This window comes from Ranitomeya variabilis, chromosome 2 (assembly GCF_051348905.1).
Source record: "Ranitomeya variabilis isolate aRanVar5 chromosome 2, aRanVar5.hap1, whole genome shotgun sequence".
Classification (NCBI taxonomy): domain Eukaryota; kingdom Metazoa; phylum Chordata; class Amphibia; order Anura; family Dendrobatidae; genus Ranitomeya; species Ranitomeya variabilis.
Genome location: NC_135233.1, coordinates 681,452,560 through 682,605,992, shown reverse-complemented (window position 1 = coordinate 682,605,992; position 1,153,433 = coordinate 681,452,560). Strand labels below are relative to the sequence as shown.

Sequence of the window (1,153,433 nt, the reverse complement as noted above, 5' to 3'; positions counted from 1 at the left end):
GCTAATGTCCGGAGCTAATGTCCGGAGCTAATGTCTGGAGCTAATGTCCGGAGATAAGTGACGTCACCAGTGTCCTACACCCAGGCAGAGCACAGGGGCCCCAGGCAGCCTATGGGGCCCCAGGCAGAGCACAGTGGCCCCAGGCAGAGCACAGGGGCCCCAGGCAGCATATGGGGCCCCAAGCAGAGCACAGGGGCCCCAGGCAGCATATGGGGCCCCAGGCAGAGCACAGTGGCCCCAGGCAGAGCACAGGGGCCCCAGGCAGAACATGGGGCCCCAGGCAGAGCACAGGGGCCCCAGGCAGCATATGGGGCCCCAGGCAGAGCACAGGGGCCCCAGGCAGCATATGGGGCCCCAGGCAGAGCACAGGGGCCCCAGGCAGAGCACAGGGGCCCCAGGCAGAGCACAGGGGCCCCAGGCAGAGCACAGGGGCCCCAGGCAGCATATGGGGCCCCAGGCAGAGCACAGGGGCCCCAGGCAGCATATGGGGCCCCAGGCAGAGCACAGTGGCCCCAGGCAGCATATGGGGCCCCAGGCAGAGCACAGTGGCCCCAGGCAGAGCACAGGGGCCCCAGGCAGCATATGGGGCCCCAGGCAGAGCACAGTGGTCCCAGGCAGAGCACAGGGGCCCCAGGCAGCTTATGGGGCCCCAGGCAGAGCACAGTGGCCCCAGGCAGAACATGGGGCCCCAGGCAGAGCACAGTGGCCCCAGGCAGAGCACAGGGGCCCCAGGCAGAACATGGGGCCCCAGGCAGAGCACAGGGGCCCCAGGCAGAGCACAGGGGCCCCAGGCAGCATATGGGGCCCCAGGCAGAGCACAGGGGCCCCAGGCAGCATATGGGGCCCCAGGTAGAGCACAGTGGCCCCAGGCAGAGCACACACCAAATCGGAGGCCGAGGGGCCCCGCCAACCAAATCGGAGGCCGAGGGGCCCCACCAACCAAATCGGAGGCCGAGGAGCCCTGCCCACCAAATCGAAGGCCGAGCGGCCCCGCCCACCAAAGCGGAGGCCGAGGGTCCCCGCCCACCAAATCGGAGGTCGAGGGGCTTCGCCCACCAAATCGGAGGCCGAGGAGCCCCGCCCACCAAATCGAAGGCCAAGCGGCCCCGCCCACCAAAGCGGAGGCCGAGGGGCTTGGCCCCGCCCACCAAAGCGGAGGCCAAGGGGCCCCACCCACCAAATCGGAGGCCGAGGGTCCCCGCCCACCAAATCGGAGGCCGAGGGTCCCCGCCCACCAAATCGGAGGTCGAGGGTCCCCGCCCACCAAATCGGAGGCCGAGGGGCCCCACCAACCAAATCGGAGGCCGAGGGGCCCCGCCCACCAAATCGGAGGCCGATGGTCCCCGCCCACCAAATCGGAAGCCGAGGGGCCCCGCCAATCAAATCGGAGGCCGAGGGGCCCCGCCCACCAAATCGGAGGCCGAGGGTCCCCGCCCACCAAATCAGAGGCCGAGGGTCCCCGCCCACCAAATCGGAGGCCGAGGGTCCCCGCCCACCAAATCGGAGGCCGAGGGTCCCCGCCCACAAAATCGGAGGCCGAGGGGCCCCACCCACCAAATCGAAGGCCGAGGGGCCCCGCCCACCAAAGCGGAGGCCGAGGGTCCCCGCACACCAAATCGGAGGCAGAGGGACCCCGCCCACCAAATCGGAGGCCGAGGGGCCCCGCCCACCAAAGTGGAGGCCGAGGGTCCCCGACCACCAAATCGGAGGCCGAGGGTCCCCGCCCACCAAATCGGAGGCCGAGGGTCCCCGCCCACCAAATCGGAGGCCGAGAGTCCCCGCCCACCAAATCGGAGGCCGAGGGGCCCCACCAACCAAATCGGAGGCCGAGGGGCCCCGCCAACCAAATCGAAGGCCGAGCGTCCCCGCCCACCAAATCGGAGGCCGAGAGTCCCCGCCCACCAAATCGGAGGCCAAGGGGCCCCACCAACCAAATCGGAGGCCGAGGGGCCCCGCCAACCAAATCGAAGGCCGAGCGGCCCCGCCCACCAAAGCGGAGGCCGAGGGGCCCGGCCCCACCCACCAAAGCGGATGCCGAGGGGCCCCGCCCACCACATCGGAGGCCGAGGGGCCCCGCCCACCAAATCGGAGGCCGAGGGTCCCCACCCACCAAATCGGAGGCCGAGGGTTCCCGCCCACCAAATCGGAGGCCGAGGGTCCCCGCCCACCAAATCAGAGGCCGAGGGTCCCCGCCCACCAAATCGGACGTCGAGGGTCCCCGCCCACCAAATCGGAGGCCGAGGGGCCCCACCAACCAAATCGGAGGCCGAGGGCCCCCGCCCACCAAATCGGAGGCCGATGGTCCCCGCCCACCAAATCGGAGGCCGAGGGGCCCCGCCAACCAAATCGGAGGCCGAGGGGCCCCGCCCACCAAATCGGAGGCCGAGAGTCCCCGCCCACCAAATCGGAGGATAAGGGGCCCCGCCAACCAAATCGGAGGCCGAGGGGCCCCGCCCACCACATCTGAGGCCGATGGGCCCCGCCCACCAAATCGGAGGCCGAGGGTCCCCGCCCACCAAATCAGAGGCCGAGGGTCCCCGCCCACCAAATCGGAGGCCGAGGGTCCCCGCCCACCAAATCGGAGGCCGAGGGTCCACACCAACAAAATCGGAGGCCGAGGGGCCCCACCCACCAAATCGAAGGCCTAGGGGCCCCGCCCACCAAAGCGGAGGCCGAGGGTCCCCGCACACCAAATCGGAGGCAGAGGGACCCCGCCCACCAAATCGGAGGCCGAGGGGCCCCGCCCACCAAAGTGGAGGCCGTGGGTCCCCGACCACCAAATCGGAGGCCGAGGGTCCCCGCCCACCAAATCGGAGGCCGAGGGTCCCCGCCCACCAAATCGGAGGCCGAGGGTCCCCGCCCACCAAATCGGAGGCCGAGAGTCCCCGCCCACCAAATCAGAGGCCGAGGGGCCCCACCAACCAAATCGGAGGCCGAGGGGCCCCGCCAACCAAATCGAAGGCCGAGCGGCCCCGCCCACCAAAGCGGAGGCCGAGGGGCCCGGCCCCGCCCACCAAAGCGGATGCCGAGGGGCCTCGCCCACCACATCGGAGGCCGAGGGGCCCCGCCCACCAAATCGGAGGCCGAGGGTCCCCACCCACCAAATCGGAGGCCGAGGGTTCCCGCCCACCAAATCGGAGGCCGAGGGTCCCCGCCCACCAAATTGGAGGCCGAGGGTCCCCGCCCACCAAATCGGAGGCCGAGCAGCCCCGCCCACCAAATCGGAGGCCGAGCAGCCCCGCCCACCAAAGCGGAGGCAGAGGGACCCCACCCACCAAATCGGAGGCCGTGGGGCCCCGCCAACTGAATCGGAGGCCGAGGGTCCCCGCCCACCAAATCGGAGGCAGAGGGGCCCCGCCCACCAAAGCGGAGGCCGAGGGTCCCCGCCCACCAAAGCGAAGGCCGAGGGTCCCCGCCCACCAAATCGGAGGCCGAGGGGCTTCGCCAACCAAATCGGAGGCCGAGGAGCCCCACCCACCAAATCGAAGGCCGAGCAGCCCCGCCCACCAAAGCGGAGGCCGAGGGGCCCGGCCCACCAATTCGGAGGCCGAGGGGCCCCGCCAACCAAATCGGAGGCCGAGGGTCCCCGCCCACCAAATCGGAGGATAAGGGGCCCCGCCTACCAAATCGGAGGCCGAGGGGCCCCACCAACCAAATCGGGGGCCGAGGAGCCCCGCCCACCAAATCGAAGACCGAGCGGCCCCGTCCACCAAAGCGGAGGCAGAGGGACCCCGCCCACCAAATCGGAGGCTGTGGGGCCCCGCCAACCAAATCGGAGGCCGAGGGTCCCCGCCCACCAAATTATTCTTACATTTGAATAAATAAAGTATATATGGATTCTAGACTCCCGATTCTTTAGAATCGGGCTGCCATCTAGTATTATATAAAAGCGTCAAAACATAAAAAAATGTAAATGAGGTATCGCTGTAATCTTACTGACCCAAAGAACAAAACTGCCTTTTCAATTTTACCACACACTGAATGGTATAGACGACCCCCAAAAGAAATGCATGAATTGCTGGATTTTGCTCAGTCTGTCTCCCAAAAATCCTGGAAAAAACAAGACCTCACATGACTCTGTGAGCCAAAATATGGAAAAATTATAGCTCTCAAAATGTGGTGATGCAAAAACTACTTTTTGTAATAAAAAGCGTCTTTAGCGGGTGACAGCTGCCAAACATAAAAACCCGCTATAAGGCCTCTTTCACATGTCCTGATATTTCCAGTACTGGAGATGTCAGTGTCCGTGTGTGTAATATGTGTGACATGTGTGTGCCGCATCAGTACCTCATGGATGGGCGCCAGTGAAGAAGCATTGCAGTAAGTTCTTTTCCCCGGCCCCGGGTACTGAACATGCCTCTCATCATTCTCCCCTGCTCTGCCTGCGATCAGCGCGAGCAAGGCAGAATGATGAAAGTTAAATTTAACCCCTTAACGACCGCTGATATGCCTTTTAACGGCGGAAGTTAAGGGTACTTAAACCACAGCGCCGCTTTTTAATGGCGCTGAGGTTTAAGGTTATAGCGACCCCAGTGTAGGAATTTCTCTAGGATCTCGGCTGCCGGGGCAGCCAAGACCCCAGAGAACATGATTTGGGTTGGTTTCTACTGACCCCGGTGTTGCAATTGCCGTTATTAACGATATAACAGCGACCGCAAAAAAAGTCTGATTTTCCATTTAATTTCTGTCTCCTCTGATGTGATCGCACATCAGAGGAGAGAGTAATAGGGTCCCCCAATCACCCCCCCGGTACCTCCGTTGTCCCTGATCTTAGTTCCAGCCAATTCTGCATTGAAAAAATAAAACGGTGCTCCTTCCATTCCGAGCTCTGCTATGCGCCCAAACAGTGGTTTACCCCACACATGGAGTATCAACATACTCGGGACAAATTGCACAACAACTTTTAGGGTCCAATTTCTCCTGTTACCTTTGTGAAAATAAAAAATTGAGGCAAAAATAATTTTTGTGAAAAAAATATGATATTTTATTTTTATGGCTCTACGTTATAAACTTCTGCGAAGCACTTGGGGGTTCAAAGTGCTCACCACACATCTAGATAAGTTCCTTAGGGGGTCTACTTTTAAAAATGGTGTCACTTGTGGGGGGTTTTCACTATATAGGCACATCAGGGGCTCTTCAAACGTGGCATGGCGTCTGATCTCAATTCCAGCCAATTTTGCATTGAAAATTCAAACAGCGCTCCTTCCCTTTGGAGCTCTGCCATGCATCCTAACAATGGTATACCTGCATATATGGGGTATAAGTGTACTCAGGACAAATTGTACAACAACTTTTTGGGTCCAATTTCTCCTGTTACCCTTGGTAAAATGAAAAAAAAAAAATGGATCTGAAGTAAATTTTTTGTGAAAAAAGTTAAATGTTCATTTTTTTTAAAACATTTCAAAAATTCCTGTGAAGCACCTGAAGGGTTAAATTTAATGCTTATAACTTCCTAACAAAAAAATTGGTTCCAAAATTGTGCTGATGTAAAGTAAACATGTGGGAAATATTACTTATTACGTATTTTATGTGACATAACTATGTGATGTAAGGGCATGAAAATTCAAATTTGGAAAATTGCTACATTTTCAAATTTTTCACCAAATTTCCTTTTTTTTCCCTCAAATAAACGCAAGTCATATCAAAGTAATTTTACAACTATCATGAAGTACAATATGTCATGAGAAAACATTGTCAGAATCACTGGGATCCATGGAAACACTCCAGAGTGATTACCTCATAAAGGGACAGTGGTCGGAATTGTAAAAATTGGCCCGATCATCAACATGCAAACCACCCTTGAGGGTAAAGGGGTTAAGTGGTTAAAAAAATTGATGTCAGTGGCTGTCTCACAGTACATTCTTCCCAGCCAGCCCTACTTTTCCAGGTAGGCCATCCCTCCCCTGTGCAAACGTGTTGCGGACCAAGTCAGGTCTGCACTGTGCAACACAATCAGATGCAAGGCCAACATAATCACAGATACGTGGATCAGTAAGCACGGCCAGGGATATTACATCTCCCTAATTGCTGACTGGGTAATTGTAGTGGCAGCTGGGACAGAGTCAGAAGGCGTTGTAGCCAATGTCCTACCACCACCTAGGATTGCTGGACGTTTCGTATGTTCAGATTACCTTCTCCTCCTACTCCTTCTCTGGTCACAGTAAGACCTGCTCCACCAACTTCAGCACAGCCAGAGGAAAAGGACAGCAGGCTGTTCTGAAACTCATTCATTGCGGTGACAAATCCCACAATGCGCCGGAGCTGTGGTTTGCAAACAGCAGACAGATGAGTGGTTGTTGACAGTGAACCTCAAGTCTGTCCTGGTGGTAGCAGCTCTGGGCATAGCTGATTTGATGTGCATCCATTGCCTGGTGCATATGCTGAACTTGGTGGTGCAAAGCTTCCTGAAAAAATAGCTACACAAGTTGGAGCTGCTGCTGAAAGTGCGGGCGTTCTCACCCTGCTACTGGTCAACTGTCTGCTCTGCAGCTTCACTTCTGCCTTCCTGCCCACTAGCTGATATGCAATGTACCAACAATGAGTAACTCCACCTTGCATATGCTGGAGAGACTGTGCAAGCAGCAGCAGGCAATAGCAGAGTTTCAGCTGCAGCATGCACTGTTGAATCGCTCTGCAGAATAACACCACTTCCCACCAATAAGTGGGCCTCCATGTGGGTTCTGTGCCATCCTGCGCTGCTTAGAATATTCCACCACTATGGCCAGCGCTGATAATGCCATAATCTGCGTTACTCTGCCACTTATATGCCTGCTGGAAGAACAATCTAGATCATGATGGATGAGGTGGTGGCACCGGAGGAAGAGGTGCAGGGCCAATTCACACCATTATCAGGCCTGTTGTCCTCACATGGCTCGAAGAGTGAGTTACTGTCCCAACAGTGGCTAGGTACCCAACTGTACAGTTGACCATTGTTGACAGTTGATGACGATTATGATGATGATGAAGAACAGTTTTGGAGGATGATGAAGATGATGAAGAGGAGGATGAGGAACAACCGAGTTCACAGCAGGATGGCTCTCAGATCAGCTTATGGGCATCACTGGAGCATGGCTATGGGGATACAGAGTACTCAGATGATACACCTCCTAGCGAGGGTAGCTTGTTGTTGCCTCAGGGCAGCCTGACACACATGAGCCAATAAATGCTGCAGTGTCTGCGCAACAACCACAGAGTTGCCTGTGTTTTTACCAGTGCAGATTACTGGGTGGACACTCTTCTGGATCACTGTTACGCAGACAATGTACCATTATTACTTTCACCACTGGTGCTGGGGCATCAAATGCATAAATACAAGCAGATGTTGCTAGATAAACTATTGATGGCTTTCACACCTGGCAGAAAGGGCACAGTGGAAGGACAAGGCAAAGGCAGAGGAGAAAGTCGCCAACACAGCAAAACTTGGCTAAACTTTATAAGCACACCACAACATACAGCACTACCATATAATAGGGTCCGTACTAGCAGGAGCCAGCATTACAACTATATGGTAGATGAGTATGTATCTACATGTCTCTACAGATTAATTGATGGGTCTGACCCAGTTAACTTCTGGGTCTCCAAATTGAACACAAAGCCTGAGATTTCCCTTTATGCCTTGTAGGTGCTGGTCTGTCCTGTTGCAAGTATACTGTTGGATCATGTGTTTAGCATGGCCGGTGGTGTGATCACAGAGAGATGCATCTGCCTGTTCACATCCAGTGTGGCGTACATAAGGTTCCTTAAAATGAACCAGGCAAGAATCCCACAGAAATTGTCAATACCTTTTGGATGACTAGACAACTATACCAGCCGCACACAGCAAGTATTCAACTCTATTTGCCATTTCATTTCATTTGAATGCTCCCTCTCAAAATAAAAGCCAGAACTGTGTTGGATACCTCTACCCACTGCCACATCTACTTCTTCTTCCACTTGGACCCAGGTCTTGTGGTTCTAAATAGCTTTAGTTTTGTTAAATCTAGGTTGTTTCAGGCGAGATCCATAAAAAAATGCCAAAAAACTCAAACAGTGTCAAACTGCGACAGTCCTGCTTAATCCGGGACAGTTGGAAGCTATCAAAATTGTTCCCTTGTAATGGTGGAGAAAATGACTGAGCACGCTCTCTGAAGACCACGGTGGTTTATATCTAATGTGATGTGTGTTTTATCTACATGTAGGCTGCAGTTTTCTGTTAAAGGTGACAGGGTTAATTGTAGGGCTAGCCCATAGTTGGGAAGGAATAAATGGGCACTCATGGTCACTTCCTTGTGAGGGATGAGGGAAACATCATTTTAATTTATTAATTTCAGGCCCAATATATTATCCAGAGCTCTCTCTCTGCTCCCAGAAATATGGTCCCCACCCATGAGATAAATACACAAATTCTCAGAAGAAAAGGAATTTGCCATATGGCAAGAGAATTTGAAGCCCCATGATAACTAATGCAAGGAAGAAAAGTGCTGGGACCCCCTGCTGTCTTTTGTGCAAGGCCGCCAGCTGACAATGCAAACCCTAGACAGAAAGGCACCAACACAGAGAGGAATTATGATAGTATCGTGAATGTCAGGGTTAAGTCCAGAATCCTGGGAGCCCGTGACACACACAACTGTGTATCATCATTCTCTAGCTGTCCCAGATACTGAGCTATTGAGACTGGCTCTCCAGAACCACTTGAAGCGCAACACTTGCACACACCCAGGGAATCCCATGTAAGATGTATTGGGACACAGAATTAGATTTTGGCCAATATCTCTCCTAGAACCCTTAAGAATTTGCATAACAACTTGATATGTTTTTGGGCAAAATTGTAATATAGTAAAAACAAAAGCATAAACAGTGGGCTAAATTTAAAGCTCAGTCAGACCCACTGCTATATTATAAATTATTTTTATATATTTTTCATTAACGTATGTTAGGGCAAATCCTGATGTGTGTATATATCTAGGAATAATCCTCTATCTAGCATAAACATATGTATATGTATGATATGTAGGTTTAGATTACTTATATGCTTATTTTAAATAGCGGTTTGTGCTTGTGTTGAGATGTTAACATATTATTTTCACTGGAGACATTCACAGTCCGACACTCCACATTGTACTTCTTTGCCAGTTACCTTAACTAATGAAACATTATTTTTGGATACTGTGCATATATCATTCATGACTCATTTTCATTGTGCTATGTTCTCTAAGTTCCTAACCAAGCAGTAAATTCAACTTTTTCAACAGCCTGTCATTTTACTATTAGTTGTACTTTTTTAAGGTGGTATTTTTTTCTCTTGATTCAAGATTTCTTCTCTTGATCCTGTTACAATTTTTGCCAATCTACAAGCTTGAAAATAACATTGTTCTTGGCTCATTTTGTTCCAGATAAAACATTTTCGCTTTGCCAAAACTATATGAGATTTTCTATTTAATATATAACTTTCAGAAAAAATTAGGTTTAACACCGTATGTGTAAATTTGTCATCTACTAAACAAGTTTAAATGATTATTATAGTTCACATAATTCATTATATACCATTTAAACTGATTTGAATCAAGGGAAATAATACATTGGATACTTAAATAAGAAGAGTATTTTGGAAAATACCCGTTTCAAGTGGTGTCACAAGTAGCTGGTGTTTTGCTGGGTGGGGCTGCAGATGGCTACATTTGTATCTATGACTAAAGAGTATTATTTCTGGCATAGATGATGTCGCTTTTATTGGATTTTATGTCTGGTATGAAGGATGTTGTAGTTTTCATGGGGCTTTGTGGTTATCATGTGGGTATTGTGGATGCCATAGGGGCATTAAGTTTAATGTGGCAATATGTAAGGGATTGTGCCTAATCTGGAATGCACTGAATAGAGCCTAAGAAATTATACTTTAAAAAAAAGAGAAGCCAAAGATACTGAGATGGTATGCAGTGATGAGCGAGTATACATGTACTCGCTGCTCGGGTTTTTTCCCAAGCACGCTTGGGTGATCCCCAGGTATTTGTTAGTGCTCGGAGATTTCATTTCCGTCGCCCCAGCTACATATTTTACGGCTGCTAGACAGCTTGAAAACATGTGGGGATTCCCTAGCAACCAGGCAACCCCCACATGTACTCAGGCTGGCTAGCAGCTGTAAATCATGCAGCTGCCTGGACAAAAACGAAATCTCTGAGCATTAACAAATACTTGGAGACCACTTGAGCGTGCTCAGGAAATGGTAAGCTTTGCAAGTGAGTCGTACAAATCTGGGGCAAGTAAACTATTATAGTCAGAGAATATATTAACTGTCATTTGTTTTTATTGTTGTTCATTCTGTAATTGCATCACGTTAATACTGCATTTACTAATAACTAATTATTGCTGTATTATTTGTATTTATAAGCAGGTTATACAGTAGGTGAGAAATATGTTCAGTGGATTTTTTTTTTTTGCACTTTATGCAATGCTAAATAAAAGCACTGCCTCAACACACCACTGTGGTATTAGTCTCCCTAACAGATGCTTAACTCTATTAGGTACTGGGGTTGCAATTGCACCTGGGCCCTGGAGACTAGACGGTCCTAAAGATCCTCTTGGCCCATAACAATAGACCATTATTATTATTAAAGACTTGAAATAGTTGAGGACCACATTTGATCTTTTGCATTGGGACCCAAGAGCTACAGGTTACGCCACCGGTCTCTAAGGAGAATTAAGTGTCCTCAAAGTCAAGCAAAAATTCTGCTCTTCACTCATTAGGTTAATAGCTATCTAATTAACTACTAAGACTGCTTCTGTGGCAGTGTAAAAGAAAACATTTTATAAGGCCATGTTCACATATTATGGATTTGATGATTATTTAGGGAGGATTCGTAATCTTTTATTATTATTTATCAAAATAGTACCATTAATTCCATGGTGCTTTACATGTGAAAAGGGTTTACATAAAGGTTTATAGATATCGTTAACAGTAAGCAAATTTACAATGACAGACTGGTACAGAGGGGAGAGGACCCTGTCCTTGCGGACTTACATTCTTCGGGATAATGAGGAAGAGACAGGAGGTTGGTGTGCTGCAGCACTGATGGCGGTGAGGCGGCAGCTCTGGTAATGGTGAGGCGGCAGCTCGGGTGGTTGGTGACGTGGCAGCGGCTCGGGTGGTTGGTGAGGCGGCAGCTCGGGTGGTTGGTGAGGCGGCAGAATGGTTATTGCAGGCTGTAGGCTTCAGGATTTCCTGAAGAGATAGGTTTTCAGGTTCCGTCTGAAGGATCCGAGGGTGGTGGATAATCAGACGTGTTGATGCGTGGAATCCCAGAGGATGGGGGATATTCAGGAGAAATCTTGGAGGCGGTGGTGTGAGGAATGAGTAAGTGTGGAGGAGAGTAGGAGGTCTTAGGAGGATCGAAGAATACATGAGGGAAGATAGTGGGAGAATAGTTCAGAGATATAGGGAGGGGACAGGTTGTGGATGGCTTTGTAGATCAGTGTTAGTAGTTTGAACTGGATTCGTTGGGGAATTGGGAGCCAGTGGAGGGATTTGCAGAGGGATGAAGCAGGGGAGTAGCGAGGAGAGAGGTGGATTAGCCGAGCAGCAGAGTCGAGGACAGACTGGAGTGTTGCCAGCGAGTTAGCGGGGAGGCCACAGAGGAGGGTGTTGCAGTAATCGAGGCGGGAGATGAGGAGGGCATGCACAAGAGTTTTAGTAGATTGTGGGCTGAGGAAGGGACAGATTCTGGCAATATTTTTGAGTTGGAGGCGACAGGAGGTGGCAAGAGTTTGGACGTGCGGTTTGAAGTACAGGGCAGAATCAAGAGTTACCCCGAGGCAGCGGATTTCCAGCGTGGGAGAGAGCGTGATGCCATTTACCATAATAGATAGATCAGGTAGGGGGGATACATGAGATGGGGGAAAGATGATGAGATCAGTTTTGTCTACATTGAGTTTTAGGAAGCAAAAGTTGAAGAAGGAGGATATGGCTGACAGACACTCCGGGATTCTGGACAGAAGAGAGGCGACATCTGAGCCAGAGAGGTAGATCTGAGTGTCGTCCACATATAGGTTGTACTGGAAGCCATGGGACTTTATGAGATGTCCTAGGCCAAGGGTATAGATGGAAAAAAGTAGAGGCCCTAGGACAGAGCCTTGAGGGACTCCAACAGAGAGGGGGCGGTGTGAGGAGGTAGTGTGGGAGTGGGAAAGGCTAAATGTGCGGTCGGAAAGGTATGAGGCAATCCAGGACAGGGCAAGGCCTTTGATGCCAAGGGAAGAAAGAATCTGTAGCAGTAGGCAGTGGTCGACTGTTGCGAAAGCAGATGACAGGTCGAGAAGGAGGAGGATGGAGAACTGTCTGTTAGCTTTGGCTGTAAGTAAGTCATTAGTAATTTTGGTCAGAGCAGTTTAGGTGGAGTGGTGGGTGTCCTGATTCTCAATGGCGAGAGAACATAGCCCAGCATATATGAGAACTAGCTCTTGGAAGATGGAAACTATACTGACCATGAACTAAACCTGCCGCACAACTAGAAGTGGCCGGGTAGCATGCCTACGTTTTTTTATCCCTAGATGCCCAGCGCCAGCCGGAGAACTACCTAATCCTAGCAGAGGAAAAGACAGTCCTGGCTCACCTCTAGAGAAATTTTCCCAAAAGGCAGACAGAGGCCCCCACATATATTGGCGGTGATTTTAGATGAAATGACAAACGTAGTAGGAAAATAGGTTTAGCAAAAATCGAGGTCCGCTTACTAGATAGCAAGAAGACAGAAAGGGCACTTTCATGGTCAGCAGAAAACCCTATCAAAACACCATCCAGAAATTACTTTAAGACTCTAGCATTAACTCATAACACCAGAGTGGCAATTTCCGCTCACAAGAGCTTTCCAGACACAGTAACGAAACAGCAGCTGTGAACAGGAACAAAATGCAAAAACACACAAGGACAAAAGTCCAACTTAGCTGGGAGTTGTCTAGTAGCAGGAACATGCACAGAAAGGCTTCTGATTACATTGTTGACCGGCATGAAACTGACAGAGGAGCAAGGTTATATAGCGACTCCCACATCCTGATAGGAGCAGGTGAACAGAGGGGATGATGCACACAAGTACAATTCCACAAGTGGCCACCGGGGGAGCCCAGAATCCAATTTCACAACAGTACCCCCCCCTCAAGGAGGGGGCACCGAACCCTCACCAGAACCACCAGGGCGATCAGGATGAGCCCTATGAAAGGCACGGACAAGATCGGAGGCATGAACATCAGAGGCAGTGACCCAAGAATTATCCTCCTGACCGTATCCCTTCCATTTGACCAGATACTGGAGTTTCCGTCTGGAAACACGAGAGTCCAAGATCTTTTCCACAACGTACTCCAACTCACCCTCAACCAACACCGGAGCAGGAGGCTCAACGGAAGGCACAGCCGGTACCTCATACCTGCGCAACAATGACCGATGAAAAACATTATGAATCGAAAAGGATGCAGGGAGGTCCAAACGGAAGGACACAGGGTTAAGAATCTCCAATATCTTGTACGGGCCGATGAACCGAGGCTTAAACTTAGGAGAAGAAACCCTCATAGGGACAAAACGAGAAGACAACCACACCAAGTCCCCAACACAAAGCCGAGGACCAACACGACGACGGCGGTTGGCAAAAAGCTGAGTCTTCTCCTGGGACAACTTCAAATTGTCCACCACCTGCCCCCAAATCTGATGCAACCTCTCCACCACAGCATCCACTCCAGGACAATCCGAAGATTCCACTTGACCGGAGGAAAATCGAGGATGAAACCCCGAATTACAGAAAAACGGGGACACCAAGGTGGCAGAGCTGGCCCGATTATTGAGGGCGAACTCCGCCAAAGGCAAAAAAGCAACCCAATCATCCTGATCCGCAGACACAAAACACCTCAAATATGTCTCCAAGGTCTGATTAGTCCGCTCGGTCTGGCCATTAGTCTGAGGATGGAAAGCAGACGAAAAAGACAAATCTATGCCCATCCTAGCACAGAATGCCCGCCAAAATCTAGACACGAATTGGGTCCCTCTGTCAGAAACGATATTCTCCGGAATACCATGCAAACGAACAACATTTTGAAAAAACAGAGGAACCAACTCGGAAGAAGAAGGCAACTTAGGCAAGGGAACCAGATGGACCATCTTAGAGAAACGGTCACACACCACCCAGATGACAGACATCTTATGAGAAACAGGCAGATCCGAAATAAAATCCATCGAGATGTGCGTCCAAGGCCTCTTCGGGATAGGCAAGGGTAACAACAATCCACTAGCCCGAGAACAACAAGGCTTGGCCCGAGCACAAACGTCACAAGACTGCACAAAGCCTCGCACATCTCGTGACAGGGAAGGCCACCAGAAGGACCTTGCCACCAAATCCCTGGTACCAAAGATACCAGGATGACCTGCCAACGCAGAAGAATGAACCTCAGAGATGACTCTACTGGTCCAATCATCAGGAACAAACAGTCTACCAGGTGGGCAACGATCAAGTCTATCCGCCTGAAACTCCTGCAAGGCCCGCCGCAGGTCTGGAGAAACGGCAGACAATATCACTCCATCTTTAAGGATACCTGTGGGCTCAGAATTACCAGGGGAGTCAGGCTCAAAACTCCTAGAAAGGGCATCCGCCTTAACATTCTTAGAACCCGGTAGGTAAGACACCACAAAATTAAACCGAGAGAAAAACAACGACCAGCGCGCCTGTCTAGGATTCAGGCGCCTGGCAGACTCAAGGTAAATTAAATTTTTGTGGTCAGTCAATACCACCACCTGATGTCTGGCCCCCTCAAGCCAGTGACGCCACTCCTCAAAAGCCCACTTCATGGCCAAAAGCTCCCGATTCCCAATATCATAATTCCGCTCGGCGGGCGAAAATTTACGGGAAAAAAAAAGCACAAGGTCTCATCACGGAGCAGTCGGAACTTCTCTGCGACAACACCGCCCCAGCTCCGATTTCAGAAGCGTCGACCTCAACCTGAAAAGGAAGAGCAACATCAGGCTGACGCAACACTGGGGCGGAAGAAAAGCGGCGCTTGAGCTCCCGAAAGGCCTCCACAGCATCAGGGGACCAATCAGCAACATCAGCACCCTTCTTAGTCAAATCAGTCAATGGTTTTACAACATCAGAAAAACCAGCAATAAATCGACGATAAAAGTTAGCAAAGCCCAAAAATTTCTGAAGACTCTTAAGAGAAGAGGGTTGCGTCCAATCACAAATAGCCTGAACCTTGACAGGATCCATCTCGATGGAAGAGGGGGAAAAAATATATCCCAAAAAGGAAATCTTTTGAACCCCAAAAACGCACTTAGAACCCTTCACACACAAGGAATTAGACCGCAAAACCTGAAAAACCCTCCTGACCTGCTGGACATGAGAGTCCCAGTCATCCGAAAAAATCAGAATATCATCCAGATACACAATCATAAATTTGTCCAAATAATCGCGGAAAATGTCATGCATAAAGGACTGGAAGACTGAAGGGGCATTTGAAAGACCAAAAGGCATCACCAAATACTCAAAATGGCCCTCGGGCGTATTAAATGCGGTTTTCCACTCATCCCCCTGCTTGATTCGCACCAAATTATACGCCCCACGGAGATCAATCTTAGAGAACCACTTGGCCCCCTTTATACGAGCAAACAAATCAGTAAGCAGTGGTAACGGATATTGATATTTAACCGTGATTTTATTCAAAAGTCGATAATCAATACACGGCCTCAAAGAGCCGTCTTTCTTAGACACAAAGAAAAAACCGGCTCCTAAGGGAGATGACGAAGGACGAATATGTCCCTTTTCCAAGGACTCCTTTATATATTCTCGCATAGCTGCGTGTTCAGGCACAGACAGATTAAATAAACGACCCTTAGGGTATTTACTACCCGGGATCAAGTCTATGGCACAATCGCACTCCCGGTGCGGAGGTAGTGAACCAACCTTGGGTTCTTCAAAAACGTCACAAAAGTCAGACAAGAATTCAGGAATCTCAGAGGGAATAGATGATGAAATGGAAACCAAAGGTACGTCCCCATGAGTTCCTTTACATCCCCAGCTTAACACAGACATAGCTCTCCAGTCGAGGACTGGGTTATGAGATTGCAGCCATGGCAATCCCAGCACCAAAACATCATGTAGATTATACAGCACCAGAAAGCTAATAACCTCCTGGTGATCCGGATTAACACGCATAGTCACTTGTGTCCAGTATTGTGGTTTATTACTAGCCAATGGGGTGGAGTCAATCCCTTTCAGAGGTATCGGAGCCTCCAATGGCTCCAAATCATACCCACAGCGTTTGGCAAAGGACCAATCCATAAGACTCAAAGCAGCGCCAGAGTCGACATAGGCGTCCGCGGTAATAGATGACAAAGAACAAATCAGGGTCACAGATAGAATAAACTTAGACTGTAAAGTGCTAATTGAAACAGACTTGTCAGGCTTCTTAGTACGCTTAAAGCATGCTGATATAACATGAGTTGAATCACCACAATAGAAGCACAACCCATTTTTTCGTCTAAAATTCTGCCGCTCGCTTCTGGACAGAATTCTATCACATTGCATATTTTCTGGCGTTTTCTCAGTAGACACCGCCAAATGGTGCACAGGTTTGCGCTCCCGCAGACGCCTATCGATCTGAATAGCCATCGTCATGGACTCATTCAGACTCGCAGGCACAGGGAACCCCACCATAACATCCTTAATGGCATCAGAGAGACCTTCTCTGAAAATCGCCGCCAGGGCGCACTCATTCCACTGAGTAAGCACAGACCATTTGCGGAATTTTTGGCAGTATATTTCAGCTTCATCTTGCCCCTGAGACAAGGACATCAAGGCCTTTTCCGCCTGAAGCTCTAAATGAGGTTCCTCATAAAGCAACCCCAAGGCCAGAAAAAACGCATCCACATTGAGCAACGCAGGATCCCCTGGTGCCAATGCAAAAGCCCAGTCTTGAGGGTCGCCCCGGAGCAAGGAAATTACAATCCTGACCTGCTGTGCAGGGTCTCCGGCAGAGCGAGACTTCAGGGACAAAAACAATTTGCAATTATTTTTAAAATTTTGAAAGTGAGATCTATTCCCCGAGAAGAATTCAGGCAAAGGAATTCTAGGCTCAGACATAGGTGCATGAACAACAAAATCTTGCAAATTTTGTACCTTTGTGGCGAGATTATTCAAACCTGTAGCTACACTCTGAAGATCCATTTGAAACAGGTGAACACAGAGCCATTCAAGGACAAGAAGGAGAGAAAGAGAGGAAGGCCGCAGCACAGGCAGACCAGCAAGTGATTCAATCAAGAGCACACTCAGAACTAGAGGAAAAAAAAAAAAAAAAAAATTGTAGCAGACTTCTTTTTTCTCTCCTTTCTCAGCCAGTAATTTAACCCTTTTTTTGCGGCCGGTCAAACTGTCCTGATTCTCAATGGCGAGAGAACATAGCCCAGCATATATGAGAACTAGCTCTTGGAAGATGGAAACTATACTGACCATGAACTAAACCTGCCGCACAACTAGAAGTGGCCGGGTAGCATGCCTACGTTTTTTTATCCCTAGATGCCCAGCGCCAGCCGGAGAACTACCTAATCCTAGCAGAGGAAAAGACAGTCCTGGCTCACCTCTAGAGAAATTTTCCCAAAAGGCAGACAGAGGCCCCCACATATATTGGCGGTGATTTTAGATGAAATGACAAACGTAGTAGGAAAATAGGTTTAGCAAAAATCGAGGTCCGCTTACTAGATAGCAAGAAGACAGAAAGGGCACTTTCATGGTCAGCAGAAAACCCTATCAAAACACCATCCAGAAATTACTTTAAGACTCTAGCATTAACTCATAACACCAGAGTGGCAATTTCCGCTCACAAGAGCTTTCCAGACACAGTAACGAAACAGCAGCTGTGAACAGGAACAAAATGCAAAAACACACAAGGACAAAAGTCCAACTTAGCTGGGAGTTGTCTAGTAGCAGGAACATGCACAGAAAGGCTTCTGATTACATTGTTGACCGGCATGAAACTGACAGAGGAGCAAGGTTATATAGCGACTCCCACATCCTGATAGGAGCAGGTGAACAGAGGGGATGATGCACACAAGTACAATTCCACAAGTGGCCACCGGGGGAGCCCAGAATCCAATTTCACAACAGGTGGGTGCGGAAGCCAGAATGGAGGTTGTCAAGGAGAGAATTAGATGAGAGGTGGGAGGAAAGTTGACCATGGACATGCTGCTCAAGGAGTTTGGAAGCAAATGGGAGCAGTGATATAGGGCGATAGCTGTGCATAGCAGTTGGCTCAAGGTTAGCTTTTTTGAGGATGGGTGTGATGGTGGCATGTTTGAAGGCAGAGGGGTAAGTACCAGAAGATAGCGATAGGTTGAAGAGATGGTTTAGGGCTGGAATGAGCGTGTTAGTGAGGTTGGGGAGCAGGTGTGAAGGGATGGGGTCAAGTGCACAGGTGGTGAGGTGTGATTTGGAAAGGAGGCGAGTAAGTTCTCTTTCAGTAATGTTGGAGAAGGAAGTTATTGGGGAAGGGCAGAGGTCTGGTATATAGAGTCTACTTATAATCCACCTCCCATGCAAATGAATGGAAAATAGCTCAAAGTTTTGCACCTGTGCAAAAAAATTAATGGAACCTCAAAAATCTGCACACAGTCAGCAGTGGTGCTAGAAAAATACAGACTCACTTCAGGAAATGCAAAATGAAGAATACTTCTTTTATATTCAGGATGATGGTGGTCTTCAAAACAGTTTTACTTGGTGATTAGTGTTGAGCATTCCGATACTGCAAGTATCGGGTATCGGCCGATATTTGCTGTATCGGAATTCCGATACCGAGTTCCGATATTTTTGTGATGTCGGAAATCGGAATCGGAAGTTCCCAGTGTATGGTTCCCAGGGTCTGGAGGAGAGGAGACTCTCCTTCAGGCCCTGGGATCCATATTCATGTAAAAAATAAAGAATAAAAATAAAAAATATGGATATACTCACCCCTCCGGCTGACCCTGGACCTTAGCGGTGTAACCGGCAGCCTCCGTTCCTAAGAATGCAGTGAGTGTACAGGACCTGCGATGACGTCGCGGTCTTGTGATTGGTCGCGTGACCGCTCATGTGACCGCTCACGTGACCACGACGTCATCGAAGGTCCTTCACTCACTGCATTCTTAGGAACGGAGGCTGCCGGTTACACCGCTAAGGTCCAGGGTCCGCCGGAGGGGTGAGTATATCCATATTTTTTATTTTTATTCTTTATTTTTTACATGAATATGGATCCCAGGGCCTGAAGGAGAGTTTCCTCTCCTTCAGACCCTGGGAACCATCCAGGATACCTTCCGATATTTGTGTCCCATTGACTTGTATTGGTATCGGGTATCGGTATCGGCGATATCCGATATTTTTTGGATATCGGCCAATCCAATCCGATACCGATACTTTCAAATATGGACGGTATCGCTCAACACTATTGGTGATCCATTAGCTGATCAACGGTCATAGTTCCAGATGTGGAAAACACAGGCTGCTTTGTTGGTGACATCCACTTCACCTCATTCAATGGTAGAGCAGAAGTAAAGACACTCTATCATGATCCTAAAAATATATGCCACTTTATATGCCCTACTGTGGCTAAAGGCTCTCCTCCTGACATTTAGTCTCTTCTATAAACCATGATGAGTTAAACTAGATATGGGGTCTGCTCATAAAGTCTGAGACCTGGTAAAGCCAACTGCAATCACAGTACGTGCTGCGTAAATTGTGAAGCTAGTAGCACAAGGGAATATGCATTAGTGCCATATCCATGGATGGTAACCACAAAATGATTGCATTTGACATCAGTCACTAACATTAGGAACACAGAAAATTAATTTTAACAACTGAGTGCAGCATTTGTAGTAGTCAGTGTACAGCTTGTATAACAGTGTAAATTTGGTGTGCCATCTAAATAACTCAACACACAGTCATTAATGTATAAACCACTGGCAACAAAAGTGAGTATACTACTAGGTGAAAATGGCCACATTTTGCCCAAAGTGTCAATATTTTATGTGGCCAACATTAATTCCAAGTACTGCCTTAACTCTCTTGAGCATGGAGTTCATTAGAGCCTCACAGGTTGCCATCGAAATCTTCTTCTATTCCTTCATGATGACATCACCGAGATAGTGGATGTTTGAGACCTTTGCATTCCTCCATCTTCTGTTTTTTGAGAATGCTGCACAGATGCTCAATAGGGTTTAGGTCTAGACACATGCTTGGCCAGTCCAGAACCTTTACCCTTAGTTTCTTTAGTAAAGTAGTGGTAGTCTTGGAGGTGTGTTGGTGTCGTTATCATGTTGGAATACTGACCTGTGGCCCTACAGCCATAAGCACTCATGCAGCCCCACACCATGATGCTCCAACCACCATGCTTAACTGTAGGCAAAAACACTTGTCTTTTTACTGCTCACCTAGTTGCCACTAGTGTTGAGCATTCCGATACCGCAAGTATCGGGTATCGGCCGATACTTGCGGTATCGGAATTCCGATACCGAGTTCCGATATTTTTGTGATATCGGAAATCGGAATCGGTAGTTCCCAGTGTATGGTTCCCAGGGTCTGGAGGAGAGGAGACTCTCCTTCAGGCCCTGGGATCCATATTCATGTAAAAAATAAAGAATTAAAATAAAAAATATGGATATACTCACCCCTCCGGCGGACCCTGGACCTTACCGATGTAGTCGGCAGCCTCCGTTCCTAAGAATGAGGAGTTTAGGACCTGCAATGATGTCGCGGCTTGTGATTGGTCGCGTGAGCGGTCACATGACCAATCACAAGCCGCGACATCACCGAAGGTCCTAAACTCCTCATTCTTAGGAACGGAGGGTGCCGGTTACATCGGTTAAGTCCAGGGGCCTCTGGAGGGGTGAGTATATCCATATTTTTTATTTTAATTCTTTATTTTTTACATGAATATGGATCGCAGGGCCTGAAGGAGAGTTTCCTCTCCTTCAGACCCTGAGAACCATCCAGGATAGCTTCCGATACTTGTGTCCCATTGACTTGTATTGGTATCGGGTATCGGTATCGGCGATATCCGATATTTTTCGGGTATCGGCCGATACTATCCGATACCGATACTTTCAAGTATCGGACGGTATCGCTCAACACTAGTTGCCACCACACACAATTGACACTGTTTGAACAAAATAAGTTTATCTGGGTCTCATCACACAATAGGACATGGTTTCAGTAATCCATGTCCTTTGTCTGCTTGTTTTCAGCAAACTGTTTGCAGGCTTTCTTGTGCATCATCTTTAGAAGAAGCTTCCCTCTGGTTCGACAGTCATGCAGACCAATTTGATGCAGTGTATGGTTTGAGCGCTCACAGGCTGACCACCTACCCCTTTAACCTCTTTAGCACTGTTATCAGCACTCATGTCTATTTTGAAAAGATACCCTCTGGATATGACGCTGAGTGGGTGCACTCAACTCTCTTGTTCTACCATTGCGAAGCCTGTTCTGAGTGGACCCTGTTTTGTTAAACTGCTGCGTGGTCTTGGCCATTGTGCTGCAGCTCAGTTTCAGAGTTTTGGCAATCTTCTTGTAGCTTAGGCCATCTTTAGGTAGAGTAACAATTCTTTTTTTTGATCCTCAGAGAGTTCTTTGCCGTGAGGTGCCATGTTGAACTTTCAGTGACCAGTAGGAAAAAGAGAGTGAGAGCGATAAAACCAAATTTAACACACCAGCTCCCCATTCACACCTGAGACCTTGCAACATAATGAGTCACATGACACTGGGGAGGAAAAATGGCTAATTCGGCACAATTTGGCCATTTTCACTTAGAAATGTACTCTCTTTTGTTGCAGGCGGTTTAGACATTAATGGCCGTGTGTTGAGTTATTTTAAGGGCACACCAAATTTACACTGTCATGCAAGCTGTACACTGACTGCTTTACATTGGATCAAAGTGTCATATCTTCAGTGTTGTCCCATAAAAAGATAAAATTAAATATTTACAAAAATATGAGGGGTGTACTGACTTTTATTGTATGTGCTTACCATCAACTGTCCATATACAAGCAAGTAAATTGACTGCAGACTGAAAGCTTGCTGCAACCTTGGCATGGCTATGGATAGCAAATACTGCCAGAACATATAGCATGTGCTTCTTAAAATCTTGAAGATGGTAGATATGCCAACTAAGAATAAGAGGCGATGGGTAAATCTTACTTTGTAGCCAAGAATCTGAAACAGATGCAAAGCAAGAAATCAGTATGACAAAAATGTAAAAATCTGCAAAAATAATGTATTGTTACTTCACGAGAAGTTAACATGTTGCAGATTTCAAAATCATACCTTAGGTTATTTCCTGCAGCTTACGAAAAACAGTGGCCATTAAATTTCTATAAATGTCATTCATTTTGTAGGAACTGATATATGCTGTTTTTTGTTTAGTTTTTTGGGGGGCAGTGAAAATACGCAGTGTAAGGAGATGGATATACTACTCACGATCCCCGTTGAAGAAAAGAGCTTACTGCTGTGATATGTTATGTGATGCAATGTGAACTGTGATCTATAGTGTATATTATACTATGCGTTCAAGGTGTTAGTAAGATTGGTAAAATGTGTACTTTGACAATAGGGATAGTGAGAGTTAATGTTTGGGACTAGCCCAGTATGGGAGGAGCTAAGTTGAAGGGAAAGTGACAATTTTCTTTCAGGAAGTCAGATATGGCGTCAAGTGCATAGCAAGAAGACCTGAAGTCAAACATAAGCAATGCCATATTCTGGGGTGTCCCTAAAATAAGAGGAGCCTGAAAGGAAAGAGATATTTTGATCCTTAAAAGAAGTGACTGACAAAGTGATCGCTCAGAGACTGGTACTGGGAGAGGAAGTCTAGCAGAAAGGCCTAGAGTTGGCAACTAGCAAGGTAAGGCTACTTTCACACTTGCTTTTTTTTAGCTTCCGTCACAATCCGTCGATTTTTAAGAATGCAGGATCCTGCAAAAAAATTCCCATAGACTTGTATTAGCGACGGATTGTGACAGATGGCCATCCGTTTCATCCGTCGTGCACTGGATCCGTTGGAAAATAGCGGTCCCTCGTTCAGAGAAAACTTTCAGAGGAACGTTTTTTCTGCACGTCGGAAAATCGGTCAGCAACGCATCCTGTGCTGTCCATCGTCGTCTCTCTCTCTCTCGTCCCCGGACATTTGAAATTTTTCCATTGACATGGAAACGATGCATCTGTCATTACACTGGATCCGTCGTACATGTTTTTCACTATTTTCATGACGTCCGTCGATACGTCATTTCACTGCACAATGAAGGAAAGCAGAAAATGCAAGTGTGAAAGTAGTCTAACTGGCCTAGACAGTACTGAGTACGGGAGTTCCAGAGCATCAGAGAGCTTGAAGTTTGGCCATACTGGCGCACTAAAGGGAAATGAAGACACAGATCCGAAGGACAAGTAAATGACTCTTGCTAAGCAGGACTGTAGTGTTAAAACTGGGTTGTGGTGAAGTAGTGAGAAACAGTGGAAACAGAAGACCAGTAGAAGGAGTAAAGAGGAAAGGTGAAGATAGAGAACAATGGAGAAAAGAAATAAGGAAACTGTTCATAAGACTGTATACCAGCTATCTTTTGTGTATATTCCTTACCAAGTTCCCATTCTGTAAAGGGTTTATTTTTTAAAGTTGCTTTTCCTCATTGAACTGTCCAACACCTGGTCCTGGCAAATCAGCAACATTGGTTACATGTGACCTACACCCTAGCGCCCTCAAAGCACAATTCCACACAACCAGCCAGGGCTCCCACGTTCATGTAATGTGGCAGGTAGCAACAGACGTATACCTGGCCCATGGATACCGCCCTGCGCTATGTTACAGCAGCTTAAAAAACAAAACAAATACTCATTGTCAGGCCATGTGAACATGTTGGGTATTTGGTGAGTTACTATCCTAGTATTTCTAAGGCAAAATCAGGAGTGAACAGCCAGAGGAAAAGTATAATAGAAACACTTCTGTATTTATCACCCACTCCTGGTTTTGACTTACAAATACTGAGGTAAAATACTGACAAAATACTCAACATGTACACATGGCCTAAAAGGTTTTCCCTGACATGCTTACTTGGCTGCAGTTATTACTACGGGGCCCTACTAAAGAAAAGACCAGGATAAAGGACCTGGGATCTAATTTCATCGATATAGGCATGCACATCGTTGTCAGTTTAATGAGAATCTGATTAAACTGTTAGACTATGTGCACACGTAGGAAAAGTGGTGCAGAATTTTCTGCACAAAATCCACATCTCCTGGCAGAATCTGCAGCTGCAGATTTGCCGCTGTTTTTATGCGGATTTTCTGCGGTTTTTGCCACTGCGGATTTTTAACATGGAGGGGTGCAGAAACGCTGCAGATCCGCACAAAAGAGGTGACATGCCTTCTTTGAAATCTACATCAATTCCGCACTGATTTTTCTGCACCATCTGCAGAGCTATTTTTTTATCCCATTGATTTACATTGTACTGTACATCACAGTGCGGATCTGCAGTGTTTCTGCGCGGAAAAATCCGCTGCGGATCCGCAGCAAATCCGCATCGTGTGCACATAGCCTTAGGCTTCATTCAGATGTCTATGTTTTACGCACGTGTTCTAGCAATCTCCTTAACCCCTTTCTGACATCTGAGTACGTCATATGCGATCGGCCGCGCTCACGGGGGGAGCGCGGCCGATCGCGGCCGGGTGTCAGCTGCCTATCGCACCTGACATCGGGCACTATGTGCCAGGAGCGGTCACGGACCGCCCCCGGCACATTAACCCCCGGCACACCGCGATCAAACATGATCGCGGTGTACCGGCGGTACAGGGAAGCATCGCGCAGGGAGGGGGCTCCCTGCGGGCTTCCCTGAGACGATCGGTACAAGGCGTCTTCTCCCTGCAGTCCCCGGATCCAAAATGGCCGCGGGGCTGCATCCGGGTCCTGCAGGGAGTACTTCCGGGTCAGGGTCCGGAGCCGATGAAAGTAAGATCGCCCATCTGACAGAGTGCTGTGCAAACTGTCAGATGGGCGATCTGTGTTGTCCCCCCCTGGTACAAAGTAAAAAAGTTTAAAAAAAAATTTCCACAAGTGTAAAAAAAAAAAAAAAAAAAAAATTCCTAAATAAAGAAAAAAATATATATATTATTCCCATAAATACATTTCTTTATCTAAAAAAAACAAAAAGAAACAATAAAAGTACACATATTTAGAATCGCCGCGTCCGTAATGACCCAAGCTATAAAACTGTCCCACTAGTTAACCCCTTCAGTGAACACCGTAAGAAAAAAAACGAACCAAAAAACAATGCTTTATTATCATACCGCCGAACAAAAAGCGGAATAACACGTGATCAAAAAGACGGATATAAATAAGCATGGTACCGCTGAAAACGTCATCTTGTCCTGCAAAAAACGAGCTGCAATACAGCATCATAAGCAAAAAAATAAAAAAAAGTTATAGTTCTCAGAATAAAGCAAAACCAAAATAATTATTTTTTCTATAAAATAGCTTTTATCGTATAAAAGCGCCAAAACAATAAACAAATGATATAAATGAGGTATCGCTGTAATCGTACTGACCCGAAGAATAAAACTGCTTTATTCATTTTACCAAACGTGGAACGGTATAAACGCCTCCCCCAAAAGAAATTCATGAATAGCTGGTTTTTGGTCATTCTGCCTCACAAAAATCGAAATAAAAAGTGATCAAAAACTGTCATGTGTCCGAAAATGTTACCAATAAAAACGTTATAGAAACATTATAGGTCTCAAAATGTGGTAACGCAAAAAATATTTTTTGCAATAAAAAGCGTCTTTCAGTGTGTGACGGCTGCCAATCATAAAAATCCGCTAAAAAACCTGCTATAAAAGTAAATCAAACCCCCTTCATCACCCCCTTAGTTAGCGAAAAATCAAAAAATTTAAAAAATGTATTTATTTCCATTTTCCCATTAGGGCTAGGGTTAGGGTTAGGGCTAGGGTTAGGGTTAGGGCTAGGGTTAGGGTTAGAGCTAGGGTTAGGGCTAGGGTTAGGGCTAGGGTTAGGGCTAGGGTTAGGGCTAGGGTTAGAGCTAGGGTTAGGGCTAGGGTTAGGGCTAGGGTTAGAGCTAGGGTTAGGGCTAGGGTTAGGGTTAGAGCTAGGGTTAGGGTTAGGGCTAGGGTTAGGGCTAGGGTTGGGGCTAAAGTTAGGGTCAGGGTTGGGGCTAAAGTTAGGGTTATGGTTGGGGCTAAAGTTAGGGTTAGAGTTTGGATTACATTTACGGTTGGGATTAGGGTTGGGATTAGAGTTAGGGGTGTGTCAGGGTTAGGGGTGTGGTTAGGGTTACCGTTGGGATTAGGGTTAGGGGTGTGTTTGGATTAGGTTTTCAGGTAGAATTGGGGGGTTTCCACTGTTTAGGCACACTAGGGGCTCTCCAAACGCGACATGGCGTCCGATCTCAATTCCAGCCAATTCTGCGTTGAAAAAGTAAAACAGTGCTCCTTCCCTTCCGAGCTCTCCCGTGCGCCCAAACAGGGGTTTACCCCAACATATGGGGTATCAGAGTCCTCGGGACTAATTGGACAACAACTTTTGGGGTCGAAGTTCTCTTGTTATCCTTGGGAAAATAAAAATTTGGGGGGCTAAAAATCATTTTTGTGGGAAAAAAAAAAGATTTTTTATTTTCACGGCTCTGCGTTGTAAACTGTAGTGAAACACTTGGGGGTTCAAAGTTCTCACAACACATCTAGATAAGTTCCGTAGGAGGTCTAGTTTCCAATATGGGGTCACTTGTGGGGGGTTTCTACTGTTTGGGTACATCAGGGGCTCTGCAAATGCAACGTGACGCCTGCAGACCAATCCATCTAAGTCTGCATTCCAAATGGCGCTCCTTCCCTTCCGAGCTCTGCCAGGCGCCCAAACAGTGGTTCCCCCCACATATGGGGTATCAGCGTACTCAGGACACATTGGACAACAACTTTTGGTATCCAATTTATCCTGTTACCCTTGTGAAAATACAAAACTGGGGGCTAAAAAATCATTTTTGTGGAAAAAAAAAGAATTTTTATTTTCACGGCTCTGTGTTATAAACTGTAGTGAAACACTTGGGGGTTCAAAGCTCTCAAAACACATCTAGATAAGTTCCTTAGGGGGTCTACTTTCCAAAATGGTGTCACTTGTGGGGGGTTTCAATGTATAGGCACATCAGGGGCTCTCCAAACGCAACATGGCTTCCCATCTTAATTCCAGTCAATTTTGCATTGAAAAGTAAAATGGCACTCCTTCCCTTCCGAGCTCTGCCATGCGCCCAAACAGTGGTTTACCCCCACATATGGGGTATCGTCGTACTCAGGACAAATTGCACAACAACTTCTTTGGTCTAATTTATTCTCTTACCCTTGGGAAAATAAAAAATTGTGGGCAAAAAGATCACTTTTGTGAAAAAATATGATTTTTTATTTTTACGGCTCTGCATTATAAACTTCTGTGAAGCAATTGTTGGGTCAAAGTGCTCACCACACATCTAGATAAGTTCCTTAAGGGGTCTACTTTCCAAAATGGTGTAACTTGTGGGGGGTTTCAATGTTTAGGCACATGAGGGGCTCTCCAAACGCAACATGGCGTCCCATCTCAATTCCAGTCAATTTTGCATTGAAAAGTAAAATGGCGCTTCTTTCCTTCCGAGCTCTGCCATGCGCCCAAACAGTGGTTTACCCCCACATATTGGGTATCAGCGTACTCAGGACAAATTGTACAACAATTTTTCTGGTCCATTTTCTCCTGTTACCCTTGGTAAAATAAAACAAATTGGAGCTGAAATAAATTTTGTGTGAAAAAAAGTAAAATGTTCATTTTTATTTAAACATTCCAAAAATTCCTGTGAACCACCTGAAAGGTTAATAAACTTCTTGAATGTGGTTTTGAGCACCTTGAGGGGTGCAGTTTTTAGAATGGTGTCACACTTGGTTATTTTCTATCATATTGACCCCTCAAAATGACTTCAAATGAGATGTGGTCCCTAAAAAAAATGGTGTTGTAAAAATGAGAAATTTCTGGTCAACTTTTAACCCTTATAACTCCCTAACAAAAAAAAATTTGTTTCCAAAATTGTGCTGATGTAAAGTAGGCATGTGGGGAATGTTACTTATTAAGTATTTTGCGTGACATATCTCTGTGATTTAAGGGCATAAAAATTCAAAGTTGGAAAATTGCGAAATTTTCTACATTTTCGCCAAATTTCCGTTTTTTTCACAAATAAACGCAAGTTATATCGAATAAATTTTACCACTATCATGAAGTACAATATGTCACGAGAAAACAGTGTCAGAATTGCCAAGATCCGTTGAAGAGTTCCAGAGTTATAACCTCATAAAGGGACAGTGGTCAGAATTGTAAAAATTGGCCTGGTCATTAACGTGCAAACCACCCTTGGGGGTGAAGGGGTTAATATATGGAACAAGTGCCCAATATAGTCTATAGGCATGTTCACATATCCATTTTTTCAGATTTGCAGATCAAACTCATCTGTTTAAGTGAATGGGTCCTTGAAAAAAAGATAGCATTTCGATGCTGCATATCATCCATGTGCTGTTCATTTGTTATTGTTTAATTGGTGATAGAAGCCTGCAAAACTTTTATTTTTCGTGCAAGGAAATTAGATGCCACATTGATGGTAAAAATGAACATATAGATCAAAAATGGGTATAAATTGGATATAGCACAACGTTGAATAAGGTCACGTGCACATGTTCAGTATTTGGCGAGTATTTACCTCAGTATTTGTAAGCGAAAACCAGGAGTGGATGAGAAGTACAGAAGTGGTGACGTGTATTATAATTTTACTCTGATTGCTCCACTCCTGGTTTTGGCTTACAAATACTGAGGTAAAAACTCACCAAATACTCAGTGTGCACATGGCCCAATGGTCTATTTTTCTTTCCTTTACCCATAAAGAACAGACGTCTTATGCCCTTGTAAATATGTGGCATTTGTGAAAACACCTATAAAAATAATTCTTAGTAACTGAAGTTTGGAACAACTTAGGAGGACTATGCATGGCCTATTTCAAGACTGTTTGGATTTGTAGGTAATTGCTCTTTAGTTATCTATGTTGGACACAGCCAGGACATAGTTAAGTAGCATGCATCCTGGATGAAGAAATATCTGTTCAACAGAAATGTATTATTATTGTGACTTTTACCTAGTAATAGTGTCATGTCGGACGCTGTTCATACTAGGACGTTCGACAGACAGTGGTAATTCCGCTTTTGTCCACTATGCGCTCAGTGGCGTCGGCTAGATTTTATCTAGCTGGTCCGGGGTTAATTTAGCTGGTGCTCGGATTGGAAGCTGGATCACGCCCACTGCCTTTAAATTGTTGTTCTGAACATTGGGCGTCACCGATTATAGCTTCTGTCTTGTGCTTGGTTATCTTTGTCTTGAGTGGTGGTCTAGGAAAAGGAGTATCGTATCTGGTGGTGTATATTTCCCTTTATCATATTTTCCTCCTTCCTATTTTTGTATTTGTTTTGCCCTGTGCACTTATTGTGTATTCCTGAGTGACTGTGGCGTGGTGTATATTTTCCGTTATCCTTGTCTGTGCTAACTGTGGGTATTGGTTAGTGGTCTCTTCACTGGGAGGTGGGTTGTGGTTTCAGCCAGAGGTTGTAACAGGAGACAGGGTGAGGATGGAGGCCCAGACATGCACACCATCAGTGTAAACTCTGGGAGAAGGGTCAGTCAGGGTTTCCCAGAGTTGAGGGAAATCGCAGGGGCCCGGGTTATTAGCTCTTGCCTATCTAGACACCTAGGTTTCCCGTGATATTATAATCGGCCTACATTATTTGAATTCCATGGATCCCATGACTTCCATAACCCGCCAGTTGGAGGCGCTGTCCCTACAGGTCACTGAGTTGAGGGGGGCAGTGCAGCAACAGGGACTAGCTGTATCTAATGTGCAAGCTGGAGCAGCAGGTAGAGTTGCTGAGCCTAAGTTTCCTTTGCCTGAAAGGTTTGCTGGGGAACGCAGTAAATTTGTTACTTTTCATGAAGCTTGCAAACTTTATTTTCGTATGTGCCCGATCTCCTCAGGTAATGAGGCTCAGCGTGTGGGCCTAGTGTTGTCTTTACTAAACGGGGATCCTCAAGCATGGGCGTTTTCTTTACCTTCTGATTCTGCTGCATTTAACTCAGTGGAGAGTTTATTTTCTGCTCTTGGACACATTTACAATGATCCTGACAGAATGGCTCTAGCAGAATCTAAGATACACGCTATTCGACAGGGGGAGCGTGTTGCAGAGGATTACTGTTCTGAATTTCACCGCTGGGCGGTTGACACACAGTGGAATGATCCTGCTCTGCGGAGTCAGTTTATTCATGGGGTTTCTGGAAGGGTTAAAAAAGCCCTCCTGATGTACGAGACTCCTGCTTCTCTAGATTCCGCTATAAGTCTTGTTGTCCTTATTGATCGTCGTTTGCGTCAGGGAGAGCATGAGACGCCGCCTATGGGAGAAGGTGTAGGTTCACGTGAGGTTGCTGCAGGTGAGCCCACGGAGCCTATGCAAATCGCAGGGGTATCACATGTTAAGCGTCGAGCCCCTGTGCTCAAGAAGCAGGGAGCCTGTTTTTACTGTGGTAAAACTGGTCATTTTGTTAACATTTGTACTCTGCTGTCTAAGAAAAACGCAACGGTGGAAAACTTCTAAGCTCAGAGGGTGTGGAGGAGGCCAATCTGAGCTTATGCATATCCTCTATGGTGGTTTCTCAATGCATGCTCCCTGCCAAAGTTATCGTCGCTGGCAGAGAGCTGCCAATCACTGTTTTTGTGGATAGCGGTTCTGCCACAAATCTCATTGATGAGGAATTTGCGCGCACAGCAGGTTTTAGGATGGAAAAACTGCCTAATCCTATCCGCGTGGTCACCATCAATGCAGCTCCTCTCTCACAGGGGGAGATTACTTAGTTTGTGGCTGAGGTCAAACTCCACATTGGGGTTCTACATTCCGAGCAGGTTACATGTAAGGTGCTCAGGAATCTTCCTGCACAGGTGGTTTTGGGTTTCCCATGGTTGTCTATGCACAACCCGGTTATTGATTGGAAAACTCAGGACATAATTCAGTGGAGCGAATTTTGCCAGGAGAATTGCCTGGCCACATGTGTGTCTGCTGTGACTTCAAGCATTCCTGAGTCACTTCTGGATTTTGCGGATGTGTTCTCTGAGAAGGGTTGTTCAGAGTTGCCACCACATCGCTCCTATGACTGTACTATCAGGTTTAAACCAGGGGCCAAATTGCCTAAAGCAAGGGTGTTTAACATCTCCGGTCCAGAGAGACAAGCGTTAAAGGATTACATTGCTGACAGTTTGAGCAAAGGGCACATCAGGCCTTCATCTTCACCTGTGGCAGCGGGGTTCTTCTTCGTTAAGAAGAAAGATGGCGGACTACGCCCGTGTCTGGATTTCAGGGAGTTGAACCAGATTACGGTTCGTGATCCATACCCTATGCCACTAATCCCAGATTTGTTCAACCAGGTGGCAGGTGCTAAGTGGTTTATCAAGCTTGACCTCAGGGGGGCGTATAACCTCATAAGAGTCCGTCAAGGTGATGAGTGGAAGACGGCTTTTAATACCCCTGAGGGTCATTTTGAAAATTTGGTGATGCCATTTGAGTTGACAAACGCACCAGCAGTGTTCCAACATTTCATAAATGATGTGTTCGCACATGTTTTGGGGAAATTCATTATTGTATACCTGGATGACATTCTCATATATTCTAGCGACCGTGATACTCATTTAGATCATGTCAGGCAGGTGTTACAGCTTCTCAGAGAGAATAAGCTCTATGCAAAACTTGAGAAATGTGAATTTTTGGTTCAGGAGTTGCTTTTCTTGGGTTATATTGTGTCTGCTTCTGGGTTTAAAATGGACGCCGCTAAGGTGCAAGCGGTGTTGCATTGGGAACGGCCTGATAACCTGAAAGCACTTCAGCGGTTCCTTGGGTTTTCAAACTACTATAGGAAGTTTATCAAGGATTTTTCTATCATTGCTAAACCGCTAACAGACATGACTAAAAAGGGTGCCAATTTCTCTGTTTGGCCTGAGGCCGCTGTGCGCGCATTTGAGTTTCTTAAGAACAGTTTTGTTTCGGCCCCATTCTTGTGCAGCCAGACGTATCGAAACCTTTTCTTGTGGAAGTCGATGCATCTGAGGTTGGTGTGGGGGCGGTGTTGTCACAAGGCTCATCCTTGAGTGGTTTGCGTCCTTGCGCCTATTTCTCCAAGAAACTGTCGTCTGCCGAACCTAACTACGATATCGGCAACAGGGAGTTGTTGGCAATCAAGTTGGCCTTTGAGGAATGGCGACACTTCTTGGAGGGGTCGGTTCATCAGGTTACTGTAATTACTGACCATAATAATTTGCTTTATTTGGAGTCTGCCAAGCGTCTATCTCCCAGGCAGGCTCACTGGGCATTGTTTTTCACGCGGTTCAACTTTGTTGTTACTTACAGACCTGGGTCTAAAAACACTAAGGCGGATGCTCTGTCCAGGTGTTTTCCGGGGGGGGGAATCTCGGGAAGATCCGGCACCCATCCTCCAAAAGGGTGTTGTGGTTTCAGCTCTCACAACCGAGGTTGAGGCTGAGATTGCCGAGGCTCAGGAGGAGGTACCATCTGAGCTTCCCATCAACAAATCATTTGTACCGCTTCATCTCCGCTTAAAGGTTTTGGCGGAGCATCATGATGCTGTCCTGGCTGGCCACCCAGGGGTCAGAGGTACTTTGGAGTTGGTGTCACGTCGGTTTTGGTGGCCCAAAATCTGACAGGATGTGGTCTCATACGTGTCAGCTTGCACCACGTGCGCTAGGGTTAAGACGCCCCGGGTCCCGTCCTGTTGGCGCACTACTTCCTCTCGAGGTACCTAGTAAGCCATGGACGGAGATCTCCATGGATTTTATCACTGACTTGCCCTCCTCAGCTGGGAACACGGTCATTTTGGTGATTGTTGATCGGTTCTCAAAAATGTCGCACTTTGTGTCTTTGCCTTCGTTGCCTAACGCTAAGACTCTGGCTCAGGTATTTGTGCAGGAGGTGGTCAGACTTCATGGGGTTCCATCTGACATCGTTTCCGATAGAGGTACTCAGTTTGTGACAAAATTTTGGAAAGCGTTTTGCTCACGGCTGGGGATCAAGTTGTCTCATTCTTCAGCGTTTCATCCTCAGTCGAATGGTCAGACCGAGCGTATGAACCAAAATTTGGAGCAGTACTTACGCTGCTTTGTTTCTGATAACCAGGAGGAGTGGTCGACGTTCCTTCCTTTGGCTGAGTTTGCCATCAATAATTACCGCCAGGAGTCTTCTGGGGAGTCTCCGTTTTTTGTGTTTGTGGGCTACATCCTCAATTTTGCACTTTGAGTCAGGGGGGTTCTTCCGGCGTCCCGGAGGAAGACCAGTTAGGAACACAACTGTCATCAGTCTGGAGGACAGTTAAACAGCTCTTGTTGAGCGTGGGTGCTAGGTACAAACATGTGGCTGACAGAAGGCGTGTGCCAGGTCCGGACCTGAGTGTGGATGACTGGGTGTAGTTATCCACAAAAAACATAAGACTCAAAATACCATCCCTTAAATTGGGTCCTAGGTTTATTGGTCCTTTTAATGTCATGGCTGTCATTAACCCAGTAGCTTACCGATTGGAGCTTCCTACGGTGTATAAGATACACAACGTGTTCCACAGATCGTTGCTAAAAAAGATGGTGGGTCTTGTGGACGTGACACCGATGCCTTCCCCAGTCTTGGTGGATGGTAATTTAGAATTTGAAGTCTCCAAGGTGGTTGACTCTCATGTAGTGCGCCGCACCTTACAGTATTTGGTACACTGGCATGGTTATGGGCCGGAGGAGAGGTCTTGGGTACCAGCCTCGGACATTCATGCGGATCGGCTGGTCAGTATGTTTCACTGCCGCCATCCGGACAAGCCGGGTCCTATAAGTCATGAGGGTCCTGGGGTCCCTCGTAGAAGGCGGGGTACTGTCATGTTGGACGCTGTTCATACTAGGGCGTTCGACAGACAGCGGTAATTCCGCTTTTGTCCACTATGCGCTCAGTGGCGTCGGCTAGATTTTATCTAGCTGTCCAGGGTTAATTTAGCTGGTGCTCGGAATGGAAGCTGGGTCACGCCCACTGCCTTTAAATTGTTCTTCTGAACATTGGGCATCGCCGATTATAGCTTCTGTCTTGTGCTTGGTTATCTCGGTCTGGAGTGGTGGTCTAGGAAAAGGAGTATCGTATCTGGTGGTGTATATTTCCCTTTGTCATATTTTCCTCCTTCCTATATTTGTATTTGTTTTGCCCTGTGCACTTATTGTGTATTCCTGAGTGACTGCGGCATGGTGTATATTTTCCGTTATCCTTGTCTGTGCTAACTGTGGGTATTGGTTAGTGGTCTCTTCACTGGGAAGTGGGTTGTGGTTTCAGCCAGAGGTTGTAACAGGAGACAGGGTGAGGATGGAGGCCCAGACATGCACACCATCAGTGTAAACTCTGGGAGAAGGGTCAGTCAGGGTTTCCCAGAGTTGAGGGAAATCGCAGGGGCCCGGGTTATTAGCTCTTGCCTATCTAGACACCTAGGTTTCCCGTGACAAATAGGGATTTTAGAAACAATCCAAAAATACGGTTAAATTCTCTACTACTATACTATACAGTAGTGATCACTTTAAAGAACTCTTTGCAACTAAAATCTGAAAAATAAAACCGCAAATTTACTAGAGCACAAATGCAAACACAAAACATCATAGAAACTCGCACAGGTTGTAGGAAAATGAAATTAAAAAGTCCACATTGCCAGAAGTGGGATTAACAGTTTGCCAGCACTGCTTCTAATGTGTTAAAATGCCTCGCCAAATTAGTAGGGGATAATGTTTATGGCCTGCAAGTAGATGTGTTCCTTATATATACATTATTATGCTATTTTATTCCAGAGTGTTAATTTAGGAAGCTGCTTTTTTATAAGGATTTTATTTTTTTTTCTTCCTGCTGCAAAGTGCACTACGTATGTGTTATTTAAGACGGGTTACAGTGGGGGAACGTACAGCTCATGTTCCCGAGATTGGAAGCAGTTAGATAATTTATGTGGTTTCCTTTCGTACTAAAAGAGGGACAGAGGTTGTGAAACTGAGATGCCAACAGGAATTCATGGTAGTAGTTCCAGCAGTGGAAAATGACCAAAACAATTACATTTGCCTCAAAGGTATTAAGAAGGTTCAAGAGACCCGTTAAAAAAAAAGGCTATAGGTTTTACAAGAAATCTGCCATAAACAACCAGATTTACAATTTAGTCTATACAAAACAGCACTTTGATATCTGGAGGCTTTGGAAAAGCTCTGCATAAAAATGTAATTTATCTTATCAGAAAATATTTTCTCTTCCTGAACAGGTCTTTCGGTCTCAATTAGTCGGTAAAGTCTGTATTCAGTAAACACAGGCTTTCCCATTACTGGAGATGACAGTTTGTGTTTTCAAACTTCTATGGAATAGGAGAGGAGGGAGATGTTGGAGGTAGACATAGACATTCTGCTGCAAGCTCCTTAGAGCTTTATGGGCACTAACTGGCATCTACTATAAGTAGTGATGAGCGAGTATGCTCGCTACTCAAGATTTCCGAGCATGCTCAGGTGATCTCCGAGTATTTTGTGCGTGCTCAAAGATTTCGTTTTTGTTGCTGCAGCTGCATGATTTGCAGCTGCTAGACAGCCTGAACACATATGGAGATTCCCTAACAAACAGGCAATCCCCACATGTATTCAGGCTGTCTAGTAACCGCAAATCATGCAGCTGTGGCGACACAAACTAAATTTCCGAGCACGCCAAAAATACTCGGAGAACACCCGAGCATGCTCGGAAATCTTGAGTAACGAGCACACTCGTTCATGACTAACTATAAACATAATAGAAAAAAGACAAATGAGAAGCGAGAATTTTGAAAGTAGAAGTTCAATCCAGGCAGAGTCAAAGATCGATGCATCTAGCAAGATATATTACTTTGCTTTCACATGTCCTATTAATTTATGAATAAAAAATAATGAAATGGTTTTTGCTTTTTCAAAGCTCAATTTAGCTCCAATCACTTCTGCATCAAGTGCTGAGTGAGGCCGTGGACATCACATCTACAGATACCTGCATGTATGAGCAGCAGGTATCACGCACCTTTGTAATATGGAAATGAAGTAAGCAGAGTTGGTTTACCCTTTTCAGTAAATCTGATGCAAATTCAAAACCCCAACTTTATGAAATCCAAGGATAAACACACAATGTTCTGCTATTTAGTGCTATCTTCTAAAGCCACTTTCACTCATATATTATAGAACGGTATTCTCATATTCTAATATTTTAGTGCCCAAACTGTTATGAACAGGAAACGATTGTTTCCATGTATTTTGTATCCCTGTATTCTGCTAATGGAGAGATTAATGGACAGGGGTAAATCTAAATGTGCAGAGCCTCATAGCAATGTCAGGAATGGCTCCTCAGCAAAGCTGGGTAGATACCCAGACCCCTATACTCTAAAGAGCCTAAAGTGGCCAGAAGCACCTGCTTTAGGCTGTGCTCTATCAATGGCTCAGGGAACCAAGGAAGGACTACAGGTTAGCTGCATGAAGGGACCTAATAGACACGTTTATATATACAGTGGGTATGGAAAGTATTCATACCCCTTTACATTTTTCACTCTTTGCTTCATTGCAGCCATTTGGTAAATTCAAAAAAAGTTCATTTTTTTTAACATTAACCCCTTCGTGCCATGCGCCGTACTAGTACGGCGCTGCCGGCACTGCATTAGTGCCAGCCGCAGTACTAGTACGGCGCCCCGATCACCGCGGTCTCGTGCTGAGCGCCGCGGTGATCGGGTGCAGGTGTCAGCTGTATATGACAGCTGACACCCCGCAGCAATGCCCACGATCGGCGCTATCACCGATCGCGGGCATTTAACCCCTCTGATGTCAATAGTGACAGCGGCATAGAGGGGGATCGCGCAGGGACGGGGGCTCCCTGCGCTCTCCCACCGGAGCAGCGCGATGAGATCACGCTGCTCTGGTGACCTGGAAGCAGTCCCCGGATCCAAGATGGCCGCGGGACTCCTTCCGGGTCATGAAATGCCCTAGCTTGCCGGCGCCTGCAGAGAGTTCCTAATAGCAGGCGCCGGCAAGCCTCTGCCCTTGTCTGTCAGATCGGTGATCTGACAGAGTGCTGTGCACACTGTCAGATCACCGATCTGGGATGTCCCCCCCTGGGACAAAGTAAAAAAGTAAAAAAAAAAAATTTCCACATGTGTAAAAAAAAAAGAAAAAAAAATTCCTAAATAAAGAAAAAAAAAAAAATATTCTCATAAATACATTTCTTTATCTAAATAAAAAAAAAATCACATAATAAAAGTACACAAATTTGGTATCGCCGCGTCCGTAACGACCCCACCTATAAAACTATATCACTAGTTAACCCCTTCAGTGAACACCGTAAAAAAAAAAAAAAAAACCGAGACAAAAAACAACGCTTTATTCTCATCCCGCCAAAGAAAAAGTGGAATAACACGCGATCAAAAAGACGGATATAAATAACCATGGTACCGCTGAAAACGTCATCTTGTCCCGCAAAAAAAGCCACCATACAGCATCATCAGCAGAAAAATAAAAAAGTTATAGCTTTCAGAATAAAGCGATGCAAAAACAATTATTTTTTTATATAAAATAGTTTTTATTGTGTAAAAGCGCCAAAACATAACAAAATTACATAAATGAGGTATCGCTGTAATTGTACTGACCCGAAGAATAAAACTGCTTTATCTTTTTTACCAAACGCAGAACGGTATAAACGCCCCCCCTAAAAGAATTTCAGGAATTGCTGGTTTTTGTTCATTCCGCCTCCCAAAAATCGGAATAAAAAGCGATCAAAAAATGTCATGTGCCCGAAAATGGTACCAATAAAAACGTCAACTCGTCCCGCAAAAAAGAGGATCTCACATGACTCTGTGGACCAAAATATGGAAAAATTATAGCTCTCAAAATGTGGTGATGCAAAAACTATTTTTTGCAATAAAAAGCGTCTTTTGTGTGTGATGGCTGCCAACCATAAAAATCCGCTAAAAAACGCTATAAAAGTAAATCAAATCCCCCTTCATCACCCCCTTAGTTAGGGAAAAATAATAAAATTTAAAAAAATATATTTATTTCCATTTTCCTGTTAGGCTACTTTCACACTAGCGTCGGTACGGGGCCGTCGCGCTGCGTCGGCCCGACATACCGACGCATACCGTGCAAGCGCCGCACAACGGGGGCAGCGGATGTTGTTTTTCCACGTATCCGCTGCCCCATTGTGAGGTGCGGGGAGGTGGGGGCGGAGTTCCAGCCGCGCATGCACGGTAGGAAATGGTGGACTGTCGGCACGAAAAAAGTTACATGTAACGTTTTTTGCTGCCGGCGGTCCGCCACAACACGACGCATCCGTCGCACGACGGTTGCGACGTGTGTCAATACGTCGCAATGCGTCACTAATGTTAGTCTATGGGGAAAAAACGCATCCTGCAGATGACTTTGCAGGATGCGTTTTTTCGCCAAAACGACGCATTGCGACGTATGCAAAAAAAAACGCTAGTGTGAAAGTAGCGCTAGGGTTAGGACTAGGGTTAGGGCTAGGGTTGGGGTTAGGGCTAGGGTTAGGGCTGGGGTTAGGGTTTCAGTTAGAATTGGGGAGTTTTCACTGTTTAGGCACATCAGGGGCTCTCCAAACGCGACATGGCATCGGATCTCAATTCCAGCCAATTCTGCTTTGAAAAACTAAAACAGTGCTCCTTCCCTTCCGAGTTCTCCTGCGCGCCCAAACAGTGGTTCCCCCCAACATATGGGGTATCAGCGTTCTCAGGACAAGTTGGACAACAACTTTTGGGGTCCAATTTGTCCTGTTACCCTTGGGAAAATAAAAACGTGGGGCTAAAATATCATTTTCGTGGAAAAAAAATTTTTTTCATTTTCGTTGCTCTGCGAGATAGACTGTAGTGAAACATTTGTTGGTTCAAAGTTCTCACAACACATCTAGATAAGTTCCCTGGGGGGTCTAGTTTCCAATATGGGGTCAATTGTGGGGGGTTTCTACTGTTTGGGTACATTAGGGGCTTTGCAAATGCAACATGACACCTGCAGACCAATCCATCTAAGTCTGCAATTCAAACGGCGCTCCTTCCCTTCCGAGCTCTGCCGTGCGCCCAAACAGTGGTTCCCCCCAATATATGGGGTATCAGCATAGTCAGGACAAATTGGACAACAACTTTTGTTGTCCAATTTCTCCTGTTACCCTTGGGAAAATAAAAACGTGGGGGCTAAAATATCATTTTCGTGGAAAAAAAATATTTTTTATTTTCGCGGCTCTGCGCGATAAACTGTAGTGAAACACTAGTTGGTTCAAAGTTCTCACAACACATCTAGATAAGTTCCTCGGGGGGTCTAGTTTCCAATATGGGGTCACTTGTGGAGGGTTTCTACTGTTTAGGTACATCAGGGGCTCTGCAAATGCAACATGACACCTGCAGACCAATCCATCTAAGTCTGCATTTCAAACGGCGCTCCTTCCCTTCCGAGCTCTGCCGTGCGGCCAAACAGTGGTTCCCCCAATGTATGGGGTATCGTCGTACTCAGGACAAATTGGACAAATACTTTTGTTGTCCAATTTCTCCTGTTACCCTTGGGGAAAAAAAAATTGCGGGCTAAAACATCATTTTGTGGAAAGAAAAAATGATTTTTTAATTTTCACAGCGCTACATTCTAAACTTTAGTGAAACAATTGGGGGTTAAAAGTGCTCACCACACATCTAGATAAGTTCCTTAGGGGGTCTTCTTTCCAAAATGGTGTCACTTGTGGGGGTTTCCACTGTTTAGGCACGTCAGGGGCTCTCCAAACACGACATGGGTTCCGATCTCAATTCCAGCCAATTTTGCATTGAAAAGTCAAATGGCGCTCCTTCCCTTCCGAGCTCTGCCATGCGCCCAAACAGTGGTTTATCCCCATATATGAAGTATCAGCGTACTCAGGACAAATTGCACAACAACTTTTGGGGTCCAATTTATCCTGTTACCCTTGGGAAAATAAAAAATTTGGGGCAAAAAGATCATTTTTTGTGAAAATTAATATGAATTTTTTTTTACGGCTCTACATTATAAACTTCTGTGAAGCACTTGGAGATTCAAAGTGCTCACCACACATCTAGATTAGTTCCTTAGAGGGTCTACTTTCCAAAATGGTGTCACTTGTGGGGGTTTCCACTGTTTAGGCACGTCAGGGGCTCTCCAAACACGACATGGGTTCCGATCTCAATTCCAGCCTATTTTGCATTGAAAAGTCAAATGGCGCTCCTTCCCTTCCGAGCTCTGCCATGCACCCAAACAGTGGTTTATCCCCATATATGAAATATCAGCGTACTCAGGACAAATTGCACAACAACTTTTGGGGTCCAATTTATCCTGTTACCCTTGGGAAAATAAAAAATTTGGGGCAAAAAGATCATTTTTTGTGAAAATTAATATGAATTTTTTTTTACGGCTCTACATTATAAACTTCTGTGAAGCACTTGGAGCTTCAAAGTGCTCACCACACATCTAGATTAGTTCCTTAGAGGGTCTACTTTCCAAAATGGTGTCACTTGTGGGGGTTTCCACTGTTTAGGCACATCAGGGGCTCTCCAATTGCGACATGGGTTCCGATCTCAATTTCAGCAAATCTTGCATTGAAAAGTCAAATGGCGCTCCTTCCCTTCCGAGCTCTGCCATGTGCCCAATCAATGGTTTACCCCAACATGTGGGGTATCGGCGTACTCAGGACAAATTGTACAACGACTTTTTTGGTCCAATTTCTCCTGTTACCCTTGGTAAAATAAAACAAATTGGATCTGAAGTAAAAATTTTGTGAAAAAAAAGTTGAATGTTCAAGTTTTTTTAAACATTCCAAAAATTCCTGTGAAGCACCTGAAGGGTTAATAAACTTTTTGAATATGGTTTTGAGTACCTTGAGGGGTGCAGTTTTTAGAATGGTGTCAATTTTGGGCATTTTCTGTCATATAGACCCCTCAAAGTCACTTCAAGTGTGAGGTGGTCCGTAAAAAAAATGGTTTTTTGCAAATTTTGTTGCAAAAATGAGAAATCGCTGGTCAACTTTTAACCCTTATAACTCCCTAACAAAAAAAATTTATGTTTCCAAAATTATGCAGATGTAAAGCAGACATGTGGGAAATGTTGTTTATTAACTATATTATGAGATATAACTCTCTAATTTAAGGGCATAAAAACTAAAAGTTTGAAAATTGCTAAATTTTCATAATTTTCGACAAATTTTTGTTTTTTTCACAAATAAATGCAAGTCATATTGAAGAAGTTTTACCACTGTCATGAAGTACAATATGTCACGAGAAAACAGTGTCAGAATCACCAGGATCCGTTGAAGCGTTTTAGAGTTATGACCTCATAAAGTGACAGTGGTCAGAATTCTAAAAATTGGCCGTGTCACTTAGGTGAAAACAGGCTTTGGGGTGAAGGGGTTAAACCACCCCACTTTTGCCCCATTCAAAATAAAACAATGAAAAAAAATAAAATATACACATTTAGTATCACCTGATCTATCAATATAAAAAAGAATTAAACTGATCATTAAACGACATAACGAGAAAAAAAATCGAAGCCTCAGAATAACGCTTTTTTGATCTCGCCTACATTGCAATAAAATGCAATAATGGGCGATCAAAATATTGTATCTACACCAATATGGTATCAATAAAAATGTCAGCTCAGCACACAAAAAATAAGCAGAGGCCCAGATCACAAAAAATGGATATGTTATACGTTTCATAAAATGTTGCCTTTTTTTTACCAAATTTTCGATTTTTTTTTCATTGCTTAAATAAAATGAACCTAGAAATGTTTGGTGCCTATGAACTCAAAATGACCTAGAGAATCATAATGGCAGGTCAGTTTTAGCATTTAGTGAACATGGTGAAAAAAAACAACTGTGGAATTTCACTTTTTTTATTTCACTGCATTTGATTTTTTTTTTCCACGATATACTATAACCAATGGGGTTGTTAAAAATTACAACTTTGCTGGCAAAAAATAAGCCCTCACATGGCCATATTGACCAAAAAATAAAAAAGTGATGGCTCTGGGAAGAAGTGGAGCAAAAGCAAAAAAGGAAATACCTCTGGTCGTGAAGGGGTTAAAGGGGTTATTCGGTCTTAAACTACAAGTCTGCAGGCACTCTATGCATATTGCCTGGCATTGGCTCCATAAACTACTCACAACTCGCAGTGTACACAATGTGAGGATTCACAAGTCTGCAGTCACTGCAGACTTGTAGTTTAAGACAGGACAACTCCTTTAGATTATAAACTTGACAAAATTACTTATTTGCAAAACCACACATTTCTAAAATAAGTGATGAAATGTAACACATGGGCTTTAAGTTCATAAACTAATAAAAAGCATGAATGAAAGCTATTTTTTGGATCTTGCAGAAAACAACATTTTGGTTTCCATAAGGGTATGTTTCCACGTTCAGTTTTGCTTCAGGCTTTGGTCAGGATTTTATGCAGGTAAAATCCTGACCAAAACTGCACCTGAGGTCACTGGCAGGTCACCTGCGGTGTACCTGCGTGTTTTGCTCATAGTACCAACATGCTGCGTTTCAAAAAAACGCACCACGCATGCATTTTCGCGGCAAAAACGCATGCGTTTTTAACGCATAGTGGAGTCTGGATTTCATGAAATCCCATCCACTATGCTGTAACATCTGGACGCTGCGTTTTTGACGCTGCGGAAAAACGCAGCGTAAAAAACGCAGCGTTTCCTGAACGTGGAAACATACCCTTATGGTTTCCAGTTTGCCGACAGGAGAAACAAAGGTAAACGAACTCTGCTTTGCACTACTTTCTAATATAAAATACTTTGCTTTATAATACTATGACCTAATGCCAGATTGGACATTGTGGGCAACAAAACACTTTAATTAGATTTATAGAAAAGTTAAACTATTGATTTCAGTCAAGCATAACCCAAGTTCTTAAAGCCAACAGGGACCACACACTTACTTATTGCTACCATCCGCCTCTCCTCCACTAGCAAAAATATCAGCAGAAAGCTACAGGACCTAATTGCAAGCCACATAACTCCTTCTGAAAGGAAATTCATTCAAACCAGATCCACCTGATGTGTCTGCTTGGCAGTCGTCACAATAGACTAAGCCCAATAACCAAGGAATTCCTTTTATTATATATGTAATATCCTTTATTTATACACTGGTAATCTATTATAAAGCAAACTGAAAAAAATCTGGATTCTAAAATACCGTATATACTCGAGTTAAGCCGAGATTTTCAGCCTATTTTTTTAGGCTGAAAGTGCCCCACTCGGATTATACTTGAGTCACCCCCACCGATCTGTCTCCCCTCTCCGTCTCTCTTCCCCGGGTGTGTTTCTTACCCCTCCTTCACAACAGCAGCACGATCCTGGCATGTATGGAGTCCAGGAGGTAGCAGCGTGCGTATAACCTAAACCTATGGAGCAAGCGGTAGTGGTGGAGCAGCGCCATCCTGTCATATATGGAGTCACAGAGATAGTGGCGTGTTGGTAACGTATGGAGCTGTAGTCGTGGAGGCAAGCGGTAGCCATACGGCAGGTGGAGGTTGTGGGCGGCCTGTATTTTCAGTGCCGCACATTTCATTTCCGGTGACGTCACGAATATTCATAAGCCATAATGAGCGGGACTGGAAGTGAAGTGTGCGCAGCGAAAATACAGGCCACCCACAACCTCCACCTGCCGCACTGCTACCACTTGCCTCCACGACTGCTGCTCCTTACGTTACCGGCACACCACTACCTCCGAGACTACATACATGACAGGATGGCACTGCTCCGCCACTGCTGTGTAGAAGTGGTTAAGGAACACCCCCTTGGGTGACTCGCGGACCGACTGGGAGAGGGGGAGACTCGTGGGGAGAGGGGAGACTTGCAGACCCAGTAGCTATTGCATCTTCCCTTTGACGTATACTCGGATCAATAAGTTTTCCCGGTTTTGAGGTTAAATTAGGTACCTCGGTTTATAGTTTGTTCAATGGAGGAAGAATAATGAGGCAATAGGTACAAGTACAAATATTAACATATCAATAGCCAAACATTTCACAAGTATAGTTTCGCACGGAGCTTTAGCATATCAGGTTTTTTTGGGGATTTTCTTGTTTGTGTTTCGGTTTTTCCCTGGAGCTGTAACTTCTTTCATCTTGTTGCTGACATATGGTGTAATTTTATTTACCATATAATGCAGGGGGGAAAATCGGTACCACCTTCAATCAATTGATATAGGCTGGGATCACACATAAGCGAGATATGGCCGAGTCTCGCAGGTGAAAACCCTTTTCTGGCGCCGGCACTCCGGAGCGGAGCGTGCGGCTGCACAGCAATACATAGAGCTGCACGCTCCGCTTAGGAGTGCCGGCGCCAGAGCTGGGTTTTCACCTGAGAGACTTGGCCGTATCTCGCGTATGTGTGATCCCAGCCTTAAAGAGTCTGACTCTTCAGTGATAACTACGGTTGCAGGCTGGAACTATGTAATGGCTTATTTTTGGCATTTTTTATTGGTATTATGTTGGAAAGCATATTAATTTTGATCAATTTGTAATCTTTTTTTTTTTTTAAATAGTTGTAACACAGCCATTGCCTCCTATGATTGCAGGAAGCTCAGCTTCTCAACCCACTTATGACTAGCTTATGCAAGGTGAGGGGTCACATCTATAACACAGGAGCATGTTAAATAGTACACAGTGTACACAATGAAAACAATGATTACTAATAATATTATATTATAAACAAAATCTCTGTAGATAGTATATAGTGTACAAATAATAAAGTGATTGCCATTGATATTATGTAAAGGAGTTCTTGTATATAGTAAACCATGCAAGTGTAAAGGTGAAATCGTGATCACCAGTGTAATTCTTGTGAATAATAGGACAGCACAGCAGACATACGACACACAGGCAGAGAGAATCCAAAATATGCCTCACATAGGACATCAATTCAAGAAAAATCATAGAACAAAAACAGCCTTACCAACTCCAGGCCAAATTACTGATGCACTAGCAGGATGCAGGAGACCCCCATGATAGAGGCAGGGGCAGCACAGATGCAAAATACTGCTCCCACCCCCTGTTATCATGGAGGTCTTCTGCATCCTGCTAGTGCATTCATAATCTGACCTGGAGTTGGTAAGGCTGTTTTATTTCTTTGATTTTCTTGAAGCCAAAATATGACATTACATATTTCTTAAATAGTTTTTCCCCTACTTTAAAAAGTTTTGTCAATGAACACAGATTGGTGTAATAAAAAGAATCCTATAATGTACCTCCCGACATCACTCTAAATGCTCTTGTGTACCCAATTTATCTCAGGGTCTCAATATCCGGAAGGGGTTTTTCTTGACTTCTGCAGCAAATTTGTCAGCTTCTTCCACACATACAATATATGAATTTTGATTGCAGCTGTCACTAGATGGCCCCTCTGGATGTTGATGCCTCAAGACCTGCGGAGGACAAAGTAGCGAATAAGGAGAGCTGCCAGACTAGGAGGTGAGAATAGGATATTTTTTTATTACCTGATCTGGCGCTCATTGAAATGTTCTTATTGATCATTGATTTTAGGGCTACTGCCGCTGGGTACAGATCTTTGTTGTATCCTGATGCAAGGCAATGTGGTCCATCCCTGAGAAAAAAGGATGATGTGTTCCATAAGACAATTTTACTACATTATATATTTGAGCAGCATAAAAGTGAGATTGTGTTTATTAGTCTGTCTCACATTTTTAAAATAGAAGATATTGTGGTTTCTGGTGACTCACACACTCAGCTTATATAAGAATTTACATGGTGTTTTTTAATGACAAGCCAATTTTTGTGACTAAGATTTCTTTCCTTTCTGTTTCTAAGTTTATGGTCACAGCTGCAACAGTTAAATGCAGGTTTATAGTATAACAGTCTCTGATAAGTCCGTACATACACACAAGTTTGAATGATATCCATTCGACAGACGTGGAAAAGTTTTTTCAGGAGGTGTGCTTATAAAATTGCCATAAATGTACCAGCTGTACTCATAAACATACATTAGAGGCCTTGGCTCAGCTAAAGGCTTTCATAATAAATCCATAGTTGGTCCATATATGTTCTTTCATGTGTTATTTGTACTTGATTTTTACATAATTTATTGACAATTGTATTTATGAGATTCCCTGGAAAAAAATTATACGTTGTAAAATAAGGTGATCATGAGGCAACTGAATCACAAGGACACTAATTAGTTAGGAAAGTTTCACAGTAATTAAGCTGCATGAGTATATTCTACAGTTAAAGGTTTCGCCTTGGAGATACATTACAAAATATGTACAGTACATAGCAACTAGAAAGTGTTCATGAGATATTTCCCTTCTACAACAACAATCATAGGGGCAATGTCACATTGCCAATTTACAGTTTTGTTGAAAAGATAAGCAAATATACTATTGATTTAAAATACAAGGTGGTGCTTGGAAAAGTTGCACACCTCCAATACCAGCTTCATGCTCTTCAGAGGGGTCCGTAGCCCATTGCTCTTTGTCTGGCGATGTGGTGTCACCTTGTGTGCAGCATTCCAGCGTTATTTTGTCTCGCTGTTCAGTCCTTCTAGGCAAATTGTGTCAGAAAGATGATGTTCTCCCTGGAGCTGTGAAAAGTGATTATGGAAGGCTATGTGCAAAGTGGACTGATTAAGGAAACAAAACAGGCCTTCACCAACAAGTACTCAGGAACAAAACCACCAGCTAAACATTGTATTAACACTCTGGTTCAAAATGGCATCAAACTGGATCTGTTGCAAACATGAAGAAACCGAGGCCTCCATTAATCAGGAAGGCCAAAGTCATGCATGAAATTCAACAGTAGATTGCAAGTAGCTTCCAAAAATGAACTTCAAGCAAGTTGGTGTATCACAAACAACATGTCAGCGAGTTCTGAAATCTCTGAATCTCGAACTATACTGTATAACATGTGCAGGAACTTAAAGAACCCGACAAAGATAAGCATGTAAATTAGTGTACTATTTCTGGAGGCAGCCAAATTTCCATCGGCCATCCTGTATGTTGCGAAAGATGTGACATTTGAAGGGTTATTCCCATCTATGCCCAAGATTGGAATAATTACTTAGACATCATGGTCACCACAAATGAGGGGTACAGATGAGCTAATCCTTTGAAATTCAATCTTTCTGACTGTTGCTCAATAATTGACTTGCGGTAAATATGTTTGCGCAAATTTCCATAATTGCTCAGAAAATACACATGGGGAGAGGAGAGAGAACTCATCTGTTCATAAGAGCTTACACTTTATAGAAAAGAAAGAAAAAGAACTTCTCTGACCAGAAGATCTTATAATTTACAGGTGAAAAAGAACAAGTATCCTGCTGACCATGAAGGCCTATACTTTAGTGGCGAAAATGAAAGAGGACCCCTCTTCCAATAGAGCTTACGCATTGCATAAGAGAGAAACTTATCCAATGACTCTGGAGATAGAAAACCACTCTACCATAAAAATTGTGCTCCACTGGAACCAGTGATCTCACATTGCCAAGGTACTGATCACAACTGTACAAAGTATAATAAAAATTAAAATGTAATACCTGCAGAGCATTATGGGGAGGCCCACACAGCAATGCAAAATGATGTTATCCTGCTGTCTGATGCTTCAGCTGTGTGGGAAATGGTACTGGGTAGAGATTAATCTTTTGACATTTGAATTCGCTGGCATTCCAACATTTTAGCAAAAAAATAATTTGCCGTGAATAAATTTGCATGAATTCATTACTAGAAAACTTGTAATTCTTCATAAAATGCACATGGGAGAGTGGAGAGTGAAAGAACCTAGCTGACCATAAGGGCTTATATTTTACAGACAGACGGGAGACCCTGCCAATTATGGTCAGCGGGGTTCTCTCTCTCTCTCTTTTTATACAGGAGAAAGAGAGCAGACCCTGTTATGACCCCAATGGCGAGGGTCTCAGAGGAACGTGGAAGTCTGCAGAATACAAAAATCCAGCTCATAGGGCAGTGGTAACTGGGTTGACCATATATCTACTCCTAACGCCAACACTAGAAGTAGCCGGGGATCATTCCTACGTTGATTCTAGATGACACGCGCCAGCCGGAGAATCTAGCTACCCCTAGTAGAGGAAAACAAAGACCTTTCTTGCCTCCAGAGAAGGGGACCCCAAAGCTGGATAGAAGCCCCCCACAAATAATGACGGTGAGGTAAGAGGAAATGACAAACACAGAAATGAACCAGGTTTAGCACAGAGAGGCCCGCTTACTGATAGCAGAATAAAGAAAGGTAACTTATATGGTCAACAAAAACCCTATCAAAATCCACACTGGAAATTCAAGAACCCCCGAACCGTCTAACGGTCCGAGGGAGAACACCAGCCCCCCTAGAGCTTCCAGCAAAGGTCAGGATATAGATTTGGAACAAGCTGGACAAAAATACAAAACCAAAACAAATAGCAAAAAGCAAAAGGCAGACTTAGCTGATATAACTGGAACCAGGATCAGTAGACAAGAGCACAGCAGACTAGCTCTGATAACTACGTTGCCAGGCATTGAACTGAAGGTCCAGGGAGCTTATATAGCAACACCCCTAACTAACGACCCAGGTGCGGTTAAAAGGAATGACAGAAAAACCAGAGTCAAAAAACTAGTAACCACTAGAGGGAGCAAAAAGCAAATTCACAACAGTACCCCCCCCTTAGTGAGGGGTCACCGAACCCTCACCACGACCACCAGGGCGATCAGGATGAGCGGCATGAAAGGCACGAACTAAATCGGCCGCATGAACATCAGAGGCGACCACCCAGGAATTATCCTCCTGACCATAGCCCTTCCACTTGACCAGGTACTGAAGCCTCCGCCTGGAGAGGCGAGAATCCAAGATCTTCTCCACCACGTACTCCAACTCGCCCTCAACCAACACCGGAGCAGGAGGCTCAGCAGAAGGAACTACAGGCACAATGTACCGCCGCAACAAGGACCTATGAAATACATTGTGAATAGCAAACGACACAGGAAGATCCAGACGAAAAGATACAGGATTAAGGATTTCCAATATCTTGTAAGGCCCAATAAAACGAGGTTTAAATTTGGGAGAGGAGACCTTCATAGGAACAAAGCGGGAAGAAAGCCATACCAAATCCCCAACGCGTAGTCGGGGACCCACACCGCGGCGGCGGTTGGCAAAGCGCTGAGCCTTCTCCTGTGACAACTTCAAGTTGTCCACCACATGATTCCAGATCTGCTGCAACCTATCCACCAAAGAATCCACCCCAGGACAGTCAGAAGGCTCCACATGACCCGAAGAAAAGCGAGGATGGAAACCAGAGTTGCAGAAAAAAGGCGAAACCAAGGTGGCGGAACTAGCCCGATTATTAAGGGCAAACTCAGCCAACGGCAAGAATGTCACCCAATCGTCCTGATCAGCAGAGACAAAACACCTCAAATAAGCCTCCAAAGTCTGATTGGTTCGCTCCGTCTGTCCATTAGTCTGAGGATGGAAAGCAGACGAAAACGACAAATCAATGCCCATCCTACTACAAAAGGATCGCCAGAACCTGGAAACGAACTGGGATCCTCTGTCTGACACAATATTCTCAGGGATGCCGTGCAAACGAACCACGTTCTGGAAAAACACAGGAACCAGATCGGAAGAGGAAGGCAGCTTAGGCAAAGGAACCAAATGGACCATCTTGGAGAAGCGATCACATATCACCCAGATAACGGACATGCCCTGAGATAGCGGAAGATCAGAAATGAAATCCATGGAGATATGTGTCCAAGGTCTCTTCGGGACAGGCAAGGGCAAGAGCAAACCGCTGGCACGAGAACAGCAAGGCTTAGCTCGAGCACAAGTCCCACAGGACTGCACAAATGACCGCACATCCCTTGACAAGGAAGGCCACCAAAAGGACCTGGCCACCAGATCTCTGGTGCCAAAAATTCCCGGGTGACCTGCCAACACCGAGGAATGAACCTCGGAAATGACTCTGCTGGTCCACTTATCCGGGACAAACAGTCTGTCAGGTGGACAAGACTCAGGCCTATCAGCCTGAAATCTCTGCAACACACGTCGCAGATCCGGAGAAATAGCTGACAAGATAACTCCATCTTTAAGAATACCAACAGGATCCGTGACTCCAGGAGCATCAGGCACAAAGCTCCTAGAAAGAGCATCGGCCTTCACATTCTTTGAACCTGGTAAATACGAGACAACAAAATCAAAGCGGGAGAAAAACAATGACCAGCGGGCCTGTCTCGGATTAAGGCGTTTAGCAGACTCGAGATACATCAGATTTTTGTGATCAGTCAAGACCACCACACAATGCTTAGCACCCTCGAGCCAATGACGCCACTCCTCAAATGCCCATTTCATGGCCAACAACTCCCGATTGCCCACATCATAATTTCGCTCGGCAGGCGAAAACTTCCTAGAGAAAAAGGCACAAGGTTTCATAACAGAGCAACCAGGGCCTCTCTGCGACAAAACGGCCCCTGCCCCAATCTCCGAAGCATCCACCTCAACCTGAAAGGGAAGTGAGACGTCAGGCTGGCACAAAACAGGCGCCGAAGTAAACCGGCGTTTCAACTCCTGGAAAGCCTCCACGGCAGCAGGAGCCCAGTTAGCTACATCGGAGCCCTTCTTGGTCATATCCGTCAAAGGTTTCACAATGCTAGAAAAATTAGCGATAAAACGACGGTAGAAGTTAGCGAAGCCCAAGAACTTCTGAAGACTCTTAACTGACGAGGGCTGAGTCCAATCAAGAATAGCTCGGACCTTGACTGGGTCCATCTCCACAGCAGAAGGGGAAAAAATGAACCCCAAAAAGGGAACCTTCTGTACACCAAAGAGACACTTTGAGCCCTTGACAAACAAAGAATTTTCACGCAAAATTTTAAAGACCAACCTGACCTGCTCCACATGCGAATCCCAATTATCAGAAAAAACCAAAATATCATCCAGATAAACAATCAAAAATTTATCCAGATACTTCCGGAAAATGTCATGCATAAAGGACTGAAAAACTGAAGGCGCATTGGAGAGCCCAAAAGGCATCACCAAGTACTCAAAATGACCTTCGGGCGTATTGAATGCGGTTTTCCATTCATCACCTTGCTTAATGCGCACAAGGTTGTACGCACCACGAAGGTCTATCTTGGTGAACCACTTGGCACCCTTAATCCGGGCAAACAAGTCAGACAACAGCGGTAAAGGATACTGAAATTTGACAGTGATCTTATTTAAAAGCCGATAATCAATACAAGGTCTCAAAGATCCGTCCTTTTTTGCCACAAAAAAGAATCCCGCACCAAGAGGGGAAGAAGACGGACGAATATGTCCTTTCTCCAGAGACTCCTTGATATATGAACGCATAGCGGTATGTTCAGGTACCGACAGATTAAACAGTCTTCCCTTAGGAAATTTACTGCCTGGGATCAAATCTATAGCACAGTCACAGTCCCTATGAGGAGGCAGTGCACTGGACTCAGACTCACTGAAGACATCCTGATAATCAGACAAATACTCCGGAACTTCCGAAGGCGTAGAAGAAGCAATAGACACAGGCAGGGAATCCCCATGAATACCACGACAGCCCCAACTTGAGACTGACATAGCCTTCCAGTCCAGGACTGGATTATGGGTCTGTAACCATGGCAGCCCTAAAACAACCAAATCATGCATTTTATGTAAAACCAGGAAACGTATCACCTCGCGGTGTTCAGGATTCATGCACATGGTAACCTGTGTCCAATACTGCGGTTTATTTGCTGCCAATGGTGTAGCATCAATACCCCTAAGAGGAATAGGATTTTCTAATGGTTCAAGAGTAAAACCACAGCGCTTAGCAAATGAGAGATCCATGAGACTCAGGGCAGCACCTGAATCTACAAACGCCATGACAGGATAAGATGACAGTGAGCAAATCAAAGTTACAGACAGAATAAATTTAGGTTGCAAATTACCAACGGTGACAGGACTAACAACCTTAGCTATACGTTTAGAGCATGCTGAGATAACATGTGTAAAATCACCACAGTAGTAGCACAAGCCATTCCGGCGTCTATGAATTTTCCGCTCATTTCTAGTCAGGATTCTATCACATTGCATTAAATCAGGTGTCTGTTCAGACAACACCATGAGGGAATTTGCGGTTTTTCTATCACATTGCACCGAATTAGGTGTCTGTTCAGACAACACCATGAGGGAATTTGCGGTTTTGCGCTCCCGCAACCGCCGGTCAATTTGAATAGCCAGTGCCATAGTATCATTCAGACCTGTGGGAATGGGAAAACCCACCATAACATTCTTAATGGCTTCAGAAAGGCCATTTCTAAAATTAGCGGCCAGTGCACACTCGTTCCAATGTGTCAGCACGGACCATTTCCGAAATTTTTGGCAATACACTTCAGCCTCGTCCTGCCCCTGAGACATAGCCAGCAAGGCCTTTTCTGCCTGAATCTCAAGATTGGGTTCCTCATAAAGTAAACCGAGCGCCAGAAAAAACGTATCAAGATCAGCCAATGCCGGATCTCCTGGCGCCAACGAAAAAGCCCAATCCTGAGGGTCGCCCCGTAAGAACGAAATAACAATTTTTACTTGCTGAGCAGAATCTCCAGATGAACAGGGTCTCAGGGACAAAAACAATTTACAATTATTCACGAAATTCCTAAACTTAAACCTGTCTCCGAAAAACAGTTCAGGAATCGGTATTTTAGGTTCTGACCTAGGATTTCTGATAACATAGTCTTGTATGCCCTGCACACGAGTAGCCAGCTGGTCCACACTTGTAATCAAGGTCTGGACATTCATGTCTGCAGCAAGCATAGCCACTCTGAGGTAAAGGGGAAAAAGGAAAAAAAAAAAAACTCAGAATCTTCTTTCTTATAATCCCTCTTCTGCAATGCATTAAACATTTAATACTGGCCTGGCAAACTGTTATGACCCCAATGGCGAGGGTCTCAGAGGAACGTGTTGTGAATTTGGATTCTGGGCTCCCCCGGTGGCTACTGGTGGAATTGAACTGGTGTCTTCATCTTCTCTGTTCACCTGTTCCCATCAAGATGTGGGAGTCGCTATATAACCTTGCTGCTCTGTTAGTTTCTTGCCGGTCAACAATGTTATCAGAAGCCTCTCTGTGCTTGTTCCTGCTCCTAGACAACTACTAGATAAGTTGGACTCTTGTCCATGTTTGTTTTTGCATTTTTGTTCCAGTTCACAGCTGTAGTTTCGTTACTGTGTCTGGAAAGCTCTTGTGAACAGGAATTGCCACTCTGGTGTTATGAGTTAATGCCAGAGTTTTAAAGTAATTCCTGGATGGTGTTTTGATAGGGTTTTCAGCTGACCATGAAAGTGTCCTTTCTGTCTTCTGCTATGTAGTAAGTGGACCTCAAATTTGCTAAACCTATTTTCATACTACGTTTGTTATTTCATCTTAATTCACCGCCAATACATGTGGGGGGCCTCTGTCTCCTTTTGGGGTATTTCTCTAGAGGTGAGCTAGGACTGATATTTTCCTCTGCTAGCATTATTTAGTCCTCCGGCTGGTGCTGGGCATCTAGAATCAACGTAGGCATGCTACCCGGCCACTGCTAGTTGTGCGTTAGGTTTAGTTCATGGTCAGGTCAGTTCCCATCTTCCAAGAGCTAGTTCCTATATATGCCTATGCTATGTTCTCTTGCCATTGAGATCATGACAGTTTGACCGGCCCACTAAAGGGTTAAAATCCTTGGCTGAGAAAGGAGAGAAATAAGTAGTCTGCTGAAATTTTTTTTTTTTTTTTTTCTCTCCTTCTAATCTTTGAATGGCTCTGTGTCCACCTGTTTGTAATGGATCTTCAGAGTGTAACTGCAGGTTTGAATAATCTCGCTACGAAGGTACAAAATTTGCAAGATTTTGTTTGTCATGCACCTGTATCTGAGCCGAGAATTCCTTTGCCGGAATTTTTCTCGGGGAATAGATCTGGGTTTCAGAATTTTCGAAATAATTGCAAATTATTTTTGTCCCTGAAATCTCGCTCTGCCGGAGACCCTGCACAGCAGGTCAGGATTGTGATTTCCTTGCTCCGGGGCGACCCTCAAGACTGGGCTTTTTCATTGACACCAGGGGATCCTGCGTTGCTCAATGTGGATGCGTTTTTTCTGGCCTTGGGGTTGCTTTATGACGAACCTCATTTGGAGCTTCAGGCAGAAAAAACTTTGATGTCCCTATCTCAGGGGCAAGATGAAGCGGAAATTTACTGCCAAAGATTCCGTAAATGGTCTGTGCTTACTCAGTGGAATGAGTGCGCCCTGGCGGCGACTTTCAGAGAGGGTCTCTCTGATGCCATTAAGGATGTTATGGTGGGGTTCCCTGTGCCTGCGAGTCTGAATGAGTCCATGACAATGGCTATTCAGATCGATAGGCGTTTGCGGGAGCGCAAACCAGTGCACCATCTGGCGGTGTCCACTGAGAAGTCGCCAGAGAGTATGCAGTGTGATAGAATTCTGTCCCGAAGCGAGCGGCAGAATTTTAGACGGAAAAATGGGTTGTGTTTCTATTGTGGTGATTCTACTCATGTTATATCAGCATGCTCTAAGCGCACTAAAAAGCTTGATAAATCTGTTTCCATTTGCACCTTACCGTCTAAGTTTATTCTATCTGTGACCCTGATTTGCTCTTTGTCATCTATTACCACGGACGCCTATGTCGACTCTGGCGCCGCTTTGAGTCTTATGGATTGGTCCTTTGCCAAACGCTGTGGGTATGATTTAGAGCCTTTGGAGACTCCTATTCCTCTGAAGGGGATTGACTCCACCCCATTGGCTAATAATAAACCACAATATTGGACACAAGTAACTATGCGTATTAATCCGGATCACCAGGAGATTATTCGCTTTCTGGTGCTGTATAATCTACATGATGATTTGGTGCTAGGATTGCCTTGGCTGCAATCTCACAACCCAGTCCTCGACTGGAGAGCTATGTCTGTGTTGAGCTGGGGATGTGAGGGGGCTCATGGGGATGTACCTGTGGTTTCCATTTCATCATCTATTCCCTCTGAAATTCCTGAGTTCCTGTCTGACTATCGTGACGTCTTTGAAGAATCCAAGCTTGGTTCGTTACCTCCGCACCGAGAGTGCGATTGTGCCATAGATTTAATCCCGGGTAGTAAATACCCAAAGGGTCGTTTATTTAATCTGTCTGTGCCTGAACATGCTGCTATGCGAGAATATATAAAGGAGTCCTTGGAAAAGGGACATATTCGTCCATCGTCATCTCCCTTAGGAGCCGGTTTTTTTTTTGTGTCAAAAAAAGACGGCTCTTTGAGACCATGTATTGATTATCGGCTTTTGAATAAAATCACTGTTAAATATCAATACCCATTGCCGTTGCTGACTGATTTGTTTGCTCGCATAAAGGGGGCCAAGTGGTTCTCTAAGATTGACCTTCGTGGGGCGTATAATTTGGTGCGAATCAGGCAGGGGGATGAGTGGAAAACCGCATTTAATACGCCCGAGGGCCACTTTGAGTATTTAGTGATGCCTTTTGGTCTTTCAAATGCTCCGTCAGTTTTCCAGTCCTTTATGCATGATATTTTTCGCGATTATTTGGATAAATTTATGATTGTGTATCTGGATGATATTCTGATTTTTTCGGATGACTGGGACTCTCATGTCCAGCAAGTCAGGAGGGTTTTTCAGGTTTTGCGGTCTAATTCTTTGTGTGTGAAGGGTTCTAAGTGTGTTTTTGGGGTACAGAGGATTTCCTTTTTGGGATATATTTTTTCTCCCTCTTCCATTGAAATGGATCCTGTCAAGGTTCAAGCTATTTGTGATTGGACGCAGCCCTCTTCTCTTAAGAGTCTTCAGAAATTTTTGGGCTTTGCTAACTTTTATCGTCGATTTATTGCTGGTTTTTCGGATATTGCTAAGCCATTGACCGATTTGACTAAGAAGGGTGCTGATGTTGCTGATTGGTCCCCTGATGCTGTGGAGGCCTTTCGGGAGCTTAAGCGCCGTTTTTCCTCTGCCCCTGTGTTGCGTCAGCCTGATGTTGCTCTACCTTTTCAGGTTGAGGTCGACGCTTCTGAGATCGGAGCTGGGGCAGTGTTGTCACAGAAAAGTTCTGACTGCTCCGTGATGAGGCCTTGTGCCTTCTTTTCCCGTAAATTTTCGCCCGCTGAGCGGAATTATGATGTTGGGAATCGGGAGCTTTTGGCCATGAAGTGGGCTTTTGAGGAGTGGCGCCATTGGCTTGAGGGGGCCAGACATCAGGTGGTGGTATTGACTGACCACAAAAATTTGATTTATCTTGAGACCGCCAGGCGCCTGAATCCTAGACAGGCGCGCTGGTCATTATTTTTCTCTCGGTTTAATTTTGTGGTGTCATACCTACCGGGTTCTAAGAATGTTAAGGCGGATGCCCTTTCTAGGAGTTTTGAGCCTGACTCGCCTGGTAACTCTGAGCCCACAGGTATCCTTAAGGACGGAGTGGTATTGTCAGCCGTTTCTCCAGACCTGCGGCGGGCCTTGCAGGAGTTTCAGGCGGATAGACCTGATCGTTGCCCACCTGATAAACTGTTTGTTCCTGATGATTGGACCAGTAGAGTCATCTCTGAGGTTCATTCTTCTGCGTTGGCAGGTCATCCTGGCATTTTTGGTACCAGGGATTTGGTGGCAAGGTCCTTCTGGTGGCCTTCCCTGTCACGAGATGTGCGAGGCTTTGTGCAGTCTTGTGACGTTTGTGCTCGGGCCAAGCCTTGTTGTTCTCGGGCTAGTGGATTATTGTTGCCCTTGCCTATTCCTAAGAGACCTTGGACGCACATCTCGATGGATTTTATTTCAGATCTGCCTGTTTCTCAGAAGATGTCTGTCATCTGGGTGGTGTGTGACCGTTTCTCTAAGATGGTCCATTTGGTTCCTCTGCCCAAGTTGCCTTCTTCTTCCGAGTTGGTTCCTCTGTTTTTTCAAAATGTTGTTCGTTTGCATGGTATTCCTGAGAATATCGTTTCTGACAGAGGGACCCAATTCGTGTCTAGATTTTGGCGGGCATTCTGTGCTAGGATGGGCATAGATTTATCTTTTTCGTCCGCTTTCCATCCTCAGACGAATGGCCAGACCGAGCGGATTAATCAGACCCTGGAGACATATCTGAGGTGTTTTGTGTCTGCTGACCAGGATGATTGGGTTGCTTTTTTGCCATTGGCGGAGTTCGCTCTCAATAATCGGGCCAGCTCTGCCACTTTGGTGTCCCCGTTTTTCTGTAATTCGGGGTTTCATCCTCGATTTTCCTCTGGTCAGGTGGAATCTTCGGATTGTCCTGGAGTGGATGCTGTGGTGGAGAGATTGCATCAGATCTGGGGGCAGGTGGTGGACAATTTGAGGTTGTCCCAGGAGAAGACTCAGCTTTTTGCCAACCGCCACCGTCGTGTTGGTCCTCGGCTTTGTGTTGGGGATTTGGTGTGGTTGTCTTCTCGTTTTGTCCCTATGAGGGTCTCTTCTCCTAAGTTTAAGCCTCGGTTCATCGGCCCGTATAAGATATTGGAGATTCTTAACCCTGTTTCCTTCCGTTTGGACCTCCCTGCATCCTTTTCTATTCATAACGTTTTTCATCGGTCATTATTGCGCAGGTATGAGGTACCGGTTGTGCCTTCCGTTGAGCCTCCTGCTCCGGTGTTGGTTGAGGGTGAGTTGGAGTACGTTGTGGAGAAAATCTTGGACTCTCGTGTTTCCAGACGGAGACTCCAGTATCTGGTCAAGTGGAAGGGATACGGCCAGGAGGATAATTCTTGGGTGAATGCATCTGATGTTCATGCCTCTGATCTGGTTCGTGCCTTTCATAGGGCCCATCCTGATTGCCCTGGTGGTTCTGGTGAGGGTTCGGTGCCCCCTCCTTGAGGGGGGGGGTACTGTTGTGAATTTGGATTCTGGGCTCCCCCGGTGGCTACTGGTGGAATTGAACTGGTGTCTTCATCTTCTCTGTTCACCTGTTCCCATCAAGATGTGGGAGTCGCTATATAACCTTGCTGCTCTGTTAGTTTCTTGCCGGTCAACAATGTTATCAGAAGCCTCTCTGTGCTTGTTCCTGCTCCTAGACAACTACTAGATAAGTTGGACTCTTGTCCATGTTTGTTTTTGCATTTTTGTTCCAGTTCACAGCTGTAGTTTCGTTACTGTGTCTGGAAAGCTCTTGTGAACAGGAATTGCCACTCTGGTGTTATGAGTTAATGCCAGAGTTTTAAAGTAATTCCTGGATGGTGTTTTGATAGGGTTTTCAGCTGACCATGAAAGTGTCCTTTCTGTCTTCTGCTATGTAGTAAGTGGACCTCAAATTTGCTAAACCTATTTTCATACTACGTTTGTTATTTCATCTTAATTCACCGCCAATACATGTGGGGGGCCTCTGTCTCCTTTTGGGGTATTTCTCTAGAGGTGAGCTAGGACTGATATTTTCCTCTGCTAGCATTATTTAGTCCTCCGGCTGGTGCTGGGCATCTAGAATCAACGTAGGCATGCTACCCGGCCACTGCTAGTTGTGCGTTAGGTTTAGTTCATGGTCAGCTCAGTTCCCATCTTCCAAGAGCTAGTTCCTATATATGCCTATGCTATGTTCTCTTGCCATTGAGATCATGACAGGAACGTGGAAGTCTGCAGAATACAAAAATCCAGCTCATAGGGCAGTGGTAACTGGGTTGACCATATATCTACTCCTAACGCCAACACTAGAAGTAGCCGGGGATCATTCCTACGTTGATTCTAGATGACACGCGCCAGCCGGAGAATCTAGCTACCCCTAGTAGAGGAAAACAAAGACCTTTCTTGCCTCCAGAGAAGGGGACCCCAAAGCTGGATAGAAGCCCCCCACAAATAATGACGGTGAGGTAAGAGGAAATGACAAACACAGAAATGAACCAGGTTTAGCACAGAGAGGCCCGCTTACTGATAGCAGAATAAAGAAAGGTAACTTATATGGTCAACAAAAACCCTATCAAAATCCACACTGGAAATTCAAGAACCCCCGAACCGTCTAACGGTCCGGGGGGAGAACACCAGCCCCCCTAGAGCTTCCAGCAAAGGTCAGGATATAGATTTGGAACAAGCTGGACAAAAATACAAAACCAAAACAAATAGCAAAAAGCAAAAGGCAGACTTAGCTGATATAACTGGAACCAGGATCAGTAGACAAGAGCACAGCAGACTAGCTCTGATAACTACGTTGCCAGGCATTGAACTGAAGGTCCAGGGAGCTTATATAGCAACACCCCTAACTAACGACCCAGGTGCGGATAAAAGGAATGACAGAAAAACCAGAGTCAAAAAACTAGTAACCACTAGAGGGAGCAAAAAGCAAATTCACAACAAGACCCCACTGGTCATAAGAGCTTATATTCTATAGGTGAGAGAGAGAAGACCCCGCTGACCATAAGCTTAGACTCAACAGAAGAGCTAGAGAGGGAAAGGTTCCCACTAACCAGAAAAGCTCACAATCTACAGAAGTGAGAGATTTCTCAACAACTCTGCTGTACAAACTGTGCTAACCAGGAAACCGCTGATCTATGATGGCCCAGGTACTGACCACCACTATACAAAATATGATAATCCTCTAGATGTAATAGTTGAAGGGCATTATGGCAAGGTCTGCATAGCCACGCAAAATGCTATTTGATGCTTCAGCAGTGTGGGAAATTGTGCCTGGAAAATTATTTTCTTTCTTTTCAAAGCTCAAAGTATTTGAACACACAATAAACCACATATTCCAGGTAGTTCGACTTGAACTCATTTCTCTGCTACTCTATCCACTCATCTATTGTAACACCCCAGGTAACCAGTTGTTACAGTGATGTTGCCTTCCTTTTGGGGAGGGTGATGCCATGCCTGGAAGCAAGGATGATTCCCTTTAACAGGTAATACACCTACATGCAACACATTCTGAAGCCAGGCAGACCCCATTCCCTCTCATCTCCTCCAGTCTCTCTCTCCAGTTGTCACTACTCACTCAACTACAATCTTTAATCTCTCACTTTCCTCAGGCATTTTCCTGTCCTCCTTCAAGCACTCTATCATTACTCCGTTACTAAAGAAACCCGCCTTCGACCCCTGCACAAATAACTACAGACTGGTCTCCAACCTCCCCTTCATCGCTAAACTCTTGGAGCATCTAGTCTACTCCCGCCTTACCCGTTACCTCTCCACTCACTCCCGCCTAGACCCTTCTGAGTCCGGCTTCCACCCCCTACACTCGACAGAAACTGCACTCATCAAAGTGACCAACGAGCTTCTGACAGCAAAATGTAATGACCACTCTCTGCTCATTCTTCTGGATCTTTCTGCAGCTTTTGACACTGTTGTCCACCCTCTCCTACTCTCTGTGCTCCAGTCACTAGGCATTAAGGACACTGCTCTCTCCTGATTCTCCTCCTATCTTTCTGACCGCTCCTTCAGTGTTCTGTTCTCTTGCTCCACTTCGTCTCCTCTTCCTCTTACTGTCGTGGTACCTCAGGGCTCAGTCCTTGGCCCCCTTCACTTCTCGCTCTACACGGCCCCAGTTGTACAGACCATCAGCAGATTTGGCTTTCAGTACCATCTTTATGCCGATGACACACAACTATACACATCATCCCTTGACCTCACACCCGCTGTTCTACAGAACACCAGTGACTGTCTGTCCGCAGTCTCTGACATCATGTCCGCTCTCTATCTGAAACTCAACCTCTCCAAAACTGAACTTCTTCTGCTCCCACTGTCTACTAACCACCCTAAACCTGACGTTTCCCTCTCCATGGGTGGCACCATAATAACAACCCGGCAGCAGGCGCGCTGTCTGGGTGTTACGTTTGACTCCGATCTCTCCTTCACATCCAATATACAATCTCTTTTCCGCTCGTGCCACTTACACCTAAAGAACATCTCTAGAATCTGTCCTTTTCTCACTATGGAAACAAAAATCCTCACTGTCGCCCTGATCCACTCCCACCTGGACTAGTTCAATGCTCTATTAATTGGCCTCCCCCTTACTCGACCTTCTCCTCTCCAGTCTATCCTTAATGCAGCAGCCAGGGTTGTCAATCTAGCTAATCGTTACTCAGACGTGTCCGCTCTTCGCCAGTCGTTACACTGGCTGCCCATTCATTATAGAATCCAATTCAAAGTACTTGTTCTCACCCACAAAGCTCTTCGCAGTGCAGCACCCCCTTGCATCTTCTCCCTCATTTCTGTCTATCGGCCTAACCGACCTCTGCGCTCTGCAAATGACTTTTGACTAACCTCCTCATTAATCTGTACCTCCCACTCCCGACTCCAAGACTTCTCCCGTGCTGCGCCAATCCTCTGCAATGCTCTACCCCAAGATATTAGGACCATTCACAATTTGCATAGCTTTAGGCACTCCCTCAAAACACATTTGTTCAGAGCGGCCTATCACGTTCCCTAATCAAAGTCATTTTATTTGTGTGTAGCCCATTCACTACTTCCATCTATCCCCCACTCCCTGAAGATGGCTGGACCATCATTGTAAATACATCATTGTAAATACACACCTGTACTTTGTATCTCCCCCACCTCATTGTAGATTGTAAGCTCTCACGAGCAGGGTTGTCTTATGTTGATTTAATTATTGTATTGTTAACATTCTTACTTATGACTGTTGTTTGAACAAGTACCGACATACTTGGTAACACCTACTATCACCCATCCAGGGTGGAGGTGCCAAATATAATTGTGGACAGTAGAGCCACTCCCATAATAACTAAAAGCCAATAGAGAACTGGAGTGATATGCCCCTAAATAGTGAAGGATTACAGACACTAATGTTATCAAAGAATTACTTTATTAACTCTAAAATACATACAACACACAACATGTAACTAGTATAAAAATGACCAGGATGGTGATGACCAGAAAAACGGAAACAGTAACACCCCGCAATTGCCAATTGGCAACACCACATAACACCTGAAAAATAACTGGTGTGTATGAACCCCCTAAAGAAAGTATATTGCAAATAACTATGTATTGTCTATATGACCACAAAACTCACAAGAGTGGGGGATGCAGCAGCACCTACTCAAAGCCCAGAATCCAAGTATTCAAAAGGGCGATAGGGTGCAAAAAGAGTACATAACATAGATGCTGTTGCAGATGCTTACCCATGTGGGTGCGGTGTGGACTGGATCCGTGTAGCCCCGACGCACGTTTCGCTATATCTAGCTTCCTCGGGAGGCCTATGTGTACTGTCGCTATGAGGGGAACTTATAAATGTCTGTGCCAGCTGATCGCTATCAGCGCCGCTCACTGGAGCGCATGGTGGGCGGAGTTCGGGCCGCAAACATGTCACATCCGGCCATCCGGGTACAGGAGGAAGTCAGGGGGGAAACGCCTCCCTTGACGTCAATGACTGACTCCTGACCCACAAGGATGCCGTCAGGGGCATAAGCTAGATCCGAAAAACACCGGGCATGCGCACACCGCGGTCGCCATTTTGTTTACTGGCGAAACTATGGGCAAGTATGGTGTGCGTGTGTGTATTCAATACCCCTGTGTAATCCAAATACCACCAAAAAGAAAAAAGCGCCCAAGTAGATAAAACAAACATATATAGGTACAGAGAGGAGGAGTATTAGTCCATTATGCACAGTTTATAATATGTATGTATATATATATATCTATTTCAATTAGATCTCTATACAAGTAATTAAAGCTGCGCAGGAATTTTTTCTCCTCCACTCTCCTTGGACATCATCACGCTGTAGCCGACATCATAGCAAAGGCAGTCCTCTCCATAGATAGCTCGTGGCGACAAATATCCAACAATCATTACTAAACATAAACAAATTAGAAAAAACAGTAGTTAAAAACAAAGCAACAGATTAAAAACAAGGGAGACAGGACGCAAAAATCCTCATAGAGAAGAAGGGACCACTCATATACGAAAAAGGGGTTGAGTGACGTCCCAGAAGACAGGGAGAGCGAGATATACACAGGATGTATAAAGGGGAACTATTACACTCCACCCCTAAGAGACCATTTCCCCAGGAGATAATCAATATCACAAAAACGGTACAAAGGAGAGCTTTTCATTGAGCCCCTGGGGTGTCATTGTCCCAAGGGTAACTATCCAGCGGCACTCAATTTGGGCTAAGATTTTTTTAAAATCACCACCCCTAATGCCCAACTGAACCCTATCGATACCGCGGACCTGAAATGCCCGAGGATCACAGTTGTGATGTAACTTGAAGTGCCGCGGGATAGTTTTGAGGGTCGAAACATCAGTCACCTCCTTCGCTGCTCTGATGTCCCTAACATGTTCCCTGACTCGAACCCGTAGCTCACGAGAGGTGAGACCTATGTAGATAAGGTTGCATGTGCATACGGCGTAATATACCACAAATGTGGCGCTACAAGATATGTAGCGTGTGATCCGGAAGTCCCTACCTCCGTCCGCTGACGTGAAATTGGTGGCTCGTATAATGTTCCTGCATGCCAAACATGAACCACACGGATAACAGCCCCAACGCTGTGGGCCCACCCCAAAGATATTGGGTGTTTTGGCCACGTAATGGCTTCTGACGAGTGAATCCTTTAAATTACGGCCTCTCCTCGCAGTTAATAGGGGTCTGTCTGGTAGGAATTGCTTTAAAGTTTTATCGGTCAGCAACACAGACCAATATCTCGCCATACTCCGTCTTATATTGTCCCATTGGTTATTAAATGTCATGATGCACCTAAGAGGTGGATCAATCCCCTCATTCTGGCGAGTTTTTGAAAACAATTGTCGGCGAGGGGTCCCCCTGGCACGAGCATACCCTCTCCTGATGGACCTATTGCTGTAACCCCGATCACGGAACCGCTGTGCAAGATCCCGAGCCTGAGCCTCAAAGGCACCATCCGTGGAACAAATACGTTTCATCCGCAAAAACTGACCAGTTGGTACGGCGCCAATGGTTGAAAAGGTATGTGCAGACGTAGCATGAAGCAAGGAATTCACCGAAGTTTCTTTTCGGAATACATCCGTTTGAATAGCGCCATCTGCACATACCATGACCTTGATATCCAAAAAGTCAATTTCCTTTGCTGCTAGTTTATATGTCAGTTTAATGTTGCGATTATTACGGTTGAGTCCACGGATGAAGTCATGGAAGCCCCGCTCGGGGCCCTGCCAAATAATAAAAACATCATCGATGTATCTATACCAGCACTGCGCCTGGGAGGCGGCACACGCGCCATCCCCGAAAACCTCCCTCTCCCAAAACCCGAGAAAGAGGTTAGCATAGGATGGCGCGCATGCCGCGCCCATCGCAGTGCCGCGACGCTGTAGATAGAATTTATCTTTAAAAGTAAAGTAGTTGTGCGTCAAGATGAATTCAAGCAGCTCCAAGATCAGGGAATGCAATGCAGGGTCAAGGTTGCTCATGCCAAGAAAAAACGCCACAGCCTCCAAACCATCGACATGTCCTATACTGGTGTAGAGGGATTCAACGTCTACTGTGGCCAGAAACATTCCAGATTCCAAATGAAGACCATCCAACTTCCTTAGGACGTCCGTAGTGTCTCTGACATACGAGGGCAGCGTCTCAACTATAGGATGCAGATAATATTCAATAAATTTACATATTGGGTCACTAAGCCCTCCTATGCCAGAGACAATCGGACGCCCGGGGGGATCAATTTGATTCTTGTGAATCTTTGGTAGCAGGTAGAAGGTAGGGACCACCGGATCACGCACATATAGACCCTCAAAAATTTTTTTGGGTATAATCCCCTGTGAAAAGGCCCTATCCAAAATCTCAAAAACATCCTGAGAGAATCCTACTGTGGGGTTGGCCATAAGAATGGAATATGAGTCCCGATCCCTCAGCTGGCGTAATGCCTCCCTTTCGTACTTAGCCGTTGGCCAGATGACCACATTCCCCCCCTTATCAGCGGGCTTAATTACAATGTCCCTCATCAAGCCCAGTTCTTTAAGAGCAAGACGTTGTACCCGTGTCAAGTTATCACCTTTATGAGTGCTGGGGAGGGTTTTCAAATCCTCTAAAACCAATTTATTAAAAATTTCAATGGATGGACATAATGAGAAAGGAGGGAATGTGGTAGACCTAGGAACGACTGAAGTAGGAAAGGTACCTGATGTATTTGAAGTACTCTCTTGTTCCAGTTCCTCCAAGATTAAAAGAGTTTCTTGTTCAGTCACGGTTTCAAGAGTCGTAGAATCTGCCGGTTTGGCATGAAGTTTCCGCAACAGAACCTTTCTTAGAAAGAGCTGAATATCCTTCATCGCTGAGAAGAAATTAAAGTTGTTAGTAGGGACAAAACTGAGGCCTAGCCCCAAAACCTCTAATTGTACCTTAGTCAAGACATGAGTAGAAAGGTTAATTACCTCAAGTGTATTATTGGTTTTAGATTTTTTGTCCCGAGACTGAGGTGGAGTTAATTTCCTCTTATTATAGGACCTCCCCTTGTACGATCCATGTTTACCAATGCCAAACCTCTCCTGATGAACACTCTGTAAGGGACCACTGGTTGTTGGTTCATCCTCCATTGAGGAGGCAGAGGAGAACGAATTACGATGGTTTCTAGGTGCCACCTGGCCAAATCCCTGTTTTCTCCATCTATAGACCGAGTTATTTTTATAATCCAGTGTATCTCTATGATATTTCTTCGTTTTAGATGTTACTATCTCTTTTTCCCATTTCTGAAAATCGCTCTCAAGTTCCTTATTCAGAATAGACATTTCCTCAGCTGATAATTTAGTTGTGAGGGTGTCTTGCAAGCTATTAATTTCTAGTTCCACTTCCTGAATTGTTGATGTATTAGACTTAATGAGCAATTTCATATAGCCATTGGAGCACGTAGAGGACAGCTCTTCCCACTGTTTCCTAAGCCCCTCGTCCTCCATGCTAAAGGAAGGAAATACCTGAACACGGAGGCCTCTAGGTATTAATCCCTTTGCTAAATAGCGTTCCAGGAAAGCCCTATTCCACCATAGCCGTGTTTTCTTGTTAAAAAGGTATTTAAGCTTAGTTATTACTTCATCTGTCTCCCTTGTGTTTAAAATCACACCAGAGTCAACACCAAAAACCTGGTCAAGTTTGGAAAGCCACGTCTTTTCACGTGCTTTATGGTCCATTTGGTCGGTAGGACACGCTGTGAAAAAACACAGTATAATAGTTATTTGAACAAGTACCGACATACTTGGTAACACCTACTATCACCCATCCAGGGTGGAGGTGCCAAATATAATTGTGGACAGTAGAGCCACTCCCATAATAACTAAAAGCCAATAGAGAACTGGAGTGATATGCCCCTAAATAGTGAAGGATTACAGACACTAATGTTATCAAAGAATTACTTTATTAACTCTAAAATACATACAACACACAACATGTAACTAGTATAAAAATGACCAGGATGGTGATGACCAGAAAAACGGAAACAGTAACACCCCGCAATTGCCAATTGGCAACACCACATAACACCTGAAAAATAACTGGTGTGTATGAACCCCCTAAAGAAAGTATATTGCAAATAACTATGTATTGTCTATATGACCACAAAACTCACAAGAGTGGGGGATGCAGCAGCACCTACTCAAAGCCCAGAATCCCAGTATTCAAAAGGGCGATAGGGTGCAAAAAGAGTACATAACATAGATGCTGTTGCAGATGCTTACCCATGTGGGTGCGGTGTGGACTGGATCCGTGTAGCCCCGACGCACGTTTCGCTATATCTAGCTTCCTCGGGAGGCCTATGTGTACTGTCGCTATGAGGGGAACTTATAAATGTCTGTGCCAGCTGATCGCTATCAGCGCCGCTCACTGGAGCGCATGGTGGGCGGAGTTCGGGCCGCAAACATGTCACATCCGGCCATCCGGGTACAGGAGGAAGTCAGGGGGGAAACGCCTCCCTTGACGTCAATGACTGACTCCTGACCCACAAGGATGCCGTCAGGGGCATAAGCTAGATCCGAAAAACACCGGGCATGCGCACACCGCGGTCGCCATTTTGTTTACTGGCGAAACTATGGGCAAGTATGGTGTGCGTGTGTGTATTCAATACCCCTGTGTAATCCAAATACCACCAAAAAGAAAAAAGCGCCCAAGTAGATAAAACAAACATATATAGGTACAGAGAGGAGGAGTATTAGTCCATTATGCACAGTTTATAATATGTATGTATATATATATATCTATTTCAATTAGATCTCTATACAAGTAATTAAAGCTGCGCAGGAATTTTTTCTCCTCCACTCTCCTTGGACATCATCACGCTGTAGCCGACATCATAGCAAAGGCAGTCCTCTCCATAGATAGCTCGTGGCGACAAATATCCAACAATCATTACTAAACATAAACAAATTAGAAAAAACAGTAGTTAAAAACAAAGCGACAGATTAAAAACAAGGGAGACAGGACGCAAAAATCCTCATAGAGAAGAAGGGACCACTCATATACGAAAAAGGGGTTGAGTGACGTCCCAGAAGACAGGGAGAGCGAGATATACACAGGATGTATAAAGGGGAACTATTACACTCCACCCCTAAGAGACCATTTCCCCAGGAGATAATCAATATCACAAAAACGGTACAAAGGAGAGCTTTTCATTGAGCCCCTGGGGTGTCATTGTCCCAAGGGTAACTATCCAGCGGCACTCAATTTGGGCTAAGATTTTTTTTAAATCACCACCCCTAATGCCCAACTGAACCCTATCGATACCGCGGACCTGAAATGCCCGAGGATCACAGTTGTGATGTAACTTGAAGTGCCGCGGGATAGTTTTGAGGGTCGAAACATCAGTCACCTCCTTCGCTGCTCTGATGTCCCTAACATGTTCCCTGACTCGAACCCGTAGCTCACGAGAGGTGAGACCTATGTAGATAAGGTTGCATGTGCATACGGCGTAATATACCACAAATGTGGTGCTACAAGATATGTAGCGTGTGATCCGGAAGTCCCTACCTCCGTCCGCTGACGTGAAATTGGTGGCTCGTATAATGTTCCTGCATGCCAAACATGAACCACACGGATAACAGCCCCAACGCTGTGGGCCCACCCCAAAGATATTGGGTGTTTTGGCCACGTAATGGCTTCTGACGAGTGAATCCTTTAAATTACGGCCTCTCCTCGCAGTTAATAGGGGTCTGTCTGGTAGGAATTGCTTTAAAGTTTTATCGGTCAGCAACACAGACCAATATCTCGCCATACTCCGTCTTATATTGTCCCATTGGTTATTAAATGTCATGATGCACCTAAGAGGTGGATCAATCCCCTCATTCTGGTGAGTTTTTGAAAACAATTGTCGGCGAGGGGTCCCCCTGGCACGAGCATACCCTCTCCTGATGGACCTATTGCTGTAACCCCGATCACGGAACCGCTGTGCAAGATCCCGAGCCTGAGCCTCAAAGGCACCATCCGTGGAACAAATACGTTTCATCCGCAAAAACTGACCAGTTGGTACGGCGCCAATGGTTGAAAAGGTATGTGCAGACGTAGCATGAAGCAAGGAATTCACCGAAGTTTCTTTTCGGAATACATCCGTTTGAATAGCGCCATCTGCACATACCATGACCTTGATATCCAAAAAGTCAATTTCATTTGCTGCTAGTTTATATGTCAGTTTAATGTTGCGATTATTACGGTTGAGTCCACGGATGAAGTCATGGAAGCCCCGCTCGGGGCCCTGCCAAATAATAAAAACATCATCGATGTATCTATACCAGCACTGCGCCTGGGAGGCGGCACACGCGCCATCCCCGAAAACCTCCCTCTCCCAAAACCCGAGAAAGAGGTTAGCATAGGATGGCGCGCATGCCGCGCCCATCGCAGTGCCGCGACGCTGTAGATAGAATTTATCTTTAAAAGTAAAGTAGTTGTGCGTCAAGATGAATTCAAGCAGCTCCAAGATCAGGGAACGCAATGCAGGGTCAAGGTTGCTCATGCCAAGAAAAAACGCCACAGCCTCCAAACCATCGACATGTCCTATACTGGTGTAGAGGGATTCAACGTCTACTGTGGCCAGAAACATTCCAGATTCCAAATGAAGACCATCCAACTTCCTTAGGACGTCCGTAGTGTCTCTGACATACGAGGGCAGCGTCTCAACTATAGGATGCAGATAATATTCAATAAATTTACATATTGGGTCACTAAGCCCTCCTATGCCAGAGACAATCGGACGCCCGGGGGGATCAATTTGATTCTTGTGAATCTTTGGTAGCAGGTAGAAGGTAGGGACCACCGGATCACGCACATATAGACCCTCAAAAAATTTTTTGGGTATAATCCCCTGTGAAAAGGCCCTATCCAAAATCTCAAAAACATCCTGAGAGAATCCTACTGTGGGGTTGGCCATAAGAATGGAATATGAGTCCCGATCCCTCAGCTGGCGTAATGCCTCCCTTTCGTACTTAGCCGTTGGCCAGATGACCACATTCCCCCCCTTATCAGCGGGCTTAATTACAATGTCCCTCATCAAGCCCAGTTCTTTAAGAGCAAGACGTTGTACCCGTGTCAAGTTATCACCTTTATGAGTGCTGGGGAGGGTTTTCAAATCCTCTAAAACCAATTTATTAAAAATTTCAATGGATGGACATAATGAGAAAGGAGGGAATGTGGTAGACCTAGGAACGACTGAAGTAGGAAAGGTACCTGATGTATTTGAAGTACTCTCTTGTTCCAGTTCCTCCAAGATTAAAAGAGTTTCTTGTTCAGTCACGGTTTCAAGAGTCGTAGAATCTGCCGGTTTGGCATGAAGTTTCCGCAACAGAACCTTTCTTAGAAAGAGCTGAATATCCTTCATCGCTGAGAAGAAATTAAAGTTGTTAGTAGGGACAAAACTGAGGCCTAGCCCCAAAACCTCTAATTGTACCTTAGTCAAGACATGAGTAGAAAGGTTAATTACCTCAAGTGTATTATTGGTTTTAGATTTTTTGTCCCGAGACTGAGGTGGAGTTAATTTCCTCTTATTATAGGACCTCCCCTTGTACGATCCATGTTTACCAATGCCAAACCTCTCCTGATGAACACTCTGTAAGGGACCACTGGTTGTTGGTTCATCCTCCATTGAGGAGGCAGAGGAGAACGAATTACGATGGTTTCTAGGTGCCACCTGGCCAAATCCCTGTTTTCTCCATCTATAGACCGAGTTATTTTTATAATCCAGTGTATCTCTATGATATTTCTTCGTTTTAGATGTTACTATCTCTTTTTCCCATTTCTGAAAATCGCTCTCAAGTTCCTTATTCAGAATAGACATTTCCTCAGCTGATAATTTAGTTGTGAGGGTGTCTTGCAAGCTATTAATTTCTAGTTCCACTTCCTGAATTGTTGATGTATTAGACTTAATGAGCAATTTCATATAGCCATTGGAGCACGTAGAGGACAGCTCTTCCCACTGTTTCCTAAGCCCCTCGTCCTCCATGCTAAAGGAAGGAAATACCTGAACACGGAGGCCTCTAGGTATTAATCCCTTTGCTAAATAGCGTTCCAGGAAAGCCCTATTCCACCATAGCCGTGTTTTCTTGTTAAAAAGGTATTTAAGCTTAGTTATTACTTCATCTGTCTCCCTTGTGTTTAAAATCACACCAGAGTCAACACCAAAAACCTGGTCAAGTTTGGAAAGCCACGTCTTTTCACGTGCTTTATGGTCCATTTGGTCGGTAGGACACGCTGTGAAAAAACACAGTATAATAGTTATTTGAACAAGTACCGACATACTTGGTAACACCTACTATCACCCATCCAGGGTGGAGGTGCCAAATATAATTGTGGACAGTAGAGCCACTCCCATAATAACTAAAAGCCAATAGAGAACTGGAGTGATATGCCCCTAAATAGTGAAGGATTACAGACACTAATGTTATCAAAGAATTACTTTATTAACTCTAAAATACATACAACACACAACATGTAACTAGTATAAAAATGACCAGGATGGTGATGACCAGAAAAACGGAAACAGTAACACCCCGCAATTGCCAATTGGCAACACCACATAACACCTGAAAAATAACTGGTGTGTATGAACCCCCTAAAGAAAGTATATTGCAAATAACTATGTATTGTCTATATGACCACAAAACTCACAAGAGTGGGGGATGCAGCAGCACCTACTCAAAGCCCAGAATCCCAGTATTCAAAAGGGCGATAGGGTGCAAAAAGAGTACATAACATAGATGCTGTTGCAGATGCTTACCCATGTGGGTGCGGTGTGGACTGGATCCGTGTAGCCCCGACGCACGTTTCGCTATATCTAGCTTCCTCGGGAGGCCTATGTGTACTGTCGCTATGAGGGGAACTTATAAATGTCTGTGCCAGCTGATCGCTATCAGCGCCGCTCACTGGAGCGCATGGTGGGCGGAGTTCGGGCCGCAAACATGTCACATCCGGCCATCCGGGTACAGGAGGAAGTCAGGGGGGAAACGCCTCCCTTGACGTCAATGACTGACTCCTGACCCACAAGGATGCCGTCAGGGGCATAAGCTAGATCCGAAAAACACCGGGCATGCGCACACCGCGGTCGCCATTTTGTTTACTGGCGAAACTATGGGCAAGTATGGTGTGCGTGTGTGTATTCAATACCCCTGTGTAATCCAAATACCACCAAAAAGAAAAAAGCGCCCAAGTAGATAAAACAAACATATATAGGTACAGAGAGGAGGAGTATTAGTCCATTATGCACAGTTTATAATATGTATGTATATATATATATCTATTTCAATTAGATCTCTATACAAGTAATTAAAGCTGCGCAGGAATTTTTTCTCCTCCACTCTCCTTGGACATCATCACGCTGTAGCCGACATCATAGCAAAGGCAGTCCTCTCCATAGATAGCTCGTGGCGACAAATATCCAACAATCATTACTAAACATAAACAAATTAGAAAAAACAGTAGTTAAAAACAAAGCGACAGATTAAAAACAAGGGAGACAGGACGCAAAAATCCTCATAGAGAAGAAGGGACCACTCATATACGAAAAAGGGGTTGAGTGACGTCCCAGAAGACAGGGAGAGCGAGATATACACAGGATGTATAAAGGGGAACTATTACACTCCACCCCTAAGAGACCATTTCCCCAGGAGATAATCAATATCACAAAAACGGTACAAAGGAGAGCTTTTCATTGAGCCCCTGGGGTGTCATTGTCCCAAGGGTAACTATCCAGCGGCACTCAATTTGGGCTAAGATTTTTTTTAAATCACCACCCCTAATGCCCAACTGAACCCTATCGATACCGCGGACCTGAAATGCCCGAGGATCACAGTTGTGATGTAACTTGAAGTGCCGCGGGATAGTTTTGAGGGTCGAAACATCAGTCACCTCCTTCGCTGCTCTGATGTCCCTAACATGTTCCCTGACTCGAACCCGTAGCTCACGAGAGGTGAGACCTATGTAGATAAGGTTGCATGTGCATACGGCGTAATATACCACAAATGTGGTGCTACAAGATATGTAGCGTGTGATCCGGAAGTCCCTACCTCCGTCCGCTGACGTGAAATTGGTGGCTCGTATAATGTTCCTGCATGCCAAACATGAACCACACGGATAACAGCCCCAACGCTGTGGGCCCACCCCAAAGATATTGGGTGTTTTGGCCACGTAATGGCTTCTGACGAGTGAATCCTTTAAATTACGGCCTCTCCTCGCAGTTAATAGGGGTCTGTCTGGTAGGAATTGCTTTAAAGTTTTATCGGTCAGCAACACAGACCAATATCTCGCCATACTCCGTCTTATATTGTCCCATTGGTTATTAAATGTCATGATGCACCTAAGAGGTGGATCAATCCCCTCATTCTGGCGAGTTTTTGAAAACAATTGTCGGCGAGGGGTCCCCCTGGCACGAGCATACCCTCTCCTGATGGACCTATTGCTGTAACCCCGATCACGGAACCGCTGTGCAAGATCCCGAGCCTGAGCCTCAAAGGCACCATCCGTGGAACAAATACGTTTCATCCGCAAAAACTGACCAGTTGGTACGGCGCCAATGGTTGAAAAGGTATGTGCAGACGTAGCATGAAGCAAGGAATTCACCGAAGTTTCTTTTCGGAATACATCCGTTTGAATAGCGCCATCTGCACATACCATGACCTTGATATCCAAAAAGTCAATTTCATTTGCTGCTAGTTTATATGTCAGTTTAATGTTGCGATTATTACGGTTGAGTCCACGGATGAAGTCATGGAAGCCCCGCTCGGGGCCCTGCCAAATAATAAAAACATCATCAATGTATCTATACCAGCACTGCGCCTGGGAGGCGGCACACGCGCCATCCCCGAAAACCTCCCTCTCCCAAAACCCGAGAAAGAGGTTAGCATAGGATGGCGCGCATGCCGCGCCCATCGCAGTGCCGCGACGCTGTAGATAGAATTTATCTTTAAAAGTAAAGTAGTTGTGCGTCAAGATGAATTCAAGCAGCTCCAAGATCAGGGAACGCAATGCAGGGTCAAGGTTGCTCATGCCAAGAAAAAACGCCACAGCCTCCAAACCATCGACATGTCCTATACTGGTGTAGAGGGATTCAACGTCTACTGTGGCCAGAAACATTCCAGATTCCAAATGAAGACCATCCAACTTCCTTAGGACGTCCGTAGTGTCTCTGACATACGAGGGCAGCGTCTCAACTATAGGATGCAGATAATATTCAATAAATTTACATATTGGGTCACTAAGCCCTCCTATGCCAGAGACAATCGGACGCCCGGGGGGATCAATTTGATTCTTGTGAATCTTTGGTAGCAGGTAGAAGGTAGGGACCACCGGATCACGCACATATAGACCCTCAAAAATTTTTTTGGGTATAATCCCCTGTGAAAAGGCCCTATCCAAAATCTCAAAAACATCCTGAGAGAATCCTACTGTGGGGTTGGCCATAAGAATGGAATATGAGTCCCGATCCCTCAGCTGGCGTAATGCCTCCCTTTCGTACTTAGCCGTTGGCCAGATGACCACATTCCCCCCCTTATCAGCGGGCTTAATTACAATGTCCCTCATCAAGCCCAGTTCTTTAAGAGCAAGACGTTGTACCCGTGTCAAGTTATCACCTTTATGAGTGCTGGGGAGGGTTTTCAAATCCTCTAAAACCAATTTATTAAAAATTTCAATGGATGGACATAATGAGAAAGGAGGGAATGTGGTAGACCTAGGAACGACTGAAGTAGGAAAGGTACCTGATGTATTTGAAGTACTCTCTTGTTCCAGTTCCTCCAAGATTAAAAGAGTTTCTTGTTCAGTCACGGTTTCAAGAGTCGTAGAATCTGCCGGTTTGGCATGAAGTTTCCGCAACAGAACCTTTCTTAGAAAGAGCTGAATATCCTTCATCGCTGAGAAGAAATTAAAGTTGTTAGTAGGGACAAAACTGAGGCCTAGCCCCAAAACCTCCAATTGTACCTTAGTCAATACATGAGTAGAAAGGTTAATTACCTCAAGTGTATTATTGGTTTTAGATTTTTTGTCCCGAGACTGAGGTGGAGTTAATTTCCTCTTATTATAGGACCTCCCCTTGTACGATCCATGTTTACCAATGCCAAACCTCTCCTGATGAACACTCTGTAAGGGACCACTGGTTGTTGGTTCATCCTCCATTGAGGAGGCAGAGGAGAACGAATTACGATGGTTTCTAGGTGCCACCTGGCCAAATCCCTGTTTTCTCCATCTATAGACCGAGTTATTTTTATAATCCAGTGTATCTCTATGATATTTCTTCGTTTTAGATGTTACTATCTCTTTTTCCCATTTCTGAAAATCGCTCTCAAGTTCCTTATTCAGAATAGACATTTCCTCAGCTGATAATTTAGTTGTGAGGGTGTCTTGCAAGCTATTAATTTCTAGTTCCACTTCCTGAATTGTTGATGTATTAGACTTAATGAGCAATTTCATATAGCCATTGGAGCACGTAGAGGACAGCTCTTCCCACTGTTTCCTAAGCCCCTCGTCCTCCATGCTAAAGGAAGGAAATACCTGAACACGGAGGCCTCTAGGTATTAATCCCTTTGCTAAATAGCGTTCCAGGAAAGCCCTATTCCACCATAGCCGTGTTTTCTTGTTAAAAAGGTATTTAAGCTTAGTTATTACTTCATCTGTCTCCCTTGTGTTTAAAATCACACCAAAGTCAACACCAAAAACCTGGTCAAGTTTGGAAAGCCACGTCTTTTCACGTGCTTTATGGTCCATTTGGTCGGTAGGACACGCTGTGAAAAAACACAGTATAATAGTTATTTGAACAAGTACCGACATACTTGGTAACACCTACTATCACCCATCCAGGGTGGAGGTGCCAAATATAATTGTGGACAGTAGAGCCACTCCCATAATAACTAAAAGCCAATAGAGAACTGGAGTGATATGCCCCTAAATAGTGAAGGATTACAGACACTAATGTTATCAAAGAATTACTTTATTAACTCTAAAATACATACAACACACAACATGTAACTAGTATAAAAATGACCAGGATGGTGATGACCAGAAAAACGGAAACAGTAACACCCCGCAATTGCCAATTGGCAACACCACATAACACCTGAAAAATAACTGGTGTGTATGAACCCCCTAAAGAAAGTATATTGCAAATAACTATGTATTGTCTATATGACCACAAAACTCACAAGAGTGGGGGATGCAGCAGCACCTACTCAAAGCCCAGAATCCCAGTATTCAAAAGGGCGATAGGGTGCAAAAAGAGTACATAACATAGATGCTGTTGCAGATGCTTACCCATGTGGGTGCGGTGTGGACTGGATCCGTGTAGCCCCGACGCACGTTTCGCTATATCTAGCTTCCTCGGGAGGCCTATGTGTACTGTCGCTATGAGGGGAACTTATAAATGTCTGTGCCAGCTGATCGCTATCAGCGCCGCTCACTGGAGCGCATGGTGGGCGGAGTTCGGGCCGCAAACATGTCACATCCGGCCATCCGGGTACAGGAGGAAGTCAGGGGGGAAACGCCTCCCTTGACGTCAATGACTGACTCCTGACCCACAAGGATGCCGTCAGGGGCATAAGCTAGATCCGAAAAACACCGGGCATGCGCACACCGCGGTCGCCATTTTGTTTACTGGCGAAACTATGGGCAAGTATGGTGTGCGTGTGTGTATTCAATACCCCTGTGTAATCCAAATACCACCAAAAAGAAAAAAGCGCCCAAGTAGATAAAACAAACATATATAGGTACAGAGAGGAGGAGTATTAGTCCATTATGCACAGTTTATAATATGTATGTATATATATATATCTATTTCAATTAGATCTCTATACAAGTAATTAAAGCTGCGCAGGAATTTTTTCTCCTCCACTCTCCTTGGACATCATCACGCTGTAGCCGACATCATAGCAAAGGCAGTCCTCTCCATAGATAGCTCGTGGCGACAAATATCCAACAATCATTACTAAACATAAACAAATTAGAAAAAACAGTAGTTAAAAACAAAGCGACAGATTAAAAACAAGGGAGACAGGACGCAAAAATCCTCATAGAGAAGAAGGGACCACTCATATACGAAAAAGGGGGTTGAGTGACGTCCCAGAAGACAGGGAGAGCGAGATATACACAGGATGTATAAAGGGGAACTATTACACTCCACCCCTAAGAGACCATTTCCCCAGGAGATAATCAATATCACAAAAACGGTACAAAGGAGAGCTTTTCATTGAGCCCCTGGGGTGTCATTGTCCCAAGGGTAACTATCCAGCGGCACTCAATTTGGGCTAAGATTTTTTTAAAATCACCACCCCTAATGCCCAACTGAACCCTATCGATACCGCGGACCTGAAATGCCCGAGGATCACAGTTGTGATGTAACTTGAAGTGCCGCGGGATAGTTTTGAGGGTCGAAACATCAGTCACCTCCTTCGCTGCTCTGATGTCCCTAACATGTTCCCTGACTCGAACCCGTAGCTCACGAGAGGTGAGACCTATGTAGATAAGGTTGCATGTGCATACGGCGTAATATACCACAAATGTGGTGCTACAAGATATGTAGCGTGTGATCCGGAAGTCCCTACCTCCGTCCGCTGACGTGAAATTGGTGGCTCGTATAATGTTCCTGCATGCCAAACATGAACCACACGGATAACAGCCCCAACGCTGTGGGCCCACCCCAAAGATATTGGGTGTTTTGGCCACGTAATGGCTTCTGACGAGTGAATCCTTTAAATTACGGCCTCTCCTCGCAGTTAATAGGGGTCTGTCTGGTAGGAATTGCTTTAAAGTTTTATCGGTCAGCAACACAGACCAATATCTCGCCATACTCCGTCTTATATTGTCCCATTGGTTATTAAATGTCATGATGCACCTAAGAGGTGGATCAATCCCCTCATTCTGGCGAGTTTTTGAAAACAATTGTCGGCGAGGGGTCCCCCTGGCACGAGCATACCCTCTCCTGATGGACCTATTGCTGTAACCCCGATCACGGAACCGCTGTGCAAGATCCCGAGCCTGAGCCTCAAAGGCACCATCCGTGGAACAAATACGTTTCATCCGCAAAAACTGACCAGTTGGTACGGCGCCAATGGTTGAAAAGGTATGTGCAGACGTAGCATGAAGCAAGGAATTCACCGAAGTTTCTTTTCGGAATACATCCGTTTGAATAGCGCCATCTGCACATACCATGACCTTGATATCCAAAAAGTCAATTTCATTTGCTGCTAGTTTATATGTCAGTTTAATGTTGCGATTATTACGGTTGAGTCCACGGATGAAGTCATGGAAGCCCCGCTCGGGGCCCTGCCAAATAATAAAAACATCATCGATGTATCTATACCAGCACTGCGCCTGGGAGGCGGCACACGCGCCATCCCCGAAAACCTCCCTCTCCCAAAACCCGAGAAAGAGGTTAGCATAGGATGGCGCGCATGCCGCGCCCATCGCAGTGCCGCGACGCTGTAGATAGAATTTATCTTTAAAAGTAAAGTAGTTGTGCGTCAAGATGAATTCAAGCAGCTCCAAGATCAGGGAACGCAATGCAGGGTCAAGGTTGCTCATGCCAAGAAAAAACGCCACAGCCTCCAAACCATCGACATGTCCTATACTGGTGTAGAGGGATTCAACGTCTACTGTGGCCAGAAACATTCCAGATTCCAAATGAAGACCATCCAACTTCCTTAGGACGTCCGTAGTGTCTCTGACATACGAGGGCAGCGTCTCAACTATAGGATGCAGATAATATTCAATAAATTTACATATTGGGTCACTAAGCCCTCCTATGCCAGAGACAATCGGACGCCCGGGGGGATCAATTTGATTCTTGTGAATCTTTGGTAGCAGGTAGAAGGTAGGGACCACCGGATCACGCACATATAGACCCTCAAAAATTTTTTTGGGTATAATCCCCTGTGAAAAGGCCCTATCCAAAATCTCAAAAACATCCTGAGAGAATCCTACTGTGGGGTTGGCCATAAGAATGGAATATGAGTCCCGATCCCTCAGCTGGCGTAATGCCTCCCTTTCGTACTTAGCCGTTGGCCAGATGACCACATTCCCCCCCTTATCAGCGGGCTTAATTACAATGTCCCTCATCAAGCCCAGTTCTTTAAGAGCAAGACGTTGTACCCGTGTCAAGTTATCACCTTTATGAGTGCTGGGGAGGGTTTTCAAATCCTCTAAAACTAATTTATTAAAAATTTCAATGGATGGACATAATGAGAAAGGAGGGAATGTGGTAGACCTAGGAACGACTGAAGTAGGAAAGGTACCTGATGTATTTGAAGTACTCTCTTGTTCCAGTTCCTCCAAGATTAAAAGAGTTTCTTGTTCAGTCACGGTTTCAAGAGTCGTAGAATCTGCCGGTTTGGCATGAAGTTTCCGCAACAGAACCTTTCTTAGAAAGAGCTGAATATCCTTCATCGCTGAGAAGAAATTAAAGTTGTTAGTAGGGACAAAACTGAGGCCTAGCCCCAAAACCTCCAATTGTACCTTAGTCAATACATGAGTAGAAAGGTTAATTACCTCAAGTGTATTATTGGTTTTAGATTTTTTGTCCCGAGACTGAGGTGGAGTTAATTTCCTCTTATTATAGGACCTCCCCTTGTACGATCCATGTTTACCAATGCCAAACCTCTCCTGATGAACACTCTGTAAGGGACCACAGGTTATTGGTTCATCCTCCATTGAGGAGGCAGAGGAGAACGAATTACGATGGTTTCTAGGTGCCACCTGGCCAAATCCCTGTTTTCTCCATCTATAGACCGAGTTATTTTTATAATCCAGTGTATCTCTATGATATTTCTTCGTTTTAGATGTTACTATCTCTTTTTCCCATTTCTGAAAATCGCTCTCAAGTTCCTTATTCAGAATAGACATTTCCTCAGCTGATAATTTAGTTGTGAGGGTGTCTTGCAAGCTATTAATTTCTAGTTCCACTTCCTGAATTGTTGATGTATTAGACTTAATGAGCAATTTCATATAGCCATTGGAGCACGTAGAGGACAGCTCTTCCCACTGTTTCCTAAGCCCCTCGTCCTCCATGCTAAAGGAAGGAAATACCTGAACACGGAGGCCTCTAGGTATTAATCCCTTTGCTAAATAGCGTTCCAGGAAAGCCCTATTCCACCATAGCCGTGTTTTCTTGTTAAAAAGGTATTTAAGCTTAGTTATTACTTCATCTGTCTCCCTTGTGTTTAAAATCACACCAAAGTCAACACCAAAAACCTGGTCAAGTTTGGAAAGCCACGTCTTTTCACGTGCTTTATGGTCCATTTGGTCGGTAGGACACGCTGTGAAAAAACACAGTATAATAGTTATTTGAACAAGTACCGACATACTTGGTAACACCTACTATCACCCATCCAGGGTGGAGGTGCCAAATATAATTGTGGACAGTAGAGCCACTCCCATAATAACTAAAAGCCAATAGAGAACTGGAGTGATATGCCCCTAAATAGTGAAGGATTACAGACACTAATGTTATCAAAGAATTACTTTATTAACTCTAAAATACATACAACACACAACATGTAACTAGTATAAAAATGACCAGGATGGTGATGACCAGAAAAACGGAAACAGTAACACCCCGCAATTGCCAATTGGCAACACCACATAACACCTGAAAAATAACTGGTGTGTATGAACCCCCTAAAGAAAGTATATTGCAAATAACTATGTATTGTCTATATGACCACAAAACTCACAAGAGTGGGGGATGCAGCAGCACCTACTCAAAGCCCAGAATCCCAGTATTCAAAAGGGCGATAGGGTGCAAAAAGAGTACATAACATAGATGCTGTTGCAGATGCTTACCCATGTGGGTGCGGTGTGGACTGGATCCGTGTAGCCCCGACGCACGTTTCGCTATATCTAGCTTCCTCGGGAGGCCTATGTGTACTGTCGCTATGAGGGGAACTTATAAATGTCTGTGCCAGCTGATCGCTATCAGCGCCGCTCACTGGAGCGCATGGTGGGCGGAGTTCGGGCCGCAAACATGTCACATCCGGCCATCCGGGTACAGGAGGAAGTCAGGGGGGAAACGCCTCCCTTGACGTCAATGACTGACTCCTGACCCACAAGGATGCCGTCAGGGGCATAAGCTAGATCCGAAAAACACCGGGCATGCGCACACCGCGGTCGCCATTTTGTTTACTGGCGAAACTATGGGCAAGTATGGTGTGCGTGTGTGTATTCAATACCCCTGTGTAATCCAAATACCACCAAAAAGAAAAAAGCGCCCAAGTAGATAAAACAAACATATATAGGTACAGAGAGGAGGAGTATTAGTCCATTATGCACAGTTTATAATATGTATGTATATATATATATCTATTTCAATTAGATCTCTATACAAGTAATTAAAGCTGCGCAGGAATTTTTTCTCCTCCACTCTCCTTGGACATCATCACACTGTAGCCGACATCATAGCAAAGGCAGTCCTCTCCATAGATAGCTCGTGGCGACAAATATCCAACAATCATTACTAAACATAAACAAATTAGAAAAAACAGTAGTTAAAAACAAAGCGACAGATTAAAAACAAGGGAGACAGGACGCAAAAATCCTCATAGAGAAGAAGGGACCACTCATATACGAAAAAGGGGTTGAGTGACGTCCCAGAAGACAGGGAGAGCGAGATATACACAGGATGTATAAAGGGGAACTATTACACTCCACCCCTAAGAGACCATTTCCCCAGGAGATAATCAATATCACAAAAACGGTACAAAGGAGAGCTTTTCATTGAGCCCCTGGGGTGTCATTGTCCCAAGGGTAACTATCCAGCGGCACTCAATTTGGGCTAAGATTTTTTTAAAATCACCACCCCTAATGCCCAACTGAACCCTATCGATACCGCGGACCTGAAATGCCCGAGGATCACAGTTGTGATGTAACTTGAAGTGCCGCGGGATAGTTTTGAGGGTCGAAACATCAGTCACCTCCTTCGCTGCTCTGATGTCCCTAACATGTTCCCTGACTCGAACCCGTAGCTCACGAGAGGTGAGACCTATGTAGATAAGGTTGCATGTGCATACGGCGTAATATACCACAAATGTGGTGCTACAAGATATGTAGCGTGTGATCCTTATGTGATACTTATGACTGTTGTGTTTGAAACTGTTAAACTGTAAAGCGCTGCGGAATATGTTGGTGCTATATAAATAAAGATTATTATTATTATATTATAAGGGGGAGCTCTGAACCCGGATTCAGGGGAGCTTCCCCCAGATATATATATTCTGGTCTGGAGGAGGAGTTAGACAGTTGATCTAGGGAGATGTTGAGAGGAGTTGGAGGAGAGAGGACTGTCAGCAGAGAGTGGGGCCGTGCAGCCACGTGTGGTGCTGCAGCTCCAGGACAGAAGAGAACCAGACGTGTTGCATTGATAGCAGGTGTGAGAGGGGAGAAGCAAAGGAGAACAAAGGAGTTCGGAGGGGAACTGTTACCAGGCACCCTCTGAGCTGAAGCACATTACCGGGCACCAGGAGCCCGAGGCTGTGCAGTATTTCACATCCCACAGCAGAATCTGAGGGCAGAAGACTATGTAGTCTGTCCGCACCCACACCCGAAGGTGCAGCAGTAGGTAGAGCCCGGGTCATGATAGAGACCCTGTAAAAAGGCTCACATTGCCCACCTTATGGGTACTGTCCCAGGACAGGAGAGAGAGGACCTTGTAAGGGAGCCACAGGCAGCAAGAACCTTGCATATGAGCGTGAGCAGGAATGCTTACAAACCTCACCTGGGAGAGGGATACACCATTGCCTCCAGGCCAACTGGACCATACAACACCTGTTGCTGGTACCCTGGACTGTGACTGTCTACATCAGTAAACCATGTAAAGAGATTGCAACCCTTTGTCCTCCGTTTATTTTCCGGCATTGCACATCCTTACCAAACACACCGGAAGCCCTGGGGACCCAGCTTCACCTGTGGGAAGCCATACCATCCCTGCTGCTATAAAACCACCCCAGAGGACCCCTTTAAGCAGCGTCAGTCACCCCTGACTGAGTACCACAGATGGCATCACAAACTTTTATTATTTCACAAACCTCTTTAAAGACCATCCCTTTTGCTTGGGCACCCAGGGCCAAGAACAGGGTCATCACTGACATGACACATCCCTTTAAGTACCGGATCCGGTACCGAGTACCCCTCAGCCCTGGTGGGCGTTCCACTAGTGCTTGGCAAGTTTTGTTTTTTGCAAACTGCAAATGGAATTTCAGGAGATTTCACTCAAACTCGATCCTCCACTGGTTGATGTGCTTATCTCTAACAGGGGTTAATAAAACTTAGATCTTGATAGCTTAACTCCATAGGAGTGAATGGGAATTTCAAAGGCAGCATACCACATTGAGCTATGCTGTTTCTTCAACTCAGGAGTAATTTCAGCAGCACGTTGCTAACCAGTTTTAGAAACTCACATTTATTTTTAGGGGAGTTATGCAAAAAGCGTTATCTGCTGTGAAATCTCTTTTTCCAATCTATCCTCTGAAGACCCCCACCCTAGAACTATTTATTCTCATCTCAGCCATGATATTCTTTAGTCACTTGTTATTTTTACACTCAACTCAAGAATTATGAGGTGTGTTCCTAAGTATATGTAATTTTTTACAGGTCAGGAAATTAAACAAGCCATCATTTTTTGAGCTGAGAAGTTGGATTATCAGAACTCAGGTCCAACAGCCACATTGGTAGTCGGTAGAAGACAAGATAATTGAAAACCTTCTGCTTCCTCTGGCACCCCAGTGTCTCATGTGATTACTAAGCCCTGCAACGTCATTCGGAGAGGCCTAATAATCAAAAAAGGAGCCAGGAATGTCGTATGAAGTTTAGAATACTCTGGTCCGATCACATGGAGTACCAACATGGAATAGGGTCCTCCAAATCTTTTTTCTCAACTCTGGTTGTCGCTATTCAGTGATGATAATATGTATGTGCTGGACATGATAAATAGGAGTATGACTGTCATATTTCACAGATTAGACATGTACAGTATGTCACGTGAGTAAAAATGGTGGATATCTAATAAGGAATAAGTGCAAAGGTAGGTCAACATAGTTAAGATAGTGAAACTTAAAATTTTGAAACTCAAATTGACACATTTTTAGAGCTTTTATAATAATGTACTATGGTAATGTAACATACTACTGGTGTATTTTTTAGTCCCTTACATGGATTCCAAGGTTCTCTGTGCGCTAAAAGGCCTAACCACCACAGAAAGTGTCTTATTGTTGCATCTAATGTGATTTACAGCAGAAGTAGACAAAATGGTAAATTGCAATTTACAGGCAACAATTAATGCTCAGGCTGCCTTTATAGACTTCCTGCTCTGTTCATCCCCGGTAGGCATTCTGTACATAATGCTCGAAATGTGAACTCTCTGCTCAATATTGAATATTTCCTCCAACTTTTTGGTCCAAACTCAGGAAGAAACACCATATACTTACTTGGTGGATGCCTAAAGGGTTAGCTAAAAGAAAAACTAGGGCCCACAATGGTTCTTATGTGTGAAACTTATTGGCTGTTAAAGGGAATCTGTCAATAAAAATCAGCAAAAAAGGAGTGTTCTGTCCAACACTCCTATGTGTACTCTCTCTCTCTCTCTCTCTCTCTATATATATATATATATATATATATATATATATATATATATATATATATATATATATATATTTATAAATGTCCCAATAGCCAGGAGAGACAGTTAATACTAAAACGTAACTTTTAATGAATATATTCCTTATAAAACCAAAGGACAATAAACAACAGGAGTAACCGTGATAAAGTGCCAAAAAGTGCTCAATAAAAAATTGGATTTCTCTCACCACATCTGTAGTTTTTTTCTGCTGGTCGCAGGAACACAGGAGCCTATGTAACTAGTAAAGTAAAAAGGAGAAAAAGGGGAAGAGTTTCTATTTTACCCCGGTCGTGCCCCTGTAGTGCTCCTGCCCTTACAAGGACAATTCCCAAGTAAGGCTAATAAATTGTGCCCACCAAACCATGTAGAATCTCCCTATGCGTTTCCTCCCTCATTCGGGGTATTCATCAGGGGAGAGAAATGTGGGAATTCCAAAGTCCCTGCATTGGCAGGTAGCTCGGATCTGCAGTCGTCCAAGTTTTAGGCACAGACTGCTTATATGTTCAGTGAGAATGTTAAAGGGAATCTGTCAGCAGATATTTAGACCTCAAGAAAATTTAATTTATGTAAATAATCTGAAATGTTGATTCCTTTCATTATATTATGAGGCAATGCAGATCTGCGTCTGTTTTTCTCAACTGTATTCGGCATGAGACAAAAATCACAGCATGCGATGACACTCCAAAATCGGATAGTGCGAGGTAAAAATTGACTACCATATTGGCCATCAGTATGGCATCCGCGTTTTACGGATACATTGCAATTCTGTGACATAGGAAACTGTAAATGGTTAATAGCTGAGGAGTAAAAAAAAGATTGTATGCAGACAGCACATGGACGACAAGTGAGAGGAAATCATCTTGGATGAGAATGACGGGTCCCCATTGGGGCATTTACACCAAGGGGGCACATGGTATCACAGCATCTGTGTGCTATTGGCCATCTCTGTTATTACATTTATTGTGCTTTTATTCATATTATTCTCTTTTTCTATTATTTCTGTTCTATTCATAATGGCTACTGGTTTTATTTAATATGAGGTGTTTTTACTGTACTTGGTTGTGCTGATTGCTGGGCAAATTTCAGAACCCCATTTTATTGGTGGTTCAGAGGGGTCAGCTGTAAATAAACATGTGCGACGCGTGTACCAATTTTTTAGGCCTTGGTAAGAGGGCAGAGGAATTTCTTAAAGATGTTGCTGATTGGACAGTGAAAATCTGCGGCAAACAGTGTTCCTCATAAATACCTGGTGCTGAAGGGGTTTTCTGCCAGTCTGAAGAAAGAAGAGGAAGATCAGTGCTCTCCTTCCTTCCCCTAATTTTTTATATTTTTGTCACAATGTTTTTTGAAGGGGGATTACGTCGCCAAGCTATGCTGGGTGGACTTGGTGATTGCTTCATGGTTTGGTTATTTTAATTATTATTTGTTGATTAAAGTTTGATATTTATTCATGCCAGTTATTTATTGTAAGGTTTTTAACATTAAAGTTAGGACTGTCCCAAATACTAAGCTATTTATTTATTTACTGCAGGGTATTTAATCATTAGGTTTCCGTCTTTGTTTTTTTCTGTTTAGTGGCTAGTGTGAACGTGCGCTTACATGCTGCATGCACACCAATTTATATCCAAGTTCATACCTTTGGGTTTTTTAAGTTATTTATTGTGTGACTTCATCAATAAACACCGTGGCATATTCAATCCAAAATTCCGGTGTCTGTGTCATCTTGTGGGTATTTGGGATTGGGACTTGTGATACCATGGGACCGATTATTTATTCTCAAGTGTGAGTGAACCTTTATTCTAAGATAATATAAAATTAAATGTATTTTTCAGTGGGTGCAAACATCTGAGGTGATGTGGTTTGTTTGATAAAGTCTTATTATGTTTTATGTTCACTGTTTGTTATCTTTTCTCCCTGTAAGGTCTCTTAAGTGGATAAACCAGGAAGACCTCATGCATTACATGCTTATGAGGGAGACCTATTCATCTATGTCACAGTATATAGCATATTATACATAACACTAATTCTGCACTTTGCGGTCACTTTTTGCATACTTATTATTGCACTTTTTTGATATTTGCACCAGTGACCCCATTCCGTCACATCTCCTCCAGTCCCTTTCCCCGGCTGTCACCTCTCACCTAACAAAAATATTCAACCTTTCCCTCACTTCCGCTACTTTTCCCTCCTCATTTAAGCATGCCCTCATACATCCATTACTTAAAAAACCCTCCCTCGACCAAAATTGTGCCGCTAATTATAGACCTGTCTCTAATCTTCCCTTCATCTCTAAACTCCTCGAATGCCTGGTCCACTCCCGTCTTACCCGCTATCTCTCAGATAACTCTCTTCTCGACCCTCTTCAATCTGGCTTCTGCTCTTTACACTCTACTGAAACTGCCCTCACTAAAGTCTCTAATGACCTACTAACAGCTAAATCTAATGGTCACTACTCCATGCTAATTCTCTTGGATCTCTCCGCAGCATTCGACACTGTGGATCATCAGCTCCTCCTCACTATGCTCCGCTCCATCGGCATCAAGGACACCGTTCTCTCTTGGTTCTCCTATCTCTCTGACCGATCCTTCACTGTATGTTTTGCTGGTTCCTCCTCCTCTCACCTTCCCCTTACTGTTGGGGTTCCTCAAGGATCAGTCCTAGGCCCCCTCCTCTTCTCTTTGTATACTGCCCCTATTGGACAAACAATCAGTAGATTTGGTTTCCAGTACCATCTCTATGCTGATGACACCCAATTACACACCTCTTCTCCTGCTTTCACGCCGACCTTCTTAGAAAACACCAGTGATTGTCTTATCGCTGTCTCTAACATCATGTCCTCCCTCTATCTGAAACTGAAACTGTCAAAAACTGAACTCCTCGTGTTCTCTCCCTCTACTAACCTACCTTTGCCTGACATTGCCATCTCCATGTGTGGTTCCACCATTACTCCAAAGCAACATGCCCGCTGCCTTGGGGTCATCCTTGATTCCGAGCTTTCATTCACCCCCCACATCCTATCATTGGCTCGCTCTTATCTGCATCTCAAAAACATTTCTAGAATTCGCCCTTTTCTTACTTTCGACTCTGCAAAAACTCTTACTGTCTCACTTATTCATTCTCGTCTGGACTATTGTAACTCTCTACTAATCGGCCTCCCTCTTACCAAACTCTCCCTGCTCCAATCTGTCCTGAATGCTGCTGCCAGGATCATATTCCTCACCAACCATTACACCGATGCCTCTACCTTGTGCCAGTCATTACACTGGCTACCCATCCACTCCAGAATCCAGTACAAAACTACTACCCTCATCCACAAAGCACTCCATGGCTCAGCACCACCCTACATCTCCTCTCTAGTCTCAGTCTACCACCCTACCCGTGCCCTCCGCTCCACTAATGACCTCAGGTTAGCTTCCCCAATAATCAGAACCTCCCATTCCCGTCTCCAAGACTTTACACATGCTGCGCCAATTCTTTGGAATGCACTACCCAGGTTAATACGATTAAGCACCAATCCCCACAGTTTTAAGCGTGCCCTAAAAACTCCTTTGTTCAGACTGGCCTACCGCCTCAACGAATTAACCTAATTATCACTGTGTGGCCTAATAAAAAAACAAACAAAAAAAAAACATAATCAGGTTCCTCGCATCATGTTCTCATACACTTTATGCAGTTAATAGCACACTGTGTCTGTACTGCTACATACTTAGGCTGTTAACTGGTTCATGCAGCTTTACATGAACACCCGAGCCTTACACTATGGCTGGTCCAAATAACTAAAGCAATTGTTACCATCCACCTCTCGTGTCTCCCCTTTTCCTCATAGTTTGTAAGCTTGCGAGCAGGGCCCTCATTCCTACTGGTATCTGTTTTGAACTGTGATTTCTGTTACGCTGTAATGTCTATTGTCTGTACAAGTCCCCTCTATAAGTTGTAAAGCGCTGCGGAATATGTTGGCGCTATATAAATAAAAATTATTATTATATTTGCATGCATTGTTATATGTAGATTTCATTATCATTCCCCCCCAATTTTTCTTTTTTAATTTCTATTTTAGGCCCTTTCACACGTCCTTGTGATGCCTGTACTGGAAAACCAGTACTGGTAAGATTTATGGTCCGTGTCTGTGTGCCATCCTTATATACGTATGTGACATCTGTGTATTGCATCTGTGTACCAGTTTGCTGTCCGTTTGTTGCATCCATGTTAATTCCATGTGTTGTCATTATGCCTGTTTGACACGTACCAGTGCCTGGGAAAAGCAGTTCCGTTTGAGTTGTTCCCAGGCACCTGGTGCTCAAGGCAGCTCTCATCATTATCGCCTGGTTTCGCCGAGATCAGCGCAACCAGAGACCATGATGGGAGTTTTATTCAGCACTCGCTGTGTTCATCATGTGTTAAATTAAGAATTGAATAAAACTCCCATGTAATTTTGATAACCAGCAGAGGGAAAGCCCACTGCTGGGGCTGATGTTACTAATCTAGGAAAGTGGATAATATCCCAAAAGGTTCCCAGACTATTAATATCAGCTCACAGCTGTTTGCTTAGCCTTTACTTGTTAGTTCAAGGGGACCCCAGAAAAAAATTAAGTAAGGTCCCTCTATAAATTTTAACCAGCAAAGGCTAAACACACAGCTGTGGATTGATATGAATAGCTTCGGAAGGGTTCAGGGATATTGCCCTCCCTCGAAGGCTACCAACATCATCCCTCAGCTGCCCAGAAATGGCACACCAATTAGCCTTACTCTTCTCACTTGCCCTGGTGCGATGGCAAGTTAGGTAAAAGGTTAGTGTTGATGTCATCTTTGTATTGTCAGCTGGCATCAAGCCCAGGGGTTAGTAATGGACAGGGCATATCTAAGACACCCCCGTTACTAAAACTATAGCTATATTGTAAAAAAGACACACCAAAAATAAAGTCCTTTAAAATAAAACTCTCCACTCTCTTTTACAGAGTTATTCACAAACATTACTAATTGCTGGACTTGATGTCACCTGACAATACAACCCCAAAAATATGAACTCCACTTGCCACTGCCACAGGGCAAGTGGGAAGAGTTGGGAAAAGTGTCAGAATTGGCACATCTAATAGATGCACATTTTCTGGGGTGGCTGCGGGCTGCTATTTTTAGGCTGGGGGTTGGCCAATATCCCTGGCCCCTAAACAGCCTGAGAAAATCAGCCCCCAGCTGTCTGATTTAGCTTGGCCGGTTGTAAAAAATGAAGGGGACCCCACAATTTTTTCTAAATAATTTACTTAAATAATAAAAACGGTGTGGGGAGCCTTCTATTCTTGATGGCTTTATCATGGCTGCTTGAAAGCTGAGGGTTGCAGCCCACAACTTTTAAATTTGCTTGGCTGGTTATCAAAAATAGAAAGACCCCATGTTATTTTAAAAAATGTATTTTTTGCGCAGGTGTCGGCTGATGAATATTCCTATCGCCTCACCTGCTGACTTTCAGATGAACCACAGCTCTCTGACTAGCAGAAATGATTTTACCGCTGATCAGAGCTACTGGTGTTTCACACGCTGTCATGCAGACTCCTGATGCTCTGGGTGCCAAACCCAAACAGTAGCACAGACTACCTGGAGAAGTCGTAGTAGAACAATAAGTGTTTGATACGGAACCCAAATTTACTGTTTGGGTTCGCCCATCACTCTAAAGGAGCAAAAATAATAAAATGCCATATTCCTCACCTGTTCGTTGATAATCCACGATGATCAGGATGACTTGGAGAGCAGTTACATCAGTGATGTGACTGCTCTCTACGCCATCTGGAACACACTGAGATAGGAGTGTGATTAGGCTCCTTCAGTGTGTAGGGCTGAGGTGAGAAAGGTCCCCGGAGTTCATAGCTGATGAACCCTGGTCACCTCAATAATGTCAGCGCTCTTGAGAACTTTCTCACACAGCAAGAGGTGACATCAGTGTGCACTACTGTTGAATACAATGGGTGTGTGCTTGTCCGTATTAGCGGTCCTTTAAAAATGGACAGCATGTTGGCACAAAAAACGGACATATGAAGTCATATGGACTAAGCAAATTTTCCCCACATATCTACCTCTGTTAGTGGTGACACTGTGATATTGTGTAATGGTATTTATATATTAGGAACATTTACCATATTTATGGAAGTCATCTGCCCCTTATTATATCATCATATACTGTATCTAGTTTAATCTATCCTATACCACTGTATCAATTGTTGCATCTTGGAGCCATGTTTTAGATATATTTTAAATCATTCGATTAAAGTAATCAAAACCATTCATTTCTTTATTAGTATTTATAAGACTGACTCCATGTACATTTTTTAAATGTTTTTATATGTTAATAATAAAGTTGTCTTTAACTTATTTATGTATGTCATGAGTAGTCTTTCTTTATAGGTTTAATGTTAGTCATAAAATTAAATGTGATTTTCAGTGTTTTAAGGTAATTAGCCAAAAGGATAAAATGGTGTAAAATATATGTATACATGGCGGGGTGGAACTCATGCCACCCAATAGGTGGAGAGAATAATCACCTCTTGAGGAGCTGAAAGCAATGAGGGCACTATGTCATATCCTAATGTCAGCACCATCCATGGGCCTGGCCTTAAAGCACAGACTGATGGCACAGGAACAAGGACAGATATGTTTAATACAGAATAATGCAGCTTTTAAATAATAAATTATATAATTATTATGTTATATAGTTATTGATATGGTTGTATTTGCCCTTTGTTCAAAATTTTACCAGGAACCTCTGCGGAATTCATGCTAGTACAGCTAATTTAGTAGGCTGCATAGCTTACTATTTAAAATATTTTAACTATATTTTCCCTAGAAAAATACATTTTTGATGTTAAGATGTTTTATGATGTGATTATAACTCTGGTTTTAGTTTCTATATATGTAAGATGAACTGTATATAAATGATTGTTTTAGGACACTCCTTCAGAGATGTTTGTTGGGTCTGTTATTTCTAATTTTCATTCTACTAATTAAACATACAGAATTTTCTTCAATATATTGGGTCCTAAAAAAAGATTATGAAAATATTTTTGCAATGCATTTATGCATGAACGAAGATGGAGTGGAAGACTCTATATAAAACAATGACACATTAAATTGTGAAAATGTTTGTTTTAAAGGGATTTGAAATGGAAAATAAAAGAAAAAGTAAAGTTCATTGATAAAACATCTGCGTTTGGTAGCTGGAAGTTCTCACAGATATCAGTGACTATTTAATTTTGCCTCAGTGTGGCTATAATTGATAAGTGAATATAATATATGAAGATAATAATGTTGAGGTCTTGACTCCAGTATTTACAGTAACCCTTGCACCTCAATTATTTTGTATAATGTGGCAACATATGGCCTACTACTTTCTTAATGGCTGATAATCTGATTTTTTTCCACACTAATCATATAAAGAAACATGTTACCAAAACAATAGATAAAGCCATACCAAAACAACCAATGATGAAAAAAAACTGCCATAAATTGTAGTCATAAAGTCACCAAAAAATATCACTATCTTCTTACTGTACAAGTACACTATACTAAAATTAATATACCATTAATAAACCACATAAAGGGGATAAATACTGCCACACAATGACCATATATTATCATCGCACAGTGTCTGAATATAACCACCATCCTTTTACTAAGCAAAATCTACTGTACTATCCTAAGACAAATATACCAATAATACCACATACAAGGGATAAATACAGCCTGCTATAGCTGGACCACTACTACCTAACAATAACTGAATAATGCCACGTCCAAGGGACAAATATCACCATACCACGACCAGATCACATATTATCAGGATATAACTCTATTTCCCAAAAATATCAATCATAAACTATCAAAGGGATTCTGAGGGTTGAGTATCTTCCTTACATGTACAGATGAATCTGAAATATTCAGCATATTCTGTATGTTCAGCACTTGTGATGATCAGTTTATACAGCTCTGGCAAAAAATAAGAGACCACCACATCAAAACCCTGTCATGGGCAGCCCAATCTCCACACCTGAACCCCATTGAAAACCTCTGGAATGTAATCAAGAGGATGATGGATAGTCACAAGCCATCAAACAAAGAAGAACTGCTTACATTTCTGTGCCAGAAGCAGTGTAAAAGATTGGTGGAAAGCATGCCAAGGCGCATGAAGGCTGTTATTTAAAATCATGGTTAGTCCACAAAATATTGGTCTCCTAGTTCTTGCCAGAGCTGTATATGTAGATATATAGATATATATATCTAAATATATATTTATATATATCTATAATATAACGCTGGGAGCGTCACTCTGTCCGAAGCCTTTATAAACTGCTCAAGCGCTGGCGCAGTCTGGACCCCACAGAGCGACGCTCCCAGGAGATCGCGGTGTGCGTAAGCACTGAACGCACACCGCGATCTCCAACGGAGAAGCAGGGACGAGCCAGGAGGGTGAGTATGCTATATTTACCTGTCCTCCGTTCCACCGATGCGTGCTACTCCGTCCTTCACCTCCTCCTCTGCCTGCGACGTTCAGTTCAGAGGGCGCGATGACGCGCTTAATGCGTGCCGCCCTCTGACTGAACAGTCACAGGCAGAGGACCCCGGAAGACAGAGAGGGGCACAGCAGTGGAACGGGGGACAGGTAAATATAGCAAGTGCCGGGGGCCTGAGCTAGCGGCGACTCCGGCACCTGACCCCCACAGCGCGCCGGTGTCCCCGCTTGCTCAGGCCCCCAGCACTCGGCGCCCAGCACAGCCACACACAGCCGCCACACACAGCCGCCCGCACTCACCGCTGCCACGCACAGCCGCCCGCACTCACCGCCGCCACGCACAGCCGCCCGCACTCACCACCGCCACGCACAGCCGACCGCACTCACCGCCGCCACGCACAGCCGCCCGCTCTCACCGCCGCCACACACAGCCGCCCGCACTCACCGCCGCCACGCGCAGCCGCCCGCACTCACCGCCGCCATGCACAGCCGCCCGCACTCAGCACCGCCACGCACAGCCGCCCACACTCAGCACCACCAAGCAGAGCCGCCCGCACTCAGCACCGCCACACACAGCCGCCCGCACTCAGCACCGCCACGCACAGCCACCCGCACTCAGCACAGCCGCCCGCACTCAGCACAGCCACGCACAGCCGCCGGCACTCAGCACAGCCGCCCGCACTCAGCACAGCCACGCACAGTCGCTGGCACTCAGCACAGCCACGCACAGCCGCCAGCACTCAGCACAGCCACGCACAGCCGCCCGCACTCAGCACAGCCACGCACAGCCGCCCGCACTCAGCACAGCCGCCAGCACTCAGCACAGCCACGCACAGCCGCCTGCACTCAGCACCGCCACGCACAACCGCCCGCACTCAGCACAGCCATGCACAGCCCCATTGAAAACCTCTGGAATGTAATCAAGAGGATGATGGATAGTCACTCACAAGCCATCAAACAAAGAAGAACTGCTTACATTTCTGTGCCAGAAGCAGTGTAAAAGATTGGTGGAAAGCATGCCAAGAAGCATGAAGGCTGTTATTTAAAATCATGGTTATTCCACAAAATATTGGTCTGCTAGTTCTTGCCAGAGCTGTATATGTATGTATATATATATATATATATATATACACTCACCGGCCACTTTATTAGGTACACCATGCTAGTAACGGGTTGGACCCCTTTTGCCTTCAGAACTGCCTCAATTCTTCGTGGCATAGATTCAACAACGTGCTGGAAGCATTCCTCAGAGATTTTGGTCCATATTGACATGATGGCATCACACAGTTGCCGCAGATTTGTCGGCTGCACATCCCAAAGATGCTCCATACAAGGCAGGATGGATCCATGCTTTCATGTTGTTTACGCCAAATTCTGACCCTACCATCCGAATGTCGCAGCAGAAATCGAGACTCATCAGACCAAGCAACGTTTTTCCAATCTTCTACTGTCCAATTTCGATGAGCTTGTACAAATTGTAGCCTCAGTTTCCTGTTCTTAGCTGAAAGGAGTGGTACCCGGTGTGGTCTTCTGCTGCTGTAGCCCATCTGCCTCAAAGTTCGACGCACTGTGCGTTCAGAGATGCTCTTAGGCCTACCTTGGTTGTAACGGGTGGCGATTTGAGTCACTGTTGCCTTTCTATCAGCTCGAACCAGTCTGCCCATTCTCCTCTGACCTCTGGCATCAACAAGGCATTTCCGCCCACAGAACTGCCGCTCACTGGATTTTTTTTCTTTTTCGGACCATTCTCTGTAAACCCTAGAGATGGTTGTGCGTGAAAATCCCAGTAGATCAGCAGTTTCTGAAATACTCAGACCAGCCCTTCTGGCACCAACAACCATGCCACGTTCAAAGGCACTCAAATCACCTTTCTTCCCCATACTGATGCTCGGTTTGAACTGCAGGAGATTGTCTTGACCATGTCTACATGCCTAAATGCACTGAGTTGCCGCCATGTGATTGGCTGATTAGAAATTAAGTGTTAACAAGAAGTTGGACAGGTGTACCTAATAAAGTGGCCAGTGAGTGTATATATATATATATTTCTATATATCTATAATATAACGCTGGGAGCGTCACTCTGTCCGAAGCCTTTATAGACTGCACAAGCGCCGGCGCAGTCTGGACCCCACAGAGCGACGCTCCCAGGAGATCGCGGTGTGCGTAAGCCCTGAACGCACACCGCGATCTCCAACGGAGAAGCAGGGATGAGCCAGGAGGGTGAGTATGCTATATTTACCTGTCCACGCACAGCCGCCCGCACTCAGCACCGCCACGCACAGCCGCCCGCACTCAGCACCGCTACGCACAGCCGCCCGCACTCAGCACAGCCGCCCGCACTCAGCACAGCCACGCACAGCCGCCGGCACTCAGCACAGCCGCCCGCACTCAGCACAGCCGCCCGCACTCAGCACAGCCGCCCGCACTCAGCACAGCCGCCCGCACTCAGCACAGCCACGCACAGCCGCTGGCACTCAGCACAGCCACGCACAGCCGCCGGCACTCAGCACAGCCACGCACAGCCGCCGGCACTCAGCACAGCCACGCACAGCCGCCCGCACTCAGCACAGCCACGCACAGCCGCCCGCACTCAGCACAGCCACGCACAGCCGCCCGCACTCAGCACCGCCACGCACAACCGCCCGCACTCAGCACAGCCACGCACAGCCGCCCGCACTCAGCACAGCCGCACTCGGGCAGTAGAGCCGGAGAGAGAAAGATGAGAGCAACATATGGCAGAATGGAAACAGGAACAGGCAGAATGGGTGCAGCATATTACAACAGAATGGGGGCACAGGATGGGAGCAGCACATGACAGAATGGGGGCGCAGGATGGGAGCACCACATGACAATGATTGCGCACGATGGCAGCAGCACATGACAGAATGGGGGCACAAACATGACAGGATGGGGGTGCAGGATGGGAGCACATGACAGAATGGGGGCACAGGATGGGAGCAGCACATGACAGAATGGGGGCACAGGATGGGAGCAGCACATGACAGAATGGGGCACACACACATGACAGGATGGGGGTGTAGGATGGAGCAGCATATCACAGGATGGGGGCGCAGGATGGGAGCACATGACAGGATGGAGACGCAGGATGAAGCAGCACATGATAGGATGGGGGCGCAGGATGGAACAGCACATGACAGGATGGGGGCGCAGGATGGAACAGCACATGACAGGATGGGGGCGCAGGATGGAACAGCACATGACAGGATGGGGGCGCAGGATGAAACAGCACATGACAGGATGGGGGTGCAGGATGGGAGCACATGACAGGATGGGGATGCAGGATGGAGCAGCACATGACAGGATGGGGGCACAGGATGGAGCAGCACATGACAGGATGGGAGAGCAAGATGGGAGCAGCACATACCAGGATGGAGACCATATACCAATATAAATGCTCGCCACCCGGGCATGGAACGGGTTCAATAGCTAGTATATATATATATGTATATATATATATATATATAATATACCCCAGCAGAATTTTTGCTTTCTTGGCTTTTTTTCAGAGCATATGAATGATAACACTAAAACTTTTTCTCCACTCTTGGTTAGTGGTTGGGTGAAGCCTGAAGCCATTTATTGTCAAACTACTGTGTTTTCTCTTTTTAAATCATAGTGACAACTCAAAACTTACAAATGACCCGATCAAATGTTCACATACCCTGGTGATTTTGGCCTGATAACATGCACAGAAGTTGACATAAATGGGTTTGAATGGCTACTAAAAGTAACATCCTCACCTGTGACCTGCTTGCTTGTAATAAGTGTGTGTGTGCATAAAAGCTGAGTAAGTTTCTGGGATCCAGACAGACTCTTGCAGCTTTCATCTAACCTCTGACGTTTCTTAATTGTGAGTTTTGGGGAAAGCAAAAGAATTGTCAACGGATCTATGGGAAAAGGCAGTTGAACTGTATACAACAGGAAAGGGATACAAAAAGATATCCAAGGAATTGATCAAGGTAATGTGGAGTGGTGAAACCAAAATTTAACTTTTTGGCCACAACCATAAACGTTACATTTGGAGAGAGGTCAACAAGGCCTATGATGAAGGGAACACCATTCCTACTGTAAATCACAGAGGTGGATCGCTGATGTTTTGGGGATGTGTGAGCTACAAAGGCACATGAATCTTGGTCAAAGTTGAAGGAAAGTTGAATGCAGCAAATACTGGTGGCAAATGTACACTGATCACCCCAGAAGCTGCCCATGGGACATACTTGGATGTTCCCACATGACAATGATCCAAAACACAAGGCCAAGTTGACCTGTCATTGGCAACAGCAAAATAAAATGAAGGTTCTGGAACAGCCATTTCGTTCTCCTGACCTCAATATCATTGAACCACTCTGGGGAAATCTCAAGCCACTCTGGGGAAATCTCAAGCGCGCAGTTCATGCAAGACAGCCCAGGAATTTACAGGAACTGGAGGCGTTTTATCAAGAAGAGTGAACAGCTTTACCATCTGAGGAAATAAAGAACCTCATCCACAACTATCTCAAAAGACTTCAAGCTGTCATTGATGTTAGATTGGGCAATTCACAGTATTAAGAAACTAGATGGTGGCCCAAATCTAATGCATCGGGTATTCTACAATATGTATGTAGTTTATTTATGAAGATTTCAGAATAATACAATGAAAACACAGGATTCGGCTGGCCGGGCGTGACCAATTAGCGAAGCGTGGTTCAAGTCCCGCGTCAATTCGTGGCCAGACTGCGCCTGTCGCTGATTGTTCGCGGCTGGCCATGACCAATCACTGAAGCCAGGGCAAGCTGCAGGTTTTTGAGGGCCCCGGGCAAAAGAGTTTCACAGCCCACGTAGCATATAACACAGCCCACGTAGTATATAGCACAGCCATGTAGTATATAGCACAGCCACGTAGTATACAACACAGCCACGTAGTATAACACAGCCACATAGTATATAACACAGCCACGTAGTATATAGCAGCCACATAGTATATAGCAGCCACGTAGTATATAGCACAGCCACGTAGCATATCACAGGCACGTAGTATACAGCACAGCCACATAGTATATAACACAGCCACGTAGTATAAAGCACAGCCACATAGTATATAGCAGCCACATAGTAAATAGCAGCCACGTAGTAAATAGCAGCCACGTAGAATATAGCATAGCCCACGCAGTATATAACACAGCCCACGCAGTATATAACACAGCCCACGTAGTATATCGCACAGCCCACGTAGTATATAGCACAGCCCACGTAGTATATAACACAGCCACATAGTATATAACACAGCCACATAGTATATAGCACAGCCACGTAGTATATAGCACAGCCACGTAGTATATTGCACAGCCAGATAGTATATAGCACAGCCCACATAGTGTAGAGCACAGTGACATAGAATATAACACAGCTCACGCAGTATATAACACTGCACACACAGTAGGTAAGCCCACATCCCACGTAGTATACAGCACTGTGGGCACCATATCCCTGTTAAAAAAGAATTAAAATAAAAAATAGGCAATATCAATAGTAAAAAGTTGGTTACACTTATAGGGTTAATAGCAGCACTAACGGACTGCGTTACACCGCGTTATACCGTGGTGTAACGCAGTCTGTTTAACTGACTGCTAAAACCCTATGTGGGCGCTGACTGGTGTATGGAGGGGCACTGACTGGAGGGGAGAAGGGGGGCCAATTCGTGGCCGGACTGTGCCTGTCACTGATTGGTCGTGCCCACCGGCTGTGACCAATCAGCGACGTGGGATTTCCGTGACAGACAGACAGACAAACAGACAGAAGTGGACCTTAGACAATTATACAGTATATATAGATGGGATATGTGATCTTTTGATCAGGGTCATTTCGATGTTTTGGGTTGTCATAACTTAAAAAGAGATAGCACAGTAGTTTGACAATTATTATTTTTTATATAGCACCATGGTGCAGTACATGAGAAAAGGGGTTATGTAGAGGGTTATGGATATAGTTTACAGTAAACAAATTTACAGTGACAGACTGGTACAGAGGGGAGAGGACCCTGTCCTTGCAAACTTACATTCTACGGGATAATGGGGAAGAGGCAGACGGTCGGGGTGCGGCAACTCTGGCGGTGGTGAGGCGGCAGCTCTGGCGGTGGGGAGGTGGCAGCTCTGGCAGTGGTGAGGTGGCAGCTCTAGCAGTGGTGAGGCGACAGAATGGTTATTTTGCAGGCTGTAGGCTTTTCTGAAGAGATGGGTTTTCAGGTTCCGTCCTTCCGTCTGAAGGATCCGAGGGTGGTGGATAATCAGACGTGTTGAGGCGTGGAATTCCAGAGGATGGGGGATATTCGGGAGAAATCTTGGAGGCGGTTGTGTGAGGACAATAAATGGCTTCAATCATCCACTAACCATGAGTGGAGAAAACGTTTTGGTGATGTCATTCGTATTCTCTGAAAAAAGTCCAAGAAAGTGAAAATTCTGCTGGGGTATGTAAACTTTTGAGCACAGCTGTGCATATATATATATATATATATATATATATATATATATATATATATATATATATATATATATATATATATATATATATATATATATATATATAGACACTGCTCAAAAAAATAAAGGGAACACTAAAATCCCACATACTAGATATCACTGAATGAAATATTCCAGTTGTAAATCTTTATTCAAAACATAGTGGAATGTGTTGAGAACAATAAAACCTAAAAATGATCAAGGTAAATCACAGCTAATATCCCACAGAGATCAGGAGTTGGAATGATGCTCAAAATCAAAGTGGAAAATGAGGTTACAGGCTGATCCAACTTCAGTGAAAATGCCTCAAGACAAGGAAATGATGCTCAGTAGTGTGTGTGGCCTCCATGTGCCTGTATGATCTCCCTACAATGCCAGGGCATGCTTCTTATGAGGCGGCGGATGGTCTCCTGAGGGATCTCCTCCCAGACCTGGACTACATCTGCCAAATCCTGGACAGTCTGTGGTTAGTGTTGAGCGATACCTTCCGATACTTGAAAGTATCGGTATCGGATAGTATCGGCCGATACCCGAAAAATATCGGATATCGCCGATACCAATACCAATACAAGTCAATGAGACACAAGTATCGGAAGCTATCCTGGATGGTTCCCAGGGTCTGAAGTAGAGGAAACTCTCCTTCAGGCCCTGGGATCCATATTCATGTAAAAAATAAAGAATTAAAATAAAAAATATGGATAATAATAAATAACCGGCAGCCTCCGTTCCTAAGAATGAGGAGTTTAGGACTCTCGATGACGTCGCGGCTTGTGATTGGTCGCGTGCCGCTCATGTGACCGCTCACGCGACCAATCACAAGCCGCGACGTCATCGCAGGTCCTAAACTCCTCATTCTTAGGAACGGAGGCTGCCGGTTACAATTGGTAAGGTCCAGGGGCCGCCGGACGGGTGAGTATATCCATATTAATATTTTAATTCTTTATTTTTTACATGAATATGGTTCCCAGGGCCTGATTGAGAGTCTCCTCTCCTCCAGACCCTGGGAACCATACACTGGGAACTTCCGATTCCGATTTCCGATACCACAAAAATATCGAAACTCGGTATCAGAATTCCGATACCGCAAGTATCGGCCGATACCCGATACTTGCGGTATCGGAATGCTCAACACTATCTGTGGTGCAACGTGACGTTGGTGGATGGTGCGAGACATGATGTCCCAGATGTGTTCAATCGGATTTGGGTCTGGGGAACGGACGGGCCAGTCCAAAGCTTCATTGCCTTTATCTTGCAGGAACTGCTGACACACTCCAGCCACATGAGGTCTGGCATTGTCCTGCATTAGGAGGAACCCAGGGCCAACTGCACCAGCATATGGTCTCACACAGGGACTAAGGATCTCATCTCGGTACCTAATGGCAGACAGGGTACCTCTGTCAAGCACATGGATGACTGTGGGGCCTTCCAAAGAATTGCCACCCCACACCATTACTGACCGACTGCCAAACCGGTCATGTGAAAGGATGTTGCAGGCAGCAGATTGATCTCCACTGTATCTTCAGACTCTGTCAGGTCTGTCACATGTGCTCAGTGTGAACCTGCTATCATCTGTGAAGAGCACAGGGCGCTAGTGGCGAATTTGTCAATCCTGGTGTTCTGTGGCAAATGCCTAGCGTCTTGCACAGTGTTGGGCTGTGAGCACAACTCCCATCTGTGAATGATGGGCAATCAGACCATCCTCATGGAGTCGGTTTTTATCCGTTTGTGCAGACACATGCACATTTGTGGCCTGCTGGAGGTTATTTTGCAGGGCTCTGGCAGTGCTCCTCATGTTCCTCCTTGCACAAAGGCTGAGATAGCGGTCCTGGTGCTGGGTTGTTGCCCTCCTATGGCCCCCTCCACATCAGATCTTAAGGGCAGATATCATATCATAGAATTAGTCTTTTCAGAAAATACTAGGGTAATTGTAATCCTGTTCTTTCAGACTCAAACTGCTGGTGACAGAAATTCGTGGTAACAAAGAGATCTCACATAGTTGACCCAAAGCTTTTCTGTGATGCATCAGTGACAGTGCTCATCTCATACAATATAATACAAAAGTAAAGGAGAATGTTATAGAAAAAATATGATCTTTGATGTAAATGGTTACAAACAGCCTACACTGATTTTCTATCAAATCCTTCACAACAGGTTAAACTAAATTGGAATTGTGCCAAACAGTAATGCAAACATTGGCTGAATAGGCCAAAAAAAGTTAACAGATCAAATCACATAGTCCATCTATTCCATTTAAGAAACAAATTTGGGAGACTCCTGGCTAGATTGGCTAAAGGTTCTCATATGAACCATTTTGTATTTCATCTAAAAGATGGAAATGGAGTAAAACACAATAAACCTCTTAAAATAAATAATGTATTCAAGAAGTTCTATAAAACACTTTAGAGCTGATTCAACAAAGCAAATTCACCCGAATTCTGAAGTAAATTGCATTGTAAAGTCACACAATTTAGGGCAAAAAATATGTGACTTTTGGTGTTTCTCCCTGCTATGTGAAAATGGGTGGAGTTGGCAAACAGAGGGGTCAAATACTTATTTCTCACTGCAAAATGCAAATAAATTTGTATAATTTATACAATGTGATTTTCTTGATTTTATTTTTGATATTTTATCTCTCAATGTTAACCCCTTTCTGCCATTGGACGTACTATTCCATCCATGTGGGGTGGGCCCTACTTCCCAAGGACGGAATAGTACGTCCAGAGCAATCAGCCGTGCTCACGGGGGGAGCGCGGCTGATCGTGGCTGGGTGTCAGCTGACTATCGCAGCTGACATCTGGCACTATGTGCCAGGAGTGGTCACGGACCGCCCCCGGCACATTAACCCCCGGCACACTGCGATCAAACATGATCGCAGTGTTCCGGCGGTATAGGAAAGCATCGCACAGGGAGGGGGCTCCCTGCGTGCTTCCCTGAGACGATCGGTACAAGGCGATGTGCTCACCTTGTACCGAGCGTCTCCTCCCTGCAGGTCCCGGATCCAAAATGGCCGCGGGGCTGCATCCGGGTCCTGCAGGGAGGTGGCTTCACAGCGCCTGCTCAGAGCAGGCGCTGGGAAGCCTCCCTGCTGTGCATGTCAGATCGCTGATCTGACACAGGGCACAGCAAAGTATCAGATCAGCGATCTGTCACTTTACTGTGATGTCCCCCCCTGGGGCAAAGTAAAAAAGTTAAAAAAAAAAAAAAATTACATGTGTGGAAAAATAAAAAATTCCTAAATAAATAATAATTAAAAAATATATTGTTCCAATAAATACATTCCTTTATCTAAATAATAAAAAAAACAATAAAAGTACACATATTTAGTATCGCCGCGTCTGTAACGATCCGACCTATAAAACTGACCTGTAAGTTAACCCCTTCAGTGAACACCGTTAAAAAAAATAAAATAAACAAAGCAAAAAACAATGCTTTATTATCATACCACCGAACAAAAAGTGGAATAACACGCGATCAAAAAGACGGATATAAATAACCATGGTACCGCTGAAAACGTCATCTTGTCCCGCAAAAAGTGAGCTGTGATACAGCATCATCAGTGAAAAAATAAAAAAGTTATAGTCCTTAGAATAAAGTGATGCAAAAATAATTATTTTTTCTATAAAATAGTTTTTATCGTATAAAAGCGCTAAAACATTAAAAAAATGATATAAATGAGGTATCTCTGTAATCGTACTGACCCGAAGAATAAAACTGCTTTATCCATTTTACCAAACATGGAACGGTATAAACGCCCCCCCAAAAGAAATTCATAAATAGCAGGTTTTTGGTTTTTCTGCCTCACAAAAATCGGAATAAAAAGCGATTTAAAAATGTCACGTGCCCAAAAATGTTACCAATAAAAACCTATCCTGCAAAAATCAAGACGTCACATGACTCTGTGGACCAAAATATGGAAAAATTATAGCTTTCAAGATATGGCAACGCAAAAAATATTTTTTTGCAATAAAAAGCGTCTTTTAGTGTGTGACGGCTGCCAATCATAAAAATCCACTAAAACACCCACTATAAAAGTAAATCAAACCTCCCTTCATTGCCCCCTTAGTTATGGAAAAATAAAAAAAATAAAAAAAAATATTTATTTCCATTTTCCCATTAGGGTTATGGCTAGGGTTATGGCTAGGGTTAGGGCTAGGGTTAGGGTTAGGGTTGGGGCTAGGGTTAGGGCTACATTTAGAGTTGGGGCTAAAGTTAGGGTTTGGGTTTGGATTACATTTACGGTTGGGAATAGGGTTGGGATTAGGGTTAGGGGTGTGTTTGGATTAGGGTTTCAGTTATAATTGGGGGGTTTCCACTGATTAGGCACATCAGGAGCTCTCCAAACGCGACATGGCATCCGATCTCAATTCCAGCCAATTCTGCGTTGAAAAAGTAGAACAGTGCTCCTTCCCTTCTGAGCTCTCCCATGTGCCCAAACAGGGGTTTACCCCAACATATGGGGTATCAGCATACTCAGGACACATTGCACAACAACTTTTGGGGTCCAATTTCTCCTGTTACCCTTTGGAAAATACAAAACTGGGGGCTAAAAAATATTTTTTGTGGAAAAAAAGATTTTTATTTTCACTGCTCTGCGTTATAAACTGTAGTGAAACTCTTAGGGGTTTAAAGTTCTCACAACACATCTAGATAAGTTCCTTGGGGGGTCTAGTTTCCAATATGGGGTCACTTGTGGGGGGTTTCTACTGTTTAGGTACATTAGGGGCTCTGCAAATGCAATGTGATGCCTGCAGACCATTCCATCTAAGTCTGCATTCCAAATGGCGCTCCTTCCCTTCCGAGCTCTCCCATGCGCCCAAACGGTGGTTTCCTGTTGTGAACTCTATTTTTAGGCTCCCTCTAGTGGTCACAAGCGGTACTGTGTAGTGTTGTCTCTCTGCAGGTTGGCTGCATCAGCTGGTTCGTTATCCTTGGTTGGTTTCCTATTTAACTCACCTGGATACTCAGTTCCTTGCCTGCTATCAATGTATTCAGTGCTCTTCAGATTCCTTGTGATTACCTTGCTCCCAGCCTCTCCAAGACAAGCTAAGTTTTTGTCCGTTCATTTTTTGATTATCAGCATTCATCATGTTTCTTGTCCAGCTTGCTAAGATGTGATCTCCTCGCTTGCTGGTTGCTCTAGGGGACTGAGTTTCTCCCCCACACCGTTAGTTGGTGCGGGGGTTCTTGAAATCTCAGTGTGGATATTTTGTAAGGGTTTTTTACTGACCGCACAGACCCCTTTACTATTTTCTGCTATCTAGTATTAGTGGGCCTCATTTGCTGAATCTGTTTTCACCCCTGTGTATGTGCCTTCCTCTTACCTCACCGTTATTATTCGTTGGGGGCTTCTATATCTTTGGGGATTATTTCTCTGGAGGCAAGAGAGGTCTTTCTTTCTCTCTAGGGGTAGTTAGTTCCTCAGGCTGGCTCGAGACGTCTAGGATTTTTAGGCACGTTCACCGGCTACTTCTAGTGTGTTTGGATAGGTTCAGATTTGCGGTCAGTCCAGTTTGCCACCTCCCTAGAGCTTGTCCTATGTTTGTTACTTAGCTGGAGTAATTCGTGATCCTCAACCACTAAGGATCATAACAGTTTCCCCCACATATGGGGAATCAGCGTACTCAGGACAAATTGGACAACAACTATTGGGTCCAATTTCTCCTGTTACCCTTGGGAAAATACAAAACTGGGGGCTAAAAAATAATTTTTGTGGGATTTTTTTTTTTATGGCTCTACACTATAATCTTCTGTGAAGCACTTGGTGGGTCAAAGTGCTCCCCACACATCTAGATAAGTTCCTTAGGGGGTCTACTGTTATGATCCTGGTGGCAAGGATCGCAAACTGACCTGCTAAGTAACAGAAATCCTTAGGACAAGCTCTGGGGATGTGGGAGCTATACTGACCACAACCCTGATTCTATCAATACACACTATAGGCAGCCGTGGAGCATTACCTAAAATCCTAGACGCCTCGTCACAGCCTGAGAAACTAGCTACCCCTAGAGAGAAAGCAAGCCTCACTTGCCTCAGAGAAATCACCCCAAAGTTTTAGACAGCCCCCCCACAAATAATAACGGTGAGTTAAGGGGAAAACACAAATGTAGAAATGAAAACAGGTTTTTATGCAAATGAGGCCCGCTAACACTAAATAGACAGAAGACAGCAAGGGATCTGTGCGGTCAGTATAAAATGCTATCAAAAATAATCCACGCAGAGATTACAAGAACCCCCACACCGACTCACGATGTGAGGGGCGCAACTCTGCACCCCAGAACTTCCAGCAAGCGAGAATATTACATATAAGCAAGCTGGACAGAACTCATCATATACAGAGAAACATTTTCAAGGAAATAATGAGCAAACATGAACTAGCAAGACTTAGCTTCTCAGGAGGAGACAGGTCACAAGGAAAGTCCAGAGAGATCTGAACCAGTACTGAATACAACGACAGCAGGCAAAAAGTGAAGGTCCAGGTGGAGTTAAATAGAGGCCAGACTAGCAGAAAACAAGGCAGCTGGATTCCAGCTACAGACCCGCAGTAAGCACTAAAGGCCACCAGAGGGAGCCCAAGAACAGAACTCACACAATACCACTCATGACCACAGGAGGGAGCCCGAGAATGGAATTCACAACAGTCTACTTTCCAAAATGGTGTCACTTGTGGGGGGTTTCAATGTTTAGGCACATCAGTGGCTCTCCAAACACAACATGGCATCCCATCTCAATTCCTGTCAATTTTGCATTGAAAAGTCAAACGGCTCTCCTTCCCTTCCGAGCTCTCCCTTGCGCCCAAACAGTGATTTACCCCCACATATGGGGTATCAGCGTACTCAGGACAAATTGTACAACAACTTTTGTCATCCAATTTCTTCTCTTACCCTTGGGAAAATAAAAAATTTGGGGCGAAAAGATCATTTTGTGAAAAAATATGATTTTTTTATTTTTATGGCTCTGCATTATAAACTTCTGTGAATCACTTAATGGGTCAAAGTGCTCACCACACATCTAGATAAATTCCTTATGGGGTCTACTTTCCAAAATGGTGTCACTTGTTGGGGGTTTCAATGTTTAGGCACATCAGTGGCTCTCCAAACGCAACATGGCGTCCCATCTCAATTCCTGTCAATTTTGCATTGAAAAGTCAAACGACGCTCCTTCCCTTCCGAGCTCTCCCTTGCACCCAAATAGTGGTTTAACCCCACGTATGGGGTATCAGTGAACTCAGGACAAATTGTACAACAACTTTTGGGTCCAATTTCTTCTCTTACCCTTGGGAAAATAAAAAATTGGAGGCGAAAAGATCATTTTTGTGAAAAAATATGATTTTTTATTTTTACGGCTCTGCATTATAAACGTCTGTGAAGCACTTGGTTGGTCAAAGTGCTCATCACACATCTAGATAAGTTCTTTAGGGGGTCTACTTTCCAAAATGGTGTCACTTGTGGGGGGTTTCAATGATTAGGCACATCGATGGCTCTCCAAATGCAACATGGCGTCCTATCTCAATTCCAGTCAATTTTGCATTGAAAAGTCAAATGGCGCTCCTTCCCTTCCGAGCTCTGCCATGCCCCCATACAGTGGTTTACCTCCACATATCGGGTATGTGCGTACTCAGGACAAATTGTACAAAAACGTTTGGGGTCCATTTTTTCCTGTTACCCTTGGTAAAATAAAACAAATTGGAGCTGAATTAAATTTTTTGTGAAAAAAAGTAAAATGTTCATTTTTTTTTTAAACATTCCAAAAATTCCTGTGAAACACCTGAAGGGTTAATAAACTTTTTGAATGCGGTTTTGAGCACCTTGAGGGGTGCAGTTTTTAGAATGGTGTCACACTTGGTTATTTTTTATCATATAGACCCCTCAAAATGACTTCAAATGTGATGTGGTCCCTAAAAAAAATGGTGTAGTAAAAATGAGAAATTGCTGGTCAACTTTTAACCCTTTTAACTCCCTAACAAAAAAAAAATTTGGTTCCAAAATTGTGCTGATGTGAAGTAGACATGTGGAAATGTTACTTATTAAGTATTTTGTGTGACATATCTCTGTGATTTAAGGGCATAAAAATTAAATTTGTAAAATTGCAAAATTTTCAAAATTTTTGCCAAATTTCCATTTTTTTCACAAATAACCGCATTTAATATCAAATAAATTTTAACACTATCATGAAGCCCAATATGTCTCAAGAAAATAATGTCAGAATCACCAGGATCCGTTGAAGCATTCCAGAGTTATAACTTCATAAAGGGACAGTGGTCAGAATTCTAAAAATTGGCCCGGTCATTAACCTGCAAACCACCCTTGGGGGTAAAGGGGTTAAAATTAACCAGTTCATGTTTTTGTCACTGGGCAAACTTACAAAATCAGCAAGGGATCAAATAATTATTTCCTTCACTGTAGTAATGAGGAAAGGTTTCTGATATCAAGGTTCTTGACTCCATGCGGATATCTAGAATTCCGTCTGGAAATGGCTTACACTATGTTTAAGGATTGGAAAAGCAAAGGTTTACATAACGTTAAAAAAATTATCTATTCTCAGGAAAAAACATACCTGTTCTTTGAGAAATTATAGAAAAAATAGAACATACCTACCCCCCCACACTTCCCCACTTTCTTGAAACCATAAGCTGATGGATTTAGTTAAACCCTATTTTCTATCCCCTTTCTGATGTCGGACGGGGTAGTACGTCCAACATCAGAAGTCACACTTTGAGATCGGCTCTGGCAATGAGCCCACCTCAAAGCTGTGACATGTCAGCTGTTCTCAACAGCTGACATGTGCCCGCAATAGGTGATCCGCCCGCTCTTATTAACTAGTTAAATGCCACTGTCAGACTCTGACAGCGGCATTTAATGCTCGTTTCCAGCCTGCTGGAAATACGCTCACCGCTGACCAGGTGATGCCGGATTGATGTCAGATTGCTGTGAGTGCCACCCTGTGGTTGGCGCTCATAGCAATGCAGTAATTCTACTACATAGAGGCGATCTGAGCATTGCCTCTATGTAGCAGAGCCAATCAAGTTGTGGCAGCTTCTAGCCTCCCATGGAGGCTATTGAAGCATGCCAAAAGTAAAAAAAATGTTTTTAAAAATATGAAAAAAATATATAAAAGTTTTAAATCACCCCCTTTTTGCCACATTCAAAATAAAACAATAAAAAATCCTACACATATTTGGTATTGTCGCGTTCTGAATCACCCGATCTATCAATAAAAAGAATTAACCTGATCCCTAAAAGGTGTTGCGAGAAAAAAAATCAAAATGCCTGAATTACTTTTTTTTGCCCGCTACGACATTGTATTAAAAAGCAATAGCAGGCAATCAAATATCGTATCTGCACAAAAATGGTATTATTATAAATGTCAGCTCGGCACTAGTGTTGAGCGATACCTTCCGATATCGGAAAGTATCGGTATCGGAAAGTATCGGCCGATACCGCCAAAGTATCGGATCTAATCCGATACCGATACCCGATCCCAATGCAAGTCAATGGGACGAAAATATCGGAATTAAAATAAACCCTTTCTTTCCTTGTAGGTTAATTCTACATGAAGGAAAACAACTAAGAATAATGTAGGATGTATTGGGGGAGGTGGCGGAGACATTAAAGGCACAGAGGTTTAGCCCAAACAAATAGAATAGCAGGTTTTTTTGTTTGTTTTTTATGACGTTCGGCGTTAGAAAGATTTTGACTATGTTATTTTTTTTTTTTTTGTCAGATATTGATGTTTCACTACTTCCACGTCCTTCACCTTCTTTTTTACTTCTCCCACACTTTCTTCTTCATTATCCTCATCATCAGCTTCTTTGACATCAACTATCTTCACCTTATTCATCTTCTTCTTCTTCTACCTATAATTTTTTTTTTTTACATTGTTCATATTCTTTTTAATTAACTATTATCTTTTTCATATTCAACTTCTTCATCATATTCTTATTTGTGACAGGCATTCCCGTAGTTGTTATCTATAAAAGTTTGAAGATTACACCTTCCGTTCTCCCTGTCACAAAAGAGTTACATTTGTCCACGTTCAGTTTGGCCTGCAGCATCAGGCTTTATCCAGGGGCACCACGAGGAGGAACGGACTCACCCCCATACACTGCTTACTCTTCTTCTGCTTATAATTTAGATAATATCTTTTGCTCTGATATTTAGTCTTATGCTTAATGTTCTTCTGCTCTTTGTTCTGCAGCCTCTTGTTCTTCTGCTTCTCGGTCTCCCATGTCGTCGTCGTCTCCAGGGTCGTCGTCTCCAGGGTCGTCGTCATCTCAGTGGTCGTCATCTCTGGTGTCGTCGTCATCTTAGGGGTGGTCTTCCGGGTCATCGTCTTTAGGGTCTTGAACTTGGAAATGTAGCAGAAGGTACAAGAAGGCTGAGAAAATGCAGAGAAACAGCTGATGGAACTGGAACTCGGATGGCTACCCGAAGGTCCAAGAGCCAATGGAACTACCGAGGACCAGCTGACGTTACTGGAACCCGGTTACTAAGCAGGAGGTACCCGTGCCTGAAAGCACTACCAAGGACCACCTGACGTTGGTGGAACTCGGATACCCAGAAGGAGGCACCTAAGCCAAAGGCTCTGCCCGGAACCAGCTGACGGTACTGGAACCAGGATGGGGAGCAGAAGGTACAAGAGCAAAAGACACTGCCGAGAACCAGCTGACGGTACTGGAACCCGGATGGGTAGCCGAAGGTCCAAGAGCCAATGGAACTACCGAGGACCAGCTGACGTTACTGGAACCCGGTTACTAAGCAGGAGGTACCCGTGCCTGAAAGCACTACCAAGGACCACCTGACGTTGGTGGAACTCGGATACCCAGAAGGAGGCACCTAAGCCAAAGGCTCTGCCCGGAACCAGCTGACGGTGCTGGAACCAGGATGGGGACCTATTCAAGCTTATCTTCCTAGAGCCCCAACTAGCGGTGTTGGAGCAAAGGGTCAGCAGGGGGAGCAGAGTGTAGGCCGAAGCCTGCACTGGTGGCAGCTTTGTTTCTGCGTGGCTGTTGCAGGACACGTTGCCGGCTACACAGCAGGGGAACAGCTGGCGGTGCTGAACCCCACTGACGCATTGGCGAGGTGCTTTTCTCTGTGCAGCCAGCACTTCGGGGCACCAACTGGCGGCGTTAGAGCCCAGATTCTGCGGGAGGAGCAGAGTGTAGGCCGAAGCCTAATTGAACCAATGTTAAAGGTAACCTTTAACCCCCCCTCAGGTGCTACAAACTAGAAGAGCCACAGCTTATGCAGCAGTAGTGCTGCACAAGTCAAAGGTTGCTCTTTTCATTTTTCTCCTTGCACACGCTGAAAGGAACACGTATAACATTTAGGCCCTTACACAGTCAAACTGTGTTGGAGGCGAGAGTTCCCTTCGTAATGAGACGCAGCACAGATGTCAAGAATCCCACCTTGGTGCTGGGCGCAGCCTCCTGAGCGTTGTTATTTGCTGTACAGGAGTCTGCGCTGTCGTGTTATCCCTTGGCCTTGCGCTGTTAGCGCTGCCCATCTTCTGACATCATTTCATGTCGGCTGTTGGGGTTTGCGATGACCATGAATCCGAGCCACGCAGTGTCTTTACATAGTTAAAACACTGCGGGGCTGGGATTCATGGCCTGGCGCAGTACATAGGTTCGCCTCTCACACTCGGGTCCTTACACCCGCTTCAGACTGTGCGGCGTCAGCTGATCCCTTATCGCATGCCGCGGCCATGAAGCCGCACAGTCTGAAGAAGGCGGAAGGAGATGAGGGACAGGCGAACATATGCACTGCTCATGCCCATCAATCACACCCTCGCAGTCCAAATAAATAAGACACCGAGGGGCGTTGTGTGGGTCAGGGCGGCCGCAGAGGCGCAGGCAGCCAAACAATGATGCCAGAAGACGGGCAGCGCTACCAAGGGAGTTGCAGCGTGTCATTACAAAGGAAAGTCACACCTCCGGGACGGTTAAATGGTCACAGAGGACACATTTTAGACGTGTTCAGGTCCACATGTGCGAGGAGAATAAGTTTATGAGCCACCTTGCACACATGCAGCATTACTGCTGTACAAGGTGGCTGGAAAACACACAAACACCTGGGGGTGGGGCGACAGGATCCCTTCAATTTCAGTTCTTGTGTCTGCGTGGCTTTTGCAGGACACGATGCCGGCTACACAGCAGGGGAACAGCTGGCGGTGCTGAACCCGACTGACACATTGGCTGGTGTTTTTCTCTGTGCAGCTAGCATTACCGGGCCCCAACTGGCGGTGTTAGAGCCCAGGGTCAGCAGGAGGAGAGGGAGGGAGCAGAGTGTAGGCCGAAGCCTGCACTGGCGGCAGCTTTGGGTCTGTTGTGCCTGCGTGGCTGTTGCAGGACACGTTGCCGGCTGCACAGCAGGGGAACAGCTGGCGTTGCTGAACCCCACTGACACTTTGGCTGGTGTTTTTCTCTGTGCAGGTAGCAGTACCGGGCACCAACTGGCGGTGTTAGAGCCCAGGCTCTGCGGGGGGAGCAGAGTGTAGGCCGAAGCCTAATTGAACCAATGTTAAAGGTAACCTTTAACCCCCCCTCAGGTGTTACAAACTAGAAGAGCCACAGCTTATGCAGCAGTAGTGCTGCACAAGTCAAAGGTTGCTCTTTTCATTTTTCTCCTTGCACACGCTGAAAGGAACATGTATAACATTTAGGCCCTTACACAGTCAAACTGTGTTGGAGGCGAGAGTTCCCTTCGTAATGAGACGCAGCACAGATGTCAAGAATCCCACCTTGGTGCTGGGCGCAGCCTCCTGAGCGTTGTTATTTGCTGTACAGGAGTCTGCGCTGTCGTGTTATCCCTTGGCCTTGCGCTGTTAGCGCTGCCCATCTTCTGACATCATTTCATGTCGGCTGTTGCGGTTTGCGATGACCATGAATCCGAGCCACGCAGTGTCTTTACATAGTTAAAACAATGCGGGGCTGGGATTCATGGCCTGGCGCAGTACATATGTTCGCCTCTCACACTCGGGTCCTTACACGCGCTTCAGACTATGCGGCGTCAGCTGATCCCTTATCGCATGCCACGGCCATGAAGACGCACAGTCCGAAGAAGGCGGAAGGAGATGAGGGACAGGTGAAGAAATGCACCATTCATGCCCATCAATCACACCCTCGCAGTCCAAATAAATAAGACACCGAGGGGCGTTGTGTGGGGCAAGGCGGCCGCAGAGGCGCAGGCAGCCAAACAATGATGCCAGAAGACGGGCAGCGCTACCAAGGAGCTTGTTGCGTGTCAATACAAAGGAAAATCACACCTGAGGGACGTTTTAATGGTCGCAGAGGACTCATTTTAGACGTGTTCAGTTCAACATGGGCAAGGAGAATAAGTTTCTGAGCCACCTTGCACACATGCAGCATTACTGTCGTACAAGGTGGCTGTAAAACGTAGAAACACCTGGGGGAGGGGGGACAGGTTTCCTTCAATTTCAGTTCTTGTGTCTGCGTGGCTGTTGCAGGACACGTTGCTGGCTGCACAGCAGGGGAAAAGCTGGCGGTGCTGAACCCCACTGACACAGTGGCTGGTGTTTTTCTCTGTGCAGCTAGCACATCTGGGCCCCAACTGGCGGTGTTAGAGCCCAGGGTCAGCAGGAGGAGGAGAGGGAGCAGAGTGTAGGCCGAAGCCTGCACTGGAGCAAGTTGAAAGGGAACCTTTAACCCCCCCCCCCAGGCGTTTGTAGCTGAAAGAGCCATCGTGTACAGCACTAATGCTGGAAAAGGTAAACTTAGCTCTTTTAATTATGCTCCTTGCTAGTGTTGAGCGATACCGTCCGATACTTGAAAGTATCGGTATCGGAAAGTATCGGCCGATACCGGCAAAGTATCGGATTTATTCCGATACCGATACCCGATACCAATACAAGTCAATGGGACTCAAGTATCGGACGGTATCCCTGATGGTTCCCAGGGTCTGAAGGAGAGGAAACTCTCCTTCAGGCCCTGGGATCAATATTAATGTGTAAAATAAAGAATTAAAATAAAAAATATTGCTATACTCACCTCACCGAGGGAACCGGCAGCGTTGTTTGCTTAAAATGCGCGCTTTTCCTTCCTTCCGTGACGTCACGGCTTCTGATTGGTCGCGTGCCGCCCATGTGGCCGCGACGCGACCAATCACAGCAAGCCGTGACGTAATTTTCAGGTCCTTCTAGGCATTCAGTATTTTAAAATTACGTCCCGGCTTTGTGATTGGTCGCGTCGCGGTCACATGGGCGACGCGACCAATCACAAGCCGTGACGTCACGGGAGGCAGGAGACGCGCGCATTTTAAAATGCGCGCGTGTCCAGCCTCCCGTGACGTCACGGTTTGTGATTGGTCGCGTCGCCCATGTGGCCGCGACGCAACCAATCACAGCAAGCCGTGACGTAATTTCAGGTCCTTCAGGATTTTAAAATTACGTTCTGGCTTGTGATTGGTCGCGTCGCGGTCACATGGGCAACGCGACCAATCACAAACCGTGACGTTTTAAAATGCGCGCGTCTCCTGCCTCCCGTGACGTCACGGCTTGTGATTGGTCGCGTCGCCCATGTGACCGCGACGCGACCAATCACAAAGCCGGGACGTAATTTTAAAATACTGAATGCCTAGAAGGACCTGAAAATTACGTCACGGCTTGCTGTGATTGGTCGCGTCGCGGCCACATGGGCGGCACGCGACCAATCAGAAGCCGTGACGTCACGGAAGGAAGGAAAAGCGCGCATTTGAAGCAAACGACGCTGCCGGTTCCCTCGGTGAGGTCCAGGCTGCGTCGGAGAGGTGAGTATAGCAATATTTTTTATTTTAATTCTTTCTTTTACACATTAATGTTGTTTCGATACCGATACCCGATACCACAAAAGTATCGGATCTCGGTATCGGAATTCCGATACCCGCAAGTATCGGCCGATACCCGATACTTGCGGTATCGGAATGCTCAACACATGCTGAACCTAACACTTATGAAAAGTGTCCCCTCCTACCGTGATACCGTCCGGTAGGTGGAACTTTCCTTTGTGATGTGACGCAGCACAGCCGTCATTCTTACCTCCTTGGTGCCGTGCGCCGCCTCAGCGTTGTTTGAATCAGTCCCGGAGCCTGCGCTGTTAGGTTAGCCCTTGGCCATGCACACATTTTGCGCTGCCCGTCTTCTGACATCATTTGGTGTCAGACTGGCTGCGCCTGTGCGGCCGCGCTGGCCGAGATCCCTCCTCGCAGTGTCGTCTAATGTAATCCCACCGCGGGCCTGGGATCCGTGGCCATGCGCAGTGCATATCCTCACCTCTCACTCCCCTCCCTACGGCTTCTTCAGACTGTGCGGTGTCACGGCCGTGGCATGCTATTAGGGATCAGCTGACACCGCACAGTCTGAAGAAGCCGTAGGGAGATGAGTGAGAGGTGGAGGTTCAGATATGCACTGCACATGTCCATGGATCTCAGGCCCCAAGTGGGATTAAATCAGAAGACACTACGAGGCGGGATCTCGTCCAACGCGGCCGCACAGGCTCAGCCAGCCTGACACCAAATGATGTCAGAAGACGGGCAGCGCAAAATGTGTGCATGGCCAAGGGCTAACCTAACAGCGCAGGCTCCGGGACTGATTCAAACAACGCTGAGGAGGCGGCGCACGGCGCCAAGGGGGTGAGAATGACGGCTGTGCTGCGTCACATCACAAAGGAAAGTTCCACCTACCGGACGGTATCACGGTAGGAGGGGACACTTTTCATAAGTGTTAGGTTCAGCATGTGCAAGGAGCACCACGAAAAGAGGCACTTTTTCCCTTTGTATCATTACTGCTGCACAAGGTGGCTCCTTCAGTAACAAACGCCTGGGGGGGGGGACAGGTTCCCTTAAATTTAACTTGTTGTGCCTGCGTGGCGGTCGCAGGTCACGTTGCCGTATACACAGCAGAGGAACAGCTGGCGGTGCTGAACCCCACTAACACATTGGCGAGGTGTTTGGCTCTGTGCGTACAGCACTTCTGGACAGCAACTAGCGGTGTTGGAGCCCAGGGACAGGAGGAGGAGGAGGAGGTGGGGGAGATAGGAGGGATTGCCACACACACAGCTGGGGAACAGCTGACGTTACTGAACCCCAATAACAGAGGAGGGACTGTTGGGACTGTGCGTACAGCACTACCAGGCAACAACTAGCGGTGTTGGAGCCCAGGGACAGGAGGAGGAGGTGGGGGAGATAGGAGGGATTGCCACACACACAGCAGGGGAACAGCTGACGTTACTGAACCCCAATAACAGAGGAGGGACTGTTGGGACTGTGCGTACAGCACTACCAGGCAACAACTAGCGGTGTTGGAGCCCAGGGACAGGAGGAGGAGGTGGGGGAGATAGGAGGGATTGCCACACACACAGCAGGGGAACAGCTGACGTTACTGAACCCCAATAACAGAGGAGGGACTGTTGGGACTGTGCGTACAGCACTACCAGGCAACAACTAGCGGTGTTGGAGCCCAGGGACAGGAGGAGGAGGTGGGGGAGATAGGAGGGATTGCCACACACACAGCAGGGGAACAGCTGACGTTACTGAACCCCAATAACAGAGGAGGGACTGTTGGGACTGTGCGTACAGCACTACCAGGCAACAACTAGCGGTGTTGGAGCCCAGGGACAGGAGGAGGAGGTGGGGGAGATAGGAGGGATTGCCACACACACAGCAGGGGAAAAGCTGACGTTACTGAACCCCAATAACAGAGGAGGGACTGTTGGGACTGTGCGTACAGCACTACCAGGCAACAACTAGCGGTGTTGGAGCCCAGGGACAGGAGGAGGAGGTGGGGGAGATAGGAGGGATTGCCACACACACAGCAGGGGAACAGCTGACGTTACTGAACCCCAACAACAGAGGAGGGACTGTTGGGACTGTGCGTACAGCACTACCAGGCAACAACTAGCGGTGTTGGAGCCCAGGGACAGGAGGAGGAGGTGGGGGAGGTGGGGGAGATAGGAGGGATTGCCACACACACAGCAGGGGATCAGCTGACGTTACTGAAACCCAATAACACTGGGTCGTATGTTTTGCTGTGCAGACGGCACTTCTGAGCCTCAACTGGCGGTGTTGGAGCCCAGGAATTTAAGTTCAGGTGGTAGAAAGATGAACACAACAGGAGACCTGGATAACGTAGACAGTCACCTAATTATTTAATCAGGAAGAGGAGTGGCAAATTCCTGCGAGATCCAGGCCGTGTTCATTTTCAGGAAAGTAAGCCGGTCAACGTTATCGGAGGATAGTCGCATGCGACGGTCAGTTAGTACACCACCTGCAGCACTAAAGACGCGTTCCGATAATACACTAGCCGCAGGGCAAGCCAGCACCTCCAATGCATACTGGCTTAGCTCTGGCCATGTATCCAGCTTTGAGACCCAAAACTTGAAAGGTGAAGAGCCGTCTGGGAGTACAGCAAGAGGGCAAGACATGTAGTCTGTCACCATCTGACGGAACCGTTACCTCCTGCTGACTGGAGCCGTCTGTGATGGTGTTGACTTTTGTGGCGGGCACAGAAAACTGTGCCACAGTTGGGCCATACTGCTCTTGCCTTGGGCAGAGGCACTGCTTCTGCTCCCTCTTTGTGCAGAGCCTCCACCACTGCCTGGACGCACTGAGCTGCTTTGTAATGCACTAGCAGCACTTCTCTCACTTGGAATGGAGAAGATGATGGAATTCACCAGTGTGTCTTGGTACTCCCGCATTTTTCACTCCCGGTTCAACGGTGTAATGAGGCTTTCTACGTTGTCCCGGTAGCGAGGATCGAGGAGGGTGAACACCCAATATTCAGACATGTTGAGAATGTGGGCGATGCGGCGGTCGTTTCTCAGGCACTGCAGCATGTAATCCACCATGTGCTGCAGACTGCCAACTGCCCAAGAAACGCTGTCCCCTGCTGGAGGCATGATCTCTGCCCGCTCGTCATCACCCCACCCTCGCTGTACACACTGGACAATGGAGTACTGGACAATTGTGTAACTCCCTCCTCTGGACGGATGTCTTCCTCCTCCATTGACTCCTCCTCATCCTCCTCACAAACTGTCCCCTGCCTACGCGTTTGTGAGGAACCACGTGGCGCTGACTGTCCAGAAGATGATGGAAATGCTGAATCCTCATCCTCCACCTCTTCCACAACATCATCCCTTAGCGCTTGCAGTGATTTTTCAAGCAGGCAGATAAGGGGGACAGTCATGCTGACTAGTGCGTCATCTGCACTCGCCATCCGCGTGGAATAATCGAAGTGACGTAAAACCTGGCAGACGTCATTCATAGTGGCCCACTCTGTGGTTGTGAAGTCTGAACGGCGCGGAGTGCGACTTCTTTGCGCCTGATGCAGCTGGTACTCCATTACAGCTTGCTGCTGCTCACACAACCGCTCCAACATATGTAACGTGGAATTCCACCTGGTAGGTAGGTCACATATGATGCGGTGTTCCGGCAGGTGGTGTCGGCGCTGCAGAGCCGCAATGCGCGCTTTTGCCGTGCTGGAACGCCGCAAGTGAGCACACTCTAGGCGGACCTTGTGCAGCAGTGCATCAAGATCCGGATAGTCCCTCAAAAAACTCTGCACGACCAAATTGAGCACATGTGCCAGACATGGGATGTGAGTGAGGTTGCCGAGGCCCAGAGCTGCCACCAGATTTCGGCCATTATCACACACTACCATGCCTGGCTGGAGATTCGCTGGCACAAACCACACATCGCTCTCCTGCTTGATGGCATTCCAGAGCTCCTGCGCTGTGTGGCTTCGATTCCCCAAAGAAATTAATTTCAAGACGGCCTGTTGACGTTTGGCCACGGCTGTGCTCATGTCGGTCGTAACAGGTAAACGTTCATCACGGGTCCATGTGGAGGTGGACTGTGACGGCTCCTGCAGCGATGATTCTGAGGAACTGGTGTAAGAGGAGGAGTCAATGCGTACAGAATGGATTCCTGCAATCCTTGGAGTGGGCAGGACACGTCCTGCGCCACTCGCACGATCTGTACCCGGCTCAACGACATTAACCCAATGGGCAGTGAGGGAAAGGTATCGCCCCTGTCCATGTTGACTGGTCCACGCATCGGTGGTGAGGTGGACCTTGCTACTGACAGCGTTCAGTAGCGCGTGTTTTATGTGTCCCTCCACATGCTTGTGCAGGGCAGGGACGGCTTGCCTGCTGAAGTAAAAGCGGCTGGGCACATTGTACTGTGGGACTGCCAATGACATCAAGTCACGGAATCTGTCAGTCTCCACCAGCCTGAATGACAGCATTTCCAGTGACAGAAGTTTGGCAATGCCTGCAGTCAGAGCCTGTGCTCGTGGGTGGTTTGACAAGAAAGGCCGCCTTTTCTCCCATGCCTGTACTACCGATGGCTGTACACTGGGCTGGGAGTGTGTGGATGACTAGGAACGTGGTGCTGCGGGTGGAATTACAGCGGGTCTCTGGACAACAGGGCCAGAGGTTCTTCCACGGCGATCATGGGAGGAAGCCGAACCAGCTGCGTGTGAGCTGGAGGAAGAGGCAACACGAGCTGAAGAGGTGGTAGCTGCCGCTGTTGGTTGGCCTAGCTCTTCAGTGTGTTTTTCTAACTCCGCCGCGTGCCTGTTGCGCACATGTTTCCACATGTTGGAGGTATTGAGGCTGCTGACATTTCGACCTCTTTTTACTTTGTGATGACACACCTTGCATTTGACATAGCAAATGTCATCTGCAACTGTGTCAAAAAAGGACCAGGCACTGCAAGTCTTGGGAGCGCCCTTTTTGGCTTTTGGAAGAGACATGCTCCTAACGGGTGCCAAAGCGGAGGCTGCAGGATCCGCAGTCTTCCCCCTCCCTCTCCCTCTTTGGGCCGTATGGGGAATCTCTTCCTCAGAGCTGCTCCCACCACCTTCCTGTCCCTCACGCCAAGATGGGTCAAGGACCTCATCATCTACACTACCCTCTGCCCCCAACTGCTCCTCCTGGGTAGTCTCAGCAGCAGAGCACGCACCAGAAAGTGGCACCTGAGTGTCATCATCAGCGGATGCGGCCTGCGATGTGGTGACCGGAAGCACTGGCCCACCCGCCTCTTCAGAGGAAGAGAGAAAAAGCTGTTGGGCATCACTGCACCCTGCCTCTTCTTCCATTTCTCCAATGCTGCTTGGCTGGCCCCCTGTTTCCAAGCCAAGAGATTCAGAGAACAGAAGTAGAGACGGCTCCTGTCCTGGGCTCTCTGTCTGCCTGGGCAATTTGGCAGGTGGTGAAGAGACAGATGGCTGCTCTCCAGTGCTCTGTGTCTGAGAGGATGTGGCACTAATTGAAGTTGATGCATTAGCTGCCATCCATCCAAGAACGGCTTCAATTTGGTCTTCACGCAGCAGCGGTGTACGGCGCTCTGCGACAAAGCTGCACATGAAAGACTGTTCCCTGGTGAAAGTGGGTGCTGATGTGTCACCGGTGCCCGCAGCAGGCACAGAATCCCCACGTCCTCTCCCTGCTCCGCGCCCACGCCCACGCCCACGTGCTTTACTCACTGCCTTCTTCATCTTGGTTGACTGATAAAGATAAGCAGAAAAGTACTAACGGCTTTGTGTGCTTATTCCTGAACAACTCCTAACAGGTATAAGAAACACTAATTTTCTACAGTGTGGACTAGACTTTAATATGAGCTAATGTGGCCTACACAAATGTTAAGTGGTGTCACTGGTGTGTTTGGTGAACTTTATTATTTATTTATTTTTTGGGGACTGAACTGACAACAGAGAGAGCTGCAGTCACACGGAGACCGTGCAGACAGCCGTAAACGGCGCTGCAAGGCCCAAAAACCCTCCTCTACTTTATCCTATGTAGTGTTTTTCCACAAGTTAGCTGGAGACGCGTGGAAAGACACTAATAGGAATTTTTTGAAAAAATGTGCAGCAGCCTGCACTACTTAAAACAAAAGGAAAATTGATTTTACGGTATGACGCAGTGAAGAACCCTGAGCTGGAGACAACCAGGCTATGGCTGCTCACAGACTACAGGGCGAGCTGCAGTCACACGGAGACCGTGCAGACAGCCGTAAACGGTGCTGCAAGGCCCAAAAACCCTCCTCTACTTTATCCTATGTAGTGTTTTTCCACAAGTTAGCTGGATACGGGTGGAAAGTCACTAATAGGAATTATTAGAATAAATGAGCAGCAGACTACACTACTTGAAAAAAAAAAAAAAAAAAAACAGTATGAGGCAATGAACCACCCTCCCTGAACTGAATACAACCAGCTATGGATGGCCTATGGCTGCACTCAGACTAGAGAGTGGGCTGCACACACACACACACACACACACAGACCTTGCAGGTCGCTGTGAAAACAGCTCTACAAGGCAAAAGCAAGGTGAATATTAGGTGAACACAGCGGTTGCTAAATTAGCCTTTGAAAAGCACAAAGAAGCAAATCGCTATCTCTAAACTGGCCCTCAGTCAGCAAACAGCGTCCTGTCACTAACTGAATTCACAGCAGAGTGAGCGCAAAATGGCGCCAGCGACTTTCAAACTGCATCATGACATCATTTCAGCAGCCAATCACAGCCATGCCAGTAGTTTCATGCCCTCCATGCTGAACAGGATGTGCCCACACTTGGAATCATTCTCATTGGCTGAATTTGTGCAGTTTGAATCTGGGAACTTCCGATTCCGGTATCCGATACGCGGCAAGTATCGGAATCCCGGTATCGGAATTCCGATACCGCAAATATCGGCCGATACCCGATACTTGCGGTATCGGAATGCTCAACACTACTCGGTACGCAAAAAATAAGCCCCCACTCAATCCAAGATCACGAAAAATGGAGACACTATGAGTATCGGAAAGTGGCGCAATTGTTTTTTTTTTTTAGAAATTTTTTTTCACCACTTAGATAAAAAAGGACCTTGGCATGTTTAGAGTCTATGAACTCGTAATGACCCAGAAAATCATAATAGCAGGTCAGTTTTAGCATTTAGTGAACCTAGCAAAAAAAGCCAAGCAAAAAATAAGTTTGGGATTACACTTTTTTCCCATTTTCTAGTACATGAAGTGCTAAAACCAATGGTGTCATTCAAAAGTACAATTCGTTCCGCAAAAAATAAGCCCACACATGGCCATATTGATGGAAATATAAAAAAAGTTATGGCTCTGGGAAGGGGGGAGCGAAAAATGAAAACGCAAAAACGAAAAAAGCTCCGGTCATGAAGGGGTTAAGATTAAATAGAGACTATGCAGATGAGGCTTTTGAGTTAATGATACAATCTTTTATATGAACCTCAGACTAAAGGTACCGTCACACTAAACGATATCGCTGGCGATCCGTGACGTTGCAGCGTCCTGGCTAGCGATATCGTTGTGTTTGACACGCAGCAGCGATCAGGATCCTGCTGTGATATCGCTGGTCGTTGATTAAAGTTCAGAACTTTATTTGGTCGTCAGATCGCCGTGTATTGTTGTGTTTGACAGCAAAAGCAACGATACCAGCAATGTTTTACAATGGTAACCAGGGTAAATATCAGATTACTAAGTGCAGGGCCGCACGTAGTAACCCGATGTTTACCCTGATTACCAGTGTAAAATGTAAAAAAACAAACAGTACATACTCACCTTCGCGTCCCCCGCCGTCCGCTTCCTGCACTGACTGAGCGCTGGCCGTAAAGTGAAAGCACAGCACAGCGGTGACGTCACCGCTCTGCTGTTAGGGACGGCACTCACAGTCAGTGCAGGAAGCGGACGCCGGGGGACGCGAAGGTGAGTATGTAGTGTTTGTTTTTTTACATTTTACACTGGTAACCAGGGTAAACATCGGGTTACTAAGCGCGGCCCTGCGCTTAGCAACCCGATGTTTACCCTGGTTACCCGGGGACCTCGGCATCGTTGGTCGCTGGAGAGCGGTCTGTGTGACAGCTCTCCAGCGACCAAACAGCGACGCTGCAGCGATCAGCATCGTTGTCTGTATCGCTGCAGCGTCGCTTAGTGTGACGGTACCTTTAGAGCTTTCACTCAAGTTCATCTGATTTTTCATTGCCTTCATTGAAATGTATAATTGTTTTGGTAGTGGAGAGGTGTTTTTTGGAAAATTGGATAAAGAACAAAGCTCCCACAATAGAAAATGCTATATTGCAAATTAAACATTATTTATATTTGAAAAGACTTGCCATGGAGAAAGTTATAGAATCAAAGTGAGATGCCTTTATTAAAAACTATAGCGCGTTTATACATACGTGGTCAAAATTGTTGGTACCCCACGTTTAATGACAGAAAAATCCACAATGGTCAAAGAAATAACTTGAATCTGACGAAAGTAATGATAAATAAAAAGTCTACGAAAATGAACAAATGAAAGTCAGACATTGCTTTTCAACCATGCTTCCACAGAATTAAAAAAAAAAAAAACTAATGAAATAGGCCTGGACAGAAATGATGGTACCCCTGAAAATAATGTGACAAAAGGGACATTTTAAATCCAGGTGTGTCCACTAACTAGCATCACAGGTGTCTACAGTCTTGGAATCAGTGAGTGGGCCTGTATATAGGGCTACAGATACTCACTGTGTTGTTTGGTGACATGATGTGTTTCACAGTATCACACTCACCATGGAATAGAGGAAGCGAAGGAAAGTGTTGTCTCAGGACATTAGAAAGAAAATTATAGACAAACATGTTAAAGGTAAAAGTTATAAGACCATCTCCAAGCAGCTTGATGTTCCTGTGACTACAGTTGCACATATTACAGAAATTTAAGATCCATGGGACTGTAGCCAATCTGCCTGGATATGGCCGCAGGAGGAAAATTGATGACAAATCAAAGAGACGGATTATATGAAAAGAGCCCAGAAAAACTTCTAAACAGATTAAAGGTGAACTTCAAGCTTAAGGAACATCAGTGTCAGATCGCACCATCCATTGTTGTTTGAGCCAAAGTGGACTTCATGAGAGATTACCAAGGAGAACACCATTGTTGAAAAAAAAATCATAAAAAAACCAGACTGGAATTTGTCAAACTACATGCATGTTGACAAGCCATAAAGCCTCTGGGAGAATGTCCTATGGACAGATGAGACAAAAATTGATTTTTTTGGCAAGGCACATCAGCTTTATGTTCACAGATGCAAAAAAATGAAGCATATCAAGAAAAGAACACTGTCCCTACTGTGAAACATGGAGGAGGCTCTGTTATGTTCTGGGGCTGATTTGCTGCATCTGGCACGGGGTGTCTAGAGTCTGTACAGGGTACAATGAAATCTCAAGACTATCAAGGGATTCTAGAGAGAAATGTGCTGCCAAGTGTCAGAAAGTTTGGTCTCAGTCGCAGGTCATGGATCTTGCAACAGGTTAATGACCCAAAACACAAAGCTAAAAACAGCCAAGAATGGCTAAGAGGAAAACATTGGACTATTTTGAAGTGGCCTTCTATGAGGCCTTATATGAGCCCTGACCTAAATCCTATTGAGCATCTTTGGAAAGAGCTGAAACATGCCGTCTGGAAAAGGCAACCTTCAAACATGAGACAACTGGAGCAGTTTGCTCTTGAGGAGTGGGCCGTCTCCTTGATGGTTACAGGAATCATTTGATTGCAGTGATTGCCTCAAAAGGTTTTGCAACAAAATATTAAGTTAAGGGTACCATAATTTCTGTCCAGGCCTATTTCATGAGTTTTATTTATTTAAAAATTCTGTGTTAGCATGGCTGAAAAGCAATGCCTGACTTTAATTTGTTCATTGTCATAGATTTTTTATTGATTATTACTTTTGTCAGATTCAAGCTATTTCTGTGACCATTGTGGGTTTTTCTGTCATTAAGCAAGGGATACCAGCAATTTTGACCACGTGTGCATATTCTTAGGGAATGTGCACCACCAAATGAATTGATTTAAGGAGGAAGGAGAAAGAACGAGTAAAGGTGTGAATATATAGAAAATTTTAAAATTTAGCTTTTATTTTCAAATTTAAAATTATTGATTTTAAATTTGACAATAAAAGCTTTATTTTAATATTTTTTATATTCACATCTTTACTGTTACTTTCCCGTTCCCATATAAAGAATTTAGCATTATGCTGAAAAAAAAATTAGAAACTTTGCTGCTACTTATTTTAAAGTGAACCTGTCAGCAGGATTGTGCTCAGTAAACTGCAGACACTGTCACGTTGGCGCTATTATACTGATTAAAATAATACCTAGGTTGATGAAATCCATCTTGTAATTGTTGTTTAATCTGTATTTGTAATTTTTGGCTACTGAGATTCTCGTGCTCTGAGGCGGTATGTGAGAAGGCCTTTAAGTGGTGCTTTAATTACATATTCATTTGTATGGGCTTATGACAGGTCACTGATTCTCAAGTGATATGCCTCCTATTTTACATAATGCATACAATATTGTATGGTTAGAAAAAAAATTGCATTCAGCAAAATGGCGCCAGCAGTCGTGCCTGCATGTATAGCATAATGCATATAATAGTGTTGGGTAAAAAAAAAGGTAACTTCATCAAAATGGCGCCGACGCAATAGATGTGACTAATCCTAAGCTTGCCCAGTAGCATCTACTGGAATGCGGTAGATGCTACTGCACATGTGCAGCCGCCGGCACCATTTTGTTGAAGTTTTATATATTTTTTTTTTACCCAACAATATTATATGCATTATGTGATACTTGCTACTGTGCAGGCGCTGCCACCAGCTCTATTTGCTCAATGTAGATAATATTATATGCATTATGTAAAATAGAAGGCAGGTCACTGAAGGATCTTTGACCTATCTTCAGCTCATACAGTTGAATATGTAAGCAGAGCACCACATAAAGACCCTCCCATAGGCCCGCCCTTGAGCATGAGAATCTCATTAACTGAAAACTACAAATAAAGATTAAACAGCAACCACAAGACAGATTTAATCAACCCTGGTATCATTGTAATCAGTATAATACTGCCAACCTGATACTGTCTGTAGGTTACTGAGCAAAATCCTGCTAACAGGTTTGCTTTAAGCTAAAATGAATCTCCAAATATTTTTGTTGCAGGCTGTTCATTTAAAAATATATATATTTTCCAGTTTCAGCAATTGGACTAAGGTGAGATACAGACATATATATTTTATTTTATGCAAAGTATATTGAATACTAAAGGTACCGTCACATTAAGCGACGCTGCAGCGATACAGACAACGATGCCGATCGCTGCAGCGTCGCTGTTTCATCATTGTGTGGTCGCTGGGGAGCTGTCACACAGACAGCTCTCCAGTGACCAACGATGCCGAAGTCCCCGGGTAACCAGGGTAAACATCGGGTTGCTAAGCGCAGGGCCGCGCTTAGTAACCCGATGTTTACCCTGGTTACCAGGGTAAATGTAAAAAAACAAACAAACAGTACATACTTACATTCCAGTGTCTGTCCCCCGGCCTCAGCTTCCCTGCACTGTCTCAGTGCCGGCCCTAACAGCAGAGCGGTGACGTCACCGCTGTGCTTTACGGCCGGCCGGCGCTCACAGTCAGTGCGGGAAGCTGACGGCGAGGGGACAGACACCGGAATGTAAGTATGTACTGTTTGTTTTTTTTACATTTACACTGGTAACCAGGGTAAACATCGTGTTACTAAGCGCGGCCCTGCGCTTAGTAACCCAATATTTACCCTGGTTACCAGTGAAGACATCGCTGGATCGGTGTCACACACACCGATTCAGCGATGTCTGCGGGAGATCCAGCGACGAAATAAGGTGCTGGCCTCCTAGCTCCGACCAACGATATCACAGCAGGATCCTGATCGCTGCTGCGTGTCAAACACAACGATATCGCTATCCAGGACGCTGCAACGTCACGGATCGCTAGCGATATCGTTGTTAAGTCGCTTAGTGTGAAGGTACCTTAACAGACAAATGCATTTAGTTAACCAAATAACAAAAGTTAACATCGTATTAAAAGCATTTTCACTTGTTTTCGAGAATCAAAAACTATATTAAAATTTGAGGGACCAAAAAGAATCAGGAAAGGAAATTACAACTTCCACATTTAATAGAACTTGGAACATCGCCAGGTCAAAACATTCTTGTGTATTAGGCCTTCAGTGTGAAATCGCTACAGCTGTTAAAAGAATCCCATACCTAATTATGTGAACTGCTCGCAGAATACACTTTCAGTGTAATGTATCCCGAAAAGACTCTGTGTTGTGTCCGGAAGGTTGAAGTTATTACAGTCAATCTTTGAAAATATAAACTTTCATCATTTCCATCTAATTGTTATGAAAGATTTCATACATTTAATTGGGGATCAAATCCAAGACCTACGCTGCACAAATTCAAATAGTCAAATTATCAGAAAATTAATAATTATCCTTAACAATCAGATATCTACTGAGTAATAGGAATAGTATTGGGTAGATCTACAGTAGTGTCAGACTGGGATGCAAAGGGCCCACCAGTAACTGAGGGCCAATTGTTTAGCTACATAAAAATATTACTTTCCCATCATTCAAAAATTTATCTCTGCAGCTATATAATGATCATAAACTGGTAAATTGTTAACTTAATGATGAGATTCTGCCTTTTTCTGTGCATAGGGCATAAAGTGTAGTGTGCCAACTACTACTCATATAAAGAATACCTGTACTGGCCAATCGGGGTGTGACGAAACCAGATTGTATCTTAATTTCCCAGACAACCATGTTTTTGGAAACCAAAAAGAACTGATTTTTTATCTGTATATTGGCTTGTGAATTTAAGTGTTTATGGCTGGTGGGTCAAGAAGGCAGACTTGCCAACTGATATACTATCTAACATACTGTGTTATGCCGGGGACACACACAACGTATAAAAAAACGGTCTGTTTTTCACGGACGAGAATTGCACAAATGTTTCCAAAACAGTGATCTGTGTGCAGTGCGAGGATGCGATTTCCTCGCATCAAATGATCCTTTTGACATCCGTGTGACATCCGTATGGCATCCGTATGCCGAGATTTTCTCGCAGGCTTGCAAAACCGACATCTAATAGATTTATGTGCTCAAATGTTCGTTAAAACATATATACAGTATATATATATATATATATATATATATATATATATATATATATATATATATATGTCATTGAGACACATATATATATATATTCTGTATTTATATTTAATTCAGCGCGATATATGTGAAAAGCCGGTAATTCAATTGCCGGCTTCTCATTTCTCCTTCCCAAACCCGACAGGATATGAGACATGGTTTACATACAGTAAACCATCTCATATCCCCTTTTTTTTGGCATATTCCACACTACTAATGTTAGTAGTGTGTATGTGCAAAATGTGGGCGCTGTAGCGTGTAAAATAAAGGGTTAAATCGCGGAAAAAATTTTCTCCGCCAGAGCGGTAAAGCCAGTGACTGATGGCAGATATTAATAGCCTAGAGAGGGTCCATGGTTCTTGGCCCCCCCGACGCCTCTCCATTATTAATCTGGCTTAATGTCACCTTACAATAGCAAGGTGGCATTAACCCTTCATTACCCCATATCCCACCGCTACACGGGAGTGGGAAGAGAGTGGCCAGAGAGTGGCCAAGTGCCAGAATAGGCACATCTTCCAGATGTGCCTTTTCTGGGGTGGCTGGGGGCAGATGTTTTTAGCCACGGGGGGGCCAATAACCATGGACCCTCTCCTGGCTATTAATATCTGCCGTCAGTCACTGGCTTTACCGCTCTTTTGCTGAGAAAATAGCGCGGGAGCTCACGCCAATTTTTTCCGCGATTTAACCCTTAAATTTAATAGCTACAGTGCCGAAATTTTGCACATACACACTAATAACATTAGTAGTGTGGAATATGCAAAAAAAAGGGGGATATGAGATGGTTTACTGTATGTAAACCATGTCTCATATCATGTCGGTTTTAGTCAGGAGAAATGAAAAGCCGGCAATTGAATTACCGGCTTTTCTCTAACACCGCTGCGTATTTCTCGCAATGCACACGCATGGTCCGTGTGTAATCCGATTTTTTCTCGCACCCATAGACTTGCATTGGCGAGTCTCGGCCGAGATACGCTGACAATCGCAGCATGCTGCGATTTCACTCGGATCCTGAATACGGTGGAGAAAATATCGGATGATGGGAGCTGCACCATAGATTAACATTGGGCCGAGTGCTATGCGATTTTTTATCGCATAGCACTCGTCCGTATTACGGTCTAGTGTGACCCCGGCCTTAGGCTACTTTCACACTAGCGTTGGTACGGGGCCGTCGCCATGCGTCGGGCCGACGTACCGACACACGTTGTGAAAATGATGAACAACGGCGCAGCGGATGCAGTTTTTCAACGCATCCGCTGCCCAATTGTAATGTCCGGTGAGGAGGGGGCGGAGTGCCGGCCGCACGTGCGCGGTCTGAAATGGCGGACACGACGCACAAAAAAACATTACATGTAACTTTTTTTGTGCCGACGGTCTGCCAAAACACGACGCATCCGTCGCACGATGGATGCGACGTGTGGCCATACGTCGCAATGCGTCGCTAATGCAAGCCTATGGAAAAAAACGCATCGTGTGGGCAACTTTGCAGAATGCGTTTTTTCTCCAAAACGACGCATTGCGACGGACAGCAAGCAACGCTAGTGTGAAAGTAGCCTAAGTCTGTAATAGTGAGGGTATGTGCACACGTCCGGATTTCTTGCAGAAATTTCCTGAAGAAAACCGGAAATTGTCTGCAAGAAATCCGCATTTTTTTTGCATTTTTTTCGCGTTTTTTTCGCATTTTTTTTCGCATTCTGCAAGCGTAATTAGCTTGCAGAATGCTAAAGTTTTCCAAGCGATCTGTAGCATCGCTTGGAAAACTGACTGACAGGTTGGTCACACTGCTTATGCTTATGCAGCATCAATAGTAAAAGATAGAATGTTTAAAAAAAATAAAAAAAATAAAAAAGAGGTTATACTCACCTGCAGACAGCCGATCTCCTTGGTGGCGTCCGTTCCTATAGATGGTTTGTGTGTGAAGGACCTTCGATGACGTCGCGGCTTGTGATTGGTCGCGTGAGCGGTCACGCGACCAATCACAAGACCGCGACGTCATCGCAGGTCCTTCACACAGACCATCTAAAGGAACGGAAGCGGCAGCATGCACCGGAGAGGCGGGAACACTCCGGGGGCCATCAGAGGGTGAGTATGTGACTATTTTTTATTTTAACTCTTTTTTTTTACCAATTATATGGTGCCCAGTCCGTGGAGGAGAGTCTCCTCCACCCTGGGTACCAACCGCACATAATCTGCTTACTTCCCGCATGGTGTGCACAGCCCCGTGCGGGAAGTAAGCAGATCAATGCACTCCTAGGTGTGCGGAATCCCCGCAATTCCGCATTTTTAATGAACATGTTGCTTTTTTTTCCGCAATGCGATTTTTTCGCGGAAAAAAATGCAACATTTGCACAAAAAATGCGGAATACCCTGTAAATAATAGGAGGCATATGTTAGCGTTTTTTTCGCATTTTTTTCGCGTTTTTATCACATTTTTATAGCAAAAAAAAGCGAAAAAAACGCGAAAAATACTGAATGTGTGCACATGGCCTGACTGTACATAGGGTGTGTTAAGCTTTGTTTATTGATGTGTGCTGATATGCTAATAGTGCTACTTAATCCCATCACCAATGTTTACCTTATCTTGATGTTGGACTGAAGGACCCTGGGTTATTCTAAAAATAGCTTATGTAATAATTATAGGGGATAACTCAGGAGACTCTTTGCGTGGAACAAGGCAACTAAAGGACACAGTTTTATAAGTGGTAAAGTCTATATTATCACACGGTGATTCAAACAGGTGCAGAGAGAAACTCAAGTCCACAACACTTGGTGCAAATATCAAATGCAGCTCAGCAGTCTATAGGAAACTTCAGAGGAAAATGCAATCACGCAGAAAGTCTATGAAGCACAATTATTCTTGAGGATACTTGACACGAATAAGTCCTTGCTTAGTCCACAACACAGATAGATATGATTAAAGGCAGTTCAAATAATAACTTAGCTCAACCAGGGAGGTCTGGGTAATAGTCTCAGGTTCTTGCAGAGCAGAAACAGCTTACATGTCCAGCAAATGCAGATGGAAGCAAACACGAGCAGCAGATGAAGGAGGATTACTGGAACTGGTGTATGCAGCAGGAACTCAGAGCAGAATAGCAGGATCACCACACAGGTTCACAGGAGCAGGTATGTAGCCAGGGAGTCACCAGAGGTCAGGAGCTGGATGCAAGGCAGAATACTCTAGCACAGACTAAAGGCTGGGGTGGAGTTTTATAGCAGGAAGACACAGTGCACATGAGACCAAAAACACCATCTTGGAAAAGGGCAGTAATGCACAAAAAGGTAATAAAAAATGTTCAGAGTCCTGAGAACTTACAGGCCTCAGGTTTAAAAGAGACTTCTTTTCTTCTGGTAAGGGACTCTCTTCAGGATCTTAGCCGAGGGTCTGTCGGACCCGGCTGAAGAACACAGGACTGCTCTCGGATATCTCACTACGCTTGTCATTACCTCCTTTCTGCATGCATACTACAGATGGAGTAGCATCCCTGGGAGCTCGGACGTAACATCTACCATTATCCTGGAGAGCCAGCAGAAGGGAGAGGCCCTGTAATGTGCACCATCTTGGGGTAATTGGTAGGATTTTTCTGTCTGCTATTATGTGTTGTGGTTCAATAAAGTATTGCCACACTGTTTTACCTTAACCCTGTGTTGTCTGTGTAGTGTGTTGCCCACCAGGAGATAGAGCGGGCGTTTAGTGGTATGAGCCCTGGTCCATGCAGTCTTGCTAAAGACAGCCGGGCCAGCGGACGAGAGCACCCACTGACCCCGTTTCTCCACACGGGGGATTTACCTGCTCCCCTGTGGGCCAGTTGAAGCCTGGGTAGGTCTGTAATCCTGTCTGAAAATTTAGATTTTTTTGTATTTTGTAGAACTATAATATACACATACAGTATGTTTTCTATTATCAATTGTAAGATGGCCACCAAACACATCATCGAAGGGAGATATGTACCACAAAGGTGTTAATCCTGAGTGATTAAGCCTGGAAGAAAGCTCCAGAACATACAGTGCTGAGAGTGTTAATAGGGCATGGCAAGGGTCAGGTTTATGCGCTCTCCTGCATTTTACTAGCGATGGATGCCACAGCAACGCACAAGCGCTGAGCTCCTAGGAGTCTCAACATTGCAATCTATGTGCTGATGAAGGTTTATTGCTGACTGAAATGTTTATCACCATTCTGGATTGCTCTTTATAGTAACCCTCACCATTGCACCTAAGGTATCTGGAGTGCCAAATTCATATATTTTTATCAAAGAGAGATTGGTGGTACTGACTGTTCACATATTCCCACTCTGGTACGTGGTATGGTGGATTTAAGGAAGACCAGCTGTATCATTACTGCACAGTGTGTAGAGGTAAGAAGGTTTCCAGACTGAGTTTGTGTGCTGGAAGCTATCCAGTATGAGTGTATCTGATCAACACCAAAGTGTCCTTATTTGTGGGGCTCCAAACGAAAAGGAGTAGGATTTCTATTGAGGGGGCAAGGAGACATTTTGCTTTTCCAGAACCTTTGTACTACCAGTAACATGGAAGCCCCCTATACTTCCAATTACAAATGATATCAACTAATACCTCACATAAAACATTTTTTTTTATGTGTTTTTTGCACTTTTTTCCGGGGTGCAGTTGGGCCCATTTTTGTCTTGTAAACTGTGGTGTCTGTTCACATGGGGTGCATTTGGTTAGTGCTGGGCAGGCCCGCCTGATCTAATAGAAGGGTGTCACTACTAGGCCTGCCTGGATGCTGTGCATCTCCATTGTGTGAACAGCGCCACATACAAGTCTTTTATGTGCAGCAATGTGCCAAGCAGCCACCCCCTCCATTAGTTTGGCAGGTCGTGAGTGGCTGCCTCATCGGTTATGCTGCACCTGTGTTTTTTCTATCCTAACCACATGGGTCCACTGCATCTTCATAGTGCATTTGTTTGGAGGCCTAGGCAGGTAAGCATCTCTGCCTTGTTTTGCTGTTTTTTTACAATTACAAATGATAGCATTGAGTGGGGACTTGCTATTTTTTGTTGATTGATTTGAAGCATTTGTTAGGAACATTTTACATAATGTTTGGGATCACATTTATATTCATTTCCATCCAAGTCTCAAAGTGACGTGATTCAAGATGAATCTCCCTAGGGATCGACTTACTATAATGAGGCAGTAAAGTTACCCTGGACTCCTTCGAGCCTCTGTACAGCGTTGTCTTTTTAAGAGGTGCACAAAACTGTGGCTGATGGCACTTTCATGCACTCCTAAAAAGATGGAAGTGCATCCATCTGCCTTATTATAGGGAATCTTCAGCTGAGGATTTCATCTGAATTACGTATTTCAGAGATTTACACAGAAACCCCTGTGTAAGTGACCAGCATAGAGCGCAGGATAAATATGCACTGAGCCTTAATCCGATTTTTGTGAGGAAGAATGAGCAAATCAACACTAGGTGAAGAATTGGTTTTATTTAATATTTTAAGCCATTTTTTGAGACCTATAATTTTTCCATATATCTGGAGTCAAGTGAGGGCTTGTTTTTTGTTTTGCGGGACATGTTTATATTTTTATTGAAACCTTTTTTGGGCACATGACTTTTTATGATCGCTTTCCATTCCACTTTTTCTGAGGCAAAATGCACAAAAAACAGAAATTCATGAATGTTTAATAGGTTTTTGGTTATGACTCTCTGAGTGTGGTAAAATTGATAATGCATCTGTATTTTTTTTATATACCGTAGTTTTTTTGTGTTTTTACGCAATAAAAGATATTTAAGAAAAAAATATTATTTTTGCATCACTTTTATTATGAGAGCTATAACTTTTTTTATTTTTACACTGTTTGAGCTGTATGGCAGCTTGTTTTTCATGGGACAAGAAGATGTTTTCAGCAATTCCATTTTTATTTACATTCCTCTTTTTGTTCACATTTCATTACACTTTTTGTTTGCCAGTAAGATGAAAAAGCATCATTTTTTTGCTTCTTTTTTTTTATAGCGTTAACTGAAAGGGTTAACTGGTAAGACAGTTTTATAGGTCGGGTTGTTCAAGTCTTGGCTACACCAAACGTCCTTTTTTTATTTTTTTCTAACAATATTTAATTATGGGTACAATATTTTATTATTATTATTATTATTACTACCGTATTTTGTGATTTTATAAAAAATATTTTTTAATTATTTATTACTTTTTTTTTTTTTATCAAGTCCCTCTACGGGATTTTCACTTTTTGCAGTCTGATCGCAGTTTTAATGCATTGCAATGCACTAATATTGCAATGCATTAGAACTGTCAGCACTGCAGACACAAGTTAGTTAGATCACTCACTGTGCATGATCTAACTAACTTGCTAGTGCCTGGGGACCCGAGTGTCATCATGACGACATCGGGTCACCATGGCCACAATCGGACTCCCACGATTATGTTGCGGGAACACCGATAGGAGTTCAGAGGGGCCTCCCTCCCTCTCCATACCTGCTAAATGCTGCGATCGTTAGCAGTCACAGTATTTTGAGGGTTAAAGATCCAGGAGCCTGTACTAAATGCTGAGTGTCAGCTGTCAGAATCAGCTGACTCTGGACAGCGATCGAGCGTGCATAGCCTCTGTGCATGCAAAATCGCCTTTACATATCCATACGTTCAAGATCGGTAACTACCTAACAACTTGGACATATGGATACGTCCAAGGTCGGGAAAAGGTTAAGGTTCGACGTGCTTCAAAGAACCATAGACTTCTCCATCAGGACAAAAAAATGTAGCTTACTGCACAGTGCAGGTACATTTATAGTAGTAGAAATTCAAGTATTGGCACATGATGACACACACACACACACACACACACGATGTCAAATTTCATCACAGTTTATCAGAAAAAAGGATTTCAAGTTTGAAAGTTGAAAATATGGCAAATTAATAATTAAATTAACTTTTATTTTAATATAATTTATATTACTATTATTTGGTTAGGAGTTCTGAGGTGAAAAAATGACAAATATATATATTTTTTTGTAAGAATAAAGTAAAATAATATATACATACAGGATGGAAATGATTGCATTTCAATTGTGCCTTAACAAACCCAAAGCATCACGCTACACAAAGTTATTAGGAATAAATGATAAGTCCATGTGATCAAAAGAAAAATCTGTATACATCCTCTACATGGTTAATTTCTGATGGTATACTGTATGCGAATAAATAAGTGATTAAATTAATCAAAGGACCTCTTTAATTTAATACATATTTTGCAGGTATAGGTATTTAATACTGTGGGAAAGAAAATATATACAGTATAAATATATACTATTTGTTTCTTGAATTCTGACAGTTATAGGAGGACCTGAATAAAGTGCAGTCAGTGCTATCAGTGTAATGATGTAACGTGGGAACCTTTGAGACGAGAAGTCCCTCCCTACTGAACTCTAGTGATCTCAGTGCTCCAAGGGTTTCCATTTCACTGTGGCTGAACAGAAAGCAAAAGGTGAGGTATTATAGGAAGAGGATGAGAAGAAGAACTGGCAGAGAAAGTCTGATAGAGTGATGGTCTTACACAGGGAAGATCATTACAAAGGGTGCAGGCAGACTTTAACCCCTTCATGACCGTGGGATTTTTCGTTTTTCCATTTTCGTTTTTCACTCCCCTCCTTCCCAGAGCCATAACTTTTTTATTTTTCTGTCAATTTGGCCATGTGAGGGCTTATTTTTTGCGGGACGAGTTGTACTTTTGAATGACACCATTGGTTTTACCATGGCATGTACTAGAAAACGGGAAAAAAATTCCAAGTGCGGTGAAATTGCAAAAAAAGTGCAATCCCACACTTGTTTTTTGTTTGTTTTTTTTGCTAGGTTCACTAAATGCTAAAACTGACCTGCCATTATGATTCTCCAGGTCAGTACGAGTTCATAGACACCTAACATGACTAGGTTATTTTTCACCTAAGTGGTGAAAAAAAATTCCAAACTTTGCAAAAAAATAAAATAAAATTGCGCCATTTTCTGATACTCGTAGCGTCTCCATTTTTCATGATCTGGGGTCGGTTGAGGGCTTATTTTTTGCATACCGAGACGGCGTTTTTAATGATACCAATTCGGTGCAGATGCGTTCTTTTGATCGCCCGTTATTGCATTTTAATGCAAATCGCGGCGACCAAAAAAACGTAAATCTGGCGTTTCGATTTTTTTTCTCGTTACGCCGTTTTGCGATCAGGTTAGTGCTTTTTTTTATTGATAGATCGGGCGATTCTGAACGCGGCGATACCAAATATGTGTAGGTTTGATTATTTTTTTATTGATTTATTTTGATTGGGGCGAAAGGGGGGTGATTTAAACTTTTATATTTTTTTTTTATTTTTTTCACATTTTTTTTAATTTTTTTTTTAACTTTTACCATGCTTCTATAGCCTCCATGGGAGGCTAGAAGCAGGCACAGCCCGATCGGCTCTGCTACATAACAGCGATCATCAGATCGCTGTTATGTAGCTAAAATGCAGGTGTGCTGTGAGCGCCGACCACAGGGGGGCGCTCACAGCCACCGGCGATCAGTAACCATAGAGGTCTCAAGGACCTCTATGGTTACAATATACAAGCATCGCCGACCCCCGATCATGTGACGGGGGTCGGCGATGCGCTCATTTCCGTCCGCCCGGCCGGATGCGGTAGTTAAATGCCGCTGTCTGAGTCTGACAGCGGCATTTAACTAGTTAATAGTGGCGGGTGATCGCGATTTCACCCGCCGCTATTGCGCGCACATGTCAGCTGTAAAAAACAGCTGACATGTCGCGACTTTGATGTGCGCTCACCGCCGGAGCGCACATCAAAGCAGGGGACCCGACATCGGACGGTATAGTACGTCCGATGTCGGGAAGGGGTTAAGAAAAATAAAAATAGTGTAAAAAATGCTACCATACTAAAACTGCACCCCTCGAGGTGCTCAAAACCACATTCAAGAATTTAGTTAATCCTTCAGGTGATTCACATGAATTAATGGAATGTGAAAGGGGAAAACAAACATTTAACTTTTTTCACTAAAATTTTATTTTGAATCCTATTTTTTTATTTTCACAAGGCTAGCAGGAAAAAAAAAATTATAGTGCAATTACTCCTGAACATGTCGATACCCTATGTATGGGGAAACTATTGTTTAGTTGTATGGCAGTGCATTTGGAATTAAAAATTTGTAGGAATAATTAGCAGACGCCACCATGTCACGTTTGGAGATGTGCTTAAACAGTGGAAACCCCCCTACAACTGGCCCCATGTTATAAACTAGACCCCTTAGAGAACTTATCTATAGGTGTAGTGAGCACTATTAACCCTCCATTGCTTCACAGAGGTTTATAACATTGAGCCGTAAAAATAAAAATAACATTTTTTTTTCTACAAAAGTTATTTTTAGCCTCAATTGTTTTATTTTCACAAGAAAAGCAGTAGAAATTTTACCCAAAAAACTGTTGTGCAATTTCTCATGTGTATGCTAATACCCCATATGTGGAGGAAAACTACTATTTGGGTGCACGGCAGGGCTCGGAAGAGAAGGAGCACCATTTGACTTTTTGCAATGCATATAGTAATTGGCTGGAATTGAGAGCGGATGCCAAGTCGAGTTTGGAAAGCCCCTGATGTGCCTAAACAGTGGAAATCCCCCACAAGTGACACCATTTTTTAAACTCGATCCTCCAAGGAATTTATCTAGATGTGTGGTGCGCACCTTAAACCCACAGGTGATTCACAGAAGATTATAAAAAAAATTCCACAAAAATGCTAAATATTTTTACATGGGTAAAAGAAAGTGGACCTCAATCTGTTGTGCAATTTTTCCTTATTATGGAGTTTCCCCATATTTGGGAGAAAACTACTGTTTGGGAGTACATAAGGGCTCAGAAGGGAAGAAGTGACATTTTGGAATGCAGACTTTGATTAAATGGTCTGCGGCCGTCAAGTCGCATTTGCAGAGCCCCTGATGTGCCTAAAAAGTGGAAATGCCTCACAAATGACACCATTTTGGAATTGATCTACTGTTTCCTGGTATGCTAATTTTAAAATGTTGTGGCATATAGTGATGAGTGAATATACTCGTTACTCGAGATTTCCCAAGCATACTCGGGTGACCTTCGAGCATTTTTTAGTACTCGGAGATTTAGTTTTCCTCACCTCAGCTGAATGATTTACATCTCTTAGCCAGCTTGATTACATGTGGGGATTCCCCAGCAACCAGGCAACCCCCACATGTACTTATGCTTGCTAACAGATGTAAATCATTCAGCTGCAGCGATAAACTAAATCTCCAAGCACTAAAAAATACTCGGAGGACACCTGAGCGTGCTCGAGAAATCTCGAGTAACGAGTATATTCACACATCACTAGTGGCATACAATACTGTAAGTTGTATAGAGTGCATCAGGCTTACGTGAGCTACTATATGTAGCATACGTCAGGTTATCATACGTGAGTTGTGCAGTGTTCATCAGGTTGCCATACGTGAGTTGTAAAGTGTATTTCAGGTTGACATACGCGAGTTATGGAAGTCAGAAATGAATTTGGTAGTCGATGGATGTGTGATACAATCTGAAGAATTCTTTTGTAAGGTTTGGGGGAGGCTGGGGCTAGGGCTGTAGTCATGGCCGACACTAACCCCTGTATCACCCCCTGGCCCCCATGTAGCACACGCTCATATTTCCTTCCCTGAGTATCTCGGTGCTGTTCCTTTGCATCATCTGGGATCTCCTGGTATGGGAGTGCTTTCTCTGCAGAAGGTTCCGCAATTAAAGAGTCACAGTCCAGCTCCACTTTAACTTCAACTTCTTTTCTCAACACAGCATCATCCAGGGCACAATCAATCACAATTGCCAATGCTTTCCTTTGCCTCTTTTCTCTATCGCTAAGCCTGTCCCCGGGACGGACCGCACCTTCCAGTCCAGTATGGTGGTCAAGAAAAGGGTATCCCTCTTGTCCTTGTACTTGACCACCAGCATGTTGTCACTACATTGGGCTCTGCTTTCACCCATTTTGAGCAGCTGCCCAATTCACTTTTTAGAGAGGCCTCTCTGATTTTTGTGGACAGTACCGCAGGCTGCAGTAGCTCGCGTAGAGAATGACTTGAAGAGTGGGATGCTGATATAAAAGTTATCTATGTAGAGGTGATGACCTTGATCCAGCAGTGGATGCACCAAATCCCACACAATTTTCCCAGTTACTCCCAGGACAGGGGGACATTCTATCTTTAGTTTTCGTTTTCAGTTGGTTTCTGCAGCCGTCTCTGTGTTTTCGATTAGGAGGTGACCTGTTTTTATACCCAGTCCTTAGATCTTTCAGGGACCTCCATCCCCCTATCTGTAGGTCTTGACTGAGATTAACCTAGGATTGTCGGACTGTCTATTCGCAAGGAATGGGTTGCCCACTCCATTGTAGGGTATCAGCCTAGTCTCAGTGCAGAATCAGTTTTCCCCCTTCTATCCTAGTTCTGTGTAGCAGTTCCGTAACAGTTTGTCCAGCCCTACTAAAAAAACAAATCTCTCTCGGATTCCTAAAATATGTGCAGCATCCAAGAACTTACTCAATGCTTGCAAGGGTTAACTTTGGAAGCAGCTGACCTGCAACAGCACGTAATTACTCTGGAGCACTCTCTGAAGAACCTAAGGTAGGATTACCTGAGTTTTTTTCTGTTAAACGGCAGGAATTTTTTACTTTTAAAAATGCATGTTTACTATATTTTCGGCTTAGACCCAGATCCTCAGTGATTGAATTACAGCGTGCGGGGATTATTATGTCTTTATTGCGAAATGAACCACAAATCTGGGCATTTTCATTACATCCTGATGATCCTTGTTTGAAATCAGTAGAAGCATTTTTTTTCTGCTATGGCGTTGTTATATGATGATCCTGATCGGGTCACATCAGCTGAGGCAGAGCTCAGATGGCTTAAACAGGGTTCTGTTGATGCTGAGAGGTATTGCACCCAGTTCAGACGATGGTCCGCAGAGGTCAGGTGGAATGACCCAGCACTCAAGAATCAGTTTTTAGCAGGTTTGAGTGAAAGAGTAAAAGATTTGCTCATTGCATATCCTGCACCTGATGCTTTGGAAATTGCTATACAGTTAGCTATCTGTGTAGATACAAGATTGAGAGATAGACAGAATGAAGAGAAGTCTCTTATAATGATGAACCCTGTCTCTCAGGATAGCCCCGTCGACAGCGGGGAGCCTGTTATGATCCTAGTGGCAAGGATCGCAAATCTGACTAGCTAAGAAACTGAACCGACGACTAGCTCTGGGGAAGTGGTAACTGAATTGACCGCAACCTGATCCTATCCGCAAACAACTATAAGTAGCCGTGGAACGTTACCTGGAAATCCTAGACGTCTCGTCACGGCCTGAGAAACTGACTATTCCTAGAGAGAAAGCAAGTCCTCACTTGCCTCAGAGAAATGACCCCCAAAGATATAGAAAAGCCCCCCACAAATATTAACGGTGAGTTAAGGGGAAAGCACATACGCAGAGATGAAATAGATTTAGCAAATGAGGCCCACTAACACTAGATAGCAGAAAATAGGAAGAGAACTGTGCGGTCAATGAAAAACCCTATTCAAAATATCCACGCAGAGATTGCTCGAGCCCCCGCACCAACTAACGGTGCGGGGGAAGCAACTCCGTACCCCAGAGCTTACCAGCAGCAAGAAATCACATATTAGCAAGCTGGACTAAACTCATCATAAACAGAAATCATATTGCAGACAGATGAGCAAAAAATAATCAAACAGAACTTAGCTTCTCATGAAGAGACAGAAAACCAAGATAGTCAGGAGTAATCAGAATAGCATTGAATACATCGACAGCCGGCAACAAGTGGAGGTAAAGCAGAGCTAAATAGGAACCTCCCTAGAGAATAACGAGGCAGCTGATCCTACCACAGACCTGCAAGATAACAAACAAAGCCACCAGGGGGAGCCCAAAAATAAAACTCACGCAATACCACCTGTGACCACAAGAGGGAGCCCGAAAACAGAGTTCACAACAGGAGCCGATGCAACTTGGGGCAATGTCCTCTCATTCCCAGGAGAGGAAGAAGAGGTTTTCTGAAGGGCTATGCTTGTATTGTGGTAAGGCTGACCATTTTATTAAGCATTGTGAGGTTTGCATAAGGAAAGAAAAAAAATGTCAGTAAGAGTAACACTCCAGTTCATATTGCGTTTTTACAATCGGCAGGAGTTTTTTTTCTGGTAATACCACATATCATGGTCATTCCATTGATTTTCAAGTAATGGTGGATTGTGGTTCTGCACTTAATTTGATTGATCAACAATTCCTAGACAAATATAAGTTTGATTCTGAACCATTGTCATCTCCTATTCCTGTTGTGGCTATTGATAACACTCCTCTGGAACATGGGTGTATTTTTCGAAAGGTAGCCGGGTTCCCACTTACTGTGAATATGGAACATCAGGAGTGTATAGACTTGTTTGTCCTGGCTAAATTACCTTGAAAATGCACAATCCTATGCTGGACTAGTCGTCTAGTACTATAAGGTCCTGGGGTCAGGGGTGTTATGGTAATTGTTGTGATGTTCACATTGCTGTTGTTGTTAAGAAGAAGCTACCTGAAGCCATTCAGGATTTCTGGAGGGTATTTTCGGAAGTGGAGTCACAAGCTCTACCACCCCTTAGAGCTTACGACTGTGCTATTGAGTTCGTCCCAGGTGCCACACTTCCTAAGAGTCGTTTATTTAATCTGACAATTCCCGAGAGGGAGGCCTTAGAGGAATACCTACAGACTAGTTTAGCTACAGGTCAATTAAGACCCTCTAAGTCCCCTGTGGCTGTAGGATTCTTTTTTTGTCAAAAAGAAGGATGGGGGCCTTAGGCCGTGTCTGGGTTTGCGGGAGAGTAATATGATCACTGTGCGCAATCTTTAACCTTTGCCACTGATTCCAAATTTGTTTAACCAACTAAGTGGTTCTCTAAGATTGACCTTCATTGGGCATATAATTTGCTGCAGGTGAAGTAGGGCGATGAATGGAAGACAGCCTTTAATACCACAGAAGGTCATTTTGAGTGTCTGGTGATGCCTTTTGGCTTTACTAATGCGCCTGTGTTTTCATTAATGACATTCTGAGGTCGTTAATCAGTAGGAGTTATATCTGGATGATATTTTGATCTACTTGTCCGATCTGGAGTCGCATTGGCAGAGAGTCCGCAAAGTTCCACAGATTTTGAGCGAAAACTCACTCTTTGCTAAATTTGAGAGGTGCAAGTTTGCATACAGGAAATTAGTTTTTTGGGGTACCATGACTCCAGTGATTGGTTTGAGGTGGACCAGGTGAAGGTTCAGGTGGTACTGGAGTGGCCTAGGCCTGAATGTTTGAAGTTGGTTCATAGATTTTTAGGGTTTGCTAATTATTACAGAAAATTGATAAATAATTTTTCTGTGATCGCTAAACCTATAACTGATCTCACCAAGAAGGGTTCTAATACTGTTCAATGGTCCTCTGTGGCTGTTAAGGCTTTTGAGCATCTCAAGGAGAGGTTTAGCTCTGCTCCTGTTTTGATCCAGACAGACAAGACCAAGCCATTTCTGGTAGAGGTTAATACCTCTTCAGGAGGGGTGTGGGCAGTTCTTTCCCAGGAGGGAGAGGATGGGGTGCTTTCTTTTCTAAAAAATTTTCGGAGACTGAGCTCAACTCTGATGTTGGGAACAGAGAGTTGCTGGCCATTAAACTTGTGTTTGAGCATTGGAGACATTTTTTGCAGGGGACTAGACATCCAATACAGGTTTTTACTGATCATAAGACTCTGATATATCTGGGTCCTGCTAAACATTTGAATGCCAGTCAAGCTAGGTGGGCACTGTGTTTCATTTCTTCGTAACATATATCCCTGGGACAAAGAATGTTAAAGTGGATGCTTTGTCTCATAGTTTCTCTCCAGCAGTTAATACTGAGAAGGAGGAATGCATTTTGCAGAGAGCGGTGGTTTTGGCAGCATTGTGTTCTGAGTTGGAGAGTAGCATCCTAGAGGCCCAGAATGCTGCACCAACTAACACTCCATATGGTAAATTATTTGTGCCTAGAGCCTTGCGGAGAGCTTTGTTTGTGGACTGTCATGAGTCTCGGTTGCCAGGTCATCCAGGGATTTCGGAAACTAGAAAGTCAATCACTCGAAGTTTCTGGTGGCCAGGGTGGCAAAGAGAAATCATCAAGTGGGTGCGTCAGGGTACTTTGTACACTAGGTCGAAGGCCTTACATGCCCCAGCTGCAGGGTTGCTGTGCCCTTTGGAGGTTCCTAGTTCGCCATGGTCACATCTTGCTATGGATTTTATCACCGATCTGCCAGTCTTTGAGGGTTTTTCTGTCATCTGGGTTGTTGTGGACCGGGTTAGTAAGATGTGTCATCTGGTCCCGTTCAATAAATTACCCTGTGCCAAGACTCTAGCTAAGGCATTTGTGAATGAGATTGTCAGGCTCCATGGGGTTCCCACGGACATTGTTTCCGATAGAGGGCCACAGTGTGTGGCTCGCTTTTGGCGTGCTTTTTGTGACAGATTAAAGGTTCATTTGTCATTTTCATCAGGTTATCATCTGGAGTCCAATGGACATACCGAAAGGAAGAACCTGGATGTCGATCAGTTTTTGAGATGTTTTGTAGCAGACAATCAGGAGATGTGGTCGGAATATCTACCACTAGCTGAGTTTGCTCTTAATAATCATACGTCTTCCTCGGCTGGGTGTTCTTTTTTTTGCTGTACAAGGAGGCATCCATCTTTCGGTCCATTTTCAAAGAATGGGGCAGCGTTGCCTGAGGAGGAGAGGTTTTTCTGGAAATTTGGACATGATTTGGACCAATGTATGCCATAATCTGAAGGAGGCAACTATGAGGTCAAATAAATATTTTGACAAGAAAAGAAGGGAGGCGTTGTTTGCAGTTGCAGACATGGTCTGGTAGGACCCTTCAAAGTAGTTCAGGTTGTCAACTCGGCAGCTGTGAGATTAGACATCCCCCTCATCCTGGAGAATTAATTCAGTTTTTCATGTATCTTTACTGAAGAAAGTTGACACACCAGATAAGGAGGCGATGCCGACTGTTCCCCACGTTGATGAGGATGGCGAGTTTGAGATTTCACTCATTTTAGATTCCAGTTGGCATAGAGGAAGGTTGCAGTATCTCGTGTCCTGGAAGGGTTTTGGTCCCGAGTAGTGTTGAGCGATACCGTCCAATACTTGAAAGTATCGGTATCGGAAAGTATCGGCCGATACCGGCAAAGTATCGGATCTAATCCGATACCGATACCCGATACCAATACAAGTCAATGGGACACCAAGCATCGGACTGTATCCTGTATGGTTCCCAGGGTCTGAAGGAGAGGAAACTCTCCTTCAGGCCCTGGGATCCATATCAATGTGTAAAAGAAAGAATTAAAATAAAAAATAGGGATATACTCACCCTCTGACGCGCCCTGGACTTTACCGCCATAACCGGGAGCCGTTGTACCTAAGAATGCGCGCTTGAAGGGCCTTAGATGACGTCACGGCGCTCTGATTGGTCCGTAGCGGTCGCGTGACCGCTACGCGACCAATCACAAAGCCGTGACATCACCTAAGGTCTTTCAAGTGCGCATTCTTAGGTACAACGGCTCCCGGTTACGGCGGTAAAGTCCAGGGGCCGCCGGAGAGGTGAGTATATCCCTATTTTTTTATTTTAATTCTTTCTTTTACACATTGATATTAATCCCAATACCGATTCCCGATACCACAAAAGTATCGGAATTCCGATACCCGATACTTGCGGTATCGGAATGCTCAACACTAGTCCCGAGGATAATTCCTGGATGAAAGCTGAGGGCGTTAAACAAAGTTCTGCTGATGGGAGTATATATCGGCTATAAATAAATAATAAAAAAAACTGTGTGTGTTCCCCTGTATTTTTGATAACCAGAAAGACAAAACCCTCAGCAATCAGCTTTAGTAAGGTTAGTTATCAAGAACGTAAGCAGTGTTTGCCGTGCTGTCATATGCATAACAAACACCCGGTGTTCAGGGGCCCGAACAGTAACATGGACTTCCTGGTGAAGTTTGTGTTCGGTGTCCGTTCCCGAACAGTAGGTGAACTTTACTGTTTGAGTTCGCCCATCTTAATGAAAAGCAGTTTTGTGCCAAAAATTACTTGGTTTACAAATTTGTTTGGCCCACTATGCGTTTTTCAAAATCCTCAGAGAAAAAGACTTTGAAAAACTAAATTTCTCTGAGGCCGGTGTTGTCAAACTTGATTCCTGATAGCGCTGCAAAATCAGGAATTAGTGGCTCATAATCTTTGGGGGGGAGCTGGTTCAGTTTCAGTCCTGGGGCATCTGTATGGTGGTACAGCATCACTCGAGGAAGAGGAGGAGGAAAAATAAAGGAAGGTGGGATCCTTTCCCACTCTATTAGTGTCAGAGGCAAGAAGGCATATGCCTTCTCCACTGAATACAGTGATTGGAACTTTTTTTTACGTATGTGATGTCTGTGTCCGTACCAAATTTTATTCAGTTGTGTGTGTGTGTGTGTGTGTGTGTGTGCTTGGTGTAAACTTTTTTTTTTTATTTAGAAAGCAAAAAAATAAAATAAATCAACAACCAAAGATTGATCACTGATGTGCATCAGTGATCAGCACAGGACAGCTAGGACAGACACACAGATGATTCTTTTTTTCCACGCTGACACAAACTCAATTCAGTAAAAAATGCCATAGTAGATGATTATTAAGGTATATTATAACTCTTTGCTCAATTCCGTAACAAATACCGTAGTAGGCAACAATTGCTACGGTATATTTTTACTCTTTACTAACAAACTCAATTCAGTGAAAAATACCGTAATAGATGACGATTACTATGCTGAACTAAGTTCAGTGAAAAATACCATAGTAGAGGACAATTACTATAGTATATTTTGACTTTTTACTAACTCACTCAATGCAGTAAAAAATACCGTAGTGGACGACTATCCCTAATCTAGTCCTATCAACTAATTTAAATTATTTTTTAAACTCTTTTTTTTCACAAAAAAGCCTCTAAAACAACCGGAGGTCGGTCAGTGATGTTCGTCACCGAATAGCGCTCGATATAACACAAGCGGTAGGATGATCGCATCTTCAAGCCGTTAAATAAAGGTACATGGTATAGGAAGGAATCAAAGAATCAAATGTGTGCATGAAAAACCCTTTAAACTATAAATTTATTGGATTATCAATAAATAACACCCGGCTCTGTGCATAGTATTAGTAAGACAAGAAATTGTTTGGGTACCAATGTAAGCCACTAAACACATGAGTGATAGTGATACTGAGATGATATGCTATTAAGAAAATGCTATCACCATAGTGGGATGAATCGGATAATTCATAATACCACTATTGCAGGTTAGTGGAAATAATCCCAGGTCATATCACAAAATGTATAATGCCTATTTTTCCTGGTATCAATATTATGCTGTACATAACCTAGCAGCAGAGGTTGGCACCCTAATAATACGGAATTTGGAGCCCCCACTCCACGGTGGCTCACCATAGTTTGTCCTAGTTGTCCCTACTAGACATACAGATGCAAATATAACAGTAGTCTACACAACATAAGCACTATTCTAAACAGGGCATAAAGACACACCATCAAAGAAATGAAAAACTTAACATATTCCAGATGTCATAGTGTCAGTCTCTCACGCCTCGATGATATCACAATGGGCTCTTGATTACCCTGTTTGTTTGCAGTCATCTATATCTCTCTATGACTTATTATTTGGCCTCCTGATGATCCACTTTCTTGGGGAAACGCGGCGAGGCTCGTGATATCTTATAGTTATATTGTAAATAAGCACACACCCAGAATAAATACTTTATTTGAAATAAAAAACACACTTTAACTTTTTTATTTAAAAATAACAAACACCATTATACTCACCTAATGCCCATTCCACTGAAGCCATGGTCTCTTGTAAAAACATAAAATAATAAACAACAAAAATACTCACTTAACACCCATATCCACTGAAGCTGACGTCTCCTGTAAAAAAAAAAAACGAAAAAAACAAACAAAACATATCCCTCACTTTTCCATCATTTTGTCTCACACCATAATCCATGTCTGGGGATAAGCAATTTTCAACCGAAGAATGACTAGGAGAAAGTTTTAATTTTTCCAGGAGAATTCTCTGAGCTCATCGTTGCACTTTTTCTCACTGTGCTAGCGGTGATCTCACCAAGTCACCGTAGTTCATTGACCTGGTTGGGAGCACAGCCTCAATGACCTGCCATACGGTCTATGCTGTCACCACTAGTCACTGAGGCTGCACTCACAGTAGCTTATTCCTCAGTGGTTCTGAGCTTGGACGGTTGCATCTTGGCACCGTCCAGGTTGAAAACTGTTTACCCTCAGACATGGATTACAGCATGGGACAGAACAATGGACAGATGAGGGACATGGTATTTTTTTATTTTTGCTTTATTACAGGAGACCAGGACTTCAGTAGAATGGGCAATAGGTTAGTATAACTGTGTTTGTTATTTAAAAAAACTGTAAAAGTGTGTCTTTTTCTTTCAAATAATGGACTTTATTCTGGCTCCGTGTTTGTTTACAATTTAAATATAGTATTAGTAATGGATAGGTGACTTATAGAAGCCTCCCTATTACTAAGTCATGAGCTTGATGTCACCAGAAAATACAAAGGTAACATCAACTCCACAAATATGAACCCCACTTGCCACCACAGGGCAAGTGGGAGGAACCAGTCAAAGTGCCAGAATTTGCACATCTAATAGCTGCGCCTTTTCTGGGGTGGCTGCAGGTTCCTAATTTTAGGCTGGTTGGGATCAATGTCCATTGCCCCTAACCAGCCTGATAATACCAGCCCTCAGCTGTCTGCTTTAGCTTGGCTGGTTGTAAAAAATGGGGGGATCCCATGCCATTTTTTTTATTAATTTAGTAATAATAATTATAAAAGAGTGTGGGAATCCCTCTAGCTTTGATAACCAACTTGCTAAATCTGACAGCTGATGGTTGCAGCCTGCAGCTGTCGTTTTTGCAATACTTGTTATAAAAATACAGGGGAACCCTTGGGTTTTTTTTAACTTATTTATTTAGAGCGCAGGCGCCAGCTGATGAATACTCCCATCAGCTCTCGCTGTTATTAGCTGCAGCAGGTGTAGGCTTATGAGTTAGTAATCCTATCAGCTGATGCCAGTGACCGGAGGTAAACTTTTTACCCCCGACCACAGCTGCGGGATCATGCTGTCAAATGAGAGCATGTGAACCGTGGCTGTCTGACCAACGCTAATGATTTTACCGCCGATCAGAGGCAGTGTTTGCTGCGCTGTCATACATCTGAAATCACGAGAAACACCCGATATTCGGGGTGCTGAACCCAAACAGTAACACGGACTTCTTGTTAAAGTCCATGATCAGGGTCTGTGCCCGAACAGTAGGTGTTCGGTATGAAACCTGAACTTTACTGTTTGGTTTTGCCCATCTCTATTGATAATCACTGTACTTGCATAACTGAGAATAACATGTTTTAATTATTTCTGAGATTTTCTAATACAATGTGTCCCTTTTTATAGAAATCTACCAAACCTTCCTTCTTTGCTCTCTACATCCTGGGACACTGCAAAAGTAAAACCACACTCAAGACACTTGCGACTAATACTTAAGAGGGATTTAATTTCCTTTGCCTATGGCTTCCTTCAGATGTCTGTGAGTCATATACGTTTTTTAGCCATCATTTTCATTATAGTCTATAGGGCTGTTCACAAGTCCTTGTCTTTTTGCGGAAAGGCCACATGTCTGATTTTGATCTGAATCACAGATCAAAATACCCATTTAAGTCTATGAAAATCATGGACAACATATGGATGACATCAGTTTGCTATCTGTGGTTTGTCTGTGAATAGTGTATTGCTTTTTAGCCACAGGTGTTTTAATCACAGCAGAACCACTACCCCTCCACAGATTTTAGTCTAAGAGAGGACTCACATTAGGTTCCCATTCAGATGAAGACTTTATTCTCAGAGAGGAAAGGCATTGACAGGTCCTGGTAAACAAGAAATGCCTTATCGTGGCTACCAGGTACACATGCATTGGCCAATTTATGCGCTAAACTTTTTTAATTTTTCATATTTCTAGTGCAGTAATGCAATTCAATTTTCTTACTTCATGTTTGCAAATTTTGGCGCTACAGTGTGTTGCCTTATTTATTTAATTGTATATGAGTTGGTGACTCTACGGTTAGCACTTGTTCACACTTAGTCTATGTTTGGATGTGACGGTCAGTTTTTTGAAATTTGTATTCATTAGCCTTCTGACTGAGCACACAGCCTTTTAGCCACAGGTGTTTTTAATCACAGCAGAAACACTACCCCTCCACAGAGAGAGAGAGATATTTTAGTCTAAGAGAGGACTTACATTAGGTTCCCATTCAGATGAAGAATTTATTCTCAGAGAGGAAAGGCATTGTCAGGTCCTGGTAAACGAGACATGACTTATTATGGCTTCCAAGTACACATGAATTGGCCAATTAATGCTCTAAACTTTCTGAATTTGTCATATTTCTAGTGCAGTAATGCACTTCTATTTTCATATTTCATGTTTGCAAGTTTTGGCGCTACAGTGTGCTGCCTTATTTATTTGATTGTATGAGAGTTGGTGACTCTGGGTCCAGCACCTGTTCACACTTAGTCTATGTTTAGATGTGACAGTTAGTTTTCTGAAACTTGATTTTGATCTGAATCACAGATCAAAATACCCATTTAAGTCTATGAAAATCACGGACAACACATGGATGACATCAGTATGCTTTCTGTGGTTTGTCTGTGAATAGTGTACTGGATAGAAGAATCTTTGCTTTATAAATTTTTTTCCTTGGTGAAACTGATGAAACACTTCTGGTACAAAAAAACTGTTGCAATGACCAAATACTGATGAAACTCGAATACAAAACACTAATTAACAATATTCTGTGTTTTTACGTACAAGAAAAATCATAGACATCTGAATAATTCCTTAGTCATGCAAATATTAGGATTGCCTGCTTTGGTAAGTCTATACTGCTCTACTACTTACCTAACATATGTAGCATATTCAGTAACTTTAAGTGCTCAAAGCTGTTGTAAACTCCCTTTATTTGGACAGGAGTATGAACAATAGAACATTTTATGCTATAAAACTACATTCATAGCAGGTGAAGTCCTACATAAAAATATTCAGGATTCATCTCACAAAAACCCTCAATAGGCTAACAGCTTATATCTATGTTTATTTGAAGTTACCATAAAAGTTTGGACCTTTCCTCTGACTTGATTTAGCTTGCTTGAATAAATCAGTGTTCAAATAAACTCATATTTCAGAAGTGAATTTCTGAAATCTGGCAAGAAAGCAGTGCTGTAAATGTTCACTTACGTAGACAACTGAAACATTTAATTGATCTTTGAGATGTTAGATGTCACGCCATTGAGAATAAAATGTTGTATAAATTAGGCCATTCTAGGACACGGTATGACTGCCGCAATATGTCAACGACAGGAGGCAAGGAGCCAGTCAGTAAATAAATGGCACTGCTGCTCATTCCTTATTGCTTAGCTATGACTGTATTGTTAGTCACTATTACACTACTCTGTTTGTTGCTTGAGGATGAGGACATGTTACTTAGATGGCATAACACTTTTCCTTGCGCAAGGAACAGCTGTATTTCAGTGATGACTCCCTTAGGGAGTGCATGCCTTTTCAGTGGTTCTCCACTGAATTTTATTTGGTTATTTTCAATGTGGCATCAGCTTATTAAAAGTTCCAAAAGTTTATCCCTAAAGAAAACAAGTTCATGAAAAAGATATTTATGGTACTGAGTTGTATTTTGAAGATGCTTATGTGCTAATCTGAGGTGGATAATTTCACTGCACCAGATTGGGTTCATAATAGTAGATTCCATTTCTGTTAACCAAAATAATTAGTCAAACATACTGTAATTACCTTTATTTTCCACCATGAAAATGTAAACCAAGTAAAATTCCAGATTATCTGCTGGACTACAATTTGTCTAAATTGTCTCAAACTTGAAATGTATTCCTACATAGGCTCAATATAGCTCTACAGCTGTTATCATTGAATCTGTTGTAAAGTAATCTTTAATGTGTGCAGATTTTGTCCAATTGTCATATTTTTCAAAGTGTCAGGGCAATAGATGGCAATTGAACAAGTCATGAGACAGGTGAGCCAAGCAAGGCATTCAAAGAAACTAGTACCCAGTTAACTTGTACTGTAAAATGTATTCACCCTATGTATTTGTAACATTTATTATTCTATCTGCTGCAGTCACTCATATATACCGCCTTTTCACAAACCCTCTACACACCATCCATATCAGCCACTGTCTCCTCCCCTATCCTATGTACAGCTCTAACACTCTTCCCACAGAAATAAACTGCACAGATCCATTTACTCCCACCATACAACACAAGATATGCTCTCATAAATCAGTTAACCATCTGCTCACCCTCTCTATTCTCCTTCTTCTAGACATTTATTATTTATTTATTTTACTCATTTATATAGCGCCATTAGTTCCAAAGCACTTTACATACATTAACGGCACTGTCCCCAATGGGGCTCACAATCTAAATTCCCTATAAGTATGTCTTTGGAATGTGGGAGGAAACCGGAGAACCCGGAGGAAACATACAAGCTCCTTGCAGATGTTGTCCTTGGTGGGATTTGAACCCAGGACACTAGCGCTGCAAGGCTGCAGTGCTAACCACTGATCCACCGTGCCTTCCATGTGCAATATCTCTCCAAACTCAGGCCCTTTAACTCCTTCTCTGCTACATTCAAAAAACCTGCTAATCTCCTTAATATTCCTTGCATGTCTTATAAACCATTAAACGGTCCCTGTTGTGAATTTGCTTTTTGCTCCCTCTAGTGGTTACTAGTTTTTTGACTCTGGTTTTTCTGTCATTCCTTTTATCCGCACCTGGGTCGTTAGTTAGGGGTGTTGCTATTTAAGCTCCCTGGACCTTCAGTTCAATGCCTGGCAACGTAGTTATCAGAGCTAGTCTGCTGTGCTCTTGTCTACTGATCCTGGTTCCAGTTATATCAGCTAAGTCTGCCTTTTGCTTTTTGCTATTTGTTTTGTTTTGTATTTTTGTCCAGCTTGTTCCAAATCTATATCCTGACCTTTGCTGGAAGCTCTAGGGGGCTGGTGTTCTCCCCCCGGACCGTTAGACGGTTCGGGGGTTCTTGAATTTCCAGTGTGGATTTTGATAGGGTTTTTGTTGACCATATAAGTTACCTTTCTTTATTCTGCTATCAGTAAGCGGGCCTCTCTGTGCTAAAAACCTGGTTCATTTCTGTGTTTGTCATTTCCTCTTACCTCACCGTCATTATTTGTGGGGGGCTTCTATCCAGCTTTGGGGTCCCCTTCTCTGGAGGCAAGAAAGGTCTTTGTTTTCCTCTACTAGGGGTAGCTAGATTCTCCGGCTGGCGCGTGTCATCTAGAATCAACGTAGGAATGATCCCCGGCTACTTCTAGTGTTGGCGTTAGGAGTAGATATATGGTCAACCCAGTTACCACTGCCCTATGAGCTGGATTTTTGTATTCTGCAGACTTCCACGTTCCTCTGAGACCCTCGCCATTGGGGTCATAACAGTTTGCCAGGCCAGTATTAAATGTTTAATGCATTGCAGAAGAGGGATTATAAGAAAGAAGATTCTGAGTTTTTTTTTTTTTTTTTCTCCTTCCCCTTTACCTCAGAGTGGCTATGCTTGCTGCAGACATGAATGTCCAGACCTTGATTACAAGTGTGGACCAGCTGGCTACTCGTGTGCAGGGCATACAAGACTATGTTATCAGAAATCCTAGGTCAGAACCTAAAATACCGATTCCTGAACTGTTTTCCGGAGACAGGTTTAAGTTTAGGAATTTCGTGAATAATTGTAAATTGTTTTTGTCCCTGAGACCCTGTTCATCAGGAGATTCTGCTCAGCAAGTAAAAATTGTTATTTCGTTCTTACGGGGCGACCCTCAGGATTGGGCTTTTTCGCTGGCGCCAGGAGATCCGGCATTGGCTGATCTTGATGCGTTTTTTCTGGCGCTCGGTTTACTTTATGAGGAACCCAATCTTGAGATTCAGGCAGAAAAGGCCTTGCTGTCTATGTCTCAGGGGCAGGACGAGGCTGAAGTGTATTGCCAAAAATTTCGGAAATGGTCCGTGCTGACACATTGGAACGAGTGTGCACTGGCCGCTAATTTTAGAAATGGCCTTTCTGAAGCCATTAAGAATGTTATGGTGGGTTTTCCCATTCCCACAGGTCTGAATGATACTATGGCACTGGCTATTCAAATTGACCGGCGGTTGCGGGAGCGCAAAACCGCAAATTCTCTCATGGTGTTGTCTGAACAGACACCTAATTCGGTGCAATGTGATAGAAAAACCGCAAATTCCCTCATGGTGTTGTCTGAACAGACACCTGATTTAATGCAATGTGATAGAATCCTGACTAGAAATGAGCAGAAAATTCATAGACGCCGGAATGGCTTGTGCTACTACTGTGGTGATTCTACACATGTTATCTCAGCATGCTCTAAACGTATAGCTAAGGTTGTTAGTCCTGTCACCGTTGGTAATTTGCAACCTAAATTTATTCTGTCTGTAACTTTGATTTGCTCACTGTCATCTTATCCTGTCATGGCGTGTGTAGATTCAGGTGCCGCCCTGAGTCTCATGGATCTCTCATTTGCTAAGCGCTGTGGATTTACTCTTGAACCATTAGAAAATCCTATTCCTCTTAGGGGTATTGATGCTACACCATTGGCAGCAAATAAACCGCAGTATTGGACTCAGGTTACCATGTGCATGACTCCTGAACACCGCGAGGTGATACGTTTCCTGGTTTTACATAAAATGCATGATTTGGTCGTTTTAGGGCTGCCATGGTTACAGACCCATAATCCAGTCCTGGACTGGAAGGCTATGTCAGTCTCAAGTTGGGGCTGTCGTGGTATTCATGAGGATTCCCTGCCTGTGTCTATTGCTTCTTCTACGCCTTCGGAAGTTCCGGAGTATTTGTCTGATTATCAGGATGTCTTCAGTGAGTCTGAGTCCAGTGCACTGCCTCCTCATAGGGACTGTGACTGTGCTATAGATTTGATCCCAGGCAGTAAATTTCCTAAGGGAAGACTGTTTAATCTGTCGGTACCTGAACATACCGCTATGCATTCATATATCAAGGAGTCTCTGGAAAAAGGACATATTCGTCCGTCTTCTTCCCCTCTTGGTGCGGGATTCTTTTTTGTGGCAAAAAAGGACGGATCTTTGAGACCTTGTATTGATTATCGGCTTTTAAATAAGATCACTGTCAAATTTCAGTATCCTTTACCGCTGTTGTCTGACTTGTTTGCCCGGATTAAGGGTGCCAAGTGGTTCACCAAGATAGACCTTCGTGGTGCGTACAACCTTGTGCGCATTAAGCAAGGTGATGAATGGAAAACCGCATTCAATACGCCCGAAGGTCATTTTGAGTACTTGGTGATGCCTTTTGGGCTCTCCAATGCGCCTTCAGTTTTTCAGTCCTTTATGCATGACATTTTCCGGAAGTATCTGGATAAATTTTTGATTGTTTATCTGGATGATATTTTGTTTTTTTCTGATAATTGGGATTCGCATGTGGAGCAGGTCAGGTTGGTCTTTAAAATTTTGCGTGAAAATTCTTTGTTTGTCAAGGGCTCAAAGTGTCTCTTTGGTGTACAGAAGGTTCCCTTTTTGGGGTTCATTTTTTCCCCTTCTGCTGTGGAGATGGACCCAGTCAAGGTCCGAGCTATTCTTGATTGGACTCAGCCCTCGTCAGTTAAGAGTCTTCAGAAGTTCTTGGGCTTCGCTAACTTCTACCGTCGTTTTATCGCTAATTTTTCTAGCATTGTGAAACCTTTGACGGATATGACCAAGAAGGGCTCCGATGTAGCTAACTGGGCTCCTGCTGCCGTGGAGGCTTTCCAGGAGTTGAAACGCCGGTTTACTTCGGCGCCTGTTTTGTGCCAGCCTGACGTCTCACTTCCCTTTCAGGTTGAGGTGGATGCTTCGGAGATTGGGGCAGGGGCCGTTTTGTCGCAGAGAGGCCCTGGTTGCTCTGTTATGAAACCTTGTGCCTTTTTCTCTAGGAAGTTTTCGCCTGCCGAGCGAAATTATGATGTGGGCAATCGGGAGTTGTTGGCCATGAAATGGGCATTTGAGGAGTGGCGTCATTGGCTCGAGGGTGCTAAGCATCGTGTGGTGGTCTTGACTGATCACAAAAATCTGATGTATCTCGAGTCTGCTAAACGCCTTAATCCGAGACAGGCCCGCTGGTCATTGTTTTTCTCCCGCTTTGATTTTGTTGTCTCGTATTTACCAGGTTCAAAGAATGTGAAGGCCGATGCTCTTTCTAGGAGCTTTGTGCCTGATGCTCCTGGAGTCGCTGATCCTGTTGGTATTCTTAAAGATGGAGTTATCTTGTCAGCTATTTCTCCGGATCTGCGACGTGTGTTGCAGAGATTTCAGGCTGATAGGCCTGAGTCTTGTCCACCTGACAGACTGTTTGTCCCGGATAAGTGGACCAGCAGAGTCATTTCCGAGGTTCATTCCTCGGTGTTGGCAGGTCACCCGGGAATTTTTGGCACCAGAGATCTGGTGGCCAGGTCCTTTTGGTGGCCTTCCTTGTCAAGGGATGTGCGGTCATTTGTGCAGTCCTGTGGGACTTGTGCTCGAGCTAAGCCTTGCTGTTCTCGTGCCAGCGGTTTGCTCTTGCCCTTGCCTGTCCCGAAGAGACCTTGGACTCATATCTCCATGGATTTCATTTCTGATCTTCCGCTATCTCAGGGCATGTCCGTTATCTGGGTGATATGTGATCGCTTCTCCAAGATGGTCCATTTGGTTCCTTTGCCTAAGCTGCCTTCCTCTTCCGATCTGGTTCCTGTGTTTTTCCAGAACGTGGTTCGTTTGCACGGCATCCCTGAGAATATTGTGTCAGACAGAGGATCCCAGTTCGTTTCCAGGTTCTGGCGATCCTTTTGTAGTAGGATGGGCATTGATTTGTCGTTTTCGTCTGCTTTCCATCCTCAGACTAATGGACAGACGGAGCGAACCAATCAGACTTTGGAGGCTTATTTGAGGTGTTTTGTCTCTGCTGATCAGGACGATTGGGTGACATTCTTGCCGTTGGCTGAGTTTGCCCTTAATAATCGGGCTAGTTCCGCCACCTTGGTTTCGCCTTTTTTCTGCAACTCTGGTTTCCATCCTCGCTTTTCTTCGGGTCATGTGGAGCCTTCTGACTGTCCTGGGGTGGATTCTGTGGTGGATAGGTTGCAGCAGATCTGGAATCATGTGGTAGATCTGGAATCATGTGGTGGACAACTTGAAGTTGTCACAGGAGAAGGCTCAGCGCTTTGCCAACCGCCGCCGCGGTGTGGGTCCCCGACTACGCGTTGGGGATTTGGTGTGGCTTTCTTCCCGCTTTGTTCCTATGAAGGTCTCCTCTCCCAAATTTAAACCTCGTTTTATTGGGCCTTACAAGATATTGGAAATCCTTAATCCTGTATCTTTTCGTCTGGATCTTCCTGTGTCGTTTGCTATTCACAATGTATTTCATAGGTCCTTGTTGCGGCGGTACATTGTGCCTGTAGTTCCTTCTGCTGAGCCTCCTGCTCCGGTGTTGGTTGAGGGCGAGTTGGAGTACGTGGTGGAGAAGATCTTGGATTCTCGCCTCTCCAGGCGGAGGCTTCAGTACCTGGTCAAGTGGAAGGGCTATGGTCAGGAGGATAATTCCTGGGTGGTCGCCTCTGATGTTCATGCGGCCGATTTAGTTCGTGCCTTTCATGCCGCTCATCCTGATCGCCCTGGTGGTCGTGGTGAGGGTTCGGTGACCCCTCACTAAGGGGGGGGTACTGTTGTGAATTTGCTTTTTGCTCCCTCTAGTGGTTACTAGTTTTTTGACTCTGGTTTTTCTGTCATTCCTTTTATCCACACCTGGGTCGTTAGTTAGGGGTGTTGCTATTTAAGCTCCCTGGACCTTCAGTTCAATGCCTGGCAACGTAGTTATCAGAGCTAGTCTGCTGTGCTCTTGTCTACTGATCCTGGTTCCAGTTATATCAGCTAAGTCTGCCTTTTGCTTTTTGCTATTTGTTTTGTTTTGTATTTTTGTCCAGCTTGTTCCAAATCTATATCCTGACCTTTGCTGGAAGCTCTAGGGGGCTGGTGTTCTCCCCCCGGACCGTTAGACGGTTCGGGGGTTCTTGAATTTCCAGTGTGGATTTTGATAGGGTTTTTGTTGACCATATAAGTTACCTTTCTTTATTCTGCTATCAGTAAGCGGGCCTCTCTGTGCTAAAAACCTGGTTCATTTCTGTGTTTGTCATTTCCTCTTACCTCACCGTCATTATTTGTGGGGGGCTTCTATCCAGCTTTGGGGTCCCCTTCTCTGGAGGCAAGAAAGGTCTTTGTTTTCCTCTACTAGGGGTAGCTAGATTCTCCGGCTGGCGCGTGTCATCTAGAATCAACGTAGGAATGATCCCCGGCTACTTCTAGTGTTGGCGTTAGGAGTAGATATATGGTCAACCCAGTTACCACTGCCCTATGAGCTGGATTTTTGTATTCTGCAGACTTCCACGTTCCTCTGAGACCCTCGCCATTGGGGTCATAACAGGTCCCCTCCGCAATGGTAAAAACGTGTCTGGCTTTGTTGATTAGTTAACATGAGCGCATCATTTGAAATCCAAATATAACAGCTTCACCAGTTTTTCCCTAAAAACTCAATTTGCTGGGAATAAATTTGATGCAAATCTCAATACTGCAAAGCCTCCAATTGCCCAGAAAATGTGTATACCATATACAGCTCTGGCAAGAATGAAGAGACCACCACATCAATACCCTGTCATGGGCAGCCCAATCTCCAGGTTTGAACCTCATTGAAGTAGTAAATTGACAGGTGCACAACCAGATAAGGTGCACGGGTAGGTTCCCAAACCGTAATTCACAAATAATACAAAACCCAGCACTCAACTTTGTAGTGAGAGGAAATGAAAAATTTATTGTATCCCAGACAGTAAACATTTCGGTCACACAGAGGGACCTTCATCAGTAACGTATACTGGGATAACGGATAGATACAAGTAGCTAAATGGCCTGCCAAAAGTATGTCTCCAATATCACATTGGATACCGGAGGGAGAAGGACTACAGCCTATAGGGTAGTTGTCATCGCGGTAGTTGTCATCGCGGCATCCACCGCTGAATGATGGTCCCATCATTCAGCGGTGGACGTCACGATGACAACTACCCTATAGGCTGTAGTCCTTCTTCTCCCTCCGGTATCCAATGTGATATTGGAGACATACTTTTGGCAGGCCATTTAGCTACTTGTATCTATCCGTTATCCCAGTATACGTTACTGATGAAGGTCCCTCTGTGTGACCGAAATGTTTACTGTCTGGTATATAATAAATTTTTTGTTTCCTCTCACTACAAAGTTGAGTGCTGGGTTTTGTATTATTTGTGAACCTCATTGAAAACCTCTAGAATGTAATCAAGAGGATGATGGATAGTCACAAGCCATCAAACAAAGAAGAACTGCTTAAATTTTTGCACCAGAAGCAGCGTGAAAGACTGGTGGAAAGCATGCCAAGACGCATGAAGGCTGTGATTAAAAATCATGGTTATTCCACAAAATATTGATTTCTGAACTCTTCCTGAGTTAAAACATTAGTATTGTTGTTTCTAAATGGTTAGGAACTTGTTTTGTTTTCATTATTTGAGGTGTGAAAGAACTAGGGTTTTTTTTAATGTTGATGATTTCTCCTTTTCAGAAAAAAAATACAAACTTTATTGCTTGGAACATCGGAGACATGTTGTCAGAAGTTTATAGACTAAAAGAACAATTTGCATTTTGCTCAAAAATATACCTATAAAGAGGAAAATCAGACAAACGGAACATTTTGCAGTGGTCTCTTAATTTTTGCCAGAGCTGTATATCTGAGGTTTCCAGGGAATGTGTTAAAACATTTTTGAGCTTATTAATGCAAATAAAGGCCTATTAATGTCCTAGAGACGTCAACCTATTTTTATAGTGTAGATGGGTTAGTCCCAGTGTAACCAACTATGGTATTCGAGTGCCATGTACAAGTTCTACTATTAGACTATTATTTATTTATTTATATATGTGTGTAAGTAAATTTTATATATATATATATATATATATATATATATATATATATATATATATATATATACTGTATATACATTAGCCGAAAAATGGGAGGTGATTTAAACTTTTATATATATTTTTTTTCATATTTTTAACCCCTTTCTGACATTAGACATACTATCCCATCGAAGTGGTATGGGCCCGTATGACCACCGATGGGATAGTACGTCTAACGCGATCAGCCACGCTCACAGGGGGAGCGCGGCCGATCGCGGTCGGGTGTCAGCTGACGATCAGAGCTGACATCTGGCACTATGTACCTGGAGTGGTCACGGACCGCTCCTGGCACATTAACCCCCAGAACACTGCGATCAAACATGATCGCAGCATTCCGGCGGCATTGGTAAGCATTGCACAGGGAGGGGGCTCCCTGCGTGCTTCCCTGAGACCCTTGGAGCAACGCGATGTGATTGCATTGCTCCGAGCGTCTCCTCCGTCCTCCTCCCTGCAGGCCCCGGAAACAAGATGGTTGTGGGGCTCCTTCCGGGTCCTGCAGGGAGGTGGCTTTCAAGTGCCTGCTGAGAGCAGGCGCCGGCAAGCCTCCTGCAGTGCCTGTCAGATCGCTGATCTGACACAGTGCATTGCAAAGTGTTAGATCAGCGATCTGACACTTTACCATGATGTTCCACACTGGGACAAAGTAAAAAAGTAAAACAAAATTTATATGTGTAAAAAAAAAAAAAAAAAAAAAAAAAAATCCTTAATAAATAAATTACAAAGAAAATGTTCCAATAAATAAATTTCCTTATGTAAATAAAAAAAAAAAATAAAAGTACACATATTTAGTATCTCCGCGTCCGTAACGACCAGACCTATAAAACTGTCCCACTAGTTAACCTCTCCAGTGAACACCGTAAAAAAAAAATCTAGGAAAAAAACAATGCTTTATCACCATACCACCGAACAAAAAGTGGAATAACACGTGATCAAAAAGATGGATATAAATAAACATTATACCGTCAAAAATGTAATCTTGTCCCGCAAAAAAAAGAGATGCCATACAGTGTCATCAGCAAAAAAATAAAAAAGTTATAGCCCTCAGAATAAAGCAATGCAAAAATAATTATCTTTTCTATAAAATAGTTTTTATTGTATAAAAGCGCCAAAACACAAAAATGATATGAGATCGCTGTAATCATACTGACCCGAAGAATAAAATTGCTTTATCAATTTTACCAAATGTGGAATGGTATAAAAGCCCCCCAAAATAAATTCATGAATTGCTGGTTTTTGTTCATTCTGCCTAACAAAAATCGGAATAAAAAGCGATCAAAAAATGTCATGCGCCCGAAAATGATACCAATAAAAACGTCAACTTGTCCTGCAAAAAAATAAGACCTCACATAATTCTGTGGACCAAAATATGGAAAAATTATAGCTCTTAGAATGTGGTAATGCGAAAAATATTTTTTGCAATAAAAACGTCTTTTAGTGTGTGACAGCTGACAAATATAAAAACCCGCTATGAAAACCCACTATAAATAGTAAATTAAACCTCCCATTATCATCGCCTTAGTTAGGGGAAAATAATAAAATAAAAAAATTTATTTATTTCCATTTTCCCATTAGGGTTAGAGTTGAGGCTAAAGTTACGGTTAGGGTTGGGGCTAAAGTTAGGGTTGGGGCTAGGATTTGGATTACGTTTATGGTTGGGTTAGGGGTGTGTTGGGGTTAGGGGTGTGGTTAGGGTTGGGATTAGGTTTAGGAGTGTGTTGGGGTTAGGGTTGGAGATATAATTGGGAGGTTTCCACTGTTTAGGCACACCAGGGGCTCTGAAAACACAACATGACGTCTGATCTCAATTCATACAAATCTGCGTTCTGCGAAAAAGTAAAATGGTGCTCCTTCCCTTCCGAGCTCTACTGTGTGCCCAAACAGTGGTTTACCCCCACATATGGGGTATCAGCGTACTCTGGACAAATTGTACAACAACTTTTGTGGTCCAATTTCTCCTGTTACCCATGGGAAAATACAAAACTGGGGGCTGAAAAATAATTTTTGTGGAAAAAGATTTTTTATTTTCACGGCTCTGCGTTATAAACTTTAGTGAAACACTTGGGGGTTTAAAGTGCTCACCACACATCTAGATAAGTTTCTTGGGAGGTCTAGTTTCCAAAATGGGGTCACTTGGAGGTTTCTACTGTTTAGGTACATCAGGGACTCTGCAAATGCAACTTGACGCCCGCAGACTATTCCATCAAAGTCTGCATTCCAAAACGCCACTTCTTCCCTTCCAAGCTCTGCCATGCGCCCAAACAGTAGTTTTCTCCCACATATGAGGTATCACCGTACTCAGGACAAATTGCACAACAAGATTTGGGGTCCAATTTCTCCAGATACCCTTGGAAAAATACAAAATGAGGGGCTAAAAGATCATTTTTGTGAAAAAAAAAGGATTTTTTAATTTTCACGGCTCTACATTATAAACCTCTGTGAAGCACTTAGGGGATCAAAGTGCTCCCCACACATCTAGATAAGTTCCTTAGGGGTCTGTTTTCCTAAATGGGGTCACTTTTCGGGGGTTTCCACTGTTTAGGCACATCAAAAGCACTCCAAGCGAGACATGGCAACCCATTTCAATTCCAGCCAATTTTGCATTTAAAAGTCGAATGGCGCTCCTTCCCTTCTGAGATTTGCCATGCGCCCCAAACAGTGGTTTACCCCCACATATGGGGTATTAGCGTACTCAAGACAAATTGTTCAACAACTTTCGGGGTCCAATTTCTCCTGTTACCCTTGGGAAAATAAAAAATTGGGGATGAAAAATCATTTTTAAAAAAAAAATAAGATTTTTTTATTTTTACAGCTCTACCTTATAAACTTCTGTGAAACATTTGGGGGTTCAAAGTGCTCTCCACACATATAGATAAGTTCCTTAGGGGGTCTACTTTCCAAAATGGGGTCACTTTTGGGGGGTTTCCACTGTTTAGACACAACAGGGGCTCTCCAAATGAGACATGGCATCCGATCTCAATTCCAGCCAATTTTGCATTGAAAAGTCACATGGTGCTCCTTCCCTTCCAAGCTCTGCCATGTGCCCAAACAGTGGTTTACCCCCACATATGGGGTATCGGCGTACTCAGAACAATATAAAAATAAAAAATTGGGGACTAAACCATCATGTTTGTGGAAAAAACATAATTTTTTATTTTCACACCTGGGCATTATAAACTTCTGTGAAGCCCTTGGTTGTTCAAAGTGCTCATCAAACATCTAGATAAGTTCCTTAGGGGGGTCTAGTCTCCAAAATGGGGTCACTTGTTGTTAGGGCTAGCGGAATGCACCAAATTATAAGAGAGATGGTATAAGGTGCGTTCGCAGCCCGGGGTCCACTGTGCAGAGATGGAACCTGCTGTTGAGTAATAATGGACTATATGGTGGTACAATGTGGATACACGCATGAGTTAACTTCACCCTGTGTGAAGGAAGCAAACTCTGTTTCATCACACGGCCGGGGTACTGCACCAAGAGCGCAAGCAAGGAGTCTCAGGATTCTATCCCAAGAAACAGGATTAGAGTACGTTGAGACCACTTGCGCTTGACACCACAACTGGGGTGTCAGAGTAACTGGAAATATAATTTAAATGCACAAGAGTGCATGCTGTGCCGCTTTGGCGGACGCCACTAACCACCCAGACTTGGGATAGGAAAGCGCTGTAATAGCGCACAGCGCCGCACTGGCGGTCACAGCAATTGACGCTGTATCGTGTGTTTAGTACTGATGGCTCTGTCGGGCGCTAGATAGCAAACATCCACTTTACATGAGCAGTCATACACAAGGGAGGGAATGATTAATGAGCGACTTTCACACATCAACACACACACGATTTCAAGTATACACTAGCGAATGGACGTGCGGTCATGCGACCCTTTTATAGCTGCAGCAAGTACAGGACCTTCCCAGAAGGACCAATGGGAGGCTGCCACAGAAGTTGAGCACCTTCAGGACCTTCCTAGAGGACCAATGGGATATGCTGCAGTATCTAAGCATGTGACCCTTGATCTCCAATGAGAGATCTTACCCTGGGCATGCTCAGTATGTGAAAAGCAGGACTTAGTCCCAGAAAGACCTGCTCGCTACTGAACATTGCTGGCAACAAGGACAGAGCCTGGAAGGGCAGTAGTAACCAGTCATCCAGTATCAGCCTGAGCTAGACGTCTCTGCTGAGCATACTCCACTGCGGCTGGGGAAGAATGGGAGACCGCAGCGGAGATGGTTCGAGATTTCCCCTGTGCAGAGGTGGGAACTCAACACCTAACACCTGTGGGGAGTTTCCACTGTTTAGGCACATCAGTGGCTCGTTAAACGCGACATGGTGTCCGATCGCAATTCCAGACAATCTTAGGTTGAAAAAGCAAAAAGGCACTTCTTCCCTTCCGAGCCCTGCCATGCACCCAAACAGTGGTTCCACCCCACATATGGCATATCATCATACGCAGGACAAATTGGACAACAACTTTTGGGGTCCAATTTCTCCTGTTACCTTTGGGAAAATAAAAAATTGGGGACTAAACTATCATATTTGTGGAAAAAATATGATTTTTTATTTTCACGCCCGGGCGTTATAAACTTCTGTGAAGCCATTGGTTGTTTAAAGTGCTCATCACACATCTAGATAAGTTCCTTAGAGGGTCTAATTTCCAAAATGTGGTCACTTGTGGGGGGTTTCCACTGTTTAGGCACATCAGGGGCTCGTCAAGCGCGAAATGGCGTCCGATCTCAATTCCAGCCAATTTTATATTGAAAAAATCATGGGGTACCAGTGTACTCAGGACAAATTGGTCAACAACTTTTAGGGTCCTATATCTCCTGTTACCCTTGGGAAAATAAAAAAAATGGTTGCTAAAAGATCATTTTTGTGACTAAAAAGTTAAATGTTCATTTTTTCCTTTCACGTTGCTTCTGCTCCTGTGAAACACCTGAAGGGTTAACAAACTTCTTGAATGTGGTTTTGATCAGCTTTAGGAGTGCAGTGTTTAGAATGATGTCACTTTTTGGTATTTTTTGCCATATAGACCCCTAAATGTGACTTCAAATGTGAGGTGGTCCCTAAAAAAAATTGTTTTGTAAATTTTGGTGTAAAAATGAGAAATCGCTGGTCAACTTTTAACCCTTATAACTTCCTAACAAAAAAAAATGTTTCCAAAATTGTTCCGATGTAAAGTACAGTAGACTTGTGGGAAATGTTATTTATTAACTATATAGTGTGACATATTTCTATGTTTTAAGGGCATAGAAATTCAAAGTTTGAAAATTGCTAAATTTTCCAAATTTTCGCCAAATTTCCATTTTTTTTACACAAATAAATGCAAGTTATATCAAATAAATTTCACCAGTATCATGAAGTACAATATGTCATGAGAATACATTCTCAGAATCACCAAGATCTGTTGAAGCGTTCCAGAGTTATTACCTCATAAAGGGACAGTGGTCAGAATTGTAAAAATTGGCCCGGTCATTAACGTGCAAACCACCCTTGGAGGTTAAGGGGTTAATATCCCTACTGATACCCACCAGCCAGCAGCCTTCAAGCTCCTGGCCTTTACTTCATCCTTTGGAGTCACTCAGTTGTCCTCCACAGCCACCCACACACACGGATATACACTAGACCTCATCTTCACCCTCCTCTGTTCCTTATCTAATCTCACAAACTCTCCCTTCCCCCTATCTGACCACATCTACTCACCTTCTCATCCTTGTCCTCCTCACCCGCCCTCAATGTCCAGCCATTGCCACATCCTCGCAAAAATCTCACACACCCAGACATTCACAGACTCTCAGACTCTCTTCTACCCCTGTCATCCATATCTTCACTCCACGACACGGACAGCGCCACCGCTTTTTATAACACGACCCTCCCAACAGCCATAGACTCAGTCGCTCCCCTCATGCATGGCAAAGTGCGTCAAATCAATAGGCAACCATGGCATAACAATCTCATCAAAAACCTTCTACAAGCATCCAGGTTCGCGGAGCAGCGTTGGAAGAAAACACGCCTGCCAGACGACTTCACTGCTTTCAAACAAGCTACAATTGCCTTCAAATTAGCCCTCACCTCTGCTAAACAGACTTATTTCACAAACCTTGTATCTTCATTATCCTACAACCCAAAACAACTGTTCAGCAAATTTAACTCTCTCCTCCACCCATCAGTGCCACCTTCAACTCTCCTCATCTCTTCCGAGGACTTTGCCACCTACTTCAAAAACAAGATCGACCAAACAAGGCAAGCCTTTACTGTTCCACCACCCAACCACTCCATATACCAGACCTCTGCCCTTCCCTAATAACCTCCCTCTCCAACATTACGAAAGGAGAGCTTACTCACCTCCTTTTGAAATCACACCTCACCACCTATGCACTTGACCCCATCCCTTCCCACCTGCTCCCCAACCTCACTAACACGCTCATTCCAGTCCTAACCCATCTCTTTAACCTATCGCTATCTTCTGGTACCTTCCCCTCTGCCTTAAGACATGCCATCATCACACCCATCCTCCAAAAAACTAACCTTGACCCAACTGCTATGCCCAGCTATTGCCCCATATCACTGTTCCTATTTGCTTCAAAACTCCTTGTTTTGTCTGTATATAGGGGATGCCTGTATATAGGGGATGTCTGTATATAAGGAGGATGTCTGTATATAGGGGGATGTCTGTATATAAGGGGGATGTCTGTATATAAGGAGGATGTCTGTATATAGGGGGATGTCTGTATATAAGGGGATGTCTGTATATAGGGGGATGTCTGTATATAAGGGGGATGTCTGTATATAAGGGGGATGTCTGTATATAAGGGGGATGTCTGTATGTAGGGGATGTCTGTATATAAGGGGGATGTCTGTATATAAGGAGGATGTCTGTATATAGGGGGATGTCTGTATATAGGGGGATGTCTGTATATTATGGGGATGTCTGTATATTATGGGGATGTCTGTATATTACGGGGATGTCTGTATGAAGTTCAAAGCTCAATGAGGTTACAAAACCAAAAAAAATGCTTTAGTAAGTCAGTAAAAAGTAGGTAGGAGTATTTAAAACAAGAAAATGATAAAGGTGCCCATACTTATGCACCTGTCAAATTTTGTTTGAATGCAGATTGCACATTTTTTGTTAGTACAATAAACCTAATTTCAAGGCAGAAACATTACTGTCCAACAGTTATTAGATATATGAAACTGAGATAGCTGTTGCAAAAAACAATTTTTATAAAACATTAAGCTTAAGATTATTAGGGGTACCCAAACTTTTTCATATAACTGTATAAGAGGGATGTCTGTATAAAGGGGGATGTCTGTATAAAGGGGGATGTCTGTATGTAAGGAGGATGTCTGTATGTAAGGAGGATGTCTGTATGTAAGGAGGATGTCTGTATATAAGGGGGATGTCTGTATATAAGGGGGATGTCTGTATATAAGGGGGGTGTCTGTATATAAGGGGGATGTCTGTATATAAGGGGGATGTCTGTATATAAGGGGGATGTCTGTATATAAGGGGGATGTTCGTATATAAGGGGGATGTCTGTATATAGGGGGATGTCTGTATATAAAACTGTGGAGACCTGGGTGTCGTAACCAGTGCCTTCCCCCCTCCCATCAATCCCATAATGAAACACACACAGTTCTCGATGGGTTGACCAGGTCGGTCACAGTTTATTAATTACATAAGCAGAGAAAGGCAATTACATGTCATAACGGGCAGCTCGCACCCAGCTCCTGTCCTTGATTGACAGATGAATTGGCCAAACGAGCGGTTATGACCTTTGCCCTCCTCCGCTTCTTCCGCTGTGACTTAATAAAGATAACTATGGTTAGTTATATCTATGTACGTATATACAATTTTATTTTTATTTTTTTAAATATTGCAATAAAATTTACAAATTTACATTATTACTCCGGTTAGTATCGCCATTAGCCCTTAAAAGGGAGGGAGGGTGGGACAAAAGCTTCCCGATGTCCGCCGGGAGGAAAAGAGGAAGTTTCCAGCCGGACACCTGGATTTAACCCCTGTAGGAGTGTCCGTAGGACCCCTCCCCTCCAGCGACCACTGGCCGGCTGGGGGTCTCCTAATTAGTGCATCACCAAAGGGGAGTGATGCTAGGGGGGAACTGGGCACTGAGATCATTTTACTGATGCTTTCTCTGTGTGCTCCCCAGTCAGAGGCGCGCACCTTATACAGTACCACGCCTGCCAGACTGTGGAGACCTGGGTGTTGTAACCAGTGCCTTCCCCCCTCCCATCTATCCCCTAATGAAACACACACAGTCCTAGATGGGTTGAACAGGTCAGTCACAGTTTATTAATTACATAAGCAGAGAAAGGCAATTACATGTCATAACAGGCATCTCACGCCGAGCTCCTGTCCCTGATTGACAGGTGAATTGGCCAAGCGAGCGGTTATGACCTTTGCCCTCCTCCGCTTCTTCTGCCACGGAGGATCCCGTGTATTACCTACGCGGGACTCCGACCCCACCCATCACCATTAGGGCCTGTTCAACCCCATCCTGTAAACCAGACAGAAAAATATCGAGGCCAATGTCCATCAGGTGAACTCCGTCCGGTCTTAATGCAGTAGTGGCATGTTATCTCCTTGTAGTTGGCAATGATGAATCACGATACTGCCTTTTCCTCTCACAAATTTTCCAATCCGAGCACTGAATTTCCTTCTTGTTCGCTCTATGGCTCTTTTATCTCTTGCGCCTCGCCAGACAGCCCGTGGTATTATATCCGACCACACTAGTATTATGTTCTTGAATAGACAGCTGAACCGTTCCATATCCGTTGTCATTCATTTGTACAGATTGGCCACCTTTTGTTTGCCTAGGTCATTACCACCCACGTGCAGCACCATTATCACCGGACGCCCTCCTTGCTATGCCAACCATCTCTTTGAACACCTGTTTCCACTGGAGGCCTCTGATACCCCTCCAGTTAATTTCTATGCCCGGGAGGCTGACACTTTTTCCTCCCGGCCGCAGTCTGGCCCTGTTTTCAGCCCAGTATACATAGGAATGTCCTACAACCCAAACTTCAACCCCTGTAAGAGACAACATATGTTAATTCAGCAAGTCAGGTCTTATGTATCTGGCGAAGCATGCGGATTTCCAACGACCCATTCTCTGCACCTCGGCCTCTGATACTCTCGCCTTAGCTGCCTCTTTGGCTGCCCCAATCCAGAACAAATGTGTTCCGTACTCCTTTGGATTTGCCCTGGTTTTTTCCAAGCATAACTTGAACATTGCCTGGAATTGGTACTTGGTTAGAGGGGACCCGTCTATATGGGCGAAGAAAAATCTACTTGCGTGTCTTATTACGGCATATTTTTTTACGATTTTTAGCGGGCAAACTGGGCCATCTGTAGAGTTAACCTGTACCCGTGTGCCCCTACTGGTGGGATCACATTTGGATTTTCTCACCCGAATGCGCAGAGCATCACTGCATATGACTATATCCTCATTGATTAGGCCTCCTTCCGACGCGTTTTTTGACCATGGTAGTAATTCACTGATGTGCAGCTCTCCGAAAAAGGCGATCGCAAAAGCTGCCAATATGAGGACCGCCTCATATTGTAATGAGCAGACTAATAGTGACATCGAAATCAGGTCATGCAATAGTCTTAGTGAAATGGGGTGGCAACATTCTTGGCTTGGTTGAAGCCTTTTCCAGCCTTTAATGGCTTGTTTAATAAAGAAGAACTTGGTAACATCTGCCCATCCCAGTAGTTGAAAGAAAAATGCTAACCCTGATAATTTATGTTGTGCAGATGTCCCCGACGCCCTGCCTTCCCTTATCCGTATTAGAAAATCAGTCTTTACCACGCTTCGAGCTCGGTCGCATTTATCAACTGGCCTACCCCGAATTAATGAGCACCACTCCTCCCAAGCCTTACCATAGACCTGCCAGGTAGCTGGTGAAACGGAGGCCCGGATTAATGGCATGAATGATTGGCCACTGTGTCCCAAAGGGACAGTGGGCACTGAATACCCTGGGGCTGTGTGTTGGGATGCTGGATTCTGAAAGCCTGCCAATTGGAAAATAACAGTGGGTTAATGATAATATCATCTGCTTCCGCCACCACTGTGGCTCTATACCAAATATTGTTTTCAAGGCATAGCAGCGCTAGCCGGCGTAAGAGAGCGAGTATAGGCAAGGATGAGGAAGACATGTGATTTATACTCCTTGCTGTTTTCGCATTTTTTGTTTGGAAACGAATGTTCATGTTTCTCAACTGATCGGCCCATATCTCGATCGCTGCCACCACCGCAAACATTTCCCGTAGGGCCGGGTCCCACCCACAATTTGCTGTCATCCATTGCTCCAGCCAATTGGATTTAACAAACTAACATACATACATACTAACAAACTAACATACATACTAACAAGGATACTAACAAACTAACATACATACTAACATACACACATACTAACATTCATACTAACAAGCATACTAACAAACAAAGATACATACTAACAAACAAAGATACATACTAACAAACTAACATACAAACTAACATATATACATACTAACAAACATACTAACAAACTAGCATACATATTAACAAACTAACATACATACATACTAACATACATACAAACAAACTAACATACATAAATACAACAGAAATTACACTGGCGCTGTCCTATTACCCTAAACTGTGTAAGCTGCTGGCGCCCTGGCAGGTGGGATGTGCAAACCTGCCTGCACACAAATGTCCAAACCAAAAAAGCAAACAGAGGGCTGCCGCGCTAGAAACACATGTGACCATATAAACATATATCAGTGCCCACCTTACAATGTTTGCGACCACGCGTGCCTGCACAGTCAGGAATGTTGGAGCGGCACTGGTTGGTGTGTGCCCGAGGAAGCTGTTGTTGCAGCTGGCTGAATTGGGTCCACAGAAGGGAGCGTCCTCCCTTTACACCCCAGCTAACTCCTGGGTAGTGACTGTGATACCGGCGGTTTGCCTCAGCCGAAGGCGCCGCTATGTAGTAGCGTGGTGTGTAGGGGGCGTGGTTGAGCAGTGACGTCACCTGTCCATGCAAGACGGACATGTACAGGGGCCAATGACCGACGCGTTTTGAGGGAACCGTCCCTCTTTCTCAAGGACCTTCGGCCGAGGCAAACCGCCGGCTATCACAGTCACTACCCAGGAGTTAGCTGGGGTGTAAAGGGAGGACGCTCCCTTCTGTGGACCCAATTCAGCCAGCTGCAACAACAGCTTCCTCGGGCACACACCAACCAGTGCCGCTCCAACATTCCTGACTGTGCACGCACGCGTTGTCGCAAACATTGTAAGGTGGGCACTGATATGTTTATATGGTAACATACATACATACATACTAACAAACTACCATACATACTAACAAACTAACATACAAACATACTAACAAACTAACATACATACTAACAAACTAATATACATACATACATACTAACACACTAACATACATACTGTACATACTAACAAACTAACATACATACTAACAAACATACTAACAAACTAACATACATACTAACAAACAAATATACATACTAACAAACTAACATACAAACTAACATACATACTTAAAAACTAACATACATACATACTAACATACATACTAACATACTAACAAACTAACATAAATACTAACAAACTAACATACATACATACAAACAAACTAACAAACATACAAGCAAACTAACGTACAGTACATACAAACAAACTAACAAACATACAAGCAAACTAACGTACAGTACATACATACTAACAAACTACATACATACTAACAAACTAACATACTAACATACATACTAACTAACATACATACTAACAAATTAACACACATATTAACAAACTAACATACATACTAACAAACTAACATAACTAGCAAACTAACATACAGCCTAACAAACTAACATACATACATACATACTAACAAACTAACATACATACTAACAAACTAACATACATACATACATACTAACAAACTAACATACATACTAACATACATACTAACAAACTAACATACATACTAACAAACTAACATAGTTTGTTAGTATGTATGTATGTATGTTAGTTTGTTAGTATGTATGTATGTTAGTTTGTTAGTATGTATAGTAGTTTGTTAGTATGTATGTTTGTTAGTTTGTTAGTATGTATATATGTTAGTTTGTATGTATGTTAGTTTGTAAGTATGTATGTTAGTTTGTTAGTATGTATGTTAGTATGTATGTTAGTTTGTTAGTATGTATCTTAGTTTGTTAGTATGTATGTTAGTTTGTTAGTATGTATGTTAGTATGTATGTTAGTTTGTTAGTATGTATGTTAGTATGTATGTTTGTTTCTTAGTTTGTTTGTATGTATGTTAGTTTGTTAGTATGTATGTTAGTTTGTTAATATGTATGTATGTTAGTTTGTATGTATGTTAGCTTGTTAGTTTGTTAGTATGTATGTATGTATGTTAGTTTGTTAGTATGTATGTTAGTTTGTTAGTATGTATGGTAGTTTGTTAGTTTGATTGTATGTTAGTTTGTTAGTATGTATGTATGTTAGTTTGTTAGTATGTATGTTAGTTTGTTAATATGTATGTATGTTAGTTTGTATGTATGTTAGCTTGTTAGTTTGTTAGTATGTATGTTAGCTTGTTAGTTTGTTAGTATGTATGTATGTATGTTAGTTTGTTAGTATGTATGTTAGTTTGTTAGTATGTATGTATGTTAGTTTGTTAGTATGTATGTTAGTTTGTTAGTATGTATGTTAGTTTGTGAGTATGTATGTATATTAGTTTGTATGTTAGTTTGTTAGTATGTATATTTGCTTGTTAGTATGTTAGTATGAATGTTAGTTTGTTAGTATGTATGTATATATGTTAGTTTCTTAGTATGTTTGTTAGTTTGTTTGTATGTATGTATATTTGTTAGTATGTATGTTAGTTTGTATGTATGTATCATAGCTTGTTAGTATGTTAGTATGTATGTATGTTAGTTTGTTAGTATGTTAGTATGTTAGTTTGTTAATATGTATGTTAGTTTGTTAGTATGTATGTATGTTAGTTTGTTAGTATGTATGTTAGCTTGTTAGTATGTATGTATGTATGTTAGTTTGTTAGTATGTATGTGTGTATGTTAGTTTGTTAGTATGTATGTTAGTATGTATAGTTTGTTAGTATGTTAGTATGTATGTTGATTTGTTAGTATGTATGTTGATTTGTTAGTATGTATTTTTGTATGTATGTATGTTAGTTTGTTAGTATGTATGTTAGTTTTCTAGTATATATGTATGTTAGTTTGTTAGTATGTGTTAGTTTGTTAGTATGTATGTTAGTTTGTTAGTATGTATGTTAGTTTGTTAGTATGTATGTTAGTTTGTTAGTATGTATGTTAGTTTGTATGTATGTATCATAGCTTGTTAGTATGTTAGTATGTATGTATGTTAGTTTATTAGTATGTTAGTATGTATGTTAGCTTGTTAGTATGTATGTTAGTTTTAGTATGTGTTAGTTTGTTAGTATGTATGTATGTTAGTTTGTTAGTATGTTAGTATGTTAGTTTGTTAATATGTATGTTAGTTTGTTAGTATGTATGTATGTATGTTAGTTTGTTAGTATGTATGTTAGCTTGTTAGTATGTATGTATGTATGTTAGTTTGTTAGTATGTATGTGTGTATGTTAGTTTGTTAGTATGTATGTTAGTATGTATAGTTTGTTAGTATGTTAGTATGTATGTTGATTTGTTAGTATGTATGTTGATTTGTTAGTATGTATTTTTGTATGTATGTATGTTAGTTTGTTAGTATGTATGTTAGTTTTCTAGTATATATGTATGTTAGTTTGTTAGTATGTGTTAGTTTGTTAGTATGTATGTATGTATGTTAGTTTGTTAGTATGTATGTTAGTTTGTATGTATGTATGTTAGTTTGTATGTATGTATCATAGCTTGTTAGTATGTTAGTATGTATGTATGTTAGTTTATTAGTATGTTAGTATGTATGTTAGCTTGTTAGTATGTATGTTAGTTTTAGTATGTGTTAGTTTGTTAGTATGTATGTATGTTAGTTTGTTAGTATGTATGTTAGTATGTATAGTTTGTTAGTATGTATGTTAGTATGTATGTTAGTTTTAGTATGTGTTAGTTTGTTAGTATGTATGTATGTTAGTTTGTTAGTATGTATGTTAGTATGTATAGTTTGTTAGTATGTATGTTAGTATGTATGTTAGTTTGTTAGTATGTATGTTAGTATGTATGTTAGTTTGTTAGTATGTATGTATGTTAGTTTGTATGTTAGTTTGTTAGTATGTATCTTTGTTTGCTAGTATGTTTGTTAGTATGAATGTTAGTGGACAACATCTGCAAAGAGTTTGTATGTTCTCTCCGTGTTTGCGTGGGTTTCCTCCGGGTTCTCCAGTTTCCTCCCACACTCCAAAGACATACTGATAGGGAATTTAGATTGTGAGCCCAACGGGGACAGTGATGATAATGTGTGCAAACTGTAAAGTGCTGCGGAATATATTAGCGCTATATAAAAATAATTATTGTCATGTATGTTAGTTTGTTAGTATGTATGTATGTTAGTTTGTTAGTATGTATGTTAGTTTGTTAGTATGTGTTAGTATGTTTGTATGTATGTTAGCTTGTTATTATGTATGTTAGTTTGTTAGTATGTATGTATCTAACATACATAATAACAAGCTAACATACATACAAACATACTAACAAACTAACAAACTAACATACTAACAAACTAACAAACATACTAACAAACTAACATACATACTAACAAATGAAGAAATATACATACTAACATACATACTAACAAACTAACATACGTACTAACAAACTAACATACATACATACATACATACTAACAAACTAACATACATACATACTAACAAACTAACATTCATACAAACAAACTAACATACAGACTGTGGAGACCTGGGTGTCGTAACCAGTGCCTTCCCCCATGCCATCAATCCCGTAATGAAACACACTGTCCTAGGTGGGTTGAACAGGTCAGTCACAGTTTATTAATTAAATAAGCAGAGAAAGGGCAATTGCATATCGTAACAAGCGGCTCGCGCCGAGCTCCTGTCCGTGATCGACAGGGGAATTGGCCCAACGAGCGGTTACGACCTTTGCCCTTCCGCCACGGAGGATCCCGTGTATTACCTACGCGGGACTCCGACCCCACCCATCAACCTTAGGGCCTGTTCAACCCCATCCTGTAAACCCAACAAAAAAATATCGAGGCCAATGTCCGTTAGGTGAACTCCGTCCAGTCTTAATTGTGGCGTGTTATCCCCTTGTAGCGGGTGGTGACGAATCACGATACCGCCTCTTCCCCTCACATATTTTCCAATCCGCGCTTTGAATTTACCCCTTGTCCGCTCTATGGCTTTTTTATCTCTTGCTCCTCGCCATACGGCCCATGGTGTTATCTCCTTCCACACCAGTATTATGTTCCTGAAAAGGCAGCTGAACCGATCCATATCAGTTGTCACCCATTTGTACAATTCAGCCATTTTTTGTTTTCCAAGGTCCTTGCCACCCGCGTGTAACACCATTATCACAGGGCATTTCGCCATCCTTGCTATGCCAACCATCTCCTTGAACACCTGTTTCCACTGGAGGCCTCTGATACCCCTCCAGTTAATTTTTATGCCCGGGAGGTAAAGATTTGTTCCTCCTGGCCGCAGTTTGGCCCTCTCTTCGGCCCACTATACGTAGGAATCTCCTACAACCCAAACTTCAACCCCTGTAAGAGACAACACATGTTAATTAAGCAAGTCAGGTCTTATGTATCTGGCGAAGCATGCGGACTTCCAACGACCCATTCTCTGCACTTCAGCCTCTGACACTCCTGCCCTAGCTGCTTCTGTGGCCGCCCCTATCCGAAACGAATGTGTTCCATACTCCTTTGGATTTGCGCCAGTTTTTTCCAAGCATAGCTTGAACATTGCCTGGAATTGTACTTGGTCAGAGGGGACCCGTCTTTATGAGTGAAGAAAAATCTACCAGCGTGTCTTATTACGGCGTATGTTTTAACCATATTTAGCGGTCAAGCTGGGCCATCTGTAGAGTTAACCAGGACCCATGTGCCCCTACCGGTGGGATCGCATTTGGATTTTCTAACCCTGATGTGCAGTGCGTCGCTGCATATAACTATGTCCTCGTTAATTAGGCCTCCTTCCGACGTGTTTCTTGACCGTGGTAGCAATTCGCTGATACGCAGTGCTCCAAAAAAGACAGTCGCAAAAGCTGCCGATATGAGGGCCGCCTCATTTTGTGATGAGCAGACTGACGGGGATATCGCAATCAGGTCCTGCAATAGTCTCAGAGAAATGGGGCAGCGACATTCTTGGCTTGGCTGAAGCCTTTTCCAACCTTTTATGGCTTGTCTTATGCAGAAGGACTTAGTTAGGTCTACCATCCCAATAATTGAAAGAAAAATGCTAGCCCCGATAATTTCCATTGTGCCGAGGTACCCGACGCTCCGCCTTCCCTCATCCGTAATAGAAAATCAGCTGTCACTGCGCTTCGTGCTCTGTGCTCCGTGCTCCGTCGCATTCATCGACTGGCCTACCCTGAATTAGTGAGCACCACTCCTCCCAAGCCTTACCATACACCTGCCAGGTAGCTGGCAAAATGGAGGCCCGGATTAGGGGCATCAATGATTGGCCACTGTGTCCCACAGGGACAGTGGACACCGAATACCATGGGGTTGCAAGTTGGGCTGCTGGATTCTGAAAGCCTGCCAATTGGAAAATAATAGTGGGTTAATGATGTTATCGTCAACTTCGGCCACCACGGTGGCTCTACACCAAATATTGTTTTCAAGGCATATCAGCGCTAGCCGGCGCAAGAGAGCTAGTATGGGCAAGGAAGAAGATGACATGTGATTTAGACTCTTCACAATTTTCGCATTTTTTGTTTCGGAAACGAATGTTCATGTTTCTCAACTGAACGGCCCATTTCTCCAGCGCTGCTACTACCGCAAACAATTCCCATAGAGCTGGGTCTTGCCCCCACTTTGTCGTCCATCTCTCTGGCCAACCAGATTTGCACCATTGGTTTTTATAAATTGCTGCAAAACCCTTTTTTTTGTTCCACCTATTGTCAGCCCTAATAACTTGCTTGCGATCTCTCTCGCCATGACGCACGTGTGACCATTGTACGATTGTAGGAACGTCTGCCATACTAGCAGATCTGCTTTTAGCGAACGAGTGAGCCTAATTCTATGGCCGGGCTGAGAAGCGCCTTTTGTTGCCAAAGATAGTCTGCGCGAGAATGCTCTGCCGACCGGCATTACGCGGCAGGCGAATGTCAGTAGGCCCAATAATGCCTGCATTTGCTGTAGGGTTACCTTGTTAACTTCTCGAAAGCCTTTCAACATTTGCTGGATTTTTAGTATTTTATCCTCTGGTAAGCGGAAAACCATTGAAGTGGTATCTATTTCGATGCCCAAGAAAGGCAATACATTACATGGTCCCTCCGTTTTTTCCGGTGACAATGGCACGCCGAATTTGAGTTAGAGAGATTTGAATTTTTCTAGTAGATCGGAGCAGAGTTTAGAATTTCTGGGGCCGACGAACAGGAAATCGTCGAGGTAGTGAATTAGGGATTTACTGCCCGTCTTGTACCGAACTACCCAATCTAGGAAGGTGCTGAATAGCTCGAAATAGTGGCAGGAGATGGAACATCCCATCCGGAGGCACATGTCGAAGTAATAGAGCTGGTCCACTTTGCAGCCCAGAAGGTGGAAACATTCGGGGTGCACGGGTAGTAAACGGAATGCCGATTCTATGTCGGATTTGGCTAGCAGGGTGCCCGGTCCGGCTGCCCGTATTAATTCTACCACCTTATCGAAAGACGCGTATGAGACAGAAGCTTCTGGGGAAATTGCGTCGTTAACCGAATCACCCTTTGGGTGAGATAAATGATGGATTAGGCGGTATTTACCGGGTTCCTTTTTTGGTATAATGCCTAGTGGTGATATTTTCATGCTTTTGAAGGGGAGTGACTTAAAGGGGCCTGCTATTCTACCCAACTCTACCCCCTTTTCAATTTTTTGTCCAAGTATTTCAGGGAATTCGCAAGCCGATTTTAGGTTATCGGATAGGGTTGGCGTTCTTGTTAGCCTAAAGGGAATAAAAAACCCATTGGAGAATCCTGTTTGCAGCTGCTGAGCTGCTTCTTTATTGGGGTAGAGCTTTAGCCAGGGGGCCATCGCGGTTATGCTCACTGGGGTTCTGCCGTGTAGGCACTTTGTAAGGCAGACAAGTGCACCTTGACCCTGGATGTCCTCCCCCCGCAAGCGGAGCAATCATGTCTGAATTGGCATAATGCGTGGAAACGGCAGTTTCCCTTGTTAAATACCCAGCAGGCCCTGGGTTTTCGCACTACCACTGAGTTTTGACCTGCGGCTGTGGAGTAATTGGTGGTCGTGGCAGAAAAGGGGGGCTGCTTTTGGGACCGCATCAGACGCAACCATACGTCTGTTGCTTTAACCCTTCAGCCTAGATCGGGCTGTAGGGCCAGATGCCTGCGGAACTCCTCGTCATACCGACGCCAGGCTGAACCGCCGTGCGACTTGTACGAACTATATATCATGTCCTGATATATAAACAATTCGGAGCAGCGTTCCGGATGTTTCTGGCCCGTAATACAGCCCAACACTGCGAAGGCCTGGTGCCAATTATTCATGGTTAATGCAATTTTTGATCTCCCCCTATCGAAACCCCTATCGTTAGCTTTATCCACCATTTGTTGGTCCACTGATAACAGCGACCATATGTCAATATAATCGTTGCTCCAGATTTTCAGTCTAGTTTCCTGATCTATATGAGCACCTAGCGGGCTGATCCCGCAGAAGAAGGCATCTTTGTGTAGATTAGCTGACTGTGGTGCTGTATTGTTCACCACTTTTTCGCTCGAGTGTGATAGTTGTAGGATTAACTCCTTTACCGCCGAAGTTAGCTCCAGTTATTGTAACATTTCCTTGCCACCCTTGGAACACTCACCGCTGTGTGACTCTGGACGAGTGTACTCTGATCCTGGATGAACCCCTGCAGATGTTGACGGGGTCATGTCGCAGGACGGGGAAACTCTGGCTCCCGCTACAGCGAGGGATTTTCCGATGTGCTGGCCGACGCACTGAGTGTCGCGCATTGGAGCCTGATTACAACCATATAGTGGCGGATTACTGGCTCTGTCTTTGGCGACTGTGCAGTTGTTGTTGTGGCTGGAAGCCGCGGGGGATTGTTCTCCCCGGCTGAAAGCCCTAGAGGGTGCGCGTGATTTTGAAGTTTTGTCACGTGCCCGATAACTTCTATCCAGGCTCTGCGATACATCGGACCCCTCGAATGTTGCTGATGACAGCCATCCTGAGGCCCGCGATCTGCGGCGGCTCCTATAGGATCTGCGTCTGCGTCGGTGACGGGAGGGGCGTTATGCGGTGTAATGGGAGGGATTCTATCAGTAGCCCGAGGGGGATAATTGGCCATAGACGGTCCTGTAGTGCTACTTAGGAGGGGGGGCGTTAGGAGGCAACTGTGTTCAAACCCATTACTAGGATTTAACGGGGCAGTGGCTATCGGGTAATTTTTATTGGGAATATGTGCTGTGTGGGGCGTTAACGAAATTTCACAGTAATTTATGTTGTGCAGCTGTTGAGCGCCTTGATCGGTCCTTGCGGACCAAACAATGCGCTCCTCAGCTGCCCTGTAACCTGTACTGCCCGACCCCTGATACCCCCGTGCAGGCAACAGTGCTGCATCTGCTGGGGGTATGCTGGAGGTTGGACCCAGTGGGAGATCCGCGCGCTGATCAGTCAGATTCAACTGATCAGAGCAATCAGGGGACTGCGTGGCATTAATGCCAGCCTCCTGATTACCCCCTGCGGGCAACGTATATGTGCCTGCAGGGAAGGTAATGGAGGACTGGCCAGCGCTGCCATTGTTGGTGAATTGCAGTGACCGGAAGTTGAGGGGCTGGGACCGGAAGTGCGTGGGCGGAGCCTTTGCAGAGCCCCGGGCTGACACCGAGGGAGCAGGAAGCCGCCGGCTGCTGCGAGGCGGCGAGGATGCCCCCTCCCCTACCTGGAGATGCTCCGGGGCGTGGGGTAAGCGGGCGGATCGCCTTCCCCCTGGCGCCGACGTCAGCGCCTCCGGAGCTACCGGGGAAAGGGGCGATGCCGCACACCGCCTGGCGCTGCCAGGCTTAGCCCCACTAGCACGGGACGGAGCCCCCGGTGCCGGCCGCACACCACCACCCCCCACCCCTACCGGAGCCCGCACAGATGCCACCAGCAAGGAGACGCCACCCGCCCTCCGACGGGTGCGACGCCCGGCCCTACCCCGCCTCCTTCGTGAGGTCCCCAGGCCCTCTGCAGCTGAGAGCCTCGGTACCTGCAGTGGCGCAGAGAGGGGCCTCTGCCTACTGATCTGGGCCACTCCAACCTCTGGTCCTCGGGGTGCTGGCATTCCGGAAGGCAGCGGAGATGAGCTAGACCCGAGGGGACCCGGGGGCGAAGGGGCAAGAGAGGCCAGACCAAGGGGACCCGGGGGCGAAGGGATGAGTGGGGACAGACCAGGGGGGCCCGGGGGTGAAGGGGTGAGGGAGGACAGGCCGGGGTCAGGAGAGGGCCCAGGGAAGTGAGCCCTGATGCCGGTAAGAATGGCCTGAAGCCAGTGCTCACCTCTCTGTTACACTCCTTTCAGCAGGGCCTCGACCAGGGGGTCCAACATTACAACGGAGATGCAGGGGGACAAAAGCTTCCAGGTGTCCGCTGGGAGGAAAAGAGGAAGTTCCCGGCCGGACACCTGGATTTAACCCCTGTAGGAGTGGCCATAGGACCCCTCCCCTCTAGTGGCCACTGGCTGGCTGGGGGTCTCCTAATTAGTGCATCACTGGGGGGAGTGATGCCAGGGGGAACTGGCACTGACATCCTTTTCGTGCTGCTCTATCTGTGTGCTCCCCAATCAGAGACGCACACCTTATTCAGTCCCGCCTCTGCCATACATACTAACAAACTAACATACATACTAACATACATACTAACAAACATACTAACAAACTAACATGCATACAAACAAACTAACATACATACAAACAAACTAACATACATACAAGCAAACTAACATACATACTAACAAACTAACATACATACAAACAAACTAACATACATACATACATACCAACAAACTAAAATACATACATGCATACTAACAAACTAACACATACTAACATACATAAATACTAACAAACTAACATGCATGCATACTAACAAACTAACATACATACTAACAAGCTAACATACATACTAACAAACTAAGAAACATACATACATACTAACAAACTAAAATACATACATACATACAAACAAACTAACATACATACATGCATACATACATACTAACAAACTAACATACATACTAACAACCTAACATACATACATACATACTAACAAACTAACATACATACTAACAAACTAACATACTAACAACCTAACATACATACATACTAACAAACTAACATTCATACTAACAAACATACTAACAAATTAACATGCATACATACATACATACTAACAAACTAACATAAATACATACTAACAAAGTAAAATACACACTAACAAAGTAACATACATACTAACATACATACATACTAACAAACTAACATACATGCTAACAAACTAACATTCATACTAACAAGCATACTAACAAACCAACATGCATACTAACATACATACTAACAAACTAACATACATAATAACATACATACTAACAAACTAACATACATACTAAAATACATACTAACATACATAACAAACATACTAACAAACAAACATACATAACAAACTAACATACATACAAACTAACATACATACAAACAAACTAACATACATACTAACAAAGTAACATACATACTAACATACATACATACTAACAAACTAACATACATACTGACAAATCAACATACATACTAACAAACTAGCATACATACTAACAAACATACTAACATACAGACTAACAAGCTAACATACATACAAGCAAACTAACATACATACTAACAAACTAACATACATACTAATAAAATAACATGCATACTAACAAACTAAGAAACATACATACATACATACTAACATACATACTAACAAACTAACCTACATATTAGCAAACTAACAAACTAACGTACATACAACATACTAACAGACTAACATACATACTAACATACATACTAACAAACTAACATTCATACTAACAAACATACTAACAAACAAACATACATACTAACAAAGTAACATTCATACTAACATACATACATACTAAGAAACAAAGATACATACTAACAAACAAAGATACATACTAACAAACAAAGATACATACTAACAAACATACTAACAAACCAACATGCATACTAACATACATACTAACAAAATAACATACATACTAACATACATACTAACAAACTAACATACATAATGACATACATACAAACAAACATACATAATAACAAACTAACATTCATACAAACTAACATTCATACAAACAAATTAACATACATACATACTAACAAACTAACATACATACTAACATACATACTAACAAACTAACATACATAACATACATACTAACAAACTAACATACATAATAACAAACTAACATACATACAAACAAACTAACATACATACATACTAACAAACTAACATACATACTGACATACATGCTAACAAACTAACATACATAATAACAAACTAACATACATACTAACTAACAAACATACTAACAAAGATGCATACATACTAACAAACTAACATACATACATACTAACATACATACATACTAACAAACTAACATACATACATACTAACATACATACATACTAACAAACTAACATACATACTAAGATACATACTAACAAACTAACATACATACATACTAACAAACTAACATACATACTAAGAAACCACCATACATACTAGCAAACTAACAAATATACTAACATACATACATACTAACATACATACTAACATACATGCATACATACTAACAAACTAACATACATACTAACTAACATACATGCTAACAAACTAAGATACATACATATATACTAACATACATACTAACAAACTAACATACATAATAACAAACTAACATACATACAAACAAACTAACATACATACATACTAACAAAGTAACATACATACTAACATACATACTAACAAACTAACATACATACATACTAACATACATACATACTAACAAACTAACATACATACTAACATACATACTAACAAACTAACATACATACATACATACATACAAACAAACTAACATACATACATACTAACAAAGTAACATACATACTAACATACATACTAACAAACTAACATACATACTAACAAACTAACATACATACATACTAACATACATACATACTAACAAACTAACATACATACTAAGATACATACTAACAAACTAACATACATACATACATACATACTAACAAACTAACATACATACTAAGAAACCACCATACATACTAGCAAACTAACAAATATACTAACATACATACATACTAACAAACTAACATACATACTAACATACATGCATACATACTAACAAACTAACATACATACTAACTAACATACATGCTAACAAACTAAAATACATACATATATACTAACATACATACTAACAAACTAACATACATAATAACAAACTAACATACATACAAACAAACTAACATACATACATACTAACAAAGTAACATACATACTAACATACATACTAACAAAATAACATGCATACTAACAAACATACATACTAACATACATACTAACAAACTAAGAAACATACATACATACTAACATACATACTAACAAACTAACATGCATATTAACAAAAACAAACATACTAACAAACTAACATACATACAAACAAACATACATACTAACAAGCTAGCATACATACTAACAAACTAACATACATACATACAAAAAACTAAAATACATACTAACAAACTAACACTCATACTAACAAACTAACATACATACTAACAAACTAACATACAAACATACATACATACTAACAAACTAACATACATACTAACAAACTAACATACATAATAACATACATACAAACATACTTAATAACAAACTAACATTCATACAAACAAACTTACATACATACATACTAACAAACTAACATACATACTAACATACATACTAACAAACTAACATACATAATAACATACATACAAACAAACATACTTAATAACAAACTAACATTCATACAAACAAACTAACATACATACATACTCACTAAATAACATACATACTAATAAACTCATATATATACTAACAAACTGACATACATACTAGCAAACTAACATACATACATACTCACTAAATAACATACATACTAATAAACTCATATATATACTAACAAACTGACATACATACTAACAAAATAACATACATACATACATACTAACAAACTAACATACATATTAACAAACTAACATACATACATAATAACATACATACATACTCACTAAATAACATACATACTAATAAACTAATATATATACTAACAAACTAACATACATACTAATAAACTAACATACATGCTAACAAACTAACATACATACATACTAACAAACTAACATACATACATACTAACAAACTAACATACCTGCATATACACTAACATACATACATAGTAACAAACTATCATACATACTAACAAACAAACATACATGCATACATACTAACAAACTAACATACATACTAACATACATACATATTAACAAACTAACGCGCATACTAACGCGCATACTAACGCGCATACTAACGCGCATACTAACGCGCATACTAACGCGCATACTAACGCGCATACTAACGCGCATACTAACGCGCATACTAACGCGCATACTAACGCGCATACTAACCCAAATCCGTTCTCATGCTTCGCACTGATGAGGGCCAACAGCCCGAAACACTGTGTCTGCAAATTGAGATACTGATTTGGCTTTTATCCTAAGTCATATTGCACGACTCATTAGAGGGTTGATTGTGACTTGTAGGATCGCTACTTCCAACAGGTGGCGCTATAGAGTTAAGTCCTCTTTTTCTCAGAAGAGGCAATTTGCATATTTAATTTCCCAGAGGAGCATTGTACGGCAAATAAGCCTCCTTACCTTGACAAGCCAGAGATGGTATGTCACTCTCCATAAGGAGAAACAATACCCCTTAGACCCCAGTCCAGAGCCTCTCACTTAGCCAAATCAGTTCTCATGCTTCGCACTGACGAGGGTCAACAGCCTGAAACACAGTGTCTGCGAATTGAGATACTGATTTGGCTTTTATCCTAAGTCATATTACGCAACTCGTTAGAGGGTTGATTGTGACTTGTAGGATCGCTACTTCCAACAGGTGGCGCTACAGAGTTAAGTCCTCTTTTTCTCAGAAGAGGCAATTTGCATATACATATATACAAACATACATGCTAACAAACTACCATACATACTAACAAACTAGCATACATACTAACATACATACTAACATACATGCCAACAAACTAACATACATACTAACAAACTAACATACATACTAACAAACTAACATACATGCTAGCAAACTAAGAAACATACATACAAACTAACATACATACTAACAAACATACATACATACTTGTTATGATCTGGTGACCTTGGAGCCACATGAAAACTTTCTCTGGAGTCGGTGGAACCTGTACTGACCACAAATCCTGAACTAACACCGCAACTAGAAGTAGCCGTGGGGTGTGCCTAACAAACCCTAGACACCTCGACACAGCCGGAGGACTAAATACCCCTATAGATGGAAATAGGAATGCTATCTTGCCTCAGAGCAGACCCCCAAAGGATAGGCAGCCCCCCACGAATAATGACTGTGAGTAGGAGAAGAATAGACACACGCAGGTATAAAACAGGATTTAGCAAAAGAGGCCACTCTAGCTAAATAGGAAAGGATAGGACAGATTACTAGGCAGTCATTATTAAAACCCTTCCAAAAATATCCACAACAGATAATACAAAAAGTTCCACAATCTAACTAAAGACATGGAATGTATATCTGCCACTCCAGAGAATCCAACAAGACTGAGAAAAATACTGACACAATCTAAGCTGGACAAGAAAACACAAAGAATAGCACTGAATTGTGAAGCACACAGCATGTGTGCCACAGGAAAAAAAAAACAGACACTTATCTTTGCTGATTTGGCAGAAAGGCAGGAGGAACCAGGCAGAGGTCCTACACCTCCCAACAACAATTGACAACTGGCAAGGACTAATGAATCCTGCACACCTAAATACCCCAGTCAGAACTGCAATCAGCAGACACACCTGACCAGGACTGCAACCCAGGGACAACTGCATTACCACCTACTACCACTGGAGGGAACCCAAAAGCAGAATTCACAACACATACTAACAAACTAACATACATACTAACAAACTAACATACATACATACATACTAACAAACTAACATACATACATACTAACAAACTAACATACATACATACTAACAAACTAACATACATATGTTATAGAAGGGTTAATAGTTTGCCTTTAAGTGCCTCTTGCCTTTATTTGCTAGAATTACTAGAATCTGTTAACGCAGTAGTCTGATGGTCTCCCCTTCAAGGAGACTACACTTCTTATCATGTATGTTCTCAATAGTCAGTCACAACATGTTTTTGGTACGTTGTGAGGAATAAAGGTCAGTATGACCCTGGGTGATGGTGGGGGCTACATGAATTACATTGAAATGCATTTTGTGTAAATGGTATAAAACATTGCTTTGGCTTTTAATATATCAGATAAAAGTGACTTGCTTACAGGATATGTGTGAGGTGTCTTTTGTCTCCAAGCGCTTGTAAAATGGCGGGCGTAACTACTTGATTTGGGTCTCACTGGTGATCTGTCAGCTGACATTGGGTCAGAACGAAAACGGCTACGACAGTTTGGCGCCCGAACAGGGGCCGTGTAACCAGCCTATTCTTCGGAATCCGTATGTGGGAGCTTCCTGAGAGATTGGACATGCAAACAACAGCTGCAGCAAGGTGAGAAATGTTATTCTTACAATCTGGTTTGCACCTGAAATCTCTCTTCTGGATCTCTCCATATCTCTGGGTAAAAGGCTGCCAACACGGTTCAAATAATCCACATCACCAGTGAGTTTTGTGTTTTTGTCTGTTTATGTCTGTATGAGAGTTGAATAATAGAGTAATAAGATGATAATTGTGATTATTGTTATCTGTATTAGTTGTCAATATCCTAATTGGTTATGTATTTGTTTAGTGTATGTGTAATACAGAGCTGGGATAGGCTCTGTGCAGTGTTGTTATTTTGGTTATTTTGGATTGGCAGTACATTATATGAAGCTGTATTTTGTATAAGGCCGTGGTTTTTTTTGTTTGGCCTTAAAGGGTTTTCAGAGTGTCAGTGGACACTGCTGCAGTTTTATTTATATAGATTTGTGTTAATTGTAAATACAAGCAGGGTGTGACTATAACTAAAATATAACTTTTAATAAATAGGTTTAAAAATGGTATAAAATACCCATATAAACACACAAAAACGGACTCACAAGAAAGTCACATTCATTGGAATGTAAAACTACAATGATCCCCGAGATATTACACCTCTATTTCACTTAGTCAATCTCATAGGGGAAAAAAAGATTCTCATAAATATGAGAATCCCCATACAAGAACCATCAACCATCGCATGTCTCATATTCCCAATACCTTTATGTGGGATGGGAACACAGTAGTGGTGATAAATAAATACAAATGGAACGATCTCACCTCAAAATTCTCTTTCTTTGATAAAGGAAAGTACCGCTCACTATTGGCGCTGCATCCGGGAGGGGGGCACATTCCGGCCACACAATCATCCACCCACGCTGCCAAAAGGATTTTTTCTTAGCCCCAGAATAAAGAAACCATTTCCCTACGCGTTTCGTTATCCAAACTCATCAGGGGAAATTTACAAGGTGTCCCTCCGAAAACGTGGTGGACACTCAAAGCGGGGGTATGAGGCAATCATTAGCAAGCAGTGTCCGCTGTTCTTAAATAGCCCGCCCTGTACTCACCCAGGGTAACAGGCTGATGATGTCTTATGCTAAGCGCCCAAACTGGAGCGCATAGCTGAACCGCAAGCATCATTTCCGGTGAACCGCAAGCGTCATTTCCGGTGACGCGTGTAAGTTTTGTTTCCATAGCACCGCGTTACTCAGGCACATTCTCACAGGAGGCGTGCCGGTTGCTACGTGACTACCGGAGTCCGGATACCGACGCTGCCTTAAAAGAGAAAAATAATAATGCTAATCCTTACAGGCAGCGTTACAAAAGAAGTATATTAACCCCTATTTCTTTTAAGGAAACCCTAATTAGGGTATATCCACAAGTTATCATTATAGGGTTACTTCTGAAACCAAAAAGATCCTAACAAACCTCCTAAATAGGAGGGAGGATCCTAATAACAGACATATGCCGGCTAAATTCCCCCCAAAAAAGGAAAAAACTGGGTCCGATAAGCCCTATGAAAAGGGGGGAAGAGATTTGATTCATATAATAATCCAAAACAGGACTCCAGAATGGGTATATCAGAGAGATGGAGGGGGAGGGCGGGGTAACAGACTTAGTGGATTTTCTCTAAAGAATATGGAGATTGGTGCACGGAAAAAAGCAGATGGAGGGATAGTATTACATGTGAACCCCCATTCTTGCCCTAAAGTGCTCCTAATGCTCATAACCTACCTAACATATGGAGGTTGGCACCCTAGGACAGAGAGAACGCAAGAATGGCGCCCCCATTCCTCGACGGCTGACCCTGTTAACAGCCCTATTGAACCCTAATGAAGGGGAGAGAAAGAGGGGGGAAGGAAGAATAGGAAAATATGGTGTATTAAATTACTTGACCTAACCTTCCAGAAAGCAACTATATGTCAGGATTTCATTTAGACCTCTTGGTGTTTGTGTCTTGAGGCGGAAGATCCATTTGGTTTCACACTGTAGTAACATCTGATCCCAATTGCCTCCCCTCTTGGGTGCACCAATCCTGTCAATCCCCATAAATTTTAACCCCCGACTGTTACCATTATGTTTGTTGTTAATATGTCTGGCCAGGGATGTATCTCTTTTTAGAGCAATGTCTCTCAGATGTTCCCCAACGCGTCTTCTAAATTCGCGTATAGTTTTGCCTATGTATTCCAATCCACAAAAGCAAACTGCTCTATAAATCACTCCTTTTGATCTACAATTTATGAAGTGGTAAATTTGGTACTCTCTCCCTGTTACTCCACTCACAAAACTGGATCCCACTGCAATAACCGGGCATGCCACACAGCCACTGCATTTATGGCAACCCTTGGGCGGATTCGGGAGCCATGTGTCATTTGCTGGTGGTGAATAATGACTGTGTACAAGTCTATCACCCACCGATTTACCTTTTTTAAATGTGATTCTTGGGGAATCCCCCACCATCTCTCCAATATCCTCGTCCATATTTAAGATAGGCCAATGTTTTTGCAGTATTGACCGTATTCTCTGAGTTGTGTTAATTCCAAAGTGCAAAATAGGCGGGCTGTGTGAGCCTTGTATGTATGTATGTCTTTCTATGAGAAACCTCTGAATGAGATGAGAGGTGAGTAAATGAGGATAAATAGATAAATCCCTGATTGATGAGGGGTTCTGTTAGGTGTGGTCCTAACACCTAAGACAGAAGACATTATTCAACTCAGTTTGAGCTGAATTAGGTGGAGTGATTGAGATAAGGGATTTTCTTCTTGTAAAATCAACTAAAAAGTGAAAGGAAAAGAAAAAACAATCCCTGAATGAGCATGTATGAATGAACGATCAGATAAGTATCATTACTTATCTATCTGTTGTTGAGGGTCCAGGATGAATGAGTTGTGGATGTTTTTAATGTACATTTAATTACATCTGAGATTCAGTGAAACCTGTGTTATATATGGTTTGACATTAGATAGGTTTCTATGTGTGTCTGTGTGTTTTTGCCAGACGTGGTCAGAATCAGCTTATTCAAGTTATGCAGTGATTTGCCTGTATAGAGAAACTGTTTTTAATTCCTAGAGGATGAATGTTTGAATGTTTTATAGAGATTAAGTCTGAAAACTGCTGCAATCTGTTTCTGTGTAGAAGATACTGAGCTCTTATCTCAGTGCTGTGTACCAGATGGGAGGAGGGAAGTGGCCCCCTGCGCGACTTGCTTGAGATTTCTCCCCTTTGCGCTGTGGGCCTGAGGAAGGGGGGCCACGTAGCTGCATTCTAAATTTCTCTGTCCTTGGTTTAGTACACGCTGAGAGATTTGTGTTTAAAGCAATAAGTACTGTATGAAATTGAAAGTGAAGAGAACTGTGCCTATTTTAGAGGAAACTTGTAAGTGATTGAAAAGATTGGTAAAAGATTCACCTGCTTCAAGTTGAGTGATTGATATAGCAAATTGAGGATCAACAGAGGAGGTAGCCAACTGCACGGCTGATGTAGTATAGGTGGTGTAACCTGCTACAATCACTCTACGGCATTAGGTGGTGTAACCTTGCCGTCCATGGAGCTGTGCTAGCCAGCTGATTTATCGAGTGGTAGGTGGTGTAACCTGCTTGGTAAAATCCTTTAAGTCCACCGAGTGGTAGGTTGTGTAACCTGTTCGGTGTTGTTGAGCGGATAAGTTGAAGCCATGGGCAACTTATTCTGTGTGCAGTCAGGGCCCCCAATGGGATCCAAAAACCGCTGTATATATGGGAAAAAGGAAGCAGTGAAAGATGTGAGAACCGAGATTGAAAAAGGCAAAAATGCCAGTGAGTGGATGTTTGGATGTTCAAAAAGGCACAGACAAAGGAGGAAAATAGCAAGTGAATAAATGGTGTCTGAGAGTGTGCAGCAGGACGGAAGAAAGGTGTATTATGAATGTTTTGATGCTTAAAAGTCCGACTATGACCGACACATTACTGCTACCGTTATACCTTTGTATAACCAGAGAGCCAGACCTGAATGGAGAAATGTACATCCAAAAGATCTCCTGAAAGTTGCTAAAGGAGTTGAACAAACTAGGACAATAAGACGATGTGTCATGTATGCTGGAGTACAAGGAAAACAGTAGAGACGCAGTAAGGGACCTAAGAACTTAGAAACAGTAAAGTGCTGGAATTGTGGAGAAAATGGACACTCAGACCAATCTTCCACCTTCTTCACCTCCAGACTAGGAAACTGACAACCCAGTGACAAATGTGTGCCCTGTTCTTGTTCCCTCCGGACCTGGTCCTGCCTTGATGGCCACCATAACAATGCCGGGAGGGAAGGAGACAGAATTCTTGATTGACACTTGGGCAGCCGGGACTGTGGTACACAAAGACTTGATAATGCCAGACATGATTACTGACGAGACTGTGGAATGCGTGAGTGTAGAAGGACAAGCGACTGAAGCCCCTATGACTAAACAAATAAGACTAGAATCACGAGACAGCCAAGAGGTGCTTACAAACTTATTGTTAGTGACAATTCCCCTATGAATTTGCTGGGAGCAGAGTTGAGTGCTGCCTAGGCCATCATACAGTACTCTCCTGAGGGTGTTACAGTCACAAGTCCCCTTTCATATAAACACTTGGTGCAGAGGGACTCCAGGGTCTTCCACATGCACATTATACCACAGGTAAATCATGCCCTATTATAGTTACACTTAAGTCCATTCATTTGCCAGTTTAGTAGTTTCCTTACACAAGGTGGTATAGTTACCATGTATTTCTAGGTTGTCTTCATATGATATAGTTTTTTAGCCATTCATTATATTGGCTCAAACCATAGTCACTGTTTATTTGTCTTTTCCACTTCCTATACCTTATTGCAAGCAACTGATATTAATATTTGGTATTTTTCAAATCCCTTCTTTTTATATTTGGAACTGTTAGTTATGGATTTACATAGGGCTACTACCTTCTTAAAATAAGCTTGTACTTTGCTGTGGCCTATGGCATTGTGCTCCCCCATTTTATGACTCAGTATCTTTTGTAATGATATATTTTCATATATATAATTTTCTGTTGGTAACATATTTTGTGAATCAAATTTAGTTTTCTTAAGGGACACTCTACCCAATCAAATACGGGTATAAATAATATTTGGACATTAATGTGTGACTTACATAGACACTTGTGTAATATTGCAGAAATGGTGTATATGGCAAGAGTAGTGAAAGTAACACCTGACACCAGAATGTCTGAGGACAGGTAAAAGAGTCAGGTACCAGACATCGTTTGGGCAAGGGGAAAATCTGATGTGGGTCGGCTGCCCATTCCCCCTGTCATGATTAAATTAAAATAAGGAACCACTCTCCGGTTAAAGCAATACTCCCTTAAGTCTAGTCAAATCAATGTCCCTGAGCAGGGATATTAAAGAGTACGTTAAGGCAGGGGTTCTGGTGCAGAGATCTTCCCCCTGCAACACCCCTTTGTATCCCATTAAGAAGAAAAAAAAAAAGGACTCAAGGGTTCCCCTGACACAGAATAGTTCAGGACTTAAAGGCCATTAATGATGTTACAGTGAGTGTAATCTCAATTGTCCCTAATACACACACCGTACGGTCACAAAATGTTTCACAGTCATTAATTTGGCAAATGCATTATTTTCTGGACCCCTGCACCCTGACTGACAGCATCTTTTCTCTTTTACTCGCTAAGGTAAACAATACTGTTGGACGGTCCTCCCAAAAGGGGGAAAGAACTCCCCAACCATCTATTCAACAGCGATGGCTGGGATTCTTGAGCAGTGGCAACTACCTCATCCACAGACTGTGCTATTGCAGTACGTGGATGAACTCTTGCTCTGCTGCCCGGACCAGACTGCAGTGTCCTTGCTGTGTTTTTTTTTTGGCAGAGAAGGGTTGCAAGGTCTCACGTGACAAATTACAGTATTGCAAACAAAAGGTGACATTTTTAGGACATTGTATTGCTGAAGGTACAAGACACCTGACTAAAGACAGGAAACAGGCAATACAAAATCTCCCTTTACCCAGGTCACACCAGCATTTATGTATTTTCCTAGGTTTGGTGACCTACTGTAGGCCTTGGATAAGGTCTGCTTCACAAATGATGCAACCACTCTATGACAGGTTGTCATCAGACCCCTACAATCTCACTCAAGAAGCAATTGATTCCTTCTATTCTCTGAAGCTGCTCATTGTGTCAAGCCCCGGCCTTAGGCATTCCAAACTATGATCAGCCATTTTTCTTATTTTGCACAGAGCAGGGAGGACATGCTACCGTAGTACTGACACAACAACGTGGAGAGAAACCGAGACCAATAGCTTACTACTCAGCACAATTAGACCCAGTGATTAGAGGGTCTCTTACGTGTGTCCATGTTGTAAGAGCTGCTGTATTACAGCTAGGCATGTGAGCACTGACTTTTTTGTTTGACAATTTGTTCCTCACATGACATTAATGCCATACTCGTACAAGTTCAACCAAAACACCTGTCTATGGATAGACAGATCAAACTTGAATGTGCTCTAATACTAATTTAATGAATATGTCACCCTCAAAAGATACAATGTTCTGAATCCAGCCACTCATCTGCATGTGGATTCAGAAAAGGGGGAATTGGTGACAGCATTAGAGAAAAAGAAAAAAAAAGTACACTGGTACGTTGACGCACAAACATGACTGCATAGGAACTGATGAGTCAGGAGACAGTATGTTTTACATATGTTCATGAAAAACCTGTTCCTAATGCATATTTTGAAGTTTTATTTTTGTAGATGGCTCCAGATACCACCAGGATGGGCGATTCTACACTGGACATGCAGTAGTATCCTCACATGAGGTAATCCGAGTTGAACCACTCCCTCCTCACATGTCGGTGCAGGAGGCAGAGTTGAAGGCACTCACTGAGGCGTGTAGAGCTGCTGCAGGTAAAGTCACTAATATTTACACAGATTCGAATTGATCATGGGGAATATCCCATGATTATTGCCCTATCTGGAGAAGCAGAACGTTTCTTACATCAGCCGGTAAGCCCATTAAAAATGAAGAGCTGGTGAAACAATTAGTGGAGGCATTGACGTTACCAGTCCAGGTTGGCATCCTCAAGGTAACAGCACACACGGACGGTGACTCTGTGGAGGTAGAGGGCAACAGAAGGGCGGACGAGGCTGCTAAAGTAGCAAGGTGGCCTAGGGAGCAGTGGACGGTGGCGGAGAGTCAGCGTATTCCAGCCACACTGAGCCTAAATGTCCTGAAATCCCTCCAGCTGCCCAAACAGAGAAGGAACACGGGGGAGAATGGGAGCTGAGCTGAACTCAAAAGGAGTTTTGGGAGAATAAGGATAAATTGTATATACCAAAGTCTCTGTTCCTAATAATGGTGCAAGCAACACCTGGCCCCACTCACACCTCAAAATGTCACATGTGTCCATGGTAGATGCCTTCCGGATCGCTCCTGGTTTCAGTTACGCAGCAGCAAAGCTCGTACGGTCATGCCTCATCTGTGCACAGCACAACCCTGGTAAAACAGTAAAAATCCCTAAGAAAGCGACACCCAGGCCTCTCTACCCGTTTCAGAGACTGCAGACTGGCTACATACAGCTACCCAAGATCTTAATGCCAGTGCAGACGCACATCTGCTGAATCCAGGTGATTGGGTGGTCATACACAGACACGTGAGAAGGAGCCTATATCCACGGTTTGACGGCCCGTTGTAAAGTCCAGCTGACCACATTCACTTGAGGGAATGCCCACCTGGATCCATGTGTTGTGAACTCTGTTTTTGGGCTCCCTCTTGTGGTCACAAGTGGTACTGTGTGAGTGCTATCTTTGGGCTCCCTCTGGTGGCTCTTTTTGTCATTCTGCAGGTCTGTGGCTGGGATCAGCTGTCTCGTAATCTGCTAGTTGGTTTCCTATTTAGCTCACCTGGACTTTCAGTTGTTGCCTGCTGTCGATGTATTCAGTGCTATTTTGATCTCTCCTGACTACCTTCGTTATCAGTCTCTCCAAGAGAAGCTAAGTTTCTGTTTGTTCATTTTTTGATCATCAGTGTTCAATATGTTTCTTGGTTTATTATCTGTCCTTGTCCAGCTTGCTAATATGTGATTTCCTTGCTTGCTGGTAGCTCTAGAGGGCTGAGTTTCTCCCCTCACACCGTTAGTTGATGTGGGGGTTCTTGAATTCTCAGCGTGGATATTTTGTATAGGGTTTTCTACTGACTGCACAGTTTCCTATCTGTCTTCTGCTATCTAAAACTAGCAGGCCTCATTTGCTGAATCTGTTTTCATTTCTACGTTTGTATTTTCCCCTTACCTCACCGTTATTATTTGTTGGGGGCTTTCTATATCTTTGGGGTTATTTCTCTGAGGCAAGTGAGGTCTTACTTTCTATCTCTAGGGGTAGCTAGTTTCTCAGGCTGTGTCGTGATGTCTAGGAATTCAGGCACGTTCACCGGCTACCTTTAGTGTGTTTGGTTAGAATCAGGATTGCGGTCAGTCCAGTTACCACCTCCCTAGAGCTCGTTCTATGTTCAGTTACTTAGCTCGTCAGTTCTGTGATCCTCAGCCACTAAGGATCATAACAGTACAGCAGGCCAAAGAGTGTTTAATGCATCGCAGAAGTGGGATAAGAGAAGTCCTGAGTGCAATTTTTTTTTTTTTCTCCCTTTGCTGCAGTCTGTCCAGCTTCTCTCATCCCCTTAATCTCTGGGTGGCTTTGAGTTCAGCTGCAGACATGGATATTCAGAGTTTGACTTCTAGTGTGGATCATCTTGCTGCAAGGGTGCAAAGCATTCAGGATTTTGTTGTTCACAGTCCTATGTCTGAGCCAAAAGTACCTATTCCTGAGTTTTTTTTCTGGAGATAGATCTAGGTTTCTGAATTTTAAGAATAATTGTAAATTATTTCTTTCTTTGAGACCTCGTTCCTCTGGTGATTCCGCTCAGCAAGTTAGAATTGTTATCTCCCTGTTACGTGGCGACCCTCAAGATTGTGCTTTCTCCCTGGCGCCAGGAGATCCTGCATTGCTGAATGTGGATGCGTTTTTTCTGGCGCTTGGATTGCTTTATGAGGAACCTAATCTTGAGAACCAGGCAGAAAAGGCCTTGCTGGCTCTCTCTCAGGGTCAGGATGAAGCTGAGGTGTATTGTCAAAAATTTCGGAAATGGTCGGTGCTTACTCAATGGAATGAGTGTGCCCTGGCTGCAAATTTCAGAGAAGGTCTTTCTGAAGCCATTAAGAATGTTATGGTGGGGTTCCCCACGCCTGCGAGTCTGAATGAGTCAATGGCTTTGGCCATTCAGATTGATCGGCGTTTGCGGGAGCGCAAACCTGCGCACCATCTGGCGGTGTTTTCTGAACAGAAACCTGAGTCTATGCAATGTGATAGGATTCTGACCAGAATTGAACGGCAAAATCATAGACGTCAGAATGGGTTGTGCTTTTACTGTGGTGATTCAGCTCATGTTATCTCAGCATGCTCTATGCGCACAAGAAACTTTGCTAGATCTGCCACCATTGGTACTGTACAGCCTAAATTCATTTTGTCTGTTACTTTGATTTGCTCTCTGTCATCCTACTCAGTTATGGCTTTTGTAGATTCAGGTGCCGCCCTGAATCTGATGGATTTGTCATTTGCCAAGCGCTGTGGTTTTATCCTTGAGCCATTACAGTTCCCTATTCCATTGAAGGGAATTGATGCTACACCATTGGCCAAGAATAAACCTCAATACTGGACTCAAGTGACCATGTGTATGACTCCTGCACATCAGGAGGTGATTCGCTTTCTTGTGTTATATAATTTGCATGACGTTGTTGTGTTGGGTCTGCCATGGTTGCAGGCTCATAATCCAGTCCTGGATTGGAAAGTAATGTCTGTGTTGAGTTGGGGTTGCCAGGGAATTCATGGCGATGCTCCCTTGGTAGCTATTGCTTCCTCTACTCCTTCTGAAGTCCCTGAGTTTTTGTCGGACTACCAGGATGTATTTGATGAGCCCAAATCCAGTGCCCTACCTCCTCATAGGGATTGTGATTGTGCTATAAATTTGATTCCTGGTAGTAAGTTCCCTAAGGGACGACTGTTTAATTTGTCTGTACCAGAGCATGCCGCTATGCGGAGCTATGTAAAAGAGTCTTTGGAGAAGGGACATATTCGCCCCTCCGCGTCCCCTCTTGGTGCGGGATTCTTTTTTGTGGCCAAGAAGGATGGTTCATTGAGACCCTGTATAGATTATCGCCTTCTAAAAAAAATCACGGTCAAATTCCAGTATCCCTTACCATTGTTGTCTGATCTGTTTGCTCGGATTAGGGGGGCCAGTTGGTTCACCAAGATAGATCTTCGCGGTGCGTATAATCTTGTGCGTATAAAACAGGGCGATGAATGGAAAACAGCATTTAATACGCCCGAAGGCTATTTTGAGTACTTGGTGATGCCTTTTGGACTTTCTAATGCCCCTTCTGTGTTTCAGTCCTTCATGCACGATATCTTCCGAGAATATCTGGATAAATTTATGATTGTGTATCTGGATGATATTTTGGTCTTTTCAGATGATTGGGAATCCCATGTGAAGCAGGTCAGGATAATATTTCAGGTCCTGCGTGCCAATGCCTTATTTGTGAAGGGTTCCAAATGTCTCTTCAGAGTCCAGAAAGTTTCCTTTTTGGGCTTTATTTTTTCTCCTTCTTCTATTGAGATGGACCCAGTCAAGGTCCAGGCTATTCATGATTGGACTCAACCTACATCGGTTAAGAGTCTTCAGAAGTTCTTGGGTTTTGCTAATTTTTACCGTCACTTCATTGCTAATTTTTCTGGTGTGGTTAAACCTTTGACTGATTTGACCAAGAAGGGTTCTGATGTGACTAACTGGTCTCCTGCGGCCGTTGAGGCCTTTCAGGAGCTGAAGCGCCGGTTTTCTTCGGCTCCAGTTTTATGTCAGCCAGATGTCTCTCTTCCCTTCCAGGACGAGGTTGATGCTTCTGAAATTGGAGCAGGGGCTGTTTTGTCACAGAGAAGCTCTGATTGCTCTGTGATGAAGCCATGTGCCTTCTTTTCAAGAAAATTTTTGCCAGCTGAGTGAAATTATGATGTTGGTAATCGGGAGTTGTTGGCAATGAAGTGGGCATTTGAGGAGTGGCGACACTGGCTAGAGGGAGCTAAGCATCGTGTGGTGGTCTTGACTGATCATAAAAATTTGATTTATCTTGAGTCGGCCAAGCGGTTGAATCCTAGACAGGCTCGTTGGTCGTTGTTTTTCTCACGTTTCGATTTCGTGGTCTCGTAACTTCCTGGTTCAAAGAACGTGAAGGCTGATGCTCTTTCTAGGAGTTTTGTGCCTGACTCCCCAGGAGTTTCTGAGCCGGTTGGTATCCTCAAAGAGGGGGTAATTTTGTCTGCCATTTCCCCAGATTTGCGACGGGTGTTACAGGAATTTCAGGCGGATAGACCTGACCGTTGTCCATCAGAGAGACTGTTTGTCCCAGATAGATGGACCAGCAGAGTTATTTCCGAGGTCCATTCTTCAGTGTTGGCGGGTCATCCTGGGATTTTTGGTACCAGAGATTTGGTGGCTAGATCCTTCTGGTGGCCTTCCTTGTCACGGGATGTGCGTTCCTTTGTGCAGTCCTGTGGGATTTGTGCTTGGGCTAAGCCTTGCTGTTCTCGTGCCAGTGGTTTGCTTTTGCCTTTGCCTTTGCCGGTTCCTAAGAGGCCTTGGATGCATATTTCCATGGATTTTATTTCGGATCTTCCGGTCTCTCAGAGAATGTCTGTCATCTGGGTGGTTTGTGATCGTTTTTCTAAAATGGTCCATTTGGTGCCCTTGCCTAAGTTGCCTTCTTCCTCCGATTTGGTTCCGTTATTTTTTCAGAATGTGGTTCGTCTGCACGGCATCCCTGAAAACATTGTCTGACAGAGGATCCCAGTTTGTGTCCAGATTTTGGCGGTCCTTTTGTGCTAAGATGGGCATTGATTTGTCTTTTTCGTCGGCCTTCCATCCTCAGACGAATGGCCAAACCGAGCGAACTAACCAGACCTTGGAAACTTATTTGAGATGTTTTGTTTCTGCTGACCAGGATGATTGGGTGACTTTTTTGCCATTGGCCGAGTTTGCCCTTAATAATCGGGCTAGTTCGGCTACTTTGGTTTCGCCTTTTTTTTGTAATTCTGGTTTTCATCCTCGTTTTTCCTCGGGTCAGGTTGAGTCTTCTGACTGTCCTGGGGTGGATTCTGTGGTGGATAGGTTGCAGCAGATTTGGAACCATGTGGTGGACAATTTGACGTTGTCACAAGAGAAGGCTCAGCTCTTTGCTAACCGTCGTCGCTGTGTGGGTCCCCGACTTCGTGTGGGGGATTTGGTGTGGTTGTCTTCTCGTTATGTTCCTATGAGGGTTTCTTCTCCTAAGTTTAAACCTTGTTTTATCGGTCCTTATAAAATTTTGGAAATCCTCAACCCTGTGTCATTTCGTTTGGACCTCCCGGCATCGTTTACCATTCATAATGTGTTCCATAGGTCTTTGTTGCGGAGGTATGTGGTGCCTGTGGTTCCTTCTGTTGAGCCTCCTGCTCCGGTGCTGGTTGAGGGAGAATTGGAATACGTGGTGGAGAAGATCTTGGATTCTCGTATTTCCAGACGGAGGCTTCAGTATTTGGTTAAGTGGAAGGGCTATGGTCAGGAGGATAATTCCTGGGTTGTCGCCTCTGATGTTCATGTGGCCGATTTGGTTTGTGCCTTCCATGTGGCTCACCCTGATTGCCCTGGGGGTTCTGGTGAGGGTTCGGTGACCCCTCCTCAAGGGGGGGGGGTACTGTTGTGAACTCTGTTTCCGGGCTCCCTCCTGTAGTCGTGAGTGGTACTGTGTGAGTTCTCTCTTTGGGCTCCCCCTGGTGGCTTTTTGTTATTTTGCAGGTTCTGGCTGGGATCAGCTGTCTCGTCATCTGCTAGTTAGGTTTCCTATTTAATCCACCTGGTCCTTCATTCCTTGCCTGTTGTCGTTGTATTCAGTGCTATTCTGATTGCTCCGGTCTACATCCGTTATCAGTCTCTCCAAGAGAAGCTAAGTTTTGTTTGCTTATTTTTGCTCATCTGTGTTCAAGATGTTTCCTAGTATATGATGGGTTTTGTCCAGCTTGCTAATATGTGATTTCCCTGCTTGCTGGTGCTCTGGGGTGCTGAGTTGCTCCCCCCACATCGTTAGTTGGTGTGGGGGTTCTCGCATTCTCTGCGTGGATATTTTTGCATAGGGTTTTTTACTGACCGCACAGATCCCTTGCTATTTTCTGCTATCTAGCGTTAGCGGGCCTCATTTGCTTAACCTGTTTCATCTCTGCGTTTGTCTTTTCCTCGTAACTCACCGTTATTTGTGGGGGGCTTCTATATCTCAGGGGTTATTTCTCTGAGGCAAGTGAGGTCTTTACTTTCTCTTTAGGGGTAGTCAGTTGCTCAGGCCGTGAAGAGACGTCTTGGATTTCAGGAAACGTTCCACGGCTACCTTTAGTGTGTGCGGTTAGGATCAGGTTTTGCGGTCAGTCCAGTTACCACATCCCCAGAGCTCGTCCTATTATCTTCTACTTTCTGGTTAGATTTGTGATCCTAAGCCACTGAGGATCATTACAGGATGGATGATGACATCGTAGACCTGGTGGGACCTCATCCCCTGATCACCTTTCAGAAAGGGAGATCATTAGGAGATAGGATTGTACATAGCCACTTCCCCCCAAAAAGTGAAGTATGGCTTACCAACAAGAGTAAAGGCTGTTATCGCTGCAGTGGATGTGTTGGTTGTCCTGTAATGGAGACGGGTCAGGTCTTCAAAAGTAATGTCACCAAACAGGAATATAAAATCCGCCACTTCATTAATTGTCGGTCTAAAGGAATTGTGTGTAAAGCAACATGCTCATGTGGTTTGGAGTATGTTGGAAAGACCATACGTGAGTTTAGGAGACGAGTGGGGGAGCACCTGAGGGATATTGCCCTCAAGAGAGACACGCCACTGGCAAGACATATTGCTATTGTACATGATGGGGATGCATCGGGCTTGAGGTTCATGGGGATTGACAGGAAAGAGGCACCAAAAAGGGGTGGAAATTGGGACAGGAGGGTACTACAATGCGAGACGAAATGGATATTTCACCTCAAAACGCAACAACCTTTGGGTCTCAATGAGACCCTGACTTTTGCTTTTTCTTATAAAAGGGTACTCCCAAGTAGCTACACCTCTTATCTACCTCTCTATTCAATGATAGCCTATGGCATTGGCAGTGGCCCTCCTGCTTCTTTCCCAAAAAAAACCCTCTTTATTTCTTTTCTGTCTTTCCTATGGAGTTCCTTTTTCGAGGCACTTAGTTAGATCTTCTTGAAGACAGGGATCATTAGGATCTTGCAGGGACAGCCACCGTGGAGTTGGGGGCACCATCTCTCGTTTCTTCTAGGGTGCCAACCCCCACTGGCTAGGCAGGAACAGACATGAGGGTTTTTTAGGGATAAATAGGTAGCCCAAGTTCCACTAGGTCTCCAGCCATCATGCAATAACCTTGTGTATACATGTATATATATAAATTGTTCCCTATTTCAACCTTCTTGGGATGTGTAATAGGAATTATGGTCCGTTCTAGACCTCCCCTCCTCTCCCCCCTCCCCTCTCTCCTGTTTTAACCTATTCCTGTAAAAGAAATTTTGGGGTGCTCCCCACAATTGTTTTATACAGGGCTCGAAGTGGCTATGGCAGATGGATTTAGTTTCTATTGAATGGATGAGGGCTCTCATCTACGTGCAGTGGGTATAGATCCATCTGAGCATTCATGGTTTTTTGTTGTTCCTGTTTTTGTTGTTCCTTTTACGCCGTCGGGGAGATGTGTTGTATACCTTAAGTTTGGGGACCACCAATGCCCCATTTACAATGTCCTCCTTCCAAGGATCGGAGGTTGAAGGATAATTATACTAAGATTTCTTGCAAAAAATTTTTCCCCCTTTCTAGTAAGGTTTGAAAACATACGATTAAGGTACCTTGGGGGTTAAAATTCCATGTAACTGGGAACACGCATTTAATGCTTATTTTCATGACCGCAATGTCTCTTACTCCTCCTGGAGGTGGAGTCTTCTTCTCTCCTCCGGATCGGAAGTGACGTTTGCATGTCACTATGCGCTTCAAGCGGACATGTTTGTTGGTGTTCAGAGCTGTAGATCATGTGATCGCCTGTGAACCGGAAACCGCGCTCCTCTGTGGGTGAGTCATACATGCAGTGGAAGTGGCGCCCTATTTAAATGAAGGGGCCATGCGCGGGGTGACTGACCCTCCTGTGTGTGTTTGGTGGATGACACACACTTGATTCTATGAAGTGGCCTCTCCCCTGTTGACTGAGCCACAAGAAATGTGTCGGGGGAATTCATAATGAGGGATGACGTGACGACTGTTGGGAAGAAATCCGGAGGAATGAGGCTTTGAATAGGCACGCAGAGGGCCTCCTCATATGTATGGACATTGCAATCCATCCCAATTTACGCTGTGAAGCAAGGAACTTACATCTTGGGTGAGATCGTTCCTGTATTTCAGCAGTAATTGCTAACGGCTTCTTTTGTTTACCTGCTTTGAAGCTTATGTTATATACAGGCTGTGGAGGAAGCAGAGAAGTAAAAGTACTGTGTTGTATGGTGTGAGTCTCCATGAGAATAGGTGTGTTGCTTTCCACCGTGCTGGAGCTTTGCAGCGCTCGCTGGGAGCATCTGATAGTATTTGTACGTTGTGTGTTATGCTTTTGAAATTAGTGTTGGTTTTATGAGTCTGTTTGGCTCTTTTAATAGATTTAATTAAAAATTATATTTTATTTAACTAGAGCCCTACCTTGCTACTTGCATAACAAACTAACATACATAATAAAATCGAACATACATACTAACAAATTAACATACATACATACTAACATACATACATACTAACAAGCTAACATACATACAACAAACTTACATGCATACATACTAACATACTAGCAAACTAACATACATACTAACAAACTAACAAACATGCATACATACTAACATACATACTAAAAAACTAACATACATACTAACAAACTAGGATACATACATACTACCAAACATACTAGCAAGCTAACATACATACATACTAACAAACTAACACACATGCATACTAACAAACTACCATACATACTAACATACATACTAACAAACTAACATACATACATACTAACAAACTAACATACATACTTACAAACTATCATACATGCATACATACTAACAAACTAACATACATACAAACAAACTAACAAACATGCATACATACTAACAAACTAACATACATACTAACAAACTAGGATACATACATACTACCAAACATACTAGCAAGCTAACATACATACATACTAACAAACTACCATACATACTAACATACATACTAACAAACTGACATACATACATACTAACAAACTAACATACATACAAACAAACTAACATATATACATACTAACAAACTAACATACATACAAACAAACAAACTAACATACATACATACTAACAAACTAACATACATACTAACAAACTAACATACATACCTACTAACAAACTAACACACATACATACATACTAACAAACTAACATACATACTAACATACATACTAACATACATACTAACATACATACTAACATACATACTAACAAACTATCATACATACAAACATACTAACAATCTAACATACATACAAACTAACATATATACATACTAACAAACATACATACATGCTAACATACATACTAAAAAACTAACATGCATACTAACAAACTAACATACATACATACTAACAAACTATCATACATACAAACATACTAACAATCTAACATACATACAAACTAACATATATACATACTAACAAACTAACATACATACTAACAAACTACCATACATACTAACATAAATACTAACAAACTAACATACATACATACATACTAACAAACTAATATACATACATACATACTAACAAACTAACATACATACTAACAAACATACATACATACATACTAACAAGCTTACATACTAACAAGCTAACATACATACTAACAAACTAACATACAAACATACTACCAAACTAACATACATACTACCAAACTAACATACATACTACCAAACTAACATACATTCTAACAAACTACCATACATACTAACAAACTAACATACATACATACATACTAACAAAGTAACATACATACTAACAAATCAGCATACATACTAACAAACTATCATACATACTAGCATACATACATACTAACAAGCTAACATACATAAAAGCAAACTAACATACATACTAACAAACTAACATACATACTAACAAACATGCATACATACTAGCATACATACTAACAAACATACCAACAAACTAGCATACATACATACTAACAAACATACATACATGCTAACATACATACTAAAAAACTAACATACATGCTAACAAACTAACATACATTCATACATACTAAAAAACTAACATACATACTAACAAACATACATACTAACATACATACTAACAAGCTAACATACATACTAACAAGCTAACATACATACTAACAAACATACATACTAACATACATACTAACAAACTAACATACATACTAACAAGCTAACATACATACTAACATGCTAACATACATACTAACAAACATACATACATACTAACAAACTAACAAACATGCATACATACTAAAATACATACTAACAAACTAGCATACATACATACATACTAACAAACTAACATATATACAAACAAACTAACATACATACATACTAACATATATACTAACAAACTACCATACCTACCAACAAACTAACATACATACATACATACTAACAAAGTAACATACATACTAAAAAATCGGCATACATACTAACAAACTACCATACATAATAACAAATATACTAACAAACTAACATACATACTAACATACATACATTCTAACAAGCTAACGTACATACTAACAAACTAACATACATACTAACAAACTAACATGCATACTAACAAACTAACACACATACTAAAAAACTAACATACATACATACTAACAAACTAACTTACATACATACTAACAAACTAACATACATATATAAGGGGGATGTCTGTATTTAAGGGGGATGTCTGTATATGGAGGGATGTCTAAATATAAGGGGGATGTCTGTATATAGTGGGATGTCTGTATATAAGGGGATGTCTGAATATAAGGGGGGTCTCTGTATATAAGGGGGTGTCTGTATGTAAGGGGGATGTCTGAATATGGGGGATGTCTGTATATAGGGGATGTCTGTATATAGAGGGATGTCTGTATATAAGGGGGATGTCTGTATATTAGGGGGATGTCTGTATATAGAGGGATGTCTGTATATAAGGGGGTATCTGTATTTAAGGGGGATGTCTGAATATGGGGGATGTCTGTATATAGGGGGATGTCTGTATATAGAGGGATGTCTGTATATTAGGGGTATGTCTGTATGTAAGGGGAATATCTGTATATTAAGGGGATATCTGTATGTAAGGGGGATGTCTGTATATAAGGGGATGTCTGCATATAAGGCGGATGTAGGTATATGGGGGATGTCTGCATATAAGGCGGATGTATGTATATGGGGGATGTCTGCATATAAGCGGGATGTCTGCATATAAGGGGGGTGTCTGTATATATGGGTTGTCTGTATATAACGGGGATGTCTGTATATAAGGGGGATGTCTGTATATAAGGGGGATGCCTGCATATAAGGGGGATGCCTGTATATAGGGGGATGTCTTTATATATGGGATGTCTGTATAAAAGGGGATCTCTGTATTTAAGGGGGATGGCTGTATATAGAGGGATGTCTGTATATAAGGGGGGTGTCTGTATATAAGAGAGATGTCTGTATATAAGGGGGATGTCTGTATATAAGGGAAATATCTGTATATAGGGAGATGTCTGTATATAAGGGGGATGTCTGTATATAGGGCTATGTCTGTATATAAGGGGGATGTCTGTATGTAAGTGGGATAACTGTATATTAGGGGATATCTGTATATAGGGGATGTCTGTATATATGGGATGTCTGTATATGAGGACTCTCTGTATATAGGGGATGTATATAAGCATTATGTATGTATATAGGGGGATGTCTGTATATAAGGGGGATGTATGTGTATAAGAGGGATGTCTGTATACAGGGGATGTCTGTATATAAGGGGGATGTCTGTATATAAGGGGGATGTCTGCATGTAGAGGGATGTCTGTATATAAGGGGGGAGTCTGTTTATAAGGGGGGTGTCTGTATATAGGGGGATGTCTGTATATAAGGGGGATGTCTGTATGTAAGGGGGATGTCTGTATGTAAGGGGGATGTCTGTATGTAAGGGGGATATCTGTATATTAGGGGGAAATCTGTATATAGGGGATGTCTGTATATAGGGGATGTCTGTATATAAGGGGACTCTATATAGTGGGATGTCTGTATATAAGGGGGATGTATGTATATAGGGGATTTCTGTATATTAGGAGGATGTCAGTATATAAGGGGGATGTCTGTATATAAGGGGACTTTCTGTGTATAGGGGGATGTCTGTATATAAGGGGGATGTATGTATATAGGGGATGTCTGTATATATAAGGGGGATGTCTGTATATAAGGGGGATGTCTGTATATAGGGGGATGTCTGTATATAAGGGAGAAGTCTATATAAGGGGGATGTCTGTATATATGAGTGGTGTCTCTATATAGGAGTGGTGTCTGTATATAGGGGGATGTGTCCAAAGTGGCTACCAAGGAGCTGTGTGCACCAAAGTGGCTACCAAGGATTCCTGCATGCCAAAATGGCTACCAAGGGGCCAAAGCGGCTAACAAGGGGCCCCGCACATCAAAGTGGCTACCAAGGGGCCAAAATGGCTACCCAGGGGCAGGGTCCTGCATGCCAGACTTGCTCCTGAGGTTCATTGGCAGCTGGCAGCGCTGTTCAAGCACCATGTATTTCCTTCAGGAAATGCCCATCTAGTTATTGTATTGTAATTGACTGTCACACTGACAATGCAGGTACAGCACCTTGACTCATTGGATTACTATTCACAGACTGAATATTATTAACATTATACTTTTAATAGGCTTCAACACTGCTGTTGTACACCATAATTACATTTAGTCCTTTTCTATCCCTACATGGGATGATCTCTGCTCTCTAACCTCCTATCCCTTAAAATGCCTTAAAAGGCCTAAAATGGCTGCTTAGCCAGCTCTCATCCTTCACAGTGCTTGTGAGAGTGCCCTCTTATTGCCTGCATGGGACCATGTGATGTGATAGCTTACAAGCCTTATGGGGAACTTGCATTATTAGGCCACTTTGAGTCTTCAGTAGTATGTGAAATGGCCCCAGGTATATAAATTTTTCTTTTGTTTCCCGCATGAATTAATAGTAAAGTGTTCGAATTTGCAGTGACCTGTGAATTTGAGGAAATTTGACTCAAAGTCGATCCTCTGTGAATCAATCAAAGCATTTGTATGCATTAGTTAAGAAAGCTACATTTCTCTCTCAGCACCAACTTGGTGGATAAGGTTCTTCGTCTTCAGCACTGACAGGCAAAGCGGCAGAGTAGTCGGAGAGAGGTAGAAACTGTGATGGGGTGTGTGACAGAGCAGGCAGGGACAGAAGACTGGTGAACAATCAAACAACCTTTATTGCATTATTTGGACAATATTTCACCAAACATAGATATAATGTAAAACGTAACAGGAAACATAGTCTGTAACATGGCCAGAGGAAAAAATCCAGGGGTACCACCTGGTAATTTGACACCAAGTAAAATACAACACTGGTTAAAATAGCTCCTCAAATCCAGCAAGATGGGCAAGACAATACAATAATATGTGACTAATGACCCCCAGTCTCTAATAGTCCAAACAGTGGCACAGCATCAACAAACCTCAAACACGTGTTTTCCCTTTTCTTCCGTCTTCTTGGAATGAGACCCTTGTTGGGTCGAGATAATCACACCCCACCTCCTTAAAAACCTGGTACATTAACCCCTTTCTGCCAGCTGACGGAATAGTACGTCAGCTGGCAAAACCCCCGCTTTGAGCTGGGCTCCGGCGGTGAGCCCACCTCAAAGCCGCGACATGTCAGCTGTTTTGTACAGCAGACATGTGCGCGCAATGAGCGTGAGCGGAATCGCGATCCGCCTGCACCCATTAACTAGTTAAATGCCGCTGTCAAACGCTGACAGCAGCATTTAACTTGTGCTCCCAGCCGCGCGGCTGGATTTGCTCGCACCGCTGACCCCGCCACATGATCAGGGGTCATCGGTGCATTGCCATAACAACCAGAGGTCTCCTTGAGACCTCTATGGTTGTTGATGGCCGATTGCTTTGAGCGCCACCCTGTGGTCGGCGTTCACAGCAACCCTGCATTTCTGCTTCATAGAGGTGATCTGTGCTTCACCTCTATGTAGCAGAGGTGATCGTGTAGTCAATGCTAGCCTCCTATGGAGGGTATTGAAGCATGCCAAAAATTTTTTAAAAAGTGTTTAAAAATATAAAAAAAATAAAAAAAATCTAAAAGTTCAAATGACCCCCCTTTTGCCCCAATCAAAATAAAACAATAAAAAAATCAAGCCTACACATATTTGGTATCGCCGCGTTCAGAATTGCCCGATCTATTAATAAAAACAAAGGATTAACCTGATCGCTAAATGGCGTAGCAAGAAAAAATCAAAACGCCAAAATTACGTTTATTTGGTCGCTGCAACATTGCATTAAAATGCAATTACGGGCTATCAAAAGACTGTATGTGCACCAAAATGGTATCATTAAAAACGGCAGCTCGGCATGCAAAAAATAAGCCCTCATCCGACCCCAGATTGTGAAAATTGGAGGCGCTATGGGTATCGGAAAATGGCGCAATTTTTTTTTTTTTTTTTTTTTTAGCAAACTTTGGAATTTTTTTTACTACTTAGATAAAAGAGAACCTAGACATGTTTGGTGTCTATGAACTCGTATTGACCTGGAGAATCATAAGAGCAGATTAGTTTTAGCATTTGGTGAACCTAGCTAAAAAGCCAAACAAAAAACAAGTGTGAGATTTTTCCAGTTTTCTGTTACATGGCATGGTAAAACCAATGATGTCATTCAAAAGTACATCTCGTCCCGCAAAAATAAGCCCTCACATGGCCATATTGATGGAAAAATAAAAAGTTATGGCTCTGGGAAGGAGGGGAGTGGAAAAAGAAAAAAGCTCCGGGGGTGAAGGGGTTAAATTCAAGGAGTCAAAGAAGGTCTTATCTCCATCCAGTCTGCAATGTTGTGTATCAGGGCAGTCCCCTTCATAGAGGACAAAGACACACATCCCCGTCCCTCCCTCCACCAGATGCAGGACAGGGAATTCCAACAGAGGCCTAATTACACTGGGCTCTGTGGGGTCTAATTACATTAGAGTCCATGGAGGGCGACTAGGGATGACACATTGTTACAGAAACGTCTCTGTCTGTGTTAGAACAAATGTGGAAGTAGAACTTCCAGAAATCCACAGGACAAACACTGAAATTGGAACAATGATGCAGACGTTATTATGCAACTATATTTGTTAACTTTATGAATTTATTTGCAAACAAGCCAAAAATTTTTTTATGTTCAGTTACTACCACCTTTCACAATACTGTACAGGTTGACTTCAGCATTTATGTACTAAAAAAAGTAGCTCATAGGAAAATGTTGAACTTTTTGAGAAAGCATTTTAAAATATAGGCAAACAAGCCATTTTTGTAATACAGCATTCAAACATGCAGGTGAAATCATTGTGGGAACCCATATGTTCAGCTTGTGGAAAACAGCTTCTGGACAGGAATTGTGTGAAGTAGACATTCAGTTTAAAACAATTCTTGGCCAAGTTCACATACTTGTTAGTAAAATGTAATGTAATGTAAAATTCAGTAACACCAAGAATGATTACCTACCGTACTAAAAAACACACACATTGAGCTGGAATTTGGTATACATGCAACATTTAAGTACATGTTCACATTGGCCATAAAATAGACAAACCTTACAAGAAACAAAATGAGCATAAACCCTGATGTAACTAAATAAGTAAAAAAGCAAAATTCATTTAAATAACACAGGGATCTTAGTAACACTGATATTGATCAAAAAATAGCAGAAAAGCTATAAAAGGGATATGTAGTGATGCCAGTTCTTTCATAAGAATATTAATTGCAACTTAAATTGCAAAATTTGTTATATTTTCATAATGCAATTTATATAGATGCATTCTTTATTATTTTAATTGTTGTATAAATACTTTGTGCATACTTTGAAGAAATATTTGTTTAATTTTGATATGATCCCATTATTACTCATTTTTGTGTTTATGTATGTATCATTCACTTGTTTCTTCTGTGGAAATGGTTTTGCTACTCATCTGATTCTGATGTTTGTTCAGTGTGTCATGCCCTTTTTATTTGGTGTAACATTGTTATATATACCGTGTCTTTGGAATTTGATTTTTGCAGCAACCAAGAACAGTGTATTCGAAACGTGTCATGAGAGTCTTTTTTCCCTGATTCCGTACGTTAGAGTTCATTGGATTTTTGGTAAATGAAGAATTTTTTTTTACTTTTTATCCATTGAGTGCAGTACATTTATCTTTCTTCTGATATGTAGTGATGTTATATTGTATAATATTGTATTTTTATCTCAGACTCAGAGTCTAGGCACCTTGTGGTAAGTTTAGAAGGAGCTGGAAAACCAATATGCTGTCATTCCTATGATAGCTGATCAAGCAGGCAAGTGAAGTGTCAGTAAGAAGGGATTATTAATTTGGTGCCATGCACTTGACTTGGTGATTGATGTTATTGCGACAAGAGGTGCATCCATATAACACTGTCTAAGACTTGCTGTTAATTGAGCAGAGGTGTGAGCCAATCAATCCATGGGTTGTCCAAAAAGGAATCGGGAGAGTGATTGAAGCATGGAAAGAAATGGATCTTGTCCAACCATTATGTCTGGACAGTGGAACATGTTCTGGCGCTGCATATCTTCATAGAGATTTAGAAATGGAGAGGAGAGAAGAGTGCATTGGGAGCCTAAGTCTTTGTCTTTTATTATTGGTTAGTCCACAACAAATTCAGGATTAAAGGGTTTGTCATTTGCTAGGCAGGGACTGCGTTAGGGGCAGGCAGACTAGGCAGCTGCCTAAGGCCTCCACTCCCCCAGGGGCCCCCAGCCAGTGGCATGCAGCTTATAGCGGCACGCTATGTGGCTGCTATGAGACCTCAGTCTGGGGGTCAGGGGGCGCTGGAACTGGATAACGTAATCATTCAGTGACCTGCTGTGCCAGAGAGAGGTGAATGGTGCTGTGTGTGTCTGTGTGTGTAGGTAGAGGAGAGGGCAATGATGGAGAAGATGGAGAGAAGGCAATGATGGTGTGAGGAAATGATGGATGTGGTGGAAAGGGCAATGATGGGGATGGTGGGGAGGAGGAAATAATGGAGGTGGTGGAATGGGCAATGATGGAGTGGTGGCGGAGAAGGCAATGATGGAGGTGGGGGAGAACGCAATGATGGTGGTAATGGAAAAGACAATGATGGGAGTGGTGGGGAAGGAAGCAATGAATGGGGGTGGTGAAGGAGAAGGCTGTGATGGAGGTGGTGGAAAGGGCAATGATGAGGTGATGGGGTGGTAGGGTGAAAGCAATGATGGAGGCGGTGGGGGAGAATGCAATGATGGTGGTGGTGGAAAGGACAATAATGGTGGTGGTGGTGGAAAGGTCAATAATGGGGTGGTGGGGAGGAGGAAATGATGGAGATGGTGGAAAGGTCAATAATGGGGTAGTGGGGAATAAACAATGATGGAGGTGGTGGAAAGAACAATGATGGGGTGGTGGGAGAGAATGCAATGATGGTGGTGGTGGAAAGGACAATGATAGTGGTGGTGGAAAGGGCAATAATGGAGGTGGGGTTGGAAATGATGGAGATGGTGGAATGGGCAATGATGGAAGTGTTGGGGGGAAAAGACAATGATGGGAATGGTGGGGGAGAAAGCAATGATAGTGATGGTGGAGAAGGCAATGATGAAGGTGGTGAAGAGGGCAATGATGGGGTGGGGGAGAGGACAATAATAAGATGCAGGGGGAGGTGGACAATGATGGATGTGGAGGATTGGGATGGGAGGAAGGGGGACTTATAATGGACTTAGGAACAGAGGGAGGTGGAGGAAGACATTATTATTGCTTATTATGTCTAACACAGTCCTTTACTATAGAGTGTACATACTTATTATGTATAGTGCCACCCTTAGTTACATCGTTTCCTCTTTTATTATATAGTACACCGTACCTTATTACGTACCATCCTCTCTAGTTATATATGATGCCCTACCTTATTATATAGCTTCCTCTGCTGTTATGTACAGTGCTGTCTCTTACGTAGTGCTTTCTTGTTATTTTTGTTATTCACAGCGCCCTCTTTTATTACATAGTCCCCTCTCTTTTTAGATATAAAATGACTGCTGATGGAGGAGCCGGTGACCATATGACCAGTCCATCAGGTCCTCCATTAGAAAAGATTTCCCATGCTCCATCAGCCATCATTGCATTATACAGCTAACAAGACAGGACAGTATGTAATAAAAAACAGGGCTCTATATAATCCAATATGTAAGGGACGGTACTGTACATAACAAGAGAGGGAACTGTATAATAAGGGATGGCATTATACATTAAAAAGGAGACTATGTAATATATATACATGTATGTGTGTGGCTATATATATATATATATATATATATATATATATATATATATATATATATATATATATATATATTTGTCGTCATAAAAGGAGGGGGCCCATACATATTTATTGCACAGAGGCCCCAAGCTGTCAGTGTCCGCCCCTACTGCTGGGTCAGAGCGATGCCAGCAGCATGATCAGATCATGTGATCATGCTGCTGACGTCCCTTGCCCACGCTGCAGAGGCAAATACTTGTGGTAAGTGATCCAGTGGAGCTGAAGACACTGAAGATTAAGTGAGGGCGGGCTTTATTGTGTGTGGGGAGAATTTGAGTGGGGATTGGGGGCTTTATTATGTGTGGGCAGAATTAGAGTGGGGATGGGGGCTTAAATATGCGTGGGGAGAATTGGAGTGGGGATGGGGGGATTTATTATGTGTGGGGAGAATTGGAGTGGGGATGGGGTGTTTAATGTGTGTGGGGAGATTTGGAGTGGAGATGGGGTTACTTATTGTGTGTGGGAAGATTTGTAGTGGGGATGGGGAGCTTTAATGTGTGGGGGAGATTTGAGGACACAAAATGAAGGGCAAAGGGGGAGATGGGAGCATGTATGAGGAATCAGTATGGGGGAATGGGGGGCATGTACTAGGAAACAGTATAGGGGAATGAGGGCATGTATGTGGAAACAGTACTGGGGAATGATGAGCATGTATGAGGAAATAGTATGGGTGAATTGGGGGCATATATGAGGAAACAGTATGGGGGATGGGTGCAGACAGTATGGGGGGCAAACCGGGGAATGTATGCAGACACAGTATGAGTGGTGATGTGAAAAATGTATGTGGACAGAGTACAGGGAGTGAGGGTGATAGGATGTGTGCAGACACAGTATGGGGAGTCAGGTGAGTAGGCAGTATAGAAAGTGAGGGGGTAAATTTATGAGGAGACAGTATGGTGAACAGGGGGGATGTCAGAGGAGACAGTATGAGGAGGGAGGGGAATAGTGTGAGGAGAGAGTATGGGGGGAGAAAAGTGAGTGAGCAATAGTGTTGAGCGATACCTTCCGATACTCAAAGGCATCGGTATCGGATGGTATCGGCCGATATACAAAAAATATCGGATATCGCCGATACCGATACCCGATACCAATGCAAGTCAATGGGACACAAGTATCGGAAGGTATCATGGATGGTTCCCAGGGTCTGAAGGAGAGGAAACTCTCCTTCAGGCCCCTGGGATCCATATTAATGTAAAAAATAAAGAATTAAAATAAAAAATATGGATATACTCACCCGTCCGGTGGCCCCTGGACCTTACCGATGTAACCGGCAGCCTCCGTTCCTAAGAATGAGGAGTTTAGGACCTGCGATGACGTCGCGGCTTGTGATTGGTCGTGTGTAGGGTTGAGCGACCTTTACATTTATAGGATCGGGTCGGGTTTCACGAAACGCGACTTTTTCAAAAGTCGGGTCGAGTGAAATCGGCCGATCCTATAAAAAAGTCGGGGTCAGCCGAAACTCGAAACCCAATGCAGTGCATTGGGTTTCCAATGGTTCCCAGGGTCTGAAGGAGCGGAAACTCTCCTTCAGGCCCTGGGATCCATATTTAAGTGTAAAATAAAGAATTAAAATAAAAAATATCGCCATACTTACCCTCTGATGCGCCCTGGTACTAAGCGGGAACCTTCCTTCCTTAGAATCAGCCTTCCAGGACCTTGCGGTGACGTCGCGGCTTGTGATTGGTCGCGCGGCCGCCCATGTGACCGCTCGCGTGACCAATCACAAGCCGCGACGTCACCATGACGTCATTGAAGGTCCTGGAAGGGCTGATTCTTAGGAAGGAAGGCTGCCGGAAAGAAGCCGAGGGTGAGTATATTCCTATTAGGTATATACTCACCCTCGGACGCGCCCTGCTTCTTTCCGGCAGCCTTCCTTCCTAAGAATCAGCCCTTCCAGGACCTTCGGTGACGTCACGGCTTGTGATTGGTCGCGCGAGCGGTCACATGGGCGGCCGCGCGACCAATTACAAGCCGCGACGTCACCGCGACTTCACCGCGAGGTCCTGGAAGGCTGATTCTAAGGAAGGAAGGTTCCCGCTTAGTACCAGGGTGCATCAGAGGGTAAGTATAGCGATATTTTTTATTTTAATTCTTTATTTTACACTTAAATCTGAATTCCGATACCAATTCCTGATATCTTAAACATATCGGGAATCGGTATCGGAATTCCGATTCCAGATTCAGAAGATCGCCGACTTCATGGCCGACCCCACACAGGGGTCGGGTCAGGTTTCATGAAACCCGACTTTGCCAAAAGTCGGCGACTTCTGAAAATTGCCGACCCGTTTCGCTCAACCCTAGTCGTGTGACCGCTCATGCGACCAATCACAAGCCGCGACGTCATCGCAGGTCCTAAACTCCTCATTCTTAGGAACGGAGGCTGTCTGTTACATCGGTAAGGTGCAGGGGCCGCCGGACGGGTGAGTATATCCATATTTTTTATTTTATTTCTTTATTTTTTACATGAATATGGATCCCAGGGCTTGAAGGATAGTCTCCTCTCCTCCAGACCCTGGGAACCATACACTGGGAACTTCCGATTCCGATTTCCAAGATCACAAAAATATCGGAACTCGGTATCGGAATTCCAATACAGCAAATATCGGCCGATACCCGATACTTGCAGTATCGGAATGCTCAACACTAGTGAGCATAGAATAGAAACTGAGTAATGGGGGCGTAGCATGGAGGGACAGTGTAAGGGCAGAGCCAGGAGGTGACAGTATATCAAGGAGGGGGATGTGATACTGTATAAATACTAGGTCCTATAGGGGGTACACAGTATGAGAGGACAGTGTGAAGAGGGGGCCAGTATGGAAAGGAGAGGTCTGTGTAAAGAGCATGTACCATAAGAGGGACAGTGTGGGGGTCATATTTTGTGCAGACAATATAGTGAGGGGCAATTTTTTATTCAGGAGCATTATAATTACACTTCTATCTTTAACGACATCCTGAGGAGATTTTCTGCAAAAGAGCAGAGAAGATGGAAGTCTGCAGAGAAGAGCTGTGAATGAGAAAACTCATTCTTTGTGACTGCAGACTTCTGAATTCTCGCAGTGCGCACTGCACGCTGTTAGGATACCCTTGTGCTTGCGATTTACATACATGCGGCCATGTGCTGACTAGACATGTGGCCTCAGTCAATAAAAATTAACTGAGCGAGGCCAGGCATGTCTAGTTGGAATGTGGTCAGAAGTATACAAATCACATACTTGTGCTGACATGACTGTCCATCAGTAAGGGAGAATCCTAAAAGTGTGCAGTGCATTAGTTGTGAGAATGCAGAAGTAGAGTTGAGCGACCTTTTACTTTTTTGGGATCGAGTCGGGTTTCGCGAAACCCTACTTTGTCAAAAGTCGGGTCGGGTGAAATCAGCCGATTATTGCGAAAAGTCGGGGGCCAACTGAAACACGAAACCCAATGCAAGTCAATAGGGAATCAAAGTCGGCAGTGAGTGGAGGACAGGAAAATGCCTACAGTGCCCATTTTAATGCCAAAAACATAAATTCTTATTACTGAAGCTTGTCAATCTTAATTTACTTTATAATAATAGCTAGGCATTGAAAACTGGAGGTCATTTGGCTAAAGTTGTGGGGGGTAGGGTTGGCTCAAGTTTTTTGTGGGCCCAGGAAACGCGGAATACGTCACGGCGGTGGAGCAGGGAGAGGTAAGTATTTCAACTTTGCAAGTGCCGTGATCCTGAGCAAGCAGGGGGGCCCACTCGTTGGCATTGGCACTTGCACAGGGCCCCTCATAGTACAGCGGTGTGTTTGACGGCGGGTGGCGCCTCCCACCGGCAGAGACACTTTTGCATACTATGAGGGGCCCTGTGCCAGTGATGCTGCCAACGAGTATGCACCCCCACCTGATGAAGGAACCTGCAATTTCATCTGCACCTTCCTCTTTGTCCCTGTGTAAGGTGGAATAGTATGCGGGAAGGGGAACCTGACTTTCAGCAGGGTCAGATTCTGGCTGTGTAGAGTGCAAGGGGAATGTAGTGGTCTGGGTCAATGTACCAGCAGACTCATCTAGCAGTGGCTGGGCAATGGACAGGATGAGGAGGAAACACAGATATAGGCCCAAATAATAAAGTGGGTTAAATGTAGTTCAAATGTGGTAACAGGACTAAACAGGCGGCATTGCTTTGTTCAGTGGAGGTCAACTGTAATGAGTGGCAGACACAGTTAGTAGGCCCAAATAATAAAGTAGCCTAAATGCAGATCAAAATTGGTAGCAGGACTAAACATGCGGCATTGCTTTGTTCAGTGGAGGACAACTGTAATGAGTGGCAGACAGTTAGTAGGCCCAAATAATAAAGTGGGCTAAATGTCTGCCAAAAAAAGTTCATAAATAAACAGGTGGCATAGCTAGGTACAGGGGTGGGCTCCTCTGCTGAGTAGCAGACTGTGGTAGTAGGTGCAAAGTATTAACTGGTCTAAATGGAGGCCAGGGCCCCTGTATATTTTAACTATCATCTATCATTTCAACAAATTTGCATTGGCAGTGCCATTGAAGGATTTAACTGCACAGACTACACAGTGGTGGAGCAGGGAGAGGTAAGTTTTGCAAGTGGTAGAGCACTGTTCGAGCTGGGGGGAACACTCTCTCGTGGGCGGCGGTACTGGCACAGGGCCCCTCATATTATGACGGTGTGTCTGACGTTGGTTGTCCACCACCACTATCAGAGACACTTCATTGTACTATGAGGGACTCTGTGCCAGTGCCATCGCCCAAGAGTGGGCACACCCACCTGTCCATGCAAACGGCACTCGCACGGGTGCTTGCGCCAGGTGGTGACCACGGCCCTGTGGAGGGGAGTCAGCCCATTTAGGGAGGTATAAAAATGGCCTATGGTGAACATTCAGCAGCTGCAAATGGAGGAATAGGAGAAGTCAGTAAGAGGAGGCCAAAAGCAAGACATTGTTCAGGCAAGCTACGTGTCAGCAGGGGAAGGTGGGGCAAAATAATTTGAAATCCATGATTGGTTAATTTTAATGAAGGTTAGATCATCAACATTTCGGGTAGCCAGATGTGCCCTTTTTTTGGGCAGTATTAAACCAGCAGCACTGAAGACTCTTTCTGATAGCACACTAGCTGCTGGGCAAGCAAGCTCCTGCAATGCATATTCAGCCAATTCAGGCCAGGTATCTATTTTAGATGCCCAGTAATCAAAGGGGAATGACCTGTGAGGGAGAACATCGATAAGGGAGGAAAAGTAGTTCGTAACCGTACTGGACAAATGCTGTCTCCTGTCACTTTGAATAGATGCAGCAGTACCTGTCGTGTCAGCAGTCCTTGCGAAATCACTCCACAACCTGGTCATAAAACCCCTCTGTCCAATGCCACTTCGGATTTGTGCACCTCTAACACCTCTGCCATGTTGCCCCCTACGGCTCGTGTGAGAACCATCACCACCGCTGTGTGCTGGAAATGCCTGAACCAAATGGTCTACAAGAGTTGCTTGTTTAGTAGCCAATATTTGCTCAAGGTTCTCATGTGGCATGATATTTTGTAATTTTCCTTTATATCGTGGATCCAGGAGGCAGGCCAACCAGTAATCATCATCGGTCATCATTTTGATAATGCGTGGGTCCCTTTTTAGGATATGCAAGACATACTCAGCCATGTGGGCCAATGTTCCAGGTGTCAATTCACTGCTTGTGCTGGGTTGAGGAGCACTTTCTTGCAAATCAACATCACTTGTGTCCTGCAAAAACCCTGTAGCTGACCTTGCAATGCCACCAGTTTCTATTGGCCCCTGGGAAGCATCCTCCTCCCATAAATATTCATCCCCATCATCCTCCTCCTCCTCTTCGTCTGCCACCTCGTCCAGGAGAGTTCCCTGAGCAGACAATGGTTGACTGTCATCAAGGCTTCCCTCCTCCTTGGCTGCAGACGCCTGATCCTTAATGTGCGTCAAACTTTGCATCAGCAGACGCATTAGTGGGATGCTCATGCTTATGATGGCGTCTTCTGCACTTACCAGCTGTGTGCATTCCTCAAAACACTGAAGGACTTGACAGAGGTCTTGTAGCTTCGACCACTGCACACCAGACAACTCCATGTCTGCCATCCAAGTGCTTGCCTGTGTATGTGTATCCTCCCACAAATTAATTACAGCACGCCTCTGTTCTCACAGCCTCTGAACCATGTGCAGTGTGGAGTTCCACCTTGTTGCAACGTCGATTATTAGGCGGTGCTGGGGAAGATTCAGCGATCACTGATGGTTCAGCATATGGCTGGAGTGTACGGGCGACCGGCGGATGTGCGAGCAAAGTCTTCTCACCTTCGGGAGCAGGGCTGGTAACTCCAGATAATTTTTGAGGATGCACTGCACCACCAGGTTCAAGGTGTGAGCCAGGCAAGGTATTTGTTTCAGTTCTGAAAGGACTATGGCAGCCATGAAATTCCTTCCGTTATCACTGACTACCTTGCCTGCCTCAAGATGTACACTGCCCAGCCATGACTGAGTTTGTTGCTGCAAGTACTCAGCCAGTACTTCCGCAGTGTGTCTGTTGTCGCCCAAACACTTCATTCGTAACACAGCCTGCTGACGCTTACAACTAGCTGTTCGATAATGGGACACCTCGTGTGCAACACTGGCAGGTGTGGATGGAGTTGTCATGCGACTGCGCTGTGTGGACAAGCTTTCGCTTCGGTAGGAGGAGGAGGAGGGGAGGCGGACACCTACAGCCAACTGTTTCCTAGACCGTGGGCTAGGCAGAACTGTCCCACTATGGCTGTCCCCTGTGGACCCTGCATCCACCACATTAACCCAGTGCGCTGTGATGAACACGTAACGTCCCTGGCCATGCCTACTGGTCCATGCATCTGTTGTGAGGTGCACCTTTCCACTGACTGATTGCCTCAGTGCATGGACAATGTGGTCTTTGACATGCTGGTGGAGGGCTGGGATCGCTTTTCTCGCAAAGAAGTGCCAACTGGGTAGTTCATAGCGTGGTACTGCGTAGACCATCAGGGCTTTGAAAGCTTCGCTTTCAACCAACCGGTAGGGCATCATCTCTAATGAGATTAGTCTAGCAATGTGGGCGTTCAAACCCTGTGTACGCGGATGAGAGGATGAGTACTTTCTTTTCCTAACGAGAGTCTCTTGTACGGTGAGCTGGACTGGAGAGCTGCATATGGTGGAACTAGTGGTGGGGGTGGTGGACATGGCGGATTGAGAGAGGGTTGGTGATGGTAATCTTGATGTTGGCCTACATACAGTGTTTCCTACCAAGAACCTTGTGATTCCCTGACTGCTTTGGCCTTACGACGATACCTTCATATTTGGTGGTGTCCTAACCGGTGGGCTTACAGTGAGGGAAGCAATGTAGCGTTGATGACTACCTTCATTCTGAGCAGGTGCACCAACAGTACGGGACGTTTGATAACTTTGCACTGATCATTCGGATCTTGGTTAAAAAATTGCCACACTACACTCTTCCTACTATGTAATACCTTTTCAGGCATTGCATGCTGTGCTACTTTCACCGGATGGCCATGCTGTCGTAAAACTGTTTTTGTTTTTGACAAATGTTTTTGGTCTGATTCGGGCATGCCAGATGACAGCTGTTGCGATGTAGGTGGCTCCTGCGGATCCTCCTCCTCCGCTTCTGAGCTACTGGCAGCGGGCACCCTCTTCCCCCCAATGGCTGCCAATGTGGGTCAACAACTGGGTCATCTATCACCTCCTCTTCAATGTCATGTGCACCTAACTCTGTCACCGTGTAAGGTGCTATAGCATTTGGGACAGGGCACCATAGTCTCATTAGAGTCAGATTCTGGCTCAGTACACCGCGAGGGCAATGTAGTGATCTGAGTCAATGGAACAGCATAATAATCTAGCTGTGGCTGTGCATCAGTGCACTCCATGTCCGATTCATCTTGTAATGGGCAGTTAACAATTTCCCTTTTTAACCCAAGCACGGTATGTGTAAAGAGCTCCATGGAGTAACCTGTAGTGTCACCTGACGCATCCTTCACTTTTGGTTTGGGTGAAGGACACAAGGAAACGTCTTGTTCCTGACCGGGAGCATCCACTGACGACTCGCTGTTTTTATATTTTGAACTTTCTTAAGAGGAGGCGAAAGAGCTAGAGGCTGAGTCAGCAAGGAAAGCCAAAACTTTTTCCTGCTGCTCCGGCTTTAAAAGCTGTTTTCCTACTCCCAGATAAGGGAGCCTTCGAGGCCTTGTGTAGCCAGACGATGATGCTGGCTCAACACCTCCAGCCTTAGGTGCTATTGTGCTTTTGCCACTACCATCAGATGCACCACCACCACCACCATCAGTACCAGCTGGCAACCCACGCCCACTGGCTCTTCCACCAGACTTCCTCATTTTTTGGAAAATCTAACCAAAATAACAACCGTTATATGGTACTGTAAAACAAGGTAGAAGGTGTATATAAACTTGTTGAGAATTTAAATCTCCCTTTTTTTTGGGAGACAGAACCAAAACTCAGGCCCAGTGTATAAAACAACGCAATGTAAGTGGCAGAAAGTGGCTGGCTGATATACGACAAACTAACTGGACTGAAATACATCCACTATGTGAGAATTTGAATCTCCCTTTTATTTTTTGGAGACTGAACCAAAACTGAGGCCCAGTGTATAAAACAACGCAATGTAAGTGGCAGAAAGTGGCTGCCTGATATCCGACAAACTAACAGGACTGAAATATATCCACTTTGTGAGAATTTGAATCTCCCTTTTTTTTTTTTTGGAGACTGAACCAAAACTCAGGCCCAGTGTATAAAACAACGCAATGTAAATGGCAGAAAGTGGCTGGCTGATATACGACAAACTAACAGGACAGAAGTATATCCACTTTGTGAGAATTTGAATCTCCCTTTTTTTGGGGGAGACTGAACCAAAACTTAGGCCCAGTGTATAAAACAACACAATGTAAGTGGCAGAAAGTGGCTGGCTGATATATGAAAAAATACAAGGACTGTAGTAAAATTTCAATCTCCCTACAATGATCTCAGGACAAGTATGGCAGCAATAAAAAAGGACTACTGCACACAAAAGTGTGGACAAATAAACAAGATAACTGTGCAGAAAGGAGCAACAGGATTTTTGCTTTTAAAAAAGCAGTTGGTTTGCACAGCAGCGTGCAAACAGCAATGCAGCTATCAGGGAGCCTTATAAGGCAGCCTAATAAGCTACAGAGCTGATGCACAAAAATATAGCCTCCACTGTCCCTGCAAAGAAAAGGTGGTGTTGGACAGTGGAAATCGTTACAGCACAAGCAGTTTGGGGGTTAATCTTCCCTCCCTAACTATATCCCTTCTTTTGATGAAGCTGCAGCAATCTCTCCCTATGCCACGTGCACGCCCCTTTATAGCCCCTGTGACGCCGCAGAAAGCAAGCAAATCACTGTCATACCCTTCTCTAAGATGGTGGGGACCGAGAAATGTCATCACGCTGCCCACTCTGCGTCCTCCTTCATTGGGTGAAAATTGGTGCTGAAAGCATCATATGAAACGCGATTTTGGCATGCTGATCGCCGACCACATGGCCGATCCCACACTAGGGTCGGGTTTCATGAAACCCGACTTTGCCGAAAGTCGGCAATTTTAGAATTTGTCCGATCCGTTTCACTCAACCCTATTCAGAAGCCTGCAATGCCAGGATTCAGCTCTGCAGGTTCTAGTAGTCATCACATGGATACTTTTCTCATATGCGACTTTCATACTTATGGTCATGTAGCAATGAGCTTCTCTTCCTGCTTCTCTCAGTTTTTCATTGAACATTGAGAGCATTAGGGAGAGGAGCTCGTGGGTACATGACTAAGTGCAAATCACATATATGTCCTTGGTGGGGGGGGGGTACCAAACTGAATTCTTGCCCTGGGTGCCAGAAAACCTAGATACACCTCTGATTCTGTCCCCATCATTGTTTCTCAGCCGGTGTAAAGAGGCCAGGGAACAAGTGTCGAACAACTTCAATATTGTCAATCACTCTCACTTAGAGGCCTGAAAGCAGCCCATATGAATACAACCAAAATGTTTGTGTGATGTGCAATATATTAGCATTTGGGGCCCCATTTTAAACTTTTGCCTAGGGCCCCACTTTGCCTAAAACCGGCCCGGCCCTGCTATTAGGACAACCCATTCTTAGACTAAATGTTTGTCCCCAATAAAATAATAAAGATTATACTCACCTCCTGTGCCGTCACCATTCCCGTGGTGTCAGGTCTCACTCTCCCCAGGGCTGTGATGTGGTGATGTGGTGTTGTGTCATATGATGTCGATGCCCAGTCAGTGTTGCCATCATTGTCTCAGCCTTCGGACAAATGAAACATGAAGAGTAAGCTAGGGATCGGTGCTGGCCCAGACTTCCTCTTCATGTTCAGTTTGTCTGAAGGTGGAGACAGTGATGTCAGTACTAATTAGGCGCCAGGCATCACGTGTCATTCCACTGCATAACAGCACCGGGGTGAGCGAGTGCTGACACTGCTGGAACGCAGCCCGGATGGGAGGTGTGTATAAGGTTTATTATTTTACGGGAGCATATGGTACAAATAAACAAGTGTAAGTACCCATTTATGTTTTTAAAACTCTCTAAAGACTATTGCAAAAAGAACTTATTAATATTATTCTCATAATCTGAGAGATTTCATCAACCACCTAAAACTGTATCTAGAAAGATTAGGCAACTCTTCAAGTTGAAACGCTACATGTGGTTTATCAATGACCATTTAAGAGTAAAAATATTGCAAACTGTAACCTCAGGGATTCAGAAATTAAAAATAATAACACAGGGTAGGTGACTAAAGATATATTCGCACACTCCAAATCACAAGCTCTCTGTGGGACACAGAAGAAAATAATTGCTTGAACGCCACAGGAAACTATTTCATGTATGTGGTTAATTTAACAACCTTGAAGTTAATCCTCATAAATTAATATTTCATGTACTTTATTATATCATCAGATACAATTACGCAGCTTGCGAAATGTTACTCTGCTATTACTACGAGTCACTCAAATGCTAGCCCACTCAAATATTTCATTATTTCATTTGGTACGGATAAGTATGCCAAATCTAGAAGTTCGGCATAGGCTTCTTTTTAAACATCATACAAACAAAACACATTGCCTGATTTCTGACCATACTACCTAGCAAACCTTTGGCAGGACACATTGGAGCAATAAACTAGTCTTCATTCTCACAATTGCTCCTGGATTTCATGAGGGCTTTTGGCTGAGATGGATCCCATAAGAAGCAGAATTGCTACTGAGGTTTGGCTTGCTCACAACTGCACAGCAAGGTCATAAGGGAAAGGAATGAACAAAAATGGAAATAAATAATAGGTCCCAATGAAACTACACAAAGCCTTAGACACTACGACAGCCATAAGTACAAATTTATGATGTTGCGTTTGTTTAGTAGTCTGGGCTCTAAGCAGACTGGAAAACTATTTCTAGAGAGGTCGCCGTCAAATCATTTTGAAAAGATGGGTTATCATATAAAATTAGCAATTTTAACACAATCTAAACTTTTTATAATTTTATAATAACTAGTCTTAAACTATTCTTATCATTACCAATGTTGCATTTTAAGGAGCAATGTTTTACATAAGTTTTTTTGCATGCACTGTAGGCTATTATAAGTCACAAATGGCTGAATACAGATTTTACCCAAGAAGTGAAATATCTGTTCCAAAGAAGAAAGAAGCAGATTTATTTGATAAGATATATTGCTTAATTTCATTTGTTCTATTAAATAAAAATACAAATGTTGGCTACTCTTTAAAGGATTATCCTGGCTCAAATCATGTCTGTATTTTGTCCCTTTTAGGAAAGCTAAATAATATCTGCTGATTGCACACAGGTCGCAAAATGCATCAGGAAACGTGACATCACTGATGGTACAAAAGTGTTTGAAGCGATTAACCTTTAAAGGGAATGTGCTATCACAAAATGACCAACTGTTTTAATCAGTTTTTTTTGTTTAAATGTATTTTTTTTAAACTTCGTGACAATGCTTTTTTTTTCCACATCTCAACCGTTCTTAAAATAAAAATTTGAAATCTTGCCAGTCTAATCAGTATAATATCCTGTTGTTTCAGGAAATCAACATGTATATTACGAGCAGTGATCAGAATCTGTCCCTATCTTTTGTATTGAGTCACCTAATGAGCTTGTGCAAAGATCATAGTGAACGGAGAGTGAGCAAAGGATAGCTCTGACGTCGCCTATTGTGATTGCTGGATCCTGTGTTAACAGCTGTGTACAGTGGTGTTATTAGTCACTATTATCCTGTCTCTGCTGACAAAATCTACTAAAAACTGTTCTTGAAAAGACAGGAAATATAAGTCCAAAATAGCAGCTGGTGTGAAAAATGCAATATTAATTTTGTTTTTTTTAGGGAATCTGTCAACCCTCCTAAGCGTCTACATGAACATATAGGTCATAAAAAGCTGAATAAAATGATACCTTGATATCTGTGAACCAATATTTTATTCTAGAGAAATTCACATTTTTCCTAATATGTAAAGGAGCTGTTACAAACTATGGGCCGGATAAAGATCTACCTGAGAATCTGTCTCCACAGTTTATTTTTAAATGAAAGGGGGCATTATCAGTGTGAGACATGTAATGACTGACAATCTGCTTTCCTGATCTACATATCTTACATTGGTAACACCCACTTTCATTTAAAATGATCTCTGGAGGCATATTCTCAGGGAGATTTGTGTCCGGCCCATAGATCTTAACAGCACATTTACATAATAAAGAGATTGTCCACTACTACAACAACCTCTTTTCATGTTTGGCCCCTATAAAATAAAAACAATTATACTCACCTCCCATACCATAGCCATTCCAGTGGTGTCAACACTTGCATTCCCGGGGCTCACGTGAGGTTGATTTGATATGCGACCAATCACCGCAGACATCATTGTCTCTTCCTTTGTGTTTCAATAATACAGGAAATACAGGAAAGGGAGTTGTTTTTAATAAAGGGAATGAGGGATGAGGTATGCGAGGAGGGGAAGGGGAGAACTTACAAATGTAGCTCTTACATTGGTACCATGACAAAATGCGTAGACCACATTGGTCAAAAATCAATTGAACTGGAAAATTACACTGAGTTAACAGAAATAACAAGAAACACAATATCATTCTTAAAATAGTTAATGGCATCTCAAAATCCAATAAAGTACTGTTTTTAACCACTATACATTATGGAAAATTGTTGTTCCACAATTCCCATTTTTTGGTGTTTTACTAAAATGTTGCTTGATAAGGCCTGTGAATCTTCATAAGATCTGCGGAGTGTAATTTTTTAGATAATGTCTGAAACTTTGGGGACATTTGGTTTCTTGCAAAAGGATGCAATGGAGTTCTTAACAACCCAAAACAGATGTTTTAAAATTGATTTGTAAAAATGGTCAATGGCTGTCTCCTCTTTTGGACATATAAGTTATCAAGAGGAGGTGATAACTGTGGCTGGCCATTCATACCTACTTGAAGTGACCCCCAAGAATGCAAAACGGCGATGGCGATGGCATTGGAGGTGAGTAAAGGTGTTTCTATTTTATTGGGACCAAACATTGGGTATGAGAATGGGTTGTCCTACTGGTGGATAGTGTTGAGCATTCCGATACTGCAAGTATCGGGTATCGGCCGATACTTGCTGTATCGGAATTCCGATACCGAGATCCGATATTTTTGTGATATCGGGTATCGGTATCGAAACAACATTAATGTAAAAATGTGTAAAAGAGAGAATTAAAATAAAAAATATTGCTATACTCACCTCTCCGACACAGCCTGCACCTTACCGAGGGAAGCGGCAGCGTTCTTTGTTTAAAATTTGCGCTTTTCTTTCCTTTACGTGAGTCCCGGCTTGTGATTGGTTGCGTGCCGCCCATGTGACCGGGACGCAACCAATCACAGCAAGCCGTGACGTAATTTCAGGTCCTTCAGGATTTTAAAATTACGTTCCGGCGTTGTGATTGGTTGCGTCGCAGTCACATGGGCGACGCAACCAATCACAGCAAGCCGTGACGTAATTTCAGGTCCTTAAGGATTTTAAAATTACGTCCCGGCTTTGTGATTGGTTGCGTCGCAGTCACATGGGAGACGCAACCAATCACAAGCCGTGACGTCACGGGAGGCTGGACACGCACGCATTTTAAAATGGGCGCGTGTCCAGCCTCCCGTGACGTCCCGGCTTGTGATTGGTTGCGCCGCGATCAACCAATCACAAGCCGGGAGGCTGGACACGCGCGCATGTTAAAATTGTAAAATGCGCGCGTGTCCAGCCTCCCGGCTTGTGATTGGTTGACCGCGGCGCAACCAATCACAAGCCGGGACGTCACGGGAGGCTGGACACGCGCCCATTTTAAAATTTTAAAATGCGCGCGTGTCCAGCCTCCCGGCTTGTGATTGGTTGACCGCGGCGCAACCAATCACAAGCCGGGACGTCACGGGAGGCTGGACACGCGCGCATTTTAAAATTGTAAAATGCGCGCGTGTCCAGCCTCCCGGCTTGTGATTGGTTGACCGCGGCGCAACCAATCACAAGCCGGGATGTCACGGGAGGCTGGACACGCGCCCATTTTAAAATTTTAAAATGCGCGCGTGTCCAGCCTCCCGGCTTGTGATTGGTTGACCGCGGCGCAACCAATCACAAGCCGGGACGTCACGGGAGGCTGGACACGCGCCCATTTTAAAAAGCGCGCGTGTCCAGCCTCCCGTGACGTCACGGCTTGTGATTGGTTAATGGCGGCCATGTTGCCGGGACGCGGACCAATCACAGCAAACCGTGACGTAATTTCGTCACGGCTTGCTGTGATTGGTCCGCGTCCCGGCAACATGGCGCCGTGACCAATCATAAGCCGGGACGTCACTGGAGGCTGGACACACGCGCTTTTTAAAAAGCGCCCGTGTCCAGCCTCCCGTGACGTCACGGCTTGTGATTGGTTAATGGCGGCCATGTTGCCGGGACGCGGACCAATCACAGCAAGCCGTGACGTAATTTCGTCACGGCTTGCTGTGATTGGTCCGCGTCCCGGCAACATGGCCGCCCTGACCAATCACAAGCCGGGACTTCACGTAACCAAGTAAAAGCGCGAATTTTAAACAAACAACGCTGCCGGTTCCCTCGCTGAGGTCCAGGCTGCGTCGGAGAGGTGAGTATAGCGATATTTTTTATTTTAATTCTTTCTTTTACACATTTATATGGATCCCAGGGCCTGAAGGAGAGTTTCCTCTCCTTCAGACCCTGGGAACCATCAGGGATACCGTCCGATACTTGAGTCCCATTGACTTGTATTGGTATCGGGTATCGGTATCGGATTGGATCCGATACTTTGCCGGTATCGGCCGATACTTTCCGATACCGATACTTTCAAGTATCGGACGGTATCGCTCAACACTACTGGTGGACAATTCCTTTAAGAAAAATGTGGATTTCTCTGGAATAAAACATTGTTTCACAATATATTAAAGGTATCATTTTTTGACCTAACGCCCATAAAGATGACTTAAGAAGGTTGATGTCATGACCACAAGGATCAGCAGCAAAACATACACTCAACGGAATGGTAATGGGGTGAGGAAGGCCCTAACAAATAGGGAATCAGGGATGGGATACCTCCTGGCTAGTGCACTGGCCAGTAAGGGCATTAGCTTCACCACTGCAGATGGTACAAACACAGGGGGTAGTGATAAGCACGAAACAGTTAAGGTAAAAAACACAAAACGTAGCTCAAGGCACCACTGCCAAGCTCCACACCTCAGAGAACACAGAAACAGGACCCCGAACTCTAGAAGTAGCTGTTACAGCGCTAACACCAGAGAGCTGCACACTCCAGGGCTGGTCTGTATAGAATTACTCTATCACCAACAGTCAGCTGATGCATCAGGTGACTGTTTAAAGGATGGTGGGAGTGGCCGCCATCCTCATCAGCTGACCTAACAATTCAGCAGCTGCAGCAAGCTGCCAGCAAGGAGAACTGACATTAACCCCTGCTAGCCTGAAAGGAAAAAAGCTACATTAAAATTATAGTGGAATCAGAGCTGCCATGAAACAAAAAATGGATAGTGATAGTTAATCCTCCTGATAGATTCCCTTTACGATTGTGATATGAAAATGATAAACATTGTTACGATCGAGATTTGAAAATAATGCATTATTTAAAATATTTGCAAAACTAAAAGTAACACAAAAACCTGATTTCAGCAAATGGTCATCTCAGCAATGAAACTATTTGGGAGATTTTATCCTTTACAACAGGTTTTTTTAACTACCTGAAGCCAAGTTACTGGTCTGTATAAATATATACTTTTGCAGCATACCTCAGAATCTCTCAATAGGGACCTACAGGAGGGGATCCTTAGCTAGGGGACATCTTTCTATGATATCCATATGTCCTAATTGAGACAACCCTTTTTAAAACATCTACAAGTAGAAACAAAATCTAATTGTAAATGTTTTTCTACGCGTTGGAATAACTTACATTTTTTCCAGCCAACAGTGGGTTTATTGGCTTGAACCACCAGCATGCATAGACATATGAAAATGAGAATGAAGTATCTTAGAACGAGAATATCATGTTTTTTGTGCTACTAAAGGCAGCTGTGATGTGAATTTCACTACTACATTACAGTAATACCTACGGAAATGAATAAAATTGAAGATTGCTTCGTGTTAAATTAATAAATGAATCACAGCATGCCATTCTGAATAGGATTTAGTGTTTGATGTCCTTATTTAATGGACAGAGGAGATGAAGAAAGACTGGCAAAACAGGGGTATTATTTGGAGAAGCTTAAATAAGAATATTCTCTTTGTGCCAGACTGCATATTTCCATCCTACAGACCAGGCTGCCATCTAGATTTTACTTAAAGGTTTCCAGCTGGCCAAGAATACAAGCGCATCTGCTGCAGTAATAAATGGACTGTTAGCACAAGTCGAGGGCAAGAACGCCTGCTATAGATTATCTCAGTCTTCACCTACATGTGCTATTGCACTGAAAGAAAATTGGAAAAAATATTACCTGCTATTTTGCAGGATTAGACTTTGAATATCTGCTTATTTCAAATCATTAAGGAACAGAGAAATGGCTAAAAAAAGTAATACAAGATCTGATGGTTTCAATAAATAAGAATGGTGATAGAAAACTGTAGATACAGCAACATGATATTTTAACTTCTAATTGGGTTTGGCAGCTTTATTTTACTGGAATAAAATAGAATTTGCGAAGAAACAGAATAGATGTACTGTTATGGCTAGACCACAGCATATATTATTAGGAGAAACTATTTTTATGAAACAATTGGGCAATTTTGCTTTCTCAATTGTTTCTACTGGCAAACGCATAAGGAGGAGCTCAAATTAAACATAAGAGACGATTGTCTTAAAATAAGAGTCAACTTCATGAACTACTGCTACTGACTAGCTTGTCAACAGCCAAATAGTGATAGTGGCTTGGGATCTACAGGCATATGCTACCAGGACTTGTAGTACTATTCGCAAAGGCAATAATAAAAGAATAAAATTAAAATAATGTCTTTGGATCCACTGATGAATAGAGGTCCTAGTAACTAATTTTAAAGAGGCTGCTACACTAGTTAAATGATACAGTTAAACGAGGAGAAATTCTAGAAGGACCTCCATCGCTTCTCTTGATTGGCAAGATCCAAGAAGTTAGATCCCTACTGATAGCAATGTAATAATGGAATACCACTTTAAACTAACGACGTAGAAGGGTCACATCGTGTTATATAACATGTTGGGGGAAGGAATTTATCATTGACTATATGGCTAATGGCTACAATCCTCTTTGCACTAATCTATCCTCTCTTTGACAATAGTGGAAGGGGTTTAGCAGAAGGAGCATGACTAACTGTGGTCCTACAAAACATACTGACATATCTGCTAGAGCTATAAATTGGCAAACATTTCATTATATGGTGCACAGACATCCCAAAGAGGGGTCAAATATACTAAATGGCATTTTCTATTTAATAACATAGCAAAATCAGGCAGTTTGTAATAATCAAAGGTCACTAGTAAGAGACATATGACTTATCTCAGTGGCAAATTATGTGGCCAACTATGAATACAAAATTGAGAGTTGATTAGCACATATAAATCACATAGAATAGGAGTTTTGAGATCCTTTTTAAAAAACTTTTGAACAAATGTACAAAAAATGGAAAGCATGGATTTCTCAAGAACACTTTATCAATACCATTAGAAACCAGTTTATTTGCTCAGGGAGAATTGAATTTTTTTTTAAATGTGAATTTACCATTAATATAGTAGCTAAGTGTGCCACTTGACAAACATCCCTCTGTCGCTGGATGCTGATTACACATTCAGCTTTTCTACTCCAAGGTGCCTGACTGCGTACTTTTTCACACATCTAAGGGCTCATTTCCACTTGAGAGCAAAAAAACAGTCCAATTTACGGACCAAAAAAACAGAGGAAAATAATGCGATTGTCATGCAAGTGTCATGTGATTTTTTTATCGCAACATCCGTATGGCATCCTTATTGCTGTCCGATTTTTACGCACCGGTGTCCTTTGAAAAGCCGGTAATTCAGCTCGATGTACAGTAAAATCACACTGACAGGTTAGAATAGAGTAGATATATACACATAGAATAGGTACATATACATATATATATGTCAGTGAGACACCTATATATATATATTTATATTTAATGCAGCGCTAGATAGCAGAAAAGTCATATGAACTCGAGTGTGGGAACTTTTCAGAATCTTATCCCAGGCTCGAGTTCATATGAGTTCATCCAGCAGAGGGCGCATCACCGTGACTCAAGGTAACTACAGGATATTCCCCTGCATTCCATTCATTCACCAAGTTTTACAGACAGGAGCACAGCTGCATTAGCAAAGCTCCTGGGTGTAAAATGATTTAACCCCTTCAGATGGATTTACAGCATGGGACAAGACTGAATGACGGAAGGTATGGAATATTGTTTGTTTTTTTAACTTTATTCCAGGTGACAAGGGTCTTCAGGTGGATTAAGAGTGTAATAAAATATTAAAACACCATGTGTCTTTATTTCATTAAAATACTTTTTCATAATGTGTGTGTTTTAATAACCATTTCATACTATTGGATTAATAATGGATAGGTGTCATAATTGACGCCTCTCCATTATTAACCTGGCTTAATGTCACCTTACAATAGCAAGGTGACATTAACCCTTCATTACCCCTTATCCCACCTCTACACGGGAATGGAAAGAGAGTGGCCAAGTGCCAGAATAGGCGCATCTTACAGATGTGCCTTTTCTGGGGTGGCTGGGGGCAAATGTTTTTAGCCAGGGGGGCCAATAACCATGGTACCTCCTTAGGCTATTAATATCTGCCCTCAGTCACCGGCTTTTCCACTCTGGTGGAGAAAATTGCGCGGGAGCCCACGCCAATTTTTCCGTGATGTAACCCTTTATTTTAACAACTCTGTTAAAATAGGAGGCTCCGAGGCTGAGGGACGCCGCCTGGAGCTTGAACAGTCAATAAGGAGAATCAGAAGTCCCACAAGTCTAGTTTCCATGTGCCCTCTCCTCTGGACCGAAATGGATGGTTGGACCATCTGATTTGACACCGGCTCACAGGTGAACACGATGCCTGAAATGTACTTTCGACGACATTTCCCTGGAGCAACGCGGTCTGAATGGGGCCCTGTGATAAAGTTAACAGCTGCCAATCACCAATCTTTCCTGATTGCAGGGGTGGTCTGGATGCAAGTCACCATCTGTGGTAAAGATCTGGGCCAAAAGGGAGTGGTGCTGATAGCCAGAGTCACAGGTAACGGACATGCTGTCACTCTAGGGATGAACATATTGAAGGAATTTGGAAGTCTTCTCATCAATGAGTCCCAAGATGTGTTCCTAAAACAGCGGAGCCCTCACACTCTCCAAAGGAGAGTGTTTCAACAGCTAATCTGAACATCCCAAGTTCATGAAACCTCTAGTGATGGGAAGATGTTGGGGAAAGTGATTGTCCCAGCCACAGCCAACCTGGTTCTACCACCAGGGCAGACCGTGCTTACTCTGCCCATCCAAGCTTGTACCCCTCTGGAAGGAGTTGAAATCCAGATAGAGACAGCTTGTATGGAGCAATTACCTCCAGGGCTCCTCGCTGCGTGGACGTTAGCTACTGTGCAGGATGGGATGGTCCCAGTGCGATATGTTAATCTGAGAGAAGACAATCTCATGCTCCCACCCCGGATTGAAGTTGCGCAAATTCTAGGCATGCCGGAGGAGCTGATACCACCACAAGCCGTACAGTTGACAGTGAAACAGGGAGATCCTTGCACCGTGGCCGTAGACACGTCTTTGGCACCAGAACCTCAGCACCTCCGAGAAGGGCGCTGTATTCTGGGGCAAATGGGGGCTGAATTAACAGAATTTAAACCACAGCAGGTCCAGCAGGTAGAAGCTCTTTTAGTGTGATATCAAGATGTGTTTGCACATCACGAGGACAATTTTGGCTGCACTACGGCAATCACCCACGAGATACCAACTGGAAATGCTGCATCAATAAGAGAAAGATACATACAAATCCCTCCTCAAATGTGCCAAGAGGTGAATGGGATTATGACACACATGTTACAGAGTGGTGTTATTTGAGAGAGTCAGAGCCCGTGGGCTGCTCCCATTGTGCTGGTGAGAAAGAAACATTGAACTTTATGCTTCTGTGTGGACTACCACAAACTGAATGCCTGCACTGTGCTAGATTCATACCCTCTCCCCAGGATTGAGGAATCATTGTCTGCACTAAGAAGCACAAAATTCTTCTCATCATTGGATCTAGCCAGTGGCTATTGGCAAGTACCTATGTCCTAGCATGACCGAGCAAAGACAGCTTTTATACTAACTATGGGCCTGTACAAATTCAACTGGATGCCGTTTGGCCTGGCTAACGCTCCTGGTACATTCCAATGACTGATGGAGCGGTGTCTAGGTGACTTAAACTTTGAGGCTACTCTTATTTATATGGATGATATCATTGTGTACGCTGCCATGTTCAAAGAACATCTGCAAAGACTGGAACAATTGCTGAGCCGTCTTCAGAGACACAGTTTGAGAGGGAAGTGTCATTTATTTCGCACCCAGATTGAGTACTTGGGACATGCCGTCTCTGCAGAAGGGGTGAGACCGTCCCATGAAAAAATTTCTGCAGTACAGGATTGGCCTACTCCGAAGACCGTGAAGGAGGTACGGGCCTCCCTGGGGCTCACCAGGTATTATTGGCGATTCATTAAGAAATTTACCCACATTGTGAACCAGCTACTAGAACTGTTGAAGGGGGTGCCATCTGGTGCAAAGAAAAGGACTATTCAGTGGGGAGAATGCCAGGAGAAAGTGTTTTGAGCCTTGAAGGTGGCTTTGAGTGAAGTGCCAGTGTTAGCCAGACTTCTCCCACTTATGGAAGCTTGCATGGACTCAGAGCTGTGTTGTCCAAGATCCAAGACACAAAAGAATGGGTAATTGCCTACGCAAGCCGGTCCTTACATGACTCCGAATGGAATCCAGACAATTACAGTTCCTTCAAGCTGGAGCTGTAGGCCGTGGTGTTGGCCATTACTGAGAAGTTTGCAGAATATTTGTCTGGCTCTGAAGTCCAAGTATGCACCAATAATAACCTTTTGGCCCACCTGGAAAACGTGAAACTCAGGGCCCTGGAGCAGCGCTGGGTGGCTCGGATGGTGAAGTTTCAATATAAGAGGGGAGCTGAGAAAACTCATGCTAATGCCTTATCCAGAGTGATGCATGAAAAGTCTGGGCCCAACTGTGATGAAGAGCTGGAGGCTGAAGAGTTCCCTGAGTTCCGGGATTCTGCCAGTATGTTGGCAGCTATGCAGGAACAGGTACAGGCAGTGACTCGGGTATGCAAACTGGGATGGTCACGTGATGAGTGGATCCATTTACAACAAGAAGTTGTGGAACTCGCTCAAATGGGACAGAGTTGGGTAACTCTGAAACAACTTCCTAGTCAAAGAGAGAGAGACACCCTGTTGTTGTGAATTCTGCTCTTGGGCTCCCTCCGGTGGTTGTTGGTGGTAGTACAGTTGTCTTGGGGTTGTAATCCAGGGCAGGTGTTTCTGCTGATTTCAGCTCTACTAGGTATTTAGGTTTGCAGGATCCATGAGTCCTTGCCAGTTGTCCATTGTTATTGGAGGGATTGCATCTCTCTCTGGTTCCTCATGCCCTGCTGCCAATTCAGCTAAGATAAGTGTCTGGTGTTGTGTCTCTGTGCACACATGCAGTCTGCTTTGCAATTCAGTGCAATTCATTGTGTTTTTGTCCAGCTTAGACTTTGTTTGGATTTTTCAGTCATGCTGGATTCTCAGGAGATGCAGATATACTTTCTATGTCTTTAGTTAGATGTAGAATATTTGTATTATCTGCTGTGGATATTTTTAGGATTTTAATACTGACCGCTTAGAATTCTGTCCTATCCTTTTCTATTTAGCTAGAAGTGCCTCTTTTGCTAAATCCTGTTTTTCTGCCTGCGTGTGTCTTTCCTCTTATACTCACAGTCATTATTTGTGGGGGGCTGCCTATCATTTGGGGTTCTGCTCTGAGGCAAGATAGAATTCCCATTTCCATCTATAGGGGTATTTAGTCCTCTGGCTGTGACGAGGTGTCTAGGACATGTTTGGTACATCCCACGGCTACTTCTAGTTGCGGTGTTAGTTTAGGGTTTGCGGTCAGTACAGGTACCACCTACTCCTGAGAAAGTCTCTCATGCGGCTCCAAGGTCACCGGATCATAACAGTACAACTGGCCAACAATGAGTTAAATGCATCTCAGAAGAAGGGAAGAAAGAGCCATTTTTTTTCTGTAGCCTGCTTTGTCTTTTCTTCCCTCTTTTCCTCTGGGTGACTGAGGAGTCTTGTGCTAGCATGGATGTTCAGGGATTAGTTTCTTGTGTAGACCAGCTTGCTGCTAGGGTACAGGGTATTTCTGATTATATGGTTCAGACTCCGCTTTTAGAGTCTAGGATTCCTACTCCTGATTTGTTTTTTGGGGACAGGTCCAAATTTTTGAGTTTTAAAAACAACTGTAAACTGTTTTTTGCTCTGAAGCCTCGTTCCTTTGGTGATCCCATTCAGCAGGTTAAAACTGTCATCTCCCTGCTGCGTGGCGACCCTCAGGATTGGGCATTTTCCCTGGAATCTGGGAATCCAGCCTTGCTTAATGTAGATGCCTTTTTTCAGGCTCTAGGATTATTATATGATGAACCAAATTCTGTGGATCAAGCGGAGAATACCTTGTTGGCCCTGTCTCAGGGTCAAGAAGCGGCAGAATTGTATTGTCAGAAATTTAGAAAATGGTCTGTGCTGACTAAATGGAATGAGGATGCTTTGGCGGCAATTTTCAGAAAGGGTCTTTCTGAATCTGTTAAAGATGTTATGGTGGGGTTTCCCACGCCTGTTGGTCTGAGTGATTCTATGTCTCTGGCCATTCAGATTGATCGGCGCTTGCGGGAGCGCAGAACTGTGCGCGCTGTGGCGTTGTCCTCAGAGCAGATGCCTGAGCCTATGCAGTGTGATAGGATTCTGTCTAGAACGGAACGACAAGGATTCAGACGTCAGAATAGGTTGTGTTTTTATTGTGGCGATGCTTCTCATGTCATTTCAGTCTGCCCAAAGCGTACAAAGAGAATCACTAGTTCAGTTACCATCGGAACTCTACAACCTAAATTTCTGTTATCTGTGACCTTGATCTGCTCATTGTCGTCATTTTCTGTCATGGCGTTTGTGGATTCAGGCGCCGCTTTGAACTTAATGGACTTTGAATTTGCCAGGCGTTGTGGTTTCCCCTTGCAGTCTTTGCAGAAGCCTATTCCTTTAAGGGGCATTGATGCTACACCTTTGGCTAAAAATAAACCCCAGTTTTGGACACAGGTGACCATGTGCATGGCGCCAGCCCATCAGGAAGATTGTCGTTTTCTGGTGTTGCATAATTTGCATGATGCTATTGTGCTGGGTTTTCCATGGTTGCAGATACATAATCCTGTGTTGGATTGGAAGTCTATGTCTGTGACTAGTTGGGGTTGTCAGGGGGTTCATAATGACGTTCCTGTGATGTCAATCTCCTCTTCCTCCTCTTCTGAAGTTCCAGAGTTTTTGTCTGATTTCAGGATGTATTCGATGAGCCCAAGTCCAGTTCCCTTCCACCGCATAGGGACTGTGATTGTGCTATTGACTTGATTCCAGGCTGTAAGTTTCCTAAGGGCCGACTTTTCAACCTGTCTGTGCCTGAACATACCGCCATGCGGAGTTATGTTAAGGAGTCTTTGGAGAAAGGGCATATTCGGCCATCTTCTTCACCGTTGGGAGCGGGATTTTGTTTTGTTGCTAAGAAGGATGGCTCCTTGAGACCTTGTATTGATTATCGCCTCTTGAATAAGATCACGGACAAGTTTCAATACCCTTTACCTTTGCTTTCTGATTTGTTTGCCAGGATTAAGGGGGCTTGTTGGTTTACTAAAATTGACCTTCGGAGGGCATATAATCTTGTTCGTATTAAGCAGGGTGACGAATGGAAAACTGCGTTTAATACACCCGAAGGCCATTTTGAATACCTTGTGATGCCATTCGGGCTCTCTAATGATCCATCTGTTTTTCAGTCCTTCATGCATGATATCTTCCGGAATTATCTTGATAAATTCATGATTGTATATTTGGATGACATCTTAATTTTTTCGGTGATTGGGAGTCTCATGTGAAACAGGTCAGGATGGTATTTCAGATCCTTCGTGATAATGCTTTGTTTGTGAAGGGGTCTAAGTGTCTCTTTGGAGTGCAGAAGGTTTCTTTTTTGGGCTTCATTTTTTCTCCCTCATCTATAGAGATGGATCTGGTTAAGGTTCAGGCCATTCATGATTGGATTCAGCCCACATCCGTGAAGAGCCTTCAGAAATTTTTGGGCTTTGCTAATTTTTATCGCCGTTTCATTGCTAACTTCTCCAGTGTGGTTAAACCCCTGACCGATTTGACGAAGAAAGGCGCTGATGTAACGAATTGGTCCTTTGTGGCTGTCTCTGCCTTTCAGGAGCTTAAACGCCAATTTACTTCTGCCCCGGTGTTGCGTCAGCCAGATGTTTCTCTTCCGTTTCAGGTTGAGGTTGACGCTTCTGAGATTGTGGTAGGGGCCGTTTTGTCTCAGAGGAATTCTGATGGTTCCTTGATGAAACCGTGTGCCTTCTTTTCCCGTAAGTTTTCGCCTGCTGAACGCAATTATGATGTCAGCAATCCGGAGTTGTTGGCTATGAAGTGGGCGTTTGAGGAATGGCGACATTGGCTTGAGGGAGCCAAGCACCGTATTGTGGTCTTGACCGATCATAAAAATCTGATTTACCTCGAATCTGCCAAATGGCTGAATCCTAGACAGGCTCGATGGTCCCCGTTTTTCTCCCGTTTGATTTTGTGGTCTCGTATCTTCCGTGTTCTAAGAATATTAAGGCTGATGCCCTCTCTAGGAGTTTATTGCCTGATTCTCCTGAGGTACTTGAGCCGGTCGGCATTCTGAAGGAAGGGGTGGTCTTTTCTGCCATTTCCCCTGATTTGCGACGGGTTCTGCAGTAATTTCAGGCTGACAAACCTGACCGCTGTCTAGTGGGGAACTGTTTGTTCCTGAAAGATGGACTAGTAGAGTGATTTATGAGGTTCATTGTTCTGTGTTGGCTGGCCATCCTGGTATTTTTGGTACCAGAGATTTGGTTGGTAGGTCCTTTTGGTGGCCTTCTTTGTCGCGTGATGTGCGTTCTTTTGTGCAGTCCTGTGGGACTTGTGCGCGGGCCAAGCCTTGTTGTTCCCGTGCTAGTGGGTTGCTTTTGCCTTTGCCGGTCCCTGAGAGGCCCTGGACGCATATTTCTATGGATTTTATTTTGGATCTTCCGGTTTCCCAGAGGATGTCGGTTATCTGGGTGGTTTGTGACCGGTTTTCTAAGATGGTTCATTTGGTGCCTTTGCCTAAATTGCCTTCCTCTTCTGATTTGGTTCCGTTGTTTTTTCAGCATGTGGTTCGTTTGCATGGTATTCAGGAGAATATTGTGTCCGACAGAGGTTCCCAGTTTGTTTCTAGGTTTTGGTGGGCCTTTTGTGCTAGGCTGGGCATTGATTTGTCTTTTTCTTCCGCATTTCATCCTCAGAAAAATGGCCAGACCGAGCCAACTAATCAGACTTTGGAAACTTATTTGAGATGCTTTGTGTCTGCTGATCAGGATGATTGGGTGGCTTTCTTGCCATTGAGCGAGTTTGCCCTTAATAATCGGGCTAGTTCGGCTACCTTGGTTTCGCCCTTCTTTTGTAATTTTGGTTTTCATCCTCGTTTTTCTTCGGGGCAAGTTGAACCTTCTGATTGTCCTGGTGTGGATTCTGTGGTTGATAGGTTGCAGCAGATTTGGGCTCATGTGGTGGACAATTTGGTGTTGTCTCAGGAGGAGGCTCAGCGTTTTGCTAACCATCGTCGGTGTGTTGGTTCCCGGCTTCAGGTTGGGGATTTGGTCTGGTTGTCTTCCCGTCATGTTCCTATGAAGGTTTCTTCCCCTAAGTTTAAGCCTCGGTTTATTGGTCCTTATAGGATTTCTGAGATTATCAATCCGGTGTCTTTTCGTTTGGCCCTTCCGGCCTCTTTTGCCATCCATAATGTTTTCCATAGATCTTTATTGCGGAAATATGTGGTGCCCGTTGTTCCCTCTGTTGAGCCTCCTGCTCCTGTGTTGGTTGATGGGGAGTTGGAGTATGTGGTTGAGAAGATTTTGGACTCTCGCTATTCGAGGTGAAGGCTTCAGTACCTTGTCAAATGGAAGGGTTATGGCCAGGAGGATAATTCTTGGGTTTTTGCCTCTGATGTCCATGCTGCTGATTTGGTCCGTGCCTTTCATCTGGCTTGTCCTGATCAGCCTGGGGGCTCTGGTGAGGGTTCGGTGACCCCTCTTCAAGAGGGGGTACTGTTGTGAATTCTGCTCTTGGGCTCCCTCCGGTGGTTGTTGGTGGTAGTGCAGTTGTCTTGGGGTTGTAATCCAGGGCAGGTGTTTCTGCTTATTTCAGCTCTACTAGGTATTTAGGTTTGCAGGATCCATGAGTCCTTGCCAGTTGTCCATTGTTATTGGAGGGATTGCATCTCTCTCTGGTTCCTCATGCCCTGCTGCCAATTCAGCTAAGATAAGTGTCAGGTTTTGTGTCTCTGTGCACACATGCAGTGTGCTTTGCAATTCAGTGCAATTCATTGTGTTTTTGTCCAGCTTAGACTTTGTTTGGATTTTTCAGTCATGCTGGATTCTCAGGAGATGCAGATATACTTTCTATGTCTTTAGTTAGATGTAGTATATTTGTATTATCTGCTGTGGATATTTTTAGGATTTTAATACTGACCGCTTAGAATTCTGTCCTATCCTTTTCTATTTAGCTAGAAGTGCCTCTTTTGCTAAATCCTGTTTTTCTGCCTGCGTGTGTCTTTCCTCTTATACTCACAGTCATTATTTGTGGGGGGCTGCCTATCCTTTGGGGTTCTGCTCTGACGCAATATAGAATTCCCATTTCCATCTATAGCGGTATTTAGTCCTCCGGCTGTGTCGAGGTGTCTAGGATGTGTTAGGTACATCCCACGGCTACTTCAAGTTGTGGTGTTAGTTTGGGGTTTGCGGTCAGTACAGGTACCACCTACTCCTGAGAAAGTCTCTCATGCGGCTCCAAGGTCACCGGATCATCACACCCTGTCCCCCGGGACTCTGCAGATCCTTCGACAGTGGGAAAGGCACCAGCTGAAGAATGGACTATTGTACTGAAAGATTCAGTTACAATGGGAACTTGGTGTTACCTAGCAGGTGGTGATTCTCAAGGCGCTGCTGCTTAAGGTGGCCACAGAAGCACATGAAAGAGGAGCTCACTTCAGTCAAGAGAAGACTTTTCAGTGGCTGCAGAAGCTAGTTTACTATCCTCACCTGAAAGTCATGGTGGAAGAGGCCTGTTGGCAATGTAGAAACTGTGACTTAGCTAAGCCTCCTGAGTAGAGAGCTCCCACACAGACCATCGTGATGTCTGCTCCTCTCAAAGTATTGATGATAGATTATCTGATGATAGGTCCGGCCCACAAAGCATATGAGCATTGTCTAGTAATGACGGACCACTTCACTAAGTTCGCCGTTGTGACTCCGACACGTGACCAAACTGCCGAATCAGCAGCACATGCTATCTGCAAGAATTTCAATTAAGTGTACAGCTGCCCAAAGAGAATCCACTCCGATCAAGGTGCCTGTTTTTAGGGCGAGTGATGGAAGAACTGCATCGCCTGTACCAAATCGAAAAATCCCGGAAGACACCTTATCACCCTCAGGGAAATGGAACTTGTGAACGGTTCAATCAGACTCTTATCCAGATATTAAGGACACTAGGGGAAGACCAAAAAGCACGGTGGCCTGAATTTGTAGCCGAGTTAGTGTGGGTGCATAACAACCGAGTACATCGCACCACCGGTTACACTCCATATAACCTGCTGTTCAGCTGGCAAGGAAGGGAGATCACCGAGTTGGACTTGGATCCAGAGGAGGACTACTCACGGACAAGGGTGTCCACCTGGGTATGAGAACATTGTCATCATCTGCAGACACTGCATCACCTGGTGCAGACCAGGTAATTTGAGCATCCAGAAACAGCTCCTCTGCGAGGGACAGCTCTTCAAGCCAGGAACCGAGTGTTGGTCTGAGATAAGCATCCTAGGGACAAACTGGAGTACCAGTGGGAAAAAACCTATATCGGATTAATCAGAGAATCAGAGGGACCGGACCGGGGGTACCTTTCTAGCGCCGGGTCTGGAACTGTCGGGACTGTCACCTTTGTTATCTGGGGGAAAGCTTAAAGACCCAGACAGACCTTTGCACTTGACAGCAGGGTGCGTAGCTAGGATAAAAAGGGCAGAGAGCGTGAAAAGGCAGTCAGACTTGGTGGGAGCATGCAGTGTGCAGCAGGGGAAGTTGGGAGCCCCGTCCTCTAAGCACCATGACAGCAAAAGTCTGCACTATATTGTCCCTGCTGCCACTTACAAAGACTGTGACTGGAGAACTGTATGGAACCAGATCACCAACGCCAGCAGGACGACACTGGATTCATCACGTGCTAACCCCGTGTTAGGCTCACATTGCCTTATGACTTTGTATATGATGTTCTCTTTAGAACCTCCGTATAATAGTTATTTTTAATGATGTTGAATCAAAATTTATGTTCATACTATGATAGCGCTATGGATCTATTTTTTGGTGGTGCAATATATTATAACAGGGTGTTTATTCAGACTTTTAATGAGTTATAAAATGGGAAGGTACTTTGCCCATGTCTTCCATCTAGTCCCTATACATAAGTGTTGCCTTATGAACGGTAGTAATTCTTTAAATTCCTGTTAAATAGAAAGCCAAGAACAAGATACTTTCTCATTGATGTCTGTAGCAACTATGCGGGTATTTGGATGTGTAATGAAACTCTTTGAAAAAAAATAAAAAGTAAATAAGCAAATTTATTTTGATTTTACTCCAAAAATAAGTTACACACAAGTTTATTTAAGAGAACCTTTTCATATTTGCGTTATGCACTGAGCTCCACCTTTGGCTAAAAGACTCCTAATAATAAATGAGGAATTGGCAGTCGTACAGAAAAAAAGTGCACAGGGTGGCTAGCTTCGCCAAAACAGTTAAGCTAAAAATGTTTATGTCCGTCTTCGTTAATGACCTCAGGAGTCCTTCTCGTTTCAACTTAAAGCATTCAGACTGGTACTGAAGCCTGACTGGAAAATAGCCAATCCCATAAAATTAATAACATATGCTGAAGAAGTCATTTGTAACAAATTTTCCCTTTCTGCAAAAGTGGCTGCGTAAAACCACTGACAGAAGTGTCTTATTTTCTTCTACTGAACACCTTGGATGGCATCCAAATTTGTGGTACCATACTTGTCTTGAAGATCAAATTAATAACATACAATATCAAGCATCCACTTTTGCTGCTGGTGTTTTTTTTTATCCCAATCTAGATAGAGCCATGTGGATTTAACACAATCTGAGATGAACACATAGGACTACAGTATTGTGAAATCCATTGCTGTGTCTTAAAAGTGTAAACTAAATATGCCTCTTCATACTTAACTTCTTATTATGCATGTAGGGAGTAAGTACTGTGGACCCAATTCATCATTTGCAGTTTTTTTAATGTCTCTTTTCTTTTTTTACTTAAGATTTTTGCTGACATTGTTTGCACTAAACTCATCAAAATAGCGCACATTTCATTAATTTTGCACTACGCCCCCAATTGTCATTTTTCGCTCTTTAACAGTTTTAAAAACTCATAATTCAAGAATTAGTCTAAATCCTCTGGAAAAGTGACATTGACGTAAGAATCTGAAAACTAGCTAAATCACAGAAAGACAACTTTAAAAAAAGACGCAAATTGATGAATTTGAGCTAACCCTTAACATAATAAATATATTGTATTTACCTTTCAAAGCTCCTGACTAGTAATGAGCGAGTGTACTCGTTGCTCGGGTTTTCCAGACCACGCTCAGGTGACCTCCGAGTATTTATGACTGCTCGGAGATTTAGTTTGCATCTCGGCAGCTGAATGATTTACAGCTATTAGCTTGCTTGATTAAATGTGGGGATTCCCTAGCAACCAGGCAACTCCCACATGTACTAAGGCTGGCTAGTAGCTCTAAGTCATTCAGCTGCTGGCAGGGCCGTACTGGGACTAAAATTCAGCCCTGGCATTTGAAGTTACACAGGCCCACTTGTCACATGGTGACTGTATAATATCTTTGTACACTTGTAGGCAGGGTTTTAGGCAAAGTGGGGCTCTAGGCAAAGTTTAAAATGGGGCCCCAAATGCTAACATATTGCACATCATACAGAAGCATTTCGGTTGTATTTATATGTGCTGAGTTCAGGCCGCTAAATGAGTGTGATCGACAATACTGAAGTTGTTCAACACTTGTTTCCCGGCCTCTTTCCACCAGCTGAGGAATAATGATGGGACAGAATGATCACTAATAGATCACTAACACATCACCATACAGGATCATGTTATCAGCAGCACATATACAGTTTACACCGGCGATGTGCTGCTGAGAACAATGATTTTTGTTACAGCACAAACAATCTGAATATGCAGCATTTTACTTGTTTAGTAAAATACACCCCATAGTCCTCCATATATTATAATGTGCACCACAGTCCTCCATATAGTATAATACACTCCCTATAGTCCTCCATATAGTAAAATACACTGCTCAGTCCTCCATATAGCATAATATACTCATCATAGTGCTCCATATAGTATAATGCACTGCCATAGTCATCCATGTAGTACAATTCACTTCCCATAGTATAATGCACCCCATAGTTCTTCATATAGTATAATGTATTCCCCATAGTCCTCAATACAGTATAATGCAGCCCACATATAGTATAATGCAGCCACCACCCTACAGATGAAGCTGCCTCTGCAGCGATACACGTGGGACTCCTTTCACTTCCCCCTGGTCCCGGGACTGCTTCCTTCTCATCATATTCATATTGTTTTCCTCTGTGTCACCAACCACGTTTAGTAAGTGTGCAAATCTAGACCTTTACTTCCAGTGGTCCTTCTCATCATGGACATCCCTGACATTTTTGGTTTGACTCCCTGACTGCTCTTTTTAGGTGATATATGCTGTTTCCCTACAGCCCACACTGGTGCTCTTGCAGTATCTATTACCCATTTACTTTGTTTTACCCCTACTAATAGGCTATTATACCTTGGGCTGTTTACCATCATTATATTTATCTCCTCTTGGCTCCCACATCACATGCATATATATTGTATACACTCCTTAACATTCCAGCAGTCGTTTTTCTCCAACTGCTTCCATCTGCTTATGATCTTTCATGTTGGGCTCAACATTTTGCATACACTTTATCACCATTCTTGGGGACGCCCATCTATGATTACTGCTATTGTTTGATATTGTGTATACTGCATATCTTGCATTGGCTGTTTCTTTTGTCTGAGTCGCCCTAGCAGGAAAGGTCCAATTTATATACAACTCTGAATATAGATGCCTATGGTATGTTCATGAGTTTGCTCATCTGTGTCACGGTTCATACTGATTCATATATGGACTGTACTTATCCCAGGAATGTGATTGTTTTGTTTCATATTGTTTTTAAATGTTTTTAATCATCTTGGGTGTTTTTTGTCTGTCTTCAATAAAGTATTTTGATATTTTTTTCTCATCCAGGAGTGTGCTATGTTCATGCATTGACTTTTCTCCCCTTTTTTGATACCTTTCCTTCCTGTGCCTGTTGCAGCACCCGCACTTATGCCATTTATGCCCATTTATGTAGTGCACCCTATTTCTTAATTGTATGTATTGGACAGGTGATGAGCAGTGCCTGGTTTTGTACACACATACTGCCTAGAATGATCACCAAAAAGGTTTATCTTCATCTCATCAGACCAGAGAATCATATTTCTCATAGTCTGGGAGTCCTTCATGTGTTTTTAGCAAACTCAATGCGGGGGTTTCATACGTCTTGCACTGAGTAGAAGCTTCCTTCGGGCCACTCTGCCATAAAGGCCTGACTGGTGGAGGGCTGCAGTGATGGATGACTTTGTGGAACTTTCTCCCATCTCCCTACTGCATCTCTGGAGCTCAGCCACAGTGATCTTAGGGTTCTTCTTTACCTCTCTCACAAAGGTTCTTCTCCCACGATTGCTCAGTTTGGCTGGACGGCCAGATCTAGGAAGACTTCCGGTGGTCCTAAACTTTTTCCATTTAAGAATTATGGAGGCCACTGTGCTCTTAAGAACCTTGAGTACTGCAGAAATTCTGTTGTAACCTTAGCCAGATCTGTGCCTTGCCACAATTTTGTTTGAGCTCCTGGGCCAGTTCCTTTGACCTCATGATTCCATTTGGTCTGACATGCACTGTGAGCTGTGAGGTCTTATATAGACAGGTGTGTGCCTTTCCAAATGAAGTCCTATCAGTTTAATTAAACACAGTTGGACTCCAATGAAGGAGTAGAACCATCTCAAGGAGGATCACAAGGAAATGGACAGCATGTGACTTAAATATGAGTGTCTGAGCAAAGGGTCTGAATACTTATGACCAGTTTTCCTTTTTTAATAAATATGCAAACATTTCTACATTTTTGTTTTTTTTCAGTCAAGATGGAGTGCAGAGTGTTCATTAATGAGAAAAAAATGAACTTTTTTGAATTTACAAATGGCTGCAATGAAACAAAGAGTGAAAAATTTAGAGGAGTCTGAATACTTTCCGTACCCACTGTATATACCAGGATGGGGGACCTATACACCTGGAATGGGCCCAGGATGGGGGTCATTAGTAAGGGATGGGGGACATAACTGCACAGTGGGGGTAGGAGGCAACATGTATATCCTTATATGATATAAAACTCTACAAGGGCCCATACATCTGACTAAAGGGGTATGGGGTCCAGGTACAAATTTTTGCACTGGGGGCCATTGGACTTTAGTTAGCCTACTGATAGACCTTAAATTAGAGTATATCCATGATTTTGATATAAATGAATACACCCTATTGTTATGTCATTTTAATTCAGCATACATAATGTTGCCAATTTATTGATCAGTAACCTCTTAATATGACATGCACAGATTACAAATGCATATTTTACTATTTGCATTTTTATTTTTGCAAAAGCAAGAAAATATTTTAAACTACACGTTTTAAAGTTTACATATTAAGATCTAAGTTTCAGCAATCTATTACTGCTTTAAAGAATGCTAAAATCTGCACTGTGCTTCTAATAGCTACAAATGATGTACTCTGGAAAATGCGAAAGGTTCAAAATGTGATTTCCTCTGAGCAAATAGCAAATCAAACAAAACTTTTACTATTGGATGGAGGGAAAGTGGCAGGGGAGTCTATTTTTTCCCTGGAACATACACCATGCTGTGACACTCTCACCCACGGTCTGGAGAAGATTGATGTCTGGACATGTGGTGAGAGCTGCCACTGATTGAAATCAGACAACTGTTGGCTGTGAGGGAGATCCAGGGAAAAACCATTTTAACCACAGCACTTCAGTCGCTGCACGCTTGGACAGGGCTTTCCTGTCTGCTGTCTAACGGCACAAAGAAAGTCAGACAAGTCAGAATAAATCAGAATAACAACCCCTATTCAAGAATACACATGTACATATACATAGGTACAATCATTTATTATGCATAGGGCTTTCCTACTGACTTTCTGATATTGATACAAATAATAAGTATATGGAATTTTGGAGGGGAAAATAATTTATAATGGCCCGATATAGTAGTTGTGGTTGTTAAAGACAATCGCAGCACCATAACCAAATGATAAATTATTCCCACATAGGCTCCTAACTATAACTAGCATACCAATTAAAGGATATGATTACTGTCAATCAAGTAGTCTCCATTCAAAACTAAAGGAAGATATAAATGTTACTTGACCGCCTGTGGCTGTAGTACATGGCTTGTCATTTTATGCCTGGGGTTTATGGCTGGTTTCATCTAGAATTTTGATTTTATAGCCATTACGTACAATGTTTTGATATAACTTTGGCTGCTCATTTTTGTTTCACTTTGGTAAATATAAAAAAACAGAAACTGCTCCTGGGATCTGCAGGGGAAAATATAGAAGTATAGTTGGTGCTTAGAAAGACAGTTTTTGGCAGATAAAATTCACTTAGCTATAATACTCATCTTAAATGAGAGTAAAATGAAATGAAATGTGTCCGTGTTGGAGATGCCATATTGATAGACGTGATTTGCACTAAATATTATGGTCACTTGGAAAACATTTTTGGTGTAATGTGTTAAGAAGTTTTTCTTTTTGTTATCAAAATAGTATTTTAGTATATACAGTATTCTTTATATACTGTGTTTCTATAATTGTCTGGTACCATCCTGTCCAGATTCTATGTACATTAGAAAACCTAGTACCCCAACCCAAATCATTGGGTCTAGACACCACGCCATTCCCTCTCCCTGGAACCACAGATGATCTTGAGAAAGACCAGCAGTTGGTTGAAATGTTGGACAAATGTGTCTTTTCTTTGGAGCCGGAGCACAATAAACCACATTTGCAGCAAACAGCTTGTTTTTTCAGTCCTCCCGTCGCCTGCACACTGAAGTCAGATGCCTTCTTCAGAAGAAGATGCCGTGTAGTGGGGTAGTTCAGGGAAGGTGAGTATAATGGTTTTGTTTTTTTAAATCACTGAGTGCATTGTGCCTGTGGTCATACTACTGCATGTATAACTATGGGCTGTGCATTATACTATGTGTATTACTATGGGCTGTGCATAATACTACATGGATGATTATGGGTTGTGCATTATACTACATGGATAACTATGGGCAGTTCATTAAACTACAATGATGACTATGGGCTGTGCATCATACTACATGTAAGTTTGACTATGGGCTGTGCATTATACAACATGGATAACTATGGGCTGTTCAATATACTACAATGATGACTATGGGCTGTGCATTATACTATATGGAGGACTATGGGGAGGGCATTATACTTCTGTCCCATGACTTCTATCTTTGCCCCTAGTGAGTACAGTGTTTTATTTTTTCTAGACAATACAGAACAGTGGCAGACCGGGGACGTATACCAGGATGGGGTATGTCATTACAGTGGAGAAATAAGACTTATTATTATTATTATATATTATTATAGCGCCATTTATTCAATGGCACTTTACATGTGAGGAGGGGTATACATAATAAAAACAAGTACAATAATCTTGAACAATACAAGTCACAGCTGGTACAGGAGGAGAGAGGACCCTGCCCGCGAAGGCTCACAATCTACAAGGGATGGGTGAGAATACAGTAGGTGAGGATAGAGCTGGTCATGCAGCGGTTTGGTTGATCGGTGGTTACTGCAGGTTGTAGGCTTGTCGGAAGAGGTGGGTCTTCAGATTCTTTTTGAAGGTTTCGATGGTAGATGAGAGTCTGATATGTTGTGGTAGAGAGTTCCAGAGTAGGGGTGATGCGCGAGAGAAATCTTGTATGTGATTGTGGGAAGAGGAGATAAGAGGGGAGTAGAGAAGGAGATCCTGTGAGGATTGGAGGTTGCGTGCAGGAAAATACCGGGAGACGAGGTCACAGATGCATAGAGGAGACAGGTTGTGGATGGCTTTGTAGGCTTTGTATGTCATGGTTAGGCTTTTGTACTGGAGTCTCTGGGTAATGGGGAGCCAGTGAAGGGATTGACAAAGGGGAGAGGCCGGGGAATAGCGGGGGAACAGGTGGATTAGTCGGGCAGCTGAGTTTAAAATAGATTGGAGGGGTGTGAGAGTGTTAGAGGGGAGGCCACAGAGCAGGAGGTTACAGTAGTTGAGGCGGGAGATAATGAGGACATGGACTAGGGATTTTGCAGACTCTTGGTTTAGGAATGTACGGATCCGTGAAATATTTTTGAGCTGAAGGCAGCAGGAAGTGGAAAGGGCTTGGATATGTGGTTTGAAGGAGAGATCAGTGTCAAGGATTACCCCGAGACAGTGAGCTTGTGGGACTGGGAAGAGTGGGCATCCGTTTACTGTAATGGATACGTTCATTGGGGGGGGTCGCGTGAGATGGGGGAAAGACAATGAATTCTGTTTTGTCCATGTTAGGTTATAGAAATCTAGCGGAGAAGAAGGATGAAATAGAGGATAGACATTGAGGGATTCTGGTTAGTAGGGTTGAGATATCTGGTCCAGACATGCAGATCTGTGTGTCATCAGCATAGAGATGATACTGAAAACCATGAGATTCTATGAGCTGTCCCAGGCCAAAAGTGTAAATGGAGAAGAGCAGGGGCCCTAGAACTGAACCTTGCGGGACTCCGACAGATAGGGGGCAAGGTGAGGAAGTGGTGAGTGAGTGGGAGATGCTGAATGTCCAGTCAGTTAGGTATGACAAGATCCAGGATAGGGACAAGTCTGTGATTCCAAGGGATGAGAGGGTCCGCAGCAACAGGGAATGGTCCACTGTGTCAAAGGCAGAGGACAGGTCCAGGAGGAGGAGGATAGAGTAGTGTCGCTTGCTCTTGGCGGTTAATAGTTTCAGTGGAGTGGTGTGACCCTAAGCCTGATTGTAAGCGGTCAAAGAGGGAGCAGGAAGATAGATGGGAGAACAGTTCAAGATTGACTTGTTGTTCCAGTAGTTTTGAGGCATAGGGTGTTAGGAGTCGAGTTCCCTCTGCTGCACAGGGGGAATCTCGAACCGTGTCTGCTGCAGTCTCCCATTCTGCATCGGCCGCAGTGGAGCCTGTTCAGCGGAGACGTTGGTCCCAGCATCTCACTGAGTCTGATATTGTGCAAAGGGTTACTGCTGCCTCTTCAGGCTCTGCTATTGTACCCTGCACTGATCTGCGGCAAGCAGGCTTTTCTGGGACTAAGTCCTGCTTTGCTCACACTGATCATGCCCAGGGTAAGATCTCTCAGTGGAGATCAAGGGTCACATGCTCAGGTACTGCAGCAACTTCCATTGGTCCTCCAGGAAGGTCCTGTACCTCATCAAGTTCTGTGGCAGCCTTCCATTGGTCCTTCTTGGAAGGTCCTGTAGGTGCTGCAGCTATATAAGGTTCTCATGACCGCACGGCCATGCGCTAGTGTCAAATATGTACGAGCTCAGCGCCAGTGTGGTCGTGTGTGTGGTCAGGGACCCGGCTGAAATAAGCCCCTAGAATGCTGGCACCTCCGGCGAGGAGTTTATGTGTGAATTCAGGGCTGGCTAATAGCCGATAGAATTCCGGCTCCACCGGAGAGGAGCTGCTTGTTGGTTTGACTGCATGACCACTGTCGGCTCTACACAGTAGCTGTGTCCCCTGTGAGCTAAACAGGGCACAGCGTTCTCTTTACTATGGGCTCTGTGAAGTAACAGAGTTTGTTTATTTTATATGGCTTCGTCGCCTTACTTAGCAGCAGGTTCTTTCCTGCACGGTGGATCCCGGGTTGCGAACACACCTATACCATCTAATAAATATATTCGGTGCGTTCCGCCAACTCTAACAGTACACTAGTGCCAGGATCTGGCTAAGTAATGGTGGATGAACAGTGATTGCAGGGGTACATCCAGCTGCTGGAGGGCCGGTTGGCGTCTCTTGAGCGTGCAACCTCGGCGGTGGATGTTACCGCAATAGCTGTTCAGGCTGCTAGCATGGCTGCAGCAGCTTTACCCACTGCCACCTCTGTTCCGACTTTATCTCACCTCCCATTACCTGAGAAATACTCTGGGGACAGTATGTCCTATAGGGGTTTCGTGAGCCAGTGTGGTATACACCTCGAGCTCCTGGCTGCACCTTTTCACACAGAGCGGGCAAAGGTGGGATTCATAATCTCTCTCCTGTCGGACAGAGCGATGGAGTGGGCTACGCCGCTGTGGGAGCGCAACGATCATGTGGTGCGGAGTGTTCCTCGGTTTCTGGACACTCTGAAACAGGTCTTTGTAGGACCTCAAGTCACCCATGATACAGCGCTCCAACTGCTGGCTTTGACTCAGGGTTCAACCATGGTCAGCCATTTTGCCTTTCGCTTCTGGACATTAGCGTCTGAGTTGGAATGGTCAATTAAAACCCTCATTCCCGTGTTTTGGAGGGGGCTGGCTGACTATGTGAAGGACGCTTTGGCCACTAGGGAGATTCCAGCCACAATGGAGGAGCTCATAGCTGTATCAACTCGCATTGACCTTCATTTTCACGAGCGAAGGTTGGAGCGAGCCCAGTGTAGGCAGAGGTTTCGGCTGGCTCCCACCTTCGCCAGACCTTTGGAATCTCCAGTCCAGGCGTCCGAGTCACATGAGGCCTTAGAGGTGACACGAGCGGGATCCAAGTCCCAGTCCACTCGAGCACTTAAGGTCTGTCATGTTTGCCGGCAGTCAGGACATCTTGCCTCCAAGTGTCCTCAGCGGTCAGGGAAACGTCAGCGTCTAGTGGCAGTTGGAGGAGGTACACTAGACACGGCGACGTTTCCCTCTAAGTTGTCCTTCAAGGGGACAATTACCATAGGCCCATCCACTCTTATGGTAGAGCTATGTGTGGACTCTGGGGCGGAGGGTAATTTTATGTCATCCGCTTTCACCCAGCGTCACGCAATACCCCTGGTGATGCTCACCAAACCAGTAACCGTTTGAGTGGTAAATGGGTCTACACTACCCTCACAGATTACCCACCAAACCATTCCTTTCACTCTTTCTGTGTCTCCATCACATCAGGAGATTATCTCCCTATTAGTCATTGCTGAGGGGATTGATGAGGTCCTGTTGGGGATACCATGGTTACGCAATCATTCTCCTCATATAGAGTGGTCCTCAGGGAGAATATTGGGATGTAGTAAATCCTGTGAGGGTAGATGTCAGAGGGAGTGCGTTCAGGTTGCTACAACAGAGGTACCCGCAGATCTTTCCTCTCTCCCCAAGCACTATTGGCCCTATGCGGACGTGTTCTCCAAAAGGGCTGCGGAGACCCTTCCACCTCACCGCCCCTATGACTGTCCTATTGACCTCTTGCCTGGTGCTGAGCCTCCCCGGGGGCGAGTCTATCCGCTATCTCTCCCGGAGACGGAGGCAATGCCTCAGTACATCCAAGAGAATCTGGCAAGAGGATTCATTAGGAAGTCAGTGTCACCTGCAGGGGCTGGGTTCTTCTTCGTACAGAAGAAGAGTGGAGACTTACGTCCATGCATAGACTACAGGGGTCTTAACGCCATCACCGTTAAGAACAATTACCCACTACCCCTGATATCTGAGCTTTTTGATAGGCTATGGGGAGCAAGAGTATTTACAAAATTAGATCTGCAGGGTGCTTACAACCTGATTCGCATCCGTGAGGGGGACGAATGGAAGACGGCTTTTAACACCAGGGATGGGCACTATGAATATCTGGTGATGCCCTTCGGGCTCTGTAATGCCCAGCCGTTTTCCAAGACTTTGTGAACGTCATCTTCCGGGATATTCTCACCACCTCGGTCGTAGTCTATCTGGATGATATTCTCATCTACTCTTCAGATATTGACTCCCATTGGAGAGATGTTCGCAAAGTCTTTGACCTCTTACGGGCAAACTCCCTCTACGCCAAGTTGGAGAAGTGTGTGTTTGAGCAGGAGTCCTTGCCTTTCCTTGGTTATATCATCTCTGCCCAGGGATTGGCAATGGATCCTGCCAAGCTACAGGCTGTGATGGACTGGCAGGAACCCCATTCACTTAAAGCGGTGCAGCGCTTTATGGGGTTCATTAACTACTATCGTCAGTTCATTCCACACTTCTCAACTTTGGTAGCTCCCTTGGTTGCCCTCACTAAGAAGGGAGCAAATCCCAAGTTGTGGTCAGAGGATGTCTCCAAGGCCTTCCTCTCGGTTAAGTCACACTTCGCTAGCGCTCCCATTCTACATTGCCTCGATGTAGATAAGCCATTTATCATGGAGGTGGATGCCTCATCCGTTGGTGCTGGAGCAGTCCTTTTCCAAAAGGATGCTCAAGGTCGGAAGCATCCATGCTTCTTCTTCTCCAAGACCTTCACACCGGCGGAGAGGAATTATTCCATCGGGGACAGGGAGTTGCTAGCCATGAAGTTGGCTTTCTCAGAGTGGAGACATCTCTTGGAGGGAGCTCGCTTTCCCTTCCAGGTTTTCACTGACCACAGAAACTTGGTATATCTACAGACGGCCTAGCGTCTGTATTCTCGTCAGGCTAGATGGTCCCTGTTCTTCTCCCAGTTTCATTTTACTCTTCATTTTCTCTCCAGGGAGAAGAACATTCGCGCCGATGCTCTCTCCCGCTCCGTAGTGTCATCTGAGGAGGAGGAGGAGGAGCCTCGGCTTATTGTCCCTTCTGAGAGTCTGAGAACTGTAGCTCAGGTTTCGCTAGTCTGTGCCCCCGGGCAAGACTTTCGTGCCAGCGAATTTGCAACCAGAGGTTCTCTCTTGGGCTCACTCGAATATTTTTCTAAGATGGTGCACTTGGTGCCGCTTCCACGGTTACCTTCTGCGCGGGCCTTGGCGGCGTTCTTCATAAAGCACATTTTCCGTTTACATGGAATGCCTGATAAAATTGTCAGCGACTGGGGTCCCCAGTTCGCGTCTCGGTTTTGGAGAGAGCTCTGCCGTTTACTCAGCATAGAGTTGAATCTCTCCTCTGCATACCATCCCGAGATGAATGGGTTGGTAGAGAGGACCAACCAGACTCTGGTGACATACTTGCGACGTTTTGTCTCTGCTAGGCAGGATGATTGGGCATCTTTGCTACCTTGAGCGGAATTTGCCTTGAACAACGCCGTAGCCGATTTCACTGGGCAGACTCCTTTTCTCCTTAATTACGGCCAGCATCCGCTTGTCCCTGTGCCCATGCCCATGTCATCCACCGATTCTAGGGTGGCAGACTGGGCGGTGTCACGTGACATCTGCGACTGCACACAGGATGCCATCTGGGCCTCCAAGGAGAGAATGAGGGTTTCTGCTGATACACACCGGCGCCCCGCTGCATAGGGGAGAAGTGATATAGGGCAATAGCTAGATACAGAGGATGGGTCAAGAGAGGGCTTTTTGAGGATAGGTGTGATTGAGGCATGTTTAAAGCTTGAGGGGAAAACACCAGTTGTTAGTGATAGGTTGAAAAGATTGGTTAGGGTTGGGATGAAGACTGTGGAGAGGTTTGGGATGAAGAGGGAAGGGATCGGGTCAAGTGCACAGGTGGTGAGATTCGATCTTGAGAGTAGAGTGGAGAGTCGATCTTCTGTAATGGTGGAGAAGTTGGTTTTGGAGGTGGAGGGCTGGGTAGTGGGAGGAAGGGCTCTGGGGGTTGTCGACTAAAACTGTCTCTGATGTTCTCAATCTTCTGCTTGAAAAATGAGGCAAAGTATTCAGCTGAGATGAATGGGGAGGGAAGGAGTGTAGGGGGACGGAGGAGAGAATTGAAGGTGTTGAGTAACTGTTTAGGGTTGTGAGACAGGGAGGATATGAGAGATGAGAAGTAGGCTTGTTTTGTGTGGTCTTAAAAGTAGTGAGGGACTGTTTGAATGCAATGAAGTGCTCGTTGGAGTGGGATCTTTTCCATCTTCGCTCAGCAGCCCTTGAAGCTCGCCTCAGTTCTTTGGTCAGGCTGGTGTGCCAGGGTGGTCTGGTGATTTTGCGAGCATTGGTATGTGTGAGAGGGGCAACAGATTCCAAAGCTACAGCTATTGTGGTGTTATATAGAGAGGCAGCATCATCCACATTGTGTAGGGAACTTATGTCTGTGAGAGGGAGGAGGGATTCAGAGAGTGAGTGTAGGTAAAGGTGTTTAAGATTTCTGAGAGGGTGTGCAAGTTTGTGGGGTGGGGATTGTAGACAAGGAGTGGAGAGGGAAGAGAATGTGAGTAGGTTGTGGTCAGAAAGAGGAAGAGGTGAGTTAGAGAGGTTAGATAGGGAGCAGAGGCGGGTGAAGATGAGGTCCAGTGTGTGGCCATCTTTGTGAGTGGCTGCAGAAGACCATTAAGTGAGGCCGAAGGAGGAAGTGATAGATGTTTAGTGGCAGGTGAGAGGGAAATGTCAATGGGTATGTTGAAGTCACCCATGATGATAGTGGGGATGTCCGCAGAAAGGAAATGAAGTAGCCAGGTTGTGAAGTGGTCAAAGAAGGTGGTGCTTGGCCCAGGCGGGCGGTAAATGACAGCCAGTTGGAGGTTGGAAGGGGAGATGTGCACAGAGTGCACCTCAAAGGAAGGGAGGGTAACAGAGGGTGGCAGTTATCTGACAGGAGAAAATCAACTCCTCCGCCATGCTTGCTGCTGGGGCGGGGTATGTGAGAAAGGTGGAAGCCACCATACGAAAGTGCAGCAGGTGAGTCTGTCAGAAGGGGTGAGCCAGGTTTCGGTGATGGAGAGGAAGGAAAGATTCTTAGTAATAAAAAGATCGTGGATGTAGGAAAGCTTTTTGCAGACAGAGTGAGCATTCCATAGAGCTGACTGGGACTGGGGAAGTGGGGGCTGGGCAAACGGGTAAAAGGTTAGAGAGGTTACGGAAACTTGTGATAGATCATGGATGGGAGGTAGAAAACTGACTGTGGGGATGTGATGAGGAGGACCAGGATTTAGAGAGATATCACCAGCAGTGAGAAGGAGCAGAGAAAGTGTTAGCAGGTGGGAGCAGGAGAGGGCATGAAGGGGCTGTCTGTGCTTGGAGACAAAGGATTGTATGTTGAGGAACAGTTCTGAGGAGGAGCTGAGATGATGGGGAGGATTGAAGAAGAGATAAACAGTTCCTTACTAGGTGTAGGGATTAGGGGAGTTAGCAGAAGGTGAAGGATTATAGAGGTGAAAGTGAAAATAAACAGAAACATTGTTTACAGTGACTGGCCAGTTACCTTCAGTTCCCTTCTGGTTTAATTCTGGTATGAATTCTACATTAATCTTCACACTTCTAGGACACACTTCTAGGAATCACACTGCAGACTAAAGTCATTGCAGACTTTTGCTATGCAATATATGTACTACTGAGTGCATTCAGGTGTGAAGCAGAGAGGAGTGGTCTCTGTTCATCTTGGTCAGAGAATTAACAGTGGACCAGATGCATATAATCAAGCCAGAGTAAACGACGCCATAAATAACAAGGGGGGGGGGGGGTAAAGCTGGGGTTAGTTGAAAGACATCCCAATCGGAAGCTAGGAGCAGAGATAAGTCTGTGTGGAAAGTTTGATGATGTACTATACGCACTTCATAGACAGACAAGGCAGGAGAGCAGGCTTTATTTGATACACTGCTGATTCTGCAAGTTTTCCCACCTACAAAGAATGGAGAAGTCTGTAAATTTTATCGTATGTACACTTCAGCTGTGAGAGACAAAATCTTTTTAAAAATATCCAGAAAATCACATTGTATAATTTTAATGTAATTAATTTTCATTTTATTGCATGAAATAACTATTTGATACAATAGAAAAATAGAATTTACTATTTGGTACAGAAACCTTTGTTTGCAATTACAAAGGTCAGACGATTCCTTGACCAAGTTTACACTGCAGCTAGAATTATGGCCCACTCCTTCATACAGATCTTATCCAGATCTTTCAGGTTTTGGGGCTGTCACTGGGCAACATTTCAGCTCACTCCAAAGATTTTCTATTGGGTTTAGGTGTGGAGATTAGCTAGGCCACTCCAGGACCGTGAAATATTTCTTACAATGCCACACCTTAGTTATCCTGGCTGAGTGTTTTGGGTCATTTTTACGCTAGACGATCCAGCCATAAACAATCTTCAATGCTCTTACTGAGAGAAGGAGGTTGTTAGCCAAAATCTCGAGACACATGACCCCATCTATCCTACCTTCAATAGGGTACAGTATTTCTGTCCCCTTTGTAGAAAAGCGTCACCAAAGTATGATGTATCGACCACCATGCTTCACGGTTGGGATGGTGATTTTGGGTTTGTACTCATCCTTTTTTATACCAAACAGTTCTATTTTTATCTCATCTGACCAAACAATCTTTTCCAATGCCTCCTATGGATCATCCAGATGGTCATTGGCGAACTTCAAACGTGCCTGGAAATATTCTGGCTTGAGCAGGGTGACTTTGCTGCCCTGCAGGATTTCTGATCCATGAAGTTGTAAGGTGTTACTAACAGTAATGTTTGTGGTCTCAGCTTTCTTCATGTCATTTACCAGGTCCTCCTGTGTAGTTTTGGGCTGATTCCTGATCTTTCTCAGAATCATCCTTACTCCATGAGGCAAAATCTTGCATGGAGCCACAGACCAACTACACATGTGGGAGTACTGTCCTTTAAGTTACTGTGTATACTCTGCACCCCCATCTGTGAGAGTACTATCCTTTAAGCTACTGTGTATACTCTGAATCCCCCACTTTTGGGAGTATTGTCCTCAAAGCCACTGTGTACTCTTTACTCCTCCATGTGTGCAATGCAATCTTTGCTGCCGCTGTGTGTACTCTGCACCGTCCCGCCTGTGGGAGTACTGTCAGTTAAGTTGCCATTTATACTTTGCATCCACCACTTGTGGGGGTACTGTCCGTTAAGCTGCTGTATGCACTCTGCACCCTTATCTTCTGGGAGTATTGTCCATTAAGATGCTGTATGTACTCTGCACCAACTGCCTGTGGGAGAATTGCCCTTAAAGCCGTTGTGTGTACTCCCCCCCCCTGCTTGGGTGAGTACTGTCCTTGAAGCCGCTGTATGTACTCTGCACCCTCCTGCCTGTGGGAGTACTGCCATTGAAGCCCCTGTGTGTACTCTACCTCCCCCCGCCTGTGGGAGTATTGTTCTTGAAGCTGCTTTGTGTACTTTGCACCCCCCACCTGTTTGAGTACTGTCCTTCAAACCACTGTGGGTTTTCTATTAGTCTGAGAAATAAATAATTATCAGTCGTCTCTTTCCTATTAGTAGGCCTCAAAAATAATTTTTCAGACCTGGTGTGTGCATTCCAGTAGTTTTGCAAATAAATATATCCCATCAGCCTTCTCACTGCCATTTGTAGGCCCTAAAATGAATTTTTAAGGCCTGGTATGTGTTTTCTTGGAAATCAGTATGTCGCATCAGTTATGTTGTTGGCATTTCTTGACCACAAAAAATACTTTTTCTTGCCTGGTGTGTGCTTTGTAGTCTTTAGCAAATCAATATATTGCATAAACCATGTTGCTGCCATTTCTAGACTCCAAAAATACTTTTTTCTGGCCTGTTGTCTGTTTTCTAGTAGTTTTGCAAATAATATATTGCATCAGACATGTCATTGCCATTTTTAGGCCCTGCAAACTCTGCAAACACAATGATGTGTGTACTCTCCAACCCCTATATGTGCTACTTCTGTGGTAAAACCAGCTGTGTGTACTCATCTGTGTGAGTACTGTGCTAAAAGCCACTGAGTACTGTCCTTTAAGTCGCTGTGTATACTCTGTACCCCTGTCTGTGAGAGTACTGTCCATTAAGCTGCTGTGTGTACTCTGAACCCTCCACCTGTGGGAGTACTGTCATTTAAGCAGCTGTGTGTACTCTGCACCCCATGCTGTGGGAGTACTGTCCTTAAAGCTACTTTGTGTGTACTCCCCCCCACCTGCTGGAGTAGTGTCATTGAAGCCGCTGTGTGTGCTGTGCACCACCCAACCTGTGGGAGTACTGTCTTTGAAGCCGCTCTGTGTACTCTGCCTCCCACCACCTGTGGGAGTATTATCCTTGAAGCTGCTTTGTGTACTCTGCACCCACCGCCTGTGAGAGTGCTGTACTTCAAGCCGCTGTGTGTTTTCTATTAGTCTGAGAAATAATTAATTGACATCAGTTGTCCCATTGCCATTAGTTGCATCAGCCATCTTGTTGGCCTTTGCAGGCTACAAAAATACTTTTTCAGCCCTGGTGTCTGTTTTCTAGTAATTTTGTAAATCTATATATATAAGAGGCATCGTGATTACTCGCTAATCCCGCCCCCTTCACAGTAGCTCAGCCCCCACCACATTACCACAAATTTGTAAACTGTTTCTGAGGGGGTACTCTGCCCCATGGCCTGTGGCTGAAATTTGTAAGCTGCTTCTTAAAGGGTACTCTGCCACATGGTCTGTGGGAGAAATTTGTAAACTGTTTCTTAGGGGGTTCTCTGCCCCATGGTCTGTGGGTGAAATAAGTAAGCTGCTTCTTTGAGGATACTCTGCCCCATGGTCTGTGGCTGAAATTTGTAAGCTGCTTCTTAAAGGGTACTCTGCCCCATGGTCTGTGGGAGAAATTTGTAAGCTGTTTCTGAGGGGGTACTCTGCCCCATGGTCTGTGGGTGAAATATGTAAGCTGCTTCTTTGAGGATACTCTGCCCCATGGTCTGTGGCTGAAATTTGTAAGCTGCTTCTTAAAGGGGACTCTGCCCCATGGTCTGTGGGAGAAATTTGTAAGCTGTTTCTTAGGGGGTTCTCTGCCCCATGTATTGTGAATAAAATTTGTAAGCTGCCAATGTAGGGCTACCGTGCCTGATGCTCTATGGCTCAAATTTTTAACTGGACTGGAAGTAGCTATCCTCAGTCTCTGTGAGGGCACTGTTAACATTTTTATATTACTCATTTGCTTCCTATTTTTCCAATGATTGCTACGGTGACAGAACCCCTTTAAGTCATTTCCCCATTTTTTTGCAGAGTAGTTGTCCTGCCCTTACCCTCATTTAGCTTCCTTTTGCAACCCACTAGCCCTTACTATGACCATTTTTCAGCCATTTTAAAGCACTGAAGTTTGGGTCCCCAAAGACTTCTATTGAGTTTGGGTCTGGGGTCAAGTTCAAGGTCAAGTTTGGACTCGAACCAATATTTTTGCTGTATGTTTGTCAAACCCAGCGAGCCAAACATCCACGGGTTCGCTAATCTCTAGTTATCACCTATCCTGCTGATCAACAATAATTTATATTCACCAGTCGCTTCAAGGATGCAGGCAGGTGGGTGTAGTGCTGCCAAATTGCCTTAAATTTGGACTACTAGAATTTTTTACATGCTTAAAAGTATGTTGTATAATCAAAAATACTTGACATACACGGTATTATGTGTATGTATTAAGGTGGCATGGGGTGGTAGTCACAGGCAGTCTCGGTGAGTAATGGCATCTCTTCTCTAAACACGCCGTCCCGCTCTGCTGGGTTCCACCCATTCAATGACGGGGTCACACTTGGCTGTTCCACTTGTTTCCTTGGGTTCTGCTGTACGGGTTGGAACTTATTCTTCGCATACACCATTTTAGAGCTGGCCTTCTTCACAGGGGGTGCAACCCCCACCGCCTTTTGGTGCCAAATCTTCTCCATGATGCTCACAAATGGTGACAACATCTCTCATTTTTGCACCAACGGCCACCATCTTCTGATTAGAGGTTGGTGCCACCTTGTAATCCCTGTCAGCTGCCATCAAAGTCTCAAAGTCTCTATCAGCCACTACCTTTAATTCCTTCATGGTGGGCAACAAATCACAAATCTCAGGCTCAAAGTCACTGTCAGCCACCATCTTTAATTCTTGCATGGCGGGCAACAATTCACACATCTCAGGCATTTTTTCCATCAATCTCAGGGTTGCAGGGCTGCTGGGTTCAATCCTGCTGACTACATCAAATGTAGCAAGGTGGCATGGGGTGTTAGTCTACTGCAGCAGAATTAGTCCACACCCCAGCCCCTTGCACATAAAATTACAGTTCCAATACCAGTCCTGGGTCACAGTGGGTTACCTCAGTTCTGCGACTGTTTTCCATGACAGGACAGCGTCCTCCAGATGAACTACACTTCATACTGTATAGGGCTCAATAGTGGCAACTTGTATTTTAATGATGAGGAAGAAAAAATAAACAGGAGATGTAGAATTCCTTTTCTGTCCTTAATCACAGCAATGGCTGCAGCTGCAGTGTCCATAACTCCCAGTATGCTCTCCAGAGCTAGAGATGTCTGGTGAGGCACACATTCAATCCTGGTGCATGACAGTCCTGGCAGCCAATATACGCCCCAGCTGGGGATCCCTTCTGCCCCAGATGGGGATCCACATATATCCCACACTTATGGCCCAGACGGGGGACTCTTTTGTCCCAGACGGGGACGCATTTATGCCCCAGATGGGGGCTCCTGTCTCAAGCAGGGACACACCTGTGCACCCAGACGGGGACACACACCCTGGCTCAGGCCATCCTGCCTGGGCTCTGAACAGGAAGCAGAAGCTTCCTGCTCCCTTGAGACTGCAAGTCCAGCCACATTCTTTTAACCACTTTTGTCCCTGCCTCTAGTATGTGCATTACAAACACAGCACAACAGTTATACATGGCAGACACATCACATTTAACAGTGCAAAACACAAGGGGATAACATTAATGCATAAGTGGTCCATACCATTACACAACAGCATAAAATACATGACAATACATAGACATTTTGCAATACGGTATTAGCACATTGGTGAAGAGAAACAAACATCTCACCCGTAATGCATTAGTTGAACTTCGGGAACACAGACCCGCTGTGTCCAAACGTGTAAAGTCCAAAGAAGAAAATTGTCCAGCTCCATCGAATCCATGAAGATAACATTTCTGTATTCACAAACTTGTAATATAGAGTGTATAAACTTCAGCACAAACCATGTGGGCGTGAATCTCAACGCGTTTCTGGAGACTAAGCTCCTTTAATCATGACCATGATGTAAAAAGACATTAAGGAATTTGCTCCTCAGACCGTGTGGGGGCATCATAACATAGAACCAGACCCCAATCAGAGGACAATAAAACATTCACACTCCTTATCTATGAACTGTTCCAATATTTATGAACATAACTGTTTATTTCTCACATAATGGTAATTCTGCCTCACGTCACCTGTCTTATGTATGGCATTTTTCTGTGCTGTGTTGTGCATAAATATGTGATTCTTCAGAATTTTTATTAGTCTATGCCTGATGAAGGGACCGAAGTAGTCTCAAAAGCCTGCAATTTGTTACCATCTTTTCAATTAGCCATTAAATGGTATCAACCACTGAGGACTCTCAATTCTAAATATTTTTCTATCCACTGGCTAACATGGTACCAAGATATATATCTTTCCTGTATAAAAATGGAGGATACCAGAATGTACCGCATCTTTATGGAACTAAAGCCACTTCCAAATGGACTGCGACATTTTTTTCCTATCTACATGCAAAAAGGAGAATGTAATTCCCAAAGGACTCTGGATTACAAACCCAATTCTTCATACCTACAATACCCATTATGCACAAAACCTTTGTCACAGGACTTCTGAGAGATTAAGGTATCACCTTTTGCATGTCTGCTACATCATAAAGAGTAGTCCAAGGTCAATTTGAAACTCTGAGGAAAGCACTTACAGAAGACACAGAGCAAAAATTACAACAATACTACAGCAAACTACGACCCTTTCTGATTCATAACAAGGAAAATAAACTACACAGATGCACCTCGATTCAGGACTAGTGTTGAGCGATACTTTCCGATATCGGAAAGTATCGGTATCGGAAAGTATCGGCCGATACCGTCAAAATATCGGATCTAATCCGATACCGATACCCGATCCCAATGCAAGTCAATGGGACGAAAATATCGGAATTAAAATAAACCCTTTATAAACTTGTAGGTTCATTCTACATGAAGGAAAACAACTAAGAATAATGTAGGATGTATTGGGGGACGTGGCGGAGACATTAAAGGCACAGAGGTTTAGCCCAATGTAATAGAATAGCAGGATTTTGTGTTTTTTTATGACGTTCGGCGGTAGAAAGATTTTGACTATGTTAATTTTTTTTTTATTTTGTCAGATATTGATGTTTCACTACTTCCACGCCCTTCACCTTCTTTTTTACTTCTCCCACACTTTCTTCTTCATTATCCTCATCATCAGCTTCTTTGACATCAACTTCTTCACCTTATTCATCTTCTTCATCTTCTACCTATTATTTTTTTGGTTACATTGTTCATATTCTTTTTATTTTACTATTATCTTCATCATATTCTACTTCTTCATCATATTCTTATTTGTGACAGGCATTCCCGTAGTTGTTATCTATAAAAGTTTGAGGATTACACCTTCCGTTCTGCCTGTCACAAAAGAGTTACATTTGTCCGCGTTCAGTTTGGCCTGCAGCATCAGGCTTTATCCAGGGGCACCACGAGGAGGAACGGACTCACCCCCATACACTGCTTAGTCTTCTTCTGCTTATAATTTAGATAATATTTTTTGCTCTGATATTTAGTGTTATGCTTAATGTTCTTCTGCTCTTTGTTCTGCAGCCTCTTGTTCTTCTGCTTCTCGGTCTTCCAGGTCGTCGTCGTCTCCAGGGTCGTCATCTCCGGGGTCGTCGTCATCGGGGTGGTCTTCAGGGTCGTCGTCTCCGGGGTTGTCGTCATCGGGGTGGTCTTCAGGGTCATCGTCTCCAGGGTCGTCGTCATCACAGTGGTTGTCGTCTCTGGTGTCGTCGTCATCTTAGGGGTGGTCTTCCGGGTCATCGTGTTTAGTCTCTTGAACTTGGAAATGTAGCAGAAGGTACAAGAAGGCTGAGAAAATGCTGAGAACCAGCTGATGGAACTGGAACTCGGATGGCTACCCGAAGGTCCAAGAGCCAATGTAACTACCGAGGACCAGCTGACGTTACTGGAACCCGGTTACTAAGCAGGAGGTACCCGTGCCTGAAAGCACTACCAAGGACCACCTGACGTTGGTGGAACTCGGATACCCAGAGGGAGGCACCTAAGCCAAAGGCTCTGCCCGGAACCAGCTGACGGTACTGGAACCAGGATGGGGAGCAGAAGGTACAAGAGCAAAAGACACTGCCGAGAACCAGCTGACGGTGCTGGAACCCGGATGGGTAGCCGAAGGTCCAAGAGCCAATGGAACTACCGAGGACCAGCTGACGTTACTGGAACCCGGTTACTAAGCAGGAGGTACCCGTGCCTGAAAGCACTACCAAGGACCACCTGACGTTGGTGGAACTCGGATACCCAGAGGGAGGCACCTAAGCCAAAGGCTCTGCCCAGAAACAGCTGACGGTACTGGAACCAGGATGGGGAGCAGAAGGTACAAGAGCAAGTGTCTGCGTGGCTTTTGCAGGACACGATGCCGGCTGCACAGCAGGGGAACAGCTGGCGGTGCTGAACCCCACTGACACATTGGCTGGTGTTTTTCTCTGTGCAGCTAGCAGTACCGGGCCCCAACTGGCGGTGTTAGAGCCCGGGGTCAGCAGGAGGAGGAGATGGAGCAGAGTGTAGGCCGAAGCCTGCACTGGCGGCAGCTTTGGGTCTGTTGTGCCTGCGTGGCAGTTGCAGGACACGTTGCCGGCTGCACAGCAGGGGAACAGCTGGCGGTGCTGAACCCCACTGACACATTGGCTGGTGTTTGGCTCTGTGCAGCTAGCAGTACCGGGCCCCAACTAGCGGTGTTGGAGCCCGGGCTCTGCAGGGGGAGCAGAGTGTAGGCCGAAGCCTACTTGAACCAATTTCAAAGGTAACCTTTAACCCCCCCTCAGGGGTTACAAAGTAGAAGAGCCACAGCTTATGCAGCAGTAGTGCTGCACAAGTCAAAGGTTGCTCTTTTAATTTTGCTCCTTGCACAAGCTGAATGAAACACGTATAACATTTAGCCCTTTATACAGTCAAACTGTGTTGGAGGCGCGAGTTCCCTTTGTAATGAGACGCAGCACAGATGTCAAGAATCCCACCTTGGTGCTGGGTGCAGCCTCCTGAGAGTTGTTATTTGCTGTACAGGAGTCTGCGCTGTCGTGTTATCCCCTGGCCTAGCGCTGTTAGCGCTGCCCATCTTCTGACCTCATTTAATGTCGGCCGGTGCGGTTCGCGATGACCATGAATCCCAGCCCCGCAGTGTCTTAACATTGTTAAAACACTGCGGGGCTGGGATTCATGGCCTGGCGCAGCACATATGTTCGCCTCTCGCACTCGGGTCCTTACACCCGCTTCAGACTGTGCGGCGTCAGCTGATCCCTTATCGCATGCCACGGCCATGAAGCCACACAGTCTGAAGAAGGCGGAAGGAGATGAGGGACAGGCGAAGTGATGCACTGCTCATGCCCATCAATCACACCCTCGCAGTCCCAAGAAATAAGACACCGAGGGGCGTTGTGTGGGTCAGGGCGGCCGCAGAGGCGCAGGCAGCCAAACAATGATGCCAGAAGACGGGCAGCGCTACCAAGGGGGTTGCAGCGTGTCATTACAAAGGAAAGTCACACCACCGGGACGGTTAAATGGTCACACAGAGGACAGATTTTAGACGTGTTTTCAGCTCCACATGTGCGAGGAGAATACGTTTATGAGCCACCTTGCACACATGCAGCATTACCGCTGTACAAGGTGGCCTTAAAAACGTACAAACGCCTGGGGGAGGGGGGACAGGTTCCCTTCAATTTCAGTTCTTGTGTCTGCGTGGCTTTTGCAGGACAAGATGCCGGCTGCACAGCAGGGGAACAGCTGGTGGTGCTGAACCCCACTGACACATTGGCTGGTGTTTTTCTCTGTGCAGCTAGCAGTACCGGGCCCCAACTGGCGGTGTTAGAGCCCGGGGTCAGCAGGAGGAGGAGATGGAGCAGAGTGTAGGCCGAAGCCTGCACTGGCGGCAGCTTTGGGTCTGTTGTGCCTGCGTGGCAGTTGCAGGACACGTTGCCGGCTGCACAGCAGGGGAACAGCTGGCGGTGCTGAACCCCACTGACACATTGGCTGGTGTTTGGCTCTGTGCAGCTAGCAGTACCGGGCCCCAACTGGCGGTGTTGGAGCCCGGGCTCTGCAGGGGGAGCAGAGTGTAGGCCGAAGCCTACTTGAACCAATTTCAAAGGTAACCTTTAACCCCCCCTCAGGGGTTACAAAGTAGAAGAGCCACAGCTTATGCAGCAGTAGTGCTGCACAAGTCAAAGGTTGCTCTTTTAATTTTGCTCCTTGCACACGCTGAATGAAACACGTATAACATTTAGCCCTTTATACAGTCAAACTGTGTTGGAGGCGCGAGTTCCCTTTGTAATGAGACGCAGCACAGATGTCAAGAATCCCACCTTGGTGCTGGGTGCAGCCTCCTGAGCGTTGTTATTTGCTGTACAGGAGTCTGCGCTGTCGTGTTATCCCCTGGCCTAGCGCTGTTAGCGCTGCCCATCTTCTGACCTCATTTAATGTCGGCCGGTGCGGTTCGCGATGACCATGAATCCCAGCCCCGCAGTGTCTTAACATTGTTAAAACACTGCGGGGCTGGGATTCATGGCCTGGCGCAGCACATATGTTCGCCTCTCGCACTCGGGTCCTTACACCCGCTTCAGACTGTGCGGCGTCAGCTGATCCCTTATTGCATGCCACGGCCATGAAGCCGCACAGTCTGAAGAAGGCGGAAGGAGATGAGGGACAGGCGAAGTGATGCACTGCTCATGCCCATCAATCACACCCTCGCAGTCCCAAGAAATAAGACACCGAGGGGCGTTGTGTGGGTCAGGGCGGCCGCAGAGGCGCAGGCAGCCAAACAATGATGCCAGAAGACGGGCAGCGCTACCAAGGGGGTTGCAGCGTGTCATTACAAAGGAAAGTCACACCACCGGGACGGTTAAATGGTCACACAGAGGACACATTTTAGACGTGTTTTCAGCTCCACATGTGCGAGGAGAATACGTTTATGAGCCACCTTGCACACATGCAGCATTACCGCTGTACAAGGTGGCCTTAAAAACGTACAAACGCCTGGGGGAGGGGGGACAGGTTCCCTTCAATTTCAGTTCTTGTGTCTGCGTGGCTTTTGCAGGACACGATGCCGGCTGCACAGCAGGGGAACAGCTGGCGGTGCTGAACCCCACTGACACATTGGCTGGTGTTTTTCTCTGTGCAGCTAGCAGTACCGGGCCCCAACTGGCGGTGTTAGAGCCCGGGGTCAGCAGGAGGAGGAGATGGAGCAGAGTGTAGGCCGAAGCCTGCACTGGCGGCAGCTTTGGGTCTGTTGTGCCTGCGTGGCAGTTGCAGGACACGTTGCCGGCTGCACAGCAGGGGAACAGCTGGCGGTGCTGAACCCCACTGACACATTGGCTGGTGTTTGGCTCTGTGCAGCTAGCAGTACCGGGCCCCAACTGGCGGTGTTGGAGCCCGGGCTCTGCAGGGGGAGCAGAGTGTAGGCCGAAGCCTACTTGAACCAATTTCAAAGGTAACCTTTAACCCCCCCTCAGGGGTTACAAAGTAGAAGAGCCACAGCTTATGCAGCAGTAGTGCTGCACAAGTCAAAGGTTGCTCTTTTAATTTTGCTCCTTGCACACGCTGAATGAAACACGTATAACATTTAGCCCTTTATACAGTCAAACTGTGTTGGAGGCGCGAGTTCCCTTTGTAATGAGACGCAGCACAGATGTCAAGAATCCCACCTTGGTGCTGGGTGCAGCCTCCTGAGCGTTGTTATTTGCTGTACAGGAGTCTGCGCTGTCGTGTTATCCCCTGGCCTAGCGCTGTTAGCGCTGCCCATCTTCTGACCTCATTTAATGTCGGCCGGTGCGGTTCGCGATGACCATGAATCCCAGCCCCGCAGTGTCTTAACATTGTTAAAACACTGCGGGGCTGGGATTCATGGCCTGGCGCAGCACATATGTTCGCCTCTCGCACTCGGGTCCTTACACCCGCTTCAGACTGTGCGGCGTCAGCTGATCCCTTATCGCATGCCACGGCCATGAAGCCACACAGTCTGAAGAAGGCGGAAGGAGATGAGGGACAGGCGAAGTGATGCACTGCTCATGCCCATCAATCACACCCTCGCAGTCCCAAGAAATAAGACACCGAGGGGCGTTGTGTGGGTCAGGGCGGCCGCAGAGGCGCAGGCAGCCAAACAATGATGCCAGAAGACGGGCAGCGCTACCAAGGGGGTTGCAGCGTGTCATTACAAAGGAAAGTCACACCACCGGGACGGTTAAATGGTCACACAGAGGACACATTTTAGACGTGTTTTCAGCTCCACATGTGCGAGGAGAATACGTTTATGAGCCACCTTGCACACATGCAGCATTACCGCTGTACAAGGTGGCCTTAAAAACGTACAAACGCCTGGGGGAGGGGGGACAGGTTCCCTTCAATTTCAGTTCTTGTGTCTGCGTGGCTTTTGCAGGACACGAGGCCGGCTGCACAGCAGGGGAACAGCTGGCGGTGCTGAACCCCACTGACACATTGGCTGGTGTTTTTCTCTGTGCAGCTAGCAGTACCGGGCCCCAACTGGCGGTGTTAGAGCCCGGGGTCAGCAGGAGGAGGAGATGGAGCAGAGTGTAGGCCGAAGCCTGCACTGGCGGCAGCTTTGGGTCTGTTGTGCCTGCGTGGCAGTTGCAGGACACGTTGCCGGCTGCACAGCAGGGGAACAGCTGGCGGTGCTGAACCCCACTGACACATTGGCTGGTGTTTGGCTCTGTGCAGCTAGCAGTACCGGGCCCCAGCTGGCGGTGTTGGAGCCCGGGCTCTGCAGGGGGAGCAGAGTGTAGGCCGAAGCCTACTTGAACCAATTTCAAAGGTAACCTTTAACCCCCCCTCAGGGGTTACAAAGTAGAAGAGCCACAGCTTATGCAGCAGTAGTGCTGCACAAGTCAAAGGTTGCTCTTTTAATTTTGCTCCTTGCACACGCTGAATGAAACACGTATAACATTTAGCCCTTTATACAGTCAAACTGTGTTGGAGGCGCGAGTTCCCTTTGTACTGAGACGCAGCACAGATGTCAAGAATCCCACCTTGGTGCTGGGTGCAGCCTCCTGAGCGTTGTTATTTGCTGTACAGGAGTCTGCGCTGTCGTGTTATCCCCTGGCCTAGCGCTGTTAGCGCTGCCCATCTTCTGACCTCATTTAATGTCGGCCGGTGCGGTTCGCGATGACCATGAATCCCAGCCCCGCAGTGTCTTAACATTGTTAAAACACTGCGGGGCTGGGATTCATGGCCTGGCGCAGCACATATGTTCGCCTCTCGCACTCGGGTCCTTACACCCGCTTCAGACTGTGCGGCGTCAGCTGATCCCTTATCGCATGCCACGGCCATGAAGCCGCACAGTCTGAGGAAGGCGGAAGGAGATGAGGGACAGGCGAAGAAATGCACCATTCATGCCCATCAATCACACCCTCGCAGTCCAAATAAATAAGACACCGAGGGGCGTTGTGTCGGGCAAGGCGGCCGCAGAGGCGCAGGCAGCCAAACAATGATATCAGAAGACGGGCAGCGCTACCAAGGAGCTTGTTGCGTGTCAATACAAAGGAAAATCACACCTGAGGGACGTTTTAATGGTCGCAGAGGACTCATTTTTAGACGTGTTCACTTCAACATGGGCAAGGAGATTAAGTTTCTGAGCCACCTTGCACACATGCAGCATTACTGTCGTACAAGGTGGCTGTAAAACGTAAAAACGCCTGGGGGAGGGGGGACAGGTTTCCTTCAATTTCAGTTCTTGTGTCTGCGTGGCTGTTGCAGGACACGTTGCCGGCTACACAGCAGGGGAACAGCTGGCGGTGCTGAACCCCGCTGACTCATTGGCTGGTGTTTGGCTCTGTGCAGCTAGCACATCTGGGCCCCAACTGGCGGTGTTAGAGCCCAGGGTCAGCAGGAGGAGGAGAGGGAGCAGAGTGTAGGCCGAAGCCTGCACTGGAGCAAGTTGAAAGGGAAACTTTAACCCCCCCCAGGCGTTTGTAGCTGAAAGAGCCATCGTGTACAGCACTAATGCTGGAAAAGGTAAACTTAGCTCTTTTAATTATGGTCCTTGCACATGCTGAACCTAACACTTATAAAAAGTGTCCCCTCCTACCGTGATACCGTCCGGTAGGTGGAACTTTCCTTTGTGATGTGACGCAGCACAGCCGTCATTCTTACCCCCTTGGCGCCGTGCGCCGCCTCCTCAGCGTTGTTTGAATCAGTCCCGGAGCCTGCGCTGTTAGGTTAGCCCTTGGCCATGCACACTTTTTGTGCTGCCCGTCTTCTGACATCATTTGGTGTCAGGCTGGCTGCGCCTGTGCGGCCGCGCTGGCCGAGAGCCCGCCTCGTACTGTCTTCTGATTTAATCCCACTGGGGGCCTGAGATCCATGGACATGCGCAGTGCATATCTGAACCTCCACCTCTCACTCATCTCCCTACGGCTTCTTCTGACTGTGCGGTGTCACGGCCGTGGCATGCTATTAGGGACCAGCTGACACCGAACAGTCTGAAGAAGCCATAGGGAGATGAGTGAGAGGTGGAGGTTCAGATATGCACTGCGCATGTCCATGGATCTCAGGCCCCCAGTGGGATTAAATCAGAAGACAGTACGAGGCGGGCTCTCGGCCAGCGCGGCCGCACAGGCGCAGCCAGCCTGACACCAAATGATGTCAGAAGACGGGCAGCGCAAAATGTGTGCATGGCCAAGGGCTAACCTAACAGCGCAGGCTCCGGGACTGATTCAAACAACGCTGAGGAGGCGGCGCACGGCTCCAAGGGGGTAAGAATGACGGCTGTGCTGCGTCACATCACAAAGGAAAGTTCCACCAACCGTACGGTATCACGGTAGGAGGGGACACTTTTCATAAGTGTTAGGATCAGCATGTGTAAGGAGCACCACGAAAAGAGGCACTTTTTCCCTTTGCATCATTACTGCTGCACAAGGTGGCTCCTTCAGTAACAAACGCCTTGGGGGGGGGGGGGGACAGGTTCCCCTAAATTTAACTTGTTGTGCCTGCGTGGCGGTCGCAGTACACGTTGCCGGCTGCACAGCAGGGGAACAGCTGGCGGTGCTGAACTTCACTAACACATTGGCGAGGTGTTTGGCTCTGTGCGGACAGCACTTCTGGACGGCAACTAGCGGTGTTGGAGCCCAGGGACAGGTGGAGGAGGAGGTGGAGGAGATAGGAGGGATTGCCACACACACAGCAGGGGAACAGCTGACGTTACTGAACCCCAATAACAGAGGAGCGACTGTTGGGACTGTGCGGACAGCACTTCTGGACGGCAACTAGCGGTGTTGGAGCCCAGGGACAGGTGGAAAAGCAGAGGAACACAATGTAGGCCGAAGCCTGAGAAAGTCGAAAGGGAACCTTTAACCCCCCCCCCAAGGCGTTTGTAGCTGAAAGAGCCAGCTTGTGCAGCACAAAAGATGCAAAAGGAAAAGGTGGCTCTTTTCATCATGCTCCTTGCAAACACAGAACTAAACACTTATAAAATGTGTCCCCTGAAACCGTGAAACCGTCCCGGAGGTGGGACTTTCCTTCGTAATATGACGCAGCACAGCCGTCATTCCTACCCCCCCGGCGCCGCGCCCCGGCTCCTCAGCGTAGTTTGATTCCGTCCCGGAGCCTGCGCTGTTATGTTATCCCTTGGCCAGGCACACTTAGCGCTGCCCATCTTCTGACATCATTTGGTGTCAGGCTGGCTGCGCCTGTGCGGCCGCGCTGGCCGAGAGCCCGCCTCGCAGTGTCTTCTGATTTTATCCCACTGGGGGCCTGGGATCCATGGCCATGCGCAGTGCATATCCTCGCCTCTCACTCCCCTCCCTACGGCGTCTTAAGACTGTGCGGTGTCACGGCCGTGGCATGCTATTAGGGACCAGCTGACACCGAACAGTCTGAAGAAGCCATAGGGAGATGAGTGAGAGGTGGAGGTTCAGATATGCACTGCGCATGTCCATGGATCCCAGGCCCCCAGTGGGATTAAATCAGAAGACACTGCGTGGCGGGCTCTCAAAACAAAGCCAAAACCTGACAATTTGGACAACCACTCCATTCCAGACACAAAATCATCTAACTGTGGCATTAATCTCTCAGATTATAAACCCAACAAAGTGGAGCTGGCCGTGTTTTCTAGAGGACTCTCATTTTGTCCTACTATGGCCCTGGATAAAACTGAACTCTTTCCACCCTTGTCAGCCTGTTCTATAATAGATGTATTTGTGAAAACTGTGAGCAAGGCATTTGATGAAATTCCAATATTTCCCCAATATGACAATTTGAATATGGGGGAAAAAAATGCTTTAAAAAAACTACAGAATTTGAAGGATGTGGTGTTCAAGCCGGCTGACAAGGGTGGAAATGTGGTTGTATGGCCCAAAGAACTTTATGAAAATGAAGCCCTCCGCCAATTAAAAGATAAGGCCTGCTATAAAAAGATGACTTTCAACCCGCTGAATAAATTTCAGGGTGAATTGGCTGGTATACTTCGGGAGGCCCTTGAGGGGGAAGTGATTTCTAGGGACCTATATGTGGCACTTCAGGTTGTGGAACCTAAAATACCAACCATGTATCTGCTACCAAAGATACATAAGGATCAAATTAATCCACCAGGAAGACCAATAATCTCAGGTTGTGGGAATTATTTGGAAAAAATCAGTAAATTTGTGGATGCCAAATTAAAACCATTGGTCGAAGAATTGCCCTCATTTCTGAAGGACACTAATGATTTTTTTTAAAAAGTAGATGGTCTGTACATTGGTGATGACACTCTATTAGTGTCATGTGACGTTGAAAGCCTTTATACAAATATCCGGCATAGGGATGGAATTCAGGCAGTCAAATATTTTCTGGAATCCTCATTTCTACCTGAAACAATGAGACAATTTACTCTTCAGTTACTGGAGTTCTCACTAACAAAAAATTTTTTTCTATTCAAAGGGTCCCTCTACCTGCAGCTCCAAGGTACAGCAATGGGCGCGGCGTTTGCGCCTACTTATGCAAATTTATTCTTGGGGCTGTGGGAGAGGGACCTCTTTATGTCTGAGCTTGGGTCATCAATGGACCGCATCCCAATGTGGGTGCGGTTCATTGATGACATATTCCTGATTTGGCAAGGTTCGGTTGAATCCCTCCAAGAATTTATGGTGGGGTTGAATCAGAACTCCCGGAATCTAAGGGTAACTTATAAATATGATCGGGATGTGATGGAGTTTTTAGATGTTAATGTATGGAGGACTGAGGATAATTGCTTGCACACCAAGGTCTTTAGAAAGACCACAGCAGTCAATTCATTGTTACACGCAACATCATCACATCCCCCTACTATGATTAACTCCATCCCCATAGGTCAATTTTTGAGGTTGCGGAGAATCTGCTCCGAGGACACTGAATTTGAAGAACAGGCCTCTGAACTCAAAAAGAGATTCTTCGAGAGGGGATATAGCCGTAGATCGGTAAAGAAAGGGTACAATCGGGCAAAAAATACCTCTAGGCACCAAGCACTTTACGGGAACAAGCCAGACAAGGCTAATCTTCCCTCTTTCTTGGATAGATGTAGACCGACTTTGGGTTGCCGTCCTTGTGGAAAATGTGTGGCATGCCCAAATATAGTGAGGGAGCACACATTTTGCACTTCTAATGGTATTAAAACCTTTCAAATTAAGCACAATATAACGTGCACAACGAAAGCAGTGGTTTATTATGCCACATGCCCGTGCTCCCTGATATACGTGGGCATGACCACTAGGCAACTCAAGGTAAGGGTCCGAGAACATGTGCTTGGGATAGAAGCTGCCAAAGAAGTGCAGGATATTTCATCCTTGAAAACAATCCCTAAGCATTTTAAACTCTATCATAATAGTGACCCCATGGGATTCAAGGTGCTTGGCATTGATACAGTCATCACTGGTGAACGTGGTGGACCAGTTACCATACCATTGGCCAAAATGGAAACGAAATGGATATGGGCCTTAGATACCGTCTCACCAAGGGGACTAAACGAAAATATAAGCTTTGCCCCTTTTTTATAATGAGTTAACTCTTTTATTGTCAGGAGTTGTGGAAATTTGTCAAAACCTCTCTAATAACTCTTTTAATTCTTTTATGCTTATGTTTTATGCTGTGGTCTGGTTTTAATTGTAGTTTTATTTATTATTAAAAATGTATTATTAATTTTTTATTAATAATTTTGTATTATTTATTTTAGGTCCATACAAACCTTAATTGTTGGGCGGATGGGGACACTGGGATGAAGTGATGTAGCTGGCGGTGATGTGGACACTGCAAAGAAATTGAGATAAAAGAAATCAAATGATGAAGAATCTTAGTAGTGCGATTATCCTGGCACCTGTGGATATATATACTGAGAAAGTATTTCTTGGTTAATAATTTATTATGTATATGTATGCAGATATAAATATTTGTCTGATTTGCATTCATGTAATTACATTTATATAATGTATTATGTATATGTATGCATAATAGAAATAGTTGTCTGATATGCATTTAAGGTGTCTTTGTAAGCGGGACTAATCATTTGCAATGTAATATAAGTATGAAATTGTGAAGCGGTGTCAGATGTGGTCCACTGGTTGTGGACAATTCATTACCCGTTAACACTATAGTTTGATATTCATATGATTGCCGGCCGAAGTGATCCGCATTCTTTATTTACCTTTGCCAATCTGAGCTAAGTAAGTTTCTGCGGGAATTGTTGTATGGAACCTCCTATACTTCCTCCTGGTGGTGCGCATGCGCGGTTAGTGGCCTGGGGCCCGGGATTCTGTGTCCGGGTGATCTTGGTAACGTTGGGACGCTGTCCTGTACGTCCGGTCACGTGGGGCGGGATCTCGGACTTCCGGGTCCTCCTGACTGCGCATGCGCCGGCGTAGCCAGGGGTGTAAGGGATAGGTGATATGTGACATATATAAAAAGGATTAGTTTGGACCACTACTGGACCCACTGACGAAGGAAGGAATCCGAAACGCGCGTTGGGGTGCGTGTAATCAGGACGTGGCCATTTCACCAGGTATTAACCTGAAATCTTTATAGCTCTCCTCTAGGATTTTTTTTTGCACATTTGTGTGACATTGAATTGGCTGAATATAAGGCCATAGCACTTCGCACTTTTGTATGCTATTTCTTTGGCACATTTATTCTGAGCACTATTGCACTTTTTGCTTAATACCACTGAGTACGACCTAATCATACAGGGTGCTTTATTTTTTCGTATATAAATTATAGCACAATTGCACTTTAGTTGTCTTTATTACTATTTCACATATAAGCAGTGAGATTAAGGGAGTACCTATGTGAAATCGGCCGGCATATTATATGTTATCATCTCTTTGTCCTGTATTCAATTATTGATTTTATGTTAGTTAATATTATATACTATTTTATGGAGTTATTATAATGTATACTGAATAAAATATTATTTTAAACACATTTCCTTGTCCTGGTGCTCTATGGTAATCCATAAATAGGTGTCTGGGTTTTTATCACCAAAACTGAACTCTGCAGTGAAAAGGAACATTTTTTCAGGAGACTGCGCCTGAGGGAATATTTCAATGATACAGAAGATTCAGAACATGCGGACTGAAGGAAACAGGATCCTAACAACCAAGAAGAGGTCAGACTGGACACCTCCACCTGGACGCAACCTTCATTTGGATAAATATATAGACTCCTTCAGACAATTGATAAAATCCTCCATCATAGATGCTAACAGGAGACAAGCATCCAACATCAGTGCCCAGGAGAGAAAGGCCATACAGTCTTTGAAAACCAACAAAGAGATCATCATTAAACCTGCTGACAAGGGTGGTCCAATAGTCATGATGAACACATCAGACTATATGAAAGAAGCAAACAGACAACTTATGGACACACGATACTACAAAAAATTGGAGTCGGATCCTACACAGGATTATTACAAGGAACTAAACAAGTTAGTATCTTGCCTGCCCAACGAATCCATAAGAGCCGATGACCTGATACCAGAAAGTCCAAGAACAAGGACATTCTGCATGCTTCCCAAAATCCACAGTCTGGAAATCCAGGAAGACCAATTATTTCATGTGTGAGCACCCTTACTGAGCAGGTATCTGGATGGGTAGAGGGAATTCTTAAACCACTGGTAAAGGATACACCCAGCTTCATTCAGGACACAACTGACCTATTGAATAAACTATCAGCAATAGGTCCTCTACCAGAAGGAACCATCCTGGCCACCATGGATGTGGAATCTTTGGTTTCAACCACTGAGGACTCTCAATTCTAAATATTTTTCTATCCACTGGCTAACACTGTACCAAGATATATATCTTTCCTGTATTCACATGTCATCATTTTTATCTATTTATTATTGTTTTTTGCATATTCTGTGTCGTACGCTTATCAAGAAGTTTTCCAAAACATGTAACATAAAGTTGTCAGTGTCTCTTCTAACACCCCTTATACAGCTAGTCCACTGTTGGCAACCATATGAGCACTTGCACATAGACATTTTTATTTCATTCGGGGTGTCAGTTTACAGCCATTAGCTAAACAGATTGGCCACATCCAAAATGCTTTTTCTGTGCCTTATCTCCAGATCTCTCCTCCATTATTCAGGTCTTTAAAAAGTCTTTAAGTGCATTATGTTTTGTGGCTTGTGTCTGTCCTCCAGCCAGATCAGTCTGAAATAGGTTTTATTGGAAATCATTATTTAAATTCCAGCACAGTAGAGAATATTGATCTATGGAATGTAATGATTCCCAGACTGCAAAATGAAACAGAAAGGGTCTTCAAATAAGCCAACATAATGTCAGCAACAATTCATTTTTTCGCTTGTTGTAATATTGGTTTAATATCCTGAAAAAGGCACTTAACACTAAGGTCCATATAACATCTGTCAGGGCACTTGCACTTGACTGTTTCTCATACTTTGTGCTTGCAAAATTCTATAGCAGATCCCCTCATGTTGAGAACAGCTGAAGTAAATTTACTGGGCGCTCCTAAATGTTCGAAATATGGGACATGCAAATATATAACATGGGAAAAGCTGTCTTGTGCTCTCTGTGTCGGCACATTGTAAGTGGGTGGTACTGTGAGACACAGTATCTTTATGTCTATTCTGCATTAAAATAATAGTTCTACAAAATATGTAAATATATTAAGGGTGTAAATTGTTGCAAATACTTCTATGAACGTTAGAACTTTTGCTTCAGCATCAATTATACTTGCGAATACATGGCATCAAAACTATACTTTGTTACAAAATATATGCATGTGTTCTAGTAATGTGTAGTAGTACTGTGTTTTCTGGCACCAATCTATTAAAATGTAGCTTTCTGTCATCAAAATGTAATTTTCTAACATGTCACTGAATATATAAATATTTTGGCTATGAATGTTAGTATTTTGCAGACCTTTAGTTTATTGTTAAATCCTAAGGGCCTGGTCACATGTTGAAAAAGTAGAAACAGTTCCAGCTTCTGGTAAAAAGTCAAGTAGACCAACTTTATTCCAAAGTTAAAATAATATCCAAGGCAAGATGACCAATAAGGGATGCATTTCGAACATAGTTGTTCTTTTTTCTTGGCCTAGTCACATGACCCTATAGCGTCTGTATTTTATAGTCCATGTTCCTGGACAGTCTCCTTACGTGACCTAACAGTGTTATGTCCTTTCCCTTCCCTCGGTTGATCTTGATGGACATTTGTCTTTGGTAAATCGTGCTATATAACAATATGCCTATAAGGCTGTTCATTTGGCTCAGAAGACCTGCGATCAGATTTGGAATTGCAGTTATAACAAGGACTGTAAAATGCATCTTGTGTGAATATGCCCTAAAGAGTGCAATTTAGTAAATTAACAAAACCCCTAGATCTATATACACTAGCATAGTATCTACTTATCTGCAGTTTTCACATTTTAGGAATAAGGATAGAGAAAACAGATGGCCTTTTGCACAACCATGAACATTTACTTTACTTGTTTTCTTGGCCATGTTCTGTGGATCAAGCAGGACCTACTGCAGTGTTCAAAATAATAGCAGTGTGTTAAAAGTTTTCTTGATACTAGGTTTTATGTCCAGCATTGGGAACATTGCACACTGTTTTCTAATACAAAACCTGAAGAGAAATGTATATAATTTTTAACTACTTTGCAGAAAATAACAAAAAAATGAGCATTGGGTTGTACTAAAAAATAGTAGTGTCTGCATTTGTCTTTACAAACTCACAATACAGTATGTACTATTTTTCTGCCAATTTAGCATTCCTGTGAATCACTAACCTAATATTTAGTTGTGTACCCACAGTTTCTTTTAGAATTGTTTCACATCTATGTTGCATAGTGTCAACCAACTTCTGGCACCTGTCAACTGTTATTCCAGCCCAGGATGATTGGACTACATCCCATAATCTTTTGCCATTTGCTGGCTTTGCCTCAAAAACGGCATTTTTGATGTCGCGCCACAAGTGTTCTATCTGATTAAGGTTCGGGGATTGGGCTGGCCACTCCATTACCCCAATTTTGTTGGACTGGAACCAAGATTTTGCTCATTTACGGATGTATTTAGGGTCGTTGTCTTGTTGAAATATCCATTTCAAGGCCATATTCTCTTCAGCAGGGTCGGACTGGGACCAAAAAGCAGCCCTGGCACAAAAAAAATTCACCAGCACACATACAATGAATTACATACACTTTATATAGTCACATACATCATACATGTACACCGCACACATACTGGACAACACAAGCTCATTACATATACATCAAATAGTCACACAGACACGCACATCATACATGTACACAGCACACATGCTGGACAGCACAGGCTCATTACATACACATCACATAGTCACACACATCATACATGCTGGGCAACACAGGCTCATTACATACACATCATATAGTCACACAAATCATACATGTACACAGCACACATGCTGGACAACACAGGCTCATTACATATACATCAAATAGTCACATTGACACGCACATCATACATGTACACAGCACACATGCTGGACAACACAGGCTCATTACATACACTTCATATAGTCACACACACACACACACACCACACATCATACATGTACACAGCACACATGCTGGAAAACACAGGCTCATTACATATGCATCATATAGTCACACAAATCATACATGTATACAGCACACATGCTGGACAACACATGCTCATTACATATACATCATATAGTCACACAGCCACACACCATGCATGTACACAGCACACATGCTGGACAACACATGCTCATTATATATACATCACATACTCACACAGACACACACATCATACATGTACACAGCACACATGTTGGACAACACATGCTCATTACATATACATCATATAGTCAAACAGACACACATATAATATATGGATACAGCACACATGCTGGACAACACAGACTCATTACATAAACGTCATATAGTCACACACGTAATACATGCTGGAAAACACAGGCTCATTACATATACATCATATATTCACACAGACACACAAATCATACATGTATACAGCACACATGCTGGACAACACAGACTCATTACATACACATCAAATAGTCACACACATCATACATATGCACAGAACACATGCTGGACAACACAAGCTCATTACATACACATCATATAGTCACACACATCATACATGTACACAGCACACATGGTGGACAACACAGGCCCATTACATACATATTACTCATTATTACACACACACACAAGTATTACACACACGAAAACACTAGATACTACACACACATTACACACTACAGATACCGCATACACAAGTATTACACACACACTACAGATAACACACACACAAGTATTACACACACACACACACACTACAGATACCTCATACACAAGTATTACACTACAGATACCGCACACACATTACACACACTACAGATACCTCATACACAAGTATTACACTACAGAAACCACACACACAAGTATTACGCACACCATACACGCATGGATTTACACTCAGACTACAGATACATACACACACACACACACTACAGATACCTCATACACAAGTATTACACTACAGACACACACACACACACTACAGATACAGCACACACAAGTATTACACTGCAGACACAGCACACATATTACACACAAACACTACAGATACCTCATACATAAGTATTAGGCTAAGTACACACATTGCGGAATTGCTGCAGAAATTTCCGCGGCAATTCCACAACTCCTGCCGCGGGTATATCGCATGCGGAATTGGCATGCATATTCACGTTAAACACTAGTGTTTTGCATGTGTAATTAGCTTGCAGAATGCTAGCGTTTTCCAAGCGATCTGTAGCATCGCTTGGAAAACTGATTGACAGGTTGGTCACACTTGTCAAACATAGTGTTTGACAAGTGTGACCAACTTTTTACTATTGATGCTGCCTATGCAGCATCAATAGTAAAAGATCTAATGTTAATAATAATAGAAAAAATAATAAATATGGTTATTCTCACCTTCCGACGTCACTCGATCTCCTCAGCGGTGCACATGGCGGCTACCGTTCCCAGGGATGCTGTGTGCGAAGGACCTGGGATGACGTCACGGTCACGTGACCTTGACATCATCCCAGGTCCTTCGCACACCGCATCCCTGGGAATGAAAGCCGCCGCGTGCACCACTGAGAAGCTGGAGGACTCCGGGGGCCATCAGAAGGTGAGTATATCACTATTTTTTATTTTAATTCTTTTTTTTTAACAGTGATATGGTGCCCAGTCTGTGGAGGAGAGTCTCCTCTCCTCCACCCTGGGTACCATCCGCACATGATCCGCTTACTTCCCGCAGGGTGGGCATAGCCCCATGCAGGAAGTAAGCGGATCAATGCAATGAATCCCCGCGATTCCGCAAATTAATGAACATGCTGCATTTTTTTCCGGAATGCGTTTCCGCTCAGGAAAAAAACGCAGCATGCGCATACAAAATGCGGATTGCATTCGTTTAATAGCATGCTTAATGTGAGCACTTTTTTCGCCATTTTTTCACATTTTTTTCGCCATTTTTTCGCATTTTTATAGCGAAAAAAACACAAAAAATCCGGAATGTGTGCACACAGCCTTACGCTACAAATTCCTCACACACAAGTATTACACACACATTACACAAATGGATTACACTCAGACTACAGATAACACACACACAGTACACACACACACTACAGATACCATACACTCATGTATTACACACTCACAGACTACACACACATACACACACACTTCTGTGGTGCAAAGGAGGCTGATGTCCATGTGCAGCTCTTCAGGTTCTTGTGCTCACAGCAGCTCTGTCCCGGCACCTCCCCCGGTCTCTCCTTCTCTGCCAGGAATGAAAGCAGATCAGAGCAGGAGATAATGTCACTGTACTGACTGTGTGCCTCCAGGGAGAGCTAGGGAAGCAGTTCCACAGGCAGGTATTACCTTTCATCTTGCATGCTGTGGACTCTTTCTACTGTTCTCTGACGCTGGTACTTGCCAGCATGCGCCGATCAAGTGGCCCACTACAGGCAACGGCCCTTCTGGAATTTGCCAGAAGTGCCCAATGCTCAGTCTGGCCCTGCTCTTCAATGTCAGGCCACATGAACTCGTCAAGTATTTTAATATATGAAAACTGGTCCATGATCGCCAGTTTGCGGTAAATAGGTCTGGCACCATAGTAAGAGAAACATGGCCATATCGCGATGCTTGCATCACCATGCTTCATTGTCTTCAGAGTGTACTGTGGCTGTGTTTTGTTGGTTTTATTAGAATCTACTACACCAACTGGTAAATTGTTTGACATGTGGTAATATAATTTATGCCAAAAACAGTGATTAATTTGATTAGTCATATTGGACTGCTATTATTTTGAACACAACTATAAGTGGCCCTAAGGCTCACTCCAGAATTCTTCAAAAGTAAATTTTGTGAAACGCATCATGAGCCATTGTTTTATGTTCTGTATTATGTGTAATAATAAATACATATGAATTTCATATATACAGTATATACTAGAGTATAAGCCGACCCGAGTATAAGCCGAGGCACCTAATTTTACCACAAAAACTGAGACAACTTAGTGACTGGAGTATAAACCTACAGTGGGAAATGCAGCAGCTACCGGTAAATTTCAAAAATTAAAATAGATGCCCTCTGACCTGAATGTCACAGCCAGAGGATGCAGAAGAGCAGTGATGGACCATGTGATATTTCAGTTTTTCCTTTTTAATAAATTTGCAAAAATTACTACATTTCAGTTTTTCTCCAGTCAATATGGGGTGCAGAGTGTACAATAATGTGAAAAAAAAATTAACTACGGTATTTTCAATTTACCAAATGGCTGCAATGAAACAAAGAGTGAAAAATTTAATGGGGTCTGAATACTTTCCGTACCCACAGTACTTATACTTACCTCACCGATTACTCCAACTATCAGCCCACTGTATAGTCATCCTCGCTTGTGTTGTATCACTTCTTCAGCCCAGTGTTCACTGTAAGCCTGGTCATCCAGCTGTGAGCAAGCCGTGGTGTTAACCACACCTGCACAATGACCTCCAACACCTGCAGTCGGACTTTGCGACCCAGTATTCACTCTAGGTTGTAACATCCAACCACGAGCATGCACAGTGAACTCTGGGTCCTGCTCATGTCCAAAAGCCATTGCCTATAGTGAACACTTGGCAAGACATGTGATGCAATAGAGGCATGGAGGAGCAGCAAGGGCAGGAGGAGAGCTAAGTAGCCGGTAAAAGGTTAAATAGAAAAAAGCCATGTAAAGGTATTGCTGGACTTGTCTTTGAAAGAACAAATGCATATATAAATGCACATATAAATAGTTTGGGGGTTAAATGCTGCTCACGGGTTCCCTTTAACACCACCATAACTGCTTTATCTGCTTTCCAGCCTATAATGTCCATGGTGATAAAGCTTTGTTTTGGTTAATCACATTTGGAAAGCACATGGGTATTTTAAAGGATTAAGACCTGTGTTCATAGTGCCCAAAAAGCATTGATGTACTTATAATATTATGTACCCACATTTTTCAGAAAACAAAATGTGATGATGGCTTTATGACTTGGATTAAATCCAGATTGTCTGTGACACTTCTTTCAGTGACAAACTCAATTGGGATAATTGGCCATAAGCTACAGTTCTAAATAGACTTTACAAATGCATATAGGATTATTATCATCCTTCCAACTACAGCAGTCAATAACTAACCCTTATTTAAATGTACAGTTCTCGTTTTCTCTGAGGACTTTTGTCTTAAATCCTCAACATATGAAGAATTACTGATTTGCTCTGCATGTTACATAAATCAGAGACTGGGTGCAATTTCCTTTAAGGGAATTTTTTTATTGGACATTGGTTTGGTGGTTTGGTACAGCTATATGAGTCACAGCATTTTGATACTGAACAAAAAAATCTGGTATATTCAACATTTGGATCAACTTAGTAAGACTAGTCTAGAAAGAGTTCAATTACCCCTAATTTCATTGAAACAAATACAGTATCCTAGCTGAATATTAAATAAAAAATGTTTAACAAAGCATTGCATCTCATCCTGGTATGCCTGATTTATAACTTCTAACACATTTTTTTATTTTCCACTGTTTGATGGAACCATCAAAAGGAGAGATAAATTTACATCAATTTTATCAGCTATAACAAAATTAAAAGAGAAAATATTTATTTTTTATTATTCCTTATTGTTCCTTCTCCGGTACCACACAATCAACAGAGCCACCGAAGAGTGAACAATCCCAAGACCTTTATTTAGGCAAAAATGCGAAAGGTCCATATACGATCCACCACGCTGAGGATATAATATTCCAGAACACGAATGCAGTTCAAGCCCCAATTGAACAGATCATCAGAAGATTTGGCTTTCAGTATCATCTTTATGCTGATGACACACAACTATACACGTCATCCCCTGACCTTACCCCCGCTGTACTACAGAATGCCACTGACTGTCTGCAGTCTTCAACATCATGTCCGCTCTCTCTCTGAAACTCAACCTCTCCAAAACTGAACTTCTTCTGCTCCCGCCATCTACTAACCTCTCTAAATCTGACATTTCCCTCTCCGTGGCACCATAATAACACCCCGGCAGCAGGCGCGCTATCTGGGTGTTATGTTTGACTCCGATCTCTCCTTCACCTCCCATATACAATCTCTTGCCTGCTCGTGCCGCTTACACCTAAAGAACATCTCTAGAATCCGCCCTTTTCTCACCATGGAAACAACAAAAACCCTCACTGTCGCCCTGATCCACTCCCGCCTGGACTACCGCAACGCTCTATTAATTGACCTCCCCCTCACATGACTTTCCCCTCTCCAGTCCATCCTTAATGCAGCAGCCAGGGTCGTCCATCTGGCTAATCGTTACTCGGACGCGTCCGCTCTTCGCCAGTCATTACACTGGCTGCCCATTCATTACAGGATACAATTCAAAGTACTTGTTCTCACCCTCAAAGCTCTCCACAGTGCGGCACCCCCTTACATCTCCTCCCTCATTTCTGTCTATCGGCCTAAACCGACCTCTGCGCTCTGCAAATGACTTCCGACTAAACTCTGCACTAGTCCGTACCTCCCACACCCAACTCCAAGACTTCTCCCGTGCTGCGTCAATCCTCTGGAATGCTCTGCCCCAAGATATTAGGACCATCCACAACTTGCATAGCTTTAGGCGCTCGCTCAAAACACATTTGTTCAGAGCGGCCTATCACGTTCACTAATCAAACTCATTTTATATTTGTGTGTTTGTGTGTAGCACATTCACTATCCCCATCTATCCCCCACCCCCTGAAGATGGCTGGACCATCATTGTAAATACACACCTGTGATTTGTATCTCCCCCACCTCATTGTAGATTGTAAGCTCTCACGAGCAGGGTTGTCTTATTTTGCTTTAATTATTTTTTTGTTAACGTTGTTACTTGTTGTGTTTGAAACTGTTAAACTGTAAAGCGCTGCGGAATATGTTGGCGCTATATAAATAAAGATTATTATTATTATGTTCCGTTGCATAAAACCATAGAAGTCAAATAGGGTGTACTTATTCTTTTCACATCTTTTTCATAATTTTCAATGTCTAAAAATGCTTGAGAATTAGACATTTGTACACCTAAATTATTGATTTTTTTGTAAACTTCTTTGGAGATCCACAAAGCAACAGAGGGAAATGTTTGTGAAAAGAACAACATCTGGGCAAGCAATCAGAAGTGCCAATCCATTTTTATGAGATTGTTTCTAAACATAAAATAATCTTTTCCAAGCTCAAGGGGCTTTTAAAATGAGTAAAATTAGTCCGCAGAGTATTAATCATATAAACTACAATATAAATTGATAATATGTTGTACCACAGGGACAAGGAGATGAATACATGCAGAACTGTACAGGAGACAGGGGGAAAATGTAAAGAAAAAGCAAAAAAAAAACCCGGCATGTATAAACAATATAAAATATACACTGCAACACTGAAGGAGAAAAAGTCATAGGATTATGAAAATCACAGAATCCATAGACATGGTAATGATATACAAATAATGACAAAATGGAAACCAATTTTTCAAAACATTTTGATTTCCTTAGTACTAAGTATGAGAGCCGCATACAAAAATGTGCACTTGCACACCTTGGTAGGCTACTTGTCACGACTCAGCTGTTGGGTGTCCCAGGACCAGGGGCTCCTTCCCTGTCCCTAACACTAGGGGGCACCATAGCTTGCCCTATTCCCTTGGATTCTTCTGAAGGTAAAGATGCCGGGGCAGCCATCCTCGCCTTTTCTCTTAAATCAGCACTCCATCTGCTCTCTGCTTCCCACAGGGAAGAAGGGAGCTGCCGTGCACTGCAGTACACCATCCCGATGTATAAGGCATCACAAATAAGAGTAAATGAAAATACCAGGCATACAAATATTCACTCACATACAACAGAGGAATGCATTGGGGAGTGGAGGATGGAGGACGGGAAAAAAAACAATGTAAGGGAAGGGAATTATCACACTTACAACCCACGGAACAGTCACAGATAAATCCTCCAAACTCCTTCTCATATAAGCAACAAAACACCCCTCCAAACCATGCACTATAAGCTAGCTCTGATGATGTGTTTCAATCAGGACCCAGATTATTAAAGGGATAGGAGTTACTAACCAAGCTCAGCTGAGAGCTCAGACTCCCAGAGCTCCCAACATGATCAATTATGACATGCACTGCCAAAATAAATTTACCCTGTTTAAAATAGTGAAATGCTTCTCTTCAGTGCAGGAGTAGGAGCAATCAAATGCCGCCGTCTTCTGGTTCCTCTCTGTTGTGGTAACCCCCTGACACTACTAATGAGGTATTTAATAGTTTTCTTAGGAATATTCTGCCATACTGAATTCACTTGGGCATGTAAAATCATCAGGATTCATTACTGTGGCCTGCAGCATCTCCAGACTTGTCTCCCAACAAGTACATACACACACACTACAGATACCTCATACAAAAGTATTACACTACAGATACACACACACTACAGATACAGCACACACACAAGTATTACACTACAGATTCTGCACACATACTACACACACACACACACACACACACACTACAGATACTTCATACATGAAGTAAATTTCCGCGGCAATTCCACAACTCCTGCCGCGGGTATATCGCATGCGGAATTGGCATGCGTATTCACGCTAAACACTAGTGTTTTACAAGTGTAATTAGCTTGCAGAATGCCAGCATTTTCCAAGCGATCTGTAGCATCGCCTGGAAAACTGATTGACAGGTTGGTCACACTTGTCAAACATAGTGTTTGACAAGTGTGACCAACTTCTACTATTGATGCTGCCTATGCAGCATCAATAGCAAAAAGACCTAATGTTAAAAATAATAAAAAAATAAAAAACATGGTTATTCTCACCTTCCGACGACACCCAATCTCCTCAGCGGTGCACGGGGCGGCTTCCGTTCCCAGCAATGCTGTGTGCGAAGGACCTGGGATGACGTCACGGTCATGTGACCATGACGTCATCCCAGGTCTTTCGCACACAGCATCACTGGGAACGGAAGGCACTGCGTGCACCGCTGAGAGGTGGGTGTGCAGCGCCCCTGAGTCCTGGTCGTTGCAGTACTGACGCTCCGCCACTAAGGGGAGTGATGGTACGTCTGATGGCACTAAAGGAGTTCACCTGACCAGGTATCACAGTCACACATTACACTTCACACTCCGGCCACCAGGGGGAGCAAAGGGTTCTATGTATTAGGCCACGCCTCACACTCTGGTAAAACTGGGGGTTGGATAGGAAGTTAGGGAGAAGCTGACTGGGTTTTGCCCAGGTAACATCTAGTGAAAGAAGAGCGTTGCTTGGGAAGATCCAGGGGGGTCCCTGTCAGGGGAGGGATCCTGGCAGAGGCCTAGCGAAAAGGACAGATTGTTACGGAGCCGCGCCTGCACTTCATTGCGGCGGCATCTTAAGAAAGGACACGAAGCGAAGTATATTGTGGAGAAGTGAGAACCGAGATCACAGCGCAAAGGCGATAGAACCAGTAGGAGTCGTGCCCCGAGATCGGCAACATTCTACTGAGGCGCGTAGCCGGTGGCCAGAACGCCGAGGAAGTATTGGGCTCTATGCATTACTTCAAACCAACGGCAGGGCAGTTAATTTTAGGTTGGCTGCCTCACCTAAATCACCTAATGAAGACAATGGAGGCAATTGTGGGAGAGGGGCGTCTCTAGGGTCCCTATAAAATAACTCCAGGCCTACCCCGTCATACGGGTGCGTCCTATCCATATCATCTGGGGGACGGAGAGAAAGAACAGAAACATACACGACAGTTGTGAGGACTATCCCGTGGTGCTCAGCAGGGAAGTACTACAACACCCAGGCGCTAGAAGGTAGGCACTGATTTCCACCTGCAAAGGGAACTCTTGATGTGCCTTTGGACTGGCCGGTCTCAGCCAGCCCTGTTAACAGTGCTCTGAATTGCGGATGCCGAAGCCTTCAGTAAAGAGGTAAAGAGACTGCAACCCTGTGTCCTCGTTATTTACTGCGACCTACACCACCACCTACACCTTTTATTGGGAGCCCCTTAGCAGGACCACGGACCGGGTCGGGCCACTGTGACATCCTCAGAACCGATAGACCCGGTACCGAGTACCCCGCTGTTTTGTGTCTGGGGGCCACTCCAGGTGGACTCCGGGGGCCATCAGAAGGTGAGTATTTATTATTTATTTTAATCCTTTTTTTAAACAATGATATGGTGCCCAGTCCGTGGAGGAGAGTCTCCTCCCCTCCACCCTGGGTACCATCCGCACATGATCCGCTTACTTCCCCCATGGTGGGCATAGCCCCATGCGTGAAGTAAGCGGATCAATGCATTCCTCGGTGTGCGGAATTCCCGCAATTCCGCAAATAAATGAACATGCTGCGTTTTTTTCTGGAATCTGTTTCCACTCAGGAACAAAACTCAGCATGTGCATACAAAATGCGGATTGCATTCTTTTAATAGGATGCTTAATGTGAAAGTTTTTTTCACCGTTTTATCACATTTTTATAGCGAAAAAACCGGAACGTGTGCACACAGCCTTACACTACAGATACCTGACACCCAAGTATTACACACACCTTACACAAAAGGATTACACTCAGACTCCTGATAACACACACACACACTACACACTCACACACACTACAGATACCATACACTCATGTATTACACACTCACTATTTAGGGCATAAACTTATAAATCTCATGTCCAGCGTTTGCGTTATGCCACCACTTGTATGGTCTACTTGCATTTCCTGATTTTTAATTGTTCTTAAAGCTTTGTATATGACTAAAATTACTTTATATTTGAGACTATTTGTGATGGAGGACTTTGTTAGTTCTTGCGTCTTGTTGATTCACATGCGGTCCTCCGTGTGTACTTTGGGGCTATTCATTCTTGTTTAGTCCTTACAGTATAAGCCTAATGTTCTATGCATGGAAGATACTGAATTAAGGAAGAATGATGTGGTCATAAGCTAATTCTACACGTTTCACCTGTGCCCAATCTTAGTTGAATTGAAGGATTGCATTGAGATGGATTTTTATAAGTGGTAAAAAAAGTTTTATTTTATGAAGCTAAATGAGACTACACTCACTGGCCACTTTATTAGGTACACCTGTCCAACTTCTTGTTAACACTTAATTTCTAATCAGCCAATCACATGGCGGCAACTCAGTGCATTTAGGCATGTAGACATGGTCAAGACAATCTCCTGCAGTTCAAACCGAGCATCAGTATGGGGAAGAAAGGTGATTTGAGTGCCTTTGAACGTGGCATGGTTGTTGGTGCCAGAAGGGCTGGTCTGAGTATTTCAGAAACTGCTGATCTACTGGGATTTTCACGCACAACCATCTCTAGGGTTTACAGAGAATGGTCCGAAAAAGAAAAAAAATCCAGTGAGCGGCAGTTCTGTGGGCGGAAATGCCTTGTTGATGCCAGAGGTCAGAGGAGAATGGGCAGACTGGTTCGAGCTGATAGAAAGGCAACAGTGACTCAAATCGCCACCCGTTACAACCAAGGTAGGCCTAAGAGCATCTCTGAACGCACAGTGCGTCGAACTTTGAGGCAGATGGGCTACAGCAGCAGAAGACCACACCGGGTACCACTCCTTTCAGCTAAGAACAGGAAACTGAGGCTACAATTTGTACAAGCTCATCGAAATTGGACAGTAGAAGATTGGAAAAACGTTGCTTGGTCTGATGAGTCTCGATTTCTGCTGCGACATTCGGATGGTAGGGTCAGAATTTGGCGTAAACAACATGAAAGCATGGATCCATCCTGCCTTGTATGGAGCATCTTTGGGATGTGCAGCCGACAAATCTGCGGCAACTGTGTGATGCCATCATGTCAATATGGACCAAAATCTCTGAGGAATGCTTCCAGCACCTTGTTGAATCTATGCCACGAAGAATTGAGGCAGTTCTGAAGGCAAAAGGGGGTCCAACCCGTTACTAGCATGGTGTACCTAATAAAGTGGCCGGTGAGTGTAAATTGAAAAGCAAATGATTTTTCCTGCCCTGTGTGTTAGTAGTACATTGGTTATATCAGCTTTTGAGAAGTTTAGTTGTCATATTATCTGATGGGTATATTCATCCACAGCTCCCCGCAGGCTTTGAATCCCTAAAACTGAAGAACTAGTGGCGCGCAATGCTTTTTTGTGCCCTTCATGTAATGTGTATGTGGCATATTATTCATGCTGATCAGGTAATAATGGCCGATGGGTCATTTTTTTTAAACAACAACATAAAAATATGGAAAAGAAATTTATAAAGGAAATGAAAAAAAATGTACTTAGCGAGTTACATAAAATACATCTGTCTTTTCAGACCATTTAGATATGTAAACAATGTGTTCCAAACCACAAAGACAATAGGCCCTTTTATTGAAAACTAATTTTAAGAGTAGATTTTCTTCCTTAGGAAGTAGATTTTAATTTCTTGGTAACCAAGGTTATTGTTAACTCATCAAGTTCTGGAAAAGATCATTGTGTTGTATAAGTTAAGCTACCAGACTAGTTCCTCTATGGGATTTTTTTGATAAAATATTAGAGATGCTTGAAGTTGGGAGTGGGGTATGACTGACAACACAAAACAAAAGCAAAAATAAGTATAGAGAGATATTATGAGAAAGTGAAACACTAGTATATATATATCGGCATTTGTGTCACTTCACAGAGAGGTTGAGTTACCTGGACAGAAAAGAGCAATGTGAATGTGGTTAATGCACAAAAACTATGTAGCACATTGAGACCAATCAATCAATTTAGACATATGAAGTGATGTTTCTGTGCAGGTAAACACTAAGGCCATGTTCACTATGAGATCTGGTTTTATTTGACTATTGTGATGATTGCTTCTGCTTTCTAGTGCATTTTGAAGGAATAAAAAAATTGCAATTGTAATTCAAATGCAGCAGGACAGATCCCAGCCACATCAAAACACTGATTAATCACACTGAGTCTGTCACTGCTGCTGCCATCTCTCTTTCCCATCATCAATTGAATCTCTGTGTTAGGCCACATTGACACTTTCAGTATTTGGTCAGTATTTTACCTCAGTATCAGTAAGCCAAAACCAGGAGTGAAACAGTCAGAGGAAAAGTATAAGGGCTCATTTCCACATGCGAGTCACACGGCCGTGTCTCGCATGTGGAAACCAAGCTCTGGAGCCGGCACTCAGGAGCGGAGCGTGCAGTTCCATGTGTTCCTATGCGGCTGCACAGCTCCGCTCCTGAGTGCCGGCTCCACAGCTTGGTTTCCACATGCGAGATACGGACGTGTGACTCGCATGTGGAAATGAGCCCTAACAGAAACTCGTCACTTCTGTATTTTTCACCCACTCCTGGTTTAAGCTTATACTTAAAAAAAAACCACCAAATATTCAACATGTGCACTTGGCTATATACTGATCCTTAACGTGCTGTACAAAAGCAAAACCGAAAATGTTTGCTGGCACACCTTCCTGTATAAGTGCAATGTTTAGGTGCAACTTCGCACTGTAGCAATTAACATACAAAACAGAATAAAAACAATAAGCAAATGCCCTGCAGTAAGCGAACATATCAATAAATATTTAGGATTAGTATATCTAAATAACATAGGGAACTTTGTTAACCTTGTGGTGCTACAATGACTTTTATGCTCTTTTGGTCAGAATTTTATCCTACTTACTACAGAATATTCGTTCATTGTTAGCCTTTTTTATTTTTTTATTTTTTGCTACGCAAAGAAGAACTAACTGAGATTTTGACTTTGATAGTAACTTCGAGTGACTAAGAGTTGATTTAATCTACATAGGGTCTGTTTAAAACTCAGTTGGGGAGGTCTTAAAGAACATTTGTCTCAGATTTTGTCATTTATAATAGAATACACAGGTGCTTCTCACAAAATTAGAATATCATCAAGAAGTTAATTTATTTCAGTTCTTCAATACAAAAAGTGAAACTCTTATTAATAATAATAATAATAATAATAATCTTTATTTATATAGTGCCAACATATTCCACAGCGCTTTACAGTTTAACAGTTTCAAACACAGCAGTCATATGTAACAACGTTAACAATACAATAATAAAGCAAAATAAGACGACCCTGCTCGTGAGAGCTTACAATCTACAATGAGGTTGCGGAGATACAAAGTGCAGGTGTGTATTTACAATGATGTATTTGCAATGATGGTCCAGCCATCTTCAGGGGGTGGGGGGTGAATGGAGACAGTGAATGGGCTACACACACACATACATAAAATCATTTTGTTTAGTTAACGTGGTAGGCCGCTCTGAACAAATGTGTTTTGAGCGAGCGCCTAAAACTATGCAAGTTGTGGATGGTCCTAATATCTTGGGGTAGAGCATTCCAGAGGATTGGCGCAGCACGGGAGAAGTCTCGGAGTCGGGAGTGGGAGGTACGGATTAGTGCAGAGGTTAGTCGAAAGTCATTTGCAGAGCGCAGTGGTCGGACAGAAATGAGGGAGGAGATGAAAGGGGTGCCGCACTGTGGAGAGCTTTGTGGGTGAGAACAAGTGCTTTGAATTGTATCCTGTAATGAATGGGCAGCCAGTGTAATGACTGGCGCAGAGAGGATGCTTCTGAGTAACGATTAGCTAGATAGACAACCCTGGCTGCTGCATTAAGGATAGACTGGAGAGGGGAAAGTCGAGTAAGGGGGAGGCCAATTAATAGAGCATTGCAGTAGTCCAGGCGGGAGTGGATTAGGGTGACAGTGAGGGTTTTTGTTGTCTCTATGGTGAGAAAAGGGCGGATTATAGAGATGTTCTTTAGGTGTAAGCGGCACGAGCGGGCAAGAGATTGTATGGGGGAGGTGAAGGAGAGATCAGAGTCAAAGATAACACCCAGACAGCATGCCTGCTGCCGGGGTGTTATTATGGTGCCACCCACGGAGAGGGAAATGTCAGATTTAGGGAGGTTAGTGGAAGGTGGGAGAAGAAGAAGTTCAGTTTTGGAGAGGTTGAGTTTCAGATAGAGAGCGGACATGATGTTGGAGACTGCAGACAGACAGTTAGTGGTGTTCTGTAGTACAGCGGGGGTAAGGTCAGGGAATGATGTGCATAGTTGTGTGTCATCAACATAAAGATGGTACTGAAAGCCAAATCTTTTGATGGTCTGTCCAATTGGTGCTGTGTAGAGGGAGAAGAGAAGGGGGCCAAGGACTGAGCCCTGAGGTACCCCAACAGTGAAAGGAAGAGGAGATGAAGTGGAGCCAGAGAACAGAACACTGAAGGAGCGGTCAGTAAGGTAGGAGGAGAACCAGGAGAGAGCAGTGTCCTTAATGCCTAGAGACTGGAGCCTAGAGAGTAGGAGAGGGTGGTCAACAGTGTTGAAAGCTGCAGAAAGGTCGAGGAGAATGAGCAGAGAGTGGTCACCGTTACATTTTGCTGTCAGAAGGTCATTGGTCACCTTGATGAGTGCAGTTTCTGTCGAATGTAGGGGGCAGAAACCGGACTGTGAAGGGTCTAGGAGGGAATGAGTGGAGAGGTAACGGGTAAGGCGGGAGTAGATCAGGCGCTCCAAGAGTTTTGAGATGAAGGGGAGATTGGAGACCGGTCTGCAGTTGTTTGTGCAGGATGGGTCGAGGTGGGTTTTTTAGTAATGGAGTAATGATAGAGTGTTTGAAGGAGGAGGGGAAAATGCCAGAGGAGAGGGAGAGATTAAAGATTGTAGTTAGGTGAGTTGTGATGACTGGAGAGAGAGATTGGAGGAGATGAGAGGGAATGGGGTCGGTAGTGCATGTAGTTGGATGAGAAGAAAAGAGGAGCTTGGAGACTTCTTCTGTGATGGGATCGAATGTGGAGAGTGAGCCAGGGGAGATGCAGGTAGGGATGGGAGTCATTGCACTTGGTGTCTGGGAGCAGATTTCCTGACGGATATTGTCTATTTTCTCTATAAAGTGGTAAGCCAGATCATCAGCACAAATGTCTGTGATAGTGTCTTGTGCTTTTGGCCTGAGGAGGGATTGAAAGTTGTTAAAAAGTTTCTTGGGGTTGTTGGATAGTGAGGAGATCAGGGTGGTGTAGTAGGACTGTTTGGCGAGGTGAAGGGCAGAGTTATAGGTCCTTAACATAAATTTGAAGTGTATGAAGTCTTCTGGTGTGCGTGTTTTCCTCCTTAAGCGTTCAGCACTCCTAGAGCATCGCTGGAGGAATCGGGTTTGCGATGTGAGCCAGGGCTGTTTCACTCTGTGTTTGGAGGTTCTGAGGGTAAGGGGAGCTACTTGGTCAAGGTTGCTTCTAAGAGTGTTGTTGTAGTGATGTACAGCCAGATCAGGACAGGAAAAAGAAGAGATTGGGGACAACGATGAGTGTAGGGAGTCTGAATGTGTATGAGGGTTAATGGCATGTAGTTTTCTGAATGTGTGGTAGGTATGAGAGTGCTGGGGTGGGCGAGGAATTGTGAGTGTGAAGGATAGAATGTTGTGGTCAGAGAGGGGAAGTGGTGAGTTATTTAGGTAGGAGATTGAACAGAGCCAGACAAAGACCAGGTCCAGGGTGTTACCGTCTTTGTGTGTTTCAGAGGTTGAGAGCTGTGAGAGGCCTAGAGAAGTGGTTAGTGAAAGAAGCTGGGATGCAGATGGATGTGGAAGTGGGGCTGTTAATGGGGATGTTGAAGTCTCCCAAGATAAGGGTTGGGAGTTCTGAGGACATGAAGTGCGGCAGCCAGGCAGAGAAATGGTCCAGGAAGTGGGTGGGTGAGCCTGGGGGCCAGTATATGACCGCTACTCTGAGGGAGAGGGGACGAAAGAGCCTGATGGTGTGGATCTCAAAAGAAGGGAATGAGAGTGATGGAACTGGGGGTATAACCTGGAATGTGCATTGTGGGGACAAGAATATGCCGACTCCACCACCAGGTCTGTTTGTGGGTCTTGGGGAATGGGAGAATTGTAAGCCACCATGGGAAATGGCAGCAGGGGAGACAGTGTCAGAGTCCTGGATCCAGGTTTCAGTGAGGGCCAACAGATTCAGAGAGTCACTACAAACAGAGTGATCTATTTCAAGTGTTTATTTCTGTTAATGTTGATGATTATGGCTTACAGCTAACGAAAACCCAAAAGTTATTATCTCAGTAAAATAGAATACTTTATAACACCAGCTGGAAAAATTATTTTAAAATCCGAAATATTGGCCTATTGAAATGTATGTTCAGCAAATGCACTCTATATAATATACAGGTCCTTCTCAAAAAATTAGCATATAGTGTTAAATTTCATTATTTACCATAATGTAATGATTACAATTAAACTTTCATATATTATAGATTCATTATCCACCAACTGAAATTTGTCAGGTCTTTTATTGTTTTAATACTGATGATTTTGGCCTACAACTCCTGATAACCCAAAAAACCTGTCTCAATAAATTAGCATATTTCAACCGTCCAATCAAATAAAAGTGTTTTTTAATAACAAACAAAAAAACCATCAAATAATAATGTTCAGTTATGCACTCAATACTTGGTCGGGAATCCTTTGGTAGAAATGACTGCTTCAATGCGGCGTGGCATGGAGGCAATCAGCCTGTGACACTGCTGAGATGTTATGGAGGCCCAGGATGCTTCAATAGCGGCCTTAAGCTCATCCAGAGTGTTGGGTCTTGCGTCTCTCAACTTTCTCTTCACAATATCCCACAGATTCTCTATGGGGTTCAGGTCAGGAGAGTTGGCAGGCCAATTGAGCACAGTAATACCATGGTCAGTAAACCATTTACCAGTGGTTTTGGCACTGTGAGCAGGTGCCAGGTCGTGCTGAAAAATGAAATCTTCATCTCCATAAAGCATTTGACCCTGCCCTTGATGAAACACAGTGAACCAACACCAGCAGCTGACATGGCACCCCACACCATCACTGACTGTGGGTACTTGACACTGGACTTCAGGCATTTTGGCATTTCCTTCTCCCCAGTCTTCCTCCAGACTCTGGCACCTTGATTTCCGAATGACATGCAAAATTTGCTTTCATCAGAAAAAAGTACTTGGGACCACTTAGCAACAGTCCAGTGCTGCTTCTCTGTAGCCCAGGTCAGGTGCTTCTGCCGCTGTTTATGGTTCAAAAGTGGCTTTACCTGGGGAATGCGGCACCTGTAGCCCATTTCCTGCACACGCCTGTGCACGGTGGCTCTGGATGTTTCCACACCAGACTCAGTCCACTGCTTCCTCAGGTTCCCCAAGGTCTGGAATCGGTCCTTCTCCACAATCTTCCTCAGGGTCCGGTCACCTCTTCTCGTTGTACAGCGTTTTCTGCCACATTGTTTCCTTCCAACAGACTTACCATTGAGGTGCCTTGATACAGCACTCTGGGAACAGCCTATTTGTTGAAAAATTTCTTTCTGGGTCTTACCCTCTTGCTTGAGGGTGTCAATGATGGCCTTCTTGACATCTGTCAGGTCGCTAGTCTTACCCATGATGGGGGTTTTGAGTAATGAACCAGGCAGGGAGTTTTTAAAAGCCTCAGGTATCTTTTGCATGTGTTTAGAGTTAATTAGTTGATTCAGAAGATTAGGGTAATAGGTCGTTTAGAGAACCTTTTCTTGATATGCTAATTTATTGAGACAGGTTTTTTGGGTTATCAGGAGTTGTAGGCCAAAATCATCAGTATTAAAACAATAAAAGACCTGACAAATTTCAGTTGGTGGATAATGAATCTATAATATATGAAAGTTTAATTGTAATCATTACATTATGGTAAATAATGAAATTTAACACTATATGCTAATTTTTTGAGAAGGACCTGTAGGAGTTTCATTTTTTTATTGAAGATCTGAAATAAATTAACTGAACTGAACTGAAATAAATTGATGATATTCTAATTTTGTGAGAAGCACATGTATAGGGCAGTCTGCTGTACTATTTTTATACTATTAAATTACAGACACAATGATGGGAAATTTATAGACCCCATTATAGTCAACATTGTTCAAGTAATGCATGCATCTCTGATTTACTATAGCACACAGCCATGCATACAAATTATATATTTATTTAGTGTGAGATTATTTTCAGACAATCAAACTGATGTTGTTACTCTGTCCATACTGCTTGAGTGAAAAATTAAATTATCAATGAGAGGTGGAATCATGAAAACCTCAAACTCATGTGCTTGCAAGTGACATGATGCAGTTACTAAGGCTACTTTCACACATCAGGCTTTTTGATTCAGGCACAATCCGTCAATTTTTGAAAAAAACGGATCCATTTTTTTTTACGCCGGATCCTTTTTTTTCCCATAGAGTTGTATTAGCACCAGATTGTGCCTGATGGCCAGACATTTCATCCGTTTTTTTCCGGATCCATCCAAATAGTCGTTTCCGGCGAATGGAGAAAACGTCCACTGCAACGCTTTTTTGTCTGGTGAAAAAATGCACAGTGATGGAATCGGCCAAAAACACATGAAACGGAGGTGTGAAACAATGATCCAGCGCCCGGATCCGGTTTTCCAAGCACTTTCCATGCAAATCAGCCAGATTTCCCGTTCTGGGGTCTCTCTCTCTCGCTCTCTCTCTCTCTCTCTCTTTCTCTGTCTCTCTCTCTATCATCCCCGGAACCAGGAAGTCAAAAGAAATCCATGCGCATTGAAGAAAACCGGATCCAGCTAAAAAACGGATCTGGCGCATCAGTTTTTCACAAATTACGTCGGATTTAGCCTGAAAACAAAAACCTGATGTGTGAAAGTAGCCTAACTTCATAGAGTGCTTTTCATCCAATACCATCATTATTTATTGTCCATATACATACAGTAGTTACATAGTTATTAAGGTTGAAGGAAGACTTTAAGTCCATCTAGTTCAACCCATAGCCTAACCTAACATGCCCTAACATGTTGATCCAGAGGAAGGCAAAAAAAAACCCATGTGGCAAAGAGTAAGCTCCACATTGGGGAAAAAATTCCTTCCCGACTCCACGTATGGCAGTCAGACTAGTTCCCTGTCAGCTCTGGCAAAAATTAAGAGAACACTGCAAAATGTTCACTTTGTTCATTTATTCTATAAAGAGAAAAATCAGACAATTTACATAAAAAAAAAATGCCAATAAAGTGCTGACAACATGTCTCCAAATTTCCAAGCAATATATGTTAGGGGTCGAGTTCCCACCTCTGCACGGAGGGAGTCTCGAGCCATCTCCGCTGTGGTCTCCCATTCTTCTCCTGCCACAGTGGAGCCTGCGGTCCCAGCATCTTGCTCAATCTGACTCTATACAGAGAGTTACTGCTGCTTTTCCTGCTTCTGCCATTAGAGTCAGTGCTGGGCAGCGGCAAGCAGACGCTTCTGGGACTAAGTCCTGCTTTTCTCATTCTGAGCATGCCCAGAGTAAGATCTCTCAGTGGAGATCGAGGGTCACATGATCAGACACTGCAGCTAAGGCCATTGGTCCTTCAGGAAGGTCCTGTGGGTGCTCACGCTCTGTGGCAGCCTCTCATTGGTCCTTCTAAGTTAAGGTCCTGTACGTGCTGCAACTATTTAAGGCTCGCATGGCCGCACGGGCGAGGAGTTTGTGTGTTTGTGCATTCAGGGACCTGGCTGAAATAAGCCCGTAGAACGCTGGTACCTCCGGCTAGGAGTTTTGTGTGCGTGCATGACCACTGACTGCTCTCGTTTGGGTAGTTAACCTGTGCCACTGTGAAGTCTAACAGGGCACAGTGCTTTGAGTTTACGGCTACTCTGTGAAGTAACAGAGTTAGCTCATACCGCCATATAGTTCCGCCGTTTGCTAGCAGCAGGTTCGCCTGCATGGTGGACCCCGGGCTGCAAACGCCTCTATTATAATAAAATCTCTATATTCATTTGGTGCGTTCCTCTAGCCCTAACATAATACTAGCGCCAGGGTCTGGCTAGTAAATGGCGTACATTCAGCAATCTTTGCAGTATACCCAGCAGCTGGAGGGTAGGTTGGCGGCTCTCGAGAGCTCAACCTCAGCTGTGGATGTAACCGCGGTTGCTGTACAGGCTGCTAGCGTGGCTGCAGCAACCTTGTCCACTGCCACCCCTGTTCCGACATTATCTCACCTCCCGCTACCAGAAAAAATTTCTGGAGATAGCAAATCCTGTAGGGGATTCGTGAGTCAGTGCTCTATTTACCTCGAGCTCCTGGCTGCACGTTTTCCCACAGAGCGGGCTAAGGTGGGATTTATTGTGTCCCTCTTGTTGGACAGGGCGTTGAAATGGGCAACACCACTGTGGGAGTGTGGTGATCATGTGGTGCAGAGTGCTCCATTGTTCCTGAGCACTTTGAAACAGGTCTTATTAGGACCTCGAGTCACCCATGACACGGCGCTCCAACTGCTGGCATTAACTCAGGGTGTGTCCTTGGTCAGCCATTTTGCCGTCCACTTCCGTACATTAGCTTCTGAGCTGGAGTGGTCGGATAAAGCCCTTATCCCCATATTTTGGAGGGGGCTGGCTGATCACGTTAAGGACGCTCTGGCCACTAGGGAGATTCCTGCCACACTGGAGGAGTTAATAACTGTCTCTACTCGTATTGACCTCCATTTTAACGAGCGGAGGTTAGAGCGAGCCCAGTGTAGGCAGAGGTTTCGGCTGTCTCCCACCTTCGCCAAACCTCTGGAATCTCCGGTCCTGGTTCCTGAGTCACATGAGGCCATGGAAGTGTCACGAGCGGGATCTAAGTCCCGGACTGCTTGTGCACTCAAGGTCTGTCATGTCTGCCAGCAGTCAGGACATCTTGCCACCAGATGTCCCCAGCAGTCGAGGAAACGTCAGCTCTAGTGGTAGTAGGTGGAGGTACACTAGACACGGCGACGTTTGCCTCCAAATTGTCCTTTAAGGGGACAATCATTATAGGCTCATCCTCCCACTCGGTAGAGCTCTGCGTGGATTCTGGGGCGGAGGGCAATTTTATGTCTTCAGCCTTCGCCCAACGTCACGCAATACCCCTGGTTATGCTAGCTCAACCAGTAACGGTACGAGTGGTGAATGGGTCGACACTGCCCTCACAGATAACACACCAGACCATCCCTTTTACTCTGTCCATGTCGCCATCCCATCAGGAGATTATATCTCTGCTTGTCATTCCTGAGGGAATAGATGAGGTCCTGTTGGGGATACCATGGCTGCGGTACCACTCTCCTCATATCGAGTGGTCATCAGTAGTGTTGAGCGATACCGTCCGATACTTGAAAGTATCGGTATCGGATAGTATCGGCCGATACCGGCAAAGTATCGGATCTCGCCGATTCCGATACCCGATACCCATGCAAGTCAATGGGACACCAAGTATCAGACGGTATCCTGATGGTTCCCAGGGTCTGAAGGAGAGGAAACTCTCCTTCAGGCCCTGGGATCCATATGAATGTTTAAAATAAAGAATTAAAATAAAAAATATTGATATACTCACCTGTCCGGAGGCCCCTGCACCTTACCACTGTTAACCGGCAGCTTCTGTTGCTTAAAATGAGCGCGTTCAGCACCTTCCATGACGTCATGGCTTCTGATTGGTCGCGTGCCACTCATGTGACCGCCACGCGACCAATCACAAGCCGTGACATCATTCTCAGGTCCTAAATTCCTAATTCTAGGAATTTAGGACCTGAGAATGACGTCACGGCTTGTGATTGGTCGCATGGCGGTCACATGAGCGGCACGCGACCAATCAGAAGCCGTGACGTCATGGAAGGTGCTGAACGCGCTCATTTTAAGCAAAGCAGGCTGCCGGTTACAACCAGGGCGCGTCAGAGGGTGAGTATATCCCTATTTTTTATTTTAATTCTTTATTTTTTACATGGATATGGATCCCAGGGCCTGAAGGAGAGTTTCCTCTCCTTCAGACAATGGGAACCATACACTGAGAACTTCCGATTCCGATTCCCGATACCACAAAAGTATCGGATCTCGGTATCGGAATTCCGATACCGCAAGTATCGGCCGATACCCGATACTTGCGGTATCGGAATGCTCAACACTAGTCATCAGGCAGAATTTTGGGTTGGGGTGAATCTTGTGGGGGTAGGTGTCAGAGGGAGTGCGTTCAGGTTGCTACTACAGAGGTACCCGCAGATCTATCCTCTCTCCCCAAGTAATATTGGTCTTATGCGGACGTGTTCTCCAAAAAGGCAGCGGAGACCCTTCAGCCCCATCGCCCCTATGACTGTCCCATTGACCTCTTGCCTGGTGCTGAGCCTCCCCGGGGTCGAGTCTATCCATTATCTCTCCCGGAGACGGAGGCAATGTCTCAGTACATTCAAGAGAATCTGGCAAGAGGGTTCATCAGGAAGTCAGTGTCACCTTCTGGGGCTGGGTTCTTCTTCGTGCAGAAGAAGAATGGGGAACTGCGTCCATGCATAGATTACAGGGTTCTTAACGCCATCACCGTTAAGAATAAGTATCCTTTGCCCCTGATATCTGAGCTCTTTGATAGGCTTTGGGGGCAAGGGTATTTACTAAATTAGATCTGCGGGGTGCTTACAACCTGATTCGCATCTGTGAGGGGGACGAATGGAAGATGGCTTTTAACACCAGGGATGGGCACTATGAATATCTGGTGATGCACTTCGGGCTCTGCAATGCCCCAGCCGTTTTCCAAGACTTTGTGAATGACATCTTCCGGGATATGCTCTCCACCTCGGTCGTAGTCTATCTGGATGATATTCTCATCTACTCTCCAGATATTGACTCCCACCGGAGAGATGTTTGCAAAGTCTTCGATCTCCTACGGGCAAACTCCCTCTATGCCAAGTTGGAGAAGTGTGTTTTTGAGCAGCAGTCCTTACCTTTCCTTGGCTATATCATCTCCGCCCAGGGATTGGCTATGGATCCTGCCAAACTGCAGGCTGTGATGGACTGGCAGGAACCCCATTCTCTTAAAGCGGTGCAGCGCTTTATGGGGTTCATTATTATCGCCAGTTCATTCCGCACTTCTCAACTTTGGTAGCTCCCTTGGTTGCCCTCACCAAGAAGGGAGCAAATCCCAAATTGTGGTCTGAGGAGGTCTCCAAGGCCTTTAACTCCATTAAGTCACACTTCACTAGCGCTCCCATCCTTCATCGCCCCGATGTTGATAAGCCATTTATCATGGAGGTGGATGCCTCATTTGTTGGTGCTGGAGCAGTCCTCTTCCAAAAGGATGCTCAAGGTCGGAAGCATCCTTGCTTCTTCTTTTCTAAGACCTTCTCACCAGCAGAGAGGAATTATTCCATCGGGGACAGGGAGTTGCTAGCCATGAAGTTGGCTTTCTCGGAGTGGAGACATCTCTTGGAGGGAGCTCGTTTTCCCTTCCAAGTCTTCACAGATCATAACAATTTGGTGCACCTGCAGACAGCCCAGTAGTTAAATTCTTGCCAGGCCAGACGGTCCTTGTTCTTCTCCCAGTTCCATTTCACCTTCCATTTTCTTTCTGGGGAGAAGAACATTCGTGCCGATGCTCTCTCTCACTCCGTTGTGGCATCTGTGGAGCAGGAAGAGGAGCCTCGGCTTATTGTCCCCACTGAGAGCCTGAGAACTGTAGCCCCGGTTTTGCTAGAGTCTGTGCCTCCGGGCAAGACTTTTGTACCATCCAGTTTGTGACCGGAGGTTCTCTCTTGGGCACACTCATCCAGGGTGGGTGGACATTTTGGTTCCAAAAGGACATCTGAATTACTGGCGAGGATATACTGGTGGCCGCATTTGGCTCGTGATGTCGCAGACTATGTTCGGGTGTGTGTCTCTTGCGCCAAGAACAAGTCCCCTCGGCAATGGCCAGCTGGGTTGCTTTACCCTCTGCCGGTGGCAGACAGGCCCTGGGAGATGGTCGGGATGGACTTTGTAGTGGGCTTACCCAAGTCTCGTAACTGCACCATTATCTGGGTGATCACTTAGTGCCTCTTCCACGGCTACCTTCTGCATGGGCTCTGGCAGCCTTATACATCAAGCATATCTTTCGCTTACACGGTATGCCGGACAAGATTGTCAGTGACCGGGGTCCCCAGTTTGTGTCTCGATTCTGGAGGGAGCTTTGTCGTCTACTCAGTATTGAGTTAAATCTCTCCTCGGCTTATCATCCCGAGACGAACGGGTTGGTTGAGAGGGCCAATCAGACTCTGGTCACTTATTTACGACATTTTGTTTCTGCCAGGCAGGATGACTGGGCATCCTTCTTACAGTGGGCTGAGTTTGCTCTTAACAACGCTGTAGCCGACTCCACTGGTCAGACTCCTTTCCCCCTTAATTACGGCCAACATCCGGGGGTTCCTGTGCCCATGCCCGTGTCCTCTGCTGATTCCAGGGTGGCAGACTGGGCAGTGGAGGCACAAGACATTTGGGACCGCAATCTGGATGCTATCTGGGCCTCCAAGGAGAGAATGAGGTCCTCCGCCAATGCACATCAGCGACCTGCCCCGACCTTTGCTCCTGGTGACTTAGTGTGGCTCTCCGCTCGTAACATCAGGCTGCGTGTTGAGTCCACTAAGTTTGCACCTCGCTACTTGGGTCCCTTCAAGGTCCTCAAACAGGTTAATCCTGTGGTCTACTGTCTAGCCCTTCCTCCACGCCTAGGTATCACCGACACCTTTCATGTGTCCCTCCTTAAGCCCGTATACATGTCCCGGTTTTCTGAGTCATCTGCCGGGACATCGGGTTCGTCTACGGATGATTATGAGGTGAACGCTATTTTGGGGTGCAAGGTGGTTCGTGGCAAAAAATTTTATTTGGTGGACTGGAAGGGTTACGGTCCTGGGAGCCTGCTGAGCACATTCGGGCTCCGCAGCTCATTGCTGCCTTCGAACGTAGCGAGGCCTAAGGAGAGGGGGGCCCATGTTAGGGGTCGAGTTCCCACCTCTGCACGGAGGGAGTCTCAGGCCATCTCCGCTGCAGTCTCCCATTCTTCTCCTGCCGCAGTGGAGCCTGCTCAGCGGAGACGTCGGTCCCAGCGTCTTGCTCAGTCTGACTCTGTACAGAGAGTTACTGCTGCTTTTCCTGCTTCTGCCATTAGAGTCAGTGCTGGGCAGCGGCAAGCAGACGCTTCTGGGACTAAGTCCTGCTTTTCTTGTTCTGAGCATGCCCAGAGTAAGATCTCTCAGTGGAGATCGAGGGTCACATGATCAGACACTGCAGCTAAGGCTATTAGTCCTTCAGGAAGGTCCTGTAGGTGCTCACGCTCTGTGGCAGCCTCTCATTGGTCCTTCTAAGTTAAGGTCCTGTACGTGCTGCAACTATTTAAGGCTCGCATGGCTGCACGGCCATGCGCTAGTATTGTTCTAAGTTTTGTACTTTGCGCCAGTGTGGTCATGTTTGATTGTGTTCAGGGACCCGGCTGAAATAAGCCCCTAGAATGCTGGCACCTCCGGCGAGGAGTTTGTGTGTTTGTGTATTCAGGGAACTGGCTGAAATAAGCCCGTAGAATGCTGGCACCTCTGGCTAGGAGTTTTGTGTGCATGCATGACCACTGACTGCTCTCGTTTGGGTAGTTAGCCTGTGCCACTGTGAAGTCTAACAGGGCACAGTGCTTTGAGTTTACGGCTACTCTGTGAAGTAACAGAGTTAGCTCATACCGCCATATAGTTCTGCCGTTTGCTAGCAGCATGTTCGCCTGCACGGTGGACCCCGGGCTGCGAACGCCTCTATTATAATAAAATCTCTATATTCATTTGGTGCGTTCCGCTAGCCCTAAAATATAATTTTTTTTTTCTGAAACGGAGAAATGGTCAAAATTAAAAAAAAACCAGTGCTTTCAGACGTCAAATAATGCAAAGAAAACAAGTACATAATCATTTAGAAGCAACAATACTAATGTTTTAACTCAGGAAGAGTTCAGTAATCAATATTTTGTGGAATAACCATGATTTTTAATCACAGCTTTCTTGCGTCTTGGCATGCTTTTCACCAGTCTTTCACACTGCTCCTGGCGCAAAAATGTAAGCAGTTCTTCTTTGTTTGATGGCTTGTGACTATCCATCATCCTCTTGATTACATACCAGAGGTTTTCAATGGGGTTCAGGTCTGGAGATTGTGCTGCCCATGACAGGGTTTTGATGTGGTGGTCTCTTAATTTTTGCCAGAACTGTATATTAAATCCATATATTCTAACACTAATCTCCTTTTTTCCTGTCACAATATTTGTTTGAGGGCTCTTTTTTGTGGGACAAGATGCAATTTTGATTGATTTCATACATTTTACTATATATTGAACTGGAAAATGGGAAAAAAATTCAAATCACCATGAAATGGAATATAATTCCAGAATTTTATTTTTAATTTATGGATTTCAATGTACTGTAGAAATGTCCTGGCATATGATTTTCCAGTTCTGTAAAATTAGAGCAGTACCAAACAGTACTTTCTATAATCCCTTCATGGCATCCGCCATACATGTATGTCGCTGTGGGAGCTGCGTTCCTGCAAACCACTGTGTATGTAGATCGTGAGGACTCACTCTGAGTGCCGGCGTAATGAAAAGCATGTGTAAGCACTAGATGAGAATCGACACCCTGCAACAATGCCCATGATCGGTGCTAGTGTGGATCGTGGACTTTTAACCCCTTTGATGCCGCTGTCAATAGTGACAGCAACATTGATCGGCATAGCAGAGGGAAGGAGAGATTGAATTGTGCCTATGGTCTCCAAGATGACCCAGAGCCAAAAGATGACCACGGAGTCACCGAGGTATAGTAGCCTGTAAATTCCTTCTCAGAGAATGCCTTCCATCTGCGATGCACTGATCTAATGCCCTGAAATTCAAAAGCATTGCTGAGTATTAGATTATAGATTAGGGCAGTGAAAATTGATAACCCATCCTGGGACAAAGTAAGAAAGTGAAAAAAAAGTTTTAAATATGGTAAAAATGTTTAAAAAAAGAAATCACAAAATAAATAAAACAATGAAAAAAATATCATTCCAATAAATACATATATTTATGTAAAAAGTAAGTAAATAAAGCACAAATATTTGGAATCACCGGATCACCGCTTCTTGAACGACACAACCTATAAAACTGTCACTCTAGTTAATACCTTCAATGAACACTGTAAAATTAAAAAGAAGTGGCAAAAAACTATGCTTTTTTGATCATAATGTTTAACAATAAGTGAAATAAAACATGATAACAAAGTAAAATTTAAATAAAAATGGTACCACTAAAAACATCATCTTGTCTTGCAAAAAAAAGCCATCATACAGCGCTATCAGCAGAAAAATGAAAAAGATGTAGCTATATAAAATAGTTTTTTATTGTGTAAAAGTGGCAAAACATAAAAACAATATAAATGTGGTATTGCTGTAATCGTACTGACTCCAAGAATAAAGCTGCCTTATCACTTTTACCACTTGGTAAATGGCATAAAAAAGGATTTATGAATTGCTGCATTTTGTTCAGTCTGCCTCCCAAAAATTGGAACAGAAAGCGATCACAAAACATTACAGAAAATAGTACTAAAAGTAAAAAATGTCAACTCACCCTGCAAAAAAAGGCCTCACATAAGCTAATATGGAAAAATAATTGCTCTCAAAATATAGGCATGTAAAAACTTTGTTTTTCAAAAAAAAGTGTCATTTAGTGTGTGACAACAGCAAAACAGAAAAACCGATATCAATCCGGTCTTGCTGTAATCACACTGATCCAAAAAATAAATGAATCTAAATGCTTATACTGCACAAGAAATGGAGGAAAAAACAAATCAAAACAATTCTTCACCTGTTGTTGATTTATTTATTCTGCCTCTCAAAGATCGTGGTAAGGCTCAGCTCACATTTATCCGTCTTTCTATGTACAGGTGCTTCTCAATAAATTAGAATATCATCAAAAAGTTAATTTATTTCAGTTGTTCAATAAAAAAAGTGATACTCATATACTATATAGAGTCATTACAAACAGAAGTGATCTATTTCAATTGCTTATTTCTGTTTATGTTGATGATTATAGCTTACAGCCAATGAAACCCAAAAGTCTTTTTCTCAGTAAATTAGAAAAATTAACAAAAAACACCTGCAAAGGCTTCCTGAGCATTTAAAAAAAGTCCCTTAGTCTGTTTCAGTAGGCTCCACAATCATGGGGAAGACTGCTGACATGACAGCTGTCCAGAAGGCAGTCATTGACACACTCCACAAGGAGGGTAAGCCACAAAAGGTCATTACTAAAGAGGCTGGCTGTTCACAGAGTGCTCTATCCAAGCATATTAATGAAAAGTTGAGTGGAAGGAAAAAGTGTGGTACAAAAAGGTGCACAAGCAACCAGGATAAATGCAACCTTGAACGGATTAAGAAAAGGCCATTCAAAAATGTAGGGGAGATTCAAAAGTAGTGGACTGCTGCTGGATTCAATGCTTCAAGAGCCACCACACACAGAGATATCCAGGACATGGGCTACAAGTGTCGGATTCCTTGTGTCAAGCCACTGATGACCAATAGACAAGGCCAGTAGTGACTTACATAAGCTAAGGAGAAAAAGAACTGGACTGTTGCTCAGTGGTCTTAGGTGTTGTTTTCAGTAAATGTTGCATTTAATTTGGAAATCAAGGTCCCAGAGTCTGGAGAATGGAGAGGCACACAATCCAAGCTGCTTGAGGTCTAGTGTAAAGTTTCAACAACCAGTGATGGTTTAGGGAGCCATGTCATCTGCTGTGTGCCACATTCTGCACAAAATTTTGTGACAAATAGTGGTGCCATTTTTAGCCATTTCCCCAAGTGACAATGCCAAAACCCAATTTTTATGGTAAAAATATAATAATTTTTTCTTCACCGCCCAATATTATAAAATTATGTGACACACTCCTGGTGTCAATATGATCACTTCACCCCTAGATAAATTCATTGTGAGCTTTGGCACTGCAGAGGCTCTGCCAATGTGACACGACACATTCATACCATTCCAGCAAAATATGCACTAAACTATGGTGCTCCTTCCCTTCTGAGCTATGCACTGTGTCTAAACCCCTTTACGACCTTAGACATTTAGGTACGTCCAAGGTTACCTCCCCCTGTTTTCTGCAGGCTCCGGCAATAAGCCCGCAACTTTACCAGCACATGTCAGCTGATCTCAGCAGTTAACAATATTAAATACCGATGTCAATCTCTGACTGCAGAATTTAACATGATCGCGCCAGAAGCAAGTCACAAACCCAGCCCATCAGCGCACGTGTCACATGACCCATATCACCAATGGGTTGGCATGACAACACAGGGTCTGCAGATTTATAAATAAATAAAGGTTAAAATCACCCCTTATTCGCCCAATTCAAAATAAAACAATAAAAAATACACATTTTTTTGATGCCTTCAGAAATGCCTGATCTATCAATAAATAAAAAGAATTAAACTGATTTGCACAAGTAAAAAAAGTGGTGTACCTTAGAGATGAGGCTCAACAGGGAGTGAATTTCATAGTTAGACATGAAATCATTCATTGCTTGCAGACCATTTACATGATACCAGCGAAAAATAGCAATCCTATATTTTAAGTGTCAAACCCAAGAACAGTCATAAACTAATATTACTTACTGTTTTTTTGGATTATAAGATGCACCGAAACATAAGACGCACCCCAAGTTTTCAAAAGAAAAATAGGTAAAAAATGATTGCATCAAATGGGGGTCTGTCCGAATTCAGCTTATCGAGTGGGGGATCGGCAGCACTGGGTCGCAGGAGGTGTTTGGTGGCCCAATGATGATTTGATTCCCATCCCAGGCTGGTGTGGCAGTGTTCGGTGATGCGGGGGCTCCGCCGACATTTTGTGAATGCCCGGAGAGGCCACACATCCATTGCTGCAATGCAGTGGCCTCCGGGAAAATGGCTGCTGTATATGGTGCATGCACAGATTGAGATCTAAACACTGAGATCTCATCTCCTGAGATCTTGTTGCCGAGATCTCAGTCTGCACATGGTTGCCTCCGGTGGCCATTTTCCTAGAGTCAACAGCATTGCAGTAATGGAAGAGTGGGAAGTGCTAATCTATATTGACCCACAATGATTCAGATGATTTGGAGAGCAGTCACATCAGTGATCGCTCTCCGTGTCATCTGGCTTATACTGACAGGAGCGATACACTCCTGTTAGTGTCTTGCGCTGAGCTCCAGCGAGAAAGTTCACTGGAGTTCAAAGCTGAAGCCCGATGAGCTTATTTATGTCACCACTACATGAGAAAGTTCTCACGCAGCAGTGCCGTATGTAAGTTCATCATGAATTCCAGTGAACTTTCTCACTAGAGCTCAGTGCTAGATTATACTCCTGTCAGTGTAAGCTGGATGACAGGAAGAGTGACTGCTCTGTAAAGGTCTATCATTCGGCTTACACTGACAGGAGCATAGATCCTGCAATACGCTCCTGTCAGTGTCTAGAGCTGAGCTCTGGTGAGAAAGTTCACAGGAGTTCATAGCGGAACCCCTGTGAACTTGTAGCATTGTTTGCTGTGTGAGTAAGTTGCATGTGTCAGTGCCGAACGTGAGGCCACTGGGGTTCAGGTTTGAACTCCAGTGAATTTTTTCACTGCGGGAGCTCAGCTCTAGACACTGACAGGAGCAATGAGCTGTACTTTGGACAGGTGAGGAATATGGTTGTTTATTATTTTTCTTTTACAGGAGCATTGGAGGATTAGGCATATTAGAATTTTTGTTGTTTACTTTCTTTTTTTCTCAAGTGACAAGGACTTCAATTGAATGGGTGTAAGGTGAGCATAACTTTTTTTGCTATCTTTAAATAAAATGTTAAAATGGCTTGGATTTTTATTTAAAATAAATTATTTTATTCTGGGTGTGTTTTATTTACTATGGGGTTAGTAATGGATAGGTTCCTTACCAGCCTGAGAATACCAAACCCCATCTGTCTGCTTTAGCTTGGCTGGTTGTCAAAAATGGGGGTATCCCATGCTGTTTTTTTATTATTTATTTTAATCATTTAAAAAAATGGTACGGGGACCCCACTATTTTTGATAAACAGCCATGATAAAGCTGACAGCTGATGGTTGCAGCCCACATCTGTCAGTTTTACCATGCTGGTTATCAAAAATAGAACAGACCCCGAGTCATTTTTATAAAATTATTTATTTATAGCACAGGCACTGGCTGTGCTGATGAATACTCCCATCAGTGGTACGTGCTCTTCCTGCTATTAGCGGCAGCAAAAGTAGGCCGATGCCTCAGTGACCAGAGGTAAACATTTAACCGCCGATCAGTGGCAGTGTTTGCCACGCTGTCATGCAAATAACAGTGTGGTAAACAATTAATGTTTGGGCCCCCCTTTCATCTAAATGGGATCCTGGTTTGGGAACTTTTCTGGTACCTGAACTGAACTTTTTTTAAATGATCTGCTGAACTCACCAAACCAAACATCCAGGGGTTTGCCCATCACTATTAGTGAGGATAAAACAACTGATATCAAGGATACATGTGAAGTCAATCATTGCATTGAATCAAAAGGATTTTACAGGCACAGACATTGCTGCCTATAAGATTGGCCCTAAATCAACCATTTATCAGATCATCAAGAACCTCAAAGATAAAGAAGTTCAATTGTGATGAAAATGACTTCAAGGCACCAAGAAAGTCCAAAAAGATGAAGGGAGTAAAGTTTTTTCTCCGATTAAGGCCATGTGCACACGTTCAGGATTTTTAGCGTTTTTCGCTATAAAAACGTGATAAAAACGCGAAAAAAACACTAACATATGCCTCCTATTATTTACAGTGTATTCCGCATTTTTTGTGCAAATGTTGCGATTTTTTCCGCGAAAAAATCGCATCGCGGAAAAAAAAGCAACATGTTCATTAAAAATGCGGAATTGCGGGGATTCCGCACACCTAGGAGTCCATTGATCTGCTTACTTCCCGCACGGGGCTGTGCACACCATGCGGGAAGTAAGCAGATTATGTGCGGTTGGTACCCAGGGTGGAGGAGAGGAGACTCTCCTCCACGCACTGGGCACCATATAATTGGTAAAAAAAAAAGAATTAAAATAAAAAATAGTCCTATACTCACCCTCGATGTCTTCCCGCCTCACCGCTGCATGCTGCCGCTTCGGTTCCTATAGCTGCTGTGCGGTGAAGGACCTGCCGATGACGTCACTGTCTTGTGATTGGTCGTGACCGCTCACATGACCGCGACGTCATGGAAGGTCCTGCGCGCACACACCAGCTATAGGAAGAGGAACGGACGCCGCTGATGAGATGTCTGGGTGAGTATAACCATTTTTTTTATTTTTTTAATTATTTTTAAACATTCTATCTTTTACTATAGATGCTGCATAAGCTGCATCTATAGTAAAAAGTTGGTCACACTTGTCAAACAGTATGTTTGACAAGTGTGACCAACCTGTCAGTCAGTTTTCCAAGTGATGCTACAGATCGCTTGGAAAACTTTAGCATTCTGCAAGCTAATTACGCTTGCAGAATGCTAAAAAAACCGCGAAAAAAAACGGAAAAAAAAGCAAAAAAAAAAAATGCGGATTTCTTGCAGAAAATTTCCGGTTTTCTTCAGGAAATTTCTGCAAGAAATCCGGACGTGTGCACATACCCTAATTCCCCTGCAAACTACAACATTTGGAAGAATGATTTAGCAGAGAAAGGGAGATCCCTAATTTGAGTCCTATGTCATGCCAACAGTAAAGCATCCTGAGATCGTTCATAAATGTAGTTGCTTTTCCTCCAAAGCAGTGGTCTCAATTTTGCCTAAGAACACTGCCATGAATAAAGATTTGTATTTAAGCAAAAAAGAAAACATCAACTTCTCCCAATGACCCAGGAACAATTTGGTAATGAACTATTGAAGAATTCTTTTTCCAGTATTTAGCACTATGTCACAAAGGAAAAGTAATATCTAGGTGGCTTGGTCAACTAAATATTTAAATTTTCATCCCATGGCCAGGAAGCTCTCCAGAACTCAATCCGATTGAGAACCTTTGGTCAATCCTCAATGAGCGGATAGAGAAACAAAAACACAGAAATTGCAAAAAACTCCAATTACTAATTAGGCAACAGTGGGTTGCTATCAAAATTTGTCCCATAAGCTGATATCCAGCATGTCAGTTCAAACCGTAGAAGTCTTGGAAAATAAGGTCAACACTATAATTATTGAGTCTTAGAATAAACTTGATGTATTTATTAAAAGTTTAAAACTTTATGAAATGCTTCTAATTGTACTACTGTAACAATAGAAAAATCTGATTAAATAATCTAAACAACTGAGGCAGCAAAATTTATAAAAATGTAAAAAATTGTGTCAGTATCAAAACTTTTGGCCATGCCTGTATTGATTGTTATGGATGCAGTAATACCCTAAATGTTTCTTTTATTAGATACTTGTTTTTATTAGATTAAACAACATTTTATTTGCAGAGATGAGCGAACCTTAGTGGCCGGTGCTGAACTCCAAACACAGACTTCTCCTGGAAGTTCATTTCAGTCTTCGGAGTTCCTGGAAAACAGAGAGAGAAAGGAGGTGAGGGACACAGAGACAACCTATGTGGGGGTATTCTGCTTCTTTTTGCAATCCTCCTCCAGCCCTTACTATCACCATTGTAGAGCACCAAGGTTTGGGTCCAAATTGACTTCCATCAGAGAGAGTTCTGGTACCCAAACTGAATTTTTGACAAAATTTCGGTCAAAAATGACGAACCCCAACATTCCCAATTTATTTTGAAAAGCAGCATTCTTTCATTTTTTATAACTTTACATTTTTTCTTCTCTTTTATTCTACAATAACAATATTTATTAGTCCCCAAAAGGCTCATTCACACGACCGTATTTTAGGTTCAAGTGCTGTCCATTAAAAAAAAGGATTGGACTCAAACCACTGTTATTCAATGGTGCAGATAAGCAATTATTTTCACTGACCAAATCTGAGTGTGAAAAAAAAATGGCAGCATGCACTAATTTCTTCAATAACTTGGATGAGACTCACCCACTCAAGTCTTTAGACGTGCCAAAAAAAATCAGTGGGGACAACAAGCAGCAGCGATGGCCAGAGAGGTGAGGTGTTATTTTTTTTTCTTTTTATACATCTTATTTTTATTTTGTCTGAGGTCTAGAGAAAATAAGGGACATTCAGTTCAAGGACAATAAATTTACTGCTAATTGAATTTCTTGGAGAAATCTACATTTCACATATTTGAATCTCATCAGACATGCTCATCTCTAGTAGAGAGGGATTATTTCAATGAAATTCTTATGGGAACCACATGAATTATTAACTGGGCAGTATAAAACTGTTATTTGAATAATGTGCATTATGTAGAAACATTTGATAGTGGTACATAATGAGGAATACACAGTTTTACACGTGTGTGTTAAAAAGGTCGCCAGTTTCTTTATTCTCTGCTCAGGCCTCCATACGTACGTAAAATAAAAAATTGTACATCTTTATTTGTATGACATGGTCCTTCTATTCATAAGGACTATTTGTAAATTTACCAAATATGAAACTGATCAAATTTAAGGCACAACAGGCCAACATTACTATAATTAGCACCTGTCCATAATTACGCTTACAGAGTTCATATCCCATGTGACAAACTGTCAAGCCAAGCAATAGTTCACATTCTGTAACTTGCTAGAAGCCAACATACAGATAAAAATGGCTAATGATGATCACTGAATTCACAATAATTTTATAACAATCCTATTTTAAGATGATTGTAATAATTTGTTATATAAATTCACATTTTGTGAATGTAATTTTTTCTATTTATTTGTAAAGTTTATTTTATTTTTAAAGATGAAAATGGATAGGGTGACTAATGTGTCAATAATAAAGAACCAAGAAACCATCCACATTGAAACCTTTGAAGTGTATTTGTCCAATTTATCTTTTAAACCTTTGCTTTGCAAATATACACAACTGTAAATTTTCTTATAGAAAAAGGAGACAATAGCAGCAAATTGTTGATTTCTGCCTTTCTAGGTGCTTTTTGAGCCCTATTAACAAAGATAGCAATACTGTACAAGCCATGGTGGAGTAGCAGTGGTGGGGCTGATTCCTCCCTGACACTTCAAGGGTTAAACACATTTGATGTTCATGCATGTTATCAAAAGGATGATACCCACTGGGGCTGCAGTTAGTTGAGACAGGATTAACTTTAATGGTCAGCCCAGTTTTGGAGGGGGAACTGAGAGTTGGTAGCAGGTACAGTAGTGACAGGGCCAGTCAGTGTGTGGACAACAGTGAGTAAAGTAGCAGGCCTGGTACAAGAGTCTGCTAGTGACAGCATGGGCCTAATACCCGGGGAAGTGGATTTCCAAAATTACCCTTCCATGTGATTCCATCTAAATGACCTGGGGCAACCTCAAGATGGACGTCGGGGTCCTGGGGCACACTCAACCTATGAAGCTACAGGGAAAGATGGACTCAAACTACATTGGGTGGAAGGTATTGCATTCCGAATATACTGCTATCGGTGGAGAAGACTCCATAGGGCTAGGAAAGCCAGTGAGAGGGACATTCTACTGATAATGAGAACCAGGGCTGAAGTGGTATCCGGTACCTGTGGGAAAGATGACAACCCGTTGGGCCTTATCCTTTACATCTGCCTGTAAATACTGCTATTCACCAAGTAAACATTTGATTGGTTTTATGAACCTCGTGTCTCCTGGATTATTTGCTGCCCTAGTTCCAGAAGAAGGATTTCTGGACTCAGAAGAAGAGGTCTGCAGCCCAAAAGTAAGTGTGATGCACCTCAGACACAGCAGCACACCAGGATTTGGACACGAGATGTCTGTAGGATGTGAAAGCGAGTGGGAACAGAAGCTTGCCCACAACTACTTCGCTGGAGCATCTTAGGCTAGTTTTACATTTGTGGTAGAATCCGCAGCGTTTAATCCGCAACCTGAAATTCATGATAAACCGCATGCAAACACGTGCAAATGCAGCATTTTTTTAGGCGCATAAGGTAATGCATGCGTTAAAAAAACGCAATGCTTACATGCTTTTCCATGCGTTTAGCATGCGTTTGCCTTTTCTCTGTGCATGGTGGAAAATTTAACATTAGAAAAATCTAGATAAACAGACACCGCCAATGGGACTACAGTGGGCGTGTATTCTGGGATATCTTTATATAGTCCCTTGTACTGAAATCTTCACAGTTTGCTACTGTATCCTGTGTCATGATGGATCTTTGCATGGAGAGCTTTTATTTCAACCTGTTTTTAAGTATCAAGCTGTTTCTTGCCTGTGCGTTTGCTTGGGAGCAGCAAAGAAATTGAGAAAGACAGAAGGACACGGCGTCGGCATTTTTGGAGACACCCCATTATTGAACTCTGGGAGAGTCGTGGAGCCTACCACACAATATGGCGAGCATAATGCCAACCTTGACAAACTCCCGGAATATACCAGGATGTCTCAAGAGACTTTTCAGGGTTTGCTTGGTCGTGTCCAAGGAGTCATCTGGAGACAGGACACCCAGCTCCGTAGAGCGATTCCTGCAGAGGAACATCTCCTGGTCAAACTAATGTACCTAATAATTCTAAACAAATGCCTGACATAATTATTATTGGTCTGCCATGTATTATTTGTATTTTTGTATTTGTATGGTGATTAGCTAAACACCACCATAAATAGAATTGTTCGTAATTTTTTCTTTTTTTTTTTCTTTCAGATTCCTGACTACCGGAGAGAGCTTATCATCGCTCCACTTTCAGTACCGGCTTGGAATTTCAACCTTGTCTGGAATAGTTGCGGACACCTGCCGGGCTTTGTGGAACATTCTCCAGCATGAATTTATTCCCCTACCTACCGTAGACATGTGGATGGAAATTGCTGACAAATTCTGGAGTGTGTGTAATTTCCCCAACTGTTTAGGAGCGGTGGATGGAAAGCACATACGGATTGTCAAACCCCCCAGATCTGGATCCGAGTACTTTAACTACAAGAAATATTCTGCAATAGCAGATGTGGACTGTCGCTTTATCGCTGTGGACATTGGAGCTTTTGGCCGTGGCAATGATTCCCAGACTTTCAAGAACTCGGATATGGGCTGACATTTGTATGGCAAAAATTTTAATTTTCCCTTGCCACGACCTCTCCCCAACACTCAAGGCCCACTGAGGCCATTTGTTGTGGTTGGGGGATGAGGCCTTTCAGATGTATGAAAACCTACTAAAGCCATATTCCAGTTGGGACTTGAACCACACTAAAAGGATTTAAAACTACAGACTGACCAGGACCCGAAGAACAGTTGAGTGTACCTTTGGGATTCTTGTCTCAAAATGGCGCATTCTTGGGACAGCCATTAATCTAAAAATGGAGACAGTCGATGAAGTTGTCAAAGCCTGTGTGGTTCTCCACAATTACAGAATGGCTAAGGAGCGACCCAACATTGAACTGGATGAACCAGTTGCAAACCCATTGCCAGATTACCAACATCACCCTCTGCGGTCAACTGTTGAAGTTGCCCACATGTGGAACCAATTTGCTGCCTATTTTGTTTCTGACATTGGACGTGTGCCATGGCAAGATATTTTGTAAAATGTGCTGTTGCTTGTGGGTCTGTAACAGTTATGTTTTAAATGTTACTAATATTTTTTGTTAATAAACAATGTGTTTTGATACCTGTACCGAGTCTCCTATGTCTTTCCTCTAAAAATGTATATAGAAAACAACGTGTGCACAGCTAGGGGGTGGTGCTAAGGTTAGGTTCCGAAACTGTCAATATAGTGAAAGTAAACCTTGCACTCAGCCTAAATCGTCTCTTCAGTTTGTGTGAAATAGATTACGTAGACTGAAGAGAAAATGGAGGTTTTAAATGGCAGTTCTCTACTCACCAGGTCAGGTGTCATAACTAATGAGTTCAAGACGCAGAGTTTTGTGCATCATGAACTCACTATTTCACATGACCTGTTGAGTATAGATCTGCTTTGTATTACCGCGATTGTCTCTTCAGTCGGTGTCACATAGATTAAGCAGACTGAAGAGATTATTGTGATTTCTAGAAGTGTGTTCTAAAAGTGTGAAGATAACAGTAGAATTAAAACCTGAAAGATGCATACAGACTGTGCCCTGCTACCTGCCACCATCGCACTCTAACAAGCATCTCTATTCTTCCGACAGGTATGTTCATCCACCCAGCTCTCCTGCTGTCTGTCTATGAAGTGCACATATTACATCACCCAGCTTTGCACACAGACTTTCCTCTGCTCCTAGCATTCTCATGGTATGTTCATCCACCCAGCTCTCCTGCTGTCTGTCTATGAAGTGCACATATTACATCACCCAGCTTTGCACACAGACTTTCCTCTGCTCCTAGCATTCTCATGGTATGTTCATCCACCCAGTTCTCCTGCTCTCCTGCTGTCTGTCTATGAAGTGCACATATTACATCACCCAGCTTTGCACACAGACTTTCCTCTGCTCCTAGCATTCTCATGGTATGCATTTCAGCTAACCCCAGCTTACCCTGTGTTATTTATGACCTTGTTTACTCAGGCTTGATTGTATGCATCTGGTCCACCCTTAATTCTCTGACCAAGATGAGCAGAGACCACTCCTCTCTGCTTCACACCTGAATGCACTTAGTTGTACATATATTGCATAGCTAAAGTCTGCATGACTTTAGTCTGCAGTGTGATTTCTAGAAGTGTGTCCTAAAAGTGTGAAGATAACAGTAGAATTAAAACCTGAATTGCACCTGAAGGTAACTGGCCAGTCACTCTAAACAATGTTTCTGTTTATTTTCACTCTCACCCCTATAATCCTTCACTTTATGCTACCTCCCCTAATCCCTACACCAAGTAAGGAACTGTTTATCTCTGCTTCAATTCTCCCCATCCATCTCACCTCCTCCTCAGAACTGTTCCTTAACATACAATCCTCTGTCTCCAAGCACAGACAGCCCCCTCATGCCCTCTCCTGCTCCCACCTGCTAACACTTTCTCTGCTCCTTCTCACTGCTGGTGATATCTCTCCAAATCCTGGTCCTCCTCACCACATTCCCACAGTCATTTCTACCTCCCATCCACGTTCTATCACAAATTTACGTAACCTCTCTAACCTTATACCCATTCGCCCAGCCCCCACTTCCCCAGTCCCACTAACAGGAGCTCTGTGGAACGCTCGCTCTGTCTGCAACAAGCTTTCCTACATCCATGATCTCTTTGTTACTACCAAACTTTCCTTCCTCGCCATCACCGAAACCTGGCTCACCCCTTCCAACACAGCCTCCCCTGCTGCACTCTCTAACGGTGGCTTCCACCTTTCTCACACCCCCACTGCAGCAGCAAACATGGCGGAGGAGTTGGTTATCTCCTGTCAGATAACTGCTCCTTCACCCCAATCCCACTTCCACCCTCTGTTACCCTCCCTTCCTTTGAGGTGCACTCTGTGCGCATCTACTACCCCTCCAACCTCCAACTGGCTGTCATTTACCGCCCCCCAGGGCCAGCCACCACCTTCTTTGACCACTTCACCACCTGGCTACTTAATTTCCTTTCCGCGGACATCCCCACTATCATCATGGGCAACTTCAACATCCCAATTGACACTTCCCTCTCAGCTGCCACTAAACTTCTATCTCTCACTTCCTCCTTCAGCCTCACTCAATGGTCTTCTGCAGCCACTCACAAAGATTGTCACACACTGGACCTCATCTTCACCCGCCTCTGCTCCCTATCTAACCTCTCTAACTCACCTCTTCCTCTCTCTGACCACAACCTTCTCATATTCTCTTCCCTCTCCACTCCATGTCTACAATCCCCACCCCTCAAAATTTCACACCCTCGCAGAAGTCTTAAACATCTTGACCTACATTCATTCTCTGATTCCCTCCTCCCTCTCACAGACATAAGTTCTTTACACAATGCGGATGACGCTGCCACTCTATATAACACCACAATAGCTGTAGCTCTGGAATCTTCTGCCCCACTTACACATACCAAAGCTCGCAAAATCAACAGACAGCCCTGGCACACCAGCCTAACCAAAGAACTGAGGCGAGCTTCCAGGGCTGCTGAGCGCAGATGGAAAAGATCCCACTCCAACGAGCACTTCATCGCATTCAAACAGTCCCTCACTACTTTCAAGACCACACTCGCCACAGCTAAACAAACCTACTTCTCATCTCTCATATCCTCCCTGTCGCACAACCCTAAACAGTTACTCAACACTTTCAATTCTCTCCTCCATCCCCCAGCACCTCCTCCCTCCCCACTTATCTCAGCTGAAGACTTTGCCTCATTTTTCAAGCAGAAAATTGATAACATCAGAGACAGTTTTGGTCAACAACCCCCAGAGCCCTTCCTCCTGACTTCCCAGCCCTCCACCTCCAAAACCAACTTCTCCACCATTACAGAAGATCAACTCTCCACTCTCCTCTCAAGATCGCATCTCACCACCTGTGCACTTGACCCGCTCCCATCCCACTTCATCCCAAACCTCACCAAAGTCTTCACCCCAACCCTAACCCATCTCTTCAACCTATCACTTACAACTGGTGTTTTCCCCTCAAGCTTTAAACATGCCTCAATCACACCTATCCTCAAAATGCCTTCTCTTGACCCATCCTCTGTATCTAGCTATCGCCCTATATTACTTCTCCCTTATGCCTCCAAACTACTGGAACAACACGTCTACCTTGAACTGTCCTCCCATCTCTCTTCTTGCTCCCTCTTTGACCGCTTACAATCTGGCTTCCGGTCACACCACTCCACTGAAACTGCCCTAACTAAGGTCACCAATGACCTCTTAACCGCCAAGAGCAAGCAACACTAATCTGTCCTCCTCCTTTACCTGTTGGCTGCCTTTGACACAGTGGACCATTCACTATTATTACAGACCCTCTCATCCCTTGGCATCACAGACTTGGCCCTATCCTGGATCTCATCATACCTAACAGACCGGACATTCAGCGTCTCCCACTCACACACCACCTCCTCACCTTGCCCCCTATCTGTCGGAGTCCCACAAGGTTCAGTCCTTGGGCCCCTGCTCTTCTCCATTTACACCTTTGGCCTGGGACAGCTCATAGAATCTCATGGCTTCCAGTATCACCTCTATGCTGATATCTACATCTCTGGACCAGATATCACCTCCCTACTAACCAGAATCCCTCAATGTCTGTCCACTATTTCATCCTTCTTCTCTGCTAGATTTCTGAAACTTAACATGGACAAAACAGAATTCATCATCTTTCCCCCATCTCATGCGACCCCCCCAACGAACCTATCCATTACAGTGCATGGCTGCCCACTCTCCCCAGTCCCACAAGCTCGCTGCCTCGGGGTAATCCTTGATGCTGATCTCTCCTTCAAACCACATATCCAAGCCCTTTCCACTTCCTGCCGACTTTAACTCAAAAATATTTCACGAATCCGTACATCCCTCAACCAAGAATCTGCAAAAACCCTAGTCCATGCCCTCATCATCTCTCGCCTTGACTACTGCAACCTCCTGCTCTGTGGCCTCCCCTCTATCACTCTCACACCCCTCCAATCTATTCTAAACTCTGCTGCCCGACTAATCCACCTGTCCCCCCGCTATTCCCTGGCCTCTCCCCTCTGTCAATCCCTTCACTGTCTCCCCATTGCCCAGAGACTCCAGTACAAAACCCTAACCATGACATACAAAGCCATCCACAACCTGTCTCCTCCATACATCTGTGACCTCGTCTCCCGGTACTTACCTACACGCAACCTCCAATCTTCACAAGATCTCCTTCTCTACTCCCCTCTTATCTCCTCTTCCCACAATCGTATACAAGATTTCTCTCGCGTATCACCCCTACTCTGGAACCCTCTACCACAACACATCAGACTCTCACCTACCATCACACTGAACAAGTCTGTAGGAACCTGTTCACACCACCAGAAAACTTGAAGACACAAAAAAGCACAGTGAGGTCAAAAATACTCTGTTGTAAAAAAATCACAGTAATAAGCAAGTGCTAGTCAAAAGATGTAAAGAAAACAGGGTATTTAGTTGATACTTTTTTTGCAAAAAAATGTATACTAAGCTGCTCCACCAAATCGCCAAGGTATACCCTTATAGAGCAGTCCTAACTAATGTATGCAATCCCTATCTGATGTATTTAAAACCTGATTATCTGTATAGTACCTGTATAAGCAGGGTTCAGAGAGAAAAAAATATACATGTGGACATGCAGGATGGAACAGCTTAAATGCAAATGACCCACAGAGGAGTGGTGGACTCCCCAGTCTTGTAGAAACAAGAGAACAATTATAGAACCAGAAACACATGGGCTACTTGCACACTGAACAAGTCTGTAGGAACCTGTTCACACCACCAGAAAACTTGAAGACACAAAAAAGCACAGTGAGGTCAAAAATACTCTGTTGTAAAAAAATCACAGTAATAAGCAAGTGCTAGTCAAAAGATGTAAAGAAAACAGGGTATTTAGTTGATACGTTTTTTTGCAAAAAAATGTATACTAAGCTGCTCCACCAAATCGCCAAGGTATACCCTTATAGAGCAGTCCTAACTAATGTATGCAATCCCTATCTGATGTATTTAAAACCTGATTATCTGTATAGTACCTGTATAAGCAGGGTTCAGAGAGAAAAAAATATACATGTGGACATGCAGGATGGAACAGCTTAAATGCAAATGACCCACAGAGGAGTGGTGGACTCCCCAGTCTTGTAGAAACAAGAGAACAATTATAGAACCAGAAACACATGGGCTACTTGCACACTGAACAAGTCTGTAGGAACCTGTTCACACCACCAGAAAACTTGAAGACACAAAAAATTTAAATACCCTGTTTTCTTTACATCTTTTGACTAGCACTTGCTTATTACTGTGATTTTTTTTACAACAGAGTATTTTTGACCTCACTGTGCTTTTTTGTGTCTTCAAGTTTTCTGGTGGTGTGAACAGGTTCCTACAGACTTGTTCAGTGTGCAAGTAGCCCATGTGTTTCTGGTTCTATAATTGTTCTCTTGTTTCTACAAGACTGGGGAGTCCACCACTCCTCTGTGGGTCATTTGCATTTAAGCTGTTCCATCCTGCATGTCCACATGTATATTTTTTTCTCTCTGAACCCTGCTTATACAGGTACTATACAGATAATCAGGTTTTAAATACATCAGATAGGGATTGCATACATTAGTTAGGACTGCTCTATAAGGGTATACCTTGGCGATTTGGTGGAGCAGCTTAGTATACATTTTTTTGCAAAAAAACGTATCAACTAAATACCCTGTTTTCTTTACATCTTTTGACTAGCACTTGCTTATTACTGTGATTTTTTTACAACAGAGTATTTTTGACCTCACTGTGCTTTTTTGTGTCTCACCTACCATCGAAACCTTCAAAAAGAGCCTGAAGACCCACCTCTTCCGACAAGCCTACAACCTGCAGTAACCACCGATCAACCAAACCGCTGCATGACCAGCTCTATCCTCACCTACTGTATTCTCACCCATCCCTTGTAGATTGTGAGCCTTCGTGAGCAGGGTCCTCTCCCCTCCTGTACTAGTTATGACTTGTATTGTTTAAGAATATTGTACTTGTTTTTATTATGCATACCCCTCCTCACATGTAAAGCGCCATGGAATAAATGGCGCTATAACAATAAATAATAATAATAAAATACAAGTACGGTAATATTAGTTTTTGACCACTCATAGCTCCATACCAAACACACAGAGCTGCAGTGTTCTACTAAATAACTCTTGGAGCTATGAGGTGGCAAAAAACAAAGTGTATGGCGTAGTGTGTTTATTCGGCGCACAGTGTGTGTTGCCGGCGGCAAAATACACAAATAACCAAACAGTATTGGGGCAAAAAACTATTAACATTTATTTAAACCCAAAAAAAAATAACTGCACCGTCTTGGGGTAGAGTGACGGAACTGGAGTTTGTGTAGCTGTGAGGCCTGGCTGACTGAAAATGACGCAGGCCAGGGAGTTCAGGGATGGTGCTAAAGGCATGGGAAGGCAGAGACACACTGGAAGGGCGAGACAAACCTGACATCACAGACACATTGGGAGGTGAGGGGGGAGAGATAGTGATAGTCCGCATCTTTTTCTTTTTCACATTTTGGGATAGGTGCTGCGATTTGGGGAGCTTCGGTGGGCTCATTTCTTGCGGTCCGGTCATGGTGGCCGACCTGTCATATTTCATGTGCTACTGCTGCTGCATGGTGGTGGTGGGGATGGCCATGCCAGGGTCCGGCTGCTGCTGTTGCATGGTGGTGGTGGGGAAGGCCATGCCAGGGTCCGGGTGCTGCTGCATCCTGGTGGTGGTGAATGCCATTCCAGGGTCCAGGTGCTGCTGCTGCATGCTGGTGGTGAAAAGCATGCAATGGTCAGGGTGCTTATGCTGCTGCAGCTGAGACCTGGTGATGGTGGCCGACCTGTCCTGATCTGAGTGCTGCTGCTGCATGGTGGTGGCAGTGGAGGATGTCCAAGCAGGAGCAGCAGTTGGCATGGTGGTGGCAGTGGGCTGTCCTACAGCACTCGGCATGGTGGTGGTGCTGTAGTGGTGTCCGGCAGTGCTTGGAATGGTGGTGGCCGTGCAGTGGTATGCAGCAGAGCTCAGCATTGAGGTCAAGTGTGACAGTGTTGGCATATGTGGAAATGCCACCACTGGCTGCTGAAAATACAGAGTCTGCTGCATAGCCTGCACGTAAGCAGCATTGCAGGCCTGCACGACACTAAGCTGGAGATCAGGAGTAAGGTGTTCTGACATGCCCTGTTCAATTTGATTGAAAAAATGATGTGCTGGCCTTTGGAGGTCAGCTTTCACTTTGTCAAGGCTTCTGGTGACATCCTGGATAAGTGTATTCATATGGTCGGAAGCCACGATCCAGTCTGTCTCCTATCGCCCTGAGGCCCTCTGCCACTGCCGGGAAGAGCCCCCCAAAAAAGAGGCAGATGACTGGGACAGGGGAGCACGTGATGGACCAGCCGTGGCTATTTGGTGAAGGACCGCACCAGAACCAGGGTCAAGAGTGTTGTGAACAAAACAAACGAAAAAATGAGTACAAAACATTTATAATAGTAAAAGCGCCAACTTCCGTGGAATTGAAAAATACAGATTAGGCAATACAACACAATCCAATGCAACACAAAAATACTTACATTCTCTGGGCAAGGACCGGTCTCAAAAATGCCAGCATGCGGTGATGCTTATATTTTCTGATCCTTGCTCCAGAACCACTGGGAACCCAGCTCTCTTGACGAAGGTCCTTGTTGAAGCGATCCTTCATCGAACGCCAATGTGTTCTGACTTTGAGCACTGTTGAAAAATAAAAATAATGGTTAGACAATTTACTTTTGGCCGGGCTCACACAACTGTGTGTGATGAGAGAAGCTCTCAGGAGTTTCTCTCATCACACACAGTTGTGTGATCCTGGCCAAGGTCACTGCTGCATCACACCGCATTGCAATACTTACGAAATGCCTTGTGGACCCGACCCGGGGCTTTGTCCCAGCCATCCCACATCACTTGGGCCACCTCATTTCATAGCCGCCGGATCGTCTTGTTGTCCGAGTGCTGCGGATCCCGTGTGTCCCACAATGGGACTCGCTCATGGACCAGGAAGATGAGGATATTGTTATCAATGAGGTCTTTATCCCATTCTGGAGCCTAGAAAATAAAAAATACATTAATGTTGGAGAAATTAACATAAGGAAAACAACAGAGACAGAAAACAGGCAAGAATATTCAAAGTCAAGAAAAAAAAAAGGAGTCAAGAGGAAAAAGGTAAAGAAAGAGCAAAGTAAGAAAATGAACAGTCAAGAATAGTAAAGTCAGGATACATTAAACAGCGGACAATCAGTCAGGTATACTTACACGCTGCCTTGCCACACGACCATGTCCACGCTGCTCCTGCTTGGCCTCTGCCGCAGTTGGACAACTGTTCTGAAAAAGAAAAAAAAAATTGTCACATGTAGATGTGACAGAGAATACTTACCAATCTGAAGAGGTAAGTACTCACTTCACTGTCATTTCCACCTTGTTCAGGCCCAAGACGTTGCTCCTCAGAAGAAGATGACGACGACATTCTGATGCATGCAGCAAGAAAAAAGAGACATAAATTATTAGGACATATAGAGAGAGGAAAAAGAAAATAAAGACATTGGCTTTGATACTCACATTGTCCAAAGTGGAGATTCCTCACAGGTTCTTTCCAGTCTCAGAGCTTCGTCCAGTCTGCAGAGTTGTGGACTGCAAATGCCCACTCCCTCCTTTTATCAGTTTGTATGTGGGGGGGGGGGGTGGCTAATCAATGTCTGTACATGTTTTCCTGTGGTAAAACGCATGAGTTCACAAACGCAAACAAACACATGTGCTTGAGAATGCATGCGTTCTCATAGACTGTAATGCGTTTTTTCACCGCATGCCTTCCGCTAACAACCTCATACGTTTCGAGGCAGCAAATTTACGCCCCTGAACTTACAATATGTAGCGTAAATGCTGCGAACACAACCGCAAATGTGAAACCAGCCTTACTGAGGGATATACAGCTGTATATTGAGAACTATGGAGTGTTGAGAAGAGGGGGAAAGTGGGGGGCAGAATGAGGGAGATCCAGATATGCACAAAGCCATGCTGCTTTTGTGACTTGTATGTATTTACTAGTAATGCATTTGACCAGTACAATCCTCACAACAGAGCAGAATTCACAGCTATACTGCTTAGTACTAATATATGATATTCTTGATGCAAGAGAACAGGAATTCCTTATTCCTATCTGTGCTCTGTATGAAAGACAATATTGTAGCAAGTCTATATCCAGTTACCCAGAGACAACTGAAAATCAGAAATAGAGCCTACAGAGGGGAAAACTGTTGAAAATACAAATTACAAGTTAACTATGGACCAGAAATGACAATTTATTTTGAAACGTAATCTGAAATGACAGGTGCACTTCTTTAATTATACAACATTGAAAAATCCATGAGTAAACAACATACCCTATACATTTTAAAAACTATTACATAAGTCTGCATTGCCTTTTCTCTTTCTTTACAATTTCAAAAATGTATAGTCATACATAAAATAATATTAAGGTTCCAGTTTTATGCCTTGTGAAATAGATGGTACTGATAATATTAGTGCCTTAAAAAGTAGGAACGGAGAAAAAAAAAGCATTCAACAGCTCCCCATCTACTTTTTTAAAGTGAACTTGAAATTACTCTCAAATTCTGGCTTTAAATGTGTAATCTGAGCTCAACCACTCTGCAGGACTCCAAAAGAATTTACGATGTGCTAAATATTCCCTTTGTTCTTCTCAGTGGTAGCCTGCTGTAGCAATTAGAAAGCAAATGTCTGCATGTGTTATCCGTGACTGTTTTTTGAAGAAATATCAATAACTGGTAAACTCCCCCGTAACAACAGCTTAACCTTTCGAGATTGCAAGAATCTATACAATATATATAATTTCCTTCTAGACAACTCAGCTTAGATGTTATTGAAGACACACTTCTAATTAGATAATATGAGGCTCTGGCAAATCTAGGCCTGATGTGCTTCAGCTAACATTAGACTAGAATTTTTGAGGTCTGGCTCAAATTCATTCGTCCATTTGGCATGCAATCAGAAGTGCCTAAAAACGCCATTTCCAGCTGCTAAGATTTATTTTTAACAGGCAATAATGATGCAACAGGTAACCTAGCACAATATAAAAAATACATTTTAACGCATTACATGAAGGGGTTCTTTCCATTGCTGTTGCTGCACAAAGATAGAACATTCATTTGCCAGTCCACTTTGCATTGTAATGATTAATAGTATTTTGGTGTCTAGCGAAGCAATCCAAAGAGTCAATCTTGTCTGTATATGTCATATCAAATAGAGCTGCATGACTATTGCTCAACAAGAAACATCTGTATGAATATAAGACCCTTACATGTCATTACATCACATTTCAAAACACTTTTAGTACAAAAAATACACATGCAAAATTTGACTTAACTTTCATTTCTTGTAGTTATTTTGGCTGAAAATAAATCATTGTATTTGTGTTAGTATTTGAAAGCACGGTACGTTCAGGTAAATATATTTACCAAACATGAAATTTTTTGCAGAGTAATTTCCAGTTGACAAAGAAAAAACGAGGTTAGTTTTCGGCACAACCGACTGAAAAAAAAAGTAAATTTATTGAATCAATTTAAAAGTCCATTAAAAGTTAATTTTTAATAAACTTTTTACTTTATTCAATAAACTTATATTTTTTATCTTGCTGGTTGTGTTGAAAATTATCCTTGTTTTTTTCTTTGTCAGCTGCAATCACCAGCAAGTACGGCACCCAATGGTTTCTAATCAGAGCAACGGATTCATCCATGTTACGGGCGTGAACAGCTCTAAGGCCAGCGTCACTCTACCATACAACACAGCCGAGTGCTATGCAATAAAACATCACATAGCACTCAGCCCAGTGTTACTCTATGGGGCAACTCAGATCTGCAATTATTTTCTCATGGCGAATCGGAAATTCTGCCGAGTCTCAGCTCATTTGCACCCATATGAGTCTACGGGTGACACAACACACCGATGCTGGCAGCAGAGGACATGGAGAAATTAATTTCTCCACCTCCTCCGCAGCTGTGGTCTGATCCTCCCAGTAGGTTCATCAATAGTATCCATGAGATGAGAATAAAGGTATCTGACAATAAAAATATGGTCAAAGTGTTCTGGACTGTGAATTTGTTATCATCATACACACAATTCAGTCCGTCATTCTCTACATGGATTATATATGGAGTATATAAATATATATCTTAATTCCAGGAAAACTCTGAGGTTAAGTTCCAATGAGTTTTTTGAGAGATTTTAATGCTGCATATTTTCATTGAGCAAAATATACAGCGTCTTACAGTTTCAGCAAAGTGGATGGGATTTATAGAAATCTCATATCAAGTGTGCTTTTTTTGGACTGTGTAAACTGATCTGTGGTGCATTTTTGAAATCCTTAATATGTCAATTTCTCTTGCGGGTACCGTGAGGTTTATGTGTGGATTTTCCCCATAGAATTGCATTAGATGCAAATTCAGCAGGTAAAAAATGCAAATGTAATGTTAGTGCATTTTCACTTTGGAAGTGCACTAAAACTGCATGTAAGCCACGCATGACTTTATCAATAATGTTTTGCCAAAGCTAAATACCAGAAAGTATCAAAAATAAAGTGTTAGGGTTGGCGGATTGCGCTAAATAAAATAAATAATAAAGCACAATCGCAACTCGGGGTCCACCGGGCAGAGATGGAAAACTGCTGCTAGTAAACAATGATGGAATACATGGCAAGTGATTGCCTGTACACACTGGGTTAATGCCACTCAGTGTGAACAGGATGCTGAGTTCAAAACTCTGTTACTCCACATAGAGGAACAGTACAAAAATGAAAGAGAAGCTCTGCTAATGAGCTGTGTCACTCGCACACAGAAAAGAAAAAGAAGCTCTGCAACTGAGCTGTGTCACTTGCACACAGAAATGGAACAGATGCTCTGCAACTGATCTGTGTCACTCGCACACAGAAACTAAAGAGAAGCTCTGCAACTGAGCTGTGTCACTCGCACACAGAAACGTTACAGATGCCCTGAGTTTAATACCCTGACTAGGGTTGTTTTGGCTCTGGAACTCTACTGTGCTAACAGCACATATGTAGGAACCAGATGCTAAGCCAATGCTTAATTGCCCCCACTGATGCTAGCTGCCTGCCTACGTGTACAGTCCGACGCTAGACAGACACACAACACTTGCAGACAGAGTGGTAGATATTCACTCACATAGCCATACATAAAACAATACTAGCGCACCCGTGGGCACAATAGGAAGCTTTTAAGACAAAAGGCTCCACCCCCAACACACATGCCCAGTCTGCCGAGACATCGTCCGTGGGCTAATTCGGAGCTGCCACATTACCAGAGCCAGAGACATCCGACCACAATAGGAATACGCCACATCACAGACATGCTCAGTAAGGTGATTTCTGGACTTAGCCTCCAGAGTGTCAGGATTCAGTTGCCTATCACTGATTGCCATAGACTTGGCTGGAGAGCCAGCAGTAACCAAACGAACACTGTGAGTCTGAGCAAGATGCTGGGACCGATATCTATGCTGAGCAGCACCCGCAGTGACCGAGTCCGAATGGTAAACTGCAGAGGCAGATAAGGCTTGGGATCTATCCTGTGCAGCGGGATAATCCCAACACCTAACATAAAGCATCTTAGTTTAAAAGATGATATACGAAAAAGAGACAAAAACTGCAGCATCAAAAAGGAGATAAAAATGCATATAAAAAGCATACTCAAAATTACAATGAATAAAAACCAAGTAACCTCATTTAGCTAATTAGTGCAAAAACACTCCAGAAAATCTGTAAAATTAAAAATACACCAAATAGAATATGTTTAAACAGAGTTTTTTTTATAAGATTTGCAAGCACTCAATTTATTGTGTACAAAACTGCAACAAAAATGCTGAAAGAATTTATATTCTTTATTTTTTTTAAATTTGTTTATTAAACAACAACAAAATCAAGACATACATGGTTGGCGTATATTCAGAACAGAACATATACAGTCATCATAATATCTATGAAGAAAACAGTAAAAGTAGCTCAAGATATTACAGTATGTCTAAAGTAGTTACTTAAAACCCTAAAGCAATCCTACTGCCATAATAATCTCCATCTCATTAATAATTCATTATTAGAACGTAGTGCAAGCCAATGCAAAATCCACTTTAACCCCTTCCCGACCCATGACGCCTATGCGGCGTCATGGAATGATCGCATCCCTGCAGATCGGGTGAAAGGGTTAATTCCTATTTTACCCGATCTGCAGGGAGAGGGGGAGTTGTACTTCAGCCTAGGGGGGGTGGCTTTGCCCCCACGTGGCTACGATCGCTCTGATTGGCTGTTGAAAGTGCAACAGCCAATCAGAGCAATTTGCAATATTTCACCTATGAAAATGGTGAAATATTGCAATCCAGCCATGGCCGATGCTGCAATAGCATCTGCCATGGCTGGAAATCATGTACTGGCCCCCCCCACCGCCCCCGATCTCCTCCCCAGTCGTCCGTTCTGTCCGGTACCCCCCTCCGTCCCCCTGTTCGCTCCCCCGTGCTCCTGTCCGCTCCCCCGTGCTCCTGTCCGCTCCCCCCGTCCTCCGATCCCCCCCCCCTGTGCTCCGATCCACCCCCCCCCCCACCCCCTCATACTTACCGATCCTCCCGGTGTCCGGCCGTCTCCTCGCTGGGCGCCGCCATCTTGGAAAATGGCGGGCGCATGCTCAGTACGCCCGCCGAATCTGCAGGCTGGCAGATTCGTTACAGGTACATTTTGATCGCTGTGGTAGGTTCTACCACAGCGATCAAAATAAAAAAATAATAAATAAACCCCCCCCTTTATCACCCCCATAGGTAGGGACAATAATAAAATAAAGAAAATATTTTTTTTTCTTTTACCACTAGGGTTAGGGTTAGAACTAGGGGTAGGGTTAGGGGTAGGGTTAGGGTTACGGGTAGGGTTAGGGGTAGGGTTATGGCATGTGCACACAGAGCGGATCGGCCGCGGATCCGCAGCGGATCGGCCGCGGATCGGCCGCGGATCCGCAGCGGATCGGCCGCGGATCGCAGCGGATCGGCAGCGGATCCGCAGCAGATTGGCCGTGGATCTGCAGCGGATAGGCCGCGGATCCGCAGCGGATCGGCAGCGGATCCGCAGCGGATTGGCCGCGGATCTGCAGCGGATCGGCCGCGGATCCGCAGCGGATCGGCAGCGGATCCGCAGCAGATTGGCCGCGGATCTGCAGCGGATGGGCCGCGGATCCGCAGCGGATCGGCAGCGGATCCGCAGCGGATTGGCCGCGGATCTGCAGCGGATTGGCAGCGGATTGGCCGCGGATCCGCAGCGGATCCGCAGCGGATCGGCCGCGGATCTGCAGCGGATCCGCAGCGGATTGGCCGCGGATCTGCAGCGGATTGGCAGCGGATTGGCCGCGGATCCGCAGCGGATTGGCCGCTGCGAATTCGAAGCAGTTTTCCATCAGGTTTACAGTACCATGTACACCTAAGGAAAACCAAATCTGCTGTGCCCATGGTGCGGAAAATTCCGTGCAGAAACGCTGCATTGTATTTTCCGCAGCATGTCAATTCTTTGTGCGGATTCCGCAGCGGTTTACACCTGTTCCTCAATAGGAATCCGCAGGTGAAATCCGCACAAAAAAACACTGGAAATCTGCTGTAAATCCGCAGGCAAAACGCAGTGCCTTTTACCTGCAGATTTTTCAAAAATCGTGCGGAAAAATCTCACACGAATCCGCAACGTGGGCACATACCCTTAGGGTTAGGGTTGGAATTAGGGCTAGGGTTGGAAATAGGGTTAAGAATAGGCTTGTGGTTAGGGTTACGGATAGGGTTAGGGGTGTGTTGGGGTTACAGTTGTGGTTAGGGTTGGGATTAGGGTTACGGTTGGGATTAGGGTTAGGATTAGGGTTGGAATTAGGGTTACGGTTGTGTTGCGGTTAGGGTTGTGGTTAGGGGTGTGTTGGGGTTAGGGTTGTGATTAGGGTTATGGCTACAGTTGGGATTAGGATTAGGGGTGTGTTGGGGTAAGTGTTGAAGTTAGAATTGAGGGGTTTCCACTGTTTTAGGCACATCAGGGGTCTCCAAACGCAACATGGCGCCACCATTGATTCCAGCCAATCTTGCGTTCAAAAAGTCAAATGGTGCTCCCGCCCTTCCAAGCCCCGACGTGCGCCCAAACAGTGGTTTACCCCCACATTTGGAGTACCAGCGTACTCAGGACAAACTGGGCAACAACTGTTGCGGTCCAATTTCTCCTGTTACCCTTGCAAAAATAAAAAATTACTTGCTAAAACATAATTTTTGAGGAAAGAACAATTATTTTTTATTTTCACGGCTCTGCGTTATAAACTTCTGTGAAGCACTTGGGGGTTGAAAGTGCTCACCACACATCTAGATAAGTTCCTTCGGGGGTCTAGTTTCCAAAATGGGGTCACTTGTGGGGTGTTTCTACTGTTTAGGCACATCAGGGGCTCTGCAAATGCAATGTGACGCCCGCAGACCATTCCATCAAAGTCTGCATTTCAAATGTCACTACTTCCCTTCCGAGCCCTCACGTGTGCCCAAACAGTGGTTTACCCCCACATATGGGGTATCAGCGTACTCACAACAAACTGGGCAACAAATATTGGGGTCCAAATTCTCCTGTTACCCTTGTGAAAATAAAAAATTGCTTGCTAAAACATCTTTTTTGAGGAAAGAAAAATGATTTTTTATTTTCACGGCTCTGCGTTGTAAACTTCTGTGAAGCACTTGGGGGTTGAACGTGCTCACCACACATCTAGATAAGTTCCTTGGGGGGTCTAGTTTCCAAAATGGGGTCACTTGTGGGGGGTTTCTACTGTTTAGGCATATCAGGGGCTCTGCAAACGTAACATGATGCCCGCAGACCATTCCATCAAAGTCTGCATTCCAAAACGTCACTACTTCCCTTCCGAGCCCCGGCATGTACCCAAACAGTGGTTTACCCCCACATATGGGGTATCAGCGTACTCAGGAGAAACTGGACAACAACTTTTGGGGTCCAATTTCTCCTGTTACTCTTGCAAAAATAAAAAATTCTGGGCTAAAAAAATATTTTTGAGGAAAGGAAACACATTTATTATTTTCACGGCTCTGCGTTATAAACTACTGTGAAGCACTTGGGGGTTCAAAGTGCTCACCACACATCTAGATAAGTTCCCTTGGGGGTCTAGTTTCCAAAATGGAGTCACTTGTGGGGAGTTCCTACTGTTTAGGCACATCAGTGGCTCTGCAAACGCAACCTGATGCCCGCAGAGCATTCCATCAAAGTCTGCATTTCAAAACGTCACTACTTCCCTTCCGAACCCCGACGTGTGCCAAAACAGTGGTTTACCCCCACATATGGGGTATCAGCGTACTCAGGAGAAACTGGAAAACAACTTTTGGGGTCCAATTTCTCCTATTACCCTTGGGAAAATAAAAAATTGTGGGCTAAAAAATCATTTTTGAGAAAAGAAAAATTATTTTTTATTTTCATGGCTCTGCGTTATAAACTTCTGTGAAGCACTTGGGGGTTCAAAGTGCTCAAAACACATCTAGATTAGTTCCTTGGGAGGTCTAGTTTCCAAAATGGGGCCACTTGTGCGGGAGCTCCAATGTTTAGGCACACAGGGGCTCTCCAAACGCGACATGGTGTCCGCTAATGATTGGAGCTAATTTTCCATTCAAAAAGCCAAATGGCGTGCCTTCCCTTCCGAGCCCTGCCGTGCGCCCAAACAGTGGCTTACCCCCACATATGGGGTATCATCGTATTCAGGACAAACTGGACAACAACATTTGGGGTCCAATTTCTCCTATTACCCTTGGGAAAATAAAAAATTCTGGGCTAAAAATCATTTTTGAGGAAAGAAAAATTATTTTTTTATTTTCACGGCTCTGCGTTATAAACTTCTGTGAAGCACCTGGGGGTTATAAGTGTTTACTATGCATCTAGATAAGTTCCTTGGGGGGTCTAGTTTCCAAAATGGGGTCACTTGTAGGGGAGCTCCAATGTTTAGGCACACAGGGGCTCTCCAAACGCGACATGGTGTCCGCTAACGATTGGAGCTAATTTTCCATTCAAAAAGTCAAATGGCACGCCTCCCCTTCCGAGCCTTGCCGTGCACCCAAACAGTGGTTTACCCCCACATATGAGGTATCGGCATACTCAGGAGAAATTGCCCAACAAATTTTAGGATCCATTTTATCCTGTTGCCCATGTGAAAATGAAAGAATTGAGGCTAAATGAAATTTTGTGTGAAAAAAAAGTACTTTTTCATTTTTGCGGATCAATTTGTGAAGCACCTGGGGGTTTAAAGTGCTCACTATGCCTCTAGATGAGTTCCTTGGGGGGTCTACTTTCCAAAATGGGGTCACTTGTGGAGGAGCTCCAATGTTTAGGCACACAGGGGCTTTCCAAACGCGACATGGTGTCCGCTAACGATGGAGATAATTTTTCATTCAAAAAGTCAAATGGCGCTCCTTCCCTTCCGAGCCTTACCATGTGCCCAAACAGTGGTTTACCCCCACATGTGAGGTATTGGTGTACTCAGGAGAAATTGCCCAACAAAATTTAGGATCCATTTTATCCTGTTGCCCATGTGAAAATGAAAAAATTGAGGCTAAAATAATTTTTTCGTGAAAAAAAAGTACTTTTTCATTTTTACGGATCAATTTGTGAAGCACCTGGGGGTTTAAAGTGCTCACTATGCTTCTAGATAAGTTCCTTGGGGGGTCTAGTTTCCAAAATGGGGTCACTTGCGGGGGAGCTCCAATGTTTAGGCACACGGGGGCTCTCCAAACGCGACATGGTGTCCGCTAAAGATTGGAGCCAATTTTTCATTGAAAAAGTCAAATGGCGCTCCTTCCCTTCCGAGCCCTGCCGTGCGCCCAAACAGTGGTTTACCCCCACATATGAGGTATCAGCGTACTCAGGACAAATTGGACAACAACGTCCGTGGTCCAGTTTCTCCTTTTACCCTTGGGAAAATAAAAAATTTTTTGCTAAAATATCATTTTTGTGACTAAAAAGTTAAATGTTCATTTTTTACTTCCATGTTGCTTCTGCTGCTGTGAAACACCTGAAGGGTTAATAAACTTCTTGAATGTGGTTTTGAGCACCTTGAGGGGTGCAGTTTTTAGAATGGTGTCACTTTTGGGTATTTTCAGCCATATAGAACCCTCAAACTGACTTCAAATGTGAGGTGATCCCTAAAATAAATGGTTTTGTAAATTTTGTTGTAAAAATGAGAAATCACTGGTCAAATTTTAACCCTTATAACTTCCTAGCAAAAAAAAAATTTGTTTCCAAAATTGTGCTGATGTAAAGTAGACATGTGGGAAATGTTATTTATTAACTATTTTGTGTCACATAACTCTCTGGTTTAACAGAATAAAAATTCAAAATGTGAAAATTGCGAAATTTTCAAAATTTTTGCCAAATTTCCGTTTTTTTCACAAATAAACTCAGAAATTATCGACCTAAATTTACCACTAACATGAAGCCCAATATGTCACGAAAAAACAATCTCAGAATCGCTAGGATCCGTTGAAGCGTTCCTGAGTTATTACCTCATAAAGGGACACTGGTCAGAATTGCAAAAAACGGCAAGGTCATGAAGGGGTTAAGCTCTATCAAATTGGAGCTAGGCCATTACGCATATGATGACAGTGAGGTACGACGAGTTCCATACATCCCATATTTTATTAAATTTCCCTAAACAGCCCCGATTCTGGTATAAAGCTCATTCATAAGGTATAATGGAGTTTACCAACTCCATCCAGGCTCTGAGAGATGGATGTGTGTTGTCCATCCAACGTAAGGCTATCATTTTCCTTTCCAAGAAAAGTGTCTCTCTAAAAAAAAATTGAACATGATGTCCCCATATCTCTTCCTCCAAGACTCCAAATAAACATACTAAAGGATTCAAAGGAACAGGAATATGTAGAAGAGAGGACAACAACGAAGTCCCCTCTTTCCAGAAAGATAGGATAATTGGACAACCCCATACCATGTGTATAAAATCTGCATCCATTGTATGGCATCTGAGGCATTCTGAAGATTGAGACCACCCTAATTTGAATGATCGTAATGTGGGTTAAATATGATTGGTGTATCATATACATTTGGATCATTTTATTGTTAGCCAAAGGGGACTCAAGAATTGTTTCCCAGTCCTCATCTTGAAGATCAGGAACCAGGAGTTTCCATTTTTCTTTAATTGGTAGTAAAGCAGAATCAGCGCCCGTGGATAACATATACGTATATAGTGCAGAGACAAGACCGCGGGGTCCCTGCGATTTAAGGATCCCTATCAATGGGAAGGATGATATTTGTTGCGTCACATTTATACTGTGCATATGTGATTGGATCGCTGTCCTAAGGTGCAAATAGCAAAAAAACTGGGATTTAGGGACATTATATTTAATTTGCATTTGTTCAAAAGACATCAAAACGCCCTGTTCATATAAATCATTAATTGAAGAAACACCCTATGACATCTAGAACTGAGCGGATGGATGATTCAATAATCCTGGAAAATATTCATTATTCCATAATGGCATTTCGGCTACAATTCCATCAAAGTGGATTACTTTTTTTACCTGTTTCCAAATCAATTGTGCCAACCGGAGTAACGGTAGTAATCTAGGGGAATTAGGTCTATTTATTTCTAAAACACCTAACTGGCAATCAATCCTTGCAGCATGAGCCAAATGGCTCTCTGAGTTTGGTAAACAACCCCCAGGCATCCATTTACCCAAAGCTCTAAGTTGTCCGGCCAAATAGTACAGAAAAAAGTCTGGTAGCGCCGCTCCTCCCATTTGTATAGATCTATGTATGGTAGATAACTTAAGTTTAGGTCTAGCCTTCCCCCATATAAAGGACAATGTTAGAGAATTTAAGCTCGAGAAAAAGGATTTAGGAACCGGCACTGCACTATGTTGGAGGGAATAATTGAGCTTCGGAAGTAGTATCATTTTAACCAAATTTATGCACCCAGAAACAGACAATGGTAATTTACTCCAAATAGTGAACTTGTGCTTGACTAGGTCTAGCAACGGGAAAATATTAAGATGTAGATCAAGTCTACTACATTTTGATATAATTATTCCCAAGTATTTAAAATTAGATACAACCGGTAATGGGGATAACATTTCAAGATGATCTGTTGGAACATGGGAGAGAGGCATTAAAGCAGATTTATCCCAATTAATGTATAACCCAGAGTGCTTACTAAATCCATCTATAGTGGTGACTGATCACATGTGGCAGTGTCTCCTCTACTTCATCCATAAATACTACCATATCATCCGCATATAAACCAATAATATCTGTGCGGTCTGCTATTCTAATGCCCTGAATAGCTGGAGTGGATCTCATAAGTATCGCTAGTGCTTCAATCGCAAGGGCAAAGAAGGCCGGAGAAAGAGGGCAACCCTGACGGGTTCTCCTTTCCAAGGAGAGTGTTTCAGATACGGAATTATTGATAATAATATAGCATAATCTTTCAAGTTCACCATCGCATGTACAAATATGAAGCGTCCCTCTGGATCTCTCTGAACCTCTCCAACCTCCCATCTAACATCTTTGTGGATTAACTAAGAAACCCCTCTAGAGTAACTAGTGTGGAATGCATGTACAGACCACTGTACCCAAGGCTTTTGCGCATAACGAGCTGAGTCCCTGGTCAGATGTGTCTCAACCAGAGCTATAACAGAGGATGATAGCGGCGTATCTGAGAAAATACTTTAACCCTCTTTCTAGGTGTTCCGAGGCCTCTCACATTCCAGATCATACATGTAATATCAGATGCCATGCCCCTTTATTCAAACATAATATGCATTGTCACACTGATCACCTTTCTTACAAATAATGGAGAAAATCATGGCAGCAATTTCTATGAAAACAACAACTAACAAACTTTGAACAAGAAAAAGCAAAAAATGCTTCAAAAGGGAGCAAAGTTTCATGTGCCTATCACAGTCCAATAAAGAGGGTACCATCTCTGAATGCAGAGTCCGGTATAGGTGTCATCTTGGACGTTAGCGGAAAGAGCTCCGTTTACCAAAAAATTAGGGAAAAAAAAGAGGGGAAGAAAAACCCCGCAATGAGGGAGTTCCTTTTCCTATGTACCTAAATATAGAGACGGCAACAATTTAGGATTTCTTCCCCCCCATTCACTCCCACATGAGACCGCATCCATTCCTCAGCTTCCGCTGGGGACGCAAAAAAAGAAGAGGAGCCCTCATAAACAACTCGAAGTCGAGCCGGATAGATCATTGAGTAGAGAATGTTATTTTCTCTGAGTTGCTGCTTTATCTCCATGAATTGAGCCCGTTGCTTTTGAAGTTCCTGAAAAATCAGGAAAAATTGAAATAGTGGCATTATTAAATTTGATGGGGCTCTTTTGCCTTGCCATGCGAAGTATAGCATCCCTGTCACTGCAGTTGAGAATACGCACCAAAAAGGGTCTCAGTGGAGCACCTGGAGGAATAGGCCTTGTAGGAACCCTATGGGCCCTCTCCACAGAAAAAGTTGAGGAGAATTCATCCCCTAGAGTATCTTTGAGCCAGTTCTCCAAGAATTGTTCAGGTTGTTGACCTTCTGAGCATTTGGGCAGCCCAATAATATGGACATTGTTTCGACGTAGTCTGTTTTCTAGATCATCCGCCTTCTGCTTCCAAGCATTTATAGAGCCAGATACTTTGGTCAATTTAGTCTCCATAGGTATAGAATTGTCTTCCAGGTGAGATATCCGTGATTCAACTTCCATAATCCGGCCACTCATGGTTTGCATATCTTGTCGGAGGTGTCCCACCTCGGAGTGTACCTCCTCTATTTTGCTAGACAGGGATGTCCTAGTTAAGGATATAGTTTGCATCAGCTGTTCAGATGCCTGTTTTAAAGTTAAATCCTCTTGATCCTCTCCCTCCTCACTAAGTATGGCTTTTCCGCTGGCCTGTAGATTTGACCCCAGATGGGTTGTCTTTATGCGGTCGCAGGTTATCAGAGGGGTCACATCGCACATATTTTTTCAGTTTTTCAGATGCAGTCGAATCTCCTGAGCGGTGCATAGTTAATGTCTTGAGATTGCAATAGATAACACTTTAGTAGAATATAGACAGAATTAGCCTGTCGTGCCAGCGTATAGTAGTATAAACAACTGCGTTCAAAGCCGCTATATAGCTTGCAAGCTCTTTGCAAAACAGTGCCCTGCAGAGTCAGTAAGTTGTTGCAACAGTTACAATTATGGCCTCAGGGGAGGGGAGGGCCAAAGAAGCAAGGCTGAGAGCCAAGAGAGTTCAGCATGTAATGTGGCATACACCACTCCTTATTTATCTCTATCCAATGCAGTCTCTTCCTCTAGGCAGCGTAATAAAAGATTACAGTAATCCCAGCGTGATAAGTAATAAGCTGGATCACCAGCTAGTTCAGCCTTGGTCCGGGCAGTGGGAGCAGAGGGGAGAAGCACATATATTAGTGCAAACGCTGGGAGCCGGCCGGTGCTTTATGTGATTAATGAGGGGGAGCCCAGGGCCCATCCATCAGGGCTCACACCGCGCAATCCCCCTCTCGTACCTCCAGGTGTTCAGCCAGTTCGTCCTGAGCCGAATGCCCGTGCTCCGCGTCTTCCACTTTCCAGGTGTGCAGCAAGAAAATGGCCACCGCCTCCTGCAGATGCTGCCCTCCACCTTGGTATCCCCGAACTATATCCGACCCGAGCAGCGGTTCAGACCTCCTCGGGAGCCGGATGCCTCCAGGTGCCCAGGGGAACGCAGCGATACCCGGAGAAAGCCTCTTGAGTAAGATAATGGCGGGTTATTATTCAGGATGATCGGAGCTCCAGCCAAGCACATCCTTCCGGCTCCCACTACTTCGCCATGCCCCTCCAAGAATTTATATTCTGCAGTTTAAAAAACAACAACATACTTTAGCTCAAGAAAACACAATGGTGTAAAGATGCACTGTGAATGAAATTTTAGAAATCTCAAGAAAAATAAAATTTATTTTAATGCTACAATAAAATGTTGAACTTTTTGCACACAGAAAGATGCAAAAATGCTACATGAGTACAGGCCCATGTGCATTGTGAGAACTAAGCCAAAAACTAGTATGTAACATAATCCGTCCTGTGAATGCTGTAAAAGAAATAATCAAAAACACTTACTGTATTTTTCTCAGCTTGCCTACAAATCAATGAATATAGTAATAAAAATGTCACAAAATGTATATAAAAGTAATACAGTATATATAAATAATATATATAAATAATACAAATTTTGTATAGCTGTGTTTCTATGTCACAGTTATGTTGATGAAAAAGTTTAAAGGGAAACTGTTACCAAGTTTGGCCGATATTAGTTACGGCCATCACCTTTCAGTAGAATGCTGTAGATAAGACCTGAAAGGTGATGGCCGTAACTCATATCAGCCCATCCTGGTGACAGGTTCTCTTTAACGGTTACAGTTCTTACAATATCACAACACCTAAAAACTTTATTTTTTTTAATTCAATTTTATTATGAAAAGAGCAAAATATAAATGACCAATACGTAGTTGGAATAACCAAGACTGTAGCAACTCAAATGTTAAAATGAGCATCATATTTATCCTGTCAAATGAACACAATGAACAAAAATAATGAATAAAAAAAAAGCCTGAATTGCTATATTTTGTGATCTTGTCTCACATAAAATGGAGTAAAAATCTGTAAAAATAAATATATTCTTCAAAATAAAAAAAATCATCTGGCAAAACTAAGACCACATATATGTACATCAACAGAAAAGTAGCAAAAAGTGATATCTCTGTAAATATGGTGATGATGACACAAAATGTTTTTGTTAAAAAGCATTTTATTGTGCAAGCATATGAAAACATAAATAAAGCTATATAAATTTGGTATCATGCTAATTGTATTGAGCCACAGAATAAAAGTTAGTATGTCACATTAAAAAAAAATAATTTTAACTAGGGAAAAAATGAAATGATCACTTTCTGCCTTCTGCCACACAGAATGTCCAATTTTTTACTACACCATTTGATAAATGCCTTGGAGGGTATAGTTTCCAAGATAAAGTCACAGTTTCCACTGCACTAATCTCAGGGGCTCTGGAAATGTGATTTGGTGAAACAATACCAGAACAATGTGCTCTCCCACAGTAAAATAGTGCTGTGACGGGGTGTATGGCAGAGCAGGAAGGGACAACAGGCCGAGGGACGATCCAACGAGATTTATTAAAGCAGGGAGCATACAACATCAAATATCCATAATGTCCTTCAAGTTCACGAGAAGTCCACAATAAGTCCAAGTAAAGAAACAGATCTGGAGGTGCTTTCCAGTAATCCCGCACCCGATAAAGGAAACAATAGTCCTTCCACGAGTCCAACAGATCCCAAAACAATCTCACGAATGACGAGATATGTCCTCAGCTCAAGTCTCGCCCCGTTCGCTTCCGCAGTCACAGATGGACGTGGGGTCTTGCCTCAGCTAAGAATCCCCACTCCTTCTCCTTTTAGGATCAACTCACATCTGATCTCAAAATAAGAATAGATTGTCTGAGCTCCTGGGATCCGCCCATGAAGGGGGGTAGGGGTCACACATTCTATTCAATGGTTGGGTCCATCAGAAGATTCTATGCTGGTCGGCTCCGCTTAGTCTATGTAGTATGTACATTTGACTAGCCACCTGCTGTGAGGAAGAATGGCTATTCCTTCACTAGTTGACAAAGCGTTATTACATTATAGCTTAGGGCTGCAAGTATTGGGGGAAGGAGACATTGTTACAGGTGACTCCCAGCACAAGAAAATACATAAATTACAGCTAATAGAAACCAGAGAACAGTTACATACATCAAATGGCATATTATTCAAATACAGGACAGGGCAAAAGTACATATCATGACAAGTGTTCCTTTCCTTCTGAGTCCTATCAAGTGACTAAACAGTCGTTTAACAGCATACATAGTGTATTGTCATACATAGAAGAAATTGAGCAACAAGTTGTGAGGTACTTCTTCTCATTAACGCTTGGAAAAAAGTTTAAACAAATTAAAAGGAAATAATTTTAATAAAAATGTATTTTCATTTTGACAGCTGAATGGTGAAACTATCAATTTGATGACTATACCCCTTGATAAATTACTTGAGGGGAGCAGTTTCCAAAATGTGGCCACTTTTGGGGGGTTACTGCTGTTTTGGTACCCTAGGGTCTTTGCAAATGGGACACAGTGTCTGTAAACTATTCCATCAAAATCTTCGCTCTAAAAACGAAACAAGCCTTTCCATATGACCAAAGAATGATAAAAGATCATATTTTTCCATTCCACTTTACATTAATTCATGTGAAGTACCTAAATGGTTAACACGCTTCCTAAATTCTACATTAAAGACTTTGGTAGGTGCACTTTTGAAATGGGATGATTTGTGTGTTGTTTCTGATATATAGGCCCTTAAATGCACTTGAAAGCTAAATTGGCCCTTAAAAAATAGGTTTCTGAAAGCTTCATGAAGAAAAAACCCCAAAACATTGAACAAATATTTTTTTATTATTTATATTTTCTTTCTAATCTCCTGAGACAACTCTTTCCTTCGCTTCTTCTGGTCCATGTTGAGTGTGATACACACCATGTCACCAAACAGCACAGTGATTATCTGTAGCCCTATATACAGGCCACTCACTGGTTCCAAGATTGTAGACACCTGTGATGTTAGTTAGTGGACACACCACGATCTAACAGGTCCCTTTTGTCACAATTTTCAAGGGTACCATCATTTCTGCCCAGGCCTAATTCATGAGTTTTATTTTTTTTAACCCCTTACTGACGGAGCCAAATTTTTCAAATCTGACCAGTGTCACTTTATGTGGTAATAACTCTGCAATGCTTCAACAAATCCCAGTGATTTTGAGACTGTTTTTTCGTGACACATTATACTTTATGATAATGGTAAATTTAGATCAATATGTTTTGTGTTTATTTATAAAAAATATAAAAAATTTTAGAAAAATGTTAAAAAATTACCAATTTTGTAAATTTGAATGATTATCCCTTTAATCCAGATGGTCATACCACGGCAAAACATTAATAAATAGAATTTCCCACATGTCGGCTTTACATCAGCACCATTTTTAAAATGTTATTTTATTTTGTTAGCATTTAGGAGGTTTAAAAATGTAGCAGCAATTTTTCATTTTTTCAAGGAAATTAACAAAATTTCTTTTTTTAGGGACTTATCCATGTTTGAAGAGACTTTAGGGGTCCCATATATTGGGAAACCCCCAAACGTGATACCATTTTAAAAACAGCACCCCCTGACATATCAAAAACTGCTGTCAGGTAGTTTATTAACCCTTCAGATGCTTTTCAGGAATTAGTGCAAAGGGGTATGACAGAAATGAAAATGTGTATTTTTACCACCTAAATGCCTCTACTAGAGCTGTCAGACTGTAAGGCCGCTATTTGGTCATGAATTGCCATCGCAAACATCAGGACCACAAAATACTGATCTGAGGGCACCAGTTTGGATAAAAAGGAAACCCCCACAGTCTGTTAACCATTTATAATGATGTAGTCACTATTGACCGCAGCATCTAAGGGGTTAAACAGATATGGATGGTGCAAACACTGATTGTGGCTGATGCAGCAAGTTGTCAGCTATAGTGTACAGCCGATAGCTGCTGGATTGTCTCCTGTATGGGGAGGCTATTCTCTTAAATCTCAGGTCAGTTAAAAGACGTATTGGCTGTCATTAAGGGGTTAGAATTCTGTGGAAGCATGGTTGAAAAGCAATGTCTGACTTTCATTTGTTCATATTCATAGATCTTTTATTTATTATTATTACCTTTGTCAGATTTAAGTTATTTGTGAGACCATTGTGGGTTTTTCTGTCATTAAACGGGGGCACCAACAATTTTGACCACGTGTGTATGTCCTGCTGCATTTGAATTACAATTGCATATTTGTGATTCCTTCATAGTGCACTAGAAAGCAGAAGCAAGCAGCAAAATAGTCAATTAAAATCAGAAATCAAAGTGATGGTTCACTGCTTATCACAAGTGACAGTACTCAGTTTTAGCATTTCTATTAGTTGTGCAATACTTTTGGAGAAAGGAGGAATTATTGTTGTTGTTTTTTTTGTTTTTGTTTTTTCAAAATAAAATTAAATATAATCCAAACATTTTAATGTGGCTGACCAACTCATAATGTGTGCGCGTCTTTTTGCATAATTCAATTTTACACTGATACATGCCACATGAATACAGTGCACTGTTGCAGATACTGGCATTTTCGTTGTGTTCCTGCATAACATCTGTTATTTTGCCATTTTTGGGAAGAAGAATACATTTTGGTGAAAAAATGGAAACAAAAAAGTAAATACTTATTTGTACAAGTCTGTTTTTGAACACGTGCTTTACTAATGCAATTTGACAACTGTACAAACAACGCCAATACTTTGGCCTGCTGCCACATTTTACTTGCGATATACAGCTCTGGCAAAAATCAAGAGACCACTGCACAGTTTTATAAAAATCAGCTTCTCTATATGTCTGACAGCTATTGCATTCCAGTGTCAGTTGAATTCCAACCAGAGGACACCTCATTCTACTTAATGTGCTTCTGATTAGGTGATCACCTGAACCAAATCTTATTTAACGAAGGAAAGTATAAAAAACCCTGCTATGGTGTTCACAATCCTCTTACAATAAGACAATCTGGATGGCAAAACAAATGCTAGTAATATCCCAAAAGTAATAGGAATGAAAAAATAACTTTTAACCATGCCAAAGGAGTTGAAAAGAAAAGTCTTGAGTGAGGAAAGGAAGGGCTCAGTTCTGGCTTTACTAGCAGATGGACACAGTGAACATCATGTTGCCTCCATCCTTAAAATTTCTAAGATGGCAGTCTATTACAATAAAGTCAAGCAGCAGACATTGGGAACAACAAAGCTGCAGACCCGCAGAGGGTGAAAACGACTCTCCACTGACCGGGATGACCGTCATCTTATTTGAATGTCACTCAGCAACCGCAGGATGACATCAAGTGACCTATAAAATGAATGGCAGATGGCAGCTGAGGTGAAGTGCACGGCAAGAACAGTTCGTAACAGGCTCCTAGAGGCAGGGCTCAAGTCATGTAAAGCTAGAAAAAAAAACTTTAATCAATGGAAAGCAAAGGAGAGCCAGGCTGAAGTTTGCCAAAGACAATAAGGATTGGACCATAGAGGACTGGAGTAAGGTAATCTTCTCTGATGAGTCTAATTTTCAGCTTTGTCCAACACCTGGTCGTCTACTGGTTAGACGGACACCTGGAGAGGCGTACAAGCCACGGTGTCTTGTACCCACTGTGAAATTTGGTAGAGGATCGGTGATGATCTGGGGATGCTTCAGCAAGGCTGGAATTGGGCTGGTTATTCTTTGCGAAGGACGTATGAATCAAGCCACGTACAAGGTTATCCTGGAAAAACAGTTGATTCCTTGTGTTCAGACAATGTTCAACAACTCTGAGGACTGGTTTTTCCAGCAGGACACAGCTAGGTCAATCAAGGTGTGGATGAAGGACCACCACATCAAATCCCTGTCATGGCCAGCCCAATCTCCAGACCTGAACCCCACTGAAAACCTCTGGAATGTAATCAAGAGGAAGATGGATAGTCATAAGCCATCAAACAAAGAAGAACTGCTTAAATTTTTGTACCAGGAGTGGCATAATGTCACCCAAAAGCAGTGAAAGGCTGTGTGCACACAATGCGGATTTAGTGTGGACCCGCAGCGTTTTTTTCCCGCTCAGAAACGCTGCAGATCCGCAAAGTGATTTACAGTACAATGTAGATCAATAGAAAAAAAAATGCTGTGCTAATGCTAAAAATTCCGCATGAAAAACGCTGTGGATCAAAATAAGTAGTATGTCACTTCTTTTGTGTGGATCTGCACCATTCCATTATAGAAATCCGAAGTGGTTAAAAACGCATGAAATCCGCATCAAATCCGCATCAAATCCGCAACAAAAACGCACAAAATCCGCATAAAAAATGCGTCAAATCTGCACCTGCGTTTTCTGCCAGGAGATGCGAATTTTGTGCAGAAAATTCTGCACCCTATTCCGCAACATGTGCACATAGCCAAAGACTGGTGAAAAGCATGCTAAGACGCATGAAAGCCGTGATTAAAAATCATGGTTATTCAACAAAATATTGATTTCTGAACTCTTTCTGAGTTAAAACATTAGTATTGTTGTTTCTAAATGATTATGAACTTGTTTTTTTGCATTATTTGAGGTCTGCAAGCAATGCATTTTTTTGTTATTTTGAACATTTCTCATGGTCAGAAAATAAATACAAAATGTATTGCTTGGAACTTCAGTGGCATGTTGTCAGTAGTTTATAGAATAAAAATAATTACGTTTTACTCAAAAATATACTGTACCTATAAACAGCAAAATCAGACAAACTGAAAATTTTGCAGTGGTCTCTTTTTTTTTTTTGCCAGAGCTGTATGTACATGCCTACCTACAATTTACTTCCGCCATCTGTCTATAGTACTATGAAATGCAGGCCACAATTTTCCTCAACTTGTGGAATAGAAGAGGAGGGCATTAAGGAATATATGACATCTCACTCATTTCTGTCACCAAAGCATGATGTTACCTGTAAGGATATGTTTACATGATGTATTTTTCAGGCAGCCAAAAATGTCCTTTTTTCAAAGTAAAGTCGGTTTCCGAAATCACTCATTTTCTCTGGAGTTTTGTAAGCCATAAGTGGTTTTTTTAGCATTTTTTTGAAGTTTCCTGATTGTGTTGTTGCAGTTTTTCTTGAGCATTTGTTAAACATTTTTGATTCATCTTTTGTACCGGTGTTTTCCAGATAATTCTTTAACTCTATTCAACAAAAAAGAAACTGCAAACCGTTTTTGTTGATAAATTTCTCAAACAGACACCAGGGCACTTTCCAGGCATTTTTTGAGCCTTTACTCTTATTAGTAATGAAACCTATAGAGCATCTTCAGAGTGGAAGACGTCTGGATAATTTTCATGTCATTCTTTTAAACGCTTGGTGTCTTTGGAAACCTGAAGTGGTTAAAAGACAATTAACAGCCTTAACACAAAACCAGCAAGTCTTTTGTTTATATTTTTTAGCGTTTTGTGAGTGCTTTGTCAAGTGGGTTTAAGAGCAGTGCTGTTCATCGAGCCTACAGTATATATCAGGAACTTTTGCCACGCAGAGTCTGAAAGTGTGTCATTTGGCCCCCTATTTTTCTGGTATGTGTCTGCATGTCCTTTGTTTAATTGTATAGTAAAGTACAGCAGGCTACACTTTGATGTATACACACATTTACAAAATTGTTCGTACCCTTCTTTTAAAGAAAGAATAACCCAACTAATTTTTAAATTAAATTTACTGTATATTAACTGATGAGTATAAGACCAATATTTTTGAATTCTGCTTCAACAGAAAAATGCAAATAAATATAATGAAAATAAACTGGCCCTTAACTTAATGTTTTGCTGCACAACCTTTTGAGGCAATAAATACAAGCAAATTATTTCTGTAACTCTCAATGAGAATTCTGCACCTGTCCACAGGGATTTTGGCCCACTTCTCAAGAGAAAACTCTTCCAACTGACTCAGGTGTGAAGGGTGCCTTCTCCATACTGCATGTTTCAGCTTGTTATACAAATATTCAATAGCGGTAGGATCAAGGCCCACAGAAGGCCACTTCAGAATGGTCCAATAATTTTCTCTTGGATTCTCTAGGCAGTCTTGGATGTTTTTAGCTGTGATTTGCTTCAATATCCTTTTGAGCAGCACATTTGTGTCAACATGCCTTAAAAGTCTTGAGATTTCACTGTACACTGTACAGATTCAAGACTTTGCGCTAAATGCAGCAAAGAAGCACCAAAATATAACTGAGCCTTCTCCTTGATTGGTCCTTGAGCCCTATCCAACCCCCACCCTCCCTTATCCTCCATTCACTCTGTCCGTATCTACTCTCCCTCTAATCTCCAAATGGCTGTCATATACCGACCACCAGGCTCAGCCACTGCCTTCATTGACCAATTCTCCACCTGACTTTTTCACTTTCTCTCTGCTGACGTCCCCACCATCATCGTGGGTGACTTTAACCCCTTTCTGACATCTGACGTACTATCCCGTCGAGGTGGGGTGGGCCCGTATGACCACCGACGGGATAGTACGTCATACGCGATCGGCCGCGCTCACGAAGGGAGCGCAGCCGACCACGGCCGGGTGTCAGCTGCATATCGCAGCTGACATCCGGCACTATGTGCCAGGAGCGGTCAAGGACTGCCCCCGGCACATTAACCCCCGGCACACCGCGATCAAGCATGATCGCGGTGTACCGGCGGTATAGGGAAGCATCGCACAGGGAGGGGGCTCCCTGCGGGCTTCCCTGAGACCCCCGCACCAACGCGATGTGATCGCGTTGCTCCGAGGGTCTCCTACCTCCCTCCTCGCCGCAGGTCCCGGATCCAAGATGGCCGCGGCATCCTGGTCCTGCAGGGAGGGAGGTGGCTTACCGAGTGCCTGCTAAGAGCAGGCGCTGGTAAGCCTGCAGCCCTGCACAGCAGATCGCCGATCTGACAGAGTACTGTGCACACTGTCAGATCACCGATCTGTAATGTCCCCCCCTGGGACAAAGTAAAAAAGTTAAAAAAAATTTTTTCCACATGTGTAAAAAAATAAATAAATAAAAAATTCCTAAATAAAGAAAAAAAAAATATTATTCCCATAAATACATTTCTTTATCTAAATAAAAAAACAAAACAATAAAAGTACACATATTTAGTATCGCCGCGTCCGTAACGACCCAACCTATAAAACTGTCCCACTAGTTAACCCCTTCTGTAAACACCGTGAGAAAAAAAAAAAAACGAGGCAAAAAACAACGCTTTATTACCATACCGCCAAACAAAAAGTGGAATAACACGCGATCAAAAAGACAGATATAAATAACCATAGTACCGCTGAAAACGTCATCTTGTCCCGCAAAAAACGAGCCACCATACAGCATCATCAGCAAAAAAATAAAAAAGTTATAGTCCTGAGAATAAAGCGATACCAAAATAATTATTTTTTCTATAAAATAGCTTTTATCGTATAAAAGCGCCAAAACATAAAAAAATGATATAAATGAGGCATCGCTGTAATCGTACTGACCCGAAGAATAAAACTGCTTTATCAATTTTACCAAACGCGGAACGGTATAAACGCCTCCCCCAAAAGAAATTCATGAATAGCTGGTTTTTGATCATTCTGCCTCACAAAAATCGGAATAAAAAGCGATCAAAAAATGTCATGTGCCCGAAAATGTTACCAATAAAAACGGCAACTCGTCCCGCAAAAAACAAGACCTCACATGACTCTGTGGACTCAAATATGGAAAAATAGCTTTCAAAATGCGTTAACGCAAAAAATATTTTTTGCAATAAAAAGCGTCTTTCAGTGTGTGACGGCTGCCAATCATAAAAATCCGCTAAATAACCCGCTATAAAAGTAAATCAAACCCCCCTTCATCACCCCCTTAGTTAGGGAAAAATAAAAAAATAAAAAAATGTATTTATTTCCATTTTCCCATTAGGGTTAGGGCTAGGGTTAGGGCTAGGGTTATTGCTAGGGTTAGGGCTAGGGTTAGGGCTAGGGTTAGGGCTAGGGTTATTGCTAGGGCTAGGGCTAGGGTTATTGCTAGGGTTAGGGCTAGGGTTAGGGCTAGGGTTAAGGTTAGGGCTAGGGTTAGGGCTAGGGTTAGGGCTAGGGTTAGGGCTAGGGTTAAGGCTACAGTTAGGGTTGGGGCTAAAGTTAGGGTTAGGGTTTGGATTACATTTACGGTTGGGAATAGGGTTGGGATTAGGGTTAGGGGTGTGTCAGGATTAGGGCTGTGGTTGGGTTACCGTTTGGGTTAGGGTAAGGGGTGTGTTTGGATTAGGGTTTCAGTTATAATTGGGGGGTTTCCACTGTTTAGGCACATCAGGGGCTCTCCAAACGGGACATGGCATCCGATCTCAATTCCAGACAATTCTGCGTTAAAAAAGTAAAACAGTGCTCCTTCCCTTCAGAGCTCTCCCGTGTACCCAAACAGGGGTTTACCCCAATATATGGGGTATCGGCGTACTCAGGACAAATTGAACAACATCTTTTGGGGTCCAGTTTCTCCTGTTACCCTTGGGAAAATACAAAACTGGGGGCTAAAAAATAAGTTTTGTGGGAAAAAAAAGGATTTTTTATTTTCACGGCTCTGCGTTGTAAACTGTAGTGAAACACTTCGGGGTTCAAAGTTTTCACAACACATCTAGATAAGTTCCTTGGGGGGTCTAATTTCCAATATGGGGTCACTTGTGGGGGGTTTCTACTGTTTAGGTACATCAGGGGCTCTGCAAATGCAACGTGACGCCTGCAGACCAATCCATCTAAGTCTGCATTCCAAACGGCGCTCCTTCCCTTCCGAGCTCTGCCATGCGCCCAAACAGTGGTTTACCCCCACATATGGGGTATCAGCGTACACAGGACAAATTGGACAATAACTTTTGGGGTCCAATTTATTATGTTACCCTTGTAAAAATACAAAGCTGGGGGCTAAAAAATAATTTCTGTGAAAAAAAAGAGGAATTTTTATTTTCACGGCTCTGCGTTATAAACTGTAGTGAAACACTTGGGGGTTCAAAGTTCTCACAACACATCTAGATAAGTTCCTTGGGAGGTCTAGTTTCCAATTTGGGGTCACTTGTGGGGGGTTTCTACTGTTTGGGTACATCAGGGGCTCTGCAAATGCAACGTGACGCCTGCAGACCAATCCATTTAAGTCTGCATTCCAAATGACGCTCCTTCCCTTCCGAGCTCTGTCATGCGCCCAAACAGTGGTTCCCCCCCACATATGGGGTATCAGCGTACTCAGGACAAATTGGACAACAACTTTTGGGGTCCAATTTATTATGTTACCCTTGTAAAAATACAAAGCTGGGGGCTAAAAAATCACTTCTGTGAAAAAAAAGAGGAATTTTTATTTTCACGGCTCTGCGTTATAAACTGTAGTGAAACACTTGGGGGTTCAAAGCTCTCAAAACACATCTAGATAAGTTCCTTAGGGGGTCTACTTTCCAAAATGGTGTCACTTGTGGGGGGTTTTAATGTTTAGGCACATCAGGGGCTCTCCAAACGCAACATGGCGTCCCATCTTAATTCCAGTCAATTTTGCATTGAAAAGTAAAATAGCGCTCCTTCCCTTCCGAGCTCTGCTATGCGCCCAAACAGTGGTTTACCCCCACATATGGGGTATCGTCGTACTCAGGACAAATTGCACAACAACTTTTGTGGTCTAATTTCTTTTCTTACCCTTGGGAAAGTAAAAAAATGGGGGCGAAAAGATCATTTTTGTGAACAAATATGATTTTTTATTTTTACGGCTCTGCATTATAAACTTCTGTGAAGCACTTGTTGGGTCAAAGTGCTCAACACACATCTAGATAAGTTCCTTAAGGGGTCTACTTTCCAAAATGGTGTCACTTGTGGGGGGTTTCAATTTTTCTGCACATCAGGGGCTCTCCAAACGCAACATGGCGTCCCATCTTAATTCCAGTCAATTTTGCATTGAAAAGTCAAATGGCGCTCCTTCCCTTCCGAGCTCTGCCCTGCGCCCAAACAATGGTTTACACCCACATATGGGGTATCATTGTACTCAGGACAAATTGTACAACAATTTTTGTGGTCTAATTTCTTCTCTTACCCTTGGGAAAATAAAAAAATGGGGGCGAAAAGATAATTTTTGTGAAAAAATATGATTTTTTATTTTTACGGTTCTGCATTATAAACTTCTGTGAAGCACTTGTTGGGTCAAAGTGCTCACCACACATCTAGATAAGTTCCTTAGGGGGTCTACTTTCCAAAATGGTGTCAGTTGTGGGGGGTTTCAATGTTTAGGCACATCAGGGGCACTCCAAACGCAACATGGCATCCCATGTCAATTCCAGTCAATTTTGCATTGAAAAGTCAAATGCCGCTCCTTTCCTTCCGAGCTCTGCCATGCGCCCATACAGTGGTTTACCCCCACGTATGGGGTATCAGCGTACTCAGGACAAATTGTACAACAACTTTTGTGGTCCATTTTCTCCTGTTACCCTTGGTAAAATAAAACAAATTGGAGCTGAAATAAATTTTGTGTAAATAAAAATGAACATTTAACTTTTTTTCAAACATTCCAAAAATTCCTGTGAAACACCTGAAGGGTTAATAAACTTCTTGAATGTGGTTTTGAGCACCTTGAGGGGTTCAGTTTTTAGAATGGTGTCACACTTGGGTATTTTCTGTCATATAGACCCCTCAAAATGACTTGTGGTCCCTGAAAAAAAATGGTGTTGTAATAATGAGAAATTGCTGGTCAATTTTTAACCCTTATAACTCGATAACAAAAAAAAAATTTGGTTCCAAAATTGAGCTGATGTAAAGTAGACATGTGTGAAATGTTACTTATTAAGTATATTGCGTGACATATGTCTGTGATTTAAGGGCATAAAAATTCAAAGTTGGAAAATTGCAAAATTTTCAAAATTTTCGCCAAATATCCGTTTTTTTAACAAATAAACGCAAGATATATCGAATAAATTTTACCACTATCATGAAGTACAATATGTCACGAGAAAACAATGTCAGAATTGCCAAGATCCGTTGAAGCATTCCAGAGTTATAACCTCATAAAGGGACAGTGGTCAGAATTGTAAAAATTGGCCTGGTCATTAACGTGCAAACCACCCTTGGGGGTGAAGGGGTTAATATCCCTACTGACACCAGCCAGTCAGCAGCCTCCAAACTCCTGTCTTTTACTTCATCCTTTGGACTTACTCAGTGGTCCTCCACAGCCACCCACGCAGATGGACATACACTAGAACTCATCTTCACCGCTTCTGTTCCCTATCTAATCTCACAACCTCTCCCTTCCCCCTATCTGACCACCTTCTACTCACCTTCTCATCTTTGTCCTCCTCATCCGCCCCCCATGTCCAGCCACTAGCACATCCTCGCAGAAACCTCGCACACCTAGACATTCACAGACTCTCTGACTCTCTAATACCTCTATCCTCCATATCTTCACTCCACAACACGGACAACGCCACCGTTTTCTATAACGCCACCCTCCCATCAGCCATAGACTCAGTCGCCCCTCTCATGCATGGCAAAGTGTGACGAATCAATAAGCAATCCTGGCACAACAATCTCACCAAAAAAAACTTCGACAAGCATCCAGGGCCGCGGAGCAGCGTTGGAAGAAAACACGCCCGCCAGACGACTTCACTGCTTTCAAACAAGCTACACTTGCTACATTTGCTTTCAAATTAGTCCTCACCTCGGCTAAACAGACCTATTTCACAAACCTTGTATCTTCTTTATCCTACAACCCAAAACAACTGTTCAGCACATTCAACTCTCTCCATCGCTCACCACTGCCATCTTCAACTCCCCTCATCTCTTCCGAGGACTTTGCCATCTACTTCAAAAATAAGAGCGACCAAACAGGGCAATCCCTTACCTTTCCACCACTCCTACAACTCCATACACCAGACCTCTGCCCTTCCCTAGTAACCTAATAACCTCCCTCTACAACATCACTGAAGGAGAGCTTACTCACATTCATTCCAAATCACACCTCACCACCTGTGCACTTGACCCCATCCCTTCCTACCTGCCCCAAAACCTCACTAACATGCTCATTCCAGCCCTAACCCAGCTCTTCAACCAAGCGCTATCTTCTGGTATTTTCCCCTCTGCCTTCAAACATGCCTCCATCACACCCATCCTCAAAAAAACAAACCTTGACCCAACTGCTATGCCCAGCTATCATCCCATATCACTGCTCCCGTTTGCTTCAAAACTCCTTGAGCAGCATGTCTATGCTCAACTTTTCTCCCACTTCTCATCTAACTCCCTCCTTGACAGCCTCCAATCTGGTTTCTGCCCCCACCACTCCACCAAAACTGCCCTGACCAAAATTACTAATTACTTACTCACAGCCAAAGCCAACAGACAGCTCTCCATCCTCCTCTTTCTCAACCTGTCCTCTGCCTTCAACACAGTCGACCACTGCCTACTGCTACAGATTCTTTCTTCCCTTGGCATCAAAGACCTTGCCCTGTCCTGAATTTCCTCATACCTTTAAGACCACACATTTAGCGTTTCCCACTCCCACACTACTTCCTCATCCCGCCCTCTTTCTTTTGATGTCCCTCAATGCTCTGTCCTGGGGCCCCTACTTTTTTCCATGTATACCGTTGGCCTAGGACAGCTCATAAAGTCCTATGGCTTCCAGTACCACCTGAATGCGGATTACACTCAGATCTACCTCTCTGGCCCAGATGTCACCTTCCTGCTGCCCAGAATCCTGTAGTGTCTATCAGCCATATCCTCCTTCACCTCTCGTTTCCTAAAACTCAATATAGACAAAACTGAACTAATCATCTTTCCTCCATGTCGCGTACCTCCCCTACCTGATATATATATTATGGTAAACAGCATCACGCTCTCTCCCACACCTGTAATCCACTGCCTGGGAGTAACTCTCGACTCTGCCCTGTCCTTCAAACTGCACGTCCAAACTCTTGCCACCTCCTGTCACCTCCAACTCAAAAATATTTCCAGTATCCGTTCCTTCCTCAGCCCTCAATCTACTAAAACTAAAAAGCATGCCCTCATAATCTCTTGCCTTGACTACTGCAACACCCTCCGCTGTGGCCTCCCCGCTAACTCTCGTGAACCACTCCAGTCTGTCCTCATCTCTGCTGCCCGCCTAATCCACCTCTTTCCTCGCTACTCCCCTGCTTCTCCCCTCTGCAAATCCCTCCACTGGCTCCCAATTCCACAATGAATCCAGTTCAAACTACTAACACTGATCTACAAAGCCAGCCACAACCTGTCCCCTCCCTATATCTTTGAACTAATCTCCCAATATCTTCCCTCACACAATCTTCGATCCTCCCATGACATCCTACTCTCCACCACAATTATCCATTCCTCACATAAACAACTCCAAGATTTCTCCCGAATATCCCCCATCCCCTGGAATTCCACGCCTCAACACGTCCGATTATCCACCACCCTCGGATCCTACAGGCGGAACCTGAAAACCCATTTCTTCAGGAAAGCCTACAGCCTGCAATAACCATTCTGCTGCTTCACCACCACTTGAGCTGCCGCCTCACCACCACCAGAGCTGCTGCACCCCCGACCTTCTGTCTCTTCACCATTATCCCATAGAATGTAAGTCCGCAAGGATAGGTTCCTCTCCCCTCTGTACCAGTCTGTTGTAAATTAATTTACTGTAAAAGATATCTATAACTCTGTATGTAACCCCTTTCTCATGTATGGCACCATGGAATTAATGGTGCTATATAAATAAGTAATAATAATGATAATAATGATTCAAAATAGCTACAATGTTCTTTTCTTTGTATGCTTCATTTTTGCATCTGTGAACATAGAGCTGATGTGACTTGCCAAAAATTGTATGGAGGATGATCCAAAGAACATTCTCCCAGAAGCTTTGTGGCCTGCCAATTAGCATTTTTCAAAATTCCAGTCTCGCTTTTTTATGATTTGCTTTCATCAGTGGTTTACTCCTCTGTCGTCTTCAATGAAGTCCTCTTATATCAAGGCAGAGAAGAATGGTAGGACTTGACATTGATGTACCTTGACCTTGGATTTCACCTCTTATCTCTTTGGAAGCTGTTCTGGGCTCTTTGTTACCTTTCATATTGTCCATCTCTTTCGTTTGTTCTAAATTTTCCTCTTGCGACCACATCCAGGGAGGTTGGCAACATCGCATAGACTTTAAACTTCTAAATAATATGTGCAACTGTAGTAACAAGAAAATCAAACTCTCCTTAGTTTCCTTTGGTCCCTGTTTAGTTTGGTACACGCCATGATACAATGTATTCTCTCTCTCTCTACAGCATGCATAGAAAGTATTCAGACCCCTTTAAATTTTTCACTCTTTGTTTCATTGCAGCCATTTGGTAAATTCAAAAAAGTTAATTTTTTCTCATTATGGTACACTCTGCACCCCATCTTGACTGAAAAAACAGAAATGTAGTAATTTTTGCAAATTTATCAAAAAAGAAAAACTGAAATATCACATGGTCATAAGTATTCAGACCCATTGCTCAGTATTGAGTAGAAGCACTCTTTTGAGCTAGTACAGCCATGAGTCTTCTTGAGAATGATGCAATAATTTTTTCACATCTGGATTTGGGGATCCTTTGCCGTTCTTTCTTGCAGATCCTCTCCAGTTCCGTCAGGCTGGATGGTGAACGTTGGTGGACAGCCATTTTCAGGTCTCTCCAGAGATTCTCAATTGTGTTTAGGTCAGGGCTCTTGCTGGGCCAGTCAAGAATGGTCACAGAGTTGTTCTGAAGCCACTCCTTTGTTATTTTAGCTGTGTACTTAGGGTTATTGTCTTGCTGGAAGGTGAACCAAGCCAAGTCTGAGGTCCAGAGCACTCTGGAAGACGTCTTCATCCAGGATATCCCTGTACTTGGCCGCATTCATGTTTCCTTCAATAACAACCAGTCATCTTGTCCCTGCAGCTGAAAAACACCTCCATAGCATGATGCTGCCACCACCATGTTTTACTGTTGGAATTGTATTGGTCAGGTGATAAGAAGTGCCTGGTTTTCTCCACACATACTGCTTAGAATTATCACCAAAAAGGTCTATCTTCATCTCATCAGACCAGAGAATATTATTTCTCATAGTCTGGGAGTCCTTCATGTGTTTTTTTTGCAAACTCTATGTGGTTTTCATATGTCTTGCACTGAGGAGAGGCTTCTGTATGGCCACTCTGCCATAATGGCCTGACTGATGGAGGGCTGTAGAGATAGTTGACTTTGTGAAACTTTCTCCCATCTCCCTACTGCATCTCTGGAGCTCAGGCACAGTTCAGGCACAGTGATCTTGGGGTTCTCCTTTTCCTCTCTCACCAAGGCTCTTCTCCTATGATTGCTCAGTTTGGCTGGACAGTCAGGTCTAGGAAGACTTCTGGTAGTCCCAAACTTCTTCCATTTAAGAATTATGGAGGTCACTGTGCTCTTAGGAACCTTCATTACTCCAGAAATTCTATTGTAACCTTGGCGACATCTGTGCCTTGCCACAATTCTGTCTCCAAGCTCCTTGGCCAGTTCCTTTGACCTCATGATTTTCATTTGGTCTGAAATGTACTGTGAGCTATGAGGTCTCCAATGAAGGAGTAGAACCATCCAAGGAGGATCACAAGGAAATAGAGAGCATGTGACTTAAATATGAGTGTCTGAGCAAAGGGACTTATGACCATGTGATAATTCAGTTTTTCTCTTATATTAAATTTGCAAAAATGTCTACATTTTTATTTCTTTTCCGTCAAGATGAGGTGCATAGTGTACATTAATGTGGAAAAACAAACTTTTCTGAATTTACCAAATGGCTGCAATGAAACAAAAAGTGAAAAATTTAAAGGGGTCTGAATACGTTCCGTACCTACTGTATGTATATATATATATATATATATATATATATATATATATATATATATATATATATATATATATATATATATATATATATATACACAAATACATATATATATATAAAACCCTATATATGAAAAATTAAAAATCCATAAGATATCTCCCCTCACATTTATTATGTGGGATCAATTGAATCAGGGAAGAGAGGAACTAATTACAACTGGTAAAAAAGAAAACTAATTATAACAGAGAGAGAGAAATGAGAAAGCTGTCACATACAGATGCATCTCACAAAAATTAGAATATCGTCAAAAAGTTTAATTATTTCAGTTATTTGATACAAAAAGTGAAACTCATACATTAGATAGAGTCAATACAAATAGACTGATGCATTTCAAGTTTTTTTTTCTGTTAATATTGATGATTATGGCTTACAGCTAGTGATGGGCGAACCCCCCGATGTTCGGGATCGGCGGGTTTGCCCGAGTTTTTTGTAAAGTCCGAGTTTGAGGCCGGAGATGACATGAACTTGCATCCGAATCCCAAACTGGGACTTTACATAGAGTACAGACCAAAGGTTTGGACACACCTTCTCATTTAAAGATTTCTCTGTATTTTCATGACTATGAAAATTAGACATTCATACTGAAGGCATCAAAACTCTGAATTAACACATGTGGAATTATATACTTAACAAAAAAGTGTGAAACAACTGAAATTATGTCTTATATTCTAGGTTCTTCAAAGTAGCCACCTTTTGCTTTGATGACTGCTTTGCACACTCTTGGCATTCTTTTGATGAGCTTCAAGAGGTAGTCAACGGAAATGGTCTTCCAACAATCTTTAAGGAGTTCCCAGAGATGCTTAGCACTTCTTGGCCCTTTTGCCTTTACTCTGGGGTCCAGCTCACCCTAAACCATCTCGATTGGGTTCAGGTCTGGTGACTGTGGAGGCCAGGTCATCTGGCGTAGCACCCCATCACTCTCCTTCTTGGTCAAATAGTCCTTACACAGCCTGGAGGTGTGTTTGGGGTCATTGTCCTGTTGAAAAATAAATGATGGTCCAACTAAACGCAAATCGGATGGAATAGCATGCCGCTGCAAGATGCTGTGGTAGCCATGCTGGTTCAGTATGCCTTCAATTTTGAATAAATCCCCAACAGTGTCACCAGCAAAGCACCCCCACACCATCACACCTCCTCCTCCATGCTTCACGGTGGGAACCAGGCATGTAGAGTCCATCCATTCACCTTTTCTGCATCGCACAAAGACACGGTGGTTGGAACCAAAGATCTCAAATTTGAACTCATCAGACCAAAGCACAGATTTCCACTGGTCTAATGTCCATTCCTTGTGTTCTTTAGCCCTAACAAATCTCTTCTGCTTGTTGCCTGTCCTTAACAGTGGTTTCCTAGCAGCTATTTTACCATGAAAGCCTGCTGCACAAAGTCTCCTCTTAACAGTTGTTGTAGAGATGTGTCTGCTGCCAGAACTCTGTGTGTCATTGACCTGGTCTCTAATCTGAGCTGCTGTTAACCTGTGATTTCTGAGGCTGGTGACTCGGATAAATTTATCCTCAGAAGCAGAGGTGACTCTTGGTCTTCCTTTCCTGGGGCGGTCCTCATGTGAGCCAGTCTCTTTGTAGCGCTTGATGGTTTTTGCCACTGCACTTGGGGACACTTTCAAAGTTTTCCCAATTTTTCGGACTGACTGACCTTCATTTCTTAAAGTAATGATGGCACTCATTTTTTTTTTAAATTAGCTTCTTTTTTCTTTCCATAATACAAATTCTAACAGTCTATTCAATAGGACTATCAGCTGGGTATCCACCAGTCTTCTGCACAACACAACTGATGGTCCCAACCCCATTTATAAGGCAAGAAATCTCACTTATTAAACATGACAAGGCACACCTGTGAAGTCAAAACTATTCCCAGTGACTACCTCTTGAAGCTCATCAAGAGAATGCCAAGAGTGTGCAAAGCAGTCATCAAAGCAAATGGTGGCTACTTTGAAGAACCTAGAATAAAAGACATAATTTCAGTTGTTTCACACTTTTTTATTAAGTATATAATTCCACATGTGTTAATTCATAGTTTTGATGCCTTCAGTGTGAATGTCTAATTTTCATAGTCATGAAAATACAGAAAAATCTTTAAATGAGAAGGTGTATCCAATCTTTTTGTCTGTACTGTACATCACTCTGTAATGAGTCTGACTCTATATAATGTATGAGTTTCACTTTTTGTATTGAAGAACTGAAATAAATTAACTTTTTGAGATATTCTAATTTTGTAAGATGCACCTGTACATCTCCATTAAAGTAGGGGCCACCTGCAATGCTTGGGTAATTACAGCAGCTACATGCTCTGGGGAAAATACACATAGTCTGAGATCTGTATATTCAAGAGACAGAGGTATCTCTTGTTCTCTTAAAAGAAAAATGAAGAAATCTTGTAAGATGGGGGTCTGATAAAATTCTGAAAGACCTAGCACATTCCACAATCAGCCCCCCACATGAGCTCACAGTCATGATATGTACTTTTGCCCTTTCCTGTATTTGAATAATATGCCATTTGATTTATGTAACTCTTCTCTGGTTTCTATATGTCTCCTTCCCCCAATACTTGCAGCCCTAAGCTATAATGTAATTATGCTTTGTCAACACCACTAGTGAAGTATAGCCATTCTTCCTCACAGCAGGTGGCTAGTCAAATGTACATACTAGATAGACTAAGCGGAGCAGACCAGTCTAGAATCTTCTGGTGGACCCAGCCATTGAATAGAAGGTGTGACCCCTACCCCCTTCATGGGTGGGCTGATCCCAGGAGCTCAGACAATCCATTATTATTTTTGAGATCAGATGTGAGTTGGTCCTTAAAGGAGAAGGAGTGGGGATTCTTATCTGAGGCAAGACCCCACGTCCATCTGTGACTGCGTAAGCGAACGGGGCGAGACTTGAGCTGAGGACATATCTCGTCGTTCATGAGATTGTTTTGGGATCCTTTGGACTCGTGTGGACTATTGCTTTGTTAGCTGGCACAAGGATTATTGGGAGGTGCCCCCGAATCTGTTCTGTTGGACTCGTGGAAGGACTATCGTTTCATTTATCGGGTGCGGGATTACTGGAAAGCACCTCCAGATCTATTTCTTTACTTGGACTTATTGTGGACTTCTCGTGGACTTGAAGGACATTATGGATATTTGATGTTGTATGCTCCCTGCTTTAATAAATCTCGTTGGATCGTCCCTCAGCCTGTTGTCCCTTCCTGCTCTGCCGTACACCCCATCACAAACTGGTTGGCAGCCGTGGGATCAGAGCAGAAGGAATGGAGGACAACGGCCCATCAACATAGGGAACCAGCACCGCAGAGTACAAGAACTGGACTGTGGTGAACCTACAAACAAAGGCCCATGAACTGGGAGTCAGCTACAAGGGGCTCTACAAGGAGCAGCTAATTGAGGCTTTGGAAGGAGTTCGCCTGCAAGATTACGCTGGGGAAGGATCCCCACAGCAAAAGGAGGAAAGATGGCAGCCGGAGGTAAATACCCAAAAAAGTCAGTGGGTTGTGTGGTACGAGGAGGAGTTGGCATTGCTGGGAGAAGAGGCCACCATAGACGATAAGAGGGAGGCCATTCACAGAACTCAGGAGAGGGAGGCCATTCACAGTGCCGAGGAGAGGGAGGCCGTTCACAGAGCTCAGGAGATGGCATTGCTGGAGAGGCAGATCACTTTGGAAGCAGCTAGAAGCTCCAGACAGACTGTAACCTCAGCACCCACCATGAGGGAACTCCCCAGAGTGTCCCGCAAAGACTTCAAGCCATTTAATGAGGCTCCAGGTGACATTGAGGGCTTCTTCCAGGACTTTGTGCGTCAGTGTCGATTAATGGAAGTCCCGGAAAGGGAGCGAGTCAGACATCTGGTGGGGCTCTTAGAGGGTGGAGCTGCCACAGCCTATAGAGCTATGGACCCTCGGGGGAACTGTGAGTATGCGGAGATTAAACTGACTATTCTAGAACACTATGCTGTTACCCCAGACACTTACAGGACTCAGTTCCGTACTTTAGCCTGCGATGAGGAAGTGTCTTTCAAGATATATGCCCACAGACTCAAACAAATATCTGGAGGCAGAGGAGGCCTTAACTTGGGAGGCCTTCCTCCAGGTTATCCTAAAGGAACAATTCTTTGCCCAGTGCCCTGTTGAGATCAGGGAATGGGTGCGTGAGAGGAGACCAGCAACAGTGGAAGAAGCTGCATCTCTCACTGATGAGGCTCTCACCATCAAGCCTCAGTGGAGGGTTCTGTTGGAGGATGGAGAGAGGCCTACCAGCTCCACAACATTAGTGACCCCCAGTTCTTCTGTCCCCATTGTTCCCCATTCCTCTAAGCCACCACCTCATGCTGATACCAGTGTAAATGTGCCTCCAGTTGCTTCTACTGCGTTTTCTGGAATACAACGAGGAGAGGAAGTAGCAGAGTGCAGGTGTTATGGTTGTGGGCATCCGGGGCATCTGCAGGCCTCATGCCCAGCCAGCCCATGGAGGAGTCATCCTCAAACCCCTACAGCACCTTCAGGTGGGAGCCAGCCTCCAGGTTCCCTTACCCCTCGCCCAAGAGGACGCCTTGGATGGAGTGAGACCCAGCACAGATGCTATCGATGTGGGCAGCCGGGGCATCTGCAAGCCTCCTGCCCAGCTGTTCAAATGAGGATTGATCCTGTACCCAGTCGTATTATTAATTATGTACAGCCAAGTGCCATGGAGGAAGGCGTGTCACCACTGCGTGAGGACTGGCCTAGTGCCTCACCCACCCATGTTGCACCACTAGGAGTTTATGGTGTGTGACCTGCAGCTATGACGACTTCTGCTCATCGAGGTAAGCACTTGCAGGAGGTCGTGCTGGATGGACAGAGACTTACTGGATTTTGTGAGGCTTTCCTCACACTGGCTGATCCCCGAGTGGTTCGGCCTGAGGCAATTCATAGAGGACCTGGGATTGCCATTGAACTGGCTGGTGGACAATGGAGGACTATTCACACAGCCACTGTGGATCTGAACTTTGGTTTTGGTTTCAGGCGATGTGTGGTTGGGGTGATGGGTGGTCTGCCTGCAGATGTTCTCCTGGGCAATGATGTGGGAGAGATGCGATGCCAATTCGTGGCTGCATGAAGCCACATGTAAGTTTTGCTCTGCCTGTGTGTACTTAACCAGCGACCTGTAGAGGTCCCTAGTACGTACACAAATTGGGAGGGGAAGGGATTGTCGTGATATGTACTTTTGCTCTGTCCTGTATTTGAATAATATGCCATTTGATGTATGTAACTGTTCTCTGGTTTCTATTAGCTGTAATTTGTGTATTTTCTTGTGCTGGGAGTTCACCTGTAACAATATGTCTCCTTCCCCCAATACTTGCAGCCCTAAGCTATAATGTAATTATGCTTTGTCAACACCACTAGTGAAGAATAGCCATTCTTCCTCACAGCAGGTGGCTAGTCAAATGTACATACTAGATACATTATGGATATTTGATGTTGTATGCTCCCTGCTTTAATAAATCTAGTTGGATCGTCCCTCGGCCTGTTGTCCCCTCCTGCTCTGCCGTACACCCCGTCATACTCACCAAGGGGAGGTATGTGAGCGCAACCTTGATCTAATAAAAATTAGAGTTTGGGTCTCTTTCTTGGTCCTTTTGGAAGTCATAAATCGCTGTGAAAGTGTTTAATTTTCCCAACCGGAGTGCTTCCCTCCATAAAGATAAGAGCCATTCCTGCAACATCAGGTTTAGTAATTATCTTCTGATATTCCTTTTTAGGTTATGTAATTGTATATAGCTTACTGTTTTGTTCCCATTTTGTATCATCTTTGTATATTTTTTTGAAACTTTGCCTATCCTTCTGAAAGAAATATATCAAATTTAACAGCTCTGTTTCTCTTGATCTATAAACTGCATCCCTGAACCTATACGCTACTCGTAACGGGTTTATAATTGGCCTGTATAAATGATTGGTAGTGGCAGCTAGTAGTTGTTCCTTTTTTGTTATTGTGTATCTGGCAGTGATCGGGGTATATATATATATATATATATATATATATATATATATATATATATATATATATGTATATATATATATATATATTCCATGAGCTGGAATCGGAGGTATATATATCATACTCTCACTGTGAGTTCCTCATTAACCGGCCTAGTAATGGAAGCAGTCAAAGACTCATCCATCCCTCATTAGTAGTGATGAGCGAATATACTCGTTACTCGACATTTCTCGAGCACGCTCGGGGGTCCTCCGAGTATTTTTTTAGTGCTCGGAGATTTAGTTTTTCTTGCTGCAGCTGAATGATTTACATCTGTTAGCCAGCTTGATTACATGTGGGGATTCCCTAGCAACCAGGCAAACCCCACATGTACTTATGCTGGCTAACAGATGTAAATTCGCTTATCACTACTCATTAGTCATTTAGTCAATTGCATAATTGACCTGACAATTGGAGGCACTGGAGATGTTTTCACCTGACAGTGATGGTATCTGTGTGACCCCCACCAGTATTATCCTTGACAACTGGTGTCAGCGGTGGGATCTGAGTGATCTCTCCTGTGTCATCTGTGACAAAGTGGTAACAGCGGTTGGATCTGCATGACCCCACTGTTGTTATCCTTGACAACAACTATATATATATTGTGTATATATATATATATTCATATACATATACAAGCACATAATAGAAGTCAGCGTTTCTTGGAAATCAAGCTCAAAGCAGCTATAAGATCAGAAAGCAGTTGCACAGTAGTGTAAAGTAATACATTTTCTGTAGATTAAATCATAAGATATTAATTTACAATGCAATAAACAGCAAAGATTGCTGCAGTTTTCTATTACTCTAACTTTCCTATCTCAATCACCCTTTTGTTTCTGTTACTTACATTTTTTATTATTATTATATATAGTTTCAAATGCAGATGTTCAGATGTTATATAAAACATGTTTTTATGCAGGTCCTACATGTACATCTGGGTTAGGTGTAAAATTGTATTCATTCTTCTAAGTGCCAGATGGGCTGATGGATCATACTGCCTCTGTAAATTCTAATGTTTGGCCAAAGACGTTGACATTCTTGAAGAGATAAAAATGCATTTTTTTCTTTGCTACATCTTGTCCATATGTGTAAAGCCTCAAACTAATTGTCTATATTGGAAAAAGCCTACTTTAGGCTACGTTCACATGTTTTGGCTGCGTTTTGTATGCAAATTAAAAGCTGTGTTTTACAGTACCAGCAAAAGGTATGAGATTTCAGAAATCTCATGCACACACATTGTTTTTTTTCCTGACAGAATTGGAAAATTGCTGCATTTTTTAAAACTGCAGCATGTCATTTATTTCAGTATTTTTGCATTGTTTTGTCACCCATAGAAAGCAATGAGAAAGTGCAAAACCACAGCAAAAATGCAAGAATCAGGTTTGCTGAGTTTTTGGTGCAGAAAACGCAGGAACTGGTACTAAACTGTATCAAAATGCATAATAGACAAATGTAACTATATAGATCAGAGCAATACAAGTATTGTACAAAATCTGGAGATACTGACAGAAACTCCTAATTACATACAAAGTTCGAAAGATATGGAGTCAAAACCACTACAAATTACAAAAAAGCATTTATTAAATTACAATATCAAATTATAGACTAAAAATTACAAAAGTACAATTGGATGCATATAACCATCACATAAGTATCAAAAGCAAGAAGGACACAAGTAAAGAGTCCAGAAAACCACACTGATAAGGTTAAGTCCAACCAGAGGAATCAAGTTCTTAAGGCTAATAAGCCATATGATAAAATATATGTATGTCTTAAAAAGCAGCTAGTCAGATGAGTTAGCCAAAGATTGATCCTCACCCATAATGGTCGCAGTGTGGGAGCGGACTGCCAGCCCCCACGCGCGTTTTGCGCAGGCTTCTTCGGGGGGCATAGCAGAGTGTATCACAGAAGGTTTTTTATATGCCAGTATCACCTAATGCCAATTGTAGGACAAATGAAGCGGCACATGCGCACATTCACAAAGGACGCTAACATTGTTCAAAAGTACTGGTGTACTCAAAAATGTACAAGAGGGAAACTGAAGTATGGTTGTGCCAAGTTTTGCGATTTTTAACCTCTTCACGACCGACAATGTATAGATACATCATCGGTTGTATCCCTGCATTCAATGTGGTCTCCGATGCTGAGCCCACATCTTTCATTACACATGACATCTAATTTGATCAGCTGTCAAGTGCATCAATCTCTGACAGCAACATTTAATACGTGCTAATAGGAAGTGTCTTACAAGACATGCCTGTTTTTTTGTCACCACTTAAATAAAAAAGAATCTATGCATGTTTAGTATCTGAATACTCATAAACACCTGGAGAATCATAATGGAAAACATATACAAAAAATAATAATTGTGGAATTACACTTTTTTTTTTGCAATTTTAAATTATAAAATCAATGGTGTCATTAAAAAGTATAACTCTCGTCCTGCAATAAATCAGCCTGACATGGCTATATTGATGGAAAATAAATGTTATGACTCTGGGAAGAAGGGGAGCTAAAAACGAAAATGCAAAAATGGCAAATAACTGTTAAAAGGAAGTCATACTTGATTAGTCAGGTATCGGCATTTGAATCACTGACTCCACCTAAAATAAATACAAAAAACACCCACCAAGTAGAACATATAAAATAGACTTCAAGAAAAGGCGTAAAAACAATACTACAGGGGTGGGCAATTCGTTTTACTGAGGAGCTACATGAGAGATCGTGACTGTTGTGGAGGGCCAAATAGGATTATGTCATTCTTGCACACTTTCTAATACAAGTTATTTGGGCCTCATAAGCAAATGACATACTGTAAGTCTAATATTCTTTTCATATGCATTAATCCACAGGTCATATGTGCATGAGGCCCAAATATCTGTTCCAGAAAAACACTTTGTGGCGAAAAGATATTTGGATCATCCAACATACAGGGCCAGCCAAAGGGCTAGATGTGGGCCACAAGTCTCAATTTGTCCCGGTATATCCTAAGTCCATCAACCTGACTGGTAGTGAACCTGGGAGATCGGTTGTTTCACTTTCTTCCACCTGGTGCACACACATTTTGCTTTTTACAAATACAACATGACTGAGTCATGTGATGTACCTATTATCTAGTGGGACTATATGTCCCTGCATTCTTTGTTATCTGAGGTTTGAACAGGACAATGCGACAGCACCGACTTCACTTTCAGGTTGATAATGTGCACATTATAGGACTTAGTAGAACAGAACATAGAGCGCATGTGAAAACCTGCACTTTAACTGCACAGGTACATCAATCAAGGCAGCAGGGTGGCGATTCAGCACAAAGAAAATGCACTGAGAAAAGAAGAAAAGACGCCCATCGGCCTGGGCTGCACAGTATGCCAGAAGTATACAAGGTATTGTTTTGCATATGGGAAGTTCAGGGCTTAGATACAAGCCAATAGACTGCAGTACTAGAGCAGGTAATAATTGTGGTGTCACGGGGCTTCCGGGACAGAGAGGTTCCAGAGAACCGCAGCGCTCTGGGCCTCGTTCACAGACAGTGAACAGAAGCTCTTCACCTGTATTCTGACCTGGCTGCTTTGTGCCAGCAGTGCAGGAGTTAACCTTATTGCTGAGCTGCTGAGAGCTGGGTCTCTCAGCTGAAGTGGATCTTGTAATCTGATCCTCTATATAGACCCAGTCCTGACTTCAGCTATTGTCAGTGACCAGTTCTACTGCCTGGCTTGGAGGTTGAAGGAGCGTAGTGTTGGAGTTGGAGGTTTATTTACAGAGATTGGTGTCTGCTGTTTTGGTTGCATGTAAAACCTGTTTTCCTTCCTAGTTTATTCCTTCTCTTCCCTTCTCTGTGTTTCCTTTGTGGTTGTGCGAGCATTTGGTGAGTTTGAGACTTTTAAGGTACCGTTACACTAAACGACTTACCAACGATCACGACCAGCGACACAACCTGGCCGTGATCATTGGTAAGTCGTTGTGTGGTCGCTGGGGAGCTGTCACACAGACAGCTCTCTCCAGCAACCAACGATCAGGGGAACGAATTCGGCATCGTTGAAACTGTCTTCAACGATGCCGAAGTCCCCGGGTAACTAGGGTAAACATCGGGTTACTAAGTGCAGGGCCACGCTTAGTAACCCGATATTTACCCTGGTTACCATTGTAAAAGTTAAAAAAAAAAAAAAAACACTACATACTCACATTCCGATGTCTGTCACGTCCCCCGCCGTCAGCTTCCCGCACTGACTGTGTCGTCAGCGCCGGCCGTAAAGCAGAGCACAGTGGTGACATCACCGCTGTGCTCTGCTTTAGAGCCGGTGCTGACAGTCAATGCAGGGAAGCTGACGACGGGGGATGTGACAGACATCGGAATGTGAGTATAGTAGTGTTTTTTTTTAACTTTTACAATGGTAACCAGGGTAAATATCGGGTTACTAAGCGCGGCCCTGGGCTTAGTAACCCGGTGTTTACCCTGGTTACAAGTGAACACATCGCTGGATTGGCGTCACACACACCGATCCAGCGATGACAGCGGGTGATCAGCGACTAAAAAAAGGTCCTGATCATTCCCTACCACCAACGATCTCCCAGCAGGGGCCTCATCGTTGTTCGCTGTCACACATAACGAGATCATTAAGCGGGATCGTTGCTACATCACAAAAAGCGTGACGTTGCAACGATATCGTTAACGAAATCGTTATGTGTGAAGGTACCTTTAGTTACCTTGTCTGTTTACCCTGTTGTTTGTTGTATAGTTACACTGGTGCAGTCCATCTCCTTTGGGGGGAGAGGGGGGCCCTGATAGGGCCAACTCAGGAGACAGGGATACGCTGGCGGCTCAGGCCTCCTAACCATCATAGGTACCCCTGAGATAAGGGAAAGCCAGGGCCCCATTATTGTGGCAGGGTCAGGTGCGGGTCCAAGTACGCCGTCCTGCCCCTTTATCGCCATTTACGGCGTGACAGTATCACTGACCATAAAAATTTTCTTGGTCCAATATGGACCCCATTGCTGCTTTAGCTGGACAAATGCAGCAACTCAGCCTAGAGGTGGCTCACCTCCGCTCGGCGGTTGTGAAGCGTACTCCAGAGGCCACTGCAGGGGTTGCTACACCTCCACAAGCTTTGCTGGAGCCTAAAATTGCGTTACCTGACAGGTTCTCTGGGGGGCATGCCAAATTTGCTATGTTCAGGGAGGCCTGTAAGTTGTATTTTAGGTTGCGTCCTCACACTTCAGGTTCTGAGGAGCAGAGGGTTGGAATTATTGTATTGCTCCTACAAGGTGACCCTCAGGCCTGGGCATTTTCACTTCCCGCTGACGCTTTGCCGTTACGGACTGTGGAGGAGTTTTTTTGAGCCTTAGGTCAAGTGTATGATGATCCTGACTACGTCTCCCTCGCTGAGTCCACTATACGCCATCGTACACAAGGAGACCGGCCAGTAGAGGAATACTGCTATGAGTTTCGGAGATGGGCTACTGACACAATGTGGAATGACCCTGCACTCCACAGTCAATTCTATCAGGGTCTATCTGATAAAGTAAAAGATGCTTTCGCCCTACAGGAGACACCAATCACACTGGAGGCAGCTATGTCTCTTGCGATCCATGTAGACCGCCGCCTGCGCCAGAGACTTAAGGAATCGCCGCTATTCAAGGGCAATTCAGATTTGGACTCACCAGAATCTGAGTCTCTAGGAGAACCTATGCAGTTGGGTGGCACTTCTCATTCTAAGGTGGCTGCAGTAGTTCGGTGTAAGGAGGGTGCATGTTTTTTTTGTGGCAGAAGAGGTCATTATGTGAATGTGTCTCCATCTAGAAAACAACTGCTGGAAAACTATTGAGCCCGGGTTGCGGGGAGGTTGGCAACTCGGGTGTACTAATTTCCTCCTTAGGTAAACCTCAATTTTTCCTACCAGCTCAGAATCGTCTTGGTAAAAGTAGGTTCAATATCTCTGCCTTTCTGGATTCAGGGGCAGGGTTCAATTTAATTGATGCAGGGTTTGTTCAGGCACATGGGCTTAAGACTCAAGAGTTGTCTAGACCCATACCTATAATTGCCATTGATTCTGCACCTTTGAGTCAGGGGACTTTCACTCAGATCGTCCCTGGGGTGAGCCTACAAATAGGGGCATTACACTCTGAGTCTTTAGATTGTTATGTGTTGGGGGGTTTGACGTCGCCTGTAGTTCTCGGTTTACCATGGCTCATGTTACACAACCCGGTGTTAGACTGGCAGACTCGGGAGATTACTAGATGGAGTGAGTTTTGTCAGGAACATTGCCTGGGCACTTGGCTGGCCGGGTTTAGTTCTCAGGTTTTGCTAGAGTTCATCTCAGATTTTGAGGATGTATTCTCTGAGGAGGGGAGTCGAGAGCTACCTCCACACCTGTTATGGTTCTCAATGGCAAGAGAACATAGCCCAGCAAACATAGGTACTAGCTCTTGGAAGGATGGAAACTAAACTGACCATGAACTAAACCTGCCGCACAACTAACAGTAGCCGGGTAGCGTTGCCTACGTTTTTATCCCTAGACGCCCAGCGCCGGCCGGAGGACTAACTAATCCTGGCAGAGGAAAATATAGTCCTGGCTCACCTCTAGAGAAATTTCCCCGATAGGCAGACAGAGGCCCCCACATATATTGGCGGTGATTTTAGATGAAATGACAAACGTAGTATGAAAATAGGTTTAGCAAAATTGAGGTCCGCTTACTAGATAGCAGGAAGACAGAAAGGGCACTTTCATGGTCAGCTGAAAACCCTATCAAAATACCATCCTGAAATTACTTTAAGACTCTAGTATTAACTCATAACATCAGAGTGGCAATTTCAGATCACAAGAGCTTTCCAGACACAGAAACGAAACTACAGCTGTGAACTGGAACAAAATGCAAAAACAAACGAGGACTAAAGTCCAACTTAGCTGGGAGTTGTCTAGCAGCAGGAACATGCACAGAAAGGCTTCTGATTACAATGTAGACTGGCATGGAAGTGACAGAGGAGCAAGGTTAAATAGCGACTCCCACATCCTGATGGAAACAGGTGAACAGAGGGGATGATGCACACCAGTTCAATTCCACCAGTGGCCACCGGGGGAGCCCAAAATCCAATTTCACAACAGTACCCCCCCCTCAAGGAGGGGGCACCGAACCCTCACCAGAACCACCAGGGCGATCAGGATGAGCCCTATGAAAGGCACGGACCAGATCGGAGGCATGAACATCAGAGGCAGTCACCCAAGAATTATCCTCCTGACCGTATCCCTTCCATTTGACCAGATACTGGAGTTTCCGTCTGGAAACACGGGAGTCCAAGATTTTTTCCACAACGTACTCCAACTCGCCCTCAACCAACACCGGAGCAGGAGGCTCAACGGAAGGTACAACCGGTACCTCATACCTGCGCAACAATGACCGATGAAAAACATTATGAATAGAAAAAGATGCAGGGAGGTCCAAACGGAAGGACACAGGGTTAAGAATCTCCAATATCTTGTACGGGCCGATGAACCGAGGCTTAAACTTAGGAGAAGAAACCCTCATAGGGACAAAACGAGAAGACAACCACACCAAGTCCCCCACACAAAGCCGAGGACCAACCCGACGCCGGCGGTTGGCAAAAAGCTGAGTCTTCTCCTGGGACAAATTCAAATTGTCCACTACCTGCCCCCAAATCTGATGCAACCTCTCCACCACAGCATCCACTCCAGGACAATCCGAAGATTCCACCTGACCAGAAGAAAATCGAGGATGAAACCCCGAATTACAGAAAAAAGGAGACAACAAGGTGGCAGAGCTGGCCCGATTATTGAGGGCAAACTCCGCTAAAGGCAAAAAAGCAACCCAATCATCCTGATCTGCAGACACAAAACACCTCAAATATGTCTCCAAGGTCTGATTCGTCCGCTCGGTCTGGCCATTTGTCTGAGGATGGAAAGCAGACGAGAAAGACAAATCTATGCCCATCCTAGCACAGAATGCTCGCCAAAATCTAGACACGAATTGGGTTCCTCTGTCAGAAACGATATTCTCCGGAATACCATGCAAACGGACCACATTTTGAAAAAACAGAGGAACCAACTCGGAAGAAGAAGGCAACTTAGGCAGGGGAACCAAATGGACCATCTTAGAGAAACGGTCACACACCACCCAGATGACAGACATCTTCTGAGAAACAGGAAGATCCGAAATAAAATCCATCGAGATGTGCGTCCAGGGCATCTTCGGGATAGGCAAGGGCAACAACAATCCACTAGCCCGAGAACAACAAGGCTTGGCCCGAGCACAAACGTCACAAGACTGCACAAAGCCTCACACATCTCGAGACAGGGAAGGCCACCAGAAGGACCTTGCCACCAAATCCCTGGTACCAAAGATTCCAGGATGACCTGTCAACGCAGAAGAATGAACCTCAGAAATGACTTTACTGGTCCAATCATCAGGAACAAACAGTCTACCAGGTGGGCAACGATCAGGTCTATCCGCCTGAAACTCCTGCAAGGCCCGCCGCAGGTCTGGAGAAACGGCAGACAATATCACTCCATCCTTAAGGATACCTGTAGGTTCAGAGTTACCAGGGGAGTCAGGCTCAAAACTCCGAGAAAGGGCATCCGCCTTAACATTCTTAGAACCCGGCAGGTAGGACACCACAAAATTAAACCGAGAGAAAAACAACGACCAGCGCGCCTGTCTAGGATTCAGGCGTCTGGCGGACTCAAGATAAATTAGATTTTTGTGGTCAGTCAATACCACCACTTGATGTCTAGCCCCCTCAAGCCAATGACGCCACTCCTCAAAAGCCCACTTCATGGCCAAAAGCTCCCGATTCCCAACATCATAATTCCGCTCGGCGGGCGAAAATTTACGCGAGAAAAAGGCACAAGGTCTCATCACGGAACAATCGGAACTTCTCTGCGACAAAACTGCCCCAGCTCCAATTTCAGAAGCGTCGACCTCAACCTGAAAAGGAAGAGCAACATCAGGCTGACGCAACACAGGGGCGGAAGAAAAGCGGCGCTTAAGCTCCCGAAAGGAATCCACAGCAGCAGGGGACCAATCAGCAACATTAGCACCCTTCTTAGTTAAATCAGTCAATGGTTTAACAACATCAGAAAAACCAGCAATAAATCGACGATAAAAGTTAGCAAAGCCCAAAAATTTCTGAAGACTCTTAAGAGAAGAGGGTTGCGTCCAATCACAAATAGCCTGAACCTTGACAGGATCCATCTCGATGGAAGAGGGGGAAAAAATATATCCCAAAAAGGAAATCTTTTGAACCCCAAAAACGCACTTAGAACCCTTCACACACAAGGAATTAGACCGCAAAACCTGAAAAACCCTCCTGACCTGCTGGACATGAGAGTCCCAGTCATCCGAAAAAATCAAAATATCATCCAGATACACAATCATAAATTTATCCAAATAATCACGGAAAATGTCATGCATAAAGGACTGAAAGACTGAAGGGGCATTTGAAAGACCAAAAGGCATCACCAAATACTCAAAGTGGCCCTCGGGCGTATTAAATGCGGTCTTCCACTCATCCCCCTGCTTAATTCGCACCAAATTATACGCCCCACGGAGATCTATCTTAGAGAACCACTTGGCCCCCTTTATGCGAGCAAACAAATCAGTCAGCAGTGGCAACGGATATTGATATTTAACCGTGATTTTATTCAAAAGCCGATAATCAATACACGGTCTCAAAGAGCCATCTTTCTTAGCCACAAAGAAAAAACCGGCTCCTAAGGGAGATGACGAAGGACGAATATGTCCCTTTTCCAAGGACTCCTTTATATATTCTCGCATAGCAGCATGTTCAGGCACAGACAGATTAAATAAACGACCCTTAGGGTATTTACTACCCGGAATCAAATCTATGGCACAATCGCACTCCCGGTGCGGAGGTAATGAACCAAGCTTAGGCTCTTCAAAAACGTCACGATATTCAGTCAAGAATTCAGGAATCTCAGAGGGAATAGATGATGAAATGGAAACCACAGGTACGTCCCCATGCGTCCCCTTACATCCCCAGCTTAACACAGACATAGCTTTCCAGTCAAGGACTGGGTTATGAGATTGCAGCCATGGCAATCCAAGCACCAACACATCATGTAGGTTATACAGCACAAGAAAGCGAATAATCTCCTGATGATCCGGATTAATCCGCATAGTTACTTGTGTCCAGTATTGTGGTTTATTACTAGCCAATGGGGTGGAGTCAATCCCCTTCAGGGGTATAGGAGTTTCAAGAGGCTCCAAATCATACCCACAGCATTTGGCAAAGGACCAATCCATAAGACTCAAAGCGGCGCCAGAGTCGACATAGGCATCCGCGGTAATAGATGATAAAGAACAAATCAGGGTCACAGATAGAATAAACTTAGACTGTAAAGTGCCAATTGAAACAGACTTATCAAGCTTCTTAGTACGCTTAGAGCATGCTGATATAACATGAGTTGAATCACCGCAATAGAAGCACAACCCATTTTTTCGTCTTAAATTCTGCCGTTCACTTCTGGACAGAATTCTATCACATTGCATATTCTCTGGCGTCTTCTCAGTAGACACCGCCAAATGGTGCACAGGTTTGCGCTCCCGCAGACGCCTATCGATCTGGATAGCCATTGTCATGGACTCATTCAGACCCGCAGGCACAGGGAACCCCACCATAACATCCTTAATGGCATCAGAGAGACCCTCTCTGAAATTCGCCGCCAGGGCGCACTCATTCCACTGAGTAAGCACAGCCCATTTACGGAATTTCTGGCAGTATATTTCAGCTTCGTCTTGCCCCTGAGATAGGGACATCAAGGCCTTTTCCGCCTGAAGCTCTAACTGAGGTTCCTCATAAAGCAACCCCAAGGCCAGAAAAAACGCATCCACATTGAGCAACGCAGGATCCCCTGGAGCCAATGCAAAAGCCCAATCCTGAGGGTCGCCCCGGAGCAAGGAAATCACAATCCTGACCTGCTGAGCAGGATCTCCAGCAGAGCGAGATTTCAGGGACAAAAACAACTTGCAATTATTTTTGAAATTTTGAAAGCAAGATCTATTCCCCGAGAAAAATTCAGGCAAAGGAATTCTAGGTTCAGATATAGGAACATGAACAACAAAATCTTGTAAATTTTGAACTTTCGTGGTGAGATTATTCAAACCTGCAGTTAAACTCTGAATATCCATTTTAAACAGGTGAACACAGAGCCATTCCAGGATTAGAAGGAGAGAGAGAGAGAGAAAGGCTGCAATATAGGCAGACTTGCAAGAGATTCAATTACAAGCACACTCAGAACTGAAGGGAAGGGAAAAAAAAAAAAATCTTCAGCAGACTTCTCTTTTCTCTCCTTTCTCTGTCAATTAATTTAACCCTTTTTTTGGCCGGTCAAACTGTTATGGTTCTCAATGGCAAGAGAACATAGCCCAGCAAACATAGGTACTAGCTCTTGGAAGGATGGAAACTAAACTGACCATGAACTAAACCTGCCGCACAACTAACAGTAGCCGGGTAGCGTTGCCTACGTTTTTATCCCTAGACGCCCAGCGCCGGCCGGAGGACTAACTAATCCTGGCAGAGGAAAATATAGTCCTGGCTCACCTCTAGAGAAATTTCCCCGATAGGCAGACAGAGGCCCCCACATATATTGGCGGTGATTTTAGATGAAATGACAAACGTAGTATGAAAATAGGTTTAGCAAAATTGAGGTCCGCTTACTAGATAGCAGGAAGACAGAAAGGGCACTTTCATGGTCAGCTGAAAACCCTATCAAAATACCATCCTGAAATTACTTTAAGACTCTAGTATTAACTCATAACATCAGAGTGGCAATTTCAGATCACAAGAGCTTTCCAGACACAGAAACGAAACTACAGCTGTGAACTGGAACAAAATGCAAAAACAAACGAGGACTAAAGTCCAACTTAGCTGGGAGTTGTCTAGCAGCAGGAACATGCACAGAAAGGCTTCTGATTACAATGTAGACTGGCATGGAAGTGACAGAGGAGCAAGGTTAAATAGCGACTCCCACATCCTGATGGAAACAGGTGAACAGAGGGGATGATGCACACCAGTTCAATTCCACCAGTGGCCACCGGGGGAGCCCAAAATCCAATTTCACAACAGTACCCCCCCCCCTCAAGGAGGGGGCACCGAACCCTCACCAGAACCACCAGGGCGATCAGGATGAGCCCTATGAAAGGCACGGACCAGATCGGAGGCATGAACATCAGAGGCAGTCACCCAAGAATTATCCTCCTGACCGTATCCCTTCCATTTGACCAGATACTGGAGTTTCCGTCTGGAAACACGGGAGTCCAAGATTTTTTCCACAACGTACTCCAACTCGCCCTCAACCAACACCGGAGCAGGAGGCTCAACGGAAGGTACAACCGGTACCTCATACCTGCGCAACAATGACCGATGAAAAACATTATGAATAGAAAAAGATGCAGGGAGGTCCAAACGGAAGGACACAGGGTTAAGAATCTCCAATATCTTGTACGGGCCGATGAACCGAGGCTTAAACTTAGGAGAAGAAACCCTCATAGGGACAAAACGAGAAGACAACCACACCAAGTCCCCCACACAAAGCCGAGGACCAACCCGACGCCGGCGGTTGGCAAAAAGCTGAGTCTTCTCCTGGGACAAATTCAAATTGTCCACTACCTGCCCCCAAATCTGATGCAACCTCTCCACCACAGCATCCACTCCAGGACAATCCGAAGATTCCACCTGACCAGAAGAAAATCGAGGATGAAACCCCGAATTACAGAAAAAAGGAGACAACAAGGTGGCAGAGCTGGCCCGATTATTGAGGGCAAACTCCGCTAAAGGCAAAAAAGCAACCCAATCATCCTGATCTGCAGACACAAAACACCTCAAATATGTCTCCAAGGTCTGATTCGTCCGCTCGGTCTGGCCATTTGTCTGAGGATGGAAAGCAGACGAGAAAGACAAATCTATGCCCATCCTAGCACAGAATGCTCGCCAAAATCTAGACACGAATTGGGTTCCTCTGTCAGAAACGATATTCTCCGGAATACCATGCAAACGGACCACATTTTGAAAAAACAGAGGAACCAACTCGGAAGAAGAAGGCAACTTAGGCAGGGGAACCAAATGGACCATCTTAGAGAAACGGTCACACACCACCCAGATGACAGACATCTTCTGAGAAACAGGAAGATCCGAAATAAAATCCATCGAGATGTGCGTCCAGGGCATCTTCGGGATAGGCAAGGGCAACAACAATCCACTAGCCCGAGAACAACAAGGCTTGGCCCGAGCACAAACGTCACAAGACTGCACAAAGCCTCACACATCTCGAGACAGGGAAGGCCACCAGAAGGACCTTGCCACCAAATCCCTGGTACCAAAGATTCCAGGATGACCTGTCAACGCAGAAGAATGAACCTCAGAAATGACTTTACTGGTCCAATCATCAGGAACAAACAGTCTACCAGGTGGGCAACGATCAGGTCTATCCGCCTGAAACTCCTGCAAGGCCCGCCGCAGGTCTGGAGAAACGGCAGACAATATCACTCCATCCTTAAGGATACCTGTAGGTTCAGAGTTACCAGGGGAGTCAGGCTCAAAACTCCGAGAAAGGGCATCCGCCTTAACATTCTTAGAACCCGGCAGGTAGGACACCACAAAATTAAACCGAGAGAAAAACAACGACCAGCGCGCCTGTCTAGGATTCAGGCGTCTGGCGGACTCAAGATAAATTAGATTTTTGTGGTCAGTCAATACCACCACTTGATGTCTAGCCCCCTCAAGCCAATGACGCCACTCCTCAAAAGCCCACTTCATGGCCAAAAGCTCCCGATTCCCAACATCATAATTCCGCTCGGCGGGCGAAAATTTACGCGAGAAAAAGGCACAAGGTCTCATCACGGAACAATCGGAACTTCTCTGCGACAAAACTGCCCCAGCTCCAATTTCAGAAGCGTCGACCTCAACCTGAAAAGGAAGAGCAACATCAGGCTGACGCAACACAGGGGCGGAAGAAAAGCGGCGCTTAAGCTCCCGAAAGGAATCCACAGCAGCAGGGGACCAATCAGCAACATTAGCACCCTTCTTAGTCAAATCAGTCAATGGTTTAACAACATCAGAAAAACCAGCAATAAATCGACGATAAAAGTTAGCAAAGCCCAAAAATTTCTGAAGACTCTTAAGAGAAGAGGGTTGCGTCCAATCACAAATAGCCTGAACCTTGACAGGATCCATCTCGATGGAAGAGGGGGAAAAAATATATCCCAAAAAGGAAATCTTTTGAACCCCAAAAACGCACTTAGAACCCTTCACACACAAGGAATTAGACCGCAAAACCTGAAAAACCCTCCTGACCTGCTGGACATGAGAGTCCCAGTCATCCGAAAAAATCAAAATATCATCCAGATACACAATCATAAATTTATCCAAATAATCACGGAAAATGTCATGCATAAAGGACTGAAAGACTGAAGGGGCATTTGAAAGACCAAAAGGCATCACCAAATACTCAAAGTGGCCCTCGGGCGTATTAAATGCGGTCTTCCACTCATCCCCCTGCTTAATTCGCACCAAATTATACGCCCCACGGAGATCTATCTTAGAGAACCACTTGGCCCCCTTTATGCGAGCAAACAAATCAGTCAGCAGTGGCAACGGATATTGATATTTAACCGTGATTTTATTCAAAAGCCGATAATCAATACACGGTCTCAAAGAGCCATCTTTCTTAGCCACAAAGAAAAAACCGGCTCCTAAGGGAGATGACGAAGGACGAATATGTCCCTTTTCCAAGGACTCCTTTATATATTCTCGCATAGCAGCATGTTCAGGCACAGACAGATTAAATAAACGACCCTTAGGGTATTTACTACCCGGAATCAAATCTATGGCACAATCGCACTCCCGGTGCGGAGGTAATGAACCAAGCTTAGGCTCTTCAAAAACGTCACGATATTCAGTCAAGAATTCAGGAATCTCAGAGGGAATAGATGATGAAATGGAAACCACAGGTACGTCCCCATGCGTCCCCTTACATCCCCAGCTTAACACAGACATAGCTTTCCAGTCAAGGACTGGGTTATGAGATTGCAGCCATGGCAATCCAAGCACCAACACATCATGTAGGTTATACAGCACAAGAAAGCGAATAATCTCCTGATGATCCGGATTAATCCGCATAGTTACTTGTGTCCAGTATTGTGGTTTATTACTAGCCAATGGGGTGGAGTCAATCCCCTTCAGGGGTATAGGAGTTTCAAGAGGCTCCAAATCATACCCACAGCATTTGGCAAAGGACCAATCCATAAGACTCAAAGCGGCGCCAGAGTCGACATAGGCATCCGCGGTAATAGATGATAAAGAACAAATCAGGGTCACAGATAGAATAAACTTAGACTGTAAAGTGCCAATTGAAACAGACTTATCAAGCTTCTTAGTACGCTTAGAGCATGCTGATATAACATGAGTTGAATCACCGCAATAGAAGCACAACCCATTTTTTCGTCTTAAATTCTGCCGTTCACTTCTGGACAGAATTCTATCACATTGCATATTCTCTGGCGTCTTCTCAGTAGACACCGCCAAATGGTGCACAGGTTTGCGCTCCCGCAGACGCCTATCGATCTGGATAGCCATTGTCATGGACTCATTCAGACCCGCAGGCACAGGGAACCCCACCATAACATCCTTAATGGCATCAGAGAGACCCTCTCTGAAATTCGCCGCCAGGGCGCACTCATTCCACTGAGTAAGCACAGCCCATTTACGGAATTTCTGGCAGTATATTTCAGCTTCGTCTTGCCCCTGAGATAGGGACATCAAGGCCTTTTCCGCCTGAAGCTCTAACTGAGGTTCCTCATAAAGCAACCCCAAGGCCAGAAAAAACGCATCCACATTGAGCAACGCAGGATCCCCTGGAGCCAATGCAAAAGCCCAATCCTGAGGGTCGCCCCGGAGCAAGGAAATCACAATCCTGACCTGCTGAGCAGGATCTCCAGCAGAGCGAGATTTCAGGGACAAAAACAACTTGCAATTATTTTTGAAATTTTGAAAGCAAGATCTATTCCCCGAGAAAAATTCAGGCAAAGGAATTCTAGGTTCAGATATAGGAACATGAACAACAAAATCTTGTAAATTTTGAACTTTCGTGGTGAGATTATTCAAACCTGCAGTTAAACTCTGAATATCCATTTTAAACAGGTGAACACAGAGCCATTCCAGGATTAGAAGGAGAGAGAGAGAGAGAAAGGCTGCAATATAGGCAGACTTGCAAGAGATTCAATTACAAGCACACTCAGAACTGAAGGGAAGGGAAAAAAAAAAAATCTTCAGCAGACTTCTCTTTTCTCTCCTTTCTCTGTCAATTAATTTAACCCTTTTTTTGGCCGGTCAAACTGTTATGGTTCTCAATGGCAAGAGAACATAGCCCAGCAAACATAGGTACTAGCTCTTGGAAGGATGGAAACTAAACTGACCATGAACTAAACCTGCCGCACAACTAACAGTAGCCGGGTAGCGTTGCCTACGTTTTTATCCCTAGACGCCCAGCGCCGGCCGGAGGACTAACTAATCCTGGCAGAGGAAAATATAGTCCTGGCTCACCTCTAGAGAAATTTCCCCGATAGGCAGACAGAGGCCCCCACATATATTGGCGGTGATTTTAGATGAAATGACAAACGTAGTATGAAAATAGGTTTAGCAAAATTGAGGTCCGCTTACTAGATAGCAGGAAGACAGAAAGGGCACTTTCATGGTCAGCTGAAAACCCTATCAAAATACCATCCTGAAATTACTTTAAGACTCTAGTATTAACTCATAACATCAGAGTGGCAATTTCAGATCACAAGAGCTTTCCAGACACAGAAACGAAACTACAGCTGTGAACTGGAACAAAATGCAAAAACAAACGAGGACTAAAGTCCAACTTAGCTGGGAGTTGTCTAGCAGCAGCAACATGCACAGAAAGGCTTCTGATTACAATGTAGACCGGCATGGAAGTGACAGAGGAGCAAGGTTAAATAGCGACTCCCACATCCTGATGGAAACAGGTGAACAGAGGGGATGATGCACAGCAGTTCAATTCCACCAGTGGCCACCGGGGGAGCCCAAAATCCAATTTCACAACACACACCGTCCTTATGATTGTGCCGTACGTCTCATTCCTGGTGCTAAACTGCCTAAAAGTAGGCTTTAGAACATCTCTGCCCCAGAGAGACAGGCCATGAAGGATTATATCACGGAAAGTCTGGCCAAGGGTCAGACCAGACCCTCGTCGTCACCCATTGCTGCCGGGTTCTTCTTTGTTAAGAAGAAAGACGGGGGTTTACGCCCATGCTTAGACTTCCATGAATTGAATCAGATTAGGTCCGGGATTCTTTCCCGCTTCCTCTTATTCCGGACCTCTTTAACCAAATTGTGGGGGCTAAATGGTTCTCCAAATTAGATCTCAGGGGGGCATATAATCTCATTCAGATGAAGGAAGGTGATGAATGGAAGACGGCGTTTAATACTCCAGAGGGACATTACAAGAACTTGGTTATGCCTTTTGGGTTAAGTAATGCTCCTGCTGTGTTTCAACATTTTGTCAATTATATATTTAGTCACTTAATAGGTAGGTTTGTGGTGGTATCTCGATGACATCTTAATATATTCCCCTGACCTCGAGTCTCATCAGGATCATGTACAGCAGGTCCTTCAGGTACTCAGGGACAATAAACTGCCAAACTGGAGAAATGCATGTTCGCAGTCAAAGAGATTCCGTTTCTGGGTTATTTTTTATCCTCCACAGGTTTTCGTATGGACCCGGCTAAGGTCAGGGTGGTCTTGGAGTGGGATAGTCCTGAGGACCTTAAGGCTTTACAGAGGTTTTTAGGTTTTGCAAATTTCTATTGCAAATTCATTAAAAACTTTTCAGTGATAGCCAAACCATTGACAAACGTGACCAAGAGAGGCACGGATTTCTCCGCATGGTCCAGTGCGGCCAGTAAAGCTTTTGAAACTTTGAAAAAGTGTTTTTGCACTGCACCCATATTAATACTGCCTGCCATTACTCAACCATTTGTGGTAGAGGTGGATGCCTCTGAGTTAGGGGTGGGAGCTGTATTGTCTCAGGGGATTTCTCCGAGTAAGTGGCATCCGTGTACATTTTTCTCGAGAAAATTATCTCCTATGGAGAAGAATTATGACATTGGTAACAGGGAGCTGTTGGCAATTAAATGGGCATTTGAGGAATGGCGTCATTTTTTGGAGGGAGCACTTCACCCTGTCATGGTGATCACAGATCACAAGAATCTGTTGTATTTAGAATCTGCAAAGCGTCTTACACCTAGGCAGGCAAGGTGGTCTCTGTTCTTCACCAGGTTCAATTTCTACATTACATATCGGCCAGGAAATAAGAATGTCAAGGCTGATAAATAATAATAATAATAATCTTTATTTATGTAGCGCCAACATATTCCGCAGCGCTTTACAGTTTAGCTATCTCGTTGTTTCCTGGGGGGTGGGGATAATTGTGAACCAGGACCTATACTACAGAAGGGTGTAGTTGTCGCCGCAATTAATTCTGATCTTGAGAAAGAGGTGGTAGAGGCACAGGGGGACGCCCCAGCAGCCTGTCCATCAGGTAAACTTTTTATTCCAGCTAATCTCCGTCTCAGGGTCATAAATGAGCATCATGACTTGGTTTTGGCCAGACACCCTGGAAGTAAGGTCACCGCAGACCTACTCACTCAGCGTTTTTGGTGGTCTGGGGTAAGACAAGATGTACAGGAATATGTCGCTGCCTGCAGTGTGTGTGCGCATTCCAAGTCCTCTCGTTCTCGCCCGTCTGGGTCTCTCCAACCTTTGGAGATTCCCAGAAGACCTTGGACTCTTTTGTCAATAGATTTCATCACTAACTTACTGGTTTTGGAGGGTAATACAGTTATCTTAGTCGTAGTTGATAGATTTAGCAAGATGTCTCATTTCATTGCACTCCCCGCATTACCAAATGCTAAGACTCTGGCACAGGTCTTTATTAAGGAGGTTGTGAGACTGCATGGTATTCCTTCAGATATTGTCTCAGACCATGGGGTGCAGTTTATTTCTAAGTTTTGGAGGGCTTTCTGCAGCCAGCTGGGGACTCATTTGTCGTTTTCTTCTGCTTTTCATCCTCAATCCAATGGTCAGACTGAACGTGTAAATCAAAATTTTGAGACTTATCTCAGGTGTTTCATCTCAGAGAATCAGGAGGACTGGGTTAAGTACTTACCGTTAGCAGAATTTGCTATAAACAATCGTACTCATGAGTCTACTGGTAAGTCCCCGTTTTTCGGGGCATAGGGTTTTCATCCTCAATCTAGTTCATTTAATAGGAGGGATTCCTCAGGTGTTCCTGAAGAGGAGAGGTTTTCTTCATTCATCACGTCCGTATGGCAAGGGGTTCTTGATAAATTGAAGAGGATGGGTTCCAGGTATAAGAATGCGGCTGATCGGAGACGTGTGGAAGGTCCGGACCTGTGTGTAGGTGATTGGGTTTGGTTGTCCTCGAAAAATATTAAGCTGAGAGTTCCCTCATGGAAATTGGGCCCTAGGTTCATTGGCCCTTATAGGATTGTGGCCGTCGTGAGTTCCGTTGCTTTTCGGTTGGCTTTGCCTCAGTCATTCAAGATCCATAATGTTTTTCATCGCTCCTTACTCAAAAAGGTTGTGGCACCATCCAATCAGTCCCCTTCACCTCCATCTCTGGTCCTTGTTGATGGAAATCTCGAGTTCCAGATTTCCAGGGTTATGGATTCTCGTTTAGTTCATCGATCCTTACAATATCTGGTACACTGGAGAGGGTACGGTCCTGAGGAAAGGACGTGGGGACCTGCTGCTGATGTCCATGCGGTTAGGTTGGTTCGGGCATTTCATGCAGCTCATCCTGAGAAACCTGGTCCTGAGGTTCCGGAGGTCCCTCGTAGAAAGGGGGTACTGTCACGGGGCTTCTGCGACAGAGAGGTTCCAGAGAACCGCAGCGCTCTGGGCCTCATTCACACACAGTGAACAGAAGCTCTTCACCTGTATTCTGACCTGGCTGCTTTGTGCCAGCAGTGCAGGAGTTAACCTTATTGCTGAGTTGCTGAGAGCTGGGTCTCTGTTGTGAATTCTGTTTTTGGGCTCCCTCTGGTGGCTACTGGTGGTACTGGTTGACTTTGGTCTTGTGTTTCCAGTGCACCTGTTTTCATCAGGAAATTGGGAGTTTCCTATTTAGTCTGGCTTCTCAGTCACTCTAGTGCCGGCAATCAATGTTACCAGAGCATCTCTGTTGCTTGCTACCTGCTCCAAGTCTGCAATTCAGCTAAGTTGAATCTTTGGCCTTTTTTGTGTTTGTTTTGTCCAGCATGCATTTATATTTCTTGTGCTGCTGGAAGCTCTAGTGATCTGAAATTACTACTCCGGTGTCATGAGTTGATAACGGAGTTAAGGTAGTTTCAGGATGGCTGCTTAGGGTTTTGAGGTAACCGCAAAGTCCTCTTTTGTATTTTCATCTGTCTAGTAGTGTTGAGCGATACTTTCCGATATCGGAAAGTATCGGTATCGGAAAGTATCGGCCGATACCGTCAAAATATCGGATCTAATCCGATACCGATACCCGATCCCAATGCAAGTCAATGGGACGAAAATATCGGAATTAAAATAAACCCTTTATAAACTTGTAGGTTCATTCTACATGAAGGAAAACAACTAAGAATAATGTAGGATGTATTGGGGGACGTGGCGGAGACATTAAAGGCACAGAGGTTTAGCCCAATGTAATAGAATAGCAGGATTTTGTTTTTTTTTATGACGTTCGGCGGTAGAAAGATTTTGACTATGTTAATTTTTTTTTTATTTTGTCAGATATTGATGTTTCACTACTTCCACGCCCTTCACCTTCTTTTTTACTTCTCACACACTTTCTTCTTCATTATCCTCATCATCAGCTTCTTTGACATCAACTTCTTCACCTTATTCATCTTCTTCTTCATCTTCTACCTATTATTTTTTTGGTTACATTGTTCATATTCTTTTTATTTTACTATTATCTTCATCATATTCTACTTCTTCATCATATTCTTATTTGTGACAGGCATTCCCGTAGTTGTTATCTATAAAAGTTTGAAGATTACACCTTCCGTTCTGCCTGTCACAAAAGAGTTACATTTGTCCGCGTTCAGTTTGGCCTGCAGCATCAGGCTTTATCCAGGGGCACCGCGAGGAGGAACGGACTCACCCCCATACACTGCTTAGTCTTCTTCTGCTTATAATTTAGATAATATTTTTTGCTCTGATATTTAGTGTTATGCTTAATGTTCTTCTGCTCTTTGTTCTGCAGCCTCTTGTTCTTCTGCTTCTCGGTCTTCCAGGTCGTCGTCGTCTCCAGGGTCGTCGTCTCCTGGGTCGTCGTCATCGGGGTGGTCTTCAGGGTCATCGTCTCCAGGGTTGTCGTCATCACGGTGGTTGTCGTCTCTGGTGTCGTCGTCATCTTAGGGGTGGTCTTCCGGGTCATCGTGTTTAGTCTCTTGAACTTGGAAATGTAGCAGAAGGTACAAGAAGGCTGAGAAAATGCCGAGAACCAGCTGATGGAACTGGAACTCGGATGGCTACCCGAAGGTCCAAGAGCCAATGGAACTACCGAGGACCAGCTGACGTTACTGGAACCCGGTTACTAAGCAGGAGGTACCCGTGCCTGAAAGCACTACCAAGGACCACCTGACGTTGGTGGAACTCGGATACCCAGAGGGAGGCACCTAAGCCAAAGGCTCTGCCCGGAACCAGCTGACGGTACTGGAACCAGGATGGGGAGCAGAAGGTACAAGAGCAAAAGACACTGCCGAGAACCAGCTGACGGTGCTGGAACCCGGATGGGTAGCCGAAGGTCCAAGAGCCAATGGAACTACCGAGGACCAGCTGACGTTACTGGAACCCGGTTACTAAGCAGGAGGTACCCGTGCCTGAAAGCACTACCAAGGACCACCTGACGTTGGTGGAACTCGGATACCCAGAGGGAGGCACCTAAGCCAAAGGCTCTGCCCGGAACCAGCTGACGGTACTGGAACCAGGATGGGGAGCAGAAGGTACAAGAGCAAAAGACACTGCCGAGAACCAGCTGACGGTGCTGGAACCCGGATGGGTAGCCGAAGGTCCAAGAGCCAATGGAACTACCGAGGACCAGCTGACGTTACTGGAACCCGGTTACTAAGCAGGAGGTACCCGTGCCTGAAAGCACTACCAAGGACCACCTGACGTTGGTGGAACTCGGATACCCAGAGGGAGGCACCTAAGCCAAAGGCTCTGCCCAGAACCAGCTGACGGTACTGGAACCAGGATGGGGAGCAGAAGGTACAAGAGCAAGTGTCTGCGTGGCTTTTGCAGGACACGATGCCGGCTGCACAGCAGGGGAACAGCTGGCGGTGCTGAACCCCACTGACACATTGGCTGGTGTTTTTCTCTGTGCAGCTAGCAGTACCGGGCCCCAACTGGCGGTGTTAGAGCCCGGGGTCAGCAGGAGGAGGAGCAGGAGGAGGAGCAAGGGGGAGGGGAGTGTAGGCCGAAGCCTGCACTGGCGGCAGCTTTGGGTCTGTTGTGCCTGCGTGGCAGTTGCAGGACACGTTGCCGGCTGCACAGCAGGGGAACAGCTGGCGGTGCTGAACCCCACTGACACATTGGCTGGTGTTTGGCTCTGTGCAGCTAGCAGTACCAGGCCCCAACTGGCGGTGTTGGAGCCCGGGCTCTGCAGGGGGAGCAGAGTGTAGGCCGAAGCCTACTTGAACCAATTTCAAAGGTAACCTTTAACCCCCCCTCAGGGGTTACAAACTAGAAGAGCCACAGCTTATGCAGCAGTAGTGCCGCACAAGTCAAAGGTTGCTCTTTTAATTTTGCTCCTTGCACACGCCGAATGAAACACGTATAACATTTAGCCCTTTATACAGTCAAACTGTGTTGGAGGCGCGAGTTCCCTTTGTAATGAGACGCAGCACAGATGTCAAGAATCCCACCTTGGTGCTGGGTGCAGCCTCCTGAGCGTTGTTATTTGCTGTACAGGAGTCTGCGCTGTCGTGTTATCCCCCGGCCTAGCGCTGTTAGCGCTGCCCATCTTCTGACCTCATTTAATGTCGGCCGGTGCGGTTCACGATGACCATGAATCCCAGCCCCGCAGTGTCTTAACATTGTTAAAACACTGCGGGGCTGGGATTCATGGCCTGGCGCAGCACATATGTTCGCCTCTCGCACTCAGGTCCTTACACCCGCTTCAGACTGTGCGGCGTCAGCTGATCCCTTATCGCATGCCGCGGCCATGAAGCCGCACAGTCTGAAGAAGGCGGAAGGAGATGAGTGACAACAGGCGAAGATATGCACCGCTCATGCCCATCAATCACACCCTCGCAGTCCCAAGAAATAAGACACCGAGGGGCGTTGTGTGGGTCAGGGCGGCCGCAGAGGCGCAGGCAGCCAAACAATGATGCCAGAAGACAGGCAGCGCTACCAAGGGGGTTGCAGCGTGTCATTACAAAGGAAAGTCAAACCACCGGGACGGTTAAACGGTCACACAGAGGACACATTTTAGACGTGTTTTCAGTTCCACATGTGCGAGGAGAATACGTTTATGAGCCACCTTGCACACATGCAGCATTACCGCTGTACAAGGTGGCCTTAAAAACGTACAAACGCCTGGGGGAGGGGGGACAGGTTCCCTTCAATTTCAGTTCTTGTGTCTGCGTGGCTTTTGCAGGACACGATGCCGGCTGCACAGCAGGGGAACAGCTGGCGGTGCTGAACCCCACTGACACATTGGCTGGTGTTTTTCTCTGTGCAGCTAGCAGTACCGGGCCCCAACTGGCGGTGTTAGAGCCCGGGGTCAGCAGGAGGAGGAGCAGGAGGAGGAGCAAGGGGGAGGGGAGTGTAGGCCGAAGCCTGCACTGGCGGCAGTTTTGGGTCTGTTGTGCCTGCGTAGCGGTCGCAGGACACGTTGCCGGCTACACAGCAGGGGAACAGCTGGCGGTGCTGAACCCCACTGACACATTGGCGAGGTGTTTGGCTCTGTGCAGCCAGCACTTCCGGACAGCAACTAGCGTTGTTGGAGCCCGGGCTCTGCCGGTGGAGCAGAGTGTAGGCCGAAGCCTAATTGAACCGATTTCAAAGGTAACCTTTAACCCCCCCTCAGGGGTTACAAACTAGAAGAGCCACAGCTTATGCAGCAGTAGTGCCGCACAAGTCAAAGGTTGCTCTTTTAATTTTGCTCCTTGCACACGCCGAATGAAACACGTATAACATTTAGCCCTTTATACAGTCAAACTGTGTTGGAGGCGCGAGTTCCCTTTGTAATGAGACGCAGCACAGATGTCAAGAATCCCACCTTGGTGCTGGGTGCAGCCTCCTGAGCGTTGTTATTTGCTGTACAGGAGTCTGCGCTGTCGTGTTATCCCCCGGCCTAGCGCTGTTAGCGCTGCCCATCTTCTGACCTCATTTAATGTCGGCCGGTGCGGTTCGCGATGACCATGAATCCCAGCCCCGCAGTGTCTTAACATTGTTAAAACACTGCGGGGCTGGGATTCATGGCCTGGCGCAGCACATATGTTCGCCTCTCGCACTCGGGTCCTTACACCCGCTTCAGACTGTGCGGCGTCAGCTGATCCCTTATCGCATGCCGCGGCCATGAAGCCGCACAGTCTGAAGAAGGCGGAAGGAGATGAGTGACAACAGGCGAAGATATGCACCGCTCATGCCCATCAATTACACCCTCGCAGTCCCAAGAAATAAGACACCGAGGGGCGTTGTGTGGGTCAGGGCGGCCGCAGAGGCGCAGGCAGCCAAACAATGATGCCAGAAGACGGGCAGCGCTACCAAGGGGGTTGCAGCGTGTCATTACAAAGGAAAGTCACACCACCGGGACGGTTAAATGGTCACACAGAGGACACATTTTAGACGTGTTTTCAGTTCCACATGTGCGAGGAGAATACGTTTATGAGCCACCTTGCACACATGCAGCATTACCGCTGTACAAGGTGGCCTTAAAAACGTACAAACGCCTGGGGGAGGGGGGACAGGTTCCCTTCAATTTCAGTTCTTGTGTCTGCGTGGCTTTTGCAGGACACGATGCCGGCTGCACAGCAGGGGAACAGCTGGCGGTGCTGAACCCCACTGACACATTGGCTGGTGTTTTTCTCTGTGCAGCTAGCAGTACCGGGCCCCAACTGGCGGTGTTAGAGCCCGGGGTCAGCAGGAGGAGGAGCAGGAGGAGGAGCAAGGGGGAGGGGAGTGTAGGCCGAAGCCTGCACTGGCGGCAGCTTTGGGTCTGTTGTGCCTGCGTGGCGGTCGCAGGACACGTTGCCGGCTACACAGCAGGGGAACAGCTGGCGGTGCTGAACCCCACTGACACATTGGCGAGGTGTTTGGCTCTGTGCAGCCAGCACTTCCGGACAGCAACTAGCGTTGTTGGAGCCCGGGCTTTGCCGGTGGAGCAGAGTGTAGGCCGAAGCCTAATTGAACCGATTTCAAAGGTAACCTTTAACCCCCCCTCAGGGGTTACAAACTAGAAGAGCCACAGCTTATGCAGCAGTAGTGCCGCACAAGTCAAAGGTTGCTCTTTTAATTTTGCTCCTTGCACACGCCGAATGAAACACGTATAACATTTAGCCCTTTATACAGTCAAACTGTGTTGGAGGCGCGAGTTCCCTTTGTAATGAGACGCAGCACAGATGTCAAGAATCCCACCTTGGTGCTGGGTGCAGCCTCCTGAGCGTTGTTATTTGCTGTACAGGAGTCTGCGCTGTCGTGTTATCCCCCGGCCTAGCGCTGTTAGCGCTGCCCATCTTCTGACCTCATTTAATGTCGGCCGGTGCGGTTCGCGATGACCATGAATCCCAGCCCCGCAGTGTCTTAACATTGTTACAACACTGCGGGGCTGGGATTCATGGCCTGGCGCAGCACATATGTTCGCCTCTCGCACTCGGGTCCTTACACCCACTTCAGACTGTGCGGCGTCAGCTGATCCCTTATCGCATGCCGCGGCCATGAAGCCGCACAGTCTGAAGAAGGCGGAAGGAGATGAGTGACAACAGGCGAAGATATGCACCGCTCATGCCCATCAATTACACCCTCGCAGTCCCAATAAATAAGACACCGAGGGGCGTTGTGTGGGTTAGGGCGGCCGCAGAGGCGCAGGCAGCCAAACAATGATGCCAGAAGACGGGCAGCGCTACCAAGGGGGTTGCAGCGTGTCATTACAAAGGAAAGTCACACCACCGGGACGGTTAAATGGTCACACAGAGGACACATTTTAGACGTGTTTTCAGTTCCACATGTGCGAGGAGAATACGTTTATGAGCCACCTTGCACACATGCAGCATTACCGCTGTACAAGGTGGCCTTAAAAACGTACAAACGCCTGGGGGAGGGGGGACAGGTTCCCTTCAATTTCAGTTCTTGTGTCTGCGTGGCTTTTGCAGGACACGATGCCGGCTGCACAGCAGGGGAACAGCTGGCGGTGCTGAACCCCACTGACACATTGGCTGGTGTTTTTCTCTGTGCAGCTAGCAGTACCGGGCCCCAACTGGCGGTGTTAGAGCCCGGGGTCAGCAGGAGGAGGAGATGGAGCAGAGTGTAGGCCGAAGCCTGCACTGGCAGCAGCTTTGGGTCTGTTGTGCCTGCGTGGCAGTTGCAGGACACGTTGCCGGCTGCACAGCAGGGGAACAGCTGGCGGTGCTGGACCCCACTGACACTTTGGCTGGTGTTTTTCTCTGTGCAGCTAGCAGTACCGGGCCCCAACTGGCGGTGTTGGAGCCAGGGCTCTGCAGGAGGAGGAGATGGAGCAGAGTGTAGGCCGAAGCCTGCACTGGCGGCAGCTTTGGGTCTGTTGTGCCTGCGTGGCAGTTGCAGGACACGTTGCCGGCTGCACAGCAGGGGAACAGCTGGCGGTGCTGGACCCCACTGACACTTTGGCTGGTGTTTTTCTCTGTGCAGCTAGCAGTACCGGGCCCCAACTGGCGGTGTTGGAGCCAGGGCTCTGCAGGGGGAGCAGAGTGTAGGCCGAAGCCTAATTGAACCAATTTTAAAGTAAACCTTTAACCCCCACTCAGGTGTTACAAAGTAGAAGAGCCACAGCTTATGCAGCAGTAATGCCGCACAAGTCAAAGGTTGCTCTTTTAATTTTGCTCCTTGCACACGCTGAAAGGAACACGTATAACATTTAGGCCCTTACACAGTCAAACTGATTTTGAGGCGTGAGTTCCCTTCGTAAAGAGACGCAGTACAGCTGGCAAAAATGCCACCTTGGTGCTTGGCGCGGCCTCCTGAGCATCGTTATTTGTTGCACAGGAGTCTGCGCTGTTGTGTTATCCCTTGGCCTTGCGCTGTTAGCGCTGCCCATCCTCTGACATCATGTAATGTCGGCCGGTGCGGTTTGCGATGACCATGAATCCCAGCCCCGCAGTGTCTTAACATTGTTAAAACACTGCAGGGCTGGGATTCATGGCCTGGCGCAGCACATATGTTCGCCTCTCGCACTCGGGTCCTTACACCCGCTTCAGACTATGCGGCGTCAGCTGATCCCTTATCGCATGCCACGGCCATGAAGCCGCACAGTCCGAAGAAGGCGGAAGGAGATGAGTGACAACAGGCAAAGATATGCACCGCTCATGCCCATCAATCACACCCTCGCAGTCCAAATAAATAAGACACCGAGGGGCGTTGTGTGGGGCAAGGCGGCCGCAGAGGCGCAGGCAGCCAAACAATGATGCCAGAAGATGGGCAGCGCTACCAAGGAGCTTGTTGCGTGTCAATACAAAGGAAAATCACACCTGAGGGACGTTTTAATGGTCGCAGAGGACTCATTTTAGACGTGTTCAGTTCCCCATGGGCAAGGAGAATAAGTTTCTGAGCCACCTTGCACACATGCAGCATTACTGTCATACAAGGTGGCTGTAAAACGTAGAAACACCTGGGGGAGGGGGGACAGGTTTCCTTCAATTTCAGTTCTTGTGTCTGCGTGGCTTTTGCAGGACACGATGCCGGCTACACAGCAGGGGAACAGCTGGCGGTGCTGAACCCCACTGACACATTGGCTGGTGTTTTTCTCTGTGCAGCTAGCAGTACCGGGCCCCAACTGGCGGTGTTGGAGCCCAGGGTCAGCAGGAGGAGGAGAGGGAGCAGAGTGTAGGCCGAAGCCTGCACTGGAGCAAGTTGAAAGGGAAACTTTACCCCCCCCCCCAGGCGTTTGTAGCTGAAAGTGCCATCGTGTACAGCACTAATGATGGAAAAGGTAAACTTAGCTCTTTTAATTATGGTCCTTGCACATGCTGAACCTTGCACATGCTGAACCTAACACTTATGAAAAGTGTCCCCTCCTACCGTGATACCGTCCGGTAGGTGGAACTTTCCTTTGTGATGTGACGCAGCACAGCCGTCATTCTTACCCCCTTGGCGCCGTGCGCCGCCTCCTCAGCGTTGTTTGAATCAGTCCCGGAGCCTGCGCTGTTAGGTTAGCCCTTGGCCATGCACACATTTTGCGCTGCCCGTCTTCTGACATCATTTGGTGTCAGGCTGGCTGCGCCTGTGCGGCCGCGCTGGCCGAGATCCCGCCTCGTACTGTCTTCTGATTTCATCCCACTGGGGGCCTGAGATCCGTGGCCATGCGCAGTGCATATCCTCGCCTCTCACTCCCCTCCCTACGGCTTCTTAAGACTGTGCGGTGTCACGGCCGTGGCATGCTATTAGGGACCAGCTGACACCGAACAGTCTGAAGAAGCCGTAGGGAGATGAGTGAGAGGTGGAGGTTCAGATAAGCACTGCGCATGTCCACGGATCTCAGGCCCCCAGTGGGATGAAATCAGAAGACAGTACGAGGCGGGATCTCGGCCAGCGCGGCCGCACAGGCGCAGCCAGCCTGACACCAAATGATGTCAGAAGACGGGCAGCGCAAAATGTGTGCATGGCCAAGGGCTAACCTAACAGCGCAGGCTCCGGGACTGATTCAAACAACGCTGAGGAGGCGGCGCACGACGCCAAGGGGGTAAGAATGACGGCTGTGCTGCGTCACATCACAAAGGAAAGTTCCACCTACCGGACGGTATCACGGTAGGAGGGGACACTTTTCATAAGTGTTAGGTTCAGCATGTGCAAGGAGCACCACGAAAAGAGGCACTTTTTCCCTTTGCATCATTACTGCTGCACAAGGTGGCTCCTTCAGTAACAAACGCCTGGGGGGGGACAGGTTCCCTTAAATTTAACTTGTTGTGCCTGCGTGGCGGTCGCAGTACACGTTGCCGTATACACAGCAGGGGAACAGCTGACGTTACTGAACCCCACTAACACATTGGCGAGGTGTTTGGCTCTGTGCGTACAGCACTTCTGGACGGCAACTGGCGGTGTTGGAGCCCAGGGACAGGTGGAGGAGGAGGTGGAGGAGATAGGAGGGATTGCCACACACACAGCAGGGGAACAGCTGACGTTACTGAACCCCAATAACAGAGGAGGGACTGTTGACTGTGCGTACAGCACTTCTGGACGGCAACTGGCGGTGTTGGAGCCCAGGGACAGGTGGAGGAGGAGGAGGTGGAGGAGGTAGGAGGGATTGCCACACACACAGCAGGGGAACAGCTGACGTTACTGAACCCCAATAACAGAGGAGGGACTGTTGACTGTGCGTACAGCACTTCTGGACGGCAACTGGCGGTGTTGGAGCCCAGGGACAGGTGGAGGAGGAGGAGGTGGAGGAGGTAGGAGGGATTGCCACACACACAGCAGGGGAACAGCTGACGTTACTGAACCCCAATAACAGAGGAGGGACTGTTGACTGTGCGTACAGCACTTCTGGACGGCAACTGGCGGTGTTGGAGCCCAGGGACAGGTGGAGGAGGAGGAGGTGGAGGAGGTAGGAGGGATTGCCACACACACAGCAGGGGAACAGCTGACGTTACTGAACCCCAATAACAGAGGAGGGACTGTTGACTGTGCGTACAGCACTTCTGGACGGCAACTGGCGGTGTTGGAGCCCAGGGACAGGTGGAGGAGGACGTGGAGGAGATAGGAGGGATTGCCACACACACAGCAGGGGAACAGCTGACATTACTGAACCCCAATAACAGAGGAGGGACTGTTGACTGTGCGTACAGCACTTCTGGACGGCAACTGGCGGTGTTGGAGCCCAGGGACAGGTGGAGGAGGAGGAGGTGGAGGAGGTAGGAGGGATTGCCACACACACAGCAGGGGAACAGCTGACGTTACTGAACCCCAATAACAGAGGAGGGACTGTTGACTGTGCGTACAGCACTTCTGGACGGCAACTGGCGGTGTTGGAGCCCAGGGACAGGTGGAGGAGGAGGAGGTGGAGGAGGTAGGAGGGATTGCCACACACACAGCAGGGGAACAGCTGACGTTACTGAACCCCAATAACAGAGGAGGGACTGTTGACTGTGCGTACAGCACTTCTGGACGGCAACTGGCGGTGTTGGAGCCCAGGGACAGGTGGAGGAGGAGGAGGTGGAGGAGGTAGGAGGGATTGCCACACACACAGCAGGGGAACAGCTGACGTTACTGAACCCCAATAACAGAGGAGGGACTGTTGACTGTGCGTACAGCACTTCTGGACGGCAACTGGCGGTGTTGGAGCCCAGGGACAGGTGGAGGAGGAGGAGGTGGAGGAGGTAGGAGGGATTGCCACACACACAGCAGGGGAACAGCTGACGTTACTGAACCCCAATAACAGAGGAGGGACTGTTGACTGTGCGTACAGCACTTCTGGACGGCAACTGGCGGTGTTGGAGCCCAGGGACAGGTGGAGGAGGAGGAGGTGGAGGAGGTAGGAGGGATTGCCACACACACAGCAGGGGAACAGCTGACGTTACTGAACCCCAATAACAGAGGAGGGACTTTTGACTGTGCGTACAGCACTTCTGGACGGCAACTGGCGGTGTTGGAGCCCAGGGACAGGTGGAAAAGCAGAGGAACACAATGTAGGCCGAAGCCTGAGAAAGTCGAAAGGGAACCTTTAACCCCCCCCCAAGGCGTTTGTAGCTGAAAGAGCCAGCTTGTGCAGCACAAAAGATGCAAAAGGAAAAGGTGGCTCTTTTCATCATGCTCCTTGCAAACACAGAACTAAACACTTATAAAATGTGTCCCCTGAAACCGTGAAACCGTCCCGGAGGTGGGACTTTCCTTCGTAATATGACGCAGCACAGCCGTCATTCCTTCCCCCCGGGCGCCGCGCCCCGGCTCCTCAGCGTAGTTTGATTCCGTCCCGGAGCCTGCGCTGTTATGTTATCCCTTGGCCAGGCACACTTAGTGCTGCCCATCTTCTGACATCATTTGGTGTCAGGCTGGCTGCGCCTGTGCGGCCGCGCTGGCCGAGAGCCCGCCTCGCAGTGTCTTCTGATTTTATCCCACTGGGGGCCTGGGATCCATGGCCATGCGCAGTGCATATCCTCGCCTCTCACTCCCCTCCCTACGGCTTCTTAAGACTGTGCGGTGTCACGGCCGTGGCATGCTATTAGGGACCAGCTGACACCGAACAGTCTGAAGAAGCCGTAGGGAGATGAGTGAGAGGTGGAGGTTCAGATATGCACTGCGCATGTCCATGGATCCCAGGCCCCCAGTGGGATTAAATCAGAAGACACTGCGAGGCGGGCCCTCGGCCAGCGCGGCCGCACAGGCGCAGCCATCCTGACACCAAATGATGCCAGAAGACGGGCAGCGCTAAGTGTGCCTGGCCACGGGATAACATAACAGCGCAGGCTCCGGGACGGAATCAAACAACGCTGAGGAGCCGGGGCGCGGCGCCGGGGGGGGAGGAATGACGGCTGTGCTGCGTCATATTACGAAGGAAAGTCCCACCTCCGGGACGGTTTTACGGTATCAGTGGACACATTTTATAAGTGTTAAGTTCTGCGTGTGCAAGGAGCTAAACCAAAATAGCTACCTTTTCCTTGTGCAGCATTACTGCTGCACAAGGAGGCTCTTTCAGTAACAAACGCCTTGGGGGGGGGACAGATTCCCTTACATTTCAGTTGTTGTGTCAGCGTGGCGGTCGCATGACACATTGCCGGCTACACAGCTGGGGATCAGCTGACGTTACTGAAACCCAATAACACTGGGTCGTATGTTTTGACTGTGCAGACGGCACTTCTGAGCCTCAACTGGCGGTGTTGGAGCCCAGGAATTTAAGTTCGGGTGGTAGAAAGATGAACACAACAGGAGACCTGGATAACGTATACAGTGACCTAATTATTTAATCAGGAGGAGGAGTGGCAAATTCCTGCGAGATCCAGGCCTTGTTCATTTTCAGGAAAGTAAGCCGGTCAACGTTATCGGAGGATAGTCGCATGCGACGGTCAGTTAGTACACCACCTGCAGCACTAAAGACACGTTCCGATAATACACTGGCCGCAGGGCAAGACAGCACCTCCAATGCATACTGGCTTAGCTCTGGCCATGTATCCAGCTTTGAGACCCAAAACTTGAAAGGGGAAGAGCCGTCTGGGAGTACAGCAAGAGGGCAAGACATGTAGTCCGTCACCATCTGCCGGAACCGTTGCCTCCTGCTGACTGGAGCCGTCTGTGATGGTGTAGACTTTTGTGGCGGGCACAGAAAACTGTGCCACAGTTGGGCCATACTGGTCTTGCCTTGGGCAGAGGCACTGCTTCTGCTCCCTCTTTGTGCAGAGCCTGCACCACTGCCTGGACGCACTGAGCTGCTTTGGAATGCACTAGCAGCACTTCTCTCAGTTGGAATGGAGAAGATGATGGAATTCACCAGTGTGTCTTGGTACTCCCGCATTTTTCGCTCCCGGTTCAACGGTGTGATGAGGCTTTCTACGTTGTCCCGGTAGCGAGGATCGAGGAGGGTGAACACCCAATAATCAGACATGTTGAGAATGTGGGCGATGCGGCGGTCGTTTCTCAGGCACTGCAGCATGTAATCCACCATGTGCTGCAGACTGCCAACTGCCCAAGAAACGCTGTCCCCTGCTGGAGGCGTGATATCTGCCCGCTCGTCATCACCCCACCCTCGCTGTACACACTGAGTACTGGACAATTCGGTAACTCCCTCCTCTGGACGGATGTCTTCCTCCTCCATTGACTCCTCCTCATCCTCCTCACAAACTGTCCCCTGCCTACGCATTTGTGAGGAACCACGTGGCGCTGACTGTCCAGAAGATGATGGAAATGGTGAATCCTCATCCTCCACCTCTTCCACAACATCATCCCTTAGCGCTTGCAGTGATTTTTCAAGCAGGCAGATAAGGGGGACAGTCATGCTGACTAGTGCATCATCTGCACTCGCCATCCGCGTGGAATAATCAAAGGGACGCAAAACCTGGCAGACGTCATTCATAGTGGCCCACTCTGTGGTTGTGAAGTCTGTATGGCGCTGAGTGCGACTTCTTTGCGCCTGAAGCAGCTGGTACTCCATTACAGCTTGCTGCTGCTCACACAACCGCTCCAACATATGTAACGTGGAATTCCACCTGGTAGGTAGGTCACATATGATGCGATGTTCCGGCAGGCGGTGTCGGCGCTGCAGAGCCGCAATGCGCGCTTTTGCCGTGCTGGAACGCCGCAAGTGAGCACACTCTAGGCGGACCTTGTGCAGCAGTGCATCAAGATCCGGATAGTCCCTCAAAAAGCTCTGCACGACCAAATTGAGCACATGTGCCAGACATGGGATGTGAGTGAGGTTGCCGAGGCCCAGAGCTGCCACCAGATTTCAGCCATTATCACACACTACCATGCCTGGCTGGAGATTCGCTGGCACAAACCACACATCGCTCTCCTGCTTGATGGCATTCCAGAGCTCCTTCTCTGTGTGGCTACGATTCCTGTTGTGAAATTGGATTCTGGGTTCCCCCGGTGGCCACTTGTGGAATTGAACTTGTGTGCATCATCCCCTCTGTTCACCTGCTCCTATCAGGATGTGGGAGTCGCTATATAACCTTGCTCCTCTGTCAGTTTCTTGCCGGTCAACAATGTAATCAGAAGCCTTCTGTGCTTGTTCCTGCTACTAGACAACTCCCAGCTAAGTTGGACTTTTGTCCTTGTGTGTTTTTGCATTTTGTTCCTGTTCACAGCTGCTGTTTCGTTACTGTGTCTGGAAAGCTCTTGTGATCGGAAATTGCCACTCTGGTGTTATGAGTTAATGCTAGAGTCTTAAAGGAATTTCTGGATGGTGTTTTGATAGGGTTTTCTGCTGACCATGAAAGTGTCCTTTCTGTCTTCCTGCTATCTAGAAAGCGGACCTCGATTTTGCTAAACCTATTTTCATACTACGTTTGTCATTTCATCTAAATCACCACCAATATATGTGGGGGCCTCTGTCTGCCTTTTGGGAAAATTTCTCTAGAGGTGAGCCAGGACTGTCTTTTCCTCTGCTAGGATTAGGTAGTTCTCCGGCTGGCGCTGGGCATCTAGGGTTAAAAAACGTAGGCATGCTACCCGGCCACTTCTAGTTGTGCGGCAGGTTTAGTTCATGGTCAGTATAGTTTCCATCTTCCAAGAGCTAGTTCTCATATATGCTGGGCTATGTTCTCTCGCCATTTAGAATCATGACAGTTTGACCGGCCCGAAAAAGGGTTAAATTACTGGCTGAGAAAGGAGAGAAAAAAGAAGTCTGCTACAATTTTTTTTTTTTTTTTCCTCTAGTTCTGAGTGTGCTCTTAATTGAATCACTTGCTAGTCTGCCTATACTGCAGCCTTCCTCTCTTTCTCTCCTTCTAATCCTTGAATGGCTCTGTGTTCACCTGTTTCAAATGGATCTTCAGAGTGTAGCTACAGGTTTGAATAATCTCGCCACAAAGGTACAAAATTTGCAAGATTTTGTTGTTCATGCACCTATGTCTGAGCCTAGAATTCCTTTGCCTGAATTCTTCTCGGGGAATAGATCTCACTTTCAAAATTTTAAAAATAATTGCAAATTGTTTTTGTCCCTGAAGTCTCGCTCTGCCGGAGACCCTGCACAGCAGGTCAGGATTGTAATTTCCTTGCTCCGGGGCGACCCTCAAGACTGGGCTTTTGCATTGGCACCAGGGGATCCTGCGTTGCTCAATGTGGATGCGTTTTTTCTGGCCTTGGGGTTGCTTTATGAGGAACCTCATTTAGAGCTTCAGGCGGAAAAGGCCTTGATGTCCTTGTCTCAGGGGCAAGATGAAGCTGAAATATACTGCCAAAAATTCCGCAAATGGTCTGTGCTTACTCAGTGGAATGAGTGCGCCCTGGCGGCGATTTTCAGAGAAGGTCTCTCTGATGCCATTAAGGATGTTATGGTGGGGTTCCCTGTGCCTGCGAGTCTGAATGAGTCCATGACGATGGCTATTCAGATCGATAGGCGTCTGCGGGAGCGCAAACCTGTGCACCATTTGGCGGTGTCTACTGAGAAAACGCCAGAAAATATGCAATGTGATAGAATTCTGTCCAGAAGCGAGCGGCAGAATTTTAGACGAAAAAATGGGTTGTGCTTCTATTGTGGTGATTCAACTCATGTTATATCAGCATGCTTTAAGCGTACTAAGAAGCCTGACAAGTCTGTTTCAATTAGCACTTTACAGTCTAAGTTTATTCTATCTGTGACCCTGATTTGTTCTTTGTCATCTATTACCGCGGACGCCTATGTCGACTCTGGCGCTGCTTTGAGTCTTATGGATTGGTCCTTTGCCAAACGCTGTGGGTATGATTTGGAGCCACTGGAGGCTCCGATACCTCTGAAAGGGATTGACTCCACCCCATTGGCTAGTAATAAACCACAATACTGGACACAAGTGACTATGCGTGTTAATCCGGATCACCAGGAGGTTATTCGCTTTTTGGTGCTGTATAATCTACATGATGTTTTGGTGCTGGGATTGCCATGGCTGCAATCTCATAACCCAGTCTTCGACTGGAGAGCTATGTCTGTGTTAAGCTGGGGATGTAAAGGAACTCATGGGGACGTACCTTTGGTTTCCATTTCATCATCTATTCCCTCTGAGATTCCTGAATTCTTGTCTGACTTTCGTGACGTTTTTGAAGAACCCAAGGTTGGTTCACTACCTCCGCACCGGGAGTGCGATTGTGCCATAGACTTGATTCCGGGTAGTAAATACCCTAAGGGTCGTTTATTTAATCTGTCTGTGCCTGAACACGCTGCTATGCGAGAATATATAAAGGAGTCCTTGGAAAAGGGACATATTCGTCCTTCGTCATCTCCCTTAGGAGCCGGTTTTTTCTTTGTGTCTAAGAAAGACGGCTCTTTGAGGCCGTGTATTGATTATCGACTTTTGAATAAAATCACGGTTAAATATCAATATCCGTTACCACTGCTTACTGATTTGTTTGCTCGTATAAAGGGGGCCAAGTGGTTCTCTAAGATTGATCTCCGTGGGGCGTATAATTTGGTGCGAATCAAGCAGGGGGATGAGTGGAAAACCGCATTTAATATGCCCGAGGGCCATTTTGAGTATTTGGTGATGCCTTTTGGTCTTTCAAATGCCCCTTCAGTCTTCCAGTCCTTTATGCATGACATTTTCCGCGATTATTTGGATAAATTTATGATTGTTTATCTGGATGATATTCTGATTTTTTCGGATGACTGGGACTCTCATGTCCAGCAGGTCAGGAGGGTTTTTCAGGTTTTGCGGTCTAATTCCTTGTGTGTGAAGGGTTCTAAGTGTGTTTTTGGGGTTCAAAAGATTTCTTTCTTGGGATACATTTTTTCCCCCTCTTCCATCGAGATGGATCCTGTCAAGGTTCAGGCTATTGGTGATTGGACGCAACCCTCTTCTCTTAAGAGTCTTCAGAAATTTTTGGGCTTTGCTAACTTTTATCGTCGATTTATTGCTGGTTTTTCTGCTGTTGTAAAACCATTGACTGATTTGACTAAGAAGGGTGCTGATGTTGCTGATTGGTCCCCTGATGCTGTGGAGGCCTTTCGGGAGCTCAAGCGCCGCTTTTCTTCCGCCCCAGTGTTGCGTCAGCCTGATGTTGCTCTTCCTTTTCAGGTTGAGGTCGACGCTTCTGAAATCGGAGCTGGGGCGGTGTTGTCGCAGAGAAGTTCCGACTGCTCCGTGATGAGACCTTGTGCTTTTTTTTCCCGTAAATTTTCGCCCGCCGAGCGGAATTATGATATTGGGAATCGGGAGCTTTTGGCCATGAAGTGGGCTTTTGAGGAGTGGCGTCACTGGCTTGAGGGGGCCAGACATCAGGTGGTGGTATTGACTGACCACAAAAATTTAATTTACCTTGAGTCTGCCAGGCGCCTGAATCCTAGACAGGCGCGCTGGTCGTTGTTTTTCTCTCGGTTTAATTTTGTGGTGTCGTACCTACCGGGTTCTAAGAATGTTAAGGCGGATGCCCTTTCTAGGAGTTTTGAGCCTGACTCCCCTGGTAATTCTGAGCCCACAGGTATCCTTAAAGATGGAGTGATATTGTCTGCCGTTTCTCCAGACCTGCGGCGGGCCTTGCAGGAGTTTCAGGCGGATAGACCTGATCGTTGCCCACCTGGTAGACTGTTTGTTCCTGATGATTGGACCAGTAGAGTCATCTCTGAGGTTCATTCTTCTGCGTTGGCAGGTCATCCTGGAATCTTTGGTACCAGGGATTTGGTGGCAAGGTCCTTCTGGTGGCCTTCCCTGTCACGAGATGTGCGAGGCTTTGTGCAGTCTTGTGACGTTTGTGCTCGGGCCAAGCCTTGTTGTTCTCGGGCTAGTGGATTGTTGTTGCCCTTGCCTATCCCGAAGAGGCCTTGGACGCACATCTCGATGGATTTTATTTCGGATCTGCCTGTTTCTCAGAAGATGTCTGTCATCTGGGTGGTGTGTGACCGTTTCTCTAAGATGGTCCATCTGGTTCCCTTGCCTAAGTTGCCTTCTTCTTCCGAGTTGGTTCCTCTGTTTTTTCAAAATGTTGTTCGTTTGCATGGTATTCCTGAGAATATCGTTTCTGACAGAGGGACCCAATTCGTGTCTAGATTTTGGCGGGCATTCTGTGCTAGGATGGGCATAGATTTGTTTTTTTCGTCTGCGTTCCATCCTCAGACTAATGGCCAGACCGAGCGGACTAATCAGACCTTGGAGACATATTTGAGGTGTTTTGTGTCTGCGGATCAGGATGATTGGGTTGCTTTTTTGCCTTTGGCGGAGTTCGCCCTCAATAATCGGGCCAGCTCTGCCACCTTGGTGTCCCCGTTTTTCTGTAATTTGGGGTTTCATCCTCGATTTTCCTCCGGTCAAGTGGAATCTTCGGATTGTCCTGGAGTGGATGCTGTGGTGGAGAGGTTGCATCAGATTTGGGGGCAGGTGGTGGACAATTTGAAGTTGTCCCAGGAGAAGACTCAGCTTTTTGCCAACCGCCGTCGTCGTGTTGGTCCTCGGCTTTGTGTTGGGGACTTGGTGTGGTTGTCTTCTCGTTTTGTCCCTATGAGGGTTTCTTCTCCTAAGTTTAAGCCTCGGTTCATCGGCCCGTACAAGATATTGGAGATTCTTAACCCTGTGTCCTTCCGTTTGGACCTCCCTGCATCCTTTTCGATTCATAATGTTTTTCATCGGTCATTGTTGCGCAGGTATGAGGTACCGGTTGTGCCTTCCGTTGAGCCTCCTGCTCCGGTGTTGGTTGAGGGTGAGTTGGAGTACGTTGTGGAAAAGATCTTAGACTCTCGTGTTTCCAGACGGAGACTCCAGTATCTGGTCAAATGGAAGGGATACGGTCAGGAGGATAATTCTTGGGTCACTGCCTCTGATGTTCATGCCTCCGATCTTGTCCGTGCCTTTCATAGGGCTCATCCTGATCGCCCTGGTGGTTCTGGTGAGGGTTCAGTGCCCCCTCCTTGAGGGGGGGGTACTGTTGTGAAATTGGATTCTGGGTTCCCCCGGTGGCCACTTGTGGAATTGAACTTGTGTGCATCATCCCCTCTGTTCACCTGCTCCTATCAGGATGTGGGAGTCGCTATATAACCTTGCTCCTCTGTCAGTTTCTTGCCGGTCAACAATGTAATCAGAAGCCTTCTGTGCTTGTTCCTGCTACTAGACAACTCCCAGCTAAGTTGGACTTTTGTCCTTGTGTGTTTTTGCATTTTGTTCCTGTTCACAGCTGCTGTTTCGTTACTGTGTCTGGAAAGCTCTTGTGATCGGAAATTGCCACTCTGGTGTTATGAGTTAATGCTAGAGTCTTAAAGGAATTTCTGGATGGTGTTTTGATAGGGTTTTCTGCTGACCATGAAAGTGTCCTTTCTGTCTTCCTGCTATCTAGAAAGCGGACCTCGATTTTGCTAAACCTATTTTCATACTACGTTTGTCATTTCATCTAAATCACCGCCAATATATGTGGGGGCCTCTGTCTGCCTTTTGGGAAAATTTCTCTAGAGGTGAGCCAGGACTGTCTTTTCCTCTGCTAGGATTAGGTAGTTCTCCGGCTGGCGCTGGGCATCTAGGGTTAAAAAACGTAGGCATGCTACCCGGCCACTTCTAGTTGTGCGGCAGGTTTAGTTCATGGTCAGTATAGTTTCCATCTTCCAAGAGCTAGTTCTCATATATGCTGGGCTATGTTCTCTCGCCATTGAGAATCATGACAGATTCCCCCAAAAAATTAATTTCAAGACGGCCTGTTGACGTTTGGCCACGGCTGTGCTCATGTCGGTGGTAACAGGTACACGTTCATCATGGGTCCATGTGGAGGTGGACTGTGACGGCTCCTGCAGCGATGATTCTGAGGAACTGGTGTAAGAGGAGGAGTCAATGCGTACAGAATGGATTCCTGCAATCCTTGGAGTGGGCAGGACACGTCCTGCGCCACTCGCACGGTCTGTACCCGGCTCAACGACATTAACCCAATGGGCAGTGAGGGAAAGGTATCGCCCCTGTCCATGTTGACTGGTCCACGCATCGGTGGTGAGGTGGACCTTGCTACTGACGGCGTTCAGTAGCGCGTGTTTTATGTGTCCCTCCACATGCTTGTGCAGGGCAGGGACGGCTTGCCTGCTGAAGTAAAAGCGGCTGGGCACATTGTACTGTGGGACTGCCAATGACATCAAGTCACGGAAGCTGTCAGTCTCCACCAGCCTGAATGACAGCATTTCCAGTGACAGAAGTTTGGCAATGCCTGCAGTCAGAGCCTGTGCTCGTGGGTGGTTTGACGAGAAAGGCCGCCTTTTCTCCCATGCCTGTACTACCGATGGCTGTAGACTGGGCTGGGAGTGTGTGGATGACTGGGAAAGTGGTGCTGCGGGTGGAATTACAGCGGGTCTCTGGACAACAGGGCCAGAGGTTCTTCCACGGCGATCCTGGGAGGAAGCCGAACCAGCTGCGTATGAGCTGGAGGAAGAGGCAACACGAGCTGAAGCGGTGGTAGCTGCCGCTGTTGGTTGGCCTAGCTCTTCAGTGTGTTTTTCTAACAATGCCGCATGCCTGGTCCGCACATGTTTCCACATGTTGGAGGTATTGAGGCTGCTGACATTTTGACCTCTTTTGACTTTTTGATGACACACCTTGCATCTGACATAGCAAATGTCATCTGCAACTGTGTCAAAAAAGGACCAGGCACTGCAAGTCTTGGGAGCACTTTTTTTGGCTTTTGGAAGAGACATGCTCCTAACGGGTGCCAAAGCGGAGGCTGCAGGATCCGCAGTCTTCCCCCTCCCTCTCCCTCTTTGGGCCGTACGGGGAATCTCTTCCTCAGAGCTGCTCCCACCACCTTCCTGTCCCTCACGCCAAGATGGGTCAAGGACCTCATCATCTACACTACCCTCTGCCCCCAACTGCTCCTCCTGGGTAGTCTCAGCAGCAGAGCACGCACCAGTAAGTGGCACCTGAGTGTCATCATCAGCTGATGCGGCCTGCGATGTGGTGACCGGAACCACCGGCCCACCCGCCTCTTCAGAGGAAGAGAGAAAAAGCTGTTGGGCATCACTGCACCCTGCCTCTTCTTCCATTTCTCCAATGCTGCTTGGCTGGCCCCCTGTTTCCAAGCCAAGAGATTCAGAGAACAGAAGTAGAGACGGCTCCTGTCCTGGGCTCTCTGTCTGCCTGGGCAATTTGGCAGGTGGTGAAGAGACAGATGGCTGCTCTCCAGTGCTCTGTGTCTGAGAGGATGTGGCACTAATTGAAGTTGATGCATTAGCTGCCATCCATCCGACAACGGCTTCAATTTGGTCTTCACGCAGCAGCGGTGTACGGCGCTCTGACACAAAGCTGCTCATGAACGACTGTTGCCTGGTGAAAGTGGGTGCTGATGAGTCACCGGTGCCCGCAGCAGGCACAGAATCCCCACGTCCCCTCCCTGCTCTGCGCCCACGCCCACGCCCACGTGCCTTACTCACTGCCTTCTTCATCTTGGTTGACTGATAAAGATAAGCAGAAAAGTACTAACGGCTTTGTGTGCTTATTCCTGAGCAACTCCTCCTAACAGGTATAAGAAACACTAATTTTCTAAAGTGTGGACTAGACTTTAATATGAGCTAATGTGGCCTACACAAATGTAAAGTGGTGTAACTGGTGTGTTTGGTGAACTTTATTATTTATTTATCTTTGGGGGGCTGAACTGACAACGGATAGAGCTGCAGTCACACGGAGACCGTGCAGACAGCCGTAAACGGCGCTGCAAGGCCCAAAAACCCTCCTCTACGTTATCCTATGTAGTGTTTTTCCACAAATTAGCTGGAGACAGGTGGAAAGACACTAATAGGATTTTTTTGAATAAATTAGCAGCAGACTACACTACTTAAAACAAAATGAAAATTGATTTGGCGGTATGACGCAGTGAACAACCCTGAGCTGGAGACAACCAGGCTATGACTGCTCACAGACTACAGGGCGAGCTGCAGTCACACGGAGACCGTGCAGACAGCCGTAAACGGCGCTGCAAGGCCCAAAAACCCTCCTCTACGTTATCCTATGTAGTGTTTTTCCACAAATTAGCTGGAGACGGGTGGAAAGACACTAATAGAATTTTTTTGAATAAATTAGCAGCAGACTACACTACTTAAAACAAAATGAAAATTGATTTGGCGGTATGACGCAGTGAACAACCCTGAGCTGGAGACAACCAGGCTATGGCTGCTCACAGACTACAGGGCGAGCTGCAGTCACACGGAGACCGTGCAGACAGCCGTAAACGGCGCTGCAAGGCCCAAAAACCCTCCTCTACGTTATCCTATGTAGTGTTTTTCCACAAATTAGCTGGAGACGGGTGGAAAGACACTAATAGGAATTTTTGGAAAAAATGTGCAGCAGCCTGCACTACTTAAAACAAAATGAAAATTGATTTGGCGGTATGACGCAGTGAACAACCCTGAGCTGGAGACAACCAGGCTATGGCTGCTCACAGACTACAGGGCGAGCTGCAGTCACACGGAGACCGTGCAGACAGCCGTAAACGGCGCTGCAAGGCCCAAAAACCCTCCTCTACGTTATCCTATGTAGTGTTTTTCCACAAATTAGCTGGAGACGGGTGGAAAGACACTAATAGGATTTTTTTGAATAAATTAGCAGCAGACTACACTACTTGAAAAAAAAAAAAAAAAAGAACAGCATGAGGCAATGAACCACCCTCCCTGAACTGAATACAACCAGCTATGGATGGCCTATGTAGCTGCACTCAGACTAGAGAGTGGGCTGCACTCACACACACACACACACACAGACCTTGCAGATCGCTGTGAAAACAGCGCTACAAGGCAAAAGCAAGGTGAATAGTAGGTGAACACAGCGGTTGCTAAATTAGCCTTTGGAAAGCACAAAGAAGCAAATCGCTATCTCTAAACTGTCCCTCAGTCAGCAAACAGCGTCCTGTCACTAACTGAATTCACAGCAGAGTGATCGCAAAATGGCGCCAGCGACTTTTAAACTGCATCATGACATCATTTCAGCAGCCAATCACAGCCTTGCCAGTAGTTTCATGCCCTCCATGCTAAACAGGATGTGCCCACACTTGGAATCATTCTCATTGGCTGAATTTCTGCATTTTGAATCTTGGAACTTCCGATTCCGGTATCCGATACGTGGCAAGTATCGGAATCCCGGTATCGGAATTCCGATACCGCAAGTATCGGCCGATACCCGATACTTGCGGTATCGGAATGCTCAACACTACTGTCTAGTCAGAGGGCCTCACTTTGCTGAAACTATATTCATACTGCGTTTGTGTTTTCCTCTTGCCTAACCGTTATTACATGTGGGGGGCTACTATAACTTTTGGGGTTTCCCTGGAGGCAAGCCAGGTCTGTGTATTCCTCTTCTAGGGGTAGTTAGCTCTCCGGCTGGCGCGAGGTGTGTAGAGATCAACGTAGGCACACCCCCTGGCTACTTCTATTTGCGTGTTAGGTTCAGCATCGCGGTTACCTGAGATACCATCTTCCTAGAGCTAGTCCGTTTTTGCCCATGTCCCTGCCATTGGGAATCATGACAGGTCTCTCAGCTGAAGTGGATCTTGTAATCTGATCCTCTATATAGACCCAGTCCTAACTTCAGCTATTGTCAGTGATCAGTTCTACTGCCTGGCTTGGAGGTTGAAGGAGCGTAGTGTTGGAGTTGGAGGTTTATTTACAGAGATTGGTGTCTGCTGTTTTGGTTGCATGTAAAACCTGTTTTCCTTCCTAGTTTATTCCTTCTCTTCCCTTCTCTTTGTTTCCTCTGTGGTTGTGTGAGCATTTGGTGAATTTGAGACTTTTAGTTACCTTGTCTGTTTACCCTGTTGTTTGTTGTATAGTTACACTGGTGCAGTCCACCTCCTTTGGGGGGAGAGGGGACCCCTGATAGGGCCAACTCAGGAGACAGGGATACGCTGGCGGTTCAGGCCTCCTAACCATCATAGGTACCCCTGAGATAAGGGAAAGCCAGGGCCCCATTATTGTGGCAGGGTCAGGTGCGGGTCCCAGTACGCCATCCTGCCCCTTTATCGCCGTTTATGGCGTGACATGTGGGTTTAGTTTATATTGGAAAACCCAAAGACAGGATCCCTTTAGCATACCCTATTTTTTGGATTATAAAACGCACTTTTTTCCAAAATTTGTGTGGGAAATGGGTATGCATCTTGTAATCCAAATTGTAGCTGCAGTGGAGCTTAAAGAGGAGAGGGGCCCCTGGGTCGTTGCTGCCAGAAGCTACTGGCGGAGTCAGGAGTAGGACCATGGCTGTGGGTCCCAGGCTGGTATGATGAGGTTTTCGGTGATGTAGGGGCTCCGCCTACATTTTGTGACAATTTTGTGAAAATGGCTGCCAAAGGAGGTGCATGTGCAAATTAAGATCTCAGCACTGAGATCTCAATTGCACATGCACCGCCTCTGCCAGCCATTTTTCAGGAGTCCACCACATTAGAAAGTACGGAAGGTGCAGGTCTCCGGGCTGTCACAGAATGTCAGCGGAGTCCCCGCACCACTAAACACCTCGTCGTACCAGCCTGGGGCCCGCAGCCATGGCCCAACTCCTGCTGCTGCAGAACACCATGTCCTACCAGCCTGAGGCCGCAGCATCTCTGCCAGCAGCTACCATGACACCTGCGACCCAGCTCCACCACAGCTGTCCCCTACAAGGTAAGCTACCACAAAATCAAATTATAACACACACCAGTTTAAAAAACATTTTTTCCTATTTTCCTCTCCAAAATTTAGGGTGAGTCTTATAAATCGGTGCATCTTATAATCAGCAAAATATGGTAAATCTATTTTTTTTATCAGTCCAGGGTATAGCATTCATACTGTGCCTATTTTTTCTTCATTTTGCGCCTTGCATATCACTAAAATATTTACAATATAGCAATGAATTGCGTGGCTAAGTCTGCAATAATAGTATCGAATATATGGCAAAAATGTGTATGTTACTGTGAAACTATAACAGGCTCTATGGTGACTTGGACGCCAGAAGTCTGACTAGTCGGACTGATGGGCTCTGATTATTTTTGTACTTTGTTTGACAGACCCTTCTGGAAATATCTTCTTGTTTTACATCGTCAGCACGGCTTCCAGGCAAAGTTCCTTACGTGTCTCTAAATACTGCTAAGCTGATTGGCATTTACTCGCCCCCTCTGTGTAAGAATCATAGGTTCTGCCTTGGCAGGGGCAGTTCCTTTTTTTTTTACAGAACAGCTGACATAAACCAATTTGCTTTATAAATACTAATAAGGAGAAATAATAAGATGAGAATTTGCCAATCTGAGGACATTCGAAGTGTTCATGCGCTGGTGTTTACACAATGAGTTTACTTGCTTACATGGCTCTGAGACTTGTGTTCTTTTTTTATGCAACATATGTTCTCTGCCAAGTTCTCGCTTGGACGTGCTGCGAGTGGTTTTTGGATCAGCAGTAGCTCCTTCTATTTTAGGCTGTGACACAGCTTGAAGTTTCAATTTATTTTGATGATCCTGTCACTCACATTGCGACAGTTCTTGTTTCTGCTTAAGAAGATTTTCTAGCAGAGGAAATCACAGTAGATTTAGTGGTGTCATAACATTAGGTTGTAATGAATCTTTCAGTGGACAGGAGAGCATCACACATTATCGCTTTCTCTGCAAGATTTATTATTTTATTTTTATTAACAAGGTCTGTGCATAAGACAACCGGGAACTCATCTAACGAAGCAAACAATAACTAAAAACAATTGTTGCTTAATTCCAACAGTGTTTAAAATCTGAAAATTAATATAGTGTAATGATAAAAAATTGTGCGGACTTTACACAAAATGAAAATCTTTATTATTTTAAATGCTAAAAAGGTTGAATGAGGCAACTGTTATAGTAAACTCCGATTTCAAAAATAGCCATTGTTTCACCAAATATCTTTTTGTTGTTTCTTTGCAAATATCCATTAGGCCAGGAAATAATTCCGGTGGTTGCACACTGTTCGGCATTCTAGGAACCCATAAGAGAATTATGCAGACTGCAATGTTCCAAAATCTTCATTAAAATAGTGACCAAACATCTGCAACATTTTGACCTCTATCAGATTTTTTCTCTTTACTTGAGAATTATATGGCAAGGAATGAAGCATCACAGATTCCTCTCTCAAAACGCTACCGAGGCACTTTAAGCTTTATCACAATTGTGATAGCAGTGTCTTACGCGTTAAATTTATTGACTTGATTGATGTAGGGATCAGAGGTGGAAAGATCACGCAACGCCTAGCGCAATTATGAACTCACTGGATATGGACCTTGAATACAGTCCATCCTCATGGACCTAATGAGACACTTAGTTATGTACCATTCCTGTGATCCAGAGTCCATTTAGTGAGCAGTGCATTGACGTGCAGTTGGGTGACTGTGCTTGTTTTTAATTCTATTTTTTTTTTTTAGATTATTTCGTAATCACGTTTGGACTGGTGTCATCATTCACTTTTGTTTCTCCGCCCTCTCACTCCATCTAGGACGCTTGAAATACAGCTGCCACTTTAACTATATGTTCTATTGTTCGATATGTTCTTTGGATTATATTGTTCAATGGTGATTTTTGCAATGTGACATATATGCTTTATCATTCGTTTATGCTATTATGTGCTTCAAGTTGGATGCTGTACACCCCTATTGGGGTAATAGAACAATATTTATCATGATATGCATTAAATTTGATTGTATGATTATGGACAAACTGTTAAATATTGGTGCATGTAATAGCTATTGAGAGTATATAGTAATAGCAAGTTTATTCTTGTATACTTATAGTCTAGTGATGGTAGTTCTGCTAAGTTATGTTCCTAGATTCCCTTTTAACCATAGTTTACTCTCCTTTTTTGCTAGCGTTGACGTGACCATGCACGCGTGTGTGCCTGGCCCTGACACGCTGTGCAGCTTTCAGCGTATCCATGTGGGGAAGGTTGTCATGGTTACTCCCTGGTGACACCTCCGTATGATACCGGCGCTGCTTGGCATTGCGGGTAGTCATGGCTGCAGACGCGTCACTTCCGATACGCATCATCGCTACTTCCGGTCCAGCGGCAATTTAAACCCAGGATCTTATTCATTTGCACGTCCCCTGACGAAGGAGCAAGTCTCCAAAATGCGAGTCGAGGTAGACGTGTGGACCTGGACTTTCACACTTAATACCATCGGCCTTTGAGGTAATACTTCTACAACTGGCTACTTTGATAGATAATGTCAATGGTAGCAATACACGTGCAGTAATGTGACTGTAGGGGTATATTACTATAGTAGATATGAGTAATTGTGGTCACTTGACCAGGATATTGGTACAAGTTATTTAAACATCAGGCAATGCCCTTGTTATGTAGCTTAATTGTATCAATGATTACAATATCCCTATACGGATTTTTGTGATATTTATTATAACATTTGGGTGGCTCATAATCTATTCTATATAGGTAGGGTATTTAACCTCACATTTATCAGTATTTTGCTGATTATTAGACTCTTAAAATCCGCTATATGTGGTATATACGAAAATTAGTTGTGATTTGTCTTGGTCCAGACGTCTCTTTTGCACGGTTGCACTTTTTGCCGGTTTTTCCACATGTTCCCCATGTACCCCATGCTTTCTGTCATATATTTATGCAACAAAGTTTATTCTTTCATATATTGGATCATCTTGGTCATATACGTGGTTTCCACACCCCCGTTTTTGCTTTAGTTATTGGCGACTGATCCATATAAATGTCCAAGATTGACAGCAAGTATGTTCTGAATGAATAGGGTACCGTATATACTCGAGTATAAGCTGAGATTTTCAGCCCAAATTTTTGGGCTGAAAGTGCCCCTCTCGGCTTATACTCAAGTCACGGTCGGCGGGTGAGGGGGAGAGGGCGCTGAGGCATACTTACCTGCTTCCGGGGCTCCTGGTGCTGTCCCTGCAGTCCCACGGTCTCCGGGTGCCGCAGCTCTTCCCCCGTTCAGCGGTCACGTGGGACCGCTCATTAGAGAAATGAATATGGACTCCACTCCCATAGGGGTGGAGCCGCATATTCATTTCTCTAATGAGCAGTAATGGTGACCGCTGATAGAGGAAGAGGCTGCGGCACCGAAGACCAGCTGTCCGGGGGAAGGAGCGGGACGCTGGGAGCAGGTAAGTATTACATATTCACCTGTCCGCGTTCCACCCGCCGGGCGCCGCTCCATCTTCCCGGCGTCTCTCCGCACTGTGCAGGTCAGAGGGCGCGATAACGCATATAGTGTGCGCGCCGCCCTCTGCCTGATCTGTCAGTGCAGAGAGACGCCGGGACGGGACGCTGAGGAGCTGCAAGCAAGAGAGGTGAGTATGTCATTTTTTTTATTGCAGCAGCAGCAGCAATGGCACAGCATTCTATGGTACATCTATGGGGCAATAATGAATGGTGCAGAGCACTATATGGCACAGCTATGGGGCAATAATGAACGGTGCAGAGCACTATATGGCACAGCTATGGGGCAATAATGAACGGTGTAGAGCACTATATGGCACAGCTATGGGGCAATAATGAACGGTGCAGAGCACTATATGGCACAGCTATGGGGCAATAATGAATGGTGCAGAGCACTATATGGCACAGCTATGGGGCAATAATGAACGGTGCAGAGCACTATATGGCACAGCTATGGGGCAATAATGAACGGTGCAGAGCACTATATGGCACAGCTATGGGGCAATAATGAACGGTGCAGAGCACTATAAGGCACAGCTTTCTATGGTACAGCTATGGGGCAATAATGAACAGTGCAGAGCACTACATGGCACAGCTTTCTATGGTACAGCTATGGGGCAATAATGAACGGTGCAGAGCACTATATGGCACAGCTATGGGGCAATAATGAATGGTGCAGAGCACTATATGGCACAGCTTTCTATGGTACAGCTATGGGGCAATAATGAACGGTGCAGAGCACTATATGGCACAGCTTTCTATGGTACAGCTATGGGGCAATAATGAACGGTGCAGAGCACTATATGGCACAGCTTTCTATGGTACAGCTATGGGGCAATAATGAATGGTGCAGAGCACTATAAGGCACAGCTTTCTATGGTACAGCTATGGGGCAATAATGAACAGTGCAGAGCACTATATGGCACAGCTTTCTATGGTACAGCTATGGGGCAATAATGAACGGTGCAGAGCACTATATGGCACAGCTATGGGGCAATAATGAAGGTGCAGAGCACTATATGGCACAGCTTTCTATGGTACAGCTATGGGGCAATAATGAACGGTGCAGAGCACTATATGGCACAGCTTTCTATGGTACAGCTATGGGGCAATAATGAACGGTGCAGAGCACTATATGGCATAGCTATGGGGCAATAATGAACGGTGCAGAGCACTATTTGGCACAGCTATGAGCCATAATGAACGGTATGGAGCATCTATTTTTATTTTTGAAATTCACCGGTAGCTGCTGCATTTTCCACCATAGGCTTATACTCGAGTCAATAAGTTTTCCCAGTTTTTTGTGGCAAAATTAGGGGAGTCGGCTTATACTCGGGTCGGCTTATACTCGAGTATATACGGTAATTAATCTTTGATTGATAGAATGCTGTTATATGCCATTTTCTTCATTCTATATTGAGAATTATATAGCAAGGAATGAAGCATCACAGATTTTTAGTCAATAGAAGAAGTTTGATGTGCCAGAATGTCCACAAAAATCCAGCCGTATATGAATTAAAAGGGTACTCCAGGAATAGAAAAAAAAGCTTTAGAATTAAAGGAAATGTCATTATAAATAAATTCCTAAATACATTTAATTAATAAATCACAATCGATATGTCTTGGAAAGAAATCACCGCCTTTCTAGGAGAGAAACCAGTCCTAGAATGTTAGGACAGGTGAGCATGTGCAGTACGCTCTCCTTCCTATGTAGGAAGGTGTGCTCCACTAACAATTCTGGAGATAAGTGCTGAGGTAAGAAGAGGCTGTGTGCCCTGTTTTTCTGAATAACAATAAGTATCTCCAGGTCACAGCGGTGACTCTTCCTACTGCACATGCTCACAGGCTCCTGTCCTAACACTCTAGGACTGGTTTCTGTCTGTGTTAAAAAAGGCAGCCATTTTAATTCCATCGGAATTATGTATCTAGCTATAATGATTGTAATTTGCTAATTAAATGTATTAAAAAATTTATTTAGAATGACTTTTCTTTACGTCATGTTTTTTTCCATTCTTGGAGAACCCATTTAAGCCAGATTTATTATTTGTCTTTTTTCTACCTCAGTAGAAATTGTTTCACCTAGTAAAAAATTGTTTGTTGCAAATAACTATTAGTACAGTAAATAAAAGCATTGGTTGCATACCATTGAGCATCCCAGTTTAGGAACTTTTATGAAAATTAATGCAGACTGCAGTGTTACAATTATAGTTATACAATTACAGTTATAGTGTTATTAATCTTAATTAATAATAGTGACCACATTGATGCAAAATTGTGACCCCTTTCAGAATTTTGTTGTGTTTACTGGACAACCATGTTAGCAAGGGTTAAAATGTCAAAGGTATGTTTTGGTAAAAAAAAATAAACCATTGATTGAAATTTGCTACAATTCTGTCTCAATTTGTGCCAGATTTATTATTTGTTTTTTAGCCTCTTTAGACAGTTTTCCTAGGAGTCTGCAAAAGGAATGTGGTTTAAAATGTAGCAAAACTAGGTCAAAACTGCATTAAAATTTGGCATGAAATATTGATGTGAAGTAAGCTAATTAAGGGATAGCATAAGGAAGTGGAAAGAATGTAACTGTTTAGCAAGATGTGAAAAATCTATCACACAAATACTGTATATTTGGACCCCAAATTGATCCAGGCCTCCTTCTGCAAATTCCTAAGCTAACTTGTAATGGATTTCAAGACCTGAAGTTGACCCTTTAAATATACAGCTCATCTTAGAGTGCCCCCTTAAGATACAGCTTTTGGAAAGTTGTCTCTAGTCACTCGAATTTTCTGAACAATTTCCAAAACTCTGATTGTGTTAACATTCTTCCATTGCTTCCAGGTACCTTACACCTCACACAAAGCCAACAAATCATTGTACAGTAGTGAGTGGAATTTTACTGTAAAGCATCAGAATTAAAAGAAACAATAAAGTCCTTAGTACAATCTTTTGGCGGCTACAAGGTTGCTTAAGGGTAGCCAGAAATTGAATAGTTTGTACTGTGGGCCCCTCTGTCACCTTATGTGTCACTTGATCAAAAAAGCCCCTGGGAAAAGTGGCATGCATTGCCCTGCAGATAATATTTAACCACTTTAAATGAGTACAGACCATTCCCCAAATTAATGAAACCACCCATTAAGGGTTCAATTACTATTTGTAGTAATGGAAAACACCATGCAATAATGGATAGCATTAAGTGATAAGATCGTAAACTATCTAATAAGGGAGGGCTCTGTACATAATAAAAGAGGGCACAGTGTAATAAAAGACAGTGCTAAAAATAATAAGGCAGAATATTATGTAAAAACTCATAGTGTCATACATAATAAGGGAGGACACTATGTAATAATTACTGGCACTATACATAAGAGAATACACAATGTAACAATGGACACTACAGTACTATAAAAAATAAAGTAGGACACTAAGTAATAAAAGACAGTGCTAAATCTAATAAAGCAGGTCACTATGTAATATGGAACATCTCACCAAAATAAAGTTATTATCCTTCATTTATTCTCCATTTATATGCATATAAAAAAAGTCAACAAATCTTAGTAGATTACATTCTGACAAATATGCGAATCAAAGTCTTCCTCCTACTGATTAATAAGTTTTGGTATTTTCTGTAGATTAATTGTTATATAATATTGTACTATGTGACTGCATTCACTGTGCTAAATATGGTAATATATTTGCAGTATTAATTGTACTAGGGATAGGTAACAGTATTAATTGTGCTGAGAGTAGTGTTGAGCGATACCTTCCGATATTCGAAAGTATCGGTATCAGATTGGATCTGCCGATACCGGCAAAATATCGGATCTCGCCGATACCCGATACCAATACAAGTCAATGGGACACAAATATCGGAAGGTATCCTGGATGGTTCCCAGGGTCTGAAGGAGAGGAAACTCTCCTTCAGGCCCTGGGATCCATATTCATGTAAAAAATAAAGAATAAAAATAAAAAATATGGATATACTCACCCCTCCGGCGGACCCTTGACCTTAGCGATGTAACCGGCAGCCTCCGTTCCTAAGAATGCAGAGTGAAGGACCTTCGATGACGTTGCGGCTTGTGATTGGTTGCATGACCGCTCTTTTGACCGCTCATGTGACCAATCACAAGCCGCGACGTCATCGCAGGTCCTACACTCACTGCATTCTTAGGAACGGAGGCTGCCGGTTACATCTCTAAGGTCCAGGGTCCGCCGGAGGGGTGAGTATATCCATATTTTTTATTTTTATTCTTTATTTTTTACATGAATATGGATCCCAGGGCCTGAAGGAGAGTCTCCTCTCCTCCAGACCCTGGGAACCATACACTGGGAACTTCCAATTCCAATTTCCGATATCACAAAAATATCGGAACTCGCTATCGGAATTCCAATACAGCAAATATCGGCCGATACCCGATACTTGCGGTATCGGAATGCTCAACACTAGCTGAGAGTGAATGTTGGCATGAAAGGAGTTTCCAGCCTGGGGACAAAAGTCTGCTTGTGACTTGCCAAATTGTGACGGCTTGTAGTGTGCACTCTGTCACGATACTATGGTCACATAATTTTATGTATGATATTTACATACTTGTATTCACATACCAACTAGACATATTTGGCTTCTCTCAATAGAAGTGAATTGTGAGAAGCTGAATAAGACTTGTTTGTGTATGACTGCAAATATGCAAGTAGCATACATGTGGTCATATGATTGCAATTTCAAACTGGGAATACTGAGGAATTGTGGCAACATGCGCAACAAATGCTGTCACCATTCGTAAATCTGCAGTCATATAGACTGACTGCAAAGCTTTATCCCAAGCCTGGAAAACCCTTCAGTTGTATTGAATTAGACAGCAGAATTTGATCATTTATTGATAGGAAGAAACTGATAGATTGTAAATGCATTGATGTTTCAATTTCTTAAAATATCTTATCCAATGTAAGGATTCACCATTAAATTGGTAAAAAGGCTCAGTTTTATATAAATAAGGCATTGCACAACCAAAAAAACTAATATTTCATACATTTCATGATAAATTTTTATAAATTGGTCGAATATTGGGGCTGAAAATTGATGACTGAAATATTGTCGCTCATCTCTGGATAATAGGTGAACAAAAATTGTTGTATTTTTTTAGTATTGTTTCCAATTCACCCAAAAATATTAATTCACATTATCTTCTTCAAAAATTATGACGTTTACTGAAAAAAAGGTATCATAAAGGTATGTAGACCAATAAATAAAATATAAGCGTTGTAGATTGATCTTTATCAATAATTGTAATGACCCAGGGATGTTTCCGAGACTGATGGAGAGTTGCCTTGGACCCCAGAATTTTGAAACAGTTCTTCTATACATGCACGATATAATAGTATACTTCAGGATGTATACAGTACAATGATAATGCCGATGCCTTGTCCAGGCTACCTGCTTGGACAGAACTCACATCTCCAGACAATCAGTTGGAAGATGTGGAGATGCCCGCTTTTTATACCCAGTACACCAGACAGAAGGTGGTCATGCAGATCAGACAGCAGTTTCCTAGGACTATTAGTTTATCCCAACCAGATGATCTTCTGCCTCTCCTTGAAAAGTAGCTCAGAAAGAATCTCCAGGCCAAGAGCAGAGTCATTGGAGAACTACTAGATTTCTTTTCCAGTGGATGGGTGCCTGAAAGATCCCCAAGCAAAAGAGCTAATGCAGAATGGGATGTCTCTGGAGACAGAGAAAACAGCTCTCCCTCCAGCAGGGTCTATTGCATTGAAAAACCTTGGATCCAGTCAGTTATGAGAGAATAATCCAAGTGATGGTTCCCATAAGAGAAGCTGAAATGGTTCTTCACATGTATCACAACCAGTCTGGTCACTTTTTGGATCCAAAAGGCAGAGGTCACCATCAGGTGGTGATTCTATTGGATCAACATGAGAACTGACATCGAAGCTTGGTGTTCAGAGTGCTCTGCCTGTGATGTGGCCAGGGGTTAAAGGCATAATCAGCGATCTCCACTTCACCCCATAGTGAGTAAGAGCCCCATCGATCTGGTAGCCATTGACCATGTCAAACAGAAGCCCAGTCGCTCTGGATATACTTACTATGATGATCATTGACCACTACAGAAAGTTCATGGTACCCATCCCCTTGAGAGACCTTACCAGGTCCTATGCTAGTGTACTTATATTTGCAACTTGATCTTGAATGATTTTTTTAGAAAATTTACTTTTTGATGGGCAAAATAACAAATATTGTTTGAGATCAATTGCCCACATTTATGGGAGTATTTTGTAGAAATGTTAACCCATAAAAAATGTTGAGAGTGTTCTATATACTAAGGGATAATATTATATATAAATAGGTGATTACATTATATACTAAGGCTGACACTATACTACTATAATAAGGGTAGTTGTTTTACAAACTAGAGTTTTACTCCAATAATCTCTCTGCAAGTCACAGTGTAGATACAAAATAAATATTCACAATCAGTAACTTACATCTCATATGATGGTTACATTTTATTTAGTTTTTTTCTTTATCTGCTCAGATTTTAATGTTAACATCTTCCAATCGTAACTCATCTTATGACAGTGATCAATTACAGTAGCCCTGAAAATAATAATGTCACATATCATAAATATGCGTTTGCCTTCTGAATAAAAAAATCTTCTACACAGGGTCTCGGAGTGTAAACATGTAAAAAATCAATAATACACTGCTCCAAAAATAAAGGTAACACTAAGGCTAAGTGCACACGTTCAAGTTTTTTTGCTTTTTTTTTCGCATTTTTTCGCGCTAAAAACGCTATAAAAACTCATTAAAATGCATGCATTATGCATTCTATCATTTATAATGCATTCTGCATGTTTTGTGCACATGGATGCGTTTTTTTTCTGCGAAAAAAACGCATCTCGGTAAAAAAATGAGCATGTTCATTAATTTTGTGGATTTTCTGCATTTTTCCCGCAATTCTATGCATCTGGGAAAAAACGCACAAAAAACGCATCAAAAACGCGTCAAAAACACATAAAAAAACGTGAAAAACATGCATGCGGATTTCTGGAAGAAATGTCCGTTTTTTGTCAGGAAAATTTCTGACGTGTGCACATACCCTCAAATCAAACATCACAGATATCACTGAATGAAATATTCCAGTTGTAAATCTTTATTCAATACATAGTGGAATGTGTTGAGAACAATAAAACCTAAAAATTATCAATGTAAATCACAACTAATATCCCATGGAGGTCTGGAGTTGGAATGATGCTAAAAATCAAAGTGGAATATTAAGTTACACATTTATCCAACTTCAGTGGAAATGCTTCAAGACAAGGAAATGATGCTCAGTAGTGTGTGTGACTTCCACGTGCCTGTATGACCTTCCTACAACACCTGGGCATGCTCCTGATGAGGCAGTGGATAGTTTCCTGAGTATCGGCCGATATTTGCTGTATCGGAATTCCGATACCGAGTTCCGATATTTTTGCGGTATCGGAATCGGAAGTGTGCAGTGCGTATGGTTCCCAGGGTCTGGAGAAAAGGAGACTCTCCTTCAGGCTCTGGGATCCATATTCATGTATAAAATAAAGAATAAAAATAAAAAATATTGACATACTCACCCCTCCGGCGGCCCCTGCTCTTAGCGGTGCCTCCGTTCCTAAGAATGCCGAGTTTAGGACCTGCGATGACGTCGCGGCTTGTGATTGGTCGCGTGAGTTGTCGTGTGAGCGGTCACGCGACCAATCACAAGCCGCAACATCATCGAAGGTTCTTCACTCGGCATTCTTAGGAACGGAGGCACCGCTAAGAGCAGGGGCCGCCGGAGGGTTGAGCACATCAATATTTTTTATTTTTATTCTTTATTTTATACATGAATATGGATCCCAGGGCCTGAAGGAGAGTTTCCTCTCCTTCAGACCCTGGGAACCATTCCGATATTTTGTGTCCCATTGATATGCATTGGTATCGGGTATCGGTATCGGCGATATCCGATATTTTTTGGATATCGGCTGATCCAATCCGATACCGATACCTTTGCATATCGGAAGGTATAGCTCAACACTACTCCTGAGAGATCTTCTCCCAGACCTGGATTAAAGCATCAGCCAACTCCTGGACAGTCTGCTGTGCAATGTGACACTGGTGGATGGTGCGAGACATGATGTCCCAGATGTGTTCAATTAAATTCAGGTCTGGGGAATGGGTGGGCCAGTCCATAGCTTCAATGCCTTCATTTTGCAGAAACTGCTGACACTCCAGCCACATGAGATCTGGCATTGTCCTGTATTAGGAGGAACCCAGGGTCAACCACACAGCATATGATCTCACAAGGGGTCTGAGGCCCTTATCTTGGTACCTAATGGCTACCTCTGAAGAGCACATGGAGGGCTGTGCGGCCATCCAAAGAAATGCCACTCCACACCATTACAGACCCACTGCCAAACCGGTTATGCTGAAGGATGTTGCAGGCAGCTGATCGCTCTCCATGGCGTCTCCAGACTCTGTCATGTCTTTCACATGTGACCAGTGTGTAAACGATAAGAGCGCGTGCACTACCAGTAAAGGTGCAAAGTTAGGTTCCCACACCATACAGCACATAAAGTAAAAAACCTTGCACTCAACTTTAATGCTCAAGTGAGATATTTTAATGTAGTACTCAAAACGTTTCGGTCCAACATACAGGACCTTCATCAGTTACTACAAAAAGTGAAACATAAAATATATACATGAATACAAATACCGTGAGAACAAAAAACAAAGTATATACAACAACTTATAATTGGTATGATGTCTCTGAGCCAGAAGAAACAAGTCATGATTAGACAATAGATTCTTAGACGTTGTGTCCAGCAGAATGAGGTGTACCTCTAGTATCAGGTGCCGATACAAATAGAAAGTGGGGGTAGGGAGGAGAAAATATATCGTAACGTACCGTACTGCAAGAGAACTTGTGGAGAAAAGAGACTGGCGTGTCTCTAGGCACACGTTTAGACAGCGTCTGTGACAGACAAAAGTATAGTGGTGACCCTGACTATAAGTTTTGTGTGCTGAATTAGTTCAATAGGGAGGCATACCTGTAATTATGTATAATGAGAAACCAGACTCACTGGAAGTAAACAAATGAGAGCAATTAAAACTGCCCATCGCAGACACTGAAAAAAGAAGGGGGTAGCCAACGGCAGAATATAACTATAATGTACCATCTGGGAAGATATTATTCCAATCGTATACTAGTTAGTAGTACCTCCCAGAAAACACTATTTTCCGCCTTAGTATTAGATTCAAGACAGTTATCATAAACAACATGAGAGCAAAAAGAGAGGAAAAATCCAAAAAGATAACTTTATGTCTTTATATAAAATTGCTTTATTAAAGTGCAAATATCAGGAGGCAATGGTGACAACATAGTCACCGAAATAATGACTTAAAAACAAGTAACAGATGAAGACACCCGGAAAGGGCAGCTGCTGACCCAAAGCAAATAGATGTTTAGTATTACCATATACATTTAAGGGTCAATTATTACCAACAGGGTTAAATGACCAATGGCTCAAAGGCCCATCTACAAAATAACCCACAGCCATAAAATAGTATCACAATATAACGTATCAGTTAGTGTAACATTAATATGAACATAGAACGAGGCTTTAATAGGGCAGAAAAGTAACAGATAAGTACATCACCCTGGAGGTCTTGTGTCAGGCAGCTGCAACGTCCCGGTGTCCCGGTGGATACCACGCCAACGGTTCCTACAAAACCCTCGAACCGGCACTTTCCCCTGCCTCCATTGCTTCCAGTGTCACAATGTTCTTAAAGGCCCATCGTTCCACCATCCACACTCGGGCAAAACATTTCACATTCCAGATTTCTTTACTTGTGACACATCTTGGGTTGTCTATCTAATCAAATGCCCGTGTGGCTTGCTATACGTGGGGGAGACCACGCAGGCTATCCGTGACCGAATCTCCAAACATAAATCCACCATACGTTGTAAGAATCTGTTGCTACCCATCCCTTCACATTTTATCACCCAAAGCCATAGCATTTCTCAGCTCAAATTTCAGGTTATCGAGCATATACCTCCACCAAGAAGGGGTGGCAACAGAATAACCCATCTTAAGCGTAGGGAGGCTTTCTGGATTCACAATCTGGAAACCCTATACCCGAAGGGCCTCAACAGGGACTATGATTTGGCAGCTTTTCTTTGATAATGATTGTAATTTTGGTTATGTTGTACTAAAAGCTCCTGATTCCTGTTGGACTCCGACCCCTTTATATGCCACTTGCCATATCCAGGTACTGCGTTCATATAGTATCTTCACTAAGTGCCAGCGTAATATCAGTTGTAGCCAATTTTATATCCGATGTTTGGGTATCTCTAGGTTTTGTTACTGATATTCTGCTTTTTACTGATATTCTGTTTCTATTGTATCATTGTTGCTATACGTCAGTTTATACCATAAGTTTGTTTATAAGAACTATATAATAAGTATATATTGGCTGGATGGTCGAAGATATGGTGTAACATATATGCTTCATCTTCTAACATGTCATTCTCTTCTTTATAGAGTCGTCTCTACTGAAGCTTCCTTGTGCACCACTCCTGTTGTCACCTCTTCGCATGAATACCGGTCCACAGGTCATAGTTCACCTACGCCTACTATGCCTCACATACCCGGATCCACTATAGGATTAGCATCATATATGTCTGTCTATACTATTTTACCATTATGCACCTCTCCTCTGGTAAACCTTCCCCCTATCATGTGCGTACCCGATCCTACTGCAGGCGGAACTGTGACCGCCGTACCTAAGCACTACACGGACGTCTTGTTCATCCGGACCTGCTACTTCCACCGGTTCTGTAACCCTATTGTGTTACACACATTGAGTCCTGAGTGACAAGCTCGGACGCTACAGACGACGTCACTTCCGCCAACATACCACGCTCCTATTCGTCGGGAGGCACCTTCTGGGAACGCCCCTTCTCTTCTATAGCGCGCACATCCACAGCATTCATCAGACGAGCGGTGGATACCGCGTCTGAACCGGGCACATACCGCTGCAACATCTTTCACCAGGTAATGAGGATTTAGAGATGCACCTCACTAGCGGCTATAGCCGCTGCAGTGTCTGCGATGGGCAGTTTTAATTGCTCTCATTTGTTTACTTCCAGTGAGTCTGGTTTCTCATTATACATAATTACAGGTATGCCTCCCTATTGAACTAATTCAGCACACAAAACTTATAGTCAGGGTCACCACTATACTTTTGTCTGTCACAGACGCTGTCTAAACGTGTGCCTAGAGACACGCCAGTCTCTTTTCTCCACAAGTTCTCTTGCAGTACGGTACGTTACGATATATTTTCTCCTCCCTACCCCCACTTTCTATTTGTATCGGCACCTGATACTAGAGGTACACCTCATTCTGCTGGACACAACGTCTAAGAATCTATTGTCTAATCATGACTTGTTTCTTCTGGCTCAGAGACATCATACCAATTATAAGTTGTTGTATATACTTTGTTTTTTGTTCTCACGGTATTTGTATTCATGTATATATTTTATGTTTCACTTTTTGCAGTAACTGATGAAGGTCCTGTATGTTGGACCGAAACGTTTTGAGTACTACATTAAAATATCTCACTTGAGCATTAAAGTTGAGTGCAAGGTTTTTTACTTTATGTGACCAGTGTGAACCTGCTTTCATCTGTGAAGAGCACAGGGCACCAGTGGTGAATTTGCCAATCCTGGTGTTCTGTGGAAAATGCCAAGTGTCCTGCATGGTGTTGGGCTTTGAGTACAACCCCATCTGTGGACGACGGGTACTCAGACCATCCTCATGGAGTCGGTTTCTAACCATTTGTGCAAACACATGCACATTTGTGGCCTGCCAGAGGTCATTCTGCAGGGCTCTGGCAGTGCTTCTCCTATTCCTCCTTGCACAATGGCTGAGTTAGCGGTGCTGCTGCTGGGTTGTTGCCATCCTATGGCCCCTTCCATATCTCCTGGTGTACTGGCCTGTCTCCTGGTAGCGCCTCCAGCCTCTGGACACTACGGTGACAGGCACAGCAAACCTTGCCACAGCTCGTATTGATGTGCCATCCTGGATGAGCTGCACTACCTGAGCCACTTGTGTGGGTTATAGAGTCCGTCTCATGCTACCAGGAGTGTGAAAGCACAGCCAACATTTAAAATGACCAAAACATCAGCCAGAAAGCATTGGTACTGAGATGTGGTCTATTCACCACTTGCAGAACCACTCCTTTATTGAGTGTGTCTTGATAATTGCCAATAATTTCCATCTGTTGTCTATTCCATTTGCACAACAGCAGGTGAATTTGATTGTCAAGCAGTGTTGCTTCCTAAGTGGACAATTTGCTTTCACAGAAGTTTGATATATTTGGAGTTATATTCTGTTGTTTAAGTGTTCCCTTTATTTTTTTGAGCAGTGTATAAGATTGGCCATCCACCAATCAACATAAAAATTGATAATGCAGCACTGTGCCCCTATTAGTTCTAACTAGCCACATTTCCACTGCCCAATAAACATACATTAATAAGTCACTGTGACTTTCTCATTACATTCATTACAAATCACTGTCTTGTGTTCTCTCCCACCAATTCAATTTTTTATGTCTCTGTCCTCTCCCACAACAATTCATCATAAGTCCCTATGTTTTGTGTCCATTTTCCCACTCTCTACTTCAATATAAATATCTGTACAGTGTTCTTTATTGTCACCTTCACAATTCAATATACCGTATTTTTCGGACTATAGGACACACCGGACTATAAGGCGCACCCAGGTTTTAGAGGTGGAAAATAGGGAAAAAAAATTTGAAGCAAAAATGTAGTAAAATATTTAATAACACAAATAACATATGTGGTGTTATTATATATAATAGTACGTTATTATGTTGGAAGCTGCAGGACCAGTGTGGTGTCTGTACAGTACTATATGAAGATGCTGGAGGGTGAGTATAAGAATGGGGGCACAGGGCTGATATTGAAAGCACCACTCCAGCACTGCAAAATAGCACTGGAGTGCTGCTTTAAAATCCCATGGGAGAACTATAACTCCCAGCATGTCCTGCAGATCCTATGACATGCTGGGAGTTATAGTTCACCACAGGAATGGCAGAGTGCTTTATTGTGTTTTGTAGACTAACCTCTTAATTGTGGCAGCCTGACAGCCACTGTGGTGAGGTAAAAGCATCCCATGACTGTACACAGAGCCCTCCCTCTTGTTGCCTCTCCACAGCACAGGTTATGAGGAAGTTGCAGATTCTAGTGAAGAGCCTGAAGGACCTGTGATGATGTCAGGAAGAGGGAGGGCTCTGAGCTGCCATGTGATGCTCCAGCCCGCCCACTTCTGACATCATCACAGGTCCTGTTTGTGCACAGCACTCGGCATCCAAGCATGGCAGGCAGGTATACAGCGATCTCCTCTCTCCTCTGGCCCCTGCTGCTGCTGCCTCCTCCCCAGGACACACAAATCTCCCTAGCTGCTGCAGCAATCAGCGCTGAGGAAGCCATGCGTGTCCCTGCTTACGTGCAGTATTCATTTGCTCCCGGCTCACCGCTCAGCTGATCGGTGGGCGGGGAGCCGCTAATGAATATTCACTGCACTTAATCATCGGGACCACGTGGTTTCCCAGCTCTCATTCCGGGCAGCGGGGACATCCTGAAGTGGGATAACAGTGCCATCCCACTCACTGCTGCCCCCCTCCCCACATGCTACATCCGTACCATAAGACGCACCCACACTTTCCTCCCAAATTTGGAGGAAAAAAGTGCGTCTTATGGTCCGAAAAATACGGTAAGTCCCTGTATATTTTCCTTTCTCCCTCCTCTCAATGAATTAAAACTCCCTATATAGTGTTCTTTCCCCATACCTAATTCATTATAAGTCAATGTATTGTGTTGTCTCTCCCACCCACAATTCATTATAAGTTTTGCTCCCTTCTCCCCATTGTGCTCTCCTACAACTGTATTGTTAACCACTCAGTTCTGTAAATGAGCCTCCATGGTGCCACTGCCATTTTATTCTGGATGTGGCAGATGATGCAGGTGGTGCCATAATGTCATTGCACCAGCTAAGTATTAGAGAAAACATTGGGGAGAAAGCAACATGAGGGCAATATGGCCCTTGACCCTACTTAGCCTTGAGTACTGAATGTTAAGCCAGATTGTCCTCATAATAATCCGCCCCTGTAAAACTGGCATGGGCCCCCATCCATCTCTGGACCTATGAGCAGGTGAATTGGCTGCACCAGTGGATAATTACCTTGACAGCACTCCTGTGGCATATAGATGCAGATGAGATTGGTAGACATCCAACACTCAGTAGCCCCATATGTCGGTTGATAACTGCTTTGGGGGTAGACAGATGTATGCAATGTATGCTGCAACTCCATGCATTGTTTATAGTCAACTGCCAAATACACAGTAACTGAGAACAATGGCTTATTGGGTAGGGTGAGCTGCTATGACATGGGCAGGTGTGCCAATGGTCCAGGAATAAAACATTTATGTTTTTCTTTCTTATCCTAGACAATCCTTTTAATATTTTGCATAATTTTTGACACTAGTGCATTGAGCTCTCTCTTAGTCCCCGCTCTGAGTAGTTAGAACTAAAATGCCGATGTGGGAAATAGTAAATCCCATAAACCTAGGTCCTCAATATTTTTAAATAAGCAAGAAAGTAACTAACTTGGTGGGCTTAGCAATTTGTGCAGTCGATTGATAGCAAAGGTTCGCAATGCTTGATATTCTCTATTTTTGATAACATTATGGATATGTTGTGTTGGGTGACTTAGTGGCTTAATAAAAGTATGCACTTTCTGTTAAATCACAAACACACCTTCACTTTATTAGAATATTTCACAAACTCGCATGTACTGTCTGTTTATTACTCTATATAAATCTAAGCAAAATTGTGGTAACTATAGTCTGAAATTATTCTTTTTTTTAGTTTTCCCAGTAATTGTAAATATAATATTCCAGTAATTAAGTTTTCTATTTTTATTTGCAAAGTGGCATTAAAAATATTGCTGGAAATGTATAGCTAAGGCTATGTTTTAATGCAATCAAATAAGTTACTTTAGTAAAAAAACAATGAAGCAAAATTATTAAATCTCATGATCCATTATGTTTGACCATGCACAGAGATTAAATAACATTTTTGTTGAAAGACAAAAGCAAAGGTCTTGGTGCCAAGAGGAAATGATCTCCCAGAAAGGAAATGATACATTGAATAGCTGCAGTTGTACTTTCACCTTTGGGAACTTGGTTTAAAGCCATCGTTGCTCTACTTGACAAGTAAAAGAATCCATTGAGAGTGAAAACTACTGTGGGACTGTTGTGGTATTAGCTCATATCCTAAAGGGGTAACTAGACACATGAAGAAATGCACAGCACAGACACTGGGAATTCACATCTATAAATGCAGTGTGTATTTCAGCTGGATGCATTCTTAACTACTTTTCTAGTTTTATATTTTTTTATTATAGTTTTTGTGTTAAATTGCATTATACATTTACGTTAAAAATTAAAATAGATTGTTAGAAAAATTCTGAAATTATATTTTAAAAGTTTTTAATTTCCTGAACTTTCTATCCACATCACTATTTCTTCTTGTTGATGAGCCGGGAATGTACTGCTTGATATCCTCTCATGCCAGGTCAAAAGTCATCAGATTTCTCTCATATTTTATTCCCACTTCTCACAAGTAATTTTTTTAAATCCACCAAACAGTGTCAAAGATATGGAATTTTTATTTAGTGCTAATTTTTATGGTCGTTACCAAGGGGGCAATTCTTTTCGGATTCTCTGGGGTATGACTTTAGAGTGCTTTGCATAATTACCCTGGGAGTAATTCCCCCTTTGTAACGACCATAAAAATTAGCAGCGAAAAAAAAAGTCCCATATTTCTGAAACCGTTTGGTAGTTTGGGATACTCGGGAGCAGTGAAAATAAAACCAGAAGGATAAATAGGAACAAAAACTGGGCAACTTTTAACTTTGTAACAGGTTCTCCTTAACGGGGTTTTCCCACCTCCAAAATCCTATGTAATAGGTGTAGTAATAAGAATATTAGCAAATACCTCCAATTAGAAATGTAGTATAGTTTTTCTCAATATCTATGTCTTTTCAATCATGTGCAGGCGTGGCAGGACCTTAGGTATCCATGCAGTGTTAGTTTGTTAACCCCTTTACCACCCTGGGTTTTTCCTCATTTCCATTTTCATTTTCATTTTTTGCTCCCATTCTTACCAGAGCCATAACTTTTTTACTTTTTTAGTCAATATGTCCATGTGAAGGCATGTTTATTGTGGGACGAGTGTACTTTTCAACACTATTGATTTTACCATATAATGTACTGTAAATTCGGAAAAAAAATCCAAATGGAGTAAAATTGCAAATAAAGTGCAATTTTACAATTGTTTTTTTTTGTTTTTACCATGTTCACTAAATGCTAAAACTTACCTGCTATTATGATTCTCCAGGTCATTATGAGTTTGTAGATATAAAAAATGTATAGGTTCTTTTCTAATTAATTAACCAAATATTCAATATGCAAATTATTATTCTATGGGGGTCATGAATCTATTCAAACTAGTATTGTTCCCCCTTATTTGTAAAAGGTAAAGAAGGTGGAGTACTCCTGGAACACTGATACAAAAGAACAAATGGAGTAACCATAAACCACAAAGGATGGAAAAAAGATGAAAATTGTATTTAGAAAACCACGTAAAACATAATACATCAGGTATCAAAACAATTAATTTATGAGTTGATCCCCCCTTTGTGCTCCTCCTTTGCCTCATAAATTAATTGTTTTGATACCTGATGTATTATGTTTTACATTGTTTTCTAAGTAAAATTTCCATGCTTTGTGGCTTATGGTGACTCCATTTGTTCTTTTTTATTTAAGTGGTAAAAAAAATCCAAAGTTTGTAAAAAAAAAAAAAAAAAATTAAAAATGGCGCCATTTTCCAAGACTCCATTTTTTAGGATCTAGGACCAGGTGAGGACTTATTGTTTGTGCACTGAGCTGTTTTTAGTGATACCATTTACGGACAGATACGATGTATAGATCGCCTGCTATTGCATTTTATTGCAATGCTATATTGACCCCAAAAAATGTAATTCTTGCATTTTGATTTTTTTTCTCATTACACCGTTTACCGATTGGATGAATTCTTGTTTTATTTTGATAGATTGGATGTTTCTGAAAGCGGCAATACAAAATATGTGTATTTGTTTTGTTTGATTTATTTTGAATGGGGCAAAAGGGGGTGATTTGATTTTTTTTTTTTGTTACATATTTTATATTTTTTAAAACTTTTTTTACTGTTTACTTGCTTCAATATTCTCCTTGGGAGAGTTAAAGCTGTGATTACCTGATAACTTGTGCTACATATAGCAGGGCTGCAGACCTGCTATGTGTAGCAAAAATGATCACCTGCTATGAGTGCCACCCCGTGGCTCAAGTTTGGCAATTACAACTACAGGCTCTCCAGCGGCATTGCATTTAACATGTTAACAGCCGTGGGTGGATCGCGATTCCACCCGCAGCTGTTAGAGGCACATGACAGCTGATCAGGTCTGCTGTCATGTGCCGGAAAGGGTGTTGGCTGTGCACCGAGTCCCAGCACCAATATGTCATGGGTCACAACGGGTTTAATATACACAACAATTGCTGTCTTATTTGGTTTCTTCCACCAGATCACACTTGGTCTACGCATGAGCCCAAAGTTGCTTTTGCAATGTAAGCCTATCGAGATTTAGAATGAGACACCATAAGCTTTCATTGTAAAAGTGACTTCCAGCTCACATGTAAAACCCACTGTGATCGAGCAAGTCAGAATTACAGTCAGGTAAGACAGAAGAGGACTTGATTGTGCTGGAAAGAAAATGTTGATTAGTATGTTAACACATATACACCACATTACAATCGCATTTACAAAGGTTTAGGGAATAAAAAATTTAATGGGAGTGCTTCTTTAACCCCTTAGGGTACTTTCACATTAGCGTTTTTTGCAATACGTCGCAATGCATCGTTTTGGCGAAAAAACGCATCCTTCAAAAGTGCTTGCAGGATGCGTTTTTTCACCATTGACTAACATTAGCGACGCATTTGCGACGCATTGCCACACGTCGCAACCGTTGTGCGACGGTTGCGCCTTGTTGTGGTGGACCGTCGGCTGCAAAAAACGTTACATGTAACGTTTTTTGCTGCCGACGGACCGCCATTTCCGACCGCGCATGCGCGGCCGGAACTCCGCCCCCTGCACATCACAATGGGGCGGCGGATGCACTGGAAAAATGCATCCGCTGCCCCCCGTTGTGCGGCGTATACAACGCTAGCGTCGGTACGTCGGCCCGACGCACTGCGACGGGCCGAGTACGACCCTAGTGTGAAAGTAGCCTTAATGACAACCAATACGTCTTTTAACTGACTTGAGATATAAGAGAATAGCCTCCTCATACAGGTGACAATCCAGCATCTGTCGGCTGTACACTATAGCTGACAACTTGCTGCATCAGCCACGATCAGTGTTTTCACCGTCCAAATCTGTTTAACCCCTTAGATGCTGCTATCAATAGTGACTACTTCATTATAAATGGTTAACTGTTATGGTTCTCAATGGCAAGAGAACATAGCCCAGCAAACATAAGTACTAGCTCTTGGAAGGATGGAAACTAAACTGACCATGAACTAAACCTGCCGCACAACTAACAGTAGCCGGGTAGCGTTACCTACGTTTTTTATCCCTAGACGCCCAGCGCCGGCCGGAGGACTAACTAATCCTGGCAGAGGAAAATATAGTCCTGGCTCACCTCTAGAGAAATTTCCCCGATAGGCAGACAGAGGCCCCCACATATATTGGCGGTGATTTTAGATGAAATGACAAACGTAGTATGAAAATAGGTTTAGCAAAATTGAGGTCCGCTTACTAGATAGCAGGAAGACAGAAAGGGCACTTTCATGGTCAGCTGAAAACCCTATCAAAATACCATCCTGAAATTACTTTAAGACTCTAGTATTAACTCATAACATCAGAGTGGCAATTTCAGATCACAAGAGCTTTCCAGACACAGAAACGAAACTACAGCTGTGAACTGGAACAAAATGCAAAAACAAACGAGGACTAAAGTCCAACTTAGCTGGGAGTTGTCTAGCAGCAGGAACATGCACAGAAAGGCTTCTGATTACAATGTTGACCGGCATGGAAGTGACAGAGGAGCAAGGTTAAATAGCGACTCCCACATCCTGATGGAAACAGGTGAACAGAGGGGATGATGCACACCAGTTCAATTCCACCAGTGGCCACCGGGGGAGCCCAAAATCCAATTTCACAACAGTACCCCCCCTCAAGGAGGGGGCACCGAACCCTCACCAGAACCACCAGGGCGATCAGGATGAGCCCTATGAAAGGCACGGACCAGATCGGAGGCATGAACATCAGAGGCAGTCACCCAAGAATTATCCTCCTGACCGTATCCCTTCCATTTGACCAGATACTGGAGTTTCCGTCTGGAAACACGGGAGTCCAAGATTTTTTCCACAATGTACTCCAACTCGCCCTCAACCAACACCGGAGCAGGAGGCTCAACGGAAGGCACAACCGGTACCTCATACCTGCGCAACAATGACCGATGAAAAAGATTATGAATAGAAAAAGATGCAGGGAGGTCCAAACGGAAGGACACAGGGTTATGAATCTCCAATATCTTGTACGGGTCGATGAACCGAGGCTTAAACTTAGGAGAAGAAACCCTCATAGGGACAAAACGAGAAGACAACCACACCAAGTCCCCAACACAAAGCCGAGGACCAACCCGACGCCGGCGGTTGGCAAAAAGCTGAGTCTTCTCCTGGGACAACTTCAAATTGTCCACTACCTGCCCCCAAATCTGATGCAACCTCTCCACCACAGCATCCACTCCAGGACAATCCGAAGATTCCACCTGACCAGAAGAAAATCGAGGATGAAACCCCGAATTACAGAAAAAAGGAGACACCAAGGTAGCAGAGCTGGCCCGATTATTGAGGGCAAACTCCGCTAAAGGCAAAAAAGCAACCCAATCATCCTGATCTGCAGACACAAAACACCTCAAATATGTCTCCAAGGTTTGATTCGTCCGCTCGGTCTGGCCATTAGTCTGAGGATGGAAAGCAGACGAGAAAGACAAATCTATGCCCATCCTAGCACAGAATGCTCGCCAAAATCTAGACACGAACTGGGTTCCTCTGTCAGAAACGATATTCTCCGGAATACCATGCAAACGGACCACATTTTGAAAAAACAGAGGAACCAACTCGGAAGAAGAAGGCAACTTAGGCAGGGGAACCAAATGGACCATCTTAGAGAAACGGTCACACACCACCCAGATGACAGACATCTTCTGAGAAACAGGAAGATCCGAAATAAAATCCATCGAGATGTGCGTCCAGGGCCTCTTCGGGATAGGCAAGGGCAACAACAATCCACTAGCCCGAGAACAACAAGGCTTGGCCCGAGCACAAACGTCACAAGACTGCACAAAGCCTCGCACATCTCGAGACAGGGAAGGCCACCAGAAGGACCTTGCCACCAAATCCCTGGTACCAAAGATTCCAGGATGACCTGTCAACGCAGAAGAATGAACCTCAGAAATGACTTTACTGGTCCAATCATCAGGAACAAACAGTCTACCAGGTGGGCAACGATCAGGTCTATCCGCCTGAAACTCCTGCAAGGCCCGCCGCAGGTCTGGAGAAACGGCAGACAATATCACTCCATCCTTAAGGATACCTGTAGGTTCAGAGTTACCAGGGGAGTCAGGCTCAAAACTCCTAGAAAGGGCATCCGCCTTAACATTCTTAGAACCCGGCAGGTAGGACACCACAAAATTAAACCGAGAGAAAAACAACGACCAGCGCGCCTGTCTAGGATTCAGGCGTCTGGCGGACTCAAGATAAATTAGATTTTTGTGGTCAGTCAATACCACCACCTGATGTCTAGCCCCCTCAAGCCAATGACGCCACTCCTCAAAAGCCCACTTCATGGCCAAAAGCTCCCGATTCCCAACATCATAATTCCGCTCGGCGGGCGAAAATTTACGCGAGAAAAAGGCACAAGGTCTCATCACGGAACAATCGGAACTTCTCTGCGACAAAACTGCCCCAGCTCCGATTTCAGAAGCGTCGACCTCAACCTGAAAAGGAAGAGCAACATCAGGCTGACGCAACACAGGGGCGGAAGAAAAGCGGCGCTTAAGCTCCCGAAAGGCCTCCACAGCAGCAGGGGACCAATCAGCAACATCAGCACCCTTCTTAGTCAAATCAGTCAATGGTTTAACAACATCAGAAAAACCAGCAATAAATCGACGATAAAAGTTAGCAAAGCCCAAAAATTTCTCAAGACTCTTAAGAGAAGAGGGTTGCGTCCAATCACAAATAGCCTGAACCTTGACAGGATCCATCTCGATGGAAGAGGGGGAAAAAATATATCCCAAAAAGGAAATCTTTTGAACCCCAAAAACGCACTTAGAACCCTTCACACACAAGGAATTAGACCGCAAAACCTGAAAAACCCTCCTGACCTGCTGGACATGAGAGTCCCAGTCATCCGAAAAAATCAAAATATCATCCAGATACACAATCATAAATTTATCCAAATAATCACGGAAAATGTCATGCATAAAGGACTGAAAGACTGAAGGGGCATTTGAAAGACCAAAAGGCATCACCAAATACTCAAAGTGGCCCTCGGGCGTATTAAATGCGGTCTTCCACTCATCCCCCTGCTTAATTCGCACCAAATTATACGCCCCAAGGAGATCTATCTTAGAGAACCACTTGGCCCCCTTTATGCGAGCAAACAAATCAGTCAGCAGTGGCAACGGATATTGATATTTAACCGTGATTTTATTCAAAAGCCGATAATCAATACACGGTCTCAAAGAGCCATCTTTCTTAGCCACAAAGAAAAAACCGGCTCCTAAGGGAGATGACGAAGGACGAATATGTCCCTTTTCCAAGGACTCCTTTATATATTCTCGCATAGCAGCATGTTCAGGCACAGACAGATTAAATAAACGACCCTTAGGGTATTTACTACCCGGAATCAAATCTATGGCACAATCGCACTCCCAGTGCGGAGGTAATGAACCAAGCTTAGGTTCTTCAAAAACGTCACGAAATTCAGTCAAGAATTCAGGAATCTCAGAGGGAATAGATGATGAAATGGAAACCACAGGTACGTCCCCATGCGTCCCCTTACATCCCCAGCTTAACACAGACATAGCTTTCCAGTCAAGGACTGGGTTATGAGATTGCAGCCATGGCAATCCAAGCACCAACACATCATGTAGGTTATACAGCACAAGAAAGCGAATAATCTCCTGATGATCCGGATTAATCCGCATAGTTACTTGTGTCCAGTATTGTGGTTTATTACTAGCCAATGGGGTGGAGTCAATCCCCTTCAGGGGTATAGGAGTTTCAAGAGGCTCCAAATCATACCCACAGCGTTTGGCAAAGGACCAATCCATAAGACTCAAAGCGGCGCCAGAGTCGACATAGGCATCCGCGGTAATAGATGATAAAGAACAAATCAGGGTCACAGATAGAATAAACTTAGACTGCAAAGTGCCAATTGAAACAGACTTATCAAGCTTCTTAGTACGCTTAGAGCATGCTGATATAACATGAGTTGAATCACCGCAATAGAAGCACAACCCATTTTTTTGTCTTAAATTCTGCCGTTCACTTCTGGACAGAATTCTATCACATTGCATATTCTCTGGCGTCTTCTCAGTAGACACCGCCAAATGGTGCACAGGTTTGCGCTCCCGCAGACGCCTATCGATCTGGATAGCCATTGTCATGGACTCATTCAGACCCGCAGGCACAGGGAACCCCACCATAACATCCTTAATGGCATCAGAGAGACCCTCTCTGAAATTCGCCGCCAGGGCGCACTCATTCCACTGAGTAAGCACAGCCCATTTACGGAATTTCTGGCAGTATATTTCAGCTTCGTCTTGCCCCTGAGATAGGGACATCAAGGCCTTTTCCGCCTGAAGCTCTAACTGAGGTTCCTCATAAAGCAACCCCAAGGCCAGAAAAAACGCATCCACATTGAGCAACGCAGGATCCCCTGGAGCCAATGTAAAAGCCCAATCCTTAGGGTCGCCCCGGAGCAAGGAAATCACAATCCTGACCTGCTGAGCAGGATCTCCAGCAGAGCGAGATTTCAGGGACAAAAACAACTTGCAATTATTTTTAAAATTTTGAAAGCAAGATCTATTCCCCGAGAAAAATTCAGGCAAAGGAATTCTAGGTTCAGATATAGGAACATGAACAACAAAATCTTGTAAATTTTGAACTTTCGTGGTGAGATTATTCAAACCTGCAGCTAAACTCTGAATATCCATTTTAAACAGGTGAACACAGAGCCATTCCAGGATTAGAAGGAGAGAGAGAGAGAAAGGCTGCAATATAGGCAGACTTGCAAGAGATTCAATTACAAGCACACTCAGAACTGAAGGGAAGGGGGAAAAAAAATAAATAAATCTTCAGCAGACTTCTCTTTTCTCTCCTTTCTCTGTCAATTAATTTAACCCTTTTTGGGCCGGTCAAACTGTTATGGTTCTCAATGGCAAGAGAACATAGCCCAGCAAACATAAGAACTAGCTCTTGGAAGGATGGAAACTAAACTGACCATGAACTAAACCTGCCGCACAACTAACAGTAGCCGGGTAGCGTTACCTACGTTTTTTATCCCTAGACGCCCAGCGCCGGCCGGAGGACTAACTAATCCTGGCAGAGGAAAATATAGTCCTGGCTCACCTCTAGAGAAATTTCCCCGATAGGCAGACAGAGGCCCCCACATATATTGGCGGTGATTTTAGATGAAATGACAAACGTAGTATGAAAATAGGTTTAGCAAAATTGAGGTCCGCTTACTAGATAGCAGGAAGACAGAAAGGGCACTTTCATGGTCAGCTGAAAACCCTATCAAAATACCATCCTGAAATTACTTTAAGACTCTAGCATTAACTCATAACATCAGAGTGGCAATTTCAGATCACAAGAGCTTTCCAGACACAGAAACGAAACTACAGCTGTGAACTGGAACAAAATGCAAAAACAAACGAGGACTAAAGTCCAACTTAGCTGGGAGTTGTCTAGCAGCAGGAACATGCACAGAAAGGCTTCTGATTACAATGTTGACCGGCATGGAAGTGACAGAGGAGCAAGGTTAAATAGCGACTCCCACATCCTGATGGAAACAGGTGAACAGAGGGGATGATGCACACCAGTTCAATTCCACCAGTGGCCACCGGGGGAGCCCAAAATCCAATTTCACAACAGTTAACAGAGTGTGGGGGCTTCCTCTTTATCCCAATTGGTGCCCTCAGATCATGATTGTGTGGTCCTGATGCTTGCCATGGCAATTCATGACCAAATAGCGGCCTTACAGTTTGCCGGCTTTTGTAACCTGTTCAGAAGTTAGAGGCATTTAGGTGGTAAAAATACACATTTTCATTTCTGTGATGCCACTTTGCATTAATTCCTGAAAAGCACCTGAAGGGTTAACAAACTAACTGACAGCAGTTTTCAATATGTCAGGGGGCACTGTTTCTAAAATGGTATCACTTTTGGGGGTTTCCTAATATATGGGACCCCTAAAGGCACTTCAAACATGGATAAGTCCGTAAAAAATAAATTTTGTAAATTTCCTTGAAAAAATGAAAAATTACTGCTACATTTTTAAACCTCCTAAAATGCTAACAAAATAAAATAACATTTTATAAATGATGCTGATGTAAAGCCAACATGTGGGAAATGTTATTTATTAATGGTTTGCTGTGGTATGACCATCTGGATTAAAGGGATAATCATTCAAATTTTGAAAATTGCAAATTTATTAACATTTTTCTCAAATTTTTGATATTTTTTATAAATAAACACAAAACATATCAACCTAAATTTACCATTATCATAAAGTATAATGTGTCATGAAAAAACTGTCTGAAAATCACTGGGATTTGTTGAAGCGTTGCAGAGTTATTACCACATAAAGTGACACTGGTCAGATTTCAAAAATTTGGCTCCGTCACTAAGGGGTTAAGATGAGTCAATTAAACAATGGAGTGCAGAAAATAATCAGCTGTTAAATCATGCTGGCAGCAGCTAAGCAGCTAATCTCTTGTGGGAACACAGGATAAAGCATGTTGAAATAAAATGTGCTTGTTCCCTGTTTCCCCAGACATCTGTGATCATGGCATGGTTGAGAAGCCTCCATGCCAAAGTGATTATTGCCCAATCGTATGGTTCAGTTGGTGACTCAGGATTTATTACTCAACTGATAATGGTACACCTTTCTTGGTAATAGGGCTCAGAAACGTTTCCATAAATCCAATCTGAACTGTTTTTAACAATCGTGGCCCACTACTTTGGCTGATTGTTGATTTAGGATGCCTACTGATCATTTATTAGAGGACTATTCTAAGAAATTGTTTTCCAAAAGTGGTGAGAGGTATATTACCGTACGTGAGTAACCAATTATAATTTAGATCATAGGTCATTAGAATTGTAGAAGTTCTATTCACATTGAGGAAAGGTTTGACTTCTTAAAGAGTATATACCCAGCTGTCACAGAAGATCGGGGCCTTCGTCTGGGGAAGAGATGAAAAATTAACTTTATTCTAGTTTTACTTGCAGAGTCACTGGTTCGTACCAATGATAAGTTAGTCCAACATGGAGAAGTTCTTTGGTGGTTTGAGAGAAAGCTCTTTCTTGCTTGTATATTGGATTTTGAGAGATCTTTGAATAGTAGGATGCTGTCAAAGAGGGGTTGGAAGCTTTTTGCAGTGTCTAGTCAATTTCAATAGATCATTTCTTATTAAAGGAGAGAGGAAGGAAACTATCATATCTCTTGTGACTTTATCTGGTAAAAATGTGGGTTCAGATTCTATAGAGCTTAGTAATAATTTTTCCTTTTTTTAAATGAGGTAAAAATTTGAATCACCATTTTTGAAATGTATTTTTTCATTTGAACAGGTAAGATTGATTCAGGGATACCTCTTTTTTAAGTTGATTTTTCTTTTGCTATCCTTAATCTTGGACATTTGGAGTTTGAATGCCGAGATTTCTTTTTTAATTAGATTAAGGGATTTATTTATCTCATTTTGATACTGATGTGTGTTATGGTCTGGTGATTAAGGAGCGACATGCGACTAGCTCTGAGCAGGTGGTAACTATACCAACCGCAGTTCCTGATCTTAACACAGACACTAGCAGTAGCCGTGGGATGTTCCTGTCACTCCCTGGACACCTCGTCACAGCTGGAGATCTAGCTACCCCTAAAGGTAGAAGCAGGAAAGCTAACTTGCCTCAGAGAAAATCCCCAAAGGATAGGACAGCCCCCCACAAATAATGACTGTGAGAGGAGAAGGAAATTACATACGTAGTATGAAACAAGATTTAGCAAAGGAGGCCACTACTAGCTAGAAAGAATTAGTACAGGACAGAACACTGTGCGGACAGTAATAAAAACTAGAAAAAGTCCACCGCAGAGAAATGCAAAAATCTCCACACCTGACTAAAGGTGTGGAGGGCAAACTCTGCTGCCCAGAGCTTCCAGCTAGCTGACTAGATACATACTGATAAGCTGGAAAAATCAGCAAAACATAGAAAGTGCTAAACAACAAAGTCCACAGCAAGTGAACTGCAAAAAGACAAGCAAGGACTTAGCTTTGCTGAAATGGTCAGAGAGACAGGGAAATCCTCAGAGAGCCATGACTCCAAGCTCAACAATTGACAACTGGCATTGAATTAGGGAAAAGGCCAGACTAATATAGCAGAGCCAGAAAGAAGATCAGTGAAAACAGCTGCTGATGCTAAATCCAAGAAGCAGCCATACCACTCAAAGCCACAGGAGGGAGCCCAAGAGCAGAACTCACAAAAATGCTACTTATAACCACCGGAGGGAGCCCAAGAGCGGAATTCACAACAGTACCCCCCCCTTGAGGAGGGGTCACCTAACCCTCACCAGACTCCTCAGGCTGATCAGGACGAGCCAAATGAAAAGCACGAACCAAATCGGCGGCATGGACATCGGAGGCAACCACCCGAGAATTATCCTCCTGGCCATAACCCTTCCACTTGACAAGATACTGAAGCCTCCGCCTCGAAAAACGAGAATCCAAAATTTTCTCAACCACATATTCCAACTCCCCCTCAACCAACACCGGGGCAGGAGGATCAACAGATGGAACAACGGGTACCACATATCTCCGCAACATAGATCTATGGAAAACATTGTGGATGGCAAAAGAGGCTGGAAGGGCCAAACGAAAAGACACTGGATTGATAATCTCAGAAATCTTATAAGGACCAATAAACCGAGGCTTGAACTTAGGGGAAGAAACCTTCATAGGAACATGACGAGAGGATAACCAGACCAAATCCCCCACACGAAGCCGAGGACCAACACACCGACGGCGGTTAGCGAAACGCTGAGCCTTGACTGTGGAGACCTGGGTGTCGTAACCAGTGCCTTCCCCCCTCCCATCAATCCCGCAATGAAACACACACAGTCCTAGGTCGGTTGAACAGGTCGGTCACAGTTTATTAATTAAATAAGCTGAGAAGGGCAATTACATATCGTAACGGCCGCTCGCGCCGAGCTCCTGTCCGTGATCGACAGGGGAATTGGACCAACGAGCGACTACGACCTTTGCCCTCCTCCGCTTCTTCCGCTGTGACTTAATAAAGGTTACCAGAGTTAGTTATATCACATACCCTATACATTTTTTTTTATTTTTTTTTTTACGTAAAATATTACAATAGTCTTTACCAATTTACATCATCCCGCTGTTTAGTATCATCTTTAGCCTTTAAAAAGGGAGGGAGGGTGGGACAATGCTTCCAGGTGTCCGCCGGGAGGAAAGAGAAAGTTCCCGGCCGGACACCTGGATTTAACCCCTGTAGGAGTGGCCGTAAGACCCCTCCCCTCCAGTGACCACTGGCCGGCTGGGGGTCTTCCAATTAGTGCATCACTAAAGGGGAGTGATGCTAGGGGGGAACTGGCACTGACAACCTTTCCGTGCTGCTCTATCTAGGTGCTCCCCAGTCAGAGACGCGCACCTTATACAGTACCGCGTCTGCCAGACTGTGGAGACCTGGGTGTCGTAACCAGTGCCTTCCCCCCTCCCATCAATCCCGCAATGAAACACACACAGTCCTAGGTCGGTTGAACAGGTCGGTCACAGTTTATTAATTAAATAAGCTGAGAAGGGCAATTACATATCGTAACGGCCGCTCGCGCCGAGCTCCTGTCCGTGATCGACAGGGGAATTGGACCAACGAGCGACTACGACCTTTGCCCTCCTCCACTTCTTCCGCCACGGAGGATCCCGTGTATTACCTACGCGGGACTCCGACCCCACCCATCACTTTTAGGGCCTGTTCAACCCCGTCCTGTAAACCAGACAGAAAAATATCGAGGCCAATGTCCGTTAGGTGAACACCGTCCGGTCTTAATTGTGGCGTGTTTTTCTTTTGTAGGTATTGGTGATGAATCACGATACCGCCTCTTCCTCTCACATATTTTCCGATCCGAGCATTGAATTTCACCCTTGTCCGCTCAATGGCTCTTTCATCTCTTGCACCTCGCCATTCGGCCCGTGGTGTTATCTCCGACCACACCAGTATCATGTTCCTGAACAGACTGCTGAACCGTTCCGTATCCGTTGTTACCCATTTGTACAACTCGGCCACCTTTTGTTTGCCCAGGTCATTGCCACCCGCGTGTAACACCAATATCACCGGGCGTTCCGCCAACCTTGCTATGCCCACCATCTCCTTGAACACCTTTTTCCACTGGAGGCCTCTGATACCCCTCCAGTTAACTTTTATTCCCGGGATGTAGAGATTTGTTCCTCCTGGCCGCAGTTTGGCCCTCTTTTCAGCCCAGTGTACGTAGGAATCTCCTACCACCCAAACTTCAACCCCTGTAAGAGACAATACATGTTAATTAAGCAAGTCGGGTCTTATGTATCTGGCGAAGCATGCGGACTTCCAACGACCCATTCTCTGCACTTCAGCCTCTGACACTCCTGCCCTAGCTGCCTCTGTGGCTGCCCCTATCTGGAACGAATGTGTTCCGTACTCCTTTGGATTTGCGCCGGTTTTTTTCAAGCATCGCTTGAACATTGCCTGGAATTGGTACTTGGTCAGAGGGGACCCGTCTGTATGAGTGAAGAAAAATCTACCAGCGTGTCTTATTACGGCGTATCTTTTAACCATTTTTAGTGGGCAAGCTGGGCCATCTGTAGAGTTAACCAGGACCCATGTGCCCCTACCGGTGGGATTGCATTTGGATTTTCTAACCCTGATGCGCAGGGCGTCGCTGCATATAACTATGTCCTCGTTAATTAGGCCTCCTTCCGACGTGTTTTTTGACCGCGGTAGCAATTCGCTAATACGCAGTGCTCCGAAAAAGACTGTCGCAAAAGCTGCCGATATGAGGGCCACCTCATATTGCGATGAGCACACTGACGGGGATATCGCAATCAAGTCCTGCAATAGTCTCAGAGAAATGGGGCGGCAACATTCTTGGCTTGGATGAAGCCTCTTCCAACCTTTTATGGCTTGTCTTATGCAGAAGGATTTGGTTATGTCTACCCATCCCAATACTTGAAAGAAAAATGCTAATAATTTCCGTTGTGCCGAGGTGCCCGACGCCCCGCCTTCCCTCATCCGTAATAGGAAATCAGTTGTCACTGCGCCTCGCGCTCCGTCGCTTTCGTCGACTGGCCTACCCTGAATTAGTGAGCACCACTCCTCCCAAGCCTTACCATACACCTGCCAGGTAGCTGGCGAAACGGAGGCCCGGATTAAGGGCATCAATGATTGGCCACTGTGTCCCACAGGGACAGTGGACACAGAATACCCCGGGGTTGCGCGTTGGGCTGCTGGATTCTGAAAGCCTGCCAATTGGAAAATAACAGTGGGTTAATGATATTATCATCTTCTTCCGCCACCACGGTGGCTCTACACCAAATATTGTTTTCAAGGCAAATTAGCGCTAGTCGGCGCAAGAGAGCGAGTATGGGCAGGGATGAAGAAGACATGTGATTCAAACTCTTTGCCGTTTTCACATTTTTTGTTTGGAAACGAATGTTCGTGTTTCTCAACTGAACGGCCCATATCTCCAACGCTGCTACTACCGCAAACAGTTCCCATAGGGCCGGGTCTTGCCCCCATTTTGTTGTCGTCCATCTCTCTGGCCAACCCGATTTGCACCATTGGTTTTTATAAATTGCTGCAAATCCCTCTTTTTTGTTCCACCCTATTGTCAGCCCTAATTCCTTGCTTGCGATCTCTCTCGCCATAACACACGTGTGACCGTTGTACGATTGTAGGAACGTTTGCCATACTAGCAGATCTGCTTTTAGCGAACGGGTAAGCCTAATTCTATGGCCGGGCTGAGCCGCGCCTTTTGTTGCCAAAGATAGTCTGCGTGAGAATGCTCTGCCGACCGGCATTACCCGGCAGGCGAACGTCAGTAGGCCCAGTAATGCCTGCATTTGCTGGAGGGTTACCTTGTTCACTTCTCGAAGGCCTTTCAACATTTGCAGAGTTTTTAGTATTTTATCCTCTGGTAATCGGAAAACCATCGAATTGGTATCTATTTCGATGCCCAAAAAGGGCAACACATTACATGGTCCCTCCGTTTTTTCCGGTGACAATGGCACGCCGAATTTGAGTGAGATAGATTTGAATTTTTCTAGTAGGTCGGAGCAGAGTTTAGACTTTGCGGGGCCTACGAACAGGAAATCATCGAGGTAGTGAATTAGGGATTTACTGCCCGTTTCGTACCGAACTACCCAATCTAGGAAGGTGCTGAATAGCTCAAAATAGTGACATGAGATGGAACATCCCATCGGAAGGCACATGTCGAAGTAATAGAGCTGGTCCACTTTGCAGCCAAGAAGGTGGAAACATTCGGGGTGCACGGGTAGTAAACGGAATGCCGATTCGATGTCAGATTTGGCTAGCAGGGCGCCGGGTCCGGCAGCCCGGACTAATTCCACCGCCTTATCGAAAGACGCGTATGAGACAGAGGCTTCTTCTGGGGAAATCGCGTTGTTAACTGATTCGCCCTTTGGGTGAGATAAATGATGAATTAAGCGGTATTTACCGGGTTCCTTTTTTGGTATAATGCCTAGCGGTGATATTTTCATGTTTTTGAAGGGGAGCGACTGGAAGGGGCCTGCTATTCTACCCAACTCGACCTCCTTTTCAATTTTTTGTCTAAGTATTTCGGGGAATTCGCGAGCCGATTTTAGGTTATCGGATAGGGTTGGCGTTCTTGTTAGCCTAAAGGGAATAAAAAACCCGTCGGAGAATCCTGCTTGCAGCTGCTGAGCCGCTTTCTTATTGGGGTAGAGTTTTAGCCAGGGGGACATCGCGGTTACGCTCACTGGGGTTCTGCCTTGTAGGTGCTTTGTAAGGCTGACGAGTGCACCTTGACGCTGGGTGTCCCCCCCCGCAAGAGGAGCAATCATGTCTGAATTTGCATAATGCGTGGAAACGGCAGTTTCCCTCATTGAACAACCAGCAGGCCCCGGGTTTTCGCACGACCACTGAGTTTTGACCTGCGACTGCGGAGTAATTAGTGGTCGTGGCCGAAAAGGGGGGCTGCTTTTGGGACAGCATCAACCGCAACCATACGTCTGTTGCTTTAACTCCCCAGCCTAGATCGGGCTGTAGGGCCAGACGCCTGCGGAACTCCTCATCATACCGCCGCCAGGCTGAACCGCCGTGCGACTTGTATGAACTATATATCATGTCCTGATATATAAACAATTCGGAGCAGCGTTCCGGATGTTTCTGGCCCATAATACAGCCCAATACTGCGAAGGCCTGGAGCCAATTATTCATGGTTAATGCAATTCTCGATCTCCCCCTATCGAAACCCCTCTCGTTAGGTTTATCCACCATTTGTTGGTCCGCTGATAACAGCGACCATATGTCAATATAATCGTTGCTCCAGATTTTCTGTCTCGTTTCCTGATCTATATGAGCGCCCAGCGGGCTGATCCCGCAGAAGAAGGCCTCTTTGTGTAGATTAGCGGATTGTGGTGTTGTATTGTTCACCACCTTTCCGCTCGAATGTGATAGTTGTAAGATTAACTCCTTTACCGCTGAGGTTAGCTCCATTTCCTTTAAGTTAACACCGTAGCGTAACACTTCCTCGCTACCCTTGTAACACTCACCGCTGTGTGATTCTGGACGAGTGTGCTCCGATCCTGGAGGAACCCCCGCAGGTGTTGACGGGGTGATGTCGCAGGACGGGGAAACTCTGGCTCCCGCTACAGCGAGGGACTGGCCGATGTGCTGGCCGATGCACTGCGTATCGTGCGTTGGAGCCCGATTACAACCACATAGTGGCGGATTAATGGCTCTGTCTTCGGCACCCGCACGGTTTTTGTTGTGGCTGGAAGCCGTGGGGGATTGTTCTCCCCGGCTGAAAGCCCTAGAGGTTGCGCGTGATTTTGAAGTCTTGTCCCGTGCCCGATGACTCCTATCCGGGCTCAGCGATACTTCGGACCCCCCGGATGTTGCTGATGACAGCCATTCTGAGGCCTGCGATCTGCGGCGGCTCCTATGGGAGCTGCGTCTACGTCGGTAACGGGAGGGGCGTTTAGAGGGGTAGCACGAATGGCGACGGGAGTTATCGGAGGAAGATTGGGAGGACGTGCGGCGTCTACACCTTCGTCCGCCCTTACTATGCGGTGCTATGGGAGGGATTCTTTCGGTAGCCCGAAGGGGATCGTTGGCCATAGACGGTCCTGTAGTGCTACTTAGGAGGGGGGGCGTTAGGAGGCCCCCGTATTCGACCCTATTATTGGTATTTAACAGGGCGGCAGCTATTGGATAATTTTTATTGGGCATGTGGGCAGTGTGGGGTGGTGTGAGTGTGTCCGTGATTGGTGCCGTCAACAAAACTTCACAGTAATTTTTGTTGTGCAGCTATTGAGCGCCTTGATCGGTCCTTGCGGACCGAACAATGCGCTCCTCAGCTGCCCTGTACCCTGTACTGCCCGACCCCTGATACCCCCGTGCAGGCGACAGTGCTGCGTCTGCCGGGGGTATGCTGGAGGTCGGACCTGGTGGGGGATCTGCGCCCTGATCGGTCAGATTCGACTGATCAGAGCATTCTGGGGGCTGCATGGCATTGATGCCAGCCTCCCGATTACCCCCTGCGGGCGGCGTATATGTGCCCGCAGGGAAGGCAATGGAGGACCGGCCAGCGCCACCATCGCTGGTGAATTGCAGTGACCGGAAGTCGGGGGCGGGGACCGGAAGTGCCCGGCCGGAGCCCTTGCAGAGCTACTGGCCGACGCCGAGGGAGCAGGCAGCCGGCGGCTGCTGCGAGGCGGCGAGGACGCCTCCTCCCCTACCTGGAGACGCTCCGGGGCGCGGGGTAAGCGGGTGGATCGCCTTCCCCCCGGCGCCGCCGTCAGCGTCTCCGGAGCGGCCAGGGAGAGGGGGGGATGCCGCGCAACGCCTGGCGCTGCCAGGATTAGCCCCACCAGCCCGGGACGGAGCTGCCGGCCGCACTCCGCAACCCCCCGCCTCTGCAGGGGCCTGCGCAGACGCCGTCTCGGATGAGATGCCACCCACCCTCTGACGGGTGCGACGCCCGGCCCCGCCCCGCCTCCTTCGTGCGGTCCCCGGACCCTCTGCAGCCGGGGGCCCCGGTGCTTGCAGCGGCGCCGAGAGGGGCCTCTGCATACCATTCTGGGCCGCTCCAACCTCTGCTCCCCCGGGTGCTGGCGTTCCGGATGGCAGCGAAGGTGAGCTAGACCCGAGGGGACCAGGGGGTGAAGGGGAGATGGAGGCCGGACCCAGTGGACCCAGGGGCGAAGAGGCGAGTGAGGCCGGACCAAGGGGACCCGTGAGCGGGGGGGTGAGTGCGAACGGATCAGGGGGTGAAGGGGTGAGGAAGGACAGGTCGGGAGAGGGCCCAGGGAGGTGAGCCATGACGTCGGTAAGAATGGCCTGAAGCCAGTGCTCACCTCTCTGTTCCACTCCTTTCAGCAGGGCCTCGACCAGGGGGTCCGACATAATTCCAGAGATGCAGGGACAATGCTTCCAGGTGTCCGCCGGGAGGAAAGAGAAAGTTCCCGGCCGGACACCTGGATTTAACCCCTGTAGGAGTGGCCGTAGGACCCCTCCCCTCCAGTGACCACTGGCCGGCTGGGGGTCTTCCAATTAGTGCATCACTAAAGGGGAGTGATGCTAGGGGGGAACTGGCACTGACAACCTTTCCGTGCTGCTCTATCTAGGTGCTCCCCAGTCAGAGACGCGCACCTTATACAGTACCGCGTCTGCCATTCCTGAGACGTCAAACTGTCTACCACATGAGTCCAAATCTGCTGCAACCTGTCCATCACAGAATCCACACCAGGACAATCAGAAGGCTCAACCTGCCCTGAAGAAAAACGAGGATGGAAACCAAAATTACAAAAGAAAGGCGAAAAAAAAGTAGCCGAACTGGCCCGATTATTAAGGGCAAACTCGGCCAACGGCAAGAAAGCCACCCAATCATCCTGATCAGCAGACACAAAGCATCTCAAATAGGTTTCCAAGGTTTGGTTAGTTCACTCAGTTTGGCCATTTGTCTGAGGATGGAACGCCAAAGAAAAATACAAATTAATGCCCATCTTAGCACAAAAGGCCCGCCAAAACCTGGAAACAAACTGGGAACCTCTGTCAGACACAATATTCTCTGGAATGCCATGCAAACGAACCACATGCTGAAAAAATAATGGAACCAAATCAGAGGAGGAAGGCAATTTAGGCAAAGGTGCCAAATGGACCATTTTAGAGAACCGGTCACAAACCACCCAGATAACAGACATCCTCTGGGACACAGGTAGATCCGAAATAAAATCCATGGAAATATGCGTCCAAGGCCTCTCCGGGACAGGCAAGGGCAAAAGCAACCCACTAGCGCGGGAACAGCAAGGCTTAGCCCGGGCACAAGTCCCACAGGACTGCACAAAAGAACGCATATCCCGTGACAAAGAAGGCCACCAAAAGGACCTAGCAACCAAATCTCTGGTACCAAAAATCCCAGGATGACCGGCCAACACAGAACAATGGACCTCAGAAATTACCTTACTTGTCCATCTATCAGGAACAAACAGCTTCCCCACAGGACAGCGGTCAGGTTTATCAGCCTGAAATTCCTGAAGTGCCGGCCGCAAATCAGGGGAGATGGCAGACAGAATCACCCCTTCCCTAAGAATGCTAACCGGCTCAAGGACTCCAGGAGAATCAGGCAAAAAACTCCTAGAGAGGGCATCCGCTTTAACATTCTTAGATCCTGGAAGATATGAGACCACAAAATCAAAACGGGAGAAAAACAGGGACCACCGAGCCTGTCTAGGGTTTGGCCAACTCGAGGTAAATCAGATTCTTATGATCGGTCAAGACCACAATGCGGTGCTTGGCTCCCTCAAGCCAATGTCGCCACTCCTCAAATGCCTACTTCATAGCCAACAACTCCCGATTGCCGACATCATAATTGCGTTCCGCAGGCGAAAACTTTCGGGAAAAGAAGGCACATGGCTTCATCAAGGAACCATCAGAATTCCTCTGTGACAAAACGGCCCCTGCCCCAATCTCAGAAGCGTCAACCTCAACCTGAAAAGGAAGAGAAGCATCCGGCTGACACAAGACAGGGGCAGAAGTAAATCGGCGTTTAAGCTCCTGAAAGGCCTCAACAGCCTCAGAGGACCAATTAGTCACATCAGCGCCTTTCTTCGTCAAATCGGTCAGGGGTTTAACCACACTAGAGAAGTTGGCAATGAAACGGCGATAAAAATTAGCAAAGCCCAAAAATTTCTGAAGGCTCTTCACAGATGTGGGTTGAATCCAGTCATGAATGGCTTGGACCTTAACAGGATCCATTTCTATAGACGAAGGAGAAAAAATAAACCCCAAAAAAGAGACCTTCTGAACTCCAAATAGGCACTTAGACCCCTTCACAAATAGAGCATTATCACGAAGGATCTGGAATACCATCCTGACCTGCTTCACATGAGACTCCCAATCATTGGAAAAAATCAAAATATCATCCAAATACACAATCAAGAATTTGTCAAGATAATTGCGGAAAATATCATGCATAAAGGACTGAAATACAGAAGGAGCATTAGAAAGCCCAAAAGGCATCACCAGGTATTCAAAATGGCCTTCGGGCGTATTAAATGCAGTTTTCCATTCGTCACCCTGTTTAATACGAACAAGATTATATGCCCCTCGAAGGTCAATCTTGGTAAACCAACTAGCCTCCTTAATCCGAGCAAACAAATCAGAGAGAAAAGGTAAAGGGTATTGGAATTTGACCGTGATCTTATTAAGAAGGCGATAATCAATACAGGGTCTCAAGGAGCCATCCTTCTTGGCAACAAAAAAGAATCCCGCTCCCAATGGTGACGAAGACGGCCGAATATGCCCCTTCTCTAAAGACTCCTTTACATAGCTCCGCATGGCGGTATGTTCAGGCACAGACAGGTTGAAAAGTCGGCCCTTAGGGAACTTACAGCCAGGAATCAAGTCAATAGCACAATCACAGTCCCTATGTGGAGGAAGGGAACTGGACTTGGGCTCATCAAATACATCCTGGAAATCTGACAAAAATTTAGGAACATCAGAAGAGGGGGAAGAGGAAATTGACATTAACCCCTTCCTGACATCCGACGTACTATCCCGTCGAGGTGGGGTGGGCCCGTATGACCGCCGACGGGATAGTACGTCATAGCCGATCGGCCGCGCTCACGGGGGGAGCGCGGCCGATCGCGGCCGGGTGTCGGCTGCATATCGCAGCTGACATCCGGCACTATGTGCCAGGAGCGGTCACGGACCGCCCCCGGCACATTAACCCCCGGCACACCGCGATCAAACATGATCGCGATGTGCCGGCGATGCAGGGAAGCATCGCGCAGGGAGAGGGCTCCCTGCGGGCTTCCCTGAGCCCCCCGCAGCAACGCGATGTGATCGCGTTGCTGCGAGGGTCTTACCTCCCTCCCTGCCTGCTCCAGACCCGGATCCAAGATGGCCGCGGATCCGGGTCCTGCAGGGAGGGAGGTGGCTTCACAGACGCCTGCTCAGAGCAGGCACTGTGAAGCAGCCTGTACTTCTCGCAGATCGGTGATCTGTCAGAGTGCTATGCAAACTGGCAGATCACCGATCTGTATTGTCCCCCCCTGGGGCAAAGTAAAAAAGTTAAAAAAAAAATTTCCAAATGTGTAAAAAAAAATAAAAAAAAATATTCCAAAATAATGAAAAAAAAAAAAATATATTATTCCCATAAATACATTTCTTTATCTAAATTAAAAAAAAAAAACAATAAAAGTACACATATTTAGTATCGCCGCGTCCATAACGACCCAACCTATAAAACTGTCACACTAGTTAACCCCTTCAGTAAACACCGTAAGAAAAAAAAAAAAAAACGAGGCAAAAAACAACGCTTTATTACCATACCACCGAACAAAAAGTGGAATAACACGCGATCAAAAAGACTGATATAAATATCCATGGTACCGCTGAAAACGTCATCTTGTCCCACAAAAAACAAGCCACCATACAGCATCATCAGCAAAAAAATAAAAAAGTTATAGTCCTGAGAATAAAGCGATACCAAAATAATAATTTTTTCTATAAAATAGTTTTTATCGTATAAAAGCGCCAAAACATAAAAAAAATGATATAAATGAGATATCGCTGTAATCATACTGACCCGACGAATAAAACTGCTTTATCAATTTTACCAAACCCGGAACGGTATAAACGCCTCTCCCAAAAGAAATTCATGAATAGCAGGTTTTTGGTCATTCTGCCTCACAAAAATCGGAATAAAAAGCGATCAAAAACGGTCACGTGTCCGAAAATGTTACCAATAAAAACGTCAACTCGTCCCGCAAAAAACAAGACCTCACATGACTCTGTGGAGCAAATGTGGAAAAATTATAGGTCTCAAAATGTGGAGACGCAAAAACTTTTTTGCTATAAAAAGCGTCGCTGGTTTCACACTTCCGTTTTTGTCTGCAGCGTTTTTTTGCACAAAAAAACGCATGCGTTTTTTCCCTATATTTAACATTGAAATCGCATGCGGTTTTTTTGTACGCGTTTGGTCGCGTTTTCAAACGCATGCGGTTTTTTTCTGCATGCGTTCATTTTCAGAAATACAACCTGCAGTATTTTCTTGCGTTTTTAAGCACATGCGTTTGTTTGCGTTAAAAACGCATGCATTTTTATCGAAAAAAAACAGAAAACACACTGAAAAGCCACCCACCACCATCAAGGTGATAAAGGGATCCAAACCCTAACCCTAACTCTACCCCTAACCTCACCCCTAACCGTTTAATGAACATTTTCTGACAGTCATAGTGCCACGTATTTCAGTGCCACGTATTTCAGTGCCACGTATTTCAGTGCCACGTATTTCAGTGCCATGTATTTCAGTGCCACGTATCACGTATTTCAGTGCCACGTGTTTCAGTGCCACGTATTTCAGTGCCACGTATCACGTATTTCAGTGCCACATATTTTAGTACCACGTATTTCAGTTGCACGTATTTCAGTGCCACGTATTTCAGTGCCACGTATTTCAGTGCCACGTATCACGTATTTCAGTGCCACGTGTTTCAGTGCCATGTATTTAAGTGCCACGTATCACATATTTCAGTGCCACGTATTTAAGTGCCACGTATTTAAGTGCCACGTATTTAAGTGCCACGTATTTAAGTGCCACGTATTTAAGTGCCATGTATTTCAGTGCCACGTATTTCAGTGCCACGTATTTCAGTGCCACGTATTTCAGTGCCACGTATTTAAGTGCCACGTATCACATATTTCAGTGCCACGTATTTCAGTGCCACGTATTTCAGTGCCACGTATTTCAGTGCCACGTATTTAAGTGCCACGTATTTAAGTGCCACATATCACATATTTCAGTGCCACTTATTTAAGTGCCACGTATTTCAGTGCCACGTATTTCAGTGCCACGTATTTCAGTGCCACGTATTTCAGTGCCACGTATTTAAGTGCCACGTATTTAAGTGCCACGTATTTAAGTGCCACGTATCACGTATTTCAGTGCCACGTATTTCAGTGCCACGTATTTCAGTGCCACGTATTTCAGTGCCACGTATTTCAGTGCCACGTATTTCAGTCACGTTTAGGGTTAGGGTTAGGGCTAGGGTTGGAGGTAAAGTTAGGGTTGGGGCTAAAGTTAGGGTTGGGGCTAAAGTTAGGGTTAGGGTTTGGATTACATTTACGTTTGGATTAGGGTTGGGATTAGAATTATGGGTGTGTCAGGGCTAGGGGTGTGGTTAGGGTTACTGTTGGGATTAGGGTTAGGGGTGTGTTTGGGTTAGGGTTTCAGGTAGAATTGGGGGGTTTCCACTGTCCAGGCACATCAGGGGCTCTCCAAGCGCGACATGGCGTCCAATCTCAATTCCAGCCAATTCTGCGTTGAAAAAGTAAAACAGTGCTCCTTCCCTTCCGAGCTCTCCCGTGCGCCCAAAAAGGGGTTTACCCCAACATATGTGTTATCAGCGTACTCGGGACAAATTGAACAACAACTTCTGGGGTCCAAGTTCTCTTGGTATCCTTAGGAAAATAAAAATTTGGGGGGCTAAAAATCATTTTTGTGGGAAAAAAGATGTTTTATTTTCACGGCTCTGCATTATAAACTGTAGTGAAACACTTGGGGGTTCAAAGTTCTCACAACACATCTAGATAAGTTCCTTGGGAGGTCTAGTTTCCAATATGGGGTCACTTGTGGGGGGGGTTTGTACTGTTTGGGTACATCAGGGGCTCTGCAAATGCAACGTGACGCCTGCAGACCAATCCATTTAAGGCTGCATTCCAAATGGCGCTCCTTCCCTTCCGAGCTCTGTCATGCGCCCAAACAGTGGTTCCCCCCGACATATGGGGTATCAGCGTACTCAGGACAAATTGGACAACAACTTTTGGGGTCTAATTTATCCTGTTACCCTTGTGAAAATACAAAACTGGGGGCTAAAAAATCATTTTTGTGAAAAAAAAAAATAATTTTTATTTTCACGGCTTTGCGCTATAAACTTTAGTGAAACACTTGGGGGTTCAAAGTTCTCAAAACACATCTAGATAAGTTCCTTGGGAGGTCTAGTTTCCAATATGGGGTCACTTGTGGGGGGTTTGTACTGTTTGGGTACATCAGGGGCTCTGCAAATGCAACGTGACGGCTGCTGACCAATCCATTTAAGTCTGCATTCCAAATGGCGCTCCTTCCCTTCCGAGCTCTGTCATGCGCCCAAACAGTGGTTCCCCCCCACATATGGGGTATCAGCGTACTCAGGACAAATTGGAAAACAAATTTTGGGGTCCAATTTATTCTGTTACCCTTGTAAAAATACAAAGCTGGGGGCTAAAAAATCATTTTTGAGAAAAAAAAATAAAATTATTTTCACGGCTCTGCGTTATAATCTGTAGTGAAACACTTGGGGGTTCAAAGCTCTCAAAACACATCTAGATAAGATCCTTAGGGGGTCTACTTTCCAAAATGGTGTCACTTGTAGGGAGTTTCAATGTTTAGGCACATCAGGGGCTCTCCAAACGCAACATGGCGTCCCATCTCAATTCCAGTCAATTTTGCATTGAAAAGTCAAATGGCGCTCCTTCCCTTCCAAGCTCTGCCATGCGCCCAAACAATGGTTTACACCCACATATGGGATATCAGCGTACTCAGGACAAATTGCACAACATTTTTTGTGGTCCAATTTCTTCTCTTACCCTTGGGAAAATAAAAAATTGGGGGCAAAAAGATCATTTTTGTGAAAAAATATGATTTTTTATTTTTACGGCTCTGCATTATAAACTTCTGTGAAGCACTTGGTGGGTCAAAGTGCTCACCACACATCTAGATAAGTTCCTTAGGGGGTCTACTTTCCAAAATGGTGTCACTTGTAGGGAGTTTCAATGTTTAGGCACATCAGGGGCTCTCCAAACGCAACATGGCGTCCCATCTCAATTCCAGTCAATTTTGCATTGAAAAGTCAAATGGCGCTCCTTCCCTTCCAAGCTCTGCCATGCGCCCAAACAATGGTTTACACCCACATATGGGGTATCAGCGTACTCAGGACAAATTGCACAACATTTTTTGGGGTCCAATTTCTTCTCTTACCCTGGGGAAAATAAAAAATTGGGGGCGAAAAGATCATTTTTGTGAAAAAATATGATTTTTTATTTTTACGGCTCTGCATTATAAACTTCTGTGAAGCACTTGGTGGGTCAAAGTGCTCACCACACATCTAGATAAGTTCCTTAGGGGGTCTACTTTCCAAAATGGTGTCACTTGTAGGGAGTTTCAATGTTTAGGCACATCAGGGGCTCTCCAAACGCAACATGGCGTCCCATCTTAATTCCAGTCAATTTTGCATTGAAAAGTCAAATGGCGCTCCTTCCCTTCCAAGCTCTGCCATGCGCCCAAACAATGGTTTACACCCACATATGGGGTATCAGCGTACTCAGGACAAATTGCACAACATTTTTTGGGGTCCAATTTCTTCTCTTACCCTTGGGAAAATAAAAAATTGGGGGCGAAAAGATCATTTTTGTGAAAAAATATGATTTTTTATTTTTACGGCTCTGCATTATAAACTTCTGTGAAGCACTTGGTGGGTCAAAGTGCTCACCACACATCTAGATAAGTTCCTTAGGGGGTCTACTTTCCAAAATGGTGTCACTTGTAGGGAGTTTCAATGTTTAGGCACATCAGGGGCTCTCCAAACGCAACATGGCGTCCCATCTCAATTCCAGTCAATTTTGCATTGAAAAGTCAAATGGCGCTCCTTCCCTTCCAAGCTCTGCCATGCGCCTAAACAATGGTTTACACCCACATATGGGGTATCATCGTACTCAGGACAAATTGTACAACAACTTTGGGGGTCCATTTTCTCCTGTTACCCTTGGTAAAATAAAACAAATTGGAGCTGAAATAAATTTTGTGTGAAAAAAAGTTAAATGTTCATTTTTATTTAAACATTCCAAAAATTCCTGTGAAACACCTGAAGGGTTAATAAACTTCTTGAATGTGGTTTTGAGCACCTTGAGGGGTGCAGTTTTTAGAATGGTGTCACACTTGAGTATTTTCTATCATATAGACCCCTCAAAATGACTTCAAATGAGATGTGGTCCCTAAAAAAAAATGGTGTTGTAAAAATGAGAAATTGCTGGTCAACTTTTAACCCTTATAACTCCGTCACAAAAAAAAATTTTGGTTCCAAAATTGTACTGATGTAAAGTAGACATGTGGGAAATGTTACTTATTAAGTATTTTGCGTGACATATGTCTGTGATTTAAGGGCACAAAAATTCAAAGTTGGAAAATTGCAAAATTTTCAAAATTTTCGCCAAATTTCCATTTTTTTCACAAATAAACGCAAGTTATATCGAATAAATTTTACCTTTAACATGAAGTACAATATGTCACGAGAAAACAGTGTCAGAATCGCCAAGATCCGTCAAAGCGTTCCAGAGTTATAGCCTCATAAAGGGACAGTGGTCAGAATTGTAAAAATTGGCCCGGTCATTAACGTGCAAACCACCCTTGGGGGTGAAGGGGTTAAAGGAACATCACTATGTACCCCTTGACAACCCCAACTAGTCACAGACATTGATTTCCAATCCAGCACTGGATTGTGTACTTGTAACCATGGAAAACCCAGTACAACAACATCATGTAAATTATGCAACACCAGAAAACGGCAATCTTCCTGATGTGCTGGAGCCATGCACATAGTCAGCTGAGTCCAATACTGAGGTTTATTCTTGGCCAACGGTGTAGCATCAATACCCCTTAAGGGTATGGGACTCTGCAAAGGCTGCAAAGAAAAACCACAGCGCCTAGCGAATTCTAAGTCCATTAAGTTCAGAGCAGCGCCCGAATCCACAAATGCCATGACAGAAAAAGATGACAATGAGCAAATCAGGGTCACAGACAGGAGAAACTTAGGCTGCACAGTACGAATGGTAACAGATCTAGTGACCCTCTTAATACGCTTAGGGCAATCAGAAATAGTATGAGCTGAATCACCACAGTAAAAACACAGCCCATTCTGACGTCTGTATCCCCTCTGTTCCGCTCTAGTCAAAATCCTATCACATTGCATGGGCTCAGGACTCTGCTCCGAGGACGCTGCCATATGGTGCACCACTTTGCGTTCGCGCAGGCGCCGATCAATCTGAATGGCCAGAGACATAGATTCGCTCAAACCAACAGGCGTGGGGAACCCCACCATAACATCTTTAAGGGCTTCAGAAAGACCCTTTCTGAAAATTGCTGCCAGAGCGTCCTCATTCCATTTAGTGACCACAGACCATTTTCTAAATTTCTGGCAGTATAATTCTGCCGCTTCCTGACCCTGACACAGGGCCAACAGTGTTTTCTCAGCATGCTCTACAGAGTTAGGTTCGTCATACAATAATCCAAGCGATTGAAAAAATGCATCTACATTAAGCAATGCCGGATCCCCTGACTCAAGGGAGAATGCCCAGTCCTGAGGGTCACCAAACAGCAGAGAAATAACTATTTTTACTTGCTGAATGGGGTCAAGAGAGGAACGGGGTTTCAGAGCAAAAAACAATTTGCAGTTATTTTTAAAGTTCAAAAACTTAGATCTATCCCCGTAAAACAAATCTGGAGTAGTAATTCTAGGCTCTAAGGCCGGAGTCTGAACAACATAATCTTGAATACTCTGTACTCTTGCAGCAAGCTGATCCACACGAGAAAACAACCCCTGAACATCCATGCCCGCATCCAAATCCTGAATCACCCAGAGATTAAGAGGAAGGAAAAAGACAAAACAGACTAAAGAAAAAAAAAATGGCTCAGAACTCTTTTTCTTTTCCTTCTTTTGAGATGCATTTAGCTCATTTTTGGCCAGTTGTACTGTTATGGTCTGGTGATTAAGGAGCGACATGCGACTAGCTCTGAGCAGGTGGTAACTATACCAACCGCAGTTCCTGATCTTAACACAGACACTAGCAGTAGCCGTGGGATGTTCCTGTCACTCCCTGGACACCTCGTCACAGCCGGAGATCTAGCTACCCCTAAAGGTAGAAGCAGGAAAGCTATCTTGTCTCAGAGAAAATCCCCAAAGGATAGGACAGCCCCCCACAAATAATGACTCTGAGAGGAGAAGGAAATTACATACGTAGTATGAAACAAGATTTAGCAAAGGAGGCCACTACTAGCTAGAAAGAATGAGTACAGGACTGAACTGAAAAAGTCCACCGCAGAGAAATGCAAAAATCTCCACACCTGACTAAAGGTGTGGAGGGCAAACTCTGCTGCCCAGAGCTTCCAGCTAGCTGACTAGATACATACTGATAAGCTGGAAAAATGAGCAAAACATAGAAAGTGCTAAACAACAAAGTCCACAGCAAGTGAACTGCAAAAAGACAAGCAAGGACTTAGCTTTGCTGAAATGGTCAGAGAGACAGGGAAATCCTCAGAGAGCCATGACTCCAAGCTCAACAATTGACAACTGGCATTGAATTAGGGAAAAGGCCAGACTAATATAGCAGAGCCAGAAAGAAGATCAGTGAAAACAGCTGCTGATGCTAAATCCAAGAAGCAGCCATACCACTCAAAACCACAGGAGGGAGCCCAAGAGCAGAACTCACAAAAATGTTACTTATAACCACCGGAGGGAGCCCAAGAGCGGAATTCACAACAGATTTGTCCTGACTAATAAATGTTCGGTTTCTCAAGTCTTGTTGTTTATTTTGAAATAAAAAGTGTTGGGAATTTTTGGGTTAATATTTTTATGGATATGTGTTTCCAGGCCTATTAGTGTTTTTTAATAAAAATTTCTGATGTCTTTCCCCCATTCATTACGAGATCCTTCTTCTCTACAGTACCCCTTGCAGAGCTTGACAACTGCCCATATTGTGATTTAATTTATCTATGCTATCTGTCGTTTTTTTTTATTAGACGTCAACTTATGTTGAGGGAATTCTTGACCTGTGGAGCGGTTATACTCACAGCTTGATATTGATTCACTTGAGGTATTGATACTAGTGTCTGATGTTCCAATTCTTGGCCCTGGGAGTTGTGACCTTCTGAGTAACTTTTGCACAGGCTTCTACATCTGAATTAGCATTGGCAATAGCAATATAATATTTATCATATCTATCACAACATTCTGTTTCCAAATTGTTAAAGTGGTTGTCCACTACTAGGACAACCCCTTCTCATTTCCCACTCTTGGTCCCGGTAAAATAAAAAAGCCTATCCTAGTAAGAAAAGCTTGTTCTAGTAGTGGACAACTTCTTTAATGTTCGTGTTTGCAGATTTATTGTTCGTATAATGATTATACAAGACTTGAGTGTTGGTAAACTCTTCTGATCACATTACTTCCTATCCAGTGTCAGTTTGTTGAGAAAAGTCATCTAATTCAGAACGCTTAATGGAAACTGTGTCAGAGCAGTCTAGCATGACTGCTACTACTATTGCTAGTATGATCATTATTAAGTAGATTTCCATCTGGAGAAGTTGCAGAGAGAATAGAATTAGGCATATTATTTTTATAATAATTGTCCACCATCTCTTTTGTTAAGGATTTGTATCCTGATTGAAGATATCCAATAAAAGCTTGCAGACAAAATGGATGCTTTGCTGAATATATATATAAGAATCACAGATGCAAGAAAATGCTGGAATGGCCTCTAGTACGCCCATACCATGTTGAAACACTCACCTCATGTTGATCAAATATTGACATGCTACGTGTGAGGGTATATGCACATGTTGCAGATTGGCCTACTGAATTTTCCGCTCAGAATCTGCATCTCTTGGCAGATTACGCAGGTGCGGATTTGATTAGTTTTTGATGCATTTTTTTAATGCAGATTTGTATGCATTTTTGAAAGGTAAATAAAGATCTATTATTGAACAAAAAAAAAAGAATTGTGATGTCATTTCTGGTCCAGCCTCCTCTTTAACATTTGTCCACCCCGAACTCCATTACACACACAAATCGACAGACAGATAGATAGATAGATAGATAGATAGATAGATAGATAGATAGATAGATAGATAGATAGAAAGAAAGATATGGAATAGATAGATGGATAGATAGATATGGGATAGATGGATAGATATGGGATAGATAGATCTATAGATCTATCTATAGCTCTATCTATCTATCTATAGATCTATCTATCTCATTCCATCTATCTGTCTGTATATCTGTCTATCTATCTCATTCCTTTTATCTATCTGTCTATCTATCCCTTATCTATCTATAGATAGATAGATAGATATAGATATGGGATATATATGGGATAGATAGATAGATAGAAGGAATGAGATAGATAGATAATAGATAGATAGATAGATAGATAGATAGATCTATGTATAGAAAGAAAATAATCTGTGCTAAGCCAGGGTCACACTTTACGAGAAAATCGCACGATTCTTGCACCTCAATACCCAGCACTGCCACCGGCACTCGGACTGGAGTGTTCAGATGCATAGAAATACATGCACCCGCACACTCCGGTCCCGAGTGCTGGGACTTGAGGTGCGAGACTCGTGTGAGTTTCTCGTAAGTTTGATCCCGGCCTTAAATGCAATATCTGTTTAATTTAAAAAAATGGAAAAAATAATTGTGTGGGCTCCCGTGCCATTTTCAAGTCCATAGTGGGAAAGCCGGCTACTGGGGGCTGATGTTTATAGCCTGGGAAGGGGGTAATACCCATGGATCTTCCCAGGCTATGAATATCAGCCCGCAGCTGTCTGCGTAGCCTTTACTGGCTATTAAAATAGGGGACCCCCCAAAAAATGATGTGGGGTCCCCCTATAATTTATATCCAGAAAGGCTACAGAGACAGCTGCGGGCTGATATTCATAGCCTAGAGAGGGGCCATGGAAATTGCCCCCCCAGCTACAAATACCAGCACCCTGCTGCCCCAGAAATGGCTCATCTGTAAGATGCGCCATTTACAGCACTTAGCCTCTCTCTTGCCACTGCCCTGTAGCCGTGGCATATGGGGTAATAAGGAGCTAATGTCTCCTTTGTATTGTAAGATGACATCAAGCCTGGTTAGTAATGGAGAGTAGTTAATAAGACACCTATTCATTACTAATCCTTTAGTAGTGAAAGGGTTAAAAAAATAAACACAGCCAGAAAAAGTATTTTAATATTCTTAATTTCACCATAGAAACAACCTCGCCTAATTCCCCGAAGCCATCGATCACCTGCAAAATATAAAAAATACTAAACCAACCGTATACTCCCTGGTCCGACGCAGTCCAATTAAAAACGAGTGTCCCACGATGATCTCCCCTATAGAACAGTGACATCGGGTGATGTCACTGCTCTACAGGTCCTCCAGTGACACAGTAACAGGAGATAATGGCTCCTGCAGTGCATCACTGAAGAGGTTACCTTAGTTCATTGTCTCACTTTATGGCAATGTTGCATGGGAATTTTCTCACACAGCATTGCCGGCGAGAAAATCAACTTAAGTGACATCTCTCCCGGCAGTGGCAGAGGGATCTACATCATGGAGGATTACCTCCACTGTCAGTTCATCGTGGGGCCCCTGTAGAGCGCTGACATTGCCCAATGTCACTGTTCTACACGGGAGAGCATTGTGAGACACTCGTTATTAACTGGACTACGGTGGAAAGGTAAGTATAGGTTCGTTTATAATGTTATTTTTATTACAGGAGAATCGAGGGCTTTGGGGGACTAGGTGATTGGTGAGTATGTACTCTTTGTTACGTGTTGTATGCTATGTGCATGTCCTGTATGTTATATGTTGTATGTTCTGATGTTATATGTTGTATGTTCTGTATGTTTTTTTTAACCACTGAACACAGCCATTGTCTGATTGGTCTACTTTCCGAACATCGGCAATGCTGTCACTGTGAGCATTCATTGCTGGATGGAAGCAGTAATCCCATCAGACAATTGCTGCTTACACAGACCCGCACACATACAGACACACGCACACACACAGAGAAACACACAGGGACACACACTGTGAGGACTGGTGGAATGCACCGAGTTAATATGGATGTTATAATTGGTGTGTTCGCAGCCTGGGGTCCACCGTGCAGGAGACATCCTGCTGCTAGAAAATGACGGCACTATCTGGCGGTATAAGTGAACTCAGTTACTTCACTGAGTCACACAGAAAAGAACACGCTGTGCCCTGTTAGCGTTACAGGGGAACACAGCTAACTGCTGAGCTGATTGCAGTCAGTGGTCACGCACACAGAGAAGCACACAAAAACTCCTCACCAGAGGTGCCGGTATTCTAGGGGCTTATTTCAGCTGGGTCCCTGATTACAATCATACAAACTCCTTACAGGAGGTGCCGGTATTCTAGGGGCTTATTTCAGCCAGGTCCCTGAATACAATCATACAGGTGTGACCACAATTAGCAAGCTCATAACATGAAGTGATACTAGCGCATGGCTGGGAGGCCATGCAAACCTTTTATAGCTGCAGCAGCTTCAGGACTTTCCTAGAGGAGCAATGGAAGCTGCTACAATGCCAGAGCAATTTCAGGACCTTCCTAAAGGACCAATGGGAGCTGCAGCAGTACCTGATGCTCAGAAGGGAAAAACCAGGACTTAGTCCCAGAGACGTCTGCTCGCCGCTGACCAGTACTGGCTACAATGGCTGAGCCTAGGAAAGCAGCAGAAACCATCCACACAGTATAAGGCTGAGCCAGATGCTGGGACAATGTCTCCGCTAAGCAGGCTCCACTGTGGCTGGAGAAGAATGGGAGACTGCAGAGGAGATGGCTCGAGATTCCCCCTGTGCAGAGGTGGGAACTCGACCCCTAACACATGCAGACACCAACACACACACATGCATGCACCTAGCTCCGCCCACACACTCCCTCCTCCCGATCTGCAATGTTTCATCCGCAGCAAAACTGCAGATCTTTTTAACATCTGCGGACTTGACTGACTCAATGGAAGTCAATGGATGAAGAAACGCTGCAGATCCACAAAAAGAATTGACAAGCTGCAGAAAATAAAACGCTGCGATTCCGCTCTTTTTTTTTTTGCAGCATGTGCACAGCATTTTTGTATTTCCCATTGATTAACATTGTGTGCACAACGCACTACGGATTTGAGGCAATTCCGGGCGTCCAAAAACACTGCGGAAATGCATCAAAATGCGCAACGTGTGCACATACCCTAACTGTGCAAATGAAAAAATCCTAATTATTCTTTCATTAATAAACTTTATTGCTGTGAGAAAGGAACAGAATAATAAAAAATAACTTACATATTGATTGATTTTGAAGATTATGTGCAAGACCAATTCAGCTTGACCCAATTGATTAACCATTAGTGTCAAATGGATAATGACATGTTTGCGACAGACATTAACAATGACTAGCAGTAATTATGAGATAAGGCAATGAGGTGATGTGTGGTAAAACACCGTATTTTTCCCTATACAATGTTGTACAATTTAACCACTGTCTACGTCTTGTGATTTCTCCGTCCGTAAACCTCCAATATACAATTTGGCGGCAGACAACTAAGACAAGAACACACACATTTTGTATGCCCCAACTATTGCTAGTATGGTCATTATTAAGTAAATTTCCATTTGGTGAGGTTGCACAGAGAATAGAATTAGGCGTAATATTGTTTTTATAATAAGTGTCCACCATCTCTTCAATCTCCAGAAGTATACCGTACTTCTCCTTCTTCTCCTTAGGGCTGTCCCACACGTCCAGATAATTCCGGTACCGGAATAAATCGGTACCGGAGTTATCCGTGTCCGTGTGCCTGGGAACTCACGGAGGCCATACGGGCGGCACACGTGTGCCACCCGTATGGCGAGTGGGTACCACACGGAGCGTGTGGTACCCACTCTGCATCATGCTGAAGCCGCGATTCATATGTTCCCTGCAGCAGCGTTTGCTGCAGAGAAAATATGAATAATAGTGTTTAAAATAAAGATCTATGTGTCCGCCGCCCTCCCACCCCCTGTGCGCCCCCCCGCTGTTCTGAAAATACTTACCCGGGTCCCCCGTCGGCTGTCGCTCCTTCCTGGTCTGGCCGCGGCTTCTAGTGTATGCGGTCACGTGGGGCCGATCATTTACAGTCATGAATATGTGGCTCCACCTCCCATAGGGGCGGAGCCGACTATTCATGATTGTAAATGATCGGCCTCACGTGACCGCATACACTAGAAGCCGCGGCCAGACCAGGAAGGAGCGACAGCCGACGGGGGACCCAGGTAAGTATTTTCTGACAAGCGGGGGACGCACAGGGGGTGGGGGGGCAGCGGACACATAGATCTTTATTTTAAACACTATTATTCATACTTTCTCTGCAGCAAACGCTGCAGCAGGGAACATATGAATCGCGGCTTCAGCACCATGTGGGGGGGACAGCGCTTACTGTAGCGCTGTCTCCTGAACGCACACGGACCCCAGACGGAGAATGTCCGTGTGAGGTCCGTGTTTTACACGGACCCATTGACTCTATTGGGTCCGTGTAATACGTGCGCTCCCACGAACACTGACATGTCTCCGTGTTTGGCACACGGAGACACGGTCCGCAAAAAATCAATGACATCTGAACAGATGCATTGATTTTTATGGGTCTACGTGTGTCAGTGTCTCCGGTACGTGAGGAAACTGTCACCTCACGTACCGGAGCCACTGACATGTGAAACCGGCCTTATGCTGAATAAAGAGCTTGTTCTCTAAAGAGATAGGAGTTCATACTGAAATTGAGTCCACTTAAGCAGAATTAATAGGTATATGTTCAGTTTTTTACGTCCTTCTCAATAGATTGCTATTTTGGCTTTCAATGCTGATATTTGTCAGTGTGGGTATCTCTGCAACAGGAGAAATCTACAGTATCCATTGATCGCTCCATTGTGCTTCAGTGAAAGAGATTCAGCAAGAACAATGTTTCCCATCTGTATCCCTTCAGCAACTGACTTGTATACACGCTCTCCATCACCTCCATATCTCCCACAAGATAGCAAAAACTCCAATAAGCCAGACTGTTTAGTCCCTTCAACAGAGAAGTTGACGACTGCTCTGCTTCTGCCAATTAACTGTTCAGAGCAAGCAGGCTCTGCGGTCTCTGCTTTCTTTGTGGTTTGCAATTAAATCCCATGTGTCTCTCGTCACCTATTTAGGCCTAACTTGTCCTGTGTTCTGAAAAACTCTGGTCCTCAGGAACTTCTCTTCTCTTGGTCCGTAGATAACTGAAGCAGCACTGATATTTATTTCCTCTCCAGCTCTGTTCCCCTGCTTGCTTGAGATCATCTCAGTTGTAGGAGAGGAAAAGAGGGCCGTGGCGCTGGTCTGTTTCTTGTGAAGTCCATTAAAAGGCTATTTTCTCTTAAATTCAACTGGTCCTTTTCTCTTATGTGTTCCAGCCATTGTCTAGGAGGTATTCTCAGTCTTTTAAGCCAGGATAGTCCACTTGAAAGTAATCCAAAGTCGCTTTTTAGAGGAAATTCAGGAGCTCCTGTGAAACACAGCTGCTCCAGATGGGGGCTGGAACAAAGCGCAGCTGAGTGGAGGCCCCCCATGACTGCTTTGAGCCGGGCGGTCTTTTTAAATAATGCTGCGGCTGGGGATAGGAGGATGGCAAGTGGGGGGAGGAGTTAGAAAGGGAGGAGGTAGTAGGGAAAGTGCGGGAAAACCGCCATTCCCTACCTTAATTCAGGAAGAAGAAGACGTGCAGGATGGCGTTGGCTGAATCCATGATGTCACAGCTTCGAGTGATGGCCAGGTCCAGGAGAGGGGGCTGGCTTGAGGCCCAGCTGGCCTCCATCATCGGTGCTGCAGGAGGATCTGGGCAGAGCTCACGGGGCAGGAGGACCAGGCCCCCAGAGAGACTGTCTACCGAAGTCCCGGCGCGCAGGCTCCGGAGCCCCTCCAGGGACCCTGCGGGCGGTGAGTCCGGTGGCGCTGCCCCCTCCGGTCGCTCCCGCTCCAGCAGGAATCCAAGTACCCGGCCTGCAGGCACCGGGAGTCGGGCCCAGGACACCACCGCTGCTGCCGGGAGCGCCGTACCGGAAGTGCGGCCTGCGTGATCCAGGCAGAGTGCAGCCGCAGCTTCCCCTGCTCCTGTCAGGTCCCCTGCTCTCGGGGGGCATGAGGCCGCCGCTCCACCGGCTTCTCCTGTCGTACCGGTGTCCAGAGGGAGAGCGGCCGCCATTCCCCCTGCTCCCAGCAGATCCACGGCGCTCAGGGGGCGCGCAGCGGCAGGAAGAGGCAGAGCAGCGCTGCCAGGAAGAGCAGCACAGCCAGGAAGAGCTGCACAGCCAGTAGGAGCAGCACGGCCAGGAGGAGCAGCACAGCTAGGAGGAGCAGCACGGCCAGGAGGAGCAGCAGCAGCCAGGAATCCAGACCCTTTACCTGCTGGGATGACCACGAGGAGTACACAGGCGGCGGACGGTCAGCGGTCGGGAGATCTCCTAGGTCCCGCTTGTACGGAACGGCGCAGCGGAGGGAGAGATGCAGTCAGCAGTGTCGAGCTGCCTGACCGGGAGCGAAGAATGTTACACGACCGGGCGGGCCCGCCCGGGTTAGAACGTGGGGATCGGTCAAGGTCGCCCAGGAGGTCTCCAGAACACAGAGCAGCGTTTACCCGTTACCCATCGGACGGTGGGGTGGCAGGGGACACCGACCACGGACGGAGGAGTGGGTCGGTACAGCAGCTACAGCACGCTCGGGTCCCCCCTGGTGATGAGGAGGCCAGGGGCGCGGGCCTGGGGCAGAGGCCTAGCGGCGCAGCAGTTCCAACATGCTCGGGTCCCCCCTGGTGACGAGGAGGCCAGGGGCGCGGGCTCAGGGCATCAACGCGGCGACGAGGTGGCGGAGTCCAGCGGTGATCGTCAAGTGAGGTCGGAGCGACAGGGATCCGGAGGTCCGGCTGGCGGGGACACAGCACCCGCGCAGCTTTGTGAGTATGAGTCTATGTCTGGTTTGTCGCCCGCAGGGGCCGGGTTGCAGGAAACTAGGAGGGGTCGGGTGGCGGTGTGTGAGGACCGGCAGAGGAGTGGGCCGATTGTGGCAGAGGTGCCAGGTATGCAGGATTTATTGCAGGGTATGTCGCAAATTTTGCATAGATTAGAGGGAGGGTCGGCAACTGGGGTTGCCGCATCGCCGGTTGAGGCGTGGTTGTCTGGGCGAGGGGTGGAACCCCCGGCGGGGTGTGGGTTGTTAAGCCCTGGTCGGGTATTGGAGGTTGCATCGTCAGGTGTATCGGTTTCGGTTCAGACAGAGAAGGAAAAAGGCGATACGGTCAAATTAGATGACAGAGCGAAAGGGGAAGTTTATGTGTGCTTTGAAGGGCCGTTGGGAGCGCATTTAAAAAAGTAGGTGAAGGAGAAGATTTGGAGAGACGAGTACGTGGAATTTTTTTCGCTGCTTCCGTTGGAGAAGTTTAACTTGGATAAAGGGAAAAAAGACGATAGCAAAAAGGAGGAGGAAGAAAAGCGGAGGTGGCGGCTAATTCCGCAGACATTTGTAAACTGGTTGCAGGCATTTGCAATATTAGCGAGCGTAGTGGGGGAGAAGGCGCCTGAGAATTGCTCGGGTTTGTTTTGCTATTTAGACTCGATTGGGGAGGCGCATCGTACATATGGCGGTCAGACGTGGCTGCGGTATGATGAGCAGTTCAGGCAGCGAAAGGCGGTAAGGCCGGAAATTAGGTGGGACCAGAAGGATATAGGCCTTTGGCTGAAGGTTATGGCCCCAGCTAGACATGGGCAGTCCTTTCATGGGTCCGGGGGTGGTGGCAGCCAGCAGGCGGGACACGGAAGCAGTAGTCAGGGTGCACAGGGAGCAAAGGAGAAGTCTGGAACCTGCTGGCAGTTTAACGACGGTCAGTGCAAATACGGTAACACCTGTAAATTTAAGCATGTGTGTTCCCACTGTAATGGAAGTTCACACGGGGCTTCAAAGTGTTTCAGGAAGGGAAAAGGAAAGCCAGCTTTGGGTGCCGGTCAAGGGGGAGAGCCCTGTGAGGCTTCACGAGATGGCCCCCTTTCTAAATAGGTACCCCGATCAGGTGAAGGCCGGTATTATTTTTAATGGTTTTGCGGATGGTTTTAGGATTCCTCCACCGAGTCACGAGGTTCCTTTTTCGATTAAGAATTTGTGGTCGGCAATGTTGCATGCCGAGGTTGTTGATGTTAAACTCAAGAAAGAAGTGGAGTTGGGAAGGATGTCGGGGCCGTTTTTGAACCCGCCGACTGAGGGTATGGTGGTTTCCCCTTTGGGGGTGGTGCCTAAGAAAGAGCCGAATAAATTTCGGTTGATTCAACATTTGTCTTTTCCAAAGGGTCGGTCGGTAAATGATGGCATCGCCCAAGAGCTGTGCTCTGTTGAGTATACATCATTCGATGCAGCGGTGCAGTGGGTGAGAAGGCATGGCCCGGGGGCGCTGTTGGCAAAGACGGATATTGAATCGGCCTTCCGTTTGCTTCCGGTGCATCCGGACAGCGTCCCGTTGTTAGGTTGTTTTTGGAATGGTGGTTACTATTTGGATAGATGTTTGCCAATGGGCTGCGCCATTTCTTGTTCCTTGTTTGAGACGTTTAGTACTTTTCTGGAGTGGGTGGTTAGGGACGTGGCGGGAGTTCAGTCGGTTATCCATTATTTGGATGATTTTTTGTTTATCGGGCCGCCTGATTCCGCAGTATGCCGTAATACGTTAACGGCTATGTTTTGGGTCGCTGAGCTTTTTGGAGTTCCATTAGCGGCAGATAAGACGGAAGGTCCCACTACGGTGTTGAGTTTTTTGGGAATTTTAATTGACTCCGAGAGAATGGAGTGTCGGTTGCCGGAGGATAAGCTGGCCCTGCTGCAGCAGGAGGTTGATAGAGATAGAAGGAGGCGGAAGCTGACTTTGAAAGAGTTGCAGTCTCTTTTGGGTAGATTGAATTTTGCATGTCGGATCATACCCATGGGCAGGATATTTTGTCGCAGGTTGTCGGTCGCGACGGCAGGTGTCAAAGAGCCGCACCATTTTATTCACCTGAGCAAGGAACACAAAGACGACTTGCTAGTGTGGCAGCGTTTCTTGTGCAATTACAACGGGCGGTCGTTGATTCAGCAGGAGGTCTTAACAAACTTTGATTGCGAGATATATACGGATGCAGCTGGTTCGGCTGGTTACGGGGCCTATTGCAGTGGTCGTTGGTGTGCCGGACGGTGGCCGGGCCAGTGGAGGGAGTTGGGCCTTACAAAAAAACCTGGTTTTGTTGGAATTGTTTCCTATCATGGTGGCGGTTTCCATTTGGGGGGAAATGTTTGCTAACAGGAGGATTTGTTTTCATTGCGACAGCATGAGCGTCGTGTCGGTGATGAACAGTTTATCGGCATCATCCCCCCCGGTGATTAAGTTGGTGAGGGAGTTGGTTTTCCAATGCTTGGAGCTGAACGCTTGTATTTCGGCGGTGCATGTGCCGGGTGTGCAGAACTCAATAGCTGATGCATTGTCTCGTTTCCAGTGGGACAGTTTTCGGGAATTGGCGCCGGATGCGGAGATCTCGGGAGAGGAATGCCCTTTGCATCTTTGGAGCGTGATTATGGACGAGCGGGCCGGTTGATTCGGGAGTCTGTTACGAGCCAAACCTGGGCATCATACGAAGCCTCCTGGCGGGTATGGCAAAGTTGGTTGTCGGTGTGGGGCCAGTTGGTGTCTGACGAGGATAGGATGTTGGCGGTGTTATTCTTGATTGGTAAGGCGGCCGAGGAAGGTTGGTCGATTTCGAAGGTAAATAAATTTGTTGCTGGATTGGCTTTTGCTTTTAAGTTACAGGGGTTGGTTGACGCGACAAAACATTTTTTGGTCAGACAAGCACTTAGGGGTTTTAGGAGAGGTAATCAGACGGTTGACCGTCGCCGCCCCATTTCGTTCAGCCTTTTAGAACGGTTAGGCAGAGTCTTGGAGATTATTTGTGGTTCGAGTTTTGAGTTGGCGTTGTTTCGTCTCGCTTTTTCATTAGCATTTTTTGGGGCAATGCGCGTTGGGGAGCTGGTGTCGAGGTCTAAAGTTAGAGCAGGGGGTTTGTTGGCGGAGGATGTGGAAGTATGGACGGGGGGTATCATTTTTTGGATTCGGCGTTCAAAGACTGACCAAATTGGGAGAGGAAAACGTGTGGTGCTGGGGAGGGTTAACGGGTCTCGGATGTGCCCTAGAGGTTGTCTGGAAGCATACTGGCAGTTATGGTCAGGCAGATCCGGCCTTTTGTTGTGTCACGCAGAAGGGTCCTTTTTGTCACGCTTTCAGTTCATTGCGGTGTTAAGAAGGGGCTTGCGGGAGTTGGGCCTTTCTCCGGATTTGTTTGGGTCGCATTCTTTTCGTATCGGGGCGGCATCAGAAGCTGATAGTTTGGGTTTGGGCACGGAGGACATTTGTAGAATTGGCAGGTGGACTTCCAATCGTTACCTAAGTTACGTTCGTCATTAATTTAGTGGTGTGGTTATGATTTTGTATTTGACCTCAGTGTTTTTTCTTCATGCATCCTGTTGCAGGTGTGTCCCCTTACTTAGCCTGGATCTTCGACATTCGTTCGTTCATTGGGGGGCGCTGCGGGCCGAGGTCAGGCCGGACGGTAGGCAACTGGGGTTTAGTAGGCGTCAAGTTGTCATTCGGTGGTTGGGATATAGGGGGATGGTGTGGAGCAGGGCCCTTCCTGAATTTTCCAAGGCGGTTCGTTTAGATAGACAACCTGACATTTTAATTGTGCATTTGGGGGGGAACGACTTGGGCACGCGGCCTGTCAGGGAGTTGATTAGGGACATACGGTTCGATTTGTTGAGGTTGCAGGTATCATTTCCTGGGGTGTTGATTGTGTGGTCAGATATTGTGCCTAGGAAACGGTGGAGGGGGGCTAGATCTTTGAAGGGTATTAATAGGGCTAGGGTCAAGTTGAATAGGGCAATAGCAGGTTTTGTTTCCAGAAACGGGGGGATTAGCGTTAGACATTTTGAATTGGAGTCAGGGCTTGGTAACTATTGGTTGGAGGACGGAGTTCACTTAAACGCGATTGGGATTGATTTGTGGACTTTGGCATTGCAAGAAGGAGTTGAACGGGCGTTGGTGGCGTTGGGGCACTCACGAGCCTGAGGTGGTCAGGGCTGTTCGTGTGTGGTGGGGGGGTGGGGGTTCTTGGAGTTGACGCTGATTGGTTGGGGGAAGGAATTGGAGCATAATTGCAGGCAATTTAAAATGTGGTGGGGTTGGATCTGGCATTTTGGTATGGGCTCTGGACGGGGTTTTACCCTGGGAGCTGTTGGTGGTTTTTCTCTTCCCGGAACGGGATGTACGGTGCCCTCGAGCTGGTTTTCACGGCTGAGGGTAATATGGTGGTCGATCTTCTTTTGTGGGGTTTTGCCAGATCTTTTTAGCTCCAAGAACCCTCCCCTCGAATTTATACTGTTGTATTTATGTTTATGTTAATTTTGTTAATAAAAGTTGGCCGCTGTGGCCAAAATATCCAAAAGAATAATTGGTTATGTTTTTATTTAAGAAAAGGGTTGGGTCGGTGGGCAGTTTCTGGTGGTTAGGTTACATACGTAGGAAAAGACCGTACTCGGCATACGCGGTCAAGATGGGGGCTGGAACAAAGCGCAGCTGGGTGGAGGCCCCCCATGACTGCTTTGAGCTGGGCGGTCTTTTTAAATAATGCTGCGGCTGGGGATAGGAGGATGGCAAGTGGGGGGAGGAGTTAGAAAGGGGGGAGTGTCATGTTCTCAATGGCAAGAGAACATAGCATCAGCATATATAGGAACTAGCTCTTGGAAGATGGGAACTGAGCTGACCATGAACTAAACCTAACGCACAACTAGCAGTGGCCGGGTAGCATGCCTACGTTGATTCTAGATGCCCAGCACCAGCCGGAGGACTAAATAATGCTAGCAGAGGAAAATATTAGTCCTAGCTCACCTCTAGAGAAATACCCCGAAAGGAGACAGAGGCCCCCCACATGTATTGGCGGTGAATTAAGATGAAATAACAAACGTAGTATGAAAATAGGTTTAGCAAATTTGAGGTCCACTTACTACATAGCAGAAGACAGAAAGGACACTTTCATGGTCAGCTGAAAACCCTATCAAAACATCATCCAGAAATTACTTTAAAACTCTGGCATTAACTCATAACACCAGAGTGGCAATTCCTGTTCACAAGAGCTTTCCAGACACAGTAACGAAACTACAGCTGTGAACTGGAACAAAAATGCAAAAACAAACATGGACAAGAGTCCAACTTATCTAGTAGTTGTCTAGGAGCAGGAACAAGCACAGAGAGGCTTCTGATAACATTGTTGACCGGCAAGCAACTAACAGAGCAGCAAGGTTATATAGCGACTCCCACATCTTGATGGGAACAGGTGAACAGAGAAGATGAAAACACCAGTTCAATTCCACCAGTAGCCACCGGGGGAGCCCAGAATCCAATTTCACAACAGTACCCCCCCCTCAAGGAGGGGGCACCGAACCCTCACCAGAACCACCAGGGCGATCAGGATGGGCCCTATGAAAGGCACGAACCAGATCAGAGGCATGAACATCAGATGCATTCACCCAAGAATTATCCTCCTGGCCGTATCCCTTCCACTTGACCAGATACTGGAGTCTCCGTCTGGAAACACGAGAGTCTAAGATTTTCTCCACAACGTACTCCAACTCACCCTCAACCAACACCGGAGCAGGAGGCTCAACGGAAGGCACAACCGGTACCTCATACCTGCGCAATAATGACCGATGAAAAACGTTATGAATAGAAAAGGATGCAGGGAGGTCCAAACGGAAGGAAACAGGGTTAAGAATCTCCAATATCTTATACGGGCCGATGAACCGAGGCTTAAACTTAGGAGAAGAGACCCTCATAGGGACAAAACGAGAAGACAACCACACCAAATCCCCAACACAAAGCCGAGGACCAACACGACGGTGGCGGTTGGCAAAAAGCTGAGTCTTCTCCTGGGACAACCTCAAATTGTCCACCACCTGCCCCCAGATCTGATGCAATCTCTCCACCACAGCATCCACTCCAGGACAATCCGAAGATTCCACCTGACCAGAGGAAAATCGAGGATGAAACCCCGAATTACAGAAAAACGGGGACACCAAAGTGGCAGAGCTGGCCCGATTATTGAGAGCGAACTCTGCCAATGGCAAAAAAGCAACCCAATCATCCTGGTCAGCAGACACAAAACACCTCAGATATGTCTCCAGGGTCTGATTAGTCCGCTCGGTCTGGCCATTCGTCTGAGGATGGAAAGCGGACGAAAAAGATAAATCTATGCCCATCCTAGCACAGAATGCCCGCCAAAATCTAGACACGAATTGGGTCCCTCTGTCAGAAATGATATTCTCAGGAATACCATGCAAACGAACAACATTTTGAAAAAACAGAGGAACCAACTTGGAAGAAGAAGGCAACTTGGGCAGAGGAACCAAATGGACCATCTTAGAGAAACGGTCACACACCACCCAGATGACAGACATCTTCTGAGAAACAGGCAGATCTGAAATAAAATCCATCGAGATGTGCGTCCAAGGCCTCTTAGGAATAGGCAAGGGCAACAATAATCCACTAGCCCGAGAGCAACAAGGCTTGGCCCGAGCACAAACGTCACAAGACTGCACAAAGCCTCGCACATCTCGTGACAGGGAAGGCCACCAGAAGGACCTTGCCACCAAATCCCTGGTACCAAAAATGCCAGGATGACCTGCCAACGCAGAAGAATGAACCTCAGAGATGACTCTACTGGTCCAATCATCAGGAACAAACAGTTTATCAGGTGGGCAACGATCCGGTCTATCCGCCTGAAACTCCTGCAAGGCCCACCGCAGGTCTGGAGAAACGGCTGACAATACCACTCCATCCTTAAGGATACCTGTGGGCTCAGAGTTACCAGGCGAGTCAGGCTCAAAACTCCTAGAAAGGGCATCCGCCTTAACATTCTTAGAACCCGGTAGGTATGACACCACAAAATTAAACCGAGAGAAAAATAATGACCAGCGCGCCTGTCTAGGATTCAGGCGCCTGGCGGTCTCAAGATAAATCAAGTTTTTGTGGTCAGTCAATACCACCACCTGATGTCTGGCCCCCTCAAGCCAATGGCGCCACTCCTCAAAAGCCCACTTCATGGCCAAAAGCTCCCGATTCCCAACATCATAATTCCGCTCAGCGGGCGAAAATTTACGGGAAAAGAAGGCACAAGGCCTCATCACGGAGCAGTCAGAACTTTTCTGCGACAACACTGCCCCAGCTCCGATCTCAGAAGCGTCGACCTCAACCTGAAAAGGTAGAGCAACATCAGGCTGACGCAACACAGGGGCAGAGGAAAAACGGCGCTTAAGCTCCCGAAAGGCCTCCACAGCGTCAGGGGACCAATCAGCAACATCAGCACCCTTCTTAGTCAAATCGGTCAATGGCTTAGCAATATCCGAAAAACCAGCAATAAATCGACGATAAAAGTTAGCAAAGCCCAAAAATTTCTGAAGACTCTTAAGAGAAGAGGGCTGCGTCCAATCACAAATAGCTTGAACCTTGACAGGATCCATTTCAATGGAAGAGGGAGAAAAAATATATCCCAAAAAGGAAATCCTCTGTACCCCAAAAACACACTTAGAACCCTTCACACACAAAGAATTAGACCGCAAAACCTGGAAAACCCTCCTGACTTGCTGGACATGAGAGTCCCAGTCATCCGAAAAAATCAGAATATCATCCAGATACACAATCATAAATTTATCCAAATAATCGCGAAAAATATCATGCATAAAGGACTGGAAAACTGACGGAGCATTTGAAAGACCAAAAGGCATCACTAAATACTCAAAGTGGCCCTCGGGCGTATTAAATGCGGTTTTCCACTCATCCCCCTGCCTGATTCGCACCAAATTATACGCCCCACGAAGGTCAATCTTAGAGAACCACTTGGCCCCCTTTATGCGAGCAAACAAATCAGTCAGCAACGGCAATGGGTATTGATATTTTACAGTGATTTTATTCAAAAGCCGATAATCGATACATGGTCTCAAAGAGCCGTCTTTTTTTGACACAAAGAAAAAACCGGCTCCTAAGGGAGATGACGATGGACGAATATGTCCCTTTTCCAAGGACTCCTTTATATATTCTCGCATAGCAGCATGTTCAGGCACAGACAGATTAAATAAACGACCCTTTGGGTATTTACTACCCGGAATTAAATCTATGGCACAATCGCACTCTCGGTGCGGAGGTAATGAACCAAGCTTGGATTCTTCAAAGACGTCACGATAGTCAGACAGGAACTCAGGAATTTCAGAGGGAATAGATGATGAAATGGAAACCACAGGTACATCCCCATGAGCCCCCTTACATCCCCAGCTCAACACAGACATAGCTCTCCAGTCGAGGACTGGGTTGTGAGATTGCAGCCAAGGCAATCCTAGCACCAAATCATCATGTAGATTATACAGCACCAGAAAGCGAATAATCTCCTGGTGATCCGGATTAATACGCATAGTTACTTGTGTCCAGTATTGTGGTTTATTATTAGCCAATGGGGTGGAGTCAATCCCCTTCAGAGGAATAAGAGTCTCCAAAGGCTCTAAATCATACCCACAGCGTTTGGCAAAGGACCAATCCATAAGACTCAAAGCGGCGCCAGTCGACATAGGCGTCCGTGGTAATAGATGACAAAGAGCAAATCAGGGTCACAGATAGAATAAACTTAGACGGTAAGGTGCAAAAGGAAACAGATTTATCAAGCTTTTTAGTGCGCTTAGAGCATGCTGATATAACATGAGTAGAATCACCACAATAGAAACACAACCCATTTTTCCGTCTAAAATTCTGCCGCTCGCTTCGGGACAGAATTCTATCACACTGCATACTCTCTGGCGACTTCTCAGTGGACACCGCCAGATGGTGCACTGGTTTGCGCTCCCGCAAACGCCTATCGATCTGAATAGCCATTGTCATGGACTCATTCAGACCCGCAGGCACAGGGAACCCCACCATAACATCCTTAATGGCATCAGAGAGACCCTCTCTGAAAGTCGCCGCCAGGGCGCACTCATTCCACTGAGTAAGCACAGACCATTTACGGAATCTTTGACAGTAAATTTCCGCTTCATCTTGCCCCTGAGATAGGGACATCAAAGTTTTTTCTGCCTGAAGCTCCAAATGAGGTTCGTCATAAAGCAACCCCAAGGCCAGAAAAAACGCATCCACATTGAGCAACGCAGGATCCCCTGGTGTCAATGAAAAAGCCCAGTCTTGAGGGTCGCCCCGGAGCAAGGAAATCACAATCCTGACCTGCTGTGCAGGGTCTCCGGCAGAGCGAAATTTCAGGGACAAAAATAATTTGCAATTATTTCGAAAATTCTGAAACCCAGATCTATTCCCCGAGAAAAATTCCGGCAAAGGAATTCTCGGCTCAGATACAGGTGCATGACAAACAAAGTCTTGCAAATTTTGTACCTTCGTGGCGAGATTATTCAAACCTGCAGTTACACTCTGAAGATCCATTACAAACAGGTGGACACAGAGCCATTCAAAGATTAGAAGGAGAAAAAAAAAAAAAAAAAATTCTCAGCAGACTTCTTATTTCTCTCCTTTCTCAGCCAAGGATTTTAACCCTTTAGTGGGCCGGTCAAACTGTCATGTTCTCAATGGCAAGAGAACATAGCATCAGCATATATAGGAACTAGCTCTTGGAAGATGGGAACTGAGCTGACCATGAACTAAACCTAACGCACAACTAGCAGTGGCCGGGTAGCATGCCTACATTGATTCTAGATGCCCAGCACCAGCCGGAGGACTAAATAATGCTAGCAGAGGAAAATATTAGTCCTAGCTCACCTCTAGAGAAATACCCCGAAAGGAGACAGAGGCCCCCCACATGTATTGGCGGTGAATTAAGATGAAATAACAAACGTAGTATGAAAATAGGTTTAGCAAATTTGAGGTCCACTTACTACATAGCAGAAGACAGAAAGGACACTTTCATGGTCAGCTGAAAACCCTATCAAAACACCATCCAGAAATTACTTTAAAACTCTGGCATTAACTCATAACACCAGAGTGGCAATTCCTGTTCACAAGAGCTTTCCAGACACAGTAACGAAACTACAGCTGTGAACTGGAACAAAAATGCAAAAACAAACATGGACAAGAGTCCAACTTATCTAGTAGTTGTCTAGGAGCAGGAACAAGCACAGAGAGGCTTCTGATAACATTGTTGACCGGCAAGCAACTAACAGAGCAGCAAGGTTATATAGCGACTCCCACATCTTGATGGGAACAGGTGAACAGAGAAGATGAAAACACCAGTTCAATTCCACCAGTAGCCACCGGGGGAGCCCAGAATCCAAATTCACAACAGGGGAGGTAGTAGGGAAAGTGCGGGAAAACCGCCATTCCCTACCTTAATTCAGGAAGAAGAAGACCCACCCACCCTCCCTTGTTGGCTTGTGCTTAGGGGGTTTTTTAATGAGGGGGAGAATTGTCGTGAAGAGTTTATATATCGATATGGCGAGGGAAGTTATATACAGTATATAAAAAAAATAAATAAATAAATTTGGGGGGGTTTGGGATTTCACTTTGTATGCGGGTGTTTGGTTCATTATTTACATTTTATTCGTTTATTGTCACAGTGGCAGTGGGGGGGTGGGGGTTCTTGGAGTTGACGCTGATTGGTTGGGGGAAGGAATTGGAGCATAATTGCAGGCAATTTAAAATGTGGTGGGGTTGGATCTGGCATTTTGGTATGGGCTCTGGACGGGGTTTTACCCTGGGAGCTGTTGGTGGTTTTTCTCTTCCCGGAACGGGATGTACGGTGCCCTCGAGCTGGTTTTCACGGCTGAGGGTAATATGGTGGTCGATCTTCTTTTGTGGGGTTTTGCCAGATCTTTTTAGCTCCAAGAACCCTCCCCTCGAATTTATACTGTTGTATTTATGTTTATGTTAATTTTGTTAATAAAAGTTGGCCGCTGTGGCCAAAATATCCAAAAGAATAATTGGTTATGTTTTTATTTAAGAAAAGGGTTGGGTCGGTGGGCAGTTTCTGGTGGTTAGGTTACATACGTAGGAAAAGACCGTACTCGGCAAACACGGTCATGTCCTCTGTAAACCGTGCCCCTCAATGATATAATTTTGAATCATTCTAAATAAGACTAGTTTAGACAAACCAATAAAATTGGAACACATTACAAAGCAAACAAAAAAACAAGTGTAAAGTTTCATGCCCCAGTTGGATCAGACTAAAGGGGTTGTCAAGGTTTATCGTGAATGTCTGCTGTCACTCTATGTCACTGCAGACTTGTAAATCCTTACATCACACGGAGAGTGCTCTGAAATTATTTATTACACATGCGTGGCCTCTCTCAATTCACTTAGATTGAGTGAGACCATGCACGATCAGTCACAATGTCGCTGAAAGTATGTATATTGCATGCTTGCGGTCACATGACAGCTCAGTCTCGCTGTCAGCATCGGAGAATCCTCACAACCTGCGCTGCACGTGATGTGAGGATCCACAAGTCTGCAGTCATAGAGTGACTGCAAATTTTCATAATAAATAGTGTTGAGCATTCCGATACCGCAAGTATCGGGTATCGGAATTCCGATACCGAGATCCGATACTTTTGTGGTATCGGGTATCGGTATCGAAACAACATTAATGTAATAATGTGTAAAAGAAAGAATTAAAATAAAAAATATTGCTATACTCACCTCTCCGACGCAGCCTGGACCTCATGGAGGGAACCGGCAGCATTCTTTGCTTAAAATTTGCGCGTTTACTTCCTTCCGTGAAGTCCCGGCTTGTGATTGGTCGCGTGCCGCCCATGTGGCCGCGACGCGACCAATCACAGCAAGCCGTGACGTAATTTCAGGTCCTTCAGTGATTTTAAAATTACGTTCTGGCTTGTGATTGGTCGCGTCGCGGTCACATGGGCGACGCGACCAATCACAAGCCGTGACGTCATGGGAGGCGGGACACGCGCTCATTTTAAAATGAGGTGAGAGGTGAGTATAGCAATATTTTTTATTTTAATTCTTTCTTTTACACATTTATATGGATCCCATGTCCTGAAGGAGAGTTTCCTCTCCTTCAGACCCTGGGAACCATCAGGGATACCATCCGATACTTGAGTCCCATTGACTTGTATTGGTATCGGGAATCGGTATCGGATTGGATCCGATACTTTGCCGGTATCGGCCGATACTTTCCGATACCGATACTTTCAAGTATCGGACGGTATCGCTCAACACTAATAATAAACCTTGACAACCCCTTTTAAATGTAATATATTTACCATATTTTTTGCTTTATAAGGCGCTCCAGATTATAAGACGCACCCCAAATTTTGAGGAGAAAAATAGGAAAAAAACTTTTTTTAATAAAATGGTGGTACTTCTTAAAATCCATGTGTCTTATTGCTTACCGGGGGTGGTGGCTGCCGTGAAGCGGGGTCCCAGGGTTGCTGCTGGAGGAGGCAAGAGTGGAGCATTGCTGCAGGCCGCAGGCTGGGATGAGGGGGTGTTCCAATGTGCTGCGCACTGCTGTGGGTGTCCAGTGCTGCCGCTGTGCTGTGTCCCCGGTACTGCCAGGTGTTGCCGCCATGCTGTGTCCCCGATGCTTGCCATCGTGCTCTGTCCCATGCTGCTGCCATGCTGTGTCCCCGATGCTTGCTGCCACGCTCTTTTTCCTGGTGCTGCTGCCATGCTGTGTCCCCGGTGCTTGACGCCACATTCTGTCCTATGCTTCTGGGTGCTGCCACCGCTTTCTGTCCCTTGCTGCGTCAGAGGGGGCTCTGCTCTTCTATCCATGCTTTCCTGTGTGGTGGATTCCTTCTGGGAACATGGCCGCTTGGAGGTAGTGCATGCTCAGATGGAGATCTCGGCAACAAGATCTCGGGAGATGAGATTTTAGCGCTGAGATGTCATCTCCTGAGATCTCCGTCTGTGCAATTTTCCCGGAAAGAATCCACCGCACAGGAAAGCATGGATGGAACTGAAGAGCACCCCATGCAGCATGGAACAGAGAGCGTTGGAAAGCACCAGGGACACATCCGGTGGCAGCAGCACATGACAGCACCGGGGACAGAGTGTGGCGGCAAGCACCTAACACCCGCAGCGGCAGCACCGATAAGGTATATCCGCATTGCAAGACGCCCACTTCATTTTCCCAAAAAATTTTTGGGGAAAAAGTGCTTCTAACAAAGCAGAAAATACAGTATTTATAAACATATACACACTATAACATTTAGAAAAAAATTACATTTGAATTTTGATTTTCAAATAAAAAATGTTTAAATTATTAATCCAAGGACTCCAAATCTTTAAAAATGTTCCACTGCATCTTGCCTGATAGTCTAATCTTTTAACCATAATTAATACAAGGCACTTTCTTTACAAATCTAACCTTAAATTATTACTTTTCCTATTCTAGGCTAATTAAACTCTGGATACATCCAAGATATACTACAAAATCAAGAGTGAAAATTCACTTTTACCAAACACTTCTGCAAAATTAAATCATTAATAGTATGACAAAACCTTTCTATCTACCCACATTTTAACTACATGTGACTAGATTGGACCAATGACATTGTTGTGATGCTATGATGTTGCAAACAGGGGCAGCTTTTCCTCTGCAGCATCAGAGTGGATCAGTTGCTCTGACAAGCTTGCAAGCATTGCAAATGTTTGAGTTTTTTAACAATCACTTAGCAATTATAACCAATACCTTGAAGTAATTGTTTTCTATATGACTTTATAGTCTGTCTTAGGCCGGTTTCACACGTCAGTGGCTCCGGTACGTGAGGTGACAGTTTCCTCACGTACCGGAGACACTGACACACGTAGACCCATAAAAATCAATGCATCTGTTCAGATGTCATTGATTTTTTGCGGACCGTGTTTCCGTGTGCCAAACACGGAGACATGTCAGTGTTCGTGGGAGCGCACGTATTACACGGACCCAATAGAGTCAATGGGTCCATGTAAAACACGGACCTCACACGGACATTCTCCATCTGGGGTCCGTGTGCGTGCAGGAGACAGCGCTACAGTAAGCGCTGTCCCCCCCACATGGTGCTGAAGCCGCGATTCATATGTTCCCTGCAGCAGCGTTTGCTGCAGAGAAAATATGAATAATAGTGTTTAAAATAAAGATCCATGTGTCCGCCGCCCTCCCACCCCCTGTGCGCCCCCCCGCTGGTCAGAAAATACTTACCCGGGTCCCCCGTCGGCTGTCGCTCCTTCCTGGTCTGGCCGCGGCTTACTGTATGCGGTCACGTGGGGCCGATCATTTACAATCATGAATAGTCGGCTCCGCCCCTATGGGAGGTGGAGCCACATATTCATGACTGTAAATGATCGGGCCCACGTGACCGCATACACTAGAAGCCGCGGCCAGACCAGGAAGGAGCGACAGCCGACGGGGGACCCGGGTAAGTATTTTCTGACCAGCGGGGGGGCGCACAGGGGGTGGGAGGGCGGCGGACACATGGATCTTAATTTTAAACACTATTATTCATATTTTCTCTGCAGCAAACGCTGCTGCAGGGAACATATGAATCGCGGCTTCAGCATGATGCAGAGTGGGTACCACACGCTCCGTGTGGTACCCACTCGCCATACGGGCGGCACACGTGTGCCGCTCGCATGGCCTCCGTGAGTTCCCAGGCACACGGACACGGATAACTCCGGTACCGATTTATTCCGGTACCGGAATTATCTGGACGTGTGGGACAGCCCTTATGGTGCTTAGAGGGGTTTTGGCTAGAGATGAGCGGTGTTCGAGTCAAACTGTTCGCCAATTTTAAATTCGAGCTGTTTTGGGCGGTGTTCGAGTCTTTCGACGAACCCGAACAATTTGCTTAAAATTCGGCTGTTCGATAACTGTTCGTTCACCAAAAGCCTAGCTTGATTTGCACATTAAAACTGTTTATCATTGTTAATGGACTGTTTCAGTGTATAGTGGGCGGGGGATAGATCTGTGCTGAAATAATGCCGATCTCCATTTTTTTTTTCTTTCCCGCATTTACAGAGGGGCGGTGCAGTCTCTCAGCCTATCAGCAGTGGGCACACACACAGCAATGTGCATGTGATGCAGACAAGCAAGGGCATGTGTCATTGGCTGTGTATGTCACATGTCACTCCTTGCCCAATGAGATCCAGCCATTTGCCCCGTCGTCACCATTTCCTCACTGCTGGAGCTTAGTGTTAGACGGCACCGCTGCTGCTGTGGGTGCTATACAGTCAAAGTGTCTTTTTTTGCCAGCAAATTTTCTGAGAGATAGGTTTAGGGAGTCGGGAGTTGGGACTAGTTGTAATATCAGCCCTTTTCAGGGTAGGTTACAGCAGTTCATAGCACTGTTTGCCAGGCAGGTCTGAGCCAGTGCTGTGCAAGTGTTAGTCACAGCATTTGGTGTAATCTAGCTCAGCCAATCCTTTTGGGCTAGTAGAATTGTCTGATAGTCATCTGAGTAGCCCGCCTGTGAAGCTAGCTACACCGCCTGTGTATCTCAATTTTTACAGCATCTAACCCAGTAAATCGTTTTGGGGTTTTGGGCTTAGTAGCAGTGCCTGTACGTCAGCAGAGTAGCCTGCCTGTGAAGCTAGCTACACCGCCTGTGTATCTCAATTTTTACTGCATCTAACCCAGTAAATTGTTTTGGGGTTTTGGGCTTAGTAGCATTGTCTGCACGTCAGCAGAGTAGCCCGCCTGTGAAGATAGCTACACTGCCTGTGTATCTCTATTTTCACTGCATCTAATCCAGTTGATAGTTTTGGGCCTAGTAGCATTGTCTGTAAGTCAGCAGAGTAATAAAAAGCTGAGTGGCGCCAAGTATTGTAGGGTTATTACTCCTGCTGCGAATATAACAATCACCACCAATGATTGTGTAAAAAACAGGAATCAATCTAAAATGGATATTAAGTATCCGTATTCGCGCTAATAAAAACCCTGAGAGCGAGAAATTAAATCAATCAGTGCACAAAATGCCAAAACAATAAGTTCATATCATGTAAACACATCCCCCCATCTGGGTGAGTTATGATTGGCCTGATACTGGGTAAAGTGGCTGCAGAATATTCTGAATGTCACTAGAGGTCTTACCCAGAAAAGACGTTCATATCAGTGGAGGGGCTGCTTGACTAAAGGCTGCAATCCCCAGCAACGGCTGGTACTGTTGTGCTGAAAGCTGTAGTCACCGATTCTGTTCACATGCGGCAGCTGCCCCGGCCGGTGGCAGCGTGACACTTAGCTGAGCTGACACATGCAGCGGCGTGCTCTCGTGCAGGCAGGCCGGTATCCTCCTAGGTGCGCAGAGTGAAAGCGGCGCTGGGAAAAGACCTGCGTGCCGGTGTGTGTAACGTGACCGCTCACGTGACTAAAGGTGCAATACGGATGGCGGTAGGGACCAAAAGAGCCGACGCGTTTCAGAGACGTCTGTCTCCTTCCTCAGGGCTGCTTTCACTCTGCGCACCTAGGAGGATTGCAGCCTTTAGTCAAGCAGCCCCTCCACTGATATGAACGTCTTTTCTGGGTAAGACCTCTAATGACATTCAGAATATTCTGCAGCCACTTTACCCAGTATCAGGCCAATCAAAACTCACCCAGATGGGGGGATGTGTTTACATGATATGAACTTATTGTTTTGGCATTTTGTGCACTGATTGATTTAATTTCTCGCTCTCAGGGTTTTTATTAGCGCGAATACGGATATTTAATATCCATTTTAGATTGAAGTCAGCAGAGTAGCTCGCCTGTGAAACAAACTCTACCACCTGTGTATCTCTGTTTTCACTGCATCTAATCCAGTTGATAGTTTTGGGCCCAGTAGCATTGTCTGCACGTCAGCAGAGTAGCCCACCGGTGAAACAAACTATACCGCCTGTGTATCTCTATTTTCACTGCATCTAATCCAGTTGATAGTTTTCGGCCTAGTAGCATTGTCTGCACGTCAGCAGAGTAGCCCGCCTGTGAAACAAACTATACCGCCTGTGTATCTCTATTTTCACTGCATCTAATCCAGTTGATAATTTTGGGCCTAGTAGCATTGTCTGCACGTCAGCAGAGTAGCCCGCCTGTGAAACAAACTATACCGCCTGTGTATCTCTATTTTCACTGCATCTAATCCAGTTGATAGTTGTGGGCCTAGTAGCATTGTCTGCACGTCAGCAGAGTAGCCCGCCTGTGAAACAAACTATAACATCTGTGTTTCTCTATTTTCACTGCATCTAATCAAGTTGATAGTTTTGGGCCTAGTAGCATTGTCTGCACGTCCGCAGAGTAGCTCGCCTGTGAAGCTAGCTACACCGCCTGTGTATCTCAATTTTTACGGCATCTAACCCAGTAAATCATTTTGGGGTTTTGGGCCTAGTAGCATTGTCTGCACGTAAGCAGAGAAGCCCACCTGTGAAGCTAGCTACACCACCTGTGAATCTCTATTTTCACTGCATCTAATCCAGTTGATAGTTTTAGGCCCAGTACCACAGTTTGGCCACTCAGTTCTGCTCGGTTTTCATCCATTGGTTGTTGTGCCAACAACTTCAGATACAGAGTTGCCAATTAAGCACTAAAATGAGTGGCAAAAGGCCTGCTGCTGTTGGAAAAGGGAATAGGCGTGTTGGAAAGGGAAAAAAAGGTTGTGTCCGTGGGGTAGGTGGTAAAGCAACAGTAACATCTGCAGAAGAAAGACCATCTTCCAGCCAAAGTAAGATGTCTACTTCTTTTCGTGGACAATCTGATATGATCCCTTTCTTGCGACCATCGCTACAAGCATCGCCAAAAATTCCAGATGAGGCATAAAAACAGCAGGTGCTTGAACGGATATCAAGTGCTCCTTCAAGTGGGCTCTCCTCCATGTCAACTTCAACATCACAACTACTCCAGTCCTCAGAGTTGTCACCCCAATCGTACTTGCTTCCTCACAGCTCCCAAGTCTCCAGCTGCCTGTCTGAGCATGGGGTAGCACACATGGTTGAGTCTGTAGAGCTGTTTACACATGCTATAGCCTGGGAATCAGAGGTCTGCTCCAGAACTTCTGTGAATCCAGACAAGGAAATGATCTGCACTGATGCCCAGAATCTTTGTGAGCCGGATCCAGGCCCAGATGAAAAAGGTTCTGAGTATAATGTAGATCCTCGTTCCCAAACTGTAACTCCTGTTGGTGGAGACAATGAGGAAGATGATGAGACTGAGATACCTGATTGGAACGAAAACTTGACTTTTCGGTCGGGGCAGGAAGAGGTTGGCTCTAAGGACGACGGGTGTGAGAACACACAGGATGATGATGACGAGGTTGTAGACCCCACTTACTGACAACCCCCAGTCCGCCAGTCCATGAGGTCAGAAGAGGAGGTGGAGGAGGATGCTAGTGACGAGTCTGACGACGAGGTAACGGTGCGCCTTCCTGGACAGAGACGGAGTACTGGAAGCACATCAACAACTGCATCCTCAACCCCAATTGTGCCTCAGACCAGAAATCGTGGTGGCTCTTCAGGTCGCACGGGCTCTAAGCCTTGCATAGCCTGGGCATTTTTTGACATCGCAAAGGATGACCCAACTCATGTTGTCTGTAAGATTTGTCAACAAAATCTCAGTAAAGGCCAAAAAATCACTAGCTTGAGTGCTTCATGCATGAACCGTCACATGGATATGAGGCATAAGTTGCAGTGGGAAGCTCACTGTGCTACAATGCAGCCTAGTGGGCCCGGTCAACCACCGTCTGCCCCATCAAGTGCATCCACATCCTCTTCATCCTCTGTGACTGTGGGGATAGCAGTCGCACATGGTTTTGGAAGCAGACCTTCCACCACTTTACCCGCAACAGCCAGTGTGATTGGCAGGTCGTCAGGACATTTGCAAGTGGAAACACCTGCTGGTGTTGAGCGCTCTCCGACATTGACACCACATTTTGATCAAGGCAACATAACATCTCCACCTGCACCTTCCTCACAGACCAGTAGTTTGCCGGGGACACCCTACTCAACTCCATCTAAGCACGGCAGCCAGCCCTCAGTCCCTCAGATGTGGTCAAGTAAAAGACCATTTCCTCCTAGCCTGTTATGACCCCAATGGCGAGGGTCTCAGAAATATCAGCAAGTCTGCGAAGTACAAAAATCCAGCTCATAGGGCAGTGGTAACTGGGTTGACCATATATCTACTCCTAACGCCAACACTAGAAGTAGCCGGGGAACATGCCTACGTTGGTAGCTATATGTCTCGCGCCAGCCGGAGAGCTAACTACCCCTAGAAGAGGAAAACAAAGACCTCTCTTGCCTCCAGAGAAAGGACCCCAAAAGTAGGATACAAGCCCCCCACAAATAATAACGGTGAGGTAAGAGGAAATGACAAACACAGGGATGAACTAGGTTTAGCAAAGAGAGGCCCACTTACTAATAGCAGAATGTAGTAAGATAACTTATATGGTCAACAAAAACCCTATCAAAAATCCACACTGGAGATTCAAGAACCCCCGAACCGTCTAACGGCCCGGGGGGAGAACACCAGCCACCCTAGAGCTTCCAGCAAGGTCAGGATACAGATTATATACAAGCTGGACAGAAATGCAAACAAAAACAAAATAGCAAAAAGCAAGAAAGCGGACTTAGCTTAATCAACACAGGAACCAGGATCAGTAGACAAGAGCACTACAGATTAGCTCTGATATCAACGTTGCCAGGCATTGAACTGAAGGTCCAGGGAGCTTATATAGCAACACCCTTGACCTAACGACCCAGGTGAGCATACAAGGGATGAATGACATACCCAGAGTCAAATCACTAGTAGCCACTAGAGGGAGCCAAAAGGTAAGTTCACAACAGTACCCCCCCCTTAGTGAGGGGTCACCGAACCCTCACCAAGACCACCAGGGCGATCAGGATGAGCGGCGTGAAAGGCACGAACTAAATCGGCCGCATGCACATCAGAGGCGACCACCCAGGAATTATCCTCCTGACCATAGCCCTTCCACTTGACCAGGTACTGAAGCCTCCGCCTGGAGAGACGAGAATCTAAGATCTTCTCCACCACGTACTCCAACTCGCCCTCAACCAACACCGGAGCAGGAGGCTCAGCAGAAGGAACCACAGGCACAACGTACCGCCGCAACAAGGACCTATGAAATACGTTGTGAATGGCAAACGACACCGGAAGATCCAGGCGAAAGGATACAGGATTAAGGATTTCCAATATCTTGTAAGGACCAATGAATCGAGGCTTAAATTTGGGAGAGGAGACCTTCATAGGAACAAATCGAGAAGACAGCCATACCAAATCCCCAACACGAAGTCGGGGACCCACACCGCGGCGGCGGTTGGCAAAACGCTGAGCCTTCTCCTGTGACAACTTCAGGTTGTCCACCACATGATTCCAGATCCGCTGCAACCTATCCACCACAGAATCCACTCCAGGACAGTCAGAAGGCTCCACATGTCCCGAGGAAAAACGAGGATGGAAACCAGAGTTGCAGAAAAATGGCGAAACCAAGGTGGCAGAACTAGCCCGGTTATTAAGGGCAAATTCAGCCAACGGCAAGAAGGTCACCCAATCATCCTGATCAGTAGAGACAAAACACCTCAAATACGCCTCCAGAGTCTGATTAGTTCGTTCCGTTTGTCCGTTAGTCTGTGGATGAAAAGCGGACGAAAACGACAAATCAATGCCCATCCTACCACAAAAGGATCGCCAGAACCTGGAAACAAACTGGGATCCTCTGTCCGACACAATATTCTCAGGAATGCCGTGCAAACGAACCACGTTCTGGAAGAACACAGGAACCAGATCAGAAGAGGAAGGCAGCTTAGGCAAAGGAACCAGATGGACCATCTTGGAGAAACGATCACATATCACCCAGATGACAGACATGCCCTGAGACACCGGAAGATCTGAAATGAAATCCATAGAGATGTGTGTCCAAGGTCTCTTCGGGACAGGCAAGGGCAAGAGCAACCCGCTGGCACGAGAACAGCAAGGCTTAGCTCGAGCACAAGTACCACAGGACTGCACAAATGACCGCACATCCCTTGACAAGGAAGGCCACCAAAAGGACCTGGCCACCAGATCTCTGGTGCCAAAAATTCCCGGGTGCCCTGCCAACACTGAGGAATGAACCTCGGAAATGACTCTGCTGGTCCATTTAGCAGGCACAAACAATCTGTCAGGTGGACAAGAGTCAGGCCTACCAGCCTGAAATCTCTGCAACACACGTCGCAGATCTGGAGAAATAGCTGACAAGATAACTCCTTCCTTAAGAATACCCACAGGTTCAGCGACTCCAGGAGCATCAGGCACAAAGCTCCTAGACAGAGCATCGGCCTTCACATTCTTAGAACCTGGTAAATACGAGACCACAAAGTCAAAACGGGAGAAAAACAATGACCAGCGGGCCTGTCTAGGATTAAGGCATTTAGCAGACTCGAGATACATCCGATTTTTGTGATCAGTCAAGACCACCACACGATGCTTAGCACCCTCGAGCCAATGACGCCACTCCTCAAATGCCCACTTCATGGCCAACAACTCCCGATTGCCCACATCATAATTTCGCTCTGCTGGCGAAAACTTCCTAGAGAAAAAGGCACAAGGTCTCATAGTAGAGCAACCAGGGCCTCTCTGCGACAAAACGGACCCTGCCCCAATCTCCGAAGCATCCACCTCAACCTGAAAGGGAAGTGAGACGTCAGGCTGGCACAAAACAGGCGCCGAAGTAAACCGGCGTTTCAACTCCTGGAAAGCCTCCACGGCAGCAGGAGCCCAGTTAGCTACATCAGAGCCTTTCTTGGTCATATCCGTCAGCGGTTTAACAACGCTAGAGAAATTTGCGATAAAACGACGGTAGAAGTTAGCAAAACCCAAGAACTTCTGAAGACTCTTAACTGACGAGGGTTGAGTCCAATCATGAATAGCTCGGACCTTGACTGGATCCATCTCCACAGCAGAAGGGGAAAAAATGAACCCCAAAAAGGGAACCTTCTGTACACCAAAGAGACACTTTGAGCCTTTTACAAACAAAGAATTTTCACGCAAAATCTCAAAAACCATCCTGACCTGCTCCACATGCGAGTCCCAATCATCAGAAAAAAACCAGAATATCATCCAGATAAACAATCAAAAATTTATCCAGATACTTCCGGAAAATGTCATGCATGAAGGACTGAAAAACTGAAGGTGCATTAGAGAGCCCAAATGGCATCACCAAGTACTCAAAATGACCTTCGGGCGTATTGAATGCGGTTTTCCATTCATCGCCCTGCCTAATGCGCACAAGGTTGTACGCACCACGAAGGTCTATCTTGGTGAACCACTTGGCACCTTTAATCCGGGCAAACAAATCTGACAACAGCGGCAAAGGATACTGAAATTTGACAGTGATCTTATTTAAAAGCCGATAGTCAATACAAGGCCTCAAAGATCCGTCCTTTTTGGCCACAAAAAAGAATCCCGCACCAAGAGGGGAAGAAGAAGGACGGATATGCCCCTTCTCAAGAGACTCCTTCATATATGAACGCATCGCAGTATGTTCAGGTACCGACAGATTAAACAGTCTCCCCTTAGGAAACTTACTGCCAGGAATCAAATCTATAGCACAGTCACATTCTCTATGAGGAGGCAGTGCACTGGACTTAGACTCGCTGAAGACATCCTGATAATCAGACAAATACGCCGGAACTTCCGAAGGCGTAGAAGAAGCAATAGACAAGGGCAGGGAATCTCCATGAATTCCATGGCAGCCCCAACTAGACACTGACATAGCCTTCCAGTCCAAGACTGGATTATGGGTCTGTAACCATGGCAAACCCAAAACAACCAAATCATGCATTTTATGCAGAACAAGAAAACGTATTACCTCCCGATGTTCGGGAGTCATGCACATGGTAACCTGTGTCCAAAACTGCGGTTTATTTTTTGCCAATGGCGTAGAATCAATACCCCTAAGAGGGATAGGATTTTCCAATGGCTCCAGAACAAAACCGCAGCGCTTGGCAAATGACAGATCCATAAGGCTCAGGGCAGCACCTGAGTCCACAAACGCCATGACAGGATACGATGACAGTGAGCAAATCAAAGTTACAGATAGAATAAATTTAGGTTGCAAATTACCAATGGCGACCGGACTAACAACCTTAGTAAGACGTTTAGAGCATGCTGAGATAACATGTGTAGAATCACCACAGTAGTAACACAAGCCATTCTGGCGTCTATGAATTTTCCGCTCACTTCTAGTCAGGATTCTATCACATTGCATTAAATCAGGTGCCTGTTCAGACAACACCATGAGGGAATTTGCGGTTTTGCGCTCCCGCAACCGCCGGTCAATTTGAATTGCCAGGGCCATGGAATCATTCAGACCTGTGGGAATGGGAAAACCCACCATCACATTCTTAATGGCTTCAGAAAGGCCATTTCTAAAATTTGCAGCCAATGCACACTCGTTCCACTGGGTCAGCACGGACCATTTCCGAAATTTTTGGCAATACACTTCAGCCTCGTCCTGGCCCTGAGACATAGCCAGCAAGGCTTTTTCTGCCTGAATCTCAAGATTGGGTTCCTCATAAAGCAAACCGAGCGCCAGAAAAAACGCATCAATATCAGCCAATGCCGGATCTCCTGGCGCCAGCGAGAAAGCCCAATCCTGAGGGTCGCCCCGTAAAAAAGAAATAACAATTTTCACTTGCTGAGCAGAGTCTCCAGAGGAACAGGGTCTCAGGGACAAAAACAATTTACAATTATTCCTGAAATTTCTAAACTTAAATCGGTCTCCGGAAAACAGTTCAGGAATCGGTATCTTAGGTTCTGACATAGGATTTCTGGTAACATAATCTTGTATGCCCTGCACACGAGCAGCAAGCTGGTCCACACTTGTAATCAAGGTCTGGACATTCATGTCTGCAGCAATCACAAGCCACTCAGAGGTAAAGGGGAAAAGAAAAAAAAAATGAGATAGAGAAAAAAAACTCAGAACTTTCTTTCTTATAATCCCGCTTCTGCAATGCATTTAACATTTAATACTGGCCTGGCAAACTGTTATGACCCCAATGGCGAGGGTCTCAGAAATATCAGCAAGTCTGCGAAGTACAAAAATCCAGCTCATAGGGCAGTGGTAACTGGGTTGACCATATATCTACTCCTAACGCCAACACTAGAAGTAGCCGGGGAACATGCCTACGTTGGTAGCTATATGTCTCGCGCCAGCCGGAGAGCTAACTACCCCTAGAAGAGGAAAACAAAGACCTCTCTTGCCTCCAGAGAAAGGACCCCAAAAGTAGGATACAAGCCCCCCACAAATAATAACGGTGAGGTAAGAGGAAATGACAAACACAGGGATGAACTAGGTTTAGCAAAGAGAGGCCCACTTACTAATAGCAGAATGTAGTAAGATAACTTATATGGTCAACAAAAACCCTATCAAAAATCCACACTGGAGATTCAAGAACCTCCGAACCGTCTAACGGCCCGGGGGGAGAACACCAGCCACCCTAGAGCTTTCAGCAAGGTCAGGATACAGATTATATACAAGCTGGACAGAAATGCAAACAAAAACAAAATAGCAAAAAGCAAGAAAGCGGACTTAGCTTAATCAACACAGGAACCAGGATCAGTAGACAAGAGCACTACAGATTAGCTCTGATATCAACGTTGCCAGGCATTGAACTGAAGGTCCAGGGAGCTTATATAGCAACGCCCCTGACCTAACGACCCAGGTGAGCATACAAGGGATGAATGACATACCCAGAGTCAAATCACTAGTAGCCACTAGAGGGAGCCAAAAGGTAAATTCACAACACTAGCCATGACAAAGCTAAGAGGTTGAATTTCTCCATCTGCAAGCTGTTGGCTACAGAAATGCTGCCTTTCCGCCTGGTGGACACAGAGGATTTTTAAGACCTTATGTCTGTCGCAGTGCCCCAGTACCAGATGCCCAGTCGCCACTACTTCTCAAAGAAAGCTGTGCCTGCGCTACACCAGCATGTCACACACAACATCACCGCTTCCTTGAGAAACTCTGTGTGTGACAGGGTGCATTTCACCACAGACACTTGGACGAGTAGACATGGACAGGGGTGTTACATGTCGGTGACTGGGCACTGGGTAACTACGGCGACATCAAGAGAAGGGGCTGCTGTCCAAGTCTTGCCGTCCCCATGAGTTGCTCATCGATCCTCTGTATCTAGAAGTTCCTCCACTGCTTCTGCCTCCACAACCTCCTCTCGGTCCTCCACCTGCACCCAAAGCCTGTCTGGTAATGCCACCTGCTTTGTAACTGTGCAGAAGGAATCCTGCACACCTCCTCACTATGCTGTCACCAGGGCTCAACGGCATCAGGCACTGTTTACATTGAAATGTCTGGGAAATGTGAGTCACACAGCTGAGGAGTTGTGGTCAGCTCTGGAGATCGAGTTCCATCAATGGTTGTCTCCACTCAACCTGCAGCCAGGGAAGGCCGTGTGTAACAATGCTGCAAACCTGGGTGTAGCCCTTCGCTGGGGCAATGTCACACATGAGCCTTGTATGGCTCACGTTTTGAACCTGGTTGTCCAGCAATTTTTATCCCACTATCCCAGACTAGATGGGCTTCTGCAGAGGGCACGGTCGCTGTGTGCTTACTTCCGCTGTTCGCATCCCGCAGCTCGACGACTTGCATCTCTACAGAAGTCGTTGGGCCTGCCAGTTCACCGGCTGAAATGCGATGTGCCCACACGGTGGAATTCAACTTTGCACATGTTGCAGCGACTGTGGCAGCACCGACGAGCCCTGGTGCAATACGTTATGACGTATAGCCTGGGCCAACGAGATCAAGAGGTGGGGCAAATCACGCTGCAGGAGTGGTCTCAGATCAGGGACCTATGCACTGTTCTGCACAGTTTTGAAATAGCAACGAAGATGTTTAGTGCTGACGATGCCATTATCAGCATGACCATTCCGGTGATTTACATGCTGGAGCACACCTTACACAGTGTTTGGAGTCAGGTGGTGGAACAAGAGGAGGAGAAGGAGGAACAGGAGGAGTCGTATGCGGAAGGGATCATATCTCCAAGGTCAAGAAGGTTGGCAGCACCAAGGTGGCTGGCATTGGAGGCTGGGGGAGAGGGATTACCGAGGGTCCATGGTAGCAGCCAAACTGTTGAGGAAGGTGCAGGAGGCAAGGAAGAAGTGGAGGACGAACTGGCGCTGAGCATGGAAGACTCATCAGACGATGGAAGCATGATTCTCACCTCGCCACCACCAAGACAACAAGGACTTGGTCCTCCTGGATGCGCAAGACACATGAGTGCCTTCTTGCTGCACTACCTGCAACATGACCCTCGGATTGTCAGAATCCGAAGTAATGCCGACTACGGGGTTGCCACACTCTTAGATCCCCGGTACAAAAGCAAATTTGGCGAAATAATTCCTGCCATAGAAAGGGATTCACGCATGCAGGAGTATCAGCAGAAACTGTTACAGAATCTAACATCTGCTTTTCCACAAAACACCAGTGGTACACTTTGTGAATCTCTGAGTTCTAACCTGCCAACCATGGGACTATCGAGTCATCACTCAAACCGTAACAGTAACATCGTATCTGGGGGTAACAGCAATTTTTTCCAATCGTTTCAAGATTTTTTTAGACCATCCTTTGCAAGGCCACAGGAGACAAGAAGTCTGATGCACAGCCAACGCCTAGAGAGGATGGTACAAGAGTATCTCCAAGTTAACATCGATGCCATGACTGTGAAACTGGACCCTTGCTCATTTTGTGCTTCCAATCTTGAAAAATGGCCTGAGCTCGCCACTCACGCCTTGGAGATCTTGTCGTGCCTTGCAGCCAGCATTCTCTCTGAACGTGTGTTCAGCGCTGCTGCTGGTGTGCTGACAGATAAGCGCACGCGGCTGTCCAGTGAAAATGTAGACAGACTAACGTTCATCAAGATGAGCAAATCCTGGATCTGCAAGGGCTTTTCTACCCCTGTGTCATCTTGGGGAGACTAAAAGCTTGATGATTTTTGAAAATCACCTCACCAACCGTTTTAAAAAACGGTTAAGTGGTGTCTGTGGCCGAATTTTTGGAAAAAATGGAGACTCTTTGATTTAGTCTCCTTGCTGAGTTTTACATGACGTTGCCATCGTCAATTCTAGGTGGGTGGGGTCATCTGCAGAGTTGTTTACTCATACTATGGCCTGGGATTCAGAGGTTTGCTCCAAAGCTTCAGTGTCTGCTAGTCAGCAGAGTAGCCCAGCCACCCACCCTGTAGCCCAGCCTGTTTACCTAAGTACTTTTTTTAACAGCATCTGGCCCTGGAAATCCTTTTGGGCCTAGTAGAATTTAGTGCTACTCAGCAGCGTACCCCACCCATGAAGCAAGCTACAACGCCTGTTTACCTAACTGCTATTTTGTAACGGCATCTAGTCCAGGAAATCCTTTTGGGCCTAGTAGAATTTGGTGCAACTCAGCAGCGTACCCCACCCATGAAGCAAGCTACACCGCCTGTTTACCTAACTACTATTTTGTAACGGCATCTAGCCCAGGAAATCCTTTTGGGCCTAGTAGAATTTGGGGCAACTCAGCAGCGTACCCCACCCATGAAGCAAGCTACACCGCCTGTTTACCTAACTACTATTTTGTAATGGCATCTAGCCGAGAAAATCCTTTTGGGCCTAGTAGAATTTGGTGCAACTCAGCAGCATACCCCACCCATGAAGCAAGCTACACCACCTGTTTACCTAACTACTATTTTGTAACGGCATCTAGCCCAGGAAATCCTTTTGGGCCTAGTAGAATTTAGTGCTACCCAGCAGCGTACCCCACCCATGAAGCAAGCTACATCACCTGTTGATCTAATTAATGGCATTTGGCCAAGGAAATCCTTTTGGGCCTAGTAGCAATTTCTGCTACTCAGCAGAGTACCCCACCCATGAAGCAAGCTACACCACCTTCTTTCTTTCTCAATCTAACCCCTCGGCTCTGGGGTGTCCACTCTCCCTCCAGCTCTCTCCTTCTCACAGGTGGACTACCGCGTGTTTTCACACTGTGGCGAATCTTTTGGGCCCAGGCATAAGAAGCCGTCGAGGTAATGGATAATATGTGCCACCTTACAAACGTCCATGACGACACATTCGAGGAAGCAACTAAACGCCTCAAATAGTGAGCAGGATATGGAGCACCCCATGGACAAACAGCGATCTATGTAGTATGCTCCTTCACAGAAGCAGCCCAATGGGAGGACACTATTCGGAGGCACAGGTAGTAACCGGAACGCCCCCTCAATGTCTGTTTCGGCCATTAGGGTGCCCCTTCCCAACTTCTTGACCCACCTGATTGCCATGTCAAAGGAGGTACAGTACATAGTACTGTACTTGGTTCCGCGTCGATGTTGTCGTTTACTGACCTGCCCCTTGGATATGACAAATGGTGGATTAGTCTGAATGTATTGGGTTCATTTTTTGGCACAACTCCCAACGGGGGTACCACTACGTCTTCTAAGGAAAGTGTTCTGAATGGACCTGCCGACATTCTACCTAAAGATATATATATATATTTTTTTTTTGTCAAGACGTCTGGGTGTTGGTAGAGTGAGTTTAGATTTTTACTCCAGTCTTTCTTAACTTTAGAAGGACATGACATGCCTATATCTGTGTCTCCTCCTCCTTTTACTTTTCCACCTCTTTTCTTTTCGCATGACTATGTGTAGTTGTGACTTTTCCATGTGTTTGTTGTGTCTTCTGAGCAGTTTGTCAGCTTTTGGACACCTTTTAAGGTGTTTTCTATGTGTTTTCCATGTGTTTGTGTTTGCTTGCCATTGGCTTCAATGGGGTTCGACGGTGTTCGTCGAACAGTTCGACGAACAGTTCGGCGAACATCTCCCTGTTCGACGAACCGAACCGAACCGAACCCGAACACTAGGGAGGTGGCTCATCTCTAGTTTTGGCCTACTCCTTACAAAATTTTTAAATCCATTCAGGTTTGTGGGCATTAGTTCAGCTCTGCTAAGGTCCTGCCACAACATTATAAATGGGTTAAGGTCTGGACTCTGGGCCATTGATTCTTTTATTTTGTTATTCCAATATACAGTAGATTTGCTGGATGTACTTTGGAACATTGTCCTGTTATGTTTTTGGATAGATGAGCTCATATGTGGCTCTCGAATACTTTGAATAGAGAAGTTGATGGTCAACTGCACAGTGCCCTATGGTTGCAAAAGAATCCCATATGATCACTTCTCCACCACTGTGATTTGTCAGGTCACACCTAGCTCCATCTGCAGTTGCAGTTTCTGGTACAGCAATCCGTTCTTCATCTAAAGACGTTCCCACTGCCAAAGAATCTGCAGTCCCTCTGGGGATAGAGTGTTCCTCTCTGTCAATCTGGGAAGTCTCTTTGAGTTTGCACACCATCTCAGCAGTGCAAGCTCACTATCTTCTTGCTGCAACAGGACCCACTCATCCCGAGATCTGCCCAAGACACCCTCCTAGGTCAAAGAGTGCACCTAGTCCTGCATCATCACCACCATCCTGGCAGGTCCCAGGAATCTGGAGATTTCCTCATCTTCATGTTTTATCCTGGACAGGGCATCAGCAAGAGTGTTCTCCACTCCCATTTTGTAACCAATTTTGTACCGAAACTTTGCCATTCTGGCCACCCATCATTGATCCAAAGCTCCCAGCCTTGCATTTTCTAGGTGGGCCAACGGATTGTGTCAGTGTGCACCAGGACTTCAGAACAGACAAGTATTTCACGAACCTCTCTGTCATAGCCCACACCCACGCCAGCAGATCCAACTTAAAGGAACTGTAATTGTCCTGATTACGTTCGGAATCGTGAAGGGATTTACTTACGTAAGCGATCACCCTCTCTTTTCCATCCTGCATGTTTGACAACACAGCCCCAAGTCCCAGCAAACTCCCATTGGTGTGGAGAATAAATGGTTGAGAAAAATCCACATAAGCCAACACAGGAGCCTCCGTCAATGCCTTCTTCAGGTGTTGAAAAGCTTCCTCCTGAGGCTCTTTCCAACAAATATTCAAATTATTTGCTTCTGAGGGTACTCCTTTCAGCAGCTGCAGTAGTGGTCTAGCTCGGCGGGCAAAATTCTTCACAAATCGGAGGTAAAACCCAGTCAGTCCCAGGAACGCCCGGACATCCTTCACTGTCTCCAGAGTGGGCCAATCCTGTATCACAGCGGTCTTCTCTCTGGATGGTTTCACCCATTCAGCAGAAACCATATGGCCCAATATTCTATCTGTGTTCAGAACAAATGACATTTTTGAGGTTTCACATTTAGTTCGTGCTTCTGAAGGCTACTCCACACCTGTTCTAATAGTTGCAAATGTTCCTCAAATGAAGCAGCATAGACTATGATGTCGTCTAAGTAGATAAGCGTGGCTTTGAAATTCAAATCTTTCAGACACTTTTCCATGAGACATTGAAAAGTTTCCAGAGCACTGGCCAAGCCGAACAGCATCCGGATGAACTCAAACAGGCCAATAGGTAGCATAAAGGTGGTCTTAACTCGACCTTACTCTGACATAGAAACTTGCCAGCTGGTGAGGTCTAATGTGGAAAAAAATGTGGCCTTTCCCAGCGCAGACAGGGATTCCTCAATTCTGGGCAATGGGTATGAATCTCTCACAGTATAGGCATTGAGTTTCCGGTAATCCACACAAAAATGCAGGGTCCTGTCTTTCTTCCACACCGCACTATTGAAGTAGCCCATGGACTCTGACTTTCTCTGATTACACCGTTCTGTAACATCTGATCTAGCATACTCTTAACCTCTTGGTACAGCTGTGGTGGGATTTGCCTATAGTGCTCTCTCATGGGCACGGTGTTTCCAGTAGGTATCTTATGTGCGATGGCCGTGGTACAGCTGAAATCATCTTCATGCCAAGCAAACATGTCCCCATAGCGCCCCAACAGGGTTTCCATCTGCTGCACCTGCATCTGAGTAAGCTCAGACATATCAGCCTGCATTCGCTCCAGAATAAGTCACCCATCCAGAATGTGATGAGGCTCCGGTGTCGAGGCGGAGTTCACCATCACAGTCCAGGGATTCCCTTGTTGAATCTTCAGCTGCACAGCCTGAGGTGGCATTATCTCTTCAGGCATGCCCACAATTTGGTCTTTCTCGCTTTTGAAAATAACTGTGATGTCCTGGTCCTCCAAATTGATACAGTGTACAGGCACAGTCCCTTCATGCACACTGGCTAATGAACGTGCCACCAGGAATCCTGTTGTGAACTGTATTTCTTGGCTCCCTCTTGTGATCACTAGCGGTATGACACTTGGATTGTCTTTCTCCAGGTTGGTACCCACCTGGTTCGTTAGGCCTTGGGTGTTCCTATTTAGACTTCCTGGAAACTCAGTCTAGTGCCTGGAATCGATGTAGTCAGTCTATGTCTGTTTGCTCCTGTCTCCTGGTCTCCTGCTTTTTGCAAGATAAGCTAAGTCCTGCTTTCTTATTTTTGTTTATTCGCATTACTGCTATTTTGTTCCAGCTTGTTACAATGTGATTTCTGATTTTTGCTGGAAGCTCTAGGGGGCTGATATTCTCCCCCCACACCGTTAGTCGGTGCGGGGGTTCTTGGATATTCAGCGTGGATATTTTTGTAGGGTTTTTGCTGACCGCATAAGTCCTCTTCCTATTTTCTGCTATTAATTAGTGGGCCTCACTTTGCTAAATCTAGTTCATACGTATGTTTGTCTTTTCTTCTTACCTCACCGTTATTATTTGTTGGGGGCTTGTATCATAACTTTGGGGTCCTTTCTCTTGAGGTAAGTGAGGTCTTATTTCCTCTGAAAGGGTTAGTTAGTTCTCCGGCTGGAGCGAGACGTCTAGAATCAACGTAGGTACGTTCCCCGGCTACTTCTAGTTGTTGTGCTAGGATCAGATATACGGTCAGCCAAGTTACCACCTCCCTATGAGCTAGATTTTGTGTTTGCGGACTTAGCTGGAACTTCTGCGATCCTCTCCCACTAGGATCATAACAGAATCCCGAGGGAAGTTGTTCTGAAAAAGAGGGCTCAACTTGGATCTCAACTCCTTCCAATGGGACCCAAGCTCGGATGGGCCGGGTGAGTACTGTTTTTCCAGGTGGTAGAATGAGTTTAGATGAGGCAGGAATGATCACATTTCCCAATACTCCTCCTTCACAGCAAGACTCTTGCGCTCGTGCTATACGAGCTAACTGTTGTATTACTCTTCTCTGAGGGGTATGTGGACTCCACTGCTTCAGAATCTCATTAGAGGGCTCATTGATGAGGAGACTCCCAAATTCTTTTAAAAAATTTGTTCCCAGGGGGACTGCATGTCCATTACTCACTTCTCCCTTGGTTAGCACCACACCATTTCATCCCAGGTCCTTTCCACAGATGGAGATCTGCATCCAAGCCACCCTTGCGACCGGAATAGGTAATTGATTGGTAGCCATTAACTTTATCACGAGGCCCCACTCAAGGGTCTTGCTTCTGGAAAATGTTGCCGAAAATAAATTTCTGGCATCGTGGTCACCTGTGAGCCTGTGTCTACCAGGAAAAATACTGCATGACCATCTATTTCAGCCCAAACCAAAGGGCACGTTGACACTAGATTAGTAAGACTTCCACTACTCCTTCGTACCTGTTCTGGCTCCGGGTGGCATCCCCCCGGCTCAGAGCCTTCTATTTTAATGGACATCGGGTAAAATCCTTCCCTGGCGCGTACACTCCTGCGCTATGTGTCCATTCTCACCACAATTTAAAAAAGTGAGGAATCTCAGCTGCCAAAACATCCTTGTATTACGGCAGGACTCCGGGCCCTCCTTAGCTCCTGGTGGATTTGTGGTAGCCTCCATCTTCTTTTTGACGTCAGCCAATTCTCCCTTAATATTCACAAGCTCTCTCCTTAAGTCTTCCACCCATTGGGGTTCAGTGATTGCATTCATGGACACCTCCGCGTTCCGGACCTTCCCTACTGGGACTGTCACCCCTTGCTCCTGTTTACGCGTGCGCACTTCACTTCCTATCTTTGAGAAAGTCACACAAGGGTTTACCCGCAGGGCCTGTTTCATCAGTGCATCCCGCAAGCCCGTCACTAAAAAGTCTGGCAGCATTATGTTCGTAGGGCCTATACCAATACCATATTTTCTATGTATGTAACTCCTGCAGCACGTTCATATATTGCGTCACAGTCTCCCCCTCCCTATGCAGTCAGCTAAAGAGACGTGTCCTCAATTCCCCTGCGTCTGTGGGGTCTCCATGAGTCTCTTCCAAAATTTGCAGCACCTTGTTGAATGTGTCCCTTTCCCTGGGGGCCTTAACATAACTGAGTCCCTGGCTTCTCCATCTAATATCATGATAGCCACCTCAGCTTCCAATGCAGGGGTCATGGGGTGCATTCTCATCATACCCCTTATGCGTTCAGTCCAGCTCCACAACACGGTATTATTTCCCGTAAACTTTGGTAAATTGCTCAACATTGCCCTCAGCGAAATGCTGGACCTGGGGCCACTTACAACTGCTTGATCTGTGACCTCCATGCTGTTAGACTGCATCCGGCCGACTGCGCCAAATGTATGGTACTAGCAGGAACGAGGGATGTAGTGACAGGCAGGAGACAGAACAAGTGTTAACAGGTTCTTTATAATTAACTAATTCAGCAGTTACTCTCCACACAGGGAGAATGGGGGAACAATATGTAAACAACACATAAATGATAACAACAACAGCATTATAGCAGAGGGTCAAGTAACAGGTTAACTTATCAGTCTCTGGCTCATGGATGGTGGAGGCTGGAAAATCCCTCCATGGCATCGAAGGTGATGCATGAAGTTTCTGATCCGGTCCTGGAGATAAGTGAAGCACTGTTTCTGCATGACGGTGAAGTATCCAATTCTTCCTGCACGTGGTCTCCTAATCTTGGACCAGAGAGCTGTCCGCAAGCAAGTTTGTGGCACCACTGGTGAAGTGTACAGTCCAGAAGAGTAGACCGCAATCTCACTACTGTACTCAGCATGCACCGCGGGATCGGTACTGCACGGTTTGTCTCTGTCAGAGGCACAGTCCAGTAAGCACTCTGGGAGTCAGAGGGAGGCATGTAAATGTCCTTTTTGGAAACAAGGTCTGTCGGAGTGGGGACCGTAGTCGGATAACACGGCCCTGTCAATTGGTGTTGGTCAGCGGAGAGGGAGTCAACCTTCTCTTGTCAAACACGCTGGGTACCCGCCAAAAGCACCATCTTCCCGCGCTCAGTCCCTTTTATACCAGATCCACCCCATCAGTCAAGTGCAAAGGTCAGCTCCAGTCAGGAAGTCTTTCCCCCTGCAACAATGGTGACAGCCCCGACAGTTCCGGTCCGGACACACAAGAGGGACCGCTAGCCCGGTCCATGTTCCTACACTAGGATAACTTATTTATTTATGTATTCCATAAAATAGTATATTTCATTATTTAATGTGTGGTATTCACTCTATATATACAGACAGTGAATTTTTGGTTTTGGTAACTTGTGATCTGTACAGTGCCAAAACAGCCTGATGCAGCCTGCCCTATTAGTCTAGTGCACAGTGCCATAACAGCCTGGTGCAGTGTGCCATAACAACCTGGTGCACAATGCCATAACACCCTGGTGTACAGTGCCATAACAGCTTGGTGCAGCCTGCCCTAACAGCCAGGTGCACAATGCTATAATAGCCTTGTGTAGAGTGCCATAAAAGCCTGGTATTGCTTGCCCTAACAAACTAGTGCATAGTGCCATAACAGCCTGGTGTAGATGTAACACCCCGGGTAACAGGTTGTTACAGCGGCATTGCTTTCCTCAAGGGGAGAGTGATGTTATGCTTGGAAAAAAGGAAGGATCCCGTTGACAGGTATTCAGCACATACAACACTGTTCTGACTCCAGGCCAGAATAGGGAGCTCTGAACCTGGTTTCAGGGGAGCTTCCCCAGAGATATATATTCTGGCCTAGGGGAGGAGTTAGTCAGTCTGTCAGAGACAGGGAAGAAGTTCAGTCTGTGAGAGGAGAGTGGAGAGAGGGGAAGCAGACAGAGAGAGTCTGAGAGGAAAGCTGGGGTCGTGCAGCCATGTGAGGTGCTGCAGCTCCTGGAAGGAATGAGAACAGGGTAGTCTGTAGGAGACTGAGAGGGAAAGAGAAGCGCAGGAGAGTTAAGAACTGGAGGGAAGCTGCAACGAGGCTTCCTCTATGCTGAAGTGCAGAATTCCAGTAGCTGGAGGACCAAGGTTGTGGAGATAACTCTATGCCCCACGGCAGAAACCGCCGGACAGCAGATTGCAGGTTGCCTGTCCACCATTAACAGCCAAAGGCACAGTAACAGATAGAGCCTGGAGACATCCTGAGAGACCCTGAAAAAAGGTTTGAGTTACCTGCCATGCGGGTAGTGTCCTACCGGCAAGGGGGACAGAGAGAACGTGAGGACTTTGTGTGAGGCCTAAGGCAGCAAGGGACTTCAACACAGCACAGAAGGGAAAGCTTCCAACCCCACCTGGCTAGGAGGATTCCTGAGTTGCTTCCAAGCTGGCCGGACCGTACCAGTACCTGTGATCTGGTGCCCTGGACTGTGGCTGCCTTACACCAGTAAAGGGGTAAAGAGACTGCAACCTTGTGTCCTCTGTTTCTTACTACACCACCCCAGGGCTCCCTATTACACTGGGAGCCCTGGGGACCCAGCTTCACCTGTGGGAAGCCATACCATCCCAGCTGCCATAACATCACCCCAGTGGACCGCTTTAAGCATAGTTGGTCATCACTGACCGAATACTGAAGGTGGCGTCACAAACATTCTTATTTCTAAAACCCCCTGTAAAGACCTTTCCTTTCACTTGGATGCCCAGGGCCATGAACCGGGTCGCTGCCACTGTGACCACCCCTTTAACGACAACCGGACCGGGTACCGAGTATCCCCTAGGCCCTAGCGGGGCACTCCATAGAGTTCCATAACAGCCTGGTACAGCATGCCATAGCAGCCCGGTGCAAGTTCCATAACAGCCTGGTGTAGAGTGCCAATACAGTTTGGTGCAGCCTGCTCTTACAGCCTGGTGCACAGTGCCTTAACAGCTTTGTGTATAGTGTATTAACAGCCTGATGCAGCATGCTCTATCACCTGGTGCAGCGTGCTCTACCAACAGCATGGTGCAGAGTTTAATTACAGTCTGGTGCAGAGTGCCATAACAGCCTGGTGTTAAGTGCCATAAAAGCCTTGTGCAGCCTCCCTTAACTGCCTGGTGCACAGTGCAATAATAGCCTAGTGTGGAGTGACTTAACAGCTTGGTTCAATGTGTCCTAACAGCCTGGTGCACAGTGCCATAGCAGCCTGGTGCAGCGTGCTCTAGCAACCTGGTGTAGCATGCTCTATCAGCCTGGTGCAGCGCTCCTTAACAGTCTGGTACACAGGGCCATAGCAGCCTGGTGTAAGTGCCATAACAGCCAGCTGCAGCCTGCCCTAACAGTCTGATACTGACAGAGAAGAATACAATGATTAGGAGTCCAAAAGTATTGGTCAAAATTCAAAAGATCTTTATAAGAAAAGATGGTGGCCCGATTCTAACGCATCGGGTATTCTAGAATATGTATGTATGTATAAAGCAGCCACATAGTATATAGCACAGGCCACGTAGTATATAGGAGCCATGCAGTATATAGCAGATAAATAGTACGTGGCCTGTGCTATATAGTATGTGGCTGCTATATACATACATACATACATACATACATACATATTGTAGAATACCCGATGCATTAATACAGGCCACGCAATATATAACAGTGGCCACGCAGTATATAACATAGGCCAAACAGTATATAACACAGCCCATGTAGTATATAGCAGCCACGCAGTATATAACACAGGCGACGCAGTATATAGCACAGCTCACGCAGTACAAAACACAGCCCACGTATTATCTAACACTGGCCACGCAGTATATAGCACAGCCCACGCAGTACAAAACACAGCCCACATAGTATCTAACACTGGCCAGGTAGTATATAGCAGCCACGTGGTATATAACATAGCCCACGTAGTATACAGCAGTGTGGGCACCATATCACTGTTTAAAAAAATAAAATAAAAAATAGTTAGATACTCACCCGCCGGGATCCATCGATGCTCTGGAGATGCGCCCGCGGCTGCCGCCATCTTCCATTCCCAGGATGCATTGCGAAATTACCCAGATGACTTAGCGGTCTCGCGAGGCCACTAAGTCTTCTGGGTAACTTCGCAATGCATCTCTGGGAACGGAAGATGGCGGGATCCGCGCGCGCCTCGGTGGACTACGGAGGGTGAGAATAGCAGGTTTTTTGTTTTTTTATTATTTTTAACATTACATCTTTTTACTATTGATGCTGCATAGGCAGCATCAATAGTAAAAAGTTGGGGACACACAGGGTTAATAGCAGCGATAACGGAGTGCGTTACCTGCGGCATAACACGGTCCGTTACCACTGACATTAACCCTGTGTTAGCGGTGACCGGAGGGGAGTATGTGGGCACCGGGCACTGACTGCAGGGGAGTAGGGAGGGACTAATCGGACTGTGCCCGTCACTGATTGGTCGCGGCAGCCATGACAGGCAGCTGGCGAGACCAATCAGCGACGCGGGATTTCCGTTACGGAAGTTGAGGACAGAAAGATGGAAGTACCCCTTAGACAATTATATATATAGATATTTACAGGCAGGGGAAACAGGGAACCTACATGTATGCAAAGCAATGGACCCGTAATGACATCAGTTAAGACTTATTTCCTTTCTCCCCTGAATTTACATGCTCGCTGTGAAGGATGATGTAAATGTGTATGGAATAAAGGACTCTTAATTTAATCCCTTTGTGACATCTGACATAACAATCTGTCCCTGTGCCCTGAATCTATTTGAACAGGGACGGACCAATACACATGTGCTGTGCGTGGGCGGTCGATGCCTGGTACCAGCTGATTCTGACAGTTGGCACCCGGCACTAAGTGCAAGTAGCCGTCACACACCACTCCCGGCACCTTAACCCCCAAAATGCTGAGATTGAGCATGATCGCAGCATTCTGGGAGACGGCAGAGCAATGACAGCCCCTCTGCCTTTGGATCAAAGACCCCGCAGAGTAACACGGGGTCCCGATCGTTGCCATAGTTACACGGTGTCATCATGATGACATCCGGGTCACCAGAGCTAGAAAAGTTGCTTGATCATGTGCAGTGCATGATCAGCAATTTTCACTGTCAGTGCAGAGCTGACAGTTTGCATAGTACAGGGATGCCTGCAAAAAATGATAGTCCCATAGTGGGACAAAGTAAAAAAGTTAAAAAAAAGTTAAAACATTTTTTTTAAATAATTGTAAAAATATTTTTAAAAAAAATCAAAAATAATATTAAAAAGATCAAAAGATATTGCATATATAAGTCAATTTAAAAATATTTGTATGAAAAAATATTAACAATAAAAATACACATATTTAGTATTGCCGCATCCGCAAAGACCTAACCTATAAAACCATCCCACTAGTTAACCCCTTTAGTGAATACCATAAAAAATAAATTAAAAAAACAAACAAAACAATGCTTTTTAATCATATCGCCCCCCCCAAAAAAAAATGCGATAAAAAAGACAAATATAACTAAACATGGTACCCTGAAAACATCATCTTGCACTGCAAAAAAACAAGCTACCATACAGCTCTATCAGTGGAAAAATATAAAAGTTATAGCTTTCAGAACAAAGCAATGCAAATATAATTATTTTATTTTTTCTATAAAATAGTTTTTATTGTGTAAAAGTGCCAAAACATAAAAAAAAAATATATATATGAGCTATCGCTGTAATTATACTGATCCGAAGAATAAAACTGTCTTATCAATTTTTTATGACACATAAAATGGCATAACTCCCCTATCAAAAAAAAATTCCTGAATTGCTGGTTATTGCTTATTCTGCCTCACAAAAATCGGAATAAAAAGCGATAAAAAAAGTCATGTTCACGAAAATAGTACCATTAAAAACATCAACTTGTCCAGCAAAAAAGTGCCCTCACATGACCCTGTGGGACAAAATATAGAAAAATTATAGTTTTCAAAATATGGTGATGCAAAAACGTTTTTGCAATAAAAAGCGTCTTTTAACTGTGTGGCAGCTGCCAAACATAAAAACCGATATAAATCTGGTATCGCTGTAATCGCACCTACCCGAAGAAAAAAGTCACCTATTCTCTTTTTCTGCACGAGCAACTGCGAGAAAAAATAAATAAACCAATTCTTCACCTGCTGTTAATTTTTTCATTCTGCCTCTCAAAGATCGCAGTAAGGCTTGGCGTACATTTATCCTGCGCTCTGCGCTGAGCGCTTGCACTGTAGTATCTCTGTAAATTTCCGAAAAACGGGATTCAGACAGAACCTCTGGCTAAAGATTCCCTATAACGAGGCAGATGGAGGCACAGTGGATGCCGTCTGACCTGTGATCCAGCGGTGTCCGTCTTTTTAGGATTGCATAAAAGTGCTGTCAGCCACAGCTTTGTGCACTTCTGAAAAGAAGGACACCGCTGAACAGAGGCCAGACAGAGTTCAGAGTAACTCTGCTGCATCATTATAGTGAATGGATCCCTCAGGGGTTTCATCTGAATCATGTCACTCAGAGATTTAGATGGAAACCCCAAAGTGGTTAGCGTAGAGCGCCGCTAAATGTGATCCCAAACGTTATGTAAAATGTTCCCAATAAGAGCTTCAACTCAATCCACAAAAAAGCAAGTCCTCACTCAGGTCTGTCATCTGTTAATGGATATATAGGGAGCTTCCACGCTACTGGTACTACAAAAGCTCTGGAAAAGAAAATTGCTCCATAACCATCCAAAAGAAATTCAGCATATTTTGCGCTCCAAAACCCAAATGCCCCTTCCGTTCTGAGCCCCACAGTGTACCTAAACCACATATAGCATCCACATGTTTGGGATTTCTGAAGTGATGAGAGCCCACCTAACTTACGGGTGCATGTCTCCAGAAGCACGAGCTGGGCATAATTTACCGGTGACTGCAACGTATTGGTAACTACAGTGTACTGGTCACTAGAATGGCAGTTTGCAATTTTCACTCTGCAACATTCATTGCTGCTTGTTTCTGGAAAATACCAGTGGAGTCAAAATCTTCACTACAACTGTAGATACATTTCCAAAGGGGTATACTTTCAAAATCGGGTAACTTGGGGGGATTTTGCTCTTCTTGCCATTAAGGGCTCTGAATATAGAGTTGTCAAACAGTTCTAGGAAAATCTGCGCTCCAGGAAGCAAATAGCGCCTGTTCCTCCTGAGTCTCTTCATGTGGCTAAGTAGTACTGTTCAGTCACATATGGGGTATGGCGACGTTCAGTAGAAATTATGGAATAAATTATGGTGTCATTTTTACAAACTATTTGTGTGAAAATGTAAAATCTGGGGCTAAAACAAAATTTTGGTGGTTAAAAATGTAGTTGTTTTTTCTTCACTGCCCAATGGTATAAAATTCTGTGACACACCCATGGTGTCAATATGATCGCTGCACCCCTAGATTAATTCACTGAGAGGTGTAATTTGTAAATTAGGGTCACTTATGGGAGATTTTTCTTTTCTGGCACCTCATGGGCTCTCCCAGTGGGTCATGGCACCTGCAAAACATAACAGTAAAATCTGGCGCTTCTTGCCTTCTGAGTTTTACACTTTGCCTGAAAAATATTTCCCTATTGCATATAGGGTATTGGTGCACTCAAGAAAAAATGGACCCCAGCTTTTTGTAAAAAAATTTCCAATAGCCCTAAAAAAAATTAAAAACTTGGGGCTAACACAAAATTTTAGTGGTAAAAATGTGACTTATTCTTCCTTCACAGCTCAATGGTATAAAATTCTGTGAGGCACATGTGGTGTCAATATGATCACTGCACCCCTAGATGCATTCCTTGGGAAGTGAAGTTTGCAAAATGGGTTTACATATAGGGGGTTTCTGTTGTTCTGGCACCTCAGGGGCATTGCCAATGTGTCATGGCATCCTCAGACCATTCCAGCAAAATCTGAACTCAAATATGGCGACTCTTCCCTTCTGAGCTTTGCATTGTGCCTCAAAAGTAGTATTCCCCCACATATGGGGTATCGGAGTACTCAGGAGAAATTGCACAACAAATTGTATGAAAGTTTGAAAATTGCTGCATTTTCCAAATTTTGGGCAAAATTTGCGTTTTTTTTCACAGATAAATGCAAGTTATATCAAAGAAATTTTACCACCATCATGAAGTACAATATGTTATGAAAAGAACAATCTCAGAATCAGTGAGATCTGTTGAAGCATTCCAGAATTATTACCTCATAAAGTGACACTGGCCAGAATTGTAAAAATTAGCCTGGTCATTAACGTGTAAACCAACTTTGGGGGTAAAGGGGATAATCTTTTAACAAGTAATGGGACTCATGTTGTAAAGAGGTTGTCCCTTTCAGGAAAAGGTTTACCTGCTGGCTTCTTTCATGATAAAAATCCTGCACTTTACTTTCCATACCAGGTTCCAGTCCCATATTTCTGGTGCTTTCCTGGTGTCTGTTGTTTGGCTGCAGTAGTGACGTTATGTCAAATACACTTGCTAATCATCGCCCTATCTGCATCAGCAGAGCTGCTGAGCTCACTGATTGTCTGCAGTACTATCGAAGTAATGTAGTCAGTACAACATTTAAAAAATGAACAGAGAAATGCCGAAGATATAATGCTGAACATGTGGAGGGTAAATACCGTGTGTTTTGCTTTGTGTACAAGGAACTGAGCTATCAGGCAAATATTGTCAGAAAGGGAGCAACCACTTTAGGCATTGAATTCTGGATTTTTGTGCAATCCCATAAGCACATGCATATACACAAGTGCTTCTTACAAAATTTGAATATCATCAAAAAGTTAATTTATTTCAGTTCTTCAATACAAAAAGTGAAACTCATATTATATAGAGTCATTACAAACAGAGTGATATATTTCAATTGTTTATTTCTGTTAATGTTGATGATTATGGATTACACCTGTCCAGAAGGCAGTCATTGACACACTCCACAAGGAGGGTAAACCACAAAAGGTCATTGCTAAAAAAGCTGGATGTTTACAGAGTGCTCCAAACAAAAAGAAAAACACCTCTGCACTGCTGCTGTCAGTTAGACTCTAATACCTCTGCCTTGCTACACTGTGTAGAAACACACGTTGAGTGGGCACCACTCTATATTATCATAAGTGAAGGATCGGTGCTACCATGCGCCAAAAGTATGCCTGTATATGTAGAAAGAAAGAGAAAGCGGCGCAAGAAAGTGCACTTATGACTAGTGTTGAGCGATACCTTCCGATATCGGAAAGTATCGGTATCGGAAAGTATCGGCCGATACCGTCAAAGTATCGGATCTAATCCGATACCGATACCCGATCCCAATGCAAGTCAATGGGACGAAAATATCGGAATTAAAATAAACCCTTTCTTTCCTTGTAGGTTAATTCTACATGAAGGAAAACAACTAAGAATAAAGTAGGATGTATTGGGGGACGTGGCGGAGACATTAAAGGCACAGAGGTTTAGCCCAATCTAATAGAATAGCAGGATTTTGTTTTGTTTTTTATGACGTTCGGCGTTAGAAAGATTTTGACTATGTTAATTTTTTTTTTTATTTTGTCAGATATTGATGTTTCACTACTTCCACGCCCTTCACCTTCTTTTTTACTTCTCCCACACTTTCTTCTTCATTATCCTCATCATCAGCTTCTTTGACATCAACTTCTTCACCTTATTCATCTTCTTCTTCATCTTCTACCTATTATTTTTTTGGTTACATTGTTCATATTCTTTTTATTTTACTATTATCTTCATCATATTCTACTTCTTCATCATATTCTTATTTGTGACAGGCATTCCCGTAGTTGTTATCTATAAAAGTTTGAAGATTACACCTTCCGTTCTGCCTGTCACAAAACAGTTACATTTGTCCGCGTTCAGTTTGGCCTGCAGCATCAGGCTTTATCCAGGGGCACCATGAGGAGGAACGGACTCACCCCCATACACTGCTTAGTCTTCTTCTGCTTATAATTTAGATAATATCTTTTGCTCTGATATTTAGTCTTATGCTTAATGTTCTTCTGCTCTTTGTTCTGCAGCCTCTTGTTCTTCTGCTTCTCGGTCTTCCAGGTCGTCGTCGTCTCCAGGGTCGTCGTCTCCGGGGTCGTCGTCATCGGGGTGGTCTTCAGGGTCATCGTCTCCAGGGTCGTCATCATCACGGTGGTTGTCGTCTCCGGGGTCGTCGTCATCGGGGTGGTCTTCAGGGTCATCGTCTCCAGGGTTGTCGTCATCACGGTGGTTGTCGTCTCTGGTGTCGTCGTCATCTTAGGGGTGGTCTTCCGGGTCATCGTGTTTAGTCTCTTGAACTTGGAAATGTAGCAGAAGGTACAAGAAGGCTGAGAAGATGCCGATAAACAGCTGATGGAACTGGAACTCGGATGGCTACCCGAAGGTCCAAGAGCCAATGGAACTACCGAGGACCAGCTGACGTTACTGGAACCCGGTTACTAAGCAGGAGGTACCCGTGCCTGAAAGCACTACCAAGGACCACCTGACGTTGGTGGAACTCGGATACCCAGAGGGAGGCACCTAAGCCAAAGGCTCTGCCCGGAACCAGCTGACGGTACTGGAACCAGGATGGGGAGCAGAAGGTACAAGAGCAAAAGACACTGCCGAGAACCAGCTGACGGTGCTGGAACCCGGATGGGTAGCCGAAGGTCCAAGAGCCAATGGAACTACCGAGGACCAGCTGACGTTACTGGAACCCGGTTACTAAGCAGGAGGTACCCATGCCTGAAAGCACTACCAAGGACCACCTGACGTTGGTGGAACTCGGATACCCAGAGGGAGGCACCTAAGCCAAAGGCTCTGCCCGGAACCAGCTGACGGTGCTGGAACCAGGATGGGGACCTATTCAAGCTTGTCTTCCTAGAGCCCCAACTAGCAGTGTTGGAGCAAAGGGTCAGCAGGAGGAGGAGAGGGAGCAGAGTGTAGGCCGAAGCCTGCAGTGGCGGCAGCTTTGGGTCTGTTGTGTCTGCGTGGCAGTTGCAGGACACGTTGCCGGCTGCACAGCAGGGGAACAGCTGGCGGTGCTGAACCCCACTGACACATTGGCTGGTGTTTTTCTCTGTGCAGCTAGCAGTACCGGGCCCCAACTGCGGTGTTGGAGCCCGGGCTCTGCAGGGGGAGCAGAGTGTAGGCCGAAGCCTAATTGAACCAATTTCAAAGGTAACCTTTAACCCCCCCTCAGGGGTTACAAACTAGAAGAGCCACAGCTTATGCAGCAGTAGTGCTGCACAAGTCAAAGGTTGCTCTTTTAATTTTTCTCCTTGCACACGCTGAATGAATCACGTATAACATTTAGCCCTTTACACAGTCAAACTGTGTTGGAGGCGCGAGTTCCCTTCGTAATGAGACGCAGCACAGATGTCAAGAATCCCACCTTGGTGCTGGGTGCAGCCTCCTGAGCGTTGTTATTTGCTGTACAGGAGTCTGCGCTGTCGTGTTATCCCCTGGCCTAGCGCTGTTAGCGCCGCCCATCTTCTGACATCATTTAATGTCGGCCGGTGCGGTTCGCGATGACCATGAATCCCAGCCCCGCAGTGTCTTAACATTGTTAAAACACTGCGGGGCTGGGATTCATGGCCTGGCGCAGCACATATGTTCGCCTCTCACACTCGGGTCCTTACACCCGCTTCAGACTGTGCGGCGTCAGCTGATCCCTTATTGCATGCCGCGGCCATGAAGCCGCACAGTCTGAGGAAGGCGGAAGGAGATGAGGGACAGGCGAACATATGCACTGCTCATGCCCATCAATCACACCCTCGCAGTCAAAATAAATAAGACACCGAGGGGCGTTGTGTCGGGCAGGGCTGCCGCAGAGGCGCAGCCAGCCAAACAATGATGCCAGAAGACGGGCAGCGCTACCAAGGGGGTTGCAGCGTGTCATTACAAAGGAAAGTCACACCTCCGGGACGGTTAAATGGTCACACAGAGGACACATTTTAGACGTGTTTTCAGTTCCACATGTGCGAGGAGAATACGTTTATGAGCCACCTTGCACACATGCAGCATTACTGCTGTACAAGGTGGCTGTAAAACATACAAACGCCTGGGGGAGGGGGGACAGGTTCCCTTCAATTTCAGTTCTTGTGTCTGCGTGGCATTTGCAGGACACGATGCCGGCTACACAGCAGGGGAACAGCTGGCGGTGCTGAACCCCACTGACACATTGGCTGGTGTTTTTCTCTGTGCAGCTAGCAGTACCGGGCCCCAACTGGCGGTGTTAGAGCCCAGTGTCAGCAGGAGGAGGAGAGGGAGCAGAGTGTAGGCCGAAGCCTGCAGTGGCGGCAGCTTTGGGTCTGTTGTGTCTGCGTGGCAGTTGCAGGACACGTTGCCGGCTGCACAGCAGGGGAACAGCTGGCGGTGCTGAACCCCACTGACACATTGGCTGGTGTTTGGCTCTGTGCAGCCAGCACATCTGGGCCCCAACTGGCGGTGTTAGAGCCCAGGGTCAGCAGGAGGAGGAGAGGGATTAGAGTGTAGGCCGAAGCCTGCACTGGAGCAAGTTGAAAGGGAAACTTTAACCCCCCCCCCAAGCGTTTGTAGCTGAAAGAGCCATTGTGTACAGCACTAATGCTGGAAAAGGTAAACTTAGCTCTTTTAATTATGGTCCTTGCACATGCTGAACCTAACACTTATGAAAAGTGTCCCCTCCTACCGTGATACTGTCCGGTTGGTGGAACTTTCCTTTGTGATGTGACGTAGCACAGCCGTCATTCTTACCCCCTTGGCGCCGTGCGCCGCCTCCTCAGCGTTGTTTGAATCAGTCCCGGAGCCTGCGCTGTTAGGTTAGCCCTTGGCCATGCACACATTTTGCGCTGCCCGTCTTCTGACATCATTTGGTGTCAGACTGGCTGCGCCTGTGCGGCTGCGCTGGCCGGAAGCCCGCCTCGCAGTGTCGTCTAATGTAATCACACTGCGGGCCTGGGATCCGTGGCCATGCGCAGTGCATATCCTCACCTCTCACTCCCCTCCCTACGGCTTCTTCAGACTGTGCGGTGTCACGGCCGTGGCATGCTATTAGGGACCAGCTGACACCGCACAGTCTGAAAAAGCCGTAGGGAGATGAGTGAGAGGTGGAGGTTCAGATATGCACTGTGCATGTCCATGGATCTCAGGCCCCCAGTGGGATTAAATCAGAAGACACTGTGAGGCGGGCTCTCGGCCAGCGCGACCCGCACAGGCGCAGCCAGCCTGACACCAAATGATGTCAGAAGACGGGCAGCGCAAAATGTGTGCATGGCCAAGGGCTAACCTAACAGCGCAGGCTCCGGGACTGATTCAAACAACGCTGAGGAGGCGGCGCACGGCGCCAAGGGGGTAAGAATGACGGCTGTGCTGCGTCACATCACAAAGCAAAGTTCCACCAACCGGACGGTATCACGGTAGGAGGGGACACTTTTCATAAGTGTTAGGTTCAGCATGTGCAAGGAGCACCACGAAAAGAGGCACTTTTTCCCTTTGCATCATTACTGCTGCACAAGGTAGCTCCTTCAGTAACAAACGCCTGGGGGGGGGGGACAGGTTCCCTTAAATTTAACTTGTTGTGCCTGCGTGGCGGTCGCAGTACACGTTGCCGTATACACAGCAGGGGAACAGCTGGCGGTGCTGAACCCCACTAACACATTGGCGAGGTGCTTGGCTCTGTGCGGACAGCACTTCTGGACAACAACTAGTGGTGTTGGAGCCCAGGGACAGGTGGAGGAGGAGGAGGTGGAGGAGGTAGGAGGAGGTAGGAGGGATTGCCACACACACAGCTGGGGAACAGCAGACGTTACTGAACCCCAATAACAGAGGAGGGACTGTTGGGACTGTGCGGACAGCACTTCTGGACGGCAACTAGCGGTGTTGGAGCCCAGGGACAGGTGGATGAGGAGAAGGTGGAGGAGATAGGAGGGATTGCCACACACACAGCTGGGGAACAGCTGACGTTACTGAACCCCAATAACAGAGGAGCGACTGTTGGGACTGTGCGGACAGCACTTCTGGACGGCAACTAGCGGTGTTGGAGCCCAGGGACAGGTGGAAAAGCAGAGGAACACAATGTAGGCCGAAGCCTGATTGGAGAAAGTCGAAAGGGAACCTTTAACCCCCCCCCAAGGCGTTTGTAGCTGAAAGAGCCAGCTTGTGCAGCACAAAAGATGCAAAAGGAAAAGGTGGCTCTTTTCATTATGCTCCTTGCAAACACAGAACTAAACACTTATAAAATGTGAGCCCTGAAGCCGTGAGACCGTCCCGGAGGTGGGACTTTCCTTCGTAATATGACGCAGCACAGCCGTCATTCTTACCCCCCCGGCGCCGTGCTCCGGCTCCTCAGCGTTGTTTGATTCCATCCTGGAGCCTGCGCTGTTATGTTATCCCTTGGCCAGGCACACTTAGCGCTGCCCGTCTTCTGACATCATTTGGTGTCAGGCTGGCTGCGCCTGTGCGGCCGCGCCGGCCGAGAGCCCGCCTCGCAGTGTCGTCTAATGTAATCCCACCGCGGGCCTGGGATCCGTGGCCATGCGCAGTGCATATCCTCGCCTCTCACTCCCCTCCCTACGGCTTCTTAAGACTGTGCGGTGTCACGGCCGTGGCATGCTATTAGGGACCAGCTGACACCGCACAGTCTGAAGAAGCCGTAGGGAGATGAGTGAGAGGTGGAGGTTCAGATATGCACTGCGCATGTCCATGGATCTCAGGCCCCCAGTGGGATTAAATCAGAAGACACTGCGAGGCGGGCTCTCGGCCAGCGCGGCCGCACAGGCGCAGCCATCCTGACACCAAATGATGTCAGAAGACGGGCAGCGCTAAGTGTGCCTGGCCACGGGATAACATAACAGCGCAGGCTCCGGGATGGAATCAAACAACGCTGAGGAGCCGGGGCACGGTGCCAAGGGGGTAGGAATGACGGCTGTGCTGCGTCATATTACGAAGGAAAGTCCCACCTCCGGGACGGTTTTACGGTATCAGTGGACACATTTTATAAGTGTTAAGTTCTGCGTGTGCAAGGAGCTAAACAAAAATAGCTACCTTTTCCTTGTGCAGCATTACTGCTGCACAAGGTGGCTCTTTCAGTAACAAACGCCTTGGGGGGGGGACAGATTCCCTTACATTTCAGTTGTTGTGTCAGCGTGGCGGTCGCAGGACACATTGCCGGCTACACAGCTGGGGATCAGCTGACGTTACTGAAACCCAATAACACTGGGTCGTATGTTTTGACTGTGCAGACGGCACTTCTAATGCTTCAACTGGCGGTGTTGGAGCCCAGGAATTTAAGTTCAGGTGGTAGAAAGATGAACACAACAGGAGACCTGGATAACGTAGACAGTGACCTAATTATTTAATCAGGAAGAGGAGTGGCAAATTCCTGCGAGATCCAGGCCTTGTTCATTTTCAGGAAAGTAAGCCGGTCAACGTTATCGGAGGATAGTCGCATGCGACGGTCAGTTAGTACACCACCTGCAGCACTAAAGACACGTTCCGATAATACACTGGCCGCAGGGCAAGACAGCACCTCCAATGCATACTGGCTTAGCTCTGGCCATGTATCCAGCTTTGAGACCCAAAACTTGAAAGGTGAAGAGCCGTCTGGGAGTACAGCAAGAGGGCAAGACATGTAGTCTGTCACCATCTGACGGAACCGTTGCCTCCTGCTGACTGGAGCCGTCTGTGATGGTGTAGACTTTTGTGGCGGGCACAGAAAACTGTGCCACAGTTGGGCCATACTGGTCTTGCCTTGGGCAGAGGCACTGCTTCTGCTCCCTCTTTGTGCAGAGCCTCCACCACTGCCTAGATGCACTGAGCTGCTTTGGAATGCACTAGCAGCACTTCTCTCACTTGGAATGGAGAAGATGATGGAATTCACCAGTGTGTCTTGGTACTCCCGCATTTTTCGCTCCCGGTTCAACGGTGTGATGAGGCTTTCTACGTTGTCCCGGTAGCGAGGATTGAGGAGGGTGAACACCCAATAATCAGACATGTTGAGAATGTGGGCGATGCGGCGGTCATTTCTCAGGCACTGCAGCATGTAATCCACCATGTGCTGCAGACTGCCAACTGCCCAAGAAACGCTGTCCCCTGCTGGAGGCGTGATCTCTGCCCGCTCGTCATCACCCCACCCTCGCTGTACACACTGAGTACTGGACAATTGTGTAACTCCCTCCTCTGGACGGATGTCTTCCTCCTCCATTGACTCCTCCTCATCCTCCTCACAAACTGTCCCCTGCCTACGCATTTGTGAGGAACCACGTGGCGCTGACTGTCCAGAAGATGATGGAAATGCTGAATCCTCATCCTCCACCTCTTCCACAACATCATCCCTTAGCGCTTGCAGTGATTTTTCAAGCAGGCAGATAAGGGGGACAGTCATGCTGACTAGTGCATCATCTGCACTCGCCATCCGCGTGGAATAATCAAAGGGACGCAAAACCTGGCAGACGTCATTCATAGTGGCCCTCTCTGTGGTTGTGAAGTCTGTACGGTGCTGAGTGCAACTTCTTTGCGCCTGAAGCAGCTGGTACTCCATTACAGCTTGCTGCTGCTCACATAACCGCTCCAATATATGTAACGTGGAATTCCACCTGGTAGGTAGGTCACATATGATGCGATGTTCCGGCAGGCGGTGTCGGCGCTGCAGAGCCGCAATGCGCGCTTTTGCCGTGCTGGAACGCCGCAAGTGAGCACACTCTAGGAGGACCTTGTGCAGCAGTGCATCAAGATCCGGATAGTCCCTCAAAAAACTCTGCATGACCAAATTGAGCACATGTGCCAGACATGGGATGTGAGTGAGGTTGCCGAGGCCCAGAGCTGCCACCAGATTTTGGCCATTATCACACACTACCATGCCTGGCTGGAGATTCGCTGGCACAAACCACACATCGCTCTCCTGCTTGATGGCATTCCAGAGCTCCTGCGCTGTGTGGCTTCGATTCCCCAAATAAATTAATTTCAAGATGGCCTGTTGACATTTGGCTACGGCTGTGCTCATGTCGGTCGTAACAGGTAAACGTTCATCACGGGTCCATGTGGAGGTGGACTGTGACGGCTCCTGCAGCGATGATTCGGAGGAACTGGTGTAAGAGGAGGAGTCAATGCGTACAGAATGGATTCCTGCAATCCTTGGAGTGGGCAGGACACGTCCTGCGCCACTCGCACGATCTGTACCCGGCTCAACGACATTAACCCAATGGGCAGTGAGGGAAAGGTATCGCCCCTGTCCATGTTGACTGGTCCACGCATCGGTGGTGAGGTGGACCTTGCTACTGACGGCGTTCAGTAGCGCGTGCTTTATGTGTCCCTCCACATGCTTGTGCAGGGCAGGGACGGCTTGCCTGCTGAAGTAAAAGCGGCTGGGCACATTGTACTGTGGGACTGCCAATGACATCAAGTCACGGAAGCTGTCAGTCTCCACCAGCCTGAATGACAGCATTTCCAGTGACAGAAGTTTGGCAATGCCTGCAGTCAGAGTCTGTGCTCGTGGGTGGTTTGACGAGAAAGGCCGCCTTTTCTCCCATGCCTGTACTATTGATGGCTGTAGACTGGGCTGGGAGTGTGTGGATGACTGGGAAAGTGGTGCTGCGGGTGGAATTACAGCGGGTCTCTGGACAACAGGGCCAGAGGTTCTTCCACGGCGATCCTGGGAGGAAGCCGAACCAGCTGCGTGTGAGCTGGAGGAAGAGGCAACACGAGCTGAAGAGGTGGTAGCTGCCGCTGTTGGTTGGCCTAGCTCTTCAGTGTGGTTTTCTAACTCCACCGGGTGCCTGGTGCGCACATGTTTCCACATGTTGGAGGTATTGAGGTTGCTGACATTTTTCCCTCTTTTGACTTTGTGATGACACACCTTGCATTTGACATAGCAAATGTCATCTGCAACTGTGTCAAAAAAGGACCAGGCTCTGCAAGTCTTGGGAGCACCCTTTTTGGCTTTTGGAAGAGACATGCTCCTAACGGGTGCCAAAGCGGAGGCTGCAGGATCCGCAGTCTTCCCCCTCCCTCTCCCTCTTTGGGCCGTACGGGGAATCTCTTCCTCAGAGCTGCTCCCACCACCTTCCTGTCCCTCACGCCAAGATGGGTCAAGGACCTCATCATCTACACTACCCTCTGCCCCCAACTGCTCCTCCTGGGTAGTCTCAGCAGCAGAGCACGCACCAGTAAGTGGCACCTGAGTGTCATCATCAGCTGATGCGGCCTGCGATGTGGTGAATGGAGCCACTGGCCCACCCGCCTCTTCAGAGGAAGAGAGAAAAAGCTGTTGGGCATCACTGCACCCTGCCTCTTCTTCCATTTCTCCAATGCTGCTTGGCTGGCCCCCTGTTTCCAAGCCAAGAGATTCAGAGAACAGAAGTAGAGACGGCTCCTGTCCTGTGCTCTCTGTCTGCCTGGGCAATTTGGCAGGTGGTGAAGAGACAGATGGCTGCTCTCCAGTGCTCTGTGTCTGAGAGGATGTGGCACTAATTGAAGTTGATGCATTAGCTGCCATCCATCCGACAACGGCTTCAATTTGTTCTTCACGCAGCAGCGGTGTACGGCGCTCTGCGACAAAGCTGCGCATGAATGACTGTTCCCTGGTGAAAGTGGGTGCTGATGAGTCACCGGTGCCCGCAGCAGGCACAAAATCCCCACGTCCCCTCCCTGCTCCGCGCCCACGCCCACGTGCCTTACTCACTGCCTTCTTCATCTTGGTTGACTGATAAAGATAAGCAGAAAAGTACTAACGGCTTTGTGTGCTTATTCCTGAACAACTCCTCCTAACAGGTATAAGAAACACTAATTTTCTAAAGTGTGGACTAGACTTTAATATGAGCTAATGTGGCCTACACAAATGTAAAGTGGTGTCACTGGTGTGTTTGGTGAACTTTATTATTTATTTATTTTTTGGGGGCTGAACTGACAACAGATAGAGCTGCAGTCACACGGAGACCATGCAGACAGCCGTAAACGGCGCTGCAAGGCCCAAAAACCCTCCTCTACGTTATCCTATGTAGTGTTTTTCCACAAGTTAGCTGGAGACGGGTGGAAAGACACTAATAGGAATTTTTTGAAAAAATGTGCAGCAGCCTACACTACTTAAAACAAAATGAAAATTGATTTTGCGTTATGACGCAGTGAAGAACACTGAGCTGGAGACAACCAGGCTATGGCTGCTCACAGACTACAGGGCGAGCTGCAGTCACACGGAGACCGTGCAGACAGCCATAAACGGCGCTGCAAGGCCCAAAAACCCTCCTCTATGTTATCCTATGTAGTGTTTTTCCACAAATTAGCTGGAGACGGGTGGAAAGACACTAATAGGAATTTTTTGAAAAAATGTGCAGCAGCCTGCACTACTTAAAACAAAATGAAAATTGATTTTGCGGTATGACGCAGTGAAGAACCCTGAGCTGGAGACAACCAGGCTATGGCTGCTCACAGACTACAGGGCGAGCTGCAGTCACACGGAGACCGTGCAGACAGCCGTAAACGGCGCTGCAAGGCCCAAAAACCCTCCTCTACGTTATCCTATGTAGTGTTTTTCCACAAATTAGCTGGAGACGGGTGGAAAGACACTAATAGGATTTTTTAAAAAAAATTAGCAGCAGACTACACTACTTGGAAAAAAAAAAAAAAAAAGAACAGTATGAGGCAATGAACCACCCTCCCTGAACTGAATACAACCAGCTATGGATGGCCTATGTGGCTGCACTCAGACTAGAGAGTGGGCTGCACTCACACACACACACACACACACAGACCTTGCAGATCGCTGTGAAAACAGCGCTACAAGGCAAAAGCAAGGTGAATAGTAGGTGAACACAGCGGTTGCTAAATTAGCCTTTGGAAAGCACAAAGAAGCAAATCGCTATCTCTAAACTGGCCCTCAGTCAGCAAACAGCGTCCTGTCACTAACTGAATTCACAGCAGAGTGATCGCAAAATGGCACCAGCGACTTTTAAACTGCATCATGACATCATTTCAGCAGCCAATCACAGCCATGCCAGTAGTTTCATGCCCTCCATGCTGAACAGGATGTGCCCACACTTGGAATCATTCTCATTGGCTGAATTTGTGCATTTTGAATCTGGGAACTTCCGATTCCGGTATCCGATACGCGGCAAGTATCGGAATCCCGGTATCGGAATTCCGATACCGCAAGTATCGGCCGATACCCGATACTTGCGGTATCGGATTGCTCAACACTACTTATGACCCATATAGTATGAATAAATAATGCTTTATTGAGACCTACAAATAGAACAACTACAACATATAAAAACATTTAAAAAGCATGTGAAAGAAACACCATTACATGCATGATCATAGTCCCCTTAATATGAGGACTTTATGAAAGCAGGCTCTGAACAAATAGGGTACAATCATCCCATAAACAGTTAAAGTGAGTTATAATGACTCTCCACCAGTACTAGTGTGATAATAATCTTGTGCAGCTGATTTTGTACAACTCGGATGTGGTTTTCCCAGCAAGTCAAATGTTCATTGTCCTATGTCTTGCCAGAGTGAACTAATAAGTGATAATATCATGACAATAAGAATTATAACAACCACTATTGGAAGCTAGGCACCACGCCAATAATATCCTCCATCTGAGTTAAATACAGCAGTATAATTTTACACATGTAGCATTTTAAATAAGGCAAAAGGTTATACTCACTAAAGAATAGCAGAGCCCACTGGCTCCCAACGCGTGTCGCTACTCACGGTAGCTTCTTCAGGGGAAGTAAAGAACCACTGATCATGTCAGGTATATATGGCTGTAAGTGCACTTACTTGATAGCTTATGGTTGCCGGCACCTGTTGCCGGCAGCTGTGAAACCATCTATTTGTATCGTCATGAACACACGCTATAAGCAGGGGAGTTACTGGACTTCCGTACCGCAATTTTCCAAGCTCCAAATAAAGTCTCACCACAGACCCTTATCTATGTCGGAAGTGTCAAGAGCGCTTGCGCTGGATGTCTCTAACGCCATCAGTCAAGCAAGTGGGAACCCTCCTTGGGAGCTAGGTCCGCCCTCTTCTATAGTAGAAGTAGCACAAGCGCTTGCGCTGGATTTCTCTAACGCCGTCATTCAAAAAAGTGGGAGCACTCCTAGAGAGCTAAGTCCACCCTCCAGCACTGCCCACCTTTGTCCGTCCAGTCTAGGCTAAAACGTCACTGGCTGCGCCTGCGCTGTGCTCTCCTCTGTCTATCACTCTGGATTCGCCCCTACCTAGCGGTGTGGCGCATGCGCTGTGTTTGAAATACCTCTGATAGAGCACTGAAGCTCCCAGCTGATTCCCGTGAGCATCCCTGCTTGCTCTGAATTTCAATGCACGGACACAATCTGCGGCGATATCCGTTCTGCCGCCCTTGTAATACCGCGGCTTGTCACAACCGCTATTGATCCCACCAGGATGTGATCATGATAATAAAAAGACCTCCTGGAGATATCAATTATTTGTCACTTAATCAAGTTCCGCTCTCAAGCAGAACTCCATTCTTCATTTGTAAACTCCACCTATACAGCTCACAAATAATCACAGTGTGACTATCCACCTACCTTAAATTAAATACACAACAAACAAATAATAAAAAGTGAAAACTGTATACGTAAACAATTTCATCCTACTTAGGTTTTTTCATTCTATCAGAGGACCATGTCCAAGCTAGAATATTCAAGAACCTTAACGAAGACAATCTCCGGGCTATCAGTTAGTATACTTCTCAGGCAACTTGCTATGCCTATAAACCTAATGAACCCCCATCACCATTAGTTGAACAATATAACACAGAATACTTAGACCAAACAGTTGCAGAAATAAATTCTAAAGTTCCAAATGATCCTACTAGTACATCACAATATTAAAGATCTAATGACCTAAAGCTGCTGATGTTCTTCCCAGCCGAACCTCACCACGTTATAATAAAAATCCAAGATCTATGCCACTTCAGACTACAAGATAAAAGGAAACCAGTATAGAGTAAGTCCTCATTGAGGCCACCCGGTGCTACTGATCCAAGTTGGTATATCCACCGTGCCTCTAATCTTAACAACTCGCCCTGTCTATCTGATTTACGTAGATTGTTTGGGACCTTTTGTAGACCAAGTATCTGTAAACCCCTAGTATTGCCAGAATGAACCTCTAGAAAATGCTTGGCCACCGTAGTAATATTTTTACCTTTAGCCAAATCCTGTCTTGCTAGCCTTATATTTGAAATGTGTTGCTGGGCCCGTCTGCGCAGTTCTGCACCTTCAGCACCGTGAACTATGTTCCTGCATTGAGGCCTGTGATTCAGAGACCACTTCACCACACCAGTGAGTAAAGCACGCTACTCAGTGCCGTCCTTTTTTCTTTTTTCTTCACTCTATATAATATATGAGTTTCACTTATTGAAGAACTGAAATAAATTAACTTTTTGATGATATTCTAATTTTGTGAGATTTACATGTAAAATCACGCCACTGGCCAAGCAGAGCGCCTTTACATACATTTGTTAAAGAATGAGTTGTTCTAAAGAGTTCAGTGAATTTCAGCATTTTACTAGAAATTTATACCACTATTGCAAAAATGCAGTTGTTGTGCTTTTTCCCTTTCCCAAATATTTAGTCATCAACTATGAGTGGTATTAGTAAAAACTTGAGTTGTTTAAGAACCACAGCAACTCAGCCACAAAATGGCAAACCATGTGACATTACAGAGCAGGGTCACTGATTTTTTGTTGAGGCACATAGTGCAGGGTAGTCTTCAGTGCCGGACTGGGACTAAAATTCAGCCCTGGCATTTGAAGTTACACAGGCCCACTTGTCACATGGTGACTGTATAATATCTTTGTACACTTGTAGGCAGGGCCGGTTTTAGGCAAAGTTTATAATGGGGCCCCAAATGCTAACATATTGCACATCACACAAAAGCATTTCGGTTGTATTTACATGCGCTGAGTTCAGGTCGCTAAATGAGTTTGATCGACAATACTGAAGTTGTTCAACGCTTGTTTCCCGGCCTCTTTCCACCAGCTGAGGAATAATGATGGGACAAAATGATCACTAATAGATTACTAACAGATCACCATACAGTATCATGTTATCAGCAGCACATCTACAGTTTATGCCGGCGATGTGCTGCTGAGAACAATGATTTTTGTTCCGGTAAAAACAATCTGAATATGCAGCATTTTACTTGTTTAGTAAAATACACCCCATAGTCCTCCATATATTATAATGTGCACCACAGTCCTCCATATAGTATAATACACTCCCTATAGTCCTCCATATATTAAAATACACTGCTCAGTCCTCCACATAGTATAATACACTTCTCATAGTCCTCCATATAGCATAATACACTCCTCATAGTGCTCCATATAGTATAATGCACCGCCATAGTCATCCATGTAGTACAATTCACTTCCAATAGTATAATGCACCCCATAGTTCTTCATATAGTATAACGTATTCCCCATAGTCCTCTATACAATATAATGCAGCCCACATATAGTATAATGCAGCCTCCACCCTCCAGAGGATAATGCAGCCACCCTAGAGTATAATGCAGCCACCCCAGAGTATATTGTAACACCCCATAGAATATAATGCAGCCCCCCTCATAGTTTAATGCAGCCCCCTCATAGAGTATGATGAAATCACCCCTCATAGAATATAAATATAATATAGCCCCCCATAGAATATAATGTAGCCCTGATTAGAATAGAATACAGCCCACCTCCCCATAGAATATAATGCAGCCCCATCAAAGAGTACAATGCAGTCATCCCTCATAAAATCTAATACAGCCCCCATAGAATATAATAGAGCCCACCTCCCCATAATATATAATGTAGCCCCCCATAGAATATAATGCAGCCCCCCATAGTAAATACCACAGCCTCCCCCATATAATATAATATACCCCCATAGTATATAACACAGCCTCCCCCATAGAATATAATATAACCCCACAATAGTATATAACACAGCCACATAGTATATAACACGGCCTCCCCATAGTATATAATATACCCCCATAGTATATTGCAAAGCCCGCATAGTATATAGCGCAACCTGCATAGTATATAGCACAACCCGCATAGTATATAGCACAACCCGCATAGTATATAGCACAACTCGCATAGTATATAGCACAGCCTGCATAATATAGCACATCCAACGTAGTAGATAACACAGCCCACGTAGTAGATAACACAGCACATGTAATATATAACAAAGCCCACAGAGTAGTATACAGCACAGCCCACAGAATAGTATACAGCACAGCCCACACAGTAGTATACAGCACAGACCACACAGTAGTATACAGCACAGACCACACAGTAGTATACAGCACAGCCCATGTAGTAGTATACTGCACAGCCCCCCCTGAAAATGGCCCCACAGTCCAGTTAAAAAAACCACAAGCTCCTCCCCTCTCCTCGCGCCCGCGCTGTTCCCTGCTCCAGTCTCGGCGGCTGCCGCTGCACTGCTTGGCACACAGTGAGTGCGCGATGACGTCATCGTGCACCCGCAGTGTCAGAGGCAGAGCGGGGAATGATGGGAGAGGGAGCGTCATCAGACGCTCTCTCCTCCATCATTGCATTGAACTGTACCGGCGTCTATGAGTCTGGTACAGTTGAATGTGTCGGCGCTGGTGGGGGGGCGAGTCGGCGCTGGTGCCGCTGACAACGGCACAGTGTGCAGCGGCCCACTACTGGCACCGGCCCTTCTGGCATTTGCCAGAACTGCCTGATAGCCAGTCCGACCCTGGTAGTCTTAATGCTTCAGCTGATCAATTGTTTGCTTACAACTTTGAATGAAGAATTTGTGGAAAAACCTTTTCTGTTCCTGCATGACTTTACAGTACTACAGTGCACAAAGCAATGTCCATAAAGACGTGGATGAGGGTGTTTATTGTCTAAGAACTTGACTGGATTTCACAGAATCCTGGCTTCAATTACATTCAACAATTTTGGGATAAATGGGACTTAAGATTACAAGCCAAGTCTTCTTGTCCAACGTTAATCAAATGCTCCTCTAAATAATGTGATAAATTTCCCTCAGACACACTCCAAAATCTTGTAAAAAGTCTTCCCAGGCAAAAAGCTGGTTTAGCTGGGGTGCAACTGCACTCACTGTAAAGAGGTAAGGCTGCAGACTTGAGATTTCTCATATTGTGTCCATGAATTTAGAATGTAATGTTATAACAACTCCTGTGTAAGGAAAATGTGGGTGCCCCAATATTTTTTCTAAACAACTTTTATGATAACTCCTATTTTGCAGGGAAAGACTTATGAACTAGCCCAAAGTGGTTGTTTTGGAAGAGACCATGTGTCACAATTCTGTTGTTCAATAAGTGCTGCTGGGGAAAATAGCGCACTAGGGTCTTATGCGGGATACAAATGATTAAAATGATCAAATTATAATCACCAATTTGAGCCAAAAGGCAGGCTTATAGAGATATCCGCTGCAGTAGATCCGCCAGTCCACTCGTGACGAACCAGAGATACAAAAAATGGGGAAAGCGTGGATTTAATCTGTTCTGCTGAAGGATTCAGAGTCCAAACATGTTGCCATTAAATTGTGGATTTATTCCACACTTTTCAAAGTGCAAGACTTCTTCATCAGGAACACCACAATGTCAATGCATTGTGGTGTTCCTGATGAAGAAGTCTTGCACTTTGAAACGCGTTGAATAAATCCACAATTTAATGGCTACTTGTTTGGACCCTGAATCATTCAGCAGCACAGATTAAATCCATGTTTTGCCCATTTTTTTTACAACTCTGTTGTTGGAATATCCTGTGCCAAGGGCTCTTTTTCTGTCTCTAAGCTAGGGGTGCCTGAGCTATCCCTGCTCCCCAGATTACCTCTGATGGTGAAGATGTCAGGGGCACATACCTTGCTGAATTCCTGAATTAGCCCTATATCTGTCCCCCTCCCCTGCTAAGTGAAATGGAGATTAACAGTGTATGCATATACACAAACCAGACTAACATGGAATTATGTACAGGGATAAATGAAAATACCAAACATACAAATATGCACTCACAGACAATAGATAAAAACATTGGGGAGAAAAAGTAGTAAAACCAAATAGGACATAAAGATTTGCACACAGCTAAACACCAAGCGACAACCAAGATACTACTCCACTCCAGGCAGTACAAGACTTCCAGATTGCCAGAAGTGATTATATATATAAGAGAGAGGAGTGGCCAATACTAACCTGCTGAGATCATCCAAGCTTCAAAAGCTCCAAGCTGAACAGTTTAATCTCTGCACTGCTAACAGAAACCTGCATCGTTTCATATTAAGGAGAAATGCTTCAGTGTAGTGCAAGAGTACGTGAAATAAGACGCTGTGGTCTTCTGGCACCTCTCTGTTACAGTAAATCCATGACAGTTCCCCCTTTTTTAAGAGGAACCTCCGAACTTCCGTACCTCGGGGCCTGGTCTCTCAGGGTGTGCCACGTGAAAGGACTGGATCAATGTGACCATATGGACACCAGATTCTGGTATCCTATTTCTCTTCAGGACCATAAACCTTCTAGTGTAACAGATACTGAAGAGAACGCCGAACTAAGCAAGAATCCACATTCTTGACTCTGTCAAACTCCAAACTCCCATCAACAATGACCGGAGATGGAGGTAGTGATGATGGTTCAGATGACACATTTTTTGATTAGAGACAGGTGAAACACATTATGAATCCTAAAGGTAGGTGGCAAGGCAAGAGAGAATGCTGCAGGATTGACAACGGCCACAATCTTATAATGACTGATGAATCTGGGACCCAGTTTACAAGATGGGACCTTTAACTTAACCCCTTAATGACAGCCAATACGTCTTTTAACTGACCTGAGATATAAGAGAATAGCATCCCCATACAGGTGACCATCCAGCAGCTGTTGGCTGTACACTATAGCTGACAACTTGCTGTATCAGCCACGATCAGTTTTTGCACAGTCCAAATCTGTTTAACCCCTTAGATGCTGCTGTCAATAGTGACTACATCATTATAAATGGTTAACAGAGTGTGGGGGCTTCCTCTTTATCCCAATTGGTGCCCTCAGATCATGATTGTGTGGTCCTAATGTTTGCCATGGCACTTCACGACCAAATTGTGGCATTAGAGTCTGTCGGCTGTAGTAATCTGTTTAGAAGTTAGAGACATTTAGGTGGTAAAAATACACATTTTCATTTCTGTCATGTCACTTTGCATTAATTCCTGAAAAGCACCTGAAGGGTTAATAAACTACCTGACAGCCGTTTTTAATATGTAAGGGGGTGCTGTTTTTAAAATGATATCACTTTTGGGGGTTTCCCAATATTCGGGACCCCTAAAGGCACTTCAAATATGGATAAGTCCTAAAAAAAATAAATTTTGTAAATTTCCTTGAAAAAATGAAAAATTACTGCTACATTTTTAAACCTCCTAAAATGCTAATAAAATAACGTTTTACAAATAGTGCTGATGTAAAGCAGACATGAGGGAAATGTTATTTATTAATATTTTGCTGTGGTATGACTATCTGTATTAAAGGGATAATCATTCAAAGTTTGAAAAATTGCTATTTTTTTAACAATTTTCTCAAATTTCTGATATTTTTTATAAAGCAACACAAAACATATCGACCTAAATTTACCATTACCATACAGTATAATGTGTCCCGAAAAAACAATCTCAAAATCACTGGGATTTGTTCAAGCGTTCCAGAGTAATTACTACATAAAGTAAGACTGGTCAGATTTTAAAAATTTGGCTCCATCACTAAGGGGTTAATATTCCTAGATAACAACCAACGGCTGTATGTTTACTTAGAATATAACTAAACCCTGAAGTGATTTTGAATGAGATGAGGAGAATGTTGTGCCTGGGCGTCATTGAGGAGTCAAAGAGCGGTGGGTTTAGCCCAACTGTCCTTGTCCAGAAACCTGGTGGACAGGGGTGTTTTTGCAACTACAACAGAAAACTAAATAAGGTAGCTAAATTTGACAAGCATCCGTTGCCCCACGTTGATGAACTCATAGAGAGGCTTGGGTCAGCCAGATACATCACCACCCTGGTGCTAACGAAAGGTTACTGGCAAATCCTTGTCTCTCAAAGTGCAAAGCAGAAGATAACTTCTTCTAGACCTGATGATTGCTTCCAGTATACCAGAACGCGGTTCGAACTGCAAGGAGCCCTGGCTACCTTCCAGAGGGCCATGGGTCAGATCTTAGTCCCTCACAAAAAGTACACCGCAGCTACATCGGGGATATTGTGATATTCAGTTGGAACTGGGGATGTCATCTGCAGAATGTCCAGGCTGTGCTGGAGTTGTTAAGAAAGGAGGGGTTTACCATAAACCCAAAAAAGTGTGCTATGGGGAAAAAGAAGGGAAGATACTTGGACTGCATTGTCAGAAGAGGTGAAGTAAAGCCGCAAGTGCATAGGGTGGAGACAATCCAAGATTGGCTGAAATCGGTCACCAAAAAATTGGTTCAGGTATTTCTGAAAATTGTGGGATTCTATCAGCGGAGTGTCCCGAATTTTGCCATGACCAACCTTCTTAAGGGCACGAAGATGTCTATAGCCAAATGGTCTCTTGAAGCGGAGATGGCAATCCAAAAGTTGAAACTCATGGCTACTGGACTTCAACTTTCATTTGGAACACCAGCCAGGGAAGCTGCAGGGTAACGCAGATGCCATGTTTAGACTTCCCTGTTTGGTGACTGAAGGTGATAAAACCTCTGGCTTTGGGCAGTTGGGGGAATATGTGACAAAGTCACTGTCAAAGTACTGAAGGGGAGATATGTAGCACTAAGATTATTAGCTGAAGTTATATAAACCTAAGAAAATGCTCCAGCACCCTAAGTTCTGAGAGGGGATAATTGGCTATGTATATATAAGAAGAGAGACCGGACCAGGAGTAACTTTCTTGCGCCGGGTCCGGAACTGCTGGGGTTGTCACCTTTGTTGTCTGGGGGAATGCTTAGAGACCTGCACCGTCTTTTGCACTCAACAGCAGGGGACATATCTAGGAAAAAAAGGGCAAAGCACAGGAAAAGGCAGGGAGACTTGGTGGGAGCACACAGTGTGCAACAAATGAAGTTTGGTGCTCCATCCTCTGAGCACCGTGACAGCGCAGGCCTACGCTATATCATTCCTATTGCCCCTTACAGAGACTGTGACCATAGAACTGTATTTCACCCATTGGCTCCCACTGCTCAAGATACCCAATGCTACGGGCCAGTATATAATGCGTGCATGCCGCCTAAGAAACCACGGGTGACTCACCAAGAACTGTTCCCTTTCTCACTCGCTTACTTCTGCCGAGCTTTGTTAAGCCCTGGCAGTGTCGGAGACTGCTCTTCACTCTCAACCCACATCCTGAACCAAGGACTCCGTGGAAGATGTCAAGGACTCATCGCCACGGCCAGGGACCGGAACATCAACGCCTGCAGGACAACACCGGATTCATCATGAGCTGACCACCTTGGCACCACCGTTAGAACCTAAGACTCTGCAGTCACGAAGCCTGATAAGTTTACCCTTAATGAACAGTTGTTATACTTTTTTCCCTCATTATCACCCTCAGCACACCTATTGTGCACATTTCACCTGCTATATCTTTGCCTTTATTTCCCTCTCCCTGCATGGAGTTTACCCCTGTTACAGTAAAGTTAACTTTAACCCTTGCTCTGTCTCCTGTCCATTACTGCATCCTGCTCACATGTAGTGCTAGGTTGATTTAACAGTTGTAGAGTGTAAGGAGTCCAGAGGGTAAATACCTAAAATTCTAGAGTATTTAGCGGAGGGTGGGCCTAAAGGTGCATGCTCTGGAGCTGTGTTTTCATGGTAAGGAAAGCTGAACCTTGTGTTGTTTGTACCTGAAGCAGACAGATTCCGGTAGCAATAAGGACTGTGTCATAAGTTATGTTTTTCTTTTCCTGTTAGGCCGGGAAAGCTGTGTTTGTTTTTCACTGATTTATGCAGTACTCTTAATAAACCAGTAGAATAATTAAAGACACAATGTTCCTGTGTCTACCTCTATATGCAGCCGAGTGAGCCGATCTACAAAAAGGGATAAACTAAAATACCAAACATACAAATATTCACTCACAATCAAGGAAGAGGAACACAGAGGTGAAAACATAGGAAAGCCAAATAGGAGAGGGAAAGGATTTGCACACAGCTGAACACCAAGCAGCAGTCACAGATCAACACTCCAAAAGCCTCTACCAACAACCAACACCTACACTCCGCATAAGGCATTACAATCCAGATTTCCAGGGCAAGTAAATATAGGAGAGGGGAATGGCCAATTCTGAACAGCTGAGATCAACAAAGCTCTAAGCTGATCAAAAACCTGCATTGTTTAATATAAAGGAGAAGTGCTACTAATCAGTGCAGGAGTATGTGAAATCAGACACTGTGATCTTCTGGCCTCTCTTTGTCTCGGTAAACCCATGACACCATGGCTATTCTTGGGGCATTCCTGTGTGGTCCAGTGAACGGGACTGAAGGTTTTGGTTAATAGAAAAAAAATAAGGAGGGGGACAAGCACACATAGGGTGATATTGAAAGCGTGATGAGGTAAACCTTCTTTTGCAAATTAATTAGTAGAAAAAGGAAATTGATGTTGTAGAGTAGACCTCACTGCTCTATAAATGAAGCAGTTCAAGAGTGGAACAACAATTTTTCAGTTTTATTTTTATCTTTTTTGTGCTCGCACTGGGCTCTTTTTAAAAAACAAATTACATAGCATCAAATGGGTAAAAATAAAATCAGCAAAATTGCTATTTCACTCTGGAACTGCTTCCTTTATAGCACAGTGCAGTCTACTCTAAAATGTCAATCTCCTTTTTCTATTAAAGTTTTTGGTTGTAAATGTTGTCAAGTTTGCTATAAGAAAATTAAATTTTTGGGGTGCTCTTCATCACTGAGTTCAACCATTTATAAATGTTTTTATCAAAGCATTATGGAATGGTAGAGATGGGCAAATGTTTTGAAATCTAAATTTGACAGCTTTGACAAATTTTCTCAAGAAATTTGATTTGTGGTGAAACAAATTACTGTAAATTGAAAATGCTCCAAAACCTCCAATTTTCATGAAAAGTTTTGTTTAAAGGGATCTTGTCAAATGAAAAAATGCTAAAAACTTACAGATATGGGTTTAATCTGCAGGTTAATAGAGTTTTGAATCCATGTAGCTGCCGCATTGAAAGTCCGGTCACCGGGAAGAAATTAACTTTATTCCTCAGGCAGCCTCTGGATTTCTGTCATGGGGGCAGCCGAAGTGGCTTCATTTACCACTTAGTACATAGTAAATGGAGGCTGTATGTGATGACATGGCATATGTTCTTGATTAGGCCTGAAGTGTTTTACTTTGGTGGGTAAAGAGACATAGGCCATTGTTCATATGATCATAACACCAATAAAGTTCCTCAGCTAATATCATATCCCTTCCAAATTCAGACCCAAAACCAATATAGCACATAGAAGGAGCAATGATTAAATATAAATAATAAAACCAGTATTTATTGTATCAAACAACAATATAACATATAAATATTAAAGATACAGATAACATACATGTTAGAGACTAAATACAAAAAGACAAAATGGGTCACACAGATATATATAACATATAACACTCCCACCAAAGATAGCAACCAAAAACACTAATAGCATACCACGAGATCAGATAATATATATCCCTCCTTAGTATACAATAAAGATAATCAACCTTGCTTCACTCGCATAAGTGCTATCAATACATAATCTTAGAGTAGAAATATCGTGCCAGCCTCAAAAACCATAGGTACATATGCTTTATTACTGCATATGTACCTATGCTTTTTGAGGCTGGCACGATATTTCTACCCTAAGATTATGTATTGACAGCACTTATGCAAGTGAAGCAAGGTTGATTATCTTTATTGTATACAAAGGACGGATATATATTACCTGATCTCGTGGTATGCTATTAGCATTGTTCATATGAGCCTGAATGTTGACTATGATGTTTGTTGCAGTGGTGATGACACAGCCTTTGAGCATATGAGCCTGGACTCTGACTCTTGAATTGATGCTTATTGCAACTTATTGTGTTGCTATCTTTGGAGTTCAGGGACACCGGGTAATTGAAAAATTGATGTTTGCAAATATGTTGATTGCTCATTGTATCAGCCCACGCAGCTTGTTGACCTGCAAACATTGAAGGACAAACTATGCAGATATATTCAATATTCGAACAATGAGAGATGATCTCATCCCACCATCCATCTGACCTGTGGATGATGGACTGAAGGATAGATGTAAACTATAACAGGAGGCTTTTACTCTGTTTTGGAAGACTCTTCATGACTGTAGCCAAGACACCATGGCTTCAAACAGAGAAATACAGATTTGACACTCTACAGGACATCAGCTTAATGGATTATGGACCGGGCTGGAGGAATACAAATCTTCTAAATTGACCATCACTGAAGCCTCAAAGTCAATTGGAGAATTCATTTTGGAACAATCAGGTCACCTGGTCACATACATCTATGTACTCTGTCAGCTTCCTAAGCTTATCGCTACCTCCTCTTTGTGAGTGCCCATCAAAAGCATGGTGCCACTGGTTGGAGTAGTTGGCCCTGGAAGCCCCAAAGTTTCAGATGTTCTAATTCCTGATGAGCTAGTGGAACAGTAAAACTCCATCATTTGCAACATCTTGTGTACTTTTTGGGACTGTTTTATATGTTATTGTCTGTTGGTGGTTCAATAAATTATTGCCACTCTGTTTTAACCTCACCTTGTGTTGTCTAAGTAACATTCTGCCCTTGGGAAAGGAGTGATGGCGTTCAGTTGAATGAACATGAGGTTTTTCTAAAGATAGTCAGTGAAGCAGACGAGAACACCCACTGGCCCTCATGTTTCCACACTACAACTGCACCCTTGTCACTGACTGACAGCTGGCTTAGCACTTATTCACTATAGACTTGGCTGTCAGTCAGTGCTAGGGGATTCTTTAAAGCTGTGACTGAAGCTGTGCTGGCAGCATCTCTATGAATTAAAGCCCAAGGCTGCAGGGAGGATCAAAGTTAATTTCCTCCTGACAGCAGGACATCTGCAGGTTAATAGCGCTTTATCACATGATAGGTTCTCTCTAACCTTCTGACTCTCTCTATCAACTATATGCATATTATGTTCTTTTCTTCATAGACTAATCTTCACTGCAGTGCTGTCACACACTATCTGTATTGGTTGATTAGTGGTTAATGGTTTTCCCTCCCTTTCTTTGAGGCTAAGCTGATAGCTGTGATGTCTTCTCACTATACAGATTCACCACAAAATGGCTGCTGCATATTCTGCTTTTATAAAGACTATCATAGACCATCCTGATTGACAGTGAAAAACCATGTGATTTGATAGCTGCAAGGGATTATGAAGAAAGCCCACCCTACAATGAGGTTATGTGATTCTTCATTGAATGATGCAATCTTCTGCTAATCGTCCATTTTAGTCGATTACTCCAAAAGCAATTTGCAAATTGTTCAAATTTGAGTAGATTTAAAACTGAAGAGGCAGTTGACTGAAAAAACTGACTTCACAGACCTGAGGCCGGCGGTTGAATCACAAAAAGGGAAGAGAAGACCCTGTAAACATGCACCAAAAATTTAATTAGCAGAAAACTTTCGATGGTAAATATAAGAAGAACCACAAAGCTGATTTCTTCACCAAAGGTATCAATTTAATCTGTATCACTGCGCCAATACAGCCATGTCTTTAGTTTGCAAAATAATGCTGACAGGTTCTCTTTACGTTAAAATGCATGCACTCCACTGATTTTAAAAAATGTTACAAATTTTATGTGTGAAAAATCTGAATAAAAAAATCATATTGAATAAGCAATATGTGAAGTCAACCTTGGTCAAATATCTGGATCTTTGTTTATAGAATCTCTGTAACTTTTGTATTATTACTGAAATCTATACAACTATTTATAAACCCACATTTATATAATAGAAGTTTCACCCCCACATTTAAGTTATGAGTTAACCGCACTATTTAGTAAATGAATAATGACCTTGTTCTCTGAAAATAAAATTAAAATATTAAACTTTTTTTTTTACTGCAGATCTGAACAATGTACTAACCACAACCATCTCAGTAAAAACTATATATGTATATATACATACATACACATAATTTAAGTGGAGGTAGTTTAAATTCAAATTCCTAAGTTTATGCTGTTTTTGTTTCCATGATTCACTATCTCATATGTGAGGCAAAGTTCAACGTTTTGGGGAGGTATTAATATATAATAAAGTTAAAGACATATAGCCAAAATAAAATTATTTTACAAACACTAAGGCGGAAGGCCAACCTGTAGTGGTTAATGCCTGAGAAAGACTCACGACATAAACTAGCCAGAAAAGCAGTCTATTAAAAAAAAGTATTCCAAAATATGTTGAAATATTCAGAATGAGGTCACATGTCTTGGGAAATGGCTCCATAATGAAATGTGCATTTGTCAGTGATCCGAGCTGATAAAATAGATTACAAATACAAGTAAATTAGCGTGGAATGCAATCAAGTGTATTTATTCGAAAATAATAATGTGCAATTTATCTATACTCAAAAATAACCCCTAAGGACCTTGTTTTTCTGCTTAAACACTCATTTTGAATTTGGCATTACAGAATTTCTTTTGTGCTAAGTATTTTTCTGTTAACCCATTTTTCTCCCACCAGTTTTTATATGTTTTATAGTTTGGATGTTTTATCTTCATAGGGAAATTGAAAATGAAGGAATTATTGTCCATCATATAGATTTTATTAAATAAATATATTTTGCATCTTTTTTCCCTATTTTGTTAAATTTTAGTGATAAGTAGAGGCTTTAGTTTTTATCCCAATTTTGTTTTATTAACAAGATATTAATATAGTACTTCTGTATGACAACATGTGCTTAGAAATATGCAGAAGAACTTATCAAACTAGAAGTAGGTTCTAACTGGCATTTGCAAAAATGTGTAACATGTTCAGGTGCTTGACTGACTCTTCAGTGACAAACTGTTAAAAATTGTATATAGTCATCAGGGACTCTAAGAAACTATTCTAAGGCCCTACTTAAGTTAATTATTGGGGAAATATACAGTATAATGCAGTTAGATATAAATGTGTTTCTTTCATTTATGAGGATCTCAGATATTATTCCAAACTAGTGGTACTGTTTATTCTTTTAAAGATAATGATATGTGTAACAACTCTGCAGGCATCACGGCATGGCCTCTCATCTCTCACACCATCTTACCCACTGCTCCAGGTCATGTTGTGGTCTCTGTCTGCTGCCGGCTCCATGCTCTGTGTCTTTTGCTTTCTGCCTGCCTTCTACATGCTTCCTGGCTGTGTGCATATGGGGGGGCGGCGTCAGAACTCTCTGGTTCTTATAGAATCAGGGCGCACCTGTCTAATGTGTACCTGACTAATTACCAAGAGGCTTCTAGTATTTAGGACAGCTCCATCCTGTGGACTAGGCCTGTGCAATGTGTGAACTCAGTTAGTGTTTTGCTTCTGAGCTGCCAGGCCTTGCTCTGTGTCTTGCATTCTCTGAAGGCTGTTCTCTTTACTTTGCCTTGTACCTGTCTGTCTGCCCTCCAGGAGGCTGAATATCCTGGTCCCTATGTCTTTTTTTCTAGTACCTTGTCTCGTAGCATTACCTTGTCTGAACTCTGCCCTACCACTGTCTCCTTGTCTGTACTACTTTCCCTACTGGGTCCTTACTTGTGTTCACTCTGAACCACTTTTCTACCACTGCTCTGCACTCCTGCGATTCTGCTCCATTCCACTCTGCTGCTGCAGAACCTCTTGCTGCAGCTCCTCTCTGCATACCTTGCGGTTTCGCTCTGTTCTTGCTGCTGCAGAATCTCTTTCTGCAGCTCCTCTCTGCATAACTTGCGGTTTCGCTCTGCTCTTGCTGCTGCAGAATCTCTTGCTGCAGCTCCTCTCCGCATACCTTGCGGTTTCGCTCTGCTCTTGCTGCTGCAGAATCTCTTGCTGCAGCCCCTCTTCGCATACCTTGTGGTTTCGATCTGCTTTGCTCTTGCTGTTGCAGAATCTCTTGCTGCAGTTCCTCTCCACATACCTTGCGGTTCACCCCCTGTGTGAACAGGTCCCAATTTGTTCCTTCATACACCTTTCCTTCCGGCTTGTATCCTTACCTGCATCTCCTGTGTGAACAGGCCCCAACCTGTTCCTTCATACTTCATTCCTTCCTGCTTGTTTCCTTACCTGCACCTCTTGTGTGAACAGGTCCCAACCTGTTCCTTAATACTTCATATCTGTACCTGCACCTTCTGTGTGAACAGGTCCCTACCTGTTCCTTCATACACCACACCAACCTGCCCTGTGTCTCAGCCGTGCCTGCCTGCCCTGTGTCTCAGCCATGCCTGCCTGCCCTGTGTCTCAGCCGTGCCTGCCTGCCCTATGTCTCAGCGGTGCCTGCCTGCCCTGTGTCTCAGCCATGCCTGCTTGCCCTGTGTCTCAGCCATGCCTGCCCTATGTCTCAGTGGTGCCTGCCTGCCCTGTGTCTCAGCTGAGCCTGCCTGCCCTGGGTCTCTGCCGTTCCTGCCAGCCCTGTGTCTCTGCCGTTCCTGCCAGCCCTGTGTCTCTGCCGTTCCTGCCAGCCCTGTGTCTCTGCCGTTCCTGTCAGCCCTGTGTCTCTGCCGTTCCTGCCAGCCCTGTGTCTCTGCCATTCCTGCCAGCCCTGTGTCTCTGCCATTCCTGCCAGCCTTGTGTCTCTGCCAGCCCTGTGTCTCAGCCGTGCCAGCCTACTCATCTGCGTTTCATCCGTGCCTATCTGCCAGTCCTGCCTGATGCCCGTACCTTTCCTAGTGTTCCTGTTCTCCAAGTGGGATCAGCAGCCACAGCCAGACACCACCCTGGAGTAGCACCTGGCAGCTGTCTGCCACACAAGTCTGACCTCACCATCAGAGGCTCCAGAGAAGACCAAGGCAGCTGTCATAGTCACGCCCCTTCCAGGGTAGTCTGGTTCATGGCACAGTGGGGCTACAAACTCCCTGGCTCAAGCCCAACAGTCAGGGCGTGAGCGTGACAATAGGCATACCTTTTTTAATATCCATCTAGTCTATTTTCGGTGTAGAAACTAATAGTTTTGTGAATGTGAGGAAAATAATCTACCGTATATACTTGAGTAAAGCCAACCCGAGTATAAGCCGACCCCCCCCTAATTTTGCCACAAAAAACTGGGATAACTTAATGATTCGAGTTTAAGCCTAGGGTGGGAAATGCAGCAGCTACTGGTAAATTTCAAAAATAAAAATAGATACCAATAAAAGTAAAATTAATTGAGACATCAGTAGGTTAAGTGTTTTTGAATATCCATATTGAATCAGGAGCCCCATATAATGTTCCATACAGTTCATGATGGGCCCCATAAGATGCTCCATATTAAAATATGCCCAATATAATGCTCCATATATAAATGTGCCACATATAATGCTCCAAGCAGTTCATTATGGCCACATAAGATGCTCCATATACAAATGTGCCACATATAATGCTCCATGCAGTTCATTATGGCCCCATAAGATGCTCCATATACAAATATGCCACATATAATGCTCTATGCAGTTCATTATGGCCCCATAAGATGCTCCACATACAAATGTGCCACATATAATGCTCCATGCAGTTCATTATGGCCCCATAAGATGCTCTATATACAAATATGCCCCATATAATGCTCCATGCAGTTCATTATGGCCCCATAAGAAGCTCCATATACAAATATGCCCCATATAATGCTCCATACAGTTTATTATGGCCCCATAGATGCTCCATATATAAATATGCCCCATATAATGCTCCATACAGTTCATTATGACCCCATAGATGCTCCATATACAAATATGCCCCTTATAATGCTCCATACAGGTCATTGTGGCCCCATAGATGCTCCATATATAAATATGCCCCATATAATACTCCATACAGTTTATTATGGCCCCATAGATGCTCCATATACAAATTTGCCCCATATAATGCTCCATACAGGTCAATGTGGCCCCACAGATGCTCTATATACAAATATGCCTCATATAATGCTCCATAGAGTTCATTATGGCCCCATAGATGCTCCATATACAAATATGCCCCATATAATGCTCCATACAGTTCAGTATGGCCCCATAGATGCTCCATATACAAATTTGCCCCATATAATGCTCCATACAGTTCATTATGACCCCATAGATGCTCCATATACAAATATGCCCCATATAATGCTCCATACAGGTCATTGTGGCCCCATAGATGCTCTATATACAAATATGCTTCATATAATGCTCCATAGAGTTCATTATGGCCCCATAGATTCTCCATATACAAATATGCCCCATATAATGCTCCATACAGTTCAGTATGGCCCCATAGATGCTCCATATAACTATGTGCCACATATAATGCTGCTGCTTCTGCAATAAAAAAATGACATACTCACCTCTCGTCGATGCTCCTCAGCGTCCCATCTTTCCGCACTGACTGTTCAGGAAGAGGGCGGTGTGCACACTAATACGTCATTGCGCCCTCTGACCTGAACAGTCACTGCAGAGGCTGCAGAAGATGGAGCGGCGCCGATGCTGGAACGAGGGACAGGTGAATATTTAATACTCACTTGCTCCTGGTGTGGTCCCTGGCAGCTTCTCCCAGACAGATGGTCTCCGGCGCCCGCAGCTTCTTCCTGTATTGAGTGTTCACTGGTACCGCTCATTACAGTAATGAATATGCAGCTCCACCCCTATGGGAGTGGAGTCCATATTCATTACTTTAATGAGCGGTACCACATGACTGCTAAACAGAGGAAACCATGGGACACGCAGGGACCATGTCAGGAGCGCCAGGAGCAGGTGAGTATGTGACCATCATTGCTACCTCTCACCCGCCGACCTCCCCGCCTTCCATGACTCAAGTATAAGCCGAGAGGGGCACTTTCAGCCCATTTTTGGGGGCTGAAAATCTCGGCTTATACTCGGGTATATTAATAGGCACAATTTCAGCTATTGGTATAAAGGTTATCAAAAATGTGTTGTGGTAGAGAGTGGGATTTGTCACTGGATTTTACAGCATATGAATAGTGATGAGCGAACGTGCTTGCCACTACTAGTTACTCATCTGAGTATCACTGTGCTCAGTGTACTCGGAGAGCACCAAGCATTTCCGGGATTATTCGGCGGGAGCTTGGGTCTCTGCCCTGCATTGTTGGCAGTCTTTAGAGTGCCAATTAACATGCAGGGATTGTCTGCCATGCACTGTAATACCGCAGCCATCTTTGCTGTGGTACTACAGTGATTGGCTGGCCGCACAGCAGCAACAGGTCTATAAGCGACCGGACGCCGCCCTGCTCGGTGCATTCAGCTCCGGACTCAGCTAGTGTAGGGAGAGCTGCTGCTGAGATAGGGTCAGATTTGTGCTTTTATTAGTGTGGGTCAATTATTGTTTAATCCACAAATCCAGCTAAACCAACAGTCCTTTTAAGGGCTGATTACGGAGTATAAAGATTGCAGTGCTAGGTAGGCAGGGGAGTCTATGTGTGCAAGGCCTGCAAGCACTATATGTGAGTATATGGATCTCACTGAATATATGAAAAGGGTCGATTACTGTCTGGTGCTGTCTAATATATATATATATATATATATATATATATATATATATATATATATATATATATATATATATATATATATATATATATATATATATATCTAGCTGCAGGTATCTGTGGCTAGGAATAACTTTTTTTTACATAGTTACATAGTTACATAGTTATTGAGGTTGAAGGAAGACTTTAAGTCCATCTAGTTCAACCCATAGCCTAACCTAACATGCCCTAACATGTTGATCCAGAGGAAGGCAAAAAAACCCCATGTGGCAAAGAGTAACTCCACCATGGGGAAAAAAATTCCTTCCCGACTCCACATACGGCAATCAGACTAGTTCCCTGGATCAACGCCTTATCAAGGAATCTAGTGTATATACCCTGTAATATTATACTTTTCCAGAAAGGTATCCAGTCCCCTCTTAAATTTAATTAATGAATCACTCATTACAACATCATACGGCAGAGAGTTCCATAGTCTCACTGCTCTTACAGTAAAGAATCCGCGTCTGTTATTATGCTTAAACCTTCTTTCCTCCAGACGTAGAGGATGCCCCCTTGTCCCTGTCTCAGGTCTATGATTAAAAAGATCATCAGAAAGGTCTTTGTACTGTCCCCTCATATATTTATACATTAAAATAAGATCACCCCTTAGTCTTCGTTTTTCCAAACTAAATAGCCCCAAGTGTAATAACCTATCTTGGTATTGCAGACCCCCAAGTCCTCTAATAACCTTGGTCGCTCTTCTCTGCACCCGCTCTAGTTCAGCTATGTCTTTCTTATACACCGGAGACCAGAACTGTGCACAGTATTCTAAGTGTGGTCGAACTAGTGACTTGTATAGAGGTAAAATTATGTTCTCCTCATGAGCATCAATGCCTCTTTTAATACATCCCATTATTTTATTTGCCTTTGTAGCAGCTGCCTGACACTGGCCACTGAATATGAGTCTGTCATCCACCCATACACCCAGGTCTTTTTCATTGATGGTTTTGCCCAGAGTTTTAGAATTAAGCACATAGTTATACATCTTATTACTTCTACCCAAGTGCATGACCTTACATTTATCCCCATTAAAGCTCATTTGCCATTTATCAGCCCAAGCTTCTAGTTTACATAAATCATCCTGTAATATAAAATTGTCCTCCCCTGTATTGATTACCCTACAGAGTTTAGTGTCATCTGCAAATATTGAAATTCTACTCTGAATGCCCCCTACAAGGTCATTAATAAATATGTTAAAAAGAAGAGGGCCCAATACTGACCCCTGTGGTACCCCACTGCTAACCGCGACCCAGTCCGAGTGTGCTCCATTAATAACCACCCTTTGTTTCCTATCCCTGAGCCAGCTCTCAACCCACTTACACATATTTTCCCCTATCCCCATTACTCTCATTTTATGTATCAACCTTTTGTGTGGCACCGTATCAAAAGCTTTGGAAAAGTCCATATACACTACGTCCACTGGGTTCCCTTGGTCCAGTCCGGAACTTACCTCTTCATAGAAGCTGATCAAATTAGTCTGACATGAGCGGTCCCTAGTAAACCCGTGCTGATACTGGGTCATGAGGTTATTCCTCTTCAGATACTCCAGTATAGCATCCCTTAGAATGCCCTCCAGGATTTTACCCACAGTAGAGGTTAAACTTACTGGCCTATAATTACCGAGTTCAGTTTTTGCCCCTTTTTTGAATATTGGCACCACATTTGCTATACGCCAGTCCTGTGGTACAGACCCTGTTATTATGGACTCTTTAAAGATTAAAAATAATGGTCTATCAATGACTGTACTTAGTTCCTGCAGTACTCGGGGGTGTATCCCATCCGGGCCCGGAGATTTGTCAATTTTAGTGATTTTTAGACGCCGCTGTACTTCCTGCTGGGTTAAGCAGGTGACATTTAATGGGGAATTTTTATCACTAGTCATATTGGCTGCCATGGGATTTTCTTTTGTAAATACTGATGAAAAAAAGTCATTTAGCAGATTGGCTTTTTCCTCATCCTCATCCACCATTTCACCCAGACTATTTTTAAGGGGGCCAACACTGTCATTTTTTAGTTTCTTACTATTTATGTAGTTAAAGAATATTTTGGGGTTATTTTTGCTCTCTCTAGCAATGAGTCTCTCTGTCTCAATCTTTGCTGCCTTGATTTGCTTTTTACAGAATTTATTTAATTTTCTGTATTTATTTAATGCCTCATCACTACCTACTTCCTTTAATTCTCTAAATGCTTTCTTTTTGTTCCTTATTGCGCCCCTAACAGCTCTATTTAGCCATATTGGTTTCCTCCTATTTCTAGTATGTTTATTCCCATACGGTATATACTGTGCACAGGTCCTATCCAGGATGCTAATAAACGTCTCCCATTTTCTTTGTGTATTTTTGTGTCTCAGGATATCGTCCCAGTTAATTGCACCAAGATCCTCTCTCATCCGTTGGAAATTTGCCCTCCTGAAGTTTAGTGTCCTTGTCACCCCCCTACTACCCATCTTATTAAAGGTTACATGAAAACTTATTATTTTATGATCACTATTCCCCAAGTGACCCCCAACCCTTATATTTGATATGCGGTCTGGCCTGTTGGTTAATATTAGATCTAGCAGTGCCCCCCTCCTTGTTGGGTCCTGAACCAGCTGTGAAAGGTAATTGTCTCTCATAGTTGTCAAAAACCGATTACCTTTGCTGGAACTGCAGGTTTCTGTTCCCCAATCTATTTCAGGGTAGTTGAAGTCCCCCATAATAATGACTTCTCCTTGAGTCGCAGCTTCATCTATTTGCTTTACGAGGATATTCTCCATTGCTTCCATTATTTTTGGAGATTTATAACAAACCCCTATCAGTAATTTATTATTTTTTCCCCCTCCCCTTATCTCCACCCACAGGGACTCCACATTTTCATTAAATTCACCTATATTATCACGCAGGATGGGTTTTAAGGAAGATTTTACATATAGACACACCCCTCCCCCTCGCTTATCTGTACGGTCATTTCTGAACAGGCTATAGCCCTGCAAGTTAACAGCCCAGTCATGGCTCTCATCCAGCCACGTCTCAGATATCCCCACCATGTCATAATTATGCTCCAACAACATTAGTTCTAATTCGTCCATTTTGTTGGCGAGGCTTCTGGCATTAGTATACATGCACTTGATGTTACTCTCTGTACCTCTATTCTTTCTTAAATTAATAACTGTTCTAACCCCACCCCCCATGCCACCGCCACCCCCAACTTCCTTATTTGTGCCCAGCTCTCTATCTGCACTATCTTCCCCTCCTATAAAATGAATACCCTCCCCCCCAATCCCTAGTTTAAACACTCCTCCAACCTTCTAACCATTTTCTCCCCCAGCACAGCTGCCCCTTCCCCATTGAGGTGCAGCCCGTCCCTAGCGTAGAGCCTGTAGCCCACTGAGAAGTCGGCCCAGTTCTGCAGGAACCCAAACCCCTCCTTCCTACACCAATTCTTGAGCCACTTATTAACCTCCCTAATCTCCCGTTGCCTCTCTGGCGTGGCACGTGGTACAGGCAGTATTTCGGAAAATACCACATTGGAGGTCCTTGCTTTCAGCTTGCAGCCTAATTCCCTGAAATCATCTTTAAGGACCTTCCACCTACCTCTAACTTTGTCATTTGTGCCAATGTGCACCATGACTGCTGGGTCCTCACCAGCCCCTCCCAGTAATCTGTCCACCCGATCAGCGATGTGTCGGACTCGAGCGCCAGGTAGGCAGCACACCGTCCGACGATCCCTGTCTTTGTGACAGATTGCCCTATCTGTTCCCCTAATAATTGAGTCCCCCACTACCAGCACCTGTCTGGCCTGCCCTGCTCTCCTATTTCCCTCCTTACTGGAGCAGTCACTCCTCCGGCTTTCAGAGGACATGCCTGGCTGCAGCAGTGCTACCCCTGTACTGGCACCCCCCTCATCTGCCAACTTAGCAAACTTATTGGGGTGTGCCAGATCAGGACTAGCCTCCCTGGCACTCTTCCCTCTACCCCGCCTTCTATCTGTCACCCAGCTAACTGCCACACTGTCCTGCTGCTCCATCCTACCATCCCCCTCCTCATCTATCCCATTGAGCGTCTGCTCTGTGAGCAGAAGACTCCTCTCCATATTGTCTATGGATCTCAGTGTTGCCAGCTGCACATTTAGATCCAAAATCTGGGCTTCCAAATGCACAATGTGCTCACATCTCGCACAGCAGTATGCACCCTCGACCAGCTGGTCAAGGACTGCATACATGTGGCAAGATGTGCACTGGATGGCATTAACAATTGTGGAGCACATTTCCTAATGGGGATTGCACCACACAGAAACTTTAATTAAAAATAAATACAAAGTATTAATTAAAAAAAAAAAAAAAAAAAAACAGAAGCAATTCCTCCCTTGGAAACTCCCTGATTCCAAAGTCACTGAATCACAAGTCACACACTTACCGCCGTTCACACTTACGCTCAGGTCACACTCGCTGTGCTGAAGATTTATAGATTTTTTTTTTTTTCTCTCTATCTCCCCTCAACAGCAATCCACCTTGCTGTTCAGATGCACTTCCAAAAAGGGCTTGAGCCCCAAACAGCTGCCCCTTATAAACCCTTGATTATGACCGCCCACCCTAAGTTAACACCTTGTGAATATAGCTACTCCCAATTCAGCAATTCACACAAATTCACACAGGTATTTGTTAAAGGCCTTCCAAATACCTCTTCACTGAATCACAAGTCACACACTTACCGCCGTTCACACTTACGCTCAGGTCACACTCAGCTCGCTCACACTCGCTGTGCTGAAGATTTATAGATTTTTTTTTTTTTCTCTCTATCTCCCCTCAACAGCAATCCACCTTGCTGTTCAGATGCACTTCAGATGCACCAGAATCCTGCTAATTTTATTACAAAGCAATCCAGAGCCCCTTTTTTTCAACATTTATCCACTTGCTCACACTGCAGACTACAGCCAGATCATTTTAATACAACAGCGTGAAAATCCAGCAATTTAAAACGACTTTGTCCATCCCAGGCATCACATCTGAGTGTGCAGAAAATTCTGGCCTTTTTATGCTACCGTAATATTTTTTGGAGTGTCTTACAACATTTTTGGACACCATTTTGCTGACCAAAAAATATTTAGCTGGCCAAAAAATATTTAGCAACAGTTCATATGTTTATCACTGTGTTTTGTACGCCACACGCATCGCATTTCATTGCACTAAATATTTCACAATTTGAGTACTCCAACAATTTTTTTTAGTGTTATAGCCTATTTATTGACACAATTTTGGTGGGCAAAAAAAAATACAGGCCGCATATTTTTAACAGTGTTCTATCTCCATCAGACGCCTGGTCTATCTGTGTCATCCTGCAAAACCTTGAGGAATACACCAAGATGGTGAGCGGTGATGACGCCATAATTAGCATTATAATCCCGCTTCTCTGCATTCTGAAAAGCTCTCTGCTCACTATGAAAGAGGATGCATTGCAGGCGAAGGACGAGGACATGGAGCAAGGAACCATACAGGGTGATTACACCCAGCTCAGCCTCATGTCATCCCAACGTGGATTGGTTGACAATGAGGAAGAGGAGGAGGAGGAAGAACAGGAGCTACTTTAATGTGCTATAGACGGTGCTACACGGAAAGCTTGCCTGTTATCAGTCTGACACGCATGGCTGATTTTATGATGTGCTGCCTTTCCCATTACTCTCGCATCATGAAAATTTACGGTGACACTCATTACTAATTGGCGACAATTCTAGACCCACGCTACAAGGAGAACTTTCAATCTCTACTTGCAGCGGCAGACAGGTGTACTAAAATGGTGCAATACCATTGTTGCTGAATTATTAAAAAAATTCCCATCTGAAAACACTGGCGGCAGATGTCACAGTTTGTTGGACAACAAAGGACTACAGGCAACAGAGACACAACTCCAATCCAGCAAAGGCAGGGGAACACTGGCAAAGTTGTGGGACAGTTTTCTCAGACCCTCCCATTTCCCTGGCCCTAAGGTGCAGGGTAATGTCACAAGGAATGGAATGTTTGGGAAGATGCTGAGGGAGAACCTTGCTGACCGTACCAAAGTCCTCTGTGCCTTTAAATTATTGGGTATCCAGGCTGGACACGTGGCATGAACTGGCTCTCTACGCCTTGGAGGTCCTGGCCTGCTCTGCTTCTAACATTTTGTCAGAGCGGATTTTTAGTCCAGCTGGTGGAATTATAACAAATAAGTGCATTCGCTTGTCAACTGAAAATGCTGACAGGCTGACTCTTATAAAAATGAACAAGGGCTGGATTGGGCCAAACTTCTCTACACCACCAAATGCTAACAGTGAAACATAACCTCCAATACAGTGTCTTTTTTGGAGGTGTATTCCCATGCACCTCTTTACACCCACACATGGGTATATGCTTCTTGATTTTGGCTATTTGGTGTCCTCCTCCTCCTTCTCCTCATCATCCACCACCACTAGAACACCAGGGTGAACGTGTTCCGTGATGCTAAAGCCAGTCTATTTTTTTCAAGGGTGTCTATGATGCCCGTAAATTTAAAAAAGCATGTACCCCCCAGGGGGGAAATTTTTGTCAGCCCATGCACTTAGTATATGGGCATTCCAAGAATAGGAGACCCGCTCCTTTATAATGGGAACATTTTTGTATGAGGCCTGCATCTACGTCTCTTCCAAGGGGCATTGGAGTGCCTCCTAATTTTTGGCAGGCCTTGCAATCACTGCATAGGCAAACACTATGGGAGACCCACTTCCTAATAATGGGAACATTGTTTTCTAGAGGCCCACCTCTACGTCCCTTCCAAGGGTTATTGGGTGCCTCTGAATTTTTGGCGGACCTTGCATTCACTACATAGGAAAACACTATGGGAGACCCACTTCCTAATAATGGGAACATTATTTATCTTAGGAGGACCACCTCTACATCTCTTCCAAGGGTTATTGGGGTGCCCCCTAATTTTTGGCAGGCCTTGCATTCACTGCAGAGGCAAAGAGTATGGGAGTACCAAATAAATAATGTGAAATGGGTTTTCCTGTGGCCATCCAGTACCTGGGTTCAAAGGGTTATTGGGGTGCATGTAACTTTGGGGCAGGCCATGACTTGCATTCAATGCATAAGCAAACAGCATGGGAGACACACTTTCTTCTAATGGGAACAATTTTGTCATGTGGCCCTCAAGTACATCTGCTGAAAATGTTATTGGGGTGCATGTAACTTTGGTGCAGGGCAGGCCTTGCATTCAATGCATAAGCAAACAGTATGGGAAACACACTTTCTTCTGCTGGGAACAATTTTGTCATGAGCCCCTCAAGTACGTCTGTGGAAAGGGTTATTGTGGTGCATGTAACTTTGGTGCAGGGCAGGCCTTGCATCCAATGCAACATTTTTTTCAGGAGGCCCTCCTGTACATCTTGTGAAAGGGGTATTGTGGTGTGTCCTAATTTTTGGCAGCCATGCCACTCACTGCATAGGCATTAACAGTATAGGAGACCCACTGTTTAATAATGGCCCTTTAAGAATATTAATGCCACCTGATGCCCCTCTAAAAATATGTTCTGTGATTTTAAGAGTCCATCCTTCATAAATGAAACAAGATGTGTCTGCTTATGTGTCACACACCACATGGCCAGCTAGAGTTGTTAAATGTTACAATGACATTTCCCAGTGAATGTATTTGTATTGGTTGAAAGCAATGTTAAAGTTGAAAAACGCTTCAAAAATGCTGCGTGTTTACATAGCCCGAGTGGTGGAGAAACATTTTTGTTTGGGGTTAATTATTTTGCCTTATATACAAGTCATTACCCTGGAAAGGATATACTGTACCTTAACATATTTTCCAGCAAAATCCATTTTGGTTTCGTTTTTTTGTATGTTTTTTCGTGCACCTGTAAAAATGGCGTGAAACTCTGACAACATTTCTTACAGCTGTGACCTAGGAGTCAGAAATGCTTCCAGAGGCATTTGTCATGATGTTCCCATGTCATTTGAGTAGTGTTTACATAATTTTCAGACGATTTTAGACCTTAAAAGGACCCCCAGGGGATTGCGGTAAAAATGCTCGGGTTTCCCATAGACTTACACTTGGCTCGTTGCTCGGGTCGAGTACCCGAGTATTACAAATTGCTCGAGCCGAGCAACAAGCATCCAAGCATTTTAGTGCTCGCTCATCACTACATATGAATCATATATGATGATAATTATCTCCAAGCAAACAATCGGGGTTTTAGAATACGTTTTTATTGGTTTTAAAGGTGACAGCTACATACTTACAAAAATTCTATTTTTCAAACTTTACACCCTGCCCTAAAACACTTGGTATTTTTCCCAAAGAACAAAGAAACATAGTTGTTAGGGCAAACATTGCATAAGCACTGGCTCTTTTTTTCTCTGGATCTCAGTTCACAAGATTTCTTGTTTGCGAATTACCATTAGGCAGGCTTTTCTGACTAGTGGAGATGAAATCTTTATCAGTTGACCAAAATATACAAGTAACCAGTTATACCTTTTGAAGGCGCTCTTTTATTATTTATAACATATAAAAGTTAAAAGTTGCAACATTTGAGCCACCAATGGCCTTTGACAACTCATGAATTGGAAACATATTTCTTGTAAAAAGCCATTTGTGAACAAAACATTGTCACTTTTAAGTTTTCAATGTTGTAAACAATAAAGGAGCTTTTTGAGAAATTTACCCAGTGCCTTAGATACTTTTTTGGATTTACTGGCAATATGGTGGTGAGTTGACTCAACAAAGCACAGGTCTGATAGAGTGGTGCACGGGATTCCTTTATTATGAACTGCTCTTTACCAGTTGGGTAGAGAGAGAGAAAAACTTGGTATTTACCAGTCAGAGCATGGCATACTTCATATTCAAGAGTTATTCTATTTTCTTTGCAATATGTTTTACCGAAGTAAAAAAAATTAAAATTAAACTGTATTATTAATGTTTTCAGAGCTAATGGCTTACCAATGGCCACCTCATTAAAAAAACATATTTTAGATTATGTCCATCATTAGAAGTAGAGAGTTCCCTCAAAATCCTAGTACTTGCCAACAAATATAGAAAGATTTCCCTGTAGATTCCTTTTAAAACAATGGGCAGCCAAAAAAGTATGATTATATTTTTATTTGTGGAGAATTATGTTTGTCCTCATGTGGAAAGAATTGTCATTTTGATGCTTACAAATAATTCCCCTTCATTATTTGAAGGCTTGCTATTTCTACATTTTTCAGTCAATTCTATAGACATGTTTAAGGATAAATTGGTTGGCCCATAATGCACTCAAGTATATTTTAATTAAAATAAATGTGCACGTCCAGCGCTAACAAAAGTTAATGAGTGTTTTAATGCCTTTAAGTAATGTACTGTGGTAGTAGCCATAGCTGCATTAAGTAACTCTGGTTTTGACTTGTATGTATTTTCTGCTCTGACTGCAGTAACTTTAAATGCTAATTGTAGTATACGTTACCATATGGACGTAATTGTGTTATAATGTAACAGCATTCAGGAGCCACTAAGTGACTAATGGATTCCCTGACTAATGGATTGCTTGGCTGTATGTATGGGGTTTTAAAATGTATGAATTTACAGGGACACTAAATATAAAATATGTCGTATCTTCATTTTCCATACTGATGATTACAATCCATGGTTATTCCATAAGTAGCCATTTCACGTAGGAGTGAGGCTGTAGTAGGGGTTTCCACAAAGAATGTCCACATCCACGATGACTATGTTATCTTAATTAGCAGCTCAAGTTAGAAATAATTGCAGAAACCATAGTAAATTACATTTCCATACTGGTCACAGAGGATTCTTAATAGAAAATAAGCCAGTGAATGGAGTACAAGTCCAAAATATGGAGGGAGAGAGACCAACGTGTTCTACTCCACCTTGCAGTATATATGATTGGATAGACCCACATTTTACAAATGAAGAAGATGCTCAAGAACAAGAAATTGAATTCGATTTTACAGTTTTTCATAAATATCCATCCAGAACCTGTTTCTAAATATCTGAGCTTTTTTATTATGAATATATTGGGTAAATATGTTAAACCACAGTGGCTCAGTGGTTAGCAGAGCTGGGGTCCTGGGTTCAAATCCCACCAAGGACAACATCTGCAAAGGAGTTTGTATGTTCTCCCCGTGGGTTTCCTCCTGGCTCTCCGGTTTCCTCCCACATTCCAAAGACATACTGATAGGGAATGTAGATTGTAAACCCAATGGGGACAGTGATGATAATGTCTGTAAAGCGCTGCGGAATATGTTAGCGCTATATAAATGAGTAAAATAAATAAATAAATAAAAACCATAGCAAAGAAAAAACTAAAGACTAAATTGAGAATTAGAATAGTTTCACATAAATTCTAGTTGTGTTAATATAATTCAAACTCAGACATCACTCCCATTTGACTACCTGGTACTTGGGGCTAGTGACTCTCCAATAAGACCATCACTTCCATGTGACCATTACGGTGGGTGACTCTCCAATTTTTCTACCACCCCAATGAGGTCCCAATTGACTTCCTAAGTGGTGAGACCTAATCACATGAATGGATCTCAGATCTACATATCAGCCTTGGCTACTTTGTCACAAGTTCAGTCAAAAAGGCCAGTCCAATATTTGCAGAATACATTTCCCATCTATATAATCTTCTTTCCATTTTATCAGAGGGTTTGCTATTGCTCATGTCACCTATTTTATGTGTATCAGATAAATAATGTGACTGTTTATTACATATTGATTGTGTATGCTAATTTTTATCTATTGTTGTGAATATCTATATGTGTAACGTTATAGGAGCATTTAATCTAAGCCCCGAAGAAGGCCCCATTTAGCTTTCAACAGTTCTAGATGTCCTTACAGGCAATTAATTTTCAGCTGTGTTATACGATTGTTAAAACTTCTTCCTCACATTCACAGTGAGGTTTCTTGAAGGAATAGTACAGTATAATGCGCATCAGCCTGAATTTTATTTCCATTTATGCACTGGCATCTAGTGGAGAGGAAAGAAAGGTAAATGTTCTACAATAGCGAATGTAGATAAAATGACTTATTTGTATCACAGGGCTGCAGATGTGAGCACACAAGAACATATAGCAGTGTAAAGAGCAGGGCAGAGAGCTGTGCACTGTCACAGGCTGGTAATGTGAGAGACTATCAGTAGAAAAAGAAGCAGAAAGGGGGAAGGAGGGCGAGAGAATTCCTGAGGACTTGGACTCTGTGTGCAGCACTCAGACTCTGTGTGGGAAGAAAAAACACCAGTGTTAACCTGACCAGAAGGAACTACTCTACTTAAACACATGCTACACACAGCAAAGGAGCCAATGACAACCGGCAGCTATCTCCTCTGAAGACCAACATGAGCTCAGAGTTTTCAACACCAGCAGAAGCACCTCTATGCTGAGCAGCATTTCACGTGGGATTCTAACTGCCCAGACCCTTGAGTTCTCAGTTGTCTCCTTCTGATAACTTTATGTTCTGCAATCTTCTTGAAGTGAATACTGCTGGAGTAATACTGGAGCTGCTGCTCTTCTGTGATCTGAAACTGTTGTGCAGGGGACAGTCACTCTCAGTAGTGGGGACTTGAACTTCAAGAAGCCACCTCTAGTAACTGTCAGGAGGCGCAAGGATAAGGTAGCAGGATTGTAACAGAAGGTGAGTTATTCTATCCCACCCAGCTCTCTTCCAGCAAAAGAAAACTAGAAAATGTGGTGGTTGCTATCAGATCACCAGTTATGGGTGGTGTGTGGGTTAAGGAATCAATCAGTGACAGAAGTCTGGGAAGGAGCCTCCTAATGTCAAGAAGGAAAAGTTTTAGGGGGAGGTGTCCTGTTTGTTTGGGGTCATCTCTGCCTCATGTGCTTTTTTTTTTTCTTTTTAAGTCACAGCATTATGTTTCTAACTGTACTATTCTGCTTTATTACCACTTTGCGCAGTTTAATAAAGCAAGTTGTTGTCGATGATATTACTATTCATAGCAACTTTTACACTTATCTCTCATAGCTTTAGATATCTATGGATTTAATTTTAGTTAAGATACATTTCATTTTATGCAGTTACAATTCTTATTCTACACTAAAATATATTATTCCTTTATTACATTTCCATCAAAGTGTTAAGTATTTTGATTTAAAAAAATTGCAATAAATATGGTGATCTATATTATGTATAATTTATATATATATATGTTTTATTCTATGTACTTCTATTGATGACACTTGAATATCTATCTATCTTAAATTGTGTCCAATGTTGTTAACAGAAGTACACATTACCATAAAATATGCACACACACGTATTTTATATATATATATATATATATATATATATATATATATACAAATATACACACACATATTATAGCCCTTTTACTGATTTCCTATGGATTCTTCCCTACATGTCTGAGGCTTCCTCAAACTTGATGGAGACACTAAGCATTGCTCCTGGCTCTTGTGTTTTGGTATGAAGACAGTTCCACGTGGAGACTGTGTGTGTATGTGTTGCATTTGATCAGTGTGAAGGCAACAAGATTCTCTGTTTTCAAACCAAATGGGCTTTCGGCCATATGTTTGCCGATCTGGCCATCTTTCTCAGCACTTCGAAAACTTGATACCCTAGGAAAAATGCTTTAGCTTGAATTTCACACATTGGCCCTAAATGCTTAGCACTTCTGCTTGTTCACATCATTGTACTTTCACCTACTAGATAAACACTTATTTTTATCAAATACCGTGAGAATACACATATGGATTTTTTTTTAATTTTTGTACAATTTATGGATACTTTTATTTCCCTCCACTTTTTAAGATGTACCGTAGAGAATAGCTTAGAATATGTATGTGATTTCTTTATCTAGTTAGAGCACATATAACTATAAAATAATAACAGAAACAGAAATGAAAAGTACAAACAATACATATAAAAACATTAATAAATCATCATTCATATAAAATACTGTGCATGCACTAAATAAAACTGAATATTAAAGTTATTCATGCAGCATTATTATACGGTATGGACACTAATATGGCCTTTAATGTAAGTAGGAAGCATATTTATTAATGACAGTTGCATTAGTGTGATATCATTGCTATATAAGCTACTTATTACAAGGGTTTATAAAATTGCTTACATTTATGCTATCTTGGAGTGCTTAGCCTTTATATACAAAATATATACCGTAGTTGTGTAAGTGTGAAATTGGGTATTTTTGTGTTGTGACTTTTTTTTATTCTTACTTAAAACTATTAATTATTATACTAAACAATGGTGGTACCCTTCCTTTTTTCATTGTAGTAATATTTTGGCATTACTCCATACAAGCCCTCTAGTATACTGTACTTATTTAGCATCTCACATTGTGGTCTCCAATGTTCTACACAAGTTCTTTTTATACGCGTTATGTATTTTGATCATATTTTATGCAATTATTTTCTATTTAGGTGTAGTATTGTCTGTAGATCTACAATATATGCTACAAATAATACAAGCTAAAATATAATTAAAATTACAGTAATGATTTCTCTACCATCACCATGTTGTCTTACTACTATAGAACAGGCAAAATAATAATAATAATAATAATAATAATAATAATAATAATAATAATAATAATAAAAATTGTATGTGTATTCTGGCACATGAACATGTAAAATATTATATAGTGTTAAAAACCAATGTAATAATAATCTATAAAATGTAAGTGTCAGTAAATGTTCAAGGTTCATGTTAAGGATCCGGATGGCCTGTTCGTCAGAGAGAGATTGTCTCATTCTGCATGATGCCTGAATAGCTGTGATGCATTCAGCATACTTCTGTGTTGCAGCTGCTGATCGTATTTCATAGAACTGGTAAAGCACTTAAAAACTAAAATTAGGCACTGTCTGGTTGTAAATATTTCAGATTGCAACATGAAGAACTAAACAGGGAGGCTTTCCCAATGAAGTAGAATATGTCAGGTTCTAGCTGCTTCTATAATTGTTTTTGTGAGGCCATTTCACGCCTATACTAAAGCACGCTGTTACCTAGAAATGTACTTTTAAGTGAATTTATAGGGATTTTAAAGTCCCTGTTTTCATCGCTTCTACTCATATGTTACAGATCTACCCGTAGTCATTTACAAGATCTGGTTTGCCCGATTGACACAAAATATTCAGATAATTCCAAAATAATCAGATAACATACAAAATATTCAGATAATTATTATTATCATTATTATTATTTATTATTATAGCGCCATGTATTCCATGGTGCTTTACATGTGAGGAGGGGAATACATAATAAAAACAGGTACAATAATCTTAAACAATACAAGTCATGACTGGTACAGGAGGAGAGAGGACCCTGCTCGCGAGGGCAGATAATTACAATAAATCATACAATTATAAATATTTGGTGAACTTTTTGCCACTCTTTAGTTTTCTATTGCGTTTAATTCTTTGCTTTTAGGTACTGTTATAGTCATTAATATAACAAAGTAAGCCTATTCCCTTTATTTTATTAAAACGCCTAAGCATTTCCAAGCCAATTTTTTTTTATCATATCTTCATATATATTTATATTTTACTTTGCCACTAAGGTACATTATACACTTTATTGCCTACAGTTGCTATTTGCAGTTTCTTAATCTGCATAGGGTACTATTAGGACTGCAGAAAGTATAAATTTACAGTACTTCCTAATCAGTCCCTTTTCATATTTTACATATATTACTTTTTTTTATTTTTGCCATCCTCAGTGAAACAAAATCCAGCAACTTTATGAAAAACGCAGATGAACAGGTTCTTAGACTAAATAATTATTCTCGCCCGTCAATGAAGGCTTTAAAGGGCACTTGGTTGAGGTTCCTGCACTTCTCATGTTATGGTTTCTAAATCTGAAAAAGTGTAAAATAAACTAAAACAAGATTAACATTTTGGAAGTTTGTTGGAGACAATTATGTGCACTATGCAGGTTCTCAGGGGCTCGCTGCTCTCCTGAAACCACATTTTGTCACAAGGGATGTGATATAAATGAGCCTGACTGTAACCTTTCATGTCATTGAAATGTGCTAATTGATCGCAGAGACCCTGACAGAATAGCATAGCTTGATATTTGAAACCTTTCAGCATTGGCATGGTTCTGTTGCCCCAGAGATTTCGGGGCACGGTTTTGCCGATGAAGTAAAATATTTTACTACTGTTGAAGTGCAAAGGAAAGGAGCTTATGAAAAATAAACATTATTAATGTAGGTGAACATACTATGATACTATTTGTGGACAGCTCTTTATTTTGATTGGCATATACTTTTCTGAAAACTTACTTTTTAATGTTAATTTGCTTTTACAGACACAGAAGCCTATTTAGAAATTACTTATTTTTTATCATATATCATAGTATCTGGCTTTGAGACAGATGTACATTTTGGTTAACTCAGAACGGTTGTGAGAAAATTTCTCATTTTTGGTTCTAATTTGTAGGTGCCAAATACCTGTTATCTATGTGTTGTTAAGAAAATGTAAGCAGTATCGTAAAGAAATATTGCAAATATTAATTTTTTAAAAATATAATTAATGATAAACTATTCTATTCCATGCTCTTGCACCCCCAAAAAACATGAAATATGTAAAAAATAATTTTAGTAAATATTGCGACTCTCATAACTGAAATAAATATGGAGCTAAATTGTAAAAGTTGCAAAATTGGGTTCGGGCATGTTCATGCATGTGATCAGTCACTTTCTTTTAATTATTTAATTGATTAAATGCTCACAAATGATGCTAATGCAACCTACAGCTGACCTAAAGTAGCTATACTCACATCTGATAATGGAGTGTGGCTGAATTGTGTAAACTCCTACATATCCGGGTGTATGCTGTGTAAGTGGAGTAAAGTTTATCATACAGATTATTTACATGGGACAAAAATAATGACCTGTGACTAGTGTTGAGCGATACCGTCCGATACTTGAAAGTATCGGTATCGGAAAGTATCGGCCGATACCGGCAAAATATCGGATCCAATCCGATACCGATACCCGATACCAATACAAGTCAATGGGACTCAGGTATCGGACGGTATTCCTGATGGTTCCCAGGGTCTGAAGGAGAGGAAACTCTCCTTCAGGCCCTGGGAACCATATAAATGTGTAAAATAAAGAATTAAAATAAAAAATATCGCTATACTCACCTGTCCGACGCAGCCGGGACCTCGGCGATTGTAAGCGGCAGCATTGTTTCTTTAAAATTCGCGCTTTTACTTGCTTACGTGAATTCCCGGCTTCTGATTGGTCAGGGCGGCCATGTTGCCGGGACTCGGACCAATCACAGCAAGCCGTGACGAAATTACGTCACGGCTTGCTGTGATTGGTCCGCGTCCCGGCAATATGGCGCCGTGACCAATCACAAGCCGTGACGTCACGGGAGGCTGGACACGCGCGCTTTTCAAAATAAGCGCGTGTCCAGCCTCCCGTGACGTCACGGCTTGTGATTGGTTAATGGCGGCCATGTTCCTGGGACGCGGACCAATCACAGCAAGCCGTGACGTAATTTCGTCACGGCTTGCTGTGATTGGTCCGCATCCCGGCAATATGGCGCCGTGACCAATCACAAGCCGTGACGTCACGGGAGGCTGGACACGCGCGCTTTTCAAAATAAGCGCGTGTCCAGCCTCCCGTGACGTCACGGCTTGTGATTGGTTAATGGCGGCCATGTTGCCGGGACGCGGACCAATCACAGCAAGCCGTGACGTAATTTCGTCACGGCTTGCTGTGATTGGTCCGAGTCCCGGCAACATGGCCGCCCTGACCAATCAGAAGCCGGGAATTCACGTAAGCAAGTAAAAGCGCAAATTTTAAAGAAACAACGCTGCCGCTTACAATCGCCGAGGTCCCGGCTGCGTCGGACAGGTGAGTATAGCGATTTTTTTTATTTTAATTCTTTCTTTTACACCTTTTTACATTAATGTTGTTTCGATACCGATATCCGATATTACAAAAATATCGGATCTCGGTATCGGAAATTCCGATACAGCAAGTATCGGCCGATACCCGATACTTGCAGCATCGGAATGCTCAACACTACCTGTGACTATATCATGTAATGCATGAGTTGAGTTGAGTTTGTGACATTTCCCTTTCCATATACATTTTTGTATGATTTAACACTTTGGCATTAATTACAGCCAAAATCAATGTAAATACAGTCTAATCTATATAGCAATGTGATTATATTACATTGCATATTCCAGCAGTGGCAATTTTGTAGAATGATTATGTCAATGTCACATGAATTAAATGGTACTGGTGTATGTTATGGTTGTAACATAACCGTTTAGTAAAAAAAAAGTTTGACTCACAAAATATATATTTATTTGAACTTTATAAACTTAAATTCATAGGATACCTTTGGGTTGGGTGTTATTGTCCAAGAAATTTTCCAGGATAAATTGTTTTTTTATTTATTTCTTTTATTGGGAAATTAATATTGCATATGAGCATTAGGGATGTGGCATCCATGTCTGTCCATGCACAGTTTTAATGCCAAATCACAACAACATAATTGTTATAAATGAGACTGTTGCTGCTTATATTGGCTGCAGTATGTAGATATATCCATGTGGACTATGGTTTCTTAGTGAAGTAGATTCACTCAATGTGCCTACAACTGTCAAACACTGATTCAAACGCTTAGAAACACTTAGGCCACGTTCACACGTTCAGTATTTGGTCAGTATTTTCAATCAGTGTTTCACTCCTGGTTTTGGCTTTCAAATTCTGAGGTAAAAAACTCATCAAATACTCAACATGTGCATATGTCTTTATAGGACTACCTTCCCTATCATCGACTCTTTACTTAATGATATTATAAATTACACTTTTTTGTGAAAAATATTTAGAATTGAGAGTGCTCAGTGGTTGATACCTTTTAATGGCTAACTGAAAAGATGGTAACAAATTGCAAGCTTTCGAGACTACACAGGTCTCTTCATCAGGCAAAGACTAAAACAAATTCTGAAGAATCACATATTTATGCACAACAGCATAGAAAAAAAAAAAAAGGGGAAAAACCATGGATAAGACAGGTGACATGAATAGGGTTGAGCGACTTTTCCTTTTTTGAGGTCGAGTCGGGTTTCACGAAACCTGACTTTCTCAAAAGTCTAGTCGAGTGAAATCGGCCGATCTTCTTTAAAAGTCGGGGTCGGGGATCGGCCGAAACATGAAACCCAATGCAAGGTAATGGAAAATTTATATATTTTTATATTTACTTCAGAGCGATATATGTAAAAAGCCGGTAATTCAATTGCCGGCTTTTCATTTCTCCTGCCTAAACCCGACATGATATGAGACATGGTTTACATACAGTAAACCATGTCATATCCCCCTTTTTTTTGCATATTCCACACTACTAATGTTAGTAGTGTGTATGTGCAAAATTTGTGCGCTGTATCTATTAAATTTAAGGGTTAAATCGCGGAAAAAATTGGCATGGGCTCCCGCGCAATTTTCTCCGCCAGAGTGGTAAAGCCAGTGACTGAGGGCAGATATTAATAGCCGAGAGAGGGTCCATGGTTATTGGCCCCCCCTGGCTACAAACATCTGCCCCAAGCCACCCCAGAAAAGGCACATCTGGAAGATGCGCCTATTCTGGCGCTTGGCCACTCTCTTCCCACTCCCGTGTAGCGGTGGGATATGGGGTAATGAAGGGTTAATGCCACCTTGCTATTGTAAGGTGACATTAAGCCAGATTAATAATGGAAAGGCGTCAATTATGACACCTATCCATTATTAATCCAATTGTATGAAATGGTTAAAAAAAACACACACACAATATTGCAAAGTATTTTAATGAAATAAACACACAGGTTGTTGTAATATTTTATTGTTCTCTCAATCCACCTGAAGACCCTCACTCTGTAACAAAGGAAACATAATAAACCAACAATATACATACCATCTGTAGATCTGTAACGTCCCAAGATGTAAATCCATCTGAAAGGGTTAAAATATTTTACAGGCAGGAGCTCTGCTAATGCAGCTGTGCTCGTGCCTGTAAACCCCGAGGAATGAAGGAAATGTAGGTCAATGACCTATAGTTACCTTCAGTCGTGGTGATGCGCCCTCTGCTGGATGTCCTCATATGACGTCGAGCGTGGGAAAAAGTTCCCAGGCTGCAGTTCATGAGGACATCCAGCAGAGGGCGCATCACCGCGACTGAAGGTAACTATAGGTCATTGACCTACATTTCCTTCATTCCCCGGGGTTTACAGGCACGAGCACAGCTGCATTAGCAGAGCTCCTGCCTGTAAAATATTTTAACCCTTTCAGATGGATTTACATCGTGAGACATTATAGATCTACGGATGGCATGTATATTGTTGGTTTATTATGTTTCCTTTGTTACAGAGCGAGGGTCTTCAGGTGGATTGAGAGAACAATAAAATATTACAACAACCTGTGTGTTTATTTCATTAAAATACTTTGCAATATTGTGTGTGTGTTTTTTTTAACAATTTCATACAATTGGATTAATAATGGATAGGTGTCATAATTGATGCCTCTCCATTATTAATCTGGCTTAATGTCACCTTACAATAGCAAGGTGGCATTAACCCTTCATTATCCCATATCCCACCGCTACACGGGAGTGGGAAGAGAGTGGCCAAGTGCCAGAATAGGCGCATCTTCCAGATGTGCCTTTTCTGGGGTGGCTGGGGGCAGATGTTTGTAGCCAGGGGGGGCCAATAACCATGGACCCTCTCTCGGCTATTAACCCCTTCACCCCAAAGCCTGTTTTCACCTAAGTGACATGGCCAATTTTTACAATTCTGACCACTGTCACTTTATGAGGTCATAACTCTGAAACGCTTCAACGGATCCTGGTGATTCTGAGATTGTTTTCTCGTGACATATTGTACTTTATGATAGTGGTAAAACTTCTTCGATATGACTTGCATTTATTTGTGAAAAAAACAGAAATTTGTCGAAAATTATGATAATTTAGCAATTTTCAAATTTTTCGTTTTTATGCCCTTAAATTAGAGAGTTATATCACATAATATAGTTAATAAACAACATTTCCCACATGTCTGCTTTACATCAGCACAATTTTGGAAACATAATTTTTTTTGTTAGGGAGTTATAAGGGTTAAAAGTTGACCAGCGATTTCTCATTTTTGCAACAAAATTTGCAAAACCATTTTTTTTACGGACCACCTCACACTTGAAGTGACTTTGAGGGGTCTACATGACAGAAAATGTCCAAAAGTGACACCATTCTAAAAACTGCACCCCTCAAGGTACTCTAAACCACATTCAAAAAGTTTATTAACCCTTCAGGTGCTTCACAGGAATTTTTGGAATGTTTAAAAAAAATTGAACATTTAACTTTTTTTTCACAAAATTTTTACTTCAGATCCAATTTGTTTTATTTTACCAAGGGTAACAGGAGAAATTGGACCAAAAAAGTTGTTGTACAATTTGTCCTGAGTACGCAGATACCCCACATGTTGGGGTAAACCATTGATTGGGCACATGGCAGAGCTCGGAAGGGAAGGAGCGCCATTTGACTTTTCAATGCAAAATTGGCTGGAATTGAGATCGGAACCCATGTCGTGTTTGGAGAGCCCCTGACGTGCCTAAACAGTGGAAACCCCCACAAGTGACACCATTTTGGAAAGTAGACCCTCTAAGGAACTAATCTAGATGTGTGGTGAGCACTTTGAACCTCCAAGTGCTTCACATAAGTTTATAATGTAGAGCCGTAAAAAAAATTAATATTAATTTTCACAAAAAATTATATTTTTGCCCCAAATTTTTTATTTTCCCAAGGGTAGCAGGATAAATTGGACCCCAAAAGGTGTTGTGCAATTTGTCCTGAGTACGCTGATACTTCATATATGGAAATAAACCACTGTTTGGGCGCATGGCGGAGCTCGGAAGGGAAGGAGCGCCATTTGACTTTTCAATGCAAAATTGGCTGGAATTGAGATCGGAACCCATGTCGTGTTTGGAGAGCCCCTGACATGCCTAAACAGTGGAAACCCCCACAAGTGACACCATTTTGGAAAGTAGACCCTCTAAGGAACTAATCTAGATGTGTGGTGAGCACTTTGAACCTCCAAGTGCTTCACAGAAGTTTATAATGTGGAGCCGTAAAAAAAAAATAATATTAATTTTCACAAAAAATGATCTTTTTGCCCCAAATTTTTTATTTTCCCAAGGGTAGCAGGATAAATTGGACCCCAAAAGTTGTTGTGCAATTTGTCCTGAGTACGCTGATACTTCATATATGGGGATAAACCACTGTTTGGGCGCATGGCAGAGCTCGGAAGGGAAGGAGCGCCATTTGACTTTTCAATGCAAAATTGGCTGGAATTGAGATCGGAACCCATGTCGTGTTTGGAGAGCCCCTGACGTGCCTAAACAGTGGAAACCCCCACAAGTGACACCATTTTGGAAAGAAGACCCCCTAAGGAACTTATTTAGATGTGTGGTGAGCACTTTTAACCCCCAGTTGTTTCACTAAAGTTTAGAATGTAGCGCTGTGAAAATCAAAAAATCATTTTTTCTTTCCACAAAATGATGTTTTAGCCCGCAATTTTTTTTCCCCCAAGGGTAACAGGAGAAATTGGACAACAAAAGTTATTGTCCAATTTGTCCTGAGTACGCTGATACCCCATACATTGGGGGGAACCACTGTTTGGGCGCACGGCAGAGCTCGGAAAGGAAGGAGCACCGTTTGAAATGCAGACTTAGATGGATTGGTCTGCAGGTGTCATGTTGCATTTGCAGAGCCCCTGATGTACCTAAACAGTAGAAACCCCCCACAAGTGACCCCATATTGGAAACTAGACCCCCCCACGGAACTTATCTAGATGTGTTGTGAGAACTTTGAACCAACAAGTGTTTCACTACAGTTTATCACGCAGAGCCGTGAAAATAAAAAATATTTTTTTTTCCACGAAAATTATATTTTAGCCCCCACATTTTTATTTTCCCAAGGGTAACAGGAGAAATTGGAAACAAAAGTTGTTGTCCAATTTGTCCTGAGTACGCTGATACCCCATATATGGGGGGGAACCACTGTTTGGGCGCACGGCAGAGCTCAGAAGGGAAGGAGCGCCGTTTGAAATGCAGACTTAGATGGATTGGTCTGCAGGTGTCATGTTGCATTTGCAGAGCCCCTGATGTACCTAAACAGTAGAAACCCCCCACAAGTGACCCCATATTGGAAACTAGACCCCCCACGGAACTTATCTAGATGAGTTGTGAGAACTTTGAACCAACAAGTGTTTCACTACAGTTTATCACGCAGAGCCGCGAAAATAAAAAATATATTTTTTTCCACGAAAATTATATTTTAGCCCCCATGTTTTTATTTTCCCAAGGGTAAGGCTGGTTTCACACTTGCGTTTTTATCTGCATGCGTTTTTAAAAAAAACACATGTGTGAAAAACGCATGTAATCGCGGTAAAACGCATGCGTTTTTTTAGACGCATGCGTTTTTATAGAAAAACACAAGAAAACAAGAAAAAAACAAAAAACCCTAACCCTAACCCTACCCCTACCCCTAACCTGAAATACGTGGCACTGAAATACGTGGCACTGAAATACGTTTATATACGTATATACGTATATAAGTGCCACGATATTTCAGTGGCCACGTATATAAGTGCCACGTATATAAGTGCCACGTATATAAGTGCCACGTATATAAGTGCCACGTATTTCATGTACATGCCAAGATATTTAAGTGCCACGTATATAAGTGCCACGTATATAAGTGCCACGTATATAAGTGCCACGTATTTAAGTGCCACGTATTTAAGTGCCACGTATTTAAGTGCCACGTATTTAAGTGCCACGTATTTCACGTAAATGCCATGATATTTCAGTGCTACGTATTTCACTGAAATATCGTAGCACTTAAATACGTGGCACTGAAATATCGTGGCACTGAAATATCGTGGCACTGAAATACGTGGCACTGAAATACGTGGCACTGAAATACGTGGCACTGAATTACGTGGCACTGAAATACGTGGCACTTAAATACGTGGCACTGAAATACGTGGCACTGAAATACGTGGCACTGAAATACGTGGCACTATGACTGTCAGAAAATGTTCATTAAACGGTTAGGGATGAGTTTAGGGTTAGGGTTTGGATCCCTTTATCACCTTGATGGTGGTGGGTGACTTTTCAGTGTGTGTTCTGTTTTTTTTCTATAAATACGCATGCGTTTTTAACGCAAACAAACGCGTTGAGATCGGACGCCATGTCGCGTTTGGAGAGCCCCTGATGTGCCTAAACAGTGAAAACTCCCCAATTCTAACTGAAACCCTAACCCCAACCCTAACCCTAGTCCTAACCCTAGCGCTACTTTCACACTAGCGTTTTTTTGCATACGTCGCAATGCGTCATTTTGGCGAAAAAACGCATCCTGCAAAGTCATCTGCAGGATGCGTTTTTTCCCCATAGACTAACATTAGCGACGTATTGACACACGTCGCAAGCGTCGTGCGACGGTTGCGTCGTGTTGTGGCGGACCGCCGGCAGCAAAAAACGTTACATGTAACTTTTTTTGTGCTGACGGTCCACCATTTCCGACCGCGCATGCGCGGCTGGAACTCCGCCCCCACCTCCCCGCACCTCACAATGGGGCAGCGGATGCGTGGAAAAACAGCATCCGCTGCCCCCGTTGTGCGGCGCTTGCACAGCATGCGTCGGTATGTCGGGCCGACGCAGCGCGACGGCCCCGTACCGACGCTAGTGTGAAAGTAGCCTAACGGGAAAATGGAAATAAATATATTTTTTAAAATTTTATTATTTTTCCTAACTAAGGGGGTGATGAAGGGGGATTTGATTTACTTATATAGCGTTTTTTGGGCGGATTTTTATGATTGGCAGCCGTCACACACTAAAAGACGCTTTTTATTGCAAACAATAGTTTTTGCATCACCACATTTTGAGAGCTATAATTTTTCCATATTTTGGTCCACAGAGTCATGTGAGATCTTGTTTTTTGCGGGATGAGTTGACGTTTTTGCTGGTACCATTTTCGGGTACATGACATTTTTTGATCGCTTTTTATTCCGATTTTTGGGAGGCGGAATGAACAAAAACCAGCAATTCCTGAAATTCTTTTAGGGGGTGCGTTTATACCGTTCCGCGTTTGGTAAAAAGGATAAAGCAGTTTTATTCTTCGGGTCAGTACGATTACAGTGATAACTCATTTATATAATTTTTTTATGTTTTGGTGCTTTTACACAATAAAAACTATTTTATATAAAAAATAATTGTTTTTGCATCGCTTTATTCTGAGAGCTATAACTTTTTTATTTTTCTGCTGATGATGCTGTACGGTGGCTTTTTTTTTGCGGGACAAGATGACGTTTTCAGCGGTACCATGGTTATTTATATCCGTCTTTTTGATCGCGTGTTATTCCACTTTTTGTTTGGCGGTATGAGAATAAAGCGTTGTTTTTTGCCTCGTTTTTTTATTTTTTTTTACGGTGTTCACTGAAGGGGTTAACTAGTGATATAGTTTTATAGGTGGGGTTGTTACGGACGCGGCGATACTAAATATGTGTACTTTTATTGTGTGGTGTTTTTTTTATTTAGATAAAGAAATGTATTTATGGGAATATATTTATTTTTTTTTTCTTTATTTAGGAATTTTTTTTTTTTTTTTACACATGTGGAAAAATTTTTTTTTTACTTTTTTACTTTGTCCCAGGAGGGGACATCACAGATCGGTGATCAGACCGTGTGCACAGCACTCGGTCTGATCACCGATGTGACAGGCACGTTCCACAGGCTTGCCGGTGCCTGCTATGAGGATTCTCAGCAGACGCCGGCAAGCAGGGTCATCTTATGACCCGGAAGGAGTCCCGCGGCCATCTTGGATCCGGGGACTCCTTCCAGGTCACCGGAGCAGCGCGATCTCATCGCGCTGCTCCGGTGGGAGAGCGCAGGGAGCCCCCGTCCCTGCGCGATCCCCCTCTATGCCGCTGTCACTATTGACAGCGGCATCAGAGGGGTTAAATGCCCGCGATCGGCGGCAGCGCCGATCGTGGGCATTGCTGCGGGGTGTCAGCTGTCATATACAGCTGACACCCGCACCCGATCACCGCGGCGCTCAGTGTGAGACTGCGGTGATCGGGGCGCCGTACTAGTACTGCGGCTGGCACGAAGGGGTTAATATCTGCCCTCAGTCACTGGCTTTACCACTCTGGTGAAGAAAATTGCGCGGGAGCCCACGCCAATTTTTTCCGCGATTTAACCCTTAAATTTAATAGCTACAGCGCTGAAATTTTGCACATACACACTACTAACATTAGTAGTGTGGAATATGCAAAAAAAGGGGGATATGACATGGTTTACTGTATGTAAGCCATGTCTCATATCATGGGGGTTTAGGCAGGAGAAATGAAAAGCCGGCAATTGAATTACCGGCTTTTCACATATATCGCGCTGAAGTAAATATAAATATATATATATATATATATATATATATATATATATATATATATATATATATATATATATATATATATATACAGGTCCTTCTCAAAAAATTAGCATATAGTGTTAAATTTCATTATTTACCATAATGTAATGATTACAATTAAACTTTCATATATTATAGATTCATTATCCACCAACTGAAATTTGTCAGGTCTTTTATTGTTTTAATACTGATGATTTTGGCCTACAACTCCTGATAACCCAAAAAACCTGTCTCAATAAATTAGCATATCAAGAAAAGGTTCTCTAAACGACCTATTACCCTGGGCCTCCATAACATCTCAGCAGTGTCACAGGCTGATTGCCTCCATGCCACGCCGCATTGAAGCAGTCATTTCTGCCAAAGGATTCCCGACCAAGTATTGAGTGCATAACTGAACATTATTATTTGATGGTTTTTTTGTTTGTTATTAAAAAACACTTTTATTTGATTGGACGGTTGAAATATGCTAATTTATTGAGACAGGTTTTTTGGGTTATCAGGAGTTGTAGGCCAAAATCATCAGTATTAAAACAATAAAAGACCTGACAAATTTCAATTGGTGGATAATGAATCTATAATATATGAAAGTTTAATTGTAATCATTACATTATGGTAAATAATGAAATTTAACACTATATGCTAATTTTTTGAGAAGGACCTGTATATATATATATATGTGTGTGTGTCTCAATGATATATATATATATATATATATATATATATATATATATATATATATATATATATTTAAAAAACCGAAACCCGACTTTGGAGCGAAGATCGCCGACGGCCGACCCGATCCCACAGTGAGATCGGGTCGGGTTTCACGAAACCCGACTTTCCCAAAAGTCGGCGACTTTTGAAATTGGCCGATCTGTTTCGCTCAACCCTAGACATGAAGCAGAATTACCATGGGTGATAAACAGTTATGTCCATAAATATTGGGCCAGTTCTTAGATAAGGATTGTTTTATTGGGGTCTCGTTCTGTTGTGATGACCCCACATGGTCTGAGGGGCAAGTTCCTTAGTTGATGTAAAAAGACATAAATCCGTGCAACACATTTATTCCTGCAGTGAAAGTGTCAAAGGTCGTCATCAGTTTATATTCCCAGACTCTTCTGTCTCTCTTAGATTTGAAGCTACCTTTTAACACAAGTAATTTCATGTCCATAATGTTATGATTTGGGAGACAAAAATGTATTGCCACAGGTAGATCCATTCTTTTTTCTCTTATTGTGTGGCGGTGAGAATTCATTCTTGTTCTCAGTTTCTGCCCTGTCTCCCCCACATACAGACCACCAGTTGGACATTTAGTACAAATAATTAAGGAAACCACATTAGAAGTGATGCAGCTGAAAGTACCTGGGATCTTGTAGTCCTTATGTGAATTGGGGATCTTTATCTTGTCCGTGGTCATTATAAATGGACAGGTTTTACATTTTTTCTGGTTGCAAGGAAAGGTTCCTGCAGCTGTTGGAGAGAAAAAGTTTCACTTTTTTGTGAAACTTCATCTCCAGGGATGTAAAGACTACCCATGGAGCTTCTTAGCAAAACTTACGCTGGGCCTTTGCTAAAAAGAGCAAGAAAGATGTATGATTTTTTTAGGTCTCCAAAAGGTCTCCCATGTTGTTTCCCTTTATTTTTTAGGCTCCCATTGATCTTCGTTAATTTTCCATTCCTTAGCTTTTATCATCCATGGCTATCTTCAACTGGACTTTATCTTTTTGGAGGGCCTTATAGCACCTGCTGTGCCAGCTACACACGACTAGAGATGATCAAATCTGCAAGATTCAAAATAGCTAAATAACATGAATTTTACAGGAAAACTCAAGTTGCATTGAAGTTGCATTGAACTTGTTTACTGTGAATTGAATGTTCCTTATTATGCTCTGGAATCTTTCCAGACTCCAAACCACAATAAAGAGAGGATGTGAAGAAAATAATAATAATATTCACCTCACCACTCGCCTTTCAAACCACTAAACTGCCCCACTACCCATGGAGCCTGTCATCAGTTTCTCTGTGCCTCCTTTCACTTAACACACATCCTCTTTGCTTTTTTTTTATCCTTTTGCCAGCCATCTACAGTTCATAAAAATGGTGGCCATTGCTTGCACCATATTGCTGAATTATCACGGCGAAAACAGCTAAAAAAATCAGTTTTCTCGATGAATCATGTTCTTTTGAGATTCATGGAGAATTAATTTTCCACTCAAGTAAATTTGCTCATATACATTCTTGGTTATGCAAATATTATATTGATCTTGTCACAGAATCATGGTATCTTGTCAAACAGAAAAGTTGCCTAGGAACATAACAATTATTTATTTCAGTGACAATTATGGCTTCTGTCACAATCATCAGCATATTGTACAAGCATCAATAGTACATTTCCGTAACTATCAATATTGTTATGTTCCCACACACAGACAGCTCTGATACAGCTCATCTGCATTAATTAGGACCTGTAAAACCTGGACAAGAGCAATGTGAGCAACCATTTCCATCCAACCTCTTATTGCCACTCCTAAAACATCGACCCCAAAATCCGGCCCCTTACTGTTGCTGGAACCTTTCATTTGCAGGACTTACATCACTGAGGATAGTCACCTCAGTAACACATACCTCCCATCCAGGACTTTACCAGATGTTTTTCTACACATCAAACCTGAAATATTAGCATTGATTATGTCGAATCAAGTAAAATAGTCCTCACCATATACCACAAATATTACTGTCTGAATCATTCAAAGTCTTAAACAGTCACAAAGTGACGGTAATGTATCACTACGCCTGTCTGCCTTGGATGAGAGCCTCTACTCTGCTTTCTCTGTTTAATCATTTGCCATAGACAGCACATATTGTCTCTTAAGCCTCTTTCAGACATCCGTTTTTCACGTAAATGTTCTAATTGTGGTTTTCAAGGTTAGAACACATACATATTATAGTTTACAGTGCTGATCACATGTCCGTGGCTTTTTTGTGGAAAGTGTGTCTGTGCAAAAATCATTAAGACACGTCCGTTTTTTATTGGCACCACAAAGTAACAATACAAGTCTACGCATTCATGAAAATCAAGGACAGCACACAGATGGCATCAATGTGAAGTCCGTGTTCTATTCCTGGTAACATTGCAGATGTTTTGTAATTTATTTTCGCATACATGAAAAGTTCTGAAACACTGATGGTAAAACCGAAACACTCACCAAACACTGAGGAAACTCATATACGATACTCTGATGACACTTGTACCACTTTTTGTGTATGTGAACGAAAACTGAGGTCTTAATGAGACCTTAGGCTTTCTACGGAATCCTTCAGCTGCCTAACTTCCTCACAAAGAAAAGTATCTTATAAGGCTTATTGACACATCAGTATTTTTTTTATTAGTGTTTGTATGCCAAAACCAGAAGTTTCTACAAAATACAGAACACGTGTCATTCTTTTATTATAGTTTATCTCTGTAAGTTCCACTCCTGATTTTGGCATGCAGACATTGATGAAAAATACTGACCAAATACTGACTTGTGAATAAGACCTAAGACAAAGTCTCTTGATTTCAATTTACATTAATGCCAGGAAATTCACCAGTGTAAAAGAATACACTATGTGTCTCCTGATTTAAAGGATTATTTTGCTACTTATTTTATTATGCTCACTATGCTAATTATTGTTTCACAACCTCAAAAATCACAGATGATGCCTGACTAGATTCGCCTTCCAGAATTGCCACTTCCTATTGTGATTCTTAAGATATTGATTAAAGGGGTCATCCAGGACTTACTGTATGTATTAATGACCTATCCCAGAGTCATCAATATGTAAGTTTCCAAAAAGAACCCTTAATGACCGCGTCCAAACATTTTTTAGAATAAGGAGGTAGACTATCGTTCTTGAATATAATCAGTGCTGATATTCAAGCTGTGGTGTAGTTTTGTCTGTTAAAGATTAGTTGATATTTTCCTTTTATGGTATATGTGACTTTATTTGTGTATATGTTTTAAAAGTTTTTTTAATGAAATATTACAGGGGAACATTAGAATAGCAATAAAAAGGTCTGGGAACCTACTTGAACTCTGTTACTTTTCTACACGTGGAGAATGGATTTATCTTATTGTATCTTAGCGAATAAACTTTGCACTGTTTCTTAAAATACATATAGTCACATTTTGACATCATCCCTAACCCCTATGTGGCTGCAATGTGATATTATAATTACAGCTATTTCCTGCTGGTATTGCTGACTATGCAGAAGGGCATTGGGGCATCACTAGGAAAGATAAGAAGGAAGAATTAGTTGTTAGCGCAGATTAATTTCTCTCTCATTAGCCTGCTCTCTCATTTGCTCATTTGCATTTAATGTAGAAAGTTCACTTAAATAATCAGATAACAGAAATGCTATGCTGCTTTTTTTTTTAGAAAGAACAAATAAAAGAACATAATGACACATATCAACCCAATGCAGTAATAAATCATAGTGTGAGCTCTATGTAGAAACATTATCTATATATACAGTGCCTACAAGTAGTATTCAACCCCCTGCAGATTTAGCAGGTTTACACATTTGGAATTAACTTGGCATTGTGACATTTGGACTGTAGATCAACCTGGAAGTGTGAAATGCACTGCAGCAAAAAAGAATGTTATTTCTTTGTTTATTTTTTTTTTAAATTGGGAAAAGTATTTTCAGAGGGTCATTTATTATTCAACCCCTCAACCCACCAGAATTCTGTTTGGTTCCCCTAAAGTGTTAAGAAGTAGTTCAGGCACAAAGAACAATGAGCTTCACATGTTTGGATTAATTATCTCTTTTTCCAGCCTTTTCTGACTATTTAAGACCCTCCCCAAACTTGTGAACAGCACTCATACATGGTCAACATGGGAAAGACAAAGGAGCATTCCAAGGCCATCAGAGACAAGATCGTGGAGGGTCACAAGGCTGGCAAGGGGTACAAAACCCTTTCCAAGGAGTTGGGCCTACCTGTCTCCCCTGTTGGGAGCATCATCCGGAAGTGGAAGGCTTATGGAACTACTGTTAGCCTTCCACGGCCTGGACAGCCTTTGAAAGTTTCCTCCCGTACCGAGGCCAGGCTTGTCCAAAGAGTCAAGGCTAACCCAAGGACAACAAGGAAGGAGCTCCGGGAAGATCTCATGGCAGTGGGGACATTGGTTTCAGTCAATACCATAAGTAACGTACTCCACCGCAATGGTCTCCGTTCCAGACGAGCCCGTAAGGTACCTTTACTTTCAAAGCGTCATGTCAAGGCTCGTCTACAGTTTGCTCATGATCACTTGGAGGACTCTGAGACTGACTGGTTCAAGGTTCTCTGGTCTGATGAGACCAAGATCGAGATCTTTGGTGCCAACCACACACGTGACGTTTGGAGACTGGATGGCACTGCATATGACCCCAAGAATACCATCCCTACAGTCAAGCATGGTGGTGGCAGCATCATGCTGTGGGGCTGTTTCTCAGCCAAGGGGCCTGGCCATCTGGTCCGCATCCATGGGAAGATGGATAGCACGGCCTACCTGGAGATTTTGGCCAAGAACCTCCGCTCCTCCATCAAGGATCTTAAGATGGGTCGTCATTTCATCTTCCAACAAGACAACGACCCAAAGCACACAGCAAAGAAAACCAAGGCCTGGTTCAAGAGGCAAAAAATCAAGGTGTTGCAGTGGCCTAGTCAGTCTCCTGACCTTAACCCAATTGAAAACTTGTGGAAGGAGCTCAAGATTAAAGTCCACATGAGACACCCAAAGAACCTAGATAACTTGGAGAAGATCTGCATGGAGGAGTGGGCCAAGATAACTCCAGAGACCTGTGCCGGCCTGATCAGGTCTTATAAAAGACGATTATTAGCTGTAATTGCAAACAAAGGTTATTCCACAAAATATTAAACCTAGGGGTTGAATAATAATTGACCCACACTTTTATGTTTAAAATTTATAAAAATTTAACTGAGCAACAAAACTTTTTGGTTTGTAAGATTTATGCATCTGTTAATAAATCCTGCTCTTGTTTGAAGTTTGAAGGCTCTAACTTATTTGCATCTTATTAAACCTGCTAAATCTGCAGGGGGTTGAATACTACTTGTAGGCACTGTATAAGAGGCATCGTGATTACTCGCTTATCCCGCCCCCTGCACAGTAGCTCCGCCCCCACCACATCACCACACATAATCCTACCCCCCACCCCATTACCACACACAATCCCACCCCCACCACGTTACCACACACAATGCCGCCCCCCACAAATCCCGCCCCAAACCACATCACCACACACAATGCCGCCACCCACAAATCCCACCCCAAACCACATCACCACACATAATCCCGCCCCCCATCATATCACCACACACAATCCCGCCCCCCACAAATCCTGCCCCCCACCACATCACCACACATAATCCCGCCCCCCATCACATCACCACACATAATCCCGCCCCCCACCACATCACCACACACAATCACGCCCCTCCACCACATTACCACACATAATCCCGCCACCCCACCACATTACTACACATAATCCCGCCCCCCCACCACATCACCACACATAATCCCGCCACCCCACCACATTACTACACATAATCCCACCCCCCACCACATTACCACAGATAATCCCACCCCCCACCACATTACCACACATAATCCAGCCCCCCACCACATTACCACACATAATCCCACCCCCCCACCACATTACCACACATAATCCCGCCCCCACCACACTATTACAGATAATCCCGCCCCCCACCACATTACCACACATAATCCCACCCCCCCACTCCATTACCACACATAATCCCACCCCCCACCACATTACCACACAATCTCGCCATCCCACCACATTACTACACATAATCCCACCCCCCACCACATTACCACACATAATCCCACCCCTCCACCACATTACCACACACAATCCCACCCCCACCACGTTACCACACACAATCCGCACCACATCACCACACACAATGCCGCCCCCCACAAATCCCGCCCCAAACCACATCACCACACACAATGCCGCCACCCACAAATCCCACCCCAAACCACATCACCACACATAATCCCGCCCCCCATCATATCACCACACACAATCCCGCCCCCCCAAATCCTGCCCCCCACCACATCACCAAACATAATCCCGCCCCCCATCACATCACCACACATAATCCCGCCCCCCACCACATCACCACACATAATCCCGCCACCCCACCACATTACTACACATAATCCCGCCCCCCCACCACATCACCACACATAATCCCGCCACCCCACCACATTACTACACATAAACCCACCCCCCACCACATTACCACAGATAATCCCACCCCCCACCACATTACCACACATAATCCAGCCCCCCACCACATTACCACACATAATCCCACCCCCCACCACATTAACACACATAATCCCGCCCCCCACCACACTATTACAGATAATCCCGCCCCCACCACATTACCACACATAATCCCACCCCCCCACTCCATTACCACACATAATCCCGCCCCCCACCACATTACCACACAATCTCGCCATCCCACCACATCACCACACATAATCTCGCCACCCCACCACATTACTACACATAATCCCACCCCCCACCACATTACCACACATAATCCCACCCCTCCACCACATTACCACACACAATCCCACCCCCACCACATTACCACACACAATCCGCACCACATCACCGCACACAATGTCGCCCCCCACAAATCCCGCCCCAAACCACATCACCACACACAATGCCGCCACCCACAAATCCCGCCCCAAACCACATCACCACACATAATCCCTCCCCCATCATATCACCACACACAATCCCGCCCCCCACAAATCCCGCCCCCCACCACATCACCACACATAATCCCGCCCCCCATCACATCACCACACATAATCCTGCCCCTTCAACACATCACCACACATAATCCCGCCCCCACCACATTAACACACATAATCCCGCCCCTCCACCACATTACCACACATAATCCCGCCACCCCACCACATTATTACAGATAATCCCACCACCCCCACCACATTACCACACATAATCCAGCCCCCCCACCACATTAACACACATAATCCCACCACCCCCACCACATTATTACAGATAATCCCGCCCCCCACCACATTACCACACATAATCCCGCCCACCCACTCCATTACCACACATAATCCCGCCACCCCACCACATTACCACACTTAAGCTCACCCCCCACCACATAACTACACATAATCCCACCCCTCACCACATTACCACACATAGTCCCGCCCCTCTACCACATTACCACAGATAATCCCGCCCCCCACCACTTTACCACAAATAATCCCGCCCCACCACATTACCACACATAATCCCGCCCCCCCACTCCAGTACCACACATAATCCCACCCCACCACCACATTACCACACATAATCTCGCCCCACCACCACATCACCACACATAATCTCGCCACCCCACCACATTACTACACATAATCCCACCCCCCACCACATCTCCACACATAATCCCGCCCCCCACCACATCACACATAATACCGCCCCCCCCACATTACACATAATCCCACCCCCCACCACATCACCAAACATAATCCCACCCCCGACCACACATAATCCCGCCCCCCACAACATTACCACAGATAATCCTGCCCCCCTCCACATCACCACACATAATCCTGCCCCCCACGACATTACCACAGATAATCCCGCCCCCTACCACATCACCACACAATTCTGCCCCCCACCACATCACCACACATAATCCCGCCCCCCACCACATTACCACACACAATCCCACCCCCACACCACATTACCACACATATTCCCGAACCCCCACCGCATCACCACACATAATTCCACCCCCCACCACATTACCACAGATAATCCCGCCCCCCACCACATTATCACATATAATCCTGCCCCCACCACATTACCACATAATGCCGCCCCCCACCACATCACCACACATAATCCCGCCCCCACCACATTACCACCCATAATCCCACCCCTCCACCAAATCACCACACATAATCCCGCCCCCCACCACATTACCACAGATAATCCCGCCCCCACCACATTATCACAGATAATCCGGCCCCCCTAAACATTACCACACATAATCCCGTCCCCCACCACATCACCACACATAATCCCGCCCCCCACCTCATTACCACAGATAATCCCACCCCCACCACATTACTACACACAATCCTGCCCCCACCACATTACCACACATAATCCCGCCCCCCATACATTACCACAGATAATCCCACCCCCCTACCACATCACCACACATAATCCCACCCCCTCACCACATTACCACACATAATCCCGCCCCCCACATTACCACATGAGGCTCCGTCCCCACACATTACCACACGAGGCTCCGTACCTCCACATTACCACACGAGGCTCCGTCCCCACACATTACCACACGAGGCTCTGTCCCCACACATTGCCACACGAAGCTCCATCCCCACACATTACCACATGAGGCTCCATCCCCACACATTACCACACAAGGCTCTGTCCCCCTATATTACCACACGAGGCTCCGTTCCCACACATTACCACACGAGGCTCCATCCCCACACATTACCACACGAGGCTCTGTCCCCACATTACCACATGAGGCTCCATCCCCACACATTACCACATGAGGCTGCGTCCCCACACATTACTACACGAAGCTCCTCCCCCCACATTACCACACGAGGCTCCATCCCCACACATTATCACATGAGGCTCCATCCCCACACGTAACCACACGAGGCTCTGTCCCCACACATAACCACACGAGGCTCCGTCCCCACACATTACCACACGAGGCTCCTCCCCCCACATTACCACACGCAGCACTTCCTTTCTATGTAATTCAACCACTTCAGCCAAGGTAAACCTACATTTAATTGCATAATCACCAGCAGCGTTAATTAGATAGCAATGAGCGTGCCTAGCGTTAGCTGGCTGGAAACAGCTAGTTATATTAATAAAAGGTAAATTGTGTTGTTGGATCTGATCTCTGTGGGCAGAGACATAACTGAAAGCGCCCAGACACTAGTGAACATTTTGTAACAAGTCCCCCACAAGGCTACCATGTGCTATTTATAATACTAATGTTTTGTCACATTGCAATGGGGCACGTGCCCTCTATCTCTCCCACGGATAGATGTGATAGGTACATCTGTACCACTATTACTCCCCTTCCTCATGTGTATTGGGTTTAAAAGTCCTTAATACAAATATTGAATTAGTAAATGAAAATTTGTATTTCAATTTATTTCTATTAATGTGCAGTCACTGACTGGAAAACACCAGTGTGGACAGAATCTAAGGGTCCTGCAAAAAAAAACCAAAACTGAATAATGACCCCAAAAATATTTATATTACTTTATCCTTTATCAATATGGTTCAAGCGTAAGAAAAATTAAGTTTAGAAAGCTTACATTATGGAAAGACCAGCTTCACTTGTGCTGTTTGGTTAAAGTATAGCTATTTTGCATCATATTTTAACAACCATCCAATGTGAAACTTCAATTGGAGTGGCAAATATGAGTTTTCTTTATATGGAACTATAAGGTTTAAGGTATATTTGGAAGGAAAGGCATATGCCACATTGAGAGTCATATATCTAAATTATTGATCCATAAGGAAAACAAATTTTCACAAACAATTTAAAATATAGCATAAACCTGAAAGTTAATTTTGCAAGTTTTCTCCTGTGATTAAAGTAGTAATGAGACTACAACTCTATCAGAGTAGAAAAAAGATGAGAACATATATTAATAAACTTAAAAAAAAAAAGCAAATAAAATTAAGAATTGTGTGTAAACAAAATAAAAGGCACAAAGCACACAAAAACAGACAAAAAAACAGGCACAAGAGCAATGTGAATAAGGGTCATTTTGTTTAAACCTTTCATACCAAAGCCTGTTTTCACCTTACTCACCAGGCCAATTTTTTCAATTCTTACCAGTGTTAGTGACTTTGTGTCTGAGACTCTGAAATGCTTCAATGTGTCAAAGTGATTCTGAGATTGATTTTTCATTGCATATCCTACTTCATGTTAATGGTAAATTTAGGTCAATATTTTTTTTTATTACTTCAGAAAATATCAGAATTCTGGTGAAAATTTTGCAATTTTCGAAATCTAATTTTTATGCCCATAAACCAGATAGTTATATCACGCAAAATAGTTAATTAATAACATTTACCGCATGTCTACTTTACATCAGCATCATTTCTGAAATATTTTTTTTAGTTGCTGGGTAGTTAGAAGGGGTAAAAGTTTATCAGCAATTTCTTATTTTACCAACAACATTTACAAAACCAATTTTCAAGTGCTTGTAACGGGGCCAGGGTGGTAGCCTTGGCGAGGGGCTGCTGCTAGGGTTGAGCGAAACGGGTCGGCAATTTTCAGAAGTCGCCGACTTTTGGCAAAGTCGGGTTTCATGAAACCCGACCCGACCCCTGTGTGGGGTCGGCCACGAAGTCGGCGATCTTCTGAATCTGGAATCGGAATTCCGATACCGATTCCCGATATGTTTAAGATATCAGGAATTGGTATCGGAATTCAGATTTAAGTGTAAAATAAAGAATTAAAATAAAAAATATCGCTATACTTACCATCTGATGCGCCCTGGTACTAAGCGGGAACCTTCCTTCCTTAGAATCAGCCTTCCAGGACCTTGCGGTGACGTCGTGGTGACGTCGCGGCTTGTGATTGGTCACGCGGCCGCCCATGTGACCGCTCGCGCGACCAATCACAAGCCGCGACGTCACCATGACGTCACCGAAGGTCCTGGAAGGGCTGATTCTTAGGAAGGAAGGCTGCCGGAACGAAGCCGAGGGTGAGTATATTCCTATTAGGTATATACTCACCCTCGGACACGCCCTGCTTCTTTCCGGCAGCCTTCCTTCCTAAGAATCAGCCCTTCCAGGACCTTCGGTGACGTCACGGTGACGTCGCGGCTTGTGATTGGTCGCGCGAGCGGTCACATGGGCGGCCGCGCGACCAATCACAAGCCGCGACGTCACCGCGACGTCACCGCAAGGTCCTGGAAGGCTGATTCTAAGGAAGGAAGGTTCCCGGTTAGTACCAGGGCCCGTCAGAGGGTAAGTATAGCGATATTTTTTATTTTAATTCTTTATTTTACACTTAAATATGGATCCCAGGGCTTGAAGGAGAGTTTCCGCTCCTTCAGACCCTGGGAACCATTGGAAACCCAATGCACTGCATTGGGTTTCGAGTTTCGGCCGACCCCGACCCCGACTTTTTTATAGGATCGGCCGATTTCACTCGACCCGACTTTTGAAAAAGTCGGGTTTCGTGAAACCCGACCCGATCCTATAAAAGTAAAGGTCGCTCAACCCTAGCTGCTGCTGTTCCAAGACACCCCGGCACCCCGCTGCATTAATAAAATGTCCTTTTTGTGGTGTGCTGTGTGTGCAATGCGTTTCACTCACTTGTGGGTTAGAGTCCTCCTCAGGTTGCAAAGTTCCAGCTTCATTCAGCACTACACAATGACTTTGAGAGTCCAAGTTCATTTTTAACATATGAACTTTACTTAGCTCTTCCAGTTTAGTAAATAAACACAAAATTTATACCTGATGGTATTATCAAAGAATACCTAATTCTTTTAAAATAAATTATTTATATATAATAATTAGATACCATAGAACCACCTTATGTGCCGAAATTTTAGTGGAAACCACTGAAGAGGATGAAGAGGAAAAAATCTGTGCTCCAAACACAGAAAGAACAGGAACCACCAAAGCCAGAAATGTGTAATAAAAATTATTATATCTTTATTGAAAATAATAAGACAATAGAAAAGAATACAAAATATACGAAAATACAAAAATGTGCACGTATCAAGTAATGCGCAGAAAGATGTTAATGATGAATAAAATAACTAAATTCAGTATATTAAAAAACACACCAGTTTTGCATATGGCGGTTAAGGTATAATTCACAATATAAAAGGTATATGTATACTATAATATTCCCCTAAAAGGTATGAACACCAAGTAAAAAGATTTAAAAATACATTGCATAAGCAAAATAAAAAATTGAGACGATCTATCATTTGTGAACTTACAATCGCCAAAAGTAGTTTATGAAAAATAAATAATAAATAAATAAAAAGTAAAAAAATCATAAGTTCAGCCGCTGCATATAAACCAGAGAGTATATGCACACACATATGTGTTTTCTGCACAGGTGTATATTAATAATAAGTGAAAAATAAAGCAGTGTTTAGACAAAATTGCTAAGGATTGAATAAGGTACCCTATTTAAGGTATATATGCATGCTGGTTAACAACATACTATATACTGTGCATATTAAATTAAAGTGCCATGTGCTTGTGCTCAAAAAGTCACCAAATAATAAATAAGGGGAGTATACCTTTAATGCCGCCACGGTCTTGATACTGCGCACCTCGCTGTGCGTTTCAGAATGTAAATTCCTTCTTCAGGGGAAGTCACAGACACACATTCACAGGCACCGCACAGCAATCTTCACAAGTTAAGGACATTCCTTTCCCTGAACTGTCCCTGGTTCTTCTTGTCACCACTTGTTCCCGTACCGTATCCTCTGGTACCACAGCTCCCTGAATAGCCTAACTAGCTTTTTCCTGGTGTTCCTCGTCCATTTTCCCCATCATGGTCAAAACGAAAGGATGCCGCTACCTATCCTTCTCAGGCTGTAAGTCCTGGATGTTCCGGAACTTTCCATCAAGCCTAGCCGCGGTCTCCCTCATGCTGCTCGGATTCACTCGTGCTCATGTGTCTGTCCAACCGTAGGGCCTGGACTTTTGAGCTTCTCCTCACAGACACGTTCCTCTAACAACCTGATGGCCCTGCTCAACTCTTCTAACTGAATTTACCTCAGGAAGGCACTCTTCCTGCCACTACACTGGCCCCACCCCCTTTTTCAACTGTCACAAGTCCAGCTGAAACCAGTTCTTATCTCAATGTAATATCTAACTCTATTGTGCCCTCCACTGTCCTAAATCCTACATAACCCTTACTGAACCCTAAACCTAACTGCATCACTACATATCCCTACCTCTATCCTGTCATGTCGGACACTGTCCAGACCAGGTCGTCTGACAGACAGCGGTAATTCCACGTTTGACCACTGTTTGCTCATTGGCGTCGGCTAGTTTTCTTCTGGCTGCTCCGGGGTTAATTTATCTGATCCTCGGATTGGAAGCCGGGCCATGCCCATTTCCTTTAAATGGTTCTCCTGATCTTTGGGCGTCGCCGATTATAGCTTCTGTCTTATCCGTAGTTATCTCGGTCCGGAGTGGAGAGCTGGTTGTTGGAGAATTGTTGCTGGTGGTGTATTTTCCTTTGTCTTATTTACTCCTTCCTATATTTGTATTTATTTTGCCCTGCACCTTTATAGTGTATTCCTGATTGACTGCGGCGTGGTGTATATTTTCCTTTATCCTTGTTTGTCATAACTGTGGGTATTGGTCTATTCCATTCACAGGGTGGTGGGCAGTGGAATTCAGTCTAGGGCTGAATCAGGACTTAGGGTGAGGGTGGAGGCTTGAACATGCACACCTTCAGTGTAAACTTCAGGTAGAGGGTCAGACAGGGTTTCCCTAGTCTGAGGGAAATTGCAGGGGCCCGGGTTATTAGCTCTCGCCCTCCTTGTATCCCCGGGACATTATAATCGGCCTAACAAAAAAAAAAAAAGAAAAAGGGGTTCCTTTTTTTTTTTTCTCTCTTCTCTGTGTTTTGTCATGGATCCCATGACTTCCATAACCCGCCAGTTGGAGGCGCTGTCCCTACAGGTCACTGAGTTGAAGGGAGCAGTGCAGCAACAGGGACTAGCAGTATCTAATATACAGGCTGGAGCGACAGGAGGAGTTAATGAGCCCAAGTTTCCTTTGCCTGAAAAATTTGCTGGGGAACGCAGTAAATTTGTTTCTTTTCGTGAAGCTTGCAAACTGTATTTCCGTATGCGCCCGATCTCCTCTGGTAATGAGGCTCAAAGTGTGGGCCTGGTGTTGTCATTATTGAGCGGGGATCCCCAAGCATGGGCATTTTCGTTGCCGTCTGATTCTGTTGCATTTAACTCAGTGGAGAGTTTATTTTCTGGTCTAGGACACATTTACGACGATCCAGACAGAATGGCTCTAGCAGAATCTAAGTTACGCACTATTTGCCAGGGGGAGCGTGTTGCAGAGGATTACTGTTCTGAATTTCGCCCCTGGGTGGTTGGCACTCAGTGGAATGAGCCAGCATTGCGGAGTCACTTTATTCATGGAGTTTCTAATAGGGTTAAAAAAGCCCTCCTGATGTACGAGACTCCTGCTTCACTAGATTCCGCTATGAGTCTTGTTGTCCGCATTGATCGCCGTTTGCATCAGGGGAATCATGAAACGCCGCCTGTGGGTGAAGGTTTAGGTTCACGTGAGGTAGCTGCAGGTGAGCCCACGGAATCTGTGCAAATCGCAGGGGTGTCACATGTTAAGAATCGTATACCTGTACTCAGGAAGCAGGGAGCCTGTTTTTTCTGTGGTAAAACTGGTCATTTTATTAATATCTGTCCTCTGCTGTTAAAGAAAAATGCAACGGCGGAAAACTTCTGTGCTCAGAGGGTGTGGAGGAGTCCAATCTGAGCTTATGTATATCCTCCATGATGATTTCTCAGTGCATGCTCCCTGCCAAAGTTGTTGTCGCTGGTAGAGAGATACCAATCACTATTTTTGTGGATAGTGGTTCCGCCACAAATCTCATTGATGAGGAGTTTGCGCGCACTGCTGGTTTTAAGATTGAAAAACTGCCTCATCCTATCCGTGTGGTCACCATCAATTCTGCTCCTCTTCCACAGGGGGAGATTACTGAGTTTGTGGCTGAGGTTAAACTCCACATTGGGGTTCTTAATTTCGAGCAGGTCACATGTAAGGTGCTCAAGAGTCTTCCGGCACAATTGGTTCTGGGTTTTCCATGGTTGTCTACACACAACCCGGTGATTGACTGGAAAACTCAGGACATAATCCAGTGGAGTGATTTCTGTCAGGAGAATTGCCTGGCCACATGTGTGTCCGCTGTGACTTCAAGCGTTCCTGAGTCACTTCAGGATTATGCGGATGTGTTCTCTGAGAAGGGTTGTTCAGAGTTGAAGCCACACCACTCCTATGACTGTTCTTTCAGGTTTAAACCAGGGGCTAAGTTGCCTAAAGCAAGGATGTTCAACATCTCCGGTCCGGAGAGACAAGCGCTCAAAGATTACATTTCTGAAAGTTTGAGCAAAGGGCACATCAGGCCGTCATCCTCGCCGGTGGCAGCAGGGTTCTTCTTCATGAAGAAGAAAGATGGTGGATTACGCCCGTGTTTGGATTTCAGGGAGTTGAACCAGATTACGGTTTGTGATCCATACCCTATGCCACTGATACCTGACTTGTTCAATTAGGTGGCAGGTGCTAAGTGGTTTACCAAGCTTGACCTCAGGGGGGCGTACAACCTCATAAGAGTCCGTCAAGGTGATGAGTGGAAGATGGCTTTTAATACCCCTGAGGTTCATTTTGAAAATTTGGTGATGCCTTTTGGGTTAACTAACGCACCTGCAGTGTTCCAACATTTCATCAATGATGTGTTCTCGCATGTTTTGGGGAAATTCGTTATCGTGTACCTAGATGACATCCTCATATATTCTTGCAACCGTGATGCTCATTTAGATCATGTCAGGCAGGTGTTACAGCTTCTCAGAGAGAATAAGCTGTATGCTAAACTTGAGAAATGTGTATTTTTTGCTCAAGAGTTGCTGTTCTTGGGTTATATTGTGTCTGCTTCTGGTTTTAAAATGGACACCGCTAAGGTGCAAGCGGTGCTGCATTGGGAATGTCCTGACAACCTGAAAGCACTTCAGTGGTTCCTTGGGTTTTCTAACTACTATAGGAAATTTATCAAGGATTTTTCTATCATTGCTAAACTGCTAACTGACATGACTAAAAAGGGTACCAATTTCTCCATTTGGCCTGAGGCTGCTGTTCGCGCATTTGAATTTCTCAAGAACAGTTTTGTTTCAGCCCCCATTCTTGTGCAGCCAGACGTATCTAAACCCTTTGTCGTGGAAGTCGATGCGTCTGAGGTTGGTACTATCTCAAGGCTTATCCTTGAGTGGTTTGCATCCTTGCGCCTATTTCTCAAAAAAACTGTCGTCCGCTGAACGTAACTACGATATCGGCAACAGGGAGTTGTTGGCTATTAAGTTGGCCTTTGAGGAATGGCGACATTTCTTGGAGGGGTCGGTACATCAGGTCACTGTTATTACCGACCATAAGAATCTGCTGTATTTGGAGTCTGCCAAGCGTCTGTCTCCCAGGCAGGCTCGCTGGGCATTGTTTTTCACGCAGTTCAACTTTGTTGTCACTTACAGACAAGGGTCTAAAAACACTAAGGCGGATGCTCTGTCCAGGTGTTTTCCGGGGGGAGAACCTCGGGAAGATCCAGTACCCATCCTCCAAAAGGGTGTTGTGGTTTCAGCTCTCACTACCGAGGTTGAGGCTGAGATTGCCGAGGCTCAGGAGGAGGTACCATCTGAGCTTCCCATCAACAAATCTTTTGTACCGCTTCATCTCCGCCTAAAGGTGTTGGCGGAGCATCATGATACTGTCCTGGCTGGCCACCCAGGGGTTAGAGGTACTTTGGAGTTGGTGTCACGTCGGTTTTGGTGGCCCAAAATCCGACAGGACGTGGTCTCATATGTGTCAGCTTGCACCACGTGCGCTAGGGCGAAGATGCCCCGCTCCCGTCCTGTTGGCACACTACTTCCTCTGGAGGTACCTAGTATGCCATGGACGGAAATCTCCATGGATTTCATCACTAGTGTTGAGCGATACCGTCCGATACTTGAAAGTATCGGTATCAGAAAGTATCGGCCGATACCGGCAAAGTATCGGATCTAATCCGATACCGATACCCGATACCAATACAAGTCAATGGGACTCAAGTATCGGACGGCATCCCTGATGGTTCCCAGGGTCTTAAGGAGAGGAAACTCTCCTTCAGGCCCTGGGATCCATATTAATGTGTAAAATAAAGAATTAAAATAAAAAATATTGATATACTCACCTCTCCGACGCAGCCTGCACCTTATCGAAGGAACGGGCAGCCTTCTTTGCTTAAAATGCGCGTGTTTACTGCCTTCCGTGACGTCACGGCTTCTGATTGGTCGCGTGCCGCCCATGTGACCGCGACGCAGGCATTCAGGACCTGAAAATTACGTCACGGCTTGTTGTGATTGGTCGCGTCGCGGTCACATGGGCGGCACGCGACCAATCAGAAGCCGTGACGTCACGGAAGGCAGTAAACGCGCGCAGTATCGGATCTCGGTATCGGAATTCCGATACAGCAAATATCGGCCGATACCCGATACTTGCGGTATCGGAATGCTCAACACTATTCATCACTGATTTGCCTCCCTCAGCTGGGAACACGGTCATTTTGGTGATTGTGGATCGGTTTTCAAAAATGTCGCACTTTGTGTCTTTGCCTTCTTTACCTAATGCTGAGACTCTTGCTCAGGTGTTTGTGCAGGAGGTGGTCAGGCTTCATGGAGTTCCATCTGACATTGTGTCAGATAGGGGTACTCAGTTTGTAGCAAAATTTTGGAAAGCATTCGTCTGCGTTTCATCCCCAGTCAAATGGTCAGACCGAGCGTATGAATCAAAATTTGGAGCAGTACTTGCGCTGCTTTGTCTCTGATAATCAGGAGGAGTGGTCTACCTTTCTTCCTTTGGCTGAGTTTGCCATCAATAATCACCGCCAGGAGTCATCTGGGGAGTCTCCTTTTTTTGTGTTTACGGGCTACATCCTCAGTTTTGTACGTTGAGTCAGAGAGGCTCTTCTGGCGTTCCGGAGGAAGACCAGCTAGGAACACAATTGTCATCAGTCTGGAGGAGAGTGAAACAGCGCCTGTTGAGTGTGAGTGCTAGGTACAAAGGTGTGGCTGACAGTAGGCGTGTGCCAGGTCCGGACCTGAGTGTGGATAACTGGGTGTGGTTATCCACAAAAAACATAAGACTCAAGATACCATCCCTTAAATTGGGTCCACGGTTTATTGATCCATTTAGGGTCACCGCCGTCATTAACCAAGTAGCGTACCGACTGGAGCTCCCTACGGTGTATAAAATACACAACGTGTTCCACAGGTCTCTTCTTAAGAAGGTGGTGGGTTCTGTGGACGCGGCGCCTATGCCACCTCCAGTCTTGGTGGATGGTAACCTAGAATTTGAAGTCTCCAGGGTGGTTGACTCTCGTGTGGTGCACCGCACTTTACAATATTTGGTACACTGGCGTGGTTATGGGCCTGAGGAGAGGTCCTGGGTACCAGCCTCGGACATTCATGCGGATCGGCTGGTCAGGTGTTTTCATCGTCGCCATCCGGACAAGCCGTGTCCTATAAGCCGTGAGGGCCCTGGGGTCCCTCGTAGAAGGCGGGGTACTGTCATGTCGGACACTGTCCAGACCAGGTCGTCTGACAGACAGCGGTAATTCCGCGTTTGACCACTGCTTGCTCATTGGCGTTGGCTAGTTTTCTTCTGGCTGCTCCGGGGTTAATTTATCTGATCCTCGGATTGGAAGCCGGGCCATGCCCATTTCCTTTAAATGGTTCTCCTGATCTTTGGGCGTCGCCGATTATAGCTTCTGTCTTATCCGTAGTTATCTCGGTCTGGAGTGGAGAGCTGGTTGTTGGAGAATTGTTGCTGGTGGTGTATTTTCCTTTGTCTTATTTACTCCTTCCTATATTTGTATTTATTTTGCCCTGCACCTTTATAGTGTATTCCTGATTGACTGCGGCGTGGTGTATATTTTCCTTTATCCTTGTTTGTCATAACTGTGGGTATTGGTCTATTGCATTCACAGGGTGGTGGGCGGTGGTGTTCAGTCTAGGGCTGAATCAGGAGTTAGGGTGAGGGTGGAGGCCTGAACATGCACACCTTCAGTGTAAACTTCAGGTAGAGGGTCAGACAGGGTTTCCCTAGTCTGAGGGAAATTGCAGGGGCCCGGGTTATTAGCTCTTGCCCTCCTTGTATCCCCGTGACATATCCCCTACACCTAGAGACATATAAACATTGCTTGCACAATGTATAAACACAAGTACGTTGTTCAGCACACTAAAATAGAATCAAATGCTACCATATTACATGGTACACATATTAAAACATATAAATCATACCCGGATTTATTTGACAGGTATGCACAGGAATGCAGGGCTCAAACCAGCCGCTTGCACACCCCTTACATGCTTCACAAGTAATGCTTCACAAGTATAAAGGCAATATGGAAGGAAAAAATACAAATTTTATTTTTTCCCACAAATATTTTACTTTAGTCCCAAAGTTTGCATTTTCACAGGGGTAACAGGAGAAAGTGAACCATTAAATTTCTTATGCAATTTCTCCTAAGTAAGCCAATAACCCATATATGGTGGAAAAATACTGTGTGGGTGCATGGCAGGGTTCTGAAGGGAAGAAGAACCATTTGACTTTTGGATCTCAAAATTGGCTGGAATAGATAGTGGACGCCATGTCATGTTTGTAGAGCCCCTGATGTGCCTAAACAGTGGAAACACCTCACAAATGATCCCATTTTTTGAAACTACACCTCTTACGGAATTTATATAGATGTGTGGTGAACCACAGTTGCTTCACAGAATTTTATAATGTTGAGCCGTGAAAATTTTAAAAAAATCACATATTTCATACAAAAATGCTGATTTAGCCCCAATTTTTTCATTTTCAGAAGAGGTAAAATAAGGAAATGGATTGCACAATTTGTTGTGAAATTTCTACTGAGTATGCAGATTCCCCATATGTGGTAGAAAATTACTGTTTGGGCGCATTGCACATCTGGGAAGGGAAGGGACACCATTTTGGCTGCAATAGGTTATGGATGCCATGTCACATTTGAAGAGCCCCTGGCCTGCCAAAACAGCAGAAACCTCCACTAGTGACCCCATTATGAAAACTACACCTCTTGAGGAAGGGAGGAGTTAGTATTTTTAAACCTCAGGCGATTCACAGAATTGTATAACTATGGGGTGAGTAAATAAAATATTAACATTTTTTAAAGCTAAAATGTTTCTTTAATTGTTATTTTAATCCTACCATCTTTGGTCAGGAACTAATGAATATAATATGCATCATTACTTTCTTGTATTGATTGAAAGAACATTTTTGTGATTAACTATATCCTGACATTTTTGGATCATTGCTACTTTGTCAAGATAATAATATCAATTTAATATTTTTAGTGGTACAATAAAAGTTAATTTTTAGAGTATGCTCTAGGCTGGTAATATATCTGTATGATTATACTGAGGAGGTGCCCTGTTATATAAAAAACAAGGGATTGTGCTTCATATTGGTAATTTTAGCCAGATATTGCCTGGCTGGTTAGAAAAAAAGCAGGGGAACCCACACTTTTTTTCCTTTCATTATTTATTTACAGTGCAGGAGCTGGCTGATGAATGCTCCCATCAGCTGCTCCTGCTCTCACAGTTATTAGTGACAGCAGGCGTCAACTGATGGGAGCGATATTCCCATCAGGTGACACCAGTGCTTGGAGATGAACTTTATACCTCTGATCACTGCTGTGCGCTCACGCTGTCTTTTGACAACGGGGAAACCGCGACTCTCTGACTGGCGGGGATGATTTCACCACCCATCAGAAGCGGTGTTTGTCACGCTGTCATGCATATGACAGTGCGGAAAACACCCAGTGTTCGGGCATCCGAGCGCTAACAGTAACACGGACTTCCTGGTGAAGTCCTTATTCAGTGTCCTTGCCCGAACATTAGGTGTTTAGTACGGACACCGAACTTTACTGTTGGGGTTCACCCATCTCTACTTACCACTAATGTTTTTCTTTTTGACAACAAGATTTTCCACCAGCTCAGGGGCACCATTATGGGAAATTCCCCTGGTGGGAGTAGACGGTGGTCATTGTAAATGGGATGATACAATGCATGTGGAAGTGTGGACAAGATGGGGAGATACTAAAGTAATCTCCTTCATTGTCATTTACTGCATTAAGCCAAACATCAGAGGGGGGAATTTCGATGAAAACTTATAACAAAAAGAAACAAGGTGGATAATCCGCTTGCAAACAATGGCACCCCATATATACTTATGTAATACTAAATACCAGTATCAGTAGTTTGATACATGTACACAAAGAGAAAAATGACACTCACCTTTCTTTATACTGTAGCTGCATATCATTATTTTTGATTATTTAGTATCTAGGGTACTGGCTCCCCTACACAAATTATACACTTCATAAAGCATGTGAGGTGTTTCTTGGGTGCTAATAGCTTATATTCTACCGCTCATCTAACTGTTAATCATTAGGTGCATCTGTATAGGGGTTATAATGTTTTCCTGGTACTAAAAGTGGGTTATATGGCAGCTACTCTTATGGTGCATATCACTCATCTGTTTTTTTTATTAATAATAATAATAATAATAATAATATTTTTTATTTATATAGCGCCAACATATTCCGCAGCGCTTTACAACTTATAGAGGGGACTTGTACAGACAATAGACATTACAGCATAACAGAAATCACAGTTCAAAACAGATACCAGTAGGAATGAGGGCCCTGCTCGCAAGCTTACAAACTATGAGGAAAAGGGGAGACACGAGAGGTGGATGGTAACAATTGCTTTAGTTATTTGGACCAGCCATAGTGTAAGGCTCGGGTGTTCATGTAAAGCTGCATGAACCAGTTAACAGCCTAAGTATGTAGCAGTACAGACACAGAGGGCTATTAGTGTGTGAGAACACGATGCAAGGAACCTGATTATATGTTTTTTGTTTTTTTTCTATTTTTAATAGGCCACACATGGATAGTTAGGTTAATGCGTTGAGGCAGTAGGCCAGTCTGAACAAATGCGTTTTTAGGGCACGCTTAAAACTGTGGGGATTGGGGATTAATTGTATTAACCTAGGTAGTGCATTCCAAAGAATCGGCGCAGCACGTGTAAAGTCTTGGAGACGGGAGTGGGAGGTTCTGATTATTGAGGATGCTAACCTGAGGTCATTAGCGGAGCGGAGGGCACGGGTAGGGTGGTAGACTGAGACCAGAGAGGAGATGTAGGGTGGTGCTGAGCCATGGAGTGCTTTGTGGATGAGGGTAGTAGTTTTGTACTGGATTCTGGAGTGGATGGGTAGCCAGTGTAATGACTGGCACAAGGTAGAGGCATCGGTGTAACGGTTGGTGAGGAATATGATCCTGGCAGCAGCATTCAGGACAGATTGGAGCGGGGAGAGTTTGGTAAGAGGGAGGCCGATTAGTAGAGAGTTACAATAGTCCAGACGGGAATGAATAAGAGAAACAGTAAGAGTTTTTGCAGAGTCGAAAGTAAGAAAAGGGCGAATTCTAGAAATGTTTTTGAGATGCAGATAAGACCTATCATTAAACCTATCATTGCAAACAGTCATATTCTATATACTCTCTCGACCCTGGCTGATTTCATGGGAAAATAGGAGGAAATGTTTCAATTATATGCCTCCCAGGCTCTTATGTTAATATTAAGTTAGTAACTAGTTTAACTACCTGAACCTAGATACAGAGGGGAAAATAAGTATTTGATCTCTTTCTAATTTTGTAAGTTTGCCCACTGACAAAAACATGAACAGTCTATATTTTTGAGGGTAAGTTAATTGTAACATTGAGAGATAGAATATCAAAAATAAAATCCAGAAAATGACATTGTATAAATTATATAAATGTATTTGCATTTTGCAGTGAGAAATAAGTATTTGATCCCTCTGGCAAACAAGGCTTATGCTTATTACTTAGTGGCAAAACCCTTGTTGGCAAGCACAGCAGTCAGACATTTTTTGTAGTTGATGATGAGATTTGCGCACATGTCAGGAGGAATTTTGGTCCTCTTCTCTTTGCAGATCATCTCTAAATCATTAAGATTTTGAGGCTGTCGCTTGGCAACTCAGAGCTTCAACTCCCTTCGTAAGTTTTCTATGGGATTAAGGTCTTGAGGCTGGCTAGGCCACTTCATGACCTTCTTTTTGAACCACTTCTTTGTTGCCTTGACTGTATGTTTTTGGTCCTTTTCTTGCTGAAAGACCCAGCCACGACCCATTTTTTATGTCTTGGCAGAGGGAAGGAGGTTGTCACTCAGGAGTTTATGGTACATGGCTCCATCCATTCTCCCATTGATGCAGTGAAGTAGTCCTTTGCCCTTAGCAGAGAAACACCCCCAAAATATAATGTTTCCACCTCCAAGCTTGACAGTGGGGACAGTGTTTTTTGGGTCACAGGCAGCATTTCTCTTCCACCAAACACGGCAAATTCAGTTAATGCCAAAGAGCTAAATTTTTGCCTCATCTGACCACAGCACCTTCTCCCAATCACTCACAGAATCATGCAGGTGTTCATTGGCAAACGTCAGATGTGCCTACACATGTGCCTTCTTGAGCAGGGGGACCTTGCAGGCACTGTAGGATTTTAAACCTTTACGATGTAATGTGTTAGCCATGGTTTTCTTGGTGAATGTGGTCCCAGCTGCCTTGAGATAATTAACAAGTTCCCCCCGTGTAGTTTTAGGCTGATCTCTCACCTTCCTCATGATCAAGGATACCCTCGAGGTGAGATTTTGCATGGTGCCCCAGATCAATGTCGATTGACAGTCATTTTGTATTTCCTCCATTTTCTTACTTTACACCAACAGTTGTCTCCTTCTCACCAGTGTCTTACTTATGGTTTTGTAGCCCATTCCAGCTTTGCGCAGATCTATGATCTTGTCCCTAACATCCTTAGAAAGCTCTTTGGTCTTTACCATGTTGTAGAGGTTAGAGTTTGACTGATTTATTGAGTTTGTGGACAGGAGTCTAATATAAAGGTGGCTATGTAAGACAGCTGTCTTTAATACAGGTGACGAGTTGATTAGGAGCGTCTAACTGGTCTGTATGAGCCATAACTCTTAATGGTTGGTAGGGGATCAAATACTTATTTCTCAATGCAAAATTAAAACAAATTTATATAATTTATAAAATGTGATTTTCTGGATATTATTTTTGATATTCTACCTCTCAATGTTAAAATTAACCTACCCTTAAAATGATAAACTGTTCATGTCTTTGTCAGTGGGCAAACTTACAAAATCAGCAAGGGATCAAATAGTTATTTCCCCCACTGGATTTGGGTTTGTTGTATGTTCCGTGTGTCTAGTTGTGTGTTTTATATGTCCTTATCTTAATTAGCACATTAAAACTAATACTTTAAAATCCCAACACAGCTATAGCCACCTGCATCATTTGACCTCCAGCTGCAATGACAACCCTCGGCTCCCCCTTGATCACATCATGCTCAATGTCTATATTCTACAAGAAAAAAAAAAGATGTCTGCATGGAGCCTAAATATAAACACCACATATATAAACTTGAATGGGGCAGTATTACTTCGTTAACCACTTTATAACTTTGTGATTTTCCGTTCTTATGCTTTCGATTTTTCCTTCCCTTCTTCCATGAGCCATATCTTTTTTATTTTCAGTCAATGAAGACATATGAGGGCTTCTTTTTGTGGGATTAATTGTACTTTTGAATGACACTATTGATTTTACCATATAGTATACTGGAAAAGAGGAAAATTTCCAAGTGTGGTGAAATTTCAAAAAAGTTCAATTCCACAAATTATTTTTGTGGGGATTTTTATTTATCATGTTATCTACTGTATATGATAAAACTGAATTGCCAATATGATTCCCCAAGGCAGTAAGAGTACACAAATGCCAAACATACATAGTTTTATTTTTTATTTAAGTGGTGAAAAAAAAATTCAGAAATTTGTAAGAAAATGTTTTTTCCTTATATTGCCATATTTCGAGACCTGTAGAGTTTTCAATTGTCGAAATCTAGGGCTGAGGGCTTATTTTCTGTGCTCTGAACTGATGATTTTATTATTTATTTCTATTGTTTTGAATTAGATACGATGCTTTGATCGCCTCTTATTACATTTCATTGCAATGTTGCAGAGGTCAAAAACACTTAATTCTGGTGTTTTGATTTTATTTCTCGTTATGCCATTTGCCAATTGGATTCATCTATTTTTTGATAGATTACATATTTCTAAAATCAGCCATTGTAAATATGTGCAACCTATATGAGACTAGGAGTCAAAGTCCAGAGAATTTTTGTTTAGAAAAATATCAAAACGTTTATTACAAAAATTTACAAAAGCAATAACAGAAGGAAAGATAATAAAAATAAAACAGTCAATGGTGATGGCACAGGATGTCACAATGCTGCAAATCCACAATGATGTAGAGGGTACAAGTAAGTATTGAGACCTATACAGTAGGGTTTAGCGAAACGGATCAGACAAATTCAAAAACTGTCGACTTTTGGCAAAGTCGGGTTTCATGAAACCCGACCCGATCCTAGTGTGGGATCGGCCATGAGGTCGGCGATCTGCGCGAAAAAGTCACGTTTCATATGACGCTTTCAGCGCCATTTTTCAGCCAATGAAGGAGGACGCAGAGTGTGGGCAGCGTGATGACATAGGTCTCGGTCCCCACCATCTTAGAGAAGGGCACGACAGTGATTGGTTTGCTTTCTGTGGCGTCACAGGGGCTATAAAGGGGCGTGCATGCGGACCGCCATCTTACCTCTGCCGATCTTAGCATAGGGAGAGGTTGCTGCAGCTTCATCAGAAGAAGGGATATAGTTAGGGAGGGAAGATTAACCCCCAAACTGCTTGTGCTGTAGCGATTTCCACTGTTCAACACCACCTTTTTTTTAGCAGGGACAGTGGAGGCTATATTTTTGTGCATCAGCTCTGTAGCTTATTAGGCTCCCTGATAGCTGCATTGCTGTGTGTACGCCGCTGTGCAAACCAACTGCTTTTTTAAAAGCAAAAATCCTGTTGCTCCTTTCTGCACAGTTATCTTGTTTATTTGTCCACACTTGTGTGCAGCAGTCCTTTTTATTGCTGCCATACTTATCCTGAGATCATTGTAGGGAGATTGAAATTGTACTACAGTCCTTGTATTTTTTCATATATCTTCCAGCCACTTTCTGCCACTTACATTGTGTTGTTTTATACACTGGGCCTGAGTTTTGGTTCAGTCTCCCCCCAAAAAAAGTGAGATTCAAATTCTCACAAAGTGGATATACTTCAGTCCTGTTAGTTTGTCGTATATCAGCCAGCCACTTTTTGCCACTTACATTGTGTTGTTTTATGCACAGGGCCTGAGTTTTGGTTCAGTCTCTCAAAGAAAAAGGGAGATTTAAATTCTCAACAAGTTTATATCCACCTTCTACCTTGTTTTACCATATAACGGTTGTTATTTTGGTTAGATTTTCAAAAAAATGAGAAAGTCTGGTGGAAGAGCCCGTGTGCTGTGGTTGCCAGCTGGTACTGATGGTGGTGGTGGTGGTGGTGCATCTGGTGGTAGTGGCAAAAGCACAATAGCACCTAAGGCTGGAGGTGTTGAGCCAGCGTCATCGTCTGGCAACGCAAGGCCTCGAAGGCTCCCTTATCTGGTGGAAAAAGGACATGTCTGGCTACCCAAAATGTTGATGATCTAACCTTCATTAAAATTAACCAATCATGGATTTCAAATTATTTTGCCCCACCTTCCCCTGCTGACACGTAGCTTGCCTGAAAAATGTCTTGCTTTTGGCCTCCCCTTACTGACTTCTCCAATTCCTCCATTTGCAGCTGCTGAATGTCCACCATAGACCATTTTTATACCTCCCTAAATGGGCTGACTCCCCCCACAGGGCCGTGGTCACCACCTGGCGCAAGCACCCGTGCAAGTGCCGTTTGCCTGGACAGGTGGGTGGGCCCACTCTTGGGTGACGGCACTGGCACAGGGTCCCTCATAGTACAATGAAGTGTCTCTGATGGTGGTGGTGCACAACCAACGTCAGACACACCGTCGTAATATGAGGGGCCTTGTGCCAGTACCGCTGCCCATGAGAGAGTGTTCCCCCCCAGCTCGAACAGTGCTCTACCACTTGCAATACTTACCTCTCCCTGCTCCACCACTGTGTAGTCTGTGCTGTTAAATCCTTCAATGGCACTGTCAATACAAATTTCTTGAAATGATAGATGATAGTTCAAATATACAGGGACCCTGGCCTCCACTTAGACCAGTTAATACTTTGCGCCTACTACCACTATCTGCTACTCAGCAGAGGAGCCCACTCCTGTACCTAGCTATGCCACCTGTTTATTTATGAACAATTTTTTGGCAGACATTTAGCCCACTTTATTATTTGGGCCTACTAACTGTGTCTGCCACTCATTACAGTTTTCCTCCACTGAACAAAGCAATGCCGCCTATTTAGTCCTGTTACCACATTTGTACTGCAATTAGCCTACTTTATTATTTGGGCCTACTAACTGTGTCTGCCACTCATTACAGTTTTCCTCCACTGAATAAAGCAATGCCGCCTGTTTAGTCCTGGTACCACATTTGAACTGCATTTAGCCTACTTTATTATTTGGGCCGACTAACTGTGTCTGCCACTCATTACAGTTTTCCTCCACTGAATAAAGCAATGCCCCCTGTTTAGTCCTGTTACCACATTTGAACTGCATTTAGCCTACTTATTTTTTGGGCCCCCTAACTGTGTCTGCCACTCATTACAGTTTTCTTCCACTGAACAAAGCAATGCCGCCTGTTTAGTCCTGTTACCATATTTGAACTGCATTTAGCCTACTTTATTATTTGGGCCTATATCTGTGTTTCCTCCTCATCCTGTCCATTGCCCAGCCACTGCTAGATGAGTCTGCTGGTACATTGACCCAGACCACTACATTCCCCTTGCACTCTACACAGCCAGAATGTGACCCTGCTGAAAGTCAGGTTCCCCTTCTCGCATACTATACCACCTTACACAGGGACAAAGAGGAAGGTGCAGATGAAAGTGCAGGTTCGTTCATCAGGTGGGGGGCATACTCATTGACGACATCACTGGCACAGGGCCCCTCATAGTACGCAAAAGTGTCTCTGCCAGTGGGAGGCACCAACCGCCATCAAACACACTGCCGTACTATGAGGGGCCCTGTGCCAGTGCCAACGAGTGGGCCCCCCCTGCTTGCTCAGGATCACAGCACTTGCAAAATTGAAATACTTACCTCTCCCTGCTCCACCGCCGTGACGTATTCCGCGTTTTCTGGGCCCACGAAAATCTTGAGCCAGCCCTACCCCCCCACAACTTTAGCCAAATGACCCTCAGTTTTTAATGCCTAAATATTATTATAAAGTAAATTAAGATTGACAAGCTTAAGTAATAAGAATTGATGTTTTTGGCATTAAAATGGGCACTGTAGGTGTTTTCCTGTCCTCCACTCACTGCTGACTTTGATTCCCCATTGACTTGCATTGGGTTTCGTGTTTCAGTCGGCCCCCGACTTTTCGATCCGAAAAAAGTAAAAGTCGCTCAACTCTACTATACAGCTCTGGCAAAAATTACGAGACCACCACATCAAAACTCGGTCATGCCCAATCTCCAGACCTTAGTCCCACTGAAAACCTCTGGAATGTAATCTAGAGGATGATGGATAGTCACAAGCCATCAAACAAAGAACTGTTCAAATTTTTGCACCAGAAAGTGTGAAAGACTGGTGGCAAGCAAGCCAAGATGCATGAAAGCTGTGAGTAAAAATCATGGTTATACAAAATATTGATTTCTGAACTCTTCCTGAGTTAAAACATTAGTATTGTTGTTTCTAAATGATTATGAACTTGTTTTCTTTGCATTATTTGAGGTCTGAAAGCACTGTTTTTTTTATTTTGACCATTTTTCTTTGTCAGAAAAAAAATACTAAATTTATTGCTTAGAAATTCGGACACGTTATCAGAAGTTTCTGGAATAAAAGGACAAGTTTACATTTTACTCAAAAATATACCTATACAGAGAAAAATCAGACAAACTGAACATTTTGCAGTGGTCTCTTAATTTTGCCAGAGCTGCATATGCATATACAAAATACACTGCTGAAAAAAATAAAGAGAACACTTAAACAACAGAATATAACTCCAAGTAAATCAAACTTCTGTGAAATCAAACTGTCCACTTAGGAATCAATACTGTTTGACAATCAATTTCACATGTTGTTTTGCACATGGAATAGACAACAGATGGAAATTATTGTCAACTATCAAGACACACTCAATAAAGGAGTGGTTCTTCAGGTGGGGACCACAGACCACATCTCAGTATAAATGCTTTCTGGCTGATGTTTTGGTCACTTTTGAATGTTGGTTGTGCTTTCACACTCATGGTAGCATGAGACGCACACAACAACCCACACTAGTGGCTCAGGTAGTGCAGCTCATCCAGGATGGCACATCAATGCGAGCTATGGAAAGAAGGTTTGCTGTGTCAGCGTAGTGTCCAGAGGCTGGAGGTGCTACCAGGAGACTGGCCAGTACACCAGGAGACATGGAGGGGGCCATAGGAGGGCAACAACCCAGCAGCAGGACTGCTACCTCAGCCTTTGTGCAAGGAGGAACAGGAGGAGCACTGCCAGAGCCCTGCAAAATGACCTCCAGCAAGCCATAAATGTGCATGTGTCTGAACAAACAGTTAAAAACCGATTCCATGAGGATGGTCTGAGAGCTCGACGTCCACTGATGGGGGTTGTGCTCACAACCCAACACCATGCAGGATGCTTGGAATTTGTCACAGAACACTAGGATTGGCAAATTCACCACTGGTGCCCTGCGTTCTTCACAGATGAAAACAGGTTCACAATAAGCACATGTGACAGATGTGACAGAGTCTGGAGACACCGTGGAGAGCGATCTGCTGCCTGCAACATCCTTCAGTATGACTGGCAGTGGGTCACTAATGGTGTGGGGTGGCATATCTTTGGAGGGTCGCACAGCCCTCCATGTGCTCACCAGAGGTAGCCTGACTGCCATTAGGTACCGAGATGAGATCCTCAGACCCCTTGTGAGACCATATGCTGGTGCGGCTGGCCCTGGGTTCCTCCTAATGCAGGACAATGCCAGACCTCATGTGGTTGGAGTGTGTCAGCAGTTCCTGCAAAATGAAGGCATTGAAGCTATGGACTGGCCCACCTGTTCCCCAGATCTGAATCCGATTGAACACATCTGGGACATCATGTCTCGCACCATCCACCAACGTTACCTTGCACCACAGACTGTCCAGTAGTTGGCAGATGCTTTAGTCCTGGTCTGGGAGGAGATCCCTCAGTGGACCATCCGCTGCCTCATCAGGAGCATGCCCAGGCATTTTATGGAGGTCATACAGGCACATGGAGGCCACACACACACTACTGAGCATCATTTCCTTGTTTTGAAGCATTTGCACTGAAGTTGGATCAGCATGTAATTTGATTTTCCACTTTGATTTTGAGGATCGTTCCAAATCCAGGCCTCCGTGAGATATTAATTTTGATTTACATTGATAATTTTTATGTTTTATTGTTCTCAATGCTTTTCCGATGTAGTGAATAAAGATTTACAACTGGAATATTTTATTCATTGATATCTAGGATGTGGTATTTTAGTGTTCTCTTTATTTTTTTGAACAGTTTATATAGTATCCACAGTGCAGAGACTTGTGCATGAAAATAACAAAGATCTCACAAATGTAAAATGTATAAGTGTAATGTGCTGCTGCAGTGCAGTATAGTGCAACCTCCACCAGGGGGTGCTGGTTAAGGAAAATAGGTTGTACACACAGAGCAGCAATACTGAACAACAACACAGGTGTCACAGGTAATAAAAGAGAAGTCAGACAAGCCAAGGTTATACACAGAGAGATAAGCGCAGTACACAGGGGAAGTAAGAAAAATGGTCGGGGACAAACAAGAAGTCAGAGCCTACCGAGAATGTGGTAACCAAAACGTGAGACGTAAAACGAAGTCGGGATACAAGCCAGAGGTCAGAACAAGTCATAAACGGGTACAGGCAGTCAGAGGCAAAAAGGAACACTAGTACAAGTGAACAGGTCAGGTGCTCAAGCCGTGCAGCATGAACTATAGCAGAAACTGGCCCACAGGCTGCAGAGGACTTAAATAGCTCAGCCAACTTCAAAGTGAGGCAGAGGGGATTAAATCCCACATGACCAGTCCAGAGACAAGACAGCTGAACATAAACTCAGAACTGGATCATGACAATAAGTCTCTGATCACTGTGTTAAATAGACTACACGTATATAATCAAATCTCCAATATAAAGTAACTAGCCTTTTGCAGGTGGCTCAAACAGTTAATCCTGTGCACATAAGTGCAAAAGGAAGGCCACATAAAAAAAATTGTAGAAGGAAGAAAGATTCATCATTAGAATGTCATCTTCCCCATTGTAACCCGTGTGAAAATGCACAAAACATGGGTTTCCAGGTAAATCTCTGAAATACATGATTCAGACGGAACCCCAGGTAAAAGATTCCTATAATGAGGCAGATGGAGGCACAGTGGATGCCGTGTGGCTGCCTATGATCTGGTAGCGTCTGTCTTTTTAATAGGAGTGCATAAAAGTGCCACTGACCACAGTTTTGTGCACCTCTAAAAAAAGGACACTTCTGAACAGAGGCTACACGAGTCCAGAGTAACTCTGCTGCCTCATTATAGTGAATGGATCCCTCGCGGGTTTCATCTGAATTACGCCACTTGGAGATTTAAAGGGAAACCCCAAAGTAAGAGCTCAGCATAGAGCACTGGATAAATGTGATCCAAAATTATCTAAAATGTTCCCAATAAAAGGTTCAACTCGACCCACAAAAAAGCAAGTCCCAACTCAGGTCCGTCATATGTTCATGGAAATATAGCGGGCTTCCATGATACTGGTAGTACAAAGGCTCTGGAAAAGCTAAATGGCCATCATCCCTCAAAAGAAATTCTCAAATTCTGTGCTCCCAAATCCAAATGCCCCTCCCTACTGAGCCCCAGTGTGCCTAAACTGCAATTAGTGTCCACATGTTTGGCATTTATGTGGCGATGAGTGTATGAGGACTACAATGGCATTTTGCAATTTCCACTCAGCAACATCCACTGCTGTTTGTTTCTGGAAAACATGCATGGCGTCAAAATCGTCACTACACCTGTAGATAAATTACCAAAGAGGTATAATTTCCAAAATGGGGTCACTTGAAGGGGTATTCTGCTCTTCTAGCACTTAGGGGCTCTGTATATTGAGTTCACAAACTATTATAGAAAGTTCTGCGCTCCTGGATGCCTCCTATACAACAGCACTGCTTAGCCATAAGGCTAGACTCGGGAGGGACAGATTGCTATTCATTGAGAGGTGTAGTTTGAAAAATGCAGTCTATTATGGGGTGTTCTGCTGTTCTGGCACCTCAGGGGTTCTTCCAATGTGACATGGCATGCTCAAACCAGTCTAGCAAAATGTGAACTCCAAAATGTGAGCTCTTTTCTGTCTGAGCTTTGCACTGTCCAAACTAGTTTTGACACATATAGGGTATTGGCATACTTAGGAGAAATTGCACAACAAATTTTGGGGTTTATTTTCTCCTGCTATTTTTGTGAGAATAAAAAAATGGGGGCTAAAATAAAATTGTCAGAAAAATTAGATTTTTTTTATTTTCATTGCTCTACGTTATAAACTTCTGTGAAACATCTGTTGGTTCAAGGGGCTCACCACACATCTTGATGCATTCCTTCAGGGGTCTTGCTTTCAAAATGATGTCACTTATGGGTTTTGTTCACTGTTAAAGCACATCAGGGGCTCTCCAAATGAGACATGACATCGGCAGACCATTCCATCAAAGTCTGTGTTCCACAATCTCACTCCTTCTTTTCTCAGCATTGCAGTGAGCTCAAACAGTAGTTTACCTCCACATATGGGATTTTGGCTTAATCAGGAGATATTGCTCAACAAATTGAATGGTGCAATTTCTCCTGTTACCCTTGCAAAAATGAAAAATTTGGGGCTGAAAAACATTTTTTGTGTGGGGAAAATGTGATTTTTTAATTTCCATTGAATGTTATAAACTTCTATAAAGTACCTGGGGGTTCAAGGTGCTCACCACACATCTAGATGTGTTCCCTGAGGGGTCTAGTTTCCAAAATGGTGTCACTTGTGGGGGTTGTCACTGTTTAGGCACATCAGGGGCACTCCAACTGTGACATGGTGTTCACTAATTATTCCAGCAAATTTTGCATTCAAAAAGTCAAATGAGGCTCCTTCTCTTCGAAACCCTGCTGGGCGCCCAAACAGTAATTTTCCCCCACATAAGGGGTATCGGTATGCTCATGGTAAAATGCAAAACAAATTTTGGGGTTTATTTTTCCTGTTGTCCTTGCAAAAATATAAAAATGTGGGTCTAAAGTAAAACTTTTGTGTAAAAAACTTAAATGTTAATTTTTTTCCTTCACAATTCCAAAAATTCATGTGAAGCACCTGGACGGTTAACCCCTTTCTGACATCGGACGTACTATCCCATCGAGGTGGGGTGGGCCCGTATGACCACCGACGGGATAGTACGTCCAGCGCGATCGGCAGCGCTCACGGGGGGAGCGCGGCCGAGTGTCAGCTGCCTATCGCAGCTGACATCCGGCACTATATGCCAGGAGCGGTCACGGACCGCTCCCGGCACATTAACCCCCGGCACACCGCGATCAAACATGATCGCGATGTGCTGGCGGTGCAGGGAAGCATCGCGCAGGGAGGGGGCTCCCTGTGGGCTTCCCTGAGCCCCCCGCAGCAACGCGATGTGATCGTGTTGCTGTGAGGGTCTTACCACCCTCCCTGCCTGCTCCAGACCCGGATCCAAGATGGCCGCGGATCCGGGTCCTGCAGGGAGGGAGGTGGCTTCACAGAAGCCTGCTCAGAGCAGGCACTGTGAAGCAGCCTGCACTTCTCTCAGATCGGTGATCTGTCAGAGTGCTATGCAAACTGGCAGATCACCGATCTGTATTGTCCCCCCCTGGGGCAAAGTAAAAATGTAAAAAAAAAATTTTTCCAAATGTGTAAAAAAAAAAAAAAAAAAAAAAAAAATATTCCAAAATAATGGAAAAAAATATATATTATTCCCATAAATACATTTCTTTATCTAAATAAAAAAAAAACAATAAAAGTACACATATTTAGTATCGCCGCGTCCGTAACGACCTGACCTATAAAACTGGCCCACTAGTTAACCCCTTCAGTAAACACCGTAAGAAAAAAAAAAAAAAACGAGGCAAAAAACAACGTCATCTTGTCCCGCAAATAACGAGCTGTGATACAGCATGATCAGCAAAAAAATAAAAAAGTTATAGTCCTGAGAATAAAGCGATGCAAAAATAATTATTTTTTCCATAAAATAGTTTTTATCGTATAAAAGCGCCAAAACATAAAAAAATGATATAAATGAGGTATCGCTGTAATCGTACTGACCCGAAGAATAAAACTGCTTTATCAATTTTACTAAACGCGGAACAGTATAAACGCCTCTCCCAAAAGAAATTCATGAATAGCTGGTTTTTGGTCATTCTGCCTCACAAAAATCGGAATAAAAAGCGATCAAAAAATGTGACGTGCCCAAAAAGTTACCAATAAAAACGTCAACTCGTCCCGCAAAAAACAAGACCTCACATGACTCTGTGGACCAAAATATGGAAAATTTATAGCTCTCAATATGTGGGAACGCAAAAAATATTTTTTGCAATAAAAAGCGTCTTTCAGTGTGTGACGGCTGCCAATCATAAAAATCTGCTAAAAAATTCGCTATAAAAGTAAATCAAACCCCCCTTCATCACCCCCTTAGTTAGGGAAAAATAAAAAAAATGTTTTTATTTCCATTTTCCCATTAGGGTTAGGGTTAGGGCTAGGGTTGGGGCTAGGGTTAAGGCTACAGTTAGGGTTGGGGCTAAAGTTAGGGTTAGGGTTGGGGCTAAAGTTACGGTTAGGGTTTAGATTACATTTACGCTTGGGAATAGGGTTGGGATTAGGGTTAGGGGTGTGTCAGGGTTAGAGGTGTGGTTAGGGTTACTGTTGGGATTAGGGTTAGGGGTGTGTTTGGATTAGGGTTTCAGTTATAGTTGGGGGGTTTCCACTGTTTAGGCACATCAGGGGCTCTCCAAACGCGACATGGCGTCCGATCTCAATTCCAGCCAATTCTGCGTTGAAAAAGTAAAACAGTGCTCCTTCCCTTCCGAGCTCTCCCGTGTGCCCAAACAGGGGTTTACCCCAACATATGGGGTATCAGCGTACTCAGGACAAATAGGACAACAACCTTTGGGGTCCAATTTCTCCTGTTACCCCTGGGAAAATACAAAACTGGGGGCTAAAAAATAATTTTTGTGGGAAAAAAAAGGATTTTTTATTTTCACGGCTCTGCGTTATAAACTGTAGTGAAACACTTGGGGGTTCAAAGTTCTTACAACACATCTAGATAAGTTCCTTGGGGGGGTCTATTTTCCAAAATGGGGTCACTTGTGCGGGGCTTCTACTGTTTAGGTACATTAGGGGCTCTGCAAACGCAATGTGACGCCTGCAGACCATTCCATCTAAGTCTGCATTCCAAATGGCGCTCCTTCACTTCCGAGCCCTTCCATGTGTCCAAACGGTGGTTCCCCCCACATATGGGGTATCAGCGCACTCAGGACAAATTTGACAACAAATTTTGGGGTCCAATTTCTCCTGCTACCCTCGGGAAAATACAAAACTGGGGGCTAAAAAAATAATTTTTGTGGGAAAAAATTTTTGTTTTATTTTTACGGCTCTGCATTATTAACTTCTGTGAAGCCCTTGGTGGGTCAAAGTGCTCAAAACACATCTAGATAAGTTCCTTAGGGGGTCTACTTTCCAAAATGGTGTCACTTGTGGGGGGTTTCAATGTTTAGGCACATCAGTGGCTCTCCAAACGCAACATGGCGTCTCATCTCAATTCCTGTCAATTTTGCATTGAAAAGTCAAACGGTGCTACTTCCCTTCCGAGCTCTCCCATGCGCCCAAACAGTGGTTTATCCCCACATATGGGGTATCAGCATTCTCAGGACAAATTGTACAACAACTTTTGGGGTCCAATTTCTTCTCTTACCCTTGGGAAAATAAAAAATTGGGGGCAAAAAAATTTTTGTGAAAAAATATGATTTTTTATTTTTACGGTTCTGCATTATAAACTTCTGTGAAGCACTTGGTGGGTCAAAGTGCTCACCACACCTCTAGATAAGTTCCTTAGGGGGTCTACTTTCCAAAATGGTGTCACTTGTGGGGGGTTTCAATGTTTAGGCACATCAGGGGCTCCCCAAACGCAACATGGCGTCCCATCTCAATTCCAGTCAATTTTGCATTGAAAAGTCAAATGGCGCTCCTTCGCTTCCGAGCTCTGTCATGCGCCCAAACAGTGGTTTACCCCCACATATGGGGTATCAGCGTACTCAGGACAAATTGTACAACAACTTTTGGGGTCCATTTTCTCCTGTTACCCTTGGTAAAATAAAACAAATTGGAGCTGAAGTAAATTTTTTGTGAAAAAAAGTTAAATGTTCATTTTTATTTAAACATTCCAAAAATTCCTGTGAAGCACCAGAAGGGTTAATAAACTTCTTGAATATGGTTTTGAGCACCTTGAGGGGTGCAGTTTTCAGAATGGTGTCACACTTGGGTATTTTCTATCATATAGACCCCTCAAAATGACTTCAAATGAGATGTGGTCCCTAAAAAAGAATGGTGTTGTAAAAATGAGAAATTGCTGGTCAACTTTTAACCCTTATAACTCCCTAACAAAAAAAAATTTTGGTTCCAAAATTGGGTTAATGGAAAGTAGACATGTGGGAAATGTTACTTATTAAGTATTTTGTGTGACATATCTCTGTGATTTAAGGGCATAAAAATTCAAAGTAGGAAAATTGCAAAATTTTCAAAATTTTCGCCAAATTTCCATTTTTTTTGCAAATAAACGCAGGTAATATCAAAGAAATTTTACCACTATCATGAAGTACAATATGTCACGAGAAAACAATGTCAGAATCGCCAAGATCCGTTGAAGCGTTCCAGAGTTATAACCTCATAAATGGACAGTGGTCAGAATTGTAAAAATTGGCCCGGTCATTAACGTGCAAACCACCCTTGGGGGTGAAGGGGTTAATAAACTACTTGAATATGTTTTTGAGCGCCATAAAGGGTGCAATTTTTAGAATGGTGTCACTTTTAGGTATTTTCTGTCATATAGACCCCTCAAAGTCACTTGAGGGGTCACTTGAAAGTCACTTGAAATATGATGTGGTCCCTAAAAAACTGGTTTTGTTAATTTTGTTTTAAAAATCTGAAATCACTGGTCAATTTGTGACCTTTATAATTTCCTACAAAATAGATTATGGCCGCACTCATCTGTGCTAAAATAAGGAAATGTGAAATATAAGGAATATGAATAGCATAATGGCTTATGAACTTTATGGAAAAACACATGAGATATTTAGCACAAGATTTGGCCAAACGTTGTGAGCCCATTCACCAAACGTCAAGGTAATCTCAGATCGAATGGGTAACTACACTGACTGCCTGGTGTGAACACTTACCTATGGTATCTGAGCTGACTGCCCAATGTGAACACTTACTAATGGCTAATGACATGATAAAGCCTACTTATATAGGAGGCTCAGAACCAACTGTGTTGAGATGTAATTAAAATACCAGCATGGTGAAGGGCGGGACGTTCAAGTCAGAAAATAGTATATAATAAAAATAAGTAAACTGACTGAACAATATATAATAATTTATGCTAGTGCATAGCCAAAAAAGACACATACAAAATAGATTATGGCCGCACTCATCTGTGCTAAAATAAGGAAATGTGAAACATAAGGAATATGAATAGCATAATGGCTTATGAACTTTATGGAAAAACACATGAGATATTTAGCACAAGATTTGGCCAAACGTTGTGAGCCCATTCACCAAACGTCAAGGTAATCTCAGATCGAATGGGTAACTACACTGACTGCCTGGTGTGAACACTTACCTATGGTATCTGAGCTGACTGCCCAATGTGAACACTTACTAATGGCTAATGACATGATAAAGCCTACTTATATAGGAGGCTCAGAACCAACTGTGTTGAGATGTAATTAAAATACCAGCATGGTGAAGGGCGGGACGTTCAAGTCAGAAAATAGTATATAATAAAAATAAGTAAACTGACTGAACAATATATATAATAATTTATGCTAGTGCATAGCCAAAAAAGACACATACAAAATAGATTATGGCCGCACTCATCTGTGCTAAAATAAGGAAATGTGAAATATAAGGAATATGAATAGCATAATGGCTTATGAACTTTATGGAAAAACACATGAGATATTTAGCACAAGATTTGGCCAAACGTTGTGAGCCCATTCACCAAACGTCAAGGTAATCTCAGATTGAATGGGTAACTACACTGACTGCCTGGTGTGAACACTTACCTATGGTATCTGAGCTGACTGCCCAATGTGAACACTTACTAATGGCTAATGACATGATAAAGCCTACTTATATAGGAGGCTCAGAACCAACTGTGTTGAGATGTAATTAAAATACCAGCATGGTGAAGGGCGGGACGTTCAAGTCAGAAAATAGTATATAATAAAAATAAGTAAACTGACTGAACAATATATATAATAATTTATGCTAGTGCATAGCCAAAAAAGACACATACAAAATAGATTATGGCCGCACTCATCTGTGCTAAAATAAGGAAATGTGAAATATAAGGAATATGAATAGCATAATGGCTTGTGAACTTTATGGAAAAACACATGAGATATTTAGCACAAGATTTGGCCAAACGTTATAATTTCCTAACAAAAAAATTGTGTTTCAAAAACTATGCTGATGTAAAGTTGATGTGTGGGAAATTGTATTAACTAGTTTGTGTAATATATCTATTTCATTCAAGAGAATAAAATATAAGTTTGAAAATTGCAAAATTTTCAAAATGTTTGCCAAATTTCCATTTTTTTCACAAATAAATGCAAGTCATATTGAAGAAAGTTTACCACTATAATGAAGCACAATATGTTATGAAAAAACTATCTCAGAATCAGTGGGGTCCTTTGAAGCATTTTAGATTTATTACCTAATAAATTGACAGTGGTCAGAATTGTAAAAATTGAGTTGGGCAATAAAGTGCAAAAAGCATTGTGAATAACATGCTCATAGTGAAAGACAAGATAATATTGTAGTTATGATACCTTTTACTGATACCGGTACCAACGCCCTTTTTCTTTTAAATAAATGTGAATATAGTCACTATGTTTTGCATTTTGTTTGCTGTACTTGATTAATTGTTATCTGTATATATTCAACACACTGAGTACAGAGTACTTGCTTGAGAGTGTCGCTTGCTGGACACCTCTGTGCCTATACTAGCGTCTCCACTTAGCCCTATACAACTTCTTTTAGAAAATTGATTTTTTTTTTACTTCCACTAATCAATGATGGATGCAAAATAAATATATGTACTTCACTGTTTTTATATGCAAAATTGGCTGCTGTATTCAATGTCACTAGGGAAAATATATTCAACAAAATTTAAATAGTGCCAGATTTTTGCATTTTTTCTATTTGCTAGCTATATCCAGCTCATTTATTTCAGTATAGCAACTAGCTACTCACTTCTCTCCCTTTCCCTCTCTACTCCTGACATGATGCTGTGATAAATCTTGCAAAATAACCAGCCCACAGCATTGACCTCTCCCAAATCAGGTCTCCTATGCTTCTTCAAATGCTCTTCTATTTTTCAGTTTAACTGTAATGATAACAGTGTACACTCCAGGACAAACTACTAATTGCTGAATGTGTTATACCAGAACTTGTACTGAGCTTTATCGTCCTACAGCTCTACTTCTTCTCAGAACTGTCACTCAAGGATGAGAGCCCGCCTGTCAGAAAACAGGAAATAAAGAAACTGCAATATTGTGAGCTGCTCAAGAGAACACTGGAGAATAATACTTCAATCAAAGCAAAAAAAGGGGGCTTTCCATAATAGTGGTGGCAGTTTAGAAAACTTGAAAAGTTCCCTTTAAAAATAGAGGCAATTTTTATTGACTCATTATTAAGTCACATTGCATTCAACGAATTGTTAGGACAGCACCGGTGCCCCACAAGTATTTTTCCTCCTCTCAGCAGGGACGCCAGAATGTTTGCTTACCCTCCCAAGCTGCTCCAGTCCCTGCAGCATCTGCTTCCTCCAAGGCCCTGAGCATAGTGCGCAGGTCTCCTGGGAAGATGCTTAGGCACACACGCTCTCTGCTTCTTAAGGGGGCAGCGTCTGTGCTTCTGAAAATGTCCTAAGCCAATGGCTGAGAGGCATCAGGCATTTAAGGCACCCACCCCAATAGGGAGGTGACTTAGCAACTCTAGTCTATACTGTTTTCATGTCTGTCTAACCTGAAGGTTCCTTTACCCATGCTCCCTTTTCCTGAACTTGTCCAGCCTGTCTGTGCCTGCTCCTGATCCCATCCTGCCTATACCAAGTCCTCATCCTGGCTAGTGTGATCTGCATGTTTTATTGTGCCTTCATCCTTCCAGTCTGAACCCACTCCTGTGGTCCTTCACCTGTCCGTGCTGCATTCCTGCACCCTGTCTCGTCTGTTCCTGGTTTCCAAATCAGGTCCTGTCTACCAGTAGAGCAGTAGCCACCCTCCTGCTATCAAGTTCCTGGCCATCTAGTCTCTACAAGTCTATCACTGCTTCCAGAAACCTCATAGGGGGTCAGCTGCTGTGGCTCTGGAGTCTGTCCTAAAGTGGTACCTGGCATCCACATGGGTCCAAGTCTAAACACACCATCAGGGGTCTCTATAGAACCAGGTAGTCACTTAGTTAAGCCCCTTCAGGCTGTCTACGGATCATGGCACAGTGGTTCCACAACCACATGTGTAACAGTAATCCCAGTCTGGAATTATTGCATTGACGCATAAGTTTATGTTTATAGAATGTCCTAACAACTCATGTGAATATCGAGAAATGTGAATGCAGTCTGTTTGAATGTGTTCCCTTTATGACCATGACATGCTTTGTATAGTTATGGCATAGTTTTCTGATACCTATCAAGTGCTTCCATCTGCCAGATTCAGGTGTCAGAAACCTTGCTTAAATGGATGGATACCACCAAACTTAGATGTCTAAAAATGACATTATGCTCTCTCTAGGTTAACAGGAATGTAGTAGTGTCAGCATTCAACTCAATATTTTTACATAATTCTATGTTTAAATGAACATTTTAGGCTTATTCATAGAAGTTAGTAAATTATAAATGTGTTTGATTTGGATTAACTAAAATATATGTAAAAAATTCAATTGAACTTGGTAACCATGAAGCCTGAAACAGACAGTAAAGACAGGCACATAAAAAAGTTACTTTACATATTTTATACATGTTATACAGTAGAGTTTGTGTCAACACAACATTACTTTACAGAATAGAGTATCTGAAAATAATGTAAAATATACACAATAACTTGTGTTTTAAGGGAAGAATATGAATCAAGAACCTACTGCTCAATATGATTAGCCCAAATTGGATATTTTACTAATTAGAAACATTTATTTTGATTATTAAATATTATGAAACAATATATAATATTTGTAAATATTTATTAATGAAGTGACATATGTTTCTTCAAGGCTTCAGTTATATATGTGTATGCCTTTTCACCTTTGTGGAATATATGCAAATAAAATATTTTACTCCATTCCAAAAAGTATTAGAATTTCTCAAAATTAAATCTCTTGAGCAGTTCAAATGGCCAACATAACTTCTAGGAATGAAACAACATATTAGTCTCTAGGATGCTTTGTGTTAACATATTGGGTAAGGTATGACTGATAGGCAAAATGATGGAGATTTGAATAAACAAAAGAGCATATCCATGACTAATCTTTAATAAAGGGAATCTCTTAATCTTGCTACATCATCTGACGGCAGTATAAGATAGGAAGATACTCTAATTCCAACAATGTATCAGCTAGTTTACTGGGTGCATCAGTTGTGACTCAGAGTTGTTTTTAGATGTAGCTGAGAAAGCTAACCCTGCCAACACCAGGCTCTGTATGTACATAGTCAATTGATATTGAGCTGCATATCATAAGATGGGTGAAGTCAGACTTGGGCTTGTGTGCACTGTTGTCCAGGCAAGGCAATCTCCTGGTGATAAAACCTTCATTCTAAGTAAACAACATCACAAAGCCTAAGGGGCCACATCCCTGAAATATGTCTCTCATCTGCTACATTATGGTGTTTTCAGATTACATAGCGAAATCATTCTGACAGATTCCCTTTAATGGTGTCCTTTTATTTATGTTAGCCTTTAAAAACTAAATCTGAATTGTAATGTTTGTACATAATATAAGTTACTTTAATGTAGCATAAATGTAGGCACATTTATTGTCCATGGACATGTTAATCTGTTTGTTTTGTATATTGTGCCCTAACACCGGTCACGTATTCTTATAATATAAAATTTAGACTTTACAAATACAACAGTCTTATACATTACTGAGACACAGATACACACAGATGTCAGCTGAAAAGTTTCTCTTCTAACCTCGTTCTATGATGAGAAACCACTAATGCATTATTTGAGCACTATACTACTTCACACCATATTAAATACAGACCCAGGAGTCAACATAGTGCCAAATTTGGTTTAACTTGATGAGATGTTGTTCCTAAACCTGTTGATATATGTATACAGCAGACAAAGCTGTTTTTTATATATGGCTAGACAAGAAATCTGATCAAATTGTCTACGTGAGATGTAAATGTATTGTATATGACCCACTGCATAGTATTAGACAAGCATCGGCAGTGGGCTAATGTATGCTTCCATGTACAAAAGAAGTCTCAATAAAAGGCTGGCTTTTAATTATGCTTTTAAGATGTCAGTAGAAAATGTAAGAAAATCTAATAGCCATCAAATCAAATGCTAGCATTTCACAGGAGAGTATGCTCCGCTTGGGTCACTTATAAAGACAGTGAAATCATTCAGGTTAAAAGTATGCAACCAATTAATTAAAATGACATTATATCCACTGTTATTGCATTGACCAGGAGGTACGAATTGAAAAAGCAGAGCAAAGATTCAGCTTTGCACTGTATGAACTGCTTATGTAAATACGCATATGTCTGATCATACCATTTTCTTACTTTATTTAATTTTTGTGTGAACCACAGAAAACAAGGCAAATAGGCTGCTGTATCCAGATTCTCAAGCTTTTTAAAGCTCTGTGTCATCAGAGCTGAATTGGAAGAGGCAAATATTTACAAGTGAATATATTTACTAGAGATGAGCAGATCAAGTAAAATGGCAATCATACAAATATACTCACACAAACAACAGAGGTATACTCCGGGGAGTGGTGCATGGGGTAAAACCAAAGTAGGAGAAAGAGTAGAATTAGCACACACCCAAACCTAGCAACAATCTCAGATAAATCCACCAAATGTCTTCTCAAACAACAACTTCCAAGCACTATCTCCTAATTATGCAGTTTGAAGCTTTCTCATGGCAATGAGTGCTTTACAGGGCCCAGAATATACAGGAAATGGGAGTAGCTAACAGTGAACAGCTGAGAGCCTTAATGCAGGACAACTTCCAAGAGATCTCAACTGATCAGGTTAACCCCTGCATTATTAAGAGAAACCTGGACTATTTAATATGAAGTTGAAGCTCTTATAATCCATGCTGGAGTAGGGAAAAGCAGATGCTGTGGTCTTCTGGCTTCTCTCTGTCGTGGTAAACCTGTGACTTTGGTGTTTTAGCGTGACTAATTTTTTGTTATCACTAGTGTTGAGCGATACCTTCCGATATTCCAAAGTATCGGTATCGGATTGGATCGGCCGATATCCAAAAAATATTGGATATCGCCGATACCGATACCCGATACCAATACAAGTCAATGGGACACAAATATCGGAAGGTATCCTGGATGGTTCCCAGGGTCTGAAGGAGAAGAAACTCTCCTTCAGGCCCTGGGATCCATATTCATGTAAAAAATAAAGAATAAAAATAAAAAATATGGATATACTCACCCTCGGACGGCCCCTGGCTGTCACCGCTGCAAGCGTCTGCCTCCGTTCCTAAGAATGCAGAGTGAAGGACCTTTGATGACGTCACGGCTTGTGATTGGTCACGTGACCGCTCACGCGACCAATCACAAGCCGCGACGTCATCGCAGGTCCTACACTCACTGCATTCTTAGGAATGGAGGCTGCCGGTTACACCGCTAAGGTCCAGGGTCCGCCAGAGGGGTGAGTATATCCATATTTTTTATTTTTATTCTTTATTTTTTACATGAATATGGATCCCAGGGCCTGAAGGAGAGTCTCCTCTCCTCCAGACCCTGGGAACCATACACTGGGAACTTCCGATTCCGATTTCCGATATCACAAAAATATCGGAACTCGGTATCGGAATTCCGATACAGCGAATATCGGCCAATACCCGATATTTGCAGTATCGGAATGCTCAACACTAGTTATCACAAATAGCAGTGACCTATTCCCTATTCTCTATTGAGAGTTCATGCACACTGAGACAAGCATACATATGTATGAGGGAGACAGGAATAATAGCTGTAGGATGAAAGTTATGGTAAGCCAATAGCTAAAATGAAAATATTGGCCCACATGCTCTCCTATATTGAAGTACACACCCTCTTAGTACCCTACAATATGAAGTTTTGATTTGAAATAAATTTAAACTGGTTGTCTGAGGCAAATATATTGATGACTCATCTTTATAATTATTTAACAATGTTATAACTGTGGGAGTCTAACACCGGGTACCCCCACCAATCAACTACTATCTGCTCCAATAATGTACAGAACAGTGAATATCTGATTGACATTACTTGGAAGTGGCCATTAAACAACGTATGGAGCTGTGGACTCTCTAAATACCTTGTCATGTGACTTTGGATAAAAAAGCCAAAACAGAAATTCCATTTGTAGACACGTTTCATGTTGTGTTTGCCCTAATCAGTAAATTGCTTTTTTTGTAATGCCTTCCACCTTCTAACTATATTTTTTATAAAAAGTTTTATACAATTTGAAATGCATGGAAAATACTTAGGAGATTTTACCTTTTGTAGCTCAAATAACTGATCATTGTTTTTTTAATTTGTTTCATTTTTTCTTATTGCAAACCTTTTTCTTTTCATTGCAAAATCCTTTACTGATGAACTCTACCTCTGTGAAAGACAATATAGAAGTTCAGTTTTGTAGTCTATGGCTAAAGAAAAAATGGTAACTCCTCATATGAGTAGGACATTAAATGATTCTACTGTACTCGACAGCTCTGGCACAGATTTTTCAGGGATACAAGTAGCCCATCAGTTCTTCATGTTCTTGTATAAAGTATTTTGAAGCCTATATTTAGTTTAGTAGAAATATATACTAAATATTTTAATTTATTAGGTTTTAACAATTCGTATCTTAACAGAGAAATATTCTTTCACTAATCCTCTTTGACTGCTCATTCACTGAAATACAACTGAAATCTGTCTTGTGAAAGATGAGATGAATTGCCAGCTCACTAAGGGATCAGATGACACCTGCCTGTTGAAGTCTGTTAACAAGGATAAGATGGTGGAGGGAAGAGCAGTGTGAGAGAAAGGCAGAAAAATTGTGATGAAGAGGTTTTTCTCACCCCAGAGTTGGACTCAAAGCTACTCTGCTCAGTACTGCTCCACCATGCTCAAGTATGTTGCCCTGTATGCTGCGGTTACTTCTAAACACACATTATTTAGAGGAAGAGAAACAGGGACCTTTCTAGACTCTACTGTGTATATGAGACATCATAGAAGCTAGTATTCCCCCACTAGCTCAGAAAACTGAAAATTTGAGATAGAGGCTGCAGATGACAAAACTGCTATGAAATGCAAGATGCAAGTCATATAATTATCATAAATATGGTCATTCATCAAATGGAAACACTTGGTAGCTTATTCTGAAAAATCACCTGAAAAAATATGTACATTGTATTATGGGGTCTCTTACAAAGAGAATTCAGCTACCTATCTTTTTTTAAATCAAAAGTAGACACATTGGGTAGAAAAGACAAAAGGTTGCAGGACAACAGTTTATTGGTTGGAATGACTCAATCAAGCTGATATTTCAAAATGTAATGCTAGAGGTAGTATGGAGGATAGATTAATGAATGATAAAACTGTAACCCAAGTTTTTAAAGTGTTTAATATGTGGTGTTAGTTGTGAGGTGGTTTAATTTGTAGCGCTCGCGCCGAGACTGGTTGGTGCGGGCGTCTGGGGGTGTGGCCCCACTGGACCACAGACCAAACTTCCCTGGAAGGGGCGTAACAAAGTAGCTTCCTAGGTGTTCGCTGGAGCCTCTGATGGTGAGGTCAGACATGTGCAATAGGAAGCTACCAGGTACCACTCCAGGGTGGAGTCTGACTGTGGATGCTGATCCCACCGGGGACAAGACACAGGCAGGCAGGCGCGGCAGTGACACTGGCTGATGGATGGGTACAGCAGAGGCCCTGACGGGCAGACTGGCTTGATGGGGATACAGGCAGGCAGACGGGCACGGCTGGCACTCTGGCAGACAGGTGGGCTGGCACTCTGGCAGACAGGGTTGATACTCTGGTAGGAACTGGTATACAGGCGGGTGTATGGAAACAGGTAAGAACCTGTTCAGACTGGAGGGTATATGGAAACAGGTAGGCACCTGTTCAGAATGGGGAATATAAACAAACAGGTAGACACCTGTACGGCAAGTTGCTGAACAGAGGTAGAGCAAGAGCGGATGCAAAGCAGAACCACAGAAGGCGGAGCAAGAGCAGAGAAGGAGATGGTGGAGCTAAGAGCAGAGAAGGAGCCACATGCAGAAATGCAGGAGGCGGAAACAAGAGCAGGAGAAGTAGAACCGCAAGGAGCGGTGCCAGGTAGAACCGCAAAGAATGGAGCCGCAGAGTGAGAGCTGGGTGGAGCTGCAGAGCAAAGCCACAGAGTGCAGAGCAAAGTCGGAGTGCAGAGCAAAGTTACAGAGAGCAGAACTGAGAGCAAAGCCACAGAGTACAGAGCTGAGAGCAAAGCTGAGAGGCACAGAACCACAGGTTGTGGCAGAACTCAGCAGAGAGAAGCAGAGCCACAGACAGCGGTGAACAGAGCAGAAAAATAAGGCAGAGTTACACACAGCAGAGTGGGAAATGACTAATGACAAAGGAGGAACAGGAACGGACGTAGACCAGAGTTCAGACTGGAACGGACACGATACACAAACAGAACACAGATGAAGGCCTGCTAATTGCAGCCCTCTGAGACAGGAAAAGATACGACCTGGCAGCTCAGTGGCTAACTCAGTGCTAACTGAGGGAAATAGTTTGCTCAAGCATCCTCCAATGGGTGAGGATGCCTTAAGTATCAGATGCCTCAAGGCTATTGGCCAGGAACACCTTAGGGAGGTGCACACAGTCTCAATAAGAATCAGGAGTTGCTGGTGCCGCCCCCCTATGCACACAGCCAAGAAGTGTACACAGAGTAAGCGGCCATGGAGCACATGGCATGGAGCCAGCAGCAGACAGATCTCACAGCATGGCACAGGGTGAGTGAGTTGATGTAACAGGCAGGTGGGGAATGGAAGGCCATGCAGTGATGCCGGCCGGGTTGTTACATAATTATATTTACCATTAGAGATGAGCGAACCTGAACTTAAAAGTTCAGAGTTCATACCGCACAGTTAGTGTCCGGTGCTAAATTCTGAACACAGACTTCTCCCAGAAATCCGTTGCAATGTTTTGAGTTCCGAGGAAGTCCATTGCAGAGAGAGAGAGGGATTTTTCCCAGCTCAAAAATTTGGGTCCACATTTTCAATACGGTTCAGGTTGATGTTTTGGTACCAGAACCGAACTTTGGAATAAAGTTTGGGTCAGTTACAAGCATCCGAATTTTCACATGTGCGCTTGTCACTATTTATCAATTAATAAATCTATCACCCACAGAATGAAAATACCGATAAGATTGCTAAAAAAAGGTTAAAGTAAGAACCTTACCTTAAAAAAGGGTGTCTCTGCCGATTGTTCTCTGTTAATCCAATAATAGAGCCTGATAATAACAATTAAAAAACATAAAACACACTTAAAATTGAGGAGAAACTAGTTTTTATGTATTTTTCATACTAGCTTGCAAGTATCAAATGGTTGTTTGCAAGCAAGGGAAGAGCTCTGGCTCTTTGCCTCTTCTTTGTGTTGAGTAACTGGTCCAGCATGTGTCGTGGCACTGACTCAACATTTTGGAGGAAGTTCATTAGCAATTACTTTTTCAATTTCGAGAAATGGCCACAGCACAGTATCGCACATGTACTACCAATGGACTGCATGATACTGCCACAAGATTTCAGGGTAGCAAATGAAGGCAAAGCCTACTAGTTTATATACAGTATCAATTTTAGGTTCACTATCAAGCCTGTGCCCTAATGACGTCAATGAAATAAAAGAAATAAAAGAAACTGCTTTTAAATACCATGGTCCAATTTATTAAACCTGACATTTTGTAACTAGAGTTTTCTTGGATTATCCCTTTTAATCTTCTAACGCTGTTATTGGTTCAGTGAAAAATCTGCTGACAGACTGCATTTCATATTTCATATATTGATTGAATTATGTGCAGACTGCACAGTTTTACACAGCTGCAGCTTCCAAGATCACAGTGATAATGTATTTTAGATACCCGAGGCACAAGTTTACTTCCACAAGGTCACAGTTATTTCAATGACAGGAATAAAAGAAGAACAAACAATTCTTTTTACAGGAGATATAAAAAAAAAAAAACACAGAAGAACTCAGAAAATAGTAATTATTTTTTGTACTACACAATTTGCCACTCTACTGTGCACAATATAATTATGTACTCATATAGAATAAATTGATTTTTATTTTGGTAAATTGGAATTTTTAAATCGGGAAAATAGGCTTATAACTAGACAGGTCCTGAATAGGGTCACCGTGACGTGGTGGGATGGCTTTTACTTTTTTTAATCAAAATTATGTTAACCAAGTAATCTATTTTACTTGTATACACTATTTATGCTATGTATTTGTTCTTATTTATACTGCAGGGTATTTGCTCATTTTGTTTTTAATTTAATCTTTGTATGACTATTTATAAGTCTGTTATGTACAGTGCCTTGCGAAAGTATTCGGTCCCCTGGAACTTTCCAACCTTTTCCCACATATCATGCTTCAAACATAAAGATACCAAGTGTAAATTTTTGGTGAAGAATCAACAATAAGTGGAACACAATTGCGAAGTTGACTGATATTTATTATTTATTTTAAATTTTTGTGGGAATTCAAAAACTGAAAAGTGGGGCGTGCAATATTATTCAGCCCCTTTACTTTCAGTGCAGCAAAATCACTCATTGTAACTCACTCACTTCTCATTGTAACCCATCTGGTCCTTGTCATATGTTATGATTTCCTCCGCACTTGCCTAAATCTCTGGGACTAATCTCCTGAGCAAGGACTTCCACCTCTAATTATGCCAGGGAGAATCTTGGACAAGCAAGAAAAAGTCATAACATCATAATGTCATGATGTGTGCTGTAACTATATGCATGCATGGGCAAAACCATCCCATGCCTCATCAGAGACAGAAATCCTGTCTCAGTGTTGAGAAACCCAAGGATTACAGGTCAAGTAAATGTGATCAGTAGGGTTGAGCGACTTTCATTTTTTTAAGGTCGAGTCGGGTTTTGTGAAACCCGACTTTGTCCAGAGTCGAGTCGAGTGCAGTCGGCCGATTATCGCTAAAAGTCGGGGATCGACCGAAACACGAAACCCAATGCAAGTCAATGGGGAAGCATAGTCGGCAGTGAGTGGAGGCCAGGAAAACACCTACAGTGCCCATTTTAATGCCAAAAACATCCATTCTTGTTTCTGAAGCTTGTCAATCTTAATTAACTTTATAATAATAGTTGTTCAATGGAACTTGGGGGTCATTTGGCAAATTTGTGGGGGGTAGGGCTGGTTCAAGGTTTTAGTGGGCCCAGGAATTGTGGACTACGTCACGGCGGTGGAGCAGGGAGAGGAAAGTATTTCAACGTTGCAAGTGCTGTGATCCTGAGCAAGCAGGGGGGCACACTTGTTCGCATTGGCACTGGCACAGGGCCCCTCAAAGTACAGCGGTGTGTTTGCACGGCGGGGGCGCCTCCCACCAGCAGCGACACTTTTCCGTACTCTGAGGGGCCCTGTGCCAGTGACATCGCCAACGAGTATGCCCCCCCACCTGATGAAGGAACCTGCACTTTCATCTGCACCTTCCTCTTTGTCCCTGTGTAAGGTGGTATAACATGCGGGAAGGGGAACCTTACTTTCAGCAGGGTCAGATTCTGGCTGTGTAGAGTGCAAGGGGAATGTAGTGGTCTAGGTCAATGTACCAGCAGACTCATCTAGCAGTGGCTGGGCAATGGGCAGGATGAGGAGGAAACAGATATAGGGCCAAAGAATAAAGTAGGCAAAATTCAAAATTGGTAACAGGACAGGACTAAACAGGCGGCATTGCTTTGTTCAGTGGAGTAGCAAACCCAGGAGCAGCAGACACTGTTTTAAGGGCCCAACCACACTAGTAGGCCAAATGCAGTTTAATATCTGATACTATAGGCCCAAAGCCAGAAGGTTGAAGCTCAGCTTTATTCAGTTGAGGGCAAACACCAGGGAGGGGCAGACACCGTTAGTAGGCCCTAACCACCAATTTTTAAAATAACAGCACTTAATGAGAGCCAGAAGGTTGAAGCTCAGCTTTATTCAGTTGAGGAAAAACACCAGGGAGGGGCAGACACCATTAGTAGGCCCTAACCACCAATTTTTGAAAACACAGCACTTAATGAGAGCCAGAAGGATGAAGCTCAGCTTTATTCAGTTGAGGAAAAACACCAGGCAGGGGCAGACACCGTTAGTAGGCCCTAACCACCAATTTTTACAATAACTGCACTTAATGAGAGCCAGAAGGTTGAAGCTCAGCTTTATTCAGTTGAGGAAAAACACCAGGGAGGGGCAGACACCGTTAGTAGGCCGTAACCAAAGTTGAAGGCCAAATGCAGTTTAATATCTGATACTATAGGCCCAAAGCCAGAAGGTTGAAGCTCAGCTTTATTCAGTTGAGGGCAAACACCAGGGAGGGGCAGACACCGTTAGTAGGCCGTAACCAAAGTTGAAGGCCAAATGCAGTTTAATTTCTGATACTATAGGCTGAAAGCCAGAAGGTGGAAGCTCCGATTTAGACAGTGGAGGACAATTTGAATTAGGGACTGCAGACAGACTTAGTAGGCTGTCCCCTGTGGACCATGCATCCAACACATTAACCCATTGCGCCGTAATGGACACGTAATCTTCCGTGGCCATGCCTACAGATCCATGCGTCTGTTGTCAGGTGCACCTTTGTACTCACAGATTGCCAGAGTGCATGGACAATGCGGTCTTTTACATGCTGGTGGAGGGTTGGGATGGCTTTTCTCGCAAAAGAAGTGTCGACTGGTTAGCTTGTAGCGTGGTACAGCGTAGTCCATCATGGCCTTATTAATAGTAAATAAAATATATAACTAGGCTCTATGAACTTTTAAATAGGTTCCAGGGGTACACGGGCAGCATTGGTGTGGTCAGTGGAGGAGTATTGCAAGTAGGGGCCGCAGACAGGCTCACAAAGGCCTAAAATAACAAACAGTAGGCAGTCATGGCAGTTTTACATCGGTTACATGGATACACAGGCAGGCAGCATTGTGGTCAGTGGAGGAGTATTGCAAGTAGGGGCCGCAGACAGGCTCACAAAGGCCTAAAATAACAAACAGTAGGCAGTCATGGCAGTTTTACATCGGTTACATGGATACACAGGCAGGCACTCCAGGCAGCATTGTGGTCAGTGGAGGAGTATTGCAAGTAGGGGCCGCAGACAGGCTCACAAAGGCCTAAAATAACAAACAGTAGGCAGTCATGGCAGTTTTACATCGGTTACATGGATACACAGGCAGGCAGCATTGTGGTCAGTGGAGGAGTATTGCAAGTAGGGGCCGCAGACAGGCTCACAAAGGCCTAAAATAACAAACAGTAGGCAGCCATGGCAGTTTTACATCGGTTACATGGATACACAGGCAGGCAGCATTGTGGTCAGTGGAGGAGTATTGCAAGTAGGGGCCGCAGACAGGCTCACAAAGGCCTAAAATAACAAACAGTAGGCAGTCATGGCAGTTTTACATCGGTTACATGGATACACAGGCAGGCAGCATTGTGGTCAGTGGAGGAGTATTGCAAGTAGGGGCCGCAGACAGGCTCACAAAGGCCTAAAATAACAAACAGTAGGCAGTCATGGCAGTTTTACATCGGTTACATGGATACACAGGCAGGCAGCATTGTGGTCAGTGGAGGAGTATTGCAAGTAGGGGCCGCAGACAGGCTCAAAAAGGCCTAAAATAACAAACAGTAGGCAGTCATGGCAGTTTTACATCGGTTACATGGATACACAGGCAGGCAGCATTGTGGTCAGTGGAGGAGTATTGCAAGTAGGGGCCGCAGACAGGCTCACAAAGGCCTAAAATAACAAACAGTAGGCAGTCATGGCAGTTTTACATCGGTTACATGGATACACAGGCAGGCAGCATTGTGGTCAGTGGAGGAGTATTGCAAGTAGGGGCCGCAGACAGGCTCACAAAGGCCTAAAATAACAAACAGTAGGCAGTCATGGCAGTTTGAAATCGGTTACATGGATACACAGGCAGGCACTCCAGGCAGCATTGTGGTCAGTGGAGGAGTATTGCAAGTAGGGGCCGCAGACAGGCTATCAAACGCCTAAAATAACAAACAATAGGCTCATGGCAGTTTTACATCGGTTACATGGATGCACAGGCAGGCAGCATTGTGGTCAGTGGAGGAGTAATGCAAGTAGGGACGGCAGACAGGCTATCAAAGGCCTAAAATAACAAACAATAGGCTCATGGCAGTTTTACATCGGTTACATGGATACACAGGCAGGCAGCATTGTGGTCAGTGGAGGAGTATTGCAAGGAGTGTCTGACACAGTTAGTACTCCAAAAAAATAAATAGATGTTAATGTCTCGCAAAACAACTATAAGTAAAAAAAGGGTGGCATGCTTAGGTACAGGGGTGGGCTCATCTGCAGAGTTTATGACAAAGTAATTTGGCAGTAAATTAGTATTTACTGGTGTCAATATAGGACACTGACCCAGACTACTTTAACTCGCATCATAGATGCAAACAAATTGGTATTGTTTGTCAGTGCCAGGCATTGAATGATGTCAGTGCATAAACTAAACATTGGTGGAGCTGTGCGAGATAATTTTGCACGTGGTAGAGCATAGTTTGAGCTGGGGGGGGGAACTCTCTTGTGGCCGGCGGTACCGCCCCAGGGCCCCTCATGTTACAACGGTGTGTCTGACGTTGGGTGCACACCACCACCGCCAGAGACACTACATTGTACTATGAGGGACCCAGTGGCAATGCCGTCAACCAAAAGCGGGCACACCCGGCTCCTCAGACAATCAGCACTGTAACGGGTGCTTGCGCCAAGTGGCGAGACAAAGGCCCCGTGGGGGGATTTTTCCCATTGGGGGAGGTGTAAACATGTCGTATGCTGGACAAACAGCTGCTGCAAATTAACAGATTGGAACACTCAGTAAGACCAGTCCACAAGCAATACCTTTTTATAGGAAAGCTAGGTGTCATCCGGGAAAGGTGGGGCAAAATAATTTGAAATCCAGGAGTGGTTCATTTTAATGAAGGTGAGATCATCCACATTTTGGGTAGCCAGACGAGTCCTTTTTTCGGTTAATATTGAACCAGCAGCACTGAATACTCTTTCTGATAGCACACTAGCTGCTGGGCAAGCAAGCTCCTGTAATGCATATTCTGCCAATTCAGGCCAGATGTCTAATTTTGATGCCCAGTAATCAAATGGGAATGACGGTTGAGGGAGAACATCGATAAGGGAAGAAAAATAGTTAGTAACCATGCTGGACAAATGTTGTCTCCTGTCACTTTGAATAGATGCTGCAGTACCTGTCCTGTCTGCGGTCATTGCGAAATCACTCCACAACCTGGTCAGAAAACCCTTCTGTCCAATGCCACTTCTGATCTGTGCACCTCTAACACCTCTGCCATGTAGCCCCCTGCAGCTTGTGTGAGAACCATCACCGGCGCTGTGTGCTGGGAATGCCTGAATCAAACGGTCTACAAGAGTAGCTTGTTTGGTTGCTAAGATTTGTTCGAGGTTCTCATGTGGCATAATATTTTGCAATTTGCCTTTATAGCGAGGGTCAAGGATGCAGGCCAACCAGTAATTGTCATCGCTCATCATTTTAGTAATGCGTGGGTCCTTTTTGAGGATACGTAAGGCATAATCCGCCATGTGGGCCAAAGTTCCTGTTGGCAAATCTGCGGTTGTGCTGGTTTGAGGGGCAGTTACAGGCAAATCTACGTCACTTGTCTCCCTTAAAAAAACAGAACCCGGCCTTGCAACGCCACTAATTTCTGTTGGCCCAGGAGAAGCTTCCTCATTAAAAAAGTACTCATCCCCATCATCCTCCTCGTCCTCCTCCTCGCCCGCTACCGCGTCCTCTACACGGCCCTGACCAGACAATGGCTGACTGTCATCAAGGCTTTCCTCTTCCTCTGCTGCAGACGCCTGCTCCTTTATGTGCGTCAAACTTTGCATCAGCAGACGCATTAGGGGGATGCTCATGCTTATTATGGCATTGTCTGCACTAACCAGCCGTGTGCATTCCTCAAAACACTGAAGGACTTGACACAGGTCTTGTAGCTTCGACCACTGCACACCTGACAACTCCATGTCTGCCATCCAACTGCCTGCCCGTGTATGTGTATCCTCCCACAAAAACATAACAGCACGCCTCTGTTCGCACAGTCTCTGAAGCATGTGCAGTGTGGGGTTCCACCTTGTTGAAATGTCGATGATTAGGCGATGCTGGGGAAGGTTCAAAGACCGCTGATAGTTCTGCATACGGCTGGAGTGTACGGGCGAACGGTGGATATGCGAGCAAAGTCTGCGCACTTTGAGGAGCAGGTCAGGTAACCCCGGGTAACTTTTCAGGAAGCACTGCACCACCAGGTTTAAGGTGTGAGCCAGACAAGGAATGTGTTTCAGTTGAGAAAGGGCTATGGCAGCCATGAAATTCCTTCCATTATCACTCACAACCTTGCCTGCCTCAAGATGTACAGTGCTGAGCCATGACTGAGTTTCATTCTGCAGGAACTCGGACAGAACTTCCGCGGTGTGTCTGTTGTCACCCAAACACTTCATTGCCAATACAGCCTGCTGACGCTTACCACTAGCTGTCCCATAATGGCACACCTGGTGTGCAACAGTGGCAGCTGCGGATGGAGTGGATGTGCGACTGCGGTGTGTGGACGAGCTCTCGCTTCTGCATGAGGAGGAGGAAGAGGAGGAGGGGGGGCGAACGCCTACAGCCAACTCTTTCCTTGACCGTGGACTAGGCAAAACTGTCCCAATATTGCTGTCCCCTGTGGACCCTGCATCCATCACATTCACCCAGTGTGCCGTGATGGACACGTAACGTCCCTGGCCATGCCTACTGGTCCAGGCATCTGTTGTCAGGTGCACCTTTGTAGTCACAGACTGCCTGAGTGCATGGACGATGCGGTCTTTAACATGCTGTTGGAGGGCTGCGATGGCTTTTCTAGAAAAGAAGTGCCGACTGGGTAGTTCGTAGCGTGGTACAGCGTAGTCCATCAGCGCTTTGAAAGCTTCGCATTCAACTAACCGGAAGGGCATCATCTCTAATGAGATTAGTCTAGCAATGTGGGCGTTCAAACCCTGTGTACGCGGATGCGAGGATGAGTACTTCCTTTTCCTAACAAGAGTCTCATGTAGGGTGAGCTGGACTGGAGAGCTGGAGATCGTGGAACTAGCGGTGGTGCCGGTGGACATGGGTGACTGAGAGAGGGTTGGAGATGGTATTCTTGCCGGTGCCCTACATGCAGTGTTTCCTACTACTAACCTGGTGATTCCCTGACTGCTTTGGCCTGGCGACGAAAGCTGCACAGATACTGCAGGTGGTGTGGGAAATGGTCGGCTTACAGGGAGGGAAGGGATGTAGCGTTGCTGACTAGCTTCATTGGCCGAGGGTGCTGCAACCTTTAGGGACGTTTGGTAGTTAGTCCAGGCTTGCAAATGCATGGTGGATAAATGTCTATGCATGCAACTTGTATTTAGACTTTTAAGATTCTGACCTCTGCTTAAGGTTATTGAACATTTTTGACAGATGACTTTGCGCTGATCATTTGGATGTTGTTTAAAAAAATGCCAGACTGCACTCTTTCTACTATCGGATACCTTTTCAGGCATTGCAGACTGAGCTTCTTTAACCGGATGGCCACGCTGTCCTCCAACTGGTTTTGGTTTTGCCACGCGTTTTTGGCCAGATACGGGCCCGGTAGATGGAACCTGTTGTGATGTTGATGCCTGCTGCGGCTCCTCCTCCTCCGCTTCAGAACTACTGCCGCCTGCACCCTGTTCCCCCAATGGCTGCCAATCGGGGTCCACAACTGGGTCATCTATGACCTCCTTTTCTATGTCGTGTGCGATTTCGTCTGTGTCACCGTGTAAGCCGGTGGTATAGCGTCCGTGACGGGGCACCATAGTCTCCGCTGGGTTTGATTCTGCCTCAGTACACTGCGAGGGCAATGTTCTGGTCTGAGTCAAAGGAACAGCATAGTAATCTGGCTGTGGCTGTGCATCTGTGCACTCTATGTCCGATTCAACTTCTAATGGACATGGCCTGTTAACTGTTTCACTGTCTAACCCAGGAACGGTATATGTAAAGAGCTCCATGGAGTAACCCGTTGTGTCTCCTGACGCATCCTTCTCTCTTGTTCTGGGTGAAGAAGACAAGGAAGCGACTTGTCCCTGACCGGGAGCATCCACTGATGATACACTGCTCTGACATTTGGCACTTTGCGAGGAGGAGGCGAAAGAGCTAGAGGCAGAGTCAGCAATGAAAGCCAATACTTGTTCCTGCTGCTCCGGCTTCAAAAGTGGTTTTCCTACTCCCAGAAAAGAGAGCGTTCGAGGCCTTGTGCAGCCAGACAACGAACCTGGCTCAACAACTCGATACTTAGGTGCTGTACTGCTTTTACCACGACCACCTGATGCTCCACCACCACTACCATCATTACCAGCTGACAATGACCGCCCACGGCCACGACCTCTTCCACTAGACTTCCTCATTGCTTGCAAAACGTAACCAAAGTAACACTATTTGTTACTGTAAAACAACTTATAAGGTGAACTCAAACTTCTGTAGGATTTATATATACCTTTATAGGTGCCTGACACTGAAAGGAAAATCAGGCCCAATGTTACACACTAGGTTTTCTGTGGCCCAATAATTTGAGACAGATGGCACACACAGGCCCAGCACTCAAGCAGAAATGCCAATCTTAATCTCCCACTATTTTTTTTTTTTCTGGGAGAATTTACCCTAAAAAAAAAAAAAAAGGCCCAGTATTACACAGTGTTTTCAGTGGCACACAATGAGAGAGAGAGATGCCACACACAGCAATGGCACGGAGGCAGACTTGACAATATTTATCTCCCAATAATTTTTTTTTTTTTTAAAAGGGAGAATGTACCCCCCCAAAAAAATGGCCAACTATTACACAGTGTTTTCAGTGGCACACAATGAGAGAGAGATGCCACACACAGCAATGGCACGGAGGCAGACTTGACAATATTTATCTCCCACTAATTTTTTTTTTTGGAAAAGGGAGAATTTAGGAAAAAAAAAAAAGGCCAAGTATTACACAGTGTTTTCGGTGCCACACAATGAGAGAGAGATGCCACACACAGCAATGGCACGGAGGCAGACTTGACAATATTTATCTCCCACTAATTTTTTTTTTTGGAAAAGGGAGAATTTAGGAAAAAAAAAAAAAGCCAAGTATTACACAGTGTTTTCGGTGCCACACAATGAGAGAGAGATGCCACACACAGCAATGGCACGGAGGCAGACGTGACAATATTTATCTCCCACTAATTTTTTTTTGGGAAAAGGGAGAATTTAGAAAAAAAAAAAAAAAAGGCCAAGTATTACACAGTGTTTTCGGTGCCACACAATGAGAGAGAGATGCCACACACAGCAATGGCACGGAGGCAGACTTGACAATATTTATCTCCCACTAATTTTTTTTTTGGAAAAGGGAGAATTTAGAAAAAAAAAAATAAAAAGGCCAAGTATTACACAGTGTTTTCGGTGCCACACAATGAGAGAGAGATGCCACACACAGCAATGGCACGGAGGCAGACTTGCCAATATTTATCTCCCAATAATTTTTTTTTTTTTTAAAGGGAGAATGTACCCCCCCCAAAAAAATGGCCAACTATTACACAGTGTTTTCGGTGCCACACAATGAGAGAGAGATGCCACACACAGCAATGGCACGGAGGCAGACTTGACAATATTTATCTCCCACTAATTTTTTTTTGGGAAAAGGGAGAATTTAGAAAAAAAAAAAAAAAAAGGCCAAGTATTACACAGTGTTTTCGGTGCCACACAATGAGAGAGAGATGCCACACACAGCAATGGCACGGAGGCAGACTTGACAATATTTATCTCCCACTAATTTTTTTTTTGGAAAAGGGAGAATTTAGAAAAAAAAAAAAAAAAGGCCAAGTATTACACAGTGTTTTCGGTGCCACACAATGAGAGAGAGATGCCACACACAGCAATGGCACGGAGGCAGACTTGCCAATATTTATCTCCCAATAATTTTTTTTTTTTTAAAAGGGAGAATGTACCCCCCCAAAAAAAAATGGCCAACTATTACACAGTGTTTTCAGTGCCACACAATGAGAGAGAGATGCCACACACAGCAATGGCACAGAGGCAGACTTGCCAATATTTATCTCCCTGCAGTAATCTCAGGAAAGTATGGCAGGCAGCTATAAAAAGGACTGCTGCACACAAAAGTGTGGACAAACACACAAGATAGCTGTGCAGAAAGGAAGGAAAAACAGGATTTGTGCTTTGAAAAAAGCAGTTGGTTTACACAGCGGCGTACACACAAAGCAACACAGCTATCAGGGAGCCTTCTAGGGCAGCCCAATGAGCTACAGCGCTGAGGGAAAAAAAATGTAGCTTCCACTGTCCTGCAAACAAAAGGTGGTATTGGACAGTGGAAATCGCTACAGCACAAGCGGTTTGTGGCTTTATGTACCCTGCCTATCACTATCCCTGCTTCTGACGAAGCGGCAGCAACCTCTCCCTATGCTCAGATCAGCAGCAGTAAGATGGCAGTCGGCGGGAACGCCCCTTTATAGCCCCTGTGACGCCGCAGAAAGCAAGCCAATCACTGCAATGCCCTTCTCTAAGATGGTGGGGACTGAGATCTATGTCATCACGCTGCCCACACTCTGCGTCCACCTTCATTGGCTGAGAAATGGCGCTTTTAGCGTCATTGAAACGCGACTTTGGCGCGAAAGTCGCGTACCGCATGGCAGACCCCACACAGGGATCGGCTCGGTTTCATGAGACGCCGACTTTGCCAAAAGTCGGCGACTTATGAAAATGAACGATCCGTTTCGCTCAACCCTAGTGATCAGCAGATGTGACACGGACCGGACAAGTGACGGTGAGGATCGTAGAGGCCGGAGATGTAAGTGCAAGGATTTTTTTCACCTATTGATGACCCTTTATGGTTCAGAAAAATTGCAGCCAGTAGTTGCTGAATATGTGCAGAAGCAAAATAAAAGCAGTTTTTTGTAAAATTAAAGAAGAATTAATTTCTGCTTGAATTTATGCACTCATCTCTAAATAGAAGTAACATTTCTGGCCAAAAACCATACCATTGACATGGAAGCAAAGCACTATACATGAAACATGTAAAAATGAAAACTTAGTTGCAGAAAAATACCGGTGCTCCAGACTGATGAGTCAAAATGTGAAATAATAGACAAAGATATACATCACTCTGTGTAATGTGGTGCTCAGATAGGACACCACTCCATAAACAATGTAATAGCAAGTGGGAGCAGGTGTAGAGTATTCACCAGCTTGCACCTGTGCAATAAATAAATACAAAAATTAACCTGCAGCCCCCTCTATTTTTGACAACAAGCACAGGCAAAACTGATATTTCTGTGCTGCAGCTCTCAGTTGTCAGCTTTATCTTCGCTGGTTATCAAAAATAGAGGAGCATCTCTTTCTTGACAACCAGCCAAGCTAAAGCAGACAGCTGGGGGCTGATATTCTCAGTCTGGGAAAGGGTCATGGATATTGACCCCTAAGCCTAAAAATAGCAGCCCTCAGTGGCCTCAGAAAAGGCTATTAGATGCGCCAATTCTGGCACTTTGGTCAGCTTTTCCCACTTGCCCTGATGTGGATGGCAAGTGAGGTAGTATTTGTGGCATTGATCTCAGCTTTGCAATGTCAGCTGTCATCAATCCCTCAGGTTACTAATGGAGATGCATCAATAAGACGTCCCCATTACTAACCCCATAGTAAAATTGAAATAAAGGCACAGCAAGAATAAAGTCCTTTAGTTGAAATAAAACTCTCCACCCTCTTTTATTCATTTATTTTAAAAATAAAGATAAAACACCATATTCCTGACCTCTCCAATGAGAAGATAATCCATATGTGTCCCAAGAAGATCTAGATGGTTTGGAGAGCAGTCACATCAGTGATGCGACCATGAACAGAGCATGAGAAGAGCTGCCTGACTGTGACATCACTGAGGTTACCTTCGATCACAGGCAGTTCTTCTCACACTCTGCTCAGTAAATTCCAACTTTTGTGGAGAGCGGTAGCATCACTGACAAGTACAGTAACATTCAACCCCAAGGTAACCTTAGTTCACAATGCTCATGTGTCCAGCAACTGGAAACTACAGTAACCTTAAAATGTCACTCAAAGTTTCCCATGAAGTTTCCAGGCCTCACAGCTGATGGGAGACCTTGTGGCTCTGAACTATGGTAACCTGAAAGTTTACCTGAGTGCTGAGTGCAAACTCGCTGGCGTTCGTCAGTCCCACAAATATTACCCCACTTACCATCACACCAGGGCAAGTAGAAAGAGCCGAACAAAGCACCAGAATTGGTGCATCTAATAAATACGCCTCTTCTGGGGTGGCTGGGGGATGCTATTTTTATTCTAGGGAAGGCAATATCCATGGCCTCTTCCCAGTCTTAGAATACCAGCCCCCCACTTTCTGCTTTAGCAAAATTGGGGGGACGCCACTCCATTTTTTTAAATTATTAATTTAAATAATTTAAAAAAGGGTGTAGGACCCCTCTATTTTTGATAACCAGCCAAGAAAAAGCTTACAGCTGGGGGCTTTTTTACCCTCGGTCACAGCTGCTGGCCCACATGTTCTCATCTCTATGATAACGTGGGAACTGCAGCACTCTGACAGCATTAACAAACTGACCGCCAATAAAAGCCAGTGTTTCTTGCGTTGTCACGCAGAGGACAGTGAGGGAAACACTTGATGTTCGGGCTTCCCCTTCATTTGAATGGGGTCAGGGTTTGGGTTTGAGTTTGGGTACTGTTCTGGTACCTGAACCAAACTTTTTGAAAATGTTCGGCCGAACCTTCCAGACCCAAACATCCACAGGTTCACCCATCTCTAGTGATGATATGACCGATATAGATGCCTGATCTCAACATCATCTGTCTGTAATTGCATATTTTTCCGCAAGCTTACATCCACAAAACATTTGTGATTAATTCTCCAAGATGTTTGTGACAACCTCTCTGCCAAGTTCCTTCAAAAACTGTGTAAATAAACTGAGAAAAACTGATGCTTTGATGCTATTTTGAAGGTAAAGGCAGTCGCACAAAATTTTGATTTGATTTACAATCCTCTTGTGTTTACTTACTTTGCATTTTGGATAAAAGACAACAACAAATTGACACACTGACGATCACAAATATTTGTTGCCTAAAGCAGCTGGGAGTTGGGTAGGTTCCATGTGCCAACCTATCAGATAATTGAAAATATGGGAATAATGTTTAAATCCTACACTATAGCTCTTGATAGTAGCAAACGTTTTATATATCAGAGCTAAAACATCCTAGAAGGCCAGTACAGCAAGAATCAATGTAAAGAATAGCACTGTTTAAAGATCTCCTTATAACATTGCAAGGTGACTGACTGTATATAGACACAGTCAAGTAGGACCTAGCATGTGAGAATAGACAAACCAAGAAACTCACACCAGTTACTGGTGGTAAGTAGTGCCTGCATGTGAATATATACAGGTGTAATAGTAAATTGGAGTCACTTACTGTGTCAGATCAGTTGCAGCTTCCATCCTCACTGTGCACGCTGGTGAGGTTCAGCTTCTGTGAGCGGTGTGTAGCAGGAGCGTCCTCCCGTTCACAGGGTTACCCACGGCTTGCCAAGGTACCGAGACACGTGCGCTCCATCCGGAAGTGGCAAAGCTGACTGGCAAGATGAGCAATGGGCGTGCCAAAAAGGTGATGTCATAGATGCAGAGCTACAAGCTACATAGAGCAGCCAAAAACCCCAGATCATTTCAAAGGAGATGCGGTCCTTCTTCATTAGGGATAGGAGTGTGTCACTTCTCGGTACTTTGGCAATCCATGGGTAACCACGTGAACGGGAAGATGCTCCCGCTACATGTGAGAAAAAAGAGATATGTTTCAGCTTCTTTGAATCCAAAAATGTAATAGAAAATGCTTCTTAAAAAACATGGCAATGTCAAAGTTCACATGGCAAGATAGAGTTACTAGGGATGAGTGAATATACTCGTTACTCGAGATTTCCCGAGCATGCTCGGGTGACGTCTGATTATTTTTTAGTGCTCGGAGATTTAGTTTTCAATGCCGCAGCTGAATGATTTATATCTGTTAGCCAACATAAGTACATGTGTGGGTTGCCTGGTTGCTAGGAAATCCCCACATGTAATCAAGCTGGCTAAGGTTAGTTTTACACTAGCGTTTAGCCGAGCTGCGGAGGGATGCGGACTTCCTCCGTGAAGCTTCAACCAGTGCCGTGCCTCTTCATTCAGCTCCGCCTATGGCTGCATGCGGCATGTGCACCCTATCTTTATCATTGGGTACACAGGCCATGCTACTGTATGCAGATGCCTCCGCATGTGTCATTTTGATGGTGCAAAGACCTGCGCCAAATGCAACGAGTTGCAATTTCGCGTAGATGTCGCACCGTCAAAACGACACATGCGGAGGCATCCGCATACAGGGGCATGGCCTGCATACCCAATGTTAAAGATAGGGTGCACACGCCGCATGTAGCCGTAGGCGGAGCTGAATGAAGAGGTGTGGCAGTGGGCGGGGCTTCACAGAATATGTCCGTATCCCTTCGCAGCCCGGTTAAACGCTAATGTGAAACTAGCCTTAGAGATGTAAATCATTCAGCTGCAGTGAGGAAAACTAAATCTCCGAGCATTTAAAAATACTCGGAGGACACCCGAGTGTGCTCGGGAAATCTCGAGTAACGAGTATATTTGCTCATCACTAATAGTTACACGTTTCAAACGCTCGAGGCATCCTTTATCAACCTCGAGCGTTTGAAATGTGTAACTATATCTTGCCATGTGAACTTTGCATTTTCTAATACATTTTTGGATTCAAAGAAGCTGGAACACATCTCCTTTTTCTCATCAGTACTACACGTGTGACCGCACGAGTTCCATCCTTCAGCAAGCCATATGCCGCTGTGGGTGAGCTGGTTCATTCTTTTTTCACCTACTACATACCGCTCACTGGAGCTGAGCCTCACCAGCGTGCACAGTGAGGATGGAAGCTGCAACTGGTCTTACACAGTAAGTGACTTCACTTTAGGCCGTTTTCACATGTCCTGATATTTCCGGTACCGGTAAAAATAGTACCGGAGATATCCGTGTCCGTGTGACACATCCGTGTGGCACACGTGTGGCAACCATGTGCCACCTGCATGCTGCATCAGTACCACACGGACGGCCGCTGGGAAGCAGCTCTAAAATAAGCGCTGTTCTCCTGTGTGTGGTGCGGAACGCCGCCCTCATCCATTGTCCCCTGCTCTGCTGGCAGCAGCGCGAGCAGGGGCCAACGAATGAAAGAAAAAATGAAAGTGGGGTCCCCCTATATTTTAAAACTAACTTGGCAAAACTCACAGGTGCAGGCTGCTATTCTCAGGCTGGTAAGGGGCCATGGATATGGGCCCCCCAGCCTAAAAACAGCAGCCCACAACTGCCCAGAAAAGGCGCATCTATTAGATGAGCCAATTCTGGATCTTTGCCCGGTTCTTCCCACTTGCCCTGTAGTGGTGGCAAGTGGGGTAATGAGGGGTTAATGTGTTAATCAAACACCACACAGTAAGAAAAAGTCTTTTAATGAAATAAAACAATATACACAATTTTTCCACCTTTATTATTCTGCCATTCCAAGTGAAGCCCTCGATCTCCTGTAAAAAAGTGTCAACATAATAAACCAACAATATACCCACGCCTGTCCAGTGTACAGTCAGTCCCATGCAGTAATCCATATCTGGGGAATGTACAGTTTACAACCAGGAGCGCTAGGAGTGCGACCACTCCCGGCTGTAAACTACTGGGAAATGAATTAAAATAAAATATAGAGGGACCCCATATTGTTTTTTTTCTTTCATTCATTGTGCCCTGGTTGCTATGCTCGCTGGCAGAGCAGGGGACAACGGATGAAAGCCTTGTTCAGCACCACACGCAGGGGAACAGTGGCTAACAGTAGCGCTTCTTCCTCGCAGCCATCTATGCACAGTGTACACTGTCCTCCGTGTGCATGTGTGCAGGATGTTTTGCTGCCCGTGTGTCCAGGTAAAAAGGGACATGTCTGCCTCTTTTGCACACGGATACATGGTTTGTCAAGACACACTGACATATGCATAGACCCATTCATTTGAATGGGTCTACGTGTGTAAGTGTCTCCGGTACGTGAGACGACTGTCACTACATATACCAGAGGCACTGACATGTGAAACCGGCCTTACTATTCACCTATGTTAAACACACCTGCATATATTCACTTGCACACACTACTTACTACCAGTAACCGGTGTGAGTCTCTTGGTTGATCTATTCTCACTTGCTAGGTCATACTTGACTGTGTCTATGCACCTTACTATGTTATAGAGACATCTTTATTCAGGGCTATACTTTACATTGATTCTCACTGTTCTGCACTTCTAGGATGTTTTTACTCTGATATATAGAACTTGTGCTACTATCAGGAGCTATAGAGTTGGAGTTTAAACATTATTTCCACTTTGCATTTTGTTAATTGATTTAAAAAAATTACTAACTCTTCTACTTTTATTTTTTAAAGCATTTTTAATTTGCAGGACTTTTTCAACTCCTGCCTAAAACTTTTGCACACATCAGTGTTTGCCATTAAATCAGGATATGGCATTATCAGGAATGTTCTTTTTAATTTCAATACTATATTATATGCTGTATTTGGCAGTAAATACCACTAGATAGAATACATATAAATGGAAATAAAGGAGAATATGCTTTGATTCCATTGTACACCTGGGTCAAGGCTCAGAATATGCAGCACATTTATATATAACATTCATTATTAATGTCACTGACTTGATGTACCTAAATAAATTGTCCATAATCTACCTATAAAAAAGACAGCTTTGAGAGAAATATCTCCCTTAAAATTTATACCTATACTTTGGTTTTAAGAAAATCAGAACATTAAGAAATATAATATATAAATTAACAAGAAATTGTGGTGAATTATTGGGGGGAAAATGAGGAAAGTTTATTTAATTTCCAGTGAGAAATATTTTCCTACAGAGAGGTGCACTACATTGCACAATTATTAGAACACTGTGAATTATTGTAAAACTCTAATAGCATTGCTTGTTGTTTTAATGGATTGCTCTTATAAAAACAGCTTTGGAGGCCCACTTAAAAACTGAACTTTCCAAAGAGCAGAATGTTTTTATTAAACAAATTACTTCCATGGGAAGGAACAAATTTAAGATTTATAAGTGGAATGTACTTATAGCAAAAAATAAAGTTTGTTAAAACAAGGTATAAAAGAACACTTCAACTGGTCTGTTTAAACATACTATGATACATTGCATAATATGTACAGTACAAAGATGTATATACTGGAGATGAACAAAGTTCTGACCAAATGAAAGAAGTTTGCCAATAAATATGCTAACAAAATGCAGCATGAAAGACATTTTATTTATAGAACAGACAATAATATGCAAATTTTGCTATGATCCATTTACTTCTGGCCAAGAGATGCTCAGGGCATAGCTATAATGGGTCAAGGGGTTGCAGTTGCATCTTGGGCCTAAAGTCTACAGAGGGATAATAACCTATCCTTTTGGCCTATAGAAGAAGACTAATGCTTTTAGAGAGATTGTCTGGAACTTTATCATTGATGACCTTTCCCTTGGATTGGTCATCAATGTCTGATTGGTGAGGGTGCAACATCCGGCACCCCCGCGATTAGCAATATCCTGTGTCGACATTGGCAGGAACTGGTCAATTACAGTGCTGAACAGCTCCATCAACTGTATAGTTGCCGTAGCTAAGTATTGCACATCTGCCACATATTCAAACACAGTTTTAAAGGTAAACTCAATTAGCTGGGTCATAAAAAATCTCGGTAAAAGAGGAAAATTTGAGGAACTCAATAGATGACACAGAATTTATTTTTCTGTGTAATCCTTTTATAAAATACATGGAAAAATGATAAATAATTTAAAAATTTTGTGACACACAGATAGTGCCTTATTCGATGAATTCTTTAGATGATTACAGAGTCTTCTGGACTATACTGTACTACTGTACTATACTGTGCACTAGAAATAAATGGATCAATCTGCTGAGAATTGACTAAGTAAAGTTGGAAAATTTGCAAAAAAACTTTACAAAAAACGGTTCCAGAACCATTACTCACAATGCTGAAGATTGTATCAACCAGAGAACATGTTCATAACATTAGTTGTGGCAGTGATGGTTTAATCATAATGCCTTGGCTGTTATCACAACACATGTTCCAGCAGAGGAGGGACTATCATAGAGTCATAGAGACCAGGGGCTGATTAAGAGTTGTCAGGGCACCTGGCAGTTTAGAAGGCGTGCCCCCCGGAACCCAACGTATCTTGTGACATGTCACGTGATCCCCTTTGATAGATCATGTGATCAAGTGATTTGCCATGCCGCACAAATGTTTCCTTTATGTACAGCATTTTACATAACACAATGCTATATAAAATAGAGCAAGGATGAGAGAATAATTTAGATGCCGTGAATGTTGAAGAGGCCAAACCAGTACGCTGAAATTAATTCTGCTCCATGTTAATATTAGCATATTAATAATAATTATTTTTTATATTAATCAGGGCAGAGGCAAGGGTTGCTCCGAGGCAGTGGATTACCGGGACGGGGGAAAGTGTGAATTCATTTATTGTGATAGATAGATCAGGTAGGGAAGGTGTGTGAGATGGAGGAAAGATAATTAGTTCTGTTTTGTTCACATTGAGTTTGAGAAAGTGAGAGAAGAAGAAGGAGGATATGGCTGATAGACACTCTGGGATTCTGGAGAGCAGAGAGGTGACATCTGGGCCAAAGAAGTAGATCTGAGTGTAATCGGCATATAGATGTACTGGAAGCCATAGGACTTTATGAGTTGTCCCAGGCCAAGGGTATAGATTGAGAAGAGAAGAGGTCCTAGGACAGAGCCTTGAGGGACACCAACAGAGATGGGGCGAGATGAAGAGGTAGTATGGGAGTAGGAAACGCTAAATATGCAGTTGGCAAAGTATAAGGAGATTCAGGATAGGGTGAGGTCTTTGACACCAAAGGAAGAGAGGATCTGTAGTAGGAGGCAGTGGTCAACTGTGTCGAAGGCAGAGGACAGGTCTAGAAGGAGGAGTATAGAGAATTGTCAGTTAGCTTTGGCTGTAAGTTGTTCGTAAGTTTGGTCAGGGCAGTCTCAGTGGAATGGTGGGGACGGAAGCCAGATCGTAGGTTGACGAAGAGAGAGTTAGATGCAAGGTGAGAGGAACGTTCAGCATGGACATGCTGCTCAAGTAGCTTGGAAGCAAATGGGAGCAAGGATATGGGGCCGTAGCTGGACATAGCGCTTGGGTCAAGGGAAGGCTTTTTGAGGATAGGTGTGATGGTGGCACGTTTGAAAGCAGAGGGGAAGGTGCCAGAAGTTAGTGATAGATTGAAGAGATGAGTTAGGGACGCGAATAGTGTAGTGGTGAGGTTGGGAAGGAGGTGGGATGGGATGGGGTCCAGTGCACAAGTGGTGTGATTTGGAGAGAAGATGAGCAAGCTGTCTGTCCTTCAGTGAATTTGGAGTGGGAAGTTATGGGGTTAGGGCATTGGTCTGGCAGTTACACTATAGATTCATTCATTGAGAGGTGTAGTTTGTAAAATGGCGTCACTCATGGGGAGTCCTGCTGTTCTGGCACCTCAGGAGGCTCTCTCAGTGGGTCATGGCACCCTCAAACCATAATAGTAAAATCTGCATTGTGATATGGCACTCCTTCCCTTTTGAGCTTTGCACTGTGCTTCAAAAGTAGTTTTCACCCACACATGGGGTATTGGCACACTAAGGAGAAATTGCACATAAATTCTGGGGTACATTTTCTCCTGGTACCCATGAAAAAATAAAGAATTTGGGGCTAAAAGAAACATTTTGCAGGAAAAATGTTTTTTTTTTTTTATTTTCATAGTACTGTTATAAACTTCTGTAAAGCACCTGGTGGCTCAAGATGCTCACCACACATCTAGATAAGTTCCTTGAAGGGTCTAGCTTCCAAAATGGGATCACTTGTTGGGGGTTTCTACTGTTTAGGCACATCAGGGGCCCTCCAAAAATGACATGGCATCAGCTCTCGATTCCAGTGAATTTTGTGTTAAAAAAATCAAACCTTGCTCCTTCCCTTCTGGGTCTTGACGTGCACCAAAACAGTGGTCTTTCTCCACATATGGGGCATCGGCGTACTCAGGAGAAATTGCGCAACAATTTTTTAGGTCCATTTTATTTTGCTTTGTTAAAATAAAAAATTGGGTTCTAAAAGATGATTTTTGTGGAAAAATTAGATTTTTAATTTTCACAGCCTTATGTTATAATTGTATGTGAAGCACCTGGGGGTTCAAAGTGCTCAACAAACATCGAAATAAGCCCCTGGAAGAGTCTCGTTTCAAAAATGGGGTCACTTGTGGCAGATTTCCACTGTTTAGGCACATTAGGGGCTCTACAAACGCAACATGGCATCCGCTCTCTTTTCCAGCCAATTTTGCGTTCAAAACCTGAAACCGCGCTCCTTCCCTTCCGAGCCCTGCCATACGCCTAAAGAGTGGTCTTCCCCCACACATGTGGTATCAGTGTACTCAGGAGAAATTTCACAACAATTATTGTGGCTCATTTTCTCCTGACACCCTTGAGAAAATATAAAAAAATTTGTGTCCGAAGTTAATTTTTTGAGAAAAAACTTAAATGTAAATGTTTTCCTTCCACATTGCTTCAATTGTTCTGAAGCACCTGAAGGGTTAATTAACTTTTTGAATGTGGTTTTGAACACCTTGAGGGTTGAAGTTTTTAGAGTGTTGTCACTTTTGGGTATTTTCTGTCATATTAGCCCCCAAAGTCACTTTAAATATGAGGTGGTCCCTAAAAAAATGGTTATGTAAATGTTGTTGGAAAAATGAGAAATTCCTGGTTAACTTTTAACTCTTATATCTTCCTAACAAAAAAAGGTTTCAAAAATTGTGCTTATGTAAAGTAGACATGTGGGAAATTATATTTATTAACTATTTTGCGTGACATAACGTTCTGATTTAGGGGCATAAGCATTAAAAGTTTGAAAATTGTGATATTTTCAAAATTTTTGCCAAATGTAAATTTTTTTCACAGATAAAAACAAAAAATTTTGAAGAGCTTGTACCACTAACATAATGTACAATATGTAATGAGAAAACATTCTCAGAATCAGTGGGATCCGTTGAAGCGTTCCAGAGTTATAACCACATAAAATGACAGTGGTCAGATTTCAAAATTAAGGCCTGGTCATTAATCTACAAAGTGGCTTGGTCCTTAAGGGGTTAATAGCCCAATTTAACATACCCATGAGGAGCAATGCAGCTGGCTGTTGCTGCAGCTTTCTTTTTGTGCATGTGCATGCCTAGTAAAGTAATTGTTTAGGGTTGCAGAATTTATGTTAAAGGGGTGGGGGAGTCTTGAAACCAAAAAAATAGATATAAGAAATGGAAAAAGGTTACATTTTTGCATAAATGTATTACAAGTACAATTTCACATGTGTAAGAGAAACAACAATACTGTTGGCAGTTGAATCAACTTCCTTTTCGTGCATGTACCTACCAACCGACAAAACCTTCATAGTTACACTTTTTTTCAGGAGTGAGTGAGATGGTGGTAATAATGTTTTTTAAAAAATAGATATATAACTTTTACTTTTTGCATTCCTGTTTCAATATTTCAATTTGGTAACTTTACACCCCACGACTATACTGTGGGCAGTTGCGTTATTTTTATGCCATGTTCCTAACTTCAGCCATTTGTTGTTATGTCATTCTTTTGGGGCAGAAAGGATTAATCTGCTTACAATTTTTTTTTTAAATAATGTATTAATCTAAATTAAGACGTTTAACTGTGCCGGTCTGTTTTTGCATACTTGTTTAAGTTGTCAAATTGCAGACACATCACAATCATATTAAGGGTAATTTTTGTTCAATTAGCCTTTTTGGATATCACAAGTAACCCTACCTAGCATTTCTCATTGATTCCATACTTTCCTACTATTGGATAAGTGTGGCAAAAATATTATAAACATTATAATTGGGTCCAAAGTGTATGTTAAAGGAAAAAGTGCAACTGGCAACGGACTTGGCAGCATGACAGCAAAAGAACATAAGTCATTTAATCAGAATAGTATTATGTTACCTCTGACAGTGACATTATCAGTGTGAGTTAGTGTGCTGCACAGTCAATACCTTCCACCAGTTGGAAACAAAAACTTTGAAACAGAATACTATAAATTCTGTTAATCACGACTCAATTAATTTAACTTGTTGACCACTAACCAACAGTACTCAAGAGACTAAAGGTACCGTCACATTAAGCGACGCTGCAGCGATAGCGACAACGATGTCGATCGCTGCAGCGTCGCTGTTTGATCGCTGGAGAGCTGTCACACAGACCGCTCTCCAGCGACCAACGATGCCGAGGTCCCCGGGTAACCAGGGTAAACATCGGGTTGCTAAGCGCAGGGCCGCGCTTAGTAACCCGATGTTTACCCTGGTTACCAGCGTAAAAGTAAAAAAACCAAACAGTACATACTCACCTGCGCGTCTCCCAGCGTCTGCTTCCTGACACTGACTGAGCTCCGGCCCTAACAGCACAGCGGTGACGTCACCGCTGTGCTTTCACTTTCACTTTAGGGCCGGATCTCAGTCAGAGCAGGAAGCAGACGCTGGGAGACGCGCAGGTGAGCATGTACTGTTTGTTTTTTTTACTTTTACGCTGGTAACCAGGGTAAACATCGGGTTGCTAAGCGCGGCCCTGCGCTTAGTAACCCGATGTTTACCCTGGTTACCAGTGTAAAACATCGCTGGTATCGTTGCTTTTGGTGTCAAACACAACGATACACGGTGATCGGACGACCAAATAAAGTTCTGGACTTTATTCAGCGACCAGCGACATCACAGCAGGATCCTGATCGCTGCTGCGTGTCAAACTAAACGATATCGCTAGCGAGGACGCTGCAACGTCACGGATCGCTAGCGATATCGTTTAAGGTACCGTCACACGAAACGACTTTGTAACGATATCGCTAGCGATCCATGACGTTGCAGCGTCCTCGCTAGCGATATCGTTTAGTTTGACACGCAGCAGCGATCAGGATCCTGCTGTGATGTCGCTGGTTGCTGAATAAAGTCCAGAACTTTATTTGGTCGTCCGATCGCCGTGTATCGTTGTGTTTGACACCAAAAGCAACAATACCAGCGATGTTTTACACTGGTAACCAGGGTAAACATCGGGTTACTAAGCGCAGGGCCGCGCTTAGTAACCCGATGTTTACCCTGGTTACCAGCGTAAAAGTAAAAAAAACAAACAGTACATGCTCACCTGCGCGTCTCCCAGCGTCTGCTTCCTGCTCTGACTGAGATCCGGCCCTAAAGTGAAAGTGAAAGCACAGCGGTGACGTCACCGCTGTGCTGTTAGGGCCGGAGCTCAGTCAGTGTCAGGAAGCAGACGCTGGGAGACGCGCAGGTGAGTATGTACTGTTTGTTTTTTTTACTTTTACGCTGGTAACCAGGGTAAACATCGGGTTACTAAGCGCGGCCCTGCGCTTAGCAACCCGATGTTTACCCTGGTTACCCGGGGACCTCGGCATCGTTGGTCGCTGGAGAGCGGTCTGTGTGACAGCTCTCCAGCGATCAAACAGCGACGCTGCAGCGATCGACATCGTTGTCGCTATCGCTGCAGCGTCGCTTAATGTGACGGTACCTTTAGTGTGACGGTACCTTAAGGAAATTATTTAGCAAGAACAACTTATTTCAGCTGATTTACTGGATGAAATGGAAAGTCAGGAATTGAATTTGAATATCATGGGAGAGGGGGAGATAACGTACATGATTCAAACACCTAGCTGTGTTGTTGGCTCTACAAGCTGTGGTTGGAGGTGTGCTGACATTCCATCTCCTAATGAGGATCTCTGGGACACTTGTGGACACTGGAACTCTGCTGCATGCTAATCTACACTTGCAAGGGAAATAACAGAGAGTGAGACTCGGAACCAGGTTGTGCTTAATGTTGAACTTAATGTTTACTCTGACCTGCCGTGTCACCCGCAGTGTCTCCTGCCTGTGTACCTGCAATTGTGTAAAGCCTTTTTCCCTGTGGCATACTTGTATGAAGTAATAGAAGCAAGTTATGACTAAACCTCTGTCTACTGTGTCTTCCTCGCACCCAAGCACAAGACTCTAAATAGACTGTGTACAATACATTACACTGTCATTACATGAAATGGTGTCACCAGCTCACATGGGGAAAATAAACTGACCAGCAAATTGAGCAAAGCTCCAGCAGTCCTCCTTCTTCTCATGATCGATTTTCTGGTAACCAGTTAGGACTCACAAGTAGTGCCTTGTCAAAGTTATTAGTCCTATCACGGTACTCATCTATTATTTTACGTACTCTTAGGGTATGTCTCCACGTTCAGGATGGCCGGCGGTATCGCCGCAGCGGCGAAGCCGCTCGGCGCTAAGCCCCGCCCCCTTTCTGGGACGCGATCATGCCGGATGTGTTAACTCTTCACATCCGGGATGATCGCTCTGTCCCATAGGGCCCTGTGATATGCCTTGCGGGGACGCTGCGTCCCCGCAAGGTGTACGGACATGCTGCGATCTGAAAAGACGCGCAGCATGTCCGGAGTCGCAGGGCCGCCGCGTGCGGGTTTCCACGCATAGTGGAGACGGGATTTCATATAATCCCCTCCACTATGCTGGAACATCTGGACGCTGCTTTTTTGACGCTGCAGCTCTGCGCAGCGTCAAAAAAGCAGCGTTTCCTGACCGTGGAAACATACCTTTTTATTGTGTTGTCAGGTCTCCTTTTGTGTGCTCAAGAAACATCCATTGAGTTTTTTATTTGTAATGAAACTAAACAGTACTAATGAAATTCATGCATGCAGCCATAATGGAAGATACATAGCCACCATTATTTATTGATAAAACCCCATCTGTGTGCAGTTCTGGACACAAAATGCAACCTTTTTTGTACACTTGGAAAACAAAATTCATCATGTTCCAAGCATCACATTTTTCATAGTCTCTGCTTCATCATTTTTTATTTTTTTTGTGCATGCATCTGGGGTTACATTTTCATATAAGACCCTTTACAAGATAAGGTCCCTCTGTAGTTTTGGGCACAAAATGCTTAAATATTTCCAGAACAAAATTGATAGTGTTGTATGCATCACATTTTTGCTACATTTCTTCTTCTTAGTCTCTTTGTGAAAGTAATCTTTTTTGTGCCTGCATCTGGGATGACTTTTACTAATAGGACCTTGTGCATGAAAGTGCGGTGAAATTTAAAAAAAAAGTGCAATCCCACTGCTGTTTTTTTTTATTTATTTTTTTAATTTTTTTGCTATGTTCACTAAATACTAAAACTGACCTGCCATTATTTTCCTCCAGGTCAAAACGAGTTCACAGACACCAAATATGTCTAGGTTCTTTTTTAATTAAATGGTGAAAAAAAAAGATTAAAAATTTGTAAAAAAAAAAAAATGCAGCCATTTTCCGAGACCTGTAGCATTTCCATTTTTCGTGATCTGGAGCTTTGTGAGGGCCTATTTTATGTGCAGAGCTGACATTTTTATTGATACAATTTTGGTGTAGAAACAATGACTTGATCGCCCATTATTGCATTTTATTGCAACGTAGAGGCTACAATAAAATCGTAATTCTGACGTTTTTAATTTTTTTCTCATTATGATGTTTAGCAATAGGCTTAATTCTTTTTTATACTGATAGATCGGGCAATTCTGAATGTGCCAATACTAAATATGTGTATATTTTATTTTTTTATTGTTTTATTTTGAATGGGACCAAAGGGAGGTGATTTGAACTTTTATATCTTTTTTTATTATTTTATTGTTTTCTAAAAGATTTTTTTTTACTTTTTGCTTCAATAGTCTATTTGGCAGATTAGAAGCTGCAGTACTTTGATTGCCTCTGTTACACATCAGATCATCTGTGTGTAGCAGATATGCTCACCTGCTATGAGCGCCGATCGTGGGACAGCGCTGATAGCAATCTGATAATGACAACCGCTGCTTGTCATGCCAACCCATCGGTGACCCACGATCATATGACAGGGTCAACATTGGGCGGAGCCAGTGATGCGCTTCCTGTAAGAGCAAGTTAAATGCTGCTGTCAGAGATTTAAAATGGCATTTAACTAGTTAAGAGCTGCGGCTGGATCGAGATTCTACTTACTTACATTGGGCAAACATTTAGTGACTTTTTAAAGCAATTTACTCCATAATTCTTATAAAAATGCTGTCATGAAACAAAGCATGGCTGCTTACTAAACAAGACCGAAATAACAGTTATTCATTTTTGGTCACCCTGTGAATTTAGGCTTCTCTGTTCTTTGAACAACCACTGAGTAAAATGTATTTTCTTGTCCTCTCTCATTTCAGGAATAATACTGTGTTTACAAGGTGAGATCACTTAAAAATTTGGACCTTCTAGATAAACCTTAATGGACGACGCTCAAGACTTGAATGAGCAATCAGTAAGTACTCAACTACAAATGCTACAGTTTCAGTGGTGTTAATTGGTAATTCTTATTATGTAGAAAGGAAAAAAGTGAAAAATCCATGCATTTCGAAGTACCATGTTTTTTTTGTCCTGAAGAAGCAGTATGATACTCAAGAATATGTAGACAAAATCAAAACCAAATAATATCCTAGTGTGGACCTAGCTTTATCTTTATCTACCAGGAGGGTGGATTCTCCACTTTTTTCCTTTCTGCACAACGCAAATTGGTCTCTGTGGACCTGCAGCAGCTGGGACTACATGCCTTCTTAATGTTGTGTTATCACAACATAAACAGGTTAGCAGAACCTTTATTAATTTAATTGAAGTTTAACCAGATAAGACCCTATTGAGTTTTTTCTCTTCCTTAGCATGTCAATTGGTAATTCTTGACATTTAGCAAAAAAATGTTTTAACTGTGTTTATTCTTTAGAATCCATGTTAAATACTTTGTATTTCTCTAGGCAACATTTTTTATGCATTGGCCAGAAAATGTTTAACCCTTTTTAATACTAGGATATGTTGAATCGTTTCACTCTTCTAGAGATCCAGCAATGTCAGACACTATAAAGATACTATCTTGGAAAAGCCCAAGTGCTATTTTTTAATTTAATTACTCAGAGGATTTCAATAGGCTGCTGGGCAAGTGGGTAGCATAGCACTAGTCCTGAACACTGAATAAAGAGGGACCCGGCTCCTGTAGGGAACATAATATGCCCATGCCTTGTTCTATTAATTTGCACTGTATTTCTAAAATATCTTATGTTTAGCATTTGAAGCATTTTCTATTTAGAAATGTGACATTAAGAAATATTTTTCAGCAAAACTCTAAATTAACTTGTGCCATTATTTTGCATTATGTACAAAAATAATTAATATGAAGACAATATTGAATTATTTGTTGAACTGTACCTAAAATCAGTAAGCATTACCATGTTGGTCCCCATCCTGCCTCCTTCATTAAAAATAAAGTATGTACTAGTATTAAGTAGCAGCAAATGAAAGGGCTGGTTAGCCAAATATTGATTTAACTTTTCCATCTTGCCATGGTTGCTGCCATAGCAAAGACATTAAGGTTTTCCCACAAAAAGCATTTTAATACATGGATTCCCAAATTCCAAATTCTAAGAGCCCCAAGATCCATTTTGCTACAAAGTGAAAAACAGCTGTCTACATTTAACAACCTCATGTGAAGGTCATACTTTGTATTTTGCTGATTTTTCTACAATATTGCATGGATTTTTAGGGTTTGCAAGCTTCCAAAAATGAGAACAACGTATAACGTATAAGTACTGTTACAGTCTTGAAATTAATTTGCATTTCTTTTAAGGGGACAAAATATGAAAGATGTCACATAAGGTTCGTTGATGTTGTTTCTAGAAGCTGTACTAGGAACATCTACTTAGTGGTTGATTAGAACTACTATCATAACCGATATGCAACATTGCTGCTGCTACACTGTGCAAAATGTGATTCTATTTGTACCAGTTGCATAATAAATTTACATTTTTCAATTTCTTTTATTTGTCTTTATAGCAAGATTGTGAAAGTGATTAGGTATACTAACCTGCTATATTTTATTAGTTGAGTTTCAGCCTTTTTTTCCCCCGCTGTTTGTTTTCTTGGGATTAACCAGGAGCAATTTCTGCAGATCGTATTTTCTGTATATCAATTGTATTTCTATTACCCAAACATCACACCATTAAGGTTTGTTCTATTGTAATACAAGATTAAGATTTGATAAATACCCACGTTTAGTCCGTGATGGCTTGACAGGTTGTTGTAGTTTCCTGCTGTAATTTCATCCTGTGAATCTCTTGTGTTTTTTTGTTTGTTATGGTGTTAAGAAAGCATTAAACAATGGACTAAACAGATGGCATTAAAATGTTTGATTTAGTTTATAAAGACATATACATCATCCAATCAGGGATTATTTACTCCTTCATTAAATAATGCTAAAGCTTTTAACCCACTTTACTGGTGGTACTGCAATTACAATTTAACCCCTACTACAAGAATGATCACACTGAATGTCGCTTGAATGTTATTATATTAACGTGATATTCATGATTTACTATTAGTTTTATTTGTAACCAGAAGAAAATTTACGATGGTGTGACCTTTTTTTTATTCTATTTTGGTTTTACACCTATTTAGTCAATAAAAACTTTTATCCTTAAATATGGGTGGTTTCAGGTTCTCCTTGAGGAGATCCAAGTGGTGTATATGACTTCATGGCCCGATTTATCAAAGCTTTGTGCTAGAATTATATCATAAAAACTTTCGAAAGTCGGAAAATTTAGGCTCATCTTGAAGTGGTACCAAAATGTTGCAACTTTTGGCGTCTTCACGCAAGTTTCACAGGTCTGCCAAAATGGTGCGCGGAGAGGGTGAGACGCCACAACTCGTCTAATTCATGACAAGCTGTGATGTTTCCTAAGTTTAGAAATCTCACTCCAGTACCTGACTAAAGTGAGGTTTCTGGTGTAGCATATGGAGGCGTGTGTCACTCATCAGATTCTCCAGATTCATGGAGAGGCATGAACTTTTTTCATGAATCAGGAGAGTCTGACTGCAGAAGGTTTCCTCATTAATACTGGCATGAATGACAGTCTTGAAGAATCAGGCACATAATGTTTACATGAAATGTTACTTGGAAAATTAGTTCCTCCATTGAAATCTATTAAATATTGGCTAAAGTAGACACACACAAGTCTAAAAAGAAATTGAAGATAAAGGATTTCCAGCTCAGTCAATCAGGGGGGACTCTCACAGGGACAATAAAAGATGAGAGCATGAAAAGCAATAGCCATTTTGGAGTTTTTCAGCTTAGGGATAGGAGGTCAGAACGCACAACTCATCATTACAGATAGGGGATATATAGGTTGAAATTTGATTGTGGTGTACATAAATGCTGAAAAATAGGGAAAATGGGAATGGTAGTCTCATTCTCTGAATAATAATATAAAGATTCAAGTTACAGGGAGGTGCTGTACCTGCAGAGTCAGCGTGACTGTGAATTGATTGATCTGTGATATACAGCCCCTTTACGACAATATTTTTTTCTTTGTTGAAACTCTTCAAACAAGAAGGGCAGTTTAATACCCCTCTGTCCTAATTTTGTGCATGTATTAAAGAGTTCAAATGGGTTTAACACATTAACAGTGTGTTATACATGTCTTTTCCAGGCAATTGGAAACTATGCAATATTGAGATTTACCTTGATTTTGGGGGGTAAAAATGAGTGAAGCTTTCAAATTTTAATTTCAAGAGATCCCTATATGTCTATTGGCCAGTAATCGATTATACTGGGATCATGGTATGGTTTCTAAAAGAGGCAGAAATCTTGTTGATTATTTCAAATCGAAATGAAGAACATGTTGTAGTATGAAAATGTCATGCTGTGAATTATTCATTCTTTTGCTGGTTTAATATGTTAACAATGATAAATACCCATGTCTTTGTAAGTGTATTGCTTAGGTATATTGCATGTCATTTCTAGAAGGTTGTATATCGGAAGCAATAGCTGGGAAGCAGACCTCCATGTCTAGACTGTGACAGATTTGGCTTGCAGCCCAGAAAATCTAGACTTTAGTTATGAGAGCAAACGTGTAATTAGAAAAAACTATTTATCAACATAGGTTTACTCATACATTGTCAGCTGTGTCGATATTTCCATATCCAATTTGATTATACCTTATATTTAATTAGCCCCTAAGGTTTTCCTTTTATTGTTTAATTATTTATTTCCCAAAGTCTGTTTCCTTCCTTTCCTGCCGTCTCCCAAGTTCCTCAGATATACTTGTTGGAACAGGAATTTGTCCTCTATTCAGCTTTCCACTTTCGGTACGCCAGATGTTGGAAGCGAAATTTACAATACAGCGCAGAATAAGCCACACATCTGAATGGAGTGGATAAGTGGCGGTTTCATATTCATTTAATGCAATAATAAGTCACTGTTATAAAATGTTTTGGTTCATTTGGGAAAAGGGTTAAGTGTAGGATCCAAATGATGCTTAACACTTGTGCACCCTGCCACAAATTATTGAAACATAATTAGTACCTTTTTATGTATCCCAGATGGATTGCAGAGAAGGCTTTAAGTAACTGACTGTGATGAACATTGGACGCTCCATATAACCGGTCACTGTTTTCAATTCTTGCTTAATGTGCCAGTATAGCACTTTATGATGCACACGTGTATCTCAAAGCTTCCTGTGGCTGTGCCTCGGTGCTGCAAATGAACAATACAAAAATGTCATTATTTTGACTTACTTGAATAATCATTTCAAAATGGAAGCAGGACCTTTGGAGCTTCCTTGCTCAACACTAAATGGCAATTTGTTTAGAATCGGATAGATTTCAATCATTTTTTTTCTTTTTACTAAAGCTAAGTATTCCAAAATAACACATTATTGTTATTTTTTCTCTTGGAAATAATATATATGATCATGGTGTGACTCAGCTGCCAGTCAGCCCATTGTTGGTGCATTTATTTTCCAGACATAACTATAGGGAGTTGTTGATTTTCCAAAAACAATACGAATAGCATTTGTGCATTTACTGAATGAGTACACATTTGCACAGCTATTTCATGCATGTGCATAAGGTAAAAAACCCAAAACAAGCACATATTTTCTTTACAGTTGAATAACTTATGACACTGTTTGCCTGTACTTCATCATACAAGGATTACATTAACCTGATGAGGTGGACCCACCAAGCCTAGGTTCAGGTGGGTAAACTGTCCCCAGGAATCAGCTGGCAGGTTGGCACACGAGGAGAGAGGACAAGGAACGCTCAGGAGTCTGCAGGGTAACAGGAGTAGCAGCAAAAAGCACAGTGGCCACAGGACCAGGAGAGAAACAAACTAAAGTGTCGAACAACAATCTAAATATATAGGTGTATGTCCTATTGGGCCTTAAATAGGTCTACCAAGGTGATGTCACACACAGGGCAACCTGAAAAGCCCACGTGGAACACAACATAGCTCAGCAGACCGGAGGGAAGGGAGCAAAGCCCAGACCAGGAACAGGAGTGCAACAGCATTGATAGCCTTCTTTTAGTGGTATATGTTCTGAAATCCTCCTGATGTTTACATCAAAGAAGAGTAAAGTCAAATTTTAAGGAGGATCTTACATATATATAATTTACAGGAGCTTTTTAACCTACAAATATAGGCTCTCATTCGTCAACGTAGAAAACTGACATGAATAGATTTGAAAAGTTGCAGCATTTTTACACAATTTGAAGTTATGCAAACATTTAAGGACTTTTGACATTTTCACATGATTTTCACCCAGGTCAAATAGAGTGAGCATAGCTGGGGCGGGAAGGGTCGTGTGACGAGATGTGGTAAGATTTGTGGCCAGGAGAACACATAGGCACATGCCACTTCGTGCCTCACCTGATTCATTAAGAGGAGTACACCTCTAAATGGATCAGGAGCCTCACACTAAACTCCACCCCTTCATCAAGACCAACGAGACAAATGTCGGTCTTGAAGAATTGTCATCAGATTTTGCCAGAAAGTGAGTGATGGGATTAGTAGTGTTGCCTCACAGTTTTTAGTTGCCATTGACTTTCAGACCAAAATATTACACTCTAATATAGCCTACAGAAACTAGTTTCAAGTCAGTAACCGAAAGAAAGAAAATTCTGTGAAACAAACCAATGACATTAGAAATGAAAATCTGGACAGAATTACTGCACATAAAGAATTAGGAGCACAGTCAAATGTTAAATTTTGGCTGGAGGTATACTTCACCCGTAACAGTACACGTTTAACGAAGTGATTGTAACCTCAATTTTCTTCTAACGGTAAACTTATTACAACTGATCCATCAAAGCCCAGGACAGGAAGGGTAAAGTGAACATTGTATGTTATAATACTTATTCGGTATCATTTGTTTTAATGTATGGAATTTGTAAAGAAAATAATATTCATGCACAAAATAAATAGCATTTAAGCAGAAAGTGAACGGAGCGAGGGCCATACATCTCGGTTATATCTTCGGTTATGACTTTCCCACAAATTAGGGATTGTACAACATGGGACCAGTCTGCCCAATGTGATATGAATAGTGCAAAAATATGTTTTTTGCTTACAAAGAGTTCCCAACCAGACTACATTACTTTATGTAAACTATTCTCACTAGCCACCTTTCAGGAATTGTTCACAAGGTAACATAGTATAAATGGGAATATTTTCCATAGCTCTCCATCCTGATCTCAAGCCCTCATGAACAAAGAGAGAGAACTATATTAAAGGAACAGTCTACTACATGTGATGAATGTGCTAAAGGGCCCAAGTTAATGCAATATAAAAAATATCATGTACACACATTTCAGACTAGTACCCCTTCATTGTACTCAATGTGTCCTCCAACAATCTTCTGGTTCCCTCTTCTGGTGGAGATATCAGATGACACCCCACATCCAATCAGTGACCGCAGACTGCAGCATACACTTGATACCTACTGCCAAAACAGGAAGTCAAGAGACTATCAGTTAGCATGGTATGGCATTTAGAGGATTGGCACCTGTCAGATAGGTGAGTATGGGTTATATTTTTTATTCTACCACCTCCCTAGGCCCATTAGGATATTAATCTAATGTGGTGTTTAAAATTAAGTTTTCTTTTCCTTTTAGCCATGTTTCATAATAGGCATGCATTTTTTTATGTATTCCTTTCTTACCATCCACATAACTTAATGGCAAAATGTATTATAAAATTTAGTGTATTAAAAACCTGTGTTGACTTATATAAGGTTTATTTGTAGAGTGCAAACTGTTTTGGGGTACATATAAGTTTTATTATACTTTTTGGGGGAGATATTTAAAAAAAAAAAAAATTCTGAAATTTTTATAGTATTCACATGAGATATAGAATGAAGGATCCACTACTATCTGCTGCTCCAGGAATAAGTGATAATTACTACTGGTTACACAGAATTTGGAGGAAGATGGGGAGGCTCAGGCTGCCTGTAATGTTTATTACATGGATTTTATTGATTTTGTAGATGCACCTTTTCTGGTACAGGCTGCTATTTTTAGGCTGGGGAGGGCAAATATCCATGGCCCCTTCCCAGTCTGAGAATACCAACCCACAGCTGTCTGCTTTAGCTTGGCTGGTTGTAAAAAATGGGGGGATACCCTATACCGTTTTTAAAATTATTTATTCAAATAATTTAAAATAATGGTGTTGGAACCCTCTATTGTTGATAACTAGCCATGATATCAAAAATAGACGAGACCCCACTTCATTTTTTATATTTATTGTACAGGCACCGGCTGATGAAAACTCTCAGCTGCCTCACTTGCTCTCACTGCTATCTGCGACAGCAGGAGTACCATCATCAGCCCACGCCTGTAAGCAGCGGTAACATTTTCACTGCCAGTCACAGTGCTGGCTCACCACAGCAGTGGGAACCACAGCACTCTGCCGATGGTAACGATCTTACTGCCGATTAGAGATGCTGGTGTTCGGGATGCCAAACCCAAACAGTAGCTTCCTGGAGAAGTCCGTGATATGGGTCCATGTACGAAACTAGGTGTTTGATACAGACCCCAATCTTTACTGTTCTGATTTGTCCATCACTAGTTACAAGTATAAGTAGCAGAGCTTACTCTTTCTTTTGGTTCACATTTGCATTTAAGCCTCCATTTGCATTGAACTTTGCAAGTTTCTCCCTATATTACCAGAAGAAAAAGCACAACATGATGTAAATCAATAGACAGAAAAACACCCAGATAGTTGTTATCACTTCCATCACAAAGATTTCATGGATGTCAAATTTAATCATTTATTTAGGAGTTCCAGGATAAAACAATGCATTTCAACTCCAACATCCCAGAGTCTTCTTAAGATTATTAAAAAATATTTTGCCTGTTTCTGGTGAGTGCAACTATTATAACATGCAATTTAGAAACAGCTTTTACTACACTTAGATCGTGCGTGGCGCCTGTTCCCCTTTTTTCTCCCTATCTTTTAGGATCATTTGGATTTATAACATGACGTAAATGATATAGTCTGGTACTATTCATGTCCATCATAGGTCAGATAAGTCTTATAGACAGTGGGGAAAATAAGTTTTCCTACATACGGACTCCGGTAGAGGATTGAGACTAGCGGTGGACACCGCGTCTACACCCGGACACAATACAGCTACAAAGCTGGAACCAGGAGTGTTCTCTGGATATTAAGTTATACCAATAGGGCTCTATTGGCAAAGAAGTTTACTCCCTACTCACCTCACAAATAGTAACTGAGGAAGGTCCACAGGACCGAAACGTTTTATTGTTGATACTACACAATAAATCTTTCAGCATCCATACTGAAGTTGAGTGCCGGGTTTGTTACATTGATTAGCTATAAGGTGTGGGAGCCTACCCGTGCACCTACGCCAGCAGTGCTCACGTCTAAATTCACCGCAGAAGCTATAATCGGCGACGCCCAATGTTCAGAAGAACTATTTAAAGGCAGTGGGCGTGACCCAGCTTCCAATCCAAGCACCAGCTAAATTAACCCCGGACCAGCTACATAAAAACTAGCCGACGCCACTGAGCGCATAGTGGAAAAAAGCGGAATTACCGCTGTCTGTCAAACGCCCTGGTATGAACAGCATCCGACATGACAGTACTCCGCCTTCTACGAGGGACCCCAGGGCCCTCACGACTTATAGGAGCCGGCTTGTCCGGATGGCGATGGTGAAACATACTGACCAGCTGATCCACATGAATGTCCGAGGCTGGTACCCAAGACCTCTCCTCAGGCCCATAACCACGCCAGTGTACCAAGTACTGTAAAGTGCGGCGCACTACACAAGAGTCAACCACCTTGGAGACTTCAAATTCCAAATTACCATCCACCAAGACTGGAGATGGCATCGGCGCCGCGTCCACGGAACCCACCACCTTCTTTAAAAGAGACCTGTGGAAGACGTTGTGTATCTTATACACCGTAGGAAGCTCCAATCGGTACGCTACAGGGTTAATGACGGCGATGACCCTAAATGGACCAATAAACCTAGGACCCAATTTAATGGATGGTATTTTGAGTCTTATGTTTTTTGTGGATAACCACACCCAGTCATCCACACTCAGGTCCGGACCTGGCACATGCTTACTGTCAGCCACACGTTTGTACCTAGCACCCACACTCAGCAAGCACTGTTTAACTCTCCTCCAGACTGATGACAGTTGTGCTCCTAACTGGTCTTCCTCCGGGACGCCGGAAGAGCCCCCCTGACTCAAAGTACAAAATTGAGGATGTAGCCCGTAAACACCAAAAAAACGGAGACTCCCCAGAAGACTCCTGGCGGTGATTATTGATGGCAACTCAGCCAAAGGAAGGAACGTCGACCACTCCTCCTGGTTATCAGAAACAAAGCAGCGTAAGTACTGCTACAAAATTTGGGTTCATACGCTCGGTCTGACCATTTGACTGAGGATGAAACGCCGAAAAATGAGACAACTTGATCCCCAGCCGTGAGCAAAATGCTTTCCAACATTTTGCCACAAACTGAGTACCTCTATCAGAAACGATGTCAGATGGAACCCCATGAAGTCTGACCACCTCCTGCACAAATACCTGAGCCAGAGTCTTAGCGTTAGGCAACGAAGGCAAAGACACAAAGTGCAACATTTTTGAGAACCGATCAACAATCACCAAAATGACCGTGTTCCCAGCTGAGGAGGGCAAGTCAGTTATAAAATCCATGGAGATCTCCGTCCATGGCTTACTAGGTACCTCGAGAGGAAGTAGTGTGCCAACAGGACGGGAACGGGACGTCTTAGCCCTAGCGCACGTGGTGCAAGCTGACACGTATGAGACCACGTCCTGTCAGATTTTGGGCCACCAAAACCGACGTGACACCAACTCCAAAGTACTCCTGACCCCTGGGTGGCCAGCCAGGACAGCATCATGATGCTCCGCCAAAACCTTTAAGCGGAGATGAAGCGGTACAAACGATTTGTTGATGGGAAGCTCAGATGGTACCTCCTCCTGGGCCTCGGCAATCTCAGCCTCAACCTCTGTTGTGAGAGCCGAAACCACAACACCCTTTTGGAGGATGGGTACCGGATCTTCCTGAGGTTCTCCCCCCAGAAAACACCTGGACAGAGCATCCGCCTTAGTGTTTTTAGACCCAGGTCTGTAAGTAACAACAAAGTTGAACCACGTGAAAAACAATGCCCAGCGAGCCTGCCTGGAAGATAGACGCTTGGCATACTCCAAATAAAGCAAATTCTTATGGTCGGTAATAACAGTAACCTGATGAACTGACCCCTCCAAGAAGTGTCGCCATTCCTCAAAGGCCAACTTGATTGCTAACAATTCCCTGTTGCCGATATCGTAGTTACGTTCGGCAGACGACAGTTTCTTGGAGAAATAGGCGCAAGGACGCAAATCGCTCAAGGATGAGCCTTGTGACAACACTGCCCCCACATCAACCTCAGACGCATCGACTTCCACGACAAAAGGTTTCGATACGTCTGGCTGCACAAGAATGGGGGCCGAAACAAAACTGTTCTTAAGAAATTCAAATGCGCGCACAGCAGCCTCAGGCCAAACGGAGAAATTGGTACCCTTTTTAGTCATGTCAGTTAGCAGTTTAGCAATGATAGAAAAGTCTTTGATAAACTTCCTATAGTAGTTAGAAAACCCAAGGAACTGCTGAAGTGCTTTTAGGTTATCAGGCCGTTCTCAACGCAACACCGCTTGCACCTTAGCGGCGTCCATTTTAAACCCAGAAGTAGACACAATATAACCCAAGAAAGGCAACTCCTGAACCGAAAATACACATTTCTCAAGTTTTGCATAGAGCTTATTCTCTCTGAGAAGCTGTAACACCTGCCTGACATGGTCTAAATGAGTATCATGGTCGCAAGAATATATGAGAATGTCATCTAGGTACACAATAACGAATTTCCCCAAAACATGCGAGAACACATCATTTATGAAATGTTGGAACACTGCAGGTGCGTTTGTCAACCCAAATGGCATCACCAAATTATCAAAATGACCCTCAGGGGTATTAAAAGCAGTCTTCCACTCATCACCTTGACGGACTCTTATGAGGTTATACGCCCCCCTGAGGTCAAGCTTGGTAAACCACTTAGCACCTGCCACCTTAAACAAATCTGGTATCAGTGGCATAGGGTATGGATCACGAACAGTAATCTGATTTAACTCCCTGAAATCTAGACACGGGCGTAGTCCGCCATCTTTCTTCTTTACGAAGAAGAACCCCGCTGCCACAGGCGAGGACGAAGGCCTGATGTGCCCTTTGCTCAAACTTTCAGCAATGTAATCCTTTAACACTTGTTTCTCTGGACCGGAGATGTTAAACATCTTTGCTTTAGGCAATTTGGCCCCTGGTTTAAACCTGATAGTACAGTCATAGGGGTGATGTGGTGGCATCTCTGAACAACCCTTTTCAGAGAACACATCCGCAAAATCCAGAATTGACTCAGGAACGCTTGAAGTCACAGCAGACACACATGTGGCCAGGCAATTCTCCTGGCAGAATTCACTCCACTGAATTATGTCCTGAGTTTTCCAGTCAATAACCGGGTTGTGCATAGACAACCATGGAAAACCCAAAACCACCTGTGCAGGAAGATTCCTGAGCACCTTACATGTAAGGCCTCTTTCACACTTCAGTTGTTTGGCGTCAGTCTAAATCCGCCATTTTCCTCAAATAACAGATCCGTCATTTTTTGTGACGGATCCGTTATTTTCCCCATAGACTTGCATTAGCGACGGATTGTGACGGATGGTCGTCCGTTCCATCCATCATGCGACGGATCCGTCAAAATTTGGGGGACGTCATCTAGACATTGACGGTCATTGCAACGTTTTTTGTCTGCGTTGAAATGGCGGATCGTGACGGATCCGTCGTGTCCGTCATTCCATAGAATGGCCACCTATGGGCGACGGATCCGTCGCAACCGTCATTTCGGCGGATCCGTCGCCCCAATCCATTTTTTTAATTGCGCATGCTCCAAAAAGTATATACAACCCACAAGTAACTGATCCGTCAAAAAAACGGATCCGTTAGAACCGTTTTCTCAGCAATTGTGACGGATCCGTCGATCTGTCATTATGGCGGAGCAGACTGACGCCAAACAACTGAAGTGTGAAAGAAGCCTAACCTGCTCGAAATGTAGAACCCCAATGTGGAGTTTCACCTCAGCCACAAACTCAGTAATCTCCCCCTGTGAGAGGGGAGCAGCATTGATGGTGACCTCGCGGATAGGATGAGGCAGTTTTTCGATCCTAAAACCGGCTGTGCGCGCAAACTCCTCATCAATGAGATTTCTGGCAGAACCACTATCCACAAAAACAGTGATTGGCTGCTCTCAGCCAGCGACAATAACTTTGGCAGGGAGCATGCATTGAGAAACCACCATGGAGGATATGCGTAAGCTCAGATTAGTCTCCTCCACACCCTCTGAGCTTAGAAGTTTTCCGCCCTTGCATTTTTCTTAGACAGCAGAAGACAAATGTTAACAAAATGACCAGTTTTACTACAGTAAAAACAGGCTCCCTGCTTCTTGAGCACAGGGGCTCGATGCTTAACATGTGACACCCCTGTGATTTGCATAGTCTCCGTGGGCTAACCTGCAGCAACCTCACGTGAACCTAAACCTTCTCCCATAGACGATGTCTCATGCTCCCACTGACGCAAACGGCGATCAATGCGGACAACAAGACTCATAGCGGAATCTAGAGAAGCAGGAGTCTCGTACATCAGGAGGGCTTTAACCCTTCCAGAAACCCCATGAATAAACTGACTCCGCAGTGCGGGATCATTCCACTGTGTGTCGACCGCCCAGTGGCGAAATTCAGAACAGTAATCTTCAGCAACACGCTCCCCCTGGCAAATAGCGCGTTTCTTAGATTCTGCTAGAGCCATTCTGTCAGGATCATCGTAAATGTGTCCAAGAGCAGAAAAAAAACTCTCCACTGAGTTAAATGCAGCAGAATCAGAAGGCAAAGAAAATGCCCACACTTGAGGATCCCCGTTTAGTAATGACAACACCAGACCCACACGCTGAGCCTCATTACCTGAGGAGATCGGGCGCATCCGAAAATATTGTTTGCAATCTTCATGAAAAGTAACAAATTTACTGCGTTCCCCAGTAAATCTTTCAGGTAAAGGAAACTTAGGCTCAGCAACTCTACCTGTCGCTCCAGCTTGCACATTAGATACTGCTAGTCCTTGTTGCTGCACTGCCCCCTCAACTCAGTGTAGGGACAGCGCCTCCAACTGGCGGGTTATGGAAGTCATGGAATCCATGGAATTCAAATAATGTTGGCCGATTATAATGTCACGGGTAGCCTAGGTAGGCAAGAGCTAATAACCCAGGCCCCTGCGATTTCCCTCAACTCTGGGAAACCCTGACTGACCCTCTCCCAGAGTTTACACTGATGGTGTGCATGTCTGGGCCTCCATCCTCACCCTGTCTCCTGTTTCATCCCTAGGCTGAATCCTCCACCCACCACCCAGTGAAGAGACCATATACCAATACCCACAGTTAGCACAGACAAGGATAACGGAAAATATGCACCACGCCGCAGTCACACAGGAATACACTATAAGTGCACAGGGCAAAACAAATACAAATAAAGGAAGGAGAAAATAAGACAAAGGGAAATACACCACCAGATACGATACTCCTTCTCCTAGACCACCACTCCAGACCGAGATAACCAAACACAAGACAGAAGCTATAATCGGCGACGCCCAATGTTCAGAAGAACTATTTAAAGGCAGTGGGCGTGACCCAGCTTCCAATCCGAGCACCAGCTAAATTAACCCCGGACCAGCTAGATAAAAACTAGCCGACGCCACTGAGTGCATAGTGGACAAAAGCGGAATTACCGCTGTCTGTCGAATGCCCTAGTATGAACAGCGTCCGACATGACACATAAGCACATTCTGGGCCTATTTGAAGTTCAGCAATGACCAATTGGGTGATCCAGAGAAGGCATAGGAGAAGGTCATGTGGTCAGATGAGACCAAAATAGAACTTTTTGGTGTCAACTCCACTTGCTGTGTTTGGAGGAAGAAGAAGGATAAATACAACCCCAAGAACACTGTCACAACCATGAAGCATGGTGGGGGAAACATCATAATTTTATGGTGCTTTACAGCAAAGGGGACAGGATGACTGCACGGTATTGAACAAAGGATTGATGGTGTAATGTATCGCAAGATTTGACCAACAACCCCCTTTCCTCAGTAAGAGCAATAAAGATGATTAGTGGCTGAGTCTTCCAGCATGAAAATGACCCGAAACACACGGCCAGGGCAACAAAGGAGTGGCTCTATTAGAATAATTTCAAAGTCCTGTAGTAGCCTAGCCAGTTTCCAGACCTGAACCCTATAAAAAATCTTTGGAGGGAGCTGAAAATCAATGTTGCCTGGTGATAGCCCTGAAACCTGAAAGATCTGGAGAAAATCTGTATGGAGGAGTGTGCCAAAATTCCTGCTGCAGTATGTGCAAACTTGGTCAAGATCAACAGGAAACATCTAACCCCTGTAATTGCAAACAAAGGTCTCTGTTCCAAATATTAAGCTCTGTTTTTCTATTGAATTAAAAACTTTTTTTCTTGCGATGAAATACTAATTATGCAAAAATCATACAATTTGATTTTCTGGATTTTTTTAAAGATTCTATCTCTCACAGTTGAAGTATACCTATGATTAAAATTACAGACCTCTCCATTCTTTGTAGGTGGGAAGACTTGCAAAATCGGCAGTGCATCAAATACTTATTTTCCTCACTGTAGGAGCTCCAACTTTTTATTCCTATGATGGAACAAAAAATAAATGTAACACAGAACACTGTGAACAAAATTGTTAAACTGTATGGAAAGTAGAAGATAGATTACATTTTTTCTCTTGTGTATCTAAAGGCCAATTGTAAAATTTGTAATATTACACATATAAAGATGTAGAAATATTTAGCTTTAAATAAAACATGGTAAGTACAGTATACTATGTCAGAGAAAGAGATCACAATGCAGAAAACTGTAACTGGACACTTAACGTGGGAAAATCTCTCGAACATGTCAAGTTATGTGTCAACTTAGGTGGTATTATTTTCTGTATCTAGCTGCATCAACATATGCATACATAAAGCACGCAATAGCCCCAGGAGAACACATTGATATATCTTTTATATAGATATTTTACTTTATTGGGGACTATTTAGTAAAAATTAAAAACAATCCTGGTCCCACAATCACAATCTGTGATAGTGTTTTTAACCCCTTTACCCCCAAGGGTGGTTTGCACGTTAATTACCGGGCCAATTTTTACAATTCTGATCACTGTCCATTTATGAGGTTATAACTCTGGAATGCTTCAACGGATCCTGATGATTCTGACAATGTTTTCTCGTGACATATTGTACTTCATGAAAGTGGTAAAATTTCTTTGATATTACCTGCATTTACTTGTGAAAAAAATGGACATTTGGCGGCAATTTAGAAAATTTCGCAATTTTTCTAATTTGAATTTGTATGCCCTTAAATCACAGAGATATGTCACACAAAATACTTAATAAGTAACATTTTCCACATGTCTACTTTACATCAGCACAATTTTGGAATCAAAATTTTTTTTTGGTTAGGGAGTTATAAGGGTTAAAATTTGACCAGCAATTTCTCATTTTTACAACACCATTTTTTTTAGGGATCACAGCACATTTGAAGTCACTTTGAGGGGTCTATATGATAGAAAATACCCAAGTGTGACACCATTCTAAAAACTGCACATCTCAAGGTACTCAAAACCACATTCAAGAAGTTTATTAACCCTTCAGGTGTTTCACAGGAATTTTTGGAATGTTTAAAAAAAATGAACATTTCACTTTTTTTCACAAAAAATTTACTTCAGTTCCAATTTGTTTTATTTTACCAAAGGTAACAGGAGAAATTGGACCCCAAATTGCCCAAAGGTAACAGAAGAAACTGGACCCAAAAAGTTGTTGTGCAATTCCTGAGTACGCTGATACCCCATATGTGGGGGTAAACCACTATTTGGGCACATGGCAGAGCTTGGAAGGGAAGGAGCGGCATTTGACTTTTCAATGCAAAATTGACTGGAATTGAGATGGAACAACATGTTGCGTTTGGAGAGCCCCTGATGTGCCTAAACATTGAAACCCCCCACAAGCGACACCATTTTGGAAAGTAGACCCCCTAAGGAACTTATCTAGATGTATTGTGAAAACTTTCAACTTCCAAGTGTTTCACTACAGTTTATAACGCAGAGCCGTGAAAATAAAAATTCTTTTTTTTTCCACAAAAATTCTTTTTTAGCCCCCAGTTTTGCATTTTCCCAAGGGTAACAGGAAAAATTGGACCCAGAAAGTTGTCCAATTTGTCCTGAGTATGCTGATACCCCACATTTGGGGGTAAACTACCGTTTGGGCACATGGCAGAGCTCGGAAGGGAAGGAGCGCCGTTTGAAATGCAGACTTAGATGGACTTGTCTGCAGGCATCACGTTGCATTTGCAGAGCCCCTGATGTACCTAAACAGTAGAAATCCCCCACAAGTGACCCCATATTGGAAACTAGACCCCAAGGAACTTATCTAGATGTGTTGTGAGAACTTTGAACCCCCAAGTGTTTCACTACAGTTTATAACACAGAGCCGTGAAAATAAAAATCCTTTTTTTTTTTCCACAAAAATTATTTTTAGCCCCCTTTTTTGTATTTTACCAAGGGTAACAGGAAAAATTGGACCCAGAAAGTTGTTGTCCTATTTGTTCTGAGTACGCTGATACCCCATATGTTGGGGTAAACCCCTGTTTGGACGCACGGGAGAGCTCGGAAGGGAAGGAGCACTGTTTTACTTTTTCAACGCAGAATTGGCTGGAATTGAGATCGGACGCCATGTCACGTTTGGAGAGCCCCAAATGTGCCTAAACAGTAGAAACCCCCCAATTCTAACTGAAACCCTAACCCAAACACACCCCTAACCCTAATCCCAACCCTAACCCTAACCATACCCCTAACCCTAATCCCCACCGTAAATGTAATCTAAACTCTAACTTTAGCCCCAACCCTAACCCTAACTTTAGCCCCAACCCTAACCCTACCTTTAGCCCCAACCCTAACCCTAACTTTAGCCCCAACCCTAGCCCTAACTTTAGCCCCAACGCTAACCCTAACTTTAGCCCCAACCATAACCCTAACCCTAATGGGAAAATGGAAATAAATACATTTTTTTAAATTTTATTATTTTTCGCTAACTAAGGGGGTGATGAAGGGGGGTTTGATTTACTTTTATAGCGGGCTTTTTTTGGCGGATTTTTATGATTTGTCACACAATAAAAGATGCTTTTTATTGCAAAAAATAGTTTTTGGGTCTCCACATTTTGAGAGATATAATTTTTCCATATTTTGGTTCACAGAGTCAAGTGAGGTCTTGTTTATTGCGGGACAAGTTGACGTTTTTATTGGTACCATTTTCGGGCATGTGACATTTTTTGATCGCTTTTTATTCCAATTTTTGTTAGGTAGAATGAACAAAAACCAGCTATTCATGAATTTCTTTGGGGGGCGCTTATACCATTCCACATTTGGTAAAATTGATAAAGCAGTTTTATTCTTCGGGTCAGTACGATTACAGCGATACCTCATTTATATCATTTTTTATGTTTTGGAGCTTTTATACGCTTTTATTCTTTGATGATGCTGTATCATGGCTCATTATTTGCGGGACAAGATGACGTTTTCAGTGGTACCATGGTTATTTATATCTGTCTTTTTGATCGTGTGTTATTCCCCTTTTTGTTTGGAGGTATGAAAATAAAGCATCGTTTTTTTCTTGTTTTTTTACGGTGATCACTGAATTGGTTAACTAGGGGGACAGGTTTTATAGGTTGGGTCGTTACGGATGCAGCAATACTAAGTATGTGTACTTTTATTGCTTTTTTTAAATTTAGATAAAGAAATTTATTTATTGGAACAATATATATAATTTTTTTCTTTATTTAGGAATTTTTTTACACTTGTAAATATTTTTTTTTTAAACTTTGTCCCGGGGGGACATGACTATATAGGGTCAGATCACTGATCTGACACTTTGCAATGCACTGTGCCAGATCAGCGATCTGACAGGCACAGCAGGGAGGCTTCCCGGCGCCTGCTCTGAGAAGACGCTTGGAAGCCACCGCCCTGCAGGACCCGGAAGGCCCCCGCGGCCATTTTGGATCTGGGCCTGCAGGGAGGAGGAGGTAAGAGACCCTCAGAGCAACACGATCACATCACGTTGCTCCGAGGGTCTCAGGGAAGCACGCAGGGAGCCCCCTCAGTGCACGATGCTTCCCTATACCGCCAGAACACTGCGATTATCTTTGATCGTATTGTGCCGGGGGTTAATGTGCCAGGAGCGGTCCGTGACCTCTCCAGGCACATAGTGCCAGATGTCAGCTGCGATAGTCAGCTGATACCCGGCCCCGATCGGCCGCGCTTCCCCCGTGAGCACAGCTGATCAGTGATGATGTACTATCCCGTCGGTGGTTATACGGGCCCATACCACTCGACGGAATAGTACGTCTGATGTCAGAAAGGGGTTAAACAATAAACAACATTATTGTTGAGACTTTCTCTGTGAACAAATTTGTAGGGTTGTACTGTATTTGTTGATTTCAGCAGTTTTACAAAGAAGTAAAACTTTGGAGCATTTTTTGTTTTCATTTGTAAATCCGATCAAATGACATTAAAATATTAAATATTAATACGTTAAAAGTGCATCTAAATAGTGATGTCTATCAACCAGGTTGTGCTGTAATGTATCAGGGCTCTTTATAGAAACTATGGGTAATGGGTGCTAAAGTAATATCCAATATCCAACTAAGCAGCAAAATTTGAGCAGCAGTTTGATAGAAAATGTTACATAAAGCTTATATTGCAGTTGGGCAAAGGTCCCAGATGTCACACATAAAAGAGATTGTTTGGTGATGGTGTGCCTTTTTAAGAATGTAGGATACAATTGCCCTTACTGATAGTGTGGCTTCCCCACTCAGGGATGATGGAAGGAATGCAGACATACACATATGACAGTTCAGAACATGCTTTACTCAGAAAAAGTCAGCAAGAATTTCATGATTGCAGATTCTCTCAGGGGCAGATAGGTATATACAAACTCAGGAGTCCAGTAAAAAACATTCTCCAAACACCAGGCTCCCCTTCCCATCTAACCACTTAGACAGCTTTGTCACTGTTCACTACAGAATCTAAGAAGTTAAACTGCTGTAATCAGAGCCAACACCAGGTGCATAAGGAAAGGACATACAGTGTGTCTGCTGTGTAAAACAGCTGGCATTCCATTCCAATCACATCCTTCCAACTCACAGGCCACAGAGCATTTGGACTAAAGACAAAACTAAAATCTCAATTTGCAGACACTGTCTTTTAGGTACTGCCCCTCGTCAGTGCAAATTGTGACTAAGTCACATGACAAGGCTTGTAAGAGAGTCGATATTGACTTTTAGGTTTTCTACTTTCTATAGGTGGCACTAGAGTTCTAGTCCTCTTCCTATCTGAAGAGACAATTTGCATATTTTCCAGAGGAGCATTAAAGCTTAAAAGTCTCCTCACCTCGGCATGTCAAGCTTAACATGTCACTCTCTGCAAAGAGAAACATTACCCTTTGGGTCCTGATCAGACGTCTCTCATCCAACCAAACCAGATCTCACACTTAGCACTGATGAGGGGCACTACCCTGAAACACAGTGTCTGCAAATTAAGGTTTTGACTTTTATCCTAAGTCAGGTGAAAAGGCTTGCTAGAGAGTCGATATTGACTTTTTGGATTGCTACTTCCTATAGGTGTGGCATTAGAGTCTTAGTCCTCTTCCTCTCTGAACAGAAAATGTCCATATTTCTCACAGGAGCATTGCGGCTTAAAAGTATCCTCACCTCAGCATGTTGGCTTCACATTTCACGCTCTGCGAGGAGAAATGTTACCCCTTGTGCCAAGCTTTCACACTTCTATGGCCTACTCATTCATTTAATATGTATCAGTCCCTCACACTGAGGCAACAGGCACTAGGCTCTGATGTCATAACCAAAAGTTTTGAGGAGGATTCAGCTATGATATCAATTCATCACCAATGCAGAGCTTGCATAGGAGTGGCAGCAGGCAGGATTCAGTGCATCTGCATGCACAATGAGGCAAATATTTTTGCAGGCTGGCCTGGTGCCAAGAATGACAGCAAAAATGCAACATCTCTCCATGAAAAACTTCAAAGACAGACTAACATTCTGCAGAAAGTACAAGGATTGGACTGGAGGGGGCTGGGGTATAGTTATTTCCTCCAATAAAGCCTCATTCAGACTGTTTGGGGCATCAGGAAGAATGATTGTTTGGTTCGCAAAAGGTGAGCACTGCCATGAGTCCTGTGTCATGTCAACAGTAAAGCATCATGAAAGAATTAATGTGAGGTGTTGATTTTTATCCAATGAATTGGGCTTACTCACAATATTGACAAAAAATACTGCCATGAATACAGAACAGTATCTAAAATCCTCTGAGAGCAATTTCTACGAATTATCCAGGAGCAATTTGGTATTGAACAAGAAGCGTAGAAACTAGTGTAGCTGGGTAACAAGATTGACTGGGTAATGAAACAAGGCAATACAAATTGTAGACCACACTACTGCACAATATAAATAAATAAATAAATAAGTAAAAAAAAAATACTTGTGCAATAAAAACTTGTGCAATGAAAAACCAGAGATTAAAAAGGGTAGTGTTATGAACTATACTTTTGGGCTCCCTCTTGTGGTCACTCGCGGTATGGTTCTTGGATTCTCTTTCCTCAGGTTTTTAGTCACCTGTTCGTTAAGACTCTGGGTGTTTCTATTTAAACTTCCTGGAGTCTTAGTCCATTGCCTGGCATCCATGTAATCAGTCCTTGTCTGGTTGCTCTTGTCTACTGGTCCTGATTTTTGCAACATAAGCTAAGTCCTGCTTTCTTGATTTTTGTTTATTTGTATTATTCTGTTTTTTGTCCAGCTTGTTCATAATGTGATTCCTGATTTTGCTGGAAGCTCTTAGGGGCCTGATATTCTCCCCCCATACCGTTAGTCGGTACGGGGGTTCTTGGATATTCAGCGTGGATATTTTAGTAGGGTTTTTCGCTGACCACATAAGTCCGCTTTCTATATTTCTGCTATTATTTAGTGGGCCTCTCTTTGCTGAATCTAGTTCATACTTACGTTTGTCCTTTCCTCTTACCTCACCATTATTATTTGTTGGGGGCCTGTATCTACTTTGGGGTATCTTTCTCTGGAGGCAAGTGAGGTCTGTATTTTCTCTGAAAGGGTTAGTTAGATCTCCGGCTGGCGCGAGACGTCTAGAACCAACGTAGGCACGTTCCCCGGCTACTATTATTTGTGGGCTAGGATCAGGTATGTGGTCAGCTCAGTTACCACCTCCCTAAGAGCTAGTTTTTATGTTTGCAGACTTTGCTGAAGACCCTGAGATCCTCTGCCATTAGGATCACAACAGTATGCCAGGCCACTGAATAGTTAATGCATTGCAGAAGTGGGATTAAAAGAAAAGAGAAGTTCTGAGTTTTTTTTTTCTTCCTTCCCCTTTACCTCTGAATGGCTTGAAACTATGCTGCAGACATGAATGTGCAAACTCTGATTACTAGTGTGGATCAGCTTGCTGCTCGTGTGCAGAGCATTCAGGATTTTGTTATTGGCAGTCCTATGTCAGAGCCTAAGATTCCTATTCCTGTGCTGTTCTCTGGAGATCGATTTAAATTTGGGAATTTTAGGAATAATTGTAAATTGTTTCTTTCTTTGAGACCTCGTTCGTCTGGAGACTCAGCTCAGCAAGTTAAAATTGTTATCTCCTTCTTGCGGGGCGACGCTCAGGATTGGGCTTTCTCATTGGCGCCAGGAGATCCGGCATTGGCGAATATTGATGCATTTTTTCTGGCGCTCGGATTGCTTTATGAGGAGCCCAATCTTGAAATTCAGGCAGAGAAGGCTTTGCTGGCTATTTCTCAGGGCCAGGATGAAGCCGAAGTGTATTGCCAAAAATTTCGGAAATGGTCCGTGCTTACTCAGTGGAATGAGTGTGCTCTGGCCGCAAATTTCAGAAATGGCCTTTCTGAAACTATTAAGAATGTGATGGTGGGCTTTCCCATTCCTACAAGTCTGAATGATTCTATGACGCTGGCCATTCAGATTGATTGGCGTTTGCGGCAGCGCAAATCCGCTAATCCTTTGGCGGTGTTGTCTGAACAGACGCCTGATTTAATGCAATGTGATAGAATTCAGACTAGAACTGAACGGCAAAATCATAGACGTCAGAATGGGTTGTGTTTTTACTGTGGTGATTCTACACATGTTATATCAGCATGCTCTAAATGCCTAACAAAGTTTGTTAGTCCTGTCGCCGTTGGTAACTTACAGCCTAAATTTATTTTGTCTGTGACTTTAATTTGCTCATTGTCTTCCTACCCTGTTATGGCGTTTGTGGATTCAGGCGCTGCTCTGAGTCTTATGGACTTGTCGTTTGCCAGGCGCTGTGGTTTTGTCCTGGAGCCTTTAGAAAATCCTATTCCTCTTAGAGGAATTGATGCTACGCCATTGGCGGAGAATAAACCGCAGTATTGGACACAAGTGACCATGTGCATGACTCCTGAACATCGGGAGGTGATTCGTTTTCTTGTTCTGCATAAAATGCATGATTTGGCCGTTTTGGGTCTGCCATGGTTACAAGCTCATAATCCTGTTCTGGATTGGAGGGCTATGTCTGTGTCTAGTTGGGGTTGTCAGGGAATTCATTGCGATTCCCTGTCGGTGTCTATTGCTTCCTCCACTCCTTCAGAAGTTCCTGAGTTTTTGCTTGACTATCAGGATGTGTTCAGTGAGTCCAGGTCCAGTGCTCTTCCTCCTCATAGGGACTGTGACTGCGCTATAGATTTGATTCCTGGTAGCAAGTTTCCTAAGGGACGATTATTTAATCTGTCGGTACCTGAGCATGCCGCGATGCATTCTTATATAAAGGAGTCTTTGGAGAAAGGACATATTCGTCCATCCTCTTCCCCTCTTGGTGCGGGATTCTTTTTTGTGGCCAAGAAAGACGGATCTTTGAGACCTTGTATAGACTATCGGCTTCTGAATAAAATCACGGTTAAATTTCAGTACCCTCTGCCACTATTGTCGGACTTGTTTGCTCGGATTAAGGGTGCCTGTTGGTTCACCAAGATAGATCTTCGTGGTGCGTACAACCTTGTGCGCATTAGGCAGGGAGATAAATGGAAAACTGCATTTAATACGCCCGAAGGTCATTTTGAGTACTTGGTGATGCCTTTTGGGCTCTCTAATGCTCCTTCAGTGTTTCAATCCTTTATGCATGACATCTTCCGGAAGTATCTAGATAAATTTGTGATTGTTTATCTGGATGACATTTTAGTTTTTTCTGATGATTGGGATTCTCATGTAAAGCAGGTCAGGATGGTGTTTCAGGTTTTGCGTGATAATGCTTTGTTTGTGAAGGGCTCAAAGTGTCTCTTTGGAGTGCAGAAGGTTTCCTTTTTGGGTTTTATCTTTTCCCCTTCTGCTGTGGAGATGGACCCAGTCAAGGTCCGAGCTATTCATGATTGGACTCAACCCACGTCTGTTAAGAGTCTTCAGAAGTTTTTGGGTTTTGCTAATTTCTACCGTCGTTTTATTGCTAACTTTTCTAGCGTTGTTAAACCTCTGACGGATATGACCAAGAAAGGTTCTGATGTCACTAATTGGGCTCCTGCGGCCATTGAGGCCTTCCGGGAGCTGAAGCGCCGGTTTACTTTGGCGCCTGTTTTGTGCCAGCCTGATGTCTCACTTCCCTTTCAGGTTGAAGTGGATGCTTCTGAGATTGGTGCAGGAGCTGTTTTGTCGCAGAGAGGCTCTGGTTGCTCTATGATGAAACCATGTGCTTTCTTTTCCAGGAAGTTTTCGCCGGCTGAGCGGAACTATGATGTTGGTAATCGGGAGTTGTTGGCCATGAAGTGGGCATTTGAGGAGTGGCGTCATTGGCTCGAGGGAGCTAAGCATCGTGTGGTGGTCTTGACTGATCACAAGAACCTGATGTATCTCGAGTCTGCTAAACGCCTGAATCCTAGACAGGCTCGTTGGTCATTGTTTTTCTCCCGTTTTGACTTTGTGGTCTCATACCTGCCTGGTTCGAAAAATGTGAAGGCTGATGCTCTTTCCAGGAGCTTTGTGCCTGATTCTCCTGGAGTCTCAGAGCCGGCTGGTATTCTTAAAGAGGGAGTGATTTTGTCGGCCATTTCTCCTGATTTGCGACGTGTGTTGCAGAGATTTCAGGCTGGTAGACCTGACTCTTGTCCACCTGATAGACTGTTTGTTCCTGATAAATGGACCAGCAGAGTTATTTCCGAGGTTCATTCCTCGGTGTTGGCAGGGCATCCTGGGATTTTTGGTACCAGAGATTTGGTGGCTAGGTCCTTTTGGTGGCCTTCCTTGTCACGGGATGTGCGTGCTTTTGTGCAGTCCTGTGGGACTTGTGCTCGGGCTAAGCCTTGCTGTTCTCGTGCCAGCGGGTTGCTTTTGCCCTTGCCCGTCCCGAAGAGGCCTTGGACACACATTTCCATGGATTTCATTTCAGATCTTCCGGTGTCTCAGGGAATGTCTGTCATCTGGGTGGTGTGTGATCGTTTTTCCAAGATGGTCCATTTGGTGACCTTGCCTAAGTTGCCTTCCTCTTCCGACCTGGTTCCTTTGTTTTTTCAGAATGTGGTTCGTTTGCACGGCATTCCTGAGAATATCGTGTCTGACAGAGGATCCCAGTTTGTGTCCAGATTCTGGCGATCTTTTTGTGCTAAGATGGGCATTGATCTGTCGTTCTCGTCTGCCTTTCATCCTCAGACTAATGGCCAAACGGAGCGAACTAATCAGACGCTGGAGGCTTATTTGAGATGTTTTGTTTCTGTGGATCAGGATGATTGGGTGACCTTCTTGCCATTGGCTGAGTTTGCCCTCAATAATCGGGCTAGTTCCGCTACTTTGGTTTCGCCATTTTTCTGCAACTCTGGTTTTCATCCTCGTTTCTCCTCGGGTCATGTTGAGCCTTCTGACTGTCCTGGGGTGGATTCTGTGGTTGATAGGTTGCAGCGGACTTGGAATCATGTGGTGGACAACTTGAAGTTGTCACAGGAGAAGGCTCAGCGTTTTGCCAACCGCCGCCGCGGTGTGGGTCCCCGACTTCGTGTTGGGGATTTGGTTTGGTTGTCTTCTCGGTTTGTCCCTCTGAAGGTTTCCTCTCCTAAGTTTAAGCCTCGCTTTATTGGTCCTTATAGAATTTTGGAGGTCCTTAATCCGGTGTCTTTTCGTTTGGATCTTCCTGTGTCGTTTGCCATTCACAATGTGTTCCATAGGTCTTTGTTGCGGCGGTACATTGTGCCTGTGGTTCCTGCTGTTGACCCTCCTGCTCCGGTCTTGGTTGAGGGCGAGTTGGAGTATGTGGTGGAGAAGATCTTAGATTCTCGTCTCTCTAGACGGAGGCTTCAGTATCTGGTCAAATGGAAGGGCTATGGACAGGAGGATAATTCCTGGGTGGTCGCCTCTGATGTTCATGCGGCCGATTTGGTTCGTGCTTTTCACGCTGCCCATCCTGATCGCCCAGGTGGTCGTAGTGAGGGTTCGGTGACCCCTCCTTAAAGGGGGGGTACTGTTATGAACTATACTTTTGGGCTCCCTCTTGTGGTCACTCGCGGTATGGTTCTTGGATTCTCTTTCCTCAGGTTTTTAGTCACCTGTTCGTTAAGACTCTGGGTGTTTCTATTTAAACTTCCTGGAGTCTTAGTCCATTGCCTGGCATCCATGTAATCAGTCCTTGTCTGGTTGCTCTTGTCTACTGGTCCTGATTTTTGCAACATAAGCTAAGTCCTGATTTCTTGTTTTTTGTTTATTTGTATTATTCTGTTTTTTGTCCAGCTTGTTCATAATGTGATTCCTGATTTTGCTGGAAGCTCTTAGGGGCCTGATATTCTCCCCCCATACCGTTAGTTGGTACAGGGGTTCTTGGATATTCAGCGTGGATATTTTAGTAGGGTTTTTCGCTGACCACATAAGTCCGCTTTCTATATTTCTGCTATTATTTAGTGGGCCTCTCTTTGCTGAATCTAGTTCATACTTACGTTTGTCCTTTATAATAATAATAATAATTTTATTTATATAGCGCCAACATATTCCGCAGCGCTTTACAACTTATAGAGGGGACTTATACAGACAACAGACATTACAGCATAACAGAAATCACAGTTCAAAACAGATACCAGGAGGAATGAGGGCCCTGCTGCTCGCAAGCTTACAATCTATGAGGAAAAGGGGAGACACAAGAGGTGGATGGTAACAATTGCTTTAGTTATTTGGACCAGCCATAGTGTAAGGCTCGGGTGTTCATGTAAAGCTGCATGAACCAGTTAACTGCCTGTCCTTTCCTCTTACCTCACCGTTATTATTTGTTGGGGGCCTGTATCTACTTTGGGGTATCTTTCTCTGGAGGCAAGTGAGGTCTGTATTTTCTCTGAAAGGGTTAGTTAGATCTCAGGCTGGCGCGAGACGTCTAGAACCAACGTAGGCACGTTCCCCGGCTGCTATTATTTGTGGGCTAGGATCAGGTATGTGGTCAGCTCAGTTACCACCTCCCTAAGAGCTAGTTTTTATGTTTGCAGACTTTGCTGAAGACCCTGAGATCCTCTGCCATTAGGATCAGTGTAGGTGCACAGAAATAGGGATTTTTGTGTACTCACCGTAAAATCCTTTTCTCCAAGCCAATCATTGGGGGACACAGACCGTGGGTGTATGCTGCAGCCACTAGGAGGCTGACACTAAGTGATACAAAGAAAGTTAGCCCCTCCCCTGCAATGATTGGCTCGGAGAAAAGGATTTTACGGTGAGTACACAAAAATCCCTATTTCTCCTTCGCCTCATTGGGGGACACAGACCGTGGGACGTCCCAAAGCAGTCCCTGGGTGGGGACAACATCAAATCAGGCCCTGTGTAACCGCTACTTACAAGTGCACCACCGCGGCCTGCAGAGTCCGCCTGCCCAGCCTCACATCTGTGGAAGTGTGGGAATTATAGTGCTTCAGGAATGCATGCAGACTGGACGAATCCACAAGCTTGCAGGCGTGCCTTGCCGACGCCTGGTGCCTAGAACCCTCGATAGACAGGGAGATAGGCTGACCTCTAGCATGGAAGGACTCCTGGATGGTGAAACAAATTCACCATGTTATCATGGCCGATGAAACGGCTAAACCCTTCCTGAAAATGTCAGGAAGCCTTCCTCTACCATCAGGAAGCCCAAATAAAGCGTCCAACCGTCGGAAGGATGCCGACCTCGAGACGTACCTACTCAGAGCACTCACTTCGTCCAGAATATGGGGAACTCATTCCATTTTGTGGACTGGTGCCGAAAGAGATGAGGGAAGAACTATGCCCTCATAACAGTTGTAATACATTACCACCTTGGTAACAAGGGATGGGGATGGCCTGAGGACAACCTTGCCTTGAAGGTAATAAGGGAAAAAAAAAAAAGTCTGAAAGAGCAGAGCAGCTAGCTCCAAAGACTCGTCAGAGTGAGGATATCGCTGAGAAAAAAGGGGTGACTTTCCCTGATAGTAAAGTCTGCCCGAATGAAAAGTAGTTTACTGTAAGGCTCCTAGGACCATTAAGGTCTCAATGATCTATTGGTATGTGATAGGGAAGAACTACATGTGAAAACTTCCTGTGAGAAAGTCCCTGCTTGCAGTTTTGCTGCGATAAGGCGGGAAGATACTAGCACCGCAAACAAAAACTAACGTGGTCAGTGCGGATCTCGGAGGATCACTGGGGCCCCCCTTTCTGCTTCCGAAAGGCTTTTGGAAGTAGTGGAAGGGGAGGAATGGAAACTGGTACCACGGCAGAGCCAGAGCATGGAGTGCGATGGCTCTTGGATCTCGAGGCTGAACCACGAACACGAGTACATTGTGATTCAGTCTGGACGTCATCCGACCTACAACTGGAGAGCTCTAGTGAAGGCAGATCTGATGGAAGACCTCGGGGAGAAGTTCCCACTGACTTGAGGCGAAACCCAGACGGCTGAATTTGTTTGCCGTCCAGAGTTCTACTCGTGGGATATATACTGCAGAGATCACCGAATGATAGATCTCGGCCCATCAGAGAAAGTGAGGTACCTTGGTCATGGCGCCTGACCGTGGGAACCTGTTAGATGATTGACGTATGGCACCGCCGTGGCATTTTCCGATTGAATTCGGATAGGGTGACCCGCCAGAAGGCAGTGGACCTGCTGTAGGACTACCGTTCGGATCTCCAGAGCAATGATAGTGAGAAGAAGACTGGCATTGGTAGTTACTAATAACCATTGAACCGGGAGAAAGGCCCTGGATAAAGAAGTGGCTCAGAGACTATCGTCTGAAAGTCTGTTTGACTTGCTGAAAACGAGCGGAGAGAAGGAAACCGCTTCCATTGTCATCACCATTTTTCCTCAGAACTCTCCTAGCAAATCGAATGAAATGAGGGGGAGAGTAATCAAGTCCTCAGAACTCTCCTTGCGCGAGCTCCCTGTTGAAGGGCCATGACCTTGTCTCGAGGGAGAATTACCCTCCTTCTAGAAGTGTGCACGATCATCCTCAAAAAGGATATCTGCTGAGCTGGAAAAGAGGAGGTCTAAGTATAGCTCCCAGCCCAGGTGAGAGGGTATCGCAAGTGATATAGACTAGGGTTGAGCGAAACGGATCGGTCATTTTCATAAGTCGCCGACTTTTGGCAAAGTCGGGTTTTATGAAACCCGACCCGATCCCAGCGTGGGATGGGCCATGCGGTACACGATCTTCGCGCCAAAGTCGCGCTTCCTATGACGCTTAAAGCGCCATTTCTCAGCCAATGAAGGTGCACGCAGAGTGTGGGCAGCGTGATGACATAGGTCCTGGTCCCCACCATCTTAGAGAAGGGCATGGCAGTGATTGGCTTGCTTTCTGCGGCATCACAGGGGCTATAAAGGGGCGTGCACGCCGACCACCATCTTACTGCTGCCGATCTGAGCATAGGGAGAGGTTGCTGCCGCTTCGTCAGAAGCAGGGATAGCGTTAAGCAGGGTAAATTAAGCCCCAAACCGCTTGTGCTGTAGCGATTTCCACTGTCCAACACCACCTTTTCTTTTTGGGACAGTGGAGGCTCGATTTCTGTGCAACAGCTCTGTAGGTTATAAGGCTCCCTGACAGCTGCGTTGCTGTGTGTACGCCGCTGTGCAAACTAACTGCTTTTTTCAAAGCACAAATCCTGTTGCTCCTTCCTTTCTGCACAGCTATCTTGTTTGTTTGTCCACACTTTTGACTTTTGTGTGCAGCAGTCCTTTTTATTGCTGCCTGACATACTTTTCTGATATAACTGTAGGGAGAAGGTAATTGTAGTACAGTCCCTTTTTTTTTTTTTATATATCTATCTCTTCAAGCCACTTTTTGCCACAGGAAATATACTCTAATACAGTGGCCCAGATTTATTCACAATTCTCCCAGAAAAAAAAAATAAAAGTGGGAGATTAAGATTGGCAAATCTGCATTAGTGCCAGTCCTGTGTGTGGCATCTGTCTTTGGTTTTCTGCCACAGAAAACCTACTGTGTAACAGTGTGCCTGATTTCTTCACAATTCTCCCCAAAAAAAAAAAAAAAGTGGGAGATTAAGATTGGCAAATCTGCATTAGTGCCAGTCCTGTGTGTGGCATCTTTTTTTTTGTTTTCTGCCACAGAAAACCTACTGTGTAGCAGTGGGCCTGATTTCTTCACAATTCTCCCAGAAAAAAAAATAAAAGTGGGAGATTAAGATTGGCAAATCTGCATTAGTGCCAGTCCTGTGTGTGGCATCTGTCTTTGTTTTTCTGCCACAGAAAACCTACTGTGTAACAGTGGGCCTGATTTCTTCACAATTCTCCCAGAAAAAAAATAAAAGTGGGAGATTAAGATTGGCAAATCTGCATTAGTGCCAGTCCTGTGTATGGCATCTGTCTTTGTTTTTCTGCCACAGAAAACCTACTGTGTAACAGTGGGCCTGATTTCTTCACAATTCTCCCAGAAAAAAAAATAAAAGTGGGAGATTAAGATTGGCAAATCTGCATTAGTGCCAGTCCTGTGTGTGGCATCTGTCTTTGTTTTTCTGCCACAGAAAACCTACTGTATAAGAGTTGGCCAGATTAAATCACTTGTGTCACATATCCCCCCAAAAAATTAAAATAAAGGGAGAATAATCTTGCCAAACCTGTGCATTTGTGCGAGTGCTGTCTGTGGTATCTGTCAGTCATTTTGTGCCACAGGAACTATACCGTGATATAGTGGGCCTGATTCAATCCCTTGTCTCCCATATCAAAAAAAAGAGGGACATTTCTATTGCCAGTGTGTGCATCTGTGTCACTCCTGTTACTGCCATATCTGCCAGCCTCTTTCTGCCAATCAATCTGTGTTGTTGTGTAATACAGTGGGCCTGATTTTTCACTGCATTCTCCCACACATAAAGAGGGACATTTCTATTGCCAGTGTTTTTATCTGCGTCACTCCTGTTAGTGCCATATCTGCCAGCCTCTTTCTGCTAATCAAACTGTGTTGTTGTGTAATACAGTGGGCCTGATTTTTCCCTGGATTCTCCCACACATGAAGAGGGACATTTCTATTGCCAGTGTGTGCATCTGCGTCACTCCTGTTTGTGCCATATCTGCCAGCCTCTTTCTGCCAATCAAACTGTCTACTGTAATATAGTGGGCCTGATTTTTCACTGCATTCTCCCACACACAAAGAGGGACATTTCTATTGCCAGTGTGTGCATCTGCGTCACTCCTGTTACTGCCATATCTGCCAGCCTCTTTCTGCCAATCAAACTGTATTGTTGTGTAATACAGTGGCCCTGATTTTTCACTGCATTCTCCCACACACAAAGAGGGACATTTCTATTGCCAGTGTTTTTATCTACGTCACTCCTGTTAGTGCCATATCTGCCAGCCTCTTTCTGCCAATCAAACTGTCTAGTGTAATACTGTGGGCCTCATTTTTCACTGCATTCTCCCACACATAAAAAAGGGAGATTTACATTCCCAACAAGTTCACGCACACCTTGTACCTGGTTTTACAGGACCACATAATGGTTGTTAGTTTGGTAACATTTTTCCAAGAATGAGGAAGTCTGGTGGAAGAGGTCGTGGCCGTGGGCGGTCATTGGCAGCTGGTAATGATGGTAGTGGTGGTCGTGGAGCATCAGGTGGTCGTGGGAAAAGCAGTATAGCCCCTAAGTCTCGAGTTGTTGAGCCAGTGTCATCGTCTGGCTGCACAAGGCCTCGAAGGCTCCCTTTTCTGGGAGTAGGAAAACCGCTTTTGAAGCCGGAGCAGCAGGAACAAGTATTGGCTTTCATTGCTGACTCTGCCTCTAGCTCTTACGCCTCCTCCTCGGAAAGTGCCAAATGTCAGAGCAGTGCGTCATCAGTGGATGCTCCCGGTCAGGAACAAGTCGCTTCCTTGTGTCCTTCACCCAGAACAACAGTGAAGGATGCGTCAGGCGACACAACTGGTTACTCCATGGAGCTCTTTACACATACCGTGCCTGGGTTAGAAAGGGAAATTGTTAACAGGCCATGCCCATTACAAGATGAATCGGACATGGAGTGCACAGATGCACAGCCACAGCCAGATTATTATGCTGTTCCTTTGACTCAGATCAGAACATTGCCCTCGCAGTGTACTGTTGTAGAATCTGACCCCGATGAGACTATGGAGACCCGTCACGAACGCTATAGCACCGGCTTACATGGTGACCCAGAGGAAGGTGCACAGAACATAGAAGAGGAGGTCATAGATGACCCAGTTGTAGACCCCGATTGGCAGCCATTGGGGGAACAGGGTGCAGGCGGCAGTAGCTCTGAAGCAGAGGAGGAGGAGCCACAGCAGGCATCAACATCGCAACAGGTTCCATCTGGCAGGCCCGTATCTGGCCAAAAACGTGTGGCAAAACCAAAACCAGTTGTAGGACAGTGTGGCCATCAGGTTAAAGTAGCTCAGTGTGCAATGCCTGAAAAGGTATCCGATAGGAAGAGTGCAGTCTGGAATTTTTTTAACCAAGATCCCAATGATCAGCGCATAGTCATCTGTAAGAAATGCTCAAGGACCTTCAGCAGAGGTCAGAATGTTAAAAATGTAAATACAAGTTGCATGCATAGACATTTAACCACCATGCACTTGCAAGCCTGGACAAACTACCAAACGTCCCTTAACGTTGTAGCACCCTCTCACAATGAAGCTAATCAGCAAGGCGACATCCCTTCCCTCACTGTAAGCCCACCGTTTACCACACCACCTGCAGGTAATGTTGCGGTTTCGTCGCAAGGCCAAAGCAGTCAGGGAATCACCAGGTTTGTGGTCGGAAAAACTGTATGTAGGGCACCATCAAGAATACCATCACCAACCCTCTCTCAGTCACCCATGTCCACCGGCACCCCTGCTAGTTCCACCGTATGCAGCTCTCCAGTCCAGCTCACCCTACATGAGACTCTCGTTAGGAAAAGGAAGTACTCATCCTTGCATCCGCGTACACAGGCTTTGAACGCCCACATTGCTAGACTAATCTCGTTAGAGATGATGCCCTACCGGTTAGTTGAAACCGAAGCTTTCAAAACCTGTCGACACTTCTTTTCGAGAAAAGCCATCCCAGCCCTCCACCAGCATGTAAAAGACCGCATTGTCCATGCGCTCAGGCAATCTGTGAGTAGAAAGGTGCACCTGACAACAGATGCATGGACCAGTAGGCATGGCCAGGGGCGTTACATCTCCATCACGGCACACTGGGTTAATGTGGTGGATGCAGGGTCCACAGGGGACAGTAATATTGGGACAGTTCTGCCTAGCCCATGGTCTAGGAAACAGTTGGCTGTAGGCGTTCGTCCCCCCCTCCTCTTCCTCGTCCTCCAGAAGAAGCGAGAGCTCGTCCACAGACCGCAGTCGCACGACCACTCCATCCACAGCTGCCACTGTTGCACACGAGGTGTCCAATTATGGAACAGCTAGTGGCAAGCGTCAGCAGGCTGTATTGGCAATGAAGTGTTTGGGCGACAACAGACACACCACGGAAGTTCTGTCCGAGTTCTTGCAGCAAGAAACTCGGTCATGGCTGGGCACTGTACATCTTGAGGCAGGCAAGGTAGTGAGTGATAACGGAAGGAATTTTAGGGCTGCCATAGCCCTTTCACAACTGAAACACATTCCTTGCCTGGCTCACACCTTAAACCTGGTGGTGCAGTGCTTCCTGAAAAGTTATCCGGGGTTACCCGACCTGCTGCTGAAAGTGCGCAGACTTTGCTCTCACATCCGCCGTTCGCCCGTACACTCCAGCCGTATGCAGAACCATCAGCGGTCTTTGAACCTTCCCCAGCATCGCCTAATCATCGACGTTGCAACAAGGTGGAACTCCACACTGCACATGCTTCATAGACTGTGTGAACAGAGGCGTGCTGTTATGTATTTGTTGGAGGATACACATACACGGGCAGGCAGTTGGATGGCAGACATGGAGTTGTCAGCTGTGCAGTGGTCGAAGCTCCAAGACCTGTGTCAATTCCTTCAGTGTTTTGAGGAATGCACAAGGCTGGTTAGTGCAGACAACGCCGTAATAAGCATGAGCATCCCCCTAATGCGTCTGCTGATGCAAAGTTTGACGCACATAAAGGAACAGGCGTCTGTAGCCAAGGAGGAGGGAAGCCTTGATGACAGTCAGCCATTGTCTGCTCAGGGAAGACTACAGGACGAGGTGGCGGGCGAAGAGGAGGAGGACGAGGAGGATGATGGGGATGACTATTTTTTGGATGAGGAAGCTTCTCAGGGGGCAATAGAAACTGCTGGCGGTGCAAGGCCGGGTTCAGGGTTTTTGAGGGAGACAAGTGACGTTGATTTGCCAGAAAGTGCTCCTCAACCCAGCATATGCACTGACTTGACAACTGGAACATTGGCCCACATGGCGGATTATGCCTTGTGTATCCTCAAAAGGGACCCACGCATTATAAAAATGATGACAGATGACGATTACTGGTTGGCCTGCCTCCTTGATCCTCGATATAAAGGCAAATTGCAAAATATCATGCCACATGAGAACCTCGAACAGATATTGGCAACCAAACAAGCTACTCTTGTAGACCGTTTGATTCAGGCATTCCCAGCACACAGCGCCGGTGATGGTTCTCACACGAGCTGCAGGGGGCAACAGGGCAGAGGTGTTAGAGGTGCACAGATCAGAAGTGGCGTAGGACAGAGGGGTTTTCTGACCAGGTTGTGGAGTGATTTCGCAATGACCGCAGACACAACAGGTACAGCAGCATCCATTCAAAGTGACAGGAGACAACATTTGTCCAGTATGGTTACTAACTATTTTTCCTCCATTACCGATGTTCTCCCTCAACCGTCATTCCCCTTTGATTACTGGGCATCCAAAATAGACACCTGGCCTGAATTGGCTGAATATGCATTGCAGGAGCATGCTTGCCCAGCAGCTAGTGTGCTATCAGAAAGAGTATTCAGTGCTGCTGGTTCAATACTGACCGAAAAAAGGACTCGTCTGGCTACCCAAAATGTTGATGATCTAACCTTCATTAAAATGAACCAATCATGGATTTCTAATTATTTTGCCCCACCTTTCCCGGCTGACACCTAGCTTTCCTGTAAAAAGGTCTTGCTTTGGGACTGGTGTTACTGACTGTTCCAATCTCTTAATTTGCAGCTGCTGTTTGTCCAGCATACGACATGTTTACACCTCCCTAAATGGCCTAACTCCCCCCATGGGGCCGTGGTCTCGCCACTTGTGGCAAGCACCCGTCAGAGTGCCATTTGTCTGAAGAGGTGGGTGTGCCCACTTTTGGTCGACGGCACTGGCACTGGGTCCCTCATAGTACAATGAAGGGTCTCTGGCGGTGGTGGCGCGCACCCGTCAGACACACCGTTGTAACATGAGGAGCCCTGGGCTTGTACCGCCGGCCAGGAGAGAGTGTCCCCCCACAAGGTCAAACAACTCTACCACTTGCAAAATTATCTGTCGCTGCTCCACCACTGTTTAGTCTATGCGCTGAAATCCTTCCATGCCTGGCACAGACAATAACAATTTGTTGACATGTATGATGCTAGTTAAAATAGTCAGGGGCCCTGTCCTACATTTACACCAGTAAAAACTTTGCACCAAATTACAATGTCTGAAAGTCAGCATAGGAGCACACCCCTGTACTTAAGTATGCCACCCTTTTTTTTTTTTGTTTGTTTTGTTTTTGTTTGGGATACATTAACATCAATTTAGGTTTTGGGACTCGGAGTACTTACTGTGTCAGACACTCCTTCCAATTGTCCTCCGCTGACCACACCAATGCTGCCTGTGTACCCCTGTTGCCAAATTTAAGCTGCATACAGCCTATTTTCTTATTTTAGGCCTAGGAAGTCTGTCTGCGGTCCCTCCTTCCAATTGTCCTCCACTGACCACACCAATGCTGCCTGTGTACCCCTGCCACCTAATGGAAGCTGCATAGAGCCTATTTTAACATTTTGGGCCTAGGAAGTCTGTCTGCGGTCCCTCCTTCCAATTGTCCTCCACTGACCACACCAATGCTGCCTGTGTACCCCTGCCACCTAATGGAAGCTGCATAGAGCCTATTTTACTATTTTAGGCCTAGGAATTCTGTCTGTGGTCCCTCCTTCCAATTGTCCTCCACTGACCACACCAATGCTGTCTGTGTACCCCTGCCACCTAATGGAAGCTGCATAGAGCCTATTTTATTATTTTAGGCCTAGGAAGTCTGTCTGCGGTCCCTCCTTCCAATTGTCCTCCACTGACCACACCAATGCTGCCTGTGTACCCCTGTAGCCAAATTTAAGCTGCATAGAGCCTATTTTAATATTTTGGGCCTAGGAAGTCTGTCTGCGGTCCCTCCTTCCAATTGTCCTCCACTGACCACACCAATGCTGCCTGTGTACCCCTGCCACCTAATGGAAGCTGCATAGAGCCTATTTTATTATTTTAGGCCTAGGAAGTCTGTCTGCGGTCCCTCCATCCAATTGTCCTCCACTGACCACACCAATGCTGCCTGTGTACCCCTGTAGCCAAATTTAAGCTGCATAGAGCCTATTTTAATGTTTTGGGCCTAGGAAGTCTGTCTGCGGTCCCTCCTTCCAATTGTCCTCCACTGACCACACCAATGCTGCCTGTGTACCCCTGCCACCTAATGGAAGCTGCATAGAGCCTATTTTATTATTTTAGGCCTAGGAAGTCTGTCTGCGGTCCCTCCTTCCAATTGTCCTCCACTGACCACACCAATGCTGCCTGTGTACCCCTGTAGCCAAATTTAAGCTGCATAGAGCCTATTTTAATATTTTGGGCCTAGGAAGTCTGTCTGCGGTCCCTCCTTCCAATTGTCCTCCACTGACCACACCAATGCTGCCTGTGTACCCCTGCCACCTAATGGAAGCTGCATAGAGCCTATTTTATTATTTTAGGCCTAGGAAGTCTGTCTGCGGTCCCTCCTTCCAATTGTCCTCCACTGACCACACCAATGCTGCCTGTGTACCCCTGTAGCCAAATTTAAGCTGCATAGAGCCTATTTTAATATTTTGGGCCTAGGAAGTCTGTCTGCGGTCCCTCCTTCCAATTGTCCTCCACTGACCACACCAATGCTGCCTGTGTACCCCTGCCACCTAATGGAAGCTGCATAGAGCCTATTTTATTATTTTAGGCCTAGGAAGTCTGTCTGTGGTCCCTCCTTCCAATTGTCCTCCACTGACCACACCAATGCTGCCTGTGTACCCCTGTACCCCTGTAGCCAAATTTAAGCTGCATAGAGCCTATTTTACTATTTTGGGCCTAGGAAGTCTGTCTGCGGTCCCTCCTTCCAATTGTCCTCCACTGACCACACCAATGCTGCCTGTGTATCCCTGCCACCTAATGGAAGCTGCATAGAGCCTATTTTATTATTTTAGGCCTAGGAAGTCTGTCTGCGGTCCCTCCTTCCAATTGTCCTCCACTGACCACACCAATGCTGCCTGTGTACCCCTGTAGCCAAATTTAAGCTGCATAGAGCCTATTTTAATATTTTGGGCCTAGGAAGTCTGTCTGCGGTCCCTCCTTCCAATTGTCCTCCACTGACCACACCAATGCTGCCTGTGTACCCCTGTAGCCAAATTTAAGCTGCATAGAGCCTATTTTAATATTTTGGGCCTAGGAAGTCTGTCTGCGGTCCCTCCTTCCAATTGTCCTCCACTGACCACACCAATGCTGCCTGTGTACCCCTGCCACCTAATGGAAGCTGCATAGAGCCTATTTTATTATTTTAGGCCTAGGAAGTCTGTCTGCGGTCCCTCCTTCCAATTGTCCTCCAATGACCACACCATTGCTGCCTGTGTACCCCTGTAGCCAAATTTAAGCTGCATAGAGCCTATTTTAATATTTTGGGCCTAGGAAGTCTGTCTGCGGTCCCTCCTTCCAATTGTCCTCCACTGACCACACCAATGCTGCCTGTGTACCCCTGCCACCTAATGGAAGCTGCATAGAGCCTATTTTATTATTTTAGGCCTAGGAAGTCTGTCTGCGGTCCCTCCTTCCAATTGTCCTCCACTGACCACACCAATGCTGCCTGTGTACCCCTGTAGCCAAATTTAAGCTGCATAGAGCCTATTTTAATATTTTGGGCCTAGGAAGTCTGTCTGCGGTCCCTCCTTCCAATTGTCCTCCGCTGACCACACCAATGCTGCCTGTGTACCCCTGCCACCTAATGGAAGCTGCATAGAGCCTATTTTATTATTTTAGGCCTAGGAAGTCTGTCTGCGGTCCCTCCTTCCAATTGTCCTCCACTGACCACACCAATGCTGCCTGTGTACCCCTGTAGCCAAATTTAAGCTGCATAGAGCCTATTTTAATATTTTGGGCCTAGGAAGTCTGTCTGCGGTCCCTCCTTCCAATTGTCCTCCACTGACCACACCAATGCTGCCTGTGTACACCTGCCACCTAATGGAAGCTGCATAGAGTCTATTTTATTATTTTAGGCCTAGGAAGTCTGTCTGCGGTCCCTCCTTCCAATTGTCCTCCACTGACCACACCAATGCTGCCTGTGTACCCCTGAAACTAATTTAAAAATGCATAGAGCCAACTTTTTAAGTTAACACATACTACCTTTGTCTGTCTGCGGCGCCACTCAATCACGCTGTCCTCCACTGAAAAAGCTGAAATTCAACCTTCAGGCTCTCATTAAGTTGTTGTTTATATAAGACAGCAGTTGGCCTACTACATTGGTTGGGGCCTAGTAACGGTGTCTGCTGCTTCTTGGTGTTCTCCTCCTCTTTGGTGTTCTCCTCCAGGTTTCCTTGTCTGAGCTTCAACCTTCAGGCTCTCATTAAGCATTTTTTAATGTCACACTGCAGTTGGCCTACTACTTTGGTTGGGGCCTAGTAACGGTGTCTGCCGCTCCTTGGTGTTCTCCTCCTCCTTGGTGTTCTCCTCCAGGTTTCCTTGTCTGAGCTTCAACCTTCAGGCTCTCATTAAGTATTTTTTAATGTCACACTGCAGTTGGCCTACTACTTTGGTTGGGGCCTAGTAACGGTGTCTGCCGCTCCTTGGTGTTCTCCTCCTCCTTGGTGTTCTCCTCCAGGGTTCCTTGTCTGAGCTTCAACCTTCAGGCTCTCATTAAGTATTTTTTAATGTCACACTGCAGTTGGCCTACTACTTTGGTTGGGGCCTAGTAACGGTGTCTGCCGCTCCTTGGTGTTCTCCTCCTCCTTGGTGTTCTCCTCCAGGTTTCCTTATCTGAGCTTCAACCTTCAGGCTCTCATTAAGTATTTTTTAATGTCACACTGCAGTTGGCCTACTACTTTGGTTGGGGCCTAGTAACGGTGTCTGCCGCTCCCTGGTGTTGTCCTCCACTGTATAAAGCTGAGCTTCAGTCTTTAGGCTTTCGGCCTATAGTAGCAGATATTAAACTGCATTTGGCCTTCAACTTTGGTTGGGCCCTACTAACGGTGTGTGCCGCTCCCTGGTGTTGTCCTCCACTGTATAAAGGTGAGCTTCAGTCTTTAGGCTTTCGGCCTATAGTAGCAGATATTAAACTGCATTTGGCCTTCAACTTTGGTTGGGCCCTACTAACGGTGTGTGCCGCTCCCTGGTGTTGTCCTCCACTGTATAAAGCTGAGCTTCAGTCTTTAGGCTTTCGGCCTATAGTAGCAGATGTTAAACTGCATTTGGCCTTCAACTTTGGTTGGGCCCTACTAACGGTGTGTGCCGCTCCCTGGTGTTGTCCTCCACTGTATAAAGCTGAGCTTCAGTCTTTAGGCTTTCGACCTATAGTAGCAGATATTAAACTGCATTTGGCCTACTAGTGTGGTTGGGCCCTTAAAACGGTGTCTGCTGCTCCTGGGTTTGCTACTCCACTGAACAAAGCAATGCCGCCTGTTTAGTCCTGTTACCAATTTTGAACTGCATTTAGCCTACTTTATTCTTTGGCCCTATATCTGTGTTTCCTCCTCATCCTGCCCATTGCCCAGCCACTGCTAGATGAGTCTGCTGGTACATTGACCCAGACCACTACATTCCCCTTGCACTCTACACAGCCAGAATCTGACCCTGCTGAAAGTAAGGTTCCCCTTCCCGCATGCTATAACACCTTACACAGGGACAAAGAGGAAGGTGCAGATGAAAGTGCAGGTTCCTTCATCAGGTGGGGGGGCATACTTGTTGGCGACGTCACTGGCACAGGGCCCCTCAGAGTACGCAAAAGTGTCACTGCCGGTGGGAGGCGCCCCCGCCGTGTAAACACACCGCTGTACTTTGAGGGGCCCTGTGCCAGTGCCAATGCCAACGTGTGGGCCCCCCTGCTTGCTCAGGATCACAGCACTTGCAAACTTGACATACTTACCTCTCACTGCTCCACCGCCGTGACGTAGTCCACATTTCCTGGGCCCACTAAAAACTTGAACCAGCCCTACCCCCCACAACTTTTGCCAAATGACCCCCAATTTCCAATGCCCAACTATTATTATAAAGTTAATTAAGATTGACAAGCTTCAGAAACAAGAATGGATGTTTTTGCCATTAAAATGGGCACTGTAGGTGTTTTCCTGGCCTCCACTCACTGCTGACTATGCTTCCCCATTGACTTGCATTAGGTTTCATGTTTCGGTCTACCCCCGACTTTTCGCGATAATCGGCCGACTTCACTCGACTCAACTTTTGACAAAGTCGGGTTTCGCAAAACCCGACTCGACCCCAAAAAAGTAAAAGTCACTCAACCCTAATATAGATGACTCAGCGTAGTCCTGAAAGGGCGACTAGACAGTTGACCAAACAGGGCAGGATGAGCACGCCTCTAGGGTGCAAGAGAAAACATGACATCAGCCATGACCCGTGCGAACACTCTGGGTGCGGAAGCAAGGCAGAAGGACAAGGTTATGACTTGAAAATGCTGTTCACGAATGGAAAGGCGAAGGAATTGTTGATGAGGGTAAGCATCCCGAATGTCGATGGATGCCGGAAACTGCACCTTGTTCTGTTGAAGTAATGACTGAGGGGAGGAACTCCATCCGAAGAAGGAGGACCATGTCAAATGTTGTTAGAAGTTTGAGGTCCAGGGTCGGTCTTACTTTTCGTTCCCCTTTTTGGAACCAAGATCCCTTAGATCTAGACTGTGCTGGACAATCCTTATACAATCCTTTGTCAGTCTCCCGCTCAAAAGATTTGACTGGCCAGTTGTTACTGGTGTGAATCAAGGTAGTTAAGGTCTCCAGCCAGGAGACCATTGCTCTAGCAATCCATGCGGTGGCTAGAGAGGATAGAGCGCTGAACCCGAAGCCGCAACGAGCCAGATTTGCTATCTGACAGTCCGTGGTATTTGTAATTGATGACCCATCGGGTAGGGATACTGGTAGGTATACCACAGGAGATTCTACCCGGTTAATCTGCCCTGTGGCAGAATGTGCGGCTGCATCCGGCAGGTCATAGTCTCTTGCCATCGCCGCTCTCTTTTGACGGTGCAGAGATAAAAATTAGGAACCCTCGATCCATCAACCTCTTAACAGGGAAGTGGAGAGGAATTGTCCGCCTTCTTGCATCATCCGCTAAATAGTGGTGATGCAGAGCGGAGTGTGGGGAGATCGGTGCCCTTTAAAGAACTCGTCGCCCTTAAAAATCAGGCCAGGCATGGCATCACACGTAGAGACTTCTGTCCAGTGAATCGCTTATCCGAACTGAATGGCAAATGCTCTACGAGGGAGTTTAGTCTCCTTCTAAGGGGCACTGCGTAGTCTAGAGCAGAACCAGAGTCTTCGTCAATGTAACGAGATTGGTTACTCTTCTCTGAAGCTCTGGCAATTTCAGGCAATATCCAATCCATATTCAGAGACTTGTTGTCATCAAATCATTGGTGAGGGAGCAGGAAATGAAGACTTCCGTTTTCTAGATGCCTGTATGTTTCTAGACACCTGTACGTTTCTAGAATACTTGCGGCCCCTGCTAGCTGACGGCTCCCATGTAGGATAGGGACCATGTATATCGGTCCTGCGAGCACTCCAAGCCATATAGGGTACACGAAGGGATTCAATCTCTTGGTCAGAGAACCATGGATTGCGGTCAGTGATGAAGTTCACTGCGGGGAACTAGAGGATAAGCTGGGGTTGGTGGTGGAGGGCTCCTCGAATTGATCATGCGCCCTTAAGGCCAGGGAATACTGGTCATGCGTCTTTAAGACCAGGGAATACTGGTCATGTGCCTTTAAAGACCAGGGAATACTGGTCATGTGCGCTTAAGAACAGAGAATATTGGTCATGCGCCTTTAAGACCAGGGAATACTGGTCATTCGCCTTTAAGACCAGGGAATACTGGTCATGCGCCTTTAAGACCAGGGAATACTGGTCATGCGCCTTTAAGACCAGGGAATACTGGTCATGCGCCCTTAAGACCAGGGAATACTGGTCATGCGCCTTTAAGACCAGGGAATACTGGTCATGCGCCTTTAAGACCAGGGAATACTGGTCATGCGCCTTTAAGAACAGAGAATATTGGTCATGCGCCTTTAAGACCAGGGAATACTGGTCATTTGCCTTTAAGACCAGGGAATACTGGTCATGCGCCTTTAAGACCAGGGAATACTGGTCATGCACCTTTAAGAACAGAGAATACTGGTCATGCGCCTTTAAGACCAGGGAATACTGGTCATATGCCTTTAAGACCAGGGAATACTGGTCATGTGCCTTTAAGACCAGGGAATACTGGTCATGCGCCTTTAAGACCAGGGAATACTGGTCATGTGCCTTTAAGACCAGGGAATACTGGTCATATGCCTTTAAGACCAGGGAATACTGGTCATGTGCCTTTAAGACCAGGGAATACTGGTCATGTGCCTTTAAGACCAGGGAATACTGGTCATGCGCCTTTAAGAACAGAGAATACTGGACATGCACCTTAAAGACCAGAAAATACTGGACATGCACCTTTAAGACCAAGGAATACTTGTCATACGCCTTTAAGACCAGGGAATACTGGTCATATGCCTTTAAGACCAGGGAATACTGGTCATGTGCCTTTAAGACCAGGGAATACTGGTCGTGTGCCTTTAAGACCAGGGAATACTGTCATGTGCCTTTAAGAACAGGGACTACTGGTCGTGTGCCTTTAAGACCAGGGAATACTGGTTATGTGCCTTTAAGACCAGGGAATACTGGTCGTGTGCCTTTAAGACCAGGGAATACTGTCATGTGCCTTTAAGACCAGGGACTACTGGTCGTGTGCCTTTAAGACCAGAGAATACTGGTCGTTACTGATGTAGAGTCGATGTGCCCCTTTAATGCAAAAAAACGTCGCCCCAGTGTGAGCCGGCCGGGTGGACCAAGATGGCCATCGGGAGTTGCAGAGTTGATAAAATCTCACAGAGAGCGAGAAGCGCCAATTCGGGGGGGCAGAGCCACGGATACGCTGTTGAATAGGCCCAAGCCGGGGCCTAAATTTCTGTAGCCGGCGGGCGACACCAGAGGGGCGTTCCAGGCAAGACGTCCGGGATGCGGCCTACACATCGGCCGAAGCCAGGGGCTAAATTTTTGCAGCCGGCCAGAGCGTTACCTCAGAGAGGTGGGCCACAGGAAAGTGGCTGAGGCTGCCTGTCAGCATGTGGATATCCCTTTGAAGATGAATCCACTCACCATCGGTGCGCATCCCGGCATGGAGCCGCCGCGGATGTGGGTTTCAGCGCTGTTCTGTGCAGCGTGGACAGTGCAGGGATAAACCTCAATCGACCATCCCTTTGTTAGGGAGGTGGAGAGGAACCGTTCGCCCCCTTGTGCCATCCGCTTTCACAGTGGTGGGACAGTGGGGGCTGCTCGGACGTCATAGAGAGGGGCCTCTGTACATCCACGGAGTTCAGCCCTCGGGTGGACAGGGCCAGTTGTCCGGCATTAGGCCTGGCTCCAGGAGAGGATACATGGAGGTGACACTCCATGTGGTCGCCTGTTGCTGGTGTGGGAAGATCAGAACCGTGAAGGAACCGTCGCCCCTGAAGTGAGATCAGGCATGGCTTCCCACGTCGCAGGAAAGGGTACGGGGAGGTATACTCGCCGTGCTCGCCTGTTGATGATTCGGGAGAGATCGGAACCTTGAAAGGAACCGTAGCCCCTTCACTCCGTTAATTAAAAAATAAAAATTTACAAAAAAGATAAAAATAAAATAAAAACTTTGGGGTCTGAAACAGACCCGTGTGCCTCCTACAGACTAAGGCCGCCGTCACACATGCGAGTTTTACGGACGTAAGAGCGCAGAAACTACGTGCATAAAACTCGCATAACATACGGCACAATGATTCTCAATGGGTCTAGTCCTATCAGCCGTATATTACGGATCCGTAATATACGGCTTTCTACGGCCGTACAAAATCGCAGCATGCTGCGTTTGTCAGCGTATTGCGCAAATAATACGCCAATGAAAGTCTATGGGGGCGAGAAAAATACGGATTCCACACGGACCAGCAGTGTGACTTGCGAGAAATATGCAGCGGTGTTAGTGAAAAGTCGGTAATTCAATTGCCGGCTTTTCATTTCTCCTGCCTAAACCCGACATGATATGAGACATGGTTTACATACAGTAAACCATCTCATATCCCCTTTTTTTTTGCATATTCCACACTACTAATGTTAGTATTGTGTATGTGCAAAATGTGGGCGCTGTAGCTGCGCAAATAAAGGGTTAAATGGCGGAAAAAATTGGAGTGGGCTCCCGCGCAATTTTCTCCACCAGAATGGTAAAGCCAGTGACTGAGGGCAGATATTAATAGCCAGGAGAGGGTCCATGGTTATTGGCCCCCCCGTGGCTAAAAACATCTGCCCCCAGCCACCCCAGAAAAGGCACATCTGGAAGATGCGCCTATTCTGGCACTTGGCCACTCTCTTCCCACTCCCTGTGGTGGTGGGATATGGGGTAATGAAGGGTTAATGCCACCTTGCTATTGAAAGGTGACATTAAGCCAGATTAATAATGGAGAGGCGTCAATTATGACACCTCTCCATTATTAATCCAATTGTAGGAAAGGGTTAAAAAACACACACACACATGATTGAAAAGTATTTTAATGAAATGAACACACAGGTTGTTTTAGTATTTTATTGCTCTCTCAATTCATCAGAACACCCTCGCTTGGCAAAATAATAAACGCACAAGATACATACCCTCAGACGAACCGTCACATCCCACGAAGTAATCCATCTGAAGGGGTTAATTATTTGACAGGCAGGAGCTGTGCTAATGCACTCGCTCGTGTCTGAAATCCGCGGGTAATGAAGGAAATCTGAGTGATCTTTACTTACATTGAGTTGCGGTGAGGCGCCCTCTGGTGGATGAACTCATATGAACTCGAGCGTGGGAACTTTTCCAAGGCTGCAGTTCATGAGAACATCCACCAGAGGGCGCCTCACCGCAACTCAAGGTAAGTACAGATCACTCAGATTTCCTTCATTACCCGGGGATTACAGACACGAGCGAGTGCATTAGCACAGCTCCTGCCTGTCAAATAATTAACCCCTTCAGATGGATTACTTCGTGGGACGTGACGGTTCATCTGAGGGTATGTATCTTGTGCGTTTATTATTTTGCCAAGCGAGGGTGTTCTGATGAATTGAGAGAGCAATAAAATACTAAAACAACCTGTGTGTTCATTTCATTAAAATAATTTTTAATCATGTGTGTGTGTGTTTTTTAACCCTTTCATACAATTGGATTAATAATGGATAGGTGTCATCATTGACGCCTCTCCATTATTAATCTGGCTTAATGTCACCTTACAATAGCAAGGTGGCATTAACCCGGCGTCACTCTCAGCGTAAGACAATACGGTCCGTTTTTTACGGCCGTAATACAGCCGTAATACGGAGAAATGTTCCCAAAATAGTGATCCGTAGGCAGGGTGTGTCAGCGTATTTTGCCCATGGCATCCTCCGTATGTAATCCGTATGGCATCCGTACTGCGATATTTTCTCGCAGGCTTGCAAAACCGACATCTAATGGATTTATGTGCTCAAATGTTCGTTAAAACATATATACAGTATATATATATATATATATATATATATATATATATATGTCATTGAGACACATATATATATATTCTGTATTTATATTTAATTCAGCGCGATATCTGTGAAAAGCCGGTAATTCAAGAACTGGTTAGCTGAGAGCCAGCAGGAGGGTGTATACTGCAGGGGAGGAGCTAACTTTCTTTGTATCACTTAGTGTCAGCCTCCTAGTGGCAGCAGCATACACCCATGGTCTGTGTCCCCCAATGAGGCGAAGGAGAAATAATAATAACAATAGGAAACTGTACCAAAAAGTGTAGAGCACAAACTGTGACCAAGAATATGTATATATGATATGTGTAAACCAGATATCTATTGTGGCCAATAGGAAAGAGCATATAGAGATACACAAAAATTATAGTGAGAGTATGATAGTCAGATTGAAAATTACTTTCAGTGATAATCAGAATCCCTGGCACCACAATGGTGTCCTCCCCAACGTGCATTTCGGCACTCAGGGTATGTGCACACGTCCGGATTTCTTGCAGAAATTTCCTGAAGAAAACCGGAAATATTCTGCAAGAAATCCGCATTTTTTTTTTTGCGTTTTTTTTTCGTTTTTTTCGCGTTTTTTTTAGCATTCTGCAAGCGTAATTAGTTTGCAGAATGCTAAAGTTTTCCAAGCGATCTGTAGCATTGCTTGGAAAACTGACTGACAAGTTGGTCACACTTGTCAAACATACTGTTTGACAAGTGTGACCAACTTTTTACTATAGATGCTGCTTATGCAGCATCTATAGTAAAAGATAGAATGTTTAAAAATAATAAAAAAAATAAAAAAATGCTTATACTCACCTGCAGACAGCTGATCTCCTCAGCGGCGTCCGTTCCTATAGCTGATGTGTGTGCACAGGACCTTCCATGACGTCACGGTCACGTGAGCGGTCACATGACCGGTCTCGCGACCAATCACAGGACCGCGACGTCATTGCAGGTCCTTCACCGCACACCAGCTATAGGAACTGAAGCGGCAGCGTGCACCTGAGAGGCGGGAAGACATCGAAGGTGAGTATATCACTATTTTTTATTTTAATTCTTTTTTTTACCACTTATATGGTGCCCAGTCCGTGGAGGAGAGTCTCCTCTCCTCCACCCTGGGTACCAACCGCACATGATCTGCTTACTTCCCGCATGGTGTGCACAGCCCCGTGTGGGAAGTAAGCAGATCAATGCACTCCTAGGTGTGCGGAATCCCCGCAATTCCACATTTTTAATGAACATGTTGCTTTTTTTTCCGCGATGCGATTTTTTTGCAGAAAAAAATGCAACATTTGCACAAGAAATGCGGAATTCACTGTAAATAATAGGAGGAATATGTTAGCGTTTTTTTCGCGTTTTTATCACGTTTTTATAGCGAAAAAACGTGAAAAAAACAAAAAAAATACTGAACGTGTGCACATGGCCTTAGCCTTCGTCAGGGGTCCCTTGTCTATATTCTGAGAGGTATTTTTCATTTATTTCTCCACTAACTAGTGGGGGCTTGTATTTTGTGGGACAAGATTGTGTTTTCAGTCATACAAATTTTTTTTTTTACATTTGACTTTTTGACCTTGTTTTATTCCACTTTTTTAGCTGTGTGATGATAAAGCACAGTTTTTGCTGAATTTTCAATTATGGTGTTCACTGAAGGGCTTATCTAGTGTGATAGGTTTATAGATCTGGTTGTTCTGTATGTGGCGATACCAAATATATGTGTACTTTTTATTTTTGCTTTTACATACATATACATTTATATGCATAATTTTTTTTTCATTCTTTAATTTGTGAATTTATTTAAAAGTAATTTTACAATTTTTTTTCTGATAAAAAACATTGGTCAGACAGTAGGAAAGCTGGTCTAAACAAAACAAAAAAAGGAAAAGGTACAGTATGCAGAAAGCTGTTGTCTTTTTTCTACAATTATGGCATATTGCATACTGTTCCTTCTTTTTTTATCTTTTGCTTTCAACTCAACTCACAGTCTGAGATCATATGGAAGGTGAGTGGAAGTCTGATCAGAATGTTAAACTAAGAACCTCATGTTCATTTTTGAAAATGTTTGCTTAGTGGGAATAGATCATTGTGAGATTTTTGGATGTGTGGCCTGTGTTTTTTTTCTACAGTTACAGCTTATTGTATACTGTCCCCTCTCTTTTTGTTTTACTTGGACCAGCACTCCTCGCATATGATCCAGGTGCTTTTAAATAGCAGGAAACTGCAATAAGGGGTGCCACCTAGTTTTGCTTTCAGCTCATAGGCTGAGAACATGTGGAAGGTGAGGTTTTTTTTTAGTCTCCAATACTTGTTGTTGGGCCAGGGTCACTCTTGCGAGTGCAATGTGAGAACTTGCACCTCAATACCCGACACTCGGGACAGGAGTGTTTAGCTGCATAGAAATACATGCAGCCACGCACTCAGGTCCTGAGTGCCAGCGGCAGTGCTGGGTATTGAGGCGAGTTTCTCGCATTGCACAGTGTGACCCCGGCCTTGCTGTGATGATGTGCCGTCCTCACCACGTCTCTCCTGCTGGTGCTTTGGTGGTGGTTGGCGAATGGTGTCACACTTGTTATTTCAAGGAACCACTGAGATGTTCGCTGTGACGTAGCAGTGGGCTTCATACAGTCAGATCAGAATGTTAAACTAAGGCTAGGTTCACATTGCATTATTGGGTGATCGCTAACGGACAGCGTTGCACGGCGAAAATTTTGCAATTAACGCCGTGCAACGGGTCCGTTAGCACACCCATTGACAGCAATGTTGTTTCTGCCTGAAGAGCATCGCTAGCGCGTGCCTTTTTCGGCTCGTGCTAGCGATGTGCCGTTGTTTTGTGGCGCGCCTCGGACACTGCTTGCAGAGTCCACGGCGCGCCCGAGGTCCGTTCCCCGTTCTCGCAGATCGGGGATCTGCGAGAGCGGGGACGTTAACGCGACCCCTAAACGCGACCCCTACAAATACATTGCGTTAGCGCAATCCGCTAGCGCTAAACGGATTGCCCTAACGCAATGTGAACCTAGCCTTAGAAACTCATGTTTAGTTTTGTAAAATTCTTGTTTACCTGCAATAGATTAAGGTGTGATATTTGGATGTGTGGTAAATGGCTCTTTTTTTTCTATAGTTACACTTTAACTTTATTTTATTATAATTGCTTAGTATGTGGGTGTTTTTATAAAAACTAGACTCCCAAGAAGTAAGTTTAAAAATCACAAATGTTTTGCTCGTTCATCAGGTAATTGACAGACTGTTTTGATAAAATGATAATGTTTCAGGACCATTAATTCTTTGCAGACCTCAAGCATTCATTCAAAATACCTCTTAGAATAAGCAGCTTATGAGAGCGTACACACGGTGCAGAGAGGATGAATTAGAAAGACGTAGTGCTGGATCCTGAGCTGTGCACTTCTGGGAGGTGTTTTGAACCATTGGGGGATTTTTTTTCAGGTCCGAGACTTGTGCCTGTCTTCTTAGTATCAATGGACATAACATATGTTCCAAAAGTTAAAGGGGTTTTCCCACAAACAAAGAACAATTTAATCAATAGATCTTTGAATAAAAACAATTTCCACAATAGGATGTTTTTAAAGGAAAAAAAAATGTTCCTGTGCTGAGATAATCTTATAAATATGCCTCTGCTGTGTACTGTGTAGTGGCTGTGTCTGACCTTACAGGGACCTGGTCTGATTATACCTCAGCTCCTGGGCAGGGGAGGAAGCTAAAGTGTATACAGACAGGACAGCATGGGATCACAGCTGATTCTTATTGTGAGATAAAATATTTACTGCTCGTTTTAAAACTCCTTCCTGACTAGGTGTTTTTTTTTCTCCTATTATTCCATTCCAATAGCTATAACTTTTATTTTACCCTTTGACTCATCTATGTAAAGGGTTGGTTTTTTTGTACAAGACTAGTTGTACTTTTGAATGGAACCATCCATTTTATCATGTGATGTGGGGGAAAAATAAGTGTGCAAAAAGCATCCCACTGGTTTTTCCTTTTTTGAAAATTTGAGTAGATACAATGTTTCAATCTCCTTATTACATTTTTTATTTTTTTTGGTGTGGTGAACATAAAAAAGCACTTTTTCACAGCTTCCTATGAGCGTCAGCTTTTACATGAGTACATACATGACAGGCACAGGAGTCTTCAGCAGAAGACAACCCAATGGCACCCCGCAATCCCATTTCTATCACTTAAGGTACCTTCACACTAAGCGACGCTGCAGCGATATCGACAACGATGCCGATCGCTGCAGCGTCGCTGTTTCGTCGCTGTGTGGTCGCTGGAGAGCTGTCACACAGACAGCTCTCCAGCGACCAACGATACCGAAGTCCCTGGGTAACCAGGGTAAACATCGGGTTGCTAAGCGCAGGGCCGCGCTTAGTAACCCGATGTTTACCCTGGTTACCAGTGTAAATGTAAAAAAACAAACACTACATACTTACATTCGCGTCCCCCAGCGTCCGCTTCCCTGCACTGTGTAAGCGCCATCCCTAAGCACAGCGGTAACGTCACCGCTGTGCTTTGCTTTATGGCCGGCACTGACACATTCAGTGCAGGAAGCTCTGAGCAGCAGTGCGGACGCTGGGGGACGTGACAGACATCAGAGGGTGAGTATGTAGTGTTTAATTTTTTTTACTTTTACAATGGTAACCAGGGTAAATATCGGGTTACTAAGCGCGGCCCTGCGCTTAGTAACCCTGATGTTTACCCTGGTTACCATTGTAAAACATTGCTGGCATCGTTGCTTTTGCTGTCAAACACAACGATACACGCCGATCTGACGACCAAATAAAGTTCTGAACTTTCAGCAACGACCAGCGATATCACAGCGGGATCCTGATCGCTGCTGCGTGTCAAACACAACGATATCGCTATCCAGGACGCTGCAACGTCACGGATCGCTGTCGTTATCGCTGCAAAGTCGTTTAGTGTGAAGGTACCTTACCTCCCATAATCTTCTTAACATTGTTAAAGGGATTATATTGGCACAAGATGAGATGACTGTTTAAACTAAGTCAATCGGTTCTTCACACCGTGGCCAATCACTTAAACACACCTTCCCACCTGCTTGTTTTCACTCTATCTCCACACCCCCCTCTATTTGATTGACGTTTCTGGCTTCATAGAGGCAGAGAAGGGTGGAGATGAATGGAAACCAAGCAGGTAGGAAGGTGTATTTCAATGATTGGCCCCGTTGTGAAGCATAGAGTAGTGCCTGTGCTTGGTTTGAACAGTCGTTCTGTGCTGACAACCTCTGTAAGAACTTACTGGGAGTTGCAGTTTCACATGATAAGTTGTACATTACGAGTGCTGAACTGACATTGCAATTGATCGTTATACTATGTATGGATTTGTATTCATATACTCATGATGGTTCTGGTGCCGTAGTCTTGTGCCGATGATAATTCTGTTAGTGAATCAATGTCTTATTGAAGGCTCTGGTGATGTTGATTTATACTGATAGGTGTGGTGCTGTAGACATGTACTACTGATGTTTCTAGTGATGGGGTAATATACTGATGGTGGTTCTTGTAATATATCTATGTATTGATTGTGGTTTTGGTGATGTATTAATGTAGTAATCTTTAACTTAATTGAGTTGATACTACATCTTTATTGGGACAGTGTGCAGTCCATTGCACGCATGGACAACACAAAGACTGAAAATACAGCTGTCTAAATGAGTCCATATATGCAGCTTAATAAGTGTTAGGTGTCGGAGAGCTTGAGATCCATAGCCCTAGTTTCGCTGGAGTCTGTGCCTCCGGGCAAGAATTTAGTTCCACCTAATCTGCGACTTGAGGTTCTCTCCTGGGCTCATTCATCTAGGGTGGGTGGACATTTCAGGACCAAAAGGACATCTGAGCTCCTGGTGATGTCGTATTGGTGGCTGTATATGGCGCATTACGTTAGGGACTACGTTCAGGCGTGAGTCTCCTGCGCAAAAAATTGGTCTCCCCGGCAGAGGCCTGTGGGCTTATTGTATCCCCTGCCAGTGGCATATAGGCTCTGGGAGATGGTCAGGATAGACTTTGTTGTGGGTTTACCCAAATCCCATAACAATACAGTTATTTGGGTAGTCACCGACCATTTCTCCAAAATGCTGCACTTGGTGCCTCTTCCGAGGGTACCATCAGCATGGGCTTTGGCGGTGATTTTTATTAAGCACATCTTTTGCCTGCACGGTATGCCTGACAAAATTGTTAGTGACCGGGGTCCGCAGTTCACTTCTGGAGAGAGCTTTGTCATCTGCTCAGTATTGAGTTAAATCTCTCTTCAGCTTATCATCCTGAGACGAATGGGTTGGTAGAGAGGGCCAACCAGACCCTAGTCACGTATCTGTGACATTTTTCTCCGCCAGGCAGGATGACTGGGCATCCTTACTACCGTGGGCGGAATTTGAGCTTAACAATGCCATTGTCGATTCCTCGGGGCAGACTCCTTTGCTCCTCAATTATGGCCAGCATCCACGTGTTCCTATGCCTGTGTCATCCACTGACTCTAGGGTGACAGACTGGGTGGTGGAGGCCTGTCACATTTGGGACCGCACACAGGGTGCCATCCGGGCCTCTAAGGAGAGAATGAAGGTCTCTGCTGTTAGGAGTCGAGTTCCCGCTGCTGCACAGGGGGAATCACGAGCCGTGTCTGCTGCAGTCTCCCATTCTGCATCGGCCGCAGTGGAGCCTGCTCAGTGGAGACATCGGTCCCAGTGTCTCACTGAGTCTGATACTGTGCAAAGGTTTACTGCTGTCTCTCCAGGCTCTGCTATTGTACCCTGCACTGATCTGCGGCGAGCAGGCTTTTCTGGGACTAAGTTCTGCTTTGCACACACTGAGCATGCCCAGGGTAAGATCTCTCAGTGAAGATCAAGAGTCACATGCTCAGGTACTGCAGCAACTTCCATTGGTCCTCCAGGAAGGTCCTGTACCTGAACAAGTTCTGTGGCAGCCTTCCATTGGTCCTTCTTGAAAGGTCCTGTAGGTGCTGCAGCTACATAAGGTTCTCATGACCGCACGGCCATGCGCTAGTGTCAAATATGTACGAGCTCAGTGCCAGTGTGGTCGTGTGTCAGGGACCCAGCTGAAATAAGCCCCTAGAATGCTGGCACCTCTGGAGAGGAGTTTTGTGTATGCAGTCAGGGACCCGGCTGAAATAAGCCCCTAGAATGCTGGCACCTCCGGCGAGGAGTTTATGTGTGAATTCAGGGCTGGCTAATAGCCGATAGAATTCTGGCTCCACCGGAGAGGAGCTGCGTGTTGGTTGGACTGCATGACCACTGTCGGCTCTACACAGTAGCTGTGTCCCCTGTGAGCTAAACAGGGCACAGCGTTCTCTTTACTACGGGCTCTGTAAAGTAACAGAGTTTATTTATTCTAATTTGCTTCGCCGCCTTACTTAGCAGCAGGTTCTTTCCTGCACGGTGGATCCCGGGTTGCGAACGCACCTATCCCATTTAATAAATATATTCAGTGCGTTCCGCCAACCCTAACATCTGCTGATGCGCATCAGCGATCCGCTCCGACCTTTGCCCCTGGCAACTTAGTGTGGCTCTCTGCCCGTAACATCAGGCTGCATGTTGAGTCCACTAAGTTTGCTCCCTGCTACCTAGGTCCTTTCAAAGTCCTAGAGCAGGTAAATCCTGTTAGTGAATCAATGTCTTATTGAAGGCTCTGGTGATGTTGATTTATACTGATAGGTGTGGTGCTGTAGACATGTACTACTGATGTTTCTAGTGATGGGGTAATATACTGATGGTGGTTCTTGTAATATATCTATGTATTGATTGTGGTTTTGGTGATGTATTAATGTAGTAATCTTTAACTTAATTGAGTTGATACTACATCTTTATTGGGACAGTGTGCAGTCCATTGCACGCATGGACAACACAAAGACTGAAAATACAGCTGTCTAAATGAGTCCATATATGCAGCTTAATAAGTGTTAGGTGTCGGAGAGCTTGAGATCCATAGCCCTAGTTTCGCTGGAGTCTGTGCCTCCGGGCAAGAATTTAGTTCCACCTAATCTGCGACTTGAGGTTCTCTCCTGGGCTCATTCATCTAGGGTGGGTGGACATTTCAGGACCAAAAGGACATCTGAGCTCCTGGTGATGTCGTATTGGTGGCTGTATATGGCGCATTACGTTAGGGACTACGTTCAGGCGTGAGTCTCCTGCGCAAAAAATTGGTCTCCCCGGCAGAGGCCTGTGGGCTTATTGTATCCCCTGCCAGTGGCATATAGGCTCTGGGAGATGGTCAGGATAGACTTTGTTGTGGGTTTACCCAAATCCCATAACAATACAGTTATTTGGGTAGTCACCGACCATTTCTCCAAAATGCTGCACTTGGTGCCTCTTCCGAGGGTACCATCAGCATGGGCTTTGGCGGTGATTTTTATTAAGCACATCTTTTGCCTGCACGGTATGCCTGACAAAATTGTTAGTGACCGGGGTCCGCAGTTCACTTCTGGAGAGAGCTTTGTCATCTGCTCAGTATTGAGTTAAATCTCTCTTCAGCTTATCATCCTGAGACGAATGGGTTGGTAGAGAGGGCCAACCAGACCCTAGTCACGTATCTGTGACATTTTTCTCCGCCAGGCAGGATGACTGGGCATCCTTACTACCGTGGGCGGAATTTGAGCTTAACAATGCCATTGTCGATTCCTCGGGGCAGACTCCTTTGCTCCTCAATTATGGCCAGCATCCACGTGTTCCTATGCCTGTGTCATCCACTGACTCTAGGGTGACAGACTGGGTGGTGGAGGCCTGTCACATTTGGGACCGCACACAGGGTGCCATCCGGGCCTCTAAGGAGAGAATGAAGGTCTCTGCTGTTAGGAGTCGAGTTCCCGCTGCTGCACAGGGGGAATCACGAGCCGTGTCTGCTGCAGTCTCCCATTCTGCATCGGCCGCAGTGGAGCCTGCTCAGTGGAGACATCGGTCCCAGTGTCTCACTGAGTCTGATACTGTGCAAAGGTTTACTGCTGTCTCTCCAGGCTCTGCTATTGTACCCTGCACTGATCTGCGGCGAGCAGGCTTTTCTGGGACTAAGTTCTGCTTTGCACACACTGAGCATGCCCAGGGTAAGATCTCTCAGTGAAGATCAAGAGTCACATGCTCAGGTACTGCAGCAACTTCCATTGGTCCTCCAGGAAGGTCCTGTACCTGAACAAGTTCTGTGGCAGCCTTCCATTGGTCCTTCTTGAAAGGTCCTGTAGGTGCTGCAGCTACATAAGGTTCTCATGACCGCACGGCCATGCGCTAGTGTCAAATATGTACGAGCTCAGTGCCAGTGTGGTCGTGTGTCAGGGACCCAGCTGAAATAAGCCCCTAGAATGCTGGCACCTCTGGAGAGGAGTTTTGTGTATGCAGTCAGGGACCCGGCTGAAATAAGCCCCTAGAATGCTGGCACCTCCGGCGAGGAGTTTATGTGTGAATTCAGGGCTGGCTAATAGCCGATAGAATTCTGGCTCCACCGGAGAGGAGCTGCGTGTTGGTTGGACTGCATGACCACTGTCGGCTCTACACAGTAGCTGTGTCCCCTGTGAGCTAAACAGGGCACAGCGTTCTCTTTACTACGGGCTCTGTAAAGTAACAGAGTTTATTTATTCTAATTTGCTTCGCCGCCTTACTTAGCAGCAGGTTCTTTCCTGCACGGTGGATCCCGGGTTGCGAACGCACCTATCCCATTTAATAAATATATTCAGTGCGTTCCGCCAACCCTAACATCTGCTGATGCGCATCAGCGATCCGCTCCGACCTTTGCCCCTGGCAACTTAGTGTGGCTCTCTGCCCGTAACATCAGGCTGCATGTTGAGTCCACTAAGTTTGCTCCCTGCTACCTAGGTCCTTTCAAAGTCCTAGAGCAGGTAAATCCTGTGGTGTATCACCTGTTCCTTCCTCCGCGCCTGGGTATCACCGACACCTTCCATGTTTCCCTTTTGAAACCCGTTCACATGCCCGTTTTTACGGAGACATCTGCCAGGACGTTCGGGAACGTCCGCAGATGATTTTGAGGTGAACGCCATTGTCGGCTCTAAAGTGGTATGCGGCAAAAAATGTTATTTGGTGGACTGGAAGGGTCATGGGCCTTAGGACAGGACCTGGGAGCCTATTGACCACATTCAGGCCCCTCAGCTTATTGCGGCTTTCGAGCGTGGTGAGGCCTGAGGAGGGGGGGCGCTAAAAGGGGGGTAATGTTTGGCATTGGGACTCCCCCTCTGCACAGGAGGAATCCCAAGCCATGTCTTCTCCTGTGGTCTCCCATTCGTCTCGGCCACAGTGGATCCTGCTCAGCAGAGACATTGGTCTCAGCATCTTGCTCAGACTCAAGCTGTGCATTTGGTTGCTGCAGCCTCTCCAGGTTCAGCTATAGCAACTAGCATTAGACAGCGGTGAGCAGTCCAGGATTTGCCCTTCTGCGCATGCTCGTGAGACGACCACTCATTGGTGGTCGGTAGTCAGGTGCTCAGGTCCTCAAGTGAGTCAGGATTGGTCTGCTAGCAAGGTTCTGGCAGACTGGGATCTATAAAAGGATCTCAAGGCCACATGGCTGTGTGCTATTATAGACCATGACATGTGATGTGTGTGCATGTATGAGTGACTCTGGTGAAAGATCCTAATGATTCCCTTCCCTCTGGTTGTGCATGTGGTCTAGTGAGACATGAGTTAGAGTCAGCGCCAAGTAGTGGCATTGCTTGTGCGATGCAGTGTGCATTGTGAGTCCGGTCAGGCTCTAACCCCAGTGTTCTAAGGGCTGAGCCTAGAGACTTCACTCGCACCAAATCTGCTATGCCCTGTGTGAATTAACAGGCAACTGCATCCTTTTATGTTGTTCTTTCGGCTCTGTGGTGTAACAGAGATCGCCGTTGTTCACACCGGGTGACAGTTAACCTGTGTGTTTTCGGTGCTCACTTGCCATCTTGTTCCGCCATTGCTTAGCAGCAGGTTCAATCTCTGCACGGTGGACCCCGAGTTGTGAACGCACCTTACCATTATATTTTGTTTCTTGCGTTCTGCCAACCTTAACAATAAGTATGTGATTTCAAGCCCCAAACACTGTAAACAGCTGTCCAATTATTTAGATGGGTGCTATATTTCCCAACTCTCCCATACACAGGACCACTCACTCTGCCAAGCACTTGTCTGTTCTCTGTAAGAAAACCACTGCTAGACATCACTTGTGGCCATTATCACTAAAACAAACCATTAATCTGCAGCCTGAAATTAGATATCCTGGATAGAGATGAGTGAATTTGTTCTGGTTAGGGCTTATTCGGCAAGCTATAGTGCTTACCGAATAAGCTGCAGAGGAAACCCGGCTTTCTGGATTACTTCGGCTGATCAGCTGTTCGGCTCCACAGCTGCATGTGTCGCAGCTGTGTGACAGTCACAACATATGCATGGTGAGCCTATTTGTTGAGCTCACCATGCATGTGTTGTGATATAGGATATACTTGGCACACTCTCGTGGTTCTGATGCAATAGAGTGTTTATTACAATACATACAGTATTCACAATGTTCACAAACGTTTCGGTCTGCAAAGGACCTTCATCAGTGTGCTCAAAATTGTAGGATAAGCAGGAAATCCTGAAGCTAGAGGGCTATAAACCAGCCGATCAAGCCTTGAAGGAAGCTGAAGAGGAGGAGACAGACGCGGTATCCACTGCAAGTCTGATAGCGGTTTATAGCCCTCTAACTTCAGGATTTCCTGCTTATCCTACAATTTTGAGCACACTGATGAAGGTCCTTTGCAGACCGAAACGTTTGTGAACATTGTGAATACTGTATGTATTATAATAAACATTCTATTGCATCAGACCCATAAGAGTGTGCCAAGTATATCCTATATCATATTCCAAGGTCTGGGCACCTACTTCTTCGGCACCTTCACCCTCAGGCTGTGCTTACCATTTACTTTACCGCATGCATGTGTTGTGACTTTCACACAGCTGCAACACATGCCGCTGTAGACCAAACAGCTGATCAGTCAGAGCGATCCAGAAAGCTGAGTTCCCCCTGTAGCTTATTCAGTAAGCAGTCTAGCTTGCCAAATAAGCCCTGACCCTATCAAATTCACTCATCTCTAATCCTGGATACTTATCCGCCCCCCGACAATCAGTCATAGGCACTCTTACATATTGGAATATTGGCTGAACCTGCAGATATTAGCAAGGTTTTATAATAAGCCTCAATTACTATTAAAAATGTTATGGGCATTTGTAGGATACGTGCACACAATTGTCTTCTAGCTGTCTGTTAACACCGTAGGGTTTTCAGGTGGACGATGCTTCGATCCTTTTTTTTTTTTTAAATCCTATTCAATAAACTAGTAAGTGGCTTCAAAGTGGAAGCCACTCAAAGAATGGCAGGGCCATTTCTATTTGCTTTGGTTCTTTGGAAGCTTGAAGGGGTTAAAAGCTCCAAAGGCTGAACATATGAACAGCAAATTGTCTTTACTTTGCAATGCATATGTTCATTCCTTTTTGGCATTGATTTAGGTCTTTTTGAGGCAGGTGAGAAAGCGGATTAACTTGAAAAAGGTATAGTGCGTACATACCACATACCCTTAGGGAAAAGTCAGACGGTCGTATAAGTTAGATGAGGATCCAAATGCAATGCTCGGACTGGCTGACAACTTTCCCGACCCAAGGATGGCAGCTACATAGAAACACATGCTGTCACGCTTCTGTCAGGAGAGCCCTTGGCTGGTCTGAACATTGCATTGCAATCCTCGTCTGACTTAACAGTAGGGGACATGACCACTTGAAGATTTTAGAGCAGTATGAATGATAAATACAGCTCTGTATACAATCTATGATTGGCTGCACTATATCATGTGATAGTTGCAAGACATTATCGGGGAGCCCACATGTTTACTAATTTTAGGGAAGAATGACAAGTTACCAAACACCTATACTTCTAACCAGTTTTGGCAAGTGCAGACAAGCATATTTTCAGTCTGAGTGCAATCTTACAAAACATAGGATTGCACTTGGACCATTTTTTTTTCCTATGCATTCTGTGGAAAATTCACCACGTGCCTGAATTGGATCCTATATTCAGATTGCACTCGGCTATATAGGTCAATGTGCTAATGAAAACTACTGGATGACATTTGACTGCAGTCCAATTTCCATGGACTGACAGAACTTAAAAGATGTAAACTGAGAAAAAAATGTCTTCTCCTTATCTGAGAGAATTGGATCACACTATCCTCACTCTATGTTCAGAATGTGATTTGAATAATCAACCCGATTCGCTTGGATGAGAGAATACACAGTCTTCTGCACCTATGTGATGGGAGAAACCGCACCAGAGCAAAGCCAGAAGACAGCAACTTCTGGTTGCTCCCATTCCGCCGCTGAGAAGAAACACTTCTGGGTTTATTAAATGTGCTTTTTTTCTTCCATCAGAACAGGGGTTAATCGGTCATGTTGGATATCCCTGTGCTCAACTGTGCTCGGTTAGCCACACCTTTTCCCTATAAAACTTTGGTTCTATTACCTAGTCTTTGTCAGAGTTAGCACTTGCTTCACCTGTGACCTGTTTGCTTGTAATCAGTGTGTGTGCATAACAGCTGAGTGAGTTTCTGGGATCCAGACAGACTCTTGCATCTATCATCCAGTCACTGACGTTTCTGGATTGTGAGTCATAGGAAAAGCAAAAGAATGATAAAAAAATATCTTCTATTAGGATTTTAATACTCATTTATTGTATTTCCTTTCTTTTCCCTTTCTTCCACAGTGTGTTAGTTTTAATTAGTTAATTATTTTTCACATGTGTTGGTTAATTGCGCCTGTGTATTTAAGACTGCTGTTTGGTCATTTTCAAGTAAGCTTGATAAAGAACAGTGTTCGAAACGCGTCACTCGCTCTTGTTCCTGTCCACTATATTTTTTTTATGGAATAAAAATTGCTCTGAACATTTTACCAGAAGCTGGAACATTTTTCTTCTTTTCTGGTTATCAAATGCAGGAGAACCTAAGCCTTTTTTTATTTATTTATTTAGGCTACAGTCACACTATCAGTATTTGGTCAGTATTTTACATCAGTATGTGTAAGCCAAAACCAGGAGTGGAACAATCAGAGGAAAAGTATAACAGAAACATATGCACCACTTCTGTATTTATCACCCACTCCTGATTTTGGCTTACAAATACTGATGTAAAATACTGACCATATACTGATGTGTGACCACAGCCTTACAGTGCCAGCTAATGAATACACCCATTAGCTGCTACCTGCTTTCTCTGTTATTAGCGGCAGCAGGTATAGGCTGATGGGAGCAGTAGTCACATCTGCCCGACGCCTGTGACCAGAGGTAATTTTTTTTTACCTCTGATCATAGCTGTGGGCTCACGCTGCCTGGCAGGCAGTAATGATTTTAATGCCAATCAGAAGCAATGTTTGCCACACTGTCATGCACATGCACCCCTCGATGAACTCCTCATGAGGTGGAGTTTCCAAAATTATCATTTTGGGGGGTTAATGTTGTCTTGGCACGTTGAGTGCTCTTCAAATGTTACAAATGTGAAAATGTAAAATTTATGGCTAAAGCAACACATTTTTAAAGTAAAATTTTCATTTTTTTTTCTTCCACATTGCTTTAATTCCTGTGAACCAACCAGTCAATAAACTTCTTGAATGTGGTTTTGAGCACTTTGAGGCTATGTGCACACATTGCGGATTACTCTGCAGATTTTTCTGGATTGATTTTGGTAAATCCGCAGGTAATCGCACTGTGGATTTCCTGCGGAATTACCTCGAATTTACCACTTTTTTTGCAGATTTTGTGCGGATTTCACCAGCGGGTTTACACCCGCGAGTTTACACCTGCGGATTCCTATTATGGAGCAGGTGTAAACCGCTGCAGAATTCGTGCGAAGAATTGATTGACATGCTGTGGAATAAAAAATGCAGCATTTCCGTACGTTTTTTTCCGCAGCATGTGCACTGCGGATTTTGTTTTCCATAGGTTTACATGCTACTGTAAAACGCATGGAAAACTGCTGCGAATCTGCAGTGGCCAATCCGCAGCAAAATCTGCAGCGTGTGCACATACCCTGAGGGCTGCAGTTTTTAAAATGGTGTCACTTTTGGATACTTTCTGTCATATAGGCCCCTCAAAAACAATTTAACCCCTTAAGCCCCGAGGGTGATTTGCACGTTAATGACCGGGCTGATTTTTACAATTCTGACCACTGTCCCTTTATGAGGTTATAACTCTGGAACGCTTCAACGGATCTTGGCAATTCTGACACTGTTTTCTCAAGACATATTGTACTTCATGACAGTGGTAAAATTTCTTCGATATAACTTGCATTTATTTGTGAAAAAATGGAAATTTGGCGAAAAATTTAGAAAATTTCACAATTTTCCAACTTTGAATTTTTATGCCCTTAAATCACAGAGATATGTGACACAAAATACTTAATAGGTAACATTTCCCACATGTCTACTTTACATCAGCACAATTTTGGAACCAACATTTTTTTTTGTTAGGGAGTTATAAGGGTTAATTTTTAGGGAGTTATAAGGGTTAAAATTTGACCAGCAATTTCTCATTTTTACAACACCATTTTTTTTAGCGACCACATCTCATTTGAAGTCATTTTGAGGGGTCTATATGATAGAAAATACCCAAGTGTGACACCATTCTAAAAACTGCACCCCTCCAGGTGCCCACAACCACATTCAAGAAGTTTATTAACCCTTCAGGTGTTTCACAGGAATTTTTGGAATGTTTAAATAAAAATGAACATATAACTTTTTTTCACACAAATTTATTTCAGCTCCAATTTGTTTTATTTTACCAAGGGTAACAGGAGAAAATGGACCCCAAACGTTGTTGTACAATTTGATCTGAGTATGCTGATACCCCATATGTGGGGGTAAACCACTGTTTGGGTGCATGGCAGAGCTCGGAAGGGAAGGAGCGCCATTTGACTTTTCAATGCAAAATTGACTGGAATTGAGATGGGACGCCATGTTGCGTTTGGAGAGCCACTGATGTGCCTAAACATTGAAACCCCCCAGAAGTGACACCATTTTGGAAAGTAGACCCCTTAAGGAACTTATCTAGATGTGTGGTGAGCACTTTGACCCAACAAGTGCTTCACAGAAGTTTATAATGCAGAGCCATAAAAATAAAAAATCATATTTTTTCACAAAAATGATCTTTTCGCCCCCAATTTTTCATTTTCCCAAGGGTAAGAGAAGAAATTGGACCACAAAAATTGTTGTGAAATTTGTCCTGAGTACGCTGATACCTGATATTTGGGGGTAAACGACTGTTTGGGCGCATGGTAGAGCTCGGAAGGGATGGAGCGCCGTTTGACTTTTCAATGCAAAATTGACTGGAATTGAGATGGGACACCATGTCACATTTGGAGAGCCTCTGATGTGCCTAAACATTAAAAAAACCCATAAGTGACACCATTTTGGAAAGTAGACCCCTAAGGAACTTATCTACATGTGTTTTGAGAGCTTTGTTCCCCCCAAGTGTTTCACTACAGTTTATAACGCAGAGTCGTGAAAATAAAAATTCTTTTTTTTTCACAAAATAGATTTTTTAGCCCCCAGTTTTGTATTTTCACAATGTAACTGTAACAAATGTAAATGTCCTGAGTACGCTGAGACCCCGTATGTGGGGGTTCCACCGTTTGGGCGCATGGCAGAGCTCGGAAGGGAAGGAGCGCCATTTGGAATGCAGACTTAGATGGATTGGTCTGCAGGCATCACGTTGCATTTGCAGAGCCCCTGATGTACTCAAACAGTAGAAACCCCCCACAAGTGACCCCATATTGGGAACTAGACCTCCCAAGGAACTTATCTAGATGTGTTGTGAGAACTTTGAACCCCCAAGTGTTCCACTACAGTTTACAACGCAGAGCCGTGAAAATAAAAAATCTTATTTCCCCACAAAAATGATTTTTAGCCCCCCAAATTTTTATTTTCCCAAGGGTAACAAGAGAACTTGGACCCCAAAAGTTGTTGTACAATTTGTCCCAAGTACGCTGATACCCCATATGTTGGGGTAAACACCTTTTTGGGCGCAAGGGAGAGCTCGGAAGGGAAGGAGCACTGTTTTACTTTTTCAACGCAAAATTGGCTGGAATTGAGATCGAACGCCATGTCGCATTTGGAGAGCCCCTGATGTGCCTAAACAGTGGAAACTCCACAATTCTAACTGAAACCCTAATCCAAACACACTCCTAACCTCAATCCCAATGGTAACCCTAACGACACCACTAACCCTGACACACCCCTAACTCTAATGCCAATCCTAATCCCAACCGTTAATGTAATCCAAACTCTAACCCTAACTTTAGCCTTAACCCTAACTTTAGCCCCAACCCTAACCCCAACTTTAGCCCCAACCCTAACCCCAACTTTAGCCCCAACCCTAACCCTAACTTTAGCCTTAACCCTAACTTTAGCCCCAACCCTAACCCTAACTCTAGCCCTAACTCTAGCCCTAACTCTAGCCCTAACTCTAGCCCTAACCCTAGCCCTAACCCTAACCCTAGCCATAACCCTAACCCTAACCCTAGCCCTAATCCTAATGGGAAAATGGAAATAAATACATTTTTTAATTTTATTGTTTTCCATAACTAAGGGGGTGATGAAGGGGGGTTTGATTTACTTTTATAGTGTTATTTATAGCAGATTTTTATGATTGGCAGCTGTCACACACTAAAAGACGCTTTTTATAGCAAAAAAGTTTTTGCGTCTCCACATTTTGTTTCCATATTTTGGTCCAGAGTCATGTGAGGTCTTGTTTTTTGCGGGACGAGTTGACGTTTTTATTGGTAACATTTTCGGGCACGTGACATTTTTTGATCGCTTTTTATTCCGATTTTTGTGAGGCAGAACGACCAAAAACCAGCTATTTATGAATTTCTTTTGGGGGGGGCGTTTATACCATTCCACGTTTGGTAAAATTGATAAAGAAGTTTTATTCTATGGGTCAGTACGATTACAGCGATACCTCATTTATATCATTTTTTATGTTTTGGCGCTTTTATATGATAAAAACTATTTTATAGAAAAAATAATTATTTTGGCATCACTTTATTCTGAAAGCTATAACTTTTTTATTTTTTTGCTGATGATGCTGTATGGTGACTCATTTTTTGCGGAACAAGATGACGTTTTCAGTGGTACCATGCTTATTTATATCTGTCTTTTTGATCACGTGTTATTCCACTTTTTGTTCGGTGGTATGATAATAAAGCATAAGCATAAGTTCATGACTTATTCAATGTAAAGCCTCTTCTCTGCATCCTATCATGTTGTGGTGCTGGGAATTGTTAAGTTCAGCGATGATTCAAACTTCTTTGTTTCACCTCGACATGTGATAGCCCATGTTTTAGTCTTAGTGGTAATTGTGGTCCATGTCCTTTCAGGTGAAATAGGATATGCATTTCTGACTATGCACGACACCCATGGGAGAACTATTAAAATGCAGGTGTCATTGTCTTTTGGTGGTTGGACATCCAAGAAATACTGCATCTTATCTATCAACTTAATTCAACAATTCCATTTAAATTTCTCTAAAATGTTTTGATATTTAAGGCTACAAAGTGTTAGATTTTGAAATATTTATTTTTTTTCATTTGTATTTTTTGACTTTATCACTCAAAGAAAGTTAGAGCAGTAGACTGTACACTTACTGTGGGCATACAAATTCTACACATCCCTGTTTAACCCCTTAACTCCCGGAGGTATTTTTGCTTTTGCGCTTTCATTTTTTTGCTCCAGTTTTTCCCGGAGCCATAACTTTTTTACTTTTTGGTCAATATGGCCATGTGAGGGCTTGTTTTTTTTTTTTGTGAGACGAGTTGAACTTTTGAGCGACACCATTAGTTTTAACATATCGTGTACTGGAAAACTGGAATTGTGGTGAATTAGCAAAAAAAAGTGCAATTCCACAATTGTTTTTTGTTTAGCTTTTTTACTGTGTGCACTAAATGCCAAAATTTATAAAAAAAAAAATATATATAAAAATTGTGCCATTTTCTGATACCCATAGCATCTCTATTTTTTGTGATCTTGGGTTGGGTGGGGGCTTATTTTTTGTGCGCCGAGCTGATGTTTTTAAAGATACCACATTGGTGCAGATACTATCTTTTCATCACCTGTAATTGTATTTTAATGCAATGTTGTGGCTACCAAAAAACTTAATTCTAGCGTTTTGACTTTTTCTTTCTTGTTATGCCATTTAGCAATTGGTTTAATTATTTTTTTTTATTGATTAGGGGATTTTGAACCCAGCAATGCCAAATATGTGTTAGTTTTTTTGTTTTATTTTGAATGGGGCTAAAGGGGGGGTGATTTGAACTGTTATATCTTTTTATTTTTTTAATATTTTTAAAAACCATTTTTATTTTTTTACTTTTGGCATGCTTCAATAGTCTCCATGGGAGACTAGAAGCTGCCATAACCAGATCACCTTTGCTACATACAGGCGATGATCAGATCACCTGTATGTAGCAGAATTACCTACAGGGCAGCACTCATAGCAATCCAACAGTGAAAACATAGAGGTCTGCTGGAGACCTCTGGTTGTCATGGAAACCCATTGGTGACCCACAGTCATGTGACACGGGTGCTGATGGGCAGGATTTCCGGCACGCTTGCTGGAAGCCCTTGTTAAATGCCGCTGTCAGAGTTTGACAGCAGTATTTAATAGGTTAACAGCCGTGGGTGGATCATGATTCCGACCGTGGCTGTTAGAGGCACATGTCAGCTGTTCAAAACAGGTTACATGTGCCAGAAAAGATGTAGGCACAATGCCGGAGCCCACATCAAATGTAGGGTGTCCGACATCAGCGTACTATTACGCCTGATGTTTGAAAGGGGTTAAAATGCCAGGTTGCTGACAAATATATATAAAAAATTATACCAATAAGAATCATTTCAGAACTTTTCTAATGTCACCTTTAATCTGTACAAATTCAATGAGGAACCAAAGTAAAAATCATTTTGAAGGGGTTATTAAAAAAAGAGTTCTGTCTAACCCCATATAAAATTTAGATTTTCGTGACCTTCTTAGCTGCATTTTACCATAAAAGCCATTGGTCCATAAACAACTTACAACATAGCAAAGGGATCTCATTGCTAAAAGTTCAGTCAGGAGAAGGGTACAACCATTTCAAAGGCATTAGATATACTGAACACTGAATACTTAAGAATAATTAAGAATTAATGTTAAATTAGTCAGGGAGGCTGCCAAGAAGCCTGTAACAACATTAAAGGATCTCCATGTATTTCTGACAAGTACTGCATGTGACAACAATATCCTATATTCATCATATGTCTGGCTTATGGGGTATAGTGGTAAGATGGAAGACTTTTCTTATAAAGAAAAACATCCAAGCCTACTATACTTTGCCAAAATCTTTAACAAATCTGCCAAAAGCATGTAGGAAAATGTGTTTATGGTCTGAGACAAAGGTTGATCCTTTTTGGTCACCATTCCAAAAGGTATTTTTGGCACAAAGCCAACACTGCGCATAACCAAAAGAACACTATATACACAGTGAAGATGATCAGCGGTCATATGCCCCTAACTGCCACGGGTGGAATCACAATCCACCAGCGACTGTTAGCATGTAAATGCCGCTGTCAATCTCTGACAGCAGCATTTAACATGCACACGCCAGAAGGGCATCGCAAATCACGCCCCTGTCGCATGACCATGAGTCGCCATTGGGTTGGTATGACAATCCGGAGTCTGCAGCAGACCCTTGTTGTTGTCATAGCTGGATTGCTATGAGCGCCGCCCAGCGGTTGGTGCTCATAGCAATTGAGTGTTTCCGCTACACAGAGGAGGGCTGCAGCCCTGTTCTGTGCAGCACAAGTGATTGCATGATATCAGTTTCTAGTCTTCTGTGGATACTACTGAAGCAAGCAAAAAGTGAAGAAAAAATGTTTTTAAAAATATTTTAAAAATATAAAAGTTTAAATCATCCCCCATTCATTCCATTCAAAATTAAACAATAAAATAAAAATGAAAAATGCACATATTTGGTATCGCCGCATTCAGGATCACCTGATCTATCAATGTATAAAAAGAATTAGTCCAATCAGTAAACTGCATAATGCGAAAAAAAAGTCAGAACTCCAGAATTATGTTTTTTTGGTCGCCACAACATTGTATTAAAATGCAATAACGGGCGATCAAAAGATTGTATCTAAACCAAAATGGTATAAATAAAAATGTCAGCTCAGCGCACAAAAAATAAGCTCTCACCCAGCCCCAGATCATAAAAAATGGAGACTCTACGGGTCTCGGAATATGGCATTTTTTTTTTATTATGACAAATTTTGGATTTTTTTAATATGCAAATTGCCTCTTCTGAAAAAAAGAGGACTTAACTCTATAGCGCCACCTGTTGGAAGTAGCGATCCTACAAGTCACAATCAACCCTCTAACGAGTCGTGCAATATGACTTAGGATAAAAGCCAAATCAGTATCTCAATTCGCAGACACGGTGTTTCGGGCTGTTGGCCCTCGTCAGTGCGAAGCATGAGAACTAATTTGGCTAGGTGAGAGGCTCTGGACTGGGGTCTAAGGGGTAACATTTCTCCTTATGGAGAGTGACATACCATCTCTGGCTTGTCAAGGTAAGGAGGCTTATTTGCCGTACAATGCTCCTCTGGGAATTTAAATATGCAAATTGCCTCTTCTGAGAAAAAGAGGACTTAACTCTATAGTGCCACCTGTTGGAAGTAGCGATCCTACAAGTCACAATCAACCCTTTAACGAGTCGTGCAATATGATTTAGGATAAAAGCCAAATCAGTATCTCAATTCGCAGACACGGTGTTTCGGGCTGTTGGCCCTCGTCAGTGCGAAGCATGAGAACTGATTTGGCTAGGTGAGAGGCTCTGGACTGGGGTCTAAGGGGTAACATTTCTCCTTATGGAGAGTGACATACCATCTCTGGCTTGTCAAGGTAAGGAGGCTTATTTGCCGTACAATGCTCCTCTGGGAATTTAAATATGCAAATTGCCTCTTCTGAGAAAAAGAGGACTTAACTCTATAGCGCCACCTGTTGGAAGTAGCGATCCTACAAGTCACAATCAACCCTTTAACGAGTCGTGCAATATGACTTAGGATAAAAGCCAAATCAGTATCTCAATTCGCAGACACGGTGTTTCGGGCTGTTGGCCCTCGTCAGTGCGAAGCATGAGAACTGATTTGGCTAGGTGAGAGGCTCTGGACTGGGGTCTAAGGGGTAACATTTCTCCTTATGGAGAGTGACATACCATCTCTGACTTGTCAAGGTAAGGAGGCTTATTTGCCGTACAATGCTCCTCTGGGAATTTAAATATGCAAATTGCCTCTTCTGAGAAAAAGAGGACTTAACTCTATAGCGCCACCTGTTGGAAGTAGTGATCCTACAAGTCACAATCAACCCTTTAACGAGTCGTGCAATATGACTTAGGATAAAAGCCAAATCAGTATCTCAATTCGCAGACACGGTGTTTCGGGCTGTTGGCCCTCGTCAGTGCGAAGCATGAGAACTGATTTGGCTAGGTGAGAGGCTCTGGACTGGGGTCTAAGGGGTAACGTTTCTCCTTATGGAGAGTGACATACCATCTCTGACTTGTCAAGGTAAGGAGGCTTATTTGCCGTACAATGCTCCTCTGGGAATTTAAATATGCAAATTGCCTCTTCTGAGAAAAAGAGGACTTAACTCTATAGCACCACCTGTTGGAAGTAGCGATCCTACAAGTCACAATCAACCCTTTAACGAGTCGTGCAATATGACTTAGGATAAAAGCCAAATCGGTATCTCAATTCGCAGACACGGTGTTTCGGGCTGTTGGCCCTCGTCAGTGCGAAGCATGAGAACTGATTTGGCTAAGTGAGAGGCTCTGGACTGGGGTCTAAGGGGTAACGTTTCTCTTTATGGAGAGTGACATACCATCTCTGGCTTGTCAAGGTAAGGAGGCTTATTTGCCGTACAATGCTCCTCTGGGAATTTAAATATGCAAATTGCCTCTTCTGAGAAAAAGTGGACTTAACTCTATAGCGCCACCTGTTGGAAGTAGCGATCCTACAAGTCACAATCAACCCTTTAACGAGTCGTGCAATATGACTTAGGATAAAAGCCAAATCAGTATCTCAATTCGCAGACACGGTGTTTTGGGCTGTTGGCCCTCGTCAGTGCGAAGCATGAGAACTGATTTGGCTAGTTGAGAGGCTCTGGACTGGGGTCTAAGGGGATTTTTTTTTACCACTTAAATAAGAAAGAACCTATACATGTTTGATATCTGTGTACTCATAGTGACCTGGAGAATCATAACAGCAGCTCAGTTTAAACATTTGGTGAACATGGTAAAAAAAAAGAAAAAACAATTTTTATTTTTTTTGCAATTTCACCACATTTTGAAATTTTTCCCATTTTCCAGTACACCACTTGGTAAAACCAATCATGTCATTCAAAAGTGCAACTCTTCCTGCAAAAAACAAGTCCTCACATGGCTATATTGACATAAAAATTAAAAAAATTATAGCTCTGGGAAGAAGGGGAGCAAAAAATGGAGACAGCAAAAATGGAAATACTCCTGGTCCTTAAGGGTTAACTAAAAATCTGTGGGTTACCCTGAAGAGGGCTATACACAGGAGATGCACACAATAAGAGATTTGGAGCACTACTGCAAGAAAGAATGGGCAAAAATTCTCAATTCTAGATGTGCCATGTTAGACTCCTTCCCAAAAAGACTGAATGCCATCATAAATCTGAAGGGTATTTTAACAAAGTATTAGTTTAATAATGGTACATATTTATGTAATTATTGTTTTTACTTTATTTTTATTTTTCTAAAACATTTCATTATGGTTTTTCAACTGAATATTATAGGTTATGGGCGCCATTAAAAGTGGAAAAAGTTTTGAAATGATTTTCTTCGCATGTGTTTGGGATTTGTTTTTCCTTGACAAAATCCTGGCATTTTAACCGGGATGTGTAGACTTTTTGTATGGCTGATTTAATAAGCTATCAAGTGCCTCTAACAGCCATGGGTGGATCATGTCCGGCTTTCTTAGGAGATAGTGATTTTTGCTATACAATCAGTGTCGAAGCACTACTATGTGTAGCACAGGCGATCAGACAATCACAGCTTCAAGTCTCCTGAGGGGACTATTAACCCCTTCCCGACATTTGACGTACTATCCCGTCGAGGTGGGGTGGGCCCGTATGACCGCCGACGGGATAGTACGTCATCACCGATCAGCGGCGCTCACGGGGGGAGCGCGGCCGATCGCGGCCGGGTGTCAGCTGCATATCGCAGCTGACATCCGGCACTATGTGCCAGGAGCGGTCACGGACCACCCCCGGCACATTAACCCCCGGCACACCGCGATCAAACATGATCGCGGTGTACCGGCGGTATAGGGAAGCATCGCGCAGGGAGGGGGCTCCCTGCGGGCTTCCCTGAGACCCCCGGAGCAACGCGATGTGATCGCGTTGCTCTGAGGGTCTCCTACCTCCCTCCTCGCCGCAGGTCCCGGATCCAAGATGGCCGCGGCATCCGGGTCCTGCAGGGAGGGAGGTGGCTTACCGAGTGTCTGCTCAGAGCAGACACTTGGTAAGCCTGCAGCCCTGCACAGCAGATCGCAGATCTGGCAGAGTGCTGTGCACACTGCCAGATCAATGATCTGTGATGTCCCCCCCTGGGACAAAGTAAAAAAGTAAAAAAAAATTCCCCACATGTGAGTAAAAAAAAAATAAAAAAAATATCCTAAATAAAGAAAAAAAAAAAATATTATTCCCATAAATACATTTCTTTAGCTAAATAAAATAAAAAAAACAATAAAAGTACACATATTTAGCATCGCCGCGTCTGTAACGACCCAACCTATAAAACTGCCCCACTAGTTAACCCCTTCAGTAAACAACGTAAGAAAAAAAAAAAAAAAACGAGGCAAAAAACAACGCTTTATTATCATACCGCCAAACAAAAAGTGGAATAACACGCGATCAAAAAGACTGATATAAATAACCATGGTACCGCTGAAAACGCCATCTTGTCCAGCAAAAAACGATGCCATACAGCATCATCAGCAAAAAAATAAAAAAGTTATAGTCCTGAGAATAAAGCAATACCAAAATAATTATTTTTTCTATAAAATAGTTTTTATCGTATAAAAGCGCCAAAACATAAAAAAATGATATAAATGAGATATCGCTGTAATCGTACTGAACCGAAGAATAAAACTGCTTTATCCATTTTACCAAACGCGGAACGGTATAAACGCCTCCCCCAAAAGAAATTCATGAATAGCTGGTTTTTGATCACTCTGCCTCACAAAAATCGGAATAAAAAGCGATCAAAAAATGTCACGTGTCCGAAAATGTTACCAATAAAAACGTCAACGCATCCCGCAAAAAAAAAAATCTCACATGACTCTGTGGACTCAAATATGGAAAAATTACAGCTCTCAAAATGTGGTAACGCAAAAAATATTTTTTGCAATGAAAAGCGTCTTTCAGTGTGTGACGGCTGCCAATCATAAAAATCCGCTAAAAAACCCGCTATAAAAGTAAATCAAACCCCCCTTTATCACCCCCTTAGTTAGGGAAAAATAAAAAAATTAAAAAATGTATTTATTTCCATTTTCCCATTAGGGTTAGGGTTAGGGCTAGAGTTAGGACTAGAGTTAGGGCTAGGGTTATTGCTAGGGTTAGGGCTAGGGTTGGGGCTAGGGTTGGGGCTACAGTTAGGGTTGGGGCTAAAGATAGGGTTAGGGTTTGGATTACATTTACGGTTGGGAATAGGGTTGGGTGTGTCTGGGTTAGAGGAGTGGTTAGGGTTACTGTTGGGATTAGGGTAAGGGGTGTGTTTGGATTAGGGTTTCAGTTATAATTGGGGGGTTTCCACTGTTTAGGCACATCAGGGGCTCTCCAAACGGGACATGGCATCCGATCTGAATTCCAGCCAATTCTGCGTTGAAAAAGGAAAACAGTGCTCCTTCCCTTCAGAGCTCTCCCGTGTGCCCAAACAGGGGTTTACCCCAACATATGGGGTATCAGCGTACTCAGGACAAATTGGACATCATCTTTTGGGGTCCAATTTATCCTGCTACCCTTGGGAAAATACAAAACTGGGGGCCAAAAAATAAGTTTTGTGGGAAAAAAAAGATTTTTTATTTTCACGGCTCTGCGTTGTAAACTGTAGTGAAACACTTGGGGGTTCAAAGTTCTCACAACACATCTAGATAAGTTCCTTGGGGGGTCTAGTTTCCAATATGGGGTCACTTGTGGGGGGTTTGTACTGTTTGGGTACATCAGGGGCTCTGCAAATGCAACGTGACGCCTGCAGACCAATCCATTTAAGTCTGCATTCCAAATGGCGCTCCTTCCCTTCTGAACTCTGTCATGCGCCCAAACAGTGATTCCCCCCCACATATGGGGTATCAGCGTACTCAGGACAAATTGAACAACAACTTTTGGGGTCCAATTTATCCTGATACCCTTGTGAAAATACAAAAGTGGGGGCTAAAAAATCATTTTTGTGAAGAAAAAAAAAAGAATTTTTATTTTCACGGCTCTGCGTTATAAACTGTAGTGAAACACTTGGGGGTTCAAAGTTCTCACAACACATCTAGATAAGTTCCTTGGGGGGTCTAGTTTCCAAAATGGTGTCACTTGTGGGGGTTTTTAATGTTTAGGCACATCAGGGGCTCTCCAAACGCAACATGGCATCCCATCTTAATTCCAGTCAATTTTGCATTGAAAAGTAAAATAGCGCTCCTTCCCTTCCGAGCTCTGCTATGCACCCAAACAGTGGTTTACCCCCACATATGGGGTATCGTCGTACTCAGGACAAATTGCACAACAACTTTTGTGGTCTAATTTCTTCTCTTACCCTTGGGGAAATAAAAAAATGGGGGCGAAAAGATCATTTTTGTGAAAAAATATGATTTTTTTATTTTTACGGCTCTGCATTATAAACTTCTGTGAAGCACTTGTTGGGTCAAAGTGCTCACCACACATCTAGATAAGATCCTTAGGGGGTCTACTTTCCAAAATGGTGTCACTTGTGGGGGGTTTCAATGTTTAGGCACATCAGGGGCTCTCCAAATGCAACATGGCGTCCCATCTCAATTCCAGTCAATTTTGCATTGAAAAGTCAAATGGCGCTCCTTTCCTTCCGAGCTCTGCCATGCGCCCAAACAGTGGTTTACCCCCACATTTGGGGTATCAGCGTACTCAGGACAAATTGTACAACAAATTTTGGGGTCTATTTTCTCCTGTTACCCTTGGTAAAATAAAACAAATTGGAGCTGAAATAAATTTTGTGTGAAAAAAAGTTAAATGTTTATTTTTATTTAAACATTCCAAAAATTCCTGTGAAACACCTGAAGGGTTAATAAACTTCTTGAAAGTGGTTTTGAGTACCTTGAGGGGTGCAGTTTTTAGAATGGTGTCACACTTGGGTATTTTCTATCATATAGACCCCTCAAAATGACTTCAAATGAGATGTGGTCCCTAAAAAAAAATGGTGTTGTAAAAATGAGAAATTGCTGGTCAACTTTTAACCCTTATAACTCCGTCACAAAAAAAAAATGTTGGTTCCCAAATTGTGCTGATGTAAAGGAGACATGTGGGAAATGTTACTTATTAAGTATTTTGCGTGACATATGTCTGTGATTTAAGGGCATAAAAATTCAAAGTTGGAAAATTGCGAAATTTTCAAAATTTTCGCCAAATATTCATATTTTTCACAAATAAATGCAAGTTATATCGAAGAAATTTTACCACTATCATGAAGTACAATATGTCTCGAGAAAACAATGTCAGAATCGCCAAGATCCGTTGAAGCGTTCCAGAGTTATAACCTCATAAAGGGACAGTGGTCAGAATTGTAAAAATTGGCCCGGTCATTAACGTGCAAACCACCCTTGGGGGTGAAGGGGTTAAATACAGTAAAAAAAAAAATTCAAATAACCCCCACTTTTGCCCCATTTAAAAGAGAGAACGCACATTTGGTATTGCTAATCTCATCAGTAAACTGCGTAACAAGAAAAAAATCAAAGCGCCAGAATTATTTTTTTTTTTTCTTACTTTTCATTAAAGGCAATATAAACATAATGTCTACCCCAAAATTTTATTCGTAAAAACATCAACTCGGGGGTAGCCATATCCTGTAAAATGAGAATGTTACGGTTCTAGTAAAATGATGACAAAAGTGTTTTTTTTCTTTTGAATTATTTTCCACCAGTTAATTGTGCTATTCAAAAGTACAACTCACGCCTCAAAAAACAAGCCCTCCTATGGCTATGTGGCTTTAAAAATAAAGTTATGACTCTTGGAAGAAAGGGTAGAAAAAGATGGAAAATTGCCTGAGAGTGAAGGGGTTAAGGAATAGTTGTCTTAATTTTTTAGTTGTTTTCGTATACTTTTAACATTTTCAGAAACTATTTAACATTCTGCTACTTCCTTAAACCTGCAATCACTTGGAGAGAGGGCTCTGGGATGACCATAGATCAGGACCGTTACAGATGGGTGTCATTTGTGTACCAAAGCCTATACCCATTGTGCATGCAGCAGGATCACGTTGGGTAGCAAATAGTTGGGACCAAATGCTTTCAGACTGAACCAAATTTTATCTTTCACAAAGATAGCTACTTCAGCATTTGTAGATCTTTTAGTTATTTGTTTAGATCATATACTTGAATACAATTATATGCATTTAAATTTTTAAACTTTTATTGACAAATGCAAAACTCCAAAACTCGGTATTCTCAGTTCTCAGGATGTTTTACTGTTGGCATGATATAGGACTCTTTGGAGTGGTCACCCTCTCTTCTCCAGACATTCTTCAACATGTCCCAAATTTGTCTAAATGGCAGTCCAGCAGAGAGAATAACTTTGCAGATACCTTCCATACGCACATTTGCACTGATGCTAAATCCCCTTTAGCAGACATTCCAGGCACTTGCTGGACTTCCTTGGGAACCTCTCTTATTGAAATTCTTGAAAATCTGATAAATAGTTGATTTAGGAGCAGTCTTACAAGCAGCAGTGGCCTGGCTTGTAAAGCCCTTTGGATGCAAAGCAATGAAGACTGCATCTGTTTCTAGGTGGTAAGCACTGTTAACAGAAGAAGACAATGACTTCAAGCAATCACTCTGCTCTTATCACTCTGTCATGCTGATTGAAGTAGATCAGCTGCCTTGTTGTCATTAATAGTTTCCTGAATTTAATACAGAATTTTAAGTGATTTCTCATTGTCACTTGGCCTTGTCTCCATGTCGAACTTTTGGCTTTTTGGTCAGATTCTTCCATGAAGACCACTTCTGACTATTCTTCTCCAAACCGTAGACTGGTGTATCTTATTACTGGTTGCTGACAGTTCTGACCTGATGGCACTGCTGGACATATAATTTTGAAGGAAAGAAAGCATTGTGTATTTTCATATAATGGTTTCCTTTGCCGAGCATTGAGGTTTTGGTCATCAATGTTGCCCATGTTTTGGTGATTCTTCAAAAGAGCTTGAACAGCACATCTTGAAACTCCAGTCACTTTTGAAATCTTTGCCTGAGAAGGACCTTGCGGATGCAGTTTAATACCTGTTTTTGTCTTGTTGCTGAGCTAAATCTTGCTATGGTGTTTGACCTGTGACATTAAACTGTCATCTAAAACCTCACATTTTGTAATAGTTTGGCTGTTCTTTACTCAGTGTTAATCCTCATGCACAGCTGTTTCTGTTTGAGTCAAAGACTGTTGTAAGGAAGCTGCTGGCAAGATCCTGGATAGGAGATGTGTATCAAAGTGGTGGTTAGCTTGGTGATTTAAAACCCAGTAAGAAGGCTTCAGCACTGATAGTGCTGAGAGGGGTTTTACAGGCCCGTGATTTGGGTTAAGGGTTTTAGGATCAACTGGAAGTGCTGGGTGGGACTGGTTGTTGCCATCCTTCAATCTAGGATGTACAGCTGAGAAAAAAGGGCAGCTGAGCTGCTCCACAAGGGTCTGCATGTGGAGAGGTGAAAAGACTTGCATGTGGTCAGTCTTGGCCTGGAGCTAAGAAACTGTGTATTTATCCAAATGAGAGAGGCCATACTGCTGTAAGGACCATTATGTTTATTTCTATCTTCATGCTGTAGAAAGGATGTTTTATTTTATTTTTTGCTGGAAGGTTATGGACCTTAATAAAACTTCATGTTGGCACCAAGCTACCTTGAGCCTATACTTACCTTAACTGCTGCCAGAGGGAGTGATCCCTTACACTCTTTCAAAATACATATATCATACTGTTGATAATTTTTATAATGAGTTACTCATTTACCTCACTATAATGCTATACTCACTACCTTCACTATAATGCTACACTATAAAACCCTGCCTTTGTGCAATTACTTCTAATAGAATTGATGCTATTTTGAAGCAAAGGGTGGTCACACCAAATATTGATTTGGCTTACATTTTAATTGGTATTTTGTTAATTAAAAAATATAAACAATGCTTGTTTTTGAACGAATTATTCCTATGTCACATAATACTTTTGTACTGTATTAAGTTATATTAATGGCAAGCAGCTATACATAGATTTTCCAACTTTCAAACTCTAAATCTGAAAGATTTATGTATAATGGTTTTGCAATCTTTTCCACAACACACCCTTTAAGAGAGTTTAACAGAATGTTGTTCAGCATCTAAAATAAAATGGGGAAAAAATGGGCTAAGGGCATCAAATGATTAAAAATATGGAAATAATCCTTATTTATTTAATCATTTAATTCCTCATTGCTTAAACACTCCAGCTTTAAAGGTTCTTTGGAGTTCTGTAGCTGTGATGTCATGAACACTTAGGCTATGTTCACACGATGCGGTTTTTACTGCGGATCCGCAGCGGATTTGCAGCTGCGGATCCGCATCCTTTTTCCATGCAGGGTACAGTACAATGTTACCCAATGGAAAAAAAAAAACGCTGTTCCCACGATCCTTTTTTCCGCCGGAAAATCCGCGCTGATTTTCTGCGGAAAAAAAGAAGTACCATGTCAATTCTTTCTGCGGATTCCGCTGCTGTTTTCCACCTGCACCAATAGGAAAAAGCAGCTGGAAACCCGCAGTGGAATCCGCAGAAGAAAAAGGACTGAAAACCGCAGTGAAAACCACCGCAGGTTTTGCACTGCGGTTTTCACAAATCAGGACCTGAAAAATCCGCAGGGAAAAAAGGATCGTGTGAACAAGGCCTTAATCTATGTGACCGCTGAAGCATATCCATGACCTCCAGAAATGAAGCTGCAGCCAATCAGTGACCGCAAAAGTGATTTTCGCAAGTACAGATCATAACTGCCAATGCTACTGATTGGTTACAGTGGCCACATGCAGATTACTGAAGCATTGGCAGATTGAGAAGGTGAGTAATAATTCTTTATTATTTTCTTTTACACATACTGATCTTAGGCCAATTTTGATAGTTCCCAGAAAACTTTTTTAAGCTCTTTTTTTTTTTAATATCATGGTTGTAAGTAATATCTTTCCTATGGCAGTATTGTCATGTAATGTGTTTAAGCTAAGTTCCTGCACTTTGCAGCTGTAGTGTCATTTATCATCGTGACTGACCTCACCAAATAATTGCTGTCCTTGTTGAGAATTTTAAAGAATCTGCTAAATAATGCACCTTCGACAGTCTGGGTTAAAACCCCTTCAAATCCCTGTGTCATCATCAGCATTATTTAAAAGATGGCATCTGGAAGCCAGTGCATCATTTAATTAAATTATCCTGTAATGAAATCTCTCATAATGAGATTAATTTTAATTATTAATTAGGAGCTGACATGGGCACAAGACATTATACATAATTAATGAAGGCTTTGTCTTTTTTTGTACGGAATGGCTTCACAGTGCTATGCAGAAGCTCAGTTCAGCAAGATAGGGGCAATGCACATTGACTTTATACAGTACTAGTTGCCAGAGCTGAGTTTTTTATATTCTGTTAGCTTCAGTAATTATATAGCAATGGCATAATTTCAGGTACGTAATAAGTGGAATATTTCAATATGGACTAATGTCTAGAGATGAGCAGATTGCCTAAAATTTCAGCTTGCTAGCTTCACTTTGCTCCCAAGAAATTACATTTACAGAGAATAAATTTAGTGAAAATCACACTTCGAGGCCTGTCATTGCTCGGAAAATAGGCATGCAGCACTTGGAAGTCTCCTAAGACTGTATTAAACCCATTTTTAGCTCTTTAATTCTCCTCATTAATGTTCAAATGATGTGAGCCCACCTGGCTAGCAAAAACCAGTGGCAACCATTTCTGATATTTAGATGGAAGCAAGAAAATTGTCCTATTGTCCCAATCTGGACAGGCTTCCCAACGAAGCTACAGCTGTTTCAGGTATTCCGTCCTTCAAGCCAATAAAATAGACAAGCAAAATGGTAACACTGCACTACAACATTATGTAGAGTTGAAATGAACATCACAGTTCAGATGGAATGGAGGGGATTAATCCAAGTGACAAGGTACCTCTGCCAATAAGAATGGAATATAGTATGGATCCACTAAACTGAATAAACAGTAACAATTGTATTCATTATACTCATAAAAGTTGTTAAAAAACAGTACTAAATGTCACAAAAACAAATGTATTGAGCAATCCAGCTTGTGGCATATGCCTAGCGTGCAGCCTGACCCAGGGTTTAGCCCTACAAATGATTGCTTCTTACAGGGTGATGCTTCTTCTGGAACAGTATTCAGATGACTTGTACAAAAATGCGAAAAAAAATATTTTCTTTACAATATGACCACTTTGTGTTTAAGGTTTTGTTTTACAGAGATATGCATGTTCATTTTTTTTGTCTTAAACAGAAAAGGAAATATATTGGTTGTCCATCTCACAATGCATGAAGAACACATTTTGTAATACACAAGCTGTGTGGCAAAACTAGGCCAAATGGTTATTAAACTGCCCTCCTTGTTTGCACTGTGTGAAGATTAACAACAATTGATCAATTCATAGTCTGATTTTCCATGACATCTATGCCTGTCCTGTCTACTCTTCTTCAATTGTTGGTGACTATTTAGTTGCCCTATTTTACTATCTGGCCAGTCTAGAAGCATTGGGGTCAAATCCTAGCTGGTATGACTTTCTTCCTATAAGTCCTGTGTGGGGTTGTTAGCTCTTTAAACCCATGAGAATCCATTTCCAATGCTTATCACCTAACTAGCTCTTATGTGTCTCAGCTTCTATTCTTAGTGAATATCCTTGATTCCGACATTGACTTGTTTACGAACTAGCCTCCTGCCTTACACATTAGCTGATCGGGTCATTTCTGCCTCTGTGAGATAATATTGACAGTACTTTTGCTGTCAACATTTTGCTATCAATCTGTCACCAAAGCGCATGCTTTGGTTACTTGGCATATGAAATCATACATTTTGCCACCTTGGGTCTAAGACTCATGCGCTGGCACTAAGACGTTAATCAACAGGGGGAAAAAAGCATGTATTTTGCATGCTTACGTATTTATATTCCCTACAGTTGTATACCAAGGTGTCTGACAAATGGCATGCAACCCAGTGTGCCTCGCCACAAATCTATTCATGGATTGATCTGATCATCTCTAATAATGGCTATAGGAATAATATTACGTACTTATACTCCCAAATATGGCTTCAGCTATTAGATTGTGTTATATTTGCATACATGTGTTGGATATTCTGATTTATTGTAACACTAGCTGAAGAGCCCGGCGTTGCCTGGGCATAGTAAATATCTGTGGTTAGTCATAGCACCTCACTTCTCTTATTTTCCCATCACGCCTCTCATTTTCCCCCTCACATCTCTCATTTTTTCCCTTACACCTCTCATTTTCCCCCTCACTCCTCTTATTTTCCCCCTCACTCCTCTCATTCCCCCCAAACACTTGTCATTTCGACCTCACATCTGTCATTTTCTGATCACTCCACTATTTTCCCTCACACCTCTTATTTTCCCCTCAGTATATGCATGTTTGTCATCTCCCTTATATATAGTATACACCTGTATGTCATCTCCTGTATATAGTATATACCTGTATGTCATCTCCCCTGTATATAGTACATACCTGTATGTCATCTCCCCTGTATATAGTATATACCTGTATGTCATCTCCCCTGTAAATAGTATATACCTGCTGTATGTCATCTCCTCCTGTACATAGTATATACCTGTATGTCATCTCTTCTGTATATAGTATATATCTGTATGTCATCTCCTCCTATATATAGTATATACCTGTATGTCATCTCCTCCTGTATATAGTATATACCTGTATGTCATCTCCCCTGTATATAGTATATACCTGCTGAATGTCATCTCCTCCTCTATATACCTATGTGTCATCTCCTCTTTTATATAATATATACCTGTATGTCACCTCCTCCAGTATATAGTATATACATGTGTCATCTCCTCCTGTATATAATATAGACCTGTATGTCATCTCCTCCTATCTATAGTATATACCTGTATGTCATCTCCTCCCATATATAGTATATACCTGTATGTCATCTCCTCCTATATATAGTATATACCTGTATGTCATCTCCTCCTGTATATAGTATATACCTGTGTGTCATCTCCTCCTGTACATAGTATATATCTGTATGTCATCTCCTCCTGTATATACCTGTATGTCATTTCCTCCTGTATATAGTGTATACCTGTAAGTCATCTCCTCCTGTATATATAGTATATACCTGTGTGTCACCTGCTCCTGTATATAGTATATACCTGTGTGTCATCTCCCCTGTATATAGTATGTACCTGTATGTCATCTCCTCCTGTATTAGACCTCATTCACACGTTTATTTGGACAGTATTTTTACCTCAGTATTTGTAAGCTAAATTGGCAGCCTGATAAATCCCCAGCCAACAGGAAGCCCTCCCCCATGGCAATATTTATTAGCTCACACATACACATAATAGACAGATCATGTGACTGACAGCTGCCGTATTTCCTATATGGTACATTTGTTGCTCTTGTAGTTTGTCTGCTTATTAATCAGATTTTTATTTTTGAAGGACAATACCAGACTTATGTGTGTTTTAGGGTGAGTTTCATGTGTCCAGTTGTGTGTGTTGAGTTGGGTGTGGCGACATGCATGTAGCGGCTTTTGTGAGATGAGTTTTGTGTGGCGACATAGGTGTAGCAACTTTTTGTGTGTCGAGTGGCATGTGACAGGTTAGTGCAGCAAGTTTTGCGCATGACGAGTTTTGCGCATGGCGAGTTTTATCTGCGGTGCGTTTTGAGTATGTGCAAGTTTTGTGTGAGGCAACTTTTGCATGTGTTGCAACTTTTGTGCATGTGGCAATTTTTTCGTGTGTGCAAGTTTTGCGTGTGGCGAGTTTTCCATGAGGTGAGTTTTGCACGTGTGGCGAGTTTTGCGTGAGCCTAGTTTTGCATGTGGCGAGTTTTGCATGTGGCGAATTTTGCACGAGGTGAGTTTTGAGTGGTGACTTTTGTGTTTCGACTTTTATGTGGTGAGATTGGTGTATGAGTGGTGAAATGTGTGATGAGGGTGGTATATGTGTTCAAGCACGTGGTAGTGTGTGGCGCATTTTGTGTGTGTGTTCATATCACTGTGTGTGGTGAGTATCCCATGTTGGGGCCCCACCTTAGCAACTGTATGGTATATACTCTTTGGCGCCATCTTTCTCATTCTTTAAGTCCCCGTTCTGGCAGCTGTCAATTTGCCTCCAACACTTTTCCTTTCACTTTTTCCCCATTATGTAGATAGGAGCAAAATTGTTTGGTGAATTGGAAAGCGCGGGGTTAAAATTTCATCTCACAACATAGCCTATGACACTCTCCGGGTCCAGTCGTGTACCTGTGCAAAATTTTGTGGCTGTAGCTGCGACGGCGCAGATGCCAATCCCGGACATAAACACACAAACATTCAGCTTGATATATTAGTTTAACATTTATTGCTGAAAACTTTTGTGATTTACAGTGAGATGGAGCAACAACTTCTAAGTCTGGAGCATATTATGAAGCTTTTGGAGCATTAAAACGGTACTGCCATCTTCTAATGGCATAATAGAATAACTGGCATGTACTTGCCTATTAATGTCCTGCTAATCAAGATGGGTAAAGGGGAACCTCGACAAATTGCTACACTGTTACTGGGGGAAAAAAAAACTATGCAAAGACCAGGACTGATATTACCATCAGGCAGTGGTAGATACCAGTTCTGCAGAACAATATGAAGAATTTACACTAGAGTAATACTGTAGATCATGTCTTACAACTGACATTCTTTCTGATGGGCTCACTCACTTTTCCTATCTGTTCTATGTGACCCAGGAAAAGCAATTTTTTTTGCCAACTTCTCCCAAGCCGCTATTCGTTTAAACCATAGACCTATTTAATTTCTCACATTTAAAGCTCTATTGCCGACATGCATAAACTTTCCCTACTGTTGATGGTCCCAATGTTGAGCCTGTTGCTGATGTATTTGTCCCTATTATACTAGAGATGAGCAGACTCCTGGATGTACAGGTTCTGCGGGTTCAGCAACCAGTTAAAAGAAAAAAGTTCAGTTTTGGTGTCAGAACAGTACCCAAACCTGAAAGTTTACCTCCAGTCACTGGCATCGTCTGCTGCCGCTAATAACAGCAAGAAAGTGCGGCATTTGATGGGAGTATTCATCAGCCGGTGCATGTGCTATAAATAAATAATTAATATTTAAAAAATGCAGTATTTATTTTTTCCATTTATTCCATGGCGCTTTACATGTGAAAAGGGTTATACATAAGATCAAACAAGTACAATAATCTTAAACAATACAAGTCACGACTGGTACAGGAGGAAAAAGGACCCTGCCCGCGAGGGCTCACAATCTGCAAAGGATGGGTGAGGATACAGTAGGTAAGGGTGTATTTGATTATGCAGCAGTTTGGTGGTTACTGCAGGTTGTAGGCTTGGCCGAAGAGGTACGTCTTCAGGTTAAATAATTTTAAAAAAACCGGAGTGGGGTCACCCTATTTTTGACAACCAGCCAAGCTAAAGCAGACAGCTGGAGGCTGGTAATCTCAGGCAGGTAAAGGGCCATGGGTGTTGCACCACCCCCCCAGCCTAAAAATAGCAGCTCACAGCTGCCCTGAAAAGGCACTTTTTCCCACTTGCCTTGTAGTGGTTGCAAGTGGGGTTCATATTTGTGGGGTTGATGTCACCTTTCGTATTGTCCTGTGACATCAAGTCCATAGCTTAGTAATCGAGAGGCGTCCATAAGATATGTATGCATTATCCTACAGTTGTATTGTAAATAAACACACAAATATAAAGTCCTTTATTAGAAATAAAACAAAGCACACTTTTCCATTTTTATTTAAAAATAACAAGCACAGTTATACTCACCTAGCGCCGCCCATTTCATTGAAGCCCTTGTCTCCTGTAATAAATAGAAAATAAAAAAACAACCATATTCCTCACCTGCCCATCATTCTGCCCCACCATGCAATCTATGTCTGGGGTATAAACAGTTTTCAACCTGGATGGTGTGTGAGGCAAGGACCGGGGTCATATGCGAGGGTTGCTATGTGTCCCCCAGGATGCGCACAGAAGCACATTGAGGCCATGGGAGTACATTGCAGTTACAGGCATAGCTGTGATTGCAATGCAGAATAAAAGTGAGTGTTGGTCTTGCACAAGCTATTTGTCCAAGAAAGATTTAGGAAAAACCTGCAATGGCCGTTTATTTTTTTAAATGGACTACAGGCAGTCCATTTCCTCCTTGGCTGAGTTTTCGATGTGGCTTACGGCCACGGATTCCTTATGCAAGCCCTGCAGCAGAGGGTTTGGGTGTGTAATTTTGGTTTTGTAAGCATGCAGAGCAGAAGGCTCTGCAGAGCTCCACCTGTGTGAAGCAGCACAGAACCTGAGTGGAGCCAAGAGGCCTTGCACCCTCAGCGTTCACGGCAACAAGGCCCGGTTACAGAATATCTTTTTTCCCGGATGCCATCCAAAGGATCCTATTCACTTTTCTGTTTGTGAGTATGCTAATCATTAAAAGACTTTGCTTTTGAACTTTCCTGGGTCACTGCCTGTCTGTCACATTGCACCAACCCAGCTGCACTGCAGGTGCCATGATGCAACCGTCCAGACTAAGGGTACCGTCTCACAGTGGCACTTTTGTCGCTACGACGGTACGATCCGTGACGTTCCAGCGATATCCATATGATATCGCTGTGTCTGACACGCAGCAGCGATCAGGGACCCTGCTGAGAATCGTACGTCGTAGCAGATCGTTTGGAACTTTATTTCGTCGCTGGATCTCCCGCTGTAATCGCTGGATCGTTGTGTGTGACAGCGATCCAGCGATGCGTTCGCTTGTAACCAGGGTAAACATCGGGTTACTAAGCGCAGGGCCGCACTTAGTAACCCGATGTTTACCGTGGTTACCAGCGTAAAAGTAAAAAAAACAAAACACTACATACTTACATTCCGGTGTCTGTCCCCCGGCGTTCTGCTTCTCTGCACTGTGAGCGCCGGCCAGCCGGAAAGCGAGCACAGCGGTGACGTCACCGCTGTGCTTTCCGGCTGGCACAGACACAGTGGAGAGAAGCAGAACGCCGGGGGACAGACACCGGAATGTAAGTATATACTGTTTGTTTTTTTTTACTTTTACGCTGGTAACCACGGTAAACATCGGGTTACTAAGCGCGGCCCTGCGCTTAGTAACCCGATGTTTACCCTGGTTACCCGGGGCCTTCGGCATCGTTGGTCGCTGGAGAGCTGTCTGTGTGACAGCTCCCCAGCGACCACACAACCACTTACCAACGATCACGGCCAGGTCGTATCGCTGGTCGTGATCGTTGGTAAATCGTTATGTGAGACGGTACCCTTAGAACCACTGATGAATGAGCTAGACCCCACGCTGTTTTTTTTTAAATGATTTAAATAGGATTGCAGTCAGCAGCTGTCAGTTTTGCCTGGCTGGTTGTCAAAAATACAGAGGAATCCACGCTTTTTTAAAAATTTTTTATCATTTATTTATTTAGAGCACAGGCAGCGCCTGACCTGATGAATACTGCCATCAGCAGCTGCCTGCTCTCACTGTTATTAGCAGCAGCAGGCATCGGCTGATGGAAGAAATAGTTTCATTAGCTGACGCCAGTGACCGGAGGTAAACGTTTAACCTCCAATCACTGCTGTGGGCTCACATGGTTATTTAACAGCATGGGAACAGCGGCTGTCTGACAGGCGGTAATGATTTACTGTATGGCTGTTCACAGTCTGAGCTTCGGGGTCACCTTGACATCTGACAGGGTGTTCTCCCAGTTCTCTGACCAACTGTAACAATCTTACCATGATCAGAAACACCCGTAAAATCAAACCCTTATTGAAAGCTTGTTCATTTACCGAATTTTGCAGAAAATGCTCGGGAATCTGAACACGAATCCGAATGTGTAACGTTCGTGTTGACTTTGGTGAATGTTTTCCGAACAGGTTCACTAATCTTTACCCATTACTGGACCAGATTTATGGCATGGTAACGGTACTCCTTAGTTTCTCACATATTAGTAACTAGTGTTGAGCATTCCGATACCGCAAGTATCGGGTATCGGCCGATATTTGCTGTATCGGAATTCCGATACCGAGTTACGATATTTTTGTGATATCGGAAATCGGAATCGGAAGTTCCCAGTGTATGGTTCCCAGGGTCTGGAGGAGAGGAGACTCTCCTTCAGGCCCTGGGATCCATATTCATGTAAAAAATAAAGAATAAAAATAAAAAATATGGATATACTCACCCCTCCGACGGACCCTGGACCTTAGCGGTGCAACCGGCAGCCTCCGTTCCTAAGAATGCAGTGAGTGTACAGGACCTGCGATGACATCGCGGTCTTGTGATTGGTCGCGTGACCGCTAATGTGACCACTCACGTGACCGCGACATCATCGAAGGTTCTTCACTCACTGTATTCTTAGGAACGGAGGCTGCCGGTTGCACCGCTAAGGTCCAGGGTCCGTCGGAGGGGTGAGTATATCCATATTTTTTATTTTTATTCTTTATTTTTTACATGAATATGGATCCCAGGGCCTGAAGGAGAGTTTCTTCTCCTTCAGACCCTGGGAACCATCCAGGATACCTTCCGATATTTGTGTCCCATTGACTTGTATTGGTATCGGGTATCGGTATCGGCGATATCTGATATTTTTTTGATATCGGCTGATCCAATCTGATACCGATACTTTTGAATATCGGAAGGTATCGCTCAACACTATTAGTAACGCCTACCATTATGCACCTTGCATAGTAAAATGCTCCCTTTGTGCCCTCTAGGTGGTAAATTTGTTCCCTAGAAAATATTAATGCCCCCTGTGAATTCCCTTGAATGTAATCTGGCAATATTTTGACCCCCCTTTGATAGTTTCAATATCCTCAGTGCAAATATTTGGTAGTAATACTCCTTAACATGTCCCATGAGTCCTCCTAAACAGTAATAATGTCCCAAATGTACCCTTAGCAATTAAAAATGCGCCAAGTGCTTCAACAAAAATAATAATGCCCCTAAATTTCCTATGTATAGTAATAATTCTCCTGAGTCTCAATGTATAGTAAATACGAACCCTGAGACTTTCTACACATAGCAATAATGCCCGTTGAGCCCATCCACACACTGCAACAATGTACCAAGTTCCTGAAAATACTTCTATAGTCTTTTAAGTCCCACTATGTGTACCAAAAATATCCCATGAGTCCCCCACATGTACAGTATTGATTGCTTTGAGCTATTGCACATAGTTTTAATAATAATAATAATAATAATAATTTTTATTTATATAGCGCCAACATATTCCGCAGTGCTTTACAACTTATAGAGGGGACTTGTACAGACAATAGACATTACAGCATAACAGAAATCACAGTTCAAAACAGATACCAGGAGGAATGAGGGCCCTGCTCGCAAGCTTACAAACTATGAGGAAAAGGGGGGACACGAGAGGTGGATGGTAACAATTGCTTTAGTTATTTGAACTAGCCATAGTGTAAGGCTCGGGTGTTCATGTAAAGCTGCATGAACCAGTTAACTGCCTAAGTATGTAGCAGTACAGACACAGAGTGCTATTAACTTCATAAAGTGTGTGAGAACATGATGCGAGGAACCTGATTATGTTTTTGTTTTTTTTAAATAGGCCACACAGGGATAGTTAGGTTAATGCGTTGAGGCAGTAGGCCAGTCTAAACAAATGAGTTTTTAGGGCACGCTTAAAACTGTGGGAATTGGGGATTAATCATATTAACCTAGGTAGTGCATTCCAAAGAATCGGTGCAGCACGTGTAAAGTCTTGGAGACGGGAGAGGGAGGTTCTGATTATTGAGGATGCTAACCTGAGGTCATTAGCGGAGCGGAGGGCACGGGTAGGGTGGTAGACTGAGACCAGAGAGGAGATGTAGGGTGGTGCTGAGCCATGGAGTGCTTTGTGGATGAGGGTAGTAGTTTTGTACTGGATTTAATGTCTCTAAAGTCACCCTTCCCACATATAGTAATAATGTCTACTGAGTGCACCCCACATACAATATTAGTAGTCCCACAAACATACAGAAATAATGTCCTATGTATCCCCTACACATGCTAGCAATGCTGCCTGAGTTCAACCCCAAAAAAGTATTACAGAAAATAAAAATATGTTACATACTTGTTCTCCCCTAACCCCCTAGCGTGGCGCCACCTATGCAGAGACTCTGATATCTTGTACTTGCCTTTGCTGTTTTGTTAGCCTTAGGCCTAAAGCAAGTTACACACTACAGATTAGTAAGGCTATACCTGCCAATACATTTAAGTGGTCGTCACTTGGAGTGGACCCCATACTCTGTATGTGGACCTGCTGCAACCACCCCCCTTTCTAGGGTCAGCAACAATAATTTAATGAGAGGCTTACCATTTTATAAATTTGCAGACATTTTATTGAATTTGAAAAGAAGTGAAGACTGCTAACTACCCAGTAGCGTCTCCAGGTCAAAACATTGGTTAGGAAATACAAGTCTCTTCTGCTCTAATAGAGGACAGTTAATGGGAGGGAAATTAGCAAGATCCATCTATCTTAGTACATGTGAAAATGAAGCAGAAATTTATAGTAAATTAGTAAACTTTTTATGCAGTATTTTATAGGCTCTTTCAATAGAATCAGCAATGGGTGGGTGCTTATTCGTAAAAGTAACATAATTGAAAGCTAATGGGGCTCAAGGGGTTCAGCCAATTGGAATCCCCAAAGATAAGATCGTAAGTTGGTGCTTAAATTGCTATTTCCTGTGGACAAGCTAATCTTTTTCTATCTAATTTTGCTTGCTAGAGGGTGCCAGGAATAAATCCAAGTCTTATATTCAGTAAACCACTCTGTAGTTTCTTGAGTATCCCTTTCCCTGACTTTTGTACTTGACTGTTAAATTGAAAAGCACATAATAAAAGAAGACAAACTGCTTCCAGATCTGTTGATAAGCATGCTTGGGATAAGGCAAATGACACTTGATACATTGTGTTTGAACTTTTGGCAATTTTTACATATCCTTTATTTTGAGTGAATGGTCTCCTATTTTATCAATGTCCCCTTTTGTTAATTGTGTCATGTCCTCCTTATGCCTCTAGATTGCATTTATAAAAAAAATGGGGAAAAAACATTTTCTGTTTTACCATTTGGTCATTCAGTATTTCATGTTAAAACTTTACATGTAAACTAAGGAATGACCCGACAAGTTAACAGAGAGCACTTTGTGACATGGAATATTAACTTTGTATTCACGGTTAAACATTTCTGACAAAGATTTGATCAACTTTGGACATGCTTTTTTTGTTAGGAAAGACTGCCGATGATAACTTGAGCACATGTTGTCCTGCTGTGAAATAAAACAATTAGTGTTGAGCTGTACTGAAAGCAAGTTATCATTTTCATGCAGCACCATCAGGGCCGGCGTCAGCACCTGGAGCACCCGGGCAAGTGCTTGGGCCCTAGTGAGATGGGTGGGCCCATTTTGACAAGTGTGACCAACTTTTTACTGTTGATGCTAACTATGCAGCATCAATAGTAAAAATATATAATGTTAAAAATAATTTAAAAAAAAATAAAAATTTGTGTTATTCTCACCTTCCGGCGGCCCCCGCAGCCTTCTCTATCCTCGCGATGCTTCCGGCAGCTCCCGTTCCAAGTGATGCCTTGCAAAATGACCCCAGATGATGTAGGATTACACAAGACCGCTACGTCATCACAGGTCATTGTCGCAAAGCATCACTGGGAACGGGAGCTGGCGGGAGCATCGCCAAGGCCTGGGCTGCATCCGGGGGCCGCCAGAAGGTGAGAATATAACTATTTTTTATTTTAATTCTTTTTTAAAAGGGATATGGTGCCCACACTGCTATATGCTAAGTGGCTGTGTTATATACTGCGTGGCTGTGCTATATTCTAGGTGGGCTGTGCTATATACTACGTGACTGTGTTATATACTACGTGGCTGCTGTATACTATGTGGCAGTGCTATATATTAAGTGGGCTGTGTTATATGCTAAGTGGGCTGTTATATGCTACGTGGCTGTGCTATATACTATGTGGCTGTGCTATATACTACGTGGCTGAGCTATATACTACATGACCTCGCTATATACTACGTGGCTGTGTTATATGCTACGTGGCTGTGTTATATGCTACGTGGCTGTGCTGTATGCTACGTGGCTGTGATATATGCTACGTGGGCTGTTATATGCTATGTGGCTGTGCTATATACTATGTGGGCTGTGTTATATGCTATGTGGGCTGTGCTATATGCTACGTGGCTGTGCTATATACTACATGGACTGTGTTATATGCTACGTGGCTGTGCTATATACTACATGGGCTGTGTTATATACTATGTGGCTGTGTTATATACTACGTGGCTGTGCTATATGCTATGTGGGCTGTGTTATATACTATGTGGGCTGTGTTTTATGCTACGTGGCTGTGTTATATACTACGTGGGCTGTATTATTTACTACGTGGGCTGTGTTATATGCTACGTGGCTGTGCTATATGCTACGTGGGCTGTGTTATATACTATGTGGGCTGTGCTATATGCTATGTGGCTGTGCTATATACTATGTGGCTGTGATATATACTACAAGGGCTGTGTTATATACTACGCGGGCTGTGTTATATTCTATGTGGCTGTGCTATATACTATATGGCTGTGCTATATACTATGAGGCTGTGCTATATGCTATGTGGCTGTGATATATGCTACCCATTTTGCACCTTTACAAATGTTCTACTTTAATACTTTCTAATGTTTACTTTAAAACGTTTTCCATTAAAAATTTGTTATATTCAATGTATGCAGTTTTTTCTTTGCAGCAAGTTTAGCTAACAATAAAAATGCCTACTTGTGACTAAGGAAGAGGGAGTAGGTCACAAAAATTGGCATATAAGGGGTTGACTTATATAAAGCCCCTCTGCTGTATGGTATTGTAGAATTTCCAACAGCTATCACTCATGTAAGAAGTGAAATCTGGCATTGTACTATACCTACATTTCTCTGTATCTGTGCATCATGAATCGTGGTATGTATTAAGGGGGGGGGGGGGCACTGGGACTCTTTTACCTGGGGCCCTCAAAAACCTGGAGCCGGCCCTGAGTACCACCGTAGGAGAAATTAAGCATTACATAGAGTATATGGAAATCAATGGGCTATCAGTGTGAAGCACCTACTTGCTTGGTGGAACTTTTCCACCTCAACCTGCTACTTCTGCTTCTGTCACCCAGGCCCTTCTGTAGGCAATATTCATCATGGAGGAGACATCTTGACTAGAAGCTCTCTTCAGCACAGTCTCTGTCCAGCCAAAGATGCAAATGTAGCTGGGACCTATAGTGTCACTTAGACTGGCAGAAGAGCTGTACGTGCAATCCAGTAGGATTAATCTGCTCTCTGCTGTGGCCAATGGGACAGCAATCACCCTTCTTAAACTCCCAGCATTCACAAACTACCTGAGATCCTAACCTCCTGATGTCATTGTGACCATTCACAGCCACTTGCTTGACCGGCCAACAACACCTCTGAGAATATAATTTAACCACCTTTTGGGTTTTTCCACTTTTGAGTTTTCTTTTTTTTTTGCTCCCCCTTCTTCCCAGAGCCATAACTTTTTTATATTTTTACATCAATATGGCCATGTGAGATTTTGTTTTCTTGCAGGACAAGTTGTAGTTTTGAGCAACACCATTGGTTTTAGCATATCATGTACTGGAAAAAAATTAAAAGTGCAGTGAAATACAATTCTATTAGTCTCTGCCAATTTTACAAGCATATCAAGATCATTCTGAGCCCATTCTCTGTCTTCTCTAGTGTTAACTATCCCTCCTAGCTTTGCATCATCGGCAACATTGATCAGTAGTGTTGAGTGATACCTTCCGATATCCTGAAATATCGGATTAGATTGGATCGGACCGATACCCCAAAAATATCGGGTATCGCCGATTCCGATTCCGGAAACCAATGCAAGTCAATGGGACACAAATATCAGAATTAAAATAAACCCTTTCTTTCCTTGCACATCCAGTTCTGGAGGGGGGAAAAGTGTGGGCGGTGCAAGGGCGGAGACTGCGTGTCTGTGCGAGACCGTGGGGGGGTCTGTGCGGGACCGTGGGGGGTCTGTGTGGGCCTGCCGGGGGTCTGTGCGGGCTGCCGGGGGTCTGTGCGGGCCTGCCAGGGGTCTGTACGGGCCTCTCGGGGTCTTTGTGTCTGTGTGCAGGCATCGTCCAATGGGACTACAATTTCAATCGGGCTATGCCTGCTACAATGACAGTGATTGACACATTAGCCAATGATGGGACAGTAGTAGTCCCATCATCCGGCTAATGTGTTGAATGTAAAAAAAAACCACAAACATACTACATACTACATACAGTACAGACCAAAAGTTTGGAAACACCTTCTCATTTAAAGATTTTTCTGTATTTTCATGACTATGAAAATTGTACATTCACACTGAAGGCATCAAAACTATGAATTAACACATGTGGAATTATATACTTTACAAAAAAGTGTGAAACAACTGAAATTATGTCTTATATTCTAGGTTCTTCAAAGTAGCCACCTTTTGCTTTGATGACTGCTTTGCACACTCTTGGCATTCTCTTGATGAGCTTCAAGAGGTAGTCACCGGGAATGGTTTTCACTTCACAGGTGTGCCCTGTCAGGTTTAATACGTGGGATTTCTTGCCTTATAAATGGGGTAGGGACCATCAGCTGTGTGGTGCAGAAGTCTGGTGGATCCACAGCTGATAGTCCTACTGAACAGACAGTTAGAATTGGTATTATAGCAAGAAAAAAGCAGCCAAGTAAAGAAAAACGAGTGGCCATCATTACTGTAAGAAATGGAGGTCAGTCAGTCTGAAAAATTGGGAAAACTTTGAAAGTGTCCCCAAGTGCAGTGGCAAAAACCATCAAGCGCTACAAAGAAACTGGCTCACATAAGGACCGACCCCAGGAAAGGAAGACCAAGAGTCCCCTCTGCTTCTGAGGATAAGTTTATCCGAGTCACCAGCCTCCGAAATCGAAGGTTAACAGCAGCTCAGATTAGAGACCAGGTCAATGCCACACAGAGTTCTAGCAGCAGACACATCTCTACAACAACTGTTAAGAGGAGACTTTGTGCAGCAAGTTTTCATGGAAAAATAGCTGCTAAGAAACCACTGCTAAGGACCGGCAACAAGCAGAAAAGACTTGTTTGGGCTAAAGAACACAAGGAATGGACATTAGACCAGTGGAAATCTGTGCTTTGGTCTGATGAGTCCAAATTTAGATCTTTGGTTCCAACCACCGTGTCTTTGTGCGATGCAGAAAAGGTGAACGGATGGACTCTACATGCCTGGTTCCTACCATGAAGCAGGAGGAGGACGTGTGATGGTGTGTGGGTGCTTGGCGGTGACATTGTTGGGGATTTATTTAAAATTGAAGGCATACTGAACCAGCATGGCTACCACAGCATCTTGCAGCGGCATGCTATTCCATCCGGTTTGCGTTTAGTTGCACCATCATTTATTTTTCAACAGGCTGTGTAAAGTCTATTTGATCAAGAAGGAGAGTGATGGGGTGCTACGCAAGATGATCTGGCCTCCACAGTCACCAGACCTGAACCCAATTGAGATTGTTTGGGGTGAGCTGGACCGCAGAGTGAAGGCAAAAGGGCCAACAGGTGGTAAGCATCTCTGGGAACTCCTTCAAAATTGTTGGAAGACCATTAACAGTGACTACCTCTTGAAGCACATCAAGAGAATGCCAAGAGTGTGCAAAGCAGTCAAAAAAACAAAAGATGGCTACTTTGAAGAACCTAGAATATAAGACATATTTTCAGCTGTTTCACACTTTTTTGTTAAGTATACACGTATAATTCCACATGTGTTAATTCATAGTTTTAAAGGGCCACTGTCACCCCCCCTCCAGCCGTTATAAACTAAAAGAGCCACCTTGTGCAGCAGTAATGCTGCAGTCTAACAAGGTGGCTCTTTTAGTTTTTGATTCAGTTATTCCCTCAATGAAGCGTTTTAAAATTTGTACAAAATAACCTGTCCTTAGACCTGAAGGTGGTCCGAAGCTTCCTCGGTGAATCTCCCAACGGCCGTCACTCTTCTCTTCTGGGGATGTGGTCGCCGCCCCCTGAGCGCTGTTTCTTCTTAAATCTGGCGCCTGCGCTGTGCATGCCTGCCTGGGGCAGGCGCAGTCTTCATTGTCCGTTATAGGTCAGATGCAGGGTGCCTGACTGCGCCTGTGCGGGCAGTGCGGCCACCCTGTTGCTGAATCCCCGCCCCGCACTGTGTTATTCATTATGCACAGTGCGGGGCTGGGGTTCCTGGGCATGCGCACTGCTCTGTTCAGACGCTCCCCCGGTCCCCCGCCTTCCAGCGTTGCCATAATATACAGGTTTCCTTGCCAGCGTTTGGAATGAAGCAGCCGCAAATAACAACGCTGGAAGGCGGGGGAGCTGAGGGAGCATCTGAGCTGGGGGAGCGTCTGAACAGCGCAGTGCGCATGCCCAGGAACCCCAGCTCCGCACTGTGCATAATGAATAACACAGTGCGGGGCGGGGATTCAGCAACAGGGTGGCCACACTGCGTACCGACGCATGTTGTAAAATTTGTGCACGACGTGGGCTGCGGATGCAGTTTTTCAATGCAACCTCTGCCCATTTTGAAGTCCGGGGAGGAGGGGGCGGATTTTCAGCCGCGTATGCGTGGTAGAAAATGGTGGACGCGATGGACAAAAAAAGTTCACTTGAACGTTTTTTCATGCCGACGGTCCGCCAAAACACGACGGATCCGTTGCACGACGGAAGCGACGTGTGGCCATCTGTCGCTAATACTAGTCTATGGGTAAAAAATGCATCCTGCCGTCAGGCACAATCCGGCGAGTTTTGAAAAAAACGGATCCTTTTTTTTCCGCTGGATCCGCTTTTTTCTCATAGAGTTATATTAGCGCTGGATTGTGCCTAATGGCCACACGTTTCATCCGTTTTTTTGACGGATTCGTCAAAAAAGTTGTTTCCGCTGGACAGAAAACACATACAGAGGAACGGTTTTTCTGTCCGGGGAAAAAAAAAACGCACAGCGATGCATCCGGCAAAAAATGGATGAAACGTGTGGCCATCAGGCGCAATCTGGTGCTAATACAACTCTATGAGAAAAAAGCAGATCCAGTGGAAAAAAATGGATCCTGCAAATGTGCTCGCAGAATGCGCTTTTTACCCATAGGCTTGTATTAGCGACAGAACACGACGGATGGCCACACGTCATGTACGTTGTGCAATGGATCCGTCGTGTTTTGGCGGACCGTCGGCATGAAAAAACGTTCAAGTGAACATTTTTTTGTCCGTCGCATCCGTCACTTTCTACCATGCATGCGCGGCTGAAACTCCGCCACCTCCTCCCCGGACTTCAGAATGGGCAGCGGATGTGTTGAAAAATTGCATCCACTGCCCAAGTCATGCACAAATTTCACAACGTGCGTCGCTACGTCGGCCCGACGCGTAGCGACGGACCCGTACCGACGCAAGTGTGAAAGAGGCCTTAACCCCTTCGTGACATGCGCCGTACTAGTACTGCGCTGCGGGCACTGCATTTGTGCCAGCCGCAGTACTAGTATGGCGCACCGATCACTGCGGTCTCGCGCTGAGCGCCACAGTGATAGGGTGCGGGTGTCAGCTGTATATGACAGCTGACACCCCGCAGCAAAGCCCACAATAGGTGCTAGCGCCGATCGCGGGTATGTAACCCCTCTGATGCCACTGGCAGTAGTGACAGCGGCATAGAGGGTGATCGCGCAGGGACGGGGGCTCCCTGCGCTCTCCCACCGGAGCAACGCGATGCGATCGGTGATCTGTAAGGAGTCCCTGGATCCAAGATGGCCACGGGACTCCTTCCGGGTCATGAAGTGACATGGCTAGCCGGCACCTGCTGAGATCAGGCGCCGGAAAGCCTCCTGCACTGCGTGTCAGATCACTGATCTGACACAGTGCTATGCACAGTGTCAGATCAGCGATCTGATCTAATATAGTGATGTCCCACACTGGGACAATGGTAGAAAGTAAAAAAAAGAATGTATAAAAAAAGAAAAAAAAAATCCCCAAATAAAGGAAAAAAAAAAAAAAAATTCCCAATAAATCCATTTATTTATGTAAATTAAAAAAAAAACAATAAAAGTACACATATTTGGTATTGCCGCATCCGTAACGACCCGCTCTATACAACTGTCCCACTGGTTAACCCCTTCAGTGAACACCACAAAAAAAAAAAAAACAAGGCAAAAAACAAAGCTTAATTATCATACAGGCGAACATAAAGTGGAATAACACGCGATCAAAAAGACGGATATAAATAAACATGGTACCACTGAAAATGTCATCTTGTCCCGCAAAAAAAAGCCACCATACAGCATCATAAGTAGAAAAATAAAAAAGTTATAGCTCTCAGAATAAAACAATGCAAAAACAATTATTTTTTATATAAAATAGTTTTTATTGTGTAAAAGCGCCAAAACATAAAAAAATTATATAAATGAGGTATCGCTGTAATCGTACTGACCTGAAGAATAAAGCTGCTTTATCAATTTTACCACACGTGGAACGGTATAAATGCCCCCCTAAAAGAAATTCATGAACAGCTGGTTTTTATTCATTCCGCCTTCCAAAAATAGGAATAAAAAGCGATCATGTAATGTGCCCGAAAATGGTACCAATAAAAATGTCAACTCGTCTCGCAAAAAACAAGGTCTCATATGACTTTGTGGGCCAAAATATGGATAAATTATAGCTCTCATAATGTGGTGATGCAAAAACTATTTTTTGCAATAAAGCGTGTGACGGCAGCCAATCATAAAAATCGGCCAAAAAAACGCTATAAAAGTAAATCAACCCCCCTTCATCACCCCCTTAGTTAGGGAAATATAATAAAATTTTAAAAAATGTATTTATTTCCATTTTCCCATTAGGGTTAGGGCTAGGGTTAGGGTTAGGGCTAGGGTTAGGGCTGGGGTTAGGGTTGGGGTTAGGGTTTCAGTTAGAATTGGGGGGTTTCCACTGTTTAGGCACATCAGGGGCTCTCCAAACGCAACATGGCGTCCGATCTCAATTCCAGCCAATTCTGCGTTGAAAAACTAAAACAGTGCTCCTTCCCTTCCGAGTTCCCCTCACATATGGGGTATCATGACAAATTGGACAACAACTTTTGGGGTCCAATTTGTCCTGTTACCCTTGGGAAAATAAAAATTTGGGGGCTAAAATATAATTTTCGTGGAAAAAAATATATTTTTTATTTTCACGGTTCTCACAACACATCTAGATAAGTTCCTTGGGGGGTCTAGTTTCCAATATGGGGTCACTTATGGGGGGTTTCTACTGTTTAGGTACATCAGAGGCTCTGCAAATGCAACATGATGCCTGCAGATCAATCCATCTAAGTCTGCATTTCAAACAACGCTCCTTCCATTCTGAGCTCTGCCGTGCACCCAAACAGTGGTTCCCCCCATATATGGGGTATCAGCGTGCTCAGAACAATTTGGACTACAACTTTTGTGGTCCAATTTCTTCTGTTACCCTTGGGAAAAAAAATTGCGGGCTAAAACATCATTTTGTGGAAAGAAAAAATGATTTTTTAATTTTCACGGTGCTACATTCTAAACTTTATTGAAACAATTGGGGGTTAAAAGTGCTCACCCCACATCTAGATAAGTTCCTTAATGGGTCTTCTTTCCAAAATTGGGTCAATTGTGGGGGGTTTCTACTGTTTAGGCACGTCAGGGGCTCTCCAAACGCAACATGGGTTTTGATCCCAATTCCAGCCAATTTTGCATTGAAAAGTCAAATGGCGCTTCTTCCCTTCCGAGCTCTGCCATGCGCTCAAACAGTGGTTTATCCCCATATATGAAGTATCAGCGTACTCAGTACAATTTGTACAACAACTTTTGTGGTCCAATATATCGTGTTACCCTTGGGAAAATAAAAAATTTGGGGCGAAAAGATCATTTTTTGTGAAAAAAATATGATTTTTTTTTACAGCTCTACATTATAAACTTCTGTGAAGCACTTGGAGGTTCAAAGTACTCACCACACATCTAGATTAGATCCTTATAGGGTCTAATTTCCAAAATGGTGTCACTTGTGGGGGGTTTCCACTGTTTAGGCACATCAGGGGCTCTCCAAACGCAACATGGTGTCCGATCTCAATTCCAGCAAATTTTGCATTGAAAAGTCAAATGGCGCTCCTTCCCTACCGAGCTCTGCCATGTGCGCAAACAATGGTTTACCCCAACATATGGGGTATTGGCATACTCAGGACAAATTGTACAACAACTTTTTGTGGTCCAATTTCTCCTGTTACCCTTGGTTAAATAAAACAAATTGGATCTAAAGTAAAATTTTTGTGAAAAAAAAGTTAAATGTTCAATTTTTTTTAAACATTCCAAAAATTCCTGTGAAGCACCTGAAGGGTTAATAAACTTTTTGAATGTGGTTTTGAGTACTTTGAGGGGTGCAGTTCTTAGAATGGTGTCACTTTGGGGCATTTTCTGTCATATAGACCCCTCAAAGTCACTTCAAGTGTGAGGTGGTCCCTAAAAAAATGGTTTTGCAAATTTTGTTGCAAAATGAGAAATCACTGGTCAACTTTTAACCCTTATAACTCCCTAACAAAAAAATATGTTTCCAAAATTGTGCTGATGTAAAGCAGACATGTGGGAAATGTTGGTTATTAACTATATTATGTGATATAGCTCTCTAATTTGAGGGCATAAAAACTAAAAGTTTGAAAATTGCAAAATTTTCACAGTTTTCGTCAAGTTTCCGTTTTTTTCACAAATAAATGCAAGTCATATCAAAGAAGTTTTACCACTATCATAAAGTACAATATGTCACGAGAAAACGGAATCACCAGAATCCGTTGAAGCGTTTCAGAGTTATGACCTTATAAATTGACAGTGGTCAGAATTGTAAAAATTGGCCCTGTCACTTAGGTGAAAACAAGCTTCAGGGTGAAGAGGTTAATGAGCATAAAAAAAACAAAACGGAAAAAACGACGTGGGCTCCCGCACAATTTTCTGTGCCAGAGGGGGAAAGCCGACGGCTGGGGCCAATATATGTAGCCTGCTAGGAATATCAGCCTGCAGCTGTCGGCGTAGCCTTTACCGGCTATTAAAATAAGGGGACCCAAAAAAAATGACGTTGGGTCCCCCTATATTTTATATCCAGAAAGGCTACACAGACCACTGCGGGCTGATACTCATAGCCTAGAGAGGGGCCATGGATATTGCCCCCCCAGGCTATAAATACCAGTCCGCAGCCGCGCCAGAAATGGCGCATCAGTAAGATGTGCCAATTCCGGCACTTAGCTCCTCTCTTCCCACCTCTGTGTAGCGGTGGGATATGGGGTAATAAGGGGTTAATATCACCTTGCTATTGTAAGGTGACATTAAGCTGGGTTAATATTGTAATGGAGAGGAGTCAATAAGATGCCTATCCATTATTAATCCTAGTGTAGTGAAAGAGTTAAAAAAAATAAAGACACAGCCAGAAAAAAGTATTTTAATATTCTTCATTTAACCATACTTACCATACTTCAGCGCCTGCAAAAAACGTAAAATAATAAACCGTATACTACATGTCCGCCGTAGTCCAATTAATAATAAGTGTCCCACGACGATCTCCCCTATAGAACAGTGACATCAGGTGATGTCACTGCTCTATAGGACCTCCAGTGACATACTGACAGGAGACAATGGCTCCTGCAGTGTAATCACTGAGAGGTTACTAGAGTTCAGAGTCTCACTTTATGGCAATTGCTGCGTGGGAAAATTTCTCACACAGCAATGCCAAAAGTGAGACTAGAGGCTATTTTTTTTTTACAGCTGCGGAGGAATACAGTGTAAAAGGATACCTTCCTCCCGTCATTGCATTCCTGGAGCCCCTAGAGAGCGGTCGCATCAGCTGACACTGCCTTTCTCCACGGGAGATCGTCGTGGGACACTCGTGGATTTCTGCGGATCAGGGAGTATATTGTTTGTTTGTTATTTTAATATTTTTACAGATGACACTGGCTTCGGGGAATAAAGTGACAAGTGATGGTGAGTATATACTCTACGTTATACGTACTGTATGTCTATATGTATGTATTGTATGCAATGTATGAATGTATTGTATGTAGTATGTATGTAGTATGTATGTATGTAGTTTGTATGTATGTTGTATGTATGTATGTAGTAAGTGTGTAGTATGTTTGTATGTTGTATGTATGTATGTTGTATGTATGTAGTATGTATGTTGTATGTATGTAGTATGTATGTATGTAGTATGTATTGTGATGCAGTTATGTCCTTCCTGTGCAGTGAGAAGGCAATGACCCATATAAAGTTCAAAAATAAAGTCTTGTTTATTTTATAGTATACTCACAAACCGGAAAAATAAGCAAACAAGTCCTTCGGTACGCAGCCGGGAAAAATAAAGATACTCCACAATCCGTTGCCATGAACGTAAACACCACCGTGTATGCTGGTGTGTTTGGCTTTTTAGGCTCTGCCTGGCCCGTGTTGCTCTACATGGAAAGAGCTCCTCATAAGCCTCCTGCTAGGTCTGATTCCCAGACCAATACTGACACACCCAAACTCTCTTGCAGGATTTTTTTTTCTTTCCTCAAGATTCTATGGCCATGGGCCACTATGAGATCTGGGCTGGAGGAAACGGACCGGCCCCACTACCTTCCTGCAGTCCGTTTCAAAAATAAAAGCCCATACCGGGTTTTCCTGAATAATTTCTGGGTCAAATAACTTGACCCAGTTCACACTCACTTTTATTCTTCCCTGTGTCTCACAGGCAACCTGCTGTGAGCACAGGGCACTCCAACGGATCTAATATGCTTCTGAGCACATCCTGGGGGATACATAGTGACCCTCGCATATGACACCGGTCACTGCCTCACATACTTCCCCTCTGTTCAGACTTGTGGGGTTGAACATTTGTCAGCATACATGGTGCCCGTGTCAGGCATTCGCATTTCCCTGTGATTTCCCAGCCCGATGTTCCACAGAGCAGCTGAAATTTTGTAGGGACAAGAACCATCTGGTGACTCAGGCATTCCTTTCTTTTGCATTTCTCATCCAGATGAGGGGTGAATGGTCCATTACCAAACAAAACTGACGCCCGAGCAAATAGTAGCGTAGGGACTCCAAGGCCCATTTAATCGCCAAGCACTCCTTCTCCACTACGCTATAATTTTTCTTTGCCGGGGTCAGTTTCCTGCTTAAATAGGTGACTGGATGCTCATCCCCGTTCACCTCTTGCGACAGCACCGCTCCTAATCCTACCTCTGAGGCATCGGTTTGCACAATAAAGGTTTTCTTGAAGTCAGGCTGATGAGGACCGGCTGTCCACACAACGCCGACTTCAGAGACAGGAATGCTTCCTCTGCTTGAGGATTCTACTTGACCATCACCGTTTTCTTCCCTTTTAACAGGTCCATTAGGGAAGCCGATTTACCTGCAAAATTGGGTATAAATTGACGGTAATACCCAATGATGCCAAGGAATGCCCTCACTTGTTTGGTACTTAAGGGCTTGGGCCAGTTTTGAATGGCCTCAATTTTGCTCACTTGAGGTTTGATAACCCCCCCGGCCAATCACGTATCCTAAGTACCGGGCTTCCGTGAGACCTATCATGCATTTCTTTGTGTTTGCTGTTAACCCTGCGACTCTAAGAGACTCCAGCACTGCTTGTACCTGGGACAGATGGGTATCCCAGTCGGTACTAAAGATGACTATGTCATCCAAATAGGCCGACACGTAATCTCTATGTGGCGCTAACACAATGTCCATCAGCCTCTGGAATGTGGCCGGAGCCCCATGTAACCCAAAAGGTAAGACAACGTATTGATAGAGACCCTCTGGGGTTATAAAAGCAGTCTTTTCTTTTGCTGACTCTGCTAAGGGAACCTGCCAATAACCTTTTGTGAGATCCAGCGTGGTGAAGTACTGGGCGTCCCCCAGTCTCTCAATTAGCTCGTCCATCCGTGGCATGGGATAGAGTAGGGTTGAGCGACTTTTATTTTTATAGGATCGGGTCGGGTTTCACAAAACCCAACTTTCTCAAAAGTCGGGTCGAGTGAAATCGGCCGATCCTATAAAAAAGTCAGGGTCGGGGTCGGCCGAAACACGAAACCCAATGCAGTGCAATGGGATACTATGGTTCCCAGGGTCTGAAGGAGAGGAAACTCTCCTTCAGGCCCTGGGATCCATATTAATGTGTAAAATAAAGAATCAAAATAAAAAATATTGATATACTCACCCTCGGACGCGCCCTGGTACTAACCGGCAGGCTTCCTTCCTAAGAATGAGCGCGTGAATGACCTGCGGTGACGTCGCGGCTTGTGATTGGTCGCGAGCGGTCACATGGACAAGCCGCGACGTCATCTAAGGTCCTTCACACACTCATTCTTAGGAAGGAAGGCTGCCGGAAAGAAGCAGGGCGCGTCCGAGGGTGAGTCCGGCCGGCAGGAGAGAGGAGTTGGGGCTAAAATTAGGGTAAGGGTTAGGGTTGGGGCTAAATTTAGGGTTAGGGTTGGGGCTAAATTTAGGGTTAGGGATAGGGTTAGGGCTAGGGTTAGGCTTCTTTCACACTTGCGTCGGTACGGGGCCGTCGCAATGTGCCGGCCCGACGTACCGACGCACGTTGTGAAAATTGTGCACAACGTGGGCAGCGTATGCAGTTTTCCAACGCATCCGCTGCCCAGTCTATGTCCTGGGGAGGAGGGGGCAGAGTTATGGCCACGGATGCATGGAAATGGCGGACGCGACGTACAAAAAAAGGTTACATTGAACGTTTTTTTTGTGACGACGGTCCGCCAAAACACAACAGATCCAGTGCACGACGGACATGACGTGTGGCCATCCGTCGGCAATACAAGTCTATGGGCAAAAAAGGCATCCTGCGGGCACATTTGCAGGATCCGTTTTTGTCCAAAACGACGGATTGCGACAGATGCCACACGACACAAGTGTGAAAGTAGCTTTAGGGCTAAGGTTAGGGTTGAGGCTAAAATTAGGGCTAGAGTTAGGGTTAAATTTAGGGTTAGGGTTGGGGCTAAAATTAGGGTTAGGGTTAGGGTTGGGGCTAAATTTAGGGTTAGGGTTGGGGCTAAATTTAGGGTTAGGATTAGGGTTAGGGCTAGGGTTAGGCTTCTTTCACACTTGCGTCGGTACGGGGCCGTCGCAATGTGTCGGCCTGACGTACCGACACACGTTGTGAAAATTGTGCACAACGTGGGCAGCGGATGCAGTTTTCCAACGCATCCGCTGCCCAGTCTATGTCCTGGGGAGGAGGGGGCAGAGTTACAGCCACGGATGCATGGAAATGGCGGACGCAACATGCAAAAAAAGGTTACATTGAACTTTTTTTTGTGACGACGGTCCGCCAAAACACAACAGATCCAGTGCACGACGGACACGACGTGTGGCCATCCGTCGGCAATACAAGTCTATGGGCAAAAAAGGCTTCCTGCGGGCACATTTGCAGGATCCGTTCTTTGTCCAAAACGACAGATTGCGACAGATGCCACACGACACAAGTGTGAAAGTAGCTTTAGGGCTAAGGTTAGGGTTGGGGCTAAAACTAGGGCTAGAGTTAGGGTTAAATTTAGGGTTAGGGTTGGGGCTAAATTTAGGGTTAGGGCTAAAGTTAGGGTTAGGGCTAGGGTTGGGGTTAAAATTAGGGTTAAGGCTAGGGTTAGGGTTGGGGCTAAAGTTGGGATTAGGGTTAGGGTTGGGGCTAAAGTTAGGGCTAGGGTTGCGGCTAAAGTTAGGGTTAGAGTTATTATTAGGGTTAGGATTTGGATTAGGGTTGGTATTAAGGTTAGGGTTGGCATTAGGGTTACGTTTGGGATTAGGGTTAGGTTTGGGATTAGGGTTAAGGTTAGGGTTGGGATTAGGGTTAGGGGTGTATTGGGATTAGGGTTAGGTTTGAGGTTAGGGTTGAGATTAGGATTAGGGGTGTGTTGGATTTAGGGTTTTGATTAGGGTTATGGTTAGAGTTGAGATTAGGGTTGTTTTGGGGTTAGGGCTGTGATTATCATTAGGGTTGTGATTAGGATTATGGATCAGGTTGGGATTAGGGTTAGGGGTGTGTTGGGGTTAGGATTGGATTTAGAATTGGGGGGTTTCCACTGTTTAGGTACATCAGTGGGTCTCCAAACACTGCAGCCAATTTTGCGCTCAAAAAGTCAAATGGTGCTCCCTCCCTTCTGAGCTCTGCCGTGCGCCAAAACAGTGGTTTACCCCCACATATGGGGCATCAGCGTACTCGTGATAAATTGGACAACAAGTTTTGCAGTCCGATTTCTCCTGTTACTCTTGTGAAAAAAAAAAACTTGGGGGCTAAATTATCTTTTTTGTGGAAAAAAAAATATTTTCACGACTCTGCATTATAAACTTCTGTGAAGCACATTCAAAGTTCTCACCACACATCTAGATAAATTCCATGGGGGGTCTAGTTTCCAAAATGGGGTCACTTGTGGGGGTTTCTACTGTTTAGGCACATCAGGGGCTCTCCAAACACGACATGGCGTTTGATCTCAATTCCAGCCAATTCTACATTGAAAAAGTAAAATGGCACTCCTTCTCTTCCAAGCTCTGCGGTGCGCCCAAACAGTGGTTTACCCCCACATATGGGGTATTGATGTACTCAGGAGAAATTGCACAACAACTTTTGTGGTCTAATTTCTCCTGTTACCCTTGTGAAAATAAGAATTTGTGGGTGAAAAAATCATTTTTGTGTAAACAAATGCGATTTTTTTATTTTCACGGCTCTACGTTATAAACTTCTGTGAAGTACTTGGGGGTTCAAAGTGCTCACCACACATCTAGATAAGTTCCTTAAGGGGTCTAGTTTCCAAAATGGTGTCAATTGTGGGGGGTTTCCACTGTTTAGGCACATCAGGGGCTCTCTAAACGTGACATGGCATCCAATCTCAATTCCAGCCAATTCTGCATTGAAAACGTCAAACGGCGCTCCTTCACTTCCAAGCTCTGCTGTGTGCCCAAACAATGGTTTACCCTCACATATGGGGTATCGGCGTATTCAGGAGAAAGTGCACAATGAAATTTAAGGTTAAATTTCAGTTTTTTACACTTGTGAAAATAAAAAAAAATGGTTCTGAATAAAATGTTTGCAAAAAAAGTTAAATGTTCATTTTTTCCATCCACATTGTTTCAGTTCCTGTGAAGCACGTAAAGGGTTAATAAACTTCTTGAAGGTGGTTTTGAGCACCTTGAGGGGTGAAGTATTTAGAATAGTGTCACACTTGGTTATTTTCTATCATATAGACCCCTCAAAATGACTTCAAATGTGATGTGGTCCCTAAAAAAAATGGTGTTGTAAAAATGAGAAATTGCTGGTCAACTTTTAACCCTTATAACTCCCTAACAAAAAAAAAATTTGCTTCCAAAATTGTGCTGATATAAAGTAGATATGTGGGAAATGTTATTTATTAACTATTTTTCGTGACATATCTCTCTGATTTAAGGGCATAAACATACAAAGTTTGAAAAGTGCAAAATTTTAAAATTTTTTGCCATATTTCCATTTTTTTCATAAATAATTGCAAGTAATATCAAATAAATGTTTCCATTATCATGAAGTACCATATGTCTCGAAAAAACAATCTCCGAATTAGCGGGATCCGTTAAAATATTCCAGAGTTATAACCTCATAAAGTGACAGTGGTCAGAATTGTAAAAATTGGCTCGGTCATTAAGTACCAAATTGGCTCTGTCACTAAGGGATTAATAATAGACATGCAAATGGTGTTGGGGTATGCCTTAATTCACACTGCCCGCATTCTCCACCATATGTGATGCAGCGATGTCCTTGCTGTGCAGTGAGAAGGCAATGACCAATATAAAGTTCAAAAATAAAGTCTTGTTTATTTTATAGCATACTCACAAACCGAAAAAATAAGCAAACAAGTCCTTTGGTACACAGCCGGGAAAAATAAAGATAGTCCACATTCCGTTGCCGTGAATGTAAACACCACCGTGTATACTGGGGTGTCCGGCTTTTTAGGCTCTGCCTGGCCCGTGCTGCTCCACACGGAAAGAGCTCCTCATAAGCCTCCTGCTAAGTCTGATTACCAGACCAATACTGACACACCCAAACACTCTTGCAGGGTTTTTTTTTCTTTCCTCAAGATTCTATGGCCATGGGCCACTATAAGATCTGGGCTGATGGAAACGGACCGGCCCCACTACCTTCCTGCAGTCTGTTTCAAAAATTAAAGCCCATACCGGGTTTTCCTGAATAATTTCTGGGTCAAATAACTTGACCCAGTTCACACTCACTCTTATTCTTCCCTGTGTCTCACAGGCAACCTGCTGAGAGCAAAGGGAATTCCAACGGATCTAATATGCTTCTAAGCACATCCTGGGGGATACATAGCGACCCTCGCATATGACACCGGTCACTGCCTCACAGTATGTTGAATGTATGTAGCATGTTGTATGTATGTTGTATGTATGTATGTATGTTGTATGTATGTTGAATGTATGTAGTATGTATGTAGTATGTTGTATGTATGTATGTAGTATGTATGTATTATGTTGTATGTACAGTGGGGCAAAAAAGTATTTAGTCAGTCAGCAATAGTGCAAGTTCCACCACTTAAAAAGATGAGAGGCATCTGTAATTTACATCATAGGTAGACCTCAACTATGGGAGACAAACTGAGAAAAAAAAATCCAGAAAATCACATTGTCTGTTTTTTTATCATTTTATTTGCATATTATGGTGGAAAATAAGTATTTGGTTAGAAACAAAATTTCATCTCAATACTTTGTAATATATCCTTTGTTGGCAATGACAGAGGTCAAACGTTTTCTGTAAGTCTTCACAAGGTTGCCACACACTGTTGTTGGTATGTTGGCCCATTTCCCCATGCAGATCTCCTCTAGAGCAGTGATGTTTTTGGCTTTTCGCTTGGCAACACGGACTTTCAACTCCCTCCAAAGGTTTTCTATAGGGTTGAGATCTGGAGACTGGCTAGGCCACTCCAGGACCTTGAAATGCTTTTTACGAAGCCACTCCTTCGTTGCCCTGGCGGTGTGCTTTGGATCATTGTCATGTTGAAAGACCCAGCCACGTTTCATCTTCAATGCCCTTGCTGATGGAAGGAGGTTTGCACTCAAAATCTCACGATACATGGCCCCATTCATTCTTTCATGTACCCAGATCAGTCGTCCTGGCCCCTTTGCAGAGAAACAGCCCCAAAGCATGATGTTTCCACCACCATGCTTTACAGTAGGTATGGTGTTTGATGGATGCAACTCAGTATTCTTTTTCCTCCAAACACGACAAGTTGTGTTTCTACCAAACAGTTCCAGTTTGGTTTCATCAGACCATAGGACATTCTCCCAAAACTCCTCTGGATCATCCAAATGCTCTCTAGCAAACTTCAGACGGGCCTGGACATGTACTGGCTTAAGCAGTGGGACACGTCTGGCACTGCAGGATCTGAGTCCATGGTGGCGTAGTGTGTTACTTATGGTAGGCCTTGTTACATTGGTCCCAGCTCTCTGCAGTTCATTCACTAGGTCCCCCCGCGTGGTTCTGGGATTTTTGCTCACCGTTCTTGTGATCATTCTGACCCCACGGGGTGGGATTTTGCGTGGAGCCCCAGATCGAGGGAAATTATCAGTGGTCTTGAATGTCTTCCATTTTCTAATTATTGCTCCCACTGTTGATTTCTTCACTCCAAGCTGGTTGGCTATTGCAGATTCAGTCTTCCCAGCCTGGTGCAGGGCTACAATTTTGTTTCTGGTGTCCTTTGACAGCTCTTTGGTCTTCACCATAGTGGAGTTTGGAGTCAGACTGTTTGAGGGTGTGCACAGGTGTCTTTTTATACTGATAACAAGTTTAAACAGGTGCCATTACTACAGGTAATGAGTGGATTAAAGAGGAGACTCTTAAAGAAGAAGTTACAGGTCTGTGAGAGCCAGAAATCTTGATTGTTTGTTTCTGACCAAATACTTATTTTCCACCATAATATGCAAATAAAATGATAAAAAAACAGACAATGTGATTTTCTGGATTTTTTTTTCTCAGTTTGTCTCCCATAGTTGAGGTCTACCTATGATGTAAATTACAGACGCCTCTCATCTTTTTAAGTGGTGGAACTTGCACTATTGCTGACTGACTAAATACTTTTTTGCCCCACTGTATGTAGTATATATGTAGTATGTTTGTTTTATTTTTGTTTTTTTACATTCAACACATTAGCAGGATGATGGGACTACTACTGTCCCATCATTGGCTAATGTGTCAATCACTGCCATTGTAGCAGGCATAGCCTGATGGGACTTGTAGTCACATCGGACGATGCCTGCACACACAGACACAAAGACCCCTGAGAGGCCCGTACTGACCCCCGGCAGGCCGCACAGACCCCCGAGAGGCCTGTACAGACCCCCAGCAGGCCCGCACAGACCTACGGCAGCCTGCACAGACCCCCGAGAGGCCCGTACAGACCCCCAGCAGGCCCGCTCAGACCCCCCACGGTCCCACACAGACACGCAGTCTCTGCCCACGCACCGCCCATACTCTTCCCCCCTCCGGAACAGGATGTACAAGGAAAGAAAGGGCTTATTTTCATTCCGATATTTGTGTCCCATTGTCTTGCACTGGTTTCCGGTATCGGCGATATCCGATATTTTTTGGATATCAGCCGATCCAATCCAATCTCGATATTTCCCGATATCAGAAGGTATCGCTCAACACTAGTGGCAAACAAACAATTGTACTCTGCAGTCGTGTGTTTGCCATTTTTGTAAAAATTATTATATTCTGCAGCTGTCTCTTTGCCATTTGTAGGCCAAACAAATAATTTTACTGTGCCACTGGGTCTATACATGTAGTGTGGCAAATAAATAAATCTCAGCAGCCGTCTTTATGCCTTTTGAATAGTAATTTCGGCTCTCCTGTGGATGGTGCCCAAGCAGGATCCTATCCCATGTAAATCTTGTAGAAAACTTGGCACCAGGGATGGACTAAGTATCGGGCACTTCTGGCAAATGCCAGAAGGGCCGATGCCTGTAGTGGGCCACTCGATCCGTGCATGCTCCGCCACTGTCAGCACCGCAATCATGCAGTATTCTGCATCGTCACCTGTCCTGCTGGCGAGTTTGCACTTCGAAGGTACGTTGTGTAGTGGGAGTGTCAGTGGAGTGGCAGTCTCTGGGAGCTGCAGCTGCTCATTGGCTGTGCATCTCCATGCTTTGATTGGCTGCCAGGCTGCAATTGGCCTGACGCTGATTGGTGCATCAAGGCAGCATAGGGCAGGCTTAGAAGGTGGAAAGTGCGCACTCAGGAGCACGCTCCGTCAGTACCTGAGCTACTTGAGCTCTATACTGTAACCAAATCTCACCTCCGGGATATGTGTCCCTGGGAAAGAGTCAGCCTAAAGCCAGGATCACACATGCGAGAAATACGGCCAAGTCTCGCATGTTAATACCCAGCATTGCCACTGTAACTCAGGAGTGGAGCGTGCGGCCGTATAGCAATACATGCAGCCGCATTCTCCGCTCCTGAGTGACGGCGGCAATGCCGGGTATTAACATGCAAGAGTCAGCCGTATTTCTCGCATGTGTGATCCCGGCCTAATAGGGAGGGAGCGGCCAGGACCTCTCACCATCGCAGGTCCTGCACCCACAGCATGCGGGGTCGTCAGGAGAGTGGGGGTATGTGTGGACATCTCCAGCAGAGCATTGCACCTCTTTGTGGAGGGCTGCTGCACTCCTCACTGCACACACGGACAAGCAGGGTGACAGTCTGCAGAGCATTGCTTCTCTACTTGTGCGCGTATCTGCAGAGCATTGCTTCTCTTCTTGTGCATGTATCTGCAGAGCATCACTTCCCTACCTGTGCTTGTATCTGCAGAGAATCACTTCCCTACCTGTGCATGTATCTGCAGAGCATCACTTACCTACCTGTGCGTGCATCTGTAGAGCATCACTTCCCTACGTGTGCATGTATCTGCAGAGCATCACTTCCCTACCTGTGCATGTATCTGCAGAGCATTGTTTCTCTACTTGTGCATGTATCTGCAGAGCATCACTTACCTATCTGTGCATGTATCTGCAGAGCATCACTTCCCTACCTGTGCATGCATCTGTAGAGCATCACTTCCCTACGTGTGCATGTATCTGCAGAGCATTGTTTCTCTACTTGTGCATGTATATGCAGAGCATCACTTCCCTACGTGTGCATGTATCTGCAGAGCATCACTTCTCTACCTGCAGATACATGCACAAGTAGGGAAGTGACTGACTACAACTGTCAGCATTGCCTGGGCTCGCTGATCGCAGGGAGACCAGGCAAGGATGATGACAGTTGTTGTTTGCACCCAGCGCCTGGGAATAGAGCTAACGGTACTGCTTTTCCCAGCCCCTAGAGCATTTCATTCTGGTATGTGTAATGATTTTTAAGGTTTATGTCAGCTGCCATCAATCCCTGGTGTAAGTAATGGAGAGGTGTCTGACGAGACCCAGCGACTCTGAAGAGTGGTGACGGTAGTAACAATACCGCTCTTCACAGTCATCGAGCGCAGCTCAAGACCCGGAATATCTGAAGAGTGGTGACATTGCAAATGGAACTAGCAAGTGGAATTGATAGGCAACTGGCAAGACAACCTTTATAAAGCAGTAATTCTGCCATTGATGACCGTAAATCATTTATCTGTTCTCATCCTTTTTGGCTGTTGTTTTGGTCACTTTTGTATTTTGTCATTTCTCTCATCCCTAGAGGTACAATAGCATGAGGCGGTGCCTACAACCCACAGAAGTTTCTCAAGTAGTGCAGCTCATCCAGGATGGCACATCAAGACTAATTCAGTCCTTAAGACCTAGTAAACACACAAAAATATATCAAATAAAGCTAGTAAAACTGAGTTACTCTTTAAAGCCAGCAGGGGACATAGAAAAATCCTGCAACGTGAGACAAGATGGATCTTTTTGCTGGAATCCATCCCAATTGCCAAGCCTGGCTAACAGAGGCATGGTCTCTATAACCTGGAATGAAAATGATCCAAGATCCCCATGATGTTTCTCAACCATGTGGCGTGCTATGGGGGTGTCACGTTTGTTGTTCATGTCTCCCACATGTTCACCTGTCCTGACCCTTAGTTGTCCTTTTGTCTTGCACACATAATTTTGAAGGCATGTGCAAGTGCACAAGTAGACCTCTCCTACTGTCCTACATCTGGCAAAATCCCTATTCTTAAGTATTCTCCCTGTCGTCACACTGTAGAATGTATTTGACTGACAAATTTGCAGGTGTTGCAGCCTCTACATTTAAACGTGCCAATATTTCTGCGCTCGAGCCACGTACCTCCTGGTTTAGGGGGATTAAAATGACTATGGACCACATAGTCACGTACAGATTGTCCCCTTCTATAGGTGATTAATGGAACTCTTGGAATAGAGTCAGCTATATCAGGGTCTGCTCTCAGGACATCCCAGTAACGTCTCAGGATACCCATCACCTTGTTATTTTGGTCATCAAAGGTCCCGATTAGTCTAGTTATCCCTTCTTTTTTATGGCTTAGAGGTAAGTAACTGCATGCATTTTGACATCTGGACCTTTTCATAGCTTATATTGACAACTTGTCTTGGGTAGCCTCTTTCCTGGAAACATTGTTTCAAGGTGTTGGCTCATTGATCAAAATTGGACAAGAGGATCAGTTTTGGCGAAGCCTCAGAAATTGCCCCTTTGGTATATCTCTCTTTAGACTCGTGGGATGGTAGCTTTCCCATCTGAGGAGGCTGTTCGTGGCTGTTTTTTTTACTATAGATAGTACTGCTCAACATCCCCTGGTTATCGTTTATGATACATACATCCAGGAAGGGGATACTATGACCACCCACTTCTTAAGTGAATCTTAGACTTTAATTGTTTAGATTACGGTGAACAACAAATTGTTTAAATGACTGACCATAACCCGACCACTGGACAAGGATGTCATCAATATATCGCCCCCAAAAAACAATGTGGGGGCACCATGTAACATCCTCATCCTGAAAAACCTCCCATGTATCCTCCCACCAGCCCAGGAGCAAATTATCATTTGTGGGGGCACAAGGAGTCCCCAATGTCATGCCCCTGAGCTGGTGGAAGAACTTACCAATGAAAAGGAAATAGCTGTGGCTCAACACATATCATAGTAGCTTTGTCAAAAAATTTTGTGGATGACTATGATTTCCCCTTGTCTTAAGATAGTAGTTAACAACTTAAATTCTCTTTTCATGTGGGATGCTGCTGTATAATGTCTCCACATCTATTGATGACAAGATAGTATATGGTTCAAGTTGAATGCCATCAATTTTGGTAAGTAAATCAGAGATGACTCTGGTATATGATGGTAAGGTCAGTACGAACGGGCATAAAATTTGATCAAGATATACACTAAAATTTTTGCACAGCGCATCAATACCTGCCACAATTAGGCATCCCCTAAATGGATTGCAGCCCTTGTGTATTTTTGGTAGGGAATAAAACATAGCCAGTGTAGGATATTTGGGATACATGAAATCAAATTTGTTCCTAGATATGAGGCCGTCCCTCAATGCCTCAGTCAATAATTCTCCCAGCTCGGTTTGGTAGGGTAATGTGGGATCCTTCCTGAGAACGTCATATGTTGCGGAGTCAGAGAGAATGGAAAGTCAGAGAGGCCCAGTGCCTGCTCACTGCAGGACTTTGCTCTGCCCTCAAAAGGGCAGATAAGAATGCCTGCGCAGGAACGCGATTCCAGGGAGCCTATGTGGATGACGCAGGGATGCGTCATCCACATAAAGCAAGCAGGAGGACAGCATCTCAAAAAGATGAGAGGCACTGGACCAAGAATAGCAACACCCCTCAGACCGGACCGCCTGCAGGTGAGTATAATAAAAGTTATTTTTCTGCTCTTACAGGTCAGATCGGGGGCTTATGTAAAGCAACAGAGTATAACTCCAAGTAAATCAAACTTCTGTGAAATCAAACTGTCCACTTAGGAAGCAACACTGTTTGACAATCAATTTCACATGCTGTTCTGCAAATGGAATAGACAACACATGGAAATTATTGGCAATTCTCAATACACACTCAATAAAGGAGTGGCTCTGCAGGTGGGGACCACAGACCACATCTCAGTACCAATGCTTTCTGGCTGATGTTTGGTCACTTTTGAATGTTGGTTGTGCTTTCACACTTGTGGTAGCATGAGACGGACTCTACAACCCACACAAGTGGCTCAGGTAGTGCAGCTCATCCAGGATGGCACATAAATGCGAGCTGTGGCAAGAAGGTTTGCTGTGTCTGTCAGCGTAGAGTCCAGAGGCTGAAGGCGCTACCAGACGACAGGCCAGTACACCAGGAGACATGGAGGGTGCCGTAGGAGGGCAACAACCCAGCAGCAGGACCGCTACCTCAGCCTTTGTTCAAGGAGGAACAGGAGGAGCACTGCCAGAGCTCTGCAAAATGACCTCCAGCAAGCCACAAATGTGCATGTGTCTGCACAAATGGTTAGAAACCAACTCCGTGAGGATGGTCTGAGTGCCCAACATCCACAGATGGGGGTTGTGCTCACAGCCCAACACCGTGCAGGATGTTTGCCAATCCTGGTGTTCTTTAGCAAATGCCAAATTCACCACTGGCACCCTGTGCTCTTTACAGATTAAAGCAAGTTCCCACTGAGCACAGACATGTCAGACGTGACAAATTCTGGAGATGCCGTGGAGAGCAATCTGCTGGCTGCAACATCATTCAGCAAGACAGGTTTGGCAGTGGGACAGTAATGATGTGGGGTGGCATGTCTTTGGAGGGCCATACAGCCCTTCATGTGCTCGCCAGAGGTAGCCTCACTGCCATTAGGCCCCAAGATGAGATCCTCAGACCCCTTGTGAGACCATATGCTGGTGTGGTTGGCCCTGAGTTCCTCCCAATGCAGGACAATGCCAGACCTCATGTGACTGGAGTGTCTGCAGTTCCTGCAAGATGAAGGCATTGAAGCTATGGACTGGCCTGCCCGTTCCCCAGACCTGAATCCAATTCAACACATCTGGAACGTCATGTCTCACACCATCCACCAACGTCACGTTGCACCACAGACTGTCCAGGAGTTGGCAGATGCTTTAGTCCATGTCTGGGAAGAGATCCCTCAGGAGACCATCTGCCACCTCATCAGGAGCATGCCCAGGCATTGTAGGGAGGTCATACAGGCACGTGGAGGCCACACACACTACTGAGCATCATTTCCTTGTCTTGAGGCATTTCCACTGAAGTTGGATCAGCCTGTAACTTCATTTTCCACTTTGATTTTGAGCATCATTCCAACTCCAGACCTCCGTAGGATATTAGTTGTGATTTACATTGATCATTTTGAGGTTTTATTGTTCTCAACACATTCTGCTATGTAATGAATAAAGCACAGTTCTCTAAATCCATCAATACCATTTTATTCCTAGATGCTGGTAAACAAAAATGTTTTATAGGATCCACTGGGTGTATCTGCAATGTTCATTTAATATGGATTTGCAAGACCTATTTAACATGCTGTAATGTTGTGAGACATGCAACCAAATGCTAAGGTCATGGTGTCTCGTTTTTCTAGTCTTTGATGTATGCAGACTATGTTGTAATAGCCATCACATATCTCCATTCTTTATTTCCAGCCACTATGAAGTCCAGCTCAATTTTATTATATATCTTACTTCAAACTAAATGCAATTATGGTCTTGGTCTAGTCCATAAAGGTCCCTATTGAAGTTAAAATTTGTCTTTCAAAATCATATATTTTTACTTGGATTGTTTAATGATATGCTGCTCTTTGCAGTATATCTGGCTAACTTTTGAGTATGAATTTGATATCCTATACAAAACTAGTCTTTATGAGATGGAGTTAGTTGCAAACTCAAATTTTTATGGGTCATTTGAATACATTTAAAATGATGTTCTATCCAAAAATATTTTATGAACTTTGTTGCCTACCCCTTAAGTTTCCTAAATTTCTTTTGGGTAATTTTCAATCAGCCAACATGCATTTCATTTTATTTAAGCACACCAATGCCAGAGAATTTCTAGTCTAATTCTATTTCACACCTTTAAAAATAGAGGCATGATACGTCCAAATGTTACTATTTACCAGAAAACTGTTTTATTTTAGTCATTTACAGCATGGTGGGATCCAAACTCTTCACAAAAGTGGATACTGGTTAAATGACTTTACATCAGGCACAATTATACATGACTATTGCTAGAGGGGGAATATTTGAAACCCATCTCATAAACCCCTCTACATTTGTCCATGAGTTAGCAGTAGCAGCAAGGTAGTAGTGTTAAATAAAATATAACTTTTAATAAATATTTTAAAAGAGGACTCTAGCCCCAAACAACACCAAAAGCAAAATAACAAAAACCAAAAAACCACACACAATCACGTATAATACCAGACGCTCCTTCCTAGCGCTGTAGTCCTTATAGCATGGTGAAAAGCATTTTCTTATTACACCATAGTGGGAATACCCTATCGAGACATTGCACAATTACTTTGTGCCTAGCATACTATTTGTGCGCAATAAATAGTATGTTTTTAACAATCCAGGGTATAAACAGGAAAGGTCTCACCCAACTCCAGGGACCTTCCTTACAGCGTCATTCCATGCGTCCGATGCATAAAAACCGGGGGAGGATTTTCCACAGATCCTACTTACAACCCCTTTTCACTCTGATGTAGACGGACCCCATGGGAAGCCTCCTTGTTAGTCAACTCTCCCGACGCGTTTCTTTGGGCTCTATCATCAGGGGAGAAGCCCAGTGTAAAAAGAATTTGTGTGTGTGCCAATCATCGCACTTCACACCGGAGGACCCGACTCACCACGCGCGGGTACTTCATTTTATATAAGGCGCCGTATTGTAAGTGTCCGCCTACCATGTCTCTCTTCCGCCTTCAAGCGCGGTTTCCGGGTGTACAGGGCGTCACATGACCATTGCCGGTCACACCCCCAAAGGCTTGCGTGAAACGCATCCTGACACGCAAGGCCATATTTTCGGAATATCCGGGGTAAACATTCTCCGCCCCGGAGGCATGTACAGGTGAATGATTAATGCCTGATATTGTAATGAGCCTAACCAGGCTCTGAAATAAAATAAATAGCGTTTAACCCCCGGAGTAACCTGGTGGAGTGTTTTAAACCTCTTTAAGGGGGTGCACTTATCAAAAAATCAAAAAAATCCTACCACCTCCATTGATGGACGGAGGATATAAATAAGAAGGGACATTGGCAGTTCCCAAAACAAGGGCACAACAACAGAAATTATAGAAGGCTACAAATGGTGATCTACATAAATACTGGTTGAAAACCAATCACCTTCATACATTCCGAATTTACCGATCATACGCTCATACAGAGCATGCCTAGATAATACTTCCTCAAAAGAAAAACAGAAAGCAAAAGCCCAAAGGCACAGGGGCAATTGATATCAAATTCACCACACGGTCGATGACATGAGGATGGATACGGTGGTAGTAACATTGGAGATCTAGCGGGATATGGGCCAAAAAAGAAAATATTAAGTTTTCCCTATAATACCCTAAATAGCGATCCTACCTAACCTGTGGGGGTTGGCACCCTATTAGAAATGAGAAATCGGTGCCCCCACTCCACGGTGGCTGTCCCTATGGGCCCTGATTCATTCTAACCACAAACCCTCACTAAGTGCAAGGAAAAGGAACTACATAAGAATAGTAAAGACCCACAGAGAGGGGCTCTTTTGGGACCGGAGGAAAAAATGCTCAAATATTTACAAAAAGCAACCAAATGTCAGGGTCTCGTTTAAACCCAAAGGTTGTTGTGTTTTAAGGCGGAAGATCCATTTGGTCTCGCACTGCAAGATCCTCCTGTCCCAATTGCCACCCCTTTTAGGTGCCTCTATCTTGTCGATCCCCATAAATTTGAGACCCATTATGTCCCCATCATGTATTGTGGCCATATGTCTTGCCAGGGGTGTATCTCTCTTTAGAGCAATGTCTCTCAGGTGTTCACCCACCGGTCTCCTCAACTGCCATCTGGTTTTTCCCACGTACTCCATGTCACAGGGGCAAGTAGCTTTATAAATAACTCCCTTTGACCTGCAGTTAATGAAGTGACGGATCTCGTATTCCTGTTTCGTTACATTGCTCTTAAACACCTGTCCAGTTTCCATAACCGGGCACCCCACACAGCCACTACAGCGGTAACATCCCCTGGTCTTGTTGGTAAGCCAAGTATCGCTTCTTGGGGGACAAAAATGGCTATGTACCACTCTGTCTCCTATTGATCTACCTTTTTGAAAGGTGATCGAGGGATGGAGTCCCACTAGATCTCCAATGTCACCATCCATCCGTAAGATTGACCAATGCTTATTTAGGATTGACCTCACCTGATTGGCTCCTGTATTGTATGTAGTTATATAGCGACAAACAGGCGATTCCTCCTGTCGAGAGGGTGGATTCAAGAGTAGATCCCTACTCATATCCTTGGTTTCCCTAAAGTTACTCCAACTCTCTGGAGAGAGTGGGTTATGAAATTTTTAAAACTTCCCTTTTGAATTCCTTGTCAAGCAAAGCTTTGCAACACCATAACCCCCACTGTTCATAGATAGATTGGCAGAAAAATAAAAAAAATGACCTTAGCCGATTTGACCAAGTCCTTAAAGGGATAACCGGTCAAATATGATAAATCTGCAGTCACTCTGTGTGACTGCATGCTTATAAATCCCCACAGAACATGCACTGTGGGTTGCGAGGATTTTCCAGTTTCTGATGAGGGACCAGCAGGTATGTATGTGTTATTCATAGTCCCTGCCAGAAGTTGACTAGTTGTCACAACCTTGCTATGTACACTTGTGTTAAGCAAGGCTGCATACACTAGATGGCCATCCCCACTGAACAACAGTGTCATTAGAGGGGGCACGGCCTCGCTCAATACTAGTGCATGTCTGAGGCCACGCCTACTATTAGGGTTCTGGCCAGGAGTATGACTAACACATACATACCTGCCAGTCTCAGCTCAGGAACCGGCAACTCTTTGTAGCGCCCAGTGTGTGTACTTAGGGGATTCGCAAGTCTGAATTCATTCTTTTAAATGGGAACTAAATATAAAAATGATGCTAAGTTTTTATACATAAATAATCAATGGTAATAAGCAATACTAGTTGGCCCGTGCAAAATTTTCGCACATTGGTTGTTGGGGGCGCAGGCAATTTCAGGAAAATCAAGCTGGTCAAATATTAATGTATTTAAGCCCTTTATGACCCTGGGATTTTCCATTTTTCCGTGTTTGTTTTTCGCTCCCCTCCTTCCCAGAGCCAGAACTTTATTTTATTTTTCTGTCAATATGGCCATGTGAGGGCTTATTTTTTACAGGAAAAGTTTTACTTTTGAACAAAATTATTGGTTTTACTATGTTGTGTACTAGAAAAGGTGAAAAGTGCGGTGAAATTGCAAAAAAAGTGCAATGCCACACTTGGTTTTTGTTTGGCTTTTTTGCTAGGTTCACTAAATGCTAAAACTGACTTGCAAATTTGATTCTCCAGGTCATTACGAGTTCATAGACGCCAAACATGTCTAGGTTCTTTTTATCTAAGTGGTGAAAACTTATTCCAAAATTTGCTAAAAAAAAAGCAAAACAAATTGCGCCATCTTCCTATACCCGTAGCATCTCCATTTTTCGTGATCTGGGGTCGGGTTAGGGCTTATTTTTTGTGTGCTGAGCTGACGTTTTTAATGATACCATTTTGGTGCAGATATGTTCTTTTGATCGCCCACTATTGAATTTAAATGTATTTTTGGGGCGTTTCAAATTTTTTTCTCGCTATGCCGTTTAGCGATCAGGTTAATCCTTTTTTTACTGGTAGATTGGGGGATTCTGAACGCGTCGATACCAAATATATGTATATTTGATTTTTTTTATTGTTTTATTTTGAATGGGGCGAAAGGGGGGTGATTTAGATTTTTTCATATATTTTTTATTTTTTTCATATTTTTTTTAAACATTTTGTTTTTACTTTTGCCATGCTTCAATAGTCTCCATGGGAGGCTAGAAGCTGGCACAACTGGATCAGCTCAGCTACATAGGAGCGATCATAAGATCGCACCTATGTAGCTGAATTACAGGCTTGCTATGAGCGCCGACCACAGGGTGGCACTCACAGCAAGCCAGCATCAGAAACCATAGAGGTCTCAAGGAAACCTTGACCAAGGTTACTATGCCGATGCATCGCTGACCCCCGATTGTGTGACGAGGGTCAGCGATGCGCTCATTTCCGGCCCTAATAGCGACAGGTGGATCGTGATTCCACCCTTCGCTATTGCTTGCACGTGTCAGCTGTTCAAAACAGCTGACATGTCCCGGCTTTGATGCAGGCTCATCGCTGGAGCCCACATCAAAGCAGGAGATCTGACCTCAGACGTACTATCCCGTCCGAGGTCAGAAAGAGGTTAATGAGATGATGAACACAGAGAGGTATTTATATATGTAGATTGGTAATACAATAAATTAGTTTCATAAGTAGAGGCTAAAAATTGTCTAGAGGTTGTGGTGCCACCTACAGGTTATTGTTTTTTTTCTGCAGGTTTCTCAAAATGAATGTTTTAACTGTATTTATTGATCAAATCATGAAGGTGTGGTTTGTTTGTGTCTTTTCTTGCTGAAAGGGGCAAGTTTACCTTTCAAATGGTGTATTATTTGTGTGTGGGGGGCAAAGTAATCACCGAAAAAGCAGTGCATGTTTACAAATGTGTTTGCATATGTGACTCACCATTTGTGTGTGTGTGGCAAAGTAATCACTGAAAAAGCAGTGCATGTTTACAAATGTTTTTGCATATCTGACTCACCTGCAGTGAAGTGTGGAATCCTCGAATTTGCCTGAAATAGGCTGGGCAAGCACTTCGGCAAGCTGGAAAGACCCCAAGGCAAATGCCACCTGCAGTTAATTTGACCTTTGAAATGGTGCATCATTTGTGCGTGTCGGCGGAGTATAAACGGAACAAGTGTGCCTAAATCAGCTGGGCAAGGAGTTGTGGTAGTGTGCTTCGGGGTAGTGTGGTGCCACCTGCAGGTCATTTTTCCTTACTGCAGGTTTATGAAAATTAATGTTTAAACTGCATTTTGTGATCACATCATGGATGTGTGGTTTGTTTGGCTATTTTTTTGCTGAAGGGGGCAGTTGATCTTTCAAATGATGTATCATGTGTATGTGTGGGTGCAGTATGAAAGGAGATACAAAACAATGACCAAAAAATAGTGCTTAGAAATAATATATAAGGATTATGGACCATTAAGACCACTTTTGTATTAATCACTATGAACAAATTAAGAAAATTCCTTTGGGATGGGAAGAATTTTAATAGACTTGCCCATAATAATGCTAATTATCCTTCTACTTGTAGAAGACAATGTGGGGACAAATATTTGAGAAGAAATATTTAGGTTTATTTCTAACATTGCTGCCTTACCTCTTAACAAAGCTCTTCCTCTCGTTTATGAGAATCTACCCTCTTTACCTTATAATTAGAGATGGCTATTTTCTCATATTTTGATATGTGCTAGTCAGCACTTAGTTTCAAAATGGAAGTACACTACTTTTGTCACGATTTGACTGATGAGTGACCTGGGACAAGGGGGCACCTTTCCTTTCCCTAACACTAGAGGGGGCACCCTAGCTCACCCTGTTCCCCGGGATGCTTCAGATGGCAAAGATGCCGGGGCCTCCACCCTTGCCTTATCTCCTAGAACAGCCTTACGTCTGTCCCTTTCCTCCATCCGCAGTACATCAACCCAACAGACACGGTGAAGAAGGCAATGGTAAACTAAAAACTCTACACACACCAAATATAAACTCACATATAACAGAGGTATTCACCAGGGTGTGTAGGGAGGGGCAAGAAAGTAAAACAGGGAAGGAAAAGGGATTTCCAAGCATACAAACCAGCCAAAAGTCGCTAATAAACTCCTCCAGCTCTCCTTCACAACACCAATTTCTCCCACTCCACGATCATGCAACAAATTGCTAACACTGATGATGACTAAGTAATCGATTTTATAGGTAAAAGGAGTGGCTAACTGAGCACAGCTGAATGTAGGGGTTTTCCAATATGGCCAATTAACCCCTGTTCTGCTGGAAGAAATGAACACATTTAATACACTGGAGAAGAGCTTCTTCTCAGTGTAGTAGGAGTGACCAGACGCTGTTGTCTTCAGGTTCTGCTCTGTTGCAGCAACACCATGACAGTACCTCCGCTTATATGAGGGACCTCCGGAACCTCACGCCCAGGTTTATCTGGGTGTGCAACATGAAAAGCCAGAACCAATCTGGCAGCATGGACATTAGAGGCCGGTACCTACAACCTCTCCTCTGGACCATACCCCTTCCAATGTACCATGTATTGAAGTGACTAATGAACAAGACGAGAATCTAGGAACTTTGCTATCTGGAAATCAGGATTACCATCAATAATGACAGGAGAAGGTGGTAGAGGCAAAAGTATTGCAGAAGTCACGTATAACAGAGGTATTCACCAGGGTGTGTAGGGAGGGGAACAAAGTAAGACAGGGAAGGATAAGGAATTTCCAAGCCTACAAACCAGCCAACAGTCACTAATAAACTCATCCAGCTCTCCTTCACAACACCAACTTCTCCCACTCCAAGATCATGCAGAAAATTGCTAACACTGATGATGACTTGGTAATAGAAATCAGATTTTATATGGAAAAGGAGTGGCTAACCGAGCTAACCAGCTAATTTTGCTGTTTTTTTATGATTCTTAGTTCTGTTTGAAAAAAATACCGTGATATTTTATCACAACAAACCCCCACCCCATTTTCCTTAGTTTATTTTTCTTCTACACACTTATTCATTCTTTCACAAATTACTTTCCTCTTTAGAATATCTTAACATTTGGTAATTTATTTTCTTGACTATTGAAAAGCTGAATTACTAGCTGTGACCTGTTTGCAACTTTGATTCCAGTCCCTAGATTGTAGTTTGAGTTGAAATAATTCTCTTACTGAGTCTTTTAATATATATATATATATATATATATATATATATATATATATATATATATATATATATATATATATATATATATATATATATATATATATATATATATATATATATATATTTATATATATATATATATATATATATATATATATATAAACAGTACAGACCAAAAATTTGAACACACCTTCTCATGTAAAGGTTTTTCTGTGTGTTCATGACTATGAAAATTGTACATTCACACTGAAGGCATCAAAACTATGAATTAACACATGTGGAATTATATACTTAACAAAAAAGTGTGAGAAACAACTGAAATTATGTCTTATATTCTAGGTTCTTCAAAGTAGCCACCTTTTGCTTTGATGACTGCTTTGCACACTCTTGGCATTCTCTTGATGAGCTTCAAGAGGTAGTCACCGGGAATGGTCTTCCAACAATCTTGAAGGAGTTCCCAGAGATGCTCAGCACTTGTTGGCCCTTTTACCTTCACTCTGCGGTCCAGCTCACCCCAAACCATCTCGATTGGGTTCAGGTCTGGTGACTATGGAGGCCAGGTCATCTGGCGCAGCACCCTATCACACTCCTTCTTGGTCAAATATACCTTACACAGCCTGGAGGTGTGTTTGGGGTCATTGTCCTGTTGAAAAATAAATGATGGTCCAACTAAACGCAAACCGGATGGAACAGCATGTCGCTGCAAGATGCTGTGGTAGCCATGCTGGTTCAGTATGCCTTCAATTTTGAATAAATCCCCAACAGTGTCACCAGCAAAGCACCCCCACACCATCACACCTCCTCCTTCAAGCTTCACGGTGGGAACCAGGCATGTAGAGTCCATCCGTTCACCTTTTCTGCGTCACACAAAGACATGGTGTAAAAGCTCACCGACACAAAAAGAGGACTTAGAAATCCTCCGAAAAATTCAAAAAGTCATAGAGAAAAATGCAGAGATGTTTACCTGCCGAAGCCTCCAACCAAATGCACTAGCAGGGTGCAATGGACCCGATTAATGATGGCAAACACACAGGTGCAAAAAATACAGTTGAAACAACCACTTTCAATCTAGTGTTGGCTGTTTGGCTTTAGTGCACAAAAAGATAAGAGATAATAGTCTGTATGTGGCATTGTTCACACAGGCAATGCAGAGCATCTGGTTTACAGCCTATTAATAAAACACATACAGGTGGGCCGCCCAGTGCTACAAAATGCATGATGTGCGAACAGAGGCCAACAGTTTACAGAGCCATCTTGGTCCGACTGCACCCTGCAAGATAAAGTGCAAAAAAACCCACATATCAATGTTTGTAAGGTATTAGTTTATATTGGGGCCTCAATACATAAGCTGGCAACTCACATCAAGGGTCCTTACATGTTGCCAGTCCTAACGCTAAACATAGAATAAAAGCTCACCGACACAAAAAGAGGACTTAGAAATCCTCAAAAAAATTGAAAAAGTCACAGAGAAAAATGCAGAGATGTTTACCTGCTGAAGCCTCCAACCAAATGCACTAGCAGGGTGCAGCGGACCCGATTAATGATGGCAAACACAGGTGCAAAAAATATCGATGAAACAACCACTTTCAATCTAGTGTGGCTGCTTGGCATTAGTGCACAAAAAGATAAGAGATAATAGTCTGTATGTGGCGTTGTTCACACAGGCAATGCAGAGCATCTGGTTTACAGTCTATTACTAACGCACAAAGACACGGTGGTTGGAACCAAAGATCTCAAATTTGGACTCATCAGACCAAAGCACAGATTTCCACTGGTATAATGTCCATTCCTTGTGTTCTTTAGCCCAAACAAGTCTCTTCTGCTTGTTGCCTGTCCTTAGCAGTGTTTTCCTAGCAGCTATTTTACCTATGTAAACACACAGCTATGTGTCTGCTGCTAGAACTCTGTGTGGCACTGACCTGATCTCTAATCTGAGCTGCTGTTAACCTGTGATTTCTGAGGTTGGTGACTCGGATAAACTTATCCTCAGAAGCAGAGGTGACTCTTGGCCTTCCTTTCCCGGGGCGGGCCTCATGTGAGCCAGTTTCTTTGTAGCGCTTGATGGTTTTTGCCACTGCACTTGGGGACACTTTTAAAGTTTTCACAATTTTTCAGACTGACTGACCTTCATTTCTTAAAGTATTGATGGCCACTCGTTTTTCTTTACTTAGCTGCTTTTTTCTTGCCATAATATAAATTCTAACAGTCTGCTCAGTAGGACCATCAGCTGTGTATCCACCAGACTTCTGCACAACACAACTGATGGTCCCAACACTATTTATAAGGCAATAAATCCCATTTATTAAACCTGACAGGGCACACCTGTGAAGTGAAAACCATTTCCGGTGACTACCTCTTGAAGCTTAGCAAGAGAATGCCAAGAGTGTGCAAAGCAGTCATCAAATCAAAAGGTGGCTACTTTGAAGAACCTAAAATATAAGACATAATTTCAGGACTCTACATGCCTGGTTCCCACCGTGAAGCAAGGAGGAGGAGGTGTGATGGTGTCGGGGTGCTTTGCTGGTGACTGTTGGGGATTTATTCAAAATTGAAGGCATACTGAACCAGCATGGCTACCACAGCATCTTGCAGCAACATGCTGTTCCATCCGGTTTGCGTTTTGTTGGACCATCATTTATTTTTCAACAGGACAATGACCCCAAACACACCTGCAGGCTGTGTAAGGTATATTTGACCAAGAAGGAGAGTGATGGGGTGCTACGCCAGATGACCTGGCCTCCATAGTCACCAGACCTGAACCCAATCGAGATGGTTTGGGGTGAGCTGGTCCACAGATTGAAGGTAAAAGGGCCAACAAGTGCTGAGCATCTCTGGGAACTCCTTCAAGATTGTTGGAAGACCATTCCCGGTGACTACCTCTTGAAGCTCATCAAGAGAATGCCAAGAGTGTGCAAAGCAGTCATCAAAGCAAAAGGTGGCTACTTTGAAGAACCTAAAATATAAGACATAATTTCAGTTGTTTCACTCTATTTTGTTAAGTGTATAATTCTACATGTGTTAATTCATGGTTTTGATGCCTTTGGTGTGAATGTACAATTTTCATAGTCATGAAAATACAGAAAAATCTTTAAATGAGAAGGTGTGTCCAAACTGTTGGTTTGTACTGTACATATATATTTTAAAGGGTTTTTTTATATCCTTGTGATTACTATCTCATGATGTTCTTGATGTGACACTCTCTGGGTGTACCTGAACCTCACTTCAATTTTTCTGTATTTTGACAATTGTTTTGTGATTAATGTGATCTTTTTGTACATTTTTAAACTATTGTGTCATTAAAAAACTTTTTTATGATCTAATTGGTGGATGTTTAGCTACATATTTTTGTATCTTATGGTTAGTACCTAATAGCTCCCCTTTTGAAAGTATCACACTTGTAAACGCTTTTTTGTAGACTTTCAATTCTTGTTTGATAGATTTTCATGCATTCTTCTCTGAAAAATTATTTCAGTTTTGTGTGATTCCTGGTTCATTTTGTATGCACTGCTATTTTGAAATCTAGCCACAGATTTTCAATGATGTTCAGATCAGTGGGCTGCAAGGACCATTGTAAAACCTTCAGCTTGCACACTCGTGTCCTAATCGAGCATTTTCGGTGTGCTCGATTAGGAAAAAATGCTTGAGTCCGCGGCTGCATGTCACATAACTGTTTGATAGCCCCAACACATGAAGGAATTGCCTAACAAACAGGCAATCCTTGCAATGTGCTGCAGCTGTCGAACATCCATGAGAAATGCAGCTGTGGCGACTCGAGCATTTATTTTGATCACACTGAAACTCGATTTGGACACGAGCGTGGTTGGATAACACCTTATTCGAGCACACTCACTCATCGCTAATCATTATCCATTGGCTGCAACACAACCCCAAAGCATGATTGATTCACCCCCGTCCTTAATGGCTGAGTTATTTCAACCCCTGACTTACAGTCACCTCTCTCTATACCTTGTAGACTGTAAGACTTCAATGGCAGTATCCTTTATCCTTGTATTTCAGACTTCTAGTGTATAAAAACCTTGCATCAGGTTTATTTTCTCTCTGTCTAGGATTCACTTTTTTGACATTTTGTCACTAAAACATTTACTGTATGACCAATCTGAAGATATACCCCCAACCAAATGTTATTTGTGACGTGTGCATTTGCTGTTTTACACCAACATGGTTTATGCCTACATGTATTGGGTAGTATATTAAAGATGTCCATTGCTAGATTTTGTGCTGGTTAGAAAATACTCATTTTGCAACTCCAATACTACATTTACTAGCTCTGTGTTACATACAGAATGAAACTAGCAGAGTGTGGGTGGCTCTAGGTGTTTTACTCAGCTTCTCACGGAACAAAGCATTTATTCATAACACAATAGGAACCATTCTCCTCCAGTCAATAGTTATCAGATGAGCTGCTGCAGTGGCTGGTTTCATTGCATTTCACTCCTTTCCCATCCCCAGTGACATCCTCCTTCCAGCTAAAAGTGGGTATACAATGCAATTGTTTCTTTTGAAGTAGTTTTCAGTATCAGTTGATTGTGGGAAGAAGTGTACAGTCACAAAAATAGTTCTATTCTCAACTAATAGACACATGACCATATCTATTACAGTTGCAAGATCATTAAATATTGTGTGTTTTTGCTTTAGTGGGATGGAGGTTAAAGCTTTATGAAAAAATGTTTATTTTTTCTATTAAACTTATGCTGTTGCTTAGCTAAATTTTTTTGTTAGAAATATATGAACTATATCTTCATAATGGTTTGACTTATTTTTTATGCTTCATTGTAAGCACCATGTTTCACTGTAGATTCAATACATTTAGAAAAATCCATGGAGCCTACAATGAGACATGGTGGTGGCTATGTCATTATGTGGGGCTGTATGAGTACTACTGGTGTCTGAATGCTACATTTCATTAATGGTATCTTGAGTTCACTGATGTACTGCTCTGTATAGAAAGAGAAGATGCTACAATTACTCCAATCCCTTGGTAGATGTGCACATTTCCAACATGACAGTAATCCAAAACACACATCTAATGCCACTGTTGCATTTCTAAAGAATAGGGTGAAAGTGGTTCAGTAGCCAGGTATGTCTCCTGATCTGATCCCAATCAATCACCTATGGGGAATTCTTAAGAGAAAAGATGAGCATCACACTCTACCCAGCATCCAGACTTTAAGGAAGGTTATTTTTGATAGATGTTGCAATATTTTGCTAGCCTGTTCATTCCATGCCTAAGAGACTTGATGCTGTTCTTAAAAATCATGAAGTAGTTTTTTTGACTTGGAATGCATCCCTTTTTGCATCAATCAATATGAGAAATAAACTGAAGATGTTGTAATGAAAGTTATATTATTTATTTTATTTTACTCGCTTATATAGCGCCAATAATTCCACAGCGCTTTACATACATTATCGGGACTGTCCCCATTGGGGCTCACAATCTACATTCCCTATCAGTATGTCTTTAGAGTGTGGGAGGAATCCGGAGAACCAGGAGGAAACCCACAAAAACATGGGGAGAATATACAAACTCCTATATTGTATGTATGTATATATGTATACTCCTATATGCAAACATGGGGAGAATATACAAACTCCCTACAGATGTTGTCCTTGGTGGGATTTGAACCCAGGACCACAGCGCTAAAAGGTTTCAGTGCTAACCACTAAGCCACTCCACTGTTGTGCTGCCCCTATTATTAACTGGACTTTCATGTTATGGGTTCAAAAAATATTCTATGAAACTCTGTCAAAATTTTGGAAATTGTTCTTATGTTCAGTGAGCTATTGATTAAAATCCTACTCACTTTTGCTGAGCGCTGTATTTGTAATATTTCTATGTCTCTTAAATCTAGTATCTTTTGATTTTTAATATAAAGATATGGTTCTTGTGGAGCTTTTGTGCCATTCTATGAACTTAAAAAAAATTGCATATTGACATTTTAGGAACACAAAATTGATACTGCTATGTATTATTTTACAAATGACAAACAGAAATTTAATGCACATTACAAATGAGCAAAAGGGCTACAATGTTTGAACTTTTGACTTCCAGGCTCCATATCTCATCATCCACTACTGCTCAGATTGTGAGACTACCATCATTTTATAGACAAATCATCTTGGCTATGTCATACATAAATTTGACTTGCAACTATTTTGCATATGATTAGTTATGCAGATGTTTGTCATGTTACTGCATTGTTGCTATTTTGCTGCTAAAAATCACAATTTTAATTTTGTATTTTGTTAGCATTTTGTAAATGCTTTCAATACTGCTTCAATCCTTCTGGGTATGCTGTCTGTCAGATTCAAGCATGTCTCAACCGAAATCAGATCCCAGGTCACTTCTACACATTTCTCAAGTTGGTGCATACTGGTCACCTCACTTGTATGTATGAAGCTATTTTTTCATCTCTACCCACAAATGTTCAATGGGGTTGAGGTCTGGGTACTGTGAAGAGCCAATCCGCCACCTTTACTTCATTGTCAATGATCCATTTCTTTGCACATCTCAACTTATGCTTCGAATCGTTCTCCTACTGGAACACTGTCGTCCTTTTCATACTCAAAGTACTCAAGTGTATGAATGTCACTTGTCTTGTAGGATACTCAAATATAGCGAAGAACTGAGACCTCCATGAATCCTGTTCAAGTATCCAATGTCTTTAGCTGTGAAACAACCCCATATCATTAAGCTTCCTCCACCGTACTTGACAGTTCTTCCAATTTCTTGAACTGTTAGCGCCTTTTTCACTTGTTTCTACCAGATCCGTTTGCACTCATCAGAGCATAGTCTATTGACTTTTGTTTCATCTCTCCTAATCAACAGTTTTCAATCTTCTACTGTCCACTTTTCATATTATTTTTTCAAACTCAAGCCGACGTATCTTATAGCAATATTGAAATAAAGGCTTCTTCCCCCTTTTTGGGGGACAACCAATCCAGACTTGTGTTACAGGCATTGCACGATGCTTGCATGGATGTCTTTGATCTCAATATTACGACACATATGACCCACCTCCACTGCCGTATTTCCCCCACCAGAACTGATAAATCTTGTGAAGAGCCAGCTTGTTGACTCCGATATTTTGCCTGGATGCCCACTCCTTGCTTTTGAAAGGATGGACATATCTTATTTCCTATTCTTCCAAATGTCATAGCACTCACATGACACAGTTTGACAATTTTCTAGGCCAAGAGACTGCCATCGATGAGCTTTTTTTCTTGGAAAATCTTCTTCATGGCTGCTCCTCGATGCAAACCAGTGACTTTTCGCTGGGGAATCAACTTATTTACACAATGAGCTATTAGAGAATGTGGAAACAGGCTGCAATTTGTAGTATACAGGAAGAAAAAGATTTTTCCCCCACCACGAGCAAGACTGCATTAATGCAGTGACATGACATGAATCTGCATAACTAATCATATGCAAACTAGTTGCAAGTCAAATTTATTTATGAGATAACCAAGATGTGTCTCTCTAAAAATGATGGTAGTATCATGCTCGAAACAGTAATGAATAGTGAGATATACTATAGGCTTGATATAGCTAGTTTAACAAGACGTATTCTGGAACATTTGCTATATTTTCAGTTATTTAGGATTTTTTTCCTCCTGATAAAAGTGATATCTGTCTCAATTTCTCTGGATCATAGGACAGGTTGAATTTACTGAGTGTGTGTCTTTTTAAAGGAGCTTGTTCATTGGAATACTGTACAAAACAAGATTTGGACATAGCTTACGGTGTTACTATATGTCATATTTATAAAGCAGGAGGCCACCATTATTTATTTTTACCTTGTAGTCTGCAGTTTGTTGTCAAAACTCATTAAAAATGTAGTAAACCTACAGGATACATAGATCAGATAAGTTCTACACTGCAGTGGTTTTTTTAATAGCGTAGTACTTTATATTTTGTGAACTTGGTACTTTATCACACGCCATTTATGCCCTTTGTACACATGTCTAATTATGTTTTAGTATTCCTGCCTCCTTCACCAGTGTGTTTTTAATAATATACAAAATATTATACACCATATATATTTTACAAATGTGTAGTATCAAGCAATTAGGGTTAAAGAAAGAAGCTGCATTGTCCAAATCTCAGGCGGAGGCCTCACACACACACAATCAAATCTTCTCGCTTTGCACTGAGGAGGGGCAAACACACCAAAACATGTCTGCAAATGCAGTTTCTGGTTTGGCTTTTATCCTAAGTCATGTGGTAAGGCTCGTTAAAGGGTCAATATTGAATTTTAGGATTGCTACATCCAATGGGTGGCGCAGGAGATCAAGTCCTCTTCCTTCTGAAGAAAGTTAGTTGCTTAATACAAGGTTATGTAGAAACTTTTAATTCCACATTTTACACTACCCTCTTTCAGACCTGTGTGCAGTTCTGACTGACAATATTGATATAGTTATACTTCTCCATTACATTTACCAATGATTATAGATTTTATTTACTGACATTTAGCTAGTGATTGCATTGTATACTGTAAAATGTGCTTTTTTCTTGGAAGACTCTATATCCTTCTCCCTACAGACCGAACAAATGATGCATCTTCAACATTTGTACAGTGAAGGACAATAGGAATCCAATTTGGAGATAATGTTAGCCTGTTATGCAGAGTATCTCTTTACATATATTGCATCTAATTTTAACCCTACTATTAATCTAAGCTAGCTGTCATTAAAGATTTTAAAGCCCCCGAGAATAGGATGCCAGAACATAAATATTTATTAATGACTCCCACAGTTCTGGGAGACTGGTGCTAAGAATAAAGTTGTGGGATTGTCAGAGGATGGCCATCACTTTTTAGTCTGAACTGCCACAGCTCACTCACAGAGTTCATCAATCATGTTTTATGAGTTTTAACCCAAGTCAGACGCCTATCTGTCATTTCAACATTGTAGTGGTGACAAAAACTGGTGCCGCCGAAAATGTGTTGCAGGTGTAACTTTCACTCAGACTATTTCTGGGCTTGTGAAGTAGTCTGGAGTCATCTAGGGAAAGAGCGCCACCTTGAGACCTAAATCAACAGTTCATGTTTCATGCTGTAATAGCCTGATCTGGCATGGAAGGCTTGGCTGCATTGTGTGAATGTGAAACCTCGGAGGGTGTCGATTGCGAGGCAATTGGCTAAAACCTGTCATTCACTGGAGCTGGTACAGTGACCTCTTTTTCTATAACTTTTTCCTCTAGAAGTGTTATTTTGTTTTTTTCTTTTTGCTGAGAATAATCTTTAGATCCAATCTATTGTGACACAAAGTGGGAATATTTACCTGTTACAATTCACTCCATAAATCTTATTTCTAAAGTATATATTTGTTCATTAATTCTCTCTCTCACCCTATATTGCTCTTGCTTTCTCCCACTCTCTCTCAAAAAAAATATATTTTTTTATTTACTGTATATAAATATATATTTTAATATGTATGATTTGATGCAAAAACATATATTTAAATAATGTAATTTGCTTTCTTTTCAAATCTGAATGATACTAGGGTGCAGTGGATGTAGTCGTACTAGGACACAGATCCTAAAGGGGCCCTATATGTTCCTCTGTCTTAAATGAGGTGACCTGTGCTATAAATGATGTGATTGTGGAGGGTGGGGGAATTACAAATTTCATATTGGGAGACTTAGAGCATTTATATATAGGATTTCCATAAAATAGAATGGATAAGATTTCAATTATTATGTTGCCTAACACCCAATATCGATGAATATCTGGTTTCATGCCACATAATATGACAGCTGTTTTATAAACCATGTCCAGAAGCTTTCAACATTAGACTTTTGGAGATTTTTTTTTAACCCATCCTTTTTTCTGTATACAGTTGACTTACATATATACTGCATTACTTTGTGATCACGTAAGAATTTCTATTGTGTATGTTCTTTCGTGATCATGGTATTAAAGGACACTTTTAGGCATCTGCTCAACCAGTCTTGGTTGACTATTGGGTTTCCATTTGTCATGTTGTGACAGTTCTTGTGCTAACAAGATACTAGACACATACTCTTGGGTAGATGAAGCTTAGTAGAATTACCGGCACATGCCACCGCATATATACGAAGACCAGCACAACATAAAGTAGATGCAGATTTTTATAAAACTTTATTTATGATAAAAAAACAACCAACCTTATTTTTTGAAAATACGGATGATACATAATATATTTATGAAGCTGCATTCATAAGAAAACCCAGGCTAATAATTACAATAACGGCAACAAAGACTGAAAATGAAATGTATGTTATCCAGTTGCTGACAAGTGAAGTTAGTCATGTGTTATGCTGATAGAATTACAGCTCCATTGTAGTTCCCATCATGATGAGTATGAAAATGGATATTGTCTCTGCTGCCAAATTGATTGAGAACTATCCTGAAAGCCTCTTTTATTTAACCCTACAATATGACCGTCCTTTATTAGTAGGTCACATTATATAAAGGTGTAACATTTTCTAGCCTGGAGCTTTATGCACCTGTCTCAATGAGTCATGCTACCTGTAACCAACACTTACTGTAGCGGCATACTGTCACAAAGACATCAATATAATGGTGTATGCCATTCAGTGTGCACATATGGGTGGAAATGAACAATTTGTGGCAATGTATGTTAGAAAACAAACAAGCCCGATAAAGGCTGAGAAGTCCATTGCAATGTTTCAGGGAGTCGATGGGTTAAGAACGCTTCCTGGGTGGCTTCTGAATCTGCACTGGGCCTCCTGTGCTCTTTGACATCTCCAGTCGCCAATCTCCCCTTCTTCCTGCAGCAAACCCTAAGGATATAATATCTATCTGGTTTCTAGTAGCAGACACCCATATTTCATATGATTGGTGACTTTTCTAAGGATAGATTGTAATGTTCTGATCAGAGATGGTGAGAGCTAGAATAATTGCAGAAGGCTTATACAATGTGTAAAGTGTATGCCATTTTACATGTAATTCATATTCATATATTCTTCATTTTTTAACTATTGTAATAATATGAACATCCTATATTTTTTTTTTCTATCTTATTGAAACAAAGTGTTGTCACCTTTTTGCAATACTTTATATACTAATATTTTGTATCACCTTACGGTAATGTTCACATGCAGCGTATTTTCAGCATTATTTTCTGCAGCCAGAACCTGGTCTCTAGGCAGTAAAAAATGCTGCATTTAAAATGCAAGCACTGCTGCTTTATTCATTGCATTCTTTTGCATTTATTACTTTTTTTAGTGCGTTTTTGCTGTTAATTTTTACATACAGATTACATTTGTGATTTGTCTACAGCACATGTTTATAAAGTTAATTTTATATCGCCAAAAACACAGTATTTTTATACGTTCTCATTGCTTACTATGGCTGAAAAATGCATAAAAAACTCTGAAAGAGCTGAAATGCTACAGTGCTCCAATTCAGTCGGGGTGGGGGGAAACAAAAAGGTATACATGAGATTTCTGAAAAACTCATCGCTTTTGCTGGTACTGTAAAGAACAACTTATTTTCTGCAGAAAAAAGCGCAGCATGTAAACATAACGTTACATTTTCATCATGTTCTTGTAAGACACAATACAGGCTGAAATTTGAATTTACCACTTATATAGTGTTTGCTATGTTATTTATGAAAGAAGAAATAATTTTTGGACAAATTCTACTACTACTTCTGCAACTATTACTGAGAACACAATCTTCAATTTGTAGCATATAAGTATTTCAATAATGTGTAGCAGTGTAGCACAGTAAACATACAAAATTCCAAAAAGTGAGCAGACCTATGTAACAGTTTCTTATACTTACTACATCTACAGTGACAACACTCAGTGGACCCTTAGTCATAGAGCTCATTCCCATTTTCGAGAAATCTTGAACAATAAGGAACAGATGCGTCACTGTGACAGCCGGTGAGCAGAGTCTCGGGAAGGTGGCTTGATAAAAAGAGCCTTAGGGTATATGCAGCACACTAGATACCCAGAGCAAGGCGGCAGGAGCTGCTGATGGCAGTGACCTCTGTGCACAAGTCATCCTACTATAAACAGAAGGGTGTGGAAAGCCATTGGTTTGCACAGGACTTGTTTACTATGTAGATCACCTCTTTAGTTAACTTCAATAACTGCAGGGAGCTGGCAGCAGTGTGACAGCTCAAGGGAGGACATGTTTCAGTGTTGCTCAATTCCAGATAATACTGACAGCCAACAGAGGATCCTGTGATACAGAAATTCACTACCTGCTCCATTCCTACCGTCGTTTACTGGGATTGTGTTCTTCGTCAATGGAATACTGGATATAATCGTTTCCTGATGACGAGTTTTTGGTTTCATTTCAATCTTTTGACATTTTAAACGGTGAGTTTATCATCGCACATCTAATAGTGTGTTGTGGCTTCATTCCTGTTTATGTATGATTATATAACCAGGCCTTTATTATAGCTTCTAAATGAATGCATTCTACTTTGTAGAGGTGGTGTAATGTAGCAGAGCTAAATCCTTCATTTAGCCATTATCATTTAGAAAAAGTTTTGACAAAAGGCAAACGCGTCTATTCTAGGCTACTAATGACAAATTAACGTCTGCAGCATCTAACAAACTCATTCCCGCAAGTTTTAAGTCAATATTTCTATAACGCTTCTAGTTATGCTCATGGTGATGTTGTCGTTTTTTTTATGTTAACTTCCAATATTCTGCTCTTGTCTCAGTAACTCATTTGCCTGATGAAAGGGCCTCTGTGCCCTGAAAGCTGGAAAATATCATTTTTCTGGTTAGCTAATAAAGGTATCACTTCTAGAATACTTTTGTCATTTTTGGACCTAAAAGTTTTTACGCCGATCCTTAGATAAGAAAACCAGAATGTATGTTCTTGTTCACTCTACAAGATGCAACATATTATATAAACTTTTACTATACTGGAGCATGCAAGTTCAGATTTATGATGCAAAAAAAGTCATTTAAACTACTCTATCAATATTTCATATAGTTTATATCTTTGTCTTTTGGATTGGATTTATATTTGATTTATAATATCCTAGATGCATGTTTCAAGCTTCTCCATTCCTCATAGAAGTCAAAACCGAAGCTTGTAGGATGCAAAACAGCATATTAAGGAGTAAAGCTTGTAGAGGAACCTTTTACGTTATGACAGCCAGTAATACTTTGGTCTGGTTTCTCATGTCTGATGAGCGGCAAGCAGTTAGATTCTGTTACATGCTTGTTTTCTATGGTTTGTGCTCTAGTAGTTACCTGTCCTGAGCAAGTCTTATCAGTTTACTGTATCTCCCTAAGTGGAGATCATTATGTGTTTCCAGATACAAAGTGAGTGCAGATAGCAACAGTCTACCAGCTGATGCATTATATTTCCTTTTCTGTATAATACATAGTCTACACTGTATTTTCATATATCCCCTTCTATGATTTTCCTTTTAATTTGGACTTAATGTTTTTTTGTAACGACCAAATACATAAATGAGACTGGATTTTATTTTTAATTATTGCAGCGTAATTAATGTGATTAGTTTAATTTTAGATATCCAAAATTAGGTAAAAATTAAATATAATTGATACAAAAATGCAAGAAATTAATTTGCCGACGTTTGACTCTAGGACAACTATCTTCATTTCGTTTCAACAATTATGTTCCATATTTAACATTTTATTATATTATTATAATATATTTTAGTGTTCAAAAGTAGAATTTGTATCATGCTATGTTTCCTTAATTTTAAGTGCGGAAACTTTTCCAGGCTTTTCGGGAGTAGGGAGGACAACCTACTTCTACATTTGTAGTTCTAAAAAAGGGTTAAGAACGTTCTATAAATACCAGGAGTCAGTATGGCTAGCTGTGAAAGATAAGATCTGTGGCTAGTAGTAAATCAAAATGCCTCAATAAAATACTTTGCTATACAATGCAAAACCAGTATTACATTACATGGTATTAGTTTTCTTCTGCATGCCTATTTTCCTTGTGAACGCACTTGTTTTTGTAGAACTTCTACACATCGAATTTCTTAGCTGATGGATATAAAAAAAGATTGTAATATTAGATTTATTAATAATGGAGTCTATGATAGAAGTTTAGACACTACCTGTCTGCCCATTATTTGATGCAGACTAGTTTTCTAGTGACTGACATCTAGTGTGCGCCTGTGGGGTATATACTCTTTGAAGTGTGACAGTTGTGATGAGCACTGTTATTAGGGCTTAAGGAGCCTGTAAAGTGTGCTGATAATACTCTAGCTAATCTGGATTTTGTATCAGAATCCTAACATGTAAAGGAAAACATAAAGGACTTGGATTTGGTGCTTTGTTCACTCGAAATGCGATGATCTAACGACTCATTTAATTAGGCATTAAAAGGATCTCTGAGGTGCTGTCTGGATTATCTAGTGTTGTAGACTGTGATAAAATATTTGCACAATTTTTTATTTGTTTAATTGCGATTCTTCGGCTTATCTTGATGGGAAATCCCAAAATGTTCACATATTGGAAAAATTGTTTCATTTCTCGGTAAATTAAATTTGACAGATGTGGTTTTTCCCCTTTTTCTTAGTAGCATTACTACGGAAATACTGAGTGTTTTATTAAGATTCTGATCTCTTACTGCATGTGTATAATTAAGCGATAAATACAGTGGAAATATTTCTCTGTTTTTGACACTAATCCTAAATGAACCTCAGCCCTAAATCTTGGAATATACATGAAATAATTTATATCTAAAGAGGACAGTTTTTTTTATTGTCTTCTCCCCTTCATCATCCAGTTCATATTTATTTGTGAAAATGAGTATATGAAAATCTGTTAAAAACTAATATCCGCCTACATATTCCAACCTGGAGTATGTGAAACAATCAGTAGTTGTGATAGGGTTATTTGTTTTCTCTTTTCTACATTTCATAATTTTGACTGGGTAAATGCTTATAACGACAAAAGATGACCAACCAGTTGGTTTCATATCTGACGGCCATTTTTAATATTTTACTGTTGCCAAATGCTTCTCCATCTATGAGGCAGGTCTAATTGGTGAGGTGCAGCTTTAAAAGTAGTTTTGACAGATATTTTTATATGCCATTATATGCCAATATGCACTACTTTCTGTTTTGTCATCAAGTGCTTCAATGCTCATGAGCATTCATGGCTGATAAGTCTAATCATTCTGACATGCCAGGCTTGGCATGACATTCCCCACAAGGAGAAATGTTACCCCTCAGATCCCAATGTTTAGGAGAGAAATTATAACATATCACAACATAATTCTCAGAATATTTGAAATGGAATATGACCAATGATAATGCACAAGCATCTCTATTTTCTGGATCATAAGGCCTCAAAAGAAAAAACATGAAGAAGCCATGAATTAGATAACTGTTAGTATATCCTGCTGGATCTTGTAGTAATCTGTGTAAGAACAATATGAATAGTGTTGAGCATTCCGATACCGCAAGTATCGGGTATCGGCCGATACTTGCGGTATCGGAATTCCGATACCGAGTTCCGATACTTTTGTGGTATCGGGAATCGGTATCGGATCCATATTAATGTGTAAAATAAAGAATTAAAATAAAAAATATTGATATACTCACCTCTCCGGAGGCCCCTGCACCTTACCGCTGTTAACCGGCAGCCTTCTTTGCTTAAAATGAGCGCGTTTAGGGCCTTCCATGACATCACGGCTTCTGATTGGTCACGTGCCGCTCATGTGACCGCCACGCGACCAATCACAAGCCGCGACGTCATTCTCAGGTCCTAAATTCCTAGAATTAGGAAGGCCCTAAACGCGCTCATTTTAAGCAAAGAAGGCTGCCGGTTACAGCGGTAAGGTCCAGGCTGCATCCAGGCTGCGTCGGAGAGGTGAGTATATCAATATTTTTTATTTTAATTCTTTATTTTACACATTAATATGGATCCCAGGGCCTGAAGGAGAGTTTCCTCTCCTTCAGACCCTGGGAACCATCAGGATACCTTCTGATACTTGGTGTCCTATTGACTTGTATTGGTATCGGGTAGCGGTATCGGCGATATCCGATACTTTTCGGGTATCGGCCGATACTATCCGATACCGATACTTTCAAGTATCGGACGGTATCGCTCAACACTAAATATGAACGTATTGGATAATATTTAGACAGTTGAGCTATTCCCAGAAATCAGAAAAAAAGGATATCAGAAATTGTTAAAATGTTAATTTGGTCTGAATCTCTGTGCTGAAAAGCAATGAGAAGAGAAAATTAGGAGACTGATGCGAAATTGCCAAATTTTGCTTTAGTTCAATTGGGACCTGAGCCATTATCAAGGTAGACCCAAAAGAAAAGCAGAATATCAAAGCAGTTAAAAATAAAACCTTCTGGAAGACAAATAATTTGTGCCATGATTTTAAAGAAAACATGTTACCGTTGCATTGGTCTGCAAATAAAATGTTTCTTGTCTGTTTAGCCTGCCCAGAGAAAAAGCTGGGAAGGAGGAGTTTTTTTCTGCCAAGTCTGGATAGATGGCTCTCATTTGATGTTAACTGTAGGCTCCAAAAATACCACTTTGGATAATATTTAAAAAAAAAATATGATGTTATGAATAGGTTTTCCAGATTTTTTTCCCTCTAAAGTTTAAAGGCGCACTCCAGCAGTTTTCTTTATCCTCAATTCATTAGCCATCATTAATGTGTACAGTATGCGCATTAAGATACTTACTCATTACTGTCTTCTGCCATATCCAGCGTTTCTTTGGTCCTCTCTGGGGTCATGTGACCGCAGCACTTTTGGGGTGTACCAGAAGTCACTTTTTCATTGTAAGTCTATGGTACTAAGAACAAGGCACTCATAGGATTATATTAGGAAGGTAACTACCAGTCTTCAGTGTGAGAGCTGTGGTCACATGATGCTGCAAAGGACCTTCGCAGGCCCTAGAAACAGCAGAAGACCGCAATGTGTAAGTATTTTAATGCACACATTGTAACACAATATTGATAGCTAATGAAGGGAGCAGTAAAAAACAACTGCTGTTGTGCTCTTTTAAGGGTATGTTCTGCACACAGACCAATGCTAGCCCATGTGCAGCAGCATAAAAGCATAAAGCCTATTTTCCACAAGAACCACAGGTCCATGTGGAAAATAATCACAACATGCACTAGTCTTGTCCAATTTACAACCTAGAAGAGTCGACGTAAGTAATAGAGAGCAACAGCATCCATCTGCTATGTGGACAAACAGTTATGAGCCGGTCATGACCACAATTTGCTGAAGTGATCTGTCCATTAAGTTCAGTGCTCATCTAAACTTTTTTTTAAGATATAACCCATATTGAAAATATATTTTAGATCCATTACTTCAGCAATACCAGCTTTTTTCATGACAAGCTAATTTATTTGCTTTTTCATGTGTCCCACATTATGATACATAGACCAAAGTTTGTATTATGGAAACCTTCAAAGACAAGTAAACCTATATTCTGCTTTTATTTTGGTGATCAAATAATCATTCATATAATTACCAGAACCAGACACCAGGACACTTAACACTGCTTGAAGTGATGTCATGAACTGGCAGGTCATTAGAATAAAGGCATGCTCCTTCTGCTGAACCCTCTAATATAAATGCACTCACGAAAAATACAATGTTGGGCATAACTAAACTTGGATACATACAGTAGATCAAAGAACAGGCAAAGTATATATGTGATTGTGTATGGCTAGAGTTTATATACAGTTGTGCTCAAAAGTTTACACACCCTGGCAGAATGTTTGCTTTCTTGCCCTTTTTTCAGAGCATATGAATGATAACACCAAACATTTTCCTCCACTCATGGTTAATGGTTTGGTGAAGCCATTTATTGTCAAACTACTGAGTTTTTTCTTTTTAAATCATAATGACAACTGAAAACATCCAAATGACCATGATCAAAAGTTTACATACCCCATTTCTTAATACCTTGTATTGCCCCCTCTAACATAGCTGTTTTGGGGCATGCACCTGTTCAGACATTGATGTGCCATTCAGTTTTCTGTTGTTTGTATGCTAGCCTTCTGACAAAGCACTCCCCCTTCACCATGTGGTGATTTTAATTACAGCTGGTTATTAGAATCAAAAATTGGTGTGCAGCGGAATCACAGACCAAGAAAAAAGGGCGCCCACAGTAAAAAATGGTGACATATTATAAAACATGGCAGATAAAAAATATACAAAAGGGAAGACTGTTTTGTACATATAATAGCAGTGACCATCAAATATAGCACCACAACTATGAGTACCCAGTGTTATATATGATACTATCAATTGATTTAAATAAATGTAACATAAATAGATGTAATAATAACCGAGTACAAAGTAAAATAGATGATAACATAGGTATACAGGACATGCGCTCCTGAATGGGAGTGGCCTCCACCCCGACGCGCATTTTGGTTGTTATCTTCATGAAGTAACAAACCCCAGATGAAGGTAACAAACAAAACACAAGTCCAGGTGGGGGGCCACTCTCATAAAGGAAAGACACATACAAAATCTCGGTTGGACTTTCTAAATTTAAACAATCTAAATATTCATTATGCAACAACATAAAAGCTTAGACAAGACAGGTAACAACTAAAATTGTGCATATTGTGCCAGAACATGTTTGCTAAGTTAAAATTTGGTACTGGAATACAACCCATGTGATAACCAACAGAGCCATATAAATGTGGTGGATATCTGAGATAATTGCAAAACACCCCTAAGGAGCTGTCAAGCAGTATTCCGTACAGGAGAAAGGCCAATGGACACTGACAGATAATATATAATGCAGTATCAAAAGAATATATAAGAAAGTAGCCAATAACCATGTGCAATACAATAATAATAACACTAAAATTACCACGTGCAGAGTCACCCAGGTAAATTGGCTCATAGAAAAAGTATTATATGGGAAAGCAGACCTCACATGTAGCACCACAAGAGATTGCTTCCTCTGGGGTAAATTGCATAATTTAATATTTTGACATAATGTAATTGTGTACATTTATCTAAGCTTAGATTAACTATATGAAATGTACGGAAAGAGATCCTGATCCTAGAGATCTATAACTTACTGTCCCAAATACTTTCATTTTGATAAAATCACTGTTTTATCTGCTGTAGATATCTGAATGTTGAGCTCTGTATAACCCCGCCAGCAACACTGATTTGCAGCTTTCTACCCATGTAAAGTGTTCACAGACAGAAGCCAATCAGTGGAGTGGGTGAGGTTTAACAGAGCTCAAGAATATGGCGGACAATAATAGCAGTGATTTTTAATTACAACTACACTAAGAAGACTACTAATTGTTACATCAGTGGAATCAGGGTATCTCGCCCAATATCATGCCACTTTCAAATTAGGTGGCAAAAACCTGGAGACAGATTCTTTTTAAAGAGGTATCACAAATAAATAACAACTTCTAGATCATGCAAAATGTAATAATTTTTCAAATGAAATTCATTTGAAAAAATTGTTATTTTGAGTCCGGCTCAGAAAGTCCACCTCAATTATCTAAACTAGTGGTCACAAGTAGGGTTGAGCGAAACGGGTCGGCCATTTTCAGAAGTCGCCGACTTTTGGCAAAGTCGGGTTTCATGAAACCCGACCCCTGTGTGGGGTCGGCCATGAGGTCGGCGATCTTCTGAATCTGGTATCGGAATTCCGATACCGAGTTCCGATATGTTTGCGATATCGGGAATCGGTATCAGAATCCATATTTAAGTGTAAAATAAAGAATCAATATAAAAAATATTGATATACTCACCCTCGGACGCACCCTGGTACTAACCGACAGCCTTCCTTCCTAAGAATGAGCGCGTGAATGACCTGCGGTGACGTCGGGGCTTGTGATTGGTCGCGTGAGCGGTCACATGGGCGGTCACGTGACCAATCACAAGCCGTGACGTCATCTAAGGTCCTTCATGCGCTCATTCTTAGGAAGGAAGGCTGCCGGAAAGAAGCAGGGTGCGTCCGAGGGTGAGTATATACCTAATAGGAATATACTCACCCTCGGACGCGCCCTGCTTCTTTCCGGCAGCCTTCCTTCCTAAGAATGAGCACGTGAAGGACCTTAGATGACGTCGCGGCTTGTGATTGGTCGCGTGACCACCCATGTGACCGCTCACATGACCAATCACAAGCCGCGACGTCACCGCAGGTCATTCACGCGCTCATTCTTAGGAAGGAAGGCTGCCGGTTAGTACCAGGGCGCGTCCGAGGGTGAATACATCAATATTTTTTATTTTGATTCTTTATTTTACACATTAATATGGATCCCAGGGCCTGAAGGAGAGTTTCCTCTCCTTCAGACCCTGGGAACCATAGTATCCCATTGCACTGCATTGGGTTTCATGTTTCGGCCGACCCCGACCCCGACTTTTTTATAGGATCGGACGATTTCTCTCGACCCGACTTTTGAGAAAGTCGGGTTTCGTGAAACCCGACCCGATCCTATAAAAATAAAAGTCGCTCAACCCTAGTCACAAGTTGACTTAAATTTGAATCTTTAGACAACCACTTTGAAGGAGTTGGACTTCTCAACTGTTTTATGACCTATTATTAAGTTAGTACTAGTGATGAGCGAGTATACTCATTGCTCGGGTTTTCCAGAGCACGCTCGGGTGATCTCAGAGTATTTGTTAGTGCTCGGAGATTGAGTTTTCGTCACCTCAGCTGAATGATTTACAACTGATAGACAGCTTGAATACATGTGGGGATTCCCTAGCAACCAAGCAACCCCCATATGTACTCAGGCTGGCTAGTAGCCGTAAATCATGCAGCTGCATCAACAAAAACTAAATCTCCGAGCAGTTACAAATTCTCGGAGACCACCCGAGCGTGCTGGGGAAAACTCCAGCAACGAGTACACTCGCTCATCACTAGTTAGTACATAAAGCTTAAATAAATATAAATATATTTTACTGTTTTAGAAACATTTTAGACTATTATTAAAATTAGTATGCATGGTCACTGCCTGAATATAAAAGAGGCACATTTGGGTAAAACTGATAAAACTCATATACTGAGCATGATTTATTAAGACTCATATTTTATACATTTATAAATCAGTCTAGATAAAAAGATAATTTGTAGCAATTTGCTCCAAATTTAGTAAAAGCACTTAATACATTTGGTGCATTTTTAGGCCTCTTTCACACGTCCATGTCTCCAGTACGTGTGGTGACAGTTTTCACACGTACCAGAGACACGTACACAGGTAGACCCATTCAAATGAATGGACCTGTGCACATGTCAGTGTGTTTCCATGGACTGTGTGCCCGTGGGCAAGACACTGTGACATGTCCATTTTTACTGTCAGCACAGTGGGAAAATGTCCCGCACATGGAGAACACACATCCCTCCATTTTTGACAACCAGCCATGCTAAAGCTCACAGCTGGAGGCTGGTATTCTCAGACTGGTAAGGGGCCATTGATATAGGCCCCAGCCTAAAAACAGCTCCCGAGAAAAGGTGCATCTATTAGATGCGCCTTTTCCGGTGCTTTGCCAGGCTTTTTCCACTTGCCCTGTAGCGGTGGCCAGTGGAGTTAATATTTGTGGGGTTTATGTCACCTCTTTGAAAAAAATGACACATTTGAAAAAATGACACAGACTCCTTTAATATTATAAATTAAACTATGCTTACTGCAACGCCTAATTCCCCGACACCCTCGATCTCCTGTAATAAAAATAAAATAAAAAAACAACAATATACCATACCTGTCCGTCATTCTGTCCCAAGCCATAATCCATGTCTGGGGGCTAAATAGTTTTCAACCTGGACGGTGCCAAGATGCAACCGTCCAGGCTGAAAACAACTGGTGAATGAGCTGCAGAGAGCGCAGCATCATTCACCAGCAGTTACATCATCAAGGCCGGGCTGAGCTGCGGTGACCTCAGAACCATGGGAAAATGTCAGTGATGATGTCACTGCTGGTGAATGATGCTGCTGATGCTAGTACTGATGCGGCATGTGTGCCGCAAGTATTACACACCCGGACACACGGACACGGATATCTCCTGTACCGTTTTTTCCGGTACTGGAAATAAGCCGACTTGTAAAACTGGCCTTAGACAGTCCTAATGTGAGAAAATAGAATCTACACCCATGAGCAGTCAGAGATTTATTAAAAAATTTGCAAGATTTTCTTGTCCAATGCCAAATAAATCTATTTAAAAGTTGCTGGACTTGCTTCCACTTGGTAATGTAATATCTGTAAGCTGTATGTAAAAATAACTTTAAAAAAAGTTCAATTTGCAATTTGGCACACTGTTTTTATAATTTGCAACTTTTGTGGAGTTTAAATTATGCTATAAACTAGAGTACACACAAATTGTTATTTTCTTTATATTGTGAATTTATGCTTATTAATTTCATAACCTTCTACTTTTAGTTTTATCATTTATGAAAGTTACCGTATTTTTCGGACTATAAGACACATTGGACCATAAGACACACCTAGGTTTTATAGGAAGAAAATAGAAAAAAATGTAAGAAAATAATGTGGTCAATTCTGTACTAATATCCCCTATTCTTGTATATATGGTCCCCCCTTCCCCATCCTGATATACATGGTCCTCTCATCTCCATCCTGGCATGCATGGCCCTTTCATCCCCATTCTGGTATGCATGGCCCCCTCATTCATATCCTAGTATGCATGGCCCCCACATCCCCATCCTGGTATGCATGGTCCTTTCATCCCCATCCTGGTATGCATGGCCCCCTCATTCATATCCTAGTATGCATGGCCCCCACATCCCCATCCTGGTATGCATGGTCCTTTCATCCCCATCCTGGTATGCATGGCCCCCTCATTCATATCCTAGTATGCATGGCCCCCTCATCCATATCCTGGTATGCATGGTCCCCTCATTCATATTCTGGTATGCATGGTCCCTTCATCCCCATCCTGGTATGCATGGCTCCCTCATCCCTATCCTGGTATGCATGGTCCCCTCATCCCCATCCTGGTATGCATGGCCACCTCATCCATATCCTGGTATGCATGGTCCCCTCATCCCTATTCTGGTATGCATGGCTCCCTCATCCATATCCTGGTATGCATGATCCCCTCATCCCCATCCAGGTATGCATGACCCCTCATCCATATTCTGGTATGCATGGTCCCGTCATCCCCATCCTGGTTAGCATGGTCCCTCATCTCCATCCATGGTCCCTCATCCCCATCCTGGTATGCATGGCCCCCTCATCCCCATCCTGGTATGCATGGCCCCCTCATCCCCATCCTGGTATGCATGGTCCTTTCAACCCCATCCTGGTATGCATGGCCCCCTCATCCATATCCTGGTATGCATGGTCCCCTCATCCCCATCCTGGTATGCATGGCCCCTCATCCATATTCTGGTATGCATGGTCCCGTCATCCCCATCCTGATTAGCATGGCCCCTCATCCCTATCCTGGTATGCATGGTCCCCTCATCCCCATCCTGGTATGCATGGCCCCCTCATCCATATCCTGGTATGCATAGTCCCCTCATCCCCATCCTGGTATGCATGGCTCCCTCATCCATATCCTGGTATGCATGGTCCCGTCATCCCCATCCTGGTTAGCATGGCCCCTCATCTCCATCCATGGTCCCTCATCTCCATCCTGGTATGCATTGCCCCTTCATCCCTATCCTGGTATGCATGGCCCTCTCATCCCCATCCTGGTATGCATGGCCCCCTGATCCCCATCCTGGTATGCATGGCCCCCTCGTCCCCATCCTGGTATGCATGGCCCCCTCATCCCCATCCTGGTATGCATGGTCCTCTCATCCCCATCCTGGTATGCATGGCCCCCTCATCCATATCCTGGTATGCATGGTCCCCTCATCCCCATCCTGGTATGCATGTCCCCTCATCCATATTTTGGTATGCATGGTCCCGGCATCCCCATCCTGGTTAGCATGGCCCCTCATCCATATCCTAGTATGCATTTCCCCCTCATCCCTATCCTGGTATGCATGGCTCCCTCATCCCTATCCTGGTATGCATGGCCCCCTTATCTGCCATGCTGGTATGCATGGTCCTCTCATCCCCATCCTAGTATGCATGGCCCCCCTCATCCATATTCTGGCATGCATGGCTCCCTCATCCCCATACTGGTATGCATGGCCCCCTCATTCATATCCTGGTAAGCATGGCACCCTCATTCCTATCCCAGAAGGTATGACCCCCTAATCCCCATCCTTGTATGCATGGCTCCCTCATCCATATCCTGGTATGCATGGTCCCCTCATCCCCATCCTGGTCTGCATGGCTCCTCATCCCCATCCTGGTCTGCATGGCTCCTCATCCCCATCCTGGTATGCATGGCTCCCTCATCCCTATCCTGGTATGCATGGCCCCTTATCCCTATCCTAGTATGCATGGTCCCCTCATCCCTATCCTGGTATGCATGGCCCCCTCATGCCTATCCTGGTATCCATGGCCCCCTCATCCCTATCCTGGTATGCATGGCCCCCTCATGTCAATCCTGGTATCCATGGCCCACTCATGCCTATCCTGGTATACATGGCCCCCTCATCCCATCCTGGTATGCATGGCTCCCTCATCCCTATCCTGGTATGCATGGCCTTCTCATCCCCATCCTGGTATGCATTGCCCCCTCATCCCTATCCTGGTATGCATGGCCCCCTCAAATGGAGGAAAAATGTGTGTCTTGTAGTCTAAAAAATATGGTAATCATTATAAAACAGCTTATGCTTGCTGGATCGACTCCCTATGAGACAGTTGAAATACTGTGTATGCAAGATATTATCAGAACACTTCAGTGCCTGAAAGACGCTTTTCCGGCTATGACGTTATTATTTTGATGTATTATATAATTAGAAATGGTTCCAATAATGAAACCTTAAGGTACTCCAAGAACTAATACTCTATATACATGCAAATCAATAGAAAATGAACCTACAGGATAAAATAGTAATCAAAAGAAAACCCGATGCCTGACCTTTAGTAAAAAGTTAATTATTTACAACACTGAACATCCTATGACAGCTTCACTGTAGAGAACATAAACTGTACATCAATAGCCATGTACCCCACTGGTAGTGATTCTACTCTATAAGAATATATTATAGGTGTGTGTGTATGTGTATATATATATATACTGTGTATATCTACTATATAATTGTCTAAGGGTCACTTCCATCTGTCTGTCTGTCCTTCTGTCTGTCTGTCACGGATTTTCATTGGTCGCGACCTCTGTCTGTCATGGAAATCCAAGTTGCTGATTGGTCGCGGCAAAATGGCCACGAACAATCAGCGACGGGCACAGTCCGGCACTGACTTCCTCCCCGCAGTCAATGCCCGCTCCATAATCCCCTCCAGTCAGCGCTCACACAGGGTTAATGGCAGCAGTAATACACTGCATTATGCCGTGGATAACGCACTCCGTTACCGCTGCTATTAACCCTGTGTGACCAACTTTTTACTATTGATGCTGCCTATCCTATGCGGCATCAATAGTAAAAAGATCTAATGTTAAAAATAATAAAAAAATAAAAAATAGTTATATAATCAGCATCCGTCAGCCACACGGATCCAGAACCGGCCTTTCCCGCTCCTCGCGACGCCCCGGGGACCGCTTCATGCATTGCGGTCTCGCGAGATGATGATGTAGCGGTCTCGCGAGACCGCTGCGTCATCATCTCGAGAGACTGCAATGCATTCTTGAGACTGGAGCACGCGAGGAGCGTCGGTAATCGCTTCGCCTGCATCCAACGGAAGGTGAGTATATAACTATTTTTATTTTAATTCTTTTTTTTTAACAGGGATATGATGCCCACATTGCTATATACTGTGTGGGCTGTGCAATATACTGCGTGGCTGTGCAATATACTACGTGGGCTGGGCAATATATTACGTGGCTGTGCAATATACTATACTATGTGGCTGTGCAATATACTACGTGGCCTGTGCTATATACTGAGTGGGCTGTGCAATATACTACGTGGGCTGTGCAATGTACTACGTGGGATGTGCAACATACTATACTACTTGGCTGTGCAATATACTATGTGGCCTGTGCTATATACTGAGGGGGCTGTGCAATATACTATGTGGGCTGTGCAATGTACTACGTGGGCTGTGCAATATACTACGTGGGCTGTGTGCGTTGTTCTACGTGGGCTGTGCAATATATTACATGGCTGTGCAATACACTACATGGGCTGTGCAATATCCTACGTGGCTGTGCAATATACTACTTGGGCTGTGCTATATACTATGTGGGCTGTGCAATATACTACATGGGCTGTGCAATATATTACATAGGCTGTGCAATTTACTACGTGGGCTGTGCAATATATTACATAGGCTGTGCAATTTACTACGTGGGCTGTGAAATATACTACGTGGGCTGTGCAATATACTACGTGGCTGTGCAATATACTACGTGGGCTGTGCAATATACTGCGTGGGCTGTGCAATATACTGTGTGGGCTGTGCAATATACTACGTGGGCTGTGCAATGTACTACATGGGCTGTGCAATATACTACGTGGGCTGTGCAATGTACTACATGGGCTGTGCAATATACTGTGTGGGCTGTGCAATATACTACGTGGGCTGTGCAATATACTACGTGGCTGTGCAATATACTACGTGGGCTATGCTATATACTACGTGGGCTGTGCAATATACTATGTGGGCTGTGCAATATACTGTGTGGCCTGTGCAATATACTACATTGGCTGTGCAATACACTGTGTGGGCTGTGCAGTGTACTACGTGGGCTGTGCAATATATTACGTGGCTGTGCAATATACTATTTGGGCTGGGCAATATATTACGTGGCTGTGCAATATACTGTACTACGTGGCTGTGCAATATACTATGTGGCCTGTACTATATACTGAGTGGGCTGTGCAATATACTATGTGGGCTGTGTAATATACTATGTGGGCTGTGCAATGTACTATGTGGGCTGTGTAATACACTACATGGGCTGTGCAATATATTACGTGGATGTGCAATGTACTACATGGGCTGTGCAATATCCTACGTGGCTGTGCAATATACTACTAGGGCAGTGCTATATACTACGTGGGCGTGCAATATACTATGTGGGCTGTGCAATATACTACGTGGGCTGTGCAATGTACTACGTGGGCTGTGCAATATACTACGTGGGCTGTGCAATATACTACGTGGGCTGTGCTATATACTGCATGGGCTGTTGTGAATTAGACTTTTTTGGCTCTCTCTAGTGGTTACTAGTGATATGACTCTGGGATTTCCTTCCCTCTGTTTGCACCCAGCTGGGTCGTTACTTCAGGGGTGTTGCTATATAAACCTCCTGGAACCTTAGTCCAGTGCCTGGCATCGGTGTTATCAGACACATTCTGTTTGCTCCTGTTTTCGGGTCCTGGTTCATGCTAAATTAAGCTAATTCTTGCTTCTTTGTTTTTTGGGTTATTTGTTTGCTATCATTTTTGTCCAGCTTGTACTAAATGTGATTCCTGACCTTGCTGGAAGCTCTAGGGGGCTGGTGTTCTCCCCCCGGGCCGTTAGACGGTTCGGGGGTTCTTGAATTTCCAGTGTGGATATTTTTGATAGGATTTTTTGCTGACCATATAAGTTATCTTTCTATATTCTGCTATTAGCTAGTGGGCCTCTCTTTGCTAAATTCCTAGCTCATTCTTATGTTTGTCTTTTCCTCTTACCTCACCGTTATTATTTGTGGGGGGCTTCTATCCAACTTTTTGGGGTATTTCCTCTGGAGGCAAGAAAGGTCTTTATTTTCCCTTCTAGGGGTAGTTAGCTCTCCGGCTGGCACGAGACGTCTAGGATCAACGTAGGAACGTTCCCTGGCTGCTGGTATTTGTGGTGCTAGGATTAGTTATATGGTCAGCCCAGTTACCACTGCCCTATGAGCTGGTTTTCTGTATTTACTGACTTAGCATTATTCCTGAGACCCTCTGCCATTGGGGTCATAACAGTATGCCAGGCCAATATTGAATGTTTAAAGCATTGCAGAAGTGGGATAATAAGAAAGGAAATTCTGAGTTTGTTTGTTTTTTTCCTTCCTTCTCTTCCTCCCCTTTACCTTTGAGTGGCGTGTGCTTGCTGCAGACATGAATGTGCAGACCTTGATTACAAGTGTTGACCAGCTGGCAGCTCGTGTGCAGGGTATACAAGATTTTGTTACCAGTAGTCCTATGTCTGAACCTAAAATACCTATTCCGGAATTGTTTTCTGGAGATCGATTTAGGTTTAGGAATTTCAAGAATAATTGTAAATTGTTTCTTTCTCTGAGACCCCGTTCATCTGGAGATTCAGCTCAGCAAGTTAAAATTGTTATTTCTTTTTTGCGGGGCGACCCTCAGGATTGGGCTTTCTCGCTAGCGCCAGGAGATCCGGCATTGGCGAATATTGATGCGTTTTTTCTGGTGCTCGGATTGCTTTACGAGGAACCCAATCTTGAAATTCAGGCAGAGAAAGCCTTGCTGGCTATTTCTCTGGGTCAGGATGAAGCTGAAGTGTATTGCCAAAAATTTCGGAAATGGTCCGTGCTTACTCAGTGGAATGAGTGTGCTCTGGCCGCAAATTTCAGAAATGGCCTTTCTGAAGCCATTAAGAATGTGATGGTGGGTTTCCCCATTCCTACAAGTCTGAATGATTCTATGGCGCTTGCTATTCAAATTGACCGGCGTTTGCGGGAGCGCAAAACCGCTAATCCTCTGGTGGTGTTGTCTGAACAAACACCTGATTTAATGCAATGTGATAGAATTCAGACTAGAAATGAACGGAAAAATCATAGACGTCAGAATGGGTTGTGTTTTTACTGTGGTGATTCTACACATGTTATATCAGCATGCTCTAAACGCCTAACAAGGGTTGTTAGTCCTGTCGCCATTGGTAATTTGCAACCTAAATTTATTTTGTCTGTGACTTTAATTTGCTCTTTGTCTTCTTACCCTGTTATGGCGTTTGTGGATTCAGGTGCCGCCCTGAGTCTTATGGATCTGTCATTTGCCAAGCGCTGTGGTTTTGTTCTTGAACCGTTAGTAAATCCTATTCCTCTTAGAGGTATTGATGCTACACCATTGGCGGAAAATAAACCGCCGTTTTGGATGCAGGTGACCATGTGAATGACTCCTGAACATCGGGAGGTGATTCGTTTTCTTGTTCTGCATAAAATGCATGATTTGGTCGTTTTGGGTCTGCCATGGTTACAGACCCACAATCCAGTCCTGGATTGGAAGGCAATGTCTGTGTCAAGTTGGGGCTGTCAGGGAATTCATGCTGATTCCCCGCCGGTGTCTATTGCTTCCTCTACTCCTTCGGAAGTTCCTGAGTATTTGTCTGATTATCAGGATGTATTCAGTGAGTCCAGATCCAGTGCTCTGCCTCCTCATAGGGACTCTGACTGCGCCAAAGATTTGATTCCAGGTAGTAAATTTCCTAAGGGAAGATTATTTAATTTGTCAGTACCTGAGCATTCCGCAATGCGTTCGTATATCAAGGAGTCTCTGGAGAAGGGGCATATCCGTCCATCCTCTTCCCCTCTTGGTGCGGGATTCTTTTTTGTGGCTAAGAAGGATGGATCTTTGAGACCTTGTATTGACTATCGGCTACTGAATAAAATCACTGTAAAATTTCAGTATCCTTTGCCTCTCTTGTCGGACTTGTTTGCCCGGATTAAGGGTGCCAAGTGGTTCACGAAGATAGATCTTCGTGGTGCATACAACCTTGTGCGCATTAAGCAAGGTGATGAATGGAAGACTGCATTTAATACGCCCGAAGGTCATTTTGAGTACTTGGTGATGCCTTTTGGGCTTTCTAATGCTCCCTCAGTATTTCAGTCCTTTATGCATGATATTTTCCGGAAGTATCTGGATAAATTTATGATTGTTTATCTGGACGATATTCTGGTTTTCTCTGAAGATTGGGACTCACATGTGGAGCAGGTCAGGATGGTGTTTCAGGTTTTGCGTGAGAATGCCTTGTTTGTTAAAGGCTCAAAGTGTCTCTTTGGAGTACAGAAAGTTCCTTTTTTGGGGTTTATTTTTTCCCCTTCTGCTGTGGAGATGGACCCAGTCAAGGTCCGAGCTATTCATGAGTGGACTCAATCCACGCCAGTTAAGAGTCTTCAGAAGTTCTTGGGTTTTGCTAACTTCTACCGTCGTTTTATCGCTAATTTTTCTAGCGTTGTTAAACCTTTGACGGATATGACCAAGAAAGGTTCTGATGTTGCTAATTGGGCTCCTGCAGCCGTGGAGGTGTTCCAGGAGTTGAAGCGCCGGTTTACTTCGGCGCCTGTTTTGTGCCAGCCTGATGTCTCACTTCCCTTTCAGGTCAAAGTGGATGCTTCTGAGATTGGGGCAGGGGCCGTTTTGTCACAGAGAGGCCCTGGTTGCTCGGTAATGAGACCATGTGCTTTCTTCTCTAGGAAGTTTTCGCCTGCTGAGCGGAATTATGATGTGGGCAATCGGGAATTACTGGCCATGAAGTGGGCATTTGAGGAGTGGCGTCATTGGCTCGAGGGTGCTAAGCATCGTGTGGTGGTCTTGACTGATCACAAAAATTTGATGTATCTCGAGTCTGCTAAACGCTTGAATCCTAGACAGGCCCGCTGGTCATTGTTTTTCTCCCGTTTTGACTTTGTGGTCTCATATTTACCAGGTTCAAAGAATGTGAAAGCTGATGCTCTTTCAAGGAGCTTTGTGCCTGACTCTCCTGGAGTCACAGAACCTGTTGGTATTCTTAAAGGAGTTATTTTGTCAGCCATTTCTCCTGATTTGCGACGTGTGTTGCAGAGATTTCAAGCTGGTAGACCTGACTCTTGTCCACCTGACAGACTGTTTGTTCCTGATAAGTGGACCAGCAGAGTCATTTCCGAGGTTCATTCCTCGGTGTTGGCAGGTCATCCGGGAATTTTTGGCACCAGAGATCTGGTGGCTAGGTCATTTTGGTGGCCTTCCTTGTCACGGGATGTACGGTCATTTGTGCAGTCCTGTGGGACTTGTGCTCGAGCTAAGCCTTGCTGTTCCCGTGCCAGCGGGTTGCTCTTGCCCTTGCCTGTCCCGAAGAGGCCTTGGACACATATTTCCATGGATTTCATTTCTGATCTCCCGGTGTCTCGGGGTATGTCTGTCATCTGGGTGGTATGTGATCGCTTTTCAAAAATGGTCCATTTGGTGCCTTTGCCTAAGCTGCCTTCCTCTTCCGATCTGGTTCCTGTGTTCCTTCAGAATGTGGTTCGTTTACATGGCATTCCTGAGAATATTGTGTCTGACAGAGGATCCCAGTTTGTTTCCAGGTTCTGGCAATCCTTTTGTGCTAGGATGGGCATTGATTTATCATTCTCGTCTGCCTTTCATCCTCAGACTAATGGACAAACTGAGCGAACTAATCAGACTCTGGAAGCTTACCTGAGGTGTTTTGTTTCAGCAGATCAGGATGATTGGGTGACCTTCTTGCCATTGGCTGAGTTTGCCCTAAATAATCGGGCTAGTTCCGCTACTTTGGTTTCGCCATTTTTCTGCAACTCTGGTTTCCATCCTCATTTTTCCTCGGGACATGTGGAGCCTTCTGACTGTCCTGGAGTAGATTCTGTGGTGGATAGGTTGCAGCAGATCTGGAATCATGTGGTGGACAACTTGAAGTTGTCACAGGAGAAGGCTCAGCGTTTTGCCAACCGCCGCCGCGGTGTGGGTCCCCGACTTCGTGTTGGGGATTTGGTGTGGCTGTCTTCTCGATTTGTTCCTATGAAGGTCTCCTCTCCTAAATTTAAGCCTCGCTTCATCGGTCCTTACAAGATATTGGAAATCCTTAATCCTGTGTCCTTTCGCTTGGATCTTCCGGTTTCGTTTGCCATTCACAACGTGTTCCATAGGTCTTTGTTACGACACTACGTTGTGCCTGTGGTTCCTTCTGCTGAGCCTCCTGCTCCGGTGTTGGTTAAGGGGGAGTTGGAGTACGTGGTGGAGAAGATCTTGGATTCTCGTCTCTCCAGGCGGAGGCTTCAGTATTTGGTCAAGTGGAAGGGTTATGGTCAGGAGGATAATTCCTGGGTGGTTGCCTCTGATGTGCATGCGGCCGATTTGGTTCGTGCCTTTCACGCTGCTCATCCTGATCGCCCTGGTGGTCTTGGTGAGGGTTCGGTGACCCCTCCTTAAGGGGGGGTACTGTTGTGAATTAGACTTTTTTGGCTCCCTCTAGTGGTTACTAGTGATATGACTCTGGGATTTCCTTCCCTCTGTTTGCACCCAGCTGGGTCGTTACTTCAGGGTTGTTGCTATATAAACCTCCTGGAACCTTAGTCCAGTGCCTGGCATCGGTGTTATCAGACACATTCTGTTTGCTCCTGTTTTCGGGTCCTGGTTCGTGCTAAATTAAGCTAAGTCTTGCTTCTTTGTTTTTTGGGTTATTTGTTTGCTATCATTTTTGTCCAGCTTGTACTAAATGTGATTCCTGACCTTGCTGGAAGCTCTAGGGGGCTGGTGTTCTCCCCCCGGGCCGTTAGACGGTTTGGGGGTTCTTGAATTTCCAGTGTGGATATTTTTGATAGGATTTTTTGCTGACCATATAAGTTATCTTTCTATATTCTGCTATTAGCTAGTGGGCCTCTCTTTGCTAAATTCCTAGCTCATTCTTATGTTTGTCTTTTCCTCTTACCTCACCGTTATTATTTGTGGGGGGCTTCTATCCAACTTTTTGGGGTATTTCCTCTGGAGGCAAGAAAGGTCTTTCTTTTCCCTTCTAGGGGTAGTTAGCTCTCCGGCTGGCGCGAGACGTCTAGGATCAACGTAGGAACGTTCCCCGGCTGCTGGTATTTGTGGTGCTAGGATTAGTTATATGGTCAGCCCAGTTACCACTGCCCTATGAGCTGGTTTTCTGTATTTACTGACTTAGCATTATTCCTGAGACCCTCTTCCATTGGGGTCATAACAATGGGCTGTGCAATATACTACGTGGGCTGTGCAATATACTATGTGGGGTGTGCAATATATTATGTGGGCTGTGCAATGTACTACATGGGCTGTGCAATATACTGTGTGGTCTGTGCAGTGTACTACGTGGGCTGTGCAATATACTTTGTATGCTGTGCAATATACTACCTGGGCTGGGCAATATATTACTTGGCTGTGCAATATACTATACTACGTGGCTGTGCAATATACTACGTGGCCTGTGCTATATACTGAGTGGGCTGTGCAATATACTATGTGGGCTGTGCAATATACTACATGGGCTGTGCAATGTACTACGTGGGCTGTGCAATATACTGCATGGGCTGTGCTATATACTACGTGGGCTGTGCAATATAGTATGTGAGCTGTGTTATACACTACGTGTCCTGTGTTATACACTATGTGGCCTGTGTTATACACTAAGTGGCCTGTGTTATACACTATGTGGGCTGTGTTAAATACTACGTGGCCTGTATTATACACTACGTGGGCTGTGTAATACACTACATGGCCTGTGTTATACACTATGTGGCCTGTGTTGTACACTACGTGGCTGTGTTATACACTACGTGGGCTGTGTTATACACTACGTGGGCTGTGTTATATACTGCGTGCGTGGGCTGTTATATACTACGTGAGCTGTGTTATATGCTACGTGGGCTGTTATAAACTAAGTGGCTGTGTTATATGCTATGTGGGCTTTTATACACTCCATGGGCTGTGCTATATACTACGTGGCTGTGCTATATACTCTGTGGCCTGTGCTATATACTATAGGGGCTGTGCTATATGCTACGTAGCTGTGCTATATACTATGTGGCTGTGCTATATACTACGTGGCTCTGCAATATACTACATGGCTGTGCAATATACTATGTGGCTGTGCTATTTACTACATGGGCTGTTACATACTACATGGCCGGTCGCGAACAGTCAGCGACAGGCGCAGTCCTGCTGTGAATTGGCGCGGGATTTGAACCACGCTTCGCTAATTGGTCACGGCCGGCCGAATCCTGTGTATTCGATGTATTATTCTAAAATCTTCATAAATAAACTACATACATATTCTAGAATACCCGATGCGTTAGAATCAGGCTACCATCTAGTATATATATATAAATATACAAAGACTTCCCTCATAATAGATAAAATCATAGAGAAAGCTTAAAGGAACCCGTCACCAGGTTTGTCCCATATGATATAAGAGCACCACATTTTGGTCTTCATATACATCATCCTAATATGCTGCATATATGACCCCAATCCAGCCTGCAACACAAAAAAAGACAATTTATTCAACACACCTGCGGGGCGGTTGGGTTTGATGGGCATCACTGTCTTTGCCTGGCGCCTCTCTTCGTCTTGTAATGCTATCCTTCTTCTGTGATTTCTGTGGATGACGCGTCCTACATCGCCGCTCCTGCAGGTGTACTGCTGTGTGCATGCTCCAGGTCTCTGACCTTTCCTGGAATATGCGCACTGCAGTACCTTGCTGTGTTCACGACAGAGCATGGAAGTGCACCTGCACAGGAGCGCGATGTCAGGGACACACTGTGAATGACGTAGGATGCGTCATTCACATGAAGCACAGAAGCAGGACTATATCGCAAGAAGAAGGGAGGCGCCAGACAAAGACCAGTGACACCCATCGGACCAGACCTACTTGCAGGTGCCTATAATAAAAGCTGTTTTTCTTTTGTTGCATGCTGTATTGGGGGCAGATATACAGCATATTAGAATTCTGCATATCAGGGCTGAAAGGTGCTGGTCTTATCTAATATGGGACAAAAATGGTGGAAGGTTCCCTTTAAATCCACCATTTTTGAAAAATTATAATTTTGCATGTTGAAAGGTTACAATTTTTTTAGAAAATTATGTTTAATATTGTCTCTCGTAGTTTATATACAGCCAAGTCATTAGTTGGTGTGGTAAACTAGTGTTAATCTTCTTTCCCAATATACTACTTTAACGCTCATGTATGAACCCCCAGGAGTATAAATAGTGTATATACAATATGTAATAATTCAATCTAGGCTGCAGCTCTTATGTATGTAGCTCTTACATGTATTTTAATATTTGAATGTATCTATGCAAACAGTACATCACTAAAGTGAGTCCACCCCTCACATTTCTGTAAATATTTTACTATATCTTTTCTTGGGATAACAGTGCACATACAATGTAAAGTAGTCAGTGTGCATCTTGTTTGTAAATTTGGTGTGCCCTAAATAACTCACACAGCCATTAATGTCTAAACCGCTTGCAACAAAATTGAGTACACCCCTAAGTGAAGAATGACTAAATTGTGCCCAAATTATTAATATTGTGTGTGGCCACCATTATTTTCTAAACCTTCCTTAACTTTCTTGGGCATGGAGTTCACTAGACGACCACAACTGCAAGTCACTGGTGTTAAGTTTCCTCCACTGCACAGGGGGAATCTCAAACCATGTCCTCTGTGGTCTCCCATTCTTCCCCAGCCGCAGAGGAGCCTGCTCAGCAGAGATGTCGGTCCCAGTATCTTGCTCAAGCTGATGCTGTGTGTCTGGTTATTGCTGCCATCCCAGGTCCAGCTATTGTAACCAGCATTAGTCAGCGGCAAGCAGATGTTCCTGGGACTAAGTCCTGCTTTTTGCCTACTGAGCATGCCCTTGGGACGACCTCTCATTGGAGGTCAGGGGTCACATGCCCAGGGCCTCAAGTGGCTCCGATTGGACCAATGGGAAGGTCCCGGAAGGCTGCAACTATAAAAGGTATGCATGGCCGGTCGGCCATGCGCTAGTATAACCTCAAAATGTGGTGTGTATGGATGCATGTACTGTATGTTCTGGTGAAAGATCCTAATTGAACCCCTTCCCTAGCATTGTTGTCTGAGTGTGGGTGATTGGAGCTGACTAGCGCCAATTAAGTGCAAGCCAGCACTGAGCACGTTTCTTACTGTGTCATTAGCAGCATTCGCCAGAGCGGCGGTTTGGGCAACTAGTGCGCTTTCGGGTTCCTAGTTAGGGTGGTTAGAGGTGTTCGCCAGAACAGTGCTGCACACACTCTGTGCTGTAAGTTTATTATTGTAGTCTTTTCCTAGCACTGCAAGTGCGGCGCCAAACGCTAGTGGATCTAGAGGGACTCTAGACCCGTGTCCTTGGGGCAGAGTTCTGTGACCAAACACTAGCATTCATTCAGTGGTATAGCGGCTCTGTGATGCAACAGGGTCCGTCTCCATACATACCGGGTGACGTTATGTACTCTTATTATACCGCCATATACTGTCCGCCATTACTGAGCAGCAGGTAATATTTCTGCACGGTGGACCCCAGGCTGCGAACGCACCCTATATCTTCCTTTTTATTATTTGGTGTGTTCCGCCAGCCCTAACATTATACTAGTACCAGGGTCTGGCTAGTAATGGCGGACGAACAGTGACTGCAGCGGTGCATCCAGCAGCTGGAGAGCAGGTTGGCGGCTCTCAAGCGCACAACTTCGGCTGTGGATGTTACCGCAGTAGCTGTTAAGGCTGATAGCATGGCTGCAGATAGTTTGTCCACTGCCACCCCTGTTCTGACCTTATCCCGCCTCCCGCTGCCAGATAAGTACTTTGGTGATAGCAAGTCATGTAGGGGGATTTGTGAACCAGTGTGCGATTCACCTTGAGCTCCTGGCTGCACGTTTCCCCTCAGAGTGGTCTCAAGTAAGATTCATTATATCTCTCTTGTCAGACAGGGCATTGGAGTGGGCTATGCCACTGTGGGAGCATGACAATCATGTGGTGCAGAGTACTCTGCGGTTCCTGAGCACTCTGAAACAGGTCTTTTTGGGACCTCAAGTCACCCATGATACGGCGCTCCATCTGCTGGCACTGACACAGGGTTCATCCATGGTCAGCCATTTTGCCGTCCACTTCCAGACTTTAGCATCTGAGCTGAGTGGCCAGATAAAGCCATTATCCCTGTATTTTGGAGGGGGCTGGCTTACCATGTGAAGGACGCTTTGGCCACTAGGGAGATTCCCGAAACACTGGAGGAGCTAATAGTGGTCTCCAGTCGCATCAACATTCATTTTAACGAGTAAAGGTTGGAGCGAGCGCAGTGTAGGCAGAGGTTTCGGCTGGCACCCACCTTCACTGGACCTCTGGAATCTCCGGATCAGGCATCTGAGCCACACCAGGCCATGGAGGTCTCTCGAGCGGGATCTAAGTCCCAGGTCGCTCAAGCATCTAGTGACCATAGGAGGGGGCTCACTAGACACAGCGGCAATTTCCTCCAAACTGTCCTTCAAGGGGACAATTACCATAGGCCCATCCACTCACATGGTAGAGGTTTGCGTGGATTCCGGGGCGGAGGGCAACTTCATATCTTCTGCCTTCGCCCAATGGCACACAATACCCCTGGTGATGCTCACCAAACCTGTGACCGTAAGAGTGGTAAATGGGTCGACACTGCCCTCACAGATTACACACTAAACCATCCCATTTACTCTTTCTATGTCTTCTTCCCATCAAGAGATTATCTCCCTGTTATTCATTTCCGAGGGAATGGATGACCTCTTAGGGATACCCTGGCTACATTATCACTCTTCTCATACAGAGTGGTCTTCAGGGAGAATTCTGGGATGGAGTGAACCTTGTGAGGGTAGATGTCTGAGGGTGTGCATTCCGGTTGCTACAACTGAGGCACCCGCAGATCTTTCCTCTCTTCCCAAGCACTATTGTCCCTACGTGGACGTGTTCTCCAAGAAGGCGGCGTAGACCCTTCCGCCTCACTGCCCCTATGACTGTCCTATTGACCTCTTGCCTGGTGCTGAGCCTCCCCGGGTTGAGTCTGTCCACTATCTCTCCCAGAGATGGAGACAGTGACTCAGTACATCCAGGAGAATATGGCAAGAGGATTCATTAGGAAGTCAGTGTCACCCGCAGAGGCTGGGTTCTTTTTCGTGTGGAAGAAGAATGGAGAACTACGTCCATGCATAGATTACAGGGGTCTTAATGCCATTACCATTAAGAACAAGTACCCTCTGCCACTGATATCTGAGCTCTTTGATAGGGTGCGGGGAGCGAGAGTTTTTACGAAGCTTGATCTGCGAGGTGCTTACAATCTGATTCGCATCCGTGAGGGGGAGGAATGTAAGATGGCTTTTAACACCAGTGATGACCACTATGAGTACCTGGTGATGCCCTTTGAGCTCTGTAATGCCCCGGCCGTTTTCCAAGACTTTGTGAGCGATAACAAACCAGGACATGCTCACCACCTTGGTCGTGGTTTATCTGGATGATATTCTCATCTACTCTCCAGATATACATTCCCACCAAAGAGACGTTTGCAAAGTCTTCGACCTCCTACTGCAAAACTCCCGCTATGCCAAGTTGGAGAAATGTGTGTTAGGTGTTAAGTTCCCACCGCTGCACAGGTGGAATCTCAAACCACCTCCGCTGCAGTCTCCCATTTTCCTCCAGCCGCAGTGGAGCCTGCTCAGCAGAGATGTCGGTCCCAGCACCTGGCTCAGGCAGATACTGTGCATTTGGTTACTGTGGACCTTCTAGGCTCAGTCATTGTAACCTGCACTGATCAGCGGCAAGCAGGCGCTCCTGGGACTAAGTTCTGCTTTTCTTCTTCTGAACAAGCCCAAGGGATGACCTCTCATTGGAGGTCAGGGGTCACATGCTCAGGTCCTGTGGCAGCTCCTATTGAACCACTAGGAAGGTCCCGGAGTGCTTCTGCTATATAAGGTTTGCATGGCCACACGGCCATGTGCTAGTATAAACCTGTAATCATTTGTGTGTGGATGTATGCCTGTTCTGGTGATTGCTCCTTAATCATTCCCATTCCTAGAGTTGTTGAATGCCCGAGAATATTGGAGCTACCTAGTGCCTGACAGAGCTATTCTTAACACAAGAGTACAATCCTTACTGCGCCTAACTAGCAGCGACCGCGAGTGCTGTGCTGTGCGCAATTAGAGTACTTTTGCTAACCCTTGTAAGGGTGGTTAGTGGCATCCGCCAGAGCGGCACTGTACTCACTATGTGCAATAATCTTTGATTAGTCCTGACAACCGGTCAGTGTAGGGTGGGAACTCCCTCTTGATCTCAGCATCTGACTCAGGGCATCCTCAGACACGGGCTCAAAAGCCACCGAGGGTCAGAGCGGGATCAATTACCAGCATAGTGGGGGTGAATTTTGGGGATCCCTCTAGCATCCATCTGCTGCACCCTGTGACTGCTAACAGGGCACAGCATTTCCTTAGTTTCCCTGCGACTCTGTGAAGCAACTGAGTTCGCATCAGTTCACACTGGGTGACGGAACCTGAGTTTATTCCGGTATAGTACCGCCATATAGCACTGCCATTACCTAGCAGCAGGTTGCATCTCTGCACGGTGGACCCTGGGCTGCGAACGAACCTTTTCCTATCTTTATATTTATTTGGTGTGCTTCGCCACCCTAACAGTGTGTGTTTGAGCAGGAGTCCTTGTCTTTGCTGGGCAATATCATGTCTGTCCAAAGATTGGCCATGGATCCTGCCAAGCTTACAGGCTGTGATGAACTGGCAGGAACCTCGTTCTCTCAAAGCGGTGCATCGCTTTATGGGGTTCATTAACTATTACCGCCAGTTCATTCCCCACTTCTCATCTTCACTAGCGCTCCCGATTTACATCACCTCGATGTTGATAAACCATTTATTATGGAGGTGGATGCCTCTTCCGTCGGTACTGGAGCAGTCCTCTTCCAAAAGGATGCTCAAGGTTGGGAGCATCCTTGCTTCTTCTTTTCAAAGACCTTCTCACTGACGAAGAGGAACTATTCCATCGGGGACAGGGAGTTGCTAGCCATGAAGTTGGCCTTTTGGAGTAGAGACACCTCCTGGAGGGGGCTCATTTTTCCTTCCAAGTGTACACCGACCATAAGAATTTGGTTTATTTACAAACTTCCCTGCTGCTAAACTCTCACCAGGCTAGATGGTCCCTGTTCTTCTCCTAGTTTCACTTCACCCTCAGTTTTCTTTCCAGCGAGAGGAACTTCCGTGCCGATGCTCTCTCCCACTCTGTAATGTAATCAGAGGAGGAAGAGGAGCCTCAGCTAATTTTTCCTTCAGAGAGCCTGAGAACTGTGGTCCCGGTCTCACTAGAGTCTGTGCCCCCGGACAAGGCCTTTGTGACACCTAATTTGTGACCGGAGGTTCTCTCTTGGGCTCACTCGTCCAGATGTTTGACTTGCAGCATCTGGTCCAAGAGTGGTTGCAGCAAGAGTCTTCCACTCCTGCCCAAATGGTTAGGCGTGTGGTGATGGACAAATTCATTCACTGCCCAGGTCAGGGCAGACTTGGGTGCCCTAAGGTGATCCTCGGAATCTAGTGGAGTAATGCCAGATTGTTGAGAAATCCTAATGGAAGCCAGACATCACTTCCCCATACTAAAATACCCAAAACTGGGTGGGCTCACCACTGAGGGGGTCTAGAGCCACAAAGGGGGTGTCTAAATTATTTTCAGGGTTCCCCAAAGACTGTTGTTAAGGATGTGGTCTGTTGGCGATGTCATGATTCTAAACACATACAGGCCCTGTGTCAAATGCCCCCAGAAATTATGGATTGCAATGTAAGGCAGGGTGGTTCCTATTATGCCTTTCCGGCCTGTAGTGTAGACAGTTAACCTGGTGAGGAGCCGCAGGCAAGTGCCGTGTCAGTTAATGGTACTTGGACTCTTAGACTTGGAAAGTCTTGTGACCCTGATCAATGCTACTTTTCCCCACCTGTTGATCCCTGACAAATTCGTGGGCATTTGTTGTATACACGGAGGACTCATCTCTGGCCAGAGTAACTATTTAAACAGACTGGCGGGACCAAGTCCCTTGAGATCGGGTTAGTCAAGGATTTGATAAATCCAGTCGTATTGGGGTGGGATTTTTCCTTATTTTGGGACTTGTGGCAAAAGAGAACTGTGCTGAGTATTTTGGACAAAAGCCAGATCCCTGGGGAACAAATCCCATCAAAATTAAAGGTGGAAGAGTTCCCCCTATTTTTCCTTGCCGGGAAGGAAGACGAGATCATGTCCGAAGAGGCCACCTTTCCTGATTTGAGTGATTCAGGAGGGAAATTTGGGACTGCTCAAATTAGATACCTTACCTTAAAGGGGGCGTTTAACAATGTTACCATCACTTATTGGGTGATCTTATATCGAGTGACAAAACTGAAGGGAGGAGAAATCTTGGAACAATTATTGGTTCCAGGCCCCTACAAACTCACTCATCCCTTGGTATCAGAGACTTAGACCTTTCTTAATCTGCTTATACCTTACCAATTATTATGTCTCCCACTCACATGTCGGACTCGTCACATTATCTGGTCAATGACCTCAAGGCTCTGCTCTATTGTACCTATTCTTCTCCATCTAGCCCTTTAACCTGAGACAGTTAAAACAATGTCATGGCTTTTTTTGTAATCGGCAAATTCAGCAAAATAGTTGTCAGCTTTACAGTGGAGGGTCAGCAAAAAGTACAAAAAAAATATATACTGCATTCTGACTCGATTGCCCCATAGTAGCCACATGGGCTACCGTTATTATTGGTACTCTACTGCATCATTCCTTTCCCAGACTTTAGTAGTATAAATTAGAATAACCTTTTTGATTCTTTTCCATTTTTCAAACCACACATCAAGGCCATTACCACCTTCTGCTGCTTGTACCTTAAAAACATTTCTAGAATTTACTCCTTCAACATCCAGTTAACAAACTTTTACTTGCCCCAACCTACCATATCAATGGCTTCTACCCTCACTTATAGTATCCTTTCTTTATTTACTGACTCATCTCTTTAAATTGTAAGCATCCTCTGTCCCTCTGTCCCCATCTATCATTAAGGTATTTCATGTTTTTATATTAGTCTTGTCTAATTTGATGTAAATCAATGCTTTTCAAACTGTGAGGCTGGGCTGTCCAGTGAGATGTCCTCTATTTGCGCCCTTTTTAGGAGCAGAGGAGAAGGCAGAAGTGACTTAGAAAAGATTTATATTGTTTTTTATTGTTGCAGCAATCTCCTATTTGTTAATATTGTTGACTCTTTCTGTATTTATTTTAATGGTATAATGGGTTCAGGAAGTAAGAAATGGAAAATTGAAAATCTTTAATCATGGGCATAAATTTCCGCTAAAGATGGAGACTCAAGCATTATCTTAGGCAGTTTGTGAGGTCCGGTACAAATAGTTTAACCCCTTAACGACCGCCGATACGCCTTTTAACGGCGGCAGTTAAGGGTACTTAAACCACAGCGCCGTTAATTAACGGCGCTGTGGAAAAAGTGTATAGCGCCCCCCAGAGTCGGATTTTCTCTGGGGTCTCAGTTTCCGGGGGTAGCCGAGACCCCAGAGAACATGATTTGGGTCAGTTTTTACCGACCCCCGGGTTGCGATCACCGGTAATTAACAATTTCATGACGGCGGCAGAAAAAAAGCTATGTCTGTCATTCTCTGTCCTCTGATGTGATCGCACATCAGAGGACAGAGAAATAGGGGAATGGGGACCCAGTTATACTTACCGGTGTCCCTGGGTCCTCCTGCATCCCCTCCTGGCTGCCGGCTTCTTCCTCACCCCCTTAGTTACGAAAAAACAATAAAATAAAAAATAAATGTATGTATTTCCATTTTCCAATTAGGGTTAGGGTTGGGGCTAAAGTTAGCGTTAGGGTTGGGGCTAAAGTTATGGTTAGGGCTAGGGTTAGGGTTGGTGCTAAAGTTAGGGTTAGGGTTGGGGCTAAAGTTAGGGTTAGGGTTAGGGTTCGTGCTAAAGTTAGGGTTAGGTTTAGGTTTGGGGCTAAAGTTAGGGTTAGGTTTGGAGCTAAAGTTAGGGTTGCGGCTAAAGTTAGGGTTAGAGTAGGGATTAGGGTTAGGGTTGGGATTAGGGCTTGCATTAGGGTTAGGGTTAGTATTAGGGTTAGGGTTGGCATTAGGGTTAGGGTTGGCATTAGGGTTGCGTTTGGGATTAGGGTTAGGTTTGGGATTAGGGTTAAGGTTAGGGTTGGGATTAGGGTTAGGGGTGTATTGGGATTAGGATTGGGATTAGGGTTAGGTTTGAGGTTAGGGTTGAGATTATGATTAGGGATGTGTTGGGATTAGGGTTTTGATTAGGGTTATGGTTAGGATTAGGGTTAGGGGTGTTTTGGGATTAGGGTTATGGTTAGTGTTGTGATTAGGATTATGGGTTGGGATTAGGCTTAGGGGTGCGCTGGGTTTACGGTTAGAGTTAGAATTGGGGGGGTTCCACTGTTTAGGTACATCAGGAAATGTTGCTCCCTCCCTTCTGAGCTCTGCAGTGTGCCCAAACAGTTGTTTACCCCATCATATGGGGCATCAGAGTACTCAGGGCTAATTGGACAACAACTTTTGGGGTCCAGTTTCTCCTGTTACCTTTGCAAAAATAAAAAAATGTAGGGTTAAAAATGATTTTTGTAGAAAAAAAATATTTTTTATTTTCACGGCTCTGCGTCAAACTTCTGTGAAGCACTTGGGCGTTCAAAATGCTCACCACATATCTAGATAAGTTCCTTGGGGGTCTAGTTTCCAAAATAGGGTCACTTGTGGGGGGTTTCTACTGTTTAGGTACATCAGGGGCTCTGAAAATGCAACATGACACCAGCAGACCATTCCATCAAAGTCTGCATTTTAAAACGTCACTACCTTCCTTCCGAGCACCGATGTGTGTCCAAACAGTGGTCCCCCCACATATGGGGTATCAGCCTACTCAGGACAAACTGGACAACAAATTTTGAGGTCCAATTTCTCCTGTTACCGTTGAGAAAATAACAAACTGTGAGCTAAAAAAATCATTTTTGAGGAAAAAAAAGGATTTTTTATTTTCACGGCGCTACGTTATAAACTTCTTTGAAGCACCTGGGGGTTTAAAGTGCTCACCACACATCTAGACAAGTTCCTTAAAGGGTCAAGTTTCCAAATGGTGTCACTTGTGGGGGTTTCTACTGTTTAGGCACATCAGGGGCTCTCCAAACGCAACATGGCGTCCGATCTCAATTCCAGCTAATTCTGCATTGAAAAAGTCAAACGGTGCTCCTTCTCTTCCAAGCCTTGCCGTGCGCCCAAACAGTGGTTTACTTCTACATATGGGATATCGTTATAATCAGGGGAAATTGCACAATACATTTTGTGGTTAATTTTCTCTTTTTAAACTTGTGAAAATAAAAAAAATTGGTTCTGAATTAAAATGTTTGCAAAAAAAAGTATGCAAATTGCCTCTTCTGAGAAAAAGAGGACTTAAACTCTACAGCGCCACCTATTGGAAGTAGCGATCCTACAAGTCACAATCAACCCTTTAACGAGTCGTACAATATGACTTAGGATAAAAGCCAAATCAGTATCTCAATTCGCAGAAACGGTGTTTCGGGCTGTTGGCCCTCGTCAGTGCGAAGCATGAGAACTGATTTGGCTAGGTGAGAGGCTCTGGACATGGGGTCTAAGGGGTATCGTTTCTCCTTATGGAGAGTGACATACCATCTCTGGCTTGTCAAGGTAAGGAGGCTTATTTGCCGTACAATGCTCCTCTGGGAATTTAATTTAATTTAATTTAAATATGCAAATTGCCTCTTCTGTAGAGTTTAAGTCCTCTTTTTCTCAGAAGAGGCAATTTGCATATTTAAATTCCCAGAGGAGCATTGTACGGCAAATAAGCCTCCTTACCTTGACAAGCCAGAGATGGTATGTCACTCTCCATAAGGAGAAACGATACCCCTGCAAAAAAAAGTGAAATTTTCATTTTTCCCTTCCACATTGTTTCAGTTCCTGTGAAGCATGTAAAGGGTTAATAAACTTCTTGAATGTGGTTTTGAGCACCTTGAGGGGTGTAGTTTTTAGAATGGTGTCAAGTTTGGGTATTTTCTGTCATGTACACCCCTCAAAGTGACTTTAAATGTGAGGTGGTCCCTAAAATAATGGTTTTGTAAATGTTGTTGTAAAAATGAGAAATCGCTGGCTAACTTTTAACCCTTATAACTTCCTAACACAAAAAATGTTGTTTCCAAAATTGTGCTGATGTAAAGTAGACATGTGGGAAATGTTATTTATTAACTATTTTGTGTGACATATCTCTCTGATTTAAGGGCATAGAAATTCAAAATTTGAAAATTGCAAAATTTTAATTTTTTTTGCCATATTTCCATTTTTTTCATAAATAATTGCAAGTAATATCAAAGAAATGTTACCACTATCATGAAGTAAAATATGTCATGAAAAAACAGTCTCAGAATCAGCGGGATTCGTTAAAGTGTTCCAGAGTTATAACCTCTTAAAGTGACAGTGGTCAGAATTGTAAAAATTGGCTAATCATTAAGTACCAAATTGGCTCTGCCACTAACGGGTTAAAGAGAATCTTTCACGTTTTTCATGTTAGTGCAATCAGTGAACAGCATGGTATATTAAAGACAACCTTAGCAAAATAATATATATTTTTGTTGGAAAAGATTCAATAGAACTTGTACTTTATTCATTGAAATCTCTCATCTTTGTAAACATATTAATCCAGTGGGAGGTCATTCAATGCTTGGCTGCTATCTCTGCATTCACAATAATGCAGGGAAGATTATCAGTCCTTGAATAGTGTCACCCACTGGACTTGTATGCATCAGGGATTTCAATTAATAAAATGCAAGTTTAACTGAAACATTTCCCACAAAAATGTGTTCCAATCTGATCAGCTCCTCCTCCTCTGTAACATCATGCTATACCATTTTCTACAAGAACGATTCCCTTAAATACCTTCACGACCTTTGTTTGCAGCTTCAAGTCTCCTAAGGGGACTAATGAAACAAATAGAAAGTTGGAAAAATGTTTTTTATAAAAATAAACTTAACAGTTCAAATCACCTCCCTTTTTCCCCATTCAAAATAAAGTAAAAAAATGCACAAATTGGGGGTCACTGCATTCAGAAATGTCCAATATATTTAAATCTAAAAACAATTAGTCTGATTGGTAAACTGTGTAACAACAAAAAAACAAAACGCCTGACTTATGTTTTTTTGGTGCTTCAATGTTGCAATACGATGCAATAACAGCCTACAGGTGATTAAAACATTGCAACTACCCCAAACTGGTAACAACAAATATGTTAGCTAGATGCTCTAAAAACAAGCCCCCAGCCAGCCCCAGATCACAAAAAGTATAGATGTTATGGGTCTTGGTTGGAAAATGGTGCCATTTTGTTTTTCTTAGAAACTTTGGATGTTTTTTCACCACTTCACATAAAAAAAGAATCTAGACATGTTTCATATCTGTGAACTTGTGATGACCTGGGGAATCATAATGGTAGATCAGTTTTAGCATTTAGTGATTTTAACTCTGGTCGCTCCTGTTCTCATCAAAACAGGAAGAGGTGGTACCTCTTTCTTCGGTCACTTGATGCCTGTAACCAATCACATGTCCTAATAGTCAGATGACCAATGAATAGGATGAAGTCACTTCCTTTCCTGATGGAAACTTCAAGAGCAGCCAGCGATGGCACAGCCAGAGCCTTTTAAAAGCCTTTTTAAAAAAGTTGTGCAAGTTTGACAACTTGGTACTTTTAATGTAAATAATGACAACCCCTATTTTTATGCACTGGTTAATGATCACTACGCAAGTACGAATCATTATCACAATATATTTCAGATCAATGTATGTACCAATGGAAATTCATTTTGTATTGTTACTGAGCACTTATATAATATAGTATAATATAATAAGCCTTTTTACTTTTGCAGATTAAGAAATCGTGCACAGAATCCGATGTTCCTGAGCCTCAAAATTCCAGGTAACTGTCTTTAAAATGTTTCACGATGGAGTAGATGGAGAACAAAAGTGATTTGTAAGGAGGTAGTGTGCTTTCACAAGAAAATCATATCCAAGGACCATGAGCGTGAAAGAAAACAGAGGCAGAAAAGACCTGGGCGTATGGCATATGGGCTAGGCGCACATGCTTTGAAATGTAACTCACACCAGGCATGCTAATGGTGTTAATGGCTTTTACAATTAATAGGAGAGTGGAATGGAGAAGACGGGATGAGATAAAAGCAGAAACACTTTGCAGGAACAATATTGCCAACTTGTCACCTGTTATACATCAAAGGGAATGCTTATTCTCTAACTCCCAGTTGAAATAGGCGATTAATCCAAAATTAATAGTACTTTTTAATTCTCAGGTGATGCTGGAAACATGAAAACACCTAGTCCCCTACTTACATGCTACATCTAGGAGTGTATGGGTTGAATTTTGCAGAATTGTTGTATATCTATATGTATATATGAATATATATATTCTAAACTATAAATGTTGAAAATATTAGAGAAAATGTAGAATATTTTTCCTGTTTGCTGTTGTATCAGTAGCTTGTATTACTATGTAGAATACTCAGTAATTCTTTATCTATTGCCATTCCTATAGATATCAAATTCATCATTTTAGAACATTTATTTTGAAGGATTTTTCTTAGGACTAGATTAATTATTCTGAACCTTAGATTGGTGTTGTTGGATAATGTGTTGCTCCAATCAGTTCCTTGTGGTCATAGTCTTGTAACCAGGGAAGAATGGGGACTGTCTCTAGACTTGAATACCTATATAAGTGTTTTTCACTTTTACAAAAATGGTGCCCAAACAATCACATAGCTGTAAAACTGCAAACACTACAAACACCGACAGCACACAACCTTCCCTCTTCGAGCTCCAGCACTCAGCATCTCCTCTGGTCTTTTGTGTTTCTCTGCAACATGACAACTGCAGCAACATGATCACAACTACAGGAAGATCATCCATGCTGTGCCCACCACTGAGCTCAGCATCTCTGCTAATGTACATGGCATGAGCTTCTGACCTCAGTGATTAGCTGTAGAGATGATGTGATCTGCAGCCATGACATCACTGCTGCATCCAAAGCACAGAAATTGGAAGAGCAGTGAAAAGTCGGCAGCTGATGGAGTGGATTTCTATATGAAAGCATTTTGTCACCACTTTTGTAAAACTGGAAAGCCTTTTAACTTATTTTCTATTGTTTTTGTCTTATCAACCCATTTTTTGTACTTTATAGAGAGAATCACGAGATGATAATTAGAAACCATCAACAATCATACTAGGTGCTGTTGCGCTTTTTTGTGTCTTTTGGGTCTTGTTTTAAAATTGTTTTCAAGGGATAAAGAACATTGTTTGTTACTTTATAGTACTTTCCTTGGTTTTATAAAGTTGCACATTTGACTCGGTCATGGCGGTGCTAAACTATAATTTTATCACTGCTATATTTTCTATATTTTTACATATAAATACATATACACAGAAAACATTTTTAAAGTAGAACTACCAAAAATAGTTACTAAAAATAGAGTAACGGAAATCCTGTGAGGCAGCTGGTGCGTACAGTAAAATCCAAATTTCTTATGGAAAAGTGAACTAAAAGTGAATGGCAGTTTCAATGTGATTGAGACCTACACGTTTCAGCTCCTTGGAGCTTTACCCAGGGTAGCATAAGTACCATGAGTAAAGCTCCAAGGCAGTTCCAGGCTTGTCCGTGTGAAGCAACCAGCAGGATCCATGCTGCAACTTGGGTGAGCTTGACTCTCCTTTCCAATCTCCCACTTTCTATAACACTAAAAACGCTGACAAGAAAAGTGAGTGACTTTGATTATCTATGCAAATTGCCTCTTCAGAGAGGAAGAGGTCTTGAATTCTAGTGTCACCTTTTGGATGTAGCAGTCCTAAGAATCAATATGCAACCTTTAACGAGCCTTGCCATATGACTTGACATAAAAGCAAAAAAAACCCTTAAATTTGCAGACACAAAGTTTAGGAGTGTTGGACCTCATAAGTGCAAAGCAAGACATCTGATTTGGCTAGGTGACTAGGTTTCTAACCAGGATGCAAGGAGTAACGTTTCATTTTGTGTAGAGTGACATGCCTGGCCAGGCATACCAATTTGAGGATGCTTTTAAGCCTTGCAATGGTCCTCTTGGAAATTAAATTTGCAAATTGCCTTTTGAGAAAGGAAATGGGCTTGAACTCTACTGCCACCTATTGGAAGGAGTAATGCTCAAAGTCAATACTGAACCACCTTTTAACAAGCCTTGCCAAATGACACTAGAGTGTTTCCCCCAAAATAAGACAAACCATGAAAATAAGTACTAGCTTTATTTTACAGGATTTTTTGGAATATGCTTGAAATAATCCCTACTTCAAAAATGAATCCTATAAAAGAAAACTAGGAGGAAAAGGGCACAGTAAGGTTTTATCAAAGGGAGATGGGGGTGTTTAACCCCTTAACGACCAGAGGTATTTTTGGTTTTGCATTTTCATATTTTGCTCCACTACTTCCCACAGCCATGACTTTTTTCTTTTTAGTGAAAATGGCCATGTGAGGGCTTGTTTTTTGCGGGACAAGTAGTACTTTTGAACAACACCATTGGTTTTAACATATTATGTATTGGAAAATGGAAAACAATTTCAAATGCGGTGAAATTGCAAAAAAATATGCAGTCCAACACTTGTTTTTTGTTTTGCTTTTATACTAGGTTCACTAAATGCTAAAACTGACCTGCCATTATGATTCGCCATTACAAGTTCATAGACACCAAATATGTCTAGGTTATTTTTTATCCAAGTTATGAAAAAAAATTCCAAAGTTTGTTAAAAAAAATTGCGCCATTTTCCAAAACCTGTAGCGTCTACATTTTTCGTGATCTCAGGTTGGGCGAGGGTTTATATTTTGCATGCCAAGCTGATGTTTTTAAGGATACCGTTTTGGTGCAGATATGATCTTTTGATCGCCTGTTATCGCATTTTAATGGAATGTTGTGGCGACCAAAAAAACGTAGTTCTGCCATTTTTCCTTTTTTTCTCATTACACCGTTTAGAGATCATGTTAATTCTTTTTTAAATTGAGAGATCAGGTGATTCTGAATGCGTCAATACCAAATGTGTATGTTTGATTTTTTTATTGTTTTATTTTGAATGGGGCAAGAGGGGGTAATTTGAACTTTTATATTGTTTTAGTTTTTTATATTTTTACAAACTTTTTTTTTTACTTTTGGCATGCTCCATTAGTCTCCATGGGAGGTTAGAAGCTGCCATAACTCTTTGCTACATACAAGTGATAATCAGATCGCCTGTATGAAGAAGAATTGCTGACTTGCTATGAGCGCAGTCCACCGGGTGGCGCTCATAGTAATCCAACAGTGACAACCATAGAGGTCTGCTGGAGACCTCTAGTTGTCATGCTAACCCATCGGCGACCCACGGTTATGTGACACAGGAGCTGATGGGCGGGATTTCCCGCGTGCTTGCCGGAAACGCGTGTAAAATGCATTTAACAGGCTAACAGCCACTGGTGGATAGCGATTACACAAGCGACTGTTAGTGGCACATGTCAGCTATTCAAAACAGCTGACATGTGCCGGAAAAGATGTGGGCTCGCCGCTGGAGCTCGCATCACAGGGAGGGTGTCTGACATCAGTGTACTATTACGCCCGAGGTCAGAAAGGGGTTAAATAAGATTATACTAACCTGATTTATTATAACTAAATTGTATTCACTTATACATCCAGCTGCTGCAGTTGCAACAGGCCTTCAGACTGGGAAAACACAGATAATGGCGGATTTGTGGATAATCTGCGCTGCTGGTGTCCCATATAATAAATCCAAATCAAGACAGAAAGTACATGCGTTTTTTCTTTATTTAGTAAACGCGCTTCATAGTACTACGGACTTCTTCATCAGGACAAGTGTTTTTTTCTTGTGCTGATGAAGTCTGTAGTACTTTGAAGCGTGTTGACAATTTGGATTTATTATATGGGGTAGCAGCAGCGATTATCCACAAATCCTCCAAGCCTGAAAAAGAAATCCTGGTTACAGTCAGGACCAGCATTTGGGGCAGTGGGCAAACTGATTAATTGCCCTGGGCCCCCACTCTTTTATGGGCCCCTATCATTTCTATTCTGAGGTTAAGACTGCTTAAGGATCTTTAAGGTCTTAATGGTCATTTGACCATGATGTCACCAAAGGTCCTTTAGCTGTGGGAGTCCAGAGGAACTCAAGAGAAGACAGGCTGGTATGTACCATATGTGCAGCGTGTGTATATATTTACATGTGTATGTGCAGTGTGTGTATACATGTGCAGATTGTGAAAAAATAGTATTTGATACACTGCCAATTTAGCAATTTTTTCCACCTACAAAGAATTGAGAGGTCTGTAATTTTTATCGTAGGTGTAGTTCAACTGTGAGAGACAGAATCTAAAAATAAAAACCATAAAATCACATTGCATGATTTTTAAACAATTAAGTTACATTTTATTGCATGAAAAATGTATTTGATCACCTACTAACCAACAAGAATTCTGGCTTTCGCAGATCTGTTTTTTCTTTAAGAAGCCCTCCTACTCTGCTCTCATCATCTGTTAATTGCACCTGTTTGAACTTGTTACCTGTTTAATAAACACCTGTCCACACACTCAATTAATCACACTCCAACCTGTCCACCATGGCCAAGAGCTGTCTAAGCACACCAGGTACAAAATTGTAGACCTGCATAAAGCTGGGATGGGCTACAGGACAATAGGCCAGCAGCTTGGTGAGAAGGAAACAAATGTTGGCACAATTATTAGAAAATTAAAGAAACAAGATGACAGTCAATCATATTCATTCTGCGGCTCCATGAAAGATCTTGTCTCGTGGGGTAAGGATATTTCTGAGAGGTCAGGAATCATCCCAGAACTTTATGAGAAGATCTGGTCAATGACCTGAAGAGAGCTGAGACCATAGTCTCAAATATTACTGTTAGTAACACATTATGCCGTCATGGATTAAAATCCAGCAGGCCACTCAAGGTGCCCCGGCTCATGCCCGCAGGCCCATTTGACATTTGCCAATGACCATCTGGATGATCCAGAGGATTCATGGGAGAAGGTCCTGTGGTCAGATAAGACCAAAATAGAACTTTATGGTGTCAACTCCACTCGCCGTGTTTGGAGGAAGAAGAAAGATGAGTACAACCCGAGGAAAACTGTCCCAACCGTGAATCATACTTTGGGGTTCTTTTCTGCAAGGAGGACAGGACAACTGCACCATATTGAAGTGGAGGATGGATGGGGTCATGTAGAGCAAGATTTTGACCAACAACCTCCTTCCCTCAGTAAAAAAAATTGAAGATGAGTAATGACTGAGTCTTCCAGCATGACTATGACCCAAAACACACAGCCAGGGTAACTAAGGACTAGCTCCGCAAGTAGCATTTCAAGGTGCTGGTTTGGCCTAGCCAGTCTCCAGACCTGAACCTAATAGAAAATCTTTGGAGGGAGCTGAAATGTTGCCAAGCGAGAGCCCTGAAACCTGAAAGATCTGAAGAAGATATGTATGGGGGAGTAGGCCAAAAATCCCTGCTGCAGTGTGTGCAAACTTGGTCAAGAACTACAGAAAATATCTGACCTCTGTAATTGCAAAAAAAAAAGCTTCTGTTCAAAATATTAAGTTCTGTTTTTCTATTGTATCAAATAATTATTTAATGCAATAAAATGCAATTTAATTGTTTAAAAATCCTACAATGTGGTTTTCTGATTTTCTTTTTAGATTCTGTCTCTCACGGTTGAAGTGTACTTACGATAAAAATTACAGACCTCGCCATTCTTCATAGGTGGGAAAACTTGCAAAATCGTCAGCTTATCAAATACTTATTGTCCCCACTGTAGTTATATTTGAATAAATGTGGACTTCTTTTTATTCAGTAATAAATGTGGATTGTTGGTCATGGAAAAAAATAAGACGTCCCCCGAAAATAAGCCCTAACACGTGTTTTTTTTTTTTAGCAAAAAATTACCGTATATAACACCTTGTCTTATTTTCAGATAAACATATATATTGAATAAAAATTATTTGTGAGGTACACATGTTAAAAGTACTGTTTTTCAATGAATGTTCTCTGCTTTTTTTGCATTAAATACATTTATCCTTGTACTATGGAAGCTTGTTAATCTCATGAATCAATCAATCACTCAGATTGTTTTTATTTTTGTTTTACTATGATACTATGATTAAGTAACAGAATTTTTATCATGACAGTCACATGTACCTCCTCATGGGAAGGTTTATTCTATGGATGTAAAGACAGTTTGGTTCATCAAAAACAGATATTTGATGATTTTAAAGTTATTCATATGTTAAAATAAAATTTACCTGCACAAAAATGAAAAAAAAAAAATGAAATGAAAAAAGAAACTAGTACATGCTGCATTTTTTTTCATGCAGACTTGGTGCATGAAATAAAATCTGAACAACCCAATTTAACAACATTGGTCCAAGTGCTGTCAGTTTTTAGACCAAAAATTTAGTCATGTGAGCTTGGCGAATAAGTCACTACCTACATAAGTGAATATGTTGGAAAACTTGATCTATAAAAGCTTGCTATGTATAGCACTTTCCTCACATATACTAATGAACCTTTTAGTCTAATTTTATACTCCTGATACAGACGTTTGGACGAGAATAGCCTGTGTCAGCAGAAGTATTAGGTGTCATCACTTCTCGGGAAAAAGTGGTAACTATAATATGAACAGTAAAATGAAATAATATGCGACCTCGCATATCTACATTTTCTGCTTTCTGGTGGTTAATTGATTTCAAAACTGTAAATTCGTCCTAAAAGAATGAAATCATGAAAATGAGCAGGTGAAATGAGAATATTGTAATAACCATAATGATAATGGATTATATTTACGTAATTACTGTATTGTTGAAGAGACCTTGCCATCAGGTAAAAAGTGGCCAGATTTAGTGCTTATTTTATTTCCTTAGCTCCCCTAAATAGTTTTTTTTATGTATTACTAGTTTTTATGGCCTTTACCAAGAATTAATGGATCAAAGGATTCTCTTAGGATGTGTCTTTAGATGTGTGTGCAAATGAACACTGTGCTTCACGAAAATGTCGGTGGTGAGATGTAGGAGCAGAGTTCGCACTGTGCACATTGATCTCCCAGTGGTACAATAGCTTCGAAAGCTGAGCATGCACAGATTTGAGATTTCATCTAGTCTCTGAGCCGTGATATGAATCTGCGTATATGTGCAGTCAAGTCACCATTTTTCTGAAGTCCACCACAGGGAGGTCAATGGCTCCTGCTATGCACTGCTGACTTTTTCCTGAAGCCCACCACCTGGAGATCAGTGACTCCTGCCTGGCACCACTGGGATACCCATCCTTCCAGCCCAGGGCAAACATCATCGCTCCACTCCTGCCTCCGCTGGCTTCTTGCAGTGGCTACCCGGCCTCCTGTGGCCCTGCTTCACCACTGTAGCCGCCCCACGATAAGCTACCGTCAGGAAAAAAATGAATTTTATAGTCTAAAAAATACTTTGATTGTTCGGCTGGCAGCTATCTCTCCCAACATCTCTGTACAGGAGAAGAGTGCTCACCCTGCCGAGCATTCCTCTGCCGTCCAAGATAGCCTATGCCAGACATCACTGGGGGCAGCTTATCTCGCCAAATAGTAAAGGTTCTGCAGTCCAAGATGAGACATGCTTATCTCCATGACAATCATCTCTCACTAAAATACATATTTGATGGCCAAGCCTGTCAATATTGGTAGATTTTACCACTGTTATTCTAAAGTATTAGAGGGCCATAAGATTAATGCTATATTCAAGATCCTTGACTGATCCTATGGTAAGTGTCAGGTACAAGTATTGATTGGTATGATGTCTTTCAGCATGACTGATCCATTGATCTGCCAGGAGATAACCTACTATCATGAGTCTGGCAGCATCTTGTCCCCCTTTTTCCTTTGAAGTAATATGAATGCTGCTCAGGCAACTATGTTTATGATGTGTTCAATAATCATAATGCAATAATTTAGAGTGGATAGCTTGGCTGACTGCAATCTCATGTGTAAGGCCGGCTTAATTAGATTTAATTGTGAAAATTCAAATTTGACTGATTATGATCAAGAACGGATAGCTGATTTCATTGCAGTGATTCGGGAAGCTAAGCTAAGCTAAGCTACAATATGGAGAGTTTCAAGGTTATTAGTTGTTGCTATTAGTCATCTATTTTACCTAGCAATTTAGTGGTACAGAAATAACTATGTTTATTTCTACCACATAACATGTGGATGAATACATATACTGGATGCAGCTGCGAAAAACTGAAACAATGCATTTTATCACATTCTGTACATTTTGGCTTTTCATCTTAAAAAGGAAAAAAAAATCTAAATATTGCAGTGTTAAAGCGCACTCTAGTGGTTCATGTAGTTATTACCCTCAATAATTGCCACACTTTCTATGTGCATAGAATTTGTTTACTCACAGGTTGTTGGTATATCATGTACACTAGGCACATTAGATGCAATATTACTGACAAGAGCAATACATCATCCTATAGAAATAGTATACAGCCCTGTTTTTATTGTCTCTTTTCAGATACATATATTGTGCATGTAGAAGGTAGAACACATGGAAGCCATTGTAGGTATGCAGTACAGTAGCGAATTCAGGAGCCATTTAGCAGAATTAGAGACAAATAAAGAAAATAACATTTAGATGTGAGATGTGAAAAACAAATGGAGACAATAGTTATAATGCTTCTTGTTTTTCCTTTCTCTGTCTGAGGGACACCTGAAGAAAGAACAAACTAGTATTTCTTTTCAGGCTTTAGGGGTCTACACATTGGGCATAACAGCTGGCCATATTATAGTGGGGCAATGCAGGTCGCCTGATCCATGGAACTGGTGGCCATCATGAATCCCAATATTAATGAATACAAGTTTTATTCAGACATTATCTGCTTTTAGATTGCTTTATGCATGGAGCTGTTATTTGGTAGTATATGTTAATATTGGCCTAAGTTCACATTAATAAGCAACTCTCCAGCGAGCACTATGATGGGTTTTCTGTCAGAATCCCTGACTATCTGTAATCTGACAGGAATCCTGACAGAGCCATGGTGAAGACCAGTGTCCACAGTGACACCAGTGGCTTCAATCAAGTGAATAGCTCTATCAGGGCCCTGTCTGGTTTCCTGTCAGTTTTTCAGTGATTCCTTTGGAAACTCTAAGTGCTCGGTAAAGCGTACTGTATCAATGTGAACCCAGCTTTATTTGAAAATGTTGTGGTAGTATTTACTGCACCTTTATAGCAGATTTTAATGGCATAGTCCAAGTCCAGTAGTTACAGACAGATATCAGGTGTACTCAATTTCAGAGTCTAGTATCAAAAAAATACTTTTAATTTTTTTTTTTTTTTAAAGCAGAGAAATTCACAACGTTTCAACTTATGAGGGTGTTTAGCAAGCTTGACAGAGACCTCAAGAGATTGAAATATTGCGTCCCAGCTGATGAGTGGACAATTTAGTTTGGAGTGCTGTGGACGTCTTAGAATTTTTTGGCTATATACAGTGGGGGGAAAAAAGTATGTAGTCAGCCACCAATTGTGCAAGTTCTCCCACTTAAAAAGATGAGAGAGACCTGTAATTAACATTATAGGTAGACCACAACTATGAGAGTCAGACTGAGAAAACAAATCCAGAAAATCACCTTGTCTGATTTGGCAAGATTTATTTTGCAAATTATGGTGGAAAATAAGTATTTGGTCACCTAAAAACATGCAAGATTTCTGGCTCTCACACACCTGTAACTTCTTCTTTAAGAGGCTCCTCGATCCTCCACTCACTACCTGTGGTAATGGCACCTGTTTGAACTTGTTATCAGTATAAAAGACACCTGTCCACAACCTCAAACAGTCATGTAGGTATTGTGTAGTGCACTGTAAAGTACAATGGTTGAGGACCAGGGTCAGACTGTGGTGCGGATGGTCCTCCAGTGACATTCATTCTGGGGACCTACTGTTTAGCTATATGAAATATTACCTGACACTTGTTCAAAAATGTGTCTCTGCTTCTTTATATAACTAGACTGGGTAGTTTGTTGAATGAATGTTTAGATGCTGCCCTTGTCTGTACATCTTGCATTAAATGTGCTGTGCGAAACACTGGTGATGTAGAGCAGAGGTGGATAACCTCAGGCCTGCTGGCAGTTTACAGACCTCTATGATATTTTATCTGGCCCCTGGGCAGATTCATGAGGACCGCAGTGCTTGGGTCGGCAGCTGTATTTTGATGGCTGCCAGACCATTAATTTCTTCTTGCCCCCTGAGCATGGGCATGCAGTGTTCACTACTGAGTGCTGAGGGGCATGCAATGAAAAGATTTGACCTGATACAAGTGCCAGCATCAGGACCTCCTTTGTGGGTGAAGTTAGCGTGCAATTTGTGCGGTCTCTGAAGAATGGCATAAATATCCAAATGGCCTATGTGAGAAAAAAGATTCCCCACCCCTGATGTAAGGGTTGGGTGGCCCACCCCTGCACAGGGGCCCACTGATAAAATCACCTGCTCTCCAGTGGCACAGTCCAAGTCTATTGAGGACTATATAGTGGTAATGATATAGCATCTTATGGCACTGCTCTGCAGGCATAATACAGTATATTAATGGTAGTGTCTAGGAGTCACTGTATTTCATGACTTGGATGCTTAGACAACTATTTGAAACATTATTTAGCCACGTGTGACACTGTTATTAGGGCACCAAGGTATGATGAACACTTTTCTATCAGATTTTTTAGACAATATAAGAACCTTCTCCTTTTTTACAATAATAATTTTGTTCATTTAAAGTGGAACCATTGTTTTAATTTTTATTTCATAATACAAATGAAATAATCAACTTTTGTAATATATCTGGTCAGAGAAATCTGCTTCTTTCTCTGCCAGAATTGGTCCGTCATTGTTACAATTCTCAAATCTGAGATAAAATCTGTATTCGGTGAAGACAGACTTTCCCATCACTGAGATAGATGGTGGATGCTGCGGAAAAAATTCTATGCAGATGGAAAGAGGGAGGAGCTAGAGACAGAGCTCCACCCCCCTCCTACCTAGATTTGAGATGGCAGCTGCTATTGATGAGATGCTATTTCAGTAATGAGGAAGTCTGTCTTCACTGAATGCAGATTTTACCTCAGAATTAAGAATTTGTAGTAACTGATTAATTCTGGCAGAGAAAGAAGCAGATTTCTCTGATAAGATTTGTTACAAAGTTGCTTATTTTCACTTGTACGATTATTGATTTATGAAATATTAACTAAAACGACTGTTACTCTTTAAGTGTTTTCTTGATTTCTATCCTCATTTACCATCAAAGGGTGATGTGACCAAAACGATGCCAAAACTTGAAATATCTTACAAACGCAGTTTTTTTTATGACTTCTACTGCTTACTACTTTGGGATTAGTATGAAGTATTTAAAAAAAAAAATAAAATGCAAGATATCAAACATTATTGGATTCCTAACCCTTTGCATCTTAATTAGACTGCTGCATTTCGGGCTGTACACATAGCTGGAATCAAAAAGGGCCTATACCATCAAGGTCAGCTACACTTATAGATTTATATTTTTAGTGCAAATTAATATTGTTTCAATGGTTATTGCTATCTTTACATTAGTATGTGACAAATTCGGTACATCCTGTAGGAAAACTCCCAAAACTCATTGTACACTAGTACACATTCCAGCATGTATTATGACATCACCAGTACCCTTCACCTCCCTATATGGAAGCGAGCGGAGTTGGATAATCCTTTAAAGCTGGCTAAATGGCAAAGAACTTACTTTTAAACGTTAATCTGGAGTTTATTGTATTATTCAGGATCTTCTCACTTCTGTATTTGGTGACGTCACGTCTACAGATATCTGTCAGACGAATATGCCATAAGCAGATGTTGCACACCTGTCCTGATAAATAGGAGAGATGAAGAATACCTGCTGATCACATGTGTGTCCCAGAAGGAATCTGTAAACCTGATACACCACTGGTGCCATAATAATTATTTCATAATGAACAGTAATTATGTAAAATTGCCATTCATATGACCTCTCTTCCACTCACTTCTTAAATAGCTGTTGCTGGATTTTGGGAGAGGGTAGGATTAAGGAGCAGTTATTTGTATGAATTGTTCATAAACCTTCATTAGAGTAGAGGAGCATGCTGTTTGGAGCAGGCACGGAAGTGCTGAGGACAACTGCACGAAACAAGCTAGGAGAAGGATAAGGTGGCAGAGACAGCCGCATACGCTAAGGGGGATGGTGTCAATAATAAGGAAGAGGAGGCAGTTGCAGCACTGCCAATCTACCCAATGGCGGGTGGCTCTTTTGAATTTACTAGTGGAGCTCCATGATGAATGCTTATTGCCTTTGTACAGGTGCTGAAAATAATCTTTAGGGTGAAGCGGTGGAGGCTTTTGTGTCTCTACATTTGATCCAGCCCTATGTTTACAAATGCTCTTTTGCACAAGTTGGAACTAGAGCGAGAAAGCAGGAGAATTCGGGAAGAAGAGCTATGCCGGGCAGTAACCTTTGTGTATGCCCTTAGCAGCTTTTGTGCAATAAATAAACTTTATTTAAAATTGACTATAATACAACCCTAGAACTTCAGGGCATTGCACTTATGATTCACGATGCTAGACCTGAATCAAAGAGCTTAACGATGCTGCTGCCCGGCACTAATTCAGAGAGCTGGCAGATCCCCACAAACTACACAGCATCAACCGGCATGTGACTTGTGAGACATAAGTTGGAGAACACAGCTATGAATAGTACTTATCGCCAATCTGTGGCTGCATTTCATTAAAAGGAAATATGTTGTAAAGTCATCAATCAGTGGCTGCCTATTGTTTAATTAAATAAAAAGGGCAAAAGGGAAGTATTATGTGCATGGTGCATATTTTTGGGGCATTGCATGATTAGTATTATGTATACTATTGAAAAGCAGTAGCACCTTTCATCCCTGTATTCAATTTATGGCTGTATACAAGTTTTATTGGACCAGACTGTACTTGGAGTTTACAGAATCTCAGAAACCAGAATCCAGTAGTTCATTGCTTTGATTGTCTGACTCTTGAATAGTGTAATGCAAATATAAATTGTTTTAAGATACTAGTACTACACTCTTGCCACTACCATCACTACTACTACGCTCCCGCTACTACTATCTATCACTACTACACTCTCACTACTACTATAACTACTACGTCACTACTACTATGCTCCCACTACTACTATTACTACTACTACGCTCCCGCTACTACTATCACTACTATTACACTCCCACTACTACTATCTATCACTACTACTACGCTCCCGCTACTACTATCACTACTACTACGCTCCTGTTACTACTATCTATCACTACTACTACGCTCCCGCTACTACTATCACTACTACGCTCCCGCTACTACTATCACTACTACTACGCTCCTGTTACTACTATCTATCACTACTACTACGCTCCCGCTACTACTATCACTACTACTATGCTCCCGCTAATACTATCTATCACTACTACTACGCTCCCGTTACTACTATCACTACTATTACTCTCCCGCTACTACTATCACTACTACTACGCTCCTGTTACTACTATCTATCACTACTACTATGCTCCCACTACTACTATTACTACTACTACGCTCCCGCTACTACTATCACTACTATTACACTCCCGCTACTACTATCTATCACTACTACTACGCTCCCGCTACTACTATCACTACTACTACGCTCCTGTTACTACTATCTATCACTACTACGCTCCCGCTACTACTATCACTATTACTACGCTCCTGTTACTACTATCTATCACTACTACTACGCTCCCGCTACTACTATCACTACTACGCTCCCGCTACTACTATCACTACTACTACGCTCCTGTTACTACTATCTATCACTACTACTACGCTCCCGCTACTACTATCACTACTACTATGCTCCCGCTACTACTATCTATCACTACTACTACGCTCCCGCTACTACTATCACTACTACTACTCTCCCGCTACTACTATCACTACTACTATGCTCCTGTTACTACTATCTATCACTACTACTACGCTCCCACTACTACTATCACTACTACGCTCCCGCTACTACTATCACTACTACTACACTCCTGTTACTACTATCTATCACTACTACTATGCTCCCGCTACTACTATCACTATTACTACGCTCCCGCTACTACTATCACTAATACTACTTTCTCGCTACTACTATAACTACTACTATGTCACTACTACTATCACTACTACTACGCTCCCGCTACTACTATCACTACTACTACTATCACTAATACTACGCTCTCGCTACTACTATAACTACTAACTACTACTATGTCACTACTGCTACGCTCCCGCTACTACTATTACTACTTCTTCTACTAATATTTTTCTACTGCTAATAATATTTGAAACCACCCCAAACTTCTTTTTTCAGATTCTGTATTTTTAAAATGTTTATATCTTTACTTGCTTTTTTGAATCTTACTGGATTGGTAGCATAGTGACAGAGAAAAGTTGCGTGAGTTGTCTGAGAATTGATTCTGCTTCTTTCCATAGTTAAAGTGAAAGGTTAAGGTATACTAACAATGATTTGCCCTTAGCTGGCTCACAGATACACGTCAACACTCGGAGCTACAGTTTTGGAAATGCAGGATGCTTTTAATGGAGAGGGAAAAATATCCTGATAAATGTAATTATTCTTTCTTAAAAAGCTGCATGATTTATGTAAACTAGAAGCTTGGGCTGATAAATGGCAAATGAGCTTTAATGGGCATAAATGTAAGGTCATGCACTTGGGTAGAAGTAAAAAGATGTATAACTATGTGCTTAATTCTAAAACTCTGGGCAAAAGTGTCAATGAAAAAGACCTGGGAGAATGGGTGGATGACAAACTCACATTTAGTGGCTAGTGTCAGGCAGCTGCTACAAAGGCAAATAAAATAATGGGATGCATTAAAAGATGCATAGATGCTCATGAGGAGAACATAATTTTACCTCTATACAAGTCACTAGTGCGACCACACTTAGAATACTGTGCACAGTTCTGGTCTCCGGTGTATAAGAAAGACATAGCTGAACTGGAGCGGGTGCAGAGAAGAGCGACCAAGGTTATTAGAGGACTGGGGGGTCTGCAATACCAAGATAGGTTATTACACTTGGGGCTATTTAGTTTCGAGAAATGAAGACTAAGGGGTGATCTTATGTTAATGTATAAAAATATGAGGGGACAGTACAGAGAGCTTTCTGATGATCTTTTTAATCATAGACCTGAGACAGGGACAAGGGGGCATCCTCTACGTCTGGAGGAAAGAAGGTTTAAGCATAATAACAGACGCGGATTCTTTACTGTAAGAGCAGTGAGACTATGGAACTCTCTGCCGTATGATGTTGTAATGGGTGATTCATTGCTAAAATTTAAGAGGGGACTGGATTCCTTTCTTGAAAAGTATAATGTTACAGGTTATATATACTAGATTCCTTGATAGGGCGTTGATCCAGGGAAGTGGTCTGACTGCCGTATGTGGAGTCGGGAAGGAATTTTTTTCCCCAGTGTGGAGCTTACTCTTTGCCACATGGGGTTTTTGGCCTTCGTCTGGATCAACATGTTAGGGCATGTTAGGTTAGGCTATGGGTTGAACTAGATGGACATAAAGTCTTCCTTCAACCTCAATAACTATGTTACTAATTGTTTTTTATTTATTTTTTCAATGTAGTTCTCTGAACACCACATCTTATTTTGTATCTTTTTTTTCCAATTTAATATATGGGTTGCAATGAGTGAAGGGATTTCTAATATTTAGTGGGTGAAATAGGTATTGAACAGGTGACCGATTTTCTAAGTAAATATATTTCTAAAGGTGCTACTGACAGAAAATTCTCACCAGGTGCTGATTATTCTTTTAGCTGTGGAATTTCACATTAATTCTATAATGTCTAGATTAGGAAACTGACTAATTCATTGTGCATTATACAGCAGGTAAAATAAGTATTGAACATGTCACCTATAATCTATGTAAATATATTTCTAAAGGATCTGTTGACATGAAATTCTCACCAGATGTCAGTAACAACCCATCCAATCTACACAGTCAAACAAATGAACCAATAAATGTCCATAAATTAAGTTATATGTAATAATGATAAATAACAGATGGAAAAATTATTGAACACATTGAAAAAAAGAGAAGTGCAAAAAGCCATGGAAAGTCATGACACCAGCTGAAATCTATCACTGATTAAAAAGCAATCCTGCCACTTAGCTAAAATTAAAATCAGCTGGTTTAACTGATGAACTTTTAAAATGGTGTCTCATTACCAAAGTGCCACACAAGAAATATCTCATGATGGGTAAAACTAGTGACCTGTCTCAAGACCTTTGCAACCTTACTGTTGCAAAACATACTAATGGCATTGGTCACAGAAGAATTTCCAAAGTACTGAAGGTTCCAGTAAGCTCTATTGGGGCTATAATATGGAAGTGGAAAGAACACTCCCCACAAGATTTCAGATAGAGCCAAGGACCACCTGTAGAGAGCTACAGACAAACTTGGAATCAGCAGGTACAATTGTTCAAAGAAAACAATAAGTTATGCACTCAGCCTCAATGGCATGTATTCACTCTCACCACACAAGACTTCATTGCTGAACAAAAAGCATGTTCAAATACGTTTAAAGTTAGCTCAGCAACATGTAGACAAGCCTGTGAAATGCTGGGAGAATATAGTTTGGACAGATGAGACTAAAATTGAATTCTTTTGATACCATAAAACAAACCTGTTTGGAAGCAAAAAAGCACTGCATGTCACCCAAAAATGCCATACAAACAGTGAAGTATGGAGGTGGGAACATCGTGGTGTGGGGTTGTTTTTCAGCATAAAGCACTGGCAAACTTCTTATAAATGAAGGACGAATGGACAAATGTACAGAAACTTTGTTGATAAAAATCTGCTGTCATCCACCATGATAATGAACATTAAATGAGGGTGGACATTTCTGCAACACAATCCCAAACCCACAGCCAAGGAAACTATCAAGTGGTTTCAGAAAATTAATACTGCTAGAATGGCCCAACCAATCACCTAAGCTGAATTCAATAGAAAATGTATGGAAGGAACTAAAGCTCAGAGTTCATCGGACCTTCAGGATTACTGCCAGGAATTCCTCAGCTATGCCATAACAAAGTAGAACACAGGCTGGCACTAAGGACCTTTTAAAGGGAACCTGTCACCCCCAAAATGGAAGTTGAACTAAGCCAACCAGAATGCTGTAGATAAGCCCCTGATGCCGGTGGGCTTAGCTCAACTTCCATTTTGGGGGTGACAGTTTCCCTTTAAGGCTCAGGCCTGCTCCTGAAAACCACCTATATCTGTCTGCTTATAATAAGCCCTTCTTTATCATGCAGAGATCATTATTGGTCGATGCATTGCAAAGATTAAACCTCCCAAGATTAGCCTTTTTACCATCTTGGCCATTGCTACAGGATAGCATCTGGCATAACTCCCTGTATGAAAGATCATGTATTTATAATTTTTTGTGTCCCAACCATTAATGGATGATACGGGGGCCAAACATTAGGTTCCAGTAGCTTACATATTTGACAGACGTACCAAATGGATTAATTATATATATTAATATAAATATTATATAAATGTTTTTCAAATTACACCTTTGTTTTAGTACTTAATAAAGTACAAAATGAAAATCCAATGATTAGTGATGAGCGAGTATACTCGTTACTCGAGATTTCCCTAGCATGCTTGGGTGGTCTCAGAGTATTTTGGCATGCTCAGAGATTTAGTTTATGTTGATGCAGCTGTATGATTTGCAGCTGTTAGACAGCTTGAATACCTGTGGGGATTCCCTAACAAACAGGCAACCCCCACATGTATTCAAGCTGTCTTGAAGCCACAAATGATGCAGCTGCAAAACCAAATCTCAGAGCACGCCAAAATACTCGGAGACCCCCGAGCATGCTCGGGAAATTTTGAGCAACAAGTATACTCGCTCTTCACTCCCAATGATCTAACATATTGCCAACCTAACTTTCTATAATGAATCTTAATCAGTAGCCATTATGTCACTACCAAATCACAGCATCACAGTGAAACCTCTCCAACTGACCACCACTTTGAGACAACAACCTCCCTCTTCTAATGTACCTATGCCCGACATTGCCATTTCTGTGTGTGGTTTCACCATTACTCCCCAGCAACATGCCCGCTGTCTTGGGGTCATACTTCTGATCTTTCATTCACCCCCCACATCCAATCACTGGCTCGCTCTTGTTATCTGCACCTCAAAAACAATTCTAGAATTCGACCCTTTATTACTTTGGACTATGCAAAAACTCTCACTGTTTCTCTTTTTTATTCTCATCTGGACTATTGTAACGCTCTACGAATCGGTCTCCCTCTTACCAAACTCTCCCCTCTTCAATCTGTCTTGAATGCTCCATCCAGAATCATATTCCTCACCAATCGTTACACCGATGCCTTTACCTTGTGCCAGTCATTACACTGGTTACCCATCCACTCCAGAATCCAGCACAAACTTATTACCCTCACCCACAAAGCACTCCATGGCTCAGCACCTCCCTACATCTCCTCCCTCGTCTCAGTCTACCACCCTACCCGTGCTCTCCATTCTGCTAATGACCTGAGGTTAACATCCTCAATAATCAGAACCTCCCACTCCAGTCTGCAACACTTTTCACGTGCTGCACCAATTCTTTGGAATGCACTACATAGGTTAATACGATTAATCCCCATTCCCCAGAGTTTTAAGCGTGCCCTAAAAACGCATTTGTTCAGACTGGCCTACCGTCTCAACGCATTAACCTAACTATCCCTGTGTGGCCCACTCAAATTTTTTTTACCATAACCAGGTTCTTACATGCTTTATGCATTTAATAGCCCTCTGTGTCTGTACTGTTACATACTGATAACCGGTTCATGCAGCATTACATGAACACCCAATTCTTACACTTTGGCTGGTCCAAACAACAAAAACAATTGTTACCATCCACCTCTCTCTCCTTTTCCTCATAGATTGTAAGCTTGCGAGCAGGACTCTCATTCCTCTTGGTATCTGTTTTGATCAATGTGTTTATTGTTATGCTGTAATGTCTATTGTATGTACAAGTCCCCTCTAAAATGTAAAGTGCTGTCATAAATGTATGTCAGCGCTATAGAAATAAAATTATTATTATTTATTATTAACCACCTCTGTATCCAGACCATACTTTTTTGTCACTGCATACTATACATTTTTGAGAAAACAACCATGAAAAAAACACACTTAGTGCAATTTTTGGTGGTCATCTCAAAGTGGTTTCAGTGCATTCTTAACTATAAACAATTTTCACTAATTCTCTTTCTTCTGCTACTGCAAAGCATGGCACAGAATGTAGCTTTCAGGGTGTGGTGGCAGTTGTTTTTATAACCGATTGTAATCCACTGATGTATAAGGTTTTCATGGTGGCTATCTACCACTGATTGTCCCATCTGAGACATGCTCTTCATGGTCAGTAGTAGTAAACCACTCGGCAATAATAGTGCCATATTGTGAAGGCTGAAACCACCAATTTCTGGCTTCATTCTTGGTGATGTGTGTGTATGGTTCTCATGTAAATGAATCATCTGATTCTTCTTACTTTCTCCCTTTGACTAGTAATTAGAGGATTCAGATGACAACCTGTGGAAGATATCGCTTAATGCTTAGCAGCATCTGGCTTTTTGGCAGATTTTCCTGGCACTTCTGTTAATGGTTTTGAATGTGCCCATGGGTCTTTCATGTGGTTGAATTGCAGATGGGCTGTCTGTACTGCCTTGTTCTCCTAGGTGCTTTATGTTTTGCTCCTCACTCATTTTAGGAAAACATGCCATTTTAAAAAGGTAAAATAAAATCTTTCATTGCTTTAGAAGGTCCTATACGCATAGGCTTCCTTTCCAGAGTAGTCTAAAAGATTTCTTTGAAAGCAAACACATGTGGCCATCTATTCAAATCCAGAGCTGTGAAGTGATAAAATTAGGCATTTAATGGAGTGTCTGTGAAACTTAGCATTTTCGCGTACCCTTTACAAAGTACCTTAACAATAATATAACAGACCTTTATTTTTCTCATTCCTGTAACTCAAAGACATGCTTTTGTATATTCTTTGAGAGATTCACTATCTACATCCACTGTAGCCTGTTATCGTATTATGTAGACTTAAAATTTAGTAATGCAACACTACGGAGGTATAAAAATACATTACTCCTGATCAAGGCAAACTATCCCAGGCAGGGAGTCTGATATCACCAAATATGTTGCTTCAGAACAAAAAATATCTATAGAATAATTTGAGTAAGAGAGAAGACTGGGATCCACTCTAATCAATCACAGAATGAGGCAAATTATGGTCAATATAGGCACTGATAATATCTCATGTTCAATATTGCAAGTGAAATTTTAGCTATAAATGTATGGATTGTTTTATATGATATGCATCGTCCAAATGAATAGTACCAGATTTAAAAGGATTGTTACATAAGGAGAATCCTTGTACATATGGTCAAATATAAGGGCTCCAGAAATAAATCCTGATTCATTTATCATCACACCAACATATTTAAAGGAGTCATCCGTCCTTGAATTTGACAGTATTTTTTTAAAAAACAACCAAGAATGTTCGAAAATAATATATACTCATGTTACTCAGCCTCACTGCTCTTCAAAGGCTGTCAATGTCCTTCACTAATTTCCAAATTTCCTATTATGTACAGATGGACTAATGACCACTGCAGCCAATCAATGTCTAACCAGTCAATACTGCAGCCAGTGATTGGTTGCAGCAGTCAGATGCTTGTATGTTCAGAATAGGAAGTGTAAACTCTTTATTGTTCTGCCCTTGACATCAGAATGCACTGCTCATATGCTCACTCCATACAGCTGATGAAAATTTTTAAGAGACGAACTTCAGTGATTGGCTATGTACACATGCGAATATACTGGACATCACCATGGTTCTGATTCAGGACTTTGCCTGTGGTAGTATTTAGCACTATACTGCAAGCAATGGGCTATGTGCGTCACTAGAAATGTTACCTGTACCTTAAAATATTATCTTAACAAAAATGATGACTCGTTGATAAATGTATAGGGAAATATATTTTGTAGGATTCCACACAAAGCTGACTTTCTTGTAGATGTGGTGTGTCGAAATTTTTTGGGTAGAAAGTTGCAGACATATCAGGTATGCAATCCTTTTCGCTTTGGAGCTAAACCATGAACAGATTTTATGGCATGGAAAGCAGTCGGGAACATTTTGATGGATTACAGAATACCATAGAGTTTGCTACTGATTTGTGCTGAGAATCATTAAGTTCCTACAATAAGAATTACATATATTTAATTGTAGGCCTGACAAACTGCAGAAGTTTTCTATCAATTCTAATGTGAGTGTATATAAAATGTAAGAGAAAAACCAATGATATAAGGAGTTTCTTGTTTTAATTAGTCAGTGGATCTCCTAACCAATAGATTTAGCAATGCTGGACCTAAATAGGTTTATTTGCTAACTTCTCTTATGATATTAACAACAAAATATATCTTTCTGGACCTATTGTGATCTGGGCAGAGTGAATCATTATAGATCTCATAAGCTTATGGTGCAAATGTTAACCTACTGCACTTCAGAGGCTCTGGAGGGATGAAGCCTGGAACCCGATATACTAAAACTGTCAAAACTCTTCTCCCAAGTTTTGTGCACTGGAAAAGACTACTTGCGTAAATTTACATTAATGTATTTTAATGACATCTACAAACCAAATAGGAGTTGTACCTTTATTCACAATATTTATAGGGAGTGTTTTTTCCCCAACTTACATAAAATCTCAGCTCATAGCCTTGTAGGGGACATAACCCCTATAAAAATAGCACTGTACATTCATGAGTCTATGCCTCTGATCTGCAGAAACTGAAGTTTAAAAAGGCTGTCTAATGATAAGCAATGTACATTATTATTATTATTTATTATTATTTATTCCATATCGCTTTACATCTGAGAAGGGGTATACATAATAAAAAGAAGTACAATAATCTTGCACAATACAAGTCACGACTGGTACAGTAGGAAAGAGGACCCTGCCCGCGAAGGTTCACAATCTACAAGGGATGGTTGAGAATACAGTAGGTGAGGGCAGAGCTGGTTGTGCAGCGGTTTGGTCGATCGGTGGTAACTGCAGGTTGTAGGCTTGTCAGAAGTGGTAGGTCTTCAGGTTCTTTTTGAAGGTGTCCATGGTAGGCGAGAGACTGATATGTTGGGGTAGAGAGTTCCAGAGTATTAACTAATAGAGTTTGGAATAAAAAAAAGTTCCACAATTGGATGTATTAAAAAAAGTTCTTGCGCTGAGATAATCTTATAAATGTGCCCCTGCTTTGTACTGTATAATAGCTGTTTCTGACCATACAGGAACATGGTCTGATCATACCACATCTCCTAGGCAGAGGAGGAAGCAAACGTGACAGACAGTGCAGTATTGGATCACAGCTGATTCTATCTGTGAGGTAAAACATGTTTTTAAACACACAGTGAAATGTTTTACCTCACAGAAAGCACCATTTATGACCCCATGTTGTCCTGTCAGTATACTCTCTTTTGCTTCATCCCCTGCCCAGGAGCTGTGGTATGATTAGACCATATCCCTGTATGGTCAGACACAGCCATTACACAGTATATAACAGGGCCATGTTTACAAGATTATCTCAACACAGGAGCATTTTTTTAACACATCCAATTATAGAGCTTATTATTACTCAAAGTTCTATTGATATATTTTAATAAAAGGTGTGCAGAGAGTATCCCAAGTCTGTCAAAAAGGCAAGGTACACCATTCTGTCCAATGTTTCTGCATGCCTTCGCTTCCCTCACTGGTGAATGATTGTGCTTGCTTGCCTTATCTTTTACTGTAGACAACTCTTGTTCTAGGTCCAATTAATTTCTTCATCATGGAGGAAGAGTTTAGCTCACTAATAGGTGCGATTTTGAATGTAGGTTATATCCCCTAGTAGGCTACATGCTTAATTTGCATTGTTAGCTTGTGCTGATAAACTTCTTATAACGTTTTGATTTTCTGAGCACATAGCTTAGAATGACTGGTCAAACATTCACATTGCTTAACCCCTTAATCCCGTATGACGTACTATCCCATCAAGGTGACCTGGGACTTAATTCCGGGTGACGGGATAGTACGTCATACGCGATCGGCCGCGCTCACGGGGGGAGCGTGGCCGATCGCGGCCGGGTATCAGCTGCCTATCGCAGCTGACATCCGGCACTATGTGCCAGGAGCGGTCACGGACCGCCCCCGGCACATTAACCCCCGGCACACCGCGATCAAACATGATCGCAGTGTACCGGCGGTATAGGGAAGCATCGCGCAGGGAGGGGGCTCCCTGCGGGCTTCCCTGAGACCCCCGGAGCAACGCAATGTGATCGCGTTGCTCCGAGGGTCTCCTACCTTCTTCCTCCCTGCAGGTCCCGGATCCAAGATGGCCGCGGCATCCGGGTCCTGCAGGGAGAAAGGTGGCTTACCGAGCGCCTGCTCAGAGCAGGCGCTGGTAAGCCTGCAGCCCTGCACAGCAGATCGTCGATCTGACAGAGTGCTGTGCACACTGTCAGATCAATGATCTGTAATGTCCCCCCTTGGGACAAAGTAAAAAAGTAAAAAAAAAAATTTTCCACATGTGTAAAAAAAAAAAAAAAAAAAAAAAAATCCTAAATAAATAATAAAAAAAATTATATATTATTCCCATAAATACATTTCTTTATCTAAATAAAAAAAACAAAACAATAAAAGTACACATATTTAGTATCGCCGCGTCCGTAACGACCCAACCTATAAAACTGCCCCACTAGTTAACCCCTTCAGTAAACACCGTAAGAGAAAAAAAAAAAAAACGAGGCAAAAAACAACGCTTTATTACCATACTGCCGAACAAAAAGAGGAATAACACGCGATCAAAAAGACTGATATAAATAATCATGGTACCGCTGAAAACGTCATCTTGTCCCGCAAAAAACGAGCCGCCATACAGCATCATCAGCAAAAAAATAAAAAAGTTATAGTCCTGAGAATAAAGCGATACCAAAATAATTATTTTTTCTATAAAATAGTTTTTATCGTATAAAAGCGCCAAAACATAAAAAAATGATATAAATGAGGTATCGCTGTAATCGTACTGACCCGTCGAATAAAACTGCTTTATCAATTTTACCAAACGCGGAACGGTATAAATGCCTCTCCTAAAAGAAATTCATGAATAGCAGGTTTTTGGTCATTCTGCCTCACAAAAATCAGAATAAAAAGTGATCAAAAATGGTCACGTGTCCGAAAATGTTACCAATAAAAACGTCAACTCGTCCCGCAAAAAACAAGACCTCACATGACTCTGTGGAGCAAAATGTGGAAAAATTATAGGTCTCAAAATGTGGAGACACAAAAACTTTTTTGCTATAAAAAGCGTCGCTGGTTTCACACTTGCGTTTTTGTCTGCAGCGTTTTTTGCACAAAAAAAGCATGCGTTTTTTCCCTATATTTAACATTGAAAACGCATGCGTTTTTTTTCTGCATGTGTTCATTTTCAGAAATACAGCCTGCAGTATTTTCTTGCGTTTTTAAGCACATGCGTTTGTTTGTGTTAAAAACGCATGCGTTTTTATCGAAAAAAAACAGAAAACACACTGAAAAGCCACCCACCACCATCAAGGTGATAAAGGGATCCAAACCCTAACCCTAACTCTAATCCTAACCTCACCCCTAACCGTTTAATGAACATTTTCTGACAGTCATAGTGCCACGTATTTCAGTGCCACGTATTTCAGTGCCACGTATTTCAGTGCCACGTATCACGTATTTCAGTGCCACGTGTTTCAGTGCCACGTATTTAAGTGTCACGTATTTCAGTGCCACGTATCACATATTTCAGTGCCACGTATTTCAGTGCCACGTATTTCAGTGCCACGTATTTCAGTGCCACGTATCACGTATTTCAGTGCCACGTATTTCAGTGCCACGTATTTCAGTGCCACGTATTTCAGTGCCACGTATTTCAGTGCCACGTATTTCAGTGCCACATATCACGTATTTCAGTGCCACGTATTTCAGTGTCACGTATTTCAGTGCCACGTATTTCAGTGCCACGTATTTCAGTGCCACGTATCACGTATTTCAGTGCCACGTATTTCAGTGCCACGTATTTCAGTGCCACGTATCACGTATTTCAGTGCCACGTATTTCAGTGCCACGTATTTCAGTGCCACGTATTTCAGTCACGTTTAGGGTTAGGGTTAGGGCTAGGGTTGGAGGTAAAGTTAGGGTTAGGGTTTGGATTACATTTACGGTTTGGATTAGGGTTGGGATTAGAATTATGGGTGTGTCAGGGCTAGGGGTGTGGTTAGGGTTACCATTGGGATTAGGGTTAGGGGTGTGTTTGGGTTAGGGTTTCAGGTAGAATTGGGAAGTTTCCACTGTCCAGGCACATCAGGGGCTCTCCAAACGGGACACGGCGTCCAATCTCAATTCCAGCCAATTCTGCGTTGAAAAAGTAAAACAGTGCTCCTTCCCTTCCGAGCTCTCCCGTGCGCCCAAAAAGGGGTTTACCCCAACATATGGGTTATCAGCGTACTCGGGACAAATTGAACAACAACTTCTGGGGTCCAAGTTCTCTTCTTATCCTTGGGAAAATAAAAATTTGGGGGGCTAAAAATCATTTTTGTGGGAAAAAAAAGATGTTTTATTTTCACGGCTCTGCGTTATAAACTGTAGTGAAACACTTGGGGGTTCAAAGTTCTCACAACACATCTAGATAAGTTCCTTGGGAAGTCTAGTTTCCAATATGGGGTCACTTGTGGGGGGTTTGTACTGTTTGGGTACATCAGGGGCTCTGCAAATGCAACGTGACGGCTGCTGACCAATCCATTTAAGTCTGCATTCCAAATGGCGCTCCTTCCATTTCGAGCTCTGTCATGCGCCCAAACAGTGGTTCCCCCCCACATATGGGGTATCAGCGTACTCAGGACAAATTGGAAAACAAATTTTGGGGTCCAATTTATTCTGTTACCCTTGTAAAAATACAAAGCTGGGGGCTAAAAAATCATTTTTGAGAAAAAGAAGAAAAAAATTATTTTCACGGCTCTGCGTTATAATCTGTAGTGAAACACTTGGGGGTTCAAAGCTCTCAAAACACATCTAGATAAGTTCCTTAGGGGGTCTACTTTCCAAAATGGTGTCACTTGTTGGGGGTTTCAATGTTTAGGCACATCAGGGGCTCTCCAAACGCAACATGGCGTCCCATCTCAATTCCAGTCAATTTTGCATTGAAAAGTCAAATGGCGCTCCTTCCCTTCCAAGCTCTGCCATGCGCCCAAACAATGGTTTACACCCACATATGGGGTATCAGCGTACTCAGGACAAATTGCACAACATTTTTTGGGGTCCAATTTCTTCTCTTACCCTTGTGAAAATAAAAAATTGGGGGCGAAAAGATCATTTTTGTGAAAAAATATGATTTTTTATTTTTACGGCTCTGCATTATAAACTTCTGTGAAGCACTTGGTGGGTCAAAGTGCTCACCACACATCTAGATAAGTTCCTTAGGGGGTCTACTTTCCAAAATGGTGTCACTTGTAGGGAGTTTCAATGTTTAGGCACATCAGGGGCTCTCCAAACGCAACATGGCGTCCCATCTCAATTCCAGTCAATTTTGCATTGAAAAGTCAAATGGCGCTCCTTCCCTTCCAAGCTCTGCCATGCGCCCAAACAATGGTTTACACCCACATATTGGGTATCAGCGTACTCAGGACAAATTGCACAACATTTTTTGGAGTCCAATTTCTTCTCTTACCCTTGGGAAAATAAAAAATTGGGGGCGAAAAGATCATTTTTGTGAAAAAATATGATTTTTTATTTTTACGGCTCTGCATTATAAACTTCTGTGAAGCACTTGGTGGGTCAAAGTGCTCATCACACATCTATATAAGTTCCTTAGGGGGTCTACTTTCCAAAATGGTGTCACTTGTAGGGAGTTTCAATGTTTAGGCACATCAGGGGCTCTCCAAACGCAACATGGCATCCCATCTCAATTCCAGTCAATTTTGCATTGAAAAGTCAAATGGCGCTCCTTCCCTTCCAAGCTCTGCCATGCGCCCAAACAATGGTTTACACCCACATATTGGGTATCAGCGTACTCAGGACAAATTGCACAACATTTTTTGGGGTCCAATTTCTTCTCTTACCCTTGGGAAAATAAAAAATTGGGGGCGAAAAGATCATTTTTGTGAAAAAATATGATTTTTTATTTTTACGGCTCTGCATTATAAACTTCTGTGAAGCACTTGGTGGGTCAAAGTGCTCACCACACATCTAGATAAGTTTCTTAGGGGGTCTACTTTCCAAAATGGTGTCACTTGTAGGGGGTTTCAATGTTTAGGCACATCAGGGGCTCTCCAAACGCAACATGGCGTCCCATCTCAATTCCAGTCAATTTTGCATTGAAAAGTCAAATGGCGCTCCTTTCCTTCCAAACTCTGCCATGCGCCCAAACAGTGGTTTACCCCCACATATGGGGTATCAGCGTACTCAGGACAAATTGTACAACAACTTTGGGGGTCAATTTTCTCCTGTTACCCTTGGTAAAATAAAACAAATTGGAGCTGAAATAAATTTTGTGTGAAAAAAAGTTAAATGTTCATTTTTATTTAAACATTCCAAAAATTCCTGTGAAACACCTGAAGGGTTAATAAACTTCTTGAATGTGGTTTTGAGCACCTTGAGGGGTGCAGTTTTTAGAATGGTGTCACACTTGGGTATTTTCTATCATATAGACCCCTCAAAATGACTTCAAATGAGATGTGGTCCCTAAAAAAAAATGGTGTTGTAAAAATGAGAAATTGCTGGTCAACTTTGAACCCTTATAACTCCGTCACAAAAAAAAATTTTGGTTCCAAAATTGTACTGATGTAAAGTAGACATGTGGGAAATGTTACTTATTAAGTATTTTGTGTGACATATGTCTGTGATTTAAGGGCATAAAAATTCAAAGTTGGAAAATTGCGAAATTTTCAAAATTTTCGCCAAATTTCCATTTTTTTCACAAATAAACGCAAGTTATATCGAATAAATTTTACCACTAACATGAAGTACAATATGTCACGAGAAAACATTGTCAGAATCGCTAAGATCCGTCAAAGCGTTCCAGAGTTATAGCCTCATAAAGGGACAGTGGTCAGAATTGTAAAAATTGGCCCGGTCATTAACGTGCAAACCACCCTCGGGGCTTAAGGGGTTAATAGATCTTCTCCAGAAAGAAGAAACCTGCCTCTCCAGCTACACCCATAGGGTCAGACACTGGTGGATAAGTTATTGACCTACAGGGTGCACTGGAAAGACAATTTGCACTCCCTTGAGTATAGAGTTATTTTACATATCTTTAACATGAAGCATTGCTGTAAAGACTAATTAACCATTGCAGGATTTATGTAAGCAGAATCGGCAATTTTATGTTCCTTATAATGGAAATGTTTTGCTGTATATATTTGTAAGTTATAGATATATATATATATATATATATATATATATATATATATATATATATATATATATATATATATATATATATAGTAGATAACGGAAGGCCCTTAAAAGGAGAAAATTGTAGCGCTATCTAAGAGCAGTAACTGAAAGACAGGTAGTGCGGTGAGAGAAATAAATAAAAAATGCTCACCTGGTTGGGTTGTGCCAACTAAGGCACAAGACTAGGTGTAAGTGGTAAAAAGATGCAATGGACTGTAGTCAACCAGGTGAAAAGTGGGAGGATCCTCCAATGCAACACAATGGTAAACTGCAGAAAAAGAATTCAAAGGTCTGCAATCTGCACCGCTAAGATTGAGATGAGTGTGATATTTGGATATAAAAATCTTCCAAAAAATTTGTTGGTTAATATATCATTAAAACACAATGTGTTTCAGCGGAGAATAGCCTTCTTAAGCTGATTAAACCTGATGAAGGCTGTTCTCAGCTGAAACGCGTTGTTTTTATTGTTTTTACAAACAAAATTAAGAAATTAATTGGAAGATTTTTATATCACCATATCACATTAATCTCAACCTTAGTTCTGGAAATGTCAGACCTTTGGATTCATTTTCTAATTTATATATACTTTAATTGTTGAATGAAATGACTTACAAGAAATTACGTGTACAGTACATCACAAATACATATGTTGTTATTATTATTGCTAGTAACATATTTTCCCAATAGGTCTATGGAAATGCAGGACCTAGCAAGTCCGCATACTCGTGTTGGAAGTGGAGATGCATCAGCCTCCAAGCTGGATAAGTCAAGTATTGGCAGCAGCATCACAACTAACGGTACTGGAGGTAAGTCGACTTGTTTGAGTAGTTTTCTTTCGTGAAAAATCGCTTAATACCTTTTCATTCGCTTTTAATCTTTGTTTTCTGATTTTGCCTCTATATTTTAAAATATATTAGTAGTATATCAGCCTATGTGGAATTATATATTTTAATAATGGAGAAACTATTACACAAGATATAGTTGTTCATGTGATTTTCTGGTGACCTGAAGTTTAGGTTACTCGTGCATGGAAATAGGAACACAGCAGATCTTTTAGAATTATGGCTCACCTGAGACTTCATATTATCCTGCCCACACCTCCAGATCCAAGCTCTGTGAGTGCACAGCTCTAATGATGCCTATGACAGCAATTAATTATTTAAACTGAATTACTTTAAGCAAACCATCTCCACCCTTGGGACACACAGCAGTGTAAGGAGTATAGCAGCGCCAGCACAGTAAAATCAATGGAGAATTTTATTTAGCACTAAAAACTACTTATAAGATTTAACTAGTTACATAGTAATGTGAAAATTTAATGTTACATGATAGACCAGGATTTTAAAGGTGAACCAGCATTTTTCTATGCAATACATTTAACGTCCTCATTTTGTGCATTAATTTAAGCAGAAAATTAGGAGCATCTTGGATAAAAATGGAAGGGATTCGACAGCACAAATCCAGCAATCTATAGTAAGGAAGTGCAGTGCAAATCACTTCTTCAACCCACAGGACTCACAAAGCATATAGAAGAGAACCAGTGGTGAAACTTGAAGCTCATGGGCACCATTGCAAAATTTCAAACAGGGCCCCCAGTACCACTGTTTTTTTTCAGTATTGGTACCGTACTCTAAATTTGTCAAAGGACCCCTTCAGGTCCCTCAAGACTCAAAGGCCGGGGGGAGAGTCATTCATGCATCTATTACAGTTACGCCACTGACGAGAACATGGCACTCTAAGAATCATTTTAACTTGGATGAATATTTTTTCCAACACTCCTATAAGCTCCTTGGATAATGTTTTTTCTTTTACTGCAGTACCTGTACAATTAGCAATCAACAATGTAAAAATTCCTTCTGCAGAAGCAATCTAGGCTGGCTGTATGTTTTTTAGTCTGCGGCAACCAAAATTTTCAAAAAATTTAAATACAAATGATATTTTTCACATGCTTTCTGAATTTAAAATCACCAAATAAATGAAGTCTTTGAGCAGTATTTTGTCTCTCTTGCCATATTGTAGCCATCCTAATTCAATATAAAAATGTCCACATTTCTATATAACTATTATATATGGCTATAGTAGTTTCTCAGTTCACTTATAATTTAGTGTTCTTTAAGTCGACAATTCATGTTAGATTAATGTTGGCCAAACTTGATGATTTTGATGGTCCCAGCAGACCATCTTATTTGTATGGTGAGGAACTGACCACCCCTGGACATGAAATGTTGGAGATAAAAAGATAGGGCTGTTAGATTTTGGCAAAACGATTTTGCTAATTTTATTTTTATGTGAGATAAGCTAGACGTTTACTCCCCATTGTATATTGAGAACATATACAAGCTAAGCCAAGCAGAGAAAGGCATGTACTTTTTAAATTGTCTCTTCAAAGAAGAGAGCAAGGTCTCAAGTGCCACCTATTGGAAGTAGCAAACCTATTACTTAATATTATTCCTTTAAATGGTCTTGCCTCTTAACTTGAGATATAAAGCCAAACCAGAAGCTTTTCCAAATGGAAATGAACTCTTTTAGGAGACAGATGTGTCTGGGTTCTTGTCCCGGGTCAGTGCAAATATGAAGACTATTTGTCTGGATGAGAGGCATTTGGCATGAACCCAAAACAGCTGTGTCAAGCTCTTTTCCTTTTCTGATTTGGCTTTATATCCCAAGTCACGTGTCAAGGTTTTTTAATCAATGTTGCATCAATGTTGGCTTCTAACATTGCCACCTCCAATATGTGTTACTTGAGTTCCTGTCCTCTTTTTCTTTGAAGAGACTATTTGCATACCTTTTTTCCCCAGGGACCACTTCCCGGCCTATCAGTCTCTCTCAAGGAGAAACTTTACCCACTTGAGTGGTTAAGAGGACACCAGCCATTTAGAATGTATGGCAAGCTATTTCTTAGTGGTCATTTATATTTTCTGGTTTATTCCATATTAATGTATTTGGCAAAATATATATATAGTAAAAATAATAAGAATAGTAGAGTTTTATATCTACATACCAATGCAAAATGGATGCAATAATATTAAATTAACTAATACAACTATTATTAAATTCCAATTCTCAGGGGAGAGTATGACTGTCCTAAATACTGCTGACTGGCTGCTCAGTTGTAGCACACCCTCTTCTGCAACAAGTAGGAACTATATTAGTTTTATGCATGGTGTTTGAGTGGTTTTCTGGTTAAGGTGTTTGTTTCCAACTACAATCTTGTGTGGTTTGCAGTGTCTCCATCTATAATCTCAATTTCAGACTTTTTTTTTACTTGATTTGAAAATTGATTGTACTGTACATACATATTTTCTGCAATTTGGAATCATTCTGTCTTTGCTATCCAAGTGTTTCCACCCGTGTGTTCTTTTGCAAGAACTTGAATTAAGGTACCATTACACTAAGCGACGCTCCAGCGATATAGACAACGATCCGACCTAAACTAGATCGCTGGAGCGTCGCTGTTAGGTCGCTGTAGAGACGTCAAACACAGCAACTCCAGAACGATGCAGGAGCGATCCAGTGACGTAACGGCGACTCACTTCTCGTTCACGCTCCATGTAAAAAATTGCTGACATCGTTGCTTTTGCTGTCAAACATGACGATACACGCCGATCTAGCGACCAAATAAAGTTCCAGACTTCTAGCTCCGACCAGCGATAGAACAGCGGGATCCAGATCGCTGCTGCGTGTCAAACTCAGCGAGATCGCTATCCAGGATGCTGCAACGTCACGGATCGTTGTCGTTCTCGTTGGAAAGTTGTTTAGTGTGAAGGTGCCTTTAGAGTTGAGCCTTATCTTATGTAAAAGGGATCCTGTTTGTAAGGGCAGTGATATCAAAGAATTGTTATTTATGCAATATCTATTTATGTGTAATTTGGCTTGACGTAAACTCCTATCATTCCTGTTAACGATGAAGACAATTATCGTGATGTGCTGTAATTTCCCTGCAGAGTGGGGAAATATGTGACAGTTCCCTTTATTCTGAGAAGGAGAAAAGATTGGTAATCAGCTCGCCTTCCTGGAAGGACAATGCAGTGTGAAACCAATTGTATTCACATAGGAACCCTGGTAGACATTGTTTGGTCAAGTGTAGGAACACACCAGGATTGTATCTAGATCAAAAATGGACAAAAGGTCCATGAGGAAAGAACTCCAGCTCCAAGGAAAAATTGTTAAAACATAGTTTTTACTGTGCAATTAAAAAAAAGGTATAAAAAAATTAAGATCCATAAGATTACATGTTTTTGGTTAGCAACCTTTATTCATAGCTGTGAAGAAAGTTTGTGGATCCTTAATCTTTATTTTTTTTTTTTGCTTCACAATCTTTTAACATTTTCTCATTAGTGCTCATTAGTCCTCATGGACCCCACAGTGATCCCTTTATGCTCTGCAATCTGGAATGATAACACATATCACACTTTACATGTGCAAATTGCCTCTTCAGAGAGGAAGATGACTTGAACTATAATGTCATCTATTGAAAGTAGCTATTCTAAAAGTCAATATCGATCCTTTAACGAGCCTTACCATATGACTTAAGGTACCTTTACACTAAACGACTTACCAACGATCACGATCAGCGATACGACCTGGCCGTGATTGTTGGTAAGTCATTGTGTGGTCGCTGGGGAGCTGTCACACAGACAGCTCTCTCCAGCAACCAACGATCAGGGGAACGACTTCAGCATCGTTGAAACTGTCTTCAACGATGCCGAAGTCCCCCTGCAGCACCCGGGTAACCAGGGTAAACATCGGGTTACTAAGTGCAGGGCCGCGCTTAGTGACCCGATATTTACTCTGGTTACCATTGTAAAAGTAAAAAAAAAACACTACATACTCACATTCTGATGTTTGTCACGTCCCCCGACGTCCACAGGGTTAAAACTGCTTTCGGCAGGAGCTCTGGTAATGCACGCGCTGCTGCCGAGAGCTTCCCTGCACTGAATGTGTCAGCGCCGGCAGTAACAGCGGTGACGTCACCGCTGTGCTCTGCTTTACGGCCGGCGCTGACACAGTCAGTGCAGGGAAGCTCTCGGCAGCAGCGCGTGCATTACCAGCGCTCCTGCCGAAAGCAGTTTTAACCCTGTGGACGTCAGGGGACGTGACAAACATCAGAATGTGAGTATGTACTGTTTTTTTTTTAACTTTTACAATGGTAACCAGTAGTGTTGAGCATTCCGATACCGCAAGTATCGGGTATCGGCCGATATTTGCGGTATCGGAATTCCGATACCGAGATCCGATACTTTTGTGGTATCGGGAATCGGAATCGGAAGTTCCCAGTGTATGGTTCCCAGGGTCTGAAGGAGAGGAAACTCTCCTTAAGGCCCTGGGATCCATATCCATGTAAAAAATAAAGAATTAAAATAAAAAATAGGGATATACTCACCCTGTGACGCGCCCTGGTAGTAACCGGCAGCCTGCTTTGCTTAAAATGAGCGCGTTCAGCACCTTCCATGACGTCACGGCTTCTGATTGGTCGCGTGCCACTCATGTGACCGCCACGCGACCAATCACAAGCCGCGACGTCATTCTCAGGCCCTAAACTCCTCATTCTAGGAATTTAGGACCTGAGAATGACGTCGCGGCTTGTGATTGGTCGCGTGGCGGTCACATGAGCGGCACGCAACCAATCAGAAGCCGTGACGTCATGGAAGGTGCTGAACGCGCTCATTTTAAGCAAAGCAGGCTGCCGGTTAACAGCGGTAAGGTGCAGGGGCCTCCGGACGGGTGAGTATATCAATATTTTTTATTTTAATTCTTTATTTTACACATTAATATGGATCCCAGGGCCTGAAGGAGAGTTTCCTCTCCTTCAGACCCTGGGAACCATCAGGATACCTTCCGATACTTGGTGTCCCATTGACTTGTATTGGTATCGGGTATCGGTATCGGCGATATCCGATACTTTTCGGGTATCGGCCGATACTATCCGATACCGATATTTTCAAGTATCGGACGGTATCGCTCAACACTAGTAACCAGGGTAAATATCGGGTTGCTAAGCGTGGCCCTGCGCTTAGTAACCCAATATTTACCCTGGTTACAAGTGACAACATCGCTGGATTGGCGTCACACACGCCGATCCAGCGGGATCCAGCGGGTGACAGCGGGTGATCAACGACCAAAAAATGGTCCTGATCATTCCCATCGACCAACGATCTCCCAGCAGGGGCCTGATCGTTGGTCACTGTCACACATAACGAGATCGTTAGCGGGATCGTTGCTACGTCACCAAAAGCGTGACGTTGCAATGATATCGTTAACGGTATCGTTATGTGTGACTCAGCCTTTAGGATAAAAGCTGTCTCTTCTCAGTGCAAAGCATGAGATCTGGTTTGGCTACATGAGAGGCATCTGACTGGCCAAATCAGATCACATACTTTGCACTGAGGAGGGGCAACACTTTTTTTTGTTATTTAAATGCATGTAATTTGAGGAAAAAAATATTTTTTTGCTATTGGCTTTCATTAAAATTAAAATTTTGCACCATTATTCTTCTTCAGACTCTGTCTATTACAGACATCATAATTAGTTAGCAAAGAATTCATCAGTCAGCCAGCTATGATGGTCTAGCAAGGAATTTGTAATTTAGCTGTCTTTTTTTTAAGCTCCTCTCAGCTGATTTAGGACCACAGACAACATCCAAATTGAATTTACAGGAATACAAAGATCCTGTAAGAGTAAAATTTGAATGAAACCTATTTGCAAAAATAATTTTAACATCAAATACATGCATTTAAGTAAAAAGAAAAAAATGTCCCCAAAGATGGACAAACTCTTTAAAGGGAATCTGTCAGCAGGTGTTTGCTATGTAATCAGAGGACAGCATGAGGTAGGGGATGATACAGTGATTTCAGTGGTGTGTCACTTAGGCTGTGTGCTTTTGTTTCCATACAGTAGATGTTTTATCACCCAGAAATTATTACTGCCCGGACTAGCTCCCTCTTGTGTGTCCAACCACACCCCTCCTCTGATAAGCAGTCCACTGTCCATAGACAATGTAAATAGAAATGTGTTGTGGGTGGGGCTATCTTTCTCAGCTCTGCTGCATGCTACATCTAAAAACTCCTGATTGTGTCACAACTGCTGCACCCAGTAAACTTAGTGATACATCATTTGAAGCAGGGTCTCTTTTCCTACATTATTCTGCTCTCAAATGAGGTAGCAAAAGACTGGTGACAGTTTCCCTTTAAGTCTTTCATTTTCAGATTACTCTGCTTATGGGGAACACTGCTTTGAAGTGTCACATTACTGAAATAGTGGCTGCTTCTTTTTCAAGATTGGCAGAGTTCCTTGAGGTCAGAACTTCATTGATCTTAAAGTGATAGCATAGTGCTAGGAAATGCCATGCTATCTCTTTATGAAATGGGAAAGATCGGCTACATATAGTATTAGAATCAAGAGAAATTTATCAAACTTATTCTTGTATTTCTTCTTTCCAAATATGCTTCTTATGTGTTTATAGAAGTAGTAGTATGGCAGTAAAAGTATTATCCCCATATAAAAAAAGATACAAGCTTTGTAGAGATCCATTGTGACAGTCATGAAAAATCTAGTGTAGAAGCAATATGTAAATCAAGCTGGTGGTGCATTGAGTGGCGTATTAATACTCGTGGAAGAAACCTTCCATGTGATTTGCACACACAGCCTGATTTGCATATGATTTAGGCTCTAGATTTGTCATACCTGACTCATCAAATCTCTACAAATTAGGTAACATTTTTACAAGGGGACAAGCAAGAGCCTTTAAAGCCATATCATTACTTCTATACAATAAACAGTGTTGACAGGTTCCCTTTAAGAGGCCTAAATGATGATCAGAACTTTTGTAAGCTATATAGCATGCCAGTCAAAATCAAAATGTCATATCAAAGGCATGATCCATGTCTCCAAATAATGAAGTTTACATCAACAAAGGAAGAAAGCCGCAGATTAAGGTGCTGTTATTTGATACGGGAAGAAGTGCGTAATACAATACTGTTTTTTTTCTGATAAATTAGTCTAAGTAAGAACAATTAATATTTAATGTGTCTTTGTACAAGTATTTTAAACTATTTAATTAATCTCAGTGAAATATTCCCATGGATGATATACATTACAAGCATTATCCTAATATGGATTTTATATATATATATATATATATATATATATATATATATATATATATATATATATATATATATATTGCTCAAGGGGCTCCTATTTTTTTTACTGAAGATAGAAAGCTTTGCATATGATGGAAATCTAAATAACAGATTCTTCCATAATAGAATTTTTCTAACAGTACTAAATAATGGCTAGGGTCAGGATTGCCTGCTTATTTTCCCCACTGTAACAGAATACATAATATATTACATTTTGAGTTGACTTTTGAATAAATCACTTGACAGATTCACACCTAACTTCTAAAAGACTTCTCTGATTACATGTATATATGTTTAGTAATAGCACATAATAAACTTAAAAATGGTCAAAACAACAGCAGAAAAGTCATCGGGAACTAAGGGCAGTTATGAAGCACGAACATACTAATGAGCTATCCTTATGGTAGGCTACCAATATCAGATCATACGACACACAACACCCCCACAATCGGCTGTTCCAGTGGTGGGAGGATGTAAACAATGTAAGGAGCTGGAACAGCATGGCTCCATTCATTATTTAGTGGCTGTTCTCATATACTTCAACTTATCTCTTATTCAAGTGAATGATCGATAAAGTGCACAGGTGAGCCCACTATACTTCTCCACTATTTTTTTCTTGCTTCTGTTAGCCAAATTATATAATTTTTTTGTTCTGCTTTGTTTCATAGGAATACATATATGTAGCTGTAATATGCTGCCTTTACATAGATCAAGACGTTCGCTGGAATCTTCCTCTTTAACATGAAGCTCTTTAAAGAGAGTCCATCACAAGGTTTTTGCCACCTAATTTGGGAGCAGCAAATGAGTCACTGATTCCAGCAATGAGTCACTTACTGGGCTGCTTGCTTTAATTCAAATAAAATCACAGTTTTATCAGCTGGACATTATCACTATAGCACTAGTAAACCTGCTGCTATGTAGATCCTCCATATGCAGGAGTTCTGTATAATCCTGCCCCACCAATTATTGGCAGTATTCTGCCAATGCACAATGTACACAGAAAGATGCCAATCGGTGGTGTGAATGGGATTATACAGAGGTCAGCATTGAGAGAACTGCAAGATATACAGCAGATAAAAGTGACTATCAAAACTGCAGCAAGCAGCGCCATAAATGATACATTGCTGGAATCGAGGTCTCTTACCTTACACCGTGCTGCTCTCAAATTGGATAGTAAAAAACTGGTGACTAGTGTTGAGCATTCCGATACCGCAAGTATCGAGTATCGGCCGATACTTGCGGTATCGGAATTCCGATACCGAGTTCCGATATTTTTGTGATATCGGAAATCGGAATCGGAAGTTCCCAGTGTATGGTTCCCACGGTCTGGAGGAGAGGAGACTCTCCTTCAGGCCCTGGGATCCATATTCATGTAAAAAATAAAGAATTAAAATAAAAAATATGGATATACTCACCCGTCCGGCGGCCCCTGGACCTTACCGCTGTTAACCGGCAGCCTCCGTTCCTAAGAATGAGGAGCTTAGGACCTGCGATGACGTCGCTGCTTGTGATTGGTTGCGTGAGCGGTCACATGAGCGGTCACGTGACCAATCACAAGCCGCGACGTCAGCCGCGACGTCATCTAAGGTCCTAAACTCCTCATTCTTAGGAACGGAGGCTGCCGGTTAACAGCGGTAAGGTCCAGGGGCCGCCAGACGGGTGAGTATATCCATATTTTTTATTTTAATTCTTTATTTTTTACATGAATATGGATCCCAGGGCCTGATGGAGAGTCTCCTCTCCTTCATACCCTGGGAACCATACAGGATACCTTCCGATACTTGAGTCCCATTGACTTGTATTGGTATCGGGTATCGGTATCGGCGATATCCGATATTTTTCGGGTATCGGCCGATACTATCCGATACCGATACTTTCAAGTATCGCTCAACACTACTGGTGACAGATTCTCTTTAGATTGTTTTGTATTTACAGTCATGGCCGAAAGTGTTGGCACTCTTGAAATTGTTCCAGAAACAAATTTTCTCTCAGAAAAATATTGCAATAGCACATATTTTGTTATACACATGTTTATTTCCTTTGTGTGTATTAGAACAACAGGAAAAAAGGCAAATTGGAAATCCTTCCATGCAAAACCCCCAAAATTGGTCCAACAAAATTGTTGGCACCCTCAGCTTAATATTGGTTGCACAACCTTTGGAATAAATAACTATAATAGCTTCTTTAATCCTCATCAAGCTTCTTACACCTCTCAACTGGAATTTTGGACCACTCTTCTTTTGCAAACTAATCAATGTCTCTCATATTTAAAGAGTATCTTCTCCCAAAAGCAATTTTAAGATTTCTCCACAGGTGCTCAATGGAATTTAGATCCAGGCTTATTTTTGGATGACCCATGACCTATTATGCAAACCCAGCTTCTGACACTGGGCACTGCAGTGCAACCTAAAATCCTTTGATAATTTTCAGATTTTATGATGCCTTAGTCAAGGCACCCAGTTTCAGAGGCAGAAAAACAACCCAAAAACATCTTCGAACCTCCACCATATTGGACTATAGGTACTGTGTTCTTTTCTTTGTAGGCCTCAATCTGTTTTCGATAAACAGTAGAAAGATAATCTTTATCAAAAAGCTCCTTCTTGGTCTCATTTTCCACAAGACCAATTCCCAGACAATTTTGGCTTATTTATTTACATTTTGGCAAACTGCAATATAGCTTTTTATATCTACCATAAAGTTTCTTTTAAGTCAAATGTGGACAGATAGTTTGTGCTGACACTGATGCACTTTGAGCCTGAAAGACAGCATAAATTTCTTTTGAACTTGATTGGGGCTGCTTATCCACCATCTGAACTATCCTATGTTTCACCAGTTTTTCCCTGCCATCCACGTCTAGGGAGATTAACTATAGTGCTATGGATTGTAAACGACTTGATTAAGTTACACACTGTGGACAAATGAACATCATGACCTCTGGAGATGGACTTGTAACCTTGAGATTGTTGATATTTTTCAACAATTTGTTTCTCAAATCCTCAGACACTTCTCTTCTCCACTTTCTAATCTCTATGCTTAGTGTGGCACACATCGACACAGAATGCAAAGATTGAGTCAACTTCTCCCCTTTTTCTCTGGTTTTGGGTATAAGTTTCAAATTGCACACACCTGTTACTTAGCACAGTTGAGTTTGAATGAGCATCACATGCTTGAAACAAAGTTGTTTACCCACAATTTTGGAATTTTGTCCTGCCAATTTTGGGGGTGTATGTGTGAAATTATATCCAATTTGCCTTTTTTCTCAGTGTTTTTGCGATGTTCCAATACACACAAATGAAATAAACGTATATAACAAAATGAGTAATTGCATTAATTTTCTTGGAAACATATTTCATTTTCTGGAGCAATTTCAAGAGTTTTAACACTTTTGGCCATGACTGTATATGATTGGATAGTAGATAGTTAGCCCAATGACCTCTTTTCTATCTACAATAATCTTTTTTTTTTTACAAGAGTCAGATTAAAATCCATTAATCTTTCTGCTGACAATTTTGAAGACTTAAAATCCTGCATAAGGTATACATGTCATTTTCATTCATTATAGTGGAACAGAAACTGCTTTGGCCAGGAGAGACAGTGAGGCAGGTCTAGTGTGTCATAAATGTAAATCTACAAGCGTGACCTAGCCAGTGCAGTGAGAGAATGTAGCATGCCGTCTCCTGCTCAAAATGGTCAAAATATTCAAACTTTAGGGCACTCTCTGTTCCTCACATGGCACCACAGGGTTTATCTTACAGCCAGAAAATCTGGACAAACAAACATTCTGTTTTGATATGACATGCAGAAATAAAGACAACAGTAGTGCTGAAAAAAATATTTCCTAGATGTGCTGGCTCCATGACAGTGACAAGTAAAACAAGTAGCTTTGAAGACTGAAGCTTGATATTGTTTTCCAAACTTGCAGGATTACCTAGCTCCATACCTGCTCTAACCCCATTGAAACAAAGAAGAGTTACCAGGTTTTCCATACAGGCAGTAGATATGTCATAAGCATCTGTAGATATAAAGGTACTACTAGTTGTGCAGTGATTGCAGTGTTTTACTCATAATATCACAGTCTCCTGAAGATTTTAACACTCCGTCGGAACTCACTCTTATGGATGGTTTTCTGGTAATTACTACATGTAATACCACTTTAACCTCTCAATCTGAGGAAGTTGGCTATGTAAAAAGGAAATGGGGATGATTAGAAACCAAGAAATCTGAACACATATTGGCTGTGGCAAGTCGTAACCATGATCTAGAGGATAAGGTGACACAAATGCAAAAAGACATCCATAGGCACAGTCAACTAACTGGAGACCTGCCGAATAAAACTGATGACTTCAAAAACAAATTATAAAGAAATAATGTGCAATTGGTGGAGGTCCCTGAGAGAGATTAGCACATTAGAAACGTTGAATATTTTTGTCACTGGTTGAGAACTACCTTTGGGAAACATACTCTATCTTCTTTAGATGCCATAGAAAGAGCACGCCGGGTTCCCATCCATTCTCTTCCCTCCACACACAGAGTTGGAAAAATGTCTGCACTATAAAGACAGCGACACAATACTTCATTAGAGAGAGGGTGGAAGTAACCAATGATGCCATAGAGTTGATTTCTTTCCTGACTACTCTGCTGAAATGCAAAAGAGGAAAGCCAGGTTTCAAGATATAAAAGAGAAGATTGTGTGCCTTACAACTCCCGTGTGTGATGCTGTACCAAAGGTGGCAGAGCGTGCCTTTTCTTGGCAAAATGCATTTCTTTAATTAAGCCAAAGATGCAGCACAATTGTTGGGTTTGAATCAAAGACAATTGAGAGATTAAACTACCTGATGTTTCAAGACTTGAAAAAGCTAAACTGTGCCTCTGCTCACTGTTAAGTTGCCCTTAAAATGCATCCAGTTTGGGTCATCATAGGCTGGAGAGTTTTCATCCTTTCCTGTGAGATCTCAACAGGATACTTTAGAGTTTGCGATGCCTATGTTATTATTATATTCACCATCATTAGAAATTGTGGACTGATTTACTCCTACTTCTCATTCTTTGGCTTCAAATATAACTGGTACACCGATTTGCTGAAGGAGGCGCAATTATTTTTAAAAACTTTAGGAACTGATTTTATCTCATTAAAAGGACTGCTTTTTGCAGGTTGTATGAATGTATATGTATCATTCTGTATTGTTCATTCTGTCCAATGGATGGACATTTCACATTTTTATCCTAAAATGTTGAGGGTCCAGAGGATCTAGTGAAACATGCAGTGGTGTTTTTACAGTAATGTATATGTCAAATGTAAAAGGCAGGGGCTGCACAGAGCTTAGATTAGTAATGTTATGCACACCGGATATTGCAGAGGGGTTAGTATGTTAGTGCATTGGTCTTTCCCATTTGAGAAGACTGCTGAGGGCAGATATATATGTTTACACTGTAATATTTCTAAACTGTTTACTATGGCGAATATATATATTCCCCCTCCTTTAACTGAAATATAATACAAATAATAAAAGCTTTTTTTAGGGCATTGAATGTGTATCCCATTGTTATTTTGGAAACTTCAACAATTCTATTCATCCTTATTGGAATCAAATGCGAGCAGATATGTCTACTCAAAATAATTCCCCAACAACATTTGGCAGAAGCTTACAGGAACTTATGTTGCTAGATCTCTGGCGGTGAAACATACTACTGACGGGGAATTTTCTTGTTGTTCTTTTTCACACCATGGTCTTCGACCGTTTAGAGACTGCTAGGGAAGTTCCTAGAATTATATATTTAGCCAGAGCCTTGTCAGACCATTTCCCCATGTTATTACAGTTAAACAAATTGCAGAGCGGCTTTCCGGGAATTAATATGTGGAAATTGAATGCTTCATGGTTGAATATCATAGACAAATCAATTTTTACTGTGACTGTCATGGAGTTCTTTGCCTTTTAACGATGAAACTGCTGACGTTATTTGGGATCCTATGAAAGCTAAATTGTGGGGATGCCTTATACACCAAATCAGGGCCTGTAAATGTAGAGCTAGATGACTTTGGGATTTATTGAAAAATAGGGTGCTGGATATGGAGGCTGGTTATGTTGTGCATCATTCACCTAAATCCCTGACACAGTGGTAGAGTTTCATGATTATTTGTTGTTTGTGGCGCAACAATAGGTGGTGCATCTATTGGCAAAACTTGCCAGGGCCTAGATGATTCAATCATATGTAGCCACTTTGCGTGATGCTAGGGATTTTACAGTTATGGAAAATGTTGATATAGAGAGTGCCTTTAGCTTGTTTTATGAATCTCTATATAGCTCTAAAATTACTTAGGCTGATAGACAAATTGCAGAATACTTGGACATCTTACAGTTCTCTACAATATTTGGTGATGACAGGCAATTTCTAAGCATGCCTATAAAATTAGAGGCATTGCAGGAAGTAGTGTTTACTTTAGCTTAATGACAAGGCCTCAGGTTTGGATGGCATACCAGCCGAAATCTACTAGTGCTATGATAATTGGCAAATTTTGCAAGTGTTTTATTCAGTGGTGGAAGGAAGAGGCACACTGGTTTCTAGGAAAGAGGCTGTAATTTTTCTGTCTAAGAACAAGAAAGATTACCACATTGCAGATTCATATAGTCACATATCTACATTGGCTTCTGACATTAAAATATTAGCAAAGGTAATGGCTACTCAATTATTTAGTCATATCTACAATGATACAACTGGTTCAACCTAGCTTCCCGTTAAACAAATTAACAGCTGTAAAGATTAGAAAACTATACCTCAATTTACAGATTCCTGACGATAATACTGGGGAATGCCTTGTGTACACTCTTGATGCTGGTAAGGCGATAGTGTAGAATGGTAGTATCTATGGGCTGTCCTCATTGGGATTGAGTTTAGAGATTTTTTTTCTTTTATGCAGTTGCTGTATGATAGACAAGTGGAAAGAGTTAAAGGTGTGTTCTCAAGTTTAAAAGTTATCCTCTATCCAACAGAGGAAAACTTATTTACTTCTGGTAAATAGAGCAGAGGTCAGTCATCTGCACTGCATCTCAACTCATTCTACTAGAAGCTGCAAAGTTCATCCTAATGCTGAGCCTGCCAATATCTGGTGCACCCATTAAGAATGAGTGAAGAGGTTGTGCACATAATGATCTCCCCTCTATCTGGCTCTTCAGAGACACTGTAGTCAGGATCGGCGGTGGCCACTGTTGTCGGATACAGAGCAGTTAGAAATGTATCCCCTATTGTCCCGTGTATAGGTGATACATTTTAAACTGGAGAACACCCCATTTCATGATTTTTTTTATTTATTTTTACAAAACCAGAGGTCTGAAATTCTTTTTGCCCTGGCAATTGAGTTTAGCAGCCAGAACAGTACCCATACATTGGCTTTACTATCGGAGTTGATCTGCTCATCCAGGTGAGCAACGAATTGTCAGTTCACCCTCACATAATACTAAACGATATCACAAAGGGAGTGCCTCTTTTCTTCTATCCTCAAAATACAAAATACTTGACATGAAAATAAATTGAATTTGAGAATGACCCAAAAAACGATAGTGAACTAACCTTGATAAAAACAAATTTCTAATGTAAATTAGCAAAAAAATCTTTATCAGCTTTTTATGGAACTGAGTTTTTGTTAAGAAGTTTTCAATTCTTCAAGAAAATAGATTTTACTACCAAGACTCTCAGATATCAAATACATTGTAGGCAATATCAAACTTTTTCTTTTTTTGTGAGCAAAAAGCAATATTAATATTTATTTGGCTGTGGTCAGAGATCAGGGAACTAATCAGGTTACTATGGAGAAGGTCAGCCAGTTTTTACCGTCAGTACTGTAAGCTTATGGGATGCTCTCACAATGGATGAAATCAAAGTATATAAAATGCTAGGGGGATGTTCTGAGCATTGCTCATTTTCCTTTTTTCCTTTATCATGTTGTAATGACTAAAGATAAATCATTTAGTCCTGGCACAAGTAAAGAATTTATGTCCTACAAAAATATGGGCAGTTTGTGTTTGGCACCTGTTGAATGAATTAGGTGTAAAATACTTCACACGGTTGTATTTCAAAAGGAGGAAATACACTGGCATAATTTTACCTTATCTATCACATAAAAAAGGATGGCTTGTGTCTCAGTGTAGAACCTTTACATCTTTCCAGGGACAGACTAGGGGCTAGGTGAGTATGATAGTTTATTGATTGATTTCCCCCTTACCAGCCCATTTGAATGCACCAAAATGTCAGATAGACAGACACTTTTTTGATGAATTTGTATAAATTGAATACCCAAAAACTATGACGTTAGAATCTGCAAATTTTGGTAAATTATAAACAAATTTGATTGTCCCAGCCTTAGAAACATTCAAAAATAAAATTGACACCTTCATTTTTCAACATGGTCTTATATTTTACAGTATCTTCATTAGAGATGAGCAGGTCTGGTGACATCTGAACTTCCCAGATTGCACAGATTTTACCAAGAAATTTGACTTGCAGCAAAGTTATTCAGCACAAATTGAATGTTCACTTTTATGCTCAGGGGATTTCAAAGCATAGTAAATGAAACAAGTAAAAAAAAAGACCTAATACTTCAAGACTCACCTGTACCCGCTAGATATTCTCAGAGCCTCTTCTTTCTGCATATGCACACTAGTATATTTATTCTACAATAGGACCAAGCCACAGAGGTCAAGGGCAAATCAAGAGGTCACAATCTGCCATCACCTCCTGGTGTCTTCACTCTAGAACAGAACATCCTGATCTAGAGTGATGACACCGATCATCAACTGTGGAAAGAAGAGGCCCTGAGGACTGGAGAGTAGACAGCCGGCACCAGGGGTGGCAGGACAAGTGAGATGAATATTATTTATTTTTTTTATTTTTTAACTTTTTTGCTGGCCCTCTACATTTCAGCAAAATGGCAGCCACAGCTGGCCACCATTTTCCTGAATTTGTGCAAAATGCTAAGCAAATAATGAAACAATCCGTATTTTGGAGACTGCAGATTTGGTAAAACTCAAGTAGAATTCAATTTTGCATGAATAAATTCACACATTTCTAATCCACATAGTAAAAATGCTAAATATGCATATTAAAAATTTAGTTGTCTCAACTGCAATTGCATTCTTCAAAGGCTCGACTCGGGACATGGAAGCCGTTTCTGCCTCTTTTGATTGGCAGTCAGAACTTTTTTTTATTTGACATTGCATTTTGAAGTATAAGCTTTTTTTGTTGGATAAATTGTTTATTTTTTATACTTTTTTGGTCTAAGAATAAATTACCATGTAACATATACAATTATTTCTTGCAATGCAAATATAGAATAAAAGTATTTTTTCTGAGCAAACTGCTGAATATAAAAAAATATAAAGGAATGGAGCGCACTTACCAAGGTAGAAAAAAGTCACAACTTTATTTGGACATACAGCAAGCTGGCAGGGAGGGATGTGGAAAGTGAAAGGACTGCTGAATATATTCTTTAGAATTTTTCAAGTTATTCCAGTTGTGGTTTTTTTTGTAAATATTACTATGCAATAACCAGTATCTAATATAAAAATAAAATTATAAATATTTTTTTTCTTGGGGGGAAGGGGTTTCGATTGTTTTATTTTTTTGTGTTACATTTTTAAAATGTAGTCCTAATGTTTCGTACATTTGGTTTCGTCCACTAGGACTAGGAGCTCTGCTATGCAGTGCAGACATCCAGCAGTCATGTGACCCTGTGTCCTACATTCCAACAAAAGCACCTAAAGCATTGATGTTTCTACTCACTAGATAGCTCCCATTTTAGAGCTGTTGAAACAAAAAAATAGGACAGAAGCAGTACTAAACCACTTCTGTCTTCTCACAGTTCCTGGATGTGTCTGAAAACAGGAGGCCTGACCTGCTTCCAATGGATTGGATCCGCATGAACTTTAATCCCATTCTGTAATGTTATAGTCATTTAGAACTAGAGCCTATGATCAAGTGCCTTATATTTTAGGTGTTTGGTCATTATGAGGTTAAAGAAGCACTCCCACTACCTTGTTTTTTGTTAAATGTGTGTGTACATGCATGTAATGTAGTGTGAGTGTATTATTATACTCGCCTACCGCTCATTTCTCCGGTGTCCAGTGCCTATCTTCTCTGCTCCTAAGTGATCCTGAGGGATCTTTACTTACAATTGGTTATTAATGTCTCAGCATTAATTGATACAATGACTGTTTATAACATGGGAGCTCTATTAATATGAACACGTGATTAATTACTATAGCATATTATGGTGCACTATGTATTACTTTGGCTTTGGTTATTTACAGTAATCTTTGTTTCTTACATAATCTCTTTTGGAGTTTGCATTTCACAGTAGTGTGCTCTGCTGTTTCCTAGACGGCATTTTGCTTTTTACAATTGTTTTTTACTACATTGTTTTTAATGTGTAATCAATAAAATTTGTTTTGTAATATAAAAGTTGGGATCTCTTCTTTGTCCTGTATTATCATTATGGGATTGGTTGTTTCATTTATGTGGAGTGCCCTAAGCATATTTGGACATATGTTGATTTTATGTACATACACACACCTAATAGTAATTCAAAAAAGTTAGTAGGAGTGCTTCTTGAACAAAAAAATTCAGTTAGAGCCAAAAGTAAACTAAATGACTTAAACTACAAACCAGCATTATAGTTGAAAGAAGCAAATTAATAATGCAAATATTTGATTTTGTCAAAACCTGTATCTTATTTTGCTACCTAAAGCATGAATATTTATTTTGACATGAAAAGTAATCAAAACGAAATCCTTAATAATTATTTGCCAAAATGGAAACATTTGTGGTATTTTGTAACTGAAATACACGTGTTAGCATTGTGAAATCATGGTTTCATTATAAGTTTTGGACCTATTGGCCTTCGGCATACCCTACTTTGTCTTGGTCATAAATCAGTTTAAAAAATGATTGAGGAGAGAAGGGCCATCTATTGGATGAGTTTTCCGATAGATTTCACAGTCAAAAATGACCTTTTTAACATTTTTTTATTTATAAATGGCACATTCCTGTACAAAGTAGCGATAACATATGTAAACTAAAACAATAAAGTTTTTATTATTTTGTTTTTTTTTCCTATTCCCTTGTGGAGACACAGGGCACAAAATTACTGGCACCTAATTTGCTAATTTTGTATCATTCAAGCGAGTGTTTAGTTTTGTTAAGGTATGTAGACTGAACAAAACTAAACACTTTTTTTATGATGGGACAGAGTCACATTATTTATGACTCTGTCCAATCATAAAAAAGCAGCATCCATTGGTAAGAAAAAGTTTACATCAATGTTCTGACTTAAATGAAATGCAGATGAATGTACAGTTTATAAGACAAAAAATTGGTGAAAGGTACTCTCATTCTGCAGCTAACTATGTACTAGGGTACAGGAGACAAATTGATGGTTTGCAATTATTATTACAGTGCCACTGCAAAGTGTTTACTACCACAAATGCATGCATTTCAGACATTTTAAAAATATAATTTCTAATCAGAACTTCTAATTCATTGTTTACAAAGAGGACTGAACAGAGAACTAGACTTAGAACTATAAAGAGGCAAGTTTTTACATTTAACCAGCAATCAAGAAAAGTTAACTTTTTGCCTGTGTAACTAGTGCATAGGCAACTATTAAAAATTATATGGAGGTTCTTAAATATGCCTTGTATACATCTGTTTCAGTTAATGTTCTATTTCCAGGCTGGCTGCCATGTTGATTGCTTCTTCTCTCTTGACATGATTTCCCTAGTACCGACCACATTTCTCATAATGCCTCTGTCTCATTGCACTGCACTTGTTTTACTCTGAGACCTATGTAAGGGCAGCAGTGACATATAAAAGGATAGAACTGCTTCACCCTCACTCATACTGCAGATGCTCAGTATATCCTATGAAATGCAGATTCAGTATGTTTCCTCTGTCTTCTGCTTGTAAGACTGTTTTGCCTGTTAACTCTTATAAGCAGGAGCCAGGGGAGAGAAATCTGACCTGCATTACGTAGGATACACAGGACATTCTACACTCTATACATCAATACTACAGGTATGCGGTGTAAGTCAGGGGAGGTTTATAAACATTATAGGGACTCAATACATTTCTACACTATACATAATGGGAGAGAAAAACAACAGCATAAAAAAATTGTACACACTGTATAATATATATATATATATATATATATATATATATATATATATATATATATATACACATATATATACAGTGTACTGTATGCATGTATGTAGAATGGGGTAAATAAGTATTTAACACACTGCTGATTCTACAAAGAATGGAGAGGTCTGTAACTTTTATCATAGGTACACTTCAACTGTGAGAGACAGAATGTTAAAGAACAAAAATAAGGCTTTCATACAATAGAAAAACAGAATGTAATATTTGGCACACGAACCTTTGTAATTACAGAGGTCAGACATTTTCTGTAATTCTTGACCAAGTTTGCAAACTCTACAGCAAGGATTTTGGCCCATACCTCCATACGAATCATTTTCAGATCTTTCAGGTTTGGGGCTGTCACTTGGCAACATTGAGTTTCAGCTCCAACCAAATATTTTCTATTGGGTTTAGGTCTAGAGACTGGCTAGGCCACTCCAAGACCTTAAAATGCTTCTTATGGAGCCTGTTGTGAATTCCGTTCTCGGGCTCCCTCCTGTGGTCATGAATGGTACTTTGTTGAGTTCTGTTCGTGGGCTCCCTCTTGTGGCTTTGAGTGATACTGCTGGTCTTTAGCTGGGCTCCAGCTGCCTCGTTTTCTGCTGTGCTGCTGCCTATTTAACTCCACCTAGATCTTTACTTGTTGCCAGCTGTCGTTGTATTCAGTATTGGTTCAGATTTCTCTGGGACTTCTCGTGTGACCTGTCTCCTCTTGGAGAAGCTAAGTTCATGCTAGTTCATTTTTGCTCACTGCTTTTGGAAAATGTTTCTCAGTATATGTTAAGTTCAGTCCAGCTTGCTTATATGCTATTTTCTTGCTAGCTGGAAGCTCTGGGGAGCAGAGTTGCTCCCTCACATCGTGAGTCGGTGTGAGGGTTTTTAGTATTCTCTGCGTGGATATTTTTGTAGTATTTTATACTGACCGCACAGTTCCCTTGCTATCTTCCTACTATTTAGTACTAGTGGGCCTCCTATGCTAAAACCTGTTTTCATTCCTATGTTTGTATTTTCCTCTGAACTCACCGTCATTATTTGTGAGGGCTGACTTTACTTTTGGGGAAATTTCTCTGAGGCAAGTGAGGCTTTTGTTTCTCTCTAGGGGTAGCTAGTTCTCAGGCTGTGAAGAGGCCTCAAGGGAAAGTTAGGTACGCTCCACGGCTGCCTATAGTGTGTGTGATAGGATCAGGGTTGCGGTCAGTAAAGTTTCCACATCCCCAGAGCTTGTCCTATATTTCTGGTTTACCTATCAGGTCATCTCAAGTGTTCCTAACCACTAGGTCCATAACAGTACAGCTGGCCTATAAAGTGTTAATGCCTCACAAAAGAGGGATAAGAGAAGTTCTGAGCTCATTTTTTTTTCTCTGCAGTGTGTTTTGCTTCTCTCCTCCCCTTAATCTCTGGGTGGTTCAGGACTCAGCTGCAGATATGAACATTCAAGATCTGTCCTCTAGTTTGGATCATCTTCCTGCAAGGGTACAAGGCATTCAGGATTATGTAGTTCAGAATCCTATGTTAGAGCCTAGAATACCAATTCCTGACTTATTTTCTGGAGATAGATCTAAGTTTCTGAATTTTAAAAACAATTGCACATTGTTTCTTGCTCTGAAACCCCGCTCTTCTGATGACCCTACTCAGCAAGTTAAAATTATTATTTCCTTGTTACGTGGCAACCCTCAGGATTGGGCATTTTCCCTGGCGCCAGGAGATCCTGCATTGCTAAATGTAGATGCGTTTTTTCTGGCGCTTGGATTGCTTTATGAGGAGCCTAATTCAGTCGACCAGGCAGAAAAGACCTTGCTGGCTATGTCTCAGGGACAGGATGAAGTGGAGGTTTAATGCCAGAGGTTTAGGAAGTGGTCTGTGCTCACTAAGTGGAATGATTGTGCCCTGGCAGCGATTTTCAGAAAGGGTCTTTCTGAAGCCCTTAAGGATGTTATGGTGGGGTTCCCCACGCCTGCAGGTCTGAATGAATCAATGTCCTTGGCCATTCAGATTGATCGGCGTTTGCGGGAGCGCAAACCTGTGCACCATCTGGCGGTGTTCTCTGAGCAGAAGCCTGAGTCTATGCAATGTGGTAGGATTCTGACCAGAATTGAACGGCAAAATCACAGACGTCAGAATGGGTTGTGTTGTTACTGTGGTGACTCCACTCATGCTATCTCCGAATGTCCTAAGCGCACTAAAAGGTTCGCTAAGTCGGTCACCATTTGTACTGTACAGCCTAAATTTATTTTGTCTGTTACTTTGATTTGCTCTTTGTCATCCTACTCAGTTATGGCTTTTGTGGATTCAGGTGCTGCCCTGAATCTGATGGATTTGGATTTTGCCAGGCGCTGTGGTTTTTTCTTAGAGCCTTTGCAGTTCCCTATTCCACTAAGGGGAATTGATGCTACGCCATTGGCCAAGAATAAGCCTCAGTACTGGACTCAAGTGACCATGTGCATGACTCCTGCACATCAGGAGGATATTCGTTTTCTGGTGTTACATAATTTGCATGATGTTGTCGTCTTGGGGTTGCCATGGCTGCAGGTTCATAATCCAGTATTGGATTGGAAATCAATGTCTGTGTCTAGTTGGGGTTGTCAAGGGGTACATGGCGATGTTCCTTTGGTGTCAATTGCTGCTTCTACTCCTTCTGAAGTCCCTGAATTTTTGTCGGATTACCAGGATGTATTTGATGAGCCCAAATCCGGTGCCCTACCTCCTCATAGGGATTGTGATTGTGCTATAGATTTGATTCCTGGTAGTAAGTTCCCTAAGGGTCGACTTTTCAATCTATCTGTGCCTGAACATGCCGCTATGCGGAGTTATATAAAGGAGTCCTTGGAGAAAGGACATATTCGCCCATCCTCGTCACCATTGGGAGCAGGGTTCTTTTTTGTGGCGAAGAAGGATGGTTCTTTGAGACCCTGTATTGATTATCGCCTTCTTAATAAAATCACGGTCAAATTTCAGTACCCTTTGCCTCTGCTGTCCGATCTGTTTGCTCGGATTAAGGGGGCTAGTTGGTTCACCAAGATAGATCTTCGAGGAGCGTATAATATTGTGCGTATAAAACAGGGCGATGAATGGAAAACAGCATTTAATACGCCCGAAGGCCATTTTGAGTACTTGGTGATGCCATTTGGGCTTTCTAATGCCCCTTCTGTGTTTCAGTCCTTTATGCACGACATCTTCCGAGAGTATCTGGATAGATTCATGATTGTATATCTGGATGATATTTTGGTCTTTTCTGTTGATTGGGAATCTCATGTGAAGCAGGTCAGGATGGTATTTCAGGTCCTGCGTGCTAATGCCTTGTTTGTGAAGGGCTCTAAATGTCTATTCGGAGTCCAGAAGGTTTCCTTTTTGGGCTTTATTTTTTCCCCTTCTACTATCGAGATGGATCCAGTTAAAGTCCAGGCCATTTATGATTGGACTCAACCTACATCTGTGAAGAGTCTTCAGAAGTTCCTGGGCTTTGCTAATTTTTACCGTCGCTTCATCACTAATTTTTCTAGTGTGGTTAAGCCTTTGACTGATCTGACCAAAAAGGGTGCTGATGTGACTAATTGGTCTCCTGCGGCCGTTGAGGCCTTTCAGGAGCTGAAACGTCGGTTTTCTTCGGCTCCTGTCTTGCGTCCTTCGCATGTTTCTCTCCCTTTTCAGGTCGAGGTTGATGCTTCTGAGATTGGAGCAGGGGCTGTCTTGTCTCAGAGAAGCTCTGATGGCTTTATGATGAAGCCATGTGCTTTCTTTTCAAGAAAGTTTTCGCCTGCCGAGCGTAATTATGATGTTGGTAATCGGGAGTTGTTGGCAATGAAGTGGGAATTTGAAGAGTGGCGACATTGGCTTGAGGGAGCCAAGCATCGTGTGGTGGTCTTGACGGATCACAAGAATTTGATTTATCTCGAGTCAGCCAAGCGGCTGAATCCTAGACAGGCTCGATGGTCGCTGTTTTTCTCCCGTTTCGATTTCGTGGTTTCGTACCTCCCGGGCTCTAAGAATGTGAAGGCTGATGCCCTTTCTAGGAGTTTTGTGCCTGACTCTCCGGGAGTTCCTGAACCGGCTGGTATCCTCAGAGAGGGGGTGATTTTGTCTGCCATCTCCCCTGATTTGCGGCGGGTGCTGCAGGAGTTTCAGGTCGATAGACCTGACCGTTGTCCACCGGAGAGACTGTTTTTCCCTGATATATGGACCAGTAGAGTTATTTCCGAGGTTCATTGTTCAGTGTTGGCGGGTCATCCTGGGATTTTTGGTACCAGAGATTTGGTGGCTAGGTCCTTTTGGTGGCCTTCCTTGTCGCGGGATGTGCGTTCTTTTGTGCAGTCCTGTGGGATTTGTGCTCGGGCCAAGCCTTGCTGTTCTCGTGCCAGTGGTTTGCTTTTGCCTTTGCCTGTCCCAAAGAGGCCCTGGACGCATATTTCCATGGATTTTATTTCGGATCTTCCGGTCTCTCAGAGGATGTCTGTCATCTGGGTGGTTTGTGATCGTTTTTCTAAGATGGTCCATTTGGTGCCCTTGCCTAAATTACCTTCCTCCTCTGATTTGGTTCCGCTGTTCTTTCAGAATGTGGTTCGTTTGCATGGTATTCCGGAGAACATTGTGTCTGACAGAGGGTCCCAGTTCGTGTCCAGATTTTGGCGATCTTTTTGTGCTAAGATGGGCATTGATTTGTCTTTTTCTTCGGCTTTCCATCCTCAGACAAATGGCCAAACCGAACGAACTAATCAGACCTTAGAAACTTATCTGAGATGTTTTGTTTCTGCTGACCAGGATGATTGGGTGACTTTTTTGCCATTGGTTGAGTTCGCCCTTAGTAATCGGGCTAGTTCGGCTACTTTGGTTTCGCCTTTTTTTTGTAATTCTGGTTTTCATCCTCGTTTTTCCTCAGGGCAGGTTGAGCCTTCTGACTGCCCTGGTGTGGATTCTGTGGTGGACAGGTTGCAGCAGATTTGGAACCACGTAGTGGACAATTTGGCGCTGTCACAGGAGAAGGCTCAGCGCTTTGCTAACCGCCGTCGCTGTGTGGGTCCCCGACTTCATGTGGGGGATCTGGTTTGGTTGTCTTCTCGTTACGTTCCTATGAAGGTTTCCTCTCCTAAGTTTAAGCCTCGTTTCATCGGTCCTTATAAGATTTCTGAAATCCTCAATCCTGTGTCATTTTGTTTGGACCTCCCAGCATCTTTTGCCATCCATAATGTGTTCCATAGGTCATTGTTGCGGAGGTATGTGGTGCCTGTGGTTCCTTCTGTTGATCCTCCTGCTCCAGTGTTGGTCGAGGGAGAATTGGAGTATGTGGTGGAAAAGATCTTGGATTCTCGTGTTTCGAGACGGAAGCTTCAGTACTTGGTTAAATGGAAGGGCTATGGTCAGGAGGATAATTCCTGGGTTGTTGCCTCTGATGTCCATGCTGCCGATTTGGTTCGTGCCTTTCATTTGGCTCGTCCTGGTCGGCCTGGGGGCTCTGGTGAGGGTTCGGTGACCCCTCCTCAAGGGGGGGGTACTGTTGTGAATTCCGTTCTCGGGCTCCCTCCTGTGGTCATGAATGGTACTTTGTTGAGTTCTGTTCGTGGGCTCCCTCTTGTGGCTTTGAGTGATACTGCTGGTCTTTAGCTGGGCTCCAGCTGCCTCGTTTTCTGCTGTGCTGCTGCCTATTTAACTCCACCTAGATCTTTACTTGTTGCCAGCTGTCGTTGTATTCAGTATTGGTTCAGATTTCTCTGGGACTTCTCGTGTGACCTGTCTCCTCTTGGAGAAGCTAAGTTCATGCTAGTTCATTTTTGCTCACTGCTTTTGGAAAATGTTTCTCAGTATATGTTAAGTTCAGTCCAGCTTGCTTATATGCTATTTTCTTGCTAGCTGGAAGCTCTGGGGAGCAGAGTTGCTCCCTCACATCGTGAGTCGGTGTGAGGGTTTTTAGTATTCTCTGCGTGGATATTTTTGTAGTATTTTATACTGACCGCACAGTTCCCTTGCTATCTTCCTACTATTTAGTACTAGTGGGCCTCCTATGCTAAAACCTGTTTTCATTCCTATGTTTGTATTTTCCTCTGAACTCACTGTCATTATTTGTGGGGGCTGACTTTACTTTTGGGGAAATTTCTCTGAGGCAAGTGAGGCTTTTGTTTCTCTCTAGGGGTAGCTAGTTCTCAGGCTGTGAAGAGGCATCTAGGGAGAGTTAGGTATGCTCCACGGCTGCTTATAGTGTGTGTGATAGGATCAGGGTTGCGGTCAGTAAAGTTTCCACGTCCCCAGAGCTTGTCCTATATTTCTGGTTTACCTATCAGGTCATCTCAAGAATTCCTAACCACTAGGTCCATAACAGGAGCCATTCTTTAGTTTCCCTGGCTGTGTGTTTCAGGTCATTGTCATGCTGAAAGAGTTAGCCACAACTCATCTTCAATTCTCTTACTGAGAGGAGGCTGTTGTCCAAAATCTCACTCTACATAACCACATCCATCCTCGCTTCATTATGGTGCAAGCATCCTGTCCACTTTGCAGAAAAGCACCCTCAAAGTATGATGTTCCCCTACCATGCCTCATGGTTGGGACGTTGTTCTTGGGGTTGTACTCATCCTTCGTCTTCCTTCAAACACGGAAAGTTCTCATCTGACCACATGACCTTCTCCAATGCCTTCTCTTGATCATCCAGATGGTCACTGGTGAGATTCAAAGGGGCCTGGACACGTGCTGGCATGAGAAGGGGGTGCGCTGCAGGATTTTAATCCTTAATGTGTGTTACTAATGATAATGTTTGAGACTGTGGTCCCATCTCTCTTTAGGTCATTGATTAGGTCCTCCCTTGTATTTCTTGGCTGATTCATGACCTTTTTCAGAATGATGCTTACCCCATGAGGCAAGATCTTGCATGGAGCCCCAGATCGAAGAAGATTGACATTCATCTTGTGTTTCTTTCATTTTCTAATAATTGTGCTACATTGTTACTTTCTCGTCAAGCTGCTTGCCTATTATTATATAGCCCATCCTAGCCTTGTGCATGTCACCAATTTTGTTCCCTGAGTCCTTAGACAGCTCTTGGTCTTGGCCATGTTGGAGAGGTTGTAGTGTGTTTGAGTGTGTGGACAGGTGTCTTTTATACAGGTAACAAGTTCAAACAAGTACAATTAATACAAGTAATGAAGCAGAGTAGGAGGGTTTCTTAAAGAAAAAGAAAAAACTAACAGGTCTGTGAGAGACTGAATTCTTGCTGGTTGGTAATGATCAAATACATATTTCATGCAATCAAATGAGATCATACAATGTGATTTTCTGGTTTTTATTTTCAGATTATATTTCTCACAGTTGAAGTGTACCTACAATAAAAATTACAAACCTCTTTATTCTTTGTAGGTGGAAAATTTGCAAAATTGTCAGTGTATCAAATACTTCTTTTCCCTACTAAGTATCTATGTATGTTTGCACGTATATATTGCTCCCTTACTGATTTCCTATTCTTTTGCATATTTGTCCCACTTAAATGTTTCACATCACCAAACAAATTTAAATATTATACAAAGATAACACAAAATGCAGTTTTTAAATGAAGGTCTTTATTATTAAAGGAAAAAGAAATCCAAAACTACACGACCCTGTGAGAAAAAGTGATTTTCCCCTAATCCTAATACCTGGTTGGGCCACCCTTAGCAGCAACAGCTGCAATCAAGCGTTTGCGATAACTGGCAATGAGTCTTTTACAACCCTCTGGAGACATTTTGGCTCACTCATCTTTGCAGAATTGTTGTAACTAAGCTACATTGGATGGTTTCTGAGGAGGAAACGGCTTTTTAAGGTTATGCTACAGCATCTCAATTCAATTAAGGTCAGGAGATTGATTAGGCCACTCCAAAGTTTTAATTTTGTTTTTCTTAAGACATTCAGTTGTTGATCATTGTCCTGCTGTATAACTGAAGTGCACTTCAACTTGAGGTCACAAACATATGGTCAAACATTCTCCTTCAGGATGTTGTGGCAGACACCAGATTTCATGGTTCCATTTATCACAGCAAGTCTTCCAGGTCCTGAAGCAACAAAACAGCCCCAGACTATCTTACAACCACCACCATATTTTACTGTTGGTAAGATTTTCCTTTTCTGAAATGTCATTACCTCTACGCCAGATATAATGGGATATACACCTTCCAAACAGTTCAACTTTTGTCTCTTCAATCCAATTAAACTAAACTAATTAAACAGATCTTCATTTTAAAACTGCAATTTGTGTTTACTTGTGTTATCTTTGTCACAATTAAATGTTTTAGATCACTAAACAAATTTAAAAATATTTAGAATTGAGAGTCCTCAGTGGTTGATACCTTTTAATGGCTAACTGAAAAGATGGTAACAAATTGCAAGCTTTCGAGACTACACAGGTCTCTTCATCAGGCATAGACTAAAACAAATTCTGAAGAATCACATATTTATGCACAACATAGTAAAGAAAAAAAAAAAAAGGGAGAGGGGAAAAAAACCATGGATAAGCCAGGTGACATGAAGTTGCATGTTTCTTCAGAAGAGGTTTTAGTTCCATAAAGACGCGGTACATTCTGGTATCCTCCATTTTGATACAGCCATTTAGCCATTAAAAGGTATCAACCACTGAGGACGCTCAATTCTAAATATTTTTCTATCTACTGGCTATCACGGTACCAAGATATATTTCTTTCCTGTAAACAAATTTAAATATTAGACAACCGTGCAAAAGAATGGGAAATCGGGAAGGGGGCAAACACTTTTTCACACAACTTTGTGTATATATATACATGTGTGTGTAAAGTATAACAGTATACTAGTGTGGCGCCCCAGGGTCCTGGTCATCACAGTAATGTCACTTTCCTTACGGGGAGAGTGATGCTATGTTTGGAGGCAAGAAAGGATAACTGTAACCAGGTACCACAAACATGCAACACATTCACTCTCCAGACCACCAGGGGGAGCTTTTGATCCTATTTACTAGGTGACTCCCCATATATAAATAACTGGTAGTCTGTAGGGAAAGTCAGTGAGTTCCAGACATCAGTCTGAGGAGGACAGAGGGTTTACGGGTCTGTGCATGCCACAGAGCTGCAGCTCCTGGAAAGAGATATTTAGAAAGCAGAATTGATTGCAGTGAGTGTGCAGGAGAGAAAGCACAGGAGAGGATACCAGAAGGGGACCAGCCCCGAGCAGGCTGCCTCCTTCTGAGGTGCAGAAATTCAGTAGCCAGAACACCGAGGTTGTAAGGACCTCCACGCCTTACATCAGAGATCGGCAGGACAGCTGAACTGCAAGTTCCCTGTCCGACCCAACACCCAGGAGGCACGGTGACACCCTTCAGAGCCGGGTCATCTAAGAGACCCTATAAACAGGCTCAAGTCACCAGTCATACGGGTTTTGTCCTATCCGATCCGGGGGACAGAGAGAAAGAGATAACATCTGTGAGGACTTTACGTGAAGCTTCTAGCAGTAAGGGACTACACCACTACAGTGCAATGGAAGGCTTCTGTTTTCCACCTGGATAAGGGGACTCTGGACTTGCCTCCAAACCGCCCGGACCCTAACTGCCCTGTGATCCAGTGCCCTGGACTGTGGCCGCTGAAGTCTTCAGTAAACAAGATAAAGAGACTGCAAACCTGTGTCCTCGTTCCTTACTGCACCTCTCACCATCCTACCATCTACACACTGGGAAGCCCTGGGGACATACTTCACCTGTGGGAAGTTATACCATCTAGCTGTCACAACATCACCCCAGAGGACCCCTTAAAGCAGCATCGGTCATCCTGACCAAATACTACAGGTGGTGTCACGAACATAAACTTTATTCCCTTTAAAGACATTTCCCTTTTTCATTGGCGCCCAGGGCCATGGACCGGGTCGCAGCCACCGTGACATCCCCCTGTGAACTCAGGACCCGGTACCGAGTACCCCACGGCCCTGGCAGGCGACTCACTTACTTGCATTAACCGGATGCCTTGAGTTGTGGAGCTGAACAGTATACCAGTGTCACATGTCAACCCATCTGGTATTGATGACCTACCATAACAATGGGCCATCAATTTTAAAATACAGGACAGCTCTTTAAAATAATTAGTTGCTCCCCTGCAAAATCTATTGCAATTTTTCATGTACTCATGTTAAACATTTGGCACAACTTGTACTCTTGGAGTAAATTATAGGAAATCTGTGGACCTGTGGATGGCTCCTCCACTCAGCTTTTATTACAAAAGTGGCAAGTTTAATATAAAATGGAAAAAAGATACACTTTTTTTTTCAACAAAACACTGGTGCAAATAGCTTTTAGACTAAATTCATATAACTGTATTTTCAGTCTTAGTGCTCTCCATGGAAAAAAATGATGGTACAATGTTATTCAACAGTGTTCAGATGTGTTCAGTGTGCAAAAATTATTACTAGGCTCTTCAGTATTTCAGATGAGACTCGTCTATTCAATTCTATGGGTGGAGTAAAAAAATTGGATCCCATACAGATTTGTATAGCATCCTTTTTTTACAGACGCATTGATGTATAAAAACAAATGCCATACGGATGCTATACAGATTGCATGAGGGTGACAATACAGATGAAAAATAGCTCATTGTTTAAGACTATAAAAAGCTTTGCTTACGATATGTCTAATTTTAGTTAAAGTCTTTTACTTTCTATTTTCCTCTAATTTCCTAATCTTTGTACTGCATGAAAATTGAGTTTTGGCTGTTTCTAGTTAAAATTGGGCATGAGGCCTCGTTTGATAAATTTAGAAAAAGAAACTTATCTCTGCTTATTCTTCTATGTAGTGTCTCTTCTTGCAGTCAAAACAGAGCCAATGAACAGCAGTGAAACTACCACAACAACGGGAGATGGATCGCTTGACACTTTTACTGGGTCAGGTAAAGCAATCTGATGACATATTACACACACTAAAGAAGCAGAAAATGTGTAATCCAGACTAATACACATATCTTCTGAAATTTCAAGTCTGGCGACAGCCTTGTTAAATTTTGTGAAAGTTTCAAAGTGGAATAGGTCCAAAATGTCATGCCTGCAAATGCCTGCAATTAGTTATCAAGCATAAATTTTCTTTAACAGTTTAGACATTGCAGGGAACTTGAGATTTAGGAAATGCAAGATTTTTGGTCAGTGGCTCTTGCAGATGTCCTTTTCTTACTAATCTAGACATTTAGCTGTGATGCTTTTTGTTAACGTTAATTCAGTACTTAACAATATTATAGCTGGAAATATGATTTTATGTATATAGCACTGGTAGCATGCCAAGCGGGATCTGTTATGCGGAAATGTATCATCCATAATTAAAAATAAATTCTACTTAATATATAGGTATCCATGGAAACTATAAACATAGAAATGTTATAATTACTAAATCAGGTATATTAAAAAAAATTCCATTCACCTTGAAAATCGGGCCAAAACAAACCCATTTACCTACTCTAAGAGACGCAAAGGCCTGATTCATTAAAGTGATTTCAGCAGTGAAATGCATAGAGAATTCTTGCTCTAGCCAGAAGTTGGCACCAGTTCCTATAATGGTTGTGCACATGTAAATGAGTGATATAAAAATTAACTTTTATTTCAAAGCATTAAAACATTAATAGAGACAAATATAAAGATATAGAACCCAATTGTACTAAAGTGCTAAAAAACAGTGCAGACACAAACTGGTACACGATCACCTGGGTCACTAATTATTGCCGTTTTTTTGTGCGGTCCTCCATAGAGGGATATCTGAGCCCTTTTTTCACTTAAAACTCTCCTGATGATTCTATGATAAGATGCAACACATTGAGAACTGATAGTCCACCGGAGCCTTAATCCTGAAGCAGGCAGGTCAAGCATTGTACCCACATCAAGGGAGCCTTCACCCCTGAAGACCACTATATACGGTGAGAGTGTTCTGATTTGACATGAAATAATTACTCTCACCAGTGGGCAGTGGGAGGCTGCTATATTTGTACATTGAGTCAACAGAAAGGGTTTTGCAATCACTGACACATGCTGCGAGAGGCAATAATTAGTGACCCAGGTGACTGTGTACATGAACATCAGTTTGTGTTTGCACTGTTTTTTAGCACTTTAGTCCAATTGGGTTCGATATCTTTACATTTGTCTCTATTAATGTTTTAAAGCTTTGAAATAAAAGTTAATTTTTATATCACTCAATTACTTGTGCACAACCATTATACGAACTGATGCCAATTTTTGGCTAGAGCAATAGTGTTTAGAATAGTGCCTATCTAGCACACACCCTTGCTACTGCTTGCATAGAAAAGTCTACATTTTTTAATGCGAAATTGCCCCCCAAAATTGCAACTTTTGAGGTTTCAGTTTTGCCGAGCTCCTCCAAAGTGAGTGGAGCTAAGGCAGGATGGGGGCATGAAGCCAAAACTTGTCTAATTCGTAAAGAACTGTGACATACCTGTAGCCGAAATCCTTACTCCAGTAAGATTTGTGTCGAAGTGCACGGTGGCGCACACCAACTTTCAGATGCACCTCATTCACTAAGAGGCATACTCTTTTAAATGAATCAGGCACCTGACTGTAGCACATCCCCTCTTCAAGACCAGCGTGATCAATCATGGACTTGATGAATTGGGGCTGAAATGTCAAAACAGTCATCAGAATTTTATATCTCACACTAATGTCATGTCTGTAAATGCGTTTTAATACGGAGTAAATTCTTTGGCACTGATACTGCCAAAGACGATTAGTCCTCATGGGATCCTCTTTATAAAATCCAATGCTGCAGTTCATCACTCCTCTCAGCCCCTTTGTAAACAACCTTCTTGTGCAGTACATCATTCCTCTCAGCCTTATTGCATACAGCCCCCTCATGCAGTTCATCACTCCTCTCAGCCCCTCTGTATACAGCCTTTTCATGCAGTTCTTCAGTCCTCTCAACCTCTCTGTAAGGCCGGTGTCACACTTACAACTGCAATGCGAGAAACTCTCACGAGTCTCTCTCCTCAAAACCTAGCACTGCCGCCGACACTCGGCACTGGAGTGTGCGGTTGCATGCATTTCTATGCAGCTGGATGCTCAGGTCCCAAGTGCCGGTGGCAGTGCTGGGTATTGAGGCAAGAGACTTGCGCGAGCCTCCTCGTGAAGTTCATCACTCCTCTCAGCCCCTCTGTATACAGCCTCCTCATGCTGTTCATCACTCCTCTCAGCCCCTCTGTACACAGCCTCATTGTGCAGTTCATCACTCCTCTCAACCCCTCTGTAAACAAACACTTTGTTTGGCACATCATTCCTCTCTGTCCTCTATTTACGGCAACATCCGGCAGTACATTGTTTCTGAGCCCCTTTATATTAAGCCTCATTGCTGCTCAAATACTCTATACACTGCCTCCATCTGCAGATCGTCACTCCTCAACACCTTTGCATCATTCTTCAGCCAAAATCTGCAGTATATGACTCCTAAGCCCCTAATAAACAACCTTCATCTGTAGAACATTGCTCTTCATCCCTTCTATATACAGCCCAATCGCTACTCCTTGCATCTGCAGTATATGACTCTTCAGCTTCTCTAAAGATAGCTTCCATCTTTAGTAAATTACTCCTAAGCCCTGTGATGCACAGCCTCCATTTCCAGTACATTGCTCCTCAGCTTCCTATTTGGAGACCTATATAAGTCTCCATCTGCAGAACATTGCTTCTCAGCCATTGTGTACACATCCTCAATCTACAGAGCCTAAAGATGCGCTGCAGGTGATTTAAAGGTAAAAGCAGCTGAAGCACAAAGGGTCAGGGCAATCTTAAACAACCGTAACAAAGGGACCGGCATGGAGGGCATTTTTCAGCTGCAGCTCACCCAGCCTGTCCCTGCCCATAACATAATAACTAGTTATGAGATAATACATTGAAATGGAATTGAATTCTACTTGAATTGAAAAAAATCCACAGTTTGAAAATCGCTTCTCTGTGGATTCAGCAAAATGGCACCTTATGGCTACCATTTTTCTGACCCTTAAAAACAAATCCTTAGGCTGTTATCACGCCAGGGTATGGCGTCCTATGCAAGATCATTGGATGCAATATGCTAATGACACTCGACTCCAGCACTTCTGTGAGCATGAGCCGAGTGCAATGCTACTGTGCTCCGATTCTCTCTCATGAGAGACTATCATGACAGATGCGGAGGAGATGGAGAAAATAATTTCATTATCTCCTCCATGGTCTTAAGAATAGAATGCAGATCTGAGCTGCCCCATAGTATAACAATGGGCCAAGTGCTAGGTAATGTTTTATTTTTATTTTATTTATAAATATTTCCTGATTACATGTAGGGTATTGGCTAACTCGGGAAATATTGGACCTGTTTGTTTCCTATTAGCCCTTAGAAAAATTAAAAACTTGGGGCTAAAACAACATTTTTGGGAGGAAAATGTGATTTTACTATTTTCACGGCTCAACGTTATAAACTTCTGTGAAGCACCTGGGGGTTCAAGGTGCTCACCACTAGGGTTGAGCGACTTTTATTTTTATAGGAACGGGTCGGGTTTCACGAAACCCGACTTTCTCAAAAGTCGGGTCGAGTGAAATCGGCCGATCCTATAAAAAAGTCGGGGTCGGGGTCGGCCGAAACACGAAACCCAATGCAGTGCAATGGGATACTATGGTTCCCAGGGTCTGAAGGAGAGGAAACTCTGCTTCAGGCCCTGGGATCCATATTAATGTGTAAAATAAAGAATCAAAATAAAAAATATTGATATACTCACCCTTGGACGCGCCCTGGTACTAACCGGCAGACGCCATGTTGCATTTAGAAAGCCTCTGTTGTGCCTAAACAGTGAAAATCCCCGGCTCAACGTTATAAACCTATATACCTAATAGGAATATACTCACCCTCGGACGCGCCCTGCTTCTTTCCGGCAGCCTTCCTTCCTAAGAATGAGCACGTGAAGGACCTTAGATGACGTCGCGGCTTGTGATTGGTCGCGTGACCGCCCATGTGACCGCTCGCGACCAATCACAAGCCGCGACGTCTCCGCAGGTCATTCACGCGCTCATTCTTAGGAAGGAAGGCTGCCGGAAAGAAGCAGGGCGCGTCCGAGGGTGAGTATATTCCTATTAGGTATATAGGTTTATAACGTTGAGCCGGGGATTTTCACTGTTTAGGCACAACAGAGGCTTTCTAAATGCAACATGGCGTCTGCCAATTGTGCCAGCAAATTTTGGGTGCAGTTTTTAAAGTGATGTCACTTTTGGGTATCTTCTGTCATACAGACCCCTCAAAGTAACTTCACATGTAATGTGGTCCCTAAAAAAAAAATGGTTTTGTAAATTTTGTTGGATAAGTGAAAAAATCACTGGTCAATTTTTAACCCTGATAACTTCCTAGAAAAAAAAAATTTGTTCCAAAATTGAGCTGGTGTAAAGTAAACATGTGGGAAATGTTATTTATTAGCTATTTTGTGTGACATATCTCAGTAATTTAAGGGCATGAAAATGCAAAGTTGGAACATTGCAAAATTTTCCAAATTTTTTGCCAAATTTCCATTTTTTTCACAAATAAACACAAGTCATATCAAATAAATTTTACCACTATCATGAAGTACAATATGTCTTGAAAAAAATATTCTTAGAATCACTGAGATTCATTGAAAAATGTTTAGAATTGAGAGTCCTCAGTGGTTGATACCTTTTAATGGCTAACTGAAAAGATGGTAACAAATTGCAAGCTTTTGAGACTACACAGGTCTCTTCATCAGGCATAGACTAATACAAATTCTGAAGAATCACATATTTATGCACAACATAGCACAGAAAAAATAAAAAATAAAAAAATAAAAAACATGGATAAGACAGGTTGCATGAAGCAGAATTACCATGAGTGATAAACAGTTATGTCCATAAATGTTGGGCCAGTTCTTAGATAAGGAATGTTTTATTGTCCTCTGATTGGGGTCTCTGTTGTGATGACCCCTCATAGTCTGAGGGGCAAGTTCCTTAGTTGATGTAAAAAGACATAAATCCATGCGACACATTCATTCCACCACTAAGACAGTCAAAGGTCGTCATCAGTTTATATTCCCAGACTCTTCTTTCTCTCTGAGTTTTGAAGTTTCCTTTTTTTTTTGTCAGTGCTATGCACATGGTGCTATGCCTTCTGCATGTGAACTTGACTGTTCTGGTAGCTCTTGATTTGTTCTGCTGTGAACCCTGACTTGTCCCATGTCTGTTAACTCCCTCAGTCTGCCCTTTTCCCAGCGTTTCCCTGTTTGTCAGTTTATCTGCTTGATTCTCCAGTTCTGACCTCCTGACTTTGCTATTGACTGTTACTGTTTGTCCCTATTGTACCGTATAGTGCCCGTTCTGGTTTACTGATCTCTTGCTACGTCCTGACTATCCATTCTGTCTCATCCTTTTATACTGTCGTGCTATCTCGTGCTTTTGACTCGGTTTGTCTGACCACTCTCTCGCCACTTGGTGGCAACTGTCCTGCTGCTCTGTGTGTGCAGTCTCGCTTCCCTCTCAAGGTCCCACTGGTGGAGGTTGCGCTGTACTGCACTGCAGCAGCATGACATTTGTGGGATATTGCTGAAAAAGAAACTAATATAGCTATACATGAATGTATATCATATCAGACAAGAATTATGTCATGTATATATATATTGTCTACAATATGTCATACATTACAAGAGCTATACAGTGAAAACAAGTTATCACCTAACCACAGGATAGGGGAAAAGTAGAGATGAATGGATCGATCTGCGAATTCCTGAAATACCCAGGTCCTCAAAAAATCGAATACTCTTCAATTTGATTTGCGTGGAGAGCCCCCAAAAAAGAAAAAATGCCCACAGTCATGTCACACATTTCTGAAGACAAAGAGAGAAGACTAATGATGTCAGGCGTAGCAGCGCTGGCTTTCCCATAAGATATTGCAGCTACAAAATCATATAGTCTAGCCCAGCCAATAAGGGGAGCTATTATAGCCAATAAAAAAAGATTGGTGCTGGCCAAGGATTGTCATTTTATGTTTCTACAGTGGAGGGATAGAATGTCGGATAGCACAGCTCATTGCACCTAGGTATAGAAAAAAAGCCTAATATGATTGTGTTGTACTACTTTTAGTGCTGATTGATTGATTGAACATAGGAGTGGTAGTCTAAGTCTATGAATACTAATCCAAAGATTCAAGTGATATATAGGCATACCTGCTATATAGACAAAGAGGGACAAAGGTAGTGGCATGGCAAATTTTAGGCCATGGCATGACCACACCCATTTCACAACTAGTCACACCTTTATCCACGCCCCAACCACACCCATTTAGCACTGCTGATCACACTGTTTCATAAACAATAATTATAAACAGAAAAATATATGGCCACACAGTGCTCCATACTGGTTAATGGCCACTAGTGTTGAGCATTCCGATACCGCAAGTATCGGGTATCGGCCGATACTTGCGGGTATCGGAATTCCGATACCGAGATCCGATACTTTTGTGGTATCGGGTATCGGTATCGAAACAACATTAATGTGTAAAATAAAGAATTAAAATAAAAAATATTGCTATACTCACCTCTCCGACGCAGCCTAGACCTCACCGAGGGAACCGGCAGCGTTGTTTGCTTAAAATGCACGCTTTTACTTCCTTCCGTGATGTCACGGCTTGTGATTGGTCGCGTGCCGCCCATGTGGCCGCGACGCGACCAATCACAGCAAGCCGTGACGTAATTTTCAGGTCCTCAATGCCTAATTCTAGGCATTCATGATTTTAAAATTACGTTCCGGCTTGTGATTGGTCGCGTCGCGGTCACATGGGCGACGCGACCAATCACAAGCCGTGACGTCACGGGAGGCAGGAGACGCGCGCATTTTTAAAATTACGTCACGGCTTGTGATTGGTTGCGTGCCGCCCATGTGACCGCGACGCGACCAATCACAGCAAGCCGTGACGTAATTTCAGGTCCTGATGCCTATTTCTGCATTCAGGACCTGAAATTACGTCACGGCTTGCTGTGATTGGTCGCGTCGCGGAAGGAAGTAAAAGCGCGCATTTTAAGCAAACAACGCTGCCGGTTCCCTCGGTGAGGTCCAGGCTGCGTCGGAGAGGTGAGTATAGCAATATTTTTTTATTTTAATTCTTTATTTTACACATTAATATGGATCCCAGGGCCTGAAGGAGAGTTTCCTCTCCTTCAGACCCTGGGAACCATCAGGATACCGTCCGATACTTGAGTCCCATTGACTTGTATTGGTATCGGGTATCGGTATCGGATTAGATCCGATACTTTGCCGGTATCGGCCGATATTTTCCGATACCGATACTTTCAAGTATCGGACGGTATCACTCAACACTAATGGCCACACATGATGCTCAATACTGCATAATGGCCACACAGTGCTCCATACTGTATAATGGCCACACATGAAGCTCATTACTGTATAATGGCCACACATGATGCTCAATACTGTATAATGGCCATACATGATGCTCAATACTGTATAATGGCCACACAGTGCTCCACATACTGCATAATGGCCACACATGATGCTCAATACTGTATAATGGCCACACAGTGCTCCATACTGTATAATGGCCCCAAATGATGCTCCATACTGTATAATGGCCACACATGATGCTCCATACTGTATAATGGCCATACAGTGCTCCATACTGTATAATGGCCCCTTATGATGCTCAATACTGTATAATTGCCACAATTCTCCATACTGTGTAATGGCCCCTCATGATGCTCCATACTGTATAATCGTCACACATGATGCTCAATACTGTATAATGGCCACACAGTTCCCCATACTGTATATTACCAATCTAATCCGCTATCTATTGGATAACTCTCTTCTCGACCCCTTACAGGCTGGTTTCCGCTCTTTACACTCCACTGAAACTGCCCTCACTAAAGTCTCTAATGATCTAATAACAGCTAAATCCAAAGGTCATTGCTCCCTGCTGATTCTCCTGGATCTCTCTGCCGCATTTGACACTGTGGATCACCAGCTCCTCCTCACTATGCTCCGCTCTATAGGACTCAAGGACACAGCCCTCTCCTGATTCTCCTCCTACCTCTCTGACCGCTCCTTCACTGTATCTTTTGCAGTCTCCTCTTCCTCTTCTCATCCCCTTACTATCAGAGGTTCCTCAGGGCTCATTCCTAGACCCCCTCCTCTTCTCTATACACACTGCCCCTATTGGACAAACAATCAGCACATTTGAGTTCCAGTATCATCTCTGTGCTGATGACACCCAATTATACCCTTCTTCCCCTAATATCACCCCTACCCTAATTCAAAATACCAAGTATTGTCTGTCTGCTGTCTCTAACATCATGTTCTCCCTCTATCTGAAACTAAATTTCTCCAAAACTGAACTTCTTGTGTTTCTCCCCTCTACTAACCTCACTCTACCCAACATCGAAATTACCCTGGAGGGATCAACCATAACTCCCAAGCAGCATGCCCGCTGTCTTGATGTCATATTTGACACCGAACTTTCCTTTACTCCCTATATCCGATCACTCACTCGCTATCGTCACCTGCATCTTAAAAACATCTCCAGAATCCGACCTTTTCTCACCTTTGAAACTGCTAAGACTCTTACTGTCACTCTTATTCATTCTCGTCTGGACTACTGCATCTCTCTTCTGATCCATCTCCCTCTTACCAAACTTTCTCCTCTCCAATCCATCTTGAATGCGGCAGCCAGGGTCATAGTTCTGACCAGCCGCTTCACTGATGCCTCCATCTTGTGCCAGTCATTACACTGGCTACCCATTCGCTACAGGGTCCAGTATAAACTCATCTCTCTCACCCACAAAGCTCTCCACAGTTCTGCACCGCCTTATATCTCCTCTCTCATCTCTGTCTATCGCCCTACACGTGCCCTCCGTTCTACAAATAACCTGAGACTAACATCCCCTGTAATCCAAACCTCACACCTCCGCCTCCAAGACTTCTCTCGTGCTGCGCCAGCTCTGTGTAATGCACTTCCCCAGGCGATCAGACTGATACCTAGCCCCGACCTATTCAAGCACGCTTTAAAAACCCATCTCTTCAAACAAGCCTACCACATCAACTACTCAGTAAACTTACTTTGCCCTGTTCCCTCCTTCCAAATATTATTCTGAATCTGCACCCTACTATTCATCTGTCTCCACACCCTCCATGCACACGATAACTACACTTGATACTTGACAATTGCACTTAAACACACGGGCTGATGACCGGATCATGCAGCTTTATATGAAAATCCCTATTTATTATAATTGCCAGACCTGAAATAACAAGCACTTTTCACCTATTGTGTCCCCCCCATTTCCTTATAGGTTGTAAGCTTGCGAGCAGGGACCTCACCCCTAATGTCACTGTTTAAATTGTCTTAACTTGTGTTGAATTTATTGTCTGTACATGTCCCCGCTTAATTGTATTGCTGCGGAATATGTTGGCGCTATATAAATAAAAATTATTATTATAATAACCACACAGTGCTCCATACTGTATAATGGCCACACATGATGCTCAATACTGTATAATGGCTCCACAGTGCTCCATATTGTATAATGGCCCCACATGATGCTCCATACTGTATAATGGCCACACAGTTCTCCATACTGTATAATGACCCCAAATAATGCTCCATACAATGCAGGCAAAGATTTCACCACCTGTCGCTGTCCACACTGCTGCATCATCCTGCACATTGCATGTAGCCCAGCTCTGCAAACCCTGCATGCACTCTGACAGCACCAGTATCTACTGGCTCCACTCCATAACTGCTGTAGTATATAAAGGATACATGCATATATATATATATATATATATATATATACTAGACTGTGGCCCGATTCTAATGCATCGGGTATTCTAGAATATGCATGTCCCCGTAGTATGTGATTCGCGGCAGACTGTGCCCGTCGCTGATTGGTCGAGGCAACCTTTATGACATCATCGTCGCCATGGCAACCATTATGACATCATCGTCGCCATGCTGTGCCCATCTCTGATTGGTCGAGGCCGCCCGACAAACCGTCGACCACTCCATATAAGGTATGGTCTACAAACCGCCAACCACTCCATATAAGGTATGGTCTACAAACCGCCGACCACTCCATATAAGGTATGGTCTACAAACCGCCGACCACTCCATATAAGGTATGGTCTACAAACCGCCGACCACTCCATATAAGGTATCCTGTTTGTAGACCATACCTTATATGGAGTGATTTCCAGGACAGACAGACAGACAGACAGACAGACAGACAGACGGAAAAACCCTTAGACAATTAGATATATATATATATATATATATATATATATATATATATATATATACTGTGCCTATGACTAACAGGCTGCACTGGATTGCTCTAACTGCTGCCACTACTCCAGGTTATAATGCCTTGTACTGTAATCCTAAATCACCACAAGAACACAGTTATATCCCATAAAAAATCACTTTTATTAATATATCTTTAAAAACACTAAATAGGCATAATAGGGTCCTGGGCCCCCCAGTTGGTGTACACACCAGGTACAGTACATATTTAATTGGGTTTGCACCTATGTAGGTGCTTGATATCACGCCTGTTGTATTTTATTTACTATTTTTTTCATTTTTACGGGCTGTTATCCCATTACCATTTAGTGCTGCTGGGTGTATTAGCCATGGGGGGTTTCACAGGTCCCTGTGTTTACAGTGTATTGTGGTTCGGTGTCCCATTACCCCTGCCTTTGTCACTTATGCCTATTTAGTGTTTTTAAAGATATATTAATAAAAGTGATTTTTTATGGGATATAACTGTGTTCTTGTGGTGATTTAGGATTTCTGTTGTGGCAGTTGTCCCTATGAAGTCCGTGACATACATATTTAGGAGGGTATACTTTTCACATATATTATATAGTATGATTTTCCCTATATGTATTATGTATGCTACAACTTTATGCTTTGCCTTGTACTGTAAGCACAGCAGGGCCACTGTAAGCACAGCAGGGCCAGATGCATATATACACACACGTACCTCAGAATGTCTTCTCTCCCTCTCTGAACCCCCCCCCCGAAGAAGAAGATACGAAGAGGGCGTTGCCTAATACAAGGGGTATACAAGCAGTGTATGCTGCTTCTCCTGCTGACTGTGCGGGAGAAGTAGAGTCCCGTGCGGGACTGCGGAGCACAGCCTCAAAATCGGGACAGTCCCACAGTATGAGAGATGTAATATGAGCAATACATTTTTTTTACCTCCTAAGAAAAATATCTGTAAGTCACAAATTTGGAAACAACTGTGTACTTCACAAAGTGGCAGGTGTGTTGTAAAAAAACCCTACATTTTTGGCATACTTGATTGTTGCAATAGCTCAGCATAATTCCTGTACGCATGCTTTTTGAATGCAGTTGCCCATTACTGATGTTTGCTTTTAGGACATGAATCTACCTAGCTTTTTTCATTGCGTTATATTTTACATATTTTTTCTACATGCATTTGCATATTTCCCATAAGGGATGGGAGCAGTGTTCTGGATCACTGCGTTGAGAAACACGTGATGGTGTCTCCGCGGTGCTGGATGTTTTGATCTCCCCGAGGTCATTCACCCTTATGTTTATAGTCTTTTCAACAGGCACTGCTCCTAATAGCCAGTTTGCTACTCCACACTGATGAGGGGCAAATGCCCCGAAACAGCTGTCTGTGGATGGATACCATGTTTTTGCATAGGTGGTTTTCCTTTGTTGGATGCTGCCCTTCCTTGGTTGTTCCTTCCCGGTGAAAGACCTGGCTATTCATTGCTTGCATTGAGAAACACGTGATGGTGTCTCCGCAGCTTTTCTACATGCATTTGCATATTTTATAAAGGCATGTCATCGTGTTTTTTTTTTAAACAAAGGTCATGTTTTAATTTTTCAATACCAAATTAATTATTTAATTTATCAACCATGCATCCCACTGCAATAGTGCATGCTCTTGCGGTTTATTCAATATTCACTTTTGATCTTGAAACAATGTGTAGCTACTTCACACCGTAGTATATTAGTGTACTGAAACTTACATTGTATTTTTGTTGAATTAGTTAGTTATAAGGGTGGGACCAATAAGTTAAAATTTAACTTTTAATTAACTATATTTAACCCCTTTCTGACCTTGGACGAGATAGTACGTCCGAGGTCAGAAACCCCGCTTTGATGCGGGCTCCGGCGGTAAGCCCGCATCAAAGCCGGGACATGTCAGCTGTTTTGAACAACTGACATGTGCCTGCAATAGCGACGGGTGGAATTGCGATCCACCCACTGCTTTTAACTAGTTAAATGCCGCTGTCAAACGCTGACAGCAGCATTTAACCGACGCTACCGCCATCGGGCCAGAAATGAGCGCATCGCTGACCCCTGTCTCATGATCGGGGGTCAGCAATGCATCAGAACAGTAACCATAGAGGTCCTTGAGACCTCTATGGCTACTGATGCCAGCCTGCTGTGAGCGCCACCCTGTGGTCGACGCTCATAGCAAGCCTGCAATTCAGCTGCATAGCAGCGAACTGATGATCGCTGCTTTGTAGCTGAGCCGATTGAGTTGTGCCAGCTTCTAGCCTCCCATGGAGGCTATTGAAGCATGGCAAAAGTTTAAAAAAAAAAAAAATGTGAAAAAAATAAAAATATATAAAAAAATATAAAAGTTTAAATCACCCCCCTTTTGCCCCATTCAAAATAAAAGAGTAAAAAAATCAAACCCACACATATTTGGTATCGCCGCACTCAGAGTCGCCTGATCTATCAATAAAAAAGGATTAACCTGATCACTGAATGGCGTAGCAAGAAACAAATTGAAACGCCAGAATTACGTTTTTTTGGTCGCCTCGACATTGCATTAAAATGCAATAACGGGCGATCAAAAGAACGTATCTGCACAAAAGTGTCATCATTAAAAACATCAGCTCAGCATGCAAAAAATAAGCTCTCACCTGACCCCAGATGACAAAAAATGGAGATGCTACGGGTATCGGAAAATGGCGCATTGATAGAAAAATAAAAAAATTATGGCTCTGGGAAGGAGGGGAGCGAAAAGCGAACATGTAAAAACGGGAAATCCCAAGGTCATGAAGGGGTTAAAAAACTGAGAGGCCACCAGTCCAGCTCAGTAAACAACACTAAATAACACTCATTTGTATGCAGACAACAAAGTGGGTAAGTCCACCAAATAATTGCATATATCTACATAAACACAGGAGTAGAAATACTAAAACCACTATACCAAGATTTATGTACAGTCCTCAAAAATCAGCAAAATACAGTTAGGTCCATATATATTTGGACAGAGACAACATTTTTCTCATTTTGGTTATAGACATTACCACAATTAATTTTAAACAAAACAATTCAGATGCAGTTGAAGTTCAGACTTTTAGCTTTCATTTGAGGGTATCCATATTAAAATTGGATGAAGAGTTTAGGAGTTTCAGCTCCTTAACCTGTACCACCCTGTTTTTAAAGGGACCAAAAGTAATTGGACAATTGACTCCAAGGCTATTTCATGGACAGGTGTGGGCAATCCCTTCATTATGTCATTTTCAATTAAGCAGATAAAAGGCCTGGAGTTGATTTGAGGTGTGGTGCTTGCATTTGGAAGGTTTTCCTATGAAGTAAACATGCGGTCAAAAGCGCTCTCCATGCAGGTGAAACAAGCCATCCTTAAGCTCTGAAAACAGAAAAAACCCATCCGAGAAATTGCTACAATATTAGGAGTGGCAAAATGTACAGTTTGGTACATCCTGAGAAAGAAAGAAAGCACTGGTGAACTCATCAATGCAAAAAGACCTGGGCGCCCACGGAAGACAACAGTGGTGGATGATCGCAGAATAATCTCCATGGTGAAGAGAAACCTCTTCACAACAGCCAACCAGGTGAACAACACTCTCCAGGAGGTCGGCGTATCAATATCCAAATCTACCATAAAGAGAAGACTGCATGAAAGTAAATACAGAGGGTTCACTGCACGGTGCAAGCCACTCATAAGCATCAAGAATAAAAAGGCTAGACTGGACTTTGCTATAAAACATCTAAAAAAGCCAGCACAGTTCTGGAAGAACATTCTATGGACAGATGAAACCAAGATCAACCTCTACCAGAATGATGGAAAGAGAAAAGTATGTAGAAGGCGTGGTACAGCTCATGATCCAAAGCATACCACATCATCTGTAAAACACGGCGGAGGCAGTGTGATGGCTTGGGCATGCATGGCTGCCAGTGGCACTGGGTCACTAGTGTTTATTGATGATGTGACACAGGACAGAAGCAGCAGAATGAATTCTGAGGTATTCAGAGCCATACTGTGTGCTCAGATCCAGCCAAATGCAGCCAAACTGATTGGTCGTCGTTTCATACTACAGATGGACAATGACCCAAAACATAAAGCCAAAGCAACCCAGGAGTTTATTAAAGCAAAGAAGTGGAATATTCTTGAATGGCCAAGTCAGTCACCTGATCTCAACCCAATTGAGCATGCATTTCACTTGTTAAAGACTAAACTTCAGACAGAAAGGCCCACAAACAAACAGCAACTGAAAACCACCGCAGTCAAGGCCTGGCAGAGCATCAAAAAGGAGGAAACACAGCGTCTGGTGATGTCCATGAGTTCAAGACTTCAGGCAGTCACTCCCAACGAAGGGTTTTCAGCCAAGTATTAAAAATGAACATTTTATTTAAAATTATTGAATCTGTCCAATTACTTTTGGTCCCTTTAAAAACAGGGTGGCACATATTAAGGAGCTGAAACTCCTAAACCCTTCATCCAATTTTAATGTGGATACCCTCAAATGAAAGCTGAAAGTCTGAACTTCAACTGCATCTGAATTGTTTTGTTTAAATTTCGTTGTGGTAATGTCTATAACCAAAATGAGAAAAATGTTGTCTCTGTCCAAATATATATGAACCTAACTGTATATCTGGTAATGTGTCCCAAATAGTATGTGGGTCGAACAATAACAAATCCAGTTACCGATATACAGGAGAAAAGGAACGATCTCACCTCATATTCCTTCGTTCATCTCATAGAAAAAAATGGCTCTTTGATCATGGTATCATATATATGGGGGAGGCATCTCTTATTCCATCCTTACATTGCCCCACATAAAACACCAGTCCGAGACCATATAGTCACCCCAAGGATTTTGCTTCCCAATGCGTTTCGTTTCTAATACTCATCAGGGGAAGGTATTGTTGAAGGAAAAAATCGGGTCTCCATTAGTGTTGAGCGATACCTTCTGATACTTGAAAGTATCGGATAGTAGCGGCCGATACCCGAAAAATATCGGATATCGCCGATACCGATACCCGATACCAATACAAGTCAATGGGACTCAAGTATCGGAAGGTATCCTGGATGGTTCCTAGGGTCTGAAGGAGAGGAAACTCTCCTTCAGGCCCTGGGATCCATATTAATGTAAAAAATAAAGAATTAAAATAATAAAAATGGATATACTCACCTCTCCGGCGGCCCCTGGACCTTACCGCTGTTAACCGGCTGCCTCCGTTCCTAAGAATGAGCACGTGAAGGGCCTTCGATGACGTCGCGGCTTCTGATTGGTCGCGTGACCCCTCATGTGACCGCTCACGCAACCAATCACAAGCCGTGACATCATCGAAGGTCCTAAACTCCTCATTCTTAGGAATGGAGGCTGCCGATTACAGCGGTAAGGTTCAGGGGCCGCCAGAGAGGTGAGTATATGGATATACTCACCTCTCCGGCGGCCCCTGGACCTTACCGATGTAACCGGCAGCCTCCGTTCCTAAGAATGAGCGCGTGAAGGACCTGCGATGATGTCACGGCTTGCGATTGGTCGCGTGAGCGGTCACATGAGCGGTCACGCGACCAATCAGAAGCCGCAACGTCATCGAAGGCCCTTCACGCGCTCATTCTTAGGAACGGATGCTGCCGGTTACATCGGTAAGGTCCAGGGGCCGCCAGAGAGGTGAGTATATCCATATTTTTTATTTTAATTATTTATTTTTTACATGAAGATGGATCCGATTCCGATTTCCGAAATCACAAAAGTATCGGAACTTGGTATCGGAATTCCGATACCGCAGGTATCGGCCAATACCCGATACTTGCGGTATCGGAATGCTCAACTCTAGTCTCCATCCATCATACCGAACACCGAACAATGTGTAGCTACTTCACACCGTAGTATATTAGTGTACTGTAACTTACATTGTATTTTTGTTGAAATAGTTAGTTACAAATACAAAAATATATAATAAAAATTAAGGTTTTGCAACTGTCTTACTAGTCGAATTTAACAAGCGCAGGCTCCACAACAATACTGCTGGCTGTTGCCAGAAATTGTTTTCTGTACCAGAAATTACATAGCAACCTATTTTTTTGTTAAAAGAGGTGGGGTGGAATTAAAATAAAATATTTATAATCTACAAAATAATCCAAAAATAATCATCCAGTTTCACACTTTTTTTTCTTCATACCTATTTTAAAATTACAGTTTGGCAATGGCACAGCATACAACTAAACTATTTTCAGAATTTTGGGTGTTCCCCTCTCCTGGCATTTGTTTTTACGTAGTCCATTTTGGCTAGGGGAAATTAGTCTGCTTTTATCCAAAGTTTGCAAACAAATAATTACAGCTAATGGAGACATATGACAGTGCAGATTTGCTTTTCTTTACCAGTTTAAATTGTTAAATTGAGGCACATACAAGTGCTTTTCACAAAATTAGAATATCACCAAAAAGTTAATTTATTTCAGTTCTTCAATACAAAACGTGAAACTCATATATTATATAGAGTCTTTACAAACAGAGTGATCTATTTCAAGTGTTTAGTTATGTTAATGTTGATGATTACGGCTTACAGCCAATGGAACCCAAATGTCATTATCTCAGTAAATTAGAATATTTTATAACACCAGCAGGAAAAATGATTTTAAAATCCGAAATATTGACCTACTGAAATGTATGTTCAGTAAATGCACTCAATACTTGGTCCGGGCTCCTTTGGCATCAATTACTGCATCAATGTGGTGTGGCATGGAGGCGATCAGCCAGTGGCTCTGCTGAGGTATTATGGATGCCCAAGTTGCTTTAAAAGCAGCCTTCAGCTCATCTGCATTGTTGGGTCTGGTGTCTCTCATTCTCTCATCATCCTCTTGACAATACCCTATAGACTCTCTATGTGGTTAAGGTCAGATGAGTTTGCTTTCCAATCAAGCACAGTGATACTGTTGTTTTTAAACAAGGTATTGATAATTTTGGCAGTCTGGACAAGTGCCAAGTCCTGCTGGAGAATGAAATTTCCATCTCCAAAAAGCTTGTCGGCAGAGGGAAGCATGAAGTGTTTCTAAAATCTCCTGATAGACGGCTGCGCTGACTTTGGTCTTGATAAAACACAGTGGACCTAGAGCAGCAGAGATATGGCTCCCCAAACCATCACTGACTGTGGAAACTTCACATTAGACATCAAACAGCTTGGATTCTGTGCCTCTCCATTCTTCCTCCAGACTCAGGGCCCTTGATTTCTTAATGAAATGGAAAATTTACTTTCTTCTGAAAACAACACCTTGGACCACTGAGCAACAGTCCAGTTCTTTTTCACCTTGGCCCAGGTAAGACGCTCCTGGCGCTGTCTATTGGTCATGAGTGACTTGACACAAGGAATGCGACACTTGTAGCCCATGTCCTGGATATGTCTGTGTGTGGTGGCTCTTGAAGCAATGACTCCAGCAGCAGTCAACTCCTTGTGAATCTCCTCCAAATTTTTGAATGGCCTTTTCTTAACAATTCTTTCAAGGCTGCAGTTGTCCTGGTTGCTTGTGCACCTTTTTCTACCACACTTTTTCCTTCCACTCAACTTTCCATTAATATGCTTGGATACAGCACTCTGTGAACATCCAGCTTCTTTGGCAATGACCTTTTGTGGCTTACCCTCCTTGTGGAGTGTGTCAATGACTGACTTCTGGATATCTGTCAAGTCAGCAGTCTTCCCCATGATTGTGGAGCCTACTGAAACAGACTAAGGGACCTTTTTAATTGCTTAGAAAGCCTTTGCAGGTGTTTTTTGTTAATTATTCTAATCTACTGACATAATGACTTTTGGGATTGGCTGCAAGCCATAATCATCAACATTAACAGAAATAATCACTTTAAATACATTACTCTGTTTGTAATGACTCCATATAATATATGAATTTCACTTTATGTGAATTGAAATAAATTAACTTTTTGATGATATTCTAATTTTGTGAGTAGCACCTGTACATGCCACACTGATATTATCTGGAAGGAACAACCACGGGAAGGGCAGCATCCAATAAGGGAAAACCACCTATGCCAAAACATGGTATCCATCCACAGACAGCTGTTTCGGGGTGTTTGCCCCTCATCAGTGTGGAGTAGGAAACTGGCTAATAGGAGCAGTGCCTAGTGACAAGTCTATAAACATAGTTTATACTAGTTTCCTACTCCACACTGATGAGGGGCAAATACCCCGAAACAGCTGTCTGTGGATGAATGCCATGTTTTGGCATAGGTGGTTTTACTTTATTGGATGCTGCCCTTCCCGTGGTTGTTCCTTCCCGGTGAAAGACCTGGCTATTCATTGCTTGTGTTCAGAAACACGTGATGGTGTCTCCGTGGCTTTTCTACATGCATTTGCATATTTCCCATCAGGGATGGGGGCAGTGTTCTGGATCACTGCATTGAGAAACACGTGATGGTGTCTCACCGGTGTTGGATATTTTGATCTCCCCGAGGTCATTCACCCTTATGTCTATACACTGATATTATCGGCAGGCTCTTTGTCTATCATGTGGCTGCTTTCTAGCATTTCTGGTTGATGTCACATTTTTAAGGGTTTGTAGCAAAGTTTTAGGCACAAATGAAAGATTGTACTTGTGTTAAAATTGTATGTCAAATAAAAATAGTGGCACCAGCGACGTACGTGTTAATGCGATAGAAAAAAACCTCACAGAAAAACTGAGGGAGCCACTAACACCAGCAAAACGATCAATACCTCTGGCAGCAACCAGTCTGACAGTAATACTACTAACTGCAGGTCACACTTATGTTCCTTTGCCTCTGGCAAATGTATTGGCTGCCTGTCACATCACTCATATCATACAAAAGGATGATGTTGCCTCTGACGATGGCCCATTGACTGAGGTCAGTGTTCTGCATTGTCCACTTCCTCCGCCGCCAAAACATTTCATGTTGTACATAATGGAATTTTCCAGTTCATCAATGATATGTTTCTATTCTGTGCCATATTTCCCTATTACACAGCAACCTGGGAGATAATGAACATACTACACCAGAATAACTTCTTACACTTTTTTTTATCAGAAGAGATGGACAGTCAGCCTCTTTATTTGAATGATGTATGGAAATGGAGAACATGATTTTAACACCAAGCTCAGTTGCTGGATCTGCAAGCAAGGTAGTAGGGGCATTGGCAGTGCTAGTAGCCCTCTGGGCCAGGAGAAATATTGATATGGGAATCAGGCAGAGGAAAGGAACTCAGGCCATTTCCTACACCAAAAATAAATCAGGCATGATGATGATATGATAATTATGTGGTGAACCAGACCTGTGAACCTTACAGATGCTGAAGATGTGAAGTCATCTAAGGATGAGGGTGTTGCCCCAGGTGATAAACAGCGCTGGCAACATGTAGCTAAAAGAACTTCTGGGGCAAAAATCATCTTTTTGTGGTCAACTCTGGAGAAGGTGATGGATGCTGCTTGTGCTGTAGGTGAAGGAGGCTGAAAAAGAGCATGAAAAGGTCCGTACATGATGATGGCGAGTCATGCATGCAGGCATCTCGTGCATGGGATTTATTCTTCACTTTGCTGCCAGTTGAATCCTTGGCAGTCTGCATACAAACTTGTGGAGTCTACTGCCTTTTAAGAAATCATGGTGAGCACTCCACCTCACTGTAATATACCCAGCTGCCATTATTACTCACAGAAAGGGGTTCCCAAGTGCAGGATATTTTAAACCTCTTTCTTGATTTATCTTTTGAGTTCTAAAGTGAACTGCACTGTAGATACCATTAAACAACTATGGCCAGTGACAATACATGAGTTTCATGGTTTAATAGGTGAATGTTTTTAGCAGCAGTGATATAGAATCACAACTGGAATAAGTATTGAAGCCTCAATGTCTGGGAGCTGTGTCTGTTTCCAAAACTATGCGGTAGTTCTCAATTTCCTCTAACACCTCCTTTGGATCCTGCTAAATTGAAATGAAATTATCCCCAACAGGTATAGAAAACATCATTGATTCAATTTACTGCTGTGATTCTTTTTGCTTATGCAAGTTAAAGTGCTGCCAAGCGGTTGAATTGCTACTGTGCTACTGTACAAAAAGCGACACTTCAGCCATTGCCTGACTTCCCATGAACTGCAACTTGGAATGGTCATGAGCAACTATGCGCACAACCATCTAGTTGCCATACAGTCGGTCAGAGTATCTCATGCTCAATGCATTGCCCATGTCCTCAGTTTAAATGTGCAATACTTATTTTGAAAATATGGCCAGGAAAGTGTCAGTTCCTTTCTAATGAGGAATGTGTATCTTCTACTAAAGCCCTTCAAAGAGGTGACCAGAATCATCAGTATTGTCACGTTTGGAATAAACCATGTCATTGTCATAAAAAAAAATGGGAAAACTCACCATAATGCCAAGGGGATGGAGGAAGAACAGTAACTTGCTCCTGTTAAATGCTACCATATGTCTGTTATGGACTCTAAAAGTCCATGTTACATGCTCAAAAATATGGAGGAGGAGGATCAGTAGTGGGTGGATGTGAAGGGGAAATAGACTTGGCACATGCAGGGGAACAGGGTGACAGTCTGTGTAAAAATTACGTTGACATTAAGGCCATGAAAACCAAAGCCCTCAGTTGTGTGGGTTAGTATAGCAAGCATTATTCTGGAATGCTTGTGGGATGACTGCAAGCAAATTGATGACTACTGCATTACCATGGTTTTAGATCTTCGTTGTAAAAGCAAAATGGGGGAAGTTTTTTCCTGGCTTCTGAAAGGAAGAAAACATAAAGGAAGTCCAAATAGGCTTATTAGCAGGATAAGATGTGTTACCTTCTCTGTGGAACCCAATCATCCACTCTCAGTGCCAGCGTTAGGGCTACAACGAGTAGCTTCTGCTCTAGAAACAGCTACAGTACATTGGACAGTAGGGACTAGATGTTTAATATGTCTTTATTTTGAAAGCAGCTAGTCTATTCCTGCTCATTAAGAAAAATTGGCTAATTTTTAGACGGCTTGATAAAAAGCCATTGCAATTGCATACTACTTTTGTGTATAGCCAACCTGTTGCTAATTTAAAAAAAAAATTCATTCGTAGTTGAGAAACCATTGCTACTTTACATTCAGAGCAGTACAATTATTTTGTCTCCATAAATAGTGATAATTTTTAGATTCATGAAGACGTGGTTAAAATCATGAAATCGTTATTCCGGAAGAATTAAAAATCAGTAGAAAAATTAAAAAATACAAAATAGAGGAAACAAATATCCTCTATGATGGCGGAATAGTAGGGGAGACACAAAAACATGATGATACCAGACTCGTTTCAAACGCCAGTGCGTTCTTAGACTTGTTTTAATTCTTCTGGAATAAAGACTTCATGCTTTTAATTATGTCTCCATGACCTGTGGATCAGAAACTGGATGAACTTTTTCCTTCCCAGGCATATCATTTCGTATCTGATCTATGATGGTAAGCTTTAGTGAACTTAGGTTCCTATTATGCACTGCGAGAAAGCGTTTTGACAGACTATGCATTAAATACCCATTCCGGATGTTCTGACGGTGTTTATTCATCCTTGCATGCATAGCCTGTATCATCCGCCAGACATATTGCAGCCCACAATCATATTTGATCAGATTAACTGCCATGTAAATTGCCACTCTAGCTATGTAGTTTATCTGATCAACTGTGGTTGTGGGCTGCAATATGTCGGGCGGACGATACAGGCTATGCATGCAAGGATGAATAAACACCGTCAGAACATCCAGAATGGGTATTTAATGCATAATCTGTCAAAACGCTTTCTTGCAGTGCATAATAGGAACCTAAGTTCACTAAAGCTTACCATCATAGATCAGATACCAAATGATATGCCTGATCGTTTTACCAATTTAGTAAGAAAAGAAAGTTATTGGATTTTTAAACTTGTCACACTGGCACCTGAGGGGTAAAATCTCATCACTGAAAAAGTCACATAATAGCTGCACTTTTGCCCCGTTCTCTTATTATTTTTATGCATTTTATTGTTTTTATTCTATTTGATTTTATATTATTTTGCTATTTCCTGTCTTTTTGATATATATGTTTTTAAACTGCGTTTGCGACTTGTATCTTAATTAATCATGTGATCCCATCTAATCATGTGTTCCGAATAATTGATCCTTACATCTCATTGGTTGGTGCTCCTTTATATACTTACTCTGGCCCACTCTCTGTATACTGCCACCTGATGAAGACGGAGCTGTTCCGTCGAAACGCGTTGTGGATTTCAATAAACAAAGAAACTTTTAATCCTTTCATCTGTGTCCTGTGTGCTCCCATGTGACCGGAGTATCCTGCAACTCACAGATGTAAGGTAGACATATGGGAACTGTTATTTATTAATTATTCTGTGTGGTATAATTCTTTGATTTTTTTAAATTGTGAAAATTACAAAATGTTCAATCTTTTGTCAAATTTTCAATATTTTCATAAACATATGCAAATCATATTGAACAAAATTTACTATTAACATGAAGTATATATCATGAAAAAATATTCTCATAATCACTTGGATCTGTTGAAGCGTTCGAGAGTTATTACCATATAAATTGACACTGGTCAGAATTTAAAAATTTGGCCTGGTCATTAAGGTCAAAATTAGCTCCGTCATTAAGAGTTAAGGCAGCATGTAGCTTACTAGATTGAGAGGTAGACCTGGAAATACTATCAGGGATGGGAACTAAAACAGAGATGTCAACAATGAGGAGCCTGACCTTATAATAACCAAAACAAATGATGTATCTGTGAGGCTCTGAAGATGGGAGTAATACTAATAAATTATATCATTAAAGATTTCAAACGTATATAGTTATATTCTACTTTATATATGAGACATAGGGGTGGGCTTCCATTGGTTTCAGTCACAGTCTCGCCATCTAATCCATTTACTTTGATGTTTCTATATCCTAGAATAAATCGATGCTTAGAAACACTGCAGTAAGTAAATTGCATTTGGTGCAATTTTCTGCAGTGTCTTACAGTTCCACCAAAGTATGACGTTTCTCTAATCTCATGACCACTGTGCATAAACTGACCTGCTATGCTTTTTTGTAATTCACAATATGCTAATTTCTCTTACGATAGCTACTCGTTAAATCTATAGATTTTCCCTACTGACTTGATTGAGATGATAAATATCTGTAGATAAAATTCACACATGTAAAAAGCATGTAGTCCACACATGATATTCTTAATGAAATTTCATTAAAGCAACAGGAAGTATCCAATACAAAGCAGTTTTATGTAAAACATGACATACCAAAAGGAGACAAAAACTAGAGCTGGAAAAACGTGGAAAAAAATGCTGCAGAAAAAACTTCAACATCAAAAACACACCAAATACCCAATGTGGGAGCCTATCCTAAGGCCAAGTTTTCACAATGAGTCTTTGGTGAGTTTTTGATGCTATTTATATTCACTGCATCAAAAACGCAACGACTTACAGTTCCAGAAAGTGAATGTCGTTTATAGAATTTTTTTGCGCTTCATAAACTAGACTGCATTAGATCAATTTCACTTGTGAATATGCTGAGTTTTATGTGCGGATTTTCCCCATCGAATTGTCTTACATGCACAAAATCATCTAATCTGCCGTGTAAATGCACTAAAAACGCATGTAAACTGCACATAAAGTTTTGTCAAAGCTAAATAGCAGGAAATATAAAAAAATGCATTTTTATGTAACCCCTTAATGACCACTGATATGCCTGTTAATAGCAGCAGTTAAGGATACTTATTCCTCGTGCCGCTTTTTAACGGAGCTGAGAAATAGGGGTATAGCGTCAGAAAATCTCCGGGATTTCGGCTACCGGTGGTAGGTGAAACTCTGGACAAAATGATCAAGTCTCGTTACGTATTCGGTGAATAACAGTGATCACAAAAAAGAGTGCGCCTGCCGAGGACCACCACCTGGCAAAAATAGGAAGTGGAGCTTTTAGTGAGTTTTCGACAATGTGTTTTTTGTTTTTGATGTGCAAAATATACTTCACATTCCAATTCCAATAAAGTGGATTTCATTTATAGAAATACCATGCCCAAAGTGTTTTTATTCTATGCAGTGTAAATTGACCTACACAGCATTTTTGAAATCCATAAATGTCAATTTTTCTTGTGAGTACTCTGGGTTTTACGTGTGGATTTTCCCCATAAAATTCTTTAGAATTCCATTTATTATCAGTAAAGTTTTAAGGCTAAGTAATAGGAAATGTAAAAAAAACAGTTTTATTTAAAACATGACATTTAAAATGGAAACCAAAACTGCAGTTGAAAAAACAAGTTAAATTGTATGTATAAAAAACGCACTCTGTAACGCAACTAAAAAAATCCAAGTACAGTAGCCTGATTTAGCTAATTGGTGCCGAAAATCTGCAACAATAATAAATATTCACCAGATACTCATCATGAGAACGTAGCCTTATGGTATGTTCACACTTTGATTTTTTTTTCTGAGATTTTTGTGCAGTTCCCCAACTATGCTAGAAAGACTTCTCCAATTTATTTCTTTTACACAACGACTTCAAGTTTCCAAAAATGCCAAGCTGTTAAAAGAAGTAAGTGGAGCATTCTTCAGACAATTTCCACTATGAATGCCGCTCCATTCTTTATAAAAAAAAGGTTGTGGCAAGCCTAAAAAAAATGTTCGGGATATGCCTGGGCATATTTTCCAATATTTCACACATTTTTAAGCCTCAAAGAATCCTAGTGTAATTTGTGTCAAAAAATAACAATCACCACAAAAAAGGCTTAATAAACAGTAGAAAAAACATAAAAAAATGTTTAAGACTTTTACAGAATACACCCAGGAAATGTAAAAGAAAAATTGTGCACATAGTTTTTAGAATAAATCAAAAACTAAGGTTTTTGACTGATTCATAGTCAGTCAAAAACTGAGGATTTTAAGGGGAATGTGCCTGAAAAAGCACTGCAAAACCCCCAAATAAACATAGTAGTAGAAGTAATACATTCACACGTAGTAGATAGACAGCAGATTTTTTTTTTGTGCAGTAGGTATGTAGCATTTTAGGCTTTTCCCCTAAAGGGAAGACATAAAAGTGAATGTTTTATACACTGTACATTAGGTCCTGATAAAAATCTGTCCTTAGTTTATTTGCATTTTTGCCGATAATTAAGATTTATTTTTCCTTGAAGCCCAGATGATTGTAATTGGATTTAATACATGTTTGCTACACTAAAAGTGTCTTCCATTAATCATTTTGAAAGAGAAATATGAGCACTTGGCCTAGCATTACCCTGTATGTTTTCTCTATGGATTTTCTATGATGGGATGGGTTCACCATTATGCTGAATGTATATTTGGCATGCATCTGTCTTGATAGAAACAGATGGTTACGCGAAAGGAAAAAAACGTCTGCACTAAGTTTGGAGTTAGTCCACATAAGATAAAGATTTAGGATGCCATGTCGAGAAGATGATGAACTGCAGCAAGTCGATGATGCAGAGACCCAGTACCAGCCTTGCATGCTACACAGTTAGTATTCACATATTGATGAGAAATGGATGCTTGTAATGGAAGGTAGAACGCTGTACTAACCAGCTGTGATGGTGACTTTTAGGCGAATCCTTTAAATTAACTGTCAGATCAGTATATTTCTATATATCAGTATACTTTTCTAACAAATGCATGTGAACAGTGAGGTCTTACCTATCGGCAGTGTACTTATTTTTAGTACTTAGGACTTGAAGAGCTCTCCAGCAGAGCAGGCCCCCAAATTATTGCTGTTGCCAACATGTCGATTTAATTCCGTACCAAATACTTCCACACTTTGTAGTCCTATTTTACACAAAAATAACTAATTTTGTCAGCATTTATGATCTATGCTAAAACTGTTAGAGCGTGAATTCGGGTTATTTATGGTACTAAGTTTTGTAAGCGTATTTTATGTTTTACAGTAATAACAAGCAGTGGCTACAGTCCAAGATCAGCACACCAGTACTCGCCTCAGCTTTATCCCTCTAAGTAAGTGACAAGTTCTTTAACTTATGGGGCAAACTGTATACAGTTGCGTTAAGCAGCCGGACCATTTCTATGTGTCTGTTTAATTCTTTTGAACTGCTCTTTTTTTTTTTTCATTTTCATTAGTATGTAAAGAGTTAAAGTTCTATATATCCTGACATGAAAAGTTATGCTTCATCTCTGAAAATCTATAATGTAGTATTAAAACTCAGCATGAGAAAATTGCGGTAAAGTTAAACAGCTGCAAAGAATTTCATGCTCCGTAATGCAACCATGTCATCCCTAACCTTAAACTATAAAACTGCCTGGACCATGTTCACCCTGATATTAACAGTGGTACGGTAGTAATAATGATGTTTGTTTTATTCTTTCAAAATTGTAACATGAATTGGAAAAAATACATTTTCCCACATGTAATGTACATCTATGCAATCATATCTTACCTTACTTTTTTATACATGTACGAAGCCATAATAAGACACTGATAGGCTTTTATGGGGGGCATAGTGAACCTACGCCAAGCTAGTATCAGAAGAAGTTGTCATGGCTCTATAGTACAGAGCCACAAGGACTATTTATGTCTACATTGAGGCTTTCTAGTCTTAAATCTGTTGAGAAATAAATTTGTCAGTTCTTCCTTTTAAACACTCTGCTATCTGACAATGTAATGACACGTTACACACCTCAGCATTATGTTACAGAACTTCATTATTGATGAACTTGTGGGATGTGCTCTGTTAACAAGAATAAATTGCAGGACTGTTTTCCTCATTAACTGTGAAGCTTGTTTTAGCAACCATGCAAATAAGTCCTTCTTATTAGCAGAAAAAAAGAGGATAGGTTATCAGTTCAGTTGCACCTGCCACTGCATATAGCACAGGATAGCCCATTGGCTAAGGCAGGTATGTTAGCTATGTGGTGTGCAGTGAAGGAAATAAGTATTTGATCCCTTGCTGATTTTGTAAGTTTGCCCACTGATACAGAATTGAATAGTCTAGAATTTTAAGGGTAGCTTAATCTTAACATTGAGAGACAGAATATAAAAAACGAAATCCAGAAAATCACATTGTGTAAATTTTATAAATTTATTTGCATTTTGCAATGAGAAATAAGTATTTGATCCCCTACCAACCATTAAGAGTTCTGGCTCCTACAGACCAGTTGGACGCTCCTAATCATCTTGTTATCTGCATTAAAGACAGCTGTCTTACATAGTCACCTTTAGGGCTCATTTCCACATGCGAGGCACACGTCCGTATCTCGCATGTGGAAACCAAGCCCTGGCGCCGGCACTCAGGAGCGGAGCTGTGCAGCTCCATGTGTTCCTATGCAGCCGCACGCTCCGCTCCTGAGTGCCGGCTCCACAGCTTGGTTTCCACATGCGAGATACGGACGTGTGCCTTGCATGTGGAAATGAGCCCTTAGGGTATGTGCACACGTCCGGATTTCTTGCAGAAATTTCCTGAAGAAAACCGGAAATTTTCTGCAAGAAATCCGCATTTTTTTTTTTGCGTTTTTTTTCCGTTTTTTTCGCGTTTTTTTTAGCATTCTGCAAGCATAATTAGCTTGCAGAATGCTAAAGTTTTCCAAGCGATCTGTAGCATCGCTTGGAAAACTGACTGACAGGTTGGTCACACTTGTCAAACATAGCGTTTGACAAGTGTGACCAACTTTTTACTATAGATGCTGCTTTTGCAGCATCTATAGTAAAAGATAGAATGTTTAAAAATAATAAAAAAATAAAAAAAATGCTTATACTCACCCGCAGACAGCGGATCTCCTCACCGGCGTCCGTTCCGTATAGATGGTGTGTGCGCGCAGGACCTTCCATGACGTCGCGGTCACGTGAGCGGTCACATGACCGGTCTCGACCAATCACAAGACGGCGACGTCATCGGCAGGTCCTTAACCGCACACCAGCTACAGGAACCGAAGCGACAGCATGCAGTGGAGAGGAGGGAAGACATCGAAGGTGAGTATATCACTATTTTTTATTTTAATTCTTTTTTTTTGACCAATTATATGGTGCCCAGTCCGTGGAGGAGAGTCTCCTCTCCTCCACCCTGGGTACCAACCGCACATAATCTGCTTACTTCCCGCATGGGGGGCACAGCCCCGTGCGGGAAGTAAGCAGATCAATGGACTCCCAGGTGTGCGGAATCCCCTGCAATTCCGCATTTTAATGAACATGTTGCTTTTTTTTCCGCGATGCGATTTTTTTCACGGAAAAAAAGGTTACATTTGCACAAAAAATGCGGAATACACTGAAAATAATGGGAGGCATATGTAAGCGTTTTTTTCGCGTTTTTATCACGTTTTTATAGCGAAAAAACGCGAAAAAAACGTGAAAAATACTGAACGTGTGCACATGGCCTAAAAAAAGACTCCTGTCCACAGAATCAATTAATCAGTCAGACTCTAAAGGTATCTTCACACTAAGCGACTTTGCAGCGAGAACGAAGACGATCCGTGACATTGCAGCGTCCTGGATAGCGATCTCATTGTGTTTGACATGCAGCAGCGATCTGGATCCCGCTGTGATATCGCTGGTCGGAGCTAGAAGTCCAGAACTTTATTTTGTTGCTTGACCACCCGCTGTCATCGCTGGATCGGCGTGTGTGACGCCGATCCAGCGATGTGTTCACTTGTAACCAGGGTAAACATTGGGTTACTAAGTGCAGGGCCGCACTTAGTAACCCGATATTTACCCTGGTTACCATTGTAAAAGTAAAACAGAAAACAGTACATACTCACCTTCTGATGTCTGTCACGTCCCCCGGCGTCCACAGGGTTACACACTGCTGCCGAGAACTTCCTGCACTGAATGTGTCAGCGCCGGCAGTAAAGCAGAGCACAGCGGTGATGTCACCGCTGTGATCTGCTTTACTGCCGGCGCTGACACATTCAGAGCAGGAAGCTCTGAGCAGCAGTGTGTAACCCTGTGGACGCCGGGGGATGTGACAGACATCAGAAGGTGAGTATGTACTGTTTTTTTTTTTTACTTTTACAATGGTAACCAGGGTAAATGTCGGGTTACTAAGCGCGGCCCTGCACTTAGTAACCCGATGTTTACCCTGGTTACCCGGGTGCTGCAGGGGGACTTCGACATCGTGAAAAGACAGTTTCAACGATGTTGAAGTCGTTCCCCTGTTCATTGGTCGCTGGAGAGAGCTGTCTGTGTGACAGCTCCCCAGCGACCTAAACAGCGACGCTGCAGCGATCGGCTCGTTGTTTATATCGCTGCAGCGTCGCTGAGTGTGACGGTACCTTAACCTCTGCAATATGGGCAAGACCAAAGAGCTTTATAAGGATGTCAGGGACAAGATCATAGACCTGCACAAAGCTGGAATGGGCTACAAAACCATAAGTAAGACACTGGGAGGGAAGGAGACAACTGTTGGTGCAATAGTTTGAAATGAAAGAAATACAAAATGATTGTCAAACTAAATTGATCTGGGGCACCATGCAAAATCTCACCTCGCGGGGTATCCTTGATCATGAGGAAGGTGACAGATCAGCCTAAAACTACATGGGGGAACTTGTTAATGACCTCAAGGCAGATGGGACCACAGTCACCAAGAAAACCATTGGTAGCACATTACGCTGTAAAGGGTTAAAATCGTACAGTGCCCGCAAGGTCCCTCTGGTCAAAAAGACACATGTGCAAGCCCATCTGAAGTTTGCAAATAAACACCTGGATTATTCTGTGGGTGATTGGGAGAAGGTGCAGTGGTCAGATGAGGCAAAAATTGAGCTCTTTGGCATTAACTCACCTTGCCGTGTATGGAGGAAGAGAAATGCTGCCTATCACTCAAAGAACACTGCCCCCACTTTCAAGCATGGAGGTGGAAGCATAATGTTTTGGGGGTGTTTTCTGCTAAGGGCAAAGGACTACTTCACCACATCAATGGGAGAATAGATGAAGCCATGTACCGTAAAATCCTGAGTGACAACCTCCTTCCCTCCGCCAGGACATTAAAAATAGGTCGTGACTGGATCTTCCAGCCAGACAATGACCCAAAACATACAGCCAAGGCAAAAAAGGAGTGATGAAAACAAAAAGAGAAAGAAAACCACCATAGAGAATGCACACCACTGTTAAATGATGTATAAAAAGGTAAACTTTTATTTGAAAACCGCATAAAAACAATTAAAAACAATACCAACCAAAACACCCCCACACACACATCTATTCCCACACAATTGCAAAGGTGCATGGAATTATGTAATATATAATTGTACCAATACAAAACTGGAAGTGCACATACAAGCAACAATGCTGCTGATCCAACACCCAGATCACAGTGACCCCTAAACTACCCTGTAGATGGAAAGGTATTCTGATAATATACAAAAAATCACAAGGGAGACTGGTGTGCCCAGAGCAAAAACAGTATGCTGATATTTGTATGGCAGAAGCTATAATAGCCCTATACCAGCCAATAAGAATACAAAGAAATGGCCAACCTGTCAGCATTCGCAGGGATAAATGTACCCCAAGAGACCCAAGCAAAGTAGCCAAAGATGGCACATGAAGATTTAGGCCATGAATGAGCTTACATTTGTGCCAAAGAACAAGGCGTCCAGCTCTCAGACTTTATTACCGCTAGTTTGCACCCCTGATATTCTATACACTGGTAGTGCGCCAGTTTTTCTTTCTTACTGTGAAGGCAAAAAAGGAGTGTCTCAAAAAGAAGCACATTAAGGTCAAGGAGCGGCCTAACCAGTCTCCAGACCCTAATCCCATAGAAAACTTTTGAAGGGAGTTGAATCTCTGAGTTGCAAAGCGACAGCTTCAAAATCTTAATGATTTAGATATGATCTACAAAGAGGAGTGGACCAAAATTCCTCCTGACATGTGCGCAAATCTCATCATCAACTACAAAAGACGTCTGCTGTGTTTACCAACAAGGGTTTTAACATCAAGTGTCTTAAGTCTTGTTTGCCAGAGGGATCAAATTCTTATTTCTCACTGCAAAATGCAAATAAATTTATATAATTTATACAATGTGATTTTATGGATTTTATTTTTGACATTCTATCTCTCAATGTTTAAACTAACCTACCCTTAAAATTATAGACTGTTCATGTCTTTGTCAGTGGGCAAACTTACAAAATCAGCAAGGGATCAAATAATTATTTCCTTCACTGTATGTAGGCATGAAAACCTCAGCACCAAAAAAGAAGAATAATAGAAATTCTTACTGTGATAAGTAAATTTTATTGATCTGGTAAGTTATAGAAAAGATCCAATGTTTCAACTGACAGCGGTCATTATCAAGGATATCTATTAGAAGAGCCAGAATAGGGTGCATGAATGTCGAAACATTGGACCTTATTTATCACTTTCAAGATTGATAAAATTCACTTATTACATCAAGAATTTCTATTATTCATCCTTTTCAGTGCTGAAGTTTTCATGTCTACGTTAGGACTGCAGTCCTTTCCTTGAGCATCCACTCCTTCAAAGCAGTGTTATCGTCTTCCTCCTCCTTTATTCACGCATGTGGTGTATATGTTACAACTAAGACCGGAAGATTGTAAAGTGTCAACATCTTGTTCTCTTGTTATGCCGGTATATTTTAATGGACTTTGAATAAAACAATTCATTTTGTTGGAATCTACAGTATTGATTTTTTCTTTGTATGAGGTTTTTCTTATAACTTCTCAGATTGTGATTCTGCAGCATTGATAAAAAACAGCTTGTCAGGAACTGAGAGAGAAGGTAGGGGTAAGCAGCTAACTGTTGTATATAAATAATGGGCTGGTGTGAGCAGACTGGTATGTTAAGAGTTAATCCTTGTCTTGGCATGTAACTACTTCGTAAAGTCGGCCAGCGTCTGGGCAAGCACTGTTGGTTAAATCCCATGAAAATCTACTGTAAATTATAAAAAGTAATAGCTCTCATTGCACTGTAAGGACAGAAGAAATACAAAGCAAATCAATTGCAACCTACCTTAATTTGATGCTGTCTGAATTATGAAAGCAATTTATATGATAAATAATATAAATGGGATCCTAGTGACTGTGTATTTAAATGGACAAACCACTATTCTCTTCTAAGTATAGTGAGCATACACTTAGTAGAATGCTGAATATAGGGTTGTGTGAATTTGGAGCAGTCAAAATACAGCGGGTTTATTGGTTTTAGGCATAGTGCCCACAAGCATGTTACTGTTCTGTAAAACGTTTCTGATGTATGAAGGTGTGATACACTGGCATATAGACATTTTTGTTATTGGATTTCATACATGTCATGTTCCTTTGGTTGCTGTAATACAGAGCATTCCTTTCTTGGAACAATTTGTATTTTTTTGCTAGCTCTCTAAAGCTGGAATAATACATTATGATTTTGGTACAGATTTTGTTGCCATGTTAGAGGTGAATCGTCAGATAGGGATGGAATACATTATTTTTAAAGACTAAGTACTTACCTGTAAAAATCCTTATTATTCAGAGTTGCTGTGGTTCTCTTAACTCGTCGCTGTTTTCCTGAATGCAAAGTTAACATGCCATTTACCACGTGTGTACCGTACCTCAGATAACATGACGTGATGGTCTTAGTGCTTGGCCTTCTTGTCTTTTATTTTATACCATATTATTTGACCCATAATTTGCCCACTTCCAAAAGATCTCTTTATCCATTTTATTATTAATAAGATCATGCTCACACTGGCCACTAAACAGACAAAACTCAAGATAAAAACAAAATAAGCAAATACCCTGTAGTAAGCAAAAAATAGCAATAGTGCATAAAAATAACATTGGGTAGTTAGTTCACATATTTTTATCACAAAAAGCATAAATCCATGCCACCGCATCAAGGTGACCCTATTCGGGAAGGTTTCAACCTCTAGTATTAAAACCTTACTATATGTCAAATGATGTAAATGTCATCTTAATACTAAAGGTTAGGACAGTCATGAGCAGAGTCACCTTGATGCAGTGGGATAGCTCTTATGATTTTTTTGATCAAGTTTATGCTAGCTTTATTACCCTATGTTATTTTCATGCACTATTGGTATCTATTGTATATACTCGAGTATAAGTCCCGAGTATAAGATGAGACCCCTAATTTTGCCACAAAAAAATAGGAAAATTTAATGAATAGAGTATAAGCCTAGGGTGGAAAATGCAGCAGCTACTGGTAAATTTGAAAAAGACAGAGAGCAGCGGTGGAATGGGGACAGGTGAATATTGCATGGCTCACCCTCCTCCATCATACTCACCCCCTACTGACGCGATCTGCAAGTCCCTGCTTCTTCAATGGTCTCTGGTGCGTGCCGGCAGCTTGCTCCTCTGTTCAGCGGTCACATGGTACCGCTCATTAAAGTAAAGCAATTGTTTTGTGTTTTTGTGCATTATGTGTCCTCTCTTACTGTTTGACGTCTTTTCAGTGTGCAATCCATGTTTTACACTTTAACTTTTTTATTGTGTATTATTTTTGCTATAAATAAAATGTTGAATACGTTTTTCTACAAATCTAATTAATGACCTTTGTTTTATCAAGATTTTGAATTTGGCTTATGCTCTTTTTCGCCACCACATGTAAATTGTAAAAGTGTTAACCTAAGTGTTACCTTATCAACATTTATATGGGGATTTGTCTTCATAGTAGTATACCATTCCTGTTGGTCAGATCTTACATTGTTAATAAAACACAAACATTTTACTTACAAAACCCACTGAATCTGATTGTTTTTACAGTTTTCTTTTGCCTACATAAGTTCAATGCTTCAATATTTAGACTATTATTTCATCTATTCAATTCAATTTCCTGTTTTGAACAATAGGAGATAAAGCAGCCTTCTATGATGAAATAGCATAATATTATGATAAGGGAAGCAAGTTAACAAATATCATATATGCTATATATTAAAACTAAATTCATTTTATTTTGTTTTTTTTATTTTGACGTTAGACCCTATCCTCATATTCTCTCAACACCTGCAGCTCAGACTATGTCGGCCTATGCAGGTCAGACCCAGTACTCTGGAATGCAGCAACCTACAGTTTACACAGCGTACTCACAAACTGGACAGCCTTACAGTTTACCAACATACGGTATGATTTTTTCCTTTCACTATGCTGTGTGGGTTCGGTTTTGATCCCTCTTCATTCATTACGTAACTGCTATCAAGAAATGTTTCTATTCATCTGGTACAGATCTAGGAGTAATGCTTCCTGGTATCAAGACAGAAGGTGGTCTCCCTCAAACACAATCTCCATTGCAGAGTGGTTGCCTCAGTTACAGTCCCGGATTTTCTACACCTCAACCAGGCCAAACACCTTATTCCTACCAAATGCCAGGTATAGAATTGGTGTCTCTAAAATGTGGTATATCATAGATAAATATAAAACCCATATAAACAATGAAGATACACCATCTAATATTATTTTCATAAATAATTATTAAATGTTATTTTAATATCTGAATAAGTACTTGTGTTTCACATAAATTGCCCATTCTGGATATTCTTCTCCTACAACTCTATATTGCACACTTTCTTTGTTGACAATTTAAAAAATGTATACTTTTTCCCCATAAATTACACATTTCAATGCGGTAAGAATGGTATTATCAATTGTCATGCATTTCCATGAGGAATAACAAAGAAACCTCTTGTCTTAATACAATATACAGTACATAGTTCTTAATAGTAGGAATATTTTGGAGTTGACAGTTGATCTATGCATATGGATCACCCCCCAGGATAGGGCAATGGGGTACTCGGTACCGGGTCCTTCGGTATTCTGTGGGGATGTCACGGTGGCTGACCCGGCCCGTGGCACTAGGGGAACATCCGTTGTAAATGGGGAAAAGGTCTTTAAAGGGGAATTGCTCGTGACGCCACCTGTGGTATTCGGTCAGGGTGACCGACGCTGCTTAGGGGTCTGCTGGGGTGATGTTATGGCAGCTAGATGGTATACCTTCCCACAGGTGAAGTGTATCCCCAGGGCTTCCCAGAGTGTGGATGGTGAATGGTGTGAGGCGCAGTGAAGAGCGAGGACACAATGATGCAGTCTCTTTACCTTTACTGAAGGCTTCAGTGTCCACATTCCAGGGTACGGACCACAGGGTAGGCAGAGACTGGCCGGTCTGAAGGCAAATCCAGAGTCCCCTTATCCAGGTGGAATTCAATAGCCTTTCTCTAGTGCCGGGGTGTTGTAGTACCTCCCTGCTGAGCTTCTCGGTAAGGTCCTCACAACTATTCTGGAGATGTTAAGTGTTGTGAATTTTGATTCTGGGCTCCCCCGGTGGCCGCTTGTGGAATTGGACTTGTCATCCTCTTTCCTGTTTCACCTGGTTCCATCAGTAGTGGGTGTCGCTATTTAAGCTCATTTCTCTGGTGGTTTCTTGCCGGTCAACAATGTTATCTGATGCCTCTCAGTGCTTGTTCCTGCTTCTAGACAACTACTAGATAAGTTGGACTTTTGTCCATGTTTTGTTTTGCCTATTTGTTCCAGTTCACAGCTGAAGTTTTGTTACTGTGTCTGGAAAGCTCTCGTTGATCAGGGATGCAGAGATCATGATAGTTTGACCGGCCATTAAAGTGTTAAAGACCCAGGTTGAGAAAGGAGAGTTATAAGAAGTCTGCTGGAATTTTTTTTTTTTTTTTTTTTCCTCCAGTCTGCCTTGCTGCAGTCTTTTTTCTCTCTCTCCTCCTAATCTCTGTATGGCTCTGTGTGCACCTGACAATCATGGATCTCCAGAGTGTAACTGCGGGTTTGAATAATCTCATCACGAAAGTACAAAATTTACAAGATTTTGTGGTACATGCTCCGGTATCTGAGCCGAGAATTCCTTTGCCGGAGTTCTTCACAGGGAATAGAGCTAGCTTCCAGAATTTCCGAAATAATTGTAAGCTTTATTTGTCCCTGAAGTCTCGTTCAGCTGGAGACCCTGCTCAGCAGGTTAGGATTGTGATTTCCTTGCTCAGGGGTGACCCTCAAGATTGGGCCTTCTCATTGCCAGCAGGGGATCCTGCGTTACGCGATGTGGATGCGTTTTTTCTGGCCTTGGGCTTGCTTTATGAGGAACCTCATTTGGAACTTCAGGCAGAAAAAACTTTGATGGCACTATCTCAGGGGCAAGACGAAGCTGAAGTTTTCTGCCAAAAATTCCGTAAATGGTCTGTGCTTACTCAGTGGAATGAGTGCGCCTTGGCGGCAACTTTCAGAGAAGGTCTCTCTGATGCCGTTAAGGATGTTATGGTGGGGTTCCCTGTGCCTGCAGGTCTGAATGAGTCCATGACAATGGCTATTCAGATTGATAGGCGTCTGCGGGAGCGCAAACCGGTGCACCATCTGGCGGTGTCTATGGAAAAGACGCCAGAAAGTATGCAGTGTGATAGAATTCTGTCCAGGAGCGAGCGACAGAATTTTAGACGGAAGAATGGATTGTGTTTCTATTGTGGGGATTCTACTCATGTTATATCAGCATGCTCTAGGCGTACAAAGAAGCTTGATAAGTCTGTTTCCATTGGCACCATTCAGTCTAAGTTTATTTTGTCTGTAACCCTGATTTGCTCTTTGTCATCCATTGCCACGGACGCCTATGTTGACTCTGGCGCCGCTCTGAGTCTTATGGATTGGTCCTTTGCCAATCGTTGTGGTTTTGATTTAGAGCCTTTGGAGACTCTTATTCCTCTGAAGGGGATTGACTCCACCCCATTGGCTAATAATAAACCACAATACTGGACACAAGTAACCATGCGTATCAATCCGGATCACCAGGAGATTATTCGTTTCCTGGTGCTGTATAATTTACATGACGATTTGGTACTGGGATTGCCATGGTTGCAGTCTCACAACCCAGTCTTGGACTGGAGAGCAATGTCTGTGTTGAGCTGGGGATGTAAGGGTATTCATGGGGACTTACCTTTGGTTTCTATTTCGTCGTCCATTCCCTCTGAAGTCCCTGAGTTCCTCTCTGATTATCAAGACGTCTTTGACGAACCCAAGCTTGGGTCGTTACCTCCGCACCGTGAGTGCGATTGTGCCATAGATTTGATACCGGGTTGTAAATATCCAAAGGGTCGTTTGTTTAATCTGTCTGTGCCGGAACATGCTGCTATGCGGGAATATATAAAGGAGTCTTTGGAAAAGGGACATATTCGTCCATCTTCTTCTCCCTTGGGAGCTGGGTTTTTCTTTGTCTCAAAAAAAGACGGCTCTTTGAGACCATGTATTGATTATCGGCTTCTGAATAAGATCACTGTTAAGTATCAATACCCATTGCCATTGCTTACTGATTTGTTTGCTCGTATAGAGGGTGCTAAGTGGTTCTCTAAAATTGATCTTCGTGGGGCGTATAATTTGGTGCGGATCAGGCAGGGGGATGAGTGGAAGACCGCATTTAATACGCCCGAGGGCCACTTTGAGTATTTGGTCATGCCTTTTGGTCTTTCTAATGCCCCTTCAGTTTTCCAGTCTTTTATGCATGATATTTTCCGCGATTTTCTGGATAAATTTATGATAATATATCTGGATGATATTCTGATTTTTTCTGATGACTGGGACTCTCATGTCCAGCAGGTCAGGAGAGTTTTTCAGGTTCTGCGGTCTAATTCTTTATGTGTGAAGGGGTCTAAGTGCGTTTTTGGGGTCCAGAAAATTTCCTTTTTGGGGTATATTTTTTCTCCCTCTTCCATTGAGATGGATCCCGTCAAGGTGCAAGCTATTTGTGACTGGACTCAGCCCTCCTCTCTTAAGGGTCTTCAGAGATTTTTGGGCTTTGCCAACTTTTACCGCCGATTTATTGCTGGTTTTTCGGATGTCGTTAAACCACTGACTGATTTGACCAGACAAGGCGCTGATGTTGCTAATTGGTCCCCTCATGCTGTAGAGGCCTTTCAGGAGCTTAAGCGCCGTTTTGCCTCTGCCCCTGTGTTGCGTCAGCCTGATGTGAATCTGCCTTTTCAGGTTGAGGTTGACGCTTCGGAGATCGGAGCTGGGGCAGTGTTGTCGCAGAAAGGTTCCGACTGCTCCGTCATTAGGCCTTGTGCCTTCTTTTCTCGCAAATTTTCGCCCGCAGAGCGGAATTATGATGTTGGGAATCGGGAGCTTTTGGCCATGAAGTGGGCGTTTGAGGAGTGGCGCCATTGGCTCGAGGGGGCTAGGCATCAGGTGGTGGTATTGACTGACCACAAAAATTTGATTTATCTTGAGACTGCCAGACGCCTGAATCCTAGACAGGCGCGCTGGTCTTTATTTTTTTCTCGCTTTAATTTTGTGGTGTCATACCTACCGGGTTCTAAGAATGTTAAGGCAGATGCCCTTTCTAGGAGTTTTGACCCGGACTCTCCTGGTAATTCTGAACCCACAGGTATCCTTAGGGAGGGAGTAATTTTGTCGGCCGTTTCTCCTGATCTGCGGCGGTCCTTGCAAGAGTTTCAGGCGGATAGACCGGATCGTTGTCCGCCTGATAGACTGTTTGTTCCGGATGATTGGACCAGCAGAGTCATCTCTGAGGTACATTCTTCTGCATTGGCAGGTCATCCCGGAATTTTTGGTACCAGGGATTTGGTGGCAAGATCCTTCTGGTGGCCTTCCCTGTCACGAGATGTGCGAGTCTTTGTGCAGTCATGTGACGTTTGTGCTCGGGCCAAGTCTTGTAGTTCTCGGGCTAGCGGACTGCTGTTGCCCTTGCCTATTCCTAAGAGGCCTTGGACACACATCTCGATGGATTTTATTTCAGATCTGCCTGTTTCCCAGAAGATGTCTGTCATCTGGGTGGTCTGTGACCGTTTCTCTAAAATGGTCCATTTGGTTCCTCTGCCCAAGTTGCCTTCTTCTTCTGAGTTGGTTCCTCTGTTTTTTCAGAATGTTGTCCGATTGCACGGTATTCCTGAGAATATTGTTTCTGACAGAGGTACTCAATTTGTGTCTAGATTTTGGCGGGCATTCTGTGCTAGGATGGGCATAGATTTGTCTTTTTCATCTGCTTTTCACCCTCAGACTAATGGCCAGACCGAGCGGACTAATCAGACCCTTGAGACATATCTGAGGTGTTTTGTCTCTGCTGACCAGGATGATTGGGTTGCTTTTTTGCCATTGGCAGAGTTCGCCCTCAATAATCGGGCCAGCTCTTCCACCTTGGTGTCCCCGTTTTTCTGTAATTCGGGGTTTCACCCTCGATTTTCCTCCGGTCAGGTGGAATCCTCGGATTGTCCTGGAGTGGATGCGGTGGTGGAGAGATTGCATCACATCTGGGGGCAGGTTATGGACAATTTGAAGTTGTCCCAGGAGAAGACTCAGCGTTTTGCCAACCGTCATCGTCGTGTTGGTTCTCGGCTTTGTGTTGGAGATTTGGTGTGGTTGTCTTCTCGTTTTGTCCCTATGAGGGTCTCTTCTCCTAAGTTTAAACCTCGGTTCATCGGCCCTTATAGAATATTGGAGATTCTTAATCCTGTTTCTTTCCGTTTGGACCTCCCTGCGTCCTTTTCCATTCATAACGTTTTTCATCGGTCGTTATTGCGCAGGTATGAGGTACCTGTTGTACCTTCAGTTGAGCCTCCTGCTCCGGTGTTGGTTGAGGGTGAGTTGGAGTACGTTGTGGAGAAAATTTTGGACTCTCGTGTTTCCAGACGGAGACTCCAGTATCTGGTCAACTGGAAGGGTTACGGCCAGGAGGATAATTCTTGGGTCAATGCATCTGATGTTCATGCTTCTGATCTTGTTCGTGCCTTCCATAAGGCTCATCCTGGTCGCCCTGGTGGATCTGGTGAGGGTTCGGTGCCCCCTCCTTGAGGGGGGGGTACTGTTGTGAATTTTGATTCTGGGCTCCCCCGGTGGCCGCTTGTGGAATTGGACTTGTCATCCTCTTTCCTGTTTCACCTGGTTCCATCAGTAGTGGGTGTCGCTATTTAAGCTCATTTCTCTGGTGGTTTCTTGCCGGTCAACAATGTTATCTGATGCCTCTCAGTGCTTGTTCCTGCTTCTAGACAACTACTAGATAAGTTGGACTTTTGTCCATGTTTTGTTTTGCCTATTTGTTCCAGTTCACAGCTGAAGTTTTGTTACTGTGTCTGGAAAGCTCTCGTTGATCAGGGATTGCTACTCTGGCGTTATGAGTTAATGCCAGAGTTTAAGGTAATCTCTGGATGGTGTTTTGTTAGTGTTTTTCTGCTGACCATGAAAGTATACTATCTGTCTTCTGCTATCTAGTAAGCGGACCTCAAATTTGCTAAGACTATTTTCCTGCTGCGTTTGTTGTTTCATCTGAACTCACCGTCATTATATGTGGGGGGCTACTGTCTTCTTTGGAATATTTCTCTAGAGGTGAGCCAGGTCTTATATTTCCCTCTGCTAGCTATTTAGGTCTTAGGCCAGAGCTGGGCATCTAGCGATAAATAGGAAATGCTACCTGGCTATTTCTAGTTGCGCGGCAGGCTTAGTTCATGGTCAGTATAGTTCCATCTTCCGAGAGCTTGTCCCTCTATAGGCTTGCTATGATCTCTGCCTGCAGAGATCATGATAGTTAAGTCTCTTTCTCTCTGTCACCCTGATGGATAGGATAGGACAAAACCCGTATAACTGGTGGCCTGAGGCTTTTTACAGGGACCCTACAATGCCCCGGCCTCCACAAGTTGCCACCGTCCCTCCTAGGTATAGAGTTGGGCAGCTAACATGGAATTAACTGTCCTGCCAGTCTCTGAAGTAAAGCATAGAGATCCTTACTCCCTCGGTATTCTGGCCATGGGGATTCCTGTGCCTCAGAAGGAGGCAGCCTTTCACAGGGCAGAACTCCTTCTGGTTTCCTCTCCTTTTGCTATGACTTCGTTTCTCACTCACTGCAATACACTTCTCTTCAATGTCTCTTTCCTTGGATGCTGCCGCACGTGGACCCTCGTCCTCCTCAGACCAAAGTCTGAATCTGGCTGAAACTCACTCCAGCCAGCTTCTGCCAAACTCCATCAGGTCCTGACTGGGTGAAGCCCAGTCAGCTTCTCTCTAACTTTCTAACCAAACCACCAGTTTTACCTAACTGTGAGGAGTACCCTAATAGATAGAAGCGTAGCTCCCCCTGGTGGCCTGGAGTGTGAAGTGTGTTGTGTGGATAGTGATACCTGGTAAAGAGATCTCCTTTATTGCCTTCAGACGTAATATCACTCCCCCTGGTGGAAGAACGATATTACTGCAATGACCAGGACTCTGGGGCGCTGCACATATAATAACTGGTCACAAGAGATGTAACCATTGACTGAAGATGACAGCAAGTTGCTCACTTTTGCTTTTATCACTCAAGTTGTACAGATTTGATATCCTTTTTAAGTTTGACAGATCTTTTTTTGTCTTTTACCTAAAATAACGCATTATCAAATAATTATTTTACTCAACAATAAATACTTATTTTACCTTTTTTGTAGGTTCAAGCTTTACCCCATCATCAAGTATTTATGCAAATAACTCTGTAACCAACTCAACAAATTTTAGTAATCCTCAGCAGGTAAGAAAAACTACTCTATGCGTTACAACTTGATGTGTAAAATTAACCCAATACCTATGATACCTATTGGACACCTTCTCATCAGGGGTTTTCCAAGAATGTGTGAAAATGACCTTCTCTACATAATTAAATCTGCAGCCTCTCCTAGTCATGTGTCAAGACAGGTTGCAGTTAGAAGAAACACAACTAATGACGTGTGTCTCAACTGCCAGAAGAGTGGTATCACATATACCTCACTCAGTGAGGAGGATTATGATATTAGAATAAATTAATCTTCTCCTTGCTGACAGAGCACAATGGATTTTTTTCTCCATCCCCTGTCCTCCATGAGCAGTGAGTCAGCAAGATTTATTTCTTCTCATGTCACAACCCTGCTCTGACAGCTCACTGAGGTATGTGTTTTTATAACACTTCTCTTCTGTCAGTTGATACACAGGTCTTATGCAGTATTTCTTCAAACTGCAATCTATCTTGACTTGTGAATAGGATGGGCTGCAGTTTGAATTATGTGATTGAGGCATTTTTATAACATTCTTATAAAACTCCTTTAAAATAGACTCTCCAATAATATCATGTCTCTTTTTTTCTCATGAAATCAAACTATTAATGTGATTTGCTAATCGTGATCAACACTATTTGTAACTTTTCTTGCATTAATCCTATTAAAAGTCTCTATTCAAATCAGATTTCAGCTTTCTGTGAGAGGTACTATATACTTTTGAGATACCTTTGTTGAATAACATACTTTACTAAGCTAATGCTTACATCACTATGTGTTAATATACTTTTTTGGCATAAATTGGATTAGTATGGCAATTTTCATACATTCGTAGTCTGTCACCTGAGTTTTGCAGCAACATATGCCAAGCAAAGAGTTGAAACATGTTAGGAATAGATATAAACATACTGATAGTGGAGTTATTAAACTCCCCTAATCATGAAGCGTTGAACTTTTTTTACCAAATATCTTTATTAACACATACAACATACATAATTAAAAAATGCCTCACAATCAGAAATATAATTAGCACTGCAGAGAACAGCGTGAATAAAAATCCGCCAATCCAGGAAACAATCAATCCACTTAGGTTGTGTGCGTAACTAAACATTTGTTCAAATATAATATGGCAAAACAATAAATTTTAAATAAGACGAGAAATGCAGATTAAATGACTGGTGGAACACACCTGGGAGTGCCAATAAATATTACGCACACCTAAATTCTCTGTTAATAAAGCCAGACAACACATCATCATGAAGCAATGAATTGCCCCTCAATTATATAGGGATGTTGCCTAGCAAAAAATCTTAACTGAATTCACATATAATATATTCCCAGCCACACACTGGCTAGGTCACAAGCTGAACACCCACATTACACACAGCTCTCATGGGGAGAAATATTCCTATCCCAACATACGTGGGTGCTCAAGTCAGAGAAGCTTAAACACTTATTGCACTTTTCAGTCCGGCCATAGCACATCTCATTATAGAGAAAAAACCACCATAAATGCGATGTCTAGTATAATGCATATTACCTGGATAAGTCGGCACAAATCACAGTCTCATAACACGCTGAGACTTGCTGGCACGCTGAGACTCCGTTACCCCGACGCGCGTTTCGCATCTGCTTCCTCCAGAGGGCGCCCCCAGGTAATATGCATTATACTAGACATTGCATTTATTCTTGCCAAAGAAAATATGTTTGGAATGGAAGTCATGGCAGAAAATAACTTGATATATGATTTTAAGGCTAAAGTGACAGATGCCATCTCCAAATAACTATCTGCCATTCTCTCGATTTGAGGGTGACCCTCAGCTGGATAACCTCTTGTTTCCTAAATTTACCTGTGAATGTATTATGCTTCTTACCTTCTTCTGGTGTCACTTTTATTAACAATTACAGATGAAAATATTATGTTTTATTTGCCAAAATAGTTTAGCAATTTAATTCCTTCATTGACATGATATTTCCGATGTGAGAGATTTGCTTTCAATAGGCAGGTCTCCAGTTGGTAATATTATACAAGATACACATATGGGGAAAAAGGTATGTATGAGATGGATGAAAAGGTCAAGAGTATGCCTTTTTAGAATACCTCATAGCCACCTGTGGAGTAGACTTTCAGGAATGCTCTGTAATGATAGGCTAGAGCACAGCACTGAATGTGACTAAGATTTTAAGACCAAGCATTTTGTAAGCGATTTTCTTTGGTTATGTGCTAATTCAATGTTAAATGTACCTGAAGTAACAGGATATCGACTTCAACCTAGTGTTAAGTGCTAATTAATCCTTCCTCCTGCCAAATCTCAAATAATCATTTTACTACTTCACTTAATAAATTGTTCCTACTGTTCTAGGATTATCCCTCTTACACAGCTTTCGGCCAAAACCAATATGCACAGTATTACTCAGCATCAACATATTCCGCCTACATGACTCCAAATAACACGGTGGATGGCACCTCATCATCAACATATCAGTTACAGGATTCACTTTCTGGCCTGACTACCCAACCAGGTACAGATCTTCATACAGGTAAACTGCAGATAGAATTCCTCTAAATTTACTGACAGATTTCTGTGTATTATATACTTTATATCAAGCTGCAATTTTGACATTTATGAAGATACATGTTGGCTTTGATTACGAAAACTTTTTTTCTTTTCCTTCTTCTATAGTTACATTCAATGTGAAAAGTTTGGGCTGAGTTATTAGTTAGTAATGAAAATAAAACACCTACTCATATATACACAGTACAGACAAAAAGTTTGGACACACCTTCAAATTTAAAGATTTTTCTGTATTTTCATGACTATGAAAATTGTACATTCACACTGAAGGCATCAAAACTATGAATTAACACAAGTGGAATTATATACTTAACAAAAAAGTGTGAAACAACTGAAAATATGTCTTATATTCTAGGTTCTTCAAAGTAGCCACCTTTTGCTTTGATGACTGCTTTGCACACTCTTGGCATTGTCTTGATGAGCTTCAAGAGCTGGCTACTTGCATAGTCTTCTACCGTGTATTTTTTATTGTTTCCTTTGGTTTTTGAATAGCTTGATTTCCTGACCTCAATCACTTATCTGCTGCCTGTTCTGATTTCTTTCTGATATCTGCTAATTAGGGTTGAGCGAAATGGATCGTTCATTTTCATAAGTCGCCGACTTTTGGTAAAGTCGGCGTCTCATGAAACCCGACCCGATCCCTGTGTGGGGTCGGCCATGCGGTACGCGATCTTGGCGCCAAAGTCGCGTTTCGTATGACGCGTGTAGCGCCATTTTTTCAGCCAATGAAGGAGCGTGGGCAGAGTGATGACATAGGGGTTAGGGCGTGCACGCCTATCATCATTTTATCGCTTGTGCACACTAGCGATTTGGAATGTGTAAAACAAAATTTTCTGTGCTGGGACGGAGGGGAGAGAGAGAGAGAGAGAGGGAGAGGGAGAGGGAGAGAAAAAAAAAAAAAACCATTGACGTGCATAGGGTTTTGTGTTCTGGCCGATCCTCGACTTTGCGCAGTAATCGGCCGATTTCGCCCGACTCGACTTTTCCAACAGTCGGGTTTCGCGAAACATGACTCGACCCTAAAAAAGTCAAGGTCGCTCAACCCTACTAATGACTGAACTTCATCGGCCTCAACCATTGCTCCATGTGAGCACTGTAGTTTAGTTCTTTTGCTTATTTATGCTTCAGCCATTGCTAACTGAAACTACTTTGTACTCTACTCTACTGGAGTCTTCGGCTAATTTCCCACTATGAGTTTTTGGTGATTTTTTTTGGGCTGCGAATTTTCTAAAAAATACAAGTAACCTATTTTACTGAATTGGTCCAGGGATGGTGCAGACATTCTGTAACATCAAAAACTCCCCAAAAGATCATCATGGGAATGTAGCCTAAGAAAGAAGAGCACATAATCCCCTAAATCCTGCCATCTAGTTAAGCCCTAAGCCACACTTTAGTGACTTGGATAGCCCACCTATCCAGTTAGCCATTCTAAAGATATTTAGAATAGCACCAAACATTTTCTCATGTGAACCAAAATTGGAACTGTGGATGAACAGAATAAACCTAAAAAAAAGCAGACCAGAGAATAACAGAGATCTGCAATATTTCAGAGAGTAAGTAAAAAAGTTTACACACTGTAGATACTGTATATTAAAACCTCTGTTGGCTGCATTGTCTTCTCAGTGCTTTCAGTACAAGGTCACTGTCTTTTCAGTCACCGCTGTGCAGGTTTGAACATGCTACTTCAGTTCCCTTGTGACTCTGGTGGAAGAAGAAATGGCTGCCCCACTTTTTTTGCACAAAAGAGCAGTGTGCAGTGGTTTATTTTTTTGTGGTCTGAGGGTGTGTCTGGGACAGATATGTATAGAAGGCTTTGTGCACAATATGAAGAAAGTGTTCTGTCATCACAAAGAAGTGTGTGTGTGTTAGGCGTCAGGATTCTCCCACTGCGCGGGATAGATCCCAAGCATCATCTGGTGCTGTGGTCTCCCATTCTGGTTCAGCCGCTGGGATTGCTGCTCAGCACAGATGTCGGTCCCAGTGTCCTGCTCAGGCTCGTGGAATACGTTTGGTTACTGCTGGCTCTCCGGTCAAGCCTATGGTATCCAAGGTGCAGCCTTGCGCTCTGGAGTCTAAGTCCAGAAATCACCTTACTGATCATGTCCGTGATGTGGCATCTTCTCATTGGTGGTCAGACGTTAACTGCTCTTGTGATGTGGCAGCTCCGGATTGGCCCGCCGGCGATGTCACGGCCGGCTGGGTGTGACTGTTTGGGGTGGAGCCAAGAGTTTTAAAGGCTCTCAGCAGCGTACGTGGGCATGCTAGTATCATTTATGTTTGGTGTGTGAGGGTGGCTACTCTACCACTCTGTCTGTACGTTTGTGTGTGTGTCTTTGCTCAGACTGTACACGTTGGCAGGTAGGTTGCACGCTTATGCGGTTTCATTTCCTTGGCTCTTCGCCTGAGTCTCTAGTCTGCTACATGCTAAGGTTGCTGGTCAGGCACAGGTTCAGGAGTGTCAGGACTGGGGTAACTAGCCGCTTGGCTTAGCATCTGTTTCGTACGTGTGCACGAATGGCACAGTTCAGTTACAGAGCAAACTCGACTCTTATGCTATACTTCTCTACAAAGGCTACAGAGTTTTGTACTTAGCATCATATAAGTTCTTTCTTTTGGCTTAGCATCTTCTTCATTTATGTGTGCGGTTAGCACAGTTTAGTTGCAGTGCAAGCTCTCTCCACGTGCTATCTTCCCTGTAACGTTTAACAGGGTACAATACTTAGCAAACTCGGAGCTCTACCTCTCTGTGAAGTTAACAGAGCTAGGTATTCTGCATCCTGTTCATACTGTGTGGAGTTATCACAGTGTGTTTAAGGTATCGCTCGCTGTTTTGGTTCCATCATAGCTCACACTAGCAGCAGTTATACATCTCTGCACGGTGAACCCCGGGTTGTGATTGCACTTTAATTTATACTTTAATTAGTTTATTCCGCCAACCCTAACAGTGTGTGAATGGATAGAGAAGCAAGGAAGATTGCACAAATGTCAGCCATGAAGAAAGAGCCAGATGCCTGTCTACGACTGATAACAGCATTGAGTATTAAAGTATCTTCCCTATAGTCCTGATCTTGTCCCATCTGATCTCTTTGTTCCCCTAAATGAATCCTTACGAGGATGAAAATTCATGCGTGATGAAGGCGGTAAAACAGCATTGCATTCGTAGATTATAGCTCAGCCTAAAATATTTTTTAATGAGTAAATATGAACGTTTTTGGATAGTTTGAAAAAATATATTGCAAGGCAGGAAGATTTTGTCAATATATGATATATTTACATTTTTCGGAAAGGCGATTTAAATAAATTCTATAGCCAAAGTGCGGATTATTTTGAACTCACTATCGTTTTTGTACATTGCAAATGTACAACAGTTTTCAATCACTGTTAACCCCTTAACCCCTGGGCCATATTTCATTTTCGTTTTTTGCTCCCCTCCTTCCCAGAGCCATAACTTTTTCATTTTTCCTTCAATATGGCTTTGTGAGGGCTTGTTTCTTGCAGGAAAGTTGTGCTTTTGAATGACACCATTGGTTTTATCATATTGTGTACTGGAAAATGTGAAAAAAAATTGCAAAAGTGCGGTGAAATTACAAAAAAGTACAATTTCACAGTTCTTTTTTTGTTTTGTTTTTTACCATGTTAACTAAATGCTGAAAATGTCATTATGATTCTCCAGGTCATTCCGAGTTCATAGACAGCAAACATGTCTAAGTTCTTTTTTATTTAAGTGGTGAAATAAAATCCAACGTTTGTTAAAGAAAAAAAACGCCATTTTCAGAGAACTGTAGCGTATCCATTTTTGTGATTTGGGGCTGGTGAGGGCTTATTTTTTGTGCACCAATCTGATGTTTTTATTGAAACCATTTTGGTGTAGATATGATCTTTCGATTTCCCGTTATTGCATTTTATTGCAATGTAGCGGCGACCGAAAATACATTATTCTGGCGTTTTGACTTTTTTTCTCGTTATGACATTTAGCAATCAGGTTAATTCTTTTTTGTATTGATAGATCAGGCAATTCTAAACTTGAAAATACCAAATATGTGTATGTTTGAATTTTTTATTGTTTTATTTTTAATGCGGTGAATGGGGGGTGATTTAAATTTTTTTATATTTTTTATTTTTTTAATAGTTTTAAAAACTTTTTTTTTTACTTTTTGCATGCTTCAATAGTCCATGGGAGACTGGAAGTTGCAGTTGTCTGATCGGCTCTGCTACATTCAGGCGATGATCAGATCGCCAGTATGTAGCAGAAATGCTCACTTGCTATGAGTGCCGACCACCGGGCGGCAATCTGGCTATGATAACCATAGAGGTCTGCTTGAGACCTCTGGTTGTCATGCCAACCCATCAATGACTTGCAATCACGTGATGGGGTAGGATTTCCGGTGCGTTTGCAGGAAGCGCCAGTTAAATGCCGCTGTCAGAGATTAACAGCGGCATTTAACTAGTTAACAGTTGCGGGTGGATTCCACCTGCAGCTGTTAGAGGCACATGTCAGCTATTCAAAACAGCTGACATGTGCTGGGAAAAATGTGGGCTCAGTCGTGGAGCCCACATCAAAGGGAGGGAGTCCAACGTGGGTGTATTACGCCCAATGTCGGAAAGGGGATAAGGAGACATTTCATATGTCACCATTCAGGATCTTAGAAAAGGGTAGTAAACAAATTTCACTGATGTAGCTGCATTGCCAAAGGGGTTGTTTCATGACTGACAAGCTATCTAACCATGTCTCAAAATGAGATACCTCTTCTAAGCTTGTATGATGTGATCTTTTTCTCCCAGTATATTGCTGCCTGCTTATGATTGGTTATCTGCATGCATGGTAAAAAGTACACTCGTCCATGAAAAATCTCTTGTAATGCCCCTTTGTCTTAACATAACTCTGCAAACTAATATCTCTTGCAATGGAGAGGAGAAATTACAAAATAAAAGCTGTTTTAAAAAAGAGGAGGCAGCACTCACTGTTCCTGGCACAATCCTTTATTTGCAGCAATATTAAAACAGAGCGGCAGGGAAAAGAGGTGAAGACAACAATCGGACTATGGTGGTTTCATGCTGCATGCGCTTCTATTGGTATAGGATTGCGCCAGGAACTGTGAGTGCTGCTTCCTCTTTTTTTCTTTTGGACATTTTGTTGTACTGCACATTCGGTAGTACTTGGTTTCCTTTTTTAACTGGCTCCAAAGGAGCTATTCAGCAAGGTACACTGATACTGGCATACTGGTCCTGGTGCTGGGTCTATTCTTTTCTACTGACTGTTTTGGTAAAAAAAACTATGTTGTACTCACCTCTGAAGCCACTATTCCATGATAAGTCCAGTGCTGAAACTGGTGAAAGGTCCTTTTTAAAAGAGAATATGTCATCTTAAATACGTAAATGGCCCTGACCTACTATAATGTGTGGATAGTTAAAAAGTCAGATTTCAAGGAGGTAATTCTTATCTGTACACTCCCTTTCGCTCCTCGACAGAAAACCTGTATCCAGCATTCAAGTGGTTCAGTCATTTTGCATGATGCTAAATGGAGCAAGAAAATGGAACTGTTAACTGATCTCATTATAATGAAGGTTGTTATGGGGTGCTGCTTTGAATATGTTTTCAAGACTCATTTTGTAGGCTCCGTAGATGGTTCAGTTAAAGGCACTTTGGCTTGCCCTGTTATGAGGTGGACCCTATTCTGGAGACATCTACGGATGTAATATTCAGAACAATGTGGCTTAGTCTTCTAAGGTAACACTGTGGCTGAATTTGCGATGCGGTCACAGTGGCTGTCAGTTTTAAATATGGCACATTTCTTAAAGGAGTATTCTAAAGGTCGAAGGTTTTTCCTATTCCTGGGAAAGGGGATAACGTTCCGGTGGCTGGGACCGCAACTGATTCTGAGAATTGTGGCCCTGAAGAGCCCCCTGTGAATGATGCTTTGGTAAATCATTTGCACTGCTGCTCCATTCATTCTTATGGATGTGCCAAAGATCAGCCAATAGCAGCGCTCCAATTTCTCCAGTGATCCATTTAAGAATGAATGAATGGAGCAGCAGTGCATATGATTGACCACAGTACCAGTCTGGGATACCTTACAAACTTGAGCATACCCCCTTGAGAAGTAAAACAAATTTGAAGCTTTAGTTTCCCCATATAATTGACAGCCAATGTGACCTCATAACAATGTCAGGCACAGTGTTCCCTTAGAATTGTGAGGTGTGGTAGCAGATAGACTACTATTAAGATTTCTTTTTTTTCTGGCATTGAGAAGTTAAAATACAGCTGCTGTAGAATAAGCAAAATGAGGCACAATATCGCTAAAAGGAAATAGTTGCTCTTGTCTGGACCACTGAAATGTATGAATTATGGAAGTATAAATGTATGCTTGGACTATGATTAGTGCTATGCAATGTCACCTCATTAAAAGTATAGTTTGAGTTTACAATTATATCTTTATGCACACACAATATGTAGAAAAAACATTGGTAAATCTACACCTTACACCTGCAGAAGCTTTTATGGCATCCCATTTCAATTCCATAAGCAGTATGGAGTTGATACCCTTCCCGCCTTTGCAGCTAAAACATCATGTACTCTTCTGGGAAGGCTTTCTACAAGATTTTGGAGTGCGTCTGTGGGAATTTTCATCACATTCAAAAGAGAACAAGAGGGGGTTATAGGAGAGAAATGGGAAGCGCAGACTTCTGAGTGTAGTAGTTAGTTTCCAAAGGTGTTTGAATCCACTCACCTTTTTTGTGTTTTGATATTCTGTCTATAGATCCAATTTATGGATCACTCCATTCATCTTTTCATTCAGTTTGCTGCAGAGATATGGGAATTAAGCAACACCAACTCCCAAACAGTAAGCATTTCTTTTAATATCAATCCCCTGCCACAACCATCATAGGGGTGCCAAATTTGGCTCAGAACACTCTCAAGATACTAGATAATACAAGAGAACAAAAAAATTGAGAGATATTGTCCCAAATAAAATCCAAATAATTTATTATATAAATACAATTTTACTTTTGACATACAACAGTATACAATACCACATATAAACAAGATGAAAAGACATAACTTCACAGGTGTAACACCCAGGGCCAGCAATTGTAAGTGGAAGGGAGGGCCAGGCAAAAATTTAAACCCACACAGTTACTCACACACGTGGTGGCGCAGCTGCTAAATGGATTATATAGTGAATAGATATCAATCTTTAAGGTGCCGAGTACATAGGAATAAATCCATATAAATAAAGTGTCTGCCCTACCAAAAGTGGCTAAGCCATACCACATGTACTACAACAAGTCATTAATTTGGAGGGGACCAAAGTCCTCTCAAGGGGTAATGCCAGGCAAACTCACACATAATTTTCCACGCTGGAACCTGAGCGAAGCAGCCCCAACGCGCGTTGTAGATTTTCCTTCACTGCTACCATCGGTCCTAAGCCAATCCCAAAAAACAACTACACAGCATTATCCCTACACCACCAAATGTTTGCACAATGCAGTCAGGCAGATAAGGTTCTCCTAGAATTCATTGAACCTAAATTCTTCAGATTGCAGAGTCATTTTGCAGACATTTCCATTACTCCAGAGTCTAGTGGCAGAGAACTTTAGACCACTCCATCCGCTGCTTGGCAATGCCGTTAAACTCCCATTGCAAAATTTTGTGCCGATGTAAATGTCGGAGGCGGTTTGGAATTCTGCAGATATTGAGACAATTTTTATGCAGTATGTACCCCAGAACTTTGTAATCCCACTCTGTAGCTTTACAAGGCCTGCCTCTTTGTGAATAATTTTCTGCGGTTCCCAAACACTTCCATTTTTCAATAATGTAGCTCAAAGTTGATCTTGTAATACTTAGGAGGGAATACATTCTGCAAACTGATGTGCTACCATGGTGGAATCCTATCACAAGATCATTGTGGAATTCAGTGAGCTCCTTAGAATGAGAAATTCCTTCACAACTGATAGTGCACGACAGTGCCATTGTTATATACCAATGTAACTGAATGAAAAACCTGAATTGTCATGTTAAAAGTTCTGTCCCAATTAGTTATGTTCATACTGTACAGTGTGTATTTATTTTTACCCACTTACTTCCACAGTGTTCTACAGACATCAGTGCATGTATATATATATACACTCACTGGCCACTTTATTAGGTACACCTGTCCAACTTCTTGTTAACACTTAATTTCTAATCAGCCAATCACATGGCGGCAACTCAGTGCATTTAGGCATGTAGACATGGTCAAGACAATCTCCTGCAGTTCAAACCGAGCATCAGTATGGGGAAGAAAGGTGATTTGAGTGCCTTTGAACGTGGCATGGTTGTTGGTGCCAGAAGGGCTGGTCTGAGTATTTCAGAAACTGCTGATCTACTGGGATTTTCACGCACAACCATCTCTAGGGTTTACAGAGAATGGTCCAAAAAAGAAAAAAAATCCAGTGAGCGGCAGTTCTGTGGGCGGAAATGCCTTGTTGATGCCAGAGGTCAGAGGAGAATGGGCAGACTGGTTCGAGCTGATAGAAAGGCAACAGTGACTCAAATCGCCACCCGTTACAACCAAGGTAGGCCTAAGAGCATCTCTGAACGCACAGTGCGTCGAACTTTGAGGCAGATGGGCTACAGCAGCAGAAGACCACACCGGGTACCACTCCTTTCAGCTAAGAACAGGAAACTCAGGCTACAATTTGTACAAGCTCATCGAAATTGGACAGTAGAAGATTGGAAAAACGTTGCTTGGTCTGATGAGTCTCGATTTCTGCTGCGACATTCGGATGGTAAGGTCAGAATTTGGCGTAAACAACATGAAAGCATGGATCCATCCTGCCTTGTATGGAGCATCTTTGGGATGTGCAGCCGACAAATCTGCGGCAACTGTGTGATGCCATCATGTCAATATGGACCAAAATCTCTGAGGAATGCTTCCAGCACCTTGTTGAATCTATGCCATGAAGAATTGAGGCAGTTCTGAAGGCAAAAGGGGTCCAACCCGTTACTAGCATGGTGTACCTAATAAAGTGGCCGGTGAGTGTATATATATATATATATATATATATATATATATATATATATATATATATATATTGTAGCGTGGCTAAAGGTTGTATAGTCAACGGGAGGTATGTATCACAGAGAAGGTTTGTTGCTGTGATGTAACCCGGAGTGTTTTCTTTAACGCACATAAAGCAATGAGGAATTGTTTGGTATATTTGGGTCCGGGTTACGGGTAGCTATGAGAGATGAGAGGGTCTGGCTACCCATATACATCACCCCTGGGTAAGGGGCATAACCATGCCTATCTATTCCTATCTATTTTTGTTTCAGGACCTGTGGTGATGTCAGAACCACATGTCTAATCATGTGACAGGTGCCTGGGTGTGGTTTCAGGCTAAATAATGGAGGTGTGTTTGGCACATGCTGGTGAGTGTTTGGGAATCTGTGAGTGTGGACAGAGATCCCTGTGTCCAGGCAGGACACTACAGACAGGAGTCTGTGTGTGTGGAGGAGAAAGCCTCCACAGTGTGTTAAGGCTCCAGGACTGGGCCTGCGTGCTGGACATGGCACAGTCTGTGTGCCTACAGACCTGAGAGAGCGGAGCTCTTCTACGGACTTTGATGCTATGTCGGCCTGATATACGGACTGTTTTCCTTTTTGTTGCTGCCTTGCTGGTTTATGGAGCAAATAAACCCACATGGACATTAAAGAGAATGTGCCTCCTGCTTCCTCCAATGCACCTGAGTGAGTGAACCCCTACAATTGGTGTTTCGGATGCGGGCAAAGATCCGAAGAGCACATGTTGCAGCGCTGGCTGGTCTGAGCCAGAAGAGTGGATGGTCTTGAAAACCGTGAGTAAATACTGACCGGGGTCAGTGAGAATTGTTATTGGTGGAATACCTTCGAGGAGAAGAGGGTCCCAGGAACCTGTGCAGCAATGACGAGTAACGGTCTTGAAAACCGTGTGTAAATACTGACCGGGGTCAGTGAGAAAACTGTTGTGTCTGGGCACCTCTGAGGCCGAGGGGTGTCCAGGAACCCATGAAGTTGCCAACGGGTGATGGTCTGAAAACTGTGTATTGTACTGACCGGGGTCAGTGAAAAACTATGTTTGGGCTGTGTGTAAAGCCGGGTGCGTAACAGACCGGAGTCTGTGGTGTTCTGACCGGGGTCAGTGATAGGCTGTTTTTTTTTCCTGAGAGTCAGCTTGCTGTGGCTCGGTGGGGTCACGAAGGTGACAAGCGGCTTGCTGTGGATCGGCGGGTCCACGAAGGTGACAAGCGGCTTGCTGTGGATCGGCGGGTCCACGAAGTCTGCGGTTGAGCTGTGCAGCGCGGTTGCAGCAAAGAGAGAAAAGAGGAAAAAAAAAAAGGACATTGCTGCTTTAGAGTGTGCGGAATCTTAAAGGGCCAGAGTCACATTGGTGTGCTGGGCGAACTGGGGCCTGAGAGTGCTGTGGGAAGTCCACAGGGTGTACCCCAGAGTGGGGTGGTGTCCCTAAAAGGGGGTGGAGTCCCAAAAAATGGAGCAGTGCCCAAATAATTATGGTTGGCCAAAAAGGGCTGCGTCTCAAAAGGGGGTGGAGTCCCTAAAAGGGGTGGTGGCCCTAAAGGAGAAAATGGTCCACAAGGGGGCGGTAGCCCACAAGTGGGTGGTGACCCAAAAAGGGGTGGAGCTTTCAAAAGGGGAACAACAATGTTTGTGTTTTGTGTATTCCGAGTGCGGCATAGACTTCCCATTTGATGACAGCCCACAGGTGTGTACTGTTATGTTACACTGTGAAGGAGTATCTGGACTGCTGGACTCAAAGAGTCAGGTGACTCTGACGGGAACTCCTCTCGTTCTCTGTCTAACCGAGAAAAAGGTCAATGTTCGCTGCATTCATGGGGTCACTGTTGACTATACTGTGGACAGAGTGATTATTGATATGTCCAAAAATGTAAAGTGCCAAGATGGCGGTATAACACCAGACTTGTTCTACCCATTTGAGAGGGACCGGGACTTTGTGATCTTTGAAGACAAATGGGAAGTTGACACAGTGTAGGGTTGTTCAGAGGAGAGACGGAATGGTCATATTGAAGCCCCACTACAGCAGCAGGTTGTGGGGATTCCTGTTAATGGGATGTGTAAAGAGAAAGCAGTGCCACCTAATGTCAATAGTCCAGAGTTACGGGTGACTGGAAGAAAGTGTGGGTCTGACACCTGTTTAAGTGGGGACTTGCTGTTCCAGGATGAAAGGGTGAGAGGCGGTGACTCCTATCCCGACTGTGACTCGAGCGCAAAGGGAAAAGAGTGCAGTAAGGAGGAGCCAAGTAAAAATCACAGATCTTCATCTCGTCGCGGGGGCCGCAGAAAGGCGGGACAAGTTACACCCTCTGAGAAGAGAGATGATGAGGAAGAGACAGGGTCAGGTGCAGATAATGTTATTGTCCTTGATAAGGAGGTCACTTTATCTCTGACAAATCCCAGCACAGAGGTAGGGCTGGAATTAAAACAGACCTGTGGTAGTCCCATATCTGCAATGCCCGGGAAGGCTGAAGTGGCTCAGTATGAAGGCTCCAGAGTACCTGATGCTGAAGATATGGAGAACTCTGAAGTTGCCAAGAGCCCAGGAGAGACCATAGAGGTGGATGCAGAAACAGGTGGAACTCTGAAGAGGCAGAGTGTGAGTGGGCAAGAGACCCCGTCTGAAAGTTTAATTAAAGAACTGGTGGTGCGACATGTGCTGGCCAAAAGAGAGCAGGACCATGAGATAGAGCTGCTTAAAGAGACAGTCAAGCAAGAAAGGGTCCTGAGACTGGCGATTGAGCACAGAGTGGATGAGCTGGAGAAGGAAGTCTCTGAGCTCAGAGACTTCCATCAGCGTGTCAAACCATGAATAGGGCCATAATGAAAGATATGGAGGTGCTCAGAGAGGCCCAAGAGAAGAATCAGCAGGAGCTTCTCCAGAGAGAGGATGAGCGTCGCTGCCTGACAGAGGAGTTGCCAATGCCCATCTTGGCGAAGGCTCAAGCAGAAGAAAAGACTGGGGAAGAGTTTGTGCTAAAGGTGGAACAAGACAGTCACCCGGTTGTGGCAGATGTCCGTGAAGATGAGACCCCGCTCTTCAAGACCGTGATTGATGTACCCAAAGAGGTGCAAGAAGCCTGTACCGGTGAAGGTGTGCATGAAGCATTTAGAAAGGCAGTAAAAGCATGTAGTGTGCACTGGGCACCAGAGACTAAACAGTTGGTGATACTGTCGACTAGGGAAGTCACAGTGAAGCGGGTGGCTGTCCTGAGGGATATGCACCTACACTGCCTCCGTACAAAGCAGAAGATCATTTTGAAGAATGATGAAGCCGTTCGACGTTTGGAGCGTGAAAGGAAAGCTCTTAGTCGGCTGGGCTTAGTAGAGGACACAGTCCAAGTACCCAAAGTTCTGGTGGAGAAAGTTATTGGGAAACTTGGGTGAGTGATGCAGGAGATGGTGGATAAATCCGGTCTGAAGAGACTGAGGATACTGGCTGATGAAGAGGTCCAGGTCATGGGTGAAGATGGGATGGTTCCCTTCTTGGTTGTCGGATCCAGAGAGAGTCTTAGGAATATGCGCATGCTCCTGGAATATCGCATGGCATACCTAAGGGAGGTAGAGCAGCTGAGATTTGAGAGACTGCAAGTTAATAAACAGCTGCCAGAGAGGCAAAGAGGTTCTCTAAACACTCGAAGTCCTCAAGCTAACAGAGTATATAGAGATAAAGGGAAGAGCTGCTCTCCGAAGAAAGACAATAGGAGAGATCAACAACTGAGAGAGAACCGAAGGTGGTCAGATGGAAGAGCTAGAAATAGCGACTCCTCAGTTAGTTCAGGGCTCAGTGACCTAAGCGGGAGATCCTGTAGCAGACGAGATGACAAGGGGTCATCGTTATCAAAGGATGTGACGGAAAGGGTTGACAAATACCGACGTAAGGGTTCAGTGCCAGGCCCTGACTTTGACAGACGGTTTGACTGTCAGGGACGACTGAGAGGGGTCTCTAGTCGGTTTAGGACAAGTGCCAAGCCCCATGGCTTTAGGCAGAGGGGGGAGGTATGTAGCGTGGCTAAAGGTTGTATAGTCGACGGGAGGTATGTATCACAGAGAAGGTTTGTCGCTGTGATGTAACCCGGAGTGTTTTCTTTAATGCACATAAAGCAATGAGGAATTGTTTGGTATATTTGGGTCTGGGTTACGGGTAGCTATGAGAGATGGGAGGGTCTGGCTACCCATATACCTCACCCCTGGGTAAGGGGCATAACCATGCCTATCTATGTTTGTTTCAGGACCTGTGGTGATGTCAGAACCACATGTCTAATCATGTGACAGGTGCCTGGGTGTGGTTTCAGGCTATGGACTTCGATGCCATGTCGGCCTGATATACGGACTGTTTTCCTTTTTGTTGCTGCCTTGCTGGTTTATGGAGCAAATAAACCCACATGAACATTAAAGAGAATGTGCCTCCTGTTTCCTCCAACGCACCTGAGCGAGTGAACCCCTACAATATATGTGTATATATATATATATATATATATATATATATATATATATATATACCGGACATACTCGAGTATAAGCCGAGATTTTCAGCCCAAATTTTTGGGCTGAAAGTGCCCCTCTCGGCTTATACTCGAGTCATGATCGGTGGTGGAGTCGGCGGGTGAGCACTGTCATATACTTACCTAGTCCCGGCGATCCTGACGCTCCCCCTGCCTGTCACACTGTCTTCGGTGCCACAGCCTCTTCCCCTGAGCGGTCACGTGGGACCGCTCATTAGAGAAATGAATAGGCGGCTCTGCCTCCCATAGGGGCGGAGCCACCTATTCATTTCTCTAATGAAGCGGTGCCGGTGACCGCTGATAGAGAAAGAGGCTGCGGCACCGAAGACAGGCAGGGGGAAGGAGCGGGACGCCGGGAGCAGGTAAGTATGACATATTCACCTGTCCTCGTTCCACACGCCGGGCGCTGTCTCCATCTTCCCGGCGTCTCTCTCTCTCCGCACTGACTGTTCAGGCAGAGGGCGCGATGACGCATATAGTGTGCGCGCCGCCCTCTGCCTGATCAGTCAGTGCGGAGAGACGCCGGGAAGATGGCGCCGAGGAGCTGCAAGCAAGAGAGGTGAGTATGTGTTTTTTTTTTTTTTTATTGCAGCAGCAGCAGCTATGGGGCAATAATGGACGGTGCAGAGCACTATATGGCACAGCTATGGGGCAACGGTGCAGAGCACTATATGGCACAGCTATGGGGCAATGGTGCAGAGCACTATATGGCACAGTTATGGGGCAACGGTGCAGAGCACTATATGGCACAGCTATGGGGCAATGGTGCAGAGCACTATATGGCACAGCTATGGGGCAACGGTGCAGAGCACTATATGGCACAGCTATGGGGCAATGGTGCAAAGCACTATATGGCACAGCTATGGGGCAATGGTGCAGAGCACTATATGGCACAGCTATGGGGCAATAATGGACGGTGCAGAGCACTATATGGCACAGCTATGGGGCAATGGTGCAGAGCACTATATGGCACAGCTATGGGACAATGGTGCAGAGCACTATATGGCACAGCTATGGGGCAACGGTGCAGAGCACTATATGGCACAGCTATGGGGCAATGGTGCAGAGCATTATATGGCACAGCTATGGGGCAATGGTGCAGAGCATTATATATATGGCACAGCTATGGGGCAACGGTGCAGAGCATTATATATATGGCACAGCTATGGGGCAATGGTGCAGAGCACTATATGGCACAGCTATGGGGCAACGGTGCAGAGCATTATATATATGGCACAGCTATGGGGCAACGGTGCAGAGCATTATATATATGGCACAGCTATGGGGCAACGGTGCAGAGCATTATATATATGGCACAGCTATGGGGCAACGGTGCAGAGCATTGTATATATGGCACAGCTTTATGTGGAGTATCTATGGGGCAATGGTGCAGAGCATTGTATATATGGCACAGCTTTATGTGGAGCATCTATGGGGCCATAATGAACGGTGCAGAGCATTATATGTGGCACAGCTTTATGTGGAGCATGTATGGGGCCATAATGAACGGTATGGAGTATCTATTTTTAATTTTGAAATTCACCGGTACCTGCTGCATTTTCCACCCTAGGCTTATACTCGAGTCACTAAGTTTTCCCAGTTTTTTGTGGCAAAATTAGGGGGGTTGGCTTATACTCGGGTCGGCTTATACTCGAGTATATACGGTATATATATATACAAATTTACTATACTGTTTGGATAGAGATTTTGGGACACAAGCTTTTACAGTTGAAATCAAGTTTTTCATTAATTTTATTTTATTATTTTATGCATACAACATACAAAACTTTGATTCATATATATGTTGAAAAATTCTAAAGAGATTAAAAAATTTTTTCCCACTGGCAGAAAGATTGTAAACCATGTACGGTAATATTTCTGAGGAAATATCTGAACACACATTCATGCTTACAAAAGGTTAATGCAAATCAGTATTAGGAAAACCAGACAGTTAAAAGTCCAGTTGTTCAAAAACCATGCAGTGCTGACCTCTGCAATTCTAAAATAGATGCATACCTTGCGTTCAAGAGGACAGCTGCTCATTCTGAATTAGAGATTAGCTTAATGAAATAAAGTTGGTTCTGAAGAAAGAAATAGTGAAGTGAAGGGCACAACAGTTGAGGTTCACTTACAAAGTGGCTGGGCACAACCCCAAGAATATTAGTGCTAGGAAGACTGAACATTGTTCTACAGCTACAGCACTAATTTATATGTGCGATGCACAAACATCTCCCAGATAAAATACATAGTCTTTTCTATAGTTTGCTAAGTATTGTTAAAAATACAATAAATGGTTGACATATGGATCTGTGTATTTGTTCTATATATAAATATTGTACATTGCTTAAAGTAATTTAGCATCGGGGTTTTTTTTGTACAAAAGAGCCAGTGGAGGTGCCCTTATGTTTGATTGACCTTTTGGACCAGCAGCATGGTCACGCTGCTGGTCTGGACTACAGTTTTCCCTCTGCAGCAAGAGAGAGGAGATCAGGGGCACCATATCTGGCCAAGATCCAGAAATTTGGCCAGGTTCAGACTACCGTTTACAAGCTATATAGTAATGAACTTGCAATCACTGTGCTACTTAATTAAAGACTATAGACAATATGTAGTACACAATAAAATGAAAAATCCCTCCACTCCATTCTTGATAGCGGAGAAGTTTTTTTTGTTTTTTAACATCAATTAAGTTGCAAAATTGCTTGTTTTACAAGTTCTTTGTAATTTTAGCATTTAAAGAACTTTAGATTGAATGACTCATAACAATATTGTGCAATTACTATGTACTGCGAAAACACTTTTTTACTGGTCCTATTTAAAATTACCTTCTAGTTAAGCTGTTGTGAATTCTGCTTTTGGGCTCCCTCCGGTGGTTGTAGGTGGTAATGCAGTTGCCCCTGAGTTGCAGTCTTGGTCAGGTGTATCTGCTGATTGCAGTTCTGACTGGGGTATTTAGGCGTGCAGGATTCATTAGTCCTTGCCAGTTGTCAATTGTTGTTGGGAGGTGTAGGACCTCTGCCTGGTTCCTCTTGCCTTTCTGCCAAATCAGCAAAGATAAGTGTCTGTTTTTTTTTTCCTGTGGCACACATGTTGTGTGCTTCACAATTCAGTGCTATTCTTTGTGTTTTCTTGTCCAGCTTAGATTGTGTCAGTATTTTCTCAGTCTTGTTGGATTCTCTGGAGTGGCAGATATACATTCCATGTCTTTAGTTAGATTGTGGAACTTTTTGTATTATCTGCTGTGGATATTTTTGGAAGGGTTTTAATACTGACCACCTAGTAATCTGTCCTATCCTTTCCTATTTAGCTAGAGTGGCCTCTTTTGCTAAGTCCTGTTTTCTACCTGCGTGTGTCTATTCTTCTCCTACTCACAGTCATTATTCGTGGGGGGCTGCCTATCCTTTGGGGGTCTGCTCTGAGGCAAGGTAGCATTCCTTTTTCCATCTATAGGGGTATTTAGTCCTCCGGCTGTGTCGAGGTGTATAGGGTTTGTTAGGCACACCCCACGGCTACTTCTAGTTGCGGTGTTAGTTCAGGATTTGTGGTCAGTACAGGTTCCACCGACTCCAGAGAAAGTTTCATGCGGCTCCAAGGTCACCAGATCATAACATTAAGCTGTGTAACCATGAAATTGTGCCACTTGTTCACTACTAGATCAAATCATTTTTGCAAATGTCATTTTTGTAGCATCAAGGCTACAGAAAACATATGGTAAAGCCTAAAGGTGACTATGCAGCTTTTATATATGTAGTCCCTGACTTCTCCTTAGACATGGGCATTCGGCTTGTCAGAGTTTAAACGGGTGGTCTGAAGGAGGAAGTAAATTTAATCTAAATCACTATCTATTTGATGCCATTAATCTAAGCTATTTTCTGTTATACTTACTTTAAAAATTCTCCACGGTTCCCTAAGAGTCATCAGCGCTGAAGGCAGAGTATGTTACAGCTTGTTGCCTGCCCCCTCCCTGAAATGAAGCATTGTCAGTGATGTTCTTTCTTTACAATGTGCACTGTGAGATGTGCACAGTGACAGTGCCCACTCTTTTGTCTGCTTAGATCTGAAGTAATGAGCTGGCAAGACATTGGTCTTACAATACCCAGCAGAGAACAGTGATGTAACCTTCAGGGGCATTGCTGATTTCCTGCACACCAGGTATTGTAACACAGCTGTGTTGCTGGCTCATTACTTCAGATTTGAGTTGACAAGAGAGCGGGTGCTGTCACTGTGCACATTGCACACTGTAAAGACAGAGTGGGGACTAGCCCTGCCCCTGAAAACAGTGTCACTGATGATTCTTCTTTTCAGGGAGTGGGAAAAGGCTGTGGCAGTGACCGCAGCCTATTACTCCTGCTCTGGTGTTTCTTCATTTGAGTATCCAGGGTGCACTAGTGGCTCTTGAATCGACATCAGGAAGTAAAAAAAATGTAGACTAGCCATTTGATAGTGTAGTTGGGGAACAGTAGGGAATTTTTAAAGTAATTTTCCATTCCCAGAAAGCAATAATTTATATTTGCACATTAGCAATTTTAGTAAGAGAATACATTTGCATGGATTTATGTCTTTTTACATCAATTAAGGAACTTGCACTTCAGACCATGTGGGGTCATCATAACAGAACCAGACCCCAATCAGAGGACAACAAAACATTCACTCCTAATCTAGGAACTTTCCAATATTTATGGACACAACTATTTATCACTTATCACGCTCCCATAATGACAGTTCTGTGACGTGTTGTGTATAAATATGTGATTCTTCAGAATTTGCTTTAGTCTGTGCCTGATGAAGAGACCTGAGTAGTCTCGAAAGCTTGCAATTTGTTACCATATATCCAGTTAGCCATTAAAAGGTATCAACCACTGAGGACTCTCAGTTCTAAATATTTTTCTATCTACTGGCTAACACGGTACCAAGATATTTATCTTTCCTGTAAATTTTAAGGCATTGCACTAATCCTGCCTTACAAAAAAAATATTTGTCAGTACATAATATTCTAGTTTGATCTTTTCACTTGAAAAAAAGTGCCCTAATTTTTTTTGTAAGATTCTGCTTTATCCAGTGGTCCGCAATGCTGTGTTAGGCAGCGTCACAACAGAAATGGTACAGAACAGCTGCCTCTTCTATAATGCCCTTTTGGCTTGTAATGATTTGCTTTTTTTCCAACAGCCCAAGAAGCAGATGTGGTAAAGTGTGATCAGTATATGTTTGAAAACTATAAAAAAAAAAATGATGCCAGAAGTGGTCAAAGGGATTGTAAAAATCTTGGAGTCTTGATTATAGGAGAGGAAATGGATTTATGGACAGCTGGGGAATGCAGAAATGAGGGATTCTGCCATTCAGAAAAACACAAAGGTTATTGTAAATTTCTCAAGTCAATCGGTATTTAGTCCCCAAACAAAAAACCCCATTAAATATACGTATGAATTCACTGCTCCTGGTTCCTTTCTATTTCTATTTATATACGAGAAAGGATTTTCTAATTTTTCCCACATGCCATTTAAAAAGTGAAACTGGGATTTGCATGTAAGAACGTCATGTTTGTTTTTAAGTAGGACGCTGTGCAGTGTTTCGTACAGAGTCACCGAGGCACATTTAAAGTGCACTGTGCAATTGTAAAACCCTATTGCACTGCAGAACAGGATGAAACTGCATTTTATTATGGGAGAAAACATGTATAAACAACGTGACCTAGTAAATTATTCCTAGCATATAGTAAATGTACATTTTGTTGGGTGTAGTGTCTGGCATATTTTGATTAGCACATAGAAACATAGTGTTATGGGCTATATTCCAAGCAGCCATATGCAACCAACTATGCCAGGCATTAACTGAAATGATGTAAGACCAACAACACTTAATACACCAATTGTGCCTGCACTAAAGTCATTATGACTTCTTTAGTTTTGTGTTATGAACAAACCAAATAATAAAACACACAAACATAAAACCTGAAATGTTTTCTATACGTCTATGAGTAGATAAGAGGTTAGTTTACATTTTAATATTTTATTGATTCCGAAATTTCAGCTTTACAGTAGGTTTCCGTGCAAAACGCGCGTCGGGTGTGGTGGGTCCCCGGGTTCATCCTCTTGGTAACTATACTTACACATTGTATTGCACATTTGTGCCAAGTATATACTTACAATATGTCTTCTGGTTATTTACCTCAGCCTAGGTTGTTATGTTTCTGAGCTTATTATGTGTAACAGTATTTATTGCACTAGTGCACATTAGCACAATATAGTAGCATTCATTGCACTATTGCACATCAGCATTTTATTGTACGTAATTACATATCTCACATGTAGCTCTTTTATGATATATGTATATATATATATATATATATATATATATATATATATATATATATATTTATATATATATATATACACTATCTCAGGCTGTAGATTATTTTTGTATTACTGCTGTGTATATGCTTGTATTGAGGTCAGGCCCGTGTGGGTCCCACCGTTGTTTCTGCACTGGTGGTCTCTATCATGATTTTATTTCTGTGTATGTTTGTCTCTAATAAACAATTGTATATTTTTCTACAACTTTTTGGTCTTTGAGTGAAGGTTCTTTCTTTTGGTTTTGGTCTATTAAGAGGAAAGTAATAGCATAGTAAAGTAAAGTTTGAGATTTCAAATATTTAAAAAACTGTTTCAATAGTAATAATATATAAATACTAGAACATAATGATTTACTCATCCCTATAGAAGGTGGAATTGACTGCCAGGTTTTCAGACAACTAGAAAGCTTCAGAATTCTGGTGGGTAAACCTGGAATCAGATTGATAAAAATATAATATATCTAGCCATATAATCAAATCGGAGATGCGCTCACAAGGATAATTAAAAAATGTTTGACAATATAGGAAAGGATAGCCTAAATGGCTTCCTTACCTGTTCACGTCATGCAGCAGTGATGATCTGTCCTGGATGTTGAATAATCCGGTTGGTTGGAAGGGACCTTGCAGCGCTGTGATAGTGAAGAGCCTCTCAGACTATGAGAACCTGCGCTGTTTGTGGAAAGATTCTATATGCCTTAAATGGTGTTACCAAAGAGTTCAGATATCAAAATTTTGTGGAATAACCATGATTTTTAATCACAGCTTTCATGCGTCTAGGCATGCTTTCCACCAGTCTTTCACACTGCTTCTGGTGCAAAAATTTAAGCAGTTATTCTTGGGGTTCAAGTCTGGAGATTGGGCTGCCCATGGCAGGGTTTTCATGTGGTGGTCTCTTAATTTTAATTTTTGCCAGAGCTGTGTGTGTGTGTGTGTGTGTGTGTGTGTGTGTGTGTATATATATATATATATATATATATATATATATATATATATATATATATATATATATAGATAGATAGATAGATAGATAGATATAGATATAAAATATATATATATATACATATATATGAAAAAATACAGAATTATAAATACCAGGACATGCTTGCTCTTGTTACATGGTGAAAGATGGGGTTGGCGTAAAAAAAACATAGAATATGATGGAGAAACTAAGGTATCCTATGAAAATAATGATTTACAATGCAAATTCATCTATTAGGTTAGAACATATAGACTTTTATATGTCACATCGACGTCTGAATGTACTTCTCTAATTCCTTCCCTGGTTGCTATGAGTCACTGCACGAACACTAGTGTTACTGCTGGATGCCAGCAGAGTGTTGGTGTTTACCTTTTACGATGCTTAGACTTGTTCTCCCATTCCTATACACTTGTGTTTTGCAGCAGTGAGCTGGTATATAATTAATGCTCTGCATAGAGCCATGTATGGGACTCCCTTCTATATAAATCCCAGCAGACAGTCTCAGCTGACAGCTATTAGTTAATCTTCCGCTAGAAACCTGGTCTCTGACACCTTGCTCATGTGTGATTTTGTATATCCCGTTGTCTGACCTTGGCTTGTATTTTGACTATCCGCTTTCCTCTTGATTTTGTCCCCAATGTGACATTCTTAGCATTGACCCAGCATGACGATCCCTTGCCTCTGGTTTGTTCCTCTCACTAGCAACCTTTCCATGGAAGCAATCCAGAGGACCCCATTATAAGTCCAGATCCCTTTACTGGAATTAAAAGCTGAGGGATGATGTTGCTCTAGAATCTGCCAAACCGAATCTGCTTGTGTCAAGTATTTCCAAGGTAGTTCTTTTTGAGCCTGAGGCCTCTACCAGAAGTAACAAAATGTTAGGTGTTGAGTTCCCGCCGCTGCACAGGGGGAATCTCGAGCCACCTCCGCTGCGGTCTCCCATTGTTCTTCAGCCGCAGTGGAGCTACTTTGTGGTCTGTGTCAGCATGTGCTCAGGGTCGGCTGTATAGCCACTAGAATTCCGGCATCTCCAGAGAGGAGTTTGTGTTTGTGAATTTAGGGCTGGTGTATAGCCACTAGAATTCTGGCACCTCCAGAGAGGAGTTGTTTGTGTGCTGTTGCTGACTGAGTGACCACTGTATGCTACCTGCTCCATTAGTGAGCTGTGATCCTCTGTGAGGTTAACAAAGCACAGTGTTACCTTTAATCCCGGCGACTCTGTGAAGCAACAGAGTTCACTTCTATACAGACCGGGTGATGGAACCCATGTCTATTCAGGCGTAGTACCGCCATATAGTGCCGCCATTTACTAGCAGCAGGTTCCACTCCTGCACGTTGGACCCTGGGCTGCGAACGCACCTATACTATCTCCATATTTACTCGGTGTGTTCCACCAGCCCTAACACAAAAAATGTTTCTTGATAAAGTAAACTGTACAATAAAGAGTAAAAAAAAATCTTTCTGGGTCTTTACAAGGTCAACATTTTACATTCTTAAAACATGTATCCCTGAATTCCCTAAATATTTATATCTTCATATGACAAACTACTTTTTTTATATCTTCTCCATTGTTCATTGTAATCTTGAGAATGTCCTTAGTGCTGCTGTTATGTTATGTCTCCAGACTTGGATTCATTTTCTACTCCTTAATATAGCACATTTCTATATTTATGAATACATTGTTCAATGAATCAACATTTAGCTAAAATATCATCGGTACAATAGCAAAATCAGATAGTATATGAAATGAAAGTGAGCTGCAATACCATTAAAGGCCACAACAAAATATGTGAAGCTATTCTGGTTCCTTTGTGCTGAAACCCCTGTTCTCAGATGATTGGGTGGGGGTTTCGAGGCCGTTCCCCTACTGATAAGATATGATTGACTATCCTATGGTTAGGTCATCAATATGAAAGTCCTTAAATAAAATCATATTAGTTTATCATGTACTGTATATTAGTTGGCATATCACAAGAGGGGGAACTATAGTACTCATTACATTGGCTACCCATCCACTCCAGAATCCAGTACAAAACTACTACAAAGATCCACAAAGCTCTCCATGGCTCAGCACAACCCTACATCTCCTCTCTGGACTCAGTCTACCACCCTACCCATGCCCTCCGCTCCACTAATGACATCAGGTTAGCATCCTCAATAATCAGAACCTCCCACTCCCGTCTCCAAGACTTTACACGTGCTACGCCGATTCTTTGGAATGCACTACCCAGGTTAATACGATTAATCCCCAATCCCCTCAGTTTTAAGCGTGCCCTAAAAACTCATTTGTTCAGATTGGCCTACCGCCTCAATGCATTAACCTAACTATCCCTGTGTGGCCCATTAAAAAAAAACAAAAAACTTAAACCATAATCAGGCTCCTCGCTTCATGTTCTCATACACTTTATACAGTTAATAGCCCTCTGTGTCTGTACTGCAACATACTTAGGCAGTTAACTGGTTCATGCAGCTTTACATGAATACCCGAGCCTTACACTATGGCTGGTCCAAATAACTAAAGCAATTGTTACCATCCACCTCTCGTGTCTCCCGTTTTCCTCATAGTTTGTAAGCTTGCGAGCAGGGCCCTCATTCCTCCTGGTGTCTATTTTGAACTGTGATTTCTGTTATGCTGTAATGTCTATTGTCTTTACAAGTCCCCTCTATAATTTGTAAAGCGCTGCGGAATATGTTGGCGCTATATAAATAAAAATTATTATTATTTATTAATTATTATTACTGTTTGTTTTATCTAAAATATGTTTCCATTTTTTTCTAGGGGATTTTGACACAGTACAGAGTCCCTCAACGCCTATCAAAGATCTTGATGACAGGACGTGTAGAAGTGCTGGGTCAAAGTCTCGGGGAAGAGGAAGAAAAAATAATCCGTCACCTCCACCTGACAGCGATTTGGAAGTAAGAAAGTATTTATGAATACACTGAAATTTCTATTGCTTATGAAGTTTCTGTTTTGAGGTGTATGAGCATGGCTGTCAAACAACTGTCCCTGGTCAGGTCTTTAAGTCTGTAGTCAGGGTATTTGCTGTCTGGCTCAAGAATAAGGAATAGGTTATTTTTTAGTTGTACATATTTATTTTTATAGACCGTTGTTGCCAACATTTAGAAAATTCCAAGTTTACTTTCAGCTATGAAGATTCTGTACTGGCTACTGTCCCAGATACTATTGAATATGGATTTACACGTGCATTTGAGTTGTTTGGTATTAGAGGTTTTGAGCCAAAATAACTGTCCTGTGTTTCATTGAATGTAGGAGTTCATTTAAAAGGGAGTTACTGATTTAGTAGATGTGGAAGTGTGCCGTGCTTCTTATAAAAAAATTCTACAAATAAAGCACCCTTTCTAGTCAGTCTTCTCACATCACATTGAGCGCACCAGTAGGTATATTTCTTTCAGTTACTCACCCTTACCGTACAATACCAAAGGATAGTATAAAGTGATGATATTCTGGAATATGGAACCCAAACTAAAACTCTTTGGGTATTTACCCCTATGCTCTCAAGTTGTAGTCAACATGCTATTCAACCCCTGCCCAAAATTAGTCTGATTCTATTCTAGAGGTTACAGAATATTTTTTTTTAAAAGTGACATCCTATTCCATTTGAAAGCCACCCAACTTAGACCTCTCTAGTTTAGAATTTTGTCATTTACAATTTTGCTGCCGCGTTCCTGGAGAATCCCTCTTCAGGAAGGTAAGATTAATTTTTGATAAATCAAAAACTTGTGAGCCTCCTTACAAATATTTAAGATAACATTTTCTGAAACCTGTTCATCCCCGATCCTTTATACCCAGAACTTAGAATATAACTTTTTCTTATCTCCACTTTTTATTTATGTTTTGTTCAGCTTATTAGTTAATATTTTTCTTCCTGCACTTTCCTTCCAAATTGAACTTTTAGACTGTGCGCCCACGTTGCGTTTCTGTTGTTTTTTTGTCTTGTTTTTTTTCAGTGCAGATTTGTCACAAAACAGAATCCAGAAGTCTCATGCACATGTTGCTTATTTGTGACTTGTAGATTTGGAGCAGATTTAAGTCTGCAGCATATCCTTTCTTCCAGTATTTTTTTTTGCAAATTTCACCTATAATAGTTAGTGGAAAAAAAATCTGCAACAAAAGCAAATGTAAAAAAAAATGTGTCAAAAACATGGCAAGATGCATTTTTTCTGCCAAGACATGCAGAAATTATTCCACCAAATACATAACGTGTACACGTAGCCTTGCAGTTCATGGCTTCTTCAGGTAGCTTATAAATACTGGAGATACACTAATAAAATAGCAAGTTTAACTGATCCTGAGTCAATAAATTGATATTTTTAACCTTGTGTTAGATTATACTTATGTAGCAATGTAGCACTAACTGATGTATCTTTGTATGATGAGGATCTGCATTACACAAAGAGCTTAGATGCTGCAGCACAATTTTCACAGAGTACCTCATTAACAAGACATTAGCTATATCTGTATGCAAATCCAATATTTATGTTAGTTCTCCTATATATTTTATTAACCATGGTAAATTATAATATCCACTGATTGAATGATATGGTCTGGAACACTGTAACTAAAATCCAGTCCTCAAGTAGGTCATGTTTATTGTATTAGAGCACCGAGAACTCTCAGCCTCCACTCATACGAAAAGTAATTAAACTTTGTTTTTTATCATTTTGACCAGAATGGAAAGTTATAAAACTTTTGCAAATTATTTTATTGGATTGGTCTTGATTCCTGTAAAAAAATGTATGTAAATGGCTTCTGCACCCTTGCTTTTGCAGTCTAGTTGACTGTCTTTGGCTGTACTCATTTGGAGTATGGAAGATGAAAGAATCAGAACTCTGGGTTTAAGCAGCTGGAGATGTGTCATGCTGTGACAGTCTTTGCTAATAGAGAGGGGCCTTAAGCTGTCCCTGGAACTGGGACCCTAACTATTCCTGTCCTGGGGTACTCTTGAAAGTAGAGAGGCCTGGGTCTCCAACTTGGCTATGCTACCCTTATTTATCCCCTCCCTGCCCCAAGAGGCATGGGACAGAAAAGTGAGGTAAACAAGACACAAAGACAAAACAGGGATAGCAGAAAACCTTTCATACAAAAGTGCTAACAAGAGAGAGGAAAAATAGGGGCAGGGAGGGATAAACTAAATGGGAATAGCGACCAGGAGATAAAATACATACATACTACAGCAGACCACAGAAATCTACTACAACAACTCTACTCCAACCACTTAGCTTTAGCACTCAGCACAGGAAAATTAATTTTTTACCAGCATGGACTAACCACCCAGAGCCAGTATATCTAGAGGGAATAAATGATAAGCAATTGCAGCTGAGAACAATCAAGCTCTATGGTCTCAGCCAGCATGGAAAGATTCCTTAACCCTTCCAGTACAAAAGGAAACCAAATCCATTTAAAATAGGACATGAATCACACCATCTCTAAAGAAGACCTGTGATTCACGTGACTGTCTAAAAGTCCAGATCTTCCAGTGGGACGTGACACCCTTGGACAAGATGGTTCTGAAAAGCACAGCACTCATAGAGTGGAGAAGTCAGATGCTGAATCTTTCACTGCCATAATCTGTTCTCCAAATCAGAATGTTTTGATATCAATGCAGCTGAATACAGGCAAATAGACTGGGGAAACATAACGTTCCATGCAGAAGAAAAGCATTTTAAAAAATGAAATATTAGTTACTGTTTCAACAGCACCAAGTGGTATATAATACAACTGCCTCATTATAAATGCTGTGCAACAAACACTGCTTACTATTTGTTGCAAATTAAATAGAAATTCTACTCAATTTTTACAAAACTTACTTTGTGACCTTGAAAGGACCATTTAGTAATTGAAATGTCTTCCCAAGTGTAGCTGTTCACAAAGTAAACAAAGAGGTAGCCGAATGGCGAACAGAAACTCAGTCCCATATCCCATACAGCTGCATGTTCTTACTTTTAATACACATGGAAGAAAAAAGTTGCCAAAATGCATAATGTGACTTAATAATCAGAACAAGCATTGAAAGGACAGTTCCATATATTTGGCAACTTGCAGAAAACTTGCCAATATTGTTCCAAATGCAAAGTAATGTAAATAATATAATAAAAGTATAATATTAAAAACAAATGCAGACAGTGTAATGTACTAGTAACCTAATTATATATTACATGTGTATCCTGTATCTTGGCCACATTGAAGATACATGTATTTAAAACAGGAACCTTCTCGTCTCAACTTTCATTTTTCATATAGACTTTAAGAGTTAGAATTATAAAGCGATTTGATTCTTAAAAGGAAAATTCTGACTGGTTGACATGCTTTACTTAGCCAACAAATGTCACACATCCCAGCATTTAAAGTGGCCGAAGAGGAACACTTGATGTGGTTATGCGCTAAAGCAAACACTATTTTTAACACTTGCTGCCCTAAAATAGTAGTGGAACTTAATGTGGTCTGTGTACTAAAGCAGTTGCATTCTTAGACAGTTAATACACTTTAATACAGTTGGTCAGTCAGTACCTTTCCACTGTATTCACATGTATAAAGGGCAGTACGTTTGGACGTAAACATACCTAGCCAAGTGTTTTAGTTTAAAGACAATCCTTGGTCTAATCACAATTGCTACAATGATCAGCTAATTTCTAGGGGTCTACTTCATGCAATCTTCAGCTTAACAGATTTTCACTGCTATATGTTTCACTTCCAATGAAAAAAATGAATGGCCATCTATGCTTTATATGGACTGGCTGGGTCCATCTAAGCTTTTAGATAACAGCTGGCGACTATAAATCGCAGTTGGTGAGGGGTCACAAATCAACACCACCTCAAAAAGCTCCATACAACATATTAAGGATGTTATCAACATAATATCTTTGTAAACAGACACACAAAATGTTAATAGAAGTAGCAAATGTTTAAACTGATTCATTAATTAGTGTGATATATTTACAAGAATGAATCTTTATTAAATTTGACAGATTAGCTAGTTTTGTCCTGTATATTTGCTGCCTTGATAGGGATGAAATCAAAGCAATTATATCTAGCATCATTGTGCAACTTTTCCTTCTTCCTCAAGTAGCAGGAACTGTACTTCTTGAGACAGTTCAACACAATCCCAGTTCACATCTCCCATGTCCATATTTCTCTTTGACAAAATTATGGCTGAACAAAACTTAACTGATAGATTAGATCTGATGATCACCAACGAACCTGGATCTGGTCAAGTTTTAAAGAGGTTGTCCAGGACTAACATCTTTAGTAGTGGTCATCAATATCTATGAGGATCTGAGAAACAGTACCCCTACAGTCAAATTTTAACTGCTTTGGCAGCGACTGGATTTAACCAATGCTGATGGTGTTGCTGTCAGAGGCTACTTCATCCTGCTGTGACTGAGTGAAGTGACATACATTCTCATTGCTTCCTTCCCACTAGTACACTTGCTGGAGGCAATAAATGCCAAGTGTGACCTGCATTTGGTACTACAAGTGCTTGGACGGTTTCTACTAGCAGTGCAGGTGGTACTGTAGCTCCTACATTTTTTGCTGTTGTATTTTTTTTTCCTCAGGCAACTACATTGATGGCCAGTTCCACTTTTTCTTGTAATATATATTTGGACATAAGAATAACGTAATTTACTAAATATTTAACCCCTTCCTGACATCGGACGTACTATCCCATCGAGGTGGGGTGGGCCCGTATGACCACCGATGGGATAGTACGTCATCACCGATCGGCGGCGCTCACGGGGGGAGCGCGGTCGATCGCGGCCGGGTGTCAGCTGCATATCGCAGCTGACATCCGGCACTATGTGCCAGGAGCGGTCACGGACCGCCCCTGGCACATTAACCCCCGGCACACCGCGATCAAACATGATCGCGGTGTGCCGGCGGTATAGGGAAGCATCGCGCAGGGAGGGGGCTCCCTGCGGGCTTCCCTGAGACCCCCGGAGCAACGCGATGTGATCGCGTTGCTCCGAGGGTCTCCTACCTCCCTCCTCACCGCAGGTCCCGGATCCAAGATGGCCGCGGCATCCGGGTCCTGCAGGGAGGGAGGTGGCTTACCGAGTGCCTGCTCAGAGCAGGCGCTTGGTAAGCCTGCAGCCCTGCACAGCAGATCGTCGATCTGACAGAGTGCTGTGCACACTGTCACATCAATGATCTGTAATGTCCCCCCCTGGGACAAGGTAAAAAAGTAAAAAAAAAATTCTCCACGTGTGTAAAAAAAAAAAAAAATCCTAAATAAAGAAAAAAAATATATATTTATTATTCCCATAAATACATTTCTTTAGCTAAATAAAAAAAACAAAACAATAAAAGTACACATATTTAGTATCGCCGCGTCCGTAACGACCCAACCTATAAAAATGCCCCACTAGTTAACCCCTTCAGTAAACACCGTAAGAAAAAAAAAAAAAAACGAGGCAAAAAACAACGCTTTATTATCATACCGCCGAACAAAAAGTGGAATAACACGCGATCAAAAAGACTGATATAAATAAACATGGTACCGCTGAAAACGTCATCTTGTCCCGCAAAAAACGAGCTGCCACACAGCATCATCAGCAAAAAAATTAAAAAGTTATAGTCCTGAGAATAAAGCGATACCAAAATAATTATTTTTTCTATAAAATAGTTTTTATCGTATAAAAGCGCCAAAACATAAAAAAATGATATAAATGAGATATCGCTGTAATCGTACTGACCCGACGAATAAAACTGCTTTATCAATTTTACCAAATGTGGAACGGTATAAACGCCTCCCCCAAAAGAAATTCATGAATAGCTGGTTTTTGATCACTCTGCCTCACAAAAATCGGAATAAAAAGCGATCAAAAAATGTCACGTGTCCGAAAATGTTACCAATAAAAACGTCAACTCGTCCCGCAAAAAACAAGATCTCACATGACTCTGTGGACTCAAATATGGAAAAATTATAGCTCTCAAAATGTGGTAACGCAAAAAATTTTTTTTGCAATGAAAAGCGTCTTTCAGTGTGTGACGGCTGCCAATCATAAAAATCCGCTAAAAAACCCACTATAAAAGTAAATCAAACCCCCCTTCATCACCCCCTTAGTTAGGGAAAAATAAAAAAATTAAAAAATGTATTTATTTCCATTTTCCCATTAGGGTTAGGGTTAGGGTTAGGGCTAGAGTTAGGACTAGAGTTAGGGCTAGGGTTAGGGTTAGGGTGAGGGCAAGCATTAGGGCTAGGGTTAGGGTTAGGGTTAGGGCTAGGGTTGGGGCTAGGGTTAGGGCTAGGGTTAGGGCTAGGGTTAGGGTTGGGGCTAGGGTTGGGGCTAGGGTTAGGGCTAGGGTTAGGGCTAGGGTTAGGGTTAGTGTTACGGCTAGTGTTAGGGCTAGCGATAGGGCTAGTGATAGGGCTAGGGTTATTGCTAGGCTTAGGGCTAGGGTTAGGGCTAGGGTTGGGGCAAGGGTTGGGGCAAGGGTTGGGGCTACAGTTAGGGTTGGGGCTAAATATAGGGTTAGGGTTTGGATTACATTTACGGTTGGGAATAGGGTTGGGTGTGTCTGGGTTAGAGGAGTGGTTAGGGTTACTGTTGGGATTAGGGTAAGGGGTGAGTTTGGATTAGGGTTTCAGTTATAATTGGGGGGTTTCCACTGTTTAGGCACATCAGGGGCTCTCCAAACGGGACATGGCATCCGATCTGAATTCCAGCCAATTCTGCGTTGAAAAAGGAAAACAGTGCTCCTTCCCTTCAGAGCTCTCCCGTGTGCCCAAACAGGGGTTCACCCCAACATATGGGGCATCAGCGTACTCATGACAAATTGGACATCATCTTTTGGGGTCCAATTTCTCCTGCTACCCTTGGGAAAATACAAAACTGGGGGCCAAAAAATAAGTTTTGTGGGAAAAAAAAGATTTTTTATTTTCACGGCTCTGCGTTGTAAACTGTAGTGAAACACTTGGGGGTTCAAAGTTCTCACAACACATCTAGATAAGTTCCTTGGGGGGTCTAGTTTCCGATATGGGGTCACTTGTGGGGGGTTTGTACTGTTTGGGTACATCAGGGGCTCTGCAAATGCAACGTGACGCCTGCAGACCAATCCATTTAAGTCTGCATTCCAAATGGCGCTCCTTCCCTTCCGAGCTCTGTCATGCGCCCAAACAGTGGTTCCCCACCACATGTGGGGTATCAGCGTACTCAGGACAAATTGTACAACAACTTTTGGGGTCCAATTTATCCTGATACCCTTGTGAAAATACAAAACTGGGGGCTAAAAAATCATTTTTGTGAAAAAAAAAAGAATTTTTATTTTCACGGCTCTGCGTTATAAACTGTAGTGAAACACTTGGGGGTTCAAAGCTCTCAAAACACATCTAGATAAGTTCCTTAGGGGGTCTACTTTCCAAAATGGTGTCACTTGTGGGGGTTTTTAATGTTTAGGCACATCAAGGGCTCTCCAAACGCAACATGGCATCCCATCTTAATTCCAGTCAATTTTGCATTGAAAAGTAAAATAGCGCTCCTTCCCTTCCGAGCTCTGCTATGCGCCCAAACAGTGGTTTATCCCCACATATGGGGTATCGTCGTACTCAGGACAAATTGCACAACAACTTTTGTGGTCTAATTTCTTCTCTTACCCTTGGGGAAATAAAAAAATGGGGGCGAAAAGATCATTTTTGTGAAAAAATATGTTTTTTTATTTTTACGGCTCTGCATTATAAACTTCTGTGAAGCACTTGTTGGGTCAAAGTGCTCAACACACATCTAGATAAGTTCCTTAAGGGGTCTACTTTCCAAAATGGTGTCACTTGTGGGGGGTTTCAATGTTTAGGCACATCAGGGGCTCTCCAAATGCAACATGGCGTCACATCTCAATTCCAGTCAATTTTGCATTGAAAAGTCAAATGGCGCCCCTTTCCTTCCGAGCTCTGCCATGCGCCCAAACAGTGGTTTACCCCGACATATGGGGTATCAGCGTACTTAGGACAAATTGTACAACAAATTTTGGGGTCTATTTTCTCCTGTTACCCTTGGTAAAATAAAACAAATTGGGGCTGAAATAAATTTTGTGTGAAAAAAAGTTAAATGTTCATTTTTATTTAAACATTCCAAAAATTCCTGTGAAACACCTGAAGGGTTAATAAACTTCTTGAAAGTGGTTTTGAGTACCTTGAGGGGTGCAGTTTTTAGAATGGTGTCACACTTGGGTACTTTCTATCATATAGACCCCTCAAAATGACTTCAAATGAGATGTGGTCCCTAAAAAAAAATGGTGTTGTAAAAATGAGAAATTGCTGGTCAACTTTTAAGCCTTATAACTCCGTCACAAAAAAAAATTTTGGTTCCAAAATTGTGCTGATGTAAAGTAGACATGTGGGAAATGTTACTTATTAAGTATTTTGCGTGACATATGTCTGTGATTTAAGGGCATAAAAATTCAAATTTGGAAAATTGCGAAATTTTCAAAATTTTCGCCAAATATTCGTTTTTTTCACAAATAAATGCAAGTTATATCGAAGAAATTTTACCACTATCATGAAGTACAATATGTCACGAGAAAAGAATGTCAGAATCGCCAAGATCCGTTGAAGCGTTCCAGAGTTATAACCTCATAAAGGGACAGTGGTCAGAATTGTAAAAATTGGCCCGGTCATTAACGTGCAAACCACCCTTGGGGGTGAAGGGGTTAACCACACTAATCCAACCCTGCAAAAATGTGGAATCAAAGAAGAGTGCTAGCCAGAATACACATGATGGCCAAAAAGGGCTAATGCAACAGTAGCCTGCCTTTAATTTCAGTGTCCACATATGTGTCTTCAATTTCACAATTTGAACAGGCCTGCACAGTTAAATCTCAATTTAGTGTATTAATTTATTTTCAGATTTATGTTTAAGCAGATTAATTCACACAGTTCAAAAACAAAAACATAACAACAAATGACAGGAAGTCATCATGAAATGCTGACAAAGATCACAGTATAGCTCTGGGATGTACCAATAACAAATTGGAATATTAAAATTGGTAGACGAAAATTTAAATGTGTGCATAATGTTTTAAATATTTAAAAAAAAACATATTAACCCAATGACAAAAGAATATGTAACCCAGAATGATAGGTACACGCATGGAAAGGAACTTGCAGCAGCAGCCAACCAACAGTTTTATTGTGAAGCGTACGCTTATTAAATTGTGCTATTAAAATAGGTATGCCAAAACTTAACCTTTTTTATAAAATTTTACATATACCGTATATATATATATGAGGCATCGTGATTACTTGCTAATCCCGCCCCCTGCACAGTAGCTCCGCCCCCCACCCCATCACCACACACAATCCCGCCCCCCACCCCATTGCCGCACACAATCCCGCCCCCCCACAAATCCCACCCCCCAACACATCACCACACAATCCCGCCCCAACACATCACCACTCATAATCCCGCCCCCCACCCCATTACCACACATAATCCCGCCCCCCACCACATCACCACACATAATCCCGCCACCCCACCACATTACTACACATATTCCCACCCCCCACCACAATACCACAGATAATCCCGCCCCCCACCACATTACCACACATAAGCCCACCCCCATCACATTACCACAGATAATCCCGCCCCCCCACCACATTACCACACATAATCCCGCCCCCCACCACATTGCCACACGTAATCCCGCCCCCCCACCACATCACTACACATTATCCCACCCCCCACCACATTACTACACATAATCCCGCCCCCCCACCACTTGCCACACATAATCCCGCCACCCCATCACATCACTACACAATATCCCACCCCCCACCACATTACTACACATAATCCCGCCCCCCACCACATTACCACACATAATCCTGCCCCCCCACCACATTACCACAGATAATCCCGCCCCCCACCACATTAGTACAGATAATCCCACCCCCACCACATTACCACACATAATCCCGCCCCCCACTACATTACCACAGATAATCTCGCCCCCACCACATTACCACACATAATCCCGCCCCCAACACATTACCACACATAATCCCCCCCATTACCACACATAATGCCGCCCCCCACCACATTACTACAGATAATCCTGCCCCCCACCATATTACCACACATAATCCAGCCCCCCACCACATTACCACACATAATCCCACCCCAACCACATCACCACACATAATCCACCCCCTTACCACATTGCCACACATAATCCTGCCCCCCACCACATCACCGCACATAATCCCACCCGCCCACCACATCACCACACATAATCCCGCCCCCCACCACATCACCACACATAATCCCACCCCCCCACCACAGCACCACACATAATCCCACCCCCAACACATCCCCACACATAATCCCGCCTCCAACACATCAACACACATAATCCCGCTCCCCCACCCAGTCACCACACATAATCCTGCCCCCTCACCCCATCACCACATAATCCCACCCCCCACCACATTACCACAGATAATCCCGCCCCCCACCACATTACCACAGATAATCCCATACCCCATCACATTACCGCACATTATCCCACCCCACCACATTACTACAGATAATCCTGCCCCACCACATTACCACACATAATCCCACCCCCCACCACATTATCACAGATAATCTCTCCCCCACCACATTACCACACACAATCCCGCCCCCCACCACATTACCACACATAATCCCGCCCCCACCACATTACCACACATAATCCCGCCCCCACCACATTACCACACACAATCCCGCCCCCCACCACATTACCACACATAATCCCGCCCCCACCACATTACCACACATAATCCCGCCCCCACCACATTATCACACATAATCCCGCCCCCCCACCACATTACTACAGATAATCCCGCCCCCCACCACATTACCACACATAATCCAGCCCCCCACCACATTACCACAGATAATCCTGCCCCCCACCACATTTCCACACATAATCCCACCCCCCACCACATTACCACACATAATCCCACCCCCCCACCACTTTACCACAGATAATCCCGCCCCCCACCACATTACCACAGATAATTCTGCCCCCCCACCACATTACCACACATAATTCCGCCCCCCACCCCACCACCACACATAATCCCACCCCCCACCAAATCACCACACATAATCCCACCCCCCACCACATTACTACAGATATTCCCGCCCCCCCAACACATTACTACACATAATCCAGCCCCCCACCACATTACCACACATAATCCCGCCCCCCACCACATCACCACACATAATCCATGCCCCCCACCACATTACCACACACAATCCCGCCCCCACCACATTACCACAGATAATCCTGCCCCCCCACCACATCACCACACATAATCCCGCCCCCCCCACATCACCACACATAATCCCCCCCAACACTTCACCACACATAATCCATGCCCCCCACCACATTATCACACATAATCCCACCCCCACCACATTACCACAGATAGTCCCGCCCCCCACCACATCACCACACATAATCCCACCCCCCACCCCATTACCACTCATAGTCCCGCCCCCCACCACATCACCACACATAATCCCGCCCCCCACCACATCACCACACATAATCCATGCCCCCACCACATTACCACACATAATCCCGCCCCCACCACATTACCACAGATAATCCCCCCACCACATCACCACACATAATCCCACCCCCCACCCCATTACCACTCATAGTCCTGCCCCCCACCACATCACCACACATAATCCCACCCCCCACCCCATTACCACTCATAGTCCCGCCCCCCACCACAACACCACACATAATCCCGCCCCCACCACATTACCACAGATAATCCCCCCCACCATATCACCACACATAATCCCACCCCCCACCCCATTACCACTCATAGTCCCGCCCCCCACCACATCACCACACATAATCCCGCCCCCAACACATCATCACACTATTGTTATTAACTTCATTTTAAGTTAATTTACCACCTGCGTAAGCGCTATTGAATGTTGTCATTATTTACTTTAGTTTAATCACCAGCAGCATTAATTAGATAGCAATGAGCGTGCCTAGTGTTAGCTGGCTGGAAATATCTAGTATATATATATTTTTTCAAATCTTCACTCCCTAACGTTTATGTAGGATTGCAACTGCTGTTGATCCTTCAAGATTATTCCAAGATGTTCAACTGAAAGACCCTCATCCTCCTCCTGTTGTTCTTGAGCTAATTCCTCTTCCTCTTCACTTGGTGACTTTGTCAGTTCAAGCAAGTTATCATCAGTCAGGGGGTCAGAGGGGGCATCGATAAGTGTGTTGACTTTTTCTACAGTGCAACCCTCAAATCCTTCACCCCAAGCACTTTTGACAACCTCACAGCTTTGTTGAGAGCCTCATTGTGAATCTCATCTAGCAACATGCACTTGTAGCTGGGGCTGTATCTAGCCACAGTTTTTTCCAGCATGCAGTGAGAGTTTCATTTTTCATTTCTTTTAGGGCAGACTGAATTATTGTAAGGCACAATGCTAAGGTGAATTTCTTCCGGTATTCTTTTAAGGTGAATTCTTCCATCATATTCATTACCTTGACCAAGTGTTGCAGAGCATTTAGTGTGTAGGGGGCCTTAAATGCACGGTTCACACCTTGGTTCATAGGTTGTATGAGGGAGGTGGTGTTGGCAGTGAGGAATTTCATCTGCACACCATCGTATGACAGATCTAGGGGGTGCCTTCTGGCATTGTCCATGAGCAGCAACACCTTAAATTCAAAACCTAGGTTGAGAAGGTAATTCTCCCCTCCAGGGAAGAAACACCAGTGGAACCAGCCGGATGCTATAATAATAATAATAATAATAATAATAAAAATCTTTGTTTTTATATAGCGCTAACATATTCCGCAGCGCTTTACAGTTTTCACACATTATTTATCATCACTATAACTTTGGTTATCCAGGCCTTGGAGTTATGCATCCAGGCATTTTTATTCTTGGTCTTGAGGGCCCTGGAGTTTGCATTTTTATAAATCAGGCCTGGTTTATCAAGTGGCCAGCAGCATTCTTACACATAATGCATAATGAGCGTGATTCTGTCCTTTTGTGCCTTAAATCCAGAAGTTTTGGCCTCTTCCTTAATCAGGTGTGTTCTTGATAGCAATATCTTTCAGAATAGTCCAGGTTCAACCATGTTGAAGATCTGTTCAGGCCTGTAATTTTACTCCTCGATGATTTGTTTGAAATTCTCCAGATACCTCTCTGCAACTTGTACGTCAGCAGATTCAACCTCTCCATACAATCTCACACTCTTTAGGTTATAACTGTTTGAAAACTTTTCAAACCTTTCCCTGTTGGCCTAAAAACTTCCAGGGAGTGATGTTGATGTTCCTTGCTCCCGGTCATGTGTATGCTCTGCAACAGGCTTCTTATAAAGATTTAAAGCCTTCTTCTAAATCACATTGACCTGCAAGGGGATATCCTTTTCATTCCACAATGAAAGGGCGGATTCCATCTCAACATTGTACAGGTCTCATTTGGTTGAAACCTGCTTTGCTACGTGCAGGTAGCTTTTGAAGACAGTTTTTCTAATATCAACCTCTTTATGGTGCTTTCATTCAAGCCATATTGGCGTCCTACGCTTGTAGCAGTCTCGTGAGAATAAATAGATAAATTGTCAACAAATCTAAAACTTTTACTTTTTTTGTAGTGTCATCACCTTTAGAGATGAACGAATATTTCAATATTCGGTTCGGCTCATGATCGCCAAATATGCAATATTCACAGATGTAATCATGGATTTAATCGTCGAATATAGCCGAACATACACAGCACAAAATCCAGTGTTTGTCAGGCTGTGTGACAGTGTGGGAAATACTGGCGTAGTGCTTCTGATCGGCGGGGAAATCATCCCCGTCGGTCAGAGAGCCGCAGTTCGTTGTCAAAAGACAGCATGAGCACTCAGCTGTGATTGGAGGTGTATAGTTTACCTCTGGTCACTTGTGTCAGCTGATAGGACTACGGGTCCAATCAGCTGACATGTAGCAGGTGTAACAGTGTTAGTAAAGACCGATCTTGTTTTAGAGAAAAAAAAATCGTACAGCGTAGTTTTAGATATAGCGTCTTTTTTTGGGTATAAAAAAAAACTGCTATCACCAAGGAGCGTATGTCACAGTGTTGATGAGGTCCGTTTTTCTTTTGTAAAAAAAAAAAGAATTATTTGTGTCAAGTAAATTTTTAGCGAGTGCATTGGGAGAGCATACGTTGCATTGTTGGCAACATCAGTTTTTGAAAAAAATAGAATTATTTGCGTTGGGTAAATTTATAGAAAGTGCATTAGTGCAATGAACGTCTGTTTTTTTTTCTCTTTACTTTTTTTCTTTCTCTGTTTTTATAATAAATAGTACTCTATATGGAGCACCCCCAGACGCAGGGCCACGGGGTACTCGGTACCGGGCCTCTCTGTCTCAGTGCTGGGGTTGTCACGGTGGCTAGACCCGGTCCGTGACCCTGCTAAGGGGCGTCCAATGAAAGGTGTAGGTGGTGGTGCGTGGTGCAGTTCGCGGTGAATAACGAGGACACAGGGTTGCAGTCTCTTTACCTCTTTACTGAAGGCTTCAAGATCCTCAATCCGGAGTACGGTTAACAGGGCTGTCTGAGACCGGCCGGTCCGATGGCACCTCCAGAGTTCCCTTTGCAGGTGGAAATCTGTGCCTTCCTTCTAGCGCCTGTGTGTTGTAGTACTTCCCTGCTGAGCACCACAGGATAGTCCTCACAACTGTTGTGTCTGTTTCTGATGTTCTTTCCCACAACTTATGTCTGTTGTGATGTTCTTCTCCATCCCCCAGATGATATGGCTAGGACGCACCCGTGTGATGGGTAGGCCTGGAGTTCTTCCGGGACCCTAGTGACGCCCCTCTCCCACAGTTGCCCCCTATGTCTGCTTAGGTGATTTAGGTGAGACAGCCAGCCTATAATTAACTGTCCTGCTGTTGGTTTGAAGTAATGCTTGGAGCCCAATACTTCCTCGGCGTTCCAGCCACCGGCTACGCGCCTCAGTAGGATGTTGCCTCGATCTTACAGCACGACTCCTACTGGTGTTATCTCCTTTTTGCTATGATCTCATTTCTCACTCTTCACAATAAACCCCGCTTCTTGTCCTTTCTTGAGATACCACCGCGATGTAGTGCAGGCGCGGTTCCTTAACGTTCTCTCTTGTTCGCTAGGCCTCTGTCAGGATCCCACCCCTGACAGGGACCCCCCCTGAATCTTCCCCTGCAACACACTCTGCCACAGGATGTTGCCTGGTTCCAACCCAGTTAGCTTCTGTCTAACTTTCTATCCAACCCCCAGTTTTACCAGATTGTGAGGAGTGGCCTAATACATAGTGCCCTTTGCTCCCCCTGGAGGCCAGACTATGAAGTGTATTGGTGTCTGTGATACCTGGTCAGGTGAACTCCTTAAGTGCCATCAGACGTACCATCACTCCCCTTAGTGGCGGAGCATCAGTACTGCAATGACCAGGACTCTGGGGCACTGCACTCCCCAACAGTTAAATCCAGTACTCCTGGACTGGGAAGAAAACAACAATACATGTCAGCAAAAGACATCCACTAAAGGCTTACTATAAAACTCCTAAAATATAAATTAACTTTTCTTCATTTCTCTCTTCTAAGTGCAACACCTTCTTCTTGATTTCTTGATTTGTCTTATGCAGGACCGCCTGTCTATCTGCCCAGGCCTACTGCCTCTTTTCTTAGCACAGGACTACTGAGCCATCTCTCTATGGCTCCTAGGAGGACTCACCCACTAACCCCTACGGGTTCACTTCCTGTCCTCAATTTCTAGCAACATTATCAAACATTTTCTATAACTAACTAGCTGGCTACATATAACTTGTTATGTAAAACATTATTCACTTTCTCTTAAGGCAATATTATATATTAAGTGCAACTGGTGAACTTCCCCTTTAAGAGGGGACCAAGTCTCTTCGAGGTAGTGCAACTGCTCAAGTTGCAAGTCCGTGTAAGGCAGGAACTCCTATACTGTTTCCAGGAACAGTGTCTTCGCAAAGAGTTCTCTTTTTTGTAAAACCAGTAGGGGGCACCCTTAATAGGGTGCGATCTATTTACAACACAGTTTGTGAACCATACACCGTCCATGACTCGGCAGTCTTTTCCAAATAGGGGGTTTAAAGGAGCAAAAAGGAAAACAAAAGCAAAAATAAAAGTAATAGGGATCCTGGGTAATCAAAGGGATCCCTTTAAGAACAACCCTGGTCGGGTACTAGCAGCAGAAAACACAGAAGATGAACAGTTAACTATTTACAATTTGTAAAACTTTAGTGCTTCAGGCTGACTGATCAGGAGGTGGCCTCCTTCCGGGCCTTACCTGGCAAACGGCCCTCGGTGGTGTGGGAAGGCCCGATCCTCGTCCAGGCAGCGGCGGCGCCCCTCTTTGGGCCACCCTCCTCAGCCGAGAACGGGCGCTACCCATAGATACACGGTGGGTCGGGATATCCTGGTGATTCGCAGTGGAGGGTTCTGCTACCTTTTCTGCAGTGGGTTCGACCTCCGGAGTCCCAGCAGTAGCCTGGAGAGTGACGCACCGCTGAACGCCTTGAGCCATCCAGCCGACCTCCCTCCTCCACCGGGTATAGGTCACAGCATCTCCAGGTTCCAAGTCGCGGCCCTCATCATACTTTCCACCACAAAGCTCCACTCTCTCCGGTCGACGTGGACCTGCAGCGGCTCTCCGATCTCCTGAATAACTCCCCTTCCTTCCCGGGAGTTGAAGAAAACCACTACGCCCCAGTGTAACGGTGGGACCTCCGCAGCACCCGTCAGGTCGACCAAGGCCGCGGGTTGGGGCCTGTTCTTCCAGGCAGCTACCAGACGTCGTAGATGTTCCGCCGCCGGCAGGATCCTCAGGTCCAGCGTCTGCAGCTCACACTCCGCCGCGGTCGGGATGGATAGGATGGGGGACACTGGGGACAGGCGGACCTCCGTAGGCTGGCCCAGCCGGGAGGTCACACGGTCGTCGGCCTCCCGACGGCATGCAAACTGCCGGGCCTCGGCCGCAGCCACCCATTCCTCAGATGGCTGCCAGCCGGGTCTTCTCATCGGCAGCTCCGTGAGGGCCAGTCCTTGCAGCGACAGCGACTCCGAGACTGCTACGGGTGATGCAGCCTCACGCTGGGTCGGGTCGTCCCCATGCGGTGCTTCGGACGTCGCCATCTTTGTCCCCTCTCCTGAGTCCTCTTCCTGCGCTCTTTTTTGGGGGCGGCCACGTCTCCATGGTCTACACTCTCCATAGAGGATGAGGAGGCGGACCTCCGCAGCTGACGGACACGTCCTCAGGATACAGCAATACTTAGATTGGGCGGCCATTGTCTTTCGTGCTCTCCAACTTGTCTACGCCCACTTCCACACCCCTCTTTTTCTCCTGCACTCCTTGTTGTGCTGTAATGGCGGCAGTTTTGGCGGGAACCTTTGGCTGCAAGTGGCAGTCCACAGTCTTTGCAATAAGTCACAGTTCAAGCACAATAAATCACAGTTCCAAGGCACACATGACCTGATTCTTCAGGCTTAAGTAGATCCTGTTCGTGACGCCAAGTTTGGAGCGCCCCCAGACGCAGGGCCGCGGAGTACTCGGTACCGGGCCTCTCTGTCTCAGTTCTGGGGTTGTCATGGTGGCTAGACCTGGTCCGTGACCCTGCTAAGGGGCGTCCAATGAAAGGTGTAGGTGGTGGTGCATGGTGCAGTTCGCGGTGAATAACGAGGACGCAGGGTTGCAGTCTCTTTACCTCTTTACTGAAGGCTTCAAGATCCTCAATCCAGAGTACGGTTAACAGGGCTGTCTGAGACCGGCCGGTCCGATGGCACCTCCAGAGTTCCCTTTGCAGGTGGAAATCTGTGCCTTCCTTCTAGCGCCTGTGTGTTGTAGTACTTCCCTGCTGAGCACCACGGGATAGTCCTCACAACTGTTGTGTCTGTTTCTGATGTTCTTTCCCACAACTTATGTCTGTTCTGATGTTCTTCTCCGTCCCCCAGATGATATGGCTAGGACGCATCCGTATGACGGGTAGGCCTGGAGTTCTTCCGGGACCCTAGTGATGCCACTCTCCCACAGTTGCCCCCTATGTCTGCTTAGGTGATTTAGGTGAGACAGCCAGCCTATAATTAACTGTCCTGCTGTTGGTTTGAAGTAATGCTTGGAGCCCAATACTTCCTCGGTGTTCCGGCCACCGGCTACGCGCCTCAGTAGGATGTTGCCTCGATCTTACAGCACGACTCCTACTGGTGTTATCTCCTTTTTGCTATGATCTCGTTTCTCACTCTTCACAATAAACCCCCCTTCTTGTCCTTTCTTGTGATACCGCCGCGATGTAGTGCAGGCGTGGTTCCTTAACGTTCTCTCTTGTTTGCTAGGCCTCTGTCAGGATCCCACCCCTGACAGGGACCCCCCTGAATCTTCCCCTGCAACACCCTCTGCCACAGGATGTTGACTGGTTCCAACCCAGTCAGCTTCTGTCTAACTTTCTATCCAACCCCCAGTTTTACCAGATTGTGAGGAGTGGCCTAATACATAGTGCCCTTTGCTCCCCCTGGAGGCCAGACTATGAAGTGTATTGGTGTCTGATACCTGGTCAGCTGAACTCCTTAAGTGCCATCAGACGTACCATCACTCCCCTTAGTGGCGGAGCATCAGTACTGCAACCCCCTGAATCTTCCCCTGCAACACCCTCTGCCACAGGATGTTGCCTGGTTCCAACCCAGTCAGCTTCTGTCTAACTTTCTATCCAACCCCCAGTTTTACCAGATTGTGAGGAGTGGCCTAATACATAGTGCCCTTTGCTCCCCCTGGAGGCCAGACTATGAAGTGTATTGGTGTCTGATACCTGGTCAGGTGAACTCCTTAAGTGCCATCAGACGTACCATCACTCCCCTTAGTGGCGGAGCATCAGTACTGCAACAACCAGGACTCTGGGGCGCTGAATATACATAGGCCCCACACATTACACATGTAAAAGCACTACTTAGACACACACATTCCCAGGGTTTGGAAAAATAAAATAAAAATGGCACATTCATCAAGACACCATTCACAAGAGGAGGCATACGGCTTCCTTGCCTCTGAGACAGATTCAGCCAGTGAGGAAGATCCCACATTCCTCTATTCCTCCCCCTCCTCATCTAGTGAGGAAGGACCCCCAGCAAGATGCCCTGGGACCCAGGCAACTCTTGCAGCAATCGATCCCATGTGGATTGCACCCCTCGAAAATTATCAGCCCATCATTCCGGATTTCATCAGCAGCTCAGGAATCCAGTTTGACATCACTGAAATTGACTTCTTCAAATCCTTTTTCAGTGAGGAAATAGTAAATAAATATTATTGTGGCCCAGATAAACTTGTATGCCTATGAATTTTTCACCCCAAATCCCACAACATCATACACCAGATGGACCCCTGTAAATGTAGCAGAGATGATGACATTTTGGGGAATTGTGCTACATATGGGCATAATCTGAAAACCAGAGCTTCGGCAATACTGGAGTACTGATATACTTTACAGTGCACCGATATTCCACATGGCCTGGACTAGGCTTGAGCGAAATGGATCGGACAATTTCAAAAATCGCCGACTTTCGGCAAAGTGGGGTTTCGTGAAACCCGACCTGATCCCAGTGTGGGATCGGCCATGCTGTCGGCGATCTTCGCGCCAAAGTCGCATTTCGTATGACGCTTTCAGCGCCATTTCTCAGGCAATGAAGGAGGACACAGAGTGTGGGCAGCGTGATGACATAGGTCTCGGTACCCACCATCTTAGAGAAGGGCATGACAGTGATTGGCTTGCTTTCTGCGGCGTCACAGGGGCTATAAAGGGGCTTGCACGCCGACCGCCATCTTACTTCTGCCGATCTGAGCATAGGGAGAGGTTGCTGCAGCTTCGTCAGAAGCAGGGATATTGTTAGGGAGGAAAGATTAACCCCCAAACCGCTTGTGCTGTAGCGATTTCCACTGTCCAACACCACCTTTTCTTTGCAGGGACAGTGGAGCCTAGATTTCTGTGCATCAGCTCTGTAGCTTATAAGGCTCCCTGATAGCTGCATTGCTGTTTGTATGCCGCTGTGCAAACCAACTGCTTTTTTAAATGCAAAAATCCTGTTGCTCCTTTCTGCACAGTTATCTTGCTTATTTGTCGACACTTTTGTGTGCAGCAGTCCTTTTTATTGCTGGCTGCCATACTTTTCCTGAGATCATTGAAGGGAGATTGTTATTTTAGTACAGTCCCTTTCTTTTTATATATCTTCCAGCCCCTGTCTGCCACGTACACTGTGTAATGTAATACAGTGGGCCTGATTTTTGCAGTAGTCTCCCACACATAAAAAGGGAGATTTAAATTGCCGCTAAGTGCATCTGCGTCAGTTCTGTTTGTTGTATGTCTACCAGCCCCTTTTTGCCACGTACATTGTGTAGTGTAATACAGTGGGCCTGTTTTTTGCAGTAGTCTCCCACACGCAAAAAGGGAGATTTAAATTGCCGCTAAGTGCATCTGCGTCAGTTCTGTTTGTCCTATATCTGCCAGCCCTTTCTGCCACGTACATTGTGTAGTGTAATACAGTGGGCCTGATATTTGCTGTAGTCTCCCACACATAAAAAGGGAGATTTAAATTGCCGCTAAGTGCATCTGCGCCAGTTCTGTTTGTCGTATATCTGCCAGCCCCCTTCTGCCACGTACATTGTGTAGAGTAATACAGTGGGCCTATTTTTTGCAGTAGTCTCCCACACATAAAAAGGGAGATTTAAATTCTCAACAAGTTTACATACACCTTCTACCTTGTTTTACAGTACCATATAACGGTTGTTAGTTTGGTTACATTTTCCCAAGAATGAGGAAGTCTGGTGGAAGAGGCCGTGGGCGGTCATTGCCAGCTGCTAATGATGGTGGTGGAGCATCTGGTGGTAGTAGGAAAAGCAAAGTAGCACCTAAGGCTCGAGTTGTTGAGCCAGCGTCATCGTCTGGCTACACAAGGCCTCGAAGGCTCCCTTTTCTGGGAGTAGGAAAACCGCTTTTAAAGCAAAAGTGAAGGATGCGGCAGGTGACACAACAGTTAACCCCATGGAGCTCTTTACACATACCGTGCCAGGGTTAGAAAGGGAAATAGTTCACAGCTCTTTGCAAGATGAATCGGACATGGAGTGCACAGATGCACAGCCACAGCTAGATTATTATGCTGTTCCATTGACTCAGATCACAACATTGCCCTCGCAGTTTACTGAACCAGAACCTGACCCTGATGAGACTATGGTGCCCCGTCCCGAACACTATAGCACCTTACACGGTGACACAGAGGAAGTTGCACAGGACATTGAAGAGGAGGTGATAGATGACCCAGTTGTTGACCCAGATTGGCAGCCATTGGGGGAACAGGGTGCTGCTGGCAGTAGCTCAGAAGCGGAGGAAGATGAGCCGCAGCAGGCATCAACATCGCAACAGCTTTCATCTGGCAGGCCCGTATCAGGCCAAAAACGTGTGTCAAAAACAAAACCAGTTTTAGGACAGTGTGGCCAACCGGTGAAAGTAGCACAGCGTGCAATGCCTGAAAAGGTATTCGAAAGTAGGAAGAGTGCAGTGTGGCAATTTTTTATCCAAGATCCGAATGATCAGTGCAAAGTTATCTGTAAGAAATGCTCAAAGACCTTTAGCAGAGGGCAGAATGTCAAAAATTTAAATACAACGTGCATGCGTAGACATTTAACCAGCATGCACTTGCAAGCCTGGACTAACTACCAAACGTCCCGTTACGTTGGTGCACCCGCTCAGAATGAAGGTAGTCAGCAACGCTACATTGCTTCCCTCACTGTAAGCCCACTGTTTAGGACACCACCTGCAGCAAATGCGGAGGTATCGTCGCAAGGCCAAAGCGGTCAGGGAATCACCAGGTTCTTGGTAGGAAACACTGTATGTAGGCCAACATCAAGAATACCATCACCAACCCTCTCTCAATCTGCCATGTCCACCACCACCCCCGCTAGTTCCACCATATGCAGCTCTCCAGTCCAGCTCACCATACAAGAGAATCTCGATAGGAAAAGGAAGTACTCATCCTCACTTCCGCGTACACAGGGTTTGAACACCCACATTGCTAGACTAATCTTGTTAGAGATGATGCCCTACTGGTTGGCTGAAAACAAAGCTTTCAAAGCCCTGATGGCCTACGCAGTACCACGCTATGACCTACCCAGTCGACACTTCTTTGCGAGAAAAGCCATCCCAGCCCTCCACCAGCATGTCAAAGACCGCATTGTTCATGCACTCAGGCAATCAGTCAGTAGAAAGGTGCACCTCACAACAGATGCATGGACCAGTAGGCAAGGCCAGGGACGTTAGGTGTCCATCATGGCACACTGGGTTAATGTGGTGGATGCAGGGTCCACAGGGGACAGCCATAGTGGGACAGTTCTGCCTAGCTCACGGTCTAGGAAACAGTTGGCTGTAGGCGTTCGCCACCCCTCCTCCTCCTCCAGCAGAAGCGAAAGCTCGTCCACAGAGCGCAGTTGCACGACCACTCCATCCGCAGCTGCCAGTGTTGCACACAAGGTGTCCCATTATGGAACAGCTAGTGGTAAGCGTCAGCAGGCTGTGTTGAAAATTAAGTGTTTGGGCGACAACAGACACACCGCGGAAGTTCTGGCCGAGTTCTTGCAGCAAGAAACTCAGTCATGGCTGGGCAGTGTACATCTTGAGGCAGGCAAGGTAGTCAGTGATAACGGAAGGAATTTTATGGCTGCCATAGCCCTTTCAGAACTGAAACACATACCTTGCTTGGCTCACACCTTGAACCTGGTGGTGCAGTGCTTCCTGAAAAGTTATCTGGGGTTACCAGCCCTGCTCTTGAAGGTGCGAAGACTTTGCTCGCACAACCGCTGGTCGCCCGTACACTCCAGCCGTATGCAGAACCATCAGCGATCGTTGAAGCTTCCCCAGCACTGCCTAATAATCGACGTTGCAACAAGGTGGAACTCCACACTGCACATGCTTGAGAGGTTGTCCGAACAGAGGCGTGCTGTAATGTATTTGTGGGATGATACACATACACGGGCAGGCAGTTGGATGGCAGACATGGAGTTGTCAGGTGTGCAGTGGTCGAAGCTACAAGACCTCTGTCAAGTCCTTCAGTGTATTGAGGAATGCACACGGCTGGTAAGTGCAGACGACGCCATCATAAGCATGAGCATCCCACTAATGCGTCTGCTGATGCAAAGTTTGACGCACATTAAGGAGCAGGCGTCTGCAGCCGAGGAGGAGAGAAGCCTTGATGACTGTCAGCCATTGTCTGCTCAGGGAACTCTCCTGGACGAGGTGGTGGATGAAGAGGAAGAGGAGGAGGAGGAGGATGATGGGGATGAATATTTATGGGAGTGTCATGTCGGATGCTGTTCATACTAGGGCGTCCGACAGACAGTGGTAATTCCTCATTCGTCCACTATATGCTCAGTGGCGCCGGCTAGATTGATCCAGATTGTCCGGGGTTAATCTCGCTGGTACTTGGGTTGGAGGCTTAGTCACGCCCATTGCCTTTAAATAGTTTTGCTGGGCTTTGGGCATCGCCGATTATAGCTTGTGTCTTGTGCCTGGTGATCTCGGTCTGGAGTGGTGGTCTAGGAGAGGAAATATCATATCTGGTGGTGATTATCCTTCATTATATTTCTCCTTCCTATATTTGTATTGTTTTGCCCTGTGCACATTATAGTGTTTTCCTGTGTGTCTGCGGCGTGGTGCGTTGTTTTAGTTTTCCCTGTCTGTGCTTTCTGTAGGCGTTGGTGAGAGGTCTTATCACTGGGTGGCATGTGGATGTTTCAGCTTAGTACTGAAACAGGACTCAGGGTCAGGCCTGGCAGCCCAGACATGCACACCTTCAGTGTAAACTCTGGGAGAGGGACAGACAGGGTTTCCTTAGTTTGAGGGATATTGCAGGGGCCCGGGTAATCAGCTGTAGTCTACCCAGTACCCCCGTGACATTATAATCGGCCATATTTTTTGTATTCCATGGATCCCATGACTTCCATAACCCGCCAGTTGGAGGCGCTGTCCCTGCAGGTCACTGAGCTGAAGGGGGCAGTTCAGCAACAGGGTCTAGTAGTATCTAATGTGCAAGCTGAATCTGCAGGCAGAGTTGCTGAGCCAAAGTTTCCTTACCTGAAAGGTTTGCTGGGGAACGCGGTAAATTTGTTACTTTTCGTGAATCTTGTAAACTGTATTTTCATATGCGCCCGATCTCCTCAGGTAATGAGGCTCAGCGTGTGGGCCTGGTGTTGTCATTACTGAACGGGGATCCTCAAGCATGGGCGTTTTCTTTACCATCTGATTCTGCTGCATATAACTCAGTGGAGAGTTTTTTTTCTGCTCTTGGACTCATTTATGAGGATCCTGACAGAATGGGTCTAGCAGAATCTAAAATTTGCGCTATCCGCCAGGGGGAGCGTATGGCGGAGGATTACTGTTCTGAATTTCACCGCTGGGTGGCAGATACACAGTGGAATGATCTCGCACTGCGGAGTCAGTTTGTTCTTGGGGTTTCAGGAATGGTTAAAAAAGCCCTTCTGATGTACAAGACTCCTGCTTCTCTAGAATCCGCTATGAGTCTTGTTATCCGCATTGATCGCCGTCTGCGTCAGGGGGTGCAAGAGACGCCGCCTATGGGAGAGAGCGTAGGTAAACGTGAGGCTGCTGCAGGTGATCCCACGGAGCCTATGCATATCGCAGGGGTGTCACATGTGAAGCATCGTGCCCCTTTGCTCAGGAAGCAGAGAGCCTGTTTTTGCTGTGGTAAAACTGGTCATTATGTTAATACTTGTCCTCTGCTATCTAAGAAAAGCGCAACGGCGGAAAAACTACTAAGCTCAGAGGGTGTGGAGGAGGCCAATCTGAACTTATGCATATCCTCCATTGTGGTTTCTCAATGCATGCTCCCTGCCAAAGTTATGGTCGCTGGCAGAGAGCTGCCAATCACTGTGTTTGTGGATAGTGGTTCTCCCACTAATCTTATTGATGAGGAGTTTGCGCGCACAGCCGGTTTCAGGATCAAAAAACTGCCTCATCCTATCCGGGTGGTCACCATCAATGCCGCTCCTCTCCCACAGGGGGAGATTACTGAGTTTGTGGCTGAGGTTAAACTCTACATTGGGGTCCTACATCCGGAGCAAGTTACATGTAGGGTGCTCAGTAATCTGCCTGCACAAATGGTTCTGGGTTTTCCATGGTTGGCTATGCACAACCCGGTGATTGACTGGAAAACCCAGGACATCATCCAGTGGAGCGGATTCTGCCTGGAGAATTGCCTGGCCATGTGTGTGTCCGCTGTGACTCCTAGTATTCCTGAGTCTCTGCTGGATTTCGCAGATGTGTTTTCTGAGAAGGGTTGTTCAGAATTGCCACCACATCGACCCTATGACTGCACTATTAGGTTAAAACCAGGGGCCAAATTGCCGAAAGCTAGGATGTTTAACATCTCTGGTCCTGAGAGGCAAGCCTTAAAAGACTACATCGCTGAGAGTCTGAGCAAAGGGCACATCAGGCCTTCGTCCTCGCCTGTGGCAGCAGGGTTCTTCTTCGTTAAGAAGAAAGATGGCGGTTTATGCCCGTGTCTGGATTTCAGGGAGTTAAACCAGATTATGGTTTGTGACCCATACCCTATGCCGCTGATACCCGATCTGTTCAATCAGGTGGCTGGTGCTAGGTGTTTCTCTAAGCTTGACCTCAGGGGGGCATACAACCTCATAAGAGTCCGTCAAGGGGATGAGTGGAAAACGGCTTTTAATACTCCTGAGGGTCATTTTGAAAATCTGGTGATGCCATTTGGTTTGACAAGCGCACCTGCTGTATTTCAACATTTCATAAACGATGTGTTCTCTCATGTCCTGGGAAAATTTGTTATTGTGTACCTTGATGACATTCTCATCTATTCATGCGACCGTGATACTCATTTAGAGCATGTTAGGCAGGTGTTACAGCAACTCAGAGAGAATAAGCTCTATGCTAAATTGCAGAAATGTGTATTTTCGGTTCAGGAGTTGCCTTTCTTGGGTTATATTGTGTCCACTTCTGGGTTTAAAATGGACGCCGCTAAGGTGCAAGCGGTGCTGCGTTGGGAACGGCCTGATAACCTAGAAGCGCTCCAGCGGTTCCTTGGGTTTTCTAACTATTATAGAAAGTTTATCAAAAACTTTTCTACCATTGCTAAACCGCTCACTGACATGACAAAAAAAGGTACCGATTTCTCTGCCTGGTCTGAGCCTGCTAGGCGTGCATTCGAGTTTCTGAAGAACAGTTTTGCTTCAGCTCCCATTCTGGTGCAACCGGATGTATCGAAACCATTTACCATGGAAGTCGATGCGTCTGAGGTTGGAGTGGGGGCAGTGCTGTCTCAAGGCTTATCCTTGAGCGAGTTGCATCCATGCACCTATTTCTCCAAGAAACTGTCGCCCGCCGAACGTAACTATGATATCGGCAACAGGGAGTTGTTGGCTATCAAGTTGGCTTTTGAGGAATGGCGACACTTTTTGGAGGGGTCGGTTCACCAGGTTACTGTTATTACGGACCATAAGAATTTGCTTTATTTGGAGTCAGCCAAGCGTCTGTCCCCCAGGCAGGCTCGCTGGGCATTGTTTTTCATGCGGTTCAACTTTTTTGTTACTTACCGACCTGGGTCTAAGAACACTAAGGCGGATGCTTTGTCCGGGTGTTTTCCGGGGGGAGAACCTCGGGAAGAACCGGTACCCATCCTCCAAAAAGGTGTAGTGGTCTCGGCTCTCACGACAGAGGTTGAGGCTGAGATTGCCGAGGCTCAGGAGGAATTACCTCCAGAACTTCCCGTTAACAAATCGTTTGTACCGCTCCATCTTTGCCTAAAGATATTGGCAGAGCATCATGACGCTGTCCTGGCTGGTCACCCAGGGGTTAGGGGTACTTTGGAGTTGGTGTCGCGTTGGTTTTGGTGGCCCAAAATCCGACAGGACGTGGTCTCATACGTGTCAGCATGCACCACGTGCGCTAGGGCTAAGACGCCCCGCTCCTGTCCTGCTGGCACACTACTTCCTCTCGAGGTACCCAGTAGGCCATGGATGGAGATCTCTATGGATTTTATCACGGACTTGCCCTCCTCAGCTGGGAACACGGTCATCTTGGTGATTGTTGATCGGTTCTCAAAAATGTCGCACTTTGTGTCTTTGCCTTCGTTGCCTAACGCTAAGACTCTGGCTCAGGTATTTGTGCAGGAGGTGGTCAGACTTCACGGGGTCCCGTCTGACATCGTGTCTGATAGGGGTACTCAGTTTGTGGCAAAATTTTGGAAAGCTTTTTGCTCACGGCTGGGGATCAAGTTGTCGCATTCTTCGGCATTTCATCCTCAGTCAAATGGTCAGACCGAGCGTATGAACCAAAATTTGGAGCAGTACTTACGCTGTTTTGTTTCTGACAACCAGGAGGAGTGGTCGACGTTCCTTCCTTTGGCTGAGTTTGCCATAAATAATCACCACCAGGAATCTTCTGGGGAGTCTCCGTTCTTTTGTGTTTACGGGCACCATCCTCAATTTTGTACTTTGAGTCAGGGGGGCTCTTCCGGCGTCCCGGAGGAGGACCTGTTAGGAGCACAACTGTCTTCCATCTGGAGGAAAGTGAAACAGCGCCTGTTGAGCATGGGTGCAAGGTATAAACATGTGGCTGACAGTAGACGTGTGCCAGGTAGTGTTGAGCGATACTTTCCGATATCGGAAAGTATCGGTATCGGAAAGTATCGGCCGATACCGTCAAAATATCGGATCCAATCCGATACCGATACCCGATCTGTTGTGAATTTACTTTTTGCTCCCTCTAGTGGTTACTAGTTTTTTGACTCTGGTTTTTCTGTCATTCCTTTTATCCGCACCTGGGTCGTTAGTTTAGGGTGTTGCTATTTAAGCTCCCTGGACCTTCAGTTCAATGCCTGGCAACGTAGTTATCAGAGCTAGTCTGCTGTGCTCTTGTCTACTGATCCTGGTTCCAGTTATATCAGCTAAGTCCGCTTTTTGCTTTTTGCTATTTTGTTTTGGTTTTGTATTTTTGTCCAGCTTGTTCCAAATATATATCCTGACCTTTGCTGGAAGCTCTAGGGGGCTGGTGTTCTCCCCCCGGACCGTTAGACGGTTCGGGGGTTCTTGAATTTCCAGTGTGGATTTTGATAGGGTTTTTGTTGACCATATAAGTTACCTTTCTTTATTCTGCTATCAGTTAGCGGGCCTCTCTGTGCTAAACCTGGTTCATTTCTGTGTTTGTCATTTCCTCTTACCTCACCGTTATTATTTGTGGGGGGCTTCTATCCAGCTTTGGGGTCCCCTTCTCTGGAGGCAAGAAAGGTCTTTTGTTTTCCTCTACTAGGGGTAGCTAGATTCTCCGGCTGGAGCGTGTCATCTAGAATCAACGTAGGAATGATCCCCGGCTACTTCTAGTGTTGGCGTTAGGAGTAGATATATGGTCAACCCAGCTACCACTGCCCTATGAGCTGGATTTTTGTATTCTGCAGACTTCCACATTCCTCTGAGACCCTCGCCATTGGGGTCATAACAGTTTGCCAGGCCAGTATTAAATGTTTAATGCATTGCAGAAGAGGGATTATAAGAAAGAAGATTCTGAGTTTTTTTTTTTTTTTTCTTCTTCCCCTTTACCTCAGAGTGGCTATGCTTGCTGCAGACATGAATGTCCAGACCTTGATTACAAGTGTGGACCAGCTGGCTACTCGTGTGCAGGGCATACAAGACTATGTTATCAGTAATCCTAGGTCAGAACCTAAAATACCGATTCCTGAACTGTTTTCCGGAGACAGGTTTAAGTTTAGGAATTTTGTGAATAATTGTAAATTGTTTTTGTCCCTGAGACCCTGTTCATCTGGAGACTCTGCTCAGCAAGTAAAAATTGTTATTTCGTTCTTACGGGGCGACCCTCAGGATTGGGCTTTTTCGCTGGCACCAGGAGATCCGGCATTGGCTGATATTAATGCGTTTTTTCTGGCGCTCGGTTTACTTTATGAAGAACCCAATCTTGAGATTCAGGCAGAAAAGGCCTTGCTGGCTATGTCTCAGGGGCAGGACGAGGCTGAAGTGTACTGCCAAAAATTTCGGAAATGGTCCGTGCTGACACATTGGAACGAGTGTGCACTGGCCGCTAATTTTAGAAATGGCCTTTCTGAAGCCATTAAGAATGTTATGGTGGGTTTTCCCATTCCCACAGGTCTGAATGATACTATGGCACTGGCTATTCAAATTGACCGGCGGTTGCGGGAGCGCAAAACCGCAAATTCCCTCATGGTGTTGTCTGAACAGACACCTAATTCGGTGCAATGTGATAGAAAAATCGCAAATTCCCTCATGGTGTTGTCTGAACAGACACCTGATTTAATGCAATGTGATAGAATCCTGACTAGAAATGAGCGGAAAATTCATAGACGCCGGAATGGCTTGTGCTACTACTGTGGTGATTCTACACATGTTATCTCAGCATGCTCTAAACGTATAGCTAAGGTTGTTAGTCCTGTCACCGTTGGTAATTTGCAACCTAAATTTATTCTGTCTGTAACTTTGATTTGCTCACTGTCGTCTTTTCCTGTCATGGCGTTTGTAGATTCAGGTGCTGCCCTGAGTCTCATGGATCTCTCATTTGCTAAGCGCTGTGGATTTACTCTTGAACCATTAGAAAATCCTATTCCTCTTAGGGGTATTGATGCTACGCCATTGGCAGCAAATAAACCGCAGTATTGGACACAGGTTACCATGTGCATGACTCCTGAACACCGCGAGGTGATACGTTTCCTGGTTTTACATAAAATGCATGATTTGGTTGTTTTAGGGCTGCCATGGTTACAGACCCATAATCCAGTCCTGGACTGGAAGGCTATGTCAGTCTCAAGTTGGGGCTGTCGTGGTATTCATGGGGATTCCCTGCCTGTGTCTATTGCTTCTTCTACGCCTTCGGAAGTTCCGGAGTATTTGTCTGATTATCAGGATGTCTTCAGTGAGTCTGAGTCCAGTGCACTGCCTCCTCATAGGGACTGTGACTGTGCTATAGATTTGATCCCAGGCAGTAAATTTCCTAAGGGAAGACTGTTTAATCTGTCGGTACCTGAACATACCGCTATGCGTTCATATATCAAGGAGTCTCTAGAGAAAGGACATATTCGTCCGTCTTCTTCCCCTCTTGGTGCGGGATTCTTTTTTGTGGCAAAAAAGGACGGATCTTTGAGACCTTGTATTGATTATCGGCTTTTAAATAAGATCACTGTCAAATTTCAGTATCCTTTACCGCTGTTGTCTGACTTGTTTGCCCGGATTAAAGGTGCCAAGTGGTTCACCAAGATAGATCTTCGTGGTGCGTACAACCTTGTGCGCATTAAGCAAGGTGATGAATGGAAAACCGCATTCAATACGCCCGAAGGTCATTTTGAGTACTTGGTGATGCCTTTTGGGCTCTCCAATGCGCCTTCAGTTTTTCAGTCCTTTATGCATGACATTTTCCGGAAGTATCTGGATAAATTTTTGATTGTTTATCTGGATGATATTTTGGTTTTTTCTGATAATTGGGATTCGCATGTGGAGCAGGTCAGGTTGGTCTTTAAAATTTTGCGTGAAAATTCTTTGTTTGTCAAGGGCTCAAAGTGTCTCTTTGGTGTACAGAAGGTTCCCTTTTTGGGGTTCATTTTTTCCCCTTCTGCTGTGGAGATGGACCCAGTCAAGGTCCGAGCTATTCTTGATTGGACTCAGCCCTCGTCAGTTAAGAGTCTACAGAAGTTCTTGGGTTTCGCTAACTTCTACCGTCGTTTTATCGCTAATTTTTCTAGCATTGTGAAACCTTTGACGGATATGACCAAGAAGGGCTCCGATGTAGCTAACTGGGCTCCTGCTGCCGTGGAGGCTTTCCAGGAGTTGAAACGCCGGTTTACTTCGGCGCCTGTTTTGTGCCAGCCCGATGTCTCACTTCCCTTTCAGGTTGAGGTGGATGCTTCAGAGATTGGAGCAGGGGCCGTTTTGTCGCAGAGAGGCCCTGGTTGCTCTGTTATGAAACCTTGTGCCTTTTTCTCTAGGAAGTTTTCGCCTGCCGAGCGAAATTATGATGTGGGCAATCGGGAGTTGTTGGCCATGAAATGGGCATTTGAGGAGTGGCGTCATTGGCTCGAGGGTGCTAAGCATCGTGTGGTGGTCTTGACTGATCACAAAAATCTGATGTATCTCGAGTCTGCTAAACGCCTTAATCCGAGACAGGCCCGCTGGTCATTGTTTTTCTCCCGCTTTGATTTTGTTGTCTCGTATTTACCAGGTTCAAAGAATGTGAAGGCCGATGCTCTTTCTAGGAGCTTTGTGCCTGATGCTCCTGGAGTCGCTGATCCTGTTGGTATTCTTAAAGATGGAGTTATCTTGTCAGCTATTTCTCCGGATCTGCGACGTGTGTTGCAGAGATTTCAGGCTGATAGGCCTGAGTCTTGTCCACCTGACAGACTGTTTGTCCCGGATAAGTGGACCAGCAGAGTCATTTCCGAGGTTCATTCCTCGGTGTTGGCAGGTCACCCGGGAATTTTTGGCACCAGAGATCTGGTGGCCAGGTCCTTTTGGTGGCCTTCCTTGTCAAGGGATGTGCGGTCATTTGTGCAGTCCTGTGGGACTTGTGCTCGAGCTAAGCCTTGCTGTTCTCGTGCTAGCGGTTTGCTCTTGCCCTTGCCTGTCCCGAAGAGACCTTGGACACATATCTCCATGGATTTCATTTCTGATCTTCCGCTATCCCAGGGCATGTCCGTTATCTGGGTGATATGTGATCGCTTCTCAAAGATGGTCCATTTGGTTCCTTTGCCTAAGCTGCCTTCCTCTTCCGATCTGGTTCCTGTGTTTTTCCAGAACGTGGTTCGTTTGCACGGCATCCCTGAGAATATTGTGTCAGACAGAGGATCCCAGTTCGTTTCCAGATTCTGGCGATCCTTTTGTAGTAGGATGGGCATTGATTTGTCGTTTTCGTCTGCTTTCCATCCTCAGACTAATGGACAGACGGAGCGAACCAATCAGACTTTGGAGGCTTATTTGAGGTGTTTTGTCTCTGCTGATCAGGACGATTGGGTGACATTCTTGCCGTTGGCTGAGTTTGCCCTTAATAATCGGGCTAGTTCCGCCACCTTGGTTTCGCCTTTTTTCTGCAACTCTGGTTTCCATCCTCGCTTTTCTTCGGGTCATGTGGAGCCTTCTGACTGTCCTGGGGTGGATTCTGTGGTGGATAGGTTGCAGCGGATCTGGAATCATGTGGTGGACAACTTGAAGTTGTCACAGGAGAGGGCTCAGCGCTTTGCCAACCGCCGCCGCGGTGTGGGTCCCCGACTACGCGTTGGGGATTTGGTATGGCTTTCTTCCCGCTTTGTTCCTATGAAGGTCTCCTCTCCCAAATTTAAACCTCGTTTTATTGGGCCTTACAAGATATTGGAAATCCTTAATCCTGTATCTTTTCGTCTGGATCTTCCTGTGTCGTTTGCTATTCACAATGTATTTCATAGGTCCTTGTTGCGGCGGTACATTGTGCCTATAGTTCCTTCTGCTGAGCCTCCTGCTCCGGTGTTGGTTGAGGGCGAGTTGGAGTACGTGGTGGAGAAGATCTTGGATTCTCGCCTCTCCAGGCGGAGGCTTCAGTACCTGGTCAAGTGGAAGGGCTATGGTCAGGAGGATAATTCCTGGGTGGTCGCCTCTGATGTTCATGCGGCCGATTTAGTTCGTGCCTTTCATGCCGCTCATCCTGATCGCCCTGGTGGTCGTGGTGAGGGTTCGGTGACCCCTCACTAAGGGGGGGGTACTGTTGTGAATTTACTTTTTGCTCCCTCTAGTGGTTACTAGTTTTTTGACTCTGGTTTTTCTGTCATTCCTTTTATCCGCACCTGGGTCGTTAGTTTAGGGTGTTGCTATTTAAGCTCCCTGGACCTTCAGTTCAATGCCTGGCAACGTAGTTATCAGAGCTAGTCTGCTGTGCTCTTGTCTACTGATCCTGGTTCCAGTTATATCAGCTAAGTCCGCTTTTTGCTTTTTGCTATTTTGTTTTGGTTTTGTATTTTTGTCCAGCTTGTTCCAAATATATATCCTGACCTTTGCTGGAAGCTCTAGGGGGCTGGTGTTCTCCCCCCGGACCGTTGGACGGTTCGGGGGTTCTTGAATTTCCAGTGTGGATTTTGATAGGGTTTTTGTTGACCATATAAGTTACCTTTCTTTATTCTGCTATCAGTTAGCGGGCCTCTCTGTGCTAAACCTGGTTCATTTCTGTGTTTGTCATTTCCTCTTACCTCACCGTTATTATTTGTGGGGGGCTTCTATCCAGCTTTGGGGTCCCCTTCTCTGGAGGCAAGAAAGGTCTTTTGTTTTCCTCTACTAGGGGTAGCTAGATTCTCCGGCTGGAGCGTGTCATCTAGAATCAACGTAGGAATGATCCCCGGCTACTTCTAGTGTTGGCGTTAGGAGTAGATATATGGTCAACCCAGCTACCACTGCCCTATGAGCTGGATTTTTGTATTCTGCAGACTTCCACATTCCTCTGAGACCCTCGCCATTGGGGTCATAACACCGATCCCAATGCAAGTCAATGGGACGAAAATATCGGAATTAAAAGAAACCCTTTATACACTTGTAGGTTCATTCTACATGAAGGAAAACAACTAAGAATAATGTAGGATGTATTGGGGGACGTGGCGGAGATATTAAAGGCACAGAGGTTTAGCCCAATGTAATACAATAGCAGGATTTTGCGTTTTTTTTTATGACGTTCGGCGTTAGAAAGAATTTGACTATGTTAATTTTTTTTTTAATGTCAGATATTGATGTTTCACTGCTTCCACGCCCTTCACCTTTTTTTTTACTTCTCCCACGCTTTCTTCTTAATTATCCTCATCATCAGCTTCTTTGACATCAACTTCTTCACCTTATTCATCTTCTTCTTCATCTTCTACCTATTATTTTTTGGGTTACATTGTTCATATTGTTTTTAGTTTACTATTATCTTCATCATATTCTACTTCTTCATCATATTCTTATTTGTGACAGGCATTCCCGTAGTTGTTATCTATAAAAGTTTGAAGATTACACCTTCCGTTCTGCCTGTCACAAAACAGTTACATTTGTCCGCGTTCAGTTTGGCCTGCAGCATCAGGCTTTATCCAGGGGCACCACGAGGAGGAACGGACTCACCCCCATACACTGCTTAGTCTTCTTCTGCTTATAATTTACATAATATTTTTTGCTCTGATATTTTGTGTTATGCTTAATGTCCTTCTGCTCTTTGTTCTGCAGCCTCTTGTTCTTCTGCTTCTCGGTCTTCCAGGTCGTCGTCGTCTCCAGGGTCGTCGTCTCCGGGGTCGTCGTCATCGGGGTGGTCTCCGGGGTCGTCGTCATCGGGGTGGTCTTCAGGGTCATCGTCTCCAGGGTCGTCGTCATCACGGTGGTTGTCGTCTCTGGTGTCGTCGTCATCTTAGGGGTGGTCTTCCGGGTCATCGTGTTTAGTCTCTTGAACTTGGAAATGTAGCAGAAGGTACAAGAAGGCTGAGAAAATGCCGAGAACCAGCTGATGGAACTGGAACTCGGATGGCTACCCGAAGGTCCAAGAGCCAATGGAACGACCGAGGACCAGCTGACGTTACTGGAACCCGGTTACTAAGCAGGAGGTACCTGTGCTGAAAGCACTACCAAGGACCACCTGACGTTGGTGGAACTCAGATACCCAGAGGGAGGCACCTAAGCCAAAGGCTCTGCCCGGAACCAGCTGACGGTACTGGAACCAGGATGGGGAGCAGAAGGTACAAGAGCAAAAGACACTGCCGAGAACCAGCTGACGGTGCTGGAACCCGGATGGGTAGCCGAAGGTCCAAGAGCCAATGGAACTACCGAGGACCAGCTGACGTTACTGGAACCCGGTTACTAAGCAGGAGGTACCCGTGCCTGAAAGCACTACCAAGGACCACCTGACGTTGGTGGAACTCGGATACCAAAGGGAGGCACCTAAGCCAAAGGCTCTGCCCGGAACCAGCTGACGGTACTGGAACCAGGATGGGGAGCAGAAGGTCCAAGAGCAAGTGTCTGCGTGGCTTTTGCAGGACACGTTGCCGGCTGCACAGCAGGGGAACAGCTGGCGGTGCTGGACCCCACTGACACATTGGCTGGTGTTTTTCTCTGTGCAGCTAGCACATCTGGGCCCCAACTGGCGGTTTGTTAGAGCCCAGGGTCAGCAGGAGGAGGAGGAGCAGGAGCAGGGGGAGGGGAGTGTAGGCCGAAGCCTGCACTGGCGGCAGCTTTGGGTCTGTTGTGTCTGCGTGGCGGTCGCAGGACACGTTGCCGGCTACACAGCAGGGGAACAGCTGGCGGTGCTGGACCCCACTGACACATTGGCGAGGTGTTTGGCTCTGTGCAGCCAGCACTTCCGGACAGCAACTAGCGGTGTTGGAGCCCGGGCTCTGCAGGGGGAGCAGAGTGTAGGCCGAAGCCTACTTGAACCAATTTCAAAGGTAACCTTTAACCCCCCCTCAGGGGTTAGAAAGTAGAAGAGCCACAGCTTATGCAGCAGTAGTGCTGCACAAGTCAAAGGTTGCTCTTTTAATTTCGCTCCTTGCACACGCTGAATGAAACACGTATAACATTTAGCCCTTTATACAGTCAAACTGTGTTGGAGGCGCGAGTTCCCTTTGTAATGAGACGCAGCACAGATGTCAAGAATCCCACCTTGGTGCTGGGTGCAGCCTCCTGAGCGTTGTTATTTGCTGTACAGGAGTCTGCGCTGTCGTGTTATCCCCTGGCCTAGCGCTGTTAGCGCTGCCCATCTTCTGACATCATTTAATGTCGGCCGGTGCGGTTCGCGATGACCATGAATCCCAGCCCCGCAGTGTCTTAACATTGTAAAAACACTGCGGGGCTGGGATTCAGGGCCTGGCGCAGCACATATGTTGGCCTCTCACACTCGGGTCCTTACACCCGCTTCAGACTGTGCGGCGTCATCTGATCCCTTATCGCATGCCACGGCCATGAAGCCGCACAGTCCGAAGAAGGCGGAAGGAGAGGAGGGACAGGCGAACTGATGCACTGATCCTGCCCATCAATCACACCCTCGCAGTCCCAATAAATAAGACACCGAGGGGCGTTGTGTGGGTCAGGGCGGCCGCAGAGGCGCAGCCAGCCAAACAATGATGCCAGAAGACGGGCAGCGCTACCAAGGGGGTTGCAGCGTGTCATTACAAAGGAAAGTCACACCACCGGGACGGTTAAATGGTCACACAGAGGACACATTGCAGACGTGTTTTCAGTTCCACATGTGCGAGGAGAATACGTTTCTGAGCCACCTTGCACACATGCAGCATTACCGCTGTACAAGGTGGCTGGATAACGTAAAAACGCCTGGGGGAGGGGGGACAGGTTCCCTTCAATTTCAGTTCTTGTGTCTGCGTGGCTTTTGCAGGACACGTTGCCGGCTGCACAGCAGGGGAACAGCTGGCGGTGCTGGACCCCACTGACACATTGGCTGGTGTTTTTCTCTGTGCAGCTAGCACATCTGGGCCCCAACTGGCGGTTTGTTAGAGCCCAGGGTCAGCAGGAGGAGGAGGAGCAGGAGCAGGGGGAGGGGAGTGTAGGCCGAAGCCTGCACTGGCGGCAGCTTTGGGTCTGTTGTGTCTGCGTGGCGGTCGCAGGACACGTTGCCGGCTACACAGCAGGGGAACAGCTGGCGGTGCTGGACCCCACTGACACATTGGCGAGGTGTTTGGCTCTGTGCAGCCAGCACTTCCGGACAGCAACTAGCGGTGTTGGAGCCCGGGCTCTGCAGGGGGAGCAGAGTGTAGGCCGAAGCCTACTTGAACCAATTTCAAAGGTAACCTTTAACCCCCCCTCAGGGGTTAGAAAGTAGAAGAGCCACAGCTTATGCAGCAGTAGTGCTGCACAAGTCAAAGGTTGCTCTTTTAATTTCGCTCCTTGCACACACTGAATGAAACACGTATAACATTTAGCCCTTTATACAGTCAAACTGTGTTGGAGGCGCGAGTTCCCTTTGTAATGAGACGCAGCACAGATGTCAAGAATCCCACCTTGGTGCTGGGTGCAGCCTCCTGAGCGTTGTTATTTGCTGTACAGGAGTCTGCGCTGTCGTGTTATCCCCTGGCCTAGCGCTGTTAGCGCTGCCCATCTTCTGACATCATTTAATGTCGGCCGGTGCGGTTCGCGATGACCATGAATCCCAGCCCCGCAGTGTCTTAACATTGTAAAAACACTGCGGGGCTGGGATTCAGGGCCTGGCGCAGCACATATGTTGGCCTCTCACACTCGGGTCCTTACACCCGCTTCAGACTGTGCGGCGTCATCTGATCCCTTATCGCATGCCACGGCCATGAAGCCGCACAGTCCGAAGAAGGCGGAAGGAGAGGAGGGACAGGCGAACTGATGCACTGATCCTGCCCATCAATCACACCCTCGCAGTCCCAATAAATAAGACACCGAGGGGCGTTGTGTGGGTCAGGGCGGCCGCAGAGGCGCAGCCAGCCAAACAATGATGCCAGAAGACGGGCAGCGCTACCAAGGGGGTTGCAGCGTGTCATTACAAAGGAAAGTCACACCACCGGGACGGTTAAATGGTCACACAGAGGACACATTGCAGACGTGTTTTCAGTTCCACATGTGCGAGGAGAATACGTTTCTGAGCCACCTTGCACACATGCAGCATTACCGCTGTACAAGGTGGCTGGATAACGTAAAAACGCCTGGGGGAGGGGGGACAGGTTCCCTTCAATTTCAGTTCTTGTGTCTGCGTGGCTTTTGCAGGACACGATGCCGGCTGCACAGCAGGGGAACAGCTGGCGGTGCTGAACCCCACTGACACATTGGCTGGTGTTTTTCTCTGTGCAGCTAGCAGTACCGGGCCCCAACTGGCGGTGTTAGAGCCCAGGGTCAGCAGGAGGAGCAGGGGGAGCGGAGTGTAGGCCGAAGCCTGCACTCGAGCAAGTTGAAAGGAAACCTTTAACCCCCCCCCCCCAGGCGTTTGTAGCTGAAAGAGCCATTGTGTACAGCACTAATGCTGGAAAAGGTAAACTTAGCTCTTTTAATTATGGTCCTTGCACATGCGGAACCTAACAGTTATGAAATGTGTCCCCTCACAGCGTAAAACCGTCCGGTAGGTGGAACTTTCCTTTGTCGTGTGACGCAGCACAGCCATCATTTTTACCCCCTTGGCGCCATGCGCCGCCTCCTCAGCGTTGTTTGAATCTGTCCCGGAGCCTGCGCTGTTAGGTTAGCCCTTGGCCATGCACACATTTTGCGCTGCCCGTCTTCTGACATCATTTGGTGTCAGGCTGGCTGCGCCTGTGCGGGTGCGCTGGCCGAGATCCCGCCTCGCAGTGTCGTCTAATGTAATCCCACCGCGGGCCTGTGATCCGTGCCCGTGCGCAGTGCATATCCTCGCCTCTCACTCCCCTCCCTACGGCTTCTTCAGACTGTGCGGTGTCACGGCCGTGGCATGCTATTAGGGACCAGCTGACATCGCACAGTCTGAAGAAGCCGTAGGGAGGGGAGTGAGAGGCGAGGATATGCACTGCGCACGGGCACGGATCACAGGCCCGCGGTGGGATTACATTAGACGACACTGCGAGGCGGGATCTCGGCCAGCGCACCCGCACAGGCGCAGCCAGCCTGACACCAAATGATGTCAGAAGACGGGCAGCGCAAAATGTGTGCATGGCCAAGGGCTAACCTAACAGCGCAGGCTCCGGGACAGATTCAAACAACGCTGAGGAGGCGGCGCACGGCGCCAAGGGGGTAAAAATGATGGCTGTGCTGCGTCACACGACAAAGGAAAGTTCCACCTACCGGACGGTTTTACGCTGTGATGGGACACATTTCATAACTGTTAGGTTCCGCATGTGCAAGGAGCACCACGAAAAGAGGCACTTTTTCCCTTTGCATCATTACTGCTGCACAAGGTGGCTCCTTCAGTAACAAACGCCTGGGGGGGGGACGGGGACAGGTTCCCTTAAAGTAAACTTGTTGTGACTGCGTGCCGGTCGCAGTACACGTTGCCGTATACACAGCAGGGGAACAGCTGGCGGTGCTGAACCCCACTAACACATTGGCGAGGTGTTTGGCTCTGTGCGTACAGCACTTCTGGACGGCAACTGGCGGTGTTGGAGCCCAGGGACAGGTGGAGGAGGAGGAGGTTGGAGGAGGTTGGAGGAGGTAGGAGGGATTGCCACACACACAGCAGGGGAACAGCTGACGTTACTGAACCCCAATAACAGAGGAGGGACTGTTGACTGTGCGTACAGCACTTCTGGACGGCAACTGGCGGTGTTGGAGCCCAGGGACAGGTGGAGGTTGGAGGAGGTTGGAGGAGGTAGGAGGGATTGCCACACACACAGCAGGGGAACAGCTGACGTTACTGAACCCCAATAACAGAGGAGGGACTGTTGACTGTGCGTACAGCACTTCTGGACGGCAACTGGCGGTGTTGGAGCCCAGGGACAGGTGGAGGAGGAGGAGGTTGGAGGAGGTTGGAGGAGGTAGGAGGGATTGCCACACACACAGCAGGGGAACAGCTGACGTTACTGAACCCCAATAACAGAGGAGGGACTGTTGACTGTGCGTACAGCACTTCTGGACGGCAACTGGCGGTGTTGGAGCCCAGGGACAGGTGGAGGTTGGAGGAGGTTGGAGGAGGTAGGAGGGATTGCCACACACACAGCAGGGGAACAGCTGACGTTACTGAACCCCAATAACAGAGGAGGGACTGTTGACTGTGCGTACAGCACTTCTGGACGGCAACTGGCGGTGTTGGAGCCCAGGGACAGGTGGAGGAGGAGGAGGTTGGAGGAGGTAGGAGGAGGTAGGAGGGATTGCCACACACACAGCAGGGGAACAGCTGACGTTACTGAACCCCAATAACAGAGGAGGGACTGTTGACTGTGCGTACAGCACTTCTGGACGGCAACTGGCGGTGTTGGAGCCCAGGGACAGGTGGAGGTTGGAGGAGGTTGGAGGAGGTAGGAGGGATTGCCACACACACAGCAGGGGAACAGCTGACGTTACTGAACCCCAATAACAGAGGAGGGACTGTTGACTGTGCGTACAGCACTTCTGGACGGCAACTGGCGGTGTTGGAGCCCAGGGACAGGTGGAGGTTGGAGGAGGTTGGAGGAGGTAGGAGGGATTGCACACACACACAGCAGGGGAACAGCTGACGTTACTGAACCCCAATAACAGAGGAGGGACTGTTGACTGTGCGTACAGCACTTCTGGACGGCAACTGGCGGTGTTGGAGCCCAGGGACAGGTGGAGGAGGAGGAGGTTGGAGGAGGTAGGAGGAGGTAGGAGGGATTGCCACACACACAGCAGGGGAACAGCTGATGTTACTGAACCCCAATAACAGAGGAGGGACTGTTGACTGTGCGTACAGCACTTCTGGACGGCAACTGGCGGTGTTGGAGCCCAGGGACAGGTGGAGGAGGAGGAGGTTGGAGGAGGTTGGAGGAGGTAGGAGGGATTGCCACACACACAGCAGGGGAACAGCTGACGTTACTGAACCCCAATAACAGAGGAGGGACTGTTGACTGTGCGTACAGCACTTCTGGACGGCAACTGGCGGTGTTGGAGCCCAGGGACAGGTGGAGGAGGAGGAGGTTGGAGGAGGTAGGAGGAGGTAGGAGGGATTGCCACACACACAGCAGGGGAACAGCTGACGTTACTGAACCCCAATAACAGAGGAGGGACTGTTGACTGTGTGTACAGCACTTCTGGACGGCAACTGGCGGTGTTGGAGCCCAGGGACAGGTGGAGGAGGAGGAGGTTGGAGGAGGTTGGAGGAGGTAGGAGGGATTGCCACACACACAGCAGGGGAACAGCTGACGTTACTGAACCCCAATAACAGAGGAGGGACTGTTGACTGTGCGTACAGCACTTCTGGACGGCAACTGGCGGTGTTGGAGCCCAGGGACAGGTGGAGGAGGAGGAGGTTGGAGGAGGTAGGAGGGATTGCCACACACACAGCAGGGGAACAGCTGACGTTACTGAACCCCAATAACAGAGGAGGGACTGTTGACTGTGCGTACAGCACTTCTGGACGGCAACTGGCGGTGTTGGAGCCCAGGGACAGGTGGAGGTTGGAGGAGGTAGGAGGAGGTAGGAGGGATTGCCACACACACAGCAGGGGAACAGCTGACGTTACTGAACCCCAATAACAGAGGAGGGACTGTTGACTGTGCGTACAGCACTTCTGGACGGCAACTGGCGGTGTTGGAGCCCAGGGACAGGTGGAGGAGGAGGAGGTTGGAGGAGGTAGGAGGAGGTAGGAGGGATTGCCACACACACAGCAGGGGAACAGCTGACGTTACTGAACCCCAATAACAGAGGAGGGACTGTTGACTGTGCGTACAGCACTTCTGGACGGCAACTGGCGGTGTTGGAGCCCAGGGACAGGTGGAGGAGGAGGAGGTTGGAGGAGGTAGGAGGGATTGCCACACACACAGCAGGGGAACAGCTGACGTTACTGAACCCCAATAACAGAGGAGGGACTGTTGACTGTGCGTACAGCACTTCTGGACGGCAACTGGCGGTGTTGGAGCCCAGGGACAGGTGGAGGAGGAGGAGGTTGGAGGAGGTAGGAGGGATTGCCACACACACAGCAGGGGAACAGCTGACGTTACTGAACCCCAATAACAGAGGAGGGACTGTTGACTGTGCGTACAGCACTTCTGGACGGCAACTGGCGGTGTTGGAGCCCAGGGACAGGTGGAAAAGCAGAGGAACACAATGTAGGCCGAAGCCTGAGAAAGTCGAAAGGGAACCTTTAACCCCCCCCCAAGGCGTTTGTAGCTGAAAGAGCCAGCTTGTGCAGCACAAAAGATGCAAAAGGAAAAGGTGGCTCTTTTCATCATGCTCCTTGCAAACACAGAACTAAACACTTATAAAATGTGTCCCCTGCAACCGTAAAACCGTCCCGGAGGTGGGACTTTCCTTCGTAATGTGACGCAGCACAGCCGTCATTCCTACCCCCCCGGCGCCGCGCACCGGCTCCTCAGCGTTGTTTTATTCCGTCCCGGAGCCTGCGCTGTTATGTTACCCCGTGGCCAGGCACACTTAGCGCTGCCCGTCTTCTGGCATCATTTGGTGTCAGGATGGCTGCGCCTGTGCGGCCGCGCTGGCAGAGAGCCCGCCTCGCAGTGTCTTCTGATTTAATCCCACTGGGGGCCTGGGATCCATGGACATGCGCAGTGCATATCCTCGCCTCTCACTCCCCTCCCTTTGGCTTCTTAAGACTGTGCGGTGTCACGGCCGTGGCATGCTATTAGGGACCAGCTGACACCGAACAGTCTGAAGAAGCCATAGGGAAATGAGTGAGAGGTGGAGGTTCAGATATGCACTGCGCATGTCCATGGATCCCAGGCCCCCAGTGGGATTAAATCAGAAGACACTGCGAGGCGGGCTCTCTGCCAGCGCGGCCGCACAGGCGCAGCCATCCTGACACCAAATGATGCCAGAAGACGGGCAGCGCTAAGTGTGCCTGGCCACGGGATAACATAACAGCGCAGGCTCCGGGACGGAATAAAACAACGCTGAGGAGCCGGTGCGCGGCGCCGGGGGGGTAGGAATGACGGCTGTGCTGCGTCACATTACGAAGGAAAGTCCCACCTCCGGGACGGTTTTACGGTTGCAGGGGACACATTTTATAAGTGTTAAGTTCTGCGTGTGCAAGGAGCTAAACAAAAATAGCTACCTTTTCCTTGTGCAGCATTACTGCTGCACAAGGTGGCTCTTTCAGTAACAAACGCCTTGGGGGGGGGGACAGATTCCCTTACATTTCAGTTGTTGTGTCAGCGTGGCGGTCGCATGACACATTGCCGGCTACACAGCTGGGGATCAGCTGACGTTACTGAAACCCAATAACACTGGGTCGTATGTTTTGACTGTGCAGACGGCACTTCTGAGCCTCAACTGGCGGTGTTGGAGCACAGGAATTTAAGTTCAGGTGGTAGAAAGATGAACACAACAGGAGACCTGGATAACGTATACAGTGACCTAATTATTTAATCAGGAGGAGGAGTGGCAAATTCCTGCGAGATCCAGGCCTTGTTCATTTTCAGGAAAGTAAGCCGGTCAACGTTATCGGAGGATAGTCGCATGCGACGGTCAGTTAGTACACCACCTGCAGCACTAAAGACACGTTCCGATAATACACTGGCCGCAGGGCAAGACAGCACCTCCAATGCATACTGGCTTAGCTCTGGCCATGTATCCAGCTTTGAGACCCAAAACTTGAAAGGGGAAGAGCCGTCTGGGAGTACAGCAAGAGGGCAAGACATGTAGTCTGTCACCATCTGACGGAACCGTTGCCTCCTGCTGACTGGAGCCGTCTGTGATGGTGTAGACTTTTGTGGGGGGCACAGAAAACTGTGCCACAGTTGGGCCATACTGGTCTTGCCTTGGGCAGAGGCACTGCTTCTGCTCCCTCTTTGTGCAGAGCCTCCACCACTGCCTGGACGCACTGAGCTGCTTTGGAATGCACTAGCAGCACTTCTCTCAGTTGGAATGGAGAAGATGATGGAATTGACCAGTGTGTCTTGGTACTCCCGCATTTTTCGCTCCCGGTTCAACGGTGTGATGAGGCTTTCTACGTTGTCCCGGTAGCGAGGATCGAGGAGGGTGAACACCCAATAATCAGACATGTTGAGAATGTGGGCGATGCGGCGGTCGTTTCTCAGGCACTGCAGCATGTAATCCACCATGTGCTGCAGACTGCCAACTGCCCAAGAAACGCTGTCCCCTGCTGGAGGCGTGATCTCTGCCCGCTCGTCATCACCCCACCCTCGCTGTACACACTGAGTACTGGACAATTCGGTAACTCCCTCCTCTGGACGGATGTCTTCCTCCTCCATTGACTCCTCCTCATCCTCCTCACAAACTGTCCCCTGCCTAAGCGTTTGTGAGGAACCACGTGGCGCTGACTGTCCAGAAGATGATGGAAATGGTGAATCCTCATCCTCCACCTCTTCCACAACATCATCCCTTAGCGCTTGCAGTGATTTTTCAAGCAGGCAGATAAGGGGGACAGTCATGCTGACTAGTGCATCATCTGCACTCGCCATCCGCGTGGAATAATCAAAGGGACGCAAAACCTGGCAGACGTCATTCATAGTGGCCCACTCTGTGGTTGTGAAGTCTGTACGGCGCTGACTGCGACTTTTTTGCGCCTGAAGCAGCTGGTACTCCATTACAGCTTGCTGCTGCTCACACAACCGCTCCAACATATGTAACGTGGAATTCCACCTGGTAGGTAGGTCACATATGATGCGATGTTCCGGCAGGCGGTGTCGGCGCTGCAGAGCCGCAATGCGCGCTTTTGCCGTGCTGGAACGCCGCAAGTGAGCACACTCTAGGCGGACCTTGTGCAGCAGTGCATCAAGATCCGGATAGTCTGCACGACCAAATTAAGCACATGTGCCAGACATGGGATGTGAGTGAGGTTGCCGAGGCCCAGAGCTGCCACCAGATTTCGGCCATTATCACACACTACCATGCCTGGCTGGAGATTCGCTGGCACAAACCACACATCGCTCTCCTGCTTGATGGCATTCCAGAGCTCCTGCGCTGTGTGGCTACGATTCCCCAAAAAAATTAATTTCAAGACGGCCTGTTGACGTTTGGCCACGGCTGTGCTCATGTCGGTCGTAACAGGTACACGTTCATCACGGGTCCATGTGGAGGTGGACTGTGACGGCTCCTGCAGCGATGATTCTGAGGAACTGGTGTAAGAGGAGGAGTCAATGCGTACAGAATGGATTCCTGCAATCCTTGGAGTGGGCAGGACACGTCCTGCGCCACTCGCACGGTCTGTACCCGGCTCAACGACATTAACCCAATGGGCAGTGAGGGAAAGGTATCGCCCCTGTCCATGTTGACTGGTCCACGCATCAGTGGTGAGGTGGACCTTGCTACTGACGGCGTTCAGTAGCGCGTGTTTTATGTGTCCCTCCACATGCTTGTGCAGGGCAGGGACGGCTTGCCTGCTGAAGTAAAAGCGGCTGGGCACATTGTACTGTGGGACTGCCAATGACATCAAGTCACGGAAGCTGTCAGTTTCCACCAGCCTGAATGACAGCATTTCCAGTGAAAGAAGTTTGGCAATGCCTGCAGTCAGAGCCTGTGCTCGTGGGTGGTTTGACGAGAAAGGCCGCCTTTTCTCCCATGCCTGTACTACCGATGGCTGTAGACTGGGCTGGGAGTGTGTGGATGACTGGGAAAGTGGTGCTGCGGGTGGAATTACAGCGGGTCTCTGGACAACAGGGCCAGAGGTTCTTCCACGGCGATCCTGGGAGGAAGCCGAACCAGCTGCGTGTGAGCTAGAGGAAGAGGCAACACGAGCTGAAGAGGTGGTAGCTGCCGCTGTTGGTTGGCCTACCTCTTCAGTGTGTTTTTCTAACAACGCCGGGTGCCTGGTGCGCACATGTTTCCACATGTTGGAGGTATTGAGGCTGCTGACATTTCGACCTCTTTTGACTTTGTGATGACACACGTTGCATCTGACATAGCAAATGTCATCTGCAACTGTGTCAAAAAAGGACCAGGCACTGCAAGTCTTGGGAGCGCCCTTTTTGGCTTTTGGAAGAGACATGCTCCTAACGGGTGCCAAAGCGGAGGCTGCAGGATCCGCAGTCTTCCCCCTCCCTCTCCCTCTTTGGGCCGTACGGGGAATCTCTTCCTCAGAGCTGCTCCCACCACCTTCCTGTCCCTCACGCCAAGATGGGTCGAGGACCTCATCATCTACACTACCCTCTGCCCCCAACTGCTCCTCCTGGGTAGTCTCAGCAGCAGAGCACGCACCAGTAAGTGGCACCTGAGTGTCATCATCAGCTGATGCGGCCTGCGATGTGGTGACCGGAGCCACTGGCCCACCCGCCTCTTCAGAGGAAGACAGAAAAAGCTGTTGGGCATCACTGCACCCTGCCTCTTCTTCCATTTCTCCAATGCTGCTTGGCTGGCCCCCTGTTTCCAAGCCAAGAGATTCAGAGAACAGAAGTAGAGACGGCTCCTGTCCTGGGCTCTCTGTCTGCCTGGGCAATTTGGCAGGTGGTGAAGAGACAGATGGCTGCTCTCCAGTGCTCTGTGTCTGAGAGGATGTGGCACTAATGGAAGTTGATGCATTAGCTGCCATCCATCCGACAACGGCTTCAATTTGGTCTTCACGCAGCAGCGGTGTACGGCGCTCTGACACAAAGCTGCGCATGAACGACTGTTGCCTGGTGAAAGTGGGTGCTGATGAGTCACCGGTGCCCGCAGCAGGCACAGAATCCCCACGTCCCCTCCCTGCTCCGCGCCCACGCCCACGCCCACGTGCCTTACTCACTGCCTTCTTCATCTTGGTTGACTGATAAAGATAAGCAGAAAAGTACTAACGGATTTGTGTGCTTATTCCTGAGCAACTCCTCCTAACAGGTATAAGAAACACTAATTTTCTAAAGTGTGGACTAGACTTTAATATGAGCTAATGTGGCCTACACAAATGTAAAGTGGTGTAACTGGTGTGTTTGGTGAACTTTATTATTTATTTCTTTTTTGGGGGCTGAACTGACAACAGATAGAGCTGCAGTCACACAGAGACCGTGCAGACAGACGTAAACGGCGCTGCAAGGCCCAAAAACCCTCCTCTACTTTATCCTATGTAGTGTTTTTCCACAAATTAGCTGGAGACGGGTGGAAAGACACTAATAGGATTTTTTTAAATTAATTAGCAGCAGACTACACTACTTGAAAAAAAATTAAAATTGATTTGGCGGTATGACGCAGTGAACAACCCTGAGCTGGAGACAACCAGGCTACGGCTGCTCACAGACTACAGGGCGAGCTGCAGTCACACGGAGACCGTGCAGACAGCCGTAAACGGCGCTGCAAGGCCCAAAAACCCTCCTCTACTTTATCCTATGTAGTGTTTTTCCACAAATTAGCTGGAGACGGGTGGAAAGACACTAATAGGATTTTTTTAAATTAATTAGCAGCAGACTACACTACTTGAAAAAAAATTAAAATTGATTTGGCGGTATGACGCAGTGAACAACCCTGAGCTGGAGACAACCAGGCTACGGCTGCTCACAGACTACAGGGCGAGCTGCAGTCACACGGAGACCGTGCAGACAGCCGTAAACGGCGCTGCAAGGCCCAAAAACCCTCCTCTACTTTATCCTATGTAGTGTTTTTCCACAAATTAGCTGGAGACGGGTGGAAAGACACTAATAGGATTTTTTTAAATTAATTAGCAGCAGACTACACTACTTGAAAAAAAATTAAAATTGATTTGGCGGTATGACGCAGTGAACAACCCTGAGCTGGAGACAACCAGGCTACGGCTGCTCACAGACTACAGGGCGAGCTGCAGTCACACGGAGACCGTGCAGACAGCCGTAAACGGCGCTGCAAGGCCCAAAAACCCTCCTCTACTTTATCCTATGTAGTGTTTTTCCACAAATTAGCTGGAGACGGGTGGAAAGACACTAATAGGATTTTTTTAAATTAATTAGCAGCAGACTACACTACTTGAAAAAAAATTAAAATTGATTTGGCGGTATGACGCAGTGAACAACCCTGAGCTGCAGACAACCAGGCTACGGCTGCTCACAGACTACAGGGCGAGCTGCAGTCACACGGAGACCGTGCAGACAGCCGTAAACGGCGCTGCAAGGCCCAAAAACCCTCCTCTACTTTATCCTATGTAGTGTTTTTCCACAAATTAGCTGGAGATGGGTGGAAAGACACTAATAGGATTTTTTTTAATAAATTAGCAGCAGACTACACTACTTGAAAAAAAAAAAAAAAAACAGTATGAGGCAATGAACCACCCTCCCTGAACTGAATACAACCAGCTATGGATGGCCTATGTGGCTGCACTCAGACTAGAGAGTGGGCTGCACTCACACACACACACACACAGACCTTGCAGATCGCTGTGAAAACAGCGCTACAAGGCAAAAGCAAGGTGACTAGTAGGTGAACACAGCGGTTGCTAAATTAGCCTTTGGAAAGCACAAAGAAGCAAATCGCTATCTCTAAACTGTCCCTCAGTCAGCAAACAGCGTCCTGTCACTAACTGAATTCACAGCAGAGTGATCGCAAAATGGCGCCAGCGACTTTTAAACTGCATCATGACATCATTTCAGCAGCCAATCACAGCCTTGCCAGTACTTTCATGCCCTCCATGCTAAACAGGATGTGCCCACACTTGGAATCATTCTCATTGGCTGAATTTCTGAATTTTGAATCTTGGAACTTCCGATTCCGGTATCCGATACGCGGCAAGTATCGGAATACCGGTATCGGAATTCCGATACCGCAAGTATCGGCCGATACCCGATACTTGCGGTATCGGAATGCTCAACACTAGTGCCAGGTCCAGACCTGAGTGTGGGTGACTGGGTGTGGTTGTCCACAAAAAACATAAGACTCAAAATACCATCCCTTAAATTGGGTCCTAGGTTTATTGGTCCGTTTAGGGTCGCCACCATCATTAACCCGGTTGCCTACCGATTGGAGCTCCCTACGGTATATAAGATTCACAACGTGTTCCACAGATCAGTATTAAAAAAGGTGGTGGGTTCTGTGGACGTGGCGCCGATGCCTCCTCCAGTCTTGGTGGATGGCAGTTTAGAGTTTGAAGTCTCCAAAGTTTTTGACTCTCGAGTGGTGCGACGCACATTACAGTACCTGGTACACTGACGTGGTTATGGGCCGGAGGAGAGGTCTTGGGTACCAGCCTCGAATATACATGCGGACCGGCTGGTCAGTATGTTTCACCACCGCCATCCGGACAAGCCGGGTGTTAGGGGTCGAGTTCCCACCTCTGCACAGGGATAATCTCGGGCCGTCTCCGCTGCAGTCTCCCATTCTTCTCCTGCCACAGTGGAGCCTGCTCAGCGGAGACGTCGGTCCCAGCGTCTTGCTCAGTCCCACTCTGTACAAAGAGTTATTGCTAGTGTTGAGCGATACCGTCCGATACTTGAAAGTATCGGTATCGGATAGTATCGTCTGATACCCGAAAAGTATCGGATATCGCCGATACCGATACCCGATACCAATACAAGTCAATGGGACACCAAGTATCGGAAGGTATACTGATGGTTCCCAGGGTCTGAAAGAGAGGAAACTCTCCTTCAGGCCCTGGGATCCATATTACTGTGTAAAATAAAGAATTAAAATAAAAAATATTGATATACTCACCTCTCTGGAGGCCCCTGGACATCACCGCTGGTAACCGGCAGCCTTCTTTGCTTAAAATGAGCGCGTTTAGGGCCTTCCATGATGTCACGGCTTCTGATTGGTCGCGTGCCGCTCATGTGACCGCCACGCGACCAATCACAAGCCGCAACGTCATTCTCAGGTCCTAAATTCCTAGAATGAGGAGTTTAGGGCCTGAGAATGACGTCACAGCTTGTGATTGGTCGCGTGGCGGTCACATGAGCGGCACGCGACCAATCAGAAGCCGTGACGTCATGGAAGGCCCTAAACGCGCTCATTTTAAGCTAAGAAGGCTGCCGGTTACCAGCAGTGATGTCCAGGGGCCTCCGGAGAGGTGAGTATATCAATATTTTTTATTTTAATTCATTATTTTACACAGTAATATGGATCCGATACCGATTCCCGATACCACAAAAGTATCGGATCTCGGTATCGGAATTCCGATACTGCAAGTATCAGCCGATACCAGATACTTGCGGTATCGGAATGCTCAACACTAGTTATTGCTGCTTTTCCTGCTTCTGCCATTGAAGTCAGTGCTGGGCAGCAGCAAGCAGATGCTTCTGGGACTAAGTCCTGCTCTTCTCATTCTGAGCATGCCCTGAGTAAGATCTCTCAGTGGAGATCGAGGGTCACATGGTCAGATACTGCAGCTAAGTCCATTGGTCCTTTCAGGAAGGTCCTGTAGGTGCTAGGACTAAGTCCTGCTTGGCACACACTGAGCATGCCCAGGGCAAGATCTCTCAGTGGAGATTTAGGGTCACATGCTCAGGTATGGCAGCCTCTCATTGGTCCTTCTGGGAAGGTCTTTTACTTGCTGCAGCTATATAAGGCTCGCATGGCCGCACGGCCATGCGCTAGTATTGCTTTCATTTATGTACTTTGCGCCAGTGTGGTCTTGTATGTGTGTGTTCAGGGACCCGGCTGAAATAAGCCCCTAGAATGCTGGCACAACTGGCGAGGAGTTTCGTGTGCGTGCAAGACCACTGACTGCTCTAGTTTAGACAGTTAACCTGTGCCTCTGTGGAGTCTAACAGGGCACAGCGCTTTGTGTTCACGGCTGCTCTGTGAAGTAACAGAGTTAGCTAACACTGCCATTAGTTCCGCTATTTACTAGCAGCAGGTTCTCCTGCACGGTGGACCCCGGGCTGCGAACGCATCTATCCTAATAAAATATATACTTTCATTAGGTGCGTTCCGCTAGCCCTATCATAACATAATACTAGCGCCAGGGTCTGGCTAGTAAATGGCAGACATACAGCAATCTTTGCGGTATATCCAGCAGCTGGAGGGTAGGTTGGCGGCTCTCGAGAGCTCAACCTCAGCTGTGAATATTTCCGCAGTTGCTGTACAGGCTGCTAGCGTGGCTGCAGCAACTTTGTCCACTGCCACCCCTGTTCCGACATTTTCGCGCCTCCCGCTCCCAGAGAAATTTTCTGGAGAAAGCAGATCTTGTAGGGGAATCGTGAGTCAGTGCTCTATTCACCTTGAGCTTCTGGCTGCACGTTTTCCCACAGAGCGGGCTAAGGTGGGATTTATTGTGTCCCTCTTGTCGGACAGGGTGTTGGAATGGGCTACGCAGCTGTGGGAGCGTGGCGATCATGTGGTGCAGAGTGCTTCGTTGTTTCTGAGCACTCTGAAACAGGTCTTCCTAGGACCTCAAGTCACCCATGATACGACGCTCCAACTGCTGGCATTAACTCAGGTTGAGTCCTTGGTCAGCCAATTTGCCATCCGTTTCCGAACTTTAGCTTCAGAGCTGGAGTGGTCGGATAAAGCCCTTATCCCCATACCCCATATTTTGGAGGGGGCTGGCTGATCACGTTAAGGATGCTCTGGCCACTAGGGAGATTCCAGCCACACTGGAGGAGTTAATAACTGTCTCTACCCTCATAGACCTCCGTTTTAACGAGCGGAGGTTTGAGCAAGCCCAGTGTAGGCAGAGGTTTCGGCTGGCTCCCACCTTCGCCAGACCTCTGGAATCTCCGGTCCTGGTCCTTGAGTCACATGAGGCCGGGGAGGTGTCACGAGCGGGTTCTAAGTCCCGGACCGCTTGGGCATCCAAGGTTCATCACTAAATTAAAACATAACTTTTAATAAATATGTAAAATACTCGGGCCCTTAACAAAACACATACATAGACAGTGTAACAAAGTGCTAAAGTGAACCAGTGCTGAAAATTTAAAAAATTGGAACAGTCTTACCAATTTAGACGGACAAATGGAGGAGGTCTCACCAATTCTGTGGAGTAGGTGGTTCCAAGACGAATACAAAACGAAGAAAAACAGGCCAAGGGTAGGGAAATGTAATATTGTCACTGTCTTCCCTGTGAACCCTTGAAGAGCTCCTGTCCTCACAAGGACAGGCCCCAAGTGAGCCCTGCTATAGCCACCCACCAACCACAGTAAACCCTAATTGTCTCTTATCTCCCTACGCGTTTCAACTCCAATAAAGGAGAATCATCAGGGGAGTTATATATAAAAAATGCCAATGGGTCTCCTTAGTAATTCAGTCCATAAGAATCCATACTGGTCCGTATACAACTATATGCAGAGCGGGTCCCGCAGTGGCTGGGAGTCCCGCCATAAACCAGCAGCAACAACGATTATGTCCGCAGTTTATAGTCCTCGCATACTGACCGAAAAGCCTCCCTTTTATATACATATATATTTGTCAGGTGTAGATTTTTAAGCCCCAATTAAAAAGGAAATAATGCCACATACCGGATCCCAGCTGCATCCATTGCTTCACTGCGCGGTAAAACGTTTCCGGCAACTGGCGTGCATATACCGGAAGTGACGGCATGTTACAAGAGGTCACTTCCGCCCACCATTTTTCTGAAGCCTACGCTGGCCCGGGGGAATGTCAGCAATACAGGGCATTGTGCACGATAGCACCCATAGAGATAGAGCACAAGTGCTCTAGCACCACAATGCCACCACGGACACGCATCCAATCCGCGGCCAGCATTATACAGGACGAAACATATGTCCACGCCATCTTACGTATGTCAATTCCGGCAGATCCCCTGTAAATGAATAATACCACGGCGCCATATCATGTGCGCCATAAAGACCCTATACTCGGGTACTAGTGCATCACTATACAGGAAATATCCATTATGTTCGGCTCCATATTACCGGAGCTCATTACCCTGATGAAAAATAGTGTTAATATATCTATTATTACTGTCAAATACGTTGAAATAAGATAAATCTACGCCATAATGTAAATATATGTTGTTACCATTGAATAAGCTGGCATAAAAAAAAACAATATAAATAGATCTATACCACATCATGCGTCATCCAGGTGTAATTCCATTACAGGCACTATATATGAAACACAACACATTGTTATGGCTAGATATTATCATAGTGTCTGTATATGACTCCAGACAGAATACCCTTACATTTGACAGGATTGGTGCCCAGTGGGGGGGAGGGAAGAGAGAAAGAGGAAAAGACCTTACTCTATAGTAGCACCCTGCAAAATTTCCCCCCAATAAATACCTGGATCTCAAAAGGGAATTAAGATAACCCATATAATTAATGTCTTATTAACCATAGTGATGGTAACAGGGGCATCCCTATTCAGTTTATAAGAAGGATGTAAATAAGAATGTATATAGCTGAAATTGGACAAATATAACGGAGGGGGCCAATATGGAGGATGCTGAAGGAAAAACATAGATGATAGGTCCCAAGAAAAAACAAAAATACTTTCAAGGCTCCAAATGGATATAGTGTTCAAAATATGACCTCCATTAGATATTGCCAATGAAAGCAACTGTAAATAGGGGCAATGGCTCCATTATTACATGGTATATTTCAATATGACTTATTTTGTTTTCTTTGACTGTTTTCATAGTTAAAGGCCTACGACTGAGTCCAGACACAGAGAAGGAATACACTACGAGATAACCACACAAATCCCCAACAGAGACGTCGAACAGTTAACTACTACTCATGAAGCTGGCAATTCCTATGGTAAGGTAAGGTAAGGTATATGGTAATTCCCATGTGGTAAGGTATAGTGGAACGACAAGGGAATATATGGGAAAAAGGGGGGGGGGAGCCAAGGGGATTGTTTTATAAAAAACATCCAAAATTGATCTGATCGTTCAGGCCTAGGGGATGGCGAGTATCCAACATGAATATCCAGCTAGCCTCTCCCTGGAGCAATAATCTATCAAGATCACCACCTCTAGCTGGCATATCAATTCTGTCAATCCCCATAAATCGTATTGCTCTCACATCTCCCCCGTGCATGCTATTCACATGTTTAGCAATTGGGGTATCTATTTTCATACTTATTCTGAGGGTTTGGACACGGCAAGTTATATTACAAGCCTTAGCTGCTTCCTATTGTTATTGCATTTGTTATGGCTGGTTTTTTAGCAACAGGCCCAGACACAGAGTTATGGCTTACTGAAGCCAGGGATATTTTCTCAGAGAAAGAATTCTCTCAGAAAAAGTATACACCTACTTATACCTCAGCGTTTAAGGATTTGAACAAGCTCTATAGGGAGCAGATAGTCTCTTGGTGGGAACTACAGAGCTTAGAAAACTATATTAAAAACGGGATTGTCCCAAGGGGACTACGTATCCCCCTGCTCCCAGCTGTACGGTGTAGGACCCCCCAACTTATGAACCTCTGGGAAAAAGAGGCTACTTGCAGCTCTCTGAGATTCATGCAAATATTGGCTAGTGAAGAAAAAGTAAATCTTGAAAAATTAAATAATAAACTTAAAGAGCAGATTGAAATCACAAAAAAATTCAAATTGGAGAATGATTTCACAATAAAGGAGAGTCAACTGCAGAACTCTATTGAAAAGTTCCAATATAATCTCAAAGAGAGAAAGCATAAGCAATATCTCAGAGATCTGCAAGACTTTAAGGAGGGAAAAGTATACCAGATTGCAGTGGATAGAACGGAAAGAGATAGAGAGACTGATTTATCCTCCACTGAAACTGATATCCCGGACACTGAGGGGAGAGGGAACTACTCCAGGGGCCGTCAAAGGGGCAGGGGAGGTGGATATCGCAGAGGAAACAGATATCAATCCTCTAATCCAAGAACTGGTTTTTTAGACAGACCATACCAACTCCGAAGTCAGACTGCCTTCAACAGGGAGGAGAACTACAGGTTCTAAATTTATCTAGCAAACAATTGACCACTGCGGAAATGGCAGTACTGTCTAAAGGTCTGTCATTTGTTCCTAGTACGGATTTTAAGACCTTTGAAATGATAAAGGATCTTAATCTCTTTGTTAGAAAGCTCAGATGGCACAAATTTTTCAAATTAAAGGACAAAAAAATGTGTGATGACTTGAATATCCCGCAAGATATGTTATCTGATGTACGCCTCTTGGCTGACCTCAATACTGTGCCTGATAATCATAATGGGTGTGGTCCGTTTACCCAACTAAAGAATCCAAGTAATAAAATGGCACCAGTAGGGGGAGATTTATCGGCCATAGACGTTTTTCTTAATTTGAGTATTGCTGATATTAAAAAATATGCGAAAAATCAATATAGGCATAATCTCACTAGGGAACAGATGACAGCACTTCGTAGTTTAGAAATGGACACATCCCGTGTTTTAAAACCTTCTTACAAAGGAGGAAATGTGGTCGTAATGGATGTGGACACATACAAAAATATGTGCCTGTCACTTTTGAATGACCATATAACATACACACGGATGACTTCAAATCCCACCAGTGATTGTTTAAAAACCTTGGGGGCAATCCTCAAAAAAGCAAAGGCAGATAAGCTTATCAGTGAGGACGAATTGTCTTTTCTGTTGCCACGCCATCCTATTATGGCTACTTTTTATGCCCTGCCTAAGGTCCACAAGGGCCTGGACCCTCTGAAGGGTAGGCCCATCGTGTCTGGCATAGGGAGTATTGGACAAAACATCGGAATTTACCTGGATGATGTCCTGAGACCCTTTGTATTATCACTCCCGTCGTATGTCAGGGACACGATGGACCTACTCCGAAAACTAGAGGGCATCTCTTTGGAACCGGGCACATTGCTTGCCAGCATTGACGTTGAGGCTCTATACTCCTCAATCCCGCATGATTGCGGGATTGAGGGGGTGCGTCGCTTTCTCAGTACTAGGGGTTGTCAATTTAATGCCCATAACGACTTCATTCTGACCCTTCTCAAGTTTGTACTTACCAATAATTATTTTTCTTTTGATGGCAGGACCTTCCACCAGCTCAGGGGCACTGCTATGGGGAATCCTTGTGCACCCACTTACGCAAACTTGTTCCTGGGCTGGTGGGAGGATAGTATTGCCTTTTCAGACCAACATAGCGATTACCTGACCCATATTGATTTATGGGTCAGGTATATTGATGACATCTTTGTTTTATGGAAAGGGACAAGAGAGGAGTTCAGTGAATTTGTTATGTCCTTAAATAGTAATGATGTGGGACTTAAATTCACGTTTGATATACAGGATACACAATTACCCTTCCTGGACGTTCTGATCTCCAAGTCAAAGGATGGAGATCGCTTGGAGAGTACCATATACAGAAAGCCCACTGCAACTAACTCTCTTTTAAGATGGGATAGCAACCATCCCTATTCCCTTAAGAAGGGCATCCCTAAGGGTCAGTATCTGAGATTGCGGCGCAATTGTTCCAACCAGAGAGATTTTAAAATCATGGCCGATGACCTTAGGCAGAGGTTTTTAGCCAGAGGTTACCCGGATCGGATCTTGCGGGAGGCTTTCCGGTATGCTAACCAACAGGAGAGGGAAACTCTCTTAACACCTCGAAAAGAGGAGATTGAACCCTCCAAAGTGACGAGATTGATCTGCACCTATGATAACGGTGCATCATCTGTTAAAAATATCATACGGAAACACTGGGGTATCCTAAAGATGGATGAGGATCTAAGGGATACCTTGGGAAATGATCCAGTCATTACATACCGCAGAGCAAAAACATTAGGTGATCGACTTGTACATAGTCATTTCAGCACGCCTAGGGAAACGACTTGGCTCCCACAAAGACCAGTGGGATTCTTTAGATGTGGTAGATGTGTTATGTGTGACTCAATGTGCACCGGAAAGGAATACTTCAATGAAAACACACAACAGACTTTCAAACTAAAGAAATTTATAAATTGCAAAAGTACGGGTGTCATTTACAGAGCCATTTGTCAGTGTGGCATTACCTATGTTGGAAAGACAATAAGGGAGTTGAGGAGAAGGGTGGGGGAACACCTGGGTGATATACGAAATAAAAGAGATACCCCAATTGCTAAACATGTGAATAGCATGCACGGGGGAGATGTGAGAGCAATACGATTTATGGGGATTGACAGAATTGATATGCCAGTTAGAGGTGGTGATCTTGATAGATTATTGCTCCAGAGAGAGGCTAGCTGGATATTCATGTTGGATACTCGCCATCCCCTAGGCCTGAACGATCAGATCAATTTTGGATGTTTTTTATAAAACAATCCCCTTGGCCCCCCCCCCCTTTTTCCCATATATTCCCTTGTCGTTCCACTATACCTTACCACATGGGAATTACCATATACCTTACCTTACCTTACCATAGGAATTGCCAGCTTCATGAGTAGTAGTTAACTGTTCGACGTCTCTGTTGGGGATTTGTGTGGTTATCTCGTAGTGTATTCCTTCTCTGTGTCTGGACTCAGTCGTAGGCCTTTAACTATGAAAACAGTCAAAGAAAACAAAATAAGTCATATTGAAATATACCATGTAATAATGGAGCCATTGCCCCTATTTACAGTTGCTTTCATTGGCAATATCTAATGGAGGTCATATTTTGAACACTATATCCATTTGGAGCCTTGAAAGTATTTTTGTTTTTTCTTGGGACCTATCATCTATGTTTTTCCTTCAGCATCCTCCATATTGGCCCCCTCCGTTATATTTGTCCAATTTCAGCTATATACATTCTTATTTACATCCTACTTATAAACTGAATAGGGATGCCCCTGTTACCATCACTATGGTTAATGAGACATTAATTATATGGGTTATCCTAATTCCCTTTTGAGATCCAGGTATTTATTGGGGGGAAATTTTGCAGGGTGCTACTATAGAGTAAGGTCTTTTCGTCTTTCTCTCTTCCCTCCCCCCCACTGGGCACCAATCCTGTCAAATGTAAGGGTATTCTGTCTGGAGTCATATACAGACACTATGATAATATCTAGCCATAACAATGTGTTGTGTTTCATATATAGTGCCTGTAATGGAATTACACCTGGATGACGCATGATGTGGTATAGATCTATTTATATTGTTTTTTTTTATGCCAGCTTATTCAATGGTAACAACATATATTTACATTATGGCGTAGATTTATCTTATTTCAACGTATTTGACAGTAATAATAGATATATTAACACTATTTTTCATCAGGGTAATGAGCTCCGGTAATATGGAGCCCAACATAATGGATATTTCCTGTATAGTGATGCACTAGTACCCGAGTATAGGGTCTTTATGGCGCACATGATATGGCGCCGTGGTATTATTCATTTACAGGGGATCTGCCGGAATTGACATACGTAAGATGGCGTGGACATATGTTTCGTCCTGTATAATGCTGGCCGCGGATTGGATGCGTGTCCGTGGTGGCATTGTGGTGCTAGAGCACTTGTGCTCTATCTCTATGGGTGCTATCGTGCACAATGCCCTGTATTGCTGACATTCCCCCGGGCCAGCGTAGGCTTCAGAAAAATGGTGGGCGGAAGTGACCTCTTGTAACATGCCGTCACTTCCGGTATATGCACGCCAGTTGCCGGAAACGTTTTACCGCGCAGTGAAGCATTGGATGCAGCTGGGATCCGGTATGTGGCATTATTTCCTTTTTAATTGGGGCTTAAACATCTACACCTGACAAATATATATGTATATAAAAAGGAGGCTTTTCGGTCAGTATGCGAGGACTATAAACTGCGGACATAACCGTTGTTGCTGCTGGTTTATGGCGGGACTCCCAGCCACTGCGGGACCCGCTCTGCATATAGTTGTATACGGACCAGTATGGATTCTTATGGACTGAATTACTAAGGAGACCCATTGGCATTTTTTATATATAACTCCCCTGATGATTCTCCTTTATTGGAGTTGAAACGCGTAGGGAGATAAGAGACAATTAGGGTTTACTGTGGTTGGTGGGTGGCCATAGCAGGGCTCACTTGGGGCCTGTCCTTGTGAGGACAGGAGCTCTTCAAGGGTTCACAGGGAAGACAGTGACAATATTACATTTCCCTACCCTTGGCCTGTTTTTCTTCGTTTTGTATTCGTCTTGGAACCACCTACTCCACAGAATTGGTGAGACCTCCTCCATTTGTCCGTCTAAATTGGTAAGACTGTTCCAATTTTTTAAATTTTCAGCACTGGTTCACTTTAGCACTTTGTTACACTGTCTATGTATGTGTTTTGTTAAGGGCCCGAGTATTTTACATATTTATTAAAAGTTATGTTTTAATTTAGTGAATATCCTCCATAGCTATTTTCATACTTATTCTGAGGGTTTGGACACGGCAAGTTATATTACAAGCCTTAGCTGCTTCCTACTGGCATCCAAGGTTCATCATGTTTGCCAGCAGTCTGGACATCTTGCCACCAGATGTTCTCAGCGGTCGAGGAGACATCAGCCTCTAGTGGTAGTCGGGGGAGGTACACTAGATACGGCGACGTTTGCCTCAAAATTGTCCTTTAAGGGGACAATTAACATTGGCTCATCTTCCCACTCAGTAGAGCTTTGCGTGGATTCTGGGGCAGAGGGCAATTTCATGTCTTCCGCCTTTGCCCAACGTCACGCAATACCCCTGGTTATGCTAGCGCAACCAGTTACGGTACGAGTGGTGAATGGGTCGACACTACCTTCACAGATAACTCACCAGACCATTACTTTTACTCTGTCCATGTCACCATCCCATCAGGAGACCATATCTCTGCTCGTCATACCTGAGGGTATTGATGAGGTCCTGTTGGGGATACCTTGGTTACGGTACTACTCTCCACATATCGAGTGGTCTTCTGGCAGAATTTTGGGATGGGGTGAGTCTTGTGAGGGTAGGTGTCAAAGGGAGTGCGTTCAGGTTGCTTCTACTGAGGTACCCGCAGATCTATCCTCTCTTCCCAAGCAATACTGGTCTCATGCGGACGTGTTCTCCAAAAAGGCGGCGGAGACCCTTCCGCCTCACCGCCCCTATGACTGTCCTATTGACCTCTTGCCTGGTGCAGAGCCTCCCCGGGGTCGAGTTTATCCATTATCTCTCCCGGAGACGGAGGCTATGTCTCAGTACATCCAAGAAAATCTGGCAAGAAGGTTCATCAGGAAGTCAGTGTCGCCTGCTGGGGCTGGGTTCTTCTTTGTTCAGAAGAAGAATGGGGAACTGCATCCATGTATTGACTACAGGGGTCTTAACGCCATCACCGTTAAGAACAAATACCCATTACCCCTGATATCTGAGCTTTTTGATAGGCTACGGGGAGCAAGGGTATTTACAAAATTAGATCTGCGGGGTGCTTACAATCTGATTCGCGTCCGTGAGGGGGACGAATGGAAGACGGCTTTTAACACCAGGGATGGGCACTATGAGTATCTGGTGATGCCCTTCGGGTTCTGTAATGCCCCAGCCGTTTTCCAAGACTTTGTGAACGACATCTTCTGGGATATGCTCACCACCTCGGTCGTAGTCTATCTGGATGATATTCTCATCTACTCTCCAGATATCGACTCCCATCGGAGAGATGTTCGCAGTCTTTGACCTCTTACGGGCAAACTCCCTCTACGCAAAATTGGAGAAGTGTGTGTTTGAGCAGGAGTCCTTGCCATTCCTTGGTTATATCATCTCTGCCCAGGGTTTGGCTATGGATCCTGCCAAGCTACAGGCTGTGATGGACTGGCATGAACCCCATTCTCTTAAAGCGGTGCAGCGCTTTATGGGGTTCATTAACTACTATCGACAGTTCATTCCACACTTCTCAACGTTGGTAGCTCCCTTGGTTGCCCTTACCAAGAAGGGAGCAAATCCCAAATCGTGGTCTGTGGAGGTCTCCAAGGCCTTTAATTCCATAAAGTCACATTTCGCTAGCGCTCCCATCCTACATTGCCCCGATGTAGACAAACCCTTTATCATAGAGGTGGATGCCTCATCTGTTGGTGCAGGAGCAGTCCTCTTCCAAAAGGATGCCCAAGGTCGGAAGCATGCTTGCTTCTTCTTTTCAAAGACCTTTTCACCAGCAGAGAGGAATAATTCCATCTGGGACAGGGAGTTGCTTGCCATGAAATTGGCCTTCTCGGAGTGGAGACATCTCTTGGAGGGAGCTCGTTTTCCTTTCCAAGTCTTCACAGACCATAAAAATCTGGTGTACCTACAGACAGCCCAGCAGTTAAATTCTCGCCAGGCTAGATGTTCCTTGTTCTTCTCCCGGTTCCATTTCACCCTCCATTTTCTTTCTGGGGAGAAGAACATTCGTGCCGACGCTCTCTCTCGCTCCATGGTGTCATCAGTGGAGGAGGAAGAGGAGCCGCAGCTTATTGTCCCCACTGAGAGCCTGAGAACCGTTGCCCCGGTTTTGCTAAAGTCTGTGCCTCCGGGCAAGACTTTTGTACCACCCAATTTGTGACCGGAGGTTCTCTCGTGGGCTCATTCGTCCAGGGTGGGTGGTCATTTTGGGACAAAAAGGACATCTGAGCTGTTGGCGAGGACGTATTGGTGGCCACATATGGTCCGTGATGTCAGGGATTATATTCTGGCGTGTGTCTCCTGTGCCAAAAATAAGTCTCCTCGACAACGGCCAGCTGGGTTACTCTATCCATTGCCGGTGGCAGACAGGCCCTGGGAGATGGTCGGGATGGACTTTGTGGTGGGTTTGCCCAAGTCTCGGGGCTGTACCATCATTTGGGTTATCACCGATCACTTCTCCAAAATGGTGCATTTGGTGCCACTTCCGCGGTTACCTTCGGCACGGGCCTTGGCAGCGTTGTTCATAAATCACATCTTTCGCCTACACGGTATGCCAGACAAGATTGTCAGTGACCGGGGTCCCCAGTTTGCGTCTCGGTTCTGGAGAGAGCTTTGTCGTCTTCTCAGCATTGAGTTAAATCTCTCCTCCGCATATCATCCCGAGACGAATGGGTTGGTAGAGAGGGCCAATCAGACCTTGGTCACATATCTGCGACATTTTGTCTCAGCCAGGCAGGATGACTGGGCATCCTTGCTACCGTGGGCAGAGTTTGCGCTGAACAATGCGGTTGCCGACTCCACTGGACAAACCCCATTCCTCCTCAACTATGGTCAGCATCCGCGGGTACCTGTGCCTATGCCCGTGTCTTCTGCCGACTCCAGGGTGGCAGACTGGGCTGTGGAAGCATGGGATATTTGGGACCGCACTCAGGATGCCATTCAGGCCTCCAAGGAGAGAATCAGGTCCTCCGCCGATGCACATCGGCGCCCCGCTCCGACCTTTGCTCCTGGCGACTTAGTGTGGCTCTCCGCCCGTAACATCAGGCTGCGAGTGGAGTCCGCTAAGTTTGCACCTCGCTACTTGGGTCCTTTCAAGGTCCTCGAACAGGTTAATCCTGTGGTCTATCGTTTGGCCCTTCCGCCATGCCTGGGTATCACCGACACCTTTCATGTGTCCCTCTTGAAACCCGTATACATGTCCCGGTTTTCCGAGTCATCTGCTGGGACATCAGGTTCATCTACGGACGATTACGAGGTGAACGCTATTTTGGGGTGCAAGGTGGTACGTGTAAAAAAAATTATTTGGTGGATTGGAAGGGTCATGGTCCTGAGGACAGGTCCTGGGAGTCTGTTGAGCATATTCGGGCTCTGCACCTCATTGCTGCCTTCGAGCGTGGCGAGGCCCAAGGAGAGGGGGGCCCTAGGAGGGGGGGTAATGTTAGGGGTCGAGTTCCCACCTCTGCACAGGGGTAATCTCGGGCCATCTCCGCTGCGGTCTCCCATTCTTCTCCTGCCGCAGTGGAGCCTGCTCAGCGGAGACTTCAGTCCCAGTGTCTTGCTCAGTCCCAGTCTGTACAAAGAGTTACTGCTGCTTTTCCTGCTGCCATTGAAGTCAGTGCTGGGCAGCGGCGAGCAGACACTTCTGGGACTAAGTCCTGCTCTTCTCGTTCTGAGCATGCCCTGTGTAAGATCTCTCAGTGGAGATCGAGGGTCACATGGTCAGATACTGCAGCTAAGTCCATTGGTCCTTTCAGGAAGGTCCTGTAGGTGCTAGGACTAAGTCCTGCTTGGCACACACTGAGCATGCCCAGGGCAAGATCTCTCAGTGGAGATTTAGGGTCACATGCTCAGGTATGGCAGCCTCTCATTGGTCCTTCTGGGAAGGTCTTTTACTTGCTGCAGCTATATAAGGCTCGCATGGCCGCACGGCCATGCGCTAGTATTGCTTTCATTTATGTACTTTGCGCCAGTGTGGTCTTGTATGTGTGTGTTCAGGGACCCGGCTGAAATAAGCCCCTAGAATGCTGGCACCACCGGCGAGGAGTTTCGTGTGCGTGCAAGACCACTGACTGCTCTAGTTTAGACAGTTAACCTGTGCCTCTGTGGAGTCTAACAGGGCACAGCGCTTTGTGTTCACGGCTGCTCTGTGAAGTAACAGAGTTAGCTAACACTGCCATTAGTTCCGCTATTTACTAGCAGCAGGTTCTCCTGCACAGTGGACCCCGGGCTGCGAACGCATCTATCCTAATAAAATATATACTTTCATTAGGTGCGTTCCGCTAGCCCTATCATAACACCGGGTCTTATAAGTCGTGAGCGCCCTGGGGTCCCTCGTAGAAGGTGGGGTACTGTCATATCGGACGCTGTTCACACTAGGGCGTCCGACAGACAGCGGTAATTCCTCATTCGTCCACTATATGCTCAGTGGCGCCGGCTAGATTGATCCAGATTTTCCAGGGTTAATCTCGCTGGTACTCGGGTTGGAGGCTTAGTCACGCCCATTGCCTTTAAATAGTTTTGCTGGGCTTTGGGCATCGCCGATTAAAGCTTGTGTCTTGTGCCTGGTGATCTCGGTCTGGAGTGGTGGTCTAGGAGAGGAAATATCATATCTGGTGGTGTATTATCCTTCGTTATATTTCTCCTTCCTATATTTGTATTATTTTGCCCTGTGCACATTATAGTGTTTTCCTGTGTGTCTGCGGCGTGGTGCGTTGTTTTAGTTTTCCCTGTCTATGCTTTCTGTAGGGGTTGGTGAGACGTCTTATCACTGGGTGGCAGGTGGAAGTTTCAGCTTAGTACTAAAACAGGACTCAGGGTCAGGCCTGGCAGCCCATACATGCACACCTTCAGTGTAAACTCTGGGAGAGGGACAGACAGGGTTTCCCTAGTTTGAGGGATATTGCAGGGGCCCGGGTAATCAGCTGTAGTCTACCCAGTACCCCGTGACAGGGAGGAAGCTACTCAGGGGGCAATAGAAACTGGTGGCGTTGCAAGGTCAGGTACAGGGTTTTTGCGGGAGACAAGTGATGTTGATTTGCCAGAAAGTGCTCCTCAACCGAGCTCAAGCAGTGAATTGACACCTGGAACATTGACCCACATGGCTGATTATGCCTTGCGTATCCTAAAAAGGGACCCCCGCATTATCAAAATGATGACCGATGACGATTACTGGTTGGCCTGCCTCCTGGATCCATGCTATAAAGGGAAATTGCAAAATATCATGCCACATGAGAACCTTGAGCAAATATTGGCTACCAAACAAGCAACTCTTGTAGACCGTTTGGTACAGGCATTCCCAGCACACAGCGTCGGTGATGGTTCTCACACGAGCTGCAGGGCGCAACATGGCAGAGGTGTTAGAGGTACACAAATCAGAAGTGGCGTTAGACAGAGGGGTTTTATGACCAGGTTGTGGAGTGATTTCGCAATGACCGCAGACACGACAGGTACTGCTGCATCAATTCAAAGTGACAGGAGACAACATTTGTCCAGTATGGTTATGAACTCTTTTTCCTCCCTTATCGATGTTCTTCCTCACACGTCATTCCCTTTTGATTACTGGGCATCTAAAATAGACACCTGGCCTGAATTGGCAGAAAATGCATTACAGGAGCTCGCTTGCCCAGCTGCTAGTGTGCTGTCAGAAAGAGTCTTCAGTGCTGCTGGTTCAATACTGACCGAAAAAAGGGCTTGTCTGGCTACTAGTGTTGAGCATTCCGATACCGCAAGTATCGGGTATCGGCTGATATTTGCTGTATCGGAATTCCGATACCGAGTTCCGATATTTTTGTGATATCGGAAATCGGAACCGGAAGTTCCTAGTGTATGGTTCCCAGAAGTGTTGAGCGATTCCTTCCGATACTCAAAGGTATCGGTATCGGTTGGGATTGGCCGATATCCCAAAAATATCGGATATCGCCGATACCGATACCCGATACCAATGCAAGTCAATGGGACACAAGTATCGGTAGCTATCCTGGATGGTTCCCAGAGTCTGAAGGAGAGGAAACTCTCCTTCAGGCCCTGGGATCCATATTCATGTAAAAAATAAAGAATTAAAATAAAAAATATGGATATACTCACCCCTCCGGCGGCCCCTGGACCTTACCGATGTAACCGGCAGCCTCCGTTCCTAAGAATGAGGAGTTTAGGACCTGCGATGATGTCGCGGCTTGTGATTGGTCGTGTGAGCGGTCACATGAGCGGTCACGCGACCAATCACAAGCCGCGACGTCATCGAAGGTCCTAAACTCCTCATTCTTAGGAACGGAGGCTGCCGGTTACATCGGTAAGGTCCAGGGGATGCCGGAGGGGTGAGTATATCCATATTTTTTATTTTAATTCTTTATTTTTACATGAATATGGATCCCAGGGCCCTTAAGGAGAGTTTCCTCTCCTTCAGACCCTGGGAACCATCCAGGATAGCTTCCAATACTTGTGTCCCATTGACTTGCATTGGTATCGGTATCGGCGATATCCGATATTTTTGGGATATCGGCCGATCCCAACCGATACCGATACCTTTGAGTATCGGAAGGTATCGCTCAATACTACTGGCTACCCAAAATGTTGATGATCTAACCTTCATTAAAATTAACCTATCATGGATTTCTAATTATGTTGCCCCACCTTCCCCTGCTGACACGTAGTTTGCCTGAAAAATGTCTTGCTTTTGGACTCCTCTTACTGACTGCTCCAATTCTTCCATTTGCAGCTGCTGAATGTCCACCATAGGCCATTTTTTTACCTCCATAAATGGGCTGACTCCCCCCACAGGGCCGTGGTCACCACCTAGCGCAAGCACCTGTGCGAGTGCCGTTTGCCTGGACAGGTGGGTGTACCCACTCTTGGGCGACGGCACTGGCACAGGGTCCCTCATAGTACAATGAAGTGTCTCTGACGGTGGTGGTGCACAACCAACGTCAGACACACCGTCGTAATATGAGGGGCCCTGGGCCAGTACCGCCGCCCACGAGAGAGTGTCCCCCACAGCTCAAACAGCGCTCTACCACTTGCAAAACTTTCCTCTCCCGGCTCCACCACTGTGTAGTTTGTGCTGTTAAATCCTTCAATGGCACTGCCAATAAAAATATGTTGAAATTATAGATGATAGTAAAAATATACAGGGGCCCTGGCCTCCATTTAGACCAGTTAATACTTTGCGCCAACTACCGCTGTCTGCTACTCAGCAGAGGGGCCCACCCCTGTACATAGCTATGCCACCTGTTTATTTATGAAAATTTGTTTGGCAGACATTTACCTCACTTTATTGTTTTGGCCTACTAACTGTGTCATTCACTCCTTACAGTCGTCCTCCGCTGAACAAACCAATGCTGCCTGTGAACCCCTGTAACCTATTTTAAACTGCATAGAGCCTACTTTTTTATTTGAGGCCTACTAAGTCTGTCTGCGCCACTCCTTACAATCATCCTCCGCTGAAGAAACCAATGCTGCCTGTGTACCCCTGTAACCAAATTTAAACTGCATTGAGCCTACTTTTTTATTTTAGGCCTACTAAGCATGTCTGCGCCACTCCTTACAATCGTCCTCCGCTGAACAAACCAATGCTGCCTGTGTACCCCTGTAACCTATTTTAAACTGCATAGAGCCTACTTTTTTATTTGAGGCCTACTAAGACTGTCTGCGCCACTCCTTACAATCGTCCTTCACTGAACAAACCAATGCTGCCTGTGTACCCCTGTAACCTATTTTAAACTGCATAGAGCCTACTTTTTTATTTGAGGCCTAATAAGTCTGTCTGCGCCATTCCTTACAATCATCCTCCGCTGAAGAAACCAATGCTGCCTGTGTACCCCTGTAACCAAATTTAAACTGCATAGAGCCTACTTTTTTATTTGAGGCCTACTAAGCCTGTCTGCGCCACTCCTTACAATCGTCCTCCGCTGAACAAACCAATGCTGCCTGTGTACCCCTGTAACCTATTTTAAACTGCATAGAGCCTACTTTTTTATTTGAGGACTACTAAGTCTGTCTGCGCCACTCCTTACAATTGTCCTCCGCTGAACAAACCAATGCTGCCTGTGTACCCCTGTAACCTATTTTAAACTGCATAGAGCCTACTTTTTTATTTGAGGCCTACTAAGTCTGTCTGCGCCAGTCCTTACAATCGTCCTCCACTGAACAAACCAATGCTGCCTGTGTACCCCTGTAACCAAATTTAAACTGCATTGAGCCTACTTTTTTGTTTTAGGCCTACTAAGTGTGTCTGCGCCACTCCTTAGAATCGTCCTCCGCTGAACAACGCTATGCCGCCTGTGTACCCCTGTAACCAATTTTAAACTGCATTGAGCCTAATTTTTATTTTAGGCCTACTAAGTCTGTCTGCGCCACTCTTTACAATCGTCCTCCGCTGAACAAACCTATGCCGCCAGTTTACTCCTGTTACCAGTTTTGAACTGCATTTAGCCTACTTTTTTATTTTAGGCCTACTAAGTCTGTCAGCACCACTCCTTACAATCATCCTCCGCTGTACAACGCTATGCCGCCTGTGTACCCCTGTAACCAATTTTAAACTGAATTGAGCCTACTTTTTTTTTTAGGCCTACTACCTGTGTCTGTCTGCGCCACTCAATACAGCTGTCCTCCACTGATCAAAGCTGAGCTTCAATTTTTAGCCTATATCAGATATTAAACTGCGTTTGGCCTACTTGTTTGGTTGGGCCCTACTAACGGTGTCTGCCGCTCCTTGCTTGTCTCCTCCACTGAATATAGCTGAGCTTCAATTTTCAGGCTTTCGGCCTAGATCAGATATTAAACTGCATTTGGCCTACTTGTTTGGTTGGGCCTAATAAAGGTGTCTGCTGCTCCTTCTTGTTCTCCTCCACTGAACAAAGCTGAGCTTCAATTTTCAGGCTTTCGGCCTAGATCAGATATTACACTGCATTTGGCCTACTTCTTTGGTTGGGCCTACTAACGGTGTCTGCCGCTCCTTGGTGTTCTCCTCCACTGAATAAAGCTGAGCTTCAATTTTCAGGTTTTCGCCCTACGTAAAATATGAAAATGCATTTGGCCTACTTGTTTGGTTGGGCCTACTAATGGTGTCTGCCGCTCCTTCTTGTTCTCCACTGAACAAAGCTGAGCTTCAATTTTCAGGCTTTCGGCCTATATCAGATATTAAACTGCATTTGGCCTACTTGTTTGGTTGGGCCTACTAACGGTGTCTGCCGCTCCTTCTTGTTCTCCACTGAACAAAGCTGAGCTTCAATTTTCAGGCTTTCGGCCTAGATCAGATATTAAACTGCATTTGGCCTACTTGTTTGGTTGGGCCTACTAACGGTGTCTGCCGCTCCTTGATGTTCTACTCCACTGAACAAAGCAGTGCCGCATGTTTACTCCTCTTACCAATTTTTAACTGCATTTGGCCCACTTTATTACTTGGGCCTACTAACTGTGTCTGCCACTCATTACAGTTTTCCTCCACTGAACAAAGCAATGCCACCTGTTTAGTCCTGTTACCAATTTTGAACTGCATGTAGCCTACTTTATTCTTTGGGCCTATAACTGTGTTTCCTCCTCATCCTGCCCATTGCCCAGCCACTGCTAGATGAGTCTGCTGGTACATTGACCCAGACCACTACATTCCCCTTGCACTTTACACAGACAGAATCTGACCCTACTGAAAGTCAGGTTCCCCTTCCCGCATACTATACCACCTTACACAGGGACAAAGAGGATGGTGCAGATGAAAGTGCAGGTTCCTTCATCAGGTGGGGGGCATACTCGTTGGCACTGGCACAGGGCCCCTCATAGTATGCAAACGTGTCTCTGGCAGTGAGAGGCGCCGCCCGCCATCAAACACACCCCTGTACTATGAGGGGCCCTGTGCCAGTGCCAACTAGTGAACCCCCTGCTTGCTCAGGATCACAGCACTTGCAAAGTTGAAATACTTACCTCTCCCTGCTCCACCGCCGTGACGTATTCCGCGTTTCCTGGGCCCACGAAAATCTTGATCCAGCCCTACCCCCTGCAACTTTAGCCAAATGACCCCCTGTTGTCAATGCCTAACTATTATTATAAGGTAAATTAAGATTGACAAGCTTAAGTAACAAGAATTGATGTTTTGGCATTACAATGGGCACTGTAGGTGTTTTCCTGTCCTCCACTCACTGCCGACTTTGCTTCCCCATTGACTTGCATTGGGTTTCGTGTTTCAGTCGGCTCCTCGACTTTTCGCAATAATCAGCCGATTTCACCCGACCTGACTTTTGAGAAGGTCGGGTTTCGCAAAACCCGACTCAATCCTAAAAAAGTAAAAGTCGCTCAACTCTAGCCAGGACAAGGACACGATTTGAAGCGATCCAAAAAAATTTGCATTATAGTGACTATACGCAGTGTCCTCCCCGAGACGATCCAAACTTTGATAGTCTATATAAAATTTGGCAAGTGGTTGAATGCTTCAGCAGAAAACTTACTGAGGCGTACAAACCCCAGAAGGACATTGCTACAGATGAATCTCTGGTTCATTTCAACAATTTCAACATTACCTGCCCAGTAAGAGGGCCAGGTACGGAATAAAACTGTACAAACTGCGAGAGTACCTCAGGGTACAGCCACAGATTTAGGGTCTATAAGGGTAAGGACACCCAGATTAACCCCCCTGAATGCCCCCCCATCCTGGGGTTGAGTGGTAAAGTTGTGTGGTAATTGCTGCACCCACTGCTGGATAAGGGTTATCACCTCTACATTGATAACTTTTACACCAGCATCCCGCTCTTCAAGACCATCTCTGTCAGAGATATAGTTGCATGTGGCACCGTGCGAAAAAATCAACGAGGTCTCCCTAAGACGCTAATTGGGCAAATGCTAAGAAAAGTCCCAGTACGTCAGAAAATGATAGTGCCCGTATTGTCCCAGGTCAACATTTTCCAGGTAAGGTTCCCCAAACAGCAAGGACAGGACGATCACAAAAACGTTGCAGAGTATGCTCCAAGATGGGAATTCAAAAGGACACAACTTACCATTGTGAAACCTGCCTTGAGAAACCAGGCCTTTGCATTTAGGATTGCTTCAAAGTGTACCACAGGTCCACAAATTAATAAAGTTATTTTGTACCCTGTTGACCCAACACACTTGTATAATCTGATGTACCCCACACATCTTACACATAACACCACAGTATAAATTCATACACCAGTAAAACCAAAAGCATTGTAATCATTACTGTAAAGCTATGACTCTAGATAAATTCATTCAGAGGTGTAGTTTCCAAAATGGGATCATGTGTGGGATTTCCACAGTTTAGGCACAGCAGGGGCTCTGCAAACTTGACATGACGCACGCAGACCATTCCATCAAAGTCTGCAATCCAGACAACTTTTTCTATTTTCTCCTGTTAACTTTGTGAAAACAAATTTTAAAAAATGGGGCTAAACAATCATTTTTGTGGAAAAAATGTGTGCTTTTTTAAATTTTCACGACTCAACGTTAAAATTTTCTGTGATGCACTTGGAGGTTCACGGTGCTCACCTCATATCTAAATAAATTCTTTGGGAGGTATAGTTTCCATAATGGTGTCACTTGTGTGGGATTTCCACTGTTTAGGCACATCAGGGTCTCTGCAAATGTGTCATGACACCTACAGATTATTCCATCAAAGTCAGCACTCCAAAATGTCACTCCTTACCTTCCAAGCCCTGCGGTGCGCCCAAACAGTAGTTTCCCCCTACATATGGGGAATCTGTGTTCTCGGGAGAATTGCACAACTTTAGCAGTCCAATTTTTCTTGCTACCCTTGTGAAAATAAAAATATCGGGGCAAGAAGATAATTTTTGTTGGAAAAATGTGATTTTTTTTTTATTTTCAAGGCTCTACGTTATAAACTTCTGTGACACACCTGGAAAGTGCTCTCCACACAGCTACATAAGTTCCTTGAAGGGTCTAGTTTTTAAAATTGGGTCACTTGTGAGTGTTTTCCACATCGGGGACTCTTCAAATGCGACATGGCGTCCGCTCTCAATTCCAGCAAATTTTGAGTTAAAAAAAGGTCTCTTTCCATTCTTAGTCCTGGCGTGAGCCCAAACAGAGGTTTCCCCCCACATTTGGGGTATCGGCGTACTCAGGAGAAATTGCACAACAATATTTGTGGTCCGTTTTCTCCTTTTACCCTTGTGAAAATAAAAAAATCAGGGCTGAAAGATCATATTTGTGACTAAAAACTTAAATGTAATTTTCCTTCCACGTTGCTTCAGCTCCTGTGAAGCACCTAAAGGGCTAATAAACTTTTTAAATGTGGTTTTGAGCACCTTGAGGGGAGCAGTTTTTAGAATGGTGTCACTTTTGGATATTTTCTGTCATAATTTTCTGTAAATTGAAAATCGCTGGTCAACTTTTAACCCTTCTAACTTCTAAAAAAATAATAATTTGGTTCCAAAATTGTGCTGATGTAAAGTAAACATGTTGGGAATGGTATTTATTAAGTATTTTGTGTGATATGACTCTCTGATTTAAGGGTATAAAAATTTACAGGTTGATAATTGCGAAATTTTCAGCAAAGTCATATCAAAGACATTTTACCGCTATCATGAAATACAGCATGTCATGAGAAAACAGTCTCACAATCAGTGGGATCCATTGAAGAGTTTCCGCATTATGACCTCATAAAGTGATAGTGGTCAGAATTGTAAAAATGGGCCTGGTCAGGAAGGTGAAAACAGGCTTCCGGGTGAAGGGGTTAGTTAAAAAACAGGTCCAGTGAATAAAGAATGTTTTAAAATGACTCAGATTGTTTTTAAAAAAGTATTAACACTCAAACAAATTCTTCGAAAGTTTTTTCCTGTGCTCATCTGGTTCCCTGGGGTCTCTGCTACCCAGTCCCATCTTGACATACCAGAAATTGACAGTCAATTATTTGTTGGGATTGGTCACTGTTGTAATAATTTCAACCTGCGCTTCAACTTCATTGACATTTTAAGATCTCTGTCATATGACACAAGCTCTTGAAATCACCCTATGTCAAACATAAAAGATGTATTTTATGTATTTCGATAGCATCCACATATGTTACAAAAATACGTAATTTAACCCCTAACGTGACATCAGTCAAGGGCTTGTTAAATGTGAAAATATCTTAATCCTCTTAACTTGTCACAAAAGGTTATCTCGTTTAAGATGGTGCGTTATTTGTCAAATCAGACACCTGTAGGTAATATGTTATGTATAACTATATGCATTATATATTCTCACATCTAATATACCTGTATTGTGGTTTGTTATTTCTAGCGAGTTTTTGTGTGGGATCTGGATGAAACAATAATCATTTTTCATTCGCTGCTAACTGGGACATTTGCACAAAAGTATGGAAAGGTAAGAATCTTCTATTGATACAACATTTTAAGACTTGTCACTAAATATTTTACACAATATGTTAATGAACTGATCAAAAATTGTTCTGGTCTTTCAAAGAACGTTTATGACAAAGATAAAAAAAAATATAAATACAGTTTGGCAGAGTGATCTTCACTATTGTTGTTGTATTCATTTTAACAGTAATTACATTTTAAAGAGGTGTTCCCATGATTCACTATTTCTCTTTCCTCATGTGCAGGCATTGCAGGACTTTAGGTGTCCATGCTTACGTCAACTAGCTAACTAACTGGCACTATATCAGTGGTCATAACCATGGATGCCTAAGATCCTGCAATGCCTGCACATGAGGAAAGAGACATGGTGAATCAGAAGAACTATACTACATTTCTATTTGGAGGTATTTGCTAATATTATTCTTACACCTACTACATATTGGGATAGGCTCTTTGAGATTGGAGATGGGAATACCCCTTTAAGTGCAATCAAAATATCATTGAACTTGGGCAGAAGCTGATATTGTAGTGTTCAAGTGAATAGTACTGTAGCAGACACAGCTTTTTTTAAAATAATGATACTGTCTGTGTTTTTAGTACTCTTGTACGTATAATTGTAATATATAACCTTGTAATTTTACATATTTTAGTTCTATGAATATTTGATACATTTTATGCTCCTCCTTTGGCTTCTAAAAAGGATATGGATATCTCCAGTGGGTCTTTTTTTAATCACGTGCATTTTTAGTCATAAAAGCATTTTTAGTAAATGGGTTTCATAAGAAAAAATGAATACTTTCAAAATTATAAATAGCCACTCAAATAGTAAATGCAACTTCAATTTTATTAAACTATTGAACATACAAAAATATGACGTTAAAATTTTTAACATAAGAATACATGTGGGGAGGATCATTCAGAAAATGGAAGACTCATTGGGAAAGGTAAAGGTGAAACATAAAGAAGACTCCTTGAGGAAGCTTAAGGCGAAACGTATGTCAGAGTTATTCACTTCTGGGCAGTTTCTCTTCTTATACGGTGGAAAAATAAGCATTTGATACACCTCCAATTTTATAAAGAATGTAGAGGTCTATTATTTTTATCATGGGTACACCTGAGAGACAGAATCTAAAAATGAAAAACATAAAATCACATAGTATGATTTTTAAATAATTAATTTGCAATTTAATGCATGAAATAAGTATTTTATCACCTATCAACCAGCAAGAATTTTGGCTCTCACGGACCTGTTAGTTTTTCTTTAAGAAGTCCTCCTACTCTATTTATTTTTATCATTTATGATACATTTTTTCATAACATTTTTCCGTGTAATCCTGACCACATTTTTTAATGTTAAAAGTTTTTAAAGACAATATTTCTGTATGTTCAGTAGTTTAATAAAATTGCGCTCATTTATTGTTTGAGTGGCTAATTATAATTATCATTATATAAGTTTTCATAGTTCAATATGTACTCCCTTTCTATGTATTTGACTTAGTTTTTTTCTAGATGCCTTGCATAAACATATGTAAACAATTTGTCTTTGGCAGCCTCTATTTATCACTGTACATGGCAGAGTGAGTTATCAGTGAATTAATTAGTGAGCTTGTTTTGATAAGGTACCGTCACACAGTGGCATTTTCATCGCTACGACGGCACGATTCGTGACGTTCTAGCGATATAGTTACGATATCGCTGTGTCTGACATGCTACTGCGATCCTGAACCCCGCTGAGAATCGTACGTCGTAGCGGATCGTTTGAAACTTTCTTTCGTCGTCTAGTGTCCCGCTGTGGCGGCATGATTGCATCGTGTGACACAGGTTGTATACAATGTGCGCACAGTAACCAACGGCTTCTACATCGCAAATACGTCATGAAATTATCGCTCCAGCGTCGTGTATTGCAACGTGTGACCGCAGTCTACGACGCTGGAGCGATAATCATACGATGCTGCAACGTCAAGAATCGTGCCGTCGTAGCGATGAAAATGCCACTGTGTGACGGTACCCTAACACTTACCTGTCTTCGCCTGAATGCAAAGTTTATGATGGAATGAAAGTTAGGTGAACATTTATATGCTGGTCTAAGTAACTGTGGGTTATTATTTATCTTGAACTGGTCATTAAAGGGGTTTTCAACTACTTTGACATTGATGACCCACCCAATCTTCAGCTCAAATAAAAAGGAGCTGATCAGTAGTAAGTAGGAGTATCCACTAAAGTTTGAAGGAGTGAAGATGTTCAACTCCATACACTGTTTAATATCTGGTCTATCTAATAGCTCCAATTAAAGTGTGATTACAGGGTTTGATATTTAATCATAAGTTGTAATCTGCTTAACTCTATTTCAACATCCTGGTCATCCAGCCAGAAAATCCTTGCCAGTTTTTGACGAACCCTACAAATGATACTTTATCCGTTGTCATGTATGCTATGATGGAATGCCTGGAAGTGCAGCTCTTGGCAGAGGGACTGTGGTATGTTTCTGGAATGATGGCCCTCAGAACTCCAGAGACACTCTTCTAGGAGGCAAACCGTGTTAGACACCTGCTGTTTTGAGTGGTGTCTGTGTATAATTTAACTCTTTAATTTCAACTTGGACAGTCTGCATTGTGTCCAAGTATAATAAATATAAACTTTTCATCATATTCATTGTGTAAGGTTATAGATCGTATGAAGCAAAAACTGTGCTTCTTGCATTAGTGGAGTAGCAATCATTTCTTGATTAAAGTGTTAAAGCAAATTTGAAACAGATTATTAGATAACGTTATACTGTTTAACATGATACATATTATGCAAATGAAATATCATAGTTTCTAAGTTAACAATTTTTCATTGGTACTAAGGAACTACAAGTTGCTTTACTGCATGAGGTACAATGGCATTTTCTGTTCTGTAAGAAATTAGCATTGCCTGTTAAATTCCATATGAATCAGGCTCTGTAAAAATTAAGAACAGGATGGCAAAGTATAAACCATAATATTATGAATTTATTATAGAAATGTATGGAGTAGATTCATTAGATAGCACTGACCATGAGGGCTTGTAGTATTTGACCTCTCAGTGTAACCCATAACTAATATTCAATTTCACTCTACTTTTTTTCTTAACACCTTCATTCGTCAAGCCTTTATTCCCCTTCGTGACGAGGTCAAATTGTACGATTCTAACCAGTGTCAATATAAATGGTAATAAACCTATATATATTATATTACACTAATAAACAGAAAAAAAAAATAAAAAAGTACACATACTTGGTATTGTGTGAAATGACCAAATCTATAAAAGTGTCACACTTGTTAATCCTATCAGTGTACGCAGTAAAAAAATGAATAAAATGTGGCAAACAATGCTTTTTCATCATACTGCAGAAAAAAAGTGGAATAAAACATGATCAAAAATATGAATGTGCCTAAAAATGGTTTAGGTGAAAACGTCATCTCTTCCTGCAAAAAAAAAAAAGCCACCATACAGCTCCATCAGAGGAAAAATTAAAAAGTTATAGCTCTCAGAATATAGCGATGCAAAAATAATAATTTTTTCTGTAAAAAAATTATTGCATAAAAGTGGCAAGCATTAAAAAATTACATGAATGAGGTATCGCTGTAATTGTGCTGTCCTGAAGAATAAAGTTGTCTTATCAATTTTACCACATGAGAAACGGCATTAAAAAAACAACAAAAAAATAATAATTCCTGATTTGCTCGTTTTTGTTCATTCTGACTCCTAAAAATAAAAATAGAAAGCGATCAAAAAAGGTTATGTGCCCCAAAATGGTACGAATAAAAATGTCAACTCGTTCTGCAAAAAACAAGCCCTCACTTGACTCTGTCGGCAGAAATTTGGAAAAATTGGAGCTCTCAAAATATGGCTGTGCAAAATTTAGTTTGCGACAGCAGCCAAATACAATTAGTGTGTGACAGCAGCTAATCAAAAAAACTACATAATCTGGTGTCACTGTAATCACACTGACCTGAAGTATAAAGTTGTCTAATCACTTATACTGCATGAAGAATGGTGTAAAAAATAAATAAAAACAATTCTGCTGTTGATTTGTTCATTCTGCCTCCCAAAGATTGCAGTAAGGCTTGGCTCATATTTATACTGCGCTCTGTGCTGAGCGCTTGCACCAAAACCTCCATGTAAATATTTTATATATGTGATTCAGACAGAGCCCCTGGTGGAACATTCCCTACATAAGGCAGATGGAAGCACTGTGAATGCTGTCTGGCCTATGATCCAATGATGTCCATATTTTTAGGCTTACATAAAAAGTGTGGTCCACCACAGTATTGTGCACTTCTTAAAAGAAGGACACCACTCACCACTGACCAGAAGCCAGACAGAATCCAGAGTAACTCTGATGTCTCTTTATAGTGAATGGCTACCTCAGGGGTTTCATATAAATCATGTCATTTGGAGGTTTAGATGGAAAACCAGATGTAAGTGCTCAGTGTAGAGCGCCGGATAGATGTGATCCAAAATATTATGCAAAATGTTCCCAATAAAATCTCCCCTCTCACCCCTCAAAAAAAAATCCAGCAAATTCTGCTTTCTCAAATCCAAATGCCCCACTCCCTTCTAAGCCCCACAGTGTGTCTAAACCACATTTTGCCTCCACATAGTTGGCAGGGGTATAATTTCCAAAATTGGGTCACTTGAGGGGTTTATTTTGTTCTTCTAGCACTTAGGGGCTCTATATTTAGAGTACCCAAACTATTCTACAATAATTGTTTTTCAAGAGTCTAATAGTTCTCCATCTCTCCCGAGTCTCGCCATGTGGCTAAAAAGTACAGTACAGAAACAAATGGGGTATTGCCATGTTCAGCAGAAATTGTGTGACAAATTATAGTGCCATGTAAATGTAAAATCTGTGGCTAAATCTAAATTTTTGTGGTCAAAATGTTATTTTCCTTACTGCCCAATGGTATAAAGTTCTGTAACACACCCATGGTTTCAATATGATCCCTGCACCCATAAATGAATTAATAGAGTGGTGTCGTTTATAAAATGGGGTCACTTGTGGGAAAGTTCTGCTGTTCTGGCACCAAAGGGGCTCTTCCAGTGGGTCATTGCACCCACAAACCATAACCGTAATATCTGAACAATATTATGGTGGTCTATCCCTTCTGAGCTTGGCACTCTGCTTCAAAAGTAGTTCTCGATTATATGTAGGATATTGGCACAATCAGGAGAAATTGCTCAACAAACTGTGAGGTCCTTTTCTTCCAATGATCCCTTATAAAAATTAAAAATTATTCTTATTATTCTAGTACAAATATCTATGAGACACGTGGTGCTAATATTTTTACAGCACCCCTAGATGAATTAATTGAGAAGTGTAGTTTGTAATATGACATCACTTATGTTTTTTTTCCTGTTTTCACACCTAAGGCTCTTCCAATGTGACATGGCATCCTCAAATCATTCCAGCAAAATCTGATCTCCAATATGGCACATCTTCCTTTCTGAGATTTGCATTGTGCCTCAAAAGTAGCTCTTGACCACATATTGGGGTATTGGCACACCCAGGAGAAATTGCACTGTGATTTTTTTCCCTGTCACTCTTGTGAAAATAAAAAATGTGAGGCTAAAAGAACATTTTTGTGAAAAAATGTAAACTTCGGTGATGCATATGGGGGTTCAAGATGCTGACCACAAATTTAAATACATTGCTTGAGAGGTCTAGTTTCCAAAATGGATTAAATTGTGGGGGTTTCCACTGTTTAGGCACATCAGAGGCTCTCCAAATCCGACGTGGCATTCACTCTCCATTCCAGCAATTTTTGCTTTTAAAAAGTCAAAAGATGCCCCTTCCTTTCTGAGCCCTGCCATGCACCCAAACAGTAGTTTTGCTCCTTATATGGGGTATCAACATACTCAGGAGAAATTGCACAACAAAGTTTGGAGTCCTTTTTCTCCAGTTGCCCTTGTGAAAATTTAAAAAATTGTGGCTAAATGAACATTTTTCTGGGAAATATGTGATTTTTTTATATTCTACATTATAAACTTCAGTGGGTTATGGGGGTTAAAGGTGCTCATCACACATCTAGATACATTACTTAAGGTGTCTAGTTTCCAAAATGGGGTCACTTGTGGGAGTTTTCTACTGTTTAGGCACATCAGGGGATCTCCAAATGTGACACGGTGTCTGCTCTCGATTCTAGCCATTTTTAAGTTCAAAAACTCAAACTGTGCTCCTTCCTTTCCGAATTCATTTGTGCACCCATACAGTAGTTTTCCCTCATATACATGGTATCTTTGTTCTCAGGAGAAATTGTACAACAAATTATATTGTTTAATTTATCCTGTTACCCTTGTGAAAATAAAAAATAAAAAATTGGGGCTAAATAAAATTTTTGTGAAAAAAGTATATTTTTTATTTTTTCCTTCTACATTGCATTAATTCCTGTGAAGCACCTTAAGGGTTAATACACTTCTTGATTGTGGTTTTGAGGACCTTGAGGGGTGCAGTTTTAAGAATGGTGTCACTTCTAGGTCATTTCTGTCACATAAGCCCCCCAAAGTCACTTCAAATGTGATGTGGTCCCTAAAGTAAAAATAGTTTTATAAATTTTGTTGGCAAATTGAGAAATTGTGGATCAACTTTTTAACCTTTCTAAATTCGCAACAGAAAAAATACCCTTTAGAAATTGTGCTTATGCAAAGTAGACATGTGGTAAATGTTACTTGTTAACTATTTTGTGTGACATAACTCTCTAGTTTAAGGGCGTAAGAATTAAAAGTCTGAAAATTGCAATAGTCATATGTAACAAATTTTACCACTATCGTGACGTACAGTATGTCAGGAAAAAATATTCCCAGAGTCGCTGGGATCCATTGATGCCTTCCAGAGTTCTCATACTGGTCAGATTTAAAAAAATGAGGCCCAGTCATTAACCTAAAAAGTGGCTCGGTCCTTAAGAGGTTAAATCCACATTAAAATTGGAAAATTAATTGATCTGGGCCACCTAGTATTAGGTAGGGGTTGACACCACTCAGCAGGAAGTCCTCATCTACTACTTACAGTGCAGTAATTACAGCTCCTACTATCTTTCATTCAACCTGCAGTGACACTTTACCTTGGGCACTCTTGCACTTTGTCACTAGTGATTTATGTGACACATTATGGATAGATTTGTACAATTACTGGCATTATACCTTATTATGAATAACTGACTGACATGCTGCTTTTTAACCTTTCTGGATGTGTGCCCCTAAAAGTTTTGTAATTCATGTTGGTGCCTTTCTGATCTTTAATAAAGCTCATTCATATTTAATAGATTTTTGTCTATACTGGGCCTCTATGCTCAGTTTCTTCTAGTCCTTCTTCCAGTTTGGAGAGGATACCAAGAATGATGTGATTGATGAAAAGTGCCCATCAAAAGGGGATCCTGTGGATGTAAACAACTTATTGACAAAAGGTGTCAGTGAAGGATGTCAAGAGTCACCCTGACAAACAATCAAGCATTGTGGTGCTCAAACAACACTGCTGCTCCAACTTATTTGTGCAAATCTACAACTTACTGTTCATTAGCAGAGATTGTCTAAACTTGAAACGATCATTTCTAATGCTATTGTTATAGAGTAATAGAAGGACAAAACTCCGATGGGAAAAGGAGAGCAAATTCAAATCTCAGAGTAGTTTAAAATGTTGCCTGGTTAGATGAATCCAGAATTCTGTTGCACCGTGCTATTGGAAGGGTTAGAATATGTCACAAGAATGAATCGATGAACATGTCCTGTCCGATGTCAACTGTTTAGGCTGGTGAAGATGGAGCTACTGTGTGGCAAATGTTATTTTTGGTCTCTTATAAAGATATTCCAACAAAAGGTGTCAGAATTTAAAAGTGAGACCCTCAAGCTTTGCTTTTCATTTTTCACTCAACACCTATAGGGAACTTGTCAGCAAGATTTTTTTTACAATAAACCAAACACATCTATGTTAGGCCGCTATACTTCAGATTAAATCCATACCTTTTTTTTTGCAATCCTTTGCAAATGAGGCTCTGCACTTACTATCTGAAGCTTCCTGACTGACCGGTCAATCAATCTTGTCTGAGTGACCAGCTTCTCCTGGATTAAACCTTATACAGGTGTCTTCATTCCCAGCTGTGGTGCATGCGCAGTTAAATCCTGATGACATGACAGGTGAGAACTATACATCTGCACTACCCCCTCTGAGAAAACGGAGGGATGGTTCCTGCACGGGTTTTGTAAATAGGAGGCAGGTCACTCATTCAAAGTGACCTGTCAGGCAGGGAGCTTCAGACTGTGACGGCAAGCCGGGAAGATGGAAAGAGGAGGTAGAGCTGCAAGACCCCTGCACTTGCATCTCATTTGTATAACAATTAGATAAAGGCTTATTTTGGAATAGAAGCAAAAATTACAAAAAAACAAAAAATTAACTTATTGATTTAATCTGACTTACAGTTACCTAACATAAGATGTGTTTTGTTTATGGTATGAAAAACCGCTGAAAAGTTCCCTTTAAGTTGCCCATACACATTTTTGCTTGTCTGCCATGTGGCTGACCAATTTTTCATGAAACCATTTGAACAAAAGTGTCCAACTTAACAGATAACATTATTTTGTAAAGGGAAATCTGCCATTGGCAAGGCATAATATTTAGTAACAGTGATTTGACCTACTTTTATGTCTATGAGCAGCTTTAGATTATGAATGCAGTAACTTCATGGAATGACACTGATTAGGTCGCCATGAATTTGTCAATATGAATCTAAACTCTATTTTTCTAACTAAACTTCCCACATCACTAGTTAAAGGGAATCTGTCAGTAGGATTAACCCTTCTATATTGACCATCAGGTCATGGGAAGCTGAATACAGTGATAACTTTATATCTGTGATCGTGATGAGTCATTCCAGAGAAATCCATGTTTTTTTATTTGTAAATGAGCTATTCCAGGCTATGGGCTGGACACTGATCTGCATGAGAATATGCTTTCAGAGCTTATTTTAAATAGAAGGGGTATTACCAGTGTGGTCTGTAATGGCCGCTCTCTGCTCTTTGATCTTACTGCAGAGCTGTGTGTGATTATAACTGACACATCTGCAGATTTCTTTCAGGGCTGTGAAAGCTGCAGCAAATGTGTTTGTAGGGAGACACAGTTCAGTTCTGCTGTTCTGATAGTTACATGTCTAAAACTGGTAATGCCCCCTTTTATTTAAAGCGATCTCTGTAAGCAGCTTCTCATGCAGATTGGTATCCTGCACATAGCACTGAAAAGCTCATATACATGTAAGAAAAGCATGGATTTCTCTGGAATGAAACATTGGATCACAGATATCATTTTATTCTGCTACCTATGACCTACATGCCAATATAGATAGTTTAGAAGGTTTGATCTTACTGATTGATTCTCTTTAAGCTCCACTCATTTGAAGCATCAGTCCAAAAATGGTGGAGATGATTAAATCAACGTCCCCTTGTCCTTTTTAGTTGTCAATCGATTTCAAGTTGTGTGGCCCTTTAAGAGTTCAATCTGTTTTTTTTTAAACTAGATTAACCTAGTTTTTGGAGAATATTTTAAAGTTTCATGTATTAAGGCTTTGAAAGAAAGCATCTGGTGTGAGTAAGGGTGATGTCATTGGATGGACTGGTTTTCGGTTTGACAGAGAAAGAAGTTCTGAACACATGTTATTTGAATTTAGAAAAACTCAAATTAATCTAGAATTGCGGTAACCTTCATGGTGCGTGGTGTTTCTTCTTCTGTTTGAGAAGCATGACTGAACACCTCATTTATGTTCATCATTCAGCAGTATAAACCACATCCTAACAGTTTGAAACTGTCCAGCTGATCATAGTGTTCCCCCACTCATGCAATATGTGCAAATGTCACCAATAGTAAATTGTGCATCACGCCTACCCTGAATAATAGTAATCCAAACTAACACAGCAGCACTTGTATACTCTTTACACAAGCAAGCAGCACCAGGGAAAAAGAGCACAAAAGAACTGCTCCCAATATGGATGGTGATGGTGTAAACTGGAAAAACAAAAAGTGGGACCTCAATTATAACATTTTTCTGTAGGATCCACCTCCTCCTGAATAACAAATCTAAACTGAAATGTCCATTGCTTATAGTAGTCCTCCAAGCAAATTATAGAAACAATTGAAGATCAGATACAGAGAGATTTATTAATTGTGTTGAACAAAACGGGGTACATTTTTGCTTATCTTCTATTACAGTGCGACAAAAGCAGATGTTGTAAACCTAAGCTCTGGTATGTCATACATCCCAAAAATTATATATATCTTAGGCAACTTAAAATGTAACCTTTATTAAAATGAATGTCCTTCATTTCTAATATTAATGCAAAGACTGGAGCATTGACTGAGATGACACCATAAGGCTTCCACACGTCTATTATTAGATATCAACTGAAGTGACAAATTTTAACACTGGTATGTGACCTGTCATTGATGATGATTTTCACAGATGTGAACGCATGAATTCTATCATTCAGATTTAGATACTGTTAAAGAGATGGCTATCCAAACCTAAAGGCAGGGACCTTATCACTTTCTTAACATTTTCTGAAAAACAGACCAAAAATCTCTTTATGTCCATACAACAATACAGGAAATGCTTTCTCCAGAATAGGAGTGCCAGTTCTTTTTTGTTATTTAACCTATTTACCCAGGGCCAGCTTCAGGTTTTCATGGGCCCCAGACGAAAAAGTTTGTGGGTTCCTTTAACACATACTACAATTCATGATGCACAGATACGGCAGAGAAATATATGTATAGTACAATGCCAAAGATTATACCTACTTCTTACATTACATGAGTGATAGCTATTGTAAATTCTACAATAGCTGAGAAACCGGACAGTATACTCCTCCATACAGTATTATGGGCACCACATAGTGCACCATACAGAATAATGAGCCCCATATATTGCTCCATACAATATTATGAGCACCACATAGTGCTCCATACAGAATAATGAGCCCCATATATTGCTCCATAGAGAATAAAGGACCCCATGTAATGCTCCATACAGTATAATGAACCTCATATATTGCTCCATATAGTATAATGAGCCCCATATATTGCTCTATACAGTATAATGGGCCCCATATAATGCTCCATACTGAACGGGCCCCATATAATGATCTATACAGTGTATGGTGGACCCCCATATAATTCTCCAGTATATTATGGGCCCCATTTATTGCTCCATATATAATAGGCTCAATATAATGCTCCATACAGTATATGAAGGACCCCATACAGTATAATGAGCTCCATATATAATGGGTTTCATATAATGCTCCATACAGTATATGACAAGCCCCATATATTACTCCATACAGTGTAATGAGCCCCATATAATGCTCCATACTGTATAATGAACCGCATATATTGCTCCATACATAATAAGCCCCATATAATGCTCTTTACAGTATATGATGGGCCCCATTTGCTGCTCCATACAGAATGGGCCCCATATAATGATCCATACAGAATAGGCCCTATATAATGCTCCATACAGTATATGAAGTGTCTCATATAATGCTCCATTATATGATGGGACACACATATTTCTCCAAACAGAATGGGCTCCATATAATGCTCTATATATAATGGAACCTATATGATGCTCCATATATAATGGGCCCATAAGATGATCCATATGTAATGGGACCCATATGATGCTCCATATATAATAGGCCTCATATGATGCTCCGGTATATGATGGGCTCCATATAATGCTCCATATATAATGGGCCCCAGATGATGCTCCAGTAAATTATGGGCCCCATATAATGCTCCATATATGAAGCTCCAGTATATGATAGACCCTATATATAGCTCCAAACATTAAGAAAAAATGAAAACAAAATACTCACCTCTTCTTGCTGGCCACTGTTCTGATCCGGAATCCTAAGCGTCGGCATCTTCCAGCTCTCTGCACTGTAACAGTTCAGGGAGAGTGTGGATTACTATACGGTGCTCTAAAAATCCAGGATGAGGTGCTCAAGTAGGGCATCCAATCCATAGCATACAATATCAATTAAACTTGGCACTCATACAAAAATCAGAAGAAAGAAAAAAAATTCCTTTATGGTAATTGAGTTTTATTTTATTTTGCATTCATAATAGTTGAACATGTTCGATCCTGGTAGGGACCTTCATCAGAACTGAATGCCCATAGAGAAGGAACCTTGTCGCAATGGCATGTGCAGTAGCGAGCCGTGTTTTAGGCCGGTTTCACACGTCCGCTTATTTCCGGTACCGGAGATATCTGTGTCCGTGTGTGTACTATGTGTGGCACACAGTTGGCAACCGTATGCCATGTGTGTGCCGCATCAGTATCACTGGGATGACCACTGGTGAAGAAGCGCTATGGTAAGTGCTGTTCCCCCAGTGGCAAGTGCTGAAGCCAGCTCTCAAAATTCTTCTTTGCTCTGCCGGGGAGCAGAGGAGAATGCTGAATGTTATATTAAATTCCGAACAGCACTTGGGGGCTTTTGGGACTTTTACCCCCATCATCTGACACCTGCTGCCGCTAATAACAGTGACAGTAGGTGCAGATGATTGGGGTATTCCACAGCCGCATGCTGTGATCTAAGGAAATAAATGAATGAAAAACCCGATTTGGGTTCCCCCTATTTTCTTGAACCAACCAGACAAATATCACAGCTGGGGGCTACAACCCTCAGCTGCCAGCTTCTGCAAGATAGGTAATCAAGAATAGAGGGGTCCCTATGCTGTTTTTTTAATTATTTAAATAAATAATTTAAAAAAATGGCATGGGGTCCCCCCATTTTTGACATCCAGCCTTGCTAAAGCTCACAGCTGGGGACTGGTATTCTCAGGCTGGTAATGGGCCATTGATATAGGCCCCCCAGCCTAAAAACAACAGCCCGTAGCTGCCCAGAAAAGGTGCATCTATTAGATGCCTGGCTCTTCCCACTTGCCCTGTAGTGGTGGCAAGTGGGGTAAAATTTGTGGGGTTGATGTCACCTTTCAGGTGACATCAAGCCCAAGGCTTAGTAATGGAGAGGCATCTATAAGACACCCATTCATTACTAATCCTATAGTTATATGTTATATAAAGACACAGCCAGAATAAAATCCTTTATTTGAAAAAATTACACAGACTCCTTTAATATTCTAAATTAAACCATACTTACTACAACAACTAATTCCCCGATGTCTTCGATCTCCTGTATAAAAGTAAAATAACAAACCAACAATATACCATACCTGTCCGTCGTTGTGTCCCACGCTGTAATCCATCTCTGTGGGCTAAATAGTTTTCAACCTGGACGGTGCCAAGATGCGACCATCCCAGCTGAAAACCACCAGTGAATTAGTTGCTGAGATTGCAGCATTATTCACCAGGGGTGACATAATCACTGGCTTTTTTCTACGGTCCTGAAGTCACCGCAGTTTAGCCTGGAGATCGAGGATGTCGGGGAATTAGGTGTTGCAGTAAGTATGGTTTAATTTAGAATATTAAAGGAGTCTGTGTAATTTTTTCAAATAAAGGATTTTATTCTGGCTGTGTGTTTATTTACAAACAACACAACTATAGGATTAGCAATGGATAGGTCTCTTATAGATGCCTCTCCATTACTAAGTCATGGGCTTGATGTCACCTGAAACCCCACAAATATTACCCCACTTGCCACCGCTACAGGGCAAGTGGGAAGATCTGGGCAAAGCACCAGAAAAGTCACATCTAATAGATGCGCCTTTTCTGGGCAGCTGCATGATGCTGTTTTTAGGCTGGGGGGCCTATATCAATGGTCCATTACCAGACTGAGAATACCAACTCCTAGCTGTGACCTTTAGCAAGGCTGGTTGTCAAAATAATTTTAAAAAACAGAGTGTGGACCCCTCTAGTCTTGATAACCAACCGTGCAGAAGCTGACAGCTGAGGGTTGCAGCCCCCAGCTGTGGGTTTTGTCTGGTTGGTTCAAAAAAATAGGGGGGAACCCACTTCGAGTTTTTCATTCATTTATTTCCTTAGATCGCAGCTGGCAGCTGTGGAATATCCCACTCATCCGCACCTACTGTCACTGTTATTAGCTGTCGTTTGGACTTTAATATAACGCTCATCATTCTCCTCTGCTTGGCAGCAGAGCAGGGGAGAATGATGACAGCCAGCTTCAGCATCTGCCACCGGGGAACAGCACTTACTGTAGCACTTCTTCCCCGGTGTCGATGCGTGTCACACAGAGGACATCAATGTGTGTTCTCCATGTGCATGTGTGTGGGACGTTTTGCCCTCTGTGCTGATGGTAAAAAATGGACATGCCAGCGTGTTTCGTCCACACACACAGTGGAAACACACTGACATGTGCACAGACCCATTTATTTGAATGGGTCTATGTGTGTACATTTCTCCGGTACATGTGAAAACTGTCACCACATGTACAGGAGACACGGATGTGTGAAAGAGGCCTTAAGGATAAGCACCTATCCTTGCGACACAGTCCGCTACTACATACGCCATTGCAACAAGGTTCCTTCCTTCTCCATGGCCATTCAGTTCAAGTAGATGGCGCACACAAGTCACATTATCATTGCGCCTTCTGACCTGAACGTCACAGTAAGAAGACACGGAATATGCCGCAGCAGTGGAACAGGGAGAGGTAAGTTTCACAAGCTCCAGGGCCCTGAGCAAGTGGGGGGGCTCACTCATGGGCACTGGCACAGGGCCTGCATAGTGCGCTGGTGACCACAAGACATAATGGTGAGTGGGCATCCCCACCTCCTCAGGGCCCCAGCAATTGTCCGAGTGTGCTGTGTGCTGACGTCAGCCCTACCTTTAATCCCCAAGATGCTTAGCATCTTAATGACCAGGCCAATTTTTACAATTCTGACCAGAGTCACTTTATGAAGTAATAACTCTGGAACCCTTCAATGTATCCCACTGATTTTGAGATTATTTTTTCATGACATACTGTAATTCATGATAGTGGTAACATTTCTTTAATATGGCTTGTGCTTATTTGTGAAAAAAAGTGAAATTTGGCAAAAATTAGGAAAATTTAGCAATTTTAGAACTTTGAATTCTTCTGCCCTTAAATCATACAGATGTTACACAAAATAGTTAATAAATAGCATTTCCCACATGTCTACTTTACATCAGCACAATCTTGAAACAACATTTTTTTTGTTAGGAAGTTATAAATGTTAGAAGTTGACCAGTAATTTCTCCTTTTTTTTCCTTTTTTTATGGATTGAGTTGAAGCTTTTATTGGGAACATTTTACATAACGTTTGGGATCACATTTATCCTGCGCTCTACGCTGAGCACTTGCTTTGGAGTTTCCTTCTAAATCTGCGAGTGACTGACGTGATTCAGATGAAACCCATGATGGATCCATTCACTATAATGAGGCAGCAGAGTTACTCTGGACTCCAGCTGGCCTCTGTTCAGCATTGTCCTTCTCTTAAGAAGTGCCCAAAACTGTGTCCAACAGCAGTTTTTTGCACACCTAAAAAGATGGACACTGCCGCATCACAGGTCCTATGGCGCCCATATTGCCTCCATCTGCCTCATTATAGGGAATCTTCCGATGGGGTTTACATCTGTATCACGTATTTCAGAGATTTACACGGAAACCTCGGCATAAGAACTCAGCATAGAGTGCAGGATAAACGTGCACTGAGCCTTACTGCTGTCTTTGGGAGACTGAATGAACAAAACAGCAGGTGAAGAATTGGTTTTATTATTTTTTACGCTGGTCCTCGTGTAGTAAGCTATTAGACAATTTTATTCTTCGGGTTGCTGCGATTACAGCGATTCCACATTTATATTGGGTTTTTATGTTTTGCTGCTGTCACACATTAAAAGACGCTTTTTATAGTAAAAACTAGTTTTTGTATCACTATATTTTGAGAGCTATAATTTTTCCATTTTAGGCCCACAGAGTCATGTGAAGTCTTGCTTTTTGCTAGATAAGTTGACATTTTTATTGGTACCGTTTTCAGACACATGACATTTTTTGATTGCTTTCTAGTCCGATTTTTGGAAGGCAGAATGAACAAAAACCAGGAATTCTGGAGTTTTTTTTAATGTCGTTCCGCATGTTGTAAAATTGATAAAGCAGCTTTACTCTTCAGGTCCGTACGATTACAGTGATACCCCATTTATATAGTTTTTTATGTTTTGGTGCTTTTACACAATAAAAAATATTTAATAGAAAAAATATTATTTTTGCATTGCTTTATTCTAAGAGCTATAACTTTTTATTTTTCTGCTGATGGTGCTGTATTATGTCTTGTTTTTTGTAGGACAAGATGACGTTTACAGCGGTACCATGTTTATTTATATTTGTCTTTTTGCTTGCATTTTATTCAACTTTTTATAAGGCATTATGATGATAAAGCATTGTTATTTGCTTTGTTTTTATTTATTTTTTTATGGTTTTCACTAAAGGGGTTAACTAGTGGGACATTTTTACAGGTAGAGTCGTTCCGGATGCGATAATACCAAATACGTGTACTTTTATTGTTTATTTTTTCATAAAAATATTAATTTATGGGTGCAAAAGTTTTTATTTTTTTCTAATAATTTTATATTTTTTAAAAGTTTTTTTAACTTTTTTACTTTGTCCTTCTGTGTGACTTTCATTTTTTGCAGGCTAATAGCTTGTATAACATAGAGATGCAGGAGCATTCCTATGCTATGCAAACTGTCCATTTTGCACTGACAAAGTTGCTTCATCCTGCTCTGAGCATGATCAAGCAACTTTGCTAGCTCTGGTGACTCAGATGTCATCATAGCGACATTGGGTCACTGTGGCAATGATCCTGACCCTGCGGCGATGAAGTCACGGGGTCTCCGATTCAAGGGCAGAGAAGGCTGTCTTCACTCTGCCTGCTCCCAAAGTGCTGCGATCGAGTTTGATAGCAGCATTTAAGAGATTAAAGTCCCGGGAGCAGTGTTGGACCGCTCCAGGCATTGAGTGCTGGCTGTAAGCGGTCAGAATTAGCTGACACACCCGGCCTCAGTACTTGTAAAATCGCCGGGACATAGCCATACGGCACAGGTCAATATGTCCCAGGTCACAGGGATATATGGATACATCTCGGGTGGGAAAGGGGTTACATTTTTCAAGGTGTAGTCTGACTTCGCTTTGCTCTCTAAGAGCTGGGATTCCCCTTCTTTTTTCCACCAAAACACATTTGTGGTGAAATGATTTAATCTATAATGTAAAGTGTAACAGTCAGGTCAAGCTGTGACAAAAATGTGACTCATCGCCTAAACGATGACAAGGAAACATAAAACTAAAGTAGTTATTAATGACACCAATTTATAAGGCAGATGTTCTTTTCATAACTGTAATACATACAGCTCTGACAAAAATTAAGAGAACACCACATCAAAACCCTGTCATGGGCAGCCCAATCTCCAGACCTGAACCCCATTGAAAACCTCTGGAATGTAATCAAGAGGATGATGGATAGTCACAAGCAATCAAACAAAGAAGAACTGCTTAAATTTTTGCACCAGAACCAGTGTGAAAGACTGGTGGAAAGCATGCCAAGATGCATGAAAGCTGGGATTACAAATCATGGTTATTGCACAAAATATTATTTTCTCTTCCTGAGTTAAAACATTAGTATTGTTGTTTCTAAATGATTATGAACTTGTCTTCTTTGCATTATTTGAGGACTGAAAGCACTGTTGTTTTTTTTACATTTTGACCATTTTCAGACAAACTGAACATTTTGCAGTGGTCTGTTAGTTTTGCCAGAGCTGTGTATATATATATATATATATATATATATATATATATATATATATATATACACTAGATGGTGGCCCGATTCTAATGCATTGGGTATTCTAGAATATGCATGTATGTGTATAGCAGCCACATAGTATATAGCACAGGCCACGTAGTATATAGGAGCCATGTAGTATATAGCAGACAAATAGTATGTGGCCTGTGTTATATACTATGTGGCTGCTATATACATACATACATACATACATACATATTCTAGAATACCCGATGCGTTAATACTGGCCACGCGGTATATAACACAGCCCACGTACTATATAACACAGCCCACGCAGTATATAGCAGCCACGCAGTATATAACACAGGCAACATAGTATATTATACAGGCCAGGCAGTATATAACACAGGGCACGTAGTATATAGCACAGCCCATGCAGTATATAACAAAGCTCACGCAGTATACAACACTGCCCATGTAGTATATAGCACAGCCCCCGCAGTATATCACACAGCCCACGCAGTTTATCACACTGCCCATGTAGTATATAGCACAGCCCCCACAGTATATCACACAGCCCACGTGGTATCTAACACAGCCCACATAGTATTTAGCAGTGTGGGCACCATATCCCTGTTAAAAAGAATAAAATAAAATAAAAAATAGTTATATACTCACCCGCCGGGATCCAGCGAAGCTCTCGTGATGCGCGTGCGGCTGGCCGCCATCTTTCGTTCCCAGGATGCATTGGGAAATCACCCAGAAGACTTAGCGGTCTCGCGAGACCGCTAAGTCTTCTGGGTAATTTTGCAATGCATCTCTGGGAACGGAAGATGACGGCAGCCGTGTGCGGCTCGGCGGACTACGGAGGATGAGAATAGCAGGTTTTTTGTTTTTTTTATTATTTTTAACATTCCTTTTTTTACTATTGATGCTGCATAGGCAGCATCAATAGTAAAAAGTTGGGGACACACAGGGTTAATAGCAGCGATAACGGAGTGCGTTACCCGCGGCATAACGCGGTCCATTACTGCTGGCATTAACCCTGTGTTAGCGGTGACCGGAGGGGAGTATGCGGGCACCGGGCACTGACTGCAGGGGAGTAGGGAGGGACTAATCAGACTGTGCCCATCACTGATTGGTCGGGGCAGCCATGACAGGCAGCTGGTGAGACCAATCAGTGACACAGGATTTCCGTTACGGAAGTTGAGGACAGAAAGACGAAAGTACCCCTTAGACAATTATATATATATATCGTCTAAGGGTCACTTCTTTCTGTTTGTCTGTTTGTCTGTCTGTCACGGAAATTCTGCGTCGCTGATCAGCAACGGGCATAGTCCGGTCGCGAATTCGCCCTTCCCTACTCCCCTCCAGTCAGTGCCCCCATAGCGTTTTAGCAGTCCTTTAAACGGACTGAGTTACACCGCGGCTCCTGGCACATAGTGCCAGATGTCAGCTGCGATAGTCAGCTGACTCCCGGCCACGATCGGCCTCGCTCCCTCCGTGAGTGTGGCTGATCACGCTGGATGTACTATTCCGTCTATGGGAAGTAGGGCCCACCCCTCATGGATGGAATAGTATGTCCAATGGTAGAAAGGGGTTAAATGAGAAGGTGTGTCCACATTTTTGGTCTGTACTGTACATATATGTGTGTGTGTGTGTGTGTGTGTGTGTGTGTGTGTGTGTGTGTATCAATGACAATTGATTTATTTATCATCTAAAGCTACAAGTATTTTAATTTTGAAATGTAAAATGTTTTCAAAAATTTAATTCATACTTGCTGTGCTTAAAAAAAAAAAAATGTTCTGTTAGAAGGAACCTGACCCCATGAAAATGTAGTCCAATCTATAGGCATCATGTTAAAGAACAGGTGAGGCTTAGGAGATTGATTATATTGTTTTTGAGAAATAATTTGGTGTAACCTTTTAAACCTCTGATCTTTCGTCCAGTGGACAGTCCTATCTGTGATGGACAACATCTTGTAGGCAAATTTATACAAGGAAAGCTGTCTGTCACTGATTGGGATTTTTGGTCTAGTGGACTGTCCTATCAGTGACAGACAGCTTTCCTTGTATAAGCGTGCATTCAGTCATGATGGGACTGTCAACTGGATCGAAAATCCCAGAAAAAGCAGAAGTTAAATGATTAAATGCAGATTATACTGAATGTTTTCTTATAAAATATACGGTATATATGGGTCTGTTCAGCTCCCCTGTTATCTTACATGTTGTCTGCACATTGGATCGCATTTTCATGCTGACAGATTCCCTTTAAAGGAAATGAAAAGAAGTATAAGATGGAAGTTAACATCCGAGACTTATTTTGCATCCCAAATGAACTAAGGGATGATAGCTATCATGTAAGTATTTAATTTGCCATTTATCCTTGGCGCTGAGTCTGGAGGAATGGAATATTTGCTCTGGGTGAACGAAAGTCTAGTATTGTTCCTGAAAATGCTGCCAGACACAGTTGTTTGACTCCTTGGAGAACAAAACACTTGATCTTTTGCTTTCCAAGCGTCATCTGGGGAATTCCCTATAGGCGCCAAATTGTTGACTTGGCCAGACGACACACAGATGTGCAGAATAATGCCACAACTATTGAAAGCATATCTCCTGACTTCCATTCAATCATTAATTTCTTTAATGACATTGAAAATGTAATCTCAACCATCATAGTTCATCTGATCAATAAGACGAATAGTCATTGTCATCCTTGACTCCAGATGATTATTTGGAAGCATTATAACACCCATGAAAGCAGCCAACAAGCCATCTAGATGAGCCATTAGTTTGGTATGTGATGAATAACTACACCTGCAGCACATATCTTCTGATAATACCCTGGCCATCACATAGTAGCACTTGATTCCAGCATCGCCTTATCTGCTTTGTAATCATATGAAGTGGATCACAATTTGGAAATGTAATATAAGATTGAGTACAAATCTTTTCTCAGTGGGAAATGGGGTTCAATAAACTTTGGTTGATGAGACACCACATGTGCTGGAAGTCTAGCATCATCTGTTAAGCTTATATAGTACATTCCAATTCCCTATTTAACAGTTTTTTCACCACCCTGTGACTTTGATCTCTTGTTGGCATGTGTTAGTTAATCTTGTTTTAAGATTTTACATATAATAGAAACTTGGGTTTCAGCTTTTCTGTCCAGACATAGGAAAACAAATATTTTAAAATGCATTAGGGAAAAGCACATTAATTACAGTGTGATCTTTATTTTTCTAAACCACTTGCAAATTAGGTTTTTTAGTGAAATTTAGAAGCTTTCTGCTGTTTGCTATAAAGCAATTGAACAGTTGAACAATCGAAAAGTATATAAAAAGCACAACACAACTAATAAACATAACAAGTGGTTTCTCCAACACAAAATGCAGTCTGAGAATTATTCAACCCTTTCATGGCAATCATCAATAATACTTAGCAGCTCACCATTTGCCTGAGGCATAGCCAGACACCAGCTTCTAGTTACATCCCTGAGGAAACTTAGATCATTCCGAAGTCTCAATGACTTTCACTTCACTAATATGCTTTAGTTATTAAGAGATTAGGTCAAAAAATAATAAAAGCTAAAGGATGCAAAAAGATAGCACAGGAAGTGATTGTTTCTAGAGACACAGTTGAAAACATGGTTTGGAAGTTAAAGGTTTAAAGAACACTACCTGGACATAGCAGAAAGAGGAAGTGATCACCAGCTATCACCACAAAAATGAGCAAGTGACTGAAAAATAACTGTAGCAAGATTTAGTTCCAAAAGGTTCTGAGGATTTCAGCTAGCACAGTACGCTACATACTAAATACTAAAGGTCTCCATGCTGGAACTCTAAGAAATACACCTCTACTGAAGCAAAAGCATAAAAAAGTAATCCCATATATGCTCAAAACTGCATAAATAAGCTACAGAAGTTTTGGTATTTTGTTCTATGGAACAATGAAAGAAAACCTGAACTTTTTAAGGTCTTTCAGTAAGCAGTATGTCTGGAGAAAGAACAATAAAGCATACACTGGAAAGTATACCCTGCTTCCAGTGAAATATAGAGGTGGCTCAGTAATGGCTTTGACTCCTTTGCTTCCTCTAGCAATAGAAACCTGCAGTGTGTGTGGAAGGCAAGATGGATTCTATGAAATATCAGGAAATCCTAAGAGAGAACCTCCTATAAGAGAGTTATAACTTGGGCATCCTTGGACTTTTCAAAACAATATGGACAATAAGCATACTTAATAGTCCATCAAGGCGTTGTTTCAGAAGACGTCCAGGAAGATTCTGGATTGGCCATCAGAGTCATCTCACATCAAACACACAAAATCTTTGGTGTAATTTTAGTGGAGGTGGTTGGAGCATGCAAATCCAATCCAAGGGTGCTCTACTGAATTCTGAAGATGCTTGACATGAAGGTGTTAAATAATTCTGAAGACAGAAAAAAGGAAAGCATGATGATTGCAGGTGCTTCGGGGTCCAGAGGAAACAAGGTGACCAGGATATTAGAAACAGGGGAATTTTATTGACAATGCATTTCAGAGTTGTTGTAACTCCATCAGGTACCTCCAAAATACATTATTAATACATTTCCCCCCCTTTCTGAACACCTGCTCACCCTGTTTCCTCTGGACTCAGTAGCACTCACAAACACTGGGTTTTCCGTTCTTTTTTTTCTCTCTTCAAGTTGTGTGCCTGACTTGCTCAGGGTCAGCTGATGGAGAAGCAGCTACGTCCTACCATTCCTTAAGCCCTATGCAGTGTTGTTCTTGCAATTTGCACAAGCTTAGCAGGTAAGTGGCTCCTTTGAGCCCCACCGATTTCATACATATTGTGGCCCTGCTTCTTATTTTTGAATGATTCTGAAGTAGTCCGTAAACATCGCATTTTGTGTTGAATTCAGAGAAACCATTGCTAGACATTAGTTGTGCCGCGCTATCTAAATTGTTCTTATATGATTTGGTTTATTGCAAACAGCAGAAAGTACAAAGTAACACATAGTGCAACAGTTACAGGAGGAGTGAGGGCCCGGCTCGCAAGCTTACAATTTATAAAGAAATAGTGGGACACAATAGTTGAAAAGTGCTTGTCATGTGTGGTCCTGCCATCATTATAATAAAAAGGGCATTTCAAATAAGCTGCATGTTCCAGTCATCAGCAGGTATCTAAGTACAGTTACCAAGTGATATTGGGTGCATCAGGGATGTGGAGACAGATAAGTAGGAGAGGTCAGAGTCTGAGAACAATCTATAAAGTGTTAGTCTTAGATCAGTTGTGGAGCGGAGAGCAAGTGAATGGGGGTAAAATGCTGCTGTATCATTGATTTTCGTTAAATTACTAATTTACTAAATAGTAACCTATTAATATTAATATGCAAACAAAAGGACCCAAATACATTATGACTAGTGTATGGAGGAAATGCTAAGTAGCAGTCCACCGTATATACATTAATTCGAACTCCATCAATATTTCAAAATAAGGAGAAAAAAGAGTTTACTCGAATTTAAGAATAACAGGGTATAAATTTTATTTAACGACAATTAAAAACATACAAAATAGAGCATCAGTAATATTCAGGATAGGCAGTATAGGGTGATGTGCACATATAAAGAAATACTAAGTACTGGAGGAATTTAATAAACACGCCTCTATAGCAGGTGAGCAGTGCTATGAAGTAATATGATACAGTGGAGGTAGCATATAAGGTAAAGCAGATAGCCAAGGTGGCTCTAATACATGTAATGCAGGCTCGTACGCTGCTGCAAATGCAACCCCACATGTAACATCAAATGGAAACCAACTATAGCAAGGCTTACCGCAATGTGCACAGCACAACAGACCCGTGTGGGACGGTGGATGACCCAAGTTGTGCCGCGCTATCTAAATTGTTCTTATATGATTTGGTTTATTGCAAACAGCAGAAAGTACAAAGTAACACATAGTGCAACAGTTACAGGAGGAGTGAGGGCCCGGCTCGCAAGCTTACAATTTATAAAGAAATAGTGGGACACAATAGTTGAAAAGTGCTTGTCATGTGTGGTCCTGCCATCATTATAATAAAAAGGGCATTTCAAATAAGCTGCATGTTCCAGTCATCAGCAGGTATCTAAGTACAGTTACCAAGTGATATTGGGTGCATCAGGGATGTGGAGACAGATAAGTAGGAGAGGTCAGAGTCTGAGAACAATCTATAAAGTGTTAGTCTTAGATCAGTTGTGGAGCGGAGAGCAAGTGAATGGGGGTAAAATGCTGCTGTATCATTGATTTTTGTTAAATTACTAATTTACTAAATAGTAACCTATTAATATTAATGTAGGATTACCCGAAATTAAATTGTTATCTTAATGTTTATACGTGACAGGAAAGCGTTTCAGATTCGGACATAAGTTTTGTTGCAGATCAGCAACAAAATTAGGAGGTGTTACATGCAAATTTTAAAGCGGATTTACTTCAGATTTCACCCTAGGCATTAAAAACTATTCACAACATGTGGATGAAGTTTGTGACACTTCATGTTCGCAATATATGAAATAAACAATCTCTTTTTCCGTATGCATTATTGCTATATATGTATATAGGGACACTAACAGATACTATTAGACAAGGTTACTTTGAATATTCACACATTCAACCCAACAATCTTGAAAAGTGAAGGGCAATGTTCTGAATCTGAGCTACAGCCAAATATTGTTTAATGGTGTCATCCACTTTTAGTTTCAATATATCAGCTGGAAACTTTCTTTTTCTTTATCAAGGGTCGTTCGAAGACATATTGGCTGTTTTTTACATTTCCTTTTTTTGTTTTTTATTATGTAATAATCTAGCTAAACCGTTGTTATAGAAATCCATAATTTATAAATCTAAACCTCTTTGTTAACGTTTTCATCTAAGGCTACTTTCACACTAGCGTCGTGCACTGCACGTCGCAATGCGACATTGTAGCACACCGACGCATACTGTGCAAGCGCCGCACAATGGGGGCAGCGGATCCTGTTTTTCAACGCATCCGCAGCCCTGTTATGGAAATATTTGGGTTGGATAAATATATCCCTGTGTGTGCTGTGGCCGCTCCCAATAAGACTGAGTATTTTGAGCGCTCATCAAGAATGGACTGTACACAACTGTGACAGAACAACATTCCATCAATTCTGAAACTTTATTGTACATACATAGTTTTATATTTTCACATAGAAAGGAGTGGTTAGGGGTTGTCAGGGGTGGTTAGTTAATTACCATATTGTCTAGCTCCTCTGTCATTGGTTATCTAAACATATATGGAATATTGTGATTAATGCTCATATGACTGCTGATTAAGCTGATTAAGCAACCAAACTTGAGTTCTGTATGTAGGACAGAGTTGAGACATCTGACACTGTTGGTCTGCCGTTTCAGCAAGATTCAGCTATATTCTAGGCATTATTTCAGACATCTGACCTGAGTTCCGCTTTTTGGGATGGAAAACCCCATATGATCTGTCTGGTATATCAGTTCGTGTCAGCCATTTTAAACCATTGATTATAATGTATATATTAGCTGTGAGCATATAAGTATATATTTGATTATAGAGGAGTATACATGCAAGTGAGATCTACATGATATATATATTTCTATCACAAGCCCCCCTTAGATATCACTTGCCCTAATCCTAGCCTCCTGTCCCAAAGCGCTGCAACTCTTTTGTGCTGTCGGCGAACTGACACAAGCCTAACGCCTGTGCCCCACTCCGTACAGACTTTTCGCAAATGGGCGGTCAGGAGATCTGTCCCTAACGGGGGTTCGTTGCAATCAGTCTCTTAGTCAATAGCAGGTGTAGTGAGCGATGTGCAGTCTTTATCAGGTAGGTCATCTTTTCGGTCAGGCAGGGCATCCACGACATCATTCTGGCTTGGGTGTCATCTTCTGGTAGGGGAGCTTTCTTGCCATGCGATGAGTGAATCCAAGTGGGTCTTCCCTCCAGTTTCACAGAGTTTGGTGTCATCAGCAGCACTTGAGCAGGATCATCAAATCTGGGATCGAGTGGTGTTCTCCTTACAAACTTTTTCACCAACACCCAGTCTCCTGGCTTCTAGGAGTGCATACCGGACACTGAATCTGGATCTGGCAATGAAGAAAAAAACTCGAGAATGGATGTTAGCAAGTTTCTTGGTGAGTTCAATTACATAAGCAGACAAAGTATCATATTACATAGTCAGCTGCTGAGGGAAAGGATACCCCTAACCTGGGACTAGACACAAACAAAATTTCATATGGTAACAGCTTTTCTGGGCCTCTGGGAGTGTGCCTAACACTGAGTAGTGTGATTGGGAGTGTGTAGGCCTAAGTCTGACCCTACTGCTGACTAGATCTCTCGTGTTAGGTTTGCTGTGAATGCGGGTCCCTGGTCACTCTCTATCACTTCTGGGACCCCAGAGCTGCATATCTCGTCTCTGAGAGTAGCTTCTTTGCAGTAGTCTCTGCTGACTGGTTCCTCACTCACTGGAAAGCTTTTGGCCATCCTGAGAACACGTCCATGACCACAAGGGCATATTCGAATCCTCCACTTGGCGGCATCTGGATGTGGTCTATCTGGATCCTCTGGAAGGGGGTACAGTGGTCTGGCAAGATGATGTGTGGGAACTTTCTTCATTCTTCCAGGGTTGCATTTGCCACAGGTCAGACAGCTGTTTATGAACTTGGCTGTTAGGGTGGAGATTTCTGGAGCGAACCAGTAAGCACCAATCGGATCATTCATCTGTGTCTTTAATCTGTGTGTGGGTCCATGTGCCCACTGGACCACCATAGGGCACATGCTTCGGGGTAAACAGGGTTTGTAGTCCATTGAGTATACCCTTCCTTCTTCATGTGTTGCTCTCTTCTGCATCCAGCATTCCTTCTTGTCCTTTTGGGCTTGCTCTTGCAGCTTTTTTGAGCAGATTCCAGGATGTCATCTTGTCAGGTTTCCTGTCTTCAGCCGTCATGTAGTAGCCGTCTGGCTCTACGACCTCTTCCACTTTTCCATATTGTCTTCCCTTGACTGCTTCTTTGGCTGCCATATCCGCCATGTTGTTGCCTCGTGCCCCTACTGTGTTTAGTTTTCCATGCGCTTTGACTTTTAGTACTGCCACCACTTTTGGAAGTTGAAGTGTGTTCAGCAGGTCCTTAATGGCTCCATGATGCTTCACGGTTGTTCCGCTTGCTGTTATGAAGTCCCTTGCAGCCCAGATGGGTCCGAAGTCGTGTGCTATGCCATGCAAGTACCTTGAATCGGTATACATTTTCTCAGTCTTGTCTTCTGCCATCTGGTAGGCCTTCATCAGCGCTATCAGTTCTGCTTCCTGGGCTGACAGACTGGGCAGCAGACTTCTGGACCACAGGATCTCTTGATTGCTGGTCACTGCACATCCCGTGTGGAATCTTCCTTCATCATCTGCGAATCTGGAGCCATCCACAGAGAGGATCAACCCTGGGTTAGTCAGTGGCTCTTCTGCCACCTTGGGTAGTCCTGCTGTTTCCTGTTGCATGATGCTGAAGCAATCATGGTCATCCGTCCGGAGCAAATTCAGATCCCTGCAGAAGGTATCATGCAGATTTTGATCAGACTTTTTATCTGAGGGTCCATATCTGTATCCCCCCTTGGGAGTGGGAGTAGAGTGGACGGGTTGAGGACTGTGCATCTGGAGATGGTGACATTGTTGGGCAGGAGTAGAGAGCACTGGAGGCGAAGATGCGTGGCGGTGAAGAGATGTTTTAGCTGGGTTTGGTTGAGGATTGCTGAGATGTCATGCAGAGCCAGGATTTCCACTGATGTCAGTAGTCCTGTCCAGGAGGGTGTGTGCTGCAACTGCTGCTCTCATGCAGGAGGAAGAGGCTTCCCTTGCAACTGGATCCAGGCAAGCTGAAAAGTAGTCCGAAAGTCTCTGCTTTCCCCCCTGAAGCTGTGTCAGGACTCCAGTAGCAAGGCCTTCTTTTCTCATCAAGTAGAGACGGAATGGCTTCTCGTAGTCAGATGGGCCTAGTGCTGGCGCTGAGACTACAGAGCCTTTTAACTTCTTGAACGAACTGAAGGCCACATCTGTCTGGAGGAACGGGGTCACGCTGACGTATTCACACAGAGGCTGCATTAGGACGGAAGCATCAGGGATCCAGGCTCTGCAATATGAAACTAGACCAAGGAAGGCCTGTAGCACCTTTGGAGTTCTCGGAGGGACCATCTTCTCCACTGTGGTCTTCCGGTCATCTGGTGTTTCGCCTGGTGAGCAATACAGTGTCTCTGGAACGTAACTTGCTTCAGACACCACTGGACTTTGTTCTTTGAGATCTTGCAGTGCTGCTCCGCCAGGTAGAGTAGGAGATACAAGGAATGGGCTTTACACGTGTCAAAGTCAATTGCACAAAGGAGTAGATTGTCCATGTATTGTAACAGGGTTACTTCTGCTTGTTCTGTGTCTCAGTTGGTGAGAACTGTGGACATTGCTTTGGTGAACTGTGAAGGGCTGTTCTGGGCCCACTGTGGCATCACTGTCCATGTGTGGTGTCCCCCCTGGTGCATTATGGCAAACAGGAACTGGTCTTCCGGATGAAGGGGAACACTGGAGAAAACATTAGCCAGGTTGTTCACTGTGAACACTTTTGCTGTGGCAGGCACATTTGAGAGCAGAGTGTGCGGATTCGGCATAATTGCAGTTTCAAACACCGTGGCGTCATTCACAGCTCTCAGGTCATATACCATTCTGAACTTGGCTGGCTCTCCTTTTACAGTCTTTTTCTTGACGGGGAAAAGCGGGGTATTGCAAGGCGATGTGCGAGGAACAATGATTCCTATTTCCAGGTAGACCTTCAGTTGGTCAGAGGCAGCTTGACTGTAGGCCTGGCCTGGGCCTTACGAGGGTACGGGGTACATGGCTTGAGTGACACCCGTACTGGGGCAACTTGAGGTTTTCTCATGTGCTGGGGTCCCTTAGACCATAGACTTTCTGGTACTACATCCAGTACCTCCTTGGGTAGGCCTCATCGATTGTTTAATGTTCTTGTAGGGCCACCAGCATGACTCTTCTCGGGTCAGGGATGAAGAAAGTGTCACTGTCCCATCTTCCTGGAACACTGTGGTTGCCTTCAGCTTCTGCAGTAGGTTCGCTCCCAGCAGGTTGAGTGGCAGGTCCTTTACACCACAAACTGGGACAGGATAGAGTGTCCTGGCTGAGTGCACACGCTCAGTGGCTTTGTAAGCTGAGAATGTCTGACTTGACCATCAATGCCCATGCGAGACACAGAGGATTCTGATAGGCAGGTGGGATCAGTGAGTTCCACAGGTGTCATCACACTTCTGGCTGCACCACTTTGGATCTGACAACGCCATCCACTTTAAGGGTAATTTGAGGTATTGGTCCTGCAGATGAAGTTTTACATGTCAGGAGCGTAGTGTCTTGCGAACCTGGCTTGCTTGCCCCTGTCCTTTGGATGGGGTACTTCACTGCTTTCTGCACTTCTTCCTTGACCTGTTTCTCTGGACCAACTCTTGGGTTGCATGGGTCCAGTCTCTTCGGGGGCGTGAGTGCTTTGCACTGGTTCTGGTAATGGCCAAACTTGCCACAGATGTAACACTTGACACTTTTTCTGTCTTTATAGGGTGGTTGCGCTTTCAGGTAAGTGGTCACCATGAGAGGGGCTGTCTTCTGCACCCCTGGTTGGGACTCAATCCCTTTGGCTACTATGGACAACGGCATGATGGGTACTGCAGCGGCAGCGGGGTCCGGCCTGCTGATTGAAGCTGCGGTGGTAAGACGGGGCCTGCAGGTGCATTCGTGGCGAGGCCCGGGGGTGCCATGAGACCGGCGGCTGCATCCAACCCAAGGTCTTGGGGCATTACAGGGGCTGCGGCTGCATCTGCCGTCACTTCTTACCCCTGGTCTGACATAGCTTCTCCCCTTTGCTAACCTTATTGAGGTCGGTGTCTCCTCTCTGGAGTCTGCAGCGGTTCTTCCGGTGTGTCGATCGGCACTTTGTAGCATCTTCACCTCTGGCTCCCCTTCTGGTGTTCTCAGCAGCACGGCACCCGTTTCCTTCTTCGCGCTCTTTGTGGTGCTATAATAGCGGCAGTTTTGGTGACAATCGGCATTAAACAGTCTCCTAGGCGCACATAAAACATTTTGCTGGGTCAGTCCACTGCTATTGACCTGTTCTCAGGCCTAGCCACTATCAGTGGTTTCCTGATTGGCTGTCTCAGTCCATGCACAAAGTCCTGTGCCAACATTTGCCTGTGTATCTGGTCTTGAATGGTAAAGCCCAAGTCTTGGAATACTTGCATTACTCTGCCATGAAACTTCTTTAGGCCGGGAATGTGGAAAACCACATAAGAAATGACCATACATGGGTGTTAGTACAAAAACATCTTTATTAATAACCAACATTAACAAAGTTAAAAACGCCTAATAAGGCTCAGGACAAAAGATAGAACAAGGTGCAATGTTAATGGCAATTATCCCAACCAATCGCTACTATGCCTAAAAAACCATGCGGACCAATGTCACAAGGCTACCCTCACCAAATATATATAGAGCCTATGGCACATGTATTACTCCCCCATGGTCACTAAGGACCGTACAGCTCACCATGTAACTGCCCGAACCAAGCAGGACTGAAAGCCGCAACTGCGGCTGTGAGTTTACCTGAGTACAGGGAGGATGTTTGGAAGGTAGGCCGGACCGATCACACACGGGCACCCGACGCACGTTTCGGAGCGGAAGCTCCTTCATCAGTTGCGGCTTTCAGTCCTGCTTGGTTCGGGCAGTTACATGGTGAGCTGTACGGTCCTTAGTGACCATGGGGGAGTAATACATGTGCCATAGGCTCTATATATATTTGGTGAGGGTAGCCTTGTGACATTGGTCCGCATGGTTTTTTAGGCATAGTAGCGATTGGTTGGGATAATTGCCATTAACATTGCACCTTGTTCTATCTTTTGTCCTGAGCCTTATTAGGCGTTTTTAACTTTGTTAATGTTGGTTATTAATAAAGATGTTTTTGTACTAACACCCATGTATGGTCGTTTCTTATGTGGTTTTCCACATTCCCGTCTTATGTTATGTATTACGACTGGGTCTTCATATATCCATTATATGGCAATACTTATATTTATGTAGACTTTGGTAATGTTGCCAGTTAATACCTTTATCTCTTTATCATGAAACTTCTTTACAGACTCTGTCTTATCTTGGCTCTTGGTTTTTGGCTTGTCCTGCCAATCTGTCTTTGGCCCACTCTCTGAGCTGTTATATTAGCTGTGGCCCTGACTCCCAAGCGTGTACATCTAATTCTGCTGGAAATTTGAATTGTTCCTTCATGATTGGCCAGAGTGCATCACCTGCTTCTATTTTCATTCATGGCCCAGAGATCATTCCAGGTGGCTGCATATTTTCACTGGCTCTGCTACATTCTTCGGTAAAATGGCATGGGATGCATCCCTGGGTCTGGAAGATTGTCATCTGACTTGAAGTGCAATGCACATAGTGTAATGGTGGTGCCTCTATCTGCTCTTGCATTCTTGGTGCCTGTGGGTTTCTTTTCTAGTACTGGACAGCATGTATGATGTTCCCTCTTCATCTTCATCAGAGGAATAGTTGTGATAGCTTGTACTGGGGTCGTACACTGACTGATATTGGACTTAGAAGTTGCTTTTTTATGTGAGGATGTCTCCCCCCTTGCTGAAGCTATGATGGATTAGGCTTATAGTTTCATGTGGGTGTGAATGTAGGCAGCTCTGACCGGTGCTGAAGCTGTACATTATCAATACATGGTGATTTCAAAGTTCACGTAAAACCTTAAGGGTTACAATATTGTTGACTGTGAAATGAGGTAACGGAGGATCTGTCAGTGAGCTCGTTCTGATATCATTCCTCCCCCCTCTGCACCCAGGGCTGAGCTGTCTGCTACCTGATGTGTCTGGGGCTGCCCACTGTGGGGGGGGGCTTTCACCTTCTTTCCCCGATATCACAAATGGCAATGGCTGGACTGTGCCAGGGGCATAGAGGGAAACCTTGTGCTGTAAGCACCATATTATTTGAATTGGGCGTTGGCCCAGCCGGCAACAAGGAGGGAAAAAGAGGAAGAAGAAGGGGGAGGGGTTGAGGAGTGAGACAAAGGAATAGTAGGAGGGGAGAGAGAGAGAGAATGTGGAGAGAGAGGGAGGAGAAGAGAGGAGTGGAGAAGGAGGGGAGTGAGAGGGTGAGGAGAAGAGGGAGGAGAGAGAGAGGAGAAAGGTGTGGTGGGGGAGTGGAGAAGGAGGGAGGAGAAGATGGGGGGTATGGAGGAGAGAGATAGAGAGGGGAAGAGAGAGAGAAGAGAAAAAATGTGGAGGAAGAGGAGAGGAAAGGAGAGAGAGAAGAATGCAGAGAGAAAAGACTGACAGGGAAAAAAAAAGAGGATAGAGGAGAACAACAAGAATAATAGAGAGGAGCAATTATGCCTTCTCCCTGTAGGGAGAGACGGGGCGCACCACATACTGTGCAAAAATAACTATCTACTGCGCAGATTCCCCCGTCTCATACCCACAAAAATCACTTCCTGGTTTGCTCACATAACTTTCTGTACCACCTAAACGATGTAAGCTCTGCTGCTACTTCATACCATATATTAGTATTCAGCAATCTAACATCAGCTAACTTCCCTTATTTTCCTTTCTGCGTCATGCCACTCCGCAGCTTGAAATCTGCCATTCTAATGAATTTCACGTACTTTATACCTTCCAAAATCTTCACATACTTAACACCTTCGTGTTCTGCCACTATCTAGGGGCTGTTTTCTCATCAGGAAGTAAAAAGACTTTCCTGTTGCTCGGCCACTTTATTCCCCATGGCAAAAGCAAAAAAAATGAAAAATACACAAAAATGAAAAAAACGGTACTAAAAAAAACTTCTAAAAATGAGTATACAAAACTCTAAGAAAAACCCAAAACGGTAAGAAAAACCGTCAAAAACTTAGCTCACAACCAAAAACTCAAAATTTTGATACAAAAGGAAAGAAAAAAAACTTTTTCCAAAAATAAATAAATAAATAAAAATAAAAAGTTAAAGAGATTGAAGATTGAGGAAAACTTAATTAAAAATTTTAAAATGCCGCAAAAATAAAAAGACCCTTTAAGAGAGTAAAAAAAATTAAAAATGAAAACGGCTTTTCTCTTCTCCTTTTTTTTTTTTAGAATCTCTGCGCTCAAATGCAGTCAGAGACACACTTCCTCTTTTTATTCCGTATGCTATTGCAATAATATCAAATGTCACTAAAATCACATATCTGAAAACATGTATGTCACATCAAAAATGATAGATACAATTTAACTTAACTTCTTCACAAAAAGCTACACATAGCCAGCATTGCAGCTGAAAACAGTCAGTAAAAAAAAAAAAAAAAAACCCGATGTGACAGTGTGATTTACAATGCTTATCTCTCTGCTAAACAGCACGGAGAAAGAGGAAGTTCGGAGAAGAGAGAGAGAAAAAAAAACAAAACAAAACTTTCTCTTACTATTTCATGCTCTTAAAGCGGCAATAGTACATGACACAAACAGAAACAGATACAGATAGACAATCCGGGAGATTCCCTTTTTAAATTCTGTGACACGTGCAGGTTGCGCTGGGAACAGACTACTGCCAATCGCACAGGCACGCATATGCCGGGTTCTACCACCCTCCGCTCTGGTCGTCCTGACTGGCCGCCGGCTACGGGAATCTGCAGTAGCCCTCTAAGTTATCACTACCCGTGCCTGGAACATGGGACTGCCTGTCCCGAGACCTCCTGTCTCTCCTATGCACGGGAATCCTGCAATAACTTATCGAGCGATTTGACCTCCTGCGGTCCGTTTCCCAGCAACCACAAGCAAAAGTCACTTTTTCCTTCCTCTCCCGGATTTTACTCAAACACATAACATATACACGGCACACAGCAGACACCTCCCAGGGTGGATTCGTGGCTACGGATTTTTTACACTACCTGGGAATTTGTGACCAGACCACACCTGACCGGCAAGAGGTATAGACAAGGACTGGGCACAGGGGACTTTCAGGTAAGATGATAACATTTTCTTACCTTACTTATGGAGCTGCGCAGTCTCCTGCCCCTGTGCCAAGGCCACGGCTACAACCTCCGTATTTCCGGTCAGAAGGATCCCGTGCCGTTGGGCGCCATTATGTTATGGAAATATTTGGGTTGGATAAATATATCCCTGTGTGTGCTGTGGCCGCTCCCAATAAGACTGAGTATTTTGAGCGCTCATCAAGAATGGACTGTACACAACTGTGACAGAACAACATTCCATCAATACTGAAACTTTATTGTACATACATAGTTTTATATTTTCACATAGAAAGGAGTGGTTAGGGGTTGTCAGGGGTGGTTAGTTAATTACCATATTGTCTAGCTCCTCTGTCATTGGTTATCTAAACATATATGGAATATTGTGATTAATGCTCATATGACTGCTGATTAAGCTGATTAAGCAACCAAACTTGAGTTCTGTATGTAGGACAGAGTTGAGACATCTGACACTGTTGGTCTGCCATTTCAGCAAGATTCAGCTATATTCTAGGCATTATTTCAGACATCTGACCCGAGTTCCGCTTTTTGGGATGGAAAACCCCATATGATCTGTCTGGTATATCAGTTCGTGTCAGCCATTTTAAACCATTGATTATAATGTATATATTAGCTGTGAGCATATAAGTATATATTTGATTATAGAGGAGTATACATGCAAGTGAGATCTACATGATATATATATTTCTATCACAGCCCCATTGTGAGGTGCGGGGAGGAGGGGGCGGAGTTCCGGCCGCGCATGCGCGGTCGGAAAAGACGGGAAGACGCACCAAAAAACGTTACAAGCAACATTTTTTGGTGGCGACGGTCTGACGCAACCATCGCACGATGGTTGCGACGTGTGGCAAAGCGTCGCACTGCGTCGCTAATGCAAGTCAATGGAGAAAAAACGCATCCTGCAAGCACTTTTGCAGGATGCGGTTTTTCTCCAAAACGACGCATAGTGGCGTGCAGTGCACGACGCTAATGTGAAAGTAGCCTAACTATACCCTAATTACCTGGTGCCCCACTATAGTCTTTCATTTTGGCTGTTAATTTTGGCACTCGCTTTTTATCTTTATTAGGACATCTGTAACCTTCCTGCTACTAAAATTTTATGATATGTACTTAGCGGTAAATATTCAATAGCATTACAGTAAATGGACATAAGTGAAAATCAAGACTGCAGCCAGTGGCAGGAAGAACATTGTGCCAACATTGGTGTTGACACAAGTCTGGAAACCACTTTACCGGCTTCTAAAGTATAGAGATTTCAAAGAAAAGGAAAAAGACAAATGTGATCAAAACCCTGATGTGAATTATTTTAGTCAAGTTACATATCTCATTGAGACTTTGTAATACTTCATGTTTTAAAGGATTCACCAACAGCTGTGACTCTTGGACTGCGGATGGAAGAAATGATTTTCAACCTCGCCGATGCACATTTATTTTTTAATGATTTGGAGGTAAGCCAGAATCTTTGGTGTATGTGTTACTAAATTTGGGCTGGGAGTGCTCTCCAAACAGCTGTTGCTTTCTCATTTCATGAGTGCAGATATAAAACTAAAGTGTTTACCAGTGTCTTGTGTATTTATGTAGGCTTTGATAAGCCCAATAAGAAAATTTCATACAAGTGAGTGCCTAATGCTACATATCAGAGGGTGTTGTTTTTGGAAGCTAGTAGACCTGGTAGTCTAGTGGCATTGTTTTACTATATTTCGAAATTGCAGAAAAAAATTCGCAAAAAAATGGATAAATGTACAAGTACCCCAATAGATGATTAAAGAAATAGTCAACTATATATTTTAAAACTACATCCTATGTATATATCACCTGTTCAATATTTAATAATGTAATTCAAGAAGCAAAACCACAACTATTATAATACAGATAACCAAAATTTAACTCTTATAGTTGTACAATTACATTCTACGTAACGTATAATTTCTGTATATATATGAAATATGTTTTAGTACTTATCTTCAGTCGTGTCTTCAGAAACTGCATTTCTGCCAGTTACCTGTTTATACACCGTCTGCAAGAGCTATTTGGAGAGCTTTTGTGGGGCCATCATACAATTTGGAGGACTATTTATGGGGCCATCATACGATTTGAAGTGCTATGTGGGGAGTCGGGACCATCATACTATGTGAAGGATTGTTTGGGGTCCATTGTATTGTGTGGAGGGCTGTGCGAGAGCCATAGTACTGTATGGAGGGTTGTGGGGGGCCATTACACTGACTGGAAAGCTATGTGGGAGGCCATTATACTGTTTGGAGTGCTAGTGGGGGCCATTATAGTGTGTGGGAACACTATTGGGCTTCAATATGGTTAGAATTACTTTGTAAGGTCTTCAGAATTGCAGTATATGCTCTTCTGTGCCCATGCTGATTATCTTTTTTTGGGGGGGTAATTAAGACTTTTGCTATTGTGCCCCATGATTTCTATGGACGTGCCTGCACCCAACATCAAAAATTAGTACATCTATTTTTTTGTATGAACTTCATGAGAGTTAAGGATAGCAGTGAGTCTTTTAGGCATGGAATAAATAAGTTGGTGACGTAGCGACATATAACAATATCTATTTTTTTCTATGACCTCAGATAGAACCTGAATACCAGATGGAGTGTGATGCTCACCTTGTCTCTCCAGAATTCTCCATAGGTGTTTGATTGTGTTCAGATCAGGAAACATTTCAGGCCACTGAATCACTTACATCCAGTTCTTTAAAAATGCAACAGTTGCCTTAGATGTGTGTTTTGGATCATTGATATGTTAGAAAATTGCACAACTACCAAGGACATGGAGTTATGGGAGTATCTTCTATTTTATAATGATGCAGTACAATTCTTTGACTTCATTATACCATCAGTGAAATTAAGCTACTTGACACAATCATCACTCATGCAGCCCTACGTAAGGACACTGCCACCACTATGTTTCACTGTAGGCCAAATGCATTTTTCTTTGTACTTCTCACCTCTGCGATGCCATACAGTTTTGAAACCATCAATTCCAAAAACATTTATCTTGGTCTCATCGCTCCAGAATTTAGAGTCACAGTAGTCTTCATATTTTTCAGCATGGTTGCCTAGCAAATTGTAGGTGGACTTTTTTGTTCATGGGCTATATGAGATGTTTTCTTCTTGGACAACATGCATGCTTGCAAATTCATCTGCAGTGTTCACCATGTAGTGCCACAGGAAACGCTCACCTCAGTTTTGCTTTCTATTACTTAAGGTACCTGCACTGAACTTGCATGTTGATTTTCTTCAGCCCTTCTCATCAGAAGACTCTCCTGTTAACTTCTGTTCTGTAGTCTGTCATATTCTCTCAGTGAGGTGGTTGAAGTTCTATTTTTGTATCACTTTTGCTACAATATCGTGACTGATAAGTTAAGCCTTGCTGATCTTTTAGCCTTCAGTTTTCTTTTATAAAGAAATTATTTTCTTTCTCTGATCTTGTGACATTTCTCTTCTAATTGGGTCCCATTGCTGACAGCATGAATTGGGAAGGGGTTTTCTTTGTTAAGTAACATCCTTTTATAGTCAATTGTCTGCTGGACACCTGATTAATGAATAATAAACCTACCTGTGGTTGAATTCTTATCTAGAATTTTAAACTCTAGTCATTGGGGTGTACATATTTTTGCAACATGGTCTTGAATTAATTTCTTAGGAAAATCAGTTTTTCGGATGTGCAAAATAATAAATCTTGTTTGCAATCAACGGCCGACATTTAGAGTATGGTATTCTATACACAATGTTGATTCTGAAAGGAAACTAAAGGTTTGCTGACAAATTTGTTGGGTTATACTCCTTTATGCTGAACACTGTGTATGTATGTGTATATACTCCCCTAAGGAAGCTGGCACGCACAGATCAGATATAAAAATCCACAAAAGGAGGTTTGATAAATGCTCCATATCAAGAGCTGAATGGTAGCTGGTGTTGGGGAATAAAGGATCCACTTTTTCCATATTTTGGATTTGCTACTATATTCAGTGGGTGAAATAATCATTTGCACATACAGTATATACAGTGTGTCCGTAAAGTCATGGTGCACTTTTGACCAGTCAGAGGATCTATTTATACTTTACATTTTGGCGCCCTTTCTCTGGCCCAATCATATCAGGCCTGTTCATGAGGAGAGATAATTAAGCTGTTGCTGAGCCCCCAGTCAGATTAACCCCTGATAAGCTGAACTCTGATTAATACACTGCCAGGTCTGTGACATCATTCAACCACAAGCTTATGCCAGCTGTGTGGTTTTCCATGCCAGTAGAGATGTGTACAGGACAGAGGAAAGTTCAGTGTGTTCTGTGGCTCACTAAATTCGAAACTGTAACCAAAGTTCTACGTAAAGTGTGCATTAATAACGAAGCACCATCATATAGGAATAACATTACTCGGTGGGATTAAGCAATTGAAGGAAACTGGCAGTTTGGTGGAGAAACCCGTTCCGGTAGGCCATCAGTCAGTGATGAGTCTGTAGAGACTATACGGGATAGCTACCTAAGGAGCCCTAAAAAATCTGTGCGTGAGTATGCTCGACAATTACACCTAAGCAAGACTACAGTTCCTAAGGTGTTAATGAAATATCTCGGCTTTACGGGGTACAAATTGCGGCTGTTGCACGCTATCAAACCAACGGATAGACCCAAACAATGTGCGTTTGCTACAGATATGCTTCATGAGATTGACAATAATGCAAGATTTTTGCAGAAGATTGTGTTTAGCGATGAGGTGACCTTGCATGTGTACATTGAACGTATCAACAACATTAATCACTTAAAACAGAGAATCACAGACGTTATTCACTCTGTTACACCAGACGTCCTTACACGTGTGTGACAAGAACTTCACTATCATTTGGATGTGTGTAGGGCAACAAATGGAGCCCACATCGAACTGCACTGAATAGGTATGAAACTGGGAGAGTTTTTATTCTATTTGGAGGAGATTTCACATTTCTATCATTTTTTGTTGCTTTCCAGTGACTAGTCATAAGGGCACCATGACTTTACGGACACACGGTACTTACAGAGGGAGAGATCATATAAATGCATTTATATGAACTCTGTGTGTGTATATAGCATTCTTTTTTAATAAGCAAATCACATTTAAGACATTTTTCATGCAACAGATGTAGACTATTATGTAGTAGATAGTTTGGCATTAGTTGGATTGTCATATCCCTGCAGTTCTAATAAAACAAGCATGACATATCTTACCCATAGATCAAAAGGCTATAAGGCTAAAGAAAGATTAGTATTAGTTCTCTCATGCCCTTGGGATGTTAAAATTCATCCGATGTGGATCTATTTGACTGAGACAATTCATATTTTTGGGAGTTTAGTAATTTGTTATAGCTATTTGGAATATTTTTTTATTTGCTTGGTTGAAGGAGTATTTTTTTTTTATTTTAAATAAAAAAAAAATATTCAGCAGTTACCATGATGTACAAACAAAAAAACCCACAAAAATCAAAAACAAACTAAAAGATAGTTATAATAGTGTGAATTTACTTTCTTTAATAAGATAGTATGGATAAAAAGTGGATATTGGTGCCATCTTCTGGCCAAAACCTATTATACATAGTCAAAGTCAAACTACTGTTCCTTTTTATATATACAGTACAGTGCTAAAAATTAGGCAGATGTAGAAGAAATGATGCAAAATAAGAGTTCTTTCAAAAATAGAAGTAATAGCTTTAATTTTTATCATTTAGCAAAAGATCAATATATGATCCCCATAAGGTCCAATAAGGTGTCTGTGATAGAGGCTGCTTTGGAGGTGGATGTGGACCCTTTAGCTTTTAGGCCCCTATGCAGGTTGCACCAATAGTCGGTATTACATGAAGTATATGAATTGTAATAAGCAGGTAGTGGGATATAGTAACACAAATGCTGCAGAACAGAGTTTAACTGTATTTTATCATTCAACAATAAAGATCTCCTTGAAGGGAGATAAAAAGGCAAACAGGAAATACAAAAATTTAAGCAGTATGACAGGTGGTTAAGTAGACAGTCTTTAGTTAACAGTTTCACTTATTGTGGCTTCTCAGCTGGTTACTTGCTGAAGGTCCCGTGGGTAATGGAATACCAGCAGCGGTCGACGTGGCGTCTCCAGGTGCTATTCACGGTCCTGCTTCTGGAGGCAGTGGGTGGTCTCCAGTTTTACCCACTGAGCCCCTAGTCTGTATAACAGCGGAGTGAATAAATAATGCCCTTCGCAAAATTCAGCTCATCACATGTCCTGTTACCTGAGCGGCTGTGCTGCAATGCTCTGCCCGGCGTGCGCCGCCCGGTGTGCCAGCCAACACCTGGTAGTCCATAGTGCGATACTGCCTGACGCTTGTTCACCTGCGCACCCGCCGATACCAGTAAGTCTCTCACGATGCTGCCCTGTCTATGCACAATGCGGCCTGTGACTCCCCTTAGCCGCGGTCCTCAGCGTTCTGGCGGGAAGCACCGCTCACCAGTGAAAAACAAACAAGATTTTATTGCAATCAAATATTTTAAGTTTTGACTCATCCATCCAGAGCACTTACTGACATATTTCTGAACCCTGGTTCATATGTTTTCATGACTATTTGAATCACCTAGTCTTGTTGCTTTATTGAAAGTATGGTTTTTGTGACAATTCCTACATGAAGACTACTTCTGTCCGTACTTCTCCTCACTGTTGTTGGGTGCAGCTAGATCCCACTTGTTGCTGCCAGTTCTGAACGGATAGTTCTAGAGAAATAGGTGTGCACTCTACTGGATATGAGGTAGGTTCAGGCTGGACCTGGAGTCAATCCAGTCAAAATCATAGAAGAGAAAAAACAGCCGCACTCAGAGTATAGGTTTTCAAATGCGTAACAGAAGTCAGATATTTATTTGAATCACTACAGAAGTAGAAAAAAGTGTCAAGGTAACGTTTCGACCCCTTAATGGGTCTTTATCAAACCTCACTGAAAAAAATAATAAACATACAATAAATTGGAGAAAACAGAGTGCTATACAGAGATATAAATGCTATACATGCTGTGGCTATTTAACATGTCACAGTGACAAAAAAAGGGGGGGGAGAGCATTTGTGTCTATGACAAGTATATGCAAGATAATGCTGACAAATGGAATACATGCCAAAGAAAAATAAACAAAATATCAACACACAAAAAAAGTTTTAATATACACATATATACAGGGGAAGCCCAAAAAAGGGGGAATGATCCTAAGAGAGCGTTTTTCAAGTTAGCAGCATATTTCACATGAGCTAGGATTATGGAGCCGGAACGAGGACAAGCTAGCATACTTGTGCGGTATAATACATTACATAGATGCTGAGTAAGTGTAAACATAGCACTGACCTTTTAAGAAGATAAGAGTAGGAAAAGAGGAGCCGCAGTAGAGTATAGGGGCTCACAGACAGAGCTGTAGACAAAAAGAGTGTCAAATAACGGTACTTGTGAGTAGTGGAAAAGAGAGAGAGAGAAACATACCTATATGGCAGTATTTGAGTAAATCCGGAAAGGCACGGAAAGGGACATTGGTCCTGGTGAGAACTAGAGAGAGAGAAGGGGTATGTAGTAAAGGTAGCGGCCACACATGCTGATAACATGATGGTGGCATGGTGGTGACAAGAACCATACTTGCGGGTCCCGTATGGTGGGGGGTCTGTGGTGATGTGTGACAGCATTGGTGGTCAGTGGGTTAATATAGTGTGGGGAGAGGAAGGCGAGAGGCGGGGAGGACGGGGTGCGAGCGCACACAGTGTGGAAGCCGAGGCTGGGCACGCAAAGGGAGGCAGGCGCATGCGCAGTGTGCAGTATGGAAGAGAGGTTTGGAGCGCTGAGTGGAGTGGGCGCGTGCGCAATGGGAGAAATGATCGGTGAATGCGCTGTGGACCAAGAGAAGGCACCACTGTTACAGAGTACAGGTGGCATCAGGGAGAAAGAAGGACACACGCCGGTGGGAGGAGCATAGACAGACAACATGATCAGGGAGGAGGGAAGAGAAAGTACAGGGAGAATGAATGGAGAAGAGGGACATGAGAATGAGCGGGTAACTTGGAGAGAATGCGAATAGGCAATGGTGATGAAGCAAAGGGGAGTAAAGAGGGAAAAAACGAAGGGATGAAGAAATGGAGGGATGAAGAAAACGGAGGGAATGAAGCATGTAATAATGAAGGCAAAAAAGGGGGCAAAGGGGAGGAAAAAAATAGAAAAAATAAGTCAAATGAAAAGAGAGGATGAGAAGAATGAATGAAATGGACATAAAAAACCTGAGAGATGAATGACAAATGAAAATAAAATAAAAAATAAAATAGAAGATAAAAAATAAAAATGAAGTTACAAGTAAATGTAAATGAATAAGTAAATGATGAATGAATGAAGATAAAAATAAAAATGATAATAAATATAATGATAATAATGAAATGATGATTAAAGGTGGGGAATGGGGAACGCAACATATGGAAAAAATGGAGATAAATACGAAAGGAAATAAAAAATTGGCGCATAGTTGCAGGAAAAGCAAAAAGAAAAAAGAGGTGAGAATATCAGTAAAATGAAAATAAGAAGCAAAATAACAAAAATTATATAAAGTAAAAATAATATATAAAGTAAAAAAATTGAAAAAAATTATTGAAAAACAATTTAAATTGAGATTGAAAAAAACAAAAATGAAGAATGAATAGAAATAAAATGAAAATAAAAATAAAAATAAAAAATAAAGCTGAAAAATTAGATCTGGGTACTTACCCTGGTTGGGTGTAACGGATTGTGGAGATCAGATTGCCTGGAAGTATTGAAAAGAGGTTAGTGCATATGGAGTGGACTAGAAGTCAGCCTGTTGTACACATCTCAGTCGAATCTAGAGTATTGGGCATAGCCAATGATTAAAATGTATAGCCACGTAAGAGCATATTAGAAGTGAACGGGGGACCACAGGCCCCGAAAAAGTTATCTGACAAGAAACCCAATCTAGTTCGCTATTGAGGCTCTTTGGTGTAAGGGTTTGCAAGGTATAAATCCAGTGAGATTCTCTCTCCCTTAACAGTTTAATATGGTTGCTGCCCCGCCAGGGTCTCTCAGGACCTGGAACCGGAGTTGTGAGACTGAATTGAATGATTGGCGGAAATAAAGTGATGGGGGAGAGGGAGCCAGGTTTTTTTGCTATCGGCAAATTCGGTCACGGATGTGCTGAGTCGTTTCTCCGACATAAAGTAGGCCACATGGGCATTTAATCACATATACGACATTGTTGGATTCACACGTGAAGAATCCCTTGATTTTATATTGTTTGCCGGAATGAAGATGGGTGATCATACTGGATTTAACAACATTAGAACAGCAGGCGCAGCCTAGACAAGGGAATGTGCCGCTTCTCTCTGTAGCAAGAAAAGTCTGTCTAGATACTGTAGAAAAGCTGCCCAGATAAGCTTTGACTACCTGATGTTGTTAGGTCGCACGTGCGCAATGCAATCTTCGCTTGCGCACGCGCAGTATGCTTTGCCCAACTGTGGACAAATCCGAAAAGCATTACTGTGCATGTGCCCGCGCACTATGTCCCGGAAGTATCTCACTGTGTTCTGGGACATAGTGCGTGGGCGCATGCGCAGTAATGTTTTTCGTCTTTGCCCGCAGTTGGGCAAAGCATACTGCGCGTGCGCGAGCGAAGATTGCAGTGCGCACGCGCGAACTATGGAGGACAAGCATTCTAATTTTTGAACATATTGCGGACAACAGGAATGGATGGGGTGGAGAAATGAAGACGAAACGCAGCCCATCGGAAAGAAAATATGCATTTACATATCCCGCCAATTTGAGGTGACAGGTTCCCTTTAAGCCTCCTACACAGCTGTTTCTGCTTCAGTCAATAACTGTGTTTCAACTTACATATGAACTTGATGTCAATTGTTAGTTTGGTATAATTTGTGAGCCATACACCTGATTATACTACTACAAAATGCTGAATTTTTCTGCAATAGTGCTTAAATAATTGATGCCATTTTGAAAGCAAAGGGTGGTCACAGCAAACATTGATTTTCAGTATTTTTTTTATTGAATTTTCTTAATTGATAAAAATAAACTATGTACACCTGTTTTTGCTTGGTCTTGGTAGTACCACACAACTTTATATTAATTTGCTCTACTTTATTAGGAATGTGATCAGGTCCATGTTGATGACGTCTCTTCAGATGATAATGGACAAGACTTAAGGTATTTAGCTGTTCATATTAGAGCTATGAAATATTTATTAAAATAATAAATGGCCCAAAAAACATTTTCTTATCACCTATGGTAATGTAAAAATGTCCTGAAAACTGTCACAGTTGATTTATTGCATGCTGAACACTTAATAGACCTGAGGTTTTAGCTTTCAAAGGGGCATGGCAGAGAAATTATGTGACTTGATTTTCTGCATCTACAGAAGATGTTCACATCAGGTTGCAATGGCAATCACTTTGCAGTTCTGGCTTGATGCTAATGCCATTGACCTGCTGAAATCACATTATTTATATGCAGTTTTGCTGCAGTGAAATCATAATGCAAGTCTCTGGTTCCCCTTTACCCTTCCATGTGAAAATACCATTATGAGACTTCACATTACCATTTATCTGCAATTTATTTTATTAAGTTAATGAATACATTCTGTGTCATATTACGTTTTCTTTGGAAGCAAGTTACTTCAAAATTTTTACCCACTGGAAACATTGAAGATGCAGCTTGAGTTGTGGTAAAACTTACATGTGATATCGTACATCCCTAATTTTCTCAGGAACAGTTTTTTTATTACCGTATTCTTTTTATTATTCTAAAGATAAAAATGTGCCAGATACCAGTTCAGTTATTTGCTTCAAAGTGATATACTTTTTGCATACTTTGTTTAGAATAAAACATAGCATTCTTAGTTTAACATGTTTTCATACTGTGCCATTATTTTCTCAGAGTTCTTCTTTTTCCGTCAAGGTGTTCATTTTATCTTTATTTTAACAAATGTGTTGGGGACATGACTATGAGACAGTTGCTAATATATGAGTGTTATGGTTTCTCATCCTGCACTTGTTAATTTTCACCACAGATTACACAGCTCTACTGTACGCTAAAAGGTTGCTAATGGAGGAGTTTGTGACCAGACCTGTCCATCAGCCTTCACTAATTGAAAAACAGGTTTCCTACATGCGGTTTTTGTTCAGAGAAGATTGAGAGACAGGTCTGGACACACCTGGACATCAATTCCTTTAACTATGCCTGGAACTTCAAGAAGAACTCCCATGAAGAATGTATTTAAATAAATCTGTGTTTATGTGTATATAATGTAGTGTGAATATGTTATTATACTCACTTACCACCACCTTCTCTGGGATCCTGCATTGGTTCACTGCTCTTTTCAGTGATGTCACCATTCTTCAGACGATCTGATTAGTGATGAGCGAATAGCATGGTTGCTCAGGTCTCCCTGAGCACGCTCGGGTGATCTCCAAGTATTTGTTAGTGCACGGAGATTTAGTTTTCGTCGGTCGCCTTAGCTGCATGATTTACGGCTGCTGGACAGCCTGAATACATGTGGGAATTCCCTAACAAACAGACATTCCTCACATGTATTCAGCTTGTCTAGCAGCCGTAAATCATGCAGCTGAGGCGACGAAAACTAAATCTCTGAGCAATAACAAATATTCGGAGATCACTGGAGCATGCTCGAGGGAGACCCGAGTAACAATGCTATTCGCTCATCACTAGATCTGACTTGAGCTGGACGTCTCTTTAGAAATGAAAGCCTATGTAGCCTCGCTCTAATGCTCCATAGGCTTGCGTTGTAAAAGTAATGTAGAGCACAGCATGACGGGCAGAGTCTGAAGATTGGAGATGTCACTGAGAAGAGGAATACAACACCACTGGGCACCGGAGAAGGCAGCGGTAGATGAGTATATAAATACACACACACTACATTACATACACATGTACACAGATTTATTAAAAAAAATTATAATGGCAGGGCTTCTTTTAGTCAAATCTTTAATTCTCATGGTATCACAAATCTGTCTGTCACTTTCTGATCTACGTCTTTGCCTGTTCCAAGTTTTTGCTGCTTCTTTTCATGCTCCTGTTAAAACACAATAAATGACCGTGTTCTCTTATTCACTCATTTCTATTTTAACACTTCACTTTTTGCTTCTGTGCAGATTCAGCAAAGTGTTGGCCACTTTTGTGACCCACAAAAGGCCTTCAAAATATATATATAAAAAAATCCTTATAATCACCACTCCTAATCATTTGCTCCTCACTGCCACCCATCTGGTTCTCGTCGCATCTTCGGATTGATACCGGCAGTGGTGAAATCCCTTGACCTCTGTCGCCAGACCAAGGTTTCAAGATTTGCTAGGCCCTAGAAAGTTCTCTTAATGTGCCCTCAAAGATTGTGGCCCACGTAAAGGCTTATGATGTCACCTCATGCACTACAATCTATCTGGGCACATGTGCAGAAACCTCCTGGGCCAAGTAAACTCAGAAGCTTCGGCCTGAAGATTCACTGCTGCCTACGCTAATCCGAAGATGCGAAGAGGACCTAATTAGTGGCAGTGAGTAGTGGAGAGATTTTACAACATAATAAGCACTTTAAATGTGCAAATTTCATACGAACAGAATTCAAATTTTGCCTGATCCTCTCATGTCTACTCTTCCATTTAGGAAATTTCATATGTTTGGGGTTTTTTTCTTTTTTTTGGAGACAGTCACTTCTCATTCTCTAGTTTTCAATGTGTGTATTAAAACCTATTAATTCACTTCTTATGACAAGCATTTATAAAGTAATCCTGGTCCATGCAATGGTTTCTATCTTTCCATCCTTTTAGATGATAACATCATGTACTGTATGTAATACTCCTGCTGCATTCCGATAAATTATTATTATATACAGAATATAATTTAGTAATACCTCAGTAGTAGTGTTGAGCGATACCGTCCGATACTTGAAAGTATCGGTATCGGAAAGTATCGGCCGATACCGGCAAAATATCGGATCCAATCCGATACCGATACCCGATACCAATACAAGTCAATGGGACTCAGGTATCGGACGGTATCCCTGATGGTTCTCAGGGTCTGAAGGAGAGGAAACTCTCCTTCAGGCCCTGGGAACCATATAAATGTGTAAAATAAAGAATTAAAATAAAAAATATCGCTATACTCACCTGTCCGACGCAGCCGGGACCTCGGCGATTGTAAGCGGCAGCGTTGTTTCTTTAAAATTCGCGCTTTTACTTGCTTACGTGAATTTCCGGCTTCTGATTGGTCAGGGCGGCCATGTTGCCGGGACTCGGACCAATCACAGCAAGCCGTGACGAAATTACGTCACGGCTTGCTGTGATTGGTCCGCGTCCCGGCAATATGGCGCCGTGACCAATCACAAGCCGTGACGTCACGGGAGGCTGGACACGCGCGCTTTTCAAAATAAGCGCGTGTCCAGCCTCCCGTGACGTCACGGCTTGTGATTGGTTAATGGCGTCCATGTTCCTGGGACGCGGAGCAATCACAGCAAGCCGTGACGTAATTTCGTCACGGCTTGCTGTGATTGGTCCGCATCCCGGCAATATGGCGCCGTGACCAATCACAAGCCGTGACGTCACGGGAGGCTGGACACGCGCGCTTTTCAAAATAAGCGCGTGTCCAGCCTCCCGTGACGTCACGGCTTGTGATTGGTTAATGGCGTCCATGTTCCTGGGACGCGGACCAATCACAGCAAGCCGTGACGTAATTTCGTCACGGCTTGCTGTGATTGGTCCGCATCCCGGCAATATGGCGCCGTGACCAATCACAAGCCGTGACGTCACGGGAGGCTGGACACGCGCGCTTTTCAAAATAAGCGCGTGTCCAGCCTCCCGTGACGTCACGGCTTGTGATTGGTTAATGGCGGCCATGTTGCCGTGACGCGGACCAATCACAGCAAGCCGTGACGTAATTTCGTCACGGCTTGCTGTGATTGGTCCGCGTCCCGGCAACATGGCCGCCCTGACCAATCAGAAGCCGGGAATTCACGTAAGCAAGTAAAAGCGCGAATTTTAAACAAACAACGCTGCCGGTTCCTTCGCTGAGGTCCCGGCTGCGTCGGACAGGTGAGTATAGCGATTTTTTTTATTTTAATTCTTTCTTTTACACCTTTTTACATTAATGTTGTTTCGATACCGATATCCGATATTACAAAAATATCGGATCTCGGTATCGGAAATTCCGATACAGCAAGTATCGGCCGATACCCGATACTTGCAGCATCGGAATGCTCAACACTACTCAGTAGTGATCAAATAGCTATCTATATTTGTGAATTTTACCTTTACATATTTTAAATATTTTTTTCTTTTCCAGTTCTTACAGTTTTGCCACTGACGGCTTCCGGGCAGCATCAAGTAGTACAACGCTCTGCTTGCCGACTGGTGTTAGAGGTGGTGTAGATTGGATGAGAAAGTTGGCTTTCCGATACAGACGAGTAAAAGAGCTGTACAATACTTACAAGAACAATGTAGGAGGTAGCTTACATGTTATTATTTGGATCACACCAACATGTCTACTTATCCACATATATTTCTGCAGGGAGTGTATATACTGTAAACTGTTACTTAGTAGTTTATTGTATTGTACTTATGAGAAAGTTAGACAATTTGACACAACAATTTTGTTCCCACTTTAGCTAAGATCACAATAATTCTTAATTAAGCAGTAATGTGGCCTTCATATTAACGCAAATATATTTTTTTCTATCACTACAATATATTTTACAGAACAAACTACTTCTAATTGTCTATTTACAACAGTTCTTAAACTTTTAAACCTATAGTGCTTACAGTCCAAATTTGCAAAGTTTCGTATTTATATAACTAGGACTATATAGCATGACGGAAGCAACTAAGTTTGAAAAGATAATAAACTTTATTTAAGTATTTCGAACAATAATGTTATATTACCAATAAATATGTGAGAATCACACAAGATGAACAAAGACAGAAACAAAAAATAACAACCAAAGCAGCAAACTGCAGGATGAGATCCACACCATGCTAGATTCTATATTGTATAAAGGCCTCAATCTGAGATTCCATAACTATAAATAGAAACAATCATGGCAATTAGGTCATTACAAACTAGGTATAGGGATTTGGGCTAGGTATAAATGAACTAGAATTATATACCATATATTAATCAGCAGAATATAGTAGAAAAAGCTATTTGGTAAAAGGAAATGGCAAAGGAATGGTATACCTTGCTCATACTCTAGCCCAAAGGGATTAATAGAAATAGTATTTTACATATTATCTTGCTATACCATGGTTGATCTGTAGAGGGTGGGTATCTCCTGCTGCCGTGCTGCCAGGCACCTCGACGCGCGTTTTGCCCGATTAGCTTCATCAGGAGGCGTGGCTAGTGCAGTAAAAGAAGTTCCCTATATAGTGCATACAATTAAGACTTAATAAAAGACCAATGTCACAACCATCATATTTCCAGAGGCGGGCTTCACAGATCGCATTTAGCCAATGGAAGCTTTGGAATTACTTAGCCACTAACATGTATTCAAGGACCTTTCAGATATTACACCAATGGCAATGCTCGTCTATAGTCACATGGTGTAGTCATGTGAGTAGTAAAAGCAATAGCTGCATACAGAAGGACCTTTGAAATTAGACCAATGAGGTTGGTCCTGTGAAATCACATGGAACCACCTCGTTCTAGGAAATATATGGTAATAACAAATACACCAATTGGCGCACTTACACTGAGATACCATGCTTCCCAGCAGCCGACGCTGTCATCCCGCATCGTGTGTAACCAGAGAGAGGAACATCGTCATCTCCCTGGTGACCACGGTAACCGGACATCGCGTCAGGCGCGAGACCGCGGCAGCGCACATGGGCAGTGCGTCTGGGTGAAAGTTAACAATACTTGAAGCAGTTAATCAAAATGTACGAAATTCTAAACAGTATTAATAACGGTATAAAAGATATTGCATATAATAGAAGTAAACAGACACAGACATAGCAATGTCTCTATGATAAAGCAAGATGGAGATGCTTACATAATAAGTTAATAATGCTACAAACAACAGTCCAACAGTTCTTAAACTACCTGACCATTTCCAGCCATGTCATAGAAAAAGATGCAGTTGAGGATTGTTTGCCCAGTGTGTTACCCACATTTTGACTACTAGACATATATTGTCATATTTACTAACCATTGAAATGCAAAATTCTGGATATTTTAAGCCCTGTATCAAAGAATTGGCAGAACTTTTCCTGAAATGCTTACTTTTGGACATCAATTTGCAAAAACCCACCATTATTGTAGCCCAATATGCAGGATTGTCCCTGCAAAATTGGGACTTTTGATAGTTATATAGTGAAAACATTGTTGTAGCTGGGAAAATGTCAGCTCCAGGAAAATCTGGGTGCATACTGGGTCCTGTCATTACATTAGGCCCATGGCAATCTGAGCAAACAATGACGTTCATTACATGGTAGAACAATGTTAAAATACGTCCAGGTTAGAGCTACTGAGAGTAAAGTAAATAGTAGACCTATCAATTTAAAATAAAAACATGGGCTGTCAATAATTGGTCGGATCCTACTAAACACAATACTCTTATTACATAATGAAATTAATATTGCATTGAGAGTTCTCCTTTTGATCATATAACTGGTTGCTTTGCATTCTGGTTTGTATTGCACAAAGGTATCATTCAGTTATAGACTTTTGCATATAATAAATCAGTAACTTTCCTATAATGAGAGGTTCTATATCATTTTGTAAAAAATTGGGGGAACATTTAATGGAAGAAAACATTTCACATTTCCATGAAAGCAGTACTTAATCTATGATTTCCTGCCTGTTTGTGCTGAAGGACTTTTTGGCCCAGCTAAGAGAGAAGCCTGGCTTCAATTGCGAGCAGATCTTGAAGTCCTGACAGACTCCTGGCTCTCAAATGCACTTAAATCACTATCACTCATTAGCACAAGGTAAGCCGAAATGTATGCTTATATTTCATCACTAAATGTACAGTTATAATGTCACTTTAGACTTGTTGTTGTAATTCATTTCTTTGCCAACCTAATTTAAAGCAGATACAAATGTGGTCAAAGTATACAATAGTAGGCAGTGTTCTCACTCCATTGCTGCGCATAATCTTTGTGTCCAAATGTGGCCTGAGAAGGTGTCACCAGCAGACCTTAACAGCTATTCCACACTGTACAATGTTCAATTCACATATACAAAGAAGAACTGACTTAGGGATTTTGTTCCTGGTCAGGTCCATTCACTCCTTAGCATTAAAATTGCAACATTAAGTAGGAAAAATAATGGGGTTTGGGAAATTACAGGATCAATAGACATGCTAATGATATGCAAATGGAAAATAGAAATAAAACTTTCAAAACATCTCAAAACAGTATCAACCGTGAGCACCACAAGCACAATGACGTAAAATTACATGCCTAGGGATGCTATCAATTAGGTTTTTAATGGTAGTTTGAGGAATATTCTACCACTTTGAATGCACTTGGGCATACAAGTCATCAAGATCTGCTGCTCGCAGCTAACCAATATTGCCATAGATGTACACAATGGGAGATAAGTTCAGAGACCTTACTGGTCATGGTAACTTGTTTAAGCCACATTAGCTGCCAACAGAAGCATGAGCTACAAACTGTCTGACATTGTCATGTTGAAAACCGGCTTCTGGGACACTTTGATGAAATGGCCATTTCACTGATTCCATAACCAAATCACTGTAATGCTGAGATGTTAGCATACCTGGAATGAAGACTAGAAGGGTCCGGTTAGCCTACATTATGCCACCCCATAATCTAGAATTAAGACCACTGAAACAGAATTTAGCCCCTACACAGTGCCAAAAAACTATATATATATATATATACATGCTAGAGAAAACACAGTCAAAAAAGTCCAGTATACAAAATATAAACTTTATTAGATAAAAAACATAAAAGGTAGGAATAAGGTGCTAAACAACAGTGCAAAAAGATCTCCGTGCGCATCCACAGCACGATAACATGAAACGGGGGGAAGGCAGCCCTATATCACAACACCCATATCATATAATGGTAAATAATCCTATATAGTATGTGTAATCATACGGAGTATGCATAAAGAACAGTTCCTGTATCTATAGTTAGAGGCACAAATCTTAACCAGTATAAACGTATGAGAACCGTTGCTGTGAATATATACATACCGCGTGGAACTGTAGCCTGGGATGAAAGGACGTGCCACCCCCCGTCTCCCCCTGGTTAAGATTTGTGCCTCTAACTATAGATACAGGAACTGTTCTTTATGCATACTCCGTATGATTACACATACTATATAGGATTATTTACCATTATATGATATGGGTGTTGTGATATAGGGCTGCCTTCCCCCCGTTTCATGTTATCGTGCTGTGGATGCGCACGGAGATCTTTTTGCACTGTTGTTTAGCACCTTATTCCTACCTTTTATGTTTTTTATCTAATAAAGTTTATATTTTGTATACTGGACTTTTTTGACTGTGTTTTCTCTAGCATGTATTTCATATCATATGCAGTTATGTCCTATATAGTCCTTATTTAGTCCTATTATATTGTACATACCATTATTGTGATGGTGATTATGTGGGGGACTGTGAGGTATCCCACTTCATTAGCTTTGCATATATATATATATATATATATATATATATATATATATATATATATATATATTTATAAATCGAATAGAAGAACATAAATAGACATCAAAAAGGCAGGACTGCTGAAATGTAACAATTCAGCGCCGTAAATGATTAGAGCATATAGAGAAAGGGGTGCACACAGAAATCATATTTGCAAATAAAATCTTTATTGAGACGTAACAACAATGGTAAAATCAATAAAAAAGCATGTGGGCAAGTATGCTCAGTAGCGAGCCAAAAGTTATTTTTGGCACCACAGCATAGCAGGAAGTAGACATAATAATGGCGGCACAAGCAGCTTGTCAATAAATATAAATGATAACACAAACTTGTATTAAACCATTTGCAGACCTATTAATACTGAGTCAACTGGAAACGTGCATAGAACTTCCACATATTGGAAAAAGAAGCAAAAGTACTAATATTAATTATATAAATAGTGCTGCCAGAGATCTTATAAATAGTATACCTGTAGTCAGCAATGGCGCCACAACCCCTACGCGCGTTTCAGTGGCGTGCCTTCATCAGGGACTCCCTGCAGAAGATTGCTTCTGTCACAGAAGCATGATTTTAGAATAGTGTGAATTACACAGCTTTTTCTTCATTATTAATGCACTGGGAAGCAGTAGCAAATCAACATAATATCTTGTCAGAAAAATACATCTGAAATAGGTGTCAGTCAGAGAAGATGTGCTTAATTGTCACAAGTAACTGCACTGAGTTTTTGCATTTCCTGTGCAATTTTTATAAATGCAAAAGAAAATCCCCCTAAAATCCAGATAGTTAACTGCTACCGTCTATCTCACAAGGTTTGAGTGGTGCAAACATTTTTTTTTTTGCAAACCTCTATTATGAGTCAAGTTGTACATGCCACACCAATACAGCACCTTTATAAAAGTTTTATGATGTTCAGGTTGAAAGAAAATACAACCTATGAAGTTCAATCCATAACCCAATATTGTTGATCCAGAGGAAGAGCAAATCTCTATGACGCAGATAGTAATAGCATCTTATTAGAAAGAAAAATGTTATCAACTCCACATATGACAATCAGTCTAGTTCCCTGGATTAATGTTTCATTACCGATTATAGTATCCATAATTCCTTATAGCATCTGTAAAATTATATTTTTAGGTGCTAGCTTTTTTTAACATGTACCTACCTAGTAAATATGTCATTTTTGAGAAGGTTATTGAATTATGCTAAAAAAAAATAGAAACAGAATGTAAAAAGATTTTGATATTGTACTATGCATGTCTACTTTCGAACACCTATTTTACTATTCCCACACATACCATACATATACTTTGGCCTGCTGTTAAATGTTATTTACTGTACTTTTTCTTAGCAACCTAGTATTTCTTGCTCTGCCCTTTATTGGAATGAGGTTGAATTTCATTAATAAAATATAATTTTTTTCTCTTTTAAATCTAGACTTTAATTATGTTTATCTATTTATGCACACTTGTTTTTCTTGCAGAGTTTGATCACCCACTGTACATGCCATGCAATAGATTTTGTTCTCTGCTTGTGTACCTACCTAACTAGGATTTTTTTACCTCCTTTTTGGCAAAGGTGTTATGGAATATGTGGCACTTCACTTGACTCATTAGCTAAATTATATTTCCTCTGACAGTGACACCATCAGTTGAAGAAAGTGTTCTGAATGGTCGTCCTCCTGTAACAGTTAGCGTTTTACCTTGTGAACTTTCAAATTCGCCTCTTTCTGACCCTTCCTTCCCAAAGAAAAGCATTCCAAGGACTAAGAAAGATATATATCATTCACAACTTCTTCCAGTTGATTTCCTGAATTAGATGAAGAGGCAGCTTTTCTACTGAAATTGTATTGGTACTGTAGAGACTGAGGACATAATTCAAACACCCAGTTCGATTGTTTGCTCTGTCAGCCATGGTGGTAGGGGCATTGGTAATGGCAGCAAAGGTGGCAGTGGCACCTTGAGTTATAGTTCATAATTTCAAAGTTATAAAGTTAGAAGAAGACATAAGTCGCGTTAATCCTATAACCAAACATATTGATTCAGAGGAAGGCAAAAACCCATTAAGCAGATGCTAACTATCCCAAATTAGGGAAAGAATTGGATCCCGCATCCCCATATTGCAATCAGACTAGTTCCCTGGATTAACCTTACATCACAGAATCTTGTACATATATCTTGTAGTATTATATTTTTCAAGAAAAGTAACCAGGTTCTCCTTGAACTTTTTTAATGCATGAACCATTACAACATCATGTGATAGAGTTCCATAGTTTCTTTGCTTGGACAGTAAAGAAACACCAACCATAATGATGATGATTAATATTTCTTTCTTCTAGAGGTATAGGATGCCCTCTTTTTATTGTTGCATACCTAGATGTAAAAAGATCTCTGTTCTCTCCATCCTTATATTTGTACATTGTAATAAGATCAGGTATATTATTGTAATGACCATCTATGCCTCTTTTAATCACTCATTTCTAAGGTTGAGTTTGCCCATATACCCAAGTAATTTTTAACTTCAGGTTTATCCATAGATTTAGCATTTAGTACATAATTGTGCGTTTTATTTCCTCTGCCCAAGTTCAAGACTTTACATTTATACATGAAACGTCGAGTCTGCTTTCCTAATTGACAAAACAGTCAAAAATATTCTTTTGATTAATAGGACAGAACAAAACTACACCGGTCCCATAGTTTGAGTCAATTTATGCCCTGAGGGTTGGGAGCAGTTTAAGAGAAGTGGGGAAGCACTCCTTCATAAAAACACTATATGCATTAACTGTGTTCTATTAAGTGTCTGACATTTTCGATGAGAAAAATGGCAGAATATTATTTTTCCATTTTAATGAATGGGTTACAGTGATTTCACATTGCATTCTGTGTCCCCGTCGGGGAATACATCTGAAATCCCGCAAAACGGAGTCTGGACGTATGCACCCACTGGGCCTGCAATGGTGGTGGGCTCCTCTGCTGTCTGCATTGTTTTCTAGAGTGTATACCTACAGAAGGTGGACACTCAGACTCAGTGTGCTATGTTTGAGTTTGCACCTACTGTAGGAGTACACTCCAGGAAAAAGTGCATAACAGAGCTCATGTTTGCTTTGCCGTCACCATCATAGTCTATTGGCCCCGTTGGCGCATACTTCTGGACCCTATTTTGTGGGGGATTTTGGAGTCATGTCCAATGGCCAATGGGGACACAACTAGTGTTGAGCAGTCCGATACCGCAAGTATCGGGTATCGGCCAATATTTGCTGTATCAGAATTCCAATACCGAGTTCCGATATTTTTGTGATATCGGAAATCGGAATCGGAAGTTCCCAGTGTATGTTTCCTAGGGTCTGGAGGAGAGGAGACTCTCCTTCAGGCGCTGGGATCCATATTCATGTAAAAAAAATAAAAATAAAATAAAAATATGGATATACGCACCCCTCCGGCGGCACCTGGACCTTACCGATGTAACCGGCAGCCTCCGTTCCTAAGAATGAGGAGTTTAGGACCTGCGATGACGTCGCGGCTTGTGATTGGTCAAGTGAGCGGTCACATGAGCGGTCACGCGACCAATCACAAGTCGCAACATCATCGAAGGTCCTAAACTCCTCATTCTTAGGAACGGAGGCTGCCGGTTACATCGCTAAGGTCCAGGTGCCGCCGGAGGGGTGAGTATATCCATATTTTTTATTTTAATTCTTTATTTTTTACATGAATATGGATCCCAGGGCCTGAAGGAGAGTTTCCTCTCCTTCAGACCCTGGGAACCATCCAGGATAGCTTCCGATACTTGTTTCCCATTGACTTGCATTGGTATCGGGTATCGGTATCAGCGATATCCGATATTTTTTGGATATCGGCCGATCCCATCCGATACCGATACCTTTGAGTATTGGAAGGTATCGCTCAACACTAGACACAACGCGATGTGAAAGCACCCTTCGTAATTCTTGCCCAACAGCATGTTGCTAATACATAAAACATCATTTGATTATAGATCTGCTTTAAAGCTTTATTTTACTATGTCCAGTGTTAAATAATGAATCAGTAGACCCTCATGTTCAATATTATCTTTATTTCTATCTTGTTTTTTTCCCAACAGAAGTAATAGTGTAAATGTCTTGGTGACAACAACACAACTTATTCCAGCACTTTCCAAAGTCTTGCTGTATAGTCTAGGAGGAGTATTTCCAATTGAAAACATCTATAGTGCGACGAAAATAGGTAAGAGTTTCAATTTTACATGAAATATGCTACAGAGAATGGGACTTTCAATATATTATATGTAGAATGTGAATACTTGCTAGAAAAACTCTGTTTCTGTATACACAATCCTCTTTATATTTTCTGGCATTGCAATTTGATTCACATATTTTTCTCCGAATCTAATGCACACCCAATCAGAAGATTTTAATATAACTGACCTTATGCAAATTCTTAAAAGTGTTGTATTTCTATTGACTTTAATGACATGTTACAGATATCATAAAATTCTAGTCATGGAGACTGAATATCATCATTGTACCTTCCAGACTGAGCATCAGAGTAGCATGTGAAGTTACCTCTGACATTTTTAAGTGGTTATCTTTATTTTAACAGATTTGTTGGCTATCTCGTTTGGCGGCACTTACTATTATACAACCATTACAGGATGTCCTATTGCACTTGTTACTCCAGTCTTCCTCACGGACTGTACAGTTCTTCTGTTCTCAAAATGGCTGCTGATGGAGAAGCATGTGACCAGATTCATAGGCAGTGTTTTTCAATTGAAGGAAGCTGATGGATAGGTCTAGTCACATGCCCCTCCATCAGCAGTCATTTTGAAAACCATGCAGTCTGATGAAGGCTGCAGCTACAAGTGTAAGAAGATAAAATGTACTACTTGTATATTGGTAAGTGTCACAAAATCATGTCTCTAACAAATATATGAAAATAAAATAGTTAACCCATTTAGGACACATCCACTTTAAGAGAAGCACAGTAAATAGGGAAGTGGATCAAGACCCAACAAGGTAAGAACTGCTTCACTTGTGGGGGTTCTTCTCCTGGCAAAACTTGAGCTTTGGCCATAATATTTCAGTAAGAAAACCTCAAAGGCTGATATTATAGTATCTTCTACCCCTGAGAATGATATCACTTTAAATGCAATGCCTTTTTTAAAGAACATTCGATAAATGATTTCTGTTGTGCTCGGACTTCTTTTATCCAGGGCAGACAGTTGCACTAATTAAAATGGTGGTTTTGCTATGTTTTGGCACATGCTAGCATTAACCAGTCATATTTGTTTAAATGTTAGAGTAAGATGGCATTGCCCTCCCTTATTTTAGAATGTATTTTGTAGCAATTCAGCTCCAGATTCTTTTGGAGTGGAGAGAATTAGCTATTATAGGGCAGCTGGTTGATATAGCTGAGGGGACTGCCAAATCCATTTTTGAGTTACTGGAATTAGAACGCTTAGCTTTGTGTAGTTGTATATCATGACCTATTTTTAAGCTACTAGATGTAATATGAAATTTTATAAAAATATTCTTGGGCTTAAAGGCACTCTTGATTGTACTCCTTTATGGCAGGATCCCTGTTTAAAGGAGTTTTTGGGAATTCCAGATATAATTTGGTGGAAAGCACATTTTCCATATTGCTGAAGCCTCAGGAAGCAGGTTAACATCATATCGCATTGCTGTGTGGGCCTTTCCATAAAGCCCTGCAGCTATGAAAGATTACAAATTGTCATACCTTATCTAGTAGCATTTAGTACCTGGGCAAAGCTGAGATTACTGGTTCCCAGTGCGTTAGGGGTCGAGTTCCCGCCTCTGCACAGGGGGAATCCCGGGCCATCTCCGCTGCGATCTCCCATTCTTCTCCTGCCGCAGTGGAGTCTGCTCAGCGGAGACGTCGGTCCCAGCGTTTCGCTCTGTCTGACTCTGTGCAAAGGGTTACTGCTGCCTTTCCAGCTTTTGCGATTGTAGCCAGCACTGGGCAGCGGCGAGCAGTTGTTTTTGGGACTAAGTCCTGCTTTTCCGCTTCTGAGAATGCCCAGGGTAAGATCTCTCATTGGAGATCAAAGGTCACATGCTCAGGTACTGCAGCAAATCCCATTTGTCCTCTAGGAAGGTCCTGAAGGTGCTCAACTTCTGTGGCAGCCTCCCATTTGTCCTTCTGGGAAGGTCCTGTACTTGCTGCAGCTATAAAAGGTTTGCATGACCGCACGGCCATGCGCTAGTATAAATCCAAGTTATGTGCTAGCATGACCACTGACTGCTATCAGTTCGGCAGTTAGCTTGTGCTCCTGTGAGTCTAACAGGGCGCAGTGCTTTCCTTTCATGGCTACTCTGTGAAGTAACAGAGCCAGCTTATACCGCCAAATAGTGCCACCATTCACTAGCAGCCGGTTCCTCCTGCACGGTGGACCCCGAGCTGCGAACGCACCAATAATAATAAACATCTATATTTACTCAGTGCATTCTGCTAGCCCTAACACAGTGGAGCACGGTTTGTACAGCAGAGTAATTTGTCATCTCCAGATTCACTGTTTCTTCTGTAAAGTAAAAGATCAAATGAACAGCGGGGTCAACTCTTGCCTGTAACGTGCAAGCTCTTATGGTCAGCTGGGCTCTGTCTCTCCTCTCCTATTTTCTGAGCAATTGCAAGCTTTCCAGCATTGAGATTCGGAAAAATTTAATTTCGGAAAATCAAATGTCTGGGGAAACTTGAGCAGTAGGTGAATTTAAATTTAAAAAGATCCCCTCATATCTAGTACTAAGCATTTGTTTCAGGAATAGAGAAGTTAAGCCTACACTCTTCTCAATGTATTCTTTATCAAATATGGGCTCCACACATGGAAATGAGGTTATTAATGGATGTCGGAGGGATGTTCTGCTGCAATGAATGCACTTGGGCATGCAAATCGTCAAGATCCGTTGCTGTTAGCTCCCTTTGCAATTGTCAAGCTATGACATTCCAGATGGGCTCAATGAGAGACAAGTAAGGAGATGGAAGCACATTTAGGCTACACAGGCTGATCACATTAGCACGCACAATATGTAGCCTGGCATTATCATATTGAAAAACTGCTCTTGGGTAGTGTTGAGCGATACCGTCCGATACTTGAAAGTATCGGTATCGGATAGTATCGGCCGATCCCCGAAAAGTATCGGATCTCGCCAATACCGATACCCGATACCAATACAAGTCAATGGGACTCAAGTATCGTAAGGTATCCCTTATGGTTCCCAGGGCCTGAAGGAGAGGAAACTCTCCTTTAGGCCCTGGGATTCATATGAATGTGTAAAATAAAGAATTAAAATAAAAAATATTGATATACTCACCTGTCCGGAGGCCCCTGCACCTTACCGCTGTTAACCGGCAGCTTCCGTTGCTTAAAATGAGCGCGTTTAGGGCCTTCCATGATGTCACGGCTTCTGATTGGTTGGGTGCCGCTCATGTGACCGCCACACAACCAATCACAAGCCGTGACGTCATTCTCAGGTCCTAAATTCCGAATTCTAGGAATTTAGGACCTGAGAATGACGTCACGGCTTGTGATTGGTCGCGTGGCGGTCACATGAGCGGCACGCGACCAATCAGAAGCCGTGACGTCATGGAAGGTGCTGAACGCGCTCATTTTAAGCAAAGCTGGCTGCCGGTTACTACCAGGGTGCATCAGAGGGTGAGTATATCCCTATTTTTTATTTTAATTCTTTATTTTTTACATGGATATGGATCCCAGGGCCTGAAGGAGAGTTTCCTCTCCTTCAGACCCTGGGAACCATACACTGGGAACTTCCGATTCCGATTCCCGATACTACAAAAGTATCAGATCTCAGTATCGGAATTCCGATACCCGATACTTGCGGTATCGGAATGCTCAACACTACTCTTGGGTCACTTTAGAGAAAAGTGCAAGTGAAAATGGATGCCAAATACCAATTTTAAGGTGTCAAACAATGTCTATAATACAATAGCAAGTAAAAAGGGGTTTCATTTCTGCACTGCCACAAATGCCAATGGATATTTCAGAGATAGAATTAAGATCCAGGATAATGGAATGCGGTTTAATTTTGACACGTTTCAAAGCATAACAAACATCTTCCTCAGGAAAAATGACAAGTTTTTGTGGTTTGTCCTGAGGAAGAGGTTTGTTATACTTTGAAAAGCATAGACAATAAATTGCATTCCTTTATCCTGAATCTTTCTCTGGAATAGCCTTTGATATTTGTGATAGCGCAGAAAGTAAACCCCTTTTTTTCTTGCTGTTTTATCGATCACAGCCCTGTGGATCTGCAGCATCCATGTCAAGCACGTTGTATGCTGTGGTTTCACAACCTAACCAGGTGAAAATTTCCCTGTACCCTAATATCCTAGGCACCTAGAGTATAACACATTATTACGCCATTGTTTTGGTCAGCTTCTCCACATTAAGCAGTGTCTATACAAATTATCAGATGAAATTTGCACAAGACTGGGCTTCGAACCAGGTGTCCAGCTTCAAGACTTCCATTGACCAAATGCAACCTCTGTGAAAGGTTATCATGATGTAGAGAAAGAATGCAATGGAAGTTGGAATGGAAGTCTATCCTGTTTAGTGATAGTCCTGCCCTGTCTTGGGTGTAATTATAGCCATATATTGTTCTGGAAACCACATGGTCAATACCAAGAATAGACATTCAAGATAAAAAGTTACACCAATCCAACACCTGGGATTATGGTTTAGGGTGACAATCTATGGTAGCCAGACGCTTCTAGTTTTCATTACAGATACGCTAACAGCTAATATTACATTGAGTTGGTGGTGGAATTGGGGTTATAGCCATTTCTCCAAAGTGTCATAGGAGCCATTTTTGAACACTGCAACATGCGGTCACATGTTGTTGGTGCACCTCTCAGCGACCTGCATGGCGTAAACGTTCTGCCACGGCCTGCAGCATATCTGAATTTGTTTCCCATTGCACACTTCTGTAATGTCATTGATCAGCAACTGCAAAAGGAGCTGCCAGTAAGGGACCATGAGGATATGCATGCCCAAGTGCATTCAGCGTGAAAGAATATTGCTCAGACAACCATTACCAACCTCACTGATAACGTGAAAATGCTTGTACATGTGTCTATCTCTGCACATGATGCTTATACTTGACACTGAAAAAACTTAGATTTTTTTTCCAAAATTACATAGGTTAAAAAAGACTTAGGTTCATATGTTCAACCTTTCTCCACCAATTATACATTATGTCACTAAATTAATTCCATATTTTCATCAATTGCATGTCTATCAATCCCATGATTTACATAATTCCATAACTCTTGCTTCTTCTTGCAATTGTAGTGTTGAGGAGTGTTTGTTCTTTGTGTGCATGTATTATATTTACTAATTCATTTGTATGTGTTCTTTGTGATGATTTTAATTCCTATATTGGTTTGTTAACAGTGATGAGTGAACATGCTCAGATAAGGTGTTATCCAAGCATGCTCATGTGATAAGCGTGTCTTCGACTTCCTCGAAAAATATATTCAAGTTACCGAGGCTGCTTGTTTCGCAACTGTGCAACAGCCACAATAGATGCATGGATTGCATGACAAACAGGTAATCCCTGCATGTGTTGTGAGTGTCTATCAGCCGAGAGACATGCAGCCCCAAGAAGGAGAAAACATTTTTCAAACATGCTGAAGACATTCTGTTGGCGTACGAGCATGCTCGGATAACACGTTCGCTCACCACTATATTACTAATGGTGTACATACCTACAAATACCTTTAACCCCTTTCTGACATCTGACGTACTATCCCGTCGAGGTGGGGTGGGCCCGTATGACCGCCGACGGGATAGTACGTCATCATCGATCAGCGGCGCTCACGGGGGGAGCGCGGCCGATCGCGGCCGGGTGTCAGCTGCATATCGCAGCTGACATCCGGCACTATGTGCCAGGAGCGGTCACGGACCGCCCCCGGCACATTAACCCCCGGCACACCGCGATCAAACATGATCGCAGTGTACCGGCGGTATAGGGAAGCATCGCGCAGGGAGGGGGCTCCCTGCGGGCTTCCCTGAGACCCCCGGAGCAACGCGATGTGATCGCGTTGCTCTGAGGGTCTCCTACCTCCCTCCTCGCCGCAGGTCCCGGATCCAAGATGGCCGCGGCATCCGGGTCCTGCAGGGAGGGAGGTGGCTTACCGAGTGTCTGCTCAGAGCAGACACTTCGTAAGCCTGCAGCCCTGCACAGCAGATCGTCGATTTGGCAGAGTGCTGTGCACACTGCCAGATCAATGATCTGTGATGTCCCCCCCTGGGACAAAGTAAAAAAGTAAAAAAAAAATTTTTCCACATGTGTAAAAAAAAAAAAAAATTCCTAAATAAATAATAATAAAAAAATATATTATTCCCATAAATACATTTCTTTATCTAAATAAAAAAACCAAAACAATAAAAGTACACATATTTAGTATCGCCGCGTCCGTAACGACCCAACCTATAAAACTGCCCCACTAGTTAACCCCTTCAGTAAACACCGTAAGAAAAAAAAAAAAAAAACGAGGCAAAAAACAACGCTTTATTACCATACCGCCGAACAAAAAGTGGAATAACACACGATCAAAAAGACTGATATAAATATCCATGGTACCGCTGAAAACGTCATCTTGTCCCGCAAAAAACAAGCCGCCATACAGCATCATCAGCAAAAAAATAAAAAAGTTATAGTCCTGAGAATAAAGCGATACCAAAATAATTATTTTTTCTATATTTTAGTTTTTATCGTATAAAAGCGCCAAAACATAAAAAAATGATATAAATGAGATATCGCTGTAATCGTACTGACCCGTCGAATAAAACTGCTTTATCAATTTTACCAAACGCGGAACGGTATAAACGCCTCTCCCAAAAGAAATTCATGAATAGCAGGTTTTTGGTCATTCTGCCTCACAAAAATCGGAATAAAAAGCAATCAAAAATGGTCACGTGTCCGAAAATGTTACCAATAAAAATGTCAACTCGTCCCGCAAAAAACAAGACCTCACATGACTCTGTGGAGCAAAATGTGGAAAAATTATAGGTCTCAAAATGTGGAGACGCAAAAACTTTTTTGCTATAAAAAGCGTCGCTGGTTTCACACTTGCGTTTTTGTCTGCAGCGTTTTTTGCACAAAAAAACGCATGCGTTTTTCCCTATATTTAACATTGAAAACGCATGCGTTTTTTTGTACGCGTTTGGTCGCGTTTTCAAACGCATGCGGTTTTTTTCTGCATGCGTTCATTTTCAGAAATACAACCTGCAGTATTTTCTTGCGTTTTTAAGCACATGCGTTTGTTTGCGTTAAAAACGCATGCATTTTTATCAAAAAAAAACAGAAAACACACTGAAAAGCCACCCACCACCATCAAGGTGATAAAGGGATCCAAACCCTAACCCTAACTCTACCCCTAACCTCACCCCTAACCGTTTAATGAACATTTTCTGACAGTCATAGTGCCACGTATTTCAGTGCCACGTATTTCAGTGCCACGTATTTCAGTGCCACGTATCACGTATTTCAGTGCCACGTGTTTCAGTGCCACGTATTTCAGTGCCACGTATTTCAGTGCCACGTATTTCAGTGCCACGTATCACGTATTTCAGTGCCACGTGTTTCAGTGCCACGTATTTCACGTATTTTCACGTATTTCAGTGCCACGTATCACGTATTTCAGTGCCACATATTTTAGTACCACGTATTTCAGTGCCACGTATTTCAGTGCCACGTATTTCAGTGCCACGTATTTCAGTGCCACGTATTTCAGTGCCACGTATTTCAGTGCCACGTGTTTCAGTGCCACGTATTTAAGTGCCACGTATCACATATTTCAGTGCCACGTATTTAAGTGCCACGTATTTCAGTGCCACGTATTTCAGTGCCACGTATTTCAGTGCCACGTATTTCAGTGCCACGTATTTAAGTGCCACGTATTTAAGTGCCACGTATCACATAGTTCAGTGCCACGTATTTCAGTGCCACGTATTTCAGTGCCACGTATTTCAGTGCCACGTATCACATATTTCAGTGCCACGTATTTCAGTGCCACGTATTTCAGTGCCACGTATTTAAGTGCCACGTATCACATATTTCAGTGCCACGTATTTCAGTGCCACGTATTTCAGTGCCACGTATTTCAGTGCCACGTATTTCAGTGCCACGTATTTCAGTGCCACGTATTTCAGTGCCACGTATCACGTATTTCAGTGCCACGTGTTTCAGTGCCACGTATTTAAGTGCCACGTATCACGTATTTCAGTGCCACGTATTTCAGTGCCACGTATTTCAGTGCCACGTATTTCAGTGCCACGTATTTCAGTGCCACGTATTTCAGTGCCACGTATTTCAGTCACGTTTAGGGTTAGGGTTAGGGGTAGGGTTAGGGTTAGGGTTAGGGCTAGGGTTGGAGGTAAAGTTAGGGTTAGGGTTTGGATTACATTTACGTTTGGATTAGGGTTGGGATTAGAATTATGGGTGTGTCAGGGCTAGGGGTGTGGTTAGGGTTACCGTTGGGATTAGGGTTAGGGGTGTGTTTGGGTTAGGGTTTCAGGTAGAATTGGGGAGTTTCCACTGTCCAGGCACATCAGGGGCTCTCCAAGCGCGACATGGCGTCCAATCTCAATTCCAGCCAATTCTGCGTTGAAAAAGTAAAACAGTGCTCCTTCCCTTCCGAGCTCTCCCGTGCGCCCAAAAAGGGGTTTACCCCAACATATGTGTTATCAGCGTACTCGGGACAAATTGAACAACAACTTCTGGGGTCCAAGTTCTCTTGTTATCCTTAGGAAAATAAAAATTTGGGGGGCTAAAAATCATTTTTGTGGGAAAAAAAAGATGTTTTATTTTCACGGCTCTGCGTTATAAACTGTAGTGAAACACTTGGGGGTTCAAAGTTCTCACAACACATCTAGATAAGTTCCTTGGGAGGTCTAGTTTCCAATATGGGGTCACTTGTGGGGGGTTTGTACTGTTTGGGTACATCAGGGGCTCTGCAAATGCAACGTGACACCTGCAGACCAATCCATTTAAGGCTGCATTCCAAATGGCGCTCCTTCCCTTCCGAGCTCTGTCATGCACCCAAACAGTGGTTCCCCCCCACATATGGGGTATCAGCGTACTCAGGACAAATTGGACAACAACTTTTGGGGTCTAATTTATCCTGTTACCCTTGTGAAAATACAAAACTGGGGGCTAAAAAAATCATTTTTGTGAAAAAAAAAAAGAATTTTTATTTTCACGGCTTTGCGCTATAAACTTTAGTGAAACACTTGGGGGTTCAAAGTTCTCAAAACACATCTAGATAAGTTCCTTGGGAGGTCTAGTTTCCAATATGGGGTCACTTGTGGGGGGTTTGTACTGTTTGGGTACATCAGGGGCTCTGCAAATGCAACGTGACGGCTGCTGACCAATCCATTTAAGTCTGCATTCCAAATGGCGCTCCTTCCCTTCCGAGCTCTGTCATGCGCCCAAACAGTGGTTCCCCCCCACATATGGGGTATCAGCATACTCAGGACAAATTGGAAAACAAATTTTGGGGTCCAATTTATTCTGTTACCCTTGTAAAAATACAAAGCTGGGTGCTAAAAAATCATTTTTGAGAAAAAAAATAAAAATTATTTTCACGGCTCTGCGTTATAATCTGTAGTGAAACACTTGGGGGTTCAAAGCTCTCAAAACACATCTAGATAAGATCCTTAGGGGGTCTACTTTCCAAAATAGTGTCACTTGTAGGGAGTTTCAATGTTTAGGCACATCAGGGGCTCTCCAAACGCAACATGGCGTCCCATCTCAATTCCAGTCAATTTTGCATTGAAAAGTCAAATGGCGCTCCTTCCCTTCCAAGCTCTGCCATGCGCCCAAACAATGGTTTACACCCACATATGGGGTATCAGCGTACTCAGGACAAATTGGCCAACATTTTTTGGGGTCCAATTTCTTCTCTTACCCTTGGGAAAATAAAAAATTGGGGGCGAAAAGATCATTTTTGTGAAAAAATATGATTTTTTATTTTTACGGCTCTGCATTATAAACTTCTGTGAAGCACTTGGTGGGTCAAAGTGCTCACCACACATCTAGATAAGTTCCTTAGGGGGTCTACTTTCCAAAATGGTGTCACTTGTAGGGAGTTTCAATGTTTAGGCACATCAGGGGCTCTCCAAACGCAACATGGCGTCCCATCTCAATTCCAGTCAATTTTGCATTGAAAAGTCAAATGGCGCTCCTTCCCTTCCAAGCTCTGCCATGCGCCCAAACAATGGTTTACACCCACATATGGGGTATCAGCGTACTCAGGACAAATTGGCCAACATTTTTTGGGGTCCAATTTCTTCTCTTACCCTTGGGAAAATAAAAAATTGGGGGCGAAAAGATCATTTTTGAGAAAAAATATGATTTTTTATTTTTACGGCTCTGCATTATAAACTTCTGTGAAGCACTTGGTGGGTCAAAGTGCTCACCACACATCAAGATAAGTTCCTTAGGGGGTCTACTTTCCAAAATGGTGTCACTTGTAGGGGGTTTCAGTGTTTAGGCACATCAGGGGCTCTCCAAACTCAACATGGCGTCCCATCTCAATTCCAGTCAATTTTGCATTGAAAAGTCAAATGGCGCTCCTTCCCTTCCAAGCTCTGCCATGCGCCCAAACAATGGTTTACACCCACATATGGGGTATCATCGTACTCAGGACAAATTGCACAACATTTTTTGGGGTCCAATTTCTTCTCTTACCCTTGGGAAAATAAAAAATTGGGGGCGAAAAGATCATTTTTGTGAAAAAATATGATTTTTTATTTTTACGGCTCTGCATTATAAACTTCTGTGAAGCACTTGGTGGGTCAAAGTGCTCACCACACATCAAGATAAGTTCCTTAGGGGGTCTACTTTCCAAAATGGTGTCACTTGTAGGGGGTTTCAGTGTTTAGGCACATCAGGGGCTCTCCAAACGCAACATGGCGTCCCATCTCAATTCCAGTCAATTTTGCATTGAAAAGTCAAATGGCGCTCCTTTCCTTCCGAGCTCTGCCATACGCCCAAACAGTGGTTTACCCCCACATATGGGGTATCAGCGTACTCAGGACAAATTGTACAACAACTTTCGGGGTCCATTTTCTCCTGTTACCCTTGGTAAAATAAAACAAATTGGAGCTGAAATAAATTTTGTGTGAAAAAAAGTTAAATGTTCATTTTTATTTAAACATTCCAAAAATTCCTGTGAAACACCTGAAGGGTTAATAAACTTCTTGAATGTGGTTTTGAGCACCTTGAGGGGTGCAGTTTTTAGAATGGTGTCACACTTGAGTATTTTCTATCATATAGACCCCTCAAAATGACTTCAAATGAGATGTGGTCCCTAAAAAAAAATGGTGTTGTAAAAATGAGAAATTGCTGGTCAACTTTTAACCCTTATAACTCCGTCACAAAAAAAAATTTTGGTTCCAAAATTGTACTGATGTAAAGTAGACATGTGGGAAATGTTACTTATTAAGTATTTTGCGTGACATATGTCTGTGATTTAAGGGCATAAAAATTCAAAGTTGGAAAATTGCAAAATTTTCAAAATTTTCGCCAAATTTCCATTTTTTTCACAAATAAACGCAAGTTATATCGAATAAATTTTACCACTAACATGAAGTACAATATGTCACGAGAAAACAATGTCAGAATCGCCAAGATCCGTCAAAGCGTTCCAGAGTTATAGCCTCATAAAGGGACAGTGGTCAGAATTGTAAAAATTGGCCCGGTCATTAACGTGCAAACCACCCTTGGGGGTGAAGGGGTTAAAAACAACTATTTTTGTTTAATTAAAAAACTGCTAACCAATTATAAAAAAAGTACTAGAAGATGAATACATAATTGGAATAATAATTGTGACATCTGCTGATCCAAAAACTTCAATGAGGAATCGTTTAGATACCAATCTTCACGTACACGATCACAGAGTAGCTAGATGAGGAAGTAAGCCTTGCATTGTTTTTCAGGCAAAGAAAGCTGTTTTCAGCGTATAATGTCCAGATTTGGCTCTCATGTTACTTATGTTGTGGTGGGGGATGCCCAAGATGAGGAGCATGCTGCTAATCAGGTAACTGAAACTTGCTCTCATTTATCTTTCAGGGAAAGAAAGTTGCTTTGAACGCATAATACAAAGGTTTGGCAGAAAAGTAGTATATGTTGTAATTGGGGATGGTGTAGAAGAAGAACAGGCAGCAAAAAAGGTAAAATATGTTCCAGTGTGCCGTGAAAATGTGTGCTCACGTGTCTGTGCATTTTTCTATATAGCGTAGGTTAATTTACATGTTTAGATTTTTCATTTTTAACCCTTTAAGGACCTGGCGATTCTTCATTTTTGTGCTTTTGTTTTTGCCTCCCCTAATTAAAAAGAACTTTTTTACTTCTGATATGACATAGCTGTGTAAGGGCTTTTTTTCAGGACAAGCTTTACTCTGGAAAGACACCATTCATGTTATCATAAGATATAATGGAGAGTGGGTAAAAAAATTCCAAGGGTTGCGAAATTGCAAAGAAATTTGCAATTCGGCAATTTCAGAATTCATTTTACTGCAAAAATGACCTGGCCGTATGATTCTCCAGGTCAGTACGATTACACAGATACCAAACATGTATAGTTTTTGTTTTATTTAAGTGGTGAAAAAAAATTCTGAAATTTGAAAACTCAAGCATTGATATCATTTTGGGATGTATACAATGCTTTGATCACCTCTTATTGCATTTTTTTTCTTGTTGCGCTGAAAAAACTATAATTATGGCATTTTGATATTTTTTTGTTTTCTGTTTGCTGACCAGATTAGTTTACTTTATATTTTGATAGATTTGACTTTTACAAATGCAGCAATACCAAGTGTGTATTTTTTTTAAAAAAATGTGTTTCTTAATTTTAATATGTTAAGAGGGGATGATTTGACCTTATATGTTTTTTATATTTTTCAGATTTTTTTAAAACATTTTGTTTTACTTTTCACTGCACTGCATTTGTAATTCCAATTAGGATACTTGAAGCTGCGATCATGCACTGTTAAGTATAGCTAAAATCACGGTCACCTATGAACCCAAGCCGAAGGCTGGCTTTGACAGGAATACCGTGATGACAGACACACAAGACTTCAGCAGACTTCTAGCTGTCATGCCAACCCATCAGCATACTGCAATCTGGTCTCGGGCACTTTGATGAGCAGTTAAAAGTTCACCCCCTGCCTGCAAGTGTCAATCTGTGATAGCATAATTTAACAGGTTAACAGCCTCATGTAGAGATCTGCTCCACCCGCGGCTGTTAAAGACAGTTGATGGCTGATTTAAACAGCCATTATTGGCTGGGAAAGAAAGGGACTTGGTGTGTTGGCCTGCATCAAAGCCAGGGAGATGGATTATGACGGAGATAATATGTCATAAAAACAGAAAACTGAGCCAGTGTATGACTTGAAAACATGCATGGTGTAAAAGCATGTTCACACTGGCCATGGAAACAAACAAAACCAAAGAAAAACAATATGTGCATATACCCTAAAGAAAATAAATAAGTAAAAAAGCAAGTGCACTTGGTTTTTTACTTATTTATTTTTATTAAGATATATGCGCACATTGATTATATGACATTTGATTATAATATGTCATAAGTAGTTAAGGGGTTAAAACATACTGAAGCATCTGACTTGTCATGACTATTGGGGGAGTGGCAGTGGTTCAGAAGATAAGTATTCATTTTGTTATTTTGTTCAGCAGGCTGGTGCTATTAAAAATGAGTTGTTCAATAGTAATAAACCCCTTTAATCCCTTTCCAACATCGGGCGTAATAATAATACGCCAATGTCAGTAACCCTCCCTTTGATGTGAGCTCTGGCGATGAGCCAACATCTTTTCTGGCACATGTCAGCTGTTTAGAACAGCTGACATGTACATCTAACAGCTGCGGGAGGAATCACGATCCTCCCGCTGCTGTTAACCCGTTCCGGCTAGTGCGCCAGAAATCCCGCCCATTGGTGCCCTTGCCACATGACCACAGGTCGCCAATGAGTTGGCATGAAAACCAGGGGTCTCCAGCAGACCTCTATGGTTGTCACTGCCGGATTGCTATGAGTGCTGCCCGGTGGTCGGCACTCATTTCAAGTCAGCAATTCTGCTACATACAAGCGATCTGATCATTGCCTGTATGTAGCAGAGGCGATCGGGTTATGGCAACTTCTAGTCTCCCATAAAGACTGAGGCATGCCAAAAGTAAAAAAAAATGTTTTTAAAAATATTAAAAAAATCTAAAAGTTCAAATCATGCCCCTTTGCCCCATTCAAAATAAAACAATTAAAAAAAATCAACCATACACATATATGTTATTGCGGCGTTCAGAATCGCCCGATCAATATAAAAAATTTTAACTTGATTGCTAAACATAAATAGCATTAAGAGGAAAAAAGTGATAATGCCAGAATTACGTTTTTCTAGTCTTGGCAACATTGCATTAAAATGCACTAATGGGCGATCAAAAAATCGCATCTGCATCAAAATAGGATCTTTAAAAATGTCAGCTCGGCGCGCAAAAAAATTAATCCCTCGCTCAACCACAGATCACGAAAAAATGGAGATGCTAAGGGTATTGGAAAATGGCGCAATTTTTTTTTAACAAACGTTGACATTTTTTTTCACCACTAAGGTAAAAAAGAACCTATACATGTTTGGTTTCTATTAATTCATAATGACCTGGAAAATCATAATAGCATTTAGTGAGCATAGTAAAAATGCAAAACAAGAAACAATTGAAGAATTGCACTTTTTTTGCAATTTCACCGGGCTTTGAATTTTTTTCCAATTTTCCAGTACACAATGCCTTAAAACCCATGGTGCTATTCAAAAGTACAACTTGTCCCGCAAAAACAAGCCCTCACATGGCCATATTGACTGAAAAATAAAAAAGTTATGGCTCTGGGAAGAAGGTGAGCAAAAAACTAAAACAAAAATACCTCCGGTCATGAAGGAGTTAAACAAGTTGTAATAGAACCGTATAAAATTAAAATAATAATAGACTATCAAAAGTCTATTAAGATAAAACCATTTAGAGGCTGAAAATAACGTAGACACCAAAGACTAGGCAGAAGCGGTTTATTACTGTGTTAACTTTCCTGATCATTGTATTAACAGCACTTAAAAAGCGTTGTGTATGCAGTAATATGAAGGTCTTCCTCCTCCAATTTTCTCTTTTGTTTACAAAATTATTATATTTTTTTCTCCACATCAAATGAAAAAAACATCTTTGCAAGTTTAGTATCAACATAATTGCACTTATTCTGAAAATTATGATTCAGTGTAATTTTTACCAAAGAAGGACAGCAATAAAAACAAAACTCAAGAAACTATGTCGGCATTACATTTTTTTTTTTTACGCAATTTCACCACACTTGGAATTATTTTCTATTGTTCAGTACAGTGAATATTAAATTGAATTGTGTCATTCAAAACTATATTTCGTCCCTCAAAAAAAAAGCTCTTATTGATCTATTGCAAGGCAGAACACAAAAAGTCTTGGAGGAAGGAGAGGAAAAGATGAAAACGCCAAAATGAGAAATCGCCTGGCCTTTAAGGGATTTAATACAACTGCACAATAAAACAAGGGAGAATCCTAGCTTAGGAAGTTATCAAATGTCACCAGTATTGATATTTGAACCATTGCATCAAGAAAAAGAAAAGGGCAAAATAGGGATGTATTTTTCAATTATCTCTGACCTACAATGATGCTGATAAGGTGGGATTCAGACACAGTGGAATTTACTCTGGATTTGCATTACGGCAAAGGTTACAAGGGTAAAATCTATAGCAAAAAATCGTGGCAAAACCTATTTTAACCATGTTCATATAGTTCAGGATACTGTTGGAGCTTAATGTAGGTATGAATTCAATGTCTAAACTACACAGCTAATAAAAGACAATTTTGAAGGAAAAAACATTGAAATATCCAATTTAAGGTGGTTGTCAAGGTTTATCACAAATGTCTGCAGTCACTCTCTGCAGACTTGAGAATCCTCATACCATGCATTCTGCATGGTGTGTGGATTCTATGATACAGGTAGCAACACCGAGCAATCAAGTGATGGCAAGTATGCAATATTCATATTGACCACATTCTTACTAGACGTGCGTGGCCTCGCTCTATTCACTTGTCTATCGGTCTTGCCATAGACAAGACACTGGAGTACCCTAACAGCACATTCAGCACATGCTGTGAGGATTCACAAGTCTGTAGTCACAAAAATTGACTGTAACTTAAAGGGTTGTCCAGGTTTTCCACGAAAGTCTGCAATGGAGCTAATCCATGTTATAGATCTGCTGGCACACTCATTATACAAATTCAAGTTTCAGCCTTAGGCCGGAGTCACACTAGACCGTAATATGGATGAGTGCTATGCGCTAAAAAATTGCATAGCACTCGGACCAATGTTAATCTATTGGGCAGCTCCTATCATCTGTAGTTTTCTCGGCCGTATTATACGTGCGAGAGAAATCACAGCCTGCTGCGATTGTCACTGTATATCAGCCGAGAATCGCCAATGAAAGTCTATTGAAAAGCTCGCACACCACATGGACCATCAGTGTGACTTGCGAGAAACATGCACCGGTGTCCTATAGAAAAGCCTGTAATTCAGTGCGGTGTACTTACTGTACACACTGACAGCTTACAATAGAATAGATAAACTAAATGTCTACACATAGAATAGGTATATATATATATATATATATATATATATATATATATATATATATATATCAGTGAGACATATATATTTCATTCAGAGCTAGATAGCAGAAGAACCATCATTATCGAACCCTACAGGATATGAGACATGGTTTACATACAGTAAACTATTTCATAACCGTTAGATTTTTATATATCCCTCACTAATAATGTTAGAAGTGTTTGTGTGTAAAATTTTGAGCTGTAGGTGTTAAATTAAATGGTTAATTCATGGAAAAAACTGGCGTGGTCTCTCGTGCAATTTTCTTTGCCAGAGAGGGAAAGCCAGTGACTGAGGGCAGATATTAATAGCCTAGAGAGGGACCATGGTTATTGCCCCCCAGCTAAAAACATCTGCCCCCCAGACACCCCATAAAAGGCGCATAAGATGTGTCTATTCTGGCATTTAGCCTCTCTCTTCCCACTGCCCTATGGCATGGGCATATGGGGTAATAAGGGGTTAACGTCACCTTTCTATTGTAAGGTGACATTAAGCCTGGTTATTAATGAAGAGGTGTCAATAAGACACCTATTCATTATTAATCCAATAGTAGAAAAGGCTTAAAAATACACCCACACACATTAAGAATAAAGTCTTCTAATGAAAGAAAGAAACACACCAGTTTTAACATCTTTATTGTATGCTCAATCCAAAGCGAAGCCCTCGTACTTCTGTAAAAAAAAGTAAAATAAAAAACCAAGAATATCCCATACCTGTCCGCCATACAGTCATGTCCCACGCAGTAATCAGGCCCTTAGTATTGTCTATTTAACCTTTGATACATGTACTCTATGTTGTGCCTGAGATATCTATACGGGTTCTGGCAATATGCTAATGCTGTTATTAGGTAGCATATTATATGATTATAGCAATAGGGATACGTTAATGTCATCTAACTGGTTTAGAAGGCTCTTACATCATGCTGGGTCTGTTTCTTTGGTATGTTTATGTCCTAGTTCAGTGCTTCATATGTATTTGTTTTAGGTTTGTTTTTTCATTCGTCTTTAATTTTAAACCTTCCTCTTTTGTCCTGCAGAATAATATGCCTTTTTGGAGAATATCAAGTCATTCAGATCTTTTGGCTCTTCACCAAGCACTGGAACTAGAATATTTGTAACTATTTGCATCTTGGACGGCCTTTTATAAAATGTACATAAAAATATATAAATATATTTTAAGTACACACTGAATTTTTATGTGTGGTTTAACGCCTCAGGCTTTTTACACACATGGACTGTCTTAAACAAAGGAAAATCAACCGTGATGATTGATGACAAAGAATTCAGACTGCTAGATGAAGGAAAATGAAGACGCTGAGCACTGCAGAGTGACACTTGTGGTAACCTTGGAGAGTTAACCAAAAATCGGTCAATGGAAGGCCGCGGTGAAGTGCAGATGTGCGGAACTCTTGATAAGCATAGGCACATGTTTTCCGACCGAAGAGGTGGTGTTCAACATTCCTCATAATGGAATCAGACATAAACCTACCTAACCCGGAAAATCTGAATATAGAATGCACTCCATCTTTATGATGACAATCATGTCTAGACCTGTAATTTTGTGTAAATTATTGACAAAACAAATAATAATTTACTGTGATTTTTATTAGCAGCTGATTTTGAAAGTGGTGGATGTAACGTTTTCTTTTTTTGGGAGGGTGGGAGGGATGATTGGGCAGTGGGTGGTGAGATCTAAAAAAAAAATTAACATACTGTCTCTTTTATAGGTTTGGCAATCAGAATGTGGATAATGATGTGTTGTGCCTTAAAGACAAGACAGTGTTTGAGTGTTACAATGTAATTTTGGTTAAGAGAAACGTAGTTATATGAAATCTTCATTTGGGATGATTTCTTCATTCATGACCAAATTGATCTATGAAGCAGAAAAAAGGCTGCAGTCAGCAGCTGGTATTTGTTGCAGGAATAAATAAAAAATACTAATATTATGGATGCCTCCTTTTATTTCTAAATGTGATGTCAAATAGTTTACAGTGTCTTGAAAAAGTATTCATACCCTGTGAGCTTTTCCACATTTTTTTTTAATCTTCCATGCATGATGTTCAATAAAAAATTATATTGTGATACCGTGTTAGTCAGATAAATTGATGTAAATACTTTCATGCCCAAAAATTACAAGTATTCTCAGAAAAGGTATCACTCCGAGAATAATTGTCATTTTTGGGTATAAAACTATTTACATTCATGTTACACCCACAAACATAAATGTATTTTATCAAGATTTTATGTGAAATACCAACACATGGTAGCAAGTATTTGTGAAGTATAAAGAAAATGATGTACCGTTTTCTAATTATTTTAAAATATCTAAATCTGAAAATAGTGATGTGGATTTGTATTCAGCCCTCTGTAGTCTGATAGCCCTAAATAAATCCTAAGTGACCAATTGCATCTAAAAGCTGCATAATTAGTATATTCAATCCACCTGAGTGTAATTTATTCTCAGTATAGCTAAAGCTGTTCTGTGAAGGTCTCTGAGGTTTGTTTGAGAACATTATGCATATTGTCACTTCATATTGAGATGAAGAGACCCACAGCTTATTTGGGAGAATCGGTCCACAGAACAACTATTAGTGATATACTCTACAAATCTGGCCTTTGTGGAAGAGTGACAATAGGGAAGCCATTTTAGAAAGCAAGCCATTTAGAAATCCCACTTGCAGTTTGCAAAAAGCCATATAGGGTACACAGCTAGCATGTGGAAGAAGGTACTCTGACTAAAGTTAAACTTTTATTGCTCAATGCAAAATGTTTTTTTGGCATAAAATTAACACTGCACATTACCCTGAAAACACCATCCCCACTGTCAAACATGATGTTGGAAGCCACATGCTGTAGGGATGCTCCTCTTCATCCGGGACAGGAAAGCTGGTCAGAGTTGATGGAAAGATGGATGGAGCTAAATAGAGGGCAATCCTGGAGGAAAACCTGTTAGAGGCTGAAAAAGACTTGTGACTGAAGTGTAGGTTATCTGTCAGCAGGACAACGAGCCTAAGCATACTGCCAGAGCTACCATGGAATTATTTAGAGTATAGCATATTCATGTGTTTGAATGGTCCAACGTCCAGACCTAAATCCCATTAAGAATTTGTGGCAAGACTTGAAAACTGCTGTTCACAGACACTCTCTATCCAATCTCACTGAGCTAGAGTTAGTTTGTAAATAAGAATGGGCAGAAATGTCAGCCACTCAATGTGAAAATCTGATAGAGACATAACCCAACAGACTTGTATTAGTAATTGCGGCGAAAGGTGGTCCTATAAAGTATTGACAAAAGGAGGGTGAATATAAATGCATATCAAAAATATTTAGAAAACTATGTATCATTTCCTTTACACTTCAAAAATACATACTACCTTCTGTTTGTTTATCACATAAACTAAAAATAAAATATATTTGTGGGTGTAACTTGAAAAAAATGGGGAAAAATTCACAGGGTATGAATACTTTTTCAAGGTACTGTATACAACATGTATTAATATTAACATTCTATGTCCATCTAATTTTTTTTTATTATTGTGGCAGTATTTTTTTTAAATGTTGAAATCATTTTAATACCGAGAGCCATTTTTTGAAAAAAATTGTTGCATTTATACAAGAGAATATGTGGTGTCTTTGGGTTTATGGTGTCGCAATGTATAAATAGTGTTAGAAGGATACTCCACCTTACACCCACTCAACTAACACAAATCATAGATACTGAATAAGCCACATGTTGCTATACTTTTATTGCCACTGAAAATATGCAAAGAAAATTGGGGCACAGATCTTACAAAAACTAGGCCAATGTTTTCAGAGTCTGCTCTATAGATCTGCATTTGAGGCAAAATTTCAAAATTAACATAACTTGCTTAATTCTACAGTACTGGTGGATTTATCAAGGCTGAATACATTAAAAAAGTAGAAAACATTTAATTCCTTCTAATGCATTACAGTCAATATGAAAATCAAAAAAAGGTTGGTAGTTACCTAAATATATAGCATGATATGACAATATCATGACAATTAGAGATGAGTGGATCTTTTGCAATTCAAGTGTTTGCAGCAAATACATTTCCAAGGATTTAAATGCTTGAAACATACAAGCGAGGGAAAGGAAAGTGAGAGAACCTCGCTGATCATAACGGCTTGCACATTCTAGGCGAAAAAGAGAGGATCCCGATGACCAAAGGAACTTACACTCTACAGAAAAGAAAGAACTCCATTGACCTTAAGAGCTTACACTCTACAGAATAAAGAGAGAGAAAGGGAGGACCACACTGATCAAAAAAGCTTTCACTCAACAGGAGTGGGAGAGGACCCCGCTGATCATATGAGCTTGCACTCTACAGAAGAGAGAGGCTTATCCAGTGACTCTGAGAAAGAAAATGACTTTGCAATACAAACTGTGCTCCACTGTACAATGCATGAAAATCCGTATGATGTCATAGCTGTAGGGCATCATGGAGAGGCCCGCGCAATATGCAAAATGATGCTTACTTGCTATCTTATGCTTCAGCAGTATGAGAAATGGTGTTGGGCAATTTTTATGTTTTTGCTAATCGAATCTCAAAATGTTTTAATTTGAGTCAAAGAGCAAATTTCGGAAAAATCAACTCAAACTTGTTCCTCTGCGAATCATATCCGCTCATCTCTAACGGCAATAACATAGCTTTTGTTGAAGCATAGTCTATTTTTCAGTAAGTGGTGGGACACCATAAATTACTTCAGGAAAATTTTGCTTGTATCATCATATAATGTCTTGTACTTATGACATCATAAATATGCTTTTCAATAAAAATTAGAGTTTCAGATGTTTACAGGTCAGAATATGAAATGGAGCTGAGGAGGCTGTATACAGGTAATTCTAGAGCTTTCTTGAACTTATAGAGCTAACAGAAAAATAACATGAAATTTAAAGTGAAATTTCATTGCACTGCTTTATTTCTTGCAATAAGCGATTACCTTTGTTTGACAGTGACATAGTACAAAAATTAAGAAAATTAAGAACTTCTATGTTCTAATGAGTAGGATGTGAATGAACAGCAATCCATGTTGCATCCATGTGTTGTCTGTTTCAAACACGTATATGTTTGTCTTCACCGTTAGATACCAGTGAATTTAAGAAGTAGACTGTACATTGCAGAAGAGAGCTTAAGGAGAGAGAGCATCTAAGTCTTCAGGAAAGGAGGATCACACAAACTACTGTATCAGAATGTAGAGACGTTAGCAGACAGAATAGGAAGCGATCACATAGGCTTTGCGCAGTGTACCCCCAAAAAAACTTCAGCCTGTGGAGTGAGAGGCCTGAGAAAATCACACCCTTTACAACATCAGTGTCTGGAAAAGGGAGAAAAGAAGTTTGAGAAATTAACAAATTTGAGAACCTGTAAAGGCAACAGCCTCCTGGGCCATATATCATGTCTAAATGGTACAGACAGTTCAACTCCTCTAATAAAAGACAGCACATTTAATTTGCTTGTTCAAAATTGTCAAAAGGTGCATGCATTTAGGAATCCGTTAAAATCACACACATCCTAATTTATCAATATGGTGTACATGACAATAACAGTGTCCATTTTTTATCTTTTAATTTTTCTTCTATTCATGCTTTACATAGAATATGTTCCCATTATATTCAATTGATCCTTTCACATGCATGTTTTTAGCCAAAAAAAGACACATTTGTGGATCGAAATTGGCCATTCAAGTTAATGGGTCTGTGAAAAAATAGACAGCACACAGTCACAATTTGTGTTGTAACTTTTGCCATTCTATTTTCAATGTCTAATGAGTAGAAGCTTAAAAACCTTTTTTAATTAATTTAATTTCAATGTAACCTTTTTTAACCATTTATAATTGACATACCAGAGAAACGGAATGTAAATACTGATGGTAAAATGGTCTCAGTGGCTAGAAAAAACATGATAATCAGATACAGGACACTGACAAAAAATAGTATTTTTTTTCCTGTACATTACAAAAAAATAAAAAAAATAACAACATGTGAATCAGGCTTTAGACACAATTCTTTTCCTTATACCACATCAGAAGTACACTCCCTGACAGAAGTTATGTCACTTATCCATGTTATGTAAATAAAAGCTTATAATCTGACGTTAAATTCATCCATTGGTTGTATAAATTATTCTTTTGAAAGCTGAAACCCTCCAAAATGCGGTTTAGGTTAAGAAAATAAATTGGCATCAATGCAGAAATATTAATCAGTTAATGGACACAGAATGGTCTATTAAGTCTATTTTATATGTGCTTACCTGTCTTTTTTCTTGTTTGGCTTCCACTTTCATTGATTAACGCAGCAAAAAAGTGGCAGCAGTGCTTACCTTCCCAGGTCTCAGAACGAATGCACTATTAGGATGTAGCAAACCTATGTAATAAAGATGGCAGCAACACAGGTGCAAAGTACTGATGAGAAAACCACTCGCAGCCTACCGATTCATGGAGGGGGCGATTGCTTAGTATATGATTGCACAAAAGAGGCTTGTAAAGGGTGCTGTTCACATACAGGTAATGCACATTGTCTGGCTTACAGCCTATTAGTGACACCCATACTATTAGATTAGGTGGGCTGCCCAGTGGTATCTAAGTGCATCCCATAAGGACAGACACCACAGTTAACAAGGCCAACAATGATGGACTTGGCTGCACCTTGACTATAAATAGCTATTTATATATATGAGGTATTGGTCTATATTTTGGCCAAATTACACAAGCGCCCCCTCCATGAATTGGTAGGCTTTGAGTGGTTGTCTCATCAGGGTTTTTCATCTGTTTTGCCACCATCTTCGCAATATGGGTTTGCTGCATTCTGATGGCACATTAGTTCTGAAATCTGGATAGGTAACTACTGTTGCCCTTTTTTGCTGTGTTAATTCTTTCATTTTTGGGAGGACTTTTTTATTCCTCTTTTTGTGGCTTTTTTTTTTTTAATTTTAACGATTCATCAATTGAAACTTTTTAAAAATTAAAAAATTTGGCACCACTCCGGTCCAGTTCCACTTTTTTTTTAGTTCGTCAGTTTTCGGGGCAAATTTTGCATCATCTTGAAAAAAGTGTGAATTTGTTTCCAAAAAAAGTCATAAAAAACATTAAAAATGGTATAAGGCTATTTATTTTACCTTTACCTTTTTACTTTCAAAAATCACATGCGCCATTTTGAAGAATTTTGCATTTAAAACGTCAACCAATAAAACGAGACAAAGAAGAACGGTGACTTTAAAAAAAAACTGCAAATGATGAATTGAAGCCATAGCCATTCTAAGACTGATTGGCATCCTAAACAAAACAAAAGTTTAACAAAAATACAGAACGTAAAAAATGCTTTCTATTGACAGCTAATCAGAGTTGGAAAATGGAGAGTTTTACAGAACTACCGTACATAAGTATCCGTTACACCTCACTCATTTTATGTTATGGCTCTGAAAAACTAGGGGGTAGGAATCGGTGCAGTTTCTAGGCAAATGTATGCTGCCACGACACAAAGACATATAAGCCAATAATATTGCCATACACTGACCATATACTTGTCAGATGTTTCTTCCATACACATGGTCTGCAAAGTGTTATATTGCAGTCTATTCAAGAGAATACAATATTTCTTAAATGCAGTTACAGGTAGATCGCCTATAAATTACATAAAAAAACTTTGTTTCTTCATACTATCTTGAAAGACACATTCAGAACCAAGACCAGATCGGTCCATTTATTTATTCCAAACACTTTGCTGCAAGCCTTAAAGGGAACCTGTCAGCAGATTTTGCCGCTATAAGATGTGGCCACTGCCTTTTAGGGCTTATCTACAGCATTCTATAATGCTGTAGAATAGCCCCTGGTCTGACCTGCAAGTGAAGAAAAATTATTATAGATATATTATACTCACCCGGGTGGGCGGTGCAGTGCAGTCCGGCCCAATGGGTGTTGCAGGTCGGGGTCCAGCGCTTCCATTCTTCTTGTGACGCCATCCTTCTGCTTCTTCATCGCTCCTTGACATTGGTGCTACTGCGCAGGTATACTTCTCTGTCCTGTTGAGGGCAGAGTAAAGTACTGCAGTGCGCAGGTGCTGGGTAAGGTCAGAGAGGCCCAGTGCCTGCGCACTGCAGTACTTTACTCTGCCCTCAACAGGGCAGAGAAGTAGGCATGCGCAGGAGCACCGATGCCAGGAAGCGATGAAGAAGCAGGAGGATGGCGTCACAAGAAGAATGGAAGCGCCCTACCCGGACCTGCAACACCCATCGGACTGGACCGCACAGGACCGCACCCCCGGGTGAGTATATTAAGACTTATTTTTCTTCACTTGCAGGTCAGACCAGGGGCTATTCTACAGCATTATAGAATGCTGTAGATAAGCCCTGAAAGGCAGTGGCACATCTTATAGAGGCAAAATCTGCAGACAGGTTCCCTTTAAGCTCTTTTTTTCTGGAATTGTGGCAGTTAATTTATTAGTATGCTTGTTGTTGTTAAGTTGAGGTAACTGACTTACCTAAATTGTCATTGACCCACTGTATGAATGTATATCCCTGGCTACTCTTTAGTTCTCAGTTCTTCCTTACTTAATCCTGATGCCATACGATGCAAAGACCTGGTGTGTACCTCTGTACAGTACAGTATGTCCGGACATTGGTTTTTGCCATATCTCATGCAGCATAATAAGGTCACCTTATCGCTGGCGGATGGCTTATCCCTTTTTTGATAAAAAAAAAATCAAAATTGTTTTACTTGTGTAGCAATAATGGAATTCTTACATTAGTTAATTGTAAAGTGCTGTTTCATAGTTTTTGTCCATAAATCCCTTGTGGTGAAGCACTGATAGAAAAAATGTCAATGTCCATGTGGAGCCTTTGTTAAGATGAACTACTTTCAGACTGGCCAACATCTTTTAATGCTGGTTTAATCATATAACATTCTTCATGAGCACTTTGCGTACATTGTGGTCACCGTATACTTAAATCCCATTACTACTAGTTGTAATTGGTCTGCTCCAATTCCAGGATAAAACATCAATGTAAGAAATAAATATGTTTAAATGTCTGAAAAACTTCTCTAAATATGGTAAGCAAAATGTGTAAAATAAATTGAAGAAAATCAAAGAACCAACCACAGTACTAACCCCACTCGTTCTACCAAAACCCTCTCTGTTATAATGCACTAAAATTGATTTTTAATGACTTTTTGCTACTAAAATAAATATTTAAAAGTGAAAAACTTTGGTTTTAAAAATTCTCCATAAGACCTCCTATAAGACTAGGGTCACCCGAATGTATAAAAAAAATGTTCAGAGTTTCATTCAGAATAGTAGGACGATTCTTTTTCTCTCACTTGTCATCTGTGTGTATTTTAAAGCTGATATTAATAATTTACAAGACCATTTAAAGTTTCCTATGTTACAAAACTGCAATGTATCTGTAAAAATTGGATGCCATACTTTGTCACTGTGTCATTATATGATTTTTTTGGTCAGTGAAAAAAATCACTTACCTGCACTGCCCCATGGACAGCACTTGGGCCAAAATACTGTCGTGTGAACGTGCCCTAAGAGTGGCTCTTGTGCTCATTGCCCTTCCATGTATTATAATGTCATTCAGTCACTTTATGGTACATTACATGGCCAGATACGGCTTTCCCAGCTGTCATCCTTTGAGGTTAAAAAGGGTCATTGCAATACACACAGGGTTCTGTTCAATGGACCACCCTTTTAACAAAGCCAAAAAAAGTGAAAAATGCTAACAATAATTGTAAAATTATCTCTACCTATTTTGGTAAAAAATGCAAGAATTATTAAAATGATTAAAAATAAGGAAAATGATGTTTTACAAACCCGCAAGTACAAAAAAACTCAATGTATGTAGTCATTAGCAAAAGAAATCTGCTGGCCTCGAACTGGTAAAGCATTGGTCATATAATAGTACTGGTTAATCGTCACTAAAAGAACAACAATCCAAAAGCTTTGATAATCCTCCAAGTGAATCCAAGTGCACAGACAGATAATTTATGTCCGAGATCATTACACCAAAATAAATTGTGCTTGATGAAGTGTCAAGAAGGGAAGTATTAAACTCTTCTGTAAATATTTTTATGTGCTTTCATCTGAAAGTTTACATTACCTATAAGCCGCATTCACATGAAAAATTCGCTGCCAACTTATATATAGATGGGAATTTGTTTTGTGGATAAGAAATGTTAATGATCATTCATTTTTTGAGGGCAATTCCCAATCAAGAAAAGGACTGTCTTGAAAGTGGGATTTTAAGCCCTTCATCCCCCAAGTCTGTTTTCACCTTCATGACCAAGCCAAAATTTACAATTCTGACCAGTGTCACTTTATGAGGTAATAACTATGGATTGCATCAATGATAATGACAGTGTTTTTTCACTACAGATTGTACTTCATGATAGTGGTAACATTTCTTTGATATGATTTGCATTTCTTTATGAAAAAAGCAGAAATTTGGCGAAAAGTTTGAAAATTTAGCAATTTTCAAATTTTTATGCCCTTAAATTAGAGAGTTATGTCACACAAAATAGTTCAGAACTAATATTTACCACATGTTTACTTTACAACAGCACAATTTCTGAAATACATTTTTTAATAAGTTATAAGGGTTAAATGTTGACCAGTGATTTCTAATTTTTTCAACAAAATTTACAAAACCGTTTTTTTAGAGGCCATATTACATTTGAAGTGACTTTGAGGGGTCTATATAATAAAAAATAACCCAAAATGACAAAATTCTATACCCCATAAGCCGACACCCCATATGTTGGGGAAAACCACTGTTTGGGTGTATGGTAGGACTTGGAAGGGATGGAGTGCCATTTGACTTTTAGAATGCAAAGCTTGCTGGAATAATTATCGGATACCATGTCGCATTTGGAGAGCCCTAGATGTGGAAACCCCCCACAAATGACACCATTTTGGAAACTAGATCCCTCGGGGAACTTAACCAGATGTGTGATAAGTACCTCTGACTCCCAGATGCTGTACAGAAGTTCATAGCAATGAGCCGTGAAAATAAAAAATCTAATTTTTCCCTCAAAAATTTTATTTTAGTCCTCAATTTTTTTTTCACAAGGTAAGAGGAAACAATGGACTACAAAGTTTGTTGTGCAATTTCTCCTGAGTACACAGATACCTCATATCTGATGAGAAACTACTGTTTGGGTGCATGGCAGGGTTCAGGAGGGAAGAAGTATGTTTTGGAACGCAGATTTTGATGGAATGGTGCAGATGTCATGTAGCGTTTGGAGAGCCCCTGATGTGCCTAAACAGTGGAAACCCCCTCAAAAGTGTCACCATTTTAGAATCTAGACCCCCTCAAGGAATGTATCTAGATGTGTGGTGAGCACCTTGAACCCCCAGTGCTTCACAGAAGTTTATAATGTAGAGCAGTTAAAATAAAAAATATATATTTTTCCCACAAAAATGTTATTTTAGCAATAATGTTTTTACAAGGTAACAGGAGAAAATGGAACTCAAAATTAGTTGTGCAATTTCTCCTGAGTATACATACACCATATATGTTGGCGTAAACTACTGTTTGGGCTCACGACAGGGCTCAGAAAAGATGAAGTGACATTTTGGAATGCAATCTTTGATGGAATGGTCTGCCGATGTGATGTTGCATTTGGAGAGCCTCCAATGTGCCTAAACAGTGAATAACCCACACAACTGACCTCGTTTTGGAAACTACACCCCTCAAGGAATTTACCTTGATGTTGACTTTTTCCGGTGATTGAGCTGCATGGCGGCTAGGCTTTTGTGGGACAAAATGACGTTTTCAGTGATACCATTTTTATTTACATTTGAGTTTTCGATCGCGTTTCACTGCTCCTGGCACTGAGTCCTGGGTGTCAGCTGTCTGAATCAGCTGACACCCATCAGTGATCACGCATGCACAGACACTGTGCACGCAAATCGCCTGGACGTATCCATACATCCAAGATCGGTAAGTAGGTAAGTACTTATTGACCTGCATATGTGGATACATCCAAGGTCATGAAGGACTTAACATTCTCATCTTTCTTACAAAGATGTTGGTAATTATAACTACTAAGCAGAGCTACATGCAGATGATTTTTAGTGATGAGCGAATATACTCGTTACTCGAGATTTCCTGAGCACGCTCGGGTGTCCTCCGAGTATTTTTTAGTGCTCGGAGATATAGTTTTCCTCACTTCGGCTGAATGATTTACATCTCTTAGCCAGCTTGATTACATGTGGGGATTTCCTAGCAACCAGGCAACCCCCACATGTACTTATGCTGGCTAACAGATGTAAGTCATCCAGCTGCAGCGATGAAAACTAAATCTCCGAGCACTAAAAATTACTCGGAGGAAATCTCGAGTAACAAGTATATTCGCTCATCACTATTGATTTTATATATATTGTAAGTATTGAACTTAAACACTCCTATTAAGTTTTGAATTCATTAAATGTGTGTGTAGGTGAATGTAATGTAGTATGAGTTTATTAATATACTCACCTATCAACACTTTCCCTGGTATTCAGCTCTGATCTTTTCCTCTTCTGAGTGACGTCATCGCAATTTCGATTAGTCGGCTTATTTTATGCGCTGTGTGTGAGCCAGAAGTCTATTTTACAGTGAAAGCCTATGGAGTCTGACAGACCATAGGCTTACATTGTAAAAGTCACTTCTGGGTCACACAGAGAGCAATATGAGCCGGATAGCTTGCAGAGAAGAGCAGCACTGTACACTGCTATGGTAGGTAAGTATATTAATACAATCACACTACAGTACATGTACATATACAGATTTAATGAATAAGAAACTTGGTGAAAGATATTCTTTTGATGGAGCTATATGGATTCGTCAACATTGAGCTTTCCTTTACAGATGTGTCCTGGGTGGTTTGAGGTTTATACATTTAATTTGAATGGCTATGCTGATTCTCAATAGGCACAGTGGTTTCCTTACTTGGGGATTAGTGTTGAGCGATACCTTCCGATATGCAAAGGTATCGGTATCGGATTGGATCGGCCGATACCGGCAAAATATCGGATCTCGCCGATACCGATACCCGATACCAATGCATATCTATGGGACACAAAATATCGGAATGGTTCCCAGGGTCTGAAGGAGAGGAAACTCTCCTTAAGGCCCTGGGATCCATATTCATGTATAAAATAAAGAATACAAATAAAAAATATTGATATACTCACCCCTCCGGCAGCCACTGCTCTTAGCGGTGCCTCCGTTCCTAAGAATGACGAGTTAAGGACCTTCGATGACGTCGCGGCTTGTGATTGGTCACGTGACCGCTCACGTGACCAATCACAAGCTGCGACGTCATCGCAGGTCCTAAACTCACTGCATTCTTAGGAACAGAGGCTGCCAGTTACATCGCAAAGGTCCAGGGTCCGCCGGAGGGGTGAGTATATCCATATTTTTTATTTTAATTCTTTATTTTTTACATGAATATGGATCCCAGGGCCTGAAGGAGAGTCTCCTCTCCTCCAGACCCTGGGAACCATACACTGGGAACTTCCGATTCCGATTTCTGATATCACAAAAATATCGGAACTCGGTATCGGAATTCCGATACCGCAAGTATCGGCCGATACCCGATACTTGCGGTATCGGAATGCTCAACACTATTGGGGATTGCTAAAGCAATGCAGATGAAGAGCAATAGTGGATTTTACTCACAGAGATTAGCAAACCTTAACCAGTACCGAACCCCAAACATGGAAGTTTTAACATGTCCGGATTCCTGTTTGGGTTCACCAGACTAATAAAGATCTTCGAAAGGTTGCAGCACAGATAATTAACAAGCTTTTAGACTGTGGTCACTGTTTGGGCGCATGGCAGAGCTCGGAAGGGAAGGAGCGCTGTCACGATATGGTATGAAATATCATAAGTTAGTTTCTCTTGTCAGCCCAGGATGTGGGCTAAGAAACCCCCCTTCTCTTTTACTTCAGAGTTGAGCTTGCTTGCCAATGTAGATGGGGGAAGAGAGTTTTATTGACGAAAGGCATTTACGACCAGTATTTCCTGTGGTGGAAAGTGCCCAGCTTTAACTAGATTAGAAGCTTCCAGAATATGAAAGTCTTTTGTTCTGTTTTTGGAAGATATTAGGCAACTCGTTTAAGTTAAGACCACGAAAACATATATTTGTAATCTCCATCGAAGGAGCTACCCATCACTCTAAACATGAGCTTTTAACTCCATCTGGTACAGAGGTAGGGATTTCTCTGTCAGTGTGCGTGACAAATAGGACATATTTGATCTCATCGGAATGCCCACGATACTACGAGATGAATGATGGGTATGGTGCGATTATTTTATGTTCTGTAGCGAAGTTACGGGCATCAGATATATTTAATGCCCAGTGAGTAATACTGAAGAAGTAGGAGGGGTTGGAAAAACCAGCCCTTTCTGTGAGGTCACAGGCTGTAGGTTATAAAGTTGCTGGCAGGCTTCCAGGGGGGGAGTTGTGAGTTTTTACCTGAAGCGACCAGACTGCGAGTGCAAATGCACTGGGATAGATGGAAAGCTATCATAGCCTGTTGCCTGCAATGCAATGATCTGAGAATATGTGAGTGTTACCTTTTCTTCATTTAATCCTTTTATTTTTATAATTACCTTGTACATATTTGCAATTGTCTCATTTGTAACATCTTTGTAAAATATTTTATAAACACTGCCTAAAAATCATTTATGGGGTATAATATTTAATACTAGTTCGTTCTTCCTGCCCTAAACCGTACCCTGTCTCTGAAGGGAATTACGCTACTGTTTTGGGGTTGGCTCCAGACCCGTTCAATTGGAGCTGGTGGCAGCGACCGTGTGCCGGCTTTTGGGGGTCACTGTAGCGACTGCGGCTTGATAATTATTGTTCCAGCCTGAGTGGGAGTAGTTATCGCGTCGCTGCAGCGCACCCAATAGCCAGTACATAGCAGGCAGCGTTTCTGGCGACTAATCACCCTAGGTGCAGTACCTAATCTGACCTGACAGTAAGGGGGGCGCCAGAGAGCTGCAAGGTTTAAGCGGAACTGTAAGCGGGATATACACAAATCCCTGCAGTTCATGGTATACTGAAGAGCAGTGGGATACCTAAAATAAGCCCCTGCTGGAAACAAGAGGTCAATAGCCTCGTGTGTGTGTTTTTTCATCACATTGTGGCAGTGGAGGGATAACTAAGATAAGCCCCCTGCACATGTGATAGCCGTCTGCTGGTCTAAAGTCACCCCAATCCGTGACATATTGTGGGCAGCGGCTAAGGGATCTTGACAATTGGTGACAGTCACGGTGTGAATCGTGACATACTGGTGGCAAGGCGGTGGGATATTAGAGCATTAGTGATTTGGTTTGAGCAATCATTCCTCTCACTAAAAACTTGCAGAAAGTTCTTGCGAGAACTCTGCGCAAATAAGTTTGGAGAACGAACTCAGTGTTTATTAGTTGTGAGACAATTGTGTACTGGTAATTATCCCTTCCCTTTTTCTTCATTTTTCTATCCTATCTTTTATTTGGCAACCATGGCAACGAAAGGAGAAGCCTGGTACACCCAGCAGAAGAGGGACACTCTTGCTGTGATATGCATGTACCATGGCCTGAAACCCCAGGACAAGTCCAAGGCTCAACTGGTCGCTGAACTGGTGCAATTTGAAGCAGACCAAGCCAGGCTACAGAACCCAGAGGCCGCAGAAGCTGGCACAAGCGAGCATGGTGCTGCAGCAGAGGTCCAACCACTGAATACGGGCCCTACTGGCAACCAAGGGGGCGCAGACCTCCTCCTGCAGCTGGCTCTGCAACAATGCTCCGCAGATGACCTGGACCGACGTCTGCAGCTGATCCAGCAATACCAAGAGAGAGCTGAGCGAGAGGCCCAGGCCCAGCGAGCCGAGCGAGAGGCCCGAGCCGAGCGAGAGGCCCAGCGAGCCGAGCGAGAGGCCCAAGCGCAGCGGGAGTACCAGCTGCAGATGGCCCAACTGCAAATGCAGGGGTCGTCCCAGTCCAGTCGTGAGCCCAGCAGCGCTCAGACACCGAAGCCCCGGCCTGACCACTTTCCTGTTATGGAAAAGGATGGGGACTTGGACACGTTTCTGTGGGCCTTTGAGAAAGCCTGCAGACAGTACCAGCTGCCTACACAAGAATGGGCACGGTACCTGACACCAGGGCTGAGAGGAAAAGCTCTGGAGGCGTTTGCTGCCCTCCCTCAAGAACAAGATGGTGACTATGAGGCTGTCAAGCAGGCTCTGATAGCCAAGTACCAGCTTACACCCGAGGTGTACCGTAAAAAGTTTCGGACCCTCCAACGTGGCACACACGACAGTTACAGTGATGTGGTGCATGGACTGGGGACCCACTTTGACCAGTGGACCCAAGGACTGTCAGTGACCACCTTTGCACAGCTGCGAGACCTGATGATCAAAGATCAGTTCTTCCATCTTTGCCCAACTGAGGTGCGACAGTTCGTGCTGGACAGAGAACCCAAAGACGTGACGAAAGCAGCGCAGATTGCCGATGCCTATGAGGCCAACCGTAGATCGGAAGTGCGGAAGCCAGTCACCTCCAGCTGGAAAGGGGGTAAGCCTGCATCCAACGCCAGTACCCCTGCCAGCCAACATACCAGAGGTCCTGTCCCCGTGGCCAACAGCACCAGACCTACCACCGAACTTCGCCAGTGTTACCACTGCAGGCAGATCGGTCACATCAGTCCCCGATGCCCAGCCAAGCAGAAGAACCCCTCATCCCAGGCCCCAGGGCCTAATGCAGCAGTTCTTTTGGTGGGTGGTGTGGCTGGGAGGGGGTGTGATAACGTACAGCATGTCATTGTGGGAGGTCATGTTGCTACAGGCCTCAAAGACACCGGGGCTGAACGAACCCTCATCCAACCCGAACTGGCGGCCCCTGAAGAAATCATTCCGGGGAAAACCCTAACTGTCACTGGGATTGGGGGCATCAGCTGTCCCTTACCGATGGCCCGGGTTTTTATTGATTGGGGTGCCGGGAGCGGGGTGAAGGAAGTGGGGCTGTCTGATAATTTGCCCACTGATGTTTTGTTGGGGACTGATTTGGGGAGGTTGGTTGCATACTTCGTGGATGACCCTCCTCCCCAATCTACTAATGAGGGTAAAGTTAACCCTAATGATGATGATGATGATGGGAAATCGCATGTGTTACCTGACCATGCTTTATCTTGTAATGATGCATCTGTTAACCATTTTTGCCCTAGGATTGATGGTGAAAAGGTTGTACCTGTGCCAACTGTACCTGGTAATGATGTTTCTGTGAAAGTTGATGTGTCCATAGGTACAGGAGTGCTCAGCCACGGCGCTCTGCGGAGTGAGACGGCTGAGGAACCCCTAGCAGGGGCAAGTGTCGGTGCTACAAGAAATGGGGAGATACATGGGAACCGTGAGGAAGGTGATGCCATGCAATTGACCAGTGCCACCGAGGAAGGTAACTGGCCCATAAGTAGCAATGCTCCTGAGGTAATGGGGGTGGATGGGGAGGTAGAGCCCATAGCAGCGTCGGCTGATGGGTCTGTAGAAACCCCCGGGGAGACAGCCTACGTAGCTGCTGTCACCCGCAGTCAGAGTGCCCAGAACGCAGATACCTGTCTGCCTTCCGGACCCTCCTCAGTCATCAGTGTGACTGAACCAGAGGTGGACCCAGAGCAGGTCCCAGAGGGCTCCCGTGGGGAAGGGACCCTGACATCGCTTCTGGCTTCCCCTAGCCAGGAGTTTCAGGCCGCTCTGCACACAGATGCGAGCCTAGAGAGTTTGAGACAACTCGCCGGGACGTCATTCTCCGAGACTGATAAGGAGAAGGTGTTCTGGGAAGGAGGAAGGTTGTACCGGGAGACAGTACCCGGAGAATCACAAAAGGAGTGGTTGAGGGAAAGACAGCTGGTCGTCCCACAGCAATTCCGGGGTGAGTTGTTGCGGATTGCCCATGAGATCCCGCGAGCTGGACACTTGGGGATCAGCAAAACTAAGGCCCGGCTGTCTCAACACTTCTATTGGCCTAAGATGGGGACAGATGTGTCAAACTACTACCGCTCCTGTGTCGCCTGTCAAAGAGTGGGGAAGGCGGGGCCTGCTCTTAAGGCTCCCCTGATCCCTTTGCCAGTGATAGAGGAGCCTTTCCAGAGGATTGCGGTGGACATTGTGGGCCCGCTGGCCGTCTCCAGCAGCTCTGGAAAGCGATATATTCTTACTGTGGTAGACTACGCTACCCGGTACCCAGAGGCAGTAGCTCTGTCGTCAACTAGGGCAGATAAGGTGGCGGATGCCCTGTTGGCCATCTTTTCACGGGTAGGATTTCCCAGGGAAATGCTTACTGATCGAGGGACCCAATTTATGTCTCACCTAATGGAGGCTCTCTGTAAGAAAATGCAGGTGAAGCACCTGGTATCGAGTGCGTATCACCCACAGACCAATGGCTTGTGTGAACGCTTCAATGGTACCCTCAAACAGATGCTACGCATGCTGGTTGAGACACAAGGGCGCGACTGGGAGCGGTATCTCCCACACCTGCTATTCGCTTACCGAGAGGTTCCGCAGGCCTCGACGGGGTTCTCCCCCTTTGAGCTCCTGTACGGCAGGCGAGTCCGGGACCCCTTGGGTTGGTAAGAGAATCCTGGGAAGAGGAGCCGAACCCTTCTGAAGTGTCCCTAGTGGAGTATGTCATGCGCTTCCGTGACAAGATGCAGACCTTGACGCAGTTGGTGCATGACAACATGACGCAGGCTCAGGCTGATCAGAAGCACTGGTACGACCAGAACGCCCGGGAGCGGACCTACCACGTGGGTCAAAAGGTGTGGGTGCTGGTTCCTGTACCAACGGATAAGCTTCAGGCAGCCTGGGAGGGCCCGTACGTCATCCACCAACAGCTCAACCCGGTCACCTATGTGGTCACGCTTGAACACACTCGGGGTAGGCGAAAGGCCTTTCATGTCAACATGATGAAGGCTCATCACGAACGTGAACCTTTCGTCCTACCGGTCTGCAGCGCACCCGAAGAAGGGGAGGAAGACACCCTCCTGGACATGCTGGCCCAAGCCAAGGCCCATGGGTCCATTGCGGACGTGGAGGTAAGCGCCTCGCTAGATGAACCACAGCGGTTGCAGTTGCAAACCATGCTGGAACCCTTCCGGGTCGTGTTCTCCAACCGGCCTGGAAGGACTGAGTTAGCCGTCCACGAGGTGGACACCGGGAATCACGCCCCACTACGGCGAACACCCTATCGAATCTCTGACCAGGTGCAGCAGATTATGCGCCAGGAGATCGATGAGATGTTACAGCTGGGGGTGATTCGATGGTCAAAGAGCGCGTGGGCCTCACCTGTAGTTCTCGTGCCAAAGAAGGACCGGACCACCCGGTTCTGCGTGGACTACAGGGGGCTCAACGCCATTACCGCCTCTGACGCGCACCCAATGCCGCGCATCGAGGAGCTGCTTGAGAAGTTAGCTGGCGCAAAATACCTGACAATCATGGATCTGAGTCGCGGATACTGGCAGATTCCCCTGAGCCCCGAGGCGCAGGAGAAGTCCGCCTTTATCACACCCTTTGGACTGTACGAGTCCACGGTCATGCCCTTCGGCATGAAGAATGCCCCTGCCACTTTCCAGCGGATGGTCAATCTCCTGCTTCAGGGACTGGAGGAGTACGCCGTGGCGTACTTAGATGACATTGCCATCTTCAGTCCCTCCTGGGATGAACACCTGCAGCATCTCGAGGAGGTGCTCAGGCGAATTCACCAAGCAGGCCTGACTATCAAGCCGGGAAAGTGCCAGATGGGCATGAGGGAGGTTCACTACCTGGGGCACCGGGTAGGCGGAAACACCCTAAAACCAGAGCCTGACAAAGTGGGCGTGATCGTGAACTGGCCCACTCCCAGGACCAAGAAACATGTGATGTCCTTCCTGGGCACTGCAGGGTACTATAGGCGCTTCGTGCAGCACTATAGTAGCCTGGCAAAACCTTTGACGGACCTCACCAGGAAGAAGCTACCCCACATCGTCAACTGGACAGATGGCTGTGAGGGGGCCTTCCAGGCGTTGAAAACAGCACTGTGCAACGCCCCTGTGTTGAAAGCAGTCGACAGCAGTCGACCGTTCTTGGTACAGACCGACGCCAGTGAGTTTGGCCTTGGTGCTGTGCTCAGCCAGGTTGACTCGGAGGACCAAGAGCACCCCGTGTTGTACCTGAGCCGGAAACTTTTGCCGAGGGAAGTGGCCTACTCCACCATTGAGAAGGAGTGCCTGGCCATAGTCTGGGCCCCGCAGCGCTTGCAGCCCTACTTGTACGGTCGCACCTTCACCGTGGTGACCGACCACAACCCTCTGCGCTGGCTAAGCACCATGTGTGGAACCAATGGCAGGTTGCTACGCTGGAGCCTTGCCCTTCAGCAATTTGACTTCACCATTAAACACAAAGCAGGCAAAGAGCATGGGAATGCAGATGGACTCTCCCGCCAGGGTGAACCCACGGAGGTGCGCATGGAGGCATACCGAGAGGTTCTGCCGCCGTAGCGCATGCCAAAAGGGGGAGGTGTCACGATATGGTATGAAATATCATAAGTTAGTTTCTCTTGTCAGCCCAGGATATGGGCTAAGAAACCCCCCTTCTCTTTTACTTCAGAGTTGAGCTTGCTTGCCAATGTAGATGGGGGAAGAGAGTTTTATTGACGAAAGGCATTTACGACCAGTATTTCCTGTGGTGGAAAGTGCCCAGCTTTAACTAGATTAGAAGCTTCCAGAATATGAAAGTCTTTTGTTCTGTTTTTGGAAGATATTAGGCAACTCGTTTAAGTTAAGACCACGAAAACATATATTTGTAATCTCCATCGAAGGAGCTACCCATCACTCTAAACATGAGCTTTTAACTCCATCTGGTACAGAGGTAGGGATTTCTCTGTCAGTGTGCGTGACAAATAGGACATATTTGATCTCATCGGAATGCCCACGATACTACGAGATGAATGATGGGTATGGTGCGATTATTTTATGTTCTGTAGCGAAGTTACGGGCATCAGATATATTTAATGCCCAGTGAGTAATACTGAAGAAGTAGGAGGGGTTGGAAAAACCAGCCCTTTCTGTGAGGTCACAGGCTGTAGGTTATAAAGTTGCTGGCAGGCTTCCAGGGGGGGAGTTGTGAGTTTTTACCTGAAGCGACCAGACTGCGAGTGCAAATGCACTGGGATAGATGGAAAGCTATGATAGCCTGTTGCCTGCAATGCAATGATCTGAGAATATGTGAGTGTTACCTTTTCTTCATTTAATCCTTTTATTTTTATAATTACCTTGTACATATTTGCAATTGTCTCATTTGTAACATCTTTGTAAAATATTTTATAAACACTGCCTAAAAATCATTTATGGGTTATAATATTTAATACTAGTTCGTTCTTTCTGCCCTAAACCGTACCCTGTCTCTGAAGGGAATTACGCTACTGTTTTGGGGTTGGCTCCAGACCCGTTCAATTGGAGCTGGTGGCAGCGACCGTGTGCCGGCTTTTGGGGGTCACTGTAGCGACTGCGGCTTGATAATTATTGTTCCTGCCTGAGTGGGAGTAGTTATCGCGTCACTGCAGCGCACCCAATAGCCAGTACATAGCAGGCAGCGTTTCTGGCGACTAATCACCCTAGGTGCAGTACCTAATCTGACCTGACAGTAAGGGGGGCGCCAGAGAGCTGCAAGGTTTAAGCGGAACTGTAAGCGGGATATACACAAATCCCTGCAGTTCATGGTATACTGAAGAGCAGTGGGATACCTAAAATAAGCCCCTGCTGGAAACAAGAGGTCAATAGCCTCGTGTGTGTTTTTTTTCATCACATTGTGGCAGTGGAGGGATAACTAAGATAAGCCCCCTGCACATGTGATAGCCGTCTGCTGGTCTAAAGTCACCCCAATCCGTGACATATTGTGGGCAGCGGCTAAGGGATCTTGACAATTGGTGACAGTCACGGTGTGAATCGTGACAAGCGCCATTTGACTTTTCAATGCAAAATTGACTGGAATTGAGATGGGACGCCATGTTGTGTTTGGAGAGCCCCTGATGTGCCTAAACATTGAAACCCCCCACAAGTGACACCCTTTTGGAAAGTAGACACCCTAAGGAACTTATCTAGATGTGTGGTGAGCACTTTGACCCACCAAGTGCTTCACAGAAGTTTATAATACAGAGCCGTAAAAATAAAAAATCATATTTTTTAACAAAAATGATATTTTCGCCCCCAATTTTTTATTTTCCCAAGGGTAAGAGAAGAAATTGGACCCCAAAAGTTGTTGTTCAATTTGTACTGAGTACGCTGATACCTGAAATGTGGGGGTAAACGACTGTTTGGCACATGGCAGAGCTCGGAAGGGAAGGAGCACCATTTGACTTTTCAATGCAAAATTGACTGGAATTGAGATGGGACACCATGTCGCGTTTGGAGAGCCCCTGATGTGCCTAAACATTAAACCCCCCCACAAGTGACACCATTTTGGAAAGTAGACCCCCTAAGGAACTTATCTAGATGTGTTTTGAGAGCTTTGAACCCCCAAATGTTTCACTACAGTTTATAACGCAGAGCTGTGAAAAAAAAATTTTTTTTCACAAAAATGATATTTAGCCCCTAGTTTTGTATTTTCACAAGGGTAACAGGATAAATTGGACCCCAAAAGTTGCTGTCCAATTTGTCCTGAGTACGCTGATACCCCATATGTGGGGGGGAACCACTGTTTGGGCGCATGGCAGAGCTCGACAGGGAAGGAGCGCCATTTGGAATGCAGACTTAGATGGATTGGTCTGCTGGCATCACGTTGCATTTGCAGAGCCCCTGATGTACCCAAACAGTAGAAAACCCCCAAAAGTGACCACATATTGGAAACTAGACCTCCCAAGGAACTTATCTAGATGTGTTGTGAGAACTTTGAACCCCCAAGTGTTTAACTACAGTTTATAACGCAGAGCCGTGAAAATATATATTTTTTTTCCACAAAAATTATTTTTTAGCAACCAGTTTTGTTTTTTCCCAAGGGTAACAGGAGAAATTGGACTGGAAAAGTTGTTGTCCAATTTGTCCTGAGTATGCTGATACCCCATATGTGGGGGGGAACCACTGTTTGGGTGCATGGCAGAGCTTGGAAGGGAAGGAGCGCCATTTGCAATGCAGACTTAGATGGATTGGTCTGCAGGTGTCACGTTGCATTTGCAGAGCCTCTGATGTACCCAAACAGTAGAAACCCCCAAAAGTGACCCCATATTGGAAACTAGACCTCCCAAGGAACTTATCTAGATGTGTTGTGAGAACTTTGAACCCCCAAGTGTTTCACTACAGTTTACAACGCAGAGCCGTGAAAATAAAAAATATTTTTTTCCCACAAAAATGATTTTTAGCCCCCCAAACTTATATTTTTCCAAGTTGTCCAATTTGTCCCGAGTACGCTGATGCCCCATATGTTGGGGTAAACCCCTGTTTGGGTGCACAGGAGAGCTCGGAATGGAAGGAACACTGTTTTACTTTTTCAATGCAGAATTCGCTGGAATTGAGATCGGACGCCATGTCGCGTTTGGAGAGCCCCTGATGTGCCTAAACTCCCTAATTCTAACTGAAACCCTAATCCAAACACACCCCTAACCCTAATCCCAATGGTAACCCTAACCACACCCCTAACCCTGACACACCCCTAACTCTAATCCCAACCCTAATCCCAACCGTAAATGTAATCCAAACCCTAACCCTAACTTTAGCCCCAACCCTAACCCTAACTTTAGCCCCAACCCTAACCCTAACTTTAGCTCCATCCCTAGCCCCAACCCTAACCCTAGCTCTAACCCTAGCCCTAACTCTAACGCTAACCCTAGCCCTAACCCAAACCCTAGCCCTAACCCTAGCCCTAACCCTAACCCTAGCCCTAACCCTAGCCCTAACCCTAACCCTAGCCCTAACCCTAACCCTAATGGGAAAATTAAAATTAAAAAAATGTATTTATTTCCATTTTTTTCCCTAACTAAGGGGGTGATGAAGGGGGGTTTGATTTACTTTTATAGCATTTTTTTATATCGGATTTTTATGATTGGCAGCCATCACACACTAAAAGACGCTTTTTATAGCAAAAAAGTTTTTGCGTCTCCACATTTTGAGACCTATAATTTTTCCATATTTTGGTCCACAGAGTCATGTGAGGTCTTGTTTTTTGAGGGACGAGTTGATGTTTTTATTGGTAACATTTTCGGACACGTGACAGTTTTTGTTCGCTTTTTACTCTGATTTTTGTGAGACAGAATGACAAAAAAACAGCTATACATGAATTTCCTTTGGGGGGGGCGCTTAGGCTGGTTTCACACTTGCGTTTTTGTCTGCAGCGTTTTTTGCACAAAAAAAGCATGCGTTTTTTTCCCCCTATATTTAACATTGAAAACGCATGCGTTTTTTTTGTTTGCGTTTGGTCGCGTTTTCAAACGCATGCGGTTTTTTTCTGCAACCTGTAGTATTTTTTTGCGCGTTTTTTTTTGCCACAAAAAAACGCATGCGTTTTTTCGCGGCAAAAAAATGCATTGCTGTCTATGTAAACGCATGCGTTTTTAAGCACATGCGTTTGTTTGCGTTAAAAACGCATGCGTTTTTATAGAAAAAACTCAGAAAACAGACTGAAAAGCCACCCACCACCATCAAGGTGATAAAAGGGATCCAAACCCTAACCCTAACTCTACCCCTAACCTCACCCCTAACCGTTTAATGAACATTTTCTGACAGTCATAGTGCCACGTATTTAAGTGCCACGTATTTAAGTGCCACGTACCACGTATTTCAGTGCCACGTATTTCAGTGCCACGTACCACGTATTTCAGTGCCACGTATTTCAGTGCCACGTATTTCAGTGCCACGTACCACGTATTTCAGTGCCACGTATTTCAGTGCCACGTATTTCAGTGCCACGTACCACGTATTTCAGTGCCACGTATTTCAGTGCCACGTATTTCAGTGCCACGTATTTCAGTGCCACGTACCACGTATTTCAGTGCCACGTATTTCAGTGCCACGTATTTCAGTGCCACGTACCACGTATTTCAGTGCCACGTATTTCAGTGCCACGTATTTCAGTGCCACGTACCACGTATTTCAGTGCCACGTACCACGTATTTCAGTGCCACGTATTTCAGTGCCACGTATTTCAGTGCCACGTATTTTAGTGCCACGTACCACGTATTTCAGTGCCACGTACCACGTATTTCAGTGCCACGTATTTCAGTGCCACGTATTTCAGTGCCACGTATTTTAGTGCCACGTACCACGTATTTCAGTGCCACGTACTTCAGTGCCACGTATTTCAGTGCCACATATTTCAGTTACGTTTAGGGGTTAGGGGTAGGGTTAGGGTTACAGTGACCAGGACATTCTTCTAATAAAAAGCTACCCCTAACCCTAACCCTAGTTAATTCTACTATTAGTGGATTTTCTAGTTGATTTTTTCATGGGAAAAAAAACGCATGCGTCTAAAAAACGCGGCGTTTTGCCGCGATTACATGCGTTTTTTCACACATGCGTTTTTTTAAAAAGTTCCATGTTTGGTAAAATTGATAAAGGATTTTTATTCTTTGGGTCAGTACGATTACAGCGATACCTCATTTATATCATTTTTTTAATGTTTTGGCGCTTTTATACAATAAAAGCTATTTTATAGAAAAAATAATTATTTTGGCATCGCTTTATTCTGAGGACTATAACTTTTTTACTTTTTCTTTGATGACACTGTATGGCGGCTCGTTTTTTGCGGGATAAGGTGACGTTTTCAGCGGTACTATGGTTATTTACATCTGTCTTTTTTATCGCGTGTTATTCCACTTTTTGTTTGGCGGTATGATAATAAAGCATTGTGTTTTGCCTCGTTTTTTTTTTTTTCTACGGTGTTCACTGAAGGGGTTAACTAGTAGGAAAGTTTTATAGGTTGGGTCGTTACGGACGTGGCGATACTAAATATGTGTACTTTTATTGTTTTTTTATTATTATTTAGATAAGGAAATGTATTTATGGGAATAATATATATATATATTTTTTTCTTTATTCAGTAATTTTTTTTTTTTTACACATGTGGAAATTTTTTTTTTTACATTTTTACTTTGTCCCGGGGGGGGGGGGGACATCACAGATCGCTAATCTGACAGTTTGCACAGCACTCTGTCAGATCGGCGATCTGACTTATAGTGCTGGAGGCTTACCAAGCGCCTGCTCTGAGCAGGCACTTGGTAAGCCACTCCATGCAGGACCTGGATGCAGCCCCGTGGCCATTTTGGATCCGGGGACTGCAGGGAGAGGAGGTAAGAGACCCTCGGAGCAACGCGATCACATTGCGTTGCTCCGGGGGTCTCAGGGAAGCACGCAGGGACCCCCCTCCCTGCGCGACGCTTCCCTGTACTGCCGGCACACCGCGATCATGTTTGATCGCGGTGTGCCGGGGGTTAACCCCTTCACCCCAAAGCCTGTTTTCACCTAAGTGACACGGCCAATTTTTACAATTCTGACCACTGTCACTTTATGAGGTCATAACTCTGAAACGCTTCAACGGATCCTGGTGATTTTGAGATTGTTTTCTCGTGACATATTGTACTTTATGATAGTGGTAAAACTTCTTCGATATGACTTGCATTTATTTGTGAAAAAAACAGAAATTTGTCGAAAATTATGAAAATTTAGCAATTTTCAAATTTTTCGTTTTTATGCCCTTAAATTAGAGAGTTATATCACATAATATAGTTAATAAACAACATTTCCCACATATCTGCTTTACATCAGCACAATTTTGGAAACATAATTTTTTTTTTGTTAGGGAGTTATAAGGGTTAAAAGTTGACCCGCGATTTCTCATTTTTGCAACAAAATTTGCAAAACCATTTTTTTTACGGACCACCTCACACTTGAAGTGACTTTGAGGGGTCTACATGACAGAAAATGTCCAAAAGTGACACCATTCTAAAAACTGCACCCCTCAAGGTACTCTAAACCACATTCAAAAAGTTTATTAACCCTTCAGGTGCTTCACAGGAATTTTTGGAATGTAAAAAAAAATTGAACATTTAACTTTTTTTTCACAAAATTTTTACTTGAGATCCAATTTGTTTTATTTTACCAAGGGTAACAGGAGAAATTGGACCAAAAAAGTTGTTGTACAATTTGTCCTGAGTACGCCGATACCACACATGTTGGGGTAAACCATTGATTGGGCACATGACAGAGCTCGGAAGGGAAGGAGCGCCATTTGACTTTTCAATGCAAAATTGGCTGGAATTGAGATCGGAACCCATGTCGTGTTTGGAGAGCCCCTGACGTGCCTAAACAGTGGAAACCCCCACAAGTGACACCATTTTGGAAAGTAGACCCTCTAAGGAACTAATCTAGATGTGTGGTGAGCACTTTGAACCTCCAAGTGCTTCACATAAGTTTATAATGTAGAGCCGTAAAAAAAATTAATATTAATTTTCACAAAAAAATGATCTTTTTGCCCCAAATTTTTTATTTTCCCAAGGGTAGCAGGATAAATTGGACCCCAAAAGTTGTTGTGCAATTTGTCCTGAGTACGCTGATACTTCATATATGGGGATAAACCACTGTTTGGGCACATGGCGGAGCTCGGAAGGGAAGGAGCGCCATTTGACTTTTCAATGCAAAATTGGCTGGAATTGAGATCGGAACCCATGTCGTGTTTGGAGAGCCCCTGACGTGCCTAAACAGTGGAAACCCCCACAAGTGACACCATTTTGGAAAGTAGACCCTCTAAGGAACTAATCTAGATGTGTGGTGAGCACTTTGAACCTCCAAGTGCTTCACAGAAGTTTATAATGTGGAGCCGTAAAAAAAAATTAATATTAATTTTCACAAAAAATGATCTTTTTGCCCCAAATTTTTTATTTTCCCAAGGGTAGCAGGATAAATTGGACCCCAAAAGTTGTTGTGCAATTTGTCCTGAGTACGCTGATACTTCATATATGGGGATAAACCACTGTTTGGGTGCATGGCAGAGCTCGGAAGGGAAGGAGCGCCATTTGACTTTTCAATGCAAAATTGGCTGGAATTGAGATCGGAACCCATGTCGTGTTTGGAGAGCCCCTGACGTGCCTAAACAGTGGAAACCCCCACAAGTGACACCATTTTGGAAAGTAGACCCTCTAAGGAACTAATCTAGATGTGTGGTGAGCACTTTGAACCTCCAAGTGCTTCACAGAAGTTTATAATGTGGAGCCGTAAAAAAAAATTAATATTAATTTTCACAAAAAATGATATTTTTGCCCCAAATTTTTTATTTTCTCAAGGGTAGCAGGATAAATTGGACCCCAAAAGTTGTTGTGCAATTTGTCCTGAGTACGCTGATACTTCATATATGGGGATAAACCACTGTTTGGGTGCATGGCAGAGCTCGGAAGGGAAGGAGCGCCATTTGACTTTTCAATGCAAAATTGGCTGGAATTGAGATCGGAACCCATGTCGTGTTTGGAGAGCCCCTGACGTGCCTAAACAGTGGAAACCCCCACAAGTGACACCATTTTGGAAAGAAGACCCCCGAAGGAACTTATTTAGATGTGTGGTGAGCACTTTTAACCCCCAGTTGTTTCACTAAAGTTTAGAATGTAGCGCTGTGAAAATCAAAAAATCATTTTTTCTTTCCACAAAATGATGTTTTAGGCCGCAATTTTTTTTCCCCCAAGGGTAACAGGAGAAATTGGACCACAAAAGTTATTGTCCAATTTGTCCTAAGTATGCTGATACCCCATACATTGGGGGGAACCACTGTTTGGGCGCACGGCAGAGCTCGGAAGGGAAGGAGCACCGTTTGAAATGCAGACTTAGATGGATTGGTCTGCAGGTGTCATGTTGCATTTGCAGAGCCCCTGATGTACCTAAACAGTAGAAACCCCCCACAAGTGACCCCATATTGGAAACTAGACCCCCCACGGAACTTATCTAGATGTGTTGTGAGAACTTTGAACCAACAAGTGTTTCACTACAGTTTATCACGCAGAGCCGTGAAAATAAAAAATATTTTTTTTTCCACGAAAATTATATTTTAGCCCCCACATTTTTATTTTCCCAAGGGTAACAGGAGAAATTGGACAACAAAAGTTGTTGTCCAATTTGTCCTGAGTACGCTGATACCCCATATATGGGGGGGAACCACTGTTTGGGCGCACGGCAGAGCTCGGAAGGGAAGGAGCGCCGTTTGAAATGCAGACTTAGATGGATTGGTCTGCAGGTGTCATGTTGCATTTGCAGAGCCCCTGATGTACCTAAACAGTAGAAACCCCCCACAAGTGACCCCATATTGGAAACTAGACCCCCCACGGAACTTATCTAGATGTGTTGTGAGAACTTTGAACCAACAAGTGTTTCACTACAGTTTATCACGCAGAGCCGCGAAAATAAAAAATATATTTTTTTCCACGAAAATTATATTTTAGCCCCCATGTTTTTATTTTCCCAAGGGTAAAGCTGGTTTCACACTTGCGTTTTTATCTGCATGCGTTTTTGAAAAAAACGCATGTGTGAAAAAACGCATGTAATCGCGGTAAAACGCATGCGTTTTTTTAGACGCATGCGTTTTTATAGAAGAAAACAAGAAAAAACCAAAAAACCCTAACCCTACCCCTACCCCTAACCTGAAATACGTGGCACTGAAATACGTGGCACTGAAATACGTTTATATACGTATATACGTATATACGTATATAAGTGCCACGATATTTCAGTGGCCACGTATATAAGTGCCACGTATATAAGTGCCACGTATATAAGTGCCACGTATTTCATGTACATGCCAAGATATTTAAGTGCCACGTATATAAGTGCCACGTATTTAAGTGCCACGTATTTAAGTGCCATGTATTTAAGTGCCACGTATTTAAGTGCCACGTATTTCACGTAAATGCCACGATATTTCAGTGCCACGTATTTCACTGAAATATCGTGGCACTTAAATACGTGGCACTGAAATATCGTGGCACTGAAATATCGTGGCACTGAAATATCGTGGCACTGAAATACGTGGCACTGAAATACGTGGCACTGAAATACGTGGCACTGAAATACATGGCACTGAAATACGTGGCACTATGACTGTCAGAAAATGTTCATTAAACGGTTAGGGATGAGTTTAGGGTTAGGGTTTGGATCCCTTTATCACCTTGATGGTGGTGGGTGACTTTTCAGTGTGTGTTCTGGTTTTTTTCTATAAAAACGCATGCGTTTTTAACGCAAACAAACGCGTTGAGATCGGACGCCATGTCGCGTTTGGAGAGCCCCTGATGTGCCTAAACAGTGAAAACTCCCCAATTCTAACTGAAACCCTAACCCCAACCCTAACCCTAGTCCTAACCCTAGCGCTACTTTCACACTAGCGTTTTTTTGCATACGTCGCAATGCGTCGTTTTGGCGAAAAAACGCATCCTGCAAAGTCATCTGCAGGATGCATTTTTTCCCCATAGACTAACATTAGCGACGTATTGACACACGTCGCAAGCGTCGTGCGACGGTTGCGTCGTGTTGTGGCGGACCGCCGGCAGCAAAAAACGTCACATGTAACTTTTTTTGTGCTGACGGTCCACCATTTCCGACCGCGCATGCGCGGCTGGAACTCCGCCCCCACCTCCCCGCACCTCACAATGGGGCAGCGGATGCGTGGAAAAACAGCATCCGCTGCCCCCGTTGTGCGGCGCTTGCACAGTATGCGTCGGTATGTCGGGCCGACGCAGCGCGACGGCCCCGTACCGACGCTAGTGTGAAAGTAGCCTAACGGGAAAATGGAAATAAATATATTTTTTAAAATTTTATTATTTTTCCCTAACTAAGGGGGTGATCAAGGGGGATTTGATTTACTTTTATAGCGTTTTTTGGGCGGATTTTTATGATTGGCAGCCGTCACACACTAAAAGACGCTTTTTATTGCAAAAAATAGTTTTTGCGTTACCACATTTTGAGAGCTATAATTTTTCCATATTTTGGTCCACAGAGTCATGTGAGGTCTTGTTTTTTGCGGGACGAGTTGACGTTTTTATTGGTACCATTTTCGGGTACATGACATTTTTTGATCGCTTTTTATTCCGATTTTTGGGAGGCGGAATGAACAAAAACCAGCAATTCCTGAAATTCTTTTAGGGGGTGCGTTTATACCGTTCCGCGTTTGGTAAAAAGGATAAAGCAGTTTTATTCTTTGGGTCAGTACGATTACAGCGATACCTCATTTATGTAATTTTTTTATGTTTTGGCGCTTTTACACAATAAAAACTATTTTATATAAAAAAATAATTGTTTTTGCATCGCTTTATTCTGAAAGCTATAACTTTTTTATTTTTCTGCTGATCATGCTGTATGGCAACTTTTTTTTTGCGGGACAAGATGACGTTTTCAGCGGTACCATGGTTATTTATATCCAACTTTTTGATCGCGTGTTATTCCACTTTTTGTTTGGCGGTATGAGAATAAAGCGTTGTTTTTTGCCTCGTTTTTTTTTTTTTTTTATTACGGTGTTCACTGAAGGGGTTAACTAGTGATATAGTTTTATAGGTGGGGTCGTTACGGACGCGGCGATACTAAATATGTGTACTTTTATTGTGTGGTGTTTTTTTATTTAGATAAAGAAATGTATTTATGGGAATATATATATATTTTTTTTTCTTTATTTAGGAATTTTTTTTTTTATTTTTTTTTACACATGTGGAAAATTTTTTTTTTAACTTTTTTACTTTGTCCCAGGGGGGGACATCACAGATCGTTGATCAGACAGTGTGCACAGCACTCTGTCTGATCACCGATGTGACAGGCACGTTCCACAGGCTTGCCGGCGCCTGCTATGAGGATTCTCAGCAGACGCCGGCAAGCAGGGTCATCTTATGACCCGGAAGGAGTCCCGCGGCCATCATGGATCCGGGGACTCCTTCCAGGTCACCGGAGCAGCGCGATCTCATCGCGCTGCTCCGGTGGGAGAGCGCAGGGAGCCCCCGTCCCTGCGCGATCCCCCTCTATGCCGCTGTCACTATTGACAGCGGCATCAGAGGGGTTAAATGCCCGCGATCGGCGACAGCGCCGATCGTGGGCATTGCTGCGGGGTGTCAGCTGTCATATACAGCTGACACCCGCACCCGATCACCGCGGCGCTCAGCGCGAGACCGCGGTGATTGGGGCGCCGTACTAGTACTGCGGCTGTCAGTAATGCAGTGCCGGCAGTGCAGTACTAGTACGGCGCATGTCGGGAAGGGGTTAATGTGCCGGGGGCGGTAGGTGACCGCTCCTGGCACATAGTGCCGGATGTCAGCTGCGATAGTCAGCTGACACCCGGCCGCGCTCCCCCCGAGAGCGCGGCCGATCCTGCTGGACAACAGACCTGAACAAAAATAGGCAGTTGGCATACAGCAACAAGGTAATATTGTTAATAATAATAATAATAATAATTTTTGTTTCTAAAGTGCCAACATATTCCGCAGCACTTTACATTACAGAGGTTACTTGTACAGACAATAAAGCTATAACAGAGTAAACACAAAATTCAACAAATATTAAGAGAAATGAGGTACCTGCTCGCAAGCTTAGAATCTATGAGGAAATATGGGAGACATGAAATGTAAATGGTGAAAAGTGCTTATATTGTATGGTGCTGCCATTAATATGAGGGTGTTCAAATAATGCTGCATAAACCGATCACCAGCCAGTATTTGTATAAGTACAAATACAAAGTACTTTTAAGTGCATGGAAGGTGTGTAAACAGATTCTATGAGGGACCAGATCTTGAAGAAAATTTTGGAAGGGCAAAACTGTAATAGTTAGGTAAGTGAGTAGAGGCGATATGGCAGTCTAAAGAAGTGCGTTTTTAAGGCATGCTTAAAATTGTGGATATTGAAAATTAATCGAATAGTCCTGGCTAGTGAATTCAAGCAAGAGAAGTGGCACAGCTCACGAGAAGTTTTGGAGACAGGGAGTGGGAGGTTTGGATTATTGAGGATGCTAGACTTAGGTCACTTGTGGAATGGAGGACATGAGTAAGGTGATAGAAATTGATGAGGGAGGGGATATTGGGTGGTGCTGAACTGTGGAGAACTTTAATGGTGAGAGGGTTAAGTTTATATTGGACTATGAAATTGATGTGCAACCAGTGCCATGAACGGCACAGCGTAGAGGCATCTTTGTGGCGGTTGGTAAGGAATATGATCCTGGCTGCTGAATTCAGGATAGATTGTAGAGGAGAGAGTTTAATAAGTGGGAGACCGCTTAGTAGACAATTGCAGTAGTTCAGATGAGAATGAATAAGAGCAACAGTAAGTTTTTGCAGCGTCAAAAGTAAGAAAAGGTCAAATTCTAGAGCTGTTTTTGAGATGTAAGTGACATAAGCAAGTGTGTGTTCGGATGTGGGGAGTGAAGGAAAGATCTGAGTCAAATATAACTCCAATACATGCTGCAGGAGTGCAGTGGTAGAATCACACACTGAAATGGCAATATTGGGTTTTGGAAAGATAGTAAAGTGAGGAAACACAAGGAGCTAAGTTTTAGGCACAATTTTAGATAAAGGGAGAATATGATGTTAGAAACAGCAGAAAGACAATTACTGATCTTTTGTAGTAACAGAGGTTATGTCAGGGGACGATGTGTATAATTTGGTGTCATCAGCACAGAGGTGTATCTAGCCTTTCCTGCACCCGGGCAAAGGATCAGTTTGCCCCCCCCCCCAAAAAAAAAAAAACCTCCCCCATTTGAACCTTAACTCTATTGAAATTGTATGACCAAGCCAAGGTACATTCCTGAATCTCCATAATGTTAAAATAGATACCAATAAAAGTAAAATTAATTGAGACATCAGTAGGTTGTTTTTGAATATCCATATTGAATAAGGAGCCCCATATAATCCTGCATAAAGGTTAACAATGGCCCCATAAGATGCTCCATAGACACATTTGCCCAATATAGTGCTGCAGAAACGTTGATTATGGCCCCACAAGATGCTTCATAGAGACATTTGCCCCATATAGTGCTGCACAAACGTTATGGCCCCATACAGACACTTGCCCCATATAGTACTGCACAAACATTATGGCCTCATAAGATGCTCTATACAGATACCTGCCCCATATAGTGCTGCACAACCGTTATGGCCCCATAGATGCTCCATACAGACACTTGCCCCATATAGTGCTGCACAAACATTGATTATGGCCCCATAAGATGCTCTATATAGATACTTGCCCCTTATAGTGCTTCACAAACGTTATGGCCCCTGTTATGATCCTTAGTGGCTGAGGATCACAGAATGAACTAGCTAAGTAACTGAACATAGAACGAGCTCTAGGGAGGTGGTAACTAGACTGACCGCAAACCTGATCCTAACCAAACACACTGAAGGTAGCCGGTGAACGTGCCTAAATTCCTGGACGTCTCGACGCAGCCTGAGAAACTTGCTACCCCTATAGAGAAAGTAAGACCTCACTTGCCTCAGAGAAATGACACCAAAGATATAGGAAGCCCCCAACAAATAATAACGGTGAGGTAAGGGGAAAATACAAAACATAGAAATGAAAACAGATTCAGCAAATGAGGCCCACTAATACTAGATAGCAGAAGACAGGCAGGGAACTGTGCGGTCAGTAAAAAACCGTATACAAAATATCCACGCTGAGAATTCAAGAACCCCCACACCAACTAACGGTGTGAGGGGAGAAACTCAGCCCCCTAGAGCTACCAGCAAGCAAATAAATCACATATTAGCAAGCTGGACAAGGACAAGTAAATAACCAAGAAACATATTGAACACTGATGAGCAAAAAATAACCAAACAGAAAACTTAGCTTCTCTTGGAGAGACTGATAGCGAAGGAATTCAGGAGAGATCAAAATAGCACTGAATACATCGACAGCAGGCAAACACTGAAAGTCCAGGTGAGCTAAATAGGAAACCAGCTAACAGATAACGAGACAGCTGATCCAGCCTCAGACCTGCAGAATGACACAAAGAGCCACCAGAGGGAGCCCAAAGACAGCACTCACACAGTACCACTTGTGACCACAAGAGGGAGCCCAAAAACAGAGTTCACAACAGTACCCTCCCCTTGAGGAGGGGTCACCGAACCCTCATCAAAACCCCCAGGGTGATAAGGATGAGCCACATGGAAGGCATGAACCAAATCGGCCACATGAACATCAGAGGCGACAACCCAGGAATTATCCTCCTGACCATAGCCCTTCCACTTAACCAAATACTGAAGCCTCCGTCTAGAAATACGAGAATCCAAGATCTTCTCCACCACGTACTCCAATTCGCCCTCAACCAGCACCGGGGCAGGGGGCTCAACAGAAGGAACCACAGGCACCACATACCTCCGCAACAAAGACCTATGGAACACGTTATGAATGGCAAACGACGCTGGGAGGTCCAAACGAAATGACACCGGGTTAAGGATTTCCAAAATCTTATAAGGACCGATGAAGCAAGGCTTGAATTTAGGAGAGGAGACCTTCATAGGAACATACTGAGAAGACAGCCATACCAAATCCCCAACACGAAGTCGGGGACCCACACCGCGACGGCGGTTGGCAAAGCGCTGAGCCTTCTCCTGTGACAACTTCAAATTGTCCACCACATGGTTCCAAATCTGCTGCAACCTATTCACCACAGTATCCACCCCAGGACAGTCAGAAGGCTCAACCTGACCCGAGGAAAAACGAGGATGAAAACCAGAATTGCAGAAAAAAGGCGAAACCAAAGTACTCAAAATGGCCTTTAGGCGTATTAAATGCTGTTTTCCATTCATCCCCCTGCTTAATACGCACAAGGTTATACGCACCACGAAGATCTATCTTGGTGAACCAACTGGACCCCTTAATCCGAGCAAACAGATCAGATAATAATGGCAAAGGATACTGAAATTTGACCGTGATTTTATTTAGAAGACGATAATCTATACAAGGTCTCAGAGAACCATCCTTTTTGGCCACAAAAAAGAATCATGCACCAAGAGGGGAGGAGGACGGGCGAATATGTCCCTTCTCTAAAGACTCCTTTATATAACTCCATGTTCTGGTACAGACAAATTAAAAAGTCGTCCCTTAGGGAACTTACTACCAGGAATCAAATTTATAGCACAATCACAATCCCTGTGAGGAGGCAGGGCACCGGATCTGGGCTCATCAAATACATCCTGGTAGTCCAACAAAAACTCAGGGACCTCAGAAGGAGTGGAAGAAGCAATTGACACCAAAGGAGCATCGCCATGAATCCCCTGGCAACCCCAACTTGAAACAGACATAGCTTTCCAATCCAGAACTGGATTATGGGCCTGCAGCCATGGCAGACCCAAAACGACAACATCATGCAAATTATGCAGCACAAGAAAAGCGAATCACCTCCTGATGTACAGGAGTCATGCACATGGTGACTTGAGTCCAATACTGAGGCTTATTCTCAGCCAATGGTGTAGCATCAATTCCCCTCAGTGGAATAGGGAATTCTAAAGGCTCCAGAACAAAACCACAGCGCCTGGCAAACGACAAATCCATCAGGTTCAGGGCAGCACCTGAATCCACAAACGCCATAACCGAGTAGGATGACAAAGAACAAATTAAAGTAACAGACAAAATGAATTTAGGCTGTATAGTACCAACGGTGACAGATTTAGCGATTTTTTTTTACGCGCTTAGAGCATGCTGAGATAACATGAGTTGAATCACCACAGTAAAAGCACAACCCATTTTGACGTCTATGATTTTGCCGCTCAATTCTGGTCAGAATTCGGTCACATTGCATAGACACAGGTCTCTGTTCAGAAAACACTGCCAGATGGTGTGCAGATTTGCGCTCCCGCAAACGCCGATCAATCTGAATGGCCAAAGCCATTGAGTCATTCAGACTTGCAGGCGTGGGGAACCTTAACATTCTTAATAACTTCAGAAAGACCTTCTCTGAAATTTGCAGCCAGGGCACACTCATTCCATTGAGTAAGCACCGACCATTTCCGAAATTTTTGACAATACACCTCAGCTTCATCCTGGCCCTGAGAGAGAGCCAGCAAGGCCTTTTCTGCCTGGTTCTCAAGATTAGGTTCCTCATAAAGCAATCCAAGCGCCAGAAAAAACGCATCCACATTCAGCAATGCAGGATCTCCTGGTGCCAGGGAGAAAGCCCAATCTTGAGGGTCACCACGTAACAGGGAGATAACAATTCTAACTTGCTGAGCGGAATCACCAGAGGAACGAGGTCTCAAAGAAAGAAATAATTTACAATTATTCTTAAAATTCAGAAACCTAGATCTATCTCCAGAAAACAACTCAGGAATAGGTACTTTTGGCTCAGACATAGGACTGTGAACAACAAAATCCTGAATGCTTTGCACCCTTGCAGCAAGATGATCCACACTAGAAGTCAGACTCTGAATATCCATGTCTGCAGCTAAACTCAAAGCCACCCAGAGATTAAGGGGATGAGAGAAGCTGGACAGACTGCAGCAAAGGGAGAGGAAAAAAAAATTGTACTCAGGACTTCTCTTATCCCACTTCTGCGATGCATTAAACACTTTTAGGCCTGCTGTACTGTTATGATCCTTAGTGGCTGAGGATCACAGAATGAACAAGCTAAGTAACTGAACATAGAACGAGCTCTAGGGAGGTGGTAACTAGACTGACCGCAAACCTGATCCTAACCAAACACACTGAAGGTAGTGTTGTGAATTAGACTTTTTGGCTCCCTCTTGTGGTTACTAGTGATATAACTCTGGGATTTTCTTCCCTCAGTTTGCACCCAGCTGGGTCGTTAGTTCAGGGGTGTTGCTATATAAACCTCCTGGATCCTTAGTCCAGTGCCTGGCATCGTTGTAATCAGACACATTCTGTTTGCTCCTATCTGCTGGTCCTGGTTCGTGCAAAATTAAGCTAAGTCCTGCTTCTTTGTTTTTTTGGGTTATTTGCTTGCTCTCATTTTTGTCCAGCTTGTACTAAATGTGATTCCTGACCTTGCTGGAAGCTCTAGGGGGCTGGTGTTCTCCCCCCGGGCCGTTAGACGGTTCGGGGGTTCTTGAATTTCCAGTGTGGATATTTTTGATAGGGTTTTTGCTGACCATATAAGTTATCTTTCTATATTCTGCTATTAGCTAGTGGGCCTCTCTTTGCTAAATACCTAGCTCATTCTTATGTTTGTCTTTTCCTCTTACCTCACCGTTATTATTTGTTGGGGGCTTGTATCCAACTTTTGGGGTCTATTCTCTGGAGGCAAGAAAGGTCTTTCTTTTCCCTTCTAGGGTTAGTTAGTTCTCCGGCTGGCGCGAGACGTCTAGAATCAACGTAGGCACGTTCCCCGGCTGCTGGTATTTGTGGTGCTAGGATTAGATATATGGTCAGCCCAGTTACCACTGCCCTATGAGCTGGTTTTCTGTGTTTGCAGACTTAGCAATTATTCCTGAGACCCTCTGCCATTGGGGTCATAACAGTATGCCAGACCAACATTGAATGTTTAATGCATTGCAGAAGTGGGATAATAAGAAAGGAAATTCTGAGTTTTTTTTTTTTCTTTCCTCTCTTCCTCCCCTTTACCTTTGAGTGGCTTGTGCTTGCTGCAGACATGAATGTCCAGACCTTGATTACAAGTGTAAACCAGCTGGCAGCTCGTGTGCAGGGCATACAAGATTTTGTTACCAGTAGTCCTATGTCTGAACCTAAAATACCTATTCCGGAATTATTTTCTGGAGACCGATTTAGGTTTAGGAATTTCATGAATAATTGTAAATTGATTCTTTCTCTGAGACCCCGTTCATCTGGAGATTCAGCTCAGCAAGTTAAAATTGTTATTTCTTTTTTACGGGGCGACCCTCAGGATTGGGCTTTCTCCCTAGCGCCAGGAGATCCGGCATTGGCAAATATTGATGCGTTTTATCTGGCGCTCGGATTGCTTTATGAGGAACCCAATCTTGAAATTCAGGCAGAAAAAGCCTTGCTGGCTATTTCTCAGGGCCAGGATGAAGCTGAAGTGTATTGCCAAAAATTTCGGAAATGGTCCGTGCTTACTCAGTGGAATGAGTGTGCTCTGGCCGCAAATTTCAGAAATGGCCTTTCTGAGGCCATTAAGAATGTGATGGTGGGTTTCCCCATTCCTACAAATCTGAATGATTCTATGGCGCTGGCTATTCAAATTGACCGGCGTTTGCGGGAGCGCAAAACCGCTAATCCTCTGGAGGTGTTGTCTGAACAAACACCTGATTTAATGCAATGTGATAGAATTCAGACTAGAAATGAGCGGAAAAATCATAGACGTCAGAATGGGTTGTGTTTTTACTGTGGTGATTCTACACATGTTATATCAGCATGCTCTAAACGTCTAACAAGGGTTGTTAGTCCTGTCGCCATTGCTAATTTGCAACCTAAATTTATTTTGTCTGTGACTTTGATTTGCTCTTTGTCTTCTTACCCTGTTATGGCGTTTGTGGATTCAGGTGCTGCCCTGAGTCTTATGGATCTGTCATTTGCCAAGCGCTGTGGTTTTGTTCTTGAACCGTTGGTAAATCCTATTCCTCTTAGGGGTATTGATGCTACGCCATTGGCGGAAAATAAACCGCAGTTTTGGACGCAGGTGACCATGTGCATGACTCCTGAACATTGGGAGGTGATTCGTTTTCTTGTTCTGCATAAAATGCATGATTTGGTCGTTTTGGGTCTGCCATGGTTACAGACCCACAATCCAGTCTTGGATTGGAAGGCAATGTCTGTGTCAAGTTGGGGCTGTCAGGGAATTCATGCTGACTCCCCGCCGGTGTCTATTGCTTCTTCTACTCCTTCGGAAGTTCCTGAGTATTTGTCTCATTATCAGGATGTATTCAGCGAGTCCAGATCCAGTGCTCTGCCTCCTCATAGGGACTGTGACTGCGCCATAGATTTGATTCCAGGTAGTAAATTTCCCAAGGGAAGATTATTTAATCTGTCTGCACCTGAGCATGCCGCAATGCGTTCGTATATCAAGGATGTCCCGAAGAGGCCTTGGACACACATTTCCATGGATTTCATTTCTGATCTCCCGGTGTCTCAGGGTATGTCTGTCATCTGGGTGGTATGTGATCGCTTCTCGAAAATGGTCCATTTGGTGCCTTTTCCTAAGCTGCCTTCCTCTTCCGATCTGGTTCCTGTGTTCCTTCAGAATGTGGTTCGTTTACACGACATTCCTGAGAATATTGTGTCTGACAGAGGATCCCAGTTTGTTTCCAGGTTCTGGCGATCCTTTTGTGCTAGGATGGGCATTGATTTGTCGTTCTCGTCTGCCTTTCATCCTCAGACTAATGGACAAACGGAGCGAACTAATCAGACTCTGGAGGCTTATTTGAGGTGTTTTGCTTCGGCAGATCAGGATGATTGGGTGACCTTCTTGCCGTTGGCTGAGTTTGCCCTTAATAATCGGGCTAGTTCCGCTACTTTGGTTTCGCCATTTTTCTGCAACTCTGGTTTCCATCCTCGTTTTTCCTCGGGACATGTGGAGCCTTCTGACTGTCCTGGGGTAGATTCTGTGGTGGATAGGTTGCAGCAGATCTGGAATCATGTGGTGGACAACTTAAAATTGTCACAGGAGAAGGCTCAGCGTTTTGCCAACCGCCGCCGCGGTGTGGGTCCCCGACTTCGTGTTGGGATTTCGTGTGGCTGTCTTCTCGATTTGTTCCTATGAAGGTCTCCTCTCCTAAATTTAAGCCTCGCTTCATCGGTCCTTACAAGATATTGGAAATCCTTAATCCAGTGTCCTTTCGCTTGGATCTTCCGGTTTCGTTTGCCATTCACAACGTGTTCCATAGGTCTTTATTGCGACGCTACATTGTGCCTGTGGTTCCTTCTGCTGAGCCTCCTGCTCCGGTGTTGGTTGAGGGCGAGTTGGAGTACGTGGTTGAGAAGATCTTGGATTCTCTTCTCTCCAGACGGAGGCTTCAGTATTTGGTCAAGTGGAAGGGCTATGGTCAGGAGGATAATTCCTGGGTGGTTGCCTCTGATGTGCATGCGGCCGATTTAGTTCGTGCCTTTCACGCTGCTCATCCTGATCGCCCTGGTGGTCTTGGTGAGGGTTCGGTGACCCCTCCTTAAGGGGGGGGGTACTGTTGTGAATTAGACTTTTTGGCTCCCTCTTGTGGTTACTAGTGATATAACTCTGGGATTTTCTTCCCTCAGTTTGCACCCAGCTGGGTCGTTAGTTCAGGGGTGTTGCTATATAAACCTCCTGGATCCTTAGTCCAGTGCCTGGCATCGTTGTAATCAGACACATTCTGTTTGCTCCTATCTGCTGGTCCTGGTTCGTGCAAAATTAAGCTAAGTCCTGCTTCTTTGTTTTTTTGGGTTATTTGCTTGCTCTCATTTTTGTCCAGCTTGTACTAAATGTGATTCCTGACCTTGCTGGAAGCTCTAGGGGGCTGGTGTTCTCCCCCCGGGCCGTTAGACGGTTCGGGGGTTCTTGAATTTCCAGTGTGGATATTTTTGATAGGGTTTTTGCTGACCATATAAGTTATCTTTCTATATTCTGCTATTAGCTAGTGGGTTTCTCTTTGCTAAATACCTAGCTCATTCTTATGTTTGTCTTTTCCTCTTACCTCACCGTTATTATTTGTTGGGGGCTTGTATCCAACTTTTGGGGTCTATTCTCTGGAGGCAAGAAAGGTCTTTCTTTTCCCTTCTAGGGTTAGTTAGTTCTCCGGCTGGCGCGAGACGTCTAGAATCAACGTAGGCACGTTCCCCGGCTGCTGGTATTTGTGGTGCTAGGATTAGATATATGGTCAGCCCAGTTACCACTGCCCTATGAGCTGGTTTTCTGTGTTTGCAGACTTAGCAATTATTCCTGAGACCCTCTGCCATTGGGGTCATAACAGGTAGCCGGTGAACGTGCCTAAATTCCTGGACATCTCGACGCAGCCTGAGAAACTTGCTACCCCTATAGAGAAAGTGAGACCTCACTTGCCTCAGAGAAATGACCCAAAAGATATAGGAAGCCCCCAACAAATAATAACGGTGAGGTAAGGGGAAAATACAAAACATAGAAATGAAAACAGATTCAGCAAATGAGGCCCACTAATACTAGATAGCAGAAGACAGGCAGGGAACTGTGCGGTCAGTAAAAAACCCTATACAAAATATCCACGCTGAGAATTCAAGAACCCCCACACCAACTAACGGTGTGAGGGGAGAAACTCAGCCCCCTAGAGCTACCAGCAAGCAAGGAAATCCCATATTAGCAAGCTGGACAAGGACAAGTAAATAACCAAGAAACATATTGAACACTGATGAGCAAAAAATGACCAAACAGAAAACTTAGCTTCTCTTGGAGAGACTGATAGCGAAGGAATTCAGGAGAGATCAAAATAGCACTGAATACATCGACAGCAGGCAAACACTGAAAGTCCAGGTGAGCTAAATAGGAAACCAGCTAACAGATAACGAGACAGCTGATCCAGCCTCAGACCTGCAGAATGACACAAAGAGCCACCAGAGGGAGCCCAAAGACAGCACTCACACAGTACCACTTGTGACCACAAGAGGGAGCCCAAAAACAGAGTTCACAACAGGCCCCATAAGATGCTCTATACTGTCACTTGCCCCATATAGTGCTGCACAAACATTATGGCCCCATACGATGCTCTATATAGATACTTGCCCCATATAGTGCTGCACAAACATTATGGCCCCATAAGATGCTCTATACAGACACTTGCCCCATATAGTACTGCACAAACATTATGGCCCCATAAGATGCTCTATACAGACACTTGCCCCATATAGTGCTGCACAAACATTATGGCCCCATAAGATGCTCTATACAGACACTTGCCCCATATAGTACTGCACAAACGTTATGGCCCCATAGATGCTCTATACAGACACTTGCCCTGTTATAGTGCTGCACAAATGTTATGGCCCCATAGATGCTCCATACAGACACTTGCCCCCATTATAGTGCTGCACAAAGGTTATGGCCCCCTTATAGTGCTGCACAAACGTTATGGCCCCATATAGTGCTGCACAAACATTATGGCCCCATATAGTGCTGCACAAACGTTATGGCCCCATATAGTGCTGCACAAATGTTATGGCCCCCATATAGTGCTGCACAAATGTTATGGCCCCATAAGATGCCCCATACAGAAATTTGCCCCATTTGCTGTTGCTGCGATTAATAAAAAAATCACATACTCACCTCTCCATTGCTCAGGCCCCCGGCACTTTCAATATTCACCTGCTCCTCGTTCCAGCTGCTGCTCCATCTTCCGCCTCCTCTGCACTGACGTTCAGGCAGAGGGCGCGCACTAACTAAGTCATCGCTCCCTCTGACCTCAGCGTCACTGAAGAAGACGGACCGGCGGCTGGAACGAGGAGCAGGTGAATATCGTGCAGCGCAGTGCTCTCCTCACCATTATACTCACCTGCTCCTGGTGTGGTGCAGTCCCTGCTTCCCTGGCGCTGCTGCTTCTTCCTGTACTGAGCGGTCATGGTTACCGGTCATTACAGTAATGAATATGCGGCTCCACCCCTATGGGAGGTGGAGCAGCATATTCATTACTGTAATGAGCGGTACCATGTGACCGCTCAGTACAGGAAGAAGCCAGGGTGCCGGGCAGCCAGGGACCTGCAGGGAGTAGTTGAGTATAATTAGACAGCCCCCGCTCCCTGGCCCTGCCAACCACCTCCTTGGACCGCCGCATCATCAGTTGGCCCGCTGGTGCCCCCCTGTCGGCTGTGCCCGGGGCACATGCCCCGGCTGCCCCCACTGGATACGCCACTGCGTCAGCATATACAGGTGCTCCTCACAAAATTAGAATATCATCAAAAAGTTAATTTATTTCAGTTCTTCAATGCAAAAAGTGAAACTCATATGTTATATAGAGCCATTACAAACAGAGCGATCTATTTCAAGCGTTTATTTCTGTCAATGTTGATGATTATGGCTTTTTGCCAATGAAACCCCAAAAGTCATTATCTCAGTAGATTAGAATATTTAACAAAAAACACTTGCAAAGGCTTCCTCAGCATTTAAAAAGGTCCTTTAGTCTGTTTGAGTAGGTTCCACAATGATGGAGAAGACTGATGACTTGACAGATGTCCAGAAGGCAGTCATTGACACACTCCACAAGGAGGGTAAGCCACGAAGGTTCACTGCTAAAGAAGGTGGCTGTCCCCATAGTGCTGTACCCAAGCATATTAATGGAAAGTTGAATAGAAGTGTGGTGGGAAAAGGTGCACAAGCAACAGGGAAACCGCAGCTTTGAAATGATTGTTAAGACAAGGCCATTCAAAAAATTGGGGGTGATTCACAAGGAGTGGACTGCTGCTTGGGTCATTGATTCAAGATCCACCACACAGATGTATCAAGGACATGGGCTACAAGTGTTGCATTCCTTATGTAAAGAAACTCATGACCAATAGACAACACCAGAAGCCTCTTACCTGGGCCATGGAGAAAAAGAACTGGACTGTTGCTCAGTGGTCCAAGTTGTTGTTTTCAGATGAAAGTGAATTTTGCATTTCATTTGGAAATTAAGGTCCCAGAGTCTGGAGGAAGAGTGGAGAGGCCACAATCCAAGCTGCTTGAGGTCTAGTGTGAAGTTTCCACAATCAGTGATGGTTTGGTGAGCCATGTGGTCTGCTGGTGTAGGTTCACTGTGTTTTATCAAGACCAAAGTCAGTGCAGCCGTCTACCAGGAAATTTTAGAGCACTTCATGCTTCTCTCTGTCGACAAGCCTTTTGGAGATAGAAATTTCATTCTCCAGCAGGACTTGGCACCTGTCCACACTGCCAAAAGTAACAATACTTGATTTAAAAACAACAGTATCACTGTGTTTGATTGGCCAGCAAACTCACCTGACCTTAAAACCCATAGAGAATCTATGGGTTATTGTCAAGAGGAAGATGAAAGACACCAGACCCAACAATGCAGATGAGCTGAGCTTCCATAACACCTCAGCAGTGCCACAGGCTGATTGCCTCCATGCCATGCAGCATTGATGCAGTAATTTATTCAAAAGGGTCCCTGACCAAGTATTGAGTGCATTTACTGAACATACATTTCAGTAGGCCAACATTTCAGACATTAAAATCATTTTTCAAGCTGGTGTTATAAAGTATTCTAATTTACTGAGCTAATGACTTTTGGGTTTTCATTGGCTGTAAGCCATAATTATCAACATTAACAGAAATAAACATTTGAAATAGATCACTCTGTTTGTAATGACTCTACATAATATAAGTTTAACTTTTTGTATTGAAGGACTGAAATAAATTAACTTTTTGATGATATTCTAATTTTGTGAGAAGCACCTGTAGATGGTACTGAAAACCAAATCTACTGATGGTTTATCCAAAAGGGGAAATATTTAAGAAGAAAGGGGACCGAGAACGGAACCCTAACGAACCCCAACAGAGGAGAGGAAGAAGAGCCAGCAAAAGATACAGTGAAGCAGCAGTCAGAGAAGTAGGAACAGAACCAAGAGAGAGCAGCATCCTTGTGCCCGATAGAGCATAGCATGGTGAGAATTTGGTGATCCACAGTGACAAATTCAGTTTTAGCTAGAGGGAGAACATGATGTTACAGACAACAGAAAGACAATCACTGGTATTTTATAAAAATGCAGGGGTGATGACAGGAGAGGATGTGTATAATTTGGTGTCATCAGCATGTAGATGGTACTAAAAGCCAAATCTACTGATGGCTTGTCCAAAAGGGGTAATATATAGAGAGAAGAACAGGGGACCCAGATCTGAAACCTGAGGAACCTCAACAGTAAGGGGAAGTGGAGAGGAAGAGGAGCCAGCAAAATACACATTGAAGGAGCAGTAGGATGAGAACCAAGATAGAGTAGTATCATTTTGCCCAATAGAACAGAGAATACTGGGTACGATCTGGTGATCCTCAGTGTCAAATGCTACTGAGAGGTCCAGGAGAATCAGCAAGGAGTAGTGATCATTAGATTTAGCTGTTAGTAGATCATTAGATACTATAGTAAGGACCATTTCAGAAGAGTGTAAAGAGCAGAAACTGGATCAAGGGTCAAGAAGAGTGTTATTTGAGAGATAGCGGATTAGACGAGAGTGGACCAAACATGCCAGAAGTTTAGAAATGAAGGGGATATTAGAAGCACCATAGTATGTGGTTTTGCATTGTCTTGCTGAAATTTGCAAGGTCTTCGCTGAAATAAACATTGTCTGGATGGGAGCATATGTTATTCTAAAACCTCTGTATAATGCTCAGCACTGATGGTGCCTTTTAAGATGTGTAAGCTGCCCATGCAATAAGCAGTGATACAACCCCATACCATCAGAACTTTCTGAACTATGCGCTGACAACAAGCTGGATGGTTCCTCTCATCTTAGGTCTGCAGGACACTGTGTCCATGATTTCAAGAACGAATTTCAAATTTGAATTCATCTAACTGAAGAACAGTTTTCTATTTTGCTTCAGTCCATTCTGTTCCGAAACAATATGGCTATAATTGATTTCCAAATGATTGTATTCTTTGTTTCTGGGGGATTTTTTTGTTGGTTTTTTTTTTTACATTTTTCACAGAGTTTCAACTGTATTGGAATTGGGAATGTAGATGTTGCCAATAAATTAATATATTTTTCTGCAACAAAATAATAATAAATGGTAAAACAAAAAAAATCCCCATCATGCTTACCAGAGAAACAATCATGACAAAGAATTGTCTGTAATTTCAAACTAAGATTAATTAATATTTTCAGAAAATGCTCATTTAACATTTTCCTCTGTATACAGTTTTAGCTTTACAAAAGAAAAGATATGAAATCCTTTATCAATGTAGATTCAAAACAATAAGCCTAGACAAATGTTAAAAAGTTTATTAGTTCTATTATTTAACTAGTAGAACCTAGTAAAACCATGAGCATAAACCCTGCAGTAAGCAAATATATATAGTAGTAGTACATGTACATAACATAGGGCACTTCTTTGACATTATTATGATCAAAAAAGCATAAAGGCCATCCCACCACAACAAGGTGAATGCAGTCAGGATGGTCCCTAACTCTACTTTCACTGGTAGAAGGATAACTTTAAAACTATATAAACTTATTTACAATTATACACAATTATTGTCATGACTAAAACATACAAAATAAGTAGATTTAGTTAATTCAATACATTAAGGTTCTGTCGCTCAGCATGCTTAATCGAAATGTGGGAGTATACATTGCCCTCTCCTGTCTCTTATTAGAACTGCAGTTTGAAATTAAAACGTTAAAGTACAGAAAAAAAATATCATCATTAGAAAAGTGCACCCAGGCATGATTTTAGAGAAAGTATGGATCTAGGCATAAAGTAGAAGTGCTAACATATTGCATCATCACTCAGAAGAATTTATGGTTCATTTATATTTACAGCCTAATACAGACCCTTATTTGAGCGCTTGAATGCTGGCCTCTTTTCACAGGCTGATGAAGAACGATGGGAACGGAATGATTGATATTAGAAACAGCATCATGTTATCAGCAGTAAATAATGTTTACACAGGCCGATGTGCTGCTGAGAACAATGATCTTGGTTCCAGCAAAAAAAAATCCAATCATCTAATGAATGAGTGTTTTGCTCATTTATTGGGTAAGTGCCAACCTTCCTACACTTACAAACACTCATCTGCAGTGCTGGTATATTTAACCCCTTAGTGACAGAGCCAAATTTTTGAAATCTGACTGTCACTTTATGTGGTAATAACTCTGCAATGCTTCAACAAATCCCAGTGATTTTGAGATTGTTTTTTCACGACACATTATACTTTGTGATATTGGTAAATTTAGGTCGATATGTTTTGTGTTTATTTTTAAAAAATATCAGAAAATTGAGAAAAATGTTAAAAAATTAGCAATTTAAAAAATTTGAATGATTATCCCTTTAATCCAGATGGTCATACCACAGCAAGACATTAATAAATAACATTTCCCACATGTCGGCTTTATATCAGCACCATTTGTAAAATGTTATTTTATTTTGTTAGCATTTTAGGAGGTTTAAAAATGTAGCAGCAACTTTTTCATTTTTTCAAGGAAATTTACTAAATTTACCTTTTACGGACTTACCCGTGTTTGAAGTGACTTTAGGGGTCTCATATATTAGGAAACCCCCAAAAGTGATACCATTTTAGAAACAGCACCCCCTGACATATTGAAAACTGCAGTCAGGTAGTTTATTAACCCTTCAGGTACTTTACAGGAATTAATGCAAAGTGGTATGACAGAAATGAAAAAATTTATTTTTACCACCTAAATGCCTCTAACTTGTGAACAGATTACTAGAGCCGTCAGACTGTAAGGCCGCTATTTGGTCATGAACTGACATGGCAAACATCAGGACCGCACAATCATGATCTGAGGGCACCAGTTTGGATAAAGAAGAAGCCCCCACACTCTGTTAGCCATTTATAATGATGTAGTCACTACTGACATCAGCATCTAAGGGGTTGAACAGATATGGATGGTGCAAACACTGATCGTGGCTGATACAGCAAGTTGTCAGCTATAGTGTACAGCCGACAGCTGCTGGATTGTCACCTGTATGGGGAGACTATTCTCTTACATCTCAGGTCAGTTAAAAGACATATTGGCTGTCATTCATGGGTTAAAGTGGATGTTTCAGATACACACACTCTATGCCACACACACACACACACTCTCTCCATGCCACACACGCCCCCTAAATGCTACACACACACTACATGCTACACACACACTACATGCCACACACACATACTACATGTTACACACACACTGCATGCCACACACACACTGCATGCCACACACACTACATACCACACACACTACATGCTACACACACACTCCATGCTACACAAACAGTACATGCCACACACACACACTACATGTTACACACACACTCCATGCTACACACACACACACACACACACACTCCATGCTACACACACACTGCATGCTACACACCACATGTTACACACACTCCATGGCACACACACTACATGTTACACACACACCATGCTACACACTCACACTGAATGCTGCACACACAATACATGTTACACACATACTCCATGCCACACACACACACTACATGCTACACAAACACTACATGCCACACACACTACATGTTACACACACACTCCATGCTACACACACTCCATGCTACACACACACACACTGCATGCTACACACCACATGTTACACACACACACTCCATGCTACACACACTCCATGCCACACACACACACACACACACTGCATGCTACACGCCAAATGTTACACACACAATCCATGCCACACATACTACATGTTACACACACTCCATGCTACACACTCACACTGTATGCCACACACACACACTACATGCTACACACACACATTATATGTTTTACATAAACTGCATATTTACACACAATGTATTTTACAGAAATAATCTTTATATGGCATGAAGAGAGTAAAATTATAATTATTCCTCTTACAATCTATATACTGTATGCCCTCTATTTGGTATAGGCAATATCTAGATGATACTGTGGAAAAAATTATCACGAAAAAAAGAAGAAATGTTCCAGCTTCCAATAAAAGATGAACTTTAATCCAATACATTAAAATCAGGAAAACTCCCGAAAAAGCACCATAACACCATGGAGGCAAGCGACGCGTTTCGTCCGGCACAGCGGTCTTTGTCACAGCTGATCTACTTAGTTACGTGCCCAGTATAAAAAGAGATCAAATGCCAATAGAATAGTGAGAAATTGTCACATGACCAGAAGGTCCTAGATGACAGAAAGAGTGATTGGTACATATAACAAAAACAATGCAAACAAAACACAAATTAATAATAACATAATAACACATAAAATTATACGAAGCTAAAATAAAACTTCATCAGAATAAATTAGTAATGAAACATAAGCTCATTCCTTTTGTTCAAGCCATCCGGAAACCTGGTGCCGAGATTGAATATCCAAAAGGCCTCCCGTGTGAGCAAGACCCTATGCATATCACATCCACGTAAGGGTTTTTTTATCTTTTCAATGCCAGTAATAGTGTTGAGCGATACCTTCCGATATGCAAAGGTATCGGTATCGGATTGGATCGGCCGATATCCAAAAAATATTGGATATCGCCGATACCGATACCCGATACCAATGCATATCAATGGGACACAAAATATCGGAATGGTTCCCAGGGTCTGAAGGAGAGGAAACTCTCCTTCAGGCCCTGGGATCCATATTCATGTATTAAAATAAAGAATAAAAATAAAAAATATTGATATACTCACCCCTCTGACGGCCCCGGCTCTCTCCGGTCCAAGCGTCTGCCTCCGTTCCTAAGAATGCAGGGAGTGAAGGACCTTCGATGACGTTGCGGCTTGTGATTGGTCGCGTGACCGCTCATGTGACCGCTCACGCGACCAATCACAAGCCGCGACGTGATCGAAGGTCCTTCACTCCCTGCATTCTTAGGAACGGAGGCACCGCTAAGAGCCAGGGTCCGCCGGAGGGGTGAGTATATCAATATTTTTTATTTTTATTATTTATTTTTTACATGAATATGGATCCCAGGGCCTGAAGGAGAGTATCCTCTCCTCCAGACCCTGGGAACCATACGCACTGCACACTTCCGATTCCGATTTCCGATATCACAAAAATATCGGAACTCGGTATCGGAATTCCGATACAGCAAATATCGGCCGATACCTGATATTTGCAGTATCAGAATGCTCAACACTAGCCAGTAACCCTCAAAGAATCTGTGTTTCGTGAATGATATTCAATAAAATGTTTGGCCGCAAAAGAGATTTTACGGCTGCTATTTGTAGTACAGGAAATGTCATACAAATGTTCCGATATACGGTTTTTCAATTTTCTGATAGTGCATCCAACATGTTTTTTTGCATAGAGTGCATTCAATTTTGTATACCACATACCATGTATTACAATTGATAAAGTCTTGTATCTTGTATAGATTATTATTGAAACCATCACCAAAAGACTTTGTAACAATTAAATGCCGGCATGTGGTACAATTGGTCACATTGCACTTGTAACTACCAGTGCACTTTAGCCAGGTATCCCTGCAATGATGGGAAGAAAAAGTATTAGGAGACAATATATTACCTAGCGTAGGCGCTCTTCTGGCTACAATATTGCAACCATCATGTAAAATTTTCGCAAGGGTGGAATCTTCATACAAAATTGGAATTGCCTTATTAATAATAGTTTTAATCATATTAAACTGTGGACTAAATTGTAAACATACATAAGGTATATCCTCAATATTCTTTTTATTACCTTGCTTCACATAATGTCTTTTGCACTCCCTGCTATTGCAAGCTCGTAGAGAAATAAGGCCAACTTGATCCTCTTTTTCTATTATATTCAATGCTCTATTGAGTGTCCAGTTGGGATAACCACGTTTATGGAATTTTCTACATGATTTCATTAAATCATCTCTGAGGGCACCATTATTATTGCAATTGCGCTTTAACCTGGTAAACTCACCTACAGGAATTAAATTAATAGTGTGCTTTGGGTGACTACTATTGGCATGGAGGATGGTATTCCCTGCTGTTGGTTTTACATATGTCTGTGTGGAAATTAATTGATCAGGGATGCCAGTTAATTCTAAATCCAAAAAAGAAATTTTAGATTCCGCATGAACATAAGTAAATTTCAAATTATAATCATTATCGTTGATGTATTCCACAAACTCCTGTATGGAAGATACATCACCCTTCCAGATAATCAACGTATCGTCGATGTATCTGCCATACCAGGAGATGAAAGAAGAAAATCTATTAGATGTTGAAAATAGAAACTGAAAATTATCAGACCACCTTTTCATCTTATTTCAAATATATAACTGATTAGTTAAATTTAAAGGGAACCTGTCAGCAGATTTTTCTGCTATAAGATGCAGCCACTGCCTTTCAGGGCTGATAAACAGTGCGCAGGTGCTGGGCCTCTCTGACCTTTCCTGTTGCCTGCTCACTGCATTACTTTACTCTGCCCTAAACAGGGCAGAGAAGTACGCCTGCGCCGGTGTGCCGATGCCGGAGAGTGATGAAGAAGCAGGAGGGTGGCTTCGCAAGAAGATGGGAGGAGCCGGACGCAGACCTGCAACACCCATCGGACCAGACCGGACCACCCCAAGGGTGAGAATAATAAAACTTATTATTCTTCACTTGCAGGTCAGACCGGGGGCTTATCTACAGCATTATAGAATGCTGTAGATAAGCCTGAAAGGTGGTGGCGGTATCTTATAGGGCAAAATCTGCTGACTGCTTTCCTTTAAAATGTACATGGTCTCTTCAGAGAAAAGCAGCAAACATTAGGGATATACAATTGATAGCTAACGTAAATGTAAGTAAAGTTGATACTTCAACATACCAAAAACCCCTAGCAGATAGCACCCTACTCGCACAATAACATTTATTCCAGGAGGTGACGCCACCTGCACTAGAAGGCTATGTTCAGATGAGGCAACATTCAAATTACAATATCAGGAGAGTACAAATAGACAATGAAGAAGAGGATATAAGGAATGAATGCTACACAGAGAAAAGACATACATTAAAGGTAAAAACACAAAAATCTCTATTATTTAACAATAAATCCAACATAGTGTCAAAAGTAAAACTATTGCCACCTATAATATAATATGCTCTACAGCATCTACTATATAATTGTCTAAGGGTCACTTCTGTCTTTCTGTCTGTCTGTCACGGATATTCATTGGTCGCGGCCTCTGTCTGTCATGGAATCCAAGTCGCTGATTGGTCTCGCCAGCTGTCTGTCATGGCTGCCGCGACCAATCAGCGATGGCCACAGTCCGATTAGTCCCTCCCTACTCCCCTGCAGTCAGTGCCCAGCGCCCGCTCCATACTCCCCGCAGTCACCGCTCACACAGGGTTAATGCCAGCGGTAACAGACCGCGTTATGCCGTGGGTAACTCACTCCGTTACCGCCGCTATTAGCCCTGTGTCACCAAGTTTTTACTATTGATGCTGCCTATGCAGCGTCAATAGTAAAAAGATCTAATGTTAAAAATAATAAAAAAAATAAAAAATCATTATATACTCACCTTCCGCCGCCTTTCCCGCTCCTCGCGACGCTCCGGTGACCGCTCCAAGCAAGCGGCAGGTTCCGTTGGCAAGGATGGCATGCGAGAAGGACCTGACATGACATCACGGTCATGTGACCGCGACGTGATCACAGGTCCTGCGCGCCTGCATGAGAAGGACCTTCCGTGACGTCACGGTCATGTGACCGCGACGTCATCACAGGTCCTGCGCTCATACCAACCTTGGGACCGGAAGCTGCCGTGTGCACTGCACACAGGCGACAGGACTACAAGGGGCCCTCGGAAGGTGAGTATATGTTTATTTTTTATTTTTTAACCTGTGACATACGTGGCTGGGTAATATACTACGTAGCTGGGCAATATACTACGTGACTGGCCAATATACTATGTGGCTGGGCAATATACTACGTGGCTCTGTGCTGTATACTGCGTCACTGGGCAATATACTACGTAACTGGGCAATATACTATGTGGCTGGGCAATATACTGTTGAGGGAGGATTTAAATTGATCCTTCACGGTTAACCCAGTGATTTCCAAATTAATATATAAGGTGTTGCCGGCAACTGAAAATGACCAGACGGAGATGTGTGTCTCTGTTTGGGGGGGATCAAGCTGATCTCTCTCCCCTCCGTTTAATGAGTATGAGTTTTCATAGTCATAGAAATTATACTTCAACCAATCAGCATAAGAACACGCTCACAGTTCTTAGCCTATAAGAATGCAGGAACAATCTGTGCGTCAAAGCTTCATAGAACAATACACCCTCAGTCTCATATTCTGTTTAGATTGCAACAATCAAGGTCTCATCAAGGTCTCATAACAGCTGTAAACTTTAGCCTACTAACAAAATTTATATAAAAACAACAAAATGGAGTCGAAAAGCACAAAATGGAGAACCTTTCTTAATTTCTTCCTTCACATTCCCCCCTAGATAAATTTTGTTAATTAATGTCCAGCATCAGAGGTACTATCCCAAGCTCTAAGCTCGAGGGGTACTGGTCTTCACATGACTGGTGCCATGTTACCAGCCATGGCTGTTGTGGCGTACCCGTCCCCCCTGTATACTAGAATTTACAAATAACAATTATTAATAACAGTAGTGGGGATCCTTTGAAGATAGCCATGCGCTTGGCTTCAACATCTTCATCAGGTAACTTTGTGAAATCGGTGTAGAGAAGAGCAGAGGTGGTGACGCTTTTGGTTTCATCATTAGTTATCTCAGTGCAGAACTTCCTAATACACACAGAAATACACCAAAAAACAAATTTTAGTATTACATACATAACAAAAATAAAGGCAACAATATATAACAAACTTTGCAAGATTCCAGCTATCCAGCCCCCAGGTCCCTCAAACCAATTGGCTGGATTAAAATAAAATGGAGAAGGTGTCTGCTCACCAACTGTCCTTATAATGGTCATTATCTTTATTATATTAATCTCTGAGTCTTTGACTGTCCTCTAACTTTAACTTCATAGAGCTATTGGGATCTATATAATAACAGCATGCGGGTCCAATAACCTGACACATACCACCCTGTGCTGCTGTTAAGTAATACAGTATATTGATTAGTGACTATGATAAATTGGTTTTGGACAACAACAGTAGTATATTAAATATATCCAATATATCCCAAATTTGATCATCTAGATAGTCTGTGGCCCTAACCAATTTATCCCACATTTGTGTAATCATAGGGTAAATGAAAATAGAACTGACAATTTTATTGGCTATACCCATCTGTACTACTAATCTTTCATGATATTCTACAAACTTATTATTTCACAGTATAAGATACAGCAGTACAAAAAGTATATAAGAAAATATATTTTCACCTTGACAATCCCCCCTAAACACTAAGTTTTTCCCTTAAAGAAAGATCCTTCGAGACTGTCCATGTGATGGGAAAAGGGGAGGTGGATTTCTTCATCCAGACACCTCAGAAACTCTCCCCTAGCGAGAGGCCTCCAGGCAGCTGAACCCTTCACTAACCTCACATGGAGTTCTCCCACTGTCCCTAAACTAAATCTCTTAGCATCATCTGAGAATGGGGGGTTCTGTCTACTCTCTTGAGGGGGACATACTTAGGGATCTCCCTTGGATCAGTACCATCATACTCTGGTGGGTCTACTTCTTGATTGAGGAAGGTGCCAGTCGGGATTGCTTTCACTAAGTACCTAGGCCTGCCCAGGTGTACTTATACATCTATCATATTGTCATTATTTGTTTGTAAAATGAGAGGTTGGTTCTCAGGGTCAGCCAATTGTTTTTGCATAGCTAGCTAGTCAGAGGGCCTCCAGGGATAATACTCCTGTATCTGTCTTACCCTTTCTGATGTGGTTGGTTCTCTGGTGGTGGGGGCGATATGACATGCTGGTCTACAGCTCCTTCCCAAAAGGATTACTGTCAGCCTACTCCCAAAAGTTGATGTCTCCACTATCCCCCAACCACAATCCTGTGTCAGCTTCTTATATCACTGCATGTGATCTTATCTGGACAGGATTCAGTGTAATTCTCTTAGGTCGGGTTGCAGCACGGGTCATACAAGTATTAGGGCCCAAATCCTCAACTTTACCCTGGAGGGCATCACAGCTATAATTGACAAATCTTTGTTCACTGTAATATATATATTTGATCCATTCAACATTTTTATTAATCTGCACTTGTGGGATTATAGAAGCAATGCCGGCATAGATCTGGTTCTGGGCTTTAAACTGGTCAGGCACCCCCCTTGGCACTCCAATGGTATAAGTATATACTAGTGGATCTTCTTCATAACTCATGTGGAGCTGATCAAAACTTCTCTTTCTGGTAGGTTCATCAGGTATCTTTGGTGTACATATATTGTGTATGTTTAATTAGCAAATCAGTATCTAGAGAACTGTTCTCTTTGCAGAAACTTGTCTCGAAGATCCCTACTGGTGTACCTGTGGTGTCGTGAGAATTATAGCAGGTGTAATTGTCAGCTAATACGGTTACTTCTCCTGGGACCTTTAGTTTGGGTCTCTCATGAATTAGTGGGACATAATCTGGGCAATCAGTGGACTTCAAACCTTTCAACAAATTCATGACACAGGCGGTGGTGTTGTCATCAGGAAAAAGCAGTGCATGTGTGTATAGGTGTGTATTCGCAGCAGCACAAGCAATACATCCTACAGAGATATTCTGGACTCTTACATTGTATCTCACCCATTCTAACCACAGGTTTTTCCTTGGGGCTGTTTGTGTTTCTATGGAGAAAACCTCTTGCCAACTGAGACCTGGAATGGGGATCACTTCATTAACTACATTTTGCAAACGCTCACCTGGGCTTATTTTAGGTGTACTGGTAACAGGGGCTTTGGTTGGTCTGGCAATCCATTGTTTCTGTAGGGTGTCACACATGGCCGTCTTCGAGTGGTGCACATTCCCGTGCAGAACCTGTGCCATCATTGGGTACAGTACCTGTAGTAGGCAGACCTTTTCACCCCTCCCCCATAGTCCAGTGACGGTATCAGAGCAAGCCCCTATCTTTTGCCACCTATCTTTCTCCTCCTTACTTGCCTGTTCTTGTAACTGGGCTAAGATGTCTTTCAACACAAGTGGAGATGGTGGGGTGTCTAGGTGATGTACTTGAGAGGCTACAGGAGTGCTTGCTGCTTTCTTGGCAGCCTGGTCTGCCAGTGCGTTACCCTTTGTCCGTCCATCAGTGCCTTTGGTATGTGCCTTTACCTTTATGATGCCTGCTTGGGTGGGAAGCTGTAGTGCATTCATAAGTTGCTGGACTGCCTCAGCATGTTTAAAGGGGTGGCCATTTGCTGTCAGGAAAGCCCTGGCTCTCCAGATAGGCCCATAACCGTGTGCAATGCCAAAGGCATACCTGGAATCAGTGTAGATATTTACAGTCTTACCTTCTGCTAGTTTGCACGCTTCTATGAGCGCCTTGAGCTCTGCTTCTTGTGCAGACATATGAGCTGGCATTGACTCTGCCTTGATTACCTCATGTTCTGAGACCACAGCATATCTGGTACAGAAGCGTCCTTGGTCATCTTGGTGACGGGATCCATCTACAAACAGCTCAAAATCAGCATTAGAATAGGCACACTAGAGACCAGCCGTTTCCTGAGACATCAATTCTAGACAATCATATAGTTTGGAAACCTAATCTTGTTCCTCTGGATCCATTCTAGAAAGAAAAAGAGTCTCCTTTTTCATGTCACCTACTCCTCCCCCCTTTGGATCCAGGGGAACTAGGAGAAGAGTAGCGGGGTTCAGGACAGTGCACCTTTTCAAAGTCACATTAGTAGGCATGAGAATAGCACACTAAAGTCGCAGCTGTCAGGCCATGGACATGTGGCCAGATTGTACTTGGTTAAGGATACTATATACATCATGTGGGGTGTGGACCATCAGTGGGTAATCCAAAACAATCTGTGAAGATTTATGTAGCAACAGCTGGACAGACAACACAGCTCAAACACATAAGGGACTTCCTCTTGCCACCGTATCTAAGCGGCCGCTGTAATAAGCAACAGATCTCTGTTTGTCTCCATGAAGCTGAGTCAGCACACCTGTAGCCTGTCCCGCACAGGTGAGCTCTGTCTGCAAAGCAGTCTGCAATACTGTACGGCAGTGCTCGGGTGTCTTGAAATCATATATGGGGCCTGCAATGTGTAACACTATATCACAGGGCAAATTCCCTCTTTGGGTGGACATAGCGTCTCCTGGATGCAAGGGGCCATAAGTGGCAAGGTAGGCCTGACACTCTTGGGCTATGACTGGCCCCCTTGTTAGCTATCTGTTGGGCCAAACAACCTCTATGTAACAGGGTACAGTTGGCTGGGTTCACTATGGCTCCTACCTGGTGGGTAATTATATCCCCATACCTAGGGGACTGAATTCGCATAAGGTGGGAGGGCTGGAGTTAGAGTTTGCTGCTGGGCAGGCGCCAGCTGCATTCTTGTACCTGGGGTGGGGGCTGGAATTGGAGCAGAGACTGCTGCAGCTACAGTTTTAACCCTTGATTTTACTGATGCAGAACGTGCTAAATTCTTTTGAAAACTTTTAATTACTTTTAATGCATCATCCGGAGTGGAAGTCTCAATATCGGGTCTGACCGACATTATTGCCTCTTTCAATTCAGATTTAAGGCCGGACATTAAAGCTGCCACAAAAAGGTGTGAATGGGCTTTACTTTACAATGAGAATCCCAAATCTTTAAACACTACCATAAGACGCCCATAAAACTTCTCGTCAGTCTCCCCCTTGTCCTGTGTGACATCTGTGAGGGAGGTTCTAGCAGGGGAGGTTTCTGGATCGGGTAACTGGTTACAAAGGGTGTCTATCTGCGATGGAGAAAAGGGGGTATACTTTAGCCTGTCAGGAGTAGTTTTCACATCATCTTCTTCAAACTCTAATATCACTAACTCGGGGGCGGGAGGAGGGGGCGGTACAAGAGGCATCTGCTGCGGAAGCGGGGCAGGAGGCTCTGTTACAGTTAGAGATTGTATTGCCTGAATCGGACCTCCTCCAATTTTATGGGGTTTTCCTGTATATAGCGCTCTATTGCTGATACTATAACCATGGCGGCATCCTTCCTGGGATATTGGAAGATACTGGCAGAGATTAATGGTATGGCCATTGTACGTTGAGGCATCGTACCGGGAGGAACGGAGGAGGCATACAGGATTGCGTTATGGCGGTGGCCGATAATAGGTGCTGTCAGCGTTTAGCAAGGGAAAGGTGGGGGCTACAACCCCGGATCTTCTCGCTCCACAATTGTAACAGACCTCTCTACACTGAGAATTAGTAATTCCGCATACATCACAAATCCACCCGACAGGATCATAGAATAGAGGCGCACTAAGTTTTGGCAACCCAGTATATATTGGTGCTTTGGGATTGAGGGGCACAGAGCTTACAGTCGGGAGAAGAGGCTTGATTTCCTGGGGAGGGACCTTATCATCAAGCAGGGAGACCCCCTGTTCCAGATCATCATTTTTAATTGTTTGTCTTTCTGACACATTATTCATCAGAATTCACTTCCTCTGTTGTTTCTCAATTTGCTATATATCAACCACTCAACTTGCTTTTACCAATCTTTCAATCACTTACAAATTTCCTTCTAAAACTAGACACTAGATTTCATTTTCATTTTACAATATTTTCTTTGTACTTCAAAACAAAATTGTCGCCTTAAACAAAACACAGATCTACCAGCTCGTACTACACTGAGAAAATACAGAGAAACCTTGGAATGCAGGCACATACTGCCCCCTCCCATCGGATATTTTAGAGATAAACACAGAACCGGAAATACAGCAGTTCTCAGACTTAATTAATTTCTACAAAATCTTCATCGCACAATTCACATGCCAGATTGAGAATATTTTCCCTGCATTCCTGACAGATTTCTTTTCCCTTCTTTGGGCTAACAATATCAAATTCATCACACAATTCAAAATCATCTTCTTTCACAGAAACTAATTCTCCTTTAAAGCAAAATATCCTTACTTAGTCGTGTATAGATACCAGAGCGGCCATGTAGCCTATTCCACTAGGGTTTTCACCTGTCCCCCGCTGGGACAACCCAAAATCGCGGTACTCAGCGAAAGGAGGAGGGCGTCTTAGACTTAACCCTCCGGACACCCCTGGAAATACACATATATATCTATGTATTCCTGAGTTACGTATCCTACCCAATCTTCGATCACCTCACCGCGCCTGATTCTAACAGTGATCAGGAATTCAGGATATTTTGACTGTAAAGAGAATTACATCACTGGTCAATCCGGGGTGTCCGTCCCTTATGAGGTACGGTTCGAGCACTGGGCTTCCAACGGAACTACACCTCTATATGATTCCACCCAAAAATCATCCCACCTCCGGGGACAAACTTCAGATCCTCTTTGCAGCAACAAACACAGGAAAACCACACCAAACGGTCAGTCTGGACAGTATAACTGCCAACTTACCGTGGTTGTTGTGGGGGGTGATCAGTCCCAATTTTCCAGTGCCTGTGTCCGGTCCGAGGATCCTTTGTCTTGTTGTCCACCGGGGGGCAGAGGCGTTCCTGCTTGGAGCCCACCCAGGGACGCCAACTGTTGAGGGAGGATTTAAATTGATCCTTCACGGTTAACCCAGTGATTTCCAAATTAATATATAAGGTGTTGCCGGCAACTGAAAATGACCAGACGGAGACGTGTGTCTTTGTTTGGGGGGGATCAAGCTGATCTCTCTCCCCTCCGTTTAATGAGTATGAGTTTTCATAGTCATAGAAATTATACTTCAACCAATCAGCATAAGAACACGCTCACAGTTCTTAGCCTATAAGAATGCAGGAACAATCTGTGCGTCAAAGCTTCATAGAACAATACACCCTCAGTCTCATATTCTGTTTAGATTGCAACAATCAAGGTCTCATCAAGGTCTCATAACTAGGGTTGAGCGAAACGGGTCGATCATTTTCAAAAGTCGCCGACTTTTGGCTAAGTCGGCGTCTCATGAAACCCGATCCGACCCCTGTGCTTGTCGGCCATGCGGTACGCGACTTTCGCGCCAAAGTCGCGTTTCAATGACGCGAAAAGCGCCATTTCTCAGCCAATGAAGGTGAACGCAGAGTGTGGGCAGCGTGATGACATAGATCCTGGTCCCCACCATCTTAGAGAAGGGCATTGCAGTGATTGGCTTGCTGTCTGCGGCGTCACAGGGGCTATAAAGGGGCGTTCCCGCCGACCGCCATCTTACTGCTGCTGATCTGAGCTTAGGGACAGGTTGCTGCCGCTTCGTCAGAAGCAGGGAGAGCGTTAGGCAGGGTCCACTAACCACCAAACCGCTTGTGCTGCAGCGATTTCCACTGTCCAACACCACCTTTGGTGTGCAGGGACTGTGGAAGCTATTTTTTTTTTTTTTCCCCTCAGCGCTGTAGCTCATTGGGCTGCCCTAGAAGGCTCCGTGATAGCTGTATTGCTGTGTGTACGCCACTGTGGAAACCAACTGCTTTTTTCAAAGCACATATCCTCTTGTTCCTTCCTTTCTGCACAGCTATCTTTTTTGTTTGTCCACACTTTTTATTTAATTTGTGCATCAGTCCACTCCTATTGCTGCCTGCCATACCTGGCTTACATTACTGCAGGGAGATAGTAATTGTAGGACAGTTTTTTGTTTTTTTTTGTTTTTTTTTGTGGGAGATTAAGATTGGCATTTCTGCTACAGTGCCATCCCTGTGTGTGCCATCTCTCACTGAGTGGGCCATAGAAAGCCTATTTATTTTTTCCGTGATTTGTGTTCTAAAATCTACCTCAACACAAAAACACTACATCAATCAGTGGGAGAAAAATATTGGCCTCAGTCAGGGCTTGTGTGCCACTGCTGTGTGTGCTATCTCTCATTCAGTGGGCTATAGCAAGCCTATTTTTTTATTTTTTTTTTAATATTATTTGGTTTCTAAAGTCTCCCTGAAAAAAAAAAAAAAACCTAAAAAAACAGTGGGAGAGTAATATTGCCCTTTCAGCTTGTGTGCCAGTCTTGACTCCTGGGTGTGCCACCTCTCTCCCTCTCATTCAGTGGGCCATAGAAAGCCTATTTATTTTTTTTTTAAAATATTATTGGGTTTCTAAAGTCTCCCTTAAAAAACAAAAAATACATAAAAAAACAGTGGGAGAGTAATATTGCCCTTTCAGCTTGTGTGCCAGTCTTGACTCCTGGGTGTGCCACCTCTCTCCCTTTCATTCAGTGGGCCATAGAAAGCCTATTTATTTTTTCCGTGATTTGTGTTCTAAATTCTACCTCAACACAAAAACACTACATCAATCAGTGGGAGAAAAATATTGGCCTCAGTCAGGGCTTGTGTGCCACTGCTGTGTGTGCTATCTCTCATTCAGTGGGCTATAGCAAGCCTATTTTTTTTTTTTTTTTTTAATATTATTTGGTTTCTAAAGTCTCCCTGAAAAAAAAAAAAAAACCTAAAAAAACAGTGGGAGAGTAATATTGCCCTTTCAGCTTGTGTGCCAGTCTTGACTCCTGGGTGTGCCACCTCTCTCCCTCTCATTCAGTGGGCCATAGAAAGCCTATTTATTTTTTTTTTTTAATATTATTGGGTTTCTAAAGTCTCCCTGAAAAAACAAAAAATACATAAAAAAACAGTGGGAGAGTAATATTGCCCTTTCAGCTTGTGTGCCAGTCTTGACTCCTGGGTGTGCCACCTCTCTCCCTTTCATTCAGTGGGCCATAGAAAGCCTATTTATTTTTTCCGTGATTTGTGTTCTAAATTCTACCTCAACACAAAAACACTACATCAATCAGTGGGAGAAAAATATTGGCCTCAGTCAGGGCTTGTGTGCCACTGCTGTGTGTGCTATCTCTCATTCAGTGGGCTATAGCAAGCCTATTTTTTTTTTTTTTTTTTAATATTATTTGGTTTCTAAAGTCTCCCTGAAAAAAAAAAAAAAACCTAAAAAAACAGTGGGAGAGTAATATTGCCCTTTCAGCTTGTGTGCCAGTCTTGACTCCTGGGTGTGCCACCTCTCTCCCTCTCATTCAGTGGGCCATAGAAAGCCTATTTATTTTTTTTTTTAAATATTATTGGGTTTCTAAAGTCTCCCTTAAAAAAAAAAAAAAACCTAAAAAAACAGTGGGAGAGTAATATTGCCCTTTCAGCTTGTGTGCCAGTCTTGACTCCTGGGTGTGCCACCTCTCTCCCTCTCATTCAGTGGGCCATAGAAAGCCTATTTATTTTTTTTTTTAAATATTATTGGGTTTCTAAAGTCTCCCTTAAAAAACAAAAAATACATAAAAAAACAGTGGGAGAGTAATATTGCCCTTTCAGCTTGTGTGCCAGTCTTGACTCCTGGGTGTGCCACCTCTCTCTCTCTAATTGTGGGCCATAGAAAGCCTTTTTTTTTTTTTTTTTTTTTTTTTTTTTAATATTATTTGGTTTCTAAAGTCTCCCTGAAAAAAAAAAAAACATAAATTAGGTGGGAGATTAATATTGACATTAGTGCTTGAGTGACAGTCCTGCGTGTGTGTCATCTCTGTGATTTTGTGCCACAGAAAACAGAGTGTGTAACATTGGGCCTGATTTTCCTTGTGGTCTCACCAACCTGTTAAGGGATATTGAAATCATACTGAAGTTATAGCTCACCGTGTAAGTTGTTTGACAGCAACAAATAAAGTTACTTTGGTTAAGATTTTAAAACAATGAGGAAGTCTGGTGCAAGAGGTCGTCGTGGGCGTTCATTGTCAGCTGGTAATGATGGTAGTGGTAGTGGAGCATCAGGTGGTCGTGGGGATAAAAATATTCCACCTAAGTCTGGAGCTGTGGAGCCAGTTTCGTCGTCAGGCTACACAAGGCCTCGAACGCTCTCTTTTCTGGGAGTAGGAAAACCGCTTTTAAAGGCGGAGCAGCAACAGCAAGTTTTGGCTTACATTGCAGACTCAGCCTCTAGCTCTTTTGCCTCCTCTTCCGAAACTGGTAAATGTAAAAGCAGCGCGTCGCTTGTGGATGTTCACGGTCAGGGACAAGTCGCTTCCTTGTCCTCCTCAGCAAAAACTACAAGAGAGAAGGATGCAGCAGGTGACACAACGGGTCACTCCATGGAGCTCTTTACACATACCGTCCCTGGCTTAGAAAGTGAAACATTTAACAGGCCATGCCCATTACAAGTATATTCTGACATGGAGTGCACTGATGCACAGCCACAGCCAGAGTACTATGCTGCTCCTTTGACTCAGACCACCACATTGCCCTCTCAGGGTACAGATCCACAATCAGACCCTGATGAGACTATGTTGCCCCGCCACGAACGCTATACCACCGACCGACACAGTGACACAGACGAAGTTGCACACGAGCTCGAAGAGGAGGTAATAGATGACCCAGTTATTGACCCCGATTGGCAGCCATTGGGGGAACAGGGTGCAGGCGGCAGTAGTTCAGAAGCGGAGGTGGAGGAGGGGCCGCAGCAGGCATCAACATCGCAACAGGTTCCATCTGCCGGGCCCGTATCTGGCCCAAAACGCGTGTCAAAGCCAAAACCTGTTGGAGCACAGCGTTGCCATCCGGTTAAAGCTCAGTCTGCAATCCCTGAAAAGGGATCCGAGTCTAGGAAGAGTGCAGTCTGGCATTTTTTTAAACAACATCCAACTGATCAGCGCAAAGTCATCTGTCAAAAATGTTCAACTAGCTTAAGCAGAGGTCAGAATCTGAAAAGTCTAAATACTAGTTGCATGCATAGACACTTAACCACCATGCATTTTCAAGCCTGGACTAACTACCAAACGTCCCTCAAGGTTGTAGCACCCTCGGCCAATGAAGCTAGTCAGCAACGCAACATCCCTTCCGTCACTGTAAGGCCACCATTTTCCGCACCACCGGCAGTATCTGTGCAGGTTTCTTTGCCAGCCAAAAGCAGTCAGGGTCAGGGAATCACCAGTTTTGTAGGAGGAAATATTGCATCTAGGGCACCGGCGGAAACAATACCGTCTCCAACCGTCTCTCAGTCTGCCATGTACACCGGCACACCCGAAAGTTCCACGATCTCCAGCTCTCCAGTCCAGCTCACCCTACATGAGACTCTGGTTAGAAAAAGGAAGTACTTATCCTCGCATCCGCGTACACAGGGTTTTAACGCCCACATAGCTAGACTAATCTCGTTAGAGATGATGCCCTACCGGTTAGTTGAAAGCGAAGCTTTCAAAGCCCTGATGGAGTACGCTGAACCACGATACGAGCTACCCAGTCGACACTTTTTTTCCAGAAAAGCCATCCCAGCCCTGCACCAGCATGTTAAACAGCGCATCGTCCATGCACTCAGGCAATCTGTGAGTACAAAGGTGCACCTGACTACAGATGCATGGACCAGTAGGCATGGCCAGGGACGTTATGTGTCCATCACGGCACACTGGGTGAATGTGGTGGATGCAGGGTCCACAGGCGACATCAATTTAGGGACAGTTGTGCCTAGCCCACGGTCTAGGAAACAGTTGGCTGTAGGCGTTCGCACCCCCTCCTCCTCCTCCTCCTCGTCCTCCTGCAGAAGCTACAGCTCTTCCACAGAACGCAGTCTGCCAACCACTCCATCGGCAGATGACACTGTTGCACACCAGTTGTCCCATTATGGGCCAGCTACTGCCAAGCGTCAGCAGGCTGTATTGGCTATGAAGTGCTTGGGCGACAACAGACACACCGCGGAAGTTCTGTCCGAGTTCTTGCAACAAGAAACGCAGTCGTGGCTGGGCACAGTAGATCTTGAGGCAGGCAAGGTAGTGAGTGATAACGGAAGGAATTTCATGGCTGCCATCTCCCTTTCCCAACTGAAACACATTCCTTGCCTGGCTCACACCTTAAACCTGGTGGTGCAGTGCTTATTGAAAACTTATCCTGGGTTCTCCGACCTGCTCCTCAAAGTGCGTGCACTTTGCTCACATATCCGACGTTCGCCTGTACACGCCAGCCGTATGCAGACCTATCAGCGGTCTTTGAACCTTCCCCAGCATCGCCTAATCATAGACGTTGCAACAAGGTGGAACTCAACACTGCACATGCTTCAGAGACTGTGCGAACAGAGGCGTGCTGTTATTTATTTGTGGGAGGATACACGGGCAGGCAGTAGGATGGCAGACATGGAGTTGTCAGGTGTGCAGTGGTCTAAGATACAAGACATGTGTCAAGTCCTTCAGTGTTTTGAGGAATGCACACGGCTGGTTAGTGCAGACAACGCCGTAATAAGCATGAGCATCCCCCTAATGCGTCTGCTGATGCAAAGTTTGACGCACATAAAGGAGCAGGCGTCTGCACCAGAGGAAGAGGAAAGCCTTGATGACAGTCAGCCATTGTCTGGTCAGGGCAGTGTACAGGACGAGGTAGCGGGCGAAGAGGAGGTGGAGGACGAGGAGGATGATGGGGATGAGTATATTTTTAATGCCGAACCTTTCCCGGGGGCACAGGAATTTGGTTGCGTGTCACGGCCGGGTTCTGGTTTTTTGAGGGACACAAGTGACGTAGATTTGCCTGCAACTGCCCCTCAACCAATCACAACCGGAGATTTGACAACTGGAACTTTGGCCCACATGGCGGATTATGCCTTACGTATCCTAAAAAGGGACACACGCATTACGAAAATGTTGAACGATGACGATTACTGGTTGGCCTGCCTCCTTGATCCACTCTATAAAGGCAAATTGCAAAATATTATGCCACATGAGAACTTGGAACTAATATTAGCAACCAAACAATCAACTCTTGTTGACCGTTTGCTTCAGGCATTCCCAGCACACAGCGCACGTGATCGTTCTCACACGAGCTCCAGGGGGCAGCAGACTAGGAGTGTTAGGGGTGCACACATCAGAAGTGGCGTTGGACAGAGGGGTTTTCTGACCAGGTTATGGAGTGATTTTGCTATGACCGCAGACAGGACAGGTACTGCTGCATCAATTGAAAGTGACAGGAGACAACATTTGTCCAGTATGGTTACTAACTATTTTTCATCCCTTATCGATGTTCTCCCTCAACCGTCATTCCCATTTGATTACTGGGCCTCCAAATTAGACACCTGGCCAGAATTGGCAGAATATGCATTGCAGGAGCTTGCTTGCCCGGCAGCAAGTGTCCTATCAGAAAGAGTATTCAGTGCTGCAGGTTCAATATTAACCGAAAAAAGGACTCGTCTGGCTACCCAAAATGTTGACGATCTAACATTCATTAAAATGAACCACAACTGGATTTCGAAATCTTTTGCCCCACCTTGCCCGGCCGACACCTAGCTTTCCTATGAAAAGCTCTTGCCTGTGAATTACTTTTCTAATGTCTAATTTGCTGCAGCTGATTGTACAGCATACGACATGTTTACACCTCCCTAAATGGCAAAACTCCCCACACGGGGCCGTGGTATCGCGACTTGGCGCAAGCACCCGTGAGACTGCTGTTTGTCTGAAGAGGTGGGTGTGCTCGCTTTTGGTTGACGGCATTGCTACTGGGTCCCTCATAGTACAATGTAGTGTCTCTGGCGGTGGTGGTGCGCACCCAACGTCAGACACACCGTTGTAACATGAGGGGCCCTGGGGCGGTCCCGCCGGCCTCAAGAGAGTTCCCCCCTACCCCAGCTCAAAATGTGCTCTACCACGTGCAAAATTATGTCGCACAGCTCCACCAATCTTTAGTCTATTCGCTGACATCATTCAATGTCTGGCACTGACAATACAAATTTGTAGACATCTATGATGCAACTTAAAGTAGTCTGTGTCTGTGTCCTATATTGGCACCATTAAATAGTTACTGCCAAATTACTATGTCAGAAACTCAGTAGATGAGCCCACCCCTGTACCTAAGTATGCCACCTTTTTTTTTGTTTTGGTTGTTTTGCCAGACATTAACATCTATTTATATTTTGGGAGTACTGGGACAGACACTCCTTGCACTACTCCTCCACTCACCACCAAGCTGCCTGTGTATCCATGTAACCGCTGTAAAGCTGCCATGAGCCTATTGTTTGTTATTTTAGGCCTTTGATAGCCTGTCTGCGGTCCCTACTTTAAATACTCCTCCACTCACCACCAAGCTGCCTGTGTATCCATGTAACCGCTGTAAAGCTGCCATGAGCCTATTGTTTGTTATTTTAGGCCTTTGATAGCCTGTCTGCGGTCCCTACTTTAAATACTCCTCCACTCACCACCAAGCTGCCTGTGTATCCATGTAACCGCTGTAAAGCTGCCATGAGCCTATTGTTTGTTATTTTAGGCCTTTGATAGCCTGTCTGCGGTCCCTACTTTAAATACTCCTCCACTCACCACCAAGCTGCCTGTGTATCCATGTAACCGCTGTAAAACTGCCATGAGCCTATTGTTTGTTATTTTAGGCCTTTGATAGCCTGTCTGCGGTCCCTACTTTAAATACTCCTCCACTGACCAGACCACTGCTGCCCGTGTACCCCTGGAACCAATTATAAAGTGCCTACAGCCAGCCCATTTTCTTATGTTAGGCCTTTGAAGCCTGTCTGCGGTCCCTACTTTAAATACTCCTCCACTGACCACCAAGCTGCCTGCCCGTGTATCCATGTAACCGCAGTAAAGCTGCCATGAGCCTATTGTTTGTTATTTTAGGCCTTTGATAGCCTGTCTGCGGTCCCTACTTTAAATACTCCTCCACTCACCACCAAGCTGCCTGTGTATCCATGTAACCGCTGTAAAGCTGCCATGAGCCTATTGTTTGTTATTTTAGGCCTTTGATAGCCTGTCTGCGGTCCCTACTTTAAATACTCCTCCACTGACCAGACCACTGCTGCCCGTGTACCCCTGGAACCAATTATAAAGTGCCTACAGCCAGCCCATTTTCTTATGTTAGGCCTTTGAAGCCTGTCTGCGGTCCCTACTTTAAATACTCCTCCACTGACCACCAAGCTGCCTGCCCGTGTATCCATGTAACCGCTGTAAAGCTGCCATGAGCCTATTGTTTGTTATTTTAGGCCTTTGATAGCCTGTCTGCGGTCCCTACTTTAAATACTCCTCCACTCACCACCAAGCTGCCTGTGTATCCATGTAACCGCTGTAAAGCTGCCATGAGCCTATTGTTTGTTATTTTAGGCCTTTGATAGCCTGTCTGCGGTCCCTACTTTAAATACTCCTCCACTCACCACCAAGCTGCCTGTGTATCCATGTAACCGCTGTAAAACTGCCATGAGCCTATTGTTTGTTATTTTAGGCCTTTGATAGCCTGTCTGCGGTCCCTACTTTAAATACTCCTCCACTCACCACCACCAAGCTGCCTGCCCGTGTATCCATGTAACCGCTGTGAAACTGCCATGAGCCTATTGTTTGTTATGTTAGGCCTTTGATAGCCTGTCTGCGGTCCCTACTTTAAATACTCCTCCACTGACCACCAAGCTGCCTGCCCGTGTATCCATGTAACCGCTGTAAAACTGCCATAAGCCTATTGTTTGTTATTTTAGGCCTTTGATAGCCTGTCTGCGGTCCCTACTTTAAATACTCCTCCACTCACCACCACCAAGTTGCCTGCCCGTGTATCCATGTAACCGCTGTAAAACTGCCATGAGCCTATTGTTTGTTATTTTAGGCCTTTGATAGCCTGTCTGCGGCCCCTACTTGCAATACTCCTCCACTGACCACAATGCTGCCTGGAGTGCCTGCCTGTGTATCCATGTAACCGATGTAAAACTGCCATGACTGCCTACTGTTTGTTATTTTAGGCCTTTGATAGCCTGTCTGCAGCCCCTACTTGCAATACTCCTCCACTGACCACACCAATGCTGCCCGTGTACCCCTGGAACCTATTTAAAAGTTCATAGAGCCTAGTTATATATTTTATTTACTATTAATAAGGCCATGATGGACTACGCTGTACCACGCTACAAGCTAACCAGTCGACACTTCTTTTGCGAGAAAAGCCATCCCAACCCTCCACCAGCATGTAGAAGACCGCATTGTCCATGCACTCTGGCAATCTGTGAGTACAAAGGTGCACCTGACAACAGACGCATGGACCTGTAGGCATGGCCACGGAAGATTACGTGTCCATTACGGCGCAATGGGTTAATGTGGTGGATGCATGGTCCACAGGGGACAGCCTACTAAGTCTGTCTGCAGTCCCTAATTCAAATTGTCCTCCACTGTCTAAATCGGAACTTCCACCTTCTGGCTTTCGGCCTATAGTATCAGAAATTAAACTGCATTTGGCCTTCAACTTTGGTTAGGGCCTACTAACGGCTTCTGCCCCTCCCTGGTGTTGCCCTCAACTAAATAAAGCTGAGCTTCAACCTTCTGCTCCAAATTACCATTTTGAAAAATGCAATAGGCTTTTCCGGCCTACTAAAGGTGTCTGTCTGTGTGCCCCTGCCTGGTGTTGTCCTCAACTAAATAAAGCTGAGCTTCAACCTTCCGGCTCTCATTAAGTGGTTTTAAAAAAAAAAAATGGTGGTTAGGGCCTACTAACGGCTTCTGCCCCTCCCTGGTGTTGCCCTCAACTAAATAAAGCTGAGCTTCAACCTTCTGCTCCAAATTACCATTTTGAAAAATGCAATAGGCTTTTCCGGCCTACTAAAGGTGTCTGTCTGTGTGCCCCTCCCTGGTGTTGTCCTCAACTAAATAAAGCTGAGCTTCAACCTTCCGGCTCTCATTATGTGGTTTTAAAAAAAAAAATGGTGGTTAGGGCCTACTAACGGCTTCTGCCCCTCCCTGGTGTTGTCCTCAACTAAATAAAGCTGAGCTTCAACCTTCCGGCTCTCATTAAGTGGTTTTAAAAAAAAAAAATGGTGGTTAGGGCCTACTAACGGCTTCTGCCCCTCCCTGGTGTTGCCCTCAACTAAATAAAGCTGAGCTTCAACCTTCTGCTCCAAATTACCATTTTGAAAAATGCAATAGGCTTTTCCGGCCTACTAAAGGTGTCTGTCTGTGTGCCCCTCCCTGGTGTTGTCCTCAACTAAATAAAGCTGAGCTTCAACCTTCCGGCTCTCATTATGTGGTTTTAAAAAAAAAAATGGTGGTTAGGGCCTACTAACGGCTTCTGCCCCTCCCTGGTGTTGTCCTCAACTAAATAAAGCTGAGCTTCAACCTTCCGGCTCTCATTAAGTGGTTTTAAAAAAAAAAAATGGTGGTTAGGGCCTACTAACGGCTTCTGCCCCTCCCTGGTGTTGCCCTCAACTAAATAAAGCTGAGCTTCAACCTTCTGCTCCAAATTACCATTTTGAAAAATGCAATAGGCTTTTCCGGCCTACTAAAGGTGTCTGTCTGTGTGCCCCTGCCTGGTGTTGTCCTCAACTAAATAAAGCTGAGCTTCAACCTTCCGGCTCTCATTAAGTGGTTTTAAAAAAAAAAAATGGTGGTTAGGGCCTACTAACGGCTTCTGCCCCTCCCTGGTGTTGCCCTCAACTAAATAAAGCTGAGCTTCAACCTTCTGCTCCAAATTACCATTTTGAAAAATGCAATAGGCTTTTCCGGCCTACTAAAGGTGTCTGTCTGTGTGCCCCTGCCTGGTGTTGTCCTCAACTAAATAAAGCTGAGCTTCAACCTTCCGGCTCTCATTAAGTGGTTTTAAAAAAAAAAAATGGTGGTTAGGGCCTACTAACGGCTTCTGCCCCTCCCTGGTGTTGCCCTCAACTAAATAAAGCTGAGCTTCAACCTTCTGCTCCAAATTACCATTTTGAAAAATGCAATAGGCTTTTCCGGCCTACTAAAGGTGTCTGTCTGTGTGCCCCTCCCTGGTGTTGTCCTCAACTAAATAAAGCTGAGCTTCAACCTTCCGGCTCTCATTATGTGGTTTTAAAAAAAAAAATGGTGGTTAGGGCCTACTAACGGCTTCTGCCCCTCCCTGGTGTTGTCCTCAACTAAATAAAGCTGAGCTTCAACCTTCCGGCTCTCATTAAGTGGTTTTAAAAAAAAAAAATGGTGGTTAGGGCCTACTAACGGCTTCTGCCCCTCCCTGGTGTTGCCCTCAACTAAATAAAGCTGAGCTTCAACCTTCTGCTCCAAATTACCATTTTGAAAAATGCAATAGGCTTTTCCGGCCTACTAAAGGTGTCTGTCTGTGTGCCCCTCCCTGGTGTTGTCCTCAACTAAATAAAGCTGAGCTTCAACCTTCCGGCTCTCATTATGTGGTTTTAAAAAAAAAAATGGTGGTTAGGGCCTACTAACGGCTTCTGCCCCTCCCTGGTGTTGTCCTCAACTAAATAAAGCTGAGCTTCAACCTTCCGGCTCTCATTAAGTGGTTTTAAAAAAAAAAAATGGTGGTTAGGGCCTACTAACGGCTTCTGCCCCTCCCTGGTGTTGCCCTCAACTAAATAAAGCTGAGCTTCAACCTTCTGCTCCAAATTACCATTTTGAAAAATGCAATAGGCTTTTCCGGCCTACTAAAGGTGTCTGTCTGTGTGCCCCTCCCTGGTGTTGTCCTCAACTAAATAAAGCTGAGCTTCAACCTTCCGGCTCTCATTATGTGGTTTTAAAAAAAAAAATGGTGGTTAGGGCCTACTAACGGCTTCTGCCCCTCCCTGGTGTTGTCCTCAACTAAATAAAGCTGAGCTTCAACCTTCCGGCTCTCATTAAGTGGTTTTAAAAAAAAAAAATGGTGGTTAGGGCCTACTAACGGCTTCTGCCCCTCCCTGGTGTTGTCCTCAACTAAATAAAGCTGAGCTTCAACCTTCCGGCTCTCATTATGTGGTTTTAAAAAAAAAAATGGTGGTTAGGGCCTACTAACGGCTTCTGCCCCTCCCTGGTGTTGTCCTCAACTAAATAAAGCTGAGCTTCAACCTTCCGGCTCTCATTAAGTGGTTTTAAAAAAAAAAATGGTGGTTAGGGCCTACTAACGGCTTCTGCCCCTCCCTGGTGTTGCCCTCAACTAAATAAAGCTGAGCTTCAACCTTCTGCTCCAAATTACCATTTTGAAAAATGCAATAGGCTTTTCAGGCCTACTAAAGGTGTCTGTCTGTGTGCCCCTGCCTGGTGTTGTCCTCAACTAAATAAAGCTGAGCTTCAACCTTCCGGCTCTCATTAAGTGGTTTTAAAAAAAAAAAATGGTGGTTAGGGCCTACTAACGGCTTCTGCCCCTCCCTGGTGTTGCCCTCAACTAAATAAAGCTGAGCTTCAACCTTCTGCTCCAAATTACCATTTTGAAAAATGCAATAGGCTTTTCCGGCCTACTAAAGGTGTCTGTCTGTGTGCCCCTCCCTGGTGTTGTCCTCAACTAAATAAAGCTGAGCTTCAACCTTCCGGCTCTCATTATGTGGTTTTAAAAAAAAAAATGGTGGTTAGGGCCTACTTACGGCTTCTGCCCCTCCCTGGTGTTGTCCTCAACTAAATAAAGCTGAGCTTCAACCTTCCGGCTCTCATTAAGTGGTTTTAAAAAAAAAAAATGGTAGTTAGGGCCTACTAACGGCTTCTGCTTCTCCCTGGTGTTGTCCTCAACTAAATAAAGCTGAGCTTCAACCTTCCGGCTCTCATTAAGTGGTTTTAAAAAAAAAAATGGTGGTTAGGGCCTACTAACGGCTTCTGCCCCTCCCTGGTGTTGTCCTCAACTAAATAAAGCTGAGCTTCAACCTTCCGGCTCTCATTAAGTGGTTTTAAAAAAAAAAATGGTGGTTAGGGCCTACTAACGGCTTCTGCCCCTCCCTGGTGTTGCCCTCAACTAAATAAAGCTGAGCTTCAACCTTCTGCTCCAAATTACCATTTTGAAAAATGCAATAGGCTTTTCCGGCCTACTAAAGGTGTCTGTCTGTGTGCCCCTCCCTGGTGTTGTCCTCAACTAAATAAAGCTGAGCTTCAACCTTCCGGCTCTCATTAAGTGGTTTTAAAAAAAAAATGGTGGTTAGGGCCTACTAACGGCTTCTGCCCCTCCCTGGTGTTGTCCTCAACTAAATAAAGCTGAGCTTCAACCTTCCGGCTCTCATTAAGTGGTTTTAAAAAAAAAAATGGTGTTTAGGGCCTACTAACGGCTTCTGCCCCTCCCTGGTGTTGTCCTCAACTAAATAAAGCTGAGCTTCAACCTTCCGGCTCTCATTAAGTGGTTTTAAAAAAAAAAAGGGTGGTTAGGGCCTACTAACGGCTTCTGCCCCTCCCTGGTGTTGCCCTCAACTAAATAAAGCTGAGCTTCAACCTTCTGCTCCAAATTACCATTTTGAAAAATGCAATAGGCTTTTCCGGCCTACTAAAGGTGTCTGTCTGTGTGCCCCTGCCTGGTGTTGCCCTCAACTAAATAAAGCTGAGCTTCAACCTTCTGCTCCAAATTACCATTTTAAAAAATGCAATAGGCTTTTCCGGCCTACTAAAGGTGTCTGCCCCTCCCTGGTGTTGTCCTCAACTGAACAAAGCTGAGCTTCCACATTCTGGCTTTCGCCCTATACTATCAGATATTAAACTGCATTTGGCCTACTAGTGTGGTTAGGCCCTTGAAACAGTGTCTGCTGCTCTTGGGTTTGCTACTCCACTGAACAAAGCAATGCCGCCTGTTTAGTCCTGTTACCAATTTTGAACTGCATGTAGCCTACTTTATTCTTTGGCCCTATATCTGTTTCCTCCTCATCCTGCCCATTGCCCAGCCACTGCTAAATGAGTCTGCTGGTACATTGACCTAGACCACTACATTCCCCTTGTACTCTACACAGCCAGAATCTGTCCCTGCTGAAAGTAAGGTTCCCCTTCCCGCATGTTATACCACCTTACACAGGGACAAAGAGGAAGGTGCAGATGAAAGTGCAGGTTCCTTCATCAGGTGGGGGGGCATACTCGTTGGCGACGTCACTGGCACAGGGCCCCTCAGAGTACGCAAAAGTGTCGCTGCTGGTGGGAGGCGCCCCCGCCATGCAAACACACCGCCGTACTTTGAGGGGCCCTGTGCCAGTGGCAATGCGAACGAGTGGGCCCCCCCCCTGCTTGCTCAGGATCACAGCACTTGCAACTTTTAAATACTTACCTTTCCCTGCAACACCGCCGTGACGTAGTCCGCATTTCCTGGGCCCACGAAAAACTTGAGCCAGCCCTACTCCCCCCACAACTTTCCCCCAATTCCCTATGCCCAACTATTATTATACAGTTAATTAAGATTGGCAAGCTTCAGAAACAAGAATGGATGTTTTTGGCATTAAAATGGGCACTGTAGGTGTTTTCCTGGCCTCCACTCACTGCCGACTATGCTTCCCCATTGACTTGCATTGGGTTTCGTGTTTCGGTCGATCCCCGACTTTTAGCGATAATCGGCCGACTGCACTCGACTCGACTCTGGACAAAATCGGGTTTCCCAAAACCCTACTCGATCTTAAAAAAATGAAAGTCGCTCAACCCTACTCATAACAGCTGTAAACTTTAGCCTACTAACAAAATTTATATAAAAACAACAAAATGGAGTCGAAAAGCACAAAATGGAGAACCTTTCTTAATTTCTTCCTTCACAATACTACATCACTGGGCAATATACTACGTGACTGGGCAATATACTACGTGGCTCTATACTGTATACTACGTCGCATGTATATTCTAGAATACCCGATGAGTTAGAATCGGGCCACCATCTAGTATAGTAATAATTACAAACAAGTTACTAAAATAGTGAAAACTTACTGAGAGTTTTAAACCAGGGAGTTATGCAACCACAAACTATATCCAATTACAAATTTTATTACAATGACATGATGCATAATAATAAACAGAGTGATAATGATAACAAAATCTGAATCAAACATAAAAACTAAGAGTTAAGAAAAAACACTAAGGCACAATGTTTGGAGGGGCAAAAACACCTAGTATACGTCCATATCAAAGACTAAACACTTCAGTGTTCACAGTGAGGAAAAGGACAAAAAAATGATCAATGCTCAGTGGATTATAT

At 43.6% G+C, this 1,153,433-nt stretch overlaps 1 protein-coding gene across 7 annotated transcripts; it reads left to right on the top strand.

The window, feature by feature from the left end:
* The first annotated feature begins 546,236 nt into the window (after positions 1-546,236).
* Positions 546,237-1,079,729, top strand: EYA4 (EYA transcriptional coactivator and phosphatase 4). 7 transcript variants are annotated; one of them, XM_077289336.1, is made up of 20 exons: positions 546,237-546,686; positions 636,726-636,820; positions 804,667-804,716; positions 834,117-834,235; positions 836,497-836,565; positions 864,514-864,606; positions 890,917-890,983; positions 898,902-899,044; positions 899,147-899,290; positions 906,352-906,431; positions 908,793-908,952; positions 932,670-932,806; positions 1,004,829-1,004,912; positions 1,040,059-1,040,148; positions 1,048,833-1,048,891; positions 1,053,035-1,053,195; positions 1,055,559-1,055,673; positions 1,061,475-1,061,596; positions 1,073,479-1,073,579; positions 1,079,134-1,079,729. In XM_077289336.1, the coding sequence occupies exons 2-20, from the start codon at positions 636,788-636,790 to the stop codon at positions 1,079,212-1,079,214; spliced, it is 1,908 nt and encodes a 635-aa protein (XP_077145451.1). In that variant the 5' UTR covers positions 546,237-546,686; positions 636,726-636,787; the 3' UTR covers positions 1,079,215-1,079,729. The 7 variants fall into 7 exon arrangements, with proteins under 7 accessions (XP_077145451.1, XP_077145454.1, XP_077145450.1 ...); XM_077289335.1 differs by having other exon boundaries at positions 546,238-546,686; positions 908,793-908,970; XM_077289339.1 differs by lacking the exon at positions 864,514-864,606 and having other exon boundaries at positions 908,793-908,970.
* The last annotated feature ends 73,704 nt before the right edge of the window (positions 1,079,730-1,153,433 follow it).

Bases quoted from the DNA above. Each gene is read 5' to 3' on its own strand.
- EYA4 (XM_077289335.1), top strand. From the start codon at position 636,788: ATGGACGACGCTCAAGACTTGAATGAGCAATCA. The intron at 899,045-899,146 runs GTATGATTTTTT...CATCTGGTACAG, and splicing joins TTACAGTTTACCAACATACG to ATCTAGGAGTAATGCTTCCT. The intron at 1,053,196-1,055,558 runs GTAGCTTACATG...TTTGTGCTGAAG, and splicing joins TTACAAGAACAATGTAGGAG to GACTTTTTGGCCCAGCTAAG.